The 1,153,433-nt window shown below is 44.2% G+C and overlaps 3 protein-coding genes and 1 long non-coding RNA gene across 11 annotated transcripts; 1 reads left to right on the top strand and 3 right to left on the bottom strand.

The window, feature by feature from the left end:
- Positions 1–127,316: 127,316 nt before the first annotated feature.
- Positions 127,317–334,833, bottom strand: LOC117360429 (fibrous sheath-interacting protein 2-like). The gene is made up of 4 exons (XM_033944142.1): positions 334,483–334,833; positions 284,921–285,046; positions 254,714–254,875; positions 127,317–127,418 (listed from the first exon to the last, which is right to left on the bottom strand). The coding sequence occupies exons 1-4, from the start codon at positions 334,594–334,596 to the stop codon at positions 127,317–127,319; spliced, it is 504 nt and encodes a 167-aa protein (XP_033800033.1). The 5' UTR covers positions 334,597–334,833.
- Positions 334,834–350,214: 15,381 nt separating this feature from the next.
- LOC117360428 (unconventional myosin-X-like) lies at positions 350,215–834,000 on the bottom strand. The gene is made up of 41 exons (XM_033944140.1): positions 833,890–834,000; positions 824,520–824,678; positions 800,373–800,560; positions 787,038–787,172; positions 785,078–785,202; positions 777,781–777,794; positions 776,329–776,413; positions 751,390–751,493; positions 750,152–750,281; positions 744,122–744,240; positions 739,088–739,234; positions 730,919–731,019; positions 729,343–729,409; positions 729,007–729,099; positions 706,987–707,055; positions 704,261–704,343; positions 689,525–689,633; positions 683,719–683,799; positions 680,779–680,903; positions 652,865–652,979; positions 640,325–640,431; positions 633,271–633,552; positions 631,916–631,958; positions 628,035–628,820; positions 622,460–622,580; positions 617,509–617,511; positions 615,296–615,539; positions 609,120–609,215; positions 593,215–593,308; positions 557,956–558,011; positions 549,311–549,453; positions 535,793–535,987; positions 531,701–531,858; positions 510,288–510,411; positions 502,332–502,629; positions 476,461–476,668; positions 453,054–453,190; positions 439,446–439,560; positions 400,259–400,711; positions 364,175–364,366; positions 350,215–350,404 (listed from the first exon to the last, which is right to left on the bottom strand). Exons 1-41 carry the CDS (start codon positions 833,998–834,000, stop codon positions 350,312–350,314), a joined length of 6,108 nt encoding a protein of 2,035 aa, XP_033800031.1. The 3' UTR covers positions 350,215–350,311.
- Positions 834,001–891,747: 57,747 nt separating this feature from the next.
- SLC4A3 (solute carrier family 4 member 3) lies at positions 891,748–1,090,381 on the bottom strand. 8 transcript variants are annotated; one of them, XM_033945913.1, is made up of 20 exons: positions 1,065,472–1,065,714; positions 1,059,389–1,059,587; positions 1,054,591–1,054,730; positions 1,022,807–1,022,987; positions 1,008,135–1,008,270; positions 1,003,002–1,003,161; positions 1,000,106–1,000,202; positions 996,754–996,938; positions 989,663–989,861; positions 982,430–982,660; positions 979,427–979,575; positions 973,841–974,035; positions 960,898–961,104; positions 956,913–957,002; positions 949,077–949,243; positions 933,848–934,101; positions 933,540–933,709; positions 925,618–925,791; positions 922,925–923,033; positions 891,748–892,123 (listed from the first exon to the last, which is right to left on the bottom strand). In XM_033945913.1, exons 2-19 carry the CDS (start codon positions 1,059,549–1,059,551, stop codon positions 922,935–922,937), a joined length of 2,997 nt encoding a protein of 998 aa, XP_033801804.1. In that variant the 5' UTR covers positions 1,059,552–1,059,587; positions 1,065,472–1,065,714; the 3' UTR covers positions 891,748–892,123; positions 922,925–922,934. The 8 variants fall into 8 exon arrangements, with proteins under 8 accessions (XP_033801804.1, XP_033801809.1, XP_033801807.1 ...); XM_033945918.1 differs by lacking the exons at positions 922,925–923,033; positions 1,059,389–1,059,587; positions 1,065,472–1,065,714 and adding exons at positions 1,089,348–1,089,520; positions 1,090,265–1,090,381; XM_033945916.1 differs by lacking the exon at positions 922,925–923,033.
- LOC117361073 lies at positions 1,072,254–1,106,551 on the top strand. Its single transcript, XR_004539589.1, has 3 exons — positions 1,072,254–1,072,398; positions 1,073,728–1,073,864; positions 1,106,202–1,106,551. It is a non-coding gene; the product is annotated as an uncharacterized LOC117361073 (long non-coding RNA).
- Positions 1,106,552–1,153,433: the final 46,882 nt, after the last annotated feature.

The raw sequence follows: 1,153,433 nt of genomic DNA, 5'->3' as shown, positions 1-1,153,433 counted from the left end.
GGCACGCTATCTTCCTCCCCAGGAGTTTGGGCGTCTAAGTATGCCTCTGCAGATGTTATTATGTGTGTCAAATTCTCACTTCCCTGCTTCTTCAGCCACCCCCTCAGATCTTTGGGCATAGATTCCAGAAATTGTTCCCGGACTACCTCCGTGAACATTGCCCTGGGGTCTAACATGTAAGGGTGCAACCATTTCTCTGCCAGCTTGTTAATCCGCTGGAGGAGAGCTTTTGGCCTTTCTTTGTGGTGCATTTGCACAGACCCAAGTGTCTGCCTATAGTACTCCCTCGTGTACCCTAGGTAATCCAAAATATGCATTTTTATAGCAGGGTAATTATTAGCTTGCTCTGCAGGAATGGTCTGAAAAGCTGCTAATGTGTCACCCGCTAAGCATGGCAGTAAGCGTACCGCCCACTGCTCTTGTGGCCACCCGGCTGCAGTAGCAACTCTTTCAAAGGAGTTCAAGAAATCGTCCGGTGCATCTGCTGGGGTAATCTTATTCAAATTCAAAATATTTAAAGAGTTTTGTCCTACCGCCAGCTGAGAAGTCCCTGTTCCCAACACCGGTGTCATACCAGGATTTCTTGCCGGGTTTTGTAATAGCTGAGCCATGACCTTGGTCTGTTCACCCATGGCTATGACCAGTTCATCATGGTGTCTCCGATTGGCATCCTGTCCTGCTCGCCATAGCTCTTGGTTGGCCTCCAGCACTTTGTGAAGATCCTCGCTCTGGCGCTGGCGTTCTCCTGCCAAGACTGCAAGCAGCTGTGGATCCATCATGCAGACCTGTGGACGTAATCAGAAAGACAAAAACCTCCAAGTGTGGTATTTTATGGTTTTCCCCAAATACCAATTACCGCCCTCACCAGTCCCCGCAGCCTAGCGTGCTTACCGAAGTACTGGTGAGTCTGCGCAGATGTGCTCATTAAGGGTGCACGGCCCTCTCTCAACGGTACTGCAATCCCTCTGGTCCCGGTCTCTCCGTCCGTCTGTGGGGTTGGTCTCCTTCCTGAACCGCTCCACTCCGGATCTGCCGCTGTGAAGTCCTCAAGGATTTCCTCCACTGACTTCCACTGGAACCAGATTGTAGTATTCTCCAGGTCCTCAATACAGAGTTCCCATAGAGTGGTCAAATAATTTCTCCAACACACTTTTTGGCTCTCAGTGCTCCTGAAAAGGTTTGCCAAAATCAAATGTCCAAAAAAAAAAAATAATAATCCAGCACTTCTGATACCACTTGTGACACACTTATCCCTTGCTCTAACCAGCAGAGGGATTAGGTGTGTTGAGTTCTGGCCTGTCGGCATGGCCTCCTCAGGTTGGAGGAAGGCTTTTCAGGTTATAACAGACCTAGGCGTCTGCCTAGTCTGCCAGGCCACACTGAAAGTAGCTTGTAAAGAGAAGACCACATAGGTAAGTCTTGTTACAAAAGAATGTTCTTGTACTTTATTGAACCCGGGGGTCTGAATACCATCAGCCACCCGCATGTCATGGCAAAATATAAAACACAAAATAGTCATCAGAATGGCTTGCTACAAATGCCACATACAGTTCAATACCCTGGACTTTTTCTAGTCTAAATACAGTCCTCTTCACCAGGGGTTAAAGTAAATACAAATATCAGGAAAATAAACTTTAAAACTTTGCAAACACCTTGTGAAAACAGACAGAGTAATAGAAACATAGAAACATAGAAAGATGACGGCAGAAAAGGGCCATAGCCCATCAAGTCTGCCCACACTACTGACCCACCCCAATAAGTCTAGATGCTAGTGAATCGTCTTACGTAGGGATTCCACGTACATGTCCCATTTGCTCTTAAAGTCAAGCACGCCTGTGGCCTTGACTACCTGCACCGGAAGCTTATTCCAGTTCCCAAACTTGGCAATGAATTCCTTCAAACGTTTCAGCTTACCTAGCTGAGACACAGATAGGTTTTGCAGAGCAGGCTTCACATCTCGTTACTATCAGCTGGGCTTCCTAGCCCACGGAACACAGCAAGGCATTAGATAAGCTGTGAACTCTACTTAGGTTTTCACAAGGAGCTTTCACACCCACATAGATAAAGTTCCTTGAACAAACAAGGGCAGTCGCACAGTGTAACAGGGAGATTTTCCTGCTCTCCCTCTAATTACTGTCAGCTGGGCTTGGGTTACGGGAGCCAGCACAAGCACAGCCTTGCTTCATTCCCTTTAGCAACTAACCTCCATGTCAGTGGGGAAATAGCCAGCTTCCAGCAGTGGCTCAGAGACATCCATAGCCTCTGCCTGCTCAGCAGCATCTGGGGTTGAGCTGAGGTAGTCCTCGGCCATCTCTATGTCCTCACTGCTGTGGGTTGGAGGAGAGAGACTTCTCCCCTCATCTGCATCCAAGCACTGCTGCTTCTCCTGCCGCTGCCTGAGCTCGTTAGGCCCAGCTCCGTCCTTGCTCTCCCTGCTGAGATCCCATACTCTGTTTTTATGTGGGTTAAAGCCCCACCCCTTTCTCCTAGAAGCAGCTGTGTTAGGCAGGAAATCCCTAGGGAAATAATTCAGGTTTCTCCTAGGCTGGTAATGAGCATACCTTCCAGCACTGGGACTCCACTTCTCAATAAGAGTCCTATCAGGCTTTCTAGAGTACCTGAACTGAAATGGCGCTCTCTGCTGGATATTCCTATGCTCATGCCTCTCCTGCTCTACCTCACTGTCTGAGGGGTAGTCAGCCAAATCCAAACCTTTACTTTTAACCTGGTCAGCCCTTCTGACCAGGGACCGTGTTCTGCTTTTATCCCTTACAGGGACAAAGCTGGCCACAGGTTTGTCACACCATTCACAAGCGAATGATCCGTGCCATCAACAAGTTCCTTTGGAATGGCAAGAAACCTCTGCTGTCTTATACGACCGTAGCATCTGCTAAAGATAAGGGTGGTCTTGGTCTGTTGAATATCCAATTATTATCTTGGGCCTGCCATTTGCGTAACATCAATGAATGGTTTAGTTCGATGTCCCAGTTTTCTTTCACCTCGGCTGAATTACAGTATTCCTCCGGTCGTTCGTGGTCGGCGGTTTGCGGTCACGGTCATTCACGGTACTTTCCAACCGCGAACCGCCGACAAGGAGAGGGCAGCGGGAGAGGCAGGAGAGAGCAGCCGGAGAGCCATGAGTGCAGGAAATCATTCGCGGTACGCTCTGACCGCCACTTCCTGCACTAAGTCGGGCCTTATCCAATCAGGAGCTGCTTTGATACGCAGGTCCTGATTGGATAAGGCCCAATTTAGTGCAGGAAGAGGCAGTTGGAGCATACCACAAGTGATTTCCTGCACTCGCGGCGCTCCAGCTGCTCTCCTGCTGCCCTCTCCCGCTGCCCTCTTCAGGCTCCCCCATGAAAAACCATATTCACGGTTTTTCTAGATTTATGGGGGTTTCTGGAACGGAACCCCTGTGAATATCGGGGGAGTACTGTATATACTTTGTCTCCCTTTCATTTTAGTGCTCTATTGCATGCTCTGTTACATTTTTTCCACACTGAGTGGAATAGCTATCTGGTATACTTACCTGCTCGACAAGTTTGGCGTAGGTTCTGTTCCCTCTTAAAATTGCGAGCTTATGTTTCTCCTTTGTTACCAATCACTGGTAATCCCACCTTTGTTCCCGGTATGATGTCTGCAGCCTTTCGCAGACGGGCTATTAAAGGTCTCATCTATCTCAATCAGGTTTTGCAGGATGATGGCTCTATTAAACCTTATCTGTTTGAAATCTGAGTTTCGGCTGGGGCCCCACAATATTTTTGGTTATTGGCAGTTGTGTCACAAATCAAAGATTTTATCAAGTGATTTGTGATGGTAACTATTTTCATTCATGGAGCAACCCATCTGGTGTGCCCCAAGGTTCTCCGCTATCGCCTACCTTATTCAACATCTACATTTCCCCTTTAGGACATTTATTACAGAATTCAAATGTAAAATTTTATATATATGCAGGTGACATTTCTATTTTAATCCCTCTAAATAATTTTACCACTGAAATTTTAAATCAGATATCTTCTATTATGACTCAGATAGAACAGTGGACAATTAATTTCAAACTGAAACTTAATACGGAAAAGACCAAACTTTTCTTGGCTAGTCCCAACGACAAAAAAACAAACTCATAGCTTCATCTTAATGGTCATGACTACCCGATTATTAAATCTATCAAAATTCTGGAAGTCACACTAGACCGGCATTTAATACTAGCAGAACACCGTGAACTTAGTGGTACAAAAATGCTTTTTACATTGTGGAAATTAAGAACCATAAACAATTTTTTTGATCCTTTATCGGTTCAGACTATTGGTGCAGGCATTAGTTTTATCTAATTTAGACTATTGTAACATCATCTATTTAGGAGCACCCAAAAAAATTCTAAGGAAACTAAGGATAATTCAGAATACACCTGTTCGATTGATTTTTGTTTTAAAAAAAGAACCATATTAGTCAATATTATTGTTTACTTCATTGGGTGGCTTTGGAGGTAAGAGTATTATTCAAATTTTCCTGTATCTGCTTTAAGCTGATATCGGGATTGTCTCCAGCTTACTTTTTTCCTCATTTTGTGTTGCATAGACCATCAAGAGAAACTAGAAACTTCTACTTATTTGCTTATCCAAAAATTAATGGGTGTAGATATAAGACCTTCTTAGATAGGACCCTGGCATTTCAAGCTGGTAGGCAACAATCTTGGTTAGGTAAATGTATTCAACAAGCTATGTTATCCTATTGCAGTTTTCGGAAATTAAGACCACTTTGTTCGATAAGTTTATTAGTTACGGCCTCTTTTACAAAGCCGCACTAGCAGCTTTATTGCGCTAATGGCACCGAAGCCTATAGAGATTTAAAGAGCTTCGGGGCCATTGCCGCACAGCAGCCGCTAGTGCGGCTTTGTAAAAGAGGCAGTTAGTGAGTTTTATTATTGAAATTCTATTTGACAAATATTTGTATTTTTTACTGTATTAGTTTCAAGCTTATTAAAAATTTGATAAAACGCTAATCAAAAATTTCTAAGCGTTTTACAGTAAAAATTGTCCAGCTCTTTTTAGTGTAAATCACCTAGAACTTTTGGTTATGGCGGTATAAAAGAATAAAGTTATTATTATTATTCTCTACCCCAATTCTCTCTTACATCAGAGGTGTTTGAAACTCTGAGAGAAGCCTTATGTTTAGAGGTTCAACAAGCAATTCCGCTGTGCTATCATCACAGATTCCTGTAGGAATCATTGCTGAATTTAATTACATGTGTATCTGTTCTCGGTGGTCTCAGGACCTGGGGGTTGCCTTACTGGGGATGATATTATTAAATATCTCTGGGAAATGTCTGGTCTAAAGTTATCAATTTCCCTTTGGGAAATCAGCTTTAAAATGATTATGTGCCTCCATGTATCTCCTAAGCACGCCCAGCGTATTGGTCTGCGCTCCGATTCCTGTTGCCTGAAGTGTAAGCAGGAGGAGGCCTCATTAGGTTATATGTTTTACTCCTGTAGTCATATACAGATCTTTTGGAGGAGGATTTTGGTGTACATCTCCCTACTTTGGCAAGCCCGCTGTTTCCTGTCACCAAGACTGTTATTTTCAACGTGCCCTGTGGTGGCTCCGGTACTGAGGGGCTTGAGAGGATTTTTGAAACGGGCCTTTCTTTTAAGCAAGAAAGGAATCTTGATGAAGTGGTTGGAGATGGAACCCCCTACCTTGGAACATTGGAGAGCAGCCATGATTCAACTCCTGCAAATGGAGAAACAGATGGTGCACAACATGGACTCTAGGGAGAGTAAAACTTTACAAGCCTCTTGGAAGCCTTTTTAAAACTCTCTATCATGGCTTAAAGTCACCTCTTGAACTTGTAATTTTTTGGTTTATAGTTCCCCAACGGACATTGTGTGTCTTTTCAATTATTGGGGGAAGGGGGAAAATGAAACTTTTTTGTTCTGGTTCTGGTTGGCATGTTGTATCTTTACATTGTTCTGCTTCTGGTACTTTGCCTGTTTTCTTACCTTCAATAAATAAATGTTTAAAAAAATGAAAAAGAAGGAAAAACAATAACAACAAACTACCAGAATGTTTTCTTCCTTTCTTTTAGAAATATTAGTCCTTGAGCCATATATCCAGTGACTTGGACTTTTCTATAGTGCCTATCCCTGTCAGTACTGGTGGACATTGACATCAACATCGAATAGCATCAGTGGCATATCTAGCATCGAGTCTATTTGATCGATGCCATCTTAGCGAATATCGACATCAACTACAAATAACGTCATTGGCATATCTTGCATCTAGACTATTTGATGCATGCCTCTCGTCAACGCCATCGTTCTTTAATGCAGATTGTCATTTCTGAAGCATATTGCTATTGAAGCAACCACACTTCGACACCTGCTGCACCTTCAGTACCAGCTAGTGGCATATGGTACCGGTGCCGCCTCTTGTGACAATTCCAGCACTGCTGCTGGCTTGTCACAGGCTCAAGCCAGGTAAAGTGAGAGCTCAGTAGTTAAAAAAAAGTCTCACTAGGGGATTGGCCCTGGTTCATATATAGGCAAGTCTGCCAACCCGAGTTCAGGCATGTCAGGATCTAGCCACTGGCAACGTAAACCCTTGTACCCTTTTGAAACAGCCTAGAAGCAAACACACAACACCTTCCAGAGTGTTAGGGAAAGCTCAGGCATATTTCCCTCAGAATAAAACTAATAGTAATTTTTGGACTAGCCTGAAGGGGAGCCAGAGAGAGCCTTGGCCCATTCCAGCAGTACCTTTGTGTAGGCGGAGTTTCTCTAGATATAAAAAGGAGCTCCTCACTGAGCAGAGAAGGTGGGGAGGAGCAGGCCAGTCCCTGGAGAGAAGCACACAGGAACCTGAAAACTTGCCTGATGGTGGAGCCCAGCTGAATCTTAATGAGAATTGGGAAATATTTGAGCTGGAGGAGGATATCCACAGGCCAGAACTGGCTGATTAATACTTCAGAAGGTATGGAAATAGCAGAGGAGTTTATCTGAGAATGAGCTTCCAGAGCAAATGGAGATCTTCTAACAATGCTCAGTCTATTCCAGCTGTCTAAAGTGTGCTATGGTAAAAGGACTTACCTGTTTTTCTGTGAAGTTAAACTAGGAAGTGAACTGTGTTATATCAACTATCTATAGGTGCTGGAGGTGAGAGGGTTACTTTTTGAACTTTGTTTTTCCAGCAACCATAGGGCTGTGGTGATAAAGGGAATCAAGAATTGACTTAACTATGCAAGAAGTCTTTTCTTTTTGCTGCAAAAGATTTTTTTTTTGTTTGTTTTGTCTCTCCTTTTTGAGGACTAGAAGGAACAATGAACTAAGCTTATGGGACATCATAAGTGTTGGAATGGGGGTGCCACAGGGGCTGTGGCCTCCCCCCAAATTTGATCCCTGGTGATCCAGGGGAACAGCGGGCAGGAGCGAGCTTTCCATGCTGCTGTCCGCTGCTAACCCAGTCGGTGGCAGGAGGATGGAGCAGGGTGCACTGCAGAGCCTGGGAGGGAGGGGGATGGGTACAGAGTCTGACAGAGGTTAGGAGGGAGGGAAGTAAGGAAGGGGCTGGGGGCTGGTGAAGAGCCTGACAGGAGTTGAGAGGGAAGGTGGCTGCAGAGTCTGAAAGGGGAGGGAAGGAAGGATGGAAGAGGGCTGGGTAAAGAGCCTGGCAGGGGAGGGAGGGAGGACAGAGGGCTGGTGCAGTGCCTGACAATGGAGGGAGGGGGCTGGGTGCAGAGCCTGGCAGGGGGAGGCTGAGTGCAAGGGGTAAAGCATTGGGAAGGCAGGGAGGACAGATGCTCAGGGGATTGGGAAAGACACTTACTGCATGTACTGGGAGAGGGTTGGGAAGAACAAATGTATGGGTTGGGGGAGTTAGGAAAGGAGGAAAAAGAGATGCTGCACAGTTAGAGTAGTGGGAAGGGAGAGAAATAAATGCTGCCAGTGGGAGAGGGAAAAGAAAAGGAGAATTGTTGGACATAGGTGTGTGGCATGAGAGGGAAAGAGAGATGATGTATATGGGGAAAAGAAGAAAGAGGGAGAATTGTTGACCATAACAGTGGTGGAGAGGAAGGAGGGAAAAATGTTATACTGGAAGGGAGGAGAGATGACTCAAAGAAGGGAGAGATGTCAGACCACTGGAATAGGAAGGAGAGAGAGAGAGATGCGAGACTGCAGAATGGAAGGGAAGGAGGGGAAAGAGAGATGCCAGAGCAGAAAGGAGAGGAGAGAGATGTTAGACCTCGGGAAGAGGGAGAGATTCCAGGCCATGGGAGAGGAGAGAGATTCCAGGCTATGGGAAGGAGAGGAGAAAGATACCAGACCATATAAGGGGGTAAGGAGTAAGACAGATGTCTGACCATGGGAGAGGGATGAGATGGTCCATAGGGATGGAGGGGAAGGGGAAACAGAGGGAGGAGATGGTGCATATTGATGGATGCAACAGGGAAGAGATAAGAAGAAATGCTTTTTATGGATAGATGGGAGTAGGGGAGAAGAAAGAGGGAGGAGATGGTACACATGGGTAGATGGGAAGGCATGGAAAAGTAGATTTTGAGAAGAAAGCAGAAAAATGGAAGAAAATTGAATGTTAAAAGTTAATGCTTAAGACGGATGTATGGCAGAAAGTGAAGGAGAAAAAAACAGCAAATGGAAAGGTGGCCCTGGATACACAGTTAAGAGCACAGACAGAAGGATGTGCAGCCAGAGACTGGGAAAGATGGTTTGAAAACCAAAATCGCCAGGCAGTAAAGGTAGGAGAAATGATTTTATTTTCAATTTAGTGATTGAATTGTGTCAGTTATGAGAAATTACATCTGCTGTTTATATTTTGCACTGTTCAGGAAGAAATGCATTTGTTTCTATTTCTCTGGGAGTTGTACTGCATGCAGAGTCTTGCATCTTAGGGTTTTGATTGTATATATTAGTACTTTTAGGGCCTGTTTTACAAGGCCCGCGGCAACAGCCCCGAAGTCCTTTAAATCTCTATGGGCTTTGGGGCCGTTACCGTGTTGCAGCCGCTAGTGCAACTTTGTAAAACAGGCCCTTAGTTTGTGGTACTGTATTTGTAAAGGGGTTACCTGTATTCTGCATGTGTGACCAAGGCCAGGTGTTCTGGTAGGAATGAATGCTAAGAAACATACAGTGTGCTTTGTGTAGTTTAATTTTGTGGTTAACCATTATCTATTGTTAATAAGATTATATTGTGTGTATTTATGAAAAATGAATGGAAAAAATGGTATTACAATTACACTAGTACTATTATGAGGGCGGGGACCAGGGTGGAGCTTGCGGGTCCCCCCCAAACAAAAAAGTGTTCCGCTGCCTATGTGGAACATTACTGTGAACTAATTTTGGATTCTTTGTTTTCTTTATCCATCAGAAGCAACTGCAAACTAGTTTTCTTTATCTGCCTGAGAATTTTGGAAAAAGCCTTGAAACAGCTGTGGCTTTACTCAAGCTAAGACATGGCAACTCTCCTGCTGTGAAAAGCCTGTGGAACCCAGAGTACTGCTGAGGTGTACTGAAAACATTTTGTTTTGTTAAAAAGTTGCATTTATCTGTTGCTTATTGTTGTGCTTTTGTGTTTTGTCTTTTTTGTGCTTTATTTTTCTGGAAAATATTTTGCCTTGTCTTGAAAGACCTAGACCAGGGGTCTGTAACCTTTAAGACATAAAGAGCCACTTGGACCCGTTTTCGAAAAGAAAAAAAAAACTTGGAGCCGCAAAACCATTATAAAACAAATCTAACACTGCATATATTGTTTCTTATCTTAATGCTATATACAGGATCACTAAATTGAAAATAAAATCATTTTTCCTACCTTTGCTATTTGGTGATTTCATGAGTCTCTGGTTGCACTTTCTTCTTCTGACTGTGCATCCAATCTTTCTTCCTTTCTTTCAGCCTCCTGTATGTTTCCTCTCCTCCAGACCTCATTCTCTCCCCCAACTTTTTCTTTCTGTCTCCCTGTTCCCCCTTCTTTCTGTCTCCGTGCCGTCCCCCAAGCCACTCGGTTTGCTGCCACCGCAATCGGGGAACAGCCCCCGCCGTCCCAAGCTTTCCCTGCAGAAGTGTTGCGCTGACCAGCATTCCGCTCCCTGACGTCAATTCTGACGTAGGAGAGGAAGTTCCGGGCCAACAAGGCATTTCTCCTCATTCCATCCAGCCTGAGCCCCATCTCTCCTTGATCCAGCATTTCCCTTCTGTGTCTGTCAGAATTACCATTCCACCTATTTTCCAGCATCACCCTTCTTTGTGTCCATCTCACCTATATCCCTATCTCACCACTTTTTCAGAATCTTCATTTGTCTCTGTCCTTATCTTTACACCATGTTCACCATTTGCCCTTTCAATGTCTTTATCTCCCCCCCCCCCCCCACTTTTTCAGCATTACTTCTATGTCTCTATTTCACCTCCTCTTCATGTCCCCTCTGTATCTCTATCCTTATTCAGTAGGTCCTGCTTACCCTTTCTCTTCTTTGTGTCACTATCTCCATTTTCAGCTTTCCTCCCTTTTCCTTTGTTACTGTACCCGGTAGCCAGAATCTTTCCACCCTCCCTCCACTCCGGCCCAGCCCAGTATGAAATATTTCCTTTTGTTTCCCTCCCCTCTCTCTTTCTCTCTCTCTTCTGCTCCCTCACCCACGAGTCCTGCATCTGGCCCTCTCCCTTCTACCTGCACCTGGCAACACCCCCCTGCTCCGCGGCTCTCTTCAGCAACTCGTCAGCAGCAGTGATCAAGACAAGCTGCCGACATCGAGGCCTTCCCTCTACGATTCCCGCCTTTGTGGAAAAAGGAAGTTGAAACAAGCGGGACTCGCAGAGGGTAGGCCCCGACGTCAGAAGCTTGTGTCGATCGCTGCTGCTGAGTTGCCGAAGAGAGCCGCGGAGCAGGGGATGTGGCCGGAAGCAGGTAGAAGGGAGAGGGAGATAGGAAGGCTGTAGATCTCCGGAGCATGACACCGACCCCGGCCAGGATGATTTCTTTTTCAGGCGTCGCGGCGGGAAATAGCCATGCTGAGCAGTGAGCTCAGCACTACACAGATGAAAGCCTTGCTTGCTGATTGGTCCGGCGGCACTGGTGGGGCGGGGCCGCCGGACCAATCAGCAAGCAAGGCTTTCATCTGTGTAGTGCTGAGCTCACTGCTCAGCATGGCTATTTCCCGCCGCGACGCCGGACTTGTAAGTGCCTGCGTGACACACTACCAGAGCCGCAGCAAAGGTGGAAAAGAGCCGCATGCGGCTCTGGAGCCGCAGGTTGCCGACCCCCGACCTAGACAATAAATCATTATTTTTGCATTCAAGCCATTTTGACTCAAGTTGTGCTCTGTCCTGTGTGCTGGGTGTCATTCTTGTTCAGTGCTGAGGGTTTATTCTGAGCCAAGCTCCCCCTGTAGGGCTATCCCATATTGGAAGCACACCTTGGAAAAGTTTATGCCACCGAGCTGGGTGGACCGCAAATGTTCAGCGGACCCTGGCTAGCGACACTCTTCATACATCGAGACCAGAGTCGTCAGCATTTTCAGCACTGAGTCTCTAGAGACATACCTTTTATGTACCCCATCAGTACTGCTGTACCTATTTCTTTTTTCTTCAAAGGAGATGCATTGAGTTACCTTGACAGCATCATCGGTACCAGTGGATGAACCAATGGTACTGGTGCCTTTTTCCAGGATCAACTGAAGGAGTTTTTCCAAGACGAATGTCGCTTGCATGTGACACCGATGCTAACATCGAATTCCTCGGTATTGGCCCATGCTGAACATAGCATATACAGGCCATAGGTACCAATTCTAGTGTTTTCATTGTAGCATGGATGAACATCGAGATCTCAAGGGAACATCATCTTGTTATGATTCTCCTTCCCCTTGACATTGTCATTACAGTGCTGCACACTGTCCTACTTTGCCTGCTCTTTCCATCTGAAGCTGCCAATGATCAGGCCTAGCTATTACCTGTATAGCAGATCATATGACACAAGTATATCAGGTACTGTAGGCTAAGCCATCTCCTGTCCCCACTGCACCGATGGAATCCGCTATTTACCAAAGGGTACTGGTGCAAATCTTCAAGGAACAACTCAATGAGTTTTTCCAAAGGGAGCTCGGAGACATGTTCAAATTGCACTTAACACTGGTACCCTCAGTACCAGCTCAGCCTAAGCATAGCACTTTCAGGCCGCATGGTACCAATTCCAGATCTATACTGACACACCACTCTACTTCTTATTGGTGCTCTTTCAACAGACATCTTCCCTCTCAATCCTGAAACATCTGAGATACTAGCTATGGCTTCTGACCTGTCTTCAGGCATATTACCGAGTATCCCTCTCCTCCTCCCTTTTTCCTTCAGTATGTCAAGTGCCTCAGGAAAATTCTAGATTGGACAGATACTGAACCCAGAGCATGGATCCTTCATCCCTTCGATTGCGATGAGCTTCCTACAGTACTTCTTCAGTTCTCTGTAAGAATGCCATTTACTATAAGGGGTCCAGGCTCTTTTCAACTATTTTGCAAAACTCTGAAAACATCTCTGTTTGCAAATTATTTTGGAAATCATTCTTATTCAGTTTCCTAGGACTTTTTATTCTGTATAGTCTTTTTCTTCTTATCCCTTTTTTAATGTATTTTTATTCTTAATTACTGTTAACCAAGTTGTCAGCTCTAGCATTGCTAGCAATCAGCATGTTTAGTTGGCATAATTAATGTCTGCAAAGGCCTATGGGAAATTATATCAATCTGACTCTGGGATGTTGATGCAGATAGATCACATACAGTAAGCATCCAGGCAGACTGTTTCAAACAACCCTAATTAAATCAGTGCTTAGAGGACCTGGCAGTAAAAAGGTGCTCTAAGATGTGTTAAGAATGTCTGAAGATATACAATGGATCCAGGTGGTCAGTGAAACTAACTATTGTTTCAAACGGTTTACACATTCTAAACAGAAAGGTACTGGGAGATACAATAGTTTCTATATTTAGAATAAGATTCCAAGCTATAAAAGGCTCCTCTCTACAACACCCCCCTCTCTTGCTCCTCTGGCTCCTTTTGCCCTTCTTCCTCTTGCTCTCTGGAACCTGAAGCTTGGGACATTACCCTCCCCACCCCCCTTTCTCTCTCTCTCTTTCTTTGTGTGTTCTCTCTCATTCACAAGAACACAGAAGCAGTCTCTGTAATTGTAAAACTTATATCTCTCATTAATTTTAATGCTTAATTGTAACTTTTATGAATCTTACTTTTCTGTAAGCCTATCTAATATAATAAAGCCCTAAGTGCGCATGCGCACTCCCACCTGCGTGCTCCCGTTTTCCGTGCGCTGTAGGGCACTGCAGGTAGGAGTACACATGCGCAAGAATCCCCCGAGGCGGATGTCGGCTGCTGTGGCTGTCGGCGGCCGCAGGCCGCAGCAGCAGCTGAAGGCCGTGGCGGCTGTTGGCGGCTGCAGGCCGCGGCGGAAGATGGCTGAAGCCTGGCTGGAGGAGGACGAGGAGGCGCTGCGAGAGCTCTGCAGAGGCAGGAGGTGAAGAGAGAGAGACAGAGACAGATGAATGAGAAGGACAGAGGGGCTACTAGAGGGACCAGGAGAGATGGTAGGGGATAGGGAGAGATAGACTTCAGGGAGTGTGGAGGGGGCAGGAGAGAGAGATGGTCTTGGGGAAGGACAGAGGGGGACAGGAAAGGAAAAGATGGCAAAAGAGGTGAAACAGGGTCAGAGAGAGATGGTATTACCTTGCAATGAACTCAACATTTCATACTTTCATACAGTAGGAAGAAGGAGGTATTAATGTCCCCTGTATAAGACTCTGGTGAGACCTCATCTAATATAATAAAGCCCTAAGCATGCATGCGCACTCCCACCTGCGTGCTCCCGTTTTCTGTGCGCAGTAGGGCACCGCAGGTAGGAGTGCATATGCGCGAGAATCCCCCAAGGCAGATGTCGGCCGCGGCGGCTTGCAGGCCGAGGCGGAAGATGGCTGAAGCCTGGCTGGAGGACGACGAGGAGGAGCTGCGAGAGCTCCGCAGAGGCAGGAGGTGAGGAGAGAGAGACAGAGACAGATGGATGAGAAGGACAGAGGGGCTACTAAGGGGACCAGGAGAGATGGTAGGGGATAGGGAGAGATAGACTTCAGGGAGTGTGGAGGGGACAGGAGAGAGAGATAGTATTGGGGAAGGATAGAGGAGGACAGGAAAGGGAAAGATGGCAAAAGAGGTGAAACAGGGTCAGAGAGAGATGGTAGAGGGTGTGAAAGGGGGAAAGGGAGAGATGGAAATGGTAGGACCACTGCTGTTTTGGGGCATTGAGGGAGGAAAGGTTGGTACCTGACATCTGTGATTATGGTAATTTTGATGTCTTCTCTAGTATATAGAATTACCCCTCCTCCTAACTTGCCCTCCCTGTCTCGACGAAGTAAGTTGTAACCCGGTATAACCATAACTCACACGGGTGGGATATGGTTATACCGGGTTACAACTTACTTCGTCGAGACAGGGAGGGCAAGTTAGGAGGAGGGGTAGCTCTATACACTAGAGAAGACATCAAAACCACCATAATCACAGATGTCAGGTACACCGGGGAATCCCTCTGTGTGAACCTGGCTAGAGGAAATGAAAAATGCCTGTATCTTGGTGTGATATACAGACCTCCAAGACAACAGGCAGACAAGGATATGGAATTAATCGAAGACATTGAAAACATCACTTTGCGTGGGGACACAGTACTGTTAGGGGACTTCAATATGCCCGATGCAGATTGGAACGCATTTTCCACAAAAACCAGCGGCAGCAGAAGGTTGTTAATCTCCATAAAGGGTGCAAGGCTCAAACAATTGGTATTGGAGCCCACTAGGGACCAGGCGATACTAGACCTGGTACTCACCAACGGAGAAAGCGTATCGGTAGTTTTGGTAGGTGATACGCTGGCCTCCAGCGACCATAACATGGTTTGGTTCAACCTTAGGAAAGGTTTCACCAGATCAACTACAACAACAAAGGTCCTTAACTTTTGGGGCACTGACTTCAAACGCATGGGAGATTTTGTCCAGCGGGCGCTGCAAGACCATGCTGAAACCAATAATGTAGAGGATATGTAGTCAAACCTGAAGACTTCCCTACATGAAGTAACAAGTCGCTATATAAAAACAGTAAGCAAACGACGGAGAAATAACAGACCCCAGTGGTTCACTACAGAAATCTCGGACCTTATTAAGAAAAAGAAAAAAGCATTTGTTTCCTACAAATAATCAGAAGAGGAGAGGCAAAAGAAGACTATCTGGCCAAGTCCAAAACTGTCAAAACGGCAGTCAGAGAGGCCAAGCTTCGAACAGAAGAGAATCTAGCAAAGGACATTAAGAAAGGGGATAAATCCTTCTTCAGGTATATCAGTGATAGGAAAAGAAAAACAGATGGTATAGTACGCCTTAGGAAAGCAGACGGAACTTATGCAGAATCAGATTCTGATAAAGCTGAACTACTAAATGAATACTTCTGCTCAGTCTTTACCTGCGAGGCGCTGGGGTCCGGTCCACAGTTGCAAGCAAGGCAAAGCTCAGAAGATCCATTCTGGAATTTCGAGTTTACTCCCAGCAGCGTCTACGGTGAACTATCAAGACTCAAAGTGAACAAAGCCATGGGACCGAACAATCTACACCACAGGGTGCTTAGAGAGCTGTGTGATGTCCTGGCAGAGCCATTATCCGTGCTCTTCAATCTTTCCTTGAGTACGGGAAGAGTCCCCTTGGACTGGAAAACAGCCAATGTAATCCCCCTCCACAAAAAGGGCTGCAGGACAGAGGCTGAGAATTACAGACCGGTGAGTCTCACATCCATAGTGAGTAAACTCATGGAAACACTAATTAAGCATAAATTAGATACGATCCTGGATGAGAAGAAACTACGAGATCCCCGCCAATATGGATTTACCAAGGGCAGGTCCTGCCAATCCAATCTAATTAGTTTCTTTGACTGGATAACAAGGAAACTGGATGAGGGGGAGTCCCTAGACGTCGTGTACTTGGACTTTAGTAAAGATTTTGATAGCGTCCCACACCGCAGGCTATTGAGCAAGATGAAATCAATGGGACTGGAAGAAACATTAACTGCATGGGTCAATGATTGGCTAAAGGGTAGACTTCAGAGAGTGGTGGTGAATGGTGCCCCTTCAAAAACGTCAGAGGTGATCAGTGGAGTGCCGCAGGGCTCGGTCTTGGGCCCGATCCTCTTCAACATATTTGTAGGAGATCTGACTCAGGGCCTTCAGGGTAAAATCACATTATTCGCCGATGACGCCAAACTATGCAACATAGTATGTAAGAGCACTTTGCAAGACAGTATGATGCAGGACCTATTTCTATTAGAACATTGGTCCTCGACTTGGCAGCTAAGCTTCAATGCTAAAAAATGTAAGGTCATGCACCTTGGCAATGGGAATCTGTGCAGAACTTACACATTAAATGGTGAGACCTTAGCTAGGACCAAGGCGGAACGTGATTTGGGGGTGATCATTAGCGAAGATATGAAGACTGCCAATCAAGTGGCCAATCAAGTGGAGAAGGCTTCAAAGGCAAGACAAATGATGGGTTATATCCATAGAAGTTTTATCAGCCGGAAGTCCGAAGTTATAATGCCGTTGTACAGATCCATGGTGAGGCCTCATCTGGAATATTGTGTACAATTCTGGAGGCCACATTACCAAAAAGATGTGCTGAGAGTTGAGTCTGTTCAACGAATGGCCACCAGGATGGTCTCAGGACTCAAAGATCTCCCGTATGAGGAAAGGCTGAGTAAATTGCAGCTATACTCACTCGAGGAACGTAGAAAGAGAGGAGACATGACAGAGACGTTTAAATATATCATGGGCCGTATTGAGGTGGAGGATGATATTTTCTTTCTTAAAGGTCCCTCGGCCACAAGAGGGCATCCGCTGAAAATCAGGGGTGGGAAATTTCATGGCGACACCAGGAAGTTCTTCACCGAAAGGGTAGTTGATCATTGGAACGAACTTCCACTTCAGGTGATTGAGGCCAGCAGCATGCCAGATTTTAAAAGGAAATGGGATACACATGTGGGATCTCTAGGGGGGTAAAATCAAGGGGGGTGGGTCATTAGAGTGGGCAGACTTGATGGGCTATTGCCCTTTTCTGCCGTCATCTTCTATGTTTCTATGACTGCTGCTGCCCTGTCAGGAGGGCCAAAAGGGTACAAAGAAAATGGTGAAAGGTGAGGTGGTGGGACTGGGATCAGTGGGAGGCAGGGTCTGGGCATGATAGAGGTGGGGCATGGGTGGGGTCAGAGTCAGGGTATAGGTGGGGCTATTCTAGCACCCGTTACTGTAACGAATGTAACGGGCTAAAACACTAGTTTCTATAATATATTCTTTATGCAATGACTTCTGGCTGTACTTCTGATTTGATTCTACTCCTGGTGGGTCTTCTGTGAAGGTATTGAACTCGGGACCTGGCATTTGTAAGGGTGCCTCATATAACCCCATCCCACCTAAATGAACTCACAATTCTTCCCACAGATAAAGAATCAACTGCAGCTAACAGAACATGGTCTCAATTCCCCAACATACAATGGTCTGAATTCAATAAACTCTACAAAAAGTACAGCCATGCATCCACTGCCCATCATATCTCCTTACAACCTCCAGCACAAAATTCCGTACTCTACTTCTGCAATGGATACAAACCATGCTCACTGACGGCCTTTTCCTAACTGACCTCAGCGAAATCATCATCATCCCAATCCAAAAAGATCCAAAAGGACCAACAGACCAACCATCCAACTACAGACCCATTGCCTCAATACCTCTATATGTCAAACTGACAGAAGGACTAGTAGCCAAACACCTCAACAACTATCTAGATGACCATAATATACTTCACCCCACGCAATCTGGCTTCAGATCCAACTTCAGCACAGAGACATTACTAGGCTCCCTCATTGACACAGCCAGAACACCTCAGCACAGGAAAAAAAATGCTACTCATACAACTAGACCTTACCGCAGCATTTGGCCTGGTAGACCATAACATCCTACTGCAAATTTTGGATGCAATAGGCATCTCAGATAAAGTATACTCTTAGTTTGAAGGCTTCCTAAAATCCAGCACATACAGAGCAAAATCAGATAAAGAAAAATCTGAACCTTGGTCCAACCCTTGCGGTGTACCACAAGGATCCCCACTATCCCCTACTCTCTTCAACCTATACACTGCATCTCTCGGAACATACCTAGATAATCTAGGCATCACCACCTACAGTTGTGCAGATGACATTACCATTCTCATACCTTTTGATCAACCAAAAACCGCCATGACAAACACACTACACCGAACACTAGCAACAGTAGCAACCTGGATGAGAGATCACAAACTGAAACTCAACACAGACAAAACTAAATTCATCCTCCTCGAAAATGACAAAGTTCCAACCATAACCAATATAGAAATTAACACAATCAACTATCCCATTCAAACTACCATAAAACTACTAGGAATGAGTATAGACCGATGCTGCACCATGCAACCGCAAATAAATAAAACAATACAGAAATCCTTCGCAGTGATGAGAAACTAAAGACAAGTCAGGAAATTCTTTGAAAAAACACAATTCCAGCTTATAGTACAATCCCTAATCCTAAGTCTACTAGATTACTGCAACATCCTCTACCTCCCCTGCCCTGCTACAATGACTAAACAACTGCAAACAATCCAAAATACAGCTCTGAGACTCATCTACTCATTGAGAAAACACGACCATATTACAGAAGCATACATCAACTCACCTTGGCTACCAATCCAAGAAAGAATACTATTTAAATTCTACTGTATGTTATTTAAAGCCTTAAACGGAGACAGCCCAACCTACCTGAACAACCGCCTCATCCAAACCACCTCAATCAGACATAGAAAAACACACACCCCTCGATCAAAGAAGTAAAACGGAAAAAACTATATGATGGCCTCCTGGCCACTCAAGCAGCTAAACTAGATAACCAAATCTCCAATCTACTGATAACGACACCAGACTACAAGATGTTCAGAAAAGAAATAAGAACTACATTCTTCAAAAAATTCCTGAAACAGCTCTAACTTCAAACTTACTGTCCTTCCCCCCTCCCTCTTCCCACCACAGAGAAACTACATAACCTACTCTTTACCTCTCCAGAAAGGACAAATGTTCTTCCATTGTAACCCTCCGTTTTTTAATCTCTTTTGTAATCCACCTTGAACCGCAAGGTAATGGTGGAATAGAAATCTCTAATGTAATGTAATGTAACCTAACATTTTGGGGGGCTGTATTAATCCTTACATTTTGGGGACTTGTGGGAGCTGCATCAATCCTTACATTTTGGGGGCTCGTCTCGGTCCTTCCTGATGATTTCTTTTGGGTAAGTAGAATTCAATTTTTTTCTTGTATGCACTGTGCAATAGGATTATTGGCTGCATAAGACAAGGTGAGAGATGGTATTTTCCACTCAAAAGGCAGTATAGACAGAGTGAGATAGAAATCAAAAGACCTTCTGGAATCCTTAAATTGTTTTAGACTGGATGACACAGTTGTGAAAAGTTCCAGTAATATTTTGGGTTTTATATTTGGTGAGATTTTACTATCAAAAGTCTTTATAGTTTTACCTATGCCAATTTGCATATGATTTGCTATTATATGCTTGCTAGAGTGTGTTGCATGTAAGAATATTTGAGCTGCTCTGAAGAAAAGCATGGCCAAAGTTAAAACAGTCACTCAATTAAGACACGCCACATCTGTACTAATAACTTTTACTTTTTTTCCTTTGTGCTTTTAATTCTATTTCTTGTCAGTCTCTGCCCTGGTGAAAAACCCAGTGCGGACTGGAGCTGGCAGCTGACACCTCTGCTCTTCTAACAAACTTCTTATATTTTTTCCTACTAAACTTCTGCCTGTAAATTTCTGGTAGTAACCAGTGTGGGCATAAGTGTATTATTTATACCGATAACTCTTGCCTGAAGAACAAAAATGAAACCCTAATATGAGGGAGGTAAAAAATCACAAAACAAGAAAAAACCTCCCAAACCCCAAGAATGAAACTGGATAAGGGGGAGAGACAAAGACAAACAAAGGCCTCAACTAGCTTAAACCAAAATTTGTTAGAACGGGAGAGCCCTCAGTCACACAGCCACCTACTAGGAATTCCCAGAGGAAAGGCTGTCACTGGCTTACATCCAGAAGAGTGTTAACTGTGAAACATCCCCGGGCTCTCTCCGTACAGGTGAATAAATAAAGTGCACCCCAAACGTGCAAAGTGTGAAAAAATATAAATGAATCAAAAAAACACACTTTGGTACCTTAGTTTGAATTTGTCTCTATCCCTTATCCAGGGGGCCAAAAGGAAAAACAAGTGTCCAAATCTAACCAAGCCAAACACAATCTAGCTTCTCCGTGTGACAACAGCCAGCAGATGATAACTTTGTCCAACGGGACTCCGTTTCGGGGGTGCACACCCCCTTCCTCAGGAACAACTGGACTGCGCTGAGTCTCTCAATTCCTCCGACACAGCTTGGAAAGCTTGATTCATTTAGATTTTTTCACACTTTGCACGTTTGGGGTGCACTTTATTTATTCACCTGTACGGAGAGAGCCCGGGGATGTTTCACAGTTAACACTCTTCTGGATGTAAGCCAGTGACAGCCTTTCCTCTGGGAATTCCCAGTAGGTGGCTGTGTGACTGAGGGCTCTCCCGTTCTAACAAATTTTGGTTTAAGCTAGTTGAGGCCTTTGTTTGTCTTTGTCTCTCCCCCTTATCCAGTTTCATTCTTGGGGTTTGGGAGGTTTTTTCTTGTTTTTTTTGGTAACTTTTGCCTAACATGCTTTACCTCATTTTTTCTACCTATTACTAAAGTCTCCCTCTTTCATAAGTGGGAGTATTTCAATCGCAAAGGCTACACATAGACAGGGACATGCAGACTGCAGCCTCAAATATGAACCCTTTTGATTTTCAATAACTCACAGATATTATACAGAAATATTTTGACAAAAAGGGAGGTCCTTATGAGGGTAATTTTCCAGAACACACATGGCACAATATTCAGAAACAAATGGTTAATCATTCTCAGAAGTTTAGAAAGAAAACAAATAAACGAAAGTGTCTTTTCATTCAAGGCCTCTGTAGGGAAATTATTAGTATCAGACAAGAAAATACTGACTTGAACACTCAGTGCCATCAACTGTCCAAAGACTTAGATGAGGCACAAATTAATATATCTATGCTAAGAACCCAAATTGTTCAAGCTACAAATTCCTTTTTAGCTGTAAATGAACAATTAGAAGAGGCCAAGGCAGAATTAAAATATTTAAAGTCAAAAGGTGCCTCACAGGGACAGATTAATGCTGCCTTCTCACAGATTCTGCCGTCTACACTAGTGCCACCTTCACCATATAATCCATGTAGTCAGTTTATAGAGAAACAGAACACAGTTTTTGTAGCAGGCCAGCGAAAAGGTAAACTAGCTACAGACATAGAACAGGAGGAAGAACCGATAAATGAAAGTGAGGAAAATTCACTACCAGGCCAGAGCAATACCAATAGTGCCCCTATAAGTAACACAGCACCAGTAACAGTAGTGCTGCAGGGACATATGAAAGAAAGTGACATTGAAAGAATAGTGGAGAAACTGGGCCCTATACCTTTTAACATAAATGAATGGTGCAAATGGGCTACTGACATACTGATTCACTGGGGTCAAGGGAAATACAAAAGGAACAATGCAGCTTTTGATAAGCTTATTCACCTAGCCAAACAAAGGGCGAACAACTGGCTGCGAGGATGGTGCAAGGAGATGAACTTCGGGTTTCTGCATCATGGAGAAGCATTGCAAGGACTACAGGGACACGACGGGCTACACCTAACCAGAAGAGGGAAGAATGTCCTTGGACACCGCCTAGCCCGCCTACTCCACAGGGCTTTAAACTAGGTAAGTCGGGGGAGGGTACAGGCACAAACAACATACCAGGCGAACTAAAATGCCAATACATTTATGAGGCTGAGGAAAGTAGACACCGAAATTCTGGGTCAGGGGTGAGTGCACACACTTTTGAGTCGGGAGTAGGGTCACATCATATTTATGGGTCACATTGTAATTCCGGGTCTAGGGGGAGTACACACTGTAGTTCTGGGTATATGGGGAGTACACATTGTGGTTCTGAGCCTCAGGAAAGCACAAATAACACAAACAATGCTAAAGGTGTTCAAATAGCTCAAACAGGAATATCCCCACTGAGACATAACAAAAATATAACATGGAGGGCTATGTACGTCAACGCACACAGTTTAGGAAACAAGATCCTGGAATTGGAAACAGAAATAAGGAATGCCGACCTGGATGTGGTGGCGATATCCGAAACCTGGCTCACAGACTCCCACGGGTGGGACATGGCCATACCGGGTTACAACTTGCTTCGCCGGGACAGAGAGGGTAGGAAGGGAGGGGGTGTAGCATTATATACTAAAGATGACATTAAGGTCACGAGAATCTCAGATGTCCAGTATACTGGGGAATCCCTTTGGGTTAATTTGGCCAGAGGAAAGGACAAATGCTTGTATCTTGGCGTAATTTACAGACCCCCAAGACAACAGGATGACCTGGATATGGAAATAATCGAAGATATAGAAAATATCACCTTGCGTGGGGACACAGTATTGCTAGGTGACTTCAACATGCCTGATGTGGATTGGGTTACACTTACCTCTGCTTCCGGCAGCAGCAGGAGGCTATTAAACTCTATGAAAGGAGCAAGCCTCAGGCAACTGGTGTTGGAACCGACAAGGGATCAGGCAATACTGGACCTGATACTTACCAATGGAGAAAGTGTCACAGAGGTCTCGGTGGGCGACACATTGGCCTCCAGTGACCACAACATGGTATGGTTCAATATCAGGAAAGGTTTCACTAAATCTACTACACTAACCAAAGTCCTCAAATTCAAGGACACAAATTTCAAAGAAATGGGAGACTTCGTTCACCAGGCGCTACAAAGCCAAGAAGAAACCGATAACGTGGAAGACATGTGGTCGACTTTGAAAGCAACCATACAAGAAGCAACAAACCGCTATGTAAAATCAGTAAGTAAACGGCGAAGGAACAATAAGCCACAGTGGTTTACTGCGGAGATCTCAGACCTGATCAAGGAGAAGAAAAAAGCATTCATCTCTTACAAACAATCAGGGAAGCAGGACTCTAGAGCAGACTACCTGGCCAAATCAAAAGCCGTCAAAACAGCAGTCAGGGAGGCTAAATTCCTCATGGAGGAGTCTCTAGCAAAGAACATCCAGAAGGGAGATAAATCCTTCTTCAGGTATATCAGTGATAGAAGAAAAAACTCAGGCGGGATTGTACGTCTTAGGAAACCAGACGGAGACTATGTGGAAAAGGATTCGGAAAAAGCCCAACTATTAAATGAATACTTCTGCTCAGTCTTCACCCGAGAAGCGCCAGGACTCGGCCCTCAGCTACAGACAAGGGTTGGCTCAGTTGACCCGTTTAGTAACTTTGAGTTTACGCCCAGCAGTGTCTACGGTGAGCTGTCAAAGCTCAAGGTTAACAAAGCAATGGGGCCGGACAACCTGCACCCCAGGGTGCTTAGGGAGCTGAGTGATGTCTTGGCAGAGCCACTGTCCGCGCTCTTCAACCTCTCCCTTAGTACAGGCAGCGTCCCGTTGGACTGGAGGACGGCTAACGTCATTCCACTCCACAAGAAAGGCTCAAAGATGGAGACAGCAAACTACAGACCAGTGAGTCTAACATCGATAGTGAGCAAACTAATGGAAACTCTAATCAAACACCAATTAGATAAGATCCTGGATGAGGAGAATCTACGGGATCCCCGACAACATGGATTTACTAAGGGGAGATCCTGCCAATCCAACCTGATCAGCTTCTTTGACTGGGTAACGGGGAAGCTGGATATTGGGGAGTCCCTGGACATCGTGTACCTGGACTTTAGCAAAGCATTCGATAGCGTACCACACCGCAGGTTACTGAGCAAGATGAGTTCTATAGGATTAGGTAACACATTGACGAAATGGGTTGGGAGCTGGCTTGGAGGTAGGCTCCAAAGGGTGGTGGTGAATGGCACCCCCTCCAAAATGACAGAGGTGATTAGTGGAGTACCACAGGGCTCAGTCTTGGGCCCAATCCTATTCAACATCTTTATAAGAGACTTGGCAGAAGGGCTTCGAGGTAAAATAACATTATTCGCCGATGACGCCAAACTGAGTAATGTAGTGGGCAAATGCACAACAGACGAAGATTCAGTGCCCGACAACATGATGCACGACCTACTCCTACTGGAGCGATGGTCTAGGACATGGCAACTCAACTTCAATGCCAAAAAATGCAGTTATGCACCTGGGCAGCCAGAATCCATGCAAGTCTTATACCCTTAATGGCGAGATCCTAGCAAAAACGGTAGCAGAACGAGACTTGGGGGTAATCGTCAGTGAGGACATGAAGTCTGCCAATCAAGTGGAGCAGGCTTCGTCCAAGGCAAGACAAATCATGGGCTGCATACGAAGGGGTTTCGTCAGTCGTAAGGCGGAAGTCATTATAACATTGTATAGATCCTTGGTGAGGCCCCACCTGGAATACTGTGTGCAATTCTGGAGGCCGCATTATCGCAAGGATGTGCTGAGACTGGAGTCGGTGCAAAGAATGGCCACCCGGATGGTCTCGGGACTCAAGGATCTACCATACGAAAAACGGCTTGACAAATTACAGCTATACTCGCTCGAGGAGCGCAGAGAGAGGGGGGACATGATCGAGACGTTCAAGTATCTTACGGGCCGCATCGAGGCGGAGGAAGATATCTTCTTTTTCAAGGGTCCCACGACAACAAGAGGGCATCCGTTGAAAATCAGGGGCGGGAAACTACGAGGTGACACCAGGAAATTCTTTTTCACTGAAAGAGTGGTTGATCGCTGGAATAGTCTTCCACTACAGGTGATTGAGGCCAGCAGCGTGCCTGATTTTAAGGCCAAATGGGATCGGCACATGGGATCTATTCACAGGGCAAAGGTAGGGGAGGGACATTAAGGTGGGCAGACTAGATGGGCCGTGGGCCCTTATCTGCCGTCTATTTCTATGTTTCTATGTTTCTATGTTAGCCCTGGATCCACATTATTATAAATTTGGATTTCTTGTTCATCCATACCAGATGGGCATCGAACAAGTATTTTGCTGCACCTCCTTACAAGTACTTAGAACTCTTTCACCCCTGCCAAGTGATACACTAGAGCAGTTTGCATATAGGGTGTGGGTAATCAAGGCGGTACTTAACGAACATGAACACTGGCCTACTTCGGCTGATTATGGTCAGAGAGAACATAAAGAATTTTTATTAGAATTATTATCCCCCGAGATTACTAAACACCTTCTGTTATTTTCAGAGGACCCTAAAGCTACCCCTTTTGACACTTTACTGCTCAGGATTGGGTCTGTGTGGAAGACCCATCCAGCTCACATTATTTCAGTATTAGAATCTAGTAAGTGGCGTGCTGAGGGAGCACCCCAATACAAGAAAACACCACACACAGGAAATAGAGGGCATGGCAGAGGTAGTTACAGAAATTCCTCTACTTACATTCCTTTCCATGAACTCAGAGACCAAAAGGAAAGATTAGAAAAAGAGAAAATTAAATGGGAACAGGATAGACATACAATGCAGATAGAATTGGACAGAGTAAAAAGTGATTTAACAGCCAGGAAAAACAGTGTTAGTGCATAGGGATGTCCTGACTCTCTGTGTCCAAATACCAGGGTGACTCAGGCCTTTACAGCCCAGTCTGACTCCTTTCACTTACCTGTGGACTCACTTCTGGAAACGCAGGATAAGGGAAAGAAGTCAGACTCAGAATTCAGCTCGAGGTATGTGGCACCTTTGATATTGAAATAACAAAAGAATATACTTCCAGTGAGTGTGAAAATCCCGATGTGGGGTGTCAGATATGACCAATAAAAGCAAATAGCTTCAACGGTCTGTCAACTCTTCATACATCCCCAATCATTATGACATCGTGATATCTTTATATATTTTTTTAAAAGTTTTTCTTTATGCTTTAAATCTCTTTATGCTTTAAAAAAAATTTTTTTTTACGTTTTTCAGTGCATTTGTCTTAGAAATAAGTTAATTATAAAGAACTTATCTTCGTTCCATTATGGGTAATAGTTGTGATTATCTTATGTTCCAGCGTTCAAGTCAACGCTCCCCACTGCCAATGCGTTTCGCTGATCTTTATCAAGGCTGGGGGCACTAGGGAAACACATAAAAAACAAAATTAGAAAACAGATGAAAATGTAATTCAAGCACTAACTTAAAATGCATAAGCACAAACCTGCATGGTTATGACTTCCTAGTTGTGCTGTCATAACCATGCAGGTTTGTGCTTATGCATTTTAAGTTAGTGCTTGAATTACATTTTCATCTGTTTTCTAATTTTGTTTTTTATGTGTTTCCCTAGTGCCCCCAGCCTTGATAAAGATCAGCGAAACGCGTTGGCAGTGGGGAGCGTTGACTTGAACGCTGGAACATAAGATAATCACAACTATTACCCATAATGGAACGAAGATAAGTTCTTTATAATTAACTTATTTCTAAGACAAATGCACTGAAAAACGTAAAAATTTTTTTTAAAAAAAGCATAAAGAGATTTAAAGCATAAAGAAAAACTTTAAAAAAAATATATAAAGATATCACGATGTCATAACGATTGGGGATGTATGAAGAGTTGACAGACCGTTGAAGCTATTTGCTTTTATTGGTCATATCTGACACCTCACATCGGGATTTTCACACTCACTGGAAGTATATTCTTTTGTTATTTTGAGTTTGGTCTAAATTTAACGTTTGTGAGGATGACCTTTGATATTGGACACTTGCAGCCGCTCCAATGTTAATACTACCATAGAGGGTCAGGATAAATTAACTTTGCTTGATACAGGGGCTAGAATCAATTTTAAAGATAGAGCACCTCCTACTGGAGATCAGAAAAATATGGAAATTTGTGAGATTCAGGGTCTAAATGACACAGCTTCAAAGCAGTGGCGTATCAAGGAGGGGGCGGGGGGCGGTTTGCCCCGGGTGCAGCCTTAGGGGGGTGAACAGCCGGACAGGTCCAGAAAATTCCTGGGCTGCGACGGCACTGAGCGGTATCGGAGTTCCCCTCCCCTCCGCTCCACGACGGCACTCAGCGGCATCAGCGCCACCCCTATCCTGCGACAGCACTCGAGTTCGGGCTTCTTCTCCCAGCATCAGCAGAACTTCAGATCGGCAACAGGTGCTCAGTCAAAAGCTTCCCCTGACTCAGCTTCCTGTTTCCGCCCAGGCAGTTCAGTCAGGGGAAGCTTTTGACTGAGCACCTGTTGCCGATCTGAAGTTCTGCTGATGCCGGGAGGAGGCCGAACTTGAGAGCTGTTGCGGGGCAGGGGGGGCGCCGATGCCACTGAGTGCCGTTGCAGAGGGGGAGCGCCGATGCCGCTCAGTGCCGTCGTAGGGGGGGCCCTGCCAATCTTGTTGCCAAAATTGGAAAGGTGAGGGCGAAAGATGGGCCTGTGGTGGGTGGAGAGATTGAGAGAAGGGGACAGATGATGGAAGTGGGGGAAAGAGAGAGAAGGGGCAGATGATGGAAGTGGGGGGGAAGAGAGAAAAGGGGCAGATGATGGAAGTGTAGAGAAGTGGGAGAGAGAAGAAGGCAGATGATGGAAGTGGGGGAAAGAGAGAGAAGGGGCAGATGATGGAAGTGGAGGGGGAAGAGAGAGAAGGGGCAGATGATGGAAGTGGAGAGAAGGGGGAGAGAGAAGAGGGCAGATGATGAAAATGGGGGGAAGAGAGAAGGGGCAGATGATGGAAGTGGAGAGAAGGGAGAGAGAGAAGAGGGCAGAGGATGGAAGGAGGGGATAAATAAAAGGAGGACACATGATGGGGGAAAAGGATTGAGTTAGGGAAATACTGGAGGGGGTGAGGGAAAGAGGTGGCGAACTGTAGGTAGACAGTAAAAAAGGAAATTGATGAGAGGGTAGTAAGTATGTAATCTCGATGGATGCAGAAAATAAATTGAAAAGGAAAATGAGGGAAGAAAGGGATTGCAGAAGAAAGGTGTGGGAGAGGGAAGGAGAGGAGAGAGATGCCAGACCAATGGGGGTGAAAGGAGAGATGGAAGGGGGAGGCATAGTTTCTGGAAGGGGCATAGAAGGAGAGAAGATACCATATAGGGGTAGAGAGATGGCAGACAGTGGATGGAAGGAAGAGAGTAACAAGAAGATGAGGAAAGCAGAAACCAGAGAAGACAAAGGTAGAACAAAAATTATCTATTTATTTGTTGCTTTAGGAGACATGTGTCACTGTTTCTGTGGTGTTGCATTGTATGCAGAGTCCAGCTTCTTGTTGGTTCAATTTAACCTTTGTCTATGTATTTCTATTTTATCCCCCCTTTTACAAATCTGTGGAGCGTTTTTTAGCGCCAGCCGTGGTGGTAGCAGCTCTAATGCTCAGAATTTTTTTTTAAGTCAAGGTTTTTTTATTGAAAAATTTTTGAGAAAAAGTGTACATACAGAGGGATGAAAAACAAGAGTTATACAAAATATTCAAGGAAGCGCACACATAAACCAACAACAGAACAGTGCAACCTTATCATAAGAAATGATTTAGACAGCATTTGTATAACTCAGAATCATACAACAAGTGGAAATACAATTTGATAGCATCAATCAAATGAAAATGTGGGAAGGAGGAGGAAAAAGCAAAAGATGGAAGGGAGCCAGAAAAATCAAAAAGTAGGAATATGAAGGAATAGTCTTAATAAGTTCCATCTGATATTAAAGCGAGAGAATCTATAGGTGGATTTAGCTAAGTAAGCTTCAGTACGATAGGTAAGACAAACTAAGTTCCACCATTGGGAATGTGAAACCTGAGTAAGGTCTTTCCAAGAACCGAGGAGAATCTTGAGAGCTAGGGAAAGCAAAATGTCCATTAGGTAATCATCGTCCTCGGAAATTGTAGTTTTCAGGGCAGAGGATTTCATCAATAGCATTTGATAAGTGAGAGCTATATTAATGTGGAAAATGGAACAGATGGTGTCCCAAATGTCATTCCAAAAGGAATGTATCGCGGAACAAGAGTAGAGGAGATGTTTCAGAGAACCTTCTGCTTTGTGACAGGTCCAACAGTTCTTGGAATAAGAGGGATTTATATGGTGGGATTTGATAGGAGTCCATTGGGCCCTATGCAAAAGAAAGAACATGCTTTGGAGAAAGGATGCTGATCTGGAGGTGTGAAAGGTAGATCGGAAAACGTGTGACCAGTCGTCCTCAGAGATGGTCATGTCTAGGTCCAGTTCCCAGGATTTTAAAAGGTGGCGGGTCGGATTGGGAGAGTAGGACATGAGAAGTTTATAAAAATGTGAGGAAGTGTGACCGACAGATAGAAACTGGTTGGAGAGAGTAAAAAGTGTTGGTATAGATTTGGAGACAGGGGTGTGGAAACCTGATTTTTTTTAAGGAGGAGCGTAATTGCAACCATTGATAGAATTGTGAATCTGCAAGTGAAAAGGTTGTCATGAGTTCATCAAAAGTAAGCCAAGAGCCATCAGTATGGCAAATGGAGTCTATAGTTCCAAAAAACACTTTCACAAGAAAGATACAAAAGATGTCATATAAAACATAAACAGTACTGCTTTGGTTTAAATGAAGGAAAAGCCTCAGACTGAAGCCCTCCCACCACCACAATGGTGGTCCAAGGTGGTTGGGTGATAACCTCACTGGCAAAAACCCCCCATTGCACTCCCAAAGTGTTAAAACCTTAAGCAGGGCTGTCTGTGCAAGGTGATAGAAGAAAGAAACTTTCAACTTATCTTCTGTTGATCGGTACGCCGACGATGGCCAGTGTTTCACGAGTCTGCTGCCTCAGGGTGTAAAAAAATCCGATCAAACTAGAGCCAGAATAGAAACTTATATCAATAAACTGGACTTGTGCACAACTTCTAAAAAATTTTGAATGAAGCCATTATGACATACCTTTAAACGGGACACCGAACTGCATCTCCTGATCAAAAGATGGCTGCACCATGTCTGTGCTGGGATATATAGCACTCCTGGATGATGACATCAAACCACCTTGGACCACCATTGTGGTGGTGGGAGGGCTTCAGTCTGAGGCTTTTCCTCCATTTTTTGGGATACATCCCATTTAAACCAAAGCAGTACTGTTTATGTTTTATATGACATCTTTTGTATCTTTCTTATGAAAGTGTTTTTTGGAACATTATTGAGTTTTCACATATCCGAGTTTATCTTGCTATATAAATGGAGTCTATAGACCAGATGTGTTTGGCAAACCAGGTGGGCCATGCAATAGGTTTTTTATCTATCAAAAATTGGCTGTTATGCCAGATAGGACAGTAGGCAGATTTGCACCAAGGTATGTCCAGACTTTTGTCAAGGTCTGTGAGAGCTTTATAAATGTTTAGGATGATTGGGTTATAAGGAAAGTGTTTAAGAAGAGTGGAGCCCAAAAGTCTCAGCAGCGGGTAGGGGTGCATAAGCGCTATTTCTAGGGAGAGCCAATTGGGAAGGGTCGGAAACATTTGAGGAAGAAAGCCATAGCGCTCCCTGCCTCAGGATGAAAGCTTTGTGATAGCAGCGGAGGTCAGGAAAGTTGACCCCTCCAGATTGTTTGGGAGCTTTCAATTTTTAGAGGGAGATACGATGTGGTTCGTTATTCCAGAGAAAGCGGAGCATAAGACTTTCCAGTTGTTTATAGAGAGAAAGGGGAAACATAAGGGGGAACATGTTGAAAATATAGGTAATTTTAGATACCACCATCATTTTTAAAGTATTAGGTCTCCCCCACCAAGAAAGGTGTGAGGGGACCAAGAGGCTAGAGCATCTTTAACCTGAGAAAGTAGTTTGGTGGCTATGGCTTGAGAAGATATAGAGAGAGTTTAGATAGAGACCAAGGGGATTTAAGGGTTCAGATGATCACCGTACAGGTCATGGGCCTGATGGGCCGCCGCAGGTGCGGACTGCTGGGCGCGATGGACCTCTGGTCTGACTCAGCAGAGGCAACTTCTTATGTTCTTATGTTCTTAAGAGGATTTGATAGCTTTGTCAAATGGTAGGCCTAGGTATTTTATAGCGGAGGAAACTCAAGTAAAAGGGTATGATGTGTTAGAGAAGGGAATACAGGAGTCATTGAGGGGCATTATTTCAGATTTATCCCAGTTAATTTTATAACCAGACATCGTAGAAAAGAAAGAGATGAGATGGACTAGAAGATTGCGGATCAATTAAATACAAAAGAACATCATCAGCATAAGCCGAGATCTTGAATTCCACGTTGGCGATTGTAATACCTTTAATACTCTGGGATTGTCGGAAGGCTGCAAGAAGAGGTTCAAGAGCAAGGTTGAACAGTAGTGGGGACATAGGACAACCTTGTCTTGTCCCTCGGTATAGTGTAAAGGTGGCTGAGGCATCGTCATTAACTATCAGTTTAGCCATGGGTTTGTGGTATAACAGAGAGATCATATGAATAAACGGTTGAGGGAAGCCAAAATGAGATAATACATAAAAAAGATATTTCCACTCCACTCTGTCAAAGGCCTTCTCTGCATCTAGGGAGACTATTACTGTGGCGTGAGCGTCCGACAGGGCGGAGTTGAGAACATGACATAAGAGTCTTGTATTGTCAGCACCATATCTCCCCTTCATGAAGCCCACTTGGTCTCTGTGTATCAGGTTGGGCATGACTGTTTCCAATCGCAATACCAAGAGTTTAGCAAAAATTTTATAGTCCAAATTCAGAAGGGATATAGGACGATAATTCTTCACCGATTGAGGGTCACAGTTCGGCTTGGGCAGAATGATGATGTTCGCTTCCAGAAAGTGATGTAGACTGCCAGGTGAGTTGATAAGGTGTTGAAAGTAGGTGAGGAGGTGTGGCGTCAAATAAGAGGAGAGTGATTTGTAGAATTCAGAGGTAAGTCCATCAGGACCAGGTGCTTTAGCAGAAGGCATTGAAGAGACAGCTTTGGTGATTTCTTCTGGAGATAGAGGCTGTCTTAGGGATTGCTGTTGAGAAGAGGTGAGGGAAGGCAGATCAAGAGATTGGAGAAATTCCATGATACAGAGTTCAGAAGAAGAAGATTCGGAGGCATACAGATTTTCATAAAAAGTGCGGAAGTCTTCCAATATGTCCTAGTGGCAGTATGAAGTTGACCAGCTGAAGTTTCAATATGAGTGATCCGTTGTTTAGAGCATCTACCTTTAAGATATGTGGCCAAAAGGTGACCAGATTTATTACAGGATACATAATATGTTACAGAACGTCTGAATATTGAGGCAGAAGCGAGAGAGCTGAAGATTTCATTATATTGAAATTTCAGTTGTTGTAACTTCTTATAAGTAGATGAATCAAATCGGTGGTAAAGCTGGGATTCAAAAATGTGGATATCAGCTTCAAGTTGATGTAGAGTTGTTTTCTTTTGTTTGAGGCAAGTAGCTGCGAAGCTGATCAATTTGCCTCGTAACCAAGCCTTGTATGATTCCCAGATGATGGAAAAATCAGAAACAGAGGAGAGGTTATTGAGGAAAAAGACCTGAGATTCAAGCTTGATGTGGGAGATGAAAGAGTCATCTTGTAGAAGGAAATTATTCAACCTCCATTGTCTTGAGTTGGGGAGATTAGACCAGTTCAGAGAGCAAGAAACCACTGCATGATCCGAGATGGTAATGTCATGAATTTTCACAGAGGTGCTGACATTTGACAACATCTTTAGAACCCAGAATGTAGTCAATCCTGGAGAATGAGTGATGAGGATCAGAGTAGAACCTAAAGTCCTTCGAGGTAGACTGTAGTATTCTCCAAATGTCAGACCATCCATAAGTTGTCATCAGGTTGGAGACCGACGAACGGACTCTGAGTTTGGAAGGACGACAGGACGAAGATCTATCAAGGAATGGATCTAAGGGGAAATTAAAATCACCAGCTATGATGGTGTCCGATGACAAGAGGAAGTGCAAATGGTGTAAAAGGATTGGAAGAAGGAGGGGTCATCAGCATTTGGAGCATAGATATTGAGAAGTTTCAGAGGTTTTCCATCGATGGATCCATCAAGGAAGGACCAGCGACCATTAGAATCAAATTTGTGAGAGGAAAGTTGAAAATTGAGGGACTTGCTTAGCAAAGTGATAACACCATTTTTCTTCCCTGCAGCTGGAGCGGCGAAGCAGTGTTGAATCCAGCCTCCAGATAATTTCCGAGATGCTTCCAGACTAAGATGGGATTCTTGAATTAGGCAAATGTCCGCTCCAAGATGCTTGAAATAATGAAGTATTTTTTTTCCTCTTGATGGGGCTAGAAATACCCTTAACATTAAACTAAACTAAACTAAACCTTAAGTTTATATACCGCATCATCTCCATGGATGTTGTGGAGCTCGGCACGGTTTACAAGAACTTAAAATATAGGAAGAGAAGGAAAAAAAGGTTTACATGAACTTATATATAGAAGAGAAGAGTAAGGGGGGATAGAAATACATTTTAGTGAAAAGCCAGGTTTTCAGTTGCTTGCGGAATAATTGGAGGGAGCCCAGGTTCCGCAGCGGGGTAGTAAGATTGTTCCAAAGACCTGTGATTCTGAAGAGAAGGGATTTTCCAAGCTTGCCTATATAGCGAATACCGTGTAAAGAGGGGAAGGATAATTTATACCTTTGGGCAAGTCTGGTAGAGTCAGGACTCGAGGAGTTATATGATAGTGGGATTAAGGGAGGAAGGATGCCGTGAATGATCTTAAAAGCCAGGCAGGAGCATTTGAAATGGATTCTGGAAATCACTGGGAGCCAGTGAAGTTTGGCTAGGAGTGGGGAGACATGGTCAGACTTGCATTTTGCAAATATCAACTTGGTTGCAGTATTTTGGATTAGCTGGAGTCTTTGAAGACTTTTATTGATAGGCTTAAGTAGATGGCATTGCAGTAGTCTAATTTGGAGAGGATAATGGATTGGACAAGAATGGCGAAATGTTGTTGGCGAAAATAGGATCTTACTTTCCTCAGCATGTGCAGGCTGAAAAAGTATGATTTAGCCAAGGAGTTGAGGTGGTCATTGAGGGAGAGAGAAGAATCGATAATGATGCCAAGGACCTTGCTTGAGAACTCAAGCTGCAGTGCAGTGCCTGAGGGTAGTGCGAAGAGGGTGGGCAGGTGTTGTAATTTTGGGCCGAGCCAGAGTAATTTTGTTTTTGATTCATTCAATTTCATCTGTACCGAGAAGGACTAGGAATGGAGTCTCATTATGCAAGCTGTAATGTTCTCGTGGAGGTTGGTGAGGTTCTGGTCTGTCTCAAGGAGGACAAGGATGTCATCAGCGTATGTGTAGATTGTTTCAAGGGGGATAATTGGAGGAGTTTCAGGGAGGACATATAGATGTTAAAGAGAATAGGGGATAGGGGTGATCCCTGAGGGACACCGCAGGATGGTGTCCAAGGAACGGAAATGGTGCCATTTGTGTTGACACTATAGGAGTGAGAGTGTAGGAAGTTTGAGAACCACTTTAGGATGGTGGATTCAATTCCTATCTTGGAAAGTTGATAAAGTAGTATGTCGTGGTGGACAACATCGAAAGCTGCAGAGAGATCGATAGGACAGCAAATTTGTTACGAGAATGTAGTTGTTGCACCTTATAAATTAAGGAAACTAGGAGGGATTCGGTGCTGAAGCTGGGTCTGAAACTATATTGGTAGGGATGGAGGATGAAGAATCTCTCTAGGTAAGAGAGCTGGGTGGCGACTATGGCCTCTAACAGTTTAGTTAGGAGAGGGATATTTGCTCTGGGGCGGTAGTTAGATGGTAAGGAAGGGTCGAGATCGGCTTTTTTCAGAATAGGGGACAAGGCAATGTGTCCCATTTCTGTAGAGAACAGGTCCAATAGTAAAGCAGAATTTATAAGCCTGGTAAGGGAGGAGATGGCCTGCGCGGGAATGTTTTCGTAAAGGTAGGAAGGGAAAGGATCCAGGATGTAATTGCAGGATTTCAGTTTGAGACAGAGTTTAGAGATCTGGGATTCGGATACAAGTTCAAAGGCAGTCCAGGATCTATCAGTAGGGATAGGGTTGGAGTCGTTGGGAAACAATTAAGGTAAACAATATTTATGTTGACCATATGAGAATGAAAAAAGCGTCAGAGATCAACGTGAGGAACTCTGTGGATGCAGATGCAGATAACTGGTCAAGTCCAAGTGTGAAGGTAAAGTGAGGGATATACTCCAGGGCTGAGAGGCAATAAAGAAAAAAGGAGGGTAAACATAAACAGAAAGAACAATGATTCATGCTGAATCTGTACAGGAACAGGAAACAAACGAAGATCCAAAAAAATGAGATCACATGCTGACAAGATGTACTCAGTTAGCTCACTCCCCAGCCCAAGAGAGTGGAAAAGAAACAGAGAAACTGAGCCTCAAAAACAAGCATGATATAGCGGCAGAAACAAGGCAGGTCATATCGCTGGCATTGTCATCCAGAAATTAACAAATTTTGCAGCTCCAGTGGGTCATCAAAATTTTTTGTGATGGATTTTTTGTGATGGGACCGGATGGATAGAAAACCTTTGCGTTTGTGGGCTGATGATTTAGACAGGTCATTACATTACATTACATTACAAGACATCAAAACAATAAATACACTTCCACTTATAGGCATATGATGCTACTCTCCATCCGAAGAAACTTGACTCATCTCATGTAACATCTTTTGTAATCTAGAATATATTGTAATTCTTATTCTCCACCAGTTATAAATTGACTCAGTTGCTATGTAACATCTCCTGTGATATTGAATGTACTGTAATTCTTCACTATTACCTGTAATTAACACTTCTCCTGTAATGTAATTCTACTGGAAATGCCCAGATATCTTCCTTATTGTAATCCGAGGCTATGTTATATCTGCTGCGATGTTGAACGTATTATAACTCTTCACAGTTACTTGTAATCTACTCTTCTCCTGTAATGTAAATCTACTGGAAATGTCCAGATTCATCTTTATTGTAATCCGCCTAGAACCGCAAGGCACAGGCGGAATAGAAATCCCTAATGTAATGTAATGTAATGTAATGTAATTGTAGAAACTAATGCCTGCATGAGTGAGAATACAGGTAAAGAAATAGTTGAGGTGGCTGGTCTTGCATTGGGTACAGGAATTCCAAATGCTTCTAAACCTTTCGTTCATGAGGTTATTCCTGTGCAGTTAGCCACACAGTGTTGCCTGCCAGTGCAGCAGCATAATCGTAGTGTAACTCACTCAGAGGCTGCTGTTGTTTCTGTTTGGGCACAAGATTGTGGGAAAAGGTACACAGAAATTTTGTTAGAGTGTGAAGATCCTCAACCACAAACACAGCACCCAGTACTTCCTCCAGCAACAGAACTGGTACCTAAGATGGAGGAGAGGGGTCTTAGTGGACCTATCTCTTCATCATGTGGCTCTCCAGCTTGGTCAGATGCTAAACCAGAGAGCTCCAGTAGGCTCACTATACACTTTCGGGCCCTAACTAAGATTTCAGTGGCTGCCTCTTACTCTGACATTACTGTGAAATTTAACCCTAAATGTGCATTTTTCTCTGTCCTAGACATGACTAATGATTTTTGGAATTTGCCCCTTGCCTCTGAATGCCAGGACACGACAGTGCAGACAAAAGAAGATACATCTAGCCTGCACCTGACTTCTGCACCGCAGTGCTCACTCCTCCGAGTGCAGTGGGACCCAGGTGGCAGACATGTGGTCCAGGTCGGCCTGAATGGAACATAGACAAAGTTTGCTCTAAGTGACCTTGAGGATGCTGCTAATTTAAAATGTTTTTTCGTTTTTTTAGCAGCAGTTCGGATATATACATAGCCATCCCAGACCAGTTTTGGCACAAAGATTTTTCTAATGTATTCCAATGCATTCTCTTTATCACTGCAGAGATAGAGACGCTCCAAAGAGACATTAGCTTTATGCCTTTTCTGAATATGAGATGGTTATGATATGCATTATTTGGACTACTCATGTGTTCATCTTTGTTTTGGTTTTCTATAACAATGTGTTTATTTGCAGAGTTAAATTCAGCCCTGTACACTTGACAGATGTAAGAATAGCTTCACTTTGTGTTTTATGTTTTGTCTGTTCCATGTGGTCTGTGTTTTGTCTACTTGTTTTAGTTTAGTGGGTACCCCAGGATACATAACATTGGCCATTTCTAGAGCTCTTTTCCCATTTTATTTTTTGAGTCAAGCTCCTGTTTTGGTGATAATCCAATTTATAAATCCAAGGTTTAGTTTAGTTCCATCTGTACTTTCCTTCAGGATGCATTCTTTAAGAACTGGAAGACTCTTCTTTCTCTTACTGTTGCTCCCAGCATGTTTTGTTGTCCTTGACCCTCAATTGAAAGTTTCTTGATTTCCAGCTGTAACATACTGATCTTCCTGAGCTGGATCATTATAACTCCATGATCTCCACTTTGAACCTGGAACTTTTACTCATGGTTCTCCACTGCACATACTCACATTCACAACACCATTGCATACTATTGCGGGACTTCACCAGGGGTGTAGAGCCTGTAAGGTGGGATTCCCCTTTTTTGTGTGTGCACTATAACCATGAAGTAAACAGGACATGTTTTATCTGCTTGGTGTGGAGTCTATTAAGCATGGCACAGCTCATCTGTTACTCTGACCTGTATTGGCATGCCTAACATTTAGGCCTCCTATCTACACTAGCAGGTAAGTATGTGGCAGGGATGTAAGTTATCTGTGTAAGCGGGAAGTCTTCCATGCTCTCTCCCCTTGCATTTATGCACCATATACTGTGGGTTAGATGTGCTCTTACAGACTAGTGCTGGCAATTTACAGACTGCTGGCATCTTCTTGGGTAAGTATAGAATCTGAGTCCCTGATTCTGTATAGGATGCCCGGGAGAGGTGTCCTATACAGAATCGGGCCTACACTAACCCAGATTCTGTAACCAGCGTCCATGTTACAGACGCCGGTTAGAGAATCGGGTTAGAGTAGACGCGGCCGCTACACTTATCGCGGCAAGGATAAGTATAGCGGCCGCCTGTCCAATCGCCGGCAGGAGGGTGCCCAACCCCTCCTACCGGAACATCCCCCCCCAAACTCCCAATCGCCGGCAGGAGGGTGCTGAACCCGTCCTGCCAGAAAGCCGGACCCCCCATGCTAACGACCCCCCCCCCCCCGATGACTCCCCTAACCTCCCCCCACAACTAACCTCTAAATTGTTGGCTGGCTGGATGGGTCTTGCTGCCGTCCAGCCGACAGGCCCGCCTCATCAAATTAAGACGGGCTCGTCCCTTCCTGGCCCATCCCTGCTAAGTCTAAGGCCTGATTGGCCCAGGCTCTAGAAGCCTGGACCAATCAGGCCTTAGGCATAGCGGGTCTGCCCATCCCCACTAATCTTGATTGGACCAGGTGCCTACGAGCCTGGGCCAATCACACCTTAGGGGATGGGCCGGGAAGAGGCGGACCCGTCTCATTTCGATGAGGCGGGCCTGTCAGCTGGACGGCAGCAAGACCCGTCCAGCCGGCCAACAATTTAGAGGTTAGTTGGGGGGGGTTAGTTGGGGGAAAGGTTAGGGGAGTCATCGGGAGGGGGGGGTCGTTAGCATGGGGGGTCCAGAGGGGGTCCGGCTTTCTAGCAGGAGGGGTTGGGCACCCTCCTGCCGGTGATCGGACAGGAGGCCATGGCTGCTATACTTATTGCGGCAGGGAGATCCCTTGTTGCGATAAGTATAGCGGCTGTGTCTATTACAATGTAGGCCAGCATTTTGCTGGCCTACATTTTAAGCGTCTCTTCCTCTACTAGGGAGACGCGTAGGGCCGCCTAGGTTCGCCTAAGGCCATTAGGCAAGCTTAGGTGTCTTGCGGGCCTCCCTAGGCTCCCGGAGGTGCCTTCAATATAGGTGGCCTGCCTGGGGAGCATTTTTTTAAAAAACATGCATCCCGATTGGCTGCTTAGACAGCTGTAGGATGCCTACAGCTGCCTAAAATCAGGACAGCACTTTGCAGAATCAGGGCCTGAGTATCTAAGTAAATAAGTTTCTACCATCCTTGGGGCACCAAAATTGCCCCCATAGTGGCTAGTGCTGTACATCTGAATTCTGGGTCAATTCAGTGTTATTTGTGTATTGGCAATATTCATTGCCACTATCGGATTAGCTTAGGAAAGCCTTTTGCTATCTGGATAATTGCCCATTCTGCCCCCACATTACTGAGGAGATCTGTAGGTGATATTCAGTAGCACCATCTGGACCGTAGCACTAAATACCATGGCACTGTCAATCAGAAAAATGTTGCCGAATACTGGGGCATTAGATTTCAACCAAGAAGCCTCTATAAATAAATAATAAAACTTATTCACTTCCTTATCCTATGCATCTGATGCATTGTCTGTTTCATTTTCACTGTACTCTATTAATGATATTTACTGTAAGCATACTTTTTGATGAATAAAGATGATGAATCCTCAGAATTATGCAGGGATGGCACAAGAACACAGCGTGGGATAGAATCTTCTGATTTTCGTGAAACAACTGATGAAGAATCTTCTTTCTATACAAGGACATCAAGAAGGTCACACATTAAATAAAATCAACTGAGTACAATAACTTTTTAAACATGCATTTCATTTATTGATAATTGTAAATGTGAAACTATTAATGAGCATATCAGGAATTCCCTTTCACAGCCTTTAAGACTTCACACTTCCATAGATAAGTTTAAATCAGATTTTTAAACATTTCTTTTCAAAGATGCATACCATAACTGAAATTCCTTTTTGATTTGTTGGTGGAGCACTGCTAAAATATAGAGTAATCCTGCTGTGTGTTCCCCCTTCCTTTTCTTAAAAAAAAAAATGGTAGTTCACCCTCCTAAGCCTCACTGTCCTGTCATTGTTTTTATTCCCCCTTTCATAACCTCTCCTTTTTCTCTGATGATTTTAGATTGTAAGCCAGCCAACAGGTTCACCCATGATGTGGGATAGTAAGATTTGAACAAACCTGGAATATTAAACTTAAAGAAACACAACAAATAAAGTTCTAGCTCACTATTACATAGTTGCTGGCAGGGATTTAGTAAAATTATGTACCCTTGAATTCACTACAAAGTCACATCCTTTTCCCCTACCCACCATCCACTCTCCTGAACTTCAATCCCGCACCTTCCCTTCATCCTTCACCCAAACAGCTCAGAAAGCTTCTCCTTTCTGCTCCCACCCTATTCACCCTCCATCAACTACTGCTGACTTTTCTTCCTTCTCTGAAATCACAGAGGAAGAAACTGCACAACTTCTGTCCTTCATACTATATGTCCTTCATCCCTCTACTCGACCCCCATCTCACATACTGTTATCCCTCCCTTATGCCATATTCTAAATCTATCTGTTTCCACTGCAACTGTCCCTGCTGCCTTCAAATTTGCGGTGGTTAAGCCGCTTTTCAAAAAAAACATTGCTGGACCCCTCCTGCCCATCCAACTATCGCCCTGTCTCCCTTCTTCCATTCCTATCCAAGATACTAAAGCATGCTATTCTCTGTCACTGCCTGGACATCCTCTCAACTCGACAGATTCTCGATCCTCTACAATCTGTTTTTTGCCCCCAACACTCCACAGACTGCCCTTATTAAGGTCTGCAGTGGCTTGTTCATGGCCAGATCTAAGGGCCTTTACTCTATCCTCATCCTTCTTGACCTGTCTGCTGCCATTGAAACTGTTAATCACAGCTTACTCCTTGATACTGTGACAAACCCAGCACCAGCACTAGTTTTGCCCCTAATAGGATCCGGTGCAGAAGAGCTGACCAGATTGATTCTGGCGGTCAACTTGAGGCTGACCTCCCTTGCCCCTATGATAAGAGCAGTAGTGATCCGGAGCAGAAGCAGGCAGACTGGCAACAGCAGCCTCCAGTCTATAATGTAGCTAGAAAAGCCACAGAGAAACTGGCTGCACCTAGAAAACCCAGGCAGGGAAAGGCTGCCTTAGAACCAAAGCCCATCCCCCTCTACAGGCTGAAGGGGATTGGCTCTGAGCTGTTTAAAAGCAGGCTGAGACAAGGAGGAGGAGGAGGAGGAGGAGGAGCGAGTGACCAGGGTGAGTCACGCCCACAGCCCAAGGCAGGCGAGGAGCCGTGGAGCCAAGCAGCAGAGCAGCCGTGGAGCCAAGCAGCAGAGCCAACAGTTCCAGATTGGCCCATGCAAGAGGTGGAAGAAATCCTCCCCACCTCAAACTTCCAGATTCCGGATTGTGTGGAAAACATGGAGGTACAAGTTGCTGGTTCTATGTTAGAGAGCCAGACAGAATGTATGGACATTGAATGAAGGAAGTGAGTAACTGGGAAACAATTAGTGTTTTGTGGGTTTTTTTTTCTCTTTTTCCTGTGCTTTCCTTCTGTGCAAGACAAGCCTGAAGAATGTGCTATGTGGTTGGGCTTTATGATGATTTTGGTTTAAGGATTATACTTACCTGAATTCTAACTATTGGATTTACTTAAAGCCAAGTTTGAGAACAAGAAACTAAAGGTGGAATATTTAAGTTTATGTTTGAACTTTGGAAATCCGTTCCTTATCTCTCTCAGCTGTTTGTTTTTGCCTTCACAGGTAGCTGAAGAAACGTTGGGCTGTTTGCAAGGCTGTGCTGTAGCTTATTGCCTAAGGAGGTATCCAATATTGTTTATAGCAAGGGTTTGTTCTAAACTTTAGATGACTGCTGAAATCTTCTGTTGCATGCCTCTAACAAATATTGCTGGGAGAAAATTTGAATTGTGTGTGAACACCATTATAAAGCATTTCTGAATCAGAGTACAAGATCTCAGGAAAAACCACCTACATGAGATTGTTGTTTTGGTATATCTTTATTTTTGCAATTGACTTTTTTTTGGAATGAAATGCAAAAGTGACTTTGTTTTATGTTGCATCTCCTCCCATGGCTTTCAGTATCACCTATATGCTGATGACTCCCAGATCTACCTCTCTACACCTGAAATTTCACCTAAAGTCCAAGAAAAAGTTTCTGCTTGTTTGGCTGACACTACCTAGATGTCCTGCTGTCATCTGAAACTAAATATGTCCAAAACTGAGCTGCTTTCCTCCTCCTTTCTCCATCTCAGTAAATAATACTGTAATTGTTCCAGTCACCTCTGCTCGTAATTATGGAGTGGTCTTCGATTCTGACCTCTCATTTTCTATGCACATCCAACAAGCTGCTAAGACCTATCGCATCTCTTCAATATCACCAAAATTCACCCCTTCCACTCTGAGCACACTACTCGGACCCTTGTCCACAATCTCATAAGCTCACGCTTAGATTACTGCAATCTACTTCTAACTGGTATCCCCCAGTTTTGCCTCTCCCCCCCCCCTTCGCCTCTCCCCCTTGTACAAAACTCTGCTGCACGACTCATCTTCTATCAACCTCGCTACGCTGTCACCCCTCTCCTTAAATCACTTCACTGGCTCCCTATCTGCCATTGCATACAGTTCAAGATCTAATTGCTGACCTACATGTGTGTTGATTCTGCTGCCCCTCAATATCTCTCCTTGCTTCTCTCTTCTTATACACCTCCCAGAGAACTCCGTTCCTTAGATAAGCCGCTCTTAGCTTTATCCTTCTCCTCCACTGCTAATTCCAGATTTCATTCCTTTCATCTAGCTGCCTCCTATGCCTGGACTAAATTACCAGAGTTTGTCCATCAAGCCTCTTCCCTTGTTTAAAAGCAGACTGAAAACCCACCTTTTTGATAATAGCCTTCAATCCTTAACCCTACTCCTCTGCCCTCCAACCCAGCCAGCTTATTAACCATTCCCCTTAACTGTATCCATGACATCCTGTTTGTCTTGGCTGCTTAGATTGTAAGCTCTTTCAAGTAGGGACTGTTTTCTGCTTCTTTGTGACTGTGCAGTGCTGCGTAAGTCTGGTAGTGCTATACAAATAATGAATAGGGGAAGCCACTGCTTGCCCTGGATCGGTAACGTGGAATATTGCTACTCTTTGGATTTGGCCAGGTACTAGGGACCTGTATTGGACACCGTGAGAATGGATACTGGGCTTGATGGACCATTGGTCTGACCCAATAAGGCTACTCTTATGTTCTTATGTTGACCATCATCTCCTCATTGAACGGCTCACTGAAATTGGAATCCGAAACATTGCGCTACAATGGTTCACCTCATTCCTGAATAACAGATCCCAAAGTGTTCTGCTCAATGGCATGCTATCAAAACCAAAATCAAACAAATATGGTGTTCCACAGGGAGCTCTGCTATCCCCTCTATTATTCAATCTCTATGTTAGACCTGTCCTAGACATACTTCCTCAAAGAACCCACGCATAAGATACTTAAAGTGAACGTGATCTCATGTTCTTTCCTAGGAAGGAGGAAGGAAGAGTAGGAAAGAATATGAGATCACGTTCACTTTAAAGTATCTTATGTGTGGACTCTCTGAGGAAGCCTGGTCTGGCAAAATGCATCAGAACTTGGAATAGTTGGACACCCCAGATGAGTAACATTATTTTGAATTATTCACAAGATGAAGTATTTGGATTATTTGCAACCATCACAGTGGTCAAAGGCACATTTTCCGGGGTATTACCCTGTTTGTGATCTTTATACCACAATTGGTTCTGAGCACTACTGACAATTGTAAGGTTGTATTATATGTGTTTGTGTGGGTGATTTATAATAATAATAATAATACTTTATATACCGTAGGACCATAAAGTTCTATGTGGTTTACAATAATTAAAAATGCTACAGATTGAATAAAATTTACAAAGCTAAAAGCTCATAACTAAAACCTTAAAGATCAATCGTTGTATAAAATTTTGAAATCAGCTACCTAAGTGCTTCAGGAACAAATATGCTTTTAGGTGTCTCCTAAATTCCTCATAAATATTATTAAACAAAAGCAGTTTTAGGTTCAAACAATTTTTATTGATGCAAACATCAAATACAACATAAGGGCACCCCAAGGTGCATATAATGCATCGAATAAGGGCTTCGAGGTAAAATAACATTAATCGCCGATGACGCCAAACTGAGTAATGTAGTGGGCAAATGCACAACAGACGAAGATTCAGTGCCCGACAACATGATGCACGACCTACTCCTACTGGAGCGATGGTCTAGGACATGGCAACTCAACTTCAATGCCAAAAAATGCAAAGTTATGCACCTGGGCAGCCAGAATCCATGCAAGTCTTATACCCTTAATGGCAAGATCCTAGCAAAAACGGTAGCAGAACGAGACTTGGGGGTAATCGTCAGTGAGGACATGAAGTCTGCCAATCAAGTGGAGCAGGCTTCGTCCAAGGCAAGACAAATCATGGGCTGCATACGAAGGGGTTTCGTCAGTCGTAAGGCGGAAGTCATTATGCCATTGTATAGATCCATGGTGAGGCCCCACCTGGAATACTGTGTGCAATTCTGGAGGCCGCATTATCGCAAGGATGTGCTGAGACTGGAGTCGGTGCAAAGAATGGCCACCCGGATGGTCTCGGGACTCAAGGATCTACCATACGAAAAACGGCTTGACAAATTACAGCTATACTCGCTCGAGGAGCGCAGAGAGAGGGGGGACGTTCAAGTATCTTACGGGCCGCATCGAGGCGGAGGAAGATATCTTCTTTTTCAAGGGTCCCACGACAACAAGAGGGCATCCGTTGAAAATCAGGGGCGGGAAACTACGAGGTGACACCAGGAAATTCTTTTTCACTGAAAGAGTGGTTGATCGCTGGAATAGTCTTCCACTACAGGTGATTGAGGCCAGCAGCGTGCCTGATTTTAAGGCCAAATGGGATCGGCACATGGGATCTATTCACAGGGCAAAGGTAGGGGAGGGACATTAAGGTGGGCAGACTAGATGGGCCGTGGGCCCTTATCTGCCGTCTATTTCTATGTTTCTATGTTTCTATGAATAAATAATGCATCGAATAAAATAAAATAAGCATGTATAAATAAAACGTAACAGCAAACTAACTCAGGCACCCCGGCCCTGGACTTTTATGAATCTAAAGAATGCCATTCAACCCTCCCTCCCCACCAAATCCCAATTATTCTATACATGAAAATATGTTCGTGGTCCCCTTCTTTATCATTCCTAGCATTCTGTTCGCCCTTTTCGCCACTGCCGCACATTACATGGACGGCTTCATCGATTTGTCGATCAGAACTCCCAAGTCCCTTTCCTGTGAGGTCTCTCCAAGTACCACCTCAGACATCCTGTATTCATGCATGAGATTTTTGTTACCGACATGCATCACTTTACACTTATCCACGTTGAACCTCATCTGCCATGTCGATGCCCATTCCTCGAGCCTGATTATGTCATGTTGTAGATCTTCGCAATCCCCCTGCGTCTTCACTACTCTGAATAACTTCGTATTGTCCGCAAATTTAATTACCTCGCTCATCGTACCTATGTCCAGATCGTTTATAAAGATGTTGAAGAGCATGGGTCCAAGCACCGAGCCCTGTGGCACCCAACTGGTGATGCTCTTCCAGACCGAGTATTGTCCATTTATCCCCGCTCTCTGTTTCCTATGCTTCAGCCAGTTTTTAATCCATGTGAGTATTTCACCCTCGATTCCATCGCTCGCAATTTTCCGAAGTGGTCGTTCATGCAGAACCTTGTCGAATGCCTTCTGAAAGTCCAGATATACAATGTCAACCGGGTCGCCCTTGTCTATCTGCCTGTTTACTCCCTCGAAGTGCAAGTTCGTCAAACAAGATCTGCCTTTGCTGAAACCGTGCTGGCTGGTCCTCATCAGGCTATGTCCGTCAAGGTGATCAATAATGCGGTCCTTTATCAGCGCCTCTACCATCTTTCCCGGTACTGAGATCAGACTCACTGGTCTGTAGTTTCCTGGGTCTCCCCTCGAACCTTTTTTGAAGATCGGCGTAACATTCACCACCTTCCAGTCCTCCGGAATCTTTCTTGATTTGATCGACAGGTTGGCTACTAGTTGAAGCAGTTCAGCTATAGTCCTTTTCAGTTCCTTGATGACTTTTGGATGGATGCCATCCGGTCCCAGGGATTTATCGTTCTTAAGCCTATCAATCTGCCTGCATACCTCTTCTAGAGTGCCCATTAACCCTGTCAGTTTCCCGTTTTCACTTCCAGCATATAGCCTGATGGGTTCCGGTATGCTGTGTATATCCTCTTCGGTAAATATAGATGCAAAAAACGTGTTCAGTCTGTCAGCGATTGCTTTGTCCTCCTTTAGCGCTCCCTTTATTCCTTGGTCATCCAACGGTCCCACCGCTTCCTTCGCAGGTCGTTTCCCTTTAATATACCGAAAGAAAGGTCTGAAGTTTTTTGCCTCCTTGGCTATTTTTTCCTAAATACTTTTATCCCCAATTGGGACAATTGCTCTCCTAGTGATAATAATAATAATAATAATTTTATTTCTTATATACCGCTATACCCTAAGTTCGAAGCGGTTTACAGTGAAGTCGTGTCTAGAGAGAGTACAGTGTTAACAGAAGGATACCGGATAATACAAAGTGAGCAGGTACTGGGTGATACAATAAGGTACGAAATATTAACACGATAAACAGTTACAGTATGTTTACAATGAAGTACAGGGTACTGGGGTGTTTACAAAGGGTACAAGATATTAACAAGAGGACAGTTACAGGATGTTTACAGTAAGATACAGGAAAGTACAAGGTGAGTGGGTACTGGGGTGATTACAGTAAGGTTCAAGATATTAACAAGAGTACAGTTACAGGATGTTTACAGCAGGATCAGGACAAATGTTAGGAAGTTTTGTTTCACACAACGAGTTGTGGGCGCTTGGAATGCTCTCCCGGAGGAGGTGGTGGCAGAGGCTACTGTTCTGGGTTTCAAACGCAAGTTGGATGCACACCTTCTTGCAAAACATATTGAGGGATACGGGAAATCCGGGTCTCCAACAAGGAGCACCTAAATGGGCCTCCGCGTGTGCGGATCGCCGGACTAGATGGACCTTGGTCTGTTCCGGTGAAGGCGTTTCTTATGTTCTTATGTTCTTAGATACAGGATGTTATACTAAGTTATAGGAACTCACACGCTCTCTCACGCTGGTGATGGAAGATAAACTTACCAAGATTCAATCTTTTATGGAAGAGATGCATGAAAAATTGGAGTCCCAAACGAATCGGCTACAGCGTGCTGAGGATCGCATTGCTCAGCAGGAGGTCTGCACAGACAGCTTCGAGGAATGACTCCGCACCCTAGAAACATCTAATACCACCCTGAAGGAGCGAGCGGAGGACCTAGAGAATCGCGGTCGCAGGAATAACCTGCGATTTATTGGTATCTCGGCTTCTGTGCGCGACGTGGATCTTCGCGCCCGACTTGAAATGTGGCTGCCTACAGTTTTTGATCTACAGGCCCCTCTGGCACCGCTGCTGATTGAACGAGCGCACCGAGTGGGGATCCGTGGTGTAAACGAGCAGTGCCCGTGCCCTGTCATTGCGCGTTTCCTCAACTTCGCTGCAAAGGAAAAAATCCTGTCCCTATATCGCAAGGGGAAGGAGTTACAATTTGAAGAACATAAAATTCTTATCTTCCAGGATTTCTCCCCGCACGTCTCCTACCAACGGCGTGCAATGGTGCCTTTTTGTAATGAACTTTACAAACGCCAAATCAAGGTTAATCTACTGTATCCAGCTCGGGCACGTATATATCACAATAATAAGGTCACCTTCCTTGACACCCCACAGGCTATGGAGCAATTTATCCAAAAGCTTCCCCCTGTGCTTGACTCTCCTCGAGTGGGTGACTGAGCCTCTCAGATATGCCCTTTTTCTGGTTTCATTGGTTCGTGGCCTGCCTGAATTGGAAGCCTGGGGGAGCTTGCCTCTTTTCTCTCTCTTGGGTTGATTGCCTGTGGATGGGAGTCCTTTTAAGGGGCAGCAGCGCATCTTTTTGCAGAGTCTTACTTCCCTGCTTGAGCTCCCCTGGAACTACCTGATGGGGGTGCTCGCTGCCCTGACTCCCAGATAGATAGCTGCACATTCTGGCTGTCTCCCTAGCGGATGGTTCCATGCTGGGGCCTATGTTTATGTTTCTGTTGTTCCTGCTGTTCAAGACTGTTGACATTAATGATGGAGTTTGCTTTTGCATTTGATATTTGTCTTTATTCTGCACATTTATTTATATGATGATTTGCAATCCTTAAGGTGTTTTCTTATTGTACTTGCTCATATTTACTGGGATTTCTTTCCATTTCTCCCTCTTCTGGATTACATTTTCCTACGATTACCCTCCTTTGCTTTACTGACTTAGGGATGGCCCGGAGCTGCTGTATCTATGCTGTTCTGTTGTCTGGGGTAGACTGTATGGTCTGGGGAGGGAGGGGTGGGTGATTGGTGGGGGGTGGGGTGGGTGGAAGCAGTTTCTGGTATGGGTGTGTGTGTGTGTATGTGTATGCGTGGTTGGCTGGTTAGTGATTTGTCTGGGATTCTAGGGCATGGTGATTTGTCTGGTGTGTGGCTGAGACGGATGTCGCGACGGATGGACAGAACTCTCCATGATATATGGAGGGGGGGGAGGATTTGACTGGGACGATCCCTCTCTCCTCTATGGTTTTTGGTTCATTTCATTGCATTTCTTAACTTTACTTTTCGTAATGGCTAACTTAAATGTTAATTCTTTAAATGTTGATGGTTTTCACTCTCCTGTGAAACGTACCAAGATTTTATCATACCTGAAGAGGGAGCGCTGTGACATAGCTTTTATTCAGGACACCCACCTGTCCGCCACAGAACATCTCAAACTTCGGAGGGATTGGGTGGGACAGGTGGGTTTCTCTGCCTATTCTTCCCGAAAGCGTGGGGTGGCGATCTTGATTCATAAGAACATTCCCTTCTATGTCCATAAGGAAATTAAAGATCCAGAGGGCAGATACCTATTTCTGATTGGAGTACTGTGGGGTTCCCCTCTTGTATTGGGTACGGTCTATGCTCCGAATGTTTACTCACATGATTTTTTTTCCTCCTTGGTGGGGATTTTGGCCGCTTACTCTTCCCACCAGTTGATTATAGGGGGAGATTTCAATGTGGTGGCGGAGCCCCTTTTGGATTGTAAACCGGCTAAAAATGCCCCTCGGGGACATTATAACAAGGGGATACCTTTTCTTCTACAAGAATTGAACTTGTTGGATGCCTGGCGAACCCTGAATCCGCTTGATAGTGACTTTTCCTTCTATTCCCACCCTCATAACGTATACTCTCGCATTGATTACATTCTAATTTCTGATGGCCTATTTTCTAAATTGACCAAAGCAGGTATGGCCGCTCCTTTGGTGTCGGACCATGCGCTCTTGAGCGCCACTCTGCAATTCTCTCCTGCCTCCTCTGGTAGGATTTGGCGGATGTCTCCTCACCTGTATTCGGACCCTTCTTTTCGTGCTTATTTGGGGCAGCGGTGGGATGAGTTCCTTCAGACAAACGATGCGGCGGATGTGAGCCCGGTTACATATTGGGAGGCGGCCAAGGCCATCTTGCGAGGTCACGTACTGGCCTATTCTGCGGCTGCTAAGAAAAAACGGGATGGGGAATTGTTGTCCTTGACAGCTGAGTTACAACGCTTACAACGCTCACACATCTCGAGTCTCACCAGTGCCTTGCGGGATAGGCTTCTGGACGTTAAACATCGGGTTAATGATATTGTCTCAACGGGCCTCTCGAAATATATACTTCTACAAATACAAGTTGCATGCTTGGGGTAACAAAACCGGTCGTTTACTTGCCAATTTGATCCGACCTCCTAGAGCCCGGCATGTCATTACTCATATCAAGGATGGGGCGGGGAGGGTGCATACTCAGCAACAGGCAATTACTAACCAATTTCTTCAATTCTACCAAAGGCTTTACGCCGAACAGCCGCCTGATGACAGAGCGCGAGACGCCTTTTTCTGCAATCTGTCCTTGCCCACGGTCTCTGACCAACAGAAGACGGCGCTTAACCAACCGATTAGTGGGGAAGAGTTGCAATTAGCTATTCGAAAACTCAAGCTGGCCAAGACCCCTGGGCCGGACAGCTTTGGCCCGGAGTTTTATAAGCTCCTGCCCCCACCGACCTTAGGCCCTCTGCAAGCTTATTTTATGGGACTTCGGACGGAAACACCTCCCGGTAACACTCATAACAGCGCTCACATTATTATCTTGCCGAAACCGGGGAGACCCATGGACCAACTGGGTTCATATCGCCCCATCTCACTTCTGAATCAGGATGTTAAAATCCTTGCCGGGATACTAGCGTCACGCCTTAATACGATCCTACCGAACCTGATCCATGAGGATCAGGTGGGCTTTGTTCCAGGGAGGCATGCCTCCATGAATTTACTTAAAGTGCTCACGGTATTGCAGCTTCCTTATCATACCTCCGATAGGGCTTTAATAACCAGCCTTGACGTAGAGAAGGCGTTCGATATGGTTTCCTGGCGACACCTCTTTTGGATCCTTGCCCGCTATGGCATCTCCGGGGACTTTGTCGCCTGGGTGGCAGCGTTATACACTAGCCCTAAATCTCAGCTGTTGATCAATGGGGGGATCTCAGAACCTTTTTTTCTGGGTCGGGGCACACGGCAAGGCTGCCCACTGTTCCCTCTGCTATTCCTTCTTTCTCTTGAACCCCTGGCCATCCGAATCCGTCAGGACCGGGAACTTCAAGGCTTGGGCATCGGGGGACAAGAATTTCGTATTAGTATGTTCGCTGATATGCTGCTTTACGTTCGGCATGCCGATGTCAACCTCCCTCGATTGATGGCTATTATTAATTCGTTCGGACTCTTTACTGGTTTAAAGGTCAATTATGACAAAACTGAAGCCCTACTGCTGCATGATTCCCCGGGTGATCTTTGGTTCGAGAGGTTGGGAGTGGGCATTGCACCTGGGAAATTGAAATATTTAGGGATTTATCTTTACCAAGATCCGAAAAAGCTGTATGAAGCCAATATAACGGCAGCGATTGGTAGGATCCACTCCCTATGTCATAAATGGCAATCCCTTCCCTTATACCTGATGGGCTGGGTGGCCTTGGTGAAGATGGTTCTCTTCCCGAAACTTTTGTACGCGATACAGTCGGTGCCCTTCTGGGTTAGTCGCGGAGACGAATGCCACTATAACTTTATTGTCCGTAAATTTATTTGGTCTGCCAAACAGGCACGAATTGGATTCCTCAAACTGTCTCGAGCTAAGGAGCAGGGGGGGCTTGGACTACCAGACATTCGCCTCTACAATGTCGCATCTCTCTTCCGCTGGATCCATGAACATTTGACATTGCATAGGCGCTACTCTCCTCTGGATCTTCTGGCTACTTGCTGTTCTCCAGTGTCTTTTGTTTCATTCATGCATGGGATTCAGGGTTCGCCAGTCTCTTTGGGGTACCCCTCGTTACATTACCTATATGCCTTTCAGAGAGCTTGGGCGTGGTGGCGGAAACTTCAGCACAAAGTACCTCACCCTTCCCCCTTTCTATCTTTGATTGGCAACCCTAATTTTGCACCTGGTTTTCGGGGTTTGCCCAGTTTGAGGGGTCGTGCTGAGCGTGAGTCTACCATACGCGATCTATTATACTTGGGGGGCGGACGTTTCCCTTCTTTTTCTTTACTTTGTACCCATTGGGGGCTCCCCACCAATCAGTCTTATCTTTATATCCAAATTAAACATTATTATGACTCTCTGACCCATATTTCTCCTACCACTTGGGATTGTGGATCTTTGGATGAAAGGGCTCTCGATGTGCCACCCCACAAGAACAAGATTGCTACCTGGTACGCGGAGGGTAGGGAGGGTCAGCCCATAGTAACGGACTGGACTAGGGACTGACAGTGTCTCTTCATGATATACATGTTTTCTTTCAGAATATATACTTGTTTGTTAAATCTGTCTCTTTACAAGAAACCCAATTTCGCATACAGCACAGAGCATATCTTACCAGATCTAGAGGTTTTCACATGGGGCTGTGGCCTGATAATTTATGTGTTAAATGTCATCTCTCACCAGGCACCTATTTGCACTCCTTCTTTCTCTGCCCGAAGCTTACCTTCTGGGCCCAGGTCCACCGGTGCTTGGAGGGTGTCTTAGGCTGCACCATCCACTGGAATCCACCTGCCTTACTGATGGGCGATGTGCAGGACTTATCTCTACAGAACCTCAATGCGTCCTCCCAGAAATTTGTTCTCCATGCTATCTTGGTGGGGAAAAAGCTCATTTTGCAACACTGGGCTTCCCCGGAGGTACCCTCCTTTTCTGTATGGTCCAGTCGCATGGACACTTTGGCTGCATTTGAGCTGCAAACTTACTCTCAGCGCTCGCAAACTCACTGGAAGGACTATTGTGAACTTTGGGATACCTTTTTGAAGCACTGTTCTACATCTACTTCGTAACTATTGTCTCCCTGGTGTTTCACAGACTTGCCTCCCTACTTGCATCTGCACTTTATTATGGTTTAGCCTTAGCCTTAGCCTTTGACTTTGACACTGCCTTTGTCTTGACAGATGCCTGTGTCTTTTCCCACAATATATATCATCATTGGTGCCGATTTATGAGAGTTCCCTTCTTCAACTTGTCTTAGCCGTCGGGCACAGTGTCCCTAGAAGTCTGATTGTTGACTGAGTATGTTTGGGGAAGGTGTGTAAGGGGGGGGAGTGCAGGTTGTTTAGGTGTGTGCTGTGTGGAAGGTGATGGTATGTATGGGGGTGTGTCTGAGGGTTTTTTTCCTATGCGTCAAGGTTATAGTTTCTCCTATAAAACACTGGGTGTTTGAGATGACAGCGTTCCGGCCACTTATCAAAGTGCTTTCTCTTACATATTTTGCTATTTGTTTGATATTTCTGACACTTATCTATTGCAATTGTTGTTTGCTGTTTATGCTGTTATCTTACTTTACCCAATAAAGATGATTATACAAAAAAAAAAGGATTGGTGCTGGGGCCGATCCTGTTCAATATGTTTGTGAGCAACATTGCCGAAGGGTTAGAAGGAAAGGTTTGCCTTTTTGCAGATGATACCAAGATTTGTAACAGAGTTGATACCAAAGAGGGAGTTGAAAACATGAAAAAGGATCTGCAAAAGTTAGAGAAATGGTCTAATATCTGTCAACTAAAATTCAATACAAAAAAGAAGGGCAGAGTAATGCATTTGGGAATTAGAAATCGGGATAAACCGTATGTGCTGGGAGGTGAGACGCTAATATGCATGGATAGGGAGAGAACCGTGGGGTGATAGTGTCTGAAGATTTAACGGCAAAGTGTGACAAGGCAGTGGCTGTTGCCAGAAGGATGCTAGGCTGTATAGAAAGAGGCGTAGCCAGTTCAAGAAATAAGGTGTTGATACCCCTGTACAGGTCATTGGTGAGACCCCACTTGCAGTATTGTGTTTAGTTTTGGAGACTGTATCTGGCAAAAGACATAAGAAGACTTTAAGCGGTCCAGAGAAAGATGATGAAAATGATAGGAGGTTTGCATCAAAAGATGTATGAGGAGACTGGAAATCCTGAATATGTATACCCTAGAGGAAAGGAGAGATAGGGGAGATCTGATTCAGACGGTCAAATACTTGAAAAAAGGAAAATGGTAAAACCAGTGGGCATAATTTGAGGTTGAGGGGTGGTAGACTTAAGAGTAATGTTAGGAAATTCTTCTTTATGGAGAGGGTGGTTGATGCATGGAATGCGCTCCTGAGGGAGGTGGTGGAGAGAAAAACAGTGACAGAGTTCAAACAAGTGTGGGATGAAGACAGAGGATCCCTAATCAGAAAATAATAGGTATATATTGAAGGAACTAAGGCCAATACTGGACAGACCTGCACAGTCTGTGTCCCTTATATGGTCATTTATTTGAGAATGGGCTGGGGAGAGAGCTTCAATGGCTGGGATGGTTAAGATGGGCTGGAGTGAGCTTTGACGGAGACTCCAGTAGATAGAACCTAAGCACACTACTGGGCAGGGCTCTGGGCTTCTGGCCCAGAAATATCTAAAAAAAAGGACCATTTAAATTAAATGATTAATTTATGGAGCATGTATGGTTGGGCAGACTGGATGGAACATTTACTATGTTACTATGTTATACACAGACGGGTCTTTTTATTAAGCTGTGGTAATAGTTAATATGCACCTAACACAGCTTACGATGGCATACCACTGGAAATACTTACATGTCTTGCGGTAAATGCCAACTTAGCATGCACTCAATATAAAATGTTTCTATATTTTGGAGTGGTCAGTTAGTGTATCCCCATTAGTGAATGCTGATTAGCTTGGGATCAGTGTGTGAACCTCTATCTCCTACAAAATAAAATGGGTGACCTTATATATTCTCATGGTAATTTTGTTAAAATGGCCACATGCTAATGGCAACATTAGAGCATGTAACCACTTGAGACATCTCAAAGCTCATTGTCTCTAAACTTTATGGCCTGGATTCTATAAAAGGTGCTAAAAAACAGCTGCCAATTGCATGTCAATCACTCAATGGTGCTGTTTGCAGAATCATGGCTATGTGAAATGTAGGCGCTGGAAATGTAAGCTAGGGTTTTTAAGGCCTACATTTCCAGCACCTATCTTTCCCAAGAATTGTGCCTATGGAGGCACCTTACAACACCTAATACTACTTCCTGTATTATCCACACCTACAGTGGCATTAGGTATCATAAGGTGCCTCCATAGATGGGATAACAGTGATCTTTCTGGAGGTGCCTCCATTAAAAAAAAAAAAATAATTGTTTTGAATTGGCACAGCCAATTAGTGTGCCGATTAAAACCAATTAAGTTAGGCGGCAGTAGGGCACCCACCCAGGGCCGAATGAAAGGGTAGGCCCAGTAGGCACATACCTAGGGCCCAAAATTGTCATGGGGCCCCAGAGCTGGGATTAGGGGGAAGCAAACAGGGCAGTTGCCCTGGTCCCCACAGATCCAGAGGGCCCCGCGGTCTAAACTTCTCTTTATCTCCCTCGATTCCCCTCACCTTCCCAATCTTCATTAAACAACTACATTTTCCTTTTCAGAGAGGCCCTGACATGGAAACCATTCTCACAAACTGCTGGTGGCTGCCCCGAAGCTCTCCCGCTGCAGCAGTCTGCCCTGTCGGAAACGGGAAGTTGGCGCAGAGGGAAAACTTTGGGGTAGCTGCCGGCAGCTTGTGAGAATTGCTGCCATGTCGGGGCCCCTCTGAAAATGAACATTTTGGCTACCGGGGTGGCGCTGGGGAGAAGCGGTCTGCCCCGGGTGCTCCAAGGCCTGGCATCATAAACTTCTTCAGAAACCAGCAGCATTTGCAATTCGCTGCTATTGCTGGCTTTGGGCCTTTCTCTCTGTCAGGTCCTGCCTACTTCCTGTTTCCACAAAGGGGGTGCCCAGTGTGCTTGTGTGCCTAGGGGCCCTCAAAGAATTAATCCTGCCCTGTACCTACTGCCGCCTAATTTTGGGAGCCATTTTTAGAAATGGACCCTATGTGTCTTCTCATCATCAGTACTTCTTTCTGAAATTATCCATTCATTTAGTTCCTTCTCCAATAGATAGAACTTAGTTTTATCTTATCTTTTAGATTAGATTTAAAGTTGAATCAATTTAGTTGCCCAACCAGCCATATCTAACATGTTTCACAAAATGCTTTATCAAGGATCTTCTCCTTTTCTTGCCACAGATGCCATCAAACCCCAGCTCTCAACCGGGCTGAAGATATTGCTTATAAATTCAGTGGGAGTTGATATGTTTATTGAAAGCTTCTGTACTGCTACTAATGACTGGAGAGTCAATTCAGAGTGGTTTACATAAGCTTCTGTAATAATGTTATAATCCTTGAGCTTCTGTAATGGTGTTACAATACAGTCAGTGTTTCTTGATGGTTTTCCATGCACAAGCTGCTGTTGTTATAATACATTTACATATATTTGACAATATTTACATACTATATATTCACCCTATATATACATGAGTATACTATGTTCACCATATATACATTTACAATTTACATACATCCTGGTAAATCTAGTTTCCTGTACTTTATTTATCATATCCTCATCTTTCTGGGTATATCTACTGTGTTCACCTCATCATGTTCCTAGTGGGGAGCAGCCAGATATTTCCTCTATGATGCTAACCCCCCTGTCTGTTGCATTATTAGTTAAAGTAGTCTATGAAAACGATGGTCTTTATTCCTTTCTTGAACTTTCCAGTGTCCTTTTCCAGTTTCAATTCTTTCGGGGGTTCCACCACTTTGGAGCCATCACTAATGTGTGAATATTATAGTAGTAATAATAATAATAATAATAGTTTATATTTCGTATATCAGTTCTTGGCGGTTTACACAATAAATTACAAAGTATTTAAAATACAGAGCCAGATAACAGTGTCTTATAAAAGGAAATAACACAATTCAATAATAATAATAACTTTATTCTTCTATACCGCCATAATCTTGCGACTTCTAGGCGGTTTACATTGAAGAGAGCTGGACAATCAGCGAGTTACAATATGTAGAATAGTCAGTGAAATTATAGTAAGTAGAAACTTAAAAGAAATGCAGCGAATTACAATGTACAGTTTGTTAAGAATTTCTGAGGGGACATATTATGGAAGAAGCAATGGAATATGTGTTTGGTGTAATTACTGTTTAGGTGATACAGTGGTACCTTGGATTACGAGCATAATCTGTTCCAGGAGCATGCTCGTAATCCAAAATGCTCGTTTATCAAAGCGAGTTTCCTCATAGGAAATAATGGAAACTCGCTTTGATACGTTCCCCCCCACCCCCGATAACCGGCATCACTCCCCCCCGCTCGCAAAGGCCCCCTCACTCCAACCGGCACCCCCCCACCGCGCGAACCGCCCCCCCCAGTACAACTTAAATTTACCCACCTCCCCGTCTAGCACCAGCACGCAGGCACAGCTCGTGTGCATAGAAGATCTTCCGGCTTCGGTTCATAGACAAAGCGCGCCTTTGTCCCGGCGCGCTTTTGACCTGACACCTCCGGCTTCTGCCTGCCTGCCTTGAGCATGCATCTGCGCATGCTCAAGGACTTCTATTCTCCCTATCGCCGAGAATCTCGGCGAGAGGGAGAATTAGAAGTCCTTGAGCATGCGCAGTTGCATGCTCAAGGCAGGCAGGCAGAAGCCGGAGGTGTCAGGTCATAAGCGCGCCGGGACAAAGGCGCGCTTTGTCTATGAACCGAAGCCGGAAGCCGGAAGATTTTCTAGGCACACGAGCTGTGCCTGTGTGCTGGTGCTGGTGCTAGTCGGGGAGGTGGGTAAATTTAAGTTGTACTGGCGGTGGGGGTCGGTTCGCGCAGTGGTGGTGGTGGGTGCCGGTTGGAGCGAGGGGGCCTTTGCGAGCGGGGTGAAGTGATGCCGGTTATCGGGGGGGGGGGTGCTCGCAAATCGAGTCAACACTCGGTTTGCGAGTCAAAAGTTTGCTGAGTGTTTTGCTCGTCTTGCAAAACACTCGCAAACAGGGTTACTCGCAAACCGAGGTTTGACTGTATATCTGTCGAATAAGGCAGTTTTTATGACTTTTCTAAAAGATACTGACAAAGTACCCTAACTTATTCAAACAAAGTATGCACAATACAGATTATTTATACTAAAATAGATAAGCTTCTGAAACCTTATTCCATAAAAATAATAAAAATCTATTTATCAAATTGATATTGATATCTAATCTAATCTAATCCTTAGGTTTGTATACTGCATCTTCTCCATGTTCGTGGAGCTCGGCACGGTTTACAGGAGATGTAATAGGAAGGAACTACAATAAAGGGTTAGAGGTCGAAGAATGAGGAATATTTAGAGGACTAGGGAAGCCAGATATGAAGAGATTTTGAGGACTTGGGATACCAAAGTTGGAGAGAGGCTTACATTTTTGAGAAAAGCCAGGTTTTCAGATGCTTGCGGAAAACTTGGAAAGAGCTCAAGTTCCAAAGAGGGGAGGCAAGGCTATTAAGTATTGTACTGTTTAAATAGATAGGTCTTAAAATCTTTCTGAAATTGCTGATAAGTGAGGGCTGGAGTACTAAGAGCAGTCAAGCATGTATTCATTACTCCTGCTTGAAATGCCAGAGTCCTATCTAAAAATTTCTTAAAATGGCACTTAAGAAAAGCTCTATTGGCCCATAATTTGGGAAATATTAGAACGTGGCCATTTTAAGGCTGCGGCAAAAATGTCCTTCGTGTGTGGAAGAACCCATGCAAGAGCACATGCAAAAGCCACTTTTTGCTGCAGCTTAGCTAAAGGGCCCCAGAGTGATTCCTATCACAGCAGGTATACATTTGTGAGATAAGTTTTGAATAGTCTCTCTGTTATACAATTATAGCACATACTAACAATATTCCAAACCCATAACCAAGTTGCTGCTTATTCTGGGCTCCCCACAACCTAATTTTATAGCTCTAGAGAAGGGACATGTAAAGTGTTTACTTACTTGTGAGATTGCTCTGTCTGGTTCAGGAAGAATTTCTAAAATAAATTTACTGGCGCTTTTCTGGAGAGTCGGAATAGGGCCTCTAGAGGGAACCTTTGACTTGCAGCAAGGACTGCACTTGCATTTGCATTTGCAGCAACCTTTCCACAAATCTTTACTTTTTAGGATCGAGCTTAGTTTCGTTTTTGGTAAGCGATCCCTAAGGTACTGACTTTTCACAAATAAAGAAGTCTCTTCCTTTAAAACGATTTCATCAATCTCATCATCTTCATCACAACGAACTATGTCATGCGCTATTAGTCGAATAATAAGATCCTGAGAGCTCTGTACATCTTTCAGAAGTTCCACTTTGGTAATATCAGGTTTTCCCAGATTCAAAAAGGAGTTTCTACTCATAGGCTGAAAGAAAAATATAATATTATGAAACTGCCTTATTGGAAATGTATAATGTTTTATGTAGCAATACATAGCAAAAGGCCTTAGAAAGGTTGTTGAGAGGGAAAATGAAATATACAGGACAGGAGGTCTCCTAGCAATAGTCCCAGGTTGTTACCAAGACAGGATCAAACTGCCAAATAAGGTGTGTGTGCCTTTATTTTGCAGGTTGACCTTTAGCAGTATACTCCCCCCTCCATATTTGCGGGGGTTAGGTTTACAGCCCCCTTGCGAATAAGAAAAAAATCACAAATAATTTTTAGGGCTGACTCTGAACCGCCTCCACCTCCCACCCACTTCCCGGACATCTCTACACCTTACTTTTTAATCCCGGTGGTCTAGGGATGAAGCAGGGCAGAAGAGATCTTCCTACACTCCTGCCCTGTGCAGAGTCTTGATTAAAAATGGCTGCCGTGAGTTCCCGTTGGAGTGTCACGAGACCACAGGAACTCATGGCAGCCATTTTTGATCACAGCTCTGCATGGGGCAGGATCGTAGGAATTTCGCTCTTGCCCTGCTTCACCACTAGACCACCAGGATTGAAAATCAGGGTGAGGAGAGATCTGGGAGGAGAGACTCACAAATAACCAAAGTAGTGAGTGCCCAACCTGCAAATATGAAGGGGGAATGTAGTAATGAGAGACTATCACTAGAGGGTCAGAGGTGCCATTTTGTACTCAGGTACCGACAGAGCAAGAGAATCCAGAGATTGCTCATATATAATGTTAGGGAGGCAGTTCATTATAGGCTTAGGTGTGTGGGGGAGAATGGATGTGACAGGAGGTCCAGGGAATAGGAGTGTTTTGATTTTGTACTTAAACCTTTGATTTAGACCCAGGTCTAAACTAGGAGCTGGTAATTGTGTCTCAGATACAAAAGTTGATGAGGATATCTTTTCTAACGCATGTGTATATCCATTGTAAAACAGAAGGTACATATCTATTTTTGAGAAATTCTCAAATCACATCCAAGCCACATCCCACTGTATTTTCTTTAAATTGGATTGGATTTATTTTCTTGATATACCGTTTATACCAATGTATTAAGCAGTTTGCAAAGCTTACAAATTTCAAAAATATAATACATCACAATATATCTATAAAGATATCATAGACAAAACTCAAAATCTAAAACAAGAAATTTACAATAAAATTTTAAAAAATTTGATATTACTAAAATAGAACACTTCAGTCATTTCAATGAAAAATTATCAACACAATCTATAATATTGTTGAAATAAATTTACTTCAGTTATTTTCGAATGAAAGATTAGGTTCTTACCTTTGCTAATCTTCTTTCTTGTAAATCCTCACTTTATTCCAGGACTAGTAGGTTATTTCCATCCACCTGCCAGGATCTGTAGAAAGCCTCAAAATGTCAGAGGCTGTTACCCCCTCTCTCTCATACCTCATCACTGAGCATCACTTAAGCAGTTAGTCTTAAAAAGCAGCCAGGAACATCTGTAGAGGATAAAAACAAGAGAGAGAGAGAGAGGCCAATTGCAAATATCCCCTTCTTGGCAAAGTTGACTGAGAAGGTGGTATTTAATCAAGTATCTGAGTTCATAGAAAAAACGAACATTTTACATCCAAACCAAATGGGTTTTAGACAGTATCATTCTACTGAACATTCGTTGATTGGCTTGTCCACTTCCATACTTTACTTTCTAGATCATCATACATCTGTCCTTTTGATCTCCCTTGATCTCTCATCTGCGTTTGATACAATTGACCACAACCTTCTTATAGATAGATTACAGTCGATTGGTATTACAGATCAGGTTCTCCTTTGGTTTAAATCTTATTTCGAAAATCGCACTTCAACTGTGTCTTTCAACAATACAACTTCCGAAAGTTTTTCAGTAACATACGGTATTCCACAGGGGTCCATTCTTTCACCACTTTTGTTTAATATTTTTCTTGCACCGCTTATGACCCTCTGCCAAGCCATTGGCTTTACTGCATTTGCTTACACAGATGACATTTAGCTCTTACATCCACTTGATCCCACTAACCCATCGGAAACAATAGCAATCAATAGGAAACTTGAGGAGATTCACCAGTGGCTCGATGCTAACAGATTAGCCCTTAATGTTAATAAATCAAACGTCATGTTTTTTCCTTGGAAGGACAGTTCCAAATTTTCTTTTCCAATTTCTATTAAGGGTACTACTTTATAATTAATAAGTAATATCAAAATCTTAGGGGTTATCTTTGATGATAAACTAACCTACCATAATCATCAGTAATATTGTTAAATCTACCTTTTACAGACTTCATCAAATCCGTTCAGTTTCTAAATTTCTATGTCCAAAGTCTCTTAACATTCTAATTCATTCCCTGGTTATCTCAAAAATTGATTATTGCAATGTTTTTTACTCAAGGGAATAGCTCAAAATGAAATTAGACATTTACAGATCATTCAAAATGCCTCAATTAAACTTATAATGAAAGCAAGGAAATTTGATCACGTCACTCTTCTTCTTAAGAAAGCGCACTGGCTCCCAGTCTCGCATCGTATACAGTATAAATTAAGTCTGCTTACCTTCAAGTCCCTGTTATATAAAACTTCAGCTTTCATTTACAAATTATTGATTCCTTATGCCCCAACCAGATCATTGAGGTCTATCGATCAACATTTATTAGTTACGCCCTCATTTAAAGTTTTTAATACACTGCAGCATTTTATTTTTTCTGTCACAGCTCCTCAAACATGGAACTCTCTCCCTATTTATCTAAGAGAAGAAAACAACTTAGATAAATTTAAAAGCAAACTAAAAAGCTTTCTTTTTAAAGATGCTTTTGATACTTACGAGTTCCAGTTTATCTCTATAACCTCTTTTAAGGTTATTATTTATTCCCCCCCTATTGTTTTTTTACCATAATTGTCCTCTTGTCTATCAACAATTTTGTAGTTCTTTACCCATTCTTTCCCTTCGTTTTTACTATTTATATTGTTAGTCAATAATTTGTTTAGTGTCTATTTGTTTTTGCTATCCCCTGTATTATTTGTAATTTTAAAGATATGTTCATCGCTTAGAAATTTGAGTAAGCGATTAATCAAATATACAATAAACTTGAATGGGGAACTCCCTGACAAGTAAATCAATTCTGCTCATATAAACAAATGCAACAAGAAGTATAGGCAGGTTCCCAGAATAAAGTGAGGATTTACAAGAAAAATTAGCAAAGTTAAGAACCTAATCTTTCGTTCTTGTACAATCCCACTTTATTCCGGGACCAGTGGGATGTAACAGAGCTGTCCCAATTCAGGGTAGGATCCATGAGCCCGTTGCCAATACAAATGAACCAAAAGGAGCATCCTGCTTGGCCGCCACATTGATCCTGTAAAACTTGGTGAATGTATGCAAGGAGGACCAGATAACAGCCCTACACATCTCGTCCAGAGACACAGCCGATGATTCTGCCCAAGAGGAGCCTGCACCTTGAGAAGAGGTTTCTTTCCAGCCACCACCTAAGCCGGTGCACTCAAACAGGTGGTCAGAGAGGTGAAATTCGTTGGTAACCTCCAGATACCGCAACAAAAGTCTGCGCATGTCCAAGGACCACAACACCCAGTCCTGCTCCCTTGAACCAGACAAAGCAAAAGCAGGAAGTTGGACTTCCTGATTCATATGGAGAGCAGAAACTACTTTCTGAAGAAAAAAAAAGGAACAGTATGACACCTTACCCAAAATGATATCTCCCCCCCAGGGCTTTAGGAGCCTATTGTCCTTTAGAAACAATAAAAAGTGTGGCAGACTAGCTCTATTATTTAAATCATTTTTTAATGTTCAACTACTTGAAAAGGCTAGCAGCCCAGAGTTAGAGTATTTGCTGGCATCTGTTAAGGATGAATTTTCCTCACACCCTTTTGGGCATTCTCCTTTTATATCGACCCCCAACTCCTTGGAATAGATCTTACACTTCTGTTTTGGATATAATTGCCGATGCTTCAATCAAATTTCATAGATTACTAGTATTAGGTGACTTAAATTTGCATCTTGAAGATACTAATAATAGGGATGTCTCTGATTTCATCCTTTTTCTTCAGTCACTGATTTTTTCATCTTTACCCTTATCTCTTCATCTTTATTAATTGACTCTAAAAAAATTCCTATCTGCGACTATAAACGAACAACTTGTCATCTGGAATAACGCTTGCCAGTCTCTTCTAGACCTAATAGCACCATCAACTACTCAAATAATCTCCTCTAAAAAACAAAGAAACCCCTGGTTTAATTCTTCACTTTTATTACTGAAACGCCAACTGCGTTCCACTGAATGCAAATGGCGCAAAAAACCCTCTCAAATCAATCTGGACAATTATAACAAGCAATTTCACCATTATCGTCAATCAATTAATATTGTAAAGAAACAATATTACTCTAAAAAAATTTCTACAACAAAATATTCTTCCACCCTTTTTAAAATCCTTAAACAATTAACGATATTTAAACATAAACCAGCTATTCCTATGGACGATGCCCCCTCATCACAAACCTTGGCTGACTACTTCCAAACTAAACTAAACTAAGCCTTAAGTTTATATACCGCATCATCTCCACGGAAGTGGAGCTCGACACGGTTTACAAAGCTTAAAAATAAGAAGAAGGGTTTACAAAAGCATATAAAAAGAGGGGAAGTAGACAGAAGGAGAGAGAGTTATATGCTAGGGAAAAGCCAGGTTTTCAGTTGTTTTCGGAATAGTTGGAGGGAACCCAGGTTCCGCAGCGGGACAGTGAGATCGTTCCAAAGGCCCGTGATTTTGGAGAGGAGGGATTTTCCCAGTATACCTGCGTGGAGGATGCCGTGTAGAGAGGGGAAGGATAGTTTATGTCTGTGGGCTGATCTAGTGGTGGCAGGCGTCTGGGCGAGGAAGGATAGAGGGATTAGGGGGCGGAAGGATGCCGTGAATGATCTTGAAAGCTAGGCAGGAACATTTCAAATGAATTCTGGAAAGCACTGGGAGCCAGTGAAGACTGGTAAGTAGTGGGGAGACGTGATCAGATTTGCGTTTAGCAAAAATCAGCTTGGCCACAGTATTCTGGATAAGCTGGAGTCTGCGGAGACTTTTTTTAGTTAGGCACAAATAGATGGCATTACAATAATCGAGTTTGGATAGGATGATGGATTGTACAAGGACGGTGAAATGTTTTTGGTGAAAATAGGATCTAACTTTCCTCAGCATGTGGAGGCTGAAGTAACAAGATTTTGCCAAGGAATTCAGGTGATCATTGAGGGAAAGGGAGGAGTCGATGGTGATGCCGAGGACCTTGCTTGAGAACTCAAGGTGTAGAGCAGGGCCTGTGGGTAGAGTGAAGAGGGTGGGCAGGTGTGCTAGTTTTGAGCCGAGCCAGAGTAATTTTGTTTTTGATTCATTTAATTTCATCTGTACAGAGAGGGACCAGGCGTGAAGTCTCGTTATGCAAGAAGTGATGTTCTCTTGGAGGTTTGTAAAGTTTGAATCTGTTTCGAGGAGGATAAGGATATCGTCTGCATATGTGTAGATTGTTTCAAGGGGGGATAGTTTAAGGAGCTTCAGGGAGGTCATATACATGTTGAAGAGAATAGGGGATAGGGGGGAGCCCTGAGGGACGCCACAGGATGGTGTCCATGAAGCGGATTTGGAGCCGTTTGTGTTGACAATATAGGAACGAGCGCGGAGGAAGTTTGAGAACCAGTTTAGAACAGAGGAGTCTATTCCTATCTCTGAAAATTGGTAGATTAGTATGTCATGGTGTACGACGTCAAAAGCCGCGGAGAGATCAAACTGTAGGAGAACAGCAAATTTTTTTTGGGCATGTAGTTGTTGCACCTTTGAGATTAAGGAAACTAGGAGGGACTCGGTGCTGAAATTGGGCCTAAATCCGTATTGGTAATGTAAAGTAAAATCGATAAGATCTTATATCACAAGTAAAATTACCACTTCCTCAGGTCTTGCTAGTTCCGAAGATATTGAATTTCCCACACTAAATGCTACATGCTCCAACCTTTCTCTCCCTTCATTAAAAGATATAGAAAATATTTTACATTCCATCAATACCAAAGGCTCCAATACTGAATCTCTTCCTCCCTTCCTTTATAAACGTTACTTTTCAATCTTGGGACCTTATATTCTCCAAATAATTCATAAAAGCTTTTGTACGACAAGCCTTCCATCAGAATGGAAACATTCAGTTATTTACCCACGGGTTAAAGATACAAAAAACTCTCTTATAGACAGTTCTAATTATCGCCCAATAGCCAATCTTCCGTTTTTAGCTAAATTAACAGAAAAACTCATTTTTCAACAACTATCAGACTTCATCAAAAAAACTCAGGTATTACATCCTAATCAAGTTTGGTTTTCATAAAAACCACTCCACAGAACACTCTCTATTAGGACTCACTACTATTCAATACAACCTTGATCAACACAAGTCAGTACTTCTAATTTCTTTAGATCTTGCGGCTGCTTTCGACACAATTGACCACTCTTTACTACTACAAAGACTCGCTTCTATTGGAATAACAGATCAAGCACTAGAATGGTTTAGATCCTACTTTTCTGACAGATCTTCTACAGTTCACTTTAATAAGACTACTTCAAAATCATATCACACTAACTTCGGTGTTCCACAGGGTTCTATACTATCTCCTTTATTATTTAATATCTACCTGGCCCCCCTCCTGACTCTGTCAATCAATTGGATTTACAGCTTATGCCTATGCTGATGATCTTCAACTTATGCATAATATAGACCCTGCAAATCAAGATGATATTGCCCTTATTAACCAAAAACTTTCTACCATTCATGATTGGCTAAATAATAATATGCTTTCATTAAGCATTTCTAAAACTAATATCATGTTATTTTCATGGAAAGAAGGCTTACATTTAATTGCTCCAATTTCAATTGATAATATTCCACTCAAATCAACTACTATTATTAAAATATTAGGGGTACTAATTGATAATAAACTTACATTTCATCCTCAAATCAGTACTCTAGTTAAAAACTGCTTCTATAAATTAAGGATGATCAGATCAATCCGTCCTCTTCTTGATGCTAAATCACTTACAGTATTAATCCATTCCCTTGTAATATCCAAAATAGATTATTGTAACTCTCTACTTAAAGGTATAAATTTAAAAGAAATAAAACGTTTACAACTAATCCAAAACACCGCTATTAAACTCATATCTGGTTCTAAAAAATATGATCATGTTACTCCACTACTACGAAAAGCTCATTGGTTACCAGTCATACATAGGAAACATATAAAATTGCCCTTTTAACTTTCAAAACAATACAAACACATTCCCCAGCATTCATTGACAGACTTTTAATCCCATATGACCCACCTAGAACCCTTAGATCCACTTCCCAACACACTCTTAGTGTCCCATCCCTAAGGATAATAGGTACTCGTTGTATCACAATCTTCTCAGTAACTGCCCCTATGATTTGGAATTCTCTTCCTATATATATAAGATCCGAACAAAATATACAGAAGTTTAAAAGCAATCTAAAATGTTTTCTTTTTAAAGATGCCTTTAATTGACTATTTGATTTAGTCCAGCAAATTTGTTAACTTTTCCCAACCCTAATGTACTTCCCTTTTATGTATCTTTTCTCGATAAATATTGTAGTTCTCCCCCCCTTCCCTTCTACTGTACCACTGTGGTCTTAATAGTTAAGTAAGAAAAACTGTCTGACTTTTTTGTTTGTCTATAAAAGTTTTTATTATTATTGTACAATGCTTAGTATCCTAGGATAAGCGTTTAATCAAATACATGAATAAACTTGAAACTACCCCAACTCATGAAAAAGGTCATTCACTAGATATTGTTAGCTTTTTCATCATACCACTCAACAGACTTCCATTGATGCTGTTCGCTGGCAGCAAGTCCCTTGGACTGATCATTATCTTGGTGAGTTTTCACTCCCTATTTTTATGTCCCATATTCCGACACAATTTTTGCTGAAAAAAACTGTCACTTTTAAAAAGAAAATTCATTCAGAATCTTTCTGGTCTCAAGTTTTAGTTTCTCTCCCTTGTCCTCCTAGGGAATATCTTAACGATGAGAGTTGGCCCAAGTGGAGATCTTCCACAGAACTTGTTTATCATTCTTTGGTGCCAGTAATTACTAAAACCATTTCTTATGCTCAGAATATACCATGGTTTTTACCTTTTCATAGAGCCCTAAAACAAAATTGTAGGAAGTTAGAAACGAAATGGAAAAATAATCTCATTTAGATATGGACATCGCTGTGAGGAGAAGCCGAGGAGAGTCGGGAGGCGGCTGACCAGCAGCGGGGAGAGTCGGGAGCAGGAGCGGAGAGCGAGGCAGGCAGGAGACAGAGGGGCAGAGGCGAGAGATAGCTCCGCCCACCCCTCCGATGTCAGCAGCACACTGAAGCTGAGCTCCCCCTTAAAAGGGAAGGAGCTAATGGCGAGACGATTGCTGTGAGGAGAAGCCGAGGAGAGTTGGGAGGCAGCTGACCAGCAGCGGGGAGAGTCGGGAGCAGGAGCGGAGAGCGAGAGAAGGAGAGCAGAGAGCGAGGCAGGCAGGAGATAGAGAGGGGGATAGGTGGGAGATAGCTCCGTCCACCTCTCCGATGTCAGCAGCACACCGAAGCCGAGCTCCCCCTTAAAAGGGAAGGAGCCAATGGCGCTCAGCCGTTCGGCGAGCGGCAAAGGCGCTTGCCTTAGCGAGAGCACCTTTCCGAAGGGCCTCAAGGAGGGCCGAGTCACTACACCTAAGGACACCAAAGAAGGGCAGCAAGGTAAGGATACCAACAAATAACACAGCTAAATAACCAAATAAGTACATAAAAGCAAAAACACAGCAGACACAGAGGGCACATACATACATACAAAACAACAGCAGGACACATGCGAACTGTTAACTTAAAGTTAGGAACACCAACACTAACCAACACAGAACACCACAACACTAGACAAACGCGGCACATTAGGATTGTGTCAGCCCTAGCATTGCTAGCAATCAGCAGTTTTGGTTGCCCTAACCAATGTCAGCAAAGGCCTATGGGAAATTATATCAATCTGACTCTGGAATATTGATGCAGAATTCTGTGCTCCTGCACAGAATTCACATACATTAAGCATCCAGTCAGACTGGATTGTTTATCAAAAAGATAGGCTGCTTGAATGGGACAAAGAAGCCAGAGACTAATCCCATCTACCATGCCTGCAAGTATCACACCTTCCTTATCAATTAAATTAACCATTGTTCCAAACAATTTACAAATTATAAACAGAAAGATACTGGGAAATTCAATAGATTCTATATTTAGAATAAGATTCCAAGCTATAAAAGCCCCCTCGCAACATCACCCCCTCTCTTGCTCTATCTCTGGAACCTGATACTGGGAACATCACCCCCCCCCCCTTCTCTCTCTACTTTTCTTTCTACCTCTCTGTCCTCAGTGGACACAGATGGGCTCTGGCCCATGGGACCACATCGATCGTTGCTACCATGGTTCCCAGAACCTAGAGATACTGCCACGATCCTTGCTACCATGGTTCCCAGAACCTAGAGATACTGCCATGCCATCAGGATCGGAGTGGCCAGAAGGTCTCTGATAACCTGTTGTACTTTCTCCTGATGGGACACGGGTAGAAACACTGTGTTCTGACCCTTGTGAAATCAAACTCCCAAGTACTCCAAATCCTGGGTGGGTTCGAGGTGACTCTTCCTGAAATTGATCATCCAGCCAAGACATTACAGTAATTGCACCACCTGCCAGACAGTGAGGGAGCTCTGATCAACCAGTCATCCAGATACGGGTGAACCAGGACACTCAGGGTGCGAAGATGGGCCGCCACCACCACTATCACTGTGGTGAAGGTTTGGGGTACCGTCGCCAATCCAAAGGACAGTGCCACAAACTAGAAATGTTGCCCCAGAACATGGAATCACAGATTTTTCTGATGGTCTGGGAAAATGGGAATGTGGAGATATGCCTCCATCAGATCCAGAGAGGCTAGAAACTCCTCTGGCGCCACCAACGTGATCACTGAGCGCACAGTCTCCATGTGGAATCAAGGAACCTTCAGGGTTCCATTGACCACCTTGAAGTTCAGAATTGGTCTCCAATCGTCAAATCCTTTCTTTGGAGTATATTGCGTATCTCCCAGAGCCTGTCTTACTCTGGAATAGGTTTGATTGCCGCAATATTCAAAAGTCTATGTACTGTGGCCTGCACCCGAACCACGTTCTCAGGGCAGCCCGCAGGGGAATCCAGAAAATAGAGGTCAGAGAGACTCTAATTTGTAGCCATCTTTGAAAACCTCTAGAATCCAGCGGTCAGAGGTGAAGGCCTCCCCTTCAGCCAGAAAGGCCGACAACCACCCCCTGATGTGCAGAGGAGGAGATATCGGCCTGGCATCAGAACTATTTCTTAGCAGAAGCCGCTGGCCGATTTGCTGTGGACTGCTGATGGCAGGGCCCACTGAAGCGTGGTCTGATAGACGAAGAGGACCATTATCTTGTGGAAGGACCCGAGTACGGATAAGAATGAAAATTAGAAGACCCAGAACTCCTAGAAGGGTGGGACTTGTTCCCAGGCAATGCCTTGGGTTTATGATCCTGAACACTGGCCATAAGGTCATCCAGAACCTGGCCAAACAGGAGCTGACTATTAAAGGGCATCTGGCTCAACGTAGCCTTAGAAGATGAATCCCCAGACCATTACTGGATCCAGAGCATTCTGTGAGCCAAAACAGAACAGGTGACAAGCTTGGCGAAAACTTTCAAGATGCCATACAAGGCATCAGCCATGCAATCCACTCCGGCAATGAGAAAATTCAAATCACGAAGCACCACAGTGTCAGGATCATGGCGCAGCTTGGAATGGCATGCCCGAGCCATGAAGAAAGAGGCCGTCGCTGCCCTAACACCATCCGCGGCTGATTCAAACAGATGCTTAAGGATGAAATCCATGCGTTGGTCCTGAACATCCTTCTGGACTACCCTCCCATCGCTGGGGAGAGATGTGCGCTTGGTGACCTGCACCACCCAAAAATCCACCTTCATGGAAACAAAGCGCTTGTTAAATTAATCCTTCATGGGATAAAGTCGCACCATGGCCCAAGCACAGTTCAAATGACCCCCTGGAGTGTCCCAGATATCTTTAAGAATCTGGACGACGTTAGGATGATCAGGAAAAGAGGCAGATTGTGGCCTCTGGTCACTCATGAGGGTACATTCAATAGTGACCGGCTGTTCTGACTGCAGCTTCAATTCCTGCAGAGATTCAGAGATTAAATCCATAAGGTGCATGGGATTAAAGAATCTGCGCACTGTAGTGTGTCCAGATCCTGGAGATTCACTAAATTTACCACATCCATGGCCATCATAGTGCTGCCCTGCGAAAGCAGAGGAATGGAAAGAGTGTCTGGTGCTACTGCAGGCACAGCTGACTCACTCCCAGGTACTCCCGCTGGAAGGCAAGAAGACAGACCCTGGTCCTTTGGAGCACAGGTCCCTATGACTAGCACAGAGGCCAGTGGAAGGGAAACAGGCAGAGACTTTTTAACTAATAAGCCTGACAAAGCATATTCACAAATTCCGTGGAGAAACCATCCTCTGTGGTGGAGGCTGATTTCTGCGTCTCAGATTTTGAATGTTTGGAAGATTTATGAGATTTATCACCAGAGTCGTGCTTGTGTTTCACTGAAACACCACCAGCGTATTCCCCAGGGCCCCCTGATGCCAATTTCACAGGAGTCAGGGCAGAAGGCGCTTGAAGATCCTTCATGGAGGTCAAAGGTACCGCATTTGAGCAAATCTTGCCCCCCCCCCCCACGGGTTGCAGCACACGTGGAACATGGCTGCACATCCGACAGTCATCCACTGCAAATGAGGCATGAATCCATCCCATCCTGCCCTGAGGAGGTCATCTATGTGGTTTTCTTTCAAAAATTAAGCTGACAAGTATGAAAAACAACTTTAAAACCAAATCTGCAAAAAATCCAAGATGGCCACTGAGGGCTTGTTTTGACTAAATAGCCCGGGAAAACCACAGAGAACCCTCAAAAACAGAGATTTTAGGGGTGGGGGGGCATAGAGAATGCAGGGAAAACACTTATAAATCACTTTTTAAAGACCCCCCCCAATAAAATCTCTGATTCAAGCTGTTAGCTTGTTCTCACATAACCATGTGCTGACAGGAGACACTGCAACTTTTACTCACTGTGCAATATGCTTAATGAACGCAGCCCATGTGCCTAAGGTCCTGCCCACAGGAGGGGCCTAAGGCTCCCGGGCCTATTCTGATTGGCCCAGGCGCCTCAGGCCCCACCTGTGGGCGGGGTTTATTCCATCTAGGACAATCCAGCCCCATTCAGGACCCGGCTGGCCTGCCGGACAGGCGGGCTTGGCACCCGTCCGTCTGGCCAATGTTCAGGTACAGGGAAGGGGTGGGAGTGGGGGTGGGGGGGTCATGGAGTCAGCCGGGGGGGTCGCGGGTCAGCTTCCGATGGGGGGTTCTGCGGTGGGCGGTCGATGGGGGGAGGGGGGTTGTGTCGAGCGCAGGAGGGCCTGGGATCCCTCCTGCCCGTATTGTAGTGGGGGGTTGGGTTAGGGGGTCACCGGGGCCAGGGGGGCTTGGGCTCCCTCCTGGCCCAATCCAGTAGGGGGGTCACCGGGGCCAGGAGAGCTTGGGCTCTCTCCTGGCCTGTTAAATCGGAGGGGGGGTGTTGCCGGGGCCAGGAGGGCTTGGGCTCCCTCCTGGCCAGATGAGTCAGGGGGGGGTCACGATCGCCGGGGCAAGAGGGCTTGGGCTCCCTCTTGCCTCGATATCGTCAGGGGTGCCGTGGGGCAAGAGGGCTTGGGCTCCCTCTTGCCCCGATGTTGTCGGGGGGGGGGGGGGGGGGGGGTGTCGCGGTTGGACGGGGCATGAGGGCTTGGGCTCCCTCTTGCACCGATGTTGTCGGAGGGGGGGGTCGCGGTTCGACATGGCAGGAGGGCTTGGGCACCCTCCTGCCTGGATCGTTGTGGGGGGGGGGGTTCTGTAACCGGTGTTTTTGACAGACACCGGTTACAGAATACAACTTTTAGGTGAAGGACTGGCTCCTCCTTCGCTTAAAAGCCCTTCTGTTGGACGTTGGGGCTTAGGCGTTTTTTTGGTTCATTATGGCCAAAAAGTGTAGAAGTCGTGGGAGTGTACTTTTAGACGTAGTGATGATCTGGGTGTTTAGTAGAGGCAGGCTATAATCAAAACAAGGACGTTTGTTTTGGTTATGGACACTTTCCCTGCTTCTGCTTTGAACGTGTAAGGACTTAGGCCAAAAGGGGACTTAGATATTTTTTTTGATTATGCCCCTCTGAATGTTCACGAAATAAAACATAAGCAGAAAAGATAATAATAATTTGTTTTTTTTAATATATACTGCCAAACTATCAGTTCATGGCAGTTTACACAATAATAATTACACTAGACAATTAGAAATACAAATCCATGTAACAATTATTACAAATGTAGAAGCTGATAAAGAAAAGGCCAAATTGCTTAACAAATATTTCAGTTCTGTGTTTACAGCTAAAGTGCCAGAAGCGGGACTGCAGAAGACAAATGTGAATAGGGATTTTCAGAGGGTTGTGTTCGTGAGGAGCTAGCTAAAATAAAGGTAGACAAAGCAATGGGGCTGGATGGTGTACATCTAAGGGTGCTGAAGGAACTTAGGGAAGTTCTGGTAGCTCCACTGACTGACCTTTTTAACGAGTCTCTAGAGTCGGGAGTGGCACCGGAGAACTGGAGAAGGGCGGATGTGGTCCCTTTCCACAAAAGTGGAAGTATAGAAGAAGTAGGGAATTACAGGCCGGTAAGTCTAACTTCTGTGGTAAGCAAATTAATGGAAACAGTTTTAAAACAGAGAATGGTCATGTTTCTGGAATTCTGTGGATTACAGGACCAGAGGTAAACTAAGAAGAAGAGGACTTCCTTATTGTATAATCATCCTACCCAGAATGACATATGGCATAGAGCAAATTGGGTCTAATATGGATATTTCCAAAAGACTTGAAGAATATATAAAAAAGCCTACCATATGCTAGCATAAATATGTTTATCTTCAATGTTAGCTATTCCCATATAAAACAAAATAAGCTACTATGTTTTTCTAAACCATAGATTTACTTGCGGTAATAGACAGGCGTATCATAATAGTGGGTAATCAGATCATAGGACCTCTAATAATTTCCATATTATATTATTTCAGGTCCATATCCTACTCCAAATTTTAATCACCTATGCCTGTCCCATCCTACCTACCTCACCTATTTTGAGTAAAAATCTACAGAATCACATCTGCAAGTGTTTGCTTCATGAGCTGTATCATCAAAATATATAATAATGAAAAAACAAAAGATTAAAAAAAAAAAACACTAATCACAAAAATGTTAAATATAAACCCTCAAATTATATGTGAAGAGGGAAAGCAACACTTATCTCAAATGGTATAACTCATGCACCAGCGCTGGCAGGCAACATGGATTCACTAGAGGTAGGTCTTTGTCAGACAAATCTGATCAATTTCATTGACTGGGTGACCAGAGAATTGGATAGAGGATGTGTGCTAGATGTGGTATATTTAGATTTTAGAAAAGCCTATGACAGTGTTCCACACAGACATCCAATAAATAAACTGAGTGCCCTTGGGATGGGTCCCAAGGTGACGGGCTGGGTCAATAACTGGTTGAGTGGAAAGTGAAGAGGGTAGTGAACAATGGAGATTGCTCTGAGAAAGGGATGTTACCAGTGGTGTGCCTCACGGTTCTGTTCTTGGGATGAAGTTAAGAAGTAATAGGCTCAGGATTAATCAAAGGAAATACTTTTTTAGGGAAAAGGTTGCAGATATATAGAACAGTCTCCCGGAAGAGGTAGTGGAGACAGAGACTGTGTCTGAATTCAAGAAGGCATGTGATAGGCATGTGGGATCTCTCATAGAGAGAAAGAGATAATGGTTATTGCGGATAGGCAGACTAGATGAGCCATTTGGCCTTTATCTGCCATCATGTTTCTATGTTTCTAAGGGCATTATAACATTTTCATCTTTGTTTTCCATTCCTTTCCTGATCATTCCTAACATTCTATTTGCTTTCTTAGCATCTGCCGCCGCACATTGAGCTGAGTGTTTCAATGTATCCTTAACAATGACACCTAGATCCTTTTCCTGGGCAGTGACTTCTAACACAGAACCCAGCATCACATAGCTATAGTTTGGGTTCTTCTTTCCCACATGCATCACTTTGCACTTGCTTACATTAAACGTCATGTGCCATTTTGACGCCTAGTCTTCGAGTCTCACAAGGTCCTATTGCAATTTTTCACATTCTTCTTGTGATTTAACAACTTTGAACAACTTTGTGTCATCAGCACATTTAATTATCTCACTAATTATTCCCATCTCTAGATCACTGATAAATATCCCAGCACAGACCCCTGGGGAAGCCTACTATTTACCCTTTTCCATTGAAAATATTGCCCATTTAAACCTACTCTCTATTAAGTTATCGCAGTGTATCGCAAACTGTGTGCCGTGAAACACTAGTGTGCCTTCTGAGATTTTAAGTGTGCCGTGGCACATGGGGCAGGAAGAGAGGCTTCGGCGCCTGCCAGCTGACTTGCTCCTACTGTCGTGTATGCCGGGACTGACTTTTATGGTCATGTATCTGCCGGAACTCCTGCCTTTCTCATCTTCTCTCCGCACCCCGGACCAGCAGCGGCAGCTCTGTGTGCTTTTAATTTTGCCACACAGCTGCAGCTAGCAGTAGTTTAGCCGCGGTTTCATCAGGCAGCCTTGGAGCCTTTGCTAGGCCGTCCCCCATTGCATCATCAAAGTTGGACGGCCTAGCAAAGGCCCCGAGTCTGCCTGATGAAACCACGGCTAAAATACTGCTAGCATTAGCTGTGTGCCGAAGTTAAAAGCACACAATGAGCTGCCACTAGGCTAGAGAAAGGAGAGGTATTGCTGGACAGGGAAGGGAGAAGGGGTACTGCCGGATGGGGGAGGAGGGAAGGGAGAAGGAATACTGCTGTTTGTCATAGATTGAAGTCTTTCGGCTACTAACTTCCCCTTTTGTTATATGTCATTTAGTCTTTAACCCCAATTCTTGAAAATGTACGATGTTTGATGTTTTATAATTGTACACCGCTCAGAAGTCTGATTGAGTGGTATAAAATTTTTTTAATAAACTTGGGAAACTTGGAAGGGAGAAGGGATACTGCTGGACAGGGGGAAGGTAAAAGGAAAGGAGAAGAGATGCTGCTGGACCTGGCAAAAAGGGAGGGAAAGGAAAGGTGCTATACACTGGAGTGGAGGGTGAGATGGTGCATGGGCAGAGAGCATGTTGAGTTGGGGGGTGGAAAGAAGGGATGCCACTTGAGGGAAGAGGCAAGGACAGAGAGAAAGCATGCAGGAGGCAGAAAGTGTTGGACTTGTGGAGAGGGCGAGATGGATGGGGAGGACAAAAAGGAGGGAAGGAGAAATGTTACACTCTGGGGAAGGGGGAGAGGGCAGAGAGTGAAAAGTTGGACTCAAGGAGGGAGAGAGAGATGTTGGTTGGGGGAGGGAAGGAGGACCAGAGGAGAATCATGCAGGAGAAAGAGAGAAAAAATGTTGGACTGGTGGAAAGGAGAACATAAGAATTGCCGCTGCTGGGTCAGACCAGTGGTCTATCGTGCCTAGCAGTCCGCTCCCACAGCGGCCCTTAGGTCAAAACCAGTGCCCTGGGTCTAGCCTTACCTCCATACGTTCTAGTTCAGCAGCAACTTGTCTAACTTTGTCTTGAATCCCTGGAGGGTGTTTTCCTCTATAACCGCCTTCGGAAGAGCGTTCCAGTTTTCCACCACTCTCTGGGTGAAGAAGAACTTCTTTACGTTTATACGGAATGTATCCCCTTTTAACTTTAGAGAGTGCTCTCTCGTTTTCCCTACCTTGGAGAGGGTGAACAGTCTGTCTTTCTACTAAGTCTATTCCCTTCATTATCTTGAACGTTTCTCTAATCTCTCACTGTACAGCAACTCCTCCAGCCCCTTAACCATTTTAGTAGCTCTTCTCTGGACCCTTTCGAGTAGTACTGTGTCCTTCTTCATGTATGGTGAACAGTGCTGGACGCAGTATTCCAGGTGGGGCGTACCATGGCCCGGTACAGCGGCATGATAACCTTCTCTGACTAGGAGGGGGGCTAGAAAGGAGGAATAATAATAATAATAGTAATGATAACAGTTTATATACCGCAGGACCGTGAAGTTCTATGCGGTTTACAATGATTAAAAGATGGTACAAATTGAGTGAGCTTAGCAGAGTTAAAAGCTAGTGATTAACAGCTCTAGGGATCAGTTATTGTGGAAAAAAAATTGTACAGGTTAGCTGCCTAGATACTTCAGGAACAGATATGTTTTTAGGCTTTTCCTAAATTCACCATAAGTAGTAGGTATAAGCAATTGTTCTAGATCTTTACCCCATATTGCTGCCGGATGTGAGAAAAGGTGTTAATTATGTCTTTTGAGTTTACATCCTCTAACTGGAGGGGAAACAAAGTTCAAATGTGAGCTTCTCTTATGTCTGTTGGCTGAGAAAGAGAAAAGGTCAGTTATATATTTAGGGGCTAGACCGAATAATACCTTAAAGGGAGATGGACTGCAGGTGGAAGAAAGGAGGACGGGAATAGTACCTTAAAGGGAGATGGACTTCAGGGGGCAGAAAGGAGGACGGGAAAGAGAAATGTTACACTGGGAGATAGGAGGAGAGATAACTAAAGGAAGGGAGAGATATCAGACCAGGGAATGGAAGGGAAGGAGGGGAGTCTAGTAGCGCTATAGAAATAATAATAGTAGTAGTAGTAGAGAGAGATGCCAGATTATGGGAAGGAGAGAAGATAGATGCTAGACTGGGAAGGGGGGGGGAAGGAAGGGAGAAATGTCGGACCAATGGGAGGGAAGATGATAGGAAGGGAAGGGAAGGCATGGAAAAGTAGATTCTGAGAAGCAGAAAAATGGAAATATTAAATGTTAAGTTAATGCCAAAGATGGATGCAAGGCAGAAAGGAGGACAGAGAGAAAAACAGTCAATGGATAAGAAGGCCCTGGAAACATAGTTAAAAGCACAGAAAAATAAAGTCACCAGACAACCAAGGTAGGGAAAATGATTTTATTTTCAATATAGTGATTGAAATGTGTCAGTTTTGAAAACTTATATCTGCGGTGTATATTGTGTGTATATGAAAAATTAATGGAAACAACTGTATTACAATTAGTAAAGGGGGTGGGATCTGAAGAAGAGCTTGGGTGGGTCTAGGGTGGAGTTTGGGAGGTCTGTGTTTGGGGGTACTCAGTTGATATTTGTTAGACTTCCCTGCTGGCACAACCTACTGGTATTTAAGGGCCTGTATGGAGGGCCTCTGTGCATGCGTTGATGTCAACGTGATGTCACGCATGCTTGTGATGTCATCATGGCAATGTCTGCGCACTTCTGGGTGCCTCGAGCCCTGGCCACTACCTTTAGTGTGCCCTGGCTTGAGAAAGTTTGAGACAAACTGTGCTATCATCTTATTTCCTACCAAATCCTCCTAAAGTAGAGTTCTAGACAGGTTACAGATATTATTAGTTTTACATAGGACTATTTCTACAAGATATCGACTATCAGGTTGTTGTTTTGGCATTATACTTAGGTTCAGAAATTCAATAGAAAAGCACAACTTTCAAATAGAAGGCAATAACCACACACTGACACCCGCCCCCTGCCCTCTGCTCCAGCACCTATCACATCAGGTAAAAAGACTAATAATTCTGACAAGCTAATTCAAATAGGCAAGTTTTTAGGGCTAAATATTGGGCCCATAGTTTATATTCTGCAAATACATATAAATCATAAACTCTGCCAAACTCCACCCAGGTAACACTCATTTAAAAATATTTATAAGTACGTATAAGATCAGCGGCATAGCGAGGGTAGGAGGCACCCGGAGCGGTGATGCCTCCAGCACACTCCTCTCTGCCCCCCCCCCCGCACCCTCCTCTCCACACTTCCCACTCCTTCCATGCCTCACCACACTTACCCCCCTTTCCTCTCCCGTACCTCTTTAAATCTTCACCAGCGCAAGTAGCATCTCAAGCCTGCTGCTCACGTTGGCATTGGCTTTCCCTATGATATCACTTCCTGGCCCCATGACCCAAAAATTATTTCAGAGGGAGCCAGGCTGGTGCAAGCAGCAGGCTAGAGTAGTTGCATGTGCTAGTGAAGATTTTAAAGAGGTACGGGGGCAGGAAAGGGACGGCACGAGCATGGCTTGGGGAACGGAGGGGTGCCAGTATACCCACCAAGACAGCACCTGGGGCGGTTCGTCCCTTCTCCCCTTACTATGCTACTTTATAGGATTGCTGCTGATCCATGCTTTCATATATATGATATGTACCACAACTCAGTTTTACAAATGGAAAGCCTTTCTGTGATTACAGGGGGTGCTGAAAAGTTCTCATTCCAACCATGAAGAGAATGGGGTGGATACGATTCAATCAATGATCTGAAACAATGCCAAAACATAGAATTTTGTTTCTGCAAATTGGCACTTAACAAAATAAGATAACACTCTTTTTAGCTCCAGTGGCAAAATAACACTCAGAATTTAGGAAGTTGGTTGCTTGGCCTAAGAACTTTTCAGCATCCCCTGGTACCTCCAAAATATCTGTTAATAGCATGGTTTCTGAACCAACTCTACATGCACTTTGATTTGATTCTTTTTCAGTATGTATAATAATAGCTTAACATACATAAAATAACGTAAGCACATACCTCATTTGGCTTTACATCTAATCTTCCCGCTCTGTCTAATGAGCACAGTCTTTCCTTTTTTCTCTCGTGCATTAGGTCAGGAGGAAATGGTGCAGCATCAATAAGTTTAGGTAAAATATTTTTCCCAGATGCAGAAGCTTTCCTTAGATGTACTAAACTCATTCCAGTCTGAACCCAACACTGTTTTTTCAGGTTATCAAGAAGATGAGTTTTAATTGAAACAACTGCTAAATGTTCTGAAATGATAGCTGAATCTATTGTAACTTGTGTTTCTTTGATATGAGGAATTATTTTTACTGACAATTCTGCTTCATGATCTGAAATTTTCTCTATGATTGAATGAACAATATTTTCTGCACCAGTTGTTAAAGGTGATTTTATTGCGCTATCTGAAGTAATGATTTTGCTTACATCCTTTTTATTTTGTAACTCGGTTTCACTAAAAAAAGGCTGAAGCTGATAATTGGAAATTTCTTTCATGACTAAATTGACAATTTGCTCAGAAAACTCTTTGTTTCTGCTTGTTAGGTTCTTAAACACTTCACATGCAGACCCATATTCTTGCAAGGCATTAAGGTAAACTGAGTCAACTACTAAAGTAATAAATTCTTCATCTTCTGGATGTAAAATTCGCTCTTCATTTGCAGCTCTGACAACATTAATTTCACGTCTTGCTAATTCTTTCAATACTGAATTTATTAACTCTGAGGATATGGTATTCAATTCATCATCAAAGGACAATTTTCTAAGTTCTTTGCCTTCAAGATAATTAGAAGATGAAGCCATTTTGTTTAAAAACCTGCTTACAATTTCTTCTACAAATGGTTCATATAACACATTTCTCTTTTTTCTTAATCCAAGATCACAAAGAACCTTTTGAACTATATAATCAGCTTCCAGACTTGAAACTAATGCAGATGATGTCTCTTGGGAAAGCAGTTGCTGAAATTGATAGCGAGACATTTCCCTTATTAGTAAACCAGCTATTGTTTGAGCTGTCTCACTGTTGCTTGATAATTCTTTGTAAATATACAAAGGGGATCCAGTTAACTGCACAACCCTGTTGAAAACAAAGTCAACTACTTTTTCAATATCCTGCCTATCTTTAGGATGCATGCGTCGTGCATAGCTTCTAATATGCATTGCTTGATTTGAAACCTGAATTAGCAAACACCTTAATAACTTTTCTGTTATTTGAAACAACTGAGCTACTAGTGAAGCATTTTCTGTGCTCTGGATTAAATTAGAACAGCTAGACAAAACTTTATATAAAAATTTGGCTATAATTTCTTCTACAATTGAAGAGGACAACTCAACCATGTTAGGTATTTCAACAAGAGGTTGCTTCATCTCCTGAAGAACAGTGTCAACAACACTAATAGCTTTAACACTTGTAGGTGACTGTACTTGATCATCATAGGAGTCTCTCATTACAGGGCTATATAGCTTGCCATTGACACCAATGTCACTTAAGATTCTCTGAACAATATTCTTAGCCTCAAGAGTTGTCGTTGAAGATGATGAAAACTGTTCAGAAGCCTGTCTTTCATCTATTTTTTTTCCTGGGATACCTGTAATTATAGTAGGAAGTTCATACACAGGTGGTTTAAATTGGGCCATTTCTTTAATAAAACATCTAGATATGCTTTCAACCAGAAGCTTGTTGCCATTTGTTTTTTCACCCTGTATTATTTGTTCAGATTCAAACTTTTCAAAAACATTACTACAAACAGAGTCAACTACATCGCAAACATTTCTTTTTGAATGCAGATACTGACTATTTGTTTCATCAAGTGTACACCAAACATCATGATTGAATAGTTCCAACATCACTTCCTGTATAAGTCTAGATGCCAACTTATTTACATCTGAGTCTACTTTTCCATCTTGGTCTTCGGAAACTGTGGCATTGTTGGAAGATGAAGGGAAGAATTTTGATACAAGTCTGGTAGTAACATCTTCTATAACTGTAGAAGCAAATTTTCTAGTATGTTCTAAATAAGATTCACTTTGATTACTTGTCTTTTTTATATCATGTAATACTTTCTGAACAATGTTATCTGCTTCTAAATCTGTGAATGGTTCAGAAGACATGTTCAGAGAAGGAATTAGCTGCAATTGATACTGAGAAATTTCTGTTAATAACAAATCCGTTATTCTTCTAGCAAAAATATTATCATCTCTGGTTATATTTCTATAAACTGCTTCCAGAGAACCATATTCTCTTAAAAAATCACAGTAAACGGAGTCAACAATCTTCTCAACATCTTTGTATTGTGGTACAGGACCATGTGCTTTCTCAACATTTTTTATAACTTTAATTTGAGCTTTTGTAATTTCCATTAACAAAGAATTTACAATCAATTTTATTGCCATCACACAGAGACCATGTTCTAACTTTATCCTGCTCTTGGCTTCAGTATCATCTGAGGAAGAAGAAAAAAATTTGGATAGAAGCCCAGAGATAATATCCTCCAAAAATGTGGAAGGATACACAATTGCAGTTGATGATGATTCTTGTTGCAGATTATAGGGTGAGCTTTGTTCAGACGGAATGCTGATATCAGTAACTTCATCAATAGTATTATCTGCTGATGAGCTACATGATAGAGGTAATGCATCACCAGCTAAATATGGCTGGAGATGTTGATAAATTTCTATGATTATAGAACTTGCTAAATTGTCAAAAATAATTCCACAGCTATTTGCAACACCTTCTTGAATTGCTTGTTGAGACTCGTAGAGTTGCAAAATATTATTGTATATGGATTCAGTCACTTTTTGAACATCTTTTTGTGAATGAACATATTGCTTAACATTTGAATTATTTTTATCCCATATTCCATACTGTGGGATCTTTGTTATTACTTTATGTTTTAGTTTTTGAACTATTTCTTTAAAAGCAGATTCTGATAAACTACTTTGGTGTTCTTTTTCTGTCATTCCAGAGGATGGAGGAAACATTTTAGCTATTAACTTAGTAATTACATCTTCTAGAAATGTAGTAGAGGATAGCAAAGTCGTATATGCTCCTGAACTTCTCCATCGGGTCCCAATTTTGATGATATCTGGTCCAATTTTATCCTTCTTGAAATCAGGTTTTAGAGAACCCTGTTACACAAAATATAAAGAAGAATATATTATTTGTATTTAAATATATTTATTTGCGGTAAGTATCCCTCATTGGCCTATGATATCATCCACACAGTATTTAAGGGTTTACGATAAGTGATTTTCTTAGCCACAGTACTCTAGAAAATTGAAGTAAGCACCAGAGCTGTCCAACGGTCTTACAGTCTGTTCATAATAATTAATAAGGGGCATATTTGTAATAGTTCTAGCAAATTTATGAGTTATATAGCTTCATTGTCCCTTTACAGTGAAGTTAAATATAGCTACCAAGGTGTCCGTTTTTAAAAACCCTTGTTGACCAGCATCAGGATTTCAGTGATGAATAGCCCCCATGAATCTTGATCAGAGCTAAGAAGCTAAATTTACTCATTCTAAAGGTCTTTTTAAAAAAAAAATCTTTATTCATTTTCAAAATTACATTAAGTGTTAAATATTTTCATTCACAGTAACAATAAATACATCACTTATAAACAATCAATTGGTACATTACATAAATTCTTATCCCCTCCCCTTTCCCATCCCTCCCCATCATAAATTCCATTATCATATAATATATGTAATAATAAAATACCTCCCTCCCTACACCATAAACTGATAAATATAAGGGAAACATTCTAAAGGTCTAATTTTCTGAAATAAGTGACCTCTTATAAAACACTGACTGAAAGAAAGTACATGATGGGTTGCACTTTGCCTATAGGTATGTGCAGGGGTGAAGTTTGAGGAAAGCATGGGCAGAGTGTGCAAGTATACATGAATATTGCTAATTTATGCATGCACATGATTAATCTAAGCATGGACATTTACACTTGCTTGATAGCAGATGTAGATGTATATGACTTGTAACGCATAAACTGCAGAATGTCGATATTTCACGTCAAAACCGGATTGAAACAGTCCAATCAGATCACTCTGTTTTCAACCAATGGCATTTGTTTTGAGGAACCAATCACAGCGCAGCATTCATGCGCCTATATGGCAAAGCAAGAAAATCAGTTTTCATAACTATCTGCTACTTCAGTGACAGCATAATCGCAACTTGGGAAAAGTTAGAAATCTTTCAAAAGAAGAACGTGGTTGTACTTAATAAAGAAGGCTATTCAAGCTGGCAAATTACAGCCAAGGTTAAGTGCAATCAAAGTACAGTCATACGCTTGCTCAGTAAGAAAAAAGAGACAGGAAATGTGACCGACAAGGCTCAAAGTGGAAGACCACGCAAATCCACTGTGCGAGAGGACAAGGTTGTTTGCTGGATCTCAGTGGCAGATCGCAAACTCACATCACCAGATTTGTCAGCCAAGTGGCAGGAAATGTGTTCAGTGAACGTATCTGCCTCAACAGTACATCGGCAGTGCCTGGAGTTTGGCCTACATGGCTGTAGAGGAAGAAAGAAGCTGTTGGTAACAGCGATGCAATGAAAGCGATGAGTTGAGTGGGCCAGAAAGTACAGCATGTGGACTCCAGAGGTGTGGGAAAATGTTCTCTTTAGCAATGAGAGTACTTTCTGTGTGTTAGGAGGCCAGTGCAACACATTTGTAAGACAATTTAAGAATGAGGCTTTCAAACCCCAGTGCCTGGACTTCACTGAAAAGCATCTGACAAAAATCATAGTCTGGGGCTATATGTCAGCCAATGGCATTGGATGCTTTCAGGTGATTGATGGCATGATGAACAGTGCCAAGTATCTCTCCACTTTGCAAAACGTAAAGGTTCTGTCTGCAAGGAGTCTCTTCCAGAGTGACTTCCACTTCCAGGATGACATTGCATCCTGTCATCAGGCAAAAATGGTGACAAAGTGGATGACATTGAGCCATATTTAGCGACTGGAATGGCCAGGGCAGTCACCAGATCTCAATCCAATTGAGAATTTGTGGAATAATCTTGCTGTCAAGGTGTTCAGAAAACACCCAAAAATAAAGGTCGAGTTGATTGAAGCATTGATTAATGCTTGGCACCATGTTGTACAGCCAGATGAACTTCGAAAATTGGTTCACTCCATGCCTCAACGCTGCAAGCTTGTTATCAAGAACAAAGGCTGGCCCATACGTTATTAGAATAGCAGAAAACAACCAGCCCTTTTCAGGGCTACTTCCTCTTGAAGGGGGTAACAGGTAAAATACAAATAAACTTAGTACATAATGAAATAGCTAATATAATCCATTTATGAAATATGACATTTTTTGACATTCTGCAGTTTATGCGTTACATAACTTAAATCTGAAGTCCCAAATCAATTTGAAATGTGCAGGGTGATAGAGCATAAAATTCTTACAGCAGTAGGCATCAGAAATATTGCTGTGATCCAGCAAGAAAGGCAGAACAATGTATTACTCGGAGGTGATGCACAACCTTTGCACGCCCTGTAGGTGTGATTTCTACCACTCGTGCTAGTAGGTGTCTACTTGCCCTCTTCAATCACGTGTCATTTAATAAAATTATCCTCCCTCTATCAGACACACAGCAATCTCCTCATTACACTACCTTGGCAGTGCTAATCTACTCGATAGGCCACCCATGACATGCTCTATTTGAGTCCCATTAGCCTAGAAAAAGATTGGCTCTTTCCCTCATCCTCCAGATTAAGATCAGGCCTTCCAGGGTTAGAAGATAGTGGAGACTTCATACTGTCAGGGCATTTTTATTTTTTATTTTTTTTAGTTTCCTAGTTCTCTAGGAAGCCTATTTTAAACAACTGGTGAGCATTCAATTTAGTTGGCTAGATTTTGGCTACCTAAGTTAGTAATATCCAAATTTAGAATCACATTCAACTGTGAAAACATAAAAAAAGAGGACATAGGCCAGTGAGTAAGAGCAAAAAGTAAGAACATACTGACACAAAGGAAAATTCAAACTACTGATAAGCTGAAAAGGATGAATGGATCAATACAGAGCTGGAGATGGTCAGTGTTCATAAACATTGACTGCCACTAGTTAATTTAGACCTAGATAATCAGTGCTGGACCATATCTGGGCACTGCCACACAAACTCTGGGTCAGTGCCAGTACTTGGAAGTTATGTGGATACCTAAATAGCTATTTACACATTCCTGACTGCCTGATTAACTATGCAGGCATCAGCAGTGAATACTGCCAGTGCCCATATAACTCCAGGTCAGATGGAGATATTCAGTGACAATACCTAGTTAAGGGCTGCCAAATATCCTCTCCTGACCTGCTCAGTGCAATTTAATGGGGCAGAAGTTTCTTCTGCTTGTTTAAATCATGTTTAATATAAGCCCCTGAAAAATTTATTTCTGTACATTTTTGATAAAGGTGAATTTTTGTTAGCAGCTTATCCACATAAAGATATACAGTACAGTGTGATATGGAACAGGTCGTAATCCTAGCTAGCCTTGATAGGAAGTACAGTATTACACAAAAGGAAAGAGAATTCCCTGTAGCTGCAAAGGGGAAAACAGCATTTCTTAGAACTATATCACTGGGGAAGAGCCTGACAAACTAATGTTGTAGAGACACAACTGCTCATAATATGTCAGATTTCTTCAAGAGGCTTACCTGTGAGCTGGGAAGAGGAGGAGCAAAAGCAACTTTCTTGGAAAGATATAGGTTATTCTCTAGAACCCCAGGAGAGGGTGTGACCTCCTGCTGCAGAGAAGCCATAGCAGCCATTTTAGCCAGAAGCAGCCCCTGAAAAGATGGAAATACAGATGGGTTTTCCCAGTCCATCAGATTAGGAATCTGATTCAACTAAATTCCTACAGCAAGGTACTTATAAAACTACTGCTACTACTATTAATTATTTTTAGAGTGCTACCAGACGTACACAGCACTGTACAGTCACAAAGAAGACAATCCCTGCTTGAAATAGCTTACAATCTAAACAGACAAGACAGACAAACAGGTTGCCAGGGTGGGGGATACAGCTAGAGGGGATGATTAATCTGCTGGCTAGGGTGGTGAGCCGAGGGGAGTAGGGTTATGGATTGAAGGTTATATCAAAAAGGTGGGTTTTCAGTCTGCTTTTAAACAAGGGAAGGGGCTTGCCAGACAAATTTGGGTAAACAGTGAGACTTTACCACTGGTGGGTAGGACACTGCTTACACTGACTGCAGTAAAGCAGAAAAAAACATATTGAAAAGTCTGTTTATTTCTTTGTGGAATCAGACAGGCTGCATGTGGTACTGAAAACCTGTTCAACTTCTAGAGCCTGACCAAGATGAAGAACCTGCCTTTGGGTGTGTTAGTACATAGTGATCTTAAGGTGGTCAAACAGGTAGAAAAGGTAATGACGAAAGCTAGAAGAATGCTTGGATGATTATAGAGAGGAATGGCCAGTAGAAAAAGCATCCAGGGACAGCAGGCAGCTATTCTCACTAATGGGTGAAGTGATCCAATGGAGCCCCGATGTGGACGCCTCACAAGCAGACTTGCTTGAAGAAACTCAAAGTTTCGAGTCGCCCGCACCGCGCATGCGCGAGTGCCTTCCCGCCCAGCACAGGGCGCATCTCCTCAGTTCAGATAGCTAGCAGAGAAGCCAACCCGGGGAGGAGGGTGGGACGTGAGAATAACTGCCTGCTGTCCCTGGATAACACCTGTTACGGTAAGTAACTGTGCTTTATCCCAGGACAAGCAGGCAGGTATTCTCACTAATGGGTGACCTCCAAGCTAACCAAAGCAGGATGGTGGGAGAGTTGGCAACTTAGGAGAATAAATTTTGCAACACTGTTTGGCCAAACTGTTCATCCCGTCTGGAGAAAGTATCCAGACAATAATGAGAAGTGAAGGTATGAACCGAGGACCAAGTGGCAGCCTTACAAATTTCCTCAATAGGTGTAGATCTGAGGAAAGCCACAGTAGCTGCCACTGCTCTGACCTTATGGGCTGTGACTTTACTAAGAAGAGGAAATCCAGCCTTGTCATAGCAGAATCAGATACAAGCCGCCCTCCAATTGGAGATGGTACGCTTAGAGATAGGACGTCCCAACTTGTTTGGATCAAAGGAGACAAAAAGTTGAGGCGCAGTTCTGTGCGGTTTGGTGCATTCCAAGTAGAATGCCAAAGCACGTTTACAGTCCAGAGTATGAAGAGCTGATTCTCTAGGATGAGAATGAGGCTTTGGAAAAAACACTGGAAGTACAATAGATTGGTTGAGATGAAACTCCGAGACCACTTTAGGAAGGAATTTCGGATGAGTGCAAAGAACCACCTTGTCATGATGGAACACTGTAAAAGGTGGATCCGCAACCAACGCTTGAAGCTCACTGACTCGCCGAGCAGAAGTGAGGCCAATGAGAAATACCACTTTCCAAGTGAGAAACTTCAGATGAGCCTTGTCTATTGGCTCAAATGGAGGTTTCATCAGCTGAGCAAGAACAATATTCAGGTCCCAAACCACCAGAGGTGGTTTGAGAGGAGGATTGACATTGAAAAGTCCTTTCATGAATCTGGAAACCACAGGATGAGCAGAGACAGGTTTCCCTTTAATAGGCTGATGAAAAGCAGCAATTGCACTAAGATGGACTCGGATCGACATAGACTTGAGACCAGACTGTGAAAGGTGCAACAGATAGTCCAAAACAGAAGATAAGGAGGAAAGTTGAGGCTCCTTATGATGAGAAAAACACCAAGTAGAGAATCTAGTCCATTTTTGATGATAGCATTGTCTAGTAGTAAGCTTCCGTGAAGCTTCCAATACATCCCTCACAGATTGAGAAAACTGTAGAGGAGCTATGTTGAGAGGAACCAAGCTGTCAGGTGTAGAGACTGCAGGTTGGGATGAAGCAGAGATCCCTGATGCTGCGTAAGCAGAGAGGGAAAAACTGGTAGAAGGTAGGGCTCCCTGCTGCTGAGTTGAAGTAGAAGGGAGTACCAGGGTTTCTGGGCCACCGAGGAGCAACCAGAATCATAGTGGCGTGGTCGGACTTCAGCTTGACCAGCATCTTTTGAATGAGAGGAAATGGAGGAATCGCATATAGAAAGAGATTTGTCCAGTCCAGAAGAAAAGCATCTGCCTCGAGGCGATGAGGAGTGTAGATCCTGGAGCAGAACAGAGGCAACTTGAAGTTGTGGGGGGCTGCAAAGAGATCTATCTGAGGCGTTCCCCACTGAGAGAAGATGTGATGAAGGGGTGTGGAATGGAGAGTCCATTCGTGAGGCTGCAGAAGACGACTCAAGTTGTCTGCTAAGGCATTGTCCGCCCCTTGAATGTAGACAGCTTTGAGGAGGTGTTGTGGCAAATTGCCCAATCCCAAACTTTCAGAGCTTCCTGGCAGAGGGAGACAGATCCCTTGCCTCCCTGTTTGTTGACATAATACATTGCGACTTGATTGTCAGTGCGAATGAGGACTACACGGTCGTGAAGCAGATGCTGAAAAGCATTGAGAGCATTGAAAATCGCCCTGAGTTCCAGGAGATTGATGTGACACTGACGATCCGTACTGGTCCAATAGCCTTGAGTACGGTGACCATCTAGATGAGCCCCCCAAGCTTAAGTTGAAGAATCGGTCGTGAAAACCTTCTGATGGGGGGGGGCGTGTGAAAAAGTAAGCCTCTGGATAGATTGGAAGAGAGCATCCACCAGCGAAGAGACTGTATCAGAGCAGGAGTGACCTGGATGTGTCGAGTCAGAGGGTCCACTGAGGAATTCTGAGGTGAAGTCTGGCAAAAGGAGTCACGTGTACTGTAGAAGCCATGTGACCCAGAAGAACCATCATGTGTCTCGCCGAGATGGACGGGCGAGAGGAGACTGAATGACAAAAATGAAGAAGAGCTTCCAGATGTTGTTGAGGAAGGAACACTCTGAGTTGGACAGTATCTAGAACAGCTCCGATGAATGGAAGAGTCTGAGAAGGGTGGAGATGGGGAAGTTGATTTCGAATCCCAGACTCTGCAGGAACCAGATAGTCCGCTGGGTCACTAGGACGAATCCTTGAGATGTGGAATTCTTGATGAGCCAGTCGTCCAGGTATGGAAACACCTGCAGACCATGGTTCCTGAGTGCAGCGGCCACCACCACCAGACACTTGGTGAAGGCTCTGAGCGACGAGGCCAGGCCAAAAGGGAGCACTCTGTATTGAAAATGAAGATTTCCCACATGAAATCTGAGGAATGGACGGGAGGCCGGATGGATGGGAATGTGTGTGTAGGCCTCCTTGAGATCCACAGAACATAACCAGTCGTTCTGCTCGAGGAGGAAATACAGGGATGCCAGGTGTGAAACTTTTCTCTGACCAGAAATTTGTGAGCACCCTGAGATCTAAAATAGGACGCAGATCGCCCATCTTCTTTGGAACAAGGAAGTACCGGGAGTAAAAACCCTTGTTCTGTTGAGCCAAAGGAACTGACTCAATAGCTCGGAGCCGAAGCAAAGCTTGAGCTTCCTGAAGAAGAAGGGCAGTCTGGGTCGAGTTGGAAGGATACTCTCTTGGAGGATGTTCCAGAGGAACTTGATGGAACTGAAGAGAGTATCCCTCCATGACGATGGAAAGGACCCAGAGGTCGGTGGTAATAGTCGTCCATCAGTGGTAAAAATGATGGAGACAACCTCCGATAGGGGGAAAAAACGGAAAAAGGCAGAACGACTGAGGTTATGCTTTGGATGAGACAGTCAAAAAGGCTGAGGAGCCTTGGGGACAGTAGGTGTCTGAGGCTTCTGCTGTTTCTGAGGATATTGCCTCTTGACAGGTTGACAGATGGCAGGAGCCTGTTTTGGTGGAAAACGCCACTGGTAAATCAGAGGAGGGCATGAAGGGCGAGGAGCAGCCGGCTTAGGACGAAGAATGGATTGAAAAGACTTCTCATGGTCCGAAAGCTTCTTGGTGGCTGCCTCAATAGACTCGTCAAAGAGGTCTTTGCCAACACAGGGGACATTAACCAGCCGGTCCTGTAGGTTAGGGTCCATGTCGATGGTACGGAGCCAAGCCAGACGCCGCATGGCCACCGAGCAAGCAGTAGCTCGAGCAGACAGCTCAAAAGCATCATAGGAGGACTGAAGAAGCTGCAGCTGAAGTTGAGACATGGATGCAAGAACTTCTTGGTGCTCAAACTGCACACGAGAATCCAAATAAGGCATGAACTTCTGAAGGATGGAGAGGAAAAACTCAAAATAGGTGATGAAATGAAAATTATAATTGAGGACTCTGGAGGTCATCATAGAGTTTTGAAAGATAGAAACATAGAAATTGACGGCAGATAAGGGCCATGGCCCAACTAGTCTGCCCACCCTAATGTCCCTCCCCTACCTTCGCCCTGTGAATAGATGCGACGATCCCATTTGGCTTTAAAATCAGGCACGCTGCTGGCCTCGATCACATGCAGTGGAAGACTATTCCAGCGATCAACCACCCTTTCTTTGAAAAAGAATTTCCTGGTGTCAGCTCGTAGTTTCCCTCCCCTAATTTTCCACGGATGCCCTCTTGTTGTCGTGGGACCCTTGAAAAGGAAGATATCTTCCTCCACCTCTATGCGGCCCATGAGATACTTGAATGTCTCGATCATGTCCCCACTCTCTCTGCGCTCCTCGAGTGAGTATAGCTGCAATTTGTCTAGCCGTTCCTCGTATGGGAGATCCTTGAGTCCCGAGACCATCCGGGTGGCCATTCTCTGAACCGACTCCAGTCTCAGCACATCCTTGCGATAATGCGGCCTCCAGAATTGCACACAGTATTCCAGATGGGGCCTCACCATGGATCTATACAATGGCATAATGACTTCCGCCTTACGGCTGACGAAACCCCTGCGTATGCAACCTATGACTTGTCTTGCTTTGGATGAAGCTTGCTCCACTTGATTGGCAGCCTTCATGTCCTCGCTGACGATCACCCCTAAGTCTCGTTCTGCTACCGTTCTTGTAAGGATCTCGCCATTAAGGGTATAAGTCTTGCATGGATTTTGGCTGCCCAGGTGCATAACTTTGCATTTTTTGGCATTGAAGCTGAGTTGCCAGGACCTAGACCAGCGCTCCAGTAGGAGTAGGTTGTGCATCATGTTGTCGGGCATTGAAACATCATCTATTGTGCATTTGCCCACTACATTACTTAATTTGGCGTCATTGGCGAATAATGTTATTTTACCCCGAAGCCCTTCTGCCAAGTCTCTTATAAAGATGTTGAATAGGATTGGGCCCAAGACCGAGCCCTGTGGCACTCCACTGATCACCTCCATCATTTCAGAGGGTGTGCCATTCATCACCACCCTTTGAAGCCTACCTCCAAGCCAGTTCCCAACCCATTTCGTTAATGTGTCACCTAATCCTATAGAACTCATCTTGCTCAGCAACCTGCGGTGTGGTACGCTATCGAATGCTTTACTAAAGTCCAGGTACACGATGTCCAGGGACTCCCCAATATCTAGCTTCCCCGTCACCCAGTCAAAAAAGCTGATCAGGTTGGATTGGCACGATCTCCCTTTAGTAAATCCATGTTGACGGGGATCCCGTAGATTCTCCTCATCCAGGATCTTATCCAATTGGTGTTTGATTAGAGTTTCCATTAGTTTGCTCACTATCGATGTTAGACTCACTGGTCTGTAGTTTGCTGTCTCCATCTTGGAGCCTTTCTTGTGGAGTGGAATGACGTTAGCCGTCCTCCAGTCCGACAGGACGCTGCCTTTCCTAAGGGAGAGGTTGAAGAGCTTGGACAGTGGCTCCGCCAGGACATCACACAGCTCCCTTAGCACCCTGGGGTGTAGGTTGTCAGGCCCCATTGCCTTGTTAACCTTGAGCCTTGATAGCTCACTGTAGACACTGCTGGGCGTAAACTCGAAGTTACTAAACGGGTCAACTGAGTCAACCCTTGTCTGTAGCTGAGGGCCAAGCCCCGGCGCTTCTCGGGTGAAGACTGAGCTGAAGTATTCATTTAATAGTTGGGCTTTTTCCGAATCCTTTTCCACATAGACTCCGTCTGGTTTCCTAAGACGTATAATCCCGCCTGAGTTTTTACTTCTGTCACTGATATACCTAAAGAAGGATTTGTCTCCCTTCTGGATGTTTTTTGCCAGAGACTCCTCCATGTGGAACTTAGCCTCCATGACTGCCGTTTTGACGGCTTTTGATTTGGTCAAGTAGTCTGCTCTAGAGACCTGTTTCCCCGATTGTTGGTAAGAGATGAATGCTTTTTTCTTCTCCTTGATGCGACGACCAAATCTGTCCATCATCTTGCCCTCCCTGCCCAGAGGAACAGTGGCATAGACCTGAGAAGGGTGAGATCTCTTCAAAGAAGATTCAATCAGAAGGGATTGGTGAGATAATTGAGCAATGTCAACCCCCATGTGATGAATAGTTCTGTATCTGGAATCCAATTTGCCTGGAATCGCCGGAATGGAATAAGGAGTTTCCAGACAGCGGACAAAGGTTTGATCCAAAAGCTTGTGAAGAGGAAACTTGAGGGATTCAGCAGGAGGTTGAGGAGATGCATGGTCTCGAGATATTCCTTGGAAAATTTAGATCCAGTGTCAAGTTGAATATCCAAATCAGCAGACATCTGACATAGGAAAGACGAAAAAGACAGCTGATCTGCTAAAGCCTGGCCTCGAGAGGGACTCGAGGATGTCGAGGCAGCATGCTCCACTGAAAAAGGAGACCTGGATGGAGAAAAAGAACCCACCGGGTCTTCGAGGTCCGGAAGCGGAAGGGTCGAAGCAGATGGTGGGGAATATTGAAGAAAAGGCAGCTTCTGATGAGGCGAGGCATGCCTGGATGAATTCTTCGAAGAATGCCTTGATCGATGATGCGAGCTGTGCCTCGAAGCAGGCCTCGATAACCGAGGTGAGCGGGTCCTCACCGAAGCCCCCAGAGAATGGATAGGGCTGGAAGCTGTGAAACGAAGCAGAGTAGGCTGAGTGGAAGAACCTCGAGGCACTCGCAAAGACTCTGCTCCTTGCATCGAGTGTACAGGTTCCAATGGATGCTTGCCGAGATGCCAGACCAGACACTCGCAGAGACTCTGCTCCCTGTAGAGAGTGTGCGTACGACTGAGGCACAGGAGGCGGCTCGACCTTGCGGGAGACCTCCGCATGCCCAGGCTGGATTTGTGAGAGAAGCTTTGGCCCCATGGTAGTAAAGAGCTGGATGAATTGCTTCTCTAACAAGGTCTGGAACGAAGCCAGCAAGGATGGATCCGCGTCTCCAATGGGACCACCTGCACGGGCTTCGATCTCCCTCGAGGCAGTGTGAGGGTGCTTGGACATAGAAGCCTTGGACACTTTAAGCACCACCGGGGGAATGGGCTGCTGTGCTACCTGACCTGAAGAGACAGAGGAAGGCACCGCAGCAGGCATCGAAGACATAGCCGGTACAAATGAAGCAGGTTTGATGAGGCTTGGAGCAAAAGACGTAGAAGCCTGGGGAGCCTCGGGCGATGTCGAGGACGAAGCACCCTTCGAGGATGAAAGATCCATCGAGGACTCCATGCTGAAAAGCTGCTCCCACAGGATGCAACGATGCTTGAAGGCCCGGGACTTAAGTGTTGAGCAAGGTGGCACGATTTCGGTAGATGTTGAGGCCCGAGACATCGAAGACAGCGTCGATGAGGGTCCGTCAAGGAAATCGCGCGGTGGAACTTGGAACATTTTTAAAAACCAGTTGCAGGCCGGGACATAGGCCGAAAAAGCTCCGCTGCAAGATCGAAACTGCGGGGCTGTGGCCACGTGGCCTGCCGGGTCGAACGGACGGAAGAAATTAAAAAAAACAAACAAACAAGAAAACACGATGAAAATCAGTGATTCTGAGAAAAAGAACCCAAAACCGCGGACTAAAGAAGGCACAAGTGAAAACCACTTCACGCAGAGAGTCGAAGACGGACTTCTCAGCTCCACGGAAAAGTAAGAACTGAGGAGACGCACCCTGTGCTGGGCGGAAGGCACTTCGAGTTTCTTCAAGCAAGTCTGCTTGTGAGGCGTCCGCATCGGGGCTCCGTTGGATCACGTCACCCATTAGTGAGAATACCTGCCTGCTTGTCCTGGGATAATGAGGTAATGATGCCCTTGTATAAGATTCTGGTGAGAGCTATTCTAATCTAATCTAATCAGTAGTCTTATATTCTGCTATTTTTCAATTCAGATTCAGAGCACATATACTTAAAAATTTTTGCACAAAGAGATAAAATAACAAGAATAACATTTATCAAAAAAGTAGGTCTTTAAAACTTTACAACAAATAATATACAAATTCAGGCTTCTTATTAGCTGGAATGCATAAAAGAGATGTTAATTGTTTTGGAGCATTACCATATAAAGCTTTATGTACTAGACATTATACCTTAAACTTAGTCCTATAATCAGAAGCCAGTGCAATTTGAGCAAAAGAGGTGAAACCCTTTCAAATTTTCTAACCGAAAAGATTAGGCTAGCAGCTGTACTTTGAAATAATTGTAATCTAGTAAGAACCTTTTCAGATGCTTCACAGTAAATAGAATTACAGTAGTCCAAATATGGCAATAATATCGATTGACAAACTGGATTGTTACAAGATAGATCTTATAACTCGCAATTGTCAAAGATGGAAAAAGACACTTTTTTAGAGCATTCTCATATGATAATTTAATTCTAAATCAGAATCCAAGATTACACCCAAGATTCTAAATGCATAATCTATTCTCAAAATTTCAGCAGATATCAATTTCCAAGTTTATTGTAAATTTGATAAAACACTTATCAAAATACTAAGAGGGGCATAGTAAAAAAACAAACGTCTAAGTCCCCTTTTGGCCTAAGGCCTTAAACGTTGAAAGTAGAAGCAGGGAAAATGTCCATAATCAAAAAAACGTCCAAAAGGAGGTTTTTTTTTATAATGGCCTGCCTCTACGTTCAGCTGTTTAAACGCCCAGACCACCACTACATCTAAACTTATACCCTATAATCAACCTAAAAAAAGCCTAAGCCCCAAACGTCCAAAACAAATTTTTAGGCGAAGGAGGAGCCAATCCTTTGCCTATAAGCTGGATTCTGTAACCGGTGTCTGTCAAAAACAACAGAATCCACCCCCCATGACATCGGGGCAAGAGGGAGCCCAAGCCCTCTTGCCCCACGGCAGCCCCGAACCCCCAATGAAGATCGGGGCAAGAGGGAGCACAAGCCCTCTTGCCCCACGGCAGCCCTGAACCCCCGATGAAGATCGTGGCAGGAGGAAGCCCAAGCCCTCCTGCCCTGGGCACCCCCGAACTCTCTGACAGGATCAAGGCAGGAGAGAGCCCAAACCCTCCTACCCCGTGATCCCCAACCCCCCTGATTACGATCGGGGCAAGAGGGAGCCCAAGCCCTCCTGCCCCGTGGCCCCCCCCCCCTATTACGATCAGGCCAGGAGGGAGCCCAAGCCCTCCTGGCCTCTCGCCCCCCACCCACTACAAGATCGGGCAGGAGGGCGCCCAACCCCTCCTTCCCAGGCGGACCCCCTACCCCCCACCCCCCACTACAATATGGGCAGGAGGGATCCCAGGCCCTCCTGCCCGCGACACAAACTCCCCCCAACGACCACTCCCCAAACCTCCAATCGGCCCCCCCGCAGACACAACGACCCCACACCCCTTCCCCATACCTCAAAACTTTGGCCTGATAGACGGGCGCCAAACCCGCCCGTCTGGCAGGCCAGCCGGCTCCGGAATGGGGCCGGATTGGCCCAGGCGGCTGAAACCCCACCCACAGTTGGGGCCTGAGGCACCTGGGCCTTAGGCTCCTCCTGTGGGCGGGACCTTAAACACATGGGCCGGCTGGTCTGCCGGACGGGTGGGCTTGGCACCCATCCGTCCAGCCAACGTTTTGAGGTACGAGGAATCGGGGTGTGGGGTCGGCGGGGGAGTGTCTTGGGTCGGCAGGGGGGCTGATCGGGGGTTCGGGGCGGTGGTCGTTGGGGGGGTTGTGTCGAGGGCAGGAGGGCCTGGGATCCCTCCTGCCCGTATTGTAGTGGGGGTTGGGGGTAGGGGGTCCTCCTGGGCAGGAGGGGTTAGGCTCCCTCCTGCCCGATCTTGTAGGGGGTGGGGGGGCGAGAGGCCAGGAGGGCTTGGGCTTCCTCCTGGCCTGATCGTAATCAGGGGGGCCGTGGGGCTCCCACCTGTCCCGATCGTAATCAGGGGGGTTGGGGATTGCGGGGCAGGAGGGCTTGGGCTCCCTCTTGCCCCCAACGTAATCCGGGAGTCGGGGTGCCGCTGAGGCAAGAGGTCTTGGGCTACCTCTTGCCCTGATCGTTGTCGGTGGGGGGGAAGGGTGGATTGCGGCAGGGGAGATGAGCCATCTCTCCTGCCGCGATCATTGCTGTAGGGGGTAGGCAGGTTGCTAGGGCTGCTGAGCTGATTGCAGCAGCCACGATCAGCTCAGCGGCCCCTTTTTTGGCACTTATACCTGTTTTGACTTGGTCTAAGTCAAAAGGTATAAGTGCCGATTAGGCAACCTGTCAAATGTTTTGGTTATACCTGCTGCACGCTTAGGTCTAGGTCGGCCCACCTCCCGCCCTTTCCCCTCCTCTAAAAATGTCTCTTTTCCCTCTGTGCGTTTAGAGGCAGGGGAAAGGCCTAAGCTGGTTTTAGATACGTCTAAAACCAGCTTTGATTATGGGTACTTGGACGATCAGGCTTTTTGATCGTCCAAGTAGCCATTTAGGCCATTTTTTGGACATTTTTTTCTTTTGATTATGAGCCCCTAAGCGTATTACAACAATAAAATAGGGATAAGAACAGAGATAAAAACAGAATTAAAAACAACAATATTAAACAGACGAAATATACTCAGACGAACAAGAAACAAAATAAATGTAATAAGAACAAAAGGATAGGTATGAGAACCACAATAAATACAGAAAAGAAAACATACAGTGGTGCCTCGCATAACGGACGCCTCGCACAGCGAACGCTGCGCACAACGAACTTTATGTCTTGATCCGTACAACGAACTTCGTTTCACACAACGAAGTCGCCCGAGCTGCATCCTTCCGCGCAGGCACTGCGCTTAACTGCCCTCTCTCCGCCTGGCTCCCTCTTGCCCCCCCGACTCCCCGACACGATCGGGGCAAGAGGGAGCTCAAGCCCTCTTGCCCCCCGACTCCCCGACACGATCGGGGCAAAAGGGAGCCCAAGCCCTCTTGCCCCGCCGATTCCCCAACTCCCCGACAATATCGGGTCAGGAGGGAGCCCAAGTCCTCCTGGCCACGGCGACCCCCTAACCCCACCCTGCACTACTTTACGGGCAGGAGGGATCCCAGGCCCTCCTGCCCTCGACGCAAACCCCCCTCCCCCCAACGACCGCCCCCCCCCAAGAACCTCCGACCGCCCTCCCAGCCGACCCGCGACCCCCCTGGCCGACCCCCATGACACCCCCAACCCCCTTCCCCGTACCTTTCTGTAGTTGGCCGGACAGACGGGAGCCAAACCCGCCTGTCCGGCAGGCAGCCATCGACGGAATGAGGCCGGATTGGCCCATCCGTCCCAAAGCTCCGCCTACTGGTGGGGCCTAAGGCGCCTGGGCCAATCAGAATAGGCCCGGGAGCCTTAGGTCCCTCCTGGGGGCGGGGCCTGAGGCACATGGGCCCAACCCGACCATGTGCCTCAGGCCCTGCCCCCAGGAGGGACCTAAGGCTCCCGGGCCTATTCTGATTGGCCCAGGCGCCTTAGGCCCCACCAATAGGCGGAGCTTTGGGACGGATGGGCCAATCCGGCCTCATTCCGTCGATGGCTGCCTGCCGGACAGGCGGGTTTGGCTCCCGTCTGTCCGGCCAACTACAGAAAGGTACGGGGAAGGGGGATGGGGGTGTCGTGGGGGTCGGCCAGGGGGGTCGCGGGTCGGCTGGGAGGGCGGTCGGAGGTTCTTGGGGGGGGCGGTCGTTGGGGGGAGGGGGGTTTGCGTCGAGGGCAGGAGGGCCTGGGATCCCTCCTGCCCGTAATGTAGTGCAGGGTGGGGTTAGGGGGTCGCCGTGGCCAGGAGGACTTGGGCTCCCTCCTGGCCCGATATTGTCGGGGAGTTGGGGAATCGGCGGGGCAAGAGGGCTTGGGCTCCCTTTTGCCCCGATCGTGTCGGGGAGTCGGGGGGGCAAGAGGGCTTGAGCTCCCTCTTGCCCCGATCGTGTCGGGGAGTCGGGGGGCAAGAGGGCTTGAGCTCCCTCTTGCCCCGATCGTGTCGGGGAGTCGGGGGGGGGGGCAAGAGGGCTTGAGCTCCCTCTTGCCCCGATCGTGTCGGGGAGTCGGGGGGGCAAGAGGGCTTGAGCTCCCTCTTGCCCCGATCGTGTCGGGGAGTCGGGGGGCAAGAGGGCTTGAGCTCCCTCTTGCCCCGATCGTGTCGGGGAGTCGGGGGGGGGGGCAAGAGGGCTTGAGCTCCCTCTTGCCCCGATCGTGTCGGGGAGTCGGGGGGGCAAGAGGGCTTGAGCTCCCTCTTGCCCCGATCGTGTCGGGGAGTCGGGGGGCAAGAGGGCTTGAGCTCCCTCTTGCCCCGATCGTGTCGGGGATGCCAGGGACCACACGGAGTCACCCACCGTACCACCCGATTCGGGTAAGCGCAGGTATCGGTGGGTGGCTTATTTGCGGGGGGGTGCCTTATTTTACATTTTTTTCTAAAAAGGGGGGCTGTCTTATTTGATGGCCCTGCCTTATCGGGGAAACACGGTAGAAAAAAAAAAAAAAATGAACAGTTAAGTCCCAGTTTTTTGCCGCTGAGACTCTGCCCTCTCTCACTGTAAAATTAGACTCTACTTAGTCTGTCTTTAAATTTAAAAAATGTGTGTTGTTTTAAAAAACAATTATGTTTTTAGATGTATCTAAATAAAAATAATAACCAAAAATTTATCTTTTTTTATGTCATCTTAGCATATTTTATGCTGCAGAACGAATTATTTTTTTTTACATGTATTCTTATGGGAAAACGCGTTTCACATAACGAACGTTTCACATAACAAACTTGCTCCTGGAACCAATTAAGTTCGTTGTGTGAGGCACCACTGTATATGGGAAAAAACAAAAGGACGAAGGGGTTCAATAAGAAAAAAATAGTAGCATAATTAGCCAATAGCATCAATGAATAAGAAACTTTTTAAAAAGAGGGGCGCTAGTGAGTGCTAGCACGGATGGCAGCTTAGCGGATTAGCTCCGGAGAAACTCTTGTTAGTGCCTCGATTACTTGTCCAAGTTCTTTTGTCTAACTATATTCTCAATATGGCTACATTGAAGCCGGGAAAGCGTAAGAGCGCGGAACCCACTTCCCCGCAAAAGCCTGCCTCTGGAAAGTCGGACGACGAAACGTCAGCCATCTTGGCCAAACTCTATGGCATTCGAGAGCTGCTTATTGAGACCAGACAGGACATCACAGAGATGAAGGTGGATTTAACCAACCTAAAGGGAGAATTCACAAAGGTGCTTACCAGAATAGAAGTCCTTGAGACGAAGTCCGTTGCGACAGACGAATCGCTTAAAATCTTGTGATGTCAGTCAGCGCGTGTGGCTCATCTGGAGCGTGCGTTGGAAGACGCTGATAATAAAGCATGTCGTAATGGATTTCGTATTCTTGGCCTGGCGGAAGGCCGGGAGGCGTGTGACCTTGTGGAATTCCTGGGTGCCTTACTACCGCAGATTCTTAAATTAAATGCTGTGCAAAAGCTAGAATTTGATAGTGCCTATCGGGTGCCCCACCAGCGGCATCAACCATCTAGATATCCACGGCCGATTGTGGTGACCATGCTGCGACACAGCCAGACCATGTTAATCATGCAGCATGCGAAGCTTCATGGTCTGATCGTCTTTGAAGGCACCAAACTACTCTTTGTACCGGACCTGGCAAAGGAGACTGCTAAAAGACGGAAACAATTCCTGGCTTATAGACCTAAGTTAAAAGATATGGGAGCTAAGTTTGGTGTTCTTTTCCCAGCTCGCATGCGGGTCACTTATAAAAATAAAACCACAGATTACATCGATCCCGCTGATTTGGCAGAGTTCATTGAATCTGTGCAACCATCTGCTATTGACAAGACCTGAACTCTGCTGCTATGTCACTTTCCTTGGTGTTGCTAGATGTTTCCCTATGTGGGATCACCTTACCTCTACTTCTCTTCTCGCTGATTTAGCCAAACTCTGTATTGTTTACACCATAGTGATGTTTCCTACTTCTCACTGATTTGTTTTTTTCCGTTGGCAGGTTCGCTGGGCTATCAATGCTACTCACTAATCCCATAGGTTATGTTAGCTTGTTCGCTAACTTGTATAGTTGATACAGTCTGTGCCATGCTTATTATCTTGTACTCACAGGTTTATGCCATAGATGCCTTATTCATCTGTAATCATATCTTTGTTCTTGCTTGTATATCATTCCATATGTCTCTTGAATTATTCCTTGCTTTCATATGTCAGTAACATGCCTTTCTCTCAATGTTAAAGGACTTAACAATCAGGTGAAAAGAACTAAAATACTGAGGTATATTGAAAAATTCACACCAGATATTATATTGCTTCAAGAGACCCACCTCTCTGCAGCAGAGTCTACTAAATTATTGCTGAAGGGGTGCTATCCAGTACTGTACTCTGCTGCAGTACATAAAAAAGGAGGTGTAGCCACTCTTATACGGAGACGTCCGGATTTTGTCATCTCGTCTCATACTGCAGATATTGGTGGCAGGTGGCTGTCAGTCCATATGCAAATTAATAATGCTCCTGTCAGTATTGTTAATGTCTATGCACCTAATGTAGACCACCCCTCATTCTTTGAAGACCTTGCTGATATGCTTATTTCCACCTGTAGTTCTCATTATATTTGGGGGAGTGACTTTAATCTAATATTAAACCTTCTACTTGACAGGAAATCAACTGTACCTTATCGTAAATCTAGGTCATGGTTTAAATTGCAGGAATTACTAGAACAACTGAAACTTGGTGACCCGTGGAGAACCCTGCATCCAAGGGAACTAGATTACACTTTCTTCTCTGCTCCACATAGACTACTCGCATATAGACTACTTCCTAGTTAGCTATAATTTGATGGCTAAAGTTGACTCAGCTACCATTGGGGAGATAGTAGTGTCGGATCACGGTCCAATTTTCTTATACTTCCATGATTTAGGTGCCAGACTCAATAAGAGTGAATGGAGGTTTAATTCTTGTCTACTTTCTGATGAACAATTTGTATCTGACATTCGGCGCAACATCACGGAATTTTTTGAATTGAACAAACCGGAAGTGACAAGCTGGACCACCACCTGGAATTGTTTCAAGGCCTACGTTAGGGGCTTGGTAATCTCCTATGCAGTCGTAAAGAAAAAGAAACTTTCGGAATGTGAAATTTCTATTCAGAAGAAGCTCCTTGATGCTGAAGAACACCACAAATCTCATCTTCATGACCTTATTTATTTGGACTCTCTGCGGAAATTGAGATTTGAATACAATCTCTTACTCAGTTCATCTGCTGCCAAAGAAGTCTTTATGAAGTCAGCACATTATTACGCTAATGTCAACAAATGTGGTCATCAATTGGCAGAATATGTTAAAATAAAAACGGAAAAAAACATGATTCCGGCTATCCAGGATGAAGCTGGTTCCCTTTGGCTAAATAGTGTTGATATTTGTTCACAATTCCATCAATTCTACACCACATTATACTCATCCGATGTTCCGGATACTTCCTTGTTTGACCCCTTCTTGGAAGGCTTGCCCCATGACGTTCTCTTGGATGCGGAAAATGTGACTCTATCAACTCTGTTGGACCGTTCTCACATAACGGAAGTCCTACTCTCCATGGCAAAGAGGAAAGCGCCAGGGCCGGATGGCCTCACAGTTGAATTCTTCCTTGCTTTTCAGGACTTGCTCATCCCTGTACTTCTCCAGCTTTATACTTACCTAATTGACACTGGACGGGTCAAAGGTACGATCACTGAAGCAACAATCATTGTCTTATTGAAACCTGACAAGAATCCTCTTAGTGTCAAAAACTATAGACCTTTATCGTTGATCAACACCGACACAAAAATTTTGGCCATCAGATTACAATCGGTACTTCCTACAGTTATCCACTGAGATCAAAGTGGTTTTATGTGCAGTTGTCTCTCATCTGACAACACTAGACTCTTTGCACATATTATTAATCAAGCTCAACAGTCCGCTACTCCCCTAGTTGTAGTAGCCTTGGATGCTGAGAAAGCTTTTGACCGTATTAAGTGGTCTTTCATTTTTGCTGTGCTGAAATGGTTTGGGTTTAGTGATGCGTTCATTACAATGGTGAAAGTTCTTTATACAAACCCTACCACCACCATATGCATTAATGACTAAGTCTCTAAATCATTTCATCCTACTCGAGGAACCAGGCAGGGGTGCCCTCTATCCCCCTTACTATTCAGTCTTGAGCTTGAAACATTACTCATTGCTATTAGAACTAATTCGACCATCAAAGGATTCTGCAAAGGTGATTTTCAGGCAAAACTATCCGCATATGCAGATGATGTGCTCCTTTATGCTGAACCAGATTCTCTACCGCACATTTTCCTCCTGCTTGACAACTATTCAACTGTATCTGGATATAAGCTCAATCTCTCTAAGACCGAGATCATGCCTCTCAACAACTCTGTGGATATTGAATCTCTCCATGAGCTCAACCTGCAACCGGCATCACAGAAGATGAGATACCTAGGAATCTTCTTCGGTCCAACCTTGGAGGATACGGGCAAGTACAATTCAGAACTGCTACTTCACATTGCTACCACTATGACAGAATGATGGTCCCCGCTTAAATCATCATGGTGGGGTCGGCTAGATACCATCAAGATGATTTTGACGCCTAAATTCAATTACATTCTCTCTATGATTCCTTTCCTCTTGGATGCTAAGGTGTATTCTAAGTTAGAATCGTTATTGGTTAAATTTCTCTGGCAATGGAAACCTCCTCGGATTGCATAAAAAAAATTTAAAGCTGCCAAGGAGCATGTGGTGTTAATTTTCCTAGCTACTATGAATACCATCTGGCCTTTCTGTCACAACAAGGATCGAAATGGTTGCTCGATTCTCGAATTGAGCAACCTCCCTCATGGGAGGTTGCTCAATCTCTCTTGAGTTGGAAATGGTTTCGGCCAATCATTTGAAATTCGTTCCGTTCATGGCATCTCATCACGTTACTGCCAATAATGTCATTTTCTCTTCTACCTGAACAGCGTTACGAGCAGTTGACAATTGTGCTGAGCTGGGCTGGAACTCGTCCTTGCACTCTCCTGTATGGAATAATCCACTCATCAAGATACAGGGTCAATATATAGAGTGGAAATCCTGGACCAAGAAGGGCATTTGGTCTATTGCCCAAGTGATGGAGAACTCTAAACTAATGCCATTTCAATCTCTTGCCTTCCGTTTCCAGTTGCCTGCTACTCAACACTTCCGCTGGCTTCAGCTTTATCACTGTTTAGCGACGTATCTAAAAGTTCATCAGTTGTCTTCGCTGATTCCTTCTATATTGCAGTGGTGTTTGGAATTTAGTGGCAAGAGAAAGGAAACGTCTGCATGGTACCAATTACTTCGTGACAGCAAATTTACTTCTTGCGTAGCCCTTCATGCGATATGGGAGGGTACTGTTAACGTCACATTTACTCCTACCACATGGAAGCTTATTTGGATCTCTGCGAGACGATCCCTCAAATCTTCTGCCATGGCCCAACTGATGTTCTTTCTCCTACACAGGGCTTATTGGACGCCTCACAAGCTGTCTAAAATTGACTACAAACACTCTAATAAATGTTGGTCTTGTGTTCTGGAGGTTGTACATTTGCCTACATGTTTTATCACTGCCCAAACGTGTCAGAGTTTTGGTCCCAAGTGTGGGCGATCACATGTGACATCCTGCCTATAACATCTTCTCACTCCTTTGCTGCGGTGATATTTGGTGCTTTTGCTTTACCTGATATATTGGATAAATACCAATCCAGATTACCGTATTTTCACGCATATAACGCGCGCGTTATACGCGTTTTTACCTACCGCGCATACCCCTCGCGCGTTATATGCGTGAGCGCGGTATACAAAAGTTTTAAAACATAGTTCCCACCCCGCCCGACGCCCGATTCACCCCCCCAGCAGGACCGCTCGCACCCCCACCCCGAACGACCGCCCGCACGCGCTCCCACCCGCACCCGCATCCACGATCGGAGCAAGAGGGAGCCCAAGCCCTCTTGCCCGGCCGACTCCCCGACGTCCGATACATCCCCCCCCCCCCCGGCAGGACCACTCGCACCCCCACCCCGAACGACCGCTCGCACGCGCTCCCACCCGCACCCGCATCCACGATCGGAGCAAGAGGGAGCCCAAGCCCTCTTGCCCGGCCGACTCCCCGACGTCCGATACATCCCCCCCCGGCAGGACCACTCACACCCCCACCCCGAACGACCGCTCGCACGCGCTCCCACCCGCACCCGCATCCACGATCGGAGCAAGAGGGAGCCCAAGCCCTCTTGCTCGGCCGACTCCCCGACGTCCGATACACCCCCCCCCCCGGCAGGACCACTCGCACCCCCACCCCGAACGACCGCCGACTTCCCGACAATATCGGGCCAGAAGGGAGCCCAAACCCTCCTGGCCACGGCGACCCCCTAACCCCACCCCACACTACATTACGGGCAGGAGGGATCCCAGGCCCTCCTGCCCTCGACGCAAACCCCCCTCCCCCCCAACGACCGCCCCCCCCCAAGAACCTCCGACCGCCCCCCAGCCGACCCGCGATCCCCCTGGCGACCCCCACGACCCCCCCACCCCCCTTCCCCGTACCTTTGGTAGTTGGCCGGACAGACGGGAGCCAAACCCGCCTGTCCGGCAGGCAGCCAACGAAGGAATGAGGCCGGATTGGCCCATCCATCCTAAAGCTCCGCCTACTGGTGGGGCCTAAGGCGCGTGGGCCAATCAGAATAGGCCCTGGAGCCTTAGGTCCCACCTGGGGGCGCGGCCTGAGGCACATGGGCCCAACCCGACCATGTGCCTCAGGCTGCGCCCCCAGGTGGGACCTAAGGCTCCAGGGCCTATTCTGATTGGCCCACGCGCCTTAGGCCCCACCAGTAGGCGGAGCTTTAGGATGGATGGGCCAATCCGGCCTCATTCCTTCGTTGGCTGCCTGCCGGACAGGCGGGTTTGGCTCCCGTCTGTCCGGCCAACTACCAAAGGTACGGGGAAGGGGGGTGGGGGGGGTCGTGGGGGTCGCCAGGGGGGTCGCGGGTCGGCTGGGGGAGCGGTCGGAGGTTCTTGGGGGGGGGCGGTCGTTGGGGGGGAGGGGGGTTTGCGTCGAGGGCAGGAGGGCCTGGGATCCCTCCTGCCCGTAATGTAGTGCGGGGTGGGGTTAGGGGGTCGCCGTGGCCAGGAGGGTTTGGGCTCCCTTCTGGCCCAACTACCAAAGGTACGGGGAAGGGGGGTGGGGGGGTCGTGGGGGTCGCCAGGGGGGGTCGCGGGTCGGCTGGGGGGGCGGTCGGAGGTTCTTGGGGGGGGGCAGTCGTTGGGGGGAGGGGGGTTAGCGTCGAGGGCAGGAGGGCCTGGGATCCCTCCTGCCCGTAATGTAGTGCGGGGTGGGGTTAGGGGGTCGCCGTGGCCAGGAGGATTTGGGCTCCCTCCTGGCCCGATATTGTTGGGGAGTCGGCGGTCCTTCGGGGGGAGGGATGTATCGGACGTCGGGGGGGGAGCATCAGGCTTTCAGGATGGGGACAGACCTTCAAGGGGGGACAGTGCACGGAAGTCAGGGGGGGTGAACGGAGAGTCGGAAAGTCAGGGCGGGCGAAAGGAGCGTCGGGCAGCATGCGCGGTATACCCGTGAGCGCGGTATACCAAAGTTTTTGTACATATCATCGTGATTTCTGCGCGCTATACCCGTGTGCGCGTTTTATACGGGTGCGCGTTATTTGCGTGAAAATACGGTACTGTGTAGTCTATTGCAGTTAGCACACAAATCTATCCTGTCTAACTGGAAAGATTTCACATCACTAAGCGCTACCGTTTGGTGGAATATAGTATGTCTCTATATTAAATACGAGAAAGTAGCAGCTGAGAAAACTAATTCATTGTCCACCTTTAACAAAATCTGGGCTCCTATTGTAGACATGTTCTGATTAGTATAAATCCCTAGTGAGAGAGTTGCCTTTTTGTTCTTATGCATTGTATACTTTTGCCTGCCTCTTTTTGAATATTTCCTGTGATAGTGGGTATATCATTCTTGAATCATTGTCACAGTACTGTATCATGGTTTCTTTCTTGTACTATTTTCTTATATATTTTCTGACAAACTTACCAATAAAAATATTGAACTAAAAAAAAAGAAGCTTTTTAAAGCTTCTTTAAATCATTCATACAGATTCTCTCATAATTTCTAAAACCAATAAATTTTGTCTTAGCTGTACTAAATTTTAAAAAGTTATTCCTAGCCCAGTCACTAACTTTCCCTACAACTTGACTGATATATTCAGGAACATTTATAGTGGTTTCCCTAAGTGAACAAAGTAGAAATATATCATCTGCATAAAGATACACTATGTAGCTTAAATTTGAAAAGATTTTTCCTAATTCACTCATATATATGTTAAATAAGGAAGGTAATAAGGATGAACCTTGAGGCATACCACATCTCTAGCTTTTCATATTTCAGATAATTCAGTGCCCCTTACTACTAGATTTGTTCTTCCTTCCAAAAATCCTTTCAACTATTGAAAAATATTACAATAAATCAGTGTTTCTCAACCTTTTCAAGCCAAGTACCCCCTAAATCTAACAAATACCAATCGAGTACCCCCGCCCAAGCTCTGTCCCAGACCCGCCCAAATTATGGCACTGACTTCACTCCATAATAATAGTACTAATTGTAATGCAATTTCTTCCATCCAGTTTTCATATAAACAGTATAATCTTATTAATACATAATGGTAACCATAAAATTATAAAAACACAAAGCACACTGAATGCAGAGAAAATGTTAATTATCATTTATATTCGGGGGGGGGGGGGTTTCAAAGATGTCAAGGCTGATGACTTTAAAATATGCAATGTCACCTCTAACAACTATAGAAAAATAGACAAATATAGTGCAAAATATAGACAGCAGTTATAAATTCTCAAAACTGACACTAAGGGCTCCTTTTACAAAGGTGCACTAGCGTTTTTAGTGCGTGTTATAGCATGTGCTAGCTGAAAAACTACCACCTGCTCAAGAGGAGGCGGTAGCGGCTAGCATGTGCGGCATTTTAGCATGCTATTCCACACGTTAAGGCCCTAATGCACCTTTGTAAAGGGCCCTAATTTGATCACTAAATTGAAAATAATATCATTTTTCCCACCTTTGTTGTCTGGTGATTTCATGAGTCTCTGGTTGCATTTCTTTCTGACTATGCATCCAATATTTCTTTCTTTCTGCCTCCTGCATGCTTCCTCTCCTCCAGACTTCATTCCATTCCCCAACCAACATCTCTCTCTGTCCCTCCATGCATCCAGCTTTTCTTCCTCTTTCATCCCCCCAGATCATTTTTCACCACTGCCCACCAGCCCCATGCTCATTTCTCCTTTTATCACTCTTCTCCAACACTATGCCACATCTCTCCCTCCATCACTATGTCCAACATTCCTCCCCTTTGCATCCTCTTCAATCTATCCTTATGTTCCCTCTCTACCAACATATCCAACATTTCTCCCTATGCATCTCTATCTCACTCCTCTCGCTTTCTCTCAATGCCCAATTTTCTTCTTCCTTTCCCCATGTGCACCATCTCTTTCCCTCTCACTCACACACTCAGGCCCAACAATTGTCCCTTTCTATTCCCTCCCTCCTATGTCCCAAGCTAGTGCCTTCTTCCTCCCTCCCTTATGTCCCATGTCATGCCCATCCCTTCCTTCTGTGTCCCAAATTCATGCCCCCTCCCTCACACTGCCTTCCAGCCTTTGTCCCACCCCTTCCTCCCTCCCCTGAAGCCGACCCACACTGAAGCTTGCCTGTCTTCCCGCTGAAGCCGCCGTCATTGGAATGCCTCCTTGCTGCCGTCGGCATGCCCGCTGCAAAGCCAATCCAGAGCCGACATGCTCCATCCATCCTCTAGTAGAAACTCCGTACCAGGGACTGGCCATAGCCACGTGTAGCGGCCGGTCCACAAGACTTCCCCCCAATGTCAATTCTGATGTCAGATAGAAAGTTCTGGGCCAGCCAATGCTTTGTTTGGTTATTGTTTTAAACATTTTAATTGTTTTTCTTCAAATAAAAGACTCGTTTCCATTAGTTGGTTGTGACATCTCCAGAGCCTCTTCTTGTCTTCTCTGTGCTCTTATGTAACAGTTCTTAACATTTTTCAGTCTTGCAATTCCATTTCCAGCCTTTCTCCTTTCTCTAATTTACATCTCTTTTTACATTTCTTGCCTTTTTTGTCTTCTGTCTGCTTTTGCCAGTTGTATATCTCTTTTTGCTTCTTTCAGTTTTCTCTGGTATTCTTATCTGTTGTCTTCTTCATTCTTTCAAAAGCTTTCAACTCAAAGTCCATAATCATAATCCACTCAAGAGTATGATACAAAATAATGTCCTGTTATAGTCATTAACAAAATAACCTCTTCTTTATAAAGGTGCTTCAGATCAACTTCTCTCATCTGAAACACAAAAGATGTTTTCCTCCATCCAATCCAGCTTTTACCAGAATTACCAAGTTCCTTTGCATTTCTGTTTCATTGTGCACATTAACTAGTGCGTCTGTGTCTCAAAAAGGGTCAGTTCCCCAAGGGACAGCCAAAAATAGAAAAACAGAGAAAGCAGAGAAAAGTAAAGGCAGATAAAAACCATATGGCAGTGGTGTACCTAGCATATGTGACACCCGGGGCCCATCATTTTTGCCCCCATCTTTACGAAAAACATGATTTTTAGTAACAATCCACACGTCACACAAGAGTGTACCTAGGAAAAGGCAGCATCTTACATATTGCAGTGAGCAGTACATCAATATACCCATTGTAAAACTAAGCAAGCCAGACTAGTACAGATCAATCCTACACAGTCAATCCTAACAGAAAACCATGTCTTTTCGAACACAGAACACAGAAAAACACCTTCGCCTAGTATGTAATCACAAACTAAACCCTCCCCCTTTTACAAAACTGTAGTGTAGTTTTTAGCCATGGTGGTAACAGCTCAGATGCCAACACTAAAAGATGCTCTAGAGTTTTGTAAATGGGGAGATAGAATAAAAATACATAGACAAAGGTTAAACTGAAGCACCAAAAGGCTGGACTCTGCATACAATGCAACACCACAGAAACAGCGATGCTCCCCTAAAGCAAAAAATAAATAAATAAATATAATTTTTTTCTACCTTGTCTTCTCTGGTTTCTGCTTTCCTCATCTTCTTGTCACTCTCTTGCTTTCATCCACTGTCTACCCTCTCTCTGCCCCTTCTATATGGCATCTTCTCTCCTTCTGTTCCCCTTCCAGAAACTTTATGCCTCCCCCTTCCATCTCTCCCTTCACCTCCATTGGTCTGGCATCCATCTTCTTCCCTTCTCCAATGGTCTGGCATCTCTCTCCTCCCCTTCCCTCTCCCACATCATGGTCTGGCATTTCACTCTCTCCTCTCCCTTCCCCCCCACTTCCATCAGCATCTGCCCCCTTTCTCTCCCAGCAGCCCAATTCCATGCAGTATCCTTCCCCTTTATGTCTCTTTCCCCTTTCCCTGCAATTCCATCAACATCTGCCTTTTCTCTCCCTCCACGCTTCCATACCATCCTGACCCCCTTTCTCTCCCTTCACTACCCTTCCTTATCACCCTGACCCCCTTTCTCATCCTACACACCCTTCCATACCACCCTGACCCTTTTCTCACCCTCCACATCCTTCCTTACCACCCTGACCCCCTTTCTGTCCCTTCACCACCCTTCCATACCACCCTGACCCCCTTTTTCTCCTTCCACCACCCTGCTATGCTCCTTTCCATCCAAATCAGCAAGGTCCCGCGATGACTACTTCTGCTGCCTGTGCTCTGGAAGAGGTAAGTGACGTCAGAGGGGGGCTGGGCCGGCAGACTCAGGGAGTTGCAGCAAGGTCCCGTGATGACTGCGGCTGCCAGTCCACCCCCCCTCCGACATCACTTACCTCTTCCAGAGCAGAGGCAGCAGTAGTCATCGTGGGACCTTGCTGCACTTCAGTGCGGCTGCTGACTCTGCTCTGAAATATGTACGGCAGCTGCACTAAAGTGCCGTTTTGAGCAGCGTGGGAGCTTCTGGACCCGGCCGGCTGTGCACCCCTTTGAAGCGTGCACCCAGGGCAGACCACCCCTCCCCCCACCCTCCCCCTTGGTATGCCACTGCCATATGGCCCATCTAGTTTGCCTATCCATGCCATCTACTGTCCCTTCCCTCCCTTAGAGATCCAGTCTATGAAGGTAAATCAAAAAGGTAAAGGCAAAATACATTTAACGGCTTTAATAGAAGTAACTGTGAGCAATTCAACATATCACTTTTTCACATAGTCCCCGTGCAAGACAACACATTTGTTTTTTTTTTTTTTTTTTTCTTTATTTATTGGATTATTCATTACAATATCTCTGTAACAAACATACATGAATGAACACAAAAAAAATACAAAATACAAAATGTAAATTCCCAAATGGGAATTAACATAATATAAGAAAACTAATTCAACCGTATCCTAGTCCACATTAAAGCTGATCGCCAGTACAAATAAAACATCAAAGCAAATCTTTCTATCTACTTTCTAGGAACAGGCAAATGGCTATTATATATATTATACATCATCCTCCAAAAGTAAACCAAAATAAGGAATTAAACTTTCAACAAAGGTTTCTCTTTGATAAAATCTTCCACCTGGGCTGGATCAAAAAACACATATTTATCATTTCCATATGATATTAGGCATTTACATGGAAATTTTAAGAAGAAAGTAGCTCCGACTGCCAAAACCTTAGGCTTTAGCTGAAGGAACTGTTTCCTCTTACACTGAGTTTGTCTAGAGACATCTGGAAAAATTATCACCCGTTGACCACAAAACATCTCTTGCTTTTTCAGGAAATATAATTTCAAAATATCTTGTTTCTCAAGTTCTGTCTTGAAGGTCACGAGAAGAGTTTCTCGTTTCTCAATTATGTCTTTAGAAGACTCCAAAAACTGTGATACATTCAAACTCTCTGGTGATACTATTCTATCCATTCCACCTTCCTCTACCTTTTCTTTGGAATCTCTTGAAATGTAATATAAATTATCGACCTCAAAGGTCTCCACTTTGTTATAATGTAATATCTCCCTCAAATACATTTTCAAAAGTTCCATTGCAGAAAGGTAATGTGTGGTAGGAAAATTTAGCAAGCGAAGGTTTTTAACTCTAATAGCATTTTCCATTTTTTCTAACTTAGCATGTAACATCATACTATCCTTTATATTAGAAACAGCACTAGCTTGTAAATTACCTACTGCCTGATCTAACTTTTCAACCTTTACAGCTGTTTCTCCAATTTTATTATTTTGTTCTTTAATTTTCACAGTTACATCAGATGAAAATTGACATAAGTTCAAAACGGTTTTTTGTAGGGATGACTCTATTCTGTTAATACTAAGCCAAACATCATTTAGAGTGATCACTTTATCCCTGGGGAGAGCGTCTGAGCTTTGCCCAGTACTCATCTGCACTGGGGTTAGTTCTTTAGCTTGCCCCAGGGACTGTCCTGAAACCTCCAGACCAGATACTGACAATGATTGAAGGGAAGAAGAAATTATTCCTTCCTTAAAAGGGGAAGGAGATTCTTCTAACCGTAAGGAATATGATGGTTGAGGAGGTGGTGTTGGTTCCCCAGAGGATAAGGAGACAGCTTGAATATTAAAAGTTACCTGTTCCTCAACAGGAGGCAAGATGGGAACCACAAGATGGCGATCCATCGGGCCTGTTGTTGCAGCAGATGGTATTGCCTTAGCTTTCCTCTTACCCATGCTGAAGAGATGGTAGTCCTGCTCCCTGCTCCTCTTAGGCTCCGAAGGTGCTCAAAAGGGGCAAGCCCCTTTAGCCACGCCCCTTCAGCTCGCGACCCGAGGCTCGCGACCGCGGGCCGCGTACCGCGGCTGCTCCGATTTTCAAGGCTCCCCGGAGGACCCTCTCAGCTGGCTGGGTCGGGCTGCTGCGGGACTGCCTGTCCCGATGAAGACAGTGCTAACCAGCACTAACGACAGGCTCCCTCGGCAGCTGCTCCGATTTTTAAGGCTCCCCGGAGGACCCTCTCAGCTGGCTGGGTCGGGCTGCTGCGGGACTGCCTGTCCCGATGAAGACAGTGCTAACCAGCACTAACGACAGGCTCCCTCGGCAGCTGCTCCGATTTTTAAGGCTCCCCGGAGGACCCTCTCAGCTGGCTGGGTCGGGCTGCTGCGGGACTGCCTGTCCCGATGAAGACAGTGCTAACCAGCACTAACGACAACACATTTGTTGTTATTGTTCAACTAGCTTCTGAATTCCTGCAGAGAGGATGTTCAGCTGCTCCCAAAGCCAGGTGAACACCACTTCCTTTACTTCATCATGCTTCGCCTTTTGCTCTCCAGTTTGCGGTGATGCACCCATGTTTCGTCACCGGTAACAATTCTCTCCAGAATACTCAGATCTTCTTCATACCTTCTCAGAAACTGGGTTGCAATCTCCTTATGCTATTGCTTGTGCAGATAAGTAAGCTGTTTGGGAATCCATCGTGCGCAGACTTTCCTGTATCCCATAGCTGACTTTCCAGATCCATAGCTGATATCCAAATCTGCAGCCAATTAAGACAACATTATCTATCAGTCTTCTCTAATCAAAACATCCACCCTGTCAATGTGCTCTTGTGTGCATAATGTTGATGGATGACCAGAACGACCTTTGTTGGTTACACCTGTTCCTCCCTCTTTAAATCTTTTACCCACTCATAAACCTTTTGATGATTCATGGTGCTATGTCCATATTGAGTCAATATCTGATGGTGAATTTCCACAGGTTTCATTCTCTTTGCCCATAGAAAACACACTACTGCGCGTTGTTCTTCGATGGTGCAATCTTTCAATGGAGCATTCATGTTTCTGACCTCATGGCTGCCACATGATTAAAGGCCTAGTGCTGCACTGTGCGTAGATGAACTATCCAATAGGTAATGTACAAGTTCATATGTACTCCAAACAAGTATATCCAAACAGGTAGACAACTTTCTTTCATTTCTCAAAGCCTTAGCCTTCCAAATGCTAAATCCACAAACAACTCATGAAAAAGGCCACCAACTTGATATCGCAGCCTTTATAACACACCAACCATCCCTAACAGAAATCCATTCATCCAACGGAACATGGTCCAGATCCATCTGGTCAGACCACTACACTTACATCTTCAACATCAACTGAACCAAAAACAAAAAAAACATAACAAAACTCAATAAAGTAACATGCACCTCATGCAAATACATCGAACCCTCCAAATTCTGGACTAAAATAGATGAAACAATTCAAGAAAACAACCACGAGGACTTCATCTTACAATGGGAAAGATTATGCATCAACACCCTGGATGAACTAGCCCCATTGCAAACCAAAACCAGAACCAGCAGAAGATCAGATCAATGGTTCGACTCTGAACTGCTACAACTCAAAAGACAATGTAGACTACTAGAAAGAAAATGGAGAAAATCAAACTGGGATCATACAAAATCCGCCTGGAAAAAAAATCAACAAACAATACAAATCACAATTAAAGGACAAGAAAAAAGCACACTACACCAACCTAATAGATACTGAAACCCAAGACACCAAAAAACTGTTCCAAATTCTAAAAAACCTAACTGACACCAAACCTTACCTGACCACTAACAATACCACTCCCCTCAGCCACTCTATTAGCAGAACACTTCAAAAATAAAATTACAAATGCAAGAGCTACCCTCAATGACAGCCCTACCCCTCTTATCGAACTCTCAATTCCTCCCACAGATAGAGAGATTCAACTGCAGCAGACAGAATATGGTCTCAATTCCTCAACATTCAATGGCCCGAATTCAACAAATACTACAAAAAATACAGCCATGCATCCTGTGACCTCAACAACTGTCCACCATATCTCCTAAAAACATCCAGCACAAAATTCCATGCTTCTCTTCTAAAATGGATAAAAATCACGCTCGTAAGCGGCCACTACTTAACTAACCTCAGCGAAATCATCATCACCCCAATCCTCAAAGACCGTAAAGGACCAATAGACCAAACATCCAACTACAGACCATTGCCTCTATTCCACTCTATGTCAAAATAATAGAAGGAATAGTTGCCAAATTCCTCACCAATTACCTAGAAAATCAAAACATACCCCATCCCACGTAATCTGGCTTCAGAACCAACTTTAGCACAGAAACACTACTAGGATCTCTCTTAGACACAGCCAGACAACATCTTAGCACAGGAAAAAAAATGATGCTCATACAACTAGACCTGACCGCTGCATTCCGACCTGGTGGACCATAACATCCTACTATAAATCCTAGATACAATAGGTATCACAGATAAAGTATACTCGTGGTTTGAAGGATTCCTAAAATCAAGAACCTATAGAGTTAAATCAGACAAAGAAAAATCTGAACCTTGGTCAAACCCCTGCGGAGTTCCCCAGGGATCCCCTCTTATCTCCTACACTCTTCAACCTCTATACAGCCTCCCTCAGCTCCCACCTGGACAAACAAGGCATAACCTCATACAGCTATGCAGATGACATCACCATTCTCGTACCCTTCGATCAACCAAAATCCTCCATGACAGATACAATACACCAAACACTAAAATCAGTAGCGACCTGGATGAAAGATCACAAGCTGAAATTGAACCCAGACAAAACTAAATTCATCCTCCTCGAAAGCAACAAAATACCAACCATAACCAACATTCAAATCAATGCAATCAACTACCCCATACAACCCACTCTAAGAGAAACTTAAGATAAGTGCGGAAATTCTTCAAAAAAATCACAATTCCAGCTTATAGTACAGTCCCTAATACTAGGCCTACTAGACTACTGTAATATCCTCTACCTCCCCTGCCCTGCAACAATAACAAAACAACTACAAACAATCCAAAATACAGCACTAAGACTCATCTACTCATTGAAGAAACATGACCACATTATAGAAGCATATCTCAAATCGCACTGGCTTCCAATCCCAGCAAGAATACAATTCAAATTCTACTGTCTACTATTTAAGACTTTATACGGAGACAGTCCAAGCTACCTGAACAACTGCCTCATCCACAACACCTCAACCAGACATAGGAAAACTCACACCCCATTCTCATACACCCCAATTAAGGAAATCAAACGGAAAAAACTATATGATGACCTACTAGCCACTCAAGCAGCCAAACTAGACAACCAAATCGCCAATCTACTGATGGCATCCCTCGACTACAAGATTTTTAGAAAAGAAATAAAGACCATACTTTTCAAGAAAGCCCTGAAAAAAGAAACAACACCGCAAGTTTCAAATACCACCTCTCACTAAAGCCAACTACCCATACCAATAACCTTACTCATTTCTTACTCTCTTTGAAATTGTCCAAAATTCTTTTTTTTTTATTTTGTAAGTTCTTGTTGTAATACTTCCTTGATAATTCTTTTGTAATCCGCCTTGAACTGCAAGGTAATGGCGGAATAGAAATTCCTAATGTAATGTAATATGTTGCATTTCGCCAGCTCTGTTCCAAGTTCCAAGTTTATTAGGTTTTTATATACCGCCTATCAAGATTATCTAAGCGGTTTTACAATCAGGTACTCAAGTATTTTTCCCTACCTGTCCCGGTGGGCTCAAATCTATCTAGCGTACCTGAGGCTATGGAGGACTGAGTGACTTGCCCAGGGTCACAAGGAGCAGCACGGGGTTTGAACCAACAAACTCAGGGTGCCGAGGCTATAGCTTCAACCACTGCACCACACACTCCTCCACACACTGTTCCAGTTATTTCATAATTTAACAATTGCCTTTAATTTTTGATTCACCCTCATACTTATACCAAGCTTTCTTGAATTCAAATACACTTTTCGTGTATTTGAATTCACTTTTCATCTATACTAGAAGACCATACCACACATTCACCATCATTTCTGTGAAAAAGTATTTTCTGAAGTTACTTCTTAGTCTATCCCTTTTCAGCTTTATGAGGCGACAGGCAATGGTTCTGCAGTTTGATATTTTCATTGCGTTTGACGCAGTGGATCATCATTTAATGCTATATAGGTTGAGTGAATTGAGTATTTATTGCAGTGTTTCTCAACCTGCGGTACGGGCACCCCAGGGGGTATGCGGGCTGCCTGTTGGGGGTATGCGGCCTAGCTGCCGCCATGGATGTCACATTTTAATTCACTAGTATATTTTTAACTCACATTTTTACACTAGACATTTTTAACTCAGTTTCAAGGTGCCTACTGGTGCCTATAAATCGGCACCAGAACCACGCTGACGTAGGCGCTTTAGGCCTCCTAATGTCACTATGGGCATAGCTAACACTAGAACTGGTGTTAGGTGGCTTAAAATACCTACATAGATAAACATAGAAACATAGAAACATAGAAAGATGACGGCAGAAAAGGGCTACAGCCCATCAAGTCTGCCCACTCTACTGACCCACCCCATTAAGTCTGAGTGCATATGACTTAGTTCCTTAGCTCGACCTTCGTAGGGATCCCACGTGGATGTCCCATTTATTCTTAAAGTCGAGCACGCTGGTGGCCTTGATCACCTGCACCGGAAGTATGTTCCATTGATCCACCACCCTTTCTGTGAAGAAGTACTTCCTGGTGTCACTACTAAATTTCCCTCCTCTAAGTTTAAGCGGGTGCCCCCTTGTGACCAAGGGTCCCTTGGGAACGAATATGTCGTCTTCCAGCTCTACACGACCTGTGACGTATTTAAATGTCTCAATCATGTCACCCCTTTCCCTGTGTTCCTCTAGAGTATAGAGCTGTAATTTGCCCAGTCTTTCTTCGTATGAGAGACCCTTGAGTCCGGAGACCATTCTAGTGGCCATCCGCTGGACCGACTCGGCTCGAAGCACATCTTTACGGTAATGTGGCCTCCAGAATTGCACACAGTATTCCAGATGAGGTCTCACCATGGCTCTATACAGTGGCATTATGACTTCAGGTTTGCGGCTGACGAAGCTTCTCTTGATACATCCCATCATTTGCTTTGCCTTGGACGAGGCCTTCTCTACTTGTTTGGCAGCTTTCATGTCTGCACTGATGATTACTCCCAAGTCCCGTTCTTCTGAAGTCCTAGCTAGTGCCTCTCCATTCAAGGTGTATGTTCTGCATGGATTTCTGCTGCCGAGATGCATGACCTTACACTTCTTAGCGTTGAATCCCAGCTGCCATGTCGAGGACCAGTTTTCCAGCGTGAGCAGATCCTGCGTCATATTATCCTTGAGATTGCTTTCACTTACTATGTTACACAGTTTGGCGTCGTCGGCGAACAGTGCTACTTTTCCCTGAAGCCCCTGGGTCAAGTCCCTTATGAATATGTTGAAAAGGGATGGTCCCAGTACTGATCCCTGCGGCACTCCGCTAGTCACCTTCGATGTCTCAGAGAGGGTGCCGTTGACCACCACCCTTTGAAGTCTTCCACTCAGCCAATCATTGACCCATGCAGTTAGTTTCTCACCCAACCCCATTGATTTCATGAGTTAAGGCAAAGATAGGTGCTGGAAATATTGGGTGGGAGAACCCTGGCCTACATTTTTGGTGCCTATTTTTCACAGAGGCGCAATTCTTCATAGGGTGCCGTTGTGTGATTGATACAAGATCAGTGGCTGGCTGATCTACTGAAGAGGGCTTTAAACTAGAAGTGATAGGGAAGGGTTATCAAAGCCTCTACATGGATGAGAAAGGGGGACAATGTCTGGAAAGCAGTATATACTAATGTTTGAAGTAGGGGAAACAAAATTCTGGATCTAGAAGCAGTGATGATAAAAGATGAGTTGGATATAGTGGCAATCACAGAGACATGGTTCATGGAGAACCATAACTGGGATGTAGTTATACCAGGCTATAATCTGTTCAGGAAAGACAGGGTAGGAAGAAAAGGAGGGGGGGGGGGAGTAGCATTATATGTTATAGATCATATTAAAGCCACACAATTGCAGGATCTGCAGGGCAAGGAAGAGGTTCTGTGGATCAATTTAGAAAGAGGAAATGCCTAAAGCATGGAAAGAAGCAGTTATTCGACCCATTATTAAGGACCAAAAAATCAGTTCCGAGGAAAAATTTAATTATAGACCAATCGCTAATATCCCCTTTCTGGCAAAATTGACTGAAAAGGTAATATTTAATCAAGTATCTAAGTTCATAGAAAAAACAAACATTTTACATCCAAATCAAACGGGTTTTAGACAGTATCACTCTACGGAGCATTCCTTGATTGGTTTATTCACTTCCATCCTTTACTTTATTGACCATCACACATCCGTTCTTTTGATCTCTCTTGATCTCTCATCTGCGTTTGATACGATTGACCACAACTTTCTCTTAGATAGATTGCAATCTATAGGTATAACAGATCAGGTCCTCCTCTGGTTTCAATCTTATTTTGAAAATCGCACCTCAACTGTATCTTTCAATGATACAAATTCAGAAAGTTTTTCATTAACATATGGTATTATGCAGGGGTCTATTCTTTCACCATTATTGTTTAATATTTTTCTTGCACCACTTATGACCCTTTGCCAAGACATTGGCTTTACCGCATATGCTTATGCAGTTGACATTCAGCTTTTACATCCATTTGATCCCTCCAACCCCTCAGAAACATTAGCAATTAACAGGAAACTAGAGAAGATTCATCAATGGCTTGATTTGAACAGATTAGCCCTCAATATTAATAAATCAAACGTCATGTTTTTCCCTTGGAAAGATAGCTCTAAAATTACCTCTCCAATTTCTATTAAGGGTACTGCTTTACAACTGATAAGTAATATCAAAATTTGGGGGGTTGTTTTTGATGATAAACTAACTTACCATAACCACATTAGTAATATTGTCAAATCTACCTTTTACAGACTGCGTCAAATTCGTTCTCTATCCAAATTTTTATGCCCAAAGTCTCTCAATACTCTAATTCATTCCTTGGTTATCTCAAAAATTGATTACTGCAATACTTTATTCAAGGGAATAGCCCAAAAAGAAATTAGACGCTTGCAGATTGTTCAAAACACCTCAATTAAACTTATAATGAAAGCAAGGAAATTTGATCATGTCACTCCTCTTCTTAAGAAAGCGCACTGGCTTCCAGTTGCACATTGAATTCAATATAAATTAAGTCTGCTCACCTTCAAATCTCTGGTATATAAGACTCCTGCCTTCATTTATAAGTTATTAATTCCTTATACCCCATCCAGATCACTGAAATCTATCAACCAACATTTATTAGTTACACCCTCATTCATAGTTATCAACACACGGCGGCATTTTATTTTTTCTGTTACAGCTCCTCAAACTTGGAACTCCCTTCCTATTTATTTAAGAGAAGAAAATAACAGATAAATTTAAAAGTAAACTTAAGAGCTTTCTTTTTAAAGATGCCTATGATGCTTAGGATTCCGAACCTACTGCTATAAACTCTTACAAGGTTACTATCTTATTCCCCTCCTATTGTTTTCTACCATAATTGTTCCTCTTTCTATCATCAATATTGTATTTCCTTACCCATTCATTCCTTCTGTTTCTTCTGTTATTCTTTATATTGTTAGTTACTAATCTGTTATGTTTGCTTAGTGTCTACTTGTTTTTAATAACCCTAGTGTTTACTTGTTTTTAATAACCCCAGTTTTAATCTGTAATTTGAAAGATTTGTTCATCGCTTAGAAATTTGAGTAAGCGATTAATCAAATACACAATAAACTTGAAACTTGATATATAGGCCTCCTTCACAGACGGAAGAAGTGGAGAGAAATTTAATAGTAGACATTCAAAATATATCTAAAAAAGAGGAAGTTTTACTAATAAATTATTTTAACATGCCAGATGTTGACTGGGGTATATCTATTGCAGGGTCTTCTAGAAGTAGGGAGAATCTGAATTCTCTACAGGAAGAACTGTTCCAGCAATTGGTAATGGAACCCATGCGGGATGGGGTCATACTGGACTTAGTTTTCACAAATGGGGAAAGTGTTTCTAATGTTACAGAGGGTGATCATCTGGCATCCAGTGACCACTGCATGGAACGGTTTAATATTAAGATGGGCATAGAGAGGGCTCATTCAAAAGTAAAGGTTCTAGACTTTAAAAAAACTAACTTTGTTTGGATAGGGGATTACGTCAAGGAATTGTTGTCTGGAAGGAGTAGAAATGCAGTGGGCAAAACTGAAAGGAGTTATTGTAAGGGTGACAAATCTTTTTGTGAGGCAAGTAAGTAAAAGTAAGAGAAAAATAAGGCTGCTTGGGTTCTCAAAAGTAGTAGCTGAGAAGATAAGGAATAAGAGGCTAGCTTTCCTAAACTATAAAAGATTGCAGAAAGAGGAAGACAGGCAAAAATATCTGGAAAAGTTAAGAGAGGCTGGTCAAGGAGCCAGGAAAGCAAAGCTACAAATGGAAAAAAAAAAATAGCTGACAGGGTAAAACAGGGAGACAAAACATTTTTTAGATATATCAGTGATAGGAAGAAGCACAAAAGTGGCATTGTGAGACTCAAAAGTGAAGGAGAAGAATATGTAGAAGCTGATATAGAAAAGGCTGAATTGCTTAACAATTATTTCTATTCTGTGTTCACAGCTGAAGATCCAGTGTTTGGACTGCAGAAGACAAATGCAAATAGGGATGGTGGTGATAGACCCTGATCAATATTCAGAGGGTTGTGTTCGTGAGGAGCTTGCTAAATAAAAGGTAGATAAAGTGATGGGGCTAGATGGTGTATATCTGAGGGTGCTGAAGGAACTTAGGGAAGTTCTGGTGCCTCCACTGACTGACCTTTTCAATGCTTCTCTAGAGTCAGGATTGATACCGGAGGACTTGAGAAGGGCAGATGTGGTCCCTCGACACAAAAGTGGAAGTAAGGAAGAAGTAGGAAATTACAGGCTAGTAAGTCTGTCTTCTGTAGTAAGCAAATTAATGGAAAAGCTTTTAAAACAGAGAACGGTAAAGTTTCTGGAATCTGGTGGTAACATGGATTCACTAGAGGTAAGTCTTGTCATACAAATATGATCAATTTCTTTGACTGTGTGACCAGAGAATTGGATAGAGGGAGTGCGCTAAATGTGGTGTATTTAGATTTTAGCAAAGCCTTTGACAGTATACCACACAGATGACTAATAAATAAACTGAGTGCTCTAGGGATGGGCCCCAAAGTGACAGGCTGGGTCAAGAATTGGTTGAGTGGAAGATGACAGAGGGTAATGGTCAAAGGAGATCGCTCTGAGGAAAAGGATGTTACCAGTGGTGTGCCTTGAGGTTCTTTTCTTAGGTATGTTCTTTTTAACGTTTTATAAGCGATACAATGCTCCCCCGTGAATTTACAGTTGGCGGTTCGTGGTCCCGGTCATTCGTGGTATTTTCTGACCATGAATGACCGGGCAGCTGGAGAGGCAGGAGAGGGCAGCCGGAGAGGCAGGAGAGGGCAGCCGGAGCACCGGCGAGTGAAGGAAATCACTTGCTGTATGCTCCGACCACCTCTTCCTGTACTAAAGTCCTGGCTTACCAATCAGGAGCTGCGTGTCAAAGCCGCTCTTGATTGGTGAGGCCCGATTTTAGTACAGGAAGAGGCGGTTGGAGCATACAGCGAGTGATTTACTTCACTCGCTGGTGCTCTGGCTGCCCTCTCCTGCCTCTCCAGCTGCCCTTTCCTATCTCCCCTGCCTAAAAACTGTATTTGCGGTCTTTCGAAATTCGCAGGGGTTCCTAGAACGGAACCCCATGCGAATTTCAGGGGAGTACTGTATTGCTGAAAGGCGGTCAGGTAAGATTTGCCTCTTTGCGGATGATACCAAAATCTGCAATAGAGCAAACACCCCGGATGGTGTGAATGACATGAAGAAAGACCTAGCAAAGCTTGAAGAATGGTCTGAAATTTGGCAGCTAAAATTTAATGCTAAGAAATACAAGGTCATGCATCTCGGCTGCAAAAACCTGAATGAACGGTACAGTTTAGGGGATGAAGATCTTTTGTGTATGACAGAACAGTGGGACTTAGGTGAGATTGTATGTGATGATCTTAAGGTGGCCAAACAGGTTGAAAAGATGATGGTGAATGCTAGAAGGACGCTAGGGTGCATAGGAAGAGGTATGGCCTGTAGGAAAAGAAGGTATTGATGCCCATATATAAGACTCTGGTGAGACCTCATTAAGGATGGAGTCGGTCCAGAGGAAGGCTACTAAAATAGTACGTGGTTTTCATCATAAGGCGTATAGGAACAAAGATCTCAATATGTATACTTTAGAGGAAAGGCGGGAGAGGGGAGATATGATAGAGATGTTCAAATATCTATGTGATGTAAATGTGCATGACCGGTTCTATTTAACTTATTTATAAATGATCTGGAAATTGGAATTGTCCAGATAACATCATCTTTTGTAATCTGCTTTGAACCGCAAGATAATGGCAGAATAAAAGTCACTAATGTAATGTAAATTGGAATGATGAGTGAGGTGATTAAATTTGAAGATGACACTAAACTGTTCAAAGTTGTTAAAACACATGCAGATTGTGAAAAATTGCAGGCAGACCCTTAGGAAATTGGAAGACTGGGAGTCCAAGTGGCAGATGAAATTTAATGTGGACAACTGTAAAGTGATGCACATTGGGATGAATAACCCAAATCACAGTTACCGGATGCTAGAGCCCACCTTGGGGGTTAGTGCCCAAAAAAAGGATTTGGGTGTCATTGTAGACAATACGATGAAACCTTCTGCCCAATGTGCAGCGGCTGAAAAAGCAAACAGGATGCTAGGGATGGTTAACAAGACTAAGAATGTTATAATGCCAAAATACTCCAGCCTCACCTGGAGTATTGTGTTCAATTCTGGTCTCCTTATCTCAAGAAAGATATAGCGGCCCTAGAAAAAGATTCAAAGAAGAGCACCCAAGATGATAAAGGGGATGGAACTCCTCTCATATGAGGAAAGACTAAAAAGGTTAGGGCTCTTCATCTTAGAAAATAAATGGCTGAGGGGAGATAGGATTAAGTCTACACAATCCTGAGTAGAATAGAATGGGTCAAAAATTACAAGGACTAGGGGACATTCGATGAAGTTACAGGGAAATACGTTTAAAAATAGGAGGAAATATTTTTTTAACTCAGAGAATAGTTAAGCCAGAGGTTGTGGTAAGAGCGGATGGTGTAGCTAGTTTTAAGAAAGGTTTGGACAATTTCCTGGAGTAAAAGTCCATAGTTTTGGCCAGGTACTCGTGACCTGGATTGTCCATCGTGAGAACGGGCTACTGGGCTTGATGGACCGTTGATCTGATCCAGTAAGGTTATTCTTATGTAGAGTCTGGGCAAAGCCAGAAATTATATAAGCACTAGTGACATTCAGTGTCATTGCCTACATGGCTAACCAGATAAGTAAGATCACTTAAATAGCAGTCCTATCTTTGCAGTTAGCTACGTGGGTATGGCACTGAATATCAGTAGTACCTAGATAATTCAGAGTACTTCAGTTGACCTGGATATTCAGTGACAGTGCCTGGCCATGGTCCAGTACTGATAATACTGCACCGATATGTTTCTAAAATGTCAGCCATATACTAGCACTACCAACACACACCATGCACTGAATGTTGCCTTGTTGACCCCATTGACATTTTAGATAAGTGCAAAATGGGTGCTGCTGCCACATGTAGCTAGCATATACAATATCCATTCCTGTATTTAGTTTAGACAAGGTTCTACACTGGAAGATCTTTTTCTAAATACTAGTGCACATTGACATGTCACAACCTAGCTGTCTCTATTCCTATCTATACATATTTTGCCTTAAATGTTATTCTCCTTCATTCTGTTGTATCCACTCTTTCTCATAACCAGTTTTACAAATATAACCTACAGAGAGCAATCCTGTACATGTGCATTCAGACTACTGCACTCACAATTACCATACCATTCAGATACAAGGAAGGGATAAGGTTCTTACCTTGATAATCCTCTTTCTTGAAGAACAGCATATGATTCTTTATGGATGGGTTAAGCGCCCCAATTTGCAAGTAAGTTGCTTGCAGAAGACATCAATTGTTTTCTTTTCGCCACCCCTTCTCTCTCTGGGTCTGCTCCCTCTCCTTAGTCCGTGCCAAAGCAATGGAGAACCCCTAGGAGAGGAAATGCAAACAAGGGGGGAGGCAGCTCAGAGAACTTCCTGATCCAGATAAATTTGATCTGCTCTTCAATAGTAAAGAAGAGTTAATAAACAACTACCCAACAGGGCAACAAATAACAGTGGAGAGAGCAATCTACCTGTGTATAAGAGGCATTAACACTTGTTCAGCTCTTAGCAAAACAAAATGTGCTGATATCGATTTCAAGACTGTACTAAGACTTAGTACTGTTTATCAGCGAGAGCTGGGCAGTAGAAACTTGCAGCCATGTTTCAGTGTGGGGTGCCTGCACTGGGGGTCTCTTCTGTTCTGTTGGTCAGTCAGGTGGGCCTTGTGGGCTCACAGGAAGGTCCTTGATATGAGCGGACTCGTAGGAGGAAACTATTGAAACAGCGACAATAACATTCTTATATGTCAATCAACATCTTAAGTAACACTCTTTTCCTTTCAATTTCATCAGTACGCTTCATGGCTTGGTTCATATAGGAACATTGTTGGTGCTGGTTCAATGGTTTCTTCCTGTGAATTTGTTTGGTTGGAGACTTTCCTGTGGGCCCGTGGGGTTTGTCTGGTTGTCTGGTGGGGTGGATTAGACCCCTGATGCTGGCATTTTGTGCCGAGACATGGCCTGTGTTGGGTCTTCTAGTAGGGTGATTTTGATTGTCCCAATCTTTGGGGCCCTTGGTGCTGTTTTTTGTTCACATGAATTATCCTAACCGCAGATGTCTGGCTTATTCCTGCTTCTCTTGCTATTTGGTGAGTTGTTCGATGTATTTGTACATAGAACGGCAAAAAAAGAAAAGATAAAGAGGATGGAATGACTTCCCTATGAGGAACATAAGAACATAAGCAATGCCTCTGCTGGGTCAGACCTGAGGTCCATTGTGCCCAGCAGTTTGCTCACGCGGCGGCCCAACAGGTCCAGGACATAGAAACATAGAAATAGACGGCAGATAAGGGCCACGGCCCATCTAGTCTGCCCACCCCAATGACCCTCCCCTCTCTGTGAATAGATCCCACGTGTCTATCTCAATTGGCCTTAAAATCAGGCACGCTGATGGCCTCAATAACCTGACGTGGAAGACTACTCCAGTGATCAACCACCCTTTCAGTGAAAAAGAATTTCCTGGTGTCCCCGTGCAGTTTCCCGCCCCTGATTTTCCACGGATGCCCCCTTGTTGCCGCGGGACCCTTGAAAAAGAAGATATCTTCTTCCACCTCGATGCGGCCCATGAGATACTTGAATGTCTCGATCATGTCACCCCTCTCTCTGCGTTCCTCGAGTGAGTACAGCTGGGTTGGCCACTGTTGGAAACAGGATACTAGGCTTGATGGACTGTAATCACCTCTATCATATCCACAGGTTTGAATAGCCTGTGCAGTGTCAGATCCTCTCCCTGTACTAGGGCTACCACCGAACCCTGGTCTCCTGCTCCAAACTGAGACCCTGAATCCTCCAAGGAGGAAGTAAGCTGGGAGAGTTGAATTGTATCCAACCCCATATCGTTCCAGTCCTTTTCTGACTGGACCTCCGGCTCCTGCAGCTTTAAGAGTTGCTGCAGAGCCAGATGTTAGAAGGAAAAACTCCTTTGAGGATGGAGCTGACAATCTTTTGTGCTTCTGGTAAGCTGCATACATCAGTCACAAATTCCTGGCCAAAGACCTGACCTGGAACTTCTAGGGACCTCTGTCACTCTACCACATATCTCCTTTCAGGATCAGGGGCATCTGCACAAAAGTGCTTTGCAGGTGATAAACAGGGATTTATGATCCAGATCTCGAGCTTTCTCTTCCTCCTGACTCGTGGAGTGACCAGAGAGGGCTAAGTCCATGGCTTCCGACCTGCCCTTGCATACCATGCGGCACATTGGACAAAGATGCTACTCAGCCAACCATCCAGTACAAAACTGGCATGATATGGGGTCTAAACCACTTGAGGAGTCCATAATAATTGATTTCCATCAAAACTGAGGCTATTTGAAGCAGAAAGAGGCTTTTAAAATAAAATTGGGAAATCCAAGATGGCCGTCATGGCAATGTTTTAATGTCAAAAAATGGTCCTTGTGAGCAAAACCAAAAGTGAAAAATTAATGAAAATAGGATTTTAGAGGTAGGGGGATCCTTGGTACACCCTCAGAAACCCTTAGTTTTGCTGAATCAGACCCACCTCGATTTTCCCATAGTAATGAGCTGTACTCACAGATCTGCCATATGCTGTGCCTGCATCAGCTTCTCACTGCAGCTGGAAATGGAGAAAGTATTTCTGCCCTCAGACAAGTAAAGGGTGGCTCCATGGCTTGTCTCTTCAGGTCGCCTTTTAATCAGGTTCCAAAAACCTGAAACCTTGACCTCTCACTCTTCAACCCCTTTTGGGAAAGGTGGGGGGAGGGGGGAACTCAGTCAACCTCCGCCAAGCCTCCCGGCCAGTCACAAGGTCAAATCAGCTTGCGCTCAAGTGCCTGACTCCGCAGGGGCAAGCATTGCTTCCAGAGGACTGGTCCCCAATCTCTCAAGTGTTATGCAATGTAGCCCTCCTGGCTACAGACCCTGATGTCTGACCCTTCTCCCAGGCAGAGCTGTCCCAGGACTACTAGGAACCTCTTAGTATAGGAAAGCCTCAATAAAAAAATTGGATTAAGACTCAAAAATAAAAAGTCTAGTGCAGAGCAGATGAAAAGACATCTTCTCAACTCACTTGCAGAGTTAAAACTGAGGAGAGGGGGGCACTGCCCAGCGAGATAAGGGTAGGGGTTAACAGAGGTCTGGATTTCCCTGGACATGTTCTCCTTTTCGAGGACATGTCCGGGAGTCCGGATGGCTTTTCAAAACCCGACACTTTGTCCAAGTTTTGAAAAGCTTCCTCTAAATCGCGTCGGGCAGGAGGAAATCTGCGCATGCGCGGATTTCCTCCTGTCCGACGAGAGCAGGCAGTGGAGGGAGAGGGAGGCTATGGTGGGGCTAAGGCGGGACTGGGGCGTAATGGGGAAGGGATGGGTGCAACTGGGCGGGCCTGGGGGCAGGTCTAGGGGTCCAGATTTTACTATAGTAAAATCTGGCAACCCTAGACAAAGGAGCAGAGAAAAGAAAATGATTGATGTCTTCTGCAAGTAATTTGCAAATTGGAGTGCATAACCCATCTGTAAGGAATTGTTTGCTGTTTGTACAGGAAACATTATTAAAGCCTACAGGAATAAAAACAAAGGGCATGACAAGTCAAAGAGGGCAATGTTTATTTACAAATTAAAATTTTAAAAACCTACTATATTATTAACTTTCTAATCTTCCCAGAAAGAAACTAGGAATCAGGGTGGTGGACTTCGGAAAGCTTGGGTGTAGTCCTCCCTTTGTCTCCAGGAAATCTTCTCATGTTGCTTCCAGACATGGACCATGAGCAAAACTGAATAAAGCAGAAAAAGGAAAAAAAATTAAATAATGCCTCAGGATGCCTGATAACCAACATGTATCTCCAAATCTATTGGGATATATTTTATCTATAGAGGACTCTATAAAAATATTAAGCTATTACTTTGACTCAAAATGTTCATTTGAGCCACTTGTATCATCTATCATTGAAAGATGTTTCAGCTTATGTCATTTATTAGATCAACTGGGCCTTACTGTGACCAGCCATCCCTTCATAAATTGGTTGATGCAAGGGGTGGGCTGGGCCCTCTGGCAATAAGGGCCTTGAGCCCCTAACCACTGATCAAAAGTAATTAAATTAGATGAAAGCTAGGGGACAGTGGTTCTACTGTATTGTTGCAATGGTCAGTCCACCCCTGATTGATGCCCAAGTATTAAGCAGACTTCATTATGTAGATTCTTCATGTAAAGGACTGCCCAGTTATGCCATTATCCATCTACAGACCATTCAAAATACAGCTATCAGAATGATTAAGGGTCATGTAACCCCTTTCTTAAAAGAGGCTTGCTGGTTGCCTTGCTCATAAGCATGAAATATAAAGTCTTGGTTTTGGCTTATAAAGCATTTTACGTAGTATTACCTTATTTGTCCATATTATTAATCCTATATGCCTGATTAGGGCACTTCACTCACAATCTCAGAACCAGTTGGTTAATTCCCCAACCCTAAGATGTCCAGTCTGTCTGTCCAAATTAGATTGTAAGCTCTTCTGAGCAGGAACCATCTATTGAATGTTAAATGTATAGCGCTGGGTATGTCTTTCAGATCTATAGAAATGATAAGTAGCAGAAGTATGGCTTAGGCTAGATTAGATTCAATAAGGGAATTAGTATTCTTGTTTTTTAGCCCCTGCTTTATGGAACTCCTTCCCACATTATCTTAGGACTGAGGTACAATTAGAAAATTTTAAGAAAGGACTTTTTAATCTAGCATTTTCGAGATCATGATTAGGCCCAAGCAGTCCAGGTATGTACTGCGTCCAGCACTGTTTGCCATATATGAAGAAAGACACAGTACTAATCGAAAGGGTCCAGAAAAGAGCGACTAAAATAATTAAGGGGCTGGAGGAGTTGCCATACAGTGAGAGATTAGAGAAACTGGGCCTCTTCTCCCTTGAAAAGAGGAGACTGAGAGGGAACATGATTGAAACATTCAAGATAATGAAGGGAATAGACTTAGTAGATAAAGACAGGTTGTTCACCCTCTCCAAGGTAGAGAGAACGAGAGGGCACTCTCTAAAGTTGAAAGGGGATAGATTCCATACAAACGTAAGGAAGTTCTTCTTCACCCAGAGAGTGGTAGAAAACTGGAACGCTCTTCCAGAGGCTGTTATAGGGGAAAACACCCTCCAGGGATTCAAGACAAAGTTAGACAAGTTCCTGAGGAACCAGAACATACGCAGGTAAGGCTAGTCTCTCAGTTAGGGCACTGGTCTTTGACCTAAGAGCTGCTGCGAGAGCAGACTGCTGGGCACGATAGACCACTAGTCTGATCCAGCAGCAGCAATACTTATGTTCTTATGTATTATAGTTGTTGATTTCTTTTAATGATACTTAGAATTCCTTTTATATATTTGATTTCATGTAGTATATTATAACTATGTATAATATTATATTTATAGCTGGAACACATTCGTAAAATACTTTGATTTGTTTTTTTTTGCTTACAAGGACAGTATAATAAATGCCCTTAAAAAGTAGATACATAAATAAACAACCAAATTAGGAAGCAACAGACACAAAAGCAGAAGAGCCAATACATATGTTTATATTTAGCTACTTATTTGATGCACTGTCTTTCATGATTTAAACAGCAAAGAGGTTTACCATAAAATATACTCACCATTGTCATGGCAAACAAATGAACAAATCATACCACTACCATGACAACAATGTAATACAGCACATAGACAAACAGCTCAATTGGTACAACCTGAGAAGGGGGCTGCTAACCTTCTCATAATCCAAAACATCACCACAGATGTTCACTTCCTCTCGAGTAAACAAGAGAGAGAGAAAAACATACTGCACAGAATAGGTATACAAATCTAAAGACAGATTGCCAGCCTAGCATCAGTGTAGACCTCTTTTATTTATTTAAATAGCTCATTTTTCTACAAAGGAGCAAAGCATTCTCTGTGTCTAGCTAAAAAATCACAGAAGCAGAACACACCGCTGGGAAACTGTGTTTGTGTAACCTTCAGAATTGATAAGACAAATAAAACATAACAATTCAAGTGCAGTACTTAGAAATATTGTCATGAACAGGAAAAAATTAACCCTGGATGTCCAGCAACCATTATAGTGCACTAATCAGTCAGCTGCACCATTCCATACATACAAAAACAAAAAACCTCTTAGTACTAACAATGGTACACGTGAAAAAAAAAACCCAAACTTAATTCACCCTCGTATTTTTTATTTTATTTATTTTCCAGTGCTGCTGAAAATCAGACAAGCACGTAAAACACACGCCACGGCTCATGATTAAAAGTAGTACTAAGTACTATATATATAGTTCCCCTCTTGTAAGAAGGAGAAAAGAAGAGAAAAAAAAGGAGAAACATCTAGGAATGGGGAGGAAAATAAAAATAAAAACCATTCCCCCCCCCAAAAAAGGTCAATGCTACTTCTCTTATTCCCCGGGATACCCCACAAACCAAACAACCAAATACAGAGCCTTAAAGGAGGCAGGGATGAACTGAAATCTGCAAAAAGAAACATCGCAAATCACAAAGCGCTAGGTCATGCCAAGGCTACTTGCCATATGAGTGGAGGGAACACAGAAAGTTACACAGAATAAAAGAGCATAAGAACAGTTCATCTAATTATAAACTTGTTAACCCTTTCAGGACCATAAGGATCGTAGGCCAATTTTTGTGGTTTTGACGACATTTTTATGGTAAAAAGGGCTTGCAGATGCCAAAAAATTGATTTTTTTTTGTGAAATATCATTATTTTTTTTTAAAAAAATCACACTTCTGGCTTATGGACAGTGTGGCAAGTGAATCTTCTCGTCAATCTGGCAACGACGCTAATGAATGAATGTCGGAACCAGTTTGTTTACATAAAGGCAGTATCCTATGGAATCCGTACATATCAAATGTAGAACTGTAGACTATCCCAATCAAAATTTATAGGATTTTAAAGTTATGGGACAAATATGTCCCTTGGTCCTGAAAGGGTTAAGGAGGGAGCAAAGGCTGGAAGTCCTGCTCTGTTACATGACAGCTGGAGGATAACTGCAGGGCTTTGTTGGTCCCGCCCCTTTCAGTGCTGATTGGTCAAGATAGTTGCTGGGGGTGGAAGACTAGTTCAAACGTTCTGTCCTGTAGCACTGAGACAGGGGGAGGGGTTTGGCCTCCTCCTGGCGCCCATTGGTCAGAATATTCCTAGGGCGGAGCGGGGAGAGGAGGAGTTTAACCCTTTCAGGACCATAAGGATCGTAGGCCAATTTTTGTGGTTTTGACGACATTTTTATGGTAAAAAGGGCTTGCAGATGCCAAAAAATTGATTTTTTTTTGTGAAATATCATTATTTTTTTTAAAAAAAATCAAACTTCTGGCTTATGGACAGTGTGGCAAGTGAATCTTCTCATCAATCTGGCAACGACGCTAATGAATGAATGTCGGAACCAGTTTGTTTACATAAAGGCAGTATCCTATGGAATCCGTACATATCAAATTTAGAACTGTAGACTATCCCAATCAAAATTGATAGGATTTTAAAGTTATGGGACAAATATGTCCCTTGGTCCTGAAAGGGTTAAGAGAAGGACATGCAAAATCCTGACACGGGATGAACATTGTTCAGTGTTGTCTAATAGTGCACAGTTTTTCTCTGCTAAACCCAATTTCCCTTTAAACATGTAAAATGAGTACTAAGCACTGATAAATTATGGGATTCTGAATGGAGAGCTGTTCTCTGTCTTTGTCAACATATCCCGCTTGAATGTGAGATTTAATAATAATAACAATAATAATTTTATTTTTATATACCGCCAAAGCCATAGTAGTTTGCGGCGGTTTACAACAAGAAGAGCTGGATAGTCAGCGAAAAAAAAAATAATGTGGGGATATCGAGTACATGTGAAAGAGTACAGGGGAAGGTTTAAGAGTTCTTGGTTACAAATTTACTATGTTTAGGGTTAAGTCACACATTCTTATCTATTCAAATTCCAAAGCAACTCGGTCAGTGAATCTTTCTTGCTACAAGCGTGTTTCCTAGCTTACAGATCAACTTACAGAGATGCAGTTAAGGTAAAATCTGCTATTATCTATTTATCCTTTACTATCTATATATATTTTCATCATTCACTCTGCAAAGGACTAAACTTAATGGGGCTCATAATAAAAAAAAAACAAAAACGTCTAAAAAGTGGCCTAAATGGGTACTTGGACGATCAAAAAGCCTGATCGTCCAAGTATCCATAATTAAAGCTGGTTTTAGATGTATCTAAAACCAGCTTAGGCCTTTCCCCTGCCTCTAAATGCACAGAGAGAAAAGAGGCGTTTTTAGAGGAGAGGAAAGGGCGGGCGGTGGGCCGACCTACACCTAGGCGTACAACACATATAACCAAAGATTTTGACAGGTTGCCTAGTTGGCACTTATATGTTTTGACTTAGACCAAGTCAAAACAGGTATAAGTGCCAAAAAAGGGGCTGCTGAGCTGATAGTGGTCAGTTCAGCGGCCCGGCAACCTACCCACACCCCTACCGCAACCATCACGGCAGGAGATATGCCTCATCTCCCCTACCGCAATGCGATCACCCCTCTACCCGAATTGCCTAAGACAACTGGGCTGATTCCGGTTGGCCCAGGCGCCTCAAGCCCCACCTGTGGGCGGGCTTTGAGCCATCTGGGCTAATCAGGCTCTAAGGCCAGCTATTCCCAAGATGGCTGGCCTGTCGGATGGACGGGCTTGGCACCCGTCCATCCGACCAACAATTTTAAGGTACGGGGAAGAGGGGTGGGGGTGTCGTGGGGGTCGGTGGGGGGGTAGCGGGTCAGCAGGGGGGCCGATCGGGGGTTCGGGGGGCGGTCATGGGGGGGTTGAATCAAGGGCAGGAGGGCCTGGGATACCTCCTGCCCGTATTTTAGTGGGGGTGGGGTGGGGGTTAGAGGGTGTCGCTGGGCCAGGAGGGCTTGGGCTCCCTCCTGGACGGATCGTGTGGGGGGGAGGGGGGTTGGAGATCGCCGGGCCAGGAGGGCTTGGGCTTCCTCCTGGCCCCATTGGACTCGGCGTGGGGGGGGGTTGAGGATCGCGGGGCAAGAGGGCTTGGGCTCCCTCTTGCCCTGATGTCAGTTCGCCAGAGCAGGATGGGTTGGGCTCCCTCTTACACTGATCGTGTCGTGCGGTTTGGGGGTGTCGCGGGGCAGGAGGGCTTGGGCTCCCTCTTGCCCCGATGTCAGCGCGGGGGGGTGGGGGTGCGGTTCACCAGGGCCTGGGCTCCCTCTTGCCCTGATCGTGTTGCGGGGTTCGGGGATGCCGTGGGGCAGGAGGGCTTGGGCTCCCTCCTGCCCGGATCATTGTAGGGGGGGGATTCTGTAACTGGTGTTGTTTTTGACAGACACCGGTTACAAAATCCAGCTTTTAGGCGAAGGACTGGCTCCTCCTTTACCTAAAAGCCTATGTTTTGGACGTTTGGGGCTTAGGCTTTTTTTAGGTTGATTATATGGTGTAAGTTTAGACCATATAATTATATGGTGTAAGTTTAGACCATATAATTATATGGTATAAGTTAGACCATATAATTACACAGTTCAGCTGTGTAAACTCCCAGACCACCACTACAGTGGTCTGGGCATTTACACAGCTGAACGTAGAAGCAGGCCATTATCAAAAAAGCCCTCCTTTTGGAAGTTTTTTTGGATTATGGACATTTTCCCTGCTTCTGTTTTCAACGTTTAAGGCCTTAGGCCAAAAGGGGACTTAGACGTTTTTTAAAAATTAAGCCCCTTAATGTGTCTTTGCCAGAGATTTCGTTCGTATTAGCTCAACTATCGTTGCTCTGCTCAGCTTGCCATTCTGCAGGCAAAAAAAAAAAAAAAGTTCTGACATGTATTATGTTTAAATTATCTAGGAAACCCTTGGATTTGTTAGAGGAATAAATTCAGTCTCTTAACATCTGAGCTAGGAAATGTTTTCTCCTTCCTTCCGTGGCTCCTGTAGAGGAGAATCTGATGAGCTCTCCCCAATCTCTGTTTAAAGCACTGTCTCAAAATCACAAAGAATCTAAGACAACAGTGCTCGGTACTGCGTGGTGTACATTTCGAGCAGAGGAAAAAAAAAGAAGATCACTAAGGAGTAAAAATACTATGATAAGAGAGAAAAAGTACACCTTAAATCGTGGTCAATATCACTATATGAAGGTCATTAAGCATTCACCTAAAATGTACTGTATCCAAAACATAGTCAGGAAAGAGAGAGAGAAAAAAAAGAAAAAAGAATACAGGATCACAGGATCCGCAGAAGGCAGAAGACTGCAGCGTAGAGCTCTAGAAAACAAATAGTCATTAATTGGGGGGGGGGGGGGGAGCAATGGCAATTTCTCAGATCTGTAAAAATAAAGGGTTTATCTTACAACATGCAATAAACTAGAAACTACTCAAAATGAGCTCACATACATACTGGCAGTCAGTGCACATTCTGTCATACACATACCAGGACGTCCCAATTAATCAACATTCACCTCATTTTGTTTTCCCTTTGTGAACATACAAATTAATATCTTCAACTTCCAGTAACCCCTCTGTATTTCCCTGTATTGCCAGAGTCACAGTAAACATGCATCTGCATCTCTTCCCATCTGACCAACCTGAATCATTTCATTTCTCCCTTATAAATACAAACCTATAAAAACCTCCGCATACTCTCTCACTTACCTTTTTGGTTTCTGTACTCCACCATGTAAACTAAACTAAACTAAACCTTAAGTTTATATACCGCATCCTCTCCACGGAAGTGGAGCTTGGCACGGTTTACAAGAACTTAAAATATAAGAAGAGAAAGGAAAAGGTTTACATGAGCTTATATATAGAATGGAAGAGTAAGGGGGAAAATAGAATTACATATTAGAGAAGAGCCAAGTTTTCAGTTGCTAGCGGAATAGTTGGAGAGAGCCCAGGTTCCGCAACAGGATAGTAAGGTCGTTCCAGAGACCTGTGATTTTGAAGAGAAGAGATTTTCCCAGTTTACCTGCATAGAGAATACCGCGTAGAGAGGGGAAGGATAGTTTATATCTTTGGGCGGGTCTGGTAGAGTCAGGACTCGAGGAGTCAAAGGATAGTGGGATTAGGGGAGGAAGGATGCCGTGAATGATCTTAAAAGCCAGGCAGGAGCATTTGAAATGGATTCTGGAAATCACTGGGAGCCAGTGAAGATTGGACAGGAGTGGGAATACATGGTCAGATTTGCGTTTTGCAAAGATCAACCCCGCTCAATTGATGTAAACCACTTGTAACCTTGTTTAACTGATGTGAACCGCCTAGAACTCTTCCGGGTATGGCGGTATACAAAAATAAAGTCATTATTATTATTATTATATTCTGGATAGTTCAAATCCGTCTACTCCTAAAATTATACTCTGAATTTCCCTAATTCACTTGTTGGTATCGGGACATAGCTTGGAAAGGTTTTATTATATGGAGAAATGCTCTCCTTTATGTGGAAGAGAGACTTTGAAAGATAGCTTCGAGAGCATAAATTTTGTGGGTGTTCAGTAGTTTTACTGACACAAAGACCACCCGCAAAAATATGCTTGAACTACAATCCAGTTGGGTTTTCAGGATTTCCCCAATGAATATGCATGAGATCTATTTGCATACAAATAGATCTCATGCATATTCATTGGGGAAATCTTGAAAACCCAACTAGATTGTGGCGCTCGTTGCCCACCCCTGTTCTAGATGCCATCAATTCCAGAGATTTGAGGATATATCTGTTCATAGGTTCAAAATACACTGCTAGGGTGTTGAAAAACTCCCAAATCATAAAGGATGGAAGATAATTGGGGATTCTGGAGGGTCCTCTAGGCAGAGCAGGGTGGGCATGTCCTTCTCCGCTCAAGGCATTACGTGGTCTCTGCTGAAATGGGAACTTTAAAAGAAGTTTCAACATCTATGATTAAGGCAAGACGATCGTTATATCTCTCGCATACGGGCGCCTAACGCTTCCTATCATACTAAGCCGGCGGATATTGCCGATGCGTTTTTCCACCATTTTTCTAACTTCTATGCTTCTCCTGGCCCCTATACTGGTCCCGACATCATCGATTACTTAGAGGATGCTGGTATGCCTAAATTCACTGCCTTGCAGAAGTCAGCTTTAAATCGACCTATTCAGGGCATGGAGATCCTGAAGGCGATTAAAAACTTGCGATCTTGCACGGCTCCAGGCCCTGATGGGTTTACCACTGAGTTCTATAAAATGTTATCTTTACAGGTATGTGAACCTCTTCTGGGCTACTATATGGTGGCATTGGAGAAGGGTTCTTTTCCCATCCATGCCAACCAAGCCACTATCACTCTGATCCCCAAACCGGGTAAATCTAGAGATGAGGTAGAGTCTTATCGTCCCATTTCTCTTATCAATGTGGACTTAAAAATATTAGCCCGTTTGCTGGCCAACCGTCTAACTCCATTGTTACCTACAGTTATTGCTACGGCGCAGGTCGGGTTTGTTCAGGGAAGGCATTCGGTAGTGAATGTTCGGAGGGTATTGTTGGCGGCGTCCAAAGCTCAAGCTACATCTACGTTGGGCATTTTGGCGAGTTTGGATGCCGCCAAAGCGTTTGACCAGGTTAATTGGCATTACCTTTTTCGGGTCCTGGATTATGTGGGGATAGGGGGCTGGTTTTGGTCTTCTTTGCAAGCGTTGTATTGTGCCCCGACCGCTTCCATACTAGTAAATGGCTGCCTCACTCGTCCCTTTTCGGTAGGACGAGGGACGCGTCAGGGCTGCCCATTATCCCCCTTACTTTTTCTCCTCTATTTAGAGCCCTTGCTTCGCACTATTCAACAAGATGATGTATTAGTGGGGTTACCGGAAGGTTCATCTCAACTCCGTGTGTTAGCTTTTGCTGACGATTTGTTGCTTACTTTAGCACAACCTTATAGGTCATTACCGCGTGCGTTAGAGATTTTGGACGAGTTCCATCTTTTTTCTGGCCTCACCCTAAATACTCAAAAATCCCTGGTGCTCCCCCTGCAACTTACCGTCCGAGACTCATGGCCGGGAGTTTTTCCTTTGGTATGGGCCTCCTCTTCTATTCGATATCTCGGTGTCCTGATACCTAGGGATCTGTCCACACTATACACTATCAATATTCTCCCAATGCTGTCGAGGACTGATCAATATTTGAAGGCTTGGCGTCATTATCCATTGACATTGATGGGTAGGATAGCCCTATATAACATGATGATCATTCCTCGATGGCTCTATCTTTTTCAAACGTTGCCTCTTTTTCTTCAGCACGCCCATTTTCGGGCACACCGACGTTCCTTGCTTTTATTTCTATGGGGTGGTAAACGATCCCGCATTTCTTTTCATGCATTATCTCTTCCTCTTACACAGGGAGGCTTAGGGTTATTGCACATTGGTCGCCTTAATGTAGCCTGTCAACTTCGTCATGTGCATGATTGGTTTTGTGAGACTAATTGCTTTTCTGCTACCCAGCCAGAATGTTTAGCTTTTGCTCCATATCATTTTAGCTATCTGATTCATGTACGCTGTCTGCCTCCTAGAGAACTTCACTATGGGGATTTTTTGCTTTTCCCCATTCGAAAAGCATGGAAATATCTTTGTACTCAGTTAGCTCTCAGACCCGATGTGACTCCTTGTCTCCCGATTGTTGGTAATGGGGATTTTCTTCCTGGTATGGGACTGGAGTCACATCCTCGATGGGTTGGAAAGGGTCTTTATTATTTATATCATGTATTACACACTGATGGTTCTATCCGGCCCTTTCAGCAGTTATGTGAATCTTCTGCCTTTGGTGCTGGTGACTGGTTCCCTTACATTCAACTACACCACTATGTCCATTCCCTTCCTGGATCTGCGCTGACTGAGACTGTGCAAGAGCAACTTTCAGAAGCTCTGTGTCTTACTGCACAATTGCCTATCCCCCTAAGATTTTATCATCGTACCCTGCAAGACCTGGCTGGTGAATTGGACTATGCTGCACTAGCTGTTAAATGGACTCAGGACTTACATATTTCTATTTCTGCTGATATGCTAAAGCGGAGTGTTGCCTTGGGACCGAAATACTTGGTATCTGTAGCTGAAAGAGAACGTTACTACAAATTCCTGATCCGGACATATTTTGCTCCAATTAGAGCCTATCATGCTCGTCTTTGCACCACTGATCAATGTCCTAAGTGTGGAACGCCTAGAGCATCTCTGGGTCATATGTTCTGGCTTTGTCCGGGTATACGGGCTTTTTGGACACGTGTATGTCACCACCTTGCATCTTTTTGGAATTGCACTTGGACTCCTACTGACACTTTCCTCTTCACACTGAAGCTGTCCTTGCACCCGGTCCGTCCGGGTATGGCAGCGTTTGCTCGGAAAGCTGTAGTTCTGGGCATCAAGACAATTCTACAATGCTGGTTGTCCTCTAACACTCCGACTGTATCCCATTGGAGGACTCAATTGATTCAGTTGGCAGGATTTGAACGCTTGGCTATCTCTAATATGGACACCAAAGCAGGTTCCTCTTACCTTACCTGCTGGTTGCCATTTTGTTCTACGTTACAACCCGCTGTACGTAGCAGGTTACTTAATTAATTCTTTGAAAGTTAGCTGAGGCATTGACTGTTCCCATGGGTGGGTGGGAGGGGGGTAGGGGGGGTGGGCATGAGAGATGATTGTTCCTGTGCACTGTTTCTAATATGTTTGTTTCCTTGCTGTGTTCAAAAATTAATAAACAGATTTAAACATAAAGATAGTCAAGTTCTTCATAAGAAAATTGAAATATTAGATAAACATAATAGACAATTAAATCTATTCCTGAATTTTCCTAAATCAGTTGGGATCTCTGCGTTAGATGCCTTAAAAAAATATTTAATTGAAGTGTTAAATTTTTCCTCTCAATTCATTCCTCCTGTGAATAAAATATATTACATTCCGTTAAAAAGAGTGGAGATCTCCAAGAAACTAGTGATCAACTTCTCAGGAACTACTCTGCTTGATCACTTCCTCTGGTAGTGCATTCCAAGTGTCCACGACCCTCTGGGTGAAAAAAAACTTCCTTGCATTTGTTTTGAACCTATCTCCCTTCTGAGAAACTGAAGGGAGATAGGTTCAAAACAAATGCAAGGAAGTTTTTTTTCACCCAGAGGGTCGTGGACACTTGGAATGCACTACCAGAGGAAGTGATCAAGCAGAGTACGGTCCAAGGATTCAAACAGGGATTGGACAGATTCCTGACGGATAAAGGGATCGTGGGATACTGAGGGAGGAGCTGGGATGTAACACAAGTATAGAATGTTAACCAGGTAATGAGTATAAACCAACCAGGTCGTGCATGTGCAAGACTGGAGGGCTAGGACTTCGATAGGAAGGCAGGACTTAAACGAGATACCAAGGTGGCAAGGGAGCCCCTTCTAGTGATTCAGACAGGTCGTGACCTGTTTGGGCCGCCGCGGGAGCGGACTGCTGGGCAGGATGGACCTATGGTCTGACCGGCAGAGGCACTGCTTATGTTCTTATGATCTTAATATTATAGCAATTTTGGAATCATTTTTAACTGAGAACTCTGAGAGAACTATGCTTTTGGTTTCATTTGTATTTGAACAGGGTGTAAATTTAATAATGAAATTATATTTCAGAAATGCCCAAGTTCTTTTTTGTGGAAAAGATATGGGTTTACCCAGATGTAATACAACAGACTCAACTTACTTACAGTAGATTTCTTTTGTGATGTCACTCCCGATATCAGCTCAAATATGATCACGTTATGATCACTGTTTCCCAGCAGACCCAACCCATTTAACTCCTATACTATGCCTTGCACTTCACTAAGGACCAAATCTAAACTAGCTCCCCCTCTTGTCGGTTCTGGGACCAGTTGCTCCAAGAAGCAGTCATTTAAGACGTCTAGGAATTTTATCTCCTTAGCACTCCCCAATGTAACATTTAACCAGTCAATGTTAGGATAATTGAAATTACCCGTTATTATACTGTTGGAGAGGCACAGGTCTTGCTGGGGGGGGATTTGTTGGGGGAGGGGGCTATTAATGGGATGCATCTCTAGTCCTAAGAGAAATGTCAGTAGAGAGGCACGGGACTTGTGAGGTGGGGGCAGGGAGGGCAATTTGCATGTTCTTGTAAATGTCATATTGAATATCTCGGTGTAACTTATGTATATTTTCAACCAGAATGGCTCAGGGCTTTTTTGGATTATAAAAGATATCTGCCTGAAATGTTCTATGTAAATTAAATAATGGAGCTCTATTCACGTTAAAGCCTTTACCTTCTAGTTTTCTTCTTTTCTTCTCCCTTTAGAAGTCGCAAGATTGTGGCGGTATAGAAAAATAAAGTTATTATTATTACTTAATTTAGGACTCCCCCCATTCCGTGGAGGTCTAAGGAACAGCTTTAAGAAAATTTCTATTTGTTTTTTTAACATTTGGTTCTGTACTTATATAGCTTGAACAAGTGTATACTTGTGATTTATTTGGAAAATGTAATAAATAAATGTCTGTTATTCATATTTCTGTTATGAAATGTTCCCCTTTTTCTTTTTTTATCCATATTTTCTTTTAAATTTTAGTATTGTAAACAACCTTGGTACACTTTGATAGATGGTATATCAAGTATAGAATAAATACATACAATAAAAAAGTACCTGGGACAGTCAAAGATTAAATGACTTGCCCAGGGTTACAGGGAGTAGCACATGGTTTGAACCCACAACCTCAGAGTGCTGAGGCTATAGCTCTTACCACTATGCCACACTCTCCTCCAATGTACAGTGCTGCATATATCTAGAAATTAGTAGTAGTAGTGATAGTTTTTTGCTTCTAACGATGGCCAAGCCAGATAGCACAGTTACTTACCATAACAGGTGTTATCCAGGGACAGCAGGCAGCTATTCTCACATATGGGTGACATCATCGACGGAGCCCGGATGCGGACGCCTCACAAGCAGACTTGCTTGAAGAAACTCGAAGTTTTGATTCGCCCGCACCACGCATGTGCGAGTGCCTTCCCGCTCAGCGCAGGGCGCGTCTCCTCAGTTCAGATAACTAGCAGAGAAGCCAACTAGGGGAGGTGGGTGGGTTGTGAGAATAGCTGCCTGCTATCCCTGGATAACACCTGTTATGGTAAGTAACTGTGCTTTTTCCCAGGACAAGCAGGCAGATATTCTCACATATGGGTGACCTCCAAGCTAACCAGAATGGGATGGTGGGAGTGTTGACAATTTAGGAGAATAAATTTTGTAATACTGTTTGGCCAAACTGTCCATCCCGTCTGGAGAAAGTATCCAGACAATAGTGAGAAGTGAAGGTATGAATCGAGGACCAAGTAGCAGATCTACAAATTTCCTCAATAGGTATAGATCTGAGGAAAGCTACTGAAGCTACCATAGCTCTGACCTTATGGGCTTTGACTTTACTGTGAAGGGATAATCCAGCCTGGGCATAGCAGAAAGAGATACAAGCCGCCATCAGTTGGAGATGGTACACTTAGAAATAGGATGTCCCAACTTATTTGGATAGAAGGAAACAAAAAGTTGAGGAGCAGTTCTGTGCGGTTTGGTGCATTCCAAGTAGAAGGCCACAGCACGTTTACAGTCCAAAGTATGAAGAGCTGATTCTCCAGGGTGAGAATGAGGCTTTGGAAAAAACACTGGAAGAACAATGGATTGGTTGAGATGAAATTCCGAGACCACTTTAGGAAGGAATTTCGGATGAGTACAAAGAACCACTTTGTCATGATGGAACACCGTGAATGGTGGGTCAGCAACTAAAGTTTGCAGCTCACTGACTCTTTGAGCAGAAGTGAGGGCAATGAGAAACACCACTTTCCAAGTGAGATACTTCAGATGAGCCTTATCAATTGGTTCAAATGGAGGCTTCATTAGTTGAGTAAGGACAACATTGAGGTCCCAAACCACAGGAGGCCGAAAAGCAAGGGACCTGGGGAGAGGAAGAAGCGATATGGATTGCTCTGAAAAGAGAAGATGGAACTTCTATCTACGTGGGTGTAGTCTACAGACCTCCGACTCAATCGCAGCAAATTGATAAGGATCTGATTGTGGATATCTAAAAGTTTGGAAGAAAAGAGGAGGTTCTGCTGTTGGGAGATTTCAACCTGCCAGATGCGGACTGGAATGTTCCGTCTGCGGAATCGGAAAGAAGTAGGGAGATTGTGAATGCCTTTCAAGAGGCTCTGCTCAGACAAATGGTGACGGAACCCACAAGGGAAAAAGCGATATTGGATCTGGTCCTCACAAATGGAGAGAGTATCTCTAATGTTCGAGTGGGGGCTCACCTGGGAAGTAGCGATCATCAAATGGTTTGGTTTGATATAACGGCTAAAGTGGAGAGCGGCCGCACGATACTTAAAGTCCTAGATTTCAAACGTACAGACTTTAATGCAATGGGAAAGTACTGCATGTGGGAATCAGAAACCCGAGGCACAGCTATACGATGGGAGGGATGTTATTGAATGAGAGTACCCAAGAAAGGGACTTGGGGGTAATGGTGGACATGACAATGAAGCCGACGGCACAGTGCGCAGCGGCCGCCAAGAGAGCAAATAAAATGCTGGGGATAATCAAGAAGGGTATTACAACAAGAACGAAAGAAGTTATCCTGCTGCTGTACCGGGCAATGGTGCGTCCGCATCTTGAGTACTGCGTCCAGTATTGGTCACCATACTTTAAGAAGGATATGGTGTTACTCGAGAGAGTTCAGAGGAGAGCGACACGACTGATAAAGGGGATGGAAAGCCTTTCATATGCTGAGAGATTGGAGAAACTGGGTCTCTTTTCCCTGGAGAAGAGAAGACTTAGAGGGGATATGATAGAGACTTACAAGATCATGAAGGGCATAGAGAGAGTAGAGAGGGACAGATTCTTCAAACTTTCAGAACATAAAAAAACAAGAGGGCATTCGGAAAAGTTGAAAGGGGACAGATTCAAAATGAATGCTAGGAAGTTCTTCTTTACCCAACGTGTGGTGGACACCTGGAATGCGCTTCCAGAGGACGTTATAGGGCAGCGAACGGTACTGGGGTTTAAGAAAGGATTGGACAATTTCCTGCTGGAAAAGGGGATAGAGGGGTATAGATAAAAGATTACTGCACAGGTCCTGGACCTGATGGGCCGCCGCGTGAGCGGACTGCTGGGCGCGATGGACCTCAGGTCTGACCCAGCGGAGGCATTTCTTATGTTCTTATGTTCTTATGTTCTTACCTGAAGAAAGAGCTGTTAGGATGGGAGGACATAAGAGAAGTGGAAAGACAGTGGTCTAAGCTGAAAGGAGCGATAAAAATGGCTACGGACCTTTATGTGAAGAAAATCAATAAAAACAAGAGAAAAAGGAAGCCGATATGATTCTCCAACCTAGTGGCTGAGAAAATAAAGGCGAAAGAGTTGGCGTTCATGAAATATAAAAAAAACCCAAGAAGAGGAGAGCAAAAAGGACTACAGGGTGAAACTGAAAGAAGCCAAGAGAGAGAGATAGGTTTGGTGAAGGCACAGGCAGAACAAATGGCTAAAAATGTAAAAAAGGGAGATAAAAATTTTTTCAGATATATTAGTGAAAGGAGGAAGATAAAAAATGGAATTGCTAGGCTAAAAGATGCTGGGAACCAATATGTGGAGAGTGATGAGGAGAAAGCAAATGTGCTAAACAAATACTTCTGTTCGGTGTTCACAGAAGAAAATCCTGGAAAAGGACCGAGATTGTCTGGCAAAGTTACACGAGAAAATGGAGTAGATTCTGCGCCGTTCACGGAGGAGGGTGTTTATGAGCAACTTGAAAAACTGAAGGTGGACAAAGCGATGGGACCAGACGGGATCCATCCCAGGATACTAAGGGAGCTCAGAGAGGTTCTGGCGAGTCCTATTAAAGACTTGTTCAACAAATCTCTGGAGACGGGAGTGATTCCTGGGGATTGGAGGAGAGCAGATATGGTCCCTATTCATAAAAGTGGTCACAGGGATGAAGCAGGAAACTACAGGCTGGTGAGCCCCACTTCAGTTGTTGGCAAAATAATGGAAGTGTTGCTGAAAGAAAAGGTAGTGTACTTCCTTGAATCTAATGGGTTACAGGATCCGAGGCAACATGGCTTTACAAAAGGTAAATCGTGCCAAACGAACCTGATTGAATTTTTTGATTGGGTGACCAGAGAGCTGGATTGAGGACATATGCTAGATGTAATTTACTTGGATTTCAGCAAAGCCTTTGATAAAGTTCCTCATAGGAGGCTGTTGAACAAACTGAAGTTAGGACCCAAAGTGGTGAACTGGGTCAGAAACTGGCTGTCGGACAGACGCCAGAGGGTGATGGTTAACTGAAGTCGCTCGAAGGAAGGAAAGGTGACTAGTGGAGTCCCTCAGGGTTCGGTGCTGGGGCCAATCCTGTTCAATATGTTTGTGAGTGACATTGCTGAAGGGTTAGAAGGAAAAGTGTGCCTTTTTGCAGATGATACCAAGATTTGTAACAGAGTAGACACCGAAGAGGGAGTGGAAAATATGAAAAAAGATCTGCAAAAGTTAGAGGAATGGTCTAATGAAGGGGTGTCCAATGTCGGTCCTCGAGGGCCGCAGTCCAGTCGGATTTTCAGGATTTCCCCAATGAATATACATGAGGTCTATTTGCATGCACTGCTTTCATTGTATGCTAATAGATCTCATGCATATTCATTGGGGAAATCCTGAAAACCCGACTGGATTGTGGCCCTCGAGGACCGACATTGGACACCCCTGGTCTAATGCCTGGCAACTAAAATTCAATGCAAAGAAATGTAGAGTAATGCATTTGGGGATTAATAATAGGAAGGAACCGTATATGCTGGGAGGAGAGAAGCTGATATGCATGGACGGGGAGAGGGACCTTGGGGTTATAGTGTCCGAAGATCTAAAGGCGAAAAAACAGTGTGACAAGGCAGTGGCTGCTGCCAGAAGGATGCTGGGCTGTATAAAGAGAGGCGTAGTCAGTAGAAGGAAGAAGGTATTGATGCCCCTGTATAGATCATTGGTGAGGCCCCACTTGGAGTATTGTGTTCAGTTTTGGAGACCGTATCTGGCGAAAGACGTAAGAAGACTTGAGGCGGTCCAGAGGAGGGCGACGAAAATGATAGGAGGCTTGCGCCAGAAGACGTATGAGGAGAGACTGGAAGCCCTGAATATGTATACCCTAGAGGAAAGGAGAGACAAGGGAGATATGATTCAGACGTTCAAATACTTGAAGGGTATTAACGTAGAACAAAATCTTTTCCAGAGAAAGGAAAATGGTAAAACCAGAGGACATAATTTGAGGTTGAGGGGTGGTAGATTCAGGGGCAATGTTAGGAAATTCTACTTTACGGAGAGGGTGGTGGATGCCTGGAATGCGTTCCCGAGAGAGGTGGTGGAGAGTAAAACTGTGACTGAGTTCAAAGAAGCGTGGGATGAACACAGAAGATTTAGAATCAGAAAATAATATTAAATATTGAACTAGGCCAGTTACTGGGCAGACTTGCAGGTCTGTGTCTGTGTATGGCTGTTTGGTGGAGGATGGGCAGGGGAGGGCTTCAATGGCTGAAAGGGTGTAGATGGGCTGGAGTAAGTCTTAACAGAGATTTCGGCAGTTGGAACCCAAGCACAGTACCGGGTAAAGCTTTGGATTCTTGCCCAGAAATAGCTAAGAAGAAAAAAATTAAAAAAAAAAAAATAAATTAATTAATTGAATCAGGTTGGGCAGACTGGATGGACCATTCGGGTCTTTATCTGCCGTCATCTACTATGTTACTATGTTACTACGAGAGGAGGTTTGATATTGAAGAGTCCTTTCATGAATTTGGAAACCACTGGATGAGCAGAGAGGGATTTCCCTTCAATAGGTTGATGGAAAGCCGCAATTGCACTGAGATGGACTCGGATCGATGTAAACTTGAGGCCAGAATTGGATAAGTGCAAAAGGTAGTCCAAAACAGAAGATAAGGCGGAATACTGAGGCTCCTTATGATGAGAAAAACACCACGTAGAAAAATCTAGTCCACTTTTGGTGATAGCATTGTCTAGTGGTAGGCTTCCTAGAAGCTTCCAAAACATCTGTTACAGATTGAGAAAACTGAAGAGGGGTTATGTTGAAAGGTACCAAGCTGTCAGTAGTAGAGACTGCAGGATGAAGTAGAGATCCCTGACTCTGTGTAAGCAGAGAAGGAAAAACTGGTAGAAGGTATAGCTCCCTGCTGCTGAGTTGAAGCAGAAGGGAGTACCAAGGTTATCTTGGCCACCGAGGAGCAATTAGAATCATGGTGGCATGTCGTTATTCAACTTGACCAGAGTCTTGAGAAATAGAGGGAATGGAGGAAATGCAGAGAGGAAAAGATTCGACCATTCCAGAAGAAAAGCATCTGCCTCCAGGCGATGAGGAGAGTATATCCTGGAGCAAAATTGAGGCAGTTTGTAGTTGTGGGGAGCTGCAAAGAGGTCTGTCTGAGGCGTTCCCCATTGTGAAAAAATTTGATGAAGAGGGGCAGAATGGAGTGTCCATTCGTGAGGCTGCAGGAGACGACTCAAGTTGTCCGCCAAGCAATTCTTTGCCCCTTGAATGTAGACAGCTTTGAGGAAGGTGTTGTGGCGAATTGCCCAGTCCCAAACCTTCAGAGCTTCTTGGCAAAGGGAGGCAGATCCCGTCCCTCCCTGTTTGTTGAAGTAATACATGGCGACTTGGTTGTCCGTCCGGATGAGGGCTACCTGGTCGTGAAGATGTTGAAAAGCATTGAGAGCCTTGAAAATCACTCTGAGTTCCAACAGATTGATGTGACACTGACGATCTGTACTGGTCCAGTGGCCTTGTGTACAGAGACCATCTAGATGAGTGCCCCAAGCGTAGGTCGAAGAGTCTGTCGTGAGGACCTTCTGATGGGGTGGCGTTTGAAAAAGCAAGCCTCTGGAAAGATTGGAAGAGAGCATCCACCAACAGAGAGACTTCTTGAATGGAGTGACTGAAATGTGTCGAGAGGGAGGGTCGCAAACCTGCGTCCATTGAGATGCCAGGGTCCATTGAGGAATTCTGAGGTGAAGTCTGGCAAAAGGAGTTATGTGTACTGTAGAGGCCATGTGACCCAGAAGTACCATCATGTGTCTCGCTGAGATGGAAGAGCGGGAAGACACAGTTTGACTGAGGTGAAAAAGAGCTTCCAGGTGTTGTTGTGGAAGGAATGCTCTGAGTTGGACAGTGTCCAGAACAGCTCCAATGAATTGTAGAGTCTGTGAGGGTTGAAGCTGAGATTTTGGAAAGTTGATTTCGAATCCCAAACTTTGTAGGAACCAGGTAGTCTGTCGGGTTGCTACAATAATCCCTTGAGCTGTGGAATCTTTGATGAGCCAGTCGTCGAGGTAGGGAAACACCTGAAGACCATGATTCCTTAGAGCTGCGTAGGCCTCCTTGAGATCCAGAGAGCATAACCAGTCGTTCTGCTCGAGCAGGGGATAAAGGGATGCCAGGGACAACATTCAAAACTTTTCTTTAACTAGAAATTTGTTGAGAGCCCTGAGATCCAGAATGGGCTGCAGCTCGCCCGTCTTCTTCGGAACAAGGAAGTAACGGGAGTAAAAAGCCCTGCTCTGCTGTTCCAAGGGAACTGGTTCGATGGCATGGAGACGAAGCAGAGCTTGAGCTTCCTGAAGAAGAAGGGCGGTCTGGGATGGATTGGAAGGATACTCTCTTGGAGGAAGCTCTGGTGGAACCTAAGTGAAATGAAGAGAGTATCCTTCCCTGATGATGGTAAGCACCCAGAGGCCGGATGTAAATGACGTCCATTGGTCGTAAAAATGTTGAAGGCGACCTCCTATAGGGGGAAATTGAGACAGAGTCAAAACGGTGGAGGTTATGCTCTGTTGTAAACAGTCAAAAAGGCTGAGAAGCCTTAGGCGCAGCAGAAGGTTGAGGTTTCTGTTGCTTCTGAGGTTGCTGCTTCTTAAGAGGAGGGCTAGTGTAAGGAGCCGGCTTTGGAGCATAACGCCGTTGATAAATAAGAGCAGGGCATGCAGGCTTGGCAGGAGCTGGCTTTGGCTTAGGTCTGACAATTGAAGCAAAAGATTTTTCATGGTCAGACAATTTCTTAGTGGCTGCCTCGATAGATTCGTCAAAGAGGTCATTGCCCTCACAAGGTATATTAGCCAAGTGGTCTTGAAGATTAGGGTCCATGTCAATGGTACGAAGCTAGGCAAGACGACGAATAGCCACAGAGTAAGCAGCTGCTCGGGCAGACAACTCGAAGGCATCATAAGATGACTGGATGAGATGCAAACGGAGTTGAGACAAAGAAGCAATAACTTCTTGAAATTCAAAGTGCATTTGAGTATTCAGATAATTCAAGAACTTTGGTAATAAAGAAATAAGAAATTCAAAATAAGTGATGAATTGAAAATTATAATTGAGGAGTTTAGAGGACATCATAGCAGTTTGATAAATGCGATGTCCGAATTTGTCCATAGTTTTCCCTTCCCTTCCAGGAGGAACGGTGGCATAGACCTTAGAAGGATGGGACCTCTTTAAGGAGGACTCGACAAGGAGGGATTGATGAGATAACTGTGAGTTGTCAAATCTTTATATCTAGAGAAAGATAGAAACATAGAATATGACGGCAGAAAAGGGCCGGCGGCCCAACAAGTCTGCCCAATCAAGATCCCTCCCACCCTCGAGAAACTATCCCCTGTTATACCTCTGTAGCGACCCTATCTGCTTGTCCCATCATCTCTTGAAGTCTAGCGTATTACTGGCCTCGACCACCTGACGTGGAAGACCATTCCATCTATCAATCACCCTCTTGGTAAAGAAGTACTTCCTGGTGTCCCCATGAAATCTTCCTCCCCTAAGTTTCAGCGGATGTCCTCTTGTCACCGTGGGACCGTAAGAGTAAAGATTTCCTCCTCCTCCTCAATGCGGCCCGTTATGTATTTGAAGGTTTCTATCATGTCCCCCCTTTCTCTGCGCTCCTCAAGCGAGTATAAGCGCAGCCTGCTCAGTCGATCTTCATATGGAAGATCTTTGAGTCCTGAGACCAACCTTGTGGCTGTTCTCTGAACCGACTCAATTCTCTTCACATCCTTTTGGTAGTGTGGCCTCCAAAACTGGACACAGTACTCCAGGTGCAGTCTCACCATGGATCTGTATAACGGCATTATAACTTCGGGCTTTCGGCTGATAAAGCTTCTTATGATTCAGCCAAGCATTTGTCTAGCCTTTGCTGAGGCTTTTTCCACCTGATTTGTAGCTTTCATGTCTTCACGGATGATTACTCCCAAGTCCCTTTCTGCTACCGTTCTTGTTAATTTTACTCCATTTAAGGTGTATGTAGTGCAAGGATTCTCACTACCAAGATGCATCACCTTACATTTTTTGGCATTGAAATTTAGTTGCCAAGTACTGGCCCATTGTTCGAGTAAAAGTAGGTCTTGCTCCATAGTGTTTTGCGCGGTTGCACAGTTAGGTTCAGTTGCCCGGCCAACAACTTTACACAGTTTAGCGTCGTCAGCAAATAACGTAATTTTGCCTCAAAGTCCTTGAGTCAGATCACTTACAAAAATGTTAAACAGCATCGGTCCTAAGACCAAGCCCTGCGGCACTCCACTGGTTACTTTTGAGACAGTACCGTTCACCATTACCCTTTGAAGTCTGCCGCTGAGCCAATCTTCTACCCATGCGGTCAGCGTTTATCCTGATCTGCCAATGCTTTGCCTCGAGAAGGACTCGAGGACGTCGAGGCAGCCTGGGTCGAAGATCAAGCTTCGGCAGGGAAAAAGGCATGAAAGGAACCTGGTGACTTGGACGAGGCAATCAAAACCGGGATATCCTCGAGGTCTGGCATCGGAGACCTCGAACGAGGAGTCGGTGGTCTGGTCGAGGTTGAAGTAGATTGAGGCTTAGAGGAAGATGGTCTATCCTGAGAAGAAGAACTATGCCTGGAAGGATGCCTCGATGAAGGCCTCGAACGTCGGTGAGAACTGTGTCTGGAATCATATCTCGAGGATCGAGGAGACTTCGCCTCGGAGACGAGAGCAGCTGATGCCAGCGGATGAATAGGACTAGAGGCTGTAGATCGAAACTCCAGAGGCTTGGTGGAGGAATCTCGATGCACTCTCAAAGACTCTGCTCCTTGTAGAGTGTGAGGATTCCCGTCGAGGCACTCGCAAAGAATCTGCTCCTTGCTTCACGTGCTTGGATGCCAGACCAGACACTCACAGAGACTCTGCTCCCTGCAAAGAGTGTGTAAGTTCAGACTGGGGCAAAGTAAGCAGCTCAACCTCGTGGGAGTCTGCTGAATGCCCAGGCTGGATAAGAGGAAGCAGTTCGGGGTCCCAGTAAGGAACTGAATAAACTGCTTCTCTAACATGGTCTGGAAATAAGCTGGCAAGGATGGATCTGTGTCTGAAACCGGACCACCTGCTTTTGCTGGAGGTTCCTTCGAGGTAGTGTGAGTGTGGAACCGACTGCTGAGCTATCTGACCTGAGGAAACAGGGGAAGATACAGCAGATGATGTCTAAGTAAGAGCCGCTGCAAAAGACGAAGGTCTGATGAGGCTCGAGGTGGAAGCAGGAGGCGCAGGAGGGACCTCGGTAGGAGTTGAGGCCGAGGCCTTCAAAGTCGAGGGATCAGTAGAAGACTCCATCTCGAAGAGCTTGTCCACCAAAATACGACGCTTGAAAGCATGAGGCTGAAGTGTTTGGCAAGGCAGGCCCAACCTAGGATGATGTTTCGGCCCAAGGCACTTGAGGCAGCGTCCGTGAGGGTCCGTAAGAGAGATTGCGCATTGACACTTGCTACACCTCTTGAAGCTCTTGGCAGGCTGGGACATAGAAGGAAAAATAGCCGCCGCAAGATCGAAGCCCTCGGGCTGCGGCCGAGCAGCCTATCTCGAAAAACGGACGGAAGAAGAAAAATTTTTTTTTTTTACCAAAAATATAAGAAAGAAAATAAGAACAGTGATTCGTGAGGAAAAAAGTACAAACCGTGGTTCAGAGAAGGCACAAAGGAACAAAGTTAAACGCAGAGTCAAAGACGGACTTCTCAGCTCCGCGGAAAACTGAGAACTGAGGAGACATGCCCTGCGATGGGTGGGAAGGCACTCGCGCATGCGCGGTGCGGGCGGCTCGAAACTTCGAGTTTCTTCAAGCAAGTCTGCTTGTGAGGCGTCCGCATCCGGGCTCCATCGATGACATCACCCATATGTGAGAATACCTGCCTGCTTGTCCTGGGATAAGACAAGTATCTGGTAAAATCCCCCCAAATAGCATGATTACGTGCTACCTACCTCAAAGGATAAGCAATGCCTTTCTCTGAATATACCTTAATAATAGTTTATGGACTTTACATCCAGGAATTTGTCCAACTATTTTTAAAACCAGTTATGCGATTTGCTTTTACCATATCTTTTGGCAACAAGTGCCAGAGCTTAATTGTTCATTGAGTAGAGAGATCCTGGATTCTCTACAAGGAAAACTGTTCAAGCAGTTGGTAATGGAACCCACGCAGGTTGGGGTCATACTGGAATTAGTATTTACACACTGGGAAAGTGTTTCTGATGTTACAGTGGGTGATCAACTGGCATCCAGTGATCACTGCATGGTACGGTTTAATATTAAGATGGGTATAGTGAGGGCTCATTCAAAAGCAAAGAATCTAGACTTTTAAAAAACTAACTTTGTTCGGATGGGGGTTTACTTCAAAGAATTATTGTCTGGATGGGAATGTCTGGAAGGAGTGGAAATGTGGTGGGCAAAACTGAAAGGAGCAATTGTAAGGGCGACAAACCTTTTTGTGAGGCAATTAAGTAAAAGTAAGCAAAAGTAGTAGCTGAGAAGGTAAGGAATAAGAGGTTAGCTTTCATAAACTACTAAAGATTGCAGAAAGAGGAAGACAGTCAAAAATAACTGGAAAAGTTAATAAGAGAAGCCAGTCGTGTAGTCAGGAAAGCAAAGATGCAAATGGAAGAAAAAAATAGCTGACTCTGTAAAATGGTGAGACAAGACATTTTTTTAGATACTGTATATTAGTGATAGGAAGAAATGCAAAAGTGGCATTATGAGACTCAAAGGTGAAGGGGAGGAATTTGTAAGAGCTGATTAAGAAAAGGCTGAATATTTTAACAAATATTTCTGTTCTGTGTTCATGGCTGAAGCACCTGGAGCGGGGCTGCAGAAGACAAACATGAATAGGGATAGAGGAGTAATAGACCCTGATTGATTTTCAGAGGGTTGTGTTCATGAGGAGCTAGCTAAAATAAAGGTAGACAAAGCGATGGGGGCCAGATGGTGTACATCTGAGGGTGCTGAAGGAACTGAGGAAAGTTCTGGTAGCTCTGCAGACTGACCTTTTCAATGAGTCTCTAGAGTTGGGACTGATACAAGAGGACTGGAGAAGGGTGGATGTGATCCCTCTCCACAAAAGTAGAAATAAAGAAGAAGTAGGGAATTACAGGCCAGTAAGTCTGACTTCTGTAGTAAGCAAATTAATGGAAATGCTTTTAAAACAGAGAATAGTGAAGTTTCTGGAATCCTGTGGATTACAGGACCATAGGCAACATGGAATCACTAGAGGTAGGTCTTGTCAGATAAATCTGATCAATTTCTTTGACTGGGTGACTAGAGAATTGGATAGAGGATGTGCGCTAGATGTGGTGTATTTAGATTTTAGCAAAGCTTTTGACAGTGTTCCACACAGACGTCTAATATATAAACTGAGTGCCCATAGGATGAGTCCCAAAGTGACGGACTGGGTCAGGAATTGGTTGAGTGGAAGGCGAAGGAGGGTAGTGATCAATGGAGATCACTCTGAGGAAAGGGATGTTACCAGTGGTGTGCCTCAAGGTTATGTTCTTGGGCTTATTCTTTTTAACATTTTTATAAAAGATATTGCTGAAGGGTTGTCGGGTAAGATTTGCCTCTTTGTGGATGATACACAAATGATGAGATGGTTTGGATAGGCTGGAGAGAGTTTTGATGGCAACTCAAGTAGCTGGAACCTAAGGACAGTACTGGGCAGAATATTTACAGATATTAATGCTCCAGTACCTTTAAGTGGTTTAACTGAGGAAAATAAGAACATAAGAATTGCCGCTGCTGGATCAGACCAGTGGTCTATCATGCCCAGCAGTCTGCTCACGCAGAGGCTCTTAGGTCAAAGACCAGTGCCTTATTTAAGTCTAGCCTTACTTGCGTATGTTCTGTTCCAGTAGGAACTTATCCAACCTTGTCTTGAATCCCTGAAGGGTGCTTTCCCCTATAACAGCCTCCTGAAGAGCGTTCCAGATTTCTACCACTCTCTGGGTGAAGAAGAACTTCCTTACGTTTGTATGGAATCTTTTTCCTTCTAACTTTAGCGAGTGCCCTCTCATTTTCTTCACCTTGGAGAGGGTGAACAGTCTCTCTTTCTCTACTAAGTCAATTCCCTTCAATATCTTGAATGTTTCGATCCTGTCCCCTCTCAACCTTCTAAACTAAACTAAACTAAACCTTAAGTTTGTATACCGCATCATCTCCACGGAAGTAGAGCTCAACATGGTTTACAGGAATTACTAAAGAAAGGAACTCCAATGGGAAGAAGGAGGGCTTGGTAAAAAGGAAGGAAGGAGGGGGACTAAGTAGAGTGGGGAGGGAGGAAGTGGTTACATTTTAGAGAAAAGCCAAGTTTTCAAATGTTTTTTGAAACGTTGGAGTGAGGGCGAACTTCGAAGAGGGGCAGATAAGCTGTTCCATAGCTCGGTGATCCTGAAGAGGAGGGATGTTCCAAGTCTTCCTGTATGGGAGATGCCCTTCAAAGAGGGGAATGACAGTATGAGTTTTTGAGTGGATCTGGTGGAGTTAGGATTCGGGGAGAGCCAAGATAGAGGAAACAGGAGAGGAAGGATGCCTTGTAGAGACTTGAAAGGGAGAAGAGGCACAGTTTCTCTAGCCTCTTGTTGTATGGCAACTTCTCCAGTCCCTTAACCATTGTTGTCACTCTTCTTAACCATTGTTGTCAGCTTGCATAATGTGACTCCATTCCTGGTCCTTCTCAGTACAGATGAAATTGAATGAATCAAAAACAAAATTACTCTGGCTCGGCCCAAAATTAGAACATCTGCCCACCCTCTTCGCACTACCCTCAGGCGCTGCACTGCAGCTTGAGTTCTCAAGCAAAGTCCTTGGCATCATTATCGATTCTTCTCTCTCCCTCAATGACCACCTCAACTCCTTGGCTAAATCATACTTTTTCAGCCTCCACATGCTGAGGAAAGTAAGATCCTATTTTCGCCAACAACATTTCGCCGTCCTTGTCCAATCCATCATCCTCTCCAAACTAGACTACTGCAATGCCATCTACTTAAGCCTATCAAAAAAAAGTCTTCAAAGACTCCAGCTAATCCAGAAAACTGCAGCCAAGTTGATCTTTGCAAAACGCAAGTCTGACCATGTCTCCCCACTCCTAGCCAAACTTCACTGGCTCCCAGTGATTTCCAGAATCCATTTCAAATGTTCCTGCCTGGCTTTTAAGATCATTCACGGCATCCTTCCTCCCTTAATCCCACTATCTTATAACTCTACCAGACCTGCCCAAAGGTATAAACTATTCTTCCCCTCTCTACACGATATTTGCTATGCAGGCAAACTGGGAAAATCCCTTCTCTTCAGAATCACAGGTCTTTGGAACGACCTTACTACTCCGCTGCAGAACCTGGGCTCCCTCCAATTATTCCGCAAGCAACTGAAAACCTGGCTTTTCTCCATGGAAAAGCGGAGACTTAGAGGAGACATGATAGAAACCTTCAAAATCCTAAAGGGCATAGAGAAGGTAGAAAGGGACAGATTCTTCAGACCACAAGTACAAGGGGTCACTTGGAGAAATTGAGAGGGGACAGGTTTAAAACAAATGCTAAGAAGTTCTTTTTTACCCAGAGGGTGGTTGACACATGGAACGCGCTTCCGGAGGTTGTGATAGGCCAGAGCACATTACAGGGGTTCAAGGAAGGTTTAGATAGGTTCCTAAAGGATAAGGGGATTGAGGGGTACAGATAGAAGTAGAGGTAGGTTATAGAAATGGTCAGGAACCACTTCACAGGTCAAAGACCTGATGGGCCGCCGCGGGAGCGGACCGCTGGGCGCGATGAACCTCTGGTCTGACCCAGTGGAGGCAACTTCTTATGTTCACTAAAATGTAAATCTACCCCCCTTACTCTTCTCTTCTATATATAAGTTCATGTAAACCTTTTTTTTTTCCTTCTCTTCCTATATTTTAAGTTCTTGTAAACCGTGCCGAGCTCCACATGCATGGAGATGATGCGGTATATAAACTTAAGGTTTAGTTTAGTTTAGTTCTATAGACCCTTTCGAGTAGTACTATGTCCTTTTTCATGTAAGGCGACCAGTGTTGGACGCAGTATTCTAGGTGGGGGCATACCATGGCCCGGTATAATGGCATAATAACCTTTTCAAATCTGTTTGTGATCTCCTTCTTAATCATTCTTAGCATTCTGTTTTCCCTTTTCGCCACTGCCGCACATTACGCGGATGGTTTCATTGACTTGTCTACAAGTATTCCCAAGTCTTTATTCTGAGGGCTCTCTCTGAGTATAGCTCCGGGCATCCTGTATTCATGCATATGATTTTTGTTACCGACATGCATCACCTTGCACTTATCCACGTTGAACCTCATTTGCTATTTCATGGCCCATTCTTCGAGCGTATTTATATATCTTTGTAGGTCTTCGCAATCCTTCTGTGTTCTCACTACTCTGAATAACTTTGTATCATACGCAAATTTAATCATCTCACTTGTCGTGCCAATTTCTAGGTCATTTATAAATATGTTGAAGTGCACAGGCCCAAGCACCGAACCCTGCGGCACTCCACTAGTGATGCTTTTCCATTCCGAGTATTGTCCATTCATCCCCACCAACCAGTTTTTAATCCACATGAGTATATAACCCTCGATTCCATGGCTCACAATTTTTCAAAGTAGGCGTTCAAGCAGAACCTTGTCGAATGCCTTCTGAAAATCTAGTTATATGATGTCGACTGGGTCACCCTTGTCTATCTGCCCATTTACTCCTTCGAAGAAATGCAGTAAGTTTGTCAAGTAAGATCTTCCTTTATTGAAGCCGTGCTGGCTGGTCCTCATCAGTTTGTGTCCGTCAAGTGATCGATGATGCAGTCCTTTATCAGTGCCTCTAACATCTTTCTCGGTACTGAAGTCAGACTCGCTGGTCTGTAGTTTCCTGGATCTCCCTTTGAACCTTTCTTGAAGATCGGCATAACATTCGCCACTTTCCAGTCTTCCGGAATCTTTCCTGATTTGATTGACAGATTGGCTATTAGTTGGAGCAGTTCAGCTATAACCCCTTTCAGTTCCTTGATTACCCTCAGGTGGATGCCGTCCAGTCCCGGGGATTTATCGTTTTTAAGCCTATCAATCTGTCTGTATACCTCTTCTAGACTGATAATCGTCCCTGTCAGTTTCCCGTCTTCATTTCCTGTGTATAGCCTCTTGGCTTCCGGTATATTGGATATATCCTCTTTGGTAAATACAAACGCAAAAAATGTGTTCAGTTTGTTGGCGATGGCTCTGTCCTTCTTTAGTACTCCTTTTATTCCCTGGTCATCTAACAGCCCCACTGCTTCCTTCGCGGGTCGTTTCCCCTTAATATATCGAAAGAATGGCTTAAATTTTTTGGCCTCCTGGGCTATTTTTTTCTTCATAGTCTCTTTTGGCCCCTCTTATCACCTTATGGCACTTGCTTTGATGTTGTTTGTACTTTTTCCAGTTCTTGGAAAAATCCTCTGGGGGTACCTCAAGGTTCCCCACTATCACACACCTTATTTAATATTTACATTTCATCTTTAGGACATTTATTACAAAAGTTAAACCTAAAATACTATATATATACAGATGATATCTCTATTTTAATTTCTTTGAAAAGCATAAGCAATGAAATTTTAGAACACATTTCCTATATTATGACTGAAATTGAACAGTGGACAATCAATTTTAAATTGAAATTAAATATAGAAAAGACAAGAGTTTTCTTGGCAAGCCCAAAGGATAAAATTACTAGAACATCATTATACCTAAATGGTCATGATTATCCGATATCTAAAACTATAAAAATATTAGGAGTCACATTAGACACCCATTTGACCATGGTTGAACACACGAACTTAGTGGCAAAAAGTGCTTTTTTGCACTATGGAAATTAAAGACCATTAAAAAATATTTTGACCCTTTATCTTTTAGATTACTGGTTCAGTCATTGGTTTTATCTATATTGGACTACTGTTAACATCATTTACTTGGGTATACCTAAAAAAACTGTGAGGAAATTAAAAATAGTGCAGAATACGGCCGTCTGTTTAATATTTGGATTGAAGAAAAGCGATCATGTTAGTCCCTACTACAGACTGTTGCACTGGTTACCAATGGAGGCACGAATAATGCTCAAGTTCTCTTGTATTTGTTTTAAGTCAGTTTGGGGAATAGCCTCTATCTATCTCTTACCTCATTTCATGCTATACATCCCCACTAGGATAACCAGAAATTGTAATCTTTTTGCCTATCTAAGGATCACTGGTTGTAAATACAGGTCCTTTCTGGATAGAACGTTCATGTTTCAAGCAAGCAAACAGCAGTCTTGATTAGGTAATTACATAAATGGAGCCAGGTTGAATTATGGTGCATTTCGGAAAGAAATTAAGACTGCATTATTTGACAGATTTATCCAGGGCAGGATTAAAGGATAGGCCCAGTAGGCACGTGCCTAGGACCCAAAAATATCAGGGAGGCCCCAGGGCCAGCTTTAGGGGAGGAGCAAACAGGCAGGGGTCCCCAACTACCTGGTGAGGTCAGCTTCCCTCCTTCCTTTCCCTGCGAACTGAGTTCAGGCCATGGGGCTATAACGCTGCGCGTGCCAGCTTCCCTTCTCTGAAACAGGAAGTGATGTCATCCCTGTTTTGGAGGAAAAGGGAAGCCGGTACGCGCGCAGCATTAGAGCCCCGCGGCCTGAGTTCAGTTCACTCCAACACTGGCACCTGGCATGCTCCGGCCCCCAAGCGCGAGACTCTTGGCAGCTGCAGCAGCGTCCCACGCATCTCCCTCATGCGGCCACAGCGGCACATATCCGGAACGTCGAAGGAGCCCTGGTCTGAGCCATCGCCTTTCCTCACCGTGACTGCCCCCGAGGAGCGCGCCGCTAAACATAAATGGGTGAGTGCCGCTCTCCCCACCCCTTTCTCCTCTCCTGCTCGCTTTGCCCCCCAGAGCCAGAGAAGGCTCAAGTTGCTCGCGGACTGCAGGCAGATGCCCAGCGCTGAAAGCCTTGTGCTATATTGCACCAAGGAATGCAATGTGCAGAAAAGGTTCTCCGAGTTTTTCCTGTTGCAAGACTTGTGCTTGGAGAACGTTTGGCCTTGTGTTTCTGTCCAAGATTACCGTTAAAGTGATTCATTGTGTAGTGCAAGGACTATGACAGATTTGGGGAGAGGGAGGGGAGAGAAATGCTGATGTACCCAATTGGGGAGAGAGAGGAAAGGAGGGAGAAGGAAGAGAAATGCCAAGATCATGGAAGGGAGGGGAAGCAAAAGAGATACCAGACCATGGAATGAGAGAGAAGGGAAGGAAGGAGAGAAAATGCCAGCTAATGGATGGGGAAGAAAGAGATAGAAGAGAAAGAAAGGAGATAGATGCCATGGGATTGAGTAGGAAGGCTATGGGGTTGAATAGGAAGGAAAGGAGATGCCAGAGCATAGGGGGAGGGGTGGAGACAAAAAATGAAGAGGGGGTGAAGCTGAAATGAAAGGGGCACAGGACAGACAGTTTATTGAAGGGACATAGAAAGACAGAAGATGCCATATGGAAGAGAGAGGGCGAGAGGGCGAACACTGGAAGGAAAGGGCAGAGAGGGCAGTGGATGGAAGGGGTGATACAGAGGGTGAACAGTAGATCAAACTGTAGGGGAGAGGGGGCAGACACTGAATGGAAGTATGTGAGAGGGGGCAGACATTGAATGGAACGGAGTGAGAGAGGGGAGCAGATACTGGAAGGAAGTGCAGAGGAGAAAGAAAAAAGGATACGTGCTGGATTGGGGGAAGAGGATCAAGTTAGATACTGGAAGGGGTGAGGGAAAGAGGTGGCAAGCTATAGGTAGACACAATGAAAGAGGAAAATCAGCTAAATTCTCTTTTACTAGTCAGTCCTCAGAGGCAGAAAATAAATTGAGAAGGAAGAACAGGAGGAAGGGATTGGAGAGAGAGATGCCAGAGCAGGGGGAAGGGGGAGGAGACAGATACCAGACCTGGGCGGAGGAAAGGAGGAAGAAGACAGATACCAGATCTGAGGGGAGGAAAGAGAGATGCTAAAATCTGCTGGGAGGGAGGGAGAGATGGAAGGGAAGAAGATAGATGCCACACCATGAAGGGGGGGGGGGGGAGGGAGAGATGAAAGGAAAAGCATACAGTTTCTGGAAGAGGCATAAAAAGAGAGCAAATGCCATATGGAAGAGGCAGAGAGAGGGCAGACAGTGGATGGAAAGAAGAGAATGATGAGAAGATGAGGAAAGCAGAAACCAGACAAAGGTAGAATAAAAATTCTGTTTTATTTATTTATTTTTGCTTAAGGATAAAGTGTTATTGTAGCTGTGTTGATAATTGTTTATTAATAGAAAATGGAAATAAGGTGATCCTGTTTATAGGACTAATTTTAACACATTTTTTTTATTAATTCAAAGACCATAACTTCTTTCCTCAGGTCAGGACAGGGATATTGTAAGAGCAGTATAGTTTACTGACCTGAAGAAAGAGGTTTTAACCTATGAAAGCTAATTGAGAAATGTATTAGTCCAATAAAATGACAGGCACTACATTTTTTTCCTTCTATGCCCCTTGCCTCCTACCCAAATGCAAAATATAAATTGGTGGGCTTCCCAAAGCCCTGCCAGCTGAAGTTCTGTTCCTTGAAGGGGGGATTTATTCAGAAGAAAAACTGTACACTGGCACTGGTATGGTAGTCTTTGTTGGTTTGTTGTTTTTTTTTAATTTTTATTTATAGATTTTTGCATTCTTACAATATTTGAATTGTACATATTATATTTAATTAATACATGAAAATTGTGATTACAAATAATTCATCTTATCATATAAAATATAACCCTCCCCTTTTTTCATTTCTTATTTCCAAATATACATTCCCCTCCCCACTCTAATATAACTATTACTAATGTGCTATGAAATCTGATCATTGGAATAGTGAGTCAATGGTTCCCAAATTTTCTTAAAATTATGAATATTTCCCTGTTGTAATGCTATTATTTTTTCCATTTTGTATATATGACAGACTGAATTCCACCAAAATGCATAATTTAATTTGGTATAATCCTTCCAATTTTGAGTTATTTGTTGCATGGCGACCCCTGTCAATATTAATAATAGTTTGTTATTATTTGCTGAAATCGGACTCTGAGTTCTCATTGCTGTACCAAATAATATAGTATCATATGAGAGTCCTACATGATTTTCTAGTAATTCATTAATTTGGGGCCAAATTAATTTCCAAAATGCATTTACACAGGGACAAAAAAAAATTAAGTGGTCTAACGTCCCAACTTCTACTCTTCAATGCCAGCATCTATTAGATCTAGTGCTATCTATCTTTTGTAAGCGCGTAGGGGTCCATAAAACTCTATGTAACAAAAACATCCAAGTTTGACTCATAGATGCTGACTTTGTAGATCTTAATCTCCAGGACCAAAATCGTGGCCATTGAGACGCAGAAATTGTCTGTCCAATTTCAATACTCCAAATATCCCTAAGTCCATTTTTTTTTTAAATTTAAAAATCCATATATCAATTTATACCATTTTGCGGCTTGGTGTCCCAAAAAGTCCGCCTGGAAACAAAGAACCTGTAAACTATATTGGGTATTAAGATCTTTCCATTCAGGGAACCCTGCCTGAATAGCTTGCTTCAATTGCATCCATTTAAAATATTGTGTTTTATTTAATCCAAATTTATGTTGCAATTGTGAAAAACTAAGCATTGATCCTTCTGAAATAACATCATTCAATGTTCGTATACCTGCAACTATCCATTGTTTCCAGACGATCTTAAATCCGCCAATCTTGATTCTGGAGTTTACCCAAATAGATTGATTTAATGATTTAGCAATTGGCTCTGGTGATAGATTACTAATATATCTTAATGTCTTCCAAGTATCCAATAGAATTCTGTTATCTTTATATCGTCTAGGCATTTTTATACTAATTACATGTTCTAAATGTAATGGGAACAGGAGCCGCCATTCTAGATATAGCCAATCCGGTACATTCTCCATGAGATCTGGGAGGATCCAATATATATCCTGTCTTAGAATATAGGCTTGATGGTACCTATAAAAATTTGGAAAATTTACCCCTCCCTCCACAATTGGTCTTTGTAAAGATACTAAAGCAATTCTGGGTCTTTTCCCAAACCAAACAAATTTTGAAAGAACATTGTTTAACTTTTTATAGAATGACCCCTGAAAAAATATTGGTATCATACTCATTTGATAACAAACCACAGGCAATATCATCATTTTAATTGTTTGAACTCTTCCCCACCAAGAAAGATGTAAAGGATTCCATTGCTCACACATTTCTGTTATTTTTTTAATAAAAGTTTTTCATTTTCTTTGACAGTGTCTTCAATTGTATTTTTGATAATAATTCCTAAATATTTTAAACCTTCCTCTTTCCAAATAAATGAATATGAATCAAATAATCCTTTGGTACAATGAACATTAATTGGAAGAATTTCTGATTTACTCCAATTAATTTTATATCCAGAAAATTTTCCAAATTTCTCTAGAAGATTAAGTAAACTTGGAACAGTATTCCCCGGTTCTCTTAAATATAATAATATATCATCTGCATATGCAGAAAGTTTAAATTCCCAGTAAGAGAATGGAATTCCCTTTATCTCCTTAGTTTGATTAATTGCAATTAATAAGGGTTCTAAAACAACATCAAAAAGTAAGGGGGACAAAGGACATCCTTGTCTAACTCCCCTACGCAAGTTAAATCTATCTGATAAATTGTTATTAATATATAATCTTGCACCAGGAGAGCTATACAAAGTCTGAATCATTTTAATAAAACCAGGGCCTATTCTAAACCATTCCAGAGCTTGATACATAAAACTCCATTCCACTCTATCAAATGCTTTTTCTGCATCTAAAGATACCATAAAAGCTGGATCATTTATATTTTTCGCTAAATTTAAAGAGTGAAATGCTAATCTAGTATTATTTGATGAGTGTCTTTTAGCAATAAATTCTGTTTGGTGTACATCAATAATAAAAGGAAGAGCTTTTGCCAATCTTATTGCTAATACTTTAGCAATCAATTTACCATCTACATTTAATAAAGAGATAGGCCTGTAATTTGAAACCAAGGTAGGATCCCTGTTTGGTTTTGGTAAGACAATAATTACCGAATCAGCCATAGTACCTGATATATTCCCATTATTCATTTGGTATTGATATAAATTTAATAAATATGGTAAGATAATATTTTGAAATGATTTATAAAATTCAACAGTATAACCATCACCACCCGGAGCGGATCCAACTCTAAGAGACTTCAATGCTGATTCTATTTCTTTTAAAGATATAGGATCTTCTAAACTTCTTTTTATATGATCCGGAACATTTGGTCCAATAAATGAATTTAAGAAATTTAATCCATCTTGTTCTTTATTTTCATAAGATTCAAAAGAATATAAATCTTTATAAAAATCAAGAAACTGTATTAAAATATCCTTAGTGTTAGTGTGTGTATTGCCTTGTGTATCTTTAATTGCAATAATCTTAGATTTCCTTTTTTTTGCTTTAAGAAAATTTGCTAATAATCTTCCAGCTTTGTTTGAATTACCATAGTACTGAACTTGCTTAAAGAAGATATCTTTCCTCACAAATTGAGAAGAAATCTCATTATATTTCGCTTTTACTTTTAATAAATTTTGTAATGTATTATGTTCCCATTTCTCAATTAATTTATTTTCAAATACTTTAATTTGTTTTTCCAAATCAACATATTGTTTTTTAAGTTGTTTTTTATTAAATGCTGAATATGAAATAATATTTCCTCTCATTGTTACTTTAAAAGCGTCCCACAATATCTCAGCATTTATATTATCCGAATTATTAATTTGAAAAAATTCATTCATCTTTAATTTAAGATCTTCCAGGAAGTTCAAATCCGCAAGTAAAGCATTATCAAATCTCCAAATTGGATTAAAATGTATATCATCATTCTAAACTATATCATCATTCTGAAAGTCAATCCACACACCAGCATGGTCTGAAATTACAATGGGATCAATAACTGCATTCATCACACGCTGCGCTATATTATTAGACACGAATATATAATCAATTCGTGAAAAAGATTTGTGGACCTGAGAACAAAAAGAAAATTCCTGATCATTAAAATGAAGAATACGCCATATATCAACTAAATTACAAAATTGAACCAAATTATCTAAACCTAACGATTTCATAATTCTACTTGGTCTCTTATCCAAAATCGGATCCATTACAGCATTGAAATCCCCTGCTACGACTAAATTAGAAGCAGCCAGTGGTAACAGTAATTGTTGAACTTGTTTGGAAAAACTCCATTTGATTCGAATTAGGAGCATATAAATTGAATAAATCCAGGGTTGTATTTCCCAGAACCATTTTGATATGCACCCATCTTCCTAAAGGATCATAATTTATTAATTTAAAATCAGCATTACACTTCCTATTTATCAGAACAGCCACCCCATCTTTTTCCCCATAGCAGGTGCAAATAAACATTTTATTGTTTGTTTTGAATTTTAAAATAAAAGAAATAAAGTGGAAATAAAGAAGTAAATAAGAAAATGGGTAAATAAATGGGGGTGGGGCAGGGGGCCCAGTGGACTTGTGTGCCTAGGGGTCCTCGACAAATTAATCCTGCCCTGGATTTATCTCCTAACCAGAAATCATTTTAAAATTAATAATGCTATTTGATAATTTTTGAGAAACATGTACTTTTACTATTTATATCTGTAATTCACTGATTGTCCAGTTCTCTTCAGTGTAAACCGCCTAGAAGTTGTAAGATTGTGGCGGTATAGAAAAATAAAGTTATTATTATTTTCCAGTTTTCTTCCATTTTTGTCCTTTTCCATTCCTTAAACGAAATCTTCTTGTCTCTGATCGCTTCCTTCACAGCTAAAGTGAGCCACGCTGGTTCCTTGTTTTTCTTTCTCTTGGAACCCTTGTTAATATATGGTATATATAAATTTTGTGCCTCTGTAACTGTGTCCTTAAAAAGGGACCATGCTTACTCTAGCGTATTTACAGTGCTTATCCTCTTCCTAATCTTCTTCCTCATCATGATTCTCATCCCTTTTCGGAAGTTCAGTGCCGTGGTCATCGTTCTGAATCGATTTTTTTGTTCCTATGTCTAGGTTGAAGTGGATCATGTTGTGATCACTGTTTCCCAGCGTCCCTTCTACTTCTATAACTTGTGCCGGTCCTCATAGTCCATTTAGGATTAAGTCTAGAATTGCATTTCCTCTTGTATTTTCCATGACAAGTTGTTACAGGAAGCAATCGACTACAGCATCCAGGAACTTGGTCTCTCTACTGCAGCTGGAGTTGCCTAGTTTCCAATCTATCCGTGGATAATTGAAGTCGCCCATGATAACTGCGTTGCCTCCCTTGCATTCGTGTTTAATCTCGTTTGTCATTTCTTCATCAGTCTCTTCGGAGATGCCGATCTTCATATTTGCTCGGGCTGCTGCTATTTAATATATTCATAAATGATCTAGAAACAGGGACGAAGTGTGAGATAATAAAATTTGCAGATAACACCAAACTATTTAGTGGAGCTCGCACTAAAGAGGATTGTGAAGAATTGCAAAGGGACTTGAACAAACTAGGGGAATGGGCAATGAGATGGCAGATGAAGTTCAATGTTGAAAAATGTAAAGTATTACATGTGGGAAGCAGAAACCCCAGGTATAACTATATGATGGGAGGGATGTTATTGAATGAGAGTACCCAAGAAAGGGACTTGGGGGTAATGGTGGACATGACAATGAAGCTGACGGCACAGTGCGCAGCGGCCGCTAAGAGAGCGAATAGAATGCTAGGTATAATCAAGAAGGGTATTACAACCAGAACGAAAGAAGTTATCCTGCCGTTGTATCAGGCGATGGTGCGTTCGCATCTGAAGTACTGTGTCCAATATTGGTCGCCGTACCATAAGAAGGATATGGCGTTACTCGAGAGGGTTCAGAGGAGAGCAACACGTCTGCTAAAAGGGATGGAAAACCTTTCATACGCTGAGAGATTGGAGAAACTGGGTCTCTTTTCCCTGGAGAAGAGGAGACTTAGAAGGGATATGATAGAGACTTACAAAGTCATGAAGGGCATAGAGAGTAGAGAGGGACAGATTCTTCAAACTTTCAAAAAATAAAAGAACAAGAGGGCATTCGGAAAAGTTGAAAGGGGACAGATTCAAAACGAATGCTAGGAAGTTCTTCTTTACCCAACGTGTGGTGGACACCTGGAATGCGCTTCCAGAGGACGTAATAGGGTAGAGTACGGTACTGGAGTTTAAGAAAGAATTGGACAATAGAGGGATATAGATAGAGGATTACTGCACAGGTCCTGGACCTGTTGGGCCGCCGTGTGAGCGGACTGCTGGGCACGATGGACCTCAGGTATGACCCAACGGAGGCATTGCTTATGTTCTTATGCTCCATTTGTTCCCGGTATTTTAGCCCATAGAGACTCTACCTTATTGTTCGTTTCCGTTGTGCTCTCTCTGGTAGACTCAATTCTCTCAATACCCTTTGTCCTACTTTATCTCTGTGATATAGCTTGTATCCCGATAGTACAGTGTCCCAGACATTGTCCTTGTTCCACCATGCTTCCATGATGCCGATGATATCTAGGTTATCTTTTTGTGCAATAGCTTCCAATTTCCTTATTTTATTCCGTAGGCGCCTTGCGTTTATGTACATACACTTAAGTTTGCGGCCTGTTACTTTCTTGTACTTTCTTCCTCGTTCTGTCCTCCTCGCTTCTGTCCCTTTTGATCTGTCGGGATTTCTATCTTGCCTAAGATCCGGTGAGTCTTTCCTGCAATCTTCTTGCACTGTGTCCTCTGGTATACCGTTTCCCGACTCTTGGTTGACTATCAGCTTTTCCCTTATTCTTAGTTTTAAAACTTCTCAATTTCTCGTTTGATGTTGCTTGCAAGTAGCCTCGTTCTGTCTCCGTTGAAGTGGAGTCCATCCTTCCTGTATAGCTTGCTCTTCCCCCAGAAAGCCATCCAGTTGCGCATGAAGTGGACTCCTTCTTCCTTACACCAGCGTCTCATCCATGCATTGACTGCTTGCAGTTCCGTCTGCCTCTTCCCGTCGGCCCCAGATACCGGCAAGATCTCCAAGAATGCTACCATCGGCGTTCTGATCTTCAGCTTCCTTCCTAGCATCCGGAACTGGTCTTTCAGTGTTTCCCTGCTGTAGTTCCTGTTGCTCACATCATTTGTCCCAATGTAGATCACCACCGCTGTATCTCCTCCTTCCGCACTGTCGATGATCCTGTCGATGCAGCTCACTGTATCCTCTACCTTGGCCCCTAGTAGGCAGGTTACCAGTTGATCCTGTCTTCCTCCTGCTATGTGGCTGTCGACTTGTCAAATGATTTAAGTTCAAACAATTTTTATTGATGCAAATAATATCAAATCCAATACCCAGGCACCTAGGTGCACAATGCAAACATGTATGCATCTATTAATAATATGTTCCAAATATTCACTTGTACAGAAAGTTGGTTAGTGAAATATTACTTATATCAAAAAAATAAATCACAATAAACTTAAGAAAATTCTTTCAACTATCCAAACTCAAGTCCACAAAACGAGATCCAAGATTACGTAAGCGAGACTAAAGAAAAAAAAAAAAATTATAAAAGTTAAACTTTTACAGACAAAACTGAGATTAAGGAGCTGCTTAAATAAATTATTGAGCTAAAGGTGTTTCCTCTTTATCCAGTCGATGTGAGGCCAGAAAAGCAGTTAACTGGTAAGGTTAAAAAAACCCATATTTGACTGAACAGTAACAAATAATGCACTTGCAAGAATATCTCAAGTAAAAGGTCGCTCCCAAAGAGGTGACTCCAGATTTCAAAAGTAAAAATTCTCTACGACGCTTTTGAGTCTCTCTTGAAAAATCAGGAAACATTTGTACTCTACATCCAAGAAACTCTTTCTGTTTATTTTTGAAGAAAAGTCTCAATAACCATACTTTATCCAATGCAAGAGCTAAAGTCACAACCATTGTAGAAGGTACTGCTATCTCACTATCTGATGTTTCTAAAATTTCTGAAACATTCAATGGTCTTAATTCCGATATATTAGACTGAGGTTGAGTCCCTTCTTTATTTGGTAAATAGTAAACTAAAGTAAATGGTGGTATAGTTTCCTCAGAAACTTGCAAAATTTCTGTCAAATATCTCCTTAACATTTCCCTAGGAGTGACAGTGGTTACTCTAGGAAAATTAATAAGTCTCAAATTATTCCTGGAATTATTTTCGAGTATTTCCACTTTCTTCCTGAGATTAGTATTAACTTTGATTAGGGACTCTTCTACATGTTTGAGTGTTAACAATTCTTGATCATGCTTTTGAATCGTGGTCTTTGAGACAGCCAAATCCGTTGTTAAATTTTTCAGCTCTTTAGTATGTTGAATTAATTTCCCTTCTATATATTGGAAATTGGGACTTATAGTTTGTGTAAAATTTGCTATCAGATCCCATAGAGAATCTAGAGTCACTTGTGCGGGTTTCTCCAAAATAGGAAACCTTTGCTTAGTGTAAAAATGCTCACCGTCCAGGGAAAAAATGCTGTCCTGGCTTAATTCTGACTGGAATCCAACTCCGGCTGCTTGTCCTTCCTCAGTTTCTTCTGCAGTAGCTCCCTGGTCCAGGAGCACTGTTACCACTCTCTCCAGGATGGAATTATCTGCCTCTGGGTGAAGGACCTCCCCCTTCTCCGGGGTTTCCTCTACCCCTGGGGAGCTGGTTAACTGATGACGCGGAGGTGGGGCTCTTATAATAATAATAACTTTATTTTTGTATACCGCAGTACCAGAATAGTTCAGAGCGGTTTACATGACATGAGACTATACATCTACAGCGAAATTTACAAATAAGTCAATCAATCAATATAACTTAGCGAGTCGGGAGCTGGCAAGAAGGAGATAGAGAGGTTATAAACAAGTCAATCGGCGTGATTTAGGAAGTCGGGTGCAGGTAGGTGGGAGGTGCAGGTAGGAGAAGGCAGGTAGGTGGGAGGTGCAGGAAGGTGGGAGGTACAAGGCATAGTTAAAAGTAGAGTTACAAGGAGGGCGGGAGTCAGAGATATTTGTCAAAGAGATAAGTTTTGATTGACTTCCTGTCGGGGCTTAGTGTAGTATCAAGCCCTGGAGAGACAAACCCAGCCTCGCTCTGTCCGGGTGCTCCCAACGGGCTGGCCTCCGACATTGAAGACACTGCTCCCTGCATCCGCCACAAGAGTACATCGATTCTGCCGAGGGAGGGCAAATCCAAGCGCAGCGAGGCGTCAGCTGCGCTCCTGCCCCTTCTCTTCGGCATCGGAGCAAGAAATCGGGCCGGTAAGCCACCAAAGCAGGAAAAAAAAGTAAGATTACTGAAGCGGTCCGGAGCGATGCTCTCAGTTGGTCTGTACAGTAACCATCTTGGATCTTTGTCAGATGATTTAATTTAATTTAATTCTTATATACCGCTAATAATCGTGAGGTTTCTAAGCGGTTTACAAAAATGATGCATTAAAAAGATACAATAAATAAAAATAAATAAGATAAATAAGATGATGGAGTCTTCCCTATCTTTTCTTGTCTCTCTAGCCGCAGGTCCATGTCCTTGGTGTACGTCCATCTCTCTAGCCACAGGTCCGTGTTCTCGGTGCACTTCCATCTTTTCTCCTCCTAGCGTTGGCCTGCACTGGACTCGTCTTCCTGTGGGTTCCCCCCACTGTTTCCAGGTCCTGCTGCTGTGTCATCTAGTCCTTTCCTGTGATTGTCCTCCAGGTGGTCCTCACTCTGTGGATGTATCTTGGCAGTTCCTCTGTTGTTCCACGGCCTCTCTGTATGCCTCCTCGATGAACTTCTCTAACTCCCTGACTTCTTCTTCGATGTTCCTCTCTTCCATGATGTTCTCCGCCTCCCTGACTTCTTCTTCAATGTTCCTCTCTTTCATGAAGTTTCCAGCCTCTCTGATCTCCTCCTCAACTGCTAGAAGTGCTTCTGGTTCTAGTACTCTGCCCTCCAGTAGTTTGACTTGCTTCTTCAGGCCCTCTAGTTCCTCGCATCGAGTGCATACATAAGACTGCCTCCCAGAAGGGAGGTAGTCATACATATTACAAACAGTGAAGAAGACTGGGTAGCTCATCATCCTGCTTCTATTTGCTGCTTCCATTGCTGTCTGCTTGCCGGTCTGTTGTCTGAAGTGCTTCCCCTTGTTTCCCGGGTCTTATGTACTTCTTGTTCTTCCCTATAAGCTTTCTCCCACTGTGTGTAGCGTCCTTGGTGCTGTTACTGTGTAGTCCCTCTCCTAATTATATACCTACTACCCCTGTTCTGTTGTGTATGTCCTCTGCGTCTGCTGTGCTTGTCCTCCGCAACTGCTGTGTTTATTTATTTATTTATTTTTTAACTAAGTTTTAAGTTCAAATAATTTTTATTGATGCAAATAATATCAAATCCAATACCCAGGCACCTAGGTGCACAATGCAAACATGTATGCATTTATTAATAATATGTTCCAAATATTCACTTGTACAGAAAGTTGGTTAATGAAATATTACTTATATCAAAAAAATAAATCACAATAAACTTAAGAAAATTCTTTCAACTATCCAAACTCAAGTCCACAAAACGAGATCCAAGATTATGCAAGCGAGACTAAAGAAAAAAAAAATGATAAAAGTTAAACTTTTACAGACAAAACTGAGATTAAGGAGCTGCTTAAATAAATTATTGAGCTAAAGATGTTTCCTCTTTATCCAGTCGATGTGAGGCCAAAAAAGCAGTTAACTGGTAAGGTTAAAAAAAAAACATATTTGACTGAACGGTAGCAAATAATGCACTTGCAAGGATATCTCAAGTAAAAGGTCGCTCCCAAAGAGGTGACTCCAGATTTCAAAAGTAAAAATTCTCTACGACGCTTTTGAGTCTCTCTTGAAAAATCAGGAAACATTTGTACTCTACATCCAAGAAATTTATCTGCTGCTGTTCGTGTCTGTCCTGTTGCCCTTTGTGGTACTTGCCTGTGTAGGTGTCCTTCACTGGTGTTTCTTCAGTGCAATGACTTGTCCCTAAGGTCCTTTGCAAAGGCGCTCTCACTATGGCGAGCGCCTTTAACATTCGCCTTCGATGAGCACTGTTGGCCCCTCCCCTTTTAAGCGGTAGCTCTGGTGGATGACTGGGATGGGTTGAGCTACCTCTCGCCATTGCCCCTTGCTCTTTCCTACCTTCTGCTCCTTCTTCCCCTCTTCTCTCCTCTCCTGTTTGCCTTCTTTCCTCTCCTTTTGTCTGCTGTCACACCTGGTCACCTGTCACTCCTTTTTTCAGATGTCACACCTGGTCAGCATGCTGATAATACTGTATTGGTACAAAGGTCAGACAAGACCCATAAGCCAGTCACAAAATTTGTTTTTAATGAACTGGGTATCCCTTTTAATCAGTCCATACAAATTTTTGCAAAGACTGCTGATTGACACTTCTTCAATGCATGAGTAAATATGTTCAACTGCCTAGTCAGGATGATTCTGCTGTATTGTATTGTAAGTAGCAATTGTGCTTTCCACACTTGTCTTACATGCGGATGTGGAGACCCGTCCAATTGTGGCAAGGGAGAGTGTGAGGAGGTGGATTCCTATGTTCACTTTCAAAGTGCAGGAATTCAGCAAGCAGGCCTCCAATGTCATAGCAACAGGGAAACTTATCTGTACATTATATAGATTCTCCCACTGCCAAGAGCAGAGTGCTACTTATTGGCTGTTTTGAAAGATTCAGAATTTTGTTTTTCAGTTTGAGAACAGTAAAAAGGGGAGATGGAGAAAACAGTATGGGTTAGAAAGAAGAGGAACAGTTTGGAGTAGGGAGAAGTAACCTGTCTCTTTCTGGTTAACAGTTTTGTGGGAGCTGGTAGAGAATTTCTCTAAGCAGCTTTCTACCTCTATCCATATAGCTCTGGGGATCAGTGTCCCAGAACCCTGAATATACTGGTAAATGGGGAATTTCTATTTATCTTATTCACTCTTCTTTTACATGATAGTGTCTTTTGGCCTGCCTCCTGTGTATGTAACTGGCGTATAACTATTAGGCAGACTGTATGGACCGTTCAGGTCTTTATCTGCCGTCATTTACTATAGTACTAACATAGTAACATAACATAGTAGTTGATGGCAGATAAAGATCCGAATGGTCCATCCAGTCTGTCCAACCTGATTCAATTTAAATTTTTTAAATTTTTTCTTCTTAGCTATTTACTATGTTCTTTACTGTACTTTTACTTAAGAGGAAAAATCATCGTGCATGGAGGTAAGCCTCGAAGACGTACTCAAAAAGATAGATAGGCTAAAAACTGACAAATCTCCTGGCCAAGACGGAATCCACCCAAGAATACTAAAAGAATTTAGAGATGAAATAGCGGAGTTACTGCAGCAGATTTGCAACCTATCCTTGAGAACAGGGGTAATCCCAGAAGACTGGAGGATAGCGAATGTTACATCTATCTTCAAGAAGGGATCCAGAGGCGACCCGGGGAATTATAGACCAGTCAGCTTGACTTTGATTCTGGGGAAGATGGCCGAATCATTGATCAAGGACAGTATCAATGAGCATATAGAGAAAAATAAGCTGATGAGAATAAGCCAGCATGGTTTCTGTACTGGAAGATCTTGCCAAACGAACCTACTGCACTTCTTCGAGGGGATAAGCGAACATTTGGACAAAGGTGACCCCCGTAGACATAGTATATCTGGACTTTCAGAAAGCCTTCGACAAGGTACCTCACGAGCGTCTGCTAAGGAAACTGTGGAACCATGGGGTGGAAGGGGACATACACAGATGGATCAGAAACTGGCTGGCGGACTGGAAACAGAGGGTAGGAGTAAAGGGACACTATTCTGACTGGAAAGGGGCCACGAGTGGAGTCCCACAAGGGTCAGTGCTGGGACCACTGCTATTCAATATATTTATTAATGACTTGGAAACAGGGACAAAGTGCAAAGTTATAAAATTTGCGGATGACACAAAACTCTCCGGCAGGGTTAGATCTGTAGAGGAATGTAAAGAAATTCAAAGGGACCTGAACAAACTGAGTGAGTGGGCAAATAAATGGCAGATGAGCTTCAATGTAGAGAAATGCAAAGTCATGCACATAGGGAAAGGAAACCCGATGTACAACTACACGATGGGGGGGATGATATTGGGGGAAGGCAACCTAGAAAAGGACTTGGGGGGTTTTGGTGGATATAACAATGAAACCGGCGGCACAATGTGCAGGGGCCTCGGAAAAGGTGAACAGAATGTTGGGAATTATCAAAAAAGGTATCACTACCAGAACCAAGGAAGTTATCCTCCCGCTGTATAGGGCGATGGTGCGACCGCATCTGGAGTACTGCGTTCAGTACTGGTCGCCGTACCTTAAGAAGGATATGGCGATACTCGAGAGGGTCCAGAGAAGAGCAACAAAAATGATAAAGGGCATGGAAAACCTTTCATATGCTGAGAGGCTGGAGAAGCTGGGGCTCTTTTCCCTGGAAAAGCGTAGACTTAGAGGAGATATGATAGAAACTTATAAGATCATGAAGGGTATAGAGAAGGTAGAGAGGGACAGATTCTTCAGACTGGCAGGGGCAACAAAAACTAGAGGGCACTCAAAAAAATTGAAGGGAGATAGGTTCAGAACAAATGCTAGGAAGTTCTTCTTCACTCAGAGGGTGGTGGACACCTGGAATGCGCTTCCAGAGGAGGTGGTAGAGCAGAGTACGACTTTGGGTTTCAAAATGGAATTGGACAAGTTCCTGAAGGAAAAGGGGATCGAGGGATACAATTAGAGGGTTACTATACAGTAATAGATCACTTACAGGTCATTGACCTGGGGAGCCGCCGCGTGAGCGGACTGCTGGGCATGATGGACCTATGGTCTGACTCGGCAGAGGCAATGCTTATGTGCTTATTAAAAAATAAATTTATTTTTATTTTTACTTAAGTACTTTAGACAATACTCTCTTAAGCCTTTCCTCTATGAGTCTTTCCATTCCTTTGATTACTTTGGTTGCCCTTCTCTATATCTTCTTTAATTCTGCTATATCTTTTTGAGGTGCAGCAAATAGAATTGCACTTAATACTATTGAGCAATACAGAAGAATTATGAAAATTTCTTTATCCTTTATTTGTGTCATAATTATTCCTAACATGGTTTGCTTTTTTGGCCTCTGCCATACATACATACCTAGATCATTTCTTGGGTGTTGAATCCTAATGTGGAACCTAACATCATGTACTGTAGCTATAATTTGGATTATTCTTCCCAATAGGCATCATTATACAATTACCGATATTAAATTTCATCTGCCATTTGGATTACCAGCCTTCCAGTCTTGTAAGACCATCCTTGATCTGTTAGGAGGAAAGGGAAAGGGGTAGGGGACATAATAGACCATCTTTTTCTGGTTAAAGGATCATGGATTTGACATACTGCCCTTTCTATGGGCTCAATCAAAGTGGCTTACATATTATACGACGGTACTTATTTTTGTCCCTGGGGTAATGGAGGGTTAAGTGACTTGCCCAGAATCAAAATGATCTGTAGTGGGGATTAAACTCAGTTCCCTTGGTTCTCAGGCTACCACATTAACAATTGGGCTACTCCTCTACTCCAGTATGGACATTAATCTCTTTGATCCCTCCTTTCCCCACAACAATCCTCAAACACGGACATTTCTCTTTCCAGATCTTGTCTGATCCCATCTGAGCAGCAGTATTTATTTCATCGGCATTTTCTAGTTCACTGAATTTATGATTGTATGTTTTAATGTATTTACTTGAAGTAATTTTTTTGTGTGTGGGGTCTTTCCTAGTAAATTTTGTAGCTCTTTTCAGAAATTTTTTTTCATATTGTTATCGTAAACCACTTGGATTGCTTTTGTATATTAGCAGTATATCAAGTGAGATAAATTTGTAATCTGTAATCAGTAATAGAAGGACAAATCAGTATGAATGATAGTAAATGGTACAAATCAGTTTATTAAAAATATACACGACATGGTCATTTTTCAGCTAATGCCCACACCAGCACATAAATCTGAAATACAAATACAAAGTACTAAGTCAGACCTTATCAAAACAGGAGCTGCTTTGACACATAGCTCCTGATTGGATAAGGCCCGACTTAGTGCAGGAAGAGGCGGTTGGAGCATACTGCGAGTGATTTCATGCACTCACGGCGCTCCGGCTGCTCTCCTGCTGCCCTCTCCCGCTGCCCTCTTCAATCTCCCCCATGAAAAACCGTATTCGCGTATTTTCAAGATTCACGGGGGTTCTTGGAACGAACTCCCGCGAATATCGGGGGAGTAATATAATATGAAATGAGATCTTAATGCCATAAAATTGCTCAATACTTATCTTATATGGCAACTCAATAGAAAGGGTTTCTTCTTCTTGTGTGGTATGACGACTCTTGCCGTGCCACACAAGAAAACCTTTATGTCCAATTTTAAGTTGACCGGAGAGCGAGCGCACTTCACTCATAATACTAAAAAGTTTATGTGATTTTTTAATGATGGTATATTTGTACAACTTTATGTGATCTTTAGTCCATAAATGACACTATTGATGTAAGTAGGAGTGTCAAGATACAAAATATCTCCCAAGTCTTTTTGAAGATATTAAGGGGCTCATATTCAAAGCATTCTGATACACAAAGTACCATAGTAACTTATGGCATTTTGTACCTAAATGATTGGAAAAGGAACCTAACACATGTGGAAATCAAATGTTGTGGTAAAATCCCAAATATCAAATTATCAGCACAAAATAAATTGAATTAATTTTTGGTCCACTCGTATATACCTAAAGTCATTCTATCAACTTATACATATCTCTTTATAAAAGATTCAGCTATGTTTTCAAATTCTCTCCTAAAATGTTTAAACAAATATTAATGCCTAATTGGCACATAAGATTACATTTCAATCATAAAGTATCTATCTATATGCAAAACTAAAAATCAATCAAATGCCTATATATAGATAGATTTTATCCCATTAACTGCCAACCACTGCCTAAAGTTATATCATAGCTCCAATATAACTTTATTTGTTATTTTGATATGATTGCATTCATAAATTTTTAGATTTTTTAACACAATGATCTGATCTGTTATAACAATCTCTGAAAAGTTTATATAATACACATTCTCAATTATCTCACATACTCTAGAAAACTTTCCTTATTGCATTCAGCATAGTATTTTATTTAGTTATTTATTTTATATCCCATCCTTCCAGAAGAGCTCAGAACAGGCAGATCTTGTTTGACGAACTTGCTGCACTTCTTCGAGGGAGTAAACAGGCAGATAGAAAAGGGCGACCCGGTCGACATTGTATATCTGGATTTTCAGAAGGCGTTCGACAAGGTTCCACATGAACAACTACTTTGGAAAATTGCGTGCCATGGAATTGAGGGTGAAATACTCACGTGGATTAAAAACTGGCTGGAGCATAGGAAACAGAAAGTAGAGGTAAATGGACAATACTCGGACTGGAAGAGCGTCACAAGTGGGGTGCCGCAGGACTTGGTGTTTGGACCCGTGCTCTTTAACATCTTTATAAACGATCTGGACATTGGTACGACGAGTGAGGTGATTAAATTTGAGGACAATTCAAAGTTATTCAGAGTAGTGAAGACACAAGGGGATTGCGAAGATCTACAACATGACATAATCAAGTTAGAGAAATGAACATCAACATGGCAAATGAGGTTAAATGTGGATAAGTGTAAAGTGATGCATGTCGGTAACAAAAATCTTATGCACAAATATAGGATGTCTGGGGCGGTACTTGGAGAGACCTCCCAGGAAAGAGACTTGGGAGTTCTGATTGACAAGTCGATGAAGCCATCCGCGCAATGTACTGCAGCGGCAAAAATGGCGAACAGAATGCTAGGAATGATTAATAATGGAATCATGAACAGATCGGAGAAGGTTATCATGCCGCTGTACCGGGCCATGGTGCGCTCTCACCTGGAGTACTGCGGCCTGCACTGGTCGCCATACATAAAGAAGGACATGATACTACTCGAAAGAGTACAGAGAAGAGCGACTAAAATGGTTAAGGGGCTGGAGGAGTTGCCATACAGTGAGAGATTGGAGAAACTGGGCCTCTCCTCCCTTGAAAAGAGGAAACTGAAAGGGGACATGATCGAAACAGTCACATTACTGAAGGGAATAGACTTAACAGATAAAGACAGATTGTTCTCCCTCTCCAAGGTAGGGAGAACAAGAGGGCACTCTCTAAAGTTGAAAGGGGATAGATTCCGTACAGATGTAAGGAAGTTCTTCTTCACCCATAGAGTGGTAGAAAACTGGAATGCTCTTCCGGAGTCTGTTACATAGTAACATAGTAGATGACGGCAGATAAAGACCCGAATGGTCTATCCAGTCTGCCCAACCTGATTCAATTTAAATTTTTTTATTTTTTCTTCTTAGCTATTTCTGGGCAAGAATCCAAAGCTCTACCCAGTACTGTATTTGGGTTCCTACTGCTGAAATCTCTGTTAAAACCTACTCCAGCCAATCTACACCCTCCCAGCCATTGAAGCCCTCCCCAGCACATCCTCCACCAAATGGCCATATACAGACACAGACCTTGCAAGTCTGCCCAGTACTGGCCTTAGTTCAATAGGTGAACATTTGTGTCTCAATATTTGTGCATTGTGACTGGTCTTGAAAACTTATTATAAAAATGAATATAGCCAACCATGTTGCCTTTATAACAATACAGGCACCTTTTTGGAGTTTTCACATAGGTACACTTTTATAAAACTATCCCAAATACAGTGGGTCCGATAATCAGACCGTGAGAGACAGCCAGTGATCTCCCGTGATCTGTGGTGAACCCAGAAATTCCATGCCAGTGCCACAACTGGCATTGAATCCACAACTGGCATTGAATTTCCAGTTTATTTTTGCCCAATATATAGTAGCTGCCAGCAAAGTCTTAGTGGCTAAAGATAGACCATTTGGCCACTGAAATTACCCGACCATGTGCCTCAGGCCGCGCCCCCAGGTGGGACCTAAGGCTCCAGGGCCTATTCTGATTGGCCCACGCGCCTTAGGCCCCACCAGTAGGCGGAGCTTTGGGACGGATGGGCCAATCCGGCCTCATTCCGTCGTTGACTGCCTGCCGGACAGGCGGGTTTGGCTCCCGTCTGTCCCAACTACACAAAAGTACGGGGAAGGCGGGTGGGGGTGTCGTGGGGGTCGGCCAGGGGGGTCGCGGGTCAGCTGGGGGGGGCGGTCGGAGGTTCTTGGGGGGGGCGGGTGAACGGAGAGTCGGGACAGCGCACGGAGAGTCGGGGAGGGCGAAAGGAGAGTCGGGGTGGCCAGAGGAGAGTCGGGGCGGGCGAAAGGACAGTCGGGCAGCATGCGCAGTATACCCGTGAGCGCGGTATACAAAAGTTTTTGTACATAAAATCGTGGTTTCTGCGCGCTATACCCGTGTGCGCGTTTTACACGGGTGCGCGTTATCTGCGTGAAAATACGGTATGTTCTACGTTAACACCCTTCAAGTATTTGAACGTCTGAATCATATCTCCCCTGTCTCTCCTTTCCTCTAGGGTATACATATTCAGGGCTTCCAGTCTCTCCTCATACGTCTTCTGGCGCAAGCCTCCTATCATTTTCGTCGCCCTTCTCTGGACCGCTTCAAGTATTCTTACGTCCTTCGCCAGATACGGTCTCCAAAACTGAACACAATATTCCATGTGGGGCCTTACCAATGACCTGTACAGGGGCATCAACACCTTCTTCCTTCTACTGGCTACACCTCTCTTTATACAGCCCAGCATCCTTCTGGCAGCAGCCACTGCCTTGTCACACTGTTTTTTCGCCTTTAGATCTTCGGACACTATCACCCCAAGGTCCCTCTTCCTATCCGTGCATATCAGCTTCTCTCCTCCTAGCATATACGGTTCCTTCCGATTAATCCCCAAATGCATTACTCTGCATTTCTTTGCATTGAATTTTAGTTGCCAGGCATTAGACCATTCCTCTAACTTTTGCAGATCCTTTTTCATATTTTCCACTCCCTCTTTGGTGTCTACTCTGTTACAAATCTTGGTATCATCTGCAAAAAGGCACACTTTTCCTTCTAACCCTTCAGCAATGTCACTCAAACATATTGAACAGGATTGGCCCCAGCACCGAACCCTGAGGGACTCCACTACTCACCTTTCCTTCCTCCGAGCGACTTCCATTAATCACCACCCTCTGGCGTCTGTCCAACAGCCAGTTTCTAACCCAGTTCACCACTTTGGGTCCTAACTTCAGCCCTTCAAGTTTGTTCAAGGATCTTGGATGGCGCGGAAACAGAAGAGACAGCAGTGATAATCCACGTGGGAACAAATGATGTCAACAGGAGAAATTACAGCAGGACTACGTTAATTGAACAGTTCAAGATCCTAGGAAGGAAACTGAAGCTGAGGACACAGAAGATAGCATTCTCAGAGATTCTGCCAGTACCGAGGGCAGACGTGAAGAGGCAGACCAAGCTACAAGCAATAAACGCTTGGTTGAGGAGATGGTGCGAAGAAGAAGGATTCCTTTTTGTAAGAAACTGGACAACTTTTTGGGGGAAGAACAAGCTCTTCAGGAGGGATGGACTACACCTGAGCAAGGCAGGAACGAGACTGCTAGCAAACAACGTCAAGAGAGGAATTGAGCAGGCTTTAAACTGAGAAGAAGGGGAAAGCCGATAGTCGACCTGACGTCGAAGGTTCGGACAAGAGTATCCAAAGAAGATACTGAGCGGGAAAAATGCTGGGAACAGGCAAGAGACGAACAACAGAAGCTGTTGACCAACAAAAAGGGCAAACAGATAAAATTAGAGGAACAGGAGAGATCAGGAAATCAGGTTGCAGATGAAAAAGATACACCAAAAAATGAGGAAGAAAGGAACAGAATAGATACACCAAAAAATGAGGAAGAAAGGAACAGAAATGAGGGACTGGCAGCCCAACTAGGGGATGGTAAGAGGAGCAAAACACATGTAAAACCAGCAGAGAAAAGAAAAGACCAGGACTTAAATTGCTTGTACGCTAATGCAAGGAGCCTAAAAACCAAAATGGGAGAATTAGAAGCCATAGCCAAAAAAGAAAACCTAGACATCATTGGAATCACGGAAACATGGTGGAATGAGGATAACCAATGGGACGTAGTGCTGCCAGGGTACAAACTCTATAGAAGAGACAGGACCCACAAGAAGGGTGGAGGAATAGCACTATACATAAAAGACTCCATTCCCTCGTCCGGGGTGGATATAGAACCAAAGGCGGAAGGACTGGAGTCATTATGGGTAAAATTACCAGGAAAAAGTGGCCTTGACATAAGATTGGGTCTATACTATCGTCCACCTGGACAAACGGAAGCAAACGACAAAGATCTGGCAGCAGAATTGAGGCTGGAAGGCAACAACAGGAATGTGACAGTAATGGGAGATTTTAACTACCCCGGAATAAACTGGAATATTGGAAACTCAAACTGTGCGAGGGAAACAGAATTCTTAGAGGCTGTGAGGGACTGCTTTATGGATCAGCTTGTCAAGGAACCAACAAGAGGATATGCCACTCTTGACCTAATCCTCAACGGAATAGGGGGACCTGCAAAAGAAGTGGAAGTAGTAGGACCACTAGGAAACAGCGATCACAACATGATCCAGTACAAATTAGGAGTAAGTACAGCAAAAGGGAAGAGAATCACAGTGACAACGTTCAACTTCAAGAAAGGGAACTATGATGCTATGAGAGCAATGGTAAGAAAAAAACTTAGAAACAGCTCAAGGAAAACAGAAACTGTAGAGCAAGCCTGGTCTCTATTCAAGGGCACAGTGCAAGAAGCACAACATATGTACATCCCCAGATTTAGAAAAGGGTGCAAAAAAAACCGAACAAAAGACCCTGCATGGATAAACAATGAGGTGAAGAAAGCGATAGGAGACAAGAAAAAATCATTCCGGAAATGGGAAAAAGGACCAAACTGGGGAAAACTGGAATAAACACAGGAAACGCCAAAGAGAATGTCATCAAGTGGTTAGGAGAGCGAAAAGAGAATACGAAGAGAGACTGGCCAGGGAGGCAAAAAACTTCAAATCATTCTTCAGATATGTTAAGGGGAAGAAACCGGCGAGGGAGGAAGTAGGACCGTTGGATGATGGAGACAAAAAGGGAGTGATAAAGGAGCAAAAAGAGGTAGCCGACAGGTTAAACAAATTCTTCTCATCAGTCTTCACAAGCGAGGACACATCCAGTGTACCGGAACCTGACGTGATCTTCCATGGTGACCAAGAAGAAAAACTGTCAGCAATAGAGGTGAGCCATGAGGAGGTCCTCCAACAGATAGATAGATTGAAAAGCGACAAATCCCCAGGACCTGACAGAATCCACCCTAGGGTACTAAAAGAATTAAGAAATGAGATAGCGGGAATACTCCAACGAGTTTGCAACCTATCCTTGAAAACTGGAGAGATTCCGGAGGACTGGAAGATAGCAAATGTTACACCTATCTTTAAAAAGGGGTCAAGAGGAGACCCGGGAAACTATAGGCCGGTAAGTTTGACATCGGTTCTGGGCAAGATGGTGGAAGCACTGATAAAGGACAGCATCTGTGAGCACATCGAAAAAAATGGGCTGATGAAAGCGAGCCAACATGGCTTCTGCAAGGGAAGATCGTGCCAAACAAACTTACTGCACTTCTTTGAGGGGGTAAACAGCCAGTTGGACAAAGGGGAACCTGTAGACATCATTTACCTTGACTTTCAAAAGGCCTTTGATAAGGTACCCCATGAGCGGCTACTTAGGAAGCTGTGGAACCACGGGGTGGAAGGGGACGTACACAGATGGATCAAACACTGGTTGGCAGGCAGGAGACAGAGGGTTGGAGTGAAGGGTCACTACTCGGGCTGGAGGAAAGTCACGAGCAGAGTTCCGCAGGGGTCTGTACTTGGACCGCTGCTGTTCAATATATTTATAAATGACCTGGAAACGGGGACGAATTGTGAAGTTATAAAATTTGCGGACGACACTAAACTCTGTAGAAGGGTTAGAACTACGGAAGAGTGTGAGGACCTACAAAGGGACCTAAACAAACTGGAGGAGTGGGCGAATAAATGGCAGATGAAATTCAATGTAGGGAAATGCAAAGTCATGCATATAGGGAGAAAAAACCCAATGTTCAGCTACCAAATGGGGGGATTAGTATTAGAGGAAAGTAACCTTGAAAGAGATTTGGGTGTACTGGTGGATACAACAATGAAGTCAACGGCGCAATGCGCAGCAGCCGCGAAGAAGGCAAACAGAATGTTGGGTATTATTAAAAATGGTATTACAACCAGAACAAAAGAAGTCATCCTGCCGTTGTATCGGGCAATGGTGCGCCCGCACCTGGAGTACTGTGTTCAGTATTGGTCACCGTACCTTAAGAAGGATATGGCAATACTTGAGAGGGTCCAGAGGAGAGCGACACGAATGATTAAGGGCATGGAAAACCTTTCATACACTGAAAGATTGGAGAGGCTGGAGCTCTTCTCCCTGGAAAAGCGGAGACTCAGAGGAGACATGATAGAAACCTACAAGATCATGAAGGGCATAGAGAAAGTAGAGAGAGATAGATTCTTCAAATTTTCAAAACATAAAAGAACAAGAGGGCATTCGGAAAAATTGGAAGGGGATAGATTCAAAACAAATGCTAGGAAGTTTTTCTTTACTCAGTGGGTGGTGGATACCTGGAATGCGCTTCCAGAGGACGTAATAGGGCAGAGTACGGTACTGGGGTTTAAGAAAGGATTGGACAATTTCCTGTTGGAAAAGGGGATAGAGGGATATAGATAGAGGATTACTGCACAGGTCCTGGACCTGTTGGGCCGCCGCGTGAGCGGACTGCTGGGCACGATGGACCTCGGGTCTGACCCGGCAGAGGCATTGCTTATGTTCTTATGTTCAACAGCCTCCTTTGAGGAACTATATCAAAGGCTTTGCTGAAATCTAAGTAAATTACATCTAGCATATGTCCTCGATCCAGCTCTCTGGTCACCCAATCAAAAAATTCAATCAGGTTCATTTGGCACGATTTACCTTTTGTAAAGCCATGTTGCCTCGGATCCTGTAACCCATTAGATTCAAGGAAGTACACTATCCTTTCTTTCAGCAACACTTCCATTATTTTTCCAACAACTGAAGTGAGGCTCACCGGCCTGTAGTTTCCTGCTTCATCGCTGTGACCACTTTTATGAATAGGGACCACATCCGTTCTCTTCCAATCCCCAGGAATCACTCCCGTTTCCAGAGATTTGTTGAACAAGTCTTTAATAGGACTCGCCAGAACCTCTCTTAGCTCCCTTAGTATCCTGGGATGGATCACGTCTGGTCCCATCGCTTTGTCCACCTTCAGTTTTTCCAGTTGCTCATAAACACTCTCCTCTGTGAACGGCACAGAATCTACTCCATTTTCTCGTGTAACTTTGTCAGACAATCTTGGTCCTTCTCCAGGATTTTCTTCTGTGAACACAGAACAGAAGTATTTGTTTAGCACATTTGCTTTTTCCTCATCACTCTCCACATATCAGTTCCCAGCATCTTTTAGTTTAGCAATTCCATTTTTCATCTTCCTCCTTTCACTAATATATCTGAAAAAATTTTTGTCTCCTTTTTTTACATTTTTAGCCATTTGTTCTTCCGCCTGTGCTTTCGCCAGACGTATCCTTCTCTTGGCTTCTTTCAATTTCACCCTGTAGCCCTTTTTGTACTCCTCTTCTTGGGTTTTTTTATATTTCACGAATGCCAACTCTTTCGCCTTTATTTTCTCCACCACTAGTTTGGAAAACTATATCGGCTTCCTTTTACTCTTGTTTTTATTGATTTTCTTCACATAAAGGTCCTTAGCCATTTTTATCGCTCCTTTCAGCTTATACCACTGTCTTTCCACTTCTCTTATGTCCTCCCATCCTAACAGCTCTTTCTTCAGGTACTCTCCCATTGCATTAAAGTCTGTACGTTTGAAATCTAGCAATTTAAGTAACGTGCGGCCACTCTCACTTTAGCATTTATATCAAACCAAACCGTTTGATGATCGCTACTTCCCAGGTGAGCACCCATTCGAACATTAGATACTCTCTCCATTTGTGAGGTCCAGATCCAATATCGCTTTTTCCCTTGTGGGTTCCGTCACCATTTGTCTGAGCAGAGCCTCCTGAAAGGCATCCACAATCTCCCTACTTCTTTCCAATTCCACTAACGGAACATTCCAGTCCGCATCTGGCAGGTTGAAATCTCCCAACAGCAGAAACTCCTCTTTCCTTCCAAACTTTTGGATATCCACAATCAGATCCTTATCAATTTGCTGCGATTGAGTCGGCGGTCTGTAGACTACACCCACGTAGATAAAATTTCCATCTTCTCTTTTCAGAGCGATCCATATCGCTTCTTCCTTTCCCCAGGTCCCTTGCATTTCAGTCGCTTGAATATTGATCTTTACATAGAGAGCTACTCCTCCACCTTTTTGACCATCTCTGTACTTCCTAAAAAGATTATATCCCAGTATGTTTGCATCCCATTCATGGGATTCACTGAACCATGTCTCTGTGATAGTGACAATATCTAGATCTGCCCCTAACATCAGGGCTTGCAGATCATGAACTTTGTTGCTTAGACTGCAAGCATTTGTGGTCATCGCTTTCCAGCTATTTTTCAGCGGTAATCTCCTTTTTCATATGGATTTTTGTTTCGTTTCAACTTTCCGTTGCAATACTAAGAAATGAGTTTCTGATCTTGTTTATGTTGTAATCTTTACTACTATCACATCTTTTCTTTTGCCGGGGGTGGTCTCTATAATTGTCTTTCATACATACACCACCCCCACCTTCTAGTTTAAATGCCTAGAAACATATTGTCTAAATTTCTCTGCAAGGTTTCTTTTTCCTGCTGTAGTAATATGTAGCCCATCAGTGCAATATAGCTTCTTGTCCTTCCATGTATTTCCCAATCCTCCTATGTACCTGAAGCCTTCTTGATGACACCAGGCTTTGAGCCATTTATTAAAGTCCTCTGTGTTTTTCACTCTTTGCTCTCCCTTTCCATATGCAGGCAATATTTCATAAAAAGCTAAAGTCTTTACAAACCCTTACCAAGCTTACAAAAAGCTTTCTGTGCTGCAAGTGTGGAGTTGTTGGCCAGGTCATTTGTTCCCAGATGGATAACAAATCCTTAGTGTCTTCCTTAATTATAGTCAGTATTTGCCTGGAACTCCTGGTAGCTGAGGATCCTGGAAGACATTTCTCTATTTTGGTCTCCTCGCCCTGTGTTCCAAGGTTAATGCCTCTGATGATGGAATCCTCCAACAGTAATAGTTTTCTGTTTTGGGCTTTTTTATTTGTGCTTGTTCTCTTGAGTTACCTTCATTGGTTCCAGTCCCAGCTCCCTTCTGTTTTCTTGAGTATCGCAGTGCACTAGTGGAGCGAAGAAATTCTGTAGAGGTAATATTAGTGAAGGTGGATGTTTCTGTGTTACATGTCGCAGTCTTCCTGAGCCTACTGTGACCCATTTATTCCTGGGCTGTTTTATTCTTTGAGGTAGAGGTGATAAGTTGGTATGATTTTGTGGAGTGATGGAAGCTGCTTTAATTGTATTCAATTCCTGTTTAAGTTTGTAGAGCTCCTCCTTAATACTAGCAAGTTGAAGACAGATGGACCTCCCTTCACTTCAAAATCACTGAGCTCTGGAACAACCTTACCTCCCCTCTTCGGAACTTGAGCTCTCTCCAAGTTTCCGCAAACATCTGAAAACCTGGCTTTTCTCAAAAAATGTAAGTCTCCCTCCAACTTAGGAATCAAGGAAACTCTTATATCTTGGCATCCCAAGTCCTCTAAATTTTCTTCACACTTCTACCTCTAACCCTGTGTTGTAGTTCCTTCCTATTTCTCCTACTGTAAACCGTGTCGAGCTCTACGAACGTGGAGATGATGCGGTATACAAACCTAAGGATTAGATTAGATTAGATTAGATGGTGCAAGCCTTAAGCCTCCAAACAGTGTGTCTTGGAATTAAAGCACCACAGTGATTGCATAGAATAAAGGTCATCTTGATTGGTTGGGAAGTGACTTGATTTGAGTAGTCCTGATTATTTGGGTCTCTATATATGAACAGTGGCTGGGTGGGACTATAAGTCTTACCCTTAGTCCTATGAAGAGGAAGAGGAAGAGGAAATAAGATTTAACAAAGGAAAGAGAAGGGTTTATTTTTATTGTGTTTTTTTTAAAAGTAAGAAAGAGAAATTAAGCAGATATAATGCTGAAAAACAGTGAAAAGAGCAGACTATTAAATGCTGAGTAACTTAGCTTTTAGAAGTTCACAGGGCAGACTATTATAGGGGAAAAGACCCTCCAGGGATTCAAGACAAAGTTGGACAATTCCTGCTAAACTGGAATGTATGCAGGTGAGCCTGGACTCATTTAGAGCACTGGTTTTTGACCTGGGGGCCGCCGCGTGAGCAGATTGTTGGGCACGATTGATCACTGGTCTGACCCAGCAGCGGCAATTCTTATGTTCTTATGTACATAATAGAGCATAATTTTACAAAGTGATGGCACACATAGTATGGTATAAAATGGCATGACAATCATTGACAAAAACGGCAAAATACAGTTAAAGCATGGTAAAATATAATATGACAAACATGGCCTGGCAAGAATAACATGGTGTGCATAGCAAGGACATAAGAATTGCCGCTGCTGGGTCAGACCAGTGGTCCATCATGCCCAGTAGTCCACGCCCTCTGGTCAAAGATCAGTGCCCTGACTGAGACTATCCCTATTAGGGTACGTCCTTGTTCAGCAGGAACTTGTCTAACTTTGTCTTGAATCCCTGGAGGGTGTTTTCTTCTGTGACAGACTCCGGAAGAGCGTTCCAGTTTTCCACTACTCTCTGGTGGAAAACTGGCTAATATAGTATGCAACTCATCTCATACTGTACCTACTCTGATATAAATAAATATATGCAAATCCTTTCTGAATAATCCTTCATTCAGTATACAGTGTGTTCTTATTCATGGCAGTATTCCCAAAACTCTTCACAAACCGCAAATACACAAATAACAAAACAATGCATCTATAGGAAAATAGATGTTAGTTTCCTGCCATACATGTGGTTCCTGAAAAACATAGAAAGTGAATAATGGATCCTATAGGAAAAACAATGTTAGGTTCCAGCCTGGGACAGCACATGGCAAAAACCATATAGAACACTCAGAATGTTGCAAACATATTTTTCACTTGCAGTACTGCTTATAGAAGTAACATTCTTAAAGAAAAATATTGCACAGAATAGTCCTGAAAAATAAGTACTGTACATGAGTCGAGACTGGCAAATTGTCACTGAACATTTTTTTCCAACATTGATGCCCATTCTGCTATTTTTGCAGATGTGAGAGGCATGATTTTTGGAACATTTGACACTTCTTCATCATCACTGTCACTGATGCCTTGTTCATCCAGGTCTTCATCCAGGTTGGGCTCTATGGCACTCTCTTCAAAAATTTCTTCCAACATCTTCATGTGTCATGTCCTCAAAGCCTTCTCTGATGATTTTTTGAGCAAAGCACATGGTGGATTTCATATTTCTATTTGTGTTTTCTGCTACACCTTCAAAGCTCTCAAAGTTTGCTACATAGTCTGGCCAAGCTTTTTAGCAGCAATTATTCCAAGTAGCTTGTGTGATACCCATCCCAGGCTATGCCAACATAGTCTACTACATTGTGTATTGTCACTGTCTTCCAATAATCAAGCATGGCGGTTTCCTTGTTAGCATCTAAAGCTTCACATTAGTGCTGCCCAATTTCCAATTCGAATTGATTTTTAAGAAATCGGCCTGAGATCAAGATGGCAATAGAGTGAGTCGCGTTTTCACTGGCTCCTGCGTGTTACCGGCAATATCTACAATACTCTTCTTAATGAATTTACCTGCTATATTTTATGATGCCGAAGCACAGGGGTAAGCAGAAGAGTGATCTTCCTGCCTCCTGTTCCACTTCATTGACGCAGCAGGCAGCGATAATAGCTTTCACTGTCCCAGTTGGAGTGGGCGTTTCTGCTGATCGAGGTGGGCAGATCCCAGTCTTGTAAGGCGATGTCTCGCTAAGCCCACGTCCTGGGATGATGTCGGGGATGCCTACAGCCTCTCAGGAAGTGCCGGAGTTGCTATCTCCATCGACCCTGCAGGTTTCACCCCTGACCCCAGATGGAAATTATAATTTGCCGACTTCCTTGCAGTTGGCTTCAGCGACTGGAGGACCTGTAATTCGGAGTGTGGAAGGAATTGAGAATCCCACTTTACAATTGGTGGAGCCAACTTCTGTGGTGGAGTCTCCTGTGATTTCTCTCCCTGCTCCCCTGACTAGACCAGCGGTAATAGACATGGAAGCTATCTGGAGCGCTGTGGAAAATTTGCACAAGGTATGCTCTCAGTTTATTTCCTCATTGCAAAATACTAATACTCAATTTAAGAATTTTGAAGAGAAATTTCAACAACAATCCATTTAGAATGGACAAAGTTGAGAAATCTGTGGCAGAATTGAAGACTTCTACTAATGTGCAATTGAAAGACAAAAATTCACTTACTAGAAAAATTGAAAATCTGGAGAATGTGAATATAAATTTAAATTTAAGACTTTTGAATTTTCCTGTCTAGATTTCAGTCTTCTAGGGACTTATTTCAATCATTTCTAAGAAGACTTCAGATTATACAGAACACTGCAGTAAAGATTATATTTAATGCAAAGAAGTTAGATCATGACACCCTCCTCCTTCATAAAGCTCATTGGTTGCCAGTAGAACACAGAATCACTTACAAAATTATTTTACTAATTTTTAAAACTAGACAAAATAGCCAACCCGAATTTATTAATAATAATCTTCTTATCCCCTATAGTCTTTCTAAGACTCTAAGATTGTCTGCCAAAAATCTTCTATCTATCCCGTCTCTGAAGTATATCTACACAACGAGGTCTACCATTTTCTCGGTCAGCGCTCCATCTCTTTGGAATAATATTCTGGCCCATTTACGACCATTTTAAGATGAAGTTAAAAACATTTCTTTTCCTTGACACTTTCGAGACCTAAATGTCCTTTTCAGGGCTACAGAATTTTGTTTTATTTTTTGCCACCTTCCTTTTGTTCTCTTCCCTATATGACTTTCTCTCTAGTTGATCATTGTAGTTTTAGCCCTTTTCCCTTTTGTTTCTGTTTATTTTTGTTTTTAATAACTATTATTGTTTTTAATGATGTGCTGTTTTTAATGATATGCTGTTTCCTTAAATATGTTTTTTTAGTCAATACATGTTTTTATGACATTGTACATCGCTTAGAAGGCTGATTGGGCGGTATATGAAATCTTAAATAAACTTGAAACTTCTGTTCTGAAATACCCAGAAAATAATATACCACTATTACAAAAGTTATATTACTTAAATGCACCTAAAGAGGATAAAGAGAAAATGGATGAATATCCAGAAGAACTTGATCTTACTGGAATGTTAGAGCCATTTCAGGTAGAAAGTATGACTAGAGCCACTTTACTGGTAACTTTTGTCTTTCTTGAAGATAAAGAAGCAATTCTTCGCCTATTCTATAGGACTAATAATGTTGAGTTTCATGGATTCAAAATTTCAATTTTTCCTGATGTACTGAAATGGATACAAGTGAGGCGTAAGAAATTCCTGGCTTATTGTCAGTCAGTCTTAAATTTAGGAGCGACATTTCAGTTATGTTTTTCTTGTAAATGTTGCGTTACACATCAAGCTAATAGATATATTTTTTATAAACCCGATCAGTTACGATTTTTTCTTGAAGGTAAAGCAACTACGAGAACTCCAGAAACTTCTATCACAATTGCTAATCAGGCCATATAATTGAATCCAAATGTGCTCTGTAATTTGATTTAATTTAGAATTTCTTGAATCCAACTTCCCTTGGATGTGACTGATCTCTTTTCTCTAATATGGACTTTACTGATTGTTATTTTGTGTGTTATATTATGTTGATCATTTTCTTTAGTAGATTATTATATTTATTTTCAAGTGATGTATTTTCAACTTGCAAAAAAATATAAATAAAATAAAAAATCGACCTGGCCGATTCGGTGACCGACCCTCCTCCCCGTGCCTTCCTAAAGCAGGAGCGGCAGTGCTGTGTCTTGCTGACCTGCCACTGCCGCTCCTGCTTTAGGGGGTGAGGGTCAGTCATGAAAAGCTGCAAAAATGCTGGTTCTACCTTGTTCCATGTTTTGGCTGCTTTGGCTCTCTTTCCTGCATCCTCCAACTTCCCTCCCCCCGGCCTTCCCACTCTTACTGCAGCCTGCAGAGAAGATCGCCAGTGCTCTATGTGATCCTTGTAGGCTACTATAGACCTCAGAAGCACGCTCCCTCTGATGCGATCTTGCCCCTGACATCAGAGGAGGGGCGGGACCGCATCAGAGGAAACATGCTTCTGAGGACTCTGGCAGCCTACAAGAATCGCGTAGAGCACCGGTGATCCTCTCTGCAGCTGCGGTAAGAGTGGGAGGTCCGGGGGAAGCTGGAGGACTTGCAAAGAAGAGGGTGGGCCAGGCCTATGACGGAGAGGGGCCCTGGTCTAGAAGTGCACGGAGGGAGGGAAGAGGGAAGGGGTACTGCTGGACAGGGGGAGCAGGGAAGGGAAGGGGTACTGCTGAACAGGGGGGAAGTAAAAGGAAAAAAGGTGCTGCTGGACCTGGCAGAAAGGGAGGGAAAGGAAAGGTGCTACACACTGGAGGGGAGGGTGAGATGGGGCATGGGGAGAGAGCATGTTGGGTTGGGGTGGGAAGGAGGGTTGCCACTCAAGGGAACAGGCAAGGACAGAGAGAGAAAGCATGCAGGAACCAGAAAGTATTGGACTCATGGAGAGGGCGAGATGAATGGGAAGCAGAAAGGAGGGAAGGAGAAATGTTACACTGGGGAAGCAGGGAGAGATGCTGGATGAAAGGGTAGTTGAGAAAAGGAGAGATGGTGGATCTGGAGATGGTGGGGTCCATCGCTGCAGCTGTGTGGATGGAGATGAAAAAAGGTAAGATGCCAGACCTTCAGGGGAGGGAAGGGAAATGGAACAGGAGGACAGAGATGGAATATAGATGGTTAGCACCGAAAAAGAAGGAAGGAGACCCTGGCAAGTGAGTTAGCAGAAGACAACCAGAGCCTGGGACCAACAAGATCTGAATAATGACCAGACAAAAAAAGGTAGAAAAATTAATTTTATTTTCTGTTTTGTGATTACAATATGTCAAATTTGAAATGTGTATCCTGCCAGAGCTGGTGTTAGACCGCAAATGTGAGATAGGATTTAACAGAAAAAGGAAAAGTCTTTTTTATTTGCTTATTTTATTTACACCACAGCGCCAGTGTGGGTAGCAGGGCAAAAGGGGTGAAGAGGTTATAAAATAAACCCGCCAGGATGTTTGAAAACAACACCCACTTAGGCAGAAAAATCGAATCGAAAATTAAATTCAATAGGCTGAATCGAATCAAAATTTTTTTTCCTGAATCGGGCAGCACTACTTCACAGGCCTTGCTGTACAGCTCTTGCATATAGTAGCTCTTGCATATAGTAGCTCTTGAAAGCCTTTATTATTCCCTAATCAAGGGGCTGGACAATGGATTTATTTATTTAGATTTCTATCACATCCTCCCGTGAGCTCAGAACGGGTTACAAAAGCACATTCACAGTAGTGTACAATAGACACATTCAGTCAGTTTATATTAGACATTCCTGGCACATTACAGTTATATTAGACATTCATGGTGCAATACATAGGACACAGGCAGACAGAAGACCACCTTGCCTTGACGTATATTGTATTTTTCGTTCTCCAAGATGCACCTGTCCATAAGATGCACCTCCCTGTACAGGAGGAAAAACCAAGGGAAAAAAAATTTCTCCTCTCCAGGGGGGGGTGTCTGGTGCTCTGGTGCTAAACAACCCGAAGCAGCCCACCCACAGACTGAAGTACCCCACCCATAGCCCCTCGCAGCCAAAAGAGCTCGCCTGCAGCCCGAAGCCACCCGCAGCTGAAGGAGGCCGCTCGCAACCAAAGCAGCATGGCCACAGCCGCCCCAGTACCTTTTTTAAAGTTGCAGTAGTCCAGCGCGCTCTCCTGCTGGATGGCTGGCTTTAGTAGCAGAACGGCGCAATGCAGAAACATGACCTTTGTGTTTTCTGCCTGGTCCTGCGCCTCTCAATGATTGGCTGAGGTCAGTTCTCATCTTTTAAAAAAAAGGTACCATGGAGGGGGGGGAAGGAGAAGGTGTATTCGCTCCATAAGATGCACCCACTTTTCCACCCCCTTTTTGGGGGTGGAAAAAGTGCGTCTTATGGTCCGAAAAATACGGTAAGCAGAACAACAAGAAAAGGCAAGGGAGGTGTCTTTTCAACCAATGATAAAAGTCTTTATTAACAATCAATGATAAACACAAAATAAAATACATTAGTTCCAACAAGGATCCCAGTTTTGGCTTATAGAAGATGTCTTCTTTAGGGAACACTTTGTAGAAATGACGCTTGAAATTAAAACCACTTGTGCAGTGAAACCATTTTTACAGCTTGATGAACAGTGTGGTTTCACTGTACAAGTGTTTTTAATTTCAGCACCGTTTCTGCAGTATCCCCTTTCCTGGGGGCCTGGCTCAGCCACAATATACTTTAAAAACAAAATGCAATAATATAAAGAAAAATTAAATTTAATATGATCAACTAAAAACATAAATTTATCAATATAAAATACAAAGTAAAAAAGTGAATAAGATAAAATGTAGTGAACTATAAAACAATACACATTTATGAATAAACTAAAAAGTGGGCAATGGTACTATAAGATAAAATAATAAATAAAAGAATAGAAATTTTTACATAAAAGAATAATATGAAATTTCTGGCTCTAGAACCTGATCTGTCTCCTCTAAATCCAAGGCAACCGAGCAAAGGCAGAAAGTCTCCCACACATAGAGGGACAGAATCTACAGAAGCCAGAGCTGTCTATCCTGAACAGAAGCCAAGATACTTCCCTGCCACTAAAGGAAAAGAAAGTGACTCAAATAACCAGAGAGGGAGCCAGAGAGCACTAAAGCCTGCTCCTTTCCCAGGCAGTTTGGGTGGGGCACATACAAACTTAAAGCTAGCTCAAACACACAAGAGTGCAACAGAACCTGGCTGCATAGAGGAAGCCATGGAGGTTTCTGCACCAGAAATAGAAGTACCTGAGCCAATGGAAGTAAACCTAGCCATGCCTTGCCAGTGACTGTGTGTTTGGTTTTTTTCTTGCTGACAAGAAAGGTCTGCTTAAAGACAGAACTTTGGAAGTGTTTCTTTTTACAAAGTGCAGAAGATGCCCAGTTGTGAGACAGTGCTGAGAAGCCCTCATTTGACCTTAAAACTTTTGGAATTGTTTGTGTCCACGGTTTTCTTTTAGTGCTAGAGCTGCTAGCACAAGCTATATCTTTTTGGGTTTAGAATTGCATTGGGGAATTTGATAAAAATCTGGGTGGGATTCTCATGAGTTACATAGTAACATAGTAGATGACGGCAGATAAAGACCTGAATGATCCATCCAGTTTGTCCAACATTACTCACTCTTTAAATTACTTATTTAATTTAAATTTTCTTCCTTGTGCTTAGGTTCCATCTACTGAAGTCTTCATCAAAGCTCACTCCAGCCCATCTAAACCATCCCAGCCATCTAAGCCCTCCCCAGCCCATCCTCAACTAAATGGCCATATACGGGAATAGACTATGCAAGCCTGCCCAGTACTGGCCTTAATTTTTTTCTGATTCGAGATCGTCTGTGTTTATCCCATGCTTTTTTTTTTTTTTTTTTTAACTCTGTTGCCATTTTCCTCTCCACCCTCTCCATAAAGAAGAATTTCCTTACATTGCTCTTGAATCTACCACCCCTCAACCTCAAATTATGTCCTCTGGTTTTACCATTTTCCTTTCTCTGGAAAAGATTTTGTTCTATGTTAATACCTTTTAGATATTTGAACGTCTGAATCATATCTCCCCTGTTCCTCCTTCCCTCTAGGGTGTAGATATTCAGGGCTTCCAGTCTCTCCTCATACGTCTTTTGGCACATACTTCCTACCATTTTTGTCACCTTCCTCTGGACCGCTTCAAGTCTTCTTGTGTCCTTTGTCAGATACGGTCTCCAAAACCGAACACAATATTCTAAGTGGGGCCTTACCAACAACCTGTACAGGGGCATCAACACCTTCTTTCTTCTACTGGTCATGCCTCTCTTTAAACAGCCCAGCATCCTTCTGGAAACAGCCACAACCTTGTCACACTGTTTCTTCGCCTTTAGATCTTTGGACACTATCACCCCAAGGTCCCTCTCCCCATCGGTGCATATCAGCCTATCAGCTGAGTTGTCTTTGAAAAGCAAAGTTTTGAAAAAGCGAATTCAACAATTCTTCCCCAGTCAGTTCTCTAGAGCTGGAGCCTGCCTGTAACATACAAGGCAGGATTTGTGAACTTGAATGCACTAGAGTTTTGAGTTCTTGCTTGTTTTATTTTGTTATTATAAGAGAGAGAAAGAGAAAAGGCCAGGTTAAGGAAACCAGGACTGAGGCTGTTAAAGCCCAAGTGCCTTGAAAGGGCTTGGCAATTGGCCTGCCCAATTGGAACTGTACAAATACTAGGTGACCAGGATATTATGGTGATATGGAAATATCCTGAGATGCATGGGTTTTGTTTTTCTTACCTGTCAAATGTTTTGTTTGTTGGAAGTTATACTCAATCATGAAGCATGGACCACAAGAGTCTAGGTGGTTGTCTGAATGTTTGTTTTTGTGTTTAAAATAATGGCAGAAGCTATTTTTCCTTTGGAAGAATATTTTTTGTGTGAGTTCCTACCGTGAGTAAGCTTCCTGAATACACTTGAGTACACTCTGGTTTAAGCTGGCCATTCTTTGGGGCTCCCTCCATATCAAAGAGCACACCAGGATTGTCAATGCCACCCGCTAAGGCCTGGCCATGGCCTCGCCTGGTGAGTCACAATAGTTATTTAGACATTAAAAACATCATGACTATACTCATATGTTCAGTAGATAAAATTATCTGTAGTATATGGTCATACAAATTATAATAACTATGCTCATATGATCAATTAATAAAATGTTACATGCATTGAAAGAATAGAGACAACTATTAGGTGTTCCAATAACGGTGCTAAAATCTCTGCAGGTGGCGCAAAACTCTATTTTGCGAGCATTGTTCCAGCTTCAAAGAAATGAACATATATCAGAGTATTATTGTAAGCTGTATTGGTTAAAAATTGAGTTTAGAGTTAAGTAAAAATTATTGCTGTTGGTTTACTTCAAGTGTGCAAGGGTATGCTCCACAATACTTGATGAATTGCATATCATCTTAATCTGGGATGCAAAAGCTTTGTTTGGTAACACAACGGAACTTGGCTATACCTTCTAGAAAGGAGTTAAGTCTACAGACAGTGAGAGAAAAGGTATTTTCATGCAGTGGTCCAGATGAGTGGAGTAAGCTTCCTTCTTTTATTAAGCAGCAAGAAAGTTTGCAGGCTTTCAAGAAATTGTTAAAATGTCATTTGTTCTATTGTATGAAATATACAGTATGACTTCATCAGCTTTGTTATGACTACTACATGTTTGTTCATTGAATTAATTCTTTTGGGATGGCAGGGCAGGGTTGTTTGACAATATTAATGTTGATATGTCAGTCTGATTATGTAATTTGGTGTTAGCATTTTTATCTTTGTAAAATAATTGAAATGTTATTTGTCTATTTATGAATGTGTTGATGTTCTTCACCTTGTATAAGGTGGATTATAAATAAACAAACTGAAACTAACCCGTTAGAACTGAGGAACCAATATGAATTGTCTACAATGGTAAAAAAAAACCTTGGAACATCCAAAGCATTCGTAGATATTGAAAAATTCTATATGTGAAGAAAAAGAAAATATTAAAAACGTTAAAAAACATATGCATATTGAAGTAGGCAGCTGTCCTGGCCTACCTCGGTAATGAGACCTCGAACGCTATATACTGGTTTCAATAAGTATATATTTATTTAGCTAATCAATAACAGCTTACAAGAATAAATCATTTAGCATATAGCGTAACAGAAGGTGATACAGAAGGTGATCTCTAGGCCTAGAGGTCCTCTGATGTCTGTTCTGACCTCTCCCTTCTAAAGGCCTAGTTTTTATACATTTCTTAGTGGCCAACACCACGTTGGTTTACATCACATGATACATCCTTATTGGTTATTTACTTATGCATTACTGCCTAACTACATTCATTTATTGGCTATTCTCATCTACGTCATGTTATATGTCCACTCTGTTTTCCGTAAAACCTACCTTTTCCCCGAAATGCCTGTTTCCCCACCATATTAGTATTTCCGAGCACAAGCCCCCCTCCCAACTTTAAACATCTCCGATACTTTCTATTAGATGATTTTTCTTATGAATTCTTTCTTCTGAGAATTCTGTCTTCTGACCATGGTCTGTTTATCTTTTTATGATATCTGGCTGGGTGGGCCTTGGTGTAAAACCACAGCTAGCCCACAGCCTCAGGACCTGTTGCTTTTTCTCTAGTTTTACTTCTACAGTAGCTAATTGAACTCATAAAACAGCGTATTTCTCCATCTTTGCATGCTCTTCAGTTAATGGTGAAATATCTTTCCATAGTTAATCTACTGTTTCTATCATCTGCAGAGATAGATAAGGTAGATTTCAGTTGCAGGGGGTGAGGGCAGTTTTTCTGTAAAGAGAAAAGTGATCTTTGTCTTTATCCCATCCCCCTTCACCTGGCTAATGTCAGGACTTACCGGGATGTATCCCACTTCACCTGGCTTGCTAATGTCAGGACTTACAGGGACCAGAGCTTCCATGCTTTATCCTCTCTCAATATAACCATCTCAACAAAGTTAACCTGATTTTGTTATAATTTGAAGAGAAAAAAGATCATCAAGTCAAACAAAATTTTTAAATCTTAAATAATAAAATGCTAAGCGCGCATGCGCATTTGCGCCGCGTGTTCCCTGATCCCTTTTCTGTCGGGGTGTGGCGGCATGAGTGCGCATGCGCACTTATTACCTCACAACAGCCTTCCTGCTCTCTATCTAGCGCTACTTTCAAAGGGCCCGGTCACCATGATTGACTCCACAAGCCGGGACTGCAACCAGCCGCCGATCGCCTCCACAGCGCCTCTTTCCCTCCGTCGATGGCGCTGAAGCCCTGGGTCGAGGAGAGCGTCCGATCCTTGCTGCCCATCCTCCCACCATGACACAAACACAAACCTCTGGCCTGCAGCAGCTCCACAGCCGCCGATTGCCTCCACAAGCCCACGAGGGGAGGAGGGAGAGCCCTGGGGCTGTCCCGCTGGCAGCATGGCCCCGATCCCCTTGCGCCTGCTCTCCGCCCCACTGCCGAGCTCTGGAGCAAAGAATCCGCAGTCCGGCCCGGCCCGCTAAGAGGGAGAGCGGCGCTGGCACCGGGGAGGGAGGGATACACACACACATGAGGGCTCTGCCGCCAGCTCAGCTCGGCCGCTCCGTCTCTGCCAGGGCTAACAGTAGCAGCCCCCGAAGCTCCTCACCAGCCTTTCCTGCCCCCTCGAGAAGGGTTAGAGTTAGGGTTAAAGTGAAATTCTGGCCTGGGCAGCTGTAAAAGGCAGACATGTAATGAATCACTCTTACGCTTCATTGGGGATCCAATCTGGGAAGGGAGGAAGAGAATTGGCTTGGGGGTAATAATGATGATGAGGTAAGGAAAGGGGGAGAGGAATAAGATGGAGAAAAAGGAAAAAGCAATGAAGTAGGGGAAAGGAAAGAACAGGATAAAGGGTCAGATAAGGAGAAATGAGGAAGGGATAAGAAATTAGATGGTGAGGCTGAAGGAAAAGGCAGAAATGGAACTAGGAGACAGCAATGGAAAAACTAGAAGGAGGGTGAAAAATTTAATAGGATAGTGGAAGGAAAACGGTCTGGTATGAATATTAAAAGAATGGAGACAGGCAACAGGAAATGCATTTTTAGAAGGAGAAAAGAATGTAATCGCAGAAAGCGTGGGAGGAGAAGAAATAATGGAAACTAAGAGTTGAACCCGGAAACAGAGACAAGAATGAAATAAAAAATAAAAAGATCAATTAAAGGGCTGTTGTTGGATAAGGTGAGCAGTGATGGGGTGGTGGAGGACACAAGGGAGGAAAAAGAAAGAGAGAAAGGGAGGTGGTAGAAAGCCAAGGAAAAAAAAAGAAAGACAGAAATACAGAAAGCGGCTAAGGAGAGAGAAAAAGAAATAAAACCACACACTCACACACATATATTCTAGCACCCGTTAATGTAACGGGCTATAAGACTAGTATATAAATAAATTGCTTTGTCGAATGAAGAACGTGTTGATGTTTTCAATAATAGACCAAATCTCATATTACTGTCATTAAGAAGCCAGAGTAATTCAATATTTAGACAATACTATGGCGATATTACATTGCACATAACAATCACAATGCAAACATATTTATGCCGTTTAACAATCAATAATTTCTCATAACACACATATATAAAAAGCTATGTATATGCATAAATCAAAAAGAATGGTTTAAAACTCACTCTGATTACATAAATATATTACTAGTGAAAAAACGATCTTAGAACAGAGAAATCAAGATGGCGTCGGGAACAGATGCCTGAGAGGAAGGCTCTGTTTGTTTGACTTTGCTGTTGTGTCTAACAGCCTTCCCCATATGCAAATACAGTGGTGCCTCGCCTAACGAACGCCTCGCACAGCGAACGCTGCGCACAACGAACTTCTTGTCTTGATTCGTACAACGGACTTCGTTTCACACAACGAAGTCGCCCGAGCTGCATCCTTCCGCGCAGGCACTGCGCTTAACTGCCCTCTCTCACTTGTTTCCCCCGATTATCCAGCATCTAGCCCTCCCCCCCAAACACTTCCTGTTTCCAGCGAGGCGGCCGCGTCAGAGGGGACGGGGTATCGAAGCGCGAGCGAGCTGCGGAAGTGGTGTTGGTGGTGGACGGCCTCAGGTATGAGTTAGGATGGTGGGGTGGGGAGGGGAGGCCTGAGAGCGAGCATGCGCGCACAGGGAGGAGACGGGGAGAGACGCGCTGGATTGGCAACGGTTGCTCTCTGTCGCCTCCCGGCTCCAGCGGCGTGACAGTTTTAAACAGGCGCGTGGTTCTTTCTAAGCAGAACCACCAGCTTTAACGGCGCTGACTCCCGACTACAGCCTCCAACAGATGACTGCTTCCCATTGCATCCGGCCGCTGGCAGGTCTCGCGCGCAGCAGCCAATGGGTGCCAGCCACGAGTTGGCCAGCACCAGAGGGGGGAATCAGGAGAGACGAGCATCAGAGGGTGGAGGAGAGGCAAGGTAGAAGAAGAAAATCAGAGAGGAGGAGAGAAGCAGAGAGAGAGAGATTGGACAAAGAGGAGGGGATGGTGAAGGAGGAAGAGAACAGAAAAGGAAAGCATAGGAGGAGCATTAGAGAGGGAGAGGAGAAGACAGTTTGCCAGCCTGAGAAACTCCCTAACCCCTTATGCTGCTGCACAGGGAAATGGGGAAAAATGACAGCATATTTTATGCTACAGAACGAATTATTTTTTTTTACATGTATTGTTATGGGAAAACACGTTTCACATAACGAACTTTTCGCATAACAAACTTGCTCCTGGAACCAATTAAGTTCGTTGTGTGAGGCACCACTGTATGGGGAAGAGGAAAGGAGCCCCTTGTTCTAACTCTCCGGCGGTGGTGGCGACCTCACAACTGTTAATTCAGACGACTATTAGGGGAGCCTTTGCCCACTCGGGTGAATCTGCATTACCTATCTCGGGGGAGAACCCAACTCCTTCAGATGAACCTGGCTTCTGATTTGACTGGGTGCCTCTGAGTCCAGAGCAACGGCTGGTCCCATCCCAACCCAGAAGCATGTTGGTGGTAGAAGAGACTGAGGTGTCGTTGTCCAGAGATGAAATGTCGAACCTCAGCAATGGAGGGATCTCTGCACCAACTTCATTAGGAGAAGGAGTGGATGGAGATTTACAACAGTTACACTACACCAGGGCAGAGGTGAGAGGTGCTTCAGGAGCGACTACCATTAAATTTGGGGTGTTGGAAAAACCAGCGAAGATTGATATGGAAGCATTATGGCAAGCCATATCAGTTATGGATTCTAACTTTAAGTTGTCTTTTTCTGCATTAAGCATGGATTATGGGACTATTTTTTCCAAAGTGGAGCAACAGGGTCTGGCACTTACTTAAGTAAATGAAAGTTGGAGAAGAAGAAAAGCTCAGTAAAATGAAAGCGTAGGAGTTTGAATTGGTGAAAGAAAGATTTTCTATGGCAAGAAAGATGGAGAGTTTTGAAAACCAATTAAGGAAAAATAATCTGAGACTTTTTAATTTTCCTAAATGCCCTTTGATTTCACCTATGGAGATGGCAAGGAAATATTTCAGGGAAATATTAGCTATTCCAACAGAAAATTTACCTGCTATTGTAAGAGCAAATTACCTTCAAATAAAGAAACCTGTAGAGGCGTCTACTCCTAATGAGTTCCCTCCCATTCAAGGTCCCCCTTGTTAATCCCCCCCCATGATCCCTTCTCAACCCTTCTCTGTAAGTCACCTAGAGCCTGAATAGGTATGTGCGACACACAAAAGGAAGATTAGATTAGATCCAATGAGACAAAATGATGGATATGAACTTATCAACTTTTCTGGAGAATTCATTGGAGGTTATAACAGATAGGAAAAACCTTGCTGATAACTCATAGAAACATAGATGACGGCAGATAAGGGCCATAGTCCATCAGGTCTGCCCACTCTACTGACCCACCCCCAAGTCTACTATCCTAGGGATCCCACTCCTGGTGATAGGTTCCCTTGACTTAACCCTCTAAGGGATCTTGCTTTGGAAAGTGATAGAGAATATGTACTGAGTCTGTATTTCTGTCATATAAATGATCAGTTTTAGGCTCTAATGTTTGTATATTTCTGGATATGTCTCAGAAATCTCAGAGGCAGAGAAAGGAATTCTTGACATTAAGACCGAGAATCCTTACCCTGGGAAGGATATTTTTCACAGTTTCCAGTAAAATGTTTCATTAAGAACATAAGAATAGCCTTATTGGGTCAGACCAATGGTCCATTAAGCCCAGTAGCCCATCCTCACGGTGGCCAATCCAGGTCACTAGTACATGGCCAAAACCCAAGGAGTAGCAATATTCCATGCTACCGACACATGGCAAGCAGTGGCTTCCCTCGTGTCTTTCTTAATAACAGACTATGGACTTTTCCTCCAGGAACTTGTTCAAACCTTTCTTAAAACCAACTACACTATCCACTCTTACCACATCCTCTGGCAACGCGTTCCAGAGCTTAACTATTCTCCGAGTGAAAAAAAATTTCCTCCATTTGGTTTTAAAAGTATTTCCCTGTAACTTCATCGAGTGTCCCCTAGTCTTTGTGTTCAAATATGTTTTATTGAGCTCAACAAAAACATCAAACAGGAAACAAACCAAGTACAAACAAGCTCAGCATTTTAAATAACAAAACCCATCCCCCACAGATCATGTCCCTCCAATAAACCCCCCCACCCCAGCACAACCCTTCCCAAAATATCTCCCCCCAAGGGTCCTCCTTCCAAATACATCATACCCATTGACAAACAGAAAAGGATCAGGCAAGCCAGGTGCAACAAAATGGGACAGAAGACAAAGATTCAACAGTTCAGCAAGCGGCTTTGAGCCAGCGGAGTCATAGTTGTCCAAAATGGTTCCCAAGTGCGTTGAAAGGTACGGCCTGGGAGAGAAGAAAGGTCCAGCACATCCCTCCTTTCCCACATCAAAAGAGTAATCATCCGACATCGCCAAAGAGAGTAATCTGGAGCAGCAACCTCAAGCCAATGCAGCAAAATACATTTCAGGACCACTAGGACAGTCCATTTAAGGAAAGCAGCAGCCCCCCCGTACACGGGGAAAATAATGAGGAACAGTTCCAAACAATAACAAAGGGGAGCGGCGAATGGTAATGTTCCAAATGCGCTCCACAAAGATAAAAACAGCATTCCAAAAAGCTTGAACATTAGGGCAAGTCAAAAACATGAATCCCAAGCCCGCTTCTGGAGCATGGCATCGCAGACAGGCAGCAGATTCACGAAGGCGGGATAAAAATGCCCTCTTTGGAGAGATATACAAACGGAAAACCAACTTATATAACCCAAAAGGTGGTATATTTTCGAAAGGCAGGCAACCTATGGACAGCCTGCAAAAGCACATCATCCGGCAATTCTACTGCAAGGTCACGAGCCCAAGCATCCCGTAATTTAGAATGGTCAAACAAGGGGGACTTATCCTTCAAATGGCGATAATGGAATTTAAGGAGGACTGGAAGTTGGGAACCAATGGTGAAAGCCATAGACAGCAGCTCGTGGCAAGAGGCTTGCAAAGAACTGGAGGGTAAAGAAGAAATGTAATGGTGAATTTGCATCAAAGCAAAATAATCAGTGGGGGGAAGACCAAACTCCTCTCGCAACTGTGCAAAAGGCTTAATTATGCTATCATCAACCAAATGAAATACATAGTGAATTCCCCTTGTTTCCCACCGAGCAAACCTCAGCCCATCTATCCCAGGTAGGAAGGAGCTATTAAAGCGGATAGGCAGAAAAGGAGTAACAGAAGCAGAAAGAGTATGGTATTTACAGACCCAGCGCCAAACCTTCCGCAAGGGACGGTAGAACATCTTCACAGAGAGAGACTCAGGCACAAGAGAAGGAAAAGAATGAAGATATGCACTAAAGTGAGTAGACCGAAAACAGAAGAGTTCCAAAGAAGTGTTAGTGAACGCTGAAGTACCCCTAAAAAGATCATTAATGTGGCGCATGCCACAACCAACAGTCAAATATCGAAGGTTCAATAAACCCAATCCACCCCTGTTCCACGGATCCCCTAGTCTTTGTAATTTTTGACGGAGTGAAATATCGATCCACTTGTACCCGTTCTACTCCACTCAGGATTCAATCATATCTCCCCTCAGCCATCTCTTTTCCAAGCTGAAGAGCCCTAACCGTTTTAGTCTTTCCTCATACGAGAGGAGTTCCATCCCCTTTACCATCTTGGTTGCTCTTCTTTGAACCTTTTCTAGCGCCAATATATTTTTCTTGAGATAAGGAGACCAGAATTGAATGCAATTCTCCTCAACAATGGATTTCCTGTCCTATTAATTCTCTTTCTTCCACCCTTCTTAAAGTCAATCAAGTTTCAAGTTTATTAGGATTTTATATACCGCCTATCAAGGTTATCTAAGCGGTTTTTACAATCAGGTACTCAAGCATTTTCCCTATCTGTCCTGGTGGGCTCACAATCTATCTAACGTACCTGGGGCTATGGAGGATTAAGTGACTTGCCCAGGGTCACAAGGAGCAGAGTGGGGTTTGAACCCACAACCCCAGGGTGCTGAGGCTGTAGATCCAACCAATTTGTACCTTTGCTTAATCTTTTGTAAACTGCATAGAACTTCATGGTACTGCGGTATATAAGCTGTTATTATTATTATTATTATGAGGTCACACCATGGAGCGATACAGGGGCATTATAACATTTTTAGTCTTGTTAACCACCATTACATATCAGAATTTTTTTTGTGTGGTTTTTCAGCCTAAACAGCTGTTAGAGTTTATAGAATCAACAGGAGTAGTATCTATAACTAATGATGTGTAACTTGTCATAAAACCAGTGGTAGAATATGCAGAATATTGCTGATTATATATATCTACATTGGTTTTAATTTCCTGTTGATTTCTTTCAATATTGTGGACTAAATATTTGAGAAGTTCTTTCTTTCTTTCTACTTGGAATTATGGATCTGATTCAAGTTGTAAGTATTATATAATCAGAAATAAGATATAAATAAAAAAATTTTAAAAACCAATCGATTTTATGCTCTGAGAATCTAACCGTACTAGCTATTATCTTATTGAGACTGTCCACTGAACTGAAAGAATATAAGTACTTGCTAATGTTTTACTGACACTAATGCCGAATCAAAAAAATTAAACCATTAGTGTGAGCAATGAATTGTACTTATTTTAACTTTTCAAATTATATAGTATAATCACTGGGACAAAGATATGTTAATGACAGAGGCAAACGGCACCTTACGAGAGGATGTGGATAAGTCCTTGGCTTTGTAAAGAAAACCATATGCTAAGAAATTGAAAAAACATTATATACTCTACATATTCACCACTGAACTCTACACACTTATGATTTCATTGTTCTAACTTCTTTAACTCATAAAAGAAAAATTATTTTGGTTGTGCTACAAACCACTCGTCAGCAGCTAATGTGGAATCCTTAGTGTTTGAAAACTTTCTTCCCTTGAGATGTTTCTTGAGATTAGGAATGAGGCAGTAGTACAAAGGAGCCACATCAGGTAAGTAGGCCAGTTGCTTCAGAACTTCAAAGTGAAGATTTGCCAATTTCTGCTGCGTAATGGCTGCCTTGTGAAAAACAGCATTGTCTTAAAGAAACAAGATTCCTTTCAAAAGCTTGCCTTGATGATAGGAGACCAGATGCTGCTTCAGTTTGTCAAGAAGTGCAACATAGTACTTTGCCATGATGGTTGCACACTTTTTCAGGTAATTTACAAGCAAAATGCCATCTTTGTCCTAGAAGACAGACACCAACATCTTGCTTGATGACTTCTGTGTATTGAACTTCTTGGGACATGGGGAACCACTGTGTCTCCATTATATGGATTGTTCTTTTGTCCCTGGATTATATATGAAGTCTGACAATTAAGTTTGAAAACTCATCCTAGAAAAAGTACTACATACCTCATTGCTGAATATTGCTATGGTCAACTTTGAAGTACTCCCATTGGGAATCTATGCATTAATACTAGCACCTAGTCCACCCTTCAAAGCAATTTTGGAACTCTTCTTCTGGAATGCCCATCAGAGCTGTCGTCATATTAACCTTGAAGTCCTGAATGCCATCAAAATGTCTTCCTTTCAATATTTCCTTGGGGGCCAGCTCAGTTATTTGTTTTCTGGCTAAAACCTCCCTCACAGACAGTGCCATGTGAGCAAGTGCATATGCTAGAGCCATGAGTTGTTGACAAAAAGTTCAGGTCGTTTTCATCTTTTTCACACAGTCTTTTTAGCACTTCCAAATAATAAACTTGGTTAACTGTTTGTCCAGTTGGTACCTCTGATATCAAAAAAGGCTAGCAACATTGTTTTGACAAATGGAACAAAATACTAAACAGATGTTCCCTAGATTTGATGTTATTAATAATTGAAATGAGTAAGAAAGAATTACAACAAAAGGGTTTATTAGATGAACAAATACAGGGCAAGAGGACATCGTTAGGAACAGAAACTTGTGATCACCGTTTAAAAGAGATACAAGAAATCACAAATAAATATTGTGATACAATTTGAAAACAAAAACAGAAAAAAGCAAGCAGGGATGCTCAAGATTATTCTTCTAACCGGATCTATAGATAGATGTATACAAATGATAACAAAGAGACCAGTCAACTGATACTAGTGCATCCACCTTATCCCGTTTATTGCGCAGTGATGGTTTTGAAGGGGATGTTTTAGATCAAAAGAAGATCAATCAAAACAGAGGAAGGGGAAGAACAAGAGGCAGAGGAAGAGGCAAGGGCCGACGGTCCAACAACAAACAGTGAATGATAAACCTAATGTGGTTAACATCTCCAATAAAAGTGACAATCACTGAAATGGAAGTTTTGTCCAAAGGGTTATTTTTTGTCCCTACAAATCCATTTGATTATTTCCAATTTCAAATTGATCTTGAAAAATTCATACGAAAATTGTCTCTTAAAAATTTTTTTAGTGATAAAGAACCAGAAAAGGACAAGTCAGTTATGAGAAAAAAAATCAACATGGTGTCCTCCAGGACAATTGGATCCCTTGATCTCCACCTTCAAACAACTAATTCTACAAGATGTAGCAAAATATCGATACAGTAAAATTGAAACCTACAATCTTTCTAAGGACGAAATGACAACTGTGTATAATTTACAACAAGATGACTCTGTAGTCATATGTAGAGCTGACAAAGGAGGAGCTACTGTAATCTGGAACAAAATAGATTATATACATAGTAACATAGTAGATGACGGCAGATAAAGACCCGAATGGTCCATCCAATCTGCCCAATCTGATACAATTTAAATTTTTTTAATTTTTTCTTCTTAGCTATTTCTGGGCAAGAATCCAAAGCTCTACCTGTTAACACTGCAATTACAAGATTGTACTACCTATAAGCCTTTGACAATCAATCCCACCTCAAGGTTGAAACAAGAATTTTTACATCTTACACAGAATGGATTTGATGAAGGTATAGTCACCAAATATGAATTTCAATTTTTAAATTGGGATCAAACAATGATCCCTTGGATTTATTTAGTCCCTAAAATACACAAAAGGCTACACAAACCCCCAGGGTGCCCCATTATATCCTCCAATAATTCTAAGCATCTGAAAACTTGGTTATTCTCAAAAATGTAAATCTCTCTACCCCAGGGGTGTCAAAGTCCCTCCTCGAGGGCCGGAATCCAGTCGGGTTTTCTGGATTTCCCCAATGAATATGCATTGAAAGCAGTGCATGCACATAGATCTCATGCAGATTCATTGGGGAAATCCTGAAAACCCGACTGGATTCTGGCCCTCGAGGACCGACTTTGACACCTGTGCTCTACCCTCTTTATAATCATAAGAACATAAGCAATGCCTCTGCTGGGTCAGACGTGAGGTCCATCTTGCCCAGCAGTCCGCTCATGTGGTGGCCCAACAGGTCCAGGACCTGTGCAGCAATCCTCTATCTATATCCCTCTATCCCCTTTTCCAGCAGGAAATTGTCCAATCTTTTCTTAAACCCCAGTACCATACTCTGCCCTATTACGTCCTCTGGAAGCGCATTCCAGATGTCCACCACACATTGGGTAAAGAAAAACTTCCTAGCATTTGTTTTGAATCTGTCCCCTTTCAACTTTTCCGAATGCCCTCTTGTTCTTTTATTTTTTTGAGAATTTGAAGAATCTGTCCCTCTCCACTCTCTCTCTCTATGCCCTTCATGATCTTGTAAGTCTCTATCATATCCCCTCTAAATCTCCTCTTCTCCAGGGAAAAGAGACCCAGCTTCTCCAATCTCTCAGCGTATGACAGGTTTTCCATACCTTTTATTAGACTTGTCGCTCTCCTTTGAACCCTTTTGAGTAACGCCATATCCTTCTTAAGGTACGGTGACCAATATTGGACGCAGTACTTTCTGTAAGTTCTGGCTGAACCACTATCCGTACTCTTCAATCTTTCCATGCGCACGGGAATAGTACCCCTAGACTGGAAAACAGCTAACGTAATTCCACTCCAGAAAAAGGGCTGCAGAACGGAGACAGGAAATTACAGACCGGTGAGTCTTACATCCATAGTGTGCAAACTCATGGAAACACTGATCAAACAGGAACTTGACAAAATTCTAGATGAAGAAAATCTACGTGATCCACATCAACACGGATTCACCAGGGGAAGGTCCTGCCAATCTAATCTGATTGACTTCTTTGATTGGGTGACCAGTCATCTGGATGCCGGTGAGTCCCTTTTGATAGCGTTCCACACCGCAGGCTGTTGAACAAACTAAAATCGATGGGATTAGGGGATACATTCACAACATGGGTAAGGGATTGGCTAGATGGTAGGCTTCAAAGGGTGATGGTAAACGGTACCCCTCCAAAACGTCAGCAGTGATGAGTGGAGTACCTCAGGGCTCCGTCTTAGGGCCGATTCTATTCAATTTATTCATAGGAGATTTGACCCAAGGACTTAGAGGAAAAGTATCACTGTTTGCCGACGATGCCAAATTATGCAACATAGTTGGCAAAAGCAGTGTGCCTGACTTTATGACGCAGGACCTAAGACAGCTTGAACAGTGGTCATCAACTTGGCAGCTGGGCTTCAATGCTAAAAAATGTAAAGTAATGCACCTAGGCAAAAAAAATCCACACAGAACTTACACACTAAATGGTGAAACCTTGTCCAGGACCACGGTGGAACGTGATTTAGGAGTGATCATTAGTGACGATATGAAGGCTGCCAATCAAGTAGAGAAGGCTTCGTCCAAGGCAAGACAAATGATGGGCTGTATCCGTAGGGGTTTTGTCAGCAGAAAACCTGAAGTCATAATGCCGCTGTACAGATCCATGGTGAGACCTCATCTCGAGTATTGTGTTCAATTCTGGAGACCACACTACCGAAAAGATGTGTTGAGAATTGAGTCGGTTCAGCGAATGGCTACCAGGATGGTTTTGGGGCTCAGGGAACTCACGTATGAAGAAAGGTTAAAAAAACTGCGGATGTACTCACTGGAGGAGCGAAGAGAGAGAGGGGACATGATTGAGACCTTTAAGTATATTACTGGGCGTATAGAGGTGAAAGATGATATCTTCAGTCTTATAGGGCCCTCAGTAACCAGAGGTCACTCGCTGAAAATCAGGGGAGGGAAATTTCAGGGTGATGCGAGGAAGTACTTCTTCACTGAAAGGGTGGTAGATCATTGGAACGAGCTGCCTCAGAGGGTGATTGAGGCCAGCAGCGTGTTAGAGTTCAAGAGAAAATGGGATATTCATGTGGGATCTCTAGGAGAGTAAGAATCAGGGAGTGGGTCATTGGTATGGGCAGACTCGATGGGCTATGGCCCTTTTCTGCCGTCAATTTCTATGTTTCTATGTTACTTCAGATGCGGGCGCACTTTTCTTATTTTAAAGTTCCTTTAAACCGTGCCTAGCTCTACTTTTATGGAGAGGATGAGGTATATAAACTTAAGGTTTAGTATAGTATGTGGACTACTATCTAAAACATTTAGTAGAAACAAGTCAATCATACATTAAACATACTAACCATTTTCTATCATAATTACAATCAGTGGATTTGAACAACCGATCTATTATTATGGTTACTCTGGATATAGTATCCCTATATACGTCCCTCCCACAAGAGGCGTGATTGAATATAGCTCAGCAGTTACTGGACACTCGGAGTAGACCACATTAGTGCCCACTGACTTTTTTATGTCTTTATTGAAGATAACTTTGGCAGAAAATTTTTTCACTGATGGAAAACAACTATTTCTGCAGAGAAAAAGGAGTAGCCATGGGGGCTACTTGTGCCCCCTCAATAGCATGTAATTACATGAAAAATTTTGAGGAAGTCTTTTTATATCACAGTGAATGGGACAAGTATATCCTAGGGTGGAAAAGATATATCGATGATGTTTTTATGTTATGGGAAAGAACTAATGATCAATTAGAGCAATTTTTCAGTTGGTTAAACACATGCGATAATAATATTAAATTCACAATGAATTATTCGACAGAAGAAATTAATTTTTGGGATACTTGGATATCAATCCAAGATAATCTTTTACATTCTAGATTATATGTGAAACCAACTGATACTAATGGACTATTACAATATCATAGTTGTCATCCAATGGCTCTAAAAAATAGTTTACCATTAGCCCAATTTTTACGTCATCAGAGAATTTGCTCAGAAGTAAAAGATTTCAAATCCTCCTCATAAAAGCTAGCAAAGGATTTGAGAGTTCGAGGATATCCATCACACATAGTAAGAAAATCATACCAATGAGCTAAGTTCAACCATAGGGAGTGGTTGTTGCAACCCCCTGAATCTGTACAAGAGCAAGAAGATATTCAACAACAAAGATATACCTGTGTCCTTCAATACAATACATCCTCTCAAGAAATTACTGAAATTATAAGAAAACATTGTCAGATTATTCAAAAATCTCCATACTTTCAAGATTCCAAAATTAGAATAGCTTATACAAGAACACGAAATTTGAAGGAAATTTTGGGTATTAAACCAGATGGCAAGAGCCTGCCTGCCACTAGGCCTGCCTGACTGCCACTAGGCCACTAAGCCTGCCTACCCTGTCCCGGCCTGCCCTGTCCCGGCCTAGCACTAGACCACCAGAGGGGGGACAGGGTACAGAGCATGGCAGGGAGGGGGACAGGGTGCAGAGCCTGGCAAAGAGTGTGGGGTTGGGTGCAGAGCCTGGCAGGGAGAATTTGGTTCAGAATGTTTTTTTTTTTCCTATTTTCCTCCTCTAATTCTTGGGTGCGTCTTATGGAGTGAAAAATACCGTATATACATTATACAAAAGAACAGTAGGTTTTGTGTTAGAGAACTCTCTTTTATACTCTTGTTCTGTCAGTCCAAATATTTTTTGGTCATGGAGAATTGGCTGACTTCCATTGTGCACTTTGATGCCTTGTTTCAGGGCAGTATTAGTACACTCATGTTTCATCACCAGTAATAAATGGCTCATAAACATTGTCTTGCCTCTCCAAAAGGACTTGGCAAACTTCGACCCTCCTTTGCTTTTATTCATCGGTGAGCTCCTTCAGGACCATTTTTGCACACACCTTTCTCATGTCAAGATTTTCAGTTACAATTTTCCTGTTTCTCTATCGATTGTTATAATTTTGATGCACAATTTTAATTTTTGCAAAGTTTTTGTCAGTTCTGCTCTTTGCTGGCCGCCCTGACCTCTCTTCATCAGTGATGTTTTCTCTCCCCTCAAAAAAATGTTTCATCCATTTATACACTGCTGTTTTCTTCATAGCATTATCCCAATAAACTTAAACTAACAAGTCCCTGATTTTACTTCCACTCTTGCCAAGTTTAACCAGAAATTTGTTTGTTGCTCTAATTCAAGCTTTAATGGCACATAAAAACATGCCCAATATCAACAACTGGGTGAATAAGTAAACTAAATATTGTTCCAAAGGGATATAACAAGCAAAAACAAAAAGGGAATAATAATAAAGTTATTAGTATCTTTCTAGAGTGGCGCTCAGAATCCAAAAATGGAATTTGAAAGCTCAGCGTGGGGACCTAACCCCTACAGAGACTTTCAGTGAATCTATCATTGCACCGTCTAATTTGAAAGGTAATAAAATAACTTCATGAGGTGGTAAATGATTCTTTAAGAATTCTTCATGAGGTGGTAAAGAATTCTTTAAGAATCATTTACCACCTCATGAAGTTATTTTATTACCTTTCAAATTAGACAGTGCAATGATAGATTCACTGAAAGTCTCTGTAGGGGTTAGGTCCCCACACTGAGCTTTCAAATTCCATTTTTGGATTCTGAGCGCCGCTCTAGAAAGATACTAATAACATAAAAACATGCAACAATAATGAATACCATTCAGCAAGACAACACTGGAAATTGCTATGTTCTGTTTAAAGTTTAAAAGTGAGTGCTTTATTTTTTTCTGCACTGTGAAAGACATGCTGCTGTGCTACAGCCCATGCCACAAGGAGGGGGAGAGGATAAACCTGTGGATAAAGCTGAGCCGGTTGATATAGTGTATCTAGATTTCAGAAAGTTTTTGATAAAGTTCCTCACAAGAAGCTCCTGAGAAAATTAGTGTCATGGCATAGGTGGCAAAGTTCAGTTGTGGATTAGGAATTGGTTATCAGATAGAAAATAGAGGTTAAAATGGTTATTTTTCTCAATGGAGGAGAGTAAACAGTGGAGTGCCACAGGGGTCTATACTAGGACCAGTGCTATTTAACTTATTTATAAATGATCTGGAAATTAGAACGATGAGGGAGGTGATTCAATTTGCAGATGACACTAAACTGTTCAAAGTTGTTAAAACGCATGCAGAATGTGAAAAATTGCAGGCAGACCTTAGGAAATTGGAAGACTGGGCATCCAAATGGCAGATGAAATTTAATGTGGACTATTATAATGCCCCTCTATCGCTCCATGGTGCGACCCCCATCTGGAGTATTGCATTCAATTCTGGTCTCCTTATCTCAAGAAAGATATAGTGGTGCTAGAAAAGGTTCAAAGAACAGCGACCAAGATGATAAAGGGGATGGAACTCCTCTCATGAGGAAAGACTAAAATGGTTAGGGCTCTTCAGCTTGGAAAAGAGATGGCTGAGAGGAGATATGAATGAAGTCTACAAAATCCTGAGTGGAGTAGAACAGGTACAAGTGGATCAATTTTTCACTCCGTCAAAGATTACAAAGACTAGGGGACACTCGATGAAGTTGTGAGGAAATACTTTTAAAATAGGAGGAACTTGTTTTTCAGGGCGGGGATGGGTAGAACCATTGGGTGGGCCTAGGGGTGGGTCTAGGGGGTTCTGGATTTTACCATAGTAACCTGACTTGTTGTTTTGGAGTATAAGATGCTGGACTCCTTTCCAGGAAGGAAGAAGAAAGCCTAGGTGATTAAGCAGTGAAGCGCAGGGAGTGTAGGGAAAGGCTGTTCCTGGACACTGAAAGGAACTGGGCTAATCTTTCCTGTTTTGGTAAGCTGAAGAAAGTTTGTTTTCTTTTTGCCACTGTCTTAAGGATTTAAAAGTGTTTTTGGACTTTAATTCACACTGGTAACCCACTGAAGGTTTGGATGGGGGGGTTTGCACAAGAAATAAAAGGAATTGTTTGAACCTTTGCCTTGGACCATTCTGAAAACTTATTCTGTGTTTCCTGACTGAATTGAACTGGGGAGGTTCATTGGAGAGAATAACCTCATGCCAGTCCAGTGGTTCTGAAGCTTACGTGACTGCTGGCAGCACAATATATATATCTTCATGTTTCATCCATAGTTATGAAACGGTTCAAAAATCCCACTGAAATTGGTCCAAAATGGATTTTGAGGCAACCACTCGATCATGCTTCTAGTCATGAGACATTTGGTAACTCAAGAGTTTTCCCATGTCTAAAATCTAATGAATAATACAGCCTACTCATTCTCGGGATGTCTCCAGAGTCTATTGCTATCTTTTAAACAGATATTCTTCAATCTTTATAAGGGACTTAGCAGAAGGGCTTCGAGGTAAAATAACATTATTCGCCGATGACGCCAAACTAAGTAATGTAGTGGGCAAATGCACAACGGATGAAGATTCAATGCCCGACAACATGATGCACGACCTACTCCTACTGGAGCGCTGGTCTAGGACCTGGCAACTCAACTTCAATGCCAAAAATGCAAAGTTATGCACCTGGGCAGCCAAAATCCATGCAAGTCTTATACCCTTAATGGTGAGATCCTAGCAAAAACGGTAGCAGAATGAGACTTGGGGGTAATCATCAGTGAGGACATGAAGACTGCCAATCAAGTGGAGCAAGCTTCATCCAAGGCAAGACAAATCATGGATTGCATACGAAGGGGTTTCGTCAGCCGTAAGGCGGAAGTCATTATGCCATTGTATAGATCCATGGTGAGGCCCCACCTGGAATACTGTGTGCAATTCTGGAGGCCGCATTATCGCAAGGATGTGCTGAGACTGGAGTCGGTGCAGAGAATGGCCACCCGGATGGTCTCGGGACTCAAGGATCTCCCATACGATGAACGGCTTGACAAATTACAGCTATACTCGCTCGAGGAGCCCAGAGAGAGGGGGGACATGATCGAGACGTTCAAGTATCTTACGGGCTGCATCGAGGCAGAGGAAGATATCTTCTTTTTCAAGGGTCCCACGACAACAAGAGGGCATCCGTGGAAAATCAGGGGCGGGAAACTACGAGGTGACACCAGGAAATTCTTTTTCACTGAAAGGGTGGTTGATCGCTGGAATAGTCTTCCACTGCAGGTGATTGAGGCCAGCAGCGTGCCTGATTTTAAGGCCAAATGGGATCGGCACATGGGATCTATTCACAGGGCAAAGGTAGGGGAGGGACATTAGGGTGGGCAGACTAGATGGGCCGTGGCCCTTATCTGCCGTCTAATTCTATGTTTCTATGTTTCTAATCGTCCAGGATCAAGGAATGAATGGCATCCATGTTTTTTGGAATGATCATATGAGTTGGTCTCCCAGATTGTTCTTCATCTTCCATGCTCCAGTGTCCTGTTCTAAACACAGCAACCCAGTTCTTGATTGTTGCACTTAGCTCCTAATGTAACTGATATATTGTAAACTAGTATTTTAGCCCGTTACATTAACGGGTGCTAGAATATATGTCTGTCTGTCTTTATTTCTGTCTCTCTCTCCCTCCCGCTGTCTTTCTGTCTGTCTCTGTCCCTGGCCCCCTTTGTGTGTCTGTGTTTGTGTGTATCTCCCTGCCCCTGTGTCTTTCTTCTTTTCTTTCTGTCTCCCTTCCTCCTGCTATCTGTTTCTCTGTCTTTCTTTCTATCTATCTGTCTCTCTCCCTGCTTCCTATGCAGCAGCATTTCTCTCCCACCACTTCCCTGTGCAGCAGCCAAAGAAGCATTCCCTCCCCCTCCATTTCCCTTCCCCCACACCACTTCCCTGTGCAGCAGCAGTAGTGTTTCCTCTAACCCCCTTTCCCTTCCCACGGTCTGTCCGGCTCCCTTAGTCCCTTACCGCCCCCCCCTTCCCTTCCCGCGGTCCCGACTACGAACCTGGCGATTGCAGCAGTGTGTGCAGCAGTCTTCACACGCTGCTTCGGGTCCTTCTACTGCCCTGATTTACTCTGGCACGTCCCTGATGACATCATCAGAGACGCGGCAGAGCAAATCAGGGCAGTAGAAGGGCCCGAAGCAACGTGTGAAGACTGCTGCACACGCTGCTGGAATCGCCAGGTTCGTAGTCGGGACCGCGGGAAGGGAAGGGACTGGGGGGAGGGGGCGGCAAAGGACTAAGTGAGCCATCAGACATCGGGAAGGGATGGGAGGGTCAGACTGGCGAAAAAACCTTACCGAATGGGGAGCCGGCAAAGGAGTGTTTTCTGATTTTAAAAGCGATTCCAAGGTTGGCTGCATGGGAGTTTAGGGGCATAGCAACAGGCGTAGGGCTTCGGGTGGGGAAGATCTGGTCTGCTGATGCTGGCCTCCTCTCACTGGGTCCCCGCGCCATCTATGCGTGCCGTGCGTGAGGCCGCTGGTAATGTTGGATGGCTCGGCGTGGGCCCCATGCAGCAGGAGCTGAAAGCGCTGGGGGCTCGTGAGAGGAGCCGCCTCTGCTGGCGGCCAAGGTAGGTTCTGGGAAGAAGGCTGGGGGCTCGCGCATGCGCACTCCTGCGGCCACAGACCTACTGATCATGGAACACGCAGATAGGAGTGCACATGCGCGGCTAGCGTTTTATTATATAGGATTACGTTTGGCTGTATTCACATTTTTGCAGTGAAATCTTCACTGTTTTGCACTATTTTCATTCAGATTTCCAAAAAGAATTAAATAATCAGGCTACAATTATGAAATTTAGGTCAGACACATATGAAACAATAAACTTTGATGTGATGAAAATATTATTAGTCTAAAAGTAGGTGAAATAGGAAAAGCCAAAGACTTATCAACACCCTCATATAAACTAACCAATGTATTGAGGAATAAGCTTTCAAAGATCAGTCTACTTTGTCAGATTCAAGATGCAAGAGAACATAGCAATTCTTTTTAAAGATACATTGTCCAATATAAAAGTACCACCTACAACATGGCTGATGGCCCTATTGACACATATCCAAGAAAACAAGCACAGTAATCATAACTCTGCCCATTCAACCACAAATAAATGATTAATCAGATGGAATCTGAATCACACCAAGGCTGAATCTTGAATACCTAATTTCTTGAGTTTTGGATAAGTACAAGGTGTTTTCAATAATTTACCTACCTGAGTATGAAAGAAAGTAGCATGTGTGTTGAAACAAGTCTGTGCATTCTGCGACATGTCTCAAAGTTACTCATGCACAGCTGCGGCTCAGTGTGAGTCTACCATTCCAAAAGACAGGATGTCGGGAGAGTCCTTGTGTGAATCAAGTAAGAAACTGCTAGATTTGGAACTCCGTTCAGTGATAAAAATTTCTCACAAAAGAAGGGAAAATGTCAAACAAGATCCATGAACACAAGACAGCAGTTTATGGTGAGTGTGCCCTATCATCCTACAAAGTAATCTTTAGGAGCAAGCAGCTTATGTGGGGTAGAGTCCACTGAAGATGACCCTCACACTGGACGGCCTGTGGAAGCAACTTCCACAGAAATATGCAAGAAAGTCGGGGATTTAATTTTGTCACATAGACGAATGAAGGTTTCCCAAATAGCTGAAGAAATGGGCATCTCTGCAGATACAGTTTAGAAAATAATTCATGAAAAGTTGGGCATGTCCAAGATTAGTGCAAGATGGGTTTCAAGAATGCTGACACCATGTCAAAAGGCCAAGAGGCTCCAGTGCTGTCAGGAGAACTTGGATGTTCCGTGAAGACCAAGTGAAATTTTTTCATTGGTTTGGGACTGGAGATGAGACTTGGGTCTATCACAGAGATCCTGAGTCCAAAATGGAGTCAATGCAGTGGAAGCACAAGTTATCTCCCACCCCAAAAAAGTTCAAGACAGAAAAATCTGTAAGTAAAGTCATGGCAACTGTCTTCTGGGTTGATGAAGGTCTTTTGCTTCTGGAGTTCATGTCACACAAGACACCAGGTATAGTTACACCAACATGATTATCGCTTTGTGGGAGTTAATGAAGGAAAAAAGATGAGGAAATAATCACAGGGCTGCCATCCAAGAATGTGAGTTTCAGCAGCTGACCCATCCACCCTACAGTCATGACCTGGCTCCCTCAAATTATTTCCTGTTCTGTGTTTTGAGAAAAATCTCTCTATGGACAGCAGTTTTCAAGTGATGAAGATGTCAAGGAAGCTGTGACACCTTGGTATGAAGGCCAAACAGAAGACAAGTCAATGAAACTGTCTGCGCAATGTGGAGCGGCGGCGAAAAGGGCAAACAGAATGCTAAGAATGATTAAGAAGGAGATCACAAACAGATTGGAGAAGGTTATCATGTCGCTGTACTGGGCCATGGTGCGCCCCCACCTGGAGTACTGCGTCCAACACTGGTCACCGTACATGAAAAAGGACATAGTACTACTTGAAAGGGTCCAGAGAAGAGCGACAAAAATGATTAAGGGACTGGAGGAGTTGCCGTACAGTGATAGGCTAGAGAAACTGGGCCTCTTCTCCCTTGAAAAGAGGAGACAGAGGGGACATGATCAAAATATTCAAGATATTGAAGGGAATTGACTTAGTAGAGAAAGAGATTATTCACCCTCTCCAAGGTGGAGAGAATGAGAGGGCACTCTCTAAAGTTAAAAGGGGATAGATTCCGTACAAATGTAAGGAAGTTCTTCTTCATCCAGAGAGTGGTAGAAATCTGGAACGCTCTTTCAGAGGCTGTTATAGGGGAAAGCACCCTTCAGGGATTCAAGAAAAGGTTAGATAAGTTCCTGCTGGACCAGAACATACGCAGGTAAGGTTAGACTCAAGTAGGGCACTGGTCTTTGACCTAAGGGCTGCTGCGTGAGCGGACTGCTGGGCATGATGGACCACTGGTCTGACCCAGCAGCAGCAAATCTTATGTTCTTATGTAATTCTTTTCAAAGGGGTTAAAGTCATTGCAGAAAAAGTGGATGAAGTATATGGAGCTATTAGGGGATTATACTGAAAAATATAACAAAAATGTTTTGAAAACTCTATTATTTCCTACTGAGGTAGATAAATTATTGAACACTCCTCGTAACTGATGATCAAACAGATCAAATGCAGCAGTCATATTCAATAAATCTACGTGTTTCATTCTATTGTATGGACAGTATTAGTATCATATCTGTTATTTGAATGTTCTAATGCATGAACATAAGAAAAACAGAACATAAGAATAGCCTTACTGGGTCAGGCCAATGGTCCATCTAGCCCATTTTTCTAGACCTGGAATCCAACAGTGGCCAATTCAGGTCACAAGTATGTGGCAGAAATCTAAATAGTAGCAACATTCCAGGGCAAGCAGTGGCTTACCCCAAATCTGTCTCAATAGCAGACTAATAAAGGGCCCTTTTTACAAAGCTGCTGTAGCAATGCTTCTGTGGTAAATGATAATGCTGCCTGATTCAGGAAAAAAAAATTTGATTCGATTCGATTCAGCCTATTGAATCAATTTTTCAATTTGATTCAATTTTCCTGCCCAATTGGGTGTTTTTTTTCAAACATCCTGGTGGGTTTATTTTATAGCCTCTTCATCCTCTTTGCCTTCTCCTAACCACACAGGCGCTGTGGTGTAAACAAAATAAACAAACAAAAAAGACTTTTTCTCTCTCTGTTAAATCCTAGCTCACTTTTGTGGTCTAACACCAGCTCTGGCAGGATACACATTTCAAATCTGGCATATTATAATCACAAAACAGAAAATAAAATTATTTTTTCTACCTTTTGTTGTCTGGTCATTATTCAAATCTTGTTAGACCCCGGCTCTGGTTGTCTTCTGATAACTTGCTTGCCAGGGTCTCCTTCTTTCTTCTTTCTCCGTGCTAACCATCCATCTTCTATCTCTGTCCTCCCCTTCCGTTTCACTTCCCTCTCCCGGAGGTCTGGCATCTTTCCTTTTTATCGTCTCCATCCACAGATCCACTTTTACTCAACTACCCTTTCATCTAGCATCTCTCCCTCCTTCCCCACCCCCCCAGGATCCACCATATCTCCCTTTCTTTTCCCAACTACTCTCCTATCCAGTATCTCTATCCCCTCCTCCACACCATCCCATGTGTCCAACTTCTCTCCCTTTTTCCTCATCAAGAAGAAGAAAAAAAGCATTCATCTCTTACAATCAGGGAAATAAGACTCTAGAGCAGAATTCCTGACCAAGTTAAAAGCCATCAAAACTGCAGTTAGGGAGGCTAAATTCCACATGGAGGAGTTTCTAGCAAAGAACATCCAGAAGGGAGATAAATCATTCTTCAGGTACATCAGTGACAGAAGAAAAAACTCGGGAGGGATAGTACGTCTTAGGAAACCAGACGGAGAATATGTGGAAAAGGACTCAGAAAAGGCACAACTATTAAATGAATATTTCTGCTCAGTCTTCACCCGAGAAGCGCCGGGGCAAGGCCCTCAGCTACAGACAAGGGTTAACTCGGCTGACCCATTTAGTAATTTCAAGTTTACACCCAGCAGTGTCTACGATGAACTGTCAAGGCTCAAGGTTAACAAGGCTATGGGGCCTGACAACCTACACCCCAGGGTGCTCAGGGAGTTGAGTGATGTCTTGGCGGAACCGCGTTCCGCGCTCTTCAACCTCTCCCTTAGTACAGGCAGCGTCCAGTTGGACTGGAGGACGGCTAACGTCATTCCACTTCACAAGAAAGGCTCAAAAATTGAGGCAGCAAACTATAGACCGGTGAGTCTCACATCAATATTGAGCAAACTAATGGAAACCTTAATCAAACACCAATTAGACACAATCCTTGATGAGGAGAACCTACGGGATCCCCGTCAACATGGATTTACTAAGGGGAGATCCTGCCAATCCAACCTGATCAGCTTCTTTGACTGGGTGACGAGGAAGCTAGATGTTGGGGAGTCCCTGGACATCGTATACCTGGACTTTAGCAAAGCATTTGATAGTGTACCACACCGCAGGTTGCTAAGCAAAATGAGTTCTATAGGATTGGGTGAGACATTGACAAAATGGGTTGGGAACTGGCTTGGAGGTAGGCTTCAAAGGGTAATGGTAAACGGCACCCCCTCTGAAATGACGGAGGTGATCAGTGGAGTGCCCCAAGGCTCAGTCTTGGGCCCGATCCTGTTCAATATCTTCATAAGTGACTTGACAGAAGGGCTCCGAGGTAAAATAACATTATTCGCCGATGACGCCAAGCTAAGCAATGTAGTGGGCAAAAGCACAACGGACAAAAACTCAATGCCCGACAACATGATGCACGATCTATTTCTACTGGAGCTCTGGTCTAGGACCTGGCAACTCAGTTTCAATGCCAAAAAATGCAAAGTTATGCACTTGGGTAGCCAAAATCCATGCAGGACTTATACCCTTAATGGTGAGATCCTAACAAGAACGGTAGCAGAGCGAGACTTAGGGGTGATCGTCAGTGAGGACATGAAGGCTGCCAATCAAGTGGAGAAAGCTTCATCCAAGGCAAGACAAATCATGGGTTGCATACGCAGGGGTTTCGTCAGCCGTAAGCCGGAGGTCATTATGCCATTGTATAGATCCATGGTGAGGCCCCACCTGGAATACTGTGTGCAATTCTGGAGGCCGCATTATCGCAAGGATGTGCTGAGGATGGAGTCGGTGCAGAGAATGGCCACCCAGATGGTCTTGGGACTCAAGGATCTCCCGTACGAGGAACGGTTAAGAAAAATTACAGCTATACTCACTCGAGGAGCGCAGAGAGAGGGGAGACATGATCAAGATGTTCAAATATCTCACGGGCTGCGTCGAGACAGAGGAAGATGTCTTCTTTTTCAAGGGTCCCTCGGCAACAAGAGGGCATCCGTGGAAAATCAGAGGCGGGAAACTGCGAGGTGACACCAGGAAGTTCTTTTTTACTGAAAGGGTAGTTGATGGCTGGAATAGTCTTCCACTTCAGGTGATTGAGGCCAGCTGCGTGCCTGATTTTAAGGCCAAATGGGATCGACACGTGGGATCTATTCACAAGGTAAAGGTAGGGGAGGGTCATTAGGGTGGGCAGACTGGATGGGCCGTGGCCCTTATCTGCCGTCTATTTCTATGTTTCTGTTCCTTCCCTCCCTAAATCCCATTGTCCACCATATTTCTACCTCTCTGTTTTTAGACCCATTATTTCTTCGCCCCCAAAGTCCGTCATATGCACGTCTCTTTGAACCCCCTTCCCTCCCTCCCTCCTTGTACTTCTACACCAGGGCCCCCCTCCCCTTAAGGTCTGTCTCCCCCGAAGCCCTGCATCCCACCACTGAATTCTTGCTCCTCCCCCTGAAGGCCTGCACCCCACCTCTGAAGGCCTGCATGTCCCCCCTGAAGGCCTGTACCACCCCCTGAAGGCCTGCACCCCACCCCTGAAGGCCTGCACCACCCTCCCCAAGAAGGCTTGTGTGTTCCCCCTGTCCTCCCGCGCTCCATTTACCTACTAGCAGCAGCCTGCAGAGAAGATTGCTGGGGCTAGTGATTTCTGCAAGCTGCTATAGGTCTTCGGAGCTGTTTCCTCTGCCGCGATCCTGCCTCTGATGTCAGAGGAGGGGTGGGACCGCGGCAGAGGAAACAGCTCCGAAGACCTATAGCAGCTTGCAGAGATCGCTAACCCCAGCAATCTTCTCTGCAGGCTGCTGCTAGTAGGTAAATGGTGCACGGGAGGCCAGAGGAGAAGACGGACACCAGGGGGAGGCCAGAGGGGAAGCCAGACACCAGCGGGAGGCCAGGGGGGAAGCTGGACAACAGCACTTCCCGACTGACCCTTCTCCCTCGCCCTCTAAAGCAGGTATGGCAGCGGCTAGTCAGCAAGAGGCAGCAAGAGGCAGCGCTGCTGCTCCTGCTTTAGGGGGCTAGGGGGGAGGGTCAGTTATCGAATCAGGAGGCTGATTTTTTTTTGTTTTAAATTGGTTCAAATCGATTCACCCGAAGTGAATTGGTGAACCGATTCGAATCGTGAATCGGGCAGAAACTAGTAAATGAACCAGAGTCCATTCAATTTCTATGGGCGTCAGTGCATTTACTGCAGTTGCATAACTACCATGGCTTTGAAAAAGGGGCCCGAAGTGTTTCTTTTATATTGTGCTGACACTGTATCATATCAATGAATGTTCTCCCATGCTGCCTACCTATTATTTGTGCTTGTGCCATAATTCAAACTAATCACACTTTATTGCAATCTAACTTCTCAGTATTAATATACTGTATTTTTCACTCCATAAGACACTTTTTTCCCCCAAAAAAGTGGGTGGAAATAAGGGTGCGTCTTATGGAGCGAATACCACCCCCCCCGGTACCTTTTTTTTAACTCCTGTTGGTCCAGTGCTGTATCGGCAGCAGCTTTCCGTGCTCCTGCCCCTCCCTCGCTGGACGGCTGTCCTCTCTTGCTGCTGCCATTAGTTCTTGCCATACAGGGAGCAGTGCGGGACCAGGCAGGAAGCGAAAAGCTCACGCCTGCCTTGTGCTCCGCTCTGCAGCAAGAGAGGACAGCCGTCCAGCAAGAGAGGGGCAGGAGCGCAAAAAGCTCCTGCCAATACAGCGCTAGACCAATGGGAGTAAAAAAAAAAGGTAGCAGGGGGTGGACTGCCTAACACTAGACCTGCCCTGAACCCTGTCATGGCCTACCACTAGACCACCAGAGGGGAGACAGGGTACAGGGCAGGGCGGTGAGCAGAATTTTTTTTCCTTGGTTTTTCCTTCTCTACAAGGGGGTGCATCTTATGGTCAGGTGTGTCCTATAGAACGAAAAATACGGTATGTAATGTATAATCAAACTAACTAGAATGTACAAATGTTCTTTCCAACAACAGAGCATGCAATATAGCCATTCTAGATATCCGGGATCATCAGATTTCCGACTGAATAGCATAACTCAATCCAACCATAGTCCTCATCGAGCCCGATAATTATATTCTTTTTAGTTCTAACTTAAATTTGCTTATTAATAACGTCCTTGTATTTATATTAACATCATCGAAAACATCCCACTTCCACCAATCACAACTACTAAAATTTTAGGTGTCCTTATAGACAATAAGCTAACTTTTCGACTACAAATTAGTGCATTGGTTAAAAATTGTTTTTATAAATTAAGAATGATTCGATCATTGGCCCCTCTTCTTGACATTAGTTCCCTGAACGTTCTGATCCATGCACTTGTAATATCAAAAATGGACTACTGTAACTCACTATTAAAAGGAATCTATCACAAAGACTTAAAACGCTTGCAGCTTATTCAAAACACGGCCATTAAGATAATCTCGGGCGCAAAGAAATATGATCATGTTACCCCTTTGCTTCAAAATGCCCACTGGTTGCCTGTCCCACACAGGGTAACTTATAAAATCGCCCTTCTGACATTCAAAACTATGCAGACCAATACACCAGCATTCATAGACAGAGTTTTGATTCCATACGACCCTCCGAGAGCTTTAAGATCTATTTCTCAATACAATCTTAACATTCCTTCTTTAAAAATTATTGGCACACGTCGCACCTCCACTTTTTCTGTGACAGCCCCTATGATCTGGAATGCTCTTCCTTTATACCTAAAAATGGAAAAAAACTTAAAAAATTTTAAAAGCAACTTAAAGTGCTTTCTCTTTAAAGATGCTTTTAACTGAACTATTGTATTTTAGAGATTAATCTATACTTGTTCTTTTTTACATTTATTTTCCCAGTCCCTTTTGTGCTTACCTTATATGTTCCTCACATTTTCTACATCAATTGTATTTCCCCCCCCCTTCCCTATTTGTGTCCATGGCCTGTTGGTCCATATTTACCTAGTTTGTATTGTTGTCAGTCTTGCAGTTTTCATAGAAAAGTATGTTTTAATTGTTATATTTTTGTTTAAATGTTATTTTATACCTTGTACAATGCTTTGTAGTATCGAAAAAGCGTTCAATCAAAAAACTGAATAAACAATAAACAATAAACTTACTTATGCAAATCATTTTTCAAGTGTTATACTTCATCTTGAGATTCAACTTAATATGCAGCAACAGCCCATGCTACTCAGTTGGCAATCTGATGATCCCCGATATCTACAACGGCTGTATTGCATACTCTGTTATTAGAAAGAACAGTTATGTGTTCTAGTTAGTTTGATTATACATTATGGGGCTCATAATCGAAAGAGAAAAACGTCCAAAAACTGGCTTAAGTCGGCACTTGGACGAACATTTCTCAAAAACGTCCAAGTGCTGATAATAAAACCGGGTTTTGGACGTATTTCTAAATGACCTAGGCCTTCATAGTGCCACTGAACGACCAAAGCTAAACGGGACGTTTTGGGAGGAGTATCGAGGGCAGGAGTTGGGCGGGACATGGGCTGGCTTAGACTTAGTTATACAGCATGTGTGGATAACAAGTGCAGTGAAGAAGGCGATAAGCGACAAGAAAGCATCGTTCAAAAAATGGAAAAAAGACCAAACAGAGGAGAACCAAAAAGGACACAAAGAACACCAGAAAGAGTGTCACCGAGTGGTTAGAAAAGCAAAAAGAGAATACGAAGAGAGACTGGCAAAGGAAGCAACAAACTTCAAGTCGTTCTTCAGATACGTCAAGGGGAAGCAACCGGCGAGAGAAGAATTGGGACCATTGGACGATGGAGATAGAAAGGGAGTTGTAAAAGAAGAGAAAGAGATAGCTGACAGGTTAAATGAGTTCTTCACGTCAGTCTTCACGATGGAGAATATAACCACCATTCCAGAACCCGAGGAGATCGTAATAGGAGACAAAGACGATAAGCTGGTCGATTTAGAGGTAAGCCAAGAGGATGTACTCAAGCAGATTGACAGACTAAAGAGCGACAAATCGCCGGGTCCGGATGGCATTCACCCAAGGGTACTCAAGGAACTAAAAGACGTAATAGCGGAGCCACTTCGACAGATATGCAACCTATCCTTAAAAACCGGAGAGATCCCGGAGGATTGGAAAATAGCAAATGTCACGCCCATCTTCAAGAAGGGCGCAAGGGGAGACCCGGGAAACTACAGGCCGGTGAGCCTGACCTCAGTCCCGGGAAAGATGATGGAGGCACTGATTAAAGACAGCATCTGTGAACACATCGAAAAAAATGGGCAGCTAAAACCGAGTCAACATGGCTTCTGTAAGGGTAGGTCATGCCTCACAAACTTACTGTACTTCTTTGAGGGAGTGAACAGCCAGGTGGATAAAGGGGAATCTATAGACATCATTTACCTTGACTTCCAAAAAGCCTTCGACAAGGTGCCACACGAGAGACTGCTTAAAAAGATATGGAACCACGGGGTACAAGGGGAGGTCCACCGATGGATCAAAAACTGGCTGGCAAACAGGAAGCAGAGGGTTGGCGTAAAGGGACACTACTCAGACTGGAAAGGGGTCACGAGCGGAGTCCCGCAAGGGTCGGTGCTGGGACCGCTCTTGTTCAATATCTACATAAATGATCTAGAGGCGGGAACTAAGTGTGAAGTCATTAAATTTGCAGATGACACCAAACTATACAGCAGGGCTCAAACCAAGGAAGACTGCGAGGATCTCCAAAAGGATCTAACGCAGCTGGAAAAGTGGGCCGAAAAGTGGCAGATGAGCTTCAACGTGGGGAAATGCAAGGTCATGCACGTGGGGAAAAAGAACCCAATGTTCACATACAAAATGGGGGGAACACCACTAGGGGTTAGTAACCTGGAGAGAGACCTGGGAGTGATGGTAGACGCAACACTGAAGGCATCGGCGCAATGCGCCACAGCCTCTAGGAAAGCAAACAGAATGCTGGGTATCATTAAGAAGGGTATTAAGACCAGGACGAAGGAAGTCATCATGCCGCTGTATCGTGCAATGGTACGGCCGCATCTGGAGTACTGTGTCCAGTACTGGTCGCCGTACCTCAAGAAAGACATGGCGGTACTTGAGGGAGTACAAAGAAGAGCAACCAAACTGATAAAGGGAATGGAAAATCTCCCATATACCGACAGATTGAGACAGTTGGGACTTTTCTCCCTGGAAAAGCGAAGACTTAGAGGAGACATGATAGAAACCTTCAAGATCCTGAAGGGCATAGAAAAAGTAGACAGGGGCAGATTTTTTAAATTAAGGGGCGCCACAAGTACAAGGGGGCACTCGGAGAAACTGAAGGGGGACAGGTTTAGAACAAACGCTAGGAAGTTCTTTTTCACTCAGAGGGTGGTGGATGCATGGAACGCACTTCCAGAGGCTGTTGTAGACAAGAAAACATTAAATGGTTTCAAAGAAGGTTTGGATAGATTCCTAGAAGAAAAAGGGATTGGGGGGTATAGATAGGATAGACCATTGCTCAGGCAATGGGCCTGATGGGCCGCCGCGGGTGCGGACCGCTGAGCAGGATGGACCTATGGTCTGCCTCAGCGGAGGCAACTTCTTATGTTCTTATGTTCTTATGTTCATGTATAACCGAAAGTTTTACAACAGAGCCTAGACGGAACTTGGACGTTGTGACTTAGACCATGTAAAACATGGTCTAAGTCACAAAAACCCACCTAAAGTCACCAGATAAGCACTGAAAACACATAAAACAGACCCCCATACACTACCTCAGTGATAATGACCCCCCACCCCCATAAAAATTTTAATCACAACTTTAATATTCATCCTCCAGACCATCATCACCTGGCCGCCTGGCATAGGAAAGCCTAGTCGTCCAGCACAGAGGCAGCTTAAGTCATTTTGGGGGTGGGTTAGGGACCCATAGAGAGGAGGACCCATGCCCATAAGCCCCTGTAATCACTGTATTGATACTTAAACATGTGCACTCCCCTATACACCCCCAAAACCCTTTTGTACTGGCATATAAGTGGCTCCTGCAGCCATAAGGGCTATTGGGGTGGTAGATAAGTGGGTCTAGGGGATTCTGGAGGTGGTTTGGGTGGGCTCACCATAACCTATAAGGGAGCTGTAGGGAAGAGAAGCCATGGCACCCTTTTTGTGAAGTTCACAGCAGTGCCCTGGAAGGTACCCCACTATTTAGGTGGCATGTCTGGGTGTGCAGTCCATCACTTTGCAGACCCCTCCCACATCCAACAGGGCTTGTTCTAGGCGTTTTGGACTTGGACGGAAAGTTGGATGAAAATGTGGTATAAAGATGGACGATTTAGTGGCTTGGATAATCAGATTAGCAGGACGTATAATTAGACGATTTTCAAAACAAAATAAAAGTTGGACTTATCTTTCGAAAATGTGTCTTAAGCTGTTTTTTACTTTGGATGACTTGCAAGATGGACGTAAACGGACCTAGACGTCCCTTTCGATTATGCCCCTCCACATATATTAATACTGAGAAGTTGGCCTACCTATTATGGCATTATTTGTATTTTGCTAACATTTATTTTTCTGTTATATGATTGTTTTATAGTACGGTTAAAATGTTTTATTTTTTTCTGTATCATGTTATTCCTATCATTAGGATTCAATTTACCTATCTCCAAGTTTACTCCATTGATTGTATTTATGCTTGAATTTGGTCATCTTAGTATTATACTGTTATCAAAAATTTAAGTTTTATGTCAAACTGTAGCTGCTGTACATTGCCTTGGGTGAGTCTTTTCATAAAGGCCCCTAATACATTTCAATTAGAGAATGACACGGTGACAAAATTCATCACCGTTCCCGTCCCCACGGATAACCGCGGGAAACCATCTTCAAGTCATTCTTTAAGGAGAGAGGAAAGAATCAGAATATAATTGGGCACAACCACTGACCCGCAAGCTTTGCTTTGAAGAATGCTGGTGTAGAAGGACCGAGGTTGAAATAGACACTAGAAAATGACATGGGATTATTTCCCGCGGTTATCCACGGGGACGGGAACGGTGATGAATTTTGTCACCGTGTCATTCAATAAACAAAATAAGAACTAGTGAGAATGAAGAACCACAGACTGGAATAGGTCAACAATATAATAAACACTAACTGTTAGTGAGTCATCTGGTAAACCAGAATTTTATCAACTGATCAAAAGCCTTTAAAGAGCTTTTCATAGTGGAGTGCAGTATAAATACTAATGCTGGTGACTGATTTAGGGCCCCTTTTACAAAGCCATGGATAGCAATTCTCCTGTGGCAAATGCACCATAGGAATTGAATGGGCTTTGGTGCATTTGCCACAGGAGAATCACTACCACGGATTTGTAAAAAGGGCCCTTAGATAGGAGCTATTCTGAATATCAGCAATCTTCTTGAAGAAAAAAAAAAACACAGGTCAGTGAAGGCCTCTGAAAAGCAACCTAATGATGAAAGATTATCAAGTAAATTAGTTACCAGATGAAAAAACTGTGTGGGAAAATGTTTAACATTTCTGGAAAAGTTTGGGAAATTATTTTTTGCCTCACTAATGATTATTTTATAGCTAGAATAAACTGCCTTTCTGCTTTCCCCCCTCTCAGCATAGAAGACTGACTTTTAAGGAGGCCTCTATAGATGGGCTTTCTGTGCAGGACTGAGTGAAGCAAGATCATCAATGCAGCCCTCAGAAGCATGTCCCAGACGTCTGCTCGTTTATCGAGAGAAATGTGAAGGTTAATATTAAGAAGGAAGTTTAGTTATTAGCGGGAGGAATGGAAAACAATGAAAAATAATATTCATTCATTTTATTTAGATTTCCTGTTTAGTTTTAAGAACTATGTATAATGTAATACTCACTGGATGGTTCTTCTCTTCATGCAAAAGCTGGTATTATGTGCCCTTATATAAAGGCTTCCATGAGCCATCAGGGCACACTGGCTTTCTTTACTACTGCCAATCAAAAGGCAAGAGGCAGAGTAGGCCAGTTTTAATCTCTGTGATATGGCTGCTTCTAGTCTGGAAGTCAGTTATCTAATATCAAAAAACATGATGACATTTATTAGTAAACTGGATCCAACAAGTCTAAAGCATAGATTCATTCTCACTTTAGCAGCATACCATGGACCCATCAACAATGCATGGACTGTATTCTCTTGTAGAGAAAGAACGAAAACAAAGGTGGAAGGCTGACTCACCTAATTACCCTAGTAAAGAACCTAGAAAAAGCTGAGGAGATGGCCATTGCACATGAGTATGTGATTTGTGCATTTTTGTAGTGCCAGAGCAGCATGTTAACACTATTACTACCTAGACAAAACAGCATCCTGTGCCTTATGGGTTTCTTACACTATCATGTTTGCTCTTGTTATGTTTTCACTATATCTGTTTATTTGTAGTCTGCCAAGAATGGTCTATAAATATCTAAAAAGTGCTCCAGTTGACTTCAGCTGAGAATGAAAAGCTAGCAACCATTAGTTTGTTTCTAAATAGAATGGTTTTTACCATAAATATTGCTAAGTATTCAAATTCTGAGCAATGACAGGAGGAAGCATGAAGAGCATCCAGCCCAAAAGGTACTATACCAACCAATAAATTTAATTGTTTTCTTGTAAAAGGTGCTAGTGTTGCAGATAAATGTACATCTACATTCAAAAAAGAACAAAGAAAAATATATTACCTCTGTTGAATGATTCTGCTGGACGTTGTCGTGCTTAAAATGTGGATATTTTCCCCTTAAGTGCTGTGAAGGATTAGCTTGCATTCTTGCATGTTCTGTGGGAGTAGATGAAGTCTTCCTGTGGCGATTAGCTAATGTAACTGTTAAGAGTCCTGACTCCTTGAGGTCAATATTGCAAGGTTACCAGGTTAATTTCAACCAGATATTTCATGTGGAATAACCATACTATCCAGTTAGTTCATATCCACACCTACCCCCACTTCCAGCACACCTGTCCACTCTCCTAATATTAAATGGATAAATTTTAACTGGACAAATTCTGTTAAAATTGAACTGGTTAGCAGCTCAAGAAAGTTAAAAACAATGATTTATCCAGTTAACTCCCAAAGTTAACCAGATAAATCATACTTAATACCTACCCTTGTAACAGAGAAGAAAAAAGAGCCCGAGAGCTGGTCTCGATGGGTGACTATAATGAGGGGCTGGATGGCCCGGGTTGGTCGCCCTTGGAGAAACAGCTTATAGGTGATGGGAAGGGGTGGGGAGGGGTAGAGAAGCAGGGCATGATGGGAGGAGGTTGAACAATATATGTCTCCGAGGTTCAGGGGTTTCCTGTCCATCGGAGGCAGCTTTCCCTCCCACTCTACCTTTTTTGCACAGGGGGTGCTTGGGGCTGTCGCAGCGGCGGTGATCCCAAGCTACAAGCTTTGGCTCATCAGAAGATGAGCAGTTATGTGGTAGTGTGATTAGCCTCATGAGGGGTGACGTCACAAGTCATGTGACCTGGCATGGAGGTACATGCCTTACTCCCGCAGGCTCATCTGGGGATGAGCCGTTAGGGGGAAATGAGCTCAGGGGAGCTAATAGGCTTTTAGGCACGTGTCATGGAAAAAGGGCATGGAAGTCCATGCCACCCCCTAGACTCTTGCTTTCATGGCAGAGTCAGGTGGAATTTAATTTTGATTTGTCAAATTGCAATGTTTTTGTAGCTCGGGAGGTGACGCAATTGTTAATTGCTTATTTACTTCTTGTCCCAATAAACAAAGCTGTGGCCTGGTTATGACCATCAATAAAGAGTGGTTTATTTATGGTTGCCATTATTGTGGAGGTTATATGGGATCTGATAAACAGCAAAGCGTGGAGATTTGGTGTACAAGAAGGTAAGGGGGTAATGGGTGAGGTGAGGCGACAACTGGGCCATTCCAGATCCATATGTTATAGAAATAGAGTGACACTTGGCTGTTTTTAAGACCACAGGAGTCCATCAGAATGTGCCAATGAGACAAATAGGATTAAGTCTAGACCTATATTTGAAGATCTTTTCAGTATCTGACCAACGAAGTTGACCAGGAGAGTTCCTCAGTTACTGAATGTTTTATCCATTATTTAACCCTTTTGGGCCCATAATATTTCAGTAGAAACAAGGAAGATAGTCTGGAAATGCCAAGGCAACAGAAGATGAGAGAGAACTACAGAAAGTAGAAGTATAAAAACCAAGATGTTATTCTACAAAACTTGTGAGTGTAACAACAGATTGTCTAATGAGCTCATATTTCATCCAAAAATAGGGCAGCATCAGGGGTAAACAATACTATTAAAACAAAATGCTTGTTAAATATCATACATGTCAGCATCATATTAAAAAAGGGAACAAAAAGCAAAATGAAAATGCCTTTAAACCACAAAGGTGTTCAGAACCATTGCATGGTAAGAAAGTGACCAAACCAGGGCAGCAACCCTTGTAAGGACTTTCAAAGAGTCTATCATAGCACCATCTTCAAGCGGAAGAAAGGTATTTAAATTTTGGTGAGTGTGAGTTTAGAAGTGAAGATTCAGGAAGTTGTTGAATTTGATGTTCCATCCAGCATAGGGGTTCTTTGAAGAAGCCTGTCGGCGAAACGCGTTAGAACCCACCTGTACCTGCTGTAGCAAGTTGGCTTCCTAAACTCTCACAGCTAAGTTTTGCCTATTTTGAGGATCATAGTTTTCACTTAAGTATTGGACACTTCAAATGGACATTTAATAGAAAAAAGAAAAATAGTATAAAAAGACACTCACCAAAATTTAAATACCTTTCTACCGCTTGAGGATGGTGCTATGATAGACTCTTTGAAAGTCCTTACAAGGGTTGCTGCCCTGGTTTGGTCACTTTCTTACCATGCAATGGTTCTGAGCACCTTCGTGGTTTAAAGGCATTTTCATTTTGTTTTTTGTTCCCTTTTTTGTTTTTGTTAGTTCATAGTCTTTTGGGAACTTTTTCTGTTTGAATTTCACCCAGTTGTTATATTGAGCATCATATTATAAACATATAGCATTAAAAAAAACAAAACCATATATCTTGCATATTATAACTGTTAACTAAAAATAGCAATCAAAACAACATGCACAAAAGAGTTAGTATAATAAGGAATGAAACACCAAATAAATAATAACACTGTATACCATTTTTTTGTTCCTAGGTAATAAGCATTCTTTCTTAATTGCCTAAGCCACAAAGTATAGAAAATGGCTATCATTCAACTCAAACTTTGCTTTTGTGACCAGGACATCAATATTTTAAAATTTGCCTTTTTTGCACTAATTTTGCCCATAGGCCTTAGTAAAAGGGCCCCTTAGAGTACTTAAAGAACTTTCTAGAACTTTCCATCAGTATTAATAGTACTGTGGTATAACTATAGAGATCTTAAGCCCACCAACTCAGTTCATTTCTAACTGCCTAAGTGGGAACATATCTACATTGTTGTGTAGATGGCATCCAGAGGCTGCAAACATCTGGCAGATGCATTTTGCTATGTATTGTATGTAGCCAATTTATCAAGGCAAAAGGGAAAACGTACTCCAAAGAAGTATTTTCTATGATGTGCAATGTCTGCAAGGCATATTTTGGCATGTCTGTTGGGCATCAAGACAAACCTTAGGCACCTCACTTCACATGTGAGCACTGCCAAAAAACTCTGGAAGGTAAGACAATTTTGTTTCTCGTAACATAACACTATTTTTATTCTGCAAAACCTTCCAGTTCTATGCAGATAACAAAATAGGAAAAACTGCACAAACACGGTAAGCTACAAAATTGTTATCAATATAACAAAACATATCAACCAGCCATCATTACTTCCCCAAGAAATTTTTGAAACAAATACCGTATATACTCAAATATAAACCGGGATTTTTGGGCCAAAAAATAGGAGTCCCAGTTTATATTTGGGCCAGCACCCACCCAATCCCCTCCCAGACTTATTGCAAGCCTCCGCCGAGCCGCCAGGCTCTGCACCCTGTCCCCCCTCCCTGCCTTGTCCATTATACCTCCTCTGCCATTGGAATCCCTGGTGGTCCAGAGGTGTAGCGGGCAGGAGTGAGCTTTCTGCACTCCTGCCTCGCTGCTAACCCAGTCGCTCACTGCCACAAGTTATGGCTTCAGCTGCTGAGTGGTACTGAGCATAAGTGCACTTTGGCACAACCACTGATGCTTGGCGCTGAGCATCTTCCTGAATTGCTCTTGCAAATTCTCGTGAGAATTTACAGGAGCCATTCAGAAATCCACTTAGTTCCATAGAGTATAAAAGCATTTATGAACCACAGCATTCACTAAAAATACCCCCCCAAAGTTTCAACACAGGTTCTATAGTATATACCATATACAGTATAGTATATATCAATATCTGATTGATATTATTTGATGGTATCAAATCTAATGACAAGACAACCGTAATGTCAACTACATAACTGTATAATTTTATGTCCATAGTAAACAACTGTTTCTAAGGAGGATTGATAAATATTAAAGAGCAATGGGGAGAGCGGTGAACCCTGAGGCACACCTCAGGGATTGCTCCAAGAATGAAAGAGAAAACACCACTTGATAGTACCAAGTGGTCTGTTATTGAGAAAGACATGGGGCAAGACACTGCTTGCCCTGGATCAGTAGCATGGAATGTTGCTACTCTTTGGGTATGGGTCAGGTACTAGTGACCTGGATTGGAAACTGTGAGAACGGGCTACTGGGCTTGGTAGACTGTTGATCTGATTCAGTAAGGCTATTCTTATGTTCTTAAGGAAGACCTGGAATGCAAAAAATCTTGAAACATAAAGAAAGCTTGAAACTTGATAAACCATTGATAGACTTGCCAAGACTCCTATAGAATCAACACAGCCAGGCAGTATGTTATGATCTACCAGGTTGAATGCACTACTAAGATCAAATTATAGAAGCAGAACATTCTGACCCTTGCTAAAAAGACCAAATAAGTGATCCAAAGTGAAGCTAAAATGGTCTCAGTACTATACATTGGTCTGAAACTAGATTGTAAAGAATGCAAAAGGTTAAACCAATCTAAATAATCTAACAATTGGATATATACAACAACACCCTCCATCAATTTAATAAAAAATAGTATCGAAACTATGGGCCTGTAATTGGACATCAAATCAATTGGTCTCTTGCAATCATAGGCAGTGGAATGCTTTATTGTTTGGAAGGGCCCAGAAACTCCACCCTAACCCCAGCAGGATCCTGTGGCATGATGACTCCCCCACCTACCTTCCTGGGTCAGTATAATTTTAAATCTTTAGGCAGCCGCTGAGTAGCATCGCAGGCCTTCCCCATAAACCTTCATTCTGCAGCAACTTTGCGTGATGGCTGCCCGTAGATTTAAAATTATAGTGGCCGGGAGAAAGTGGGTGGGGGAGTAGAGCCATAGATGACTCTTCTGATTGCCAATTTTTGGGGAGGTCATGTCTCCTGTGGCCTCCCCATTTTGACATCTATGCTTGAGATCCTTTACAATAGGGTAATAACAATATAGCCATGATCAACAGAGAACCTGATGAAATGTAACATTTCTTGCAACTACGCATTTTCTGCTATAACATTTCTTGGAATGTTTAAATTTTAAAAATTTCAATCTTGCTTGAAAATATATCACATAAAGAAACATAGAAACATGATGGCAGATAAAGGCCAAATGGCCCATCCAGTCTGCCATACACAGTAACCATTATCTCTTCCTCTCTCTAAGACCATGTATCGCAAACTGTGTGCTGCGGCACACTAGTGTGCCTCCTGAGATTTGAAGTGTGCAGTGGCATACAGGACAGGAAGAGAGAAGCCAGCATCAGCTAACTTGGAGCTGCCTGCCTTCTGCTACCAATACGAAAGAAGGAGTATCAGCAGCAGAGGGCAGGAAGTTGCAAGTTAGTTGGTGCCAGCAACTCTCTTCCTGCCCCTGTATGTCGCGACACACTTAAAATTAGAGAAGAGGCAAGCAGAAGTCCCGAATGCTTCTCTTCCCACCTCCGGACCAGCAGTAGCAGCTCAGTGTGATTTTAACTTAGTCATACAGTTGCCGCTAACATTAGTTTAGACTCAGTTTCTTCAGGCAGCCAAGGGGCCTTGGCTAGGCCGGCCCACTTCGATGATGCGAGGCGTGCTAGCCAAGCAAAATCCCCGAGGCTGCCTGATTAAACAGCAGCTAAACTAATCCTAGCGGCAGCTGTGTGACTAAGTTAAAACCACACATTGAGCTGCCAGTAGCCTAGAGAGAGGAGAGGTATGCTGAACATGGGGAGCAGGGAAGGGAGAAGTGGTACTGCTGGATGGGGGGGAGGAAGGGAGTAGGGGTACTGCTGGACAGGGGGAGGAGGGAAGGGGTATTGCTGGATGGGGGGGAGGTAAAAGGAAGGGAGAAGAGGTGCTACTGGACCTGGCAGAAAGGGAGGAAAAGGAAAGGTGCTACACACTGGAGGGGAGGGTGAGATGGTACATGGGGAGAGAGCATGTTGGGTTTGGGGTTGGGAAGGAGGGATGCCACTTGAGGGAAAAGGCAAGGACAGAGAGAGAGCATGCAGGAGGCAGAAAGTGTTGGACTCGTGGAGAGAGTGAGATGGATGGGGAGGACAGAAAGGAAGGAAGGAGAAATGTTACACTCTGGGGATGGGGAGAGGGCAGAGAGTGAAAAGTTGGATTCATGGAGAGAGAGAGAGAGAGAGATGTTGGTTGGGGGGAGGAAAGGAGGACCAGAGGAGAAGCATACAGGAGGAAGAGAGAAAAAAATGTTGGACTCGTGGAAAGGAGGGAGAAATGTTGGCCTGGGAGGGGGGTCAGAAAGGAATAAGGGAGATGGACTGCAGTGGGCAGAAAGGAGGAAGGGAAAGAGAAATGTTACACTGGGGGGGGCGGGGTGTGTGGAGGAGAGATGACTAAAGGAAGGGAGAGATATCAGACCAGAGAATGGAAGGGAAGGAGGGGAGTCCGGTAGCACTATAGAAATAATAATAGTAGTAGTAGTAGAGAGAGATGCCAGATTATAGGAAGGAGAGGAAAGAGATGCCAGACTAGGAAGGGAGGAAACAAAGGAGATAGATGTCAGACCACTGAGAGAGAAGGAAGGAAGGATGCAGGAGATGTGTTTGGTGTCCCATTTAAAGCTTGATCGGATGTGTTACACCCTAAGGCAGCAGATTTGTGAAACGCTGGCCACCATTGGTATACCGATCCAACAGAAGATAAGTTGAAAAGCATTTTCTTCTGTCTTTTAATATCTTCTTCAAATACAGCATAGCACAGCACAGAGCTTTTTTTCATGTAAAGGAGGCTTTTTGCCAATGAGGTGATCGCCTAACCACCTTATGTGGAGGTGGAAGGGCCCTTGTCTGAGGCTTTTTCCTCCATTTATAAATTATCATTAAGCCTGAACTGTGTTATTATTATACCACTTGACATTGTGCATTTTTCTTAGTGAAAATGTTTTCATAGTATTTTTGACTTTTCATAATATCTGAGTCTTTTTTGGCTTAACATGATGTCATACATGTTTGTGATATCATCACGCAACATCAGCGCACGTCTGGGAGTCTCGAGCAGTGGCCACTACCTTTAGTGTGCCCCGGCTTGAGAAAGTTTGAGAGACACTGCTCTAAGAGATCTCAAGTGCCTATTCCAAGCTTTTTTGAATTAAGACACAGTCTCTGTCTCCATCACCTCTTCAGGGAGACTGTAAAAAAGTATTTCCTTAGATTACTCCTGAGCCTATCACCTTATAACTTCATCCTATTCCCTCTCATTCCAGAGCTTAGAAACATAGAAACATGATGGCACAAAAAGGCAAAATGGCAGGAACCATTATCTCTTTATCTCTCTGAGAGATCCCACGTGCCTATTCCAGGCCCTCTTGAATTCAGACACAGTATCTATCTCCACCACCTCTTCCGGGAGACTGTTCCATGCATCTACCACCCTTTCTGTAAAAGAGTATTTCCTTACATTACTCCAGAGCCTATCACCTCTTAACTTCATCCTATGCCCTCTCATTGCAGAGTTTCCTTTCAAATGAAAGAGACTCGACTCATATGCATTTATATTACGTAGGTATTTAAACGTCTCTATCATAGCATAGAACTTTACGGCCATTGCGGTATATAAATTTATTATTATCTCCCCTCTCCCGTCTTTCCTCCAAAGTATACAAATTGAGATATTTAAGTCTGTCTCCATATCATTTATAAAAATGTTAAAAAGAACAGGCCCAAGAACAGAACCTTGAGGCACACTACTGGTAACACCCCTTTCCTCAGAGCGATCTCAATTGATCACTACCCCTGTCGCCTTCCACTCAACCAGTTCTTGACCCAGACCGTCACTTTGGGACCCATCCCGAAGGCAATAAGTTTATTTATTAGACGTCTGTGTGGAACACTGTCAAAGGCTTTGCTAAAATCTAAATATACCACATCCTCTATCCAATTCTCTGGTCACACAGTCAAAAAAATTGATCAGATTTGTCTGACAAGACCTACCTCTAGTGAATCCATGTTGCCTCCGGTCCTGTAATCCACAGGATTCCAGAAACTTCACCATTCTCTGTTTTAAAAGTGTTTCCATTAATTTACTTACCACAGAAGTCAAACTTACTGACTTGTAACTCCTTACTTCTTCCTTACTTTCATTTTTGTGGAGAGGGATCACATCCACCCTTCTCCAGTCCTCTGGTACCACTCCCGACTCTAGAGACACATTGAAAAGGTCAGTCAGCGGAGCCACCAGAACTTCCCTAAGTTCCTTCAGCACCCTCAGATATACACCATCCAGTTCCATCACTTTGCCTACTTTTATTTTAGCTAGCTCCTCATGAACACAACCCTCTGAAAAATTGATCACGGTCTACCACTCCTCCATCCCTATTCATGGTTGTCTTCTGCGCAAATCTCGTACACATTAGTCATAGGTGAAATAAATGTAGTTTTCATTACCACAATTTCATTTTGCTCTTCTACAGGATGGCACAGAGGGGAAAAGAGAGCCATGAAGTTTGCTATCACAAGAATTTGGTGGGAACCTACTGACCACTCAAGCAACTGCTACTTCCGCATGTTGGACCCTTCCAAACATCTAACTGGCAAGCATGATTCTGCAGTCACAAAACTGGACATTCTTTCTACAATCGCCCTGGTACCACATTGCCCTAAGCTCCCTCCCTTACCTACTCCTCCAGAGAGAAAGCAATTGTCTTCAGAAGAAGTAGCAAATAAGATAGTGCGGGAGACATTGTAGATCCAGTTTATAATACCAATGGTGCAACTGAGAGAAACCCATACTATCCAAACCAAAAAGACCTCAATAACTTGATCAGAGATCTTGGTCTCACCAAGCCCAGTGCCAAGCTTTTGACTTCTAGGCTGAAAAGTGGAACTTGTTGGATGAAAGTGTGCAAGTCACATATCAGAGGAAGCATCATCAAGCTTTTTCCACCTTCTTAGAAACATAAAAACATAATGCCGGATAAAGGTTGAAAGGCCTATCCATCCACAGCATTCACTATCTCCTCTTCTCCCTAAGAGATACCTCTACCAGGAGACTATTCCATACATCTACCACCCTTTCTGTAAATAAGTTTTTCCTTAGATTATTCCTGAGCCTATCACTTCTGAATCTCATCCTATGTCTTCTCTTATCAGAGCTTTCTTTCCCTTGAAAAAAGACTCATAGAAACATAGAAGATGACGGCAGAAAAGGGCTACAGCCCATCAAGTCTGCCCACTCTGCTTACCCACCCCCTGTCTATGCCCTAATGACCCAATTTCCTTATCTTGACCCTCGTAGGGATCCCACATGGATATCCCATTTATTCTTAAAGTCTGGCACGCTGTCTGCCTCGATCACCTGCACTGGAAGCTTGTTCCAATGATCAACCACTCTCTCTGTGAAGAAATACTTTCTGGTGTCGCCATGAAATTTTCCGCCCCTGAGTTTGAGCGGGTGCCCTCTTGTGGCCGAGGGTCCCTTGAGAAAGAAAATATCATCTTCCACTTCGACACGTCCCGTGAGGTACTTAAATGTTTCGATCATGTCTCCCCTCTCCCTACGTTCCTCGAGAGTGTAGAGCTGCAATTTGTTCAGTCTCTCTTTGTACGAGAGACCCTTGAGCCCCGAGATCATCCTGGTGGCCGTCCGCTGAACCGATTCAATTCTGCGCACATCTTTACTGTAATGTGGCCTCCAGAATTGCACACAGTACTCCAGATGAGGTCTCACCATGGCCCTGTACAACAGCATTATAACTTCAGGCTTTCGGCTGACAAAACTTCTATTGATACAACCCAATATCTGCCTTGCCTTAGATGAAGCCTTCTCCACTTGATTGGCAGTTTTCATGTCTGCACTGATGATTACTCCTAAATCTCGTTTTGCTGAAGTCCTAGTTAAAGTTTCTCCGTTCATGAAGTACGTCCTGCATGGATTTCCGCTTCCGAGGTGCATGACCTTACATTTCTTAGCATTGAAGCCTAGCTGCCAGGTTGAGGACCAACATTCCAATGTAAGCAGGTCCTGCGCCATATAATTCTGAAAACTGCATTCACTTACTATATTACATAGTTTGGCGTCATTGGCGAATAGTGTTATTTTACCTTGAAGCCCTTGAGTCAGATCCCCTATGAATATGTTGAAAAGGAGTGGACCCAGGACTGAGCCCTGCGGCACTCCACTGGTCACCTCCGATGTTTTAGAGAGGGTATCATTAACCACCACCCTCTGAAGTCTGCCACTCAGCCAATCATTGACCCATGCAGTTAGTGTCTCTCCTAACCCCATCGATTCCATCTTGCTTAGCAGCCTGCGGTGTGGGACACTGTAAAAAGCTTTACTGAAGTCCAGGTACACGACGTCCAAAGACTCTCCCAAGTCCAACTTTCTTGTTACCCAGTCAAAGAAGCTGATGAGATTGGATTGGCAGGACCTACCCTTGGTGAATCCATCCTGACTGGGATCCCGAAGATTCCCTTCATTCAAGATTGTGTCCAATTTTCTTTTAATTAGTGTTTCCATGAGTTTAAACACTATTGATGTGAGACTCACCGGTCTATAATTCGCAGCCTCTGCCCTGCAACCCTTTTTATGCAGAGGAACGACATTAGCTAATTTCCAGTCCAGGGGAACTTTCCCCTTACTTAGGGAGAGATTGAATAGCTCAGCCAACGGTTTCGCCAGGACATCGCTCAATTCTCTGAGCACTCTTGGGTGCAAATTGTCTGGTCCCATGGCTTTGTTCACCTTGAGTCTTGCCAGTTCACTGTAAACTTCACCTGGTGTGAACTCAAAATTCTGAAACGGGTCTTCTGTGCTTTGTGTTGCCTTCAACTGCGGACCGTGTCACGGTGCCTCACAGGTGAAGACTGAGCAGAAGTATTCATTCAGTAGTTCGGCTTTATCGGAATCAGCCCCATTACATTAACGCCACAGAGATATTTAAATGTCTCTATCATATCCCCTCTCTCCCGTCTTTTTTCCAGAGTATTCCAGAGTATACATATTAAGATCTCTAAGTCTGTCCCCATACAATTTATGGCAAAGACCACTAACCAGTTTTGAAGAAACCCTCTGGACCAACTCCATTCTATTTATATATTTTTAATGTGCGGTCTAAAAAATTGTACATTTACACAGTATTCCAGATGGGGCCTCCCCAGAGACTTATACAATGGCATTATCACCTTCCTTTTCCTATTGGTTATTCCTTTCCTTATGCACCCAAGCATCTTCCTGGCTTTGACTGTCACCTTTTCTATCAGTTTTGCCACCCTGAGAACATCATACACAATCACCCCCAAGTCCTGCTCTTCTGTACACAGAAGCACTTTGACTCCTATACTATACTGTTCTCCTGGATTTTTTGCAGTCCAAGTGCATGACCTTGCATTTTTTTAGCATTAAATCTTAATCCTACCTCATGTTATCCATACCCTCCGGAGTGTCTACCCTATTACAGAGCTTGGTATTATCCATAAAAAGACAAACTTTGTCAGACAGTCCTTCTGCAATATCATTCACAAAGATGTTAAAAAGAGTTGGCCCAATGACAGATTCCTGCGGCACTCCACTAATATCCTTTTCTTCCAAGCATACTCCATTTAACACTACCCTTTGTCTCCTTCCACTTAACTAGCTTTTAATCCAGTTTGTCACTTTAGGGCCCATACAGAATGCACTCAGTTTATTTAATAATAATAACTTTATTTTTATATACCACAATACCACAAACAATTCAGAGCGGTTTACAGAGGAAGAGACTGTATACAGACAGCGATATTACAAAAATTTTTCAAAATTACACTAGCATGGTAAGATTAATCAAATTTTTCCTGGAAGTGTTCAAGGCAGAAATGGAGTCAGAGAAATTTATCAAAGAGATAAGTTTTGATTGACTTCCAGATAGTTTGGTAAGAAAGTGAGTTTGAGATAAAGTTAGTTAAACATTTATTCCATTTGCCTGCTTGGAATGATAATGTTCTATTGAGGAATCTCTTGTAGATACAGCCCTTCAGGGATGGAAAAGCGAACAAGTAAGCACTACGTGCACAAGTTGTGCCTGGAAATTTGAAATGATGGATAGATAGATTGGGGATGAACCTGTTATGGTTTTGAAGCAAATGCAAGCAAACCTAAAAATAACCCTTGCTTCCATGGGCAGCCAGTGTAGTTTTTTGTAATATGGGCTTACATGATCCGATTTCTTGAGACCGTAGATGAAACAGATCGCAGCATTCTGAACGATTCTCAGTCGTTTGATGGTTTTCATAAAAGATCCCAAGTATATAATATTGCAATAGTCTAAGATAACTTAACACCAAAGATTGAACAAGCAGTCGAAAAGAGAAGAAATCAAAATAGTGTTTAATGGTACGAAGTTTCCATAAAGTGAAAAACCATAAAGGTTATTACACGTTATGGAAATTGCGTACCATTAGACCATATTTTGAGTTTTCTGCTTTTAAACTTCTGGTTCAATCCTTGTTGCTGCGTCTTTTGGATTATTACAACATTGTTTATCTAACAATCTCCAAGAAAGACATGGCTAGACTTATATTGATTCAGAAAACAGCAGTTAGATTGATCTACGGTCTTAAGAAGTATGATCATGTAACTCAATTTTATTGTGAGTTGCATTGGCTTCCAATGGAGGCTTGTGTCTTGTTTAAGTTGGGTTGGTTTTGCTATAAGGTTATGTATGGTACATGGCTAATAGATTTTCTTTAGCTTCGAACTAATATAGTAGAAGATCTCATGTCCTGTTTGTCTTGATAAATGTTTACTTTTCCACCAGTACTCTAGGATTTCAAACAGCTTCCCACGATAGAAAATTTTGATCGCTATTGCTTGGAGCTTGTTCTTATAAACATTTCAGAACTCAATTGAAAACTTATCTTTTTTCAAAATACTTGGTCAAATAATTTTCCTGCCATCATTAAATTGTCTATTGTTTAGAATCTTTTGTAAACCGCGTAGAACTTATGGTTACGTGGTTAAGAAGCACGATGTTATGTTATCTTCAAAAGTCAAGCTTCGGTCCAAGATGATACCCAGGATTTTGATGGTAGAATTAATTGGGTGGTGTGACCCATTTAATCCCAGAGGTATTTGTGATCTTGTTATTGGGACTTGCCAAAAATAACTTAGTTTTATCCAAATTCAGTTTTAATTTAAATTGCGTGGTCCATTGTTCTTCTGCAAGGAAGATCGTGCCAAACAAACCTACTGCACTTCTTTGAAGGGATAAACATTCAGATGGACATGGGGGAATCCACAGATATCATTTATCTCGACTTCCAAAAGGCCTTTGACAAGGTGCCCCATGAGCTGCTACTTAAGAAGCTGTGGAACCATGGGGTGGGAGGGGATGTACACAGATGGATCAGGCACTGGTTGGCCGGCAGAAAACAAAGGGTTGGAGTGAAGGGCCAATACTCCGACTGGCAGAGGGTCACGAGCGGTGTTCCGCAGGAGTCGGTGCTGGGACCACTGTTGTTCAATATATTTATCGACGACTTGGAAACGGGGACGAAGCGTGAAGTTAAAAAATTTGCTGATGACACCAAACTCTGCAGCAGAGTTAGGAACACAGAAGAGTGCGAAGACCTGCAAAGGGACCTAAGCAAACTGGAAGAGTGGGCAAACAAATGGCAAATGTATGTTCAAATCTGCATTTTTAATGTTTTTATCAGTGTCCCCTGATGAAGGTGTTTCAACCACACCGAAACTTGGATTCTAGTTGGGACTATAACTAGGAATAAAAGCATATTTTAATAAAGTTTTACCCATTGGTTGACCATAAATACAAACTGACGCATAACTTAAAAACAGGATGTAATAGATGAAAACTGTTTTCAGATTTAGAGTCAGCATGTGGCTCTTGTTAAGGCACAAGTGACTAAACTCCAGTAGCAAAATGCTTCTTGACCAGTGTTATGCTTTATACTTCCCCTCTATATGGGCAGCACTACCCACAACCCAGCCAAACACAAAGTACTAAGCAGAGGCAAAATTAATCCCTGTAAATTCTGGTCCTATGTTTCCAACCAGCTGAACCGATCCAAATCCGATAACACAGAACAGCTAAGCAACTGGGACAATGCAATTCTTGAAACACTAGACACTATTGTACCTTTACTCATCCGTTACGTAAGGATCTCCAAACATTCTCATTGGTACAACGACAACCTAAAAGTTGAAAAGTAATCTTGCCATTGTCTGGAAAGGTAGTGACTGAAGACCCATTCCAACAATCACAAACAGGTATGGAACCAGCTATGAAACCCTATAAATACCAAGTAGCTGAAGCCATAAAAAGAAGATTATGTATTTACCCTGGTAAGCTCTTTTCCAGCAGATATGTGAGATATTGTGGACCATAGCTTATTTCCCACTATTTGCATGGGTTGCAGAAGAGAACTATAAGTTCTTCACTCCGCCTCTAGGATACATTACAGGCTATCTTATTTCCTCCCATCAGTCCATACTCAAGCATAGAGAGGCATTACCATCAGTGAAGTAGAGGCACCTGCAGTGACATGCTAAACAAGAGTTCTGTTCAAAACAAATAAACAGCACTATTAACGTGATTCAAAGAAGCTCAGGAATTACTCCCATAACATGGAGAACATATTCACAAAACTCTCCCTAGCCCCTAAGGGCTGACCGGTCTGGTCTCCACAAAACAGATAGGAAAAGAATAGGGAGACAGACATCTGACCTGAACTCTGAAATCTGCAAATAGGCACAGCAAGGACAGGGTGGGTGTCTAGAATGTCTCACCTATCTACTGGAAAAGAGCTTACCAAGATAAGTACATAATCTTTTCCAGTGCTATAAGTGAGACATTCTAGACCATAGGGACGTACAAAAGCAGCAACCCAACTAGTAAGGGTGGGCTTCCTGTGCAAGCCTTCAAGACCGAGAACCCAAAAGCCAAGTTCTGACAGGCAGCACCATCCACTCTGTAGAATTTGGCAAACATGGGAAGAGACAACCATGTAACTGCCCTGCAAAACTCCCCAGGAGGAAAAGATCTAGCTTCAGGCCACAAAGAAGCCACACTCCTGGTAGAATGCGTCCGAACAGAAACAGGGGACTCTTTCCCTTCATGAATGTAGGAGTATGAAATGGCTCTATGGATCCACCTGGAGATCATGGCTGTAGAAAAGGGAACACCACGCTTCAAAAAACGACTCAGCACAAACAGAGGGCCAGAAAGACGAAACTCGTTAGTGCCCTCCAGAGAACGCAGAAGCATCCTGCGCATGCCTAGTTTCCTCATAAGGCAATCCTGATGTTTGGAACTCATCGGCTGAAAAATAGGCAAACACACTTCCTGAATGACAGGAAAAGCTGAAACCACTGTCTGCAAAAAGGAAGGAACTGTCCGTAGAGAAACTCGTATCTCTGAAATGCAGAGAAAGGGATGCTGACAAGACAACGCCCACAGATTGGAAACCCTACGGGCATAAGTGATGGCGATCAGAAAACAGTCATGAAAGCTATGTCCAGGAGAAACACATCCAAAAGAGGCTCAAAAGGAGCTCTGGCAAGGCCTGACAGCACCACGTTAAGGTCCCAGACCATGAACAGATGCTTAACGGGTGGCCGGACTGAAGAGCCCCTTTCAAGAAACAAGCAATAACCGGATGCGCCGTTAACTAAAACCGACTATCCCGAGATGGAAAACAGGATAGACCGATTCTCAGGGCACACAAAGTCACCACCATGAGGACTCTATGCAGACCAGCTCGGAGAAAGGGAAGGATCCGTGACCCTGGAGACAACCAAAGGCCCCCCGGACCCTGGTAACCTCAAAGGAGAAAGGTTTTCCACGTCTTAACGTAGACAGACACCTTGGACAACATCTTAGATTTGAGCAGTGGATCAAACACAAGCTCCGAATAGTCTGTAGGATCTAAGGCCATGTGCTCAAGAGCCAAGCTTGATGAGCAAAGTGACCTGGAACTTCCATGACAACCTGGCCGGAGTGGGAAGGACTGGGCAGATGCTCAGGCATCAACCACGCTGAACCCACAAACACAGAGCCGCACATCAGTCTTTGAGGCCAGTCTGGAGCCTCAAAGGACGTGGCCTGGATGACTCTTAAGCCACCGAAGGACCTTGGCCCGGGCGGAAAGACCTAATGAAGAACATTTGGAGGCCATAGCTGTACTCAAGCCTTGAGCCCCTCGCTTCTGGGCTCAAATCTGAGGCTGAAGAGGGGCCTAAGCCTACTGGGTCTATTCTGGTTGGCCCAGGCGTCTCAGGCCCCGCCTTTTGGTGGGATTTGAGCCGCCTGGGCCAATCAGGCCCTAAGGCCAGCCATTCAACAGATGGTTGGCCTGTCGGAAGGACGGGCTTGGCACCCGTCCGTCCGATCAATAATTTAAACGTAGGGGGGGTTGGTGGGTTGGTGGGGGGGGGTTTCGCATTTTATTGGGGGTGGAGGATAGGGGGTATCACCGGGCCAGGAGGGCTTGGGCTCCCTCCTGGCCCCATTGGAATCTGCGGGGGGTAGGTGATCATCAGGCCAGGAGGGCTTGGGCTCCCTCCTGGCCCCGATCATGTTGGGCGGGTGGGGGGTCGCGGTGCCGCTGGGCCAGGAGGGCTTGGGCTCCATTCTGGCCCCATTGGAATCGACTTGTGGGGGGGGTAAGGGTGCCGCCGGCCAGGAGGGCTTGAGCTCCCTCCTGCCCCGATGTCAACGGGGGGGGGGGGGGGGTCGTGGTTTGCCAGGGCAGGAGGGCTTGGGCTTCCTCCTGCCCGGATCGTTGTGGGGGGAGGGGGGAAATTCTGTAACCGGTGTTGTTTTTGACAGACACCGGTTACAGAATCCAGCTTTTAGGCGAAGGACTGGCTCCTCCTTCACCTAAAAGCTCTTGTTTTGGGCGTTTGGGAGTTAGGCTTTTTTTTAGGTTGATTATATGGTGTTAGTGAACATGTAGTGGTGGTCTGGGCGTTTAAACAACTGAACGTAGAGGCAGGCCATTATTTTAAAAAAAACCTCCTTTTGGACATTTTTTTTTGAAAATGGACATTTTCCCTGATTCTACTTTCAATGTTTAAGGCCTTAGGCCAAAAGGGGACTTAAACGTTTTTTTAAATTATGCCCCTCTATGAGCATTGAGAGCAGCGCAGGGCACTCAGCGCAGCTCTCTGCGCTAAAAAACACTATCACGGTTTAGTTAAAAGGGAGGGGGGTATATTTGTCTATTTTTGTATAGTTGTTACTGAGGTGACACTGCATATTTTAAAGTCATCTGCCTTGAGCTCTTTGAAAAAATCCTGAATAGAAATGATAATTAACATTTTCTTTGTGTTTTTTTAAATTTTATTGTTGGTAGATCATTTTGACTTGGTCATTTTAAAAATAGTTCACAAGCCAAAAAAGTGTGGACACCCCTGCTATAGGTAGTCATAAGCCGAAGGTGCCAACTTGTGGGTTTTAAAAAATGTATTTATTATTTAAGAACTCCGAAATCTGCAAACTCAGCTTCTGTCTCCAAGCCTCAGGCAGGTATACACAGTCCGCTGCCACATCGAACAGCACCCCCCAGAAATCTAGCAACTGTGTGGATAACAGATGGCTTTTGCTGAAGATTAAGTTGATAAACCAGCCCAGGTCCACCAGAACCCAGAATACCCATTCCACCATGGTGCGCCCCGCTTCTAATGAAGGTGCTCTGAGCAACCAGTCATCCATATATAGGTGAACATAAGAATAGCCTTACTGGGTCAGACCAATGATCCATCAAGCCCAATAGCCCGTTCCCATGGTGGCCAAAACCCAAGGTGTAGCAATATTCCATGCTACCAATACAGGGCAAGCAGTGGCTTCCTCCGTGTCTTTATCAATAACAGACTATGAACTTTTCCTCCAGGGACTTGTCCAAACCTTTCTTAAAACCAGCTATGCTATCCTCTCTTACCACATCCTCTGGCAACGCGCTCCAGAGCTTAACTAATCTCTGAGTAAAAAAAAATTTCCTCCAAATGGTTTTAAAAGTATTTCCCTGTAACTTTATCAAATGTCCCCTAGTCTTTGTAATTTTTGATGGAGTGAAAAATCGATTCACTTGTACCCTTTCTACTCCACTCAGGATTTTGTAGACTTCAATCATATCTTCCCTCAGCTGTCTCTTTTCCAAGCTAAAGAGCCCTAACCGTTTTAGTCTTTCCTCATACATGAGGAATTCCATCCCCTTTACCATCTTGGTTGCTCTTCTTTGAACCTTTTCTAGCACCACTATATCTTTCTTGAGATAAGGAGACCAGAATTGAACACAATACTCCAGATGAGGTCGCACCATAGAGCGATTCAGGGGCATTATAACATTCTTAATCTTGTTAACCATCCATTTTTTAAAATCATTCCTAGCATCCTATTAGCTTTTTTGGCCGCCGCTGCACATTGAGCGGAAGATTTCATCGTATTGTCTACGATGACACCCAGATCCTTTTCTTGGGCACTAATCTCCAAGGTGGACCCTAACATCCAGTAACTGTGATTCAGGTTATTCTTCCCAACGTGCATCATTTTGTATTTGTCCACATTAAATTTCATCTGCCATTTGGATGCCTAGTCTTCCAATACAATCCCTTCACTCGTTGTTCCAATTTCCAGATCATTTATAATTAAGTTAAATAGTGCCGGTCCCAGTACAGACCCCTGCGGCACTCCACTGTTTACTCTCCTCCATTGAGAAAAATGACCATTTAATCCTACCCTCTGTTTTTTATCCAATAACCAATTCCTAATCCACAACTGAACTTTGCCACCTATTCCATGACACTTTAATTTTCTCCGAAGCCTCTTGTGAGGAACTTTATCAAAAGTTTTCTGAAAATCTAGATACACTATATCAACCGGTTCACCTTTATCCACATGTTTATTCACATCTTCAAAGAAGTTAAACAAATTTGTGAGGCAAGATCTCCCTTGGCTGAACCCATGCTAACTCTGTCTCATAAAATCATGTTTGTGTATGTGTTCCACAATTTTATTTTTTATAATCGTTTCTACCATTTTGCCCAGGACTGAAGTAAGGCTTACTGGTCTGTAATTTCCCGGATCTCCCCTGGAGCCCTTTTAAAAAATTGGTGTAACATTGGCCACCCTCCAATCTTCAAGTACTACAGACAATTTTAGCGACAGGTTACAGATCACCAACAGCAGGTCAGCAATTTCATTTTTTAGTTCTTTTAATACCCTGGGATGTATACCATCCGGTCCTGGCGATTTATCACTTTTTAACTTGTCGATTTGGCTCAGTACATCTTCCAGATTCACCGTGATTTATTTCAGTTCCTCCGCATCATCACCCTTGAAAACTATTTCTGGTTCAGGTAGATCACTTACATCTTCTTCCGTAAAGACCGAAGCATAGAATTCATTCACTCTTTCCACTATGGCCTTATCCTCCCTGAGCACCCCTTTCGCTCCTTGATCATCCAACGATCCCACAGATTCTCTCACAGGTTTCCTGCTTTTGATGTACCTAAAAAAACTGCTATGAGTTATTGCCTCCATTGAGCCACCCCAACCATCAGCACAGTGGTGAAGGTCCGGGGTGCTGTTGTCAGACCACATGGCAGAGCTGAAAACTGATAATGCTGATCCCACACATGAAACCTAAGAAAGTAGCAGTGAGCTGTAAAAAAATGGGAATCTGTAAATCTGCCTCCGTGAAATCCAAGTACGTCCGAAACTTCCCCAGATCCACTGCTGCAAAGACCGAGTTTACGGTCTCCATTCGGAACCGAGTAAGCTTGAGAGCCACCTGCAGGTATTTTAGATCCAGAAGTGGTCTCCAATCTACTGACGCATTCTTTAGGTTCAAACAATTTTTTATTGATGCAAACAACAGCAAATACAACACCAGGGCACCCCAAGGGTGCACAGTACAAACAATGATGCATCATATACAATAATATAACAAGCATGTACAGAAGATGAGGAACAGTAGCCAAACTTCCTCCCCCCCCCTACCTACTCTACATAGGGCAAGCGAGACCAGTGAGGACAGAAAGGCACTCCGAGGCCCTGGACTCTTTTGAGCACCGAAGATGCCACACCACCTCCCTCCTCCCACCTAACCCCACATATCATATCCTTAACTAAGTACCAAAACCTTTCTGCATTCTTTAATACGATCATCTGCCTGAGCCCAATCATCTGCCTGAGCCCGAAAGGGTCTATCGCTCGAATATCCAGGAAATGCTGAACAGTTGCCTGGACTATGCGCACTGCGCCTGGTCTCCTGGCAGAAGAAGCCAGAAACCAATTTAACAGAGGTTGTGCAAATGCCAGCTTGCAGCCTGACTGAAGAAAATCGAAGACCCACTGGTCTGCCACAATGTGCATCCAGGCTTGCTGATGCTCCAAGATCCGACCCCCCTATCCACAGATGGGTCCTCAACTCCCTGGTGTCATTTTTTTTCTTTCGGGCAGGTCGGGCAGAGGCAGGCTGAGAGTGCCTGTAGTTTGCAAGCTGACCCCTGGAACCCTGAAAGGATCTCTACGACGAGGAAGGAAAATGTGGTCTGTAAGCACAAAATATTCTCCAGGAACCCCCCTTCTGGCAGCACCTTTGGACAATGATCCATCACCTAAGGACATCCAGTCAATTGCCCAACAGCAACTGCCCATGAAAGGCAGCCGGGCTAGAGTTGCCATGGAGGACATAGCAGCCGAACCTAAAACATCCAGCAGGCTGACATAGAATACGCTGACTCTGAAGCCAGCCCTCTCAAAAGGTCATAGAACCATCAGTCATGAAGTCCATCCCAGCCATCAGAAGCTAAGGAGGAGGCTCTACCGCTTCAGTCTCTAGCATACGTAGCAAGCTAGGCAGGCGTGGCACAAAGGACATCGCCGCAGCAGCTTTAACTCCTAAATTAGCAGAGTCAAAAACTGTCACTAGGCAGTGACATGCGTCAGGACACCTGAGAAACAGCTGCTGTCACTCCTGCACCAGACGATACTGGAGGGAGATAGTGCTAGCATTCCGGAAAAGCCCATCTGGATCTGTTTCATAACTATGAGACTGATATCTGGATGCCACGGAAAGGACTCAGACTGCGAGTGCCTGCTGCAAAATCAGGGAGAAGAGGTAACAGAAATACAAGGAGGAGGCTTGGCATCCAAATTCAAGCCCCACAAAGACTGATTAATCAGATCAAGCAGCGCTGCTAAGTTAAACAAGAGTACCACAGTCTGATCAGCACCAGGATCCAGAGCCCCTAAGGGGCAGTGGCGTACCTAGGGTATTTGGCACCTGGGGCCCATAATTTTTTGACACCCCCCCCCATGCAAAAAAATATTTTTTGTAATAACCATGAAACTGAATAAATGGTCATAATAGAAACAGGCAGTGAAAATTTTCTTATATTCCAAACATAACATAACATAAATTATGTCTGAATTGTCATGACATCAGAAGTACATATGGAGTAGTTGCAGGTGATGCTTGGGACAGTTCTGATTGTGTTAGTTCGGTTTTATGTGTTTTTGAATAGAAGGGTTTTTATTTCTTTTTTGAAGGTTTTGTAGTTTGTGGTTGAGGTCAATAGGTTGTAGAGTTGGGGGTCGAGTGTTGCAGCTCGAATGGCTAGGAGGTTGTCGAACTGTTTTTTTCTTTTGGCGTTTTTGGTTGGAGGGTGTGTGAATGGTGCGTGAGTTCTCCTATGTCTGGTTGAGGTAGATTGAATTATTTAGCTGAAGAAATTAGTTACCCCCCCATTCCACACACATTAATTCTCTTCCATTTTTGTTCCCATTATAAAAAACACTGATAAGTTCTCAGAAAAAAAATATATTAAAATAAGAAGTGAAAACAAAGGCCCCTACAGATGAGAACATAACATAAGAATAGCCTAACTGGGTCAGACCAATGGTCCATCATGCCCAGTAACCCATTCTCATGGAAGCCAATCCAGGTCACTACTACCTGGTCTAAACCCGAAGAGTAGCAACATTCCATGCTACCGATCCAGGGCAAGCAGATGTTTCCCCCATGTCTTAATAACAGACTATGGACTTTTCCTCCAGGAATTTGTCCAAACCTTTCTTAAAACCAGCTACGCTATCTGCTTTTACCATAACTTCTGGCCACTTCATTTTTAAGCTGAGATCTTTTCTTCCAAACAGAGACTTTGCTAGATGTCAAATACAGCACAAGCTAACTTCACACGGACTTAGCTGTGTAGGAAATGTGAATCTCCTCATACACCCACCATATAGTGCAAAAATGTGCAAAGGTCTGGTTTTTTCTTTCGATCACTACATAGACTAATGCTACACAAGCAGCGCTGTTACAAACATATTCTGTAGGTCAGTGCTAAGGTTAACAAAGTTTCCTTCCTTGGACCAGGAGATACTGACAAACCACTGGAAGAGATCCCAAAACAACTACCCAGGAACAACACCCAAAGACCCACTCAATGTGTGAACCAGTTGAGTGGAGTGGACTAACTGGGGGGTGGAAATGGGCCCGGAGTTTGCTCAGCAGAATTTCCCAGATCACCTCTTCCTCTCAACACATTGACACGCTGCCACCACCACCACTAGGAACACCTCACCGGGTAGGCCAACAATGTTATAAACTTTATAAAACACATTATTATATTTTCTTATAAAGCACATATTTTAACTGAACTCTCTGACATCCTCAGCCTTGCCATTCACAAAAATAGAAGGAAGAAAAGTTCCCATTTCCTGCTGTCTCATGTCCCCGGCCTATACAATATTTTTCTTCTGCAGAGTGCAGACCCTTCAAAAATCTGACCAAATCCTCATTTCACTTGCATTATAAAGTACTGAGGATGCCATCTCTCCCCAATCCCAGGTCCTAAAGTCTAAGACAGTAGCGCAAACTAGTGCTGCCAGATTCAGGAAAAAAATTTCGATTCGATTCAGCCTATTGAATTGGTTTATCGATTTGATTTTCCTGCCCAATTGGGTGTTTTTTTCAAACATCCTGGTGGGTTTATTTTATAGCTTTTTCACCCCCCTTTGGCTTCTCCTAACCACACTGGCGCTGTGGTGTAAATAAAATAAAGAAACAAAAAGGACTTTTCCTCTCTCTGTTAAATCCTAGCTCACGTTTGCGGTCTAACACCAGCTCTGGCAGGATACACATTTCAAATATGACATATTGTAATCACAAAACAGAAAATAAAATTAGTTTTTCTACCTTTTTGTTGTCTGGTTATTTTTCAGATCTTGTTGGTCCAAGGCTCTGGTTGTCTTCTGATAACTTGCTTGCCAGGGTCTCCTTCTTTCTTCTTTCTCCGTGCTAACCATCCATCTGCCATCTCTGTACTCCCCTTCCGTTTCCCTTCCCTCCCCCGGATGTCTGGCATCTTTCTTTTTTTTTTGTCTCCCTCCACAGATCCACCTTTTCTTAACTACCCTTTCATCCAGCAGCTCTCCCTCCTTCCCCACCACCCCAGGGTCCACCATCTCTCCCTTTCTTTTCCCAACTACCCTCCTAATCAGTATCTCTATCCCCCCCTCCACACCATCCCTTGTGTCCAACTTCTCTCCCTTTCTGTTCCTTCCCTCCCTAAAACCCATGTCCATCACCTCTCTCTCTCTCCTCTATTTACAGACCCATTATTTCTTCCCACCCAAAGTCCGGCATATGCACGTCTCTTTGAACCCCTTCCCCTTCCCTCCATGTACTTCTACACCAGGGACCCCCTCCCCTGAAGGCCGGTCCCCCCCTTAAAGGTCTGCATCCCACCCCTGAAGGCCTGTCCCCCTCTTGAAGGCCTGCCTGCCTGCTCCCCTTGAAGGCCTGCCCCCCCTGAAGGCCTGTCCCCCCCCTTGAAGGCCTGCCTGCCTGCTCCCCTTGAAGGCCTGCCCCCCCTGAAAGCATGTTCCCCCCCCTTGAAGGCCTGCACCCCCCCGAAGGCCTGCACCCCCCGAAGGCCTGTCCCCCCCTTGAAGGCCTGCCTGCCTGTTTCCCTTGAAGGCCTGTCCCCCCCCTTGAAGGCCTGAACCCCCCCCGAAGGCCTGCATCCCACCGAAGGCCTACACCTCCCTCGAAGGCCTGTCCCCCCCTTGAAGGCCTGCCTGCCTGTTCCCCTTGAAGGCTTGCCCCCCCTGAAGGCCTTTCCCCCCCTTGAAAGCCTGCACCCCCCCAAAGGCCTACACCCACCTCAAAGGCCTGCCCCCCCTGAAGGCCTGCCCCCCCTTGAAGGCCTGTCTGCCTGTACCCCTTGAAGCCTGCCCTCCCAAAGGCCTTTCCCCCCGAATGCCTGCACCCCCCAAAGGCCTACACCTCCCTCGAAGGCCTGCCCTCCCGAAGGCCTGCACCCCCCTTGAAGGCCTGCACCCCCCTCGAAGGCCTGTGCCCTCCCTTGAAGGCCTGTGCCCTCCCTTGAAGGCCTGCCCCCCCCGAAGGCCTGCACCCCCCCCGACGGCCTGTTACCCCCCCGAAGGCCTGCCTGTCCCCCTTGAAGGCCTGTCCCCCTGAAGGCCTGTCTCCCCCTCCTCCATAAGGTCTGCCTGCCCGCCCCACCCTGAATGCCTGCTGCCCCCCCCAGTACCTCGAAGGACCACTCGGCCCCACCACCACCACCACAAAGCACTGCTCATTCCCCCGGCCTCCCCGCTTCATTTCTCTGGGGAAATAGCCTAGAGCAAGATCGCGCGATGCCAGCAATCTTTGCTTGCTTCAGCTGTTACCTCCACCGCAGTCCCGCCCCTCCTCTGACATCAAAGGAGGGGCGGGACCGTGGCAGAGGAAACAGCCGAAGCAGGCAAAGATCGCTGGCATCGCGATCTTGCTGCAGGCTGTTTCCAGACGCGACACCCGGCGCAGGGGGGGGGGTATCCGGACCGGACCGGGAGCACCCCTTCAGGGCTTGGCACCCGGGGCGGACCGTCCCCCGCGCCCCCCCCCTTGGTATGCCACTGCTAAGGGGCATTGAAATCTGGATCATCCAATCTAAGCAGCGCAGCCTTGCAACCAAATGCTCCTCGAGGACTGGATTCGCCGCTGGCGCTCCCTGAACTAGCTATGAAGAAGGAACAGACGGAACTGGCGCAGACGTTGAACACCGTGAAGAGGAAATGTCGGGTAGAAACTGTGCAGGGGGGACAGAACAACCAGCAGCCAGATCCTTGGCTGGAAACTCGAAGCACAAAAATCTCATGCACCCTGAGGAGATATCAGGACCCTGGGACATAGAGTCACCCTTAGATGATTGAAACTTGCACATTTAAGGCTGCAGAGAGTCCATCTCGTGGTTGGCTGCACCACTGCAGAATCAAGCCCTGAAATCAAAAACAGCCACCTCAACGGACTAACTGAACATGTAATCACCTGCTTCTGTGAAACAGATGCTGAACCAGTAGTTACCGCCCCCCCCCCCCAACCACACCACGTGGCAAGTGGCACAAAAATGCTCATAAAAATCAGCAAATTTTCTCAAATTTGACATGAATCCAAACTAGGAGACCCTCAGGACCTCATTCCAGCAGTTTTCTTCGCAAAAATCTGAATTTTAAAAGAAACAGGGAGAAGTTAAAAAAAAAAGATCGCGGAAAATCCAAGAGGGCTGCCGGACCCATATTCACGCCAAAAACGTGCTATAAACAGTATTTCCTGAACTTAAAAATTACCAAAATAGGATTTGTCAGGTGAGGGAACACAGTGGATTACTAGAAAACACTCAAAACCCCTTGAAATTAAGTTTTCAAAATCATTGTTGGAGCCTGTCAGTTCCTTTTACTCACAAATGCTGGTCACAGAAACTGCAGCTTCTCTCTAGCCCCGATTAAGAGCCAGAGTGAGAATTTACTTCATCACTGCTGGAAAAGCTGTCCTCAAGCTGATCTTCGGGCTGTCGGTCAGACCCCGCTTTCTGACTATGCCTCCACCCCTGTGGACCACCAACTGCACATGGAGATGGGCGGAGGCGCGAAAACGCAACCTGCACGCTGCGGAACATTGCTGAGCCTTTTAAGCATGCTAAACAGTCTGCGCTCCATCCCCCGCTTAACAGGGAGTGAGATTAGTTCAGGGGACATCCAAGAAAGACTAGCAGATTGGCTGACAGGTACCCCGAAGGGATCAGGGATTGGCCTGTCAGCTACAGACCAAAGTCTGTGAATTCTCAAGCAGGCAGCACTTCAAATGTCTGTACAGCGTGAAAGAACTGCCGATTTAAAAATAATAAATTGCAGAAAGCAGAACACACTGCAACCACATGCAGAAAAGAAAGACTGATGGGAGGAGCTAAGCTAGCCTGTGATGTACCCTAGAGGCGGAGTGAAAAACTTATACTTCTCTTCTGCAACCCATGCGAGTAAAGGGAAATAACCCTATGGTCTAGAATGTCTCACCTATTGCACTGGAAATAGAGTTTACGGGTTAAATTTGCCATAGTTACAGTGCAAGATTTTATCCTAATGTGACACATACTGAGGATCTAGTACCAATATATATTTACATTTCTTTGTAATCTATTGGTATTAGATGAAGAGATATGTTTTTATTGCTTTCCTAAAGTTGAGGAGTCCTTGACCTGTGGGGGCAGTTAATTCCAGTGGCTCGATATGAAGTGGAAGCAGGAATGTCATTTGGCAGTTTGCAATTGAAGGGCACGACCAGGGGGCGTTTTGAGGCGTATTTCATCCTTTGCTTTTGAACACTGTCATGGGGTACAAAATGCGTAATCACTTGGGCCTGTCTTTTTTTAACTAAACCTAAAATGCTATCCATGCACATACCTTTTCTCACGCCTCTTGAACATTTGGCCATACTGAGGCAGAACAGTTTCTAGATAGTGTATCAACATAGATGAGTTTTTTTAAACAGCATAAATTCCTACATTTATCTCTAAAATAAAACTTGAACATGATTTCAACTTACTTTGTTATCTTTTGTGATATAGTCTTCTTTTTTCAATTTTCTCAGCATGTTTTTACGTTTGTGATATGAACTCAGATGTGGACTTTGAAGAGTTTTATATTCTGTTTGTAATAAGCGACAACGAGGGTCATCAAGATTAAACCCACTTGATGGCTGATGAACCTGCAAATAACCCAGAGCAATAAATAAAAAAACAGAAGAAATAGGAACCTGTTAATAATCTGTCATGAAAAAGAGAAATATAAAAAATGATGACAGATAAAGACCATACAGACGAGCTAGTCTGCCCATCCAAACCACCAGAAAAAGGAGACAAAGGAGTAGCCTAAATTTAGTGCAGCAGACTAAGATTTTAGGGAACTGGGTTCAATTCCCAATGCATATTCATGTGACCCTGGGCAAGTCATTAAACCCTCCACTGCTCCAGGTACAAAAAACATAGATTGAAGGCTTATTTCCAAAAAGCTTTTTTTAAAAGATGTAGTACCATTTTTTTGTTGAATAATATGAGCTGTTTATGTATTTGTTATGAATTATATATGTTTTTATGTAACCCGCACAGATTTTGGGATGTGTGGAATATAAATAAATAAATGAAAAATTGTGAGCCTGCTAGGGACAGAGATAGTTCCTGCACATGTGTACAACACTATGTACATCCGGTAGTGCTACAGAAATGATTAGTAGTAGTTGCAGCAATCTACAAAGAATCATTTGCTAAATAAAAAAAGAATCAACAGAACTAGGGGAAACTGAAATGGAGAGCAGTCAAGACAGCAAAATTGCTTTCCCACAGATATCAGGAAAATGCAGACATCAGCCTAAGTGGTCCCCTCGGGTAGCAGCCACATGGACCTCATTAAAGCACCATTATTTGCTTTTAAAATTGCTCTTCTTCAGCATGCACTGTTTGCCTTGAGTCAACAACAGCAGATATTCTGCAGGGTTTCTTCAAAGCTTTGGGAATTATATTTTGCCCATGGCATTCAGTGATTTATAAGTCAAAGCTGCTGACAACTGTGGAATTTACCATATATACTCAGATATAAACTGAGATTTTTTTTGGCCATAAAATGTATCAAATATGAAATTTATTTATTTATTTCGATTTCTATCCCGTCCTCCCAGTAGCTTAGAACAGGTTACAAGCCAACATTCACAATGGAAAACATTTTGGACAGTACAAGACTATACAGCAACTTAAATATATTTTGGACAGTTCAAAGACTATACAGCAACTTAAGTACAGGAGAGTGCAGAAAGGAGGGGGAATATAAGGAGGTCAAGGGGTAGTTTTCAGTTAGAATTTCAGTTGAAGAGGAGGGTCTTTACTGCTTTCCGGAAAGTCATCAGAGAGTTCTGTAGTCTGATTTGGGGGGGTAGTTGGTTCCAGAGATGGGGGATGAAGTGGCTGTAGGAGCGTTTGCGGGTGGTTTCTAACAGGAGAGACCTTCCTGGGGAGATACATAGGCGTTTCTCCGTTTCAGAGTAGAGGAGGCAGGTGGGGGTGTACAGGGTTAGCTTGGATCCTATGTATGCTGGGGGGGGGGGGGGGGTGTAGATTCTTTTATGTGCTATCACCAGGGCCTTAAAAGCACAGCGTTGGTTGATCGGGAGCTAGTGCTCTGCGCGGAGGGCTGGGGAGATAGTCATACTAGTTGAGGTTGTGTAGGAGGCGGATTGCTGCATATTGTACGCGCTGGAGGCGTTTGAGATCTTTTTTGGCCATTCCATTAAATAAGGAGTTACAGTACTCCATCCTGGAGAGAACATAGGCGTAGAGGTGTTGGGCTAGGTCAGATTTGGAGATGTAAGGTTTGATTCTTTTCAGTTGGTGGAGGTAGTAGAAGGAGGTAGAGGCTATTTGAGATATGTGGGTGGACAATTACAGGTGGCCGTCTAATGTTACTCCTAGGCTGTGTACCTGATCTGCTGCTGTTAGTGAGGTGGAGTCCCATGATAGAGTTGGGCGTGTGTATTTGGTACTTTTTTTCCTAATCCATAAGAGTTTGGTTATGGAGGCATTCAGCTGTAGTTTGTTGTTTGACATCCAAGTTTTCATGTCAGAGAGGCAGAGTTGGAGGTTATCAATTTGGGATGATCGAGTGGGAGAAGCAGCTGGATGTCATCAGTGTAAGAGTGAATTCTGATGTTGTACTTTTGGGCTATATCTAGGACAGGTCTGATAGAGAGATTAAAAAGGAGGGGGGGGGATAGAAGGGCGCCTTGGGCAATACCGTATTTGATATGTTTGGGGTCAGATTTGGTCAGCCCTAGTAGGACTGTTTGGGTTCTTTGGTGAAGGAAGGAGGTGAACCATTGGAGGGCTAAGTCCTTGATTCCAAGGTCACAGAGTCTGGATAAGAGGCGGTGATGGTCGACAGTGTCAAAGGCAGCGCTGAGGTCAAGTAGGACCAGTAGGGCATTGGTGCCTTTGTGAGTATTGACCAACTGTCATCTATGATATCCAGGAGTACTGACTCTGTGCTGTAGCCTTTTCGGAAGCCAGATATGCGGGAGACAGAGCCGCTTGTTCTTCTATGAAAGAATGTAAGCAGCGGAGCACTATTCGTTTTAGGAGTCTGAAAACAAATGGGAGATTGGAGACTGGTCGGTAGTTGCCTGGTTCGTTAGGGTCGAGGGTGGGTTTCTTGAGTGTGGGTTTGATAATAGCTGATTTCCAGCTGAGTGGTACTTTCCCCGTGGAGAGGGAAGAGTTAATGATGGAGAGGATAGATTCTGCCATGGTATCTTCTGTGGATAGTAGAAGGCTGGATGGGCAGGGGTTGAGGATGGTGCCGGAGGGCTTGAGTTCTCTCAGGGTTTTGAGAACTTCAGCATAGGTGGCCATGTGAAATTGGGTAGTAGAGAATGGAGTATTGGGGTTAGGTTGGGGGTATGCTGGTGGGGGGTTTGTGCTGGTGATGGTGTCAAGATTATTGCGGATGGTTTGCATCTTGGTCTGGAAGAAATCCGAGACAGCCTCACTATCAAGTTCAGTTGGATTGTTTTGTTTTTTTCCTTGGGCGTTGGTGAAGAGTTGGTTTGTAAGGGCGAACAATTGTTTGGACCTAGCTGGGACTTTGTGTAGGATATGAGAGTAGTAGGCTTTCAGTTTATATTTGGGCCTATTCTCCCTCTCCATGACAGCTGGCATTCCTCCCATTCCTTCTCTTCCTCAAAGTGTCCTGTCCTGGTTGCCTCTGCCCCTAGCCTCCTGAAAGCACTTACCTGTTAAAAAGAGAAAATTTCTGGATTTTCCATCTGAAGGCATTTTCTCCATATGGACTAAATGAAAATGTAGATAAGTGTTTCACATAGTGTATAAACTTACACCTATCTATTTTTGTTAGTTATTTGTGATGGTTATTTTTAACAGTTAATTTTGGCAGTTTTTATTTTGTCCTAGGATTTCATTGCCTTGATTGTTTTGAATGCCTTGGTGTGGATTTTGTTATCTTTCTCATCGAGATTTGTTCTCTTCAGAAAAAATCTGTGTGACATATGTCTTTACGTTTTTTCAGTGCGTTGCTTTGGGCGGGACTCCTGGATGTTTTTGAACTCCCTGGATGCCATTGTGCCTTTGCCTTCAGTCTCAATGTGACTGTGCCGCTGCTAGCAGAGAAGTCTGTTGAATTTTTGCTCCCAGCTCCTTAATCAGAGAATTCACCGTTTCTTCATTTCTCTTTCCTGAAGAAGATATCGAAACGGGGCCTTGTCAAGTGGAGATATGGTGGCAATATGAATTTGAATATACGAAATGGAAAACTCAGCTAAGTGCTCTGATTGATTGACTTTAGTGTCTCTCTTTAGTGTCCAAAATGACAGCCACGGCACTGAACTTCCGAACTGGGAATTACGAAGGGATGAGACTCATGGTAGGGAAGAAGATTTAAGAAGATTAAAAGCACTGTAAGCTTGGTCCCTTTTTAAGGACACAGTCACCGAGGCGCAAAATATATATATACCGCGTATCAACAAGGGATCCAAGAGGAAAAAGAACAAAGAACCGGCGTGGCTCACTGTAGAGGTGAAGGAAGCGATCAGAGACAAGAAAACTTCATTTAAGGTATGGAAAAGGTCAAAAACAGATGAAAACTGGAACAAGCACAAACAACATCAACGCAGGTGCCATAAGGCGGTAAAAGGGGCCAAAAGAGACTACGAGGAAAAAATAGCCAAGGAGACGAAGAACTTCAAGCTGTTCTTTCGATATATTAAGGGGAAACGACCCGCAAAGGAAGTGGTGGGACCTTTGGATGACCATGGAATAAAAGGAACACTAAAGGAGGACAAAGCAATCGCTGACAAACTGAACACATTTTTTGCATCTGTATTTACCGAAGAAGATGTACACAGCATACCGGAACCCATCAGGCTATATGCTGGAAACGAAGACAAAAAGCTGACAGGATTGACGGTCAGTCTAGAGGAGGTATGTAGGCAGATTGATAGGCTTAAGAGCGATAAATCCCCGGGACCAGATGGCATCCATCCGAGGGTCATCAAGGAACTGAAAGGGACCATAGCTGAACTGCTTCAACTAATAGCCAATCTATCGATCAAATCGGGAAAGATTCCGGAAGACAGGAAGGTAGCGAATGTTACACCGATCTTCAAGAAAGGTTCGAGGGGAGATCCGGGGAATTACAGACCGGTGAGTCTGACCTCTGTACCGGGAAAGATGGTAGAGTCACTGATAAAGGACAGCATCATTGATCACCTTGACGGAAACAGGCTGATGAGGACCAGTCAGCATGGTTTTAGCAAAGGCAGATCGTGTTTGACGAACTTGCTGCACTTCTTTGAGGGAGTAAACAGACAGATAGACAAGGGCGATCCAGTCGACATTGTATATCTGGATTTTCAGAAGGCGTTCGACAAGGTTCCGCATGAACGACTACTTCAGAAAATTGCAAGCCATGGAATGGAGGGTGAAATACTCACGTGGATTAAAAACTGGCTGGAGCATAGGAAACAGAGAGTTGGGGTAAATGGACAATAATCGGACTGGAAGAGCGTCACCAGTGGGGTGCCGCAGGGCTCGGTGCTTGGATTCATGCTCTTTAATATCTTTATAAACGATCTGGACATAGGTACGACGAGCGAGGTGATTACATTTGCGGATGATACGAAGTTATTCAGAGTAGTTAAGATGCAGGGGGAATGCGAAGATCTGCAACGTGACATAATCAAGCTCGAGGAATGGGCATCGACATGGCAGATGAGGTTCAACGTGGATAAGTGTAAAGTGATGCATATCGGTAACAAAAATCTCATGCACGAATACAGGATGTCCGGGGCGGTACTTGGAGAGACCTCCCAGGAAAGGGACTTGGGAGTTTTGATCGACAAGTTGATGAAGCCGTCCACACAATGTGCGGCGGCAGCAAAAAGGGCAAACAGAATGCTAGGAATGATAAAGAAGGGGATCACGAACAGATCAGAAAAGGTTATCATGGTACGCCTTCACCTGGAGTACAGCATTGATCGCCGAACCTGAAGAAGGACACGGTACTACTCGAAAGGGTCCAGAGAAGAGCGACTAAGATGGTTAAGGGGCTGGAGGAGCTGCCGTACAGAGAAAGATTAGAGAAACTGGGCCTCTTCTCTCTCGAACAGAGGAGATTGAGAGGGGACATGATCGAAACATTCAAGGTACTGAAGGGTATAGACTTAGTAGATAAGAACAGGTTGTTCTTATCTGAACAAGCGGCAGCTGTAGAAGCAGGAGAGCTGGGCAAGAGTGGGTGAGAGGAAGCAGGAAACAAGAGAGAAAGCAGGGGACGCGAGGAGCGGGTAGCGGCGAGAGTTAGCTCCGCCCACCCGCACCACGTCACCACCGACGTCAGCGCCCGGACTCCCCCCTTAATAGGAAGGGAGCTGCGGGCGAAGAGCACAGCAACCGCGAGTGAGGGAAGCTGAACAAGCGGCAGCTGTAGAAGCAGGAGAGCTGGGCAAGAGCGGGTGAGAGGAAGCAGGAAACAAGAGAGAAAGCAGGGGACGCGAGGAGCGGGTAGCGGCGAGAGTTAGCTCCGCCCACCCGCACCGCGTCACCACCGACGTCAGCGCCCGGACTCCCCCCTTAATAGGAAGGGAGCTGCGGGCGAAGAGCACAGCAACCGCGAGTGAGGGAAGCTGAACAAGCGGCAGCTGTAGAAGCAGGAGAGCTGGGCAAGAGCGGGTGAGAGGAAGCAGGAAACAAGAGAGAAAGCAGGGGACGCGAGGAGCGGGTAGCGGCGAGAGTTAGCTCCGCCCACCCGCACCGCGTCACCACCGATGTCAGCGCCCGGACTCCCCCCTTAATAGGAAGGGAGCCAACGGCGCACAGCCGTTCGGCGCTCGCCTTAGCGAGACCGCCTTTGCGAAGAGCCTTAAGAAGAGCCGGACCACTACACCCAAGAACGCAAAGAGAGACAGCAAGGTAGGGGGTTGCAGACGCACAGGAGGAAAGACACATACAGCAGGAGCACACCAGCACTTTACGAGAGCGATGGAGGACCCAGGATCCAAGAGGTACTTTCCGGTATACTGCAAAGAGTGCAATATGTACGACTACCTTCCCTTGGGAAGGCGGGAGTACATATGCAGTTGGTGTCAGGAACTGGAAAGCCTGAAGATGGAGGTCGGCAGACTGAGGGTCAGGGTCCAGGAACTGGAGGGACTGGAGGGACTCCGCACCACAGAGGAGACGAGCTGGTCAACCAAGGACACAGAAGGAGCAGGCTCCAGTGTGGACCAGGTGAGGGACCTCGAGAGATTCATCGAGGAGGCCTACAGGAAGGTGGAGGAACAGGACCAGCAGCTGCACAGACGGATGTCGGCAGACGAGACCCAGGATCCACAAGGCGACACCGGGGAAGGACCTAGTGGAGGAACCACGCAAGAGGAGGAGACCGCGACTCACCGGGACCCCGAGGAGGAGACCGAGACTCACCGGGACCTTGAGGGAGAGACACCGCACTACACCAAGGACACGGACCTGAGACAGAGGAGGTTGCTGAGGAAAGGGAAGTCTGCTATTGTGGTGGGAGACTCGATCTTGAGAGAGGTAGATAGTCATGTAGCCGGAGGAAGGAAGGACCGGCTAGTGACTTGTCTCCCATGGGCCAAGACACGAGACATCACTGATAGGATCGAGAGGATCCTGGACGGAGCAGAGACAGAGGAGACTGCGGTGATAATCCACGTCGGAACGAATGGTGTGAGCCGGAGGAACTTCAGCGTGGCCACACTGACTGACCAGTTCCGGGTCCTGGGATGAAAGCTGAAGCGGAGTACATGGAGGATAGCATTCTCAGAGATCCTACCTGTACCGAGAGCAGATGCAAAGAGGCAGGCAGACCTCCAGGCTGTGAATGCATGGTTGAGGAGATGGTGCCAGGAGGAGGGCTTCCACTTTGTGAGGAACTGGACGTCCTTCTGGGGAAAGAGCAAGCTCTACCGGCGGGACGGCCTGCACCTGAGCACAGCGGGAACTAGACTACTGGCAGCCAATGTGAGGAAGGAGATCGAGAGGGCTTTAAACTGAGGAGAGGGGGAAAGCCGACAGCTGATCTGGTGTTGACGCTTCGGACAACAGTATCCAGAACAGATGCTGAACGGGCTGACTGCAGGGAGGAAGTAGAGGGACCGGTGGATCTTGTGATCAGACAGCGAGGGAAACATCAGGTAAAGGGAGCTTGCTTGGAGGAGACTAAGGGGCATGGAGACACAGGGGGACTGGGTGGCACGAGGGCGAAAGCTGAAGGAAATATAGAGGTGCCACAAGGCGAGGGGGATTAAACAGATGCTCAAGGGATGATAGCCCAGGAGGGGGCCGGTAGGGCTAAAAAACCCAGAGGAAAAGCGGGGAAGTGGGGTGGCGGGAATGTGGGGAAGCTGAAAGTTACGAGGGTACAGGCTGAGGGCAAAACAGAAGCACAGGGAACGGGAGAACTGCCCGAAACTCAAGGGGAGGCGGCCCAGGTAAATGCAGAGGTGGGGAAAAAATGACGGGACCTGCGGTGCTTATACGCAAATGCAAGAAGCCTCATGGCCAAGATGGGTGAACTAGAAGTCGTGGCCAAGGGGGAGGATCTGGATATAATTGGAATTACAGAAACCTGGTGGACAGAGGAAAATCAATGGGATGTGGCGCTGCCGGGGTACAAGCTCTACAGGAGGGACAGGACCCACAAGAAGGGGGGAGGCATAGCACTATATATAAAGGCCTCTATCTACTCGGTCGGGATGGATAAGGCAACGAAGGCAGAGGGGCTGGAATCGCTATGGGTCAAATTGCCGAGAAACAAGGGTGCAGACATAAAACTGGGGCTGTACTATCGCCCACCTGGTACGCCAGAAGGAGTCGGACACGACTTGGAAGCTGAACTGAGACAGGAATGCAGGACTGGAAGTGTAACAGTGATGGGGGATTTCTACTACCCGGGGATAGACTGGAGTACGGGTCACTCCAACTGCACTAGGGAAACAGGATTTGTAGAGGCTGTGAGGGACTGCTTCATGGAGCAACTAGTCAAGGAACTGACGCGAGGGGGTGCTACTCTTGACCTCATCCTAAACGGATTAGGGGGGCCTGCAAGAGGGGTAGAAGTGGGAGGACCACTAGGCAACAGTGATCACAACGCGATCAGATTCACATTTGAAAGGGGGACACCCATAGCAAGGAGAACTGCAACAACTACGCTCAACTTCAGGAAAGGGAACTATGTTGCTATGAGGGATATGGTGGGGAGGAAGCTCAGAAACATCTTTAGGACGGAGACTGTAGGAAGCGCCTGAACCCTATTCAGGGACACCCTGCAGGAAGCACAAAGAATGTACGTCCCCAGTTTCAGGAAAGGCTGCAAGAACAAGCGGTCAAAGGACCCGGTTTGGATGTCAACTGAAGTAAAGAGGGCAATAAATGACAAAAAAGTATCCTTCCGGAGATGGAAAAAGGACCCAACGGAGGAAAATCACCAGGCGCACAGGAAATGCCAAAAGGAATGCCACCGAGAGGTTAGAAAAGCAAAAGGGGAATACGAAGAGGGGCTGGCCAGGGAGGCGAAAAACTTCAAGGCATTCTTCAGTTACGTAAAGGGGAAGCGACCAGTGAGAGAGGAGGTGGGGCCGTTGGACGATGGGGATAGGAAGGGAGTGATTAAGGAGGATAAAGAGGTAGCTGAGAGGTTGAACACGTTCTTCTCGTCGGTTTTCACAAGCGAAGACACATCTAATATACCGGACTCAGAGGAGCTCATGAGTGGGGAACAGGCCGAAAAATTGTAGCACATAGAGGTAAATAAGGAGGATGTCCTCAAACAGATAGACAGGTTAAAATGCGGCAAATCACCGGGCCCGGATGGGATCCACCCAAGGGTTCTGAAGGAACTAAGACAAGAAATAGCGGTCACAATCCAGCATGTTTGCAACCTATCCTTGAAAACTGGAGAAGTACCAGAGGACTGGAAATTGGTGAATGTCACACCTATCTTCAAGAAGGGATTGAGGGGTGACCCCGGGAACTACAGGCCGGTGAGCCTGACTTCAATTATAGGGAAGATGGTGGAAGCTATGATCAAAGACGGCATTTGTGAGCACATCGAGAGAAATGGCCTACTGAGAACAAGCCAGCACGGATTCTGTAAGGGAAGGTCATGCCTAACGAACCTTCTGTACTTCTTTGAGGGAATAAGCAGTCGGGTGGACAATGGGGAACCCATAGACATCATTTACCTCGATTTTCAAAAGGCTTTCGACAAGGTGCCACATGAAAGGCTGCTTAGGAAGCTGTGGAACCACGGGGTGGGAGGGGATGTGCACAGATGGATCAAGCACTGGTTGTCGGGTAGACTGCAGAGGGTCGGAGTAAAGGGCCAATATTCTGACTGGCGGGGAGTCACGAGCGGTGTGCCACAGGGATCGGTGCTGGGGCCATTACTCTTCAACATATTTATCAATAACCTGGAAAAGGAGGCAAAGTGCGAGGTTATAAAATTTGCAGACGATACCAAACTGTGCGGCAGAGTTAGGTCCAGGGAGGAGTGTGAGGACCTGCAAAGGGACCTGGACAAGCTGGAAGACTGGGCAAACAAATGGCAAATGCGCTTTAACGTGGAAAAATGCAAGGTCATGCATATAGGGAAAAAGAACCCGTTGTTCAACTACACATTGGGGGGGGGCATTGTTGGGAGACAGCAGACTTGAGAGAGACATGGGTGTGCTGGTGGATGCATCACTGAAGCCATCTGCACAGTGCGCAGCAGCCTCGAAAAAAGCCAACAGGATGCTGAGCATCATAAAGAGGGGCATAACAACCAGGACGCGGGAAGTCATCATGCCATTGTATCGAGCGATGGTGCGTCCACATCTGGAATACTGCTTTCAGTATTGGTCGCCGCACCTCAAGAAGGACATAGCGGTACTTGAGAGGGTCCAAAGGAGAGCAACGAAACTGGTAAGAGGGCTGGAACACTGCCCATACGCCGAGAGGTTGGATAGGCTGGGGCTCTTCTCTCTGGAAAAAAGGAGGCTCAGGGGAGATATGATAGAGATCTTCAAGATCATGAGGGGCATAGAGAGGGTGGATAGGGACAGATTCTTCAGACTGAGGGGGACAACAGGTACGAGGGGGCATTCAGAGAAACTGAAGGGAGATAGGTTCAAAACAAATGCGAGGAAGTTTTTCTTCACCCAAAGGGTCGTGGACACTTGGAATGCGCTACCGGAGGAAGTGATCAGGCAGAGTACGGTACAGGGATTCAAACAGGGATTGGACGGATTCCTGAGGGATAAAGGGATCGTGGGATACTGAGAGAGTTGCTGGGATGTAACACAAGTATAGAAAGCTAACCAGGTAATAAGTATAGTAAGCCAACCAGGTCGTGCATGTGCAAGACCGGAGGGTTAGGACTTTGATGGGAAGATAGGACTTCAATGAGAAACCAAGGTGGCAAGGGGGCCCCTTCTGGTGATTCAGACAGGTCGTGACCTGTTTGGGCCGCCGCGGGAGCGGACTGCTGGGCAGGATGGACCTATGGTCTGACCCGGCGGAGGCACTGCTTATGTGCTTATGTTCTTATGTTCACCCTCTCCAAGGTAGGGAGAACAAGAAGGCACTCTCTAAAGTTGAAAGGGGAGAGATTCCGTACAAATGTAAGGAAGTTCTTCTTCACCCAGAGAGTGGTAGAAAGCTGGAACGCCCTTCCAGAGGCTGTTATAGGGGAAAACACCCTCCAAGGATTCAAGACAAAGTTAGACAAGTTTCTGTTGAACAAGAACATGTGCTGGTAGGGCTAGTCTCAGGGTGCTGGTCTTAGACCAGAGGGCCGCCGCGTGAGCGGACTGCTGGGCATGATGGACCACTGGTCTGACTCAGCAGTGGCAATTCTTATGTTCTTATGTTCTATTTATTGAGGATTGGAGATACAATGGTGCTTTGATATGGATTTTGATATGAACTTTTTAACTCTCAATATTGTTGAATTTAACAGTTTTTGAATTTATTCATTCACATATTTATGAATTTGAGAATTGATTGTTTTTACATTGATTTTTGGACATTTTTTGTCACTGAATTGTGTGGAGTTTCCAAACACATCTTTTCCTCTTTCCCACACCGGATGCACGTCTGCACTTTATATTTACTTAATATTTTTGTTTAAATGCTTTTTATAAAAACAAGGGCAATATGATGTACAGGGCAGGGTTTATTTAGACCTTTGGGTTTGGTGCTAATCACCTATGAATACCTGCCCGGGGCTTCTGGTCATTCGTAGGGATAATCGAGCCCGTACTGAAACCCCATTACGTCTTAACCATATTTTGAGTATCAAGCTGCCTAGAAGATATAAGGACAATAGTATCCATCTTTTCACCTGGAATACATTAAAATTTATTAATAATTTAACACCTACTCCAATACAACAATCCACGTGTCAATCTCTATGGTTAAACTCCAAGATACAAATCGGCGAGTCTAAAATCCTCTGGAAACATTGGCTTCAGGCATATGTACTTTGGATGATGTGATCTCTAATGGGAAAATGCTAAATTTATTGTAACTGAAACAAATATTCGGCATATCAAAGTCTCAAGCTTATAAATGGTTGCAGTTGAAACAGGCCATTCAGAAAGGGTTTCCAGATTGGCAAAATTTAAAGAATCAATATAGTTTGCTGGGCCTATGTTTCCAGACAGATTTGCAAGGGCACCAGGCCGCCAAGTGGTACAAATTACTATCTGAATATTTGAATAAAAAACCAAAAACAAGCCTAAAAGACATTTGGAGCATTGAGATAAAGCAGCAGATTTCTGCTACTCAATGGCCACAGATTTGGACTTGGAGGATGTACAGCGTCAGCATCTATGAGACAAATCTGGTTCTTTTTGTTACATAGAATTTTTTGGGCCCCAGTTCGTTTGCAAAAGTTGGATAGTTCAAAGTCTAATAGATGCTGGCACTGTCATCTTGAAGTAGGGACACTGGATCAATTGTTGTTTTATTGTCCTTGATACTCAATTTTTGGAAATCAATATGGGGACAAATTAATATGATACTGGAAACACACACCATTTTAGTAGCCTTCTGGACTGACTCCATCCTTTTTATATCTTTTTGAAGGTGCGGCCTCCAGAATTGTATACAATATTCTAAATGAGGTCTCACCAGAGTCTTATATAGAGGCATCAATACCTTCTTTTTCCTACTGGCCATACCTCTCCCTATGCAACCTAGCATCCTTCTAGCTTTCACTGTCACTTTTTCAACTTGTTTGGCCACCTTAAGATCATCACATACAATCCTCCTTCAAAGTCTCCAAAATAAGCCACAGACTTAAATAAACACAGAACCATGGGATTGACTCCATGTTCTAAAAGCTCAGAGGGATCCGAAGATCCAACACACAGTCTCTGGACCAGGCACACAGAATTAGCAGCTTTGCCAAGCTCTGAAAATAAAGAAGGCCATCCCAACGGGCTAGCCAAGTGTTATGTTACCTGCTTAATCATGGGAGAGAATAAGCTTGGCACTGCCACCTCTTCTGACTGTATCCTGCTTCACATGATGCAAGGATGCTCTTGAGATGGCAAATTTGTGCAATCCTGGTAAGAATTCATATTAGGAGAGCCCAAAGAAAAGCAGGAGAAAAGCAGCTATAGAGAGAAGCAGAGGGAGAGAGAAGCCAAAGGGGGAAAAAAGCAGATAAAAAGAGCAGGCGCAACCACAGCAGGCATCTGCAGCAGACCGGCAAGCAGGCAGCAATGGAAGCAGCAGACGGAAGCAAGATGTTGAGCTACTCAGTTTTCTGCATCATCTGCCATATGTATGACTACCTCCCCTCTGGGAGGCGGTCTTACGTATGCACTCAATGCGGAGAACTGGAGAGCCTGAAGAAACAAGTCAGACTCCTGGAGGGTAGAATACTGGAACTGGAGGCACTTCAAGCAGCGGAGGAGGGAGACAAAGATGCAGAGAACGTCCAGATAGAGGAAGCAGAGAACAAGACAGAGGACACCATCGAGGAAGAAGTCCGAGAGCTGGAGAAGTTCATAGAGGAGGCATACAGGGAGGCCATGGAAAATCACCAGCAACAGTAGAAGAGCCAAAAGACACCTACAGAAAGTGTGGACCACCTGACGGACAACCACCAGGAAGAAATGGGTGACACAGCAGTGAGAACGAAGGACATGGACCTGCGGCAGGAGAGATGGATATACACCAGGGACACGGGCCTGCGGCTGGAGAATCAGGAGAAGATAGAGAAGACAGCAATTGTCGTGGGGGACTCCATCATCAGACAAGTTGACAGCCACATAGCGGGAGGAAGACTTGATCGGCTGGGGACCTGCCTACCGTGAGCCAAGGCAGAAGACATAGTGAGCTGCAATGACAGGATCCTTAACAGTTTGGAAGAAGAAGATACGGTGGTGGTGATCCATGTGGGGATGAACAACGTGAGCAACAGGAACTACAACAGGGAAGTACCGAAGGACCAGTTCCGGATGCTAGGAAGGAAGCTGAAGACCAGAACGCAGAGGATAGCATTCTCGGAGATCCTGCCGGTACCCAGGGCAGATGAGAAGAGGCAGATGGCGCTGCAAGCAGTCAATGCGTGGATGCGGCGCTGGTGTGAGGAAGAAGGATTCCACTTCGTGCGCAACTGGACTACGTTCTGGGGGAAGAGCAAGCTCTACAGGAAGGATGGATTCCACCTCAGCAGAGATGGAACGAGGCTACTTGCAAGCAACATCAAGAGAGAAGTGGACAAGTTTTTAAACTAGGAAGAAGGGGAAAGCCGATAGTCGACCGAGAGAGTCGATGGTTCGGGAACCGGAATACCAGGAGGATACCGTGCAAGAAGATAGAGGGAAAGACTCACCGGATTTCAGGCAAGATAGATCGAAAAGGACACAAGAGGGAAGTAAATGCAAGAAAGGAAAAGGCTGCAAACTCAAATGTATGTACACAAATGCAAGGAGCCTTAGAAATAAGCTGGGTGAATTAGAAGCCATGGCACAAAAAGATAACGTTAACATCATAGGCATCACGGAAACATGGTGGACTGAGGAAACCGTCTGGGACACTGTGCCACCGGGATACTAACTATACTGCAGAGACAGAGTGGCTCAAAAAGGTGGGGGCGTTGCCATATATGTCAAAGAGGAAATTGAATCTACTGGAGAGAACACGCCACAACTGACGGATAAGTTAGAGTTTCTATGGGTCAAAATTCCAGGAACAAATGGCCTGGAAATGAAGATCGGCATCTACTATCGACCCCCAGGGCAGTCCGAAGAAATTGACGGAGAAATTACAGATGAGATTAAATGCAACTGCAAGGGAGGCAACACAGTTATCATGGGTGACTTCAACTATCTGTGAATAGACTGGAATCTAGGCACCTCCGGCTGCATTAGAGAGAGTAAGTTCTTGGATGCTGTAGGCGATTGCTTCCTGGAACAACTTGTCAAGGAAAATACTATAGGAAATGCAATTCTGGACTTAATTCTAAATGGCCTGCGAGGACCGGCACAAGATGTAGAAGTAGAAGGAACGCTGGGAAGCAGCGATCACAATATGATCCGCTTTGATCTGGATGCAGGGGAGAAAAATCGGTCCAAAATGAGAGCCATGGCACTGTACTTCTGAAAAGGGAATTACGAAGGGATGAGACTCATGGTAGGGAAGAAGATTAAGAAGAGGATAAGCACTATAAAAATGGTAGAGCAAGCTTGGTCCCTTTTAAGGACACAGTCACCGAGGCGCAAAATCTATATATACCGCATATCAACAAGGGATCCAAGAGGAAAAAGAACACAGAACCGGCGTGGCTCACTGTAGAGGTGAAGGAAATAATCAGAGACAAGAAAACTTCATTTAAGGAATGGAAAAGGTCAAAAACGGACGAAAACTGGAACAAGCACAAACAACATCAATGCAGGTGCCATAAGGCGGTAAAAGGGGCCAAAAGAGACTACAAGGAAAAAATAGCTAAGGAGGCGAAGAACTTCAAGCCGTTCTTTCGATATATTAAGGGGAAACGACCCACGACGGAAGCGGTGGGACCGTTGGATGACCGTGGAATAAAGGGAGCACTAAAAGAGGACAAAGCAATTGCCGACAAACTGAACACATTTTTTGCATCTGTATTTACTAAACATGTACACAGCATACCGGAACCCATCAGGCTATATGCTGGAAATTAAGACAGAAAGCTGACAGGATTGACAGTCAGTCTAGAGGAGGTGTGTAGGCAGATTGATAGGCTTAAGAGCAATAAATCCCTGGGATTGAATGGCATCCATTCGAGGGTCATCAAGGAAATGAAAGGGACCATAACTGAACTGCTTCAACTAATAGCCAATCTGTCGATCATATCGGAAAAGATTCTGGAAGACTGGAAGGTGGCGAATATTACGCCGATCTTCAAGAAAGGTTCGAGGGGAGATCCGGGAAACTATAGACCTGTGAGTCTGACCTCAGTATCAGGAAAGATGGTAGAGTCACTAATAAAGGACAGCATCATTGATCACCATGACGGACACAGGCTGACAAGGACCAGTTAGCACGGTTACAGCAAAGGCAGATCGTGTTTGACGAACTTGCTGCACTTCTTTGAGGGAGTAAGCAGACAGTTAGACAAGGGCGATCCAGTCAACACTGTATATCTGGATTTCCAGAAGGCGTTCAACAAAGTTCCGCATGAATGACTACTTTGGAAAATTGCGAGCTATGGAATCGAGGGTGAAATACTCACGTGGATTAAAAACTGGCTGGAGCATAGGAAACAGAGAGTTGGGGTAAATGGACAATACTCGGACTGGAAGAGCGTCACCAATGGGATGCCGCAGGGCTTGGTGCTTGGACCCTTGCTCTTTAACATCTTTATAAACAATCTGGACATAAGTACAACGAGTGAGGTGATTAAATTTGTGGACGATACGAAGTTATTCAGAGTAGTGAAGATGCAGGGGGATTACGAAGATCTGCAACGTGACATATTCAGGCTAAAGAATGGGTATCAACATGTCAGATGAGGTTCAACATAGATAACTGTAAAGTGCTGCATGTCGGTAACAAAAATCTCATGCACGAATACAGGATGTTTGGGGAGGGTACTTGGAGAGAACTCCCAGGATAGGGACTTGGGAGTTCTGATCGACAAGTCAGTGAAGCCGTCCATTCAATGTGCGGCGGCAGCAAAAAGGGCAAACAGAATGCTAGGAATGATAAAGAAGGGGATCACGAACAGATCAGAGAAGGTTATCATGCCGCTGTACCGGGCCATGGTGCGCCCTCACCTGGAGTACTGTGTCCAGCACTAGTCGCCGTACATGAAGAAGGACACGGTACTACTCGAAAGGGTCCAGAGAAGATCAATTAAGATAGTTAAGGGGTTGGAGGAGCTGCCGTATAGCGAAAGATTAGAGAAATTGGGCCTCTTCTCCCTCGAACAGAGGAGATTGAGAGGGGACATGATCGAAACATCCAAGGTACTAAAGGGGATAGACTTAGTAGATAAGGACAGGTTGTTCACACTTTCCAAAGTAGGGAGAACAAGAAGGCACTCTCTAAAGTTGAAAGGGGATAGATTCCGTACAAACGTAAGGAAGTTCTTCTTCACCCAGAGAGTGGTAGAAAGCTGGAACGCTCTTCCGGAGGCTGTTATAGGGGAAAACACCCTCCAGGGATTCAAGACAAAGTTAGACAAGTTCCTGCTGAACAAGAACGTGCGCTGTTAGGGCTAGTCTCTGTTAGTGTGCTAGTCTTTGACCATAGGGCTGCCACATGAGCGGACTGCTGGGCATGATGGACCACTGGTCTGACCCAGCAGCGTCAATTCTTTTTTTTTTTTTAACTTTATTTTTATTGAATTTAACATACTTTACAAGTATAACTACTTGATTTAGAAATACAGAATCATGTTCCAAAAGAAAAACATCATTAAACATTGCAGTCTTTAAAATAAATATGTATGAAACTTAATTCTTCCTTAGACCTCAATTAGAAGGAGGAAAAGAAAACAAAGATATTATAGGAGTAATATTACAATGATACAACAAAGAAATAAAAGTAAAGACTTAAACGCTAGAACCCAGCATTTCCTTTAAGCTACATTCCCTCCACTAGATAAACCTTTGAGATCTAAAAAGGAACGTAGATGAACTGGTGTAAAATACACATATTTCAGGCCCTTAAACTTAATGACACATTTGCATGGATAAGCTAGCAAAAAAGTAGCACCTAGCTTCTTTGTCTCTTCTCTCATGCCCAAAAACATTTTCCTTCTTTCCTGGGTTATTCTAGTTACATCATGATATAACCATAAACGTTGACCACAAAAAAGTGATCCAGACTTTTTAAAGAATAACCTCATAACTGCGTTAAGATCTTGTTCAAAGATAAAGTTAACAATTAAAGTTCCTCTTTCTTTAACTTCCATAGATGATTCCTCTAATATTGCCGTGAGATTTTGCAGATCTTTATCAGTAGCCAAATTCTCACCCTTAGGTATATCTAAATTTCTTTTTGAAGTAGGTAAGAAGTACACTTTGTTTAAAGGCGGAATCTGATCTTGCGGATAGTTCAAACATTCTACCAAAAATTTTTAAAAAATCTCAATAGGTGATATTGCCGAAATCCTTGGGCAATTTAGAATTCTCAAGTTCAATCTTCTGTTAAAGTTCTCAATCATTTCTATTTTACGGGCTGTAGAATTTTGTTCTTTAACAATGGTGGTAATTGAGTTTTTCAGTGAAGCTGACTCAATTTGTATTTTATCCATGCATTCTTGCTTAACTTTTAGCAAACTTTCAGAAAAGTTATCCATTTTCTTAACCATTACCTCAACATCTGAGGCAGTCTTCTCCACCTTCACATCCATTCTCTTGATAGCCTCCAAAAGTATTTCCAGTGTCACTGCTGGGGTGCTTGTTGGTGTTCCTTCTCCTTCAGCAGCCCTTCCTCCCAGCGTTCCAGCTAGGGCTGTAGCTCCTCCCATTGCCTGCTCCGGGGTCTCCAACTCCTCTCCCTCGGGGCCAAGCTCGACACTCTGCGCCTCTGCTGGACATGGGGGCGCAGAGAGATGCGGTGGAGACAACGATGTCAACAAGTCCAAAGACCCGAGTGCTCCCTCACTCGGGTCCGACGCGGAACTCTCCCGCCGCGGGGACATCTGGGCGTCGGCTGGGCTCAGCGGCTGCAAAAACCGCTGAATTGACTGCTGGGCTGGAGACGATGTGAGCAGCGGCAAATGACCCGCTCTCACACTCCCCTTCCTCTTTGCATGAGGCATTCCGACAAGTAAGTACAGTATCTGGTTGAAGTATTAATTTGAAGAAAAAACGCTAAGCCTGCCGAGCACAGCTACATAGCGTCCGCCATCTTGTATCCTCCCTTCTCCTAGAACAGCGGATCTTATCGCCATCCGCAGCGTCAATTCTTATGTTCAAAGACTCCATCCCAACAAGTTTTGAGGAAAAAACTGCAGTTTTGGTGAAGCAAGAAGCTTTTGAAAAAAAGATTGCTAAAAATCCAAGATGGCCCATTGCTAAGAAATTTGTGCCCAAATCATGATATTTTTCACATATAACACAAAAGTTCAAAATTGGTGATTTTAGGATTTTTCAGGTGGGGGGACATGCAGAAACCTTCAAAACTTCAAACCTCATCCGATTCTCCTCATAGGCTGTGCTGGGAATGTGCTGCAGCCTGCCTCAGTTCTCTTACAGTAGCTGGAATCAGAGTATCACTGCCTCATGCTGGGAATGCCTCTTCAATGCTAATCTTCGGGCTGCCAGTCAAACCCTATGCATGACTGCACCTACACCCCTGCGGACCAATAGACGTGCTCAGGGACGGGCGGAGGTGAGAAAACGCAGCCAGCACCCTTTGAGACACCGCTGAGTCTTCTAGGTATGCCCTGTCTGCGCTCAGACCTTTGTTTGGCAGAAGGAGAAAGATGGGGACGGCCCCAAGCTCCTGTGAAATAAATGTAGGCTGGCTGACAGGTACCACCAAGGATTGGCCTGTCAGCTACAAACCAAGTCTGTATGATCTCAATGCAGAAAGAGCTGAAGAGTCACTCTGAGCACAAGAAATCCTGAAAAAAGGGATGAAAAACATCAAATAAAATAATAAAATGGAGAGAGCAGAACAAACACATGCGCGCAGAAGGGAAAAACTGTAGGTGGAGCTTGAGAGCACAGTGAATAATAATAATAATAACTTTATTCTTGTATACCGCATTACCATGGAAGTTCTATGCGGTTAACAAATGAAGAGACTGTACATTTACAGCGAAGTTACAATTTCAATAATGTTACATTTACTTTTTAGACGATAAATTTACGGTGAAGTTGTTTTTTTCAGCTAGTAGTTACTTTTGTTGTAAGTTACATACAGCAGTGTTACAAATAGCAGTGTTACATACGGCGGAGAAGGGTCTGGGGGTGAATCGAGGTCAGAGGGGGAGGTAAGGAAGAGGGTGGAAGATCAGAGGAATTTGTCAAAAAGGTAGGAACTTCCATGAATGTTTGATAGGTGGGGAAATTGGAGATGAGAGTGGAGAGGCATTTATTCCATTTGCCCGCTTGGAATGCTAGGGATCGGTCAAGGAATTTTTTTGTACAGGCAGCCCTTCAGGGAGGGAAAAGAGAACAGGTATGTATTTCGAGTACGAGAGGGGCCAGTAATTTCTTTTTTTAAATGAAAAGCTTTTATTGAAATACACTCCAAACAGTACAATTTCACAGGAGACGCAGGAGCAAAGATATATAGAGCAAAATACTTCGCTCCAAAATAACAACAGAAACATGTGCAATTCCCACAGACTAATAAAAGCAATCAAAAATACCCACCAAATCACAGCCCATACCTCCCCACCCACCCCCCTAGGGACATAGCACAATACCTACATCCCTCAATAAGGTTGAGAGACAATCTATTCCAAACAGAAACCAAAACGTGAAAAGGAATATGGTTATGGGATCCCCCCAAGTATCATCCATCCAGTCCTACTCCAAAACAAACCCAAAGCCCCTAACCACCCCTGCCACAAACCCCCACAGAGGCCCGAAAACTGCGCCAAATATGAGCATAGCCATGTAATTTACCATGACGCAAAGCCGTTAAGTGATAAAGGTTCTGCCAATTAAGCAAGCGTTGCTCCACCAGGGCCCACGTGGGAGGGAGCGCCTGATTCCACAGAGAGGCAATGGCCAATCTAGCAGCAGTGAATGCCAACTTACAAAATAAAGAGTCACCCCAAGCCAGATCTAATTGATGCCAAAACAAGGCGTGTCGCCAATCAGCCGGTATCTGGACATCTAAGATCCAGGATACCCGAACAAAAACCTCAGTCCAGAATCCACACACCTGCCCACACTGCCACCACATATGAAAGTAGGTACCCACTTCCCCACAGCCCCTCCAACACAGGTTGCTCGCACCTCCCTGCCAACGAGCCACAACCTGAGGGGTATAGTACCACCGAAAGAGGACCTTGTAACCATTCTCGATCAACAGAGCAGCTATACCTGCCGAGGAGATCTCCGACCATATGGCACCCCAAGTGTCCCAGGAAATAGCCGAACCACAATCATCTTCCCAAGCCCTCATGTAGGGAAGGGGAGCCCCCCGACAATTAAGGCACCTATATATTGCAGAGAGAGCTCCCTTCCGAAGCACTGGACCCAATAGCAGCTCAAAGGGCATCTTACCGCCCCTCAAGTCTCCCAGAAGACCCGAGGCCCTGATATAATGGAGAACCTGCAGGTAGGGGAACAAATCCCTTATCCCAAACCCATACTTGCCCCTGAGTTCCGTAAAGGGTCTAACACCGCCCCGGACCGGGTCCCACAACTGTCCCACACAAACTAAGCCCCGTGACTCCCAGTCTGCAAACACTCCCCCATCCCTTCCCGGTGGGAAGTCAGGGTTATGTCTCAACGGAGTATACCAGGAATGTCGCCTACTCCCCAAGAAACAAGCTCTGGTCTGATTCCATACCCTCAAGGAAGTCACAACTGAAGATACCCCCCCTACCAGTCGCGCCCTACCGGGCACCCACGGCCGATGTAACAAAGGCACCCCATCACTTAAGCTTTGCTCAATTTCCACCCACAGTTTCGGCGTCTGCGTCTGCCATTCTAAAAGGGCACGCAGCTGAGCAGCCTGATAATATTTCATCACATCCGGGACCCCCAACCCCCCATCCCCTCTCCCCATACATAAGACCTTCCTACTCACCCTTGGCCGTCGACCAGCCCAAATAAAATTAAAGATATGCCTTTGAACCCCCTCTAACGTTTTTCTACCCACCCAAAGAGGCAATACCTGGAACAAGAACAACAAACGAGGCAGAATCATCATCTTCACAATGGCCACCCGGCCTAACCAAGAGAAATACAGATCTTTCCAATTAAGCAAATCTTGGCGAATACGACGGAAGAGCGGAGGAAAGTTGAGGTCATATAACTCCACTCCCGGCGGTCCAAAATAAACCCCAAGATATCGCAAAGAACGCTGAACCCACCGAAACGGATACCGATCTCGGAGATATGAAACCCGGTCAGCAGGCAAGTTAATGTTGAGGAGCTCCGATTTACCAACATTGACCCGAAATCCCGACACCTCACCATATATATCCAACTCCCGCAATATAGCCGGCAAGGAAGTTGCAGGGTCTTCCACCGTAAACAAAATATCATCCGCAAACAAAGCCAACTTAAAATCCCCTCCCGGCACCGTGACCCCCTTAATATCCTGATTCATCCGCACTCGCTGCGCCAGGGGTTCCACCGTCAAAGCGAAAAGGATCGGGGAAAGGGGACACCCCTGACGTGTTCCCCTTGCCAAAGAGAAAGTCTCCGAATAACCACCATTCACCTTGATGCAACTCAGAGGTCCACTATATAGGACCCGAATCCAGTCCCGCATTCGTGGACCCAGACCCACAGACTCCAGGACCTGAAATAAAAAAGGCCAAGCTACCCTATCGAACGCCTTCTCAGCATCGATGGACAAAAACACCGTTTCTCTCACCCCTCCCCTGGCCCGGTCATATAAGTTATAGACCCTACGAGTATTATCACCCACTTGTCTGCCCACCACAAAGCCCGACTGATCTGGATGGATCAGCCGAGGGATCCAACTCATCAATCTGTCCGCCAAAATTCGCGTGAAGATCTTAGTATCAACCCCCAACAGGGATATCGGCCTGTAGGAAGCACATTGGAGGGGATCCTTCCCCTCCTTAGCCAGCACTGTCACACCTGCCAAGCGCATGAAGTAGGGGAGGGCACTATTCCCTTGTAGAGAGTTAAGAAAACGCAACAAAGGGGGCAGCAGCAGATCTTGAAAACGTTTGTAGTACCGAACGGTAAAACCGTCCAACCCAGGTGACTTACCAAGCTTCATAGAGCGCAGCGCACTACGAGCCTCAATCAATGTAAGAGGGCGGTCCAACCTCGCCACATCAGCCTGTGCAATCCGGGGCAACTCTGCTGAAGTTAAATAAACGTCCTGGTCCTGTGAGGGCCCAGGAGCTTCCGGGGTATAGAGTTGAGAATAATATTCCACAAAACGTGCACGGATAGCATCCTCAGTCTGTAACACTTCCCCAGAGGCCGCCCGGAGCGAACAGATCTGGTTGCGCGTCTGTCGCACCTTAAGACGATGTGCAACCAGGCGACTAGCTTTATTAGAAAACTCAAAATATCTCTGTTGGAGGAGCTGTAAGTTATGGTGCAATCTGTCCAAGTCCAAAGCCTGGAGATCCCTACGGGCCTGAAACAAGCGCTCCCGCAATTCCACATTCCAAGGGGAACGCTTATGCAAACTCTCCAGCCTACCAATCACATTCAACAGGCCCGCCGCATCCTCCCGCCATTTACGCTGCCGGGCCGACGACAGAGCTACTAACCTGCCCCTAAGGGTAGCCTTTAACCCCTCCCAGACTGCTTCCAACGAAGCTCCACACTCCACATTTACATCTAGATATTCTTGTATCCACCCTTCAATCTGTGTTCCCACCTCTGGGTCATCTAGAAGACTATCATTGAAACGCCAAAATTTCCGTCCCGAGCCTCCACCCACCCGCTGGAATCGCAACCACACCGGGGCATGGTCCGACCAGGTGAGGGACTCAATCCCCGCAAGCTCCACCCTCCGGAGTAGTCCCCGCTCCACAAAAACATAATCAATTCTAGAATATGAGGAATGTATTCCCAAAAAGTAGGTACAGTCCTTAACCGAAGGATGTAGCCACCTCCAGCAGTCCACCACATTCAGATTGGCCAATGCCTCACGCAACAATTTACGATCCCTTCTCCCATAATGATCCGCCCTCCCTGAGTTATCTAAATGAGGGGTCACTATAAGATTGAAATCCCCACCAAAAACCAGGCCCCCCCCCTTAAACTTGAGGATCCGAGGGACCAACTCACGGAAGAAGGTCCCCTGACCCTCATTAGGGGCATAGATATTTACCAGGGAGTACAAGACCCCCTCAATCATAGCCTCCAACATAATGTATCTGCCCTGAGGATCCCTCACCACCCTACGTACCTCACAACGGATCCCCTTACGAATAAGAATTCCCACCCCACCCCTCTTAGAAGTGCCCACCCGGGAAGCCCAAAAGGCCTGCGGGAACCTGTGATCCCCAACCAAGGATTCATGGGACTGCAATAAATGTGTTTCCTGGACAAAGCAAACATCAGCCCTCAAACGGAGCAATTCCCTGTAGAAGGCCCTTTTCTTGTTGGGGGAATTGAGACCCCTAATGTTATAAGAAACCAATTTAAACGCCCCCATATTCCAAATAAAATAATGACAATGCAAACCCAACCCCAACAGATATGTCCCCACTACCCCCCTCTCCCCCCCATCCCTCCCTACCACCCCCCCTCCCCCACAGTGAGAGTCCTCAGAACTCCCACCAACATACAAAGAAGTGAACCATCTCCATGGCCCCTTACACACATCCCCCACTCAAACATCAACTATCAAAAACGGTGTATACAACAATCCCCCACACCCAACCCACCAATCCCCCAAACTCCCATGCTAGAATGCACACTCTCCCCTCCCCCACACTGGAAAACCCCCCATATAACACAAACCCAACACCTTCAACTTCCCCCACCCGCCTCATCCCGAACCAGGTAGGGTATACCCCCTACAAAACACTCTCCCAAGGGGCAAGACTCAACAGTCCATTCCCTCGGGGGGGAGTCCTAAGACCCCCCGCCGAGACATAAAACTGGCAGTAGGAACAGGAAAAGAACAAGTACAGTCAGTCAGCTCTCAGGGGGGAGCACTCGAGGAAGAAGCGGTGGCCCGAGGAGGGGGTCCACCCCCTCGGCCGCCTCTCCCGCTCCGGGATCCATTGTCTACTCGTTGCCAGCGGGAGGAGGCAGGACGCCCACCCTGGCCAGGCACCACACCTCCCGCCGGAACAGCCTCCTCAGGGATCTCAATCCCCGCTTGATGCAACAGCCCACGAGCCTCTCGAACAGTGGAAACTCTGGTGTGGACTCCGTTGATGGTGATAACAACTCCAAAAGGGTAAGTCCAACGATAGCGCAAATTGCTGCGCTGCAAAGCCTTGGTCACCTCTCTGAACGCCCGCCGTTTCTGGAGCGTGCCAGCAGCTAGGTCCTGATAAAACTCCAGCCGGTGACCCTCCCAGGTGACCGTGCCCATCTCCCGGGCTCTGCGAAAGATCCGCTCTTTAAGGACAAAGCTCTGAAGACACAACACTATATCTTTTGGTTGATCCAGTGTCCGGGGGTCCCAGCGCGCGATGAGCCCGCTCCAATCCTGGCTCCAGGGTGTCATCTTGCAGGAGCCACCTGATCAGCTTGATTGTAGTAGCACGAACATCCTTAAACTCAGGCAGGTCTGGTAGGCCCCGCACCCTCAGATTATTAAGCCGGGTGCGGTTCTCCAGGTCCTCGACCTTATCCAGAAGAAGTTGGTAATCCGCAGACACCGTCTCCAGTGATCTCTGCATTCCGGTTACACTGTCCTCACAGCTATCCATGCGCATCTCCACCACTTCGACCCTCGTACCCACCTCCACCAGGTCAGTGCGCAACTCCTGCACCGCCACCGCAGAGATTTCAGATTTTACCTCCGCAATCCATCGCTGCATATCCGCTTTAGTAAGCGGGTCCATCGGTGTACACTCCTGCACCGGGTCCACGACCATGTCAGCCACAGCCGCTAGGGTCCCGCTCAATTTCGCCGCCTCCCTGCTGCACAGCTCAGGGCCCATGCTGCCACGTGCAGCCCGGCTCAGTGCTTGTTCCATCGTGCGCTGGCCGGGTTTGTCGCCGGGCAACTTTTTTCGCGTTGCCATAGTGATCACCGTGGCTTCGCACTCCTCACCAGCCCCCGGGGACGAAAAATTTGCGCCGTTTACACACCGAAATGATAGTTATTTCGCCGGCCCGAACAGAGCTCTCAGTTCAAGCTCCCATCCGTGGCGATGACGTCACTTCCTCCTCGGGGCCAGTAATTTCAAGGTGCTCGGATAGGTAGATAGGTGAAGAGCTTGCTAAGGTTTTGAAGCAGAGGCAAGCAAATTTGAAGGTGATTCTTGCCTCCATCTGCAGCCAGTGGAGTTTGGCTTAATAGGGGCTAACGTGGTCGTATTTTTTGAGGTCGAAGATGAGGCGGACGGCGGCATTTTGTACTATTCTTAGACGTTTGATGATGTTTTTATAGGTTCCTAGGTATATGATATTACAGTAGTCCAGTATGCTTAGGATTAATGATTGGACCAGTAAACGGAAGGAGAGGTGGTCGAGGTGGTGTTTGATGGTGCAGAAGCATTTTTTGACCTGGGCACTGGTGTGGTCTTCTAAGGTTAAGCATCTGTCTAGTGAAATACAGCAGAGGCACAGAGAAAAAAATCCGGAGTGGATTCCTTCTGCAGATGGCACAGGCTATTTGGGACACAACCAACCTGTCTAGAATGGAAGGAAGAACTACTACGGTAACAAAATCTCCAGATCCAACAACCAAAGTAATACTTTGTTTAACATCTGACGTTCCATATCCTCTAAACATGAATCCACCACACTCCCCTCCTCTCCATCTGCCGACGATTTAGCAAAATTATTCAATGAGAAAGTTACTACCTTACAATGCTCGTTCCCACCAGCACCCTCTTACAACTCTCTGGTGTCTACCGACTCCAACTACACTAAACTAAACTAAGCCTTAAGTTTATATACCGCATCATCTCCACGGAAGTGCAGCTCGACACGGTTTACAAAGCTTAAAAAACCCGACTCTAACCGTCGCCAACCATATTCCAGTCGACAGATCCTGGACCGCCTTCGAGCTCATATCCAATTCCCAGGTCACTAAACTCTGCCTCAAGTTGAAATCCTGCAACTGTACCTTGGACCCTTTCCCCTCCTATCTACACGAGAAAATTCCCACAAAAGCCATCTCATCTCTCACCAAACTTATAAATTCTACCCTTTCAGGTCTATTTTCTGCAGAAATGGGACACATTGCCTTATCCCCACTTCTGAAAAAAGTGGATCTAGACCCCTCCACACCAGCCAACTATCGCCCAATAGCAAATATTCCTCTCCTGACCAAGATGCTGGAGTCCATCATATCCACCCAACTCTCATCCTATCTTGAGAGATTCTCCATTCTACTACCCTACCAACACAGCTTCAGACCCAACTTTAGCACCGAATCCCTACTGGCCTCATTAATCTCAAAGGTCCAACAACTTCACTCTTGCAACAAGTTCGCTGTTCTTCTTCAATTCGACCTTTCTGCGGCTTTCGATATTGTCCATCATGATATACTAATTCTCCAACTTTCTGAAATTGGCATAAACTCAACAGTCCTAGATTGGTTCTCAAAATTCTTACGCTCCCGCTCCTATTTCGTTAACATGAATGGCTCCTCATCCCTTCCTTGGAAACCGATTTGTGGAGTTCCCCAGGGTTCACCTCTATCTCTGATTCTTTTCAATGTTTATATGTCTTCCCTGAAACTTCTCCAACTATCCCCCTTGGAAACACTTTACACTTAAGCCGATGACATCCTTGTCCTCCTCGAGACCGACTCTAACCTAACCAATCTCTCTGAGAACATCTCTTCATGTATATCAAACCTCCAATCCTGGGCCCTCACCGTACAAATGAAACTAAATGAGACCAAAACAAAACTACTATGGCTCGGCCCAAAATTAGATCAGCTACCCACCCTCATCCCACTTTCTTCTGGCACCACTTTGCAGCTTGAACACTCAAGCAAAGTTCTGGGCATCATCACTGATTCTACACTGTCCTTTAACAACCACCTTAACTCCCTAGTTTAAAAAAATGCTTTTTCAATCTTCACATGTTAAGGAAAGTGAGATCCTGTTTCCATCAACAACACTTTGCTGTCCTCGTTCAATCCATCATTCTTTCCAGACTGGATTACTGTAACTCCATCTACCTAAGCCTAACAAAGAAAAGCCTTCTTAGACTCCAGCAGATTCAGAACACCGCGGCTAAACTAATCTTTGCAAAAAGCAAATTCGACCAAGTCTCCCCGCTTCTGTCTAAGCTTCACTGGCTCCCAGTAATCCTTAGAGTTCACTACAAATGCGCTTGCCTAACCTTCAAGTCTCTACACAGCATCCTTCCTCCCCTTTTGCCACTATCTTGGAACTCCTTGAATCCCAACACCTCCAGATCTACTCAAAAATTTAAACTATCCTTCCCCTCTTTAAAATGCATATCCCATGCAGGAAAATTAGGGACATCACTCTTCTTCAGGATCACCGAACTCTGGAACAGCTTTACTATCCCGCTTCGGAGTCTGACCTCCCTCCAACTCTTCTGAAAACATTTAAAAACATGGCTTTTCTCTAAAATGTAACGACCTCTCCCTCTTCGATATACTAAGTCTTTCTAAACTTCTCTGTACCAAGTTCTTCTACTTTTCTTTGGAGTTCCTTTCTATATCAATTCCTGTAAACCGTGCCAAGCTCTACTTCTGTGGAGATGATGCAGTATACAAACTTAAGGTTTAGTTTAGTTTAGTCTTACCTATTGCACTGGAAAAATGATTGCTTTCCTTTCTCTCCCCTCCATCATTCATGTTAAGATGTTAATGTGCATATAGGAAGCAGCTTTTTGTGAATCTTCCCAAGCCCTCACCATGTTAGCAGTGGGTCAGGAAGCATACATAACATAAAGCAAACTCTAGACTAGGCACTGCCTATGCACGTCCGCTGGTTCCTACCAGACGGGTTGCTAGAACAAGACAACAGACTTTTCTTTTGAGCAGCTCTATGCCAAGTGTGAATAGGGTATGGGATTGTAGGCTAAGGGACAGGGTGGTTTTAGGCTCCCAACTTGCTGTCAGAACATTTATTTATTTCAGTATACGAGTGACATATCACTTTTCATATACCTTAATATTCAGTCATATATCAAGATTTGATTTTAATATTACTAAACACAGTGAATATAGTATGGTGAGCTGATCATCTCTAAACGTTGTATAATTTATGTCCTAACCACTTACCTGAATTTCTCAATCATATGTGCAATGCATTGCATTATAATCTCTATCATTATGCTTTTATATTATTGACCTTTAATTTTTAATGTTAATATGTTTATATATTATCTTAAATTATTTTTAGAATAATATGTTGGTTTTATATAGCTGTTGTCTAATTTATTCTTAGAATCCTGAAGTAGACCATTGAGGCCGAAACACGTATGTGTTGAGTCTTAATCAATATAATAAAGCACCTCAAGTCACCTAAGCTTTTGTGGTTAGGTCAAAGATTGGACTGTCTTCCTCCTACTGTAGCTCTGGTATCTGGGTCCTCCTTACAAATTGAGTTCTTTGCTAAGATATTGGGAGTCCTTTTTGATTCTTCTCTCTTCTTTAAGGACCAAATACATTCCTTGGTCAAGAAATGTTTCTTTAGTTTGCGAATGCTGAGGAAGGTTAGACATCTTTTTCTATCTTAGTTCAATCAATTATATTATCTCGTCTTGATTACTGTAACGTTATCTACCTCGGCATTACAAAAATTTGTCTGCATAGATTACAATTAATTCAGAATATTGCTGGAAAATGTAAATTTGACCATGTGACCCCTCTGCTTCAGAGTCTTCATTGGCTCCCGGTTTATTTTAGAATTTAATTTAAATGTGCTTGTATTTCTTTTAAAATTCTACATGGTATCTTTAATCCTCTTATTCCTTTATTTTGGAATGTTTACCGATTCTCCTTTGCTAGAGGTATCCAACAATTTAAACTCTCCCTTCCTTCTAAAAAAGGGATTAAAGGAGTCAAGATCTTCAGTCAATCTTTGGTCTTTAAATTCTCCCAACTCTGGAATGATCTCTCCTTTTTTTTTTTAAGGAGTTCCAGTTAGTTTCAATTTTTCCGTAAATCTTTAAAACTACTCTATTTGCCAAACATTTTCAAAATTAATTCTTTTGAAATTTTGCTTATTATCTTCTATTTATCATTTGTAAATCATTCTGTTTATTTAATTGCTGTAAACCGAGTCGAGCCTTCTCAGAATGATGATTTGGTATACAAAGTTAAGCTTTAGTTTAGTTTCTTGCCATACCACCTTTCAATACATCTTCAAAGTGTTTTACAATCTAAAAAAAATGTGCCAGATGCAACCTGTTTCTAACCTGGCAAATCTGTTACATGTTTACCTTTTCACAGAAATCAGTATTGTAAATTAAGATGTCACATCCTGGAAGTGGGGGTAATTTGGTACCAAGAGGCATATCAAGCATCTTCACAGCTGTTGATCCTTTCAGAAGCTGTCTAGAGGAATCCTACAAAACATAAATCAATCATTTCAGAGGCACAACAGACAACCATGCACATTTCCTAACTCAATCATTTTTTTATAAAGAGACTCCATTGATGAGTTTCCTATCCAGATTACATTGTCTGACACATTAATTCCAGTCTCTCGCAAGGTAAAAAAAAAATCTATGGTTTGTATTGTATGTTGAATTATCTTTCAGACCTCAGATACAATCAGAAGTATGGAGTACCTTTTTAAAATTATGACTGCTGAGTAAGTTGTGCCCATTGAGAAGGATTTTCAAAATGTACTAAGCTGTCTGATCTTGAGTGGTCTTACTATTGTAGTCTTGGGTTTATGGGACTGCCAGAATGCATATTCAGACATTACAAGTGGTTCACAATTCTACAATTTGGATGTTGTATGGTCTATCAAACTATGATCATGTGTCACCTTATTTGAAGAAACTTTGTTGGTTGTGGCCTGACATAGACCAGATTAAATTTAGGTTATTGTTATTGGTTCATCAAAGTCTTTATCAGGACTCACTTTACCTTTCAGAGGCAAGGACTCTTAGCTCACAAGATACCTGAATGTTGAAGGAACCTTCATTTAGGAAGACATGACTGGAACAAACAAGAAAGATTTTTTCTACTGTTGGGCCTAAAGAATGGAGTTTTCAAACACATATTGCATTAGTGTCTATAGTTGCAGTTGGATGTAGATCAGTGTTCTTCAACCTTTTGACACCTATGGACCGGCGGAAATAAAATAATTATTTTGTGGGCTGGCGGTTGAAGAACACTGTTCTAAGTCATGGGCCAGATCATAGAAACATAGAAAGATGATGGCAGAAAAGGGCTATAGCCCATCAAGTCTGCCCACTCTACTGACCCACCCCATTAAGTCTGAGTACTAATGACCTAGTTCCTTAACTCGGCCCTCGTAAGGATCCTACTAGGGCATCCCATTTATTCTTAAAGTCAAGCACGCTGGTGGCCTTGATCACCTGCTCTGGAAGCTTGTTCCAGTGATCTACAACCCTTTCTGTGAAGAAATACTTCCTTACGTCACTATCGAATTTCCCTCCTCTGAGTTTGAGCGGATGCTCCCTTGTGACCGAGGGTCCCTTGAGAAAGAAGATGTCTTCTTCCACCTATCTCTGCCCAAGCTCCGCCCCAGACCCCGCCCCCATAATAAAACTAATTGTAATACCATTTTTTCCATTTTTTATATATATACACAAACACAATATAATCTTATTAACAACACATAATGGTTAACCACAAAATTAAACTACACAAAGCACACTGTATGCTTCTCAACATTAATTCCAACCAGAAGACAGATATCTCCTATGCAAATACAGGACCAAAAACTAAAAGTACTAATATATACAAACAAACCCTAAGATTCAAGACTCTGTATGCTGTACAACCCCACAGAAAAAGAAACAAATGCATTTCTTCCTGAACAGTGCAAAATACAGACAGCAGATGAAAATTCTCAAAATTGACACAATTCAATCACTAAATTTAAAACTAAAATCATTCCCACCTTTGTTGCCTCCCTCCCTCCATGCTGTGACTTACCATTTTATGCCGCTCCCGGTGTTAACTTCAGGCCGGCTCCCTCTTCCTCACTGACGCAGTGCAGAAAGACACAGGCAGCGGCTCCTTACGCATCCCCCGCCTCATTCAGAAGCCTTCCCTCTGATGTTGTGAGGTCAGAGAGAAGGTTTCTGGTTCAGGCGCAGGAAGCGCGTAGAAGCGGCTGCCCGCATCTTTGTGCACTGCAGCACTGAGGAAAAGGGAGCCGGCCTGAAGAGAGCGCCACATCGACCACACCACAGACTGGCAGCTGAAGAACACTGTCTCGGGCCTGATGCACGGGCCGGCCCTGTGAACCAGCAGGAAATTTCTGCGGACCACCACCGGTCCACGGATCGGCGATTGAAGAACACTGATGTAGATCACTGAACATTTATGATCCTAGAGGAAGAAATAAGCTTCCCTGATTTGTTAGTCAGTATGGGACTATCTGAATTACAGAATTGGTCTGTGTTTGTATTGTGTTGTGAGGGCTTGCCTTCCCCCCAGGGCAGGTTGGAGGGAAACTTGGCTGACTCATTGAAAGACATTTACCTTCACTGTGGGTGGTAGTCTCTTAACAGTGAAAAACTTACTTCCATGTGCTCTCATTGAAAGACCTGAACCACAACTCTGATAAGTGCTCTTTCGATTTTATTATAATTGTAATCTGTCTGGTTACAGGGTTTTGCTGCCTGATACCTATTCTCTGAATTTTTAATTACTAAGTTAAACTGTGCTGACTCTATAGCTGTATTGTGGTATACTGCTCTGTTTTCAAACCTAGACCTCTTTCTCCCTCAAAAAAATCCAGACAACAATAACAAAAAAAGCTCTCTTCCTTTTTGGCTAAATTTGATACAAAAGGAGATTGCCTTTTAAAACTGACTAGCCTTTCCATACTGAATTGAGGAGTGGCAGGAGGAGGGTGGGATGTGGGCCAACCTAGCCTTAGTCGTCCTGCAGGGATAATTGAAAATTTAACGAGCCTGCCTAGATCAGGGGTGCCCAAAAGGTCAATCGCAATCGACCAGTTGATCGCGAGTCAATCATGGAGCCTGGGCCTTTGCGTTCTCCATGTTCCCTGACGCCACAATAGGCCAGCAGCAACTACAGAAGCGCCGGGCAAGCCAGCCTCTCCCCCCCCCCCTCTCACCCTGACGTCAATTCTGACATTGGAGAGGAAATTCCAAGCCAATCGCTGCCTGGCTGGCTCAGAACTTCCTCTCCGTCAGAATTGATGTCAGGGGGAAGGCTGCTGGTCTGTTGTGGTATTGGGAAACGGAGAACTTTGTGGCAACGGTAGCGGTGGTTTGGGGGCCTGTTCCCAGATGTTGGCGGTGGCCTGTTCCCAGATGTCGGCGGTGGCCTGTTCCCAGATGTCGGCGGTGGCTTGGGGGGGCCTGTTTCCAGATGACAGCCCTGTGGTGGCTTGGGGAGAAAGAAAGGGGAGACAAAAAGACAGGGTGGCAGAACGGGGAGACAGACAGGGAGACAGAAAGACAGGGAGGCAGAACAGGGAGACAGAAAATCAGACAGGGAGATAGACAGAAAGCAAGGGGGGATGGAGACAGAAAGAAAGGGGCGGCATGGAGACAATATAGATAAAATTCAAACCTGGGCAACGAACAACAAGCTGAAACTGAACACCACTAAGACCAAAGCCATTGGTTTCCGCACTGCACAACAGAATGGTATATCTAATCTCACTTCTTTCATGAGGCATCATTCTCATAATGGAAAAATCCACCAAGGTACTAGGCTGCATCTTAGATGACACTCTCACAATGGAACCACAAATATCTAACCTTCGGAAAAAGACCATCAGGGATCTCAAAGTCCCTCCTTGAGGGACTCCAAGGCAATCCAATAGGGTTTTCAGGATTTCCTGCATATTCATTGGGGAAATCCTGAAAACCCGACTGGATTGCGGCCCTCAAGGAGGGACTTTGAGACTCTACAGTATGCATCAACTGCGACTCACAAGATCATACTTCCACCCACACCACTTTGCTCTGATCGTTCAGATGATGGTCCTACCTCAACTGGACTATTGCAATTCCGCCTATCTTGGCATCAATACTATTCTTATCCACAAACTGCAACTCATCCATAACATAGCCGTTAGACTAATCTACAAATTAAAGAAATTTGATTCAATCACAACCTTCACCAGGCAACTACATTAACATATGAACATAAGCATCGCCTCTGCCGAGTCAGACCATAGGTCCATTGTGCCCAGCAGTCCGCACCTGTGGCAGCCCCCCAGGTCCGTGACCTGTAAGTGATCCTTTACTTAAGACATTTTGTCCTTTATAGTACCCCTCTAACTATACCCTTCAATCCCCTTTCCTTCAGGAACTTTTACAACCTCTTTTTGAAGCCTAAAATCGTACTCTGCTCTACCACCTCCTCTGGAAGCGCGTTCCAGATATCCACCACCCTTTGAGTGAAGAAGAACTTCCTAGCATTTGTTCTGAATCTGTCTCCCTTCAATTTTCTTGAGTGCCCTCTCGTTTTTGTTTCCCCCGCCAGTCTAAAGAATCTGTCCCTCTCTACCTTCTCTATACCCTTTATGATCTTATGTTTCTATCATGTCCCCTCTAAGTCTCCGTTTTTCCAGGGAAAAGAGTCCCAGTTTCTCCAGCCTCTCAGCATATGAAAGGTTTTCCATGCCCTTTATCATTTTTGTTGCTTATCTCTGGACCATCTCGAGTGTCGCCATATCGTTCTTAAGGTACGGCGACCAGTATTGAACACAGTATTCCAGATGTGGGCGCACAATCGCCCGATATAGCGGCAGGATAACTTCTTTGATTCTGGTAGTGATTCCTTTTTTGATAATGCCCAACATTCTGTTCGCCATCTTTGAGGTCGCTGCGCATTACACCCCCGGCTTCATTTTTGGTCCAAAGCCCCCAAGTCCCTTTCTAGGTTGCTCTTCCCCAATACCATCCCCCCCATTGTGTAGTTGTACATCGGGTTTCCTTTCCCCATGTTCAAGACTTTACATTTCTCTACATTGAAGCATATTTGCCATTTATTAGCCCATTCGCTCAGTTTGTTCAGGTCCCTTTGTAGTTCTTCACATTCCTCAACAGTTCTAACCCTACTGGAGAACTTTGTGTTGTCCGCAAATTTTATAACTTCGCACTTCGTCCCTACTTCCAGGTAATTAATGAATATATTGAACAGCAGTGGTCCCAGCACTGACCCCTGCGGGACATCGCTCGTGGCTGCTTCCTAGTCAGAGTAGTGTCCCTTTACTCCTACCCTCTGCTTCCTGTCCGCCAGCCAATTACAGATCCATCTGTGCACGTCCCCTTCTACCCCTTGGTTCCACAGTTTCCTCAGCAGGCGTTCATGGGGTACCTTGTCGAAGGCTGTTTGGAAGTCCAGATATATGATGTATATTGGGTCGCTTTTCTCCAATTGTTTGTTTATCCCCTCGAAGTGCAGAAGGTTCATTTGGCAAGATCTTTCTTTACAGAAACCATGTTGGCTGGTTCTCATCAGACTATTTCTTTCTATATGCTCATTGATGCTGTCCTTGATTAATGATTCGACCATCTTCCCTGGAACTGAGGTTAAGCTCACTGGTCTGTAGCTCCCCAGGTCGCCTCTGGATCCTTTTTTGAAGATATGTATAACATTCGCTATCCTCCAGTCTTCCGGGAATAACCCTGTTTTCAAGGATAGGCTTCAAATCTTCTGTAGTATCTACGCTATTTCGTCTCTGAGCTCCTTCAGTATTCTCAGGTGGATTCCATCTGGTCCCAGCGATTTGTCAGTTTAATCTATCTATCTGTTTGAGTACATCTTCGAGGCTCACCTCTATTGATAATAATTTTTCCTCTTGATCCCCCTTGAAGGTTTTTTCCGGTTTCGGCACGTTGGATGTGTCCTCTTTTGTGAAGACTGACGAGAAGATCGTGTTTAATCTGTCTGCCACCTCCTTTTCCTCCTTTACCACTCCTTTCCTGTCTCCCTCATCCAGGGGTCCCACTTCTTCCCTCGCCGGTTGTTTTCCTTTCACATGTCGAAAAAATGGTTTAAAATTCCGTGCCTCCTTGGCAAGTCTCTTCTCATACTTTTTTTCGCTGTTCTGACCACACGGTGACATTCTTTTTGATGTTTCCTGTGCTCTTTCCAGTTTTCCTCGGTTTTATCCTTTTTCCACTTCTTGAATGATTTTTTTCTTGTCTCCTATCACCTTCCTAACTTAATTGGTTATTCATGCCGGGTCTTTTGTTTGATTCTTTTTGCTCCCTTTTCTAAATCTGGGTATGTACAGGTTTTGCGCCTCATTTACCGTGTCCTTGAATATGGTCCAGGCTTGTTCCACCATCTGTGTTTTCCTGGAGCTGTTCTTGAGTTTCCTCTTTACCAATTGTCTCATGGCTTCATAGTTCCCTTTCTTGAAGTTAAACGTTGTTGCAATGGTTCTCTTCCCCTTTGGCATTTCTATTTCCACTTAGAATCGGATCATGCTGTGATGACTTTTCCCTAATGGTCCTACTACTTCCACTTCTTGGGCAGGTCCTTTCAACCCGCTGAAGATTAAATCTAGAATAGCTGTCCCTCTCGTTGGCTCCTTGACAACCTGTTCCAAGAAGCAATCCCGTACAACCTCCAGGAACTCCGTTTCTTTTGAACATTTTGAAGCTCCATTGCGCCAGTCTATCCCGGGATAGTTGAAATCTCCCATAATTATGGTGTTTGCATTTTTACATTCTCGTCTCAATTCGGCCCTCAGTTCTTCATCCATTGCTTCTGTTTGTCCAGGTGGGCGGTAATACAGTCCAATCTTTATCTCAGTTCCCTTTCTTCCTTGTATTTTAACCTATATTGATTCCGGTTGGTCATTTGTCACTCTGCGTCCACTCCGGTCGAGTGAATGGTATCCTTTATATAAAGTGCTACTCCTCCCCCCTTTCTGATGCGTCCTGTCTCTTCGGTAGAGCTTGTACCCTGGCAGTACTATGTCCCATTTGTTTTCTTCATTCCACCACGTTTCCGTGATCGCTATGAAGTCTAGGTTCTCGTCTTTGGCCATGATTCTAGTTCGCCCATTTTGTTCTTCAGGCTTCTTGCGTTAGTGTACATTTAATTTAAGTCTTGATATTTTTGTCTTTTTGTTACCTTCCATTGCGATTTGTTGTTCTTACTGTCCCCTTCCTGTCCTGCAGACTCCTGTGTATTGTTTCTTATGTTATCCCCTTGTGATACGTTCTTATTTTCCTCCTTTTTGTTCATTCCCTTCCTCTTGTTTTTTTTGTCCTCCCCTTGTTGTAGACTCCTCCTAACATCCTCTTGATTCGTCTCTCTGTTGGTATTTTATCACCTGTTTTGTGTCTTTGGTGTCTTCCCTGCACTTTCCCCACCCAGTATCCATTTGGGATATTGTCTTCCGAATCATTGACGCCTGGTCGACTGTCGGCTTTCCCCTACTTCTTAGTTTAAAGCTTGATCTATTCCTCTCCTGACGTTGTTTGCTAGTAGTCTAGTTCCTGCCATGCTCAGGTGTAGTCCATCATCCTGAATAATTTTCAAATTGTCATGTATCCTACACCAGATTCTATACAGAAACTCAGCAGCCCCTCTCATCCAACTATTCTCTACTGTTTGGTCAACATCAAAAAGACTCCTTAACAGAATCCAACTAAATCTGCCATCCACAAAATACCTCCACTACAAGCAAATTTTCCACTCTATGCTAACTTATCTGGGTGTTAAAACCTGGAATGGCCTACCAGAAGCTATCAGGAAAGAGACAAACTACACCACATTCAGAAAAAACTTGAAGACTCGCCTCTTTAACAATTAACTATCTTAGTTTCTGTATAGCACCCACTACTTCTAGGTCCCTCCCCTCTTGCTTCTCCATGCCCCCTTCCCCTACTACTTTCCCCTTCCTCTTTGATTTGTCGCCTTGAGCCTGTATAGGTATTTGCGACTCACAAATGGAAGATTAGACTAGTTTAGACAGAAAGAAAGGGGGGCATGGAGACAGAAAGAAAGACAGCAGAAAGAAAGGGGGGCAGGGAGACAGAAAAAAAGAAAGGGGAGGGGGCAGAGAGAGAGGAAGGAAAAGGGGGAGGGAATGGAGCGTGTCAGGTAGCAGGGAGCAGGCAGGGAGAGAGGAAGAAAAAGTTGGATTCATGGAAGGACATAGATGTTGGTTGGGGAATGGAATGAGGTCTGGAGGAGACGAAGCATACAGGAGGCAGAAAAGAGGGAAGAAATATTGCATGTACAGTCAGAAGAAGAAAGTGCAACCAGAGACTCATGAAATCACCAGACAACAAAGGTAGGAAAAATGATTTTATTTTAAATTTAGTGATCAAAATGTGTCCATTTTGAGAATTTATATCTGCTATCTATATTTTGCACTATGGCCTCCTTTGACTAAATTGCAGTAGCGGATTTTAGCGCAAGAAGCCTATGAGCATCAAGAGCAGCGGAGGGCATTCAGCGCAGCTTCCTGCGCTAAAAACTGCTATCGCGGAACTTCCGGCGGAAGCATGGGGCTGTGAGCAGGACGGGCTCTTGGCTCCGGTGCGCCCGCTGCAGAAACTAACGATAATCGGCACTGATTACCTTGGCTCCTGGTGCCGGCGCGCAGGGGAGCACTGTCGGGCGTCCCTGCAACGATTTTTGCGGCTGTCTTGGGGATGGCCGCTCGTCAAAACAAGACGGACCGCGAGCGCAGGAAGCAGCCTGATAACAAAATGGCGGCGCACGTGGCACCGGCATCGCCCGAAACCCCCAGCTCTCTCTGGGTCGCGGAGGTTACTGCGGAAGTACAGGCAGCATTGGAGGGCACGCTGGGGAACAAGCTGCAGCGTATATTGGACAAGCTTGACACGTTGGATCAGTGTTTCGCCACTCTGACATCGGAGGTTCGGGAGACGCAGCAGCGGGTCAGCTCTACGGAGGATGCGGTGCAGAGGCTCACGCAGGACCAGGCGGGCCACTCTACCTCTCTGGCGGCACTGCGGGCCAAGGTGGAGGACCTTGAGAACCGGTCTCGCCGGAACAACCTGCGGTTTGTGGGCTTGCCTGAGTCTCTGGGGGACTCTGATCTGGGGGACTTTTTGGAGAAGTGGCTGATGGAGTCTTTGGCCCCTCTGCAGCACCTGGGTCCCATCTATATTGAGCGGGCGCACCGCCTGGGGTCCCGGAGAGATGGCGTGGATCGTCCACGGGTGGTTATCTGCCGCCTGCTCAACTATCGCCATAAGATTGCGGTCCTTAGAGCCCTGCGACAGGGGAAGAAGCTGCTCTACAACAATAAACCGGTCCTCTGTTTTCAGGATTACTCAGCGGAGGTCTCTCAGGCTCGGCGCAAGTTTTCTCCCCTCTGTTCCAGTCTTGTCCGGCGCAGTATTCCTTTTTCTCTTCAATATCCAGCACGGCTGTGGGTGATGCACTCCGGCCGGTCGCACCAGTTTGATACTCCGGAAGCAGCTCAGCGGTTTGTGGAGGAAAAGTTTCCTGAGGTGGCGCCGTGATCTTCTGACCATCTTCTTCGGTGGGGTTGGCTGAGCTGGAAGTTGGTGTCTGTGGACCGACTGGTTCCTGTTGCGTGGTCTCCCCTGTGGGTCTTCCCCCCTGGACGATGGGGCTTCTCCTGACTTTACTCCACACTACGAACAGCTCTTCACTTGTGGGGTTCTCTGCATTTTGAGTTTGTTCTGCCTTGCTGTGTCGGAGAAGGGGGAGGTTACTTGTTCTGTATTAATATGAGTGTGTGTGGGTGACGGCTTGGCCCTGGAGTGGGTTGTAGTAGGGTTTGTCTAGGGAGACTGTATCTGAGTGTGTTAGATTGCCTGGGTGGGGGAGTGGGTGGGGGAGTGTCGTGTGGGTGCTGTGTGTTGGGTCTGCTTGTTGGTGTGGGGTTGGAGTGGGTTTCGTTTGCTTGCTGGGTGACTGGGGTGGAGGTAGGGGCCTTTTTCGGTTTGGAGATCTTGGTATCTGGTACAGCTAGCTTTCCTTTCCCGTTAGTTGTTGGTCTTTGACTGCCAGTTTTTGGGGGGGCTGAGGGGGTTTGCGGGAGGCCTGCAGCGGGCGCACCTGCTTTCTGGAAGTGGCACCTCTTGGGGTGCGGTACTTGGGTTGGCAACCGTTGGGGGGCGGGGGAGGGGTGGGGGGAGTTGGGGGGGATAGGGGGAGGAGGTGGGGGAGTTGGGGGGGCATGGGGTCTCCTTTGGTTCAGACAGGTGGGGGGTGGGGGATTTTTTGAGTGTGTGGTTGGAGGAGTGGTGGCTGGGACGCTCCTCTGGCATGTTGCGATGGGATATTCTGTACTTGCTGTTGGCACTTTTTTTAGTCTTCCTTGGAACATAATCTGATTTCTTGGAATGTGGGGGGGATACACTCGCCTATTAAGCGGTATAAAATATTGCAAGCATTGAATCGTAAGAGAACCTCCATTGCTTTTCTGCAGAAGACCCGGTTGTCCTCGGTGGAGCATGCTAAGCTTTGCTCTTGGTGGGTGGGTACGCATTTGGAGGCTCTGGCTCTGGGGGGGAAGGGAGGTGTAGTGATCCTTTTTCGAAAGGGCCTTCCCCTGCAAATACACAAGGTGCTTCGGGATCCTGAAGGTCGGTACCTTCTTGCCTCGGTCTCTCTTAACAATAAACCTTTATTGTTTTGTAATCTTTATGCTCCTAACAATCCTTCTGCCAAATTTTTTCAGAAGTTGCGTAACCTTTTGTTGCAGTTTGGTGATATTCCTTTGATTCTCGGGGGTGACTTCAACGAGGTCCCTGGCTGGATCGTTCTTCTTCAGTGAGATGGGAATCATTACGGGCCTGCACTGGGGCTGGCATGCTGGCTTCCTCTTTGAACTTATTGGATGTTTGGAGGGTTCTTCATCCGGTGGAGTGGGATTATTCACATCTGTCTCGTGCACATGGGATGCTTTCACGCATTGATCTTATTCTCCTTTCCAGGGATCTCCTCCCTATGGTTCGGGAAGCCATCTTGGGACCGATTGAGATTTCGGATCATGCATGGGTGGGCCTGCATTGGCTTTGGGGGTCATCTCGGGGGGGAGGTGTTTCCTGGAGGTTCCCCTGTCATTTATATCGTAATACCCGCTTTCACGACTTTTTGTTGGCTAAATGGAGGGATTTCCAAAGTGCAAATCTGCAGCATCGAGAGGATCCCATCCTCTATTGGGAGGCTGCGAAAGCCGTGTTGCATGGGGAAATCGTGTCATTTGTTGCCTTTGAGGCTAGAGCGCGTCATAGAAAGATTCTGGCCTGGGAGCATAGGGTTCAGATTCTGCGGCGCCGGTTTGCTAGCGCCGCCACATTGGCGCTTAAGATGCAGCTTTTGGAGGTGCAACAGGCCTTGAATGAGCTCCTGCATAGGGGGGCCCAGAGATCTCGGGAACATTATCAATTTCAGCTTTTACGGTTCGCCAATAAGAGTAGCAGGATGTTGGCGCGTTTAGCTCGCTCCTATCGCGGGTCCACGGGGGTCACGGCTTTGCGCGATGCGCAAGGCACGCTTCACCATAAGACTGAGGATATTAGTCGTATTCTGCGGGACTTTTTCGCTGACTTGTATGCTTCGCCTGGCCCGGATGATCTTGCTGGGGAGGTCTATTTGAACAGCTTGGATTTGCCCCATCTCTCTACTGCTGACTCGGCAATGTTGGAGCGCCCTGTGGGGGCGGAGGAAGTGGCGTGGGTGATTCGTGCTAGCCCGTTGGGCAAGGCTCCGGGACCCGATGGCTACCGTGGTGAATTTTATAAGTTGCTGGTAGATGAGGTCGCTCCGTTGTTGTCGGAAATCTTTAATTTGAATGTGGCAAAGTGGTTTTTGCCCCGTTACTTGAATTCAGCTCAGATCATTGTTTTTCCTAAGCCGGGTAGGGACCCCACTCTACCGGACTCCTATAGACCCATTTCCCTGCTGAACTTTGAGACGAAATTGATGGCTAAGGTGTTGGCGAATCGCTTGGCTCGAGTGCTGTCTTCCTTAGTATCGGACCAGCAGGTCGGTTTTGTGCGCGATCGGCCGGTATCTAAGAACCTTCGCCGTATCTTGCTGGCCCTGGAGAAGTCTGGAGTGGATGGTACCCCCGCTTTACTCATGAGTTTTGATGCTGAAAAGGCTTTTGACCGGGTGAGGTGGGGGTTCCTCTTTGCTACGCTGCGGGCCTATGGCTTTGGCCCTTTTTATCTTAACGCCCTTTTAGCACTTTATTGTGATCCTGTGGCGCGGATCTCGGTGAATGGCGGCTTTTCGGAGCCCTTTTCCATCAGTAGGGGGACCCGTCAGGGCTGTCCCCTGTCGCCTTTGCTGTTTGTGCTTTCCTTGGATCCCTTGATCAGGGAGCTGCAATCAAATGTTGACATCAGTGGTCTTCAACTGGGTGCCTCTCACTTTAAGATTGCGGCCTTCGCCGATGATCTTTTGGTCTTTTTGACGGACCCGCAGCATTCTTTATCTACTCTATTGGAGAGTGTTCGGGAATATGGGGATTTTTCAGGGTTCACCTTAAATTTAAGGAAATCGGAGGCGTTGGCCTCTGATGAGGGTCTGCGGCGTTCTTGGAGGGGGGCCTTTCCCTTGCAATGGGCAGATTCTTCCTTTCGCTACTTGGACGTTCAGTTATCCATGGATGTTCGGGAGCTTTACCGGTTGAATGTCGCTCATTTGCTCTCCACTACCGGTTCTGTGTTGGCCGCTTGGCGTAATCTGCCTCTTTCTTTGATGGGGAGGGTGCAACTTTTTCGGATGGTTTTATTCCCTAAGTGGCTTTATGTTTTACAGACTTTACCTTTGTATCTCTTGCGTAAGGATATCCGGGCCCTCTCCTCCTTGTTGTCAAGGTTCTTTTGGGGGGGGTCGGAGACCTAAGTTGCGGTGGCAGTTGCTGGTGGGCTCCTGGGGCCGGGGCGGTTTTGGGGTGCCAGATATTGCTCTTTATAATCAGGCGTGTCTTTTACGCCACGTCCGGGACTGGGTCTTGGGTACTGCCCTTTATACGGATATTTTCCTGGAGCGAGATTATTATTAGCCTTCTCATCTTCTCTCTCTATTGCAGTCTCGGTTGGCGGCTCTGCCAGTTTTCTGTCGCTGTAGTGTTTTGTTGCGCCCCCTTTGGGAAGTGTGGCGACGGGTGCTGCCTTTTTGGCAGCAGGATCCTCATGTTAGTGTGTTACTGCCTCTGACTGGTAATCTTTCTTTTCTCCCACGGCTACTTCCCTCTATCTTCGGGCGCTGGCGGGCTCGAGGGTTTGAGTTTCTTTTTCATATGATGTGGGATGATGGGACGCTCCTCTCTTGCGATGAGTTGTTGCGTTGCGGTTTGCCTTCTTCGGGTCTTCTCTTTGCTCATTGTCAATTGCGGCATTATGTGCAGTCCCTTCCTCAGAGTTCTCTTTCTTTGGATTTTGGGATTAGTTTTCGTGCCTTTTTGGAGGGGGGGGGAGGACCCTGACTCAGGGATCTCGGTCTCCTTATATCATAAACAGCTTGGGGATCTTGGGCCTCTGCGGGACTTTACCTTGGTGTTGCGGGCTTGGCAGAGGGATTTGGGGCGGGAGCTCAGGGTGGTTTTTTTTTGCTTCGGGCTATTCGCCGTATCCCTACTTTGGTACATAGTGCGGAGCTTCGAGAGTGCCACTTCAGGACCTTGTTGAGAGCGTATGCCTCCCAGAGCCGGCCCTACCATATGGGATGTGTCGATACCCAATACTGTCTCACCTGTCATGCGGAGGTGAACTCTTATTTTCATGGTCTTTGGGAATGTGAGAGTATTCAGAGCTTTTGGGGGGCCCTGGCTTCCTTTCTTCAGGGTCTCCTACAGATTTCTGTTCCTGTCTCTGCATATCATATGCTATTCGCTCATTTTTCTTTGTTTTCTGTGTATACCTCTGCGGAGAAACTCTTTTTGAGCAAATGTTATATTTTGGGGAAAAAGTGTATATTGACTTTCTGGTTGGCGGATGTCCCTCCCTCTTTCTGGTATTGGAGGAATAAATTACATGACCTTCTAGGATGGGAGGCCACGCTGGCTTCTTCCTCTCGTCGACGGAGCAGAGACTTTGTTCATATTTGGACTCCCTATATGGACAGTTTGTCTCCCCGGGTTCGTAGTCGTATCTTGAATAGACTGCAGTTGTATTCCTTTCCACCTGTCTGATCTGGAGGGGCGGGGGTTTGGGGGGTTGGGGCGGGGGGTTTGGGGGGGTTGGGGGGTGGAGTTTTGGGAGGGGTCTGCTTTTGGGGGGGATAGGGGGAGTGGGGCGCTTTGTAACCTGAGAGGACATAAGAGCCCAGTCCTCTTGGGGGAGGGGAGCCATGTTTTCTATATTTGCTTTTGCCCGATGTTTGCACTTGTTGTAGTTTGTTACTTAATAAAAAACAGATTTCACCTAAAAAAAACTGCTATCGCGGTTTAGAAAAAAGGGATCATAAGAACATAAGCAATGCCTCCGCTGGGCCAAACCTGAGGTCCATCGTGCCCAGCAGTCAGCTCACGCGGCAGCCCAACAGGTCCAGGACCTGTGCAGTAATCCTCTATCTATATCCTTCTATCCCCTTTTCCAGCAGGAAATTGTCCAATCCAGTACTGTACTCTGCCCTATTACTCCCTCTGGAAGTGCATTCCAGGTGTCCACCACACGTTGGGTAAAGAAGAACTTCTAGCATTCGTTTTGAATCTGTCCCCTTTCAACTTTTTCGAATGCCCTCTTGTTCTTTTATTTTTCGAAAGTTTGAAGAATCTGTCCCTCTCTACTCTCTCTATGCCCTTCATGATCTTGTCTCTATCATATCCCCTCTAAGTCTCCTCTTCTCCAGGGAAAAGAGTCCTAGTTTCTCCAATCTCTCAGCGTTTTCCATACCTTTTATCAGATGTGTCACTCTCTTCGGAACCCTCTCGAGTAACGCCATATCCTTCTTAAGGTACGGCGACCAATATTGGACGCAGTACTCCAGATGCGGACGCACCATCGCCCGATACAACAGCAGGATAACTTCTTTCGTTCTAGTAGTAATACCCTTCTTGATTATACCTAGCATTCTATTCGCTCTCTTAGCGGCCGCTGCGCATTGTGCCATCGGCTTCATTGTCATGTCCACCATTACCCCAAGTTCCTTTCTTGGGTACTCTCATTCAATAACATCCCTCCCATCGTATAGTTGTACCTCGGGTTTCTGCTTCCCACAATAATACTTTACATTTCTGAACACTGAACTTCATGTGCCATCTCGTCGCCCAGTCCCCTAGTTTGTTCAAGTCCCTTTGCAATTCTTTGTAGTCCTCTTTGGTCCAAACTCCACTAAATAGTTTGGTGTCGTCCGCAAATTTTATTATCTCACATTTCGCCCCTGTTATACTGTCCCTGCAGGACAGCACTCATGACTCTCCTCCAGTCCGAGTAGTGGCCCTTTATTTCTACCCTCTGTTTCCTGCCCGCCAACCAGTTTCTGATCCATCTATGTACGTCTCCTTCCACCCCATGATTCTTCAGTTTCTGAAGTAGGCATTCATGGGGTACCTTGTCAAAGGCTTTTTGGAAATCTAGATATATGATGTCTATGGGGTCTCATCTGCCCATCCGTTTGTTGAGTCCTTCGAAGAAGTACAATAAGTTTGTTAGGCACGATCTCCCCTTGCAGAAACCAGGTTGGCTGGTTATCAGAAGTTTGTTTCTTTCAAGATGTTCATCGATGTTTTCTTTTATCAGTGCTTCCGCCATTTTCCCTGGAACAGAGGTCAGACTCACCAGTCTGTAGTTTCCCGGGTCACCTCTTGATCCCTTTTTAAAGATGGGCGTAACATTGGCCATCTTCCAATCCTCTGGGATCACGCCTGTTTTCAGTGATAGATTGTAAATTTGCTGCAGTAGTTCCACTATTTCCTCCTTTAGTTCCTTCAGAACCCTTGGATGGATTCCATCCGGACCCGGGGATTTGTCAGTTTTTAATTTTTATATCTGCCTGCGTATGTCTTCGAGGCTCACTTCCATGGATGTTAATTTTTCTGCTTGATCTCCATTGAAGATTTGCTCAGGTTCCGGTATGTTGGTTGTGTCTTCATTTGTAAATACAGATGAAAAGAACATGTTAAGTCTTTCTGCCACTTCTCTCTCCTCCTTCCCCACTCCCTTCCTGTCTCCGTCGTCCATTGGTCCCACCACCTCCCTAGCTGGCTGCTTCCCTTTAACATATCTAAAGAACGGTTTGAAATTTCGTGCTTCCCTGGCTAGCCTCTCTTCATACTCTCTTTTGGCTTTTCGAAACACATGGTGACATTCTTTTTGATACTTCCTGTGCTCTTTCCAGTTCCCCTCAGTTTTGTCCTTTTTCCATTTCCTGAAAGAATTTTTCTTATTACCTATCGCTTCCTTCACTATATTAGTTATCCACGCCGGGTCTTTTGTTCGACTCTTTTTGCACCCCTTTCTGAATCTGGGGATATACAGGTATTGCGCCTCGCTCACTGTGTCCTTGAAAAAAGGCATGTTCTACCGTTTGCCAGTTTTTGGAAGTGTTCTTAAGTTTCTTCCTTACCATTTCCTTCATTGCTTCATAGTTTCCTTTCCTGAAGTTATAAGTTGTCGCTATAGTTCTTTTTCCTTTCGGTACTCCCACTTCAACCTTGAACTTGATCATATTATGATCGCTGTTTCCTAACGGTCCCAATACTTCCACTTCCTTTGCAGGTCCCCTTAACCCATTTAGGATTAGATCCAGAGTGGCATTTCCTCTCGTTGGTTCTCTAACAAGCTGCTCCATGAAGCAATCTTTTGTAGCCTCTAGGAATTCTGTCTCCCTAACGCATTTTGATCTTCCTAGACTCCAATCTATCCCGGGGTAGTTGAAGTCTCCCATAATAACTGTGTTGCCGCTTTTGCATTCTCGTTTCATCTTGGCTTCCATTTCTTCCTCGATAGCCCTTTCCCTCCTAGTATTTTAACCCATAGCGATTCCAGCTTGTTGGTCGCCTCTGCTGTGTCTATTCTTGTCGATTGTATGCTTTCTTTTATGTATAGTGCAATTCCACCTCCTTTCTGTCCTGACCTTTCCTGGCGATAGAGCTTGTACCACGGCAGTGCAGTATCCCATTTGCTTTCCTCATCCCACCATGTTTCAGAGATTCCAATGATGTCTATGTCCTTTGCATTGGCCATGGCTTCTAATTCCCCCATTTTGTTTCTTAAGCTCCTTGCATTAGTATATATGCAATTTAGATCCTGGTATTTTGTTGTCTTCATTTCCTTTCCCTGTGCTTCGGTCTTTAGTGTCTCCTTATTTGCTACAATCTTTCTAACCTCCTCTTCTGAGTTAGTTGACTCCTGTAATTTGTCTTTTGTTTCTTCCCAGCCTTGCTTCTCCTTAGTATCTTCATGGGATACCTTCTTCCGAATCATCGACGCTTGGTCAACTGTCGGCTTTCCCCTTCCTCTTAGTTTAAAGCCTGTTCTATTCCTATCTTGACGTTGTTTGCTAGAAGTCTAGTTCCCGCCACGCTCAGGTGCAGTCCATCTCTCCTGTAGAGCTTGCTCTTGCCCCAGAACATTGTCCAGTTCCTCACGAAGTGGAATCCTTCTTCCTCACATCATTTCCTCATCCATGCATTTATTGATTGTAGTTCCTCCTGCCTTTTCACATCTGCCCTGGGTACTGGTAGGATCTCTGAGAACGCTATCTTCTGGGTCCTCATCTTCAGCTTCCTTCCCAGAATCTTGAACTGTTCTATCAGTGTGCTTCTTCTGTAGTCTCTCCTGCTGACATCGTTCGTCCCGATGTGGATCATTACTGCGATCTGTTTCGTCTCCGCTCCTTCCAGGATTTTTCGAATTTTGTCCACGATGTCCTTGGTCCTCGCTCCTAGGAGGCAGGACACCAGTCAATCCTTTCTCCCTCCTGCTATGTGGCTGTCCACATGCCTCAGGATCGAATCTCCCACTAGGATTGCTGACTTTCTCTTCTTCAATTTTTGCTTTGGTCTCAGGTCAGTGTCCTCAGTGTGCATCGCTCTTTCTTCTTCTGGGCATCGACTAGCCAATTCCTCCCCCTTGTGTGGTATTCCTCTGTGGGTGTCTTCTTTGAGGTCATCTGCTTCTTGTTCTCTCTTCCCATGTTGGTATAACTTCATCTTCCATCTGAAGTTCATTCTCTTCCACCCTCCTCCTGTATGCTTCCTCAGTGAATTTCTCGAGTTCCCTGACTTCCTCCTCAATGAAGTCTTCAGCTGTCCTGATTGGGTCCTCCGAGGTGTAAAGTCCTTCTAGCTCCTGTATCTTGTCCTCTAGACGCTTGACTTCCTTCTTCAAGCTTTTCAGCTCCTGACACCGACCACTTACATATGAATGTCTCCCCAAGGGGAGGTAGCCATACATATGACAGTCTTTGCAGAACACTGGAAAGCTCATCTTCTGGTTTCCCTCTGCTTCCATTGTTGCTCCTACTTTAAGATAACAGTTAAAATTACATGTTCCTTCTGTGCCTGTTTCCTTCAGCGCCTGATTCCTGCCTTCTACTTGTGTGTGCTGCCTTTGCTCTACCTTACCTTACTTTTGCTTGTGTGTTTGCTCTTTCTGTGCCTTCTTCCTTCAGCGCCTGCTTCTTGCCTTGCTGCCTACTTCTTGTGTGTGCTGCCTTTGCTCTACCTTACCTTACTTTTAGAATGATGGCTAGTCCTCCTCCTCTTCCCCCGCCTCATCATCCTGGAACCCCAGAGGCCTGCCCCCCGATTCATCCATAACTGCTCCGAAAAAGGCCCTTTTCAAATCCCAGTCTTAACCCCCTCCCATAAACCTAACAGGCCTCACCGCAATCACCAGCGCAAACTGAGGAAAATCTCCTTCTCAGCAATAACTGACTCCCCCCACTTCCAAAAGATCCAAGGTTTCTACCTTAATATCAGATCCATTAGGAATAAGTCCCAACTGGTCAAAGACTGGCTCGAGAAGACTAACCCTGACTTCGTCCTTTTAACGGAAACATGGCTGATCTCTGACAACGACATCATTATACGCGAGTGCCTCCCACCCGGATTCAAAATCACTTCTCTACCCAGAAGCCGGGGAAGAGGAGGAGGATTAGCCATCATTCTTAAAGATACTTACAAATCCACCATCATAGCTACGAATTCCTCAGTGAACTTGGAAATCCTCTCCTGCAAACTCGTGTCAGACAAATTAGAAGAGGCCTTAATCATCACGCTATTTTACATTCCTCCCAAGAAATGGCCCACTGCCAAGGACACCCTCTTCGAATTCCTTCGCACTAACTCAACTACTAGCCCCTACAACCTACTGGCTGGAGACCTGAACATCCACCTAGAGCAGGCAGATCAGGCTGACTCCAAAGAATTACTCTCCTTTATCACCTCTCTCGACTTCCTTATGCCTCCCCCTGAAAGAACTCACCAAAAAGGATACCAACTAGATCTAATTACCTTTTCCCCTAAAGCCCAAGCTCTGGCACCAAACCATCTGGACCGACTCCCTATGGTCAGACCACCATCTATGCAATTTCCAATTCAACTGGCAATCCAAACGCTCCCTAACCAAACCCCCGGAGAAAAAAAGGATTAGGAAAATGGTTGCCACCAGAGGCCTGGTAAACCCAACTGAATTCTGGTCACATTATGATATCTCACCAGACTCACACTCCCCCTCTATAGACACCTGGACCAACACAAGCACGCAGATTCTTAACAAGATGGCCCCCATCAAACTAAGAAGAACAAGAAACCAAAACCTAGATGGCCGGTTCGATGCCGAGCTAGGAGCAGTGAAACGAGAACTACTAAAACTGGAAAGACAATGGCTGAAATCTGGCGACAACATAGAAAGAACAAACTGGAGACTAAAACTGAAAGAATACAAAAAGCTCATAACCACAAAACGCACAGACTTCTACGCAAAAAAAATAGACTATCCCAACACCAACACCAAGAACCTATTTAAACTAGTTAACAATCTATATGATATACAGGCCTTTTCACGCCACTCCACAGACTCCCCTCCCTCAGCAGATGCTCTGGCTGATTTCTTTAACAACAAAATCAATGTCTTAAGATCCAACCTACCACCCTCTACATCCAACCATCTGAACTACCCTGTCGCCCAACACACAAACGATCCCAGAGTAGACATGTACTGGAACAACTTCTCAATCCCTACCTGGAATCGCTTCAGTAAACTCTTCTCAAAATACGTCGACTCATACTGCAGACTAGACAGCTACCCACCAAATGTCATGAAAGCCGCCCCAGTCCCCTTCAAAGCCTCGTTATACGATTGGCTCTCCTCCATATTACTGTCGGGTACATTTCCCGAGGAGTTAGGTCACATACTGATCACACCTATTGTAAAAACCCCCAAGGAATCCATCAAGCTGACATCCAACTACAGGCCCATCGCAAACATTCCCCTCTTTGTAAAGCTAATGGAAGGCCTGGTAAACCAGGATTTAGTATTTTATCTGGACAAATTCAACATTCTTCACGACAACCAATCAGGCTTTCGATCAGGGTTCAGCACGGAAACGGTTATTGCCTCACTACTGGACACCCTCCTGAACCTATTCTGCCAAGGCTCCAGTGCACTAATCCTTCAACTAGACTTATGCAGCGCCTTTGACTTAGTCGATCACATCATCCTAATTGACTGCTTGGAGACAATTGGTCTCTCAGGCAAAGTACTAAAATGGTTCCGAGGCTTCTTGACTAAACGAACGTACCGAGTCTATAGCGACAATTCCCAATCCTCCAGCTGGGTTAACCCATGCGGTGTCCCACAGGGTTCCCCTCTATCCCCCACTCTGTTCAACATCTATCTAGCCTCACTGGCAAATCTACTGCAAAAAGCAAAAATCAAATTCTACATCTAGCCGACGATATCATCATACTTCTGCCTCTAACAAGCCTGACCCCTGAGACGAAGACTCATCTAGCACTAACTCTAAAACAAATGGAAACATGGATGACAGAGTTCAAGCTAAAGCTCAATCCTGAAAAAACCAAATTCTTCCTGGCAAGCCCAAATGACAAAATCAAAGATACTACAATAACCCTGAATGGACAGAACTTCCCCATTGTCGATACCATAAAAATCCTAGGAGTGACACTGGACCGCTATCTCACCCTAGATACGCATTTAGAGCTTTTAATCAGAAAGGGCTTCTCGACACTATGGAAACTCAGAACCATCAGAAAATACTTTGACTCAACATCAATCCGCCTACTGGTGCAATCCTCCATCTTAAACCTACTTGACTACTGCAATATCATTTATCTGGGGTCACTCAAGAAAACCGTTCAAAAACTCCGAATCATACAAAACTCAGTGGTGCGACTGATTTTCAGACTAAAGAAATGGGACCACGTAACCCCCTACTACCAAAAACTCCACTGGTTGCCCCTGGAGGCAAGAGTATTGTTCAAATTCGCATGTCTCTGTTTCAAATCCACTCTCAGTTTGGCCCCTCTGTACCTGGTCTCCCACTTCAATCTAGACCAGGCCTACACGCAGAATACGCTGTAATGTGTTGAGAGAGTGGGTCGTAAGCTTGCTGCCACTGAGATGCCAGGGTCCACTGAGGAATTCTGAGGTGAAGTCTGGCAAAAGGAGTCACGTGAACTGTAGAGGCCATGTGACCGAGAAGAACCAACATTTGTCTTGCTGAGATTGACGTGAGGGAAGATATCCGTTGACAAAGGTGAATGAGAGCATCTTGACGTGGTTGAGGCAGGAATGCTCTGAGTTGAACCATGTCCAGCATAGCTCCAATAAACTGTAGAGTTTGGGAAGGACGTAACTGGGACTTTGGAAAATTGATTTTGAACCCCAGACTTTGGAGAAATGCTATAAGAACATAAGAACATAAGAAGTTGCCTCCGCTGAGGCAGACCAGAGGTCCATCTCGCCCAGTGGTCCGCTCCCGCGGCGGCCCATCAGGCCTATTGCCTGAGCAGTAGTCCCTGACTATTTCTATAACCTACCTCTACTCTTACCTATCTGTACCCCTCAATCCCTTTGTCCTCTAGGAACCTATCCAAACCTTCTTTGAAGCCCTGTAACGTGCTCCTGCCTACCACAGCCTCCGGAAGCGCATTCCATGTATCCACCACCCTCTGGGTGAAAAAGAACTCCCTAGCGTTTGTTCTAAACCTGTCCCCTTTCAATTTCTCCGAGTGCCCCCTTGTACTTGTGGTTCCCCATAATTTGAAAAATATGTCCCTGTCTACTTTTTTTATGCCCTTCAGGATCTTGAAGGTTTCTATCATGTCTCCTCTAAGTCTCCGCTTCTCCAGGGAGAACAGCCCCAACTTTTTTAGTCTGTCAGTATATGAGAGATTTTCCATACCCTTTATCAGCTTAGTTGCTCTTCTCTGGACTCCCTCAAGTACTGCCATGTCCTTCTTGAGGTACGGTAACCAGTACTGGACACAGTATTCCAGATGCGGGCGCACCATTGCACGATACAGTGGCAGGATGACTTCCTTCGTCCTGGTCGTGATACCCTTTTTAATGATACCCAACATTTTGTTTGCTTTCCTTGAGGCTGTGGCGCACTGTGCCGACGCCTTCAATGTTGTGTCTACCATCACTCCCAGGTCTCTTTCAAGGTTACTTACCCCTAGCAGTAATCCCCCTATTTTGTAAGTGAACATCGGGTTCTTTTTCCCTACATGCATGAACTTGCATTTCCCTATGTTGAAGCTCATTTGCCACTTTTTGGCACACTCTTCCAGTGTCGTCAGATCCTTTTGGAGATCTTTGCAGTCTGCCGTGGTTTTAACCCTGCTGTATAGTTTGGTGTCATCCGCAAATTTAATGACCTCACATTTTGTTCCCGCCTCCAGGTCGTTAATGAATATATTGAACAGGAGCTATCCCAGCACCGACCCCTGTGGAACTCCCCTCGTGACCCATTGCCAGTCTGAGTAGTGTTCCTTTACTCCAACCCTCTGTTTCCTGTCTGCCAGCCAGTTTTTGATCCATCGGTGGACCTCCCCTTGCACCCCGTGGTTCCATAGCTTCTTAAGCAGTCACCAGCAGTCATCAGCAGTCACCAGCTGACTCCCCCATAAAAGGGGTCGAGCCAACGGCAAGGAGACCAGCTGTTTTCTTCTTCTCTTACTGCATTTAGGAGGTGCTGAGCAGTTTTAGCTGACCCGAAGCACGTGGGGAGAAGGTGAAAGCCAGCGGGGATAGCGAGTAGCTGCAGGGAGAGAGGCAGTCTGAACGCTGAGAGGCACATGGAGAAGCGGAGAGAGAGGCAGACTGTGCGGAGGGGGTCAAAAGTAAGGAGAGGAGAGCGAGTGGAAGCAGCCGAACTGGCAGAGGAGAAAGCAGCAGGACAGGAGCGGACCTAGCAGAGTCGAGGGGAAAGAGGCGAGAGATAGCTCCGCCTACCCCCCCGACGTCACCAGCTGACTCCCCCATAAAAGGGGTCGAGCCAACGGCGCGCGGCGAAGGCGAGCGGCAAAGGCGCTTGCCTTAGTGAGTGCGCCTTTGCGAAGGGCCTCAAGAAGGACCTCAAAGGAAGAACTTTCAACTTTAATCTGTACTTGAGCTTCTACAACTACTAAGTACCAAATTAACTTCAATCTAACTTCCAACTTCCTACCAAATCTTTCCACTCTCTACCAAACCACCAAGCACCTACAACCTTCACACTAAGCAGGCAGACCTCACCAGTCACTTTCCTCAAACCATTTAATCAAGCAGACCTCCCTAGCCCACTTACAACAGACAGTCTTAACAACACACTAAACGGGCAGATCTCAGCAGTCTCTCCATCCTCAAACCACTCAATCAGGCAGACCTCCCTAGCCCACTAAGAAACAGACAGTCTTAACTAACAATCATCTGACTACTGACTATCTCTATCTCTCAAACCTCAACACTAGCTAACCTATAACCTCAACACTATCTAACCTATAACAAAAACTATAACTATAACTATCTAAAAAATAAAAAAGGGGGATTTCATAATAATATACACCTTCTAAAATGGCAGGTAGACCAGAAGTAGCAAGACTTCAATCAAGACAGGCAGTACAGTCACCGAGGGTATCCAGGGGGTGGCTACGGCACATGTGCAGATGGAGGGGAAACTAGGACGGAGTACAGAGGTCTCTGTACAGACCAAGGCCATCCCCTCTAAAATGTCTACAGTCGCTACACAGACGGATGTAATGAATCAGCTAGATGGAAACCTTTTACTGGAGCTGAGGAACCTGAGAGAAGAGGTCCAGCGCTTAAGAAGCATTCGAGATGACGAGACCTTCATCGACGGCGTCATCCAGGAACTGTCCCAGATCACCAAACAGGAACCTAACGTGACCATACCCGCGACACCCAAACAAACTACCAATCCTGATACCTCCAGACCAACCATCGGAATATAGGAGGAGGCTGGGAACGCTGACTCCTGGCAACTGGTAACTTCCTCCACATGAAAACGCAGAAGACCTTCCTCATCTTCTATCTCTTTCTCTCACACACAGGGCTTTTCTACATCGACACCGCAGATCACCTTGAAGAACAGATTCCAACTGCTACAGGACGGACCTGACAACGAGGTACAGAGAGATGATCAACAGGAGATTCCAATTCCAGAGACACCAGGATGACCCACCCCTAAGAAGCGCAGAGTGGTTGTCATTGGAGATTCGCTACTGAGGGGCACCGAGGGATCAATCTGCAGACCAGACTTGCAATCAAGAAAGGTTTGCTGCTTGCCAGGAGCCAGGATCCGGGATGTAACCGCTTGCCTGGATAGACTCATCAAGCCTCAGGACCACTTCCCCATGATCCTCATCTATGTCAGAACAAACGACACCGCCAGGAGCACCCAGGATAGCATACCGGTAGACTTCAGAGCCCTGGGTGAGAAGCTGAGGAGGATGGATGCACAGGTGGTCTTCTCCTCGATCCTCCCTGTAAGGGGCAAGGGCAGAGCCAGGGAGGATCGCATCCAGAGGACTAACGACTGGCTGCGAGATTGGTGCAAGGAGATGAACTTCGGGTTCCTGCAACATGGAGAGACACTACTAGGACTACAGGGACCAGATGGGCTACACCTGACTAGAAGAGGGAAGAACGTCCTTGGACACCGACTGGCCCGCTTACTTCACAAGGCTTTAAACTAGGTATGTTGGGGGAGGGTACAAGCACAAACAACCTATCTGACGAGCTATGGCATCAATACTTTTCTGAGACTGGGGTAAGCAAACACCGCAATTCTGGGTCTGAGACTGGGGCGAGTACACACATTTCTAAGTCTAGGGTAGGTTCACACTGTAATTCTGGGTCTAGGGAGGGTACACACATTGCAAGCTGTACTAAAAGAATTAAATTAGCTCAAGCAGTTATTCCCCCACAGAGTACAAACACTTTCGAACCTAGGGTAGGTACACATTGCAATACTGGGTCTAGGGAAGGTACACAAACTACAAGTAGTACTGAAAAGGTCCACGCAGCTCAAGCAGGAACAGCCCCAGGGAGGCATAGCAAACATACTACATGGAGGGCTATGTACGTCAACGCCCACAGTTTGGGCAACAAGATCCTGGAACTTGAGACTGAAATGAGGAACGCTGACCTGGATGTGGTGGCGATATCTGAGACCTGGCTCACCGACTCCCATGGGTGGGACATGGTCATACCAGGATACAACCTTCTTCGCCAAGACAGGGAGGGCAGAATGGGAGGAGGTGTAGCAATATTAAAGTCACCAGAATCACAGATATCAGGTACACAGGGGAATCCCTTTGGGTAAATTTGGCCAGAGGGAATGACAAATGTCTTTATCTTGGCATAGTATACAGACCCCCAAGGCAACAGGATGACATAGATATGGAATTAATCGGTGACATAGAGAATATCACCTTACATGGGGATACAGTGTTGTTAGGAGACTTCAATATGCTTGATGTGGATTGGAACACACTTTCCTCTGCATCCAGCAGCAGCAGGAGACTATTGAACTCTATGAAGGGAGCTAAACTGAGGCAACTGGTATTGGAGCCAACAAGGGAACAGGCAATACTGGACCTATTGCTTACCAATGGCGAAAGTGTCACTGAGATCTCAGTGGGCGACAAGTTGGCCTCCAGCGACCACAACATGATATGGTTCAAACTCAGGAAGGGTTTCGCTAAAACTAACACATTGACCAGGGTCCTTAGCTTCAAGAACGCCAACTTTGAGGGTATGGGGGATTTCATCCATCAAGCAATACAAAACCGAGCAGGAACAGATAACATAGAGGAACTGTGGTCGACTCTGAAAGCTACCATTCAGGAGGCGACCAATCGCTATATAAAATCAGTGAATAAACGGCGCAGGAACAATAAGCCACAATGGTTCTCGGCGGAGATCTCGGACCTCATACAAGAGAAGAAAAAAGTGTTCATCTCCTACAAACATACAGGATCTCAGGACTCTAGAGAAGTCTATTTGACTAGGGCAAGAGCCGTCAAAACAGCAGTTAGAGAGGCCAAATTCCAAATGGAGGAAACTTTAGCAAAGAACATCAAGAAGGGCGATAAATCCTTCTTCAGGTATATTAGCGACAGAAACCTCAGCACAAGCGGGATAGTAAGCCTTAGGAAACCAGACGGGAACTATGTAGAAGCAGACTCGGAAAAAGCTGAATTGTTAAACGAATACTTCTGTTCGGTCTTCACCCGCGAGGCGCCGGGTTCCGGCCCTCAGCTACAGAAAAAGGTTGGCTCAGTAGACCCGTTTAGTAATTTCAAGTTTACAACAAGCAGTGTCTACTGTGAGCTGCTAAAACTCAAGGTTAACAAAGCAATGGGGCCTGACAACCTACACCCCAGGGTGCTCAGGGAGTTAAGGGACGTCCTGGCGGAACCACTATCCGCGCTCTTCAATCTCTCCCTTAGTACAGGGCTCTGTTTTACTTCTAAGGTTAATTGCATTATCTTTGGGACATTGCTGTGAACAAGGCTGCCCTGTGAACACCTAAAAGCTAAGTTACTCAGCATTTCATATTCTGCTCTTTTCACTGGTTTTCAGCATTATATCTGCTTAATTTCTCTTCTCCTCCCTGTTTCTTTTTTTTTTTATTTTTTTTTATTTATAAATTTTCATTATAACAATCAAGTATAAACTTGTACAGAAAAGCAAAATTGAAGAAGCAAAAAATACAACATAATACAAAACAAGAAATAATTATATCTTAAATCTCACTCAAGTCCTCTATTTAGGATCCAAGATTCAAAATAAACGGAATTTAAGTAATCAATTAAAGAAGAAAAACAGTTATAGTTAATACTGTGCTAACAGTCGTCTATCTTTCTTATCTATCCTAAGCTGGCTCTTTCTCCAATCTTGACAGTGATAGGAATGTTGTCAGTTGAGATGGTTCAAAGAAAACAAATTTATGCAATTTATAATGGACTATACATTTACAAGGATAACGAAGAAAAAAAGTAGCTCCCAGGGCTATTACTGCTGGTCTCATCAGAAGAAATTCTTTTCTCCGCTTCTGTGTGTCTCTGGCCAAATCAGGAAACATTTGAACTTTTAGTCCCAAAAATTCTTTATATTTATTTTTGAAGTATAATTTCAATATCCATATCTTGTCCATTGTAAGAGCTACTGTAAGAAGCAATGTTGCCGGCGTAGCTACTTCCCTATCTGAGGTTTCCAATAAAGCTGTAACATCCAAAGGCTCTTGATTAACTTCTTTAACATCCTTAACAGGAAGGTAGTACACCTGATTTAGAGGTGGTATAGAAGATTCAGAAATTCCCAATATTTCCGTCAGGTAACGAGTAATCATTTCTCTAGGAGTCACTGTTATAATCTTAGGAAAATTAATTAATCTAAGATTATTACTTCTTGTGGAATTTTCAAGTGACTCTAATTTCCTTCTTAAATTGGTGTTATCTTTAATTAAAGCCTCCTGTATAACTTTTTGGGAATTAATATTCTGTTGTTGATTTCCAATCTGTAATTTATTTTCAGTGGTTGTTTTCCGTATTTCCAAGATATCTTTATCATACACTTTAAACCGTTCCTCCACTTGATTTAATTGGGATGCTATAGTTTTAGGAATAGTAACTACCAGGTCCCACAGAGCATCCAATGTAACCTCCTGGGGTTTAGTTATCTGAGGAAATTGAAAATGTAAAGTCTTATGCTCACCCACTGGCAAGTCTTCCAATATCTGTCCTGACTGGGCTGTTCCTTCCCCCGTAGATGTCCTGTCCTCGGGTTCCTTGTTCAGGTTTCCCAGAGAAATCTGGAGAACCGATTCTCTGTCCCCCGGACTGATCTCTACTGCCTCTAGAGTAGGAAACACTCCGATTCCCGGAAGTTCCCCCTCCCTCGGGGAACTAGCCGTTCGTGGATACGGGGGAGGTGCTCGGTTGTCAGGGCTAAAGGTGGTTTCCAGCCCCAAGGAGGACTGCTGCTCGCCGTTCTCCTGCAGCGTCTCCAGCGGGGGTAGCCCTGATCCTGCCGACATTCCCTGCATGCGCCTGATGATTTCATCAATGTTGCCGAACACGGAGGTCTCTGAGCGCCGCGAGGCCCCAGCGGCGCTTTTCCCTCTCCGCTTAGGCATATCGAAGGTAGGAAATCAATATTTATTCGAAAAATCGTATCTAATTGAGAAAACTCTCAGGAGCTGGCGCACAGCGTCCCTATACCGTCGCCATCTTGGATCTCCTCCCTGTTTCTTACTAAAAAAAAATATTAAAAAAACACAAAAAAATAAACCCTTCTCTTTCCTCTGTTAAATTTTATTTCCTCTTTCCCTTTCCCTTCATAGGAATAAGGGTAAGACTTATAGCCCCACCAACCCCAGGGACCACTATTCATATATAGAGACCCATATAATCAGGACTACTCAAATCAAGTCACTTCACAAGCAATCAAGATGACCTTTATTCTATGCAATCACTGTGGTGCTTTAATTCCAAGACATACTATTTGGAGGCTTAAGGCTTGCCCCATCTGTCTTCAACTTGCCAGTATTAAGGAGGAGCTCTGCAAACTTAAACAGGAATTGAATACAATTAAAGCAACTTCCATCACTCCACAAAATCATACCAACTTACCACCTCTACCTCAAAGAATAAAACAGCCCAGGAATAAATGGGTCACAGTAGGCTCAGGAAGACTGCGACATGTAACACAGAAACATCCACCTTCACTAATAGTACCTCTACAGAATTCCTTCGCTCCACTAGTGCACTGCGATACTCAGGAAAACAGAAGGGAGGTGGGACTGGAACCAATGAAGGTAACTCAAGAGAACAAGCGCACCCTAAGTACAAATAAAAAAGCCAAAAACAGAAAACTATTACTGTTGGGGGATTCCATCATCAGAGGCATTAACCTTGGAACACAGGGCGAGCAGACCAAAATAGTGAAATGTCTTCCAGGATCCTCAGCTACCAGGAGTTCCAGGCAAATACTGACTATAATTAAGGAAGAAACTAAGGATTTTAACACTGATGTTGTTATCCATCTGGGAACAAATGACCTGGCCAACAACTCCACACTTGCAGCACAGAAAGCTTTTCGGGAGTTTGGTGAGGGCGTGAAACCTTTTATAAAGACTTTAGCTTTTTCTGAAATACTGCCTGCATATGGAAAGGGAGAGCAAAGAGTGAAAAACACAAAGGACTTTAATAGATGGCTCAGAGCCTGGTGTCATCAAGAAGGCTTCAGGTACATAGGAGGATGGGGAAATACATGGAAGGACAAGAAGCTATATTGCACTGATGGGCTACATATTACTACAGCAGGAAAAAGAAACCTTGCAGAGAAATTTAGACAATATTTTTCTAGGCATTTAAACTAGAAGGTGGGGGTGGTGTATGTACGAAGGACAATTACAGAGAACACCCCCGGCAAAAGAAAAGATGTGATAGTAGTAAAGGCTGCAACATAAGCAATATCAGCAACTCATTTCTTAATATTGCAACGGAAAGTGAAACGACACAAAAATCCATACGAAAAAGGAGATTATCGCTGAAAAATAGCTGGAAAGCGATGACCACAAATGCTCGCAGTCTAAACAACAAAGTTCATGATCTGCAAGCCCTGATATTAGAGGCAGATCTAGATATTGTTGCTATCACAGAGACATGGTTCAGTGAATCACATGGATGGGATGCAAACATACCGGGATATAATCTTTTTAGGAAGGACAGAGATGGTCATAAAGGTGGAGGAGTAGCTTTCTATGTAAAGATCAATATCCATGCGACCGAAATGCAAGGGACCTGGGGAGAGGAAGAAGCGATATGGATTGCTCTGAAAAGAGAAGATGGAACTTCTATCTACGTGGGTGTAGTCTACAGACCTCCGACTCAATCGCAGCAAATTGATAAGGATCTGATTGTGGATATCCAAAAGTTTGGAAGGAAAGAGGAGGTTCTGCTGTTGGGAGATTTCAACCTGCCGGATGCGGACTGGAATGTTCCGTCTGCGGAATCAGAAAGAAGTAGGGAGATTGTGGATGCCTTTCAAGAGGCTCTGCTCAGACAAATGGTGACGGAACTCACAAGGGAAAAAGCGATATTGGATCTGGTCCTCACAAATGGAGAGAGTATCTCTAATGTTCGAGTGGGTGCTCACCTGGGTAGTAGCGATCATCAAACGGTTTGGTTTGATATAACGGCTAAAGTGGAGAGCGACCGCACGATACTTAAAGTCCTAGATTTCAAACGTACGGACTTTAATGCAGTGGGAAAGTACCTGAAGAAAGAGCTATTAGGATGGGAGGACATAAGAGAAGTGGAAAGACAGTGGTCTAAGCTGAAAGGAGCGATAAAAATGGCTACGGACCTTTATGTGAAGAAAATCAATAAAAACAAGAGAAAAAGAAAGCCGATATGGTTCTCCAACCTAGTGGCTGAGAAAATAAAGGCGAAAGAGTTGGCATTCATGAAATATAAAAAACCCCAAGAAGAGGAGAGCAGAAAGGACTACAGGGAGAAACTGAAAGAAGCCAAGAGAGAGATACGTTTGGTGAAGGCACAGGCGGAAGAACAAATGGCTAAAAATGTAAAAAAGGGAGATAAAAATTTTTTCAGATATATTAGTGAAAGGAGGAAGATAAAAAATGGAATTGCTAGGCTAAAAGATGCTGGGAACAAATATGTGGAGAGTGATGAGGAGAAAGCAAATGTGCTAAACAAATACTTCTGTTCTGTGTTCACAGAAGAAAATCCTGGAGAAGGACCGAGATTGTCTGGCAAAGTCAGTGTTCTCCCCAGCGCTTTTCAGCCGGGCGCTCCGCCCAGCAAATTTACATTACCGCCCGGCTGTCATCTGCTGAAATCTGCTGCCATCACTGCTTAACGCGAGCCTGAAGAGCCGCCGAAAGACTCCCGCCGGACTTTAAACAAAACAAAACCCAGCAAGCGACTCGAATCCGGCTTCCCTCCGAAACCGGAAGTTACGTCGGGTGGGGGGTAGGTAAGAGAAGCCGGCACGGACCATTAGAGCCCTGGAGCATGTGGGAGATAGGCAAGCCACGGAGGGAAGCTTACTTGCTCTTGCTTACTTCGGGCCTTTCTCGCTGCTGGGTCCTGCCTACTTTCTGTTTCCGCAAAGGCAGGACCCGGCAACGAGAAAGGCCCGAAGTAAGCAAGAGCAGCAAGTTGTAAGCTTCCCTCTGTTGCTGACGTTTGGGAGATAGGTCAGCGACGAAGGGAAACTTGCAACTTGCCTTTGTCTGTAGCGAATCTGCCGGGTGTGTGAGACGGGGGGGGGGGGGAGTGAATGGGAGGAGAAATGCTGCTGTACCCAATTAGAGGGGGAGGGGGAAGAGAAATGCTGGTGCTTCTGCTGTACCCAGTTGGGGGGGTGGGTTAAGAGAAATGCTGCTACTGTACCCAATAGGGGGAGGGGGAAGAGTCATGCTGCTGCACCCAATTAGGGGGGAGGGTGAAGAGAAATGCTGCTTCTACTGTACCAAATTGGGGGGAGGAAAGAGAAATGCTGATGATATTGCTGTACCCAATGGGGGGAGGGGAAGAGAAATGCTGCTGCACCCAATTGGGGAGAGAGAGGGAAGGAGGGAGAAGGAAGATCAGGAAAAGGAGGAAAGAGATGCAAAGACCATGGGAGGGAGGGAAAGGAGATACCATACCATGGAGTGGAAGAGAGAGATGTCAGGGCATATGGGGGGGGAAGCAGGACCGGATTAAAGGATAGGCCCAGTAGGCACAGGCCTAGGGCCTGAAATGGTCAGGGGGGCCCGCCAGTGCTGTGCTTTAGGGCCTCATCCTTGCTGGATTTGCTGGCAGCAGCAGCAGCCTCATCATCATCCCGGGCGTCCCCCCAAAACCCGATCCGACCCTCCTATCTCTCCCTCCTTCCCTCATCGGTGACGTGCCAGAGGGAATCACGGCAGGAGAAAGCCCTGAAGCAGCCTGTTTAGAGTAGAGCAGGGCTGTTTAGAGTCTCATGATGGTAGGGAGGGGAGAGATAGGAGGGTCGTGGGGGGGGGAGAATAGCAGTTTGCCCCGGGTGCTCGGCCTGGCGTCATGAACTTCTTCGGCTAGCAACAGCATTTACAATTCATTGCTGTTGCCAGCTTCAGGCCTTCTTCTCTGCCGGGTCCTGCCTACTTCTGTTTCTATGAAGGCAGGACCCGACAGAGAAGAAGGCCCGAAGTTGGCAACAGCAGCGAATTGTGAATGCTGCTGCCTGAAGAAGTTCATGACGCCAGGCCTTGGGTGACAGAAGGAGGAAAGGGAGCAGAGGGGGAGAGACTTGCTGCACCCAACTGGAGGGAGAAAGAAGATGAGGGAGGGAATGAAATGAGATGCCAGGGATTGGAGGGAAGGAGGAAAGTATGGCAGACCAAGGGAAAAGGAAGGGGGAAAGGAAGGAGAAGATGTCAGAGCATGGAGGAGGAGGGAGAGATGGAAGAAAAGGAAAGACGTGAGATGCCAGAGAATCAGGGAAGGGAAGATACCAGACTGTGGGGTGTGAATGAAAGAAAGGAGAAGAGAGAGTTGCCAGAGCATAGGGGACGGGGTGTTGAGAGATAGAGAAAAATGGAGAGGTGGCAGAGCTGAAATCAATCATGTACAAAGGAGAAGAGAAGGGGCACAGAATAGACAGTTTATTGAAGGAGCATAAAAAGAGGGAAGATGCCATATGGAACGGGGAGAGGGTGGACAGTGGATGGAAGGGGCTGATGCTGCATGGAAGACAGAGCGTACAGATGCTGGCTAGAAAGAAGAGTGAAGACAAGATGATTAAAGCAGAAATGAAAAAAGGTAGAAAAATTTTTTTTGTTGCTTTACGTAGAATCAATTAGTATTGTATCTATTGATTAAAGTTTATAAATAGGAAATATAAATAAAGCAGGACACCATAACAGCAGGAGTGACCAAATGGTCGAGCGCGATCGACCAGTAGATCGCAAAGGCAATGTGAGTGGATCGCGTTGCCTTGGCAATCTTTTTCTTCCTGCCTCCCTGAGCCAGGCCAGGTGCGTACAAGCGCCGGACTCACAAGACTTCACCTCCGACGTCAATTCTGATGTCAGAGAGGAAGTTCTGGGCCAGCCAATCGCTGCCTGGCTGGCCTGGAACTTCCTCTCCAATTTAAGAATTGACATCAGAGGTGAAGTCTTGTGAGTCCGGCGCTTGTACATTCCTGGTCTGGCTCGTGGAAGCAGGGAAAAATCGGCATTAGGGGGTAGGGAAAGAATCGGGGAAGTGGAGAAATTGGTGCGATAGCTTGGGGGGCAGGGGGAGAGAGAAAGAAAGAGAGACAGAAAGAAAAGGGGAGGGGCAGAAAGAAAAAAATATTGGATTTATAGTCAGAAGAAGGAAGTGCAAACAGAGACTCATGAAATCACCAGACAAAAAGGAAAACTGATTTTATTTTCAGTTTAGTGATCAAAATGTGTCTGTTTTAAGAATTTATATCTGCTGTCTATATTTTGCACTTTGGCCCCCTTTTACTAAACCGTAATAGCGGTTTTTAGCACAGGGAGCCTATGAGCATCGAGAGCAGCGCAGGGCATTCAGTGCATCTCCCTGCTCTAAAAACCAGTATCGCGATTTAGTAAAAAGGGAGGGGGTATATTTGTCTATTTTTGTATAGTTGTTCCTGAGGTGACATTGCATAGAATCGTCTGCCTTGACCTCTTTGAAAACCCGCGGAATATAAATGATAATTAACATTTTCTCTGCGTACAGTGTGCTTTGTGTTTTTTAAAAACTTTTATTGTTGGTAGATCATTTTGACTTGGTCATTTTAAAAGTAGCTCGCAAGCCCAAAAAGTGTGAGCACCCCTGCTGTAGAGCCATTTCATGTTTGACTGGATGAGCTATATTTATCTTTTTTTTTAGTTGTTTAAATTCATGCAGAAATAAATGGCTAGATTGAACCTAATGACTTCATTAATGCCTTTCCCTTTTTTAAACCTCTATACCATTTGAAAGAGGGCAAATACTTCTTAAATTTAGTAAAAATATTCTGGCACAAGTGTCAAACCTTAAAAAATCAAATAGTCTTTTAATGGGTAATCTTAAAAAAGGAAGTCATATTGAGCATTGGAAAATAATAATAATAATTAACTAATAAAAATAGTATACATTTAGGGCTCCTTTTACTAAGTTACGATAGTGGTTTTAGTGTGCGCTTAGCGCGCGGAGGAATTGCCATGTGTGCTAGATGCTAACGCCAACATTGAGTTGGTGCTAGTTTTCCCACGTAGCGCAGGGGTTTGAGCGCGCTAAAAATGCTAGCACACCTTAGTAAAAGAGGGGGGTTAATTTTCCCCACCACCAAATTTCCTCATCCCGCCCCACCCGGCTACTTTTTCATGCCACCCGGCTGGAAAAAATTTCTGGGGAGAACACTGAAAGTTACACGAGAAAATGGAGTAGATTCTGCGCCGTTCACCGAGGAGGGTGTTTATGGGCAACTTGAAAAACTGAAGGTGGACAAAGCGATGGGACCAGACGGGATCCATCCCAGGATACTAAGGGAGCTCAGAGAGGTTCTAGCGAGTCCTATTAAAGACTTGTTCAACAAATCTCTGGAGACCGGAGTGATTCCTGGGGATTGGAGGAGAGCGGATGTGGTCCCTATTCATAAAAGTGGCCACAGGGATGAAGCAGGAAACTACAGGCCGGTGAGCCTCACTTCAGTTGTTGGAAAAATAATGGAAGTGTTGCTGAAAGAAAGGATAGTGTACTTCCTTGAATCTAATGGGTTACAGGATCTGAGGCAACATGGCTTTACAAAAGGTAAATCGTGCCAAACGAACCTGATTTAATTTTTTGATTGGGTGACCAGAGAGCTGGATCGAGGACATATGCTAGATGTAATTTACTTGGATTTCAGCAAAGCCTTTGATACAGTTCCTCATAGGAGGCTGTTGAACAAACTTGAAGGGCTGAAGTTAGGACCCAAAGTGGTGAACTGGGTTAGAAACTGGCTGTCGGACAGACGCCAGAGGGTGGTGATTAATGGAAGTCGCTCGGAGGAAGGAAAGGTGAGTAGTGGAGTCCCTCAGGGTTCGGTGCTGGGGCCAATCCTGTTCAATATGTTTGAGTGACATTGCTGAAGGGTTAGAAGGAAAAGTGTGTCTTTTTGCAGGTGATACCAAGATTTGTAACAGAGTAGACACCAAAGAGGGAGTGGAAAATATGAAAAAGGATCTGCAAAAGTTAGAGGAATGGTCTAATGCCTGGCAACTAAAATTCAATGCAAAGAAATGCAGAGTAATGCATTTGGGGATTAATAATAGGAAGGAACCGTATATGCTGGGAGGAGAGAAGCTGATATGCACGGACGGGGAGAGGGACCTTGGGGTGATAGTGTCCGAAGATCTAAAGGCGAAAAAACAGTGTGACAAGGCAGTGGCTGCTGCCAGAAGGATATATAAAGACTATATATCCTTCTGGGCTGTATAAAGAGAGGCGTAGTCAGTAGAAGGAAGAAGGTGTTGATGCCCCTGAGGCCCCACTTGGAGTACTGTGTTCAGTTTTGGAGACCGTATCTGGTGAAAGACTAAACTAAACTAAACCTTAGGTTTTTATACCGCGCCATCTCCATGGTCGTGGAGCTCGGCACGGTTTACAGGGATTGTAATGAGAAAGGAACTCCAGGGAAAGGGTTAGATGAAGATCGGAGGGAAGAAGAATGTTAGAGAGCTAGAATGTCAGAGAGGAGGTAGAGTTAGATTTTAGAGAAAAGCCAGGTTTTCAGATGTTTGCGGAAGGGTTGGAGATCACTCAGGTTCCGAAGGGGGGAGGTGAGGTTATTCCAGAGCTCGGTGAATCTGAAGAGGAGGGAAGACCCCAGTTTTCCTGGGTGGGAAATGTCTTTTAGTGAGGGGAAGGATAGTTTCGATTTTTGGGTGGGCCTGGTGGTACTGAGATTCGAGGAATTCCAGGAAAGTGGAATTAATGGAGGAAGGATGCCGTGGAGGATCTTGAAAGTTAGGCTGATGCATTTGAAGTGGACTCTGGAAGTTATCGGAAGCCAGTGAAGCTTGGAAAGGAGTGGTGAGACGTGATCAAATTTACTTTTAGCAAAGATAAGCTTGGCCGTGGCATTTTGGATCCGTTGGAGTCTGTGGAGGTTTTTCTTCGTTAGGCATATGAAGATGGAATTGCAATAGTCTAGTCTGGAGAGGATGATGGATTGGACGAGGATGGCGAAATGTTTTTGATGGAAACAGGATCTTACTGACCTCAGCATGTGAAGGCTGAAATAGCATTTTTTTACCAGGGAGTTGAGGTGGTCGTTGAAGGACAGTGTAGAATCAATGATGACGCCCAGGACCTTGCTGGAGAATTCGAGCTGCAGAGAGGAGCCGGAAGACAGAGGGATTGAGGGGGGTAGCTGAGCTAATTTTGGGCCAAGCCAAAGTAGTTTTGTCTTGGATTCATTCAATTTCATTTGGATGGTGTGGGCCCGAGATTGGAGGTTTGAGATACAGGAGGATATGTTCAATGAGAGATCAGTGAGGTTCGAGTCGATCTCGAGAAGGACAAGGATGTCGTTAGCATAGGTGTAAATTGTTTCAAGGGGGGATAGATGGAGGAGTTTTAGGGAGGACATATAAATGTTGAAGAGGATAGGCGATAGAGGTGAATCTTGTGGGACTCCACAGAATGGTGTCCAGGGGGAGGATGAGGTGCCATTCATGTTGACAATGTAGGAACGGGAACGAAGTAATTTTGAGAACCATTCAAGGACAGTGGAGGTGATGCCAATCTCGGAAAGTTGGTAAAGTAGAATGTCGTGATGAACAACGTCGAAAGCGGCAGAGAGGTCAAATTGCAAGAGGACGGCGAACTTGTTGCGGGAGTGAAGTTGTTGGACCTTGGAGATTAGGGAGGTCAGTAGGGATTCGGTGCTGTAATTGGGGCGAAAGCCTTATTGGTAGAGTAAGAGGATGGAGAATTTCTCTAGGTAGGATGAGAGTTGAGTCGATATGATGGACTCAAGCATCTTGGTTAGGAGAGGGATATTTGCTATTGGGCGATAGCTGGATGGAGTGGAAAGGTCGAGGTCAGGTTTTTTCAATAGAGGGGTTAAGGCGATATGGCCCATTTCTGGGGAGAAAAGGCCCGAATGTAGAGCGGAGTTTAGGAGTTTGGTAATGGAAGAGATGGCTTGAGTGGGTATTTCCTCGTAGAGGTAGGAGGGGAAAGGGTCTAAAGAACAATTGCAGGATTTCATTTTGAGACAGAGTTTGAGGATGGTGGAAACGGATACTTGGTCGAAGGTAGCCCAGAGTCTATCGGCTGGGATAGCGCTGGAGGCCGGAAGAGTAGGGTTGGGGTCAGTGAGCACCAGAGAGTTGTAGGAGACTGCAAGTGGGAAGGAGCATCGTAAGGTAGTGACCTTATCATTGAAGAAATTTGCTAGAACATCGGCTGAGGGAGAGGAGGGGAAAGAGGTGGAAGACTTGAGGAAGACGTAGGAAGACTTGAGGCGGTCCAGAGGAGGGCAACGAAAATGATAGCAGGCTTGCGCCAGAAGACGTATGAGGAGAGACTGGAAGCCCTGAATATGTATACCCTAGAGGAAAGGAGAGACAGGGGAGATATGATTCAGACGTTCAAATACTTGAAGGGTATTAACGTAGAACAAAATCTTTTCCAGAGAAAGGAAAATGGTAAAACCAGAGGACATAATTTGAGGTTGAGGGGTGGTAGATTCAGGGGCAATGTTAGGAAATTCTACTTTACGGAGAGGGTAGTGGATGCCTGGAATGCGCTCCCAAGAGAGGAGGTGGAGAGTAAAACTGTGACTGAGTTCAAAGAAGCGTGGGATGAACACAGAAGATTTAAAATCAGAAAATAATATTAAATATTGAACTAGGCCAGTTACTGGGCAGACTTGCACGGTCTGTGTCTGTGTATGGCCGTTTGGTGGAGGATGGGCAGGGGAGGGCTTCAATTGCTGGGAGGGTGTAGATGGGCTGGAGTAAGTCTTAACAGAGATTTTGGCAGTTGGAACCCAAGCACAGTACCGGGTAAAGCTTTGGAGTCTTGCCCAGAAATAGCTAAGAAGAAAAATTTAAAAAAAAAAAAAATTTTTTAATTGAATCAGGTTGGGCAGACTGGATGGACCATTCGGGTCTTTATCTGCCGTCATCTACTATGTTACTATGTAAATAGGGGAGGGTCATTAGGGTGGGCAGACTAGATGGGCCGCGGCCCTTATCTGCCGTCTTTTTCTATGTTTCTACCTTGTCGAAGGCTTTTTGAAAGTCAAGGTAAATGATGTCTAAGGATTCCCCTTTATCCACCTGGCTGTTTACCCCCTCAAAGAAGTACAATAAGTTTGTGAGGCATGACCTACCCTTGCAGAAGCCATGCTGACTCGACTTTAGCTTTCCATTGTTTTCGATGTGTTCACAGATGCTGTCCTTATTCAGCGCTTCCATCATCTTTCCCGGGACCGAGGTCAAGCTCACCGGCCTATAGTTTCCTGGGTCACCCCTTGAACCTTTCTTGAAGATGGGCGTGACATTTGCTATTTTTCAGTCCTCCGGGATCTCTCCAGTTTTTAACTATAGGTTGCATATTTGTCGAAGTGGCTCTGCCATTTCGTTCCTTGGTTCCTTGAGTACCCTTGGGTGAATGCCATCCGGACCTGGCGATTTGTCGCTCTTTAGCCTGTATATCTGCCTGAGGACATTCTCTTGGCTTACCTCTAGTTGGACCAGCTTATCATCCTGATCTCCATTTACGATCTCTTCAGGTTCCGGAATGTTTGTTGTGTCTTCCCTCGTGAAGACTGACGTGAAGAACTCATTTAACTTGTCAGCTATCTCTTTTTCCTCTTTTACCACTCCCTTTCTCTCTCCATCATCCAAGGGTCCCACTTCCTCCCTTGCTGGTTGCTTCCCCTTAACGTACCTGAAGAATGATTTGAAGTTTGTTGCTTCCCCTGCCAGTCTCTCTTCATATTCTCTTTTTGCTTTCCTAACCACTCGGTGACACTCCCTTTGGTGTTCTTTGTGCTCCTTTTGGTTGTCCTTTGTTTGGTCCTTTTTCCATTTTTTGAACGATGCTTTCTTGTCACTTATCGCCTTTTTCACTGCATTTGTTATCCACACTGGATTTTTTTTTCTATTTTTTTTTTGCACCCTTTTCTGAACTTGGGGACGCACAGGTTCTGTGCTTCGTGCACAGTGCCCTTGAGTAGGGTCCAGGCTTTTTCTACGGACTCCATCTTCCTTGTGTTGCCGTTGAGTTTCTTTCCCACCATTTTCCTCATGGCATCATAATTCCCTTTTTTGAAGTTGAGTGCCGTCGTTGTGGTTCTTTTCACCTTTGATAATCCGATTTCTAGCCTGCACTGGATCGTGTTGTGATCGCTGTTTCCTAGTGGGGCTAGTACCGCCACCTCCTTAGCGGGTCCCCCTAGTCCGTTGAGGATTAGGTCAAGACTGGTATCACCTCGTGTTGGTTCCGTGACCAGCTGTTCCATGAAACAGTCCCTCGTGACCTCCAGGAATTTGGTCTCCCTCGTGCAGTTTGAGTGCCCGATATTCCAGTCTATCCCAGGGTAGTTGAAGTCCCCCATCACCACCACACTTCCGCTTTTGCATACCTGCCTCAGTTCAGCCTCCAGGTCCTGGTCGATTTCTTCCGGTTGTCCAGGTGGGCGATAGTACAGACCCAATTTTATGTCTGCTCCAGTTCCTCCCGGTAGCTTAACCCATAGTGATTCCAAGCCATCCACCCTTACTGTTGTTTCCATCCTGGTTGAGGATATGGAGTCTTTTATATATAGCGCTATTCCTCTACCCTTTTTGTGTGTCCTGTCTCTCCTGTAGTTTGTACCCTGGTATGGTCACATCCCATTTATTGTCATCAGTCCACCACGTTTCTGTGACTCCAATTATGTCTAGGTCCTTCTTGCTGGCTATGACTTCCAGCTCTTCCATTTTGGCCCTTAGGCTCCTAGCATTAGTTTATAGGCAATGTAAGTCCCAGTTGTTTGCCCTCTCTGCTGGTTTTCATCGTGGTTTGGCACTCCTGCCGACCCCCTCATGGGTTGCCAGTCCCCGAGCCTCGTCTCGGTCATCCTCCTCCTGCAGTGTATCTGTTTCGTCCTCAGCCTGTTTCCCCATTTTTGGTTGCTCCTCTGGCTCCCGTTGTTCTCTGTTGATCCTGCTTGCTAGTTTCATTTGTGCCCTGGGCCCCTGCATTGCATCCTTAGGTCCTTTTTCCAAAAATTCCCACTCAGTCCCGAGCCCTCTTTTACAATGTCCTTGCTCAGTATCCTTATTTGATACTATTGTCCGATGTGTCGAGGTCAGATCAACTATCGGCTTTCCCCTTCTCCTCAATTTAAAGCCAAGTCAATGATGCTCTGGACGTTGCGTGCCAGCATCCTCATCCCAGCTGTGCTCAGGTGCAGTCCGTCTCTCCTGTAGAGCTTGTTCTTCCCCAAGAAAGTTGTCCAGTTCCGAACAAAGTGGAAACCCTCCTCTTCGCACCATCTCCTCAGCCAACCATTTATTGCTTGTAGTTCGCTCTGCCTCCTTGCGTCCGCTCTCGGTACTGGCAGGATCTCTGAAAAGGCTATTTTCCTTGTCCTCAGTTTCAGTTTCCTCCCCAGGATCCTGAACTGGTCAGTTAGTGTAGTCCTGTTGTAGTTCCTCCTGCTGACGTCGTTGGTTCCAATGTGGATTACTACTGCTGTCTCCTCCGTCTCGGCTCCCTCCAGGATCCTCTCAATTCTGTCGATGACGTCCTTCGTTCTTGCCCCCGGGAGACATGTCACTAGTTGGTCCTCTCTCCCTCCGGCTATGTGACTGTCCACTTCTCTCAGAATTGAGTCTCCCACTACGATAGCAGATCTCCCCTTCCTCAACTGTCTCTCTGGTCTGTGTCAGTGGCGTAGTCCACTAGTCCTTCCTCCGAGCTCTGTTGGGTCTCCACCTCATCTGTCTGTCCAGATCCTCCGCTATAGTCCGTTGGGTCGCTACAATAACCTTCTGCTGAGACAAGGCTTTGATAAGCCAGTTGTCCAAATATGGAAAGACCTGAAGTCCCTGCGTCTGCAGAGCTGCAGCCACAACCACCAGGCATTTTGTGAAATCTCTGGGAAATGATGCAAGTGCGAAAGGAAGGACTCGGTACTGAAGGCGAAAGTTCCCCACCCAAAACCTTAGGAATCTGCGAGAGGCTGGATGAATGGGAATATGAGTGTAAGCTTCTTTGAGATCTAGGGAGCATAACCAATCCCCGTGATCCATCAGGGGATAGAGTGTTGGAAGAGAGAGCATCCGAAACTTTTCTTTGACAAGAAATTTGTTGAGAGCTCTAAGGTCTAGGATGGGTCGCAAATCCCCCATCTTCTTTGGGACTAGAAAATAATGGAAATAAAATCCCGTGTCCCATTGGTTCAAAGGAACTTCCTTGACAGCCCGGAAGTGAAAAAGAGCCTGAGCCTCCTAAAGAAGAAGGGGAAGTTGCAACATGTTGGAAGGACACTCTTTTGGAGGGAGATCTGGTGGAATTTGAAGAAATTGAAGCAAGTAACCCTCCCTGATGATGGTTAGAACCCAGAGGTCTGATGTAATCTGCTCTCACTGTTGGTAAAAATGATGGAGACGACCTCCTATGGGAAGAAGAGAATCTGAAGGATGAAGGTGGACATTATGCTCAGATTTAGAATGTCAAAAAGACTGTGGAGGCTTAGCTGCAGCAGGAGTCCGGGGTTTTTGCTGACGCTGCTGTTGTGGTTGCTTCCTAGGCGGAGGCCTGGAGAAAGTTGGAGTAGATTCTTGTGGATAGCGACGTGGAGGTGGCCTATAAGGCTTGGAAGCTGGAGGTTTAGCCTTAGGTTGAATCAAAGAGGCAAATGATCGCTCATGTTCCGAGAGACGTTTGGTGGCAGCCTCTATGAAGCTCATTACCCTGGCATGGTAAATTGGCTAGACGATCCTGCAAGTTAGGATCCATGTCCACAATTCAAAGCCAAGCAAGACGACGCATTGCCACAGAAAAAGCAGTGACCCGAGATGACATTTCAAAGGCATCATAAGTGGCTTGAAGCATGAAAAGACGTATTTGTGAGAGTCTGCTGAAGTTGTTGAAACGCAGGCAATCGGTGTTTAGCCAAATCTGGGAAGAAGTAGGGTATGGTCTTCATGCAATATTTCAGGTAGGATGTGAACATGAAGTTGTAATTCAAGATCCTACTTGCTATCATGGAATTTTGATACAGACAGTGTCCAATTTTATCCATTGTGCATCCCTCTCTGCCTAGAGGGACTGCGGCATACACCTTGGTGGAATTAGATTTTTTAAGTGATGATTCTACCACCAGGGATTGTTGTGACAACTGTGACTTTTCAAACCCCTTACAAGGAACCGTGCGGTAACGAGATTCCATTTTAGAGGGGATAGCCGGGATTGAATAAGAAGTCTCGAGATTCCTGAGAAAAGTTTGTTTCAAAACAGGATTCATGGGAAGCCTCATGGTGTCCTTTGGTGGATGTGGCAATTCCATCTCAGCCAAATACTCAGGAGTATACTTAGACTCAGATTGCAGATCAACGTGAAGAGCCTTACTCATGTCAAAAATGAATTTTGAGAAAGATGTGGATTTTGAAGCCGAAGAGTCCTCATGAGAAGTGGAGTGAGACCTGGGCGCTGCTGAATAAGAAGGAGAAGCCTCTCTGGAGTATTGAGAAGGGAGGTCGGTATCCAACGTAAGTCACAGAAGAAACTCTGCTATGTGAAATTGGGGGAGTCAGTGAGTGCTTACGTTTGAGAAACCTTGATGGAGAAGCCCCAGGAGTATGATGGATTGAAAGCCTCATAGATGGTCTAAACAGAGGAGTCCTGGACCTGGATGAGCCTCAAACTGGAGGAGTAGGAGGCATTGAATGCTTTGGAATACGAGACCTATGCCTGGGTTTCAAAGGGGTGTCTCAATGGGCCTCAAAGAACGAGGCGCAGGAGACTCTTTACTCTTCTTCGAAGTCAGGTGCCTCAAGGACGAGGAATGCTTCGATTGAGACCTCAATCGAGACTTCTCTGTCACCTCTCTAGCAGGTAGAGTAGCTGGAGACCTGGACCTGAAAGGACGAGGCGAGGAGTCACTGGAGGACAAAGGTCGAGACCAAAGAGGTTTTGTACATTGTGCCTCGACAGGATGTTCAGACTGGCTCGCAGAAAACAGGGTTGAGGCAGGAGCTAGCTTGACCCAAACAGAGGTAAGCTGCATGGTTAATATGGCTTGTAGCATGTCCTCGAAGACAGGTACCGAGACCAATGACTCTGGTCTAGAAGGTGCAGCAGTGTGTTCCATAGAGGGCGACCTTGAAGATGAGTATTCCCTATGTTTGGAGGCACACTTCAGAGGTTTCATAGAGGCTGGCACGACTGCACTCGTTGTCTGGATTGCCTGAGACTCAGCTGGAGGCTTCTTAGGTAGCATACCTACGGAGGAAAGAAGAGACTTGCCTGAGGACGAAACCTTAAGAGGCACAGCAGACGAGGCCCTCGAGGACGAGGGTGACTTGCTTGACGCCGAGGACTTGGACGATGAGGCCCCACGGGGGTTTCTGTAGGAGCCTCCATGAATCCAAAGAGCTGTTGGATTTGGGCATAACGAGCTCTTTTTTGAAGGGTAGCACAGCACAGGCAGGACTCAGGACAATGTTCGGTCCCCAAGCACTTAATGCACCAATGATGGAGGTCAGTAAGAGAAATAGCCCAGTTACATTGGCTACACCTCTTAAACCCGGTAAGAGGCTGGGACATAGACAAAAAGACAACCACAGCCAATCGAGGGCTGGCGGTAGGGCCTGAGCCCAACCGAAAAACCGACCGAAAAAAGAAAAGGTTTTTTTTAAGAAGAAGAGACGTGCGGCACAGCGAATGATAAAAGAAATAAATAAAGTAAAGAAAACCCTTGGTGCGAGAAGGCAAACTCGAAGTTACGGCAGAGCTGAGAAACAGGTGCTTCTTGGATCCACGGAAAACTGAGGTACCTCACAGGAGATGCACAATCTACGTTCGGCGGGAAGGTGCTCGCGCATGCGCAGTACAGCACTTGCGAACTCTTTGAAAGTTCTACAAGCAAGTCTGCTTACGAGGCTGTCGGCTGCGGGGCTCCGTTGATGACGCCACCCCATATGTTGAGAATATGCTGCCTGCGTGTCCTGGGATAACTGCTTTTTTCGGATTCAGCCAAAACCAAACCTCCTACTGATTCTGCCTAACCACTTTCAGCCAAAACTTGTTGCCCGATTTATGCCAAAGCCAAAAACTAAAGTTTGGATGTGTGAATGTGAATTAACAAAATCCACTGGGGATTGTCAGAACTTGCAGATAGCAACCCTCTGCTAAACCCAAAAGACTATTACCCTCCTGTCCCAGGCTGACAACTGAGAGAGCTATTTTAACAAGGATGTCTAATATGTTTAGGTTCCCAAGTCAATGCAGATGTAGTTAAATGTCCTCTGAGATGGAACCTTTGTGAGAACATGTAAAGAAGTTTCAAGTTTATTTAAGTTTTGATATACCACTCATTATAAAACTGAGTGGTGTACACTAAAAAAATGGGGAGAAATTAAATAAAAAAGAGGGATACACACATAATATTGATAATAAGCAAAGGATACGATAGGATAATAAAGAAAATAAAAATCAAGATTGCAAGCTTTTTATGCTTACCCAAACTGTGCACAAATAACAAGAGAAAGTAGCACCAAGATGTTTCTCATTTTGGGTTTAAAGGACGAACATGATACAAATTCTTACTTAAACAGGGTAAAGGAGTCCAGATACTGATACACTGTGGATATTATACCAGTCTGATGTACAATCCAGAATTGCAATCGAGCAATACATTTCTCAAATTATTTTCTAATATATAAACTTCATTTCATCCTATATAATAAAGAGCTAGCCACGCATGCGCACTCTTATTTGCGTGTTCCGTGCCCTGTAGGTCTGTGGCCGCATGAGTGCACATGCGCGACTCGCCAGACTTACTTCCCAGCATCCGCGATTTGTTTTTCTCCGTCCCCTTCAGTCCCTCTAAAGCTTCGGACTACGGACCTCCAAAGCCGCCGCGGCTCCTCTCTCATCTTCCGACGCAAGTGCAGCTCATGAGAGGAGCCGCGGCGGTGATATTTTCGCAGTGCGCATGCGCGCTTGGCTGTGGCCGGTTGACAGAGGCAGCAAACACACGTGACTCCCCCCTTCTGCCCTCACCCACCCACCACCAGAGAAACATCGCTATGGCTGCCTGCATTGGACCACAAAGAGGTCATCGGGAGTGCTGGCGGCGGTCACGTGCACAGAATTGGCGCTCCAGATCTCCATCCAGGAAAAACGACACTACCGGTAGAAGTTTATTTTTAAGATTAAAGGTGCTGCGGCGGCTCCTCTCATGAGCCGCACCGGTGTTGGAGAAGGCTTCCAACGCAGGCAGCGATCCTGAGAGGAGCCGCAGCGGCACCTTTAAACTTAAAAATAAACTTCTACTGGTAGTGCCATTTTTCCTCCTGTGCCCTCTCTTTCACTGAATGAAGCATTGCGGCAACGAACAGTTCTAATGAAGCAGCCAATCAGTGTGTCTAATCTGGAGGAGGGAGATCTCTTTGACCACAGTGATTGTGATGGTAGGCCAGACCGGAAGGGAAGGGGGGGGGTTTGGGGGAAATGCTGCTGCTGCACAGGGACCTGGAGGGGAAGGTAAATACCGCTGTTGCTGATGCTCAGAGAAGTGGACGGGGAGGGAAATACTGCTGCTATTGCTGCACAGGGAAGTGGGGTTAGGGGAGGGAAATGCTGCTGCACAGCAAAATGGAGGGGGAAGGAATGCTGCAGCAGCTGCTGCACAGGGTAAGTGGGGGGAGGGAAATGCTATTGCTGCTGCACAGGGAAGTGGGGTGGAGGAGGGAAATGCTGCTGCACAGGAAAGTGAGTTGGGGGAAATGCTGCTGCACAGGGAAATGGAGGGGGAGGGAATGTTACATAGGGAGCAGGGAGAGAGACAGATAGATGGAAAGAAAGACAGACTGACAGCGGGAGGGAGGGTGACAGAAAGAAAGAAAGCCACAGGGGCAGGAAGAGGGACAGAAAGAGAGAGAGAAAGGGGGCCAGGGAGAGAGAAATACAGCAGGAGGTAGAGAGACAGAAAGAAAGAAAGACATCTATTCTAGCACCCGTTAATGTAACGGGCTTAAAGACTAGTTGTAATATAATTCCCCTACTAACACTATGAGCTGACCAGTACTTGTGCTTGAAAACAATCACCGAAGATTCCTTTCTCATAGAACCTAGCATTCTGAATGCCACAAGTTTGATTAAAACACTGCATCATCATATCTGAGAGAACCTTGAAATTCTTTAGAATCACCCAAATAGTTTCCAAGCCAGAATATATAATATAATTAAAAAAATAAAAGACCAGGAGAGGCCGGGAGCAGGACTTCAGAAGACAAAAACAAATAGGACTGGAGGTGTAGTAGACACTCATCGATTTTCAGGGTTATGTTCATGAGGAGCTAGCTAAACTAAACACAGAAACATAGAAACATGATGGCAGATAAAGGCCAAATGGTCCATCTAATCTACCCATCCGCAGTAATCATTATCTCTTTCTCTCCGAGAAATCCCAGGCCTATCCCAGGCCTTTTTGAATTCAGACACAGTCTTTATCTCTACCACCTCTACTGGGAGATTGTTCCACGTGGGGCCTTTATCTGCCATCATGTTTCTATGTGGTTCTTCTATATTTTTCCCTTGTGATAGGATGTGTCTGTCTCTCCCTCTTTCCATTGGCTTATAGGACAATCTCTTCTATTTTCCCCATTGTGATAGAGGTGGGGTGGTCTCTCCCTCTCTCCTAATGGCTCATAAGGTAGTCTCTTCCTCTTCTGATAGGGGTAGGACTATCTTTGCCAGTCTCGGTTCATAGTCTCCTAATGGTTCATAGACCATTGGCCTGATCCAGTAAGGATATTCTTTGTTCTCTTATTTTTCCCCTTGTAACAGGATGGGATTGTCTCTCCCTCTCTCTCATTAGCTCAAAAGACAGCCACTCTCTCATGATAGGGTGGGTTTTCTCTCCCATTGGCTCATAGTGTAGTCTTCAATTGTAATGTGGTAGAGCTGTCTTTCCCTGTCTCCTAATGACTGATAAACCAGTCACCTTCTCTCATGATGGAGCTGTCTCTCACTGGCTCATAGTGCAGTCTGTTTCATGATGGAGTGGAGCTGTCTCTCCCTGTCTCCTGACTGATAGGTCAATTTTTTTGTGATGGGGGTGGGGCTGATCACAATGGCTGTTAGTATAGTCTCTTTCCATGGCTTATAGTGTAGTCTCTTTCCCTCTAGATGGGAGTGGGGCTGTCTCTCATTGGTTCATAGCATAGTCTCCTTCCCTCGTGATGGGGTGGGGCTGTCTCTCAATGGTTCATAGCATAGTCTCTTTTCCTCGTGATGGAGGTGGGGCTGTCTCTCATTGGTTCATAGTATAGTCTTTTTCCCTCATGATGGGGGTGGGGGCCTCTCATTGGCTCATCGGTCAGTCTCTTTCCCTCGTGATAGGGGTGGGAGTCTTTCAGTGGTTCATAGTGTAGTCTCTTTCCCTCGTGATGGGGTGGGGCTGACTCTCATTAGCTCATAAGTCAGTCTCTTTCCCTCGTGATGGGGTGGGGCTGTCTCTCAATGGTTCATAGTGCAGTCTCTTTCCCTCGTGATAGGGGTGGAACTGTCTCTCATTGGTTCATAGTGTAGTCTTTTTTTCGCTCGTGATGGGGGAGGGGCTGTCTCTCATTGGTTCATAGTGTAGTCTCTTTCCCTCATGATGGTGGTGGGGCTGTCTCTCATTGGTTCATAGTGTAGTCTCTTTCCCTCATGATGGTGGTGGGGCTGTCTCTCATTGGTTCATAGTGTAGTCTCTTTCCCTCATGATGGTGGTGGGGCTGTCTCTCATTGGTTCATAGTGTAGTCTCTTTCCCTCATAATGGGGGTGGGGCTGTCTCTCATTAGCTCATAGGTCAATCTCTTTCCCTCTTAATGGGGTTGGGGCTGTCTCTCATTGGTTCATAGTGTAGTCTCCTTCCCTCCTGATGGGGTGGGGCTGACTCTCATTAGCTCATAGGTCAATCTCTTTCCCTCTTAATGGGGTTGGGGCTGTCTCTCATTGGTTCATAGTGTAGTCTCTTTCCCTCATGATGGTGGTGGGGCTGTCTCTCATTGGTTCATAGTGTAGTCTCTTTCCCTCATGATGGTGGTGGGGCTGTCTCTCATTGGTTCATAGTGTAGTCTCTTTCCCTCATAATGGGGATGGGGCTCTCTCATTAGCTCATAGGTCAATCTCTTTCCCTCTTAATGGGGTTGGGGCTGTCTCTCATTGGTTCATAGTGTAGTCTCCTTCCCTCCTGATGGGGTGGGGCTGACTCTCATTAGCTCATAGGTCAATCTCTTTCCCTCTTAATGGGGTTGGGGCTGTCTCTCATTGGTTCATAGTGTAGTCTCCTTCCCTCCTGATGGGGTGGGGCTGACTCTCATTAGCTCATAGGTCAATCTCTTTCCCTCTTAATGGGGTTGGGGCTGTCTCTCAATGGTTCATAGTGTAGTCTCCTTCCCTCCTGATGGGGTGGGGCTGACTCTCATTAGCTCATAGGTCAATCTCTTTCCCTCTTAATGGGGGTGGGGCTGTCTCTCAATGGTTCATAGTGTAGTCTCTTTCCCTCTTAATGGGGGTGGGGCTGTCTCTCAATGGTTCATAGTGTAGCCTCCTTCCCTCCTGATGGGGTGGGGCTGACTCTCATTAGCTCATAGGTCAATCTCTTTCCTTCTTAATGGGGGTGGGGCTGTCTCTCATTGGTTCATAGTGTAGTCTCCTTCCCTCCTGATGGGGTGGGGCTGACTCTCATTAGCTCATAGGTCAATCTCTTTCCCTCTTAATGGGGTTGGGGCTGTCTCTCAATGGTTCATAGTGTAGTCTCTTTCCCTCTTAATGGGGGTGGGGCTGTCTCTCATTGGTTCATAGTGTAGCCTCCTTCCCTCCTGATGGGGTGGGGCTGACTCTCATTAGCTCATAGGTCAATCTCTTTCCTTCTTAATGGGGGTGGGGCTGTCTCTCATTGGTTCATAGTGTAGTCTCCTTCCCTCCTGATGGGGTGGGGCTGACTCTCATTAGCTCATAGGTCAATCTCTTTCCCTCTTAATGGGGGTGGGGCTGTCTCTCATTGGTTCATAGTGTAGTCTCCTTCCCTCCTGATTGGGGGGGGGGGGGTGGAACTGTCTCTCCCTTTCTCTCATTGGCTCACACATGGGTCAATTTTTTTCCCTCGCTACTGTGTGGAACGCTGTCTCCCTCTCCCCTTCCTCCCCTCCCCGGTCACTCACGGTGGCGGTCCGGGATCGAGCTCCTCCTCCTCCCAGGTTGGCGCTCATGTCTCCGCGCTCGTCTCTTCCGGTCCCGCGCAGGCGGGTTACCGTCACGGTTACGTGTTCGGCCATCTGAGGAGCCGCCGCCGCCGCCACCACCCTGCGGCCTTCGCGCCTCGCGCTGCCTTTATATGGCTGTCGCGCGGTAGCGCATAATCTGTGCTGTGACGTCGTCGCCCGGGCTTGCTCGCGCTTGTCTGCAGTTTCTATTGGTGCTTAAGGCGGTGCTTTGCTCTCGTCCTACTCAGATGCTTAGTCTTTATAGTTGGTCTGTATTCAAACGGGGGGGGATCGGCTTTTTATTTTTGCAACCAGTTCAATTACATTCGGATATTTAATGTAAAAGCATGTTCAATCACCTGTTCTGAATAGCCAGGCTGTTTAAAAAGTTAGCCATATACAAGCAGTCTCCAGGTTAAGAACGAGTTAGGTTTTTAAAGTTGGATTTGTATGTAAACACGGAATAGGTACATTTTCAGATTCTTGCTTCACATCTCTGCTCCCAGCTGACAAAAGTTCCAGTGTTCTCTCTAAGGTACAGCTTGCACAACCACACACTATTCTTAATGTGACCATGTATCATTTCTAAATCTGCTACAGGAGAAGTGTAGGAGTCTATGGCACTGGCAATACTGCTCGGTGAAATCAAATGAAGCGGCAACCGCATTCTTAAGTATGAGTTGTACTTAAGTTGGGTGTCTGTAACTTGGGGACTATCTGTAGTGTATGTTTTGCGAGTCCACTGCTGCCACCAGACTCGTGCATAGCCAACTGTGCTCTGGTCTTTTGCCAACTCCACATGAGTTGACAGGTCAGCCTGGTATTGAGACCAGAAAATATTTTAATACTGAAGAAAGGAATAAACTGATGCAATAATGAGTGTAAGTAGGGTTCATAGGCAACCTAGGTTTCAAGAAAGCTGTTGCATGTGTAGGCTGGTGATCCTGATGACAGACGAGTCAGCAGTAATCGTTTATAATTTATTGAACTTAATATACCGCCTTTGATGCACTGCAAATCAAACATAGAAATATGATGGCAAGGTGGTTCACCATAAAATTAAAATAGAAAAGAACTCCATCAGAAGCAGGAACATAAGAAACATATTCTCAAATGCTTCTATTCCAAATGGATCAGTTAAATGCTTGTTTCAAGTTTATTGTATTTGATATACTGCCTAAGTACCTATTTCTTTTTTGAGATAAGTAGACCAGAATTGAACACATTACTCCAAGTGAGGTCACACCATGGAGTGATATAGAGGCATCATAACATTCTTAGTCCATTCACTAAACCTCCAATCCGTGGGCTAGATTCACTAAGCAAACCGATCGTGTACCAATCAGTTAGCGAGCCCTTAATGACCAGATTTCCCTCCTGCACTATTCACTAACGCCTGTAGCGATCCGATCCCAATTGTCCCATTAATAAAACCCCATGCAAAATAGCCAAGCGATTGATTCGCTAACAATTGCTTGGCTATTTTGAGTCGGGATTTTTACTACTGACAAACCTGACTGCTGCAGACCTGTTGGTAACTGAGTTACCGTTAGGTCCAGTGTTCCCTCTAAGCACATGAGCGATCGCTCACTATTTTCAGTGGCGTCGCTCATACGTTGTCTCCTGTCGCTCACTCGAGGGCGGGCAGAGGTGAGAGGAAGCGGCGGCGGCCTTAGTGTATTTTAAAGTTGAAAGATGCAGCGGCGGCTCCTCAAGATCTCTGACTGCATCGGACTTCCGACGCAGGTAGGGATTTGTGAGAGGAGCCGCAGCCACGTCTTCAGTGGTGTACCAAGGTGGGGGGGGGGGGGGGGGCGGTCCGCCCTGGTTGTGCACACCTCCTAAGGCTGCAGTTGGAGAGAAAGTTTGGGCTAGCCAATCACTTCCTGGCTGGGCAGAACTTCCTCTCCGACGGCAGAATTGACGTCGGGGGAAGCAGAGAGAGCTTGGGGCAGCCGCGGCGGTGGCTTTGGGGCCTGTTTCCCCTGATGGTTGTGGCGGTGGCTTTGGGGCCTGTTTCCCCTGATGGTGGCAGCAGTGGCTTTGTGGAGGGTAGGGAGAAAGAAAGAAAGGGGGCAGGCAGGGAGACAGAAGGGAAACAAAAAAAGAAAGGGGGCATCAAGAGAGAAAAAAGAAAGAAAGGGCAGGGAGAGAGGAAGAAAAAGTTAGGGGAGGGAATGAGGTCTGGAGGAGAGGAAGCATACAGGCTGAAAGAAGAGAAGAAAGATTGGATGCACAGTCAGAAGATGAAAGTGCAACCAGAGACTCATGAAATCACCAGACAAGGTAGGAAAAATAATTTTATTTTAAATTTAGTGATCAAAATGTGTCTGAATTTATATATGCGGTCTATATTTTGCACTATGGCCCCCTTTTACTGAACCGCAATAGTGGTTTTTAGCGCAGGGAGCCTATGAGCGTCGAGAGCAGCGCTAGGCATTTAGCCCAGTTCCCTGCGCTAAAAACTGCTATTGTGGTTTAATAAAAAGGAAGGGGGGTATATTTGTCTATTTTTGTATGGTTGTTACTGAGGTGACAATGCATAGAGTCATCTGCCTTGACCTCTTTGAAAAAAAACCAGAATAGGAATGATAATTAACATTTTCTCAGCATATAGTGTGCTTTGTGTTTTTTAATTTTATTGTTGGTAGATCATTTTGACTTGGTCATTTTAAAGTAGCTCGCAAGCCCAAAAAGTTTGGGCACCCCTGAGCTAGAGCGTTGAAGCTGTGTATTTCTATTTTATCCCCCCTTTTACAAAACTGTGGAGCGTTTTTTAGCGCCAGCCGTGGTGGTAGCAGCGCTGATGCTCAGAATTCTATGAGCGTCAGGGCGTTACCACTGTGGCTAAAATCCACACTACAGTTTTGTAAAAAGGGAGGGGTTAGTTTGTGATGACATATTCCATACTAGGTGAAGGTGTTTTCTGTGTGTTCGAAAGACATGGTTTTCTGTTAGGATTGACGGTGTAGGATTGATCTGTGCTGGTCTGTCTTGTTTAGTTTTACAATGGGTGTATTGATTTACTGCTCACTGCAATATGTAAGATGCTGCCTTTTCCTAGGTACTCATGTGTGATGTGTGGTTTGTTACTAAAAAATCATGTTTTTCTTACAGATGGAGGGTGCCAAAAAATGATGGGCCCCGGGTGTTACATATGCTACGTATGCCACTGTATGTAAAGATACCAGAAAGCTGGCGAAGCAAAAACTTTAAGTAAATTGTTATTCTTCTAAGTTTTGAGTATTTAACCCTCCCACAATCTCACAGGCACTCGTTTCAAGTTTCAAGTTTATTGAGATTTTCATTTAAACGCAATATCAAATATTTTCAATGCGTATAACACAAATAAATTTGGGGAAATAAATAAAACCATTTGAACAATAAACATACAAACATATCCATAGATGATTAAAAATACATAAGGAGTACAAGGATAAACTACATTTGTTTAAAAATGCGTCCTCCGCGCCTGCTCATAAATTTGTGGAGTATGTAACTTGTCGCTCATGCATATTTTTTTTTTTTGCACACATCTCATCAATCCTTAGAGGGAACATTGGTTAGGTCTGCAGACTTTTTGACAGGCCTGTCTATCTTTTTTCATTTTTTTTCCATGGCACACGCAAAATATCTGCCCCATAAAAAAAAAAAGAATAAAAAAAGACAGGCAGGCCTGTCAAAAATATCCCCACACATAAATGTGCCCCCCTGAGCACGGCCACCCCCACCCCCGACTGGCAAGGCCCTCACCCTCCATCCCTCCCTCCCCTCAACCGCCATGGCACGGGCCACCCACCCACCGGCACCAAAAAGTTGGGAGCAGGAGGAGTGCTCAGTCCCTCCTGCTGCCAAGGAGATCCATCAGTTAATCAGCAGTAAAAACAACATAAATTACTATTTGCTATCCCAAAAGTGAAGTGTGCAGATAAAGTGCTCAGTGCTGTGCAGCAGTTAAGTTTCAGCGTGCGCCGCAAAGGAAGTCAAATTAAGTATCAGCTGTGATTGAAGGCAACGTGCCAAAGCAGTCGGAAGTCAGCTGTGAATAGTGAAGTTTCTAGAATCCAGTGGATTACAGGACCTGAAGCAACATGAATTCGAGGGCCGCAATCCAGTCGGGGTTTCAGGATTTCCCTAATGAATATGCATTGAATGCAGTGCATGTAAATAGATCTCATGCATATTCATTGGGGAAATCTTGAAAAACCGACTGGATTGTGGCCCTTGAGGACCGACTTTGACACCCCTGCACTAGAGGCAGGTCTTGTCAGACAAATCTGATCAATTTATTTGACTGGGTGACCAAAGAATTGGATAGAGCGAGTGCACTAGATGTGTATTTAGATTTAAGGAAAACCTTTGACAGTGTTCAATGCAGGTGTCTAATAAATAAACTGCGTCCTCTGGATGGGCACCAAAGTGATGGACTGGGCCAGGAACTGTTTGAATGGAAGGCAACAGAGGGTAGTGGTCAATGGAAATTGCTCTGCTGAAAGGGATGTTACCAGTGGGGTGCCTCAAGGATCAGTTCTTTGGCCTGTTCTTCTTAACATTTTTGCAAGCGATATTGTTGAAGGGCTGTCTGGTAAGATTTTTCTCTGAGGATTATACCAAAATCTTCAATAGAGTAGATAGCCCGATTGGTTTGGATAACATGAGGAAGGACCTAGTGAAGCTTGACGAAAGGTCTGAAATTTGGCAACTAAGATTTAATGTAAGAAATTCAAGGTCGTGCATTTGGGCTGCAAAAACCTTAGAGAGTGATACAGTTTAGGGCAGTCGTCCCCAACCCTGTCCTGGAGGACCACCAGGTCAATCGGGTTTTCAGGCTAGCTCTAATGAATTATGCAAGAAGCAGATTTGCATGCCTGTCACTTCCATTATAGGCAAATCTCTCTCATGCATATTCATTAGGGTTAGCCTGAAAACCCGATTGGACTGGTGGTTCTCCAGGACAGAGTTGGGGACCATTTGTTTAGGGGGTAAAGAACTTATGTGCACGAAAGAGGAATGGGACTTAGGTGTGATAGTATGTGATGATCTTAAGGTGGCCAAACAAGTTGAAAAGGTGATGGTAAAAGATGGAAGGTTGCTTGGGTGCATAGATAGAGGAATGGCTTGTAGAAAAAAAAGGAAGTATTGATTTCCCTGTATAAGACTCTGGTGAGACCTTATTTCGAATATTGTATAAAGTTCTGGAGACTGCACCTTCAAAAAGATATAAACAAGATGGTAACTGTACAGAGGAAGGCTACTAAATTGGTCAGTGGTCTACATCATAAGGCGTACAGGGACATTGGAGAGGGGAGATATGTTAGAGATGTTTAAATACCTACATGGCATAAATAAATACACATGGGGTGAGTCTCCAGTTGAAAGGAAAGTCCAGATTGATAGGCCATGGGATGAAATTGGGAAGTGATATGCTCAGGGGTAATCTAAGGAAATTCCTTTTTACAGAAATAATAATTAGAGCAGTACTCTTTTTAAACTCTGGCGTACTCTGACTAATTCTGACTCAAATTCTGAGCAATCTTTATCTCCTGCGGATGTCTTAGCTTGTTTTTTTTTTCAAGACAAAATTTCTCTCATTAGGCAATCTTTTCCTGCAGGAAATATTGGACATCTCTCCTCTCATTTAAATAATTCTACATTGGAGATACCAGTTGATCGTTCGTTACTAGTGTTCTTTTGAACCAGTTTCTGAAGACTAAGTATCCAAATTATGTGAAAAGTTGAGAAAGTGTAAATGTTCATTGGAACCTTTTCCGTCATATCTTTTTTTCAATATTTATTCTCAGGTCATAACTTGGTTGATCATTTTATTAAACTATTCACTAGAAAATGGATACTTTACGCAATCTATGGGGCAAATAACTCTCCTTCCCCTTCTGAAAAAAATCAGATTTAAACCCTATTATCCCCTCACATTATCGACCAATTGCTAATATACCCTTGTTAACAAAGTTGTTAGAATCAATTGTAGCGGGTCAACTTACTAATAATCTGGAGAAATTTTCATTACTTCAACCTTTTCAATATGGGTTTCGTTCTAATGTTAGTACCGAAACTTTATTGATCTCTCTTCTTTCTAAAATCCAACAATTACGACTTCAAATGTTCAATTTTGCTTCAGTTTGATTTGTCTGCGGCGTTTGATGTAGTACATTATGACATTTTGCTCCAATTACTTTCAGATATTGGTCTTAATCAGGTTGTTCTTGTTTGGTTTTCTAAATTTTTATTGTCCCGATCTTACTCAGTTAATATTGATGGTAATATTTCTAATTCCTGGCAACCTCTTTGCGGAGTTCCCCAGGGCCCTCCACTTTCCCCAATTTTGTTCAGTCCTTATATGACAACTTTGAATATTTATAAGCTGTCAGCGTGGGAAACGCTTTTTACTTATGCAGATGACATTTTTATACTGATTGAGATTGACCCAAATATTACCAATTTAACTTTTAAAATAAATCACTGTATCTCTAAACTTCAAACTTGGGCTATGTCTGTCCAGATGAAGCTAAATGCAGCTAAAACTAAACTTCTGTGGTTAGGCCCAAAATTGGATCATCTTCCTTCCACTGTACTTTTGGATTCTGGAGCCTCCCTACAAATTGAGTTCTCCTCTAAGATTTTGGGAATACTTTTTGATTCTTTTCTTACTTTTAAGAACTGTTAAGAACTATTTTTTTCAGCTTACAAATGTTGAGAAAGGTCAATTCTCTTTTCCATCAACGTCTTTTTTTCTGTTTTGGTCCAATCTATTATATTATCCCGGTTAGATTATTGTAACACCATTTATTTTGGCATCACTAAGAACTGCCTTCAAAGACTACAAGTTGATCTATGGAAAGAGCAAATTTGACCATGTGACTCCTTTGCTTTTCTCTCTCCATTAGCTCCCGGTTTATTTTAGAATTCAGTTTAAGTGTTTATGCATTAAGATTTTAAGTGTTTATGTTTTAAGATTTTACATGGTATCTTTGCTCCTCTTGTTCCTCTGCTATGGAATGTTTATAGATTTTCATATGCGAGAGGCATTCATTGATTTAAACTTTCTCTTCCTTCTAGGAAAGGAATTCAAGGAGTTAAGAATTTTAACAGCTCTCTGACGCTTAAATTTCCCTAACTTTGGAATGAGCTTCCCCTAATTTTGAGGTGTCCCAGTTCCTTCCAACTCTTCCGTAAACTTCTAAAAACTTTTTTATCCCAGGACAAGCAGGCAGCATCCCCGACGCAGACAGCTTTTTCAAGCAAACTTGATTGAAGATTCAAGTTTGCTGTGCTGCACCACGCATGTGTGCCTTCCTGCTCTACTAGAGGGTACATCCCCTCCTCGTGGTCTCCATTTCTTTCGTTTCCGCGGAGCCAAGAAGTCCTCTTTCTTGCCTCTGCCCGAAAGTGCCTTCTAGCGCCGCGGCTTTCTTGTTTTTGTACTCAGAGAGCCGCTGTGTGCGTTGTTCACATTTTTTTCTTTAGTTCTGCGAAGTTCGCGGTTTCTTCTTTTTTGTTTTCCAGCCCGGGGGCTCCCGGGTTGTCGTGGCCTCGTCGGCTGCGGCCTGGTTTTTTTTGGGGTTTTTTTTTCTGTATGTCCCGGCCCTTGTCCGGGTTTAAAAAGTGCACCAGGTGCGATCGACTTCTGTCGCTAACCGATCCGCATCGGTGGTGCATTCTCTTTCTGGGGGCTGATCATCCCACCGAGTCCTGCCCCCGGTGTGCCACGTTCCAGCATCGGGCTCTTTGCCGACAACGGGCCCGCATGGCAGACCTTTTTGCGGTCGACCAACCTTCGGCCCCGGCCTTGACCTCTGCCTCGGGACTCGGCCCCGGAGACCTCGGTGTCATCTAAAGCCTCGGCTCCGGGTAAGTCCCCTCTTCCTCCGACAGGTTCCACACCGGCGAAGAAGCCAGCCTCGGGGACGCCGGCTGGGCATGGTAGGAGTTCCTTGCCTGTTGCCCCGGCGAAGCCCTCCAAGCCTTCGGGGCGTGCCTCCACCGTAAGGGAATACTTTGCATCGAGGTCGCCCTCGGTGGAGTGCACTACGGCCTCGGACATGCCATCAATGCTGTCCGTGCTGGTTTTTTAGGACATGCTCCGGGCGATGATCTCGTCGGAGCTGTCCGCTGCACTGGCCCATCTTCCGGCCCCGACCTCGCATGCGCCGGACCAGCCTGAGCCCCGCATCGAGGCGCCTGGGGGCAAGGTGCGCCGATCCAGGTGCCCCTCGTCTTCCTCGGACTCCTCGCCCTGGGCCTTGAGGCGATCTTCCCCCTCGGGGCTCCGCGGGGCGAAGCGTCGCTTGAGACCCGCTGCGATCTCGGTCCGGAGGGTGGCGAAGCGTGCCCGAGGTTCCCCGCCAAGGCGCGGCTGTTCGCCGACTGCCCGTGCTATGGGACCACTGAGGGTTTCGGAGTTGTCTTTGGATAACCCTCGGCTGTTGCAGACTCCCCCTCGGTCCGGGGCTCTGGGCCGAGGCGCGAGGCTTTCGCCGAGGGAGTCCAGGGGCAGGTCCCTGACCCGGCATCGGTCGGTGCCTCGTATCCCGGGATCATCTCCGCAGGGCTTCTCGAGACGGCATAGGTCCTCGACCCCGGCGCGCTCCTTGAGTGCTTCCTGGGGTTCTGAGCAAGTTGCAGAGAGGGAGCCTCGGTATTCCCGGGAAGCTTCCCCTTCATTTTCTGTGCCAGGGCGGTCCCGTTCGGCGACACCCCCCGAGGCTAGGGGAGCGACTCGCTCGTCCTTCACGAGATTCGTGCAGGACATGAGTCGGGCGCTTAACCTAGATCTCCAGGCGGACTCACGATTTACTAAGGAGTATCTGGAGGAATTAGACATGCCGTCTCCGTTTAGGGGGTTGTTTAGGCTTCCACTGAACCCTGTGCTCCGGCAGGCTTTCATTAGAAACCTGGAAACTCCGTACGCGGTCACTGCGGTGCCCTCGAAGATGGAATCCAAGTACCGTACAGTCCCCTGTCTGGGGTTCGAGCGCGCCCAATTGTCCCATCAGTCGTTACTGGTTGAGTCTTCTCTCAAGAAATCTCACCCGTCCCATGTCTCGGTGGCGGTTCCGCCGGGGCGGGAAGGTAGGACCCTGGACAAATTTGGCTGCAGGCTCTATCAAAATTCCATGATGGCCTCGAGGGTGTTGAACTATTCGTTCACCTTCACTTCCTATCTGAAACATCTGATTAGGTCGTTGTCCTCTTTCCAGGCGGACTTGCCTACCTCCCGCCAGGTGGCGTTTGGCCTGCTCATTGAGGATCTGTCCCAGTTGCGTCTCCACCTGTTCCATGCGGCGTACGACGCTTTCGAGCTCTCGTCCAGGGTCTCCGCTTTTGCGGTGGCCATGTGCCGGCTAGCGTGGTTGCGCCTGGTCGACATGGATCCGAACCTTCAAGATAGGCTGGCCAACCTACCCTGTGTCGGGAACGAGCTCTTTGATGATTCGATTGAGGCTGCTACGAAGCGCCTCTCGGAGCATGAGAGGTTGTATGCTTCTTTGGTCCGGCCAAAGCCGAAGCCATCTGCGTCGAGGCCCTATCGGGCCTCTCCAAGGTGCTATCCCCAGAAGATGTGGGCGGTGGAAGTAGTCCCCCCTTGTCAACAGGGGCGGGGGTTTTACTCCCGTTACTTCTTAGTTCCGAAAAAGACCGTGGACCTGCGTCTGATTCTGGACTTGAGGCGTCTCAACAAATTCCTGGTTCGGGAGAAGTTCCGGATGCTTTCCCTTCTGGTTCTGTATCCCTTACTGGATGAGGGGGATTGGCTCTGCTCCCTCGATCTGAAGGAGGCTTACACACATGTTCTGGTGCATCCTGCCTTTCGCCGGTTTCTGTGCTTTCAGGTGGGAGAGTTGCACCTTCAATATCGGGTCCTCCCATTTGGACTGGCATCGTCCCCTCGAGTCTTCACGAAGTGTCTTGTGGTGGTCGCGGCGGCTCTGCAGTCCCAGGGCCTTCAGGTGTTTCCCTACCTGGACGACTGGTTGATCAAAGCGTCATTGAGGGAGGGGGTTATCTCAGTGACCCGACAGACTATTATATTTCTTCAGGGTCTAGGGTTCGAGGTGAACTTTCCCAAATCTCAGTTGTGCCCCTCTCCATCCCTACAATTCATCGGGGCTGTGCTGGACACGGTTCGCCTGCGTTCGTTTCTTCCTCCTCCTCGGCTGGAGGCGCTCGTCCGTCTGAGCCAGCAAGTTTCTCTGCTGCCTTCGGTCTCGGCGAAGCGCATGTTGATTCTTCTGGGTCATATGGCCTCCACCGTCCATGTCACACCGTTTGCCCGGTTGCACCTACGGATCCCTCAGTGGATGTTGGCCTCTCAGTGGCGTCAGGACCGGGACCTGACCTCCAGGCCCGTTGCAGTGACTCCCTCTTTGAGACGCTCGCTCCGTTGGTGGACCAACTCTTCCAATCTTTCAAGGGGTTTGCTCTTTCTCGCCCCACCACACCACAAGGTCCTCACCACGGACTCTTCGGAGTATGCTTGGGGGGCTCATTTGGACGGGCTCCGCACTCAGGGTCTGTGGTCGGCGGAGGACCGTCGTTCTCACATCAATGTTTTTGAGCTTCGGGCCGTTTATTTGGCCACTGTGGCTTTCCGCCATCTGCTTCAGGATCGGGTGGTTCTGGTTCGCACAGACAATCAGGTGGTGATGTATTATATAAACAAACAGGGTGGCACGGGATCTTGATCCCTGTGCCGGGAGGCTCTTCGTCTGTGGGAGTGGGCAATTTCCCACAATATCTTTCTTCGTGCGGTTTACATTCAGGGGGAGCGGAACTGTCTGGCGGACAGGCTGAGTCGCTTACTACAGCCGCACGAGTGGTCTCTTCATTCTCAGGTCTTGTGCCAGGTGTTCAAGCGGTGGGGGACCCCTCATTTAGATCTGTTTGCTTCCCCCCTCAATCACAAACTGCCTCTCTTCTGTTCTCGGATGTACTCTCCGGATCGCCTCGAGGCAGATGCCTTCCTCCTCACTTGGAAGGGGAAGTTCCTTTACGCGTTTCCGCCTTTTCCTCTGATCTTGCGGATGCTGGTACATCTCAAGTCTACGCATGCCACTCTGATCCTGGTTGCTCCTCGGTGGCCTCGGCAGCCGTGGTTCTCCCTGCTTCTTCAACTCAGAGTCAGGGAGCCTCTACTTCTGCCTGTTTTTCCCTCTCTCTGCTGTCTCAGAGTCGGGGTTCGCTGTTGCATCCCAATCTGCAGTCTCTACATCTGACGGCTTGGTACCTTTCCACCTGACTTCTCTTCAGCTATCTCAGTCGGTCAGGGAGATTTTGGAAGCTTCTCGTAAGGTTTCGACTAGGCTCTGCTATTCTCAGAAGTGGACTAGATTCTCTTCCTGGTGTTCTTCACATCATCTGGAACCTGTGTCGGCCCCTGTGTCCTCGGTTCTGGAGTATTTGCTTCATTTGTCTTGCTCCGGTCTTAAGACAAATTCTATTCGGGTGCATCTTAGCGCGATTGCTGCCTTTCATCAGCAGCTTGATGGCAAGTCACTTTCTATCTATCCTTTGGTTTCTCGTTTCATGAGGGGTCTCTTGAATGTCCATCCTCCTCTCAAGCCTCCCCCGGTGGTTTGGGATCTCAATGTGGTTCTGGCTCAACTTATGAAACCTCCGTTTGAGCCTATGGATAAATCTCATCTCAAGTTCCTCACTTGGAAGGTGATCTTCCTACTTGCGCTCACTTCTGCTCGCAGGATTAGTGAGCTTCAGGCTCTGGTGGCGGATCCGCCTTTTACTGTATTCCATCATGACAAGGTGGTTCTTCGCACTCACCCCAAGTTTTTACCTAAGGTGGTGTCTGATTTCCATCTCAATCAGTCCATTATTCTTCCGGTGTTTTTTCCAAAGCCCCACTCTCATCCTGGCAAAGTGGCGCTTCACACTCTTGACTGTAAGAGGGCGTTGGCTTTTTATCTTCAACGCACTCAGTCTCATCGGAAGGTTCCTCAATTGTTTTTGTCCTTTGATCCTAATCGGTTGGGACGTCCTGTTTCCAAGCGCACCTTGTCCAAATGGTTGGTGGCTTGTATTTCTTTTTGTTACACTCAGGCTGGTCTCGCGCTGCATGGTCGGGTTACGGGGCATAAGGTCCGAGCAATGGCGGCTTCTGTCGCTTTCCTCAGGTCGACGCCTATTGAGGAGATTTGCAAAGCTGCCACTTGGTCTTCGGTTCACACTTTCACCTCACACTACTGTCTGGATGCTTTGTCCAGGAGTGATGGCCGGTTTGGCCAGTCGGTTTTGCGTAATCTGTTTTCTTGAATTGCCAACTTCCCTCCGTCCCTTTTTCAGTTAGCTTGGAGGTCACCCACATGTGAGACAAGCTGCCTGCTTGTCCTGGGATAAAGCACAGTTACTTACCGTAACAGGTGTTATCCAGGGACAGCAGGCAGATATTCTCGCAACCCTCCCACCTCCCTGAGGTTGGCTTCTTAGCTGGTTATATGAACTGGAGACCACGAGAAGGGGATGCGCCCTCTAGTGGAGCAGGAAGGCACGCATGCGTGGTGCAGCACAGCAAAATTGAATCTTCAATCAAGTTTGCTTGAAAAAGCTGTCCGCGTCGGGGTTCCGTAGATGACATCACCCACATGTACAGAATATCTGCCTGCTGTCCCTGGATAACACCTGTTACGGTAAGTAACTATGCTTTATTTGCTAAACATTTTGAAAACTAACTCGTGTATTTCAGTTTACTTTATTTATTTTTTAAATTTATTGTTAACTGCATCGAGCTTCCTTTGGTTGAAGACCTGGTATATAAGTTTAAGTTTTAGTTTAGAAAGGGTGGTAGATGCATGGAATAGTCTGGTGGTGGGGACAAAGACTTGTTTGAATTCAAGAAAATCATGGGATAGGCACATGGGATCTCCTAGAGCAGTGTTTCTCAATATGCGGTACTTGTGCCCTTAAGGGTACGCGGGCCGCTTGTTGGGGGTACGCAGCCTGGCCACCGCAGAGGATATTCCCTGCCCACCTGTCAAAGCCACAACCTGGGATCCCTCCTTGCAGCCCGCCCCACCCATTGAAGCTGAAGTCGCTGCCAGAGATCCCTGTCTGCCCTCCCGCCCATCCATCGAAGCTGATCCCTCCTTGCTTCCCACCCTACCCGCTGCCAGGGTTCGCCAGTCCTCCCTCCCTCCCAAAGCCGACCCACAGGCCTTCCCTCTGATATCAGAGCTGACGTTAGAGGAAAGCTTTTGGGTCATGGGGGGTGGGATTCCAGTTACCTCCTTGCTCATTCTGCCTCTGGTGGCTTGGGGGGACGTGCAGTAGGCAGCAGTTCACATGCTGCACGTAGTGGACCTGGAAACCTCTCCGATGTCGGGGCTGACGTCGGAGGTAAGGCTTGTGGGTCCAGCTACGTGAAGCGTGTAAATCGCTATCTGCTGCGCGTCCCCCGAACAAGCCGCTGAAGGCAGAACGAGCAGTGCAGTTCGAACAATTAAGGACAAAGGGAGAAAGGAATGGAGGGGAAGGATGGAGGAGTACAATTCTTGGACAATGGCTGGAAGGCAGGGAGGGGGAGGTGGCACTAACTCGACACAGAAGGAATTGTGGCATGAACATGGAACACAGAAGGGAGGAAGGGGGCCCTAACTTGGGACAGGAGGGAGGGAATAGAAAGGGCATCAATGTGTGGGTGAGAAGGAAAAGAAGAAAGAGGAAAATTGGGCATAGAGGAGAGTTAGAGATGCATGGGGAGAGAAAGATGAGAGGAGAAATGTTGGATATAGTGGTGGAGAGTAAACAGAGGGACAGATTGAAGGGGATGACCGGGGGAGGAATGTTGGACTTAGTGTTGGAAGATGTGACATGGTGCTGCAGAGGGGTGATAGAAGGAGAAATGGGGCTGGTGGATAGTAGTGAAAAATGTTGCACATGATCCGGGGGATATGAGAGGAAGAAAAGTTGGACTCATTGGAGGGATAGAGAGAGATGGTTGGGAAAGAGAATGAGGTCCGGAGGAGAGGAAACGTGCATGAGGCAAAAAGAATTGGACTCATGGAGAGAGAGAGAGAGAGATGGATGGGGAGGACAGAAAGGAGGGAAGGAGAAATGTCACACTTGGGAAGTGTAAAAAGAGTAAAAAGTTGAACTCATGGAGGGAGGGAGAGAGATATTGGTTGGGGGAGGGAATGAGGACTGGAGGAGAGGAAGCGTGCAGGAGGCAAAGAGAAAGATGTTGGACTGGTGGAAAGAAGGGAGATATGTTAGATGTGGCAGTAGAGAGAATAGGAGAGATGCACCCTGGACCTCTCTTTCCCCACTACCTTTGCAGCAAGAGAGGGAATGAAAGGACAGTGAGAAAGAGAGGGAGACATGTTGCCAATGGGGGTGGAGGAGAGAGGAATAAAAGGGACTCATGAAAGGACAGAGATTTTGGTCTGGGAAAGTGAGTGATGTCCAAAGCATGCAGGAGGCAGAAACAAAAGAAATATTGGATGCACAGTCAGAAGGAAGTACAACCAGAGACTCATGAATCACCAGACAACAAAGGTAGGCAAAATGATTTTATTTTCAATTTTGTGATCAAAATGTGTCAGTTTTGAGAATTTAAATCTGCTGTCTATATTTTGCACTATATTTGTGTGTTTTTCTATAGTTGTTACTGAGGTAACATTGCATATTTTAAAGGCTTCTGCCTTGACCTCTAGGGAAAAAAAAACTGTACTGTACAGACTTGCACGGTCTGTGTCCCATATGTGATGATTTGGTGTAGGATTGGGTTGGGGAGAGCATCAATGGGAATTCTACTAACTTGGAACATGAGGATGTTACTGGCCAGACTTTATGATAGATATCCTGCAAACAGGATGGTTGGATAGGCTGGAGTGAGCTTGGACGGCAACTTCAGCATTTGGAACCAAGGACAATACCAGGTGGACTTTACAGTCTATGACCCAGAAATATCAAAGAAGAGAAGTTAATTTAATCATGTATTTTTAATGGATATAACTAATGGGCAGACTGGATGGACCGTTCAGGTCTTTATCTGCTGTCATTTACTATGTTACTATAAATGATGATTAGCATTTTCTCAATGTACAGTGTGCTTTCTGTTTTGGTTTTTTTTTTTTTTAATTTTGTGGTTACCTTTATGTATTAAGATTATATTATGGGTATATGAAAAATGGATGGAAGAAATTGCATTACAATTAGTACTATTATTATGGGGGTGGAGTCAGGGGCAGAGCTTGGGCGGGGGTACTCGGTTGGTATTCGTTAGGCTTAGGGGGTACTTGGCTTAAAGAAGTTGAGAAATGCTGTCCCAGAGAGAGGAAGAGATAATGGGTTACTGCAGATATGCAGACTGGATGGGACATTTGGATTTTATCTGCCATCATGTTTCTGTGTTTCTATAAAGTTTTTCTAAATATTAGAACTATGAGACAGGGTTTTGTTTGGGCCAATGTAATAATGGTATAGCACTACTTAATGTATATAGATTTAGACAAGTCCTTGCCTGAAAGAGCTTTACTTCTCAGTACCTCAGTTTCTCCTTCTGGTGTAACATCTTTGAATTGTGCCATCTCAAATTTTCAAATGTGAGTGTATCATCCTAATGATTTCCCAGGCATGAAGGTGTGGTTCTTTGGTGTACATTAGTTCATCAGTTTCAGAGAACAAGAGCTCTTGGGAATGAGAATGGGAAGCAGGAACGCTGCAGAGTGTTCTTTTCTAAAGTTTAAGTAGCCGTAAAAGTCTTTGCTGATCTTCAGTGCCATCAAATATGTTCCCACACTGGGCTTTATGAAGAGTCCAATCACCTGGCCCAGCAGGTCACAGATGTCATTCTGCAGTGCTTCTTTACAATCATGCTGATATATGTTTTCATGATATTTGTAATCTCTCCCACCTGAGCACATGAAAAGAAAACAGGAAAATCAGACCTTTTTCTAATATCAGTACTATAGAATTTAGTTACGGTAAATTCTTTATTGAAATGAACCTCTCAAATAAATACCACACCAAGCATCCAACTCCTAAAGTAACATCAACACATTTGTAACCCCCTTTGTTACACGTATGCTGGAAAGGGGTTCACAAAATTAATTTTATTTTGTAAGGACCAGAGCTGGGACCAACTTATCAGCTGGAGTCCCACCTCAAGCAAGCACCAGACAATCCACTCTCTTTGAACAATGCACAGACCACACCAGTAAGTCTAAAACAAAGGCCTACTTGATTTCTTCTTAGTGAAATAAGCAGAAGGTTTTAGATTTGTTAAGAACTGGGTGACATATGGGGGAAGGTGGAGCCTATTCCGCAAAGATGGGCTCCACCAGAACCAGGCTGCTGGCATCAACATTTAAAAAGGAGAGAGAGCAGTTTTTAAACTAGAAATGGGGGGAAGGCTGGCAGTTAAGTTGCTGCTTGATATACTGCCTATAGCATCCTAAGCGGTTTAAATTAAAACATTAAAAATTCTATACAAGGAAGGAAAATACAAACTTTTTTTTTTTAAAAGGATAAAAGGGGAGACTTCACATGAGATGGTAGGAGAACTGTGAGGGCCATATTGCTTCAAAAATAAAGAGTATGGGGAAAGGAAAATACATTAAGCATGAGCTAAACTAAAGACATAATCTTAGGCTATATGGTAAAAGCATCTCTGAAAAGAGAGGGTTTTGGGGAGAAACAAGATGGCGACGAGAGCAGATGCCTGAGAGGGAGGCTCCCTCTCTTGTTCTCGGCCGGCGTTGCTTTTTCTTTTTTGAATTAGCAGTTCTCTTACCTTAGCATGGGTAAGAGAAAAGGAGCCCTTCGCGGCAACCCTCCAGCGGCGGTAGCAGCACCGCGTCTGGTGCAGTCCACAATCGAGGAAGCCTTGGCCCGCTCGGGCGAATCTGCGGTGGCTACTTCAGGGGCGAGCCCAAATTCGTCGGGCGAACTCAGCTGGCAGTTTTGGGCGATGTTAAGCCCGGAACAGAGGCAGCCACCCCCACAACCTGGAAGCAATGCAGTTTCGGGAGTTCCTGAGGCATCAAGACCCGGGAGGAGTCTTTGATCCTCAGTGAAGGAGGGCTGGTAGCTCCAAGTACATCTGGAGCCGAAGAAGAAGCTGTAGCACACCGACAGCTTACCCACACTGCAGGAGAGGAGAGAGGAGCTTCGGGAGGAAGTAAGATCACTTTTGGGGTGTTGGAGAAGCCTAAGGTAATTGATATGGAGGCTTTATGGCAGGCCATTTCAGTTATGGACGCTAACCTCAAAATGTCCTTTTCCACTTTAAATACTGACTATGGGACTATCCATTCTAAAGTGGAGCAACAGGGTTTGGCCCTTAAAAATTTAAGTGAGAAAATAGAAAAACAGGAGTCAAGAATTTGTGAAATGGAAACATTGGACTTGGAATTAGTAAAAGAAAGAACATTTATTGCTAGAAAAATGGAAAGTTTCGAGAACCAATTAAGGAAAAACAACTTGAGATTCCTAAATTTTCCAAAATGTCCCTTAATTTCACCAATGGAGATGGCAAGAAAGTATTTTAAGGAAATTTTGCTTATTCCTGTTGAAAGTTTGCCACCTATTGTTAGAGCTAATTACTTTCAAATTAAGAGACCTGTGGAAGTTTCCACTCCTAATGAGATTCAAGGGACTAACAATGAAAATATGAACTGAAAAGAGAGGGTTTTTAAGCCAGATTTGAATTTAGAGGCATTTAATTCTTGTCTCGGGTGCAATGGAAGACAATTCCAGAGTATGGGGGCAACAACAGAGAAAATTGTCTTTCGGGTTGAATCGTAAAATATCTGTCGACCAGAAGGAATTGATAATAGCTGTTATTGTGCTGACTGTAACAATCCAGGCCATGTATATGGAAACAAGGAATCTATCTTTCAGCTTGTTCTGAGATCGGGGCAGGCAGAGGAGGAGAGGGCTGAGGAGAGAAGCAGAAGGCAGAACAGAGGAGACACGTGGAGGCAGAAGGGAAGGAGCAGGAGAGAGACAGAGGGTGAGGGGCTGAGGCGAGAGTTAGCTCCGCCCACTCCCTGACATCACCGGCAGCAGACCCGGAGCTCCCCCTTAAAAGAGGAGGGGCTAAGGATCGCAGATCAGCTTGCTTTCAGCTTGTTCTGAGATCGGGGCAGGCAGAGGAGGAGAGGGCTGAGGAGAGGAGCAGAAGGCAGAACAGAGGAGACACGTGGAGGCAGAAGGGAAGGAGCAGGAGAGAGACAGAGGGTGAGGGGCTGAGGCGAGAGTTAGCTCCGCCCACTCCCTGACATCACCGGCAGCAGACCCGGAGCTCCCCCTTAAAAGAGGAGGGGCTAAGGATCGCAGATCAGCTTGCTTTCAGCTTGTTCTGAGATCGGGGCAGGCAGAGGAGGAGAGGGCTGAGGAGAGGAGCAGAAGGCAGAACAGAGGAGACACGTGGAGGCAGAAGGGAAGGAGCAGGAGAGAGACAGAGGGTGAGGGGCTGAGGCGAGAGTTAGCTCCGCCCACTCCCTGACATCACCGGCAGCAGACCCGGAGCTCCCCCTTAAAAGGGGAGGGGCTAAGGATCGCAGATCAGCTTGCTTTCAGCTTGTTCTGAGATCGGGGCAGGCAGAGGAGGAGAGGGCTGAGGAGAGGAGCAGAAGGCAGAACAGAGGAGACACGTGGAGGCAGAAGGGAAGGAGCAGGAGAGAGGCAGAGAGTGAGGGGCTGAGGCGAGAGTTAGCTCCGCCTACTCCCTGACATCACCGGCAGCAGACCCGGAGCTCCCCTTTAAAAGGGGAGGAGCCAACGGTGCACAGCCGTTCGGCGCGCGGCAAAGGCGCTCGCCTTAGCGAGAGCGCCTTTGCGAAGGAGCCCAGGCAGCCCAGCAGCAAAAATCTAACTAAGGTACATTTCTTCTCTTCTCACTCTTCTCTCTCTCTACTCTTTCAGCTAGCTGTGCGCCAGGCACCACCCATACGCACCGTGGGACATAGGAACAGGATAGAAGAAATGGAGGCAGTAGGAGCCCAGCAGAGCTACCCAGTATACTGCATCGAATGTCATATGTATGACTACCTCCCCTCTGGGAGGCGGGCGTACATATGCAGTCGATGCCAGGAACTGGATAGCCTGAGGAAGGAGGTCAGGAGACTGCAGGTTCGAGTACAGGAACTGGAGGGACTCTGCACCATAGAGGAGCAGTGCTGGGCAACGGAAGACAACGCCAGAGAGGACCACATCACAGAACAAGTTAGGGAACTCGAGAAGTTCATCGAGGAGGCCTGCAGGATGGTGGAGGCACAGGACCACAAGCACATCAGGAGGGAACTAACAGACGGACGACAAAATGCACCAGACGCCATGGGAGTAGGACCTTGCGGAGAATCTGGACAGGCAGATGAGAAGGAGACCCGACAGAACCCGGAGGAGGGACTAGAGGACTGCACCACCGATACAGACCTGAGACCAGAGAGACAGTTGAGGAAGGGGAGATCTGCTATCGTGGTGGGAGACTCAATCCTGAGAGGAGTGGACAGTCACATAGCTGGAGGGAGAGAGGACCGTCTAGTGACATGTCTCCCGGGGGCAAGAACGAAGGACGTCACCGACAAAATCGAGAGGATCCTGGAAGGGGCCGAGACGGAGGAGACAGCTGTAGTAATCCATGTTGGAACCAACGACGTCAGCAGGAGGGACTACAACAGGACTGCACTAACCGATCAGTTCAGGATCCTGGGGAGGAAACTGAAACTGAGGGCAAGGAAGTTAGCCTTCTCAGAGATCCTGCCAGTACCTAGAGCGGACGCAAGGAGGCAGAGCGAACTACAAGCAATAAACGGTTGGCTCAGGAGATGGTGTGAGGAAGAGGGTTTCCTTTTTGCACAGAACTGGACAACTTTCCTGGGAAAGAATAAGCTCTACAAGAGAGACGGACTGCACCTGAGCACGACTGGGACAAGGATGCTGGCACGCAACGTCCAGAGCGTCATTGATTTGTCTTTAAACTGAGGAAGAGGGGAAAGCCGACAGTTGATCTGACACATCGGACAAAAGTATCAAGTAAGGATACTGAGCAGGGACATTGTAAAAGAGGGCTGGGGACTGAGTGGGAACTTTTGGGAAAAGGACCTAAGGATACAACACAGGGGCCCAGGGCCAAGGACATAGAGCAAGGACATTGTAAAAAAGGAATCGGGACTGAGAGGGAACTTTTGGAAAAAGAACCTAAGGACGCAATGCAGGGGACCCGGGCCAAAGATATTGAGCAAGGACACTGTAAAAGAGGGTTCAGGTCTGAGTGGGAACTTTTTGAAAAAGGACCTAAGGGAGAATTGCAGGGGTCTAGTGCACGAACAAAACTGGCAAGCAGCACTAATAGAGAACAACGGAATCCAGAGAGACAACCAAAAACAGGGGAACAGGCTGAGGACGAAACAGACACACCACAGGAGGAGGATGACCGAGACGAGGCTTGGGGTCTGGCAACTCACGAGGGGGCCAGGAGTGCCAAACCACGAGGAAAAACAGCAAGAAAGGCGAACAAACGGGACTTACTTTGCCTATACACTAATGCTAGGAGCCTAAGGGCTAAAATGGGAGAGCTGGAAATCCTAGCCAACAAAAAGGGCCTAGACATAATTGGAGTCACAGAAACGTGGTGGACTGATGACAATGAATGGGATATGGCTTTACCAGGATTCAAACTCTACAGGAGAGATAGGTCACACAAAAAGGGTGGAGGAATAGCGCTATATATAAAAGATTCCATACCTTCAACCAGGATGGAAACAACAGTAAGGGCAGACGACTTGGAATCACTATGGGTTAAGCTACCAGGAGGAACTGGAGCAGACATAAAATTGGGTCTGTACTATCGCCCACCTGGACAAACGGAAGAAATCGACCAGGATCTGGAGGCTGAACTGAGGCAGGTATGCAAAAGCGGAAGGGTGGTGGTGATGGGGGACTTCAACTACCCGGGAATAAACTGGAATATCGGGCACCCAAACTGCATGAGGGAGACCAAATTCCTGGAGGTCACGAGGGATTGTTTCATGGAACAGCTGGTCACGGAACCAACACGAGGTGATACCACTCTTGACCTAATCCTCAACGGACTAGGGGGACCCGCTAAGGAGGTGGCGGTACTAGCCCCACTAGGAAACAGCGATCACAACACGATCCAGTACAGGCTGGAAATTGGATCATCAAAGGTAAAAAGAACTACAATGACTGCACTTAACTTCAAAAAAGGGAAATATGATGCCATGAGGAAAATGGTGAGAAAGAAACTCAACGACAGCGCAAGGAAGATGGACTCCGTAGAAAATGCCTGGGCCCTACTCAAGGGCACAGTGCACGAAGCACAGAACCTGTGCATCCCCAAGTACAGGAAAGGGTGCAAAAAAAATAGAACAAAAAACCCAGTGTAGATAACAAATGCAGTAAAAAAGGCGATAAGTGACAAGAAAGCATCATTCAAAAAATGGAAAAGGACAAAACAGAGGAGAACCAAAAGGAACACAAAAAACACAAAAAGGATTGTCATCGAGTGGTTAGGAAAGCAAAAAAAGAATATGAAGAGAGACTGGCAGGGGAAGCAACAAACTTCAAATCATTCTTCAGGTTCGTTAAGGGGAAGCAACCAGCAAGGGAGGAAGTGGGACCCTTGGATGATGGGGACAGAAAGGGAGTGGTAAAAGAGGAAAAGGAGATAGCTGACAGGCTAAATAAGTTCTTCACGTCAGTTTTCACAAGGGAGGACACAACCAACATTCCGGAGCCCGAGGAGATCGTAAAAGGAGAGCAGGATGAAAATCTGGTCCAGCTAGAGGTGAGCAAGGTGGATGTCCTCAGGCAGATAGACAGACTAAAGAGCGACAAATCGCCAGGTCCGGATGGCATTCACCCAAGGGTACTCAAGGAATTAAGGAACGAAATAGCTGAGCCACTTCGACAAATATGCAACCTATCCCTAAAAACTGGAGAGATTCCAGAAGACTGGAAAATAGCAAATGTCACGCCCATCTTCAAGAAAGGCTCAAGGGGAGACCCAGGAAACTTCAGGCCGGTGAGCTTGACCTCGGTCCCGGGAAAGATGATGGAAGCACTGATTAAAGACAGCATCTGGGAACACATCGACAACTATGGGCAGCTAAAGTCGAGCCAGCATGGCTTCTGCAAGGGCAGGTCATGCCTCACAAACTTATTATACTTCTTTGAGGGGGTAACCAGCCAGGTGGATAAAGGGGAATCCATAGATATCATTTACCTTGACTTCCAAAAAGCCTTCGACAAGGTGCCACATGAAAGACTACTAAGGAAGCTATGGAACCATGGGGTGCAAGGGGAGGTCCACCGATGGATCAAAAACTGGCTGGCGGACAGAAAACAGAGGGTTGGAGTAAAGGGACATTACTCAGACTGGCAATGGGTCACGAGCGGAGTTCCACAGGGGTCGGTGCTGGGACCGCTCCTATTCAATATATTCATTAACGACCTGGAGGCAGGAACAAAATGTGAGGTTATTAAATTTGCGGATGACACCAAACTATATCGCAAGGTCAATAACATGGAGGACTGCGAAGATCTCCAAAAAGATCTGACAACACTGGAAAAATGGGCCAAAAAGTGGCAAATGAGTCTCAACATAGGGAAATGCAAGGTCATGCATATAGGGAAAAAACCCCCGATGTTCACTTACAAAATGGGGAGATCAGCGCTAGGGGTGAGCGACCTTGAAAGAGACCTGGGAGTGATGGTAGATACAACATTGAAGGCATCGGCGCAGTGTGCCACGGCCTCAAGGAAAGCAAGCAGAATGTTGGGTATCATTAAGAAGGGTATCATGACCAGGACAAAGGAAGTCATCCTGCCACTGTATCGTGCTATGGTGCGCCCACACCTGGAGTACTGTGTTCAGTTCTGGTCGCCGTACCTCAAGAAGGACATGGAGGTACTTGAGAGGGTCCAGAGAAGAGCAACTAAGCTAATAAAGGGCATGGAGGAACTCTCATATACTGACAGACAGAAAAAGCCAGGGCTTTTCTCCCTGGAAAAGCGGAGACTTAGAGGAGACATGATAGAAACCTTCAAGATCATGAAGGGCATAGAAAAAATAGACAGGGACAGATTTTTCAAATTAAGGGGATCAATAAGTACAAGGGGGCACTCAGAGAAATTGAAAGGGGAGAGGTTTAGAACAAACGCCAGGAAGTTCTTTTTCACACAGAGGGTGGTGGATACATGGAACGCGCTACCAGAGGATGTGATAAACAGGAGCACGCTACAGGGGTTCAAAGAAGCTTTGGATAGGTACTTGGAAGACAAAGGGATTGAGGGGTACAGATAAGAGTAGAGGTAGATTATAGGGATGGGATTAGAGGTAAGTTACAAAATTAATCAGTGACCACTGTTCAGGCACTAGGCCTGATGGGCCGCCGTGGGAGCGGACCGCTGAGCAAGATGGACCTCTGGTCTGACTCAGCGGGGGCAACTTCTTATGTTCTTATGTTCTTATCTAAGAAGATTGGAGAGTGGACTGTTAGTACTTTAAAGGTAATGAACAGAATTTTAAATATTATGTGATGAGAGGTAGGCAACCAATGTGCCTTCTGTAGAAGAGGAGTGACCTGATCATATTTTTTAGCTTTGTAAATAATTTTCAGAATTATTTGGAGTCTTCTAGTTTCCTTCTGAGTCACTCCCTGGTGGTGATGAGTCAAAACCGCATAAGACAATAGCACGCGGACAATGTCGGGCAGACAATCACACGCAGGATGTCAGCACACTGGAATGAAACACTATTTTAAAGTGCTCCGAGGGGGGGAATTACAGTAATCAAGCTGTGAAATTACAAGTGAATGTATGAGGATATTAAGTGATTTGGGATCCAAGAGGGTGGAGTGGGACCGAATCACCCTAAGCTTAAAAAAGCATTTTAGAATTACAGCACTGATTTGTTTATGAAAGCAGTTTATCATCTAGAATCACCCCCACGATTCGGGACAAGGTATCTTTAAAAGACAGAGCATCCTGATAGTGAGATTGCAGTACAGGCCGCAGTAGACCAGGTTTCCTTAAATTCAGAGTAGGCTGATTTTAAAGATTGCAAATTATCTATGCCAACTGCTGAGCAAATTGTAAATAGATATGACAAACACTGTTTAAAATGTCTGTGTGCAAATGCCAGAAGCCTAAGAAACAAACTGGGAGAGTTAGAATATATTGCACTAAATGAAAAGATAGATATAAGAACATGAGTTAACACCTCCCAGCAGTATTTGTGTAGTTTTTCAATGACAAGTGGAAGCTCCATCTTCTCCACAGCCAAAATAATTTCGACAAGCTCAATCAAAAGTCAAACAAATGATGATTTTTGCTTATGATCATGAAGGCATCATCATTACAGACAAAGTTAAGAACATAAGCATCGCCTCTGCCGAGTCAGACCACAGGTCCATCGTGTCCAGCAGTCCGCTCCCGCGACGGCCCCCCAGGTCAGTGACCTGCAAATGATCCTGTTTTGAAGACATTTTGACCTGTATAGTACCCCCTCTATCTATATCCCTCAATCCCCTTTTCCTTCAGGAACCTGTCCAACCCCTTCTTGAAACCCGAAATCGTACTCTGCTCCACCACCTCCTCTGGAAGTGCATTCCAGGCATCCACCACCCTCTGAATGAAGAAGAACTTCCTAGCGTTTGTTCTGAATCTGTCTCCCTTCAATTTTCTTGAGTGCCCTCTTGTCCTTGTTTCCCCTGCCAGTCTGAAGAATGTGACCCTCTTTACCCTCTCTATACCTTTTATGATCTTGTAAGTTTCTATAATGTCCCTTCTAAGTCTCGGTTTTCCAGGGAAAAGAGCCCCAGTTTCTCCAGCCTCTCGGCATATGGAAGGTTTTCCATGCCTTTTATCATTTTCGTTGCTCTTCTTTGGACTCTCTCAAGTGTCGCCATATCTTTCTTAAGGTACGGCGACCAGTATTGAACGCAGTATTCCAGATGAGGGCGCACCATCGCCCGATATAACGGCAAGATAACTTTTTTGGTTCTGGTAGTGATTCCTTTTTTGATAATGCCCAGCATTCTGTTCGCCTTCTTTGAGGCCGCTGCGCATTGTGCCCCCGGCTTCATTGTTTGGTCCATCAGAACCCCCAAGTCCTTTTCTAGGTTGCTTTTGCCCAATACCATCCCCCTCATGCTATAGTTGTACATCGGGTTTCCTTTCCCTATGTGCAAGACTTTGCATTTCTCTACATTGAAGCACATTTGCCATTTATTTGCCCATTCACTCAGTTTGTTCAGGTCCCTTTGTAGCTCTTTACATTCCTCAACAGTTCTAACCCAGCTGGAGAGTTTTGTGTTGTCCGCAAATTTTATAACCTCGCACTTCGTCCCTGCTTCTAGGTCATTAATGAATATATTGAACAGCAGTGGTCCTAGCACTGACCCCTGCAGGACACCGCTTGTAACTGCTTCCCATTCCGATTAGTGTCCCTTTACTCCCACCCTCTGCCTCCTGTCCTTCAGCCAATTACAGATCCATCTGTGCACGTCTCCTTCCACTCCGTGGTTCCACAGTTTTCTTAGCAGGCGCTCATGGGGTACCTTGTCGAAGGCTTTTTAGAAGTCCAGATATATGATGTCTATGGGGTCACCATGGTCCAATTGTTTGTTTATCCTCTCGAAGAAGCACAGTAGGTTCGTTTGGCAAGTTCTTCCTTTACAGAAACCATGCTGGCTGGTTCTCATCAGATTATTTCTCTCCACATGCTAATCGATGCTGTCTTTGATTAAAGATTCAGCCATCTTCCCTGGAACTGAGGTTAAGCTCACTGGTCTGTAGTTCCCCGGGTCGCCTCTGGATCCCTTTTTGAAGATAGGTGTAACATTCGCTATCCTCCAGTCCTCCGGGATTACCCCTGTTTTCAAAGATAGGTTGCAGGTCTTTAGTAGTAACTCTGCTATTTCATCTCTGAGCTCCTTCAGTATTCTCGGGTGGATTCCATCCGGTCCCGGTGATTTGTCTGTTTTTAATCTATCTATCTGTTTGAGTACGTCTTCGAGGCTCACCTCTATTGACAATAGTTTTTCCTCTTAGTCCCCCTTGAAGGTTTTTTCTGGATTCGGCATGTTGGATGTGTCCTCTTTCGTGAAGACTGACGAGAAGAACTTGTTTAATCTGTCCGCCACCTCCTTTTCCTCTTTTACCACTCCCTTCCTGTCTCCCTAATCCAGGGGTCCCACTTCCTCCCTCGCTGGTTGTTTTCCCTTCATATATCGAAAAAATGGTTTAAAGTTCCGTGCCTCCTTGGCAAGTCTCTCCTCATACTTTTTTTTCCACTGTTCTCATGCTTGCACACACATGGAAGGACATCCAATTTTGTTACATACAATTTGTTTAAACAATTGACATTGTTAACTGTTTAATCTCGCCCACTATGCTGTACCGCTTAGAAAGCTACTTGTTTAGCATATTTAATGCTGTTCGCTAAATGTGTTTGTACCATCCTTGTTTTGTATTATTATAAAATACTAATAAACAAACCTTGACTAAAAAAAAAAAAATAAACGGCCATGAATATCCAATCGCCAAAACCATAAAAATACTGGGCATCACTCTAGATACTCACTTAACCATGACTGACCATACAAATCTACTAGTGAAGAAATGCTTTTACATGCTGTGGAAGCTAAGGACTATTAAAAAATACTTTGACACAATATCATTCAGATTACTGGCGCAGTCGCTGATCCTATCTACCCTAGATTACTGCAACATCGCCTACCTGGGTATCCCAAAAAAAAAACAGTACAAAAATTAAGATTAGTGCAAAACACTGCAGTTCGCTTGATCTTCGGACTGAGAAAAAAAGACCACATTAGCCCCTATTACAAAAAGTTACACTGGTTACCTGTGGAGGCGCGAATACTGTTCAAATTTGCTTGTATCTGCTTCAAACAAGTCTGGGGCCTAGCACCTTCCTACCTGCAAACACACTTCACTCTACACAACCCCACACGTACAACCAGAAGCAAAAACATCTTTGTATACCCAAAGATCACAGGCTGCAAATACAAATCCTTCCTAGACAGAACCTTCATGTTCCAAGCAAACAGAAAGCAATCCTGGCTGGGAAACCACATAAATAAAGCCAGACAGACCTACAACACATTCCGAAAATCAATTAAAACCGTTCTATTTGGCAAATTCCTTGCTTAATCAGATCACCTCTCTAAGGTATTTTTTTTTCTCCCCCTTATAACCCCATTGTATTATGTAACATCTTTCTTCTCTCATGTAACTTCATTCTTCTTGCATTTTGTAATTCGCTGATTGTCCAGCCTTCTTTCTATGTGAACCGCCTAGAAGTCAGTTTGACTATGGCGGTATAGAAAAATAAAGTTATTATTATTATTTTATTACTAGCTGATGCCCCGGCGTTGCACGGGTATTTAATTATAGCAATAACACTGTAAATGGATTCAAATAAAGATACTTTATAGTGGTGAATGAAATTATTTTTTAACAGCTTTATAAAAAGTACAATATTCAAATTATAATGTGAAATATTTGACAAAACGAATACACTACAACTAACACAAAACTTGATTATAAACAACATTTTTAGTTTCACCTCCAGGAGCAAGAACATATAAATTCTTGGGTGAACCCACCCTTGAGCAAGCAACATAGAGTTGTCCATGGGAAAAACAGGGGGATCTTAAATCCACTCCACAGTATGTAATAGTCTGTCCCTGTGATTTGTTGATTGTGATAGAGAATGCAAGTCTCACTGGAATTTGCAATCTCTTAAACTGAAAAGGAAGATCTGTTGGAATAAGTGGCATCCAAAAGTTTCAGTATTGATTTAAACAACTCAATATGTGGAAACTCAGGTTGAAAAGAAACTCCATGCAGTTTTTTCCCGGTTCAGAATGGAACCTGTGTTCCTAGTTCAGCATATGTGAGTACTCATGTAATGTAATAACATTATGAACTGGGGTGCATGAAGGAAACAGTTACAAACACAGTTAGAACATACAAACTCTATATGTATGGTGTCCGTGGTAGAATAGAAACGATGTCCCTAGTGGTTATAGTGTCATAGAAAGTGTTTTATAGTTGGAATTACTGTGAGAATGGCAGCTTTTTACATCCTTTCCATTGACATGAATGGGTGAAATCTCAGTTTCTGTTTGTAGCTCCGCCCACGTGTGCAGGTGGGCTGCGAGACCCCCAGAACATATCACCCCAGGTAGTGAAGGATCTGCATACCAAGTTTTGTTCAATTCGGTCAAGCCATTTTTGAAGTACTGTGAGAATGGCACCTGTTTACAATTTTACCATTGACATGAATGGGTGAAATCTGATGTTCTGTTTGTAGCTCCGCCCACGTGTGCAGGTGGGCCGCGAGACCCCCAGAACATATCACCCCAGGTAGTGAGGGATCAGCATACCAAGTTTCGTTCAAATCGGTCAAGCCGTTTTTGCGTGATCGCGGCACATACATACATACACACATACATACCTCCGATTTTATATATATATAGATTGTTCTTGCTGCTTTTATGTACTTGTCTGGCTATTTAGCTGTGATATTCACTGGCTTCCTTACCTTGTTGCCCGTTCTTGGTGTCCTTGGGTGTGGTGACTTTGCCCTTCTTGAGGTCCTTCGCAAAGGCACTCTCGCTAAGGCGAGCGCCTTTGCCGCTCGCCTTCGCTGCATGCCGAACGGCCGTGTGCCGTTGGCTTCTCCCCTTTTAAGGGGGAGCTTCGTGTCTGCTTTGGGTGATGTTAGGGGGTGGACGGAGCTACCTCTCGCCGCAGCCCCTCACCCTCTGCCTCCTCTATGCTCCCTTGCGCCTCCTTCGATTGATTTCTCCTCTCTGCCTCCTCTGCCTGACTTCTCCTGCCTGCCCCAAACTCAGGCAAGCTGGATCTTCGGAAGCTGAGCAGCGTTGGCTCCTCCCCTTTTAAGGGGGAGCGTCGGGTCTGCTTCGGGGATGGGCGGAGCTACCTCTCGCCGCCCCTCCGCCTCCTCTCTGTTCCCTTGCGCTTCCTTCGAGTCCAATTCTTTATATGTGAGTTTGCAAACAATTGGACCCCTAAGGAAGGCGTGTTCGCCGAAACAAGGACCGTGTAGGGTCTGATTGGATTTTTACACTGTATTTTTTATCATTGGATTTTTTCATTGAATTTTCATATTTTTATATACTGTCAGTGTATAATAAATTTTCTTCAGAACATCTGTATCCACAGTTTTTTGTTTTCATTGGTGGATTGTTTTCACTGTGGATCATTGGGTCTCCCCATTTTTCTTTGGAGTAAATAAGACACTAAGGGTTCCTTTTACGAAGCCGCGTTAGCGGTTTAATGCACGTAATAGCGCGTGCTAATTTTCTGGCCGTGCTAGCCGCTACCACTTCCTCTTGAGCAGGCGGTAGTTTTTCAGCTAGCGCGCGCTAAAAAGGTGCATATGATAAAGCCACTAACGCGGCTTTGTTAAAGGAGCCCTACATTTTTCTATTTTTCCCCAAGTCTACCTTTTCCCAAGTTTGAATGCAATTCCCTGCAGATAAAAAACAAAGTTTTCTTCTCCTCTGTGGGTCCTCTCTCAGCATCTCTTCAGGATTCAATGCGCTTAACAAGTAATGTACAATCTGACTTTAAGCAAAAATAATCATGTCGATGAGCTGTATACCTGGGATGTCTCAAAGAATATCTCTCTCTCTTCCACTGTGATTTTAAGGATGTTGGGTTGAGAAGCTCCAAAGAAGACTATGTACTCGTATAGGAAGGTTTCCAGGGGTTTGGGGTCACATCGTTTGTATACAGAAACGTTCTGTACGCTGACTCCAAGCCAAAGGTCATTGGGGAATCCACCTTCTTTACACTGTTAAGGAATAAGATATTTGCTTATTACTGAGATTCTGAAAGAGATAAGAACATAAGAATAGCTTTACTGGGTCAGACCAATGGTCCATCAAGTCTAGTAGCCAGTTCTCACGGTGGCCAATCCAGGTCACTAGAACCTGGCCAAAACACAAGGTGCTACCAATACATGTTCTGGAACTGACCGGAACTGATGAAAGACGCTCCCTACTAGCATGAAATTAACCCAAATGGAGCGATTTCTACTGAGTCATGAATATATTAGGGAGCCTCGACCCTGAGGAAAGCGTGTGAAACATGGACATGTTGGTGGAGGCGCTCCCCTTTAAAAATTAAAAAAGCTAAGTAAAAAATACTCTACATTTATAATCTACTAGCTGATGCCCCGGCGTTGCACGGGTATTTAATTATAGCAATAACACTGTAAATGGATTCAAATAAAGATACTTTATAGTGGTGAATGAAATTATTTTTTAACAGCTTTATAAAAAGTACAATATTCAAATTATAATGTGAAATATTTGACAAAACGAATACAATACAACTAACACAAAACTTGATTATAAACAACATTTTTAGTTTCACCTCCAGGAGCAAGAACATATAAATTCTTGGGTGAACCCACCCTTGAGCAAGCAACATAGAGTTGTCCATGGGAAAAACAGGGGGATCTTAAATCCACTCCACAGTATGTAATAGTCTGTCCCTGTGATTTGTTGATTGTGATAGAGAATGCAAGTCTCACTGGAATTTGCAATCTCTTAAACTGAAAAGGAAGATCTGTTGGAATAAGTGGCATCCAAAAGTTTCAGTATTGATTTAAACAACTCAATATGTGGAAACTCAGGTTGAAAAGAAACTCCATGCAGTTTTTTCCCGGTTCAGAATGGAACCTGTGTTCCTAGTTCAGCATATGCGAGTACTCATGTAATGTAATAACATTATGAACTGGGGTGCATGAAGGAAACAGTTACAAACACAGTTAGAACATACAAACTCTATATGTATGGTGTCCGTGGTAGAATAGAAACGATGTCCCTAGTGGTTATAGTATCATAGAAAGTGTTTTATAGTTGGAATTACTGTGAGAATTGCAGCTTTTTACATCCTTTCCATTGACATGAATGGGTGAAATCTCAGTTTCTGTTTGTAGCTCCGCCCACGTGTGCAGGTGGGCCACGAGACCCCCAGAACATATCACCCTAGGTAGTTGGAATTACTGTGAGAATGGCAGCTTTTTACAATTTTACCATTGACATGAATGGGTGAAATCTGATGTTCTGTTAGTAGCTCCGCCCACGTGTGCAGGTGGGCCGCGAGACCCCCAGAACATATCACCCCAGGTAGTGAGGGATCAGCATACCAAGTTTCGTTCTAATCGGTCAAGCCGTTTTTGAATTACTGTGAGAATGGCAGCTTTTTACATTTTTTCCATTGACATGAATGGGTGAAATCTGATGTTCTGTTTGTAGCTCCGCCCACGTGTGCAGGTGGGCCGCGAGACCCCCAGAACATATCACCCCAGGTAGTGAGGGATCTGCATACCAAGTTTCGTTCAAATCGGTCAAGCCGTTTTTGCGTGATCGCGGCACATACATACATACATACACACACACATACATACCTCCGATTTTATATATATATATCTATATAATAAAACCGTAGGCGGCGCATGCGCAGTCTTATCAGCGTGCTTCCATGATCCGTATGTCCGTGGCCGCCAAGACTGCAGCATGCCCCGCGCTTACTACGGCCCCACGCGCAGCTCAGTTCGGCACGGCGGTTTCCCCAGATAGGGGAAGTCGAAAAACTCACTCCCGACGCGCAGCTGAGTTCGGCACGGCGATTTCCCCGGTTTCCCCAGATAGGGGAAGCCGAACTGCTCACTCCCGTCTCAGCGGCCTGCACATCGACGATTCAACCCCCTCCCCCCCCCCCCCCGGGGCTGCCTAAAGAAACAAAGTTTCACGGTGCTTGGCCCGCCAAACAATTCCTGCTGTTGCCGAAATTTGCCCCACCGTTCCTTCCCTTCCTCCATCAGGTCAGTTCAACTCCGCCTATGTTAAAAGGAGCTGCTTTGAAATTGGAGCCCTGCCGCCACCGTAACACGTTCCTCTCTGCCAAGGCAGAGGGGAAAGTGCTACGGCAGTGGCAGGCCTCCGATTTCGATGTGGCTCCTTTTAACATTGGTGGATTCACTGCACCTGATGGAGGGAGGGAAGGAAAGGTGGTTGTGCGGCGCGGGAAGGGGGCGGCAAGGGACTAAGTTGGCCGGTAGTGCTGTTTTTCCATGAAGGAGGAACACGTGAAAAGAAAACAAAATAAAGAAAACGTTGGCCCCCGCCGAAGAAGTGGAATGTGGAGGAGGAGCCGGAGAGCTGTATGTAAGTGTGTGCGCGCGCGTGTGTATAGCCAAGGAGGAAGTGCAGCAGGAGCAAGGAGGTGGGGAGAGTGGATTTCCCCTACTTGGATGTCAGTAAAAGCTTTGGTCCTGTGATCCTCACTCTTTTCCTGGGGCTACTGCTGGACAGAGGGGGAGCAGGACATAAAGGAGAAGGGCTACTGCTGGACAGGGGGAGGAGGGAATGGGAGGGGTGCTGCTGGACAGGGGGAGATAAAAGGAGAAGGGCTACTGCTATATGGGGGGAGCAGGGAAAGGGGGAGAGGTGTTGCTGGACAGGGAGGAGGTAAAAATAAGGGAGAAGGGCTGCTAGCACCCGTTAATGTAACGGGCTAAACAACTAGTATATATATATAAGATAAAAGTGATAAAAAAAAGTATATATATATAAAAGATAAAAAGATACATTTGGATCCTGTGAAGATCGGGTTCAGTGAGCTCTGCTCTTTGAACTAATGGGTAATTTGACCCTCTGAGGATCGGGTATCTAAACTTCTCCTTATGAATTTGGACCCCGACTTGTGGTGTCCCACAAGGCTCACCCCTCTCCCCAATCCTCTTTAACATTTACATGTCCTCCCTGAAACTACTCCAACTATCCCCCCTTTAAACTCTTTACACTTACGCTGATGACATCCTCGTCCTCCTTGAGACCGACTCGAACCTCACTAACCTCTCCACGAACATATCCTCATGCATAAAGAACCTCCAATCCTGGGCATTCACAATGCATATGAAACTAAACGAGTCCAAAACAAAACTCCTTTGGCTCGGCCCAAAATTAGACCATCTACCTTCCTCCATCCCATTGTCCTCCGGCCCCCCATTACAGCTCGAGTTTTCAAGCAAAGTTCTGGGTGTCACCTTAGACTCTTCTCTATCCTTCAACGAACATCTCCAATCCCTGGTGAAGAAATGCTTCTTCAGCCTTCACATGCTAAGTAAAGTCAGACCCTATTTTCACCAAAAACACTTCGCAGTCCTAGTACAATCCATCATCCTCTCTAGATTGGATTATTGCAATTCTATCTACCTCAGCCTAACCAAGAAAAGCCTCCACAGACTTCAGCGGATTCAGAACGCCGCAGCTAAGCTTGTTTTCGCGAAAAGCAAATTTGATCACGTCTCACCACTCCTGTCTAAGCTCCATTGGCTCCCAGTAATCCCCAGGATCCACTTCAAATGTGCATGTCTGGCCTACAAGATCCTACATGGCATCCTTCCTGCCGTTATCCCTCTATCCTGGAACTCCCCAACCCCTACTTCCTCCAGATCCTCCCAAATTTTTAAACTATCCTTCCCTTCCATAAAAGCTATTTCCCATGCAGGCAAACTTGGGTCATCCCTCCCCTTTAGAATCACTGAGATCTGGAATAACCTCACCTCCCCACTCCGAACCTCAAGCTCCCTCCAACTCTTCCGCAAACACCTAAAAACCTGGCTATTCTCAAAACTGTAACACTTCCCCCCTCTTAGGCCTCTCACCTTCCCCCTTTACACCTAACTCTTTAATCTCTCCACTGTAGTTCCTCTCTCATCCTTCTTCCTGTAAACCGTGCCGAGCTCCGCATTCGTGGAGATGGTGCGGTATATAAACCCAAGGTTTAGTTTAGTTTAGTATCATTATTAAACTGGAATTTTCTCTTGACATGATACTATAGATTGATACCAATACAGGGCAAGCAGTAGCTTCCTCCATGTCTTTCTCAATAACATATGGACTTTTCCTCCAGGAACTTGTCCAAACCTTTCTTAAAACCATCTACGCTATCCGCTCTTACCACATCCTCTGGCAACGTGTTCCAGAGCTTAACTATTCTCTGAGTGAAAAAAATTTCCTCCTATTGGTTTAAAAAGTATTTCCCTGTAACTTCATAGAGTGTCCCCTAGTCTTTGTAATTTGTGACGGAGTGAAAAATCGATCCACTTGAACCCGTTCTACTCCACTCAGGATTTTGTAGACTTCAATCATATCTCCCCTCAGGTAAATTTTCATAACACCCACATTTGTAACTGCAACATCTATGGACTCTGCGCCAATTTTCAAAGTGAATCTATGAATATTTTCACTTGAAAAAGACTTAAGACTGGAAAGTGGTGAATATTACGCCGATTGTCAAGAAAGGTTCGAGGGGAGATCTGGGAAACTGCAGACTGGTGAGTCTGACCTCGGTACTGGGAAAGATGGTAGAGGCGCTGATAAAGAACCGCATCATTGATCACCTTGATGGACACAATCAGATGAGGACCAGCCAGCACAGCTTCAGAAAAGGAAGATCTTGCTTGACGAACTTGCACTTCTTCAAGGGATTTAACAGACAGATAGACAAGGGTGACCCGGTTGACATTGTATATCTGGATTTTCAGAAGGTGTTCGACAAGGTTCCGCATGAACGACTACTTTGAAAAATTGCAAGCCATGGAATTGAGGGTGAAATACTCACATGGATTATAAATTGGTTGGCAGATAGGAAACAGAGAGTGGGGGTAAATGGACAATACTCGAGCTGGAAAAGCATCACGAGTGGAGTGCTGCAGGGTTCGGTGCTTGGACCCGTGCTCTTCAACATATTTATAAACGACCTGGAAATTGGTACGACGAGCGAGATGATTAAATATGCAGACGATACAAAGTTATTCAGAGTAGTGAAGACACAGAAGGATTGCAAAGACCTGCAATGTGACATAAACACACTCAAGAAATGGGCCGCAACATGGCAAATGAGGTTTAACATGGATAAGTGTAAGGTGATGCATGTTGGTAATAAAAATCTTATACACAAGTACAGAATCTTATACACAAGTACGGTGCAGTACTCTAAAAGACAGTTCTTCAACCGCCGGTCTGCGGACCGATGGCGGTCCGCAGAAAATTCCTGCCGGTCTGCGCAGGGCCGGCGAAATGGACGCTATTAAATTTCCTGCCCCGGAAATCTTCTGTTCCTCCCAGCCTCGGGCGAACAGGACAGGCTGCCGACGTTGGGCATTCCCTGTGTGTCTCACCTATGCGGAAACAGGAAGTTGAAACAAAATAGGCGGGACTCAGAGAGGGAATGCCCGACGTCGGCAGCCTGTCTTGATCGCTGCCCCTGCCGAGTCACCGAAGAGGGCCTCGGGGAAGGTGCAGGTAGAAGGGAGATGGTCAGCGTGCACTGGGGGGGGGGGTGTCAGCGTGTGGATTGGGGCCATCAGCAGAGTCTGTGCTGAGTCTGCCCACGTGCAGGATGCGGCGGGTAGGGGCCTCCGGCTCATCTTAGGCGGCAGGGCCTGCGGTGCAAAGCTGTTTTTGCCGGCTAGGGGGGGTCGCAAATGTGCAGGCACAGCAGGAGTAAGATCATGGGGAGCCTTCAACAGTGGCTGTCTCCTCTCCTAGCAGCTCTGTACTTACCAGGGCAGTGATTCACTTCGGCAACTTCCCCTTTCCTCAGAGGCGGCAACGGACCCAAGGCTGCCTAAGGAAATCACTGCTGCAGGCAAGTACTGAGAGCTGCTGTTGGAGGCTGGGAAGCTGCTGGATAAAGGAAGAGCTGCTACTGCACCTGGAGAGAGGTAGAAGGAGAGATGCTGCTGAGAGGGGAAGAGGGAAAGGGATGGGAAGAGAGCTACTGTTGGATAGGGGGGAGGAGGGAAGGGAGAAGAAAAAAAGGAAGGAAACAGCTGGCAGGAAGATTAGAAGAGGGAAAGGGGAGAGACAGGAATGAGAAAGTAGAGAAATTGATGCTGGAAAGGGGGTCAGCAGAGAAATGAGAGAGGGATAAAGATGCTAGATCTAGTGTAGAAGAGAGAAAAATGAAGAAAGCAGTGAAGCTGGAATGAATGATGTAAAAAGGAGAGAGGAGGCACAGGCTGGATGGAAAGGGGAGAGGGGCATAGAAAGAAGTCAGATACATATGGAAGGGAAAGAGGCCAGACAGTGGATGGAACGGGCAGACGCTGGAAGGAAAAGAGTGGAAAGAAGATGAAAGCAGAGACCATAAAATGTAGAAAAAAATCATTTCATTTCTATTTTGTCATTACAATATATCAGATTTGAAATATATATCCTGCTAGAGACATAACTGGGGACTGCAAAGCCTAACACTATTCCTAACATGTGTGACTGCAGTATTCTGTTAGCATGATATTTCTGTGTAGCATTCTGTAATTTGGCTTGTTCAGTTTTCTTGATAGTAGAGGGGATATATGTGAAGGGGAGGGGAGACAGGGGTTTTGTTGGTCCTTGCTCTGAAAATTTATATTTATAAAATGACAATTGTACAGAATATTGTTTCTTTTTATACTTTAATAAAATACGTTCAATATAAAATCATAACTGAGGCTTGTGCAGATGGGATCAGATGGTTTGTGGGGACCGAGCTTGCGGAGACGGGGCGGAAATATGTTTTTTTATTTCGGTCTTAGTAGTTTGCCGGTCCACAAAATAATTCTTTTATTTTTGCCGGTCCACGGGTGTAAAAAGGTTGAAGAACACTGCTCTAAGAGACCCCCTCCAGGAAAGAAACTTGGGAGTACATTACATTAGAGATTTCTATTCCCCCATTACCTTGCGGTTCAAGGCGGATTACAAAAGAAATAAAAAACGGAGGGTTACAATGGAAGAACATTTGTCCTTTCTGGAGAGGTAAAGAGTAGGTTATGTAGTTTCTGTGTAGCGGGAAAAGGGAGGGGGGAAGGACGATAAGTTTGAAGTTAGGGCTGTTTCAGGAATTTCTTGAAGAATGTAGTTTTTATTTCTTTTCTGAACGTCTTGTAGTCTCGTGTCGTTATTAGTAGATTGGAGATTTGGTTATCTAGTTTAGCTGCTTGAGTTTTACATCTTTGATCGAGGAGTGTGTGAATGGGTGTGTGTTTTTCTATGTCTGATTGAGGTGGTTTGGATGAGGGGGAGGGGTGGAACACGCTCCCACACCCTGAGTGACTTCTGCACTGCTCCCGCTCTGCCTCTGCTGCTGTTCCCGGTCCAAGTCGGGAGGTGGAGAGTAGAATTTAACAGATTAAGCGAAACCCGACGGTGCAAAGTCGAGGGGGAGGGTTGGAGCATGCTCCCACATCCGCTCTGCCTCTGCTGGTCGACAAGTTGATGAAGCCGTCCGCACAATGTGCAGCGGCGGCGAAAAAGGAAAACAGAATGCTAGGAATGATTAAGAAGGGGATCACAAACAGATTGGAGAAGGTTATCATGCCGCTGTACCGGGCCATGGTACGCCCCTACCTGGAATACTGCATCCAACAGTGATTGCCATATTTGAAGAAGGACACAGTACTACTTGAAAGGTTCCAGAGAAGAGCGACCAAAATGGTTTAGGGGCTGGAGGAGTTGTCGTACAATGAGAGATTAGAGAAACTGGGCCTCTTCTCCCTTGAAAAGAGGAGACTGAGAGGGAACATGATTGAAACATTCAAGATAATGAAGGGAATAGGACTTAGTTGATAAAGACTGGTTGTTCACCCTCTCCAAGGTAGGGAGAACGAGAGGACACACTCTAAAGTTAAAAGAGGATAGATTCCATACAAACGTAAGGAAGTTCTTCTTCATCCAGAGAGTGGTGGAAAACTGGAACGCTCTTCTAGAGGCTGTTATAGAGGAAAACACCCTCCAGGGATTCAAGACAAAGTTGAGACAAGTTCCTGCTAAACCAGAACGTACGCAGGTGAGGCTAGACTCAGGGCACTGGTCTTTGACCTAAGGGCCACCGCAGGAGTGGACTGCTTGGCACGATGGATTAATGATCTGACCTAGCAGCGGCAATTCTTATGTTCTTATGTTCAGACAGTGGCACTTCTTTTCTGCAGATAGCTTTCCCACCAAAACAATGTATAATTTTGAAACCAGAAAAGAATGGACATTGTTGAGATCCTGGCTTTAGCCCAGTTGCGACCAACCTTAGCTCTCACCCAGTTGCATTTTCAGGATTTATAAGAACATAAGAATAAACATATTGGGTCAGACCAATGGCCCATCTAGCCCAACATCCTGTTTCCACATGGTCAATCCAGGTCATAAGTGTCAGCCTAACAATCAGCATTTTCACTTGGCATAACTAATGTCAGCAAAGGCCTATGGTAAATTATATCAATCTGACTCTGGGATGTTGATGCAGATAGATCACATACAGTAAGCATCCAGGCAGACTGTTTCAAATAACCCTAATTCAATCAGTGCTTAGAGGACCTGGCAGTAAAAAAGTGTATAAAGGTGTTAAGAAGATGTGTTAATGTCTGATGCTTAGGATGGACAGCTGAAAATATACAGTGGATCCAGGTGGTCAGTGAAACTAACTATTGTTTCAAACAGTTTACAAATTCTAAACAGAAAAATACTTGGAAATACAATAGTTTCTATATTTAGAATGATTCCAAACTATAAAAAACTCCTCTTGCATTCCCTCCCCCCCCCTTGCTCCTCTGGCTCCTTTTGATCCTCTTGCTCTCTTATCTAATCTAATCTAATCCTTAGGTTTGTATACCGCATCATCTCCACGTTCGTAGAGCTCGATGCAGTTTACAGTAGGAGAAATAGGTAGGAACTACAACAGAGGGTTAGAGGTAGAAGTGTGAAGAAAATTTAGAGGACTTGGGATGCCAAGATATAAGAGTTTCCTTGATTCCTAAGTTGGAGGGAGACTTACATTTTTTGAGAAAAGCCAGGTTTTCAGATGTTTGCGGAAAACTTGGAGAGAGCTTAAGTTCCGAAGAGGGGAGGTAAGGTTGTTCCAGAGCTCAGTGATTTTGAAGTGGAGGGAGGTCCCTAGCTTTCCTGTGTGGGAAATGCCTTTTAGCGAGGGGAAGGATAGTTTTAATTTGTGGGAGGATCTGGTGGTATTAGGGTTTGAGGAATTCCAAGAAAGAGGGATAAAGGGAGGGAGGATACCATATAGGATTTTGAAAGTTAAACAGGTGCATTTATAGTGGACCCTGGCGATTATCGGAAGCCAGTGGAGCTTGGCCAGGAGCGGGGAGACATGGTCAAATTTACTTTTAGCGAAGATAAGCTTGGCCGCGGCATTCTGAATCCGTTGGAGTCTGTGGAGGTTTTTCTTAGTTAGTATTAAGTAGATAGAGTTGCAATAGTCCAATCTGGGGAGGATGATGGATTGGACAAGGAGGGTAAAATGTTTCTGATGGAAGCAGGATCTAACTTTCCTCAGCATGTGAAGGCTGAAAAAGCATTTTTTTTACCAAGGATTGGAGGTGGTCATTGAAGGACAATGTGGAATCAATGATGATGCCCAAGACCTTGCTCGAGAACTTAAGCTGCAGAGAGGAGCTAGAGGGTAGTGTTATGGAGGTGGGTAGATGATCTAGTTTTGGACCGAACCAAAGAAGTCTTGTTTTGGACCCTATCAATTTCATTTGCACAGTGTGAGCCCAGGATTGTAGGTTCATTATACAAGAGGATATGTTATTAGACAGGTCGGTGAGGTTCGAATCGGTCTCGAGGAGGACGAGGATGTCGTCTGCATAAGTGTAAATTGTTTCAAAGGGGGATAGGTGGAGGAGTTTTAGGGAGGACATATAGATGTTGAAAAGGATAGTGGAGAGTCTTGCACAATTCGTTTTCCAGGGGGAGGATGAGGTGCCATTCATGTTAACAATGTAAGAACAAGAGCGGAGGAATTTAGAGAACCAACCTAGGACTGTGGAGTTGATACCTATCTCAGAGAGTTGGTAAACAAGAATATCATGGTGAACAATGTCGAAAGCAGCGGAAAGATCAAATTGTAGGAGGACGGCGAACTTGTTTCGAGAGTGAAGTTGTTGAACCCTTGAAATCAGGGAAGACAGTAGGGATTCGGTGCTGAAGTTAGGACGAAAGCCATATTGATAGGGTAAAAGAATAGAGAATCTCTCTAAGTATGATGAGAGTTGGGAAGAAATGATGGTCTCTAGCATCTTGGTTAGGAGAGGGATATTTGCAATTGGGCGATAGCTGGATGGTATGGAAGGGTCAAGGTCAGATTTTTTCAGTAGTGGGGTCAAGGCGATATGACCCATTTCTGGGGAGAAATGGCCCGACTGAAGGACGGAGTTTATGAGAATGGTGATAGAAGAAATAGCCTGAGCGGGAATGTTCTCGTATAGGTAGGAGGGGAATGGGTCCAAGGAGCAATTACAGGATTTCAGATTGAGGACCAGGGATTCAGATATGCACTCAAAGGTGGTCCAGGATCTGTCAGCTGGGATAGGGTTGGAGACCATTAGGGTGGGAGTGGAATCTGTGGGCACTAGGGAGTTGTAAGAGACTGAAGGAGGGAAAGAGCATCTCAAGGAAGAAACCTTATCGTTGAAGAATTTTGCTAGAACATCGGCTGAGGGAGAGGAGGGGAGCAAGATGGGGTCTCTTTTTGAGGTTAGGGAGCGCCAGATGTTGAATAGAGTACTGCTTTGATTGTTGGACCTGGAGATTTTGTCACCATAGAAGTTCTTTCTTGCTTTTTTTAGTGCTGTATTGTACAGCTTGATATTGACTCTCCAGGACTGTCTGTCTATAGGACATTTTGATTTTTTTATATGTATTAGTTCCTAATTTTGAAAAACTTTTTAGTTTTATGTCTATGTATTTAGAGGCAATAGGATATAGGATTGTTTGTATATGAAATATGATGATTAGATTATTTCTATAAGTTATTACGCGTTTTAGGGTAGTAATATATAATATTTATTGAATTAAAGTATTTTTTGTGTTTATGCTGTAGTGCTCCCTGTTGGAATCCTTGAGATAGCCTGTTTAGGCGAAACGGGTCCCGTCGGGCATACAAAAGTATACAACAATAAAGGATAAGTGAACAATGATTTTCCAGTTGTTGACTGCTTCTATGAATCTTCAATCATATTAAAGAATTCTACATATATAATTTGTGATTTAACCCTATAAATGAGGTGATTCTATCGTGAGGTTTCCCTGCATGCCCTGGTCCCCCCACCTGTAAAATCCTAAAATCGCCGTTTTTAGCATTTTTCTGCGGTTTTTTTTTTTTTTTTTGTAACTCTTTATTTAACCACTGCGTTACAAACACTACAGGTACACCTGTACATCAAAACCATACATTCATGAATACAGTGTATACATTAGATTCCCCATGTCCCATTCCCAACCCACCCCTCCCCTTCCCCCCCCAACCCCCCCCTGACCCTCTCAATTACCCATCTCCCAATATCATCTAGTTCCCCCCCCCCCACATGTAACATCCAAAAGGAAGAAGTAACATAACATAATCCTAATATGCAAGAGATGCAATGGTGGTCCCCCTTCAGGGATGCACCAGCTAAGCATGTAATACAAATTACTCAGAGTTTCCCTCCATCTCTAGGAACCTTCCCCATAGGTCCTCAAACTGTCGCCTTTGGCGGGTAAGTAGAGCCGAAAGCCTAAATTTCTCACAAACCCATCCTAATTTCACTCGCATCATCGCTACTGTAGGTATCGTGGGGCTCTTCCAAAGAGATGCCAGCACAAGTCTAGCAGCTGTAAAAGCCAGTCTAGCCAGCTTGTCCTGCGTAGCCTCCACTGTCCCGGGGAGTACCCCCAGCAAGGCCGTCTCCGCTCCAAATGGTAATTGACATTGCAAGAGGCCCCCCACATAGCGGAACACCTGAGTCCAATAGTCCACAAGACGAGGACACTCCCACCACATATGAAAGAATGTACCCCTCAGGCCACACCCTCTCCAGCACTCCCCTGCACATGAGGTACCCATCTTTGCAAGCACCACAGGAGTAACATACCATCTCACAAGGAGTTTAAGAGCGTTTTCTACCAATTGTGGAGCCACCGCCACATGGTGTATTCTTAATGCTATTTGTTCCCATTCCTCAATCGTATAGGTGTGCCCTAAGTCTACCTCCCACGCCCTCATATATGTGGTCTTCCGATCCGGGTCGGCAAGCAGTAAGCGATATAATTGTGAGATGCAGCCCCGCCGCACTGGGTCCCCCAACATTAACTCAAACCTCGAGCACTTATATGCTGTAGGGTCCCCCGCTTTAATGCGCATAATATAATCCTTCACCTGTAGATAGGGGAATACATCACGCTGCTCCAAATGGAAAGAGGCTTGGACTTCAGGAAATCCACGAATTCGCTCCCCCTCTAACAGTTGGCCAAACCATCTCAGCCCACCTCGTTCCCATCTACAAAAAACTCCACCCTCCCTACCCGGAACAAAATCCTCTGCATACCTAATAGGCAAAAAATGTAGACCCTGCATCCTACCCACCAGTTTTCTACCCGCCCCCTTCCAGACCCGTAGCGTCCATCTTATAAAAGGATTAGCAATAGAAGCAATATCCGTCTCCCTCAAGCCCACCCACGGTAGATAAGACAGAGCCGGTATGCCCCTAGGATCTCCCAAGAGACCCTGTTCCACCCGAACCCACATTTTAGCTGGATCCGCATGCCAATCCACAACCGCCCTAAGCTGCGCCGCCCTGTAGTATAGTTCCAGATTGGGTAACCCCAGTCCTCCCTCCTCCTTAAATTTGAACATGGCATATCTCGCCACCCGAGGACGCCTACCCTTCCATATAAATTGCAGAAGGGACCTATGCCAACGCGTAAAGCAAGCTTTAGGGACCTCAACCGGAAGCACTTGAAAGAGATAAAGAAATCTGGGCAGGACCATCATACGTACCACCTCCATTCTGCCCATCCAGGAAAGGTACAGAGGATCCCATCTATCAAGATCCCTTCGCATTGTCTCTCCCAAAGGGAGATAATTAAGGCGGAACAGGGTATCCCACTCCACCCCAAGCCATATCCCCAGGTATTTAATAGGGCCCGTCACCCAACGGAATGGTACCCCCTTTTGCAGTTCCAGGGCCTCCGCCGCTGGTACCGAAATATTCAAGATCTCCGTCTTAGACAAATTAGCTTTAAAGCCCGAAATCCGCCCATAATCCCGCATCAAATCCCGCAAAGCCAACAGCGACCTCTCCGACCCCTCCACAATGGCCAAGATATCATCCGCAAAAAGGGACAGTTTATGTTCACCCCCCTGCACCTGCACCCCCTTCACAAGCCGAGACAGACGGATGCTTTGAGCCAAAGGCTCAATCACCAAAGCAAACAGCAGGGGAGAGAGCGGGCACCCCTGTCTCGTCCCTCGATGTAGTTCAAAAGGCTTGGAATAGACCCCATTAACTTTGACACAAGCCATCGGGTTATGGTACAGCGTAAGGATCCAAGAAATGAATCGCGACCCAAATCCCATCTGGTGTAGCACCGCCTCCATAAACGTCCAATCCACCCGGTCGAACGCCTTTTCGGCATCCACCGCAACCGCCACCCAAGGGGACCCTGATCTACGGGCCTCCCACACCAAGTTCAACACCCGCCTAATACCATCCGCCGCCTGCTGCCCCCCAATGAACCCCACCTGATCCGGGTGGATCAGGTCCGGCATATGGGTCGCCATCCTATCGGCCAGAATACGGGCCAGGATTTTGGTATCAATTCCCAAGAGAGAGATAGGTCGATAGCTACCACACACAGACAGATCTTTCCCTGGCTTAGGGAGTATCGTAATCCCTGCCAAGCGCATATAGAATGGCAAGCGCTCTCCCTCTTTCAGGGAATTAAATAGTCTAGTCAATAAAGGTGCAACCAAGGGTGAAAGCTTCTTATAAAACAGCCCAGTAAACCCGTCGAGTCCGGGTGACTTACCCGGCTTCAAATGTCTAATAACATGCAACACCTCCTCCACCGTAATATCCCCCTCCAGCCCCAGTGCATCCGAGCTAGATAGGGAAGGCAACCCTAAATCCCTCAAATAGGCTTGGCTCTCCACCTCCGAGCCCTTAAGCTCTGGTGTATAAAGCTCCTGGTAAAATTCCCGAAACCGCCTTTGTATTCCTACCTCGTCCGTAAGTACCGTGCCATCTCGCTCCTTAATAGCCAAAATATTACTCCTAGACTGCTGCAATTTGACCCTATGAGCCAAAAGCTTACTAGCCCGATTTCCCGATTCAAAATATTTAAGCTGCAACTTCTCAAGATTAAACTTAATCACCTCATCTTCCAACTTCCCAAGGGCCATTCGGGTTTCCTGAAGCCGAAGCCTCACCTGCGGTCCTCCCTGTCCCCTCTTATGTTGATCCACCAGAGTGCGGAGCGTCTCCCGGAGCTGCAGTTCCTCCTGCTGCCGGGACTTTTTCTTATAGGCTGCTATAGAGATCAATTCCCCCCTTAACACCCCTTTTAAACTTTCCCAGATCGTCATGGGGGAGAACTGATCCACCTTATTAAACTCTAGGAAGTCATAAATCCCCGTTTCCAGCTTTTGTACTATTTTCGGATCTCCCAGCAGGGCATCGTTCAATCTCCAGTACGTATCTCCCCCCCTAGGTCCTCCCCATTTCAGATCCACCCAGAGCGGGGCATGGTCTGACCATCCAATGGTATCAATCTTGGTATCTATCACTTTACCCCCCCACCCTTTATCCACACATACCATATCAATGCGAGTGTATACCTCATGTACAGGGGAATAGAAAGTGTAGTCCCGACCCATCCAATGTTGAACCCGCCACCCATCCTCCACATTAAGAACTTCCAGAAATCTCTCCAAACATTTTCTATCCTTCTTAAGTCTATCACCCCCCTTACCCGTGGAATCCCAATCTGGATTAAGAACCAAATTAAAATCCCCCCCCACCACCACCGGCCCCACCTTAACCGACAAGATCTTAGACAGGAGGAGGTCGAAAAAGGGACCCTGTTGAGAGTTAGGTGCATATAAATTAACCAACGTTACCCGAGTCCCATCAACAGTACCAGTCCAGATAAGCCACCTCCCTCCTTCATCCCTCCATTCCTTATCTGGGACCACCCGCAACTTGTGGGAGAACAAAATCCCCACCCCCGCCTTTTTCCGCTCCACCCTATTAGAAGCCCAAACCCTCACGGGATACTCCCGAAACTGTACAAGCTTTTCCCCAGCTTTTACAAAATGAGTTTCTTGAACAAAACATATATCAAATCGTAGGCGCTTAACTTCTTTCAACAACAATTGCCGCTTACGTGGCATGTTAAGCCCCTTAACATTCAAACTGCCCAATCTGAGTACATTATCCCCCCCAATCCCCGGCTATAGACATCACTCCCATCACCTCTGCACCTCCCCCCACCCTCTCCCTCCGTAACCTAGTCCCCCCCCCTGTCCCTCCCTCCCTCCTCCCCTCTCCTCCCCATCTCTCCCCACCCCCCTCCCCACCTGACCCACACTCCCATTCTCCCCACTCCCTCCAAGACTTCAAGTGACTTCACCACCCCCCCATGTCACCTTTGTGATACCTCCCGTCCCCACATCCACACCTCATATGCACCATGACCCCCCACCAATCATTCCCCAGACCCTCACCCATACATGCCCAGTCACACTCCCAAAGTCAACACTAGATCAGCATCAAGGTCCAAGACCCAGCAGCGGGTAGTCTCGCCCGCCCGCAGCCAGCCACTCAAGTGTCCGGGGCCGCAGCTGCACTCATCTCGGCTGCCTCTCCGTCCTGTCGAGCGCTCTGCCGTCCTCTCCGTCTCTGGGGCACCGCTTTCCACTGGTACCGCTCCAACTTCTGCGCCGTCACTTTACTTAGAACAGAATCTCCCATTTTCACCAGACCCTCCTTCAGAAGTACCGCCTGCAGCTCCGCCACGGTCGTCACCCGCTTATGCACTCCATTAAAAGTAACCAGTAGACCAAACGGGAACAGCCAGCGATATCTCAAGTTGTTCTGCTTCAACACCTCCAGCAATGGGCGAAACTCCCTCCTCTTCTGCAAAGTGATGCTCGAGAGATCCTGAAATATCTCCACTTTCAAATTCTTCCAATTGATAACGCCCAGGTCTCTAGCCTTCTTCACCAGACGATCCTTATCAGGAAAATGGTGAATGCAAGCAATAATATCTCTCGGGTAATCCCCATTCTTCGGACCCAGGGTTCGGTGCGCCCTGTCCACTCTCAGGCCCCCAGAAGTGTTATCAGGGGCTCCACCATCAGCCAGCAGGAACCGGCTGAGATCTTGCACCACTGCCACAGCGTCCCCATACTCAGCTGTTTCCGGAACTCCCCGGATCCGAACATTGTTCCGTCGGGACCTATTTTCCAGGTCTTCCACCTGGGCACAGCAGTCCAGAAGATCTTTCTGGACTGCCTTCACCTGAGTTGTGAGTCCCTGAACCGACTCTTCTTGCTCTCCCAAGCGCTTTTCAGTGTCCTCCACTCTGCCCAGCAAGTCTGCAAAGTCCTGCCTTATCTCTTTTACAGCCTTTTTTATTTTGCCTTTCACAGCCGCCACCTCCTCTTTAATTTCCGTAGCCCACAGTTTCAGGTCGGCTTTCGTAACTGCCGCCGCCGACCCTGCTCGCCGTAGCCTCGGGGAAGCACCGCGCTCCGATTCTTCTTCCGACGCGCTGTCTCCCGACTCGCGCGCGGACAAGCCCGAGGTCCCGCGCACGTGGCGGAGGCCTCCCTGCTCGCCTCCACGCTCCGACAATCTGCCGGGCTCCACTCGTTTTTTTGAAGGCATCGCTCAAGCGCCCCGAGCTTCCCCCACACTCTTCCGACCTCGGGCACTCTGAATTCGGCGTCCCGCAACGGGAAAGTAATGCGCTCTGGAGGGGAGAGTCAGAGCAAAGTCTCTAACCCTCCATCCTGGATCGTGACGTCACCGGAAGTCCTCTGCGGTTTTTTAATGGCCGTTTTTCTGTCAAAATTGGCACCCGCGGTGGCCATCTTGGATTTTCTTAAAAGTTTTAAAAAGTATATTTTTTGGTCTTGGAAGCTTCGTTTTTGCTCCAAGACGAGCAGATCATAGAAACATAGAAGATGACGGCAGAAAAGGGCCACAGCCCATCAAGTCTGCCCACTTCAACAACCCTACCCCCTTGAATTTACCCCCCTAGAGATCCCACATGTGTATCCCATTTCCTTTTAAAATCCTTCACGCTGCTGGCCTGAATCACCTGAGGTGGAAGTTCATTCCAACGATCGTCCACCCTTTCGGTGAAGAAGAACTTCCTGGTGTCGCCATGAAATTTCCCACCCCTGATTTTCAGCGGATGGCCTCTTGTGGCAGAGGGGCCTTTAAAAAAGAAGATATCATCTTCCACTTCAATACGGCCGGTGATATATTTAAACGTCTCTATCATGTCTCCTCTCTCTCTACGTTCTTCAAGTGAATATAGCTGCAATTTATTCAGTCTTTCTTCATACGGGAGGTCTTTGAGTCCCAAGATCATTTTGGTGGCCATTCTTTGAACTGACTCAACTCTCAGCACATCCTTTTGGTAATGTGGCCTCCAGAATTGTACACAATACTCCAGATGAGGCCTCACCATGGATCTGTACAATGGCATTATAACTTCGGGCTTCCGGCTGATAAAATTTCTTCGGATGCAACCCATCATTTGTCTTGCCTTTGATGAAGCCTTCTCCACTTGATTGGCAGTCTTCATGTCTTCGCTAATGATCACCCCCAAATCACGTTCCGCCTTGGTCCTAACTAAGGTTCACCATTTAGTGTGTAAGTTTTGCATGGATTCCTGCTGCCGAGGTGCATGACCTTACATTTTCTAGCATTGAAGTTTAGCTGCCAAGACGAGGACCAATGTTCCAATAGAAGTAGGTCCTGCGTCATACTGTCTGGTAAAGCACTCCCCTCCTCCTGAGAAGCGCTAATGTCCTTTCATTCCACTGGAGTCGTGATTACTGCATCTGGGGCACCTAAACTGGGCGTGGATGGTGTTTTTGCAGAACGCAAGCGCAATTTCAGGAAAAAGTCTCCTCAGTCTGCTATTCCTGTGAGATTTGAGACGCACAGAGCGGCTCCGGCCGCCGGTGCCTATTTTTCACCAGATTTTGGGGCTCTGAGGTATATGACTGTAAAAAAAAAAATCCAGGAGTAAAAGGGTCTTTGCCTGTTTCTCCCACTCAGACTTCAGTACAACAGTCTGTTCCACTTTTGGATGCCAGCATGACGATTTGTTCCTTTACTGGGGACCAGAAAGAAGGTGGCTCGTCCCCGTCCTTGCTTCTGCTTTGGTGTATGCGCCATTGCTGTCGCCTGTTTCTTCGGCGGAATCAGCAGAGGTGGCTAATTTAGCGGATCTGGGTGTTACCCAGACCAAAGGGTTCCAAGACCTTATGGATCACCAGGCGGAGTGCCAGCTCTTCAAGACTAGCCACCTGTCCATCTTTATTTTTGGGCTACTGTGAACACAGAAACTGGTTTCAGACCATGCAGTTCCGACAGTATGTATAGTTCGGAATTCTATGCCTCTGCTGTCTGCCTCCTTGCTGCACTGCGGTTTTGGCGGAAGTGCTGTTAGAAGTTTGAGAGTCCATGGAGGGTTTCCTTATCCTTGGACTTGGCAAAGTTGTATCCCATGGCATTGGACTTCAACTAGAGACTGGTCCCACTGACGATGGATTCAGCTGTGGCTCAGGTTGCTAAGCGTACCTTTTCCTCAGATGGAGGGATTGTCCTGCAGGATGTTCAGGACTGACAATTGCATTTTGATCTTCAGCATCGTTCTGTTTCCGCTACAGCTGGAGAGTGAGCTGCGGCGGCCACTTCTATGTGGCCTGGGATGTCTGAATTTTTTTGCCCGAAGCACTCTGTAGCATCTTGAACTAAGCTCAGAGCTTCTTCAGGCTCCGCTTGGCGAATGTCTTGGATTCACCAGTGGTTGGGTGCTACTTCAGCTAAAGGCTCAGTGAGCAGGTTCCTTTTACGTGTTCGCTCCTGTTTGGCCAAGGTTTGGATGACCTATGGCCAATGTTCAGGTCTATAGTCTGAGGTACTCCCGGGCTCTAGACCTCGTCTGACCAGGGGTGTGGGACTGCCGGATTTTCGTCCCTGCTTGAGTTCACTGGTCCCCCGGCAGCGGGACAGCGTTTCGGAGCTCCCTCCAGTCCTGGCTTTAGAGGTGCAGCGCGCCCACAGTTTTTCTATTCCCTGCCTTCTGCCCATTCCTAAGGTTGGACCATTGTATAGTGGGGAAGTGGGACCAAGTTCTGTCTTCTGCAGCTGATTCTTTTTCTGTGGGGGGCATTGTGATCTCTTCTAGGTGGGTTGGGGTTCCGGTGAGGGTAGTCCTAGCAGTTGTAATTTTGGTTTTAAAGTATTCAGCTAAAAGGGTGGCTGAGGGGGGAGGGGTGTCGTTATTGGCCAGATAGGGTTTGGTGTCTGTGAGTTCTTTTAGTATTTGGAATAGTTTTTTGTGTCGGGTTTCTTTGCCTATTAGGTTGATGTAGTGCAGTGTGTCTTTCTTTTTACTTTTAGTTTTAGCTTGTATTGTTGATTTAGTTTTCTCCATGCTGTTTTCATTGGTTCTTGGTTATTCTTTCTCCATTTTCTTTCTAGTCGTCTGCATTGTCTTTTGAGTAGGAGTGGTTCGTTATCGAACCATTTGTCTGATTGTCTGCTAATTCTAGTTTTTGTTTGTATTGGGGGTAGCTCGTCTAGGGTAGCTGTGCTTAGCCTGTACCATTGTGAGATGAAGTCCTTGGGGTTGCATTCTTGGATTGTTGCGTCTGTTTTAGTCCAGAATTTGGAGGGGGTCACTGTATTTATGCGAGTTGTAGGTTGATCTTTGGGGTTTTGGTGTGGTTTTGTCTTTGGCCCTGTTGATGTTGAAGGAGTATGTGTAGTGGTCTGACCAGAGAGATCGAGACCACTTTCCATTTGATGTTTGAATCTCTGGCAGTAAGGACTGTTGGTTCATGAAGGCTGCGAAGTCTAGTTGGTGACCTTTCTCATCTGTGGTTTATGGGTCTAAAATCTTGTATGTTAGGGCTTTGAGGAATGACAGTAGGTTTTCTACATGTTTGGAGGATTGGTCTTTGAGATGGAGGTTTAGGTCTCCTAAGATTAGGTTGTAAATTGCCGTTAAGTGAGTTTTGGTATATAAAATCTTCAAATTCAGGTCTTGCTATGTTCCAATTCCCTGGTGTTATGTAGCAAAGCATGCAAGTTATGGATCCATTTTGGTGTGGTGCATGAAAGTTGGCAGGCTAGTAGATCCATGTAAGGGGTGGACGTTTTGTCTAGTATATTCAGGTTTAGGGAGTTTCCGACTAAGATGGCTAGACCTCCTCTTCTTTTTTTTTTTTTTCCCTGCAGACCACTGTTATTTTGTATCCCTTAGGGCAGACTTCCATTATCCTGGGATCTGAGTTTGATGTAAGCCAGGTTTCTGTGAGAAAGAGGCAGTCAAGATTCTTGTTTTCTATCCAGTCTTTTATGTGTCCTGTCTTTGGGCCTAGAGCTCTGATGTTTATGTAGGCACATGTAAGTGTGGTGTATTCCATTTGTGCACTGTTTGTTGTTTTTGGGTAGATGAGTGGTCTTGGGTGAGGGTGTGGTTTGGTCTTAGAGGGGTTTGTTGGTCTTCTTCCCCATGTTGGTGTGATGGTATGGTGTGTATAGGTCTGGCAATTTATGTTTCTGTCCAATGTGATTCTCCTGGCAGGGTGGTGAATTCTGTTAGTACTTGAAATAATTGAAATTGGGGAGATGTTGTTTGCTGCTGCCTTCCAGTTGGTTAGGAGCAGGATGATCAGTAGGATAGTTTGTTTTTGTGGTGTAGATTTCATTGTGAAAGATAGGAGGAAGGAGTTGGTGGGAGTGCGGTTATAGGTGGTCTTTTGGGGTGGAGAGGTTGTTTTTTCTCTTGGACATTGTTGGTGGCAAGTGGTTGGGATTTTTGTGTGATCAGCGCTGTAAGGGCCGTTGGGGGTGGAGCTGGTCTCCCACACACAGCCAACTCCTTCCCTTGCAGCTGCTGCAGTCGGGCTGGGTTGGGGCAGCTCCTGATCCAAGTAGAGCTGCCCTGAAGAGGAGAATCTTTTTTGAAAAAGAAGTGCCGCAAGGGCCGTTGGGGTGGAGCTGGTCTCCCACACCCGACCAACTCCTTCCCTTGTGGCTGCTGCAGTCGGGCTGTATGTGATTGAGTTTGACACCTCTGCCTTAGGGGAACACTTAGGTAGCACTCTATAAAATGTGCATGCAAAATCAATTATCTGACTGGGAGGGAGGCGTGAACTGGGAACTATTTGGGTGTTTGCCAGGTACTGGCCACCATGAGGATGGGATACTGGGTTAGATGGACCATTTGTCTGACCCATTAAAGCTATTCTACATATGGAGTTTAAAATTGTGGCAGCAATTTCATTGAGTAACAAGCTAATAGTTGCTGTTAGCAGCAATTTGGATTGACATGTATGTGTTGCTAAGTGCTATTCTATACCATTTCTATAGCACTACTACACAGATTGAGATGTGACACTGTTTAGCAGGAACAGTGCAGAGCAAATAGGGCATGAGAGACCTTTTCACGGACAGTGTAAAAGTTATTTGTGTCTTATATGCAAACATAATAAAAAAATTCATATAAGGATAATTAAGAAAAGATCAGGAAATTATAGAGAGAGAGGAAAAAGGGAATAATAATATATGATACTAGTGTTTAAGCCCGTTACATTAATGGGTGCTAGAATATATTCTGTGTCTCTCCCTGCCCTTGTCTCTTTCTTCCATTCTTTCTGTCTCCCTCCCGCTGTCTGTCTTTCTTTCTTTCTGTCTCTCTTCCTCCCGCTGTCTGTCTGTCTCTCCCCCTGGCCCCCTTTGTCTGTCTTTCTTTCTGTCTGTCTCTCTCCCTGGCCCCCTTTATCTGTCTCTCTGGCCCCCTGTCTGTCTGTCTTTCTGTCTGTCTTTCATTCTCGTGCGCTGCTTGCCTGTCTTTCTGTCTCTCCATGGCCCCCTTCTGTCTCCCCCCAAAGCAAACCAAGATTGCTCCCTGGTCCCCTTTCCCTCTCCTCCCCCCCCCCCACTTCCCTGTGCAGCAGCATTTCCCTTCCCCACACTTCCTTGTGCAGCAGCAGCATTCCCTCCCCCTCCACTTCACTGTGCAGCAGTATTTCCCTCCCCCTCCATTTCCCTGTGCTGCAGCAGCATCATTTCCCCCACTTCCCTGTGTAGCAGCAGCATTTCCCCCACTTCCCTGTGTAGCAGCAACATTTCACCCCCAGTTCCTTGTGAAGCAGCAGCAACATTTTCCCCCTCTTCCCTGTGCAGCAGCAGCATTTCCCCTTCCCCACTTACCTGTGCAGCAGCAATAGCAGTATTCCCCCCCACTTCCCTGTGCAGCAGCAGCATTCCACCCTACTTCCCTGTGCAGCAGCATCTCCCCCTCTTCCCTGTGCAGCAGCAGAATTTCACCCCCCCTTCCCTGTGCTGCTGCAGCATTTCTCCCCCTTCCCTGTGCAGCAGGGTAGCAGCATTTCTCTGTCATTTCTGGCCGGCTCCCTTGCCGAAGTTATTTTTGAGTTCAAATCCATCGCCGTGGCTCCTCTCATGATCCGCGCCTGCGTCGGAAGCCTTCTTTCTGACGTGACATCAGAGAAGCTTCCGACGCAGGTGCAGCTTGTGAGAGAAGCCGTGGCGGTGGCTTTGAACTCAAAAATAACTTCGGCAAGGGACTGAAGAATAACTTCAGTAAGGGATCCGGCCAGACCGTGGGCCACAGAATAGTACCTGTGGGGCCGCGAGTTTCAGACCGCTGTGTTAGATGGAGTGAGGGCAGGAGGGAGGGAGTCCCTGCCTTCGTGCATCCGTGCTTAAGGTGCCTCCGCATGCACAGTAGAAGGAGCCAGCGTCGCCGAGGGAGGGCAATGGGGAAACCACAGCTGGTTCCTTCTACTGCGCATGTGTGGCACGGAAGCACAGATCACAGACGCAGGGATCATGAAGATCGAAGTACGCATGCGCACTAAGGGTTTTATTATAGCGGATAATTGGGTAATTTGTTGGTTAAGCAAGATCTAGGAAAGATTAAGTGCATAAAATATCTGTAGAGGTAAATATTTAAAAGTATCAGAGTTCTTTCTTTTTTCTTTAGCTTAAAGCAAATTTTAAGTTCCCGTGCTTTATTCTGTACTCTTTGTTTAAACTGGTATACAAAGGGGCCTCTAGACTTCTGAAGATATAGAATTTCACATTCCTGAACAAAGTCAATCTATATCTTAAAATCTTCTATATGTATTTTAGTAATTGAATATGTGAAATATGAATATATGGATGGATGTTTGGGAACCCCAAAGGGAGAATGGAAGATGACCAATAGTACATGTGTGATATTTAACTAAAAACTTATAGATATTTTAAGAGGTTTAAACTTGAATATCCAGATGAGCTGGATTTTCCAGGAATATGGGGTTTGACCTTAGCTGACCTTTAGCTAAGGCCAGGGAGCGTTGCTTTGGAGACTTTCTGTGGAATGTGAAGGGCTTGAATCTTTCAGCCCTAAAAGTTTGAGCATTGCAACTTTCTTTGATTTTAATTTTATATATTATAATGCTGTATTAGATTTTAGGAAGAATGACCTTTGTTATTTTTTTTCACAATAAATAAGCTTATGTAGGATATGAACATTGAATCTTTTTGAACCTGTATCTTTCAGCTGCATGCAAAAAGTCTCTTTAGATTAGATCGTGTTGTTTTAAATATCTTGGATCTCAGGCTACCTACTAATGTAAACACAGCAAACCTGTTGTGTGTGAGGAAGAAACTCAGCTTTTCAGAGAGAAGTATCTTGGTCAGAAAGAGCTCGGTGATTCTTTAAGACTATATAAATTGCCCATAACAAATTTATACTATATCCCACAGAAAAAGAAAAATCCTTCAGACTTGGGTGTAGACCAGTTGGAACAAATAGAGTTTGATCTAACTGGTTTCCTGGAAGACTCACAGGATATAATCCAAACTAGATCTACCCTATTGATAACTTGTGCAAGAGAGATAGATAAGTCTTTAATTATGAAAGCTTATTTTCAGAATAAGCTTCTTATGTTTTGTTGAGATAATGTATTGATCTTTCCAGATATGGCCCAAGCTACACAATTGAGAAGAAAAGCTTTTTTAACTTTGAAATCAAGGGTGCTGGCTTTGGGAGCCACATTTTACTTAAAGTTTCCATGTAAATGCCTAGTAAAATATAAAGAAAGTTAATATGTATACTGGGACTCTATCCAATTGGAACAATTTTTACAACTTCATGAAACTTGTAAGGACGCAATCTGAATTAATAATAATAGTTTGGAGTTTAGATTTGTGATGCACGATAAATATTTGATTTTTGATCATGATTGTTTGAATGTATCGACTAGTTAATATCCTATTATGTGGACTAGTGGAGATAGTGAATAATACTTGAAATGTTTTAATTCTCTGTAACTTTTCCTTTCCTTTTTGTTATCTGTAAAAATGATAATGATGAAAACTTGATAAATAAAAAAAAAAAGAAGGGTACTGATTAAAAGATATATCCTTTCTTTAAGTTTTGCATTTCTTTGGTAAATTAGCAACTTAAGTGGTGCTAAGGAGTTCTTTTAAGAATATATACATTATAATATTATTTTATGTAATCTAAATACTTATTTAGAATGTTTTAGAAATTACTGTAACAGAAATATATATTTAATTGTATGCTTTGTAAGACTTTTTTCTGTTCAGAATCTAAGGAATGTCTTTGTTTAAATAAGACCTTCCTTTTAATATGACATGCTAGCTGAACATTGGAAGACTAGAGTGACATGTCACTGGTCATTTTAATAGTATATAAACAACTACGATACCCTTTTTCAAGTGAAGACCTCCACATCCATGGACAACTTTGTCTCATGTGCAATATATCTCCCCACATAGAGGGTTTTTGGGAATGCATGTAATGCATATAATTAATTGCCATTTTAATTCTAATTTTAACCTCAAGTTTAATTTGATATAAATTGAATAAATATTTTTATGAAAATGCATCACTGTGTGTATTAATTGGCATAAGGTACCCTATATGTTGGGCTGCAGTATGGGAAGCACGCTCAAGATGCAGTGCTGTACACCAAATATGGACGAGACAGTCCCTACTCAACAGAGCTTACAACCTAGTCAAGACAGACAAACTGGACAAAAAGGTGCATCAATGCGCTGTGCTTAGGTGGGGGAATTGCAGAGGCAATAATAAGACTTAAATGTTGGCTTTGAGTCTGGATTTGAATACTGCCAAAGATGGAGATTGACATATTGAGTTTGTTCCAGGTCTACGGTGCAGCAAAGTAGAATGGATGGAATCTGGAGTCATACACTTTTTAGCGCTCAACTGAAAAGGAGATTGGCCATGGGATGGGCGTAGGCAGGATGGAGGCTTTTACAAAAGATGGGCATACTATTATAACTTTTTGGGGGGGCCCTGTGCTTAATTTAGGCAGAGGGTTTAGTTGGGCACAGATCCTGGTATAGAGGGCAACCGAGTTAGAGAACCATTTGAAAAATAGCCCTGCCCAGTTAAATTGCACTGGCCAGCCCCACATTTAATTGGACAAAGCCCCTGAATATCTGTTCTGACTGCCTTGGTACTTGCAGGATTGTGGCGGGGCTATCCAAGTGCAGAATTGGAGTGCAGCTGAGAGTTATTTGGCACCAGAAACTTAGTGTCTGTGCCTGAATAAATGACCAGGCTTGTAGGACTGAATTAAAAGCAGCTCTAGCTGTGGCCAGTTAACCTTGTGTGTACAGCTCCGTATGTCAAAACAGAAAAGGATTAAAGACTCTCTGATAGGCTTGCATTATTTCTTGTATTTGATTGTCCTTGAGGCTGATGTACTGTGTCCCTTCTCCACTCTTTTTTGTGTTTTGCATTGCTATACGTGGGGTTATGTTTTCCTTTTTGTTGTGGAATACATCTCAGAATATCAGCCACACCAGCAAAGAATCAAATAGGGCTTGGCACTGAACATCTAAGTCTGAGTTAGCCAGTGGTAGCAGTTAAATGAATGCTAATCACTGCCAGCTGAATGCTCACCAATACATACACCTACATGTATGACAGAAATGCCTTAAGGAATTATCTTTAAAGGAAATAATTTTCAAAGCCATTTCTGCAAGTAAAACAGTGCATTACTCAGAAATCAGCCTTTATAGAAGCACTCACCATATAAGCAAGTGCTTATGTTTACCTACTGTAGGGACAGCAGATCCAGGGCTCGTCCTCCTCATCATTTCTATAGCACTGCTAGATGTACACAGCACTATACATTAAACAGCTTACAATGCCATTTCCTACAAGGTCTCATATGAGAATCATGCCTTTTTGCACCATCAGACATTGCTGGAAGGCTGGACTACATTTGTTGGGATTCAGGAACTCCTTCAAGTCAGCAGTGTTTATTTTATTTTTATTTATTCAATTTTCTATACCGTTCTCCCAGGGGAGTTCAGAACGGTGTACATATATTCAGGTACTCAAGCAGTTATTCTTTAAGAGTAAGGAGCAACACAGCAAGGTGTTGATGAACAAGATCTGGGAACCTTTATTAAATCCACTAGTTTATTTTATTTATTTTGATTTTTATCCCGTTCTCTCAGAAGCTCAGAATGGGTTATAATTTGACATTCACAATCAATTTAAGAACAGAATAGTCATGACAATTATTAGGTTACATTTAGACAATTACAGAACTATTCAAGAGTCCAGCCTAGTCATAGTAAAGAGAAATTGGAGAGTAAATTGAGGAAGCTGTTCAATTGAGGCCCTGTTGTTGGAAGAGAAAGGTCTTTATTGCTCTACGAAAGGAAATTAGTCTAGTGTGGGTAGCTGGTGTGGGTAGTCTAGTGTGGGTATCTGTGTGGGTAGCTGGTTCCATAGCTGAGGGAGGAAATGGCTGTAGGAGTGTTTATGAGCCATGCTCATCCGGAGAGATCTCCCTGCAGGAATGCTGAGTCTTTGTTTTGCTTTGGAGCGGAGGGGGCGGTTAGGAATGTATGGGTGCAGCTTGGATGCTATGTAGGCAGGGTTTTTTCGGTGGAATCTCTTCTGGGTCATAACCAGGGCTTTGAAGATTCAGCACTTTTTGACTGGTAACCAGTGGGCAGCACTGGAGTAATGGGGTCACTGAAGCTGAGGTTGTATAGGAGCCGAATTGCTGAATTCTGGACTTTTTGAAGGCATTTTAGGCATTTTAGGTGATTCCATTGAATAGGGAGTTGCAGTAGTCTAGCCTAGAGAGTATGTAGTCATAGAGCAGCTGGGCTAAGTCTGTTTCTGGGATGAAGGGTTTGATCCTTCGCAGTTGGCGTAGGTAGCAAAAAGATGTGGAAACTACCTGTGAGACATGGGTGGAGAGGGACAGTATTATTCCGAGACTTCGTATCTGGTCTTTTGCTATTAGGGGTGTGGATTCCCAAGTTAAGGTCTCACGGGTAAAAGTAGTGGTTTTTTTTCCTGATTCAGAGTAGTTCGGTCTTTGAGGCGTTCAACTGGAGTTTATGGGCAGTCATCCAGTTTTTCATGTCAGAGAGCCAGAGTAGGAGGTTAGTGAATTGTGTTTGTTGATTGTCACCTAGTGGGAGCAGTAGTTGAAGGTCATTAGCATAGGAGTGAATCTTAATGTTGTATTTGTGTGTAATGTAAATGACTGGCCTGATATACAGATTAATGGGGGGGGGGGCAGCAGGGCACCTTGGGGCACTCCATATTTAATTGAATTGGGGTTAGATTTGGCTGACCCTAATAGCACTGATTGTGTGCTTTGATCCAGGAAAGAGGCGAACCGCTGCAGGGCTGTATTCTTGATTCCTATATCAGCGAGTCGGTCTAGTGGAAGTTGATGATCAATAGTGTCGAAAGCAGCACTGAGGTCAATCAGGACCAATAAGGCATCATTTCCTTTATCAAGCATCGACCAACTGTCATTAGTGATGTCAAGGAGGACCGATTCTGTACTAAGGCCTGCTCGGAAGCCAGACTGAAGTGGGGATAGGGCTTCTTGGTATTCTATGAAAGGTTTATGAGTCCTCTTGTATTGGACTTATTTGTTTTTAAACCCTTCCTAATGTTTATACCTTTATATCTTACTTTTCTTTAACCATTGTAGTTCTACCATTTTTTTCCACTCGTCTAGTCTAGTAAGTTTTTCCCATTTGTCTAGTATAGTAAGTTATTGTTTTGTTGAGTGTGTTTTTTTGTTAAAGTTATGTTAATTTGTATTGTTTTTGCCCTATTTTAAAATGCTAGCTCCGCCCACCCCCACCGCGTCACAGGTCGCATTGGCCCGGGCTCCCCTTTAAGAGGAAGGGAGCTGGAACAAGAGGCGGCGCTTCTTTTTGCTTTTTTTTTGCTTTTTTAGTTCCCAGGCGGGGAGGCAGAGGAGAGGTGAGCCGGTGACGCAGAAGGGAGGAGGACTAAGCAGGCAGGCAGACCGGGATCGTGGCGAGAGCTAGCTCCGCCCACCCCCACCGCGTCACAGGTCGCATCGGCCCGGGCTCCCCTTTAAGAGGAAGGGAGCCGGGACACGAGGCGAACTGCGGCGGCGCTTCTTTTTGCTTTTTTTTTTTCTTCTTTAGTTCCCAGGCGGGGAGGCAGAGGAGAGGTGAGCCGGTGACGCAGAAGGGAGGAGGACTAAGCAGGCAGGCAGACTGGGGTTGCAGTGAGAGCTAGCTCCGCCCACCCCCACTGCGTCACAGGTCGCATCGGTCCGGGCTCCCCTTTAAGAGGAAGGGAGCCAACGGCGCCCAACCATTCGGCGCGCAGCGAAGGCGAGCAGCAAAGGCGCTCGCCTTAGCGAGAGCGCCTTTGCGAAGGAGCCTTGAGAAGGAGACCAGGCAGCCCAGCAGAAAACCTAATTTTCTAAAAAACCTAACTTTAAAAAAAAAAAAAGTACTTTTCTTCTCTTCTCATTCTTCTCTCTCTCTCTACTCTTTCAGCAGCAAACCTAATTTTCTTAAAAAAACCAAACTTTAAAAAAAAAAAGTACTTTTCTCCTCTTCTCATTCTTCTCTCTCTCTCTACTCTTTCAGCTAGCTGCACGCCAGGAACCACTCTCAACCACTGAGGGACCATAGGAGCAAGGAGAAAGAAATGGAGGCTACAGGAACCCAACGGAGCTACCCAGTATACTGCATTGAATGTCATATGTATGACTACCTCCCCTCCGGGAGGAGGGCATACATATGCAGTCGATGTCAGGAGCTGAATAGCCTGAAGAAGGAGGTCGAGAGACTGCAGGTTCGAGTACAGGAACTGGAGGGACTGTGCACCATAGAGGAACAGTGCTGGGCAACTGAGGACACCGCCAGAGAGGACCACATCACGGAACAAGTTAGAGAGCTCGAGAAATTCATCAAGGAGGCCTGCAGGATGGTGGAGGCACAGGACCACCAGCACATCAGGGGAGAACTACCGGTCGGACGACAAAATCCACCAGACACCATGGGAGTAGGACCTTGCAGAAAATCTGGACAGGCAGATGAGGAGGAGACCCAACAGAACCCAGAGGAAGGACTAGCTGACTACGCCACTGACACAGACCTGAGACCAGAGAGACAGTTGAGGAAGGGGAAATCTGCTATCGCAGTAGGAGACTCAATCCTGAGAGGAGTGGACAGTCACATAGCTGGAGGGAGAGAGGACCGACTAGTGACATGTCTCCCTGGGGCAAGAACGAAGGACATCACTGACAGAATTGAGAGGATCCTGGAAGGGGCCGAGACGGAGGAGACAGCTGTAGTAATCCATGTTGGAACCAACGATGTCAGCAGGAGGGTCTATAACAGGACTGCACTAACTGATCAGTTCAGGATCCTGGGGAGGAAACTGAAACTGAGGGCAAGGAAGATAGCCTTCTCGGAGATCCTGTCAGTACCGAGAGTGGACGCACGGAGGCAGGGCGAACTACAAGCAATAAACGGTTGGCTCAGGAGATGGTGCGAGGAGGAGGGTTTCCTTTTTGTTCGGAACTGGACAACTTTCTTGGGAAAGAATAAGCTCTACAGGAGAGACGGACTGCACCTGAGCACGACTGGGACGAGGATGCTGGCACGCAACGTCCAGAGCGCCATAGACTTGGCTTTAAACTGAGGAAGAGGGGAAAGCCGACAGTCAATCTGACACATTGGACAAAAGTATCAAATAAGGATACTGAACAAGGACATTGTAAAAGAGGGCTCAGGACTGAGTGGGAATTTCTGGAAAAAGGACCTAAGGAAGCATTTCAAGGGCCCAGGGCCAAGGACATTGAGCAAGGACGTTGTAAAAGAGGGCTCGGGACTGAATGGGAATTTTTTGAAAAAGGACCTAAGGAAGCAATACAAAGGCCCAGGGCCAAGAACATTGAGCAAGGATATTGTAAAAAAGGGATTGGGGCTGAGTGGGAATTTTTGGGAAAAGGACCTAAGGACGCAATGCAGATGCCCAGGGCCAAGGACCTTGAACGAGGACACTGTAAAAGAGGACTCAGGACTGAGTGGAAATTTTTTGAAGAAGGACCTAAGGACAAATTGCAGGGGTCTAGGACACAAATAAAACTGGCAAACAGGACTAACAGAGAACAACGGAATCCAGAGGGACAACCAAAAACGAGGAAACGGGCTGAGGACGAAACAGACGCACCACAGGAGGAGGATGACCGAGACGAGGCTTGGGGACTGGCAACTCCCGAGGGGGTCGCCAGGAGCGCCAAACCACGAGGAAAACCAGCAAGAAAGGCGAACAACCGGGACTTACACTGCCTGTACACTAATGCTAGGAGCCTAAGGGCTAAAATGGGAGAGCTGGAAGTATTAGCCAGCACAAAGGGCCTAGACATAATTGGTGTCACAGAAACGTGGTGGACTGATGACAACGAATGGGATGTGGCTTTACCAGGGTTCAAACTCTACAGGAGAGATAGGTCACACAAAAAGGGTGGAGGAATAGCGCTATATATAAAAGATTCCATAGCTTCAACCAGGATGGAAACAACAATAAGGGCGGATGACTTGGAATCACTATGGGTTAAGCTACCAGGAGGAACAGGAGTGGACATAAAATTGGGTCTGTACTATTGCCCACCTGGCCAATCGGAAGAAATTGACCAGGACCTGGAGGCCGAACTGAGACAGTTATGCAAAAGCGGAAGTGTGGTGGTGATGGGGGACTTCAACTACCCGGGAATAAACTGGAATATCGGGCACCCAAACTGCATGAGGGAGACCAAATTCCTGGAGGTCACGAGGGATTGTTTCATGGAACAGCTGGTCACGGAACCAACACGAGGTGATACCACTCTTGACCTAATCCTCAACAGACTAGGGGGACCCGCTAAGGAGGTGGCGGTACTAGCCCCACTAGGAAACAGCGACCACAACACGATCCAGTACAGGCTAGAAATTGGATCATCAAAGATGAAAAGAACCACAACGACAGCACTCAACTTCAAAAAAGGGAATTATGATGCCATGAGGAAAATGGTGGGGAAGAAACTCAACGATACCGCAAGGAAGATGGAGTCCGTAGAAAAAGCCTGGGCCCTACTCAAGGGCACTGTGCACGAAGCACAGAACTTGTGTGTCCCCAAGTTCAGGAAAGGGTGCAAAAAAAAAATAGAACAAAAAACCCAGTGTGGATAACAAATGCAGTGAAAAAGGCGATAAGTGATAAGAAAGCATCATTCAAAAAATGGAAAAAAGACCAGACAGAGGACAACCAAAAGGAGCCTAAAAAACACCAAAAGGAGTGTCACCGAGTGGTTAGGAAAGCAAAAAGAGAATATGAAGAAAGACTGGCAGGGGAAGCAACAAACTTCAAATCATTCTACAGGTACGTCAAGGGGAAGCAACCAGCTAGGGAGGAAGTGGGACCCTTGGATGATGGAGACAGAAAGGGAGTGGTAAAAGAGGAAAAGGAGATAGCGGACAGGTTAAATGAGTTCTTCACGTCGGTTTTCACAAGGGAGGACACAATCAACATTCCGGAACCCGAGGAGATCGTAAAAGGAAATCAGGATGAAAATCTGGTTCAACTAGAGGTGAGCAAGGTGGATATCCTCAGGCAGATAGACAGGCTAAAGAGCGACAAATCGCCAGGTCCGGATGGCATTCACCCAAAGGTACTCAAGGAACTAAGGAACGAAATAGCTGAGCCACTTCGACAGATATGCAACCTATCCTTAAAAACTGGAGAGATTCCGGAGGACTGGAAAATAGCAAATGTCACGCCCATCTTTAAGAAAGGCTCAAGGGGAGACCCAGGAAACTACAGGCCGGTGAGCTTGACCTCGGTCCTGGGAAAGATGATGGAAGCGCTAATTAAGGACAGCATCTGGGAACACATCGAAAACAATGGGCAGCTAAAGTCGAGCCAGCATGGCTTCTGCAAGGGCAGGTCATGCCTCACAAACTTATTATACTTCTTTGAGGGGGTAAACAGCCAGGTGGATAAAGGGGAATCCATAGACATCATTTACCTTGACTTCCAAAAAGCCTTCGACAAGGTACCACACGAAAGACTGCTAAGGAAGCTATGGAACCATGGGGTGCAAGAGGTGGTCCACCGATGGATCAAAAACTGGCTGGCGGACAGGAAACAGAGGGTTGGAGTAAAGGGCCATTACTCAGATTGGAAATGGGTCATGAGCGGAGTTCCGCAGGGGTCAGTGCTGGGACCGCTTCTGTTCAATATATTTATTAACGACCTGGAGGCGGGAACAAAATGTGAGGTTATTAAATTTGCGGATGACACTAAACTATACAGCAGGGTCAAAACCATGGAGGGCTGCGAAGACCTCCAAAATGATCTGACAACGCTGGAAGAGTGGGCCAATAAATGGCAAATGAGCTTCAACATAGGGAAATGCAAGGTCATGCATGTTGGGAAAAAGAACCCGATGTTCACTTACAAGATGGGGGGATCATCGCTAGGGGTGAGCAACCTTGAAAGAGACCTAGGAGTGATGGTAGACATAACATTGAAGGCGTCGGCGCAGTGCGCCACAGCCTCAAGGAAAGCAAACAGAATGTTGGGTATCATTAAGAAAGGTATCACTACCAGGACGAAGGAAGTCATCCTGCCACTGTATCGTGCAGTGGTGCGCCCGCACTTGGAGTACTGTGTCCAGTACTGGTCGCCATACCTCAAAAAGGACATGGCGGTACTTGAGAGAGTCCAGAGAAGAGCAACTAAGCTAATAAAGGGTATGGGGGATCTCTCATATACTGACAGACTGAAAAAGCTGGGGCTTTTCTCGCTGGAAAAGCGACGACTTAGAGGAGACATGATAGAAACCTTCAAGATCATGAAGGGCATAGAAAAAGTGGACAGGGACAGATTTTTCAAACTATGGGGAACCTCAAGTACAAGGGGGCACTCGGTGAAATTGAGAGGGGAAAGGTTTAGAACAAATGCCAGGAAGTTCTTTTTCACCCAGAGGGTGGTGGATACATGGAACGCGCTACCGGAGGATGTGATAAGCAGAAGCACGCTACAGGGCTTCAAAGAAGGTCTGGACAGGTACCTGGAGGACAAAGGGATTGAGGGGTACAGATAAGAGTAGAGGTAAGGTTATAGGGATAGGATTAGAGGTAAATGGTAAAATTAGTCAGAGACCACTTTTCAGGCAGTGGGCCTGATGGGCCATCGCGAGAGCGGACCGCTGGGCGAGATGGACCTCTGGTCTGCCTCAGCGGAGGCAACTTCTTATGTTCTTATGTTCTTAACCACCTTGAAATAAATTGATAAGGTGGTATATCAAATTTTTAATAAACTTGAAACTTGTTGCAGTTGTTAGAGCACTATCTTCTCCAGTAGTTTGGAGATGAAGGGAAGGTTAGAAATGTGTCAGTAGTTACTTGAGTCATTTGGGTAGAGGGAGGGTTTCTTGAGGGTGGGTTTGATGGCCGATTTCTAGTTGAGAAGAATTTTTCCAGTTGACAATGAGGTGTTGATGATAGGTAGGATTGATTCTGAAAAGACATCTTTGATGGACAGGAGAAGACTGGATGGGCATGGGTCAAGGCTGGAATTGGAGAGTCAAAGCTCTTGTAGTGTTTCTAGGATCTCAACATGTGTGACTGGGTATAGTTGGGATAGAGTTCTACAGGGTAGGGTCTTGGACGTGTAAGGGGAACGAGCCTGGGGGGACCATGCAGGGGGCAGAGTCTAGATTGCTTCAGATGTTATCAATTTTTGTTTGGAAGAAATTGGAGAGCGTCTCGCTGTCCAGGTTGGTGGGGGCATTATGATTGCATCCGTGGGCAGCAGTGAAAAGGTGGTTAATTAAGGTGAACAGGTATCTGGACTAGTTAGGGAATTTCTGTAGGAGGTGTGTGTAGTGAGCTTTCTTTGCTTCTAGAATGGCAGCTTTGTAGCTGTTTGATAATTCCCTCCAGTGTGATTTGTACTCCTAAGAACATAAGAAGTTGTCTCCGCTGAGGCAGACCAGAGGTCCATCCTGCCCAGCGGTCTGCTTCCGCGGCGGCCCATCAGGCCCACTGCCTGAACAGTGGTCCCAGACTAATTTTGTAACTGCCTCTAATCCTATCCCTATTTACCTACCTCTACTCCTATCTGTACCCCTCGATCCCTTTGTCCTCCAGGTACCTGTCCAGACCCTCTTTGAAGCCCTGTAGCGTGCTTCTGCTTATCACATCTTCCGGTAGCGCGTTCCATGTATCCACCACCCTCTGGGTGAAAAAGAACTTCCTGGCGTTTGTCCTAAACCTGTCCCCTTTCAATTTCTCCGAGTGCCCCCTTGTACTTGTGGTTCCCCATAATTTGAAAAATCTGTCCCTGTCTACTTTTTCTACTCCCTTCATGATCTTGAAGGTTTCTATCATGTCTCCTCTAAGTCTCCGCTTTTCCAGGGAGAAAAGCCCCAGCTTTTTCAGTCTGTCAGTATATGAGAGGTCCTCCATGCCTCTTTTTGGTGTTTGACCCATTTTCTCTCTACCTGCCTCAGAGCTCTCTTTTGGGATTGAAGGTTGTCATTAAACCAGGGAGCAGGGTTTTTGTTAGTGACTAGGTGTGTTGTTTTAGTCCAGGGGTCTCAAAGCCTTGAGGGCCGCAATCCAGTTGGGTTTTCAGGATTTCCCCAATGAATATGCATGGGATCTATGTGCATATTCATTGGGGAAATCCTGAAAACCCGACTAGATTGCGGCCCTCAAGGAGGGACTTTGAAATCCCTGTTTTAGTCTGTGCCAGATTATCATAGAGAGATTGTATCCCTGTGTGCCAGGTAGAGGCAGCCAGGTCAATGGAGTGGAGATTTTGGTTGCAAGTTTTACTGAGGTCCCGGATTCCGGTGGACGTGGCACAATTAACAGGACCTGACACAGGTGTGTTGTGGCAAAACATTGCGCGCATCAGGAGTCACATGTACAAACTGATGAGAAAAAGTACTACATAAAGCCATGGAATGCAAATATTAATTCTATCAGAACTTCAAACTTGCAAAAGGTTATTAGTCTGCCACCATGGACAACATAAACCAAAACGGAGCTGTGTCGGGTCCTGTTAATTGTGCCACTAACTACTAGATTTAATAAAGGTTCCATATCTTGCTCATCAATTTCTTGCTCTGTTTTTCCCAACGTCATTCTGTGTGAGATTGTTTGATCCTTCTTTGATTGCACCTATTCTTTTATTAAGACCTCTGTTGAGTAAACCAGACAGGAATAATGTCTTACCTGTACATCAAAAAGTGTTGAGCCATAACCTTGCCACTCCTTGACAATAGACATATATTTCACCATGGCATCGTGCTGAGACATTCCCTGTAGTCTACTCCATTTCTCCAAAATGCTGCTCCGAGTAGCTGACAGTTCCTCCTTCAGCCACATTTCTATAATCTGCTCTTCTGCCATCTGCTGTTTCTTCAAAGAACCTGCCTTGAAACCACGTTTTATGGTCCCTTCCAGGAAGCTTGTCCTTCTACTCTCGAAAGCATGACCAGTGCAGGTGTTGCTGCTTTTAGTGGACTGTAGGATTTTGGTCTTAAGCCGATCTACAGGATAGATCATCTCCACGGACCATGTGGCTTTGGAATAGTTTCCATGAACATACTGCAACCTCAGTGCTGCAAGTCGCTGCAGAGTCTCCTCAAGGGCTGGGAAATGACCTCTGATAACACTCTCATGAGTCTGTAAGTAAGAAAGCAAGTTATTCAACCCAGAGTGGAGAAAGTAAATGTATCTAGAGAGATCACCACCATGTGGCTCCACTAGGTGGGTCCATATAAAAAGTTACCGGACTCTGACCTGGTTAAACCCTGTTGAACTGACCATCCATCAGTATTCATTGGCAGTGCTGTTAAATGTTACCTGTGACCATTGTAGCTATTGAACTTGGCCCAGTTACCTGAGAAGGGGAGTGAATATTGACTTTTTTCTTGTCGATCCTCCTCCAAACCCTCCCCATGAGTTTCTTACTCATGAATCCCCATTAAAAGCTTCCCCCTGCCCCCCTCCCACTAGCCTCACCCTTCCCAAAAATTCCTCTACCTCCATTGGCTCTCTGGGCCTGTCTTAATGGTCTTTGGTGGTCTAGTGTAGGAAGGGCAGAAAAAAAATCCCCACTAACTCTTGCCCATGCTGGCTCTGGATTTAAAATGGCTGCTGTGATCTTTAGCAGATATACAGTAGGATATTATATTCATTAAAACTTACAACTGCTTCCCATGATACTATTTCTTCTCATTTATTTTTTAAAAAATTGCTTCTATTTATCCAGGACAAGAAAGGCAGCATATTTTCAGATGAGGTGATGTCATCCACGGAGCCCCAGTAAGGACACTACTTTAAGTTTTTAGAAACTTCTTGATTGCTCGCACTGTGCATACGCGAGTGCCTTCCAGCCTGACGTAGGCTTGCAGTTCCTCAGTTCTTCATTTTCCACGGAGCAAAGTACCTCTTTGACTGAACACTTTCAGTCTGTGACTTTACTGTTTTGCATTTTTTTCTGCTAGTTTTTTCTAGTCTACCTTTTTTCTTTGTATTTATTTCTCTTAAAAAAAAATTGAAGAAAAAAATCCTAAATTTTTTCTTTTCTCATCGCCTTGAGCCTTCAAGGTTTTCCCTTGGACTAAGGGCTCCTTTTACTAAGCTAAGATAGCGTTTTTAGCGTGCGCTGATGATTAGCGCACAGTAACCCCCGCGCTAAGTAGAAAAACTAACACCAGCTCTATCTAGCGCGCGCAGCATTGTATCGCACGATAACTACACGCTAAAACCGCTAGCGCAGCTTAGTAAAAAGAGCCCTAAAATTGAGTTTAATTTCATTGAAGCCATTTTTCCTTCCATGTCAAAACCGTTAATGGGCTTTAAAAAGTGGTGTAGCTGTCAGCAGCCTATTTCTATCACTGGCCCTCATAGTTAGTGTTTAGGTCCTGGGCACCACTTGGAGACTTGCGCCTGGTATTCCACCTTACAGAGGTGCTCATCATCTTCAGCAGGCCATGGATATTGACAAGACCTCACAACCATTGACATTAAAGACTCCTGCATCGACACTGGTATCAGGAGATTTTGCACCATTGGGAAAAACAGCTAGGAAGCCATCCACTTTCCAACCAGCGTCGCAGGTTGCAATAGCACCAAGTCTCTTGATGCAGACCAAATAGTAATGCCAATGTTCACCACTATTGCAGCTTGTCTCTTCTTTGAGGTGTGCATCTTTGTTGAGGTCACCCTCTCCAAGGCAAGTTGCTGCACCGATAAACTGGTGCTTTCATTTAGGGAGAAGCTTGATTGAGTTCTTCCAGAGAGAGCTCAGTGATTATTATTATTATTTTTTTTTTTTCAAACTGCACGGAGCACCAGTGCTGACATCGATTCCCTCAGTACCAGCCCAATTTGAGCATACTGCCATGAGACCCCATAATACCACAGTCAGCTCTCCTTAAGACATCGTTGATCCTCGGCTTGACATTCTACTTCATGACATCTATCATCAAACAAAGGTCTAGTTCTCCATAGGTGCATTGATCCATTGCTTCGAGATATCGGCGTTCCTTTTCTACTCAATGCTCGAGGTCCAGGAAGCATCGATCTTCATTGCATACTTCAAAGCATAAAAGAGCTGTTCACCAATCCTCCTCATCTTCTTCCTCAGATCGGTACTGAAGACATTGTAGTCATCATTCTCCTAGATGCACAGCTTCTCCTAAGCTTCTAATATGACTCTGATTTACATTCTGAGTCATAGAATGACCTCAGTAGTTCTGCAACTGAGGCTTATGACACCCCCTTTAAAACCGTCTCCACAGAAAACTCCTCCAAAAACAAGATCTGCTACAGAAAGACTGTCTTTTACTAAATATATTAGACAGTAAGGCAAAGACTGTCTGGCTGAATACCTGGAAGCTTTGGACTATAATTAGCCTTCCAAAGAGCTCCTCAAATTACCGCTGCATGGTATTCTCAAGGAGACTCTTCTCAAGAATTGGGAAATGCCTTTGACTGTTACAGTAGCTTCAAGAAAACTTGATTCCATTTACAGAATCATTTCTTCTCCGGGGTTTGACAAAACACAGTTTCAGCATCAGTCATTGCTTGTGGAATCAACCTTGAAAAAGTCTTTTGTTTGAAAGTCTATGCCTCAGTGCCACCAGGGCGAGAAGGCTGGACTATGGACAAATTTGGAAGTTGCCTTTACCAAAATTCCATGTTACATAGTAACATAATAACATAATAAATGACGGCAGATAAGGACCAGTCTGCCCAACCTGATTCAATCTAAAAATATATATATATTTTTTATACTTCTTCTTAGCTATTTCTGGGCAAGAATCCAAAGCTCTGCCCAGTACTGTTCTTAGGTTCCAACTACTGAAGTCTCCATCATAGCTCACTCCAGTCCATCTACACCCTCACAGCCATTGAAGCCCTCCCCAGCCCATCCTCCACCAAATGGCCATATACAGACACAGACCATGCAAGTCTGCCCAGTAATGACCTTAGTTCTTCGATATTTACTATTATTTTCTGATTCTAGATCCTCTGTGTTCATCCCACACTTTTTTGAACTCCATCACTGTTTTCATCTCCACCATCTCTCTGGGGAACGCATTCCAGGCATCCACCACCCTTTCCGTAAAGAATAATTTCCTTACATTGCTTTTGAATCTACTACCCCTCAACCTCAAATTATGTCCTCTGGTTTTACCATTTTCCTTTATCTGGAAAATATTTTGTTCTATGTTAATACCTTTCATAATTATATATTTTATTGATTTTAATATTTGACAATTTTCGAATTGCAAATCAAAGAAAAAATACAATGTAAACAGAAACAAAGATAAAATTAACATTAAGAATTTGAGAGAAAAAAATTATTACATAGTATAATTAGTCCGCCAGTAACTAGAAGAGGAGCTGATAATGAGCTGAAATTTTTTACAAATAAGTAAATAAAATAGACAGAAAATAAAGATGCAGTCTGATTGCTCTTGAACTATTCTTTCTGAGCTAAATAAGAACCAGACATACCCATAATTTCTCAAGAATTATTCTTACTGGAAATAAATTTAGATAGCTGCTGTGGATCATAGAAGACATAGCTATCCTCTTTATAAACCATTACACATATACGGGGGAAACATAGAACAAAAGTAGCCCCTAACTGAGTAACCTGTGGTCTCAAAATAAGAAATTGTTTTCGTCTTTTCTGAGTAGAGTGAGACACGTCGGTAAACATTCTGATAGTATTAGTCAGAAATGGAACATCTTTATGTTTAAAAAACAACTTCAACATCCATTCTCTATCAGATCAATAGCAAATTGTACCATCAAAGTAGTGGCAACCTGAACCTCAGTCTCCAACTTCTCAAGGAAATTAGTTAGATCCAAACTATAAGCAGATAAATTCTGCTGGTTTGGATTTTGAGATTTAACTCTTTTTGGCAGGTAATATATCTTCGAAAGAAGTGGCTAAAAAGTTTCTGGCACCTTCAGAATCTCAGTCATATATCTTTTAAACATAACTGAAACAGTTATTGGAAAAACTTTGGGAAAATTAATAACCCGCAAGTTACATCTCCTAATAGAATTTTCCAGCATTTCTTGCTTGAAATGTAAGTTCGCAATATCTTTAACCCAAGTTAAAACTTGCGCTTCCAAAGTTTTCATCCGAATTTCCAAATCTTCAGATTTATTTTCCAAAGTTGTTACCTTATTTTTGAGTTCCAGATTTTCTGAAAATACCTTAGTACAATTAGTAGAAAGTTGTTGTATTTGGTTCCCCAGAGAAGCATTCAAATTAGTAATGGCATTCCAAATGGATTCTAAATTGATTACCTCAGGTCTCTGTAGGGGAAACAACTCTGCTCCAGAAACCCCCGTTACCAACAAGGTACCTGTGCCCACAGCAGTCACGGCGGACACCTCATGGGTGGGCCGAGCTCCCCCCGCCGATCGCTGCATTGACATCTCCTGCAGCTCATCCTGCTTCAGACAAGGGCCGGAACCCCTGCTCTCCACAACCGGCAGGAAGACGTCCCGAGCCAATGGCTCTTCCGCTGGGGCGGGGCAGCGACATGCGCTCATTCGGGGACAGAGTAGCACCCTCAAAGGAAAACTCCAGCGCTTCAACTTGCGCTCGTTCTCCAGCTGAGGAAGTTTGTGGTTGTAGTGTCCTCAAGCCGCGCTCGACGAAGACGTCCATCGGACCAGACTGTTGCTGAGTTTCATCCGGGAACACCCGGAGCTTCAACTTCCTCTTTACCATCGATAAGTAGCAAAAGTTGAAGTCCAATGGGACGGCGTCTCCTCGAGAGCTTCTGACTGCCATCTTAGTCAAGCTCCTCCCCTATTCCTATGTTAATACCTTTCAAGTATGTGAACGTCTGAATCGTATCTTCCCTGTCCCTCCTTTCCTCTGAGGTATACATATCCAGGGCTTTCAGTATCTCTTCATACGTCTTTTGGCGCAAACCTCCTATCATTTTCATCGCCCTCCTCTGGACCACTTCAAGCCTTTTTGTGTCCTTCGCCAGATACGGTCATAAGAACATAAGAACATAAGAAGCGCCATCTCCGGATCAGACCTTCGGTCCATCAAGTCCAGCGATCCGCACACGCGGAGGCCCTGCCAGGTATACACCTGGCTTATTTTATAGCCAACCATATCTTTATATGCCTCTCTCAAGGAGATATGCATCTAGTTTGCTTTTGAAGCCTAGGACTGTCGATTCCGCAATAATCTCCCCTGGGAGAGTATTCCAGATGTCAACCACTCTCTGTGTGAAGCAGAACTTCCTGATATTAGTCCTGAACTTGTCCCCCCTTAGCTTCATTTCATGTCCTCTTGTCCGTGTCAAATTGGACAATGTAAATAATCTCTGCTCTATTTTGTCGATTCCTTTCAGTATTTTGAAGGTCTCGATCATATCCCCACGCAGTCTCCTCTTCTCAAGGGAGAACAATCCCAGTGTTTTAAGTCGATCCTCATATTCCAGTTTCTCCATACCCTTCACCAGTTTAGTCGCTCGTCTCTGGACCCTCTCCAGCAGTTTTATATCCTTTTTTAGGTAGGGAGACCAATGTTGGACGCAGTATTCCAAGTGGGGTCTGACCATTGCCCTATAAAGCGGCATTATAACTTTCTCCGATCTATTCGAGATTCCTTTCTTTATCATGCCCAACATTCTATTTGCCTTCTTTGCCGCTGCCGCGCATTGTGCCGACGGCTTCAGGGTCCTATCTATCAGTACACCCAAATCCCTTTCTTGTTCACTTTTTCCCAGAGTTGCACCTGACATTCTGTACTCGTATTCCTTATTTTTACTGCCTAAATGCATTATCTTGCATTTCTCCACGTTGAACTTCATCTGCCATTTCTCCGCCCATTTTTATAACCGACACAAATCGCTCTGGAGTTCCTCACTGTCCTCCTGCGATCTGATTGCCTGGCAGAGTTTTGTGTCGTCTGCAAACTTGATGATCTCACTGGATGTTCCGTTTTCCAGGTCATTGATATAAATATTAAAAAGGATCGGCCCAAGTACCGAGCCCTGGGGTACACCACTAGTCACTTTCTCCCAGTCGGAGAACTTCCCATTAATGCCCACTCTCTGCTTCCTGTTATCCAGCCATTTGCCTATCCATCTTTGTATATCTCCCTCTATGCCATGGCTTTGTAGTTTCCTGAGAAGTCTTTCGTGTGGAACTTTGTCAAATGCTTTCTGGAAGTCCAAGTATATTATGTCCACCGGCTTTCCACTATCAATTTGCTTGTTCACGGTCTCAAAGAATTGGAGTAAATTCGTCAAACACGATTTCCCTTTCCTGAATCCATGTTGACTGGGTTTCATCAAGTCGTGTGTGTCCAAGTGCTGAACTATGCTATCCTTGATCAGTGATTCAATCATCTTGCCGGGGACAGACGTAAGACTCACAGGTCTGTAGTTGCCCGGTTCTCCTCTCGATCCTTTTTTGAAAATTGGCGTGACGTTCGCTTTCCTCCAGTCGTCTGGTATCTGACCAGTTCTGATTGACAGGTTTGCAAGTTTTTGCAATAACTCTCCGATTTCAACCTTCAATTCCTTCAAGACTCTCGGGTGAATTTCATCCGGTCCAGGGGATTTGTCACTTTTAAGTTTGTCGATCTGGTAGTATATCTGATCTAAGTTCACTTCAACTGTGGTGAGGCTGTCCTCTATTTCTCCTGTAAACAGTTTCTCCGCTTCAGGTATTGTTGAGGTGTCCTCCTTCGTAAAGACGGACGCAAAGAAGGAATTTAGTTTGTCTGCGATTTGTTTATCTTCCTTGATGTACCCTTTTCTTCCCTTGTCGTCCAGGGGTCCCACTGCCTCTTTTGCAGGTTTTTTCCCTTCAACGTATCTAAAGAAGGGCTTGAAGTTTTTGGCCTCCCGGGCTATTTGTTCCTCATAGTCCTGTTTTGCATCCCTCACCGCCTTGTGACATTTCTTGTGACGGTCTCCAAAGCTGAAATAAGAATTGCTGTTGCTGGGTCAGATCAGTGGTTCATCGTGCCCAGCAGTCTGCTGCCGTGCCCTAAGAACAACCCTACCTGTGTACGTTCCGGATCAGCAGGAACTTGTCTACCTTTGTCTTGAATCCCTGGAGGGTATATTCCACTATAACAGCCTCTGGAAGAGCGTTCCAGTAGTCCACCACTCTGGGTGAAGAAGAACTTCCTTACGTTTGTACAAAATCTATCCCCTTTTAAATTTAGAGAGTGCCCTCTCGTTCTCCCTACCTTGGAGAGGATGAGCAACCTGTCTTTATCTACTAAGTCTGTTCCCTTCATTATCTTGAATGTTTCGATCATGTCCCCTCTGTGTCCTCTTTTCAAGGGAAAAGAGGCTCAGTTTCTCTAATCTCTCGCTGTACGGTAACTCCTCCAGCCTCTTAACCATTTTAGGCGCTCTTCTCTGGACCCTTTCGAGTAGTACCAGTGCTGGATGCAGTATTGCAGGTGAGGGTGTATCATGGCCCGGTACAGCGGCATGATAACCTTCTCCAATCTGTTTGTGATCCTTTTCTTAATCATTCTAGCATTCTGATCGCCTTTTTCACTGCTGTCATGCATTGCGCGGACGGCTTCATCGTCTTGTCGACCAGTACTCCCAAGTCTCTTTCCTAGGAGGTCTCTCCAAGTACCGCTCCAGACATCCTGTATTCATAAGAACATAAGAATTGCCACTGCTTGGTCAGACCAGTGGTCCATCGTGCCCAGTAGTCCGCTCATGCGGCAGCTCTCTGGTCAAAGACCAGCACCCTAACTGAGACTAGCCTCATCTGCGTAAATTCCAGTTCAGCAGGAACTTGTCTAACTTTGTCTTGAATCCCTGGAAGGTGTTTTCCCCTATGACAGACTCAGGAAGAGCGTTCCAGTTTTCTACCACTCTCTGGGTAAAGAAGAACTTCTCTATATTCGTACGGAATCTATCCCCTTTCAATTTTAGAGAGTGCCCTCTCATTCGCCCTACCTTGGAGAGGGTAAACAACCTGTCCATATCTACTAAGTCTATTCTCTTCAGTACCTTGAATGTTTCGATAATGTCCCTTCTCAATGTCCTCTGTTCGAGGGAGAAGAGGCCCAGTTTCTCTAATCTTTCGCTGTATGGCAACTCCTCCAGCCCCTTACCATCTTAGTCACTCTTCCCTGGACCCTTTCGAGTAGTACTGTGTCCTTCATGTACGGCGACCAGTGCTGGACGCAGTACTCCAGGTGAGGGTGCACCAAGGCCTGGTACAGCAGCATGATAACCTTCTCCGATCTGTTCGTGATCCCCCTTCTTTATCATTTCTAGCATTCTGTTTGCCCTTTTCACTGCCGCCGCACATTGCGTGGATGGCTTCATCGACTTGTTGATCAGAACTCCCAAGTCTCTTTCCTGGGAGGTCTCTCCAAGTTCCCCCAGGACATCCTCTATTCGTGCATGAGATATTTTTTTTTTTTTTTAATTTATTAATTTTCCATTCTTACAGCAATTAATTCACATATAATATAATTAATTATTACATAACATTTGTAATTACAATCAATACATCATATCATAAATAATAAATCCCTCCCCTTTTTTCAATTCTTATTTCCAAAAATTATACAAATCCCTCCCCAGTCCTATATATCTACTACCAATGTGCTAAGAAATCTGATCAGTAGAATAATTAGTCAATGGTTGCCATATTTTCTTAAAATTATGAAGATTCCCTTGTTGTAACGCTATTACTTTTTCCATTTTGTATATATGACAGACAGAGTTCCACCAGAATGTATAATTTAATTTGGTATAGTCCTTCCAATTTTGAGTTATTTGTTGCATGGCGACTCCTGTCAATATTAATAGCAGCTTATTATTATTTGCTGAGATCGGACTCTGAGTTCTCATTGCAATGCCAAATAGTATGCTGTCATATGAGAGTCCTACATGATTTTCTAATAACTTATTAATTTGGGGCCAAATTAAATTCCAAAAGGCATTTACACAGGGACAGAAAAAAATTAAATGATCTAACGTCCCTACTTCTATTCTACAATGCCAGCATCTATTGGATCTAGTACTATCTATCTTTTGCAGGTGCGTAGGGGTCCATAACACTCTATGTAACAAGAACATCCATGTTTGATTCATAGATGCTGACCTTGTAGACCTTAATCTCCAGGACCAAAATCGTGGCCATTGAGAAGCAGAAATTGTCTGTCCAATCTCAATACTCCAAATATCCCTAAGTCCAGTTTTCTTTTTTTTATTTAAAAATCCATATAACAATTTATACCATTTTGCGGCTTGGTGACCCAAAAAATCCGCCTGGAAACATAAAACCTGCAGACTATATGAGTATTAAGATCTTTCCAATCAGGGAACCCTGCCTGAATGGCCTGCTTCAATTGCATCCATTTAAAATATTGTGTTTTATTTAAACCAAATTTATTTTGCAATTGTGAAAAACTAAGCATTGATCCTTCTGAAATGACATCATTCAATGTCCGTATACCTGCAATTATCCATTGTTTCCAGACGATCTTAAATCCGCCAATCTTGATCCTGGAGTTTACCCAAATAGATTGATTTAGTGATTTAGCTATTGGTTCTGGTGATAGATTACTGATATATCTTAATGTTTTCCAAGTATCTAATAAAATTCTGTTATCTTTGTATCTTCTAGGCATTGTTATACTAATTAAATGTTCTAAATGTAATGGGAACAGGAGCCGCCATTCTAAATATAACCAATCTGGTACATTCTCCATGAGATCTGGGAGGATCCAATACATACCCTGTCTTAGAATATAGGCTTAATGGTACCTATAAAAATTTGGAAAATTTACCCCTCCCTCCACAATTGGTCTTTGTAATGATACTAAAGCAATTCTGGGTCTTTTCCCAAACCTACATGCATCACTTTACACTTATGCATTAGAGAAACTGGGCCTCTTCTCCCTCTAACAGAGAAGATAGAGAAGGGACATGATTGAAACATTCAAGGTACTGAAGAGAATAGACTTAGTAGATAAGGACAGGTTGTTTACCCTCTCATCTGCCATGCTGATGCCCTTTCCTCAAGCCTGATTATGTTGCGTTGCAGATCTTCGCAATCCCCCTGTGTCTTCACTACTCTGAATAACTTCGTATCGTCCACAAATTTAATCACCTCACTCGTCATACCAATGTCCATATCGTTTATAAAGATGTTGAAGAGCACGGGTCTGAGTACCCACCTGTGTTCCCGCTAAGCTGCGCTGGGGTGCGCTGGCGCACAAAATATTACCTCGCAGCGCACAAGTTTCTCGTCACAGCGCACACAGTGTAGAGCACAGTTCTTCAACCGCCGGTCCGCAAACAAAATCTTGCCGGTCCGCGAAGGATTCGGTCCCCGCCGCAACGAAAGGCCGGCGTCAGCTGACTTGCAACTTCCTGTTGCAGTCGCTGTGCCGGGACTCCTGCCTTCGCCGGGACTCCTGCCTTCCACCGCGTTTGCCTCCTGCCTTGTCTCCGCACCTCCAGACCAGCAGCGGCAGCTGTGTATGCTTTTAACTTCGGCACAGAGCTGCCCCTAATCAATAGTTTAACGCGGTTTCATAAGGCAGCCTCGGGGCCTTTGCTAGGCCGGCCCACATCGCATCATCGAAGCGGGCCGGCTATCAAAGGCCCCGAGGCTGCCTCATGAAACCGCACTAAACTATTGATTAGGGGCAGCTCTGTGCCGAAGTTAAAAGCATACAGAGCTGCCGCTGCTGGTCTGAACTCTTGGGCCGCTGAAGGAGGGCAAAAAGCAGCTGTCCTGGAGGTTTCCCTTCCTCTCGCCTTTACAGGTTCCTTTTTGCCACCTTTTTTTTTTTTCCTTCAAACGGCAACGGGCCCCAGCATCGACATCAATCAAGTAAGTTCCACTGTCAATCAAGCGGTTCTGCTCGGCCAAAGCTTCCCCTGTGACATGAGCCACCCTCAGGGGAAAGAAAGTGACCCACAAAGGTGAGGGGAAGGGGGGCAGATGATGGAAGTTGGGGGGGGGAGAGAGAGAGAGAAGGGGCAGATGATGGAATGGAGGAGATGAGAGAGAGAGAGAAGGGGACAGATGATGGAAGTGAGAAGAAGGGAGAGAGAGCAGAAGGCAGATGGATGTCAGTTGAGAAGGGAGAGCAGATGCTGAATGGAAGTGGGGAAAGAACACATACTGGATGGAAGGAGGAGATAAATAAAGGGGGAAGAAAATAGTAAGATAATGGAGGGGTGAGGGAAAGGGGTGACAAGCTGTGTGTAGACACAGTGAAAAGAGGGAAACGGGACTAAATAGTAAGAAAGAATTTAATTTAGATGGAGGCAGAAAATAGAGAAGGAAGACCAGAGAAGAAAAGGGAAGAGAGAGCAGAGAATGATCAGATCTGAGTGGAGGAAATGAGAAGAGAGATATGCTAAAAACCACAGGGGGGAGGGAAGGATAGAGATGCCAGACCATGAGGGGAACAGAAGGAAGATGATGGATGCTAGACCAAATTGGGGGGTGGGGGGGGGCAGGAGGAGAGATGGCAGGGAAAGACAGACAGTGAATGGAAGGGGCAGATGCTGGACTGAAGAGACAGAGAAGGTTATCATGCTGCTGTACCGGGCCATGGTATGCCCTCACCTGGAGTACTGCGTCCAGCACTGGTACTTTAAGAAGGACACGGTACTACTCGAAAGGATCCAGAGAAGAGCAACTAAAATGGTTAAGGGGCTGGAGGAGTTGCCGTACAGCGAAAGATTAGAGAAACTGGGCCTCTTCTCCCTTGAGCAGAGGAGATTGAGAGGGGACATGATAGAAACATTCAAGATACTGAAGGGAATAGACTTAGTAGCTAAGGCAGGGAGAACGAGAGGGCACTCTCTAAAGTTGAAAGGGGATAGATTCCATACAAACGTAAGGAAGTTCTGTGGTAGAAAGCAACATATTTATTTGGCTCATAACTTGCTGGCGCCCGATATTTTTAGCTCACAGTGAAAAAAGTTTGCTCACAACACCCGCCCGCTTAGAGGGAACACTGGTACCCACTCTCTTTCCTATGCTCCAGACAGTTTTTAATCCACATGAGTATTTTACCTTCGATTCCATGGCTTGCAATTTTTCAAAGTAGTCGTTCAATGTGGAACCTTGTTAAACACCTTCTGAAAATCCAGATATACAATGTCGACCGGGTCGCTCTTGTCTATCTGTCTTTTTACTCCCTCAATGAAGTGCAGCAAGTTTGTCAAACATGATCTCTGCCTTTGCTAAAACCGTGCTGACTGGTCCTCGTCAGCCCGTGTCTGTCAAGGTGATCAATTATGCGGTCCTTTATCAGCGACTCTACCATCTTTCCGGGTACCGAGGTCAGACTCACCGGTCTATAGTTTCCCTGATCTCCCCTCGAACCTTTCTTGAAGATCGGTGTAACATTCGACACCTTCCAGTCTTCCAGAATCTTTCCCGATTTGATCGACAGATTGGCTTTTAATTGAAGCAGTTCAGCTATGGTCCTTGATGACCCTTGGATGGATGCCATCTGGTCCTGGGTATTTATCGCTCTTAAGCCTATCGATCTGCCTACACACCTCCTCTAGACTGACCGTCAATCCTGTCAGTTTTCAGTCTTTGTTTCCAGCATATAGCCTGATGGGTTCCGGTATGTAATGTAATTTGTAATGTAATGTAATTTATTTCTTATATACCGCTAAACTCCGTTAGGATTCTAAGCGGTTTACAGAAAAATAGACAATAGGGTGCATTAAAATTATAAGTAAAATAGGTACTTAGAAATTCCCTTACTGTCCCGAAGGCTCACAATCTAACTAAAGTACCTGGAAAAATGACAATTAGTAGAGTAATGAAGAAATAAAATAGAGAATAGATGAGAAAAATAAGAAAATAAACATTCTAATAAGACTACAATGATCTAAAGGACTTTGAAAGGTTGAAAAAAGAGGGGAGATAAGAATAGATGCAGAGGGAGAACCGTTGAAGCAATAGAATTCTGGGGAAATTTAAATGAAATTTGAATGATAAAATAAAACAAAATAAGTGGTAAAACAATAAGTGAGATTAAAAAATATATCATAAACTAAAAAGAATTGAAAATAAAATCAAAACAGTCAAAACTGAAGTCCAGCTTGAACGGGCCCCTGAGCCAACCGTTGGTCCGATAGCCGGACTGAAGCCCTCCTCCGTCGGCTCTCCCCTGCTGGAATGGGGGAGGAGCGAAGACAGTGTCGGGTGCCCCGCTGGAATGGGCCCCCAAGCTGACCGTTGATCCGATGGCCGGACTGCAGCCCTCCTCCGTCGGCTCTCCCCTGCTGGAATGGGGGAGGAGCGAAGACAGTGTCGGGTGCCCCGCTGGAATGGGCCCCCAAGCTGACCGTTGATCCGATGGCCGGACTGCAGCCCTCCTCCGTTGGCTCTCCCCTGCTGGCATGGGGGAGGAGCGAAGACAGTGTCGAGTACCCCGCTGGAACGGGCCCCCGAGCCAACCGTTGGACCGATGGCCGGACTGCTGCCCTCCTCGGTCGGCTCTCCCCTGCTGGAATGGAGGAGGAGCGAAGACAATGTCGGGTGCCCCGCTGGAACGGGCCCCCGAGCCGACCGTTGGTCCAATGGCCGGACTGCAGCCCTCCTCTGTCGGCTCTCCCCTGCTGGAATGGGGGAGGAGCGAAGACGGTGTCGGGTGCCCCGCTGGAACGGGCCCCCGAGCCGACCGTTGGTCCGATGGCCGGACTGCAGCCCTCCTCCGTCGGCTCTCCCCTGCTGGAATGGGGGGGAGCGAAGACAGTGTTGGGTGCCCCGCTGGAACGGGCCCCCGAGCCGACCGTTGGTCCGATGGCCGGACTGCAGCCCTCCTCCGTCGGCTCTCCCCTGCTGGAATGGTGTTAGATGGTGTTACAGGGTTTGGTTTTGGTCTTTTACTTTTCCCATCTGTAGCAAATACAGTATCCAATGTAAGTTGTTTTCTTGAAGCCATCTGAAATCACTTTAGTCAAACTGAAGGGATTAAATAGTTATAAAATCTTTAGTGAGAATGTCCAGGGAGAGGAGCTCTGCACTCAAACTGCCATCCTCCTCGCCTCCAAGTTCTTAAATAAATCTTCGGTAAATACAGATGCATAAAATGTGTTCAGTTTGTCTGTGATTGCTTTGTCCTCCTTTAGCGCTCCCTTTATTCCATGGTCATCCATGCTTCCTTCGCGGGTCGTTTCCCCTTAATATATCGAAAGAACAGCTTGAAGTTCTTTGCCTCCTTGGTCATTTTTTCCTCGTAGTCTCTTTTGGCCCCTTTTACCGCCTTATGGCACCAGCGTTGATGTTGTTTGTGCTTGTTCCAGTTTTCATTCGTTTTTGACCTTTTCTATTCCTTAAATGAAGTTTTCTTGTCTCTGATCTCTTCCTTCACCTCTACAGTGAGCCACGCCGGTTCTTTGTTCTTTTTCCTCTTGGATCCCTTGTTGATATGCGGTATATATAGATTTTGAGCCTTGGTGACTGTGTCCTTAAAAAGGGACCAAGCTTGCTCTAGAGTTTTTACAGTGCTTATCCTCTTCTTAATCTTCTTCCCTACCATGAGTCTCATCCTTTCGTAATTCCTTTTTCGGAAGTTCAGTGCCATGGCTGTCGTTTTGGACTGATGTTTCTCCCCTGCGTCCAGTTCGAAGCGGATCATGTTGTGATTGCTGTTTCTCAGCATCCCTTCTACTTCTACATCTTGTGCCGGTCCTGGCATGCCATTTAGAATTAAGTCCAGAGTTGCATTTCCTCTAGTATTTTCCTTGACAAGTTGTTCCAGGAAGCAATTGCCTACAACATCCAAGAACTTGGTCTCTCTAACGCAGCCGGAGGTGCCTAGGTTCCAGTCTATTCCCGGATAGTTTAAGTCACCCATGATAACTGCGTTGACTCCCTTACAGTTGCGTTTAATCTTGTCCGTCATTTCTCCATCAATTTCTTCAGAATACCCTGAGGGTCGGTAGTAGTTGCCGATCTTCGTTTCCAGGCCATTTGTTCCCAGAATTTTGACCCATAGAGACTCATAACTTATCCATGAGTTGTGGCGTGTCTCTCCAGTAGATTCAATTCCCTCTTTGACATATATGAGAATGCCCCCACCTTTTTGAGCCACTCTGTCTCTGCGGTATAGTTTGTATCCTGGTAGCACAGTGCCCCAGACATTCTCAGTCCACTATTTTTCCGTAATGCCTATGATATTAACATTATCTTTTTGTGCCATAGCTTCTAATTCACCCATCTTATTGCTAAGGCTCCTTGCATTCGTGTACATACACTTGAGTTTGCGGCCTGTTCCTTTCTTGTATTTCCTTCCCTCTTGTGTCCTTTTTGATCTGTCTTGCCTATGATCAGGTGAGTCTTTCCCTCTATCTTCTTGCATGGTATTTTCCGGGTATACCGGTTCCCGAACCATCGACTCTCTCTGTCGGCTTTCCCCTTCTTCCTAGTTTAAAAACTTCTCAACTTCTCTCTTGATGTTGCTTGTAAGTAGCCTCGTTCCATCTCTGCTGAGGTGGAGTCTGTCCTTCCTGTATAGCTTGCTCTTTCCTCAGAATGTCGTCCAATTGCGCACAAAGTGGAATCCTTCTTCCTCACACCAACACCGCATCCACGCTTTGACTGCTTGCAGCTCCATCTGCCTCTTCTTATCAGCCCTGGGTACTGGCAGGATCTCCAAGAATGCTATCCTCTGCGTTCTGGTCTTCAGCTTCCTTCCTAGCATCCGGAACTGGTCCTTCAGTACTTCCCTGTTGTAGTTCCTGTAAAGAACATAAGAGTTGCCTCCGCTGGGTCAGACCAGAGGTCCATCTCGCCCAGCAGTCCGCACCCGCGGCGGCCCATCAGGTCCACAACCTTTTAAATGGTCCCTGCCTTTTCCTATAACCTATCTCTAAATCTATCTGTACCCTCTAATTCTATCTTTACCCCTCAATCCCCTTATCCTTCAGGAATTTATCTAAACCTTCCTTGAACCCCCATAGCGTGCCCTGCCCTATCACAATCTCCGGGAGTGCATTCCATGTGTCCACCACCCTCTGGGTAAAGAAGAACTTCCTAGCATTTGTTCTAAACATTTCTGTCCCCTTTCAATTTCTCTGAGTGCCCCCTTGTACTTGCAGTTCCCCACAGTCTAAAGAATCTGTCCCTGTCTACCTTCTCTATGCCTTTCAGGATTTTGAAGGTTTCTATCATGTCTCCTCTAAGTCTCCGCTTCTCCAGGGAGAAGAGCCCCAGCTTTTCTAACCTGTCAGCATATGAAAGGTTTTCCATACCTTTTATCAATTTAGTTGCCCTTCTCTGGACTCCCTCGAGTATTGCCTTGTCCTTCCTGAGGTACAGTGACCAATACTGGACACAGTACTCCAGATGCGGGCGCACCATTGCCCGATACAGCAGCATGATGACTTCCTTTGTCCTGGTCGTGATACCCTTTTTGATGATACCCAACATTCTGTTTGCTTTCCTGCTGCACATTGTGCCGATGCTTTCATTGTTGTATCCACCAACACACCTAGGTCTCTTTCAAGGGTACTTACCCCTAGCAGTGATCCCCCCATTTTGTAGCTGAACATCGGGTTCTTTTTCCCTACATGCATGACCTTGCATTTCTCTACATTGAAGCTCATTTGCCACTTTTTTGCCCATTCTTCCAGTCTCGCTAGGTCCCTTTGCAGGTCTTCACAGTCTTCCGTGATTCTAACCCTACTGCAGAATTTGGTGTCATCTGCAAATTTAATAACCTCGCATTTCGTCCCTGTCTCTAGGTCGTTTATGAAGATATTGAATAGAAGCGGTCCCAGTACCGACCCCTGCGGAACTTCGCTCATGACCCATCGCCAGTCTGAGTATTGGCCCTTCACTCCAACGCTCTGTTTCCTGCCCTCCAACCAGTGTTTAATCCATCGGTAGACATCCCCTTTCACCCCGTGGTTCCCCAGCTTCTTGAGCAGCCGTTCATGGGGTACCTTGACGAAGGCCTTTTGGAAGTCAAGGTAAATGATGTCAATGGATTCCCTTTTGTCCATCTGGCTGTTTATCCCTACAAAGAAGTGCAGTAAGTTCGTGAGGCACGACCTTCCTTTGCAGAAGCCATGCTGGCTTGCCCTCAGTTGTCCATTGTTTTCTATGTGCTTGCAGATGCTGTCCTTAACCAGTGCTTCCATCATCTTTCCCGGAACCGAGGTCAAGCTCACCGGCCTGTAGTTTCCTGGGTCACCCCTCGATCCCTTCTTGAAGATAGGCGTGACATTTGCTATTTTCTAGTCCTCTGGGATCTTGCCAGTTTTTAAGGATAGGTTATATATTTGCTGGAGTGTTTCCGCTATTTCGGTTCTCAGTTCTTTTAGTACCCTTGGGTGGATTCTGTCCGGGCCTGGTGATTTATCGCTCTTCAATCTATCTATCTGTCGGAGGACATCCTCTTGGCTTACCTCTATTTGATCCAGTTTTTCATCTTGATCCCCACTTATGATCTCCTCAGGCTCCGGAACATTGGATGTGTCCTCGCTCATGAAAACCGACGAGAAGAACTTGTTTAACCTGTCGGCTACCTCTTTTTCCTCCTTTACCACTCCCTTTCTGTCTCCATCATCCAACGGTCCCACTTCCTCCCTTGCCGGTTGCTTCCCTTTTACGTACCTGAAGAATGGTTTGAAGCTTCTTGCTTCCCTTGCCAGCCTCTCTTCATATTCTCTTTTTGCTTCCCTAACCACTCGGTGACATTCCCTTTGGTGTTTTTTGTGTTCCTTCCGGTTGTCTTCAGTCTGGTCCTTCTTCCATTTTCTGAACGATATTTTCTTGTCCCCTATCGCCTTTTCACTGCATCTGTTATCCACATCGGGTTTTTTGCTTGATTCTTTTTGCACCCTTTCCTAAACCTGGGGACGTACAGGTTTTGTGCCTTGTGCACCATGTCCTTGAGTATGGACCAGGCCTTCTCAACGGTCTCCAGCTTCCCTGAGCCACTTCTGAGTTTCTTTCCCACCATTTTCCTCATAGCGTCGCAGTTCCCTTTTCTGAAATTGAGAGCTGTCGTCGTGGTTCTCTTTACCTTTGATGTTCCTACTTCTAATTTGCACTGGATCATGTTGTGATCACTGTTTCCCAGTGGTGCTATTACTACTACCTCCTTTGCAGGTCCCCCTAGTCCGTTGAGGATTAGGTCGAGAGTGGCATGTCCTCGCGTCGGTTCCGTGACCATCTGTTCCATGAAACTGTCCCTCACAGCCTCCAGGAATTTTGTTTCCCTCGCACAGTTGGAGTGTCCAATGCTCCAGTCTATCCCAGGGTAGTTGAAATCCCCCATCACCACCACACTTCTGCTTATGCATTGCTGCCTCAATTCAGCCTCCAGGTCCTGGTCTTCGGCTTCCGGTTGTCCTGGTGGGCGATAGTACAGTCCCAGTTTTATGTCAGCCCCATTTCTTCCTGGTAACTTAACACATAGTGATTCCAAACTGTCCGCCCTTATTGCTGTTTCCATCCTGGTTGAGTGAATGGAGTCCCTTATGTATAGCGCTATTCCTCCACCCTTCTTGTACGTCCTTTCTCTCCTGTAGAGTTTGTACCCTGGTAGGACCACATCCCATTTGTTGTCCTCAGACCACCATGTTTCTGTGACTCCAATTATGTCTAGGTCCTCTTTGTTGGCTATGACTTCTAGCTCTTCCATTTTGGTTCTTAGGCTCCTTGCATTTGTGTATAAGCAATTTAAGTCCCAGTTGTTTGCTTTCCCTGCTGGTTTTTCTCGTGGTTTGGTGTTTCCTCCGACCCCCTTATGGGCTGTCGGATCCTGAGGTTCACTTTGTTCTTCCTCCTTCTGCGGCATGCCGTCACCATCCTCAGCCTGCTTCCCCAATTTCACATGTCCCTCTATCTCACGTTGTTCGTCCCCACATGGATCACCACTGCCGTATCTTCTTCTTCCACACTGTCGATGATCCTGTCGATGGGGCTCACTATGTCTTCTATCCACGTTATTCACGTGAACCTCATGTGTCATGTTGCGGCCCATTTCTCTAACGTGTTTGTCACGTTGCATTTCTTTGCAATCCTGCGTCTTCACTACTCTGAATAACTAGTATCGTCTGCAAATTTAATCACCTCACTCGTCAATTTCCAGATTGTTTATAAATATGTTGAAGACTATGAACCCAAGCACCGAACCCTGTGGCACTCCACTGGTGGTCTCACCAACGACCTGTACAGGGGCATCAACACCTTCATTCTTCTACTGGTTACACCTCTCTTTATACAGCCCAGCATCCTGGCAGCAGCCACCACCTTGTCACACTGTGTTTTTGCCTTTAGATCTTCGGAAACTATCACCCCAAGGTCCCTCTCCCCATCCGTGCATATCAGCCTCTCCCCTCCCAGCATATACATGTCCTGTTATCTTAAGCATCCTTTGGCAAATATATTCCTGCACAACTTTTTCAGGAATTTCACATCTTTTGCACTCTTTCCCATACTAGAAAGAACTTAGCGAGGTCAGCTTATGATGCTTTAGAGTTGTCATCAAGAGCAGTGGTTCCCAACCCTGTCCTGGAGGACCACCAGGCCAATCGGGTTTTCAGGCTAGCCCTAATGAATATGCATGGAGCAGATTTGCATGCCTATCACTTCCATTATATGCAAATCTCTCATGCATATTCATTAGGGCTAGCCTGAAAACCCGATTGGCCTGGTGGTCCTTCAGGACAGGGTTAGGAACCACTGATCAAGAGCATTTGCTGTCTTTTTGGTGAGTCTGTTGAGGTACCCACACAACAGTTGACTCAACAAGGAAAGAACTGGAATTCTTTGGTCAGAACAAAGACTTAACCTACCTCGGCTTCACAGTCATATAAACCTGCCTCCTCATATTGGAGGCAATGTTCTGCTAAACCTTCTGAACATAACATAACACAGAGGATCTAGAATCAGAAAATAATATTAAATATTGAACTAAGGCCAGTACTGGGCAGACTTGCACGGTCTGTGTCTGTGTATGGCCGTTTGGTGGGGGATGGGTTGGGGAGGGCTTCAGTGGCTTGGAGGGTGTAGATGGGCTGGAGTAGGTTTTAACTGAGATTTTGGCAGTTGGAACCCAAGCACAGTACCGGGTAGAGCTTTGGATTCTTGCCCAGAAATAGCTAAGAAAAAAAATTTAAATTGAATCAGGTTGGGCAGACTGGATGGACCATTCGGGTCTTTATCTGCTGTCATCTACTATGTTATGCTATGTTACTATGTTATGTTATAAGAATAACCTTACTGAGTCAGGCCAAAGGTCCATCAAGCCCAATAGCCTTATCCACCTCAGCAGAAGAAGCAAAAGCAACAGTGGCCTCAAAAATCTCAGCCAACAGCTCCTCAAAAACCTACTTAGTCTTTTTGATGTGCTCTTGGAGAGCATAGCTGCTGTCCCTCTCTCCCAGCCTCTTGCTCAGACAATCAGAGGTCAGCTCCAATTATTCCATCAACGTTGGATGCTGATGACAACCAATTTGTGGGCTAAAGTCATTCAAGAGAGTTACTCTCTTTAATTTGTAACTACATCTCCAAATCATCCTCAAAGAGAATCCTCTTTCAATCCTCAGCAGACGTTCCTTCTTCAGGAATGCCGTAGAGATAGTATTCCATCTGAATGCCATAGAGTACTCCATCTGCTCAAAAGAATCAGAGCGTCTACTCGCGGTATTTTTGTATCCTAAAGAAGACGGGAGTACTCCATCCAATTCTAAACCTCAGAGACTTGAACAAATTCTTAGTAAAAGAAAAGTTTTACATGTTGTCCATAAGTGACTCTATATCCCTTCTTAGATCAAAATGATTGGCTATGCTCTCTGGAACTAAAAGAAGCTTATACCCACATACCAATTCATCCTGCCCACAGAAAATTTCTAAGGTTTCAGGTAACCCATCAACACTTTCAGTACAAAGTTCTGCCCTTCGGCTTGGCATCCTCGCCCAGAATATTCACCAAGTGCCTAGTAGTAGTGGCAGCAGCTTTAAAGGATCAAGGACTCCCAAGTTTTTCTTTATCTTGACAATTGGCTCATAAAAGATACTTCTTCTCAAGGGGTGTTCTCCGCAAAACAGTCAACGATTCTGTTTCTTCAGCAGTTGGGATTTGAAGTCAACTTTCCCAAATTGCAACTTCAACCCTCTCAGACTCTTCAATTCATAGGAGCCCTGCTAGATATGATTTAACTCAGGGCATTCTGCCTCAACAAAGACAAGACAATTTGATTCAACTTTGCAATCAAGTTTATCATCTTCTGTCAATTGTGGCCAGACAAATGATGATCATATTAGGTCACATGGCGTTCACAGTTCATGTTACCCCCTTTGCCAGTCTCCATCTCAGGACTTCCACTTCAATGGTCCCTGGCATCTCATTGTCTCCAGCTTACCTTTTTCCTCATTTTGTGTTGCATAGATCATCAAGAGAAACTAGAAACTTCTACTTATTTGCTTATCCAAAAATTAATGGGTGTAGATATAAGACCTTCTTTGATAGGACCCTAGCATTTCAAGCTGGTAGGCAACAATCTTGGTTAGGTAAATGTATTCAGCAAGCTATGTTATCCTATTGCAGTTTTCGGAAATTAATTAAGACCACATTGTTCGATAAGTTTATTACTTAGTGAGTTTTATTATTGAAATTCTATTTTATAAATATTTGTACTTTTTACTGTATTATTTTGTATTTCGCTGATTGTCCAGCTCCCCGGCAAGATGATTGAATCACTGATCAAGGATAGCATAGTTCAGCACTTGGACACACACGACTTGATGAAACCCAGTCAACATGGATTCAGGAAAGGGAAATCGTGTTTGACGAATTTACTCCAATTCTTTGAGACCGTGAACAAGCAAATTGATAGTGGAAAGCCGGTGGACATAATATACTTGGACTTCCAGAAAGCATTTGACAAAGTTCCACACGAAAGACTTCTCAGGAAACTACAAAGCCATGGCATAGAGGGAGATAAACAAAGATGGATAGGCAAATGGCTGGATAACAGGAAGCAGAGAGTGGGCATTAATGGGAAGTTCTCCGACTGGGAGAAAGTGACTAGTGGTGTACCCCAGGGCTCGGTACTTGGGCCGATCCTTTTTAATATTTATATCAATGACCTGGAAAACGGAATATCCAGTGAGATCATCAAGTTTGCAGACGACACAAAACTCTGCCGGGCAATCAGATCGCAGGAGGACAGTGAGGAACTCCAGAGCGATTTGTGTCGGTTATAAAAATGGGCGAAGAAATGGCAGATGAAGTTCAACGTGGAGAAATGCAAGGTAATGCATTTAGGCAGTAAAAATAAGGAATACGAGTACAGAATGTCAGGTGCAACTCTGGGAAAAAGTGAACTAGAAAGGGATCTGGGTGTACTGATAGATAGGACCCTAAAGCCGTCGGCACAATGCGCGGCAGCGGCAAATAAGGCAAATAGAATGTTGGGCATGATAAAGAAAGGAATCTCGAATAGATCGGAGAAAGTTATAATGCCGCTTTATAGGGCAATGGTCAGACCCCACTTGGAATACTGCGTCCAACATTGGTCTCCCTACCTAAAGAAGGATATAAAACTGCTGGAGAGGGTGCAGAGACGAGCAACTAAACTAGTGAAGGGTATGGAGAAACTGGAATATGAGGATCGACTTAAAACACTGGGATTGTTCTCCCTTGAGAAAAGGAGACTGCGTGGGGATATGATCGAGACCTTCAAAATACTGAAAGGAATCGACAAAATAGAGCAGAGAAAATTATTTACATTGTCCAATTTGACACGGACAAGAGGACATGAAATGAAGCTAAGGGGGGACAAGTTCAGGACTAATATCAGGAAGTTCTGCTTCACACAGAGAGTGGTTGACATCTGGAATACTCTCCCAGGGGAGATTATTGCGGAATCGACAGTCCTAGGCTTCAAAAGCAAACTAGATGCATATCTCCTTGAGAGAGGCATATAAAGATATGGTTGGCTATAAAATAATCCAGGTGTATACCTGGCAGGGCCTCCGCGTGTGCGGATCGCCGGACTTGATGGACCGAAGGTCTGATCCGGAGATGGCGCTTCCTATGTTATTATGTTTTAGTGTGAACTGCCTAGAACTTTTGGTTATGGCGTTATAAAAGAAAAAAAGAATAAAGTTATTATTGGTCTCAAACTCTTGACCCACTCTCACAAGAGATTAATCGCATCATCACTTTGTCACTCTGCAGTGGTGGATGAATTCCTCCAATCTTTCCAGAGGACTCTTGTTTCAAATCCCTCCATATAAAAAGGTTCTGATCATAGACTCGTCCAATATGCTAGGGGAGCTCATCTGGAAGGTCTTCACACACAGAGTCACTAGTCCGTCCAAGAGCAGTGCTCTCAAGACTTTCCATCACATATCTAATCAAGTCCTACTAATATGCACAGACAATCAAGTCGCAATGTATTACATCAACAAATAAGGAGGAATTGGTTCTCTTTCTTTATCAAGAGGCCGAGAATATTTGAACTGGGCTATTGCTCACAACATATTCCTCAAAGCGGTTTTTGTCCCAGGAGAGAAGAATACTCTGGCCGACAAACTCAGCAGGTTTCTTCAACCACACGAGTAGTCACTTCAATCCTCAATACTGCATCAAATATTCTCTCTTTGGAGGACTCCTCAGATGGACCTGTTGGTGTCCCCTTTCAATCACAAACTGCCTCAATTCTGCTCCAGACCATAGGCAGTGGAACGCCCCAGACCCCACCCAATCTCTGCCCTGCCCCCATAATAGTACTAATTGTAATACCTTTTTTTTCCCATTCATTTTTCATATACAGGACCACAAACTGAAAGTATTAATATATACAAACAAAACCCTAAGATGCAAGACTCTGCATGCGGTACAACCCCCAGGGAAATAGAAACAAATGCATTTCTTCCTGAACAGTGCAAAATATAGATGGCAAATATAATTTCTCAAAACTGACACAATTCAATCACTAAATTGAAAATAAAATCATTTCCCCTATTTTTGTTTCCTGGTGATTTTGGTTTTCAAACCACCTTTCCCAGTCTCTGGCCGCACGTCCTTCTGTCTATGCTCTTAACTGTGTATCCAGTTATCCATTTGTTATTTTTCTCTCCTTCACTTTCTGCCATACATCCGTCTTTAGCATTAACTTTTTTAACATTCAACTTTCTTCCATTTTTCTGCTTTCTTCTCAAAATCTACTTTTCCATGCCTTCCCTTCCCATCTATCCATGTGTACCATCTCCTTCCTCTTTCTTCTCCCCTACTCCCATCTATCCATAAGAAGCATTTCTTCTTATCTGTTCTCTGTTGCACCCATTGCTGTGCACCATCTCCTCCCTCTGTCTCTCCTTCCCCTACATTCATATGCACCATCTCATCCCTCTCCCACAGTCAGACATCTCTGTCTTCCCCCTTCCCCCCTCATATGGTGTGGCATCGTTCTCCTCTCCTTCCCTTAGCCTGGAATCTCTCTCCTCTCCCATGGTCTGGCATCTCTCTTTCTTTCCTTCCCTCTTCCCGAGGTCTAACCTCTCTCTCTCTCTTCCCATTCCAGTGGTCTGACATCTCTCCCTTCTTTGGGTCATCTTTCCTCCCTCTCAGTGTAACATTTCTCCCTCCCTCCTCTCCACCACTATTATATCCAACAATTCTCCCTCTTTCTTCTTTTCCCCATATACATCATCTCTCTCTCTCATGCCACACACCTATGTCCAACAATTCTCCATTCCTTTTCCCTTCCCCTTCCCCACTGGCAGCATTTATTTATCTCCCTTCCCACTACTCTACCTGTGCAGCATCTCTCTTTTCCTCCTTTCCTAACCCCCCCCAGCTAATGCATTTGTCCTTCCCAACCCTCTCCCAGTACGTGCAGTATCTGTATCCTAACCCCCAATCATCTTTCCTCCCTTCCTTCCCAACTCCTTACCCCCTGCACCTAGCCTCTTCCTGTCAGGCACTGTACACAGCCCCCCTCCCTCCCCTGTTAGGCTGTTCACCCAGCCCCCTTCCTTCCCTCCCTCCCTTGTCAGGCTCTTCACCCAGCCCCCCTCCCTCCCCTGTCAGGCTCTTTACACAGCCCCCTTCCCTCTCAACCCCCCTCTCCTGTCAGGCTCTTCACCTAGCCCCCTTTCCTCCCAAGCCCCTTTCCCTCCCAACTTCCCCTCCCCTGTAAGGCTTTTCACCCAGCCCCCTTCTTTCCCTCCCTCCCCTGTCAGACTCTGCACCCAGCTCCAGTCCCTCCCACCCCCTGTCAGGCTCTTCACCCAACCCCCTTCCTTCCTTCCCCTGTCAGACTCTGCACCCATCCCCCTTCCTTTCTTGCCTCCCTACCATGTCAGACTACACCTAGCTCTCTTCCCTCCCAACCTCTGTAAGGCTCTTCATCCAGCACCCAGCCCCCTTCCTTCCTTGCCTCCCTACCATGTCAGACTGCACCCAGCTCCCTTCCCTCCCAACCCCTTTCAGACTCTGCACCAGCCCCCCCCCTCCCTCCCAGGCATTGCTGTGCACCCTGTCCCATCCTCTTACCTCCTCCTGGTCGGTGGCAGCTGATTTAGAAACATAGAAATAGACGGCAGATAAGGGCCAAGGCCCATCAAGTCTGCCCACTCCAGTGATCCTCACTATCTATCTTTGCGGATAGATCCCACATGTCTATCCCATCTGGCCTTAAAATCCGCCACACTGGTGGCCTCAATAACCCGAAGTGGAAGACTATTCCAGCGATCAACCACCCTTTCAGTGAAGAAGAACTTCCTAGTGTCACTGTGCAGTTTCCCGCCCCTGATTTTCCACGAATGCCCCCTTGTTGCCGCGGGACCCTTGAAGAAGAAGATGTCTTCTTCCACCTTGATGCGGCCCGTGAGATATTTGAATGTCTCGATCATATCTCCCCTCTCTCGACGCTCCTCGAGTGAGTAGAGCTGCAAATTCCCCAACCGCTCCTCGTACGGGAGCTCCCTGAGTCCCGAGACCATCCTGGTGGCCATTCTCTGGACCGACTCCAGTCTCAGCACATCCTTGCGGTAATGCGGCCTCCAGAATTGCACACAGTACTCCAGGTGCGGTCTCACCATGGATCTATATAGTGGCATAATGACTTCAGGTTTACGGCTGATGAAACTCCTGCGAATGCAACCTATGATTTGCCTTGCTTTGGATGAAGCTTGCTCCACTTGGTTTGCCGACTTCATGTCTTCCCTGACAATCACTCCCAAGTCTCTTTCTGCTACAGTTCTTGTCAGGATCTCGCCATTTAGGGTGTAGATCTTGCATGGATTCTGGCTTCCCAGGTGCATGACTTTGCATTTTTTGGCATTGAAACTGAGTTGCCAGGACCTAGACCAGTGCTCCAGCAGAAGTAAGTCATGCACCATATCGTCTGTCCTTGCTTTTTTGTCTGTTGTGCTTTTGCTCACTACATTGCACAGTTTGGCATCATCAGCAAACAATGTTATTTTACCTCGAAGCCCTTCTGTCAGGTCTCTTATATAGATGTTGAACAAGATCGGGCCTAGGACGGAGCCCTGTGGCACTCCACTTATCACCTCCGACATCTCGGAGGGAGTGCCATTCACCATCACCCTCTGAAGCCTACCTCCAAGCCAGTTCCCAACCCATTTTGTTAAAGTGTCGCCCAAACCTAAAGAACTCATCTTGTTCAGCAACCTGCGGTGTGGCACGCTATCAAATGCTTTGCTGAAATCCAGATAGACGATGTCCAGGGACTCACCAACATCCAGCTTCCTCGTCACCCAGTCAAAGGAGCCGATCAGGTTGGATTGGCACGATCTCCCCTTAGTAAATCCATGTTGGCGGGGATCCCGCAGATTCTCCTCGTCCATGATCCTATCCATTTGGTGTTTGATTAGGGTTTCCATTAGTTTGCTCACTATTGAAGTGAGACTCACTGGTCTGTAGTTTGCCATATCCACCCTGGAGCCTTTCTTGTGTAGTGGAATGACGTTAGCCGTCTTCCAGTCCATCGGGACGTTACCTGTACTAAGGGAGAGATTAAAGAGCGCGGATAGTGGTTCCGCCAAGACATCTCCCAACTCCCTGAGTACCCTAGGGTGTAGGTTGTCAGGCCCCATTGCCTTGTTGACCTTGATTTTTGACAGCTCGCAGTAGACGCTGCTGGGTGTAAATTTGAAATTACTAAACGGGTCTACTGATTTAATCCTTGTATGTGGTTGAGGGCCGATTCCCGGCACCTCGCGGGTGAAGACTGAACAGAAGTATTCATTTAACAGTTGGGCCTTTTCCGAGTCCGTCTCCACATGGTCTCCGTCTGGTTTTCTGAGTCGTGCTATCCCACCTGAGTTCTTTTTCCTGTCACTAATATACCTGAAGAAGGATTTATCCCCCTTCTGGATATTCTTTGCTAGAGACTCCTCCATGCGGAATTTGGCCTCTCTAACTGCCGCTTTGACGGCTCTTGATTTGGTCAGATAATCTACTCTGGAGTCCTGTGTCCCTGATTTCTTCTGCCGTTATGTGGCAACCAGCAGGAACGCGCTTTGGTGATGCCTGCTCGGCACTCAGCGGCTTCTTTGACTGTCTCCTGCAAATTCTTGCAATTTTTGCGATTCTTCGCTCATGTCTTCGGCTCATCTTAAATATCTTACTTGGAAAGTGGTATTTCTAATCTCCATCACTTCCGCTCGTCAAGTGAGCTAGCTTCAAGCATTGGTGGCAGACCCAACCTTTACAGTTTTCCACCATGATAAAGTAGTTCTCCTCACCCATCCTAAATTCCTACTGAAAGTAGTCACAGAATTTCATTTGAATCAATCAATTGTGCTTCCAGTGTTCTTTCCCAAGCCTCATTCTCACCCTGGAGAAACAGCTCTTCATACTTTGGACTGCAAACAAGCTTTGGCTTTACGGTGCGCTAAGCCAGTGTTCTTCAACCTTTTTACACCTATGGACCGGCGGAAATAAAATAATTATTTCGTGGACCGGCAAACTAATAAGACTGAAATTTTTAAAAACCCCATTGCCGCCCTGTCCCCGCGAGCTCGGTCCCGTTAACCATCTGATCCCATCCGCACAAACCTCAAATAGTTATGATTTTATATTGAACATATTTTATTAAAGTATAAAAAGAAACAATATTTTGTACAATTGTCATTTTATAAATATAAATAATACAGGACAAGGATCAACAAAACCCCCGTCTCCCCTCCCCTTCACATATATCCCCTCTACTATCAAGAAAACTGAATAAGCCAAATTATTACAGAATGCTACACAAATATCATGCTAACAGAATACCGCAAGTCACACATGGCAGGAATGGTGTAAGGGGGAGTGCAATTAGGGCAACTGTCTCCTGGTCAGAGAGAGCCCTAAGCCAGCTGGAAGCGAAAGACGCACTGCCTGGGCTTTGCACTCCCCAGTTATGTCTAACATCAGCTCTAGCAGGATACATATTTTAAATCTGATATATTCTAATCACAAGATAGAAATAAAATTATTTTTTTCTACCTTTTGTCGTCTCTTGTTTCTGCTTTCATCGTCTTTTCACTCTCTTCCATCCAGCATCTGCCCTCTGTCTCTTCCATCCAGCATCTGCCTCTTCCAACCACTGTCTGCCCTCTACCCCTCCCCCTCCCATATGGTATCTGCGTTCTTTCTATGCCCCTCTCTCCTACACCAGATCTAGCATCTTTGTCCCTCTTTCCTTATTTTTCATCTGACCCCCCTTCCCAGCATCAATCTCTCTCTACTTTGTCATTCCTCTGTCTCTCCCCTTTCCTTCATCTGATCTCTCCATTCCATCCTGACTCCTTCCCCTCCTCTAATCTCCCTGCCAGCTGTTTCCTTCCAATGTTCCTCCTCCCCTGTCCAGCAGAACCTTTTCCTTTTCTTCCTCCCCTTATCAAACAGTAACTCTCTTCCCTTTCCCTTCTCCCCTGTCAGCAGTAGCCCTAAGAACATAAGAAATGCCCTCACTGGATCAGACCGAGGTCCATCTAGTCCGGTGATCCGCACATGCGGCGGCCCATTTAGGTACTCCTTTTTGGAGACCCGGATTTACCGTATCCCTCAATATGATATGCAAGAAGGTGCGCATCCAACTTGCGTTTGAATCCCAGAACAGTAGTCTCCTCCACAACCTCCTCCGGGAGCGCATTCTAAGCACCCACCACACGCTGTGTGAAACAGAATTTCCTGACATTTGTCCTAAACCTGCTGCCACTCAGTTTCAGTCTATGTCCTCTTGTCCTCGTCACATCAGAATATTTCAGTAATGCTTCTTTTTGGTCTATTTTATCAAATCCTTTTAATATTTTAAAAGTCTCTATCAAATCCCCTCTTAGTCTTCTCTTCTCAAGGGTAAACAGCCCCAGCTTCCTGAGTCGATCTTTATAGGTCAAATTTTCCATTCCTTTGATAAGTTTCGTGGCTCGCCTCTGCACTTTTTCCAGCAGAGTTATATCTTTCTTAAGGTATGGAGACCAGTGTTGGACACAGTATTCTAAGTGCGGTCGGACCATTGTTCTATAAAGTGGCATTATTACCTCTTCCGTTCTACTCGTAATCCCCTTCTTAATTATGCCCAACATCCTGTTCGCTGTCTTCGCCGCCGCCGCACATTGTGCTGATGGTTTTAGGGTACTGTCAATCAGTACCCCCAAATCCCTTTCCTGCTCGCTTTTTGCTAACTTCACCCCCAACATCCTGTACTCATGTTCCTTGTTTTTCTTTCCTAGATGCATCACCTTGCATTTGTTTATATTAAAGTTCATCTGCCACTTTATCGCCCACGTTTCCAACTTGTTCAGATCTTTCTGGAGGTCCTCGCAGTCCCTTTGAGAGCCAACTGCCCGACATAGTTTTGTATCATCTGCAAACTTAATTATATTACATGTTGTATCCTCTTCCAGGTCGTTTATAAAAATATTGAACAAGATAGGCCCAAGAACCAAGCCCTGGGGCACGCCGCTAGTCACTTTCTCCCAGTCCGAGAATTTCCCATTTATGCTAACCTGTTGCCTTCTGTTTTCAAGCCATTTGCCGATCCATCTGTGTACTTCTCCTCCAATTCCATGGCTTATTAGTTTCTTCATAAGCCTTGCATGAGGGACTTTGTCAAACGCTTTCTGAAAGTCCAAGTAAATTATATCCACTGGTTCTCCACCATCCATTTGTTTGTTCACTTTTTCAAAGAATTGTAGTAAGTTTGTCAAACATGATTTCCCTTTCCTGAAACCGTGTTGACTATCCCTTATTAGATTGTGGTCTTCCAAGTGTTGTACAATGTTCTCTTTGATTAGTGTTTCAATTATTTTCCCTGGAACCGATGTGAGGCTCACAGGTCGGTAGTTTCCTGGATCCCCTCTTGATCCTTTTTTGAAAATTGGGATGACATTAGCTATCCTCCAGTCTTCTGGTATTTGTCCAGTTCTAATTGACATGTTAGCCACTGTTAGTAATAGATCGCCAATTTCCTCCTTAAGTTCCTTTAATACTCTCGGGTGAATTCCATCCGGTCCAGGGGATTTGTCGCTTTTTAGTTTGTCAATCTGGGAGTAAATCATGTCCAGCGTCACCTTCACTGTTGTTAGGCTTTCTTCTGTAGCCCCGGTGAATATCTTCCCTGTGTCCGGCATTATTGAAGTGTCCTCATTTGTGAAGACTGAGGCAAAGAATGTATTTAACCTGTCGGCAACCTGTTTATCCTCTTTAATTGACCCTTTCTTTCCATGATCGTCGAGAGGTCCTACCGCCTCTCTTGCTGGTTTCTTTCCCTTTATATATCTAAAAAAGGGCTTGTAGTTTTTGTCTTCCTGCGCTATCTTCTCCTCATAGACTTTTTTGGCGTCTCTTACCACTTTATGACACCTTTTTTGGTCAATTTTGTGACAGTTCCAGGCTTCCATCGTTTTTTCTCGTTTCCATTTTTTAAACGAGTTCCTCTTCTCCCTCACTGCGTCTTTTACCTCTTTGGATAACCAAGCTGGTTCACCATTTTTCTTTTTACGCCTTCCTTTGGTTATCCTCGGGATGTGTAGATTCTGTGCTTCTATGATGGTGTTTTTCAGTAGAGACCATGCTTGTTCAACTGTTTGGATGTCTGCTACGCCCTTCTTTAGCCGTTTTCTAACCAAAGTTCTCATGCTGTCATAATTTACTTTTTTGTAGTTGAAGGTCGTGGTTTTAGTCTTGATTGGTTTCTCTTTTCCGATGCCAATGGTAAAATTGATCATATTGTGATCGCTCGTCTCTAGACGAATCTCTTACCATTTGTTCAAGGAAGCAATCACCTAACATTTCAAGGAATTTTAACTCCCTGCCGCAGTCTGACGTTGCCAATTTCCAGTTGATCCCCGGAAAGTTGAAGTCCCCCATGATCGTTGTATTTCCCGATTTACTTCTCTGAGTAATTTCCTCCATCATTTCAATGTCTGTTTCCTCGGTCTGTCTCGGGGGGTCAATAATAAAGACCAATTCGTGTGTCTGCTTCTTTTCGTCCAGGAATCTTTATCCAGAGTGACTCTAGTTTACCATTTACTTCTGTATCTCCTTCACTAACCGACTCTATGTCTTCTTAGACATACAGGGCAATACCCCCCCCTTTTTGCCCAAACCTATCTCTTCTATATAGTCTATATCCTTGCAATGCCGTGTCCCATTCATTCTCTTCATTCCACCATGTTTCTGTTATTCCTATGATATCGAGTTTTTCTCTTCTTGCTAATTCTTCCAGCTCGCCCATTTTGTTTCCCAAGCTTCTGGCATTCGTGTACATACATTTAAAATGCACTAATTTACTGGATTTACAGGCCCTCACATCCTTTTTTGTATCCATTTGATCTTCTTCTTCTGCTCTTGAAATATCTTCCGGTTCTTGCCCTATATCAGTGTGATTGCTTGGAGTTACCTCAACAGGATATCCTGGTGTCCGTGCCATCGACCGGTTGTCGAATGTCGGCTCTCCCCCGAACTTTAGTTTAAAGCCTTCTCAATGGACTTCTTTATATTCTCAGCCCTTCCCCTCCCTTGTCCAGGAGTACCCCTTCTTCCTTTCCTCCTCCCCTTATCCAACAGTAATTCTCATCCCCTTCTCCCCTGTCAGCAGTAGCCCCTTCCCCTCCCTAGTCCAGGAGTACCACTTCTCCCTTACCTCCTTCCCCCTCCAGCAAATGTTTCCTCTATGTAGGCTTGCGGCAGCTCTGTGTGCTTTTAACTTCGGCACACAGCTGCCCCTAAGCAGTATTTTAGCCGCGGTTTCATGAGGCAGCCTCGGGGCCTTTGGTAGGCCGTCCCGTTTCGATGATGCGATGTGGGCCGGCCTACCAAAGGCCCCGAGGCTGCCTCATGAAACCACAGCTAAAATTCCGGTACTGCTTCAGGGAAGCTGTGTGCCGAAGTTAAAAGCACACAGAGCTGCCGCTGCTTGTCTGGGGGTGCGGAGACATACGTGGCAGGAGTCGGTGGTGGAAGGCAGGAGTGCTGGCATAGCGACGGCAACAGGAAGTTGCACGTCAGCTGACGCTGGCACTTTTGCTGCGGCGGAGACCCGGATCCTTTGCGGACCGGCAAGATTTTTTTGTGGACCGGCGGTTGAAGAACTGTGCACTAAGCCACATAGAATATCTGCTCAACTGCTCATCTCCTTTGGCACTAACAGGTTGAGCCAGCCTGTAACCAAGAGAACTATTTCTACATGGTTGGTGGCCTGTATTGCCTTCTATGCTCAGGCTGGGCTACAACTCGGGGGTCATGTAACAGCATATAAGATCCGAGGGAATGCTTCCAGATCAGCCGAAGGAAGCGCATGGAAGCCGCTGCCCACGGCTTTCAGTGAATGCTGCAGGAAGATGGAGGAGGGCGCCGGCAAGACAGAAAACACCACATCACCGAGGCACCTGGCAAGACGGTAAACACCCTCGAGCGTGAGCAGGGCCGCATGCATCTGAAAGAGAGAAGCCCATCCAGTGGTTTCTAGTCCCGAAGGGCGGCGCAGAGTTCATTCATTCTCCCCACCACCTTCCCTCCCTCCCCTCCTTCTGTACAGCTCATAGATTTGAGGGAACTTGAGGGACTAACCCCTCTCTTCTCCAGTTTCATAACGATCCAAGCTCTTCCCCTGTGCTAAAATAATCTTTAAAATCAATGGGCTTAGGAACTGGGAGTTACAGACACCAGCAACAGTAGCCCTTCAGAAGGCAGAGAGGGCTGGGGGCAGCAGTGAAGGAGACAGAATGAAGGGAAAGATAGAGGGGAGCATGAGCCATAAGATGGAAGAATGGAGGGAGTGAGGGATATAATAGAAAGGGAGAATTGGGTGTCTGAGAGAGGGAAAGAGATGGTGCAATTGGGAAGAGAAGGGGGAGAACATACTGGGCCAAGAAAGCCTCCTGGACTTTTTTTTTAAGTACAGAGGGGAAGGGTATTAAAAGAAGTGCTAGATTGGATGTGGGAAGAGAGCTTATAGGGCCAGAAACAGATGACAGAGAGATTGTGGACAGTAGACTGAAGGGAGAAAAGTTGGACCTGGGGTTGTGTGGAGGAAGAGAGAAAGAGATACTTGAAGGGAGAACTGTTGGGAAGAGAAAGGGAGAAATGGTAGACCTGGGGAAGGCAGGCAGGGGGAGAGATGGGATGGGGCAGTTGTAAAGAGAAAGGGAGAGAAGTTGGATTTGGGGATGGAAGGGAGGAAGGGAGAAATGTTAAGCTGTGGATGGAAGGCAGAGAGATGCAGCATCTCTCTTTTTCCCCCCTCCATTTCATTGTTCAGCATCAAGGGGGGGGGAAGAAGAAAAACAGAAAAGAGAGGGAGCAAAATGTTGGACCATGGGGATAGAGGAGCAGAGATGGACCCATAGGAGGGCAGGAGGGAAGAGAGCTGGGATAAGAAGATGCTAGGAGATGGAAAGAAAAGGACAGGGAATTATAGCCTGACCAGAGGAGAGATGGATGGGGATTCTTAAAGTGGTGAGCCAGATGGATGAAGTCAAAAGGGAGATGACAAGATGAGTGACAGAGCAGTGAATACAATGGTAGAAATGTGGTAATGGGGAGTAGACAGCAGGAAATAGGAGGCTGGGAAAGGAGTGAGATGGGAAATGGGAGAGTTATGAACTGAGAGCAGATGGAGAATTAAGAGGTAGCTGAACATTTAAAAAGAAGGGTGAGAAAGAAGGCAAGATTTGAGTGGACAGAGGCAAAAAAGAAAAAGTTAAGAAAGCTGAAAAGGAAAAATCAATACATTGGAGACAGGCATAAGAAGGAAATGGAACGAGAAGAAAAAAAAATGGACAGCAGACACTGAAAGGAGAATTAGTTGAAGACAGACAAAAAGCAGAAAGAGAAGCTGGGACCAAGATGATGGAAAAACAAAACATCCAGACAACAAGGTAGAAAAAAATTGTTTTATTTTGAATTTATTAACTGGAATATGCTAGCTTTGGGATATGTGCATCACAATTATTTTTGTATTCAGTGGCGTAGTCATATACAGCTGATTTGGGGGAGGGACTGGAGCCCATAATTAGTGGATGGGCACCAAAGTTTCTCCCTGCCTGAGTGCTATTTATAAATACTTGAGCTAGTGGGGATTCCCAAGCTCTGCCAACTAGAGACATCTTCCTCCAGTCTTGCAACTCAAAATCTCCAAGCTTTGCAGCCAATGGCAATATCCTCAATCTGCCACTGCTTTCATGCATGCCAAGGGGGAGGGCAGGGAGGAGGGAAGGCAGCAGCTTTGCAATATTGCTGCCAGCTGCAGAAGTTGGAGGGGGAGGAGGTGACTGTCAGTTGGTGAGGCTTGGGGATCCCTACTAGCTACAGCAGGGGAGATATTCATTTTGAGGGAGCCTAAGCTCAAAGTGGGAGGCCCAAAAAAGCCGTAATATTTACCCTGATTAAATGATCCTCCCATGTGCACTGCTGACAGCTGATTCAGCATCCCCGCTCTGATGAGGCTCACATTTGAAGAGGCTCACCGTAGCTGTAATAGAAGTAAATGGGAAAACCAGGAGCACACATCCCTGCTCATCAGAGTGGGGATGCGGAAGCCTATGGCTGCTCCCACTGTCAGCGGTACACATGGAGGATTACTCAGTCAGGGTAAGAATTACTGCTTTTTTGGGTTTCAAGTTTCAAGTTCAAGTTTCAAGTTTATTAGCATTTTATGAATCACCTATCGAAATATCTAGGCGATGTACACTCTAAAAGCCACAGACAGTGGTTTCACATATAATATTGACAGATTAGACATATTACAGACAATTTAAAACAATATAAAAATTTTAAGAAACAGTCACTACAATACATTTAAGGTCAAAGAATAACATGACTAGGCAGGAAAGAAGGGAAAAGTTACATCATTTTTATCTATTGAAATTTACATGAAGGGGAAAACACAATACGGGGAGAGGGGATTTGAAAAGTCCAAAATTTGTAATAAAATGTATAAAAACTATGTGTGTTATATCATGTGTTCAAGTGCATCTTGAAATAAAAATGTTTTTAAAAGTCTTTTAAATGTTTGTAAGTCTTTTTCTTGGTTCTGTGGTTCCTCTCCACAGTGTCCCTTTAATGAAGGTTTATTATTAGATGCGTACATCTTCAATATTAGTGATTGCAAATTTGGGACCTGCTCAAACTTTTTTTTTTTTTTTGCTCATCGGCTAGTGTTAGCGTTTGTGTGGCCCCAAAGGTATACATATTCAGGGCTTCCAGTCTCTCCTCATACGTCTTCTGGCGCAAGCCTCCTATCATTTTTGTCGCACTCCTCTGGACCACTTCAAGCCTTTTTACATTCTTCACCAGATACAGTCTCCAAAACTGAACACAATACTCCAAGTGGGGCCTCACCAATGACCTGTACAGGGGCATCAACTTCTTCTTCCTTCTACTGGCTATGCCTCTCTTTATACAGCCCAGCATCCTTCAGGCAGCAGCCACCGCCTTGTCACACTGTTTTTTCACCTTTAGATCTTTGGACACTATCATCCCAAGGTCCCGCTCCCCGTCCGTGCATATCAGCTTCTCACCTCCCAGCATATACGGTTCCTTCCGATTATTAGTCCCCAAATGCATTACTCTGCATTTCTTTGCATTAAATTTTAGTTACCAGGCATTAGACCATTCCTCTAACTTTTGCAGATCCTTTTTCATATTTTCCACTCTCTCTTCGGTGTCTACTCTGTTACAAATCTTGGTATCATCTGTAAAAAGGCACACTTTTCCTTCTAACCCTTCAGCAATGTTACTCACAAACATATTACATACATAGTAGATGACAGCAGATAAAGACCCAAATGGTCCATCCAGTCTGCCCAACCTGATTCAATTTAAATTTTTTTCTTAGCTTTTTCTGGGCAAGAATCCAAAGCTCTACCCGGTACTGTGCTTGGGTTTCAACTGCCGAAATCTCCGTTAAAACCTACTGCAGCCCATCTACACCCTCCCAGCCACTGAAGCCCTCTCCAGCCCATCCCCCACCAAACGGCCATACACAGACACAGACCGTGCAAGTCTAACCTGTAGTGGCCTTAGTTCAATATTATTTTCTGATTCTAGATCCTCTGTGTTCATCCCACGCTTCTTTGAACTCAGTCACAGTTTTACTCTCCACCACCTCTCTCGGGAGCGCATTCCAGGCATCCACCACCCTCTCCATAAAGTAGAATTTCCTAACATTGTCTTTGAATCTACCACCACTCAACCTCAAATTATGTCCTCTGGTTTTACCATTTTCCTTTCTCTGGAAAAGATTTTGTTCTATGTTAATACTTTTCAAGTATTTGAACGTCTGAATCATATCTCCTTTGTCCCGCCTTTCCTCTAGGGCAGTGGTTCCCAACCCTGTCCTGGAGGACCACCAGGCCAGACAGGTTTTCAGGATAGCCCTAATGAATATGCACGAGAGAGATCTGCATATAATGGAGGTGCCAGGCATGCAAATCTGCCCCATGCATATTCATTAGGGCTATCCTGAAAACCTGACTGGCCTGGTGGTCCTCCAGAACAGGGTTGGGAACCACTGCTCTAGGGTATACATATTCAGGGCTTCCAGTCTCTCCTCATACGTCTTCTGGCGCAAGCCTCCTATCATTTTTGTCGCTCTCCTCTGGACTGCCTCATGTCTTCTTATGTCCTTCGCCAGATACGGTTTCCAAAACTGAACACAATACTCCAAATGGGGCCTCACCAATGACCTGTACAGGGGCATCAACACCTTCTTCCTTCTACTGGCTACGCCTCTCTTTATACAGCCCAGCATCCTTCTGGCACCAGCCACTGCCTTGTCACACTGTTTTTTCGCCTTTAGATCTTCGGACAATATCACCCCGAGGTCCCTCTCCCCGTCCGTGCATATCATCTTCTCACCTCCCAGCATATACGGTTCCTTCCGATTTATTAATCCCCAAATGCATTACTCTGCATTTCTTTGCATTGAATTTTAGTTGCCAGGCATTAGACCATTCCTCTAACTTTTGCAGATCCTTTCTCATATTTTCCACTCCCTCTTCGATGTCTACTCTGTTACAAATCTTGGTATCATCTGCAAAAAGGCATACTTTTCCTTCTAATCCTTCAGCAATGTCACTCAAGCATATTGAACAGGATCGGCCCCAGCATCAAACCCTGAGGGACTCCACTACTCACCTTTCCTTCCTTCGAGCGACTTTCATTAACCACCATCCTCTGGCATCTGTCCAACAGCCAGTTTCTAACCCAGTTCACCACTTTGGGTCCTAACTTCAGCCCTTCAAGTTTGTTCAACAATCTCCTATGAGGAACTGTATCAACGGCTTTGCTGAAATCTAAGTAAATTACATCTAGCATATGTCCTTGATCCAGCTCTCTGGTCACCCAATCAAAAAATTCAATCAGGTTTGTTTGGCATGATTTACCTTTTGTAAAGCCATGTTGCCTCGGATCCTGTAACCCATTAGATTCAAGGAAGTGCACTATCCTTTCTTTCAGCAACACTTCCATTATTTTTCCAACAACTGAAGTGAGGCTTACCGGTCTGTAGTTTCCTGCTTCATCCCTGTGATCACTTATGTGAATAGAGACCACATCCACTCTCCTCTAATCCCCAGGAACCACTCCCTTCTCCAGAGATTTGTTGATATTGAACAGGATTGGCTCCAGTACCGAACCCTGAGGGACTCCACTATTCACCTTTCCTTCCTCCAAGCAACTTCCATTAACCACCACCCACTGGTGTCTGTCCGACAGCCAGTTTCTAACCCAGTTCACCACTTTGGGTCCTAACTTCAGCCCTTCAAGTTTGTTCAAGAGCCTCCTATGAGGAACCGTATCAAATAAGCTAGTTAGCTTTTGTTTTGATTGGCTGAAAACTTATCTTTCTCTCATTTCTACAATATCCACACCCCCTTTTACTTTCTCACCTCATCTCCTCCACATTCCCTCCTTCTACAGAAATATTAGGCCTTTCTCAGTAGGTTCTAAGCATCTGTTTCTTTTGCTGTTAGTAATTCAATTTAAATCTTCCAGACACCATTCACGCACCCCCCTAATCAGAAGCGTCAAATGCAAAAAAATGTACGATGGCCTACTGGCCACGCAGGCAGCGAAACTTGACCACCAACTATCCAATCTACTGATCACGACACCAGACTACAAAACTTTCAGAAAAGAAATAAAATCCCTGCTATTCAAGAAATCCATCAATACAAACTAACACCGCAGGAAGCATTTCAATCCCCCGAAGTAACCCACTCAACTTTGTAACTCTTCTGTAAATGTCTAGATAACCTCTTATGTAATCCGCCTTGAACCGGAAGGTAATGGCGGAATATAAATCACTAATGTAATGTAATGTATCTACCTTTATCTCTCTCAGCATCTCCCTGTGTCCCTGCCATCACAAAGACTACAACATCAGCTAGCAAGGCTTACCTGCTCAAACATGAAAGCAAACTCCAAGCCTTCTTCAGGAACATTCTCAGTGTCCAGATAACAGTAGAGCTTAAAATAGAGCTTCTTCTCATCTTCTTCCTTTTCATTTCTTACTCTGAAAAAAAGTACAGATGAAGAAAACTCAGGAGAAGTGATTGTAAAAGCTTGCTAACAGAACATAGGAACATAATCATTGTCATAATGCATCAGACCAAAGGTTTGATGCATTACATGAAATAAGGACTGAGTGATTGATGCTGACAGGGAAAGAGAATGTCACGGTGACAGAATTTGTCACCGTCCCCGCAGATAACCATGGGAAACCATCCCCATGCTATTCTTTAAGGAGAGAGGGAAGAATGGTCACAACCACTGATCTTTAAGCCTTGCACTGAAAAATGCTGGTGTAGAAGGATTGAGGTTGAGATAGACACTAAAGAATGACACAAGATGGTTTCCCGCGATTATCTGCAGGGATGGTGGTAGGGACAGATTTTGTCACCATGTCAAACTCACCCCAAAATTCTTCTACGCTGCCTCCAGAAATCCCTCCCTCCAATTATGCTCCCAAACTTTCTCCAAAGCAGCACATCTATATGCACTTTTCTTAGCTTGCCCTAGTAATTCAACATAAAAAATCCCTCAACCAAGAATCCAAATCTTTTTTAAAGTGACATTAACTGCTTTAACATCTTCTAGGAATGAGTTCCAGCGCTAAGCTATATTCGAATGAAAAAAATAGTAACATACATAGTCATATAATAGTATACTAGTCTTATAGCCCGTTACATTAACGGGTGCTAGAATATATGTGTGTGTGTGTCTCTATTTCTTTCTCTCTCTCTCTCTCTCTCTCCTTAGCCGCTTTCTTTCTTTCTGTCTTTCTTTTTCCTTGGCTGTCCATCACCACCCCTTGCCTGCTCCCCCTGTCCATTCTCCCTTCCTTTTACCTCCCCTGTGTCCACCACCACCCCTTCACAGCTCTCCTTATGCAGCAGCAGGCCTTCTCCCTTTGTTTTACCTCCCCCCTGTCCAGCAGCACCTTCCTTCTCCCCCTGTCCAACATTAGGCATCCGTTCCTTTTTCTTCACCCCCCCGTCCATCAGCACCTCTTTCCTTCTCACCTTGTCCAGCAGTAGGCGTCCCTTCCTTTTTCTCCCCCCCTCCTCCTTCTTATCCCTATGATACACTTACCTTGCTCTGCCTCTGATCAGAGGCTCCCGACAGCCGCCTAGTTGCACCCATTGGAAAAGTTCCCTCTGCAGCATCCTGCACCCCTCCTGACGCGACTCCCGCTGTCTTTCTTTCTGTCTGTCTCTGTCCCTGGCCCTCTTTGTCTGTTTGTCTTTCTGTACATCTCCCTGCCCCTGTGTCTTTCTTCTTTTCTTTCTGTCTCCCTTCCTCCCTCTGTCTGTCCGAAGCAGCATTCCCTCCCCCTCCATTTCCCTCCCCCTACACCAGTTCCCTGTGCACCTGTCCCTGTGTCTTTCTTCTTTTCTTTCTGTCTCCCTTCCTCCCTCTGTCTGTCCAAAGCAGCATTCCCTCCCCCTCCATTTCCCTCCCCCCACACCAGTTCCCTGTGCACCTTCCCCTGTGTCTTTCTTATTGTAGCGTTTCCTCTACCCCCTTTCCCTTCCCACAGTCGCGACTACAAACGTGGGCCTGAGTCCTTTGCCGCCCCCCCCCCCTTCCCTTCCCTTACCGCGGGCCCGACTGACGATTTAAGCAGCGTGTTCAGCAGTCTTCACACGCTGCTTCAGGTCCTTCTACTGCCCTGATTTACTCTGGCACGTCTGGAGCAAATCAGGGCAGTAGAAGGGCCCGAAGCAGCGTGTGAAGACTGCTGCACACGCTGCTTAAATCGCCAGTCACGCCTGCGGTAAGGGAAGAGGGGGGGCGGCAAATGACTCGGGTCCCGGGCAGCGGAAAGTTGCTGGGCGCCTCGGTGGGGGCGCTGAGTGGCCGCGAACCCTCTCCTCCCAGACCCTCCCCCCCAGAGGAACAGCCGCTGGCTTCGGCGTCTTCTATCCACTGCGGCCAACCCTAGCGGAAACAGGAAGTAGTCAGAGAGGCCGGGCCGCAGTGGACAGAAGACAGCAAAGCCAGCGTTAGCGCAGTGCAGCGCTTTTCTCTTTATTTTTAAAAGCGGGTGAGCCAGCGAGAAGGAGGAGGAGGTGGTGGTTTTGGCAGTGAGTGAGGGCGGGAGGGGTGGGAGTCACCGGCTGTGCTGTGCTTTCCCGATCTGTCCGCCGCATACGCACTCTGGCCACGGACCTACGGATCAGGGATTACAGATCACGCAGGTCTGAGTGAGCATGCGCGGCTAGCTTTTTATTATATAGGATGATGAATTTGCAACCTATTACAAAGTAACATAGTAAATGACAGCAGATAAAGTTACCTGTAGAGATCATCCAGGATGCCCCACAAGATAAGCTCATAAGGTAGGAAGGGATACTATGTATCCACACTTGAACTTGATTTGTCCTTGCCATTTTCAGGGCACAGACAGCGGAAGTCTGCCTAGCACTGACTTTGCTTCTCATTTACTGGTGTTACCATCTATTCACTGCTATGCTTGGATTCCTTTGTGTTTATCTCATTGTGATACAAATGAGAAACGAATGGAATGTGAGGAATATTAATATTGAGTGAGATTGCCTTGAATACGAGCCAGGCTAGGTGTTTCTAACACATACTGATTGGTGATTATCAGTTCAGCATGCAGGTAGCATGCGTTGGATTATCCAATCCACAATGAGGGGATGGGTACTCAGTACAATATAAATAGTGCTTTCCCAGAAAAAAAGGTAGGGACGTTTCCACTGCTGACGAGCTGTGTGATGACATATTGATTAAGCCTCTTGTTCGTGGTCCCCCGACAGAGTGATGATGCAATAACCGGTAATGTATTGATTCAAACTCTGTACTTAATCAATGATTATGGCTAGAAATACTATATTTATGTAATAAAACTTAATTTGTATACTATTTCGAACTCCTGATATTCTTCTCAGTGAGGAAAAGTGACTGAAGGGGTTTTTTTTTTTTTGAAAACCCCTTTTAAATAGTAATACATTAGTTGGCGTAGTCGGCAGGATTTCTCGAAAGGAAACTTGAGCGCTTTTGTGATACAAGAATGTTCAGGAAAAAACTTGAACGCTCTTGTGATACAGGAATGTTCAGGAAAAAAGAGAAATCCTCAAAAGAACCTATAGAGGTGCCCGGCTAGACCGAGGCACCGTATAATTTGATAGCACAAGAACTAGCCACTAATCATGGATTAGCAGAGTCATGGGAAAAGGTTCTGGGAAGGGCAGAACCAATTGATCTTGTACAAGCTTTAGAAAAATGCCCCAATAAATCGGGTGATGTAGTTGCTCTAGCTCGAAGGAGCTGGGTATTAACTTCTGCATACCGTATAGTGCACATGCGGTTGCAAACAGCAGTTCAGGAAAAAATTAAAGCAGAACGGGCGCAGGTGGAAGCAGAGAGGCGTTGTCTTATGCTGGAATGTAGTGGTAAGCTTTTAAGAGATAAGTTAGATCACTATCAAAAGATAGCTGAGGAATCTGCAGTTTATATTGCTGCCACAAAATATAAGAAAAGGCACGGTCGAATAAATAGGATAAAGGTGCAGAAACATATTGCGGCCGCTACAGTAAATTGGGACCCTAGTAAGTGGGACGGGGATGTTTGGGATAGTACTGACTCGGATGATGGATGGGATTGGGACGATTGTCCAGGAGGACCTCGGTGTCCTGATCCAGAAATAGATCCCCCCGTTGGTGTAAGTAACCCATCGGTAAAACCAGTAACTAGACAAAAACATCAGACCACTTATGGACCAGATAGGCAGGATAAAAGAGGGGGGGATGGACAAAGAATCCCGGTACGGAATAGGGATGGTGTGATATTGAATGTGGATGGGACACCCGCAGCGGAGGGGGATCAGGTGATGTATGAGACTGAATTGGTGCCCCATGTGCAAGCAAGAGAAAGTAGAGGATTTCACTCAGGCAGAGGTCGACGATATATTGGGAAGATTTAGGCAAAGAAGTGGGGAAGGAGATATGAAATGGGTGGTACGGTTAATGGATACGGGAGCAACTGGGGTAACTTTGGATAAAGGAGATGTACATAAATTTTACACTGTGACGCGAGACCCTATAGTAACACGGGCGATGCGTACACACTTTGAAGGAAGAAATGGGGAAAATATTACTTTGGCGGGACTCATTATTTATGGGATGAGGGATAAATATCCAACTGAAGGGGATATTCCTGCAAATGATAGACCTTGGTTTGCCTTGAAAGATGGGATTGAAAGGGTGAAAGAGGAAGCAATGCGTAGTTCGCTACACATCTTAGATGTCACAGAGGATCCTTATGTAATCCCTGTAACTGCGGGATTTAGGAATAGGGTATTAAAAAATACGCCCCCAGCATACAAGGCTGTGATGATGACCCTGTTATTATCATTAACTGGGGAGCAGGTCTCTGTCTTATTAGATAGAATGATAGAATTGCAAGATATGGGGGAATGGTCAAAAAATGAAGGAACTAATATGGAAAGAAGAAGAGAAATAAGACCTCCCCCCAGACATCCTCAATTTACGAGTAACAGTCATGAGGGGAGGGTATCGAGGAAGGAAATGTTTCAAGCTTTAATAAAGGCAGGAGTAAACAAGGAAAAAATAGATGGGGCAGATACTGGAGTATTATGGGGACTCTATAAGCAAAAAGTGTTAAACAGGAAGGTGACTAAAGAAATGTCGAAAGAAAAGAAAGAGAAAGGAAAAGGTGAAAGGAAGGAGGTAGAAAAACCAAAACTTCCAGATTGGGAACAGTATAAGGATCTGTACCCCTAGAAGGAATTGGCGGTAGCAATGGCCTCGCAAATTAAGGATTACATGATGGTGACTCCAACAGCCCTCCTCCAGTGACAGAGGATTCAGAATAGGTAGCGAGCCGAACTCCTATGTGGATAAAACCAGATGAACGTCCATATGTTCAATTAGGAATACATTGGAAGGGAGGAAATGTACAACGGGTTCCTGCTCTAATTGATACTGGGGCGGAGGCTACCTTAATATATGGGAATCCACAAAAATTCAAAGGGCCAAAAATAAAAATTTCGGGGTTAGGAGGAAAAGTAACGGAGGGTGTGCAAACTAAAGTGACACTGAAATTGGGAAATTTGCCTCTGCGGAAATGTACGGTCATCATAGTACCCATACCGGAGTACATAATAGGAATGGACATTTTAAAAGGGATGACACTACATTTACCAGAGGGGAAATATGCCTTTGCAGTGAGAAAGTCCTCAATAGAAGCTTGTCCGATATTGGTAGGTAAGGTAAAAATGACCCCAGTACATATACCTCCGGCCACCAAATTAATTGCAATGAAACAATACCGAATCCCGGGAGGGCATAAGGAAATTACAGAAACTATAAGGGAAATGGTGGAGGCAGGGGTGATGGTACCTATCATCACCGCCTGGAATAATCCGGTGTGGCCAGTCAAGAAGAGTGACGGCACATGGAGAATGACCGTGGATTATCGTCAACTAAATAAATTTACCCCGCCACTTACGGCTGCAGTCCCTGATACGATAGGGATTATTGAAAGGATTCAGGGACATAATGGGGAATGGTATGCCGTAATTGATTTAGCCAACGCATTCTTCACTATCCCTATTGAAGAACGTGCCCAATCTCAGTTTGCATTCACATGGCAAGGAAGGCAATTTACTTTTACTAGGCTACCACAGGGATGGTTACATAGTCCTACCATTTGTCATTGAATAGTAGCGGAACATTTAGATGAATTTCAGAAGTTCCCATCTATATAAATTTCTCATTACATCGACGACATATTGATACAGGGAACAACGAAGGAAGAGGTGCAAGGGCAGTTAGATTTATTAATTGACCATATGAAAAAGAAGGGATGGGAAATAAATCCAACAAAAATACAAGGATCGGCAACATCGGTAAAATTTTTAGGAATTCAGTGGAATAGAGGGCATAGGGAAATCACAGAGAAAGCAAAACGAAAAATATTAGATTTTCCTACTCCAAAGAATAAGCAGGAGATGCAATCATACATTGGTTTATTTGGATTTTGGAGACAACATATTCCACATTTGAGTCAACTACTGAGCCCATTATACAAGGTAACTCGTAAAAAAATATGCGTTTATGTGGGGAGAAGAACAGCAGGTTGCTTTTGAAAATGCTAAACAAGCCATACAGACAGCTGTAGATTTGTGGCCCATGAGAGAAGGGGAAGTGGAATTACATGTATCTATTAATCAAATGCATGCTAATTGGTCATTATGGCAAAAACAAAGTGGAAAACGGGTACCATTAGGATTCTGGAACAGGAAATTCCCGGAAGCAGGTGAAAAATATATTCCCTTCGAAAAACAACTTTTAGCATGTTATTGGGCGTTGGCTGAGACCGAACAGATTACATTAGGTCATACAGTACTATTGCGACCACAAATTCCAATTATGCAATGGGTAATGTCTGATCCCAAGACAAATAGAGTAGGACATGCTCAGGAACAAAGTATTATTAAATGGAAATGGTATATTTCCCAAAGAGCTAAAATAGGTGAGCATGGGGTAGCTACTTTGCATGAAAAAATAGCTAATATTCCTAACGGAGAGCTGGAAATCATAAAGCCAGTATATACTCATGAATCCCCAGTGAAATGGGGAGTGGGATTTGATAATCTCACGTCAGAACAACAAAAACATGCTTGGTTCACAGATGGGTCTGCCAAATATGTGGGGGGAGAGCGGAAATGGAAAAGTGTGGCCTATAACCCTAAAACTGATACTACCCTGGTGATGGAGGGAAAAGGAATGAGCAGTCAATACGCTGAATTGATGGCGGTAGTCACTGCTTTAAGGAAAGAAAGAGGAGGGGAATGTCATCTTTTTACTGACTCCTGGTCGGTCGCTAATGGTCTTGCTACATGGTTAATGGGGTGGAAGTCCCATAATTGGCTAATTCATGGTAAGGAACTGTGGGGTAAAGAATTGTGGCAAGACATAGAAGAAATTGTACAGGAGACAACCGTGTCAGTATTTCATGTAGATGCACATATGCCTGTTGATTCAATGGAACGATTGTTTAATTCCCAAGCAGATGCTGCAGCTGCCATTTCTGTAACAACTACTAATGAAATTCCTAAGGTGGAAGAATGGTTGGAAGGTACAGCCATTTGGGCACATCAGAAAAGTGGACATCTTGGAGAAAAAGCTACTTACAGATATACGTGTGCCTTGGAATCCTTGGGATATGGTATGGGGTAAGAGGCGCTGCCCCAGGACAACGTATTACAATTAAAGAAGGGGTCGTTACGTCATGGAGATGGAAGCATTCTTCAATGAATCGGAAGCAAGATAACTTCACTTGCAGTGCTAATTCCAGATGTATCATTGCAAATGTGACAATAAAAGACCATACATGGATTACAGAAATTAAAAGCAATGAACACACTAGACCAATCGCCCAATACGTATTATATGAGGGACTAAACACTACCTTGAATATAACTGCAGAAGTGCTAGTCCTGTGTTGTCAAACAGAAGAATTTATGACATGGAACAGTTCGACCCAGAGGTATTTTGTTACAAACAATTGTACTACATATAATGGAACACAAATGAATATTACTGTAAATAGGTCTTATGTAGTATGTACTAATGCCACGGAAATTTATAATAGATCAATGTGGGTAGAATATGTGGTATTCATAAAAAATGATACGGCAAAGGTAGATCCGGGACAAATAAAGAGATTACCATCCACATGTGAAATGGTAGGTCAACATGCACAAAAATTTAATGTGATGTTTGAAATATCATTTCCTCCCTCTTCTCAGTGTTCATACCGAGGAAGGAGAGCATGGTATGATACGTTAATGGGGGGATATGGTACCATCACAGGTACTTTAAACACATTTGATATTGAAACATTGGCCAATAGATTACATAAGGCGGGAAGTAATATTAATGATGCTTTGACTGTAGCTGCAAAATGGATGCCTACCATATGGCAATCTGTATTATTACAGACAGGGGTCGATAATCAATTACTTAACCTAGCAAATGCCACAGCGGATATTGAATATATAATTGATCAGAAGGTTTCCAACATAATTAATTGGACTTTATGTACGTTACAAACAATGCAGCAACAACAACAAAAAGGAATTTTTCAATCTAAGTTAATGACTGGAAATGAGCAGATATGGAGGACCGTGTTTAATAAAACTATACCAAAAACCTTTTGGATACAATTTCAAGCACCAGAAGTACAATGTAATGATACTCACTGCATAGGAATGTTTAAAATGTATAATGCTACAAAAAATTATTATGTGTAAATATGTAGTGTTACCCCTCATACTAGGGGAACCTCAGAAGCAATTTTTCTGGGCACCTAAATTTAATGGACAAATGATTGATGTGAATAACAAAACTCATGATTTAACATTTTGTGACTCCACTTTGCAAGGGCGAATTTGTAAATTACAATCAATAGTATATGAACCATGTTTACTACAAAATACTGTAAATGTGTGTGAATGGACTATATTACCGATAACTTATCAGTATATGATTGAAATAGCACCACGCGTAATATGTGTGGTGACTAATGAGCCAATAATACCAAAAATGATAGTACCCTTTGTAGGATGCTTACATAATATGTCAACACTTCTTTGGCAGAATCAAACTTATGTTTTAACACCTGATATAGGACTTAGAACAAATCTACTCTGAGAAAACAACTTTTCCGTTCCAAATTGGGATTTGAAGTTGGAAAAGTTAAAAGCAATAATACAAAGGTCCCGTATGATAAATCAGTCCATAAGGAATTTGAACAAAAGTATAATAGAGCACCAGATTAGTACCACCATTGTAGCAGAACAAATTATTAATATTGGATCCACAATTGCGGATGCGACATCGCATCACTGGTGGGATGTCACATTAGAAAGAGGGACACCCATAGTTAGGAGGACCGCAACAACTGCGCTGAACTTCAAGAAAGGGAACTACGTTGCTATGAGGGAAATGGTGGGGAGGAAGCTCAGAAACATCTTTAGGATGGAGACTGTGGGAAGCGCCTGGACCCTATTCAGGGACACCCTGCAGGAAGCACAGAGAATGTACGTCCCCAATTTCAGGAAAGGCTGCAAGAACAAGCGATCAAAGGACCCGGTTTGGATGTCAATAGAAGTAAAGAGGGCGATAAATGACAAAAAAGTATCTTTCCGGAGATGGAAAAAGGACCCAACGGAGGAAAACCACCAGGCGCATAGGAAATGCCAAAAGGAATGCCACCAAGAGGTTAGAAAAGCAAAAGGAAAATACGAAGAGGGGCTGGCCAAGGAGGCGAAAAACTTCAAGGCATTCTTCAGTTACGTTAAGGGGAAGCGACCAGCGAGAGAGGAGGTAGGGCCGTTGGATGATGGGGACAGGAAGGGAGTGATTAAGGAGGATAAAGAGGTAGCTGAGAGGTTGAACACGTTCTTCTCGTCGGTTTTCACGAGCGAAGACAAATCTAATATACCAGACTCAGAGGAGCTCATGAGTGAGGAACAGGCTGAAAAATTAGAGCACATAGAGGTAAGTAGGGAGGATGTCCTCAAACAGATAGACAGGTTAAAATGCGGCAAATCACCGGGCCCGGACGGGATCCATCCAAGGGTTCTGAAGGAACTAAGACAGGAAATAGCGGGCGCAATACAACATGTTTGCAACCTATCCTTGAAAACTGGTGAGGTGCCAGAGGACTGGAAATTGGCAAATGTCACACCCATCTTCAAGAAGGGATCGAGGGGTGACCCCGGGAACTACAGGCCGGTGAGCTTGACTTCAATTATAGGGAAGATGGTGGAAGCTATGATCAAGGACGGCATTTGCGAGCACATCGAGAGAAATGGCCTACTGAGAACAAGCCAGCACGGATTCTGTAAGGGAAGGTCGTGCCTAACGAACCTTCTGTACTTCTTTGAGGGAATAAGCAGTCGGGTGGACAATGGGGAGACCATAGACATCATTTACCTCGACTTTCAAAAGGCTTTCGACAAGGTGCCACATGAAAGGCTACTTAAGAAGCTGTGGAACCACGGGGTGGGAGGGGATGTGCACAGATGGATCAAGCACTGGTTGTCAGAAAGACTGCAGAGGGTTGGAGTAAAGGGTCAATATTCTGACTGGCGGGGAGTCACGAGCGGTGTGCCACAGGGATCGGTGCTGGGGCCCTTACTCTTTAACATATTCATCAATGACCTGGAAAAGGATGCAAAGTGTGAGGTTATAAAATTCGCAGACGATACCAAACTGTGCGGCAGAGTTACGACCAGGGAGGAGTGTGAGGACCTACAAAGGGACCTGGATAAGCTGGAAGACTGGGCAAACAAATGGCAAATGCGCTTCAACGTGGACAAATGCAAGGTCATGCATATAGGGAAAAAGAACCCGTTGTTCAGCTACAAATTAGGGGGGGTATTGTTGGGAGACAGCAGACTCGAGAGAGACTTGGGTGTGCTGGTGGATGCATCACTGAAGCCATCTGCACAGTGCGCAGCAGCCTCGAAAAAAGCCAACAGGATGCTGGGCATCATAAAGAAGGGCATAGCAACCAGAACACGGGAAGTCATCATGCCATTGTATCGAGCGATGGTGCGTCCACATCTGGAATACTGCGTTCAGTATTGGTCGCCGCACCTCAAGAAGGACATGGCGGTACTTGAGAGAGTCCAAAGGAGAGCAACGAAATTGGTAAGAGGGCTGGAACACTGCTCATACGCCGAGAGGCTGGATAGGCTGGGGCTCTTCTCTCTGGAGAAAAGGAGGCTCAGGGGAGATATGATAGAGACCTTCAAGATCATGAGGGGCATAGAGAAGGTGGATAGGGACAGATTCTTCAGACTGAAGGGGACAGCAAATACAAGGGGGCATTCTGAGAAACTGAAGGGAGACAGGTTCAAAACAAATGCAAGGAAGTTTTTTTTCACCCAGAGGGTCGTGGACACTTGGAATGCACTACCGGAGGAAGTGATCAGGCAGAATACGGTACAAGGATTCAAACAGGGATTGGATGGATTCCTGAGGGATAAAGGGATCGTGGGATACTGAGGGAGGAACTGGGTAATAACACAAGTATAGGAAGTAAATCAGGTAATGAGTATAAACTAACCTGGTCGTGCATGTGCAAGACCGGAGGGCTAGGACTTCGATAGGAAGGCAGGACTTAAATGGGAAACCAAGGTGGCAAGGGAGCCCCTTCTGATGATTCAGACAGGTCTTGACCTGTTTTGGGCCGCCGCGGGAGCGGACTGCTGGGCGAGATGGACCTGTGGTCTGACCCGGCGGAGGCACTGCTTATGTTCTTATGTTCTTATGTGTTTCTGGGATATTCACCATCAGCCACTACCACTTTGAATTGGTTAATTCACCCTTTACTTATTCTGACCATAGTAGTGCTTGTTATGCTGTAAACCAACCCGGCCTACGATGGTATCCTATGGCAATATCACTCAATAAGGACCGAATGTGATACAAATGAGAAACGAATGGAATGTGAGGAATATTAATATTGAGTGAGATTGCCTTGAATACGTGGCAGTGGTTACAGGGAAAACACAAGTACTCTGAAAACACATACTGATTGGTGATCACAGAAGCACATCAGCCCAGCATGCACGAGCAGGCTAAGGTGTTTTTAACACATACTGATTGGTAAACATCAGATCATCACGCGTTCAGCATGCATCTGAATATCCAATCCACAAGGAGAGGATGGGTACTCAGCTATCCAATCCACAATGAGGGGATGGGTACTCAGCTCACGAGCCAGGCTAGGTGTTTCTAACACATACTGATTGGTGATTATCAGTTCAGCATGCAGGTAGCATGCGTTGGATTATCCAATCCACAATGAGGGGATGGGTACTCAGTACAATATAAATAGTGCTTTCCCAGAAAAAAAGGTAGGGACGTTTCCACTGCTGACGAGCTGTGTGATGACATATTGATTAAGCCTCTTGTTCGTGGTCCCCCGACAGAGTGATGATGCAATAACCGGTAATGTATTGATTCAAACTCTGTACTTAATCAATGATTATGGCTAGAAATACTATATTTATGTAATAAAACTTAATTTGTATACTATTTCGAACTCCTGATATTCTTCTCAGTGAGGAAAAGTGACTGAAGGGTTTTGTTTTTTATTTTTTTGAAAACCCCTTTTAAATAGTAATACACTCATGTATTTTTTTAATTCCATTACTGTTTTCATCACCACCTCCCATGGGAGGGCATTAGCAAAGCATTCGACAGCGTACCTCACCCCAGGTTGTTGAGCAAGATGAGCTCTGTAGGTTTGGGTGATACATTGACTACATAGGTGGGGGACTGGCTTGGAGGTAGACTTCAGAGGGTGGTGGTGAATGGCACCTCCTCCGAAGCGACGGAGGTAATCAGTGGAGTGCCACAGGGCTCGGTCTTGGGCCCGATTTTATTCAACATCTTCATAAGGGACTTGGCTGAGGGGCTTCAAGGTAAATTAACGTTATTCGCCGATGACACCAAACTATGCAATATAGTAGGCAAGAACACAACAGGGCCTGAGATTAAATCGATGCCCGACAGTATGACGCATGACCTTCTCCTACTGGAGCATTGGTCCAGGACCTGGCAACTAAGTTTCAATGCCAAAAAATGCAAGGTCATGCACCTTGGCAGCAAAAATCCATGCAAGACTTACACTCTTAATGGTGAGATCTAGAGAGAGCTGTAGCGGAACGAGACTTAGGGGTGATCATCAGTGAGGACATGAAGACTGCTAATCAAGTGGAGAAAGCTTCATCTAAGGCCAGACAAATCATAGGTTGCATACGCAGGAGTTTTGTTAGCCGTAAGCCCGAAGTCATAATGCCATTGTATAGGTCCATGGTGAGACCCCATCTGGAATACTGTGTACAATTCTGGAGGCCACATTACCGCAAAGATGTGCTGAGACTTGAGTCGGTCCAGCGAATGGCCACCCGGATGGTCTCAGGACTCGGAGATCTTCCGTATGAGGAACGGCTGAATAAGTTGCAGCTCTACACACTAGAGGAACGCAGGGAGAGGGGAGACATGATCGAGACGTTCAAATACCTCAAGCGCCGTATCGAGGTAGAGGAGGATATATTATTTTTCAAGGAACCCACGACAACACGAGGGCATCCTTGGAAAATCAGGGGAGGGAAATTAGTGACACCAGGAAATACTTCTTCATCAAGAGGGTGGTGAATCGATGGAATGGTCTTCCAATGCAGGTGATTGAGGCCAACAGCATGCCTGATTTTAAGACTAAATGGGATCAACACGTGGGATCTCTTCACAGAGAGTGGTAAGGGAGGGTCATTGGTATGGGCAGACTGGATGGGCCTTGGCCCTTATCTGCCGTCACTTTCTATGTTTCTATGATTCAAAGTGGTGGACATGCAGTTAAAGTACATATTCCCTATTTGGAATCAAAGTTAAATAAATTCAGATCAATGAGTTGACATTCTGATATTACCAGTACCTCTCAAACCTGGCCAGGATGTCTGCAACAATCACTCTGCTCTCGATGGCCTTCTCCGTGTAACTGCTGTGCTCAAAGAGGGCAAACATATTATAACAGTCTTCCATATTAAGTCCAAGGATCAACTTCTCCACTACCTGCATTAACAGAAGGAAAGGTTGAAATAAAACAGTAAGCAAATGAGGAAAGTATGACAGTAGAGAAAGCCCTTCTCGTTTAGTGAATATTACTTTGCTTGATATACCGCTTATAGCATTCAAGGAATAAAGCAGTGTAAATAAATAATTTAAATTGGGGTTTGGGATCCAAAATGGCTGAACACACCTGACACCTGGAAGCTCTCTTGGGTTTTTCTTCTGGTTTCAGTTTTCCTACACGTTTGGGGGAAACTTTTTCTTCTAAATGCCAAATTATATGAGATAGGAGGATCACCGGAGCCTTGTGGTGCCCTGAGCCCGCCGTTTTTGGCTCGCTAGATAACTTTTTGATGAGGTTCCATAACATGACAAATGTCAGAAGGATGCCTGCTGAAGATGCTGGCTCAGAATGGAAGCACGGCGGATCTCCCAGGGTTTGAAAGCACGCTGAGCCCTGAGCTCCCCAGCTGCAGATTACCAGTTCTCCAAAGCATGCCGAGTTTAGTGGTGGCTTCTTTCCCTGAGGCCCTTTTAGTAACATCAGTGGACCTGGATTCTCCTCGAGTTGAGGAATTTTCATCTAAGAAATCTGTTTGTTTGCCAACAACTGAGCAGGAACAGAATTCCAATGGAGGTAATCGGGAGGAGAGACAGTCTGGTGAGCAGTTTACAATTGTACAAATGCAAAATTATTCCTTGATTAACCCCCCTGAAGTTACTCTTGATATCTTATGGGATTAAATGGCTAATTTGTGGAAATTGTGCCCTCAAATTCAGTGACTGGAAGGAAGAATTGAAAACCAAGAAGAAGAATTGAAAGAACTAAAAGTTGAAATTGGATCCTTAAAACCACTGTTGGATAAATATGATAAGGACTTAAGTGAGATATGTCAAACCCAGGATGTTATAATTAAGGATAATGTGAACCTGAGGAGAAAGATAAGAGATATTGCAGAATAACGCTCAAAATAATAATTTACGGTTCCTGAACTTTCCTCATGTGTTTACAATAACGCCAAGGGAGATATTGAAAAGATATTTCCTGGAAGTATTTTCAGTTCCAGAGGAATCAATTCCTCCTTTTTCTCAGGTTTATTATTTACCAATTAAGACCAGCAAATTTCTAATCCAGCAAACTTCTAATCAAAATCAAAATGGAGAACAGTTAGCTATTTCACCTATTTTGGAGACCTCTGATAAAGAGGCAGCTAAATCTTCAACATTAGTGGTTTTGGTGGCACTTTTGCCAGATAAAATGTGGATTTTGAAAATGTTCTTCAAAAACAAACATAAAGAGGTTCTGGGATTTAAGATCCAGATATTCTTAGTTGTTTCACGGGACACTCAAAAGTGAAGGCGTCAGTTTTTGCTTTAGAAACCAGGAATTATAGGGAGGATTTTTTATTTGAGATATCCATGCAAATGAATAGTGATATCAATCTTTGAAATATGTATTTTTTAACCTTCTCGTCTGCTTTTCTATCCATGAAATGCCTTGAGGGAACACGAAGTTTGAGCTCTTAAAGGATTGATAGTCTCTGGAACCAGGTGTCAGATGCTATAATTTCATCTCTATTTTTTCTAGTTAGTCTAGTAGTACCTTTATAGTTTCCGCTTTATGTAATCTTGGATCTATTATTGTGGACTTGAGAGTGAGTAGTCTATAATTTTCTTCATATTTTTGTTTTTCCTGAAATGTATAAGACTGTACCAATCTTTTCTGTACAAGATTTATGCTTGACAATGTAATTGAAACTTGATAAATAAAATTTTTTTAAATCCCAACAATTTAAGGGCTCCTTTTAACACGTGCTAAACCCCTGGACATGCTAGCCGCTACCGCCTCCTCTTGAGCAGGCGGTAGTTTTTCAGGCAGCGCGGGGGTTATGAAAAGTCACACGCATTAAACCCGCTAGCGCGATTTTGTAAAAGGAGCCCTAAATCATGAAAATGAAAGGATGAATGAATTAAAGATTAAAAGGAAAGAATCAGTATACATTACTTCACGTCCATATGTACAAATAAAAACAGAAAGTTTAACCTACTGTTAGACTTCAGCCAAACAATCTGCCAATATGTTTCATGTTTATTAAAATTTGATGCAAACGCTTATAACATAGTTTCAAAGCGAATTACAAATATAAAAAGGGATAACAGGAACATTTTCACACATATGTTAACAAAAATAGATAGACTTACAGACAACAATGGGAGAAGGGGTGGAACTCCAAATTTTTTAGAAAAAGATAACAATGAATGGTTGCATAATAGGGAGAGGCTAAAAGCGGAAGCAAAAATGGTTTAAAAAAGACCTGCAAAAATAAGTTTGGTGAATTTTAATTTTCGAAAGCATCTTTAAAAAGAAACGTTTTCAAAAAGCTTTTAAACTTATCTAGAGCGGATTCTCCTCTAATATAGGCGCAGCTGCTGAAAATATTTCTGCTCGTCTCGTGCCGATAACTTTAAGAGATGGTAGAAACATAGAAAGTGACAGCAGAAAAGGGCCAAGGCCCATCGAGTCTGCCCACTCCATTGACCCACCCCCCTAGTTAATTGTTCTCTGATGACCTTTTCCCTCGAAGAGATCCGACATGAGCATCCCAACTGATCTTAAAAACTGGCACGCTGCTGGCCTCAACCACCTGTACTGGGAGCCTATTCCAGCTGTCCACCACTCTTTCAGTGAAGAAGTACTTCCTGGTGTCACCATGAAACTTCCCGCCCTTTATTTTCAGTGGGTGTCCTCTTGTGGCCGAGGGTCCCCTAAGAAGGAAAACATTATTTTCTACCTTGATGCGACCAGTGACATACTTAAACGTCTCAATCATGTCCCCTCTCTCCCTACGTTCTTTTGTACTGAGAAAAGGTTTTGGTCAGAGGACCGCAGAATTCTGGTTGGGAGTATAAGGGATCTTAAATGAAAGTAATGCTATTTTATAGGTAATACGATGGAGTATTGGCAATCAGTGAGCATTTTTAAAAGAGGTGTTATTTGGTCATACTTTTTTGAATTTGTTATGATTTTTATTGCAGTGTTTTGGATAAGTTGAAGTCTCTTTATTTGTTTTGGGGTGATGACTTTTAGTAGAGAATTACAATAATCAAGTTTCGAAATAACCAGAGAGTGGATAAGTATCTCCCCCCCTCACCAAGCTGCTTGAAAAAAGAGTGAAAAAATGAGCCTTACAATAATGCTTTGAAATGGGGAAAAGATTGTTCTTTTTATATATGGTCAGGGAATGAGTTCCAGAAAGAGGGAGCTATAAAAATAGAAAGCTGTATGTCTATGTAATGCCCCCTTCAAGGCAGCTCTGGGTCTAGGTCCCAACCTGGCTGGTGTCCCCTGATGGCAGTCTCTGTTGGTCCCTCACACTTGGTTAGCACTCGGTGCCTCCACCTGGGGAAAAGAAGCCTCTGTGAACAAGGTTGGCTAATAAGTAAACTGATTTATTTGAACTATGTACATAGGCCACAGTCACAGTATATAGGCTTGGTGGGCCACTGGGGCTTGCATGCAACTGAAAACCTGAAAGCTATACTGTCAGAAGTTTCACTAGCAGGAAGGCCCCCCAAGGCGGATAAGTTTCAGCGGAGATGTCAGACTAACGATGTTCAACCCATCTGGGCAGCAGCAGATGGGCAGTGTTGGAGGTGGAGGATCATGTTTGATGTGACAACAGTGATAACATCGAATTTATACTGTATAGAAGAAAGATCCGGCAATCTACTTCTGTATCCTGCTAAGAAAACTTGATAATGATGATTTGACATATAGAATCGACGTCTAGTCCTGGAAGATGGTCCCCTAGGTTGGAAGGCACTTGTCATGCTACTAGAGAAGAGCTGATCATCACCCAGAGTATGCCTTTTGAAGCTGACAGATCAAAGCCATCAAGATGTCCTGATGCTGATGTTGCTGGACAGAAAAGAGATCAGAAGCTGTAAAGATATTTTCAACATAGGAACATGGAATGTATGAAGCATGAATCAAGGAAAACTGAAATTGCAAAATGATCAAATGGAAAAACCATAATTGATTTCATAGGGATCAGTGAATTCAAATGGACAAGACAGGGCCATTTTCAATCAAACTAGCAATGGATCTGTTACTCTGGTCATGAAATGCACAGGAAAAATGGTATGGCATTCATCCTCAAGAATAAGCTTTCATAGACAGTACTAAAGTACAATGTTGTCAGAGTCATGTCAGTCCTTCTGTAAGGAAAGCCGATTAATGTTACCTTGATCCAAGTATATGCTCCAATGACAGATGCGGAAGATGAGGATGTAGAATTGTTCTATGAACAACTTCAAAATATAATAGATCAAACGTTGAAATAAGATCTACTGATCATTATGAGGGACTTCAATGCAAAAGTAGGAAGTACACCTGAAGATGCAGTGGTTGGATAGTACAGCATAGGAGAAAGAAATGACGTTGGTGATAACAGTACAGTTTTGCAAAACAAACCAATTGTCAGTCGACACCACAAGTGTTGTCAGTACACATGGATCTCTCCAAATGGCATGTATCAAAATCAAATTGACTACACTTGCATAGGACAGAGAGGAAAATCTGCAGTTTTAACTACAAGGACTAAATCAGGAGCTGATTGTTGAAGTGACCATGAGTTTTTGACATGCAAGATCAAGGTAAAGCTTTGCAAGAAGATCATTAGAGACTCCCCAAAATATGACATTGAAAATATTCTTTCAGACTATTGGACAAAACTAGGCAACAGATTTGTCTTTCTTGAAACAGAAGATAGAGATCCCAAAGAGTTATGGAATGACATCAAAACTGTAATTAGTGTTGAAGCTAAAAAAAATATACTTCAAACACTCCAGAAGAGAAAGAGAGCCAAAAAAATCATCTTGGATCTCAGAAGAGACCAGAAAAGCAGAAGAACAAAGAAGACAAGCAAAATTTTCCAGCAATGGAGAAAAAATATTATTAATGAACTGAGTTCAAGTTTCAAGTTTATTTAGATTTGATAAATCGCTTATCTATAATTTACTAAGCGAGTTACAATAAAATATAAAATAGACATACAATTCAACGTACTGCTTAAAATGGGTTAGACGGACAAACATATGGACGAACTTGAATACATAAGGAAAAGAGGGAGAAAGTTACAAAGTTAATGTTTTATAAAAAAGAAAAGAAAGAGCCATGAATGGAAAGAACATGAGGAAGGGTAAAAAAAAAAAATTATTAAAATTTTTTTTTTTTTTTTTAATAAATAGTGTTTCAATGTCAAGTTTAGCAAAACAAAGAATGATATATCAAGGATATTTTTCTGAAAATTGAATCGGAACACAAACAGAAACAGCAGATTAGCGAATCAGGATGTTAAGAGATTGCAGCAGAAATTCCAACATTGATTGGGGATGCTTAAAGATGCCAATGGAATGATATTGAATGATCCAGAAAGCATTAAAAAGAGATGGAAAAAATATATGGAAAATTTTTACAAAAAAGACAATGAGGATAACATTGGGAAAATTGAATGTGAATCTTATGCCGAAGAAGAGCCAGATATTTTAAAAGAAGAAGTCATAGCAGCAATAAAAGCTTAATAAAAAAAACAAGTCATCTGGTATTAACAATATTCCAACTGAATTAATCAAAGGCTCAGAAGGTAATATTATGGCCCTCACTTGACTCTGTCAACAGATTTGGAAGGAAAGCACATTAGATTCATTATGGGTAAAGTTACCAGGAGGAAATGGACCTGACATAAAATTGGGACTGTACTATCGTCCACCTGGACAAACAGAGGCAAAAGACAAAGAGCTGGAAGCAGAACTAAGGCGAGAATGCAAAAACTGAATTGTCACGGTAATGGGGGACTTTAACTACCCCGGGATAGACTGGAGTATTGGAAGCTCAAAGAATGCAAGGGAAATGGAATTCCTAGAGACTGTGCGGGACTGCTTCATGGACCAGCTCATCAAGGAACCAACGAGAGGGAATGCAACTCTCGACCTACTACTCAATGGGCTGGGGGGACCTGCAAAGGAAGTGGAAGTAACAGGACCACTAGGAAACAGTGATCACAACATGATCCAGTACAAACTACAAGTAGGAGCATCAAAAGGGAAGAGAACCACAGTGACAACGCTCAACTTCAAAAAGGGGAACTATGATGCTATGAGAGCAATGATGAGAAGGAAACTCAGGAAAGGCTTGGGAAAAACAAAGACCGTGGAGCAAGCTTGTTCCCTATTCAGGGACATGGTACAGGAAGCACAAACCCTGTACATCCCCAGATTCAGAAAAGGGTGCAAAAAGAATCAAACAAAAGACCCGGTGTGGATAAACAATGCAGTGAAGGATGAGATATGGGGCAAGAAACAATTCCGGAAGTGGAAAAGGGACAAAACCAAGGAAAACTAGAAAGAGTACAGGGAACATCAGAAAGAATGTCACCGAGTGGTCAGGAAAGCAAAAAGAGAATACGTAGAGAGACTGGCCAAAGAAGCAGGAAATTTCAAATCCTTCTTCAGATATATTAAAGGGAAGCAACCGGCGAGGGAGGAAGTGGGACCGTTTGACGATGGAGACATCAAAGGAGCGATAAGGGGGGAAGAGGAGGTGGCTGACAGATTAAACATGTTCTTCTCGCTAGTCTTCACAAGCGAGGACACATCCAATATACCGGAAACCAAAGAATTCTTTAAAGGAGACCCAGAGAAAAAGCTATCGACGTTAGAGGTAAGCCTCCAAGATGTCCTCCAACAGATAGACAGGTTGAAAATCGACAAATCCCCAGGCCCAGACGGGATCCACCCAAGGATACTAAAGGAACTGAAAACCGAAATAGCAGACACACTCCAAAAAGTTTGCAACCTGTCCTTGAAAACAGGGGTGAGCCCGGAGGATTGGAAAATAGCAAATGTCACACCTATCTTCAAAAAGGGCTCAAGAGGTGATCCAGGAAACTACAGACCAGTGAGTTTGACCTCAGTGCTGGGCAAGATGGTAGAAGCACTGATAAAAGACAGTATCTGAGCATATAATGAAAACGAGCCAGCATGGCTTCTGCAAAGGAAGATCATGCCAAATAAACTTACTACACTTCTTTGAAGGAATAAACAGCCCGATGGACAAAGGGGACCCCATAGACATCATATATCTAGACTTTCAAAAAGCCTTTGACAAGGTACCTCATGAGCGGCTACTTAGGAAACTGTGGAACCACAGGGTGGAAGGGGACGTACATAGATGGGTTAAACACTGGTTGGCAGACAGAAAGCAGAGGGTTGCAATGAAGAGCCACTACTCGGGCTGGAAAAGGGTAACAAGTGGTGTCCCACAGGGGTCTGTGCTCGGGCCGCTGCTGTTCAATGTATTTATAAATGACCTGGAAGCGGGGACAAAGTGTGAAGTTATAAAATTTGCAGATGACACTAATAATAATAACTTTAATAATAACTGTATTTTTGTATACCGCAATACCACAAACAGTTCAGAGCGGTTTACAATGTAAGAGAGACTGTACATACACAGCGAAGATACAATGCAAGGGAATGTACTATGCAGTTGAGCGCAGTTTACAATGCAGGGGACTGTACATATTCAGCATGGGTGTTTATACAGCGAAGATACAATGCAGATTTACAATGCAAGAGCCTGTACATTTACAGCGGAGATATTTATACAGTGAAAATACAGTGCGAGCGACTTAAGAACAAGATACGATGCAAATGCGGTTGAAGTGGATTACTATGCAAGGAGAGGTCATAGAGTTTGGTTATTTGGAGGGGAGGGGTTCGAGAAATTTATCAAAGAGGTAAGATTTGAGAGATTTCCTGAAGGAAGAGTACGATGGGGCAGATGAGATGAGGGTGGTCAGGCAATCTGTCCATCTGCCAGCTTGGAATGAGAGAGTTCTATTAAGGAATCTTTTGTAGGTGCATCCCTTTGGGGATGGGTAAGTAAACAGATAGGCATTGCATGTTCGATTGGTGCCTGGGAACACAAGTGGTGATACAGATATATCGGGGATGAGCCAGATAAGGTTTTGAAGCAGAGGCAGGCGAATTTGAAGATGACTCTCGCTTCTATTGGCAACCAGTAAAGTTTTCTGTAGTAAGGGCTGATATGGTCTGACTTTTTAAGGCCATAGATTAGTCGGACAGCGGTGTTTTGAATGAGTCTCAGACGTTTGATGGTTTTCTTGTAGGAGCCCAAATATATGATATTACAATAATCCAGGGTGCTTAGGATTGGGGATTGGACCAGCAGTCTGAAGGAGGGAAAGTCAAAGTAATGTTTGATGGTACGGAGTTTCCAGAGGGTGTAAAAGCATTTTTTGATCTGAGCATTGATGTGGTCTTCGAAGGTCAGGCAGCGGTCTAGGATGACTCCAAGGATTTTGATGGTGGGATTGATAGGGTAAGTTAGACCGTTGAGTTGTAGGATGGTGGTTGTTAATTTGTGGTTGGGACTTGCAAGGAAGAGTTTAGTCTTTTCTGGATTTAGATTTAATTTGAACCGGGTGGTCCAGTGTTCGACCATGGTGAGTACTGAAGAGATGTGCTGTTCTGTTTCTTGTGACAGTGAGGAGATGGGGATGACAATTGTAATGTCATCTGCATAAATGTAGGATTTCAGCTTTCGGGCAGATAACATGTGTCCCAGTGAAGCCATGTAGATATTGAATAGGGAAGGTGATATGGGGGAGCCTTGTGGAACTCCACAGGGGTTGGACCAGGTATTGGAATAGGTTCCCTCATTGTGGACTTGGTAGGTGCGGTTTTTTAGGAAGCCTGTGATCCAAGTTAGTACCTGTCCTGAAATGCCTATGGAATCGAGGCAACTAAGCAGAATGTCATGGTCAAAGGCACTACTGAGATCAAACTGGAGTAGCAGAGCGCTGTTTCCCTGGGAGAATAGTTGGAGGAGGTAGTCGGTTAGTGACGCTAGGACGGTTTCCGTGCTGTAGTTAGTGCGGAATCCAGACTGGGAGTCATGAAGGATGTCGAACTTCGAGGTATGACATGAGGTCCCGGTTGACAAGGCCTTCCATGATTTTGAGGAAGAAGGGAATGTTGGCAATGGGTCTGTAGTTAGTGGCTGTGGAGAGTGGTTCTTTGGGGTTTTTGATAGTTGGAGATATGAGGATGTGGCCAAGCTCCAGCAGGAAGTAACCGGTGGACAGGCAGAGGGTGACCCAGTTGAAGAGCTCCACTTTGAAGGTGGGGGGAGCTATTTTCATGATGGAGGGTGGGCAGTTATCTAGTAGGCAGTTGGATTTGGAATATTTAGAGTATAGCTCGAGAAATAGGTTCCAGTCTGGGTTTTCAAAGCGATTCCAAGTCATGTCGGCAGTTGAACCTTCATTGTTTGGGGTAAGTAGGTTGGTTGGTGGGCTGGTGTTTGTTGTTGTAATAGTAGTTTTTAAGTTATGAATTTTTTTGGCAAAGTAGTTGGCAAGGTTTGTTGGGGAGGGTGGAAGATCTGTGGAGGAGCTTTTATATGAGTTGATGTCAAATAAGGAGTTGACTAGTCTGAATAGTTTATTGCTGTTCAGGGATGGGGGTATTGATTGATTGGGCGTAATATTTGGAGCATTTCTCTTTGATCATTCTTTTGTATTCAATAACTTTTATGCGCCAGGAGTATCTGTCAGTGTCTGTGCCGGATTTGCACCAAATTCTTTCTAATTTGCGCACTTCTCGTTTCAGAGCTAGGAGGTTGGCGTCAAACCAGTTGGCAGATGAGCGGTGTTTTTTCTTGCAGGGTTTCAGTGGAGCAAGGTCGTTTAGAACCTGGATGCTAAAGTTAGTCCAACTTGGGATGAAGTTGGGGTTTGGGTCTGTGATGGGTGTTGGGTTGTAATGGGACCAGAATTCTTCAGGATTTAGTTGACCTCTAGTCCATATTATTTTTTCTTTATGGGTAGTTCTTGGTGGCCTTTGGTTTTGTTTTTTGAGCCAGTATAAGTTAAAGTTGCATCGGAGGTGATCTGATCAAGGGGTGGTCCAGGTTTCGTCTTTAAAGCTTATGCTGGGGGAAGCGGGGGTATTGGGAAGGAATGAGATCAGGTCTAAGTGATGTCCTTTAGTATGTGTTTTGGTTGGGGGTGGTTTAGAGAATCCTAGGGATGTTAGGAAAGAGAAGAGATCAGAAACGTGGGAATTCTCTGCCTGCTCCAGGTGTAGATTTATATTGCCGGCGAGAAGGGTGTGGGTGCCAGCGGTGGAGTTTGCGAGGAGGAATTCGTAAAGATCTTCTTTAGCTTGGTTCCATTTGTTAGGAGGGGAGTAGAATACTGTAATGGTCAGGTTATCTTTACAGTCTGCTTTGGATAGTTTGCAGGAGAGGATTTCCAGGTCATTGGTCATTTTGGAGTCTAGAGTTTGGAATTGGAAGTGGTCTCAGAGGATTATAGCTAGGCTGCCTCCTCTCCTGGTATGTCTTGATAGCGGGATGGTTTTGTAGTTTATAGAAAGTAGATCTCCAATGATGGTGTCTTGATCGGAAATTAGCCACGTTTCGGTTAAAAGAAGTATGTCGAGGTGGGTTTCTTCTAGCCAATCTTTAATCAGTTGGGCTTTGTTTCTAGCCGAGCGAATGTTCAGATAGGCACCAGTGATTGTGTGGTGCTCTGGGGGGGGTTATGGGCTGTGTGATTGGTAGGCTTTTTGGTTTCTTTTGTGTGATGGTCTAGGGAAGTGTCGGGAGGTATTGACCAAGGAGATTGGGAAGGGGCCTTATTCCTTGTAGTCATGGAGGGTACGGGAGGGTAGAAGAGGTTTGCCTGGTTTGGTGATTCTGTTCCAGGTGGGGTAGGTAGGGATGGGTTCGAATGCTAAGGCTCTGGGGATCCATTTCCTTGAGCTAAGAAGATAGAGGAGGAGGAGGGCTAGAAGTTTTCTTGTGAAGTTGGACATGGTGCTCCTTATTGAATTGGTGAGAGAGCGGGGCGTGAGGTGGGAAGGTTTAGGGAGTTGAGGGAGGCTGGTTGAGAGAATTGGGGGAGGATGGGACTGGCTAGGTTAAGGAATAACCAGGAGATAGAAAATCAGGTAAACAGGAGCTAGGATTGACTTGGTAGAGGATAATACTGGCGAATGTTGGGTTGGTCAGATGAGACAGAGTATGTTGTGTCCAGGTTGGCTTTAGCATGCAGTTGGTAAGACATGCAAGAGGATAGAGTCATGCAAATACTTTGCTGTTGAGTCGGTCCGGGTTGCTGGTGGGATATCCTGGTCTAGATTGAAGTAGTTGAAGTTTATTGTTTGCAGGAGTTTGTTACAGAAGTTTGTTGTTTGCAGGAGGTTCTCTCGTTTGCTGGGAAGTCTTGAATGATTGGTTCTGGAAGCTGGATGGGAGGCGATTTTATGCTCCGCTCAGCCGCTTCGCAAAGGCGTGCGCTAAGGCACGCGCCTTTGCCGTGTGCCTTAGCCGGCGCGCCGAACGGCTGCGCGCCGTTGAGTAGCCAAAGTTAAGTTCTCCCGGCAGGGGCTGGGGGGTGGAGCAAGCTCACACGCCTGGCCCAGCAGTAAGAAAGGCATCGGGTGAGGCGGCTGGGGCTGGTACCGAGGCAGGCAGCTGCCGAAGAAAAGTTCTCCAGGCAGGCAGGTAGGCTCAGAACCGCGGGGCAAAGGCAGCAACGGCTGCAAGAGGGCTCCTCCGATGTTGAGCAGCCGAAGTTCTAAACTCTGTAGAAGGGTTAAAACTTTAGGGGAATGTGATGAACTACAAAGAGACCTGACAACATTGCAGGAGTGGGCGAACAAATGGCAGATGAGCTTCAATATAGAGAAATGCAAGGTCATGCATATAGGGAAAAAGAACCCGATGTTCAGCTACAAAATGGAGGGGCTGATACTGGGGGAAAGTAACCTTGAAAAGGACTTGGGAGTGTTTGTGGATACAACCATGGAACCAATGGCGCAATGCACGGCAGCCTCGAAGAAAGCAAATAGAATGTTGGGTATTATCAAGAAGGGTATTGCAACAAAAACGAAGGAAGTCATCCTACCGCTGTATCAGGCGATGGTGCGCCCGCACCTGGAGTACTGTGTCCAATATTGGTCACCATACCTTAAGAAGGATATGGCGATACTTGAGAGGGTCCAGAGGAGAGCGACACGAATGATTAAGGGTATGGAGAACCTTTCATATGCTGAGAGGTTAGAGAGGCTGGGGCTCTTCACCCTGGAGAAGCGGAGACTCAGAGGTGACATGATAGCGACTTAAAAGATTATGAAAGGTATAGAGAGGGTGGAGAGGGACAGGTTCTTCAGCGTACTAGGAACTACAAAAACAAGAGGGCACTCAGAGAAATTGAAAGGGGACAGATTTAGAACCAATGCCAGAAAATTCTTCTTCACTCAGAGGGTGGTGGATACCTAGAATGCGCTCCCGGAAGATGCAATAGGACAGACTACATTAAGGGGTTTTAAAGAGGGACTAGATAAATTCCTGAAAGATAAGGGGATTGAGGGCTACAAATAAAGGAGGACACAGGAGCAAAAAGGGCAAAGATAAGAGGGAAGAAGAGGGTTTTCAGGATATAAGGAAGTAGGAATCCAAGGGTTAGACAAAAGATCACTTACAGGTCATGGACCTGATAGGCCGCCGCGGGAGCGGACCGCTGGGCTCGATGGAACCTTGGTCTGACCCAGCGGAGGCAAATTCTTATGTTCTTAACCAATTGGAGAAGAACACTGTTCACACCTAAACTGAAGAAAGGTGACACCAAGGACTGTAACAACTATAAAACAATTGAATTAATTCCATATGCCAACAAAATATTGCTGAAAATAATACAACAAAGGCTACAATCATACATTGAGAAGAGCGACTAAAATGGTTAAGGGACTGAAGGAATTGCCGTATAGTGAGAGACTGGAGAAATTGGGCCTCTTCTCCTTTGAAAAAAGGAAACTTAGAGGGGACTTGATCGAAATGTTCAAAATACTGAAGGGAATAGACTTAGTAGATAAAGGCAGACTGTTCACCTTCTCCAAGGTAGGGAGAACGAGAGGGCACTCTCTAAAGTTGAAAGGGGTTAGATTCCGTACAAACGTAAGGAAATTCTTCTTCACCCAGAAAGTGGTGGAAAGCAGGAACGCTCTTCCGGAGTCTGTTATAGGGGAAAATACCCTCCAGGGTTTCAAGACAAAGTTGGACAAGTTCCTGCTAAACTGGAACATATACAGGCGAGGCTGGACTCATTTAGAGCACTGTTTTTTGACCTGAGGGCTGCCACATGAGCGGACTGTTGGGCAGAATGGACCACTGGTCTGACCCAGCAGCGGCATTTCTTATGTTCTTATGTAACTACCTGAAGTTCAGACTGGTTTCAGAAAAGGTCAAGGAACAAGAGACATTATTGCCAATGTTAGATGGATATTGGAGAAGAGTAAAGAATATGAAAATCCCCTATACTTTGACTACAGCAAAGCTTTTGACTTTGTGGATCACAATAAACTATGGAGAACTCTAGTACAAATGGAATACCCAAACACAGTTGATAAAGAGCCTCTATGAAAATAAAGACGCTGCAGTGAGAACTAAATATGACAACACTGATTGGTTTCAAGTAAAATGTTGTATAAGTCTCCAAAATATACTGCTACAAATACTTGAAAATACACAAAAAACAAGTAGATGATGTCAATAGGTTCTCATAGCAGGGACCCTGCAGTGCACCAAATACCAAATCACAAATAAATAATAAATATAATGAATTTTAAAGGTGAGCCTTCAGTGTGGGGAGTCAGCGATTTGGAGAAGAATCCCCAGCGCTGAATAGAACTGGAATATAAGAACATAGGAATCGCCGCTGCTGGATCAGACCAGTGGTCCATCATGCCCAGCAATCCGCTCCCGCGGAGACCCTTAGGTCAAAGACCAGTGCCCTAACTGAGTCTAGTCTTACCTGCTTATGTTCTGGTTTAGCAGGAACTTGTCTAACTTTTTCTTGAATCCCTGGAGGGCGTTTTCCCCTATAACAGCCTCCGGAAGAGCGTTCCAGTTTTCTACCACTCTCTGGGTGAAGAAGAACTTCCATATGTTTGTATGTAATCTATCCCCTTTTAACTGTAGAGAGTGCCCTCTCATTCTCCCTACCTTGGAGAGGGTGAACGACCTGTCTTTATCTACTAAGTCTTTTCCCTTCATTATCTTGAACGTTTTGATCTTATCCCTACTCAGTCTCCTCTTTTCAAGGGAGAAGAGGTCCAGTTTCTCTATTCTCTCACTGTACGACAACTCCTCCAGCCCCTTAACCATTTGAGTCACTCTTCTTTGGACTCTTTCGAGTAGTACCGTGTCCTTCTTCAAATACGGCAACCAGAGCTGGATGCAGTATTCCAGTTGGGGGTGTACCATGGTAAGGGATCTTAAATAACTTAACTGCACCTGCACACCATCACGGGGCTTACCAAGTGTGCAAATGAAAAGTGTGAAAAACACAGGCACTGAAATTTATGTAATTGCCTGTGTTTTTCACACTTTTCATTTGCACACAAGGTGGGCCCTGTGATGGTGTACAAGTGCGGTGAGTTTGTTTAAGCCAATGTTACGCTGATTTTTAAAAAGGGCTCCAGGGGAGATCCAAGAAATTACAGACCGGTAAGCCTCACTTCGGTGCCGGGCAAAATGGTAGAAGTTATTATAAAAAATAAAATTGTGGAACACGTAGACAAACATGATTTAATGAGACGGAGTCAGCATGGGTTCAGCCAAGGGAGATCTTACTTCACCAATTTGCTTGACTTCTATGAAGGTGTGAATAAACATGTGGATAAAGGTGAGCCAGTTGATATAAGTGTATCTAGATTATCAGAAGGCTTTTGATAAAGTTCCTCACGAGAGGCTCCTGAGAAAATTAAAGTGTCATGAGATAGGTAACAAAGTTCAGTTGTGGATTAGGAACTGGTTATTGGACAGAAAACAGAGGGTAGGGTGAAATGATCATTTTTCTCAATGGAGGAGAGTAAACAGTGGAGTGCCCTAGGGGTCGGTACTGGGACCGGTGCTATTTAACTTATTTATAAATTAACTGGAAATTGGAATGACAAGTGAAGTGATTAAATTTGCAAATGACACTAAACTGTTCAAAGTTGTTAAAAAACATGCAGATTGAAAAATTGCAGACGGACCTTAGGAAATTGGAAGACTGGGTGTCCAAATGGCAGATGAAATTTAATGTGGACAAATGCAAAGTGATGCACATTGGGAAGAATAATCCTGAATCACAGTTACCGGATGCTTAGGGATTAGTGCCCAAGAAAAGGATCTGGGTGTCATTGTAGACAATACGATGAAATCTTCCGCCCAATGTGTGGCGGCGGCCAAAAAAGCATATAGGATGCTTGGAATTATTAAAAAAGGGATGGTTAACAAGAATAAGAATGTTCTAATGCCCCTGCGTCACTCCATGGTGCGACCTCATCTGGGGTACTGCGTTAAATTCTGATCTCCTTATCTCAAGAAAGATATAGTGGCGCTAGAAAAGGTTCAAAGAAGAGAGACCCAGAGCAGATTAAATGCAACTGCAAGGGAGGCAACACAATTATCATGGGTGACTTCAACTATCCGGGGATAGATTGGAACCTAGGCACCTCCAGCTACACTAGAAAGACCAAGTTCTTGGATGCTGTAAGCAATTGCTTCCTGGAACAACTTGTCAAGGAAAATACAAGAGGAAACTCAATTCTGGACTTAATTCTAAATGGACTGCGAGGACTGGCACAAGATGTAGAAGTAGAAGGGACGCTGGGAAACGGCGATCACAATATGATCCGCTTCAACCTGGAGGCAGGGGCGAAACATCGGTCCAGCACCACGGTCACGGCACTGAACTTCCATAAAGGGAATTACGAAGGGATGAGACGCATGGTGGGGGAAGAAGATTAAGAAGAGGATAAACACTATAAAAACGCTATAGCAAGCTTGGTCCCTTTTTAAGGATACGGTCACCGAGGCACAAAATCTTTATATGCCGCGTATCAACAAGGGATCAAAAAAGAACAAAGAACCGGCGTGGCTCACTGTAGAGGTAAAGGAAGCGATCAGAGAAAAAAAAACTGTTTAAGGAATGGAAAAGGTCAAAAACTGACGAAAACTGGATTAAGCACAAACATCAACACAGGTGCCATAAGGCGGTAAAAGGGGCCAAAAGAGACTACGAGGAAAAAATAGCCAAGGAGGTGTGACAAACCCAAGCCCGTTTCAGGTTTTTCCTATGACAAACTCAAGTCCAGTCCGGGTTTTGCCACAAGGATTAGGAAGAGATACAGTATACCCCATTGTAAAAGGGCTGACCAGGTAGAAGCCTCGTCTGTGGATTTGGCTGACTACTGCTCAAACCTGGAAGTGGAGTCAGATGAGGCAGAGCAGGAAAGGCTTAAACAGAAAAGCTACACACAGGTTAGGCAGGTGCCCAAGTCTGTTAGAGGATTACTTCCTTTCCAGCAGCCTGTCCAGGCAAGGGTTAAGGCTGGAAAGGTTCCTGCACTTAGGCAGATAGAACAAGCCTGTGTTTGGAGTGTCCCTTCCCAGCTTAAAACGGGACAGTTGAGAACTCAGAGGGGAGAAGCAGCCTGGAGGCAAACAGGAGAGATTCATCCACTCTCTCCACACCCCTAAGAGGCTGGAGACTGGCAAATGTTGGACACGGAGGAGCTTGCTGCTGACCCAGGGAGTGAGGAAGGAACCCCAGGGGAACCCATGGAAATCCAGGAGAGTCTGGTAGGACCGGAGGAGGTGCCCATGGACATTGATAAACAGTAAGGGGATGTGTATTGCCTGTGTCTACAGTAGTGAAGCTACCAGTTATACCAGGGATAGTTTGAAGGGGAGTTGTATGCCTCTCCCTTCTGATAATGAACTGTTAGTTGCTGCTTGGAAGCTTTAGTTGCAAAGCTAGCAAACGTTTTGACATTTTGGTTTTTCCTCTCTGCTAGCAGTCAAGCTGAGTAGAGAGGTTCTTCCTCACAGCTGTGCATAATTGATTACTTGAACGGCACAGCAGGGAGCTGTGCTGAGAGCCTGCACGTTCCCAGAGCTGAGTGTACCTTTTGAATTCTGTGCTAAAGAAGAAAATACGTTTTACAGAACTACAGTATGTGATAAGCCACGTTAGGCTGTGAAAACCAAGTGACATGCTGGCCAGGTTTCTTGTTGCACAGTTTTGGTTAAAGTTTGTTTCTGTTCTGAATTTTTCATGCCTGTGAAATGACACAGCTGCTGGAGCTGAAGCAACTCAGTGAAGGTTACTAAATCCAAACTGCCCTGGTGAACAGGACTGTTTATAGATGTGCTAACAAAGTCCAGAGGCAGTGGAACTGTAGGTTAAGGTGGGACACACCCAAAAACCTGGACACTGGATTTCTTTGAAAGTTTTGCTCTGTTTGAACAGCTTGTGGTTTGCCTCATAGTTTTGAGGGCTTGTTTTTGAAATCTGCTGAGCTGAGCATATTTCTTTTGCTCAATGCAACCAGTGAACATAATAAAACCCTTTGTTTGATTACATTCTGCCTTGCATGCCCTTATTAGGCTGTTCATAAGCCAAACGAAGTCCTGAAGGGTCCTTCGGTAGTGAGGGACACGTCGGGCCATAGTCTTGTGTCATGATCCCAGGGATTGCGACGCAGCGCCAGAGCGCGGGTGTGACAGGTGAAAAACTTCAAGCCGTTCTTTCAGTATATTAAAGGAAAACGACCTGCGAAGGAAGCTGTGGGACCGTTGGATGGCCAAGGAATAAAGGGAGCGCTAAAGGAGGACAAAGCAATTGCCAACAGACTGAACACATTTTTTGCGTCTGTATTTACTGAAGAGCATATACACAACATACCGGAATCCATCAGCCTATATGCTGGAAGCGAAAATAGGAAACTGACAGGGTTAATGGTCAGTCTAGAAGAGGTATGCAGGCAGATTGATAGGCTTAAGAGCAATAAATCCCCGGGACCGGATGGTATCCATCTGAGGGTCATCAAGGAACTGAAAGAGACTATAGCTGAACTGCTTCAGCTAATAGCCAATCTGTCGATCAAATTGGGAAAGATTCCAGAGGACTGGAAGGTGGCGAATGTTACGCCGATCTTCAAGAAAGGTTCGAGGGGAGACCCGGGAAACTACAGACCGGTGAGTCTGTCATCAGTACCGGGAAAGATGGTAGAGTCACTGATAAAAGACAGCATCATTGATCACCTTGACGGACACAGGCTGACGAGGACCAGTCAGCACGGTTTTAGCAAAGGCAGATTGTGTTTGACGAACTTGCTGCACTCCTTTGAGGGAGTAAACAGACAGATAGACAAGGGCGATCCAGTCGACATTGTATATCTGGATTTTCAGAAGGCGTTCGACAAGGTTCCACATGAACGACTATTTTGGAAAATTGCAAGCCATGGAATCGAGGGTGAAATACACATAGGAAACAGAGAGTTGGGGTAAATGGACAATACTCGGATTGAAAGAGCGTCACCAGTGGGGTGACGATGGGCTCGGTGCTTTGACCCGTGCTCTTCAACATCTTTATAAACGATCTGGACATAGGTACGATGATCGAGGTGATTAAATTTGCGGACGATATGAAGTTATTCAGAGTAGTGAAGACACAGAAGGATTGCGAAGATCTGCAACGTGACATAATCAGGCTCGAGGAATGGGCATCAACTTGGCAGATGAGGTTCAACGTGGATAAGTGTAAAGTGATGCATGTCGGTAACAAAAATCTCAGGTACGAATACAGGATGTCCAGGGCAGTACTTGGTGAGACCTCCCAGGAAAGAGACTTGGGAGTTCTGATCGATAAGTCGATGAAGCCATCCACACAATGTGCTGTGGCGGCTGCGGTGAAAAGGGCGAACAGAATGCTAGGAATGATAAAGAAGGGGGATCACGAACAGATTGGAAAAGGTTATCATGCTGCTGTACCGGGCCATGGTGCATCCTCACCTGGAGTACTGCATCCAGCACTGGTCACCGTACATGAAGAAGGATACGGTATTACTCGAAAGGGTCCAAAGAAGAGCAACTAAGATGGTTAAGGGGCTGGAGGAGTTGCCGTACAGCGAAATACTAGAGAAACTGGGCCTCTTCTCCCTCAAGCAGAGGAGATTGAGAGGGGACATGATCGAAACATTCAAGGTACTGAAGGGTATAGACTTAGAAGATAAGGACAGGTTGTTCACCCTCTCCAAGGTGGGGAGAACGAGAGGGCACTCTCTAAAGTTGAAAGAGGATGGATTCCGTATGAATGTAAGGAAGTTCTTCGCCCATAGAGTTGTGGAAAACTGGAACGCTCTTCCGGAGTCTGTCATAGGGGAAAACACCCTCCAGGGATTCAAGACAAAGTTAAACAAATTCCTGCTGAACTGGAACGTACGCGGGTAGGGCTGGTCTTTGACCAGAGGGCCGCCTCGTGAGCAGACTGCTGGGCACGATGGACCATTGGTCTGACCCAGCAGCGGCAATTCTTATGTTCTTATGACCAAGATGGTAAAGGAGAGGAAAGGCTAAAAAGTTTAGGGCTCTTCAGCTTGGAAAAGAGATGGCTGAGAGGAGATATGATTGAAGTCTACAAAATCCTGAGTGGAGTAGAATGGGTACAAGTGGATCAATTTTTCACTCCGTCAAAAATTACAAAGTCTAGGGGACACTCGAAGAAGTTATGGGGATATACTTTTTAAATCAATTGGAGAAAATTAGAGAATAGTTAAGCTCTGAAACGCGTTGCCAGAGGATGTGGTGAGAGCGCATAGCGTATCTGGTTTTAAGAAAGGTTTGGAGAAGTTCCTGGAGGAAAAGTCCATATTCTGTTATTGAGAAAGAAGGGGGAAGCCACTGCTTGCCCTGTTTCAGTAGCATGGAATATTGCTGCACCTTAGGTTTTGGCCAGGTACTAGTGACCTGGATTGGCCACCGTGAGAATGGGCTACTGGGCTTGATGGACCATTGGTCTGACCCAGTAAGGCTATTCTTATATTCTTAAGCTCCCTTTCCAGTTCTGTTCAGCGCTTGGGATTCATCTCCATATCGCTAACTCCTCACACTGAGGGCTCACCTTTTAAAATTCATTATATTTATTATTTATTTGTGCAGGGTCCCTGCTATGAGAGCCTATTGACTTCTGCTCATTTTATGTGTCTTTTCAAGTAAAATGTGGCATCAGGCAATATGCATGAGGTCTATTTGCATGCACTGCCTTTATGCATATTCACTGGGGAAAATCCTGGAAACCTTACATGGTTGTAATCCTCCTCGCCTACCTCTGCTCTAAAGAAAAGAAAGCACTTACTAGTGGATATGGATGTGCAAATATGCTTAGGTCTTACTGACTGTAGAAAAGAAACCCGAAGCTATGCTCATAACTTATCCATCTAACTTGTAGAATAATATGAAACCTGCCTTCTGAGTGCATCCACCTGTAAATACATAGTACTAAACTTATACCTTATATGTCTGTCTGTCCAAGATAGATTTTAAGCTCTTCCGAGCTGGGACTATATGTCTTTCAGCGCTATAGAAGTGATAAATAGTAGTATTAGTAGTAGGCAAGGATGCATTTTGTCACCTTACCTAATCAACCTTTACAGAGAAGCCATCTTCAGAAAAGTAAATTTGGAATCAGAGTATTGGTTTCAAAGTTGGTGGCCGAAATATAAACAACCTCTGTTATGTAGATGATATAACGCTCATCACTAGACATGCTGTATTTACTGAGAAGACCATGAACGTGGAAAATTATGAAAATGTTGAGTTTGAAGGTGATTGAAATCCATTAAAATTTATATTTTATCTCCTAGGCTCTTTCATGAAAAAAAAAGAAATAGCTAGAAAAGAAGAAATACTCTACAGAATAGCATTTGGTTGCTCTTCAGTGAAGGTTCTCGACAAAGTGGTAAGGCAAATATTCCAAGGCAAGAAAATAACACTCCAAACAAAGATCAGACTTGTGCATGGATTCATTTTCTCAGTAGTCAACTATGGATGCGAAAGCTGGATACTACAGAAACAAGAAAGAAAGATTGACTCATTTGAGCTTTGATGCTGGAAAAGGATTTTGTGTGTGCTGTGGACTGCCAGAACTACTAACAAATCGCTTCTGGAAGAGATCAAACAAAGCAGCTATGTCACTTGAAGCCCAAATGATAAACTTATGGCTGTATTATTTTGGTCATTCATAACATAAAGATAAATCCTCATTGATAGATATAAAGAGCAAAATATTTTTTTTTATAAGAGATCTCTTAGAATATATCTTCTGGTATATTTCAATATCTCATAGTATTTCACAATCAATCTTCTATATATTCCTGATGTTATTCAATTTCTTTCATTTCTATTTGTATAGTTGTAAGGTAAGACCTCAGTGGCTACATCTGTACAGAACCAAATCTGTTGTCATACAGAGTTTCAACGTAGCTAGCCTCTCATTGGTCTTGCCTTCGCTATTTCTCTTAAATTAAGTATTCTTATATCCTTAAATTCAGTGTATCTTTATATATTAAATTAGTAGTAATAACTTAGTTTTCTTTATCTGGGCTTTTTAACGGGTCTCCGATATGGACCCACGTTTCGCTAAGGCTGTTTCAAGAAGATGCCCCTAAATAAAGAATATATCAAAAGATACATATTTTAAAAGGTAAAGCATTTCACATTATCAGTAATCTAACTGCTTCTTACCAGTATTCAGACCCGCTGTCAGTCTAGAGTTACTTTACAACATGGCGGTGACAATTTTCCAAGAAGATTAAGAACAGAATGCCAAGGAGAAGTATTATGTCTTTAGTTGTGTCTTGAAATTCGCAAATTATTTTTTCTGAATGGAGATAAAGAGGGGGAGAATTTCAGAGAGTGTGAGTCATAACAGAAAATGAAGAATTCCTATGAAAATCGAGGAAGAGTTGGCAGAATGAGGGAACTACTAATAAGTGTTGTTGTGAAGATCGTAAAGTTCATTGTGTCGAGTATGGAACCAGAAAACTATATAGAAAAAAAGGAAGACCACGCGATAGAATCTAATGAGAAAGAATATTATATTGAAAAGGAATGCGATATGACACCGGTGGGATGTGTTCTGATTTTAAAAGTGGTGTGACCAATTCTCTGGTCACCCAGTCAAAGAAATTGATCAGATTTGTCTGACAAGACCTCTAGTGAATCCATATTGCCTCTGGTCCACCAGATTCCAGAAACTTGACCATTCTCCATTTTAAAAGCATTTCCATGAATTTGCTTACTACAGAATGCAGACTTACTGGCCTGCAATTCCCTACTTCTTCCTTACTTCCACTTTTGTGGAGAGGGACCACATTCGCCTTTCTCCAGTCCTCCGGTACCACTCCCAACTCCAGGGAAGCATTGAAAAGGCCATTCAGTGTTTGTAAAGAGCTAGCTAAATTAAAAGTAGAGAAAGTGATAGGGCTGGATTGTGTAATGGTGAGCAAGAAAAAGGAGAAACCCTGGTCAAAGCAAACGTAAAGGGCACAGGCATCCCATAGCACATTAACCTATTGAAAAGGTGGTAAAGATCCTTTTTGTGTCTGAACCTAAATCTTTGGTGAGCTGGAATACCAATCCACTAAATGCTTTTTCACCTATGTAGCTAGAAAATATAGATAAAAATCCGGGACCCCCAAACCACCTTCAGAACTTTTCCTAGCGAGGAGTTTGGCAGCCACCTGAGGTGGATGGTGCCTCCAAATGTAAGAATACACTTTCCTCTGGGCCTGTAATTGATGCGTAGGGATGTTAATCGGCAAAAGTTGAAATAAATATAACTTTTGCAATATCATCATTTTATAGACTGTTATCCTCCCCAGCCACGAGTGATTTAACCCATGCCAGTGGTCCATAGCATAGTTACGTTTAAATAGTGAAGACGAATCCCCTGATAATTTCACTCCAAAGTATTGAATATACTTCAATGCTCAGCTAAAAGGGAGGTCTCGTTTGAGAACTGCTACAATGTCAGTCCAGAGTAATATTAAGCAATTCTGATTTAGAAGCATTTATTTTGAACCCTGAGAGTGCCCAAAGTCCAGCAATTCATGATAAACTAATGGTAATGAAATACCAGAAGCCGATGAATGTGGATTGCTCAAGGTTAGCAAGGAGTCTCAGGCTTAAGCAGCCATACGGCTTAGTGACGTCACTTCCTCAAGAAATTTCCCCAACTTGATAAAATTAGTTTGCCCACAGTCTAGAACCCTGCTCCCAGAATGTCTATAACTTAAGGTGCTCAGTAAATGTTTGATGTAGTCTTTTGGGGACTTGCAATGCTATCTCTTACCTCACCCGCAGTGGTATGGGAGTTCACGCTGATTTTGCAGGACCCTCCTCCATGACAGTACACTTTTGTGGTCATCTCTTGACGAAGGATGATGGCTGAGATCTCGTCCTGCAATGGCACCATCTCTCGTGTTTTTGTATTCTTCAGGGATTCACTGATGAACTGGGCATACCTGTCAAGTTCAGTGCCTGGAAACTGCTCTTTCACCCTGGTATAGAAAACAAGAAATGATACTTGCATGAAGACTGACAATTTGAGGTATTCAAGAAAGTTCTCTATTCTCCTTTCCTGCATTTTCTCCCCTTACACTGTCATGTAGATGAATTCCCTCCCCCCCCCCCCCCCATGGGGGTAGGTTTCTGAAAACTTGAAAAGAAGTGAACAGTAGGTTTAAAACCAGCATTTATCTGACTATGTTGAATCTGAAAAGTGAGAGGTATTTCTGTCTGCCACTTATCTACTGCAGGAGATTTGTATCACATTTATGAAAGTTACCTGGCTGAGCGTGCAGAGGTTTGGTTAACACTCTATCCAAATTATGCACTGAGGGATGAACACTTGGGTGAAATATTATGCATTTTAAGAGATATTATTTCATGAGTGGGAATAAAGCTTATGGGCTCAAATGAATGTGAGGATGTGAATTGAGTAGACCTGAATCAGAATAGGGAAAATAGAAATCCACTCCCCATGAGTTCAAAGGAGGGAGAAAATAGTGAGGCAGCAAGCCCAGAGATAAGAAAATTGATTCTCAAGAGTCCAGAATCTGAGTTTGCACTACATAGAGTTATATCTGTGCATTCTCATTTGGGAGGTAGCTTTCTAGATGGGAAACTCTGTCACTGGCAGACAGAGAACTCCTTTTAGAGCTGGTATGCTGTGTACCAGCAGAGATATACTACTGTCAAAGAAACAGGTTGGCAGCCCTTGGGAGCAGAGAGCTCAGGGTAGAATACCAGCAGCCCTTGGTTGCTGGGCTCAAGGCAAGCGGCCTTTTGAAGCATCTCAGGGCTGAAGAAAAGGACCTGTGGAGGCAGTATGTGTGTTTGAGGGCCAAAAGAGCAAAGGCAGCCCTCTAGAGCACAGTTCTTCAACCGCTGGTCCGCGGACCAGTGTTGATCCGCAAAAAAATCTTGCCGGTTTGCAAAGGATTCGGGACCCCGCCGCAGCAAAAGGAGCCGGCGTCAGCTGACGTGCAACTTGCTGTTGCCATCGCTATGCCAGCACTCCTGCCTTCCACCACCGACTCCTGCCGCGTATGTCTCTGCCCCCCCCTGACAAGCAACGGCAGCTCTGTGTGCTTTTAACTTCGGCACACAGCTGCCCCTAAGCAGTATTTTAGCCGCGGTTTCATGAGGCAGCCTCGGGGCCTTTGGTAGGCCGGCCCAGATCGCATCATCGGGCTAAACTACTGCTTAGGAGCAGCTGTGTGCCGAAGTTAAAAGCACAAAGAGCTGCCCCTAGCCTACATAGAGGAAACATTTGCTGGAGAGGGAAGGAGAGAAGGGAGAAGGGGTACTCCTGGACAAGGGATGGGAAGGGGCTACTGCTGACAGGGGAGAAGGGAAAGGGAAGGGACGAGAGTTACTGTAGGATAGGAGGAGGAGGAAAGGGAGAAGGGGTACTCCTGGACAAGGGAGGGGAAGGGGATACTGCTGACAGGGGAAATAAGGGAAAGGGAAGAGAGTTACTGTTGGATAAGGTGAGGAAGAAAGGGAGAAGGTACTGCTGGACAGGGGAGGAGGAACATTGGAAGGAAACAGCTGGTAGGGAGATTAGAGGAGGGGAAGGAGTCAGGATGGAATGGAGAGATCAGATGAGGGAAAGGGGAGAGACAGGAATGACAAGGTAGGAAGGAGGGTCAGATGAAAAATAAGGAAAGAGGGACAAAGATGCTAGATCTGGTATGGGAGAGAGGGGCATAGAAAGAACGCAGATACCATATGGGAGGGGGAGGGTAGAGGGCAGACTGGATGGAAGAGGCAGATGCTGGATTGAAGAGACAGAGGGCAGACGCTGGATGGAAGAGCGTGAAAAGACGATGAAAGCAGAAACAAGAGATGACAAAAGGTAGAAAAAAATAATTTTATTTCTATCTTGTGATTAGAATATATCAGATTTTAAATATGTATCCTGCTAGAGCTGATGTTAGACATAACTGGGGAGTGCAAAGCCCAGGCAGTGCGTCTTTCGCTTCCAGCTGGCTTAGGGCTCTCTCTGACCAGGAGGCAGTTGCCCTAGTTGCACTCCCCCTAACACCATTCCTGCCATGTGTGACTGCAGTATTCTGTTAGCATGATATTTGTGTAGCATTCTGTAATAATTTGGCTTATTCAGTTTTCTTGATAGTAGAGGGGATATATGTGAAGGGGAGGGGAGACAGGGGTTTTGTTGATCCTTGCCCTGTATTATTTATATTTATAAAATGACAATTGTACAGAATATTGTTTTTTTATACTTTAATAAAATATGTTCAATATAAAATCATAACTATTTGAGGCTTGTGCGGATGGGTTAACGGGACCGAGCTCGCTGGGACAGGGTGGCAATGGAGTTTTTAAAAATTTCAGTCTTATTAGTTTGCCAGTCCACGAAATAATAATTTTATTTCCGCCGGTCCATAGGTGTAAAAAGGTTGAAGATCACTGCTCTAGAGGGCTTTATTCTATGCAATCACTGTGGTGTTTTAATTCCAAGACGCACTATTTGGAGGCATAAGGCTTGCCCCATCTGTCTTCAACTTGCTAGTATTAAGGAGGAGCTCTGCAAACTTAAACAGGAATTGAATACAATTAAAGCAGCTTCCATCACTCCACAAAATCATACCAACTTACCACCTCTACCTCAAAGAATAAAACAGGCCAGGAATAAATGGGTCACAGTAAGCTCAGGAAGACTGCGACATGTAACACAGAAACATCCACCTTCACTAATATTACCTCTACAGAATTCCTTCGCTTCACTAGTGCACTGCGATACTCAAGAAAACAGAATGGAGGTGGGACTGGAACCAATGAAGGTAACTCAAGAGAACAAGCGCACCCTAAGCACAAATTAAAAAAGCCAAAAACAGGAAACTATTACTGTTGGGGGATTCCATCATCAGAGGCATTAACCTTGGAACACAAGGCGAGGAGACCAAATAGTTACTAAGCCCTATTGATGGCTGGTAACTGGGACCCCAGCAGGGAACTACCCCAGAGGCACCTCTTGAAGGAGGAAAAGGCTGCTGAGCTCTTGGTAGGGCCTTGGCCCTCAGAGCTAAGGGATAACCACCATGAAGCTGCCACAGGGGCAAGCCCACCAGCTGGGAAGAACAGCATCCACTTACCCCTAAGAGCTTCCATGGATTGGCTTGAGAACATGGGGACTGAGCAAGGGTGGATTGCAAAGGGAAGGAAGGGATCTAGGTTTACAGCCATACCCACCTAATGACTAAGCTAAGAAGCTTGGAAGGAGCCTACAACTACAGTATTGGCAGTCAAAACTGAAAGGGGCTGAAAGTTTTTGAGACTGGATCTGAATTGAGAGTTAAAGGTTCAAGAAACTAAAGACCAAAGGTTTGAATATCTGAATAGTATATAAAAACTGTTGAATTAACTGTAATAATATTGGTTTAAGTGTGGAAGTATTGGAATTGTGAAAAACTATTCTTGACAATTTATTTAATGATTAAGCCTAAGTACATAGTTCAAATAAATCAGTTTAATTCATTAGCCAACCTTGTTCACAGAAACATTTTTGGATTTTTCCTGGGTATAGAAGAGGCTAAACCCAAATGCTTACATTTCTTTTCTCCAGTTATAGGTACCAAGCGCTAACCAAGTGAGGGACTGATGGAGACCACCTTCGGGGGGGACTCTAGCCAGGTCAGGCCTCAGATCCAGAGCCGCCCTGAAGGAAGTGTTACATAGGGATAATTTTAGAATCCTCCAGCACCAAAGCTCAAATGAGTCAATCAGAGAATGACATGGGGAAAAGATTTGTCCCCATCTCAACCCCGTCCCCATCCCTGTCCTGTCCCCTTGAGCTCAGTTCTCATCCCCGTGATCTCAGTCCCCATCCACACAAGCCTCAAATAGTTATATACTGAACCCAGCTACAATGCTATTTTATACTAAAGAAAAGAAATATAATTTTTTTTCTATCTTTGTTGTCTGGTTTCTGCTTTCCTCATCTTCTAATCATTCTCTTCTTTCTATCCACTGTCTGCCTTCTCTCTGCCTCTTCCTTATGGCATCTGCTCTATTTCTATGCCTCTACCAGAAGTTGGCTGTCTCTCCCTTCCCCCTCCATTTGTCTGGCACCCATCTTCTTCCCTCCACTCCCCCCCTGGTCTGGCTTGTTTGTCTTCTTCCCTTCCATCTCTCACTCCCTCCCCCAGGTGGTTTTTAGCATCTCTCTCCTCCTTTCCTCCCTTTAGATCTGGTATCTGTCTCCTCCCCCTCCCCCTCCCCCAATGCTCTGGTATCTTTCTCTCCTCTCCCTTTCCCTTTTCTGATCTTCTTTCTCAATTTGTTTTCTTTCTCTTGTCTACTTACTTTCCAGTCTTCAATTTCCCTTTCATTGTGTTTACCTACAGCTTGCCATCTCTTTCCCTCATCCCTTCCAGTATCTCACTAAATCTATCCTCTTACCCCAATCCAGCATGTGCTCTTTTTCTTTATCTCCCTGCCATCCAGTATGTGCTTGCTCTCACCTCTCCAGTTCCTTCCAGATTCTGCCCCTCTCTATCCTCTCCACTTTCAACATCTGTTCCCCTCTCTCTCTTCCCTCCCATCCAGCGTCTGCTCCCCTTTCCTCCCCACTTCCTTCTAGTGTATGCTCTCTCTCTCACTTTCAGCGTCTGTTCCCCTCTCTCACTGTCCCTTCCAACCAGCATCTGCTCCCCCTCTCCCTCCACTTCCCTTCAGCACCACTCTCTCTCCCATCCAGTGTCTGTTCCCCTTTCTCTCCTCCCCACTTCCTTCTAACGTCTGTTCCCCTCTCTCACTGTACCCTTCCAACCAGCATCTTCTCCCCCCTCTCCCTCCACTTCCCTTCAGCGCCACTCAACCTTTTCCCTTTATTGGGCCACCTTCTTCCCTTCCCCTCACCTTTGCAGGCGCTCCAGAATTTTTTCTTTCTGGGTGTCCAGACATGCCATGGCAATGTTCTTACAAGTCCCACGCGACTGCCCCAAAGCTTCTCTTCTGATACAAACAGGAAGTACGTCAGGAGATGCTTTGGGGCAGTCGCGCGGGACTTGTGAGAATGTTGCCACATCCGGAAGGTGAGGGGAAGGGAGGTGGCTAGATGAAGGAAAGAGATGCCCGGATAAGGGGGGTTCTGCTGGCAGGAGTGACAGAGTGCACGATCGCGAGGAGGGCAGGTAAGAGAAGCAATGCAGCAGATACTTTACTGCGGGGACAAGGCCATTCACCGTACCCGCAGCGGCCATTTTTTATCTCCCCGTTTCAGCTGGTGACCTGCGGCTAGCTGCAGGTAACAGTCACCGTGTCATTAATCTTCTTTTGTCTTGAAAAGAAATTGTAACTTCTCCCTTTTTTCCTCCCTATTCGTGTATTGTCTTTTTTTTTTTGTCTTTTAATTTATTACTGTATTACTTGATATATTTTAAATTTGTATTGTACATTGCTTAGGAAATTAAATAAGCGATTTATCAAGAATTAATAAAACTTGAAACTTGTCTTATTTATTTATTTTAAAAATTTATATACCGTTTAAACCTAAATGGTTTACATATCGTTACATACATAATTCAGTAAGACAAATAAAAAACAAACATTAACATATAATCATCAGAAAATCACATAAAGTGCCCAACAAAAGAGTAATCCTAGAAAATGCATTCTTTAGTGTCCAGCTTTTGCATCCTTAACTGACCAGTGAGAAAATGAGTGAGTAGGTAAGTCTGATCTTCATTTGGAGTGTTATTTCCTTGGCTTTGAATACTTTGTTGAGAGCCTTCATTGAAGAACAACCAAGTGTATTCTGAGGAATATTTTTTCCCTGCTAGTTGCTTCTTTATTTATGAAAGAGCCCAGGAGTTTGAAATCCTTTACAATTTTTGTTTCTATTGCCTTCAACCTCAAAATCTTCATAAGTTTCCATGTTCACAATCTTCATCTTGTTCATGTTCAGTTCTAATCCCGTGTAATGACTTTTTGCTGCTGGTAATAAGCATTTTATCAACTCAGAGCTCTCGAAAGGTGATGGAGACAGAATAAAACTCCCGCCAATTTGGATAAGTTCAAAGAACACACAACCTTCTACAAATTCAAAATAATCCAAGCATAAATGAAATATTACCCAAAGAAAATTGAATGTGCCAAAAACTCATCAGTTCCATATGCAATATTAAAATCTATAAATCCTCAACTTCAACTATGCAGTATTTCATATTTGGATCTCCCCACAGCCCAGGAACTTGCAGTTTACTTTTCCAAGAAAGTTAACTACATCAGGCAAAACTTGTCCATAATGACGCCACAATTTCTAGACACTGGTTCGTCCGACTCTACGTTCCCTTCTTCTAAATGTGCTAGGTTTAATCTCCCCACTTTAAGGGAGATCAAACGCCACATTCAGAATATTAATACCAAGGGCTCTCAGGGTGAACCAATTCATCTATCCTTAAACGTTTCTTTTCTGTCTTTTGATCTTTCATTCATACTGTGGTAACAGAAAGTCTGCAATAGAGCAGCCTTCTCGTCTCATGGAAAGCATCTAACATCAGACCAATAATCAAAAATCACAAAAACAGTCCACATGACAAATCAAACTACAGACCCATAGACAACATCCCATTTTTGGCAAAATTAACAGAAAAAATTGTTTTCCCCCAAATTTCAGAATTAATTGAAAAGACAAACATTTTACACACTAACCAGACTGGCTTCAGACAACATAATTTGACAGAACACTCATTAATAGGTTTGTCAACAGTCATTCACTACCATCTGGATCATCCTAATTCTGTTCTTTTATATCACTTGATCTTTCGTCAGCATTTGACACTGTAGATCATGATCTTGGACGACTTGAAGCTATCGGGATTACAGATTAAGTCTTGGCCTGGTTTCACTTGTACTTTACCGTCTGTTCTTCTATAGTCTCATCCGATATAATAAAACCCTAGCCGCGCATGCGCACTTACATAGAAACATAGAAATAGATGGCAGATAAGGGCCATGGCCCATCTAGTCTGCCCACCCTAATGACCCTCCCCTACCTTTCTCTGTGAATAGATCTCACGTGTCTATCCCATTTGGCCTTAAAATCAGGCACGCTGCTGGCCTCAATCACCTGTAGTGGAAGACTGTTCCAGCGATCAACCACTCTTTCAGTGAAAAAGAATTTCCTGGTGTCACCTCGTAGTTTCCCGCCCCTGATTTTCCACGGATGCCCTCTTGTTGTCGTGGGACCCTTGAAAAAGAAGATATCTTCCTCCGCCTCGATGCGGCCTGTAAGATACTTGAACGTCTCGATCATGTCTCCCCTCTCTCTGCGCTCCTCGAGCGAGTATAGCTGTAATTTGTCAAGCCGTTCTTCATATGGAAGATCCTTGAGTCCCGAGACCATCCGGGTGGCCATTCTCTGCACCGACTCCAGTCTCAGCACATCCTTGCGATAATGTGGCCTCCAAAATTGCACACAGTATTCCAGGTGGGGCCTCACCATGGATCTATACAATGGCATAATGACTTCCTCCTTACGGCTGACGAAACCCCTTCGTATGCAACCCATTATTTGTCTTGCCTTGGATGAAGCCTGCTCCACTTGATTGGCAGACTTCATGTCCTCACTGACGATCACCCCCAAGTCTCGTTCTGCTACCGTTTTTGCTAGGATCTCGCCATTAAGGGTATAAGACTTGCATGGATTTTGGCTGCCCAGGTGCATAATTTTGCATTTTTTGGCATTGAAGTTGAGTTGCCATGTCCTAGACCAGCGCTCCAGCAGGAGTAGGTCGGGCATCATGTTGTCGGGCATTGAATCTTTGTCTGTTGTGCATTTGCCCACTACATTACTTAGTTTGGCGTCATCGGCGAATAATGTTATTTTACCTCGAAGCCCTTCTGCCAAGTCCCTTATAAAGATGTTGAATAGGATTGGGCCCAAGACTGAGCCCTGTGGCACTCCACTGATCACCTCCGTCATTTCGGAGGGGGTGCCATTCACCACCACCCTTTGAAGCCTACCTCCAAGCCAGTTCCCAACCCATTGCGTCAATGTGTCACCTAATCCTATAGAACTAATCTTGCCCAGCAACCTGCGGTGTGGTACGCTATCGAATGCTTTGCTAAAGTCCAGGTACACGATGTCCAGGGACTCCCCAATATCCAGCTTCTCCGTCACCCAATCAAAGAAGCTGATCAGGTTGGATTGGCATGATCTCCCCTTAGTAAATCCATGTTGTCGGGGATTCCGTAGATTGGTGTTTGATTAGAGTTTCCATTAGTTTGCTCACTATCAATGTTAGACTCACTGGTCTGTAGTTTTCTGTCTCCATCTTTGAGCCTTTCTTGTGGAGTGGAATGACGTTAGCCGTCCTCCAGTCCAACGGGACGCTGCCTGTACTAAGGGAGAGGTTGAAGAGCTTGGACAGTGGCTTCGCCAAGACATCACTCAGTTCCCTAAGCACCCTGGGGTGCAGGTTGTCCGGCCCCATTGCTTTGTTAACCTTGAGCTTTGACAGCTCACTGTAGACACTGCTGGGCGTAAACTCAAAGTTACTAAAAGGGTCAACTGAGCCAACCCTTGTCTGTAGCTGAGGGCCAAGCCCCGGCGCTTCTCGGGTGAAGACTGAGCAGAAGTATTCATTTAATAGTTGGGCTTTTTCCGAATCCTTATCCACATAGTCTCCGTCTGGATTCCTAAGACTTACAATCCCGCCTGAGTTTTTTCTTCTGTCACTGATATACCTGAAGAAGGATTTATCTCCCTTCTGGATGTTCTTTGCCAGAGACTCTTCCATGTGGAATTTAGCCTCTCTGACTGCTGTTTTGACGGCTTTTGATTTGGTCAGGTAGTCTGCTCTAGAGTCCTGCTTCCCTGATTTTTTGTAAGAGATGAATGCTTTTTTCTTCTCCTTGATGAGGTTTGAGATCTCTGCAGTAAACCACTGTGGCTTATTGTTCCTTCGCTGTTTACTTACTGATTTAACATAGCGGTTTGTTGCTTCTTGTATGGTGGCTTTCAAAGTCGACCACATTTCTTCCACATTATCAGTTTCAGCTTGGCTTTGTAGCGCCTGGTGAACGAAGTCTCCCATTTCTTTGAAATTTGTGTCCTTGAATTTGAGGACCTTGGTCAGTGTGGTAGATTTAGTGAAACCTTTCCTGAGATTGAACCATACCATGTTGTGGTCACTGGAGGCCAATGTGTCGCCCACCGAGACCTCTGTGACACTTTCTCCATTGGTAAGTATCAGGTCCAGTATTGCCTGATCCCTTGTTGGTTCCAACACCAGTTGCCTGAGTCTTGCTCCCTTCATAGTGTTTAATAGCCTCCTGCTGCTTCCAGAAGCAGAGGTAAGTGTAACCCAATCCACATCAGGCATGTTGAAGTCACCTAGCAATACTGTGTCCCCACGCAAGGTGATATTTTCTATATCTCCGATTATTTCCATATCCAGGTCATCCTGTTGTCTTGGGGGTCTGTAAATTATGCCAAGATACAAGCATTTGTCTTTCCCTCTGGCCAAATTAACCCAAAGGGATTCCCCAGTGTACTGGACATCTGTGATTCTCGTGACCTTAATGTCATCTTTAGTATATAATGCTACACCTCCTCCCATTCTGCCCTCCCTGTCCCGGCGAAGCAAGTTGTAACCCGGTATGACCATATCCCACCCGTGGGAGTCTGTGAGCCAGGTCTCGGATATCGCCACCACATCCAGGTCGGCATTCCTTATTTCTGTTTCCAATTCCAGGATCTTGTTTCCTAAACTGTGTGCGTTGACGTACATAGCCCTCCATGTTGTATTTCTCTTATGTCTCAATGGGGATATTTCTGCTTGAGCTATTTGAACACCTTTAGCATCTTCTTCCACCTCGATGCGGCCCGTGAGATACTTGAATGTCTCGATCATGTCACCCTCGATCATGTCTGCGTTCCTCGAGTGAGTACAGCTGCAACTTATCCAGCCGTTCCTCGTACGGGAGATCCTTGAGTCCCAAGACCATCCGGGTGGCCATTCTCTGGACCGACTCCAGTCTCAGCACATCCTTTCGGTAATGCGGCCTCCAGAATTGCACATAGTATTCCAGGTGAGGCCTCACCATGGATCTATACAATGGCATAATGACTTCAGGCTTATGGCTGACGAAACTCCTGCGTATGCAACCTTTGATTTGCCTTGCCTTGGATGAAGCTTGCTCCACTTGATTGGCAGTCTTCATGTTCTCACTGACGATCACCCCTAAGTCTCGTTCTGCTTCAGTTCTTGTTAAGATCTCGCCATTAAGGGTATAAGTCTTGCATGGATTTTGGCTGCCCAGGTGCATGACTTTGCATTTTTTGGCATTGAAGCTGAGTTGCCAGAACCTAGACCAGCGCTCCAGTAGGAGTAGGTCGTGCATCATGTTGTCGGACATTGAATTTATGTCTGTTGTGCTTTTGCCCACTACATTGCTTAGTTTGGTGTCATCAGCGAATAATGTTATTTTACCTCGCAGCCCTTCTGCCAAGTCTCTTATAAAGAAGTTGAATAGGATCGGGCCCAGAACCAAGCCCTGCGGCACTCCACTGATTACCTCCGTCATTCATAGGGGGTGCTGTTCACCACTACCCTCTGAAGCCCACCTCCAAGCCAGTTTCCAACCCATTTCGTCAATGTGTCGCCCAATCCTATAGAATTCATCTTGCTCAGCAACCTGCGGTGTGGTACGCTATCGAATGCTTTACTGAAGTCCAGGTATACGATGTCCAGGGACTCCCCAACATCCAGCTTCCTCGTCACCCAGTCAAAGAAGCTGATCAAGTTGGATTGGCAGGATCTCCCCTTAGTAAATCCATGTTGACGGGGATCCCGTAGATTCTCCTTGATCAGGATCGTATCCAATTGGCGTTTGATTAGAGTTTCCATTAGTTTGCACACTATTGATGTGAGACTCACTGGTCTGTAATTTGCTGTCTCCATCTTGGAGCCTTTCTTGTGGAGTGGAATGACGTTAGCTGTCTTCCAGTCCAATGGGACGTTACCCGTACTAAGGGAGAGATTGAAGAGCGCGGATAGCGGTTCCGCCAAGACATCACACAACTTCCTGAGCACCCTGAGGTATAAGTTGTTAGGCCCCATTGCCTTGTTAATCTTAAGCTTTGACAGCTCACAGTAGACACCGCTGGGTGTAAACTCGAAATTACTAAACGGGTCATCTGCGTCAACCCTTGTCTGTAGCTGAGGGCCGAGTCCTGGCGCCTCGCGGGTGAAGACTGAGCAGAAGTATTCATTTAACAGTTGGGCTTTTTCTGAGTCCGCTTCTACATAGTCTCCGTCTGGTTTCCTAAGACGTACTATCCCGCCTGAGTTCTTATTTCTGTCACTGATATACCTGAAGAAGGATTTATCTCCTTTCTGGATGTTCTTCGCTAGAGACTCCTCCATGCGGAATTTGGCCTCCCTAACAGCTGTTTTGACAGCTTTTGACTTGGCCAGATAGACTTCCCTAGAGTCCTGTTTCCCTGATTGTTTGTAAGAGATAGGTTCAAATCAAATGCAAGGAAGTTTTTCTTCACCCAAAGGGTCGTGGACAAATGGAATGCGCTCCCGGAGGAAGTGATCCGGCAGAGTACAGGACAGGGATTCAAACAGGGATTGGACAGATTCCTGAGGGAAAAGGGGATCGTGGGGTACTGAGGGAGGTGCTGGGGTGTTGCATAAGTATAGACAGCTCACCAGGTCGTGCAGGTGCAAGGCCGGAGGGTTAGGACATTGATGGGAAGATAGGACTTCGAAGAGAAACCTAGGGGGCAAGGGGGCCCCTTCTGGTGATTAAGGCAGGTCATGACCTGTTGGGCCGCCGCGGGGGCGGACTGCTGGGTGGGATGGACCTCTGGTCTGACCCGGCAGAGGCACTGCTTATGTTCTTATGAATGCTTTTTTCTTCTCCTTGATGAGGTTCGAAATCTCCGCAGAGAACCACTGTGGCTTATTGTTCCTTCACCGTTTACTTACTGATTTAACATAGCGGTTTGTTGCTTCTTGTATGGTGGCTTTCAAAGTCAACCACATTTCTTCCACACTATCGGTTTCTGCTTGGTTTTGTAGCGCCTGGTGAACAAAGGAACCCATGTCTTGGAAGTTTGTGTCCCTGAATTTGAGGACCTTGGTCAGTGTGGTAGATTTAGTGAAACCTTTCCTGAGATTGAACCATACCATGTTGTGGTCACTGGAGGCCAATGTGTCGCCCACCGAGAACTCTGTGACACTTTCTCCATTGGTAAGTATCAGGTCCAGTATTGCCTGATCCCTTGTTGGTTCCAACACCAGTTGCCTTAATCTTGCTCCCTTCATAGAGTTTAATAGCCTCCTGCTGCTGCTGGAAGCAGAGGCAAGCGTGTCCCAATCCACATCAGGCATGTTGAAGTCACCTAACAATACTGCGTCCCCACGCAAGATGATATTCTCTATATCTCAGATTAATTCCATATCTAGGTCATCCTGTTGTCTTGGGGGTCTTTATATTACGCCAAGATACAGGCATTTGTCCTTCCCTCTGGCCATATTTACCCAAAGGGATTCCCCAGTGTAGTGGACATCTGTGATTCTGGTGACCTTAATGTCATCTTTAGTATATAATGCTACACCTCCTCCCATTTTGCCCTCCCTGTCCCGACGAAGCAAGTTGTAACCCGGTATGACCATGTCCCATCCGTGGGAGTCCGTGAGCAAGGTCTCAGATATCGCCACCACATCCAGATTGGCATTCCTCATTTCTTTTTCTAATTCCAGGATCTTGTTTCCCAGACTGTGGGCGTTTACGTACATAGCCCTCCATGTTGTATGTTTGGACTATGTACGTAAGCGCCCACAGTCTGGGAAACAAGATCCTGGAATTAGAAACAGAAATGAGGAATGCTGACCTGGATGTGGTGGTGATATCTGAGACCTGGCTCACGGACTCCCACGGGTGGGACATGGTCATACTGGGTTACAACTTGCTTCGCCGGGACAGGGAGGGCAAAATGGGAGGAGGTGCTTCCGTGATTTCTGATCTGTGATCAGTAGGTCTGTGGCCAGCAGGAGTGCGGATGCGGCGGCCAGACAAAGCGGAGAAACACAGCAGAGCCGGCGACTCCCCCCTCCCACCCTCACTCACCGCTAAAACCACCACCGCCAAAGCCTCCTTCTTCTGGCTGGCTCACCCGCGTTTAAATTAAGAGAAAAGCACTGCACCGTGCTAACGCTGGCCTCGCCGTCTTCTGTCCATTGTGGACCGCCCTCTCTGACTACTTCCTGTTTCCGCTAGGGTTGGCCACAGTAGATAGAAGACGCCGAAGCCAACGGTAGCGCGGTGCAGCACTTTTCTCTCAATTTAAACGCGGCGGCTGGAAAGGGGGTGGCGGGAAATGCTGCTGCTGCTGCACAGGGATGGCCGGGAAATGCTGCACAGGGATGGCCGGGAAATGCTGCTGCTGCACAGGGAAGGGTGAGAAATGCTGCTGCTGCACAGGGAAGTGTGTGTGTGTGGGGAGAAATGCTGCTTCTGCACAGGAAAGGCAGGGAAATGCTGCTGCTGCACAGGGTACTGTGGGAAGGGGAAATGCTGCTGCTGCACAGGGAAGTGTGGGAGGGAAATGCTGCTGCTGCTGCACAGGGAAGTGGAGGGGATGGAGAGGGAAAGGGGGCCTGGGAGCAATCTTGGTTTGCTTTGGGGGAGGGGAGACAGAAGGGGGCCTTGGAGAGACAGAAAGACAGGCAGCGCATTAGAACGAAAGACAGACACACAGAAAGACAGCAGGCAGGGAGAGAGACAGAAAGAAAGAAAGACAGACAGGGTGCCAGAGAGAGAACCAGAAAGAAATAAGGACAGACAGCGGGAGGGAGAAAGACAGAAAGAAAGGAAGAGAGACAGGGGCAGGGAGGGACACAGAAAGAAAGACAGACAGACATATATTCTAGCACCCGTTAATGTAACGGGCTTAAACAGTAGTGTAACAATACTATCTCAGAAATTTTCACTACCAATGTCGGTATTCCTGAAGGCTCAATTCTTTCACCCTTTTATTCAATATCTTCCTTGCCCCTCTGATGCCCCTCTGCTAGTCTATAGGATTCAGTGCATTTGCCTATACAGATGACATACAACTTCTTCACCCTTTTGGTCCCAATAACCTGGCAGAAATCCTTTCCATCAACGAAAAACTCAGTCAAATTCACCGCTAGCTTAACATAAATAGGTTGGCGCTCAACGTCAATAAGACTAATGTAATGCTTTTTCCTTGGAAAGAAAGAATTAATCTCAATGATCCTATTACATTAGTTGGTACCACACTTCAAACAGTCTCTTCCATCAAGATACTGGGGGTCATTTTTGAACAGAAACTATCTTTTCATGAACACATTAGCAGTTTAGTCAGTATCTAAATGGTTGGAATCCAAATCCCTTAATATATTCACTCGCTGGTCATATCTCGAATTGACTACTGTAATGCTTTGTTCATAGGAATCCCTCTGAAAGAAACCAGATGGTTACAGCTCATTCAAAACTCCTCAATCAAACTTATATGGAAAGCAAAGAAATTCAACCCCGTTACCCCACTTCTCGAGAAGTGTCATTGGCTCCCGGTAGTACACCGAATAACCTATAAGATCTGCCTATTAACTCTTAAATCAGTACTTTATAAAACCCCGGCCTTTATCGAGCGAGTCTTAATACCCTATACTCCCGCCCGATCACTTAGATCAGGGGTGTCCAATGTCGGTCCTCGAGGGCCGCAGTCCAGTCGGGTTTTCTGGATTTCCCCAATGAATATGCATGAGATCTATTTGCATGCACTGCTTTCAATGGATATTCATTGAGGAAATCCAGAAAACCCAACTGGATTGCGGCCCTCGAGGACCGACATTGGACACCCCTGACTTAGATCTAACAACCAACACTTGCTTGTTATCCCTTCTCTGAAATTTATTAATACCCGGAGGCAATAAATTTTCTCTGTCGTTGCTCCGCAGCTGTGGAATTCCCTCTCAATATATATAAGGGAAAAACGTTTTATTGACAGATTTAAAATCTAATTGAAATGCTTTCTTTGTAAAGATGCTTTTAACTGCTAATTTTTAATTTTTTTAATTTTTTTTTTTTTTTTTAGAACTTCACTGCCATTTAAATCTTTGCCAGATTTTTAGTTGTCGTCATTTCCTTCCATATCTTTTTTTTTTTTCCTTTTTCGTTTCCTTTACCGTCACATATTGTATTTCTTACCCCATTTCCCCATCGTTTTGTCTTTGTTAATGTGGCCATCTCCCCGTAACGAGAAATGTATTATGTTTTTTAGACTTGTTCATCGCCTTGTATTAAGATTAAGTGATTCATCAAAATTTTAAGGTAGAACAATTTTTTTTTGATTTTCAAATAAAGCGCAAATTCACACACTGGGCAAAACCCCAAACCAGAGCAAAGTCATACAGCTTAAAGCAATAACCAAGAATAAATTGCATGCAACCCCACCCCACCCTCAACCCCCTTCCAGACCAGGGCGAATCCACTGTGTTAAACAATAGACCAAATAACAGCTATTGATAGGACCACAGCTCCACAAAAAGAGAAAACATAGTGAGGCATTGCATCCGTCAAGCCAGTTGAAAGAGGAAAACCAATAGCTCAAAAACCCTTCGAATTTCCCCCACCCCCAACCCCTATCAAAATAGCTCACAACAGGAAATTCAGAGAACTTCGGACTCTGGCAGTCCTCCGTAGTACTATGCCCGCTGTCCCAAAAGCGGGAAGATGAGCTAACCACACCCCTAATAGAGCAGAAGAAAACAGAAAAAAAAACCTCCAACTCTCGCGCGCCACCGTCAATCCCAGCAACCGCATTCATCAAATTTTAATAAAACTTGAAGAAGACATTCTCTTTTTCCAAATTGGCTTTTCCGTAAAGATTTAACAAGTAAGGTGACAAGATGCATCATTGCCTGATGCCACATTTTATTGGAAACCAATTGGTGTTGCCATATTCAGTTCACACTGCAGCTTCTTGATTTTTGTAGAGGCTCTTTATCAGCTGAGTTATGTGTTTGGATATTCCCATTTGTTCTAGAGTTCTCCATAGTTTATCGTGCTGTAGTCGATGAAGCCAAAGTATAGGAGCTTTTGGTATGCTTTGCTCTTCTCTAATATCCATCTAACATCTGCCAATAATGTTGACATTTTCTGAAACCAGCCTGAATTTCAGGTAGTTCTTGCTCAGTGTATGATTGTAGCCTTCGTTATATTATTTCCAGCAATATTTTGCTGGCATATGGACTTAATGCAATTGTTTTGAAGTTGTTAGTCCTTGGGGTCACCTTTCTTCAGTAAAGGTATGAACAGTGATATTCTCAAATCGGTTGGTCATGTTTTTTCCTTCTAAATCTGTTGATAAAGTTGAGTGGGGGCCATTATAACACCTTCTGAGCCTTGTCTTAATTCACTTGAAAAACCATTAATACCAGGTGACTTGTTTTTTTATAAAACTTTAATTGCTGCTATGACTGCTTCTTTTAAAATATCTGGCTCTTTTTCGGCATCAGTTTCGAGTTCAATTTCCCCAATGTTATCCTCTTTGCCTTTTTTGGTATAAATTTTCCATATATTATTTCCATCTCTTTTTAATGCTTTCTGGATTATTTAATATATCATTCCACTGGTGTCTTTAAGCATCCCCATTTGAGACTGGAATTTCTGCTGCAATCTCTTAATATCCAGTCTGTGGCAGGAGTAAAACAATGGAATCTCCTCCCTGGCATCCTGAGGACCTGTTCGGATCGATTACAGTTTAAGCGAATGTTAAAAACTCAATTGTATGTAGATGCCTTCCTCTGATGCTATATGGAAGGGAGATGTTTAAAGAGGAATCTGAACTATGAATTATGCGTTTCATTAATGATTGATGATGTTTCCTGCTATTTTTAGTGGGTTAAATGTGTGTACTGAAAATATTGTTATATGTTGTCCTCTGAATCATTGTGAATGTTTTATGCTGTAAACCGTTTAGTTATAGGCGGTTAAGAAATTTTAGAAATAAATCAATCTGTTTTTTCTGTTTACATGTTCTGATTCAATTTTCTGACAAATATCCTTGAAATATTGTTCTTTGTCTTGTCAAACTTGACATTGAAACACTCAGTTCATTTATGATACTTTTTCTCTATCACCAGAAAATTTTGCTTGTCGTCTTTGTTCTGCTCCTTTTCTGGTTTCTTCTGAGATCCAAGGCAATTTCTTGGCTCTTTCTCTTCTGGAGTGTTTTTTTTAGCTTCATCACTAATTACGGTTTTGATGTCATTCCATAATTGTTTGGACTCTCTATCTCCTGTATCAAGAAAGGCAAATTTGTTGTCTAGTTTTATCCAGTAGTCTGATGGAATATTTTCAATGTCATATTTTGAGAGGTCCCTTCCTTCGAAGCTTTACCTTGATCTTGCATGTCAAAAGCTTGTGGTCACTTCCACAATCAGCTTCTGGTTTAGTTCTTGCAGTCAAAATTGCAGATTTCCATCTCTGGCCTCTGCAGATATAGTCAATTTGATTTCAGTACATTCCATTTGGAGAGGTCCATGTGTACTGACAATGTTTGTGGTTTTGGAAATGGATATTCTTGATTGACAGTTGGTTCATTTTACAAAACTATATTAAGTTATCACTAATTTCTCCTATGCCATATTTTCCAACCACTGCATCTTCAGGTGTACTTCCTACTTTTGCATTGAAAACTCCCATAATGATCAATAGATCTTGTTTCAGAATTTGAGCTATTACATTTTGAAGTTCGTAGAACAATTCTACATCCTCTTCTTCTGCATCTGTTGCTGGAGCATATATATGGCTCAAGGTGACATGATCGGCTTTCCCTGTGGAGAATTGGCATGTCTCAATGATAACTTTGTACTTTAGTACCGTCTTTCAACGCTTATTGTTGAGGATGATATTTTGCCTAGTTCACAACAGTTGTATGAAATGTAAGGCAGATTGAAAAGCCTCTGAAGACACATTTTGCTGCAAAATAATAAAATTTGCAGACGACACCAAACTATTTAGTGGTGCTCGGACTAAAGAGGACTGCAAAGAATTGCAAAGAGACTTGAACAAACTAGAGGAATGGGCAACGAGATGGCAGATGAAGTTCAACGTAGAGAAATGTAAAGTAATACATTTGGGAAAGAAGAAACCCAAGGTACAGCTATACGATGGGAGGGATGTTATTGAATGAGAGTACCCAAGAAAGGGACTTGGGGGTAATGGTGGGGGTAATGGTGGACGGCATAGTGCGCAGCGGCCGCTAAGAAAGCGAATAGAATGCTAGGTATAATTAAGAAGGGTATTACAACCAGAACGAAAGAAGTTATCCTGCCGTTGTATCGGGCGATGTATCTGGAGTACTGCATACAATATTGGTCGCCGTACCTTAAGAAGGATATGGTGATACTCGAGAGGGTGCAAAGGAGAGCGACACGTCTGATAAAAGGTATGGAAAACCTTTCATACACTGAGAGATTAGAGAAACTCTGGCTCTTTTCCCTGGAAAAGAGGAGACTTAGAGGGGATATGATAGAGACCTACAAGATCATGAAGGGCATAGAGAAAGTGGAGAGGGACAGATTCTTCAAACTTTCGAAAAATACAAGAACGAGAGGGCATTCGGAAAAGTTGAAAGGAGACGGCTTCAAAATAAATGCTAGGAAGTTTTTCTTCACCCAACGTGTGGTGGACACCTGGAATGCGCTTCCAGAGGGCGTGATAGGACAGAGTACGGTATTGGAGTTCAAGAAGGGATTTGTCAAGTTTCTGTTGGAAAAAGGGATAGAGGGTATAGATAGAGGATTACTGAACAGGTCTTGGACCTGTTGGGCCGCCGTGTGAGCGGACTGCTGGGCAAGATGGACCTCAGGTCTGACCCAGCAGAGGCACTTCTTATGTTCTTAAAGGGTCTTAGGGTATAAATGAACATGCCTAAAGTGCCTCAGCCACAAACACAGAAGATAAAGTTAAAGGAATCAATCCAGTAATTGGGTGTTCAGAAAGGCAATAATCATACTAGTATAAATATTGGGCCTTCATGTAAGAAGTTGGCCAGTGATTTGGATATCTATGGGGTATAGAGGCTTTCTTGGCTAGTTGTGTTGCTACAGTATACTGTAGATGATGAATCTCTTATCAAGGATATTATTTTTATTTATGACTCTTCCTTTAGAAGTACTTCTAGGACTTTGAAGAATTTGCAGAAAAAGATTTAATATGGAGAAAATACCCACCCAGGGTGGCTATGCAACCCTTACCAAATGAAAAAGGGGATTCCAAGTTCTGCACTTGCATTTTACTATCAGGCTGCACAGCTGAGGATAACAGTGGGGTGATGGGGGAAAGGAGGGTATAAGAAGTTGGCTAGTCTGCAACAAGAGGACATAATGGGAACTCCCTTCAGGGCTGTCTAGAGCAGGCACCAGTGAAGTGGCAAAATCCTTATATTAGACTTACTCTGTAGGTCTGGGAGACAACAAAGGAGAGAGATATTTGATTTAAGAAATGTTTTCTCCCAGGACAAGGTTATCTGCCCCTGGCCTGAAAAGAGTTTGCAGTGGCTGGGTCAGTTGTTCAAAATAGATGGAGAAAAGAATATGAGAGGCAGATAATATTTACAGTTATATCATTATCTTAAGAACATAAGAATAACCACACTGGCACAGACTTATGATCCATCTAACCCATATCCTGTTTCCAACAGTGGCTAATCCAGGTCAAAAGTTCCTGATGAAACTCAGAGGTGAGAAAATTTATAGGAATTTAGGTAAGAATGGGAATAGGGAGGCATTTTTTGAGTTGTTGGTTGAAGCAAAGAATTCATTTAATCTCTCCGCTATGGCTTTGTCTTCCCTGAGTGCCCTTTTTTACTCCTCGGACATTTAGCGGTTCAACCAATTCTTTGTTTCTGTTGCCACCAATTCCACTAGAAAGTTGTTCCATGTCCACCACCCTTTCTGTAAAAAAGTATTTCCTTAGGATACTCCTGAGCCTCTCATTCTGGAAGAAAAAGGATCACCTCCTGTACATTTCTGCCATCTCTCATATTCCCTCTCTCTAGAGTATAAATATTGAGGTTTATAAGTCTATTGCCATGCACTTTATGACAGACCACTGACCAATTTTGTAGTCACCTTTTGAACCAACTCCATCCTATTTTTGCCTTTTTGAAGATGCAGTCTCCAGAATTGGGACTGCTCTGGTCAGCAGAGTCTGTTCAGATGGCAGGTGCTGTTATCAATATAAGTGCTTTTGAATATTGACCCCAATGTGTTTTGAACACATATATGACCTTAATGAAGAGGAGGATGTGCAACAAGTGAGGGAATGCATGAAACTGATTTGCTTAGGGCCCTACTCAATATATAATATGCTTTTAGAAACAGTACCCATATCCCTAGAAGCTTCCTTCTAAGGATTGTATCAATGTAACCAAGGGTACAAGAAAAATGTTAAATAATGCAGATACCAGTAAAGATCCTTGATGAAATCCAGCTAGCATTGCTTACCCATATATAGTGACATAGTATATGATGGCAGATAAAGACCCAAATGGTCCATCCAGTCTGCCCAACCTGATTCAATTAAAAAATTTGTTGGGGGGGGGGGGGGGGTTCTTCTTCTTAGCTATTTCTGGGCAAGAATCCAAAGCTCTGCCCGGTACTGTTCTTAGGTTCCAACTACTGAAGTCTCTGTCAAAGCTCACTCCAGTCCATCTACACCCTCCCAGCCATTGAAGCCCTCCCCACACTTGAAGCCCTCCCCACACAGCCATTGAAGCCCTCCCCATCCTCCACCAAAGGCCATATACAGACAAAGATTGTGCAAGTCTGCCCAGTACTGGCCTTAGTTCTTCAATATTTACTATTATTTTCTGATTCTAGATCCTCTGTGTTCATCCCACGCTTTTTTGAACTCCTTCACCGTTTTCATCTCCACCACCTCTCTCGGGAGTGCATTCCAGGCATCCATCACCCTCTCCGTAAAGAAGAATGTCCTTACATTGCTCTTGAGTCTACCACTCCTCTACCACCCCCTTATACAAAAAGTGATCTGGCTGCTTCTAAAACAAGTCAGTGAAGGCTAAGATAGAGTCAGAAGACAAGGTGGCCCTGAGGCATCTTTCAAAGATTGGCTATAGCAAAAGGAGGAAGGAGGTCATTCTTAATAGATCACCTAAAATTAGGCATGGGGATGACGCTAAAAGTGTGATCTCTATTGTAGAATACTAGCTTAAGTCTAAAACTCCTTGCCTGCCTTTAGGGTTGAGCATTTATGCCAGCCAAATGGCTAACTGTAGACTGGCACACAGCTTCAAGTATTCTATAAGCTGCATGTGCCTAACTTGTCCACATACCCTTGCTACCAATTATTGGAAGTAATTGGTCATTAATGCCAACCAATAGCTCATTAGCTAATTAAGTTCCATGTGCAACTGTTCTTCTATAACTCATGCATGCAACTTTACACACGAAGTAGTGTGCAAATTTCTAGAATTCGTGGGATAATGTACAATCTAGCATCAGATCTCTGAGAGTCAAGGAGTATCTTGGAGAACTCATATATACAGACCATAATTGTAGAGATGAGCAGTTGGTGTGAGTAGGCAGACCGGATAGGCCTTCTGATTTTTTACTTTTGGTGTTTCTGTGAGAAAACTAAACTAAACTAAGCCTTAGGTTTATATACCGCATCATCTCCACGGAAGTGGAGCTCGACACGGTTTACAAAGCTTAAAAATATAAGAAGAGAGGAGAATGATTTAAAAGAGTGTATGAGTAGAAGGAATATAAACAGGAGAAGAAATGATCTTATTTTAGAAAAATGATTATGTGTTAGAAAAGAGCCAGGTTTTCAATTGTTTGTGGAATAATTGGAGGGAGCTCAGGTTCTGCAGCGGGATAGTGAGATCGTTCCAAAGGCCCGTGATTTTGGAGACGAGGGATTTTCCCAGTTTGCCCGCGTAGAGGATACCGTGCAGAGAGGGGAAGGATAATTTATGTCTGTGGGCGGATCTGGTGGTAGCAGGCCTTGAGGCGTTAAAAGATAGTGAGATTAGGGGCGGAAGGATGCCGTGAATGATCTTGAAAGCCAGACAGGAGCATTTGAAATGAATTCTGGAAAGCACTGGAAGCCAGTGAAGATTGGTAAGTAGTGGGGAGACGTGGTCGAATTTGCGTTTTGCAAAAATCAACTTGGCTGCGGTATTTTGGATAAGCTGGAGTCTGTGGAGACTTTTTTTTGTAAGGCATACATAAATGGCATTACAGTAGTCGAGTTTGGAGAGAATGGTGGATTGTACAAGGATGGCGAAATGTTTTTGGTGAAAGTAGGATCTTACTTTCCTCAGCATGTGGAGGCTGAAAAAGCATGATTTTGCCAAGGAATTGAGGTGATCATTGAGGGAGAGAGAGGAATCGATAATGATGCCGAGGACCTTGCTAGAGAACTCAAGGTGTAGAGCCAAGCCTGTGGGTAGTGTGAAAAGGGTAGGCAGGTATTCTAATTTTGGGCCGAGCCAGAGTAATTTTGTTTTTGATTCATTTAATTTCATCTGTACTGAGAGAGACCATGCGTGAAGTCTCATTATGCATGAAGTAATGTTTTCTTGGAGGTTTGTGAGGTTCTGGTCTGTTTCGAGGAGGATAAAGATATCGTCAGCATATGTGTATATTGTTTCAAGGGGGGATAGTTTGAGGAGCTTCAGGGAGGTCATATACATGTTGAATAGAATAGGGGATAGGGGAGAACCCTGTGGGACACCGCAAGATGGTGTCCACGGAGCGGATCTGGAGCCATTTGTGTTGACAATGTAGGAACGAGAGCGAAGGAAGTTTGAGAACCATTTTAGGACGGAGTCTATTCCTATTTCGGAAAGTTGGTAAATTAGTATGTCATGGTGCATGACGTCGAAAGCCGCGGATAGATCGAATTGTAGAAGAACAGCAAATTTGTTTTGAGAGTGTAGTTGTTGCACCTTTGAAATTAAGGAAACTAGGAGGGACTCGGTGCTGTAGTTGGGTCTGAATCTGTATTGGAAGTGTTGGAGAATGGAGAATCTATCTAGGTAAGAAGAGAGCTGAGTGGCGACTATGGTCTCTAGTAGTTTAGTTAAAAGAGGGATATTTGCTATGGGGCGGTAGTTTGATGGTAAGGAAGGGTCGAGCTTGGCTTTTTTCAGAAGAGGGGATAGGGCAATGTCAACTGTGACACTGAGCTTCCTGGCAGAATCAAAGAAGAATAGAAGTATAAACTCCAGAAAACTGGAGTGGGAGGGGGTGGTGAATGGTGATCTTTGTAGGAAATATTAGGACATTAATGTTATGAATCGCCCCTTATGGCATCATTCAGAAGGAAGGAGCTCGGCATCTTTCCTGCCTCTTAAGAGGGGACTGAATCCACAAAGGTGGTGGCTGGAAGAGGCCTTTGACAGGGGTGTGAGGAGGATGAATTGTGGCTTGGAGGAAATACTTTTTTGTTGGATGGAGCTCTGGCATAGTCAGTAGCATTTTCTGGGTGGGCTACCAGGGTGGAATGGGTGGGCACATGCATGTCCTCACTGCCGTTACTCCCTGGCCCCCTACCAAATAAAAACTGAGTATCTTGGCTGATGGGGATCCCCAAACTCAGCAACTGAAGACATCTGCCAAAGCCCCTTTATAGCTGGTGGCCATGCTCCTAACTGCTAATGCCAGCACCCTATGCATGGGTAAAAACTCAGCTGCATGGAGTACCAGTTTCAGCAGCTGGAAGTATAGTCACTGATTGCCATGGGTTCCAGCAAAAAGGGGCCTGTAAATCCCCACCAGATACACCAATCATGTGTTGGCTGCTGGGTGGGCCTGAGCTGCTTAGGTCCAGCCATAGCTACACCTCTGGGATAGACTTATGGGAGGAGAGATCCTGACTTCAAATCATGGGCTGAAGCTCCTGCCCAGTTAAACTGTCCTGAGTGGGTTGGGAGGGATATTCAGAGGGGGGGCAGACTGCCTTGGGTGCCCTCCTCTCTGCCCACCTACCTCTTCAAAATCTTTGGCAGCAGCGAGCTGCTTCTCCTGGCTGCTGCTTGCACCAGCCTCAGCTCTCCTGATGCAGGACCAGGAAGTGACATCAGAGGGAGACCCGAGGCCGACGTGAGTAGCAGCTAGGAGTGTTGCTCATTGCTGCCAAAGATTTTGAAGAGATATGCAGGGGGCGCACGGTGTGGCAATGCTGGATGCCCCCCCTCCCCCTCCCTCAGTACACCGCTGCTGGGCAGTGCTGTTGAATAGGTGCAGAATCCACCAGTGGTATTCAGTGCCAGCACCCACTTAGTTAATCAGGAAGTTAGGACGGCTTGAAAAGCAGTGTTCTTGCTCTCTGCTTCATTATGTGGGAATCACAATCCTATTAGGCACTCTATAATATCAATCCACTCAAAGATTTCTCAAACTATTGTTTAAATTTATATTATGCTTTATGAAGCAGCTTATGATACTTTTAAATGACACAAGGGGAATCTCAGAATGCCACTTGTCTGCTTCTTGATTCCTGCAGTACAATGTGGCAGCACTCATCACTGGCTCACCCAAATGTGTCCTCTTTTTTATGTTCTTCACACAGTTTCCAATTCTAATTTTTCATACTGTTTCTGTGCTCTTTAATAAATAAATAAATATGTTAATATCTTTAAAGTCATTCCCAGAATCTCAATTCATTGAATTTTATCTCTTCCATATGTTTTCTTAGTCTTTTCATTCATTTCAATAATTTATCATTCTTTCTGATTCATTTTCAAGTAATATACTGAACATTTCTTATCCCCTATTTGGATGACATATTGTAAGCAGCGTGAGAAAGCGAATTAATGAAATGTAGTTGTTAAGGCACTTCCCCTGTCCTGAGGAAGATACGAAACGCGCTGGTGGGGCGTAGTGTAACAGCGACATTGCACTAACAAAGCTAAGTTATCTAGGGGATAAGAAATGTTCAGTATATTACTTGAAAATGAATCAGAAAGAATGATAAATTATTGAAATGAATGAAAACATATGGAAGAGATAAAATTCAATGAATTGAGATTCTGGGAATGACTTTAAAGATATTAACATATTTATTTATTTATTAAAGAGCACAGAAACAGTATGAAAAATTAGAATTGGAAACTGTGTGAAGAACATAAAAAAGAGGACACATTTGGGTGAGCCAGTGATGAGTGCTGCCACATTGTACTGCAGGAATCAAGAAGCAGACAAGTGGCATTCTGAGATTCCCCTTGTGTCATTTAAAAGTATCATAAGCTGCTTCATAAAGCATAATATAAATTTAAACAATCATTATGTGGGAGCCAGCCCTGAATACTATCTGTAACCTCTGGGTCTATGGTAAACCTAGATAGTCAGTGCCGGTCCTTAGACATTGCCTGGCATTAAATATCCTGGTCTAATTTAGCTAGTGACAGTATTTTTAAAAAAATTCATACGGCCACCTGCTCAATTTTGATCTGTGAAAGTTTTTGGTTCCCTGTGAGTGAAAAATGGAGGAAAACTGTAGTAAAACAGAAGGGCTAGGAAAGCACCAAGTACTTCATGGTGTTGACAAGGAGTGTATTAGAGGAAGACGATGCAGGGAGTGCAAGTGAGCCATGCAAGCGTAACCTCTAACCGTTTCAGGTGGAATTTAAGGTAGCGCAAGATCTCTCGGCTGGGGAGGCAGGTACAGCTCATGCAGGAAAGAAGTTTCCAGTAGTGGAGATTTGCAAGACTGTTTGGCTGGGGTACATGGGTGGTTTGTTTGATCAGTTGACAGTATACTTCATCACAGAGGGGTTTCAGGTCATAGAAGCTCTGCAGAACTCTCTGGATAATGGGTTGGGGCTCTTCTTTTGTTTCCATCTCCTGAAGTAAACTGAAGATCTTTGTAGCCTCATCCTGTAGAGTTGTGTATCCCTTCTCTTTTTGTACTAGAATTGAAGAAACAATATATTATTACTTTGGAGTTGCTGAACATGCACCTCGCATTAAATGAAAGAATCGAGGGGGGGGGGTTGTAATATTTAAAAGTCACAACACAGTTAATGATAAATGGGCAATAACGATGTGTGGCTGCAATGTAACAAACAGAAATAAAACCAAAGAAAGGAAAATAAAGTGAAACAACGTCCTATCCCACTGACTACATAGTCTTAGGGATGTGGACGTTATTAAAAACATAAGACCCCTTGCTGGGTTTTCTGTTTTCAGCTAAAATCACGTAACATTGATTTTAAAACTCATAGCATGTGTTTACGTTTGAGTTTCAGTCAGTGGTGCACCTTGTTCTTGTCCAGTAATATACTGTTTGGTCACGTTTTATATGCGTTGGGCTTCCTATTGTACATAGAAATCATGTAATACCAACCTTATATTTTATAATGTCGTGTAGAATTTCAGATGACAGTTCCTGTCCATTAATCTTTAGTTCTGCAATTCACCATCTCTAAATTTATGTTCATTTATTACAATTAGGATTCACTTTGTTACATAAGAACATAAGAATTGCCGCTGCTGGGTCAGACCAGTGGTCCATCTTGTCCAGCAGTCACTCATGGCAGCCCTTAGGTCAAAGACCAGTGCCTTAACTGAGACTAGCCTTACCTGCATACGTTCTGGTTCAGCAGGAACTTGTCTAACTTTGTCTTGAATCACTGGAGGGTGTTTTCCCCTATAACAACCTCCGGAAGAGCGTTCCAGTTTTCTACCACTCTCTGGGTGAAGAACTTCCTTACGTTTGTATGGAATCTATCCCCTTTTAACTTTAGAGAGTGCCCTCTCGTTCTCTCTACCTTGGAACAATTGCTTTACTATGTTTCTCGAGTGTGATCCAACAGGTGGCAGATAAAGTCGCACCTGCATTAGCAGGTATTGTTAATAAATCTTTGCAAGAGGGAGATTTGCCATCTATTTGTAAACAGGTAACAGTTAAGCCATAGTTGAAGAAAGATTTGCTGAATCCTTTGGAACTAACTATAGACCGATTTTTGGTTCTGCCTTTTCTTGGGAAGGTAGTGGAGAAAGTTGTTTTGCATCAGTCTAATATGTGTTTAGAGAAACATCAGTCTGGCTTTCAACAAGTTCATGTAGTTGAAACACTATTGTTCTCTACTGTGTTGTGTTATGTTATGTTAAGTTAATCAGGTCTTCTAGTACACCTTTACCTACTCAGTTCAAAGTTGGATTACATTACAAGAGGTTAGGTCAGTTACCTAGGAAGTTACATTGGACAGATGGACATGGATATTCAATAGGGTTGGTCATAGATGGATGTACTGTGGAGGGGAAAGGATTATAAGCAATGTTTTTGCTTAGTATACTTGGGCATTTGATTACTAGGGAGAGCAGGCTCTGTTCGTCAGTGGTTTGAGTCATGCTGTTTAATATTTATCTGGCCCTGCTGGGGGAGTTACTTGAGTGATTAGAACATAAGAATTGCCACTGCTGGGTCAGACCAGTGGTCCATCATGCCCAGCAGTCCGCTCACGCAGCGGCCCTTGGTCAAAGACCAGCGCCCTAACTGAGACTAGCCCTACTTGCGTACGTTCTGGTTCAGCAGGAACTTGTCTAACTTTGTCTTGAATCCCTGAAGGGTGTTTTCCCCTACGATAGACTCCAGAAGAGTGTTCCAGTTTTCTACCACTCTCTGAGTGAAGAAGAACTTTCTTACATTCGTACGGAATCTATCCCCTTTCAGTTTTAGAGAGTGCCCTCTCGTTCTCCCTACCTTGGTGAATAACCTGTCCTTATCTACTAAATCTATTCCCTTCAATACCTTGAATGTTTCGATCATGTCCCCTCTCAATCTCCTGTTCGAGGGAGAAAAGGCCCAGTTTCTCTAATCTTTCACTATATGGCAACTCCTCCAGTCCTTAACCATCTTAGTACTCCCTTTATTCCCTGGTCATCTAACGGCCCCACCACTTCCCTTGTGAGTCATTTCCCCTTGCATTCAGATACACTTTTCGTCTCTTGCTATGGTCTCTTTCTCCATTTAACACTTCTTTCTTTCTGTCCACCATCCATCTTCCTTCAGTGGCACTATACACCCTCACCAGTATTTCTCCTGTGTCCTTGCTCCTAACATTACACTGTGTTGAGAATCCTCTTCTCTGTATCTATATTTCTGCTCTATCCAGTATCACCCTTCTGTAGCCCACCTTCCCTACATGCCTATCATCATTCTGTGCCCCTAACCCTGCCCCCCACCCCACCTGTCCCGCATTCCTCCCCATGTGCAGTTCCTCCCCAGGAACTCAGCAAATGTCCTTCTCTCTTCTGCTCTCCCTCCATCTACCTGCGAGTCCGGTATCTTTTCCTTCTTCCCCTGCTGGTTCCCCCCCCTATACCCAGTTACAGCATCTCTCCCTCTTCCTCTGCAGGTCCTATATCATTTATTCCCCCCCCCTATTTTTTTCTATATGGCATCTCACTCACTTCCCTCTATCTCCCCTAGTTCAGCATCTCAGATTTACTTCTCTCCCCCTACCCCTCAAGTCCTTTAAACTCACTGGTACAAGCAGCAGCTGCTACTTCAGTACTGAAAACAAGCTGTTTGTGTGTGATCCTGGGGCCTTTCCTCCGCCCGTCTCACCTCCTCTGATTCTACTTCCTATTTCAGATTGGGGAGGGGGTGGGGGAAGCCAATGCCATGTCCGAGTTCCTTTCTGCAGCTGATTGCTTAAAGCTAAACTTCTGATGAGGACCAGCCAGCACGGCTTCAGTAAAGGAAGATCTTGCTTGACGAACTTACTGCACTTCTTCGAGGGAGTAAACAGGCAGATAGACAAGGGTGACCTAGTCCACATTGTATATCTGGACATTCAGAAGGCATTCGACAAGGTCCCGCATGAATGACTGCTTCAAAAAATTGCGAGCCATGAAATCGAGGGTGAAATACTCACATGGATTAAAAACTAGTTGGCGGATAGGAAACGGAGAGTGAGGGTAAATGGACAATACTTGGACTGGAAAAGCGTCACGAGTGGAGTGCCGCAGGGTTCAGAACTTGGACCCATGCTCATCAACATATTTATAAACGACCTGGAAATTGGAACGACGAGCAAGATGATTAAATTTCCAGACAATACGAAGTTATTCAGAGTAGTGAAGACACAGAAGGATTGCGAAGAACTGCAATGTGACATAAACACATTTGAGAAATGGGCTGAGACATGGCAAATGAGGTTTAACGTGGATAAGTGTAAGGTGATGCATGTCGGTAACAAGAATCTTATACATGAATACAGGATGTCCGGTGCAGTACTCAGAGAGACCCCCCAGGAAAGAGACTTGGGAGTACTTACGAATGGGGAAAGCGTCTCAGAGGTCTCGGTGGGAGAAACGCTAGCCACCAGTGTCCATAACAAGGTATGGTTTAACCTTAGGAAAGGCTTTCCTAGATCTCAAACAAGAACAAGGGTACTCAATTTCCGGGGCACTGACTTCGCACACATGGGGGAATTCGTTCATCAGACACTACAGGTTCAAGAAGTAACTGATAATGTGGAAGCTATGTGGTTAACCTTGAAATCGACCCTTCATGAGGCAACTATCCGCTACATTAAATCGGTAAATAAACAACAAAGAAACAAGAGACCCAAATGGTTCACTGATGAGGTCTCGTACCGCGTCAAGGAGAAGAAAAGAGCATTTCTCTTATACAAACGCACCGGGGAGAAGGAAGCAAACATTGAATACAAGACAAAGTCTGCAGCGGTCAAAACAGCAGTCAGGGAGGCCAAACTTCGAATGGAAGAAACTCTAGCGAAGAACATTAAGAAAGGGGACAAATCCTTCTTCAGGTACATTAGTGACAGGAAGAAGAACACAAATGGGATAGTACGCCTTAGAACGCCAGACGGGAATTATGTGGAAACAGATTCCGATAAAGCCAAACTGCTGAATGATTACTTCTGCTCTGTCTTTACCTGCGAGGCACCAGGGCACGGGCCAAGGCTGGAAACAAAGCAAAGCATGGAAGATCCATTTCAGAATTTTGAGTTCACAACTGCTGATGTGTACAGAGAACTGTCAAGACTCAAGGTGAACAAAGCCATGGGACCGGACAATTTGCACCCACGAGTGCTCAGAGAGCTATGCGATGTTCTAGCGAAACCGTTGGCCATGCTCTTCAATCTCTCCCTAAGTACGGGGACAGTCCCCCTGGACTGGAAAACAGCTAACGTCGTTCCTCTGCACAAAAAGGGATGCAGAGCAGAGACTGCGTATTATCAACCAGTGAGTCTCACATCAATAGTGTGTAAACTCATGGAAACTCTACTTAAAGGTAAATTAGACACGATAATGGATGAAGGGAATCTAAGGGATCCCTGTCAACATGGATTCACCAGAGGCAGGTCATGCCAATCCAATCTTATAAGCTTCTTTGATTGGGTGACAGGAAAGCTGGACTCGGGAGAGTCTTTGGACATAGTGTACTTGGATTTCAGCAAAGCGTTTGACAGTGTCCCACACCGTAGACTGTTAAATAAGATGAAATCGATGGGTTTAGCGAGAAGCTAACTGTATGAGTCAGTGATAGGCTGAGTGGAAGACTTCAGAGGGTGGTGGTCAACGGCACCCTCTCTGAGACATCGGTGGTGACTAGCAGAATACCGCAGGGCTCAGTCCTGGGACCATCCCTTTTCAACATATTCATAAGGGACTTGACCCGAGGGCTTTAGGGTAAAGTAACACTGTTCGCCGACGATGCCAAACTGTGTAATATAGTAAGTGAAAGCAATCTCAAGGATAGTATGACGCAGGATCTGATCACGTTGGAAAACTGGTCCTCGACATGGCAGCTGGGCTTCAACGCTAAGAAATGTAAGGTCATGCATCTCGGCTGCGGAAATCCATGCAAAACTTACACCTTAAATGGAGAAACACTAACTAGGACTTCAGAAGAACGGGACTTGGGAGTAATCGTCAGTGCAGACATGAAGGCTGCCAAACAAGTGGAGCAGGCCTCATCCAAGGCAAGGCAAATGTTGGGATGTATCAATAGAGGCTTCATCAGCCGCAAACCTGAAGTCATAATGCCGCTTTACAGAACCATGGTGAGACCTCACCAGGAGTACTGTATGCAATTTTGGAGACCACACTACCAAAAGGATGTGCTTCGAGCTGAATCGGTCCAGCGAATGGCCACTAGAATGGTCTCCGGACTCAGGAGTCTCTCATACGAAGAAAGACTGGGCAAACTACAGCTGTACTCTCTTGAGGAGCGTAGAGAAAGGGGAGACATGATTGAGACATTTAAGTACATCACAGGTCGTGTCGAGGCGAAAAGCGATATATTCTTCCCCAGGGGACCCTCGGTCACAAGGGGGCACCCGTTCAAACTCAGAGGAGGGAAATTTAATGGTGACACCAGGAAGTATTTCTTCACAGAAAGGGTTGTAGATCACTGGAACAAACTTCCGGTGCAGGTGGTCAAGGCCACCAGCGTGCTCGACTTTAAGAATACATGGGACATCCATGTGGGATCCCTACGGGGGTCGAGCTAAGGATCTGGGTCATTAGCACTCAGACTTGATGGGGTGGGTCAGAAGAGTGGGCAGACTTGATGGGCTGTGGCCCTTTTCTGCCGTCATCTTTCTATGTTTCTACTGGTCGACAAGTTGATGAAGCTGTCCGCGCAATGTGTGGCAGCAGCAAAAAGGGCGAACAGAATGCTAGGAATGATCTAGAAGGGGATCACAAACAGATCGGAAAAAGTTATCATGCCGCTGTACCGGGCCATGATACGCCCCCACCTGGAATTCTGCATCCAGCACTGGTCGCTGTACTTAAAGAAGGACATGCTACTACTCGAAAGGATCCAGAGAAGGGCCGCATGTGGCCCCATGAAGTATTTTGTGCAGCCCCTGTCAAGGGCAATGCAGTTTTCCTATGTTAGCCCCGGGTGTTTACCATCTTGCCGGCTCCCTCCTCTGTCTTGCTGCAGCGTTTGCACGTTTATGCGGTCCTAGAAACATTTTTTCCAGCCAATGCGGCCCAGGGAAGCCAAAAGGTTGGACACCCCTGCCGTTCAGCGAGAAATTAGAGAAACTAATCTAATCTAATCTAATCCTTAGGTTTGTATACCGCATCATCTCCACATTCGTAGAGCTCGACGCGGTTTACAGTTGGAGAAATAAGAAGGAAGTACAACAGAGGGTTAGAGGTAGAAGTGTGAAGAAAATTTAGAGGACTTGGGATGCCAAGATATAAGAGTTTCCTTGATTCCTAAGTTGGAGGGAGATTTACATTTTTTGAGAAAAGCCAGGTTTTCAGATGTTTGCGGAAAACTGGGAGAGAGCTCAAGTTCCGAAGAGGGGAGGTAAGGTTGTTCCAGAGCTCAGTGATTTTGAAGTGGAAGGAGGTCCCTAGCTTTCCTGTGTGGGAAATGCCTTTTAGCGAGGGGAAGGATAGTTTTAATTTGTGGGAGGATCTGGTGGTATTAGGATTTGAGGAATTCCAAGAAAGAGGGATAAAGGGAGGGAGGATACCATATAGGATTTTGAAAGTTAAACAGGCGCATTTATAGTGGACCCTGGCGATTATCGGAAGCCAGTGGAGCTTGGCCAGGAGCGGGGAGACATGGTCAAATTTACTTTTAGCGAAGATGAGCTTGGCCGCGGCATTCTGAATCCGTTGGAGTCTGTGGAGGTTTTTCTTAGTTAGGCTTAAATAGATAGAGTTGCAATAGTCCAATCAGGAGAGGATGATGGATTGGACAAGGAGGGTAAAATGTTTTTGATGGAAGCAGGATCTAACTTTCCTCAGCATGTGCCTCTTCTCCCTTCAAAAGAGGAGACTGAGAGGGGACATGATTGAAACGTTCAAGATAATGAAGGGAATAGACTTGGTAGATAAAGACAGGTTGTTCACCCTCTCCAAGGTAGGGAGAACGAGAGGGCACTCTCTAAAGTTAAAAGGGGATAGATTCCGTACAAACGTATGGAAGTTCTTCTTCACCCAGAGAGTGGTGGAAAACTGGAACGCTCTTTCGGAGGCTGAACCAGAAAGTATCCTGGTAAGGCTAGACTCATTCAGGGCACTGGTCTTTGACCTACGGGCCGCTGCGGGAATGGACTGCTGGGCACGATGGACCACTGGTCTGACCCAGCAGCAGCAATTCTTATGTTCTGTGATAACAGCAGCTTTTGTTGTCTCCCTTCCCCCCCCCCCACACACACACATGTTAATACCCTTGCCATGTTTACTATGTTGTGCTGGCCATGCATGCTTTTCTCAGGTTGTCCCTTTTTTAATTAGTTGTATTTTCTGAATTATTTATTTACGGCCCTTACAATCATTTTAAACAGTTTGGAGGGAAAAGCTTTGAGCCCTTAGAACAAATGTTACCTGCTCTAGACATTTCATAGCACATGGACAACATCACCGTTTGCTGCACAAGAAGTTGGAGGAATCAGTCAGAGGTGGAAGCATTCTCCTGCCAGTCCCTGATTAAGTAGTATCTCTCCCCCCCATTTCAATATGGTTGAACTGCTAAAGTAGAGGAGTGTAACCTGTTGGGCACTCGTCTTGGTTTTTGTTATGAAGAAGAAACGGACACAAGGAGGAAAGATAAAGAACTTACAGTCCAAGCAGACATGTCCGTAGGGAAGCGGCAGGAGTGGTGAGTGCAAAGCATGCTGGGAATATCTCAGGATGGGATTCCGTTTATAGGTCTTCTCCACAGCCTCATAATTCATGCAGCTTTCCTGACAAAGGAAGAGAGAAAAGTTCTGAATATGAAAGGAAAATTTATCATACAATAAAGCAATAATTCTTGACAAAGAGCTTATTTATTTATTTTTAAAAAATCTATATTCAAGCCTCCCCCATACCTTTGGAGCTGGTATTTCCAAATCCCTTTTGAAAGCGTATTTTTTCCAACTGGCCTTTTATAGCCCTTTGCCAAAAGCTTTTATCCCGTCAAATAGGGTAAAAAGTTGTGGAAGCTGGCATACACCGTTTAGTCCTGTTGCAGGTAGTCAAATATCTTATATTAGTGCCTATGGGATATCAGACCCCCCCCGCCCCCCCCCCCCCCCCCCCCCCCGAGCACTCTAACTCACTGGGGTTCAATTCCTCATTCTTCCCAGTATCGCACAAACTCATTTATCTCATTTTCTTCTTCTTTCATTCATAATATAAGTGTTTTAATTTAATAACTTAACTTTTCATTTAAATAATTTAGTTTAATAACTTAGCTTTCCAGCCTTCAGTAAATACGTCCCCTTAACCAACGCGTTACACTTTTTCTTTGTCAAGGTTGGGAAAGCTGAAACGTAAAAAAACAAACAAAACATTCTGTTAAATAGCAGAACGTACTATTAAATAACATCTTTACCTCCACCACTTCTGAACTTCAGTGTTCCCTCTAAGCGGGCGGGTGTTGTGAGCAAAATTTTTTCACTGTGAGCTAAAAATATCGGGCGCCAGCAAGTTATGAGCCAAATAAATATGTTGCTTTCTACCACAGAACTTCCTTACGTTTGTATGGAATCTATCCCCTTTCAACTTTAGAGAGTGCCCTCTCGTTCTCCCTGCCTTAGCTACTAAGTCTATTCCCTTCAGTACCTTGAATGTTTCTATCATGTCCCCTCTCAATCTCCTCTGCTCAAGGGAGAAGAGGCCCAGTTTCTCTAATCTTTCGCTGTACGGCAACTCCTCCAGCCCCTTAACCATTTTAGTTGCTCTTCTCTGGATCCTTTCGAGTAGTACCGTGTCCTTCTTAAAGTACCAGTGCTGGACGCAGTACTCCAGGTGAGGGCGTACCATGGCCCGGTACAGCAGCATGATAACCTTCTCTGTCTCTTCAGTCCAGCATCTGCCCCTTCCATTCACTGTCTGTCTTTCCCTGCCATCTCTCCTCCTGCCCCCCCCCACCCCCCAATTTGGTCTAGCATCCATCATCTTCCTTCTGTTCCCCTCATGGTCTGGCATCTCTATCCTTCCCTCCCCCCTGTGGTTTTTAGCATATCTCTCTTCTCATTTCCTCCACTCAGATCTGATCATTCTCTGCTCTCTCTTCCCTTTTCTTCTCTGGTCTTCCTTCTCTATTTTCTGCCTCCATCTAAATTAAATTCTTTCTTACTATTTAGTCCCGTTTCCCTCTTTTCACTGTGTCTACACACAGCTTGTCACCCCTTTCCCTCACCCCTCCATTATCTTACTATTTTCTTCCCCCTTTATTTATCTCCTCCTTCCATCCAGTATGTGTTCTTTCCCCACTTCCATTCAGCATCTGCTCTCCCTTCTCAACTGACATCCATCTGCCTTCTGCTCTCTCTCCCTTCTTCTCACTTCCATCATCTGTCCCCTTCTCTCTCTCTCTCATCTCCTCCATTCCATCATCTGCCCCTTCTCTCTCTCTCTCTCTCCCCCCCCCCAACTTCCATCATCTGCCCCCCTTCCCCTCACCTTTCTTTCCCCTGAGGGTGGCTCATGTCACAGGGGAAGCTTTGGCCGAGCAGAACCGCTTGATTGACAGTGGAACTTACTTGATTGATGTCGATGCTGGGGCCCGTTGCCGTTTGAAGGAAAAAAAAAAAGGTGGCAAAAAGGAACCTGTAAAGGCGAGAGGAAGGGAAACCTCCAGGACAGCTGCTTTTTGCCCTCCTTCAGCGGCCCAAGAGTTCAGACCAGCAGCGGCAGCTCTGTATGCTTTTAACTTCGGCACAGAGCTGCCCCTAATCAATAGTTTAGTGCGGTTTCATGAGGCAGCCTCGGGGCCTTTGATAGCCGGCCCGCTTCGATGATGCGATGTGGGCCGGCCTAGCAAAGGCCCCGAGGCTGCCTTATGAAACCGCGCTAAACTATTGATTAGGGGCAGCTCTGTGCCGAAGTTAAAAGCATACACAGCTGCCGCTGCTGGTCTGGAGGTGCGGAGGCAAGGCAGGAGGCAAACGCGGTGGAAGGCAGGAGTCCCGGCGAAGGCAGGAGTCCCGGCGAAGGCAGGAGTCCCGGCACAGCGACTGCAACAGGAAGTTGCAAGTCAGCTGACGCCGGCCTTTCGTTGCGGCAGGGACCGAATCCTTCGCGGACCGGCAAGATTTTGTTTGCGGACCGGCGGTTGAAAAACTGTGCTCTACACTGTGTGCGCTGTGACGAGAAACTTGTGCGCTGCGAGGTAATATTTTGTGCGCCCGCGCACCCCAGCGCAGCTTAGCGGGAACTTCTTCATGGAGGTAGTTAGGGGGTGGGCAGACTGGATGGGCCGTGGCCCTTTTCTGCCATCATGTTCTATGTTTCTACTTAACTCTTCATCTCATTTACAAGCTGCTGGCTATCTGAAAGATGGCTATGGCGTTCCTGCCCCGAACTGAAATACAAGATCCCTCATGACATCATAACCGGCCTCAACCGGAAGCTAACAAATATAATTATATAAAGTTTTTAAAGTTTTTTTTTTAGTTTTTTTGTTTATCAAAAACATCCCAGAATCGAACTACTGAATAATCGATTCATAAAGAGCTAATGTAAAAATAGGACCTATTAAAGAAAAATTTTAAAAGTCAACCTGGGCTATCCAATCTGACATTTCATTTAAACCCCCCGGAGCCATAGAATTTTAACATGGACATCCATCTCAGTTCTTTCAAATTTAATCTGTGCTCAGTATTTCAGTTCGGGGCAGGAATGCCACAGCCATATTTCAGATAGCCGGCGGCTTGTAAATGAGATGAAGAGTTAAGTAGGTAAGATAACTATTCCCCTGTAAATAGTTCAGAAGTGGTGGAGGTAAAGATGTTATTTAATAGTACGTTCTGCTATTTAACAGAATGTTTTGTTTGTTTTTTTACGTTTCAGCTTTCCCAACCTTGACAAAGAAAAAGCGAAACACGTTGGTTAAGGGAACGTATTTACTGAAGGCTGAAAAGCTAAATTATTAAACTAAATTATTTAAATGAAAAGTTAAGTTATTAAATTAAAATACTTAAATTATTTAAATTATGAATGAAAGAAGAAGAAAATGAGTTGAATAAGTTTGTGCCATACTGGGAGGAATGAGGAATTGAACCCCAGTGAGCTAGCGTGCTCAGGGGGTGGTCTGATATCCCATAGGCACTAATATAAGATATTTGACTACCTGCAACAGGACTGAATGTGAAGACTGTGATAACCTGTCTATAACGTATTTGAAGTAAGAGAAGATACACAGTTTAGCACATTTATGCCTCTTGTATGATGGTGCTTTATCTTGATTGAGTGGTCCCTCCTCTTTCCTATCATTAATGGCATTCCTATCTTGTTATTAGTTTATAAAACAGTCCTGGAGGTAGATTTGGTAGATAGATATCAATCACTAAATTTAGAATGTTTGGCTCTTAAATTAAGTTTCTTACTGTCATTGAACAGTTTGGGATTAGTAGTAATCTACAGACCACCGGGTATATGGAAAAATGTGATGGAAGCGATCTATACCAATGTAGCTCAATGCAGTTGAAATTGGGTTCTATTGTTCTGATGGGTGATTTGAATTTACATATGAAAATTGATTCTAGTAGAGATGTGTTTTGGGGTTTTGTTTTGTTTTTTTAATCATGTTTATTAGGACAGTAGGCAACTGAACAGCAAGTACAACCACAAATGCAAAAACAGTACAATAGAGCAAGCATGAAAACTTACATGACCATGATGTTGCCGTCAACGTAAAAACAAAGAACCCAGATATCAAGGTCGAGAGAGAATCAGCAGACCCAGAAGGAGAGACCTAGAGGGACTCACCGTCCAGCAGCCCCCGTTCAATTTTGATATAGAAACCAATTGGACTCCCCAAACGATTCAGCACAATCATCCAGCCCTCATGCCCGAGAAGCAGAAGGCATGCAGTACAACACTCCATCACGACAGCACACACATGCACACACACCCATGCATTCCACACTCATACGCTCTTTCTATGCGCTCTCTCCGCCGAGGGATCGTATCCTCCTAATAGTTAGGCACAGTCTGATGATAGGTAATACAGCATCTTTAGGTAAAATATCAAAACCAGCGGGGAGGCCATGAAAACTCACCTCAGCTAATAGAGGCAATATGGAAAAGACCCCTCCAGGAGAAGCAACACAGCTTCAACAATAAAGGTATCTTGGGACAGCCAATGTCAATTAAGCAGCAGTGTCCAAAAACTGCTTCCACAGAGTGCAGTAAGATTTCCAGTGTCCAACTCGTATTGTGCAATAGGTGGTGAAGATGCGCTTCTGGTAGTGATGGGGTCACCCTTACAGCCGCTCATCCAAAGCCAGAGGTGAAACATTGTCAAGAAGCGCAGCGGTCCCTGGGAGCCATAGCAGGAAGAGTTTTCAGGAACCCCTCCAGCTCAGCAGGTGTATTGTAGAACGCAGTGGTGTTATTGTAGATCACTCTAGCCCGGGCAGGATACAGGAGAGAAAAGCGAATGTTACGCTTGAACAGTTCATTGCAGTGGGGCGCCATGGCTCTGCACTGGGAAGAGACCTGTGGGGAAAAGTCCTGGAAGAGAAGCACTTTGTGGCCTTCCACTTGCAGATTGAGATCTTTACCCTGACGGTAATGGGCCAATATGCACTCCTTTAATGCATAATTGAGGAATCTGGTGATGACTGGCCTAGGCCGCGGATCCTCATGCCGGGCCCCCAAGCAGTGTGCTCGTTCAATGGAAAAGGGCACCAAAGGATCAGGGAGTGCTATGGCCCTAGGCCAGTGGTTCCCAACCCTGTCCTGGAGGAACACCAGGCCAATTGGGTTTTCAGGCTAGCCCTAATGAATATGCATGAAGCAAATTTGCATGCCTATCACTTCCATCATATGCAAATCTCTCTCATGCATATTCATTAGGGCTAGCCTGAAAACCCGATTGGCCTGGTGTTCCTCCAGGACAGGGTTGGGAATCACTGCCCTAGGCAGCCAGTCCTCCAGCCATTGTCGAAGATCAACATCCCGCTCTGTGGTAGGGATCCCCACAAAACTTCTTAGATCTAAATTAGATTTCTGTATAGATTATAGATTCATCTTTTTTCTTTTCTTTCCTTTCTTTTTTCTCCTTTTTGTGTTACCTAACAAATGTGTTCCCCGCTAAATATTTTCTTTCTCTCTTTAAAGATTGTAGTTCATCCCTTTCACCTTCTGTACCAGTTATGTATTAGAATGGATAGAATTTGATTGTAATTATGTTAGAGTTTTGTTCTACCCCCCCCCCCCCCCCCCCATTTTTAAAATGTTATACGCTTTGAAGCTTTTGATATTGTGTACATAACAAAAGTTTAATAAACTTGAACTTGACTCCAGGGTGCAGAGACGCTCTTCAAAATTAGCCGCAGTGTCCTCTTGCTGAGCTATCCGGTCCTCAGCATGTTGAAGCCGACCAGCCTAGGAGTCCAGGCTCTCCTTGATGCCCTCCATAAAGGTGTGGATGGTGGCCAATTTATCCTCCATAACCAGTGTTAATGACCGGGTGAGTTCCTGGACCGCAGCCGCTTCAAGCATGAATACAGGTGCCTTGTGCGCCTCTGCCATCTTGCCGTCCTGCACCTGCGGTTTGTTCTTCGTGGGTCAGGCTGATTTTGCGGCCATCTAATCACTCCGTGTGGCGTGGAAAACACATAGCAGGCGCAGAAAGGTGAGAGCTACCGCTTCCCCAGAAATTAGCACAACGCCAGTGGGTTTGAGCAGGTTTTAGATGTAAGATATGTCGGTGAGGCCCAGAGCTACTCAGAGGCACATCCGTTCAACATCCCAGCATCACGTGCCCCATTAATGTATAATTTTTTATCAGAAAGTGGTCTGTATGTGGTAAATCAAGGTAGTTCTCATGTAGCAGGTCATATGCTTGATCTAATTAATTCTGCTAAGTTGGGTACTGGACAATTGATAATTGATGGCTGGAAAACTCCAGTACCACGATTGCCGCCTTCTCCGACCTTTATCAGGCCCTTTGAAAGCAGCGCTAGGTGGAGAGCAGGGAGGCTGTTGTGAGGTAATAAGCGCGCATGCGCACTCGTGCCGCCACACCCCGACAGAAAAGGGATCAGGGAACACGCGGCGCAAGTGCGCATGCGCGCTTTGCATTTTATTATTTAAGATATATAGGAGTGGAAAGGAAGAAGTTATTACTCAAAGGCGTCTTTAAAAAGGAAACATTTGAGTCTGCCTTTTAATTTATCTAAGTAGTTTTCGGCCCTCAAGGTATTTGGTAGAGAATTCCAGATTGATGGGGCTGTGACCAAGAAGGAAGTGGTTTAATGAGTGCTGATAATTTTTAAGGAGAGGATGTGAAGGAGATGTTGAGAAGTTGATCTCAAAGCTCTGGGAGGTTCATAGGGGATAAGGATTCTATCAATGAAACATGGGTTTGTTAGATTGTAGGGTTTTGAATGTGAGGATAGCTATTTTGTAGGTTATTCTGTGGGGAATTGGGAGCCAATGGGGTGACATGGTCATATTTCTTGGAATTAGTTATCACTTTTATAGCGGTATTTTGGATTAGTTGAAGGTGTCTGATATTTTTCTGACAAACTTTTATATAATGAATTGCAGTAGTCTATTTTTGAAATGATGAGAGCATGAATAAGAATATTTAAAGATTGTTGGTCCAGAATGGTTGCCAGAGATCTTATCATTCGTAGTTTGTAGAAACAATTTTTAACTACTGCAGAAATTTGTGGGCGATACGTTAATTTGTTATATCAACTGCGGCAAAAGGGCAAGGGTTTCTATTTGAAGTATGAGGTATTTGTCCAATCCCAGACCTCAGAGCACTAAACAAGTACCTGGTGAAGAAGAAGTTTCAGATGCTCTCTCTGGGAACCCTATTACCTCTTTTAGAAAATAATGACTGGCTATGCTTTCTAAATCTCAAAGAAGCATACACACATATTTCTATTCTCCCTGCTCACAGAAAATACCTAAGCTTTCATAGAATACATAGCGTATGATGGCAGAAAAGGGCTGACGGCCCAACAAGTCTGCCCACTCAAAGAACCCTCCCCTAAGCATTTTCCTGGAGTGAACCCACATGTTTATTACATCATCTCTTTAAGTCGAGCATGTTGCTGGCTTCAACTACCTGAAGTGGAAGACCATTTCAACGATCAACCACCCTTTCGGTGAAGAAGTACTTCCTGATGTTGCCATGAAGTTTCCCACCCTTGAGTTTGAGCGGATGCCCTCTTGTTGCCGTGGGACCTGTAAGGAAAAAGATATTTTCCTCCACCTCAGCATGGCCTGTTAGATATTTGAACATCTCTATCATGTCTCACCTCTCTCTGTGTTCCTCGAGAGAATATAACTGCAGCCTGCTTAGACGTTTTTCATATGGGAGATCCTTGAGTCCTGAGACCATCTTAGTGGCCATTCATTGAACCAATTCCATTCTCTTCACATCCCTTTGATAATGTGGCATCCGATACTGAACACAGTACTCCAGATGAGGTCTCACCATGGACCTGTACAATGGCATAACTTCAGGCTTTCGGCTTCAGGCTTTCGGCTTCAGGCTTTCAGCATTTGTCTAGCCTTGGTTGAAGCTTTCTCTACTTGATTGGTAGGCTTCATATCTTCACTAATAATTACACCCAGGTCCCGTTCTGCAACAGTTCTTGTTAAGGTTTCGAAACAAAAAGAAAAAAGGTTCCAACCTAAACTGCAGTAAATAACAACCGAGAGGAAACAAAACAAAACTGCAGATCTGTACAAGACGTAGGCAAAATTTATTGTGACAAAATAATTATATGCAAACATTTTTACCAATCAAGGGACCCGACACGGTCCATGTTTCGGACAAACCTTCGTCAGGGGTCCTATTAGGTACAAATATAATATATTAATACAACACACAGCCATAGATCTAAATGAGAGCAACCACATTATACATCTTTTAATAGAACATGCAACAAATAAGGTACACAGGACTGGAATGCAAACTAAATAAGTCTATGGGAAGCTATCACATAAGTGGGAGAAATATGCAAGGAAAATTTGGACTATGTAACCGGATGAATATACAGTATTAAAGTATACCTAAAGAATAGTATTACTAATAAAAGAACGAGGATATCTGATGTAAGGGAAAAAAAATTAAATGAATAAAAAGCAAAGTCAGAAACAGAGATATTAACTTAAAAGGTGTCACCAGCTTTTTCCGTTACTATTAAACAGATTTACCTTTTAAGTTAATATCTCTGTTTCTGACTTTGCTTTTTATTCATTTAATTTTTTTTCCCTTACATCAGATATCCTCGTTCTTTTATTAGTAATACTATTCTTTAGGTATACTTTAATACTGTATATTCATCCGGTTACATAGTCCAAATTTTCCTTGCATATTTCTCCCACTTATGTGATAGCTTCCCATAGACTTATTTAGTTTGCATTCCAGTCCTGTGTACCTTATTTGTTGCATGTTCTATTAAAAGATGTATAATGTGGTTGCTCTCATTTAGATCTATGGCTGTGTGTTGTATTAATATATTCACTTTTTATCCACTTGTCCGTTTCATAATAAGATTTATAACGTGTCCATTATTTTTATTTTTTTATTTGGATTTATAGTTGTGTGATGTACTAACATATTCATTGACAAGTATTATTCATTTTTAGTCTGATATCTATTTTATTAATTATTACTTATTTGTGTAATAACCTCTGCATATAAGATCTTTTAGAAACGTCATTACTTATTTAAAATATTTTATGGTTCTGTTGTGGTTTTTTACTTTTATTTTATTATTCTTTTATTAACTTTTTTAAATCTTCTGTTTATTGATGTAAGCTATAGATACAATCCTTTTTTAATGTTTATTCATGCTTCATTATTCCATATGAAACAAGTTCTAGGATGTTTTATAATTTATAATATAGGGTTGACGTCTGTACATTACTTTACATCTCTATGACCATATTGCTTTTTTATTCTATAGCTACTACTCTACAATTTTTTGTGACTCTTTTTGTTATTCCCCTTTTTTTTTTTTTTACCATGGTATGTATTTTACTCTTTGTCATTGTTATGGCATTTTCTCACATGTCTTTTCCTTTTTCTATTTTGTCCTTTCCTTAGGGGTCACGTTCTTTATGTGTCTATCTTTGTCCTTATTTCTTTTTTTTACAGTCAGTAATGTATTTATTGAATAATTTATGTTATTTAGTTTATTAAGATCACCTATTCTGTTCTGCATGTAGTTCATTGAAATTGCATGTCATTGCTATCTTACTCTTCGGTTCATTTCATTTTCTTAATACGCACATTTGTTCCTCTGTTGTATCCATCACAAACTTTGATATAGCATTGTTTAAACACCATCTTCTGTTTAAGTGTTTTTATAATTATTATTTTTATCATTTATTTTTGTGTATAATTGTTATTTTAATAATAAATTTTATATTATATTTGTACCTAATAGGACCCCTGACGAAGGTTTGTCCGAAACACGGACCGTGTCGGGTCCCTTGATTGGTAAAAGGGTTTGCATATAATTATTTTGTCACAATAAATTTTGCCTACGTCTTGTACAGATCTGCAGTTTTGTTTTGTTTCCTCTCTCTTGTTAAGGTTTCACCATTCAGGGTGTATGTTTTGCAGGGGTTACCGTTACCAAGGCGCATAACCTTACACTTTTTGGCGTTAAAACTCAGTTGCCAAGTATTTGACCACTTTTCCAGTAAAAGTAGGTCCTGCCTCATAGTGTCGGGCACGGATGCGCTGTCCGCTATGTTGCATAGTTTAGCGTCATCTGGAAATAATGTAATCTTACCTCGAAGTCCATGGGGCAGGTCTCATACAAAGATATTAAATAGTATCGGACCCAAGACCGAGCCCTGCAGCACTCCACTGGTCACTTCTGACGTTTCTGAGGGAGTACCATTCACTACCACTCTCTGAAGTCTACCACTGAGCCAGTCTTTAACCCATGCAGTCAATGTTTCTTCTAGTTCCATTGTATTCATTTTGTTCAATAACCTACAGTGTGGGACACTATCAAAGGCTTTACTGAAGTCTAAATACACTATATCCAGGGACTCTTCCCTATCTAGTTGTTTCATTACCCAGTCAAAGAAGCTTATCAAATTGGATTGACAAGACCTTCCCTTCGTAAATCCATGCTGGTGGGGATCCCTCAGTCTCTCGTCATCCAGAAACATATCTAATCTGTTTTTTTTTTTATCAACGTCTCCATAAGTTTACATACTATTGATGTGAGATGTAATTTTCAGCCTCTGACCTGCATCCCTTTTTGTGGAGCGGAATGACATTAGCGATTTTCCAGTCCAAGGGGACTTTTCCCTTGTTTAGGGACAGATTGAAAAGTACAGCTAATGGCTCTGCCAGGACATCTCTCAATTCCCGAAGTACCCTGGGGTATAAATTATCCGGTCCCATGGCTTTGTTCACTTTTATCCTCGATAGCTCATGATAGATGTTGCTCGTGGTAAATTTAAAGTTCCGGAACGGGTTCTCCGAGCACTCCCTTGTCTGCATCTTCGGTCCAGATCCCGGTGCCTCACAGGTAAAGACCAAGCAGAAGTAGCCATTGAGTAGTTCGGCTTTATCTGAGTCCAAGTCTACATAGTTACTGTCAGGTTTCCTGAGGCGCACAATTCCGTCTGTGTTCTTTTTTCTGTCGCTAACATACCTGAAAAATGATTTATCCCCTTTTTTAACATGCCTAGCTATATTTTCTTCCATCTGGAGTTTGGCTTCCCTGACTGCTGTTTTAGCAGTTCTAGATTTTACCAGATAGGCTTCTTTAGTTTCTGGTTGTTGTGATAGTTTGTAGGATACATATGCTCTTTTCTTCTGCTTTACTAATTCCGAGATCTCTGCAGAGAACCACTGGGGCCTATTATTTCTCCGTCTTTTACTCACGGTTTGTATGTAGAGGTTGGTTGCTTTCCTGAGGTGAAACCACACCATGTTGTGGTCACTGGAGGCTAAAGCATCTCCTACCGAAACTTCTGTGACAGTTTCCATTGGTGAGTAACAGGTCCAGAATCGTCTGATCTCTGGTGGGCTCCAATACCATCTGTTTGAGGAATGCTCCCTGTATGGAGGCTAGTAATCTTCTGCCACTGGTCGTAGCGGTAAGTTTGTTCCAATCCACATCAGGCATATTGAAGTCCCCCAACAGCACAGTGTCTCCACGCAGAGTGATGGTCTCGATGTCTTCGATTAATTCTTTGTCTATGTTGCCTTGTTTGGAGGTCTGTACAAAACTCCAATATACAGGCATTCTAGCATAAAGTGCTCCCATTTGGACTGGCATCAGCATTCAGAGTGTTCACCAAGTGCTTGGTTGTGGTGGCAGCAATACTTCACTCATTCAGTTTATATGTTTTTTTCTTACCTGGATGACTGGTTGATCAGAGCCTCCACACCCCAACAAACTCAGCAGGCTTTGAATGCAACAATTGAACTTCTTGAACTCCTGGGATTTGCAGTCAATTATCCCAAATCCCACTTAAAGCCTACTTAGACTTTGGAATTTATTGGAGCTCTTCTGGACACAAACCAGACATGTTCTTTCCTCCCCCAGCAGATGTACCACACTACTTCAGCTCTGCTAGGAAGTCTCATCTTGTTGCCACCTTGATGGCATGTCACAATTTACAACTTCTAGGTGACATGGCCTCCACTATATGTAGTCCCATTTTCCCGTCTTCACCTTGGGCATCCTTGGTGGATTTTATCCTTCCAGTGGTCTCAAGAAACTGGTCTTCTGACTTGTCAGTAGCACTGTAACTCAAAAATTCACTTCTGTGGAGGATGTCTCCAGCCAATCTCTCCAGAGGTCTCCTGTTTCAAATCCCACCTTATCAAAAGATTCTGACAACAGATGCTTCCATGTTAGGATGGGGAGCTTACTGAGATGGTTCAGCAAAGTCAAATCTTCACATCAATCTTCTGGAGCTACGAGCAATTCGCAATGCCCTATCCATATTCCAGGATCATCTCCTCAGTCAAGTAGTACTGATACATACATACAACCAAGTAGCCATGTACTAAGTGAACAAGCAGAGTGGAATAGGCTCTTGACACCTCTGTCAAAAGGCCATCTAGATCTGGTCCTTGGCCATTGCTCACAACATTTTCCTGAAAGCAGTCTATCTGGTAGGAAAGGAGAATATACTGGCCAACAAATTGAGCAGCATCCTACAACCACATGAGTAGTCACTCAACACCTCCATCTTTAGACAGATACAATCACAAACTCCCTATTTTCTACTCCAGGCTCTATGCTCCCAATCACCTGGAAATAGATGCCTTTCTACTCAACTGGCAAGGCAGATTCCTCTATGCATTTCCTCTGATCATTTAATCAGTATAACACTGCTCAAACTTTGCCAGGAACCAGCCACCATGATACTCATTCCATCTCAGTGGCCAGGCCAACCTTGGTTCCCTCTCCTCCTACAAATGAGCAAACAGGAACCAATCATTCTGCAAATCTTTCCAACACTGCTGACACAGAGCGAGGGCTCTCTACTGTATCCCAATCTACATTCTTTAGCTCTCACAGTGTGGTATCTTTCTCCCAACCAGTAGATAATCTTTCACTGTCTGCACCAGTGTCAGCTATTATTGAAGCCTTCTACATAGCGCTACTACTGCTTCAAGTGGACTCGCTTCTTTTTGTGGTGTAGTGGCAAATCTCTGGATCCAGTGTCTTGAACTCTTCCATTAGTATTGGATTATTTCCTATATACATCTAATTTTGGACTAAAGACTAATTCAGTGAGAGTTCATCTCAGTGCTATAAATGGTTTTCATGTACCACTGGATAACAAGCCCTTAGAAGTAAATCCTCTGATTTCTAAATTCATGAAAGGCCTTTTCAATACCAAGCCACTTCTGAAACCTCCTCCACCGGCTTGGGACCTTAATGTGGTACTTTCAGCACTTATGAAGCTTCCATTTGAACCATTCTCCACTTCATCTCTCAATCACCTCACTTGGAAAGTGGTCTTCCTCATTGCTCTCACATCAGCAAGTCAATGAACTCTAGGTGCTAGTAGCAGATTCATCTTTTGCTACATTTTATCTGGGCAACGTTGTTCTTCAAAGTCATCTGATATTCCTCCCAAAAGTTATTTTAGAGTATCATCTCAGCCAATCCATCAATCTTTGTGTATTTTTTTCCAAAACCACACACTCACCCTGGTGAGGAAGTGCTTCACACACTGGACTGCAAACATGCTTGAGTTTGCCACTTGGATACCTCATGGAACTTCTACTCGGCTATTTCTGTCATTTGACCCATAAAAACATAAGAATTGCCACTGCTGAGTCAGACCAGTGGTCCATCATGCCCATCAGTCCACTCACGCGGCGGCCCTCTGGTCTAAGACCAGCATCCTAACTGAGACTAGCCCTACCAGCGCACGTTCTTGTTCAACAGAAACTTGTCTAACTTTGTCTTGAATCCTTGGAGGGTGTTTTCCCCTATAACAGCCTCTGGAAGGACGTTCCAGCTTTCTACCACTCTCTGGGTGAAGAAGAACTTCCTTACGTTTGTATGAAATCTATCCCCTTTCAACTTTAGAGAGTGCCCTCTTGTTCTCCCTACCTTGGAGAGGGTGAACAACCTGTCCTTATCTACTAAGTCTATCCCCTTCAGTATCTTGAATGTTTCGATCATGTCCCCTCTCAATCTCCTCTGTTCGAGAGAGACGAGGCCCAGTTTTTCTAATCTTTTGCTGTACGGCAGCTCCTCCAGCCCCTTAACCATCTTAGTCACTCTTCTCTGGACCCTTTCGAGTAGTACCGTGTCCTTCTTCAGTTACGGCGACCAGTGCTGGACGCACTACTCCAGGTGAGGGCGTACCATGGCCCGGTACAGCGGCCTGATAACCTTCTCTGATCTGTTCGTGATTCCCTTCTTTATCATTCCTAGCATTCTGTTTGCCCTTTTTGCTGTCGCCGCACATTGTGTGGACGGCTTCATCGACTTGTCGATCAGAACTCCCAAGTCCCTTTCCTGGGAGGTCTCTCCAAGTACCGCCCCGGACATCCTGTATTCGTGCATGAGATTTTTGTTACCGACATGCATCACTTTACACTTATCCACGTTGAACCTCATCTGCCATGTCGATGCCCATTCCTCGAGCTTGATTATGTCACGTTGCAGATCTTTGCAATCCCCCTGCGTCTTTATTACTCTGAATAACTTCGTATTATCCGCAAATTTAATCACCTCGCTCGTCGTACCTATGTCCAGATCATTTATAAAGATGTTAAAGAGCACGGGTCCAAGCTCCGAGCCCTGCAGCACCCCACTGGTGACGCTCTTCCAGTCCGAGTATTGTCCATTTACCCCCAATCTCTGTTTCCTATGCTCCAGCCAGTTTTTAATCCATGTGACTATTTCACCCTCAATTCCATGGCTTGCAATTTTCCGAAGTAGTCGTTCATGCGGAACCTTGTCGAACGCCTTCTGAAAATCCAGATATACAATGTTGACTGGATCGCCCTTGTCTATCTGTCTGTTTATTCCCTCAAAGAAGTGCAGCAAGTTTGTCAAACATGATCTGCCTTTGCTAAAACTGTGCTGACTGGTCCTCATCAGCCCGTTTCCGTCAAGGTGATCAATGATGCTGACCTTTATCAGTGACTCTACCATCTTTCCCGGTACAGAGGTCAGACTCACCGGTCTCTAGTTCCCTGGATCTCCCCTCGAACCTTTCTTGAAGATCGGTATAATATTCGCTACCTTCCAGTCTTCCGGAATCTTTCCCGATTTGATCGACAGATTGGCTATTAGTTGAAGCAGTTCAGCTTCAACTAATAGCTAACCCTAACCCTAACCCTTTCAGTTCCTTGATGACCCTCGGATGGATGCCATCCGATCCCGGGGATTTATCGCTCTTAAGCCTATCAATCTGCTTACATACCTCCTCTAGACTGACCATCAATCCTGTCAGCTTTCCATTTTCATTTCCAGCTGGGAACTCCTGTAACCAAGTAGACTGTATCTCATTCTGTTATGCTCAGTGGCATACCAAGGGGGGAGCGGGGGGGGGGGGGACGGTCTGCCACGGGTGCACGCCCCTAGGGGGTGCACAGCTGGCCTCCCACTGGGGAAAGGCTTCCACTGCTGTCGGAGAGGACGTTCTGGGCCAGCCAATTGCTGCCTGGCTGGCCCGGAATGTCCTCTCCGATGTTAGAATTGACATCGGGTGGTAAGAGTTGGTCGGCCCCGCAGAGAAGAGAAGCAGGGTGAACTCGGAGCCGGCCTGTTCCTGATGGCGGCAGTGGCAGCCTATTCCCCAGTGGCAGTGGCAGCATTTTCCCAATGGCGGTGGCATAGGGGAGGGGAGGGTGACAGGGAGCCAGAAAGAAAGGGGACAGGGTGAAACAAAGAAAAAGAAAAAATGGCGCACGGAGAGAGAGAGAGAGAAAGACAGACATACAGAAAGAAAGGGGGCATAGAGAGAGAAACAAAGAAGGGGGCAGGGTGAAAGAAAGAAAAAGCTGGGGGAGGGAATGAGGTCTGGAGGAGAGGAAGCATACAGGAGGCTGAAAAAAGGGAAGAAATATTGGATGCACAGTCAGAAGAATAAAGTGCAACCAGAGACTGATGAAATTACCAAACAAAGGTAGGAAAAATGATTTTATTTTCAATTTAGTGATCAAAATGTGTCCGTTTTGAGAATTTATATATGCTGTCTATATTTTGCACTATGGCCCCCTTTTATTAAACCGCAATAGCGGTTTTTAGTGCAGGGAGCCTATGAGCATTGAGAGCAGCGTGGGGCATTCAGCGCAGCTCCCTGTGCTAAAATCCGCTATCTCGGTTTAGTAAAAAGGGAGGGGGTATATTTGTCTATTTTTGTATAGTTGTTACTGAGGTGACATTGCATAAAATCATCTGCCTTGACCTCTTTGAAAACCCGCGGAATATTAATGATAATTAACATTTTCTCTGCATACAGTGTGCTTTGTATTTTTAAAATTTTATTGTTGGTAGATCATTTTGACTTGGCCACGAAGGTAAGGGGGAGGGAGGGAGGGGAGCTGCTGAAAGACATCTAGTAATCCTTGCAAGCTTGACTGTGCAGGGAATTATTTTTGTAAAATCATGTTTTGTTATGTGATTGGCATTATTTAGACTTTAATTTCTATGAATGAATAGAATGAAAATGATATAAAAGTACTTGCTTGTTTTTATGTGCGTGCACTGAAGGAAAGTGGAGAGAGAGTGGGCTGAGGACGCTGAAGGGAAATGGGGAAGAGAGATGTCAGCATAGCTATTGCAAGTATTCAGCAGTTTTGGTTGCCATAACCAATGTCAGCAAATGCGATGGGAAATTATATCAATCTGACTCTGGAATGTTGATGCAGAATTCTGTGCTCCTGCACAGAATTCACATACATTAATCATCCAGCCAGACTGGATTGTTTATCAAGAAGATAGGCTGCTTGAATGGGACAAAGAAGCCAGAGACTAATCCCATCTACCATGCCTGCAAGTATCACACCCTCCTTATCAATTAAACTAACCATTGTTTCAAACAGTTTACAAATTCTAAACAGAAAGATACTGGGAAATACAATAATTTCTATATTCAGAATACGATTCCAAGCTATAAAAGCCTCCTCTCTGCAACACACATGGGTCTATCTCTTGAGCTATCTATCTCTCTATCTCTTTCTCTCTCTAGCCGATCTCTGGAACCCGAAACTTAGACCATCACCCCATCCCCCTTTCTCTCTCTGGCTCTCCCTAGAACTTCACGCTTCTCTGTCTCTGCCTCTGAACTCTGTAAACACAACAATTACACTCCAATTTTGCCAAAAATCCTACTATAGCAATAACACAACGAGGCAAACCAAGTCACAGGGTTCATACGGGGGACGCCCAAGGAGTTAAACTTTAAACTATACTCACAACTCACAAACAAACAAAATATGTGATTGTAACAATGTGAAGGGTGCTCTCAGTGTGAACCATCAGCGATAGGAGTCCAGCTCCGGCACTTCACTTCTGGGTCAAGGCGGTAAGCCCCCATCCCCACACCATCATCGAGCACCATAAGTGTGCTGAAATTAAAGCAACCTTTCACCGAATAAATCAATAAACCAGTGAGTAAATCAATATAACAAAAACAATAATACCTGAGCGACTCCCAAATGAACCCTGCCAGCCAGACCCCCCAGAACACACTACAAAACAATCAAAAATCGCCATACAAAAAATAAAAAAGGAAAAATACTTAACTGAAAAACATCACGCGAACTGCCAAATGAAAACCGCGCCAGGAGAAAAGGTTCAACCACGCTGGTTTTGGGGAGGAGCCCTTCTTCAGGAACCTGTCCCCCGACGAAAATGAAAAACGCAGAGGTCGGCTGAAGGGCGGGGTGCCCGGGCGGAGCAACACTCGCACCTAAAACGGATCGAGAGGCGACGTCATGCACAAACCAACCAATCACACAACACACACCAACCAATCACACAGAGGGGCAAGGAAACGCCCACATTAACACGCCTGAAAATCAAGAGGAGGAAGAAAATGAAAAGGAGGAGCCAGGAACCAAAACCCATGCTGGAATCAAGCCATAGCCCAAACTGCAAGAAGCTAACACTAGAACCCAAAACCTGAAACCGGTTAGATAATGGTGTTCCATTCCACATTTTCATTGAGGCCATTAGGATAGACAGATTGTAACTGGAAAATCCAATATTGTTCCCTGAGATTTAAATGAAACTGTCTATTCCCCCTGAAATCCCAGGGAACTTGCTCAAGCACGAACCAAGACAGGTCCGTGAACCGGTGCCCAAGTTCCACACAATGAGGTACAAGAGGAGCAGAATGAATTACAGTACGAATATGACTCCTGTGTTCCTGCAATCTGGTTCTAATCTTTCAGCTAGTCCGCCCCACATAACACAACGCACAAGGGCAGATGACATAAACTACCCATTCAGAATCACAGGAAGTTTGAGATCTGAGTTGGTAAGTACGTTGGGTCCGGGGATGTTGCCAATGAGAGATGGACAGAGATAAGGCACACATGTCACAGTGGCCACACGGTTTGACTGCCCCCAGTGGGCTCCCGACTTCTTGTGGACAATAAGTCCTTGAGATTTTTAGGGCGGGAGAAAGCTATGCAGGGTACCTCCTTGAATACAGGGTGGTGATCCAATATGTGCCAGTGTTTTCTGACAATGTTGGCTATCTGATGGGCTTGGTTAGAGTACGAGATGACACACACTTGCCGATCCATGGGAACCCTGGTAGCGGGAGACCGCAGCAGCTCAGGGTTAGCATAACATGCTCTGCGATAAGCTCTTTTAATAGTCCATTCAGGATAGCCACGAGCCTTGAAACGTTGGAACAACAACTTGGCTTGAGCCTTAAACTCCGCCAAGGAAGAGCAAATGCGGCGAATTCTAAGAAATTGCCCCACAGGCAATGATTGTCGCAACCTGACGGGATGACAGCTGGTGTAATGTAAGTATGAAGTCCGGTCTGTAGGCTTCCGGAAAACCGTGGTAACCAATTGCCCATCAGCTTTGCTGACCATAGTGTCACTGGCCACGTTGACAGTGGCAGTGAATTTCAAATGCCTGTCTAGTGCATTGAGCCAAATCAAGAATTCATCAAACCTGGCTCTGGTGTTGGTCCATATAAGAAAGACATCGTCGATGTAACGAAGCCAGATAGCGATGTGCGACATCCACGAGGATAGATAACAATTTCTCCTCAAAGTTGGTAACATAGAGGTTGGCCACACTGGGGGCCATGGCGGTGCCCATGGCTACCCCGTGTGTTTGGAGATAAAACTCCCCACGCACCTCAAAAAAATTTCGCTGCAGTACCAAGATGGCTAGTTCCATCAAAAAGGGCTTGGTTATATGATGATTGAAAAGACCCACAGATAGATGATGTTCAACGATCTTCAAAGCCTCAGACTGAGGGATGTTTCTGTATAAGGCTTCCAAATCCATCGTTATGAGCAGATCTGACTGTTGTACCTTAATAGGTTCAATTCTGTTAAGAAAGTCAGTAGTGTCCAATATAAAGGACCATGCCTGAGCAACCCTAGGTTTCAAAAAATGGTCATCCATTTTAGATAGGGGCTCCAGAATAGTACCATGGAGCGAAACAATGGGCCTACCTGGGGGATCGTTAAGAGTTTTGTGGATTTTAGGTACAGTGTAAAAGTAAGGGCTACGGCTAGGAGATTGGGATAAATATTTGGCTTCGGATTTAGTAATGATGTTATCCTGCAACGCCCCCTGTACAATAGTGGCTATTTCCATACACAAGGCAGGGGCGGGATCCCCCTCAAGTTTTCTATACCAATCTGTATTGGAAATATGTGCATCCACTTGGGCACTGTATTGGGCCGTAGATTGAACGACCACAGCCCCACCCTTATCGGCGGGTTTGATGTCTAGATCAGGGGCGTTCTTGAGGGCCTCCAGAGCAAGCTGCTGGGCCTTAGTGATATTGACGAATTGATGAGCAGGACGAGCGTTCCGGAGCTGTTCAATATCCCGCAATACCACTCTGATATGAGCATCGATGGGCCCCGGGGGGATCCAATGGGATTTAACCCTAAACAAAGAGTCATCCCGGGACCCCTCTTGAGTAGAGAAAAACAGCTTGATCTGGAGGCCCCTGATAAACCGAGCCACATCCCTATGTGCAGTGAAAAAATCCAGAGCGGTGGTGGGAACAGTTTTTTTCAAATTTACATCTACTGTCTTTATATTTTGCACAGTATTAGAGGACATATATTACTGTTTTTGTAGTGTTGTAGTGTTGCATTGTATGCAGAGTCTGGTTTCTTGCCAGTTCAGTTTAACTTTTGTCTACATTTCTATTTTTAGTTTGTGATTATTCCATATTGGGCGAGGGTGTATCTGTGTGTATGAAAGAGACATGGCTTTCTGATAGCATTGACTGTACAGGATCAATTGACTGTACAGGATCTGGCTTGTTTAGTTTTACAATGTATGTGTTGGTGTTCTAGTTCTCACTGCAGTGTTTAAGATGCTGCCTTTTCGTAGGTACACTCTTGTTGTGCGATATGTGGATTGTTACTAAAAATCATATTTTTCATATAGATGGGGGGGGAGTATCAAAAAATGATGGGCCCCGGGTGTCACATATGCTAGGTACGCCACTGGTTATGCTCGGACTGGTCTGATGTTAGAAGGTTGTGCTATCACACATAAGGTGCGAGCCATGGCAACTTCAGTAGCCCATCTACCCTCCACTCCTATTGAGGACATCTGTAAAGCAACCACATGGTCCTCAGTTCTGTCATTCATGACCCACTAGTGATTGGAAAATCTTACCAGACAGGATAGTCAGTTTAGCCACAAAGTTCTCTAAAGTTTGATCTCTAATTATAAGCCAATTTCCCTCTAACCCTATTTCTTAGCTGGGGAGTCCCTACATGTGAGAATATGCTGCCTTCTTGTCCCCGGATTGTAACAGATATTATCCAGGGACAGAAAGCAAATATTCTCACCTCCTCTTCATGGCTTCTTAGTTTTGTTACTGAACTGATGGTCCTGCGAGCTGGCAGCAGGTGGGAAAACACCCACATATGCACAGTACGGACAGTGTTTTGATTTCTTAAAGTGACAATTCACTTTAGTTGGTCCACGCCTAGTTCCATGGATGACATCACCCACAGGTGAGAATATCTGCCTGCTGTCCCTGGATAACACCTGTTACATGTAAGTAGCTCTGCTTTCCCAAACTGGTTTAGGTTTATTTAGTTTACTAGCTCAAAATGGGTTACATGAATACATCCATATTTATCTTGACAAACATAACAAATTATGTTAATACAATAATACCATCATGGGCATGATGACTTTAAATAGGGTTCACGACCTGGATGGGCACTCCATAAATGTTATTAATCCACACTGCCTGGGGATTGTGTATTTTTTGCAGCCATACAAACTAAGGTAACAGCTGCAGAAATATTGGTGAGTGCTATCCTATAGTAAGAAAGGATACACACTCAGATTCCAAGCAAAGAAGAAACAGAACAATGTAGTTTACCTTGATTTCACGAATAAGTTGTTGTGTGGGTGTTTCTATTGGATTCTTGTTATCAATGACACCTTGAATGGCTGAGGCCCATCTCAGGGCCTCATTCAGAAGTTTGGTGTAGAGTCGATATGAGTGTTTCCTTCCATGCACAATAATGTTCCAATAATCTACAACAAAAAGGAAAACCAATAACTTAACAGGAGGCTTCACTCTGCTTTCTCAGAGAGAAGCCATTCTAAGTCAATATAGATTGTGTTACAATATTTACCAAACACAAAATATTGAAAGGAATCGACAAAATAGAGCAGGGAAAAAAATTATCACCTCTTAATTTCATCCTATGCCCTCTCATTCCCGACTTTTCCGTCATTTGAAAAAAACTCATCTCATATACATTAATGCCATTGAGTCACTAAACTATCTCTATCATATTCCCTAATTCCCACCTTTCTTCCAGAGTATACAGTAGAAATGTATAGAATAGATGCAACCAGGGCCCTCTGGGCATCTACTGTATTTATAGGTGCACAGTCACAGAATTACCTCCCATAGGAGGTATGCGAAGCAACAGGGGGTACCTAAAGAACATGTCAATGTTGTGGGAGAGTGGGATTTGAGAATTGATTAACATAATGACATAAGAAATAAGGGCAAATGAGGATTGAAAAGTCCTATTCAGTCTGACCAGACGGATATAACTGGATCTTGCCTTATTACGGGGATCATGAGGCCAGAAGGCCTTAAGGATCTGGATAGGTACAGAGAAGCAGTCATTTAAACTCTGTATAATAATAAAGCCTTATATAGGGAAATCTACTCCAGAATATGCGATGATGTAAGATGTCCAATGCATTAATTACCTGTTCTGTAAAGAAATATTTCTCTATACTACTCCTTAAATCAAACCCTCTTATCATACAAATTAGTCTATAAGAACTGCCATCTCCGGATCAGACCTTCAGTCCATCAAGTCCTGCAATCCGCACACGCGGAGGCCCGGCCAGGTGTACACCTGGCGTAATTTTTAGTCACCCATATCCCTCTATGCCTCTCGTAAGGAGATGTGCATCTAGTTTGCTTTTAAATCCTAGGACAGTCGATTCTGCAATAATCTCCTCTGGGAGAGCATTCCAGGTGTCAACCACTCTTTGTGTGAAGCAGAACTTCCTGACATTTGTCCTGGACTTGTCCCCCCTTAGCTTCAGTCCATGTCCTCTTGTCCGTGCCACATGATAAATTATTTTTTTCCTGCTCTGTTTTGTCGATTCCTTTCAGTATGTTGAAGGTCTCGATCATATCCCCTCGCAGTCTCCTTTTCTCCAGTTTGTTTTAAATCTAATATTTAGTAGCTTCATCGCATGCCCCCCAGTCCAAGTATTTTTGGAAAGAGTGAACAAGTGATTTACATCTACCCTTTCCACTCCACTCAGTATTTTATAAACCTATCATATCACCCTTGAGCCGTTTTTTTCTCTAAGCTGAAGAGCCCTAGCCACTTTAGCCTTTCCTCATAGGGAAGTCATCCCATCTCTTTTATTATTTTTGTTGCCCTTCTATGTACCTATCTAATTCTGCTATATCTTTTTTGACATATGGCAACCAGAATTGCACATAGTATTCAAGGTGCAGCCGTACCATAGAGCAATACAAGGGCACTATAACATTTTCATCTTTGTTTTCCATTCATTTCCTGATAATTCCTAACATTCTGTTTGCTTTCTTAGCTGCCACACTGCACTCTGAGCTGATGGTCTCAACATATCATTGATGACACCTAGATCCTTTTCCTGGGCAGTGTGACTCCTAACGTTGAACCCTGCATCATATAGTGTGACATGGTAAAACAAGTGCTATAGGAGAAGGTCTTGCTAATAAAACCAGAACACGTTTTGTAAATGAACAACCAACATACTAAAACAATTACAAACAGTCCAAAATACAGCTCTTAGACTGATTTACTCACTGAAAAAATATGACCACATTATCACAGCTTTCTAAGATTCATACTGGCTCCCAGTACAAGCACACATACAATACAGATTCTATTGCACCCTATTCAAAGCTCTAAATGGAAACGGACCAAGCTATCTGAGCAACCGCCTAAACAGGGAAAGCACATCCAGGCCAAGGAGAACTCATGCACACTTTACCCACCCCCCATCAAAGGTATACAAAGCAAAAAAATATACGATGGACTATTAGCTACCAGGGCAGTGAAACTGATGACTATGACGCCCAACTACAAAACATTCATGAAAGAACTTAAAACTTTTCAAGAAATTTGTCAAATGATCTAACTAAACCTGATCGACCCTCCATAGATCCTGACGCATACTACATCTATTAACCATGTATTCTCCCTGGAAATGCCCAGGCCAGCTCTTGTTGTAGACTGCCTAGAACTGAGAGGTATTGGTGGGATAGAAGACACCAATGTAATGTAATACAAAGCCTGCTTACTGTCCTATAAGTATAGGGAACGGTTATATTTTCAACCAACAAAAAGAAGGGGGCTAAGGTTCTAGTTAACATAGTAAATGACAGCAGATAAAGAAGACCTGAACAGTCCATCCAGTCTGCCCAATAGTCACAATTATTATACATTCCTAGTTAAATTATCTTTTCTTTAATATTTCTGGGCAATAGACCATAGAAGTCCACCCGGTACTGTCTTTAGGTTCCCACTGCTGGAGTTGCCTTTGAAGCCCACTCCAGCCTATCCTAACTATCCTGTCACTGGAGCTCCTATCAAAGTTATTTTGGACCAGCAATTCACTATGAAAACTCAGGTAGATGCTGTAGTAAGTCAAAGCCACTTCACCCTATGGAAATTACGAATTATTAGATCTTTGAATTGGCTGCTTTTAGATTATTGGTTCAATCGCTTTTATTAAGTCTCCTTGATTATTGTAATATTATTTATTTGACAATTACTAAGAAAGTTAGCGAGACTTGTATTGATACAGAACACAGCGGTCAGAATGATCTATGGCTTAAAGAAATATGATCACGTTACGTCTTTTTACTGTGAGTTGCACCTGCTGCCTGTGGAGGCTCGTGTGTTGTTTAAGTTGGGCTGCTTCTGTTATAAGGTTTTCTATGCCACAGCCCCTCTATACTTGGTTAATAGATTTTCCTTGGTGTCATACAGCCATAGTAGAAGAACCCAACCTTTGTTTAACTCTCCTTCAATCCAGGGTTGTAAAAGTATAAAATTTCTCAATCATACTTTGGCATCCCAAGCGGCCCTTCATGATAAAGAATTTCGAGCTTTGTTGCTAGCAGCTCACTCTTATAAAGACTTTAGATCACAATTGAAAACCTATTTATTTTCTAAATACCTGATCAACTAACTCTCTTTATTCCATGAATTATGATTTTCTTTAGTAATTTTTTGTCAACCGCCTTGAGCTAATGGTTACGTGGTCAACAAGCACTATACTATGTTATGTCCTCCCCAGCTTATCCTAAACCAAATCACCATGTATGGGACACAGAACGTGCAGAATTGTCCAGTACTGGCCTTAGTTTGTTTTTCACCGTTCATTTTCTAATTAGAGACCCTCTACATTGATATTGCAATTGACAGCCATCTTGATTCCAGCACTCATTAGAGGAATGCCACTTGCGCTGAAATCCACATCTTCCTTTTTGATTGCAACAGCATTTTTCTTCTAAATCTTGATTGTTCACGTTTGCCTATCTGGGAGAGCAGTGCTGCAGTTTTTATGAAGTCTGGACATTTGAGAGTGTGCATGGAGTGATAGGAGGGACCAGACTAGATTCCTAAACTGCAGGAGGTCTGGATACAGTACTCACTTTCTTTCCTGAATCTGACACTCCCTATGTAACTTTTATTCTTAACCACTTTAATATAAAGTTAAAAAATCAGATCAAATCAAAGCTCTAAGTGCAAACAAAACAAAAAAGAATTACTGATGGATTTCTTCCTTTGTTATGCACAAATCTAAGTTCACCTCTGCAGTTCCTTTCATCTGCTTTGTTCATGGAGTGGAATGCAAAAAAATAAAAACAGATTTTACAATTACATTAACCTGCTTAAGTTCTGTTACTTCTTTTCTACTTCTGTTGCTTTATTACCTGTTTCCTTAAACACTTTCTCATCTGGTTGGGACACAGAACAGAGGCTGTTGAAAACGAGCGTGCCCAGTTTGGGCATGGACCACTCTGAAGATTTGTAGTAATCCAGAGCATCGTGGCTCAGAACAAACCAGCGTCTCTTTAGTTTTAAAGAGGTTGCTTTATTAGTACTGTGCACTTCTTTCTGGAGCCATCCTGCAGGAAGAGAACAAGAAGCATATATGATACAGTCAGTAGCTGTTACTGGCACTGATTTTCAACAAAAGGCATCAAACTGAGAAAGCCAGGGCAGAAGTTAACCCCTGGTACTGTGGCACTCTAGGCATAAACAGTCCACAAAGATGTTGTTATACAGGACCCTTGGAGACCACATAGATTGCTGAGGTCATATGTGTGTGTGGGAGGGGTGTGCGGGGGCTATGTGGCCAAGAAGAGACAATAGGCTACAGTGCATCCAGTTTTCTACCTAACCAATATGGCTTCTAGAATCGAGATTAACTAGCCTTATAGGAGGGAACATTCAGCCTGAGGGGCAAACAGTTAGCAAGCCACTTCCAGCTGCAGGCTGAGCTAATAGGATATTCAATGTCAGGTAATGTGCCACTCCCGACACTGGAGCTCGGACTAAAGAAGACTGCGAAGAATTGCAAAGGGACTTGAACAAACTAGGGGAATGGGCAACGAGATGGCAGATGAAGTTCAATGTTGAGAAATGTAAAGTACTACATGTGGGAAGCAGAAACCCGAGGTACAGCTATACGATGGGAGGGATGTTATTGAAGGAGAGTACCCAAGAAAGGGACTTGGGGGTAATGGACATGACAATGAAGCCGATGGCACAGTGTGCAGCGGCTGCTAAGAGAGTGAATAGAATGCTAGGTATAATCAAGAAGGGTATTACAACCAGAATGAAAGAAGTTATTCCGCCATTGTATCGGGCGATGGTGCGTCCGCATCTGGAGTACTGCGTCCAGTATTGGTCGCCGTATCTTAAGAAGGATATGGCGTTACTCGAGAGGGTTCAGAGGAGAGCGACATGTCTGATAAAAGGTATGGAAAACGTTTCATATGCTGAGAGATTGGAGAAACTGGGACTCTTTTCCCTGGAGAAAAGGAGACTTAGAGGGGATATGATAGAGACTTACAAGATCATGAAGGGCATAGAGAGAGTAGAGAGGGACAGATTGTTCAAACTTTCAAAAAATAAGAGAACAAGAGGGCATTCGGAAAAGTTGAAAGGGGACAGATTCATAACGAATGCTAGGAAGTTTTTCTTTACCCAACGTGTGGTGTAGAGAATGACACGGTGGCGGTTTACCCGCGGCCACCGCATTTTAGCCGCGGGTCACCGCCGAAAACGGGGAAGAAAACTAGCAGTCGCTGCGGCGACGGGGACAAGGCCATTCACCGCCCGCGGGGCGGTGAATGGGTCTTGTCCCCGCAGTGAGGCATGAAGGATGGCGCGGTCCCCGCAGCTCACACCCGCCTGCCCAATCGATTCTAGTGTTTAGCCAGCTCTCTCCCTTCTCCTCACCTTAGTTTGTAGATTTTCTTTTTCGGCGACCCGCACGCTATCAGAGAGCCGCTGCTGCTCAGTTTCGATCTTCTGCTCTGACGCAACCGGAAACAGGAAGTTGCAGCAGAGCAGAAGATTGAACACTGAGCAGCCGCGCGTGTGCGGCTCTTTGGGAAAGCGTGCAGGTCGCTGAAAAAGAAAGCCTGCAAATTAAGGTGAGGAGAAGGGAGAGAACTGGCTAAACACTAGGAATGATTGGGCAGGCGGGTGGGGGCTGCGAGGACCGTGCGATCACCCGTGTTCCCGGCTCAGACTGTAAGGAGGGAGTGAAAGGGAAAAGGATTCTGGGCCAAGGTGATGAAAACGGAAAGAAAAACCCACAGCAGGAAAGAAAGGGAAGGACTGGCAGGTGAGCCAGATGCTAGAAGCAGGGGGGGGGGGGGAAGAAAGAGGGAAAAAAGCTAGATGGGGTTGAAAAGAAGAGACACACTGGTATGGAAGAGGAAGATAGGGGAAATCTGGACACAGGAAGGTAACAGAAAGAGGGGAAATTATGTGCATGGGGCATAGGGACAGAGACAAAAAGGGGACATGCCATGGGGATGGTATATGGACACAGGGGGGGGGCAATGGCAGATACATAGGGGAGATATTAGAAAAGTATATAAAATCGTACCCGTTTGAGGCTTTTATGTATGCAGCGGTGACGGGGCGGTGAATGGGGTTGCAGTGGCGGTGACGGGGCGGTGAATGGGGTGGCAGTGGCGGTGACGGGGCGGTGAAGGGAATGACGGTGACGGGGCGGTGCAGAGGATGGTGAGACAGGGACGGGGCGGTGACGGGGACCAATTTTTTCACCGTGTCATTCTCTAGTGTGGTGGACACCTGGAATGCGCTTCCAGAGGGCGTAATAGGGCAGAGTACGGTACTGGGGTTCAAGAAAGGATTGGACAATTTCCTGCTGGAAAAAGGGATAGAGGGGTATAGATTGAAGATTACTGCACAGATCCTGGACCTGTTGGGCCGCCGCGTGAGCGGACTGCTGGGCACGATGGATCTCAGGTCTGACCCAGCGGAGGCATTGTTTATGTTCATATGTTATCTGGGTACATCTGCTGACCTGGAATTTACTGGGCATTGCCTTCTATTCAGAGCTGTGCCCAGTTGACTAACAACTTACAGTCAATGTAGAATGTGATTACTTAGCCAGTTAGTGGACTGAAAATTGCTGCTACCTAGCTAAGTTGCTGCTCTGCCCTAACTCTGTTCCATCCTATCCTAAATCAAGCCAGTTAGTTCATGGCAGCCATTTTTGTAGATGAGACCAGAAGGGCATGAGCGAGAGAGGATTGTATGTGTCCTGAACTCACCACTGGACCACCCCGGGGGAGGGAGGTAATATTGGAAAGGCATTTTGGGGGGTGGGAAGCCAATACCAGGGAAACACTTTGGAGGGTCTGATACTTGGGAGCTGGCAACCGTTTGGGTAGGTGGGTAGGGCAAGGATGTGCTGTGTGGCTGATGGGCAGATGCAGTGAGTCTCTGCATTATCCAACTTTTGGGTTATCTGACAACCTGTTGGTCCCAATTAAGTTAGAGAATAGAGACTATACCTAGATGTCTCACCACTTTCTGAATCTGAAAATGGCCAAAACTGAGCTTCTTATTTTCCCCTAAAGCTGCTTCTCCCCTTCTCTATTTCTGTGGATAACAGTGTCATCCTTAGGGGTATTTTTTAAAGACTAAGGGCTCCTTTTACAAAGGTGCGCAAAGCACATGCTGCAATATCTCACACGCAAAACGCTAATGCCTCTATAGAGCTGGCGTTAGTATTTTTCGTGTAGCATGTGGTTAGTGCTCCTTAGTAAGAGGAGCCCTAAGATGTCCAAAAAATGGCATAAATCTGTACTTGGATATTTTTTCTTGCCAAAATATCCAAATGACGATTTTTTTATTTTTTGCCGACTTTCTGGATGTCTTGCTAGGCCTCTTAGCAACTGTCCATCCAAAATTCGAGGGAGTGTATTAGAAGCATGTTATGGGCGTGCTTAGCTTTTCAACATCTTGTAGTGATAAAATGAACATTTCCCAAGACATCAGGATGGAACTTAGACATCTGGAGCTACATCTGTTTTAAAAGCATCTGCCAAAAAAGTACCCAAATTCAGCAGATGACCACTGGAGGTGTTAATATTAAAATTTTATGTGTATTTTTGGGATAACAGGAGAATCAGTAAGATAGATGTTAATACATATAAAATTGAGAAGACGTTTTTCTCTCTCTCTAAGATGGCTGAAAAGGCCTATGTAGCAAGCCTAATTGTCTTTAAAAATATCAGATTCTCTATTGTGGTTTCAATATTTTTCTAAGTCACATTATTTGAATTGGAACCCCATAGAGTACAAGAAGAACCAGTGTATGTGTTTCTATGGAAGACTGTTATCTGGTTGACATAGAAACATGACAGCAGATAAAGACCAAATGGCCCATCTGGTCTGCCCATCTACAGTAACCATTGTCTCTTGAAGAAAAGATACCTAAAGGTTATGGAGCTCACATTGACCCAGATGAGTTCTGGGAAGCCATGGTGGCCTGTATAAGCTGGAGTAATGAAGTATCTGAAGAAAGGGGGAGGGGGGGTTGGTGGCAGAACTAAACCAGGCCAATGAGAAAGGGCCATGTGTGTGTGTTCTCTACCCACCCCCCTCAATAAGTATGCATCAGCTGTACCCTAGGACACGTGAACAGGAGGATTGGGGACTTTCCATTCAGATCTATTATGTGGTTTAGGGTAAGAGTTGGGGTCAGAGGAGATAGAGAAGGCATCTTCCTTTCCTTTGAAGAGAGTGAGCTGAAGGCCTATTGAAGAGAAAGACACTAGAGTAACACACATATACATATATATATATATATATATATATATTGTAGCCGGCACGCTCCAGGCAGAGGGCCTGGGAATACTGGCCACAATCAAACTCTTGTGAGTTGCTGCATGTCTCACAAGGATAACTTGTTTCCACGTTCAGTAAAAGGGACACCATCCAAACAATAGTTCAATGTTGAATAAAGAATTGTATTTAATTGTTCAAAACCAAAAAAAAACACAATAACTTGCTTGTCAGGATTACAAAAAAACTCTCATACCAGTCAAGCACAAAGTTCAAAACAGTCTCTGGTTGAGAAACCCAAAAAGAGTCCAACTTAAACCAAACTCTCATTTAAATCATAGTCCAGGTGGAGTTCATAACCAAAAGGAAAGGAAAAACTTTTCCACCAAAATCAAAGTTACAAGACAGTATAAAAGTACTGGCTTCTTCAGCACCTCAAGGCTGGAAAGACAGTGTGCTCCGTGTGGTCTTATTTTGCCCGAAATTAGGCCCACTATCCCACCACGTAACACGGGGCTAACCCCACTGTCTTAGCACATCAAGCAGGCTTTATTTCAAAAAGGAAAACACCATTTAGCTTTCAACTAAAACCCTACTATACTGCCATATAGGTGCCACCTGCAGTCATAAGGTGGATATAATAGGTTTTGAAGGGCTCACCATACATTAGAAGGGAGTTATGGTGAGAGGTACTTCTAATTGAAAAATTGGTAAAAGACCCCTTTTGAACCCAGCACAAAATTCTAAAGTTTAAGAACATCAGAATTGCCACTGCTGGGTCAGACCAGTGGTCCATCAGGCCCAGCAGTCCGCTCACTTGTCGGGCCTCTGGTCTAAGAGCAGCGCCATAGCCAAGACTAGCCCTATCAGCGTATGTCCTTGTTCAGCAGGAACTTGTCTAACTTTGTCTTGAATTCCTGGAGGGTGTTTTTCCCTATGACAGACTCCAGAAGATTGTTCCAGTTTTCTACCACTCTCTGGGTGAAGAAGAACTTCCTTACATTTGTAAGAATCTATCCCCTTTCAACTTGGAGTGTCCTCCTTGTGCTGGGTTCAAAAGGGGTCGTTTACCAATTTTTGAATTAGAATCTTCACATTTTTGGTAATTTACATTTTTTGGAGATGTACTTCTGCCACCCTTTATGTTGTTAAAAGTAGCTTTTTTTTTTTTTTTTTTAATAATTTATTTTTTATTATTTATTTTAAAAATTTTTTATACTGTTTTATATCAAAATAGTTTACAAAATGGTTACATACATAAAATGTTAAAACAAATCAGGACAAGTAGAATAATGGACATTGAGCTTTAACATAACGAATAATAAAAGAAGTGACACAAAATTATAGGTGAAATGTTTCTCGGTAGGATTTAGCACCATAGAGCCCTGGATTATTCGTATTAGAATTTAAATAATGTGTTTAGGGCACTATTTGGTGCTGAATCAAATATGAATATTTGGTTAGTTCTATTCGGTATATAAGGTACTTTTGTGCTTTATATTCATGGATTATTATGTCGTAGCAGGCGCTCCCATTTGCTATGTTGGGAGGACCCATGGTGGCCCTTTCAGTTTTTGTGCTAGGAGAAATAATAACACTGAAGATTTCTTTTCTAGCATGCTGGGGACCTGGGAAATGTGGAGGCCGGAGCTGATGGAAGAGCTGTCTTTAGGATGGAAAACAGTCATTTAAAGGTGAATGTAAAATTGTTTTTCATCTCAATCTCATCTCACTTCCTGTTCTCTTTACATCTTTTACCTTTTCATCTTCTTCTCTGATACCTTATTCTATATTTCTAGTACGAAAGACACTTTATTCTTAAACCTTGTGGTAGTCAATCTCTTTTCGTGAGAATTCTTGTAGAGGGCCTCATTAACATTCCTTTGCTCTGCCTCCCATCCCTCTGGTTTGTCCTCCATTTCTTCAGTTGTCGCTCTATAAGTAAGATGGTAAGAGCCTGTCTTTTCTGCTTGTGTTTATTTTTCAGTTAAATTTGTTTTTTGCTTACTGTTTACAAGGCTTTTCAGTGCTGCAGAGGATCTCAATCTTGGGGCATCTCTAGCTGCGGGAGAGCGTAGACTCTAAGGTTGATGGTCTGCTTCCAAGGAGCAGACTGCTTTGCAGTGCACCCACTTGGACAGCCTGCACTAAAAGTTCGGGGGCTCCAGGATCGATCCCTTGGGAGAAAGACTCGCCCTGGTTCATCCGCAGTGGGCTTGAGTGCAGGCTGAGTGGCTCTGAATTATAAGATCCTTGGCTAATTTCTTCGAACCATCCTCCTTAAATATTCTGGTACATAGTAACATAGTAGATGACAGCAGATAAAGACCCGAATGGTCCATCCAGTCTGCCCAACCTGATTCAATTAAAAAGTTTTTATTTTTTTTCTTAGCTAATTCTGGGCAAGAATCCAAAGCTCTACACGGTACTGTGCTTGGGTTTCAACTGCCAAAATCTCCGTTAAAACCTACTCCAGCCCATCTACACCCTCCAAGCCACTGAAGCACTCCCCAGCCCATCCCCCACCAAACGGCCATACAGACACAGACCGTGCAAGTCTGCCCAGTACTGGCCTTAGTTCAATATTATTTTATGATTCTAGATCCTCTGTGTTCATCCCACGCTTCTTTGAACTCGGTCACAGTTTTACTCTCTACCACCTCTCTTGGGAACGCATTCCAGGCATCCACCACCCTCTCCGTAAAGTAGAACTTCCTAACATTGCCTTTGAATCTACCACCCCTCAACCTCAAATTATGTACTCTGGTTTTACCATTTTCCTTTCTCTGGAAAAGATTTTGTTCTACGTTAATACCTTTCAAATATTTGAATGTCCGAATCATATCTCCCCTGTCCCTCCTTTCTTCTAGGGTATACATATTCAGGGCTTCCAGTCTCTCTTCATACGTCTTCTGGCGCAAGCCTCCTATCATTTTCGTCGCCCTCCTCTGGACCACTTCAAGTCTTCTTATGTCCTTCGCCAGATACGGTCTCCAAAACTGAACACAATACTCCAAGTGGGGCCTTACCAATGACCTGTACAGGGGCATCAACACCTTCTTCCTTTTACTGGCTACGCTTCTCTTTATACAGCCCAGCATCCTGGCAGCAGCCACTGCCTTGTCACACTGTTTTTTTGCCTTTAGATCTTCGGACACTATCAACCCAAAGTCCCTCTCCCCGTCCGTGCATATCAGCTTCTCACTTCCCAGCATATACGGTTCCTTCCGATTATTAATCCCCAAATGCATTACTCTGCATTTCTTTGCATTGAATTTTAGTTGCCAGGCATTAGACCATTCCTATAACTTTTGCAGATCCTTTTTCATATTTTTCACTCCCTCTTCGGTGTCTACTTTGTTACAAATCTTGGTATCATCTGCAAAAGAACTTCACGGTATTGCGGTATATAAACTGTTATTATTATTATTAAAAAGGCACACTTTTCCTTTTAACCCTTCAGCAATGTCACTCACAAACATATTGAACAGGATCGGCCCCAGCACCGAACCCTGAGGGACTCCACTACTCACCTTTCCTTCCTCCGAGCGACTTCCATTAACCACCACCCTCTGGCATCTGTCCGACAGCCAGTTTCTAACCCAGTTCACCACTTTGGGTCCTAACTTCTCGAGGCAAGGCACTACCGGATCAGATATCTTTCTCCTCTTTTCTTCGTCAAATGGCTGTTGACTTGGACCTTCAATTGGATGTTGGTTCCAAATACTCTAATGAGTATCTTGAAGTCATGCATCTTCCTCAACCTCCAGCAGAGTCACTTAAGCTTCCTCTTCACAAGCTTTTGTCTCAAACTTTTACCAGATGCCTGGAGATTCCTTATGCAATTCCATCTGTTCCAGGCAAATTAGACTCCAGATATAAAACTCTCCATTGTAAAGGATTTGAGAATTCACAGTTATCTCACCAATCCCTACTTGTGGAGTCTTCCTTGAAAAGATCCCATCCTTCCAAGGTTTATGCTACCGTTCCTCCTGGAAGAGAAGGGAAAACTATGGACAAATTTGGACGTCGCATCTATCAAAATGCCATGATATCCTCTAAAGTCCTCAATTACAATTTCCATTTTGTCACTTATTTTGAGTTCCTCATTGCTCTTTTTTGCCTAAATTTCTTAGTTATTTAGATACTCAAAAGCACTTTGAATTTCAAGAAGTCATTGCTTCTCTATCACAACTCAGATTAGATCTACTTCAGTCTTATGATGTCTTTGAGTTGTCTTCTCGGGCGGCTGCTTGTTCTGTAGCAATGCATCACCTTGCCTGGTTTCGTACCATTGACATGGATCCTAATCTTCAGGACCACTTGGCTAATATTCCTTGTGCAGGCAATGACCTGTTCGATGAATCTATTGAGGCAGCCACCAAGAAATTGTCTGAGCATGAAAAATCCTTTGCTTCTATTGTCAGACCTAAGCCAAAGCCAGCTCCTGCCAAGCCTGTACGCCCTCCTCCTATTTACCAGAGGCGTTTTGCTCCGAGGATGGCTCCTTACACTCGCCCTCCTCCCAAGAAACAGCAGAATCAGAAGCAACAGAAATCTCAACTTTCTGCTGCACCTAAGGCTACGCAGCCTTTTTGACTGTTTAAAACAGAGCATAACCTCCACTGTTCTGTCTCTGAATTGCGGAATCGACCATCCTAGGATTCAAAAGCAAACTAGATGCACATCTCCTTACGAGAGGCATAGAAGGATATGGGTGACTAAAAATTTACGCCAGGTGTACACCTAGAAAGGCCTCCTCGTGTACGGATCACCGGACTTGATGGACCAAAGTCTGATCCAGAGATGGCACTTCTTATGGGAGACAATAACATCCGACCTCTGGGTGCTGTCAATCATCAGGGAAGGATACTCTCTTCATTTCACTCAGGTTCCACCAGAGCTCCCTCCAAAAGAGTATCCTTCCAGTCCATCCCAGACCGCCCTTCTTCTTCAGGAATCTCAAGCTCTGCTTTGTCTCCATGTCATCGAACCAGTTCCTTTGGAATAGCAGAACAGGGGTTTTTACTCCCGTTATTTCCTTGTTCCGAAGAAGACAGGCGATCTGCGACCCATTCTGGATCTCAGGGCTCTCAACAAATTTTTAGTCAGAGAAAAATTTTGCATGTTATCCCTGGCATCCCTTTATCCCCTCCTAGATCAGAACGACTGGTTATGCTCTTTGGATCTCAAGGAGGCTTATACTCATATTCCCATTCACCCGGCCTCCCACCAATATCTCAGATTTCGGGTGGGGAATCTGCATTATAAATACAGAGTGCTGCCCTTTGGCCCAGAGTGTTCACCAAGTGCCTGGTAGTGGTAGCTGCAGCTCTTAGAAACCATGGTCTTCAGGTGTTTCCCTACTTGGACGACTGGCTCATCAAAGATTCAACATCTCAAGGGGTTATTGTAGCGACCCAACCGACTACGTGGTTCCTACAGAGTTTGGGATTTGAAATCAACTTTCCCAAATCCCAACTTCAACCCTCTCAGAATCTACAATTCATCGCAGCTGTCCTGGACACTATTCAACTCAGAGCATTCCTTCCGCAACAACGTCTGGAAGCTCTCCTTCAACTTTGTCAAGCAGTGTCTTCCCACTCTTCAATTTCAACGAGACACATGATGGTACTACTGGGTCACATGGACTCCACAGTACACGTGACTCCTTTTGCCAGACTTCAACTCAGAATTCTGGACCCTGGCATCTTAGTGGATGCAGGTTTGCGACCCACTTTCTCGACACATAACAGTCACTCCTTCATTGAAGCAGTCTCTCCGTTGGTGGATGCTCTCTTCTAATCTCTCCAGAGGCTTGCTTTTTCAAACGCCCCCCTATCAGAAGGTCCTCACAACAGATTCTTCGACCTATGCATGGGGCGCTCATCTTGATGGTCTCCACACACAAGGCCACTGGACCAGTACGGATTGTCAAAGTCACATCAATCTGTTGGAACTAAGAGCAATTTTCAAGGCTCTCAATGCTTTTCAACATCTTCTTCACGTTCTTATTTGGACGGACAACCAAGTCGCCATGTATTATGTCAACAAACAGGGAGGGACGGGATCTTCCTCCCTTTGTCAAGAAGCTAATCTAATCTAAACCTTAGGTTTGTATACCGCATCATCTCTACATTCGTAAAGCTCGACACGGTTAACAAGAGTTAGGGTAGAAAGGAAATCCAGTGGAGGAAAGAGGCAAAATGAAGAGAATGTTTGGGACTGGACAATCCACCATAACACCTTCCTCAAATCTGTCTATATCCAAGGGACGAAAAATTGCTTGGCGGACAACTTGAGTCGTCTTCTGCAACCTCATGAATGGACACTCCATTCCTTGCCTCTTCATCACATTTTTTCACGGTGGGGAATGCCTCAGATAGATCTCTTTGCAGCTCCCAACAACCACAAACTGCCTCAGTTCTGCTCCAGGATATATTCTCCTCATCGCCTCGAGGCAGATGCTTTTCTTCTGGAATGGACGAATATCTTCCTGTATGCATTCCCTCCATTCCCTCTCATTCTCAAGACTCTGGTCAAGTTGAAGAATGATCATGCCACCATGATTCTGATTGCTCCTCGGTGGCCGAGACAACCTTGGTACTCCCTTCTACTTCAACTCAGCAGCAGAGAGCCATACCTTCTACCAGTTTTTCTATCTCTGCTTACACAGAGTCAGGGATCTCTGCTTCATCCCAACCTGCAGTCTCTACACCTAACAGCTTGGTACCTCTCAACATGACTCCTCTTCAGTTTTCTCTACCTGTCAGAGACATTTTAGAGGCTTCTAGAAAGCCTACCACTAGACAATGCTATCATCAAAAATGGACTAGATTTTCTACGTGGTGTTTTTCTCATGATAAGGAGCCTCAACATTCTTCCTTACCTTCTGTTATGAATTACCTTTTGCACTTATCCACTTCTGGTCTCAAATCTACATCGATCCGAGTCCATCTTAGTGCAATTGCGGCTTTCCATCAGCCTATTGAAGGGAAACCCCTCTCTGCTCATCCAGTGGTTTCCAGATTCTTAAAAGGACTTCAATGTCAAACCTCCTCTCAAACTGCCTCCTGTGGTTTGGGACCTCAATGATGTTCTTGCTCAATTGATGAAGCCTCCATTTCAACCAATGTCTACAGCTCATCTGAAGTATCTCACTTGGAAAGTGGTGTTTCTCATTGCCCTCACTTCTGCTCGAAGAGTCAGTGAGCTGCAAGCTTTAGTTGCTGATCCACCTTTCACTGTCTTCCATCATGACAAAGTGGTCCTCCGTACTCATCCTAAATTCCTCCCTAAGGTGGTATCGGAATTTCATCTCAACCAATCCATTACTCTTCCAGTGTTTTTTCCAAAACCTCATTCTCATCCTGGAGAATCAGCTTTTCATACTCTGGACTATAAACATGCTTTGGCCTTTTATTTGGAATGCATCAAACCTCACAGAACTGCTCCTCAACTTTTTGTTTCCTTCGATCCAAACAAGTTGGGACATCCTATCTCTAAGCGTACCATCTCCAACTGGATGGCTGCTTGTATTTCCTTCTGCTATGCTGGATTACAACTACATGATAGAATCACAGCCCATAAAGTCAGAGCAATGGCAGCTTCAGTAGCTTTCCTCAGATCTACACCTATTGAGGAAATTTGCAAGGCTGCCACTTGGTCCTCGGTTCATACTTTCACTTCTCACTATTATCTGGATGTGTTCTCCAGACGGGATGGCCATTTTGGCCAGAGAGTATTACAAAACTTATTCTCTTAAATTGCCAACACTCCCACCATCCCATTCTGGTTAGCTTGGAGGTTACCCATTAGTGAGAATACCTGCCTGCTTGTCCTGGGATAAAGCACAGTTACTTACCGTAACAGGTGTTATCCAGGGACAGCAGGCAGTTATTCTCACGTCCCACCCTCCTCCCCGGATTGGCTTTTCTGCTAGCTATCTGAACTGAGGAGACGCGCCCTGTGCTGGGCGGGAAGGCACTCGCGCATGCGCGGTGCGGGCGACTTGAAACTTTGAGTTTCTTTAAGCAAGTCTGCTTGTGAGGCGTCCGCATCGGGGCTCCGTTGGATCACGTCACAAATTAGTGAGAATAGCTGCCTGCTGTCCCTGGATGCTTTTTCTACTGGCCATTCCTCTCCATAATCATCCAAGCATTCTTCTAGCTTTCGTCATTACCTTTTCTACCTGTATGACCACCTTAAGATCGCTATGTACTAACACACCCAAAGGCAGGTTCTTCATCTTGGTCAGGCTCTAGAAGTTGAACAGGTTTTCAGTACCACATGCAGCCTGTCTGATTCCACAAAGAAATAAACAGACTTTTCAATATGTTTTTTTCTGCTTTACTGCAGTCAGTGTAAGCAGTGTCCTACCCACCAGTGGTAAAGTCTCACTGTTTACCCAAATTTGTCTGGCAAGCCCCTTCCCTTGTTTAAAAGCAGACTGAAAAACCACCTTTTTGATATAACCTTCAATCCATAACCCTACTCCCCTCGGCTCACCACCCTAGCCAGCAGATTAATCATCCCCTCTAGCTGTATCCCCCACCCTGGCAACCTGTTTGTCTGTTTAGATCACAGGTATCAAAGTCGGTCCTCGAGGGCCAGAATCCAGTCGGGTTTTCTGCATGAATCTGCATGAGATCTATTTGCATGCACTGCTTTCAATGCATATTCATTGGGGAAATCCAGAAAACCCGACTGGATTCCGGCCCTCGAGGAGGGACTTTGACACCCCTGGTTTAGATTGTAAGCTATTTCAAGCAGGGACTGTCTTCTTTGTGACTCTGTACAGCGCTGCGTACGTCTGGTAGCGCTCTAAAAATAATTAATAGTAGTAGCAGTAGTTTTATAAGTAACCATGCTTTCTCTACTTTCTTCCTCCTTGATATCCCATTTCTTTTCACCTTACCTGTGCTTAATCTGTTTAGATGCATGAGACAGTTGCACAGTTTGGAGTATTTTTCTTTGATCATATTGGTTATTCGCCCACAAAAGACCCTACATAATATATAAAACTATAAAACAGGTAGGCATAGGATCAGAGTTTGAGTTTGTAGGAATGGAGTGGACATAGGAACAAATTTTGTCCCCATGTCATTCTCTACCTCTGATCAGAAACTCTTGTCCAGGCACTCTGGAATCTCCTTTGGGTCTCTGCAAGAGGCAGATCCAGTGATGCATTTCCTCTGGCGTGTCTGTGTGGCAGTGAATAATGCGGTTTGCTGTGATGATTACAAAAGAGTTTGGTCTGTAAGAAAATTGATAGAAGAAATGATTAAAAACATGCTGTCACCAAAAGTTGAAAATATCAGTATGTGACCATATATAAGTCATATGAACAGCTCTGAGTGCTATAGGAATGCTAAGTCGTAGTATGAGCAAGACCTAGCCGAGACATAATATTTCAACAGCCTAGGCACTTTGTGGGTCATGGGAATCGTGTTGGGGAATTCCCCTTTGAAAAGACGACATCTAAACTAATACAAAACACAGACATAAGTTTTCAAAATGAAATCCTCCCAGCCCTCATTTTGTCCTGAGTTGGATGTCAGTCGTTAATCCTCCACAGATGATATTTTGCTCAAAGCAGGGCAGCAGGGAAAAGCTCTTCCTGGCAGAATGTTCCAACTTAAATGCCTGAGTTTATGGCACAGAGGTTACATGAGGGACTAAGAAGACGACTCATAAGTGAATGTCTTGTGCCTGTTTTAAATTTGCTCTGATCCTCCGGGCAGAAGCCACACTATGTGTGTTCTATTATAAGGGTATTTATAGCAGATAACAGAAAGCTTTTCGGGAGCTTGGTGAGGCGTGAAACCTTTTGTAAACACTTTAGCTTTTTCTGAAATACTGCCTGCATATGGAAAGGGAGAGCAAAGAGTGAAAAACACAGAGGACGTTAATAGATGGCTCAAAGCCTGGTGTCATCAAGAAGGCTTCAGGTTCATAGGAGGATGGGGAAATACATGGAAGGACAAGAAGCTATATTGCACTGATGGGCTACATATTACTACAGCAGGAAAAAGAAACCTTGCAGAGAAATTTAGACAATATTTTTCTAGGCATTTAAACTAGAAGGTGGGGGTGGTGTATGTACGAAGGACAATTATAGAGACCACCCCCGGCAAAAGAAAAGATGTGATAGTAAAGATTGCAACATAAACAATATCAGCAACTCATTTCTTAGCATTGCAACTGAAAGTGAAACAAAACAAAAATCTATACGAAAAAGGAGATTACCGCTGAAAAATAGCTGGAAAGCAATGACCACAAATGCTCACAGTCTAAGCAACAAAGTTCATGATCTGCAAGCCCTGATATTAGAGGCAGATCTAGATATTGTCGCTATCACAGAGACATGATTCAGTGAATCACATGGATGGGATGCAAACATACCGGGATATAATCTTTTTAGGAAGGACAGAGATGGTCAAAAAGGTGGAGGAGTAGCTCTCTATGTAAAGATCAATATTCAAGCGACTGAAATGCAAGGGACCTGGGGAGAGGAAGAAGTGATATGGATCGCTCTGAAAAGAAAAGATGGAAATTTTATCTATGTGAGTGTAGTCTACAGACCTCCGACTCAATCGCAGCAAATTGATAAGGATCTGATTGTGGACATCCAAAAGTTTGGAAGGAAAGAGGAGGTTCTGCTGTTGGGAGATTTCAACCTGCCGGATGCGGACTGGAATGTTCCGTCTGCGGAATCGGAAAAAAGTAGGGAAATTGTAGATGCTTTTCAAGAGGTTCTGCTCAGACAAATGGTGACGGAACCCACAAGGGAAAAAGCGATATTGGATCTGGTCCTCACAAATGAAGAGAGTATCTCTAATGTTTGAGTGGGGGCTCACCTGGGAAGTAGCGATCATCAAATGGTTTGGTTTGATATAACGGCTAAAGTGGAGAGCGACCGCACGATACTTAAAGTCCTAGATTTCAAACGTACGGACTTTAATGCAATGGGAAAGTACCTGAAGAAAGAGCTGTTAGGATGGGAGGACATAAGAGAAGTGGAAAGACAGTGGTCTAAGCTGAAAGGAGCGATAAAAATGGCTACGGACCTTTTTTTTTTTTTTTTAAATTTTATTTATTCATTTTTGAATTCTTACAACAAGTGAATTAAACATATTATAATCAATTGTCATATATCACTTGTATTTACAAACAAATCATCTTGTAATAAAGAATAAAAACCCCCCTTTTTATCAATATTCCTATTTCCATATGATATACATTTCCCATCCCGCCCTCACATATCTACTACCCATGTGCTAAGATATCTGATCATTAGAATAATTAGTCAATGGTTCCCAAATTTTTTTAAAATTATGAAGATTCCCTTGTTGTAATGCTAACACCTTTTCCATCTTATATATATGACAAACTGAATTCCACCAAAATGTATAATTTAATTTAGAATAATCTTTCCAATTTTGAGTAATCTGTTGCATGGCGACCCCTGTTAATATCAACAATAACTTGTTATTGTTTGCAGAAATCGGACTCTGAGTTCTCATTGCTGTACCAAATAATATAGTGTCATATGGACCTTTATGTGAAGAAAATCAATAAAAACAAGAGAAAAAGGAAGCCGATATGATTCTCCAACCTAGTGGCTGAGAAAATAAAGGCGAAAGAATTGGCGGTCATGAAATATAAAAAAACCCAAGAAGAGGAGAGCAGAAAGGACTACAGGGTGAAACAGAAAGAAGCCAAGAGAGAGATACGTTTGGCGAAGGCACAGGCGGAAGAACAAATGGCTAAAAATGTAAAAAAGGGAGATAAAAATTTTTTCAGATATATTAGTGAAAGGAGGAAGATAAAAAATGGAATTGCTAGGCTAAAAGATGCTGGGAACAAATATGTGGAGAGTGATGAGGAGAAAGCAAATGTGCTAAACAAATACTTCTGTTCTGTGTTCACAGAAGAAAATCCTGGAGAAGGACCGAGATTGTCTGGCAAAGTTACACGAGAAAATGGAGTAGATTCTGCGCCGTTGGTTTTGTTTTGAAATTCAGTGTGGCGAACTTATTTTATGCACTCAGCGAAAAGCATAGCCAGAGCACAGCAGTGGGCTTGGGAGCCACTGGCAGAATCCAGGTCACAAACCTTTATTCCTTGTGGCACAGGGCTTCGGGTGGGTCACTCCGGCCTAGCCTAAGCATCCTTGCCACAAAGGTCATCTAAGTTTGATAACGAATACTTTGTTTGCTAGCTTGGATGAAAAATTTGTGATTTGCCTCTTTAAACATCATAATTAATAAAATGTTAACCACAACATTTGAATATTAACGCCAAATTCTTTTGTGGCTCATTTTCAAAGCAGAAAAATAAATCCCAAAAATTTTAGCCAACATTTCCAAACAGAGAATGACACGGAGACAAAATTCATCACCGTTCCCATCCCCGCGGGAAACAATCCCATATCATTATTTAGTATTTCTCAGTCCTTCTACACCAGCATTCTTTGATGCAAGGCTTGAGGGTCAGAGGTTGTGCCCACCATGAGAACGGGCTACTGGGCTTGATGGACCATTGGTCTAACCCAGTAAGTCTATTCCTATGTTCTTATTCATGCTATGATTCTTTCCTCTCTCCTTAAAGAACGACATGGAGATGGTTTCCTACAGGAACAGTGATAAATTTTATCACCATGTCATTTTCTAAAATTCGAAGCTCATGGGCGATTCCTTTCTCCTGCGGTGGGCTATGGGCTCTTTTAAATATTTGGGGGTGTATCGCTCAATCTCTATGTCACAGCTCTATTCGCTTAATGTTTCTAAGCTTTTGGAGAATACCAGGGTTCAGTTTCCGGCCTGGAGTGATCTCCCTTTAACATTGATGGGCCGTATAGCCCTGATTCGCATGGTGATTTTCCCCCGTTGGTTGTATGTGCTGCAAACTTTGCTGCTTCGCCTATTGCGGAAGGATCTTTCCTGTTTGAACCGGTTATTGTCTCGCTTTTGTTGGAAGTCTCGTAAGCCGAAAGTGCGCTTTCATTATTTAGTGGATGCAGGGGGGATTTGGACTTCCTGATTTTGGTCTACTGTATATACTCAAATATAAGTCAATCTAAATATAAGTTGAGACCCCCTTTTTCCCCCAAAAAAGGAGGAAAAATGGTTGACTCGAATATAAGTTGGGTGGCTTAATATTCAAGTGTCCTGCCCTGCACCCTCCCTGCCAAGCTCTGCACCCAGTCCCCTTCCCTCTTCCCCTCTCCTGTCAGGCTCTGCAACCAGCACCCTTCCCTCCATCCCTCCCCTGTCAGACACTGCACCCATCACCCTCCCTGCCAAACTCTGCACCCAGCCCCTTCCCTCCATCCCTCCCGTCAGGCACTGCACCCAGCACCCTTCCTTCTTCCCTCCCCTGTCAGGCTCTGCAACCAGCACCCTTCCTTCCTTCACCTGTCAGGATCTGCACCCAGCACCCTTCCTTCCTTCCCCTGTCAGGCTCTGCATTCTCCCTCCCAGGCTCTGCCTTCTGTCCACCCCCCCCTCCCTGCCCTATCTGCATACCTCTGCTGATCCCTGGTGGAGGTGCAGCGGGCAGGAGCAAGCTTTCTGAACTCATGCCCCGCTGCTAATCAGCTGTGCAGATCCACTTTGTTCATTTCAGCGGCACGAACAGCAGTGCGATTTGGCGCTGCTTTGTGGTTTCCTTACTGGCTACCACAAATTCTCACGAGAATTTGCGGGAGCCAGTAAGGAAGCCGCTCAGTGCCAAGAAGCAGCGCCAAATCGCGCTGCTGCTCATGCTGCTGAGATGAACAAAGTGGATCCGTGCAGCCGGTTAGCAGCGGGGCAGGAGTTCAGAAAGCTTTCTCCTGCCCACTGCACCTCCACCAGAAATCGGCAGAGGTATGCAGATAGAGTAGGGAGGAGGAAGGGGGCAGAGCTTGGCGGCGGCGGCCTTAAAAAATTCTGGGAGGGGGGGCATTGACCCGAATATAAACCGGGACCCCCAATTTTTGGGCCAATTTTTGGGCCCCAAAATCCCGGTTTATATTCGAGTATATACAGTATATAATGAAGCTTGTTTGCTTAGACATCTGAAAGACTGGTTGCAGGGAATGCAACAATATACTCCTTTGGATTTTGAATGAGCTTTTTATGCACCTCATTCTTTATCTAGTCTGTTACACTTGCCTGCTAAGGAACTCCCCGTCCTGTTCCATCCAAGTGTTCTTTTGAAATCTGTGTGCGCTGTGTAGAGGAGTTTGGTCAGTAGATTGGGAAGGGACCCCCAAGTGACAAATCAGTTACTCATCAGTGGGAACTTGGCCTTTCTGCTGGGCCGGGATAGCCCTACTTTTCATAATTGGGAGTCCAAGGATTTACTCTTGTGGAACATTTGTTGACCGAGGAGGGGGAGTCTGAAACCTCTTGCTGCTTTTGGTGATCATTTGAGTAGGTGCTGGGGTGATACTTTCGCCTATTGTCAAGTTAAGCATTATATTCTCTCTCTTCCTCAGGAGCGGATCGCACAGCAGATGGGGGTACGCTTTCGGGGTTTCTTTGATGGGGTGGCACTCTGTTCTACCTCAGCATTATATAGAGCCCTCTCTGAATTTGCATGCCCTAAAGATAACACGCGGATACAGGGGGGCTGGGGTCGGGAACTTCATAAAGATCTTAGCCAGTGGAACATTGTGCATGCCCTGCGGGGGGTCCCTCGATTAATAACTGGAGTGACACTTTGAGAATGCTATGTATTGATCTATAGAGTACAGTTGCATAAAGTGGGGGGCATTGATTCACCCCTCTGTCTTCTGAAATGTGGCCGGCAACCCAATACTTTTGCTCATTCTTTCTAGGACTGTTGGACCATACAAGCTTTTTGGAAATCCATAGTCCATTATTTCCAGGGCTTATTTCGAAGTTCCATTTCGGGTACTGTAGAGCACTTGGTTTTAGATCTTCCTGGGGCTTTCCATGGCCTCCCCAAGGGGGGTCCCTAATGGTGTCATAAGGTATGTCTTCTTGCTCGCAAATGCATTTTGCAATTCTAGATTGTTTCTGAGCCTCCCTCATATTGGACTTAGAGATCTTTGGTACATCATTTGGCTGCCTGGAAAGCCCGAGAGGCAGTTGGTCGCACTCGACGACGGTGCAGTTACCTGCTGATTTGGGGAGCCTATCTGGCTTCCTTATCTCCTAGAGATTGTAGCCTCCTTTTAAATCCTGTTGCCTAGCTTTGCTGGTGTTCTATGTACTCACTCCTGGAGTCAGTCACTGCCTACCCCCCTTTTTTTGGGGGGGATCCTTTCTGCAGTAGCCCATGGGCCACAAGAGTACAGGCCTATGGAATCTGTGAGACCTCTTGGTCGGCTTTTGAAGATTCTCTGGAGGGGGATCGGGAGGATTGCACTGGGAGGATTCTGGTGGATGGGTTGGGGAGTTGGGGGGATGGGTTTTCTATTTGGGCTATTGCTGGAAAACTATTGTTGGATGTTATTTTTCTTGCTCTTGTTGTATTCTTTTGTTATTTGTACTGTTTGCATTCGCAATAAAAAAGATTTGAACATAAAATTCAAAACATTTTTAGATGGTTTTATATGTAGATTGTATGCAGTGCAGCTAAATCACAAGGGGTTTATTGTAGGTGTGTTTTGGGTGGATCAAGAGTGAGCTTATAATTTGGACTTTTTCAGCAATAATTGAACATTGTAGAACATGTCCAGGGCAACACTTGGATAGTTGAGGCTAGACCTGCTTCAGTTACGAATAAGTTCCAGAAAGGTATCCAAACTGAACAGATGACCTCTGGAAGGATGAAAGCATGACCCCCTCCCATCCCCCAAAGATGTGAAAGAAACAGTACATACCAGCCTGTATGGCAAACAGGTTCCTGGAGTAGCCTAGTGGTCAGTAGAGTGGACTATAGAGAAGGGGACACATATCCTACTCTAAACTAGTACATCTCACCATTACCCCCCCCCTCTAAAACCCATCCAAAGCCTACATATAAGTGACACCTGCAGGTATAAGGGCTATTTTTGAAGTGTCCAATTGGGGACAGCAGGTTTTGGATGGGTTTTGGAGGGGGGGTAATGGTGAGATGTATACCTGGGACCTTTTATATGATGTCCACTGCAGTGTCCCCTAGGGTGCTCCAGTGCTCTCTGGGATGTCTGTGTGGCCAGTCTACTGAGAATCCCAATGGCTTGATAGTATGCGTTTTTCCCTTGGACATTTTTCAAAAATTTTCCTAAAAGATAGACACACTGGCCTGCATTTTATAAATGGAACCCTACTAACACATAACTTAATTGCTTTAATTGGTTTTAATCAGCGAGGTAATTGACCACGCCATTAAAAACCAATTAAAAAGTTGTTTAATAAGTAGACACCAGAATTGCATCTAAGCATAGTGCCTAGTGGTGTGGTTAGGGGCAGAGATGACCTTAGGCACCAGCAACGTAGATCTTTAAAACCATGGACTACATTACCAGCTCCTATGACCATTTTTGAAACAAAAAGTTGGACTTTTTCTGGTTTGCAAATGGCCATTTTCTCTACAGGATTTTCCCAAACATCCAACATTGGATTTAGATATCATATTGAAAATACCCCTCCATATTTTATTATTGCATAAATGTTATTATTTGACTGTATAGCAATATATAATTTTGTATTGTAAACCACTTAATTATTTATACATTGAAGTATATTAAGTGAATAAAATGGAATCAATGTTTTTGCTAATGACCTGAAATGAAACATCTTGGTTTATTGTTTTCTTAACTGTGATGATTTTGTAAAGCATGTTGACTCGTTTATGAAAGAAGTGGACTATCAAATCAATAAACAATTATATATTATAATTTGTTTTCAAGAAATGCACTTCCCAACCAAGAAAACGCTAGAAAACAGCAGAAGAAAGTTAGGGAAGAGGACCAAGAACCAGGTGATATTCAGCCCATGGTGAGCAGTGGTTTTAAATCATCACAGTCACAGGCTGAATTAGTGAATGCTGGGCCATTTCCAGGCTCTGGATTGAATATCTGAATATCCTCAGCAGATCTGGAAGTTATGGAGGTTTTGATCAATATTTACTGCCAGCATCGACTTGAGGAAAAATATTTTTTGTGTGGTCCTACCAGCCTTGGTATGTAGACACTGGCAATGAATATCTCAGGAATCTACATGTTTTCAAGTTTATTAAAAAGCTTTTTAAACCGCTTATTCGAATTTCTAAGCGGTGTACAGTGTAAAATTACATGAAGACGTATTTAAAACATAAAAACATATAAGAACAGGGGGAAAACTGAATTAAGACGGTAGAGCAGCAGTCAGGGATATCCAGTGACACTTCTTAGTTAAATGCCGCAAATATCCCTTCGTGACCCACTGATGGAGGTTTAAGCAGGCAGGAACATCTCTTGCTAACTTAAACCCCTCTGAATATCTACACCAGTAGTCTCAAACTCACGGCCAGGGGGCCACATGCGGCCCACCAGGTATTATTTTGAGGCCCTCGGTATGTTTATCATAATCACAAAAGTAAAATAAAACAGTTTCTTGATCAAATGTCTCTAGCTATAAATTACAATATTATTATTAAGACTTAGCCAAAAGGAAAGATTTATAAACTATAAAGAGTTACCTCATGCAAAATTATCATTTCTTAAATAAGACATGAACTATTTTTTTCTGAGGCCCTACAAATCCAAAATGTGGCCCTGCAAAGGGTTTGAGTTTGAGACCACTGATCTACACCAAAAACATCAAAAGTTTGGTTGTACCTGTCAGGACTGTCTGAGGCACAAACAGAATCGACCAGAGCCATGTCCAGAGTTCCCTTATCAGAGGAAGAGAGCAAAGAAAGATTACAATTACAATTTATATATCCCCAGTGACCAATCTGGTTACCATATAAGAACACTAGACATATTTCGAGATCTGTGATTCATCTCTGGTTCTGCCTCCTGCTTTAAACTCTAATTCCAGGGCCTGCTGTCTATTCAGTATATATTTTTTCCTTTCTTATATCCATCTTTAACATTCATCTTTCTTCCATTTTTTCTTTCTCCTCCTCCAATCTATCTAGTTCCTATCTCTTTTCTGCCTCTCCCTTCCACTTATGAGCACATCTCCTCCCTTAACATAAGAACATAAGAACAGCCTTACTGGGTCAGACTAATGGTCCATCAAGCCCAGTAGCCCGTTCTCACGGTGGCCAATCCAGGTCCCTAGTACCTGACCAAAACCCAAGCAGTAGCAATATTCCATGGTACCGATCCAGGGCAAGCATTGGCTCCCCCCATGTCTTCTATACCGCAGTTACCTCTCAGTTCTGTGTGGTTAACAAAGTAAAGAAATTGAACATTCACAGTGAATTACAATCAGTTTGAAAAAATTTAGCAAACAAGCATGTTTTTAACAATTTTCTAAATGCCAGATAGGTGTTGGAACTTAATATATAATTACCAAGATGTTTATCCCATATTCCGGCCTGATAAGATAAAATTCTGCCAAAGAATCTTTTGTAGACACATCTCATAATAGATGGAAAGTCAAATATCCACAAACCCCATATAGGGCATTTTCTATAACAAATTCAAAGTGGTCAAGAAAATAACTATATAAAAGACCATGTAAAGTCTTAAAAAATATACAACCAAACTTAAACAATATTCTCACCTCAATTGGCAGCCAGTGCAATTTTAATTTCCTTTTCCTCCCTTCTTTGGGCACCATCTCCTCCTTCGCTCTCCATGGGCCCCATCTCCTCCCACCTCTCCTCTTTCCCTGCTATCCATAGATACCATTCGGCGCTTGGATCAGCAGCAGGCCAGTTTCGGTGGCTCTGTCCCGCAAAGCCTCCTCTCCACCCCTCCCCCGTTCTACAGGGGAGAGAACCCAAGAGAGAAGCAGCGCATTCGGCGCTTGGATCAGCAGCAGGCCAGTTTCAGTGGCTCTGTCCCGCAGAGCCTCCTCTACACCCCTTACCCATTCTACAGGGGAGGGAACCCAAGAGAGGAGCAGCGCATTCGGCGCCTGGTTCACCGGCGGCCAATTTTGGTGGCCCTTGTACTGCTGGGCTCCTGGCCTCATCTCTGCTGCCCCTACATTCGAGTAGGGGAGAAACAGGGCTATCGCCAAATGGAACCAGCAGCCACATCGGAGGGTCTCAAGAACGCCGCTCCGCCCTTCCCCTCGAGCCAGCAGAGGTAACTTTTTCTTATGTTTAAACTACACTTCTAGCTCCAAAAAAAAAGTTATCCTCCTAATCACTTCTTGAATCCTATAACTTATTAATTGCTGCTGTTTTTCCTAAAACTTGAGAACTGCCGTCACTTCTCTGATAATATGGTAAATGTCTATTGTATCCAAAAGTCTACGCTAATCTGAATTCCAAACCAATAGCCGGATTATTTTCATCCTTTTTAAAAGAACTCCCCATCGGCGTGCAGCCTTTCTGCTGCACTACCACTTCGGCAGCCTTTTCTGCTGCCCAGATCACCTCCTGGCCGTGGGCCCAGCACAGAAAAGGAGAGGAGCGTGGGAGCCCCTTCACCGGCGAGAGTCTTTGGGAGCCTTTTAAAAGAACTCCCCAACAGCGTGCAGCCGTTCGGCGTGCCGACAAAGGCGCACAACTAAGGCGCGTGTGCCTTTGTAAGCACCTTCGTGAAGCGCCGGAACATGAAGCGTCTACAACTTCTGATCCCATGACAGAACAGTCAGACCCTCTAGACGATAAGTAACCTCCTTTGTCAGACTGCTTGTCGTTTCCATTGTACCTCTAGCCATCATCCCCCCTTCGGCTGGACTGTTTCTTGTCATCCCAATCCTATGTTGGTTGGACAGTGTTTTTCTCTCCCCAACCGCAACCTCAGCCTTTCTTCCCATTCCTCCTACAGAAAGATCTGTATCATGGCCTGCCCTAACTCCCAACCGTGCCTACCACTATTCCTACTCTATCTGATCTGGTTCAGAATTTGCCTTATCAACTCACTCACCCCAACCCCTATCCCTGTCCTTAACTCCACATTCCATGCGGTTAAAACTAACACCCCTACAATCTCTCACCGTACATTATAGGATTACTCTGATGCAGGCCCCTTCCCAATACCAGTTCTACCACCACTACGCAGACCGACCAAACCATACATAAAAAAACAACGATCACTAAAAAAACTAACTTACTCACACATTTGTCCAATTGATCCGGCCAACCACCAGTACCTACATGGCTTTTACTTAAATATAAGATCCATGAGGAACAAGTCCTTACTTATTAAGGACTGGCTGAAAGAAACCAGTCCCGACTTCGCTCTATTTACAGAAACATGGCTACTATCCGATAACGATATTATTATCCAAGACTGCCTTCCCCCAGGCTTCAAAATTTTATCGCTAGCTAGGACTTGGGGCAGGGGGGGAGGCCTAGCCATAATTTTTAAAGACAACCTACACTGCTCTATTCTAAACTCAAAATCCACTCCCAACCTAGAAATTCTTTCACTCTCACTATCGTCAAAATCCCTAGCGGCTGCGTTAACAACAACCCTGTTTTATGTTCCACCAAAAAAATGGAACCTTGCCAAGGATGACTTCTCCGAAGTTTTACTAACTAACTATCTAGTCCTTACAACCTACTGTGTGGAGATATCAACATCCACCTGGAAAAAATAGACCAACCCAAAACCACAGAACTCTGGTCACTCATCTCTTCACTAGGGTACCTCAAACCTCCCCCAGTTAAAACCCACCAAAGAGGCCATCAGTTAGATTTAGTTACTTTCTCCTCTAGTGAGCCACTTCACCCCAAAATATTCTGGAAACAAGAACACTGGACTGACTTACTATGGTCGGATCACAGTCTCTGCAATTTTGAACTCGATTGCCAACTAAAAACCACAAGTCCAACAAATAATAACCCAAAAACGAGAAATAAAAAATTCCATACTAGCAGAGGTAAAATAAATCCCGTAGAATTCTGGTCTCACTATGAGATCATATCAGAACAAAACAAACAAACCGATCAATTTATGAACTCTTGGATTAATGATAGCACCAATATCCTAAATAAAATGGCTCCCATTAAAACACGCAGAAAGAGACTTAAAAACCTAGAGGGCTGGTTTGACACAGAACTGCTAATGCTAAAGAGAGACCTAAGAAAATCGGAAAGACTTTGGCTAAAATCAGGATCACAAGAGCACAGAATTGCCTGGAGACAAAAATTAAAAATCTACAAAAATCGGACCAAAGAAAAACGCAAAAACTTCTATGCCCTCAAAATCGGCGACATTTCAACCAACAGTAGCAACCTTTTTAAGCTGGTAAATGATCTATACAATATAGAAACATTTATCAACACACCCGAAGAGCCCACTCTAACTGCAAACAGCATGGCGGATTTCTTCATCTCCAAAATACAAAAACTAAGATCCTCCCTCCCCGACCCAACCAAGCCCCACTGGTGTTACCCCATTCTACTAGACTCAGACGACTCCAGAGCCGACCTATTCTGGAATACATTCTCACCCATAGACTCGCAAACTTTTAGTAAACACTACAATAAGTATGCCAATTCCTACTGCAGACTAGATACCTGTCCCCCTAAGTCATGAAATCAGCCCCAGTCAATTTTAAGGCCAAAATGATGATTTGGATCAACTCTCTACTATCCTCTGGGAAGTTCCCAGTAGAACAAGGGCACATTATGATTACACCAATTAAGAAAAATACTAAAGAGCCATCAACACTGCATCCAACTTCAGACCTATCGCCAATATCCCCCTGACTACCAAAATAGCAGAAGGAATAGTAAACACCAAATTCAACACATACTTAGAAAAACACAATATCTTACATGACAATCAATCCGGTTTCCAGTCAGGTCACAGCACTGAAACAATTTTAGCTTCTCTGCTTGATTACCTTCATCATCTATTCAGCCAAGGCTCAAGCGCTCTAATATTGCAACTCGATCTGAGTAGCGCATTTGACTTGGTTGACCATGCCACTCTACTAGACTGTCTAACATCTATTGGAATCTCAGGTCATGTTCTCAATTGGTTCCACGAATTCTTGACAACAAGAACCTACAAGGTGTTCAAGGACAACACTACCTCTTACAGCTGGGACAACCCTTGTGAGGTCCCACAAGGCTCCCCCTTGTCCCCCACCCTATTTAACATCTACCTTGCCTCCCTAGGAAACCTCCTGCAGAGTTTAAAGCTCAAATTCTTCATCTACGCAGACGACATCACCATAATCATTCCGCTCACTTACCTTACCTCAGAGCTTCTAAACTCACTATCTTTCACCCTAAATCAGATCGAACTTTGGATGACAGCGTTTAGACTAAAGCTAAACCCAGAAAAAACTAAATTCTTCTTAGTAGCCCCAAACGACAAAATCAAGGAAACTGCGCTACATGTCAATGGTCTAGACCAGTGGTTCCCAACCCTGTCCTGGAGGAACACCAGGCCAATTGGGTTTTCAGGCTAGCCCTAATGAATATGCATGAAGCAAATTTGCATGCCTATCACTTCCATCATATGCAAATCTCTCTCATGCATATTCATTAGGGCTAGCCTGAAAACCCGATTGGCCTGGTGTTCCTCCAGGACAGGGTTGGGAATCACTGGTCTAGACTACTGTATTGAGCAATCCTTAAAAATACTAGGAGTCACCTTAGACAAACATCTCACACTGGAGAAACACACTGACCTAGTGTTTAAGAAAAGTATCTCGGTGCTCTGGAAACTCCGCACCATTAAAAAATACTTTGACGACACCTCCTTTCGTCTGCTGGTCCAAGCTTCTATTCTTAGTGTCCTGGACTACTGTAACATCATTTATCTAGGCGCCTTCAAGAAAATCACCAAGAAGCTGAGATTGGTCCAAAATACCGCCATCCGCCTTATCTTTGGCCTGAAGAAATGGGAACACATATCCCCTTTCTACCACAAATTGCACTGGCTGCCATTCGAATCCAGAGTCCTATTTAAGTTCTCTTGCATCTGCTACAAAACCGTATCTGGTATGTCACCAGACTATCTTTACCCCCACTTCAACCTGAACTATAATAATAAGAGCTCCCGCAGAATAACTATTTTCGCTTTTCCCTCACTGAAATCGTGTCATCTTAAAAGATTCCTCGAACGAACCTTCTCTTTTCAAGCGGCCAAACTAAATTCATGGCTCACCCAAATTATACTTGACGCCTCTTCATACCTCCACTTTAGAGAAAAGCTCAAAACTCTACTTTTCAATGGACCAAATCCTTAATGCTCCCCACTTCCGCCTTAACGTTCCCCTTCTCCACATTAGAAAACAGATCAAAATCTCTTCTTTGCAACAGATCAAATCCATAACCTCCCCTCCCCCTCCTCAATGCTTCCTACCTCTTCCTTACTTTTTCCCTACCCTCCCAAGATTTTGCTCCCCCCTCTCATCTAATATGCTTTGTTCCCCCTTCTCATAAATCCAATTGTATTCTCTTACAGTACATACTGTATATGCTCTGTATTAGCCCTTCCCTCACCTAAATTGTCAATGTAAACTAGTTTTGACCTTTCAATTGCCTTGCTATGTTCTTCTTTTCTCAATCGCACTGTATATAATTCATCTATTTCTTGTGACCGTCTAGAACTCCCTGGGTATGGCGGTATACAAAAAAATAAATTATTATTATTATTCCCTTATCTCCCTTCTTCCCTCCTCTCTAGGGGCACCATTTCCTCCCATCTCTCTTCTGTTCTCTTTCTCCTCCTATCTCTGTTCCGTTCCCCTCAATCTATAGGCACCATTTCACTTGCCACACAGAACATCACTTATGCTTTGGTTCAAGTCCTCCCTTCACTCCTCCCCAGCTCTGACATATTTTCCCTCCTACCCCTACTGCTTACTCACCCATGCTCCTGCAGCTTTTTCTCCTGTCACCCCTCTGTTCTTCATCATTTTAATTCCCCCTCCCCCTCATGGCCCCCTGTTCAGGCGGTATCTGTTCAGGCGGTATCACTAAGCTCATACTGTTTGTCTTTCACCAGAGCCCTTCCTCTAGCATCCTGCCCACAGAAAACATGAAGTTTTGTCAGAGGAATCAGGATGCTAGAGAGGAAAGGGTCCAGCGAAAGAGAAGCAGTGTGTGCTTAGCACTACCATTTGAATACGTAAGTTCGGGGGGCCATCAGGGGGAAGGGGAGAACGTGATTAACTCGTTAACCCCGTCTTTTACTAAAGCTGGCAGCATGGGCCAGCACGGTAAATGCTCCAGTACCCATAGGCATTGAAGGGACTTTAGAGCATTTGCTGCGCAACACTTGGCTGTAAAAGGGAGTCTAAATTCTCATAGGACTCCTTTAGATGAGCACAATGGGCAATTGGTATACTTGGTTTGGAATTTCCGTTGTGCAGTAACACTATCTTCAAGCTTCTCTGTGAAGAATCCATGATAATTTTAGTTCATCTGGACAATGCACTTGTGACAAATTGTTGAAGAGCCTGTTGATGTCATGACAAAAGCACAATGAGCCATTTACAGTGAAGAATGTTAAGTTATGATTCCTTTTTCTGTAATGAGTTATATTAGCATCTTTTGCAAGCAAGTGCTTTTGCTTAAGCTTTGAAGCAAGAAGTTCTGCTTTTTCTTTTGAAAGATTTAGATCACGAATAAGATATTTGAACTCAGCTTATGTAAAAGACTCTGGTTCTGAATGTTCATCATTTACATAATCAGGATCAGATAATGGATTATGACCAACTGCTGCACCATAATTTTATACTTAGTTTTTAGCTGAGAATCCACTTGTGTTCACAAGGCAAAAGTAGCAATCTTTAGTATGGTCTTGCAGTTCCCTCCATATCACTGGGATTACAAATGACATCGCTGTCTTTTGTCAATTGAGCCAGTCACGAAGTCCATTGGAACAACTGGTACAGATGATATGTGGAGCCCAAGACTTATCCTGGTCACCCAGTGGACAGCCACAGTACAATTTGTATACCTTCTTCAGATCTACGGTAAATGGGGGACATTGTGCTTTCATCGTGAATGAACCAAAGATGTAATTATATTTGTAAACATATTGTAAATAATAGCAGCAGGGATTCATTCACACCAAAATGACAAAAAAGAACAGTTGACAAAATCATAAAAAAACGGAGAAAAAATAAACCTCAATTGTGGGTTGCCGGGACTACACAAGTGCCCTAAGCCCCCCACATCATCACGGGTTTATAAAAAAACTCCGTACAAATATAAATCACTTTCATACTTCAAAATGTTTTTCAGAAGATAAATATCAAAAGTTTCAGAGTCTTTAGTGATTTAAATGACAACGTCCAAAAATGTCCTATAAACAAGTGATACAGTCCCAAACTCACTATACTATGGCAATCAGCTCAGCTGTAAGCAATTCAAAATGGTAAAGTAGCGTAGCTGTAAAACCCGAGTATCAAAATCTATAGGAGAATCTATCACTCATCTGAAGATGAAATCATTCTTCGTCCCTACTTCAGGGGATCCATATTAAATGGGTTACTTCCACGCTTCTCAGCAACATATCGGAAGGCTGGCTTCTCTCATAATGGACCTAGGACTGCGAGACGCGCCCGACTCGTTCAAAAAGCAGGAAGGAGCCGGGCGTCATGACATCATCACAGAAACGTGATGTGTAATAGGCTAAACATCAGCACATAAAACAGTACACAGAATCAGGTGAATCCGGAAGAAAAATAGACTGCATTCTCACAAAAAAGGTTGCCATTCATACTCAGAGTTTAAACCCTGCGGTTCTATGGTATGTAAACGATTTATCCATTGTTGTTCTTTCTGCCATAACAACTTTCTTATGTCTCCTCGTCTTATAGATGGAATAACTTTTTCAATAACCCAACATTTCAGATTTTTAAATTTATGTTCAAAGTCTAAACAATGAGCTACTATCGGAGCTGTAGCTTTACGTGTGTTCAAGCAGCTTTTATGCTCTGTTAGCCTTATAGTCAGGCTACGTGATGTTTGGCCCACATAAAACAATTCACAGGGGCATTGTATTACATACACTACGTTAGCTGTTTGACAAGTGGAAGTGTGTCTTAAGACATAGTTTTTACCATCATTCGGGTTAATGAAATTAGAGACCATGACCATAACCCTACAATTCGAACAGTGTCCACATGGGCTGTGTCCTAAAATGGGTTCCATTCTATCGACATCAAATTTTTCTTTAGATGTATGTGAATTGTTTTATGTGGGCCAAACATCACGTAGCCTGACTATAAGGCTAACAGAGCATAAAAGCTGCTTGAACACACGTAAAGTTACAGCTCCGATAGTAGCTCATTGTTTAGACTTTGAACATAAATTTAAAAATCTGAAATGTTGGGTTATTGAAAAAGTTATTCCATCTATAAGACGAGGAGACATAAGAAAGTTGTTATGGCAGAAAGAACAACAATGGATAAATCGTTTACATACCATAGAACCGCAGGGTTTAAACTCTGAGTATGAATGGCAACCTTTTTTGTGAGAATGCAGTTTATTTTTCTTCCGGATTCACCTGATTCTGTGTACTGTTTTATGTGCTGATGTTTAGCCTATTACACATCACGTTTCTGTGATGATGTCATGACGCCCGGCTCCTTCCTGCTTTTTGAACGAGTCGGGCGCGTCTCGCAGTCCTAGGTCCATTATGAGAGAAGCCAGCCTTCCGATATGTTGCTGAGAAGCGTGGAAGTAACCCATTTAATATGGATCCCCTGAAGTAGGGACGAAGAATGATTTCATCTTCAGATGAGTGATAGATTCTCCTATAGATTTTGATACTCGGGTTTTACAGCTACGCTACTTTACCATTTTGAATTGCTTACAGCTGAGCTGATTGCCATAGTATAGTGAGTTTGGGACTGTATCACTTGTTTATAGGACATTTTTGGACGTTGTCATTTAAATCACTAAAGACTCTGAAACTTTTGATATTTATCTTCTGAAAAACATTTTGAAGTATGAAAGTGATTTATATTTGTACGGAGTTTTTTTATAAACCCGTGATGATGTGGGGGGCTTAGGGCACTTGTGTAGTCCCGGCAACCCACAATTGAGGTTTATTTTTTCTCCGTTTTTTAATGATTTTGTCAACTGTTCTTTTTTGTCATTTTGGTGTGAATGAATCCCTGCTGCTATTATTTACAATACGTTTACAAATATAATTTTTTCTTTACTGAATACGATTGTACCTCTATTATACTTAGTTGATTGAACCAAAGATGTAACAGAAACTATCTAGATGATTAGTGCAATGTCTTGGCATGATAAAGACGGATATTAATCACAGTCTGTAGCATAAAAAAATTTAAAACAACTATCGTTAACCCTCCTTATACGTTTATCCTATAAATGCATGATAGTAACATAGTAGATGACGGCAGATAAAGACCCGAATGGTCCATCCAGTCTGCCCAACCTGATTCAATTTAAATTTTTTTTTTTTTCTTCTTAGCTATTTCTGGGCGAGAATCCAAAGCTTTACCCGGTACTGTGCTTGGGTTCCAACTGCCAAAATCTCTGTTAAGACTTACTCCAGCCCATCTACACCCTCCCAGCCATTGAAGCCCTCCCCTGCCCATCCTCCTCCAAACGGCCATACATAGACGCAGACCGTACAAGTCTGCCCAGTAACTGGCCTAGTTCAATCTTTAATATTATTTTCTGATTCTAAATCTTCTGTGTTCATCCCACACTTCTTTGAACTCAGTCACAGTTTTACTCTCCACCACCTCTCTCGGGAGCGCATTCCAGGCATCCACCACCCTCTCCGTAAAGTAGAATTTCCTAACATTGCCCCTGAATCTACCACCCCTCAACCTCAAATTATGTCCTCTGGTTTTACCATTTTCCTTTCTCTGGAAAAGATTTTGTTCTACGTTAATACCCTTTAAGTATTTGAACGTCTGAATCATATCTCCCCTGTCTCTCCTTTCCTCTAGGGTATACATATTCAGGGCTTCCAGTCTCTCCTCATACATCTTCTGGTGCAAGCCTCCTATCATTTTCGTCGCCCTCCTCTGGACCGCCTCAAGTCTTCTTATGTCTTTCGCCAGATACGGTCTCCAAAACTGAACACAATACTCCAAGTGGGGCCTCACCAATGACCTGTACAGGGGCATCAACACCTTCTTCCTTCTACTGACTACGCCTCTCTTTATACAGCCCAGAATCCTTCTGGCAGCAGCCACTGCCTTGTCACACTGTTTTTTCGCCTTTAGATCTTCGGACACTATCACCCCAAGGTCCCTCTCCCCGTCCGTGCATATCAGCTTCTCTCCTCCCAGCATATACGGTTCCTTCCTATTATTAATCCCCAAATGCATTACTCTGCATTTCTTTGCATTGAATTTTAGTTGCCAGGCATTAGACCATTCCTCTAACTTTTGCAGATCCTTTTTCATATTTTCCACTCCCTCTTCGGTGTCTACTCTATTACAAATCTTGGTATCATCTGCAAAAAGGCACACTTTTCCTTCTAACCCTTCAGCAATGTTACTTACATACATATTGAACAGGATTGGCCCCAGCACCGAACCCTGAGGGACTCCACTAGTCACCTTTCCTTCCTTCGAGCGACTTCCATTAACCACCACCCTCTGGTGTCTGTCCGACAGCCAGTTTCTGACCCAGTTCACCACTTTGGGTCCTAACTTCAGCCCTTCAAGTTTGTTCAACAGCCTCCTATGAGGAACTGTATCAAAGGCTTTGCTGAAATCCAAGTAAATTACATCTAGCATATGTCCTCAATCCAGCTCTCTGGTCACCCAATCAAAAAAATTCAATCAGGTTCGTTTGGCACGATTTACCTTTTGTAAAGCCATGTTGCCTCGGATCCTGTAACCCATTAGATTCAAGGAAATACACTATCCTTTCTTTCAGCAACACTTCCATTATTTTTCCAACAACTGAAGTGAGGCTCACCGGCCTGTAGTTTCCTGCTTCATCCCTGTGACCACTTTTATGAATAGGGACCACATCCGCTCTCCTCCAATCCCCAGTAATCACTCCCGTCTCCAGAGATTTGTTGAACAAGTCTTTAATAGCACTCGCCAGAACCTCTCTGAGCTCCCTTAGTATCCTGGGATGGATCCCGTCTGGTCCCATCGCTTTGTCCACCTTCAGTTTTTCAAGTTGCTCATAAACACCCTCCTCCGTGAACAGCGCAGAATCTACTCCATTTTCTCGTGTAACTTTGCCAGACAATCTCAGTCCTTCTCCAGGATTTTCTTCTGTGAACACAGAACAGAAGTATTTGTTTAGCACATTTGCTTTCTCCTCATCACTCTCCACATATTTGTTCCCAGCATCTTTTAGCCTAGCAATTCCATTTTTTATCTTCCTCCTTTCACTAATATATCTGAAAAAAATTTTATCTCCCTTTTTTACATTTTTAGCCATTTGTTCTTCCGCCTGTGCCTTCGCCAAACGTATCTCTCTCTTGGCTTCTTTCAGTTTCACCCTGTAGTCCTTTCTGCTCTCCTCTTCTTGGGTTTTTTTATATTTCATGAACGCCAACTCTTTCGCCTTTATTTTCTCAGCCACTAGGTTGGAGAACCATATCGGCTTCCTTTTTCTCTTGTTTTTATTGATTTTCTTCACATAAAGGTCCGTAGCCATTTTTATCGCTCCTTTCAGCTTAGACCACTGTCTTTCCACTTCTCTTATGTCCTCCCATCCTAACAGCTCTTTCTTCAGGTACTTTCCCATTGCATTAAAGTCCGTACGTTTGAAATCTAGGACTTTAAGTATCGTGCGGCCGCTCTCCACTTTAGCCGTTATATCAAACCAAACCGTTTGATGATCGCTACTACCCAGGTGAGCACCCACTCGAACATTAGAGATACTCTCTTCATTTGTGAGGACCAGATCCAATATCGCTTTTTCCCTTGTGGGTTCCATCACCATTTGTCTGAGCAGAGCCTCTTGAAAGGCATCCACAATCTCCCTACTTTTTTCCGATTCCGCAGACGGAACATTCCAGTCCGCATCCGGCAGGTTGAAATCTCCCAACAGCAGAACCTCCTCTTTCCTTCCAAACTTTTGGATATCCACAATCAGATCCTTATCAATTTGCTGCGATTGAGTCGGAGGTCTGTAGACTACACCCACGTAGATAGAAGTTCCATCTTCTCTTTTCAGAGCAATCCATATCGCTTCTTCCTCTCCCCAGGTCCCTTGCATTTCGGTCGCTTGGATATTGATCTTTACATAGAGAGCTACTCCTCCACCTTTATGACCATCTCTGTCCTTCCTAAAAAGATTATATCCCGGTATGTTTGCATCCCATCCATGTGATTCACTGAACCATGTCTCTGTGATAGCAACAATATCTAGATCTGCCTCTAATATCAGGGCTTGCAGATCATGAACTTTGTTGCTTAGACTGCGAGCATTTGTGGTCATCGCTTTCCAGCTATTTTTCAGCGATAATCTCCTTTTTCGTATGGATTTTTGTGTCGTTTCACTTTCCGTTGCAATACTAAGAAATGAGTTGCTGATATTGCAGCCTTTACTACTATCACATCTTTTCTTTTGCCGGGGGTGGTCTCTATAATTGTCCTTCGTACATACACCACCCCCACCTTCTAGTTTAAATGCCTAGAAAAATATTGTCTAAATTTCTCTGCAAGGTTTCTTTTTCCTGCTGTAGTAATATGTAGCCCATCAGTGCAATATAGCTTCTTGTCCTTCCATGTATTTCCCCATCCTCCTATGTATCTGAAGCCTTCTTGATGACACCAGGCTCTGAGCCATCTATTAAAGTCCTCTGTGTTTTTCACTCTTTGCTCTCCTTTTCCATATGCAGGCAGTATTTCAGAAAAAGCTAAAGTCTTTACAAAAGGTTTCACGCCCTCACCAAGCTCCCGAAAAGCTTTCTGTGCTGCAAGTGTGGAGTTGTTGGCCAGGTCATTTGTTCCCAGATGGATAACAACATCAGTGTTAAAATCCTTAGTTTCTTCCTTAATTATAGTCAGTATTTGCCTGGAACTCCTGGTAGCTGAGGATCCTGGAAGACATTTCACTATTTTGGTCTCCTCGCCCTGTGTTCCAAGGTTAATGCCTCTGATGATGGAATCCCCCAACAGTAATAGTTTTCTGTTTTTGGCTTTTTTATTTGTACTTAGGGTGCTCTTGTTCTCTTGAGTTTCCTTCATTGGTTCCAGTCCCACCTCCCTTCTGTTTTCCTGAGTATCGCAGTGCACTAGTGGAGCGAAGGAATTCTGTAGAGGTAATATTAGTGAAGGTGGATGTTTCTGTGTTAAATGTTGCAGTCTTCCTGAGCCTACTGTGACCCATTTATTCCTGGGCTGTTTTATTCTTTGAGGTAGAGGTGGTAAGTTGGTATGATTTTGTGGAGTGATGGAAGCTGCTTTAATTGTATTCAATTCCTGTTTAAGTTTGCAGAGCTCCTCCTTAATACAGGCAAGTTGAAGACAGATGGGGCAAGCCTTAAGCCTCTAAATAGTATGTCTTGGAATTAAAGCACCACAGTGATTGCATAGAATAAAGGTCATCTTGATTGGTTGTGAAGTGACTTGATTTGAGTAGTCCTGATTATATGGGTCTCTATATATGAATAGTGGTCCCTGGGGTTGGTGGGACTATAAGTAAGACTACAAGTAAGGCAGAAATATAGGCTCTATACCACCTAAAACACAGTATTTTAAACAAAAATGCAAGAAGAGGAAATAAGATTTAACAGAGGAAAGAGAAGGATTTGTTTTTTTGTGCTTTTTTATATTTTTTTTTAGTAAGAAACAGGGAGGAGAAGAGAAATTAAGCAGATATAATGCTGAAAACCAGTGAAAAGAGCAGAATATGAAATGCTGAGTAACTTAGCTTTTAGAAGTTCACAGGGCAGCCTTGTTTCAGCAATGTCCCAAAGATAATGCAATTAACCTTAGAAGTAAAACAGAGCCCCTCCCTTCTCCACCTAATCAGACACAATGGCTAAAAACTAGTGAGTCAGAAATATAGGCTCTATACCACCTAAAACACAGTATTTTAAACAAAAATGCAGGTTCTATCAGTGCTACCCTAAAATACAGGATTTTCCCTACTTTAGTCACCCTGAGCCACAGGCACCAGAAATATAGGCTCTATACCACCTAAAACACAGTATTTTAAACAAAAATGCAGGTTCTATCAGTGCTACCCTAAAACACAGGATTTATAACAGGATTTTCCCTACTTTAGTCACCCTGAGCCACAGGCACCAGAAATATAGGCTCTATACCACCTAAAACACTTTTTTTGAACAAAAATGCAGGAAGAGGAAATAAGATTTAACAGAGGAAAGAGAAGGATTTTTGTGCTTTTTTATATTTTTTTTAGTAAGAAACAGGGAGGAGAAGAGAAATTAAGCAGATATAATGCTGAAAACCAGTGAAAAGAGCAGAATATGAAATGCTGAGTAACTTAGCTTTTAGAAGTTCACAGGGCAGCCTTGTTTCAGCAATGTCCCAAAGATAATGCAATTAACCTTAGAAGTAAAACAGAGCCCCTCCCTTCTCCACCTAATCAGACACAATGGCTAAAAACTAGTGAGTCAGAAATATAGGCTCTATACCACCTAAAACACAGTATTTTAAACAAAAATGCAGGTTCTATCAGTGCTACCCTAAAATACAGGATTTTCCCTACTTTAGTCACCCTGAGCCACAGGCACCAGAAATATAGGCTCTATACCACCTAAAACACAGTATTTTAAACAAAAATGCAGGTTCTATCAGTGCTACCCTAAAACACAGGATTTATAACAGGATTTTCCCTACTTTAGTCACCCTGAGCCACAGGCACCAGAAATATAGGCTCTATACCACCTAAAACACTTTTTTTGAACAAAAATGCAGGAAGAGGAAATAAGATTTAACAGAGGAAAGAGAAGGATTTATTTTTTTGTGCTTTTTTATATTTTTTTTAGTAAGAAACAGGGAGGAGAAGAGAAATTAAGCAGATATAATGCTGAAACCAGTGAAAAGAGCAGAATATGAAATGCTGAGTAACTTAGCTTTTAGAAGTTCACAGGGCAGCCTTGTTTCAGCAATGTCCCAAAGATAATGCAATTAACCTTAGAAGTAAAACAGAGCCCCTCCCTTCTCCACCTATTCAGACACAATGGCTAAAAACTAGTGAGTCAGAAATATAGGCTCTATACCACCTAAAACACAGTATTTTAAACAAAAATGCAGGTTCTATCAGTGCTACCCTAAAACACAGGATTTTCCCTACTTTAGTCACCCTGAGCCACAGGCACCAGAAATATAGGCTCTATACCACCTAAAACACAGTATTTTAAACAAAAATGCAGGAAGAGGAAATAAGATTTAACAGAGGAAAGAGAAGGATTTATTTTTTTGTGCTTTTTTATATTTTTTTTTAGTAAGAAACAGGGAGGAGAAGAGAAATTAAGCAGATATAATGCTGAAAACCAGTGAAAAGAGCAGAATATGAAATGCTGAGTAACTTAGCTTTTAGAAGTTCACAGGGCAGCCTTGTTTCAGCAATGTCCCAAAGATAATGCAATTAACCTTAGAAGTAAAACAGAGCCCCTCCCTTCTCCACCTAATCAGACACAATGGCTAAAAACTAGTGAGTCAGAAATATAGGCTCTATACCACCTAAAACACAGTATTTTAAACAAAAATGCAGGTTCTATCAGTGCTACCCTAAAATACAGGATTTTCCCTACTTTAGTCACCCTGAGCCACAGGCACCAGAAATATAGGCTCTATACCACCTAAAACACAGTATTTTAAACAAAAATGCAGGTTCTATCAGTGCTACCCTAAAACACAGGATTTATAACAGGATTTTCCCTACTTTAGTCACCCTGAGCCACAGGCACCAGAAATATAGGCTCTATACCACCTAAAACACTTTTTTTGAACAAAAATGCAGGAAGAGGAAATAAGATTTAACAGAGGAAAGAGAAGGATTTATTTTTTTGTGCTTTTTTATATTTTTTTTAGTAAGAAACAGGGAGGAGAAGAGAAATTAAGCAGATATAATGCTGAAACCAGTGAAAAGAGCAGAATATGAAATGCTGAGTAACTTAGCTTTTAGAAGTTCACAGGGCAGCCTTGTTTCAGCAATGTCCCAAAGATAATGCAATTCACCTTAGAAGTAAAACAGAGCCCCTCCCTTCTCCACCTAATCAGACACAATGGCTAAAAACTAGTGAGTCAGAAATATAGGCTCTATACCACCTAAAACACAGTATTTTAAACAAAAATGCAGGTTCTATCAGTGCTACCCTAAAACACAGGATTTTCCCTACTTTAGTCACCCTGAGCCACAGGCACCAGAAATATAGGCTCTATACCACCTAAAACACAGTATTTTAAACAAAAATGCAGGAAGAGGAAATAAGATTTAACAGAGGAAAGAGAAGGGTTTATTTTTTTGTGCTTTTTTATATTTTTTTTTAGTAAGAAACAGGGAGGAGAAGAGAAATTAAGCAGATATAATGCTGAAAATCAGTGAAAAGAGCAGAATATGAAATGCTGAGTAACTTAGCTTTTAGAAGTTCACAGGGCAGCCTTGTTTCAGCAATGTCCCAAAGATATATCACCCAATTAACATTTATAATTATATATAATGAGCCTCATTACAAAAATGTGACGTGCTAGTGAAAAACTAAACACAGATTTGAAATCAGTATGAAAAATACTACAAAACCCACCCAACTTAACTCTGACGAAAATGATGTGTTGACCTGTGTAATTAGAACTAAAATATCCCTGGAACTGAGCTGATGTTTGGCTTTCTGTGTGCAATACAGAACCTAAAATGCCTCACAAGTTGTACTTTTACTGATGTTCTTTCAGTCAAAATAAATGTTAGAACAGTGGTTCCCAACCCTGTCCTGGAGGAGGACCACCAGGCCAATCGGGTTTTCAGGCTAGCTCTAATGAATATGCATGGAGCAGATTTGCATGCCTATCACTTCCATTATATGCAAATCTCTCTCATGCATATTCATTAGGGCTAGTCTGAAAACCCGAGTGGCCTGGTGGTCCTACAGAACAGGGTTGGGAACCACTGCGTTAGAAATACCCCACTAAAGGCTTAAAAGGAAAAATTAGGTTCTTATCTGCTAATTTTCTTTCTTTTAGACTCTCCAGACCAGTACAGACTTCACTGATGGCTAATAGCTCATCATGACCAGCAGGTGGAGACTGAGACCAAACTTTTGGTTATACTACTTAATAGCTGTCCCTCCCTCTATCTAAAAGTCTGCCGAATAGCCAAGCAGAACTAAGGAAAGCTAAACATAAACAGTAACACTTCAAACAGGAGTAGTAACTAATATACAGGAATGCTGTTGGAAAATGCATAGAACAGGCCCTTGCAGCAAAATATCCCCACAGCTCGCCAACTGAGCCACAGCCGCAGTTCTTTAATCTCTCCGACCCTTGAAAAATTCTAGAACCCCCAGAAAAAGCAAAATCTTCACACGAAAAACCTGCAAGAACAAATGACAACAGACAGGGTGGGGTCCTGTACTGGTCTGGAGAGTCTAAAAGGAAGAAAATTAGCATGTAAGAGTCTAATTTCTCCTTCTTTGTCAACCTCTCCAGACCGGTACAGACTTCACTGATAGGACTTACAAAAGCAGTACCCATTACGGGTGGGACCCCCAAAGGGCCAACACCAGAACCCGCTCACTGAACACCGCATTCTGATGCACCTGAATGTCCACACGGTAATTACTGGATTACTGTAATATAATTTATATGGGCTCCTACAAGAAAACTATCAAACGACTGAGACTTATCCAAAACACCGCGGTCCGCCTAATCTTTGGCCTCAAAAAGTCAGACCATATCACCCCTTACTATAGAAAACTGCATTGGTTGCCAATAGAAGCGAGAGTCATCTTCAAATTCGCCTGCCTCTGCTTCAAAACCTTAACTGGCTTATCCCCGATTTATCTGTCTCACCACTTCGTGTTCCCTGGAACCACTCGCACGCATAATGCCAACCTGTTTACCTACCCTTCCCCAAAGGGATGCACCTACAAAAGATTCCTCAATAGAACTCTCTCATACCAAGCTGGCAGATGGACAAACTGCCTGACCACCCTCATCTCATCTGCCCCATCTTACTCGTCCTTCAGGAAATCTCTCAAATCTTTCCTCTACGACAAATTTCTTGAACCTCCCTCATCACCAAATAATCAAATACTTCCATCCTATAACTGATACTGGTTGTCTTCTTGACATTCACCACCCTGCATTGGTTTTGTACACTGCTTTGTTCTTTATAAGCCTCTTGCACTGCCTCTCCACTATATACATATCTCTGCTGTATATGTACAGTCTCCTGCATGGTAAATCTACACTGTTCTTTGCTGTATAAACACCTTTACTGAATATGTACAGTTCTCATTGTATCTTCGCTGTAAATGTACAGTCTCTTACACTGTAAACCGCTTTGAACTGTTTGTGGTACTGCGGTATATAAAAATAAAGTTATTATTATTATTATTATTAATGGCGAACAAAGGACTGCAGAGAAGACCAAACTGCAGTTTTACAGATATCCACTGGAGGCACAAGAGAAGACTCAGCCCAAGAAGCTGCCTGATCCCGAGTGGGATGAGCCTTGAGAAATTCCAGCACAGACTTCTTCTGAAGAAGATATGCAGAAGCGATAGTCTCCTTAATCCAGTGCACAATAGTAGTCTTGGAAGCGCCATCCCCCTTACGAGGACCTGCTAAGACAGGAATTTCAAAGTCCCTCCTTGAGGGCCGCAATCCAGTCAGGTTTTCAGGATTTCCCCAATGAATATGCATTGAAAGCAGTGCATGCACATAGATCTCATGCATATCCATTGGGGAAATCCTGAAAACCTGACTGGATTGCGGCCCTCAAGGAGGGACTTTGAGACCCCTGCGCTAAGAGGACAATGAGATGATCCGATTTCTGGAACTCCTTGGTCCGCTGAACATAAGAGCAAAAGACCCGACAGACATCCAACTTGCCCCAACTGCTTCTGCTCTGAAGAGCCCTCCTGACTTCCCAACACCGGGAGGACTATGGATTGATTGACATGAAAAGGCGAAACCACCTTTGGCAGAAAAGAAGGGAACAGGCTGCAATACAACACACTTCCTAGAAAACTCCATGAAAGAAAAGATCGCTTTAAGGGTAAGGTCCTTCAAGGAGCAGGAACCTAAGGGCTCAAAAGGAGGGCGCACCAGCACAGACAAGACCAGATTGATATCCCAAGATGGAACCGAAGGCCGCATCAGAGGCCTAAGCAATTTGGCTGCCCTCAAAAAGCGAACCACATCCAGCAGAGAGGTTAAGCGCCGACACTGCAGCAACCTGTGAAAAGCAGACAAGGCCACAAGCTGAAACTGGAGAGAAGAACAGACCAGGCCCCTGTCCAGGCCATGCTGCAAGAACTCCAAGATGTTAGGGAAAGAGGTGCGAAAATGAACCTCTCCATGCACAGCACACCACTCCTCAAAGAGACACCACACAAGCACATAAAAACTAGAAGTGGAAAGTCTCCAGGATCCTAAGAGAGTTGAGATCACTTTAACTGAATAACCCTTATTACCTAGGTGTTCCTGCTCAAGGGCCAAGCCGTAAGACAAAAGGGATCTAGATCAAACATCGGAATGGGACCCAGAGGCAGAAGGTCGGGCGAGAGGGGCAGCAGAAGAGGACCTGCCATGAGATGAACCAGATCCACGTACCATGGGCATCGGGGGCCACTAGGATCATGCAGCTGGGATGACAAGTAAAGTGAAGAAAAACTCTGCCCACCATTGGCCATGGGGGGAACAAATACAGAAGGCCCACAGTCGGCCAAGGCTGCACCATAGCATCCAGCCCCTCGGCCTGAACATTCCTGCGTTTGGCATTGACACTCGTGGCCATCAGGTCCATGACCAGCTGACCCCAAGTCCGCAAAATTAACTCGAAGGTGTGGGACCGAGATACCACTCTCCGGGATCTAGCACATACCAACTGAGGCAGTCCGCCTGGACATTCTCCACTCCTGCTATGTAGGAAGCCGAGATGTCCAGAAGATGAGTCTCTGCCCAAGCCATGAGCAGAGCCACCTCCTGTGCCACCAGATAACTCTTGGTTCCTCCCTGATGATTAACATAGGCCACCGCTGTGGCATTGTGTGAGAGAACCCGAACAGATTTGCCTGTCAACATGGTCTGGAACGCTAGCAATGCCAGCCGGATGGCTCTGGTCAGAACATTGATTGACCAAGATGCCTCCTTCGGAAAGCAATTGCCCTGAGACTGAGACACTGAGCTCCCCAACTGAGGAGACTGGCATCCGTGAGAAGGACTGTCCACTGGGGCAGATTCAGACTCACTCCCTGCACCAGATTGGAAGACTGTAGCCACCAATGGACACTGCTATGAATCAACCCCTGAAGAGGAACGGGAGAGTCCATATTGTGCATCTGCGGCAACCACCACCGAAGCAGAGCATGCTGAAGCGGGCGCATGTGAGCTTGGGCCCACTGAACCATGTTCAGGAAGCCGCCATCGACCCCAGAACCTAGAGAAAACCCTGGGCCTGAGGACATTGGGAAGCCATCAGAAGGTGAATCTGCAACTGCAATTTGACCACACGGGCCTCCGGCAGGAAGACCTTCCCCAATCCAGTGTCAAAAAGAACCCCAAGGTACTCCAGGTGCTGAGACGGAGCCAACCGGCTCTTGGACAGGTTGACAACACATCCCAGTGACTGCAGGAACTCCACAACCCGAGTTGTAACCAGGGCGCTCTCCTGAAATGACTTTGCGCGGATCAACCAGTCCAAATAGGGGTGCATAAGAATGCCCTCCTTGCACGAGGCCGCTGCCACAACCACCATATCTTGGTGAATGTTCGAGGAGCCGTGGCCAGACCAAAGGTCATATGAGAGTAGTGGCAACAGTATCAAACTTCTTTTCAAATTAATTTAATAATGTGTAAGTGAGTGCCCTGGTTCTGCGGGTTTGGCATATTAGGGGTATTATATAATAATAATAACAATTTATATACCGCAGGACCGTGAAGTTCTATGCGATTTACAATGATTAAAGATGTTACAGATTGAGTGAAATAAACAAAGTACAGACTTAGTGATTAACAGTTCTAGAGATCGTTTGTTGAGGACTAAGATTGTATAGGTTGGTTTCCTAAGTATTTCAGGAACAGATATGTTTTTAGGCATTTCCTGAATTCCCTATAAGTAGTAGGCATGAGTAATTGTTCTAGATCTTTACCCCATAGTGCTGCTTGATGTGAGAAAAGATGTTGGTGATGACTTTTAAATTTTCAACTAGAGAATGACACGGGGAGCGATCCCCGCAGCGAACCGCTGCGTGGCTGCGGTTTGGCTGCGGGTTATGGTGACCTCATTAGCCAATCGCCGCAGACGCGGGGACAAATCCTTTCACCGACCGCAAAAACGGTGAATAGATTTGTCCCCGCAGGCCAATGTCCCCCCTTCTAAGAACCGCTATCTACCTGTGTTTCACCGTGTTCGTGACCGGGTGTTAGATGTCTCCGCCATGTTGTCTGTCTCCTCCAACTTTCGATCCAACTCGCACGTTGCCGCGTTTACTCCGCCCCCCAATATACAGCTTCCTCATTTGTCTGAGCAAAGTAGAGGACCAATCGCTACTGCCGCACTTGATATTTAATGGCTTGTAGTGCGGCAGTAGCGATTTTGATTTCGGAGCAGAGGATTTGGATTTCGCTGCTGTTTATTTTATGTATGTATTGTTTCAGCTGACTAACCCTAACGTTTTATCTTCTCATAGTATTCTACTTTCCCATTTGTTACCACTTTACCACTATTTTCGCTCTTATTGTACATATCCTTCTTGCACAGATGTTTATTACATGTTTTGAGTTAAGCTATCCTGTTTTTATACGGCTGGACCACAGCAGGAAAAGAAGAGAACCCCAGGTACCAGTTACAGCTTCCCCGAGGTACTCGCGCTCTCTCTGCAGGAAGAACCTTCTCAGAACACACACGGGGAAACGCAGAAACCACTATGGCGGCCCAAGAGGGACAAACTTCGTTAGGTCCACGCGGGGTGGCCGGAGTATAATTTTGGGTCCAGCCCTCTCTGAGACCCTCTAATCCCCTCCCCCAGTTTTTCTGTCCCTCTTTCTCCTCCCCCCCCCCTTTTCCCAGCAGCTTGAGCACATCTCTCACCCCTGCCCAGGTCTGGTACATTTCCATTTCGTTTCCTCCTCCTTATCCAACACGTCTACATTTTCCTTTCCTTCACCTCACCCAGATAAAGCACATTGCCCTCATCCTCCCCGGTCCAGCACATCTCCATTTCCCTTTGTCTCCCCCTCTTCTCAGTCAAACAAATTATATCTCCATACACCCCCACCCCTAGCAGGTTGAGCACACCTCCTTTTCCCTTCCTCCACCACATCTCCATCTCACCTCCCCCCCAATCCAGCGTCTATCCACCACCGCCTCGTCCTCCAAGCGTGCCCCGATCTCAAGCGGCGGTAGCAATTAAAGCAGAGCGCCTCTGCCTGTCTGATATAGGTGACGGCCAGCCAGGCGCTGGTTGGGTTGGGGGGGTGGGAAAACACACCAGCAGGATCCAGAAGGGGGGGAGAGGAACAATAAAACCCCGGCGTTCTTTCCGGTTATAAGGGTCTGTCGGCAGACAGTATGGCCGTTTAAAAGCAGGATAATTTAACTCAAAACTAGCCAGTTGACATTTGATTTAGGTTGACTAACTCTAGAAAAAAAATTATACTCCGGCCACCCCGCGTGGACCTAACGAAGTTTGTCCCTCTTGGGCCGCCATAGTGGTTTCTGTGTTTCCCCGTGTGTGTTCTGAGAAGGTTCTTTTTTATTTATTTTATTTCCAACCCCTTTTCATGTAGGACTGTGTCGTTTTATGTCTGTGTATTGCTAGCCCAAGGGGTGGTGGAAGATCAGTGATTGAAAAATTTTATGAAAAATAACTATTTTTAAATTTAGTGATCAAAATGTGTCAGTTTTGAGAATTTATATCAGTCTATTTTTCTATAGTTGTTTCTGAGGTGACATTGCATATGAAAACATTATCATTGAAAGAAGTATTGTCATTCTGCATAGGTGAGTATTTATATGTAAGACAATGACTGAAGCTAACTGTTGCAGTTTGTAATTTGTTGCTATTTTTGGTACAGCATTTTTTGTTTATTTGGTCATTTTTTTGTTTTTTTTCTAGACTATCATGGATAAAAGTACAATACAGAATCTCATCGTGACGAATAGCGATCGATTGTCTTTGATGGAGAATAATGGAGCTAGTCCTGTGTGGAAGTTCTTTCTTATCATCAACGTGGATGGTCAATACAGCGGTTTCGCCATGTGCAAAAAGTGCAAGTCAGCTTTGAGGTGGAGGTCACGTGATGGTACCAGTGGCCTGAAATCACACGCAGCAATCTGCAATGGGCAAAAGTATACTGCAGTGAATAAAAGCATCAAGGACTTTTTATACAAAGATAATCCGAAGGAAGACAACAGCAGAAGTACCTTGCCTACAGCAGCGAAAGCAGACGTTACTGATGCAGTTGCTTCGATGTGCGCCATCGACATCAGACCTTTTTCTGTGGTCGAGGGAATAGGATTCGCTCGCCTTGCTGACATGTTGATTTTCATTGGTGCGAAATATGGTAAAGTTTCTTCAGATCAAGTACTCCCATCTGCAAGAACAGTGTCCAGACATATTTCAGCAGTTGCTGAAAAAGAAAAGGCTGCATTGTCTGAGGTCTTGGTTCGGCAAAATAAATTTGCCATTACAACTGATCTGTGGACTGAAGATGGAACTGGTAGGCCATACATTACCGTGACTATACACTATGTAGACGACAATTTTTATCTCCACGGAAGAATTCTTGCAACCAGAACTCTGCCTGACAAGCACACTGCAGCTAACATCCGAACAACTGTGAGGGAAATATTGGAAGAGTTTGGTGCTTATCGTCAGAACAATGTCTATATCACTGACAATGGGGCTAATGTTAAGGCTGCCTTCAAAGATCAACAGTGGCTATCATGTGCAGGCCACAATTTGAATCTTGTGTTGGTTCATGGATTGAAGCACAATGACGACTTAGATTCTCCTATTGCTGATGTAAGTTTGCTGATTAATCTTGCAAAAGACACCGTAGCACATGTCAAGCATTCAAAAATGCATCACAAGCTTGAGACTAGCCTTAAACAGGCTGTTCCAACAAGATGGAATAGCATCTATAAAATGCTGGAATCGGTATCTCTAAACCTAACACATCTTAAAGAACTGGCCAGTGAGTATAGGGATAAAAAACTGCAGAGGCTGCTTTTGGATTTGAATGAAGCACTATTAAATGACACAATCTGTGTCTTGCGAAACTTTAATGAAGCTACATCTATCTTGTCTGCTGATAAAACACCTACCCTCTGCAATGTCCTTCCAACACGTGCTCAGTTGTTCAAACATCTAACTGTTACTGCGACGGATTCATCAATTATTTCTTCCATAAAGAAACATTTTGAACAGTTAATCACCACTTATTTCCCAGTTTATCCATTACACAGCATTGCTTCTCTGTTACACCCATGTCTGAAAAATAATGCAGTTATCTTCACAGAAGATGAAAAAACACAGGCAATCGTATCTTTAAAGAGGTTGTACGAAGAGATTGAAATTGAAGACCCCTCAACTTCAAAACTGGAACAACGTTCAACACTTCCAGAGATCGACACAGTGGATGAACTCCCAGGGCCAGGTCCCTCCAAAAGAAGGAAAATAGATGCAACCGTTGGTTTCCTGAGTGATTTTTTTGAAACGTTATCACCTCGGAAGGCTGCTGTTAATGAGGTGGATAGCTATCTTTGTTCTACTGATTTAGATGCTGATGTTTTAAGATTTTGGAGAAATAAACAGAAATGCTGGCCAAAATTAGCAAAAGTTGCACAAGGGATACTGTGCATTCCAGCTACCAGCACATCTTCAGAGAGGGCATTCTCAATTGCAGGAAGGACTGTGGAAGAAAGGAGAACTAGACTGAATCCAGAGATTGTGGATGATTTGTTGTTCATCCACGGGTTAAAAAATAAGGACAATTAAAAGTACATGTCGTGTTTTGTTTTTGTATAGTTATTAAGTAATATTTAACAAAGTTTTAAAGTTTTACAGTATGTTTCCTTTAAACGTAAATAAAGAAAATTATATAAAATCGTACCCGTTTGAGGCTTTTATGTATGCGACGGTGACGGTGACGGGGCGGTGAATGGGGTTGCAGTGGCGGTGACGGGGTGGTGAATGGGATGGCAGTGGCGGTGACGGGGCGGTGAAGGGAATGGCGGTGACGGGGCGGTGCAGAGGATGGTGAGACGGGGACGGGGCGGTGACGGGGACCAATTTTTTCACCGTGTCATTCTCTATTTTCAACCTCTAACCAGTGGAGAAACAAAGTTTGGGTGTGAGCTTTGCCTATGTCTGTTGGTTGTGAAAGAGAAAAGGTCTGTTATATATTTAGGGGCTAAGCCATAAAGTACCTTGAAGCAAAAACAACCAAACTTGAATTTCACACGTGCCTCCATCGGCAGCCAATGTAGAAGTCGATAGGAAGGTGTTTCGTAATCAAACTTCTTCAGTCCACAAAGTAGTCTAACCGCTGCATTTTGTACCAGTTGCAATTGCCGCATATTCTTCCGGGGGAGTGCCAAGTAGGTGATGTTACAATAATAGAGTTGACTCAGTATAAGGGATTGTACCAGAATTCGAAATGATGAGACATCGAAGTAAGCTCTGATGGACCGAAGCTTCCAGAGGGTGAAAGATTTTTCTAATCAAGGAGTCTACCTGGTCTTTCATGGTCAGGCTCTGGTCCAGTGTTACTCCCAATACCTTCATAGTGGGTTGAATGGGATAACTAAAGTTATTGATGCACATTGATGCTTTAGTGTCAAATGGGTGTGGCGATGCTATGAAAAATTTTGTTTTCTCTGAGTTTAGTTTTAGTCTGAATTCAGTCATCCATTGCTCCATCTGATTTAGTACTTCTGTTGCTTTGGGGGTAACATCTGAGACAGAGTTAGTGAATGGGATAATTATCGTGAAGTCAGTGTAGCTAAATAGTTTTATCCCCAGCTGAGACAATTGTGCACCCAAATGAGGACATGTAAACATTGAAGAGCAAAGGGGATAATGGTGATCCTTGTGGCACGCCAGATGGATTGCTCCATGTGTCAGAGAGATCATGATTAAAACGGACTTGGTATGTGCGTGATATAAGGAAACCTCGAAACCAGTTCAGTACTTCTCCTCTGATTCCAATTGCGTCTAGGCATTGTAACAGTTTTCCATGGTCCACCAAGTCAAAGGCAGAGCTCATGTCAAATTGCATGATTAGGGTGTTGAGGCCCTTACTGAACAAGTAACACAAATTGTCCAGGATAGCCGCAATTACTGTATCAATGCTAAACAGAGGCCTAAAACCAGATTGAGTTTAATGCAGAAGAGAGAATTGGTCAAGATATTCCATTAGTTGGGTGTGTACCAATCCTTCCATGATTTTTACCATAAAAGGAATAGATGCTACTGGTCTATAGTTGGTTATTGATGTTGATGATTCTTTACAATTTTTTGGGATTGGGATTATTATAATATGACCATTATTAGTGAGGAATTTTCCATTGTTTAGGTTATTGGTTAGCTAATTCAATAGAGCTAGTTTAAAGTCTAATGGAGCTGCTTTCATAATTTCTGGGGGACATGAGTCCAGGACATAATATGATTTAGAGCAGGGGTGTCCAACCTTTTGGCTTCTCTGGGCCGCATTGGCCGAAAAAAAATGTTTCTGGGGCCGCGCAAACATGCAAACACTGCAGCAAGACAAGAGGAGGGAGGCAGCAAGACGGTAAACACCCAGGGGCAGCAGAGGAAAACACTGCATTGTCCTCAACCGGGGCTGCACAAAATATTTCATGGGGCCGCATGTGGCCCTCGGGCTGCAGGTTGGACACCCCTGATTTAGAGTATTTGTTATATAATTTGATGTAGTTATTCCATTCTGAATTGTGGAAGGAACTCCAGATCATGTCCACTGGTATTTCATTTCTTTGTATATCAATTGATTGATGTTCATATGCAACAATTGTCGAATAGTTATTTTTTAGGTTTTTGATTTCTGAATCGAAATGTTGTGCTAGATCATTTGCTGAGGGTAGCTTGGTATTATGCATGGGTTGAGTGTAGCGTGTGGTGTCAAATAAATTTGTAACTATGTTGAACAGTTCTTTTGTATTGGCTCCTTTTGAGCTAGTATTAGATGAGTTAATTTTGGATAAGTAAAAAGTTTTACGTTTTTCTTTTATCTGTTGTTTGTAGAGTTTTATGTTGGATCTCCAGTTGTTTTGGTCTGACAGTCCCCTACATAGGCCTTGAATGAAAAATACATTTTTGTTTATTTGTTTTCTTTCTAAACTCCTGAGAATGAGAAACCATTTGTTTCTGAATATCGTGCCATGTGTTTTCTGGAAAATTACCCTCATATAGACCCCCTTTCTTGTCAAAATATTTGTGTACAATATCTGTGAGTTCTTGAAAATCAAAAGGGTTCATATTTGAGGCTGCAGTCTGCCTTGGTACCTGGGCCTTGCTCATCCCTGTCTGTGTGTAGCCTTTGAGATTGAAATGCTCCCACTGATGAAGGAGGGAGACTTTAGTTAATAGATAGAAAAACGAGGTAAAGCGTGTTAGGCAAGAGTCATTGGCATAAATAATACACTTATGCCCACACTTGCCTACACTGGTTACTTCCTGAAATTTACAGGCAGAAGTTAAGCAGGAAAAAATATAAGAAGTTGGTTAGAAGAGGAGAGATGCCAGCTGCCAGTTCCAGTCCATACTGTGCCTTACACCAGGGCAGAGACTGACAAGAAATAGAATTAAAAGCACAAAGGAAAAAAAGTAAAAGTTATTAGTACAGATGTGGCGTGTCTTAATTGAGTGACTGTTTTAACTTTGGACCATGCTTTTCTTCAGAGCAGCTCAAATATTCTTACATGTAACACACTCTAACAAGCCTATAATAGCAAATCATATGCAAATTGGCATAGGTAAAACTATAAAGACTTTTGATAGTAAAATCTCACCAAATATAAAACCCAAAATATTACTGGAACTTTTCACAACTGTGTCATCCAGTCTAAAACAATTTAAGGATTCCAGAAGGTCTTTTGATTTCTATCTCACTCTGTCTATCAATCAAAATACAAAGTCTATTAATAAGTAAAATCTCACCAAGTATAAAACCCCACAATATTATTGGAACTTTTCACCAGTGTGCCATCCAGTCTAAAGTACAATCAATCTAAGGGTTTCCCAAGGTCTTTCGATTTCTATCTCACTCTGTCTATACTGCACAAGGCCTTTTGAGTTGAAAATACCATCTCTCACCTTGTCTTATGCAGCCAATAATCCTATTGCACAGTGCATACAAGAAAAAAATCCTGCCTATTTCATACATGAAAAAAAAATTTGAATTCTACTTACCCAGATGAAATCGTCAGGAAGGACCGAGACGAGCCCCCAAAATGTAAGGATTGTAGTGGCCCCCACAATGTTAGGTTGTAGGGGTTATGTTAGGCGCCCTTACAAAACGCCAGGTCCCGAGTTCAATACCATCACCGAAGATTCACCAGGAAGTAGACTCAAATAAGAAGCACAGCCAGAGGTGATGGCATAAAGAATATATTATAGAAATAGGCTTACAGAAAAGCAATATTTATAAGCATTACAATTAAGCATTACAATTAATGAGAGAGCAAAGCAGTTTCCCTGCCTTACAGAGTCCAGAAGGAAGCGTGAAGTTCCAGGGAGAGGCAGAGAGAGAGCGAAAAGGGGGATGGGGTAATGATCTAAGCTTGGGTTCCCAAGATAGAGAGAAGGGATAGAGAGATAGATAGCTCAAGAGATAGACCCATGTGTGTTGCAGAGAGGAGGCTTTTATAGCTTGGAATCTTATTCTGAATATAGAAACTATTGTATTTCCCAGTATCTTTCTGTTTAGAATTTGTAAACTGTTAGAAACAATGGTTAGTTTAATTGATAAGGAGGGTGTGATACTCCTAGTCAAAAACAACCTCAACATAAAAGTTCTAGACAAATACTCTACTCCCTACTTGGATCTTCTAGCCTGCCAACTATCCGATGATACACACAAAGGCACCATGACCTGCATTCTCTGCTACATAACACCAGGAAAATGGATCGCCTCAAAACATGTACTCGAAGACTTCATCTTCCACAACTCTCTAACGTCAACACATAACCTGCTCTTTGGAGACATAAACCTCCACTTAGAAGACCACACCTCCAAACAAGTTGAAAGTATACTCTCATACCTCAAAGCACTAACCTACCAGATTCTTAACCCCCAACCCACACATGAAAAAGGCCACCAACTAGATATTGCTGCATACATGACCCAACACCTTCATACACCTGAAATCCACATCTCAAACGGGGCCTGGCACCCCTCCCTCTGGTCAGACCACTATAAATACACCTTCAACATCAACTGGGCTCAATGCAATAACAAATATCAACCTCACAAAACCCCCTTCAAAACCCACCACATTCTGGGGCAAAGCAGACCACGCAATTGATTCCATAGACCCCATAGAATTCATATCCCAATGGCGAACCTTAAGTGAAACAATCCTGAATGAGCTAGCACCAGTAAAATCAAAATACAGAATCTGCAGACCGTCTGACAAATGGTTCAATACCGAACTTCTCCAACTCAAAAGGCATTGCAGACAACTGGAAAGAGACTGGAAAAAAAAAGAACCAAGAACACACTAAAATAGCATGGAGAAGCCTAATTAAACAATATAAGATCAAACTCAAGGAAAATCAAAAAGCTTACTACTCCAAACTGGTAGGCATGGAGGCCCTAGACACAAAAAAACTATTCATACTAGTAAAAAAACCTCACTGATACTAAACCTTTCCTAGCCGCACAAGGAAACCACCCTCCAACAGCTACCCAACTTGCAGACCACTTCAAAAACAAGATTACTACGATCAGGACCTCTTTCAACAACACACGCACCCACCTCAACGAGATAATAACAAACCCTACAATAGGAGAAGCCATTGCAGCAGACAGGACCTGGATCGACTTCCCAGTAGTACATTGGTCTGCTATGAACCGACTCTACAGAAAATACAGCCAAGCATCATGCGACCTGAACAACTGTCCCACATATCTGATAACAAATGTCTCCTCCAAATTTAGAGCTAGCCTCATGCAATGGATACAAACCACGCTCACGGAAGGTCAATTCCCACAGGACCTAGGAGAGATCATAATCACCCCAATTGTGAAAGATCATAAAGGCCCAATAGATATCCCCTCCAACTACAGACCCATCGCTTCAATACCAATATATGTTAAACTAATAGAAGGACTAGTTGCACAATACCTCAATAACTACCTGGAAGACCACAACCTACTTCACCCCTCTCAATCAGGGTTCAGAACCAACCATAGCACGAAGACACTACTAGTAACCCTACTAGAAACAGTCCGACAGCACCTTAGCAAAGGCAGAAGGATGCTGATAATTCAACTTGATCTCTCTGCTGCATTTGACCTGATTGATCACTCCATACTACTACAGATACTTGAAGCCATAGGGATCTCAGGCAGGGTATACAATTGGTTCCAAGGATTCCTTAAATCAAGAACATACAGAATAAAGACAAACTATCTTAAATCAGAACCTTGGTTGAACCCCTGTGGAGTTCCACAAGGATCACCACTGTCACCTACGCTCTTCAACCTCTTTATATCCTCCCTTGGGACCACTCTAGATAACCTAAATGTAACATCATTCAGCTATGCAGACGACATCACCATACTCCTCCCCTTCGATTCACCAGATTCCTCTTCAACAGAAAAACTGAAAAAAACACTAGAAGCAGTAGAAAAATGGATGATAGACCACAAATTGAAGCAGAACTCAGACAAAATAAAATTTCTTTTGCTCGAAAAGGCCAAAACCCCATCCATTATAGAATTAGAAATAAATGCCACCAAATACCCAATACAGTCTACTCTTAAACTCCTAGGAGTGATGATAGATAGATGCTGCACAATGCAGGTCCAAATCAACAAGACTACCCAGAAAGCATTTTTAACCATGCGCAATTTACGAAAAATAAGAAAATTCTTCGACAAAGAGCAATAAAGGCTCATAGTCTAATCCCTAGTCCTAGGTCTAGTGGACTATTGCAATATCCTCTATCTACCATGCCCTGCAAACATGATAAAACAATTACAGACTGTACAAAACACAGCTCTCAGATTGATCTACTCGCTAAGTAAATTTGACCACATCACCACTGCCTACCTAGACTCACACTGGTTACCTATACAAGCACAAATTCAATTCAAATTATACTATCTATTATTCAAAGCAATAAATGGCACTGCCCCCACTTCCTAAACAACCGCCTAAATCAGAACCTTACTACTAGACAAAGGAGAACTCAGACCCAATTTACCTATCCCCCATTCAAAGGTACTCAGTGCAAGAAAATGTTTGACAACCTACTAGCAACGCAAGCAGCGAAACTTGACCACTCCATCTCCAACTTGCTGACAACAACGAGTGACTTCAAATCATTTCGAAAAGAAATCAAAACCCTGCTATTCAAAAAATTTTCCAGATATCTTAACTTTTCCCCTTGTCCTTCCCCTCCCTTGTAAATTCCCCCTCAAAGTCTCTTCCTCTATTACAATATTTCTGGTCAAAGTCTCAACCATGTAAACAGCTCCCTAAACTGTAATTCTCCTGGAAATGTCCAGTTATCTTTTTTGTAATCCAAAATCCTAAATTGTACTTTTCCTGGAAATGTCCAGTTAGCTTCTTTTGTAATCCGCCTAGAACTGCAATGTACGGGCGGAATAGAAGTCACTAATGTAATGTTACACAGTTTCGTTTTTACTAATTTTCTAAAACTAAGATAGGATGAGGAGTGCATGACAATGTTACCCAGCAAGTCATTCAGTTTATCCGCCTGGAATCTTTTGTAACTGCAGGCCTTTATTGTTGGGTGAGTAAATATGTTGAATTTACATGTGGGCCTAATAGTGCCTTATTGAAGCAGAGACAAGAAAATTTAAATAAAACTCTAGCCTCGAGGGGCAGCCAGTGAAGTTTTGGTAATAGGGACTTATGTGTTCCCATCTTTTTAAACTGAAAATCAGACGTACTGCCAAATTTTGAATAATTCAGAGTTTTTGAAGGGTTTTCTTGAAAGATCCCAAGTAAATAATGTTGCAATAGTCCAGCATGCTTAGGATAGATGTTTGTACCAGTAGACGGAATGATGCTGCATCAAAGTATTTTTTGATGGTACTTAGCTTCATAATGTTGAGAAGCATTTTCTGGTCAGTAGATCCGTGTGAGCGTCTAAAGTGAGATATCGGTCGAGAGACACTCCCAGAATTTTTATGGAATCGAAAATGGGGAAGTCCTGGCCGTTCAAGGAGATTTTTGAATCTTTGATTTTATCGTTTGGGCTCACCAGAAAAAATTTGGTTTTATCAGAGTTAAGTTTCAGTTTGAATTCTGTCGACCATAATTCGATTTGTTTTAGGACGAATGCCAGGTGATTCTTTGTCTCGGAGGTGAGGTTTGTGAGGGGAAGGACTATGGTGATGTCATCTGCATAGATATAGAATTTGACTTTTAAGCTTTGCAGTAGATTCCCCAGAGGGGCGAGATAGATGTTAAACAGGGTAGGGGATAAAGGGGAGCCCTGCGGAACTCCGCAAGTGTTTGTCCGCAAGTGCCCTCTTGTTCTCCCTACCTTGGAGAAGGTGAACAACCTGTCCTTATCTACTAAGTCTATCCCCTTCAGTACCTTGAATGTTTCGAACTTGTCCCCTCTCAATCTCCTCTGTTCAAGGGAGAAGAGGCCCAGTTTCTCTAATCTTTCACTGTACGGCAGCTCCTCCAATCCCTTAACCATCTTAGTCGCTCTTCTCTGGACCCTTTCGAGTAGTACAGTGTCTTTCTTCATGTACAGCGACCAGTGCTATACGCAGTACTCCAGGTGAGAGTGCAGTGGCCCGGTGCAGTGGCATGATAACCTTCTCCGATCTGTTCGTGATCCCCTTCTTAATCATTCCTTGCATTCTGTTCGCCCTTTTCGCCACCGCCGCACATTGCGCGGACGGTTTCATCAACTTGTTGATCATAACTCCCAAATCCCTTTCCTGGGAGGTCTCTCCAAGTACCACCCTGGACATCCTGTATTTGTGCATGAGATTTTTGTTACTGACATGCATCACTTTACATTTGTCCACGTTGAACCTCATCTGCCATGTCGATGCCCATTCCTCGAGCCTGATTATACCACGTTGTAGATCTTCGCAAACCCCCTGCGTTTTCACTACTCTGAATAACTTCATATCGTCCGCAAATTTTATCACTTCGCTCGTTGTACCTATGTCCAGATCGTTTATAAAGATGTTGAAGAGCACGGGTCCAAGCAACGATCCCTGCGGCACCCCACTGGTGATGCTCTTCCAGTCCGAGTATTGTCTATTTACCCCCACTCTCTGTTTCCTATGTTTCCTTGCAAAGAAATTAAAACTAGAAAAGGACACCAGAAAGGGATAAAGACCATCCTTTCCATAGACTACTTGAACTCATAATGAAACAGACAAGGAGGTAGGAACATTGAGGAAATAGTTGGTTAACTCATACTAGGAACACAGTAGAAGGAATTCAGTAGATATACCCAGAAAGTGTGTATATATATATATATATATATATATATATATATACAGCAAATATAGTATTCTCTAGAGCAGGGATCTCAAAGTCGGGTTTTCAGAATTTCCCCCATGAATATGCATGAGATCTATGTGCATGCACTGCTTTCAATGCATATTCATTGGGGAAATCCTGAAAACTCGACTGGATTGTGGCCCTCAAGGAGGGACTTTGAGATCCCTGCTCTAAAGTATATTAGGGTGAAGATAGTGAGCAAATATTGTATACTCATTTAAAGAGACTAAATATAAATGATACCTAAATGCATCAAACCACCAGTGAATACCATCTGAAGCGGTTTTGAAAACCATCACAGAAACACCCAAACTCTGTAATACCATCACAAAAGCTCATGTAAACCACTCTGGATTGACTCTCCAGTCATTAGTAGCAATATAGAATCTTTATTTAAACAAAAAACCATCATGTGGGTAGGGTCTAGACAGCTGCTAGGCATCCAATAAAATGGAGGCTTACACATGGCTTGGCACCTTTTAAGGCTGGTCAATATGCACTTAGTATGCATCCTTCCACCATGCAATGTCACCTTCCTGATTGATATTTGCTATAGATCTTATACAATGGGGTTACCACATTAAGGTACTGAGCATGGCTTGCATAGAAAAGTATATTCTTTGCCACTTCGAGATACCCAGTAATTCACCAACTCCCAGTTGCTCTGCTATATCTGTATTCCACTATTGCTATTATTATTATTAATTTACCTATTTCCAAGTTCACCTCACTATTCTAATTGGATATTACACTGACATTTGGTTATTTTACTATAGTCATACAAGCCACAACCTCTGTCCACCATCTTGAGTGAACCTCTCATAAGGGTGGTTAAGAAATTTTAATAAATAAAGGAGGCAGGTTATTATTCCCTTCAATTACTGCTCACTTACTCTACTGAGACCACATCCTGTTTATCATATCTGTTTGTAAGATCTGTGGAGCAGGTACTGGCCGGTACTGCACATGGCAGGTACTGTTTTAGAAATAAGTATTAGTCTTAGCAATATTTCTCTCTCTCCGTTTCTTTTCACCCTTTGTCCTAGCCTAACTAATCATACACTCTGTCCCAGGATACTCTGATTCTAGCTCGGGTATAAACCTTCATCTTCACCTAACAGAATGATATCTTTGCTGCATAACTCACCACAGCATTCTTCGGGTTGGCCTGCTCATCTCGCATGTCTTGTAGCTCTTGAGTTGTAGCACTGTGAACACGACTCAGGACATTAAACCAGTCACTGTGGTGCAAGAGAGGGAAGAACATTTTAGAAAAACACTTGAGAAAGACTGGTTTGACTTGAAATCCAGAAAACAACTGATGAGAGTCACAGACCTGAGTAAGATACCAAGTACGACCAAAACCTTTATTCTAAACCTCTCAATTCAGAAACGACAAGTAATTTAAATTCATAAATCCATTATGGTTTTACTTCTAGAGGGCACTAGAACGTGGATAAAAGTAAGAAGTGCCTAGATGACTGCAGGAGGGACAAAAAAGCAAAAAAAAACAAAACAAAATCCAAACTTCAATAAAATTGTTGTAACACAAGGAATAAAGAGGACCCGACACAGTCCGTGTTTTGGCAGTGTGCCTTCCTCAGGACTTTATTGCTATATAGAGGTCAATAAAAACCAAAACAGCAGAGCGCAGTCCTCTTAGATGTTTTCTTCCTTGGGTTACAACATTTGTATTAGTTTTTAAGACACGCTTGTGAGGTTTGTTTGTGTTTTTTATTTTTGTGTCCTTCCTGCAGTCATCAGGGTACTTATTTCTTTTATCCACTTTCTTTGTGGACTTATTTTTGTGGATTTTACCTGCTCCTTTTTTGGCGTCTTTTACCTCTAGAGCAGTGGTCTCAAACCTCAAACCCTTTGCAGGGCCACATTTTGGATTTTTAGGTACTTGGAGGGCCTCAGAAAAAAATAGTTAATGTCTTATTCAAGAAATGACAATTTTGCATGAGGTAAAACTCTTTATAGTTTATGAATCTTTCCTTTTGGCTAAGTCTTAATAATAATATTGTAATTTATAGCTAAAGAGAAATGATCAAGAAACTTTTATTTTATTTTTGTGATTATGATAAAACATACCGAGGGCTTGAAAATAGTACCTGGCGGGCCGCGCGTTTGAGACCACTGCTCAAGAGAGACCATTCTAGCCCTTCGTATACTGCTGTTTACTCAACTGATTACGTATAAACCAAAGGCTGTCTGGGCTCTGCTGCATTGCTGCTGATTGAGCTGATTGGGCTGCTCTAGACCATAAGAACATTAGAAGTTCCTGCTGCTGGGTCAGACCAGTGGTCCATCATGCCCAGCAGTCTGCTCCCGCGGCGGCCACCAAGCCGAAGACCAGTGCCCTGAGACCAGTCCTACGTTCCGGTTCAGCAGGAACTTGACTAACTTTGTCTTGAATCCCTGGAGGGTGTTTTCCCCTATAACAGCCTCCGGAAGAGCGCTTTCCACCACTCTCTGGGTGAAGAAGAACTTCCTTATGTTTGTACGGAATCTGTCCCCTTTTAAGTTTAGAGAGTGCCCTCTCGTTCTCCCTAACTTGGAGAGGGTGAACAACCTGTCTTTATCTACTAAGCCTATTCCCTTCAATATCTTGAATGTTTTTATCATGTCCCCTCTCAGTCTCCTCTTTTCAAGGAAGAAGAGGCCCAGTTTCTCTAATCTCTCACTGTATGGCAACTCCTCCAGCCCCTTTACTATTTTAGTCGCTCTTCTCTGGACCCTTTCGAGCAGTACGTATAGTAGTGCTGGACACACTATTCCAGGTGAGGGCGTACCATGGCCAGGTACAGCGGCAAGATATACAATGTTGACCGGGTCACCCTTGTCTAGCTGCCTGTTTACTCCCTCGAAGAAGTGCCGCCAGTTCATCAAGCAAGATCTTCCTCTGCTGAAACCATGCTATTTGGTCCTCATCAGATCGTGTCCATCAAGGTGCTCAATGATGCGGTCCTTTATCAGCGCCTCTAACTATCTTTCCCGGTACCGAGGTCAGACTCACCGGTTTGTAGTGTCCCAGATCACCCCTCGAACCTTTCTTAAAGATCGGTGTAACATTTGCCACCTTCCAGTCTTTGGAACCCTTCCCAATTTGATCAACAAATTGGCTATCAGTTCAGGTATAGTCACTTTCAGTTCCTTGATTACCCTCGGATGGATGCCATCCGGTCCTGGATATTTATCATTTTTTAACCTATCAATCTGCCAACATACCTCTTCTAGACTTACCATCAATCCTGTCAGTTTCCCATCTTCGTTTTCCACGTATAGCCTGTCGGCTTCCGGTATGTTGCGTATATCCTCTTCAGTAAACACAGACGCAAAAAATGTGTTCAGTTTGTCGGCGATGGCTTTGTCCTCCTTTAGGACTCCCTTCATTCCTCGGTCATCCAATGGCCTAACCGTTTCCTTCGTGGGTCATTTCCCCTTAATATATCAAAAGAACAGCTTGAAGTTTTTCACCTCCTTGGCTATTTTTTCCTCTTAGTCTCTTTTGGCCCCTTTTACCACCTTAAGGCACCTGCTTTGATGTCTGTGCTTTTTCCAGTTATCATCCATTTTTGACCTTTTCCATTCCTTAAACGAAGTCTTCTTGTCTCTGATCGCTTCCTTCACTGCTACAGTGAGCCACACCGGTTCCTTGTTCTTTTTCCTCTTGTATCCCTTGTTGATACGCGGTATATATAGATTTTGCGCCTTGGTGACTGACCTTAAAAAGGGACCATGCTTGCTCTAGCGTCTTTACAGTGCTTATCCTATTCTTGATTTTCTTCCCCACCATGAGTCTCATCCCTTCGTAATTCCCTTTTCAGAAGTTCAGCGCCGTGGCCATCATTCTGGATCGATGTTTCATCCCCGTGTCCAGGTCAAAGCAGATCATATTATGATCAATGGTTCCCAGCATCCCCTCTACTTCTACACCTTGCGCCGGTCCTCGTAGCCCATTTAAAACTAAGTCCAGAATTGCGTTTCCTCTTGTATTTTCCTTGACAAGTTGTTCCAGGAAGCAATCGCCTATAGCATCCAGGAACTTGGTATCCCTACTGCAGCCAGGAGGTGCATAGGTTCCAGTCTATCCCCGGATAATTGAAGTCGCCCATGATAATTGGGATGCCTCCTTTGCAGTTGCGTTTAATCTCATCCGTCATTTCTCCATCAGTTTCTTTGGACTGCTCTGGGGGTCGGTAGTAGATAAGAACATAAGAAGTTGCCTCCACTTGGCCAGACCAGAGGTCCATCTCGCCCAGCGGTCCTCTCCCGCAGTGGCCCATCAGATCCGCGACCTGTGAAGTTTCTGACCACTTCTATAACCTACCTCAAGTTCTATCTGTACCCCTCTATCCCCTTATCCTCCAGGAACCTATCCAAACCTTCCTTGAACCCCTGTACCGAGTTCTGGCCTATCACTTCCTCCGGAAGCGCATTCCATGTGTCCACCACCCTCTGGGTAAAAAAGAACTTCCTAGCATTTGTTCTAAACCTTTCCCCTTTCAATTTCTCTGAGTGACCCCTAGTGCTTGTGGCTCCCCACAGTTTGAAGAATCTGTCCTTATTTACTTTCTCTATGCCCTTTAGGATTTTGAAGGTTTCTATCATGTCCCCTCTAAGTCTCCTCTTCTCCAGGGAGAACAGCCCCAGCATTTTTAACCTGTCAGCGTATGAAAAATTTTCCATACCTCTTATCAGTTTAGTCGCCCTCCTCTGCACTCCCTCGAGTACCGCCATGTCCTTCTTGAGATATGGCGACCAGTATTGAACACAGTACTCCAGGTGCGGGCGCACCATTGCGCGATACAGCGGCATGATGACCTCCTTTGTCCTGGTCGTAATACCTTTTTTGATGATGCCCAGCATTCTGTTTGCTTTCTTTGAGGCTGTCGCACACTGAGCCGATGGTTTCAGTGATGTGTCGACCATCACCCCCAGGTCCCTTTCAAGGCCACTCACCCCTAGCAGTGTTCCCCCCCCCCCCCCCCCACTTTGTAGCCGAACATCGGGTTCTTTTTCCCTACATGCATGACCTTGCATTTCTCTACGTTAAAATTCATTTGCCACTTTTTTGCCCAGTCTTCCAGTCTCGTTAGGTCCCTTTGCAGGTCTTCACAGTCTTCCGTGTTTCTAACCCTGCTGTAGAGTTTGGTGTCATCAGCAAATTTGATAACCTCACATTTTGACCCCCGTCTCCAGATCATTAATAAATATATTGAACATTAGAGGTCCCAGCACCGACCCCTGTGGAACTCCGCTCGTGACCCATTGCCAGTCTGAGTATTGGCCCTTTACTCCAACCCTCTGTTTCCTGCCTGCCAACCAGTGTTTGATCCATCAATAGATATCCCCTTGCACCCCGTGGTTCCATAGCTTTTTAAGTAGCCGCTCATGGGGTACCTTCTCGAAGGCTTTTTGGAAGTCAAGGTAAATAATGTCTATGGATTCCCCCTTATCCATCTGGCTGTTTATTCCCTCAAAGAAGTACAGCAAGTTCCTGAGGCACGACCTTCCCTTGCAGAAGCCATGCTGGCTCGCCTTCAGTTGTCCATTGTTTTCTATGTGTTCGCAGATTGTGTCCTTTACCATTGCTTCCATCATCTTTCCCGGAACCGAGGTCAAGCTCACAGGCCTGTAGTTTCCCGGGTCACCCCTTGATCCATTCTTAAAGATGGGCGTGACATTTGCTATTTTCCAGTCCTCTGGGATCTCCCCAGATTTTAGGGAGAGGTTACGTATTTGGCGAAGTGTCTCTGCTATTTCATTTCTCAGTTCTTTTAGGACCCTTGGGTGGATGCCGTCTGGGCCCGGTGATTTGTCACTCTTCAGTCTGTCTATCTGTCTGAGGACATCCTCTTTGCTTACCTCTAGTTGTACCAGCCTTTCGTCGTGTTCTCCGTTTATAATCACCTCGGGTTCTGGGATATTGGATGTGTCCTCTCTGGTGAAGACTGACGTGAAGAATTTGTTTAACCTGTCAGCTATCTCTTTTTCCTCCTTTATCGCTCCTTTCCTGTCTCCGTCGTCCAGTGGTCCCACTTCCTCTCTGACTGGTTGTTTCCCTTTCACATACCTGAAGAAGGGTTTGAAGTTTCTTGCTTCTCCTGCCAGTTTTTCCTCATATTCACTCTTTGCTTTCCTGACCTCTCGATGGCATTTTTTCTGGTGTCTTTTGTGCTCTTCCTGGTTTTCCTTTGTTGGTTCCTTTTTCCATTTCTTGAAGGATGATTTCTTGTCACTTATCGCCTTTTTAACTTGTTATCCATGCTGGGTTTCTAGTTCGATTTTTTTTGCACCCTTTCCTAAACCTTGGGATGTACAGGTCTTGTGCCTCAAGCACTGTGCCTTTAAGCAGTGTCCAGGCTTCCTTTACGGTCTTCACCTTCCCTGAGCTGTTGCTGAGCTTTTTTCCTACCATTTTCCTCATGTCCTTGTAGTTTCCTTTTCTGAAGTTGAGTGCTGTCGTTGTGGTTCTTTTCACTTTTGATGTTCCCATGTTTAATTTGTACTGGATCATGTTGTGATCGCTGTTCCCTAATGGTTCTAGTACCACCACTTCCTTTGCGGGTCCCTCTAGCCCGTTGAGGATTAGGTCCAGAGTGGCATCCCCTCGCGTTGGTTCCGTGACCAGCTGCTCCATGAAACATTCCCTTATCGACTCTAGGAATTTAGTTTCTCTCGTGCAATTTGAGTGCCCAATGTCCCAGTCTATTCCCGGATAGTTGAAATCCCCCATAACCACCACCCTTCCACTTTTGCACACCTGCCTCAGTTCGGTCTCCAGGTCCAGGTTGTTTGTTTCTGGCTGTCCTGGAGGGCGATAGTACAGTCCTAACTTGATGTCAGCTCCTTCCCCTCCTGTCATGCCGATCTTTGTTTCCGTTCCATTTGTTCCTGGAATTTTGGCCCATAGAGACTCTACCTTATTGTTTGATTTCAGCGTGTTCTCTCCGGTAGATTCAATTCCCTCTTTGACGTATAGGGCAATACCCCCACCTTTTTGACCCACTCTGTCTCTGCTGTATAGCTTGTATCCCAATAGCACAGTATCCCAGACATTTTCCTCGTTCCACCATGTTTCCGTGATGCCGATGATGTCAAGGTTATCTTTTTGTGCCATAGCTTCCAATTTCTCCATCTTATTCCTTAGGCTCCTTGCATTCGTATACATACACTTGAGTTTGTGGCCTGTAACTTTCTTGCTTTTCCTCCCCTCTTGTGTTCCTTTTGATCCGTCAGGATTTCTTCCTTGCCTATGATCCAGTGAGTCTTCCCCGCAATCTTCCTGTGCGGTATCCTCTGGGTATACTGTTTCCCAAACCATCGACTCTTCAAGGTTTCAAGGTTTATTAAATATTTGATGGATCGCTATATCGTTATACAAAGCGATGTACATTAAAATACAATTAGATAAGATAATAAAAACATACAATTCATTAAAGTAATAATAACATACAATAAAAAAACGTTAGATTTTAGACAGGACCAACAACAATTGGGAGGAAAGGGAGGTTAAAGTTACATATCGTAAAAAGAGAAATACATTTAAGGATAGAACATCAAGGAGGTATTAAAATACTTGAAACGAAAAATTAAAAAATTTTTTTAAAAAAAATGGGAGAATTTGTTTTTTATTATTTATGTATTAAAAATTTTTTTAAAAAGATAAGTTTTAAGAGATTTCTTAAAAGAAGGAACATCTTTTTCGTTTTTTATATATTGGGGCAAAGAGTTCCACCATTGGGGGCCGACGACCGAAAACATTTCCAATCTACGGGTGCCTATAATTTTCAAAGATGGAATTACTAATAGGTTTTGGGAAGATGATCTGAGAGAGCGTGCAGAACAATAGGGAATTAGCATCTTAGAAATGCATTGTGGTTCTTTGAAGATCAAGTTTTTATAGATAAGTAGTAAAACTTTAAACTGTATACGTTGGCAAATTGGAAGCCAATGTGCATCTTTAAAGAGAGGAGTGACGTGATCGAATTTCTTGGCATCATAAATTAGTTTTATGGCCGAGTTTTGAACTATTTGCATTTGTCGTTTTTGCTTTTGGGTAACATTGAGCAACAAAGAGTTGCAATAATCCAGTTTTGATATAACCAAAGAATGAATTAAGATATTGCGAGATTTGAGTTCGAGAAATTTAGAAAGAGATCGAATTAAGCGCAATTTGTAGAAGCAGGTTTTAACTAGATTATTAATGTGATCTTTAAATTCCAGACTATCGTCAATTATTACGCCTAATATTTTCGTTTTGGGGACGATTTCAATGGGTTTATTGTTAAGTAGGAAAGAAGAATTTAGTCCTATATCTCTTTTCCAGTTAAAAATCATAGCTTTTGTTTTATTTATATTTAATGATAATTTATTATTGTTAAGCCAATTATGAACTTGTTTGAGTTTTACATTTAAAGATTTGATGTCTTCGTAATTTTCAGGATTAAATGGGTGAATTAACTGTATATCATCTGCGTATGAAAAAGCAGTGAATCCTATAGACTGGCACAGATTCAGTAATGGTGCAAGATAAATATTGAATAACAGGGGAGATAGGATTGAACCTTGAGGGATGCCAAAGGTTGTTGTATATTCTTCTGATTCTTCGTTGTTGAATTTGACATGAGAGGTTCGATTGGTAAGATAAGAAGAAAACCAATTAAGGACTTGATCACGAAAACCTATTGATTCTAATCTCCTGAGAAGTAAATCATGATCTATAGTATCAAATGCTGCAGAAATGTCCAGAGAAAATAAGACTACAGATCTGTGATGATCCAGAAAATAGTGAATGTTATTTATTAAGCCGATAAGGGAATGTTCTGTGTTATGGTGTTTGCGGAAACCTGTCTGATTGGGGTGTAATACATTAGTGGATTCTATGAAATCAGAAATCTGATTGAATATAAATTTTTCTGTCAATTTTGCTAAAAAAGCGATATTAGCGATTGGGCGATAGTTTAATGGATCATTTATACTGATTTTGTGATCTTTAAGTAGAGGAATAATGGTAGCGGTTTTCCAAATCATAGGTACTGTAGCAGATTGTAAGCTTTTTAGAATAATGGAGTGAATGAATGGACCTAAAAGATGAAAAAAAATTTTTAAGTAAAATGGATGTAGAATTTCCGATCCAGAGCTCTTTAAGTTTATTTGTGACATGAGAGATTTAATATCATTAAGTGAAGGGAGTTTGAAATTTGAGCATTTAGCAGAAAAAAGATGATCTTCAGAATGATCTATAGAGTTATTATTGCTTATATTAGAATTAAACGTATTTCGGATGTTGTAAATTTTTTGATTAAAAGCATCTGCTAAACCTTGTGCTTTTAAAAGCGGTGTCTGTTTTGTGGAATGTTTTGTATTTTGGGATGAGATAGATTTTAAAATGTTAAATAGAGCTGAAGAATTTTTAGCTTTATTAATTTTGTCTGTATAAAATTTTTTCTTAGACTGGTTAATTTTGAGTTTGTATATAGCAGCTTGTTCTTTAAAGATTAAAAGATTCTTTTGGGTCTTAGAATGACGCCATTTTCGTTCCAAAGCTCTGAGTTGTTTTTTTATTAGGTGTAATTCTGGTGTAAACCATGGATTAGATAATTTTCGTGCTGAGATCAATTTAGAGATTTTTGGAGCCTTAGTATCAAGAAAAGAGGTAAGGGAAGAATTCCAAAAGGAAAGGTGATCGTCAATTGTGGTTGGCATATCTTCTATGGTTGAGGGATCGAAAAAAGGTGCTATGTCAATATCATCTAACTTAGTGAGATTGCGAAATGAAATTATTTTAGGTTCAGTTTGCTTTTTATGAGATTTTAGAGTTGGAAAAGCTATATTTATAGAAATAAAGTAATGGTCGACTGTCGGCTTTCCCCTTCTTCCTAGTTTAAAAAGTCTCGATTTCTCGCTTGATGTTGCTTGCAAGTAGCCTTGTTCCATCTATACTGAGGTGGAGTCCATCTTTCCTGTATAGCTTGCTCTTCCACCAGAACGTCATCCAGTTGCGCATGAAGTGGAATCCTTCTTCCTTACACCAGCGCTTCATCCACGCGTTGACTGCTTGCAGCTCCATCTGCCTGTTCTCATCGGCCCTGGGTACCAGCAGGATCTCTGAGAACGCTACCTTCGGTGTTCTGGTCTTCAGCTTCCTTCCAAGCATCCGGAACTGGTCCTTCAGTCCTTCCCTGCTGTAGTCCATGTTGCTCACGTTGTTTGTCCCCACATTGATCACCACCACCATATCTTCCTCTTCTATGCTGTCGATGATCCTGTTGATGTGGCTCACTATATCTTCTATCTTGGCTCCCGGTAGGCAGGTCACCAGCTGATCCTGTCTTCCTCCCGCTATATGGCTGTCGACCTGTCTGATGATGGAGTCCCCCACGATGATCGCTGTCCTTTCCATCTTCTCATGTCTCTCGAGGTCCGTGTCCTCGGTGTATGTCCATCTCTCCAGCCATAGGTTAGTGTCTTCCTGTGGGTTCCCCCCACTGTTTCCAGGTCTCACTGCTGTGTCACCGATTTCTTCCTTGTGGTTGTCCTCAAGGTGGTCCTCCTTCACTGTAGATTTATCTTTCCACTGGTGCTGGTGATTCTCCATGGCCTCCCTATACGCCTCCTCGATGAACTTCTCTAACTCGCGGACTTCTTCCTCAATGGTATTCTCTGTCTTGAAGTCTTCTACCTCTCTGTCCTCCTCCTCTACTGCTCGAAGTGCTTCTTGTTCCTGTATTCTGCCTTCCAGGAGTCTAACTTGTTTCTTCAGGCCCTCCAGTTCCCTGCATCGTGCATACATAAGACCGCCTCCCAGAGGGGAGATAGTCGTACATATGGCAAACGGTGCAGAAAACTGGGTAGCTTAACATCCTGCTTCTGTCTGCTGTCTCCATTGCTGTCTGCATGTCGGTCTACTATCTGAAGTGGCTTCTCCCTGTTTCCTTTTGTAGTATCCTTGGTGTTACTGTGGGTCCCTCACCGCTTCCCGGTCTGCTGTCTGAAGTGGCTTCTCCCTGTTCCCTTTTGTAGTGTCCTTGGTGTTACTGTGAGGTCCCTCATCTGATTTGAGACCTGCTATCCTTGCTTGCTTGTTGCTTGTGTGTCCTCTGTGATTGCTCTCTGCTACTACTGTGTTGTAAAGCTACTGCTTGTCTGTCCTGTTGCTCTCATGGTACTTGCCTATGTGGGTGTCCTCTCTTAGCGCTTCTTTGCAGTGATGTATCCCTTCTTAAGGCCTTTAACCCTCGCCTTTGCGCACCAAATGGCTGGGCGCTGTTGGCTCCTCTCCTTTTAAGGAAGAGTTCTGGATTGGTGCTTCACTGATGTCAGAGATGGGCGGAGCTACCTCTCGCTACTGCCCCTCACTCTCTCCTGCCTCCTCTGACTCTTCTCCCCTCTTTTCTCTTGCCTCCCAACTCTCTCCTGCCTCCCCTGCTCTCTGGGCTCAGCGGTTTCAATTGCCATTGGCTCCTCCCCTTTTAAGGAGGAGTTCCGGATCAGTGTTTTGCTTATGTCGGATGGGCGGAGCTACCTCTTGCTGCTGCCCCTCACTCTCTCCTGCCTCCTCCAACTCTTCTCCCCTCTTGTCTAGAGGGACACTTAGCACCATATCGAGGAGAAGCCACTTATCACTTATCAAGCTTCTGTTTGAAATCAAATCTCCCCTGTCAGGAATATTTTAGGAATACTCTGGAAATGTTTTAGAATTCTTTGATGATTAGAACACCCGGTGTAACATGGAAAGGTGGACAGGAATAGTGACGCTTGCATCAGCAGCATCTGGAACCCTGGTGGCTCCTTTGGATAAGCATGTTGTTCAAGAACTCTCAACTAAAATACTTTCTTTAAATGGAAGCATATTGAAGCCTTCTCCTTTCTCAGGGGTTTCTTTAGACCCCGTTTTGAGAACACTTCTTCCTATTCGTGGGAATAATCGTGTTAATCGGTGAACAGGGATAATCCCCTTAGATGGCATGCTTTCCCCTTCTGGATTCATTAATCCCATGGCTCCTCCCATGAACCTTAAGAAATTGTTCTAATTGCAAAGTATCAATGAAAATGTAATCCATACTCTGATAACTTATTAAATATTTACATGGAAATTTTGAAAGCTACAGTCAAGGCTAACACTCTAGACTTTACAGCTAAAAATAAGCCTTTTGCCTTAATTGTGTGGCCATGGCCACATTGGAAATAGCATCACTTTTGCCCCACAAAAAGACATCTTTTTCTTAAAATAAAGCTTCATGATCAAGGATTTGTAACATTCACTAACACATGTTATTAAAAGAGTGGATCTAGTCTTCAAGAATCTTCAAGAAAAGCAATTAAATCGATATCAGGAGAAACCAGTTGATCCACCGCTTGTTCCATAGAAGCCTTTGTCTTAGATGGGAGGTAATAGGTATTTTTGTACAATCCCTCTGGAGGCTGAACTCGTGAGATCTTTCATCCTCTTTAGCTCGGCTGCAGGGCTAATAAAACTTGTTCCTTCCTCTCTAAGCTATCTGTCTGGTAACTTCCTGTCATGCGCAGTTTGTTCCTGCAACCTCGCTGCATGGGTGAAATCAGTTTCTTCTCGTGATTTGTTTTCAATTCCTAGTCTTTATTTGATTTGTTTTGCGGGTTTGCCTAAGTGCTGTGGATCAACTCTGTAGGAGTGATCCTTCGGCGGGAGATCACTGACATTTTAAATTTTGTCTGCTTCTGGAGGGTGCTCTGTAAGCTTAAACTGCAGTAGGCCCTCTGGACAGCCTGCAGATTGGATCGGGTCTCCAGGAGCCATCTTTCCCCTGGTTCCTTCTGCAAAGGGGTAGAGTGCAGCCTGTGAGGTTCTATGGAGGTACGCCGGGATCGGAACTGGACTGCGTGTCTTCCCTAATTTCCCTGAGGGGTCCTGGTGGTTGTGATCTGTGGTGACAGGGAAGGTGAGGTGGTCAGAAGACCTGAAAAAATCCAGTTTAATCACCTCCTGAGGTACTGATCTCCTTGCTTGTACTGTATATTGCAGGCTGCCATAGACTTTCATTGCAGTACATGTCTCTGTGAGTCACAGAATTTGGCAATTTTGGAGGGGTGCTGAAATTGGGGTTTTGGGTGGTTTCCCTGCATGCCCTGGTTCCCCCACCTGTAAAATTGCCATTTTTTGTGGTTCCCTGTGTTTTTCCTGGGCAGTTTTAGGGCAAAATCGGCACCCGCAGCGGCCATCTTGGATTTTCTTTGAGGTTTTCAAAAGCATATTTTTTGGACTTAGAAGCTTCATTTTTGTTCCAAACTTCACAGATGCCACCTCAGGACAGGATGGCATGGATTCATGCTTTAAATGTGGCGGATGGTTGATGGATTCACAACCATGTATCACGTGTGCCGTGGCCCACGAAGGGTGTGAACTATGTGTGGATTCTGCACCATCCTCTTCCGGAGAGGACCTGCTTTCTCCAATTCCACCAGAGATGCGATTCCAGTGTCCGGGACACCAAAATTGGGCAAGGAGGCAGGCTGTGTACCAGGAAGAATGGTCCCTGTCTGGACTAGCATTTGAGGCCATAGTGCGCCACTGGGGTCGTCCCACCTTCGATCTGATGGCGTCTTCAAAGAACAGGAAGGTGGACAGATTCTTCAGCCACTGATGGGAGGTCGGCAGAGAAGGAATCGACACTCTGGTTCATCCTTGGCCCGAAGGGAAACTTCTGTACATCTTTCCCCCATGGCTCATGATGGGGCGCATGCCTCGCCGGGTGTCCTCTCACAGGGGTCCAGCGATCCTTGTGGTTCCGGTCTGGCCCAGAATACCTTGTGAGGTTGAGCTCGGAGAGGGGTCTGCGTCTTCCTTGCCATCGGAGGTTACTCATGCTGCCAGCCTTTGTTCCTTTGGGTTCCTGGGTGGGGCTACCAGCCAGATAGCCTAGAGTGGAGGGAACAGGTTTTATTAGCCCTGCAGCCAAGGCTAAAGAGGATGCAAGGTCTCACGAGTTCAGCCTCCAAAGGATATTTACAAGAAGAAAGATTAGCAGAGGTAAGAAACCTAATCTTTCATTAGAAAAAGACAATGTTGCAGCATTATCTAATCCTAAAACTTCCTTGAGCTATTTCCTCAAAGTTTCAGATGAAAGCAAATAAATCATCGGAAAATTAACAAAACACAGATTTCTAGCTCTAGCTGTGTTTTTCATTATCTCTACCTTTAAATGCAAAATGCATGGGGTAGGCTAGATGCACTTCTCTTTACGAGAAGCTTGGAGCGATATGGGCACCAAAACTATGCCAGGGTACACCTGGCAGGGCCTCCGCGTGTGCAGATCACCGGACTTGATGGACCTAGGGTCTGTTCCGGAGATGGCGCTTCTTATGTTCTTATAGGGGCAGAAACTGCCTGAAAAGAAGAATAGGAGAAAAGGAGAAAATGTTTTTTCACTCAGAGAATAATGAAGCTCTGGAACGAATTGCCAGAGGTTGTGGTAAGAGCAAATAGCCTAGTTGGTTTTAAGAAAGATTTGGAAAATTTTATGGAGGAAAAGTCTATAGTCTGTTATTGAGAGAGACATGGGGGAAGCCTCTGCTTGCCCTGGTTCGGTAGCATGGAATGTTGCTACATCTTGGGTTACAAGCGTGAATACTATTCAAATTCTACTGTCTATTATTCAAAGTAATGAATGACACTGCCCCCACATATTTAAACAATCGCCTACACTGGAACAAAACAACCAAAGGAGAACTCAGACCCCCATTTACCCACCCCACCCCCATTCAAAGGTACACAGCGCAACCTACTAGCAACACAAGCAGCGAAACTTGATCACCCCATCTCCAACATGCTGACAACAACGACCGACCAGATCATTTTGAAAAGAAATCAAAACCCTGTTGTTCAAAAAATTTATCAAGAAATCATAACACATCTCCATGTCTATCCCCACTCTTGTATATTTTCCTTCAAAGTCTCAACCATATAAACAGCACCCTAATTTGTAATTTTCCTGGAAATGTCAAGTTTCAAGTTTATTTAAAATATTTGATATGATCGCAATATCCAAATCCAATGCAATTTACAAAGAATTAAAAAAATAAAAACTCAAACAAACAGGACACTGGAAATAATTATAACATAAAGATGCAGTTGAGGGGGGAGGGGTTAAAAAAAATTGAAGTAAATACAATTCCAAAATAAATGAAAAAGGATGGGTAAAGAGACAAAAGGTTAGGGAGCGTTACCCACTTAATTTCTTCTTTTGTAATCTGCCTAGAACTTCAAGGTACTGGCGGAATAGAAGTCACTAATGTAATGTTTTGGCTAGGTACTAGGGACCTGGATTGGCCACTATGCGAACGAGCTACTGGGCTTGATGGACCATTGGTCTGACTCAGTAAGGCTATTCTTATGTTATGTCTACTGTTGGTATAGATACTCGGTCCATGGCTTTATGTTTCCCTATATTGTAAGTAAATCAGAAAAAAGTACCTTATATAAATGATCTATTCTATAGTACTCTCGTTAGTTTTCTGTCACCTCAAATCTACTTGGATCTTCTAGAGTCTCCCAAGGGGCACAACCTGAAATTCAGATGGGGCCCCACCCAGGAACCCTGACAACCCTTGAACCCAACCTAAGGGAACAAGTATGGAATTCTTAGTGAGTCTGGTCAAATATAGTAATCCAGTTTACCAGTAACTGAAGAGGCAATCTGTGAATCGGACAAAACAGATGGGTGGGAGTTCAGCCTCCAGAGGAGATTTACAAGAAGGAAGATTAGCAGAGGTAAGAAACCTAATTTTTCATTCTTGTATAAACCCTCTGGAGGCTGAATTCGTGGGACATATCAAAGCAGTCACAATTCTCAGGGGGCGGCCCGATGAACTCGCCGCCAAAACAGAAGTGCCAAGGCCGCATCACCCATAGCTGCCACATCAAGCTGGTAAAACCTGGTAAAGGCATGAATCGAAGCCCACATGGCTGCCCTACAAATCTCAGGTGAAACCGCCAGAGACGCCGCAATGGAGGAAGCCAAGCCTCTGGTACACCCCTTTAGCCATGCTCAACAGCCATATGCCGTTTGGTGTAAGCCCTTTGAGGGAGCTGGAAAAGCTTCCAATGATATCAGAGCTGGGCCCAGATCTTGCATGCAAGAACACAGACTCACTCCAGTCCAGGTCTCAATTTTGGCACTCTGTGGATAGCGGCCATAGCTCCTGCCAGCATCAAATGCCCAGGTATGCAGTTTCCCTGCTTTACAATACTTCTAATCTATCTGAGACTGCTCCTAACCCAGTTAGAGAACTGTGTATCAGTAGAAAAGTGCCTTATTTGGCCAAGGTGATGGGATAGAAATATGAATACAAACATCATTGCTTTGTCAGTTGAATTATTGAGGAGATATGGCTGCAAAGTGCTCTTATAGGGAATAGTTCTCAGAACTCATTCTCTGTCTCCATCTGCTGGTTGGAGGACTTAACCCACATATTCTGGACTGGTCTGATCTGATAGACCTAAAGAAAATGAAATTACCAGGTAAGGCAGAATTTATTTTTCATTTTTATTTTATTGACCATATTTCTGAAAAAGGTCTACTGTGCTGTTTTCATGTGACTGACACTGTAACATATTGTTATTACTAAATTTTAATATTCCTATCTGCAAATTTACCTCATTGTTTTAGCTATGTTTTATGTTGACATTTGGTCATATTATTATTGTTATGCTATTCCTACAATATAAGTTGTTTATGTCAAAAGCAATATCTGTTGTATATCACATTGGGTGAATCTCTTCATAAAGATGATTAATACATCCTAATAAGTACATAAATAAATAACTAGATTCAGTAATCTTTAATCACAAGGCACTTGATTCAGGAACCTTATAGAGAGTGTATCAGGATGGAATAATGACATTAGGCTCCCAATGCAGATTTTCAGGGCACGAGAGTGTGGCCTGGGTGGACAGTCATATGGGGACAGCTAAGGACATGGGCGATAATGAAACAGACTAACAAGAGACACAGGGGCACAGCAACACAAGTTAGTTGGTTTTATTCTTATTTCTTCTATTCATACCTAGCATCTTCTGGGGAATCTGCCATGATGTGATAAACTCTGTCCTCGGTCACTATATCCAGAGAATTCTCCTTTTCATGAATATCCAGGATTCCTCTGAAAGTTCCAGAACAGAATGATGAAATGAAGGGAACAAGACTCAGTAGCACAAAACTGGGCATATGCTGTTAGTAAGAAGAACACCAGCAGACAGGAAGGCTGTTGGTTTCCAAATTCAAGCTCAGGACAAGTCACAATCTAGGTACAGTTGGAAGGTTCTTATCCCAATCTAAGTAGGAGAGCAGAGAAGTGGCCTAATGCATAGAGCCACAACCAGGGAAGCCAGGGTCCTCTTTAACTATTTTGATTGCTGTTGCTATTAATTATTTCTATATGCAGTATTGAACAGAGTCACGAAGGAGACAGACCCTGCTTGAAGGATTGATTGGATTATAAACTCTCTCAAGCAGGGACTGTCTCTTACATGTTTCATGTACAGTGCTGTGTACATCTAGAAGTGCTAGAAGTAGTAGTAAAAGTAGTAAATCCCACTGTGGCTTCTTGCCACCTTGGGAAAGTCACTTAACCCTCCATTCCTTTAGGTGCAAATGTAGACTGAATCTCCCAGGGATAGGAAAATACCTGAATGTAATTCATCTTGAAAAAAATGTGAGCTAAATAAGAACAGAAGAACAGTCATACTGGGTCAGATCAATGGTCCATCTAGCCCAGTATCCACAGTGCCAGTCCAGGTCACAAGTACCTGGCAAAAAGTTTCAAGTTTATTATAAAATTTGATTTATCGCTTATTCCAAATTCTAAGCGATGAACAAATCCATAAAATCACAAAATTGGGGGAACAAACATAACTAACAAAAAAAACCTAAATCTTACAAAATATAATAAAGATTAATTTTATTCCCAAATAGTAGCAACATTTCATGTTAATGATCCCAGGGGCCCCAAGTTTCTCTCAATATCACACTATGGACTTTACCTCCAGGAACTTGTTCAAACCTTTCTTAAACCCAGCTATACTAACTACTGTAACCACATCTGAGTTCCAGAGCTTAACTATTTTTTGAGTAAAAAGTATTTCCTTCCATTTGTTTTAAAAGTATTCCCATTGTGTGTCCTTTAGTTTTTGTAGACTTCAATCATATCCCCCCTTAGCTGTCTCTTTTCCAAGCTGAAGAGCCCCAGTCTCGTTAGTTTTTCATCTTATGAGAGAACTCCCATCCTCTTTATCATTTTGGTCACTCTTTAAATATTTTCTAATTCCGCTACATCTTTTTTGAGATATGGAGACTAAAGGTGAGGCATATCATGAAGTGAAACACAGGCATTATAATATTCTGGTATTACTTACTACCCTTTTCCTAATTATTCATAGCATCCTGTTTGCTTTTTTTGCTACACCTTTTTCTTGGGTAACTGACTCCTAAGGTGGACCCTAGCATCTGGTAACTATGATTTGGGTTATTCTTCCCTATGTGCATCACTTTGCATTTGTCCACATTAAATTTCATCTGTCATGTGGACACCCAGTCTTCCAATTTCCTAAAGTCTTCTGCAATTTTTCACAGTCTTCATGTGTTTTGTGTCATTTGCAAATTCAGGAATCCTATATAATAAAACCCTAGAGCGCTCATGCGCTCTTGAAATTTCGTGATCCCTGCCGCCGTGATTTCTGATCCGTGGCAGCCAATCCGGCGGCAGGGAAAATTCTGGCCACTCCCCTCCTCCTGCCTTCACTCACCATGGAAGCCAGGCAAGCTCTCTCCCTGCGTCCCGCCCTAACTCGCCGCTGCCGCCAATGCCACTGCTGATCCTCCTCTAAAGAGCAGCCTGCAATGGTGTCCAGCTTTAGCGAACCTCGCAGGCCGCTCTCCACCCTCGGTAACACGTTCCCTCTGACGCATGGGATCGCGTCAGAGGGAACGTGCTATCGAGTTGGAGAGCGGCCTGCGAGGTTCGCTAAAGCCAGACACCATCGCAGGCTGCTCTTTAGAGGAGGATCAGTCACCACGGGGATCGTGAGAAGAGCCGCCGGAAAAAAACCTCCAGCCGCAGCAGGCCAGCCGGTGGGAAGGGGGAGGGGCCGAACAGAAAAGGGCAGCTCACGGTAAGAGAAGGGAATGGGGGGTGGGGAAAAATGCTGCTACTGCTTCAGCAGGGACCTGGAGGGGAAGGGAAATACCGCTGCTGCTTCTGCAAAGGAAAGTGGTGAGGGGGAGAGAAGGGAATGGGGGGTGGGTGGGGGGAAATGCTGCTACTACTTCACAGGGATCTGGAGGGGAAGGGAAATATCACTGCTGCTTCTGCAAAGGAAAGTAGGGGGGGAAGAAGGGTATGGGGGGTGGGGGAAAATGCTGCTACTACTTCACAGGGACCTGGAGGGGAAGGGAAATACCGCTGCTGCTTCTGCAAAGGAAAGTGGTGAGGGGGAGAGAAGGGAATGGGGGGTGGGTGGGGGGAAATGCTGCTACTACTTCACAGGGATCTGGAGGGGAAGGGAAATATCACTGCTGCTTCTGCAAAGGAAAGTAGGGGGGGAAGAAGGGTATGGGGGGTGGGGGAAAATGCTGCTACTACTTCACAGGGACCTGGAGGGGAAGGAAAATACCGCTGCTGCTTCTGCAAAGGAAAGTGGGGGGGGGGAGAGACAGAAAGAAATACAGATAGACAAAGGGTGCCAGGGAGAGAGAGAGAAAAATAGCAGGAGGGAGAGAGACAGGAAGAAAGAGACAGGAGCAGAGAGAGAGACATAAATAAAGAAAGGCAGACAGGCATATATTCTAGCACCCGTTAATGTAACGGGCTTAAACACTAGTCATATTATAAAGCCATGGTAGTGATTCTCCCATGGCAAATGCACCAAAGCTCATAGGAATGCTTCAGTGCATTTGCCGAGGGGGTCTCACTAAAGCAGCACCTCACTCATCTTTCCAATTTCCAGAGCATTTTTGTAAATATGTTAAATAGCATCAATTCTCATACTGATCCCTGTGCTACTCCACTATTTATCCTCCTCCATTGAGAAAAATGACCATTTAACTCTACCCAATAACCAATTCCTAATACACAACTGAACATTGCTTCCTGTCCTATGACAGTTTAATTTCCTCAGGAACTTTGTCAAAAGCTTTCTGACAAATCTAGATACACTACATCAATCGGCTCTCATGTTTATTCACACCTTCAAAGAAGTCAAGCATCTTGGTGAGACAAGATGTCCCTCGGCTGAACCCATGCTGACTATCCTATTAACCCCCCCCTTTACAAAACCACGATAGCGGTTTTTAGCACAGGCTGGCACGCTGAATGCTCTGTGCTGCTCCCAATGCTGAACTCTTAAGTGTTGGGAACAGCACAGAGCATTCAGTGCTGCACTAAAAACTGCTATCACAGTTTTGTTAATGGGGGGATAAATTATGTTTATCTACAAGTTCCAATAGGATAGAAAACAAACTCATATCGAGTGAATTTTATTACCAGACCTCAAACACCCAAGGCACTGCTTTTTAATTTTTTCGTGCCTTTACTGGGGTGATGTGTTCATCATTAGTCTTGGTAAAGTGATGTGTGCAAATTTATTTCTAGTTTATTTTTAACAAGCTCTATAAAATTGTAAAGTGCTATAGAAGGAAGGCACTTAGCTTTATGTCCGCCTGGTGCTTGTCTTTTTGTTCAGGAACTGGTTCCTTCACCAGAAACTGGTGTATGTATTCAAGGAGGCATAGCCCCTGACGAAACCAAGAGTGAAATGGTTGGGCAGCCATCGGGCATAAAGATAAGTGCCTTTTTTCTATAGCACTTTACAATTTTATAGAGCCTATTAAAAATAAATTTGCACACGTCACTTTACCAAGATCGATGATGAACACATCACCCCAGTAAGGGCACAAAAAAATTAAAAAGCTGTGCCTTGGGTGTTTGAGGTCTGGTAATAGAATTCACTTGATATGAGTTTGTTCTCTATCCTATTTGAGCTAATTTATTGAATATCTCTGAATTTTTTCTTTATTCAGTCTATCTACATGTTCCACAATTTTATTTTATTTTTATAATTGTTTCCATTATTATGCCTGGCACAGAATTCAGACTTACCAGTCTGTAATTTTCCTGATCTCTCCTGGAACCCTTTTTAAAAATCGGCATAATGTTGGCCACCCTCCAATCTTCAGGTACCACAGACAATTTTAGCGACAGGTTACAGATCATTAACAGCAGGTAAGCAATTTCATGTCTGAATTCTTTTAGTACCCTGGGATGTATACCATCTGGTCCAGATGATTTATCACTTTTTAACTTGTCAGTTTGACTTAGTACATCTTCCAGATTCACTGAGATTTCTTTCAGTTCCTCCACATCATCACACTTGAAAACCATGTCTGGTTCAGGTAGATCTCTTACATCTTTTTCCATAAAGACCAAAGCAAAGAATTCATTTAGTCTCTTCGCTATGGGCTTATCCTTCTTGAGCGCCCCTTTGGCTCCTTTATCATCCAACAGTCCCACGGATTCCCTCACAGGTTTTCTGCTTCTGATGTACCTAAAAAAATTGTTGCTCTGAGATTTTGCCTCTTGGGAAAGTTTCTCTTCATATTCTTACTTAGCTTTCTTTATCAGTGATTTGCATCTAACTTGCCGGTGCTTGTGTCTTTTCTTATTTTCTTCATTTGGATCCTTTTCCCATTCTTTAAAGGATGTTTTTCTGGCTCTTAATAACCTCTTTCACTTCACCTTTTAACCTTGCTGGCTCTTGTTTTCTCTTCTTTCCACCTTTGTTAATAAATGGAATACATCTGGTCTGGGCTTAAATGATGGTATTTTAAAATAACATCCACATAGTTTACAGTCCTAACCTTTGCCACTGATCCATCCTAGAAGCACAGACTAGATATATTCCATGTATTAAAAAAGGAGAAAGGAAGATCAAACAGCAGCCAGCATGGTTAACGAATGAGGTGAAGGAAGCTATTAGATCTAAAAGAGAATTCTTCAGAAAGTGGAAGAAGGATCCGAATGAAAATAATTGTAAACAACATAAGGAATGTCAAGTAAAATGCAAAGCGCTAATAAGGAAGGTGAAGAGATGTTGAAAAAAAGACTGTGCTGAAAGCAAAAACACAGTAAAAACATTTTTAGGTATATTAAAAGCAATAAGCTGGGAAGATTGGTTGGACCATTAGACAACCAGAGGATAAAAGGGGCTCTCAGAGAAGACAAGGACATAGCATTGAGATTAAATTAATTATTTGCCTCGATCTTCACTGAGGAAGATATGGGAGAGATACTGGTGCCAGAAATTATATTCAGTTCTGATGAATCAGAGAAACTCATACAAATCTCTGTAACACTGGATGATGTAATGGGTCAATTTAACGAACTGAACAGTAGCAAATCACCTGGACCAGATGGTATACATCCTAGAGTGCTGATAGAATTGAAAAATGAACTTGCAGACTGAAGGGTGGCTAACGTGACACCAGTTTTTAAAAAGGGTTCCAGAGGTGATTTGGGAATTTATAGACTGGTGAGTCTAACATCAGTGCTGGGCAAAATGGTATGACTATTATAAAGAACAAAATGACAGAACATATACGTAAGCATGGATTAATGAAAGAAAGTACAGGCTACGTTGCTCTCACTTTTTGTGTGGTGGTATTGCTTGTTGACACAGAAAAAATAGAGGACACCATCCTGACTGTGTTACTGAGGTTGATGACCCCCAATTTAGGTGTTCTGTTGAAACACTGCCAATGTTGGGTTCCTCATTAAAGTTTGTCTACAAACCCACTCTTTGTTGTTTTGCTTCATTTTCTGTGCCTTGGATTCCCTCTCCTTTGTTGTTTCTGTCTTTAGTCAGTTGTAATCTCAGCTGAAAATTCATCTTGATTTAGGAGCTTAGGAATGCCATTAATTTTCCTAGATCTACAAGAGTCTAGCGCTAAAAATCAGTGCTAAGCTTCTAACTCTGATTTATATGTAGGTCAAAGATTACATTTGGGCCCTGCTATTTTCCATGACACATTTATCCTGAAGAGATATGAAAGCCATTGGCACAGTTCATGCTGCATGAGGAAGTTACAGAGAGAGTGTTGACATGTTCTGAGAAAGATTTTGACTGTTTATTTTTCCTGCCTGGCTACAAAGTCTTCTTACAGGAGTAGAAAGAAAGAAGGATCACTCACTTCACATTCCTTATGTCGATCGTCCCTTTCAACTTCTCCTCACTGTCATTCTCAAAATACATCAACTTCATTTCCCGTAGCACAAACCATCGTCGTTTCCAGTTTCTTCGGGAAAGAGTAGACATACCACCTCCCTTCTTGTTCATCCAACCGGACTTCAGAGCCTCCTGCTTAGTTCGGAACCACATGAAGGTCTCGTTCTTCAGCACACACCAGCACCGTCTCCAGGAGTTCATCAAACCACCTGGGGAATGAATAGAGAAAGGAGAGTGTTATGCTATGAGTTGGAGACATGGAAACGGTGTGAAAGCAGTCATCCTTTCATTATCATTGCTAAGCCAAGTCATGACAGTGCTGTGTCCACCAGCATCTAAAGGAAGTGAACAAAACATCAGGCAGCTATTATGATGTGCAAAATTTTCATGGGGCATATAAACCTGAGCTCTAAAATCATATGACTCATTATCACTGGGGATAATTTCAAATAAGGAATTAAGACTGTCTGAGATAAGTCTAATGGAAGAGTACTTTTCACTGTTTTCCACTTTAAAGTTATTAAGAGTGTAACAGAGAGGTATTTTGTGAGATAATTTCAAATAACGCACACTGGCCACAATGAATGACACACTTGTATGTACACTGCAACAAATTACCAACAGGAACCACTTGTATTCTAAGAAAAGCTGCTAAAGGGAAGCAATTTAGCAAAAAGGCAAGGTTTATCCCCAGATCTAACCATGCTCCCGAAGCGCCTCTGGTCGCACTTTAAGATAGACTACACAAATTTTTAACTAAGCAAAGGATGTTCATTTTAAGACATGCCTACTAGGAGCTTCTCTGACATCACATCCTGTTTCTGCATGGGCAGAGCAGATCAGAAGGAAAGCGTCAGACCAGGCTGTAGCAGCAAATGTGCATGGCAGCCATTGCTGTAGAACAATAAAAGACCATCTTTAAGGTAGACCAGTACAGGTGAGGAGCTTGTGATCTCAAATTGTGGGTGAGGGTAAAGATGCTGGATCATGCCAAGGACAGATATTTTAAAAGAAGAAGACATAGCAGCAATTAAAGCTTTATCAAAAACAAATTATCTAGTGCCAACGGTATCCCAATTGAATTAATCAAAGGCTCGGAAGGTGCTATTATGAACCTCATGTGACTGTGTAAACAGATTTGGAAGGAGAAAACATGGCCAATTGATCGGAGAAGATCACTGTTCATACCTGTGCCAAAGAAAGGTGATGCAAAGGACTATAATAACTATAGAATGATTGCATTAATTCCACACACCAGAAAATATGATTGAAAATAATACTGCAAAGGTTACACTCATACGTTGGTTTCAAAAAAGGCCGAGGAACAACAGACATAATTGCCAATGTTAGATGAATATTGGAGAAGAGCAAAGTACACCAAAAGCCTCTATACTTTTGCTTCATGGACTACATTACAGCAAAGCTTTTGACTGTGTGGATCATGATAAACTATGTGCAAATGGGAATATCTCATTACTCAGCTGATGAAGAGCCTCTATGACAATCAAGAAGCTGCAGTGAGAACAGAATATGTCAACACTGATTGGCTTCCAATAAAACATGGTGTCAGGAAAGGAAGCATCTTGTCACTTTACCTGTTCAACATTTAAGGCAAAGCCATCTTCAGAAAAGCAAATTTGGAAGGAGAGTGTTTGTTTCAAAGTTAGTGGCTGAAATATAAGCAACCTGCAGATGATACAGTGATGTTGCATATGATGATGCAGATGATACAGTGCTCATCACCAGCAGCAAAGAAGACTTGCTGTATCTACTGAGAAAAGTCAAAGCTAAAAGTCATAGCTTGAGATTAGAGCTGAACATAAACAAGTTGAAGATCATGAACATGGAGAGTGGTGAAAATTTTGAACTTGAAGGTGATTGAAAGCCTTTACAATTTCTATTCTATCTCCTGGGCTCTTTTGTAAACAAGCAACTAGCATAGAAGAAATATTCCGCAGAATAGCACTTGGTTGCTCTTCATTGAAGGCTCTCAACAAAGTATTCAAAAGTAAGGAAATAACACTCCAAATGAAAATCAGACTTGTCCACGCTCTCATTTTCTCCGTGGTCAATTGCATATGCAAAAGCTGGACACTACAGAAAGAAGATAGACTCACTTGAGCTTTGGTGTTGGAGAAGGATTTTATGCTAACAAATCGGTTCTAGAAGAGATCAAACCGGCTATGTTACTCAAAGCCCAAATGATGAATTACGACTGCCTTATTTTGGTCATAATGTCAAAAGAGAAAGATCATTGGAGAAGGACATCATGTTTGGGAAGATCGAAGTAACCAGGCAAAGAGGGCGACCTGCAAACAGATGGCTAGACACATTGAAAATAATCATGGGGATAACACTGGATGACCTTACTGGACTAGCACAAAAAAGTTGCTAGGACTCAAGCATGAGTTAATGGCACCTAACTAAGCATATTTCTCCTGTCCCTCCTCTCCTATGGAGTATAAATATACAGGTCTTCCACTATCTTCTCATTACCCAGACAAAGAATTAAATCAGATTTGTTTGGCATGTTTTACCTTTTGGTAAATCTATTAAGAATTGGGAAGGAAGATTCAGATACTCGCAGTAAAAACAAAAAAAAAGATATCTTCCAAGTCTCTTGTGTCCAATAACCCCTTCAATATTTACAAATATTAATCAAATGGACCTCAACTTCCATAAAGGAATCAAGACTCAGGAAGAACACATTTACACTAAAGAGTCTAAACTCTTTTTTATCTTAGGTCCGCTCTGGAAACAGGTTAAAGAGAAAAAACTCCCTACTCTTCATTGAGGGAGACAAAGTCTTTAGCCATAACACCGAGCTAAATAGTTTAATAATGTAATGAAGGAGTACTAAACACAAACATGTGAATAAGGTTACACAAATGTACCTGGGGATAGCAAAAAACCCCAACAACCCTCAAACGGAAATGGAACCAAAAATCTCGCTGTATTTAGCTTTCAAAAGAATAGATGCCAAACCCCCACAGTCTGTCTACCACTGGTCAAGCGATGATTGTAATCCTTCCTGTGGTCAAAGTTGCACATCTTCCAAAATCCAGTTCACCAGGTTACATACAATAATCTCAACAAGAGTTCCTACAGGCCTTTGTTTCGCCAACCTACGTCAGGAGAAAACCTCCTCACACTACATGTGCAAAACCATGTTGCCTTGGATCTTGTAACCTATTGGATTCCAGGAAGTTCATTATCCTTTCCTTCAGCAATGCTTCCATTACTTTTCCAATAACCAAAGTGAGGCTTACTGGCCTGCAGTTTCCTGCTTCTTCTCTGTCACCACTTTTGAGAAGAGGGACCACATCTGCTCTTCTCTAATCCCACTAACTTCTCCTGTCTCCAAGGATTTATTGAACAGATCTTTAAGGGGACTCACCAAAATGCAATATATATCTCACATATATCAAAACATGTATCCTAGATGCTCATAAAGGACTTAAAAACATAGCAAGTGCCACATAAGATACAGTATATGTTTAAAATCAACCATTACTAATCTAATCTAATAAAATGATAGGCCGCGCATGCGCACTAAAAAAACGTGTTCCCTGATCCCGTCGCGGAAACACGACTGCGCATGCGCGCCCATGGCTCTCTGGCGCTTATGCTCAAGCCGCCACCATGGCTCCTCTATCGAACCGCACCAGGATCGAGAGAGGAGCTGCAGCGGCGGCTTTCAACTAAAAAAAAAAAAAGTTACACAGCTGGGGGTAGCCGCGAGGTTGCAGCGGCCTTCCTCACCCCGACTCTCACTGTGCACGGAGCCGCGACGACGGGTTTGAAGAAAAAAAAAAAATAAAGGGAGCCGTTAGCCTTTAAGCAGCTCCCTCTTAATTTAAGGTAAGTCGGCAGCTTTCAATTTAAACACGGGCGGGCGGCCCGCAGACAGAAGGCTGCCGAAGCCGAAACAAAGCTTCCCGGGGGGGAGGACGGCACGGCAAGCGACGAGGAGGAGAAAGTGGGAGCAGGCCGCAGAGGCTGTCGGTGCCTGCAGGCCGCGGCGGCTTTAGGCAGATGTCGGCATGGGAAGAAGTGCTGATGGAGGGGGGCAAAAAAAGGAAGGGAGGTCTACTGCTGGACAGGGGAAGAGGTGCTGATGGAGGGGGGAGCAAAAAAAGGAAGGGAGGTCTGCTGGACAGGGGAAAAAGAAAATAGATACTGCTGGACAGGGGAAGAGGTGCTGATGGACGGGTGGGGGGGGCAAAAAAAAGGAAGGGAGGCCTACTGCTGGACAGGGGAAACAGAAAAGAGGTACTGCTGGACAAGGGAAGAGGTGCTGATGGACCGGGGGGGGGGAAGGGGAAGGAACGGAGGACTAATGCTGGACAGGGGGAGCAGGAAACAGGTACTGCGTGGTGGACAGCAGAGGAAAAAGAAAGACAGAAAGAAAGAAATACAGAAACAGGCTAAGGAGAGAGAGAGAGAGAAAGAAAGAAATACACACACACACATATTCTAGCACCCGTTAATGTAACGGGCTTAAAGACTAGTAATATATAAACTCAAAAAAGTATGAATGCAAAAGCATAAGAAAAGTCCATTATAAATAAACAATGTGATGTAATATATATCACATTGGTCTGGCACCCCCTCCCCCCCCAATTGGTCTGGCACCCATCTTCTTCCCTATGCTCCCCCCACAGTCTGGCATCTCTGTCTTCCCTTCATCGTCTTCTCCCCACTCTCTGTTCCCAATTTCCCTTTAGCGTCTTCTCCCCACTCTGCCTTCCGCATTTCCCTTTAGCTTCTTCTCCCCACTCTCTGTTCCCAATTTCCCTTCAGCATCTTCTCCCCACTCTGCCTTCCGCATTTCCCTTTAGCTTCTTCTCCCCACTCTCTGTTCCCAATTTCCCTTCAGCGTCTTCTCCCCACTCTGCCTTCCGCATTTCCCTTTAGCTTCTTCTCCCCACTCTCAAAAAAGTAAACTCAAAAAAGTATGAATGCAAAACTCAAAAAAGTATGAATGCAAAAGCATAAGAAAAGTCCATTATAAATAAACAATGTGATGTAATATATATCTATACTTATAAGCTAAAGAAACAATGCATAAATAAGCAAACAACAATATCCATAAATAAAGTAAAACAATGCGTACACCAAGTCACTATTAAATTATAAAGACTGAACTAGTAGGGAAGTGTAACAATCATGATCACAATGTTATAAAGCACCTACGATTTCAAAGATATGTGAAACTTAATCAAATCTATTAATAATAATAATAATAACTTTATTTTTCTATACCGCCATAGTCAAATGACTTTTAGGCGGTTCACATTGAAAGAAAGCTGGACAATCAGCGAATTATAGAATGCATGAAGAAAGATGTTACATAATAAATTGGAGTTACATGGGGAAAGAATCCACGAGAGAAGAAAGATTTTACATAATACATTGGGGTTACATAAGAACATAAGCAGTGCCTCCACCGGGTCAGACCATAGGTCCATCCTGCCCGGCAGTCCGCTCCCGCGGCGGCCCAAACAGGTCACGACCTGTCTGAATCACCAGAAAGGGCTCCCTTGCCACCTTGGTTTCTCATTGAAGTCCTATCTTCCCATCGTAGTCCTAACCCTCCGGTCTTGCACATGCACGACCTGTTGGGTTTCTATACTTATTACCTGGTTAGCTTTCTATACCTGTGTTACATCCCAGCACCTCTCTCAGTATCCCACGATCCCTTTATCCCTCAGGAATCCGTCCAATCCCTGTTTGAATCCTAATACATAACATGATCATATTTGAGCTGATACCGGTAGAGATGTTGGAAAAGAAATCTACTGTAAAGCATTTAACTTTCAAAAGTAGTAGCTGAGAAAGTAAAGAATAAGAGGTTAATTTTCAAAAACTGCAAAATTTCATAGAAAGAGGAAGAGAGGCAAAAATATCTGGAAAAGTTAAGAGAGGCTGGTCTTGAAGTCAGGAAAGCAATGATGCAAATGGAAGAAAAATTGGTGACACAGTAAAACGGGGAGACAAGACAGTTTTTAGATATATTACACATATAATATTACACATATTAAAGCTGCTCTTGGAGAGGAAGTGGGGGGAAGTGGTAGGGAAGGAATAAGGATAAAAAAGAACAGCAGTGAAGAAAAAAATGGGGAAAGAAAGGGATGGTAATGGAAAAAGGGAAATATAGGGAGGAGGGGAAAAAACTAGAGGTCATGAATTGTGGTTGCAGGATGAAGACTTAGTAGTAATGTTGGGAAATTCGCACAGAGAAAGTGGTCGATGCCTAGAATTTCCTCCCATAGGAGGTGGTGGAGACAAAAATGGGGACAGAATTCAAAAAGGTGTGAGATGAACACAGATACATTGCAATTAGAGAATGGCTGGTATAAGAAAATCTAAATTTCAGTGACTACATGTGTGTTGATGGTGGCCGGTTGTACAGAACTAAGGCCAGTGCTGGACAAACTCCTAGGGTCTTTCTCCTGTATATGGCACAACATTTTAGAACGGGCTAGAGACGGCTTTAATGGCAACTCCAGTAGTTGGAACGGAAGGACATGCCAAGTGGACTTCTATGGTGTCTGTCCCAGATATGGCAAAAAAGACCAGAATCAAGTATTTTATTCCATATTCATTGTTAATTTAATTTATTTATTTTATTATTTATATACCACTATATCCTAAGTGGTTTACATTCAGGTACTTTATCATATTTCCCTACCTGTCCCAGCGGGCTCAAACTCTATCTAGTGTACCTGGGGCAATGGGGGGATTAAGTGATTTGCCCACGGTCACAAGGAGCAGCAAGGGGTTTGAACCCACAACCTCAGGGTGCTCAGGCTGTAGCTTTAACCCCTGTGCCACACAAATTGATAATGAGTGTGACTGTTTTCGCAAACTGGATGGACTGTTCAGGTCTTTTTCTGCCATGTTCACCTGATTTGATTTTCTTCACTTTCCAGTAAAATGTCCTTTATCTTTCCTGAAAGATGGGCTAATGTAAAGTTTCCTGTATGTTTCTTAGTAATTTCCTATATGATGTTCTTGTTTCTTTATAGTTTGTTGTTGTTAGTAATTTAACTTCCTAATAAAAAAAACAACAACAAAGATTCACCTGCAGGCTGAGATTTATGCTCTCGCTGCAGCTTCTTACCCTTCATGTAAAGATAGCTGTGGAAATAGCGGGGTCCAAAGCTACTAAACAAAGCAGGTCTGTTAGAGGATCCTTCATCCACGTCAATGTCTAGGTCATCCTCTTCATCACTATCAATGAGCTGTACAGAGAAGAAGAAAACCAACATCCAACATTTACCACATCAAATAACAGGCAATATCTTCTCAGTAGGGCTTCACAGCTTTACCTGTATGATCATCACGGAGAGGATTATATAACTACCCTCTGACCCGAAAGACCTCAATGAGGAGAGATCCGAGTTTTCAGCAACTGCAGATCTTGTAGCACATTTCCCTCACGTATACAATACATACCCTCTCCTGGAGGATTTCCAATGAGAGGTGATTCCAGTACAGATTCCTGAGGCACTCCACTATTTACTCTTCTCCATTGAGAAAAATGACCATTTTTCTATCCAATAACTAATTCCTAATCCACAACTAAAGTTTGCCACTTATCCCATTGATTCTTTAATTTTCTCATGATTTTCGGGGAAAGTCTTAATATAAGCCCTACCCCTGAAAATAAGCCCTAGTTGCGGGCAGCAGCACTACCCATTGCCGACCCATCTCTCCCATCCGAACCCTGACCGCGAGACTGAAATACCTGGTAACAAATGGCAGTGTCGGCAACACAGACTGTATCGCAGCCTGCCCTCACACCCAGCCGTTCCGTGCCGCATTGCTGATGACATCATCAATGATGTGGCAGAGGAATGCCAGACGTGAGAAAAGCAGGCCGCGATGCTGCCGCTGCCGTTTGTTTCCAGGTATTTTGGCTCGCGGTCGGGGTTCGGATGGAAGGGAGAGATGAAAGGGTCAGCAGGGGGGATGCACAGCAGCGGCGGGGGAAGGAGGGATAGAAAGATGCTGCACAGGGGAAAGAGAAAGGGAGGGATAGAAGCTTCAAGGGTTCTGCTGCACAAAGCATGGGAGGGAGGGATAGAAGCTGCAAGAGTTCTACACAGGGGGATGGGAGGGATAGAAAGATACTGCATAAGTGGATGGGTGAGAGGGGAGGAAAGATGCATATGTGGGGGAGAGAAAGGAAATAGGAAGAATTGGGGTGGAGGAGAGGAATGGAGATGATCATTGTACATGAAAAAAAAATAAGACAGTGCCTTATTTTCGGGGAAACACGGTAGGAAGCAGAAGAAGCTCACACCAGCTCCCAACTACAGACTGACTGATTCAGAATAGAGTCTACTCCAGCACAGGGCTGCAATGCAGCAGGCAGCTGCCTCATCAAAGGCTCAGGTAAAGTCCTCTAAATTTGAACCAGCTTTTAGTTATGAGGATATTACAATGGAACCAGAAGCTATAAAAGCCACAGATACCTGCAGCATGGAGAGTGTAGAGTGTAAGGGTGGGGTTGACCCAGAATCTCAACTAAAAGCTGCCATACCTGGAACAGAGCTTGCTAATAAAAAGGAACAAGTTTTGATTATTTTCTCTGCTGAAATTGTTAGGACAGATTAAGACCTTCTATTGTTTTTGAATTGTGTTTTTATTATTCTTCTGTTTTGAAACCTGAAAGCAGCCAGTATTTTCACTGGAGATTTCAGAGGGTGGGAAACCTATAGTCCAGGTTCCTAGTTGGGAGGTGAAATCTCAAGCTTGGGGAAGTTTTTCTTTACATGTTTTCCCCCCAAGCACTAGTAATTGGACACTGGCCACAGCATCTGAACTACGAGCCATTTATGTTTTGTTTTGCTTGTTCATGACTTACCTGGTTTTCATATGGGACAACGCCAGAAGCAGCAGAAAGAATGGATGTATTGAACTTTGTATGATATTTTTTCTGTTGATTTTTGCACCATCAATGAACTCTTATGAAACTGTAATAAGTGCTGAACTGTGTAAACCAATGAGGCACATTTTCTTTTTTTTTCTTTTTTCACCTTAAACGCATGTGTGTTTGCTGCTGTTCCTCCACATCACATACTCCATACAAATGTAAGGAAGTTCTTCTTCACCCAGACAGTGGTAGAAAACTGGAACGCTCTTCCAGAGGTTGTTATAGGGGAAAACACCCTCCAGGGATTCAAGACAAAGTTAGACAAGTTCCTGCTGAACCAGAACGTACGCAGGTAGGGCTGGTCTCAGTTAGGGCACTGGTCTTTGGACCACTGGTCTGACCCAGCAGCGGCAATTCTTATGTTTTCCAGTGGTTTAACCTATACACAATTTAGTGGTGGATTTTCAAAAGGGATTATCTCGGTCTTTAGCGAGGTTTCTAGCAGTCTCCAACACTGACATGCAAATAAGCTCTTCAACATTGAAATGAGCCCTCCAATAGATTTTTTTTTTTTTTAAGGCTGAGCCATTTTCAAAAAGCGGTGTCGTCTTTGGGAACAAAAATAAGCAACTGGTCCAGGATTGCCGGTCAGTGTCAGAGACTGCTAGATAGAGAATGACACGGGGAAAAACTTTGTCCCTGTCCCTGCGACCACCGTCACAATCACCGCCGCATCCCTGTCCCCACAACCACTGTCCCCGCCCCATCCCCACAACTACTGTCCCTGCAGCATCCATTCAAGCCTCAGTAATGCAATATTTAGCTTATTCCTTCCTTCCTGCTGAACTAGAGAAAGAGATGTTCAGCTAGCAGGGCTTTATTTATAAATTTTTATCAACATAACTAATATACTACTTTATCCTAAAGCAAAAAGAAAATAAATAGAATTTATTTTTCTACCTTTGTTGTCTGGTTTCTGCTTCCCTCTTCTCATTCAATTCCTTCCAAACACTGTCTGTCTTCTCTCTGCATCTTCTATTTGCTCTGTTACTGTGTCTCTCTCTTCACCCCCCCCCCCCCAATTGGTCTGGCACCCATCTTCTTCCCTATGCTCCCCCCACAGTCTGGCATCTCTGTCTTCCCTTCATCGTCTTCTCCCCACTCTCTGTTCCCAATTTCCCTTCAGCATCTTCTCCCCACTCTGTCTTCTCCATTTCCCTTCAGCGTCTTCTCCCACTGTGATATGATGCAGTGGGAGAGATGCCCATTCTCTTGCTGCATCACAACACCCCTTCCTTGCAGCAGCAGTGGCAGCAGTGAACACCCCTCACCCCAGAACATCAGCAATACCCCCACTGCAACAGAAGAGATGCCCATACTCTCCTGCTACCCTAAAATCCCAGCCGTGACCCTGACCCCACCCTGCAGCAGGGGAGATGCCCACATTCTCCTGCTGCCTTAAACTCCCCTCTGTGACCCACCACGACCCTCCCCCCTCCCCATATAGCAGGAGAGATGCCCCCACACTCCCGCTGCCCTAAAATCCCTGCTGTGACCTGACCCAACCCCCATCCTCCTGCAGCGGGAGAGATGCCCATTCTCCCCCACTGGCAAGTGACCCCCCTCCCCCTTACCTCAAATAGATGACCCGGAGGGATGCTGACTCCCTCCTCCCAGCTGCCTGCATCATCTAAAATAGGCCTTCCTCTCCCCTGTGCATCTTGGGATGCACTGGGGAGGGGCCTGAGGCTCTGAGTGGCCCAAGTTGTTTGAGGCCCCTCCCATGGGAGGGGCTTTATACACCCTGGGCTAATCAGAGTCTCAGGCCCCTCCCCAGATGCACTGGGAAGGAGCCTATGGCTCTGATTGGCCCGGACGCCTAAGGCCCCTCCTATGGGGCATCTGGGCCAATCATAGCCTAAGGCCTCTCCCCGGTGCGTCCCAAGATGCACTGGGGAGGGGAAGGCCCATTTTAGACAACACAGGCAGCTGGGAGGAGGGATTCTGTGTTCCTCTGGGTCATCTATTTGAGGTATGGGGAGGGGGTGGAAAAAGGGGAGGGGGGGTCATTTGCCAGCGGGGGAGAGTGGGCATCTCCCTCTGGAGGGGGTCAGGTCACATTGTGGCGGGGATTTTATAGTAGCGGGAGAGTGTGGGCATCTTTCCTGCTGCAGGGGGTGTCGCGGTTGGGATTTTATGATAGTGGGAGAGTGTGGGCATCTGTCCTGCAGGGGGGTTGGGTTGTTGTTTGATAGAAGGAGATCTTGAACATCTCTCCCGCTGTTGTGTTTGGGTGGGATGGGTTCTTGACATATTTTTTCTGTGCATGTGCCCATTGCTATCACCAGCGAATCTTCACTGCTGTCCGCTGACCTCATTTACATGTGCGATTTTTTTTGAGAATGTCTTGTTTTTTAAGATTCGCTGTCAAAATTGCTGTGTTAGCAGACCATCGCTTTTTAACACGGATTTTTGAGAATCTTGGCCTCAGTAATTTTTGATTTATCAACCTCTGATTTACTCTTTTTTCCATTTACGTTCTAGTCTTCTACAACCTCGCTTGACGTCATGGTGGTAGGAGGAAGGCTTAGGAGCTTTACGCATATGAGTAACTGTTTTAGAGATTAAAGGTACCAAGGAATAAAATGTTTTTTCTGATTCCTCCCTACATATTTTCAATGTATCATCAATATTAATCGTCAGTTGATTAGACTGTAATGGTTCAATAGGCTGATATTCAGGGCTATTTAGCCGACTGGGAAGTGCTCCTGGCTGGCTAAATAGCGCTAAGCTGACTATCCACCGATATTCAGAGTGAGATAGATAGTTGACTATCTCCTGATAAGCCATCTGCAAGCCTGAAGACTATTGAAGTAGGTTACATTCAGGTATGTTCCCAGAGGGCAAAAAATTTTAAAAAAATAATATGCAAAAGGATCCACTGTTTATAGTCCACTGACCTTTGCAGGAAGGTCTATGTGGCATTTTTCTATGAATGCTTCCATACAGACATCCATGTCACTTTTAACCCTCTTCCCCGCTTCATAATTTGAATTTTCCAGTTTGTAAACTGACTGTTTATGCTGCACATCCATTTTAAGTATTTTCCAATTGAAATCAAGACATACATATGATATGGATGACCGTTTGAGATGTTCTGACATGGACGTCCCTATTCTGATGTGGGCATCCTTTTGAAAATGCCCTTCCATCTAACTATATATAATAACCCTCATAGGAAAAGGAGATAGTTTCAAGTTTATTAGGTTTTTTTATATACCGCCTATCAAGGTTGTCTAAGCGGTTTTACAATCAGGTACTCGAGTATTTTTCCCTCTCTGTCCCGGTGGGCTCACAATCTATCTAACATACCTGAGGCTATGGAGGACTGAGTGACTTGCTCAGGGTCACAAGGAGCAGCGCAGGGTTTGAACCCACAACCCCAGGGTGCTGAGGCTTTAGCTCCAACCACTGCGCCACACACTCCAGCACCAGCATATCACAATTTTTTTTTTCTTGGGCATCTGCCAGGTACTTCTAACCTGAACTGGCCACTGTTGGAAACTCGACATTGGGCTAAATGAACCCTTGGTCTGATGCGGTAGGGCAACTCATGCACTCTAATGATTTCCTGTTGCTCAGTTCTGCCTTGAAAACAATTCTCTCTCTACTTTCTTCTGACTCCTATGGTAAATGAGAATTAACCTCCATTTGATTATCTGGTTAACAAAAGTCTTAATGAGAACCATATGTTGATGCAAATCTAGAACATTTTGGCAAAAGATGAACTGATTTTGATTTATACATGAATACTCACCATGTCTTTGCTGTGGTGACTTGTGCCTACAAACGTACATATGGATCTGTCATCAATTTGGTGTCCATCAAAAAGGTTGCCAACATCTCTATAGCTGGCAAGGTTATCCTCAAACTCATCATGATCATAGTCTGATTCTACGTCTGGAGGAAGGCTATATATGGGTTCTTCCACTTCCTCATTAGTACTTAGAGTTCCTGAAACATTATTGTAAAATGTCTCCAACATCATCAACGGGCAGCTACAAACCTGCTCATCAAAAATTCCTTCCTGGTTGGATAGTTTTTCTTTAGACAACTCTGCAGGATGGATCCTTCTGATCCTCGTGTAGGTGTCTGCTTCCGAAGACTTATCACTGATCCTGGTGCTATACTGGTCCAACTCAACACCAAAGTTAGAAGCTTGCAGTCCTTCATCCTTCTGAAATTCTTCATTCATCCCTTCTTTAGCTAGTGGTGCCTGGACATTACAATCTAGGTTTTGTACTTTTTCTCTTGACAGCGAATGTTCTAGGCTCTGACCACATTCATCCAAGTTTCCAAAGTCAAGGAGCTCCAAAAACTCTTGTGCAACCTGGACTGCCTCCTTCTCCAACCTCTGGATCTGCTCTTGATGCTGTTTTAGAATTGCAGTCCTTACAGATTCACAAGTGATGGTTAAGCCATACACCTTTTGCTGTTGATGCAGTTTCTCAATCTCATTTTCCAGTCTCAAGATCTCATCCATCTGTCGCTTCTCCTCTTCCTGGAAGGCATTAGTCAGCTCCTGATTCATTAACTTCTCCTCCTGAAATGAGATTGATATCTAGTAATAGAACTCAGCTATATCATAAAAGAAAGGGGCTTGAAAATACACATTAAGTTAGTGAACTACGAAGGAAAAAAATTAATCGCACCCAAAACCCAAAAACTATTAGTTTATGTTAGAGTGTCTCTCACTGTTGTTATAACTATGAAATAATGACACTATCACACTGCATTATATCATACCTCTTATCTGAGTAACAAAGTACCTCTATACAAGCAGTCAGGGTCTTAAAAACTGCTGATTACTGCTGGCTCAATAACAGGTTCTTAGTTTCAGTCAGAAGTTGAGACTCTCACCAATAGAGTCTCAGGATACATCCCCTTGACCTAGGGGTCACCCGCAGGAGCGGACTGCTGGGCAGGATGGACCACTGGTCTGACCCAGCAGTGGCAATTCTTATGTTCTTATCTCACTCTTGTCCAAAAGGGCTCTTTACCTTTACCCTAAAGATGATGAAAGAAAACATGGATTTCTCTTGATTTCGGTGTGTAAGAGGAAGGGTCAAAGAGGTTAGGGCTCTTCAGCTTGGAAAAGAAGGGCTCTTCAGCTTGGAAAAGAAACAGCTGAGGGAGGATATGATAGAGGTCTACAAAATACTGAGCAGTGAAATGAGTGAACATGAATCGACTGTTTACTCTTTCAAAAAGTACAAAGATTAAGCGACATGCCATGAAGTTACATTGTAATCATTTTAAAACAAATAGAGGAAAATATTTTTTTATTCAATGAATACTTAAGCTCTGGTATGTGTTGCCAAAGGATGTGGTTACAGCGGTTCGCATAGCTGGTTTTAAAAAGGTTTCGACAAGTTCCAAGAAGAAATGTCATAGTCTACTGTTTAGATAGACATGGGGGAAGCCACTGCTTTATCACTGAGATTGGTAACATGGAATGTTGCTACTCTGAGATTACACAGTAACATACTAATGAAGGCAGAAAGAGACATGGTCCATCCAGTCTACTCAACAGGGTGATCAGACCCAAAGAACGCCTCGAAAAACTGGGATTGTTTACCCTCCAGAAGAGAAGGCTGCGAGGGGATATGATAGAGACTTTTAAAATACTAAAAGGTTTCGACAAAATGGAGCAAGAATCTTTGTTATTCACATTGTCAACAGTGACTCGAACAAGAGGTCATGGACTAAAACTTAGGGGAGGCAGACTCAGGACTAATATCCGGAAGTTCTGCTTCACACAGCGAGTGGTGGACGCCTGGAATGCTCTCTCGGAGGAGGTTGTGACAGAGACCACCATTCTGGGATTCAAGGGCAAGTTGGATGCATATCTTCATGCAAATCACATTGAGGGACACGGGTGAACAAGGTGTCCATTAGAGAACACCTAGCTTGGCCTCCGCGTGTGCGGGTCGCCGGACTAGATGGACCTGGGGTCTGATCCGGTGAAGGCATTTCTTGTGTTCTTGTGTCCACCATGCCAACCATATGTGCAGTCAAAAATGATGGAGTCCTGGTTCATACTACATATCCCCAAGTATTGCTGACAGTATTCCTCTTATCAGTCAAGATGTCCTCCCTTCCCCCTGAGACAGCATCCTCATCTCACAGCACATGACAATAAAGTGATCAACAACATAATATAAGATCAACAAGAACATAAGAATAGCCATACCAATGGTCTATCTAGCTCAGTTTCCTGTTTCCACAGTGGCCAATTCAGGTCACAAGTACCTGGCAAAACCCCACATGCTAGCAATATTTCATGCTACCAATCCCAGGACAAGCATTGGCTTCCCCCATGTCTGTCTCAATAGCATAATATGGGCTTTTCCTCCAGGAATTTGTCCAAACCTTTTTTTAACCCATAAATGTTAAACCACTGTTACCATATCCTCTGTCAATGTGTTTCACAGCTTAACTATTCTCTAAATGAAAAAATATTTCCTCTTATTGGTTTTAAAAATGCATTTTTCCCCGTAACTTCATCAAGTGTCTTCTAGTCTTTGTATTTTTTGATGGAGTCAAAAAATCAATCCACTTATACCCATTCTACACCCCTCAGCTGTCTCTTTTCAAAGCTGAAGTGCCCTAACCTCTTTAGTCTTTCCTCATATGAGAGTTGTTCCATCCCCTTTACCATCTTGGTCATTCTTTGAACTTTTTCTAATTCCACTATATCTTTTTTGACAAACAGTGACAAAAATTGAATGCAATACTCAAGGTAATAATTCCTAGCATCTTGTTTGCTTTTTTGGCTGCTGCTGCACATTGGGTGGAAGGTTTCAGCATATTTACAATGATACCTAGATCTTTTTCTTGGGTTCTGACCACTAAGGTGGACCTTAGCATCTGATAATGATGAGTTGGCTTATTCTTTCCAATCTGCATCACTTTGCATTTGCTCACATTAAGTTTCATCTGCCAATTTGGATGCCAGTCTTAATTTCTTAAGGTCTTCTTGCAATTTATCACAGTCCGCATGTGTTTTAACAACTTTGAACAGTTTAATGTCATCTATAAATTTAATCACCTCACTTATTCCAATTTCCAGATCATTTATAAATATGTTAAATAACACTGGCCCCAGTACAGATCCCTGCGGCACTCCACTATTTTCCCTCCCCCACTATGTCCACTTATGTCCTTGAAAAGATGCAGCTTCTAAGACTGGACACAGTACTCACCGATGACTTGTAGAGGGGCTTCAAGATCTCCTTTCTTCGGCTGATTACACCTCTTGCTTTGTAGCCTAGCATTCTTCAAACAGCAACACATGGAATCTTGCTACTCTTTGCGATTCTGCCAGGTACTTGTGACCTGGATTGGCCACTATTGGAAGCAGGATACTGGGCTAGATGGACCATTGGTCTGACCCAGGATGGGAATTCTTATATTCTTAAGTCAAATAGCAGCCCTGATAAATTCCCCATCGTCATAGTCAGACCCTCTCTGTATATGTGAGGAGCTCTTAAATAGTACCTTCCGTGTGCAACATTTTTACACCCATGGACATAATTTCATTCTCCATGTAACTGACTGTACAGCACATGTGTTGTAATGAAAAATGGACAGTCCCTGTAAGAAAATGACAGAGATGGAAGAAAAATGCTTTCTCACCTGATCTTTCAGCAGTCCAGCATCATCCAGTCTCTCTTGCTCTCTGTTAATAAAGAACACACTTAGAAAAGGTTGATGCCTCTCAGACCTGCTTACAAACAACCACAGAGGGCTAGAGCTTACTCAATGCAGACAGCAGAGAGACTGACCCCAGAGAGACATCCACTGCATGTTGGGGCTTTCTGAAAGTAGGCAGTAGAGAGAATGACCCTAAAGGGGGATTCTCCGTGCTGAGGACTCTTAGATGCAGACAGTAGAGGATCTGCCCCTAGAGAGACAATCAATGAGTTGTGTGGCCTCCTGAAGTCTGACAGGTAAGAGACAGTTACTGTCTGCTAGTGCCTCCTAGATACAGAGGGGCCTATACTCAAAGTTATACATTTGACAGCTGGGCTGTGGTTCTTCTGCCAGTACACAGATATTGTCAGACTGAAAATCCCTCAGTTTAGTCCAATATGACCAAAATAGTCAATGGACTAAGGGAAGGTGGAGCAAGAGCAGGCCTTGAAAGTTATATGGATAGGGGAGAGTTTGGCAGAGTGGTTAAAGCTACAGCTTCAACACCCTGAAGTTGTGGGTTCAAACCTATGCTGCTCCTTCTTAATCCCCCCATTGCCCCAGGTACATTAGATAGATTGTGAACCCATTGGGACAGATAGGAAAAATGCTTAAGTACCTGAATAAATTCATGTAAACCATTCTGAGCTCCCTTGGGAGAATGGTATAGAAAATTGAATAAATAAATACATGGATAATCAATGCAATTTATTAGGGTCTGCTGAATATCAGTGACAGTGGTGACTATACAATATTTATGTAAACAATTCATACTGTCACTGCTGCCACTGAATATCAAAGCTCAGAGAGGTAGCCATTGTTTACTGGGATTTCCCAGATCCAGACTACTTTCTGCAATCTGTAACTAATCATTAAAATGAGGATTGAAGAGCAGCTAATGTAGTGCCAGTTATAACCCCCCTTCCCCCGGCCCGGGCAATCCTGCAAAATATACAGCAGTACAAGAGAGAAACTGATCTGCAAGTTGGGGGAGAGAAGCATGGAGGCAACCCAAATACTTGATGTTCAGGTGTCCTGGGTACAGTCAGTAGAGAATTTAATCCCTATGGTGTGGTTAATCTTCCTTTATCTCAAGCAATATGGGGTAGAAGTGAGAGGGATCTTTAGAAGGTGGCATTGCTGACGTGTACAGAATCTCATTTCTTCACAATTTTTTTGGTCATCCATGTATGTATTTATCTTGTGTAATGCTACCTCATATAATGATAACTCAAAGCATTACTTGCTAATTGCACTGAACATCTGAAACAAATTAAGGTTACCTTTCCATCATTTACCTTTCCTGCTCTTCTACCCATTGCCTCCTTTCTTCTTCCACATAATTTCTCTGCAGTTCATTATCTTCCTTTTCTTGGTACATCCTGTGCTCTTCTTTGTCCCTTTGTTTTTGCTTCTCCTGCAGCAACTGCTGGAACAAACATCGAACTTTCCGTCCTCGCCAACATTTCTGGAACACAAGTATTGATTCTTTGAGGTGGATAAACTGATGCCGGTAAAAGTGAGCTCTATAATTCTTCTGAATTGTCACCACGTTCTCCAGCACCTTGCGGTAATTCTTTCTATGATGCAAAAGCAAAAAGAGGAAAATTGCAAAAAGGAAAGATAATAATTCAGTGCATCTAAAGCACATAAGAACATAAGAAGTGCCTTCACCGAATCAGACCTTAGGTCTAAACTAAACTAAACTAAACCTTAAGTTTATATACCGCATCATCTCCACGGAAGTAGAGCTCGGCACGGTTTACAAGAACTTAAAAATGAGAAAGGGTAGGAAAAGGTTTACATAAGTTTATAAATCGAGTGGAAAAGTAAGGGAAAAGAAATTACATGTTAGAGAAGAGCCAGGTTTTTAGTTGCTTGCGGAATAAATGGAGGGAGCTCAGGTTCCGCAGCGGGATAGTAAGATCATTCCAGAGACCTGTGATTTTGAAAAGAAGTGATTTTCCCAGTTTACCTGCGTGGAGAATACCATGTAGCGAGAGGAAGGATAGTTTTAATTTATGGGCGGTCCTGGTGGAGTCAGGGCACGAGGAGTTGAAAGAAAATGGGATTAGGGAAGGAAGGATGCCGTGAATAATCTTAAAAGCCAGGCAAGAGCATTTGAATTGGACTCTGGAAATCACTGGGAGCTAATGAAGATTGGCCAGGAGTGGGGAGACGTGGTCAGATTTACGTTTTGTAAAAATCAGCTTGGCTGCCGTGTTCTGAATAAGCTGGAGTCTTTGGAGGCTTTTTTTTTTTTTTTTTTTTTAGCATAGGTAAATGGCATTACAATAGTCAAGTTTGGAGAGGATGATGGATTGGACAAGGACGGCGAAATATTTTTGGTCGGAAGAAGGGTCTTGCTTTCCTTAGCATGTGGAGGCTGAAAAAGCATGATTTTGTCAAGGAGTTGAGGTGGTCATTGAGAGAGAGAGAGGAATCGTTAATGATGCCAAGGACCTTGCTTGAGAACTCAAGGTGTAAGGCAGTGCCTGAAGGCAGTGCGAAAAGGGTGGGCAGGTGTTCTAACTTTGGGCCGAGCCAGAGTAATTTTGTTTTTGATTCATTTAGTTTCATCTGTACTTAGAGGGACCAGGAGTGGAGTCTCATTATGCAGGATGTTATGTTATCGTGGAGGTTGGTGAGGTTCTGGTCTGTTTCAAGAAGGACAAGGATATTGTCGGCGTATGTGTAGATTGTTTCAAAGGGGGAAAGCAGGAAGAGCTTCAATGAGGACATATAGATATTAAAAAGGATAGGGGAAAGGGGTGATCCCTGAGGGACACCGCAAGAAGGAGACCAAGGAGTGGACATGGTGCCATTAGAGTTGACTGTGTAGGAGCGAGAGCGAAGGAAGTTTGAAAACCAATTAAGAACGGTGGAATCAATTCCTATCTCGGAAAGTTGATAAAGTAGTATGTCGTGGTGGACGACATCAAAAGCGGCAGAGAGGTCGAATTGTAACAGAACAGCGAATTTGTTTCGAGAATGTAGTTGTTGCACCTTTGATATTAGGGAGACAAGGAGGGACTCGGTGCTGAAGCTGGGTCTAAAGCCATGTTGATAGGGGGAGAGAATGGAGAATCTCTCTAGATAAGAAGATAGCTGGGTAGCGACTATGGACTCAAGCAGTTTTGGTTAGGTCCATCTAGTCCGGCGACCCTGTTTTTCCGTATCCCTAATTTTAAATCTAGAAAATGTAATAGAACAAAGTAATGAACTCAAGAGTAACAAATCATCAAGACCACATGGCATCCACCCTAGAGCACTTAAAGAGTTGAAATGGGAAATTGTTAACCTGCTTTGAAGGCATAAATAAACGGAGGACATAATTTAAGGTTGAGGGGTGGTAGATTCAAGGGCAATGTTAGGAAATTCTACTTTACAGAGAAGGTGGTGGATGCCTGGAATGCGCTCCTGAGAGAGGTGGTGGAGAGGAAAACGGTGACAAAGTTCAAAGAAGCATGGGATGAACACAGAGGATCTAGAATCAGAAAATAATAGTAAATATTGAACTAAGGTCAGTACTGGGCAGTTTTCAGCTGGGGAGACAGGAGAGGGCAGCCGGAGAGGCAGGAGAGTGAAGAAAATCACTCGCGGTATGCTCCGACCGCCTCTTCCTGCACTAAAGTCGGACCTCACCAATCAGGAGTTGCGTATCAAAGCAGCTCCTGATTGATGAGGCCCAACTTTAGTACACGAAGAGGAGGTCGGAGCTAGAGAAAGACATGGGGGAAAAATCTGTCTCCATCACTGCTCCATCACCGGACCACCATCCCCTTCACCGCCCCGTTCCTATCCCCACAGCATCCACTCTTCCCTCTCGCCACCTCACCGCCCTTCAGCGGCCCGAGAATCTCCCTCCCTCTCCCTTACCTTCACGGCGTAAAGAAACTTAAGGGAGGGAAGGCGCACAGTCACCGATCGCGCATGCGGCCCCTTCCTTCCCTCCGGCCAAATCTACCTTCCTCCCCCTTACCTTCGCGGTGCTTTAGAAAAGAAACTGATGCTGGAGAAGCCTGCCTGTGCCGCCCTGCAGTCGTGTGTGTGTGTGGTCGGAAGCTTCTCCTCTGACAATTGTCATTTTATAAACACAAATAAAACAGAGCAAGGTTCAACAAAACCCATCTCCCCTCCCTTTCACAAATATCCCTTTCACTATTGTGAAAACTGAACAAACCAAATTACTACAGAATGCTACATAGAAAAATCAAGCTAACAGAATATTTTAGTTGCAACTAGGGCAACTGCTCCCTGGTCAGAGAGAGAGCCCTAAGCCAGCTGAAAGCTAAAGAAGCACAGCTTGGACTTTGCGATCCCCAGTTATGTCTAATACCAGCTCTAGCAGGATACATATTTCAAATTTGAAATATTCTAATCACAAAATATAAAATAAATTAATTTTTTTTCTTTTTGTTGTCTGGTAATTTTATTCTTCAAATTACATTGGTCTAAGGCTTTGATTTTAGGTTCCTTCTGTCTTCATCGTGGCATGGCTGGCTCCTGAAGGTAAAATAGGCGCAAGAGGAGCTGGGGAGAATATGCCGAGTCTGACATGGGTGCAATTTTTTGTAACCACAGGAGTAAGACTTTTCACTGCTCCCACAGGGCGGTAAAAGGTCTTTTTCCCATTCCCGCGGAGCAGTGAAAGGTCTTGTCCCCATTCCTGCGGTAAACCAGTTGCAAATATCTCCATTCCTGCAGATTGAAAATTATTTAAGTAGACATTTTGGCCCTTAGTACGTCTATCTGTTTTGGCCATTCTCAAATATAAAGGCGTCCATATGAAAAACACACAAAAGTCAGCTTTTTGGATGTCCTAGCAGCCAGCATTCTTAGCAAACTGGCCATACAAACATCTGAACAGAGCAGAGGGGAGCTCTAGGAGGTACTGCAGTGAACATCACATTTAAAAGTCCCAGGTACACATCATGATAACCTGCTTATATTGTATGGTGAGCCCTCCAAAACCCACCCAAAACTTACTGTACCCACCTGTACACCACAACAATAGTCCTTTTGCTTGCAGGTGTCTCCTCTCCCATCCCCATCATGTTGTTGATGCTTGATTCTCATTTTTAAAGTTGTTTTTACTTGCACAGAATTCTTATAAACTCATATGTAATTGGTTGCCTCATATCAAGTAAGGGAATTGGTTTGATTTTAAACATAAATTTCATTTTTTCTTCTCATAATGCAGCATCTTGTTCACAATTTGGACCGTGCAGACTACTTTTCGTTTTACTTCTTAACTTACTTTCTTACTCACATAGATATGTGACTCGAGTATGCAAGTATCTTATGCTTGATTATAGTCCTTAATGGCTTGTTTCAATTAAAATTAAATTATACATTTATGTCTCAACAATAGTCATGCTTTTAAGCAAGTTGAACTATTCTAACCTATTTTTACACCTTAATGTGTTTTTTAACCTTTGCTCATTTTAAATCAGATACTTTTTGGATTTGGATTGAATTCACATAGCCAGATCGAGGTTTTAATCATTTTGTATTATTTTTTAAGTTTTATAATAATATAATTCTGGTGTTTAAGTTCACTGCATTTGTTTCATAAAAATAAATTTCGCTTTGCATAATTTTTTCTCCCTTTTATATTATTTCCTTTCATTTATCATCATTATTTTCATTTTTTATTTAATAAAAATTATTTCCAAAGGTTTTATGCTGGTTCTCTGTATCCACATTTGCTTTCTTTGATCTCATAATATAAAGCAGATGTGTTCCATGTCACCAGCTTTTTCCTGCGATTACATATGTTTTACTTATCTTCGATGTTCATTACTCACTTAAAATTCTTTTGTCACTTAGCAATTCTTCTTATCGTCTCTTTGGGATTCAACACATTCCATTTGCACATTGCTCATTCACAGATTCATTATTTCATTCACATTAATTCTACAATTGAATACTCTTTACACTTACACCAATATTCATATCTGTAGGACCCCTGAGGAAGGTGTGTTTGTTGAAACATGGACTGTGTTGGGTTCATCTTACGCATATGTGAATTAATATTGTAACTTTCAATTCACTAAATAAAACACCTGCATCAAGAACATCCTCTCCACAGTTGTTGGTTTTTTTGTTTTTGGTTCTTCCATTCACTGTGGAATTGGTGAATTTTCTTCTTTTGTTGATGCTTGGGAATCATACAGTTTGAAGTTATATGAGTACAAGTTTACTGTTACTAGGGAACAGGACTTGTATTATCAGCAATCATCAGTCTTTGAATAATAATAATAATAACTTTATTCTTTTATACCACCATAACCAAAAGTTCTAGGCCATTTACACCAAAAAGAGCTGGACAATCAGCAAAATACAATAATACAGTAAAAAAAATACAAATATTTGTAAAATAGAATTTCAATAATAAAACTCTCATTAAGTAATAAACTTAGCAAACAAAGTGGTCTTAATTAATTTCCCAAAACAGCAATAGGATAAAATAGCTATTTTCAGAATAAAAAACTGTTAGATTTAGGGGGGGTTTAAGTCTAAGATTCAGGATCTGGCCTTGACTTTACCAGAGACTTTGGTATTGCAGTCTCCCAGAAGAGATGATGGAGACAAGAACAGTGTATGAATTCAAGAAAGCATGGGACAGGCATGTAGGATCTCTTAGGGAGATAAGGAAATAGTGAATGCTGCGAATGGACAGACTGGATGGGCCACTGGATCAACACTGTACTACTGCAACATCGTTTATCTGGGTATCCCAAAGAAAACAGTACGAAAACTAAGACACGGCAGTTCGCTTGATCTATGGATTGAAAAAAAAGTGATCATATTAGCCCCTTTTATAGACTACTACACTGGTTGCCAATGGAGGCGCCAATAATGTTCAAATTTGCCTGTATTTGTTTCAAGCAGGCCTGAGGACTAACGCCTTCCTATTTTCTACCACATTTCGTACTACACAACCCCACACGGTCAACCAGAAACTGCAACACATTTGCCTACCCAAGGATCACCGGCTGTAAATACAAAGTCCTGGCTGGGTAACTACATCAATAGAGCCAAGCTGTCCTACAGCGCGTTTCTGAAAGTAATTAAAACTGTACTGTTTGACCGATTCATCTCCTAATCAGAAGCAACACTAAATTTATTTTTTCCTTCTGTCTATTCCTTGTGTAATATGTTGTACCCTCACCATTTGCTTTCTGTAATTCACTGATTGTCCAGCCCTCTTCGATGTGAACCGCCTAGAAGTCATCTAACTGGCGGTATAGAAGAATAAAGTTATTATTATTATTTATTTGTCATTGAGTTTCTATTTGTCTAAATACTTTTAAAACCAAAAGGAGAAAATATTTTTTTCACTTAGAGAATAGTTAAGGTCTGGAACGCATGGTCAGAGGATATAAAAGACAAGGTAGAAGGGTGTATGGAGAAGCTATGGGGCCGATAGATGAGGTAGGGAAAATGTGTGGGATGGAGTTGGGCTTATTTAAGAAAGTAGAAATGTGTGTGGCAAAACAATGTAGAATCTTAAGGTGATGTGGTTTGGGATGAGGAGAAATTATTCAGATAATGTAGGAATAAGGTAGTAGGTATGGTCTAGGGTGGGGAGAGGTGATATGCTTGAGACACTGAGAAGATAGAATAGCTGCAAAGGTCACTAGGACAATCTGATTACTATTAGAATCAAAACTACAGTAAACAGGGGAAGAAAGGTCCCATGTAACCTTTCAATTAAGCTCTGAAAGAAGAGCACTTTTCTTTGGGGGATAAGAGGAAAATTAACTAGTTTCCATTGTTTTTCCTAGAGTTTTAAACTGGAACTTTCTACCAGAGATAGAAACTTAATTGTCAGAGCCTACAGCATTAACAGGAGTTACTGCTTGCCCTGGAATGGGTACTATGGAATGTTGCTGCTATTTGGGCTTACGCCAGGTACTTGTGACCTGGATTGGCCACTCTTGAAACAGGATACTGGGCTGTCTGACTCAGTACAGCTAGTCTTACGGGCTGTAGAAAACAAACAGTGAAGGAAGACTCTGGTGCTCGATATCTTTTATTAATATATCATGACTCGCACATGACATTGCGTTTTTCGAATACAGGGAGCCATTTGCTACGCTGTATTAAAAAAGTGACATTTGTGTATTTCTTATGAAGACATTAGATATTATATCACTCTACCAATAGACTCCTGAGGCAGGCCTGCTTAGGCCGAAACACGATCGTGTCGAGTCATGATATATTAATAAAAGATTTCGAACACCAGAGTCTTCCTTCGCTGTTTGTTTTCTACTCTTCAAATTTTGGGAAGTAACCATCTCCTGTTTTCTTGTGACTATTCTTACGGGATGTCATATAACTCACCTTGCCATATAACCAAGAACATGAGCTTGAATAATCACAGCTGCTTTCTGGAATTCTGCTGCTCTGGCCTTCTCCAGATTCTTCTCGAGCGCTTCTTTCAGGAAAACCTGGAGATCAAGGGACAAAGACATAAAGTTAGTTTACAGAGGACAGTAGAACTCTACAGCAGCACCTGCCATTGATATAGAGTGGTTAGACATATGCAATGCAGAGGCGTCCATGGAGTGGAGTTCTAAGGTTTACACATATATTTTAAATAGGTGAGCACAGATTCTCCTTATTGGAGGTTTTTTAGACCCCTGTCACCAAAACATCAATGTAAGGCCCTGCTAGCAGGGTTTGTAGAGCATGTAGCAAAGATGGATACTGAAAAGCTTTGCAGGGAGTGAAATGCATTTCAAGAATCTTCAGCAAGGAAAGTACCTTTGGACACTTGGGGACTCGGTTACTAAAGAGTGTTAGATTTAAGTTATCTGGAAAAGAGACAGCTGCAAAGAGATAGAATTGAAATCTACTAAATCCTGAGTGGTTTGAAATGGGTAAAAGTGAATTGATTTTTCACTCTTTCAAAAAGTACAAAGAGTAGGGGATACTCTGTGAAGTTACATGGAAATACCTTTAAGACTCAAAGAATAGTTATCAGAGGATATGATTACTGGTTAGTGTGTCTAGGTTTAAAAAAAGATTGGACAAATTCCTGGAGGAAAAGTCTATCATCTACTATTGAGACAGACATGGAGAAATGTTGCTACTATCTGGGTTTCTGCCAGGTATTGTTTTATAAATTTTTAATATTATAAACCGGTCAGTATACCAAATTATAAATAAACTTGAACTTGAAACTTACTTGTGGCCTGGATCGGCCAATGGCAAGGAAGACCTAATCAGTGGCGTACCTAGGGTATGTGGCACCCGGGGTCCATCATTTTTTGACACCCCCCCCCATGTAAAAAAATATTTTTTGTAATGACCATGAAACGGAATAAATGGTCAGAATAGAAACAGGCAGTGAAAATTTTCTTATATTCCAAACATAACATAACATAAATTATGTCTGAATTGTCATGACATCAGAAGTACATATGGAGTAGTTGCAGGTGATGCTTGGGACAGTTCTGATTGTGTTAGTTCGGTTTTATGTGTTTTTTGAATAGAAGGGTTTTTATTTCTTTTTGATGGTTTTGTAGTCTTTGGTCAAGGTCAATAGGTTGTAGAGTTGGGGGCCGAGTGTTAGGAGGTTGTCGAACATTTTTTTTTCTTTTGACGTTTTTGGTTGGAGGGTGTGTGAATGGTGTGTGAGTTCTCCTATGTCTGTTTGAAGTGGATTGAATTATTTAGCTGAAGAAATTAGTTACCCCCTCATCCCACACACATTAATTCTCTTCCATTTTTGTTCCCATTATAAAAAACACTGATAAGTTCCCAGAAAAAAAATACATTAAAATAAGAAGTGAAAACAAAGGCCCCTACAGATGAGAACATAACATAAGAATAGCCTAACTGGGTCAGACCAATGGTCCATCATGCTCAGTAGCCCATTCTCATGGTAGCCAATCCAGGATACTAATACCTGGTCAAAACCCAAAGAGTAGCAACATTCCATGCTACCGATCCAGGGCAAGCAGACACTTCCCCCATGTCTTAATAACAGATTATGGACTTTTCCTCCAGGAATTTGTCCAAATCTTTCTTAAAACCAGCTACACTATCTGCTTTTACCATAACTTCTGGCCACTTCATTTTTAAGTTTAGATCTTTCCTTTCAAACAGAGACCTTGCTAGATGTCAAATACAGCACAAGGTAACTTCACATGGACTTAGCTGTGCAGGAAATGTGAATCTCCTCATACACCCACCATATAGTGCAAAAATGTGCAAAGGTCTGCTTTTTTCTTTCGATCACTACATAGCCTAATGCCACACAAGCAGCGCTGTTACAAACATATTCTGTAGGTCAATGCTAAGGATAACAAAGTTTCCTTCCTTGGACCAGAAGGAGATACTGATAAACCACTGGAAGAGATCCCAAAACAACACCCAAAGACCCACTCAGTGTGTGAACCAGTTGAGTGGAGTGAACTTACTGGGGGGTGGAAATGGGCCCGGAGTTTGCTCAGCAGAATTTCCCAGACCACCTCTTCCTCTCAACACATTGACACGCTGCCACCACCACCACTAGGAACACCTCACTGGGTAGACCAGCTATGCTATAAACTTTATAAAACACGTTATTATATTTTCTTATAAAGCACATATTTTAACTGAACTCTCTGACATCCTCAGCCTTTCCATTCACAAAAATAGAAGGATGAAAAGTTCCCATTTCCTGCTGTCTCATGTCCCCGGCCTATACAATATTTTTTTTCTGCAGACCCTTCAAAAGTCTGACCAAATCCTCGTTTCACTTGCATTATAAAGTACTGAGGATGCAATCTCTACCCAATCCCAGGTCCTAAAGTCTAAGACAGTAGCGCAAACTAATGCTGCCAGATTCAGGAAAAAAATTTTGATTCGATTCAGCCTATTGAATTGATTTTTCAATTCGATTTTCCTGCCCAGTTGGGTGATTTTTTTCAAAACTCCTGGTGGGTTTTATAGCTTTTTCACGCCCTTTGGCTTCTCCTAACCACACTGGCGCTATGGTGTAAATAAAATAAAGAAACAAAAAGGACTTTTCCTCTCTCTGTTAAATCCTAGCTCAGGATACACATTTCAAATCTGACATATTATAATCACAAAACAGAAAATAAAATTAATTTTTCTACTTTTTGTTGTCTGGTTATATTTCAAATCTTGTTGGCCCAAGGCTCTGGTTTTCTTCTGATAACTTGCTTGCCAGGGTCTCCTTCTTTCTTCTTTCTGCATGCTAACCATCCATCTGCCAACTCTGTCCTTCCTTTCTATTTCCCTTCCCTCCCCAGGAAATCTGGTATCTTTCCTTTTTTTCATCTCCCTCCACAGATCCACCTTTTCTTAACTACCCTTTCATCCGGCATCTCTCCTTCCTTCCCCACCACCCCAGAGTCCACCATCTCTCCCTTTCTTTTCCCAATTACCCTCCTATCCAGTATCTCTATCACTCCTCCACACCATCCCTTGTGTCCAATTTCCCTCCCTTTCTGTTCCTTCCCTCCCTAAATCCCATGGTCCATCATCTCTCTCCCTCTCCTCTATTTTCAGACCCATTATTTCTTCCTTTTCCCCCCAAAGTTTGGCATATGCACGTCTCTTTGAACACCCCCTTCCCTCCGTGTACTTCTAAACCAGGGTCCCCCCCAAAGGCCTGTCCCCCATTAAAGGCCTTCACCCCCCTTGAAGGCCTGTCCCACCCCCTTGTAGGCCTGTCCCCCCCCTTGAAGGCCTGCCTGCCTGTCTCCCCCTTATAGGCCTGTCCACCCTTGTAGGCCTGCCTGCCTGTCCCCCCCTTGAAGGCCTGTCCCCCCCTTGAAGACCTGCACCCCCTTGAAGGTCTGCACCCCCCCGAAGGCCTGCACCCCCCCCCGAAGGCCTGCACCCCCCCAGAAGGCCTGCACCCCCCCTTGAAGGCCTGTTCCACCCCCTTGTAGGCCTGTCCCCCCTTGAAGGCCTGTCCCCCCCCTTGAAGGCCTGTCCCCCCCTTGAAGGCCTGCACCCCCCGAAGTCCTGCACCCTCCCGAAGGCCTGCACCCCCCATGAAGGCCTGCACCCTTCCCCGAAGGCCTGTCCCCCCTTGAAGGCCTGTCCCACCCCCTTGTAGGCCTGTCCCACCCCCTTGTAGACCTGTCCCCCCTTGAAGGCTGCCCGCCCCCCCTTGAAGGCCTGTCCCTCCCCCTTGAAGGTCTGCACCCCACCCTGAAGACCTGTCCCCCCCCTTGAAGGCCTGCCTCCCCCCTTGAAGGCCTGCCTGTCCCCCCCCCCCTTGAAGGCCTGTCGCCCCTTGAAGGCCTGCCTGTCACCCCCCTCCCCCTTGAAAGCCTACCTGCCTGCCCGCCCGCCCCACCTCGAAGGACCGCTCGCCCCCCTGGCCTCCCCGCACCACCTATGAAGCACCTATGCTCCCGGCCTTGCTGTTCAGTCCCCCCCACCACCCCCGAAGGACCGTTCGCCCCACTGACCTTCCTGCACCACCTATGAAGCAGCCGCAGCAGGATCGCGACGCGATCCCTGCGCTGCTTAGGCGCTGCTTCCTGCGCCGTGGTCCCGCCCCTCCTCTGACGTCAGAGGAGGGGCGGGACCACGGCGCAGGAAGCAGCGCCCAAGCAGTTCAGGGATCGCTGACGCTGCGGGCTGCTTCACAGGTGGTGCAGGAAGGTCAGTGGGGCGAGCGGTCCTTCGGGGGTGGGGGGGGGACTGAACGGCAAGGCCAGGAGCACCCCCTCAGGGCTGGCACCCGGGGCGGACCGCCCCTCCCGCCCCCCCCTTGGTACGCCACTGGACCTAATATGGCTGTTCTTATGTTCTTATATCTAGGAGGGTACTTTTTTCTTAATCGGCACTTTAAGCTTCCAAAGAAGAATGGAGCCCTTAAAAGTCGATGAGCTGTGAGTACTAGAATTCTAGAATTAGAGACTGAGATAGCAAACGCTGATCTTGACGTGATAGCGATATCTGAAACCTGGTTCACAGAATCGCATGGGTGGGATATGGTTATACCAGGGTACAACCTACTTCGTTGCGACCGAGTGGGAAAATTGGGGGGAGGAGTAGCACTATACACTAAGGAAAGCATCAAAACCACCAGAATCACAGATGTTAGATACACCGGGGAATCCATCTGGGTGAACCTGGCCAGAGGAAAGGAAAAATGCCTATACCTTGGTGTGATATATAGACCTCCCAGGCAACAGGAGGACAAAGACATAGAATTAATCGAGGACATAGAGAACATCACACTGCGCGGGGACTCAGTAATGCTAGGAGACTTCAACATGCCAGATGCAGATTGGAACACACTCTCCGCGACTACGGGTAGCAGCAAAAGAATATTAAACTCCATAAAGGTAGCAAATCTCAAGCAATTGTATTGGAGCCCACCAGGGACCAGGCATTACTAGACCTAGTTCTCACCAATGGAGATAGCATCACGGAAGTCTCAGTAGGAGACACACTAGCCTCCAGCGACCATAATATGATATGGCTCAACCTCAAGAAAGGTTTTCCTAAGACAAACACAGCAACAAGGGTTCTCAACTTTAGAGGCACAGACTTCAACCGCATGGGAGTTTTTGTCCATCAGGAGCTACATAAACAAGCAAGATCTGACAATGTGGAGGACATGTGGATGTCTCTGAAGTCCATACTACACGAAGCAACAGACCGATACGTAAAAACAGTAAATAAACGCAAGAGAAACAAAAGACCCCAATGGTTCAGTAAAGAAATTTCAGACCTAGTTAAACAGAAAAAGGACGCATTTATCACCTACAAACACTTAGGCAGAGAGAGGGCAAAAGAGGACTATCTAGAGAGATCTAAAGCTGTCAAAACAGCAGTCAGAGAGGCCAAACTCCGAATGGAGGAAGAGCTAGCACGGAAAATTAAGAAAGGGGATAAATCTTTCTTCAGCTATATTAGCGACAGGAAAAGAAATAAAGATGGGATAGTACGCCTGAAGAAATCGGACGGTAACTTTGCGGAATCAGATTCTGAGAAGGCAGAACTACTAAACCAATACTTCTGTTCAGTGTTCACCCGCGAAATGCCGGGAGCTGGTCCACAGCTGCAGAAAGGAGATAATCAGAAAGACCCATTTCAAGATTTCGAATTTACGCCCAGTAGCGTCTACGAAGAAATATCAAGACTCAAAGTAAACAAAGCCATGGGACCGGATAACCTACATCCCAGAATGCTCAGGGAGTTAAGGGACGTCCTGGCTGAACCATTATCTGTTCTTTTCAATCTTTCCCTAAGCACAGGAAGGGTCCCCTTGGACTGGAAAACCGCTAATGTAATCCCACTCCACAAGAAGGGCTGCAGGACAGAGACAGCAAACTACAGACCAGTGAGTCTCACGTCTATAGTCTGTAAACTCATGGAAACACTGATCAAAACAGAATATTGACACAATCCTAGACGAAAAAAAAACTGCGTGATCCACACCAACACGGGTTCACCCAGGGAAGATCCTGCCAAACTAATCTGATTAGCTTTTTTGACTGGGTTACTAGACAACTGGATGCAGGAGAGTCACTGGACGTGGTATACTTGGATTTCAGTAAAGCATTTGATAGCGTCCCTCATCGAAGATTACTGAACAAGCTGAAATCGATAGGATTAGGAGACACTCTAACTACATGGGTTGGGGATTGGCTGAGCGGTAGACTTCAGAAAGTGGTGGTGAACGGTACCCCATCCAAAGCATCAGAAGTGATCAGTGGAGTGCCGCAGGGCTCGGTCCTGGGCCCGATTCTATTCAACTTATTCATAAGAGATATGACGCGGGGACTTAGAGGAAGGGTATCACTGTTCGCCGACGACGCCAAACTTTGCAACATAGTAGGCAGAAGCTTGTTACCTGATGATGATATGACACACGACCTACTGCTTCTGGAACAATGGTCGACTACTTGGCAGCTGGGATTCAATGCTAAAAAATGCAAGATAATGCACCTGGGAAAGAGAAACCCGTGCAGAACTTATGTTCTAAATGGTGAGACCTTGGTTAGGACCACGGCGGAACGCGATCTAGGAGTGATCATTAGTGAGGACATGAAGGTTGCCAATCAAGTGGAGAAGGCTACCTCCAGGGCAAGGCAAATGATGGGATGTATCCGCAGAGGTTTTGTCAGCAGGAGACCTGAAGTTATGATGCCGTTGTACAGAGCCATGGTGAGGCCTCACTTGGAGTACTGTGTCCAGTTTTGGAGACCACATTACCGAAAGGATGTGCTGAGGATCGAGTCGGTGCAGCGAGCGGTAACCAGGATGGTCTTAGGGCTCAGGGATCTCACGTATGAAGAAAGACTAAAGAAATTGCGGCTGTACTCACTTGAGGAAAGAAGAGAACGGGGAGATATGATTGAAACGTATAAGTACATCACGGGACGCATCGAGACAGAAGAGGATATCTTCTGGCTCATGGGACCCTCGACCACCAGAGGGCATCCACTGAAAGTCAGGGGAGGGAAGTTTCATGGAGACTCCAGGAAGTACTTCTTCACCGAAAGAGTGGTGGATCATTGGAACAGACTCCCACTCCAGGTGATAGAGGCTAGCAACGTGACGGAGTTTAAGAGAAAATGGGATACTCATGTGGGATCGTTAAGGGAGTAAACTCAGGGGGGAGGGATACTTGGAATGGGCAGACTTGGTGGGCTATAGCCCTTTTCTGCCGCTTTTTTCTATGTTTCTATGTTTCTACATTTTGGCCATAGACATCACAAGTACTTATGTATCTATCTTGTTTCAAACAGGGGGTCACTATAGGGGCTATTCTTTAAGTGTGTGCCCCAATGCCACACAGGGAGATTCTATTTTATAATGGCATCTGGGCACCCAGATTCTGTTATAGAAGACTAACCTTACATTGGCACACCTTACATTACACGCCCATGTGAATGCTCCCTCACGCATTTACATGCTAAGCCACTTAGACTTACCCAAATTTATGTGCCCCAGTGGTGCAGACTTGCCCTTTCTGTGACCACTCTCTCCAACACTTTGCCCACGATGGGGAGGCTGGAGGTGAAGCAGTAATGCTAGCATGGACTCCTCCTCACCATTCTTCTCCTGCCCTGGATCTCTATCGCTGCCCTTTCTCTTGTACATTCATGCTCCTTAACATAATAACATAGCAAATGACAGCAGATAAAGACCTGAATGGTCCATTCAGTCTGCCCATTAAAAATACATGATTAAATTAACTTGTCTCTTCTTTGATATTTCTGGGTCTAAAGTCCAAGAAAAAGTCTGCTTGTTTGGCTGACTTTGCTGCCTGGATGTCCTGCCATCATCTGAAACTAAATATGTCCAAGACTGAGCTGCTCCTCTTTCTTTCTAAACCCTCTGCTCCTCCTCCTTCTTTCTCCATCTTTGTAAATAATACCGTCATTGTTCCAGTCTCCTCTGCTCGCAACCTTGGAGTGGTCTTCAATTCTGACCTCTCATTTTCTACATATATCTAACAAGCTGCTAAGAAGACCTGTCGCTTCTACAATATCACCAAAATTCACCCTTTCCTCTCTGAGCACACTACCAGGACCCTTGTTCAAGCTCTCGTAACCTCACGCTTAGATTACTGCGATCTACTCTTAACTGGTATCCCTCTGTGTCGCCTCTCCCCCTTGCAATCTGTGTAAAACTTTGCTTCATGACTCATCTTCTACCAACCTTGCTATGCTCATGTCATCCCTCTCCTTAAGTTACTTCACTGGCTCCCTATCTGCCATCGCATATAGTTCAAGATCTTATTGCTGCCTCTCAATATCTTTCCTTGCTTCTCTCTCCTTATACACCTCCCAGAGAACTCCGATCCTCAGATAAGCCGCTCTTAGCTGTAGTGGATGCCTGGAATGCGCTCCCGAGAGAGGTGGTGGAGAGTAAAACTGTGACTGAGTTCAAAGAAGCGTGGGATGAACACAGAAGATTTAGAATCAGAAAATAATATTAAATATTGAACTAGGCCAGTAACTGGGCAGACTTGCACGGTCTGTGTCTGTGTATGGCCGTTTGGTGGAGGATGGGCAGGGGAGGGTGTAGATGGCTGGGAGGGTGTAGATGGGCTGGAGTAAGTCTTAACAGAGATTTCAGCAGTTGGAACCCAAGCACAGTACCGGGTAAAGCTTTGGATTTTTGCCCAGAAATAGCTTAGAAGAAAAAATTAAAAAAAAATAAAATTTAAATTGAATCAGGTTGGGCAGACTGTATGGATCATTCGGGTCTTTATCTGCCGTCATCTACTATGTTACTATGTTACCCTTCTCCTCCACTGCCAATTCCAGACTTCGTTCCTTTCATCTAGCTGCCCCCTATGCCTGGAATAACCCGAGTTTGTCCATCAAGCCCCTTCCCTTGTTTAAAAGCAGACTGAAAACCCACCTTTTGGATATAGCTTTCAATCCTTAACCCTACTCCTCTGCCCTCCAACCCAGCCTGTTCCCCTTATCTGTATCCATGACATCCTGGTTGTCTGTCTTGCCTGTTTAAATTGTAAGGTCTTTTGAGCATGGACTATTTTCTTACTCTTTGTGACTCTGTGCAGCGCTGCGTGCGTCTGGTAGCACTATAGAAATAATTAATAATAGTAGAAGTAGACTGTAAAGTCCACCTGGTATTGTCCTAGGTTCCAAATGCTGAAGTTGCCATCTAAGCTCACTCCAGCCTATCCAACCATCCTGTTTGCAGGATATCTACCATAAAGTCATGTTCCAAGTTAGTGGAGTTCCCATTGATGCCCTCCCCAGCCCAATCCTGTACCAAATCATCGCATATGGGACACAGACCGTGCAAACCTGTCCAGTAACAGTCTTAGCTCTTTAATTTACATTCTCGTACTACTTTTGGTTCAAACCTCTTACTATTTTTGTCGTCTTCCAATGGATCGCTTCAAGTCTTTTAATATCCTTCACGAGAAACGGCCTCCCAAACTGAACCTAATACTCCAAGTGCGGTCTCACCAATGACCTATACAGGGGCATCAACACCTCCATTCTTCTGCTGGTTATTCCTCTTTCTATACAACCTAGCATCCTTCTGACTACAACCACCACTTTATCACACTGTTTAGATGCCTTTAGATCCTCAGACACAATCACCCCAAGGTACCTCTCTTCATCAGTGCTTATCAGCCTATCACTTCCCAGCACATACGGTTCCCTTGGATTTCTATCCCCCAAATGCATCACTCTGCACTTCTTCGCATTGAATTTTAGTTGCCTTATGTTAGACCATTCTTCTAACTTTTTGCAGATACTTTTTCATGTTTTCCACTCCCTCTGGGGTGTCCACTCTGTTACAAATCTTGGTATCATCCACAAAAAGGCTAACCTTACCTTCTAACCCTTCAGCAATGTCGCTCACAAACATATTAAACAGAATCGGTCCCAGCACCGATGCCTGAGGCACTCCACTAGTCACTTTTCCCTCTTCCGAGTGAATTCCATTAACCACCACCCTCTGGCATCTGTCCGTCAACCAGCTTCTAATCTAGTTCACGACTTTGGGCCCTAAGTTCAGCCCATGGTGTTTGTTTAAGAGCCTCCTATGAGGAACCGTGTCACAGGCTTTGCTGAAATCTAAATAAATTATATCTAGTGCATGGCCTTGATCCAATTCTCTGGTCACCCAGTCAAAGAATTCAATCAGATTTGTTTGGCACAATTTACCATTAGATCTTGTAATCAATAAGATTCTAAGAATTTCACTATCCTTTCCTTCAGCAACATTTCCATTATTTTTTCAATAACTGAAGTGAGGCTTACCGGCCTGTACATAAGAATAGCCTTACTGGGTCAGACCAATGGTCCATCAAGCCCAGTAGCCTGCTAGAAAAGGTTCAAAGAAGAGCGACCAAGATGGTAAAGGGGATGAACTCCTCTCGTATGAGGAGAGACTAAAACAGTTAGGGCTCTTCAGCTTGGAAAGAGATGGCTGAGGGGAGATATGATTGAAGTCTACAAAATCCTGAGTGGAGTAGAACGGGTACAAGTGGATCAATTTTTTACTCTGTCAAAAATTACAAAGACTAGGGGACACTCAATGAGGTTACAGTAAAATACTTTTAAAACCAATAGGAGGAATTTTTTTTTCACTCAGAGAATAGTTAAGCTCTAGAACGCGTTGCCAGAGGATGTGGTAAGAGCGGATAGCGTAGCTGGTTTTAAGAAAGGTTTGGACAAGTTCCTGGAGGAAAAGTCCATAGTCTGTTATTGAGAAAAACACGGGAGAAGCCAATGCTTGCCATGTATTGGTAGCATGGAATATTGCAACTCCTTGGGTGTTGGTCAGGTACTAGTGACCTGGATTGGCCACCGTGAGAACGGGCTACTGTGCTTGATGGACTATTGGTCTGACCCAGTAAGGCTATTCTTATGTTCATAATTCCATTTTTTTGTTTTCCTCCTTTCATTAATATACCTGAAAAAATTTTTGTCTCCCTTTCTTATATTTATAGCCATTAGCTCTTCTGCTTGCGCTTTCGTCAGACTTACACACTAAATGGTGAGACCTTGGCTAGGACCACGGCGGAACGTGATTTAGAGGTGATCATTAGTGATGACATGAAGGCTGCCAATCAAGTGGAGAAGGCTTCCTCCAAGGCAAGGCAAATGAGGGGTTGTATCCGTAGGGGTTTTGTCAGCAGGAGACCTGAAGTGATAATGAGATTAAATATTGTGATAATAAGATTAATTGATAATAAGATTAAATATTGAACTAAGGCCAGTACTGGGCAGACTTGCACGGTCTGTGTCTGTATACGGCCGTTTGGTGGAGGATGGGCTGGGGAGGGCTTCAATGGCTGGGAGGGTGTAGATGGGCTGGAGTAAGTCTTAACAGAGATTTCGGCAGTTGGAACCCAAGCACAGTACAGGGTAAAGCTTTGGATTCTTGCCCAGAAATAGCTAAGAAGAAAAAATTAAAAAATTTAAATTGAATCAGGTTGGGCAGACTGAATGGACCATTTGGGTCTTTATCTGCCGTCATCTACTATGTTACTATGTTAATGCCGCTGTACAGATCCATGGTGAGACCTCATTTGGAGTATTGTGTTCAATTCTGAAGACTACACTACCGGATAGATGTGCTGCAAATTGAGTCGGTTCAGCGAATGGCCACCAAGATGGTCTCGGGGCTCAGGGATCTCACGTATGAAGAAAGGCTAAATAAATTGCACCTGTACTCACTTGAAGAACGAAGAGAGAGGGGAGACATGATTGAGACTTTTAAGTATGTTACGGGCCGTATCGAGGTGGAAGATGATATCTTCTGTCCTATAGGACCCTCGACCACCAGAGGGCATCCACTGAAAATCAGGGGAGGGAAGATTCATGGTGATTCCAGGAAGTACTTCTTCACAGAAAGGGTGGTCGATCATTGGAACAGTCTACCTCTGCAGGTGATTGAGGTCAATAGCGTGTCAGATTTTAAGAGAAAATGGGATATTCACGTGGGATCTCTAGGGGAGTAAAGTCAGGGGGGGGGGGTCATTGGAGTGGGCAGACTTGATGGGCTATAGCCCTTTTCTGCCGTCATATTCTATGTTTCTATGTTATCTCTCTCTTGACTTCTTTCAGTTTCATTCGATATTCCTCTCTGTACTCCTTTTCTTGAGTTTTTTTAATATGTCACAAACGCCAATTCTTTTGCCTTTATTTTTTCCGTCACTAGTTTGGAGAACCATATAGTAAGAATATCTGCTATTAATCAAATTTAAATAAAAGAAACACATCAAATTAAGGGACTACTGGATATATGTACCTTCTTTTAGACAAGTCAGATTGGATAGCTACAAAAAAAAAAATGTTTATGCTCCTTTCATTTGTTTGTTTTTTAAGTATGTGAATCGTAAGCCATCCAGAATAGTAGATGGCATGGGATAGAAATTTTTTTAACAAATAAATGAACCTTTGTTTTGCCAAGCTGCCATTCTTGATTGTCACTGTCACAGGAGTGTAGAAGATTTGCACACCAGAATCTCAGATCTTCTGGAGAACTCTGACTTTTCATGACCATCTTGTACCTGTGAAGTAACCAAAGTCAAAATGGTAGAGACATACCAGCCAGAGTGGATGATTTCCAATGACTGCAGACAGGAAGATATGGTACCAGCACATAAAGGCAGTTTGCGTTTCCACAATGATCATAAAATAAGTGAAATGACCATGAAACACACAGCCAGCAAAACATTTATAATTTATTAAGACTTGATATCCCGCCACATCTACAAGGTTATGTACAATAAAATGCTTCCTAAAAGAAAGTTAACTACAGCCTCAGCACCCTGGGGTTGTGGGTTCAAACCCCGCGCTGCTCCTTGTGACTCTGGGCAAGTCACTCAATCCTCCATAGCCCCAGGTATGTTAGATAGATTGTGAGCCCACCGGGACAGAGAGGGAAAATGCTTGAGTACCTGATTGTAAAAACCGCTTAGATAACCTTGATAAGCGGTATATCAAATCCTAATAAACTTGAAACTTGAACTAGAGCACATACATAAAAGAACATAGTGTTTCAGTCAACCACTTCCAGGTGTCCATCTGTGGCAGTGAAGTTTCACTGAAGGACAGTCCTGTGTAACAGGAAATAAAAAAATAAATCTAAAGCACTCAGAGGAGAGAAATGCTGAGGGCTGGGCTATGCCTGGAACTTGAGAGCTTCAAAAAGATAAGACAGAGAATCTGAGGCAGGAAGTTTGGGGGAAGCTGCAGTGAACAGCAGCTGTCTCATTAAAAGCCCCAGGACAATTATTATGAGCTGGAAGAGAGCAGAGGGCTTAAAGCAGCACAAGGAATTGAAGAAGTGGAGGGGCATAATCCAAAAAAATGTTTATGCCCCCTTTTGGCCTAAGGCCTTAAACGTTGAAAGTAGAAGCAGGGAAAATGTCCATTATAAAAAAAAACGTCTAAAAGGAGGATTTTTTAAAATAATGGCCTGCCTCTACATTCAGCTGTTTAAACGCCCACACCACCACTACATCTACACTAACAACATATCATCAACCTAAAAAAAGCCTGTCCCAAATGCCCAACACAAGAGCTTTTAGGTGAAGGAGGGGCCAGTCCTTCACCTAAAAGCTGGATTTTGTAACCGGTGTCTGTCAAAAACAACACCGGTTACAGAATCCACACTCCCACCCGACCACATCGGGCCAGGAGAGAGCCCAAGCCCTCCTGGCCCCATCGATCCGATCGGGCCAGGAGAGAGCCCAAGCCCTCCTGGCCCCGCCAATTCGATCGGGGCAAGAGGGAGCCCAAGGACTCTTGCTCCAGGAGCCGCAACCCTCCCCGATGAAGATTGGGGCAAGAGGGAGCCCAAGCCCTCTTGCTCCGCCAGCCGCGACTTTCCCTGATGAAGATCTGGGCAGGAGGGAGGCCAACCCCTCCTGCCCAGGTGAACCCCCTACCCTCCACCCCCACTAAGATACAGGCAGGAGGGATCCCAGGCCTTCCTACCCTCGATGCACCCCCCTCCCATTATCGCTCCCCAAACCACTGATCGGACCCCCCGCCGACCCCTCGATCCCCCCACCCCCAATCCCCCTCCCAGTACCTGTAAAAAATGTCTGGACGGACGGATCCCAAGCCCGTCCGGCAGGCCAGCCATCCCATGAATGGCTGGCCTTAGGGCCTGATTGGCTCAGGCACCCATGTGCCTAAGGCCCCGCCCACAGAGGGGCCTAAGGCTACTGGGCTGATTCTGGTTGGCCCAGGTGCCTCAGGCCTCACCTGTGGGCGGGATTTGAGGTACCTGGGCCAATCAGGCCCTAAGGCCAGCCATTCGTGAGATGGCTGGCCTGCCGGACAGACAGGCTTGGGACCCATCCGTCCAGACATCTTTTACAGGTACGGGGAGGGGGATTGTGGGGGGGATCTCATGGGTCGGCGGGGGGGGGTGATCGGGAGTTCAAGGGGCTGATCATGGGAGGGGGGTTCGTTGAGGGCAGAAGGGCCTGGGATCCCTCCTGCCTGTATCTTAGTGGGGTTGGGGGGTAGGGGGTTTGCCTGGGCAGGAGGGCTTAGGCTCCCTCTTGCCCAGATCTTCGTCGGGGAGGGTTGCGGCTGGCAGGGCAAGAGGTCTAGGGCTCCCTCTTGCCCCAATTTTTGTCGGGGAGGGTCGCGGTTCGCGGGGCAAGAGGCTTTGAGCTCCCTCTTGCCCCGATCGGATCAGCGGGGCCAGGAGGGCTTGGGCTATCTCCTGCCCGGATCGAGTCGCAGGTGAGGGCTGATCGCTGCAGGAGAGATGGCTCATCTCTCCTGCCACGATGGTGATCGCCCACCCACCTCCGCACCGCGGCACTTCGGGGTGAGGATTGCTGGCAGGATCACCATCGCAGCAGGAGAGATGAGCCATAGTTGCAGTAGGCAGGTTGCTGGGGCCGCTGAGCTGCAGCGATCAGCTCAGCGGGCCCTTTTTCAGCACTTATATCTGTTTTGACTTGGTCTAAATCAAAACGTATAAGTGTCGACTAGACAACCTGCCTAAACTTTTGGTTATACCTGCTGTACGCCTATATCTAGGTTGGCCCACCTCCCGCCCTTTCACCTCCCGCCCTTTCACCTCCTGTAAAAACGCCTCTTTCTGCTCTATGCGTTTAGAGGCAGGGGAAAGGCCTAAGCTGGTTTTAGATACGTTTAAAACCAGCTTTGATTATGGGTACATGGACGATCAGGCTTTTTGATCGTCCAAGTACCCATTTAGGCCACTTTTTAGACTTTTTGGGGGGGTTTTATTATGAGCCCCATAGTGTGTGGATGCTGAGTGAACATTTCTATGTCAGCTCTGGAGTTTATCTCTGTGTGGAAGGAGTGAATATTTTTGAAATAATATTTCCTATAAATGTCTGATTTCTTGAAAAATGCTGCAAATTAAACCAATTTATGGACTGTTCAGCTGAGGTGTGTAAGGAGGATACAGCTGTATCTAATATTTGATGGTTCTCATGATTTATTGAGATTTCTAAATTAAGTTCGGAGTTATATTTCAAAGGAAAATTTATAAGAATTTTTAATGTGTGTTTCAGAATTTAAACTGGATTTTTGTGACTCCTGTTGCTAAAAATAAGTATTAAGTACCGTATATACTCGAATATAAGTCGATCCGAATATGTCAAGCCCCCATTTTTCCCCCCAAAAAGGAGGAAAAATGGTTGACTCGAATATAAGTTGGGGGCTTAATATACAAGTGCCATGCCCTGCCAGGATCTGCACACAGTGTCCGCTCCGTCATACCCTCCTCTGCAAGGTTCTGCACAGCCCCCTACCCTGCACTCAGTCCCATTCCCTACCAGGCTGTGAAAGAGGCCCCCTTCCCTGTCAGGCTCTGAACACTGTCCCACCCTCCTGCCCCCTAAAAAAAGCTAACATCATTGCTGGATCAGACCAGTGTCCATCATGACCAGCAGTCTGCTCACGCGGCGGCCCTCTGGTCAAAGACCAGCACCCTAACCGAGACTAGCCCTAAAAGCGCATGTTCTTGTTCAGCAGGAACTTGTCTAACTTTGTCTTGAATCCCTGGAGATTGTTACCCCCTATAACAGCCTCTGAAAGAGTGTTCCAGCTTTCTACCACTCACTGGGTGAAGAAAAACTTCCTTACGTTTGTACGGAATCTATCCCCTTTCAACTTTAGAGAGTGCCCTCTTGTTCTCCCTACCTTGGAGAGGGTGAACAACCTGTCTTTATCTACTAAGTCTATCCTCTTCAGTACCTTGAATGTTTCGATCACGTCCCCTCTCAATCTCTTCTGTTCGAGGGAGAAGAGGCCCAGTTTCTCTAATCTTTCGCTGTACGGCAGCTCCTCCAACCCCTTAACCATCTTAGTCGCTCTTCTCTGGACCCTTTCAAGTAGTACCATGGAGGGTCTTGTTCAAATCCAGCTCACTAAATATCTTGAGCAACATTCCCTACTGCACGATTCTCAATCAGGTTCCAAAACCTATTTTAGCACTGAGACAGTGTTGGCTGCATTATTAGACCATTTAAATATCCGACTGAGCAGGGGTAACAGTGTGCTGGTGCTTCAATTCGACCTAAGTAATTCCTTTGATTTGGTGGATCATACCAAATTATTGGCTTGTTTGGATGCTTTTGGCCTACAGGGTAATGTTCTTCTGTGGTTTAAAGGGTTTTTGGAATCCAGACAATATCAGGTTAAGTTTAATAATTAGTTTTCCTCTAACTGGAAAAATCCAAGTGATGTACCCCAGGGTTACCCACTTTCACCCACATTTAATGTATTGTATATCTTTCCTCCTTGGGTTACAGTTTGAGTAACCTAGGTATAGAACTGTTCAACTATCTGATGATATCACAATTGTCATATCTTGTGCTACAGTATTATCTCATATCTCTCATAAAATTGAGTATGTTGAAATTGATGAACTCTTGGATGCCGGAATTCAAACTCAAGCTTAACCTGATAAGACAAAGTTTTTTGTTGTATCGCCACATAAGATTATTCACGACCCATCGATTAGTATAAATTCTACCTTGTATATAATTCAACCAACAATTAAAATATTGGGAGTTATTTTGGACCAGCATCTGACTATGATAAAACAAATAGATGCTGTGGTACATAAGGGTTATTACACGCTATGGAAACTACATACCATTAAACCCTTTTTTGATTTTTCTGCTTTTAAACTTCTGGTACAATCTTTATTACTGAGTCTTTTGAATTTTTATAATATTGTATTTTTAACAATCTCCAAGAAAGACATGGTTAAACTCATATTGATTCAGAATACAGCGGTTACAATGATCTATGGTCTTAAAAAATATGATCATGTGACTCCATTCTATTGTGAGTTGCATTGGCTGCCAATGGAGGCTCATGTTTTCTTTAAGTTGGGTTGCTTTTGCTATAACCAATGACCTAGAAATCCTCACCTGCAAAATCTCCAAAACTGACCTCACAGATAACCTCATCGTCACTCTATTCTACATTCCCCCTAATAAATGGAACCTAGCCAAAGAAGACTACTTCGAATTCCTCCTCTCGAATTCGGCAGCCGGCACCCATAACCTCCTAGCGGGAGACATTAACCTGCACCTAGAACAAAAAGAAAACCCCAATGTTGCAGACCTACTCTCCTTCCTCAAATCAATAGGCTTCACCAAGCCCCCTCCTACCATAACACACAACAAAGGACACCAACTCGACATGGTCACCTTCCTTTCTAACTCCCCCACCACTCCCAACATAAACCTCACAAAACAAAATTGGTCAAACACCCCCTGGTCCGACCACCTCCTATGTCATTTTGAACTATCCTGGTTCAAAAAACAACCAGACAGGAAACAAACAAACAAACTAACTAAGGCGACGACCTGGACAAGAGAAAAAATCAACCCAGTAGATTTCTGGTCTCATTACACCCTCTCTCCTGACTCCGACCCCAACCCCAACTTCCACCTTGACTGGAAAAACTTCAGTAACCAAGTCCTCAATACCATCGCCCCCCTAAAACTTCGCAAGAAAACCCACCGGCCCCCAAACAAATGGTTTGATGCGGACCTCTCAGCTTTAAAACGCGAAGTAAGGAAACTAGAAAGAATATGGCGTAAATCAGGGACTGACAATGATAAACTTATCTGGCGACAAAAAGTCAACGAATATAAAAAACTAATTGCCGAAAAACGCAGCAAATACTACTCCCAACTCATCAACACCCCTTCACTAAACAGTAAAGCTCTTTTCAAATTAGTTAACTCCCTTCTAGACACCGAATCATACAAACGAACCAACTCAGAACTCCCGCCCCCCGCCACAATCCTAGCTAACCACTTTGCCAACAAAATTCAAACCTTAAAATTATCCCTTACTACTCCCAACATTGAGACAATATTCGACACCCCAGCAATAGACACCACAAGTTCTAGAGCCGACATGACCTGGAGCTCCTTCGAAAGCCCAGACTGGAGCCTATTTCTCAAACTCTTCTCAAAATACGCCAACTCTAACTGCCTGTTAGACAATTGCCCACCCGCCATCATGAAATCCGCCCCCCCCACAATTCAAAGCCGATCTCTTTGACTGGATCACACTATGCCTGTCCACAGGTCTCTTCCCAACCGAACTTGGACACATCCTCGTATCCCCCCGCCTCAAAAACAACAAAGAACCCATTTCCTCCGCCACCAACTACAGACCCATAGCCAATATACCACTCTTCCAAAAACTCATGGAAGGCCTTATTAACCATGACCTCACGAACTACCTAGAAAAATTCAACATCCTTCACGACTCACAATCCGGCTTCCGCTCAAACCACAGCACAGAAACGGTCATAGCTGCTCTAACCAATTACCTCTTCCACCTATTCTCTTTGGGAAAAAGCGCCCTAATACTCCAATTCGACCTAAGCAGCGCTTTCGATCTGGTCGACCACGATATCATGCTCCGCTGCCTCGACTCCATCGGCATCTCCGGCCATGTACTTGACTGGTTCTCTACCTTTTTAACCAACCGCACCTACCAGGTCCACAGTAACGGAACCTTCTCCCATCAATGGCATAACCCCTGCGGAGTCCCACAAGGCTCCCCATTATCCCCCTCCCTTTTCAACATTTACTTGGCCCCTCTAGCACGGATACTAGCCGACCTTAACCTTAAATCTTTCATATATGCTGATGACATCACCATTATCATTCCCCTAACTACATTCACTCAACAGACGGAACAACTCACCTCCTCTATCCTCACCAAACTAGAACAATGGACCTCACAATTCAAATTGAAATTAAACACAGAAAAAACCAAAATCTTCCTGGCAAGCCCTAACCACAAATTAACCAACACTTCCCTGAAACTGAACGGCCTAGAATACCCCATCAACCCCACCATAAAAATACTAGGAGTCATCCTAGATAGAAACTTGACCTTCGAAGCCCACACCAGTGCCCAGGTCAAAAAATGCTTCAGTTCACTCTGGAAACTTCGCACCATCAAACACTACTTCGACCACCTCTCCTTCCGCTTACTGGTCCAATCACTAATCCTAAGCATATTGGACTACTGCAATATCGTATACCTGGGAGCCTATAAAAACACCATCAAACGTCTCAGAATAGTACAAAATGCTGCTGTCCGCCTCATCTTCAGCCTCAAAAAATATGACCACGTCAGCCCCTACTACACCAAACTCCACTGGCTGCCGGTGGAGGCAAGAATCATCTTTAAATTCGCCTGCCTCTGCTTCAAAACCTTAGCAGGCTCCTCACCAATTTACCTATCTGACTACCTCGAAATTGCAGGCCCCTCTCGCACTCGAAATACCTACCTGTTTTCTTTTCCCTCCCCGAAGGGCTGCCTCTACAAAAAATTCCTCAACCGATCCCTAGCATTCCAAGCGGGCAAATGGAACAAATGCCTCTCCACTCTCATCTCCAATTCCCCCCCCTATCAAACTTTCAGGAAGCTAACCAAAACCTACCTTTTTGACAAATTCCTCTGAATGCTCCGACCCCCTCCCCCCTCCACCTCAGACCTCGACCCTTCCCCAGACCCTTTACTGCCGTAGGCTACACTTCTATTTGTAAACTGCTATATGTAACTCATAGCAATCATAATCACTCCGACTATACTACCCCCGAGTATATTACCTACTTGAAAAAACTAACTTTGTCAATGTACCATCTAAAATGTAAATGTAACGTGATTGTAAAATTGCATTGTCTAAAGTACTAATATAACATTAACTAAACTGTATCTTCGCTGTAATTGTACAGTCTCTTCTTCTGTTAACCGCATAGAACTTCCACGGTAATGCGGTATACAAGAATAAAGTTATTATTATTATTATTATTATTATTATTATGGTACCGTTCCATTTTTTATATGGTTAATAGATTCTCTCTAGCATCATATAAAAATAGTAGAGGGCTGTAAAAGCAAGAGATTTCTGGACCATACTTCAGTGGCGTACCAAGGAGGGGGCGGGGGGGAGGTCCACCCCGGGTGCAGCCTTAGGGGGGGGGGTGCACAGCCGGTCAGGTCCGGAAAATTCAGCGGTGAATGGTCTTGAAATAGCTCCCTTTCTCCTTCCCTGCCCCTTACCTTCATGGCTGCGAGTCTAAATTGCCTTCTTACAGCAGCCAGAGCGTTGAAGCTGCGTGTGGCTGCCGTAAAGGTCATCTCTGACATAACTGGAAGTTGCATCAGAGATGACCTTTACGGCAACCATATGCAACTACTGCTGTAAGAAGGCAGTTTAGACATTGCCAGCCACAGGGCAGGGAGGTTTGTCAGACCGGGCCTGTTGTCGGGGGGGGGGGGGAAAGCGCCACCAAAATAAGGGGCAGGGAGGGAGAAAGGGAGGAAAGGTGGGGTGGAGAGGAAAAGACGCTGAAGGGAAATGGATAAAACACAGGGGGAAAAGGATGCTGAAAGCACATGGGGAAGACAGAGTGGGGAGAAAGATGCTGAAAGGAAATGGGGAAGAGAGAGTGGGGAGAAGATGCTGTAGGGAAATGGGGAAGAGAGAGTGAGGAGAAGATGCTGGCAGGGAAGAAGACAGAGATGCCAGACTATGGGAGGAGCGGAGGGAAGAAGATGGGTGCCAGACCAATTTGGAAGGGGGGAGAAAGGGAGAGGCACAGTAACAGAGCAAATGGAAGATGCAGAGAGAAGAGAGACAGTGGATGGAAGGAATTGAATGAGAAAATGAGGAAAGCAGAAACCAGGCAACAAAGGTAGAAAAAAAAATTATATATATATTTTTTTGCTTCAGGATAAAGTAGTATATTAGTTGTGTTAATAAAAATTTATAAACAAAGCCCTGCCAGCTGAACATCTTTTTCTCCAGTTCAGCAGCCAGAACTTTGATTTATAAGGAAGGAATAAGCTAAATATTGCAGTACTGAGGCTTGTATGGATGCTGCGGGGACGGTGATGGGGCAGTGAAGGGAATGGTGGTGATGGGGCGGTGAAGTGGACGGTGCAGTGATGGGGACAGATTTTATCCCTGTGTCATTCTCTAGTGCTCATGTCAAAAGCTTCCCTCTGACTCAGCTTCCTGTTTCCACTTTTGACTGAGCACCGCATTGCCGATCTGAAGTTCTGTTGATGCCAGGGGTAGAAGGAGGCCCGTTGTCGATCTTAAGTATCATCGCGGGGGGGGGGGGCATTGCCGATCTTGTTGCCAAAATCAGAAAGGTGAGGAAGGGAGAAAGATGGGCTTGTGGTGGATGGAGAGATTGAGAGAAGGGGGCAGATGATGGAAGTGCGGAGAGAGAAGAGGGCAGATGATGGAAGTGGGGGAAAGAAAGAGAAGGGGCAGATGATGGAAGTGGGGGGAAGAGAGAGAAGGGGCAGATGATGGAAGTGGAGAGAAGGGGGAGAGAGAAGATGGCAGATGATGGAAGTGGGGAGAGGGGCGAGCAAATGCTGAATGGAAGTGGAGAAAGAGGACACATACTGGATAGAAGGAGGGATAAAGAAAAAGGACATATGCTGGATAGGGGAAGAAGATAGAGTTAGTTAGATAGTGGAGGGGTGAAGGAAAAGGGTGGCATGCTGTGGGTAGACACAGTGAAAAGAGGGAAACTGAGGACTGCATAGTAAGAAAGAATTTAATTTAGATGGAGGCAGAAAATAAAGAAGGAAGATCAGAGAAGGAAAGGGAAGACAGAGAGGAGAGATGCCAGAGAACGGGGAAGGAGTCAGAAATATCAGATCTGAGCAGAGGAAATGAGAAGAGAGAAATGCTAAAAACCACAGGGGGGGGGAAAGAGAGATGAAAGGAGAAAGATGCCAGACCATAAGAGAACAGAGGGAAGATGATGGATGCCAGACCAAAGGGGGGGGGGGGTCTAGAGGAGAGATGGCAGGGGGAGACAGACAGTTTATGGAAGGGGCAGATAGTGGATGGAACGGGCAGATGCAGGATTGAAGAGACAGGGCAGATGCTGGAAGGAAAAGAGTGAAAGAAGATAAAAGCAGAAACCAGAGACAACAAAAGGTAGAAAAAAATCATTTTATTTCTATTTTGTCATTAGAATATATCAGATTTGATGAAGGAAGTGATGTCATCGCCGCGGATGGGAGCTTGAACTGAGAGCTCCGTTCGGGCCGGCGTTTTAACTATCATATTGGTGTGCAAACGGTGCGATTTTCTTACCCCTGGGTGCTGGTGTGGTGTGTGGGGGGACAGCGGACACCATGGTAACGCGAAAAAAGTTGCCCGGCGAAAAACCAGGCCAGCACACGATGGAGCAAGCGCTGGGCCGGGCTGCACGTGGCAGCGTGGGCCTGGAGACGAGTAGCGGGGAGGCGGCGAAATTGAGCGGAGCCATCGCAGCTGTGGCTGATATGGTCACAGACCCGCTGCCGGAGAGTGTCTCGCTGGAACCGCTCACTAAAGCAGACTTGCAGCGCTGGATTGCAGAGGTGAAATCCGAAATCTCGGCGGTGGCGGTGCAAGTTCGGGAGGCAGTGCAGGAGCTGCGCACTGACCTGGTGGAGGTGGGCACGAGGGTCGAAGTGGTAGAGATGCGTCTAGATAGCTGCGAGGAAAATGTGACTGGAGTGCAGAGATCTCTGGAAACTGCTTCTGCCGACTACCAACTTCTCCTGGACAAGGTCAAGGACCTGGAGAACCGCACCCGGCGTAATAACTTGAGGGTGCGGGGCCTACCAGATCTGCCTGAGTTTAAAGATGTTCGTGCTACTACCATCAAGCTGATCAGGTGGCTGCTCCAGGATGACACACTGGAGCCGGGAATTGAGCGAGTGCATCGAGCTCTGGGACCCCGGACAACAGATCAACCTAAAGATATTGTGCTATGTCTGCAGAACTTTGTCCTTAAAGAGCAGATCTTCCGCAGAGCTCGGGAGTTGGGCACGGTTACTTGGGAAGGTCATCGGTTGGAGTTCTATCAAGACCTGGCTGCGGGCACGCTCCAGAAATGCCGGGCATTCAGAGAAGTGACCAAGGCTTTGCAGCACAGCAATTTGCGCTACCGCTGGACTTACCCTTTTGGGGTAGTTATCACCATCAATGGAGTCCATACCAAAGTTACCACAGTTCGGGAGGCTCGTGGTCTGTTGCAACAAGCGGGTATCGAGATTCCGGAGGGGGCGACCCCTGCAGGGGGTGCGGGACTCAACCGAGCGGGGCATCCCGCACCCTCCCGATGGCAACGCGTGGAGAGTGGATCCAGGAGCGGGAGGAGTGGCCGAGGGGGAGGACCCCATCTCCGAGCTACCGCTTCTTCCTCGAGTGCCCCCCCCCGAGGGCTGATTGACTGTGTTTGTTTTGTTCCAGTTTCTTATGTACTTTTCATGCCTGTGTGGGGGGTTTCTTGACTCCTTCCTTGGGGATGGGTACCTGGGTTTTGAGTGTTGGATGGGAGCTTTGTGGGGGAAGCCCATGAACTGGATTGGGGCTATGGTGGGAAGGGGGACGTTGCAGGGTTGTTCTTGTGAAATGTAGGGGAGCATTGCAGTGTGGGGGGGGTGGGGGAAGGGGGAGTGCGAATTGTGGTGTGGGGGGCATGTGGGGTTGGTGAATTGGTTCATGGGGATTGGTGTGGGTACTGTTCTTGATAGTTGACATTTGGTTGTGGGGTTTGTGTAAGGGGCCATGGGGATGGTTCACTTCCTTGTATGCTGGTGGGAGATCTGAGGACTCTCACTTTGGGGGAGGGGGGTGGGGGGGAGGGATGTGGGGGGGAAGAGAGGGATATGGGGACGAGTATGATGGGGTTGGGTTTGCATTGTCCTTGTTTTATTTGGAATATGGAAGGGTTTAGGTTAGTATCTTATAATATCAGGGGCCTGAATTCCCCTAATAAGCGACGAGCTTTCTTTAGAGAACTGCTGCGCCTGAGGGCTGATGTCTGTTTTGTCCAAGAAACTCATCTGCTTCAGTCTCATGAATCTATGGTTAGGGATCCTAGGTTTCCTCAAGCTTGGTGGGCTTCGCGGGTGGGCACTTCCAAGAGGGGAGGGGTGGGAATTCTTATTCGTAAGGGGATTCGTTGTGAAGTCCATAGGGTGGTGCGGGACCCTCAGGGTAGATATATCATGATGGAGGCCTAGCAATCATAACAAAAAACAATCTCAACATCGACGTACTAACCAAGCACTCCACCCCTTATCTTGATCTGCTAGCCTGCCAAATATCTGACAAATCACTCAATGGAAACCTGAACTGTCTTATTTGCTACATTACACCAGGTAAATGGAACACTTCAAAACAAGAACTTGAAGAATTCATCTTCCAGAACTCACTCTCCTCCACACATAACTTGATCCTCGGAGACTTAAATCTCCACTTAGAAGATCAATCATCCAAACAAACAACAGATATACTCTCATACCTCAACACTTTATCCTATCAAATTCTCAACCCAGAACCCACACACGAAAAAGGTCATCAACTTGATATAGCAGCTTACTCATCTCCAAATCAAAACACACAAAACATCTACATCTCAAACGGGTCCTGGCACCCTACTCTATGGTCAGACCATTTCAAATATTAATTCACCATCAATTGGGCTCAAAACAACAACAAACCCATCCCAAAGAAAACACTCATCAAATTCAGACCGAAAATCGAACCTCACACATTCTGGAACACAGTCGACCCCGAAATCGACCCCAATAACCCCAAAGAATTCATAAACAGCTGGCGGACCCTCAGTGAATCTACACTAAACGAACTTGCTCCAATAAAAAACAAAAACAAAATAGACAGACCATCTAATAAATGGTTCGACGACGAACTTCTACAACTAAAAAGAAAATGCAGACAATTAGAAAGGTCATGGAAAAAACAAAAACACAACCACATCAAAGATGAATGGAAAATCCTAATCAAACAATACAATACCAAACTGAAGGAAAAACGAAAAAACTACTACTCCAAACTCATCAGCACCGAAAAACCAGACACAAGAATACTTTTTGACATCTTAAGAAATCTCACCGATACCAAACCATTTCTCGCCACCCAAGGAAACCAAACTCCCACAGCCACCCAATTAGCGGATCACTTCAAACACAAAATCATCACAACCAGATCCACATTCAACAATTCAAGAATCAACATAGAAGAAATACGAATCAATCCCAAAACAGATGAAGCAATCCCAGCAGACAGGATATGGACAAACTTCCCAAAGATACAATGGTCAGACTTGAACAGGCTTTACAAAAAATACAGCAAATCCTCATGTGACTTGAACAACTGTCCCTCATACTTACTAGCAACAGCTTCCACCAAATTTAAAGCTAGCCTCACACTATGGCTTCAAACAACACTAAGTGAAGGTCATTTCCCACCGGAATTAGGAGAAATCATAATTACACCTATCCTAAAAGATCCCAAAGGTCCTATAGATAATCCTGCAAACTATAGACCAATCGCTTCAATCCCTCTATACATTAAAATAACAGAAGGCCTTGTCGCACAACACCTCTCCAACTACCTTGAAGACCATCACATACTACATCCATCACAATCTGGATTCAGATCCAACCATAGCACAGAAACTCTACTGGTATCACTATTAGACATTGCCCGACAACACCTCAGCAAAGGAAACAAGCTGCTTCTCATTCAACTCAATCTTTCTGCGGCATTCGACCTAGTTGACCATCACACACTACTCCAGATATTAGACGCAATAGGAATCTCAGGTAATGTTCACAAATGGTTCCAAAGCTTCCTCAAAACACGAACATACAAAGTCAAATCAAAAGAGCACATATCCGACCCATGGTCAAACCCATGTGGAGTACCACAAGGATCACCATTATCACCCATATTATTTAACCTCTTCATAGCATCCCTAGGCATAACCCTAGACGCCCTAAACACAGTATCATTCAGCTACGCAGATGATATAACTATCCTCCTCCCCTTTAATATTCAAGACCCCTTATCCACAAACCACCTGAAAATGATAATGGAAACGGTAGAAAAATGGATGTCAAGTCATAAACTAAAACTGAACTCGGAAAAAACTAAATTCCTACTACTGGAAAGGGAAAAAAAACCATCTCTCACAGAACTAGAAGTAAATACAATCAAGTACCCAATGCAAAGCACACTCAAGATCCTGGGAATCCTACTAGACAGAAACTGCACAATGCAGTCTCAAATCCACAAAATCATCCAAAGAGCATTCTTCACAATACGTAACCTAAGAAAAATAAGAAAATTCTTCAACAAAGATCAATACAAGATATTAGTACAATCCCTAGTACTGAGTATTGTAGATTACTGTAACAGCCTATACCTATCATGCCCAAATTACATGATAAAACAATTACAGACAGTTCAGAACACAGCCCTCAGAATCATCTACTCACTAGGCAAATATGACCACATCACCAAAGCATACTTAGACTCACACTGGCTACCAATAAAAGCAAGATCCCAGTTCAAATTCTACTGTCTACTATACAAAGTAATACATGGAACAGCCCCCAGCTACCTAAACAACAGACTACACCGTAACCTCTCACACAGACTAAGGAGAACTCAGAGCCTATTCATTCACCCCCCTCTCAAAGGAACACGACGAAAGAAACTATACGATAGCCTTTTAGCGACACAGGCAGCAAAGATCGATACTACCATCATCAATCTACTGACCAAATCTATAGACATTAAAGTATTCCGAAAAGAAATCAAAACTCATCTCTTCAAAAAACACTTCCCATCATCATAACCTCACAAAAGTATTAGAAAATGCTCTCATGACTACCCAAACACCACTACCAGCAACACCCGAATCCGGACAGTATTATCTCTACTCGTCTAAACAACAGAATCCGGACAATATTATCTCTATTCGTCTAAACAACATATCACTATCTACTATCTACTACCAAGCTATCCTGGAAAAGTCCAGAACAACAATTGTAACTTAACGCATTCTTGATTATATGTACTGCTACTGGAAATGTCCAGTCTTCTAACTTGTAATCCGCTTAGAACCGCAAGGCACAAGCGGAATAGAAATCACTAATGTAATGTAATGTAATGTAATGATTGAGGGGGTCTTGTACTCCCTGGTTAATATATATGCCCCTAACGAGGGCCAGGGGGCCTTCTTTCGTGAGTTGGTGCCTAGGATTCTGCGGTTTAAGGGGGGGGCCCTGGTGTTAGGAGGGGATTTTAACTTTACTGTGACCCCCCATTTGGATAATTCGGGGAGAGCGGATTACTATGGGAGACGGGATCGTAAATTGTTGCGAGAGGCATTGGCCACTCTGAATGTGGTGGATTGTTGGAGGTGGTTACATCCCTCGGTTAGGGACTATACTTATTTTTCGGGACTACATTCCTCCTACTCTAGAATCGATTATGTTTTTGTGGAGCGGGGACTGCTCCGTCGGGTGGAGTCAGCGGGGATTGAGTCCCTTATGTGGTCGGATCATGCCCCGGTCTGGGTGCGGTTACAAGGGGCGGGTGGTGGCTCGGGACAGAAATTCTGGCGTTTTAATGATAGTCTCCTAGACGACCCGGAGGTGGGAGAACAGATTGAGGGGTGGATACAGGATTATTTGGATGTGAATGTGGAGTGTGGAGCTTCGTTGGAAGTGGTTTGGGAGGGGTTAAAGGCTACCCTTAGGGGCAGATTGATTGCCCTGGCCTCGGCCCGGCAGCGTAAGAGACGGGAGGATGCGGCGGCTTTGTTGATTCTGATTGGTCGGTTGGAGATCTTGCATAAGCGTAGCCCTTGGGATGTTGAATTGCGTGGGCGATTGTTTCAAGCACGCCGGGATCTCCAAGCTTTAGATTTAGAGCGACTACACCATAATTTGCAACTTCTTCAACAGAGATACTTTGAGTTTTCTAATAAAGCTAGTCGACTGGTTGCCCATCGTCTGAAAGTGCGGCAGACGCGCAATCAGATTCTCTCGCTTCGGGCGGCCTCAGGTGAGCTGTTGCAGAAAGAGGATGCTATTCGTGCCCACTTTGTGGAGTACTACTTCCATCTATATACTCCGGAAAATCCTGGGCCCTTGCAGGACCTGGATGCTTATCTAACTTCGACGGCGTTGCCCTGGATTGCACATGATGATGTAGTGTGGTTGGACCGCCCTCTCACGCTGATCGAGGCTCATGGAGCATTGCGTTCTATGAAACTTGGTAAGTCGCCTGGGTTGGATGGTTTTACGGTTCGGTACTATAAACGTTTCCAAGATCTTTTGCTGCCTCCTTTATTGCGCTTCCTTAACTCTTTGCAAGAGAATAGTGCTCTTCCCTTCTTCATGCGATTGGTGGGTGTAACGGTGTTGGCCAAGGAGGGGAAGGACCCCCTTCAATGTGCTTCCTATAGACCGATCTCGCTATTGGGGGTTGACACTAAGATTTTCACGTGGATTTTGGCAGACAGAATGATGAGCTGGATTCCCAGGCTGATCCATCCGGATCAGTCGGGCTTTGTAGCGGGACGTCAGGTGGGCGATAATACTCGACGGGTTTATAATCTGTTTGAACGGGACAGGGAGGGTGTGCGGGAAACGGTGTTTCTATCTATTGATGCTGAGAAGGCGTTTGATAGGGTCTCCTGGCCTGTCTTGTTTCGGGTCTTGGAGTCGGTGGGTTTAGGCCCGCGCATGCGGGATTGGATACGGGTCCTTTACACTTGTCCGCTTGGTTGTATTAAGGTGAATGGGGGGTACTCGGAGACTTTTTCTCTAGCATGGGGAACACGTCAGGGGTGTCCTCTTTCCCCGATCCTCTTTGCTTTGTCGGTGGAGCCTCTGGCGCAGAGGGTGCGGATGAATCGGGATATTAAGGGAGTTATGGTGCCGGGAGGGGATTATAAATTGGCTTTGTTTGCGGATGATATTTTGTTCACGGTGGAGGATCCTGAAAGTTCCTTGCCTGCTATATTACGGGAATTGGAGGATTTTGGTAAGGTATCGGGCTTTCGAGTCAATGTTGAAAAATCTGAGCTCCTTAATATTAACCTGCCTGACGACCGAGTGTCTTACCTCCGTGACCGGTTTTCGTTTCGGTGGGTGCAGCACTCACTGCGATACATTGGGGTCCGTTTCGGACCGCCGGAAGTGGATCTCTATGATCTGAATTTTCCTCCGTTCTTTCGCCGCATCCGACAAGACTTGCTTAGTTGGAAAGACCAGTATTTTTCTTGGTTGGGTAGGGTGGCAATTGTGAAGATGATGATTTTACCTCGTCTTTTGTTCCTATTCCAGGTATTGCCGCTCTGGGTGGGCAGGGGAGCGTTGGAGGGGGTCCAAAGGCATATCTTCAATTTTATTTGGGCTGGTTGGAGACCTAAAGTGAGTAGGACGGTCCTATATATGGGGAGGAGTGATGGGGGGTTGGGGGTTCCCAATGTGGTAAAATATTACCAGACGGCCCAGTTGCGCGCCCTTTTAGAGTGGCAGACGCAGACACCGAAGCCGTGGGTGGTGATAGAGCAAAGTTTAAGTGATGGGGTGCCTTTGTTACATCGGCCATGGTTACCTGGCAGGGTGAGGTTGGTGGGTGGCCTGTCCTCGGTTAGAACTTTTTTGAGGATATGGAACCAGATATGGTGGTTTATTGTTGGGTAGGCGCCATTCCTGGTATACCCCGTTGAGACATAATCCAGACTTTCCACCGGGAAGGGGTAGGGGAGTGTTCACTGAGTGGGAATCTAGAGGCTTAGTTTGTGTGGGTCAACTGTGGGATCTGGTCTTGGGCCGTACTAGACCCTTTGCGGAGCTCCGGGGCCAGTTCGACTTTGGGGTCCGGGATCTGTTTCCCTATCTACAAGTTGTTCACTATATCCGGACCTCGGGTCTACTGGGGGATTTGAGGGGTGGCAAGACTCCCTTCGAGCTGTTGCTGGGTCCGGTGTTCCGGAAGGGAGCTCTGTCCGCTGTATATCGGTGCCTTAATTGTCGGGGAGCACAGCATCCCTACATGAGGGCTTGGGCGGGTGATTGGGGCTCTGCTATTTCCTGGGATACTTGGGGTGACATCTGGTCAGAGATTTCCTCAGCGGGTATAGCTGCTTTGTTGATAGAGAATGGATATAAGGTCCTCTTTCGTTGGTACTATACCCTTCAGGTTGTGGCATGCTGGCAGGGGGGTGGGAGTGTTCTTTGCTGGAGGGGCTGTGGGGAGGTGGGTACCTACTTCCATATGTGGTGGCAATGTGGGAGGGTGAGTGGGTTCTGGACTAGGGTTTTCTCTCGAGTGTCCCAGATCCTGGATATCCAGATTCCGGTTGATTGGCATCATGCCTTGTTGTTCTGGCATCAATTAGATCTAGCCTGGGGGGATTCTCTGTTTTGCAAGTTGGCATTCACTGCTGCTAGACTGGCAATAGCCTCCTTGTGGAATCAACCGCACCCTCCCACATAGGACATGGTGGAACAACGCTTGCTTAATTGGCAGCTTCTTTACCATTTAACGGCCCTACGGCATGGCAAACTCCATGGCTATGCTCACATTTGGCGTAGATTTCGGGCTTCTGTGGGGGTTTGTGGCAGGGGTGGAGGGGGGTTCTGAGTTGAGCTTGGGGCTGGACTGGAAAGACTGGTATTAGGGGGACCCTATAATCATCTTTCTCTTCCACTTTTTGCTTACGTTTAAAATCGGATGATTCTCAACCTTTCAGGTGCTGTAGGTATGGTGTTTTGTCCCTGGGGGGAGGGGGAGGGGGGTATTGGCTGCGTTCTGGTGGGTGGTTCTTGTTGTTTTTGTTGGACTGTGGGGATTGCACATGTCTCTGCTCTTGGCTACACTTCGGGCATTTTCTGGAGTGTGGTGTATTGCTTGTTGTTTTCTTGTTGTTGCATCTCCTATGTATATGTAATGTTTGCTGTGTTTATTTTAATAAAAGCTTTTATTTAAAAAAAAAAAAAAGAATATATCAGATTTGAAATATATATCCTGCTAGAGACATAACTGGGGACTGCAAAGCCCAGGCAGTGCTTCTTTAGCTTCCAGCTGGCTTAGGGCTCTCTTGGACCAGGGGGCAGTTGCCCTAGTTGCACTCCCCTAACACTATTCCTGTCATATGTGACTGCAGTATTTTGTTAGCATGATATTTCTGTGTAGCATTCTATAATAATTTGGCTTGTTCAGTTTTCTTGATAGTAGAACATAACATAAGAACATAAGAAGCGCTATCTCCGGATCAGACTCTCGCTCCATCAAGTCTGGCGATCCGCACATGCGGAGGCCGCACCAAGTGTACACCTGGCATAATTTTTAGTCAAAAAACAAACTGCAGGCAACTATGTACGAGATGCAGGCAATGTTCATTATACCAAATATTTCATTTATCAGTTAAAAATACCACCTTATAACAAACCAAAGGACCTGACATGGTCCTTGTTTCGGAAAACACTCCCTCCTTAGAGGTCCATGGTTGCTAAGGTATAAAATAAGCTGCATAAAAGGTATAAAACAACCACCTATCTGTAATCCTTCTTCACTTGGAATGTGTGACACAAAAATAGTCAAATAATAACCTCCACAGGGCTCGGTCCTGGGCCCGATCCTATTCAACATCTTCGTAAGAGACTTGGCTAAGGGGCTTCGAGGCAAAATTACGTTATTCGCCGATGACGCCAAACTATGCAACGTAGTAGGCAAGAGCACAACAGACCAAAGCACAGTGCCTAACAAAAGCTCAATGCCCGACAATATGACGCAAGACCTATTCCTACTGGAGCATTGGTCCAGGACTTGGCAACTAAGTTTCAATGCCAAAAAATGCAAGGTCATGCACCTTGGTGGCAAAAATCCATGCCAGACTTACTCCTTAAATGGAGAGACCCTAGCAAGGACTGTAGCAGAACGTGACTTGGGGGTAATCATTAGTGAAAACATGAAGACTGCCAATCAAGTGGAGAAAGCTTCATCCAAGGCTAGACAAAGGCTAGGTTGTATCCGCAGAAGTTTCGTCAGCCGGAAGCCCAAGGTCATAATGCCGTTGTACAGATCCATGGTGAGACCCCATCTGGAATACTGTGTACAATTCTGGAGGCCACATTACAGCAAAGATGTGTTGAGAGTTGAGTCGGTTCAGCGAATGGCCACCCGGATGGTCTCAGGACTCAAGGATCTCCCGTATGAGGAATGGCTGGATAAGTTGCAGCTATACTCACTCGAGGAACGCAGAGAGAGGGGAGACATGATCGAGACGTTCAAATATGTCACGGGCCGTATCGAAGTGGAAGAAGATATCTTTTTTCTCAGGGGGCCCACGGCAATGAAAGGGCATCCGCTGCAACTCAGGGGTGGGAAATTTCATGGTGACACCAGAAAATATTTCTTCACCGAAAGAGTGATTGATCGCTGGAATGATCTTCCATTGCAAGTAGTTGAGGCCAGCAGTGTGCCAGATTTTAAGAAAAAAATGGGATTGGCACGTGGGATCTCTTCATAGAGGTAGGTAAGGGTGGTTCATTGGTGTGGTCAGACTAGATGGGCCTTGGCCCTTTTCTGCCGTCAGTTTCTATGTTTCCTCTGGAAGAGCATTCCAGGTGTCAACCATTCTCTGCGTGAAGCAGAACTTCCTGATATTTGTCCTGAACCTGTCCCCCCCTTAGCTTCATTCCATGTCCTCTTGTCCGTGTCGAATTGGACAATGTAAATAATTTTTTCTGAAGGGGAGGGGAGGGGAGACAGGGGTTTTGTTGGTCCTTGCTCTGTATATTTATATTTATAAAATGACAATTGTACAGAATATTGTTTCTTTTTATATTTTAATAAAATATGTTCAATATAAAATCATAACTGAGACTTGTACGGATGGGATCAGATGGTTTGCGGGGACTGAGCTTGCGGAGATGGGGGCGGAAATGTGTTTTTTTAATTTCAGTCTTAGTAGTTTGCCTGGTCCACAAAATAATTCTTTTATTTCTGCCGGTCCACGGGTGTAAAAATGTTGAAAAACACTGCTCTAGAGCAGAGTCGGCAGCTGCACTGAGGTGCAGAAAGGTCCCCAGATGACTCATCTGCCGGCTTTGCTCCGGAAGAAGTAAATTATGTCGGAGGGGGTGGACACGGCAGACACAGTCATCGCGGGTCCTTGCCGCAACTCCCTGCGTCTGCCGGGTCAACCCCCCCGACGTAATTTACTTCTTCTGGAGCAAAGCCTGGAGTCATCGCAGGACCTTCCAGCATGTGGCTGCCGACTCTGCTCCAGAGCTAGTACGTTGGAGTGGGGTGGACCGGAAGTCGGCAGCAACAGTCATCGAGAGAAAGGAGCAGGACTGCTGGAATGAAAGAGTGGTGCAGGGAGAGAAAGGGGGCAGGATGGTATGCAAGGGTGGTGCTGATGGAATTGATGTACAGGGAAAGGGGAGAAAGACATAAGAGGGAAGGATACTGGATGGAATTGGATCGGAGAGAAAGAAAGGGGGCAGATGCTGATTGAAGAGGGGTGGATGAAGAGAGAAAGGGCAGACATTGGATGGTAGTGTGGCGGGTAGAGGGGGAGCCTAGTAGGCCATCTTATAGGTTTTTTGGTTTGACATCTCTGATTGAAGGGTGCGTGAATGGTGTGTGGGTTCTCCTATATCTGTTCTTTCATAGATTATGATGAAGATTACTTTTGGACACACACAATGTTAAGGTTGAGCTTTCACATGATTTCCATTCATTCACAAACTTCAGTATTTTTTCCGCTGTATGTATTGACTTCAGCTGGTTATCCCTAGGCTCCTCCTTTTCTTTGACATCATTTTTTAGACCCTCCTCTTTTGTGAGTCACACCAATCCCATTGCTCAACGTGTTCAATCACATTTCCTGTACGGTTTAAATGGGAGAGATCTAAAGCACGCGTTTCTTCTCCCGCTATTGAGGATTTCTTAACCGCACAGAGTTTTGCCAAGAGTTGGTGAGTACTGTACTGCAATTTTATACTTTATCAAGGTTACAATTGTTTTTTTAGCTGCTGATAGAATTGGCATTACATATAGTCTTCTATTGGTATTAGCACAGGTTTTTAGACAAAACTTTAACGGTATTCAATCTCGCTATGGTTTCCTGCTATGCTCCTTGCAGCCTATACGACTCTTCACTTTATTTTATTCAGTTTGTATTTGCAAAAGTTTAGAATCATAATGGTCCCACTTGCAGTTGTTATATCATTGGGATATTTTTTTTTCTGTTCAAAATATTTTTATTGATTTTATAGATATAAAATAAACAGCAAAAGGCTTCCAAGAAAGCCCAACAAGAAAAAAGAAGTGACCGCTCCTTTCAAGTACATCATATCACAATAAGATATTATATCGGTATTAAACATAGAGATATCAAATAATACAGTCTTCTAGCCATAATACATAGCAAGACAGAGAGGTTGGTAGGGCAATGAATTATGTATAGTAAACCATAATGTAGGCGAATATATAAAGCCATAAAGATACAAAAGCTAAGTAAAATCAGGTATTATAAATGTTGAAAGGGTCACGTTGATTCCTTAAAATTCAGCAAATAAGAAACACCAATGAAAAATGCAAATGAGTAAATCAAATAGATGAGTGATGTTATAAAGGTAAAAGGTCTAATAAATACTAGTTCAAAGGTCTTGAGCACAATGATCCACTAGTATCGACCATGTTTTATCATAAGTGGATAGTGATTTAGAGCGTTCTGCCATATGTCGTTCATATTTAGCATGGAGACAGACTGAATTCCACCAATAAGTGAAGCTGAGATTAGAGAAGTCTTTCCAGTTTTTAGAATTAATTGAAGAGCTAGAAATATCAAGAGGGTCAGAAGGCGATCATGATACAAAGATAAAGGTGAGGATAGTGCTGAGGATCCCAGAATTAATACATCTAATGTAAAGGGGTCATTAATAATAAAAATTTTGGTAATCACATTCCAAATAGAGGACCAAAAAATCTGTATATGGGGACAATCGTATATCATATGTTGTAGGGAGCCTTCAGAGGATTTACAGGTCCAACAGGAGCTATCCGAGGACCTCTTAATCTTGGCTGTTTTGGATGGAGTCCAGAAGGCTCGATGATATAGAAAAATCGCAGATTGTCTATGGGAGGCCGAGTGGAGCGATTTAAAAATTCTAATCCACAGTTCCTTCCATATACGATCAGTTAATGGAGATTGTCAGGGAAGCACATTGGGATATTTTTATTAAGAAATGTTATGTTCTCCGTTCTCCTCTTCGGTTTTATTTTTTAACTATGGCTTTGTCAATTATAGTGTTTTGAACCGTTGTTCTTAGCATTATATTTGTCCTTTTAAGTTTTCATATGAGTTTTTGTTTATTGCTATCTATCCTCTGTCCTTATGCCATTACTATTATATTTGAAGTCATATTTATATTTATATTTCATTTTAATAACCAATAGATCAAATTTAGCTTTTAGCCACGTGTTTTTGTGCCAGGACCTTTAGGGTATGTATTTTTTTCCCAAGTATCTATTCACTTATTTATTCTAAACTAAACTAAACTAAACTAAATCTTGGGTTTATATACCGCAACATCTCCACAGGTGGAGCTCGACACGGTTTACATGGTTAGGGAAGGAGCGGAACTCCAATAGATTTATAGAAGAAGGTAAGAAGAGAGGATAGGTGTGATAATACTAGGGAGGGGATGAGGTTACGTTTTGGAGAAGAGCCAGGTCTTCAGAAGCTTACGGAATGGTAGAAGGGGGCTCAAGTTGCGGAGAGGGGGAGGGAAACTATTCCATAGCTGAACGATTCTGAAGTGGAGGGAGGAACCGAGTTTACCAACGAGGGAGATACCTTTTAAGGAGGGGAGGGATAATTTTAGTTTTTGCGTGGATCTAGTGAAGAATGGATTTGAGGAATTCCAGGATAGAGGAATAAGAGGTGGAAGGATGCCGTGGAGGATCTTGAAGGTTAAGCAGGCACATTTAAAGTGGACCCTGGAGATGACAGGAAGCCAGTGGAGCTTGGACAGGAGCGGAGAGACATGGTCAAATTTGCTTTTTGAGAAGATAAGTTTGGCCGCTGTGTTCTGGATTAGTTGGAGTCTGTGGAGGCTTTTCTTTGTTAAGCTAAGGTAAATGGAATTGCAATAATCCAATCTGGAGAGGATGATGGACTGTACGAGCACGGCAAAGTGTTTTTGGTGGAAGCAGGACCTCACTTTCCTCAGCATGTGAAGGCTGTAAAAGCATTTTTTTATCAGGGAATTGAGGTGGTCGTTGAAGGATAGCGAGGAATCTATGGTGATGCCCAGGACTTTGCTAGAGAACTCCAGTTGTAGAGAGGAGCCTGTGGGCAGTGGGATGGAAGTGGGTAGATGATCAAGTTTAGGGCCAAGCCAAAGTAGTTTGGTTTTGGACTCATTCAGTTTCATTTGTACAGCGAGGGCCCAGGATTGAAGGTTGGTTATGCATGAAGAGATGTTTGCTGCGAGATTGGTGAGGTTTGCGTCGATCTCGAGGAGGACCAGGATATCGTCTGCGTAAGTGTAGAGTGTTTCTAGGGGGGAAAGGTGGAGGAGGTTCAGGGAGGACATATAAATGTTGAAGAGGATAGGAGATAGGGGGGAGCCTTGTGGGACTCCACATGTCGGTTTCCATGGGGAGGATGAGGTACCATTCTTGGTAACGTTGTAAGAGCGAGAGCGTAAGAAGTTTGAGAACCAATCGAGTACTGTGGAGCTAATGCCTATCTCGGAGAGTAAGAAGATTAGAATGTCATGATGGACAACGTCGAAGGCTGCAGAGAGGTCGAATTGAAGGAGAACGGCAAATTTTTTGTGAGAATGAAGTTGTTGGATCTTCGAGATTAGGGAAATCAGGAGGGTTTCAGTACTGAAGTTGGGTCTGAAGCCGTATTGGTAGGGTAGGAGGGTAGAGAATCTTTCCAGGTAGGCTGAGAGTTGGGAGGAGACAATGGACTCAAGCAGTTTGGTTAGGAGCGGAATGTTCGCTATAGGGCGGTAATTGGATGGGATGGAGGGATCTAGGTCAGCTTTCTTCAGTAGGGGGGTCAATGCAATGTGTCCCATTTCAGGTGAGAAGAGGCCCGATAATAGGGCAGAATTTATGAGTTTGGTGAGAGATGAGATGGCCTGTGCGGGTATTTTCTCAAATAGATAGGATGGAAATGGGTCCAAGGTTCTCTCTTCTTGCCGTTGGCTTCTCCTAGGTATGTTCTATTTATCATGGCCACTATCATGCATCTCACAAATGAAGGCTGGGGCACCCCTGTTCGCAATATCTTTTCGGTCACCTTTTCACATATGTCTATATTAGGTATTACTAAATAAACCAATTCCCACTTATGTGCAAAAGTGCAGTATACTACCTCTCTAGGTCGACTTATATACAGGATGGAGCCTACGCACAGTTGTATTCACTGACTGGATTTATCGGCGTAGTTGCTCTGCTCCTTGCTCCAATCATCGACCGCACACCTGTATCCCCTTACTTTAGTAAATTATTTCTACTCATTTTATTAAGTAATAAATTTTCTAAAAGTTCTTCAATAGGTTAAATTCACTCTGTTATTTCTTTTCTATAAAAAGCTAAAGCATTTATAATATATTTTCTTTAATCTATAAATCTTTTTTTCTTTTTTTTCTTTTTATTAATTTCCAACTTATCTTCTAGTTTACAGCTATTCGCATTCTTCGGATTTGTCTGCACTATTTCATTTCACTGAAACATTACTGAAAGATTTCTTAGCTTCAGGCAGTACTCATGTGTCAAAAACTGTCATGTCACTAAAACATTACTGAGAGGTTACTTAGTATCAAAAAATGCCAACGTGGCCAGCGTTTGGTGGAGTTTATTTCACATCCACTGCTTCAGGGCCAGTTTGTAGATGTACCAAGCCATTTACTGTTCAGAACTATCAGCAATCTCAGGATATTAGGGCCGTACAGAGAAATGTGTAAGCAGCAGAAGGAGGGAGGTGTTGATGCCCCACGGGGAATATTGTGTTCAGTTTTGGAGACCGTATCTGGCTAAGGATATAAAAAGACTTGAAGCAGTCCAAAGGAAGGTGCCGAAAATGGTATGGGACTTGCACGAAAAGACTTACGAGAAGAGACTAGAAGACCTGAATATGTGTACTCGAGAGGAGAGGAGGGACAGGGGAGATATCCTACAGACGTTGTTTGCAGAGAAGGGAAAAGGGTAAAACTAGAGGGCATAAATTGAGGATACAGGTGGTAGGAGTAATGTTAGGAAAGTCTTTTTCATGGAGAGGGTGGCTGATGCCTGGAATGCCCTCCAGAGAGAGGTGGTGGAGAGGAAAACTGTGATGGACTTCAAAAAAACATGGGATGAACACAAAGGATCTCTAATTAGAATATGAATAATATTTAAATAAAGAAAACTTAAATGATTGTATGTGTGAAATGGTGCTTAGATGGCAAAATGGTAGTTTGGTTTAGGATGGGCTGGAGAGGGCTTTGACAGAAACTCCAGTAATTTGGGAAGTGAAGATAGTGCCAGGCAGACTTCTGTGGTCTATGCCCCACAAATATCCAAGAAAGATAACTTAATCATGAATTAATAATGTGTGTGACTGTTGGACAAACTGAATAGACTGTTCAGGTCTTTATCATGAGGTACCATATGCCTGGAAGAGACTGCCTGAGTCCCTGAATCAAGCTCCATCCCTGGCAGTATTCAAATCCAGACTAAAAGCCTGTCTTATCGTGGCTGCTTTTAAATCCTAACCCCCCCTGACAAACTCCCTAACCCCTTACTTGTCCTGTTTGTCTCTTTGTAAGCTCTGCTGGGTAGGGACTGTCTCTTGAATGTTTTAATGTACAGAAATGATAAGTAATAGTAGTGTTAAGATTACCTAGTCTTGGGCTAGTTTTGGGCCTATAGGTTATAGGGAAGGTAGGTTAAACTTGGGCTTTGTTGCATAGCTGTCCTGACCAGGCCTGAACTATATTTTTTTTTTTTTTAAGAGAATTAAGGTGTATTGAAAAACATTGCAACACGGAGCTGGATTGTTTATTCTAGATGAGATCATGCAACAGAAGAATCGCAGTGGAAGACCAGTTAGGTCATGATGATCTGGGACAATCCTGCACATCCATGAAGGTGGTCAGAAGGTGAGTCTGCGGAGTCTCCCCTTTAATGAGCCTATCAGAGAATGGGTTGTGTATGCTTAAGCTGACCTGGCCTTTGCATCTTAGGACCAGTTCCCATGACTTAATCCTTATTAAGCTGGACCAATCATGAATTGCCAAGCTCCATGCCAGCCTATGACCATTAATGGCTATGGAGACAAATCCTATTTAACAATAGATTTCCTGGACATTAAAAAGAAGGAGAAGGAGACTGTGAGAGAGAACTGGTGGCTTCCAGCCCTGCAGAGGGTCTGGAAAGATGTGCCATGGAGAGGAATGCCTTGCTGGGAAGGGAGGAACGGTATCTCTTCCTGGGCAGAAGTTGCTACAGTGAAATTCAGTTTTTTTAAAAACAAATTCATTCACTAAACAAGGGGTGGGCTAGAATAAATGCATAGTATTGACTGTGTGGAAACATTAAACATAAGATCTTACTGAGACACAGAGATGGCAAGTTCTATATCTATTTCTTTAATCTGACCTTAATTGAGATTGTTGATCTGTGTTACTATTTATTTGAGCCCATTTTAAATCCCCAAGCACCTCTCGCATATACATAAAAAGCATAGCAGATCCCGTTACACTAGTAGTAGTTTATCTGCCATCGTTTACAAAGTAACAATTTATTTTAAAATAATGTTTCTATACCATTTAAGAACTAAACAAACATAATAATTATGACAGTCAATGTAACTACATTTATTTAGTTATCATACAAACCCACTTATATAGAGAGAATTGAACTGAATTCTAGTGTCTCTTTTAAGGTTCTTCACTGACCTGATGAAGAAATCCTGAAATAGTCTCCGTACTGGGAAGCCTGCTCTCCGAATGTTCACAGTCTCCAGTATCCCAGAGTATTTCAGCTGACTTTGAACTATTTCTGGATTAAAAGTGTTTGGTGCCTGTGAGGTGAGAGGTGAAACATAACATGACCCTCCATTTGTATACCACAAACACCTCGTAGTTCTACGCAGGTAACATAAAGAGAGCTGTACATTCACAGAGGATAACAATGGAAACATACATGATATCCACATTATTCCCCCCAAAATTGCTTCTGTCTCAGCCTTACCCCTACCTCTTGACACGCTGCCAACTGTCAGGCTCTTCTGCAATGTTGCTACTCCTGTGTCTCTTCAGACTTCACTTTGCGACTGGGAGTAATCAGAGCTTTGATCCCACTTACGGACTGAGTGAAGTTCCTGCTTGGCACTACATGAAATCTTATGTGTCTGATCAATAGCAAAAGGTTAAGAAAAGGAGTAGAGGGGGGTAAGAACATGACTAGTGCAATCATGAGGGGAGTTAGAGGTGGAGACCCATCAGATGGCAAAGCTGGAGTTGAGGGATGGGTTTAAGGTGTGGTAATGGAAAATATTTAGAAGCAATAAACAGGAATAGAAATAAGCTAAAGATAGAGGAAAGAAGAAGAAATGAGAGGAAATAAGAACAAAACTCAGGGAAGAGAAGAGTGTGAGTAAAGAAGAATGAGAACAGAGGAAAGAGGAAAAAGGTAGGAAAGGGAGAAAGGAGAAAATGAAAACAAAGAGAAACAGAGAAGGTTCCGAAGAAAGGCAAGTCTAGCAGCTGCCTATGTAAAATGTGCCTCTGTATGAGGTGATTTATCTGGCAGGGAGACCACTTGCCCCCATCCATTGCACTGGTGGAATTACTGTAGATTTTCTAGTGGCCTCAATGCAAGGAATACTTGGTTGAGCGGATACAGAAACATCCATAGTTGGTGAGATCTGGATGCTAACTCAGTCCCAGACAAGCCAAGAAAGAGGTTTCCCTGTGGTGTAGCACCTGCTTACAGAGCTGGCCCTAAAAGGCTACATTTTGTTTAGTTTTGATTCATTGATTTTGAACATGGCAGCTCTGAGAACCTGAATGTGCAGCTTCTCTGTTTCTTTACGTTCCTAAATTTCAGACTTATGTTCCTAAATTGGACTCTTTCAAAATGTTTTCAAACTCTTTAAACTCCACTCACTGGGCTACCCCTTATCCACACTGGGCCTGATTCCAGCGGCCAGGCACCATTCAGTGCACTTGTCAATCGACTGCTAGGTGTCATCTATAGATTCAGGCCAATTCAACCTAGGCACTGGTAGGCCTCAACGTTAGGTGCCGGTATTTTGCACTAGAGTTTTCTTGGCCTAATTTACTGGCGTCTGACACAGACGCATACTGACTCCTAAGTCATACCAAGCCTGTTCTCCACCCCTAACCATACCTCCTTGTTGGGTAGGCACCTCGGTTTGGACATCAGCAGGTGCCACATTAATTTCCACGTGGAACTTTAATCGATTGTTTCTAATCAGATTTTAATAGCATTTTCAATTATCACACCATTTAAGCCAGTTAAAATAAATCTAACTTCCTCATGGAAATTGGGTAGGCACCACATACAGAATCAGGACCACAGTGCCTCTGATTATCCCTTCTGACTGCCACGGCACTGGGTGGATAGTGTGTGAGTACTCTGTGGATGAAGCTGGGGAGGAACCTTCAGTTACAGGAGCACTGGTGATAATTGGTCAGATAAATCTGCAAAACACAGTCCTATCTTAGCCTGGTTATCTCTGCAGGCACCAGCAGTGGATATCAGCTGGGACTCACATAACCTCTAGATCCACAGTGCCAGGACCTGGACGTGGCTCCAGCAAGCAGGTTAGAATCAGCCCATAGTGATCAGTGGCTTCAAAACCACAGGCTTAATATTGGGGAGATAACTCTCAAAGTTAGAAGCACAAATCCTGTGATGATCAAACTCCTACATTTAGAAGCATACAAAGTGGGTGGCAACAGGGCAGATTTACAGCAGGGAAAAGAAGTTTGTTTAGCCCTGATTTTCAGCATTAGGCTCATAAACACAGACAAATGAACAGCAGGCCTAAATTTATAAGGAGAACTTTCAGTTCCTAAATTATAATTTTCAGATGACAATGTAGGCTCCCATTTTACTTAAAATACAGCACAAATTTTGGAGGCTAAATTTAGGAATCCAGCTTTATTAGAATATTAGGTCCTAGAAAATGTATTTCTGCACCATTGCATTGCATGCAGAGCCTTGCTTCTTGGGGTTTCCAGTTCAGTTTTGATCTGGACATTTCTCTTTCTAATATGTGGTCAAGTGCTCTGTATTTGGTAAGGCTCTATCCATATTTTGCAAGCATTTAGCTTCTCTCAGTTCAGCTTGTACTCTTTTCCCATCAAAAAGTATATTCTAAGGATTGGTGTACAGTAATATTTCATAGACTTTATGACTGGTTGTAGGGAGCATGGCTAATGTGGGGGTGGTGCTTTGGATGGTCACCCTGCCCCATAAGGGCAGCCCTATATGTGACTGTTAGGTGCCATCAACTCGTGTTCGAGATCTAGTGACTTGATGAACTTCATCAAGTTTTCATGGCAGAATACAAAAGTAGATTGCCGGACCTTTCTTCTGCTCAGTTTAATTCGATGTTGTCATCGTTGTCACATCAAATGATCCTCCACCTCTAACATCCATCTGCTGCTGCCCAGATGGGTGATACATCATTAGTCTAACATCTCCACTGAAACCTGTCCACCTTGGGAGGCCTTATTGGTAGCGATGACATAGCTTCCAACTTCTCAGATGCGCACAAGCCTCAGTGGTACGACAAGCCCATATACCATGACTAATAATACCTTTTTTTCTGGGGAAAAGCCCACCACTCAGAGGCCAAGACTCACCTTCTTCACGTTTGGTTTGATGCAGCGGATAAAAAATGGGTTGGACGTGCTGAGCAAGGTCATTAGAGAATGGAGAGAGTCCTGAAATTGAGAATCCACACTGAGAGACTAGTTCAATAGTCAAAAGCAGGAATGGCTAAGCCTCATAACCAGTGGTTCTAAATAGCAGTTAATTACCTTAACCAGGGACAGCAGACAGATATTCTCACATGTAGGGTGATATCATTCACGGATCCCAGTATGGACAGTGCTAAAAGTGTACTGTCTAGTGCTGCCCAATTCAGGGGAAAAAATTTCAATTCGATTCAGCCTATTGAATCGATTTTTTGATTCAATTTTACTGCTCAAGTGGGTGTTTTTTTTCAAACATCCTGGTGGGTTTATTTTATAGCCTCTTCACCCCTTTTAGAGCCTCTCCATCCCCTTTGCCCTCTCCTACCCACACTGGCACTATGGTGTAAACAAAATAAACAAACAAAAAAGACTTTTCCTCTCTCTGTTAAATCCTAGCTCACGTCAATGTGCGGTGGCGGCGAAAAGGGCGAACAGAATACTGGGAATGATAAAGAAGGGGATCACGAACAGATCGGAGATGGTTATCATGCCGCTGTACTGGGCCATGGTACGCCCTCACCTGGAGTACTGCGTCCAGCCCTGGTAACCATACATGAAGAAGGACTCGAAAGGGTCCAGAGAAATGCAACTAAGATGGTTAAGGGGCTGGAGGAGTTGCCGTATAGTGAAAGATTAGAGAAACTGGGCCTTTTCTCCCTCGAACACAGGAGATTGAGAGGGGACATGATCGAAATATCCAAGGTACTGAAGGGAATAGACTTAGTAGATAAGGACAGGTTGTTCACCCTCTCATGGTAGGGAGAACATAGAAACATAGAAAATGACGGCAGAAAAGGGCCACAGCCCAACAAGTCTGCCAACTCTAATGACCCCCCCCCACACAATTTCTTCCTTGAAGTGATCCCACATGCTTATCCCATTTTTTTCTTAAAATCCAGCATGCTGCTGGCCTCAATTACCTCAGGACACTCTCTAAAATTGAAAGGGGATAGATTCTGTACGAGTGTAAGAGAGTGGTAGAAAACTGGAACGCTCTTCCGGAGTCTGTCATAGGGGAAAACACCCTCCAGGGATTCAAGACAAAGGTAGACAAGTTCCTGCTGAACCGGAATGTACTCAGGTAGGGCTAGTCTCAGTTAGGGCACTGGTCTTTGACCAGAGGGCCGCTGCATGAGCGGACTGCTGGGCAAGATGGACCACTGGTCTGATCCAGCAGCGGCAGTTCTTATGTTCTTATGTAACACCAGCTCTGGCAGGGTACACGTTTCAAATCTGACATATTGTAATCGTAAAACAGAAAATAAAATTATTTTTTCTACCTTTTGTTGTCTGGCCATTCAAATTTTGTTGGTCCCCGGCTCTGGTTGTCTTCTGATAACTTGCTTGTCAGGGTCTCCTTCTTTCTTCTTTCTCTGTGCTAACCATCCATCTTCTATCTCTGTCCTCTCCTTCTGTTTCCCTTCCCTCCCCCGAGGTCTGGCATCTTCCCTTTTTTTATCTCTATCCACCATCCCCAGATCCACCAACTACCCTTTCATCCAGCATCTCTCCCTCCTTCCCCATTGTAACATTTCTCCTTCCCTCCTTTCTGCCTCTCCATCCATCTCGCCCTCTCCATGAGTCCAATACTTTCTGCCTCCTGCACGCTTTCTCTCTCTGTCCTTGCTTCTTCCCTCGAGTGGCAACCCTAGTACTGTCACGTTAAACTTCTTAAGAAGCTTCGAGACTGCCCGCACCACGCATGCATGAGTGCCTTCACGTCAGATATTAGCTCACAGTTCCACAGTTTCATAAACAAGTTAAGAAGCCAATAATGGAAGATGGGAGGGATGTGAAAATATCTGCCTGCTGTCCCCGACAAACACCTATTACGTAAATAACTGTGCTTTATCCTTGGACAAGCAGATAACATATTCTCACATGTGGGACTCCCTAGCTTACTGAAGGGGATAGTGGGAGAGTTGGCCATTAGGAAGAAAATATATTCTGTATAACTGCTTGACTGAAGTGATCTTCTTATGTGGAATAGGATTCTAGACAGTAGTGAAATGTAAATGTGTGAATTGAGGACCAAGTAACTGCTTTGCAAATATCTTCAATGGGAGCTGAATGCAAAAAAGCCACTGATGTTGCCATAGCTCGGACCTTGTGTGCTGTAACACATCCCTTGAGCTGTAGACCAGTCTGAGCATAGCAGAAGGAAATGCAGGCCACTAACCATGTGGAAATACAGTGGTACCTCAGTTTACGAGTGTACTGGTTTGCGAGTGTTTTGCAAGACGAGAAAAACACTCAGCAAACTTTTGTCTCGTAAACCGAGCACTGCCCCGATAAACAAGCACTCAGCAATGGTGGCCCAGGGGTAAGAACTTGCCTGCGGGTGCTGCACAGCAATTCCAAAGTGTTGCCTTCCTTCCTCAGGGTCCCCTTGCGGCTGCCCTCCTGCTTCCGCGATGCCTCTGCCATCCGTCAGCGCTCTCCCGGCTCCCATCTAAACTGGCCATCCTGAATGAGCATGCGCGCGACTTCTCTCTCCTCTCCTAAAGCAGCCGCTCTCCCAACAACACGCTCACCACGTACAAGCACGCAGGACATCCTTGTACGTGGTGAGCGTGTTGTCAGGGGAGCGGCTGCCTTAAGAGAGGAGAGAGAAGTCGCATTAAAGCCTATGGGGAACTTTGCTTTGAAAAACGAGCATTTTGGATTACAAGCATGATCCTGGAACGGATTATGCTCGTAAACCAAGGTACCACTGTAGTTCTCTTGGTGACAGGTAGGCCCAGTGGTGTACCAAGGGGGGCAGGTGTGTGTGTGAAGTCCACCACAGGTGCACGCCCTAAGGGGGTGCACAGCTGGCCCAACAGATCCAGAATCACCCTCCTTTCGACTTCCTCGCTGCCCTATCTCCCGCCGTAGCCTGTAAGCAAATTGAGCCCATGCTCCAAAGCTCTAACACTGTGCTTGCCAGTTTCCTGACCCTTCTCCTCTGAAACCGGAAATTACGTCAGCAGGAGGAGGGAGGAGAAGGGAAGCCAGCATGCCGGAGCATGGGTGAATTCGCTCACAGGCTAAGGCATGAGCTATGGCAGTGAGGGAGTTGAAGGGAGGGACGGAAGCTTACAACTCGCTGCTTCTGCTTGCCTTGGGCCTTCCTTGCTGCCGGATCCTGCCTTCGCAGAAACAGAAAGTAGGTGGAACCCGGCAGCAAGAAAAGCCCAAAGTAAGTAAGCAAGCAGGAACAGTGAGTTGTGAATGCTGCGCTGCTGACGGGTGTGTGAGACAGGGAAGTGGGGGAAGGGGGAAAAGGGAAGAGGAATGCTGCAGTTGCTGCAACCAATTGGGTAGAGAGAGGGAATGAGGGAGAAGGAAGACCAGGGAAGGGAAAGGAGAGTAAAGAGAGATGCCAAGCCCATGGGAAGGAGGGAAAGGAAAGAAGGAAAGGGGATATCAGACCATGGAGGGGGAGGGATAGATGTCAGGGGGAGGGAAGGAGACATGCCAGAAAGGAAGGAAGGAGGGAGGGAGAGAAAGGAAGGAGAGGTGATGCCAGCTAATGGAGGGGGAGATGGAAGGAGAGGAAAGAGATGCTAGGGCATGGGAGAGAGAAGGGAAACTAAGGAGACAAATGCCAGACCAGAGGGAAAGAAAGGAGAGGAGGTGCCAGAGCATGGAGGGAGAGAGATGCCAGGGCATGGGGGAGGGGAGGGAAGGGAAGGAGATAGAGATGCCAGACCATGGGGTGGAGTATTAAGGAAGGAAAGGAGAAGAGAGAGATGCCAGAGCATAGGGGAGGGGGTGGAAACAGAAAAATGGAGAGGAGGTGAAGCTGAAATGATCATGTCCACTCGATGCTCCGGGCCCAGGCACTGAATGCACCAGTTGTGCGAGTCAGTGATGGAGATGGGTCGTTGGGAATGGGTGCAATTTTTAAAACCGGGAGAAGGCCTCGAAATGTGAGGGAAAATCTCAGTGGCTATGTTAAAAAAACTCAGTGGTTGCAGCCGGAGAAATAAACAGTCAGAAAATACCGCGTAAAGAGGGCTTGAAGGCCAGACTTAAGCAAAATAAAGAAAAAGGTTGTTTAAAGAAGAACCGAAGGAAGACTAGTACTACTAATAGAAAAATAAATTAAAAACCGAGCCAAAAGACAAAAAGACATTGGGAAGGCAACACAATTTGGACAGAGTCCTAAGCACAACTTCTTCACTCCGCAGAGAATGAAAAACTGAGGAACTGCGAGCCGTCAGACGGGAAGGCACTCGTGCGTGCACGGTGCAGGCACTCTCAAAGCTTCTTAAGAAGTTTAAAGTGACAGTACACTTATAGCATTGTCTGTACTGGGCTCCATGGATGATGTCACCTTACATGTGTGAATATGCTGCCTGCTTGTTCAAGGATAAAAAAAGAAGTAGGGCACAGGGGGGCAACTGTCACTTTCTCCTCTCTACCCAGAATAGTTCTGAAGCTTCTCCATTTTGGATTCTATATATGATGCCAAAAATTGGGTGCCGGTATTTGGGCACCAATCCAAGATGTTCGCCCAACTAAACTGGCCACTAATTGGCTGTAATTTGGAGTTGGGTGCCCATCTTGTTATATGCTATTGTGTAACAATGTCTGCCCAAATTCCATGGAGCACCACTTGAAAGGGGAGGGGGGGTGTTCATGGGAGGTTCATGCAGTGTTAAAGAGTTCTGGCAAAGTGTGCCCAAATTGGACACCAGGATGTACACCTGGTTTCAGTAGTGTGTTCTGGCGCTGAAATTGGCACTCAAGTCTATCCTATAATGGGCGTCCATTTTTGACTGTTCATTATATTTATTTATTGGAATTTATTAACCACCTTTATTAAGAGATTCATCCATGACGGTGTATTATTGACTTTGAGTGCTGATTTTTTGGGCACCAATTTTTGAGTGTCATTTATTGAATCTTGCAACAGATAGTCAGATCACCCTATGGAAAGCTTTTTCTGTATCAAGTCTGCCTACACTTTCCCATGGCACATTCCACACTATTCACCCCTCTCTGTCTACCATGATTTTGGCCAATATCTTTCTATCTAAATTTAATAACCATATCTGCCTCTAAGACTCTGAAGCTCCCTTATCTTTCCCCAGCTTTGGAGCATACATTTTGGTAGTTTCTAGTTTATTTTTGATTTGGTAAATCGCTTATTTAAATTTACTAAGTGAGATACAACTTTGGTAAAAAATGTAAACATACAGTTAAACATAATATTTACATATTAAAATACCTGCATATTCCCAGATGGGAAACTAACTAAAACTCTGGAACTCATTGCTAGAGGATGTGGTAACTGTGGTTAGTGTATCCGAGTTTAAAACAGGTTTGGACAAATTCCTGGAGAAAAAGTTCATGGTCTGCTATTAAGACAGTAATGGTGGAATCCTGGGATAGGTAGCATGGAATCTTGCTATTCTTTGGGATTCTACCAGATACTTGTGACCTGGATTGACCGATGTTGGAAGCAGGATACTGGACTTCATAGACCATCGGTCTGACTCAGTATGGCTATTATGTTCTCTTTTCCAGACCTGTGCATTATTTTACGTATACAGTATCTCACAAATTTCCTTGTTTGTTTTCTATAAATTTTCAGATTGATGACATGCAAATTTGACCAAGGATTAGCGGGAATAGCTAGATTTAAGGACTATGGGTAACTACTTAGGGCTCAATGGTTCAAACTGCCCACTCACTTCCTTACCCTGAATTGAGAGCTAACAGTAGGGTTCCGTCTCTGAGTTCCCATCTTCATTGTTTCTTCACTCTTCCTACTAGAGACTTTTTCAAAGAGGTCATAGATGAAGTCCAACCTTAAAATATATATATATATAAACAGAATCAGATTTGAAATTTCTGGAGCTTTATCGCCAATCATTGGCATTTCCCAAAGCTTCAGAAACTGGAGCTAGTCATTTATTGCGTGTTTCCATCTTATATTCCATAAGTATCACTGACTAGAGCAGGGGTGGGCAACTCTGGTCCTCAAGGGATGGAATCCAGTCAGGTTTTCAGGATTTCCCCAATGAATATGCATTGAAAGCAGTGCATGCAAATAGATCTCATGCATATTCATTGGGGAAATCCTGAAAACCCAACTGGATTCTGGCCTTCGAGGACTGGAGTTGCCCACCCCTGGACTACAGCATTAAATAACTAAAAAGTAAATAAGATGTAATCGAGAAACTGATAAACTAAAATTTAATAAATTTAACAAATCACCAGGACTGGATGGTATTTAGCCCAGAATTCTGAAAAAATTTAAACATGAGCTTGGTAAACTGTGCTAGAACTATTCCTTAATAAAATTGATATTAAAAAAAAAGAAATTTGCAACTTATAATTTACAAAAAGCTACAATTCCTGAAGAATGGAGGGTAGGTAAAGTAATGCCAGATCTATGAAAATATAAACCCAAATGGTAGAAAGTAATCCCAAAAAACAAACTTACTAACCATTTACATACACCTGGCTTAAAGGGAATAATTCAACATGGGTTCAGCAAAGGCAAGCCTTTTGTTACAAATTTATTAGATTTTTTGAACATACTGTATTCTTAAACATGTAGAGAAAGATTAGCCAGTTGATATTAACCCCTATTTTGCATAGAAGGTTGAGGTCTTTAAGGCTAGGCATCATTTTCAAGGACTTTCACCTACTGGATAGTTTCTATGTGGAAATGCCACATAGACTCTTAAACTCAACCAAGTTTAAGAGTCTATGTGGCATTTAATGATAAAGGGAATGACTCTTATATGGTGAAATCAGTTAGCTTGGTGGGGTTTAAAAAGGCTTGGATCATTTCCTAAAAGAGAAGTCCATATGTCATTATTGAGATAAGTTGGGGAAATCCACTGCTTATTTGTAGACCTCCATGCACCCACCAGAGCTGCTGACCTCCTTACACCTGTAGATTCTGCCGCAGATGCTCAAGGTCCCACCTGATTCAACATACAGCAGATCGGTGGCAGCACGATCCACAAGTGTATGGAGATCAGCAGCTCTGGGGACTACATGGAGGTCAGAAAAAGTGGTATAACATGTCCCATTCCCTTTATCATTAAACTCCACATAGACTCTTAAACTCTTAAACTCAACCAAGACAAAACCAAATTCATCCTCCTAGAAAATGACAAGATCCAAACCACAACCAACCTAGACATAAACGCAACCAAATATCCCATCCAAACCACCATAAAACTACTAGGCATGACCATAGACAGATGCTGCACAATGCAACCGCAAATAAATAAAACAATTCAAAAATCATTCGCAATCATGAGAAACCTGAGACAAGTCCGAAAATTCTTTGAAAGAACACAATTCCAACTTATAGTACAATCCCTAATACTAGGTATATTGGACTACTGTAACATACTCTTCCTTCCATGTCCTGCAACTGCGATAAGACAACTCCAAACAATCCAAAATACAGCTTTGAGACTCATCTACTCATTGAAAAAACATGACCACATCACTGAAGCCTTCATCAACTCACACTGGCTCCCAATCCAAGAAAGAATCCATTTCAAATTCTACTGCATATTATTTAAAACCCTACACGGAGACAGCCCATCATACCTGAACAATCGCCTCATCCAAGCACCCAGTACCAGACACAGAAAAACGCACTCCCCATTCATACCCCCCCCAATCAAAGAAGTAAAAAGAACAAAACTACACGACGGCCTCCTAGCCACTCAAGCCGCAAGACTGGACAACCAGATCTCCAACCTTCTGATGACCACCCCAGACTATAGGACATTCAGAAAAGAAATAAAAACCACACTTTTCAAGAAATTCCTGAAACAGCAATAACAACACGACCTCTAAATGCTCTTAAGATCTACAACTTACCTCTCTAGCTAATCATTGTAATTCTGTCTTTTTTAAATTAACCTTTTGTAATCCGCCTTGAACCGCAAGGTAATGGCGGAATAGAAATCCCTAATGTAATGTAATGTAATGTAATGCCAGTGAATTGCCAATTTCTGCCAGTCCCACATAGAACTGGGGCAACTATCTATTATTTCTTTATTAGGATTCATTGGCCACCTTTTTCAAATTAACCTTTTGTAATCCGCCTTGAACCGCAAGGTAATGGCGGAATAGAAATCCCTAATGTAATGTAATGTAATGTAATGCCAGTGAATTGCCAATTTCTGCCAGTCCCACATAGAACTGGGGCAACTATCTATTATTTCTTTATTAGGATTCATTGGCCACCTTTTTCAAGAAAATCACTCATAACCCAGACATAGGCAAACAGCTACAACTGTAAACGGTTCAAATAACAGTTTATTAATTTTTCTATACTATTCTCCCAGGGAAGCTCAGAATGGTTTACATGAATTTATTCAGGAATGTGAACATTTTTTCCTGTCTGTCCTGGTGACCTTACAATTTTGCCTAATGTACCTGGGGCAATGGGGTCACAAGGAGCAGCATGGGATTTGAACCCACAACCTCAGGGTTCTGAGGCTGTAACTCTAACTAGTGTGCCACATTCTCCCCTTATAATGTAAACACAATCCATGTTAAAACATCTTACATACACTTTGGGGAGCTATAGAGAATTTACAGTTGGTATGTACGGGATTTATTTCTCTTATGGCTAATGTTTCAACCAAAGTTAAACAATTTGAGACAGACATTCAAGACCATATAAAGCAAATTGGGGAAATTCAAAAGTCCACAGTGGAGATAAGAACTGTTATTAAACAACAAGCAATGGACAAAGTTTTCCTCCTTTGGAAGACTGAAAATCTGGAAAATCAAAATAGGAGTTTAAACTTCAGGATACTGAATTTTCCAATGCCTAAATTTAAAGCTCCCAGAGAGATTTCCAAAGATTTTCTCATTTCTACATTAAAAATTCCGGAAGTGAATTTACCACCCCTGCAAAAGATTTATTACCTAAAAAGGACTATAAAATAAATGAATACAACAACAGAACAAGAAGTATCAGCAAATTTGGAGTCATCAGATATTGAATTGTCAGGACGAGCCACATTAATAGTTTCCCTGGTATTTTATCAGGATAAAGATCTGATTTTGAGACTCTATTATAATTTGAAGCAAGTTTCTTATTTGGGAGAAAGAATATATATTTATCCAGATGTCTCTAAATGGACTCAGTCAAGAAGAAAATAATTTCTTACATATCGCGATAAAGTGATTTCTTTGAGTGCTTCTTTTCAGTTAAGATTTCCTTGTAAATGTTTTATATTATACCAAGAAAATAAGAAGATTTTTTATGACCTAGATTAGTTGCGTTTCTTTTTAGAAGGAAAAGGAGTTTCGTTTGCACCCCAGTGATTCTAGTCCGTTGTTAAAGCCGATGTTTTCACTCTAGGTTTTCTTTCCTAGAAGAGTTTCTCTCTTGTTCTTCTCCTCCCTTCTTAATTTGAGGACTATGGATAAGTTGTATCTGTTTCCCGAGACCGGTTTTTGGCCTGGTTCATTTTTATTTTAACCCAATAGGTAATTGGATGTATTACGGTAGCTTCCTTATATTTCCTGTTAAGCACAATTCTGTACTTAAATGAAAATCAAATAAATAATTAAAAAATAAAAATAAAAAATCTTGCATAGCAAAAGGGAGCGCGGAGGTGGAGCATACAGACAGACAAGCCAGAATAACAGGAGTTTATATCGATAAGGTTGACAAACTTGAGAAAATAGAATGGTTGGTGGTCTACATCATAAGGTGAACAGGGATAGACTTAAAGATCTCAATCTTTATACTTTGGAGGAAAGGAGGAAGAGGGGAGATATGATAGAGACATTTAAATACCAGGGAAAACTGCTTGAGTACCTGAATAAATGTGTTCTCCTGGGAGAACGGTATAAAACAGCGGTCTCAAACTTGCGGCCCCCCAGGGACTATTTTGCGGCCGGCACAAGTTTTACGATTATGGAGAGGACAATCACGTACAGACAGCGACTTCTGTAATTGACTTGTGTCTCTCTGGTGTGACGTCTTCCCCAAGGTTTGCCACAGGGAAATTAAGGAAAGTATGTAAACCCCAGTGCAGAAGGGCTGACCAGGTCAGTGCCCAGGACAGTAAATTAGCTGACTACCTGGTGAGTGACAATGAAATGGAAATAGAACAGGAAGGCTTAGACTTACCTGAAGCAGTTCCAGAGCCAGGCAGGAAGAAGCTGCCTTGCTATTGTCCATTGCCTGTAAGGCAGAAAGCTCATAGGCAGTTTCCCCTCAGAGAAACGGCATGGGCTGAGGAAGGAATTCCCTTCCCCCATCCAAAGCCAAGGGGGAGTGGTTCTTCCCCTCAGCTTAAACCCAGGCTTGTTAGAGAGCAGAGGGAGGAAGGAGGAGGAGCAGAACGAGGCTTGGCAGTAGAGCAGAGGCAGGACGGGGCTGAGCAGTTCCTCAGCACTGACTGGGAAATGACTGAGGAACAGGCTGGTAATTTGGCCACCGAATTCCTTTCCCCAGAGCCCATGGTATGGGAAGAAAGTGGGGCTATACAGGAAAGCTGTTCAGAGGAGATGGAGAGCTGAATATCCTGGGAAAGGTCTGTGAACAGAGGTTTTGTCTTGGCTGTATTTCTCTGCTTGCTCTGTGAACTAATGACTGTGGGAGTTACTAGGGAAATAATCCTGTATTGCAATTTTACATGCTGTTTTGCTGGAGTTTAGAAAGGCTACAGTAATCTCCTCTTCAGGTTATGTTCACAGCTGAACCAAAAGCCAGGGTGTAATGATGGCTAGTTTAAAGCCCAGAATTTCCTGACTTCCACACTCCGTGAAAGGGCCCAGCTGTAAAGATAGTGCCTTAGCGACTAACTAATTCAATTAGTCTGCCTGCCTCATGGGGATAAGGAAATTAACCCTCTCAGGGAAAAGCCTGCTCGGGACTAGGGAGGAAAGTCCAGCCCAGCTGGAGAGTGTAAGAGCACTGGAAGACAGCACAGAATATTTCTCAACCCTGAACAAGAATGTCTCTCCTGTAAAGCTACAATGGAGAGTTATTTGTGCTAACTGTTTCACCTCCTAACCTCCTGGAATATTAATGACTGTATGTGGTTTATTAACCCAGTCCAGAGCTGATTACTGGGTGACTACAAGTGAGATGAACTTTTTCTGTTGTTTTTGTATGATGTTCATGCTACCAGGAAAACCTGGAGCGGCACAGTAATTCCACGGCCGGTGGCTGAATAAAAGCTTATGTTTTCACCAAGGCCATTCTGACAAAGTGTGATTTTTCAAAACCCTTGAAGAATAAGCTTAGTTGGGCATTTGCCAGGGACTACCAACTTGAAAGGTGACCCTAATTCTAAAGGGACCACGCCAGTAACAAGCTCAGGGTGTTCGCAGAGAGCGAGGGTGTGACACTGGAAGGAATGTCGGCAAATGGCCTCCTGGTGGTGCTGTGCTTCTCCCAGTCTCAGCCTCCCTCTATCCCCTTTGGCTTGAATCTCTAGTCATCATGAATGTCAGCGAGCAGCCGCCAGGTTGCGCTGTGCATCTTGCAGTCTCAGCCTCCCTCCGCCCCCTCTCAGCCCGGATCTAGAGCTCACTCTGCCCTGCAGCTCACCCGCAAGCATCGGAACCGAACAACGAGGCATCCCAGACTGTGGTGGCGGTTGCAGTGCAGGGCTGTAGGCCTTTGACAAGTATGTGACAAGTATGTGAAAAATATGTTTCTTTGGAAATTGCAATTGTCTATTACACAGAAATTTTTTTTAACCCCCTATGATTTCTCCAGTGGTGTGTTTCTTCACATTGGCCTATGTCAGTGGTCGGCAAACTGCGGCTCATGAGCCGCATGCTGCTCTTTAGCCACTTGTGTGGCTCGCGGCTCGCCTAAAGCAGGGGTCCACAACTTGCTTCCCTTCTCACTGCCCTCCCCCAAGCCACCGCCATTGGGGAACAGGCCACCCTCGGGGAATAGGCTACCACCGCCGCCATTGGGGAATAGGCTAACACCGCCACAATTGGGGAACAGGCCTGCGCCGAGTTCTTAGTTCTCCCTACTTATCTTCCCCAGCGCGGAGCTGACCAATTCTCACCACCCGACGTCAATTCTAACGTTGGAGAGGAAGTTCTGGGCCAGCCAATCGCTGGCAGAATTGACATCAGGTGGTGAGAATTGGTTGGCCCCACACTGGGGAAGATAAGTAGGGAGAGCTAAGAACTCGGCGCCGGCCTGTTCCCCTATGGCAGCAGTGGCAGCTTGTTCCCCAATGGTGGTTGCTTGGGGGAGGACAGGGAGAAATAAATAAAGAAGGGGGGGGACAGGGAGACAGAAAGAAAGAAGGGAGATGGGACACAGACAGAAAGGGGGCATGGAGAGAGAAAGAAAGAAAGGGCATGGAGAAAGAAAAAAAGAAAGAAAGGGGGCACGGAGAGAGAGAAAGACAGACATACAGAAAGAAAGGGGGCATGGAGAGAGAAAGAAAGAAGGGGGCAGGGTGAAAGAAATAAAAAGTTGGGGGAGGGAAGGAGACAGATGCCAGACCAGGGGACAGGAAGGAAGGAGGGAGGGAGAGAAAGGAAGAAAAGAGATGTCAGACCATGGAAATAGGGACGGAAGAAGAGAGAGATAGGAAGGGAAGGTAAGACATGGAAATGTAGATTTTGAAAAGAAAGCAGAAAAACTGAATATTAAGTTAATGCCAAAGATGGATGCAAGTTTGATCCAAACAGACCGGGGATTTTAAATTGCAGTCCACTTGAGTGGGCAATACTTTCAAAATAGAACAAAACACAAAAAAACCTCCTCATCAATACTGGGCAAGTTTCTCAAATAATATCTTTATATAACATTTAAAGGCTTTTAAATATTTAAATGTGCTCATAAGCTCTTCAGCAAGGCGCCACAGCAGCGGTACAATGTCACTGGAAAGGTGCTTGAATTTTAATCATAACACATTGCATGGAGCAAGGATACTTGTTTCTACTGGAGTGGCAAATGTTATGGCTCTACAAAAGTTGTTTAACAGTAGACCATTTATCTGAAAAGGTCAGTTCACGGCTCCATCACAGTCTGTGTTTCGCTACGCTACATCAGGAAGCTGGGAGGATAAGCTTTTTATATTGATTTTATTTGTAGTGTGCAGTGCCTGAGTCCTTTGGTCTACACACTTGATGTCTTTTTTCAATATCAAGTGTGTAGACCAAAGGATCAGGCACTGCACACTGCGGCCCTCCAAGTACCTACAAATCCAAAATGTGGCCCAACAAAGGGTTTGAGTTTGAGACCACTGGTATAGAAAATGGAATAAATAACTAAAATAAATAAATATGTGGCATGAGGCAAATCTCTTTCATTTGAAAGGAAGCTCCAGAATGAGAGGGCAAAGGATGAAGTTAAGAGGTGATAGGCTCAGGAGTAATCTAAGAAAAAACTTTTATACAGAAAGGGTGGTAGATACGTGGAATAGGCTTCCGGTAGAGGTGGTGGGAACAAAGACTGTGTCCGAGTTCAAGAAAGCGTGGGATAGGCATATGGAATCTCTTAGGGAGATGTGGAGATAATGGATGGGAAGTTTGAATAGGCTATTTGGCCTTCATCTGCCTTCATGTTTCTATGTCTGTGTCTTCCTGTAATTCCGGAAACATCACTATACTCTGTTTTGTGACTAGGACATTGATATTTTGAAATTTACCTTTTTTTGCAGAACATTCTTGATTGATTCCAAGTTGAATAAACTTAGGGGCCTTTTAACTAAGATATGGTAGGGTATTGCCACATGAGAAACAGTATCTCAGGCACACCGTAGTTGCCACTGCGGTAAAAAAAGATTTAATGCATGCAAATTCAGGCAGTAAGGCTTGCTGTGGGTGGAGATGGATGGAGGAAGGGGCATGTTTTGGGTATGCAAACCCAAAAAGCACTGGCGCACTGTGGTAAAGGCATGCAGCACTTCTTACTGCCAGATTAGCATAGGAGCCTTTACTGCCTGCAAAATATCAGATGCTTTGTTACCACAGAATGTGTATGTGGAAACCTGCCTCTAAGCAGACACTCCCAGAAGCCACACTTTTTTGACCCATGGTAATTTCTGAATTGCCGTGGGCCACAATCGGCAGTAGGTGCCAGATGCTCTAATTTTGGCCATAGGCATTAGTAAAAGGACCCTTTAAAGAACTTTCTAGATCTTTCCATCAATATAAACAGTACATATAACTATAGAGATCTTAAGCCCACCAGCTCAGATCAGTTCCAACTGCCTAAGTGGTAACATACCTGCATTGTTTTGTAGATGGCATTCAGAGGCTGCAAACATCCAACAGATGCATTTTTCTATGTATGCGGCCAATTTATTAAGACAAGGGGGAAAAGTGCTCCATAGACGCATCTGCTAAGATGTGCAATGCCTAAAAGGCATATTTTGGCATGCCTGTTGGGGAACAAGGCAAACCTTGGGCACCTCACTTCAAATGCGAGTAACATAGAAACATGATGACAGATAAAGGCCAAATGGCCCATCTAGTCTGCTCTTCCGCAGTAACCATTATCTCTTTCTCTCTCCGAGAGATCCCACATGCCTATCCCAGGCCCTTTTTAATTCAGACACAGTCACTGTCTCCACCACCTCCACAATTTTGTTTCTCATTAGGATGGCTGAATTTTCTGCTATACAATTCCTTAGAATGCTTAATTTTTAAGAATAATTAAATTTTAAAATTTTCAATGTTATTTGAAAATATATCATATATGAAATATGTTGTGAGAATCTCATACACATTAGTCATAGGTGAAATAAATTTATTGTTTTCATTACCACAGTTTCATTTTGTTCTACAGCATGGTAGTGAGGAAAAGAGACTTGTGAATAGAGAAGTCTATAGTAAATAGCAGGACCCTCAGATACCTGTTCTGTTAAACCATCAAAGATTTCTTATAACAGCTTACACAGGTGAAAGATATCATTCATTGGGTTCTGCTGTTTTTGTATATAAAGTGCTAATGCTTAGTGCACATAATATAGATAATGTAAAGTGCTCAAGTATAAATATTGGTACAAAAATATAAGACAGCACTTATCATAAAGCGCTTTAAGAAAGTGCTGTCTTATATTTTTGTACCAATATTTATACTTGAGCACTTTACATTATCTATATTATGTGCACTAAGCATTAGCACTTTATATACAAAACTAAACTAAACTAAACTAAATCTTGGGTTTATATACCGCAACATCTCCACAGGTGGAGCTCGACACGGTTTACATGGTTAGGGAAGGAACGGAACTCCAATAGATTTATAGAAGTAGGTAAGAAGAGAGGATAGGTGTGATAATACTAGGGAGGGGATGAGGTTACGTTTTGGAGAAGAGCCAGGTCTTCAGAAGCTTACGGAATGGTAGAAGGGGGCTCAAGTTGCGGAGAGGGGAAGGGAAACTATTCCATAACTGAGCGATTCTGAAGTGGAGGGAGGAACCAAGTTTACCAACGAGGGAGATGCCTTTTAAGGAGGGGAGGGATAATTTTAGTTTTTGCGTGGATCTAGTGAAGAATGGATTTGAGGAAATCCAGGATAGAGGGATAAGAGGTGGAAGGATGCCGTGGAGGATCTTGAAGGTTAAGCAGGCACATTTAAAGTGGACCCTGGAGATGACAGGAAGCCAGTGGAGCTTGGACAGGAGCGGAGAGACATGGTCAAATTTACTTTTTGAGAAGATAAGTTTGGCCGCTGTGTTCTGGATTAGTTGGAGTCTGTGGAGGCTTTTCTTTGTTAAGCTAAGGTAAATGGAATTGCAATAATCCAATCTGGAGAGGATGATGGACTGTACGAGCACGGCAAAGTGTTTTTGGTGGAAGCAGGACCTCACTTTCCTCAGCATGTGAAGGCTGTAAAAGCATTTTTTAATCAGGGAATTGAGGTGGTCGTTGAAGGATAGCGAGGAATCTATGGTGATGCCCAGGACTTTGCTAGAGAACTCCAGTTGTAGAGAGGAGCCTGTGGACAGTGGGATGGAAGTGGGTAGATGATCAAGTTTAGGGCCAAGCCAAAGTAGTTTGGTTTTGGACTCATTCAGTTTCATTTGTACAGCGAGGGCCCAGGATTGAAGGTTGGTTATGCATGAAGAGATGTTTGCTGCGAGATTGGTGAGGTTTGCGTCGGTCTCGAGGAGGACCAGGATATCGTCTGCGTAAGTGTAGAGTGTTTCTAGGGGGGAAAGGTGGAGGAGGTTCAGGGAGGACATATAAATGTTGAAGAGGATAGGAGATAGGGGGGAGCCTTGTGGGACTCCACATGTCGGTTTCCATGGGGAGGATGAGGTACCATTCTTGGTAACGTTGTAAGAGCGAGAGCGTAAGAAGTTTGAGAACCAGTCAAGGACTGTGGAGCTAATGCCTATCTCGGAGAGTAAGAAGATTAGAATGTCATGATGGACAACGTCGAAGGCTGCAGAGAGGTCGAATTGAAGGAGAACGGCAAATTTTTTGTGAGAATGAAGTTGTTGGATCTTCGAGATTAGGGAAATCAGGAGGGTTTCAGTACTGAAGTTGGGTCTGAAGCCGTATTGATAGGGTAGGAGGGTAGAGAATCTTTCCAGGTAGGCTGAGAGTTGGGAGGAGACAATGGACTCAAGCAGAACCCAGTGAATGATATATTTCACCTGTGTAAGCTGTTATAAGAAATCTTTGATGGTTTAACAGCACAGGTGTCTGAGGGTACTGCTATTTACTATAGACTTCTCTATTCACAAGTCTTCTTTTTGTTGACATTTTTGATTAGTAGACTTGTTCACATAGCAAGTACATTGAGCGAGGAAAAGAGAGCCATGAAGCTTGGTATCACAAGAATTTGGTGGGAACCCACTGACCATTCAAGCAACTGATGCTTCTGTATGGTGGACCTTTCCAAACGTCAAACTGGCAAGCTTGCATCTGCAATCACATATCCAGATGTTCCTTTATCGTAATGGCCTGGTGCTGCATTGCCCTGAGCTCCCCATACCCACTCCCCCAGAAAGAAAGTAGCTGTCATCAGAAGAGAGCAGCAGATAAGAGTGAGGGAGACATTGTAGATCCAGTTTATAATATCAGTGGTGAAGCTGATGAGAGAAACCTATACTATCCAAACCAAAAAAGATTTCAATGACTTTGATCAGAGATCTTGGTCTCACCAATGCTGAGCTTTTGACATCTAGGCTCAAGCAGTGGAACTTGTTGGATGAAAGTGTGCAAGTCACAGATCAGAGGAAGCCTCACTGAGCTTTTTCCACCTTCTTCTCCCATCAAGATGGGCTCTGATTCTGCCACAATGTCACTAGTCTGTTTGAGGTAATTGGAATTGCCTGTAACCCAAAAGAGTTGACATCTCATCCAGGAACATCAAAGCTGTGCTGCTCCATAATGGGAACAAATACCCATCTCCACTGGCTCACTCTGTGCACCTCAAAGAGGATTACAACAGCAACAACACCTTACTAGGTGCACTGAAGTATAATGAGTATGGCTGGGAGGTCATCGGAGTCTTCAAAATGGTGGTATTCCTAATGGGTCTCCAAGACAGTTTTACCAAGTTTCCCCGATATCTATGCCTTTGGAATAGCAGGGACACAAAAAGTATACTACCAAAAGCGGGACTGGCCACAAAGGACCAGGTTCTCTTTGGGAACCACTGATAGACCCCTGGAAGGTGCTGATGCCACCATTGCACATCAAATTGGGCCAGCATTTTGGTGAGATTGAGTGTTGGATCTGGGTAGATGCTGTCCTTCTGGTTTGAAAGAGTGCTGGATCCAGCCCTTATGGTGTGAATTAGTGCTGGATCCAGCCTTTCAAATGAAAATGGATGCTGGATCTGGGTGGATTTGGTCCTTTTGATGGGATTTGCTGCCCTCCTGGTGGGAATGAATACAGGATCTAGGTGGATCTAGTTCTTTTGATGGGAATGAGTATTGAATCTAGTTGGATCCAGACCATCTGGTAGGATCAGGTACTGGATCTGGATATTGAGGTGGAAGAAGATATCTTTTTCCTTACAGGACCTACGACGACAAGAGGGCATCCACTAAAAATCAGGGGCGGGAGATTTCATGGTGACACTAGGAAGTACTTCTTCACCAAAAGAGTGGTTGACCGTTGGACTGATCTTCCACTTCAGGTAGTTGATGTCAATAACGTGACTGACTTTAAGAACAAATGGGATCAACATGTGGGTTCACTTCAAAGAGGAACTTAGGGGGGAGGGTTATTGAGTGGGCAGACTTGTTGGGCCGAAGGCTCTTTTCTGCCGTCATATTCTATGTTTCTATGTTTCTAATATAATAATTTGTCAGAGCTCTAGATATGGAGTTGGCAGCCTTCAAGTACCTTCAAGACATCAAAAAGGACCTCCCTGAATTTCTAAACAAACTGTATATTATAATTGCTGCATTTCTAAGATTCTGTATACTGTAATTTCTCTATCTGCATATTGTAAATCGCTGATTGTCCAGCTCTCTTCAGTTGTAAACCGCCTAGAAGTCGCAAGATTATGGCAGTATAGAAGAATAAAGTTATTATTATTATTATTATCTTCCCTTATCTGTCTGACGCAAAGGTCAAAGATGGTTTCTTTGCTGGACCATAGATAAAGAAGATCCTAGAGTACAAGGAATTTCCTAAGAAGCTAACTTAGATGGAGAAAGCAGCTTGGAGCAGGGTTTACCACACCTCTATCACTATTTGCATTTGTCTTCTGTGGTCCTGCTCCCGGTGCTTCAGCTGTGAACACAGAACAGAAATATTTGTTAAGCAATTCAGCCTTATTTTTACTAGCTTCTACATATGTCTCCCCTTCCCCTTTGAGTCTTACAATGCCACTTTTGCACTTCTTCCTATCACTAATATACCTATACATTTTACCATATAAGCTATTTTTTTTCTTCCATTTGTATCTTTGTTTTCCCAACTACTGGACCAGCTTCTCTTAATTTTTCCAGATATTTTAACCTATCCTTTTTTTGTGATATTTTTTAGCTTATGAAAGCTAATCTCTTTTCCTTACCTCTCCTGCTACTACTTTTGAAAACCAAAATGGCCTTCTTTTCCTCTTACCTTTACTTACTTTTCTTACAGAATGGTGTATTGCCCTTACATTAACTCCTTTCAGTTTTGCCTACTGCATTTCTACTCCTTCCAGATGTTTCCATCCAGACAATTCCTTGACGTAATTCCCCATCTGAACAAAGTTAGTTGCTTAAAAGTCTAGAGCCTTTACTTTTAAATGAGCCCTCTCTATACCCATCTTAATATTAAACTGTACCATGCAGTAATCACTGGATACCAGATGATCACCCACTGTACCATACTTTGAAGTCCAGTATGATCCCATCTCGCATGGAACAGTTCTCCTTGTAGAGAATCCAGGATCTCCCTACTTCTAGAAGACCCCAACTTAGCTGATTGGGATTCCCTTGCCACGATCAGCTGATGGCAAGCCCTAGACTATTTAGATTTTTAATTTCTGACAGGGTAGGATAAAAATTGGTAGGAAGATAGGCACCAGAAATGTAGGCCAGAGTTTTCTCGGCCTACATTTCCCACACTTATCTTTGATGTGCATCGCGCTTCCAGAGGCATGATTCCAGTTCCTTTTGTTTAGGTGCCAGTAAGTGCTTTAAATTTAATGTTTATTGTCATTTCAAACGGCATCTTCTAACTAACTTAGTGCTGGTTAGAGAATTTCCTTGTATGTCTAACATTTTCGGCCTTCATTGTTTTGTAGCACAAACATTTTCATGGGGCTTGCTAATTAGCCATACTGGCCTTCATTCATACATTTGGATTTATGTACTATAGTGTTGAAAAAAAATCATTCAAAGTTTTGTAAAGTAAGAATAAATTGAACGTATGCAACAGACAATTACAGCATGTACTGTCTTGGTGTTATTCATATGAGTTTTGGGAGTTCTTGGGAACTAGTCTACCAGGCCTCTGCCTAGCACCCAATCATCATGTGAACCCATGTCCAGAGTAAATTTTAACAGTGATCACCTATTGCCCCTATTTCCAGATCATTTTCAATATGTTAAAAAGCACCAGTCCCAGTACAAATTTCTGGGGCACCCTACTATCAATCTTCCCTCAGTTGAGAAAATTGTTCATTTAATTCTACTCTCTGTTTTCTATGTTTCAGCCAATTCCCAATTCACAACAGAACATTGCCTCCTATTCCATTGCTTTTTAATTTCCTCAGAAGTTTGTCATGAAGAATTCTGTCAAAAGCTTTCTGAAAATCTAGATCCATTACATCAACCAGCTCACCTTCCTTTTTCGGCATGTTTATTAACTCCTTGAAGAAAATGTAACAGATTTCTCTTGGTTGAACCAATGTTTAGTCTGTATTCTGTGTAATGGTTTGTTACTATTTTGTCTGACATTAACCTCATGTTCCTAGATGAAAGGAGGGCGGCACTTCTAAGAGGAAAACATGATGGGGACATGATGGGGGAGGAAGGGAGGCTGCTGGTACCTGCTGTCTTTCAGTATATTCAGTATGTCCTCTCGGAAAGTGTCTCTGTTCTTCCCCAAGAAACCTCTCACATCATATAGGACCTGTAAAGTAGGAAAGGATACTTAGACCAGTGTTGCCAGAGGATGTGGCAACAGCAGTTAACATAGATGGGTTTAAAAAAGGTTTCAACAAGTTCCTAGAGGAAAATTCCATAGTCTGCTATTCAGACAGACATGGCGGAAGCCACTGCTTGCCCTGGGATTGGTACCATGGAATGTTGCTACTATTTGAATTTTTGCCAGGTACTTGTTGGAAATAGGATACTGGGTAGATGGGCCATTGGTCTGAACCAGTATGGCTAAAATGTGGACTTATGCATGAATTCTATAGCAGTAATTATGTTATATGCAATTTTATATCTAGCTGAATCCTCATTAATTTCAGTTCTAGGTGGGTTACAAGCAGCATCTTGCTATATAGAATTCTGTATAGAGTTATACATGCTATAAAGAATTGTATATGAGGTCTGACAACTAAGTTCATTCAGTCATCCTAGAAAAGTGCTCCATACCTTATTGCTGAATGTCACGATGGTCATCTTTGTAGTATTTCCCTTGGGAAGCTATGCCCTGATACCAGCGCCTAGTCCACCCATCAAAACAGTTGAATGTCATCAAAATGTCTTCCTTTCAATATTTCCTTTATCTTTGGCTATAGAAAAAAGTCATTGGGGGCCAGTTCAGGTGAGTAGGGAATGTGTTCCAATACAGTTCTTTGTTTACTGGCTATAAACTCCCTCGCAGACGGTGATTCAAGAGCCATAAGGGACCATTTCTGCTAAGACCTTCCGTTAAGATTTTCCTCTTTCTCTGTTGATATCTGACAATCAAGGCCTGCCACTACAAAAGATTCTTGGACAGAACTCTTGCCTTCCAGGCAGGCAAATCGAACGATTGGCTTAGTAACGTTATCATGCTCTCCAAGTTTGTTCAATCGTTTTATAACCTAAGAATCTATACAGCTCTGCTAATTCAACCAGTAACCTTAAGAACTATTTAGCTTTCCACTTCTTTCATTATGTAAGATTGTATTGATGACTTGATTGTGACCTCTTCGCTGATTGTCCAATGCTTCTTGTTGTAAACTGCCTCGAACTTCCATGGCTTTGGCGGTATATAAGAATAAAATTATTCTTATTTATTTGGTCTGCCGATGCTTTTGATGCACAATTTGACAAATAGTTGCAATGTTTTTCATCAGTTTTGCTTGTTACTGGCCACCCTGACCTCTCTTCATTAGTGATACTTTTTCTCCCCTCATAAAAAGCATTTAATCCATTTATAGATTGCCATTTTTTCTTCATGACTTGGACTAACATGTTCCTGATTTCACTTTCATTCTTGCCAAGTTTAACAAGTAATTTAATGTTCGTTGTTCTAATTCAAGCTCCGACATTCTCACAACGGTACACAAAAACATGCAACAATAATGAACACCACTCAACAAGACATAGCCACACGTTAATACGACACCTGTGAGACACTGATATACCAAGGTTATGAAACCTTACCGAGCTGTTTGTACAGTGCTACCAATTTATGCACACAATGGCAAGTTCATGAACTTAATTGTCAGACCTAGTATGCTACCTAAAGTTATCAAATTATACATACAGTCTGAGGTAATATATTAAAGATAGCAGCTGACCATTAACATTGTTTTTCTTGACTTGTATTATTAGCCTGAGTCTCTTTAGACCCCTGATAGGAATTTCTTAAAAGTCATATTTTCAGATTTTTGCGAAAGTAGATATATTGTGGTAGTGTGAATTTCAATGGGAAATTAGTTCCACATCTTAGCTATTTGGTAGTTGAATGCTTTGCTGTGAGATGTCTTCTGTTTTATATCTTTCAGAGTTGGGAACCATAGGGTCAAGTTGTTAGAGTTACGTTGGTCCGCAGATCTACCTAATAGTTCAGTAAATCTGGGAAAACTATTAGGGGTGTCATCATATAGTGTTTTAAATACTACGCAGCAGAGTTTGAATTCTATTCTGTTTTTTTAGCAGTGGTGTGACATGGTCAAATCTTGATTGATAGTACATGAGTTTTGCTGTAGTGTTTTGTTATCAGTTGCAGTTTTTTCATTAATTTCATGGAGATACCCGAGAGTAGAGCATTGCAGTAGTCTAATAGTGACAATATCCTTGACTGTACTAGTATCCTATAGTGCTGTCGGAATAAGTAGGGTTTTACTCGTCTTAGTTTTTGTAGTGTAAGAAAGGATTTTCAGACTAAGTTGGTAACATGATCTTCAACATTTAACAAGCTATCTAAAGTGACTCCCAGTACTTGAGGTATAGTAGATGGGATCAGATGTGTGTTGCCCAAGCCATAATAGGTCATTTTTTTCAGTATTTAGCTTGAGATGGTATCTCCCCACCCATTCTTGCACTTTAGTTAGCGTTCTGGACAATATTGTAGTCATGGTTATTTTGTTCAAATGTGCAGGGATTAGTAGCAAGATATCAACTGCTAATGAGAAGTGTCAATCCCCTGGTCTGAGGATTATCAAATTCAGTGTGGTCGTGAAGAAGCACATAATTACCCTAATGAATATGTACTTAATACCCAGTCTTTTAGGACCTAATTTAAGTGCCCCTTAGAGAACTACCCCCAGGTCCTTAAGTGATTAGAAGATGAAAGAAGTGAGATAGGAAAGTCATAGCAGCACTTGAAACATACCTCTCCTGCATAATGCTTGATCCCAAATTGGTGAGCAGTTACTCGGGGCTTTATATAATAGTAGTTACCCTAAAATAAAAAAGAAAAGATGATGTTTTAGGTAATTAACATTGCTAGATTCGTTATCTTTAATAAGCAATATATTTTCCTTCTAGTTGTCCCCTGAATTTGGTTCATCCTGAATACTTATAGAGGAAATCTTGTATGAAACCAAACCTTATATCTAACATCGTGACCCACAGGTTTTCACCTGTCCAAGCCTGGGTATGAAGGTCAAAGGACTTTGTTTAATCGTGTAGAGTGGCCGGCCCTCGAGGCTTGCGGTAACCGGCCCACGCTTAAAATATTCTCCCCAGCGTGCTTCCCCAAGAGGGAGGAAGTCCCTGTTGTGAATAAACTTATCCTATGTGCATAAAACAGAATGGCCTCACACAGGTAAGTAATGAAATAAAGAAATCAAATTTATTGTTCATCTGAACAGGTCCAAGCAACAATGCATGAAAAGAAAATGAACTCAAAAGGTCTTGGCCATAATAATGAAAAACCAAAATAATATGGTGATTACCAGCCTGGTCTGGATAACTTTCCCAAAGTTCTTTTATCAATGTCACAGAGTCTCTGGCAGTCCTTGACTCTCAAAAAGTCTTCCTTGTAAATTGACAAACAAGCTATGGTACACTGCAATGTGCAACGCTGCCCTTTCAAAAGCAGTGGCAGAAGGCTGGCGGATTTGCAAAATCGGCTCCTTGTTACCAAGAGCAAAATAACCTGCAAATCTTCCCCTAAGGTGTTGGGCAAATTCTGCCCCAGCTTTCAGGATATTCACACTTTATGAAAGCAATTGCTGAAGTTCTTTCACAGCAGCCATCTTGGCGACAAGAAAAAAAACAACTTCCCATCAAAGCAAACACTTCGCTAGCATACATCCCTTTAGCTAGCATGCTCAAGGAAAATCCTTTTGGCCCCAGCAGAAATGGAAACATTCAAAACTTAACTCAAAAAGCAGTTCAACACTAATTAACATCCATTTCCTCAATCAAGCCCATCTCTGGTAAAGCACTGCAATCCATTGCTTCATATTCTGGGTTTACCAGGGTTGTACCTTCTGGCTCTGTGTCCAGTATTTCAATATCCTTTGGCTCTGGGGAACTTGGAGGCTCCTTCCACCTGAGAGCTTCTCCTGGTCAGCCAGCTCTCCAAATGGTGCAAAGCTGCTGTACCACGCCCAGCCCTCCTCAGGGGCTGAACTTCCTTCAGCTGAGGCTGCCTTCTACCCTGTTTAGCCAGCTTCTTACAAAATGGAGGATTTAAAGGGGCCCTACCAGTTTTCACCAGGCTGTGTTCTAAAGCAGGTCTGAACACAGCCTGTGCTTCCTGGTCCTGTACCTGCCTAACAGAGACAACGTGGTTAGCCCGGACCAGTTTCAGTGGATGTTTTCTCTGGGGTTTAACTGGCACAAGGCCGGCATTGGGCTCGTCTTTTTATTTTGGTCATTCTATGCAGCTTAATAATCTGGTTTGACAGTTGGGCTCAGAGACTGATTGGCTACCGAGACTGCCTGCCCCAAGGGATTATCAATTGGTTGATACACATCATAAGCATTTTTCCATCACAGCTCCCTTTGAGTGGCAAAAACATATAAGTATTGTAAGAACTCAGGTGAATTAATGTACTTTCCAAAAGCAAATAAAGAAACTTATTTCAGAGAGCATTTGGACAATTGCTGTGAGGTGAATTGGAGTGATATAATGATTTGAGGGTTTTTTATTGTTTCTTTAAATTTGAGGGTTTTTTATTGTTTCTTTAAATATTTTATGTTTCTTTGTGGCCCACTGAGACCTCTAGATTATGTGGGATATTAATATTCCAGGCACCCACCAAAAATCTCTGTGAAAAAGTCCTTCCTGATATTACTTCTAAGTCAACCTCCTTGCAACCTCATAGAAACATGGGCCATTTGGCATTTATCTGCCATCATTGTTCTATGTTTCTATCTAGTCTGCCCATCCGCAGTAACCATTATCTCTTTCTCTCTCTGAGAGATCCCATGTGCCTATCCTAAGCCCTTTTGAATTCAGACACAGTCTCTGTATCCACCACCTCTTCTGGGAGACTGTTCTATGCATCTACCACCCTTTCTGTAAAAAATAATTTTCTTAGATTACTCCTGAGCCTATCACCTCTTAACATCATCCTATGCCCTCTCATTGCAGAGCAAGCTATTCAGGAAGGATGGACTCCACCTCGGCGGAGACGGAACAAGGCTACTTGCAAGCAACATCAAGAGAGAAATCGAGAAGTTTTTAAACTAAGAAGAAGGGAAAACACGACAGTCGACCGAGAGTCGATGGTTCAGGAACCGGTATACCCAGAGGATATTATGCAGGAAAATAGCAGGGAAGACTCACTGGATCATAGGCAAGACAGAAATCCTGATGAAATGAAAGGGACACAAGAGGGAAGGAAATACAAGAAAGTGACAGGCCGCAAACTCAAGTGTATGTACATGAACACAAGGAGCCTAAGGAATAAGATGGGTGAATTAGAAGCAATGGTAGAAAAAGATAACCTTGACATCATCGGCATCACAGAAACATGGTGGAATGAGGAAGACATCTGGGACACTGTGTTAATGGGATACAAGCTATACTGCAGAGACAGAGTGGCTCAAAAAGGTAGGGGCATTGCCCTATACGTCAAAGAAGGAATTGAGTCTACCGGAGTGAACACGCCGGAATCAAACAATAAGGTAGAATCTCTATGGGCCAAAATTCCGGGAACAAATGGAATGGAAACGAAGATCAGCATCTACTACTGACCCCCAGGGCAGTCCGAAGAAATTGATGGAGAAATGACAGACAAAATTAAATGCACCTGCAAAGGAAGCAATGCAGTTATCATGGGCGACTTCAATTATCCAGGGATAGACTGGAAACTAGGCATCTCCGGCTGCAGTAGGGAGACCAAGTTCCTGGATGCTATAGGCGATTGCTTCCTGGAACAACTTGTCAAGGAAAATACGAGAGGAAATGCAGTTCTGGACTTAATTCTAAATGGACTATGAGGACCGGCACAAGGTGTAGAAGTAGAGGGGAAGCTGGGAACCAGTGATCATAATATGATCCACTTCGACCTGGACACAGGGATGAAACATCGATCCAGAATGACTTCCACTGTGCTGAACTTCCGAAAAGGGAATTACAAAGGGATGAGACTCATGGTGGGGAAGAAGATCAAGAAGAGGATAAGCACTGTAAAGACACTATAGCAAGCATGGTTCCTTTTTAAGGACACAGTCACCAAGGCGCAAAATTTATATATATCGTGTATCAACAAGGAATCCAAGAGGAAAAAGAACAAGGAACCGGCTCACTGTAGCGGTGAAGGAAGCGATCAGGGACAAGAAGGAATGGAAAAGGTCAAAAATGGCCGAAAACTGGAAAAAGCACAAACAGCATCAAAACAGGTGCCATAAGGCGATAAGAGGGGCCAAAAAAGACTAAGAGGAAAAATAGCCAAAGGGATGAAAACCTTCAAGCCGTTCTTTCGATATATTAAGGGGAAACGACCCACAAAGGAAGCAGTGGGGCTGTTGGATGACCGAGGAATGAAGGGAGTGCTAAAGGAGGACAAAGCCATCACTGACAAACTGAACACATTTTTTGCATCTGTGTTTACCGAAGAGGATATACGCAACATACCGGAAGCGGACAGGCTATACGTGGGAAACGAAGACAGAAAACTGACAGGGTTGACGGTCAATCTAGAAGAGGTATGCCAGCAGATTGATAGGCTTAAAAATGATAAATCCCCAGGACTGGATGGCATCCAGGGATTCCTAGGTAAAAGATCTTACCAAGTATTCAAGGATGACAATTTTTCTTACAGTTGGAATAATATCTGTGGGGTACCACAGGGTTTCCCCCTATCCATGACTCTGTTCAATATCTATCTAATCTCATTGGGAAATTTGCTACAAAGCCTAAAGGTCAATTTTTACATTTACGCAGACGACATCACTGTAGTGATCCCTCTAACCTGTCTGTCGTCAGACTTTATTAATCTCTTAGCTAACATCTTGAATCAAATTGAACTTTGGATGATAGCTTTCAAATTGAAATTAAATAAAAAAAAATCTGAATTCTTTTTGGCAACTCCCAATGAAAAGATAAAAGAAAATTCAATTCATGTGAACGGACAAGAATACAAAATTGAACATACTATAAAAATATTAGGTGTAACTCTCGACAAACATCTAACCCTGGAAAAGCATACAGACCTACTGTTTAATAAATATATATCGGACTTATGGAAGCTTCGCACCATCAAAAAATTCTTTGACAAATCATCTTTTTGTTTATTGGATTACTGTAATATTATATATCTAGGAGCCTACAAAAAAACTCTCAAAAAACTGAAACTAATTCAGAATACTGCGGTTTGTCTTATCTTTGGTTTGAAAAAATGGGAACACATCACTCCTTATTTTCAAAGACTCCACTGGTTGCCTGAGGAGTCTAGAATTCTCTTCAAGTTTGCCTGTTTTAGCTACAAAGCAGTTTTTGGGATGCTACCAGATTACCTTGTTTCTCAGTTTATTATGAATTGTTCCAACAAGAGTACTCGTAGAATAAATCTATTTAATTATCCCTCTCTGAAATCATGTCAATATAAGAAGTTTTTTGACAGAATTTTCATATTCCAGGCAGCTAAACTAAATACATGGCTTGGAAAATCTATACTCGAGGCTACCTCTTATGTTGACTTCAGAAAATCACTGAAGACTCATTTGCTCGACAAGTTTTAAATCTTAAATTATGTCACTATCTTAACGTTTATGAATTCCTATTCTTAATTATGCCACTGTTTTAACTTTATTAGATTTTAACTGATTTATTGATTTTATTGTATTTTAGACTGATTGTTTTATTGTGCATCCTAAACATTGACTGTATGCATTTTTCATGTTGTGAACCGCTTTGAACTTCTGGTATAGCGGTATATAAGAAATAAATTATTATTATTATTATCCATCCGAGGGTAATCAAGGAACTGAAAGGGACTATAGCTGAACTGCTTCAACTGATAGTCAATCTGTCAATCAAATCGGGAAGGGTTCCGGAAGACTGGAAGGTGGCGAATGTTACACCGATCTTCAAGAAAGATTCGAGGGGTGATCTGGGACACTACAGACCGGTGAGTCTGACCTCGGTACCGGAAAAGATGATAGAGGCCCTGATAAAGGACCGCATCATTGAGCACCTTGACGGATATGATCTGATGAGGACCAGCCAGCATGGCTTCAGGAGAGGAAGATCTTGCTTGACGAACTTGCTGCAAGTTTCAAGTTTATTTAAAATTTCTTATACCACCCAATCAGCCTTCTAGGCGGTGTACAAATTTGTAAAAACAGAAAACAAACTTTAACTAAAATACAAGTTTGAGATGACAATACGTCCCCAAACCGTAAACTATAAAAACTATTAAAAACAAAGACAAACAAGAACAAAAGGTAAAAGGCAAGAACTACAATAGGCAAACTAAAAGAGAACAATTAGGGAAAAAACAATAGGGAGGGCTGCTGTTAAACTCAATAGTATTTTCGCTCAATTGCCCTTAAAAGGACAGTTAGGTCTCAAAGGCATCAAGGAAGAGAAATGTCTTTAGCTTCGTCTTAAAGTTATTAAGATTTGATTCTTCATGTAAATAATTTGGAATACTATTCCAAAGAGAGGGAGCAGTGACAGAGAAGATAGTAGACCTCATTATATATATAAACTTCAGGGACGGTATAGAGAAAAGGTTATTAGCTGTTGATCTTAGGGACCAAGAAGGAATATAAGGGGTAAGAAGATTATTTATAAATTCAGGTTGATTGTTTTGTCTAGTCTTAAATGTTAACAGAAGAATTTTGTAAGTGATTCTGTGTTCCAATGGCAACCAGTGAACTTCTTGCAACAAGGGGGTGACATGGTCGGATTTCTTTGCATTGAATATGATTTTTACGGCGGTGTTTTGTATTATCTGAAGTCTTCGTATTTCTTTTTTGGTTATACCTTTATAAAGGGCATTACAAGATCACAAGAGAGTGAATCAAAATGTTCAAAGATGCGGCATTTAATAGTTTCGATTATGATCTGATCATACGGAGCCGATAAAAGCAACATTAGACCACTGTACTTATATGAAGATGATAGTTAAATTTGTTATCAAAAGTTACTCCAAGTAATTTAAGTGAAGGTACGGTTTTAATAGATTGAGATTTGAATGTAAGAGGGGTCCTTCCTTGTTGGGAAAAATCATTACTTTGGATTTTTCATTGTTCAATGATAGCATATGTACGTCCAACCAGGAGTTAATCGTTTCCAATTTTTGGTTTATAAATTTTATTTCTGAAGGATTAATTAGATCTATCAGGTGTATTAATTGGACATCATCTGCATAAGTAAACATTGTAAACCCAATAGATTGCCCTAATGTTAAAAGGGGGGGGGGGGGGGCAGAAAAATATTGAAAAGTAAGGGAGATAAAATAGAACCCTGAGGAATCCCATAATAAGTAGTAAATGAGTCAGACGATGTAGAATTAAACACTACCTTGGAAGAACTATCTGTAAAAAAAGATAAAAACAGGTCCAAGACCTGGTCTTTAATACCAATTTCACTTAGACGAGACAGAAGAAGCTTATGATCAATCGTGTCAAATGCCGATGATAAATCTAAAGAGATAAGTAAGACAGACTGGTGGTGGTTGAGGTGATAGAGAATTTTAGTAGTTAACCCAATAAGTGAAAGTTCTGTGGAATGATGTTGACGGAATCTGGTTTGGTTTGGATGGAGAACTTTTGTTTGCTCTACAAAATCTGAAATTTGGCGGAAAACTATCTTTTCTGTAAGCTTTGCCATGAAAGGAATGTTTGAAATAGGTTGATAATTTGAAACCTCTTGTGAACAAATTGTGTAGTCTTTGATAATGGGATGAATAACTGCTTCTATTCATTCTTTTGGAAGGATACCTGTACTTAATTTCAAGCCCTTCTTTAGATATGTTAAGAGGAAAAACCCCGCAAGGGAGGCGCTGGGACCGCTGGACGACCTGAGAGGAAAAAGGTGACAAACAAATTGCAAACAAACTGAATTCCTTCTTTGCGTCAGTCTTTACAAAGGAAGACACCGCAACAATACCTGACACAGTGAAAGTGTTCAAGGGAGACGTATAGGACAGACTCACCACATTAGAAGTGGACTTGGACCAGATTTACCACCAGATCGACAAACTTAAGAGTGATAAATCTCCTGGACCGGACGGAATTCATCCCGTGGTTCCACAGCTTCTTAAGTAGCCTTTCAGGTGCCACTTGAAAGGCTACTTAAGAAGCTGTGGAACCACGGGGTGGGAGGGGATGTGCACAGATGGATCAAGCACTGGCTGTCGGGTAGACTGCAGAGGGTTGGAGTAAAGGGTCAATATTCTGACTGGCGGGGAGTCACGAGCGGTGTGCCACAGGGATCGGTGCTGGGGCCTTTACTCTTTAACATATTCATCAATGACCTGGAAAAGGAGGCAAAGTGTGAGGTTATAAAATTTGCAGACGATACCAAACTGTGCGGCAGAGTTAGGACCAGGGAGGAGTGTGAGGACCTACAAAGGGACCTGGACAAGCTGGAAGACTGGGCAAACAAATGGCAAATGCGCTTCAACGTGGACAAATGCAAGGTCATGGATATAGGGAAAAAGAACCCGTTGTTCAGCTACAAATTAGGGGGGGTATTGTTGGGAGACAGCAGACTCGAGAGAGACTTGGGTGTGCTGGTGGATGCATCACTGAAGCCATCTGCACAGTGCGCAGCAGCCTCGAAAAAAGCCAACAGGATGCTGGGCATCATAAAGAAGGGCATAGCAACCAGAACACGGGAAGTCATCATGCCATTGTATCGAGCGATGGTGCGTCCACATCTGGAATACTGCGTTCAGTATTGGTCGCCGCACCTCAAGAAGGACATGGCGGTACTTGAGAGAGTCCAAAGGAGAGCAACGAAAATGGTAAGAGGGCTGGAACACTGCTCATACGCCGAGAGGCTGGATAGGCTGGGGCTCTTCTCTCTGGAGAAAAGGAGGCTCAGGGGAGATATGATAGAGACCTTCAAGATCATGAGGGGCATAGAGAGGGTGGATAGGGACAGATTCTTCAGACTGAAGGGGACAGCAAATACGAGGGGGCATTCTGAGAAACTGAAGGGAGACAGGTTCAAAACAAATGCAAGGAAGTTTTTTTTCACCCAAAGGGTCGTGGACACTTGGAATGCGCTACCGGAGGAAGTGATCAGGCAGAGTACGGTCCAAGGATTCAAACAAGGATTGGATGGATTCCTGAGGGATAAAGGGATCGTGGGATACTGAGGGAGGAGCTGGGATGTAACACAAGTATAGGAAGTTAACCAGGTAATGAGTATAAACCAACCTCGTCGTGCATGTGCAAGACCGGAGGGCTAGGACTTCGATAGGAAGGCAGGACTTAAATGAGAAACCAAGGTGGCAAGGGAGCCCCTTCTGATGATTCAGACAAGTCTTGACCTGTTTTTGGGCCACCGCGGGAGCGGACTGCTGGGCAGGATGGACCTGTGGTCTGACCCGGCAGAGGCACTGCTTATGTTCTTATGAGAGTCCTAAAAGAACTAAAATTTGAAATCGGAGAACTATAAGTACAAGGGGGCACTCAGAGAAATTGAAAGGGGAGAGGTTTAGAACAAACGCCAGGAAGTTCTTTTTCACACAGAGGGTGGTGGATACATGGAGCGCGCTACCAGAGGATGTGATAAACAGGAGCACGCTACAGGGGTTCAAAGAAGCTTTGGATAGGTACTTGGAAGACAAAGGGATTGAGGGGTACAGATAAGAGTAGAGGTAGATTATAAGGATGGGATTAGAGGTAAGTTACAAAATGAATCAGGGACCACTATTCAGGCAGTAGGCCTGATGGGCCGCCTCGGGAGCAGACCGCTGAGCAAGATGGACCTCTGGTCTGACTCAGCGGGGGCAACTTCTTATGTTCTTATGTTCTTATTGCAAAAACTTGCCAACCTGTCAATCAAACCAGGATAGATACCGGATGACTGGAAGATAGGCAATGTCACGCCGATATTTAAAAAAGGATCGAGAGGAGTGCCAGGCAACTACAGACCTGTGAGTCTCATGTCTGTCCCTGGAAAGATAGTTGAGGCGCTGATCAAAGATAGCATAGTCCGGCACCTAGACACACACGACCTGATGAGAGCCAGTCAACATGGGTTCAGGAAAGGGAAATCATGTTTGACAAATTGATAGTGGAGAACCAGTGGATATTGTATACTTGGACTTTCAAAAAGCGTTCGACAAAGTTCCACATGTAAGACTTCTCAGGAAACTACAAGGACATGGAATAGAGGGAGATATACTAAGATGGATAGGCAAATGGCTAGAGAACAGAAAACAGAGAGTGGGCATAAATGGGAAGTTCTCAGAATGGGAACAAGTGACTAGCTCGGTACTTGGACCCATCTTATTTAATATTTACATAAATGACCTAGAAGAAGGAACATCCAGTGAAATCATCAAGTTTGCAGACGACACAACGCTATGCTGGGCAATCGGATCACAGAAGGACTGTGAGGAACTCCAGATCATCTTGAATCAATTGGAGAGGTGGGCAGATAAATGGCAGATGAAGTTTAATGTGGAAAAATGCAAAGTGATGCATTTAGGCAGGAAAAATAAAGAACACAAGTATAGCATGTCAGGTGTAACTCTGGGAAAGACCGAACAGGAAAAAGTCCTGGATGTACTGATAGATAGGACCCTGAAGCTGTCGGCGCAATGTGCGGCAGCGAAGAAAGCAAATAGAATGCTAGGCATGATAAAGAAGGGAATTACGAGTAGATCAGAGAAAGTTATAATACCGCTCTACAGAGCCATAGTCAGACCGCACCTGGAATACAGCGTTCAGCATTGGTCTTCATACCTAAAGAAGGATATAAAACTGCTAGAGAGGGTACAGAGACGAGCAATGAAGCTAGTGAAAAAGGTAAGGAGAACCTGGATTATGAGGAACAACTTAGGAGACTAGGGTTGTTCTCCCTTGAGAAGAGGAGACTGCGAGGAGACCTGATCGAGACTTTCAAAATGCTGAAAGGATTCGACAAAATAGAGCAGGGGAAGCAGTTATTTGCAATGTCCGATATGACACGGATAAGAGGACATAAACTGTAGCTATGGGGGGACAGGTCCAGGACGAATATCAGGAAGTTCTGTTTCACGCAGCGAGTGGTGGACACCTGGAATGCTCTCCCAGAGGAAGTAATTGCAGAATCCACCATTCTAGGATTTAAGGGTAAATTAGATGCACATCTCCCTTGAGAAGTATACGGTGATATGGGGACTAAAACTAGACCAGGGTATACCTGGTGGGGCCTCCGCGTGTGCGGATCACTGGACTTGATGGACCAGGGTCTGATCCGGAGATGGCAATTCTTATGTTCTTATGTACAGATCAGATTTACAATATCGGGTCCAAAAAATGAAAAAAAAAACGTTTTAGAAAAATTGGTGGAATGATCTCTGAATTGGAACCCTTTATGTGTAATGTATTTAAAGTTCTCTGTAGTTCTTGAAGAGTGGGTAGGAAAAATTTTGAACATTTAGAGAGGGGGAGGTGTATAGTTTCAGGCTTTTTAACGATGTCCACTGTAAAGGGGAAAGTAGGGTTTAAGCTGGCAATACTTGACTGAGAAATGGAGTCTAATTTTTTGGACTTTCTTAATGAGATAAGAGGCACTTCTTCGAGGGAGTAAATAGATGGATAAACAAGGCTGACCCGGTCGACATTGTATATCTGGATTTTCAGAAGGCTTTTGACAAGGTTCTGTATGAACAACTACTTCAAAAAATTGCCATGGAATCGAGGGTGAAATACTCATATGGATTAAAAATTGGCTGGCAGATAGGAAACAGAGAGTGGGAATAAATGGACAATACATAGAAAAACAGATAAAAAATGTATAAAAGGAATTGCATCACTAATGTTAATTAAAATATTAATTAACAAACAAAATATATTCAATCTTTCTCAGACCACAACTTGGAGGAGGGGAATTCCATAGAGTAGAGAGACTCAGTTTTTCTACGCAAAAAGTTTCTCTCTTTAATCAAGTCATTAGTAACAGCCTGAACGTTTATCATAGTTGTTTTAACTTGTTAAATTTCATTAGAAAATTCTTCTTTAGTATTTTGAAAAGACTTTCCAAGAACATCCACAGTACTTACAAGAGTCGCAATCTCCTGTGAAGACCTGGTCATTGAGGAATTCAGCCTCTCAAGAGCTTCCCAAATACTCTTGAGGGTAATCACCGCCGGTTTTGATGTTAACAAGCCGGTTTCCAAACCGGCTCTCTGTTTTCCCTGGCTTGCTGGATTTATCGCAAGATCAGCCCCCTGATCCGGGGTTCCCCCTGGTTCTTTATCCACACAGGGGCCTCCCAGTAGGACCGCAACCACAGCAGGGAGTGGTGGAGGAACAGTTCCTGGAGCAGAGAGAGAAACCTCCAGCTCTAAGTCTCCAGCCAATCTCTCTGATGAAGACAGTCCAAGCATACCTACAGGCTTTATTGATGGCGGCGGTATAATCCAAAATCAAACTTATTTCGAAAACTTTAACGGAGGCACAAAAACAGTTCTGTTAAAGTTTTTGAAATAAGTTTGGTGCAATAATAGAAGGAGGCATAGCCCCTGATGAAACCAAGTGTGAAACGGTTGGGCAGCCGTCGAGCACAAAAGATAAGTGCTTTCCTTCCTCTAACACCTTATGCACCTAATGCACTTTATATTTATTGAAATTGATATTATACATATTTAAATAAATATTCACAGCACAGGTCACTTTACCAAGACCAATGATGAATTTACCACCCCAGTAAGGGCATGAAAAATCATTCAAGTAGTGCCTTGGGTATTTGAGGTCTGGTAATTCAATACAACTTGATATGAATTTGTTCTCTGGTTCATATTTGAACATCTGCAATGTGACATAAACATGCTCAAGAAATGGATCGTGACATGGCAGATGACGTTCAATGCGGATGTGTAAGGTGATGCATGTCGGTAACAAAAATCTTATACACGAATACAGGATGTCCGGGGCAGTACTTGGAGAGATCCACCAGGAAAGTGACTTGGGAGTACTGGTCGACAAATCGATGAAGCCGTCCGCACATTTTGCAGCGGCGGCAAAAAGGGCGAACAGAATGCTATGAATGATTAAGAAGGGGATCACGAACAGATTGGAGAAGATTATCATGCCACTGTACCGGGCCATGGTATTCCCTCACCTGGAATACTGCGTCCAGCACTGGATGCCGTACATGAAGAAGGACACGGTACTACTCAAAAGGGTCCAGAGAAGAGCGACTAAAATGGTAAAGGGGCTGGAGGAGTTGCCGTACAGTGAGAGATTAGAGAAACTGGGCCTCTTCTTCCTTGAAAAGAAGAGACTGAGAGGGGACATGATTGAAACATTCAAGATACTGAAGGGAATAGACTTAGTAGATAAAGACAGGTTGTTCAACCTCTCCAAGGTAGAGAGAACGAGAGGGCACTCTCTAAAGTTAAAAGGGAATAGATTCCGTACAAATGTAAGGAAGTTCTTCTTCACCCAGAGAGTGGTAGAAAACTGGAACACTCTTCTGGAGACTGTTATAGGGGAAAACACCCTCCAGGGATTCAAGACAAAGTTAGACAAGTTCCTGCTGAACCAGAACGTACGCAGGTAAGGCTAGTCTCAGGGCATAGGTATTTGACCTGGGGGCCACCGCAGGAGCGGACTGCTATGCACGATGGACCACTGGTCTGACCCAGCAGTGGCAAATTCTTAAATGAAAGAGACTCAACTCATGCACATTTACATTACATAGGTATTTAAACATCTGTATCATATCTCCCCTCTCCCGCCTTTCCTCCAAAGTATACAGATTAAGATCTTTAAGTCTATCCCCATATGCCTTATGATGAAGACCACATACCATTATGGTAGCCTTCCTCTGGCCGACTCCATCCTTTCTATATCTTTTTGAAGGTGCAACCTCTAGAATTGTACACAATATTCTAAATGAGGTCTCACCAAAGTCTTATGCAGGGCATCAATACCTCCTTTTTCCTACTGGCCATATCTCTCCCTATGCAACCTATCATCCTTCTAGCTTTTGCCATCACCTTTTCAACCTTTTTGGTACCTTAAGATCATCACATAAAATCACACCCAAGTCCCGCTCTTCTGTTATGCACATAAGTTCTTCACCCCCTAAACTGTACTGTTCCCTCTGGATTTTGCAGCCCAAATGCATGACCTTGCATTTCTTAGCATTAAATTTTAGCTGCCAAATTTTAGACCATTCCTCAAGCTCGCCAGGTCTTTTTTCATGTTATTAACACCATCCGGTGTGTCAAATCTATTGTAATACCCTTTAACTCAGTTCTATCTCAGATCACTACTAAAACTGAAACCATAATGAAACAGATGTCTGTTTGGATACAGCAATTTAAACTTAAACTCAATCTTGACAAAACTAATTTTTTTATGGCGTCTCAGTAAAACTCTTTCTGAATGCTCCATTAGTATAAATTCAACTACATATACAATTCATTCAACGATTAAAATATTAGGAGTTGTTTTAGATCAGCATCTCAGATAGATGCAGTAGTACATCAAAGTTATTTCACCTTATGGAGGTTAAGAACAATTAAATCCTATTTTGAATTTGCTGCTTTTCGACTAATAGTATAATCACTATTACTGAGTCTTCTCGATTACTGCAACATTGTCTATTTGACAATCACTAAGAAAGAATTAGGGAGACTGATACTAATACAGAACAGGCTGATCTACGGCCTAAAGAAATATGACCATGTAACATTCTATTACTGTGAATTCCATTGGCTTCCCATGGAAGCCCAGGTGCTGTTTAAGCTGGGTTGTTTTTGCTATAAAGTACTGTATGGATCAGCTCCTCCTTATTTGGTCAATAGATTATCCTTAGCTTCATATAAACACAACAGAAAAACTCATCCTTTGTTTTATTTTCCTTCTGTCTAATGCTATAGAAGTAAAAAATGTCTTGATCATACACTATCATACCAAGCAGCCTCTCACGACAAAGAATTTCAAGCATTATTGCTCACGGCTTATTCTTATAAACATTTTAGAACAAAGCTGAAGACATCAATTTTCCAAGTTTCTGATTAATTAATTCATTTGTACTATGCTTATAGTTAATAGTCTTTTGTAAACCGCGTTGAACTTGTGGTTACGCGGTTAACAAGCACAATGTAATGTAATGTGTGGGGGAGCAAAAACCAAAAGGAATTGACCCCAAGATATCCACAGAGAAGAAAATCCAGAGAAAACCAAAAGAAATTCTACAGAGTTTCTTTTGGTTTTCTATGTGTGGGGGAGCACCTTCGGTGTGTGCTTGTCTATGAGGAACATGGAGTGGAGATGTTGCTACTGCCATATTCCATAACTGATTTCTTCCTTTGGCTGGAGCTGAGCATGTTCCTGCTGCATCCACTATCTCCTACCCTCCTTAAGAGAACCAACATGCCTGTCCACGCTTTCTTGAATTCAGATACAATCTTTGCCTCTACCACCTCTACTGGGAGAATATTCCACGCATTCCTTTCTGTAAAAAAGTATTTCTAGGATTACGCCTGAGCCTTTCACCTCTTCACCTCATTCTATGCCTTCTCACTCTGGAGTGTTCTTTCAATTGAAAGACATTTGCCTCATGTATTTATTCCACATAGGTATTTTGTGACAGGGTTGAGTTCCTGTCACTGACAAGCGGAGGGAATCTGAGCAACAGCGTAGAAGGAGTGTAACTATATACCATCCTGCAAAGGCTGCTGGAAGCTGTCCACTTACCCTGAATAAACAATGGTGCTGAAAAGGATAGGTCCAGAGCAGAAAGTTGGGAAAATAAAGAAGCTCCTTCAGGAGCCAGATGACCCTCGAAGAGAGGAATGCTGGCCTCTGGCCTAACCCTCAATAAGCCTGTTTAGACCAACCTATTTGTTAGATCTTGGGGGTGTCCAGGAGGGTACCCCAGGATTGTTGACAACTGGCAGAGGACCCAGTGTTGGTGTGAGAGATGAGGGGGAGTGAGTGACAGGAGAGTACTCACAGACAGTAGCTGAGGAGCTGGAAGAAGTCCTCAGGAAGAGCCCTCAGAGACAGACTGGCCAGGAGATTGGAAAAGTCCTTAGGACATGCATCTGGGATAAAACAACTGAGGGACTTGCAGAGTCCTCAGTGCATGCGTCTAGGAAAAGATGCCTAAGTGAATGGAAGGGCCTGGGAGAAGGAGTAGCTTAGGCTTGACGACCAGCAGAGGGACCAGTGAAGTATCAGGACCTGTGAGGACCCAAAAGGCTGGGGAGCACAGGGAATGGTGGTGGCCCCACAAGAAGCAACCAGAAGAGTCAGGATCCAAGGCTGAGGGGGGTCTGACCAGTGACCAAAAGAGGGACTGGAAGCTGCCAGAAGAGCCCAGGGAAGTAGCCTGATAGGCCCGGGTGAGCACTGGCCAAAAGGGCTGGCGAGCAACCAGTGGAGGGACCAGTGGTGACCGGCAGAGAGACTGGTAAAAGAACTGGAAGCTACTAGAAGACCTGGAGGACCAATGAAGGATTGGGAAAGGACCGGAAGACTGGAGTCCAGGGAGGACTTGAAGATGACCAGGAGGAGCCTAGAGGGACTTGGTCATATGTTTTAAGAATGTATGAATGATGTGTTGTTAAGTGTTTGTTGTGTTTTAACAGAACCTAGAGAAGACCAGAAGGATCTAGGGATGGTGTAAGATGGGTGTTGACTGCTCGGCCTGATCACATAATCACACATTTATTTATTTAATCTTTATTTTCATTTTATACTTATGACATAATTATTAGTCAAAACAAAGAAATAATACAATACCAGTTCCAACATTGAAATAACACAATAGTCTATAATAATAATTTACATAAGAGAAGCAAAAAGTCTTCTTTTTCTCATCATAAAGGAAAAATTTAACCCAAAATATATGGTATACTGGATTGTAAAATTAGACCTCAATTAAAGAGGGACATAGCAATGCATTCGCTGAATTTTCTAATCAAACAATACAAGGAAAATAAAAGATAGTCACTTGAGAGGAAACAAGAACCTTATTAAACTGAGCTGGCTTGAAACAGAAATTCTCTCAAGAATACTACATTTGCTCTTTAGCAGAAATAAATTTTATCAACTGCTGAGGTTCAAAGAAAACAAATCTATTCCCTTGATAGGTCATCACACATTTACAGGGGAATCTGAGTACAAACGTCGCACCTAACTGCAGGTCCCATGTTCTCAACATAAGAAACTGTTTTCTTCTCTTTTGGGTCATTCATGACACATCTGGATACATTCTCACTACTTTAGTCATAAATGGTATATTCTTAAACTTAAAAAAACAACTTAAGCATCCATTCTCTGACAGAATCAATAGCAAATAGTACAAGCAGCATGGCAGTTGCCAGTATCTCATTATCAGATCTCAAGGAAATTTGTCAGATCCAAACTATCAGCAGATAAATTCTGCTGGTTTGGTTTCTGAACAGGCGATCTAGTTGGTAAATAGTAAATTTTTGTGAGAGGCAGATAAGAGGTTTCGGGAACTTTCAAAACTTCTTTCAAGTACTTCTTAAATGTATCTTGCACTGGAATAAATGGTAATTTTGGAAAGTTTGTAATCCGAAGGTTATATCTTCTGGTCATGTTTTCCAGCATTTCCACCTTGAAATTAAGGTTTCCATTGTCTCATACCCACACCGAGGTCTGGGACGCCACTGTTTTTATTCTGGTTTCATGTCCATCCACTTTTATTTCCATGCTAGATAGTCTATTTTTCAATTCCAAATTTTCGGATACAACAGTAGTATATCGTGTAGTAAGTTGCTGCATTTGGGTCCCCAAGGAGATTTGTAAACTGGATATTGCTTCCCAAAATGTCTCCATATTGAAAACCTTGGGCCTCTGCATAGGCATCAGTTCAAAACCCAGACCCACCATCACCAAGGTATGTGTCAACCCTGGAGCTTCCGTGGTGACTTAGCTCCAGCCTCCCGCGGCCATCTTCCTTTACATAATCACACATTTAAACATCTCTATTAAATCTCCCCTCTCCCACCTTTCCTCCAAAGTATACATATTAAGATCTTTAAGTCTGTCCCCATACGCCTTATGTTGAAGACCATGGACCATTTTAGTAGCCTTCCTCTGGACTGACTCCATACTTTTTATATCTTTTTGAAGGTGTGGCCTCCAGAATTGTACACAATATTCTAAATGAGGTCTCACCAGAGTCTTATACAGGGGCATCAATACCTCCTTTTCCCTACTGGCCATTCCTCTCCCTATGCACCCTAGCATCCTTTTAGCTTTTGCCATTACTGATGATCTACTTTTGATTTGGCATTCTTGGAAATCACAGATAGACTTTACGCCGATGCAATAATGTCTGATGACAGTGGAGGTTGGATAAAAGATCATAAGAACATAAGAATAGCCTTACTGGTACATCAAGCCAAGTAGCCCGTTCTCACAGTGGCCAATCCAGGTCACTAATACCTGGCTAAAACCAAGGTGTAGCAATATTCCATGCTACCAATACAAGGTAAGCAGTGGCTTCCCCCATGTCTTTTTCAATAACAGACTATGGACTTTTCCTCCAGGAACTTGTCCAAACCTTTCTTAAAACCAGATACGCTATCCGCTCTTACCACATCCTCTAGAAATGCGTTCCAGAGCTTAACTATTCTCTGAGTGAAAAAAAATTCCTCCTATTGGTTTTAAAAGAATTTCCCTGTAACTTCATCGAGTGTCCCTTAGGGCTCCTTTTACAAAGGTGCGTTAGGGCCTTAACGCGCTAAATTGTCGCGTGCACTAGACCTTAACGTCAGCATTGAACTGGCGTTATTCTAGAAGCGTACAGCACAGTAATTTTGTGCATGCGCTAAAAACATTAGCGCACCTTAGTAAAAGGAGCCCTTAGTCCTTGTAATTTTTGACGGAGTGAAAACTCAATCCAACTGTACCCGTTCTACTCCACTCAGGATTTTGTAGACCTCAATCATATCTCCCCTCCACCATCTCTTTTCCAAGCTGAAGAGCCCTAACCATTTTAGTTTTCCTCATACGAAAGGAGTTCCATCCCCTTTACCATCTTGGTCACTCTTCTTTGAACCTTTTCTAGGGCCACTATATCTTTCTTGAGATAAGGATGCCAGAATTGAACCCTATACTCCAAATGAGGTTGCACCATGGAGTGATACAGGGGCATTATGACATTCTTAGCTTTGTTAACCATCCCTTTTTTAATAATTCCCAACATCCTGTTTGCTTTTTTGGCCGCTGCCACACATTGGGCAGATGGTTTCATCATATTGTCTACAATGATACCCAGATCCTTTTCTTGGGCGCTAACCCCCAAGGTGGATCCTAGCATCCGATAACTGTGATTCAGGTTATTCTTCCCAATGTGCATCACTTTGCATTTGTCCACATTAAATTTCATTTGCCACTTGGACGCCCAGTCTTCCAATTTCCTAAGGTCCGCCTGCAATTTTTCACAATCCGCATGCATTTTAACAATATTGAACAGTTTAGTGTCATCTGCAAATTTAATCACCTCACTCATCGTCCCAAGTTAAATTGCACCGGTCCCAGTACAGATCCTTGTGGCACTCCACTGTTTACTCTCCTCCACTGAGAAAAATGACCATTTAACCCTACCCTCTGTTTTCTATCCGATAACCAATTCCTAATCCACAACTGAACTTTGTCACCTATCCCATGACACTTCAATTTTCTCAGGAGCCTCTCATGAGGAACTTTATCAAAAGCTTTCTGAAAATCTAGATACACTATATCAACCGGCTCACCTTCATCCACATATTTATTCACACCTTCAAGTCAAGCAAATTTGTGAGGCGAGATCTCCCTCGGCTGAACCCATGCTGACTCAGCCTCATTAAATCATGTTTGTCTACGTGTTCTGCAATTTTGTTTTTTATAATCATTTCTACCTTTTCGCCCGGTACCAAAGTGAGGCTTACCGATCTGTAATTTCCCTGATCTTCCCTGGAGCCCTTTTTACAAATCGGCATATCATTGGTCACCCTTCAATCTTCAGGTACTACAGACAATTTTAATACCCTGGGATGTATAATATCCGGTCCTGGCAATGTATCACTTTTTAACGCGTCATCACCCTTGAAAACCGTTTCCAGTTCTGGTAGATCTCTTACATCTTCTTCCGTAAAGACCGAAGCAAAGAATTCATTCAGTTTTTCCGCTATGGCCCTATCCTTCCTGAGCGCCCCTTTCACTCCTTGATCATCCAACAGTCCCACAGATTCCCTCACAGGTTTTCTGTTTCTGATGTACCTAAAAAAATTGCTATGAGTTTTTGCCTCTTTTGCAAGTTTCTCTTCATATTTTTTCTTAGCTGTCTTTATCAATGCTTTGCATCTAACTTGCCAGTGCTTGTGTTTCTTCTTATTTTCTTCATTCGGATCCTTCATCCATTCTTTAAAGGATGTTTATTGGCTCTAATAGCTTCTTTCACCTCACCTTTTAATCACGCTGGCTTTCATTTCCTCTTCTTTCCACCTTTGCTCTTACTTGGAATACATCTGGTAGAATACATCTGGTCTGGGCTTCCCATCAAGGAGCTCTGTTCAGTTAAATGGTGATGAATTGACAAGGGAAAAAGCGATACTGGATCTGGTGCTCAGAAATGGGGAAAGTGTTATGTTTAATTTTATTGTTAAGTTTTGATAATTATGTACAGCCTTAAAACCTTGGCATTAGGCAGGATATCAAATTACTCAATCCCATCTAAAAGTCTTATAATATCCCCTCCAGCAGAAACTCAGTTAAATTCAGATGGTTGGTAGGATCATGCCCCAGAATGCTTACAGTCAAGTTAGTACCTGACTCAATGGAGTGTGAAGTGACTTGGTTACCAGGAGCATTGGTTAGAGAAGAACTTGAACCCTGGTTCTCCTGGTTTATAGTAAGATGAACTATGTATGCAGTAGGCACCTGTTCTGTATTTTGTAGAATCTAACAAAACACAAAAGCAAAAGGTTCCACAACCAAAATATCAAATATACAACAAAAGTGGAATGAAAACTGAAATTGAATTTATCATTAGTGGAAGAAGGCAAAACCTCAGACCATATTGCTATGTCTCATGACAGCCAATGGCTGTTTGACAAATACAATGTTGTGGTTTCAATAATTGGTCCACCTCCATTCCTTTAATATGAGTGCAATAATTCATTAACTAGAACAATTAATATATAAAAACATTTTCAATAAATTTTATAATTATGTGATTAATCGAGTTGATATGATTGTCAAAAATTGATAACAGAATTATATAAAATCATGTGATGATTCTGTGCAAAATAGCAATTTTATCATATAAAGCTTATCAATAATTTATAGAAAAACCACTTATCTTAGTGGCCACGATAACTGACTCTGACAAATCCGTTTCGTTAGTACTTTTTCAGAGAATCAGTTGAAAAAGCCATGATGCTGATTAAACCGTAAATATAATAATAATAATAACTTTATTTTTCTATACCGCCATAGTCAGGCGACTTCTAGGCGGTTCACATTGAAAGAAGGCTGGACATTCAGCAAATAACAAAAAGTCTTAATACAATACAATAAGTCTAAATACAATACAATAAGTCTAAATGGAAAACTTACATACTAATTGGAATTCTATGGGTAAAGAATACATGAATACATGAAAGGAGCTTCTTGAGAGAAAGAAAAGGCGTTTACAGAGGGGGAAATCCTAGTGAGGGAGAGGACAGTTTTAGTCAATGAATTTGGCGAATAGGGCGGTTTTAATTGATTTTCGGAATGCACTGTAAGTCAGATTGGGTTCATTTATGTAGTTTTTCAGCCAGACTTGCTGTCTATTCGCTTGGAACTTAAAGGTTCTATCCAGGAATGATTTGTATCTACAGCCTGTGATCTTTGGGTATGCAAAGATGTTTTTGTTTCTGGTTGTTCGTGTGGGGTTGTGTAGGATGAAGTGAGTTTGCAGGTATGAAGGTGCTAGTCCCCAGACTTGTTTGAAACAGGTGCAAGCAAATTTGAATAGTATTTGCGCTTCTATTGGTAGCCAATGCAGTTTTTTATAGTAGGGGCTAATGTGGTCATTTTTTCTTAGTCCAAAGATTAGGCGAACGGTGGTGTTTTGTACTAATCTCAGTTTTTTACTGTTTTTTGTGGGATACCCAGGTAGATGATGTTGCAGTAGTCAAGAATGGATAGGATCAGCGCCTGCACCAGCAACCTGAAGGATTTTGGGTCAAAGTATTTTTTAATGGTCCTTAGTTTCCATAGCGTGAAGAAACATTTTTTCACTAGTGAGTTTGTGTGGTCAGTCATAGTTAGGTGTGATACCGAGTATTTTTATGTTTTTGGATATTGGATATTCATGATTGTTTATTTTTATCGATGTTCTTGTAATTTTGTCATTAGGGCTAGCCAGAAAGGCTTTTGTTTTCTCTGCGTTTAGTTTCAGTTTGAAATTGGTGGTCACTTTCCAAAGAGCGTAAATGGGCTGTGTCAGACCTGAATAATGGCACTCAGTCAATATTCAGCTGGCAGTGGTCAATGGGTTTTTTAAGCACTTATTGTCACTGGCTAAATTAGACCCAGATAAAATAATGATGGAATATGTCTAGACAGAGATGCTGTTTATCCTGACATATGATGGCCACTGGGACTTTTTCAGGTCCAAGACATTCCCCTCCACCCCCCAAGTGCAGCGCTTCCTCCCAGCCCCTCAACCCTGCAGTACAGTGCCCCCTGCCAGACCTCCTCACCAAGTACAGTGTACGTCCTGAAGCCTGAATATTAACTGCTAGCTCTTTGGTTTACTCACAATGTGTTGGTCATGAAGCTTTTCCAAGAGAGTACAGTCTGTGCCTTTTGGGAATCGGCTTTCCTCATTAATCAGTGCCAGCAAACCCAACTTCTGTATCCCAGAGAGAAAAAGGTAAGAGAGAGTAACTGTCCAGAGCATATATTAAATCAAACATAGAAACATGATGGCAGATAAAGGCCAAATGGCCCATTTAGTCTCCCATCTTCAACATCTATTTCCTCCTCTCCCTGAGATCCATGTTGTCGATCATATTTAACATTTCAACACTGAGCATCAGAATTTTCATGCATGATAAATTTCTAACCTCAGATAAGATCAAATGGGAATCAGTACCTTTTCAATGAGATCCAGGCACTCAGCATTATCCTTCCAGTCAATGGCTTCCCAGCTTATTCCCTCCCTGGTAAAAACAAAACAAAACATACAATCCAAGAAGGAATTAGAAAAAGAAACAAATACAAATTCCAGAACCCCTCACGTGAATTATCCCAACCCCATCCCCATATTCACCATCTACCACTTAAAATCCCATTTTTGGTGAAATTAGAGAATGACACGGTGACTGTTATCCGTGGGTAGCTGCGGGTAACTCACTGAAATGGGGAGGGAAAAAACTGATTGCTGTGGGTACGAGGACAAATTTTTTCCCCATGTCATTCTCTAGAAAAAATCATTTCCATTCAGAATCCATCTCTGCAATTTCTAACTCATGTTTATGGGGTCCCACAGGGGCCTGCATTTTCCCCAATATTCTTTAATACAAATTTATGATTTCTTACCAAAATTTTAAGCAAAATGTCATTTATTTTAGGATTATGACAAGCTCTAGTGGCAACAATGATCTTGGTTAACTCTGTGATTCCATGAATTAAATGACTGAGATCATTCAAACATAGAAACATGATGGCAGTTAAAGGCCAAATGACCCATCCAGTCTGCCCAACTGAATGTCCATCACAACATAAGAGAGAGGGTGAAGGGATATGTCTAACACAGCTGAGTCAACTAAATATCCATCACAACATAAGAGTTTCAAGTTTCATTAAAATTTGATGAATTGCTTAATCTTAATACAAAGCGATGAACAAATCTAACAAAATAGTACATCACAATATTCTGGGAGACAATACAAATAACATAGACATATCACGTAGCATGGACAGGACCGAGAGGGAAGTGGGAGTAGAAATACAATTTATGAAAGTAAATAAGATGAGTAAGGGAAAAAACAAAAGGGAGGGTTAAAAAAAAAAATCTGAAGTTGGAATTAAAAAGTATGTGCTAACTATATAGAACTAGCAGTCAAAAAACAGGATGTGCCTAATCCAGCTGAGTCAACTGAATGTCCATCACAATGTAAGGGAGAGAGGGAGGGACAGGAGGCATCTAATCCAGCTGAGTCAACTGAATGCCCAACACAACATAAGGGAGAGAGGGAGGGACAGGAGGCGCCTAATCCAGCTGAGTCAACTGAATGCTCAATACAATGTAAGGGAGAGAGGGAGGGACAGGAGGCATCTAATCCAGCTGAGTCAACTGAATGCCCAACACAACATAAGGGAGAGAGGGAGGGACAGGAGGCGCCTAATCCAGCTGAGTCAACTGAATGCTCAACACAACGTAAGGGAGAGAGGGAGGGACAGGAGGCATCTAATCCAGCTGAGTCAACTGAATGCCCAACACAACATAAGGGAGAGAGGGAGGGACAGGAGGCGCCTAATCCAGCTGAGTCAACTGAATGCTCAACACAACGTAAGGGAGAGAGGGAAGGACAGGAGGTGCCTAATCCAGCTGAGTCAACTAAATGTCCATCACAATGTAAGGGAGAGAGGGAGGGGCTGTGATTACTAGGCATAAATTGATACAAAAAAAATCAGTCATCATGCAGCTGACTCTACTTGTTTCCTACCTGTTGTATTCTAGCTGCTCCAAGGAGAAAATGTGTTTATTGAAGTATTCTTGCAACTTCTCATTTGCATAATTAATATTAAACTGTTCAAAACGATTCACCTAGATGATTGAGAAACATATAAGCATATGAAATGGTAACAGCTCATATCTGCGGTAGTGTACCGTCTTACACAAGAAAAGTAACATCACCAAAGTCCTAGGGGGAAGAAACGTCTATAGAAAACAAATTTCAACAATTCTACTTCCTGATTGATTTCAAGGCCATGTATAGGCAATATCATATCCATACTAAATATCATATCCATACTAAATCCATACTAAATATAATATCAATACCAATATCATATCCATACTAAAAACAGGCAAGTAAACACATTAACAAGAAAACCATCAGCTCTACCCCCTCCCATTTATCTATCTGGTACAACTCTCCCTCTGCCCAAACCTAATCTTCACCAAATGCCTTCCTAAGAGTAAGGATCTTCAAACATCTCAGTACATTCCTTTGATTAAGCCCAGGTGTTTTTAAGGTTTGCCTCGATACATTCCGATCAATAAATGGAGTGCAGCATTTTGCACAAAGAAGGAGCAAACAATAGCAAATCAAGTACCACAAGACAATTTCAGGTGGGTTGTTTTGTAATGAAGATCAAAGTCAAATAGCTAACACTATATAACAAATTTTGATTTATTTTTTGTTCCTGGGTACTACGTGTTCTTTCTTAATTGCCTATACCACAAAAGTATAAAAAATGGCTATCCTTCCTACAAAATTTGCTTTTCTGACCAAAACATTGATATTTTGAAATTTACCTTTTTTGCAGAACATTCCAAATTGATTCTATAGAAACATGATGGCAGATAAAGGCCAAATGGCCCGTCCATTCTTGTCAATCTGCAGCATCCACTATCTTCTCCTCTCCCTAAGAGATCCCACATGACTGTCCCATGCTTTCTTGCATTCAAACACTGTCTGTCTCCACCACATCTACCAGCGAGACTATTCTATGGATCTACCACCCTTTCTGTACAGAAGTACTGTATTTCCTTAGATTACTCCTGAGCCTATCACCTCTTAACTACATCCTATATCTTCTCACTCTGTAGTTTCCTTTCAGTTGAACAAGACTTGCCTTATGTGTATTTATGCCACATAGATATTTAAATGTTTCTATTATATCTCCCCTCTCCAGCCTTTCCTCCAGAGTATACAAGTTTCAAGTTTTATTAAATTTGATAAATCGCTTATTACATACTAAGCGAGTAACAATTAAAAATATATTATATACAACCATAAGAAGAGGGGGAAGAAACCATTAACAGACAATACAGACAAACTGAAGTACATAAGGAAGGAACAAAGGTGGGTAAAAGTTACAAACTGCAGTTTCTCTAGAGAGAAGAAAACGAAAATCTAGTAGGGGAAAAAACGGTAGGATGGGGTTTACAATGAAATATTTTATAATCAAATTAAAGTGATTTAAAAAAAGAATATGTTTTAAATATTAAAAGAAGCTTTAAAAAGGAAAGTTTTTAGGTTGGTTTTAAATAAGTTCAGGTCTTTGACTTCTCTGATATATAAAGGGAGTGTATTCCAGGTAAGAGGGGCCATAACTGAAAATATGTCGTGACGTCTGGTTCCAATGATCTTCAAAGAAGGAACCATGAGCAGCCCTTGTGTTGTGGATCTTAGGGATCGAGTCGAATTATGTGGAATTAAAAATCGGTCTATGAATTGAGGTTCATTGTTGGATAATGTTTTAAATGTTAGAAGTAATATTTTGTAGGTTATTCGTTGGTTAATAGGAAGCCAATGTGAGTCTATTAAAAAAGGTGTTACATGATCGTATTTTTTGCCGTTGTGGATCATTTTAATTGCAGTGTTTTGAATTATTTGCAAACGTTTTTTTTCTTTTTGAGTGATGTTTAACAAGAGTGAATTACAGTAATCTAATTTGGATATGACTAGGGAGTGTATTAAAATATTCAATGATTTCGGTTCTAGGAATTTAGACATAGAGTGGATTAAGCGCAAACGAAAAAAGCAACATTTTACCACATTGCTGATGTGCTCATGATACGAGAATTTGTCATCGATAATGACTCCTAGTAGTTTTAGTGAAGATACTATCTCAATTGGTATATTGTTTATTAGGAAAGGAGCCGATAATTTTAGTCCCTGCTTCATTGGAAAGAATAAGGCCTTAGTTTTGGTGATGTTTAATGCTAGTTTGTTTTATGAGAGCCAATTTTTTATTTTTTCTAGTTTTTGGTTAATTAAGAATATTTCATTAGAATTTTCGGGATTGAATGGGTGGGTCAGCTGGATATCATCAGCGTAAGCGTAAGTAGTGAAACCTATAGATTGACTCAAACTGAGTAGGGGTGAAAGAAAGATATTAAACAGCAACGGAGATAGAATGGAACCCTGGGGAATTCCATAGCTATGTGAGAATGCTTTGGAGCTTTCATTATTAAAGTATACTGTTGAAGATCGGTTGGATAGAAAAGAGGTGAACCACTGTAAAGATGTATCGCAAACGCCTATGTTTTGTAATCTGTTTAAAAGTAGAGAGTGATCAATGGTGTCAAATGCTGCTGAGAGGTCAAGGGAAAAAAGAATAACCGAGTTATGATGGTCTAGATTATAAATGATGTTTGTGGTGAGGCCTATTAATGAGTATTCAGTATTGTGATTTTTCCTAAAACCGGTTTGATTGGGGTGCAATGTGTTTGTAGATTCAACAAAGTCTGACAGCTGGTTAAATACCACCCTTTTGGTGATTTTCGCTAAAAAAGGGATGTTGGCAATAGGACGATAGTTCGCAGAGTCCTCAGAACTAATTTTACGGTCCTTTTTTATGGGAAGAATTACGTCTGATTTCCATGATTTGGGTAGAATCCCGTTAAGAAGACTTTTTTTAATAAATGAAAGTATAAAAGATCCAAAAAAAGAAAAATGTTTTTTTAGAATAACGGGAGGAATAATCTCTGAAGGAGAACTTTTTAAATTTAAATACATATTGAGATCTTTAAGTCTGTTCCCGTACGGCTTATGACATAGACTACTGAGCATTTTAGCAGCCTTCCTCTAGACCTTCCTCTAGACCTCTCAAACTTGTGGCCCATGGGCCGCATGCGGCCCGTCAGGTACTATATTGAGGCCCTTGGTATGTTGCCATTGTTATGGAATGCTGCCTGCCTCACTAATGTAACCTCACGCAAGCACTTTCCTGCGTCTTTACATGATTGTGAGGTGGAGTAGAGAGGACAATCGCTTATAGTTGCAGGAAAGCACTTTCGTGAAGTTACAGCAGTGAGGTGGGCAACGTTCCAGAATGTAAGGTAACCATTGGAGGCAGTGCAGCTTGTGCGTGTGTATGTAATCTCATGAACTCTTGTGAAATTCGGCACCTCTCCTGGCGGTGACTGCTTGATGTAAGATGGCTTGATATAAGATGGCGGTTGTGTCCGGTGCTGGAGGAGGTGAGAGCTGAAGGTGGTTGTGGACGTGACTACCGGACACTTAAGGCACAAGTCGGATATTGATTCTCCCCTCTACAAAAAAGCCTAGAGCACTACACCAAAATCTTGTCTCTTGCAGTTGATACTTTAGATTAGAATCTAAATCACAATTACCCGACCGTCGGCGGCTCGGGGAATCCCTCCGTGGGCGGACGGAGAAGACCGGGCTTCTCCACCGTTCCCTGCCGACTCGCGAGGCACCATTGGCGGGGAGCTCTGGGCGCCTGCAGCCGCTGCCGACGGAGCTCCTCCACCGCACCGGCCTGAACACCGCTTGCACAGGCCGGCCGCGAGTGCCTCGCGTCTGGAGCACAATGAGCACTTTTTCCCTTTAGAAGTGCTCATTGCTTCATACGCGACCTAGCTGTAATAAAGTGCCGGTTAGTTGAAAAAATACAGTAAAATACAGTTTTCTTAAAGGGATACAACCCTCCAGACCAGCACTACCTCAGGATTTTTTTTTTTTTTTTTTTTTTACAGAACAGACTCCACAGGCTCTCTAAGCAATATGCCTTGCTTGATTTAGGGGGCAAGGCTTACTGCTGAGGCTCCTCTAAAAAAATATGGGGAGGTGGAGGAAGTGGGGGGAGGGACCCCGCTCGTGACCCGCCGGGTTTGACACCCCCGAGGTCGGACGAACCCCCAAACAGAGTCCGTCCAAGCTCCGTCCGGCTAAAAACAGGGACAATAAACCCCTAAACAAATTCCAACAGCCCTACCAAGGGAGATGGGTACAGATCACTCAACACCTGCTGGAGACTGAAAGAAGACTGAGGGAAATAGAGAGGAGGGGCTAGGATATACTGTCCCAAAGTTTTGTTTTCAGTCTCCACCTGCTGGTCATGATTAGATATATACCCTAATCGTAAAGTTAACCTCTACTGGTCTGGAGAGTGCTAAAGAATGAGTTTTACCTCATGCAAAGTTGTAATTTCTTTAATAAGACATTAACTATTTTTTCTGCAGCCCTCCAAGTACCTACAAATCCAAAGGGTTTGAGTTTGAGACCGCTGCTCTAGAGAGGTGCATTATCCAGAATTGTACACAATATTCTACCTAAAGTTTCACCAGTCTTATACCTCCTTTTTCCTACTGGCCATACCTCTCCCTATGCACCCTAGCATCCTCCTAGCTTCTGCCTTGCTGCACAGCTAGCAATACCAAAGTCACACTGCACTTGCTGCTGCAATAAAGAAAGATTCGTCATGTGGCAATTCAGGTGGTAAGGCTTACATAAGAATAGCTACTGGGTCCATTCAGGTCACAAGTACACTTCTCCCTCTGTAGTTGCGGTTTCGATTATTCACGGTTTTTAGCTTGCTGGCTCTTCCCCCCAAATTACATCAGGTTGCTTAGAGAAATCGCTGATTCCAAGCATTTACAGAGAAAATTGCCGATTCCCAGCACTTTCTTCACCATGTTTTGCCTCCCACCATGTTATTCGCGGTTCCACCCTATTCACGATGGTTTTTAATAGAAAACAATGAATAGCATATGAAAAAGTTATTTGTGGTTTTTCTGTATTTGCGGTTCTGTTAATCCCCATCACAGCAAATACGGAGGGAGACGTGTAACTGACAAAACCCCAAATATTAGCAACATTCCATACTACCGATCCAGGGCAAGCAGTAGCTTCCCCCAAATCTGTCTCAATAGCAGACTATGGACTTTTCCTCCAGGAAATTGTCCAAACTTTTCTTAAAACTAGCTATGTTAACCACTCTTACCATATTCTCTGGCAATGTGTTCCAGAGCTTTAACTAATCTCTGAGTGAAAAAATACTTCCTCCTAATGGTTTTACTACTGCGACTATTGCTATGTATCATTTCTGTACCACTGCTAGACATAGGCAGCGCTATTTTGAATGAGTTTTTGCACACTAAATAATGGTAGAAGTAAGAAGTGTGAGCATTAAAAAATGAAACAGCGATAATCACGGCTTGTTAAAACCCAGTACATTATTTTAAAAGAGCATTGCGAATGCTAGGTTCTGGCGTGGGTAGTTTTTTTTAAATATTCAATGCCATCTAGAATTAAGAGGAAAGCAACTACGCAGAGTATTTAAATGTAGGTTAAATTTGAGAATTAAGGGTTCTTTTAGATTTAGATATTAAATAAATTAGTTTCATTAAAAGATATAAGAAGGTTTTTAACATGTTAAAATATAAAAATAAAAGAATACTTTTTGTTAAGTGTTTCACATCAAATGTACATAATATAGCCATTTTGCATTTTATAGGCATATAAAATCATCATGAAGGGGTTAATGACAGATACAATCAAAGAAGCACGGCCCCTGAAGAAACTAATCAGTGAAACAGTTGGGTAACCATCAGACTAAAGTGAAGTACTCTTGTTATATACCTCAATATACACAATTGTTGATATGACAGCCTAAAATTATCATTTAATATGCAAAGAAAAAAAGACCGATAATGAATGCACCACCCCAGTAAGGGCACGAAAGAAATTCAAGTAAGGCCCTAGGTCAGGGGTGTCAAAGTCCCTCCTCGAGGGCCGCAATCCAGTCGGGTTTTCAGGATTTCCCTAATGAATATGCATGAGGTCGATTTCCAAAAAGCCTTTGACAAGGTACCCCATGAACGTCTACTTCGGAAACTAAAGAACCATGGGGTGGAAGGAGACATGCACAGAAGGATCAAGAATTGGCTGGCGGGTAGGAGTGAAGGGCCACTACTCGGACTAGAGGAAGGTCACGAGTAGTGTTCCGCAGGGGTCTGTGCTCGGACCGCTGCTATTTAATATATTTATAAATGATCTAGAAACAGGGATGAAGTGCGAAATAATAAAATTCGCAGACGACACCAAATTATTTAGTGGTGCTCGGACTAAAGAGGACTGCAAAGAATTGCAAAGGGATTTGAACAAACAAGAGGAATGGGCAACGAGATGGCAGATGAAGTTCAACGTAGAGAAATGTAAAGTATTACATGTAGGAAGCAGAAACCCAAGGTACAGCTATATGATGGGAGGGATGTTATTGAGAGTACCCAAGAAAGGGACTTGGCGGTAATGGTGGACAAGTCAATGAAGCCGGCGGCACAGTGCGCAGCGGCCACTAAGAAAGCAAATAGAATGCTAGGTATAATCAAGAAGGGTATAACAACCAGAACGAAAGAAGTTATACTGCCATTGTATCGGGCGATGGTGCGTCCGCATCTGGAGTACTGTGTACAATATTGGTCACCGTACCTTAAAAAGGATATGGCGATACTCGAGAGGGTGCAAAGGAGAGCGACACGTCTGATAAAAGGTATGGAAAACCTTTCATACACTGAGAGATTAGAGAAACTTGGGCTCTTTTCCCTGGAAAAGAGGAGACTTAGAGGGGATATGATTGAGACCTACAAGATCATGAAGGGCATAGAGAAAGTGGAGAGGGACAGATTCTTCAAACCTTCGAAAAATACAAGAACGAGAGGGCATTCAGAAAAGTTGAAAGGGGACAGCTTCAAAACAAATGCTAGGAAGTTTTTCTTCACCCAACGTGTGGTGGACACCTGGAAAGCGCTTCCAGAGGGCGTGATAGGACAGAATACGATATTGGGGTTCAAAAAGGGATTGGACAATTTTCTGTTGGAAAAAGGGATAGAGGGGTCTAGATAGATGATAACTGCACAGGTCTTGGACCTTTTGGGCCGCCGCGTGAGCGGACTGCTGGCCGCAGGTCTCACCCAGCGGAGGCACTTCTTATGTTCTTATACAATGAAAGCAGTGCATGCAAATAGATCTCACGCATATTCATTGAGGAAATCCTGAAAACCTGACTGGATTGCGGCCCTCGAGGAGGGACTTTGACACCCCTGCCCTAGGTGTATGAGGTCTTATGAAATCATTGGTTACATTGCATGACTTTGCTCTCTCTATTTGTTTGTTTGTCAGCATACAGACATCCATCGTATGTATTTTCGAATAGGAAATCTTGACATATTTCCCATTGGAAAATACATGAAAGGGGGACGTTCATTTTTGAAACTTATTTATTTAATCAATTTTCTATACCGTTCTTCCAGGGGAGCTCAGAGTGGTTTACATAAATTTATTCGGGTACTCAAGCATTTTTCCCTATCTGTCCTGGCAGGCTCACAATCTATCTAATGTACCTGAGTGAATGGGGAATTAAGAAACTTGCCCAGGGTCACAGGGAGCAACGTGGGTTTGAACCCACAACCTCAGAGTGCTAAGGCTGTAGTTTTAATTTATTTGATTTTATTTCTTCCATTTGTGCATCGCACATACCTATATAAGCTATAGGTGACATTACAGAGGAAGGAGTTAGCAGAGGGTAGGAAGGACAATGGAGGGCAGGAGGAGAGGATACAGATGATTAAGTGTCAAATAATGAGTTTTCAGTTTCTTCCAGAATATGGTGTGGTTAGGTTCCGTCCTGGTCATTCCAAGTTTTTATGCCTAGAAAGGTGAACATAGAGTGGAAAACATGTTTGTATTGCAGGTTTTTTTGTAGAAGGGAGATTTAGAAGTATTCTGTTGAGGATTCTGCACCACACACTAGATGTCATTTCAAAGGTGCCCCTCTACGTCTACTAGAAATGTTTCTGGTGGTCCTACTAGTTAATCACCGACTCTTTAATTGTTCTGTAATCACAGAGAACTCCTTACCTGAAAATTCTCAAAGCCAAAGATGTCCAGGATACCAATGGACTGAAAGTCCTCCTTTCCTCTGATTTTGGCATTGATCTTGTTAATGAGCCAGGAGAAGCATTGGGAGTACAGGGCCATAGCGAGTGAATCCCTGGAGTCTGCTGCCTTAACACAGAGAAAAGAGATGGCCCTAAGTGAGAAACAGAACGTTTAGCTCCCTTTTCATATTACTGAAGACCAAGGTTTATTGGCAGTTCCTTCCTTGTGTATTTCCTACTAAGTGCATTTCATTACTAGTCCTGAGCTGTGGAAGTTTATTTATTTATTGAAAATATTATTAAGCTGGTCTATCCAATAATACTAGGTGGTATACAGAATAGAAAGCAAAAATGTATAAATTTTTAAATGCAACAGTAAAATATGCACAAAACATCCCTCATCCCTTGAAACCCCACCCAATCCTCACATACCAACTTTAAATATATCCACTAACAAACACCTCAAGTCACAAGGTATTCCTGCATTATAGTCCAAAATTGAATGACATAAGTCCTCTTGTTCTTTCTGAAACGTGCCATGTTTTCCATCAGTCCCACATATCGTAGTTTCTGACACAATTTCAAAATTGAAAAAGGGGGGTTCCGATCACCTGCAATAACAGAACATACTGCAAAATATAGCACTATTCTGGTATCCATATCATAATCCTCAGGAATTAAAGTAAGACATGCTGTCAAGGAGATAGAAACCCCCAGCATACAAAGAAGAGCAGACTGTATGGAAGTCCAGAACCACCAAAGCCGAAACAGGAAGTTGTGTCATTGGGGACAATTCACAGCAGTAGTAAACTGATTATTGTCTGAAGAAAATATATCAGTTAATTTGGGCCATATTATTTTGACTTCTCATTTGAAAGGAACTAACTCAGACTCTACCTGTTTTTCAAATGATCATTCCTTTCTTTTAGCAAAGTTAGTTGAGACAGTGACAGGGTTACAGCTGCAAAAATACTCCGTCAACATCAACTTGTTTATTTAAAATTATTTATAACCCACCTATCTACAAATCTAGGCGGGAAACAATAAAACATACAAAATCAGTGACACAAACTCACATTCAATGACAGCAAAATACAAATCATGTAAAAACATAAAACCTACAATGTATATACTGTATACAGACAATCAAGAAATCTTGAAAAAGACATCAAGAAAAAATACCAGCAATAAAATACAGCATTGCTGCCAAAAACACGCTCAAACAAAACTGTTTTTACTCCTTTCTTGAATTGACAAAGCACCGTCAATTGCCGTAGTGACAATAAATTATTCCACAATACCGGGCCCTGAACCGAAAGCATTGATTTATGATTGCTGGTGAGTTTCATAATGGCTAAAGATGTAATTTCTAGTCTCAAACTGTCAGCAGGTAAAGAGGAATGCCATCGAAACAAGAAGCGAACAACAGAAGGACAATTGTTCTGAAGAACTTTAAACAGGTAATGAACCTTAAATTCAACCCGCATCTTGATGGGAAGCCAATATGGTCAAATTTAGAAGCATTCTGTGCCATCTGCAAAGCATGCAAAACATATTTAAGCAAAACCCAAATATATAGAATTACAATAATCAAGCAACGGCGTTATCATTAAAGTAACAACTGTGTGAAAATTATCTTCTGATAAATAATCATGTAATCTTCTCAACAACTGCAATTTGAAAAACACACTGGAGACCACGGTCTTAATGTGGGCCTTAAAAGACAAAGAAGAATCTAGCACAACTCCTAAGTGCTTACATTGATTTTGCAGAGAAATTTCAGAGGGACACGATGCTAGATTCTTTCCACGAACCAACAAAAAGACTTCAGTTTTTACAACATTTTAGTTGTTGATTTAGTGCAATTAGGATTTCGTTCAAATGACAGTACTGAAACAGTTTTGCTAGCTTTGATGAGAAATTTAAGATGTAATCATGATAAAGGAATGCAGACTTTGATTATGTAATTGGATATGTCAACAGCTTTTCATTTTGTTAGGCATGAAGTATTTGTAGGTAGATTAAGTTGCATTTGGTATTATGGGTGAAATCTTGAGATGGTTCATTGGTTTTTTTACAACACAGAGAGGGCCATTTTCGATAGGATGTCTAAGTCCAACTTTGGATGTTCAGGCCGTCAAAAAGTCCAAACATAAGAAGAGCTTTACTGGGTCAGACTAATGGTCCATCAAGCCCAGTAGCCCCGTTATCACGGTGGCCAATCCAGGTCCCTAGTACCTGGCCAAAACCCAAGGAGTAGCAATATTCCATGCTACTGATACAGGGCAAGCAGTGGCTTCCCCCAGACTATAGACTTTTCCTCCAGGAACCTGTCCAAGCTTTTCTTAAAACCAGCTACGCTATCCGCTCTTACCACATCCTCTGGCAACGCGTTCCATAGCTTAACTATTCTCTGAGTAAAAAAAAAATTTCTCCTATTGGTTTTAAAAGTATTTCCCTGTAACTTCATTGAGTGTCCCCCAGGTTCAACCAAACAAATGTCCAAGTTGGAAACATCCAAATGGTCTGCATTTGGACATAGGAGGGGGCCACACAGATGTGCCCATAAAGCAGTGGAGCACCTTAGAGGGCACTGCTGTGAACTTCACATAAAGGGTGTCAGATGATCTCATTTTACTCAGCTGGAAGCAGTGGCGTAGCGAGGGGAGAGAGAGGTGCCTGAGGCAGTGGCGCTCTTTCCCCCGCCCTCGTCTCTGACCCCCCTTCCCTTCTCTCTAGCTATTCAACGTACTCCTGGCCACTCCCTCTGATGCCACTTCCTATGCACGGCACCTGGAAGTGGCATTGGAGGGAGCACATTGAAGCTGTTGCTCGCAGTGGTGAACGAGGTACGAGGGAAGGGGAGCAAGCGAGCAGCGGCGAGAGGAGTGGCAAAAGGCTAGGTGCCGACCTCCACCTTTACTATGCCAATTAGTTACTCTGCTTTTAGACATTCTGTTATTTACTGATGGAATAATTTTTAAAAGTTAACATTTGCCCATTTTCTTTAAGTTTGTCATCTACCTTAGAAATGATAACATTAGATTAGATGGAAAACAATGGAAAGTTTTAAAAGGGGTCGAAACCTACTGAGTACGAGTCCCACGTAGTGTCATAGGACTTGCACACTATAGATGATGAGGAGAACGGAAGACGATGTCCCATGCAATGACGGCAGGTGAACGCTTCCAAAAGCTTCAAGAACATATGCTGTGCAGTGTTCCTGAGCAGCTTCCATTGCGATGGCATCTCCCATCCTCGGAGAAATAAAATTACTCTCCAAAAGCATACTTTTCAAAGCTACAGTATTTCTCTATGGAACTCGATGCTTAAGAAGTTGCCTCCGCTGAGGCAGACCAGAGGTCCATCTCGCCCAGCGGTCCACTCCCGCGGCGGCCCATCAGGCCCATTGCCTGAGCAATGGTCCCAGACTATCCCTATAACCTACCGCTACTCTTATCTGTACCCCTCAATTCCTTTATCCTCTAGGAACCTATCCAAACCTTCTTTGAAGCCTTGTAATGTGTTCCGGCCTATCACAGCCTCCGGAAGCGCGTTCCATGTGTCCACCACCCTCTGGGTGAAAAAGAACTTTCTGGCATTTGTTTTAAACCTGTCTCCTTTTAATTTTTCCGAGTGCCTCCTTGTACTTGTGGTTCCCCATAATCTGAAAAATCTGTCCCTGTCTACTTTTTCTATACCCTTCAGGATCTTGAAGGTTTCTATCATGTCTCCTCTAAGTCTCCGCTTTTCCAGGGAGAACAGCCCCAGCTTTTTCAGTCTGTCAGTATATGAGAGGTTTTCCATACCTCTTATCAGTTTAGTTGCTCTTCTCTGGACTCCCTCAAGTACCGCCATGTCCTTTTTGAGGTACAGCGACCAATACTGGACACAGTACTCCAGATGCGGTCGCACCATTGCACGATACAGTGGCAGGATGACCTCCTTTGTCCTGGTCGTGATACCCTTCTTAATGATACCCAACATTTTGTTTGCTTTTCTTAAGCCTGTGGCGCACTGTGCCGACGCCTTCAAAGACGTGTCCACCATCACTCCCAGGTCTCTTTCAAGGTTACTTACCCCTAGCAGTGATCCTCCCATTTTGTAGCTGAACATCGGGTTCTTTTTCCCTACATGCATGACCTTGCATTTCCCTACGTTAAAGTTCATTTGCCATTTTTTGGCCCATTCTTCTAGCGTCGTTAGGTCCCTTTGCAGATCTTCGCAGTCTTCCATGGTTTCAACCCTGTGGTAGAGTTTGGTGTCATCCGCAAATTTAATAACTTCACAATTTGTTCCCGCCTCCAGGTCATTAATAAATATATTGAACAGGAGTGGTCCCAGCACCGACCCCTGCGGAACTCCGCTCGTGACCCCATGCCAGTCTGAGTAATGGCCCTTCACTCCAACCCTCTGTTTCCTGTCTGCCAGCCAGTTTTTGATCCATCGGTGGACCTCCCCTTGCACAGTGTCTCCACAGCTTTTTAAGCAGTCTTTCGTGCGGTACCTTGTCAAAGGCTTTTTGAAAGTCAAGGTAAATGATGTCAATGGATTCCCCTTTATCCACCTGTCTGTTTACCCCCTCAAAGAAGTACAATAAGTTTGTGCTTCATGCACAAAATAGGCAGTAATCACATTACAGCACTGATAAGGCAAATACACACCTTTCCCTTAACTTAGGAAAGACCCTACTGAAGACTGGGAGGGGATGCCTTTGAATTTATGTGTGTATTTGGAAAATAAATCAACCCAGGATATGTGAGCATGCCAAAGTACAGGTAGAACCATAAGCACATGAGTTCCCTGTTTTGAAAACTCATTGGTGTCTCTGCAAGGAAATGTTTGTGTTTATGAGAGCACTCAGGCATATAATTATTCCAAGGAAAGGGAGACCCTTGAGCAGAGCCAGAAAAGATGGGAGTGGGAGTTAAAATCAACTGGGAGTAGGGTGGTTGAAGGAGACAAGCTCAAGGAAGAGAGAAATAGGAGTAAGGCACACAAAATTCACATTTACCTCTTCTATGGTGAGAGGAGAGCTGATTGCCTCCCCTCGTAAGATCCGAGATCTTTGGGTCAACACCTCGGAGAGCTGCAATGAGTCCAACCCTAGTAGCTTCTCAATGTTACTCAGAACTGGGGGTACAAAGAAAATATTTATATTACTCAGTCCATACTTATAAAGTTAAGAGTACAGAAATGAGTTATTATATTGGATCAGTCCAAAGGTTCATTTAGCCCAGAATCCTGTTCTTTCAGTGGCCAATCAAAAAAGTTACAAGATTTCATACTTAGCCCAGAGATAAGCCATTCTAGAACAGGTATACGTGAATCAATTTTTCACTCCTTCACTCAATGAACTTACAGGGTAAGTAAGATTGGTTGACTTTTTTAAGGTATGATGACCAGAACTGAATACAATAGTCAAGGTTAGGTTGCAACATGGAGTACTGCAGAGACATTCGAATATTCCTGCTAATAAATCCTAGCATTTTATTTTGTTTTTTCGCAGACAGATCTTTTTCCTAGGTGTTGACCCCTAAGGTGGACCTTAGTTATGATTTGCATTATTCTTCCCTATGTGCATCACCGTGCTTTTAGCCATTTGGCTACCCAGTCTTCCAATTTCCTAAGTTCTTGCTGCAATTTTTCACAGTCCGTACATGTTATAACAACTTTAAAGAGTTTTGTTTCGTCTGCAAATTTACCCTCCTCCCCCCCCCTTCTTTTCAAAACTGTGGAAGCAGTTTTTAGTGCAGACCTGTGTGTGTTAGGAGTAGCACAGAGCATTCAGCACACCAGCCGGCACTAAAAAACACTATTGCAGTTTTCTAAAAGGGGGGGGGGGTTATCACTTCACGTCATTCCAATTTCTAGATCATTTATAATAATGTTAAATAGCACTCTACTATTCGTCATCTTCCATCCTTTATGTTCTGTCCAAAAACCAATTTCTAATCCACAAAGAACATTGCCTATTATCATGTGACTCAAATTTCTCATGAGGAACTTTGTTGAAATCTTTCTGAAAATCTAGGTCTACTACATCAACCAGATCACCTTTATTTACATGTTTATTCACACTTTCAAGAAAATGAAGCCAGTTGGTGAGGCAAGACTTCCCTTGGCTGACCCATTAAACTATGTTTGTCTACATGTTCTATAATTTTATTCTTCATAATAGATTTTGAAGTCAGACTTACAGAAACCTCTGGAACCCTTTTAAAAAATCAACATTATATTGGCTACCCTCCAATCTTCAGGTACTATAGATGATTTTAACGACAGGTTATATACATATCACTAAAAGCAGATCAGCAATTTCATGTTTGAGTTCTTTCAGTACCCTGGGATGTATACCATCTAGTCTAGGTGATTTATCATTCTGACTTGTCAATTTAGCTCAGTACGTTTTCCAGGTTCACTGAAATTTGTTTTTAGTACCTTTGTATTGTCACTCTTGAAAACCATTTCTGATTCACGTAGATCTCTTACATCTTCTTTCATAAAGACCAAAATAAAGAATTCATTCAGCCTCTCCACTATGAACTTGTCCTCCTTAGAGCTCCTTTTGCTCCTTGATGTAGCGGACCCACAAATTCCCTCACAGACTTTCTGCTTCTGATGTACCTGTGAATTTGTGTCTGTAATAGTCTCTTTTACCTCATGACAACTGCCTCTAGCCTTTTTGCCACCATTTTAATTCATATCTTACATCTAGTTTAGACTTCCAAGATGACATGCTTCTTTTAACTTTATTTGCCCAAACATTTACCTGATTCTATCACAGTTGCTCTTTTGAAAGTTAAGTGCTGATGCTGCAGATTTCCTAATGTCTTCAGCAATGAAGTTAAAGTCCCGGCACCATGACCTCTTGCACCAAGTCCTGCATTCCACTAAAGGCTGGATCTAAAATACTTCTAGCAGTCATTGGGAGTGTGTGGCACAGGGGTTAGAGTTAGGCTGTGGGTTCAAATCCCTCACTGCTCCTTGTGACCCTAGGCAAGTCACTTAATCCCCTCATTGCCCCAGGTACACTAGATAGGACAGATAGGGAAATATGATAAAGTACCTTAATGTAAAACCACATTTATTTCATTTGGATCTTTACCTTCCCAGCATTTCCTCGCATGACATTTCTCGAGTCAGTATTGGAGTAATTGAAATTGCCTGCCAAATAGTGATATAATCTCGCCAATATGGGGCTCATAATCAAAACAAAAATACTTCCAAAAACCGGCCTAAGTTGGTACTTGGATGACCTAAAAGACAGATCATCCATGTGACGATATTCGAAACAGGTTTTTGGACGTATCCAGAGACTTCTAATTGGCAAACTATTGATTGGATTTGTAGCATTTTTATGGTTTGCAGTCTGTTCGATTATATTTAAAGTGGGAAAGAAGAATAGGGAGAGGTATGGCCAGTGGGAAAAAGGAGGTATTGATGCTCCAGTATAAGACTCTGGTGAGACCTCATTTAGAAGAAGTAAAAAAAAAAAAAACCCAACAAATTTTTAGAATATTGTGTACAATTCTGGAGGCTGCACCTTCAAAAAGATATAAAAAGGATGGAGTCGGTCCAGAGGAAGGCTTCTAAAATGGTGCATGGTCTTCATCATAAGATGTATGGGCACAGGAAAGTTGAGAGAGGGAAGATATCATAGGGACGTGGCATAAATGCTCATTAGTTCTGGAATGAGAAGGCATAGGATGAAGTTAAAAGGTGATAGGCTCAGGTGTAATCTAAGGAAATACTTTTTTACAGAAATGGTGGTAGATGCAGGGAACAGTCTCCTTGAAGAGGTGGTGGAAACAGAGACTGTGTCTGAATTCAAGAGGGCCTGGGATAGGCACGTGGGATCTCTCGGAGAGAGAAAGAGAAAATGGTTACTGCGGATGGGTAAACTGGATGGGCCATTTGGCCTTTATCTGCCATACCTGGTTTGTAACCCATTCTGAGCTCCTTTGGGAGTACGGGCAAAACAAAATTGAATAAATAAAAGAACTAAAAATCATGTCCAGATGATTTGCTACTCGAATTTATCAAAATTGCCCCAATCGTGACTTTGCCTTCTACACCCAGAAATCCAGTGTTGAATATTTGAATATAACTTCAAACATCAACATGGAATTTGAATATTAATCAGAAAAACTTTAGAGGAGGGGGTACAATAAACAAGTGAAAACCACCTATGTTGTTTGCAAGAATATGGATAAATACGTAGTTTACTTCCTTCTATGCTTGTTTTTACATTCTTATTATCAATGAGCATACTATCAGAGTCAGCAAAGTTCAGACAATGCACATTTGCCAGTAGATTTCCAATATAGCAATAATGCCGAGAGAGAAACTCAAGCCATCAAACCTTCCAAGGGGTTTACTGTAAGTAAATCCTAATTAACCCCTACAGCATCACTCTGGCATACTCTTCTCCCCCCGCACCAATACCTGCGGGCTGCCAGAGACATCGAGGCCTTCCCGGGTTGAGAGGAGCATAGGAGCACTACTCCACCCCTCCCCCAAACCAGCAGGGGACTACTCCATTGAAAGCCTCAGCACCATCAGAAAGCCGTTTCTTCTCCCTCCCCCCGCACCGATACCTGCGGGCTGCCGGAAACATCGAGGCCTTCCCAGTTTGAGAGGAGCATGGGAGCACTGCTCTGCCCCTCCCCCGAACCAGCAGGGGACTACTCCATTGAAAGCCTCAGCTCCAATGGCATGCAGCCGTTCAGCGCGTCGATGAAGGCGCGTGCACCTTAGTGCGCGCCTTGGTGAAGCGATTGCAGGGAAGCCAACCGACCTCCACTGACCGCGCAGCCACTCGCTGTGGGTAAACACAGCCCCCTCGAGGAGCTCCATAGGACTCCAACAACCTGCACCGAGCCCACGGCTCAGGTCTCTCAACCCGCCTCTCCTCCTACAGGGCCAGGCACGTGAGCGTTCTTCACCTCCAGAAATGGATGGGAACCTTCTCTTCTACCACAACGCCCAGAGCCGACCACCTGTTTCTGCCCGCCTGCCTGTTTCCATCAACACCCTGGCCACTGGCCAATACCCTGGCTGAATTTTTCAACAGCAAAATCTCCAATCTGAGATCCACCCTATCAGCCGCCTCAAACAATCATCTGAATTACCCTGTCGCCCAGCCCTTTGATGAACCCAGGGCTGATCTATTCTGGAACAAGTTTACCATCTCCACCTGGCAACAATTCTGCAAGTTTTACTCATGATACGCCAATTCCCACTGCAGACTAGATAGTTGCCCGCCAAATGTAATGAAAATTGCCCCGGTCACCTTCAAAGCCAAACTACACACTTGGATCTCCTCCCTTCTACAGTCCGGTACCTTCACGGAGGAACTAGGCCAGATCCTAATCACTCCGATTGTAAAAAACCCCAAAGAATCCATCAGCCTGACATCTAATTACAGAGCCACTGCGAACATTCCCCTCTTTACAAAGTTGATGGAAGGTCTGGTCAACCAATATCTAGTGACCTACCTGGACAAATTCAACATTCTAAACGATAACCAGTCAGGTTTTCATTCCGGTCACAGCATTGAAACTGTTATTGCCTCTCTGCTAGACTCCCTCCATAACCTGTTTAGTCAGGGCACAAGTGCTCTAGTCCTGCAATTCGATCTCAGCAGTGCCTTCGACTTAGTTGATCATGCCATTTTTTTGGACTGTCTGGAGTCAATCGGCCTCTCAGGTAACGTGTTAAAATAGTTTCAGGGTTTTCTAAGTAAACGATCATACCAAGTTTTCAGTGACAATACTCATTCCTTCAGCTGGGCTAACGCATGTGGAGTACCACAGGGCTCCCCCCCGTCCCCCACTCTATTCAACATATACCTGGCCGCTCAAGGTAACCTATTGCAAAGTCTGAAAATCAAATTTTACATCTACGCTAATGACATCACCATAGTTTTCCCCTAACTAACCTAACTCCCGAGACAAAAAATCACCTTGCATCTATCCTAAAGCAAATCGAACTATGGATGACAGACTTCAAATTGAAACTCAATACAGATAAAACCAAATTCTTCCAGGTGAGCCCGAATGACAAAATCAAAGATTCATCAATCTCCTTGAATGGTCAAGTCTTTCCTATCACAAATTCCTTAAAAATTCTAGGAGTGACCCTAGATCGCAACCTTACCTTTGAAGCACACACCGACCTACTGGTCAGGAAAGGCTTCTTATGGAAATTAAGAACCATCCAAAAATACTTTGACGCTACCTCTTTCCGCCTACTGGTGCAATCCTCCATTCTAAGCATACTTACTGTAATATCATCTATTTGGGGGTCTTTCAAAAAAACCATCCAAAGACTCCGAATCATCCAATATTCAGCAATACGGCTGATGTATGGACTAAAAAAATGGGAACACTTAACCCCTTACTACCAAAAACTCTACTGGCTATCCTTGGAAGCAAGAGTACAGTTCAAGTTTTCCTGTCTCTGTTTCAAATCCATCCTTGATTCGGCCCCCTTTACTTCGTTCCCTATTTTATCCTAGACCGCCCTTCCAGTCCCACACGTAAAATCCACCTGTTCAGCCACCCATCTCTAAAGGGTTGCCACTACAAAAGATTCCAGAATAGAACTCTTGCCTTCCAAGCAATATTATCTCACACTCCTCATCCTACCTAAACTTCAGGAAATTATTAAAAACTAACCTATTTAACTGATTTATAGCCTAACTCCCCTATGCCAGTCCCCTTGTTCCCCTATATTATATTGTACCTGCATCCTGTTTCCCTTTAATTGCATCTCCATTCGCTGACTGTACCAATATCCGCTGACTGTCTAGTCCTTCTTATTTTATATTATATGCGCTGATTGTCCAGCCCTCTCAATTGTATCTTCTTTCGCTGATTGTACCAAATTTCGCTGTTTGTCCAGCCTTCTTTATTGTAAACCGCCTTGAACTTCTACAGCTTTGGCGGTATTTAAGAAATAAATTATTATTATTATTATTATACTTCATAGCTGCTTACCGGGATCACACAGTATGAGCTGATCAGCCAGTAGGGGTTACCTGCTTTGGTAGTTATCTGTGCTCCACCCGTTGTCATAAATTCAATGTTCCCCAAATGCAGGGTGCCAGAAAGAAGTTGGAACACATCTTGAATTTCTTCTGGGCTGAAGTCCATCACGTTGAAAGCTCTCTTTTCAAAACATATGAAATCAAATAAGTCAAATGTTTTCACATTGATTATATGACAATGCTTTGATAGCCATCTAAGGTAAAACTGTCTGAACAGGGACAAGAGAAAGGGGCAGTAATCATAAATCTAGAGTAGTGTTCTTCAACCATGTGCTGGTCCACAGGGCCAGCACGTGCATCAGGCCCAAAACAGAGTTCTTCAACCGCCAGTCCACGGTGTGATCGATGCGATGATATCTTCAAGCCAGCTCCCTCTTCCTCACTAATTCAGTGCACAAAGCCACGGGCAGGGGCTCCTACGGGCGTCCTGCGCCTGAACCGGAAGCCTTCTCTTTGACGTTGCAACGTCAGAGGGAAGGCTTCCAGATGAGGCACGGGACGCGCAAGAAGCCAGCCTGAAGATAATATCGGGGGCAGCATAAAATGGTCAGGCAGGAGCAGGCCAGAAGGTAAGGCATAGTATGGAGGGAGGGAGACAACAAAGGTAGGGGGGAATGATTTTATTTTTTAATTTAGTGATTGAATTATGTCAATTTTGAGAATTTACATCTGCTGTCAGTGTGTTTTATATGGTTTAATTTTGTGGTTAACCATTATGTGTTGTTAATAAGATTATATTGTGTATCTGTGAAAAATGAATGGAAAAAATAGTGTTACAATTAGTACTATTATGGGGGAGGGGGTCTGGGGTGGAGATTGGGTAGAGATGGCCGGGGTCTGGCCCACAACTTAGCCCCGTGTTCTTCAACCGCCAGTCCACGAACCGATGCCGGTCCACAGAATAATTCTTTTATTTCTGCCGGTCCATAGGTGTAAAAAGGTTGAAAAACACTGATCTAGAGAACAGGAAAAGTCCACAAAAAGCATACGCTAAGAAAGATACAAGATAACCAGTTTAAATATTGCAGGGACATAAGAAAAAAATAGGGAGAGAGGATGGTATTGGGAGACGACGACTGGGGGAATCAGGAAGGGAAATGGGCTGAGGAAGCAGAAAAGACATGGACTAATGATCCAGGATGAGAGTGGGAAGGGAGAAGAGACAAATACATGCAGATGGGATGCTGAGAATAGATTAGAGGATTAGGAACAAGGGGGACACATTTTACCATGATTCTGTGAAACATATCCGTGTCATTCAATGTCTCATCTTTCACACAGCCAGTCTGGTTGAGGTAGTGGTATGTCTCTGGCTCCGAGATACACAGGGCATCTAGAGGTGAAATCCGAGCAGAAAAAGGAAATAGCTGGGATGTTCTTTATTACAAAGACTGGAAGCTTCATGGTAATGCACTCACTGAAATACTATATGAAAACCCTGACACACCAAATCTTTGGGGAAATGCCTCTGGATCTCCGTCAGCCCCAGGGTCAACACATTTTCAAATCGAAGTGGGAGTCTCTTTCACTTTAACTCTCCCAAATTAAGGGCCCCTTTTATCAAACTGCAGTAGAAGTTTATATCACAAGACAGCGTAGCAAATTCTCCGACATTCATAGAATTCCAATGAGCTTCGGAGCAATTACCTCACCAGCCCACACTAAAACCTCTAGCGCAGCTTAGGAAAAAAAAAAAAAGGGGGGGGGGGGGGGGGGTTGAGATACTGATTAAAATTTGAAACTGGGAAAATTTTTTGATTTCCAAAAGTAAATCCCTACATTTGGGCAAATAAGCTGTTTATCGTGGGGAATGGGATTCTGCCAGGTACTACTGCAAACATGATACTGGGCTTCATGGACTGTTGGGCTGATCCAGAAGGCCATTCTTATGTTCCCTTATTAGCAAAAGAAGTAAAAGTTTTATAACCAGGGAGCAAGGGGTGGCAGGTGCCATCAAAAAGTCTGTCCCACTTTGCAGATCAAACGCAGACTTTTTTCTACTGTCAAGACTACCCCTGTGCTCTTTTCTATATCGGGACACAGAGAGAGCAGATTAATGCTACCGCCCCCACTTGGTTGGCCAGGGTACTGCAGCCTTACTTCATCCTAAATGTAGTTGTCTGTAGCCAAGTTAACTCAAGCTGGCTACGCCTTTCCAGAGTTGGGGTGTGACTAGTAAAATCACTAACCAAATCTTAACTTAGGGGAAATTAGAGAGAATCAGATTTGGATGTTACAGTAAGACAGGAAATAAGACTGTTTAAAAGTGCAAACACTGTGGGCTCCTTTTACTAAGCTGCGATAGCGGTTTTAGCGCGCGCTAGACACTAACGCCAGCATTGAACTGGCTTTAGTTTTTACACTTAGCGCAGGGGGCAGCGCGCGCTAAAAACGCTAGCACACCGTAGTAAAAGGAGTCCTGTATTTATTGCTTTCTGTTTCCAATAAATAGAGTAAAATATTAAAAAGAGTTAAAATCAATAAAAGTTTTAATCGATTTTTAAAATAATTTGTATTTTTTTCTCACTAGCCTAGAACTGGGTCCAGTTGCAGAAATTACTGTCTGCCGATTCTCTAAAGTCACTGTGCCTGGGCCAGGGAATGGGAAGGCCTGCCAGTGGGAGAGAGTGAGCAGATGAGCCCCCCGCCTGCCTAGGGTTAACAGATATCCAGATTTCCCTGGACATGTCCTCTTTTTGAGGACTGTGTCGGAAGTCTGGGCAGATTTTCAATTTAACAACTTCTGTCTGTGGAAACCGGAATTCTAGTAATCCTGTAGCAGCTCAGTCTATACGGAGTCCTCCTCCTCCTCCCCCCCCACACCTATCTGGAGTCCTTTTCCCTCTCCAGTCCCACCCCCCCACACACATACCTATCAGGAGTCCTCCTCCCTCTCTCTCCCCACCCCATGCAGAATCCTTTGCTTTCTCACCCGGTGCTTTTGTAACTCTTTGGCCTTCGTCAGCATCAGTGAACTAAACACGCTACCTTCAACGTCTCAGAAGCTTTCTTTCTGCAGAGAAAAAGCTTCCAGGTCGCCGAAGACAGAGTGCTTAGTTCACTGATACTGATGATGACCAAAGGATTACAGCAACGCTGGGTAAGCAAGCACAGGATCGAGGGGGGGGGGGGGAGAAAGAGCTAGACCATGGGAATGGGGAGGAAAGGGAAGGAAAGGATGCCCTAGATCAGTGTATTTCAACCTTTTTACACCCGTGGACCCACAGAAATAAAAGAATTATTTTGTGGACCGGCAAACTACTAGGACTAAAATTTAAAAACCCCATTTCCGCCCCATTTTCACAAGCCCGGTCTCCGCAAATCATTTGATCCCATCCACACAAGCCTCAGTTATGATTTAATATTGAATGTATTTAATTAAAGTATAAAAAGAAACAATATTCTGTATAATTGTCATTTTATAAATACAAATAATGCAGAGCAAGGATCAACAAAACCCTGTTTCCCCTCCCCTTCACATATATCCCCCTCTACTATAAGAAAACTGAATAAGCCAAATTATTACAGAATGCTACACAGAAATATGTAATGTAATGTAATGTAATTTATTTCTTATATACCGCTAATCCGTTAGGTTCTAAGCGGTTTACAGAAAATATACTTTAGGGTGCATTAAAATTATAAGTAAGATAGGTACTTAGAAATTCCCTTACTGTCCCAAAGGCTCACAATCTAACTAAAGTACCTGGATAATAATAAAGAAGTGAAAAATAGAGATAGAGGAAAAGATAAGAAAATAAACATTCTGACAAGACTACATTGATCTAAAGGACTTTGGAAGGTTGAAGAGAGGAGAGATAAGAATAGATGCAGAAGGGAGGAACCGTTGAACAATAGAATTCTGGGGAAATTTAAATGATAAAAATAAAACAAAACAAGTGGCAAAACAATGAATGAGATTAAAATAATTCATAAATATTATGCTAACAGAATACTGCAGTCACACATGACAGGAATAGTTTTAGGGGAGTGCAACTAGGGCAACTGCCCCCTGGTCAGAGAGCACCCTAAGCCAGCTGGAAGCTAAAGAAGCACTGCCTGGGCTTTGCAGTCCCCAGTTATGTCTAACACCAGCTCTAGCAGGATATATATTTCAAATCTGATATATTCTAATCACAAAATAGAAATAAAATTATTTTTTTCTACCTTTTGTCGTCTCTGGTTTCTGCTTTCGTCTTCTTTTCACTCTTTCTTCCAGCATCTGCCTTCTCTGTCTCTTCAATCAGCATCTGCCCCATCCATCCACTGTCTGTCCTCTCCCCCTTCCATATGGTATCTGTCTTCTTTCTATGCCCCTCTCCCCTTTCCATCCAGCCTGCGCCCCCTCTCTCCTTTTTACATGATTCATTCCAGCTTCACTGCTCTCTTCATTTTTATCTCTCCTACACCAGATCTACCATCGTCCCTCTCTGCTTATTTTTCTGCTGACCCCTTCCCATCATCAATCTCTCTACTTTCTCATGCCCGTCTCTCCCCTTCCCCTCCTCTAATCTCCCTGCCAGCTGTTTCCTTCCTTTTATCCTTCTTCCTTCCCTCCTCCTCCTCATGTCCAGCAGTAACTCTCTTCCCTTTCTCTCCTCCCAATAGTATCTCTCCTTCTCCTTCCCTCCAGGTCCAGTAGCAGCTGTCCCTTTCTTTCCCTTGCCCAGCAGCTTCCCATATTCCTTTCCCACCTCCCCTCCCAGCAATATCTCTCCTTCTCCTTCCCTCCAGGTCCAGTAACAGCTGTCCCTTTTTTTCCCTTGCCCAGCAGCTTCCCAGACTCCTTTCCCTCCTCCCCTCCTAGCAGCATCTCTCCTTCTCCCTCCCTCCAGGTCCAGTAGCAGCTGCCCCTTTTTTTACCATACCCAGCAGATACCCAGCCTCTAACAGTGGCTTTCTCACCTCCCAGCAACTCTCCTTACTTGCCAGCGCAGCGATTCAGGAAGGCAGCCTCGGGTCCTTTGTTGGGTCGCACTGCCTCTGAGAAAAGCAGAAGTTGGCAGCTGCGACTCAGCAAAAGCACCAAGGCTGCCTTCCTGAATCACTGCGCTGATAAGTAAGAAGAGCCGCTGGGAGGAGAGAAAGCATGCTGTCGGAGGCTCCCCATGACTACAGTTCATCGATCTTGCCGGCCGGTCTGCGGACCAGCAGTTGAAGAACAGTGCCCTAGATCTCCAGGGGAAGAAAGGGAAGAGCAGAGATACCAGACCAGACCATGGGAGGAAGGGAAGGGAGAGAGATGTCAGACCAGAGAAAGAAAGGAAGGAGGAGGAAGGTGAAGAAGGAAAAGACAGAAGGATGCTAAAGTGGGGGTGAGGAGAAGAGAAAGGAAGGAGGGAAGAGATATGCCAGACTATGAGATGAAAAGGATAAAGATTCCAGACAATAAGAGGGGGAAAGGGGGAAGACAGATGTCAGACCATAGGAGAGGAAAAAAGAGGGAGGAGATGGTACACAGGGATGTGAGGGGTGGGGAAACTTTCCTTTTTAGAGATGCATTTGCAAGTTAATCTTTTATTTTATTGCTTTACTTATTCTATTTCCCTCATATGTCTTATTACCCTTTTGTATTTTCCTTTAATGTCTCCTCTTTACTTTTCAAATTGTATTTCATCCCTCCTTACCTTGTGTTTAATAATGTTAATTTTTAGCATAATAAGTTTATTTATTAATTGTATGGACTGTTTTGTTACCTAATCTATGTAACTTTTTAAATGTTCACCGCTTAGAAACTTTGTCTAAGGCGGTTAATCAAGCCATCTAATAAACTTGAAACTTGAAAACTTGAAACTTGGGGAAAGAGAAGGGGAGAGCAAGGGAGGAGATGGTGCATAGGGATGGGAGGAACTGGATGGTCCTGGGGCAGAGCAGGGCAGGGCTAAATGTCTTCTTTTTATAAAAAAAGGAAATCTGGTAACCCTACTCCTGCCGGTCTTCTAAAAAAGGCATTGACGGGGACGGGAGTGGCTATGGATTGAAATGTTGTACTCCTTTTGCTTACTTTCATTGAACTTTGCATTCCTGTGTTTTGTTATGTTTGGAAATTTAATAAAATATACCTTGAAAAAAAAAAAAAGGTATGAGGGGGAGTTGGGGAATAAGAGGGGAGACAGCCCACTAGACCACTAGGCTTGTATGGTGGCTGGAGGGGGGAGCTTGCTGCTGGTAGAGTCAGCAGACAAAATCACTGAACACATCACAAAACACTGTGCCTATGCCTGCTGGATTGCTGGGCTTTCATCTCCCCCTGGGTAACCTTCTGGGAAAGGGGGAGCTTGTTCCGAAAGGATGGACTCCACCTTAACCGGGATGGAGCCAGGCTCCTGGCGCTAACGTTTTAAAAGGAGATAGAGCAGCTTTTAAATTGAGATGTGGGGAAAAGGCGACAGTTGCCCAGAAGCGGATGGTTTGGAGGATACTTTTGAAACAGGATATTTAGGGAGTCCTGGTAGAGAGATTCCGATAATGGTGAAAGAAAGCCAGGAGGGTTTAAGAGGAAGGCAGAGTAAAAGACTCAAATTTTCCCTGTCTTCTCAGCAGCCTGTAGTTGCAAGGAAAAAGCACAATTTGAAGAGTCTGTATGCAAATGCTAGAAGCCTAAAAAATAAAATAGAAGAGTTAAGAGTATATAGCACTGAATGATGAGGTAGATATAATAGACATCTTGGAGACCTGGTGGAAGGAGGACAATCAATGGGACACTGTGTTACCTGGGTACAAATTATATCGCAAGGATAGAGTAGATCAAATTGGAGGGGGAGTTTTGCATTATATTTTAAAGAGAGAATTGAATCAAATGAAATAAACATTCTGCATGGCATAGATAGCAGTGTGGAATCCTTATGGATAGAAATTCCATGTGTGAAGGGAAGGAATATAAAGGTAGGGTTATACTACCATCCCCTGGGACAAAATGAGGAGACAGATGAAGAAATGTTTTCTGAGATTAGGAAAGCTGGAGAAATGGGCAACAGTATAATAATGGATTTGTGGTACATGTGTGGAGTTGGAGTGAGTTCTGCACGGAGGGTCCTGACTTGTTGCCTGTGATGCAGTAAGATTTAAACCCCTGACACAAAATGAAACAGAGATTTCCCTGTCGGCTCAACTGGCTGCGGTGTCCGAGTGTATGAGCACTGATTACGGGTGCCTTGAAGAGACCCTGGATTCCATCGGCAACTACGTTTTTTTTGCTTTTTTCTGCTTATGAAGCAATGTTAGTGACTGTTGTACTGCAGTGCAAATTTATCCACATGATCACGTTTTGATTTTTTTCTGGCATGCTGATTTACATGGTGCTTCTCTGAGGGCTGCTACAGTGCCGTTTTTTTCCCACCATTGTTTATATTTCACACGTGTGCAAGCGGTTTACTTGTGTCTGCTTGCTATATAAGAAGTGGAGTTTTTTGCCATATGAAGCTGAACTGAGGCTTTTTTCCCACTTCTTTTTCCATTTGTGAATGAGTGAGTGAAGCGTGTGTATGTGCTGGTGAGGCCTTGCAGTGTCTTTGAGACCCCTGTTTGTTCCATATAGGGTATTGATTGAGTATTTGGTGATTTCAACTACTCCAAAATTGACTGGTTAAATATTACATTGGGGAGTGCTAAGAAGGTAAAATTCCTAGATGTCATAAATGACTTCCTCTTGGAGCAACTGGTCCGGGAACTGACAAGAGGTGGTGCTATTTTAGATTTGGTCCTTAGTAGAATGCAAGACATAGTAGGGGAGTTAACTGTGTTGGGTCCATTTGGAAACAGTGATCATAATGTGATCGAATTTGAGCTGATACCGGGAGTAACGTCACAAAAGAAATCTACTGTAGGGGTGTTAAATTCTCGAAAGGGCGACTATGATAAAATGAGGAAAATGGTTAAAAAGAAGTTAAAAGGATCAGTTGTGAAGGTCAGGAATATAAACCAGGCATGGATGTTATTTAAAAATACTGTCGTAGAAGCCCAGACCATATGTATTCCACATATCAGCAAAGGTGGAAAAAAGAGGAAACGAGAACCGATGTGGTTAAAAGGTGAAGTGAAAGAGGCTATTAGCGCCAAAAAAACATCCTTTAAAGAATGGAAAAAAGATTTGAATGAAGAAAATAAGGAGAAACACAAACATTGGCAAGTTAGATACAATTTTATTGATAAAGACAGCTAAAAAAGAATATGAAGAGAAACTTGCAAAAACTCAGCAATTTTTTTAGGTTTTAAAAAAACCTGTGAGGACTTGTTGCTAAAATCGTCTGTAGTACCTGAAGATTGGAGGGTGGCCAATGTTACGCTGCTTTTGAAAAAGGGCTCCAAGGGAAATCCAGGAAATTACAGACCGGTAAGCCTCACTTTGGTGCCGGGCAAAATGGTAGAAACGATTATAAAAAATAAAATTGTGGAACACGTAGACAAGCATTATTTAATAATAATAATAATTATAATTATTGTTTATATACCGCCAAAGCCAAAGTAGTTCGAGGCAGATAACAATAAAGAAGAGCTGGACTTTCAGCGAAAAAAAACAATGAAGTCTTTGAGTACATGAATATTTGTACAGAGTAAGGTTACATTGTAGGGGCGGGTTTACAATAAGAAGTGGGTCGAGGTGGTTTACAGTAAGAAGGGCTGGTCATACAGCATGGGGTAAGCAGTGAAGACTTTAAGAATCCTTGGTCACAAATCGGTTGAACAGGTTGATTTCAACCGATTTGTGAGACAGAATCAGCATGAGTTCAGCCAAGGGAGATCTTGCCTCAAATTTGCTTGACTTCTTTGAAGGTGTGAATAAACATGTGGATAAAGATGAGCCGGTTGATATAGTGTATCAGATTTTCAGAAAGTTTTTTTTTTCTCTCTCTTTCTGTTTTAAATTCTTTATTCATTTTATAACTTACATCAAGTACTAATCAAGTATTAATTTTTAACATTGTAACATAGATAGTTCACTTGAGATTTTACAATTGATCTTTATCAAATTAAATTTATCCCCCTCCCTTCCTTCATTTTATATTTCATAAAATCATTTTCTTCAATAATAAAAATCCCCCCTCCCCCGCCCTCTTTTTCATTTGTACTAAACAGGGAAGAAAAATGTATACTTATTATCCCAGGACAAGCAGGCAGGTATTCTCACAAGTGGGTAACGTGATCCAACGGAGCCCCCGATGCGGACGTCTCACAAGCAGTCTTGCTTGAAGAAACTCGAAGTTTTGGCACATGCTCGAGTGCTTTCCCGCCCATCTCCTCAGTTCTTACTTTTCCGCAGAGCCGAGAAGTCCATCTTTGATTCTCTGCATGAAGTATTTTCACTTGCGCCTTCTTAAGTCCGCGGTTTTGGGTGATTTTTTTCTCAGAATCGCTGATTTTTATCGTGCTTTCTTGTTTAAAAAAAAATAAAAAATTTCTTCCATCCGTTCGACCGGGCAGGCCATGTGGCCGCAGCCCCGTGGCTTCGATCTTGCATCGGAGCTTTTTCGGCCTATGTCCCGGCCTGCGACCGGTTTTAAAAAGTGTTCCAAGTGCCAGCGCGCGATTTCACTGACGAAGGTCACCCACTTGTGAGAATACCTGCCTGCTTGTCCTGGGATAAAGCACAGTTACTTACCGTAACAGTTGTTATCCAGGGACAGCAGGCAGCTATTCTCACATCCCACCCATCTCCCCTGGGTTGGCTTCTCTGCTAGCTATCTGAACTGAGGAGACGCGCCCTACGCTGGGCAGGAAGGCACTCGCGCATGCGCGGTGCGGGCGACTCAAAACTTTGAGTTTCTTCAAGCAAGACTACTTGTGAGACGTCCGCATCGGGGGCTCCGTTGGATCACGTTACCCACTTGTGAGAATACCTGCCTGCTTGTCCTGGGATAATAAGTATACATTTTTCTTCCCTGTTTAGTACAAATGAAAAAGAGGGCGGGGGAGGGGGGGATTTTTATTATTGAAGAAAATGATTTTATGAAATATAAAATGAAGGAAGGGAGGGGGATAAATTTAATTTGATAAAGATCAATTGTAAAATCTCAAGTGAACTATCTATGTTACAATGTTAAAAATTAATACTTGATTAGTACTTGATGTAAGTTATAAAATTAGAGCTATCTAATTTTTTTAAACGAACAGGGGTCCAGAAGGCTCTATGCAACAAGAAAAACCATGTTTGTCTCATAGATGCGGACATTGTACATATCATCCTCCAAGACCAAATTCGTGGCCAATGAGATGCAGTAATTGGATGCTTAATCTCAATGCTCCAGATGTCTCTAAGACCAGTCCTTGGGTTTTTATTTATTAATTTAGATATTAATTTGTACCACTGTGCAGCCTGGTGTCCCAGGAAGTCCGTCTGAAAGCATAAGAACTCTAAATTATATTGATTATTAAGATTTTTCCATTCAGGGAACCCCACCTGAATGGCCTGCTTCAGTTGCAACCATTTATAACTGTGATTTATCCAGACCAAATTTATGTTGCAACTGTGAAAAATCAAGCAGTTTACCATTTGATATAACATCTTCTAAAATACGTATTCGTGCTATCATCCAATGCTTCCAGACGACCTTAAATCCACCAATTTGGATCTTGGAGTTAAGCCATATAGTTTGATTTGTAGAATTTTGTATTGGAATAGGTGTTAAATTATTAACATATCTTATAGTTTTCCATGTATCTGTTAATATTCTGTTTTCTTTATACAACCTAGGCATTTTGATGCTAAGAACATGATACAGTTGACATGTATTATCTTCTGTGATATGTATTATCTTCTGTGATATGTATTATCTTCTGTGAAATTGAAGTATCATAATCCTTTACTGTTCCTGTAACTTACCCTTATCCTGAAATGTAATTCTACTGGAACTGCCCAGATAATTTCTATATTGTAATCCGCCTAGAACCGCAAGGCACAGGCGGAATAGAAATCCGTAATGTAATGTAATGTAATACAGCCTCAGAGGAAACAGGAGCTGCCATTCCAATCTCAGCCAATCTGGGGGACCCAATATATACCCTGGCGCATGATATAGGACTGATGATACCTATAAAAATTGGGAAAATTTACCCCTCCCTCTGTAATTGGTTTTTGTAGAGATACTAAGGCAACCCTAGCAAGTCTACCCAGCCAAATAAATTTTGTAAGAATATTATTTAATTTTTTATAAAAAGACCCCTGAAAAAAAAACTGGTATCATACCCATTTGGTAACAAACCACAGGAGAAATCATCATTTTTATAGCTTGGACTCTCCCCCACCAGGATAAATGTAAAGGATTCCATTGCTTACATAGTTCTGTAACCTTCTGTAATAAACATTTTTCATTCATTTTTATTGTTTCTTCCAGTGTGTTTTTTATCCATATACCCAAATGTTTTATTCCCTCATCTTTTCAGACAAAGGGAAATGAATTGAATAATCCTTTTGTACAATAGACATTAAGTGGAAGAACTTCAGATTTATTCCAATTTATTTTATAATCTGAAAATTTTCCAAATTTCTCAATCATTTCAAGTAAGCAAGGAATGGTTGTCTGAGGATTTCTCAAATAAAGCAGTATATCATCTGCATAAGCAGAGACCTTGTAATCCCGATCTGAATATGGAATACCCTGTTTCTCTTTCGTTTGCTGAATAGCTAATAACAAGGGTTCTAATACAATATCATAAAGCAAAGGAGATAAGGGACAGCCTTGTCTAACCCCCCTCTTGAGACTAAAACATTCTGAAGAATTATTATTAATATATAATCTGGCAACAGGGGAGCTATACAATGTTTGGATCATTTGTATAAATCCTGATCCAATACCAAACCATTCCATTGTTTGATACATGAAGGTCCATTCCACTCGGTCGAAAGCCTTCTCTGCATCCAAGGATACAGAAAAGGTTGGATCAATAATGGCTTTTGACAAATTTAACATATGCAAAGTCAATCTTGTATTATTAGAAGTATGTCTCTGAGCAACAAACCCTGTCTAATGCATACCAATGATAAAGGGGAGAGCCTTAGCTAAACGTAGAGCCAATGTTTTAGCCAAAAGTTTTCCATCTACATTAATTAAGGAATAGGCCTGTAGTTTGAAACCAAAGTGGGATCTTTATTTGGCTTTGGTAAAACTATAGTAACCGATTCTGCCATAGTACCTTTTATGCAACCATTAGTTAGTTGTAACTGATATAAATTTAATAGATATGGTAACAGGGTAATTTGAAATGATTTATAGAACTCTACTGTAAAACCATCACCACCTGGAGAGGATCCAACTCTAAGGGACCTCAATGTGGTTTGTAATTCTATTAGTGATATTGGCTTTTCTAAGCTTTCTTTTATATGTTCAGGAATTTTTGGTCCCTCAATTAAATTTAAAAATTCTAATCCTTCCTTTTCTTTATCTACATTACATAGATTGTGAGCCCACCGGGACAGAGAGGGAAAATGCTTGAGTACCTGATTGTAAAAACCACTTAGATAACCTTGATAGGCGGTATATAAAATCCTAATAAACTTGAAACTTGAAAACTTGAATAAGGCTCAGAAGAATATAGAGCTTTATAGTATTTTAAAAATTGTTCTAGAATCAAACCAATTTGAGAATAAGTATTCCCTTTTTTCATCTTTCACCATCACTATTTTCATTTTCCGTTTTTTTTGCTTTTAAATAATTTGCCAATAATCTTCCCGCCTTATTTGAATTTCCATAATACATTGCCTGTTGAGAAAATAAGTATTTTCTTATCATTTTAGAAGAAATCTCATTATATTTCCCTTTAGCTTTCAAGACATCCTATAGTATAGCGTGTTCCCATTTATCAATCAATTTTGATTCTAAAATCTTAATGTCTTGTTCCAAGTTAGAAAATTGCTTTTTAATTTGTTTTTTTAATATGTGCCGAAAAGGAAATAATTTGACCTCTTATGGTTGCCTTAAAAGCATCCCAAACAGTTTCTATGGAGATAGCTTCTGTATTATTAATTTGAAAATAATCATTTATTTCTGACTGAATTTTCTCAATAAAATTTGGTTTTGTATGCAATGTATTATTAAATCTCCATATAGGTCTATTATTATCTTGATCACTTATTTTGATTTTAATCCACACCTCTCCATGATCAGATAAAATAATTAGATCTATGAAGGCTTGTGTACTAAGGAATTTGAAACAAATATATAATCTATTCTTGAAAAAGATTTATGAACATGGGAGCAAAAAGAAAATTCCCAATCATTAAAATGAAATATTTGCCATATATCATTTAAGTCACAATTTTGTACTACATTTTCTAATCCCAATGATTTCATAAATCTACTGGGGTTTTATCCATTAAAGGATCTATAACAGCATTGAAATCCCCTGCCACAACTAAATTAGAAGTAGCCAGTGGTATTAACAATTGTTGTAGAGTTTTGAAAAATTCAATTTGATTTGAATTAGGTGCATATACATTGAAAAGCGCCATCGTAGTATTTCCCATTTTCATGTCTACATGTATCCATCTTCCTAAAGGATCGGCATTAATCATTTTGAATAAAGCATTACAATTTTTATTAATTAAAATTGCCACCCCTGCCTTTTTTCCTATAGCTGGGGCAAAAAAACAATGTTTTACCCAATCTCCATCTAATTTTTGAGATTCTAAGGCTGATAGATGAGTCTCTTGAATGTAACATATATCTACATTCTGTTGTTTTAAAATTAAAAGTGTTTTCTTCTTTTTTATTGGATGGTTGAGGCCATTAACATTTAGTGAAAATAACTTAAGCTCCATTAGAAAATTTACTTATTGAACACATGGACCATATCAAATATTTTATCTTATTATAATTTTTCTCTATATAACTCATTTCCCTTAATTTACTTTGAAAAACTTCCCTTATTTTCTTAATTATTATATTTATTTATTCCCAAAATCCCTTCCCTTTTCCCTCCCATAACCCCTCTCTTCCTATTATACAATAACTTGAAGACATAAAATCAGACTGGTCCCTCTGCCCCTCCCCCAAGCATCCTATTTCATTGTTTCATATATTTTATAGAGATTAGAACAAATTATATATTCTTTTAATAGTACAATGAACCAAAATATTATATTTCTATCATATTTCATAAATCTTAACATGAAATGAGTGAATAAATAGATATTACAGTATGATCTTTAAATTAATGTAATTATTTAAAATATATAAGAATTTCTCATGTAATACCCTTTGACCATAATAAATTACTTTTAAGATATCAGAACATCACGTTCTTTCATTCAATCTATTATGTATTTCATAACAATTTATTTTTATCTATCTATCTATCTGAGGAAAACATATATAATAAAGTGTATTATATTGTTCATCCAAAATAATTAATTAAATTATATAAATAAATAAGTTCATTCATTTAGTATATTTTTTCCAGATTTTCAGAAAGCTTTTTCCTAATTTTTCTACCTATCTTGTACCCTCTTCTCAAAACTTTATTATGAAACCAGCTCCTCAATTGTATAATGTAACCAGCTCCTTAATTGTAACTTTTTTCCTGGAAATGTCCAGTTATCTTCTGATGTAATCCGCTTAGAACTGCAAGGTACAGGCGGAAAAGAAGTCATTGATGTAATATAATGTAATGTAATAAAGTTCCTCACGAGAGGCTCCTGAGAAAATTAAAGTGTCGTGGGATAGGAGGCAAAGTTCACTTGTGTATTAGGAATTGGTCATAGCATAGAAAACAGAAGGTAGGGTTAAATGGTCATTTTTCATAATGGAGGAGAGTAAAGAGTGGAGTGCCGCAGGGGTCTGTACTGGGACCGGTGTTATTTAACTTATTTATAAATGATGTGGAAACTGGAATGATGAGTGAGGTGATTAAATTTGCAGATGACACTAAACTGTTCAAAGTTGTTAAAACGCATGTGGATTGTGAAAAATTGCAGGCGAACCTTAGGAAACTGGAAGACTGGGCATCCAAACGGCAGATGAAATTTAATGTGGACAACTGCAAAGTGATGCACATTGGGAAGAATAACCTGAATCACAGTTACTGGATGCTAGGGCCCACCTTGGGGATTAGCGCCCAAGAAAAGGATCTGGGTGTCATCGTAGACAATACAATAAAATCTTCCGCCCAATGTGTGGTGGTGGCCAAAAAAGCAAATAGGATGCTAGAAATTATTTAAAAAAGGGATGGCTAACAAGACAGAATATTATAAAGCCCCTATATCGTTCCATGGTATGATCTCTTCTGAAGTATTGCATTCAACTCTGGTCTCTTTATCTCAAGAAAGATATAGTGGCGCTGGAAAAGGTTCAAAGAAGAGTGACCAAGATGGTAAAGGGGATGGAACTCCTCTTGTATGAGGAAAGACTAAAATGGTTAGGGCTCTTCAGCTTGGAAAAGAGACGACTGAGGGGAGATATGATTGAAGTCTACAAAATCCTGAGTGGAGTAGAACAGGTTCAAGTGGATCGATTTTTCACTCCATCAAAAATTACAAAGACTAGTGGACATGAGAACATAAGAATAGCCTTACTGGGTCAGACCAATGGCCCATCAAGCCCAGTAGCCCATTCTCATGGTGGCCAATCCAGGTTACTAGTTCCTGGCTAAAACCCAAGGTGTAGCAATATTCCATGCTACCAATACAGGGCAAAAAAGTAAAAAAAGGGAGTATTTTGGATAATTTATATGATATTTTAATAACGTTTCCTACACATTAGTGCCTTCACCCAGGGAAATACTTTTAAAACCAATTGGAGGAAATTTTTTTTCACTCAGAGAATAGTTAAGCTGTGGAACGCGTTGCCAGAGGATGAGTTAAAAGCGGATAGTATAGATGGTTTTAAGAAAGGTTTGGACAAGTTTCTGAGGAAAAGTCCATAGTCTGTTATTGAGAAAGACATGGGGGAAGCCACAACTTGCCCTGGATCGGTAGCATGGAATATTGCTACACCTTGGGTTTTGACCAGGTACTAGTGACCTGGATTGGTCACCGTGAGAACGGGCTACTGGGCTTGATGGACCATTGGTCTGACCCAGTAAGGCTATTCTTATGTTCTTATTTGGGCTACCAGCCTATCCTGCTGGTCAATGTAAGCATTTAGGAGTCATTTGCAATTCTAAACGGAGGTTTTCTCACCAAATCTCTTCATTTTTAGAAACAAGTCTTACAACTCTTCATAAAAGAAGATCTCATGTTGTTCCATTCCTCCTCTTTCACATCTCCAGCATCTTTCCTGCTGTCTTTCATCTTATTCACATACTCTCCTTTTCCATTGCTTTTCACCTCTTTCCAGTCCTCCAGACCATTCATATCACACACCAGCTGATCTGTACTCTTTACCTTCCCCCTTCCATTCTCTTCTTTCAGCTCGCTAACACCCCCACTTATTCTCACTGAATAGCCCCTTTATCCCCTGCATGCTGGGTCTTCTCTGCCCCCATTCTAAAGTTCTTATTCTGTCCTCCCCTATCTCTGTATTTTTCTACTCTCCTATCCAATATCTGCTCTCACTTCTAACCCCTCTATCTTGGAGTCTGAGCTCTGCAAAGTCTTTACTCATTCTACGTCCCAGAATAACCATGCTCTCCTAATTGTTAAGTCACATTTTTTTCTCCAATTCCACTCTTAATCCTGGAGCCCATGTTCTTCCCTAGCTCTACCGCCAAGTCTTCAAGCTAACCTAAATGATCAAATTACCAAATTCTTTTCCTACTCTTCTTTGCTGACAATCCTGAGTCCCTGCTCCCTGGAGTTTATTCGCTTTAACCCCCTCCCACCAGTAGCATCTTAAAAAAACCTTGCAGCCTGGCACTTCTGTCCTGGTCGTACTCTCTTATAGTTGATGCAGGTGCTTCTTCCTTCCTGCCTTCTAAGCCCCTTATGGTTGAAATATCAGCGTTTGAGCCATGGGGCTCTCTCTATCGGTACTACTCTAATATATGTGGTTCAAGCCATCCTTAGTTTTAGTATAAACAAAAACTCATACATTGGAACTAATTTATTTATTTAGTTTTATATCCTATCCTTCCAGAAAGCTCAGAATAGGTTACAAGTAAACTAAACTAAACTAAAATTTAGCTTTGTATACCGGGTCTTCAACCAAAGTGGAGCTCGACTTGGTTAACAGAAACTAAAAAAAATACAAAGAAAAAGAAAATAGACAGAAAATATTAGTATGGTTGATTTCCGAAGTGATTAACAAATAAAATAGTTTTTAGTGATTTACGAAAAAGTTGAAAAGGACCAGGACCTCTTAGGATAAGTGGAAGCTTATTCCATAGTTGGGTTAATTTGAAGACCAAGGATTGACTGAAATTCTTGATTCCTTTAATTCCTTTTGCTGAAGGAAGGGAGAGTTTCAATTGTTGGCTGTAGGCATTCCATAATAAAGGGACAAGAGAAATCAAAATACCATATAGAACTTTTAAAGTAATACAAGCACATTTAATGTGAATCCTGAGATGGACCGGAAGCCAATGAAGGTTTAGAAGCAAAGAAGACACATGATTGAATCTACTTTATCCAAAGATTAATATCGCGGCGGTATTTTGAATCAGTTGTAGTCTTTGGAGGCAGGTCTTTGTTATGCCAAGATAAATAGCATTACAATAATCTAACTGGGATAATATGATAGATTGGAACAGGACAGAAAAGTGTTGTTGGTGAAAAAGAGCTCTGACCTTCCTCAACATTCGAAGGCTAAAAAAGCACTTCTTGACAAGAGAATTTATTTGATTCTTAAAAGTAAGAGAGAAGTCTATGAGAATTCCCAATATCTAGGAAGAGAACTCAATCTGCAAGTAAACATACAAAGCATTAAACATACTAGAGGGGATACGGCTACACGCTGGAAAAATAATAGAACTTACTGTATGCTAGAGTAACAATTAATAACTTAAAGCTCTACATTTAACAGAGCCATTAGTACTTGTTTCAACCTTTCCTCTCTCTGTCCTATCATTTAATGAGGTTCCTTTGTTATTTCTATCAATCTACCTGAGGGTATGGGACCAACGATCAGATACCTTCCGTCTTCCATACTCTCAGGATACACTGGCTAAATCACTGTTTTTGTAAGTAACACCCTGTTATAAGGGAGGTTTACAATGGTACCCATGTGTAGGTTTAGGTCATGTAATCATATGATGGTGATATTGATTGTTCTTTAAAAATTAGTGAAGACTACTGCACTAGGGGGACATTTTGCCTCTAACCTTTGGTCGGGCATCCAGTTTCTTTTTACAATTTGTGATTCCATTCAGACAAATACAGTCAAACCTCGGTTTGCGAGTAACCCGGTTTGCGAGTGTTTTGCAAGATGAGCAAAACATTCTCGCAAAACTTGTTTCGCAAACTGAGTGTTGACTCGATTTGCGAGCACCCCCCCGAGAACCGGCATCGCTCCTCCCTGCTCGCAAAGCCCCCCCCTCCACGCGAACCGGCACCCCCCGCCCGAACAACTTGAACTTACCCCCCCCTCTTGTCTGGCACTGGCACGCAGCCCACAGGACGTGCCAATGCCGCTTGAAGATCTTCCTGCCTCTGCCGGGCCTTGAGCATGCATCTGCGCATGCTCAAAGCCTTCTAATTCTCCCTCTTGCTGAGAATCTCGGCTCATCTTAGTCAACTGGCAACTGAATTTAATGATTAAAAAACCTGCAGAAGCTGCTTTTTGATTTCAATGAAACACTTTTAAATGACATCATTTGTGTCTTGTCTGCCATCTGCAATGTCCTTCCATCATGTGCCCAGCTGCTTAAGCATCTTACTGTTACTGAAACAGATTCATCCATTATTGCTGTCATCAAGGAACATTTAATAGACACTTATTTTCCTGTTCATCCACTACACAATCCAATTACCTTCCCAAATGATATAAAAACATAGGCAACTGAATCTTTGTGAAAGTTGTACCAAAACCAGATTGAAATGGAAGGCTCTATTTGTGATTTATAAACAGTTGTACGCGATGAGTGCTGTGAACAAGTCTGCCTTGTGAACTTCTAAAAGCTAAGTTACTCAGCATTTCATATTCTGCTCTTTTCACTGTTTTTCAGCATTATATTTGCTTAATTTCTCTTTTCCTCCTCCCTGTTTCTTATTTAAAAAACAAAAAAAAAACCCACAAAAAATAAACCCTTTTCTTTCCTCTGTTAAATCTTATTTCCTCTTCCTCTTCATAGGAATAAGGGTAAGACTTATATTACCTCTAATTAAATCCTAGTGCCTGTGGCACAGGGTGACTAAAGTAGGGAAAATCCTGTTATAAATCCTGTGTTTTGGGGTAGCCACTGATCTGGTACAGAGCCTGCATTTCTGTTTAATTAGGGTGGTATAGAGCCTGAATTTTTGTTTAAAATCCTGTGTTTTAGGGTGGTATAGAGCCTGTATTTCTGACTTACTAGTTTTCAACCACTGTGTCTGCTGATTAGGTGGAGAAGGGAGGGGCTCTGATTTACTATTAAGGTTAACTGCATTATCTCTGGGACAGTGCTGTGAACAAGTTTGCCTTGTGAACTTCTAAAAGCTAAGTTACTCAGCATTTCATATTCTGCTCTTTTCACTGTTTTTCAGCATTATATCTGTTTAATTTCTCTTCTCCTGCTCCCTGTTTCTTACTTAAAAAAAACAAAAAATAAACCCTTCTCTTTCCTTTGCTAAATCTTATTTCCTCTTCCTCTTCATAGAAATAAAGATAAGACTTATAGTCCCACCCACACCAGGGACTACTGTTCATAGCTAGAGACCCAAATATTCAGGACTACTCAAATCAAGTCATTTCACAACCAATCAAGATGATCTTTATTCTATGCAATCACTGCGGAGCTTTAATTCCAAAACACATTATTTGGAGGCTTAAGGCTTGCCCCATCTTTCTTCAACTTGCTAGTACTAAGGAGGAGCTCTGCAAACTTAAACAGGAATTGAATACAATTAAAGCAGCTTCCATCACTCCACAAAATCATACTAACTTACCACCTCTACCTCAAAGAATAAAACAGCCCAGGAATAAATGGGTCACAGTAGGCTCAGGAAGACTGCGACATGTAACACAGAAACATCCACCTTCACTAATATTACCTCTACAGAATTCCTTCGCTCCACTAGTGCACTGCGATACTCAGGAAAACAGAAGGGAGGTGGGACTTGAATCAATGAAGGAAACTCAAGAGAACAAGAGCACCCTAAATACAAATAAAAAATCCAAAAACAGAAAACTATTACTGTTGGGGGATTCCATCATCAGAGGCATTAACCTTGGAACACAGGGCGAGGAGACCAAAATAGTGAAATGTCTTCCAGGATCCTCAGCTACCAGGAGTTCCAGGCAAATACTGACTATAATTAAGGAAGAAACTAAGGATTTTAACACTGATGTTGTTATCCATTTGGGAACAAATGACCTGGCCAACAACTCCACACTTGCAGCACAGAAAGCTTTTCGGGAGCTTGGTGAGGGCTTGAAACCTTTTGTAAAGACTTTAGCCTTTTCTGAAATACTGCCTGCATATGGAAAGGGAGAGCAAAGAGTGAAAAACACAGAGGACTTTAATAGATGACTCAAAGCCTGGTGTCATCAAGAAGGCTTCAGGTACATAGGAGGATGGGGAAATACATGGAAGGACAAGAAGCTATATTGCACTGATGGGCTACATATTACTACAGCAGGAAAAAGAAACCTTGCAAAGAAATTTAGACAATATGTTTCTAGGCATTTAAACTAGAAGGTGGGGGTGGTGTATGTATGAAGGACAATTATAGGGACCATCCCCGGCAAAAAAAAAGATGTGATAGTAGTAAAGATTGCAACATAAACAATATCAGCAACTCATTTCTTAGCATTGCAACTGAAAGTGAAACAAAACAAAAATCTATACGAAAAAGGAGATTACCGCTGAAAAATAGCTGGAAAGCAATGACCACAAATGCTTGCAGTCTAAGCAACAAAGTTCATGATCTGCAAGCCCTGATATTAGAGGCAGATCTAGATATTGTCGCTATCACAGAGACATGGTTCAGTGAATCACATGGATGGGATGCAAACATACCGGGATATAATCTTTTTAGAAAGGACAGAGATGGTTATAAAGGTGGAGGAGTAGCTCTCTTTGTAAAGATCAATATCCAAGTGACCGAAATGCAAGGGACCTAGAGAGAGGAAGAAGCGATATGGATCGCTCTGAAAAGAGAAGATGGAACTTCTATCTACGTGGGTGTAGTCTACAGACCTCCGACTCAATCGCAGCAAATTGATAAGGATCTGATTGTGGATATCCAAAAATTTGGAAGGAAAGAGGAGGTGCTGCTGTTGGGAGATTTCAACCTGCCGGATGAGGACTGGAATGTTCCGTCTGCGGAATCGGAAAGAAGTAGGGAGATTGTGGATGCCTTCAAGAGGCTCTGCTCAGACAAATAGTGACGGAACCCACGAGGGAAAAAGCAATATTGGATCTGGTCCTCACAAATGGAGAGAGTATCTCTAATGTTTGAGTGGGTACTCATCTGGGAAGTAGCAATCATCAAACGGTTTGGTTTGATATAATGGCTAAAGTGGAGAGCGGCCACACGATACTTAAAGTCCTAGATTTCAAACGTACGGACTTTAATGCAATGGGAAAGTACCTGAAGAAAGAGCTGTTAGGATGGGAGGACATAAGAGAAGTGGAGCGATAAAAATGGCTACGGACCTTTATGTGAAGAAAATAAATAAAAACAAGAGAAAAAGGAAGCCGATATGGTTCTCCAAACTAGTGGCGGAGAAAATAAAGGCGAAAGAGTTGGCGTTTGTGAAATATAAAAAAACCCAAGAAGAAGAGTGCAGAAAGGACTACAGGGTGAAACTGAAAGAAGCCAAGAGAGAGATACGTCTGGTGAAAGCACAGGCGGAAGAACAAATGGCTAAAAATGTAAAAAAGGTAGACAAAATTTTTTTCAGATATATTAGTGAAAGGAGGAAGATGAAAAATGGAATTGCTAAACTAAAAGATGCTGGGAACCGATATGTGGAGAGTGATGAGGAAAAAGCAAATGTGCTAAACAAATACTTCTGTTACATTACATTAGTGACTTCTATTCCGCCTATACCTTGCAGTTCAAGGCGGATTACAAAAGAGCTAACTGGACATTTCCAGTAACGTTACAATTGTTTTTCAGTTACAAAAGAGGTAAGATAGCTGGATAACTTCCAGGAGAACTTGCAAATTGGATAGTAAAATGACTGGACATTTCTAGGTAATATTACAAATAAGTTACAAATAAGATTACATTACATTTTAGGGATCTATATTCTTGGTTGGTATTTTGAGGAGGAAAAGATTACCAGAAGCTTTGGGAGGGGAATTTACCAGGGAGGGTTAAGGTATCTGGATAAATTTTTTGAATAGCAGGGTTTTGATTTCTTTTCAAAATGATTTGAGGTCGCCCGTTGCCGTCAGCAGATTGGAGATGGAGTGGCCAAGTTTTGCTGCTTGCGTCACAAGAAGGTTGTCAACCATCTTCTTGCGCTGGGTGCCTTTGAGCGGAGGGTAGGCAAATGGGGTAAGGGTTCTTCTTTGTCTTGTGGTGAGAATCTGATTTAGGCGGTTGTTTAGGTAGGAGGGGGCAGAGCCATTGAATTCGTGCTTGTATTGGTAGCCAGTGAGAGTCTAGGAAGGCAGTGGTGATATGATCATATTTTCTCAGAGAGTAGATCAGTCTGAGAGCGGTGTTTTGTATAGACTGAAGTTGTTTTAGCATGTTGGCAGGGCAAGGTAGATAGAGGGAATTGCAATAGTCCAGTAGACCTAAGACTAGGGATTGGACAATTAGCCTGAATTGCTCTGGGTCAAAGAATTTTCTTATTTTACGTAGATTTCTCATAATTAAAAAAGCTTTCTGGGTTGTCTTATTGATTTGGGCCTGCATTGTGCAGCACCTGTCTATCGTTACTCCTAGGAGTTTAAGTTCGGGCTGTATTGGGTATTTGGTGTTCTTAATTTCCAGTTCTGTGACGGTGGGGGTTTTGGCCTTTTCGAGCAGAAGGATTTTTGTTTTATCTGAGTTTAGTTTCAGTTTGTGGTCTACCATACATTTTTCCACTGCATCTAGTGTTTTTTCCAGTTTTACTATTGAGGTGAGCTCTAGTGGGTCAAAGGGGAGGAGTATGGTGATATCATCTGCGTAGCTGAAGGATGTAACATTTAAGTTGTCTAAAGTGGTTCCAAGGGAGGAGATAAAGAGGTTGAAGAGCGTAGGTGATAGTGGTGATCCTTGTTGGACCATGGTTCTGATTTGGTATCGTTGGACTTTACTCTGTAGGTTCTTAATTTGAGGAATCCTTGGAACCAATTGTAAACCTTGCCTGAGATCCCAAAGGTGTCAAGTATCTGTAGCAGTATGGAGTGGTCGACCAGATCAAATGCTGCAGAGAGATCAAGTTGGATTATCAGCATCTTTTTGCCTTTGCTGATATGCTGTCGAGCTGTCTAGTAGGGTTACTAGTAGAATCTCTGTGCTGTGGTTGGTTCGAAATCCTGATTGTGAGGGGTGAAGTAGGTTATGGTCTTCCAGATAGTTAGTAAGGAATTGTGCAACTAGACCTTCTATTATTTTAAGGTATATTGGTATTAAAGTGATGGGTCTGTAGTTGGAGGGGTTGTCTATTTGGCCTTTGTGATCTTTCACAATTGGGGTGATTATAATCTCTCCTAGGTCCTGTGGGAATTGTCCTTCCGTTAATGTGGTTTGTATCCATTGCATGAGGCTAGTTCTGAATGTGGTGGAGGCGTTTGACATCAGGTAGGTGGGGCAGTTATTTAGGTCGCATGATGCTTGGCTGTATTTCTTGTAGAGTCGATTCATATCAGATCAGTGTACTACTGGGAAGTTGTTCCAGCTTCTGTCTGCCGCAATGGCTTCTCCTATTGAAGAGTTTGTAGTTATCTCGTTGAGGTGGGTTTGTGTATTGTTGAAGGTAGTTCTGATCTTGGTGATATGGTTTTTGAAGTGGTCTGCAAGTTGGATGGCTGTCGGTGGATGGCTTCCTTGTGTAGCTAGGAAAGGTTTGGTATCGGTGAGGTTCTTTACTAGATTGAATAGCTTTTTTGTGTCTAGAGTTTCTGTGCCTACCATTTTAGAATAGTAGGCTTTCCGTTTTTCCTTGAGTTTGCTCTTGTATTGTTTGATTTGGCTTCTCCATCCTGGAGAAGAACCGAGATTGTCTAGCAAAGTTACACGAGAAAATCGAGTAGATTCTGTGCCGTTCAGGGAGGAGAGTGTTTATGAGCAACTTGAAAAACTGAAGGTGGACAAAGCGATGGGACCAGATGGGATCCATCCCAGGATACTAAGGGAGCTCAGAGAGTTCTGGCGAGTCCTATTAAAGACTTGTTCAATAAATCTCTGGAGATGGGCGTGGTTCCTGAGGATTGGAGGAGAGCGGATGCGGTCCTTATTCAGAAAAGTGGTCACAGGGATGAAGCTGGAAACTAAGGCCGGTGAGCCTCACTTCAGTTGTTGGAAAAATAATGGAAATGTTGCTGAAAGAAAGGATAGTGTACTTCCTTGAATCTAATGGGTTACAGGATCCGACATGGCTTTACATGGCTTTACATGGTAAACATGGCAACATGGCTTTACAAAAGGTAAATCATGCCAAACGAACCTGATTCAATTTTTTGATTGGGTGACCAGAGAGCTGTTGAACAAACTTGAAGGGCTGAAGTTAGGACCCAAAGTGGTGAACTGGGTTAGAAACAGGCTGTCGGACAGACGCCAGAGGGTGATGGTTAATAGAAGTCGCTCGGAGGAAGGAAAGGTGAGTAGTGGAGTCCCTCAGGGTTCGGTGCTGGGTCCAATCCTGTTCAATATGTTTGTGAATGACATTGCTGATGGGTTAGAAGGAAAAGTGTGCCTTTTTGCAGATGATACCAAGATTTGTAACAGAATAGACACCGAAGAGGGTGCAAAAATATGAAAAAAGATCTGCAAAAGTTAGAGGAATGGTCTAATGCCTGGCAATTAAAATTCAATGCTAATAAATGCAGAGTAATGCATTTGGGGATTAATAATCGGAAGGAACCATATATGCTGGGAGGTGAGAAGCTGATATGCATGGATGGGGAGAGGGACCTTGGGGTGATAGTGTCTGAAGATCTAAAGGCGAAAAAACAGTGTGACAAGGCTGTGGCTGCTGCCAGAAGGATGCTGGGCTGTATAAAGAGAGGCGTAGCCAGTAGAAGGAAGAAGGCATTGATGCCCCTGTACAGGTCATTGGTAAGGCCCTACTTGGAGTATTGTGTTCAGTTTTGGAGACCGTATCTGACGAAGGACGTTAGAAGACTTGAAGCGGTCCAGAGGACAGCTTGCGCCAGAAGACGTATGAGGAGAGACTGGAAGACCTGAATATGTATACCCTAGCGGAAAGGAGGGACAGGAGAGATATGATTCAGACGTTCAGATACTTGAAGGGTATTAACGTAGAACAAAATCTTTTCCAGAGAAAGGAAAATGGTAAAACCAGAGGACATAATTTGAGGTTCAGGGGTGGTAGATTCAAGAGCAATGTTAGGAAATTCTACTTTACGGAGAGGGTGATGGATGCCTGGAATGCGCTCCCGAGAGAGGTGATGGAGAGGAAAATGATGACTGAGTTCGAAGAAGCGTGGAATGAACACAGAGGATCTAGAATCAGAAAATAATAGTAAATATTGAACTAAGGCTAGTACTGGGTAGACTTGCACGGTCTGTGTCTGTATATGGCCATTTGGGGGAGAATGGGCTGGAGAGGGCTTCAATGGCTGGGAGGGTATAGATGGGCTGGAATAGGTTTTAACGGAGATTTAAGCAGTTGGAACCCAAGCATAGTACTGGGTAGAGCTTTGGATTCTTGCCCAGAAATAGCTAAGAAGAAAAAAATTTTAATTGAATCAAGTTGGACAGATTGGATGGACCATTTGGGTCTTTATCTGCCGTCATCTACTATGTTATTATCTTGTCCCTTTCTATACTTTAATGAAAAGATTGAAATATAAAATTATAAGTGTTTGAGGCTTGTGTAAATAAGGACAAAGTCTGGGTGGATGGGGACAAACTTTGACCCTGTCCCCTACATTCCTACTTCATATCTCCTCTCCTAGTCTGGCCATGTATCCAGTTTCCTTATCATCCTTTCTTCCCAGGCAATGCAAATGAATGAAAGAAGTCATCTTCTTACCTTTCTCCTCCTTACTGGTGCCCGCAAGCACTGCATAAAAAATGTGGTAATTCCTTTCCCCCGGGTTCTGCCGCACAACTCTGTTCTGCAAAGGTGAACATGAGTGAAGTGAATTCCTGCCTCATATATAATAAAGCAGGTGAAGATTTGCTTCATCACTTCAGTCAGGAAACTCTGAGATAAGACAGTCACTAAACAGATAAAATGGAGAACCTACACACATAGAACTAAATGCCCCACCTTACCCTACCCCACCCCACCCCCGTTTGCCTAAAGCAACCTGAAATTTGAGACACCCCCCTCCCCAATGCACGCTAAAGCCAAACTGACACAGCATGACGCAAATAGGGCGATTCTGTGAACCGCCACGCATGTGCATCAGAGTCACCAGTAAAAACAGCCCTTGCATGGCGCGTTTAGGTGAGCCAAATTAATACCAGAAATTGACCTAAATTTTAACACACCAAAGTGGCTTCACATTAGTAATCTACAGCAGCTTAGCTACACATAGAAATGGCACGAAACACTTCCCATCATGAAACTGAGGTGGAGGTATCAAGTTATGAGCAGTTGATCCCTCCGAATACAGGTAACCTACTCAATGTAACATGCAGAAGCTCCTCCAGTGCAAAAAGCAAGATGCAACCTGAAGCAACCTCTATCACTGAAAGCAAGCTGCATCCAGAGCCCCCTTATCTCACCATCTGATACAAATCAAGAGCTCCCTCACCCCCACCTTATGCAAACCAAGCCACACCCAGAGCCTCCTTTATCCCACCATGTGATGCAAATCAAGCCACACCCAGAAACCCTTTATCTCGCCATCTGATACAAAGCAAGAGCTCCCTCATCCCTACCCAGGGGTCTCAAAGTCCCTCCTTGAGGGCTGCAATCCAGTCGGGTTTTCCCCCAATGAATATGCATGAGATCTATGTGCATGCACTGCTTTCAATGCATATTCATTGGGGAAATCCTGAAAACCCGACTGGATTGCGGCCCTCAAGAAGGGACTTTGAGATCCCTGCCCCTACCTGATGCAGAGCAAGCCACACCCAGAGCCCTCTTATCCCTCCACCTGATGCAAACCAAGTCACATCCAGAGCCCCCTTATTCCCCCATACCCGAAGCAAAGCAAGCCACACCCAAAACCCATCACCCCACTCCCACAGAGCTGGCAATGGTTTGTTTGTGACAAGTTGAGAGATAGCATTTCCAGGTAAAGGTTGGGTTGATATTTGTACTTGTAGCTGGAGGACTTGCAGATGTTGCAGTTTTCCTTGTTGCCCTTCTACTCTTTAGAAGAAAGTGGATCATGTGAGATCTCAAGGAAGTTTATTTTCAGCCCTTCTTGGAGAGAAAGGGGTACCACTCGTTCTTCAATGGATAACTGGAGGTGAAAAGGGGTTTGAGAGGGTAACATGGGATACAACATACCCTCCCAATGTAACTTACCTTTTCAAGTAAATCTGAGAAGAAACCATTAAGGATAAACAAGAAGTGAACAAAGGAACTAATGCTCAATGCTCAGGAGGCAGAACCAGAGAAAAAGGCCCATGACACGAGGGAGGAGTTGAGAGATCTCAGTCCAACTTCCTGCTTTGATTGTACCCACAGAAAGGTGCTATATCAAGTCCATGACCCTTTACTCTTACCTCCCACATGGTGGCGAAGAAAGGGATCTCCTCCCAACGCCTGTTAGGAAGAGAAATGAAGACATCTTGTAATGCCACCACAGCCCTAGCGCCACCTAGTGGCCATGGGGACAGGGCTGCCAAAGCTTATTTTAAGCAATTTCCTTCAGCCAGACCTCACAATCTGTAGTCAACACATGCAGTTGCTAAGACAACTTTATTTAACATGGCTTCACGTGCAAACAAAATTCTTAATCTTCCAAGTCTCCCCTTACAGCTTTGGAGTTTCACTTATTAATCATGAAACCTAAACTTTGCCATTTGCAATCAGTTTTACAGGGTTTCCATTTTCACAGCTCTTTTAACTGATCCAAACCTACTTGGCCTTGTGTAGAATAGAGGCAGGTTTGTGCACTAACAAGGCTCAGTTTAAACACATTTCTAAACACTCTCTATTAAGAGTAATGACATACTACAATGACCTTGAATACCTGAATATGTATATCCTGGAGGAAAGAAGGGATAAAAGAGATATGATACAGACATTTACATTCTTGAATGGTATTAATCTATAAACAAATCTTTTCCAGAGACAGAGAAGCGATAAAACTAGAAGACATACTATGAGGTTGAGGAGTGATAGATTTAGGAGTAACATCAGGAAATACTTTTTCTCGGAGAGGGTGGTGGGTGCCTGGAATGCCCTCCCAGTAGAGGTGGTGGAGCTCAAAACCGCATGGGATAGACACAAAAGATACCTGAATAGATAAGGTATGGTATAAACACAAAACTCAACCACTCAACAACTGTAACTTTGTTTATGATGTGCAGGAGTGATGGTGGGGAAGTAAAGCCAATGCAACTTCTATGGCTTTGACCCATATATGGTAAGACTGAAAGGGATGGGCTTTGACAACAGCTCCAGCAGTAGGGCAGCATAGCTGATGCCAGACAGACTTCTAAAGTCTGTGTCCTGTATGTGGCAGGATGGATCAGGAGCACATTCATATCGTATTAGTACTGGTCTTGCCTAGCTCAGGGGAAGAGGAACTTAGCAAGTAAAATGTAATAATATCTGGATTGTTGGTTTAACATTGCCTTGAAAATGAATGTGACTGTTGGGCAGACTGGATGCACCATTTACTATGTTCTTTCATCCTGCACTTAGGACTCGTAATCAATTAAAACCAATGTTTCCATCTTATAAGTTGTGAAATCTAAGACACTTTTTTTAGGTTATTTTCATAGTGTGCTGCCAAGTTACGGAATTCCTTGCCCATGACTGTGACCTACATATGTTAGGTTTCGTATTCTGTTTTTTTTTAACATATTATACCAAATGATTGTTTATTTTGAATGTAATTGATTAGGCTACGGATACCTTGGTGCTCATCTTGAAAGCACATACAGTAGACTTACAAAGTTCCATAGTAACATATGTGACTCTGAAGATCGAAAATGAGCCTCCATATATCAATGTAACTAATTCTTCACATGCCAGATCCAATGTATCTGGTCTTATCTTCCTGTAATCTGATTTGAATTTGTACAGGAGTTAGAAGAATATAAAAGTAAATGGAAAACCCCCTGTGGATGCGTCAGTACTAGACTCACGTGTTAATGAGAGTAAATTTACACGCTCACGCCGTCATAGATATGTGAGAATGTGTTATTTTTTAAGGAAGGGCAATATATTAAATAAAACTAAACCCTAAAGGGCACATAATAGAAAGAGAAAAATGTCCAAAAACTGGCCTAAGTCGGCACTTGGACGTATTTTGACAATGTTTGTCCAAGTGCCGATAATAAAAACGGGTTTTGGACATATTTCTAAACGACCTAGGCCTTGCCGCTGAACGACCAAAGCTAAATGGGACATTTCAGGAGGAGTGTTGAGGGCGGGAGTTGGGTGGGATGTGGGCCGGCTTAGACTTAGTCGTTCAGCATGTATAACCAAAATTTACAGCCCAGGATCGATAGAACTTGGACATTGTGATTTAGACCATTTAAAACATGGTCTAAGTCACAAAAACCCATCTAAAGTCACCAGATAAGCACTGCAAACACATAATACAGACCCACACACACTACCCCAGTGATCACCGAAACCCCCCCCCCCCCAACTGCATAAAAATCGTAATCACACCTTTAAAATTCAGCCTCCAGACCATCATCACCTGGCAGCCTGGCATAGGAAAACCTAATCGTCCAGCACAGAGGCGGCTTAAGCCATCTTGGGGGTGGGTTAGGGACTCATAGAGAGGAGGACCCATGCCCATAAGAACCTGTAATCACTGCATTGATACTGAAACATGTGCACTCCCCTATACATCCCTAAAACCCTTTACTACTGGCATATATGGCTTCTGCAGCCATAAGGTCTATTGGGTGGTAGATAGGTGGGTCCAGAGGATTTTGGAGGTGGTTTGGGGGGCTCACCATTATGTATAAGGGAGCTATAGTGAGATGAAGACATGGCACCCTTTTGTGAAGTTCACAGCAGTGCCTATAAGGTACCCCACTATTTAGATGCCATGTCTGGGTGTTCAGTCCATCACTTTGCAGACCCCTCCCACGTTCAACAGGGCTTGTTCTAGGTCAGTGGTCTCAAACACGCGGCCCACGATCTGTCCTCTCCACTTCACAAGTTTCCGATTGTGGAGAGGACAATTGTGTACAGCCCGTGACTGCAGTAATTTACTTGCGTCGGAGGGAATGTCGGCAAACGGCCTCGTGGTGGCGCTGTGCTTCTCCCAGTCTCAGCCTCCCTCCACCCGCTTTGGCTTGTGCCTCTAGGCGGCATTAGCGGCTGCCGGGTTGTGCTGTGCATCTCGCAATCTCAGCCTCCCTCCGCCCCCTCTCAGCCCGGATCCGGAGCGCATGGCTTACTCTGCCCTGCAGCACAGCTCACTCTGCCCTGCAGCTCGCCCAAAAGCACTGGAACCAAGCAACGAGGCATCCCAGGCTGTGATGGCGGTTGGTGTGTAGGGCTGTAGGCCTTTGGCAAGTATGTGAAAAATGTGTTTCTGTGGAAATTGCAATTATCTGTCCCACAGAAATTTTTTTTGATCCCCCCTATGATTTCTCCTGTGGTGGTGTTTCTTCACATTGGCCTATGTCAGTGGTCGGCAAACTGCGGCTCTTTAGCCACTTGAGTGCGGCTCGCAGCTCGCCTAAAGCAGGGGTCCCCAACATGCTTCCCTTCTCACTGCCCTCCCCCAAGTCACCGCCATTGGGGAACAGGCCGCCACCATAGCCTGTGAATAGGCTACTACCACCACCATTGGGGAATAGGCTAACATCGCCGCAGTCGGGGAACAGGTTGGCGCTGAGTTCTTAGCTCCCCCTGCTTATCTCGGGCCCGGAACTTCCTCTCCGACGTTAGAATTGACGTTAGAATCGACGTTAGAATCTTCCCCGTGCTGGGGAAGATAAGTAGGGAGAACTAAGAACTCGGCGCCGGCCTGCTCTCTGATGTTGGTGGCTTGGGAGAGGGCAGGGAGAAATAAAGAAAGAAAGGGGGGGGGACAGGGAGACAGAAAGAAATAAGGGAGATGGGACACAGACAAAAAGGGGCATGGAGAGAAAGAAAGAAAGGGCATGGAGAAAGAAAAAAAGAAAGAAAGGGGGCACAGAGGGAGAGAGAAAGACAGACATATAGAAAGAAAGGGGGCATGGAGAGAGAGAGAAAGGAAGAAGGGTCAGGGTGAAAGAAATAAAAAGTTGGGAGAGGGAAGGAGACAGATGCCAGACCAGGGGAAAGGAAGGAAGGAAGGAAGGAGGGAGGGAGAGAAAGGAAAGAAAGAGATGTCAGACCATGGAAATAGGGACGGAAGAAGAGAGAGATAGAAGGGAAGGTAAGACATGGAAACGTAGATTTTGAAAAGAAAGCAGAAAAATTGAATATTAAGTTAATGCCAAAGATGGATGCAATTACATTTCCTTAAGTAATTTCAGGGATATATATTATAAGACACTAAGGTCAGAAAAAGGTTACTATATAAACAAAAGAACTGACCCTTGAAAATAAACTGTCTATAGAGGGTGATCAGAGAACTCTATAAAACGCTCAGAGATATGAAACTCTGAAGGGAAGGCTGAAAAACCTCCCTGTGTGAAGAGTTCACCTTCCAGTCATTGCAATTTCATAAATATTTCTTGATCACGCTCAAAGACTGGGTAATTCAAAGTAAAATTAGAAAGTTTTTCACTAATTCAAAATAAGATGATAAATTTTCTCTTTTTCTTGTGTCAAACATGCAAAAAGTCACTGCATAAGTGGATTGAAAATATATGCACTTAGCTTTTAGAAAAACAGGGTTTGTGGGGTCCCAACGTGGCCCCGTTTCGATCCCTGCCTCAGGAGACCCGACTAGTACATGTTTCAAAAGCAATCCGGGGTACTTGTTCAAAAACGATCCTGGTAAGCTTCGTGACATGCAATCACATCTAAAAGACATAATTCTCCATGTCAGTTTGTGAGTAACAGTCCAATACTCACACTGAAACACTAATCTTAGCCTGGGGAAAGTTATCGCGATAAAATAGTAATGATGTTACATACCGCTGCTGGGTGGTTGAAAAAGTAGCTTCTAAAGGTCTAGTAAATCTTCCAACCGCCAGAAAGAACGCGGTCTGCTATCGCTGTATTTCAAGAAAACAAGGACGTCATGACGATGCCTAAGAGGAGGGGACGGCAGAGGGATATCCCTCTACCTCTGGCCGTGACTTCGACTCCTCGTCAATCTGCGATTACATCATTCGCATTCCCGATGGCGTTGGGCGGATCCTTAGCTGAGCTCCAGGAGCAGCTCAGCTTGGACGGCGATGTGTCGTTGAGCCCTCTGGGACCTGACTTTCCTCCTCCTCCGAGTGGGGCAGCGGATCTTGGCCTTCCTGTGGAGGGATCTCGGCAGCAGCCGACTCAGGAGGGAATGCCGTTGCAGGTTACCCCGGAGAGAAGAACAGAAGGAGGAGGAGTAAAGTATCATTAGGAGCCTCTTTTCAGTTAAGATTTCCTTGTAAATGTTTTGTTGTATTTCAAAACAATAGATATATTTTTTATGATTCACATCAATTACGTTTCTTTTTAGAAGGAAAAGGAGTTTCATTTGCACCATAGTGATTTTCGGTATAACTCAAGTCTATTATTTTAGCCATCGGTTTTCACTTAATTTCCTTTTAATTTGCAATATGTGATCTTTCCTGGAAGAATTTCTTTCTTTGTCTCTGCCCTCCTTTTATTGAGGACTATGTTTAAAAAAAGTATGGGTTTCTTCTTTTTTGTTATATCATACTAGCTGATGCCCCGGCGTTGCATGGGTATTTAATTATAGCAATAACACTGTAAATGAATTTAAATAAAGATACTTTATAGTGGTGAATGAAATAATTTTGTTACAGCTTTATAAAAAGTAAAATATTCAAAGTATAATGTGAAATATTTGACAAAATGAATACAATTCAACTAACACAAAAATTGATTATAAACAACATTTTTAGTTTCACCTCCAGGAGCAAGAACATATACATTCTTGGGTGAACCCACCCTTCCCACGTGTGCAGGTGGGCCGCGAGACCCCCAGAACATATCACCCCAGGTAGTGAGGGATCTGCATACCAAGTTTCGTTCAAATCGGTCCCACAGCTTCTTACATTTTTTCCATTGACTTGAATGGATGAAATCTGATTTTCTGTTTGTAGCTCCGCCCACGTGTGCAGGTGGGCCGCGAGACCCCCAGAACATATCACCCCAGGTAGTGAGGGATCTGCATACCAAGTTTCGTTCAAATCGGTCCCACAGCTTCTTACATTTTTTCCATTGACTTGAATGGGTGAAATCTGATTTTCTGTTTGTAGCTCCGCCCACGTGTGCAGGTGGGCCGCGATACCCCCAGAACATATCACCCCAGGTAGTGAGGGATCTGCATACCAAATTTCGTTCAAATCGGTCCCACAGCTTCTTACATTTTTTCCATTGACTTGAATGGGTGAAATCTGATTTTCTGTTTGTAGCTCCGCCCACGTGTGCAGGTGGGCCGCGATACCCCCAGAACATATCACCCCAGGTAGTGAGGGATCTGCATACCAAATTTCGTTCAAATCGGTCCCACAGCTTCTTACATTTTTTCCATTGACTTGAATGGGTGAAATCTGATTTTCTGTTTGTAGCTCCGCCCACGTGTGCAGGTGGGTCGCGAGACCCCCAGAACATATCACTCCCGGTAGTGAGGGATCTGCATACCAATTTTCGTTCAAATCGGTCCCACAGCGTTTTACATTTTTTCCATTGACATGAATGGGTGAAATCCGATTTTCTGTTTGTAGCTCCGCCCACGTGTGCAGGAGGGCCGCGAGACCCCCAGAACATATCACCCCAGGTAGTGAGGGATCTGTATACCACGTTTCGTTCAAATCGGTCAAGCCGTTTTTGAATTACTGTGAGAATGGCAGCTTTTTACATTTTTTCCATTGACATGAATGGGTGAAATCCGATTATCTGTTTGTAGCTCCGCCCACGTGTGCAGGTGGGCCGCGAGACCCCCAGAACATATCATCCCGGGTAGTGAGGGATCTGCATACCAAGTTTCGTTCAAATCAATCAAGCCGTTTTTGCGTGATCGCGGCACATACATACATACATCCGATTTTATATATATAGATTGACCCAATAGGAAAATGGACTTATTTTTGTATTACCTTTTTGACTTATTTTGTTCATTAATAGAAATATTGGATGTACTAATATCGTAAGTTGCCTGTTAAGCACAATTGTTGTTTATTTAAAAAATTTAAATAAATAAATAATTTTTTTAAAAAAAGAAAATGTGTCCTAGGCTGTTTTTTACTTTGGACGACTTGCGACTTAGATGAAAACGGACTTAGACGTTCCTTTCGATTATGCCCCTCCAGATGTTTTACAGGCAAGGGTTATATTTAATTCCTCCTCTACAGGGGTAGGGCTCTCTTAGACCCATTTCACTACCTGAAGGCAGGGTGTCCCATTTCTCTTTCTAGGTAGAGGTTTGCCTCGATTAGAAATGGTCAACATTCACCCCCTCAGACATTCCCTCTTTCCTCCTTTGCTCATCCTTTCCAGCTTCAGGAGAGAAGGATACAGTGGATAATTCGTCCTCCCTGAATGTGTCCAAGCTGGGAGAAGTGCAGCAGGATAAACTTCCCAAAGCGACTGGAATTATTGTTATAAACTGTCTTGGCATTTCCGAAGGCCTCCAGGATAGGGCTGGAGAAAAACATACAATCATTATGCTACTAAGATTGTGTCCAACAAAGCCAATCTAGACATAGGCAGAATGACAGCAAAGGCACACACACTCAACAGAATGCATGCCTACACAGAAGCACATACAGTAGCGGAGTAAGGGGCAGGGGGTGGACTGTCCCAGGCACCATCTTGGTTGGGTCTCCTCCTCTCCGTAACTCTTCAGCTATTTGCATGCACGAGCAGATCTTCAACCTGCTGCTTGCGCCAGCCTTGACGCTCCCTCTGAAGTCACTTCCTGGTTGCAGGCCAGGAAGTGACATCAGAGGGAGAGTTGAGGTCGGCGTGAGCAGCAGCTTGTGCCAGCAAAGAATTAAAGACTTACGGGGGAAGGGACGGTGTGCACGGCAAGGAAGGCCCTGGAAGCCTCCTACCTTCCCTACACCACTGACCGCATACCTAACATACATGCAGTTACATGCTTAAATGGAACCACACAGCTGATATACAGGCACTGACTCTTCCTAAAGTACAAAGATGCCCTGCCTTGCTTTAGTCTTTTCCATGACCCTACCCTAAGGTAAAGTGCAGGTGTTCAGGATGGGCAGTTTTCAAACAGGTTCTTCCCCTGCAGACAAGACCATTTTCCTTACCCACCTGCATCCTCAGAATAACATAAGGAAAGCAGCAGCTGAGGCAAATGGAGGAGTCTTGAAAAAGCAGCTCAGGAGGTGCAAATCTGTAAAATGCAGGCAGGAAGACTTAAAACAGAAATCCCCGCACTAGCATATTTTGGCTTGTTCTTATCAGTGTCTAGACTCTTTCTCATTCAGGGCTTTCATTCTTGAATAGTGGAAACGTTTCTGGAAACTGACCCATTACAGTACACCAAAAACACACTCTTATTCATTACAGTACACAGAAAACCCACATACATCCATTACAGTGGACCCCAAACCCCCTAAAACCACACACTCATCCACTACAGTTCACCAAACACCCACAAAGTCATTCAGTCCACTAATCTAAAACTGTGCAGGACAGTGCACCCCCAAACCCACACACTTGCACTCACTGCAAGGGCTGGCAAAGGCCCTGGCAGCCTAGGTGTCTGCCTAGAGCGGCAGCAGTGAGGGGCCAGAATGATAAGAGCCTTAACCCTACCACCACTGTCCCCACCCCATGTCCTAATGCACCAGCCCCAAAGCCACAAAAAGATCGATTCCTGCTTAATAACAGGCTTGTGCTTAACTGCTGCCTTATCCAGCCCTCCTCCGAGGCAGATTTCCTTTTGGAGAGATGGAGGATATGGTGGCGATTCAGCACGGGCCTATACTTTTAGGACTCACTTTTTAAATTTGGAGTTGGTGCTGAAGGAGTTAAGACAGATATTGGGGGAGGGGAGGAAGATGCTGGGTATGGAGTGGGAGTAGGGAAGGGAAGAGGGGATGAGAACCTGGCCAATTGGAGTAAGAGTTGCTGGCCACCTGGGGTGGGATATAGATGGAAACGAGAGATGCTGAACTATGTGGAGGGAGAGGGGAGGAGTGTAGGTCCATGAGCCTCCTTAATCAGGAGCACAAGGCTGAAGGTTCATCTAAGGCAATCCCTCCCACAATGCATCCTCAAGTTCACATACAGTACCTATTCCAAAACTATCTTACACAGAACTGCACACCTTTATATCTCATTGCCGCCCAGTTTTTAGGATTTCTCCAGCCTGGATTTTCATACAACCACAAAAAGACAAGACTCCTATGTCCTCAACTTAATAGTTGTAAGAGGAAGTACCAGAGAACATTACTCTTCCATCTCATCCCTATAGTGGGTCACCTTCACCTCTTTCCTCTGGATACCTGCTCTCCATAACAGCATCCTCCACACGGGTGGTCTTCTCCGCTGTGGGAGCTCCACATGAGCTCTGGCCCATGACTGAGAAGAACTTCAAGAGCAATTTGGTGCTTTCTGTTTTACCAGCTCCACTTTCCCCACTGGGAATATAAACACAAGAAGAGAAAGGAGATAAAGAGGCTCGGGAAATGCCATGAATAGTGGTCCAGGAGAACTTAGTTACACAGAAGCAGAAGCATCCCCGTGGAGTGGCAAATGTGATCTTTTAAAAAATAGTTTGCCACCCCAAACAAAGGGCTTTTTTTCTGCTAGTACCTGCCCTGGGGTTTTTCAACTGAAGCCTTTGGGTCAATGGACAGCCCTGCCTGTCAGTTGCATGGAACAATAGAAGCAATGAATTTTGCGGCTCCTCTCTTCACAAGCCTGACTTTCTTGAATAAGATGTGCTGTTGTACAGTGTCTTGCTGTGAACACTTAGAGATTGAGGAGGTCCTGCAGAAACAGGCACTGCTAGTTCTCAGATCCAGTGGGTGGCACTATTCAGGACCGTATGGAAGGGATGCTAGCCCGAAGAAGAAAGGGATGAGGGAGAGGTGAAGGATAGTGGGATTAGGAAAAGGGGAGGAGGAAGACATAGAGCCGAAAATAAGGGAGAAACAAATGGAGGAGAGCAAAAACTGTGGAAAGAAGCAGAAAAAGAAAAGAGAAATGAAGTAGAAGATAAAGGAAGGAGGAGGTGAGCAGTGTGTGAGAGCAGATGAGAGCAAGCTGTAGTATAATTGTGAGAAAGTTAGGGAAGGAAATGCATGTAAGGGGGGAGTTAAAACAGTAAAAAATGAGATCCGATAGAAAAGAAGGGAATAGTAGGGAAAACCATCTAGAAAATTTGACCCAAAAAAAGGCTGCCATCTAGTAGCAAGAGATTAGTCCATGTTTCAACTACCTTATAGAAAAATAACAACACAAAAATCTTTTTATATCATACAGCTTTAAAAGAAGAACATTATATGAGTAGTTCGCCACCTAGATTGTTCTCTAAATGGAGGATACTGAATTAGGTCACTCAGACCTTCAGCTTTGACCATATCACAGTTGAAACAACAAATACTCCAGTTTCTACTTTATACGCATTTTGATAGGGAGCCAATTAACTTAGGAATATAAGAATAGCCTTACTGGGTCAGACCAATGGTCCATCAAGCCCAGTAGCCTGTTCTCACGGTGGCCAATCCAGGTCACTAGTACCTGGCCAAAACTCAAGGAGTAGCAACATTCCAAGCTACCGATCTAGGGCAAGTAGTGGCTTCACCCATGTCTTTACTGCCATATTCTGCAGAAGTTGTAGATTCTTCATCAAATGCATATGTTCTTATGTTCTAAATTATCCACTACAAATCGGACCTCATAAAAATAAAGGCAAATTGCCTTCAGTTGTTTTAACGTAAAGAAGCATTTCTTATTTAATTTGGGCTTCACAAGTTAAGGCATATCAAGTGTAAAACCTAGAACTTTAGAAGCATTAACCAAAGCCAAGGTATCCTTGCTACTCAAAAAAATTGAAGAAAAGGCTGATGGACCGGTAGCCAACAAAGAATCGTAGTCTTAGCTGGATTCAATTTTAACCAATTTGGGTGTGACCACAATTCAATCTTAGTAATACAATTCAGTATCTTTGATTGTAAAAGTGAAAAAAAAAAAATTTGCATAAGATTAAGGACTCCTTTTACTAAGCTGCGTTAGAGCATTAACACCAGGGAACCACAAGTACAAGGGGGCACTCAGAGAAATTGAAAGGGGAAAGGTTTAGAACAAACGCCAGGAAGTTCTTCTTCACTCAGAGGGTGGTGGATACATGGAACGCGCTACCGGAGGATGTGATAAGCAGGAGCACAATACAGGGCTTCAAAGAGGGTCTGGACAGGTACCTGGAAGACAAAGAGATTGAGGGGTACAGATAGAAGTAGAGGTAGATATTAGGGATAGGATTAGAGGCAGTTACAAAATTAGTCAGGGACACTGTTCAGGCAATTAGGCCTGATGGGCCGCCGCGAGAGCTGACCACTGGGCAGGATGGACCTCTGGTCTGCCCCAGCGGAGGCAACTTCTTATGTAACACGCGGAATAGCTCACGCTAGACCTTAACGCCAGCATTGAGCTGGCATTAGTTCTAGCCACGTAGTGCGTGGTGTAGCGCATGGTAATATCCTGCGTGCGCTAAAAATGCTAGCGCACCTTAGTAAAAGGAACCCTAAAAGTATTTCTCCTTATCCAAAACAACAGATTTCAAAGAACACATAAAGATGTTAAATAAAATAGGGGTACGTGGGAGCCCTGAGTACACCACACATGAACATAAGAACATAAGAACATAAGCAGTGCCTCCGCTGGGTCAGACCATAGGTCCATCCTGCCCAGCAGTCCGCTCCCGCGGCGGCCCAAACAGGTCACGACCTGTCTGAATCTCCAGAAGGGGTCCCCTTGCCACCTTGGTTTCTCATTGAAGTCCTAACCCTCCAGTCTTGCACATACACGACCTGGTTGGCTTTCTATACTTATTACCTGGTTAGCTTTCTATACCTGTGATACATCCCAGCACCTCTCTCAGTATCCCACGATCCCTTTATCCCTCAGGAATCCGTCCAATCCCTGTTTGAATCCTTGTACCGTACTCTGCCTGATCACTTCCTCCGGTAGCGCATTCCAAGTGTCCACAACCCTTTGGGTGAAAAAAAACTTCCTTGCATTTGTTTTGAACCTATCTCCCTTCAGTTTCTCCGAATGCCCCCTCGTACCTGTTGTCCCCTTCAGTCTGAAGAATCTGTCCCTATCCACCCTCTCTATGCCCCTCATGATCTTGAAGGTCTCTATCATATCTCCCCTGAGCCTCCTTTTCTCCAGAGAGAAGAGCCCCAGCCTATCCAACCTCTCGGCGTATGGGCAGTGTTCCAGCCCTCTTACCAGTTTGGTTGCTCTCCTTTGGACCCTCTCAAGTACCGCCATGTCCTTCTTGAAGTACGGCGACCAATATTGAACGCAGTATTCCAGACGTGGACGCACCATCGCTCAATACAATGGCATGATGACTTCCCGCGTCCTGGTTGTTATGCCCCTCTTTATAATGCCCAGCATCCTGTTGACTTTTTTTGAGGCTGCTGCGCACTGTGCAGATGGCTTCAGTGATGCATCCACCAGCACACCCAAGTCCCTCTCAAGACCGCTGTCTCCCAACAATGCCCCCCCCCCAATTTGTAGTTGAACAACGGATTCTTTTTCCCTATATGCATGACCTTACATTTTTCCACGTTAAAGCGCATTTGCCATTTGTTTGCCCAGTCTTCCAGCTTGTCCAGGTCCCTTTGCAGGTCCTCACACTCCTCCCTGGACCTAACTCTGCCGCACAGTTTGGTATCGTCTTCAAATTTTATAACCTCGCACTTTGCCTCCTTTTCTAGGTCATTGATGAATATGTTGAAGAGTAACGGCCCCAGCACCGATCCCTGTGGCACACCGCTCGTGACTCCCCGCCAGTCAGAATATTGGCCCTTTACTCCGACCCTCTGCAGTCTACCCGACAACAAGTGCTTGATCCATCTGTGCACATCCCCTCCCACCCCGTGGTTCCACAGCTTCCTAAGCAGCCTTTCATGTGGCACCTTGTCGAAAGCCTTTTGAAAATCGAGGTAAATGATGTCTATGGGTTCACCATTGTCCACCCGACTGCTTATTCCCTCAAAGAAGTACAGAAGGTTCGTTAGGCATGACCTTCCCTTACAGAATCCGTGCTGGCTTGTTCTCAATAGGCCATTTCTCTCGATGTGCTCGCAAATGCCGTCCTTGATCATAGCTTCCACCATTTTCCCTATTATTGAAGTCAGGCTCACCGGCCTGTAGTTCCCGGGGTCACCCCTCGATCCCTTCTTGAAGATGGGTGTGACATTCACCAATTTCCAGTCCTCTGGTACCTCTCCAGTTTTCAATGATAGGTTGCAAACATGTTGGATTGTGCCCGCTATTTCTTGTCTTAGTTCCTTCAGAACCCTTGGGTGGATCCCGTCTGGGACCGGTGATTTGCCGCTTTTAGCCTGTCTATCTGTTTGAGGACATCCTCCTTACTTACCTCTATGTGCTCCAATTTTTCAGCCTGTTCCCCACTCATGATCTCCTCTGAGTCCGGTATATTAGATGTGTCTTCTCTCGTGAAAACTGACGAGAAGAATGTGTTCAACCTCTCAGTTACCTCTTTATCCTCCTTAATCACTCCCTTCCTATCCCCATCGTCCAACGGCCCCACCTCCTCTCTCGCTGGTCGCTTCCCCTTAATGTAACTGAAGAATGCCTTGAAGTTTTTCGCCTCCCTGGCCAGCCCCTCTTCGTATTTCCCTTTTGCTTTTCTAACCTCTCGGTGGCATTCCTTTTGGCATTTCCTGTGCGCCTGGTGATTTTCCTCCGTTGGGTCCTTTTTCCATCTCCGGAAGGATACTTTTTTGTCATTTATTGCCCTCTTTACTTCTGTTGACATCCAAACCGGGTCCTTTGACCGCTTGTTCTTGTAGCCTTTCCTGAAACTGGGGACGTACATTCTTTGTGCTTCCTGTAGGGTGTCCCTGAATAGGGTCCAGGCGCTTCCTACAGTCTCCATCCTAAAGATGTTTCTGAGCTTCCTCCCCACCATTTTCCTCATAGCAACATAGTTCCCTTTACTGAAGTTGAGCGCAGTTGTTGCGGTCCTCCTTACTATGGGTGTCCCCCTTTCTAATGTGAATCTGATCGTGTTGTGGTCACTGTTGCCTAGTGGTCCTCCCACTTCTACCTCTCTTGCAGGTCCCCCTAATCCGTTTAGGATGAGGTCAAGAGTAGCACCCCCTCGCGTCGGTTCCCTGACTAGTTGCTCCATGAAGCAGTCCCTCACAGCTTCTACAAATCCTGTTTCCCTAGTGCAGTTGGAGTGACCCGTACTCCAGTCTATCCCCGGGTAGTTGAAGTCCCCCATCACTGTTACACTTCCAGTCCCGCATTCCTGTCTCAGTTCAGTTTCCAAGTCGTGTCCGACTCCTTCTGGCGTACCAGGTGGGCGATAGTACAGCCCCAGTTTTATGCCTGCACCCTTGTTTCCCGGCAATTTGATCCATAGTGATTCCAGCCCCTCTGCCTTCGTTGCCATATCCATCCCAACCGAGTAGATAGAGTCCTTTATATATATTGCTATGCCTCCCCCCTTTTTGTGGGTCCTGTCCCTCCTGTAGAGCTTGTACCCCGGCAGCGCCACATCCCATTGATTCTCCTCTGTCCACCATGTTTCTGTAATTCCAATTATATCCAGGTCCTCCCCCTTGGCCATGACCTCTAGTTCACCCATCTTGGCCATGAGGCTTCTTGCATTTGCGTATAAGCACCGCAGGTCCCGTCATTTTTCCTCCATCTCCGCATTTACCTGGGCCACCTCCCCTTGAATTTTGGGCAGTTCTCCTGTTTCCTGTGCTTCTGCTTTGCCATCAGCCTTTACCCTCGTAGCTTTCGGCTTCCCCACTTTCCTGCCACCCCACTTCCCCGCTTTTCCTCTGGGTTTTCTAGCCTTACCTGCCCCCTCTTGGGCTATCATCCCTTGAGCCTCATTTTGATCCCCTTCGCCTTGTGGCACCCCTATATTGCCCTCAGCTTTCGCCCTCGTGCCACCCAGTCCCCCTGTGTCTCCATGCCCCTTAGTCTCCTCCCAGCAAGCTCCCTTTACCTGATGTTTCCCTCGCTGTCTGATCATAAGATCCACTTGTCTCTCTGCTTCCTCCTTGCAGTCATCCCGTTCAGCATCTGTTCTGGATACCGTTGTCCGAAGCGTCAACATCAGATCAGCTGTCGGCTTTCCCCCTCTCCTCAGTTTAAAGCCCTCTCGATCTCCTTTCTCACATTGGCTGCCAGTAGTCTAGTTCCCGCTGTGCTCAGGTGCAGGCCGTCCCGCCGGTAGAGTTTACTCTTTCCCCAGAAGGACGTCCAGTTCCTCACAAAGTGGAAGCCCTCCTCCAGGCACCATCTCCTCAACCATGTATTCACAGCCTGGAGGTCTGCTTGTCTCTTTGCATCTGCTCTCGGTACAGGCAGGATCTCTGAGAATGCAATCCTCCGGGTACTCCGCTTCAGCTTTCGTCCCAGGACCCTGAACTGGTCAGTCAGTGTGGCCATGCTGAAGTTCCTCCGGCTCACATCATTCGTTCCGACGTGGATTATCACCGCAGTCTCCTCTGTCTCTGCTCCATCCAGGATCCGCTTGATCCTATCAGTGATGTCTCGTGTCTTGGCCCCTGGGAGACAAGTCACTAGCCGGTCCTCCCTTCCTCCAGCTACGTGACTATCTACCTCTCTCAAGATCGAGTCTCCCACCACAATAGCAGACTTCCCTTTCCTCAGCAACCTTCTCTGTCTCAGGTCCGTGTCCTTGGTGTAGTGCGGCGTCTCTCCCTCGGGGTCCCGGTGAGTCGCGGTCTCCTCCTCTTGCATGGTTCCTCCGCTAGGTCCTTCCCTGGTTTCGCCTTGTGGATCTTGGGTCTCGTCTGCCGACATCCGTCTGTGCAGCTGCTGGTCCTGGTCCTCCACCTTCCTATAGGCCTCATCGATGAATCTCTCGAGGTCCCTCACCTGGTCCACAATGGGGCCTGCTCCGTCTGTGTCCTTGGTTGACCAGCTCGTCTCCTCTGTGGTGCGCAGTCCCTCCAGTCCCTCCAGTTCCTGGACCCTGGCCCTCAAACTGCCGACCTCCATCCTCAGGCTTTCCAGTTCCTGACACCGACTGCATATGTACTCCCGCCTTCCCAAGGGGAGGTAGTCGTACATATTTCACTCTGTGCAGTATACCGGAAAGTACCTCTGGGATCCTGGGTCCTCCATCGCTCTCATGAAGTGCTGGTGTGCTCCTGCTGTGGGTAAGAGAGAGAGAAAAGAGAAAAGAGAAAAAGAGAAAGAGAAAAAGAGAAAAGAAGTGAATTACTTGGCGTTTCTGGCTCCCTCGCAAGGCTCCTTCGCAAAGGCGCTCTCGCTAAGGCAAGTGCCTTTTCCGCTCGCCTTCGCCGCGTGCCGAACGGCTGCGCGCCGTTGGCTCCTCCCCTTTTATGGGGGGAGTTAGTCTGGTGACGTCGGGGGGTAGGCGGAGCTAACTCTCGCCTCTTCCCCTCTCCGTGTACCATCTGCCTCTCTCCCGGTCTGCTCTGCTACTCAGTTCCTCTCTCCGCTTCACTGCCTCCTCCGCTCTGCCTCCACTCTCTCCTCCGCTGCCTGCTCCCTCCTCTCTCGCCCTGCTAGCCCTCCCTCCGGTTCGTTCTCCTCCCTGCACCGGCCTCGCTGTCTCCTCCACTCTGCCCTCTGCTAGCGCTCTCCTCTAGCAGCACGTAGCCACGTGCTCGCCAGGCTCAGCTCGCCCTGCAACTCCTTGGCTGGCCCAGCGCTGTGGATTCCTTCGTTGGCTCCTCCCCTTTTATGGGGGGGAGTTAGTCTGGTGACGTCGGGGGGTAGGCGGAGCTAACTCTCGCCTCTTCCCCTCTCCGTGTACCATCTGCCTCTCTCCTGGTCTGCTCGGCTACTCAGTTCCTCTCTCCGCTTCACTGCCTCCTCCGCTCTGCCTCCACTCTCTCCTCCGCTGCCTGCTCCCTCCTCTCTCGCCCTGCTAGCCCTCTCTCCGGTTCGTTCTCCTCCCTGCACCGGCCTCGCTGTCTCCTCCGCTCTGCCCTCTGCTAGCGCTCTCCTCTAGCCGCACGTAGCCAGCTCGCCCTGCAACTCCTTGGCTGGCCCAGCGCTGTGGATTCCTTCGTTGGCTCCTCCCCTTTTATGTTTGGAGTTAGTCTGGTGACGTCGGGGGTAGGTGGAGCTAACTCTCGCCTCTTCCCCTCTCCTTGTACCGTCTGCCTCTCTCCCGGTCTGCTTCGCTACTCAGTTCCTCTCTCCGCTTCACTGCCTCCTCCGCTCTGCCTACACTCTCTCCTCCGCTGCCTGCTCCCTCCTCTCTCGCCCTGCTAGCCCTCTCTCCGGTTCGTTCTCCTCCCTGCACCGGCCTCACTGTCTCCTCCGCTCTGCCCTCTGCTAGCGCTCTCCTCTAGCCGCACGTAGCCACGTGCTCACCAGGCTCAGCTTCTCTTTTTACAGCATAAGAGTGATTGACCACAAATTTTGTAAACCACCCAAGAACAGTTCCCCCGATATCATATTCACCAAGACTGACCAAAAGATGGTTCTGTGATTGACCATGTCCAAGGCGGCAGATAAGTCAAATTGTAACAGTACTGTTTGATCTTCCTTATTAGTGTAAGCATGGAAAGTAACAGTGTTTGCTTCCAACCTCATGTTGAAATGCTTCTAAGATTCAATATTTTTCAAAGAAATCTGTCAATTGTTTAGCAACCACAGATTCAGCTAATTTGTCAAAAAAAATGGTATAATAGCAATAAGACAATGAGTAGAAGGTTTCAAGGTTTATTAAAATTTTCTTATACTGCTTAATCCAAAATCCAAAGTTCTTCTTTACCCAACGTGTGATGGACACCTGGAATGCGCTTCCAGAGGGTGTGATAGGGCAGAGTACGGTACTGGGGTTCAAGAAAGGATTGGACAATTTCCTGCTGGAAAAGGGGATAGAAGGGTACAGATAGAGGATTACTACACTTCCCCCTCCCCATTCACGGTTTCAGCAATCGCGATATCACATATTCACGATTTTTGGGGGAGGGGGAAAAAAGAAAAAATACCCACAGTTTAGCCTTCCCCCTGGCGTCCCGGCCTTACCTGGAGGTCTAGCGGGCTTTCGGGGCAGGAGCGATCTTCCTACGCTCCTGCCCCGTGCAGATCGCCAATAGGAAATTGCTGTGGGGAGTTCCCGTCGTAGTCTCGAGAGACTATGGGAACTCATGGCAGCTATTTCCTATTGGCGATCTGCACGGGGCAGGAGCGTAGGAAGATTGCTCCTGCTCCGAAAGCCCGTTAGACCACCAGGTAAGGCCGGGATGCCAGGTGGAAGGCAGGAGGGAGGCGGGGGTGGGTCAGAGCCGGACCAGAATATATTTGCGGTATTTCACCATTCGCGGTCCGGCTCTGCCCCTATTCCCCGCGAATACAGAGGGAGAAGGGTATACAGGTCCTGGACCTGATGGGCCGCCGCGTGAGCGGACTGCTGGGCACGATGGACCTTATGTCTGACCCAGCGGAGGCTTATGTTCTTAAGTACAATAAGATAATATAATAAGCATACAATAATACAAAATAAAAGATTAAGAGCAAAATATGTAACATTACTGGGGATTAATTAGTAAAAATTAAAACCACATCGGACGTACAAAATTTGAAAAAAAGATGAAAAAAAGGGAAGAACTATAACACTGGAATTCGCACCACGCTCAGATTGTTCACAATAAATATACCAACTCAGATATAATGGCAAAATATGGGCCGCAGCTTTATTTTCATTAAGAACAAACCTTAATAAAATCAACTTATGAACATTTTCAAAAAACAGTGTAGCTTATTCTCAAAACTCTGGAGCTACTTGGTGTCGAACTAGCTCCTCTTCCAAAATTCTCCCCCATTCCCCAATTCCTTTAGAGCAAGACTTGCGGTGCCGCAGAGTCCAGCCGCCACCCATGGCAGTATCGCACATGAGCAGTTACAAAAATTAGTCATCAAATCTGTTGCATAGCCACACTGATCCAAAATTGTTTCCCCAACATAGCATTTTTTCCGCCAACAAAACTGCGACCAACCCAACCCCACACCCAAAGAAAAAACAAAATCCGCCAAAGAGAGGACCCCAAAAAGAGGGAAGGGAAGAGCGAGACAATTTTCCCCACCAACCCTAACCTTCCCACACTCCCTTCACACCCTTAATGCTCCACTGCCCGCCAAATTCTCTTCACAAAATTCCTCCAATCTCAGAGCCCCTTCCCCAGCCAATCCTCATTCTCCCTCCTACCTATCTCTAAACCTCTTACTTCAACACCCCTCCCCTTACCTAACTTGCCTAACAACCCACTACCATTCTTCTACTTTCCTGCTAATATTAATTAACCCTTTCCCCCCAATCCAATCTTTGCTGGCTCATCCAGTGTTATAAGCCCACAGATTAATCTGCAAGCCACTCAATTTATAAAGGAAAGAACAAATAAAGAAAAAAATAATGGGGAGGAGGGTTAACTGACAGCAAAATTAAAGCATTATCCTTTCCAAATCAGTCAAGAAAACTACAGTGTGTAATATAGAATCCATAAATACAATAACCTAATGAAGAATTGCTAAAGGATGCTGTTTTAATAGAGTGTTTGGCAAGAGATCAATGTGACAGAACGTGAAACTGAAATTAGGCCAGCACCAAAGTCATACCATGCCTATTCTCTGCCCCTAACCACACTCACTTTTCAGATAGGCGTCATTAGGCACCAGTGGGCTTTTACTAGCATAATCGATCACCGTGCCAAGCTTATTTGTCAATTTTGAGTTCCATGTGGTTCATGGAACTCATGAGAATCAGGCCTAAAAGACCTCCTATAACTCCAGGTCTTTCAAAACCTTTCACTAATGGTGCTAAGACTACTGGATAAATTGAAGGCTTTCATTAAGATAAGTTTACATATTTTTGTAATTCTGGAATGTTTTAGTGGACCTGGAATTAAGGAGTAACAAGATTGTGCAAACAACCGCTATCCTTTACTCCATTTTGAAAAAGACCTTAAAAAATCACAAAAAAACCCCAAAACCCAGCCTACTTCATCTTGCAATTAAAAGATATTAAACAAGAGTTACAAGTAAATCTAATATAAATCAAGCCTTTGAGGACTTAAGTTGACCCCAAAGATGCCCATGAAGGGGCACAGTAAGTGGTATGTTAACATGGATGCTGATGATAATTAACAACTGCAATATCTGAGTTTTCAGCATAACTGGAAATTAAGTGGGCACCAGCTGAAATTCCATGATGGGGCCTGCATATCTAACCAGGCAGAGAAAGGACTGCATTTTATTGGCAATGAGTGAATGTCACTGGTGGCCACATAACTTCTTCATCTGCTCTGCACAGAAGCTTCTCCGGCTCAGTTAAACCATGCTGAATATCAATTCCTTAGTTTTTACCAATATTGCAGGTTATTAGCCAGTACCCCAGATCTTTACATTTCACCAATATTTGAAGTCACTGGCCAGTTTCCCAGCTGTTTATTTTCAGAAGGAATTAAGGCCTGGATTCTGTAAACGATGCCTAAATCAGCCGACACCTAGAAAAACGACACTGGCTGCATGTCAATGACATTTAGGCCAAACAGAAAAATCCAATGGGTCTGCAGTAAAAGGTGAACACCAAAAACAAAGAAAGGACTGCAGAATGGAATGTACAAGGTGCAGGAATCTTTATTAAAAGTCTATACAAAATGATAATGTATAAAAATGGCTCTCATATACATGGAGTACGGACTCAACACAGTCCGTGTTTCGGAGAAACACTCCTTCCTCAGAGGTCCTATTGAGGAATAAAGGGGGGGGAAATGTGTGAGATATGGTGGCTAAGGACATGATGCTACCAGTAATAAGTGAGTCATGTGAAGAGTAAAGAATACCCAATGGTAACAGCATGAAATAAATGAGTAAAGAAAATGAACCGTGATCAGCAGCAGAAAAATATATTGTGCCTAGGCGTGTACTTTTTTAAATGTGTTTTTAATCAGTTTTAAGTAGTATGTTCAATTACTGCACCAATTAAAGACAATTAATGCAATCAAGTTAGGCACCAGTAGGCCTGATCTAGGCATCATTTATAGAATTTGGCCCTAAGGGCCTGATTCTCTATAGGATGCCTCCATTTGACTCCGCTAGGGGCCCTAATCAAGGACCCCTAGCGACTCCTGCACATAGCTTTTTATTTAATTGGCTCAATTAGCATGACAATTGATTATGCCAGTTTTCAGCCAATCAGGCGGAACTCTTCAGACACTTAGCAACGCCTCAAGAGAGATGCCCTCCGATGCTTAATACACTTATCTGAGAAGTAGGCATGGTTAGTGGCAACGAATAGGTATGGTGTGGTTGACTTAGGCATTGCTAGGTGCCAGTAAATTAGGCCAAGTCAAACCTACCTCTAGGACGCCTAGTGATGCCTAAGCATGCCTAGGCGTTGCTTGACGGGATTCTATAAAGGAAACCCAGCCCACAATGTTATCTGCAGTGCAGTTAGCGTGTAGTATGGGCGCCAGCCTTTTTCCATGCTATACAGAAAAGGCAATTTGATCACAATACATAGAGAATAGGACGTCCAGAGCTTATACTATAAAGAAAAGAGAAGCCTCCTTCCCTTTAAAGAACAGTGATGGACCTGCTAATATACGAAAACCACAACGAAGGAGACCAGATGGGGCTCAATCCTTTTATTCATAAAACAGACTCGACATTTGCATACTCACTGCCAGCCATTACTTTGCTGTTTTAAAAGGGTTCTTATTGTAATACTTAGACATATGGATTTATACATCTATGGTTTTATCAATTAACACCAAGACTCCTGAGGCAGACCTTTTGAGGCCGAAACACGATCATGTCGAGTCTGTTTTAGTAATAAAAGGATTGAGCACCATCTGGTCTCCTTTATTGTTGTTTTTGTGCCCCTCAAGGCAGTTTCTCCTGTTTATCTTTTTGTATCTGCTTATACCCTCATATGTGTTTCCCTTATAGAATATGTACAGATGGTTTTAGGTGTAGTGAAAGTATCTAAGTGTGGAGCTCCAGCCATCTTCTGCTCAAAGTCTGACTGTGTGCACACCCACAGATTGCAAGTGGAACAGCTATTTACAGAGTAGCACTTGGGCGGGATTTTGGTGTTTGCATGTGTATGTGGAAAGACACATGGTTAGAACATTAAAGGGCCAACCTTACAACAGGCCACACATTGAATTCCTGTATTGGAGATGAATGACGGAGCTTAGTTTGCTCTATCGAAAACTAGCCTGAGTTTTAATGTGCCAGTCATAGAGCTGGTCTAAGTGTGAAGTGCCTCAGCACAGCACATAAGCACCTAATTTATAGTATTCAGTAAGTTGTGCATAAAAGTGGGAGCCCACCTCTTCCCTGCCCATGGGCCCCCCTGTGTATACACCCCTTGCAAACACGCACTGTGTCAGCGTGGCATACTGGCATACACCCTCATTAAGTGTGCTAATCTGTTCAAAGTATGCGCCTGTTGGCGTCTCTGTTATAGAATTTCCCCTTTACTGTCTTGCCACTCTGGGAATGGTTACCATGACCATGTGCTCACCTTTCGGATGCTACTTTTGAAAGGACTCCAGTGTCTCATGCAGGTATTTTACCTAGTGGTGATTACTGAAAGTCCCTACCTGATAAGAATGCTCTGGCGATCCTGATGCTTCCACAGGCAGCAGTAACACTCATTGGCGATGGCAAAAATGTGGGGGGGCAGCTCCCCCAGGTGGTGCACTCTGTATAGTTCCACAGCCTCCAAACTGTAAAGATCTGCAATGGCTTTATACGGATTGATGGACACCAGAATGGAGCCAATGTTTGTCTAAAATAAAAGAGAGAAGCAGAGCTATATTTTACGCTGTCTAAAATGATCGGCTTTTTACAATATAGCATTCATAATCAGAAAAAACAAAAAAATAAACTAGATCTGATAAATTAAGGAATGAATGCCATTAGGTGTCCTGAGGATGCCATCTCTGTGCTGTTGTCATTCACTTATAAAACCAAACAATATTAAGACAAAGCTCATATGCCCTCTTTAGCTTGCCAATTGTTAGGTTGTTAATAATAATAACAACTTTATTCTTCTTTACCACCACAATCGTGCGACTTCTAGGCGGTTCACATCGAAGAGAGCTGGACAATCAGCGAGTTACAATATGCAGATAGTCAGTGAAATTACAATCTATAGTTTGTTTAGAATTTCAGAGGGGACAAATTAGGAAAAAAAGAATTGGAATTAGTGTTTGGAGTAGTTAATGTTTAGGTGATAAATCTGTCTGTTAGGTGCCATTGACTCGTATTCGAGTCCTAGCAACTTAATGAAAATCATCAAGCTTTCGTAGCAGAATATAGTAGATTGCCATCCTGTTTTCTGCACAGTATAAATTCATTGTTGTTGCCATTGTTGCATCAATCACGATCCTCCGCCTCCAACCCTGCCCAGATAGGTGGTACATCGTTACTCTGACATCTCCGTTTAAACCTGTTCGCCTTGGGGGGCCCTGCAATATTGCATAGACATGTGATCCTTATTACCCTCATTGCCTTAATGGAATGAAATATTCCCATGAACTTCCGTGACCGGACTACACCCTAAATGGCCCATCTAGTCTGCCAATCCGCAGTAACCATTATCTCTTCCTCTCTCTAAGACAGTGGTTCCCAACCCTGTCCTGGAGGAACACCAGGCCAATCGGGTTTTCAGGCTAGCCCTAATGAATATGCATGAGAGAGATTTGCATATAATGGAAGTGAGAGACATGCAAATCTGCTCCATGCATATTCATTAGGGCTAGCCTGAAAACCCGATTGGCCTGGTGTTCCTCCAGGACAGGGTTGGGAACCACTGCTCTAAGAGATCCCATGCTTTCTTCAATTCAGACACAGTCTCTGACTCCACTACCACTTCCAGGAGACTGTTCCACACATCTATCACCCTTTCTGTAAAAAAGTATTTCCTTAGATTATTCCTCTTAACTTCATCCTATGCCCTCTCATTCCAGAGCTTTCTTTCAAATGAAATAAATTTAACTCATGCGATTTCCATTGACCACTACCCTCTGTTGCCTTTCACTCAACTAGTTCCTGACCCAGCCTGTCACTTTGGGGCACATCCCGAGGGCACTCAGTTTATTTATTAGATGCCTGTGTAGAACACTAACAAAGGCTTTGCTAAAATCTAAATACACCACATCTAGCGCACTCCTTCTATCCAATTCTCTAGTCACCCAGTCAAAGAAATTGATCAGGTTTGTCTGACAAGAACTACCTCTAGTGAATCCATGTTGCCAACGGATTCCAGAAACTTCACCATTCTCTGTTTTAAAAGCATTTCCATTAATTTGCTTACCACAAAAGTCAGACTTACTGGTTTTTAATTCCCTACTTCTTCCTTACTTCTACTTTTGTGGAGAGGGACCACATGTGCCCTTCTCCAGTCCTCCAGTACCACTCCTGACTCTAGAGAAAATTGAAAAGGTCAGTCAGCGGAGCCACCAGAATTTCTCTAAGTTCCTTCAGCACCCTTGGATGTACACTATCTGGCCCAATCGCTTTGTCTACCTTTATTTTAACTAGCTCCTCACGAACATAACTGTCCATCCCTATTCGCATTTGTCTTCTGCTGTCCCGCTCCCATCACTTCAGCCGTGAACACAGAACATAAATATTTGTTAAGCAATTCGGCCTTTTCTATATCAGCTTCTACATATTTCTCCTCTTCATCTTTGAGTCTCACAATGTCACTTTTGCACTTCTTCCTATCACTGATATATCTAAAAAATGTCTTGTCTCCCCGTTTTACTGTGTCAGCTATTTTTTCATCCATTTGCTTTCCTGACTACTCAACCAGCCTCTTTTAACTTTTACAAATATTTTTGTCTGCCTTCCTCTTTCTGCAATCTTTTGTAGTCTTTTCATCTTACTTATACATACTTTCCTTACAAAATGGTTTCCTGTCCACTTCTTCCAGATGTTCCCATCCAGACAATTCCTTGACGTGATTCCCCATGTGAAAAAAATTAGTTTTTAAAAAGTCTAGAACCTTTGCTTTTGAATGAGTGCTCTCTCTACTGTATACCATGCAGTGATCACTGGATGCCAGATGATCAGAAACACTTTTCCCATTTGTAAGCACCAAATCCAGTATGACCCCGTCTCGCGTGGGTTCTATTACCAACTGCGAAGACCCCGCAATAGGGATACCCCAATCAATATCCGGCATGTTAAAATCACCTATTATTAAAACTTCCCCTTTTTTAATATATTCTGAATGTCTACTGTTAAATCTCTGTCCATTTCTTCCGTCTGTGAAGCAGGGAAATATATCACACCAATGTAAATATATTCACCATTCCCTCTTTCCAAATTGATCCCTGCAATGTGGTGTGACAGGGAAGCTCTTGTCGCTGGCTTAAAACCTGCTTTAAACCCTGCCACTAAAGCAAATGTGCCTATTCCTAAGCCAAGGAAGCTGCCCATTAACTCTGTTCCCAGTGCTAAGACCAGACTGGCAGGGCAGAACAGAGAAGAGATGGCAGAGAAGAATAGAACCCCTGTTTCAAGCCACTATAATCCCTTTTATAAACCATTTGTTAATAATCTGACACAGCAAGGGTTAAGGAAAGGGTGGAGGCAAAATGTGGCTAGAGCACCAGAATAAATTAAAGGCAGCTTAAAACACCCACAAGCAATCAGGAACCTGGAGGAAGGACGTTCCTCACAGAACATGGAGCTGAAGGCCTCTGCTAAGAAACCACCAGTCCCACTCCCATGCTGATAAGACTCTACTTCCTAAGCAGAGATTAATTGGAAGGGAAAAGCTCCATGAGTAGGGCTTACCAAATGCTGTTTCAGAGGATAGCCTCAGAGAGTGAGGGATCTCTTATGGAGGTAGAGGGAGATATTTCTGAGGGGAATGAAATGGACTGCAGCCCAGAAGCCTTAGACTATATGTCTGAATGCAGCATGAGTCAGTAAGGTACTGTGTTGGGGAAGGGAACAATGGTCTAAAGTACTTAAAAGGAACATTTCTGTCCTTATGTGGTACTGTATAAAGAATGAGAGTTTGATGTGTGAATATGAGGATTGCCTAATAGTAGAAATTAATCCAGAATCCCTGTATGCCAGCAAAGCATAATGAGTGGGGGATGGGCTAATGCAACTAGTGTTAGAAGGAGAAATAAAGCCCGGAGTGGATTCAGTGACCTGACATTGCATATCCCTGATAGTGGGACCTTTTGGGAGGGGAATCTTACACCATTACAACAAGGATGGATGGTTCCCAGAAGGGTAGTGGTGGTATTTATAATTCAGGTAGTCAGGTGGGGAGAACTTCCTGAAGAATCAGTGTGCTCAATACAATAATTTGGGCCAAGCCTCAAAAGACGTGGAGCTAAAGCCCAGGGCCGGCTGGTCCCAAGGGGCTCTTGTACATAAGAACTGTGCAAAGCATGGCAGCTGAATTGTGAGACAGAAACCCTGGTTTAAAGGAAAATGTTTTGGGGTTTTTTTTCTTTCCTGATGAAGCAAGGACTTGCTGTAAAAGGAGAACTTTGTTTGTGATAAACCTTTTCCAAGCATCATCAGCCAATGTGGCTGTATCAGAACCAGTGCAAACTGAACTGGATAATAAAACTTAGAACTGGCAATTATTGGTGGAAGGTTTCTTTTCCTTTTCTTTTTCTCTGCTGTTCTTATTCCAGAGTTTCAAGTTTCAAGTTTATTAGGATTTTTATATACCGCCTATCAAGGTTATCTAAGTGGTTTTTACAATCAGGTACTCAAGCATTTTCCTAGAGTGGTCCTCCAAAGAGCGCTAATACTTGCGCCTGGGGCTGGAGCCGGGTTGCCAGCGCTAGGCTTACCCCTGGCCCCGTCACAGTGGGTATACTGCTGGTATATGGCCCTCCTGGATCATGGTCACTCAATACCACAAAACTAAAAGAAATTATCTCAGACCTCACCTGCCAATATACAAGAGTAATTCTCTATGGTGACATAAATATTCCACTAGAGTCCCAAGACAATGCTAGTGTCTCCAATTTCAAAACATTTCTCCTTGATAGTCAACTAGACCAAAAATCATCAGGTTCTGCACACACAAAAAAACACACACCTTTAAATAACATCCAACCCCACCACCCCATCATGAATACAGAATGGACTGCAGTTCCCTAGTCAGATCACTACTTATTGTACATGAAAAGTGCATCTACTAAGGATACCATTAACAAACACTAACAAGAGGCAGCATAAACACAGACCAGTTCTGGAATAAAGCTTTCAAATGATTAAATATGTCTTCAAACGATCCTACTACAATGCTTACTAATTGGAACAATACAATTGAACAAACACTAGACGCAATAGCCCCACTGTGCCACGGCAACACAATAACTACCAATCCCTCGCCTTGGTTTACCAAAAACCTAATAGCTGAAAAACAATCTTTGCCTAGAGGGTTGCAATCAATAAATATAAATTTAATATCGCTGAAGCAAAAAATCTCACAATGCTCATGAAATAGTTTTTTGATATCAATTGGTTTTCTTTTGCTTAATGCGCGCACCATGACTACATCTCCAAAATTAGGTCTATCCGATATTAATTTCAAGCCAAATGCCCAAATACTAGCTGACTTCTTCCTTAAGAACATAAGAAGTTACCTCCACTGGGTCAGTGATGAGAAACAAATCCATCCTGATCAAGGATTGTCTGAATGAAACAAACCCAGACTTTTTTCTACTCACAGAAACCTGGCTATTATCAGACAACGACATCATTATCAAAGACTGTCTTCCCCCAGGCTTCAAGATTCTAACGCTAGCCAGAACCTGGGGAAGGGGAGGAGGATTAGCAATAATCTTCAGAGACCACCTAAATTGCGCTGTTCGTAACTCCGAATCCTCGCCCAACATAGAGATATTATCAATATCGCTCACTTCAAAATCCCTAACAGCCTCTCTAACAACTATTCTGTTTTATGTCCCACCAAAAAAATGAAACCTAGCCAAGGAGGACTTCGTGGAATTTTTAATAACCAACTCATTAGCAAGCCCATACAACTTACTATGTGGAGATATCAACATTCACCTAGAGCAAACAGACCAACCAGAAATATCAGATTTCTGGTTACTTATCTCCCAATTAGGCTACTTCATACCACCCCAACCAAAATCCATCAAAAAGGTCATCAGTTAGACCTGGTAACTTTCTCCTCCAAAGAACCAACCTACTCCAAATTCTACTGGAAAGAAGATAACTGGTCAGACTCCCTATGGTCTGACCATAGACTATGTAACTTCACTATTGACTGCCAGCAAAAAACTAACAAAAACAATAAAACAAGAAATAATAAAACTCACACTTCCAGAGGTAAGATCGACCCGACAGAATTCTGGTCCCACTACGAGAATATTACAAAACAGAACACAGAAACAGATCAATTCATGCCCTCCTGTACTAAAGACAGCACTAACATTCTAAACAAAATTGCCCCCTTAAAAATCCGCAGAATTAGAACCACAAATCTAGAGGGATGGTTTGATTCTGAGCTACTACTGCTAAAGAGGGACCTAAGAAAGTCAGAAAGATTATGGACTAAATCTGGTACTCAGGAACACAGGGTTGTGTGGAGATCAAAAGTAAAAATCTACAAAAACCTCACCAAGGAAAAACGAAAATATTTCTACGCCCAAAAAATAGGAAACTTTACATCTAACAGTAGAAACCTTTTCAATCTGGTCAATGAACTCTACAACCTCAAGACACTCACTGACACCCAGGAGGAACCCACCTTAACAGCCAGCACCCTAGCAGACTTCTTCAATTCCAAGATACAAAAATTAAGATCGTCAATAACTGCCCCTGCCAATCCCCACGGGCACTTTCCAATACTCCATGACACAAACATATCCAACTCTGACCTAGGGTCCAGAACTGACCTAAGTTGGAACCATTTCAGAACCATAGACTGGCAATTGCTGTGAACAAGGCTGCCCTGTGAATTTCTAAAAGCTAAGTTACTCAGCATTTCATATTCTGCTCTTTTCACTGGTTTTCAGCATTATATCTGCTTAATTTCTCTTCTCATCCCTATTTCTTACTAAAAAAAAAAAGCATAAAAAATAAACCCTTCTCTTTCCTCTGTTAAATCTTATTTCCTCTTCCTCTTCATAGGAAAAAGGGTAAGACTTTGTTAACTCTAATTAAATCCTGGTGCCTGTGGGAAAGTAGGGAAAATCCTGTTATAAATCCTGTGTTTTAGGGTAGCACTGATAGAACCTGCATTTTTGATTAAAATACTGTGTTTTAGGTGGTATAGAGCCTATATTTCTGTCTTACTAGTATTCAGCCATTGTTTTCTGCTGATTAGGTGGAGAAGGGAGGGGCTCTGTTTTACTTCTAAGGTTAATTGCATTATCTTTGGGACATTGCTGTGAACAAGGCTGCTCTGTGAACTTCTAAAAGCTAAGTTACTCAGCATTTCATATTCTGCTCTTTTCACTGGTTTTCAGCATTATATCTGCTTAATTTCTCTTCTCATCCCTATTTCTTACTAAAAAAAAAAAAAAAAAGCACAAAAAAAATAAACCCTTCTCTTTCCTCTGTTAAATCTTATTTCCTCTTTCCCTTTCCCTTCATAGGAATAAGGGTAAGACTTATAGTCCCACCAACCCCAGGGACCACTATTCATATATAGAGACCCATATAATCAGGACTACTCAAATCAAGTCACTTCACAACCAATCAAGATGACCTTTATTCTATGCAATCACTGTGGTGCTTTAATTCCAAGACATACTATTTGGAGGCTTAAGGCTTGCCCCATCTGTCTTCAACTTGCCAGTATTAAGGAGGAGCTCTGCAAACTTAAACAGGAATTGAATACAATTAAAGCAGCTTCCATCACTCCACAAAATCATACCAACTTACCACCTCTACCTCAAAGAATAAAACAGCCCAGGAATAAATGGGTCACAGTAGGCTCAGGAAGACTGCGACATGTAACACAGAAACATCCACCTTCACTAATATTACCTCTACAGAATTCCTTCGCTCCACTAGTGCACTGCGAATATCAGTGTTCCCTCTAAGCGGGCGGGTGTTGTGAGCAAACTTTTTTCACTGTGAGCTAAAAATATCGGGCGCCAGCAAGTTATGAGCCAAATAAATATGTTGTCAAAGTTGCTGATACATGAGGACGAGGTATTCAAAGGAATTTTAGGCCTACACGCTAAATTAAATAACGTTAAATAATATTTTTAAGAACACAGAAATTGTAGGGATGAAATGATATCTTAATAAATGTTTTACAACAAATGTAGTTATGTCTGTTACATCCATATGTGTAAACTGTAAATTAAAAACAGTCCAGAAGACAATACGTTTGATGCTTTCAATTTCTAGACCAGTGTTTTTCAACCTTTTTTGGGCAAAGGCACACTTGTTTCATGAAAAAAATCACGAGGCACACCACCATTAGAAAATGTTAAAAAATTTAACTCTCTGCCTATATTGACTATATATAAAGTAATTCTCTTGAATAGGAATCAAATAAACACAAAGAAAGTATTTTATAATTACTTTATTATGAAATAAAAATTATAAAAATTATAAAATACTTTATTCAGTGCGAAACCTGGGCCTGTTTGGCTGAACACAAAGCTGATATTCTGGCTGGAATGGAAGAAAGACACACACGTAGCTCTTCGTCAACAGCTCTCAGTCTCTCTCTGTATTTGGTTTTTATAGCATACAAAAATAGACAAATATACCCTCCATCCTTTTTATTAAACCACAATAGCAGTTTTTAGCGCAGGGAGCTGCGCTGAATGCCCAGCACTGCTCTTGACGCTCATAGGCTCCCTGCGCTAAAAACCACTATTGCGGTTTAGTAAAAGGGGACCATATTGTAAAATATAGACAGCAGATATAAATTCAGAACTGTGCATAGTAAGTGAAGGGAAGTTTTCATCTCTGGGAATTTACCCAGTTAACTATTAAGTTATTTGGGCAAATTCCTTTGAAAACTGTGGTATTACTGCCTCCACTTTGCTAAATTTAAAATAAAATCATTTTTCCTACCTTGTCTGGTGATTTCTGGTTGCACTTTCTTCTTCTGACTGTGCATCCAATCTTTCTTCCCTTCTATCAGCCTGTATGCTTTCTCTCCTCCACACCTCATTCCCTCCCCCAACTTTTTCTTCCTCTCTCCCTGACCTTTCTTTCTTTTTTTCTGTTTCTCTTCTTTCCTTCTGTTTCCCTGCCTGCCCCCTTTCTTTCTTTCTCCCAGCCTCCTGTCCAGCAGTAACTCTCTTCCCTTCCTCCCCTCCCAGCAGCATCTCTCCGTCTCCCTCTCCAGTAGCAGCTGTCCCTTTTTTTCCTGGCCCAGCAGCTTCCCAGATTCCTTTCCCTCCTCCCCTCCCAGAAGCATCTCTCCGTCTCCTTCTCCTTATCCAGTAGCAGCTGTCCCTTTTTTTCCTGGCCCAGCAGCTTCCCAGATTCCTTTCCCTCCTCCCCTCCCAGAAGCATCTCTCCGTTTCCTTCTCCCTCTCCAGTAGCAGCTGTCCCTTTTTTTCCTGGCCCAGCAGCTTCCCAGATTCCTTTCCCTCCTCCCCTCCCAGAAGCATCTCTCCGTCTCCTTCTCCTTATCCAGTAGCAGCTGTCCCTTTTTTTCCTGGCCCAGCAGCTTCCCAGATTCCTTTCCCTCCTCCCCTCCCAGAAGCATCTCTCCGTCTCCTTCTCCCTCTCCAGTAGCAGCTGTCCCTTTTTTTCCTAGCCCAGCAGCTTCCCAGATTCCTTTCCCTCCTCCCCTCCCAGAAGCATCTCTCCTTCTTCTCCTTATCCAGTAGCAGCTGTCCCTTTTTTTCCTTGCCCAGCAGCTTCCCAGATTCCTTTCCCTCCTCCCCTCCCAGAAGCATCTCTCCTTCTTCTCCCTCTCCAGTAGCAGCTGTCCTTTTTTTTCCTGGCCCAGCAGCTTCCCAGATTCCTTTCCCTCCTCCCCTCCCAGATGCATCTCTCCTTCTCCTTCTCCCTCTCCAGTAGCAGCTGTCCCTTTTTTTTCCTGGCCCAGCAGCTTCCCAGATTCCTTTCCCTCCTCCCCTCCCAGAAGCATCTCTCCTTCTCCCTTTCCAGTAGCAGCTGTCCCTTTTTTCCCCTGCCCAGCAGCTTCCCAGACTGATAGTGGTTTTCTCCCCTCCCAGCAGCTCTTCTTACTTCCCAGCGCAGCGATTCACGAAGGCAGCCTCGGGTCCTTTGTTGTGTCGCGCCGCCTCTGAGGAAAGAGGAAGTTGCATCATCAGAGGCAGCCGCGACTCAGCAAAAGCCCCGAGGCTGCCTTCGTGAATCGCTGCGCTGGGAAGTAAAGGAGAGCTGCAGAGAGGGGAGAAAGCCACTGTCGGAGGCTCCCCAAGATCTCTCCGGCCCAGCGCACGCTTCCGATGCTGATCTTGCAGAAGTTCAAATGAGTCAATCTTGCCGGTCCTGCGCTGTGACGAGAAACTTGTGCGCTGCGACCTAATATTTTGTGCGCCAGCGCACGCCAGCGCAGCTTAGCGGGAACACTGACTGCGATACTCAAGAAAACAGAAGGGAGGTGGGACTGGAACCAATGAAGGTAACTCAAGAGAACAAGCGCACCCTAAGTACAAATAAAAAAGCCAAAAACAGAAAACTATTACTGTTGGGGGATTCCATCATCGGAGGCATTAACCTTGGAACACAGGGTGAGGAGACCAAAATAGTGAAATGTCTTCCAGGATCCTCAGCTACCAGGAGTTCCAGGCAAATACTGACTATAATTAAGGAAGAAACTAAGGATTTTAACACTGATGTTGTTATCCATCTGGGAACAAATGACCTGGCCAACAACTCCACACTTGCAGCACAGAAAGCTTTTCGGGAGCTTGGTGAGGGCTTGAAACCTTTTGTAAAGACTTTAGCTTTTTCTGAAATACTGCCTGCATATGGAAAGGGAGAGCAAAGAGTGAAAAACACAGAGGACTTTAATAGATGGCTCAGAGCCTGGTGTCATCAAGAAGGCTTCAGGTACATAGGAGGATGGGGAAATACATGGAAGGACAAGAAGCTATATTGCACTGATGGGCTACATATTACTACAGCAGGAAAAAGAAACCTTGCAAAGAAATTTAGACAATATTTTTCTAGGCATTTAAACTAGAAGGTGGGGGTGGTGTATGTACGAAGGACAATTGTAGAGACCACCCCCGGCAAAAGAAAAGATGTGATAGTAGTAAAGGCTGCAACATAAGCAATATCAGCAACTCATTTCTTAGTATTGCAACGGAAAGTGAAACGACACAAAAATCCATACGAAAAAGGAGATTATTGCTGAAAAATAGCTGGAAAGCGATGACCACAAATGCTCGCAGTCTAAGCAACAAAGTTCATGATCTGCAAGCCCTGATGTTAGAGGCAGATCTAGATATTGTTGCTATCACAGAGACATGGTTCAGTGAATCACATGGATGGGATGCAAACATACCGGGATATAATCTTTTTAGGAAGGACAGAGATGGTCATAAAGGTGGAGGAGTAGCTCTCTATGTAAAGATCAATATCCAAGCGACCGAAATGCAAGGGACCTGGGGAGAGGAAGAAGCGATATGGATTGCTCTGAAAAGAGAAGATGGAACTTCTATCTACGTGGGTGTAATCTATAGACCTCTGACTCAATCACAGCAAATTGATAAGGATCTGATTGTGGATGTCCAAAAGTTTGGAAGGAAAGAGGAGGTTCTGCTGTTGGGAGATTTCAACCTGCCGGATGCGGACTGGAATGTTCCGTCTGCAGAATCGGAAAGAAGTAGGGAGATTGTGGATGCCTTTCAAGAGGCTCTGCTCAGACAAATGGTGACAGAACCCACAAGGGAAAAAGTGATATTGGATCTGGTCCTCACAAATGGAGAGAGTATCTCTAATGTTCGAGTGGGTGCTCACCTGGGTAGTAGCGATCATCAAACGGTTTGGTTTGATATAACGGCTAAAGTGGAGAGCGGCCGCACGATACTTAAAGTCCTAGATTTCAAACGTACGGATTTTAATGCAAAGGGAAAGTACCTGAAGAAAGAGCTGTTAGGATGGGAGGACATAAGAGAAGTGGAAAGACAGTGGTCTAAGCTGAAAGGAGTGATAAAAATGGCTACGGACCTTTATGTGAAGAAAATCAATAAAAACAAGAGAAAAAGGAAGCCGATATGGTTCTCCAACCTAGTGGCTGAAAAAATAAAGGCGAAAGAGTTGGCGTTCATGAAATATAAAAAAAAACCAAGAAGAGGAGAGCAGAAAGGACTACAGGGTGAAACTGAAAGAAGCCAAGAGAGAGATACGTTTGGCGAAGGCACAGGCGGAAGAACAAATGGCTAAAAATGTAAAAAAGGGAGATATAAATTTTTTCAGATATATTAGTGAAAGGAGGAAGATAAAAAATGGAATTGCTAGGCTAAAAGATGCTAGGAACAAATATGTGGAGAGTGATGAGGAGAAAGCAAATGTGCTAAACAAATACTTCTGTTCTGTGTTCACAGAAGAAAATCCTGGAGAAGGACCGAGATTGTCTGGCAAAGTTACATGAGAAAATGGAGTAGATTCTGCGCCATTCACGGAAGAGGGTGTTTATGAGCAACTTGAAAAACTGAAGGTGGACAAAGCGATGGGACCAGACGGGATCCATCCCAGGATACTAAGGGAGCTCAGAGAGGTTCTGGCGAGTCCTATTAAAGACTTGTTCAACAAATCTCTGGAGACGGGAGTGATTCCTGGGGATTGGAGGAGAGCAGATGTGGTCCCTATTCATAAAAGTGGTCACAGGGATGAAGCAGGAAACTACAGGCCGGTGAGCCTCACTTCAGTTATTGGAAAAATAATGGAAGTGTTGCTGAAAGAAAGGATAGTGTACTTCCTTGAATCTAATGGGTTACAGGATCCGAGGCAACATGGCTTTACAAAAGGTAAATTGTACCAAACGAACCTGATTGAATTTTTTGATTGGGTGACCAGAGAGCTGGATCGAGGACATATGCTAGATGTAATTTACTTGGATTTCAGCAAAGCCTTTGATACAGTTCCTCATAGGAGGCTGTTGAACAAACTTGAAGGGCTGAAGTTAGGACCCAAAGTGGTGAACTGGGTCAGAAACTGGCTGTCGGACAGACGCCAGAGGGTGGTGGTTAATGGAAGTCGCTCGAAGGAAGGAAAGGTGACTAGTGGAGTCCCTCAGGGTTCAGTGCTGGGGCCAATCCTGTTCAATATGTATGTGAGTGACATTGCTGAAGGGTTAGAAGGAAAAGTGTGCCTTATTGCAGATGATACCAAGATTTGTAACAGAGTAGACACCGAAGAGGGAGTGGAAAATATGAAAAAGGATCTGCAAAAGTTAGAGGAATGGTCTAATGCCTGGCAACTAAAATTCAATGCAAAGAAATGCAGAGTAATGCATTTGGGGATTAATAATAGGAAGGAACCGTATATGCTGGGAGGAGAGAAGCTGAAATACACGGACGGGGAGAGGGACCTTGGGGTGATAGTGTCCGAAGATCTAAAGGCGAAAAAACAGTGTGACAAGGCAGTGGCTGCTGCCAGAAGGATTCTGGGCTGTATAAAGAGAGGCGTGGTCAGTAGAAGGAAGAAGGTGTTGATGCCCCTGTACAGGTCATTGGTGAGGCCCCACTTGGAGTATTGTGTTCAGTTTTGGAGACCGTATCTGGCGAAAGACATAAGAAGACTTGAGGCGGTCCAGAGGAGGGCGACGAAAATGATAGGAGGCTTGCGCCAGAAGACGTATGAGGAGAGACTGGAAGCCCTGAATATGTATACCCTAGAGGAAAGGAGAGACAGGGGAGATATGATTCAGACGTTCAAATACTTGAAGGGTATTAATGGAGAACAAAATCTTTTCCAGAGAAAGGAAAATGGTAAAACCAGAGGACATAATTTGAGGTTGAGGGGTGGTAGATTCAGGGGCAGTGTTAGGAAATTCTACTTTACGGAGAGGGTAGTGGATGCCTGGAATGCGCTCCCGAGAGAGGTGGTGGAGAGTAAAACTGTGACTGAGTTCAAAGAAGTATGGGATGAACACAGAAGATTTAGAATCAGAAAATAATCTATATATATAAAATCGGAGGTATGTATGTGTGTGTGTGTGTGTATGTGCTGCGATCACGCAAAAACGGCTTGACCAACTTGAACGAAACTTGGTATGCTGATCACTCACTACCTGAGGTGATATGTTCTGGGGGTCTCGCGGCCCACCTGCACACTTGGGCGGAGCTACAAACAGAAAATCAGATTTCACTCATTCATGTCAATGGAAAAAATGTAAAAAGCTGCCATTCTCACAGTAATTCAAAAACGGCTTCACCGATTTGAACAAAACTTGGTATGCAGATCCCTCACTACCTGGGGTGATATGTTCTGGGGGTCTCGCGGCCCTCCTGCACACGTGGGCGGAGCTACAAACAGAAATTCACATTTCACCCAGCATACCAAGTTTTGTTCAAAGCGGGCAATCAGTTTTTGCGTTGGCAGCTTTTTACATTTTTTCCATTGACATGAATGGGTGAAATCTGATTTTCTGTTTGTAGCTCCGCCCACGTGTGCAGGTGGGCCGCTAGACCCCCAGAACATATCACCCCAGGTAGTGAGGGATCAGCATACCAAGTTTCGTTCAAATCGGTCCCACAGCTTTTTACATTTTTCCCATTGACTTGAATGGGTGAAATCTGAAGTTATGTTTGTAGCTCCGCCCACGTGTGCAGTTGGGCCACGAGACCCCCAGAACATATCATCCCGGGTAGTGAGGGATCCGCATACCAAGTTTCGTTCAAATCGGGCAAGCCATTTTTGCGTTGGCAGCTTTTTACATTTTTTCCATTGACATGAATGGGTGAAATCTGATTTTCTGTTTGTAGCTCCGCCCACGTGTGCAGGTGGGCCGCTAGACCCCCAGAACATATCACCCCAGGTAGTGAGGGATCAGCATACCAAGTTTCGTTCAAATCGGTGAAGCCGTTTTTGCGTGATCGCGGCACATACACACACACATACATACATACACACATACATACCTCCGATTTTATATATATAGATTATAATTTGATTGTTGTACTTTTTATAAAGCTGTAAAAAAATACTTTCATTCACCACTATAAAGTATCTTTATTTCAATCCATTTACTGTGTTATTGCTATAATTAAATACCCGTGCAACGCCGGGGCATCAGCTAGTATTAAATATTGAACTAGGCCAGTTACTGGGCAGACTTGTACGGTCTGTGTCTGTGCATGGCCGTTTGGAGGAGGATGGGCAGGGGAGGGCTTCAATGGCTGGGAGGGTGTAGATGGGCTGGAGTAAGTCTTAACAGAGATTTCGGCAGTTGGAACCCAAGCACAGTACCGGGTAAAGCTTTGGATTCTTGCCCAGAAATAGCTAAGAAGAAAAATTTTTAAAAATAAAATAAAATAAAAAATTTAAATTGAATCAGGTTGGGCAGACTGGATGGACCATTCGGGTCTTTATCTGCCGTCATCTACTATGTTACTATGTTACTATGTTACAATCCTTTAACAAACACTACAACAAATATAACAACTCCTACTGCAAACTGGACACCTGCCCCCCAAATGTCATGAAAACTGCCCCAATCCACTTCAAAGCCAACATGTTGACATGGGTCAACGCTTTACTATCCGCAGGAAATTTCCCAGCAGAGCAAGGCCACATCTTGATAACTCCAATTATAAAAAACTCAAAAGAACCTTCCAACATCCCGGCTAATTACAGACCTATCGCCAGCATCCCACTAGACACCAAAATAACAGAAGGGGCAGTAAATATAGAACTCACCACGTATCTGGACAAATTTGACATCTTACACGGCAACACATCTCTAGCCTGTTCAAATCTCTCTGGAGTTCTTCACTCTCCATGTATGACCCAACTGTCCGACATAGTTTAATGTCATCTGCAAACTTGATTATATTACTTGTTTCTTCCTCTTCCAGGTCATTTATGAAGATATTGAATAAGATGGGCCCAAGAACCGAGCCCTGGGGCACACCGCTCGTCACTTTTTCCCAGTCCGAGAACTTCCCATTTATGCTTACCCTCTGCAATCTGTTCTCCAGCCATTTGCCTATCCATTTTAGTATATCCCCTTCTATTCCATGGCTTTGTAGTTTGCTCAGAAGCCTAGCGTGTGGAACCTTGTTGAACGCTTTCTGGAAGTCCAAGTATATTATGTCTACCGGGTCTTCGCTGTCCATATGTTTACTCACCTTCTCAAAAAATTGAAGTAAATTTGTCAAACATGACTTCCCCTTCCTGAAGCCGTGTTGACTGGCTCTCATCAGATCGTGATTCTCCAGGTGTTGCACTATGCTATCCTTGATTAGTGCTTCAACCATCTTCCCAGGGGATGGAACTCCACTCGTATGAGGAAAGATTAAAAAGGTTATGGTGCTTCAGCTTGGAAAAGAGACAGCTGAGGGGAAATATGATTGAAGTCTACAAAATCCTGAGTGGAGTAGAACGGGTACAAGCGGATCGATATTTCACTCTGTCAAAAATTATAAAGAATAATGGCTCCTTTTACAAAGGTGCGCTAGCCTTTTTATTGCGCGCTTAACACTCACTGAAATCCCGCATGCACTAACTGCTACCGCCTCCTTTTAAGCAGGAGGTAATTTTTTGGCTAGCGCGCATTAAACTTGTGCGTGCACTAAAAATGCTAGTGCACCTTAGTAAAAGGAGCCCTCAGGGACTCTCAATGAAATTACAGGGAAATACTTTTAAAACCAGTTGGAGGAAATATTTTTTCACTGAGAATAGCTAAGCTCTGGAACGCATTGTCAGAGGTTATGGTAGGAGTGGATACCATAGCTGATTTTAAGAAAGGTTTGGACAATTTCCTGGATGAAAAGTCCATTGTCTGTTATTGAGAAAGACGAGAGGGTGGTAGATGCCTGGAATGTCCTCCCGAGGGTAGTGGTGGAGAGGAAAATGGTGATGGAATTCCACAAAGTGTGGGATAAACATAAAGGATCTCTAGTTAGAAAACAAAGGATGTAAATTTAAAAACTAAGGGGTTCATAATCAAAAGAGAAAAACGTCCAAAAATGGCCTAAGTCGGCACTTGGACGAATATTATCAAAATACGTCCAAGTGCCAATAATGAAAACGGGTTTTGGATGTATTTCTAAATGACCTAGGCCTTCATAGTGCCTCTGAATGATAAAAGGGGCGTTTCAGGAGGAGTGTCAAGGGCGGGACTTGGGCCAGCTTAGACTTAGTCGTACAGCATGTATAACCGAAAGTTATATAGCCCAGGATCGATGGAACTTGAACATTGTGACAAAGACCATTTAAAACATGGCCTACGTCACAAAAACCCACCTAAAGTCACCAGATAAGCACTGCAAACACATTTCCCGAGGAGTTAGGTCAGACACTAATCACACCAATTGTAAAAAAATCCCAAGGAATCTATCAAATTGACATCGAATTACAGACCCATTGCAAACATTCCCTTTTTTGTAAAGCTGATGGAAGGCTTGGTAAACCAGGATTTAGTATCGTACTTGAACAAATTCAGCATACTTCATGGCAACCAATCAATTTTTCATTCTGAGTTCAGCACAGAAACAGTTATAGCTTCATTGCTGGATTCCCTCCTGAACCTATTCAGCCAAGGTTCTAGTGCACTAAACCTTCAGTTAGACTTGAGTAATGCCTTCGATTTAGTCGATCATGCCATCCTAATTGACTGCTTGGAGATAATTGGACTCACCGGTAATGTATTAAAATGGTTCCAAGGTTTCTTGACTAAACGATCGTACCGAGTCCATAGTGATAATAATCAATCCTTTAGCTGCGTAAACCCATGCGGAGTCCCACAGGGTCCCCCATCCCCCACTTTGTTCAACATTTACCTAGCCTCATTAGCGAATCTACTGCAAAAACTAAAAATCAAATTTTACATCTACGCCGATGACATCACCATAGTCCTTCCCCTAACAAGCCTGACCCCTGAGATGAGGAATCATCTTGCATTAACTTTAAATCAAATTGAATCATGGATGACTGAGTTCAAACTGAAACTCAACTCTGAAAAAACCAAATTCTTCCTGACAAGCCCGAATGACAAAATCAAAGACACTTCAATTTCCCTGAATGGACATAACTTCCCTATAGTTGACACCATAAAAATCCTGGGAGTGACACTGGGCCGTTATCTCACTCTAGATATTCACATATAGCAACTGATCAAAAAAGGCTTCTCAACATTATGGAAGCTAAGAACCATCAGAAAGTTCTTCAACGCAGCATCATTCTGCTTACTGGTGTAATCCTCCATTTTAAGCCTGCTCGACTATTGTAACATCATTTATCTGGGGTCTCTCAAGAAAACCATTCAAAGACTCCGAATCATACAAAATTAAGCAGTGTGACTGATTTTCGGTATAAAAAAATGGGATCACATAACCCCCTATTATCAAAAACTCCATTGGCTGCCTCTAGAAGCAAGAGTACTGTTCAAATTTGCCTGCCTTTGTTTCAAATCCATTTTTGGTTTGGCCCCGCTATACCTGGTCTCCCATTTTAAATTGGACTGTTCCACCAGGCCTACATGCAGAATACATATGTTTAGCCACCCAATAATAAAAACCTGCCGAAACAAAAGATTCCTTGATAGAACTCTTGCTTTCCAAGCAAGTCAACAGAACGGCTGGCTAGGTAACATCATCAAGCACTCCTCATCCTACCCTAACTTCAGAAAACTAGTCAACCTGTTTAACCGATTTGTAACCAAGAACTCTTACCCTGGTATTCTACTTGCATGTCCCCCGGTATTGTACTTACATGCGACTCTTACTCTGTCTCTCTTCCTCCCCACAAATATTCAAGTATTAAAAGACTTCATTGTTATTTTTTTCCCTGACTGTCCAGCTCTTCTTATTGTAAACCTCCTCAAACTACTTTGGCTTTGGCGGTATATAAAAATAAAATTATTATTATTATAATACAGACCCCCACACACTACCCCAGTTATCACCGACCCCCCAATCCCGTAAAAATCGTAATCACACCTTTAAAATTCAGCCTCCAGACTATCACCTGGCAGCCTGGCATAGGAAAGCCTAGTTGTCCAGCACAGAGGTGGCTTAAGCCGTCTTGGGGTGGGTTAGGGACCCATGGAGAGGAGGACCCATGCCCATAAGCCCCTGTAATCACTGCATTGATAATGAAACATATGCACTCCCCTATACACCCCCAAAACCCTTTTGTACTGGCATATAAGTGGCTCCTGCAGCCATAAGGGCTATTGGGGTGGTAGATAAGTGGGTCTAGGGGATTCTGGAGGTGGTTTGAGGGGCTCACCATGACCTATAAGGGAGCTCTAGTGAGGAGAAGAAATGGCACCCTTTTTGTGAAGTTCACAGCAGTGTCTGTAAGGTACCCCACTATTTAGATGCCATGTCTGGGTGTTCAGTCCATCACTTTGCAGACCCCTCCCACATCCAACAGGGCTTGTTCTAGGTGTTTTTGACTTGGACGAAAAGTTGGACAAAAATGTGGTATAAAGATGGACGATTTAGGGCTTGGACGATCAGATTGGCAGGACGTATAGTTAGATGATTTCCGAAACAAAAAAATTTTGGATGTATTTTTCGAAAATGTGTCCTAGGCTGTTTTTTTACTTTGGATGGCTTGTGACTTAGACGAAAATGGGCTTAGATGTTCTTTTCGATTATGCCCCTCCACGGCTGGAACTGGACAGACTGGTACGGTCTGTGTCCCATATGTGGTGATTTGGTGTACAATGGGCTGGGGAGGGCATCAATGGGAACTCCACTAACTTGGAACATGAGGATGTTACTGGCCAGACTTTATGATAGATATCCTGCAAACAGGATGGTTGGATAGGCTGGAGAGAGCTTGGACGGCAACTTCAGCATTTGGAACCAAGGACAATACCAGGTGGACTTTACAGTCTATTTTCCAGAAATATCAATGAATAGACAAGTTAATTTAATCGTTAATTTTTAATGGGTATAACTAATGGGCAGAATGGATGCACCATTCAGGTCTTTATCTGCTGCCATTTACTATGTTACAATGTTACATAGGGAAAGCCCCTGCTTGCCCTGGATCAGTAGCATGGAATATTGTTACTCTTGGGTTTTGGCCTGGTACTAGTGACCTGGATTGGCCACCATGAGAATATAGAAACATAGAAACATAGAAATAGACGGCAGATAAGGGCCCACGGCCCATCTAGTCTGCCCACCTTAATGTCCCTCCCCTACCTTTGCTCTGTGAAGAGATCCCATGTGCCGATCCCATTTGGCCTTAAAATCAGGCACGCTGCTGGCCTCAATCACTTGTAGTGGAAGACTATTCCAGCGATCAACCACTCTTTCAGTGAAAAAGAATTTCCTGGTGTCACCTCGTAGTTTCCCACCCCTGATTTTCAACGGATGCCCTCTTGTTGTCGTGGGACCCTTGAAAAAGAAGATATCTTCCTCCGCCTCGATGCGACCCGTAAGATACTTGAACATCTCGATCATGTCCCCCCTCTCTCTGCTCCTCGAGCGAGTATAGCTGTAATTTGTCAAGCCGTTTTTCGTATGGGCTACTGGGTTTGATGGACCATTGATCTGACCCAGTAAGGCTATTCTTATGTTCTTATGACATCCTCCTACTCATCCCAATCAAACACAACACATATGATGTCTTTCAAAAAATATCTAATGGTATAGACAAAATACATACCTTGGCTACAGTCAATAAACTCAAATTAAACACAACAAAAACCAAAGTCCTATGGTTTCACAACACTTCACAAACAGTCCCTACAACTGTTACACTACCCTCAGGAACCTCTAAATATAGACAAAACCTCTAAGATCTTCTTAGTTTTACTCAACTGTACCCTATCTTATGAACCTAAATTTCCACATGAAACTACTAAGACTAATCAGATTCTTCTTCCATGATCATCACTTTGCCATACTGACACAGATGCTTGTGCTATCCCAACTAGACTACTCTAATGTATTTATACTGGTATTAACTCTACCTTCATGCACAAACTACAACTGAAACAAACTACAGCAGTAAGACTAATATTCAAATTGAAAAAATATGAGTCCTTCTCATCTTACTAGACTGTACTGGCTACCTATTAAACGCTTGCATTACCTTCAAACTATCATATGTAATGTTCCACATCCTTTATGCGAACTCCTTAGAACCACATATAAACCTTTTCATCAACTCCTGGTCAATATCAGCCAGAAAACTTAAAACATTTCAATTGATCCCTCTCCCAAAGGTGTAAAATACAAGCACATATTTAACTCACTACTTACCTATCTTGACACCAAGAACTAGAACAATCTTCCAATAATTATCAAGACAGAACCTAACTACTCCAATTTCAAAAGAAATTGAAGACTTTCCTTTCTGAGAACATATACTCCATCAATACTTAACAAATATGCTCTTCCATGGCAACCTACACAGCATTTCACCCTTCCAGAAACCACAAGAGCTTCCTCCCCAAACTCTGCATAACATAATCACACCAATCAACTTGTATCTAACTCAACTCTATTGTACTTCAAATTGCTGTACTGTATTTCTAATGTTCCCCTCTATTGAATGGTAACTACCTCATAGTATACTGCTTATTTTACATTTCATTGTTATAACTTCTAAACATAATGTAATCTTCTTGATTTGTAAGTCGTCTTGAACCTAAATAGGCATAGAGTGACTCAGAAATTGAAGATTAAATTAGATAATACCATCAGTAACAGGTACTAGAGGAGCAGCTGATGTTCTTCCCTGCTGTATTCAAAAATGCCCCTACGGTCTCCTTTTTTTAATTTTAATTTATTACCCATTTAAGCCTAAACGGTTCACAAAATATATACATAATCATCAAATAAACAATACAACAACAAATAAATTACATTCATCTAAAAGTTCTCCAAAATAAAAAAATAAATCTTTTAGGAAAAAGCCTCTACAAATAAAGTTGTCTTCAACACCTTCTTGAATTTCTGAATATCTGAGAGTACCCTAGGAGGTCTTGTCAGATTATTCCATAAGAGCACTTCAGCCACCGAGATTATTAAGCATACGCTTACCAGCTCTTTGCTGACTAACCATAACATCCCCTCCAACCTTACAGATCTAAGTGGCTGATACACCTTCAGCACCTGAATCAGATACCAAGGGATCTCATGATGAATCACTTTAAAGATCAACAAAAGAACTTGGTAAACAATGCGATATTTTACTGGTAACCAGTGAAGCTGTTTCAACAATGGTGTTGCATGATGAAATTAACCGTGCGGCTGCATTTTGAACAACCTGTAAGGCTTTACATCTTACAGATGTCATCCCTAAATACAGCGCATTACAGTAATCCAATCTCTGAATAACAACTGTTTGAACTATTATGCGGAAATCATAGTTTGATAACATTGTTTTTTGTCTACTAAGCACTCACATCAGGAAGTAAGCAGATCTGATCACAGCCAACACCTGTTCTTTCATACTTACCGTGGAATCTGTACTCAAATTGAGTGCTCCTGGAAATTGGAAAATAATCTGTTTTTCTATTTGGGACCTGGATTGGCCACTGTTGGAAACAGGATACTGGGCTTGATGGACCTGTGGTCTGTCCCAGTATGGCAACTCTTTCTTCCAAAGTATAAATATTCAGATCTTTAAGTCTATCTCTAGATGCTTTATGATAGGTTCAGAATAAGTTAAAATATAAATACATAGACAAAATTTAAATTTAAACCACAAGAAGTTATACTCTGCAGGCAGAGCAACACAAGGGAAATCCAGAAATAGAAACGGCACCCTGCACTATGCAAGACATCAAGAAACAGTGTCAATGTACTGAAATCTGACATTTTCCACTCACTGAATTAAGAATGTAATTTTTTTCTACTTTTGGAAAAAAGAAGCTATCAACCAGCAATCATATTGTTCCGGTCTCCAGTTGCTACTTTCTGTTGTCTTAACTTTCTTTACAAGATCTCCAGTCCACCAGCCACATCTTCTCTCCCTACCTGGATCTGTGATGCTCTAGAAGGTTGGTGGACTGTGGCACCGTGGCAGGGAAAGAAGGGAAAAAGATATCAGGACTGCAAAAGAGTGGAGCACAAGGAAGAGATGGAACAGAGATACTGGACCAAGGGGGAGGAAGGGAGAGAGATACCAGGTCACATCAGATGTGGGAGAAGGACATTTACACAAAGGAAGACTGGGGGGGGGGGAGGAGGGAGGAGGCCTGAGCCAAGATTGTGGAGGTTTGGGTCCCTGAGGCTCCCTGTAGTTATGCCCTGGCTCAGTGTGTAGTGGCAGCTAAGAAAGCAAATAGAATGTTAGGAATTGTTAAGAAAGGAATGAAGGACACAACTGAGAATATTATGAAGCCCTATGAAGTAGCAGCTTCTCTCCCTTTGAGGAAAACGCTTATCTGAGATAGAAGAGATAACAAGAGTTTCGATAGGAAACAACACATTTATAGGGAAATCTTGTTTCATGTTAAGGAACTTTTTCCTCCATAACTATGTCCACTTAGAGATGTCTAGAAAAACTTGAACCTTTGCACCCTATTCTTATGTTTCCTTCATATAAGTGTTCGTATGAAGAAAATCCTAGAAGGTTCTTTTCTATTTCAGTCAGTCCACATCTGGAATAATTTATTTTTACCCATAAAACAGAAATATCTAAAACTTTCTTTGTTTCAAAAGTACTTGGGTTGCATTTGTGGATACCCTATTTACCACCATTATTCCATATATCTGATGTATGATCTTAGGGGGCAATTCATTGAGGGGTATTATAGCTTTAGGGCATGCTAACTGCTAGACGCCCATAGGAATAGAATGGGGCTTTGCACCAATTCCATTAATGCATGTAAAAGCCACATCAACCCTTGATGAATTCCCTCCCCTCCATCCTATTGACTGCATTTTATTGTAAGCTGCTTGGACTTATTTTGGGATAAAGCAGGTTATAAATGCTTCAGATTAGTTTAGATTTGACATTTTCCATTTCATTTTGTGTTCTGGAAATGAAACAGTATATTGAAAATTTCTTTTCTTTTCTTACTAAATTTATGTCTTGAACTTGTAAAAACGATTCCACCTGGGTTTTCTTTCCACATCTTCACTGGTTTCCTTAGTTCAAAGAGGATTGGGTCCTTCGTCCTCTGGTGGCCTATTAGTTGACTGGCACCATGTTGCAACAGAGTGCAAACAGAGCGGAATGATTTCAGAATTGCTCCTGCTCTCTTTGTATGGGAGGAATGGAGGGGGAAAGTTTAAGGCATGGCTGGCATCTTTACATGTATACTATGTTGTGTTCCACCTAGATATAGATGGATTTTAAAATGGTAAATAAAATCTGAGAATAATAAATAAAATACCTGACAACAATATTTTAAATTAACCAAATAGAAAAATGTTTCCTGCAACCCTTTGTTTAATCATTAACCATATAATGTGCAAAACTATTGGGCAGACTGGATGGATTGTTCGGGTCTTTATCTGCTGTCATTATGTTACTGATTCACAAAACTTTTACCTATCTGGTGGACATTAATGGATTTTTATGGGTAAAATATTGTATTTAGCAATGCAACTCAGCACAAACTAACAGAGTTTCACCAACTAAGCTAATTTCAACTTCTGCTACTCCACTCAACACCCCCACAAGGGGAAACATACATAGATCTGGTCCTGGTGATAGCGAAGATACAGATTGAGTAGAATAGCTTCCTGATGAATTTCAGACAACATGGCCATGTCCTCTACTCCCTTCATACTCGCAAAGCTCATCTCATGGACAGTCTCCTGAGACAGGGAGGCCAGCGGATAACAAAATACCTAGAGAAAAAGAAGGTCAAAGGTAGTCTTAAAAGAGTGAAAATAAGTCAATGTCACAATAGTCCACAGAACAATGAGAAACAAGAATCCAGCCGGATACAGAAAAAAGAGAAACCAGAAAAATAGCAGCTCTCTCATTAAGAGCTCCAGGACTATTATTGTGAACTAAAGGAGAGCAGAGAGTTGAAAGCAATACATGGAATTGGTGAGGGAATGGTGTGTCACTGCTCAGTGAAAATTTGGATGTTTGCTTTGGAGTTTGTGTTTGTGTGTAAGGAGTTGATATTTTTGAAATAATATTTCCTGTAAATGTTTGATTTTGTGAGAAATACTGCAAATAAAAATTGCATATGGGCTGTTGAGCTAAAGTATATACTGAGAAGGCTGTACAGCAGGATACAACTGAATTTGTGTGATATGGGTCAAGAACTTATCTGGTACCTGCTGGTTCTCATGATTTATTGAGATTTCTAAACTAAGTTTCGAGTTATATTTGAAAGGAAAATTGATAATAACTTTTAAAGTGTGTTTCAGAATTTAAACTGAATTTTTGTGATTCCTTGTTGCAAAAAAGAAGTATTAAGTATTGGGAAATAGAGAATTTTAGTCCTATCACTGTGTAAGACCACTGATTCAACTCAGATTGCCTAATATGATTGGTGTTTACAGGAAATGTTTTGTATGTAATTTAGTATTCAGCTGTTTTTTTCTGCTAGTGTCTCCCTACAGTCTTTTCTGATTACTAATTTGCTGAAGCATTAACCAGAATACACTATTGTGTGAAATTTGGAGAACCTGAAACTATTTTTTGAAAGCTAAATGTTCTGAGAACTGAAGATCTAAAACTTTAAGAATAGTCTCTTGTCTTGGAATTCTGAGAGGTTATGTGGTGCAGAGCTGTTTCCAGTTAGTATTCCTGATATACTGCAGGTTCTGTAGGACTGTGAGATAATTACTGAGGAGTTTCATTATTTCTGAATCAAAGATACTTGGATATACAGATAAAGCTAAGGTTGCTCAGATATTGTATGAATGTGTATGCTGAATCTCTTTGAGCTGATTTCATATCAGAAACATTTTTGTTTTCATGGAAAGTCAGCATAGGGATTAAAAAAATATCTGTTCTTTTTTAGCCTAAGAAAAACACTGACTTTAGCTTGCATTCATCAAGGTAGGTTAGGGTTTTGCTTCCTTTCATTTGTTTACAGATAGGATAGTAGCAAACATCCAGATCCTCAGAGGAGCTGCTGGTTATAGATAGGTAATTGGACAGCAACTCAGTGGTACCCAATACAAGAAAGTGGTGATACTAGTGAAAACAGGTTTTTTAAATACTTTTTTTTGTATGCCTACTATTTAAAACCATAAACGGAGACAGCCCAGCCTACCTAAACAACCACCTAATCCAAACTACCTCAACCAGACACAGTAGAACGCACAAACCGTTCACTCATCCCCCAATCAGAGACGTCAAATGAAAAAAAACTGTATGACGGCCTTCTAGCCACTCAAGCAGCAAAACTAGACTACCAACTCTCCAATTTACTGATAACGACTACAGACTACAAATCGTTTAGAAAAGAAATAAAAAACATCCTAATCAAGACATCCTTGAAGACAAACTAACACCGCAAGACTAATCCCTTAATCCCAATTCTCTGTAGAAAATCACTCTACTATTCAATTCCTCTGGAAATGGCCAGATAACTTATTTTGTAATCCGCCTTGAAGTGCAAGGTAGTGGCGGAATAGAAATCACTAATGTAATGTAATGCAATGTAATTGAACTGTGGGACTGAGAAACACCCTCTGGTTTTAAAAGAGTCACCCAGTCAAATATTTATCTTTGGCTCTGGATATCCTGGAACAAAGTTGGTATTAAGCTAAAAGGCATGATATGTTTGTTTGAGATTTGAATATTATCATTAACTATAATGGTGTAATCAATGTAAATATGATCACATGTGAATGGTAAATTAGCTTTGCTATTCATTTATATTTTAATTTATTTTACCTTGATTAAACAATATCTGTTAACAACAATTGCTTTCTTGCATCCTCAATTGTTATTGTTTTTAAGTTGCAATAAATAAACACAAATATATAAATGTTTAACCTCTGTGTTGGTGTGAATTGAAGGGGAAACACTGAAACATCTGACCGTGATTATAACATGGAACCATACCTGAATTGTCCTCAGACAGATAGATAGACTGAAGAGCGACAAATCACCGGGCCCGGATGGCATCCACCCAAGGGTACTAAAAGAACTGAGAAACGAAATAGCAGAGACACTTCGCCAAATATGTAACCTCTCCCTAAAAACTGGGGAGATCCCAGAGGACTGGAAAATAGCAAATGTCACGCCCATCTTTAAGAAGGGATCAAGGGGTGACCCTGGAAACTACAGGCCTGTGAGCTTGACTTCGGTTCCGGGAAAGATGATGGAAGCAATGGTAAAGGACACAATCAGCGAACACATAGAAAACAATGGACAACTGAAGGCGAGCCAGCATGGCTTCTGCAAGGGAAGGTCGTGCCTCACGAACTTGCTGTACTTCTTCGAGGGAATAAACAGCCAGATGGATAAGGGGGAATCCATAGACATCATTTACCTTGACTTCCAAAAAGCCTTCGACAAGTTACCTCACGAACGGCTACTAAAAAAGCTGTGGAACCACGGGGTGCAAGGGGATATCTACCGATTGATCAAACACTGGTTGGCAGGCAGGAAACAGAGGGTTGGAGTAAAGGGCCAATACTCAGACTGGCAATGGGTCACGAGCGGAGTTCCACAGGGGTCGGTGCTGGGACCTCTATTGTTCAATATATTTATTGACGATCTGGAGACGGGGACAAAATGTGAGATTATCAAATTTGCTGATGACAACAAACTCTGCAGCAGGGTTAGGAACACGGAAGACTGTGAAAACCTGCAAAGGGACCTAACGAGACTGGAAGACTGGGCAAAAAAGTGGCAAATGAATTTTAACGTAGAGAAATGCAAGGTCATGCATGTAGGGAAAAAGAACCCGATGTTCAGCTACAAAATGGGGGGAACACGGCTAGGGGTGAGTAACCTTGAAAGGGATCTGGGGGTGATGGTCGACACATCACTGAAACCATCGGCGCAGTGTGCGACAGCCTCAAAGAAAGCAAACAGAATGCTGGGCATCATCAAAAAGGGTATCACAACCAGGACGAAGGAAGTCATCATGCCGCTGTATCGCACAATGGTGCGCCCGCACCTGGAGTACTGTGTTCAATACTGGTCGCCGTACCTCAAAGAGGACATGGCGGTACTCGAGGGAGTGCAGAGGAGGGTGACTAAACTGATAAAAGGTATGGAAAATTTCTCATACGCTGACAGGTTAAAAATGCTGGGGCTGTTCTCTCTGGAGAAGAGGAGACTTAGAGGGGACATGATAGAAACCTTCAAAATCTTAAAGGGCATAGAGAAAGTGAATAAGAACAGATTCTTCAAACTGTGGGGAGCCACAAGCACTAGGGGTCACTTGGAGAAATTGAAAGGGGACAGGTTTAGAACAAATGCTAGGAAGTTCTTTTTTACCCAGAGGGTGGTGGACACATGGAACAAGCTTCCGGAGGAGGTGATAAGCCAGAACTCTGTACAGGGGTTCAAGGAAGGTTTGGATAGGTTCCTGGAGGATAAGGGGATAGAGGGGTACAGATAGAACTGGAGGTAGGTTATAGAAGTGGTCAGAAACCACTTCACAGGTCGCGGACCTGATGGGCCGCCGCAGGAGCGGACCGCTGGGCAGGATGGACCTCTGGTCTGACCCAGTGGAGGCAACTTCTTATGTTCAAGAACAACATGTCTAATTATTTACCAAATAGATCATAGAAACATAGAAATAGACGGCAGATAAGGGCCACGGCCCATCCAGTCTACCCACTTCAAAGACCCTCCCCTACCTTTCTTTGTGAATAGATCCCACGTGTCTGTCCCATTTGGCCTTAAAATCAGGCACGCTGCTGGCCTCAATAACCTGAAGTGGAAAACTATTCCAGCGATCAACCACCCTTTCAGTGAAAAAGAATTTCCTGGTGTCCCCATGCAGTTTTCCACCCCTAATTTTCCACGGATGCCCCCTTGTTGCCGCTGGACCCTTGAAGAAGAAGATATCTTCTCCTAACTCGATGCGGCCCGTGAGAATTTAGCTCTACTAAAAACAAATGCTAACCCGAAGCATGTGGAGACTGGTAAAATGACCTTTTGTTGTGCAGGAGTTAAAACAGGGAACTCCCTTGTGGGCCAAATACGAAAATGCTGTGAAAAAAGTAGTTTTAGAAAATGACTTAAGATGCAATTGTTTGTAGACGCTTTTCTCTAACCAATGCTTTTTTAGTGTTGATTGCAGGATCACTCATGACTCTTTGAACACGTCTTTGGAATTATTTTATGGATATGTTTCCTGAGGATTATTTGTTTGTTTGTCTAATTATGTTTTTTACAATTTTATATATGTAAATTATGTAAACTGTTTAGTTTTAACTGGTATAGAAATTTTAAAAATAAAATAAATAAATAAAAATAACATCTCATAATAACGGTCACATAATAATAACCCCAATTCTATAAAATCGCAAAGAACCCTGATCCCTAATAACCAACTACAGACTGGTAGCATCCATTCCATTTATTGTAAAAATCATGGAGGGACTAGTACATACCCAACTGATGGGCTATCTTAATCAGTTCTCTCTTCTACACGAAACCCAATCCGGAGACAGTAATTGCAGCTATTTTAGACAACCTGCGCCTACTGTTTAGCAGGAGCTTCAATGCATTGGTTATGCAATTCGATATGAGTTCAGCCTTTGACCACAGGAAAATGCTACAATGCCTAGACGCCATTGGTATCAAAGACGAGGTGCTGAACTGGTTTCATGGCTTCCTTACAGCACCTATCAGGTACGCTATAATTATGAGCTTTCCGATACCTGGAGCAATCCATCCGGTGTGCCACAAGGGTCACCATTGTCTCCATTGCTATTTAACGTCTACATGTCCTCACTGAGCTTGCAATTAACTCAGCTGGGGATAAAACTATTCAGTTATGCAGATGACTTCACGATTATAATCACATTTGCTGACTCTATCTCGGAAACTATTCCCAAGGCTTCAGAAGCCATAAACATGATGGAGCAATGGATGACAAACTTCAAGCTCAAACTTAATTCAGAAAAAAACAAAATTCTTCATTGCTTCACCACATCCGTTTGACACCAAAACACCTCTATACATCAATGAACTTAATCACCCCATCCAGCCCACCATAAAGTTACTAGGCATAACTCTAGATCAATGCCTAACTATGAAAGACTAGGTGAACTCCTTAATCAGAAAGGGTTTCTTCACTCTCTGGAAACTCAGATCCATTAAAGCTTATTTCGATACGTCGGCATTCAGAACCTGGTCCAATCCCTCATACTAAGTCAACTTGACTATTGTAACATCACCTACTTAGCTATTTCCCAAAAAAAATGCGACGTGTACAACTAATGCAAAATGCAGCGGTCAGATTAATCTTCAGTCTAAAGAAATTCGATCATATATCACCCTACTACCGGCAGTTACATTGGCTACCGATGGAAGCACGCATAAAGTTTAAATTCGCCTGCTTCTGCTTTAAAGCGCTAAACGGACTTGTCCCTAAATACATAATTGAACTTTTCTCCTTCTCTGCCAACAGACACAAGAGAAGCTCTCATTCCTACTTCATTTCCCCCCCAGTTAGAGGTTGCAAACTGAAAAAACACCATGACCACCTTCTTTCACATCCAGCAGCATTGTGGGGTAAAGACCTAGATCAACTGCTTTCGCCCACTACTTATGAGGAATTCAGAAAACGTCTAAAAACTCAACTGTTCCTAAAGTATCTAGACAACTGACCCACTCATCTTCTTTCTCCTCCATAATGATTCCTCTGTCCTATTAATCTCTTTCTCCTCAACAACACATTTCCGGTCCTATTAACTCTCCTCTTCCCCCCTCTTAAATTCAATCAATTTGTACCTCGCTTAATCTATTGTAAACCGCATAGAACTTAACGGTATTGCGGTATATAAACTGTTATTATTATTACTAGTGTTAAAGCTCGTTACATTAACGGGTGCTAGAAAGCAGCCCCCTTTCCCTCTCCCCCTCCAGTTCCTCCCTGACTGTCTCTCTGTGGCCCCCTTCTGTCTCCCCTCCCCCAAGCAAAGCTGTCTGCCTCCCAACACACCCCTCCCCCCCAAAGCAGCCTCCTTTCCCTCTCAGCCTCCAGTTCCTCCCTGACTGTCTCTCCGTGGCCCCCCTTCTGTCTTCTCCCCAAGCAAAGCTGTCTGCCTCCCAGCACACCCTCCCCCAAAGCAGCCCCCTTTGCCTCTCCCCCTCCAGTTCCTCCCTGACTGTCTCTCCGTTTCCCCCCTTCTGTCTTCCCCCACCAAGCAAAGCTGTCTGCCTCCCAGTACACCCCTCCCCCAAAGCAGCCCCCTTTCCCTATCCCCCTCCAGTTCCTCCCTGACTGTGTCTCCGTGGCCCCCCTTCTGTCTTCCCTCCCCCAAGCAAAGATGTCTGTCTCCCAGCACATCCTCTCCCCCAAAGTAGCCCCCTTTCCCTTTCCCCCTCCAGTTCCTCCCTGACTGTCTCTCCGTGGACCCCCTTCTGTCTTCCTACCCCCCCCAAACAAAGCTGTCTGCCTCCCAGCACACCCCTCCCCAAAGCAGTCCCCTTTCCTTCTCCCTCTCCAGTTCGTCCCTGACTGTCTCCGTGGCCCCCTTTCTGTCTTCCCCCCCCAAGCAAATCTGTTTGCCTCGCAGCACACCCCTTCCCCAAAGCAGCCCCCTTTCCCTCCCATCCCGCGGTGTGGCCGGCTCCCTTAGTCCCTTGCCGACCTCTTCCCGCAGTCCCGACAAACATCCTTACTCCAGCAGGGGCCGCAGCACTGTAAACACGCTGCTTCGCGGCCTTCTACTGGCCTGATTTGCTCTGCCTTGTCAGGGCAGTAGCAGGCCACGAAGTAGCGTGTTTACAGTGCTGTGGCCCCTGCTGGAGTAAGGACGTTTGTCAGGACTGCGGGGCGGGAAGAGAAGAGGAGCGGCGGCAAGGGACTAAGGGAGCCAAAGGTAGGGTCGGATGGGAGGCTGAACAGGGGTTCGAGTGTGCCAGGAAGAGGAGCGAAGATGCCGCCGATGACAACTGTTCCGCGATCGGGTCCTGTTTGGTCTGCCACTGGCTGGAGGAGCTGAAGAGCAGGGAGTCCCATGTACAGATTCTCTGCCGGCCAGAGAGAGATTTGCGCGCATGCGCACTCCTACCTGCGGTGCCCTACATCTCACGGAAAACGGACGCACGCAGGTGGGAGTGCGCTTGCGCGGCTTAGGGTTTTATTATATTAGATTATTATTATCTCATACATTTAATTGTAATAATTAAATTGTGATGTAATTACATCGCATCACCACTAGGGGTTTTTACATCAGAACAAGGAGAAAAATTACTTACATTTAAGTTGCTAGTAAAGAAATTGTAGCCTCAACCAGTGTACCTTGGGTTCAGAAAACTGGGGCCCAAATGCACCAAAGCAAGTGATCGTCGCTAAACCTGTTTTAACAGCTTTAGCGATGAATGCATTTGCCAATCTGATGCAGAAAACAGCTCAGCGCATGGTTTTCTAAACGATCCTTCATTCCCCGATCCAACCATGCAAATAAGCTCATTAATATTAAAATGCCATGTAAACTAGTAGAGCAATTGATGTTCTAACATGGCTTCCCGATGCACAAAAAAAGTGATCGCTTTTAGCAATCCAAAAAAGTGACTGGTCAAGACCAGTAGCTTCCCTGTCTAACCTTTTTTTTTAATGGGCACAGATGCTGTGCATGTGTAACATGCACAATATCTGCCCCATTAGAAAGAAAAAAAGCACCCCCCCACCAATGGTGGACCTCCATGACGAAACGGCTCCAGGAACCAACCCCCCCTCACCAGCGAAAACTGCAGGAGGAATGCCCACATCCTCCTGCCATGCCAATCCCCACCTCCCTTGTGTGAGAAAAAGTGGCAGAAGTGATGCCTACTCTCTCCTGCCATGGTGACTCCCCTCCCCCCCTTCAGCAACTAAATGACAGAAGGAATGCCCACAACTTCCTGCCACCGAAAGCCCACTCCTGCTCCAGACACCCTCCCCCCCCAAACATCCCCTACCCTCTCCATTTCCCCCTGAAAAAAAGGCAGGAGGGATGCCCACTCCCTCCTGCCACTGGTGGTCTCTCGAAACCTCCCCCCAACCTCCGAACCCCCCCTCCCATACCTTTTCAGAGAAGTTGGATCAGGAAGGAAGCTTAGTCCGTCCTGCTGATAGGCCCACCAGTTCAAAATGGCAGGCCTTTTCCTCCCTGGTGCATCATGTTTCCCAAGATAAAGAGGGAGGGGCCTAAGGCCCTGATTGGCTCAGTCAAGAAAATGAAGGCCTTAGACATTTCCCTCTTGTATCCTAGGGTATAGAGGGAGGAGCCTAAGACCTTGATTGGCTTTGATGCCTTAGGGAGGGGCCTAAAGCATCTGAGCCACTCGGGGGCTTAGGCCCCTCCTCATGCCTCACTTGATGCACCAGGGAGGGAAAGGTCTGCATTTTGGACTGGCAGGCCTACAAGCGGGGTGGACTGAGCTTCCCTCCTGCTCCAACTTCTTTGAAAAGGTATGGGGGGTTTGGGGACTGGGGTAGGGTTTTGAGGGACTTCTGGTGGCAGGAGGATGTGGGCATCACTCCTGCCTTTTATTCATGGGAAAGGGGGAGGGTAGGGGATATATGGGGGTGCCTGGCGTGAGGGTGGGCCTTTGGTGGCAGGAGGGAGTGAGCATTCCTCCTGCCATTTCACTATCACGAAAAGGTGGGGGGAGAGGCATGGAAGGAGGGAGTGGGCATCCTTCCTACTTTTGTTTGTCTCATGCAGGTGTATGTGTGGGTGTGTGTATGGGGTGAATGGCAGAAGGAAATGGCCATCCCCCCTGCCAATTTTCGCTAGCGCGGAGGGGGGGATTCCCAGTGCCGCGTTCATCGGAGGTCATTGGGAGGGCCATCATCAGTGGGGGGAGGTGCTTTTTTCTTTTATTTTAATGGGGCAGATATTGTGCGTGTGTACTGTTAGATCCACCCCCACCCACCCCCATCCCCAGTGCAAAGATGAAATAGCCACTCACCTTGCCATAGTCTGTGGTGAAGGTCACAGATCCAGCCTCATTTGAGCTGACAGTGCACGGATTCAGCTCTCCTTTCACCTTCAGCCAGACCCGACTGCCCTGGAACCACATCAGAATTTTTATGTTTATCAGAACCAGAACAACCGCCTAAGCTGACATTCAGATGTATAACTGAAATTACTAGATATTGGAGAATCTTATTTAACTGAGGTTTAAGGAAAGACTAAAACGGTTAGGGCTCTTCAGCTTGGAAAAGAGACGATTGAGGGAGGATATGATTGAAGTCTACAAAATCCTGCATGGAGTAGAACGGGTTCAAGTGGATCGATTTTTCACTTCATCAAAAATTACAAAGACTAGGGGACACTTGATGAAGTTACAAGGAAATATTTTAAAACCAATAGTAGGAAATTTTTTTTCACTGAGAATAGTTAAGCTCTGGAACGCAATGCCAGAGGTTGTGGTAAGAGTTTTAAAAAAGGTTTGGACAAGTTCCTGGAGGAAAAGTCCATAGTCTATTATTGAGAAACAAAACAAATTTGAACAAAAACTTGCTCTAGTCTAGATAATGTATACATACTGAGACAAGTGTAGCAAAACCAGATGTACTGATATCACTTGAAACAGGAACCTGTGAATTTCAAACACCCAAACTGGCAGACGCCTTTTGGAGTATGAATATCATTACAAATTAGACTGTAAGCAAAAGCACTTAACCGAACGGGAGCTCAGCCGTTTCACTGTTTCAGCTTGCTCAGGGGTTCACAAACTTTTACAGTCCATATTCAGCATTTCTAACGCCTGTCTGATGACATTTTCCAAGCTTTGGGCTAAAGAGCTGATATGGGTCCTCTGTGAATTTGTGATAATATTCATACCCCAAAAGGCATCTGCCAGTTTGGGTGTTTGAAATTCACAGGTTCCTGTTTTAAGCAATATCAGTACATCTGGTTTGCTACACTTGTCTCAGTACACTATTATTAAGAAAGACATGAGGGAAGCCACTGCTTGCCCTGGATCGGTAGCATAATATTGCTACTGCTTGGGCTTTGGCCAGATACTAGTGACCTGGACTGGCCACCGTGAGAACAGGTTACTGGGCTTGATGGACCATTGGTCTGACCCAGTGAGGCTATTCTTATGCTCTTATTCTACCGGAGTGGGTTTTCAGTTTGATTCACTCTCTCACTAGTTCACTGTTTGTGACTTATTTATTGTTATTAATTCTGCACAGTTGATTTTGCACACTAGGGACGCCCGATGATGGTGTGCAGGCGGGGTGATTCACCTCCGTCTTTGTAAGTGGAAGCGCTGGAGTTTGTTCTCCCGTCGCTAACAACCTCACACTGAGAGCGCCCCTATCCTTCAATTGATATTTGGTACCTGTGTGGTTTGGTTTGTTAGGAGTGATTAGCTGATAGACACACTCATAGAGTCCTTATTGACATTTTTTGCCTCCTTTTTGTATCTTATTCTACTGGAGGCAGTGGTGGTGGTTTGGGGAGGGGGGGGGAGAGGAATGGTCAGCTGTCATTGTGTGACTGACATGGGATCTGCCTCAATACTAGTGTTGCTGGATTTTTCACTGTGGATCATAATATCAAGCTTACAAACATTTGGGCATTTGCTCAGTTTCTTATATAAGAACAAGTTTAAGGTTGACATGGACAGATTTTTCAATTTGAAAGAAACCACAAGAACAAGGGGTCACTCGATGAAATTGAAGGGGGACAGGTTTAGAACAAACGCAAGGAAATTCTTTTTCACACAGAGGGTGGTGGACACATGGAACACCCTTCCGGAGGCCGTGATAGGAAATAGCACAGTACAGGGTTTCAAGGAAGACCTGGATAGGTTCCTGGAGGACAATGGGATTGAGGGGTTCAGATAAGAGCAGTGGAAGGTTTAGAGATAAGTGTAGAGGTAGGTATAAAATTAGTCAGGGACTGCTGCTCAGGCAATATGCCTGATGGGCCGCCGCGTGAGCGGACCGCTGGGCAGGATGGACCGGCGGAGGCGACTACTTATGTACTTATGTTAAGATGTATAAGTGAAGTGTTCTCTGTGGACTTAAATCCCCAGAGGGCTTTGCTTCTCCCAGAGGGCTTTGCTTCTCCCAGAGAGCTTTGCTTCTCCCAGAGGGCTTTGCTTCTCCCAGAGGGCTTAAGCCCACCCTTCTTCAGTCTGAGAGAGAACAGTTGCCATATTTGTAGACCGCATGGCTGTATAAGAACCTGAGTTTAGCATTGTTCTCCCACCAGGTTTTCAATCTAACACAGCTTAGTTTTATATTTAAGACTGGAGAACATGTTATTTTCACAAGGTGTGGAAACACTCCCAGCTCCCTTTTTTAAATAGGTAGAGTAAGAAGATTCTATGACAAAGTTGAATAATAATAATAATAACAGCTTATGTACCACAATACCGTGAAGTTCTATGCGGTTTACAAAGATTAAGCAAAGGTACAAATTGATTGACTAAGAGGGGAGGAAGAAAGAGGGTTAATTTTTGAGGAGAGAGTGATCAATAGAACAAGTTAATCGCTATAGAGGGGAGAGAGGAAGTCATCAATTGTAAATGTTATTCTTTAATTCATGTTATTAAAGAAAGTTGTTCAAGAAATACAGAGTCTGGCTAGTAATACTAAGATTACAGAAGTAAGGGTTAACTGAATAGAAGCTTCATACAATTGTCAATATAACTCAAGAGTGAGTTCAACAGTGTTTGGCCATTCAGAGAAGTCCTGTTTTTCAGTACAAAATCTATTCAGGAAACTGTAAACAGTTCAGCCCAAACAGGCATTTCTGGCACAGTATTTACATTGTTAAAATCCTGAACTGACCTCTATAGTATTAGGAGTAGGCCGGGTCAGCTGTCTCAGCCATTGGAGGTGACTGCCCTTGCAGGTATACCACATAATTTGGTTGGTGTTGCACATCCATTAAACCTACAAATGTGACTCTCTAAACGCTATTTGGGATTCACTTACAGGTGTAAAAGAATGTTTTACTCACAATTCAGAATTCTTTAACTCAGATAACGGCTTTGGAAAATATAAGTTTAATTCTGGGGAAAATTTTGGAAGAAAATACTAAGACATTAAAACTGCTATCAAGGAACGCCGTATTTTACCAAAAAAGATTGAACATTTGGTTAAGCTTCAAAGAAATAAAACATTCCGTTTCATTAACTTTTCTAAACTTCCCTCAATTGCTCCATTAATTCATTTTAAGAGATATCTCTCAGAAACATTAAAGATTCCTGAGCAATCTCCTGCTCCTTTTGTAAAATATACAATATCTACCATGTGTTAGGAAGGCATCTGTGCAGCCTAATGGACTGAGACACCGGGTTCAATTCCCACTGCAGTTTCCTGTGTCTTGAGCAAGTCACTTAACCCGCCAAAACTTAGGTCTCCTTTTCCAAAGCCATGGTAGTGAGGCCCATGCAGCAGTTAGGGAGGCCAAATTCCGCATGGAAGAGTCTCTAACGAAGAACATCAAGAAAGGAGATAAATCCTTCTTCAGGTATGTCAGTGATAGAAATAAGAACTCAGGCAGGATAGTATGTCTTAGGAAACCAGATGGAGACTATGTAGAAGCGAACTTGGAAAAAGCCCAACTGTTAAATGAATACTTCTGCTCAGTCTTCACCCGCGAGGCGCCAGGACTCAGCCCTCAGCTACAGACAAGGGTTGACGCAGATGACCCGTTTAGTAATTTTAAGTTTACACCCAGCGGTGTCTACTGCGAGCTGTCAAAGCTTAAGGTTAACAAGGTAATGGGGCCTGACAACCTACACCCCAGGGTGCTCAGGGAGTTGTGTGATGTCTTGGCGGAACCGCTATCCGCGCTCTTCAATCTCTCCCTTAGTACGGATAACGTCCCGTTGGACTGGAAGATGGCTAACGTCATTCAACTCCACAAGAAAGGCTCCAAGATGGAGACAGCAAACTACAGACCGGTGAGTCTCACATCAATAGTGTGTAAACTAATGGAAACTCTAATCAAACGCCAATTGGATACGATCCTGAACGAGGAGAATCTATGGGATCCCAGTGAACTAAGGGGAGATCCTGCCAATCCAACCTGATCAGCTTCTTTGACTGGGTGACGAGGAAGCTAGATGTTGGGGAGTCCCTGGACATCGTATACCTGGACTTCAGTAAAGCATTCAATAGCGTACCACACCGCAGGTTGCTGAGCAAGATGAGTTCTATAGGATTGGGCGACACATTGACGAAATGGGTTGGGAACTGGCTTGGAGGTAGGCTTCAGAGAGTAGTGGTGAACGGCACCCCCTCTGAAATGATGGAGGTAATCAGTGGAGTGCCGCAGGGCTCGATCCTGGGCCCGATCCTATTCAACATCTTTATAAGAGACTTGGCAGAAGGACTGCGAGGTAAAATAACATTATTCGCCGATGACGCCAAACTAAGCAATGTAGTGGGCAAAAGCACAACAGACATAAATTCAATGTCCGACAACATGATTCACGATCTACTCCTACTGGAGCGCTGGTCTAGGTCCTGGCAACTCAGCTTCAATGCCAAAAAATGCAAAGTCATGCACCTGGGCAGCCAAAATCCATGCAAGACTTACACCCTTAATGGTGAGATCCTAACAAGAACTGAAGCAGAACAAGACTTAGGGGTGATCGTCAGTGAGAACATGAAGACTGCCAATCAAGTGGAGCAAGCTTCATCCAAGGCAAGGCAAATCATAGGTTGCATATGCAGGAGTTTCGTCAGCCGTAAGTCATTATGCCATTGTATAGATCCATGGTGAGGCCCCACCTGGAATACTGTGTGCAATTCTGGAGGCCGCATTACCGTAAGGATGTGCTGAGACTGGAGTCGGTCCAGAGAATGGCCATCCGGATGGTCTCGGGACTCAAGGATCTCCCATACGAGGAACGGCTGGATAAGTTGCAGCTGTACTCACTCGAGGAACGCAGAGAGAGGGGTGACATGATCGAGACATTCAAGTATCTAACGGGCCACATCGAGGTGGAAGAAGATATCTTCTTTTTCAAGGGTCCCGCAGCAACAAGGGGGCATCCGTGGAAAATCAGGGGCGGGAAACTGCACGGGGACACCAGGAAATTCTTTTTCACTGAAAGGGTGGTTGATCGCTGGGATAGTCTTCCACTTCAGGTTATTTAGGCCAGCGGCGTGCCTGATTTTAAGGCCAAATGGGATAGACACGTGGGATCTATTCGCAGAGAAAGGTAGGGGAGGGTTATTGGGGTGGGCAGACAAGATGGGCCGTGGCCCTTATCTGCCATCTGTTTCTAATGTGATGCAGCCCATTCAGTTCCTATGGGTTATCTTGTATTTGAGTTTCTAAAAACTACTTGAACTAAAAAAAAATAAGGGGGATTGAGGCCAGGACAAAATTAAGACAGGTTAGAGACGAGAGGCACAGGGGGAGGAGGGAGGTCTTAATGACATTGTGTATATAAAAATAAAAAGAAGGAGAGAGGATAAAACATCAGGACTTAGTGCCACGGCTAGATTTTGAGCTCAGGAGGGACAGAGAAAAGTACCTATATATGATGTGATGTATCCAGCACTAGCGTATGGCTAGTAGCCCTATAGAAATGATTATGAGTAGCAGAAGGAGCAAATGTTTTGTTTAATAAGTTGGATCTGAATTTAACACAGACGACTGAGGATGACGCTTTGGGACTTAAACCTGCTACATTGATAGTAAAATTTGTATTATAACCAGATAGAGATCAAATAATGTCTTGCAATCCTTTTTTTAACATTCTGATGAGCTATTTTTGAATTGCAAATTAAACCATAGCGTCGTTTGTAGTGCTGGCCGCAGCAGTAACAGCTCCAACGCTCAAAGGAATTCTTTGAGCCAGTGCTAAAAACCGTGCTACGATTTTGGAAAAGGGGGAGTAAAAGTTTATCCTAATGTTTTCAAACTGACCCAAAACAGGTGACTGCAGTTCCTAAACTGCACTTGGAAGCTTTGTTTTGACTGAATTTTCCCTGGAAGTGTGTACTGTAAATGGAATTTTTCTGAATCCTAAACATTTAGAAATATTTTGGGCTAGCAGGATGATTAACAGCTCCGGACACATCTACTCTGTAACTTTCTTTCTTCTTTGATATCCAGGATTAATCCTTGTCTCGTTCATAAATGGGCATATTTTCTCATTTGAATAACGTTTTGGGGTTCCTTATTGGATTACTGTATTCCATGATACTATCTTTTCTGTTACATGAGTAATTCTTGGGATATTATTGTAGACATATAAAAAAAATTTCAGTTTCCATTAGCCATTATAATTCATAGGCTTTTATTGAACAGTACTATGGGGGATCTTGACAATTGGTAGAACGACAATTGGTAGGGAGACAATTCCTAGAATACGACAATTGGTAGGATCTTCTTACCAAATGTCATCCTACCAATTGCCATACCCAATTGTCCTACCGCTACCAATTATTGCAAAACATGGTATCGGAACAGGAGGGGGCCCCTCTCACACACATAGGCCGACCACACCCCTCCTGGCATCGATATATTGATGATATTTTTCTTTTGTGGTCTGGTAGTGTTGAAGAGTTTTTGACTTTTTTTCAATGGTTGAACACATGTAATGATCACATCCAATTCACCTATACTTATTCATATTCTAACATCAATTTTTTAGACGTCAACATCAATCAAGTCAGACAAGGTTTCATCACCAAGGTACATCACAAAACTACTGATTGAAATTCTCTTCTACATTCTACAAGTTGTCATCCATCGGGCTGTATATCCAGTTTACCATATTCACAATTTTTACGATATAAACGCATTTGCAGTACGAATCAGGACTTTGAAATTCAATCAGAATTGTTAAAGGACAAATTCATCAGACGAGGATACAATAATAAAAATTTAAAGTCAGCATATAAGAGGGCTAAATTTAACAACTGTACTTTATTACTTAGTCCCTAATCAAAACATCATGATTCTCAAGATATTTACACTTTTGTCTCTAAATACAATAACGCCAGTCCTAGAATTGCGCGTACCATCAAAAAGCATTGGAATATTATGCAAACATTACATGTATTCAAGAACACTTCTCTCCGCAGTTCATACTCCCGGGGGAAGAATCTTAAAGAGCTGTTGAGCTCGTCAGAATTGAAGACTACCACATCAAAGACATCTATTTTAAAGGGTCATTATAAATGTGGTCATTGCTTAAACTGTGAGATCATGTTGCAATCCGATCATTTTATCAATCCATTTGACAATAAACTTTACACTACACATTTTTTTAGCAATTGTAATAGTACTTATATTGTTTATCTTTTGTTATGTCCCTGCAATAAACTTTATGTTGGGAAGACCATCAGAAGTCTCAAGATCAGATTAACTGATAATCGCTCTAATTTCAAAAGGATAAGAACTGAATCACCCTTGGTCGCCCATTGTTCAGAATTTCACCATAAATTCCATCAGTTCAAATGTTGGGTGATTGATCATATTCCGAAATCTGCAAGGGGAGGAGATCGCAATAAGCAATTATTACGCCGTGAACAACTGTGGATCTCGAGATTACATACATTAGAACCCCAAGGACTCAATAGCCATATTGCATGGCATGCTTTTTTCTGATTTTGTCTTCATATATAACATTAGTCTTCAACCATTTATATATTTTTTATTCCTGTTTTTTGCCCTTACATATAATTTTTTCAGTTTTAATTATGAAAGTTGCAATATGGGTTTTCAGATTTAATTTTTCTTTATTATCATGTTTTCAGTTTTTTTGACTGATTCAAAATATATTTTTTTCTAATCATACACTTTTAAACATATGTACTATCAATTAGATAAGTTAACAATGTCTTAGCGTCTTGTTTGAACACAGACGTAAGTTTACCTTTAAAATTTTCTCAGAGTTAAGTATATACAGCGTCATCATTCTTGACGTCATTCAAGAATTTGATTGGTTAAAAAAATCTCGGCGTCCTGTTTAAATTCGGGCGCCATCTTGTTTTACAATTGTTGCTGGCAATAATTTGCAGCTATACCGTAGGCAAGTTATACATTTTGTTAAATAATATTTGCATTGTATTGTTTGTTTTGATGCTTGCGGTTCTATTTGGTTCATTAACAGAATATTCTAACATGTAGCATCAGCAGTCATAATATCATTACGTTATCAAAATGAATATGTCCTTATTTGTCGTAAAAACATTGATATAATGTTCTTTATTTTTCTCTCTCTTTTTTTAAGAAATTTTGAGCAAAGTGTGTACCGGCACCGTATTTCTTATCGTTACCCCTGAAGAAGCCCGTTGAGCGAAACAGTTGGGCCTCTGTTGGGCTATTAAGATAAGTGCTTGGTCTATTTCACATTATAGAAAGCCTGAAAACAAATCTGCCGGCTTTAACTTGCTCTTTAGCAATTTGAGAGATTTTAAATCACAATATTTAAATATCATTATATATCACATATTGCATTATAAAAACAAGTAAAAAAATATTTTAAATAGTTCACACAGGGGTTTTGGACCGGTGATGAAAACCTAACCCCGTTTGGTTATAACTTTATTGATTATGATCCTGGGGTTTTTTGAGGTCCTTTTTCCTCTGTTTTAATCACATTATATACAATATAAAGTGTTCCACACATATTGTTTGAGTTACTCATTTTTTGGACACTTATAAGAGTTTCCACCTATTTTTCAGTGTACCCCTCTAACATCCCTACACCTTTCACAATGGCGGCCCTTCCCCCTCCCAGTACATCTTGGGATGCACTGGGAAGGGCCTAAGGCCCTGAATGACTTAGACTTCCATCTGATGTCACTGAGAGGAACGGCTAAACCAATCAGGACCTTACGCCCCTACCAGTGCTTCCCAAGATGCACTGGGAGGGGGAAGGGCCACCATTGTGAAGAGGTGGCCCTATCAGTAGGAAGGAGTGGACATCCCTCATGCCAATGTTTCAGCAAAAGATACGGGAGTGTTTGGGCATGTCGTGCCAGGGGGTATGTGAGCTGCCAATGTTTCAGTGAAGGGTACGGGGGGGGGGGGGGGGTGCAGATGTCAGAGGGGTGTTGGAGAATATGTGGGGTGTCGGGAAAAGTACTATAGAGGTGTGGAGTCAGCCTATGTGCTTAAGATGGGTCCCTCTCCTGTTCCAAAGCTGCTTTTTGCAGTAATTGGTAGGAAGATCCTATGAATTGTCTTCCCATCAATTTCATCCTACCAATTGTCGTAGACCTGTACTGTGAAACCCGGTGAGGTTTGAAAATAGTTTCAGTTGTACTGATTTTTTGGTTGTCTATTATTGATTTTAATTTTAATTTATTACTTTTAAACATTATTGGTCTCCAAAAAATAAAAATCATTCTCCATTTCTCTTCCTAGCTCTTTAGGGCAGTGGTTCTTAAACCTGTCCTGGGGGACCCCTAGCTAGTCAGGTTTTCAAGATATCCCTAATGAATATGCATGAGGAAGATTTGCATGCCTGTCACCTCTATATGGGTAGATGATACCTTTGGTACATTCCCTGACTCTTAGCATATTGGGGGGAAGTGCAGCCCCCCACATGCTGTTAGCCAGAGGGAGAAACCAGTCTAGTATGAGGGAGGGATGGCATAAAGAAAAGGGACTCCCTGTAAGGGTGAGAGTGGACTTTGAAATGAACTGTCTTACCTCTTTGAACAACTTGTCCATTTTAAAATCTATTCTGAAAAGAATTTAAGGACTCAACTCCTTGGATTTTTACTTTCTTCTCCAGTGCAAATTATTCCACTCCTAAACAGAAAAGGAAAAAAAATGGGCGAGTGAGAAAAACGGTGTTGTAGTGGACAAGCTTCTGGCCTGGGAGAGGCATAGAGTTCTGGGACATAGATTTAGGTCAATTACAGATAATGGTTACTGTGGATGGGCAGACTGGATGGGCCATTTGGTCTTTATCTGGAAGAAATAAGCAAGAGACAGAAGAAATGGAAAGGAGACCCTGGAAGAGAACTTAGGAGACTGGCCAACCTGACAGAAAATTAAAGTACCCAAATTGTAAATATTTCATCTGCCCTCAGCATGCCGTTGTTGCAGCTTGAATTCAATGGAGCTGGTCCTATGCTGGTTCGGGAGGGGGCAAAGCAGTGCTCCCACACTCCTCTCCGCTAGTGTCTGGACATGAACACAAGGAGCCGAAAGCCAGAACTCTCCCATCCACCACGAAAAGAAACAGGACCCAATTGTTCAACTCTTAACCGCCACCATAGAACCATTCAGGCATCAGGCAACGGCTCCCTCAGCTGCCAGATCGGAGCAACTGTCAAACTGGTGAGCTCAAAAGAAGCAAACACCAACGAGACTGGAAGTCCCAAATGAAAACAGCAGAGACAGAACAAAAAACCAACAAGAAAGAAATTTAAAAGAAAAATCAACAAAGGCAAAATAAAACAAAAATAAAAGCAGGACAAGGGAGACAGCACAGAAGATGACCTAACTGGCCGCCATCTTGTTGGAATATTCATTTCTATCTCTAGCTCTACCTCTGTCTTTCTATTTTTATCTTTACTTTTCATAAATTGTTTCTTCAGGTACTTTAGTTAGATTGTGAGCCTTTGGGACAGTTAGGGAATTTCCAAGTACCTATCTTATTTATTTTTATTTATTGTATCTTTTAATGCATCATTTTTGTAAACCGCTTAGAAACCTCACGGTTATTAGCGGTATATAAGAATTAAATTAAATTAAATGTATCTGCTTTGGGAAATATGCTTTTTCTATTTTCTTTGCTTGCATTTCTGTGTCTCTCCAGCATTGCACTGTTCATAGAATCCATTTATTTTAGGAGATTCCATTTCATGTTTGCCTGATTATTTATTTGTCACATTTAGGGGTCTTTTTATTAAGGCGTGCTAAATACTAACGCATCCATTATAGTCTAAGGACACATTAGCGATTAGCGCGCACTAAAACAGCTAGTGCGCCTTAGTAAAAGGACCACTTAGTTGTGGTTTCTTATTCTGTCTGTCCATGTTCTGCATCTACTAGCATGTAGTGTTTGGGGGGGGGGGAGGGTTCTGAAGCCTTCCCACTTGTTCTTTTTCCCCAGTGGTAGGGAAGCTAATGCTCTGGGGCTCGGTGTACATTTTGCATGGAGTCTTTTTCTAGGCGAGATTGTTGCAGTTGGGGTCCTAGATGTTAGGGCTATTGACCTGTCTGTCTGGCAGTGGAAGGAGAGGTGACATCACAACGCGAATAGACATTTTTAAAGGGAAAAGCCATAGTTCCATTGCTGGGAATGTGAAGTGTGTTACAAACCTGATGGTTGAGGTTTCTATTAAGACTCTATCCAGTCCTGTAGATAATCCAGACTTCACTCCCACATAGAAGAATTTGCTGAATGAGGATATTAATTGTTATTTGTAGAGCACTATAGAAATGATAAGTAGTCGTAGGTTTTACTGGGCAGCTGAAATCCACAGATGGCCCTCAAGACTTTATCTTGTAGTATCTTATGTTCAAATGATTTTTATTATTCCAACAAGAACAAACAAATATAAGTAGCATATGCATCCAGGAAATAACATTGCAAGCACACCCCCTCCCCTCCCTCCCCGCCCCAAGAGTCCAATGCCACAACAAAGACTGAGAGTTAGAGATAATCCTAATGATTCAAGAGTCTACTGCGAGCATACGGTGTGAGGTCCTGCCAGAAGCATTCCCAGATCTGACAGAATTTACGACCCGGTCCACGTTCCAAGTCTCCCACCAGTCTCCGCTCCAGCGTAGCATGAATAATCATCAAAGCTCTCCATTGAGCATAGGAAGGGGGATCTCGGGACAGCCAGTTAGTAAGAATTGCTTTCTTCCCCATCAAAAGCACTCTAGTGACGAAAGCTGACATTCCCTTGGGTTTAGGCGTGGCTATATTATAATATCCAAATAATGCTCTCGGTTGCGGGAGCCAATGCCTCGTAATATAATGTCCTAAATGTCTCCAAAACTGTTGAATTTTGGGGCAAGTCCAAAGCATATGCTCCAATGAAGCGTGAGCTTGACCACATTTCGAGCAAGAGTGAGATGCAGTAATCCCCATCCGGGCTGCACGTTCCGGAGGGATATAAAGTCTCAGAACAATTTTCAACTGCATTTCCCAGTGGGTAATATTAGAAGACACCTTCTGAATATTCTTCAGTACTCGCTGTAACTGTTGGGCCATTAGCGTGCAGTGCAAGTCCTCAGCCCATGCTGTCACTAAAATGTCCAAATTGGTGCCAGAGTGACCGTCCCAGATCCCCACTATGTGAAACCGAAGAGGAATCCTCTGTTGTGCAGAAAGGCTAAAGAGTTCTGAAAGAGCCTCCCTGTTGTCTTCCTCAAGATGATTCGCTGGGAGAGACTGAACGTAATGTCGGATTTGGTAATATGCAAAGAAATCATCTTGTAGCATCTTAAAGCATATTTAAAACTACATGTGTGGTGTAGGAGTTGGGGGCCGTAGATTCTCAATGCAGGGGATGTGGGTTTGATTCCCACTGTGGGTCTTTCTTATGTTCTAAAAAGGTTTGGACAAGTTCCTGGAGGAAAAGTCCATAGTCTGCTATTGAGACAGGTAAAGGGGAAGCCAGTGCTTGCCCTGGGATCAGTAACATGAAATGTTGCTACTATTTGGGTTTCTGCCAGATAAGACTCTCGCATTTCAAGCAGGTAAACAGCAGTCCTGGATGGGTAAATACATTGGTGAAGCTATGTTGTTTTATGGTGCATTTCGGAAAAAAATTAAATCAGCATTGTTTGACAATTCATTTCCTAAATGTGGAGACTATTGTTAGCAAAACTCTATACTGAGTATATTTAAGAAACTTGTTGTATTTTTAACTATTTGTATTTTGCTGATTGTGCAGCCTTCTTCTATGTAAACCGCCTAGAAATTGTTTGGTTACGGCGGTATAGAAGAATAAAGTTATGTTATGTTATGTTATGGATTAGCCATTATGGGAACAGGATACTGGGCTTGATGGACCATTGGTCTAACCCAGAAGGGCTCTTATGTTCTAAAAAGGTTTGGACAAGTTCCTGGAGGAAAAGTCCATAATCTGCTATTGAGATGGGTAAAGGGGAAGCCAGTGCTTGCCCTGGGATCAGTAGCATGGAATGTTGCTACTATTTGGGTTTCTGCCAGGTACTTGTGACCTGGATTAACCACTGCTGGAAACAGGATACTGGGCTTGATGGAGCATTGGTCTAACCCAGGATAGAAACATAGAAGATGACGGCAGAAAAGGGCTACAGCCCATCAAGTCTGCCCACTCTGCTTACCCACCCACTGTCTATGCCCTAATGACCCAATTTCCTTCTTATGTTCTAAAAAGGTTCTGACAAGTTCCTGGAGGAAAAGTCCATAGTCTGCTATTGAGACGGGTAAAGGGGAAGCCAGTGCTTGCCCTGGGATCAGTAGCAAAGAATATTGCTACTGTTTGGGTTTCTGCCAAGTGTTTGTGACCTGGTTTGGCCACTCTGGACTAAGAAACTGGATTAGATGGACATCAATCTGAGCCAGTATATGAGTAGCTGTTCTTCTGTTCTGATAGAAGAAGGAGCGACGGTGTGGTGATGGACACAATGTACAGAAATGTCGCTGTGACTTGCTCCCTATTACCACCCAAAATATTTCTCTAGAGACACTGACAGCCCTCTGGTTTCCTGACCCCAATTTTGACAGATTAATTGGCATCAACAGATCTTTAGCAGAACCAGCGCTGCTGCTCCATGGAACCCCAAGCCCTCTCAAATCTGAAAAATCAGAGGAAAGGGGTTCAAATCTGGATCCCTGCTCTGGGGACAGAAAAAGCTGGGTCTGACAGGGTACCATAGTTTTGTAAGGGTTAAAACCCTCCATATAGATTTTACATAGAGCTGAATACATCTTGTGCAGAATTCAAAACCTGTGCCTAAAGCAGGGAGAACCTTTGGCCTACATCTGCTCCTTAGCAAGCCTTATCTGTGGCTCACTTAACTGATGAAACTTGGACCTGAAATTGCATCATAGTCCTCTTGCCCAGAGCCTGCATTGAGCAGGCAAAATGACCCCAGCCATGGTGGTGCCTGAGCCTCTGTTTGCTTCTAGCGAGGAGCCGAGACTCCTGGAATTCCCCCTGGAATTCTGCTCAGGTCAAGAGGTTGGAACAAGAGGCAGAGAGATAAGCCTGGGATCAGAGGATATAAAGCAGTGGTCTCAAACACGTGGCCCGCCAGGTAGTATTTTGAGGCCCTCGGTATGTTTATTATAATCACAAAGGTTTCTTGATCTCTTTAGCTATAAATGACAACATTATTATTAAGACTTAGCCAAAAGGAAAGATTTATAAACTATAAAGAGTTTTATCTCATGCAAAATTGTCATTTCTTTAATAAAACATTAACTATTTTTTCTGAGGCCCTCCAAGTACCTAAAAACCCAAAATGTGGCCCTGCAAAGGGTTTGAGTTTGAGACCACTGATATAAAGGAAGCATCCCTGGAGAGACTCAAGGTCTGATCCCCATTCTTGGTTCCAGGGCTCTATGACACACATCTGCTCCACGATGACTGGTCCTGAGGCCTGCTGCTCTAGTCTGATCTGATGCCAGAGGCCTGAAGCTTTTAGACAGACTCAGGCTGCAGCCATTTCATTGTCCCTGTCAGAGCTTCTGCTACCCAAGAGCGACCTCTCCTACACAGACTGTGCTGGGCATTGCCTGAGAAACGTCTCCTACACGGACCGTGCGGGGCTCCTACTTGAGTGTGCTGGCACCACTCCAGAAGCCAAGCATTGCCTGCGCTAACAGCTCATATCAGCTCTGGGGTACCTTGGTGTAAAACAGGTCAGGAGGCAGGATTTTACTCCCAAGTGATTTGTGTACTAGTGGGTTGATGTGTATTTTTTACACAACCGAGCTTGTCTAGTACCTAAGTCTCTAATAACTGACCACTGTAGCTGCTACTTGTTGAAGCAATAAAATTTCCTATTTTTTAATACACAGCCTAGATCATTGTTTGTCAGGTATTGTATTGTCCAGGGATCCGAATGTAGATCTGGGGAACGTAATCCAGAGCCTTACCTAATACCATTACAAATCTATTCTGTTCCCCCTGCACTGCTTGTTTTTAGAGTGAGAAGGAAGCAATGTAAGCCCCCTTCCCCCCGAGGCAAGTAATCCACTTACAGTTGGAGCCCACACATATTTGAGAGGGCATCGGATTTAGGTGAAGGGGACAGGCTCAGAGTAATTAAGGTCTGCTTTGTTGCCTTAACAATGAATGTGGCCATATAGGTCTTCATCTGCCGTCATTCACTATGTCACTATTTCTACAGCGGGTAGGTGGAGGATGCAACAGAAGAGTCAAGGGCTGTATCTGAATTCAAGAAAGCATGGAAGAAGCACCAGGATCTCTGAGGGAGAGGAAGGGATAGGAGAGATTAGGAGTCGGTGTGGATGGAAGATTTGATAGGACCTGTGGTCTTTTTCTGTTTCTATGTATAGAGGATCTCTGAGGGAGAGGAAGATATTGGAGCGATTAGTAGTTGGTGTGGATAGGTCAAATGCCGAAAAGATGGAGAGAGGGACACTGAGGTTCTAGCCCCTGAAGCACTCTTGGCATCCAGCAGTACCGGTGCTGATAAAATGATTTAGAGATCGTATCCCAACTATTTTTTTGCAGTTGACAGTTTTCATGACTACTAATAAAATCTATAGGGAAAAAGAACAAGCCTGAAACACTGGATTAAAATACAAGTCATTGCTCATCCCACTGCCCAGATCTTGATTAATGGGGAGCTTACCTCTTCTTTCGTACTAGAGAGAGGGACGCGTCAGGGCTGTCCCCTCTCCCCGATGCTTTTTGTTTTGGCTCTAGAGCCTCTCACAGCTCAGCTTCGTCAGAGCCCCGGTGTGCGTGGCATTCGGTTGGGCTCCCAGGAATTTAAAATTAATTTGTTTGCGGATGATATGCTCATCTTTCTGGGGAATGCCGAAGAGGGGGTTCCTCGCTTAATAGATCTTATACATCGATTTGGAGCTTTTTCTGGGTTGCGAATTAATTTTGATAAGTCGGAGGCTCTGGCGGTCCGCCCCCCGTGTGTTCTGTGGCATGATCCTTCCTTTCCGTTGCAATGGTCTAAGGGTACGCTTAAGGATCTGGGAGTTTATTTGCACGCAGATCCGGGGGTGGTTTATCGGCAGAACATACTTGATAAATTGGATGCAGTCCGAGCCATGTGTAAGAGGTGGATGGAATTTCCCCTCTCATTCATTCGTTGCCCTTCTTAAAATGGTCCTCTTGCCGAAGCTCCTGTATCCACTGCAAATGGTGCCCCTTTGGATCAAACAGAAAGATGTGCAGGCTTATAAGGGGGTTGTTTCGTCTTTTATATGGCGATCCCGCCGGGCGAAAATTGGGTATAATAAATTGATTCGGGGGCGCGAGCAAGGGGGTGTGAATTTGCCCGATTTGCGTCTTTATAATGTCGCCGCTCTGTTGAGATGGGTGCATGAATTATATACGGGTGTTGACAAGTCAGCTCCGGTGTCGGTTTTTAACCTCCTGTGGCATGGGGCAGGACCCTGTCCTTCTATGCTTCGACCCCTGCGTATGTCCTGGTGCTGGTGGCGTTCCTCGTTGGGGGGCGCGGTGGGTCCTTCGCCTTTTACGGAATTTGTGGGCAACCCTAAGTTTCCTGCTGGATCATTGCATGCATTTTTTGCCTCAGTTCGGCAGTCTGGGTGTCGTTTTGTGGGGCAGGTTGCTGACGTGGGGTCGGGAACAGCTCCCTCTTTTCTGGCATGTCGGGACCGCTGGGGTTGGACTGCAGGGTCTATGTTTGCTTATCTGCAGTTGCGTAGTTACTGTTTGGCGCTTCGTTCGCCGGCAGGCAGCTTGCCCACTTTTACTTCTTTGGATCACCAGTTTTTGACCGCCCCCTCTGAATTTAACACGCTTTCGGAGTGGTATAAAGTGGGGAAGGAGCGACGGTCTGGAAAGATTCTCGATGCTATGGCGACAGATTGGACTCTTGCTTTGGGAGAGCAGGTTTCTGCTGCCGAATTGGCTCTGTGTTTTCAGGAATCTGCCTCTGCCTCCCCTAATGTGAGTTTACATGAAGTACATATGCAGATCCTGCACCAATCTTATTTGACCAGATGTAAGGGGCGACAGATGGGGTTATGGCCTGATGACTGTTGCCCCCGCAGTCCGGCTCGTCGGGACACTTTGGTACACCATTTTTTCCCTTGTGGATATTTGTGCTTCGGGAGTTGGAGAAAGTTATAGGGCAATCTATAGACTGGTCTTACAAGACGTTGCTGTTGGGTGTCACGAGTCCCCTGGTGGAGGCGGGCATTGGCGAACCTAGGAGGCGCTTTCTTTTAGTGGCCTTAGGAATCACAAAAAAACTAATTCTTCGCCACTGGATTGGCACCACGCGGCCAACAGTCCAAAAGTGGCGAGCTAATATGTCTCTGATGGCTGGTTGGGAGCGGCAACATCGCTGGGGGGCTGCGAGCTGGAAATCTATAACCTATCTGGATTATTGGAGTTCCTTTTAGTGCTGGTTAGAGATCTGGGGTGCGCAGGGTGGGGGGGGGGGTTTCATTCAAAAATGGATCTGCATGGGAGATGATTAGCTTATTTTTGTTTGTTATTTGCATGAACCCTTGACTTCTGTACTTTCCTATCTATTTCGCATGGCTACATTTTGTATATTCTCGTATGCATTGATCCTTTAATAAAAATATTTAAAAAAAAAATAAAAATACAAGTCATTGCTGAAAATTGGGACTGGGGGTCATAGGTTGAGGCTGCTGTTCCAATCTCCCTTAATACAAGAGAATTTACACCCAAACTGGCCTTTCAATATCTTTTATTTTTTATTCAGGGGAGCTCAGAATGGTTTACATGAATTTATTCAGGTTCTCAAGCATTTTTCCCTACTCCCCCCCTCCCCCCAGACCCTGGAGAGACCTGCTGAGACTAACCGCCCAGTACAGGAGAGACAAGCTGACCCCCCCCCTCCTCCTCCTCACCCCACAGCGTCCTGGAGCATCAACCCAGCCTAGCTGAGACCCCACTGAGACTTACCCCAGTCCTGGAGAAAGTAGCAGCACTGCTTAGACCCCCTTGTCAGATGTTGAGTGCAGTCTTCTGGAAGGAAAAGCAGAATTTCATCTCCCCACACCCTCTGCCTGTGCTCAGGACCACTCTCGCCCAGCGTATCAGACTGACCCCTCCTCCCCATGGAAAAAAAGAGCATCAGCTGAGGCTACTCCCTTCCCTGCTAATAAGCAGACAGTCTCGCTTCATCTAAGCAATCAGCTCCTCAATCGATACCACACTGACAGCACTGTCGAGATTACTCCAGATATAAGCCCCCGACCTCCCAAGAATGAGCCACAGACACACACCGCCCACTGCAAAGAGAGTTCCAGTAATACAGAGCAAAAGTCACACACCCTCAGAGGCAGAGCCCAAAACACACAACCTGTCACCCTAAAAAGAACCCTTCAGAGACAGCCCCTGAGAGAAAGAGCTGCTGTGACCGCAGGACTTCCAGAGAGGGAGACGTCTTTAATGGTAATAATTTGCCTGGAAAAGGCTTTTAAATAGGGAACCCATATACAGATTGTAAACCGCTATGCTATATTTGTTTATATTTAGTACCCCCAAAAAAATTAACCAGCCAGAAACAGTCACTGACCGGTTAATAAATAATAATAATAAATCTTTTTTTTATACTGCAGCACTTCTCAGTTCCATGCGGTTTACAATAAAGAAAAGCTGAACAACACAGTGATAATACATCAATAACAAAGAAATTCATAGAATTGATAAAATGCCAGACAAATTTATCAAAGAGATTTCCTAAAATCTTGATAGGAATAAGAAGCTACAATTAAACCACTTAAAGTGGAATTCCATTGATCTGCTTGGAAAAATAATGTTCTTTGTGTTAAATAGTGTTTCGGCACCTAACCATAAATATTCATCATGAGATAATTAGTTACCTCCACTGAATATTCGCAATCAGCGCTAAAATGTTAACCTGCTATTTGCACAACATTCCTTGCTACTGATCCCAGTAGTTTCCCCCTTGAGAGTCTCAATAGCAGACTATAGACTTTTCCTCCAGGAACTTGTCCAAACCTTTTTTAAACCCAGCTACTCTAACCGCTGTAACCTCCTCCTCTGGCAATGAGTTCCACAGCTTAACTATTCACTAAGTGATAAAATATTTCCAAGTAATTCCAATGAATGCCTCTGTTCAAAGGATTAAAAATGGATTCACTTTCACCTATTCTTTACCACCCAGGATTTAACATAAGAATATAAGAATAGCCTTACTGGGTTAGACCAATGGTCCATCTAGCCCAGTATCCTATCATTTTAGTGTCTCTAATTATTGGCTTTTGACTTTTTTAGTTCTATTCAACTTCTTTTATTGTTTTTTTTAAACTATTGTAAACCACATAGAACTTTTTGGCCTTGCGGTATATAAACTGATTATTATTATTATCTTCATGGAGGCCAATCCAAGTCACAAGAACCTTGCAAAAACCCAAATAGTAGCACCATTCCATGCCACCAATCCAGGACAAGCAATGGCTTCCCCCATGTCTGTCTCAATAGAAACATGACGGCAGATAAACGCCAAATGGCCCATCTAATCTGCCTAGCCACAGTAACCATTATCTCTTTCTGTCTCTGAGAGATCCCAGGCCCTCTTGAATTCAGACATGCACATAAGACACAGAGCCACAATCACAATCCTCCAAGGAATGATCTGTAGCCATAAAAACAAACATCCCTAGAGAGAACATAAGAACATGGCAGAGGCAACGCTTATGTTCTTATGTTATAAGCAGTACCTCTGCTGGGTCAGACCAGAGGTCCATCATGCCCAGCAGTCCGCTTACGCGGTGGCCCATCAGGTCCAGGACCCTTCTATGTCCTTTTCCTTCAGAAAATTGTCTAATCCCTTCTTGAACCCCAATACCGTACTCTGTCCTATCACACCCTCTGGAAGTGCATTCCAGGTGTCCACCACCCTCTGGGTAAAGAACTTCCTAGCATTGGTTCTAAATCTGTCTCCTCTTCCGAATGCCCTCTCATTTTTGTAGTTTTTGAAAATTTGAAGAATCTGTCCCTCTCCACTTTTTCTATGCTCTTCATGATCTTGTAAGTTTCTTTCATGTCCCCTCTAAGTCTCTGCTTTTCTAGGGAAGAGAGCCCCAGTTTCTCTAATCTCTCAGCATATGAAATGTTTTCCATACCCTTTATCAATCGTGTCGCTCTTTTCTGAACCCTCTCGAGTATCGCCATATCCTTCTTAAGGTATGGTGACCAATATTGGACGCAGTATTCCAGATGCAGGCGCACCATCGCCCGATACAACGGCAGGATAACTTCTTTTGTTCTGGTTGTAATACCTTTCTTGATAGTACCCAGCATTCTATTTGCCTTCTTAGAGGCCGCTGCGCACTGTGCCAACGTCTTCATTGTGTTAACCACTATTACCCCAAGTCCTTTTCTTGGGTACATAGAAACATAGAAACATAGAAATATAGAAGATGACGGCAGAAAAGGGCTACAGCCCATCAAGTCTGCCCACTCTGCTTACCCACCCCCTGTCTATGCCCTAATGACCCAATTTCCTTATCTTGACCCTCGTAGGGATCCCACATGGGTATCCCATTTCTTCTTAAAGTCTGCCTCCATCACCTGCACTGGAAGCTTGTTCCAATGATCAACCACTCTCTCTGTGAAGAAATACTTTCTGGTGTCTGCAGCAGCCACTCTCTCCTCCTCTCCCTATTGGCTAAGGCTCTTAACATTTGCATCTCCTCTTCCTATAGGCTAAGGCTCTTTACACCTGCATTGTGATGTCATAGAACTTTCTGATTATAGAAACATAGAAACATGATGGCAGATAAAGGCCAAATGACCCATCATAGAAACATAGAAGATGAGGGCAGAAAAGGGCTACAGCCCATCAAGTCTGCCCACTCTGCTTACCCACCCCCTGTCTATGCCCTAATGACCCTCGTAGGGATCCCACATGGGTATTCCATTTATTCTTAAAGTCTGGCACGCTGTCTGCCTCCATCACCTGCACTGGAAGCTTGTTCCAATGATCAACCACTCTCTCTGTGAAGAAATACTTTCTGGTGTCGCTATGAAATTTTCCGCCCCTGAGTTTGAGCGGGTGCCATCTTGTGGCCGAGAGTCCTTTGAGAAAGAAAATATCATCTTCCACTTCAACACAGTACAGACATTTGCTCTGCACATTTACCAAAGCTAACATATTCCATTTAAAGCATTCAAAATAAAATGCTTTTTTCTACACATTTTATTTTTCATCATGTTGGTTCCAGTTTCTCTTTTCTGCTGTCTCTCTGTCTATTCCCTCACTATACCTGTCTCTAACAAATTGATTCCTGTTCCAAACATATGTATCTTGTTGTAAACATATGTCTCCTGCTGTAAACACTGCACGACCTTCTTTGTAAACCGCTTCGAACTTATGGTATAGCGGTATATAAGAAATAAAATTATTATTATTATTATTATTACTCTTTTTTAGCTCTTTTCTTTTCTTCTTGTTTGTCAACTAAAATTTCACTCTTTCTTAGGGTTACCATATGGCTCCAGAATAAGGAGGATGGATTGAGACATCCAGGTTTTTAAAACTGGAAGTAAAACCCGTATGTCTCAATTCAACCTCCTCTTTCTGGAGCCATATGGTAATCCTTCTCTTCCTTTTAACTCTTGAACTAACTATCAAATTTTCATATTCTCTCACCCAGTAGCTCTCCCATTCCCTTTCACCTTTAATTTACTCCCATTACCACATCTCTACCCTCTGTAATCACTATCCTCCTCTTCATCCTGGCCTCTACCACATAGTTCCACCATTCCCAGGTCTTCCTCCCTCCATCCTTCTAGCTTAGCATCTGCTCCCTCTTTTTCCCTTCCCCATCCTCACAGCCTCTCATTTCCCTGTCTCTTCTCTCTTCCCTCCTGCCTGCTCCCCCATGGTCTAGTATTCTCCCTCTCTTCCCTCACTCCCATTGTTCAGCATCTCTCCATCACTCCCTTCTGCTCCTGGATCCAACAGCTCCCTCGTTCTCCTCTCTCTACTTCCTATGTATCTCTTTTCCCCTCCCCTCTCCATGCAGCATATTTCTCTCTCCAACACCACTATTCTGCATCTCTTTCTTCCTCCCCTCCACCCTTCATTCAGCAATTCTCTCTCTCTCTCTCTCCCCACCCCACTGCAGCATCTCTCCTTCCTTCACTCATCCCACAACTCTTCATCTCTTTAAGGTCCCAGGGAGTGGGGTATCATGACAGCCCCGGCTCCTGCCCTAGAGGTGAACCAACATCGTCCTGCGTCCCTCTTTTCAAGTATGGATCCCTGGCAGTGGTAGTGATCCCCACTGCCTGCCAATGACCCAGAAGTCTCCCCTCTGCCGCAACTTGCCTAGACAGAGAAATAGGAAGTCACGGCAGAGGGGTGGCTTACAAGTCAGGGGCAGGCAGTATGTTGGGGATCTGGATCCCATATAATTTGAAACGAGGGATGCAAGACTGCACCAGTTCACATTCAGCATGGGAGCACACCAGGCCCTCTTGAATTCTTTGGGCTCGAGGCACATGCCTACTTTTCCTATCCATTAATCCAGCCCTCCTCCTTCTACCCCATCCACCTTGCTTCAACCCCTCCCCCATGGCATATACCATTCCAAGCACCTTCCTGTAGCTCTCCATCTTCTTGCTAAGGTGTATGCATGCGCTCCACCTTTTTTCCAGGCTCCCTCTCTGCACATGCACCACTACATCATCACGCGAGGAGCTGCACAGCCGCACATCGGGCTGCTTCCTCCTCGTCCTGCTCTGCCATCCTGGGCTCAAGTATTCCTTTGTACCACATGAGCCTCCATATAATCACACAGCTTAAAGGAACAACTGGGACCAAGGGGGCAGAGAAGGAAGGAAGAAGCAGCCTGATGAGCGGCTTTGCAGGGAGGCAGAGAGAGAAGGAGGGAGGGAGCCAGCTGGCAACACAGCAGGTCTTGGGCCACTCTCCACAATAGCAGATGCACAGAAGTCTGTGCTGGAAGGGCAGAAAACCATGCAATCTGCAGAGGAGGGTAATTACTCCCCTGGGAGTAATTTATACATCCACAGAGACCTCTGCAAGTTGCATACTCGTCCTTGACCCCCCCATGTCAACCCCCCAATTGCATGCACACACAGCAATATAGAAAAGGTGTGTCCCCGCCACTTATATGACTAACTGTGCAATTACCCTTGGCAGCACTGGGTTCTGTACACAAGTGACAGGTCAGCATGTGCCCGATTACTGAACTGCACTTAGAATGTAATATTTTGCAGCACATACACATCTTATTGACTTGACAATTTTGCAAGTGTAATTTCTCTCTCTCACATACACACACACCTTCCGGCAGATCCACAGCTGCAGTCCCAGTTGCAGGCTGGAGATTTGGGGGCACTCCAGGATTTGCACTGACTTCAGTGGCAGGGTCAGGTACTTCATAAGCAGGATTAGCCAAAATGTCTCCAGCCTTGAACCAAGTAAATTGGTAACACACACAGACACACAGTTTCCCTGCCAAAATCCAAATTATTGACCAATAGACTTTCCAGCCTCAATTTCCCATAAAAATCTCCTTTTCCGAAGAAACCCTCCACCTCAAACCCCAACCAATTAGGTTTCAGAACCTGCTATATATAAAGACAAACTGAAGACCCCGCAGCACACATACTCAGACACTCAAGACCCGAATAACTGCAACAACCATAACACCAGCCGCAGAAGCCTAAGGGAAGGCAGACACCAGCTCCAGCCATTCTGACTAAGGCTTCTTGAGCTGATGGTTTCAGGTTCTCTTGGCAGTACAGCAGCTGAGGTCGCACCACAGAGCGATAAAGAAGCATTATAGTATTCATAGTCTTATTTACCATTTATCTTTCACTCGGACCCACCGAGGACAGTTTCAGGCAGTCCTGGATTTCTCTGAATCCTGTCCCGACACCTCAGCACTGATTTTAACAGGCAGAATTAGGAATTGTGAAAATCCCGCTTTGCTTTAGAGATTTAAGTTGAAAACCAAAACTGGCCTAATGTGTCTTCTTGAAGTGGGTGAACTGGCAGCTGTGGGCTGCATTTCCAGACAAAGGAAAGGCTATTAGTGAGACAAAAGCACTTCCCCAGTCTGCACTATTTCATCCTAAAGTGCCCAGCTTCTCTCTGGTGGGACAAAATGAAGTGACAGATGGGGGGGAACAGGTCCTCTGAGATGTCTCTTATTACAACTTCCTTCTAAAAGCACATGACCCTTCCATTTAGAAGGACAGAGCCTCAGGTGCAGGAGACTCTGATGACACAGTACATTCCTCTGGGCTCCCCATGGAAAGGGGGAGAAGGCCAGATCGATATGGATGGAGCTTCCGTCTCCCATCCCACTGCTCCTTCCATTAACAATCATCCTTTCCATCAACCTCTGGCAGAACAGATCTGAAATGCAGGAAGGAGGATTTCAGTATCGGAGAAACAGAAAGGACAGGCCCAAAGTCAGATGAAAGGCATAAAGGCCGCAAACAAGGAGCCCAACATTTCTACCTCCTAACCAGTTGTTCTTGGAACTTGATGGCATCTGGGCCTGAAGTGATTAATTGAAAATGTTCATCAGATTTTCTGGTTACTTCTATGATGGACTCGTTAATGGTGTCTACCATCAACACCATTAAGTCCAATGAACACTTGTTAAGAATGGCTTCTCATTGTTCTAAAAAAAATCTTATTGTCCTTGAAAATACCTGGTTGATTTTTGAATACGCAGGCCTCTAGGTATCATACATTTTTTTATGTATTAAATAAGTGCCATACTACGAATCAGACCTGTGGCTTGTCCCATTCCATTCAGTCCTCAGAAGTAGCTGCTAGTATTAGGTCACACTGGCATGTCTTACAACTGCACCCCATTTTCCATGAAAATCCGTGTATTGCTTTCACTCGAGGTAAAAACCTAGCTGAACATTTGGTTTCTTCTGATTTTCGGGCCAAGGCCCAAGGGATAATGGTCATCATTCCCCTTGTGGCAAATGTTCAGTGTGCGCCATGTCCACCTCTAGCAGCCACTGGATTCATCTCATTACCAAGAAAATTTACCATCTTAGATCCAATATCACTTACGAGTCTAACTATGTTGTATATGTAATTTCTTGTCCCTGTAAATTGATCTATGTAGGATGTACCACCCGCAGCATTAGGATTAGACTTATTGAACATCGGAGCTGCCACAAAACAGGTAAAATCACTGCTCCCATGGTCTCTCATAACATCATTCACCAACATGATATTTCTCAACTCAGATGGTGCATCTTAGAACAAGTTCCCCCGTCCTTCAATGGCGATAAGCACACTCATCTGCTCAAACGAGAAAACTTTTGGATTTTTCAACTCCAATCCTATTCTCCTAAAGGATTAAATAAAAACGTGGACAGATGCTTTACCAATTAGTTTTAGGCACGTTCTGACGTAGCACATTTTTTTACGTCACTCCGGTATTTAGGACGCTGCTTCTGCTGATTCTCCATGGCGTTCTGATACTCCTGAGACGCCATCATTATTTTCCGCGGCGATAGTTTCAAATAATTTCTCCACGCTCCGGAATCTAGAGCCGACAGCAGTAAAGTATCTTCTGTCGGATGCAATCTATACACTATCCGCTCCTGATGAAGAGAACGAAACGGAGCTCTGTCGAGTGGTAGTACTTTCTGCATTGTTCGGACTATCAAGTACCCCTCGAGGACTTCATGGTTTGGTTTCTCAAATAGTGCATTTTGTCTGGCATGCTCTTGAAGTGACTTTATGAACTTATTCAGGATTCTATGAAGTGATTTTATGAACGGTTTATTTGTTAGCAATGCATGTCAGTGTTTTTCAGTTTTTTGTAAACCAGAATCTTTAGATATTTTTCCACATTCACTATTGCACTTTAGACTATAGTATTTATGTAATTTATTTATTTATTCAATGGCACATTACCATCAGCTGAGGGGGCGTGATGCGAATTTACATTGTACACTGCATTTTTTTTAGCATATATATATATTTGTTCAGGTTGTAGCACTTCAAAGTTTATCGTATTTATTTAGCACTAGCACGTTATCTCAGACATAAGTTAGTATCTTGGGAGTTTTTACTAAGCCTTTCTATTTCTTAGAGGGACTGTTGAATGTGATCTTTTAACACTTTCTTTTCAGTGTGATTTACACAATAATGGACCAAATGATGTATGAGGTAGTGCTTATTTAGACTTTGTCTGATGCTGGTCCTCCATAAGTTACTACCTGAGCTCAATACCCCTCGTTTATACCCTAAGAGCTCATACTGAGGCCCTCCAAGTCTAAGATTAAGTTTAGTTATTTATTATACATTTTTTTACATTGGCTTTCACAAGATTAAACAGCCCCTTCAAGAATTTACTTAGGTTAGCCAATCATTGATTTATTTATACTTAGGACTTTTTGGCAACTGTTTAGTCCAGAAGGTTAGTTTTGTAAACTATTTATTGGTCATACTAAACGAAGTATTTCAATCAGGATAGCTGAACATTTAAGCAATATCCGATGTGGCTGCATATCGGCCCATTTGGTCTCTCATTGGATAGACACGGGTCATGTGAGTGAAGATTTACGACATACTGTGCTGATACATTTGCCAACATACAGGGGGGATGTCACTCAGATTTTAATGGAGAAAGAACATCGTTTTATTTATAATTGGCAAACCTTAAACCCTAATGGGCTTTAATGAAATCGATTGGTTTCAGATGTAAGAGTACCGTATCTCCCTAGTATATGGCTGCAAGTACTCTGATTATTAAGGAGTTTGGACATGTGATGCTGGGCTCCCTATTTAAGGTGTGGTAGGAAGTTAGCGTCTTTGGATGTGTCCATTCTTGGAGGCTGATTCTAGGTAGTTTATGGTTGATAATACAAACTGATCAATGTATTGAGGTATTTTATAAGGAGCATTAGTGTTAATGTTATTTTAGTAAGATGCTTATGTTATAATGTTTTCTTGATTTGATTGATAATCCCTTCCTGAGGAAGCACAAGGCGAAACTCGAATAGAAAGGACATGTGTTCTTTGGCTTCCAAAAATTATTTATAGTATGCACGAGCACTTTATAACCCCAAGCTGCCTATCACGTGACCATCGGAGGTGTATCAACCACCATAAAAAGATAAGTTAATCTTATAGAAATCGGATGTTAGATTGATAAATGATGGTACAGACATAAATAGTGCCATGATGGTCTGACGGCAGCCGGTGTTGTATGTTTTTATACTTGAACACTAATAGTTGTGGGTCTGAGCACTATTTAAATAAATTTAATTTATTAATATTGTGATATGAATATAGTTATTTAGTTTATCATCACAATTGGATATTTTATTGATCCCTACATTTATTTATTTATTCTATGTTTCTATAACCATAATAATAATAATAATTTTATTCTTATATACTGCCAAAGCCATAATAGTTCGAGGCGGTTTACAATAAGAAGAGCTGGACAATCAGCGAAAATAGGCACAATGTAAAGTCATCGAATACATGTAAGCAGAGAAAAGGCTTAAGAGTTCTTAGGTTACAAGTCAGTTAGAATATAAAGAGATAGGGCTTAAGAGTTCATAGATTACAAATCGGTTAAACAAGTTTGTTTTTACTAGTTTTCTAAAACTTAGATAGGATGAGGAGTGTGTAATAATGTTACCCAGCCAATCGTTCAGTTGACCTGCTTGGAAAGCGAGTGTTCTGTCCAGGTATCTTTTGTATCGGCAGGCCTTTATTGTTAGATAGACAAACATATGAACTCTGTGTTGTGATATGCAAGGTATGCCTGCTAGGGCTGTTCCTAATAGAAATCCCACTGTTAGAGCAGAGGGTGCTCAAGCTGCTCTATGTAATCCACAAGATATCCTTTTGCCTACTATTACTCCTGTGTCCAGCAGAGGGAGTGCAAGTGCCAGAAGGCAGATTTCCCTTCCCCCAGCTAGGAAGGGAAAGGAAGTCAGGATATCCGGCACACCTGAGCGTTTGGGGCGTGGTCCCCAGCTCCTAAACCTCAGGTCTGCATGGCTGGAGGGGGAGAAGCAAGCAGGCAGCGAAAGCAAGCAGTCGCAAAGCTCAAGGCTGAGAGCTCTTCAAAACTATGCTGTTCCTGAGCAGATGGAGCTGGTAGAGGCTGGGGCAGAGGCACCTGAAAATCCTTGCGAAGAGTTCCAAGATATGGAACTGGATTTTGAACCGGAGCCTTTCACTGAGGTACCTGCCAGCACACAGCCCATGGAAGTCTGCTAGCCAAAGGCAAGTGACTAATACTATAACTATGGATTACAAATGTACCAGTTTTTGTTTTAAGGCCTATTTTTGAGCAAGTCTGCCTGTGTTTGTTTGAAGGTGGTGGGGGTTTTGCCCACGTTAAATGTGGAGGGATAGAGGGCCATATCTTGGCAATATTCCAGCACGTGGAGCACACCACCTTCCCCAGCACTACTGCGGCTGGAAGAATCAGTGTTGTGGCACTGGTTGAAACAGAAGTCTTTTTGGTAAAGACTATGGACTTAGGCTGAGACTATATTTGGAATGTACAGAGAACCTTTCATGTTTGGAAGTCTTGCTACAAAGAAAAAGAATCCTTTTTTGCTGAGATTTAAGGTTTCTAGTTTTGGAGTTTTGAAACCTCTTTTCTTTTTGAGGAATATTACACTGCACTAGAACTGTTAAGTTTATTTAATCCTGATATTCAAGGACTTACCTTTTGGTGGCTATTACCTGACAAGTTTAGTTTCTTTGATTACTTTATGTTGAAGACTGGTGGCAAGTTGATGTGTAAAGCAACCATTTTTGTTTTGGAAATTGCATAATTAAATCCAGCCCAGTTTTTTTTTGGTTTTCTTATTTACCGACTTTGCAATGTGGGTTTTTTCTTTCTGTTTGGCGAATCCCTGACTTATTTATCCCTGTGTTGCTAGCCGCAGTTCACAGGAGCCAAAACTTCTGTGTCCCAGCGGCTCGGGACCCATTGCCCTGACCCCGCTGGTGACATAATGTAGGCATAATAGAACAATCTCAGTTAAAATGAGAAACCAAGTACATAGGGGCTGAACCAAGAATAGATTTGAAAGAAAGACAGGCAAATTTGAACAGAACTCTTGCTTCCAGGGGCAGCCAATGGAGTTTTTGATAACAGGGAGTTATATGTTTCCTTTTTTTAATACCAAAAATCAATCGAACTGACCTCACAATGCAGGTGTAAAGAGCCTTAGCCTATAGGACAGGGGTAGGGAACTCCAGTCCTCGAGAGCCTTATTCCAGTCGGGTTTTCAGGATTTCCCCAATGAATATGCATGAGATCTATATGCATGCACTGCTTTCAATGCATATTCATTGGTGAAATCCTGAAAACCCGACTCTCGAGGACCGGAGTTCCCTACCCCTGCTATAGGAAGAGGAGATGCAAATGTTAAGAGCCTTAGCCAATAGGAAGAGGAGGAGATAGTGGATGCTGGGGATGGGCCATTTGGCCTTTATCTGCCATCATATTTCTATTGCTTTTCACCATATGGTACAGGTACCCCAAGGCATACTGTGGCACCAGGAGTGGCTGAGGGCTCCACCCTGACTGACATGCAAAGAACACATACCCCCCCTCCCCTAAGTACCAGAAACAAAATAACAGCATGGGACCTCTTAGCCTGCGCATATGCCTAGCATCTGCCTGTCTTGTCCACTCTGACATAAGACATTTCATCTGAGGGCACAAGACAGAAAAAGTCAGAGCAAGTGTGAAGCCTCTGAGGCAGTGTGTCATCAGGCCAACTGTGCCATGGGAAAAAGTAGGTAAGGGGAGATGAGGGACAGGGAGATGCTGGAAACAGGTGTAGCATAGGCTCGTATAGAATCACTAGGCAGTCACCTAGTGTTCACTTCAAAGCATGAGAGTGGGCTGGATTTATGATATATGGTTTAATTAGCCTTACCCCTCTCTTGAAAAAAACAGACCTTGACCCACCTGTCACTTCCCACTATAGACCGATTGCAAATATACCTCTTCTAACTAAATTTATGGAATCAATTATTGCTAGCCAACTCTCAAGTTACCTGGAGAAGTTTTCCATCCTTTTACCTTTCCAGCATGGGTTCCGCCCGAATTTCAGCACAGAAACCCTTTTGGTCTCTCTCCTTTCATAGTTAAATTTTGATTAAACGGTTATCCAAAGGTACAAAGCACTGTACATAGTAATTTAAAATAGCTGGGAGACAAACATTTTAAATAATTAGACATACACCAACTAATCAAACATACTTATGGGCAGAGAACATTGGGAAAAAAGGAAAGAAGTACAATTTTTTAGAAAGAATACATAAAAGGAAAATACAATAGGAAAGGGGGAAAAGTTAAGTAGTGTGGAAGTATGGACTTGTGTAAAAAAGTTCTGTTATAGGCGTCTTTAAAGAGAAAGCATTTTAGGCTGCTTTTAAATTTCTGCAAGTTTTGTTCAGATCTAAGGTGTAGAGGAAGAAAGTTCCAAATTAAAGGGGCAGTGACTGAGAAAATGAGAGTATGACGAGTACCGATTATCTTTAATAATAATAACAACTTTAATCTTCTATACCCCCATAATCGTGTGACTTCTAGGTGGTTCACATTGAAGAGAGCTGCACAATCAACGAGTTACAATATGCAGAATCTTAAAATACAGCAAATTACAATGTACAGTTTATTAAAATTACAACCTTATACGCAAGAGTGGACATATTAGAAGTAATAGAATTGGATTTAGTTACTGTTTAGGTGATAAATCTATCAAATAAGGCAGTTTTTATGTCTTTCCTAAAATTGTCGTAGGTCAGTCTAGCTCCATTAATGTAGTTGTCTAGCCAAGCTTGCTGTTTGTTTCTTGGTACATAAAAGTCCTATCCAGAAAGGTTTTGTATTTGGGTATGCAAATAGATTGCAGTTTCTGGTTAGTCTTATAGGGCTGTATAGTACGAAGTGAGGTAGCAGGTAGGTAGGAGCTAGTCCCCAAACCAGCTTGAAACATACGCAAGAGAACTTGAATATTATTCGTGCCTCCACTGGCAGCCAGTGCAGCAGTCTATAGTAGAAGCTAACATGGTCACTTTTTTCAATCCAAATATCAAGTGGACAGCAGTGTTCTGAACAATTCGTAGTTTCCTCACTGTTTTTTTAAGTATACCCATATAAATGATATTGCAGTAGTCCAGTGTAGGGATGGGATGTTAAGGGAATGCTGTAAGGCTGATCTTAAAGTTCTGGGAGAGTCATAAGGGATCAGCAGTATATCTATGAATGCCGGGGTATTAGTTTGCATGGTTTTAAAAGTCAAGAGTGCAATTTTATAGGTAATCCTATGTAAAACAGGCAACCAGTGAGCTTTTTGTAACAGAGGGGTGACGTAATCAAATTTTTTTGAATCCGAAATAATTTTAATAGCAGTATTTTGTATAAGTTGAAGACGTTTTATATCTTTTAGATACAACTCTTTATATAATGAATTACAATAATCAATTTTAGATATTACGAGGGAATGAATTAAAACATTAAGAGATTTTACATCAAGGAGGGGGACCAAAGATCTAATCATCCTAAGTTTGTAGAAACAGTTCTTGACCAGCGCACTGATTTGAGGACGGAATGAAAGTTTATTATCAATAAGAACACCTAATATTTTGGTTGTTGGAGTTGATTTAAGAGGGACATTGTCAAAGGAGACCAGAGCAATTAACTCTAAACCTTCTTTCCATGAAAAAAAAGCATGGAGCTTGTTTTAGAAATGCTTAGAGAAAGCATATTCATATTTAGCCAATCATGAATTTTAGCTAACATGCTCTCTTACTTCAGTTCGATTTATCTGCAGCTTTTGACGTAGTCAGTCATACTATTCTGTATAATATTCTCAGACATGGCCTTGATCAGACTGTCTTGGACTGGTTCGATAAATTTCTATCCTCCCGTTCTTACTCAGTTAATATGGAAGGATCAAATTCAAAATCTTGGAGAGCCCTTTGTGGTGTTCCCCAGGGCTCCCCATTGTCTCCAATCTTATTTAACATCTACATGAGTACTTTGAAATACTATGACTTGAATATTCGGGAAACTCTATTAACGTATGCTGATGACATCTTCATATTACTTGAAGTTGACCCAGATCTTGTTAATCTAACACCCAATATTATCCATTACATTGCTAAGCAATGATGGTCCAGATGAAATTGAATACTGCTAAGACCAAACTCTTACGGATCGGTCCAAAGTTATATTCTCTTTCCTCAGCTGTGACCTTAGACTCGGGAGAATCTCTGAAAATTGAGTTTTCCTCGCTAATATTAGGTATTGTTATTAATTCATCTCATACATTTAAGGATCAGCTAAATTCTCTTGTTAAAAAGTGTTTCTTTAGCCTCCGTATCCTGAGAAGAGTGAAAGCGCTCTTTCATCAGCAACACTTCTCTTTATTGATTCAGTTAATCATCTTATCAAGGTTGGATTATTGCAACTCAATGTACCTGGGTCTCTTACAGGTCAGTCTGCAGAGACTTCAATTGATACAGAGTACCGCTGCCAAGCTCATTTTTGGTAAGAGTAAATTTGATCACGTAACCCCATTGCTCAAGGAATTACATTGGCTTCCAGTGTATCTTAGAATTCAATTTAAGTGTGTTTCTATTGCATTTAAAATTCTCTTTGGCATTTTTATTACTTTGGTTCCTTTAGATTGGAATGAACACAGATCTCATCTCGATAGGAGTTCAAATAAATTAAAACTTACATTTCCTTCCCTTAGGGGTAAAAATAGAACTTTCAAGAGATTCAGCCACTCTTTCATTTTCAAACTAACTGAGCTTTGGAATGAGTTACCGCTTTCACTTAGAAGTCTAGGCCCCTTCGTTTTATTTCGGAAAGCTCTGAAAACTTTATTGTTTACTAAACACTTTGAAAATTAAGCCATTCTATATTACATTCTTCTATATTTATGTACTATACTTACATTATTGTAAACTGAGTCGAGACGCGGTCTATAAAATTAAGTTTTAGTTTAGTTTAGTTTATAATTGTTACCAAGTGGCTTTTCATTGTTCAGTCGTCTCTTTCCCCCCCAACCCTGTTGTTATCTGTTTCTTCTTAAATATTTATGGCAAGGAAAAAGATCCATGTTTCCTTTTTATAGAGTAGCCATGCCTAGCGATATTGGGGCCGGGGGTCTCTTGAATGTAAAGCTCCTTTTAGTGGCTTGTAGTATTAACAACCGGCATACGTAAGGTGACTATATGCCCCATTTTGAATGGGACCGTCCCTTTTTCTGATCCCCTGTCCCCACGGACAGCTTCGGGATGCCAAAATGTCCCATTTTCAACGACGGCATCCCAAAGCTGTGTGTGGGGACAATGGGACAGGCGATCGCAGAAAAATGGGCTCTCTCCCTGCTTACCTGCCCTTGCCGCAACAACAGCTGGAAAGGCATGTCCCTGCGCCAGCCCAGAAGCCTTCTCCCCGACGTCAATTCTGACGTCAGAGAGGAAGTTCCGGGCCAGCCAACTGGGGAGAAGGCTTCTGGGCCGTCGCTGGAACATGCCTTTCCTGCTGTTGCGGAAAGGGCAGGAAGTAGCAGCAGGCGGCAGCGGTGGCGGACCAGAGGGGAGCAGAAGAATCGGGTAGGCTTCGGAGAGAGGGAAGCAGGCAGACAGACAGGCAGTAGTCCTACCTGCAGTTCAGTTTTCTCATATTTGGTGCGGTAGGGAGGGAGGGAGGCTGGCTGGCTTCGGTGGAGGGGGTGGAACAAAGGCTAGAAAGCAGTGAGGGGGAGGCAGGCAGTCAGGCTGGCTTAGGCAAGGGAGGAGCACTAAGGACATGGGAAGGAGGCACTGGGGGCACTAAGGACATAGGAAGGAGGCACCGGGGGCATTAAGGACACAGGAAGGGGTACTAAGGACATAGGAAGGAGCACAGGGGGCACTAAGGACACAGGAAGGGGCACTAAGGACATAGGAAGGAGGCACTGGGGGCACTAAGGACACAGGAAGGGGCACTAAGGACATAGGAAGGAGCACTGGGGGCACTAAGGACAAAGGAAGGAAGGAGGGAGGGAATAGAAAGGGTGTGATAGGACAGAGTACAGTATCGGGGTTCAAGAGGGGATTAGATGATTTCCTGAAGGAAAAGGGGATAGAAGGGTATAGATAGAGGATTACTATACAGGTCCTGGACCTGATGGGCCACCGCATGAGTGGACTGCTGGGCATGATGGACCTCTGGTCTGACCCAGCAGAGGCACTGCTTATGTTCTTATGACAATTGTGGGACCTGAGTGCAGAAAGAAAGAAATGAAAGAAAGGATGCACAGTCAGAAGAAACGCAACCACAGACTCATGAAATCATCAGACAGCAAAGGTAGAAAAAATGATTTTATTTTCAATTTAGTGATCAAAATGTGTCAGTTTTGAGAATTTATATCTGCTGTCTATATTTTACACTATATTTGTCTATTTTTCTATAGTTACTGAGGTGACATTGCATATTTTAAAGCCATCTACCTTGACATCTTTGAACCCCCCCAAATATTACATTACATTACATTACATTACATTAGGGACTTCTATTCCGCCTATACCTTGCAGTTCAAGGCGAATTACAAAAGAGCTAACTGGGCATTTCCAGTGAAGTTACAACAGTATTGGTTGGTTTTGTTTTTTTTTTTGGTTACAAGGGAGGAGAGGTAGCTGGATTAATTTCGGAAGAACTTGCAAATTGGATATTAAATTGACTGTATGTTACTGTGTGATATAACAAATAGATTACAGTTAGAGTACAAATAAGATTACGTTACATTTCAGGGATTTAAATACTTGGTTGGTGTTTTGGGGAGGAAGAGATTATGTAAGTGGAGGTTTTGGGGGAGAATTTATCTAGGAGGAGGGGGAAGGGTTGGGTTAAGATACCTGGATAAATTTTTGAAAAGTAGAGTTTTGATTTCTTTTTGAAAAGTTTTGAAGTCGCCCATTGCCGTCAACAGGTTGGAGATGGAGTGGTTAAGTTTTGCTGCTTGCGTCGCCAGAAGGTTATCAAACATCTTTTTGCGCTGAGTGCCCTTGAGTGGAGGGAAGGCAAAAGGGTTCGGAGTTCTTCTTTGTCTTGAGGTGAGGATCTGGTTTAGGCGGTTGTTTAGATATGGGGGGCGGAGCTGTTTAATGCTTTGAATAATAGACAGTAGAATTTGAATTGAATTCGTGCTTGCATAGGTAGCCAGTGAGAGTCTAGGAAGGCAGTTGTAATATGATCATATTTTCTCAGGGAGTAGATCAGTCTGAGGGCCGTGTTTTGTATAGTCTGAAGTTGTTTTATCATGTTGGCAGGACAAGGTAGATAGAGGGAATTGCAATAGTTCAGTAGACCTAAGACTAGGGATTGGACAATTAGCCTGAATTGTGCTGGGTCGAAGAATTTTCTTATTTTACGTACATTTCTCATAATTAAAAAAGCTTCCTGGGATGTTTTATTGATTTGGGACTGCATTGTGCAGCATCTGTCTATCGTTACTCCTAGGAGTTTGAGTTCGGGCTGTATTGGTTAGTTGGTGTTTTTAATTTTCAGTTCTGTAATGGTGGGAGTTTTGGCCTTTTCGAGCAGAAGGAATTTTGTTTTATCCGAGTTTAGTTTCAGTTTGTGGTCTACCATCCATTTGTCCACTGCATCTAGGGTTATTTCCAGTTTTGCTGTAGTAGTGGGCTTTGATGGGTCGAAGGCGAGGAGTATGGTGATGTCGTCTGCGTAGCTGAAGGATGTACCATTTAAGTTATCTAAAGTGGCTCCAAGGGAGGAAATAAAGAGGTTGAAGAGCGTAGGTGATAGAGGTGATCCTTGTGGAACTCCGCATGGGTTGGACCATGGTTCTGATTTGATATTATTGGACTTTACCCTGTAGGTTCTTGATTTGAGGAATCCTTGGAACCAATTGTAGACCTTGCCTGAGATCCCAATGGCGTCAAGTATCTGTAGCAGTATGGAGTGGTCGACCAGGTCAAATGCTGCGGAGAGGTGAAGTTGGATTAGCATCATCTTTTTACCTTTGCTAATTTGCTGTATAGCTGTGTCTAGTAGTGTTACAAGTAGTGTTTCTGTGCTGTGGTTGGTTCGAAATCCTGATTGTGAGGGGTGAAGTAGGTTATGGTCTTCCAGGTAGTTGGTGAGGTATTGTGCAACTAGACCTTCTATTATTTTAACGTATATTGGTATTGAAGCGATTGGTCTATAGTTGGAGGGGTTATCTATTGGGCCTTTGTGGTCTTTCATGATTGGGGTGATTATGATCTCTCCAAGGTCTTGAGGGAATTGACCTTCTGTTAATGTGGTTTGAATCCATAGCATGAGGTTGGCTCTGAATGTGGTGGAGGAGTTTGATAACAGGTAGGTGGGCAGACTTGATGGGCTGTAGCCCTTTTCTGCCATCATCTTCTATGTTTCTATGTTTCTATGTAGGTGGGGCAGTTATTTAGGTTGCAAGAAGCTTGGCTGTATTTTTTGTAGAGTCGATTCATATCCGACCAATGTAATATGGGAAAGACTGTCCAGCTTCTGTCTGCGGCGATGGCTTCTCCTGTTGAAAGGTTTGTTGTTATCTTGTCAAGGTGGGTGTGAGTATTGTTGAATGCGGTTTTGATCTTGGTGATCTTATTTTTGAAATGGTCTGCTAGTTGGATAGCTGTCAGTGGGTGGTTTCCTTGTGTAGCTAGGTGAGGTTTGGTGTTGGTGAGATTCTTTACCAGATTGAATAGCTTTTTTGTGTCTAGGGTTTCCGTGCCTATCATTTTGGAGTAGTAGGCTTTCCGTTTTTCCTTGAGTTTGTTCTTGTATTGGTTGATTTGAGTTCTCCATGCTGTTTTTGTGTGTTCTAGGCCCTTTTTTTTCCATTCTCTTTCTAGTTGTTTGCAGAGCTTTTTTAGTTGGAGAAGTTCAGTGTTGAACCATTTGTCTGACGGTCTGCAGATTCTGAATTTTGATTTTTCAGGAGCTAGCTCATTCAGGATGGTTTCGCTTACAATATGCCATTGTGATATGAATTCGTTGGGGCTATATTGGTGATTGCGGGGTCTGCTTTGTCCCAGAATTTGGAGGGTTCGAATTTTTGGCATGTTTTGAAGGAGGTTTTGGGAGGGGGGTTGCTTGTTATTGCGTTGAGCCCAATTGATGTTAAAGGTGTATTTGTAGTGGCCTGACCAGAGGGAGGGGTGCCAGGCCCCATATGAGATGTGGATTTCGGGATTGTGAGTGTGTTGGGACATGTATGCAGCGACATCTAGTTGGTGGCCTTTTTCGTGTGTGGGTTGGGGGTTGAGGATCTGGTAGTTCAGTGCTTTGAGGTATGAGAGTATATTTTCTACTTGTTTGGAGGTGTGGTCTTCTAGGTGGAGGTTTATGTCTCCAAGGAGTAGGTTATGAGGTGATGTTAGGGAGTTCTGGTAAATGAATTCTTCGAGAGCTTGTTTGTTAGCTTTCCATTTTCCTGGTGTTGAGTAACAAAGAATGCAGGTTAGAGTTCTATGAGTGTATTGTCGGATAATTGGCAGGCTAGGAGAACTAGATGGGGAGTGTACATGAAAAATGAATGGAATACATTGGGGGCGGGGCAGGACTGACAATTAATAGATGTTCGGTTTTGATGAAAAAAAATAAATGGTCACATTAGGCATACGGGTACTATCCACTTCTCGGTAACTCAACCAGAGCATATTCTGCGCACACCTGCTCAGAATCTGTCTTCTATAATACAATAATACACCAATTTGAGCCCACTATGGCTGGTTTGGAGGTGGGTTTATAAACACCATCACTATTCTGCCTTAGTTGTTCTGTTTTTTTCTGCTTTTACTGCTTCAGGATAATAATGAATTTATCCCAGGCTTTAGTACTGTTATTCAAGTAATGGGCACTTAATGGCATCCTTTATTTATAGCAGGTATTGATTGACTGATGGGAAAAGAACACATTTACAAGAGCTCTGATAGGAGTTTGGCCTTGAGCAGAAGGAAATTTTTCCTATTTGCAGTTTAAGCATTGTGTACAGACACTGAACAAGTCTGCTTTATATGTTGAAATACAAGGGACCCTAACGTCTGCTTTCTGCTTAAATGAACAACTTCTGGTGCCCTTGACTGGTGCTGAATGTAATAGAGGTGGAAATTGGGGAGTCAGATTAAATTAAGATTCTTTGGCACAACTTTGGGGTACTAACTTACACTATGAGGTTCATGGCATAACTTGCCACTAAAAATGCTATCCAAATCTTCACAGGTGAATCTATTAATCAGATAAAGGCCAAATGGCCCATATAGTCTGCCCATCCGCAGTAATCATTATCTCTTTCTCTCTCCGAGAGATCCCACGTGCCTATCCCAGGCCCTCTTGAATTCAGACACAGTGTCTGTCTCCACCCCTCTTCCAGGATACTGTTCCATGCATCTACCACCCATTCTGTAAAAAAAAGTATTTCCTTAGATTACTTCGGAACCTATCACCTCTAAACTTCTCTCTCTCTCTCTCTCTCTATCATCTCTCTCTCTCTCTCTCTCTCTCTCTTTCTCTATCATATCTCTCTCTCTCTCTCTATCATATCTCTCTCTCTCTCTATCATATCTCTCTCTCTCTCTCTCTCTTTCTCTATCATATCTCTCTCTCTCTCTATCATATCTCTCTCTCTCTCTCTCTCTCATCTCTCTCTCTCTCTCTCTCTCTCTCTCTCTCTCTATCATATCTCTCCTCTTCTGCCTTTCCTCCAAAGTATACAGATTGAGATCTTTAAGTCTGTCCCCATACACCTTATGACGAAGACCACACACCATTTTAGTAGCCTTCCTCTGGACCAACTCCATCCTTTTTATATCTTTTTGATGGTGCGACCTCGAGAATTGTACACAATATTCTAAATGAGGTCTCACCAAAGTCTTATACAGGGGCATCAATACCTCCTTTTTCCTACTGTCCATATCTCTCCCTATGCACCCTAGCATCCTTCTAGCTTTCGCCATTACCTTTTCAACCTGTTTGGCCACCTTAAGATCATCACATACAATCACATCCGAGTCCCGCTCTTCTGTCGTGCACATATGTTCTTCACTCCCTAAACTGTACTGTTCCCTCAGGGTTTTGCAGCCCAAATGCATGACCTTGCATTTCTTAGCATTAAATTTTAACTGCTAAATTTCAGACCATTCTTCAAGCTTCACCGGGTTTTTCTCATGTTATTCACACCATCCGGCGTGTCTACTCTATTGAAGATTTTGGTATCATCCGCAAAGAGGCAAGCCTTACCCAACAACCCCTCAACAAAATTGTTTATAAAAATGTTAAAAAGAACAGGCCCAAGAACAGAACCTTGAGGCACACCACTGGTAACATCCCTTTACTCAGAGCAATCTCCATTGATCACTACCCTCTGTCACCTTCCACTCAACCAGTTCTTGACCCAGCCCGTCACTTTGGGACCCATCCCAAGGGCATTCAGATTATTTATTATACGTCTGTATGGAACACTCTCAAAGGCTTTGGTAAAATTTAAATACACCACATCTAGCGCACATCCTCTATCCAATTCTTTGGTCACCCAGTCAAAGAAATTAATCAGATTTGTCTGACAAGACCTACTTCTAGTGAATCCATGTTGTCTCTAATCCAAAGGATTCCAGAAACTTCACTATTCTCTGTTTTTAAAAGCGTTTCCATTAATTTTCTAACCACAGAAAGCAGACTTACTGGCCTGTAATTTCCTATGTCTTCCTTACTTCCACTTTTGTAGAGAGGGACCACATCCGCCCTTCTCCAGTCCTCCGGTACCACTCCCGACTCTAGAGACTCATTGAAAAGGTCAGTCAGCAGAGCTACCAGAACTTCCCTAAGTTCATTCAGCATCCTCGGATGTACACCATCCGGCCCCATCGCTATTGTTAGCATAGCGATTGCTAGCAATCAGCATTTTTAGTTGGCATAACTAATGTCAGCAAAGGCCTATGGGAAATTATATCAATCTGACTCTGAGATGTGGATGCAGATAGACCCTGAGTGCTCATGCACAGAATTCACAGAAAGCATCCAGGCAGATTGTTTCAAACAGCCCTAATTAAATCATGATTAAGATGTGTTAATGTCTGATGCTTAGGATGGACAGCTTAGGATATACAATGGGTCCAGGTGCACAGATAACTAAGGTTAATCAGAAACTATTGTCAGAGGCATACTGGAAATTACATTTGACTTCCGTCTATTCTTTTCCTGTCTAGCACAAGTTTACTGAGGATGGGGATGCTTAACTTCTATTGAAGCTCAATAGATTCTATATTTAGAATAAGTTTCCAAACTATAAAAGCCCCCTCGCAACACCACCCCTCTCATCTTGCTGTTCTTGCTCTCTACCTGAAGCTTGGGACATCACCCTCCCCACCCCCCTTTTCTCTCTCTCTAGTAACATAGTAACATAGTGGACGACGGCAGATAAAGACCCGAATGGTCCATCCAGTCTGCCCAACCTGATTCAATTAAAATTTTTTTTTTTTAAATGTTTTTCTTCTTAGCTATTTCTGGGCGAGAATCCAAAGCTTTACCCGGTACTGTGCTTGGGTTCCAACTGCCGAAATCTCTGTTAAGACTTACTCCAGCCCATCTACACCCTCCCCTGCCCATCCTCCACCAAACGGCCATACACAGACACAGACCATGCAAGTCTAAGGCCCAGTACAGACTCTCTCTCTTTCTTTGTGTGTTCTCTCTCATTCACAAGAACACAGAAGCAATCTCTGTAATTGTAAAACTTATATCTCTCCTTAATTTTAATGTTTAAGTGTAACTTTTATGAATCTTTCTATGATATATTCTTTATGCCATCACCTCTGGCTGTGTTTCTTATTTGATTCTACTCCTGGTGAATCTTCGGTGACAGTATTGAACTCGGGACCTGGCGTTTTGTAAGGGCACCTAACATAACCCTTACAACCTAACATTGTGGGAGCGCGACCATCCTTACAGCTATGTCTACCTTTATTTTAACTAGCTCCTCATGAACACAACCCTTTGAAAATCAATCAGGGTCTATTACTCCTCCATTCCTATTCATGTTTGTCTTCTATGGTTCCACTCCCAGCGCTTCAGCCGTGAACATAGAACAGAAATATTTGTTAAGCAATTTGGCCTTTTTTTTATCAGCTTCTATATATTTCTCCCCTTAACCTTTGAGTCTCACAATGCCACCTTTGCACTTCTTTCTATCACTAATATATCTAAAAAAAGTCTTCTCTTCCTGTTTTACTGTGTCAACTATTTTTTCTTCCATTTGCATCTTTGCTTTCCTGACTACACGACCAGCCTCTCTTAACTTTTACAGATATTTTTGCCTGTCTTCCTCTTTCTGCAATCTTTTGTAGTTTATGAAAGCTAACCTCTTATTCATTACCTTCTCAGCTACTACTTTTGAGAACCAAAGCGGCCTTCTTTTCCTCTTACTTTTACTTACTTGCCTCACAAAATGGTTTGTCGCTCTTACAATTGCTCCTTTCAGTTTTGCCCACTGCATTTCCACTCCTTCTAGACGTTCCCATCCAGACAATAATTCCTTGACATAAACCCCCATCCGAACAGTTATTTTTAAAATCTAGAACCTTTGCTTTTGAATGAGCCCTCTCCAAACCCATATCTTACTATTAAATCGTACCATGATCATCGGATGCCAGATGATCGCCCACTGTAACATCAGAAACACTTTCCCCATTTGTAAGCACTAAGTCCAGTATGACCCCCATCTCGCGTGGGTTCCATTACCATCTGCTGGATCAGTTCTCCATGTAGAGAATCCAGAATCTCCCTACTTATAGAAGACCCCGCAATAGGGATACCCCAATCAATATCCAGCATGTTAAAATCACCTATTAGTAAGACTTCCCTTTTTTAGAGATATTCTGAATGTCTGCTATTAAATCGATCACCTTGACGGACACAAATTGATGAGGACCAGCCAGCATGGCTTCAGCAAAGGAAGATCTTGCTTGACAAATTTACTGCACTTCTTCGAAGGAGTAAATGGCAAATAGACAAGGGTGACCCGATTGACATCGTATATCTAGATTTTTAGGGAAAAAGTTCAGTTTACAGTAAAATGTGGAGGGTTACAACCCCCCAAACCCCCCATAATGCCGGCGCGATGTCTATTAAGTAGACTGGGGGGGTTCCCCAACAAAACCCCCCATCGGAGCCCCTAAAAACTGTAATTTTGTGCGGCACGCACCTCCGCGCTGCGCTCAATTGTCGGCGCGCACTTTTATCTTTCGCGCCGTTGTCTATGAACCCTTCCAGAGACTGTTATAGGGGAAAGCACCCTTCAGGGTCAAGGTTGGATAAGTTCCTACTGGAACAGAACATTAAAAACAGGTATCGCATTACATATAGATTTTTCATCTAGAGTCCTGGGTGTCATCTTGGACTCATCACTTACATTTCATGAACAGATAAGTGTTTTTTTTTAGTCTGCGCATGTTGAGGATGGTCAGAGATCACTATTCCATCAAGAACATTTCTCAGTATTGGTACAATCCACTGTGCTTTCTCAGCTAGATTATTGTAATTCAGTTTACCTGGGCATTAAGCAGAGCAGTCTAAAACGAGTTCAGTTAATACAGAATACTGCAGCGAAGCTCATTTTTGGGAAAAGAAAGTATGATCATGTTTCTCCTTTGTTGATAAAGCTTCACTGGCTCCCAGTTCACTGTAGGATCCAATTTATATGCACATGCATAATCTTCAAGCTTCTCTATGGAATATTTGATCCTTTTGTCCCCTTATGTTGGAATACCCTTGGACTTTGCCATTGGATAAACACACAAACATAAGAACATAAGCAGTGCCTCTGCCGGGTCAGACCACAGGTCCATCCCGCCCAGCAGTCCGCCCCCGCGGCGGCCCAACAGGTCATGACCTGCCTGAATCACCAGAAGGGGCCCCCTTTGCCTCCTAGGTTTGTCATCGAAGTCCTATCTTCCCCTCAAAATCCTAACCCTCCGGCCTTGCACCTGCACGACCTGGTGAGCTGTCTATACTTATGCAACACCCCAGCACCTCCCTCAGTACCCCATGATCCCCTTTTCCCTCAGGAATCCGTCCAATCCCTGTTTGAATCCCTGTACTGTACTCTGCTGGATCACTTCCTCCGGGAGCACGTTCCATGCGTCCACGACCCTTTGGGTGAAGAAAAACTTCCTTGCATTTGATTTGAACCTATCCCCCTTCAGTTTCTCTGAGTGCCCCCTCGTACCTGTCGTCCCTTTTAGTCTGAAGAACCTGTCCCTGTCCACCCTCTCTATGCCCCTAAGTATTTTGAAGGTCTCTATCATATCCACCCTGAGCCTCCTCTTTTCTAGAGAGAAGAGCCCCAGTTTATCCAGCCTCTCGGCATATGGGCAGTTTTCCAGCCCTCTTACCAGTTTCGTTGCCCTCCTTTGGACTCTCTCAAGAATTGCCATGTCCTTCTTGAGGTGCGGCGACCAATATTGAACGCAGTATTCCATTTGTGGGCGCACCATCGCTCGATACAGCGGCATGATGACTTCCTGCGTCCTGGTTGTTATGCCCCTCTTGATGATGCCCAGCATCCTGTTGGCTTTCTTCGAGGCTGCTGCACACTGTGCGGATGGTTTCATGGATGGATCCACTAGCACACCCAAGTCTCTCTCAAGTCCGGTGTCTCCCAGCAATCCCCCCCCCCCCATTTTATACTTGAACAACGGGTTCTTTTTCCCTATGTACATGACCTTGCATTTATCTACGTTAAAGCGCATTTGCCATTTGTTTGCCCAGTCCTCCAGCTTATCGAGGTCCCTTTGCAGTTCCTCACACTCCTCCCTGGTCCTAACTCTGGCGCAGAGTTTGGTATCGTCTGCAAATTTTATAACCTCACACTTTGCCTCCGTTTCCAGGTCATTGATAAATATGTTGAAGAGTAGCGGCCCCAGCACCGATCCCTGCGGCACACCGCTCGTGACTCCCCGCCAGTCAGAATATTGGCCTTTTACTCCGACCCTCTGTAGTCTACCTGATAGCCAGTGCTTGATCCATCTATGTACATCCCCGCCCACCCCGTGGTTCCACAGCTTCCTAAGCAGCCTTTCATGTGGCACCTTGCCAAAGGCCTTTTGAAAATCGAGGTAAATGATGTCTATGGGTTCCCCTTTGTCCACCTGACTGCTTATTCCCTCAAAGAAGTACAGAAGGTTTGTCAGGCACGACCTTCCCTTACAGAATCCGTGCTGGCTTGTCCGCAGTAGGCCATTTTTCTCGATGTGCTCGCAAATGCTGTCCTTTACTGCTTCCACCATCTTCCCTATAACTGAAGTCGGGCTCACCGGCCTGTAGTTCCCGGGGTCACCTCTCGATCCCTTCTTAAAGATAGGTGTGACATTCGCCAGTTTCCAGTCCTCTGGTACCTCTCCAGTTGTCAAGGATAGGTTGCAAACATGCTGGATTGCGCCCGCTATTTCCTGTCTTAGTTCCTTTAGAACCCTTGGGTGGATCCTGTCCGGTCCCGGAGATTTGCCGCTTTTCAACCTGTCAATCTGTTTGAGGACATCCTCCCGAATTACCTCTATATGCCCCAATTTTTCAGCCTGCTCCCCACTCATGAGATCCTCTGAGTCCGGTATATTGGACGTGTCCTCGCTCGTGAAGACCGACGAGAAGAACGTGTTCAACCTCTCAGCTACCTCTTTATCCTCCTTAATCACTCCCTTCCTATCCCCATCGTCCAACAGCCCCACCTCCTCTCTCGCTGGTCGCTTCCCCTTAATGTAACTGAAGAATGCCTTGAAGTTTTTCGCCTCCCTGGCCAGCCCCTGCTCGTATTTCCCTTTTGCTTTTCTAACCTCTCGGTGGCATTCCTTTTGGCATTTCCTGTGCTCTTGGTGATTTTCCTCCGTTGGGTCCCTCTTCCATTTCCGGAAGGACACTTTCTTGTCACTGATTGCCCTCTTTACTTCAGGTGTCATCCAAACCGGGTCCTTTGGCCGCTTGTTCTTGCGGCCTTTCCTGAAACTGGGGATGTACAGTTTTTGCGCTTCCTGCAGTGTGTCCCTGAGAAGGGTCCAGGCGCTCCCTGCAGTCTCCATCTTAATGCCGTTCCTGAGCTTCCTCCCCACCATTTTCCTCATAGCAACATAGTTCCCTTTCCTGAAGTTGAGCGCAGTTGATGCGGTCCTCCCCACTATGGGTGACCCCCTTTCTAATGTGAATCTGATCACGTTGTGATCACTGTTGCCTAGTGTTCCTCCCACTTCTGCCCCTCTTGCAGGCCCCCCTAATCCGTTAAGGATGAGGTCAAGAGTAGCACCCCCTCGTGTCGGTTCCTTGCCTAGTTGCTCCATGAAGCAGTCCCTCACAGCTTCTACGAATCCTGCTTCCTTCGTGGAGTTGGTGTGACCCGTACTCCAGTCTATCCCCGGGTGGTTGAAGTCCCCCATCACTGTTACACTTCCAATCCTGCATTCCTGTCTCAGTTCTGCTTCCAAGTCGTGTCCTATTGTTTCTGACGCACCAGGCAGGCGATAATACAGCCCCAGCTTTATATCTGCATTCTTCTTTCCCGGCAATTTGGCCCATAGCGATTCCAGCTCCTCTGACTTTGTTGCCGTATCGATCCCTATCGAGTAGATATAGTCCTTTATATACAGCGCTATGCCTCCCCCCTTCTTGTGGGTCCTGTCGCTCCTGTAGAGCTTGTACCCTGGCAGCGCTACGTCCCATTGATTTTCCTCTGTCCACCAGGTTTCTGTAATTCCTATTATATCCAGGTCCTCCCCCTTGGCCATGACTTCCAGTTCACCCATCTTAGCCATGAGGCTTCTTGCATTTGCGTATAAGCACTATAGGTCCCGGTGCTTGTCCTCCACCTCTGCCTTTACCTGGGCCGCCTTCCCTTGAGTCTCGGGCCGTTTTCCCGCTCCCGGTGCCACCACCTCTGCCTTTACCTGGGCCGTCTTCCCTTGAGTCTCGGGCCGTTTTCCCGCTCCCGGTGCCTCTGCTGTGCCCTCCGCCTTTACCCTCGCAACTCCCTTCCTCCCCATGTCCCCTCCACCCCACCTCCCCACTTTTCCCCGGGGAGTACCAGCCCCCTCCCATGCTATCATCCCCTGAGCCTTGGTTTGTTCCCCCTTGCCTTGTGGCTCCCCTTTGCCCTGTGGCTCCACCTTATTGCCTTCTGTTTGCACCCTGGTGCCATCTCGCCCCCCTGAATCCCCTGTTTTCCCCTTCCCCTTAGGCTTCTCCCAGCAAGTTGTTACCTGGTGTTTCCCTCGCTGTCTGATCACGAGTTCCATCGGTCCCCCGTCCTCCTCCCTGCAGTCAGCCCGTTCAGCATCTTTTCTGGATACTGCTGTCCGAAGCGTCATCAGGTCAGCTGTCGGCTTTCCCCCTCTCCGTAGTTTAAAGCCCTCTCGATCTCCTTCTTAACGTTGGCTGCTAGTATTCTTGTTCCCGCCGTGCTCAGGTGCAGGCCATCCCGCCTGTAGAGCTTGCTCTTTCCCCAGAAGGACGACCAGTTCCTCACAAAGTGGTAGCCCTCCTCCTTGCACCACCTCCTCAGCCACGCATTCACCTCCTGGAGCTCGGCCTGCCTCCTTGCATCTGCCCTCGGGACCGGCAGGATCTCCGAGAATGCTATCCTCTGTGTGCTCCGTTTCAGCTTCCTTCCCAGGACCCTGAACTGGTCTGTTAGCGCAGGCATGCTGAAGTTCCTCCGGCTTACATCATTTGTTCCGATGTGGACAATTACTGCTGTCTCCTCCGTTTCAGCTCTGTCCAGGATCCTCTCGATTCTGTCGGCAATGTCCTTTGTCCTGGCCCTTGGGAGACATGTCACCAGCCGGTCCTCTCGACCTCTGGCAACGTGACTGTCCACCTCCCTCAGGATCAAGTCTCCCACAACAATTGCAGTCTTTCCCTTCCTCAAGAGCCTCCTCTGCCTCAGGTCCGTGTCCATGGTGAATCTCGGCACTCCTCCCTCGGGGTCCCTGGCCTCCTCTGCCCTCCTGGCCTCTCCACTGGCCTCTCCACTAGGTCCATCCTCCGGTGGGTCCTGGCTCTCGTCTGGTGACACCTGTCTGAGCTGCTGCTGGTTCTGCTCCTCGACCCTCCTGTAGCTCTCCTCGATGAATCTCTCAAGGTCCCTCACCTGATCTTCAATGAAGCTGTTTCTGTCCGGATCCTCAGACGCCTGGCATGGCTCCTCTGAAGCGTGCTGCCCCTCCAGGTCCTGAACCCTGGCCTGCAATCTCGCGACCTCATACTTCAGGCCTTCCAGCTCCTGGCACAGGCCTTCCCGAGGGGAGGTAGTCGTACTTATGGCACCCCATGCAGTATACTGGAAAGCTCTGGTGTATTCCGGCTGCCTCCATTTCTATCTTATCCGCTCCGCTCTCCGGTCTCCCTCAGCTCTCCGCTCCGCTCCTTTGGTCCGTCTATCTGCTCTCCGCTCTCTCGTCTGCCTGCTCTGCTCTCTCCTCTCTGCTCTCTCTTCTGGCTCTCACCACTCTGGTCTCCTCTAATCTGTTGGTGTCCTCACTCCCTTGCTCTCCCTCTGCCTGCTGCTGCTGTGTCCTCTCTCCCACTCTCGCTCTCCGCCTGGTGCTGCTGTGTCCCCTCTCCCACTCTCGCTCTCCGCCTGCTGCTGCTGTGCCCTCTCTCCCTCTGCCTGGTGCTGCTGTGTCCCTTCTCCCACTCTCACTCCCCGCCTGCTGCTGCTGTGTCCTCACTCCCTCTGCCTGCTGCTGCTGTGACCTCTCACCAACTCTCACTCTCCGCCTGCTGCTACTGTGACCTCTCACCCACACTCCCTCTCTGCCTCAGGTTGTGTGCTGACCTTGGTGTAGTGCCCTAGCCCTTCTCAAGGCCCTTCGCAAAGGCGCTCTCGCTAAGGCGAGCGCCTTTGCTGCTCACCTTCCCCGCGCGCCGAATGGCCGTGCGCCGTTGGCTCCCCCCCCTTTTAAGGGGGAGTCCGGGCGCCCAACGCTACTGGTGCGTCACTGGGGGTGGGCGGAGCTTCCTCTCGCCGCCGCCCCTCACCACGTGTCCACCGCTCTCTCCTGTAGCCCCTTACTGGTGCCTGCTGCCTCCCGACTCAGCCCCAAGTAAGTGCCCACTCTGCTAACCTCCTCTGCCGCTTCTCCTGCTCGTGCCCTCTGCCTCCCGACTCGGCCCAATCAAGTGCCTTAGCGCCACGGTTCTCCTCCTTTTAAGGGGGAGTCCGGGCGCCCGACGCTACTGGTGCCTCGCTGGGGGTAGGCGGAGCTTCCTCTCGCCGCCGCCCCTCGCCACGTGTCCACCGCTCTCTCCTGTAGCCCCTTACTGGTGCCTGCTGCCTCCCGACTCGGCCCCAAGTAAGTGCCCGCTCTGCTAACCTCCTCTGCCGCTTCTCCTGCTCGTGCCCTCTGCCTCCCGACTCGGCCCGATCAAGTGCCTTAGCGCCGCGGTTCTCCTCCTTTTAAGGGGGAGTCCGGGCACCCGACGCTACTGGTGCCTCACTGGGGATGGGCGGAGCTTCCTCTCGCCGCCACCCCTCACCACGTGTCCACCGCTCTCTCCTGTAGCCCCTTACTGGTGCCTGCTGCCTCCTGACTCGGCCCCAAGTAAGTGCCCGCTCTGCTAACCTCCTCTGCTGCTTCTCCTGCTCGTGCCCTCTGCCTCCCGACTCAGGAGGGAATTAAATCTGCTGGGAAGCTCAGTCAATCTTTTGTTTTCAAATTTGTAGAGATCTGGAATGAACTTCCCGACTCCATTAGGCTTTTAGGCCACCTGCAATTATTTAGTAAATTCCTGAAAACTTTGTTGTTCTCGCAATTTTTAAAGGGTTTAACTACAGCCTTAACGAAATGATAATATTATAGTTATTTTTCTTATGCTTTTCTTATGTACTTGAGTTTTTACTTAGTACTTCCTTCTCCTATGTTTTCTGCTATTAACTCTAGTCTTAATTATATGTGAACCGAGTCAAGCTCCACTGGGAGATGACCCGGTATATAAACTAAAGATTAGATTAGATTAGAACATATATACGCAAGTAAGGCTAGACTCAAATAGGACACTGGTCTGACTCAGCAGCAGCAATTCTTATATTCTTACATCTTCCGTCTGTGAAGGAGGCCTGTATATCACACCAATGTAAATATATTCACCATTCCCTCTTTCCAAATTGATCCACAGTGCCTCTTCCTTGCCCTGCAGATCCTGCAATTGTGTGGCTTTAATATGATCTTTAACATATAACATTACTCCCCCTCCTTATCTTCCTACCCTGTCTTTCCTGAACAGATTATAGCCCGGTATAACTACATCCCATCATGGTTCTCTGTGAACTATATCTCTGTGATTGCCTCTATATCCAACTCCTCTTCCTCCATCACAGCTTCTAGATCCAGAATCTTGTTTCCCATACTTCAAGCATTAGTATACATACTGCTTTCCAGACATTGCCCCCTTTTCCCATTCTTGTAGAGGTATTCAGTGATTTACTCACCTGGGACCTTTGATCACCCTGCCCTATCACTTTTAGTTCAAAGCCCTCTTCAGTAGATTAGCCAGCCTGCTGGTGAAGACACTTCTTCCCTTCTTTGATAGATGCACACCATCCCTGCTCAGCTGCCCTTATGATGAAGACCACACACCATTTTAGTAGCCTTCCTCTGGACCAAATCCATCCTTTTTATATCTTTTTGAAGGTATGGAGACTTCATTGGATTACCATGAGGATGGGGTGACCCTTAATATGGTTTTATTTGTAGATGGACTGAAAACTGAAAAGCTTTAAACTCAAGGAAGACTACTCTGGATCACCAAGTATAACTAGCTGCTGCTGTTCCTCATCTACATACCATTAGGACTAAGCAACGTGGACTGAGTGCTGTGCTTTTATTTTGACCCTGACTGCATTGAGTGGAGACATTGTTTTAAAGTGTCATTTAGGATGGTAATAAAACTTGTAGAAGCCTATTAAAAAAATAACCACTCTTGAGAGATGCAGTATACATTTGTAACACAGTTATACGAAGGTAAATCAAAAAGTAAAGGCAAAATACATTTAACAGCTTTAATAGAAGTAACTGTGAGCAATTAAACATATCACTTTTCCATGCAGTCCCTATACAAGACGACGCGCTTGTTGTATCATAGAACATAGAAACATAGAAAAATGACGGCAGAAAAGGGCCATAGCCCATCAAGTCTGCCCACTCTATAAACCCTCCCCAAACTGCCCTCCAAGGGTCACCCGTAAGTGGCATCACCTCTATACTACCCCCATAGAGATCCGATGTGAGCATCCCATTTTGTCTTAAAATCATGTATGCTACTGGCCACGATCACATGCTCCGGAAGCTCGTTCTGTGAAGAAGTACTTTCTGGTATCTCCATGAAATTTCCCGCCCCTGATTTTCATCGGATGTCCTCTTGTGGCCGAGGGTCCTTTGAGAAAGAAAATGTTGTCTTCCACCTCTAGGCAACCAGTGATGTACTTAAATGTCTCTATCATGTCTCCCCTCTCCCTACGTTCTTCAAGAGAGTATAGCTGCAATTTGTGCAGCCTGTCCTCATACGACAAATCCTTGAGCCCCAAGATCATCCTGGTGGCCATTCGCTGAACCGACTCAACTCTCAGCACATCTTTACAGTAGTGCAGCCTCCAGAATTGCACACAGTACTCCAGATAAGGTCTCACCATGGTTTTGTACAATGGCATTATGACCTCCGGCTTCCGGCTAACAAAACTTCTGCGGATACAACCCAGCATTTGTCTAGCCTTGGATGAAGCCTTCTCCACTTGAATGGCTGTTTTCATGTCTCCACTAATGATCACCCCTAAATCCTGCTCTCCTGCAGAGAAGAAGTTTTTTGGTTGCTCCCGAAGCCAGGTGAGCACCACTTCCTTTACTTCATCATGCTTTGTCTTTTGCTCTCCGGGTTGCAGTGATGCACCCATGTCTTGTTGCCTGTGACAATTCTCTCTAAAATACTCAGATCTTCATACCGTCTCAGGAACTGGGTCGCAACCTCCACACACTGTTGCTTGTGCAGATTAGTAAGCTGTTTGGGAACCAATTGTGCGAAGACTTTCCTTTATCCCAAGTCATCATGCATTATGGCAAATGCAGATCCATAGCTGATATCCAAATTTGCAGCCAATTGAAACACCATTATCCGTCAGTCTTCTCTAATGAAAGCATCCGCCCTGTCAATGTGCTCTTGTGTGCGTAATGTTGATGGACTACCAGATAACTTTCGTTGGTTACACCTGTTCTTCCTACTTTAAACTTTTTTACCCACTCATAAACTTTTCATTGATTCATGGTGCTATGTCCATACTGAGTCAATATCCGATGGTGAATTTCCACAGGTTTCACTCCCTCTCCCCAAAGAAAGCACACTACTGCACGTTCTTCGATGGTACAATCTTGCGATTGGAGTGTCCATGTCTGCCACACAACTAAAGGCCAAGTGCTGTACATGGAAGAACTATCCAACAGGCAATGTACAAGTACATAAGTTGGGAACAAGCCTAAAGAAGTTTTTAATACCTTTTATAACCTAGATGGTGCTCAGAATCCACGGATGGAATAGAAAAAACTCAAGATGGGGAGCGAACCCCTAAAGAGATTTTTTCATAGAATCTATCATTGCACCAACTAATGTGTTAGAAAGGTGATTAAAAGTGCTTCATGCTGTTTTGTATGTCCATAAAGTGAGTAAATATTCAATAATTCAAAAGAATTTTTCTCAAAAAGTGCAAACAAACTTAACTTGAAAGTCCATACAGCGATGATCCGGCAGAGTTCTGACGCATTTCGCCAGAGTGGCTTCTTCAGAGAACCCGCTGTGCTGTGTACAACTCAAAATTAAATGCTTCTAAACAAACAAAAAGAAGGTGTAACTATGTAAAATTCACAAGGAAAGGAGTATATAAACTTACTCTCGACGCTGTCGGCTGGATACCTCCTCTCTTATTCAACATATTTCTTGCTCCTTTGCTGACTTTATGTCAATCAATTGGTTTCAACACTTTTGCTTACGCTGACGATATACAGCTTCTCCACCCTATTAATCCTGACAACCCTTCTGCCATAGCCCAAATTAACACAAAACTTGAACAAATCCACGACTGGTTAATCAATAATCGTTTAGCTTTGAACATCAACAAATCTAACATACTGCTTTTTCCTTGGAAAGATAACCCTACTCTTATTTCGCCAATCTCTATCAATGGACTCCCTTTACAAGTAGTACAAAAAACCAAAATTCTTGGTGTAATTCTGGACTATAAACTTACTTTTCACGATCACATCAGTAGTATTATCAAATCTTCTTTTTTTAGACTGAGACAAATACGTTCCATTTCCCAGCTATTCAATAATGACTCTTTGAAAATTCTCATCCATTCCCTTGTAATTTCTAAATTAGACTACTGTAACGCTTTATTTAACGGTATATCACAAAAAGAAATCAGACGTCTTCAGATTATTCAGAATACAGCTATCCGACTTATCACAAAAGCTAAAAAATTTGATCACATAACTCCTCTTCTCAAGGAAGCTCACTGGCTTCCAGTAGCTCACAGAATAACTTACAAACTTTGTCTGCTCACATTTAAATCTCTTCTGTTTAAAACTCCGGCCTTCATCCATAGACTATTAATTCCTTATTCTTCCAATAGAACTCTAAGATCAGACCAACAGCATTTATTAACGATTCCATCATTAAAAACAATAAATACTCGCCGTCAGTATATTTTCTCAGTAACGGCTCCCCAAACTTGGAATTCTCTTCCCATCTATTTACGTGAGGAACTTAATTTAGACAAATTTAAAATCAAACTGAAAACTTTTTTATTTAACGACGCATTTGTCATCTGATTTATAGTTCTCTTTTTAACATTATTCAATTTCATTTACTTCCATTTCTCTTGTCTTCATATATTCAACTATTTTTATCCCATCCTTTTCGTGTTTTCCTTAATTGGTTCCCCACCTTGCTTAATTACATTGTAACTTCTTTCCCGTCCTTCCTTTTGTTCCCAGTTCGTACAGTTATTGTCTAGTCTTGTCAGTTTTTAACTATTTTATTGTGTAACTTTATTAATATGTAAATCGCCTTGAATATTGAAAAGGCGATTAAACAAATAAATATTAAACTTGAAACTTGAAACTTGTTCAAAGGAAAAAGTCCTTCATTTCCTGTGACGTCAGTGCTCAGCTGAGCACCCTGTACTTATGAAATACCAAACTGTCCATCACCGGTGAAGAAACGCCCACCATTCAACTTCTCGATTCAGTCCAGTAGGGGTCACTGTGCTCCAATGATATATCCATCTCTGTTCTTGTTTCCACAGCCAGGCTTGAACGTTACCTCCTCTCTTAAGGTGAGCCACTTCCAGGACTGTGAACTGGAGATCATGTAGTTGGTGAGATGTTGAATGCCAATGCTGCACTAGGGGGGCAGCTAAATCGCCCCTCCTGATCTTGCTCAGATGCTCAGTTATGCGTACCTTGATACTACGGATGGTATGACCAATGTATAACATCTTACATGGGCATATAATCATGTATACCACCCCCTGAGTGTCACAATCCGTGTGGTGTTGAAGATTGTGAAATTTGGGTAAAGTGGGGTGGTTAATGCATGTGGTTTCAAGGGCATAGGAGCAGACAGTGCAGTGGCCACATTTGAAATGCCCCTTGAGATGTTCAGGAGTGTAAAAATGTTCACTGACAAATTGGGAGGTGGTGATGTGATCACCACCTCCCAATAAGTTTTTGCCTCGGGAAAACGTAAACAGAGGAGGTTGAGAAAGTTCTGAATGTACCTGTAAGATGTGCCAGTGGGATTTAATAATCTTTTTGATACCGAATGCTTTGTAAGAATACGGAAGAGTACACACCATACGGGGTTCCACGACATTGGAAGATTGTTGTAACAGGTAAGCACGATGGGCGTATAGGGCCCTTTTGTAGGCCTTTTTGATGACACCCCTCGGATACCCTCTGTCAATGAAGCGTTGCCACATGTCCACAGAGCGTGTTTTGTACTCTTCTTTGTTACTGCATAAACGTCTGAGCCTCAGAAACTGGACCATAGGTAAATTATCCCTTAAATGACGTGGATGATAACTGTCATAATGCAGTAAATTATTTCTGTCGGTCTGTTTGCGGTGTATCGTGGTTTCAAAATGCCCCTGGCACAGTGTGATCTGGATGTCAAGAAATGCAATTTGCGTGTGGGACATTGAGGAAGTAAATTGTAAATGTGAGTTACAGGTGTTTAACCACTGCAGAAATTGAAAAAAAGCCTCTGACGTGTTTGTCCACACCAGAAAGATATCATCTATGTAGCGTTTCCAAACATAGATGTCTGAAAAATAGGTAGAAGTGTAAATGTGGGTCTCTTCAAAATCAGTGACGTATAGGCATGCCAACGTAGGGGCCATGGTGGCCCCCATGGCGGTGCCTTGAATCTGCAAAAAATATTGTGTGTCAAACATGAAATAATTTTTTTGCAAAGCTATGCTGGCAATAGCTACCAAAAACTCCACTCTCGGTGCTGGTAAATTAAGAGTATTAAGATGTCTCCTTACAACCTCAATAGCACTTGTCTGGGGTATATTGGTATATAAGGCCGCAATGTCTAAAGTAACTAGAAGAGCCCCCTGAGGAACTGAATGGGACTCTTGTAGCCAGATAAGCATAGAAGTGGTGTCCTTTATGTAAGACCGAGGTGGAAATCCACGAAATCTAACAATGGCTCCAACAGAGAACCTATCCCTGTCGGTCTGTTTGCGATGTATCGTGGTTTCAAAATGCCCCTGGCACAGCGTGATCTGATTTTGAAGAGACCCACATTTACACTTCTACCTATTTTCCAGACATTTATGTTTGGAAACGCTACATAGATGATATCTTTCTGGTGTGGACAAACACGTCAGAGGCATTTTTTCAATTTCTGCAGTGGTTAAACACCTGTAACTCACACAATTTACTTCCTCAATGTCCCACACGCAAATTGCATTTCTTGACATCCAGATCACACTGTGCCAGGGGCATTTTGAAACCACGATACACCGCAAACAGACCGACAGAAATAATTTACTGCATTATGACAGTTATCATCCACGTCATTTAAGGGATAATTTACCTATGGTCCAGTTTCTGAGGCTCAGACGTTTATGCAGTAACAAAGAAGAGTACAAAACACGCTCTGTGGACATGTGGCAACGCTTCATTGACAGAGGGTATCCGAGGGGTGTCATCAAAAAGGCCTACAAAAGGGCCCTATACGCCCATCGTGCTTACCTGTTACAACAATCTTCCAATGTCGCGGAACCCCGTATGGTGTGTACTCTTCCGTATTCTTACAAAGCATTCGGTATCAAAAAGATTATTAAATCCCACTGGCACATCTTACAGGTACATTCAGAACTTTCTCAACCTCCTCTGTTTACGTTTTCCCGAGGCAAAAACTTATTGGGAGGTGGTGATCACATCACCACCTCCCAATTTGTCAGTGAACATTTTTACACTCCTGAACATCTCAAGGGGCATTTCAAATATGGCCACTGCACTGTCTGCTCCTATGCCCTTGAAACCACATGCATTAACCACCCCACTTTACCCAAATTTCACAATCTTCAACACCACACAGATTGTGACACTCAGGGGGTGGTATACATGATTATATGCCCATGTAAGATGTTATACATTGGTCATACCATCCGTAGTATCAAGGTACGCATAACTGAGCATCTGAGCAAGATCAGGAGGGGCGATTTAGCTGCCCCCCTAGTGCAGCATTGGCATTCAACATCTCACCAACTACATGATCTCCAGTTCACAGTCCTGGAAGTGGCTCACCTTAAGAGAGGAGGTAACGTTCAAGCCTGGCTGTGGAAACAAGAACAGAGATGGATATATCATTGGAGCACAGTGACCCCTACTGGACTGAATCGAGAAGTTGAATGGTGGGCGTTTCTTCACCGGTGATGGACAGTTTGGTATTTCATAAGTACAGGGTGCTCAGCTGAGCACTGACATCACAGGAAATGAAGGACTTTTTCCTTTGAACCAGGTATCCAGCCGACAGCGTCGAGAGTAAGTTTATATACTCCTTTCCTTGTGAATTTTACATAGTTACACTTTCTTTTTGTTTGTTTAGAAGCATTTAATTTTGAGTTGTACACAGCACAGCGGGTTCTCTGAAGAAGCCACTCTGGCGAAACGCGTCAGAACCCTGCCGGATCATCGCTGTATGGACTTTCAAGTTAAGTTTGTTTGCACTTTTTGAGAAAAATTCTTTTGAATTATTGAATATTTACTCACTTTATGGACATACAAAACAGCATGAAGCACTTTTAATCACCTTTCTAACACATTAGTTGGTGCAATGATAGATTCTATGAAAAAATCTCTTTAGGGGTTCGCTCCCCATCTTGAGTTTTTTCTATTCCATCCGTGGATTCTGAGCACCATCTAGGTTATAAAAGGTATTAAAAACTTCTTTAGGCTTGTTCCCGTTTGTTTTTTGTGGTTATCAATGCTTGGAACAATCCTTTGTGTATAACTTTTCCCAGTTGTTTGCTTTGGAATTCAAGTACATAAGTTGCCATTTTGCTTATTCTGTTTCAGTTATCATTTAATTTAACAATTGCCTTTAATTTTTGATTCACCCTTGTATGTAGGGCTTATATGGTGATCTTTCAAGCTAGTGATGCCTCTTCAAAATGCAAACAAGATAATGCAACATTAGGTCATATGTTATGGTTATGGCTATACCTTAGTATCTTCTCCATTTTGTGACCATGATCCTCAGATATGGCATTTTAGGTACTGTTTGATCATTTTGATGTGGCCTTCCCATTGCCAAAGGGACTTTGGGCATTCCTGAAGTGTTCTACCTTAATGGCCAGGTTACCTACACTACATACTGGTGAGGCTCCCTCCCTTTTGCAGTTGAAAGACTGGGGATAGAAGGAAGGAAACCCCATCAAATCTAAGAACCCTTCTGTAATTCATTAATTCATGTGGCACTTTCTAGAGTTCTAAATATCTAATATTGAGTTCTCTATCTGGGATTCCATCAGGGAGAACAGACTTTTTATTGGAGTAGGGGAAGGAATAATTTGGGAGTTTGAGAGAGGTGGGATTGAGTTGGGGGTTGATTTAGACTTTCACTTGTAAAGTACAGTATTATCATTGAATGTATGACAAGTTTTCTGTATTGTTAACATAGTCTGAAAGATTAGCCAGATCCAGCAGGGGGGAACGGAGGACGATGCAGGATAGACTTTTGCAGTCTCTGTTCTGCAAATGACAAAAGACAGGTGAAGCTTTGGCAACTACAGTATTGATCAGTGTGAGTGAGGGTACTATGCAGCTGCTGGGGTAGGGGAAGACATCTTGACTGTAAGTTGAATACTGTCAGTAATACTTGGGGATGAAATATGGATATAACCAAGACGCCATCATGTTTAGCTACCTATATAATTGGCAAGCTTTGACAAGCATGGGTGACTGGGGCCCATCAGACCATGCAGAACTTTATCTGCCATCATTTACTGTGTTACCATGACTCTGTGCTCTAAATTTTGTTATGTACTTGCTGTGCTTAATAAACAAATTTCAACAAAAAAAACTGCTCCAAAGTGAAACAATGGGTGGGTATAAATTTATTTTAAGTAATAAATAAATCTATCACTTTTGTTTAAAGTTCTGCGGTCCAGAAGCTGTTTTGTCCTCAAGATTTTTACTGATTTACTGAGTGAGGAAAGATGGAGAATACAGCATGGGGACAAAATCTGTTGATAGTACTCACTTCCCCTTTTGAAGTATAAAACATCTATTAGCATGTCCAAACTTGGGATATTGAGACCATTTCACAGTTCAGTGTCACTTCCTGTAAATTCTGCCACACAGGAAGACCTAAAATCATGGTTCCCTCTGCAATGGTCCAAGCAGACTCACACTGGCATGTGGAGCTCATTATATTCATCCTGGCCATCTTCATCAAAGTTTGGCTCAGCATCATCCGAGTCCAACTAGGTGGAAGGAAAACAATAGTTTATATTGTCCAAAGTAACAGAGCCGTTTACAATCAAAAATCTAAATCTAAATCTTAGATTTATATACCGGATCATCCCTAAAGATATAGGGTTCAACTCAGCTTACAAAGACATGTTGATTTTAAGATAGATCATTAGGAGTTACATTCTAAAAACGATGAAACATGGTAGTTTTTAAAAATACAGTGAAGAAGGAACTACAATTTTAAAAAATAGGATCGATCATAAATATGCATACCAGGCCAACATTCAGAATCAGATGGAAGGATGGTAGACATCTTTTTTTTTTTTTAGTTTAAATTTTTTGTGAACCATAATAACATTCACTTCAATGGCAAGGGTACTTTTAAGTTAAACTGAAATCTGACAATCAAAAGGCCTACGGACCTTTTTAAAATTTGGTAAAATGTGTATTTTAACAGTAGCAATCTCATCATATTTCCTTACCAAACAAACAGCAGTTCACCAGATACCTTCAGACAGAACTGAATTATTTTTCTAGTTTAGAAACATAGAAATAGACGGCAGATAAGGGCCACGGCCCATCCAGTCTGCCCACCCTAATGACCCTCCCCTACCTTTACCCTGTGAATAGATCCCACGTGTCAATCCCATTTGGCCTTAAAATCAGGCACGCTGCTGGCCTCAATCACCTAAAGTGGAAGACCATTCCAGCGATCAACCACCCTTTCAGTAAAAAAAATTTCCTGGTGTCACCTCGCAGTTTCCCGCCCCTGATTTTCCACGGATGCCCTCTTGTTGCCATGGGACCCTTGAAAAAGAAGATATCTTCCTCTGCTTCGATGCGGCCCGTGAGATACTTGAACGTCTCGATCATGTCTCCCCTCTCTCTGCGCTCCTCGAGCGAGTATAGCTTTAATTTATCTAACCGTTCTTCGTACGGTAGATCCTTGAGTCCCGAGACCATCCGGGTGGCCATACTCTGGACCGACTCCAGTCTCAGCACATCTTTGCGATAATGCGGCCTCCAGAATTTCACACAGTATTCCAGGTGGGGCCTCACCATGGATCTATATAATGGCATAATGACCTCTGGCTTACGGCTGACGAAACCCCTGCGTATTGTGGCAAGGCAGGTGCCGGGTTTAGACCTAGGCCCCGTTCACCGCTCAGCCACGACCGATTTATACGTGCCTCCAAAATATGTTGGAGGTCCTGCTGGCTTATATTTAAAAAAAAAGAAACAATTAGTCAGGTTCAATAAAGTTCTTTCAGCAGCTTGTGTCTCACTTTATTGGCTATGAAACACTTTATCAGTAATTAGTCTTTCAACTCCAAAGAAGCATGAACAAAAAAACTTGGGCTTTCAAAGTATAGCCCTCACCTTCTTGGCAGGTACAAACAGGTAAGTGTCCTAAACAATACCCAGTAGCTCAGCTCTAAACTAAACTAACTAAACTAAACCTTAGGTTTGTATACCGCGCCATCTCCGCAAGCGTAGAGCTCGGCACGGTTTACAGAATTAGGATAGAAAGGAACTCCAGAAAAAGAAGGGTAATAGGAAAGGAACTAAGAGAGTAGAGAGGGGTCAAAGTACCAGAGATCGGGAGGTATTAGATTTTTGAAAAGAGCCAAGTTTTCAGGCGTTTGCGGAAGGGTTGGAGGGAGTTTGAATTTCTGAGCGGGGAGGTGAGGTTGTTCCAGAGTTCTGTGATTCTAAAGGTGAGAGATGTTCCTAGTTTTCCTGCGCGGGATATTCCTTTTGTAGAAGGGAATGATAGTTTCAGTTTTGGGGAGGATCTGGAGGAGTTTGGAGTGGAATAACGGGAGGAAGGATGCCGTGTAGGATCTTGAACGCTAAGCAGGCACATTCTGGAATGTACTGGAAGCCAGTGAAGCTTGGACAGAAGTGGTCGAACTTGCCTCTTGCGAAAATTAGTTTCACTGTCTGCGCAAAAAAACCCCCAGTTATAATAATTGTCCAGATTTATCAGTCTTTCCCAAGGTTGCTCTAATGCTTGAGAGCAATGTGACAGAGGCCTGGTTTGTAACCGGCCTGCCCCAACCAGCTAATCACACTGGTGGGGGAAGGGAGTAGCTGAATCCACCTTAAATCAGCTTGCCAAAAATTGGCCCCACAATCCCAACCCGAGGATGGATAGTGGATTCTCCCCGCTACTGTTCCTTCACACAATAAGTCCCAAACACTCTGCAAAAAGGCAGGACAAACAAAATACACCTAGCTTTAAAGTCCAAACACAAAAACAGGCACCCTCGTGGCTGTGAGCTCAGCACAGCTCACTTAGCTTCACTGTGTTGCCTGCAGCAATTCACAGCCAAAAATCACCACAGTTTAAAACACCCAAGGAAAAATCAAGGTGAGGCACTTAACTTTCATCCATTAAGTCGTCCTAACATAGTAACATAGTAGATGACGGCAGATAAAGACCCGAATGGTCCATCCAGTCTGCCCAACCTGATTCAATTTAAATTTTTTTTTTTTTTTTTTTCTTCTTAGCTATTTCTGGGCGAGAATCCAAAGCTTTTCCCGGTACTGTGCTTGGGTTCCAACTGCCAAAATCTCTGTTAAGACTTACTCCAGCCCATCTACACCCTCCCAGCCATTGAAGCCCTCCCCTGCCCATCCTCCTCCTAACGGCCATGCACAGACACAGACCGTACAAGTCTGCCCAGTAACTGGCCTAGTTCAATCTTTAATATTATTTTCTGATTCTAAATCTTCTGTGTTCATCCCACGCTTAACATAAGAACATAAGCAGTGCCTCCGCCGGGTCAGACCACAGGTCCATCCCGCCCAGCAGTCCGCTCCCGCGGCGGCCCAAAACAGGTCAAGACCTGTCTGAATCATCAGAAGGGGCTCCCTTGCCACCTTGGCTTCCCATTTAAGTCCTGCCTTCCTATCGAAGTCCTAGCCCTCCGGTCTTGCACATGCACGACCAGGTTAGTTTATACTCATTACCTGATTTACTTCCTATACTTGTGTTACCTCCCAGCTCCTCCCTCAGTATCCCACGATCCCTTTATCCCTCAGGAATCCATCCAATCCCTGTTTGAATCCTTGTACCGTATTCTGCCTGATCACTTCCTCCGGTAGCGCATTCCAAGTGTCCACGACCCTTTGGGTGAAAAAAAACTTCCTTGCATTTGTTTTGAACCTATCTCCCTTCAGTTTCTCAGAATGTCCCCTCGTATTTGCTGTCCCCTTTAGTCTAAAGAATCTGTCCCTATCCACCTTCTCTATGCCCCTCATGATCTTGAAAGTCTCTATCATGTCTCCCCTGAGCCTCCTTTTCTCCAGAGAGAAGAGCCCCAGCCTATCCAGCCTCTCGGCGTATGAGCAGTGTTCCAGCCCTCTTACCAATTTCGTTGCTCTCCTTTGGACTCTCTCAAGTACCGCCATGTCCCTCTTGAGGTGCGGCGACCAATACTGAACGCAGTACTCCAGATGTGGACGTACCATCGCTCGATACAAAGGCATGATGACTTCCCGTGTTCTGGTTGCTATTCCCTTCTTTATGATGCCCAGCATCCTGTTGGCTTTTTTCGAGGCTGCTGCGCACTGTGCAGATGGCTTCAGTGATGCATCCACCAACACACCCAAGTCTCTCTCTAGTCTGCTGTCTCCCAACAATACCCCCCCTAATTTGTAGCTGAACAACGGGTTCTTTTTCCCTATATGCATGACCTTGCATTTGTCCACGTTGAAGATCATTTGCCATTTGTTTGCCCAGTCTTCCAGCTTGTCCAGGTCCCTTTGCAGGTCCTCACACTCCTCCCTGGTCGTAACTCTGCCGCACAGTTTGGTATCGTCTGCGAATTTTATAACCTCACACTTTGCCTCCTTTTCCAGGTCATTGATGAATATGTTAAAGAGTAAAGGCCCCAGCACCGATCCCTGTGGCACACCGCTCGTGACTCCCCGCCAGTCAGAATATTGACCCTTTACTCCAACCCTCTGCAGTCTTCCCGACAACCAGTGCTTGATCCATCTGTGCACATCCCCTCCCACCCCGTGGTTCCACAGCTTCTTAAGTAGCCTTTCATGTGGCACCTTCTTTGAACTCAGTCACAGTTTTACTCTCCACCACCTCTCTCGGGAGCGCATTCCAGGCATCCACCACCTGTGGCTCTATGGCAGTCTCCAGAAACTCCATGGGTTCCAGGTTGGCTGTTTGGCTGGCCTCAGGGACCGGAGTTGCCTCTGACATCTCAATGTCTTGGATTTGAGCAGCTTCAGAAGTCCGGTCCTGGGATCCTGCTTCCTGGGATGACCTAGTTCTCCTCAGGGCAGCCTCTAAAGCATGCAGCTGACCACGCCCTAGCTTGAAAGGGGGCGGGGCAGCTTGTTCCTTGCAGCTGAGTATTACCTGCCCTAGGAACTTGTTTCCTAGGCTGTTGCTCTCCAGGACACACCTCCTGCCACTCTAGGCTATTCTCCCCTTCTTCCTCCCCTCCCCAGGGCTTAGTGACTTGGTGCTTAAACTGGAACTCTGATCCTAGCTGGGAACTAGGGGTGTGAGCAGGAGGACAAGAGAGAAACTGGATAGAGGGGGGAAATGAGAAAGTCTGAACCCAAAGATGAAGAGAGATTCAGAGAGAGCTGCTAGACTTTGGGAAGGGGGAGCAGGAGAGAGAGGGAGACATGCTGCCCTCTTTCTTCTGCCCAAGGAGAGAGAGGGAGAGAAGGTAGATTCAAGGAAGGACAGGGAGACAGAAGGGTAATGCTGGACACAGGAAGAGGGATAGGGACAAAGAGGGCAGATTCTGAACATAGGAGAGATACAGAGAGTGAATATGAGCTAGGACAAGTAGAGCTGCAGAAGGAATGATAATTGGATATGGAAAGAGAAGAAAAATATTGCCCAAAGATCCTAAAAAGATGGGACTCAGGAGTGGGGAGAACAGAGCAGAGGATGACTGGGATTGCAGGGGGGCTGACTCGGTAATAAGGTCAGGGACTACTTTATCATAGAGAGAGTGGTAGATGCCTGGAATGCACTCCCGAGGAAGGTGGTAGAGATGAAAACAGTAACAGAATTCAAAAGTGCAAAGGATAAACACAAAGGAATCCTATATGGAAAACATGAAACTTAGCAGTGATTAGATGGCAACACCAGTAATGGAGAAGCAAAACCAGTGCTGGGGGGCCGACTTCTACGGTGTTTCATGATCGTGGCTGAACAGATATATGCTTCCTAAAATCCATAAACCTGATAACCCTGGTAGACCAATCATATCTGCTCACTCTTCTTTAAATCTTTTTTCTAGTTCCGCTATATCTTTTTTGAGATAAGGCAACCAGAATTGAACACAATACTCAAGGTAAAGCCACACCATGGAGAGCTACAGAGGTATTATAGGCGGATTGCAAGTTCACAAACATAATGTAAAAAGGCATACTTAAAAAATGTACAAATTCCAACATCTACGGACGAAGATTCAATGCCCGCCAACATGATGCATGACCTGCTCCTACTGGAGCGCTGGTCTAGGAACTGGCAACTCAGCTTCAATGCCAAAAAATGCAAAGTTATGCACCTGGGCAGCCATAATCCATGCAAGACTTATACCCTTAATGGCGAAATCCTAACAAGAACGGTAGCAGAATGAGACTTAGGGGTGATCGTCAGTGAGGAAATGAAGGCTGCCAATCAAGTGGAACAAGCTTCATCCAAGGCAAGACAAATCATAGGTTGCATATGCAGGGGTTTCGTCAGCCGTAAGTCATTATGCCATTGTATAGATCCAAGGTAAGGCCCCACCTGGAATATTGTGTGCAATTTTGGAGGCCGCATTATTGCAAGGATGTTCTGAGACTGGAGTCGGTTCAGAGAATGGCCACCCGGATGGTCTCGGGACTCAAGGATCTCCCGTACAAAGAACGGCTAGACAAATTACAGCTATACTCGCTCGAGGAGCGCAGAGAGGGGGGGACATGATCGAGACGTTCAAGTATCTCACGGGCCGCATCGAGGCGGAGGAAGATATCTTCTTTTTCAAGGGTCCCATGGCAACAAGAGGACATCCGTGGAAAATCAGGGGCGGGAAACTACGAGGTGACACCAGTAAATTATTTTTCACTGAAAGGGTGGTTGATCGCTGGAATAGTCTTCCACTGCAGGTGATTGAGGCCAGCAGCATGCCTGATTTTAAGGCCAAATGGGATCGGCACATGGGATCTATTCACAGGGCAAAGGTAGGGGAGGGACATTAGGGTGGGCAGACTGGATGGGCCGTGGCCCTTATCTGCCGTCTATTTCTATGTTTCTATGTAATTGAAAATCATATAAAACATCAGTGCCTCAGATCAATTTTGAGAGAACTACTAATATCTTCTTACTTGTAAAAAGCTTTCAAGTTTAATAACATTTTGATTATATTGCATTATCACAATTTTTTAAAGGATCTAAATTCAGAACACCTCAATGAACCCTTCATTGCATTCCATAGCCTCGGCCCAGCCACCGAGATTGCTGCTATCCGGGTCTTTTATAGTGCACCATCATGAGTTTGTTCAAGGGACAGTCTCATTGCCATTTGTGAGCGTAGTTCGTGTTTTGGCATATATCTTCTCAGTGCCTCAACCAAATACTTTGGGGCTTCCCCGTAAAGGACATGATGTATTATGGTCAAAAGTTTGTACTCCATGGGCAACCAATGTAATTGCTTCAGCACTGGAGATATAGGATCATAGTGAGATACCCCTATAATCATCCTTGTTGCGGTATTTTGTACAACTTGTAGAGCTTGTATCTTTGATTTTGTTACACCCAAAAATAATGCATTACAGAAATCCAGTTTAGCATTGACAAGACTTTGGATTACTACCTGAAAGTCTAGCATTGATAACATTGGCTTCAGTCTAGAGCAGCGGTCTCAAACACGCGGGCCGCATGCGGCCCCCCCAGGGACTATTTTGCAGCCCACGATCTGTCCTTGCCTAAAGCAGGGGTCCCTAATCTGCTTCCCTTCCCACTGCCCTCTCCCAAGCCACCGCAATCGGGGAACAAGCCAGCGCCCGAGGTCTTAGCTCTCCCTGCATATCTTCCCCAGCTTGGAGCCGACCAATTCTCGCCACCCGACGTTCAATTCTAATGTCGGGGAGGAAGTTCTGGGCCAGCCAATCGCTGCCTGGCTGGCCTGGAAGTTCCTCCCCGACGTTAGAATTGATGTCGGGTGGCGTGAATTGGTTGGCCCCGCGCTGGGAAAATATGCAGGGAGAGTTAAGACCTCCGCACTGGCCTGTTCCCCAATTGTGGTGGCGGCCTGTTACCTGATTGCGGTGGTGGCGGCATGTTCCCCAATGGTGGTGGCTTGGGGGAGGGCAGGGAGAAGTAAAGAAAGAAAGGGGGGGACAGAGAGACAGAAAGAAAGAAGGGAAATGGGACACAGACAGAAAGGGGCATGGAGAGAGAAAGGGCGGGCATGGAGAAAGAAAAAAAGAAAGAAAGGGGGCATGGAGAGAGAGAGAAAGACAGAAACATAGATTTTGAAAAGAAAGCAGAAAAATTGAATATTAAGTTAATGCCAAAGATGGATGCAGTTTTAAAGTAATACGCTGTGGTCTGTGTGTGGTTCTAACAGTTTGTTTGTATTACAGAATCAGTTTCACGGACATCTTAAACAGCATTTCAGTTCTATCTTTTGAGTGAGAAACTTTTCAACTTTACAGCTGGGTCTCCTGAAGCAGATAACGAAACGGGGCCGCGTTGGGACCCTACAGGACTTTTTCCTCATAAGATAATTGAGATTGTAACAATGCTCCAGTGACACATGTTTCAAACAAAGGTGCAAAACAAGAAAAGAAACGTATTTTGAACTTAAAATTTTGAAAAATAGATATAAACCAGAGTTTACCATTTCTCAGAGAGTGATTTATCAAATATGCAATGACTGGATGGTAAACTCTTGTCCCAAGAGGGGGTTGTCTCTCTCTTTAGAGTTTCACTTCTCTGAGCGTACTTCAAAGTATTTTCACTCTCTTGGAATTGGTGTTCATTATAGTCAGTTTGTTTCTATCATAATTAGTTCTATAAAAGCATATTATCCCTGTTTTTTGTTAGACACAAAGATGGATGCAAGGTAGAAAGTGAAGACGGAGAGAAAAACAGTCAAAGGACAAGAAGACCCTGGAAACATAGTTAAATGCACAGAAAAATAAAGTCACCAGACAACAAAGGTAGGGAAAATGATTTTATTTTCAATATAGTGATTGAAATGTGTCAGTTTTGAGAAAGGAAAGATATTAAACTTTAAATGTGGGGGCCGCAGAAAAAATAGTTAATGATAATTTTGCATAAGGTAAAACTCTTTATAGTTTATAAATCTTTCCTTTAACTGTTAAAGGAAACATTTATAAACTATAAAGAGTTTTACCTCATGCAAAGTTGTCATTTCTTTAATAAGACATTAACTATTTTTTCTGTGGCCCTCCAAGTACCGACAGATCCAACATGTGGCCCCACTAAGGGTTTGAATTTGAGACCACTGGTCTAGAGAGTATTTTCATCTGCAGGAACACACTCTAATAACATTCGGAATGTGATTTTCCATTGATAAGTGATTATCTAAGTAAACACCATCCCGCGGCGCCAGGGCACTTGCTTCGGGCCGAGTCGGGGAGGCAGCAGGCACAAGCAGGCACCAGGAGAGAGCGTGGAGGAGGCTTAGGAGAGAGCGAGGAGGACACGAGGGAGGAACAGCAGGCGAAGGCAGGCAGAGTGGGGTAGTGGCGAGAGAAAGCTCCGCCCACCCCCCACGAGTCACCAGTAGCGTCGGAGCGCCCGGACTCCCCCTTAAAAGGAGGAGAACCGCGGCGCCAGGGCACTTGCTTCGGGCCGAGTCGGGGAGGCAGCAGGCACAAGCAGGCACCAGGAGAGAGCGTGGAGGAGGCTTAGGAGAGAGCGAGGAGGACACGAGGGAGGAACAGCAGGCGAAGGCAGGCAGAGTGGGGTAGTGGCGAGAGAAAGCTCCGCCCACCCCCCACGAGTCACCAGTAGCGTCGGAGCGCCCGGACTCCCCCTTAAAAGGAGGAGAACCGCGGTGCCAGGGCACTTGCTTCGGGCCGAGTCGGGGAGGCAGCAGGCACAAGCAGGCACCAGGAGAGAGCGTGGAGGAGGCTTAGGAGAGAGCGAGGAGGACACGAGGGAGGAACAGCAGGCGAAGGCAGGCAGAGTGGGGTAGTGGCGAGAGAAAGCTCCGCCCACCCCCCACGAGTCACCAGTAGCGTCGGAGCGCCCGGACTCCCCCTTAAAAGGAGGAGAACCGCGGTGCCAGGGCACTTGCTTCGGGCCGAGTCGGGGAGGCAGCAGGCACAAGCAGGCACCAGGAGAGAGCATGGAGGAGGCTTAGGAGAGAGCGAGGAGGACACGAGGGAGGAACAGCAGGCGAAGGCAGGCAGAGTGGGGTAGCGGCGAGAGAAAGCTCCGCCCACCCCCCACGAGTCACCAGTAGCATCGGAGCGCCCGGACTCCCCCTTAAAAGGGGGGGAGCCAACGGCGTGCAGCCGTTCGGCGCGCAGCGAAGGCGAGCAGCAAAGGCGCTCGCCTTAGCGAGAGCGCCTTTGCGAAGGAGCCTTGTGAAGGAGCCAGGCGCCCAGCAGCTACATCTAAACCACAAACCGTAGGTATTTTCTTCTCTTACTCATTCTCTTTCTCTTCTTTTTCAGGTAGCTGCACGCCAGGCACCACTTTTACACCTCACATACACTGAGAGACTAAAGAAAGGAGAAGAAGAAATGGAGGCAGCAGGCACCCAGTGGAGCTTCCCAGTCTACTGCACAGAGTGTCATATGTACGACTACCTCCCCTCCGGGAGGCAGGCGTACATATGCAGTCAGTGTCAGGAACTGGAAAGCCTGAAGAATGAGGTCGGGAGACTGCAGGTCAAGGTCCAGGAGCTGGAGGGGTTCCGTGCTTCAGAAGAACCGTGCTGGGCAACTGAGGACCCCACCAGAGACAGCCACATTGAGGAGCAAGTTAGGGAGCTCGAGAAATTCATCGAGGAGGCCTGCAGGATGGTGGGGGTACAGGATCACCAGCAACTGATGAAAGACAGAATCCACCAGATGGAGGACGGAATCCACCAGACACCGGGGGAGTAGGACTTTGTGGAATACCTGAGCAGAGAGAGGAGGCCAAGACCCACCAGAACCCTGAGGGAGAAGTAGAGGACCACACCAAAGATACAGACTTAAGACCAAAAAGGAAACTGAAGAAGGGGAAATCTGCAGTCATAGTGGGAGACTCAATCCTGAGAGAAGTTGACAGTCACATAGCAGGAGGGAGAGAGGACCGGCTAGTGACATGTCTCCCAGGGGCAAGAACGAAGGACATCACCGACAGAATCGAGAGGATCCTGGAAGGAGCGGAGACAGAGGAGACAGCGGTGATAATCCACGTTGGAACAAACGACGTCAGCAGAAGAAATTACAGCAGGACTACACTAACCGAGCAGTTCCAGACCCTGGGAAGGAAGTTGAAGCTGAGGACACGGAAGATAGCTTTCTCAGAGATCCTGCCAGTACCGAGGGCAGATGTAAGGAGGCAGACCGAGCTGCAAGCCATAAACGCATGGCTGAGTAGATGGTGCGAAGAGGAAGGCTTCCACTTTGTAAGGAACTGGTCAACTTTTTGGGGTAAGAACAAGCTCTACAGGAGGGACGGACTGCACCTGAGCACGACAGGAACAAGAATGCTGGCAAATAACGTCAAGAGCACAATAGACAAGGCTTTAAACTGAGGAGAGGGGGAAAGCTGACAGTCGATCTGGTGTCGACGCTTCGGGAAGGAATATCAAAGGAAGATACTGAAAGGGAAAAATGCCTCCAAGGCAAGCGGGAAAATTGCGAAAAAGGACTCAAAGATGAACTACAGGAGTTCAAGGAACAAGTGAAATTAGAGAGCGAAAAGAAGGAAAAACAGCAGGAACTAAAAGGACATGAAGAAATGAGGAAGACAGCTGAGGACAAAGAAAACACATCATGGGAAGGGGAAGAACAAAATGGGACTCGGGGGCTGGCACCCCAAGAAAGGGACGACAAGAGAATCAACCCACAAGGAAGAACAACAGGGAAAGTAAAAAACCAAAACTTAAATTGCTTGTACGCCAATGCAAGGAGTCTACGGACCAAAATGGGAGAGCTGGAAGTCATGGCCAACAAAGAGGACCTAGACATAATTGGAATCACAGAAACATGGTGGTCTGAGGACAACAAATGGGACGTAGTACTACCAGGTTATAAACTCTATAGGAAAGACAGGACATGTAAGAAGGGAGGAGGAATAGCGCTATACATAAAGGACTCCATTCACTCGACCAGGATGGATACGGCAACAAGGGCAGAAGGTTTGGAATCGCTATGGGTTAAGTTACCAGGAAGAAAGGGAGCTGACACAAAATTGGGACTCCAACTGCACTAGGGAGACAGGATTTGTAGAAGCTGTGAAGGACTGCTTCATGGAGCAACTAGTCAAAGAACCGACCCGAGGGGGTACTACTCTTGACCTCATCCTAAACGGATTAGGGGGGCCTGCAAGAGGGGTAGAAGTGGGAGGACCACTAGGCAACAGTGATCACAACACGATCAGATTCACATTAGAAAGAGGGACACCCATAGTTAGGAGGACCGCAACAACTGCGCTGAACTTCAAGAAAGGGAACTACGTTGCTATGAGGGAAATGGTGGGGAGGAAGCTCAGAAACATCTTTAGGATGGAGACTGTGGGAAGCGCCTGGACCCTATTCAGGGACACCCTGCAGGAAGCACAGAGAATGTACGTACCCAATTTCAGGAAAGGCTGCAAGAACAAACGATCAAAGGACCCGGTTTGGATGTCAATAGAAGTAAAGAGGGCGATAAAGGACAAAAAAGTATCTTTCCGGAGATGGAAAAAGGACCCAACAGAGGAAAATCACCAGGAGCACAGGAAATGCCAAAAGGAATGCCACCGGGAGGTTAGAAAAGCAAAAGGAAAATACGAAGAGGGGCTGGCCAAGGAGTCGAAAGACTTCAAGGCATTCTTCAGTTACATTAAGGGGAAGCGACCAGCGAGAGAGGAGGTGGGGCCGTTGGACGATGGGGATAGGAAGGGAGTGATTAAGGAGGATAAAGAGGTAGCTGAGAGGTTGAACACGTTCTTCTCGTCGGTTTTCACGAGCGAAGACACATCTAATATACCAGACTCAGAGGAGCTCATGAGTGGGGAACAGGCTGAAAAATTAGAGCACATAGAGGTAAGTAGGGAGGATGTCCTCCAACAGATAGACAGGTTAAAATGCGGCAAATCACCGGGCCCGGACGGGATCCACCCAAGGGTTCTGAAGGAACTAAGACAGGAAATAGCGGACACAATCCAACATGTTTGCAACCTATCCTTGAAAACTGGTGAGGTGCCAGAGGACTGGAAATTGGCAAATGTCACACCCATCTTCAAGAAGGGATCGAGGGGTGACCCCGGGAACTACAGGCCGGTGAGCCTGACTTCAATTATAGGGAAGATGGTGGAAGCTATGATCAAGGACGGCATTTGCGAGCACATCGAGAGGAATGGCCTACTAAGAACAAGCCAGCACGGATTCTGTAAGGGAAGGTCGTGCCTAACGAACCTTCTGTACTTCTTTGAGGGGATAAGCAGTCGGGTGGACAATGGGGAGCCCATAGACATCATTTACCTCGACTTTCAAAAGGCTTTTGACAAGGTGCCACATAAAAGGCTACTTAAGAAGCTGTGGAACCACGGGGTGGGAGGGGATGTGCACAGATGGATCAAGCACTGGCTGTCGGGCAGACAGCAGAGGGTTGGAGTAAAGGGTCAGTATTCTGACTGGCGGGGAGTCACGAGCGGTGTGCCACAGGGATCGGTGCTGGGGCCTTTACTCTTCAACATATTCATCAATGACCTGGAAAAGGAGGCAAAGTGTGAGGTTATAAAATTCGCAGATGATACCAAACTGTGCGGCAGAGTTAGGACCAGGGAGGAGTGTGAGGACCTACAAAGGGACCTAGACAAGCTGGAAGACTGGGCAAACAAATGGCAAATGCGCTTCAACGTGGACAAATGCAAGGTCATGCATATAGGGAAAAAGAACCCGTTGTTCAGTTACAAATTAGGGGGGGTATTGTTGGGAGACAGCAGACTCGAGAGAGACTTGGGTGTGATGGTGGATGCATCACTGAAGCCATCTGCACAGTGCGCAGCAGCCTCGAAAAAAGCCAACAGGATGCTGGGCATCATAAAGAAGGGCATAACAACCAGAACACGGGAAGTCATCATGCCATTGTATCGAGCGATGGTGCGTCCACATCTGGAATACTGCGTTCAGTATTGGTCGCCGCACCTCAAGAAGGACATGGCGGTACTTGAGAGAGTCCAAAGGAGAGCAACGAAAATGGTAAGAGGGCTGGAACACTGCTCATACGCTGAGAGGCTGGATAGGCTGGGGCTCTTCTCTCTGGAGAAGAGGAGGCTCAGGGGAGATATGATAGAGACATTCAAGATCATGAAGGGCATAGAGAGGGTGGATAGGGACAGATTCTTCAGACTAAAGGGGACAGCAAATACGAGGGGGCATTCCGAGAAACTGAAGGGAGACAGGTTCAAAACAAATGCAAGGAAGTTTTTTTTCACCCAAAGGGTCGTGGACACTTGGAATGCGCTACCGGAGGAAGTGATCAGGCAGAGTACGGTACAAGGATTCAAACAGGGATTGGATGGATTCCTGAGGGATAAAGGGATCGTGGGATACTGAGGGAAAAGGAGATAGAGGGGTATAGATAGAGGATTACTGCGCAGGTCCTGGACCTGTTGGGCCGCCGCGTGAGCGGACTGCTGGGCACGATGGACCTCAGGTCTGACCCAGTGGAGGCATTGCTTATGTTCTTATGTTCTTATTATTGCCTACCTGGACAGCCAGAAACAAGTGACAATGACCTAGAAGCAGAATTGAGGCAGGAATGCAAAAGCGGAAGGGTGATGGTTATGGGAGACTTCAACCACCCTGGGATAGACTGGAGCATTGGACACTCCAGCAGCGCGAGGGAAACAAAGTTCCTGGAGGCTGTGAGGGATTGCTTCTTGGAGCAGCTGGTCCAGGAACCGACACGAGGAGATACCACTCTTGACCTAATCCTCAACGGTCTAGGGGGACCCGCAAAGGAGGTGGTAGTAGGGCCACTAGGAAACAGTGATCACAACATGATCCAGTACAAACTAGAAATGGGAACATCAAAAGTGAAGAGAACCACAGCGACGGCACTCAACTTCAGAAAAGGGAACTACGAAGCTATGAGGAAAATGGTGAGACATAAACTCAGAAACAGCTCACGGAAGATGGAGACCGTAGAGAAAGCCTGGTCCCTACTCAAGAACACGGTGCAAAAAGCACAAAACATGTACATCCCCAGGTTTAGGAAAGGGCGCAAACAGAATCAAACAAAAAACAAGGTGTGGATAACAAAGGAAGTGAAGAAGGCGATAAGCGACAAGAAATCATCATTCAGAAAATGGAAAAAGGACCAAACTGAGGAAAACCGGAAGGAACACAAAAAACACCAGAAAGAATGCCACCGAGTGGTTAGGGAAGCAAAAAGAGAATACGAAGAGAAGCTGGCTGGGGAGGCGAGAAACTTCAAACCGTTCTTTAGGTACGTGAAGGGGAGGCAACCGGCAAGGGAGGAAGTGGGACCGTTGGATGATGTAAACAGAAAGGGAGTGGTAAGAGAGGAAAAAGAGGTAGCAGACAGGTTAAACAAGTTTTTCTCGTCGGTCTTCACGAGCGAGGACACATCCAATGTACCAGAACCTGAGGAGATTATAAGTGGGGATCTAGATGAAAAGCTGGAGCGAATAGAAGTAAGCCATGAGGACGTCCTACGACAGATAGATAGATTAAAAAGCGACAAATCACCGGGCCCGGATGGAATCCACCCAAGGGTACTAAAAGAACTGAGAAAGGAAATAGCGGAAACACTCCTGCAAATATGTAATCTATCATTGAAAACTGGGGAGATCCCGGAGGACTGGAAAATAGCAAATGTCACGCCTATCTTTAAGAAAGGATCAAGAGGAGACCCGGGAAACTACAGGCCGGTGAGCTTGACTTCGGTTCCGGGTAAGATGATGGAAGCACTGATTAAGGACAGCATCTGCGAGCACATGGAAAAAAATGGGCAGCTGAGGGAGAGCCAACATGGCTTCTGCAAGGGAAGACTCACAAACTTAGTACATTTCTTTGAGGGAATAAACAGCCAGATAGACAAAGGGGAACCCGTAGACATAATTTACCTCGACTTCCAAAAAGCTTTCGACAAGGTACCCCACGAACGGCTGCTTAAGAAGCTGTGGAACCACGGAGTGGAGGGGGATGTATACCGATGGATTAAACACTGGTTGGCGGGCAGAAAACAGAGGTTTGGAGTGAAGGGCAAATACTCAGACTGGCAACGGGTCACGAGCGGAGTTCCGCAGGGGTCGGTGTTGGGACCGCTCCTGTTCAATATATTTATAAACGATCTGGAGACAGGGACGAAATGTGAGGTTATCAAATTTGCAGATGACACCATACTCTGCAGCAGGGTTAGAACCACGGAAGACTGTGAAAACCTGCAAAGGGACCTAACGAAGCTGGAAGAGTGGGCCAAAAAGTGGCAGATGCGTTTTAATATAGAGAAATGCAAGGTCATGCATGTTGGGAAAAATAACCCGATGTTCAGCTATACAATGGGGGGAACATTGCTAGATTTAAGTACCCTTGAAAGAGACCTGGGTGTGCTGGTGGATACAACAATGAAAGCATCAGCACAATGCGCGACAGCCTCAAAGAAAGCAAACAGAATGCTGGGTATCATCAAGAAGGGTATCATGACCAGGACAAAGGAAGTCATCATGCCACTGTACCGTGCAATGGTGCGCCCGCATCTGAAGTACTGTGTCCAGTATTGGTCGCCGTACCTCAAGAAGGACATAGCATTGCTTGAGGGGGTCCAGAGAAGAGCGACGAAAATGGTAAGAGGTATGGAACACCTTTCGTATGCCAACAGGCTAGAACAGCTGGGGCTGTTCTCCCTGGAAAAGAGGAGACTTAGAGGAGACATAATACAAACTTTCAAGATCCTGAAAGGTAGACAGGGACAGATTCTTCAGACTGTGGGGAACAACAAGTACAAGGGGGCACTCGGAGAAACTGAAAGGGGATAGGTTTAGAACCAATGCCAGGAAGTTCTTCTTCACCCAGAGAGTGGTGGACACATGGAACGTACTCCCGGAGGTTGTGGTGGGGCAGAAGACACTACAGGGATTCAAAGAAGGTTTGGATAAATTCCTGAAGGAAACAGCAGGCAAGGGACACAAGCACACACAAGGGAAGTAAGAAATGGAAGCCCAAAGAAGTCAGAAGGTGAGCTTTCCGGTCTTCTGTATCGGCTGCAATATGTATGACTACCTCCCTTCGGGGATCCAGGCATACATTTGCAATCGATGCATGGAGATGGATAGCTTGAAATGTCAGGAGAAATAGAAGACAGCCTCACCACAGTTGAAGTGGACTTAGCCCAGATATACTATCAGATCGACAAACTTAAAAGTGACAAATCACCTGGACCGGATGAAATTCACCCGAGAGTCTTGAAGGAATTGAAGATTGAAATTGGAGAGTTATTGCAAAAACTTGCAAACCTGTCAATCAGAACTGGTCAGATACCAGACGACTGGAGGAAAGCGAACGTCACGCCAATTTTCAAAAAAGGATCGAGAGGAGAACCGGGCAACTATAGACCTGTGAGTCTTACGTCTGTCCCCGGCAAGATGATTGAATCACTGATCAAGGATAGCATAGTTCAGCACTTGGACACACACGACTTGATGAAACCCAGTCAACATGGATTCAGGAAAGGGAAATCGTGTCTGACGAATTTACTCCAATTCTTTGAGACCGTGAACGAGCAAATTGATAGTGGAAAGCCGGTGGACATAATATACTTGGACTTCCAGAAAGCATTTGACAAAGTTCCACACGAAAGACTTCTCAGGAAGCTACAAAGCCATGGCATAGAGGGAGATATACAAAGATGGATAGGCAAATGGCTGGAAAACCGAAAGCAGAGAGTGGGCATAAATGGGAAGTTCTCCGACTGGGAGAGAGTGACTAGTGGTGTGCCCCAGGGCTCGGTACTTGGGCCGATCCTTTTTAATATTTATATCAATGACCTGGAAAACGGAACATCCAGTGAGATCATCAAGTTTGCAGACGACACAAAACTCTGCCGGGCAATCAGATCGCAGGAGGACAGTGAGGAACTCCAGAGCGATTTGTGTCGGTTAGAAAAATGGGCGGAGAAATGGCAGATGAAGTTCAACGTGGAGAAATGCAAGGTAATGCATTTAGGCAGTAAAAATAAGGAATACGAGTACAGAATGTCAGGTGCAACTCTGGGGAAAAGTGAACAAGAAAGAGATCTGGGTGTACTGATAGATAGGACCCTGAAGCCGTCGGCACAATGCGTGGCAGCGGCAAATAAGGCAAATAGAATGTTGGGCATGATAAAGAAAGGAATCTCGAGTAGATCGGAGAAAGTTATAATGCCGCTTTATAGGGCAATGGTCAGACCCCACTTGGAATACTGCGTCCAACATTGGTCTCCCTACCTAAAGAAGGATATAAAACTGCTGGAGAGGGTGCAGAGACGAGCAACTAAACTAGTGAAGGGTATGGAGAAACTGGAATATGAGGATCGACTTAAAACACTGGGATTGTTCTCCCTTGAGAAAAGGAGACTGCGTGGGGATATGATCGAGACCTTCAAAATACTGAAAGGAATTGACAAAATAGAGCAGAGAAGATTATTTACAATGTCCAATTTGACACGGACAAGAGGACATGAAATGAAGCTAAGGGGGGGCAAGTTCAGGACTAATGTCAGGAAGTTCTGCTTCACACAGAGAGTGGTTGACATCTGGAATACTCTCCCAGGGGAGATTATTGCGGAATCGACAGTCCTAGGTTTCAAAAGCAAACTAGATGCATATCTCCTTGAGATAGGCATATAAAGATATGGTTGGCTATAAAATAAGCCAGGTGAATACCTAGCAGGGCCTCCGCGTGTGCGGATCGCCGGACTTGATGGACCGAAGGTCTGATCCGGAGATGGCGCTTCTTATGTTCTTATGTTCTTATGTTCTTATTGGAAGGAACAGTGATGGAACTCGAAGACAGAATCCGAGCACAGGAGAAGATTCTAGTGGAGTACAGCCCAAACGACGAGGTCAAGAAACTAGAAATGTTCATAGAGGAAGCTCATCAGCACCACGTAGAGATCCCAGGGCTGGAAAACTGTACTCAGGAAACCCATGTGAGGAGAGAAGACACCCATGCAAACCCAGAAGAAACCGAAGACGAGGTAGGAGACAACCGCACACCAGGAGGAATAGTGAGAGCACAGGAAGACATCGCCCCACCCAAAGAACAGGAAACAATTTCAAGAGTATCATTGGAGGAAGAAGACTGGCCCTACTCCAAGGACGTGGACCTACGCCCCCCAAGGAACTCCCGAATAAAGAAGATGGGGATCATCGTAGGCGACTCCATTATACGACATGTGGACAGCCACACCGCAGGAGGAAGAGTCGTCACCTGTCTGCCTGGAGCAAGAGTGAAGGATGTGACCAACAGGATCTCCAGGATCATAGATGGCGCAGGGAGAGAGGACACCGCTGTGCTTATCCACGTGGGAACAAATGATGTGAGCGGGCGGAAGTATGACAGGGAAGAGCTGAAGGGCCAGCTCCGCTCACTCGGAAGACAACTGAAGATCAGGGAGGTGAAGGTGGCCTTCTCTGAGATCCTCCCAGTACCAAGAGCGGATGGAAAGAGACAAGGGGAATTGCAAGTAATCAACGCCTGGATGAGACGATGGTGCGAAGAAGAAGGCTTCGACTTCGTGCGCAACTGGACGGCGTTCTGGGGAAAAAGCAAGTACTACAGAAGGGATGGACTACACCTCATCAAGGAAGGAGCACGAGTTTTGGCAGGCAACATGAAGAAGGCAATCGAGAAGGCTTTAAACTGAAAGATAGGGGAAAGCCGACAGTCGACCACCGGTCGATGGCACGGATAGCAGGATGCCCTGGCGAAGAAGCCAAGGACTACTACTCCTACACAAGAGAAGACGACCTCACAGCCAATAAGGGAGAAAAAGCAGGAATGGACAACTCAGACACAGGAGAGGACGAACACACAGCAAACAAGGGTGATAACACAGGAGCAGTAAAGGATACCGTAATTGAAACTATAGGGACGGCCAAGAGTAGAAGGTCCAAAAAGGTAACACGAAGGGAACTTAGATGTATGTATACGAATGCTAGAAGCCTAGGTAACAAAATGGGGGAACTAGAGACAATAGCGAGACATGACATATTGGATATCATTTGCATAACAGAAACATGGTGGAATGAAGAAAACAAATGGGACACAGTACTTCAGGGATACAAACTGTATAGAAGAGATCGAGTAGGGCAGAAAGGTGGAGGTATTGCTCTATATGTTAAGGAGGGAATAGATTCTGTTGAAATGGTTACAACAGAAATGAAAGAGAAGCTTGAGTCACTCTGGATCAAAATTCCTGGTCAATATGGCGCAGATACGAAAATTGGCCTTTACTATCGTCCTCCAGGACAGGCGGAGGAAACTGACTCAGAAATGATGGAGGAAATCAAACAAGAATGCAAGACGGGCAATGTAATTATATTGGGAGACTTCAATTTCCCAGGGATAGACTGGAAACTAGCAACCTCCAACTGCGGCAAGGAGGCCAAGTTCCTGGAGGTGCTAGGGGATTGCTTCCTGGAACAAATGGTAAAAGAGCCGACAAGAGGCAACGCCACCTTGGACTTGGTCCTTAATGGCCTCACGGGACCGATAACAGAAGTGGAAGTCGTGGTTCCACTGGGAACGAGTGATCACAATGTAATCAACTTTAAACTTGACATCGGGAAAGGGAAACATGCCAAAACCTTAACCACTACCTTAAACTTTAAAAAGGGTAAATACGATCGCATGAGGGCCATGGTAGAAAAACGACTAGAGAAGATGGTGGACAAACTTGAAACGGTAGATCAGGCATGGTCCCTACTGAAAAATACTATCACAGAAGCACAAGATCTCTACATTCCGAGGATTTCCAAAGATCAGAGAACAAAGAGCAAAAGAGAACCGGCATGGCTTACCATACAGGTGAAGGAAGCCATAAAAGAAAAGAAGGACTCTTTCAAAAAATGGAAATGCATAAAGACAACCGAAGCCTGGAACAAACATAAAGATGATCAGAAGAAATGTCACAAGGCGGTGAGGGATGCCAAACAGGATTATGAGGAAAAAATAGCCCAGGAGGCCAAAAACTTCAAGCCCTTCTTTAGATACGTGAAAGGGAAAAAACCTGCAAAAGAGGCAGTGGGACCCCTGGACGACCAGGGAAGAAAAGGGTACATCAAGGAAGATAAACAAATCGCAGACAAACTAAATTCCTTCTTTGCGTCTGTCTTTACGAAGGAAGACACCTCAACAATACCTGAAGCAGAGAAAGTGTTTCCAGGAGAAATAGAAGACAGCCTCACCACAGTTGAAGTGGACTTAGACCAGATATACTATCAGATCGACAAACTTAAAAGTGACAAATCCCCTGGACCGGATGGAATTCACCCGAGAGTCTTAAAGGAATTGAAGGTTGAAATCGGAGAGTTATTGCAAAAACTTGCAAACCTGACAATCAGAACTGGACAGATACCGGACGACTGGAGGATAGCGAACGTCACGCCAATTTTCAAAAAAGGATCGAGAGGAGAACCGGGCAACTATAGGCCTGTGAGTCTTACGTCGGTCCCCGGCAAGATGGTTGAAGCACTGATCAAGGATAGCATAGTCCGGCACTTGGACGCACACGACTTGATGAAACCCAGTCAACATGGATTCAGGAAAGGGAAATCGTGTTTGACGAATTTACTCCAATTTTTTGAGACCGTGAACGAGCAAATTGATAGTGGGAAGCCTGTGGACATAATATACTTGGACTTCCAGAAAGCGTTCGACAAAGTTCCACACGAAAGACTTCTCAGGAAACTACAAAGCCATGGCATAGAGGGAGATATACAAAGATGGATAGGCAAATGGCTGGAAAACCGAAAGCAGAGAGTGGGCATAAATGGGAAGTTCTCCGACTGGGAGAAAGTGACTAGTGGAGTACCCCAGGGCTCGGTACTTGGGCCGATCCTTTTTAATATTTATATCAATGACCTGGAGGAAGGAACATCCAGTGAGATCATCAAGTTTGCAGACGATACAAAACTATGCCGGGCGATCAGATCGCAGGAGGATAGAGAGAAACTCCAGAGCGACTTGTGTCGGTTAGAAACATGGGCGGAGAAATGGCAGATGAAGTTCAATGTGGAGAAATGCAAGGTAATGCATTTAGGAAATAAGAATAAGGAATACGAGTATACAATGTCAGGTGCAACTCTGGGGAAGAGTGAACAAGAAAAGGACCTGGGTGTACTGATAGATAGGACCCTGAAGCCGTCGGCACAATGCGCGGCAGCGGCAAAGAAGGCAAATAGAATGTTGGGCATGATAAAGAAAGGAATCTCGAGTAGATCGGAGAAAGTTATAATGCCGCTTTATAGGGCAATGGTCAGACCACACTTGGAATACTGCATCCAACATTGGTCTCCCTACCTAAAGAAGGATATAAAACTGCTGGAGAGGGTGCAGAGACGAGCGACAAAACTGGTGAAGGGTATGGAGAGACTGGAATATGAGGATAGACTTATAACACTAGGATTGTTCTCCCTTGAGAAAAGGAGACTGCGTGGGGATATGATCGAGACCTTCAAAATACTGAAAGGAATCGACAAAATAGAGCAGAGAAGATTATTTACACTGTCCAATTTGACACGGACTAGAGGACATGTAATGAAGCTAAGGGGGGGCAAGTTCAGGACTAATATCAGGAAGTTCTGCTTCACTCAGAGGGTGGTTGACGCCTGGAATGCCCTCCCAGAGGAGATTATTGAGGAATCGACCGTCCTAGGCTTCAAGAGCAAACTAGATGCATATCTCCTTAAGAGAGGCATATAAAGATATGGTGGACTATAAATTACGCCAGGTGTACACCTGGCAGGGCCTCCGCGTGTGCGGATCGCCGGACTTGATGGACCGAAGGTCTGATCCGGAGATGGCAGTTCTTATGTTCTTATGTTCTTATGTTCTTGATTGAGGGATACAGATAGAAGTAAGGATAAGTTTTTTAGGGCAGGGAACACTTGACAGGTCATGGACCTGATGGGCCGCCGCGGGTGCGGACCGCTGGGCGCGATGGACCTCTGGTCTGATCCCGGTGGAGGCAACTTTTTATGTTCTTATGTTTTCTAATCTTAGCAACTTATTTGCTTTTTTGGCTGCTGCTGCACATGGGCAGAAAGTTTCAGTTTATTGTCTATAATGACACTCAGATCTTTTGCTTGAGTGTTGACCCCCAAGGTAGACCCTAGCATCTCGTAACTATGATTTGGATTATTCTTCCCAATGTGCATCATTTTGCATTTGTCCACATTAATTTTCATCTGCCATTTGAATGCCCAGTCTTCCAATTTCCTAAGGTCTTCCTGCAGTTTTTCACAGTCCACATGCGTTTTAACAATTTTCAACATTTTAGTATTGTCTGCAAATTTAATCACCTCACTTGTAGTTCCAATTTCCAGATCATTTATAAATAAGTTAAATAGTACTGGTCCAAGTACAGATCCTTGTGGCACTCCACTAGTTACCCTCCTCCAATGAGAAAAATGGCCATTTAACCCTATACTCTGTTTTCTATCCAATAACTAATTCCTAATCCACAAACTTACATTGCTTCCTATCCTAGGAAGATAGCGAACATCACGCCAATTTTCAAAAAAGGATCAAGAGGAGAACCGGGCAACTACAGACCTGTGAGTCTTACGTTTGTCCCTGGAAAGATGGTTGAAGCACTGATTAAAGATAGCATAGTCCGGCACTTGGATACACACGACCTGATGAGAGCCAGTCAACATGGCTTCAGGAAAGGGAAATCATGTTTGACGAATATACTTCAATTTTTTGAGACCGTGAACAAACAAATTGATAGTGGAGAACCAGTGGACATAATATACTTGGACTTCCAGAAAGCGTTCGACAAGGTTCCACATGAAAGATTTCTCAGGAAACTACAAAGCCATGGAATAGAGGGAGATATACTAAGATGGATAGGCAAATGGCCGGAGAACAAAAAGCAGAGAGTGGGCATAAATGGGAAGTTCTCAGACTGGGAGAAAGTGACTAGTGCTGTGCCCCGTACTTGGGCCCATCTTATTTAATATTTTCATCAATGAAGGAACATCCAGTGAGATCATCAAGTTTGCAGATGACATAAAGCTATGCCGGGCAATCAGATCGCTGAAGGATAGTGAGGAACTCCAGAGTGACTTGTTTCAGTTAGAGAAATGGGCGGAGAAATGGCAGATGAAGTTTAATGTGGAAAAGTACAAAGTAAGGCATTTAGGCAGAAAGAACAAGGAACATGAGTATAGAATGTCAGGTGCAACTCTGGGTAAGAGCGAACAAGAAAAGGACCTGGGTGTACTGATAGATAGGACCCTGAAACTGTCGGCACAATGTGCGGCGGTGGCAAAGAAAGCAAACAGAATGTTAGGCATGATAAAGAAAGGAATCACGAGTAGATCGGAGAAAGTCATAATGCCGCTTTATAGAGCAATGGTCAGACCGCACTTGGAATACTGTGTCCAACATTGGTCTCCCAACCTAAAGAAGGATATAAAACTGCTGGAGAGGGTGCAGAGACGAGCAATGAAGCTAATAAAAGGTATGGAGAACTTGGAATACGAGGAACGACTTAGGAGACTGGGACTGTTCTCCCTTGGGAAAAGGAGACTGCGAGGGGATATGATCGAGTCCTTCAAAATACTGAAAGGAATCAACAAAATAGAGCAGAAAAAACTATTTACATTGTCCAATTTGACATGGACAAGAGGACACGGAATGAAGCTAAGGGGGGACAAGTTCAGGACAAACATCAGGAAGTTCTGCTTCACGCAGAGAGTGGTTGACACCTGGAATGCTCTCCCAGAGGAGGTTATTGCGGAATCGACCGTCCTAGGATTTAAAAGCAAACTAGATGCACATCTCCTTACGAGAGGCATAGAGGGATATGGGTGAATAAAATTACGCCAGGGGCCTCTCATGAGGAACTTTGTTAAAAGCTTTCTGAAAATCTAGACACACTGGCCCTGATTCTCTAAAAGTGCGTCCCGATTTTAGGCAGCTGTAGGCGTCCTACAGCTGTCTAATCAGCCAATCGGAATGCACGTTTTTAAAAAAAAAATGCTCCCCAGGCAGGCCGCCTATATTGAAGGCGAGGCCTGCAAGACACCAAGGCCCTGATTCTGTATAGGACGCCCGGGAGAGGCGTCCTATTCCGAATCGGCCTAAACTAAACCCCGATTCTGTAACCAGCGTCCATGTTACAGACGCGGGTTAGAGAATCGGGTTAGATTAGACACGGCCCGCTATACTTATCGCGGCAAGGGATCTCTCTGCCGCTATAAGTATAGCGGGCCGTGGCCCCCTGACCGATCACTGGCAGGAGGGTGCCCAAACCCTCCTGCCCGAAGACGCACCCCCCTCCCCGACACTACCGACCGCCCCCCCCGACACTACCGATCGCCCCCCCCCGACAATATCGGTCGCTGGCAGGAGGGTGCCCAATCCCTCCTGCCCGAAGACGCACCCCCCCGGCGCTAACAACCGCCACTCCACCAAACCTGTTCTTACAGATGGGTCTTGCACGTCGAGCAAGCAAGCACGCCTCGTCGAAATGAGGCGGGCCCGCCCCTTCCCGGCCCATCCCGCCGAAGCCTAAGGCCTGATTGGCCCAGGCTCTAGAAGCCTGGACCAATCAGGCCTTAGGAATAGCAGGTCCGCCCATCCCTACTAAGTCTAAGGTCTGATTGGCCAATCAGGCCTTAGATTAAGAAGTCAAGCCATTCCAGATCTTGGGGCCTTGGTAAGCAAAAGAACGCTCAATTAAGTGCAAACATTTATATGTAAAACAGAGGAAAAAATATAACTTATAACGTGTACTTCTAGCAGATATAAAAGAATTAGAAATGTTAAATGCGAAAACTAAGCTAGAGAAATTGAGACAAAATATAGCTTTATAAATCATACACACTATCTTGAATTGTATCTGTTTTTTAACTGGTAGCTAGTGAAGATCAGATAACAAGGTACTAACTCTCTCCAATGTATTAGTCCAAAGAATCAGCTTAGTGGCTGTATTCTGCAGTAACTGAAGTGTCTTATTCATCTTATCAGATAAGGGAATTCAGTAGTCTAGACAGGAGAGCAATATAGCCTGGCAACACTCCTACAACTACAAATGATTGTATCCTTCTTAACTGCCTCAACAAGGCTGCTCAACAGTAAGATTAAAGTTTATTATGAAACCAAGGATCTTGACAAAATTATGTATTTTAAGTGATTCACCTGAAATAAGCATTGTTTGTTTTACCAAAAGTTGGCTATAATCCCTAAACCACACTACCAAAACCCTTTCACCTCTCGCCTAGACTACTGCAACTTGCTTTTTACAGGTGTTCCACGTAACCATCTCTCTCCCCTTTAATCATTCACAATTACGCTGTATGACTTATATTTCATCAGAGTCGCTATGCTCACATTACTCGTCTCCTCAAGTCACTTCATTGGTTCCCTATCCATTCAAACTCATCTTATTGACTTACAAGTGCCTTCACTCCTCAGCTTTGCAATATCTCTCCTCTCTTATCACTCTCTATACTTCTCCTCAGAAACTGATCATTGGGTAAGTCTCTCCTATCTGTACCCTTCTCTTTTTCTGCCAACTCCAGACTACATTCTTTCTCTCTTGCTGTACCATATGCCTGGAACAGACTGCCTGAGTCAGTACATCAAGCACAGTCCCTGGCAGTATTCAAATCTGGGCTAAAAGCCCACTTTTTCAAGGTTGCTTTTAACTCCTAATCCTCACTCGCTTGATTAGTACCCATACCTGAGAAACTCCCTATTTGTCCTGTTGTAAACTCTATTGAGCAGGGACTGTGTCTTGAATGTTAACATAAGAACATAAGAATAGCTTTACTGGGTCAGACCAATGGTCTATCAAGCCCAGTAGCCCTTTCTCATGATGGCCAATCCAAGTCACTAGTACCTGGCCAAAACCCAAGATCCAGGGCAAACAGTGGCTTCCCCCATAACAAATTATGGACTTTTCCTCCAGGAACTTGTCCAAATCTTTCTTCAAACCAGTTACGCTATCTGTTCTTACCACAACCTCTGGCAATGTATTGAAGAGTTTAACTATTCTATGAGTGAAAAAAATTTCCTCCTATTGGTTTTAAAAATATTTCCCTGTAATTTCAAGTGTTCCTTAGACTTTGTAATTTTTGACAGAGTGAAAAATCAATCCACTTGTACCCATTCTATTCCACTCAGGATTCTGTAGACTTCAATCATATCTCCCCTCAGCCGTCTCTTTTCCAAGCTGAAGAGCCCTAACCATTTTAGTCTTTCACTTTGCATTTGTCCACATTAAATTTCATCTGCCATTTGGACACCCAGTCTTCCAATTTCCTAACATCTGCCTGCAATTTTTCACAATCCGCAGGTGTTTTAACAACTTTGAACAGTTTGGCGTCATCTGCAAATTTAATCACTTCACTCGTTGTTCCAATTTCCAGATCATTTATAAATAAGTTAAAAAGCACCAGTCCCAGTACAGACCCCTGTGGCACTCCACTGTTTACTATCCTCCATTGAGAAAGATGACCATCTAAACCAGGGGTGCCCAATACATCGATCGCGATCAACCGGTAGTTCAGGAAGGCAACGTGAGTCGATTGTGGAGCCCATCCCGGGCTTCGTGATAGACTCGTGTTGCCATCCTGATCTACCGGGCCGATCAGCCTTTCTCTTTGTTCTCCCTAGGGCCTTTTAGCTGGGCGGTCCGCCCAGCTGTCATCTGCTGCTGCCGCCGCTGCTGAACATAAAAAAAAACCCAGCTTGGAGATTTCAGCCCATAGCGAACTTATTCTCCGGGCTCTAACGTGTACGTGCCAGCTTCTCTTCTCTTCCCTCCGAAACCGGAAGTTAAGTCCGGGGGGGGGGGGGGAGAAGGGAAGCCGGCACGCACATGTTGAGAGTCCTGAAGCAAACGTTCGCTACGGGCTAAGGTGGGAGACAGGTCAGTGAAGCATTTGCTCTTCTTGCTGCCGGGTCCTGCCTACTTTCTGTTTCTGCGAAGGCAGGACCCGGCAGCATTTCCCCCAATAGGTCAATTGCGATGCTGGTCAGCCGAAGCAGAGAGAACTTGGGGCAGTGCCGGCTTTCGGGCCTGTTATTGGTGGCGGTTTGGGTCCTGGTTCCCGATGGCAGTTTGGATCCTGGTCCCCAATGGCAGTGGCAGTGGCTTGGGGGAGGGCAGGGAGAAAGAAAGAAAAAGGGCAGGCAGGGAGACAGAAGGAAAGAAGAGAAACAGAAAAAAAAGAAAGGGAGGCAGAGAGAAAGAAAGGGCAGTGAGAGAGGAAGGAAAAGTTGGGGGAGGTTAATGAGGTCTGGAGGAGAGGAAGCATACAGGCTAAAAGAAGGGAAGAAAGATTGGATGCACAGACAGAAGAAGAAAGTGCAACCAGAGACTCATGAAATCACCAGACAAGGTAGGAAAAATGATTTTATTTTAAATTTAGTGATCAAAATGTGTCTGAATTTATATCTGCTGTCTATATTTTACATTAAGGTCCCCTTTTACTAAACCGCAATAGAGGTTTTTAGCGCAGGGAGCCTATGAGCGTCGAGAGCAGCACTGGGCATTCAGCGCAGCTCCCTGCGCTAAAAACTGCTATCGTGGTTTAGTAAAAAGGGAGGGGGTATTTGTCTATTTTTGTATGGTTGTTACTGAGGTGATAGTGCATAGAGTCATCTGCTTTGACCTCTTTGAAAAACCCTGGAATAGGAATGATAATTAACATTTTCTATGCGTACAGTGTGCTTTGTGTTTTTTAAAAATTTTATTGTTGGTAGATCATTTTGACTTGGTCATTTTAAAAGTAGCTCGCAAGCCCAAAAAGTGTGGGCACCCCTGATCTAAACCTATCCTCTGTTTTCTATCCGATAACCAATTCCTAATGCACAACTGAACTTTGCCACCTATCCCATGACTCTAATTTTCTCAGGAGCCTCTCGTGAGGAACTTTATCAAAAGCTGTCTGAAAATCTAGATACACTACATCAACCAGCTCACCTTTATCCACATGTTTATTCACACCTTCAAAGATGTCAAGCAAATTGGTGAGGCAAGATCTCCCTCGGCTGAACCCATGCTGACTCCGTCTCATTAAATCATGTTTGTCTACGTGTTCCACAATTTTATTTTTTTATAATTCTTTCTACCATTTTGTCTGGCACTGAAGTCAGGCTTACCGGTCTGTAATTTCCTGGAACCCTTTTTAAAAACCAGTGTTATTGGTCACCCTCCAATCTTCAGGTACTACAGACGATTTTAGCGACAGGTTACAGATCACTAACAGCAGGTCAGCAATTTCATGTTTGTGTTATTTTAGTACCCTGGGATGTATACCATCAGGTCCAGTTGATTTATTACTTTTTAATTTGTCAGTTTGGCTTAGTACATCTTCCAGATTCACCAAGATTTCTTTCAGTTCCTTTGCATCATCACCCTTGAAAAACATTTCCGGTTCAGGTAGATATCTTATATCTTATTCCGTAAAGACTGAAGCAAAGAATTCATTCAGTCTCTCCGCTATGGCCTTATCCTCCCTGAGTGCCCCTTTTGCTCCTTGATCATCCAACAGTCCCACGGATTCCCTCACAAGTTTTCTGCTTCTGATGTACCTATAAAAATGTTTTAATATACAGCGTTGTTTATGTATAGCAGTGCTATAGAAATTATAAGTAGTATTAGTGTTTTACTTTTCAACTTCAAAAAATTCTTTTAGGCACAATTACTTAATTTTTCATCTATTTCTTCCAAATTGTCCAAGGTATCATGAAAGATATTCCTCTCAGAGCATAATAAAAAGATATCGCCCACATAAAAATACAGTGAGATATCTAGATATTTAAATTTATCACCCAAAGCCCTCAAATACCCAATACATAATGATGAGGACAGCAGTAAACCCTACAAAATGATATCCAGGATCACTATTAGCACCCTTGAACATGTTGAGTCATATGAAGATGGAGGGCATAGGGAGACGTTAAATATGGACAAAAAAAAAACAACAACCAGGCACATAGGGATGGAGGGGAGGAGTTGGACACTGGGGAGGATCTGAAGGCAAGGGATATAGAGTAGAAGAGAGATGCTGTACATGAAAGGAAACACAGAAATGGAGGGGAAATGGACACAGAGATGGATAGGAGATGCTGGACAATGGCAGGGATAAGAAATGGTTTGCACAGTGGATTGAGAATCAGGGAAACTGAGGGGAAGATTCTCAAACCTCGCCAGTAAAATACAGCAAGTCGATGTAGTGGCAGTAGTGGGGGTGATTTTTATTTTTATGGGTGATTCTCAGCATAAGAGCATGCAAATTATATGCACACCATCTGTGCGTAGAATCGCCAGTAAAGAGCAGGAGGAACTGTGCCTAGTGATTGCTCAGAACAGCAATTGCTAAACACAGCTTCTCCCTCCTGTTAAAGCTGCTCTCCCTGCCCCAGTCAACTAAACTGCAGGTCTCCCCGAGACTTGCCTCAGCAGATTACCGGTAACTGTCAGGGAGAACAGCAGAAAGAAAAGTTCCCCCTTTTCCACAGCTGCCCGGACCCCCCAAGACAGGAGAGATGCCCATCTCCCACCATCAGCCACCCCATGAAAAACTGCAGACACCCATGGCAGGAGGGATGCCCACTACCTCTCGCAGTTGGCCACCCCCGACAACTGCAGACACCAGCAGCAGGAGGGATGCCCACTCCCTCCCGCCGCCAGGTTCCTTGCCCCTGATAACTCCCCCCCATACCCCTGAAAACCCCCCTGACAACCTCCCCATACCCCCAACACCCCCACCCCCATACCTTTAGGATGAAGGCTAGACAGAGGGATGCCTACTTCCTCTGGCTGGTAGGCCCACCTCTTCAACATGGTGGGCCTTCCCCTTTCCAGTATATCCTGGAATGTGCCGGGAAGGGGCCTAATGCTCTAATTGGCTCAGGCACTTAAGGTCCCTCCTATAGGCATCTGGGCCAATCAGGGACTTAGGCCCCTTCCCGGTGCCCGCTAACATAGGACAACGAGGTTAGAGAATCACCCAGCGATGATAGAAAAATCACTCGGAGTGTTTGTTTAAATATTAATGACCTTGTTGTAATATATTTGCATAGCAGAGTCAGAATCTTCCAGAAAGTTCAGAAAAGACCATGGTAAGCCATTTTGATAACTAGCTGATAAAATACTTCGACACTAAACTAGCTGGAACCGGTGTAGCGACCAATGTGAAAGGCACAATAGGTTTTGAGAATCTTCCTCTGGGTTTGATTCCTGCTCAGGTCTTTGTGACTTGGCAAATCAGTTAATTGTCCATTTCCCCAAGTACAAAAAGCTTAGATTTAAGCCCACTAAGGCATATTATAATATGCCTGTATATAATATGTAAACTGCTATGGTGGTACCACATAACGGCAGTATACCAAATGCATTACCATTATCCTTACCTTGCTCTGCTTATAAGCAAGTCAAGCACCAAAAGAAATACTTCACAAATGGTACCATCTGAGCTACAGGATTTTGGATCATCGGTGAAGACCTGGCACCATCTGGAAACTTTAACATTAAAGACAATTAGACCTAACAGTTAGGCAGTGGTCCCCATACCTCAGGAAGACGCAAAAACTGTATGGACTCATATCTATTCCAGAAGACTAAAGAGTGAAATATATTTTTCTCTTTGTATTTTCCCAAGTTGCATGTTTTTTTATTTATTTGAAGTGCTGTGAAATACAGAAATGGTACAGTTTAGGGGGTGCATGAAAGAGGAGTGGGACTTGGGCATGATTGTATGTGATGTTCTTAAGGTGGCCAAACAGTTTGAAAAGGTGACAGTGAAAGCTAAAAGGATGCTAGGGAGAGGTATGGCCAGTAGGAAAAGGAGGTATTGATGCCCTTTTATAAGACTCTGGTGAGACCTCATTTAGAATTTTGTGTACAATTCTGGAGGCCACACCTTCAAAAAGATATAAAAAGGATGGAGTTGGTCCAGAGGAAGGCTACTAAAATGGTTGGTGGTCTTCGTCATAAGGCTTATGGAGACAGACTTAAAGATCTCAATATGTATATTTTGGAGGAAAGGTGGGAGAGGGGCGATATGATAGAGATCTTTCAATACCCACATGGCATAAATGTGTCTGATGCAAGTCTCTTTCAGTTGAAAAGAAGCTCTGTAAGAGAGGGCATAGGATGAAGGTGAAAGAGAATAGACTAAGAAGTAATCTCAAAAAATACTTTTTCTTAGAAAGGATGATGAATGCTTGGAACAGCTTCCCCGGTGGAGGTGGTGCAGACAAAACATGTATCTGAATTCAAGAAAGCTTGGGAGAAGTACTTTGGATCTCTAAGGGAGAGGAAGAGATAGTAGATGGCATGGCTAGGCAAACTTGATTGGCCATATTTATCTTTCTTCATTTTTCTATGTTTCTATTTGATTCTTTCTATAAGCAATAAAAGTGGTATCTTCAGATACCAGGTTGGGAGTGTTTTCCTCACAGTTGTGTGTCTATGATCAGTTTTGTTTTGTATTTTTTTGTTGTAGCATGTAAAAAAAAACCAAACACCAAGTAGTAAACCTCTTGCCAGAGCTTGTACTTTCTGTTCTCTTAGTCAAAATGATGCTTGTGACCTATTTTCTTCAGGCACTGTGAAACCTGCCAGGTTCAGGCAAAATATAAACTCTGACCAAACAACCCTCCAGTGTTCTATATCTTTTCAACCATTCATGTAGGGTAGAATTCCTTATCTTGGGCTTAGGAGCGAACAGTCCACAGTCTCTCTTTCTCCACCCTGGAAGATGCATCCTTTTATCTCCAAATTCTAATCTAATCTAATCTGGAATTTCTGAGTCGCCCTAAATCCAAAACGAATTCAAGGTAACTTACATTTGAAAATTATTCAGCATCCATAATAAAAAAGACATTCAACAAGCATCTCTACCTGAAGTTCAACATCCATTACGAAATTTAACATCCTTCTCTTCAATCTGACAGTCAGTTAGCTCAGCATCCTCCAGATATAAAGGCATTCTGCTTAGGCAGAACTCTTGTTTCAGTTGCTGCAGTAAGTTATTTGTTATAAACTGTTGGAAATCAAGAATAGCAAGTCTTCCTTTTCGGTGCTGGGCTGGTTTAGCTAACTATTTAGTACGTAATGTATAGAAAGCACATTATTAGAACAGCATACTGCTTTTGTACCAAAGGCAATGACTGCTGTAACCACCAAAGCATGGATGTGCCCAGTCCCTGCTGGAATTAGGTCCATGGTTTTCCATGTGGTGCTTCTGGAGAACTGAAGGGTGGCCACCTGGATGGCGTGGAAATAATAACAATAATAACTTTATTCTTTTATACCGCCATAACCAAAAGTTCTAGGCGATTTACACTAAAAAGAGCTGGACAATCAGTGAAATACAATAATACAGTAAAAAATACAAATATTTGTAAAATAGAATTTCAATAATAAAACTCACTAAGTAATAAACCTTATCGAACAAAGTGGTCTTAATTAATTTCCAAAAACAGCAATAGGATAACATAGCTTGCTGAATACATTTACCTAACTAAGATTGTTGCCTACCAGCTTGAAATGCTAGGGTCTTATCTAAGACCATTAATTTTTGGATAAGCAAATAAGTAGAAGTTTCTAGTTTCTCTTGATGGTCTATGCAACACAAAATGAGGAAAAAGGTAAGCTGGAGACAATCCCGATATCAGTTTAAAGCAGACACAGGAAAATTTGAATAATACTCTTCCCTCCAAAGGCAGCCAATGAAGTAAACGATAATATGGACTAATATGGTCGTTCTTTTTTAAACCAAAAATCAATCGAACAGCTATATTCTGAAGGGAGGGGAGAAAGGGCAGGAAAGAGCATATGTGACTATGGGGTTGAAAAAAGAAATAAATTGGGGTCTTTGGTAGGGGCCGATATAGTATTAATCCAATCCTGCTAGAATTGCATATTTTGTGCGTCCTTAGAGTTAGTACATAGAGCCTTAAAGAACTCAGTTCTTAACCCCCAGCTTCAAACGTTTTGAAAAAGCAAATGGTTGCTTCCTTTTCAGCATTGATCACCATATACTTATAGCTCTGCTTCTCTATGTATGAACAACTTTCTTTGTCTGGAAGACTTGACTTACTGCTTTCAGTTCTCTCTCCTGGAATAAGCGTGGCAGTAGAAATCGCCTTAGGGGGACAGTCAGAATCAGAAGAAAAGGAAAAGCCAGCGATGCCACTGTGGACTTCACTACCCAGAGGATCATGATACAGGCCAACTGGATACAGGTGAACAGGTTCATTCTCCATGTCTTCACCTAAAGAAAAAAAAAAAACTTTTTTAATGTTTCTTTCCGTGATATTGTGGAAATACTAGAATAACAAAATGTCGCAGTTTGCAATAGAGCAGAGATTTGGGATTTAGTTCACACTATCTTCAGTAGTACCTCAATAAGAGTTACTTTCAGGTACTATCCAACTGCACTCCCAAGACTCTTGCCTGCATATCAAAATGATAACTTCTGTTTTCTAAACTTGATAGCAGATTATTTCTAACATTCTCTTGTGGGCCCAACCAAATAAATTTGGTCTCATCTGTATTGATCTTTAATTTATGTGCAGCTACTCAAGCTTCCACACGATCAAGAAATAACTTTAAGATACTTAAATCTTTGAAATCATCATTCACCAAGGGCACAAGTAAACTGATGTCATCCAACACTTATACTAATGATTGCATCATTGCATTAAATAACAGAGGTGATATAGGGCAGTGGTTCCCAACCCTGTCCTGGAGGACCACTAGGCCAGTCGGGTTTTCAGGGTAGCCCTAATGAATATGCATTGAGCAGATTTGCATGCCTGGCACCTTCATTATATGTTGATCTCTCTCATGCATATTCATTAGGGCTATCCTGAAAACCCGACTGGCCTGGTGGTCCTCCAAGACAGGGTTGGGAACCACTGACATAGGGGACTCCTGAGGGATGCCACAGTCCAAATTTCAATTTTCTGAAAACAAACCTTTCATTTTGACTTTGTAGGAACAGTGTGACAAAAAAGCACTAATCCAATTCAGGACTTGCAATTCCCCATTCTACTGATGGTCAATAAGGTCAAAAGGGCTTGACAAGTCAAAGTGAATTAAAACAGTACTCTGACCTTGACTAAGTATGGACTTTGCTCTAGCTACAAGAGAACAAAGTAGAGTTTCTGTGCTAAAACCAGACTGAATGCTAGATTGAGTCAGGTGAAACAAATCAAACTGTTCAATAAAATCAGTCATTTTAGTCGTAACCCATTCTTCCGCTATTTTTGTCATTAATGGGATAGATGTTACTGATCTATAATTCGCAAAGGTGTAAGTATAATACTTCTTCTGGAAGCATCAAATTTTCCCAATTGGAGCTCCTCAATTAAACCAGTCAGTTATCATATCCACAAAAAATGTAGGACAGTTGCGAATTAAATAACCAGGGTAAACTGGAACGCTCTTCTGGAGTCTGTCATAGGGGAGAACACCCTCCAGGGATTCAATACAAAATCAGACAAATTCCTGCTGAACCAGAACATACGCAGGTAGGGCTAGTCTCAGTTAGGGTGCTGGTCTTTGACCAAAGGGCTGCTGCGGGAGCAGACTGCTGGGCACGATGGACAATTCTTATGTTTTTGTTATCTAATGTACAAGATGACTTTGCAAATTCTAAAAATAATTCTCTGAGCTCCTGTTGAGTAGCTAGCTGAAACTTATCCCAAATCCTACACACTGGAATCATGTTGTCCAATAAATTAGTAAAAAAAGGTATTACTATGGAACAAGGTAATGATACTGTTCTCAATTTTCTTACCTTATCCTAAAGCTAATTCTTCAACCGAGGGAATAACTATTTCAGAATCCATAAGAATGTCATCAACCTTAGTAAGATGGTTAAATAACTTCTCATCTTATTATCTATATGGCCTGAACCCATGAGTGCTCTCCATTGCAATCTAATATCCGCATTTTTTATTTTTAACCACTCTCTCTCTCTCATTTTCTTAACTCCCATTTAAGTCATAACAGCTCTTCTGATTACCAATGATCAGCTTTTCTGCTGATTCTAGTTTTCTTCTTTATAGGGGCAATATCATCCAAGATAGAACCACTACAGTGATTCCAATTTCTAATAAACTCTGCATTAGTAACCTCATTATCTAAGCAGTCGGCTACTTTTTTTTTCCAAAACAGCAATTGATCAATTTTCCCCTAGACCACCTAGCTAATTTTTGTACTGATTTAATAATAAAGCCTTGTTCTTTCCAATTTATAATAAACTTCAATAAGTAGTGATTAGACCATAATACTCTCTCCCAGCTCTCAGATGATAAAGGGACATTGCCCGACATATGATTCGTATAGGAAATTAAATCAACTAGTGACCTCTACAATGTGTTCTAACACTACAGGGTGAGAAAGGCCAAATGAATTAAAAAAAACCAAAACAAAAATCTTCAGATTTTGAATCAGTATTGAAATTGAATGAGTCCAAAACAAGACTTCTTTGGCTCGGTCCAAAACTAGATCACCTACCCACCTCCATCCTACTACCCTCTGGCTCCTCTCTGCAGCTTGAGTTCTCGAGCAATGTCTTGGGCATCATCGTTGATTCCACATTGTCCTTCAATGACCACCTCCAATCCTTGGTAAAAAAATGCTTTTTCAGCCTTCACATGCTGAGGAAAGTTAGATCATGCTTCCATCAAAAACATTTTACCCTCCTTGTCCAATCCATCATCCTCTCCAGATTGGACTATTGCAACTCTATCTACTTAAGCCTAACTAAGAAAAACCTCCACAGACTCCAACGGATTCAGAATGCCGCGGCCAAGCTTATCTTCGCTAAAAGTAAATTTGACCATATCTCCCCGCTCCTGGTCAAGCTCCACTGGCTTCTGATAATCGCCAGGGTCCACTATAAATGCACCTGTTTAACTTTCAAAATCCTATATGGTATCCTCCCTCCCTTTATCCCTCTTTCTTGGAATTCCTCAAACCCTAATACCACCAGATCCTCCCACAAATTAAAACTATCCTTCCCCTCGCTAAAAGGCATTTCCCACACAGGAAAGCTAGGGACCTCCTTCCACTTCAAAATCACTGAGCTCTGGAACAACCTTACTTCCCCTCTTCGGAACTTGAGCTCTCTCCAAGTTTTCTGCAAACATCTGAAAACCTGGCTTTTCTCAAAAAATGTAAGTCTCCCTCCAACTTAGGAATCAAGGAAACTCTTATATCTTGGCATCCCAAGTCCTCTAAATTTTCTTCACACTTCTACCTCTAACCCTGTGTTGAAGTTCCTTCCTATTTCTCCTCCTATTTCGGAGGTGCCTGTCCTCTTCTTCAGCCCCCTGCATCGAGAGAGGAGCGTGGGAGCCCTGCTCCGCCCCCCTCCCGACACAGGAAAGCAGACCTTTTAAAAAGAAAACTCCATCGGAGGTGCCTGTCCTCTTTTTCAGCCCCCTGCATCGAGAGAGGAGCGTGGGAGCCTTGCTCCGCCCCCCTCCCGACACAGGAAAGCAGACCTTTATTGTTTGTTTAAAGACCACTTGTTATCCCTCACACAAGCTACATGCTCTCTAACTAACATAACAGCATACACAACCTACACAACTTCTATAACTAGCAACAGTAATTTACTCAATCCTCTTTAACTTAACTGGTTGCTCTCTGGCTCCTTCCTTTTCTGTCTCCTAGCTTTCTCTTTCTCTACTTGCGCCTCCAGCTGCCCCAATAATAACACTTCAGCTCCAAGCTCCTGATCTAATTTTATAAAAATTGACCCCCACCAAACTTTAACTCAATAATAGGACCAACCGAGTTTCCCCTGATAGTGAGTTTCCCCTGAATCCCTCCGACCTAACGCCCCAAACCCCCTTCTTGCCATGCCTCCAACTATCCAAGCCACCACCCTCCCCGCCCCTCCTCCCACCACTTTACAAACCACCCTCCCGCCCATTCCCACTCCCACCACTCCCACTACACTCCTTACAACACTATACTTCACCATCCCCATTATTACAGGCCAAGGCAGATACGGTTATATCTCCCCCCAACCTAAAAAAAGCCGTTCCAGAAACCCTGCCAACCTCATCCCCATTCTTCCCTCTCCACAAACCCCCTCTCACAACACACTCAAATTGGCACTCATCAATGCAAGATCAGTCAACAATAAATCCTTCCTCCTACATGACCTCATCTGCGACAAGACTTGGGACGCCCTCATGATCACCGAAACCTGGCTCCAAGACAACGAGGGGATAACGCTAGGCGAACTATGTCCTCCAGGCTACCAGGCTCTAACCTGCTCACGTACCTCTGGAAAAGGAGGTGGAGTGACTTCCATTATCAAAACCTCCGCCACACCAAAACTAATAAACTCCATCAATATTCCCTCCCTAGAAGCTATTGCGTTCACCTTAGGCCACAAACAAAAAACTGCCCTCATACTCCTCTACAGAACCCCCAACTCCCCAGCAGATACCCTAGAAACCCTCCTCGAATTCATCACTGAACTAACCATCTCACACAAACACATGACAATCCTAGGAGATTTCAATTTCCCAGACTACCCCAACACCTCAGGACAAATTGACAACTTCCTCTCCTCCCTCTCCGACCTACGATTCCACCAAACTATAACCACCCCCACGCACTCAGCAGGCAACATCTTAGACTTGCTTTTCACCCTCAAAGACCCAACGACAGAGCCCCAGCAAACTTACACTTCCACACCTGTCCCATGGTCAGACCACCACCTCATTGAATTCGAACTCCCACTCGATACTGCCCTAACCCCATGTAAAGATCCCACCCCCCCACCCTACGTCAACTCCCTAATTCGGTCAACCCTCAAGATATGGCCGCAGGTATTCGCACCCTAAACGAATCTTGTACCCAACATCCCCTATCAATTGACCTGGCAGCCGCCACATGGCACTCTAACATCCAATCCCTCTATAATAACCTGGTCCAGACAAAAACAACCCAAATAATCACCAACAAAGCACCTGCTCCATGGTACACTAATGACCTCCGATCCATAAAACGATCCCTGAGAAAAGCAGAAAGGATCTGGGCCAAACATCCGGACAATGAAACCAAAGCCCACTGGAAAAGCATATCCACCACATACAAAGCTGCCATTCTAGAAGCAAAAAAGACCTACTACTCTCGTCTCCTACAACAAGCCCCTTCTAGATCTAAACAACTGTTCACCCTCACCAACCATCTCTTCACCAACGCCCAAAGGAATAATCAAATCAACCAAACAGAACTCGATAGCGAAACTCTCTCGGACTTCTTCCAGTCCAAAGTACAAAACATCCGAGCTAACCTCGACCTCAACACCAAACCCACTCCTACTCAGCTCCAACCAATTCCATATACCCCCCCTTCCGCCACTCTCTCCCAATTTCATTTAGCTACTCATGCGGAGGTCCTCGAAACCCTGAGAGAACTCAAACCCTCCAACACCATCCTCGACCCCTGCCCGTCCAGCCTCCTGCTGTCTGCCGGAGACGCCATGGCAGAATCCATCCTCCCCATCATTAACACCTCTCTAACTACTGGAACTGTCCCCCTCAGCTGGAAATCAGCTATTATCAAGCCCACTCTCAAAAAACCCTCCCCTGATCCTAATGAACCTGGCAACTATCGCCCAGTCTCCAACCTCCCAATTGTCTCCAAACTCCTTGAACGAATTGTGCTCCACCGCCTACACCCTTTCATTAAAGAACAAGCTGCCCTATCCCCAGCCCAATCCGTAAAGGCCACAGCACAGAATCAGTACTCCTTGATATCATCGACGACAGCTGGTCAATACTCGACAAAGGCAATGACGCCCTACTAGTCCTACTTGACCTTAGCGCTGCCTTCGACACAGTTGATACCACCTACTCATATCTAGACTCCACGACCTCGGAATCAAAGACACAGCCCTCCAATGGATCACCTCCTTCCTTCACCAAAGGACCCAAACTGTCCTACTAGGGACACATAAATCTAACCCTAAGCCTATCAAATATGGTGTTCCTCAAGGCGCCCTTCTATCCCCCCTCCTATTCAACCTCTACATCAAACCCGTCATCGATATAGCGCAAAAATATAAAATCAAAATCCACTCTTATGCAGATGACATCCAGCTGCTCCTCCCCTTAGGCGAAAACCGGCCATCCCAAATTGCTAACCTCGAACTCTGCCTCACTGACATGAAAACTTGGATGTCAAACAACAAGCTTCAACTTAACGCCTCCAAAACCGAACTCCTATGGATCAGAAACAAAAACACCAAATACCTACGACCTACACTAACATGGGATTCCACTCTACTAACGGCAGCAGATCAAGTTCGCAGCCTGGGAGTAACCCTAGATGGACACCTATCCCTATCTAACCACATATCCCAAGTAGTCTCCACCTCCTTCTACTACCTTCGCCAACTGAAAAGGATCAAACCCTACATCTCCACACCAGACCTCGCCCAACTCCTATACGCATATGTCCTCTCCAGAATGGATTATATTGTAACTCCCTATTTAATGGACTAACCAAAAATAATATCAAACGCCTCCAACGGGTCCAAAATGCAGCCATCCGCCTCCTACACAACCTCAACTACCACGATTCCATCTCCCCGGCACTCCATGCTGAACACTGGCTCCCAATTAGCCAACGCTGTACTTTCAAAGCCCTGGCAATTGCCCACAAGAGAATCTATTCCACCACCCCCTCCTACATAAAATCCAAGCTTCCCATCTACAACCCCACTCGTACCCTCCGCTCTAAGTCAGAGATGCGCCTATGCACCCCCCCCCCCGGAAGATCCCTGCTCACAGAAACTGCCCACAAACGATCCTACAGCCACTTCATTCCACACCTCTGGAACCAACTCCCCCCCAACTTAGACAACAGAACTCATTATTAACATTCCGTAAATCGGTAAAGACCCTCCTCTTCAACTAAAGATCTCCTCTGTCTTCTCCCCCCCTTATGCCCCACCCCTCCACTCTCCTATCACCTTCCCGAACTCCAGTATAACCCTCTCTTACTCTCTCCACTAACAAATTGTACCTAAACGCATATAACTTTCCTTAAACTAAACTACTGTATTTCCCCCTTCTCTCTTTCTGCTATACTCTCCCTGTATTTAATTCTCTCCAAAATCTATAAATCCAATCACTAAACCTGTTGTACCACTTATATGTCTAGTTACTCCCCACTGTGTATGTTCATTTGTAGACCGTTCTGAGCTACTGGGAGGACGGGATAAAAATCCAAATAAATAAATACTGTAAACCGCGTCGAGCTCTACGAACGTGGAGATGATGCGGTATACAAACCTAAGGATTAAATTAGATTAGATTAGATTAGTATGATCATCTAAATGCAAATTCAAATCACCTAATAATAAAACATGGTTGGACCTAAGGGAATTATAAGCAATAGAATTGTTTACAATGGTCTTAATTTCATTCCACTTTCATGGAGGACAATATATCAACCTATTTTAATAAAGTATCCAAATGAGAATCATTGCGAATTTCAAATGCCAGCATTTCAGTATTAAAATAGTTTTAGGATCACTTAATACCAATTTTTAAAAAATACTTCTATAACATACTGCTACCCCTCCTCCTTAAAACCATTTGGGCCAAGCTCCCTAATTCTAGGGTCAGAGGGGAGCCCAACCAGGTCTCTCTAAAAAATCATGAAATCTGACTGTTGCTCCTCCAGAAGCTCCCTGATGATGTCAACTTTATTATTAAGGGATCTGCAATTAATATAAAAAAGCATGGAATTGGGGTAAAAGTACAAGTTCACGCTCATTAGGTGAAGGGGCTGGGGTGCCCTAGTTTATACTCATTTCAGGGATGGCTCTTGTTAGAAGTCCTTTCGGATACAGTTCTCACCCAGTGCAGGCTTCCATAAGATATTAACTAGGTAATAGCTCAACATATCAGCCTTCAATAACTTATCGTATGTGGCTTCTCAGATTTCCGCAGCTGCTGCTCATTCTGCTTCACTTACTTTCAGCACGTAGATATGGTCCGGATGGTGTTTGGAAGGCATGAAGATCAAAAGCATCCTTTCACAGATCTGGATTCCACTGAGTGATGTTATGCCCATGTACAGGAAAATGCCAAAGAGGACAGCGAGAGGAATCCGACGCAGCACACTCCCCATCACGATTGACAACCCTATCAATAAATACAATACACTAAAGGAATTAGTCATGTGATATAAGGAATAGTGCAGGAAAATAGGGTTCACATTCACCACTTCTGAAAACACAAGCCAAAGAGTTTTGCATCAAAAGCCCAGGAGCAAGGTCTTACCTACAAGAACGGAAGTGAAAACTCCAGTGAGTCTTTGTTCTTTCACTTCCTCAATCTTTGGCTTCTCTCCTGGGGCAATGGCCTTGTTCATGACGGTCAAAGCATTCACATGTGTGACCGAACGGACAGTGGTGGCTGTTAACCAAGGCAGCCCAAAGAGAGAACAGATTCCACCCAGAGCGCCGATCAGAAGAAGATCCAGATGAAAGCCAGAGCCTTTAACCAGCTTCCTCTCTTTCTTACTTACAATCAGCCTAAGCAGAGAGGAGACAAACACTCAAGATCAAAAGTATAGAGTGTGGAGAAACAAATTTTGCTTTCACATTTCTCTATGCTGAGAACTTTCCTGCCATGTGGCAGGGCCAAGTATGTTGTGGAAGCTTCTCCAAATGATTCAAATGTACCCAGAAAATAGTTTCCACAAATAAATATTTTAAATACATAATTTAATAGAGAGAATTAAAGATGGCATTTTTGATTAAACTTTTTAAAAACATATCAGCTTCAGTTCTATGAATGTTCCTTTAGAACAGAGGTGTCAAACTCAATCACATAAGGAACCGAAATCTAAAACATAGGCTAAGTTGTGAGCCAAATTTTTAATTAAGATACTTAGGGGTCCTTTTATTAAGGTATGCTAACTGAGCACCTTAATAAGAGGACCCCTTAGTCTTAGTAGAAGTCTAGGGTTACAACCTCTCCAACCCCATGCCGGCTCTGTGATGTAAACAAAATAACTAAAAAAGACTTTTCCTCTCTCTTTTAGGTCCTAGTTCACGCCTGCTGTCTAACACCAGCTCTGGCAGGATACACATTTCAAATCTGACATATTGTAATCACAAAACAGAAAATAAAATTATTTTTTCTACGTTTTGTTGTCTGGTCATTATTCAAATCATGATGTGGTCCCAGGCTCTGGTTTTCTTCTGATAACTCGCTTTGTTGGCTAATACATTAAAACCAATCTCAGACGGGAGCAAATACTGGCATTTAGAAAAGAAACACCAGAGAACAGAAAGAAAAATAATTTATGCTGTATCTGAACCCTACTGTCAGTGCTCAGGCAGAGTTCTATCTCTGTAAGATGAATCACTTATTCCCTAAAAATAACCTTCACCTTACCAGCCTTTAGGATTGCCACTTTCCCCTTCCTGCTTAAATTTTCTTACCATTACTATAAGCATAGGGAGACTCTGATGCATCGTCCTGAAGGATCTCCAGGATCTCTCCTTTCCCAACATCATTGTCTCCAACTAGCAAGAGCTTGAGCAGATAATCCTTTGCTCTTGACTGGGCTTCCCTGGGTGCTCATTCACCCTCTCATTAGCGAAGGGATGTAATCCACATACTAGACACAAAGCCAGACCAGAACCTTGACCCAAATCCCGGCTTCCAAAGATGCACACCATCTAAAGAGTTTAAGTTTATCATTAGCATCGGGTTGAACCACACAGGCCCCAGCCCGAACAAGTTTTCTGTCGCTTTCTGTTGTGTTGTCCTGAACAGCATAAAGCAAAGACCCATGGCACGCGGATACCTGCACTGACACTTTTTCCGCGAGACTACGACTGCGAGATCAACCCCAGAATACAAAGCGTTGTTACATTGTGCTCTTTTTCTAAATTATATGAGCAAGATGTTGGGGGGGGGGGGGGTCACCAAACTGCGGCGCTTGCACCTATCTGCAGGCCAGCTTAAGTGAAAATTTGGAATTGTTTGGCGGGCCAGATTTTATTACACCATGGGCCAGAATTTGACATGTCTGCTTTAGAAGGTGTAATGTAAATTTATTAAAAATGTACATTTAACACTATTAAAACCATCTAGATGTTCAAAATTTCAGACCAATATGGTTTCTTTTCTTATAACTCACCCTGCCAATGTTACTGCTATTTCTCAAGGTAATATCAGACAAATAAGACATTTTTCCAACTTAGATGCTGCACTTAAAGTTTTAAAAGGCTGGTTGAATTTTACTTTCTAGAGCAAAAAGTACTTTGGATTATTCAGGTTATTTGATTGTTAACTCATGTGATTTTTTTTAAGTGTCTTTATTCAGTTTTAAATGTATAGCCTCAATGGCCCAAGTGTAGTGAAAATCCACCAGTAGTAACAAATAACTCTTTCACATAACAGTACCAGATACTAAACAAACACTTTGCACCCACAGAGGCTCAGACAAAAACTATGAGGAGGGAAAAGCCTCAGAACCCAACCCAGACCACTCCACAGATGTTCAGGATAATAACCTCATTGGCGTAAAAAAAAAGCTCTTTGCGGTGTAATATTAATAAATGATAACGTTGAGACAGAAAACCCAACTTCTCTCTCCAAAGATTGTTTCACAATTCTGCTGCTGCCGATCGATCCTAAGACAAAACATTAATTTAAACTCCATGTAAACCTAATGTTTCATCCACATAATAATTCTGCCAGCTGACAGAAGACGCTTGTTGCAACTGGAGCAATTTTGAATACATGCTTTGAACAGTGAAGAGCCAGAGGTTGGAACAGAGTCCATTTTTAGAATTCAAACACAATAAATTCCTCCAGATTTTTCATGAATATCAGGATAAAAGTTTCGCGTTGTTGTCTTAGTGCTATGAGACTGCTAAATCCAAGCTGACCCTGTGATCAGCCATCTGTTTCAGCACTTAAAAGGTACGTTTCTCTTGTTTTCAATTGAAACATTAGGTTTACATGGAGTTTTGGTATTGAGCTAAGAGATGGTTGGTTTTGTTATGCTCAGCACAATATCTGCAGTTATGTACATTCATGAGGTGTAAGGTGTCTTTTGTCATGATTGAATTGTAATTATACTTCAAGGACTGAAGCTTATAGGTTTGTATATCATAATCCAATAGGCACTGAGAATCCAAAGATTTGATTTCTTGTTCCATCTTGTAAATAGTCTTCTTGCGATCCTTATGTTTGCTTATAGAGTATGTTATGATGTGTCTTCTAATGATGGCCTTAAAGGCACCCAACCAGATGTTAACATTATAATCTTCATAATTATTTAGAGTAAAATAGTCAATGATTTTTTTCTCCAATATATTTAATAAAGTTCTCATCCTGCAGAAGGAGGGAGTTAAATCTCCAAGATGGTTTCTGAGTTTTTGGTAGTATATTGTCAAATTTAATAGAAATGGTGGGGAGCGATCCAAGATGGCGACGGAGTAAGTCGCGACGGCGAGAGGCTCCTGCATATTTGGCAAAATATCTATTTGCTTGTCTTTTTCCTACCTTCGCTATGCCTAAGCGCAGGGGAAGACAGAGGGGCGTTCTTCCAGCTTCCTCTGCCTCTTCGCCGTCGCGGCAGATGGCAATTACTTCCTTTGCCTTCCCAGTTGGATTGGGGGTATCCGTAGACCGAGGGGGGCAGACCTCGGTCTTGGAGGGCGAGACGTCGCTCAGCCCGATGGGACCTGGAGTTCCTCCTCGCCCTGGGATGAAGTCGGGGACGCCGCTAGCAGCGCAGGAAGCTCCGGAACTGATGTCTCCGGCGGCACTGCAGATTTCCCCTCTGACCCCGGATGAGGTATACAACTTGCCAACTTACTTACAGCCGACAATAGAGAATGGAGGAACGGAAACCTGTAATGAAACAGGGAAGGAGAAGGAGAAGGTAGAACCCAGTGGAGTGATTCCTGGTACAACTGTGCTTCCTCCTTTGATAAATCCAGAAGTTATAGACATGGAGGCTATTTGGAGTGGCTTGGAATCATTGTATAAGGCAGTGTTTTTCAACCTTTTTTGGGCAAAGGCACACTTGTTTCATGAAAAAAATCACGAGGCACACCACCATTAGAAAATGTTAAAAAATTTAACTCTGTGCCTATATTGACTATATATAAAGTAATTCTCTTGAATAGGAATCAAATAAACACAAAGAAAGTATTTTATAATGCTGCCACCGCCAACATCACCGTTGGCGGCGGTGGCACTCAAGTGGCTAAAGAGCCGCAGTTTGCCGGCCTAGGGACAACACTGGAGGGTGGCCAGCTGTGCACCCCCTTGGGACGTAAACCCGGGGTGGGGCAGACCGCCCCCCCCCACCCTGGTATGCCACTATCTGTACCTCACTCCCTCCCTATGACCAAAAATTCTCCTTTCTTCTATTCCCCGTGTACACAACCATCTCTTTCCCTCCCTTCCTCTCTCCAAAGTCCATGCTTTCTGTGTCCAAACACTCATTCCCTCCCCCACCTCAGCATCTCTTTCCCTCCCTTCCTCTCTCCCAAGTCCATTTCTTCTGTGTCCAAAAACGCATTCCCTCCCCCACCTCAGCATCTCTTTCCCTCCCCCACCTCAGCATCTCTTTCCCTCCCTTCCTCTCTCCCAAGTCCATTTCTTCTGTGTCCAAAAACGCATTCCCTCCCCCACCTCAGCATCTCTTTCCCTCCCTTCCAAGTCCATTTCTTCTGTGTCCAAAAACGCATTCCCTCCCCCACCTCAGCATCTCTTTCCCTCCCTTCCTCTCTCCCAAGTCCATGCCTTCTGTGTCCAAAAACCCATTCCCTCCCCCACCTCAGCATCTCTTTCCCTCCCTTCCTCTCTCCCAAGTTCATGCCTTGTGTCCAAAACGCACTCCCTCCCCCCTTTTGTGTTCCGTGTTTGCCTCCCAGCCCATCTTTGCAACTTTCTCAGCAAAACGAAGCTCAAGCCGCGAGGCTTGTCTTCTGCTTCCTGTCTGCCCTGCCGCACACAAATAGCCGAACGGAAGTATTCTCCGACGTCAGCGCTGACGTCGGAGGGCAGGCTTTGCTTAAGCCCTCCCTCCGACGTCAGCGCTGACATCGGGGAACGCTTGCGATCGGCTATATGTTAGCTGCAGGGCAGGCAGGAACAGAAGACGAGCCTCGCGGCTTGAGATGTATTGAACTCTGCGGGTCCCCCGTCCAGCTCTCTCCTGTCCACGTGGGGCGGACCGCCCCTCTCCCTAGACTGGTGGTACTGCCCTGATGGCGGCCCTAACCGTACGGCACACCAGGCAACATCTCGCGGCACACTAGTGTGCCGCGGAACAGCGGTTGAAAAACACTGGTATAAGGTATGCTCTCAATTCGTCACTTCAGTCCAGAGCACTAATATTCAGTTTAAGACTTTTGAAGAGAAACTTCTAAAACAATCCGATAGAATAGACAGTTTGGAAAAATCCATGATAGAAGCAAAGGCTTCAATCAATTTACAACTGAAGGATAAAAATTTACTTGTTAGAAAATTGGAAAATTTGGAAAATGCTAATAGGAGTCTGAACCTCAGACTTTTAAATTTTCCCATTTCCAAATTCCAAACGGCAAGAGATCTATTTCATTCCTTCTTGAGATTAGTACTTAAATTTCCTGAAAATAATTTTCCACCGTTACATAAATTATACTATGTAAATATTCCTAAAGAGGATAAAGGTAAAGGAATTGTAGCAGGAGACTTAGATCTCACTGCTTTTCTGGAAACATCTCAACAAGAAGAAATTATGGAAAGAGCAACCTTATTGGTAACTTTCGTTTTTCTTCAGGATAAGGAAGCAGTTCTTCGTCTATTCTATAAGACTGATAATTCAGAATTTCATGGTTCAAAAGTCTTAATTTATCCTAATGTATTCAAATGGACTCAAGTTAGACGAAATAAATTTCTGACTTATCGCCAGTGAATTTTGAGTATGGGAGCAACTTTTCAGTTACGTTTCCCCTGTAAATGCTGCATTACCCATCAGAACACTAGATATATATTTTATGACCCTGATCAGTTGAACTTTTTTCTTGAGGGCAAAGCAGCTGGTAAAGCTCCAAATTCCCCCATGGAACTTCTTAACCAACCAAGATGAAAATTTAATTTAATCCAACTCTATGATCTCCTAATGTGAATGAACATTTCTTGAAAACCAACTTCCCTTGGAGGTGAAGAATTTTCTCTCCTCAGGCTGTGGACTGTGAGCTTAGTTAATTTTGTTGAATTGATAATTCATATGTTTTATTTCCTTTTTAATTGTTTATTACCAATACATTGTTGTTTAACAAATTGTAAAACCTATAAATAAATTTAAAAAAAAATGGTGGAGTGATCAGAGATAGTTCTGCTGAGAATATCAGTTGTAATGATAAATGGTATTAAGGAGGATGATATTAGAAAGTAATTGATTCTAGAGAAGTTTTTATGAGGGGGAGAAAAAATGTGTAATCATGCTCTTTAGGGTGAGTTAGTCCAGGGGTCAACCAAACCAAAATTGTTTTGTTTGGGATTTAGAGTTATATGGGCTGTTAGATTGTCTAGCAAGAATTTCATCTTGAATTTGGCTGAAGTCCCCTCCTACAATAATATTATGGTGGTCAGATTTAGCTAATTCAGATTCAATGTCATGAAAAAAGGCTATGTACTTTTAAATTTATATGCCCTTAATGTAGTCAGTATTGTGAGTGTTTATTTTTACCATGACCCATCTGCCATGGGAGTCGTTAGATTGTCTTTATTGTGGTATATTTTAATGATTTATGGATATGAATAGAGACACCATTATGTTTATTGGTGGCTCGAGAAAAACCGGCAATAGAGTTTTATTATTTAATCTACGATTATCATTATGGTTTAAGTGGGTTTCCTGAAGGAATACAATATCCGCATAGAGATTTCTTAAATAGCAGGTGTAGTTTAGACCTTTTGAGAGGGTGCTTTAAGCCCCTTTATATTAAGGGAAGCCAGTGACGTACCAAGGGGGGGCGGGGAGGGGGGGAGGTCAGCCCTGGATGCACGGCCCAAGGGGGTGCACAGTTGGCCACTCATCATGGAAAGGCTGCAATTGCCGTCATCAGAAACAAGCCAGCGCCGAGTTCTCCCTCCCAGCTTCTCTTCCCTGCGAGCTGACCAACTCTAGCCGTCCGAAGTCAATTCTGACATCGGAGAGGACATTCTGGGCCATCCAATCGCTGTCTGGCTGGCCTGGAACGTCCTCCGACGTTAGAATTGACGTCGGGCAGAGAGTTGGTCGGCCCGCGGGGAAGAGAAGCAGGGTGAACTCGGTGCTGGCCTGTTTCTGATGGCCAGTGGCAGCCTTTCCCCGGCGGCGGTGGCAGCATGTTTCCAAATGGCGGTGGAATGGGAGAGGGCAGGAAGAAAGAAAGAAAAGGGGGGGGAGACAAGGAGCCAGAAAGAAAGAAAAGAGGGGGGTGACAAGGAGCCAGAAAGAAAGAAAGGGGGCAGGGTGAAAGAAAAAAATGGGGCATGGGGAGAAAGAGAGCAAGACATACATAGAGAAAGAAAGGGGGCATGGAGAGAGAAAGAAAGAAGGGGACAGGGTGAAAGAAAGAAAGAAATGGGGCACGGAGCGAGAGAGAGAAAGATAGACATACAGAAAGAAAGGGGGTATGGAGAGAGAAAGAAAGAAGGGGCAGGATGAAACAAAGAAAAAGTTGGAGGAGGGAATGAGGTCTGGAGGAGAGGAAGCATACAGGAAGCTGAAAGAAGGGAAGAAATATTGGATGCACAGTCAGAAGAATAAAGTGCAACCAGAGGCTGATGAAATTACCAAACAAAGGTAGGAAAAATGATTTTATTTTCAATTTAGTGATCAAAATGTGTCCGTTTTGAGAATTTATATATGCTGTCTATATTTTGCACTATGGCCCCCTTTTACTAAACCGAAATAGCAGTTTTTAGCGCAGGAAGCCTATGAGCATCGAGAGCAGTGTGGGGCATTCAGCGCAGCTCCCTGTGCTAAAAAACGCTATCGCAGTTTAGTAAAAAGGGAGGGGGTATATTTGTCTATTTTTGTATAGTTGTTACTGAGATGACATTGCATAAAGTCATCTGCCTTGACCTCTTTGAAAATCCACGGAATATAAATGATAATTAACATTTTCTCTGTTTACAGTGCGCTTTGTGGTTTTAAACTTTTATTGTTGGTAGATCATTTTGACTTGGCCATGAAGGTAAGGGGGAGGGGGGGGAGCTGCTGAAAGACATCTAGTAATCCTTGCAGGCTTGATTGTGCAGGGAATTATTTAGACTTTAATTTCTATGAATGAATAGAATGAAAATGATATAAAATTACTTGCTTATTTTTATGTGTGTGCGCTGAAGGAAAGTGGAGAGAGAGTGGGTTGAGGACACTGAAGGGAAATGGGGAAGAGAGAGTGGGGAGAAGACGCTGATTTATAAATTGACAATTGTACAGAATATTGTTTCTTTTTATACTTTAATATAATAAGTTCAATATAAAACAATTCGAGACTTGTGTGGATGGAATCAGGTGGTTTGCGGGGATGGGGACCAAGCTTAAGGGGATTAGTCCAATAAAATGGTATTTTCTTATTTCTCATTATTTGTTTTATTTTTATTTGTTAATTTGTAAAGTGGTGATTGTTATGTATCAGTTTTTTCAAATTTACATCTACTGTCTTTATATTTTGCACAGTATTAGAGGACATGTACAGTGTTACCTTGGTTTAAGAGCATAGTTCGTTCCAGAAGCATGCTCTTAAACCAAAACACTTGTATATCAAAGCAACTTTCCCCATAGAAGATAATGGAAACTTGAACAATTCGTTCCACGTTCCACCAACCCCCCCCTCCCTCCCGAGGCTACTAGCGCTGCTCCATCACCCCCTCCCCCGGCTCTAACCGGCATCGCATCCCCTCGAACCGGCATCGCAACCCCCCACGCGAGAACCGCAAAGCACCCCCGTGCTGAAAGCGGCATCTGCTCGCCCTTCCTCTCAAGCATGGTCCTTACCCCTTCTGCTCGTTGTAAGGGTGAATGCGAACTCCCGCCTCTTGCCTGGGCTGGGCCTTGAGCATCTGCGCATGCTCAAGGCCTTCTGGCTCTCGTTCTCTTGGAGATCTCGTTCTCTCCAAGAGTACGAGAACCAGAAGGCCTTGAGCATGCGCAGATGCTCAATGCCCAGCCCAGGCAAGAGGCGGGAGCTCGCATTCACCCTTACAACGAGCAGAAGGGGTAAGGACCGTGCTTGGGAGGAAGGGCGGGCGGATGCCGCTTTCAGCATGGGGGTGCTTTGCGGTTCTCGTGGGGGGGCGTTCGCGGGGGGCTGGTGGTTGTGATGCCGGTTCGGGGGGGTGCGATGCCGGTTAGAGCTGGGGGGAGGTTCTCGTACACCAGAACATGCTCGGTTTGCGAGGCAAAAGTTTGCTGAATGTTTTGCTCGTCTTGCAAAACACTCACAAACCAGGTTACTCGCAAACCGAGGTTCCACTGTATTACTGTTTTTGTAGTGTTGTAGTGTTCCATTGTATGCAGAGTCTGGTTTCTTGGCAGTTCAGTTTAACTTTTGTCTACATATTTCTATTTTTAGTTTGTGATTATTCCATATTGGGCGAGAGTGTATCTGTCTGTGTGTATGAAAGGGACATGGCTTTCTGATAGCATCGACTGTACAGGATCAATTGACTGTGCAGGATCTGGTTTGTTTAGTTTTACAATGTATGTGTTGGTGTTCTAGTGCTCACTGTAGTGTTTAAGATGCTGCCTTTTCCTAGGTACACTCTTGTTGTGCGATATGTAGATTGTTACAAAAAATCATATTTTTCATATAGATGGGGGGGGGGTCAAAAAATGATGGGCCCCGGGTGTCACATATGCTAGGTACACCACTGAGGGAAGCTATACGAATGTGCAAATATAGTTAAAGATATGAGGGCTCAGATAATGGAACTTATAAGTTTAACTTGCGGATCCAAGATGGCCGCAGTGCAGATGCTCTGAGAGCGACGCTTCTGGCCGCTCCATTCCTTTTTCCCCTTTTCTTGGGAATTGGCTTGCTTTCTTACCTAGGATGCCGAAGAGAAGGGGCAGGAATGCTGCTGGCGCCTCGCGGCGCTCCGAGGTGCCCTCCTTCGGCAGGATTGAAGAGATGTTGCGGTGGTTGCAGGAGGCAGCCCTGCCTGAGTCGGAAGCAAGCTCGTTGACATCACCGGATGGGGGCGAGACCGGCGATATGTCTCCAGGGCTCGAGACCACCTTATGCCCCGACCCGAGAGCTCCACCTCCGTGTCCCCGGTTGGCCAATTCCCCAGGGGTGGAGGAAACCCCGGAGATGGGGGAAGTACTCCCCCATAAGGCAGCAGGAGAGACTGAGGCAGTACTCTCTGTTCAGGGAGTAGCTGCAGAAGAAGCTGGGGGAAGTCATGCAACTGGAGGTGAAAGATTCCAGCCAGGACCTAACCAGGGGAACTTTTCTTCTTTTGACGGTGAGCACTTTAGCATTCAGCAAAGTTTTCCTACTATTGAAAAACCAGCACAAGTGACTTTAGATTCACTGTGGGATTTGATTGTAAATTTCACCAAGACTATTAGTCCCAATTTCCAACATGTTGAAAGGAAATTAATTCAACATTCTAGAGAGCTTAAAGATTTGTCAACGGAAGTGACTATTTCAAAGACCACTACTCAAAAGCTTGATCAAGAAATATCTATGATTAAACAAGTTCAGCAGTCCCTAATTAAAGACAACATCAATTTACGGAAGAAAATTGAGACACTTGAAAATAATTCTAGGAATAATAATTTAAGATTAATTAATTTCCCTAGATTGACTTCAGTTACTCCTAGGGAAATGCTTAGGAGATATCTGATAGAAATTTTGCAAGTTTCAGAAGAAACTTTACCACCATTTGTTCAAGTATAGTACTTGCCAAATAAAGAAGGGGCTCAAACACAAGTTAATGTATTGAATCAAGCACCATTGAATGATACTGAATTGTTAGAAACTTCAGAAATAGAAACAGTAGTACTCTCAACAATGATCTTGACCGTAGCTCTCACTTTGGATAAAACATGGTTGTTGAGACTTTTCTTTAAAAACAGACAGAAAGAGTTTCTCGGTTGCAAAATACAAATGTTTCCTGACCTTTCCAGAGAAACTCAAAGACGACGAAGAGAATTTTTATTGTTGAAACCTGGAGTCACTTCACTGGTAGCAACGTTTTACTTGCGACATCCTTGCAAGTGTATAATCTGCTACCGTTCATTCAAATATGTTTTCTTTGAACCACAACAGCTAACAGCTTTTCTGGCTATGTCCAGACTGGATAAAGAGAAACCATCAGCTCCATAATTAATATATCTGCCCTATCTCAGTTTGTCTGTAATTTATCTTCTAATAATATTTCTTTAGCTCGCTTTAAGAAATCTTGGATCCACATTTTGAGGACTTGAGTTAAGTTGGTTGGAAGACTTTTCCTGTTTTAATTTTATTTGGATAGTTTATGATTTATATTGTTATAGGTCATATCTCTACTAACTTACTTTCTGTACAAATGATTACTTGTTATGTCATTTGAAAATTAATAAATAATTATAAATAATAAGTTTAACTAGCCTCTACTTGTTGATATCTATGTTCACCTCTTTTGACATAACATTTCTCTCTTTATGATGTTACTCTTAATGTTACCTTTGCTTCGTTATGTCTTCATTGATAATCTGCCGCTAGCACGCTTTACTTTTGTACCTGGATATGAGCTCACACCGTGTGTTTGTACCTCCAGTACCCGCTATTCAGAGTTACATGATAATCCAGCCTTATCCCTGGATGTAAAATATTGTAGTTCTATCCTCTCTCCTTCTGATTCTGTATGTCTGTCCTCAAAATATGTCCTTGTACGTATAATTGAGTTTCTGTTACCTCTGATTTTAATATATGTAATTTGCTTTAAAATAATATTATAAGCGTTTGCATCAAATTTTAATAAACTTGAAAGTTGATCTCTACGATGTCTTCTCATATGCTCTTTTATACCTTATGTGGTTCCTCTCATAGGTTGCATTTTATCTCCCCAAAGGCAATGCTTTATACTCTATCACAAAATACATTAAATCAGTTGTAAATGCTCCCTAAATGTGTAGAGTTTAAAGGCTGAAAAAACAGAAGTAATTCCAAACATGAAACCACCCTGCAAACCCCGGAACAGAGCAATCGCTGCCGCCCCCCCTCCCCCTCTTCTGGCATTACCTCTCCAGAACAGATCAGTGAAAATAGTAAAAATTGAATAAGATCAACAGTTCAGTGGTAGAAGGGAAGTACTGTGAGTTCAATTATATAAGATCGATAGCTGATACAGGAAGGGAAGGTCACACAGGTCCTGCTAAGTCCAGAGTAGGGAGACACCGTGCTTCTATGCATCGCTTGTTCAGCTATCCTTGCAATAAATGGTGCAGGGAAAATTGAGTGCTAATAGCAGTCAGCAAAGGAGAAAAAAAGCAAATGGTGATCTCCACGGAAAGCACCACATACCATCCCAACCTTCAGCGAGTAATAAAAGGAGCAGTTCAGTTAAAAGGCACACAAATATAACAAGTACTGGGAAAACCAGATAAAAAGAAGAAAAAAAAAATTGTTCTTCAAAGAGTCAGTATTTCGGAGGGGTGACGGCACTCCAGATACGAGTTCAGAAGGGAGAGATGAGTTTGGAGCTGCTCCAGGGTGAGTATGCAGAAGTCGCAGGATCGTACAAGACGTTTGCTTGGAAATAGTTATTATGATGAACATAAGGAGAAGGAATCCAGGTAGAGTTGTAGGGCTGTGGGATCATCGAAGTTGCAGGTGGTGTTATGAAGAGTGACCCGCATACGATCTGGATATAGAAGACCATACTGTGCTCCAAGTTATTTCGGACAATCTCTGAAGGATAGGAAAGCCTTGTGATTTTGTTTAAGTCGGGGGAAAACATTTGGTTTTTCTCTTCATACATAATTGGTGATTTAAGCTTTGCCTTTTGAAGAATTTGCAGAGTGTGTGGATATCGGAGGACCTTTAAAACAAAAGGTCTAGGATATTTTTGTTGAACAGTCTTTGCAGAAGGAGTGCAATGTGCTTGTTCAATTTCTAGAGGTTTATCCAGATGCAGATCTTAGGAAGCAGGTTTTCTAAGAAGGATACAGGATCAGAACCTTCTGCAGCTTCCATTATCCCCCAAATCTTTATGTTATTTCTCCAACATTCAAATCAGCTATTATTTATTAAGAACATAAGAACATAAGAAATGCCTCCGCTGGGTCAGACCTGAGGTCCATCATGCCCAGCAGTCCACTCACACGGCAGCCCAACAGGTCCAGGACCTGTGCAGTAATCCTCTATCTATACCCCTCTATCCCCTTTTCCAGCAGGAAATTGTCCAATCCTTTCTTAAACCCCAGTACCGTATTCTGCCCTATAACGTCCTCTGGAAGCGCATTCCAGGTGTCCACCACATGCTGGGTAAAGAAGAACTTCCTAGCATTCGTTTTGAATCTGTCCCCTTTCAACTTTTCCGAATGCCCTCTTGTTTTTTTATTTTCTGAAAGTTTGAAGAATCTGTCCCTCTCTACTCTATCTATGCCCTTCATGATCTTGTAAGTCTCTATCATATCCCCTCTAAGTCTCCTCTTCTCCAGGGAAAAGAGACCCAGTTTCTCCAATCTCTTAGCGTATGAAAGGTTTTCCATCCCGTTAATCAGACGTGTCGCTCTCCTCTGAACTCTCTCGAGTAACGCCATATCCTTCTTAAGGTACGGTGACCAATATTGGACGCAGTACTCTAGATGCGGACGCACCATTGCCCGGTACAGCGGCAGGATAACTTCTTTCGTTCTGGTTGTGATACCCTTCTTGATTATACCTAGCATTCTATTCGCTCTCTTAGCGGCCGCTGCGCACTGTGCTGTCGGCTTCAATGTCATGTCCACCATTACCCCCAAGTCCCTTTCCTGGGTACTCTCATTCAATAACATCCTTTTTTCTTTTAATTAATTTAATAGCATAAACACCATAAACCACCCTATATCTCAAATCAATTATAAATAGTACATAATTTTTCACAGGTTATAAATATTTTTATATATAGGTATTGCACAATTGGTGAACCTTTCTCCCATCAACCAACTCATACACACACATACATACTGATAACAGCATACTAAGTACTTATAAAGATGGCTGCACTCAATGTTATCGCAATTAGCCCATGAATATGGAGAGACACAAAAATCACTCGCAGCTCACCATCTCCTCTCATTGGGAATGGCAAAGGAAGCAGGGCAGAAGGGTGCCAGTGGGTGAGTCATACAAAGTGCAACTTGTAGGAATCTTGAGAGAGCTCTGTTTTCATCCTCCACCACATACTGTGAACTACGGCCTCCCTGCTGCTCAGCTCTTTAGGATCTTCCTTCAACCTCCAGTTGTTTTCCATGTTCTGGCCACAGATTGCTCTTACATCACATTTTACTCCTGACACAACTGTACACTGCCGCAGGACCTAGACTTCCAATACAGCTTCAGCACTACCAGCCTCACCTAGGCTTCAACACCATGGCTGAGCTAACTCTCATTCCATCTCCTGCATATTCCCCCACTGCTGTGGAACTCTCCCAGTAACTCTTTTTCTGCTTATTTACCTTGCTTTCAGTTTACTTCTGCTGCCCCAGAAAGAAGTGCAAATGTTGCATGTGGTCATGGAGAGATTACATTATATTATATTAGAGATTTCTATTCCGCCATTACCTTGCGGTTCAAGGCAGATTACAAAAGAGATAATGGCTGTATAGACAATCCTTGAATCCTTAAGCAGTAGGAAAGCGAGAGGCTGAATTTTAATTAAGTATGGGAGCATAAGAATCACAAAAGACAATGAAAATACTGGAAGCCAACATGGGAAGGCCAACACTTGTAGCTGAAACTGGGCCGTGCTTGGGTTAGATATGAAACGCAGTGGTAGGGACAGTAATCAAGGTATCTTTGAAGGAAATATAAGAAAGAAAAGCCCCCTTACGACATTAACAATAAAAAAAAATAAAAAAAAATGGGGAGACCCTGATTTTGCTTCACAGAGCAGTGGTTGAGCCCACAAATTAATCTGCCCTTTTTCATTGCTGTACATTTTCTAATTGAGATATAGCCCTGCTCAGAGAAGAAAACCTAAACTGTCCTGTACTAAAGAGGTGATCTCATGGCTTCCTTAAAGGGCCCTATGTTAAAAGTCATAAATTTGCAAGATATGTGAATGGCAAGCTATTTTCATAGTCTTTTGCCCAGGCAGTATGAAAACTGCTCTCCTGAAATGTGAACTCAAAGCACGTGTATCTGATCACATGCTAAAGTCATAGGGGAAAAGTTCTTGTGTTATTTTGTCCCCACTCAGCATCCACATACTGTAAATATCAAGAGAACTGGTATAATATCCTCAAGCTAAAATAGCTCCAATTCAGATGAATTAAAAATGCCCCTAGAATACATTCACTTACGTGGTGATCTGTGTCTCCATGAAGATCAGAATGCAGACCAGAAGGGCTGGGATAGCGGAAGCAAACATCATCCATATAGGGAAAGTCTTCCTGGTGCCCAGAGGATGGATAAACCAGCCACGCTTCTGTGGGGCAGTGACAGAGAGTCCCGATGGCACATTCAATTTCTGTACACAAGAAACAGTAGGTTAAGAGATGCACCGTATTCATCTATATCCAGCAAAAAGAAGCCAGGGTTCAAATCCCACTTCAGCTCTTTGTGAGCTTGGGCAAGTCTTGTAACCCAAATTTAGATTGCGAGCCCTCCAAGGACAGGAAATAGCTACTATACCTGAATGTAACTCACCCTGAGCTACTGTTGAAAAAGCAAGAGGTACATCCAAAATGGGATCCTTCCCATTAGAAGTGTGTAATTTAATCAGTCCTGAGAAAGAACATAGACTGGTTGGTGAATAGTGGATTGCTATTCAGTATAAAGAAAACTATTTGCCTCTGATTTGGGAAGCTGAAGAAAGAGGAGTTGACAGTTAGGGCGAACAGAATGCTAGGAATGATTAAGAAGGCGATCACAAACAGGTCGGAGAAGGTTATCATGCCGCTGTACTAGGCCATGATATGCCCCCACCTGGAATACTGCGTCCAGCACTGGTTGCCGTACATGAAGAAGGACATAGTACTACTCGAAAGGGTCCAGAAAAGAGCAACTAAGATGGTTAAGGAGTTGGAGGAGCTGCCGTACAGTGACAGATTAGAGAAACTGGGCCTCTTCTTCCTCGAACAGAGGAGATTGAGAGGGGACATGATCAAAACATTCAAAATACTGAAGGGGATAGACTTAGTAGATAAGGACAGGTTGTTCACCCTCTCCAAGGTAGGGAGAACGAGAGGGCACTCTCTAAAGTTGAAAGGGGATAGATTCTGCACGAATGTAAGGAAGTTCTTCTTCACCCAGAGAGTGGTGGAAAATTGGAACACTCTCCCAGAGGCTATCATAGGGGAAAACACCCTCCAGGGATTCAAGACAAAGTTAGACAAGTTCCTACTGGACAAGGACGTACACTGGTAAGGCTAGTCTCAGTTAGGGCACTGGTCTTTGACCAAAAGGGCTGCCGCGTGAGCGGACTGCTGGGTGCAATGGACCACTGGTCTGACCCAGCAGCGGCATCTCTTATCTTATGTTCTTAACCTATACTCAATGGAGTGGACAATCTCTGGGAGCAGACAATAAATGAGGAAGGGAATATGTGAAGCTTCATCTGATTTGAGGACTCCAGCCCTACCTGTGAGAGAGCTCTGAGGGTCCTACTTTGGTCATAGAGCACAGTAAATGCATTACATGTGGGGCTCGTTGTTGGTTTGTTAGAAAGAGGCGAGTGGTTCATGATACAGCAGCTAGGCCACTGATAGCTTTTTGTTGTGTTGCCACATAAGATTATTCACGAGCCATTGATTAGTATAAATTCTACTTTGTATACAATTCAACCAACAATTAAAATATTGGGAGTTATTTTGGACCAGCATCTGACTATGAAAAAACAAATAGATGCCATGGTACGTAAGGGTTATTACATGCTATGGAAACTGCGTACCATTAAACCTTTTTTTTAGGTTTCTGCTTTTACACTTCTGGTACAATCTTTATTATTGAGTCTTTTGGATTATTGTAATATTGTGCATTTAACAATTCCCAAGAAAGGCATGGTTCGACTCATACTGATTCAGAATACAGCAATTAGAATGATCTACGGTCTTAAAAAATATGATCATGTGACTCCATTCTATTGTGGCTGCCAATGGAGGCTCGTGTTTTCTTTAAGTTGGGTTGCTTTTGCTATAAGGTCATGTATGGTACCGCTCCGTTTTATATGGTTAATAGATTCTCTCTAGCATTGTATAAAAATAGTAGAAAGTCTCATACCCTATTCACCTTTCTGTCAGTAAAGGGCTATAAAAGTAAGAAATTTCTGGACCATACTTTAGTATTCCAATCAGCCTCACAGGACAGAGAATTTCAATTGTTATTGCTTGGAGCCTGTTCTTATAAACATTTCAGAACTCAACTGAAAACTTATCTCTTTTCAAAATCCTTGGTCAAATAATTTCTTTCTGTCATTCTTAAATTGTTTTTAGTTTATAATCTTTTGTAAACTGCGTAGAACTCATGGTTATGCGATTAAGAAGTATGATGCTATGTTATGTTATGTAAGCCTTCACTTAAAAATTGCACCAGCTCCCAGTGATGTTTATTTATCATTTGAAAGTCTTTAGACTCAAAACGTAGTTCTTTGAGAGGATGGTTATGATATATACTAGGAAGAAATGTATGCTTCTCACGAGACAATTTATTCATTTGTTTATCTGTCAGGGTTGTCAAATAAAGTGACAGCATTCACAAAATACAATGCAATTCCTTCTTTAAGTATAGATGGGAACCAATGACCTCAAACCAGATAATTTCCTTATATATGGAATTCAATAGATAAAGAGGTGCAATGGACATTTGCGTGTTTCTAAAGGGACTGAAGACTTATTTGTTTAGGCTGGCATTGAGATGTCATGTACAACTTGCCTTATATATGGGGTTTGCCTACTGACGCAAGACCTGCTATTATTGGAACATTGGTCCTCGACCTGGCAGCTTAGCTTCAACGCTAACAAATGCAAGGTCATGCACCTTGGCAACAATAATCCATGCAGAACGTACACATTGAATGGTGAAACCTTAGCAAGGACTGCAGCAGAACGGGATTTGGGGGTGATCATCAGTGAAGACATGAAAATGGCCAATCAAGTGGAGAAGGCTTCATCCAGGGCTAGGCAAATGCTGGGTTGTATCCGGAGAAGCTTTGTTAGTCGGAAGCCCGACGTCCTAATGCCTTTGTACAGAACCATGGTGAGGCCTCATCTGGAGTACTGCGTACAATTCTGGAGGCCACATTACCGTAAGGATGTGCTGAGAGTCGAGTCAGTACAGCGAATGGCCACCAGGATGGTCTCGGGGCTCAAAGATCTATCATACGAAGAAAGGCTGAACGAATTGCGGCTTTACTCTCTCGAAGAACGTAGGGAGAGAAGAGACATGATTGAGACGTTTAAGTATGTCACTGGTCGTATTGAGGTAGAAGATGATATTTTCCTTCTTAGAGGACCCTCGGCCACAAGAGGACATCCGCTGAAAATAAAGGGTGGGAAGTTTCATGGCGACACCAGGAAATACTTCTTCACCGAAAGAGTGGTTGACAGCTGGAATAAGCTCCCAGTACAGGTGATTGAGCCAGCAGTGTGCCAGATTTTAAGAACAGATGGGATGCTCATGTTGGATCTCTACGAGGGAAAAGGTCAACAGAGAGCGATTAACTAGGGGGGTGGGTCAATGGAGTGGGCAGACTCGATGGGCCTCGGCCCTTTTCTGCCGTCACTTTCTATGTTTCTATGTTTTTCTGTGTCCTGATATTACAGATGTGACTTTGATTAAATCTTTTGTCACAAACAATGCTTCTGAATGTTCTTTAACAAATAGCAATATAGGAGATAACAGCAGATAAAGACCCATCCAGTGGGATCTCTTCGAGAGAGAGAGGAAGAGAGAATGGTTACTGTGGATGGGCAGACTGGCCTTTATCTGCCATCATGTTTCTATGTTTCTAAGGTAACTTCATAAAGTTGGTTGTGATACTACATAAGCATACTTCTTTGTCCATGCTATTTTTGGGGCCCCACTGCTGGAGTTGCTGTCAAAGCTAACTCCAGTCCATCCTGATCTATTTTGCCATATATGGGTCACAGACCATAGAAGTCTGCCCAGCACTGGATTTGCTTTTCAACTATCAGTGTTCCCGTCTAATCACCACTAAGTTTGTTTGCTTCCAGGCCTTCCATATAGGATCTCTTCATGTTTATCTCACACATTTTTGAATTCAGTTATCATTTCATCACCACCACCTCCCATGGGAAGGCATCTGTGGAAAAGTACTTCCTCACATTATTTCTGGGTCAACCCCTCTACAATTTAAAATCATGCAATCTAGTTCTATCACCTTCTCTCCTCTGGAAAAGATTTGTATAGTAATACCTCTTAAGTATTTGAATGTCTCTCACATCAAGCAGCATTATGGGGTAAAGATCTAGAACAATTGCTTTCGCCCGCTACTTATGAGGAATTCAGGAAACGTCTAAAAACATACCTGTTCCTAAAGTATCTAGACAACTGACCAATTCATCTCTTTCTCCTCAATTATGGTTTTCTTGTCCTATTAATCACTCTCTTCCACCTCTCTTATGTTCAATCAATTTGCTCCTTCGTTTAATCTTTTGTAAACCGCATAGAACGTCACGGTATTGCGGTATATAAACTGTTATTATTTATTTATTTATTATTTATATCACCCTCATATATCTTGTGGCACAAACCCAATACCATTTTTGTTGCCCTTCTCTGAACTGCCTCGAGTCTTTTTACATTCTTAGCAAGATATGGCCTCCAAAACTGAACACAATACTCCAAGTAGGGCCTCAATATGACATGATCAGGGGCATCAACCCCTCCTTTCTTTTGCAGCTCAGCATTCTTCTTGCCGCAGCCACCTCCATGTCGCATTATTTCATTACCTTGAGATCCTGAGACACCCATCAACCCACAGTCCTTCTCCTGAGCAGTGCTTATTAATCTCTCACCTCCTATCTTGTATTTTTCCTTTAGATTTTTGCATAACTGCACTTCTTTGTATTACATTTTAACTGCCAGATCTTTGACCGCTCTTCTAATTATTGGAGATCTCTTCTCATGTTTTCTACTCCCTCCAAGAAATCTACTCTATTGGGTACCTTTGATCATTGGCAAAAGGGCAAACTTTTCTTTCTAATCCTTCAGCAATGTCTCTCATAATTATATTAAATGGAATCAGCCCTAGTGCCGACCCCTGAGACACTGTACCTTGAGCTCTGGGTGACTATGCAACTCATAAATCTTTCAAATATATAATTACAGTAATCTAGGCAAGGTTGTATTAGGATCTGACCCACAATATGGAGCTCTTCGGACAACGTACCACCCTCATCTTATGAAAGGCTATTATCATCACTCTTGTAAGGTGTGAGTGCAGTGAAAGTAATGAGCATCTAGGGGCCTGAAAACATGATCAAAGACACAAAAGGGTGCATCTTCTTGTTGAGGTTTTGGAAAATATTCAAAGCATTTTTGTTCCCATGGTGACTGGATGGGAGAATGAGAAAGGATGAAAACTATTATCTGTTCTTGTTTGATATATATATATATACTAGTCTTTAAGCCCGTTACATTAACGGGTGCTAGAATAGATGTGTCTTTCTCTCTCTCTCTCTCTCTCCTTGGCTGCTTTCTGTCTGTCTTTCTTTCTTTCTGTCTCTTTTTCCTCCGCTGTCCACCACCACCCCTTGCCAGCTCCCCCTGTCCAGCAGTAGCCCTTCTCCCTTCCTTTTATGTCCCCCGTGTCCAGCAGCACCTCTTCTGTGCTTCCCTTGTCTCTCTTCCCTGCTCCCCAGTCCATCAGCACCTCTTCCGTGCTCCCCCTGTCCCTCTTCCCTTCCCCCCGGTCCATCAGCACCTCTTCCGTGCTCCCCCCTGTCCCTCTTCCCTGCTCCCCGGTCCATCAGCGCCCCTTACCTGCTCCCCCTGTCCAGCATGTTCATTTGCAGCCTCTTTCCTGTTCTCCCGTCCATCAGCACCTCTTCCGTGCTCCCCCTGTCCCTCTTCCCTGCTCTACGGCCCATCATGTTTGTTTGCAGCCTGGTGAGGATAGCGGCCAGCTGTAGCGAACCTCGCAGGCCACTATGCACCTCAGTAGCAAGTTCCTTCTGACGCGATCGCGTACGTCAGAGGAAACATGCTACTGAGGTGCTGAGCGGCCTGCAAAGTTTGTTACAGGCGGCCGCTATTCTCACCAGGCTCCTTTGAAGAGCGGCGTCGGCAGCGGTACTGGGCGGCGATGATGCGGCTCTGGCGCCGCTGGCAGAGAGCTTGCCTGCAGCTTCCTCCAGCAGCAGCGGTTGGTGAGTGAGGGCGGGAGGAGGGGAGTGGCCAGAGTGTTCCCTGCCGCCGGGTTCTAAAATGGAACACGGCCACGGATCACACACCAAGGCGGCAGGGAACACGAAACCCATAGGGTTTTATTATATAGGATATATATATATATATATATATTCCATATTGGGTGTCATTTTTCATTCTCTTTTGAGATATGAATTTGTTTGGAACTTACTGAATACTGGAATGTCATTAGATAAGGCTATTCCAGTCTTTCTGGTGCAACTAGATTTCTCATCGGACTATGACTTCTTATTGCAGAAATTAGATCAGATTGGAATATAAGGACGTATATGGCTTTGGTTTTCAGGTCTGACTTTTCCAAAGCAATGGTGGTATGTCAAGATTTTAATTGAAAAATAATGTACGAGTTCAAAAGTTTTATTGGTATTTAGAACAAATCAAAACAGTACAAAGAGCATAGAAAACATACAATAGTATAGTGTCTAAATCATGGCCCCATTCTGCATAATGACTTGGACCCATTATCTGTGATACTGTAGCCAGGAACCTGCATCGTTTTAGGCAGCAGAACTACGCATTTATTAGACCAGGTGCTCTTTGTACCAAATGCAGCCTTTTAAAATTGAGGCCAATGCTAGCAAATAGCTGGCAGAGCCTTCTGTAAATTACAGGGGGATTTGAGCACATCCTAACATCCCCCCGATATTCAGACCATGGGAGATTGCCTGCAATCTCCAGCAGTTTGCAACAAACCCAGAAATTTGATGCTGCCGCTATATCTGTTGACTGGCATTGAATTTCCAGTCTATTTTTGCCTGGCTGAGACATAGCAGGCTAAGGCAATATTTGTCGCCTAGCTGGCTAAGTCCCAGCTACAGCCTCAGTACCCTGAGGTTGTGGGTTCAAACCCATGCTGCTCCTTGTGACCCTGGCAAGTCACTTAATCCCCCCAATGACCCAGGTATATTAGATAGATTGTGAACCCGCATGGACAGACAAGGAGAAATGCTTGAGTACCTGAATACATTCATATAAACTATTCTCAGCTCCCCTGGGAGAATGGAATAGAAAATGGAATACATAAATAAATAAGATAGACCACCCTGAATGGCCGGTGAACCACTAAAGATTGGCGGTAACAGATAGCTGTCTATTTCCTAATATCGGTGCTATTTAGCCAGCCAAGAGCCGTTGCAGATAAGCTGAATATCAGCCTCATAGAAACATGATGGCAGATAAAGGCCAAATGGCCCATCCAGTCTGCCCATCTGCAGTAACCATTATCTCTTCCTCTCGCTAAGAGATCACAAGTGCCTGTCCCAGGCTTTCTTGACTCTTCATTGGCTGATATAAAGTTAGATTGTTAGCCCTCTAGGGACAGAAAATTACCCATTGTATCTGAATGTAATTCATCTTGAATTAATAGAGAAAGAGGTGTGAACTAAATCCCACTTTCTTCCTACATGGAGCAGAAGAGTCTAGGTTTGGCTGCCTTACACATATGAGATTTCTGTATGGAAGGTGCACAGGTGTTTGTATTACTGAATAGACAGTCACGCACTATGAGACAAAGAGCCTGGGATTTACCTGGGAGCAGGAATGTGTGTGCAGATTACAATGGATTTCTCATGTTTTCCAAAGCCAAGTTCAAGCTGAGTTACGCATTCAGGCACATAAGTTACCACTCTGCTTAAACTGAGTCAATGGAGGGTGAATTGACTTGGTCCAGGTCACTGAGATCACCAGTGAGAGAAGAAAGATTTGAACCCTGGCTTCCCAGATTCAAACCTTGTGTGCAAGTGTGTGTGTACCTGTGTATAAGTGTCTTTGATTACATAGTCAAGAAGGACCATTACAAGGGTTGAGATTGGAATTCCGAAATCACCGATTATGCGTCTGGCCTGCAAAAGAAACAGAAATTAAGAAGGTTTAGCGATCAAGAGTCGATCTAAGTTTGTTTTCAGTATCATCTGCCCTGAAACAGTAGATCTCGAGGACCGGACTTGGGCAGCCCTGGTCTAGAAGAAACAAAATGTTGGAATTACCAAACACTGATCAAACACTGACCAAACACTAATTTCCTAACCCCACTCTTCTCCCCTCTCTCCCCCTCTTAGGATCCTCCCTTCAAAATGTGATTTAGACCTAACGCCTTTAACTGTATTCCTCTTCCTGAAAACGTCCAGCTATCGTCTTGATATATTAGGCCCAACGTCTTTAACTGTATTCCTCTTCCTGAAAACGTCCAGCTATCGTCTTGATGTATTAGGCCCAACGTCTTTAACTGTATTCCTCTTCCTGGAAATGTCCAGTTATCTTTTTGTTGTAATCCGCTTAGAACTGCAAGGTACAGGCGGAATAGAAGTCATTAATGTAATGTAATGTAAGAAAGTCACTTAATACCAATTTAAGGTTCAGAAGCAGGACAAGAAAGAAATGGACAATGTGCAAGTTCAAAAGGCAGCAGGATGGGATTAAATTCATTTAGAGCAGGGTTGTGAAACTCAATCACATAAGGGGCCTAAATCTGAAAAAAAGGCTAAGTCGTGGGCCAAATTTTTTATTAAGATACTTAGGGGTCCTTTTATTAAATGCTAAATGCGCACCTTAATAAAAGGACCCCTAAGTGACTAAGGCTTAGTCTTAGTAGAAGTATAGGGTTACAACGTCTCCAACCCCATGCTGTCCCTACTTTTTTTTTTTTTTTTTTTTTTTGGAATCCCAAATCTTTATTTCTACAAAACATAAATGCACAGTGGCCAACAAGTATTTTTAAAAAGAATTAACATGCTTCAAATAAGGTCAATTCTAATATACAGGTGCCTGCATTTTGGATTTCTGAAAGCTTAAACTATAGGAGACTAATCATAGTAGATAGAGGGGAGACATGATAGAGACGTTCAAATATCTTACAGGCCGTGCTGAGGTGGAAGAAGATATCTTTTTCCTTACAGGTCCCATGGCAACAAGAGGGCATCCACTCAAACTCAAGGGTGGGAGACTTCATGGCGACATCAGGAAGTACTTCTTCACCAAAAGGGTGGTTGATCGTTGGAATGGTCTTCCACGTCAGGTAGTCGAAGCCAGCAACGTGCTCGACTTCAAGAGACGATGGGATAAACATGTGGGTTCACTCCGGGGAAATGCTTAGGGGAGGGTTCTTTGAGTGGGCAGACTTGTTGGGCCATCGGCCCTTTTCTGCCATCATACTCTATGTGTATGTCTATGTCTAAAGATAAACGTGCTGAGTGGAGAGGACTTACAAAGAGGTTTTAAGGGTAGAAAGGTCAAATTTGTAGACTAACAATACTGCAAGCAAGACTTCTCAATGTATATAGAACTGAAAGTATAAATATATATATAAATTGCATCTATACAATCTTCACATACACTCAGAAAATGTGTGATCCGACCAAGAGCCTAGACTCCTATAGCCGAACACACTGTCCCATCACAGTGTATGACTTTAGTGTAAAAATGCTGGCTAAGGCAACATGCTCTTTGTGTACTAATAATAAAGATTTTCAGTGGCAAGGAAAATGAATTTACTTAACTTAAAAAGTTGTTGCAGGTCCCGACATGGACCATGTTTCGAGGGTCTTTTTCAAGGAACCCAAGAAAAGAATGGTTTTAGACTTCAATTGCCAAGGAAAATTTCTTTCGTCTGAATCACACGTTTTTCCTTGGCCATTCACTGAATCAACTCCATTCTCTTTGCATCCTTTTGATAATGTGGCCTCCAAAACTGAACACAGTATTCCAGGTGAGGTCTCACCATGGATCTGTACAACGACAGTATAACTTCAGGTTTTCGGCTAATAAAACTCCTTCTGATGCAACCCAGCATTTGTCTAGCCTTTGCTGAAGCTTTCTCCACCTGATTGGCAGCTTTCATGTCTTCCCGGATGATTACTCCTAAGTCCAGTTCCGCTACAGTTCTTGTTAGGTTTTCACCATTCAGGGTGTATGCTCTGCATGGATTTCCGCTACCAAGGTGCATCACCTTACATTTTTTGGCATTAAAATTCAGTTGCCAAGTACTGGACCATTGTTCCAGTAAAAGCAGGTCCTGCGTCATAGTGTCGGGCATGGTTGCGCTGCCTGGTTCTGCTGTATTGCCCACAATATTACATAGTTTAGCGTCATCAGCAAATAATGTAATTTTGCCACAAGTCCCTGAGGCAGATCCCTTATAAAGATATTAAATAGTATCGGACCCAAGACCGAGCCCTGTGGTACTCCACTGGTCACTTCTGATGTTTTTGAGGGAATACCGTTTACCACTACCCTTTGAAGTCTGCCGCTAAGTCAATCTTCTACCCATGTAGTCAATGCTACTCCTAGGCCCAATGCATTCATCTTGTTCAATAACCTTTGGTATGGGACACTATCAAAGGCCTTACTGAAGTCCAAATACATGATGTCCAGGGACTCTCCCCCATCCAGTTTCTTTGTTACCCAGTCAAAGAAGCTTATCAGATTGGATTGACAAGATCTTCGCTTCGTAAAGCCTCTTCACCTGAAACCCTGCCCTTGACTGATGGATTACAAAGAAAGATATATTGGTACTAGATCCCGGTATATGTCAAGTAAGGAAAACTTGCATTGAAAAATCTTGCACTTTAACTATGGCAAATCCAACCTGTAAACTGTGTGTCACATTAGGAAAAAGTCACATTGTAAAGATAACTATGATAAATTGTAACCGGTAAACTGTATATTATGTATATTAGTATTAGACCCCTAATATTAGTATTAGGATAAAAACTTGACTAAATACCGTATTTCCCCGCATATAGGCCGCCCCGGTGTATATGCCGCAAAAAATGCCTAAACATGCTTTAAAACTCTTAGATAAGCCACCCCATGTTACAAGCCACAGCTTATCTAAGAGTTTTAAAACCACAAGGGGCGGCCTATACATCCCTCCCACCCGCCCGGTAAATATCATACCTCCACCGGCTATCTCCTGCCATATCGCGGTGCAGAGCAGGAGTGATCTTTTCAGCGTCCAGCCAGCCCTGCTCTGCACCGCAGCCGTGACATTGCAGGAGGCAGGAGGCCAGCGAGGGAGCTACATTATTTTAAAAGGTATGGGGGGGGGGATTTACTAATGGGGCGGCTTATCTACAATGTCATTAGATAGGCCGCCCCATATAAGGAAGCCGCACCTACTGTTTGAATTGCAAAACCCTTATATAGGCTGTGGCCTATATATGGGGAAATACGATATTAGACCCCCTAGTATGTGTCGTAAACCTGTAAGCCGTTTCTAAGCTCTTTGGGGACAATGAGATAGAGAAGAAATTAAATAAAGAAATAAAAGAAATATTTGAAGATGATATCAACATTTTAGGAATTCCACTATCTGAATCTCTAATGCTGGAATCTTTTTTATTGCTAAGGAAGTTGAAAAGAATATTACTACTGTCCATGCTAAACGACTAACTATATTCTTGTAGGTTGTTGGAAACCCAGCTTGATTAGTATTTTATGGTTGAGAGTCCCATAAAGCTACATTGGCTAACTGTACAGTAGAGACTAGCCTTCCGTTTCAGATTTCCACCTTAGTATTTAAATTTCTCCCTGAGTTTGCACCCTGCTACTGTGTATGTGCAATCTGACACAATTACCTAGTTTACGAGACACTTTCCAGTGACATTTTCCTTCACCTGAGGGCATAAAACAATCTCAGGGCTTTTTCCCAGTCAACACCTGTACAAACTGCAGAAAATATTTATGTAGAGAGATATGGATCCTGACTCTGCCCCTCCCCCTAGCCCCATTGGCTCTTACCTTTCCACCTAGGAATCGGCTATTACGGAACCTGCGCAAAAAGAACGCAATGAAAAAGGTTCCTAGCATCAGGATGAGTGAGAGCAGAGCTGTGTTGGGTTGCATCTTCATTCCTGTACTATTTTCTTCAGCAGCCGTGGAGCTGCTGTTACCTTCAGATAGCAGGTCGAGAGGGTATGATTTCCTAAGAGGGTGCTCCTGAAATACCTGGACAGACAGAGAAGCAGAGTTTATAAGACACCGCAAACCCACTTAAAGCAGCACAGTAGCCTACAGAACTGGGACCAAAATTAACGTGACCATTTATTTTTTTCATCAAAAGGGGACATCTATTAATTGTCAGTCCCGCCCCCCAATCCCACCCAAGCCCCGCCCCAATCACACCCTAGCCCCACCCCAACCCCACCCTAGCCCCCAATTTCTTCCATTCATTTTTCATGTACACATATCTTATTAATTCATAATGGTAACCATAAAATTAAAAAAAACTACAAGCACACTATACGCAGAGAAAATGTTAATTATCATTTATATTTGGGGGGGTTTTCAAAGATGTCAAGGCAAATGACTTTCAAATATGCAATGTCACCTCAGTAACTAAAGAAAAATAGACAAATATAGTGCAAAATATAGACAGCAGATCTAAGTTCTCAAAACTGACGCGTTTTGATCACTAAATTAAAAATAAAATCAGGGGGGTCACGTGATGACGTTGAGCTGAGCGGCGGCTCCCTGCTCGTGCTCCGACCCTCTCACGCTTCATTTTTCGCTTTCTTTAGCCATCCTGCGGTGCCCTCACTTTTTCTTTGTCGACTAGTGGAGCGGAGTGCTTCACGGTGCTAGTGACCGCTTCGGCGGTTCTCTGCAGCGGATCCTACGCACGGTATGCCCATCAAGACCCCGCGGCCGACTCGGGCTCAGCGTGTGCACGGGGCACTCAAAATGGCATCCGGCTCTGTCACCCCGCCGAGGGTACTGCTGCAAGACGACGCAGTTAAAGAACTGACCCGGATAATTTCAGCAGCGATCGACGAACGGCTGTAAGGGATTGCCTGGAGCGACATGGTCAGCGTCTCCAGACTGCGGAGTCCCACATAACTGCCCAGGAGGATCGTGCTGGGGTGCTGGAGACGCAGATCCAGGGCCTGCAGGCTCAGTGCGTGACCCTCCACGAGCGGCTTGAAGACCAGGAGAACCGCGGCCACTGAAATAACATCCGACTGGTGGGCCTGGCGGAGTCTCTTCGCGACGCTGAGCTGCGAGAGCTGGTGGAGCAGTGGCTTCCTGGAGCGGTGGGCTTTACCCCGGAAGGGTCGCGCACCGTGGTGGAGAGGGTGCATCGCCTGGGTCCACGTCGGGAGGGCGCGGGCCGGCCCCGACCTGTTATTGCCAGGTACCTTAACTTTGCTGATAAGGCCCAGGTCATGGCCCTGTATAGAAAAAAGGGCGCGCTGGAGCATGCGGGCACAAAGATCCTGCTCTTCAATGATTACTCCGTCGAAGTGGCTGCTCGCCGGCGCGCCCTGGCACCTTACTGCACCGAGCTCCGCAACAGATGCATCCGATTCATGGTCCAATATCCTGCCCGGGCCGGGTCTTTGAGGCCGGGGGACCGAAGACCTGCAAGGACGTTGAGGCGTTGCAGGCCTATATAAGATCTCTGGCGCCTGTGCCTCCAGTGCCCTAAGATGATCAGCTTCGATCTCAATGCGACTCTCTTCTGATGTTGACCTCCCTGGAGACTTTACACCTGGACCGGGGGTTGGATGGTCTAGAGCCTTTGCCCTCTGAATCGGTGTGGCGGGGGCTTTAGGGCTCTAGGGCCAGCCTTGACTTTTTGCTACTTTGCTGGCTACCCTGTCTGCTGGTGCTGGGGTCGCCTGTGCTTCCATCTGGGGTCTGGACTGCCTCTCTGTCTTCCGGGTTGGTGTTCCTGGCCCTCCTTGGGGGGAGTTTAAGGGTGATCTACACTGTTCTGCCTGATGCCCTTTTCGTTTTGACCCCTGCTCAGGACCTTTCTACCCGGGTCCCTGGACCACGATGCTGTTCCCTTTTTGACTACAGGGATCCTGAATATGGGGGTCTGGTATCTCGGCCTGTGCCCCTTGTTTGTTTTTCTTCTCTCTTTGGACAATTTTTGTTCATGCGGCCCCTGGGCCTGTTTGTCGTGGGGGGTCAGATGTTGGGGGTGGGGTCTTTGCGTGGGAGGGTTGGGGGGGCTTTCAGTACTATGTTTTTACTGTGGGGGGGAGGGGATGGAGGGATTGTTGGTTGGGGCTGGGAGGGAGGAGAGGGGGACGTATGCATGGGGTATTGCTTGTCTGTTGGGTTGTGGATTGTGTGGGGTGTGTCTGGGTGTGATCTGGGATGGGGAGGGGGGGCTTGGCTGCGGGGGGGGGGAGGTTCTCTGGTTCAGTGGAGGGTTGGGAGCTATACTGCTTGTTCTTGGGGGTCCGGCTGGGAGACTCTCAGGGACTGTACACTACTTCATTGGGATTGGACATTGGTGCTGGGTGCCTCCCATGGCTATGGCTGATTTGGTGTGTCTTACGTTGAACGTGGCAGGCATCAACTCTCCTGTGAAGCGCACCAAGGTCCTGTTGTTCTTGAAGAAGGAAAAAGTCTCGGTGGCTTTTTTACAGGAGACTCATCTCACGGCCTGTGAACACCAAAAGCTGCAGCGTGACTGGGTGGGGGAAGTGGTTGCGTCCTCTTTTTCTACTAGGCAGAGGGGGGTGGCTATTCTCATCCACAAGGCGGTTATAGCAGTCACCCACAGGGTTATCCGGGATCCTCAGGGCCGTTTTGTTATCTGGGCGGGGACTTTGTATGACAGACCCGTGGTGCTTTGCAATGTATACGCTCCAAATGTTTACACTCCCTCTTTCTTCTCTACTCTCTTGGCCCACTTGATAGCGTTACCGAATTATGAGCTCTTGGTGGGTGGGGATTTCAACCTCACTAGCAATCCTTCTATTGATTGTAAACCCCCGAGACCAGTGGCGGCGGACAATGAGAGTAGGGGAGTGAATTTCCTGATGAGGGAATTGGACCTCCAGGATGGAGGGTTTACCATCCTGGGGAGGTGGATTTTACTTTTTTTTCAGGGGTTCATCACTGTCACTCCCGTCTGGACTATTTTTTAATCCCCTCTCGGTCAATTGGCCGGACGGTGCGTGCCCACATATTGGATGTTCCTTTCAGTGATCATGCTGCTGTAACATTGTCTCTCAAGTGGGGGAGTGGATCCACTGGGGATCGCATTTGGCGTTTCAACCCCTCCCTGTATCTAGACGCGGAATTTCACACCTACCTTATAGAGGAATGGTCTAAGTATAAGCAGACGAATGAGGGGACTGATGTCTCGGATACCGTGTTTTGGGAAGCGGCGAAGGCCTATCTGCGTGGTTGCATTATAGCCTACTCTATTCGCAAGCGAAAGTTGCGGGATGCTGAACTAACCTCGCTGGCAAAACAAATGAGGGAATGCAGGCTTTATCATCTGCGGCATAGCTCTGAGGAAGCTCGACAGTCGTATCTTCGTTTGCGTAAACAGATTGATGCCATTCTCTCTGCGCGGGCATTAACCCATATTGATGTGTACAAGTTTCAACTTTACAGATGGGGTAATCGGGCGGGGAAGCTTTTGGCCAACCTGGTTCGGCCATTTCGCCGTGCGGTGCGCGTCTCTCATATTCGGGACTCCTCTAATGTGTCGCACCAAACAGAGGCGGCTATCCAGTCCCAATTTGTGCGTTTTTATAGTGACCTGTATAGCGTGGGTGCGTACGATACTGAGGCTCGTGATCTTTTCTTTCGGGACTTGACTCTTCCGCACGTTTCTGAGGCGCAAAGCGAATTACTCAACGCCCCTATCACTTGTCAGGAGATTTCTATGGCGATAGGCCGTTTGAAACTCGCTAAGGCTGCGGGACCGGATGGCATGGGACCCGAGTTCTATAAGATCTTACAACATCATGTGGGCCCTGCTTTATGCGCTATGTTTGGTGATATGCAGACTTCGGATAGAATTCTCCCGGAGCAGAATCATGCTCACGTCGTGATGCTTCCTAAACCGGGCAAGGATCCCACCCTGGTAGGCTCTTATAGACCCATATCCTTGCTTAACCAAGACATGAAACTTCTTACGGCTATTCTGGCTAAGCGACTGGCACAGGTTGTCCCTTTGCTGGTACATCCTAACCAGGTGGGCTTTGTGCCTGGACGTTTTTCTTCGGCCAACATTCTCAAGGCGCTGGTGGCTCTGAGGGAGGGCAGGGGCCGCCCTGGGGACGATTTGCTGGCTAGTTTGGACGCTGAAAAGGCCTTTGATAAGGTTGTCTGGCCTTACCTTTTCTGGGTCTTGCGGCGCTTTGGTATCACCGGCCCGTTTCATGATTGGGTGGTCCGTTTATATATGGTTCCTACCGCTCAGCTGCTTATTAATCGTCAGCGCACGACTTCCTTTCCTTTGCGGAGAGGGACCCGGCAGGGATGTCCCTTGTCGCCGCTGTTATTTATACTTTCGCTTGAACCGCTGGCAGCTAAGATCCGAGACGCCCCGGGGGTGGAGGGTATCCGGGTGGGTGCAGAGCTCTGTAAAATCACCATGTTTGCGGACGATATGCTGCTTTTCGTTGGCAATGCCCGGGTTTCCATTCCTTGTATAACTTCCTTTATTGACTCCTTTGGGTCCTTCTCAGGACTGTGTATTAATTTCAGTAAGTCTGAGGCGCTCCCTGTCACTTTGCCTTGTGCATCCCGTGCCTTGCCTAATTTCCCTTTTCGATGGGCTGTGGGGGAGCTTAAATACCTTGGGATTTTCCTCAGCGCTGACTGGGCCATGGTTTATCGGAGCAACATTGTGAATCGCCTTGCTCGGCTTCGGGATACTTGTCATCGATGGGGGGACCTCCCTCTGTCGCTCTTCGGTCGCATCGCCCTTGTTAAAATGGTTCTGTTGCCCAAGATTCTTTATCCGTTGCAGATGATACCTTTATGGCTGCGGGAGGCTGAGGTGAGGGCCTATAGGTCCTTTATTGGTTCTTTTATCTGGCGGAACCGGAGGGCCCGCATAGGGTTCTGGAGACTCACGCAGAGTAGGGAGAGGGGCGGCTTAGCGTTTCCGGATCTCCGGTTATATAATGTGGCGGCTCTGATGCGCTGGGTGCATGAACTTCACACGCTCGGTTGTCGATTTGCTCCCCCAGGCATGTTTGATTCTTGGGTGGCCCCGCACAGTGCGCTGGCCTGTCTTGATGTGCCTGGGTGGCGGCGCCCCCGGGTGGGCTGTAATTCTCTTTGGCTGGATCCGCTGCGGCGCACGCTGCTCTGGTCGGATAGGAGGGGGTACGCGACGTCGGATAGGAGGGGGTATGCGAGACCACTGGGCCTTTCAATTTGTTCGGGGCAACCCCGCGTTCCCGCCGGGGGTTGGTGGAGCGCGTGGCTTGGAGGCCAGCTTTGGCACTTGTTTCTGTTTGGGGCACGTTTGCCTACCGGCATCTGCGGATGGGACTTCCCCCCCCCTTCCTGACCTCCGCCGTCACTGGTCTCTCCCTGATATGCCTTTCTTTGCTTATTTCTATCGCTCCTCCTAAACTTACTTGCTCCACTTCATCACTGACGCTGAAACCGTGGATTGAAGACAAAGTTTTATTTTATTTTTCTTTCCAGCTTATGATTTATCTTTAATCTTATCTATTGTTTTGCCTTTTGTCTTTGTTTTGTTCTATTTCTATCATTTAAATTTCTCCAGAATTCTACTGTTCAATGGCTCCCCCTTCTGCTTCTATTCCTTTCTCTCCTCTCTTCTACCTTCCAAAGTATTTAGATCAATGCTGTCTTGTTAAAATGTTTATTTTATTTTTATTTTTCCTCTAACTCTACTTTTCACTTCTCTATTACCCTCCAGATACTTTAGTTAGATTGTGAGCCTTCGGGACAGTAAGGGAATTTTTCAAGTACCTTTCTTATTTCTAATCTTAATGTATATTTTCTGTAAACCGCTTAGAACCTAACGGATGTAGCGGTATATAAGAAATAAATTACATTACATTACATTTGCAGCTGCGTCACTTTTATGAGGCGTCTCGGAGGAGTGCCCCAGCTGGATATCGTTTCCTGAAGGTTGACCACATCTTTCTTTCTCTCCCTGCCTCTTCGAATTCTCTCTCTACTTGGTATAGGATGGCCCGGGCAGAATGACCGGACCCTCGACTCCTTGGCTTAGCTACTCAATGGACTGAAGAGTTGGGGGAGCCGGTCAGGGTTGAGCTGTTGGTGGCCTGTTTCTCTAGCATCCCCAGAGGATCCCGGAATGTCTCGCTACAGGAAATACAATTTAAAATACTACACCGCACTTATTTCACCAGGGTGCGGGGCAGGAGGGCGGGCCTCTGGGAATCCGATATCTGTGTTAAATGTCAGCGTATGCGTGGTACCCTTGTGCATATGCTACTGGAATGCCCGCAGCTGGGGACTTACTGGAATGGGGTGTTGGATTTTTTGGCTCGGGTTGTGCAACTGCCTTTCCAATGGTCCTATTTACTTCTTTTGCTGGGGTGCGAGGGAGAGGTGCTAGATCAGGGCCTGAGTTTGGAACACTGGCGCTTTTTGTATACTGCACTGCTGGTGGCCAAGCGCGGTGTGCTCCATCTTTGGATGGATGCCAGTGCGCCTGAGGTGATAGGATGGAAGCGCTCCTTGCTTGAAGTGGCCCGCTGGGAGCTTCGCACTTGCTCGGAACCGATGTCGGCGTCTCGGCGCCTGTATCGATCTCTTTGGGATGCTGCCATCTTGGAGGTTGGCTCTCTGTGACTGTGTGTGCCCTGCCCCTAATTACTTCCACTGGACTGGGGGGAAGGGGGGGGCTTGGATGGATGCTGGTGAGTATGTGTGTGGGTTGGCATGAATGGGGTATGGATGCTGAGATGGGTGAGTTGGCTGGATGTTGGGGGCTTCACTCTTTTTTTTTTTTGTTCTTTGTTGCATTTGTTTATTGCAAAATGTTGAATTGTACTGTACTGCCCAGCTGGATTGCATTCTGTGTTTCCCTCTTCTGCAGACTGTGGGGTTTGTCTCTCCTTCCTTCGGGGGGGAGCTCCCCTGACTGATATGCTAGTTCGCTATTTCTTTGCCATGTCTGTATTGTACTGTTTTCTTTGGCTGTTCAGTGCTTTTCTGTTTAATAAAAATTATTTAAAAAAAAAAAAAATCAAAATCATTTTTCCTACCTTTGTTGTCTTGTGATTTCATGAGTCTCTGGTTGCGTTTCCTTCTGTCTGTGTATCCTTTCTTTTGTTTCTTTCTTTCTGCACTCAGGCCCAACAATTGTCCCTTTCTATTCCCTCCCTCCTTCCTTCCCATGTCCTTAGTGCCCCCAGTGCCTCCTTCTCATGTCTTTAGTGCCCCAGTGCCTCCTTCCTATGTCCCTCTCACTGCCTTCCACACTTTGTCCCACCCCCACCCCCCAAGTCAGCCTGGCTGCCTGTCTACCTCTCTCCCTCCCTGGCCATAGCCAGGCTGCCTGCCTGTCTACCTCTCTCCCTCCTTCCCTGGCCAAAGCCAGCCTGCTTGCCTGCCTACCTATCTCCTTCCCTCCCTGCCGCAAAAAATAAAAAGAAGCCTCCCCATCTTTCCCCCTGTCTGCTGCTCTTACTGCCCTGCCCTGCTAAACCTGACAGGAAGTCTTTCCGAAGTCAATTCTGACATCGGAGAGGACGTTCTGGGCCAGCCTGGCAGTGATTGGCTGGCCCAGAACGTCCTCTCCGATGTCAGAATTGATGTCGGAAAGAAGACTTCCTGTCGGGTTTAGCAGCTGTAGCGGCAGGGCAGTAAGAGCAGCAGACAGGGGGAAAGATGGGGAGGCTTTTTTTTTTTTTGCGGCATGGAGGGACAGGAAGTGATCACCTGTCCCGTTGTCCCCAAGCACAGCTTCGGGACGCTGTCCCTGAAAACGGGACATTTCGGCATCCCGAAGCTGTCTGTGGGGACAACGGGACAGGAGGTCTGAAAACGGGACCGTCCTGTTCAAAACAGGACGTATGGTCACCTTAACCAAAATGGTCTTGACATGGCCAGTGTTTCGGCTAACTTCCTGCATCAAGGGTCATAGATACAGCCAGATTATGAAAAGGTAAGAACCACCTTTCAAATTCACGTTACAACATTCAATCAATGTGTGCTATGGAGAGCCCCCAGGCCATGCTTCACAAGACAGAGAAGCCTAAATCATTCCTGGAGGGAGTTTTAGAACAAGCTTTGGTCCTAGTAGGTGTGAGTTCAATATGGCATCAGGTTGGACGCTTATTTTGTGGCTTTCCTTTGGCATTCTTGAGGCCACTCTTCTCTGCACCTTTTATCCCTAATCTCTTCCCCTCAGAGGCATCTGAAGGGACAGCGGGCAGAGGCCGAGATAAGGTGGAACCAGTCAGAAGTACCCAGAAAACTTCCAGCAGCTGCTTCTTACTTGTTCAGTGCCGGCATCCAGAGTCACAGGGAAAAGGTTTAAAGCCAGAAGTGCCAAATACTGGCTGTGTTAAACCTGTTGCCAAGCCTAGGCACTTGATAGGAATTTTCCCTCTCTGGTTTATTTCCTATTTATCTTTTTCCAAGAAGGCACCAGAGATGGTGACTTCAAAACAGCCAGATTTAAGCAACCAGGAAAGAGTAAAACAGGGAATCCCTGATTTAAAATACTACTACTACTATTAATTATTTCTATAGCGCTACCAGACGCACACAGCGCAGTACAGTCACAAAGGAGACAGTCCCTGCTCCAAAGAGCTTACAATCTAAACAGGCAAAACAGACGAACAGGATGTCATGGATACAGTTAAGGGGAACGGTTAATCAGCTGATTGGGTTGGAGGGCAGAGGAGTAGGGTTAAGGATTGGAAGCTATATCTAAAAGGTGGGTTTTCAGCAGTGCATGCCAAAGAAAGAGGAGCAACTTCAAGTCAAGCCACGCTGGACTTATGCCAAAGATAAAGTCGAAAGGATTCAGCAGTCCAGGTACTTCTCTGAACCAGAAGTTATTTTCTCTGATTTAAAATCCAAGAGTTACAAGGTTTGAAACGGACAGAATGAAAACTGAGTGTGAAGCTATGGAGTTTATTCTGAGCACATTCCCTTGGAGATTTGAGTGCACTGAGAAAGGCAATGGTGTAACTAAGGTTCTGTTGAAAACTCTGAAACCCAGTAGCCAAGCTTCATTATGGCACACTGAAGAAGAGTGTAAGAGGCTGTTTTGGCCTCTGTGATTCTGAGGGAACTTTGAAAGTAAAAGCCCTGATATAGGGCTGGAAGTTCTTGATGAAAATAAGACATTTTTCTTTTTGAAACCAGCTAATTGGAACCTTGTTGAAAAGACAGAGTGTACTGAAGAAGATATTTCTCTGTTGAAATCTGATATAGTGAGATATAAATGTTGGGGTCTTGAACAATTCTGGGAGGTTGAACAGTGTGCCAAAGGGCTCAAAGGCGGCATTTCAGGGCTTTAATTGACTGTTGGCAATGAAGGAGTGGTGATGGATCTTGCAGAAGTAGTGCTAACCACTCATAAAAGATATAGAAGCTTTTTGCAAACTGTTGCAGCTATGCCGCAGCCTAGATAAAAGCTTGAAGAAGAATAGCATGACAGACTGTATAATTCCTGTTCCTTGCTAGAACCTAGGAACTGGACATTATTGCTTTAAAGTTTTTGGACAATTTGAAAGTGTTTTTGTTTTCTTTTTTTGAATGGTAATAACCAGAAGTACAGTGCTGTTAAAAGAAGAAACAGACGCTAAAGGCCTGTGGAAAATAGGAGTGAGAACCGTTTGAAATATAGTTTTGTTTTTTTCTACAATTAATTATGCCTATTAAAAGAATGAACATAAGAAGTGCCTCTGCTGGGTCAGACCAGAGGTCCATCATGCCCAGCAGTTCGCTCACGCGGGGGCCCACCAGGTCATGGACCTGTATAGTAACCCTCTATCTATCCTCTTTTCCTTCAGAAAATTGTCCAAACTCTTCTTGAACTCCAGTACCGTACCTTGTCCTATCACGCCCTCTGGAAGTACATTCCAGGTGTCCACCACCCGTTGGGTGAAGAAGAACTTCCTAGCATTGGTTCTGAATCTGTCCCCTCTTAATTTTTCCGAATGGCCTTGTTCTTGTAGTTTTCAAAAGTTTGAAGAATTTGTCCCTCTCCACTTCCTCTATGCCCTTCAAGATCTTGTAAGTCTCTATCATGTCCCCTCTAAGTCTCCTCTTCTCCAGTGAAAAGAGCCCCAATCTCCAATCTTTTGGCGTATGAAAGGTTTTCCATACCTTTTATCACATGTGTTGCTCTCTTCTGAACCCTCTCGAGTATCGCCATATCCTTCTTTAGGTATGGCGACCAATATTGGATGCAGTATTCCAGATGTGGGCGCACCTTCGCCCGATACAACGGCAGGATAACTTCTTTCATTCTGGTTGTAATACCCTTCTTGATTATACCTAGCATTCTATTTGCTTTCTTAGTGGCCGGTGTGCACTGTGCCGACGGCTTCATTGTCTTGTCGACTATTACCCCCAAGTCCCTTTCTTGGGTACTCTCACTCAATAACAGCCCTCCCATCGTGTAGCTATATCTCGGGTTTCTGTTTCCTATGTGCAAGACTTTACATTTCTCTACATTGAACTTCATCTGCCATCTCATCACCCACTCCCCTAGTTTGTTCAAGTCCCTATAGTCCTCTATAGTCATAGCCCCACTAAATAGTTTGGTGTCGTCTGCAAATTTTTTTACTTCGCACTTCGTCCCTGTTTCTAGATCATTTATGAATACATTGAATAGCAGCTGTCCAAACACCGACCCCTGCGAAACACCACTCGTGACCCTCATCCAGTCCAAGTAGTGGCCCTTCACTCCTACCCTCTGTTTCCTACCTGCCAACCAATTCCTGATCCATCTGTGTATGACTCTTTTTTTATCTGGGCATTACCAAAGACTCCACTAGCCTCAAATTCATCTGCTCGGTCTATTTACCTGTATCCTGACCCTAGGCTTGCCATCCGCCCTGCCTACTCCCGGCCACACCAGGTACAGCCCAGCACTGAATACCTCATTCCCAATTGTCAGGAAAAGAATAAGAGATACAATTGTCACGTTGGCTATTACTCAGAGGAAGTCCACTTGAGTTTTATCTCAATTCTTTTCCTTACAGTTGGGAATGAGGTATTTGGTGCTGGGCTATACCTGGATGCTGGCACTGAACAAGATATCTCTTTAGCAATATCTCTAAGCACACATTGATTGAATGTTGTGAGTGAATTTGAAAGGTGCTATTTTACAAGGGACATTGTTACCATTTCATAATATGGCTCTATCTATGAGATATAAAATTTTACAGACCCCTAATGCAGGCTGTTAGCTGAAACACTGGCTGTGTCAGGTCATTATGAATAAAGAACATTTTACTCCCAGTTCTTCAGGCTACTGTACTGCTTTTTGTGCACTTGTCGATAACCCTTTCCCTGTGGTGTCTAGCATACTAAAGATGACATTTAATGTGAGCAAGTTCAAAGAGATGCATGTGGGAAAGAGGAACCCCGACGATAGCTATGGATGCTGGGTTCTGTGTTAGGAAAAGGATCTAGGTGTCATTGTTGAGGATACGTTGAAACAGCTCAATGTGCAGCGGCTGATAAGAAAGCAAATAGAATGTTAGGAATTATCAGGAAAAGAATGGGAAACATAGATGAAAATGTTAAAATGCCCTTCTATCGCTCTATAAACACTTGTCACCTGATAGTATAACTTTCTATCAGCTTTGTTGCATCCCTTAGTCTGTTGATATTATATGGGATCCTCAGCGCCACCACTCAGAGCTCAAATGGATTTCATAGCTCTAAGCTTTATGTGCCAGCTCCTCATTGGTTCCCTTTATTTAATATCAATCTCATACGATTATATATTTGCTTTTGTAATATTTTGTTTTTATATATATATGGACACATTTTGATCACTAAATTGAAAATAAAATCATTTTTCCTACCTTTGTTTGGTAATTTCATCAGTCTCTGGTTGCACTTTATTCTTCTGACTGTGCATCCAATATTTATTCCCTTCTTTCAGCCTCCGGTATGCTTCCTCTCCTCCAGACCTCATTCCCTCCCCAAACTTTTTCTTTATTTCACCCTGCCCCTTCTTTCTTTCTCTCTCCATGCCCCCTTTCTTTCTGTCTGTCTGTCTTTCTCTCTCTCTCTCTTCGTGCCCCATTTCTTTCTTTGTTTCACCCTGCCCCCTTCTTTCTTTCTCTCTCCATGTCCCCTTTCTTTCTCTATGTCTGTCTTTCTCTCTCTCTCCATGCCCCCTTTCTTTCTGTATGTCTGTTTTTCTCTCTCTCTCTCCGTGCCCCATTTCTTTCTTTCACCCTGCCCCCTTCTTTCTTTCTCTCTCCATGCCCCCATTCTTTCTCTATGTCTGTCTGTCTGTCTCTCTCTCTCTTTTCTTCCCCACAGGGCCGACCAACTCTCGCTACCCGACGTCAATTCTAACGTCGGAGAGGACGTTCCGGGCCAGCCAGGCAGTGATTGCCTGGCCCAGAACGTCCTCTCCGTCAGAATTGACGTCGGGTGGCGAGAGTTTGTCGGCCCCGCGGAGAAGAAAAGCAGGGAGGGAGAACTCGGTGCCAGCTTGTTCCCGATGGTGGCAGTAGTAGCCTTTCCCCAGCGGCTGCCTATTCCCCAGTGGGTGGCCAGCTGTGCACCCCCTTGGGGCACCCAGGACGGACCGCCCCCCCCCCCCCTTGGTACGCCACTGCAGAACTCTATGTCTGATCTCTGAACTCCTTTGTCTTGACACTGCAGTGGGTAGAGTGCCAGGCTCAATGAACATTTCTTCTGACCTAGCTTAGTAACACCACATTCAACATTTTTACAGCACGCCTGAAATTCTGGCTGTTTTCCACACCTTGTAGAGTTTGTAGAAGGTTTCATAGATGAAGATGAGGGAGATGAGGAAGGCAAAGATCTCCTGTGTAAATGGTGAGATGTAACGCACTAGAAAGCTGCCCTCAGCTGCCACCATGATAAAGATAAAGATGAAAAGCCAGAGTCCGATCCACACCCGACCAGTCAGATATTCCATGCCTTGGCTTTGGCAGAACTGCAGGAAGAAAAGAAGGCAGCACACATCAGCGGCCTGTGTCTTTCATCCTTCATTCTATGCATGTTTACAAGTATGTTCCAGCTAAACTCATGACTTTTGACTGAAGTAAGTACTAAAGCTGTGATGATCCTCTGACTGAGGTGAAATAAAGAATATGATCGAAGATAAATAACCTAAATCAAATCTAACATGGCCAATTTCCTTTCCAGTTACAATACCATAGACACTACTTGATTCCAAGCTCCATCAATTCTCCCTTCTAATAAAGATCAAATCCTCTGCCCTCCTCACCCCTTATCTCTTTACCTTGAACTATAATTAGCTATAAATAGAAAACTGAGGAGACTGAATTGGACTAGACTTTGTCCCTTGTGTTCAGTTAGAATACCTTGTAATAGAAAGAGGGACTAAGGGCCGGATTCTTAAAACTTACTATGCCTTTAACGATGGCCACTAAACCAGTTCCAGCCAGTTTACCATCCGATTATCAGAATGGCTCACCATGGTCTTTTCCGAACTTCCTGGCAGCCTCCAACTTTGCCATGCAAATGTAGTACAATGAGGTCATTACTATTAAAATGGTTGTAAAATGGCTCATTAATATAAACAAGCACTCAGGGCAATTCTCCATCATCAGTGGGTGATTCTCCAAATAAAGCGACGGCTTTTAGCGGCCAAAAATTAACAGCTGCTCTAAGGGTGCCAGTACGGTGAAAAGTGTGTCTCAGGCGCTCATTTCTAGCTGTGGTTCATGCTAAAAATTATAAACACACTCTTCACTTAAATTATAGTAATATAGTCATGGGAAAAAAATCTCAAAAGCACGTGTCTCGAGCACATCTCAAGTGTGTGTATTAATGGCATGTATTAAAGGCGTGTCTTATATGCGCTTGTTGAACGCTGACGATTGCACCTCCACTTAATTCCCCTGGTACACCTATGACTGACACAATGACATAGCATTTTCTGACTGGTGTGCCCCTCCTATCCACCCAGGCCTCATTTGTGGACTATTCTGCACATGTGTTGATCATTATAACCAGCAACTGATCTCATATAAATTTGGTGACCCTCCTTGAACCTCATTTGCATGTGCGGTTCTTTGAGAATGGCTTGCCTTTCTTGAATCGTTAGATTTATGGCCACTACAGCAGCCCGTCGGATTTTACCGGTGATATTACAGAATCCGGCTCTAAGTAATTTTGCTCCGCTGACCTCTTCAAATCTAAAAGAGAAGATAGGGCTGTTTGTGTAAAGCATGATTAGCTGGAATTTCTTATTCTTGGAGATATGCATTTATTCTAAAACTAATGGTAAATGTCCATCAAGTCCGGCGATCCGCACACGCGGAGCCCTGCCAGGTGTACACCTGGCGTAATTTTTAGTCACCCATCTCCTTCTATGCCTCTCGTAAGGAGATGTGCATCTAGTTTGCTTTTGAATCCTAGGACGGTCGATTCCGCAATAACCTCCTCTGGGAGAGCATTCCAGGTGTCAACCACTCTCTGCGTGAAGCAGAACTTCCTGATGTTTGGCCTGAACTTGTCCCCCCTTAGCTTCATTCCGTGTCCTCTTGTCCATGTCAAATTGGACAATGTAAATAGTTTTTTCTGCTCTATTTTGTTGATTCCTTTCAGTATTTTGAAGGACTCGATCATATCCCCTTGCAGTCTCCTTTTCTCAAGGGAGAACAATCCCAGTCTCTTAAGTCGATCCTCGTATTCCAGTTTCTCCATACCTTTTACTAGTTTCGTTGCTTATCTCTGCACCCTCTCCACCAGTTTTATATCCTTCTTTAGGTTGGGAGACAAATGTTGGACGCAATATTCTAAGTGGGGTCTGACCATTGCCCTATAAAGCGGCATTATGACCCTCTCCGATCTACTCGTAATTCACTTCTTTATCATGCCCAACATTCTATTTGCTTTCTTTGCCACCGCCACACATTGTGCTGACGGTTTTAGGGTCCTATCTATCAGTACACCCAGGTCTTTTTCTTGTTCGCTCTTACCCAGAGTTGCACCTGACATTCTATACTCGTGTTCCTTATTCTTACTACCTAAATGCATTACTTTGCATTTCTCCACATTAAACTTCATCTGCCATTTCTCCGCCCATTTCTCTAACTGACACAAACCACTCTGGAGTTCCTCGCTATCCTTCTGCAATCTGATTGCCCGGCATAGCTTTGTATCATCTGCAAACTTGATGATCTCACTGGATATTCCTTCTTCTAGGTCATTGATATAGATATTAAATAAGATGGGCCCAAGTACCGCGCCCTGGGGCTCACCACTAGTCACTTTCTCCCAGTCTGAGAACTTCCCATTTATGCCCACTCTCTGCTTTCTGTTCTCCAGACATTTGTCTATCCATCTTAGTATATCTCCCTCTATTCCATGGCTTTGTAGTTTCCTGAGAAGTCTTTCATGTGGAACCTTGTCGAACGCTTTCTGGAAGTCTAAGTATATTATGTCCACCGGTTCTCCACTATCAATTTGTTTGTTCACGGTCTCAAAAAATTGAAGTAAATTCGTTAAACATGATTTCCCTTTCCTGAAGCCATGTTGACTGGCTTTCATCAGGTCGTGTGTATCCAAGTGCCGGACTATGCTATCTTTAATCAGTGCTTCAACCATCTTTCCAGGGACAGACGTAAGGCTCACAGGTCTGTAGTTGCCCGGTTCTTCTCTCGATCCTTTTTTGAAAATTGGCGTGACATTTGCTATCTTCCAGTCGTCCGGTATCTGTCCAATTCTAATTGTCAGGTTGGCAAGTTTTTGCAATAACTCTCTGATTTCAACCTTCAATTCTTTTAAGACTCTCGGGTGAATTCCATCCAGTCCAGGGGATTTGTCACTTTTAAGTTTGTCGATCTGGTAGTATATCTGGTCCAAGCCCACTTCTACTGTGGTGAGGCTGTCTTCTATTACTCCTTTAAACACTTCTACTGCATCTGGTATTGCTGCGGTGTCCTCCTTTGTAAAGACGGACGCAAAGAAGGAATTTAGTCTGTCTATAATTTGTTGTCTTCCTTGATGTACCCTTTTCTTTCCCCAGTCGTCCAGCAGTCCCACCGCCTTTTTTGCGGGGTTTTTCCCTTTTACTTATCTACAGAAGGGTTTGAAGTTTTTGGCCTCTTGCGCTATTTTCTCCTCATAGTCCTTTTTGGCATCCCTCACCGCCTTGTGACATTTCTTCTGATTATCTTTATGTTTGTTCCAAGCTTCGGTTTAAGGTTTAAGGCTTTGGTTCCATTAAGCTAACCAAATGGCCCCATAACCTAAAACTCATTGATTTTCATTTGATTTTGTATCTGTTATACAGCAGTATACAAGGCCAAATAAATACCTTCTCTCTCTCTGCTTTACCAGACACAGTGGAGCGACCTTGGGGAGGGATAACAAAGAAGCAGAAGTCTCTTCAATCAGACTGAAACTTTTAACAAATAGCCAAACAAGTCTATCCCAGCCTCACTTCTTCCAAACCTCATGGCTGATGATACCAGCAGAAAACTGAAAATGAAAATTAACACCATTTTTGGTTCAGTTTTTCTAGGAATCAATGAGAACTGGGACAGCGAGAACTTGGACAGCCATTCACAGAGTGGCGTGGGACAAGGCAGGAAGTAAAAAACTTGCATCTGCCTGCTTGCCGCTCTGCCGTTTCCGGTGCCACTCAGGGGGGGGGGGGGGGAAGAAAGCAGGAGAGAAGGGCAGGAGGCTGAAAGCTCCTTCCCTACAGTGCTAGACCACCATTCATGGAGCGGCAAGGCAGGAAGCAAAAAACTTGCGCCTGCCTTCATGCTGCTCCGACTCTGTTGCTCCCACTGGGGAGAAAGCCGGAGGGAAGTGCAGGAGGATGAAAGCTCCTGCCCTACAGTGCTGGACCGCCGGAGGAGTTAAGGTAAGGGGAGCCCTGCCTGCCTGCTTGCCTAGGGTTAGGGGTCCTGTGAAGGTGGGGGTTAGAGCCCTGCCTGCCTGCCTGCCCTGCCACTAGGCCTGCCTGCCTGCCTGTCTATCACTAGGCCTGCCTGTCTGCCTGTCACTAGGCTGCTAGGCCTGCCTGCCCTGTCCCGGCCTGCCCTTTCCCCTGTCCCGGCCTACCACTAGACCACCAGAGGGGAGCAGGGCACAGAGCCTAGCAGGGAGGGGGACAGGGTGCAGAGCCTGGCAAGGAATGTGGGGTTGGGTGCAGAGCCTGGCAAAGAGAATTTGGTTCAGAATGGGTTTTTTCTTGTTTTCCTCCTCTAAATCTTGGGTGCGTCTTATGGTCAGGTGTGTTTTATGGAGCGAAAAATACTGTATACTCCATAGTGCGAGGACTTGCATGCAAACACACTTTCTTTACAGGTGTGAAAGTCCCTTTGCTAGGAGCGTCTGGTCTGCTCTATAAGTGCAGAGAAGCGACAGTAGCAGTGGCCTCATCAGGCCATGAAGAGGGGAATTCTGTAACCTAGACACTCACATTTATGTCTGCATCATACATGGAAATGTCTAGAGCAGTGGTTCCCAACCCTGTCCTGGAGCACCACCAGGCCAATCGGGTTTTAGGGATAGCCCTAATCAATATGCATGGGGCAGATTCGCATGCTTATCACCTCCGTTATATGCAAATCTCTCTCATGCATATTCATTAGGGCTATCCCAAAAACCTGACTGGCCTGGTGGTCCTCCAGGACAGGGTTGCGAACCACTGGTCTAGAGTAGAGAGTTGCACGGGGACAGAAATCCCACCCATCCCCGCCAGGATCCTCTCTGTCCCCACCCGTCCCCATCAGGATCCTCTCCGTCCCCACCCATCCCCGCAAGGAATTACCTCCATCCCCGCCCGTCCCCATAAAAAGCAGCAATTACTTCTGACAGGATCATCAATTCCAGGTTCTTTTGTGTTTGCGCTACTGTTTTCCTTGTGGAATCTCTTTGGTGGAACCCTTTTTTTGTTTTCTGTTCAGGTAATTAACTTATAAACCCCCTCTTTTACCAAGACTGATGTGTCCATTATATTATATGGATGAACCCTGCTTCCAAAGCCTTCCATCCCCGTGGGAGTCCCGTGGGCCAGAGGGGGGTCCCCGTGGGAGTTCCGTGGGTTAGGGGGGATTCCTGTGGGACCCCTGCAGGACCCGCGTGATTACCACGATCTCCGTTCCCATGCAGACCTCTAGTCTAGAGTACTTGCAGATATACCCTGAATATGTTTAGCTTTATATCAACAGCATATTCATATAGTTGCTGACTGGCTAGATATTAAGCACTGGATAGAGATGTGAGAAAGACATAGTCTAAGGGGAACAGTGGAAATTAAGAGGCAAGACTTTATTCCCTTCAATTCAGTGGGGTGGGGCTAAGTAAACAATGAGGGCTTGACTCACAGATGTCCACACACCTTGTAGAAAGCTTCTTCAAACACCATCAGAGGCCCTGAGAAGCCTATGATTAGAAGTGGCTGAGCTGCAAGCAGGGAGAAGATGATTCCAAGCACCGAGGTGGAAACGAGGAGCTCCGACACCCCCATTAGTCCATCAGTCTTCTCTCCTAGGATGTGAAAACATTACTAACCATGTTTGTAGATGGTTCAGGATGCAGCTGAATTTGTCCCCCCTCCCTAGACCCACCATACTTAGAAAAGCAAAAGATGCAGTTTATCTAAGATTATCGCAGATGCAGCATAGCTCACCTTCCCAGGAAAAATAGACAAGGAAATACAAAAGCAGCACTCCCCCAGTACAAATGAATGGCCTACAAGGGTGGGGCACAGGGTAGATGAATGCCTCAGAAAGTCTGGGGAAAGAGAAAGTGATTTTACAAAGGAGAGGCTAGAAGAAAAGAAAATCATGACAAAAAATGGCAGAGAGGAGGAGGAATGCTACTGGAAGGAGGCTGGCAGGGATGCTAAGTCTCGTTCAGTAGGAGTCCGTCACACTCCTTTGAAGACTGTCATTTTCACCCTCCCTATGCTCCTTCTCTCACTCACAAGGAGTGTGTCGCACTCATTTGAAGACTCTTTCCATCTCACACTCTCTGGGCCCCTTCTCTCACTCATTAGGAGTGTGTCGCACTCAGTTGAAGACTCTTTCCATCTCATACTCTCTGGGCCCCTTCTCTCACTCACGAGGAGTGTGTCGCACTCAGTTGAAGGCTCTTTCCATCTCACACTCTCTGGGCCACTTCACTCACTCACGAAGAGTATGTCGCACTCAGTTGAAGGCTCTTTCCATCTCACACACTCTGGGTTCCTTCTCTCATTCACGAAGAGTGTGTCACACTCAGTTGAAGGCTCTTTCCATCTCACACTCTCTGGGCCCCTTCTCTCACTCACGAGGAGTGTGTCGTACTCAGTTGAAGGCTCTTTCCATCTCACACTCTCTGGGCCACTTCTCTCACTCACGAGGAGTGTGTCACACTCAATTGAAGGCTCTTTCCATCTCACACTCTCTGGGCCCCTTCTCTCACTCACGAGGAGTGTGTCACACTCAATTGAAGGCTCTTTCCATCTCACACTCTCTGGGCCCCTTCTCTCACTCAAGAGGAGTCTGTCGCACTCAGTTGAAGGCTCTTTCCATCTCACACTCTCTGGGCTCCCTCTCTCACTCAAGAGGAGTGTGTCACACTCAGTTGAAGGCTCTTTCCATCTCACACTCTCTGGGTTCCTTCTCTCACTCAAGAGGAGTGTGTCGCACTCAGTTGAAGGCTCTTTCCATCTCACACTCTCTGGGCCACTTCACTCACTCACGAAGAGTATGTCGCACTCAGTTGAAGGCTCTTTCCATCTCACACACTCTGGGTTCCTTCTCTCATTCACGAAGAGTGTGTCACACTCAGTTGAAGGCTCTTTCCATCTCACACACTCTGGGTTCCTTCTCTCATTCACGAAGAGTGTGTCACACTCAGTTGAAGGCTCTTTCCATCTCACACTCTCTGGGCCCCTTCTCTCACTCACGAGGAGTGTGTCGTACTCAGTTGAAGGCTCTTTCCATCTCACACTCTCTGGGCCACTTCTCTCACTCACGAGGAGTGTGTCACACTCAATTGAAGGCTCTTTCCATCTCACACTCTCTGGGCCCCTTCTCTCACTCAAGAGGAGTCTGTCGCACTCAGTTGAAGGCTCTTTCCATCTCACACTCTCTGGGCTCCCTCTCTCACTCAAGAGGAGTGTGTCACACTCAGTTGAAGGCTCTTTCCATCTCACACTCTCTGGGTTCCTTCTCTCACTCAAGAGGAGTGTGTCGCACTCAGTTGAAGGCTCTTTCCATCTCACACTCTCTGGGCCCCTTCTCTCACTCAAGTGGAGTGTGTCACACTCAGTTGAAGGTTCTTTCCATCTCACACTCTCTGGGTTCCTTCTCTCACTCAAGAGGAGTGTGTCACACTCAGTTGAAGGCTCTTTCCATCTCATAATCTCTGGACCTCTTCTCTCACTCAAGAGGAGTGTGTCACACTCAGTTGAAGGCTCTTCCCATCTCATGCTCTCTGTGTTCCTTCTCTCACTCAAGAGGAGTGTCTCCCTCTCACACTCTTTGAGCTCCAGAGGACACCCTTCTGTGAGCTGTCTTCTCTACTCCAACCCCTTTCCCTGGACGTACATGTGTTATGAAGGCTGTGCACATACATTTAGCCACTGGGTTGGTATTATTTTATATAAAACCACTAAAGCAGTGAATGTTCTGTGTACAAAAACGTGGAACACACTATTATAGCACCAGGTTTGCAAACAAATCGGGACCAAGAACATACACCTAAATTTTTGGGAGAAAGATCTCAGTAGTAGCCCCTGGCAAGATCTTTTTTAGGCTTTTCTCACTCAATTCCTTTTTCTTTCCTTATTTTTTATGTGTTGCTGAGCAAACAATGATATCCTTAAATGGCGAATTGTCCTCTCCCAGGTTTATACAATCTTTACCACATCTTAACAATCTTTGCCAAGCGCCTTCACAAAACAAAAAGAGCACTTATCTAGTATAGCCCTCAGGGCCACTTTTTCACTCAACATCACTGGTTCTTTAGGGGTTTTAATATTTCCTCCCTGCTCAATCTCAGTCATTCACGTGTCTTTACATATTTTCACTCCCCATTCTGGATTTACCCTCTTAAAGACTGGAATTCAAAACTCCGCTTGATCTTCTCTTTGGTTTTCAGTTTGCTGCTTTAACCATTCTTTCTAGATGTATACCTCACTCTTCGGCTTTAGATATCAGTCTTTAAGAGGGTAAATCTCATTCTCTGAAGTGGGAGTATTCAATCACTGCTTCCTTCTTTTCCCCTCAATATTCGGTCACCACCTCCTTCACCACAGTGAGCAGGCCCAACTTCCTCCCAAACACTGGGGTGAAGAACGGAGCCTGAGAAGAAAGTGATCAGCTCTGGGGAACAGAAGCACTTGGAATGTTACCGAGAAGTCCTCCAAAGGTGATAGCTGGAGAGAGAGCGGCAAAATAAATGAAGAGAACAGCTGCCAAACACTGACTGTTCAGACCGTCTGTGACATCACTGAGATATTTGGGATAACGTCGTTTAATGTCCTGCAGAAGACCACCAAAGAGAAGACCTGTGCGCTTCAAAGGGTCACCTTCCTCCTCCTCTTCCTCCTCCTCCTCATCTTTAACTTGAAAATCACAAAGCTCTGAGGGAGAATGGACACAAACAGTTAGAATAAATGCTCAGCTTCTACTTTCCCTATCCCAATGGCCCCAACACATGCTCCCCCTCCCCCAATATTTAGCCCACGATAATACTGGAAATTCAATGCAGCCCAGCCGAGACATAGACGTCTATGCCAGTATTCAGTGTCTAGCTGGCTAAGTCTCAACAGCCAGAGATAGACTACCCTTTCAGGCAGTTGTCTTTAGCTGTCGAACTTGGCTAGCGAACCACGGAATATTGGTAGTGGCCGGCTTTGTTGCGCGACATAGCCAGTCACCAGCCAATCCAGAGCTGACTATCCCCCACTGAATATAACAGGGAGCTGACCATCTAAATAGCATGAAATATCAGGCCCCTTGCCCCTTACTCATGAATACCATGAGCACTGCTCATACGTCACTGGATATTACCCCATTCATACAAGGGCAGCTCACCATTCACTGGACACTATACCCCATTCCCATAACTATTCTCTGGATGCTACACCGATCTCCCTTTCCACAGGCAGGGTTTACTATTCACTGGATACTACAATATATCCCATTCCTATAAGTGTTGGTTCAGTGAAATTAATACTACCCTCCATTTCCAGAAAGGGTCCTGAAATTCACAGCCCCTCCCCCATCCACACAGGATGTTTTTTAGGAGAGGTATTTTCCCCTACAGATCTTCTAGGGCTTTGCCGTTCAATGAGAAGCAAAAACAAATGAGTCAATATTCAGTTATCAGTAAACATTTTGCTCATCGCTGACAGCATTATTCCCTGATATTCAAAACCAGGACCTGGGAGGGCTTCAGTTTTGAATATCCAGTTAATTTTAAGCCGGCTAAATGAATATTCATCACTTATGACATCATCAGAGACGTGGCAGAGCAAATCAGGGCAGTAGAAGGCCCCGAAGCAGCGTGTGTAGAGTGCTGCACACGCTGTTGGAATCGGCAGGGAAGGGGGGGCAGTAAGGGAGCCATGTCTCTGTCTCGCAGTGGGTTTGCCGGCTCCGGCCAGCCAAAGTTCATTTTTTAGTTCAAAGCTAACGCTCTCTCGATCCCCACCAGAGTCGGAAGTCTTCTCCGACTCTGGTGAGGTTCGATAGAGGAGCTGCGGCGGAGGCTTTGAATAAAAAAATGAACTTTGTCTGGCCGGAGCCGGCAAGCCCACTGCGAGACAGAGAGATGCATGGTAAGCGTGCATGCGCACTCTGCCGGCCATGGAACTACAGATCAGGCAACACGGCGTTAAGAGTGCGCATGCCAAATTTGCCCAAAAAGACATCACCCTAGAGCAGAGCCAGAACATATGGCTGAAAGTGATATTGATCATTAGCTCTTACAGCCTTATGTGGAGAAATATATAAACGTAAGACAAACTTATAATGAGTCTCCCATAGGGTAATATTCTCAGAAATCCTCTTTATCCTTTACATACTGAATGTGACTACTATTTGGGTTTTTGCCAGGTACTAGTGACCTGGATTGGCTACTGGGCTAGATGGACCACTGGGACTATAAGGGTGATTCCTGCTTTACCTGTTAGAAACTTAGGCCAAGAACCATCTTTGCTGCCCTGAAGCATTCTGGATGTGTACATAGCCAAGGACATCTACCATCTCTTCGAGAGACTGAATGGGCCATCATGTTTCTATCACTGGAACTCCGTTGCCATGTAAGCGTGGAGGAGAGGCAGCTTCCCATCTTTGGCTGTGCCTTGTGCTGTGCCTTGTGCTGTTATCATTTTGGCTCTTTCACAAGAACACTATTCATTATTCTTCTGTGTGACCAAAAAGCCCTGCTGGACTGCTTCTGATGGGTCCACCATGGGCCACCTGTGCATGCCCTATGAATCTAATGCTATCCTGAGTCAGGCAGTTTTGGGTTTGGGGGAGCTCAGATCTATAGTTGTGTGGCTCCTTTGCACAATAAGAACTGATAAGAAAGAATTTCCCTTGTGTGTGTCTGCTCTCGGCTGTTCATTTTTGGGACTGGCAGTCATTTCCTTGTGCTGACTGAATGAGGATTCTCCATCTGCTGAACGCTTGTAGGCTAAAGAAGATAAATCCATCACCAGGGGAGCTGATGTCTGCTGGACTCAAGGGGAAGGCAGGAATTTAGCTCTTAGTTTTGGGGAAATTTCAGGCAGCCTTATGGACTAGGGATTTAACTCATAGATTCCTATTTCCAAATTCATATCAACAATTTCAACATGCCTTAAAAATGTGTCTTTTTAGGGAATCTTTTGGAAGTTAGATATTGGATTTTATTCATTTATATTACTAGTCTTTGGGCTCCTTTTACTAAGGTGCGCTTCTGTTTTTAGCGCATGCAGGATATTACCGCACGCTACACGGCTAGAACTAATGCTGGTGTTAGCGTCTAGCGCACGGGGCAATGTAGCGTGTGCTATTCTGCGCGTTAATGCCCTAACGCCCTTTGTGAACCGCATAGAACTTAATGGTATTTGCAGTATAGAAGTGAGTTTTGTGTTATGTTATGTTCAGTGGAGACTCTGGCGATTGAGCCAAGCTAATCATATCAGGAAACATAGATTGTGTGATAATTCGTCATATTTTCTAATTACTTAGGGCTCCTTTACAAAGGCGTGCTAGCCGCTACCACCTCCTTATAAGCAGGCGGTAATTTTTCGGCTAGTGCGCGCTAATCTTGTGCATGCGCTAAAAACGCTAGTGCACGTTAGTAAAAGGATTATACCTATGCACTAGTTGTGTGCCGACATATCTCCATCATGATTAGTTTGTTATTATTTACAGCTTGCTCTATATATTATTCTCTTTTCATAATCGGTGGGTGTGCTGAGCCCTCCACACGTTTATTACACCCTAATTAGTGCTACAGGCTATTCTTATGCTCTTATCCCATTTATAATCAACATGCATAAAAATCATCACAATATCAAACAAACACATAAATCATAAGACTGTCAGACCATGATTTCAAAAGCCAGCTTTTTCAGATAAGATGGTCCATCAAGCCCAGTAGCCCGTTTTCACGGTGGCCAAACTGTGCTGCATAAGGAAGAGTTTGCCATCCTATATATGCAGCTGTTTGGTATTTTCAGATCTGTAAATTTGAAAAGAAAACATGTGGAGGGGCATTTTTGAAAAACACATCTAAGTCCAACTTGGACAATTCCAGCTGAACGTCCAAAGTTGAGGTATAAAAATGGCCATTTTCGAATGGCAAACTGCTAAACATCCAAATATAATTTCTTTTTTGTAAAAAATAATCTACTTAGACAACTTGGACACCGCCAGAATGTCTAACTTTATACCCCATTTTCGATTAGAAAAACATCCTAATCCTGACTATTTAGAAGTGGGTGGGGCTAGCATAATAATGGACTGGCCACATAGACAACACAACAGAGCAATGGGAGACCTTAGAGGGCACTGCTGTGAACTTCACATAAAGGGTGCCAGCTGTATATCTCACCATAACCCCCTTATAATTTACGGTGAGCCCCCCAACCCTCTTATAATTTAAGGTAAGCCCCCCCAACCCCCCAAAAACCTGCTATACCCTCCTATGTACCACCTTAGGAGAATCCAGGTAAGATCTGCATGAAAATGTAGGCAGAGAGACCCCTGAGATCTGGGGGAGAATCCAGACTAAAACCTGCATATATTGTAGACAGAAGATACCCCCATGAGACCCCAAAAAGTTATACTTCTTAGAGAGACATTGTACTTATGAATTCATGCTTTTGGACATTCATATTTCTGCTTGTCAGCAAGAGACAGTCCCAGGTCTGCTGACTGTGACATCACTGATTGTCTCAAGCACTAGTACATGACAGAATGTACTAACAAAGAACAAAGGAGGGGCGTTCTGCTCTCAGAAATGATTGCCTTAGTATTAGGAATGCAGTGTCAAGGAATTATAAAAGGTCAGTTTTGGCACCAGGTGACATCGTGTTTCAGTATGATTCCATGATAAAGTGTATAGACCAGGGGTGTCCAACCTTTTGGCTTCCCTGGGCCGCATTGGCCGAAAAAAATGTTTCTGGGGCCGCGCAAACGCTGCAGCAAGACAGAAGAGGGAGCCGGCAAGATGGTAAACACCCAGGGGCAGCAGAGGAAAACACTGCATCGCCCTTGACCAGGGCCGCACAAAATACTTCACTGGGCCACAGGTTGGACATCCCTGGTAAAGACCATTCAGCCAATAAAAATGACATATGTGACAAGCCAATGAGAAGTGAGTAACTAGGCTACTGAAATAATTTATATAAGTGACATGCTGGATGGCAAAAGAAAAGGAGGAGGAGAGAAGAGAGAGGAGTCAGACCCAAAAGAACATCAGCTTGCTATTTCGTATATATGCTGTACTTTTATGTGAGCTGCCTTTTGCTTATTGCCAATAAACCTATCTTATAACAGCTATTTGGTTTATTGCGAGAATTTATCTGTTTATGGTAAGATTTTGCAGCATCTTATCACACCCCAATAGCACTTATGGCTACAGGTGGCTCACACGTTCTACCATAAATGTAATGGTTAGAGTGACTCATGGGCCTGGGTCCTCCTCTCTATGGTTCAATAGCTACTTAAAACACCTGTGTGCAGCTCTACTAGGCTTCCCCATACCAGATTCTGCTGTTTTAGAGACATGCATGTATCTTTTTGTTCTCATTTTTGTGTGGTGGAAGGAGGTCAGTGAGCTAGTGGCATACCAAGGTGGGGGCAGGGGGTGGTCCACCCCAGGTGCAGCCTTAGGGGGGGTGCACAGCCGGACAGGTCCGTAAAATTCCTGGGCTGCGACGGCACTCAGCGGCATCGGCGCCCCCCCTGCCCCGCGACAGCCCTCAAGTTCGGCCTCCTTTTCCCGGCATCAGCAGAACTTCAGATCGGCAACAGGTGCTCAGTCAAAAGCTTCCCCTGACTCAGCTTCCTGTTTCCGCCCAGGCAGTTCAGTCAGGGGAAGCTTTTGACTGAGCACCTGTTGCCGATCTGAAGTTCTGCTGATGCCCGGAGAAGGAGGCCGAACTTGAGTGCTGTCGTGGGGCAGGGAGGGCGCCGATGCCGCTGAGTGTCGTCGCGGGGGGAGGGGGCCTTGCTGATCTTGTTGCCAAATTCGGAAAGGTGAAGGAGAAAGATGGGCCTGTGGTGGATGGAAGTGGAGAGAAGGGGGAGAGAGAAGAGGGCAGATGATGGAAGTGAGGGGAAAGAGAGAGAAGGGGCAGATGATGGAAGTGGGGAGAAGGGGGAGAGAGAAGAGGGTAGATGATGGAAGTGGGGGGGGAAAAAGAGAAGGGGCAGATGATGGAAGTGGGGAGTAGGGGGAGAGAGAAGAGGGTAGATGATGGAAGTGGGGGGGGAAAAGAGAAGGGGCAGATGATGGAAGTGGGGAGACAGAAGAGGGCAGATGATGGAAGTGGGGGAAAGAGAGAAGGGGCAGATAATGGAAGTGGAGAGAAGGGAGAGAGAGAAGAGGGCAGAGGATGGAAGGAGGGGATAAATAAAAGGAGGGCACATGATGGGGGAAAGGATTGAGTTAGGGAAATACTGGAGGGGGTGAGGGAAAGAGGTGGCGAGCTGTAGGTAGATAGTACAAAAGGAAATTGATGAGAGGGTAGTATGAACGTAATCTAGATGGATGCAGAAAATAAATTGAAAAGGAAAATGAGGGAAGAAAGGGATTGCAGAAGAGAGGTGTGAGAGAGGGAAGGAGAAGAGAGAGATGCCAGACCAATGGGGGTGAAAGGAGAGATGGAAGGGGAAGGCATATAGTTTCTGGAAGGAGCATAGAAGGAGAGAAGATGCCATATAGGGGCAGAGAGATGGCAGACAGTGGATGGAAGGAAGAGAGTAACAAGAAGATGAGGAAAGCAGAAACCAGAGAAAACAAAGGTAGAACAAAAATTTTCTATTTATTTGTTGCTTTAGGAGACTTTTGTTGCTTTTGTTTCTGTGGTGTTGCATTATATGCAGAGTCCAGCTTCTTGCTGATTCAATTTAACCTTTGTCTATGTATTTCTATTTTATCCCCCCTTTTACAAAACTGTGGAGCGTTTTTTAGCGCCAGCCATGATGGTAGCAGCTCTGATGCTCAGAATTCTATGAGCATCAGAGCTGTTACCAATGTGGCTAAAATCCACACTACAGTTTTGTAAAAGAGGGAGGGGTTAGTTTGTGTTGACATATTCCATACTAGGCGAAGGTATTTTCTGTGTTCTATGTGTTCGAAAGACATGGTTTTTTGTTAGGATTGACGGTGTAGGATTGATCTGTACTAGTCTGGCTTGTTTAGTTTTACAATGGGTGTATTGATGTCCTGCTCACTGCATATGTAAGATGCTGCCTTTTCCTAGGTACTCATGTGTGACGTGTGGCTTGTTACTAAAAATCATGTTTTTCATACAGATGGGAGGGGTGCCAAAAAATGATGGGCCCCGGGTGTCACATATGCTAGTAAGCACTGGGGGAGTGGGGGAGTGTCTTACCTTGATGCATGCAATGGTCATCTGGTCAGTTGGGGCACCTTTGTGGCACTTAGACCTTTCTAAAACAGGTCTAGGTCCAAACATATATGTTCCGTCCAGGATGTTTTGCAAAATGTTTGTTTATTGCTGCAAGATGTCCACGTCTAACCCGCCCTTGAGACCACCCATAATATGCTTCCACCACACCCATCTCTGAACATACAGAGGCTGGAACACCTCAATAGACTTACAGAAAGATGGTTTCGATTATCAGCACTTGGATGTCCTGGCAATTAGGATGCCCAAGTGCCAATTTAGGACGTCTGTTTTTTATTATGAGCCTGATAGTAACATAGTAAATGATGGCAGACACATTCATTCTCAAGGCAACAATAGTTAACCAATAATCCAGTGGTATTATTCTGTTTTACTTCCTAAGTTCCACTCTAAGATATTTTTCCCTCCCCCACTTGTCTGGGTCTTCATCTGCTACCTGGCATATTAAGACAGCGATATAACATGGTTATACATATGAAACGCACACACCATTTGTCTTCTGAAGTGACTTCTGCTCCCTTGCCTTCCTCTTTCTCAGTAGTTCCTTTTGGAAGGATGTTACAGACTTCAGAAGGTCCTTCCCTTCCAGCTCCAATGGAGGGATCACAATGCTGCAGTCCAAGAACTCATTAATGGCATTAAGAAGGTCCTGGCGATCATCAGCCATATAAGCAGCTTCATGAAAATGCTGTGGGTGACAAATAAAATGTCAGTGAGACTACCAAAACACCCAGGAGACTTCAGCCAAAACTGAAATTGCTCATGAAGACATCAGAGAGAGAAGGCCAGGAACGGAATATATCACAAGTGACTGCCAAGATTGAGGTCTTACTAAATACCCGCTGAGGGCTCAGTGTCCTGGGGTCAAGGTTGGATTACTGCTAACCACATGAATGATCTTCAGTATTAGGCTCCTAAGTGTTAGCATCCATAGGTGGTTGTGGCTCAGCAGTTTGGGAAGGGGCCAGGGCCAGGATCTGCGTCCAGAATTGCCTTCAAATACACAGTGGCCAACCCAGGTCCCAAGTAGTAAAACAGATAAGCAGTGGATTTTCCCAAGCATCTTTCTCCTCTCCTTCCTACAGCCTGGCATCTCTTGCATTTCTCCCTGCTTCACCAAATATAGATCACAAATTAACATTAGAAATATGAATAGCAAAACTGAACTGGAAACATTAAAATGTTAAACTCAGTAGGTATTTCATTTTGTACTGAACACAATTAATGGCATATCCATGAGAGGTGGTTGGGCCTCCCACTTTGAGCTTAGGCCTCCTCATCTCCCTTGCTATAGCTGGTGGGGATCTCCAAGCATCACCAGCTGATGACTACCTCCTCCTCCTCAGGTTTAGCAACCAGAACTTTCCAAGTTCTGCAGCTCATAGCTGTATTTCAGAGCTGCTGCATGCCTAAAAGCAGTGGCAGCTTGAGGATATGGCCATTAGCTACAAAGCTTGGAGATTTCTGGTTGACAGACTGGAGGAAAAGGTCTTTAGTTGGCAGGGCTTGGGGATCCCCACCATCTCAAGTATTTATATTTTGCATTCAGGTGAGGAGAAAACTTGGTGCCCATCCACTCATTTTGGGCTCCAGCTGCTCCCAAATAAGCTGTTTGGCTATGCCACTGAATACAATACAAATATATTTGTGATGCACATATCCCAAAGCCAACATATTCCAGTTAATAAATTCTAACTAAAACACTTTTTTCTACCTTGTCTGGACATTTAGGCCCTGATTCTCTAAAAGTGCATCCCAATTTTAGGCAGCTGTAGGCGTCCTACAGCTGTATAATCAGCCAATCGGGATGCACGTTTAAAAAAAAAAAAATGCTCCCCAGGCAGGCCGCCTATATTGAAGGCGAGGCCCGCAAGACACCTAGGCCCTGATTCTGTATAGGACGCCCGGGAGAGGCGTCCTATTCAGAATCGGCCTAAACTAAACCCCGATTCTGTAACCGGCGTCCATGTTACAGACGCGGGTTAGAGAATCGGGTTAGATTAGACACGGCCCGCTACACTTATCGCGGCAAGGGATCTCTCTGCCGCTATAAGTATAGCGGGCCGTGGCCCCCTGACCGATCACTGGCAGGAGGGTGCCCAAACCCTCCTGCCCGAAGACGCACCCCCCTCCCCCGACACTACCGACCGCCCCCCCCCCCCCCCGACACTACCGATCGCCCCCCCCCGACAATATCGGTCGCTGGCAGGAGGGTGCCCAATCCCTCCTGCCCGAAGACACACCCCCCCGGTGCTAACAACCCCCACTCCACCAAACCTGTTCTTACAGATGGGTCTTGCACGTCGAGCAAGCAGGCATGCCTCGTCGAAATGAGGCGGGCCCGCCCCTTCCCGGCCCATCCCGCCGAAGCCTAAGGCCTGATTGGCCCAGGCTCTAGAAGCCTGGACCAATCAGGCCTTAGGAACAGCGGGTCCGCCCATCCCTACTAAGTCTAAGGTCTGATTGGCAAATCAGGCCTTAGATTAAGTGGGGATGGGCGGACCCGCTATGCCTAAGGCCTGATTGGTCCAGGCTTCTAGAGCCTGGGCCAATCAGGCCTTAGGCTTCGGCGGGATGGGCCGGGAAGGGGCGGGCCTGCCTCATTTCGACGAGGCGTGCCTGCTTGCTCAACGTGCAAGACCCATCTGTAAGAACAGGTTTGGTGGAGTGGGGGTTGTTAGCGCCGGGGGGGGTGCGTCTTCGGGCAGGAGGGTTTGGGCACCCTCCTGCCAGTGATCGGTCAGGGGCCACGGCCCGCTATATTTATAGCGGCAGAGAGATCCCTTGCCGCGATAAGTATAGCGGCCGTGTCTACTTACAATGTAGACTAGCATTTTGCTGGCCTACATTTTTAAGCTTCTCATCTACTAGGGAGACGCGCAGGGCCGCCTAGGTTCAGCCTAAGGCCCTTAGACGAGCTTAGGCATCTTGCGGGTCTCCCTAGGCTCCCGGAGGCGCCTTCAGGCCTGCCTGGGGAGCATTTTTTTTTTTTTAAAACGTGCATCCCGATTGGCTGATTAGACAGCTATAGGACGTCTACAGCTGCCTAAAATCGGGACGCACTTTTAGAGAATCAGGGCCTTAGTTTTTCCATCATCTTGTTTCCAGTTTCTCTTTCTGCTTTTTGTCTATCTTCTCTTTCCAGTGTTTGCTGTCTATTTTTTTTTCTCCTCTTCTCTCTTGTTCCATTCCCTCATTTTGCCTGTCTCCCTATCAGCTTTCCTCCCTTTTTCTGCCTCTGTCTACTCAAATCTTTTCCATCTTGTTAAATTTACAGCTCTCAATTTTCCATCGCCTTTCAGGCCCTAGCTCTCCCATTTCTCATCTCACTCCTTTCCTTCTACTGACTCCCCATTACTATATTTCTACCATTGTACTCACTATTCTCTTACTCATCTTCTTGTCATCCCTATTTCGACCTCTTCCATATGGCTCACCACTTCCCGAATTCCCTTCCCTCTCTCCACTCTTGTCAAGCTATATCTCTGACCCTTTCTCTCCATCCCCTTGCATGTTATTCCACTTCTCTTCCCTCCTGCCCTCCCATGGGTCCATCTCCTCTCCTTTCTCCCTTCTCCCTATGGTCCCAACATTTTACCCTCTCTTTTCTGTCATCGTTCTTCCCTCCATCCTGATGCTTAACAATGGGATAGAGGGAAAAGAGACACTGCATCTCTGTCTCCCTTCCACCCCCAGATCTAACATTTCTCCCTCTCTACCTTCCTTCCATCCCCAGGTCCTTCCCTCTTTCCTTCCCCCCAGGTCTACCATCTCTCCCTTTCTCTGCACCACCCCCATCCCTCATCAAAACGGGACATCTATTAATAGACTTCCACTTCAGGTGATCGAGGCAAGCAGCGTGCTTGATTTTAAGAAGAAATGGGATCGTCACGTGGGATCCCTGCACAGAACTAAATAGGGGAGGGTCATTAGGGTGGGCAGACTAGATGGGCCGCGGCCCTTATCTGCCGTCTTTTTCTATGTTTCTATAATATTCAGTCCCGCCCCCAATCCTGCCCTAGCCCCACCCCAATCCTGCCCTAGCCCCATCCCCAATTCCACTCTAGCCCCGCCCCCAATTTCTTCCATTCATTTTTCATGTACACACAATATCTTATTATTTCATAATGGTAACCATAAAATTTTTTAAAACTACAAAGCACACTATACGCAGAGAAAATGTTAATTATCATTTATATTTGGGGAGGTTTCAAAGATGTCAAGGCAGATGACTTTAAAATATGCAATGTCTCCTCAGTAACTTTAAAAAATAGACAAATATAGTGCAAAATATAGACAGCAGATATAAATTCTCAAAACTGACACATTTTGATCACTAAATAGAAAATAAAATAATTTTTCCTACCTACTCTTCAATCTCTCCTTCAGCACAGGAAGAGTCACGCTAGACTGGAAAATGGCTAATGTCATTCCACTCCACAAAAAAGGATGCAGGACGGAAGCTGCGAACTACAGACCAGTGAATCTCACATCAATAGTGAGCAAACTAATGGAAACTCTAATCAAACGCCAATTGGATACGATCCTGAACGAGGGGAATCTACGAGATCCCCGTCAACATGGGTTTACAAAGGGAGGTCCTGTCAATCCAACCTGATCAGCTTCTTTGACTGGGTGACGGGGAAGCTGGATATTGGGGAGTCCCTAGACGTCGTGTACTTGGATTTCAGCAAAGCATTCGAAAGCGTACCTCACCGCAGGTTGTTGAACAAGATGAACTCTATAGGTTTGGGTGATACATTGACTACATGGGTGGGGGACTGGCTTGGAGGTAGACTTCAGAGGGTGGTGGTGAATAGCATCCCCTCCGAAACGACAGAGGTGATCAGTGGAGTACCGCAGGGCAAAGTCTTGGGCCCGATCTTATTCAACATCTTCATAAGGGACTTGGCTGAGGGGCTTCAAGGTAAATTAACATTATTCGCCGATAACGCCAAACTATGCAATATAGTAGGCAAGAGCACAACAGGGCCTGACATTAAATCAATGACCGACAGTATGACGCACGACCTTCTCCTACTGAAGCATTGGTCCAGGACCTGGCAACTAAGTTTCAATGCCAAAAAATGCAAGGTCATGCACCTTGGCAACAAAAATCCATGCAATGCAATCCATGCAATGCAATCTTTTAATGGTGAGATCCTAGAGAGAACTGTAGCGGAACGGGACTTAGGGGTGATCATCAGTGAGGACATGAAGACTGCTAATCAAGTGGAGAAAGCTTCATCTAAGGCCAGACAAATCATAGGTTGCATACGCAGGAGTTTTGTTAGCCGTAAGCCCGAAGTCATAATGCCATTATATAGGTCCATGGTGAGACCCCATCTGGAATACTGTGTACAATTCTGGAGGCCACATTACCGCAAAGATGTGCTGAGACTTGAGTTGGTCCAGCGAATGGCCACCCGGATGGTCTCAGGACTCAGGGATCTCCCATATGAGGAACGGCTGAATAAATTGCAGCTCTACACACTAGAGGAATGCAGGGAGACGGGAGACATGATCGAGACGTTCAAATACCTCACTGGGGGAGGTGGGGGAGGATATCTTCTTTTCAAGGAACCCACGACAACACAAGGGCATCCGTGGAAAATCAGGGGAGGGAAATTGCATAGCGACACCAGGAAATACTTCTTCACCGAGAGGGTGGTGGATCGATGGAACGGTCTTCCGATACAGGCAATTGAGGCCAGCAGCGTGCCTGATTTTATGACTAAATGGGATCAATACGTGGGATCTCTTCACAGAGAGAGGTAGGGGAGGGTCATCGGTTTGGGCAGATGGATGGGCCTTGGCCCTTATCTGCCGTCACTTTCTATGTTTCTATGTTTGCTGTCTGGTGATTTCATGAGTCTCTGGTTGTGTTTCCTTCTCACTGTGTATCCTTTCTTTCATTTCTTTCTGCACTCAGGCCCAACAATTGTCCCTTTCTATTCCCTCCCTCCTTCCTTCCCATGTCCTTAGGGCCCTCAGTGCCTCCTTCCCATGTCTTTAGTGCCCCCAGTGCCTCCTTCCCATATCCTTAGTGCCCCCAGTGCCTCATTCCCACGTCCTTAGGGCTCTCAGTGCCTCCTTCCTATGTCCTTAGTGCCCTCAGTGCCTCCTTCCCATGTCCTTAGGGCCCCCAGTGCCTCATTCCTTAGTGCCCCCAGTATCTCCTTCCCATGTCCCCCAAACTGCCTTCCAGACTTTGTCCCACCCCACCCCCAAAGCCAGCCTGCCTGCCTGCCTACCTCCCTCCCAACCTGCTGCAAAAAAAAAAGGCCTCCCTCCAGCGCCCCCCCCCCCCCCGCTACTCTCCTTCTTACCTCCCTGCTGCTGCTGGCAATCGCTGCCCAGAAGCCTTCTTCATGGACTTTCTGGGCCAGCCAATCGTTGCCTGGCTGGCCCAGAACGTCCTCTCCGACGTCAGAATTGACGTCGGGAAGAAGGCTTCTGGGCGGTGATTACCAGCAGCAGTAGGGAGATAAGAAGGAGAACAGTGGCAGTGGCGGCGGCGACAGACGGGGGGGGGGGGGGGTAAATCGTACACCCATCTTCCCAGCTGCATGTGGCTCCTCCTCCCGCCGTAGCTATGTGTAGCAGAAGAAGCTGAGAGTAACTTCTTTTCTCTTCTCCCCCAATCAGAGCTAGAGGGCGGACCTTTCTATGATTCTACCCGCCCCAGGAACCGTTCTGACCAATCAGCACTGAAAGGGATGGAAGACCGTGGTTACTCAGCCCTCGTCTCTGCCCTTCTCGCCCTCCCTCCAGCGCTGCAAGAGTCCAGTAAAAGAGGCTTTTTTTTTTGAGAGAGAGAGTCAGGAAGCGATCGCCTATCCCGTTGTCCCCGCGCACAGCTTTGGGACGCTGTCCCTGAAAACGGGACATTTCAGCGCTCCAAAGCTGTGTGTGGGGACAACGGGACAGGGGATCCAAAAACGGGACGGTCCCGTTCAAAACAGGACGTATGGTCACCTTACCCATCCCATATCTCTCCCTCCCTCTGCACCACCTTCAGGTCCACTATCTTTCCTTTTCTCCCCCCAACAGCCATCCCTTCAAGAATCTCCCCCTTCCTCCTCACCACCCCACATCCAACTTTTCATCCCTTCTCTTCTCTCCCTCCAGACCAGTGCCCACCATCTATCTCTCTCTCCCCCTCTCCTGTTTCCGTACCCATAAGTTCTTCCCCTTCCCTTTCCCCCACCCCCAATCTGGCACTTCTCTGAAACACATCCCCTTTATACTTAATCCCCCTCCCCAGCAGATCCAGAGGGCTTCTTTGGCTCAGTAGGTCTTCTCCCTTCTATCAGCCCTGTTCCGACATTGCCCTCACCTTCAGTCTTCTTGCTAGCAAAAACACTGCCAGCCGTGGCAGCGATTCTGAAGCATTGCCTGTGGCCTCCCTCTGATCTTGCCATCAGTCGCGATCCACCCAGGTGAAAAAAGGCCCTAGTCGGGGCACTCACAGAGCTCTTTCTGCATGAACAAATCTGGTTACCCTATCCCTGATTTCCCTGGGGTATCAGTCTAACAGTGTGCCATGCTCTTGCAGAAAAAGTAAAAGTCTTCCTTACTTTGTCAGACATGAGTGTGGAGATGGAGCGTCCAATTTCATGGTAATCCATATTGCACTGAATTGGACCCAGTAAGACAAAGATGAACCTGACTGGAATTGGGATCTCTAAGACAGATTCCAGGAGTACTGCTTCATTCAGCCGAACAAAGGCCATGGTTGGCTGCTCCAGGAATGGCACACAACCTGCCAGAAGGAAAGAGGAAGAAAACCCTGTAACGCCACAAACAGATCCAATTCACACGTCTCTTTATCCTTATTACAAGTTAGTTTTCAAGGTAAGAACATAAGAATTGCCGCTTTTGAGTCAGACCACTGGTCCATCGTGCCCAGCAGTCCGCTCACATGTTAGACCAGGGAGGACACAGCACCCGTCAGCCATCTAAGGGCATCATGCATGGAATTAAACAGGGTGTTTGCAAGCACGGTGAGCATCGCCCTCTCAACGGATGTGATTCCTCTAGCACAGGGGTGTCCAATGTCGGTCCTCGAGGGCCGCAGTCCAGTCGGATTTTCAGGATTTCCCCAATGAATATACATGAGGTCTATTTGCATGCACTGCTTTCATTGTATGCTAATAGATCTCATGCATATTCATTGGGGAAATCCTGAAAACCCAACTGGACTGCGGCCCTCGAGGACCGACATTGGACACCCCTGCTCTAGCATAAGGTCCACATATGCTCCCAACTCACAGACAGAGCTAATCGGATAGCAGTTGCACCTTGGGGATGTTTCTGTATAAGTCACCTAAAATTAGGCACTGAGACAATAGGCATTTCATGTTGAAAAATCCTGGATGCATGGCTCCACCCCATTCAACCCCCAAGCCCCGCCTTGTTCTGTCCCAGTCCCACCCTGCTGCCAGCCACGCCCCATTCCACATCTAGACCTGCCCCCTTCTGCCCCCAGCTCCACCCCCAGAAAGTTTCATCTTTTCATTCCTGACCTCTGGGCCGCATCCGAGGGCCTCCGAACATGCATGGACGTGTGTGACATCATCCACACATGCTTAGAGGCCTCCAGACATGGCCAGAACTTTCCAAAAGCCGGACAAACTGCTGAACTTTGGAAAGAGGACATGTCCGAGTTTTCCTGGATGTCTGGTAACCCTAATTACGCCCAAATTCTCTACTGGCAGTTACAGGTATACTGCCCATTAGAGCGTAGCAGCTAAGTCCATAGTTATGTGCCTATCGTAAACTGTGCGCCTCCTGAGATTTCAGATGTGTTGCAAGGAGGAGAGTCGTCCACGCTGGCTGACTGCTTACAGGACGTGCCTCTTGCCGCGAGAGGCACGTCCTGTAGGAAGTCAGCTGGCGCAGATAACTCTCCTCCTGGCTGACGTCTCTCGTCCTCTCGCTGCACCTTCTGCATCCCTCTGCTGAAGCGGGTCGCGGCCAGATTGGCCTCCGCGCACTTCCGGGTGCCCTCTGGCCAGGGCGCTGGATTTAGTGTGCCTTCGACCGGAAAGTTTGCCAGACACTGCATTAGCTGAATAGCAGGTTACAATGGCACCACCTACCCGCTGGCACTGACAGCATTCTTTAACCTGCGTACAAAAGTGCTAGACACACACCTCTCTCGGTGCCACTGTCTGCTGTGGATTTTGCACACTCAATTACTAGAATACCGACTAAGGGCAGTTAGGCCTGTAACTGCAAATTAGTGACAAACCCCGATTCTAGCCAATTATTGGTTCTTAACTCCAAAATTACACATATAACTGATAGTATGCTATAACTTGCATGTGCAACTTTGCGGTCTGAGCAAAAAGATTGTACATACGATTCTTGCAGGTTCAGAAAAAGGCTATTTCAGAAACCCAAGTTCAACAATATTACTTTGAAAAATGTGCCAGGAACACAAAGCTCATGCCACTGGCGCAAGAGCTCCTTGATAAAGTGACGGCACATTGCTGAGTCCCTTTGTGCGTGCACTATAATTCCATAGCCTCCCTTAGTCTCTGTGTGTACACTCTCCTTGCATTGCTATGGCCTCTCCGTCCTTGTGTGTGCAGTCTCCCTACACTGCCATAGCCTTCCTGCATCCCTGTTAGAGAATAATACAGGGACAAATTTTCCCTGTCCCCTTGGGAACTCATTTTCCCGTCTCAGAGAGTTCTTTTCCTGTCCCTGCCCCATCCCTGCAAGCTCCGTCCTCATCTGCACGAGCCTCAGATCCTTTAAAATCATAAGTAGCAACATTCTAGAGCTCAGACTGTGATGTCATAATGCCTCATTCCACCAATGCCTAAGCTCCGTCCTCATCTGCACGAGCCTCAGATCCTTTAAAATCATAAGTAGCAACATTCTAGAGCTCAGACTGTGATGTCATAATGCCTCATTCCACCAATGCCTAAGCTCCGTCCTCATCTGCACAAGCCTCAAACGCTTTAAAATCATAAGTAGCAACATTCTAGAGCTCAGACTGTGATGTCATAATGCCTCATTCCACCAATGCCTAAGCTCCGTTCTCATCTCCACAAACCTCGAACGCTTTAAAATCCTAAGTAGCAACATTCTAGAGCTCAGACTGTGATGTCATAATGCCTCATTCCACCAATGCCTAAGCTCCGTCCTCATCTGCACAAACCTCGAACGCTTTAAAATCATAAGTAGCAACATTCTAGAGCTCAGACTGTGATGTCATAATGCCTCATTCCACCAATGCCTAAGCTCCGTCCTCATCTGCACAAGCCTCAAACGCTTTAAAATCATAAGTAGCAGCATTCTAGAGCTCAGACTGTGATGTCATAATGCCTCATTCCACCAATGCCTAAGCTCCGTCCTCATCTGCACAAACCTCGAACGCTTTAAAATCATAAGTAGCAACATTCTAGAGCTCAGACTGTGATGTCATAATGCCTCATTCTACCAATGCCTAAGCTCCGTCCTCATCTGCACAAACCTCGAACGCTTTAAAATCATAAGTAGCAACATTCTAGAGCTCAGACTGTGATGTCATAATGCCTCATTCCACCAATGCCTAAGCTCCGTCCTCATCTGCACAAACCTCGAACGCTTTAAAATCATAAGTAGCAACATTCTAGAGCTCAGACTGTGATGTCATAATGCCTCATTCCACCAATGCCTAAGCTCCGTCCTCATCTGCACAAGCCTCAAACCCTTTAAAATCCTAAGTAGCAACATTCTAGAGCTCAGACTGTGATGTCATAATGCCTCATTCCACCAATGCCTAAGCTCCGTCCTCATCTGCGCAAGCCTCAAACGCTTTAAAATCCTAAATGTTCAAGGCTTGTGCGGTTAAGGCAGAGCTTGCAAGAATGGGGCAGGGACGAGATGGGGAAATTGAGTCCCTATGTGTACACTCTCCCCACTCCCTTCACCTACCTACGAGAACTACGGTGGCCTCTGCATCTTCTGGGATCTTCTCCATCAACTTGACATATTTGCTACGTTGCCCCTCTGCACCATGGAGTAGCAGCTTCTGCACAAACCAGAAACACCACAATTACAACGCCAGTGTTTCTCTCTTCACTTTCATTTATGCAGATGAGATAAGAAACTACAGATGGCTTTGTTTTATCAAAGAATAAATGACATTTCAGGGCTATGGGATGTTTTACCGTCTAATATCAGATTACAAATTAAAGACAATTCTGTTTATAAATGAAATTTTTGTCTCTTGTTAACTCTGATTCAAATACGTTGGATCCCTAAGAGCGAGGGATAGTAGATGGCGTGGTTAGGCAGGCTAGAGGGGCTCATCTGGTCTTTATTTGCTTTCATTTGGGGAGAGTGTGATGCAGTGGTAAAGCTCCAGCCTCAGCACCCTGAGGTTGTGGGTTCAAACCCTGGGCAAGTCACTTAATCCCCCCACTGCCCCAGGCACATTAGATAGATTGTGACAGGGAAAATGCTCGAGTACCTGAATATATAGAAATACTAAAAAAATGGTTTCAAGTAGTAAAGGAAAGGATTAGAACTTGGAGAATGCCTTTTTTACTTTTACAACTATACTCAAAGCGCTTTACATACAGGCACTTCAAGCATTTTCCCTATCTGGCCCAATGGCTCACAATCTATCTAATGTACCTGGGGCAGTGGAGGATTAATTAAATTAATCTGCACCAGTTTGAAGTCATCTGCTAGGCTCTGGCCAAGGCAGGATGCGGTGCATGCCCGGCCCTTATTCTGAAGTTACGGATCTGACTTGCCGACTTCCCTTATCTACATTGTTCTAACATGCCAGAGGCTGTTCACCTTGGAGACCTGCTGCGGATATGGGTACGGCCTGGCGCGAGATTTATACCCTCTCTCCCGGATTTTTCAGGGGCTGGTGAGAGCTTACCAGACACTGCCAGAACTGCCACGCTTTCCAAGGCTCGGGTCCCTCTCTCGGGGAGAAACTCATTCCAGGGCGCCCTGCCCTTCACAAAGAAAAGAGAACTCTCCCCGGGGCTCCCGCCGGCTTCTCTGGGATCGGTTGCATGACTTGCCCTGGATCATAGGGAGCAGCATGAGGTTTGAACCCAAAACCTGAGGGTGCTGAGGCTGTAGCTCTAAGCACTATGCCACACTCTTCTCTTTTTTTCCTTTGCGTTGGTAGTGATTTATACTCTAGGATTTTCTGACACCATTTCTTCTTGTTTTCTTGGGAGGGAGGTTTATGCCAGTAGTACTCATCTTATAGGCAAGCTCTTGAACTGTGGTACATCAAAAAAAATAACACTTGGAAACTTGGAGAGGGCATAGGATGAAGTTCAGAGGCGATAGGCTCAGGAGTAATCTAAGGAAATACTTTTTTACAGAAAGGGTGGTAGATGTGTGGAAGAGTCTCTCAGTAGAGGTGGTGGAGACAGAGAAGGAAAAAAAAACATCCTTCACAGAACTGGAATTAAACACAATCAAGTACCCAATTCAAAGCACACTTAAGATTCTGGGAATACAACTAGACAGAAACTGCACAATGCAGACCCAAATCCACAAAATCATCCAAAAAGCATTCTTCACAATGCGTAACCTAAGAAAAATAAGAAAATTCTTCAACAAAGATCAATACAAGATATTAGTACAATCCCTTATACTAAGTATTGTAGACTACTGCAACAGCCTCTACCTATCATGCCCAAACTACATGATAAAACAACTACAGACCGTTCAGAACACGGCCCTCAGACTCATCTACTCCCTCGGCAAATATGACCACATCACCAATGCATACCTAGACTCACACTGGCTACCAATAAAAGCAAGATCCCAGTTCAAATTCTACTGTCTACTATATAAAGTAACACATGGAACAGCACCCAGCTACCTAAACAACCGACTACACCGTAACCTCTCACACAGAATAAGGAGAACTCAGAGCCTATTCATTTACCCCCCTCTCAACGGTACACGACGCAAGAAACTATACGACAGCCTTTTGGCGACACAGGCAGCGAAGATTGACACTACCATCTCCAATCTACTGATCAAATCAACAGACATTAAAGTATTCCGAAAAGAAATCAAAACTCATTCATCTCTTCAAAAAACACTTCCCATCATCTTAACCTCACTATAGCACTAGAAAATACTCTCATGAACACCACCACCACCACCACAGCAACACCTCAACATTGTACAACTCACTACTGTATCCCGATTGTATTATTTTTATTCATCACAGTAACCTATTATATACCTACTCTTTGCTTTGTAATTTTCCTGGAAATGACCAGACTAACAATTGTAACATGATACATCCTTGATTCTATGTACTGTAACGCTACTGGAAATGTTCAGTCTTCTAACTTGTAATCCGCTTAGAACCGCAAGGCACAAGCGGAATAGAAATCACTAATGTAATGTAAGACTGTGTCTGAATTGAAGAAAGCCTGGGAGATAGAAAAAGATAATGGTTATTGTGGATGGGCAGGCTAGATGGGCCATTTGACCTTTGTCTTCCATTATGTTTCTATGTTTCTATCTATAGGGCCTGTGACCATGCGCGGATGACATCACACAAATCCGCTCATGCTCCAGGCCCATCAGATGCGGCCAGATCTGGTTGAAGAAGAAAGGAGGCTTGCTGGGGTGGGGCTGGGGGTGGAACGGGGCAGGACTAGGCAGAATGGGGCAGGGTTGGAGGCAGGGTTATGTGTCACGGGTTTTCTTTTTCAAAATATGGTAACTCTAGGTGGGAGGGGCTTGTGAAAACGACTCCATTTATCTTCCATTCGAGTACAAATGGCCAAGGGTAATGGTCATTGTCCATCCCTCTTTTCCAGTGCTCACTCACCTCTTTAGTTGCAGTATCATTCAGCTCAAGGTGCACTTCTTTCACGAGTGGCGCGCAGGTGTCGACTGCACGGTTCACAAGCTGCTCTCCCAGTACTGAGCTCACAGTAGAGCTGGAATGGTTCCGGGGAAAGAAGTTGTCTCTCTCATCACTGGGGTGGCTAAAAACAACACCAACAGAGGTAAAAGCTTAAACATAAGAACATAAGCAGTGCCTCTGCTGGGTCAGACCAGAGGTCCATTGTGCCCAGCGGTCTGCTCACGCGGCGGCACATAGTTCAGGACCTGTATAGTAATCCTCTATCTATACCCTTCTATCCCCTTTTTCTTCTGGAAATCGTCTAATCCCTTCTTGAACCCCAATACCGTACTCTGTCCTATCACACCCTCTGGAAGCGCATTCCAGGCATCCACCACCCTTTGGGTGAAGAACAACTTCCTAGCATTGGTTCTGAATCTGTCCCCTCTTAATTTTTCTGAATGCCCTCTCGTTCTTGTAGTTTTCAAACGTTTGAAGAATCTGTCCCTCTCCACTTTCTCCATGTTTGTCGTAAATGGTTTGCAGAGCTCCTTTCGGAGTTCCAGCTTTGCTGTCTTCTAGTCAGATTGTCCTTTTTGTAAATTACTGGCTTGTCTGGATCTCCTGTTTATAATTTATGCTGAAAATTTTCAGCTGGAAGATAGATAAATCAGTTACAGATGTAATTGAGTTCATAAAACTATGCCTGTGATCTATTCATTTTTGGATAAGAGGAAATCATTTGTGTCTAATATGGCTAAAAGTCAAATTTTGATATTCTCTGATTAGCCTTCGCTGGATCTACCTCTGCAGTTCTCTATTAATGGAATAGATATTTTGCTTGTAGATGAAATCAGGTATCTGGAAATACTGCTGAATTCATTGTCGTCTATGAAATATTTGAGAGATATTAATATATCGGTGGATGAACTAGAATTTAGATTACAGGGGAGCTGACTCAGGAAGTACTTTTTCTGGAGACTGTGGTAGATGCCTAGAAGGTCCTCCCACAGGAGCGAGTGGAGATGAAAACAGTATTTTGTAGTTTAGTGGTAATTAAATGGTCTATGCCCCAATTGTGCCGGAACAGATAGGCCAGTGCTGGCAAGACTTCTGTGGTCTATGCCCTGAAAACGGCAAGGACAAATCAAGTTTGCATCTGAGCTTATCTTGTTGGGTAGACTGGATAGACCGTACAAGTCTTTATCTGCCGTCATCTACTATGAGACTATGCAAAATGATGCAGATGATTTTTTTTTTTTTTTAATTTATTATTTATTAGTTTTATACCTTTACAAGAAAATACATCTTGCTTAGGAAAATACAGCAGGAATAATTGTTCAAATGTTCAAAATCACATTTTACAATAATAAAAGAAAAGGAAATACGGGTATGCTTTCTTAGACCTCAAAAAGCTATTGAGGGGGAGTTAAACAAATAGTTGAGAAGCTAATCAATCATATTACAAAGAATCAAAAGTACCATGAAAGGCCATAACATAACACTCTGCATTCTAAATACTATTAATCACCTATACACCAGCAGCCATTTTCTTCAGTTCCAAAAAAGATCTTAACTGCTCTGGTTGAAAGAAGACATACTTAACTTGAGCATATTTCACAATGCATTTGCAGGGATATGCGAGCAAAAAGGACGCACCCAAAGCCCTGGTATCCTGTCGCATTGCTAAGAAAAGTTTCTGCTTTTCCTGGGTAACCTTTGTTACATCCAGGAACACCCATATCTTTTTACCGTAGAACAATTCTCTAGAGACACGAAAGTAAAGTTTCATAAAAGAGTCAATGTCCTGTTGGAAAATAAATGAAGCTAGAAGTGTCATTCTCTGAGTTATATCTGTAATAGATTCCTCTAATATGGCTGAAATATTATTTAAGTCCAATTGTGGAGTCTGTTCTCCAACCCCCATTACTTCTCTGTTTTTTGGTGAAGAAGGCAAATAATAAACTTTATTCAAAGGAGGACCCTGCCAAGAACAAAATTTGACTCGATTCAGATGGCTGTTGAGAAGACACTTGCTTATCCAGGATAGATGAAAAGATGGACCTCGGGACTTTGCTTTCTCTATTCTTGGACTGTGTTCGTTTTTTATTATTACGTATGTACTGATGTCCACTGCTTTTGAATAAAGAGGGTTACAAATTTAACGGTTGTCCGTCAGTTCTAAGGTTGATTCTATGGAAGGAAGGTTTGAAGAATTACATCAGATGACATAAGCTCTACTGAAAGATAATCTCTTTATACAAGGGTAGTTTGAAAAGTTTTACTAATTTTCCCCGATTGATGATATGTAAAGTTCTAATGTTTTAACCCTGATTGCTGAATGTTGTATAAATGTTATCATTATTATACACCGCTTAGAAATGTGATTAAGCAGTATAAAAATTTTTTAAAATAAACTTGGAAACTTGGATAAAACTTGTCAATGAGTATTTTTCCGACGGGATGAAAAAACTGGAAACTCACTGGAGACTACATTGTTTAAATTTTCTTTTTACCAAACTTTTCAAGCCACCCTCATTGAATATATGGAGAACATGGTTAGACTCAGTAATTTGTACCTTTGGTAGCATCTATAGACATGGTATGGAGATGATTAAAACCCTACCACCTATAGTGCAAGCTTATTCTTTCATGTTAAGGGAAATGGAGGTTGCAGTATATTATCCACAATTAGGTCAGCCTGGCTTACTGGAATTTTCATTAAAATAGTGACACAAAGAACAACATTGACTAACACATTTGCATTAGAGACTGCAGAAGAATATCACATCTTTACTTCAAACAGATTAATGATCTGTTCTTTGGATCAAAAGTGTGGATTTTCCTAATTTGCACAGAAAAGAAATCAAAATCTTTTGGCTCTAGGAGCAAGTTTTATTTCGAAATGTCCTTGTTTGTGTGTACTTTAATTTGAAAGGGGATAGATTCCATACGAACGTAGGAAGTTCTTCTTCACCCAGAGAGTGGTGGAAAACTGGAACACTCTTCTGGAGTCTGTCATAGGGGAAACACCCTCCAGGGATTCAAGACAAAGTTAGACAAGTTCCTGCTGAACAAGGACGTACGCTGGTAGGGCTAGTCTTTGACCAAAGGGCCGCTGCGTGAGCGGACTGCTGGGCATGATGGACCATTGGTCTGACCCAGCAGCAGAATTTCTTATGTTCTTATGTATATGTTTTTTGATCCAAAGCAGTTAAATTCCTTTTTAGAAGCAAGGAAGCAGAATCAAGCACAAGTTACATCACTTCTCTGCCCTGTCCTTTATCCTCAACAGGGAAGATGGATGAGAATACCACCTGCGCACCTGACTGCTTCACTTTCTCTCCCAGTGCCACAAAGTCACTTTTGATACATTTGCAGGGGTACCTGGCAGTACGTGGATGAGCAGCATTAGATAATAGCCATCTTTCTATAACATCTTGGATTTTGGCACCAGGCAGACAGCATACCTCCCGGGACATCATGTCTGGTCTGTAGATGGATGCCTCTGAACCGCTCAGAAGGGAATTGCAAACCACCATTATCTTATGCCTCCTAATGGTCATGGATCCAGCAATTTTGAGGATTTCAAGCTTTGGTCCTTCCTCTCCCTGGAATGCTCTCATGTCCTCCACTTCCAGGACAGCATACTGGTTTTTCAGTTCAGTCCCAATCTTGCTCGGTTCCATAATCTGAGTCCAGCTGTCTTCCCTCAGCCCAGCCTCTTCTTCCCCACTGCTGGAAATCTTTGACACTTCATGAACCATTTCATCGATGTACCTCTCATTTTCATGGATGCTTCTCAGTCTTGCCACCTCCTCTCTCAGTTCCATTACTTCCTTCATGAGATATTCAAGCTGAAGGCAGCTTACACATGGAACCGTTCCCTCTGCCTGGGTAACATTTTCTGTTTGCCCAGAGACAGAAGCTGTAACCTGAGCAGCAGCTTTGGTGACACGATGTTTCCCAGTCATACTTTGGTTGCATACCTGGAAGTATGAAGAAGAGCAGAAAATCCTACCAAAACAATGGAGCCAAAAAAGCTCCTCCTTGGGGTGGGTGGGAGGGAGTTAACACCAAACAGAGACTTTCCTCAACAGCTATTTGTGCCCTGATCTGATCTTATGCCCTGAAATGCAACCTAAAATACTAATCTAGAGTAAAACACTTTTTTGTAGAAAACTCTAACAAAGATTCTAAAGGCTACACTATTGCCTAACTGATTTTGTTAAGTTAAAAAAAGAGAACTACAATGAAATAACCTAATGAAACCCAAGTTTACCTTTCTCAGGCAGGATATTCCAATGGATATTTCTTTTCATTAGCAGAGCAGATCCTCACTCAGAGGCACCAATCTGTGAATTACTCTCTTTAATGCTGAGCCTCTACAAACTCTCTCTTAGAACCAGGCTTGCTGCACTCTTCTTGTTATCGCCTATCTCCTCCTCTTTGAGTTTAATCTTTGCATATATATCCTTTCCTGCTCCTTCCAAATTTCATAACCTTCCTTCCACCCCCTAGCAATCCCTTTCTTCCAGGTACTTTGGTCCTACCATTCTCCTCCTGCCTACTGGTATATCAATGTTAAGGGTTCTCCTAGCTCTTCAGGGCCCACTTAATAGCTCAGCTCACAGAGTACCCTCTCCATTCTCACACACCCTAGACTGATATCTGGCATCTGCTTCATGTTCCTTAGAATTCCATCCTTAGAATTATATTTGATGGCATATATGCAAGGTACCGAAAGGGGCCAGGTTACTTGAGCCCTGGACTAGGATAGATGCTGCAATGACCAAGTGAGTAGACTTAGGAGGGATTTAAAATAAGGGAAAATGTCCTCAGGCTCATAGTGCCACATCGTAACCAAGCTCTGACTTTTCTTCATACATTGTTGACTTCCTATGATTCATGGTATGCTTCTGATATTCTCCTTCAGGTCTACCCTAGATTGGGTTACACCAATTTCTGCTCTTCCATCCCTTGTCTCTTTTTTCCATCTTCAAAAGATTTTTGTCCTATCAACACAAAACTTTAGCTTATGAACCGATTATTGTACTCTCTTCTCTGACTTTGACCCTATCTCTCTTTCTGGTCCTCTTTCTCATCAGCACCCACCTGTGCTTAAGTAAGAGGGCCCGCAAAACATTGGCTCTGTCCTCAGCTTTAATCTGGTCAGAGATAATCATGGTTTCTACCACTAAGTGAGCAATTCCTGGAAGTGTGGTCTGCTCCAGGTCTAGAAGGACAGCCCCTGAGAGGAAGAACAGAAAGAACAGAACCAAGTTATAATCCACTCCCTTTTTGTATATTGTACAGTCAAACTATTTCTTACCTACATTTATCAAATTCTGCTCCATTCAGCTCATAGCAATTTACAATTTCACATATTATAAAGACCTTTATATATTGTTGCTTTTGTCTGGGTCTTGTTGTGTCTAAGTGAAACCAACGTTTCAGCCATCTGCACAATGGCTGAAATGCCAGTTCCACTTATTCAGAATTGACAAGACCCAGACAACTGCAACAGCCATGACACCAACCACAGAAGCCTAAGAACACCTTCATACAATTTATACAGTAACAGCATAAGACTTTAATGTAAACATTTTCCCATTAGAGCCAAAGTACCTCAGACTGCCTTGAAATCAAAGGTGTTTGGTTCATTCTGATGATTTATGCGCTGGAAAATATCCAGGCAGCAGACAGCCTGATGCATGCCCCCATCCATAAGGGTCCAGATTGACCCTAAGAGGCATAAGGTAATGGTGGTTGGTGATTCCCTTCTGAGGGTTACAAAGGCGTCCATATGCAGACCAGACATGATATCCTGGGAGGTATGCTGTCTACATGGTATCAAAATCCAAGATATCAGGGAGAGCTTGCCAAGACTCATTAAGCTAATGACTATTATCTGATGCTGCTCATTCATGTTGGCACTAATGATATTACTAGGTATCCTCCGAACATATCAAAAGTGACTTTGTGGCATTGGGAGAGAAGGTGAAGCAGTCAGGTGCGCAGGTGGTATTTTCGTCGATCCTCCCTGTGGAGGGAAAAGGCCAGGGCAGAGAAGCTTGAATCCTGGAGATGAATGTGTGGTTGTGTGGATGGAGTCGTCAAGAGTGTTCCGCTTCCTGGACCATGGGATGATTTTCCAAGGGCTGCTGAGCAGGGATGGTGTGTATCTATCAAAGAAGAGGAGATGTGTCTTCAGCCACAGAATGGCTAACCTACTGAAGACAGCTTTAAACTAGAATTATTAGGGCAGGGTGATTAAAGCCCCCAGGTGAGAATAAGCCCCAGGTAAGTGAATCACTAACTACCTCTGCACAAAAGGGAAAAGGGGAAAATGTCTGGAAAGCAGTATATACTAATGCTTGAAGTATGAGAAACAAGGTTCTGGATCTAGAGACTGTGATGGAAGAGGCTGAGCTATTGTTAACTAAGTCGAGCCTTGTTTTTCAGGGATGACTCGGTATATAAATCCAACATTTAGATTGGATTAGATATAGTGGCAATCACAGAGATGTGGTTCATGAAGAACCATGACTGGGCTATAATTATACTAGGCTATAATCTGTTCGGGAAAGACAGGGTAGGAGGAAAAGGAGGAGGAGTAGCCTTTGACAAGGTGCCCCATGAACGCCTACTTTGGAAACTGAAGAACCATGGGGTGGAAGGAGACATACACAGATGGATCAGAAACTGGTTGGCGGGTAGGAAATAGAGGGTAGGAGTGAAGGGCCACTACTCGGACTGGAGGAGGGTCACTAGTGGGGTCCTGTAGGGCTTGGTGCTTGGGCCGCTGCTATTTAATATATTCATAAATTATCTAAAACAGGGACGAAGTGTGAGATAATAAAATTTGCGGATGACACCAAACTATTTAGTGGAGCTCGGACTAAAGAGGACTGTGAGGAACTGCAAAGGGACTTGAACAAACTAGGGGAATGGGCGATGAGATGGCAGATGAAGATCAACGTTGAGTAATGTGAAGTATTACATGTGGGAAACAGAAACCCGAAGTACAACTATACGATGGGAGGGATGTTATTGAATGAGAGTACCCATGAAAGGGACTTGGGGGTAATGATGGCACAGTGTGCAACGGCCGCTAAGAAGGCAAATAGAATGCTAGGCATAATCAAGAAGGGTATTACAACCAGAACGAAAGAAGTTATCCTGCTGTTGTATCGGGCGATGGTGCGTCCCCATCTGGAGTACTGCGTCCAATATTGGTTGCTGTACCTTAAGAAGGATACGGCGATACTCAAGAGAGTTCAGAGGAGAGCGGCACGTCTGATAAAAGGTATGGAAAACCTTTCATATGCTGAGAGATTGGAAAAACTGGGACTCTTCCCTGGAGAAGAGGAGACTTAGAGGGGATATGATAGAGACTTACAAGATCATGAAGGGCATAGAGAGAGTAGAGAGGGACAGATTCTTCAAACTTTCGAAAAATAAAAAAACAAGAGGGTATTCGGAAAAGTTGAAAGGAGACAGATTCAAAACGAATGCTAGGAAGTTCTTCTTTACCCAACGTGTGGTGGACACCTGGAATGCGCTTCCAGAGGGCGTAATAGGGCAGAGTACAGTACTGGGGTTCAAGAAAGGATTGGACAATTTCCTGCTGGAAAAGGGAATAGAGGGGTATAGATAGAGGATTACTGCACTTGGATCTGTTGGGCCACCGTGTGAGCGGACTGCTGGGCACGATGGACCTCAGGTCTGACACAGCTGAGGAATTGCTTATGTTCTTATATGTTAAAGATCATATTAAAGCCACACAATTGCAGGATCTGCAGAACAAAGGAAGAGGCACTGTGGATCAATTTGGAAAGAGGGGAATGGTGAATATATTTACATTGGTATGATATACAGGCCTCCTTAACAGATGGAAGAAGTAGACAGAGATTTAATAGTAGACATTCAGAATGTTGATTGGGGTATCCCTACTGCAAAGTCTTCTAGAAGTAGGGAGATCCTGGATTCTTTACAAGGAGAACTGTTCCAGCAGTTGGTAATGGAGACCACATGGGATGGGGGTTATACTGGATTTAGTGCTTACAAACAGGGAAAGTGTTTCTGATGTTACAGTGGGTGATCATCTGGCATCCAGTGATCACTGCATGGTACACGGTAGAGAAAGGGCTCATTCAAAAGCAAAGGTTCTAGACTTTTAAAAAAAACAACTTTGTTCATATGAGGGATCACGTCAAGGAATTGTCTGGATGGGAACATCTAGAAGAAGTGGACAAAACTGAAAGGAGCAATTTAAGGGCAGCAAACCATTTTGTAAGGAAAGTATGTAAAAGCAAGATGAAAAGAAGGACAATTTGGCTCTCGTAGTAGCTGAGAAGGTAATGAATAAGAGGTTAGCTTTCATAAATTACAGAAGATCGCAGAAAGAGGAAGACAGGAAAAATATTTGGAAAAGTTAAGAGATGTTGATCAAGTAGTCAGGAAAGCAAAGATGCAAATGGAAGAAAAAATAGCTGACAGTAAAACAGAGTGGCAAGACATTTTTTAGATATATCAGTGACAGGAAGACGTGCAAAAGTGGCATTGTGAGACTCAAAGTTGAAGGAGAAAAATATGTAGAAGCTGATAAAGAAAAGGCTGAATTGGTTAACAATTCTGTGTTCTGTTCTGTGTTCACGACTGAAGCACTGGGACTGCAGAAGACAAACGTGAATAGGGATGGAGGAGTGGTAGACCCTGTTCGATTTTCAGAGGGTTTTCTTCATGAGGAGCTAGCTAAATTAGATAAAGATAGACAAAGCGATGGGGCCGGATAGTGTACATCCAAGGGTGCTGAAGGAACTTAGGGAAGTTATGGTGGCTCCACTGACTGACCTTTTCAATGCTTCTCTAAAGTCATGAGTGTTACCAGAGGACTGGAGACAGGCAGATGTGGTCCCTCTATACAAAGGTGGAAGTAAGGAAGAAGTAGGGAATTACAGGTCAGTATCTCTGGCTTTTGTGGTAAGCAAATTAATGGAAACGTTTTTAAAACAGAGAATGGTGAATTTTCTGGAATCCTGTGGATTACAGGACCGAAGGCAACATGAATTCACTAGAGGTAAGTCTTGTCAGACAAATCTGATCAATTTCTTTGACTGGGTGACTAGAGAATTGGGTAGAGGGAATGCGCTAGATGTGGTGTATTTAGATTTTAGTAAAGCCTTTGACAGTGTTCCACACAGACGTCTGATAAATAAACTCAGTGCCCTTGGGATAAGCCCCAAAGTGATAGTGTGAGATAATAAAATTTGCGGATGACACCAAACTATTTAGTGGAGCTCGGACTAAAGAGGACTGTGAGGAACTGCAAAGGGACTTGAACAAACTAGGGGAATGGGCGATGAGATGGCAGATGAAGATCAACGTTGAGTAATGTGAAGTATTACATGTGGGAAACAGAAACCCGAAGTACAACTATACGATGGGAGGGATGTTATTGAATGAGAGTACCCATGAAAGGGACTTGGGGGTAATGATGGCACAGTGTGCAACGGCCGCTAAGAAGGCAAATAGAATGCTAGGCATAATCAAGAAGGGTATTACAACCAGAACGAAAGAAGTTATCCTGCTGTTGTATCGGGCGATGGTGCGTCCCCATCTGGAGTACTGCGTCCAATATTGGTTGCTGTACCTTAAGAAGGATACGGCGATACTCAAGAGAGTTCAGAGGAGAGCGGCACGTCTGATAAAAGGTATGGAAAACCTTTCATATGCTGAGAGATTGGAAAAACTGGGACTCTTCCCTGGAGAAGAGGAGACTTAGAGGGGATATGATAGAGACTTACAAGATCATGAAGGGCATAGAGAGAGTAGAGAGGGACAGATTCTTCAAACTTTCGAAAAATAAAAAAACAAGAGGGTATTCGGAAAAGTTGAAAGGAGACAGATTCAAAACGAATGCTAGGAAGTTCTTCTTTACCCAACGTGTGGTGGACACCTGGAATGCGCTTCCAGAGGGCGTAATAGGGCAGAGTACAGTACTGGGGTTCAAGAAAGGATTGGACAATTTCCTGCTGGAAAAGGGAATAGAGGGGTATAGATAGAGGATTACTGCACTTGGATCTGTTGGGCCACCGTGTGAGCGGACTGCTGGGCACGATGGACCTCAGGTCTGACACAGCTGAGGAATTGCTTATGTTCTTATATGTTAAAGATCATATTAAAGCCACACAATTGCAGGATCTGCAGAACAAAGGAAGAGGCACTGTGGATCAATTTGGAAAGAGGGGAATGGTGAATATATTTACATTGGTATGATATACAGGCCTCCTTAACAGATGGAAGAAGTAGACAGAGATTTAATAGTAGACATTCAGAATGTTGATTGGGGTATCCCTACTGCAAAGTCTTCTAGAAGTAGGGAGATCCTGGATTCTTTACAAGGAGAACTGTTCCAGCAGTTGGTAATGGAGACCACATGGGATGGGGGTTATACTGGATTTAGTGCTTACAAACAGGGAAAGTGTTTCTGATGTTACAGTGGGTGATCATCTGGCATCCAGTGATCACTGCATGGTACACGGTAGAGAAAGGGCTCATTCAAAAGCAAAGGTTCTAGACTTTTAAAAAAAACAACTTTGTTCATATGAGGGATCACGTCAAGGAATTGTCTGGATGGGAACATCTAGAAGAAGTGGACAAAACTGAAAGGAGCAATTTAAGGGCAGCAAACCATTTTGTAAGGAAAGTATGTAAAAGCAAGATGAAAAGAAGGACAATTTGGCTCTCGTAGTAGCTGAGAAGGTAATGAATAAGAGGTTAGCTTTCATAAATTACAGAAGATCGCAGAAAGAGGAAGACAGGAAAAATATTTGGAAAAGTTAAGAGATGTTGATCAAGTAGTCAGGAAAGCAAAGATGCAAATGGAAGAAAAAATAGCTGACAGTAAAACAGAGTGGCAAGACATTTTTTAGATATATCAGTGACAGGAAGACGTGCAAAAGTGGCATTGTGAGACTCAAAGTTGAAGGAGAAAAATATGTAGAAGCTGATAAAGAAAAGGCTGAATTGGTTAACAATTCTGTGTTCTGTTCTGTGTTCACGACTGAAGCACTGGGACTGCAGAAGACAAACGTGAATAGGGATGGAGGAGTGGTAGACCCTGTTCGATTTTCAGAGGGTTTTCTTCATGAGGAGCTAGCTAAATTAGATAAAGATAGACAAAGCGATGGGGCCGGATAGTGTACATCCAAGGGTGCTGAAGGAACTTAGGGAAGTTATGGTGGCTCCACTGACTGACCTTTTCAATGCTTCTCTAAAGTCATGAGTGTTACCAGAGGACTGGAGACAGGCAGATGTGGTCCCTCTATACAAAGGTGGAAGTAAGGAAGAAGTAGGGAATTACAGGTCAGTATCTCTGGCTTTTGTGGTAAGCAAATTAATGGAAACGTTTTTAAAACAGAGAATGGTGAATTTTCTGGAATCCTGTGGATTACAGGACCGAAGGCAACATGAATTCACTAGAGGTAAGTCTTGTCAGACAAATCTGATCAATTTCTTTGACTGGGTGACTAGAGAATTGGGTAGAGGGAATGCGCTAGATGTGGTGTATTTAGATTTTAGTAAAGCCTTTGACAGTGTTCCACACAGACGTCTGATAAATAAACTCAGTGCCCTTGGGATAAGCCCCAAAGTGATAGAGTGGGTCAGGAACTGGTTGAGTGGCAGCAACAGATGTCAGTGGAAATCACTCTAAGGGAAGTTAACAGTGGTGTGCCTCAAAATTTGGTTGCTGGGCCTGTTCTTTCTAACATTTTGGTAAGTGATGTTGCTGAAGGGCTTTCAGGTAAGATTTGCCTCTTTGTGACTGATACCAAATTCTGGAATAGCATAGATACCCCTGATGGGGGCTTCAAGGTAAGATGACGTTATTCGCTGACGACGCCAAACTATGCAATATAGTGAGAGACGGCAATTCACCCGATAGTATGACACAGGACCTACATTTGTTGGAGCTTTGGTCCTCAACCTGGCAGCTGGGCTTCAAGCTAAGAAATGCAAGACCTCAGCAGCAGAAATACGTGCAGAACTTACACCTTGAATGGTGAGACCTTAGCTAGAACTTCAACAGAACGAGACTTGGGAGTGATCATAGAAACATAGAACATAGAAATAGACGGTCCTCGTACAATCCATTATCCTCTCCAGATTGGATTATTGCAATTCCATTTACCTAAGCTTAACAAAGAAAAGCCTCCACAGACTCCAACTAATCCAGAACACTGCGGCCAAACTTATCTTCTCAAAAAGTAAATTTGACCATGTCACACCGCTCCTATCCAAACTCCACTGGCTTCCCGTTATTTCCAGGGTCTACTTTAAATGTGCCTGCCTAACCTTCAAGATCCTCCACGGTATCCTTCCTCCTTTTATCCCTCTATCCTGGAATTCCTCAAATCCAACCTCCACTAGATCCACTCAAAAATTAAAACTATCCTACCCCTCCTTAAAAGGCATCTCCCTTGTTGGTAAACTTGGCTCTTCCCTCCCTTTCAGAATCACTCAGCTCTGGAACAGTCTCCCTTCCCCTCTCCGCAATTTGAGCCCCCTTCTACCATTCCGTAAGCATCTGAAGACCTGGCTCTTCTCCAGAACGTAACCCCGTCCCGCTCCTGGCACTCTCACACCAACCTCTCTTCTCTCATACTTATATAATTCCACTGGAGTTCCGTTCCTTCCCTAACCATGTAAACCGTGTCGAGCTCCATCTGCGGAGATGATGCGGTATATAAACCCAAGATTTAGATTAGATTAGATTAGATTAGATGGCAGATAAGGGCCACGGCCCATCAAGTCTGCCCACTCCAATGACCCTCCCTATCTATCATTGCGGATAGATCCCACATGTTTGTCCCATTTGGCCTTAAAATCTGGCACGCTTCTGGCCTCAATAACCTGAAGTGGAAGACTATTCCAGCGATCAACCACCCTTTCGGTGAAGAAGAACTTCCTAGTGTCACCGTGCAGTTTCCCGCCCCTGATTTTCCACTGATGCCCCCTTGTTGCCGCGGGACCCTTGAAAAAGAAGATATCCTCTTCCACCTCGATGCGACCTGTGAGGTACTTGAATGTCTCGATCATATCTCCCCTCTCTCTACGTTCCTCGAGTGAGTAGAGCTGCAACTTCCCTAACCGCTCCTCGTATGGGAGCTCCTTGAGTCCCGAGACCATCCTGGTGGCCATTCTCTGGACCGATTCCAGTCTCAGCACATCCTTGCGGTAATGTGGCTTCCAAAATTGCACACAGTACTCCAGGTGCGGTCTCACCATGGATCTATACAGTGGCATAATGACTTCAGGTTTACGGCTGATGAAACTCCTGCGTATGCAACCTATGATTTGCCTTGCTTTGGATGAAGCTTGCTCAACTTGATTTGCAGACTTCATGTCTTCCCTGACAATCACCCCTAAGTCTCTTTCTGCTTCAGTTTTTGTCAAGATCTCGCCATTTAGGGTGTAAATCTTGCATGGATTTCGGTTTCCCAGGTGCATGACTTTGCATTTTTTGGCATTGAAACTGAGTTACCAGGACCTAGACCAGTGCTCCAATAGAAGTAGGTCATGCATCATATCATCTGCCATTGAATTATTGTCTGTTGTGCTCTTGTTCACTACATTGCTTAGCTTGGCATCATCGGCGAATAACGTTATTCTTCCTCGGAGCCCTTCTGTCAAGTCTCTTATGTAGATGTTGAACAAGATCGGGTCCAGGACGGAGCCCTGTGGCACTCCACTTATCACCTCTGACATTTCAGAGGGGGTGCCATTCACCACTACCCTCTGAAGCCTACCTCCAAGCCAGTTCCCAACCCAATTTGTCAATGTGTCGCCTAAACCTAAAGAACTCATCTTGCTTGGCAACCTGCGGTGTGGTACGCTATCAAATGCTTTGCTGAAATCCAGGTAGACGATGTCCAGGGACTCACCAGCATCCAGCTTCCTCGTCACCCAGTCAAAGAAGCTGATCAGGTTGGATTGGCAGGATCTCCCCTTAGTAAATCCATGTTGGCGGGGATCCTGTAGTTTCTCCTCGTCCATGATTCTATCCAATTGGTGTTTGATTAGGGTTTCCATTAGTTTGCTCACTATCGATGTGAGACTCACTGGTCTGTAATTTGCCATCTCCATCTTGGAGCCTTTCTTGTGGAGTGGGATGACGTTAGCTGTCTTCCAGTCCATCGGGACGTTACCTGTACTAAGGGAGAGATTGAAGAGCGCGGATAGCGGTTCCGCTAGGACATCACCCAACTCCCTGAGCACCCTAGGGTGTAGGTTGTCAGGCCCCATTGCCTTGTTGACCTTGATTTTTGACAGCTCGCAATAGACGCTGCTGGGTGTAAACTTGAAATTACTAAACGGGTCAACTGATTTAACCCTTGTCTGTGGCTGAGGGCCGATTTCCGGCGCCTCGCGGGTGAAGACTGAGCAGAAGTATTTATTTAACAGTTGGGCTTTTTCCGAGTCCGTTTCTACATAGTCTCCTTCTGGTTTTCTGAGACGTACTATCCCGCCCGAGTTCTTATTTCTATCACTGATATACCTGAAGAAAGATTTATCTCCTTTCTGGATGTTCTTTGCTAGAGACTCCTCCATGCGGAATTTGGCCTCTCTAACTGCTGCTTTGACGGCCCTTGACTTGGCCAGATATTTTACTCTAGAGTCCTGTGTCCCTGATTGTTTGTAAGAGATGAATGCTTTTTTCTTCTCTTTGATGATGTCCGAGATCTCCGTAGAGAACCACTGTGGCTTCCGTTTGCTTACTGATTTAACATAGCGGTTTGTTGTTTCCTGTATGGTGGCTTTCAGAGTTGACCACATTTCTTCCACGCTGTCGGTGTCTGCTTGGCTTTGTAGCGCCTGGTGAACGAAGTCTCTCATGTCTTGGAAGTTTGTGTCTTTGAATTTGAGAACCTTGGTCATTGTGGTAGATTTCGTGAAACCTTTCCTGAGATTGAACCATATCATATTGTGGTCACTGGAGGCCAAGGTTTCACCCACCGAGACCTCTGTGATACTTTCCCCATTGGTAAGTACTAGGTCCAGTATTGCCTGATCCCTTGTTGGTTCAGATACCAGTTGCCTGAGTCTTGCTCCATTCAAAGAGTTTAATAGCTTCCTGCTGTTGCCGGAAGCAGAGGAAAGTGTGACCCAATCCACATCAAGCATGTTGAAGTCACCTACCAATACTGTGTCACCCCGCAAGGTGATATTCTCTATATCTCCGATTAATTCCTTATCTAGGTCATCTTGATATCTTGGGGGTCTGGATACTACACCAAGATACAGGCATTTGTCCTTCCCTCTGGCCAAATTTACCCAAAGGGATTCCCCAGTGTACTGTACATCCGTGATTCTGGTGACCTTAATGTCATCTTTAGTATATAATGCTACACCACCTCCTATTTTACCCTCCCTGTCCCGGCGAAGCAAGTTGTAACCTGGTATGTAACCTTGGCAGTCTGTGAGCCAGGTCTCAGATATCACCACTACATCCAGGTCGGCATTCCTCATTTCTGTTTCCAAGTCTAGGATCTTATTTCCCAGACTGTGGGCGTTGACGTACATAGCCCTCCACGTTGTGTGTTTGTTGTATCTCAGTGGGGACGATCCCTCTTTATCAACTAGGACCCCATTAGCATTATTCGCATGTCTCTTACACTCCCTAACATTATTCGCCTGTCTCTTACACTCCAAAGACCCAGAGCTAAAGCTTGAACCTGTCTCGGACTCCCCATGACTATAGTGTGCTCCTATCTCAGACTCGGTAATGTGTGTACCCTGTGGGGGTATTCCCGTTTGGGCTACTCGAGCTCCTTTAGTGCAATTTGCAACGTGTGCACTCTCTCTGGTCCCAGAATTATAATGTGTACTCCCTCTAGACCCAGAATTGCTATGTATCCTCCCCCTAAACCCAAAATTGTAATGTGTCCCAGAAATATAGTATTTACTTAGCTCAGTCTCAAAAGAGTATTGGTAGCTTAGCTCATCAGGTGGGTTGTTTGTGCCCGTACCCTCCCCCAACTTACCTAGTTTAAAGCCCTGTGTAGTAGGCGGGCTAGACGGTGTCCAAGGAAGTTCTTCCCCCTCCTGGTCAGGTGTAACCCGTCTGGTCCCAGCGCAGACATGAAAACTGCTGATCATGTGGAGAAGGCTTCATCTAAGGCAAGACAGTTGTTAGGTTGCATCCGCAGGAGTTTCGTCAGCCGGAAGCCTGAAGTCATAATGCCATTATACAGAACCATGGTGAGACCTCATTTGGAATACTGTGTGCAATTCTGGAGGCCACACTACCGAAAAGATGTGCTGAGAGTAGAGTCGGTGCAACGGATGGCCACCAGGATGGTCTCAGGGCTCAAGGATCTATCGTACGAGGAAAGGCTGAAAAATATGCGGCTGTACTCACTCGAGGAATGTAGGGAGAGAGGAGACATGATTGAGATGTTTAAGTATATTACCGGCCGTATCGAAATGGAAGAAGAGATTCTCTTTCTCAAAGGACCCTCAGCCACAAGAGGGCATCCGCTCAAACTCAGGAGCGGGAAATTTCATGGCGACACCAGGAAATATTTCTTCACCGAGATAGTGGTTAATCCTTGGAACGAGCTCCCGGTGCAGGTGATTGAGGCAAACAGCGTGCAAGAATTTAAGAGCAAATGGGATGCCCATGTGGGATCCCTTAGAGGGTTAAGCCAAGGGAACCTGTCACCAGGAGTGGGATCCCTAGGATAGTAGACTTGGGGCTGGGTCAGTAGAGTGGGCAGACCTGATGGGCTATGGCCCTTATCTGCCGTCATCTTCTATGTTTCTAACATGAGAAAGGACCTATCGAAACTTGAAGAATGGTCTGAAATATGGCAGCTAAGATTTATGATAAGCAATGCAAGGTCATGCATTTGGGCTGCAAAAATCCAAGGGAACGGTACAGTTTAGGGGTGAAGAACTTTTGTGCACAAAAGAGGAGCAGGACTTGGCTGTGAAAGTCTGTGGTGATCTAAAGATGGCCAAACAGATTGAAAAGGCAACGGCAAAAGCTTGATGGATGCTAGGATGCATAGGCAGAGGAATGGGCAGTAGATGCCGCCTTAAAACTCTTTGGCACCCACTAAAAGGTGGATAGGGTTGCCAGATTTTATGCTAGTAAAATCCAGACTCATGGCCCCTCCCCCGGCCCCACCCATCTCAAGTGCTCAGAGCCACGTTGGGAGTCGCATATATGCGCACATGCATGTGACATCACCGCTTTGCATCCATTCATGTGCAGATACCCTCCCGACATCATCCTTAGCAGGAAGCTTTTCAAAACCTGGACAAAGTGCTGGCTTTTGAAAAGCTGTCTGGACGCCCACATATATCCTCTAAAAAGAGGACATGTCTGGGTAAATCTGGAAGTCTGGTAATCGTAAGGGTGGAGTGGAAGGGAATCTTATCTCACGAAAGCCAGTCAATATCTTAGATTCCTCGTAAATCCTACATTTCCCCACCAGGGGGAGAGAGAGAGGGAGGAAGCCCAATTTCCCTGGTTAAAAAAATCGATACATAATGGCCTGCAGGCTGGGAAGGGGATGAGGAATCAGGAAGGGAATCACATGATTGCCTCATTAGGGGAAGTGACTCTCAAGGCAGGGGGAGAGTAGATGGCAGCTCTGGAGGGAATGGACTGGATAGAAGCAGAGGTTATCCTGAAGCAATGGACTGTAATGTAAGTCAGAGGGAATGAGAAGATTGGGTGGACACGGTTGCAGAAGAGGGTGGTGAGCTGCCCCAATGCCTCCTATAATACCGGGAGGGAAGGCTTTAGTGATTAAAGAAATGCATTCAGGAATCAACTGAGAAGATGCAAATGTTTCGCGAGTTTATTAACCGAGTTCAGAAGTTAAAGAAGTGTAAACAGAACTACAAACTTGCTTAGCCTGCTTTATCCCTGGACTGATGGGATAAAAGCAGAAAACCAGGACCGGAATAAACTAACTCCTCTTGTTTTGTGTGTTAGATTTTTTTCTGGAGGTTACAAGTTGATTTCCTCCACCCCTTTTTGTTGTTGTTCACCATGTAGATTACAAAGAGTTGCAGTGAACTCCCCACTTTGTGGATTACAATATTGCTTCATTGTCATTTGTTTTGTAAAATGACAAACTTTTCACTTCTTGCCCGGAGTCTTTGGGACTCCCTACACTCTAGGCCAGGGGTAGGGAACTCCGGTCCTCGAGAGCTGTATTCCAGTCGGGTTTTCAGGATTTCCCCAATGAATATGCATGAGATCTATTTGCATGCACTGCTTTCAATGCATATTCATTGGGGAAATCCTGAAAACCCGACTGGAGTTCCCTACCCCTGCTCTAGGCTGAATGTAAGCAGCACCTGAAGTGAAGGCCCACTATGGAGTGACTGCGTTCACGCCTAACCCCATGGACCTCTGTACACATGCAGACTGTGAAAAATGGCATGAAGACCTCAGGAAATTGGAAGACTGACCATCCCAATGGCAGATGAAATTTAAAGTGGACAATTGGGAAGAAAAATCGGAACCATTGTTACTTGACCAAGGTCCACCTTAGGAGTCAGCAATCAGAAAAACAATCTAGGTATCACAGCAGACATCCCTGAAATTTTCTGCCCAGTGTATGGTGGTGGTCAAAAAAACAAGCAAAATGCTAGGAGTTATTACAAAAGGGATGAAAAATAAAACAAAGCCTCTGTATCGCTCCTTGGTGCAACTTCACCTTGGGTATTACGTTCAATTTTGGTCATCTTATCTCAAAAAAGTTAGAGCAGAATTAGAAAAGGTTCAAAGAAGAGCGACCAAGATAATAAAGGGGATGAAGTAAGAGTAAAGAAGTTAGGGCTCTTCAGTTTGGAGAAGAGATTGTGGGGGGAGGAGGAGGGGGGATACCTAAGCGGTGTAGAAAGAGTAAAAGTCAATAGATTGTTTTCTCTTTCTAAATTACAACGTCTAGGGCACACTCAATAAATCTGCATGGGAATACTTTTAAAAATGAATAGAAGGCAATATTTGTTTACAGCTTGTTCAGTTAAGCTCTGGAACTCATTGCTGGAGGTTAGTGTACCTGGGTTTAAAAAGAGTTTGGACAAGTCCCTGGAGAAAAGTATACAATCAGCTATTGAGAGAGGTGTGGGGAAAGCCACTGGCTGTTCCTGGGGTCAATAGTATGGAATCTGGCTTCTCTGAGCTTCTGCCAGGTACTGGATTGGCCACTGTTGGAAGTAGAGTACTGGGCTGGATGGACCATTGGTTTGACTCAGTAAGGCTATGCTTATGTTCTTGGCATCTCTGAACTCCTCAACACGCAGCTCTGTTGAATGAGACTGAAGCGGTCCCACGAGTACCATGTGAGGAACTTTCACAGCTTGGTTTAAATGTTTATGTGCTGGTGGCAGGAAGCCAGAACTTATGGTATCCAGGACATTTTGTGTTTTAAACCCATCTAAACCAAGATAGTGAGAGACCTCGGATCACTCCTGAATCCTGACAAGGAGGCCTCACCCAGAAACACCTCTGACAAAAGGATCAGTCAGCGTGCCAAAGCCTTTTCCTACATCGTGCATCCAGAAAATTGTGCTCAGGCTTTATAGTCACTTCATTCTTCTCTCTATGTTAACTTTCCGCATCAGCCCCAGAATGATAGAGCAACGTAAGCCTGCAAAGGAAGAAGCAAAGGCCTCTCAAAAGAAAGACATGAAGGCCGTTTCTCTTCCCTTGTATTTATACACAAGACAAAGCTGCTAACGGTGCAATGAGAACTCACCATGCGTAATGGTTTTTCTTAGTTCCAGGAGACTACGGAAGGACAGTGAAGCCACGTGAGGTTTCCCCCAGCGAGACGTGTCCTCTTCCACATCTTCCTCAAATTTAATCCACCGGGCTGTCTCTTGCCACTGCAGTTCCTGGTTCTTATTATGGATGAGCTCATTCAACTCCACAAACACCTACAAATAGTCCATCAAGCATCAGGAGATTCATCACATTTAATGTTCCCTTATTCCCAGCATTTTGAAGAAGGGGCTGCCCAGTTACCTCTCACACCACAACATGTCACTGGTACTCTCTAATTTTTTGTTATTGTTGGAAATTGTTTATTGGTTGTCAAAATTACAACCATTAAAAAAAGTAGAATATCTGAAGGGTACAAATGTAACACTTTCAAATAACAGGATGCATAAGATGAGATCCTCACCTCAGAACATAATATGAATTGTGACCCCTCCCCCCAAATATTCTGCTTTACAATAAAAGGCATGTACTCATCTTGTATCATGTAATGGAGAGCCTGGAATGTGCTGTCATGCTGAAAATTGCTAATAAAATAAGCCAGATCTGAGGAGTTAGCTGTGACCTTTTGCATCTGTATGATAGCCAAAGCCACTTTGGTACTAATAATCCTAACCTCTGTTTGTGTGTTCATTTCCTCAGACACACCTTGGGCTCTGAAATCTGAGAGCCAAGCTAAGGGCAAGGAGTCCCCCAGGTTTTCCCAGTCATCAACACTTTCCCAACTGCAAAACGGTGAGAGATGCTACAGCATGGATTTAGCTTGTGACCTCCATCTTGGATCTTGGCAACTTCTAATATTCTTTCACTAACACCATGAACTTACATCAAATGCTTTCCCAGATTTTGAATATTCAATTCAAAAATTCAACATAAGTATCAGTTATTTTGGTGACATGTGTAATATATTTATTAAGTACAGTATAGTGATTTTCTCTTTAGAAATAAATACTCCTCTGGATATGGAGAGATGACCTTGAACTCGCATGGCCCATCGATCTCCTGGAGATCCACCACCCCGATGGCCAAGGACAAAGGAAGCATCCTAGGGGTTGATACTTGATGATGACCTTTTGTGCTCCGACCATATCTCCCAAGTAGAATCCGCCTTATTCTACTACCTCCGGCAGCTAAGGAAAATCAGATGATACCTCTTGGAGCTGTAATTCACTCAACTACTATATGCCTTTGTCCTCTCCCATATAGACTATTGCACCATGCTTCTAAATGGGCTCACTATAAAAAAATACCCATCGACTACAATGAGTACAAAATGCCACCATCTGACTCCTGAAGAATCTTCACATATGAGACCCAATCACAACAGGACTGCATGCTGCCCATCGATAAGCGATGTATATTCAAAGGCCTAGTAATGGTCTACAAACTCTTCCATGACATGGTACCAGCCTATATGCCCACCAAACTTCTACTCTATGCTCTGAATCGACTGCTTCGCTCGCAAGGTGAAAACCATTTACGTGTGCCCTCAGGACACGCCCCCTGCCTTGAGACCGCTCAAAAAAGATTTTGCTCACACTACCTGCATGTCTCTGGAACAAACTATCTACCCACATAAGATCGTTAGAAGATCTACTAAACTTCAGGAAGGCAATAAAAACCTACCTCTTCACTTGACTGTCTAGGAGAGTGCACCTACCCAAATTTCCTGAACCTTACGAAAAAGGACACCGACCCTCCGCATTTCAAACACTGAGGTGCTTCACCCACCATACCACGCACTGTCACACTTTATATTGCCCATCTTATAATGCTCCATCCTATCAAGTCACCTCCGGTGGTATAATGTATAGCCTCCACTGTGCATACTAAGTCAGTCAGTCACATTGGTAATACTACGCTTTCGATGCTATACCCATCACACTATGTCTCACCACACCATGTTTTGTCATATTATGTTTACCATGCTTTCTTAACTAAGCTTTGCCATCTTTGTCAGAAAGTGTCTTCCATGTCATGTTTATCATCACTTTGTATAAATACACTTTAATATTTATGTAAACTTGTAACCCAGTTTGAGCTCTCCTGGGCGGACGGGATAGACAACCAAATCAATAAAAATGTTTTTATATATACTCAGTTAACATAAGAACATAAGCAATGCCTCTGCTGGGTCAGACCTGAGTTCCATCGTGCCCAGCAGTCCGCTCACGCGGTGGCCCAACAGGTCCAGGACCTGTGTAGTAATCCTCTATCTATACCCCTCTATCCCCTTTTCCAGCAGGAAATTGTCCAATCCTTTCTTGAACCCCAGTACCGTACTCTGCCCTATTACGTCCTCTGGAAGCGCATTCCAGGTGTCCACCACATGCTGGGTAAAGAAGAACTTCCTAGCATTCGTTTTGAATCTGTCTCCTTTCAACTTTTCCGAATGCCCTCTTGTTCTTTTATTTTTCGAACGTTTGAAGAATCTGTCCCTCTCTACTCTCTCTATGCCCTTCATGATCTTGTAAGTCTCTATCATATCCCCTCTAAGTCTCCTCTTCTCCAGGGAAAAGAGACCCAGTTTCTCCAATCTCTCAGCGTATGAAAGGTTTTCCATCCCCTTTATCATACGCGTCGCTCTCCTCTGAATCCTCTCGAGTAACGCCATGTCCTTCTTAAGGTACGGCGACCAATATTGGACGCAGTACTCCAGATGCAGACGCACCATCGCCCGATACAATGGCAGGATAACTTCTATCGTTCTGGTTTTAATACCCTTCTTGATTATGCCTAGCATTCTGTTTGCCTTCTTAGCAGCCGCTGCGCACTGTGCCGTCGGCTTCATTGTCATGTCCACCAATACCCCCAATTCCCTTTCTTGGGTACTCTCATTTAATAACATCCCTCCCATCGTATAGTTGTACCTCGGGTTTCTGTTTCCCACATGTAATACTTTACATTACTCAACGTTGAACTTCATCTGCCACCTCGTCGCCCATTCCCCTAGTTTGTTCAAGTCCCTTTGCAATTCTTCGCAGTCCTCTTTAGTCCGAGCTCCACTAAATAGTTTGGTGTCGTCCGCAATTTTATTATCTCACACTTTGTCCCTGTTTCTAGATCATTTATGAATATATTAAATAGCAGAGGCCCGAGCACCGATCCCTGTGGGACCCCATTCGTGACCCTCCTCCAGTCCGAGTAGTGGCCCTTCACTCCTATCCTAGATATATGATGTCTATGGGGTCTCCTTTGTCCATCCGTTTGTTAATTCCTTCGAAGAAGTGCAATAAATTCATTAGGCACGATCTCCCCTTGCAGAAACCATGTTGGCTGGTTATCAGACGTTCGTTTTTTTCAAAATGTTCATCAATGTTTTCTTTTATCAGTGCTTCCACCATTTTCCCCGGAACCGAGGTCAGACTCACCGGTCTGTAGTTTCCCGGGTCACCTCTTGATCCCTTTTTAAAGATGGGCGTAATGTTGGCTATCTTCCAGTCCTCCGGGATCATGGCTGTTTTCAGGGATAGATTGCAAATATGCTGCAGTAGTTCCGCTATCTCCTCCTTTAATTCCTTCAGAACCCTTGGATGGATTCCGTCTGGATCCGGGGATTTGTCAGTTTTTAGTTTTTCTATCTGCCTGTGTACATCTTCAAGGCTCACTTCCATGGATGTTAATTTATCTGCTTGATTTCCATGGAAGAATTGCTCAGGTTCCGGTATGTTGGATGTGTCTTCGTTTGTAAATACAGATGAAATCATCCAATCCCTTCTTGAACCCCAATACCGTACTCTGTCCTATCACACCCTCTGGAAGTGCGTTCCAGATGTCCACCACCCTTTAGGTGAAGAAGAACTTCCTAGCATTGGTTCTGAATCTGTCCCCTCTTAATTTTTCCGAATGCCCTCTCGTTCTTTTAGTTTTTGGAAGTTTGAAGAATCTGTCCCGCTCCACTTTCTTTATGCCCTTCATGATCTTGTAAGTCTCTTTCATGTCCCTTCTAAGCCTCCGCTTTTCCAGGGAAAAGAGCCCCAGTTTCTCTAATCTTTCAGCATATGAAAGGTTTTCCATACCTTTTATCAATCTCATTGCTCTTTTCTGAACCCTCTCGAGTAACGCTATATACTTCTTAAGGTACGGCGATCAATATTGGATGCAGTACTCCAGATGCGGGCACACCATTGCCCGATACAACGGCAGGATAACTTCTTTCGTTCTGGTTGTAATACCTTTCTTGATAATACCTAGCATTCTATTCGCCTTCTTAGAGGCCGCTGCGCACTGGGCCGACGTCTTCATTGTCTTGTCAACTATTACCCCCCAAGTCCTTTTCTAGGGTACTTTCACCCATTACCAGCCCTCCCATCATATAGCTGTACTTCGGGTTCCTGTTTCCTACATGCAAGACTTTACATTTCTCTACATTAAACTTCATCTGCCATCTCGTCGCCCACTCTTCTACTTAGTTCAGGTCCCTTTGTAAGTCTTCACAATCCTCTCTTGTCCCAACTCCACTAAATAGTTTGGTGTCATCTGCGAATTTTATTACTTCGCACTTCGTCCCTGTTTCTAGATCGTTTATAAATACATTGAACAGCAGTGGTCCGAGTACCGACCCCTGTGAAACACCACTCGTGATCCTCCTCCAGTCCGAGTAGTGGCCCTTCACTTCTACCCTTTGCTTTCTACCCGCCAGCCAATTTTTGATCCATCTATGTACGTCTCCTTCCACTCCATGGCTGTTCAGTTTCCGTAGTAGGCGTTCATGGGGTACCTTGTCAAAGGCTTTTTGGAAATCTAAGTATACAATGTCTATGGGGTCCCCTTTGTCCATCCGTTTGTTAATTCCATCGAAGAAGTGCAATAAGTTTGTTAGGCACGATCTTCCCTTGCAGAAGCCATGTTGGCTTGTTTTCATCAGTTTATTTCTTTCTAGATGCTCATTAATGCTTTCTTTTATCAGCGCTTCCGCCATCTTCCCCGGAACCGAGGTCAGACTTACCGGTCTGTAGTTCCCCGGGTCACCTCTCGATCCTTTTTTATAGATGGGCGTAACATTAGCTATCTTCCAATCCTCCGGGATCACGCCTGTTTTCAGGGATAGATTACAAACCTGCTGTAGTAGTTCTGCTATTTCCTCCTTTAGTTCTTTCAATACCCTAAGGTGGATTCCGTCCGGGTCCGGAGATTTGTCAATTTTTAATCTATCTATCTGCTTGTGTACGTCTTCAAGGCTTACCTCCATGGATGTTAATTTATCTGCTTGATCTCCTTTGAAGAATTTTTCATGTTCCGGCATGTTGGATTTGTCCTCTTTTGTAAATACTGACGAAAAGAACATGTTTAGTCTATCCGCCACTTCTTTTTCCTCCTTCAACACTCCTTTCCTATCTCCGTCGTCCAGCGGACCCACCTCCTCCCTTGCCGGCTGCTTCCCTTTAACATATCTGAAGAACGGTTTGCAATTTAGTGCTTCCCTGGCTAGTCTTCCTTCATATTCTCTTTTTGCTATTCTAACCACGCGGTGACATTCTTTTTGATGCTTCTTGTGCTCTTACCGGTTCTTCCCGGTTTTGTCCTTTTTCCATTTCCGGAATGAATGTTTCTTATCTCCTATCGCTTTCTTCACTTCTTTAGTTATCCACACCGGCTCTTTTTGCATCCTTTTCTAAATCTGGGGATATACAGATTTTGCGCCTCGCTCACCATGTCCTTGAATAAAGACCAGGCTTGCTCTACAGTCTGCAATTTCTTTGAGCTGTTCCTAAGTTTCTTCCTTACCATTACTCTCATCGCTTTGTAGCTTCCTTTCTTGAAGTTAAAAGTTGTCGTTGTGGTTCTCTTTCCCTTCGATATTCCTACTTCAACTTTGAACTTGATCATATTGTGATCGCTGTTTCCCAACGGTTCCACTACTTCCACTTCCTTTGCAGGTCTTCTTAGCCCATTAAGGATTAGATCCAGAGTGGCGTTCCCTCTCGTCGGTTTTCTGATAATCTGCTCCATGAAGCTGTCCTGTTCTGTTACTTATCTTTTCTTCTGTTCTTCTTTCTTGATTAAAGTTATCGTCTTCTGTCTTTTGGCGAGGCCCAATAGAAATGTTCCAGAACAGGGTATTATTCTTTTTTTTTTTTAAAGTTCTTTATTCATTTTAAATTTCTTACATCAAGTGATAAATATATAATACATATAATTTTCAATATACACTTGAATATCCAACAATATATATTTTAATACAAACATATATAAAGACCCCTTTTGCAATAAATTATAAATCATCTGTTCTTATAATATTGTACCCACCCTAACCCCTATTATATGTTCTATCCTTGTGCTATGATATCTGATCTTTAGAAAAAAGAGCCAATGGTCCCCAGATTTTATTAAATTTTTTAATATAACCATGTTGTAACGCTATTGCTTTTTCCATCTTATATATATGGCAAATAGAATTCCACCAAAAAGTGAAATTTAATTTTGTATGATCTTTCCAGTTTTGAGTAATTTGTTGTATGGCGTCTCAATACTCCAAATGTCCCTAAGTCCTGTTCTTTTTTTTTTATTTAAAAATCCATATAATAATTTATACCATTTTGCGGCTTGGTGTCCCAAAAAATCTGCCTGAAAGCAAAGGATTTGCAAACTATATTGAGTATTAAGATTCTTCCATTCAGGGAACCCTTCCTGGATGGCCTGCTTCAATTGCATCCATTTAAAATATTGTGTTATGTTCAATCCAAATTTCTGTTGCAATTGTGAAAAACTAAGCATGGATCCATTTACTATAACATCATTTAAAGACCGTATACCTGCAATTATCCATTGCTTCCATATTATTTTGAATCCACCAATTTTGATCCTGGAGTTTACCCAAATGGATTGATTTAACGATTTAGTTATTGGATCTGTTGTAATATTACTAATAAATCTTAATGTTTTCCATGTATCTAATAAAATTCTGTGATCTTTATATCTCTTGGGCATTGTTATACTTATAAGATGTTCCGGATATAATGGAAACAGGAGTCGCCATTCTAAATATAACCAGTCTGGTACATTCTCCATGAGGTCTGGGAGGATCCAATACATACCCTGTCTTAAAATATAGGCTTGATGATACCTATAAAAATTTGGAAAATTTACCCCTCCCTCTCTAATCGTTTTTTGTAATGTTGCTAAAGCGATTCTTGGCCTTTTCCCAAACCAAACAAATTTTGTAAGTATTCTATTTAATTTTTTATAAAATGACCCCTGAAAAAATATCGGAATCATACTCATTTGATAACAAACCACAGGTAAGATCATCATTTTTATTGTTTGAACTCTTCCCCACCATGAAAGATGTAAAGGATTCCATTGCTCGCACATTTCTGTTATTTTTTTTAATAAAATTTTTTCATTTTCTGTTACTGTATCATCAATTGTATTTTTAATAACAATTCCTAAATATTTTATTCCTTCCTCTTTCCATTGGAATGAATATGAATCAAATAATCCTTTGGTACAATGGACATTAATTGGAAGAACTTCAGATTTTTCCCAATTTATTTTGTATCCAGAAAATTTACCAAATTTATTTAATAAATTTAATAAACATGGAATGGTATCTTCCGGTTTCCTCAAATATAAAAGAATATCATCTGCATATGCAGATAATTTATATTCCCAATTTGAAAATGTGATCCCCTTTATTCCCTTAGTTTGATTTATTGCAATTAATAAGGGTTCAAGTACAATATCAAAAAGTAAGGGAGATAAAGGACAACCTTGTCTAACCCCCCGTAACAAGTTAAATCTTTCTGAAATGTTATTATTTATATTTAATCTTGCTCCAGGAGAGCTATACAATGTTTGAATCATTTTAATAAAAAAGGGACCTATTCCAAACCATTTTAAAGCTTGATACATAAATTTCCACTCCACTCTATCAAATGCTTTCTCTGCATCTAACGATATTAAGAAAGCTGGTTCATTCATAGTTTTCGCTAAGTTTAAAGAATGAAGTGCTAGTCTGGTATTATGTGAGGAATGTCTTTTAGCAACGAATCCTGTTTGGTGTACATCTATAATAAAAGGAAGAGCTTTTGCCAATCTTAATGCTAATACTTTAGCAAGCAATTTTTCATCTACATTCAACAATGATATGGGCCTGTAGTTTGAAACCAATGTAGGATCCCTGTTTGGTTTTGGTAAGACAATAATTACAGAATCTGCCATAGTACCTGATATATTTTCATTGTGTATCTGATATTGATATAAATTTAATAAATAAGGCAATATAATATTTTGAAATGTTTTATAAAATTCAACAGTATATCCATCTCCACCTGGAGCGGATCCAACTCTAAGAGCTTTCAATGCTAGTTCTATTTCTTTTAATGATATATGTTCTTCTAAACTTCCTTTTATATGTTCTGGAATATTTGGTCCAATAAATGAATTTAAAAACTCTAAGCCATCTTGTTCTTTATTTTCATAAGAATCTGAAGTATATAGACTCCTATAAAAATCAAGAAATTGTTTTACAATATCTTTAGTGCTGGTGTGTGTATTGCCTTTTGTATCTTTTATTGCAATAATTTTAGTTTTTCTTTTTTTTGCTTTAAGAAAATTTGCTAGCATTTTTCCAGCTTTATTTGAGTTTCCATAATATCTAAATTGCTGACAGAACATTTCTTTTCTAACAAATTGTGAAGAGAGTTCATTATATTTAGTTTTTACTTTTAATAGTTTTTGTAATACTACATTTTCCCATTTAATAATTAATTTTTTTTCTAATGATTTAATTTCTTCCTCTAATTCCATAAATTGTTTTTTAAGCTGTTTTTTCATAAAAGCCGAATATGATATAATGTTACCTCTCATTGTCGCTTTACAAGCATCCCATATAATTTCAATATTCATATTGTCTGTGCTATTAATTTGAAAAAACTCTTTCATCTTTACTTTTAGGTCTGTTACAAAATTTTCATCAGCAAGTAAGGCATTATCAAATTTCCAAATTGATGTAAAATTTGTTTTTATATCATTTTTTAGATCAATCCACACACCAGCATGATCAGAAATTATAATAGGATCAATAACTGCTTTCATAACTTTTTGTGCTAAATTACTAGAAACAAATATATAATCAATTCTTGAAAATGATTTATGGACCTGAGAACAAAAAGAATATTCCTGATCATTAAAATGAAGAATACGCCATATATCTACCAAATCACAAGATTGTATCAAATTTTCTAGCCCTAATGATTTTATAATTTTACTAGGTTTCTTATCCAAAATAGGATCCATAACAGCATTGAAATCTCCAGCTACTATCAAATTTGAAGTAGCCAATGGTAGTAATATCTGTTGAATTTTTTTAAAAAACTCCATTTGATTTGAATTAGGAGCATATAAATTAAATAAGTCCAGGGTTGTATTTCCCATTATCATTTTGATATGTACCCATCTTCCTAATGGATCAATTTTTATAAGTTTAAAATCAGCAGTACATTTCTTATTAATAAGTATGGCTACTCCTGCCTTTTTCCCTAAGGCAGGAGCAAAAAAACATTTAGATACCCATCCCCCAATTAGTTTATTAGATTCATTCCCTGTAAGATGTGTCTCTTGCATGAAATAAATATCCGCATTTTGCTTGTGAAGGAAACCTAACATTTTTTTTCTTTTTACTGGGTGATTCAGACCATTGACGTTAATGGAAAAAATTTTAATTGTCATTTAGTAATTTGAGTAAAATTAAATATCTTCTTAATAATAAAATTTTGATCAGATATCTGCACTTTTCTCTAAATATTCTAGATTTAATTATCAATTTTCCCCTCTCCCTATTCCCATCCCCCACCCCACCCTCCCTTTTAATTAAAAATTGTGTATACTTGGTAGCACGCATCTTAAGTCGATAATAAAGCACTCCATAAGACCTGTTCTTATTGTATTCTATAAATTAAGACATTTGTTATTTAAATGAAATATAATATAATTTAGCCATGTTACACATATATATATATATATATATAATACTCAAAGCATATTATATTGTTAAGTTATCTAAATTGTTATTTTTGTAATAAATATATATCAATAAATAATCCTTTATTTGTTTTATTTTAAATAATATGGGAATTCAATGATATATAATTAAGTATTTTATGATCAAAGAATCCCCCTCCTATGGAGGAACCCACCGTAAAAGCACATTCCGATTTCACATATATATTTCTTTTACTTTTATGTTAGTTGAATCCAGAAGAGAGAATAATTTCAATATAAACTCATTTCCTTCAAGTATATCTCAGTCCACCTTTATTCTTGATTGTAGTTTTCTATTCCGTTTTGAATTTTCATTTCCTCTTCTTTTCTTCTTTTCCCAATGTATGTAGTTCTTCTCTATATATGATCAATACGATGCAACAACAAGATCTGTCCATAAGTTCAACGGTTATACAAAAGTCTTTCTTTATAGTTCCGGTGTCTGCCCTGTCCATCACATGCAGTTCCCTCGCTTTGACATCTGGGAATCTGAGTCTTTATTCTCTCCTCTGTATCTAGTATTATATATGTTCGAGATGCACCCCCACTGCGGATCCCCCCATGGAGGAAGATTTTTACTTTATATTGTATTAAATTAATTAAAATTATAAAGTAATCTTTCAAATATTTTCTATTTTTCTAAAAGTGAAAATCATTTATCTGAAATTTATTAATTAATATTGAATGTTCCCAAACATCTTTCCTTATAAATTCATTCTTTAATATTATATTATATTTTCCCTTAATACATTCATATCTTCCTTTAATAAACTTGGTTCATGTTTAAAACATTCACTTATTCCCTTAATAAAAGTTTATTTTTTTTTTGGAATTTTGATTTCATTTGAATTCCATTTTTGAATATCGTTAGTGTAGAATATTTGAATTGAATATATTACATTCTATATCGTTTTTCCAAATCAATTTATAATACCTTTTATCAAATTAGTTATTTAATTATATTCATTTATCTATATATAGGAACTAAAATATAATAAACAATTTAAGAAGACATTGGTACTTCCTGGTTTTGAATAAATTTTTCTAATTTCTCTGGATCATTGAAAGATAAAGTTTTGTTTCCAATAGTCACTTTCATAGTAGCAGGGTATACCAATCCAAACTTCGCTCCTAATTCTCTCAGCTTTGGTCTTAAATCCAATAACTTCTTTCTTTTAACAGCTGTATTTTTTGCAAAATCCGGCACTAGATGTATAAAAGCAGCCTGATACTTCAAACCTTTATTTTTCTTGGCCAGTTGTAATATTTCTATGGCCTGCTGGTGTCGCAATAGTTTAAAAATAAAAGGTCTTGGTCCTTGCTGGTTTACTGCTCTTTTTAATGGCACTCTATGTGCTCTTTCTATTTCTATGGGAAATTTCGTTTGCAACGGAAGTAGCTTGGGAAGTAATTTTTCAATGAAGGTGACAGGATTTCCTATTTCTGCTCCTTCCGGCAAGCCAATCAGACGGATGTTACTTCTTCGTTCACGATTCGAAAAATCTTCCAGGTCTTTAATGAGTACAGTGGTGCCTCGCTTAACGGACGCCTCGCACAGCGAACGCTGCGCACAACGAACTTTATGTCTTGATCCGTACAACGAACTTCGTTTCACACAACGAAGTCGCCCGAGCTGCATCCTTCCGCGCAGGCACTGCGCTTAACTGCCCTCTCTCCGCCTGGTTCCCTCTTGCCCCCCCGACTCCCCGACACGATCGGGGCAAGAGGGAGCTCAAGCCCTCTTGCCCCCCCCCCGACTCCCCGACACGATCGGGGCAAGAGGGAGCTCAAGCCCTCTTGCCCCCCCGACTCCCCGACACGATCGGGGCAAGAGGGAGCTCAAGCCCTCTTGCCCCCCCGACTCCCCGACACGATCGGGGCAAAAGGGAGCTCAAGCCCTCTTGCCCCCCCGACTCCCCGACACGATCGGGGCAAAAGGGAGCCCAAGCCCTCTTGCCCCGCCGATTCCCCAACTCCCCGTCAATATCGGGCCAGGAGGGAGCCCAAGTCCTCCTGGCCACGGCGACCCCCTAACCCCACCCTGCACTACATTACGGGCAGGAGGGATCCCAGGCCCTCCTGCCCTCGACGCAAACCCCCCCTCCCCCCAACGACCGCCCCCCCCCAAGAACCTCCGACCGTCCCCCCCAGCCGACCCGCGACCCCCCTGGCCGACCCCCACGACACCCCCAACCCCCTTCCCCGTACCTTTCTGTAGTTGGCCGGACAGACGGGAGCCAAACCCGCCTGTCCGGCAGGCAGCCATCGACGGAATGAGGCCGGATTGGCCCATCCGTCCCAAAGCTCCGCCTACTGGTGGGGCCTAAGGCGCCTGGGCCAATCAGAATAGGCCCGGGAGCCTTAGGTCCCTCCTGGGGGCAGGGCCTGAGGCACATGGTCGGGTTGGGCCCATGTGCCTCAGGCCCCGCCCCCAGGAGGGACCTAAGGCTCCCGGGCCTATTCTGATTGGCCCAGGCGCCTTAGGCCCCACCAGTAGGCGGAGCTTTGGGACGGATGGGCCAATCCGGCCTCATTCCGTCGATGGCTGCCTGCCGGACAGGCGGGTTTGGCTCCCGTCTGTCCGGCCAACTACAGAAAGGTACGGGGAAGGGGGTTGGGGGTGTCGTGGGGGTCGGCCAGGGGGGTCGCGGGTCGGCTGGGGGGGACGGTCGGAGGTTCTTGGGGGGGGGCGGTCGTTGGGGGGAGGGGGGGTTTGCGTCGAGGGCAGGAGGGCCTGGGATCCCTCCTGCCCGTAATGTAGTGCAGGGTGGGGTTAGGGGGTCGCCGTGGCCAGGAGGACTTGGGCTCCCTCCTGGCCCGATATTGTCGGGGAGTTGGGGAATCGGCGGGGCAAGAGGGCTTGGGCTCCCTTTTGCCCCGATCGTGTCGGGGAGTCGGGGGGGCAAGAGGGCTTGAGCTCCCTTTTGCCCCGATCGTGTCGGGGAGTCGGGGGGGCAAGAGGGCTTGAGCTCCCTCTTGCCCCGATCGTGTCGGGGAGTCGGGGGGGCAAGAGGGCTTGAGCTCCCTCTTGCCCCGATCGTGTCGGGGAGTCGGGGGGGGGCAAGAGGGCTTGAGCTCCCTCTTGCCCCGATCGTGTCGGGGAGTCGGGGGGGGCAAGAGGGCTTGAGCTCCCTCTTGCCCCGATCGTGTCGGGGGTGCCAGGGACCACACGGAGTCACCCACCGTACCACCCGATTCGGGTAAGCGCAGGTATCGGTGGGTGGCTTATTTGCGGGGGGGTGCCTTATTTTACATTTTTTTCTAAAAAGGGGGGGCTGTCTTATTTGATGGCCCTGCCTTATCATCGGGGAAACACGGTAGAAAAAAAAAAAATGAACAGTTAAGTCCCAGTTTTTGCCGCTGAGACTCTGCCCTCTCACTGTAAAATTAGACTCTACTTAGTCTGTCTTTAAATTTAAAAAATGTGTGTTGTTTTAAAAAACAATTATGTTTTTAGATGTATCTAAATAAAAATAATAACCAAAAATTTATCTTTTTTTATGTCATCTTAGCATATTTTATGCTACAGAACGAATTATTTTTTTTAACATGTATTGTTATGGGAAAACGCGTTTCACACAACGAACGTTTCACATAACAAACTTGCTCCTGGAACGGATTAAGTTCGTTGTGTGAGGCACCACTGTATTTCAATTTTTTTCCTGTCTGCTTGGCTATAACAGATTTCCTCTTCAACTGTCAGCATTCTTTCTTCTAAGTTGTTAGATTTCAATTCAAGCACATCCATCTTCTTATTTATATTTGAAACCTCTTCTGTTAAATCGGTAACTTTTTTAGTAATAATAGAAAGCATTTCTTTAATTTCTTTTAACTCTTTCATAACTTCTGTGTCTGTCAGTTTTAAAACCGCTCTCCTGCTCCGGTTTTGCCCTTTTGCTACTTCCTGATATAGCGAAGTCATTTTTATTCTGTTTACCAGTTGCCATCCTTTTTTCTTCTTTATTATTCATAGGACCAGTGAAATTTTAAAATATCTTCCGTTTTCATACAATTTATTTAATCTTTCAAGGTCTTTTTAACGGAGCTCTCCAATTACACGACTTTCTTCATGCGTGTCCAAGCCACGCCCCAACAGGGTATTATTCTGTATCTTCTTATTTTCACCTTCTATCGAGGGGCCGCTGAAAAAGTTCTCAGCTCAATCAACAAAGTTGGGGCAGTCTCCATTGAGGGCTAAACACTTAGTCTAGCGATTTTCCCCTTTTTTTTGTTCTGCATTTTTCCAACAGAATGAATAAAAGTGGAAAATCACTGGACAAAGGCCTGTATTTTCAGAAAGCTTTTGATAAAGTTCCTCACTAGAGGCTATGAGAAAATTAAAGTCATGGGATAGGTGGCAAAGTTCAGTTGTGGATTAGAAATTGGTTACCGGATAGAAAACAGAGGGTAGGGTTAAATGGTCATTTTTCTCAATGGAGGAGAGTAAACAATGGAGTGCTGCAAGGGATCTGTACTGGGACAGGTGCTATTTTAACTTATTTATAGATGATCTGGAAATTGGAACGACGAATGAGGTGATTAAATTTGCAGATGACACTAAACTGTTCAAAGTTGTTAAAACGCATGCGGATTGTGAAAAATTGCAGGCAGACCTTAGGAAATTGGAAGAATGGGCATTCAAGTGGCAGATGAAATTTAATGTGGAAAAAAGAGCTCTGATCATTTTAATTTTATCATTATAAAAACTCTGCAAGTTCATTTGCATTAGGTGCCCTATTCTCATGACTATCAATCATGAATACACATTTCCAGTACCACAAACGTTGCCAGCACACATGGACCTCTCCAAATGGCATGTATTGAAATCAAATTGACTACATTTGCATAGAACAGAGATGGAAATCTGCAGTTTTGACTGCAAGACCTAATCCAGGAGTTGATGGTGGAAGTGACCATGAGCTTTTGACAAGCAAAATCAAAGTAAAACTTCACAAGATCATTAGAGACCTCCCAAAATTCAGCACTGAAAATATTCCATCAGACTACTGGATAATACTAAGCAACAGATTTGCCTGTCTTGATGCCCGAAGAGTTATGGAATGACATCAAAACCATAATTAGTGATGAACACCAGAGCCCAGTGAGCAGGGCAAGCAGAAGCAAGTCGGGAGACAGGCGAAGAAGAGCTGAGAGAGGAGAAAAGGAGGAAGAAGGAAGGAATTGAAGAAGCAGGGCAGGCGAGAGTGAGGGGCAGAGGCGAGAGCTAGCTCCGCCCACCCCTCTGACGTCAGCCAGGCACCGATCCGAAGCTCCCCCTTAAAAGGGGAGGAGCCAACGGCGCGATAACACCAGAGCCCAGTGAGCAGGGCAAGCAGAAGCAAGTCGGGAGACAGGCGAAGAAGAGCTGAGAGAGGAGAAAAGGAGGAAGAAGGAAGGAATTGAAGAAGCAGGGCAGGCGAGAGTGAGGGGCAGAGGCGAGAGCTAGCTCCGCCCACCCCTCTGACGTCAGCCAGGCACCGATCCGAAGCTCCCCCTTAAAAGGGGAGGAGCCAACGGCGCGATAACACCAGAGCCCAGTGAGCAGGGCAAGCAGAAGCAAGTCGGGAGACAGGCGAAGAAGAGCTGAGAGAGGAGAAAAGGAGGAAGAAGGAAGGAATTGAAGAAGCAGGGCAGGCGAGAGTGAGGGGCAGAGGCGAGAGCTAGCTCCGCCCACCCCTCTGACGTCAGCCAGGCACCGATCCGAAGCTCCCCCTTAAAAGGGGAGGAGCCAACGGCGCGATAACACCAGAGCCCAGTGAGCAGGGCAAGCAGAAGCAAGTCGGGAGACAGGCGAAGAAGAGCTGAGAGAGGAGAAAAGGAGGAAGAAGGAAGGAATTGAAGAAGCAGGGCAGGCGAGAGTGAGGGGCAGAGGCGAGAGCTAGCTCCGCCCACCCCTCTGACGTCAGCCAGGCACCGATCCGAAGCTCCCCCTTAAAAGGGGAGGAGCCAACGGCGCGATAACACCAGAGCCCAGTGAGCAGGGCAAGCAGAAGCAAGTCGGGAGACAGGCGAAGAAGAGCTGAGAGAGGAGAAAAGGAGGAAGAAGGAAGGAATTGAAGAAGCAGGGCAGGCGAGAGTGAGGGGCAGAGGCGAGAGCTAGCTCCGCCCACCCCTCTGACGTCAGCCAGGCACCGATCCGAAGCTCCCCCTTAAAAGGGGAGGAGCCAACGGCGCGATAACACCAGAGCCCAGTGAGCAGGGCAAGCAGAAGCAAGTCGGGAGACAGGCGAAGAAGAGCTGAGAGAGGAGAAAAGGAGGAAGAAGGAAGGAATTGAAGAAGCAGGGCAGGCGAGAGTGAGGGGCAGAGGCGAGAGCTAGCTCCGCCCACCCCTCTGACGTCAGCCAGGCACCGATCCGAAGCTCCCCCTTAAAAGGGGAGGAGCCAACGGCGCGATAACACCAGAGCCCAGTGAGCAGGGCAAGCAGAAGCAAGTCGGGAGACAGGCGAAGAAGAGCTGAGAGAGGAGAAAAGGAGGAAGAAGGAAGGAATTGAAGAAGCAGGGCAGGCGAGAGTGAGGGGCAGAGGCGAGAGCTAGCTCCGCCCACCCCTCTGACGTCAGCCAGGCACCGATCCGAAGCTCCCCCTTAAAAGGGAAGGAGCCAACGGCGCGATAACACCAGAGCCCAGTGAGCAGGGCAAGCAGAAGCAAGTCGGGAGACAGGCGAAGAAGAGCTGAGAGAGGAGAAAAGGAGGAAGAAGGAAGGAATTGAAGAAGCAGGGCAGGCGAGAGTGAGGGGCAGAGGCGAGAGCTAGCTCCGCCCACCCCTCTGACGTCAGCCAGGCACCGATCCGAAGCTCCCCCTTAAAAGGGGAGGAGCCAACGGCGCGATAACACCAGAGCCCAGTGAGCAGGGCAAGCAGAAGCAAGTCGGGAGACAGGCGAAGAAGAGCTGAGAGAGGAGAAAAGGAGGAAGAAGGAAGGAATTGAAGAAGCAGGGCAGGCGAGAGTGAGGGGCAGAGGCGAGAGCTAGCTCCGCCCACCCCTCTGACGTCAGCCAGGCACCGATCCGAAGCTCCCCCTTAAAAGGGGAGGAGCCAACGGCGCGATAACACCAGAGCCCAGTGAGCAGGGCAAGCAGAAGCAAGTCGGGAGACAGGCGAAGAAGAGCTGAGAGAGGAGAAAAGGAGGAAGAAGGAAGGAATTGAAGAAGCAGGGCAGGCGAGAGTGAGGGGCAGAGGCGAGAGCTAGCTCCGCCCACCCCTCTGACGTCAGCCAGGCACCGATCCGAAGCTCCCCCTTAAAAGGGGAGGAGCCAACGGCGCGATAACACCAGAGCCCAGTGAGCAGGGCAAGCAGAAGCAAGTCGGGAGACAGGCGAAGAAGAGCTGAGAGAGGAGAAAAGGAGGAAGAAGGAAGGAATTGAAGAAGCAGGGCAGGCGAGAGTGAGGGGCAGAGGCGAGAGCTAGCTCCGCCCACCCCTCTGACGTCAGCCAGGCACCGATCCGAAGCTCCCCCTTAAAAGGGGAGGAGCCAACGGCGCGATAACACCAGAGCCCAGTGAGCAGGGCAAGCAGAAGCAAGTCGGGAGACAGGCGAAGAAGAGCTGAGAGAGGAGAAAAGGAGGAAGAAGGAAGGAATTGAAGAAGCAGGGCAGGCGAGAGTGAGGGGCAGAGGCGAGAGCTAGCTCCGCCCACCCCTCTGACGTCAGCCAGGCACCGATCCGAAGCTCCCCCTTAAAAGGGGAGGAGCCAACGGCGCGATAACACCAGAGCCCAGTGAGCAGGGCAAGCAGAAGCAAGTCGGGAGACAGGCGAAGAAGAGCTGAGAGAGGAGAAAAGGAGGAAGAAGGAAGGAATTGAAGAAGCAGGGCAGGCGAGAGTGAGGGGCAGAGGCGAGAGCTAGCTCCGCCCACCCCTCTGACGTCAGCCAGGCACCGATCCGAAGCTCCCCCTTAAAAGGGGAGGAGCCAACGGCGCGATAACACCAGAGCCCAGTGAGCAGGGCAAGCAGAAGCAAGTCGGGAGACAGGCGAAGAAGAGCTGAGAGAGGAGAAAAGGAGGAAGAAGGAAGGAATTGAAGAAGCAGGGCAGGCGAGAGTGAGGGGCAGAGGCGAGAGCTAGCTCCGCCCACCCCTCTGACGTCAGCCAGGCACCGATCCGAAGCTCCCCCTTAAAAGGGGAGGAGCCAACGGCGCCCAGCCGTTCGGCGCGCGGCGAAGGCGAGCGGTAAAGGCGCTCGCCTTAGCGAGAGCGCCTTTGCGAAGGGCCTTGCAAGGGACAAGTATCTACTATCAAGAACACCGAGGAGGACTGAACGGTAAGGAAGCGATAAACACAGAAGGTAAGGAAGAGACAGACGCCAAGGGAACAAACCCACACATACAATCAAGGTGAGGTAGAGCGGAGACAGCACACACAAAAGACACAGCAAGGCAAGCAACATAAGGAAGCAGCAGGCAAGGGACACAAGCACACACAAGGGAAGCAAGAAATGGAAGCCCAAGGAAGTCAGAAGGTGAGCTTTCCGGTCTTCTGTATCGGCTGCAATATGTATGACTACCTCCCTTCGGGGATCCAGGCATACATTTGCAATCAATGCATGGAGATGGATAGCTTGAAATGTCAGGTAAGACTATTGGAAGGAACAGTGATGGAACTCGAAGACAGAATCCGAGCACAGGAGAAGATTCTAGTGGAGTACAGCCCAAACGACGAGGTCAAGGAACTAGAAATGTTCATAGAGGAAGCTCATCAGCACCACGTAGAGACCCCAGGGCTGGAAAACTGTACTCAGGAAACCCATGTGAGGAGAGAAGACACCCATGCAAACACAGAAGAAACCGAAGACGAGGTAGGAGACAACCGCACACCAGGAGGAATAGTGAGAGCACAGGAAGACATCGCCCCACCCAAAGAACAGGAAACAATTTCAAGAGTATCATTGGAGGAAGAAGACTGGCCCTACTCCAAGGACGTGGACCTACGCCCCCCAAGGAACTCCCGAATAAAGAAGATGGGGATCATCGTAGGCGACTCCATTATACGACATGTGGACAGCCACACCGCAGGAGGAAGAGAGGACAGAGTCGTCACCTGTCTGCCTGGAGCAAGAGTGAAGGATGTGACCAACAGGATCTCCAGGATCATAGATGGCGCAGGGGGAGAGGACACCGCTGTGCTTATCCACGTGGGAACAAATGATGTGAGCGGGCGGAAGTATGACAGGGAAGAGCTGAAGGGCCAGCTCCGCTCACTCGGAAGACAACTGAAGATCAGGGAGGTGAAGGTGGCCTTCTCTGAGATCCTCCCAGTACCAAGAGCGGATGGAAAGAGACAAGGGGAATTGCAAGTAATCAACGCCTGGATGAGACGATGGTGCGAAGAAGAAGGCTTTGACTTCGTGCGCAACTGGACGGCGTTCTGGGGAAAAAGCAAGTACTACAGAAGGGACGGACTACACCTCAACAAGGAAGGAGCAAGAGTTTTGGCAGGCAACATGAAGAAGGCAATCGAGAAGGCTTTAAACTGAAAGATAGGGGAAAGCCGACAGTCGACCACCGGTCGATGGTACGGATTGCAGGATGCCCCGACGAAGAAGCCAAGGACTACTACTCCTACACAAGAGAAGACGACCTCACAGCCAATAAGGGAGAAAAAGCAGGAAGGGACAACTCAGACACAGGAGGGGACGACCACACAGCAAACAATGGTGATAACACAGGAGCAGTAAAGGATACCGTAATTGAAACTATAGGGACGGCCAAGAGTAGAAGGTCCAAAAAGGTAACACGAAGGGAACTTAGATGTATGTATACGAATGCTAGAAGTCTAGGTAACAAAATGGGGGAACTAGAGACAATAGCAAGACAAGACATATTGGATATCATTGGCATAACAGAAACATGGTGGAATGAAGAAAACAAATGGGACACAGTACTACAGGGATACAAACTGTATAGAAGAGATCGAGTAGGACAGAAAGGTGGAGGTATTGCTCTATATGTTAAGGAGGGAATAGATTCTGTTGAATTGGTTACAACAGAAATGAAAGAGAAGCTTGAGTCACTCTGGATCAAAATTCCTGGTCAATATGGCGCAGATACGAAAATTGGCCTTTACTATCGTCCCCCAGGACAGGCGGAGGAAACTGACTCAGAAATGATGGAGGAAATCAAACAAGAATGCAAGACAGGCAATGTAATTATATTGGGAGACTTCAATTTCCCAGGGATAGACTGGAAACTAGCAACCTCCAACTGCGGCAAGGAGGCCAAGTTCCTGGAGGTGCTAGGGGATTGCTTCCTGGAACAAATGGTAAAAGAGCCGACAAGAGGCGACGCCACCTTGGACTTGGTCCTAAATGGCCTCACGGGACCGATAACAGAAGTGGAAGTCATGGTTCCACTGGGAACGAGTGATCACAATGTAATCAACTTTAAACTTGACATCGGGAAAGGGAAACATGCCAAAACCTTAACCACCACCTTAAACTTTAAAAAGGGTAAATACGATCGCATGAGAGCCATGGTAGAAAAACGACTCGAGAAGATGATGGACAAACTTGAAACGGTAGATCAGGCATGGTCCCTACTGAAAAATACTATCACAGAAGCACAAGATCTCTACATTCCGAGGATTTCCAAAGATCGGAGAACAAAGAGCAAAAGAGAACCGGCATGGCTTACCATACAGGTGAAGGAAGCCATAAAAGAAAAGAAGGACTCTTTCAAAAAATGGAAATGCATAAAGACAACCGAAGCCTGGAACAAACATAAAGATGATCAGAAGAAATGTCACAAGGCGGTGAGGGATGCCAAACAGGAATATGAGGAAAAAATAGCCCAGGAGGCCAAAAATTTCAAGCCCTTCTTTAGATACGTGAAAGGGAAAAAACCTGCAAAAGAGGCAGTGGGACCCCTGGACGACGAGGGACGAAAAGGGTACATCAAGGAAGATAAACAAATCGCAGACAAACTAAATTCCTTCTTTGCGTCCGTCTTTACGAAGGAGGACACCTCAACAATACCTGAAGCGGAGAAAGTGTTTGCAGGAGAAATAGAAGACAGCCTCACCACAGTTGAAGTGGACTTAGACCAGATATACTATCAGATCGACAAACTTAAAAGTGACAAATCCCCTGGACCGGATGGAATTCACCCGAGAGTCTTAAAGGAATTGAAGGTTGAAATCGGAGAGTTATTGCAAAAACTTGCAAACCTGACAATCAGAACTGGACAGATACCGGACGACTGGAGGATAGCAAACGTCACGCCAATTTTCAAAAAAGGATCGAGAGGGGAACCGGGCAACTATAGGCCTGTGAGTCTTACGTCTGTCCCCGGCAAGATGGTTGAAGCACTGATCAAGGATAGCATAGTCCGGCACTTGGACGCACACGACTTGATGAAACCCAGTCAACATGGCTTCAGGAAAGAGAAATCATGTTTGACGAATTTACTCCAATTTTTTGAGACCGTGAACGAGCAAATTGATAGTGGGAAGCCGGTGGACATAATATACTTGGACTTCCAGAAAGCGTTCGACAAAGTTCCACACGAAAGACTTCTCAGGAAACTACATAGAGGGAGATATACAAAGATGGATAGGCAAATGGCTGGAAAACCGAAAGCAGAGAGTGGGCATAAATGGGAAGTTCTCCGACTGGGAGAAAGTGACTAGTGGTGTACCCCAGGGCTCGGTACTTGGGCCGATCCTTTTTAATATTTATATCAATGACCTGGAGGAAGGAACATCCAGTGAGATCATCAAGTTTGCAGACGATACAAAACTATGCCGGGCAATCAGAACGCAGGAGGATAGAGAGGAACTCCAGAGCGACTTGTGTAGGTTAGAAACATGGGCGGAGAAATGGCAGATGAAGTTCAATGTGGAAAAATGCAAGGTTATGCATTTAGGCAATAAGAATAAGGAATACGAGTATACAATGTCAGGTGCAACTCTGGGGAAGAGTGAACAAGAAAAGGACCTGGGTGTACTGATAGATAGGACCCTGAAGCCGTCGGCACAATGTGCGGCAGCGGCAAAGAAGGCAAATAGAATGTTGGGCATGATAAAGAAAGGAATCTCGAGTAGATCGGAGAAAGTTATAATGCCGCTTTATAGGGCAATGGTCAGACCACACTTGGAATACTGCGTCCAACATTGGTCTCCCTACCTAAAGAAGGATATAAAACTGCTGGAGAGGGTGCAGAGACGAGCAACAAAACTGGTGAAGGGTATGGAGAAACTGGAATACGAGGATAGACTTATAACATTAGGATTGTTCTCCCTTGAGAAAAGGAGACTGCGTGGGGATATGATCGAGACCTTCAAAATACTGAAAGGAATCGACAAAATAGAGCAGAGAAGATTATTTACATTGTCCAATTTGACACGGACTAGAGGACATGTAATGAAGCTAAGGGGGGACAGGTTCAGGACTAATGTCAGGAAGTTCTGCTTCACTCAGAGAGTGGTTGACACCTGGAATGCCCTCCCAGGGGAGATTATTGCGGAATCTACCGTCCTAGGCTTCAAGAGCAAACTAGATGCATATCTCCTTAAGAGAGGCATATAAAGATATGGTGGACTATAAATTATGCCAGGTGTACACCTGGCAGTGCCTCCGCGTGTGCGGATCGCCGGACTTGATGGACCAAAGGTCTGATCCGGAGATGGCAGTTCTTATGTTCTTATGTTCAAACAAATGAACTGAGTGTTTCAACGTCAAGTTCAGCAAGACAAAGAACGATACCTAAAGGATATTTGTCAGAAAATCAAATTGGAACCTGTAAACAGGAAAACCAGATTAGCAAATCAGGAGGTTAAGAGATTGCAGCAAAAATTCCAGCCTCAATTGGGGATGCTTAAAGATGTCAATGGAATGATATTGAATGATCCAGAAAGCATTAACAAGGGATTATTCCGCAAACAACTGAAAACTTGGCTTTTCACCAAATTGTAATTCTATCCTCCCCCCCTTTTTTCCTCCCTTCTACATATAAGTTCATATAAACCTTCTCCTTCTCTACCTATTATTTAAGTTCTTGTAAACCGTGTCGAGCTTCATATTTGTGGAGATAATACGATATATAAACTTAAGGTTTAGATAAGATTAGATTGAAAGAATATACAGAAAATCTATACAAAAAAAGGCAATGAGGATAACATTGGGGAAATTGAACAGGAAACTGATGCCGAAGAAGAACTAGATATTTTAAAAGAAGAAATCATAGCAGCAATTAGTGGTAGTTGGCGATTCCCTTCTGAAGGGTACAGAAGCATCCATCTGAAGACCAGACATGATATCACAAGAGGTATGCTGTCTGCCTGGTGCCAAAATCCAAGATGTTATGGAGAGCTTGCAAAGACTACTACTACTACTATGCGCAGATGACTACTATCCGATGCTGGTCATCCACATTGGTACTAACGATACTGTCAGGTACCCCTGCAAATGATTCAAAAGTGACTTTGTGGCTCTGGGAGAGAAGGTGAAGCAGTCAGGTGCACAGGTGATATTCTCGTCCATCCTCCCTGTGGAGGGTAAAGGCCAGGGCAGAGAAGCTCGCATCCTGGAGATGAATGCATGGCTACATGGATGGTGTCGTCGAGAGTGTTTTGGCTTCCTGAACCATGGGATGATCTTCTAAGGGCTGTTGAGCAGGGATGGTATGCATCTTTCAAAGAAGGGAAGAAGTGTCTTTGCCAGCAGGCTGCCTAATCTACTAAAGAGGGCTTTAAACTAGAAGTGATGAGGCAGGGTGATCAAAGCTCCCGGGTGAGTATAAGCCCTCAGATAAGTAAATCACTTAATACCTCTACACAGATGGGAAAAGGGGCCATGTCTGGAAAGTAGTATATACTAATGCTCAAAGTATCTGGATCTAGAAGCTGTGATGGAAGAAGAGGAGTTGGATATAATGGTGATCATCGAGACATGATTCACAGAGAACCATGACTAGGATGTATCAGATATTGGGTTGTATCAATAGAAGTTTCGTCAGCCAAAAGTCTGAAGTCATAATGCCGTTGTACAGGGCCATGGTGAGACCTCATCTGGAGTACTGTGTGCAAAACTGGAGGCCACATTACAGTAAAGATGTGCGCAGAATTGAATCGGTTCAGCGGACAGCCACCAGGATGATCTCGAGGCTCAAGGGTCTCTCGTACGAAGAGAGACTGAACAAATTGCAGCTTTACACTCTCGAGGAACGTAGGGAGGGGGGAGACATGATCGAAACATTTAAGTACCTCACGGGACGTGTCGAAGTGGAAGATGATATTTTCTTTCTCAAGGGACCCTCAGCCACAAGAGGGCACCCACTCAAACTCAGGGGCGGAAAATTTCATGGCGACACCAGAAAGTATTTCTTCACAGAGAGAGTAGTTGATCATTGGAACAAGCTTCCAGTGCAGGTGATCGAGGCAGACAGCGTGCCAGACTTTAAGAATAAATGGGATACCCATATGGGATCCCTACAAGGGTCAAGATAAGGAAATTGGGTCATTAGGGCATAGACAGGGGGTGGGTAAGCAGAGTGGGCAGACTTGATGGGCTGTAGCCCTTTTCTGCCATCATCTTCTATGTTTCTATGTTTCTATACTGGGCTATAATCTGTTCAGGAAAGACAGGGTAGGAAGAAAAGAAGGAAGAGTAGCATTATATGTTAAAGAACATATTAAAGCCACACAATTGCAGGATCTGCAGGGCAAGGAAAAGGCACTGTGGATCAATTTGGAAAGAGAGAATGGTGAACATATTTACATTGGTGTGATATACAGGCCTCCTTCACAGATGGAAGAAGTAGATAGAGATTTACTAGTAGACATTCAGAATAAATCTAAAAAAGGGGAAGTCTTGCTAATAGGTGATTTTAACATGCCGGATGTTGATTGGGGTATCCTAGAAGTAGAGAGATCATGGATTCTCTACATGGAGAACTGTTCCAACAATTGACACGAGATGGGGTCATACTGGACTTAGTGCTTAGAAAAGCTGTACCAGAGTGAACAGAGATCGATTTTCTTTTTGGATACCATTTGGCCTAAGGGCCTTAATCACTTAATCAGAAAATAGAATGGTGTGCGTTTTTCTGATTTTGGTTTTTGTTTTGCATGGTTTCCTGTGGAAGTGACGTCATGGAATACGGAGTCTTTAATCCAGGAGCCATTTTGATACCAATTGTGGACGGAGCTGGAAAGAACGAGAGCTTGTCGTGGAATTTTCCATGATGCAGCCACTGGTTGGCAAAACAAGAGCCTTGTTGGAAATACAGTTACTTATCTTCACCTCACTGCTGTGGAACATCATGATATTGGACGCAGTTAATTGTCATCAGTGAAGATAAGTACATTTTTTGGTCTCTTGTTCTGTTCTCATCACTTCATAGTTTCCTTTCTTGAAGTTAAAAGTTATCGCTGTGGTTCTCTTCCCCTTCGATATTCCTACTTCAACTTTGAACTTGATCATATTGTGATTGCTGTTTCCCAATGGTCCCACTACTTCCACTTCCTTTGCAGGTCCTCTTAACCCATTGAGGATTAGGTCCAGGGTGGCATTTCCTCTCGTTGGTTCTCTGACAAGCTGCTCCATGAAGCAGTCCTGTATAGCCTTCAGGGATCCGGTCTCCCTAGCGCATTTTGAGTTTCAAAGACTCCAGTCTATCCCGGGATAGTTGAAGTCTCCCATAACAATCGTGTTACTGTTTTTGCATTCTCGCCTCATCTAGGCTTTCATTTCTTCATCGTTTGCTTCGGTTTGCCCAGGTGGATGATAGTACAGGCCCATTTTTATCTCGGGCCCATTCCTTCCCGGTATTTTAACCCATAGTGATTCCAATTTGTTGGTCGTCGCCGCTGTGTCCACTCCTTCCCCTACTCCTCTTCCCTTCCTTTTTGATCTGTCGCCTTGAGCCTGTATAGGTATGTGTGACTCACAAATAGAAGATTAGATTAGATAAGTCATTGGTTTTAACTTTCTAATTTTTCTTCAATTTCTTTTGTATTTTAAATGATGTAAACTGCACAGAACTTCACGGCTTTGTGGTATATAAATAAATTATATTATTATGTTTCTTTTCCCTGTGCACAGTGGTGAGATGTTTCCCTGTCATTCTGAGTCAGCTACATGCAGCGTGAAAGAGCCACCGACGTGTTCTTCCAACAAGTGCCAATGAAGGCAGGAAGGAGGTAACTGGGATCCCCTGCTGCCCCGAAGGATTTCCTCCCATAGCTCCAACATCGGAGGGAAGTCTTCTGGGTCAACTTCGGTGGAGGGGGGCAGGTAGGAAGGGGGATCCCTGGCTTCGGCAGAGGGGGGCGAGCGGACAGGCAATATCCTTGGTGGTGGCGGCCAGTGTTCGCATACCTCTAAGGTTACATGTATCGCATGTTGAGAAGCACTGCCCTAGCCAAAGCATATTTTCAGTACATGGGACTTGACAGATGTCAATTGTGTAAAGATGTGTACAGTACTCAAGTGTCCAAATAAGTATGCTCCATTAGTTGCTGTTGTCTGGCTGGCCCGGAACTTCCTCTCCAATGTCAGAATTGGCATCGGGGAGCGGAATGCTGGTCAGTGCGACACTTCTGCAGGGAGAGCTTGGGGCAACGGTGGCTTTGGGGCCTGTTCCCCGATGGCGGTGGCAAACCTAGTGGCTTGGGGAATGACATTTTGTGAATAGTGGAGTTTTTTGCCCATAATACAGAATAAGAACGGCTTAAAAACTCATTGGGTTGCTGTCTGCATATTATTGATGGTTGAGGCCTTTTCTCCACTTTTGAGTAAATGGTTTTCAATGGGTACTTCCACCACTTGGCAAATAACATTTTTTCTTAGAATTTTGAATTATTTGTTATTACTGTTTTTGTTCTTGAGACGTTTAAATACCTACGTAATGTAAATGCGCATGAGTGGAGTCTCTTTCATTTGAAAGGAAACTCTGCAACGAGAGGGCATAGGATGAAATTAAGAGGTGATAGGCTCCAGAATGATCTAAGGAAATACTTTTTTACAGAAAGGGTGGTAGATGCATGGAACAGTCTCCCAGAAGAGGAGGGTGGAGACAGAGACTGTGTCTGAATTCAAAAGGGCCTGGGATAGGCACGTGGGATCTCTGAGAGAGAAAGAGATAATGGTTACTGCGGATGGGCAGACTAGATGGGCCATTTGGCCTTTATCTGCCATCATGTTTCAATGAAAAACAAGTCATCTGGTATTGATGGTATTACAATTAAATTAATCAAAGACTAAAAATGTACCTGTTTAACAAATTCCTTTCAGTTCAGCGACTCTGCCCTCTCTCCATGTCAATGTAACCATCATCCACAACATGATGTAACTCCTTCCCGTCTTTCAACAATGTAATCTTCCTCTATAATGTGATGCTACATGGACCTCTTATCTTGTAAATCACCTTGAATATGTACTGGATAAGTGTGATTAAGAAATCCTGATTAGATTAGAAGGTGCTATCATGGCCCTAACTCGACTGTCAACAAATTTGGAAGGAAAAAACATGGCCAACCGACTGGAGAAGGTCACTGAAGAAAGGTAATGCCAAGGACAATTGCATTAATTTCACACGCAAGCCAAATACTGCTGAAAATAATACAACGAAGGCTTCAAACATACATTGAGCAAGAACAACCTGAAGTTCAGGCTAGTTTCAGAAAAGATGGAGGAAGGAGTGGCCTAGTGGTTTAAGCTACAGCCTCCGCACCCTGGGGTTGTGAGTTCAAATCCTGCGCTTAATCCTCCATTGCCCCAGGTACCTTAGATAGATTGTGAGCCCACTGGGACAGATGGAGAGCTTGCAAAGACTACTACTACTACTATGCGCAGATGACTACTATCCGATGCTGGTCATCCACATTGGTACTAACGATACTGTCAGGTACCCCTGCAAATGATTCAAAAGTGACTTTGTGGCTCTGGGAGAGAAGGTGAAGCAGTCAGGTGCACAGATGATATTCTCGTCCATCCTCGCTGTGGAGGGTAAAGGCCAGGGCAGAGAAGCTCGCATCCTGGAGATGAATGCATGGCTACATGGATGGTGTCGTCGAGAGTGTTTTGGCTTCCTGGACCATGGGATGATCTTCTAAGGGCTGAGTACCTGATTTTAAATCACTTAGATATCCTTGATAGGCAGTATATAAATAACCTTAAATAAATAAACAAACATTATTGCCAATGTTAGATGTATACTGTAGAAGAGTAAAGAATACCAAAAGCCCCTATACTTTCATTGACTACAGCAAAGCTTTTGACTATGTAGAAATCATGATACACTATGGAGAACTCTAGCACAAATGGGAATATCCAAACACATATCTCAGCTGATAAAGAGCCTCTACGAAAATCAAGATGCTGCAGTGAGAACAGAATATGGCAACACTGACTGGTTTCCAATAAAATGTGGCATCAGGCAAGGATGCATCTGTTCAACCTTTACCGTGAAGCCATCTTCAGAAAAGCAAATTTGGAAGAAGAGAACATTGGTTTCAAAGTTGGTGGCCGAAATATAAACAACCTGCGCTATGCAGATGATACAATGCTCATCACCAGCAGCAAAGAAGACATGTATCTACTGAGAAAAGTCAAAGCCGAAAGTCATAATATGGAATTAGAACTGAACATAAACAAGACGAAGATCACGAACAAGGAAAATGATGACGATTATGAGCTTGAAGGTGACAGAATAGAAGTTGTAAAGGATTTCAATCCCCGGGCAAAGAAACAACTAGCAGGGAAGAAATACTTTGCAGAATAGCACTGTGTCGCTCTTCAATGAAGGCTCTTGACAAAGTATTCAAAGGAAGGAAATAGTACTCCAACAAGATCAGACTTGTCTACGTACTCATTTTCTCAGTGGTCAATTACAGATGCAAAAGCTGGACACTACAGAAACAAGATTGACTCTTTTGAGCTTTAGTGCTGGAGAAGGATTTTGTGTGCCGTGGACCACCAAAAGAATTAACAAATTGACTCTGGAAGAGATCAATCTTAAGAAAATTAAAGAAAACCCCCAATAGCTGGTAGATTAAACTGCAGGAAGAGCTATTGGACCAATCATCACTCCCCCACCCCTTCTTTGGCCAATATAAATTCCAACAATTGTTTTGGTTCAAAAAAATAGAAAATTGTTCCCCTGTAGTTAAACACAGCATTTCACAACAAATTTCAAAATAAAGGATGCACCCAGCGCCAAAACCCTGGATTTATAAAGCAGGAAATATTTTCTCCTCTTCTGTGTCACTTGAGATATATCTGGAAATATTTGAATTGTCGAACCAAAAAAATATATCATTCATATGTCTAAAGTAAGTTTGAAAAATTAAATCTCTGTCAAACTCCAGGGCAAATGTCACTAACAGTAGATCTTTCCGTTATTACTTCTAGAGAGTTCTCCAAAACGTTTGTTACATTCATTCCACCTTTTTCCGCTGCTACTACTTCAATAGGAGTAGAACTATCATGTTTGTTCCCGAAAGATATGTACTGAGCCCCGGTAATGGGTAGTAGGTTTTCCTGTGGAATCATCAAAATTTCCTTCAGGTATTTCTGAACCATTTCGACTGTAGATATTGGAGATTTAGGAAAATTTAGCAACCTTACGTTATTTCTTCTCTGCTTATTTTCCATATATTCCAATTTATTTTGAATAAAAGATCTTTCTTTGACAATCTCTGTTTCTACAGTTTTTATTTGATTAATCTGTTCTTCATGTCTCTTTATATCCTCTCCTTGTTCTTTTAACATTTTCTCATGGACGATGGCTCTAAGGGGGCGGTCCAAGATGGCGGCGTAACTAGCATGTTGCTGGCGAGTCTCTGACCTTTTTTCCTCAACAAAATGCCGCATACCAAAAGGAAGGGCTTAGTTTGGTCTGTTCCCTCACTGGCCGGAACTTCTACACCCCTGCGACAGACCCTGCTGGATTTTACCGCTAGAACTCCTCTCCAGCAATTAGAAAATTATAACAGACGATTGAACTTGAGACTGTTAAATTTCCCAAGGATGGTAGAAATTTCTTCTGTTGAATTGTTCAAGAACTATTTGGTTCAAATTCCTCCTTTGAATAAGATTTATTATTTACCTGGTCCTATTAAGAAATTAGGGAGTAAAACACCAGCAGTAAATCAAGGACCTTTACCTCAAACCTCAGAAATCCTGGAAACATCCACTACAAAGATTGAGGAAAGAGCTACCTTGCTCATTTCATCTTAATGCTGTATTGAAGCTTTATTTTCGTAAAGCTCAAGCTTCTTTTATGGGACAGCGTATTTGGATTTATCCTGACGTTAATAAAGAGACACAAGAAAGGAGAAAATTGAGGCAAGAAGTGAAAGATCTTGGAGCCACTTTCCAATTGGTTTACCCTTGTAAATGCCTCATTAAATACTTGGGGACAAAATATACTTTTTTTGTTCCAGAACATCTTAGGAGCTTTCTAGACATGAAAAGCCTTTTTTTGGTTATTGTTTCTTGTTGTTTTAATTTAAAGTCCCTTTAGGTGGACTTTCCCCCACGGTCTTATTTGGGGTCTAAGAAGAAGTTCTATTGTTACTCTCTTGTCATTATTTCTTTTTGTTAAAAAAATCTTTTCTTCGTATTTCCTTAACAAGTGTAATGCTTGATATTATTTTCAAATGAATAAACAAATAAATATAAACATTTTCTCATGGACAGCTACCTGAGAGCTGACAGAGGCATAATCAGCCCTTCCCATAGTCATTGCCTTTTTGAGGTTGGAGTCTATGACTACAATAGCCCTCCACAGTTCCTCTAAATTTACTACTGCAGACTTAATCAACTCTCCAAAAGCCTCTGGTTTGAATGCCGATGTCTGGGCTCCAGCAGGGAATTCTCCCTCCTCTACTTCTCCTCCAGGGCTCAACAGTAAATCTTCCTCTTGGGTAAACTGATTTGCCACTTTCTCTTCAGGGCTTCTTCTTCCGGGTTGGAGAGGAATTCGCCCCTGGATCGGGCTAAGGGAAACCTGATCATCACTGAGGTTTGCCACAAAATTCAGCATTCCTTCCAAAGTTGAGGGAGTCTCCCTCACTTGGCTGGCAATTCTTCTATCCAGCATCATCTGTATCAAGTTCTTGGAGGTCCTGGTCACTGGAGGTTCTTTTCCTCTTCCCTATATACTTGGGTGCCGGTCTCATGCCTGGTCCAGCAGTGCGGCACAGCACCCGAAGAATAAAAAAAAAGGCCAGTAACAAACCCCCGCGTCAAGCAGTTCACAACCAGCACACAATCGGGTAGCGCACAGCCGCGAAGGTAAAGGAGAAGAGGGTTACAAGAATGGCGCTAGTGGAGAGCTCCGCGCCTAGCGTCTGTCCTCGACGCCATCTTGGATCCAGCCAGTGTGCAAGATTTTACACCCAGGATGTAGAATTCTGGCACTTGCAAGGATAACTTATTTGTGCAAATAGGTGTTTAACAACTAATGATTGGAGTTAATTGGCGCTATCTAACACTAGTGTGTCTCTGAAGGGCATGAGCGGGCCAGGGGCATAGCCAGCACTTTCACACTGAGTAGTTACAAGAGCCTTCGGCATGGTCCAGTAAAGTCTCACAGACCATACTCTGGCATTCTACAGCTGCAATTACACGTGCATGCCAACAGAGAGTTCACGCTTATGGCCCAGCATTTTAACACTTAATCTTAGGCCACCTTTGGAAAATCACCCCCAGGATTACATTACATTACATTAGTGACTTTTATTCCGCCATTTTACTCCTACAAATAGCTCTTGACGTGACTCTCTGTCACCAATTGTTCTATAAAACCTAACGGAGGCTGATGGAGGCCTTTCTGCTTTACCTCATGAGGCCTTCTGTCGGCTTTCTTTTTCTTCATGGATGAGGGAACCACCATCTTTTGGCTGCTTCTAGTGATCCGATTTCGGGATGCTTTCTTCACAAGGTGTCTCCTGAGCCCAGGGTTATTTTCAAAGCGGTGACCTGTGAGTAAAACACATTAACCCTTTAGAGGAGTTGGGTAACGAGACCTCATCTCACAGGCTGACAGTCACAGGCTACCTCACAATTTTAGGGTAAAGTTTTGTGAAGTTCACACTCAACTCCCTGTTACTTGAGAGGGAGAGGGGCTGGTGGATACAGGAAAGTAATAGTCAGGCACAAATATACTATAACACAAATTCTATAAATGACATCCTGATTTTAGGCAGCGGTAGGCATTCTACTGCTGTTTAACCAGCCAATCGGGATGCATGTTTTCTAAAAAAACAAACAAACCCCGAGGCAGACCACTTACACTTAGGGCGATGCATCAGGACACTTAAGCTCGCCCAAGGCTGGATGCGTAGGCATGGTTTCACTCAGAAGTGCCCTTGAGCAAGCTTAACCAGCCCTAGGCATCTCCCTAGAGCCACGATAGATGCATGAACATTTCAGATGCGGTCGCCAAACTGATCATGGCAAGAAAATTTCTCTGCTGCGATCAGCTAAGCAGCTGTAGCAGGAAATTGCCCCTCACCTACCATGAAGTCAGCCAGCAGGATGGATGCCCTCTCCATCCCGCAGGAACCCACGAACCCCCCCACGAAGTCAGCCGGCAGGAGGGATGCCCACTCCCTCCCCCCGGACCCCCAAACCCCCACCTGCAAGTAAGCCAGGCAAGAAGGATGCTCACTCCCTCCTGCCCTGGAACTCTCCCTCCAAAGTAAGCCAGGCAGGAGGGATGCCCATTACTTCCTGCACTACCCATTGAATCCCCCTGAACCCCAACTTACGCCTGACACCCTCCCCCAAGGCTTAGGCCCCCCCACCCTGCCTTTCAGGGCACTCCCGGTACCTTTCAGTTGAATGTCTGGCTGGAGGTATGCTCACACCTCCGGCCGGCCCGCCACTCCAAAATGGTGGGCTTTCCCCTTCTTGGTGCATTCTAGGATGCATCAGGGAGAGGCCTAAGGCTCCGATTGGCTCAGATGTCTAAGAGCCCTCCCAAAGGAGGGACCTTAGGCACCTGGGCCTATCGGAGTCCTAGGCCTCCTTCCCAGTGCATTCTGGGATGCAGTGGGAGTGGTCCAGAATCCACTCATCCATCTCACCCCACCTACAGCTGGACAGACTCCATCTCCAATCAGTCTGCATCCCCTCCAGGCAAAATTTTCTTTTTTCCTTCCCTCCAAAAGCTGAACCCCAGCACTCACTACTAATTCTTTGTGAAAACTATCTTGGAAGTTGTCTTGAGCTTTATTTGGAAAGAAACACTAAAATATCCAAGTGGTACTATGCTTTAAAATTATCAGTTTGTTTTACTGAATTTTAATGTGATGCTTGGGGTTTTGCCAGGTGCTAATGACCTGGATTAGCCACTGTGAGGATGAGCTACTGGGCTTGATGAACCATTCATCTCTGACCCAGTAAGGCTATTCTTATGTTCTTATGCACCTGCTTGTCTGAATGAAAGGAGGAAATATGCTCCCATACCAAAGGGAAGACCGCTCCTGCTCCAGTTCACCGCTGGACCACCAGGTATTTTAAAGGTATCCCGAGAAAGCAGGAAGGAGGTAAATGTTTTAACAGTCAGCTGGGACAGGAGGTGGATTGGGTCCCTCCTGTCCCGGCCCAGCGCTGGACTACCAAGTCTTACAGCAGGCCTGGTGGAGGCCTGCAAGGCATCAGGAAGGAAGGAGGATGAGAGGACAGGGTACACAGCCTGGCAGGACAGGGAGGGAGGGGGACAGGGTATAGAGCTTGGCAGAGCAGGGAAGGAAGGGGGGACAGGGTGCAGAGCCTGGGAGGGAGGGAGGGAGGGGGGGGCTGAGTGCAGAACCTGGCAGGGCAGGGCACTTGAATATTAACCACTGTGACAAATCTAGCTCTCCTGCTAGCTTTGTCTCAGGTTTAACTAGAAAGAGCAGTCAACCCCTATGCAGGAGAGCTGACCAGGTTGGCTCTGCCGATTATGAAAGCGCTGACTTCCCTTGTACTGACATTGATGAGCCAGACAGGGACTGCCAGAGAGAGTCCAAGACAATTGCAGGTTATTCTAGCAAGCCTGCTATTAGCTCACAAAAGAACTCAGGAGCCAGGAAACTACAGCTCCAAGAAAGCCAGAGTAATAGCAGGAAGCTGTCACATAAGCAGACACAGCTGCAGAGGGAGCTTTCTCCCTTCCCCCCTCTTCAGAGCAGGGAGGGGCGAATTGGAGCCTGCTAAAACAAGGCAGCTGAGACCTGGAGAAGGGGAGGAGCAGAGATGCTGGGAACATGTTCCTGAAAGGCAGCATGATTTCTCTCCCAGGCTGAATGCTGAGGAGCTGGGAGAAGAGTGGGAGATGGTGGATCTTTCAGAAGAGTCTGAACCCACCATTAAGAACCAGTTGGAAGGTTGTGAACTGATGGATATTGGTTTGGCCAGGGAACCTAGTGAGAGGTTAGAAGTTATGGACACAAGCCGAGAGGTGGGAAGGATTTTTGTTATTTTTTTCTTTCCTGTTTGTTTTGCTTGATGAAATCCTGAGACTAAGCTTATTTTGTGTACAGCAGAATTTTCTGTCTTTGAAAGCTAACCTCTGAAGCATTTTTGGTTATAGTGTTGTTGCTGTAAACTGCTAGAACATTTAATTAGGGAGCCCTGTTCCTTACGCTCCTCTCCACACAGCTGGAGACTAATTAACCACTGATAAGGTACTGCAGGGAACGTTAGACACTGAGGAGCTCCGTTTGTATAAGTTCCTCGACTGCAGTCAGCCAGTGTCAGAGTCCTCCAGCTTTAACAGTTTACTTTTGGCTTATGAAAAGTTTATTGCCATACAACCAGAACTATGTGTATGTTTCCTTACTGCTCTTGCCCAGGACAGAGAGCATGGCTGAACTTATCTTGACCCATTAAGGCTGGTGAAGAGGACTGAGCTGTAGAAACTGAAGTCCAGCCATAGTTTTGGTTCTTTTTTGTGCTTCTTTGTTTTGTCTTTTGATGTTGGAAATAAGGGTCATTCTGACTGTGATGAACCCAGTGTGGCCAGGTTGGCCCAGCATTGTATGTTTACTTTTTGCACCAATGTATTGGAAAATATTACAGCCTACTAAGAACCTCAGAGCAACCTGACTCAGGGTCAGGAATAAAAGTCTAACTTTATTGTTGAACCTTTTAGAGTGTGTGTGGTTTCCTTGCCTGCTTTCACTGTGGACCTTTTACCTATTGGTTTTCACCCTAGGCTGATGCCTAGGCACCTGAAGGATTCCCTAGTTGGAGGGAATGCGCTAGGAATAGTAATCGGTCGCTATGACCCAGGCTCGCTGCGCGTTTCAGGAGCCCGTGGGTTGCGACACCACCCAGTTTATATTCAAGTCAACCTTTTTTCCTCCTTTTTTTGGGGGAAAAGATCACCTCGGTTTATGTTTGGGTCGGCTTATATTCAAGTATATACAGTACTTTTTTTATAGAAAGAGTGGTTGATGTATGGAATAGTCTTCCAGTAGAGGTGGTGGAGACAGACTGTGCCTGAACTCAAAGCATGAGAAAGGCACATGAGATCTCTTAGGGAGAGGAGGAGATAGTGGATGCTACGAATGGGCAGAATTTGGCCTTTAACTGCCATCATATTTCTAATCTGTTTCTATGACTCAGCTTGAGAAACTGGACAGAGTCAGGCAGCAGTGAATTCTAACAGCAGATTCATCCATATAATTTCAACTGACTACGGTCAATGCAACCACCAAATGCAGAGGAGAATTTTCTGAGATGCAGCTAAAAGTAGCTGAGGGGTGGGAGGTCCGATGGATACGGCAGGGTTTGAGGGAGGGGATTCAGAAAATAACACATGTATTGACGTTTCAAATCTCTGACTACTTTGCATCAGTGGCAATTTTCAAAGCAAAGCTACTGTGGACTTTGCACTTTGATGAACACAGAAAAATCAAATGGCTTTTAACAGCATTGAACAAGCATGTGCGAATGGCAGCTTGAAATGGATGTACCTTTGTCTTTAACACAGGTGCAAAGTTTCCAGAGTTTTGTGCAAATGTCTAATCTAATCTAATCTTCCATTTGTGTATCGCTCATACCTATTCAGGCTCTAGGCGACTTACAGAGAGCAGGGCAGGGGGGAGCTTGTGCGAGGAGAAAGAAAAAAAGGAAGGGGTCGGGACAGGCTCTGTCGACAGGTAGGAGAGTCTGATGCATCTAGAATAAGATGAGGATAGGTTCACGGAGAGGCATGTGGACTCTGCGGTTGAATAGGAGGGTTTTCAGACGTGTGATTAGTCTGTTTTCTGATCATATAGCCAAGCCCAGCAGTCCACGGGCATTTGCCATCTAATCTTTCCATCTAAATTAGTGAAAACTGCCCCCAGATCCTGTTTAGTGTCTAATCTAAACAAGGTAGGTCATTCTGGCAAATCCCACAGCCTTCAGGACCCAGGACAAAGTTGTTGCCCTCTTCCAGGTCTGGACGAGTTTACAAGTCTCATTGGTCATGACGGGTCTCTTGCTTTATTCAAAAGAACTTTGTCCCAGGCTATGCTTTAAATGTTGCTGAATACAACAGAAACTGGAAAAACACTCCCCCAAAACTTGGTATTACACCCCTTAACTGAAAAGCTCCTCTGGAGCCTAGACTGTAGCTCACTGATACAGGAGACTGTACTTACAGGACGGGTCCCCTTCATGGCCCAGATGGCTCTTAATGACTTCCCAAAGATCGTAATCTTCGAAATCCAGAGCAAACTCTTCAAAGTCTTCATAGGCCAGAGTGTCCATAGTGCAGCAAATGTGAGATGTGCTTTCATCTCCTTCTTCTGGAATAATCCACATCACACCCTAGGCATCAATGTCTCAAAGGCAGAAGAACTGACAAGTTGTAAAAAGGTGAAGAAAGAAATCTTGAAAGTATGCAGGCATTAGTCAGGGCCTGTCAGCACTCTTGTTCAAATACTCACATCTCAATGCACGTACAAGGAGTGCCAGTCACAGCTACCCAGAAAGCAGCATTCGTCAATGCTGTATAAAACTCAGTCAGTGCTGTGCATCTCTCACTCCTACTTAAAGAGCAGCATTCATCAGTGCTTTCAAACACTCACGCCTACTTGAAGAGCAGCATTCGTCAGTGCTGTGCAACACTCACGCCTACTTGAAGAGCAGCATTCGTTGGTGCTGTGTAACTCTCATTTCTACCTAGAGAGCAGCATTCATCAGTGCTGTGCAATACTCACGCCTACCTACAGAGCAGCATTTGTCTGTGCTGTGCAACACTCACGCCTACCTACAGAGCAGCATTCGTCTGTGCTGTGCAATACTCACGCCTACCTACAGAGCAGCATTCGTCAGTGCTGTGCAACACTCACGCCTACCTACAGAGCAGTATTCGTCAGTGCTGTGCAACACTCAAGCCTAGACTACAGAGCAGCATTCGTCTGTGCTGTGCAACTCTCCCTTCTACCTGAAGGGCAGCATTCGTCAGTGCTATGTAACACTCACTCCTACCTGAAGGGCAGCATTCATCAGTGCTGTGTAACTCTCATTTCTACCTAGAGGGCAGCATTCGTCAGTTCTGTGTGACACACACACAGCCAGTGCTATGTATCACTCACTCCTACCTGAAGGGCAGCATTCATCAGTGCTGGGTAACTCTCATTTCTACCTAGAGGGCAGCATTCGTCAGTTCTGTGTGACACACACACAGCCAGTGCTATGTATCACTCACTCCTACCTGAAGGGCAGCATTCATCAGTGCTGGGTAACTCTCATTTCTACCTAGAGGGCAGCATTCGTCAGTTCTGTGTGACACACACACAGCCAGTGCTATGTAACACTCACTCTTACCTGAAGGGCAGCATTCGTCAGTGCTGTGTAACTCTCATTTCTACCTAGAGGGCAGCATTCGTCAGTTCTGTGTGACACACACACAGCCAGTGCTATGTAACACTCACTCTTACCTGAAGGGCAGCATTCGTCAGTGCTGTGTAACTCTCATTTCTACCTAGAGGGCAGCATTCATCAGTTCTGTGTGACACACACACAGCCAGTGCTATGTAACACTCACTCCTACCTAAAGAACAGCATTCATCAGTGCTGTGCAACACTCACGCCTTTCTACAAAGCAGCATTCGTCAGTGCTGTGTAACTCTCACGCCTACCTACAGAGCAGCATTCGTCTGTGCTGTGCAACACTCACGCCTACCTACAGAGCAGCATTCGTCTGTGCTGTGCAACACTCACGCCTACCTACAGAGCAGCATTCGTCTGTGCTGTGCAACACTGACGCCTACCTGCAGAGCAGCATTCATCTGTGCTGTGCAACTCTCCCTTCTACCTGAAGGGCAGCATTCGTCAGTACTGTGTAACACTCACTCCTACCTGAAGGGCAGCATTCGTCAGTGCTGTGTAACACTCACTCCTACCTGAAAGGCAGCATTCGTCAGTGCTGTGTAACTCTCATTTTTACCTAGAGGGCAGCATTCATCAGTTCTGTGTGACACACACACAGCCAGTGCTATGTAACACTCACTCCTACCTAAAGGACAGCATTCACTAGTGCTGTGCAACACTCACGCCTACCTACAGAGTAGCATTCGTCAGTGCTGTGTACCTCACTCCTACTTAAAGAGCAGCATTCATCAGTGCTGTGCAACACTCACGCCTACCTACAGAGCAGCATTCATCAGTGCTGTGCAACACTCACGCCTACCTACAGAGCAGCATTCGTCTGTGCTGTGCAGCTCTCCCTTCTACCTGAAGGGCAGCATTCGTCAGTGCTATGTAACAGTCACTCCAACCTGAAGGGCAGCATTCGTCAGTGCTGTGTAACTCTCATTCTATCTAGAGGGCAGCATTCGTCACTTCTGTGTGACACACACGCAGCCAGTGCTGTGTAACACTCACTCTTACCTAAAGAGCAGCATTCATCAGTGCTGTGCAACTCTTCCTTCTACCTGAAAGGCAGCATTCATCAGTGTTGTATAACTCTCATTTCTACCTAGAGGGCAGCATTCGCCAGTTCTGTGTGACACACATGCAGCCAGTGCTGTGTAACACTCACTCTTACCTAAAGAGCAACATTCATCAGTGCTGTGCAACTCTTCCTTCTACCTGAAAGGCAGCATTCATCAGTGCTGTATAACTCTCATTTCTACCTAGAGGGCAGCATTCGCCAGTTCTGTGTGACACACATGCAGCCAGTGCTGTGTAACACTCACTCTTACCTAAAGAGCAACATTCATCAGTGCTGTGCAACTCTTCCTTCTACCTGAAAGGCAGCATTCATCAGTGCTGTATAACTCTCATTTCTACCTAGAGTTTCAAGTTTATCAAGTTTATTAACAAAATTTGATTAATCGCCTATTATAATCACTAAGCGATGTACATAACAAAAATAAAGTAAAAAGGGATTAGCAATTTAACAATAAAAACATTTAACTTGAACAAACATAGTTGGGAAGGAAAAGATAAAAGTTACAATTTTTGTTTGGGGTAGAATGAAGGAAATGACAATAGGTAAAGGGGAGTAATAACCTCAGCATTTATAAATATACTATGCTTTAAACATTAAAAGCATCTCTAAATAAATAAGATTTTAAAAGTTTTTTAAATATTAAAATATCTTTTTCATTACGAATATATTGGGGAAGGGCATTCCACCATAGGGGGCCTGTCACGGAAAAAATATCGGCCCTTCTTGTACCAATGATTTTCAGGGAAGGAACTGAGAGAAGATTCTGGTTGGAGGAACGAAGTGAGCGTTGTGTATTATAAGGTATCAAGAGTCTAGATATGAATTGGGGTTCGCCGCATGCTAAAGTTTTAAAGATAAGTAGGATTATTTTAAATGTGATTCTATGACTAATAAGTAGCCAATGAGAATCTATCAACAGCGGAGAAACATGATCATATTTCTTTGCATTGTATATTAACTTTATTGCAGTATTTTGAATCAATTGTAATCTCCTTTTTTCTTTCAATGATATGTTAAGAAAGAGAGAATTGCAGTAATCGAGTTTCGATATTACTAATGAATGAATTAGTATTGTGATTGATTTAGGAGTCAGAAATTTGGATATTGATCTAATACGGCGTAATTTAAAAAAACAGTTTTTAACAGTAAGAGAAATATGATCATGATAAGTGAATTTTTCATCAATTAGAGGGCAGCATTCGTCAGTTCTGTGTGACACACATGCAGCCAGTGCTGTGTAACACTCACTCTTACCTAAAGAGCAGCATTCATCAGTGCTGTGCAACTCTTCCTTCTACCTGAAAGGCAGCATTCATCAGTGCTGTATAACTCTCATTTCTACCTAGAGGGCAGCATTCGCCAGTTCTGTGTGACACACACACAGCCAGTGTTATGTAACACTCACTCTTACCTGAAGGGCAGCATTCGTCAGTGCTGTGTAACTCTCATTTCTACCTAGAGGGCAGCATTTGCCAGTTCTGTGTGACACACATGCAGCCAGTGCTGTGTAACACTCACTCTTACCTAAAGAGCAGCATTCATCAGTGCTGTGCAATTCTTCCTTCTACCTGAAAGGCAGCATTCATCAGTGCTGTATAACTCTCATTTCTACCTAGAGGGCAGCATTCGCCAGTTCTGTGTGACACACATGCAGCCAGTGTTGTGTAACACTCACTCTTACCTAAAGAGCAGCATTCATCAGTGCTGTGCAATTCTTCCTTCTACCTGAAAGGCAGCATTCATCAGTGCTGTATAACTCTCATTTCTACCTAGAGGGCAGCATTCGCCAGTTCTGTGTGACACACATGCAGCCAGTGCTGTGTAACTCTCATTCCTACCTGAAGAGCAGCATTCGTCAGTGCTGTGTAACTCTCGTTTCTATCTAGAGAGCAGCATTCGTCAGATCTGTGTGACACACACGCAGCCAGTGCTGGGTAACACTTACTCCTACCTAACTCATTTCTACCTAGAGAGCAGCATTCATCAGAGCTATGTAACACTCACTCCTGCCTAAAGGGCAGCATTCATTAGTACTGTATAACTCTTCCTTCTACCTGAAAGGCAGCATTCATCAGTGCTGTATAACTCTCATTTCTACCTAGAGGGTAGCATTCGTCAGTTCTGTGTGACACACACGCAGCCAGTGCTGTGTAACACTCACTCTTACCTAAAGAGCAGCATTCATCAGTGCTGTGCAATTCTTCCTTCTACCTGAAAGGCAGCATTCATCAGTGCTGTATAACTCTCATTTCTACCTAGAGGGCAGCATTCGCCAGTTCTGTGTGACACACATGCAGCCAGTGTTGTGTAACACTCACTCTTACCTAAAGAGCAGCATTCATCAGTGCTGTGCAATTCTTCCTTCTACCTGAAAGGCAGCATTCATCAGTGCTGTATAACTCTCATTTCTACCTAGAGGGCAGCATTCGCCAGTTCTGTGTGACACACATGCAGCCAGTGCTGTGTAACTCTCATTCCTACCTGAAGAGCAGCATTCGTCAGTGCTGTGTAACTCTCGTTTCTATCTAGAGAGCAGCATTCGTCAGATCTGTGTGACACACACGCAGCCAGTGCTGGGTAACACTCACTCCTACCTAACTCATTTCTACCTAGAGAGCAGCATTCATCAGAGCTATGTAACACTCACTCCTGCCTAAAGGGCAGCATTCATCAGTACTGTATAACTCTTCCTTCTACCTGAAAGGCAGCATTCATCAGTGCTGTGCAACTCTTCCTTCTACCTGAAAGGCTGCATTCATCAGTGCTGTATAACTCTCATTTCTACCTAGAGGGCAGCATTCGCCAGTTCTGTGTGACACACATGCAGCCAGTGCTGTGTAACACTCACTCTTACCTAAAGAGCAGCATTCATTAGTGCTGTGCAACTCTTCCTTCTACCTGAAAGGCTGCATTCATCAGTGCTGTATAACTCTCATTTCTACCTAGAGGGCAGCATTCGCCAGTTCTGTGTGACACACATGCAGCCAGTGCTGTGTAACACTCACTCTTACCTAAAGAGCAGCATTCATCAGTGCTGTGCAACTCTTCCTTCTACCTGAAAGGCTGCATTCATCAGTGCTGTATAACTCTCATTTCTACCTAGAGGGCAGCATTCGCCAGTTCTGTGTGACACACATGCAGCCAGTGCTGTGTAACACTCACTCTTACCTAAAGAGCAGCATTCATCAGTTCTGTGTGACACACACGCAGCCAGTGCTGGGTAACACTCACTCCTATCTAAAGAGCAGCACTCATCAATGCTGTGTAACTCATTTCTACCTAGAAAGCAGCATTCATCAGAGCTATGTAACACTCACTCCTGCCTAAAGGGCAGCATTCATCAGTACTGTATAACTCTTACACAGCACTGATGAATGCTGCTCTTCAGGAAGGTGTAACACTCACCTCAACTTAAAAAGTGGTGTCAGTCAATATTAAAGAGCAGTGTGTCGTCAGTGCCATGTAACATTCACAACTCCATGTTGTATATCAATGATACCCATTCCATAGAGCAATACTCATCAGTGCTGTGTGATGCATCCCGTTAGCGTTGTATAATGCATCAGCTTCAAAGGGCAGAATCTGTCAGTACCATTTTAACATTCATACTCCCTCCAAAGAGCAGCATTTACAAGTACGGTGCAACACTCACACCCACTCCATAGAGAAGCAGTCATTTGCACCAAGTCACACTCAGAGTAACTTCAATGAGCAGCAGCCATCAATGCCATGTAACTAAGACCCTTTCCAAAGACCACTGTTTGTCCATTCTGCTTCACATACCCTCCGCAGAAATGTTCGGCTTTTCGGACCCAGAAGAGCTGTTTAGTTTTCAGGATGCAAGCTTTCCCCAAAAAGATTCCTATAGAGAGAAGTAACAGGATTTGTGCAGGGCACAGGCTGCCTGTGTTGTGGTCAAAAGCTGTTCTCTTCAGTGCCCTAAGTGTCTCCTTCTGCAGCAAGTGAAAACATCAATGCTGGATGGTCCACTCCACGTCCTGGGGGTGCAGGTCTGTCTTTCCATGACGTTTGGCTCGATCTGATATCATTAGAGGCACAGCAGCAGCAGCAAGCCAGATTTCTATTTATAGAACAGCCGAACCTTCTCTTGGCCCTAACACAAAGGCTTTAAAATAAGAACACAAGTGAAAGGTCAGAGCCAGCCAGACAAAAGCTGGGGTTCTCTCCCAATTCAACTTCCTTCAGCTGCTCACTCTTTGCATGAGTTCCTTCCGCAACAGCAAAGTAAAATAGCAGAAAGTGGACACGGTTCAGGGGCTGCACTGAACTCTGCTCTCTGAGAAATGAAACATACAGCCACTGAAAAAGTGTGGGACAGCAGAGGGCGCTGAGGAGCAGGAGCAGTTGTCCTCGATCTCTCAGCATGGGACAGCAGAGGGCGCTGAGGAGCAGGAGCAGGAGCAGTTGTCCTCGATCTCTCAGCATGGGACAGCAGAGGGCGCTGAGGAGCAGGAGAAGTTTTCCCCCCCCCCCCCCTCTCATATGAAACAGCAGAGAACATTGCAGAATGGGAGCAGAATTTCTTCCCTTGCCCCCTCCCCCCTGTTGAGAACATTGAGACACAGTAAGGGGGGGGGGGGGAGAAAGAACTGTCTATTTCCATCTGTCTAAGACAGAGAGGAGCCATTTCTGTATCTACATTAAGATGACACCTGCAGTCATCATCAGGGCTATTGTTGTGGTGTACAGGTGGGTTTAGTAAATGCTGAGTGGGTTTTGGAGGGCTCACCATACAATATTTGCAGGTTATGATGAGATGTGTACCTGGGACTTTTTAATGCGACATTCATAAGAACATGCCGCCGTTGGGTCAGACCAGTGGTCCATCGTGCCCAGCAGTCCGCTCACGTGGCGGCCCTTGGTCAAACACCAGTGCCCTAACTGGGACTAGCCTTACCTGCGTATGTTCTGGTTCAGCAGGAACTTGTCTAACTTTGTCTTGAATCCCTGAAGGGTGTTTTCCCCTATGACAGACTCCGGAAAAGCCTTCCAGTTTTCTACCACTCTCTGGGTGAAGAAGAACTTCCTTACGTTCGTACGGAATCTATCCCCTTTCAATTTTAGAGAGTGTCCTCTCGTTCTCCCTACCTTGGAGAGGGTGAACAACCTGTCCTTATCTACTAAGTCTATTCCCTTCAGTTCTTTGAATTTTTCGATCATGTCCCCTCTCAATCTCCTCTGTTCAAGGGAGAAAAGGCCCAGTTTCTCTAATCTTTCACTATACGGCAACTCCTCCAGCCCCTTAACCATCTTAGTCGCCCTTCTCTGGACCCTTTCAAGTAGCATCATGTCCTTCTTCATGTACGGTGACCAATGCTGGACGCAGTACTCCAGGTGAGGGTGCACCAGGGCCCGGTACAGCGGCATGATAACCTCCGATCTGTTTAGAAACATAGAAAAAAGCAGCAGAAAAGGGCTATAGCCCACCAAGTCTGCCCATTTCAAGTATCCCCTCCCCTGAATTTACTCCCTTAAAATTCCACATGCGTATCCCATTTTCTCTTAAAATCCGTCACGCTGCTGGCCTTTATCACCTGGAGTGGGAGTCTGTTCCAATGATCCACTACTCTTTCGGTGAAGAAGTACTTCCTGGAGTCGCCATGAAACTTCCCTCCCCTGATTTTCAGCGGATGCGCTCTGGTGGTCGAGAGTCCCATGAGCCAGAAGATATCATCTTCTGACTCGACGTGTCCCGTGATGTACTTATATGTTTCAATCATATCTCCCCGTTCTCTTCTTTCCTCAAGTGAGTACAGCCGCAATTTTTTAAATCTTTCTTCATACGTGAGATCCTTGAGCCCCAAGACCATCCTGGTGGCCGTTCGCTGAACCGACTCGATCCTCAGCACGTCCTTTCGGTAGTGTGGTCTCCAAAACTGAACACAGTACTCCAAGTGAGGCCTCACCATGGCTCTGTACAACGGCACCATAACTTCAGGTCTCCTGCTGACGAAACCTCTGCAGATACACCCCATCATTTGTCTTGCCCTGGAGGAAGCCTTCTCCACTTGATTGGCAACCTTCATGTCCTCACTAATGATCACCCCTAGGTCGCATTCCGCCGTGGTCCTAACCAAGGTCTCACCATTTAGTACATAAGTTCTACGTGGGTTTCTCTTGCCCAAGTGCATTATCTTGCATTTTTTAGCATTGAAGCCTAGCTGCCAAGTTTTTGACCATTGTTCCAGCAGCAGTAGGTCGTGTGTCATATTATCAGGTGATAAGCTGTTGCAAAGTTTGGCGTCGTCAGCGAACAGTGATACCCTTCCTCTAAGTCCTTGTGTCATATCTCTTATGAATAAGTTAAATAGAATCGGGCCCAGGACCGAGCCCTGCGGCACTCCACTGATCACGTCCGATGCTTCGGATGGGGTACCGTTCACCACCACCTTCTGAAGTCTACCGCTCAGCCAATCCCCAACCCATGTAGTTAGAGTGTCTCCTAATCCTATCGATTTCAGCTTGTTCAGTTTGTGATCCCCTTCTTTATCATTCCTAGCATTCTGTTCGCTCTTTTTGCCGCCGCCGCACATTACAAGGACGGCTTCATCGACTTGTCGATCAAAACTCCCAAGTCTCTTTCCTGGGAGGTCTCTCCAAGTACCGCCCCGGACATCCTGTATTTGTGCATAAGATTTTTGTTACCTACATGCATCACTTTACATTTATTCACGTTAAACCTCATCTGCCATGTTGATGCCCATTCCTCAAGCCTGATTATGTCACGTTGCAGATCTTTGCAATTCTCCTGTGTCTTCACTACTCTGAAAAACTTTGTATCGTCCGCAAATTTAATCACCTCACTCGTCATACCAATGTCTAGATCATTTATAAAGATTGAGCATGAAAAAGCAAGTAGATGCTGTGGTGCAAAAGGGTTATTATACATTGTGGAAGCTGCATACCATAAAATCATATTTTGAGTTTCCGGCCTTTAAACTTTTAGTTCAGTCGTTACTTCTAAGTCTCTTTGACTATTGTAACATTGCCTATTTGACATGTACCAAGAAAGAGATTGCTAGGCTTAGACTGAGTCAAAATACAGGGGGGGGGGGTCAAATTAATTTATGGTCTAAAGAAATATGATCACGTGACTCCTTTCTACCATGAGTGGCATTGGCTTCCAGTGGAGGCGCGTGTTTGGTTTAAGCTGGGTTGTCTTGGTTACAAATGGTATTGCTCCAAACTATATGACCAATAGATTTCTCACAGCATTCCATAAACATAGGAGAGAATCACATACATTGTTTAATTTTCCATCTGCTCAAGGGTGTAAGAGCAAGAAATCCTTGAAACATACACTAGCATTTCAGGCTGCTTTCTATGACAGGGAATTTAGGCCACTGTTGCGTAGTGCTTGCTCCTACAAGCACTTTAGAATTCAATTGAAAACTCATCTTTTTTCAAAATATTTACAGAACTAAATTAAATCATCCTTAGGTTATGTTATTTTTAATCTTTTGTTCACCGCATTGAACTTATGATTATGCAGTTTATAAGTACTACAAAACCTTCAGAACTACAAAACTACAAAAACACCGACTACAAAACCTTCAAGAAAGATACTAAAACCCTACTTTTCAAAAAAATACATAAAACCTATATAATACGACCAGTTCCTACCTAAACCCCACCTACCCACTCTACACCCTTAAAAAATAAAAAGGTCATCAACTTGATATAGCAGCTTACTCACCTCCAAACCAAAACACACAAAAAATTCACATCTCAAACGGGTCCTGGCAACCCACCCTCTGGTCAGACCATTACAAATATTCATTCACTATCAATTGGGCTCAAAATAACAGCAAACCCATCCCAAAAAAATCGCACATCAAGATCAGACCGAAAATCGAACATACCACATTCTGGAACACAGTTGACCCCGAAATAGACCCCAATAACCCCAAAGACTTCATAAACAGTTGGCGGACCCTCAGTGAAACCACACTAAACGAACTAGCTCCAATAAAAAACAAATACAAAATAGACAGACCATCCAATAAATGGTTCGACGACGAACTCTTACAATTAAAAAGGAAATGCAGACAACTAGAAAGGTCATGGAAAAAACAGAAACAAAATCTTACCAAAGATGAATGGAAAATCCAACTCAAACTATACAATACCAAACTGAAGGAAAAACGAAAAAACTTCTACTCTAAACTCATTGGCACAGAAAAACCAGACACTAAAAAACTTTTTGACATTGTAAGAAACCTCACCGACACCAAACCATTTCTCGCCACCCAAGGAAACCAAACTCCCACAGCCACCCAATTAGCGGACTATTTCAAAAACAAAATCATCACAACCAGATCCACATTCAACAATTCACGAACCAACTTAGAAGAAATACAAATCAATCCCACAGTAGATGAAGCAATACCAGCAGACAGGATCTGGAATACCTTCCCAAAGATACAATGGTCAGATGTGGACAAGCTCTACAAAAAATACAGCAAATCATCATGTGACCTGAACAACTGTCCCCCATACTTACTAACTACAGCCTCCACCAAATTTAAAGCCACCCTCACACTATGGCTTCAAACTACACTAAGGGAAGGTCACTTCCCACCAGAACTAGGAGAAATCATAATTACTCCTATCCTAAAAGATCCCAAAGGTCCTATAGACAATCCTACAAACTACAGACCAATCGCCTCAATCCCACTATACATCAAACTAACAGAAGGCCTAGTCGCACAATATCTCTCCAACTTCCTTGAAGACCATCACATACTGCATCCATCCCAATCTGGATTCAGATCTAACCATAGCACAGAAACTCTACTGATATCACTATTAGACACAGCCCGACAACACCTTAGCAAAGGAAACAAACTACTTCTCATTCAACTCGATCTCTCTGCCGCATTTGACCTAGTTGACCACCCCACACTACTCCAGACATTAGACGCAATAGGAATCTCTGGTAATGTTCACAACTGGTTCCAAGGCTTCCTTAAAACTCGAACATACAGAGTCAAGTCAAAAGAGCATCTATCCGACCCATGGTCAAACCCATGTGGAGTACCACAAGGATCGCCACTATCTCCTATATTATTCAACCTCTTCATAGCATCCCTCGGCATTACCCTAGACGCCCTAAACACAATATCATTCAGCTATGCGGATGATATAACAATTCTCATCCCCTTCAACATACAAGACCCCTTATCAACAAACCACCTGAAAATAATAATGGAAACGATAGAAAAATGGATGTCAAGTCATAAACTGAAACTGAACTCGGAAAAAACTAAATTCCTACTATTAGAGAAGGAAAAAAAACCATCATGCACAGAACTGGAATTAAACACAATCAAGTACCCAATGCAAAGCACACTCAAGATCCTAGGAATTCAACTAGACAGAAATTGCACAATGCAGACCCAAATCCACAAAATCATCCAAAGAGCATTCTTCACAATGCGTAATCTACGAAAAATAAGAAAATTCTTCATCAAGGATCAATACAAGATAGTAGTTCAATCCCTAGTACTAAGCATAGTAGATTACTGCAACAGCCTTTACCTATCATGCCCAAACTACATGATAAAACAATTACAGACAGTTCAGAACACAGCCCTCAGACTCATCTACTCCCTCAGCAAATTTGACCACATCACAAATGCTTACCTTGACTCACACTGGCTACCAATAAAAGCAAGATCCCAGTTCAAATTCTACTGTCTACTATACAAAGTAACACACGGAACGGCACCCAGCTACCTAAACAAAAGACTACACCGTAATCGCTCACACAGACTAAGGAGAACTCAAAACCTATTCACTTACCCTCCTCTCAAAGGTACACGACGTAAGAAACTATACGACAGCCTTTTAGCCACTCAGGCAGCAAGAATTGACACTACCATTTCCAATCTACTGATCAAATCAATAGACATAAAAGAATTCCGAAAAGAAATCAAAACTCATCTCTTCAAAAAACACTTTCCTTCATCTTAACCTCAACATAGCACTAGAAATTACACACACGAACACCCCTCCATAAATATACCTAAACATTGTACAACTCACTTCATCAACCTACGATTTATCTACTACGTGCTCCAAATTTCTCCTGGAAACTTCCAGACTAACAATTGTAACTTGATACATTCCTGATTCTATGTACTGTAATATTCCTGAATTTGTCCAGTCTCTTAAATTGTAATCCGCTTAGAACCGCAAGGCACAAGCGGAATAGAAATCTGTAATGTAATGTAATGTAATGTAATATTGTGACAGGGAAGCTCCTGTCACAGTGAAAACTACTGCTAAAACTCCCCAACATGCAGCACAGGGTCCTGTAAAACCCGGCATGGAGCCAGGACAGCTGGTTCAGCCAAAAGAATGCAAGAAAAGGCAGGTCCCAGCACAGCTCAAAAGCCAGATGGGGAGGGCTCTGAAAACCACTAATTTCCCCTATCACTCCTTTCCCCAAGTCAGAGAGAAACCTGACACCAATTTGCAAAGGAGTGGAGTCAGACCCCGAGTTTGCAAGTACAGAAACCTCAAAGGCAAAGTCAGTTAGAGTGGAAAGGGGAGGACACAGCTGGCTCTGATTACGGAAGCAAAAACCACTCACAGAGATTCCAGCTTTCACACCTTGCCTAAGCCCCAGCAGGGATGTTTTGCAGGAAGCCAGTCCCCAAGGAAAGGCAGTACAACACCCGGGAGGTACAGTGACCTGCAGATTAAACCCCAGAGGGAAGGGCTGGAAGTTTACCTCTTGGAAATGCTGCAGGAGATCTGGCAGATATGCAGGGAGGGGGATGGGATGTAAAACGGGGAATGGATATAGAAATGGAAAGCCAGGGTTCCCAAGAGGGTGAATGGGAAATGTATAGTGACCCTGGGGAGAGCATGTGTGAGGAGGACATGGACCTGGGAGGGTACATTATGTGAGAGTCCCAGTTGGTTTCATAAAGAAAGTTTTCTGTTTCCCTTTTGAACTTAAGCCAGTGCATGACTGCAGGCAGGGCTGAGGCAGCCCTGCTTAATTAAGGGAGAAAGCTTGTGTGAATAAACCCCTATTCAGACTCCCTAGGAGCCGGAGATAACCAAGATAAGGGTCACTTCGGGTGGGCCTGGAGACCTCAAACTAAATGGGAGGCGTGGCCCGCACAGCCTGACAGGCAAGGCTGTGAAGGTTCCTTGGGGAGCAGGGTGGGTTAGAACAAGAAACCAAGTTCACCTTGTTTGAATGTGGGACTATGAAAAAAGCTGATATGTGAAAATGCTGGCATGAGCCGTGCTCAGCTATAAAACAATAAGTTGCTATAGTCTTGAGACTGATAAATCCCAGAGGGGATACGAGGCCGTGAGGGCACTGGACTAATGCAAAGTTTTGAATTTGAATTATATTCCTTTTGATTAAGATGGGCTATCCCGTTCTTCAGTTAAAGCCCATATGACTCACCTGGACTGAGCTATAACAGAGTCTAAGAAACCCATGGTGAATATTTTTCTTCCTATTTTTATTTGGGACACTAATAAACTTAATACTGTTTTCTAAGAAATCCGGTATCCAGGTTTTCCTTCCTACAACCATATAAAAGGCATTTCAAAATTCTTGCTTGTGGTCCGAGCCAGGTTTTCCCACCTACTCGGGAACGGGCCCGTCCACAATATATTCGAATATGCTTCTAACTACCCAACTAATGCTAAAATGCCTCTATTTACCCATCACTTACCACCTTAAGATCTCGACAACTCTCTGGCAATTCTTATGTAACTCTTATGAAATCTCTTATGCTATTCCTGTAAACTTTTATGTAATCCGCCTTGAACCGCAAGGTATTGGTGGAATAGAAATCACTAATGTAATGTAATGTAAGTACAATGTTATGTTATGTTACTTCAGCTATCTTAATGTTTTTTCCTTCTCCATCTCATCTTTATTTTAAGCAATGTTACCCCACCCAGTTACCTTTCATATCATGTCCACTCCATTAAGATTTTTTTTTTAACTTCTATGTCTTTACACCATTTTTTTTTTCTTTTTAGATTTTGTATATTGTAAACCGCTTTGGATAAGAAAGCAGTAAATCAAGCTGTAATAAAGTTGAAACTTGAAAACTATTCCACTGACACAGGCACAATTGCATTCCACATCAGTATAACTTATTGTTTCACACTTGCAGGTAAGTATATATGTCCATCAGTGTGTCAAGCTTCACCATAAATCTGTCGTCTTTCTCCTCCACAGAAACTTCTCTGGCCTGTTCCAACCTTGCTTTAATCCTAACATGGCCGTTTATAACAGGAGGCCTGGGTTTGTTGAACCTTCATTTTTTGACCGTCAGTTGTGGCATGCGCCATATCTCTTTCGGGGTACTTCTACTTTTACTAACACCTCCTTAGAACTTTCCTGTTTCCACACTATTCATTTTAGTGCATATCTCCAATCTGTTCCTTCCCCTCAACCTGGGCTCCTTCCCCACGGGGGGTCTGGCACTGGGTCTGTAAATTTCATTCTGTTAGTCCTACTGTTTCTCCTTTCTTGCCTTTACATTTTAATGGTAATTTTCTTCCCGGGGTGGATGGGGCCAGTTTTGCTAGATGGGAAGCAAGGTTGATTCATTATTTGTTTCAATTGGTGGAGGACGATGGGAGGATCAAATCTTTTGACCAGCTGCGAGCAGATTTTGATCTCCCTCGCACTGATAGATTTGCTTATATGCAGATTCATCACTATATTACTTCCCTACAATCCTGCCATTTAACAGCTTCTTGTCAAGAGTTGTTGTCTACGGCATTTACCATTTGATCGCAACTCCCTGTTCCTCTTAAGTTTCACCATAGACATTTGAAAGATGAGTCCATCCTGTTTGACCATGCTAGATTGCGAGATGCTTGGGCTCATGATCTCAATATTGAATTGCCTAATGATATGATTTTACATGCTGTTAAAATATTACCTGCCTTACGCAAATATACCACTTTTTGGGAACAACATTATAAACTGGTCTTAAGATTGTACATTTCTCCCAAGAGGGCTTATCTCTCTGGGTTCCGAGCATCAGCTGAATGTCTTCACTGCCATGCACCTGAAACTGGTTTGGGACATATGTTTTGCAATTGTCGTACTATTCAATCATTTTGGGACACCATATTTCTTTTTGTGGAGCGCATCTGGAATATTACTATACAACGTTCTCCTATTTGGTGCCTCTTTACATTATTATCCTCGAAGACAGGGAGCTGCTACTTTTCTCAGGTGGACAGTCGGTCGTTCTGAAATGCATTCTGCTCAAATGGTTGAATATCGATGCTTCTGATTATTCTCTATGGCGTTGTTGCCTGATTATGCTCCTGATGTGGGAAAGAAGGGATGTGCAGGACTTATCATCGTTATTGGGGAGCTCTTTTCAGTGCACTTGAGAACCATTCTGTACTACTACAACTCCCTTGGCTCATAGTCGCCTATTGAACTGTTGATTTGTTGTTCTTTGAATTTTTCTGAGTTCTTTACTTACATTTGAGTATCTATGCATACTTTTCTTTCATTTTGGTTTGTAGCTTGGAGGAGGACTGTGGGTTGGGGGGTAGGGGGGTTGGGGTGGTGGAGTTGTATTGTGTTTCTTGACATAGTGATCTTGTTTTCAGTATTCTGCTATGATTTTTGTTTCTCTTTATTGTTGAGCTCAATAAAATACATTTGACAATAACAGGACCACTGAATTTCAGTCGTTAAGTCATTGACCAGTTCATTAGTGCTGTAATTTTATCTGTCTTGATCACTGATATCTCTCAAACACAGCCCGTATCTAATGAGATCCCTGACCGTTGCGAGCTCAGCCTTATTGTTAGGTGCCGTCGACTCGTGTTCGAGTCTTAGCGACTTGATGAATTACAGATCTAAGAAGAAATTGGTTGGGTAATGGTGTAGAGAGGGTGAGCGGCACCCTCATAAGAACATAAGAATTGCCGCTGCTGGGTCAGACCAGTGGTCCATTGTGCCCAGCAGTCTGCTCCTGCGGTGGCCCTTAGGTCAAAGACCAGTGCCCTGAGTCTAGCCTTATCTGCGTATGTCCTCCCCCCCTCCCCACTGCCACACTTGCACCTTCCCCATACCTTTTTGACTTTGGTGTGAGCTTCGGCGCTCTCTGATGTCACTACCTACGCGCAGGTCCCAGAAGTGACGCCAGAGCGAGCACCAAAGCCGATGTGGGCAGCACGTTGGTGGCTGCTCATGCCGAAATTAAAAAGTACAGAGGAAGGGGAGGAGTGGAGAGGAGGAGGGCTGCTGGTGCCCGAGCAAGATGGCACCTGGGGTAGACTGCCCCCAACTTTCAAGTTTTATTAAAATTTGTTATACTGCCTAATTTGACTTCAAGGCGGTTTACAAAGGTAAAATACATACATAAAATACACAGTCAAATGAACATGGGACAATGTCATAATAAAAATACAAAAAAATACAAAAATACACAGAGGCAACAGAAACAATAGGCTAACGGGAAGAACTACAATGTTTATAGAAAAAGGAGGGAGAAAGAAGGAACATAAGGTGGGGAGAAGAAGAGAGAACCTCAAGAAGTCATTGTTTATTGAGTTTTTTGATTAAACGCTTTTTCGATTCTACAAAGCGTTGTACAAGGTATGAAATAACATTTATACAAAAATATAACAATTAAAACATACTTTCCTATAAAAACTGCAAGACTAACAACAATACAAACTAGATAAAATATTGACCAACGGGCCATGGACACAAATGGGAAGGGGGGAGAAGTACAATTGAAGTAGAAAATGTGAGGAACATATAAGGAAAACACAAAAGGGACCGGGGAACAATGTAAAAAAGAACACGTAAAAATTGATCATTAAAATAACATAGTTCAGTTAAAAGCATCTTTAAAAAGAAAGCACTTTAAGTTGCTTTTAAAATTTTTTAAGTTTTTTTCCATTTTTGGTATAAAGGAAGAGCATTCCAGATCGTAGGGGCTGTTACAGAAAAAGTAGAGGTGCGACGTGTGCCAATAATTTTTAAAGAAGGAATGTTAAGGTTGTATTGAGAGATAGATCTTAAAGATCTTGGAGGGTCGTATGGGATCAAAACTCAAATTAAAATGCATCCAAGGTACATCTAAGACGTCCTTAAAAGGATGATTATAGACCAAAGGCATCATTGAACAAGAAGATTTTTAAGCTCATCTGAAAAGGTATTTAAAGAAGTCTCTCTTAGGTGGATAGGAGCTGAATTCCAAAATGTTGGGGCTGCTACAGAAAAAAATATTAGATCGCATTGTATTGATATGTTTTAGTGAGGGAATTGAAAGTGAAGGGCTCGATGAGGAGAATAAGGAATCAAGAGCCTGTTAATGAAATCTGGCTGGCCACTGGTTCTGCTTTTGAAGATCAATAACATTATCTTATATGCAATTCGATGTTCTACTAGTAACCAGTACTATACCCCCACCCCCACCCATTACTATTCCACTGGTTTTGTGCTAGTCTGATAAGGCCATCAACAAAACAAACTGTAGACGAAACACAATGTTCTTGACCTTCCTTTATTTCTTCAATCAATTATAAAAAAATATCCACTTCAAACGTATTAAAAACTAATGGACCCAGAATACGGTTGATGTGGATATTTTTAAAAAATTGATTGACATTGTGTTTCGTCCACAATTTGTTTTGTTGTTGGATTGCTCCTTTTCCTACTTTTGGTTTTTCTAATCTGATAAGGTCCTCCAGTGTCATCCCCATGATTGTTTTCAATGTGTCTAGCCACCCGATTGCAGATAGCCCCCTTCTCCTGGTTCCGTTGATCTTCCCCACATGATGTCCTTTTGCAATGGTCTTTCTCTTCTGACAGCATGACCAAAATAAGAGTTGTAACTTCATCATTTGGGCTTCGAGTGACATAGCCAGTTTGATCTCTTCCATAATTGATTTGTTATTTCTTCTGGTGGGAGCATAGCACATATAAAATCCTTCTCCAACACCAAAGCTCAAATGAGTCGATCTTCTTTCTGTAGTGTCCAGTTTTCACATCTGTAATTGACAACTGAGAAAATGAGGAATAGGCAATAGTCTGTTATTGAGAAAGACATGGGGGAAGCCACTGTTTGCCCTGAATCAGTAGCATGGAATGTTGCTACTCCTTCGGTTTTGGCCAGGTACTAGGGACTTGGATTGGCCACCGTGTGAATGAGCTACTGGTTTAATGGACCATTGGTCTGACCCAGTAAGGCTATTCTTATGTCTTATGAGTGCTTCGACAAGTCTGATCTTCGTTTGGAGTGTTATCTCCTTGTCTTTGAATACTTTGTCAAAAGCCTTCATTGAAGAGTGACCAGGTGCGGAAGGGGTAGGTACGGCGATGGTGATCCACGTTGGGACAAATGACCTGAGCAACAGGAACTACAGCAGGGAAGCACTGAAAGGCCAGTTCCGGATACTAGGAAGGAAGCTGAAGATCAGAACGCCAAGGGTAGCGTTCTCTGAGATCTTGCCGGTACCCAGGGCCGACGGGAAGAGGCAGATGGAACTGCAAGCAGTCAATACATGGATGAGACGCTGGTGTGAGGAAGGAGGATTCCACTTTGTGCGCAACTGGATGGCGTTCTGAGGGAACATAAGAACATAAGAAACGCCCTCATCGGATCAGACCGAGGTCCATCCTGTCCGGTGATCCGCACACGCGGTGGCCCATTTAGGTACTCCTTTTTGGAGACCCGGATTTACCGTATCCCTCAATATGATATGCAAGAAGGTGTGTATCCAACTTTCTCTTGAATCCCAGTACAGTAGTCTCCTCCACAACCTCCTCTGGGAGCGCATTCCAAGCACCCACCACACGCTGTGTGAAACAGAATTTCCTGACGTTTGTCCTAAACCTGCTGCCACTCAGTTTCAGGCTATGACCTCTTGTCCGTGTCACCTCTGAATATTTCAGCAATGGTGCCTCCTGGTCTATTTTATCAAATCCTTTTAATATTTTAAAGGTCTCTATCAAATCCCCTCTCAGTCTTCTCTTCTCAAGGGTAAACAGTCCCAGCCTCATGAGTCGATCTTTGTAGGTCAAATGTTCCATTCCTTTGATAAGTTTCGTGGCTCGCCTCTGCACTCTCTTCAGCAGAGTTATATCCTTTTTAAGGTATGGAGACCAGTATTGGACACAGTACTCCAAGTGCGGTCTGACCATTGTTCTATAAAGTGGCATTATGACATTTTCCGATCTATTCGTAATCCCCTTTTTAATTATGCCCAACATCCTGCAAGCTATACAGGAAAGATGGACTCCACTTCAGCGGAGATGGAACAAGGTTACTTGCAAGCAACATCAAGCGAGAAATTGAAAGTTTTTAAACTAAAAAGGAGAAAGCCGACAGTTGACCAAGAGTTGATGGTTCGGGAAATGGTATACCCAGAGGATACCATGCAAGAAGATTGCAGGGAAGACTCACTGTATCATAGGCAAGATAGAAATCCCAACAGATCGAAAGGGACGGAAGTGAGGGAGACTGAAGGGGGAAGGAAATGCAAGAAAGTAACAGGCCGCAAACCTAAGTGTATGTACACAAACGCAAGGAGCCTAAGGAATAAAATGAGGGAATTGGAATCTGAGGCACAAAAAGATAACCTAGACATCATTGGCATCACGGAAACATGGTGGAACAAGGACGTCTGGAATACTGTGCTACCGGGATACAAGCTATACTGCAGAGAGAGTAGGACAAAAAGGTGGGGGTATTGCCCTATACATAAAAGAGGGAATTGAGTCTACCAGAGAGAACACGCCAGAAACGAACAATAAGGTAGAGTCTCTATGGGCCAAAATACTGGGAACAAACGGAACAGATACGAAGATCGGCATCTACTACCGACCTCCAGGGCAGTCCAAAGAGACTGATGGAGAAATGACGGATGAGATTAAACACAAATGCAAGGGAGGTAACACGGTTATCATGGGCAACTTCAATTATCCGTGGATAGATTGGAACCTAGGCAACTCCAGCTGCAGTAGGGAGACTCAAGTTCCTGGAATGCTGTAGGCGATTGCTTCCTGGAACAACTTGCCAAGGAAAATACGAGAGGAAATGCAATTCTGGATTTAATTCTAAATGGACTACAAGGACCGGCACAAGGTATAGAAGTTGAAGGGATGCTGGGAAACAGTGATTACAATATGATCCACTTCAACCTGGACACAGGAACAAAAAATCAATCCAGAATGACTGCCACGGCACTGAACTTCCGAAAAGGGAACTATGAAGGGATGAGAGCCATAGTGAGGAAGAAGATTAGGAAGAGGATAAGCATTGTAAATACACTAGAGCAAACATGGTCCCTTTTTAAGGACACAGTCACCGAGGCGCAAAATCTATATATACCGTGTATCAACAAGGGTTTCAAAAGGAAAAAAAACAAGGAACCAGCGTGGCTCACTGTAGCAGTGAAGGAAGCGATCAGAGACAAGACTTCGTTTAAGGAATGGAAAAGACAAAAATGGACAAAAACTAGAAAAAGCACAAACAACATCAAAGCAAGTGCCATAAGGTGGTAAGAGGGGCCGAAAGAGACTATGAGGAAAAAATAGCCAAGGAGGCAAATAATTCTAAGCCATTCTTTCGATTTATTAAGGGGAAATGACCCGCGAAGGAAGCAGTGGGGCCGTTAGATGACCATGGAATAAAGGGAGGAATAAAGGAGGACAAAGCCATCGCCGACAAACTGAACACATTTTTTGCAACTGTATTTACCGAAGAGGGTATATCCAATATACCAGAAGCCAACAGGCTATACACAGGAAATGAAGACAAGAAACTGATAGGATCAACGGTCAGTCTAGAAGAGGTATGCAGATAGATATATAGGTTTAAAAACAATAAATCCTTGAGACCGGATGGCATCCACCCGAGGGTAATCAAGGAATTGAAAGGGGTTATAGTTGATCAAATCAGGAAAGATTCCGGAAGACTGGAAAGTGGCGAATGTTACACCGATCTTCAAGAAAGGTTCGAGGTGAGATCAGGAAAACTACAGACCAGTGAGCCTGACTTCGGTACCAGGAAAGATGGTAGAGGCGCTGATAAAGGATCGCATCATTGATCACCTTGATGGACACAATCTGATGAGGACCAGCCATCATGGCTTCAGCAAAGGAAGATCTTGCTTGACAAACTTACTGCACTTCTTCCAGGGAGTAAACAGACAGATAGGCAAGGGTGACCCGGTCGACATCGTATATCTAGATTTTCAGAAGGTGTTCGACAAGATACCGCATGAACGTCTACTTCAAAAAATTGCGAGCCATGGAATTGAGGGTGATATACTCAAGTGGATTAAAAATTGGCTGGCGGATAGGAAACAGAGAGTGTGGGTAAATGGGCAATACTCAGACTGGAAAAGTGTCACAAGTGGAGTGCCGCAGGGTTCGGTGCTTGGGCCTGTGCTCTTCAACATATCTATAAACAACCTGAAAATTGGCATGATGAGTGAGGTGATTTATATTTGCGGATGATACAAAGTTATTCAGAGAGTGAAGACACAGGGGGATTGCAAAGATCTGCAACGTGACATAATCAGACTCGAGAAATGGGCATCGATAGGGCAGATGAGGTTCAATGTGGATAAGTGTAAAGTGATGCATGTCGGTAACAAAAATCTCTTGCACAATGTCCTGGGCGGTACTTGGAGAGACCTCCCAGGAAAGAGACTTGGGAGTTCTGATTGACAAGTCGATGAAGTCGTCCACGCAATGTGCGGCGGCGGCGAAAAGGGCAAACAGAATGATAAAGAAGGGGATCATGAACAGATCGGCCATGATGCGCCCTCACCTGGATTACTGCGTCCAGCACTGGTCGTCATACATGAAGAAGGACATGGTACTACTCGAAAAGGTCTAGAGAAGAGCGACTAAAATGGTTAAGGGGCTGGAGGAGTTGCCATACAGCGAGAGATTAGAGAAACTGGGCCTCTTCTCCCTTGAAAAGAGGAGACTGAGAGGGAACATGATCGAAACATTCAAGATATTGGTGGGAATTCTCTTAGTAGAGAAAGAGTGATTGTTCATTCTCTACAAAGTAGACAGAATGAGAGGGCACTCTCTAAAGTTAAAAGGGGATAGATTCTGTACAAACGTAAGGAAGTTCTTCTTCACCCAGAGAGTGGTAGAAATCTGGAACGCTCTTCCAGAGGCTGTTATAGGGGGAAACACCCTCCAGGGATTCAAGACAAAGTTAGACAAGTTCCTGCTGAACCAGAACGTACGCAGGTAAGGTTAGACTCAATTAGGGCACTAGTCTTTGACCTAAGGGCCGCGGCGGGAGCAGACTGCTGGGCATGATGGACCACTGGTCTTACCCAGCAGCGGCAATTCTTATGTTCTTCTCTGCTAGTTGCTTCTTTGTTTACAAAAGAGCCCAGAAATTGAAATCCTATACAACTTCTATTCTATTGCCTTCAAGCTCAAAATTTTCAGCATTTTCCGTGTATATGATCTTCATCTTGTTTATGTTCAGTTCTAATCCCACCACCACCCACCATCGGACACTGTTTTGAGAATCAGACCCTTAGTTTTTAAGTAAAAATCTTTTTATATAAACTTCCTTCACTTTTACTTAAGTATTAAAGCATTCATCAAGTGGAACCAGTGCAGAGTGCCAGACTCAATTCTGGACTGTCAACATTTACTAGGTTACTGTGTTAAGTACTCTGACCTACAATTTCCTCATACATCTTAGTGATTTTGTGAACAGATCTTTTTCAGTATGTGGTATAGAAATGTTTAATAAAGATAAAAGAAAGGAACAACAGCTTATGCTTTCCCCTCACACATAGTCAGAAGGACAGGCTGCCTTTGCTCAGGGCTATTGGTTTTATCTGCCTCTATATAGAATGACAGTGTCTTAATTCAGAACACTGCGGTCAGGCTCATCTTTGGTTTAAAAAATGGGAACATATCACCCCATACTTCCAGATACTCCACTGGTTGCCGGTGGAATCCAGAATACTCTTCAAGTTTGCCTGCATCAGCTACAAAGCTATCTTTGGAATGCTACCAACTTACCTCGCCTCTCAATTCATCCTCAACAGCTCTAATAAGAGCTCTCGCAGAATAAATCTCTTTAATTACCCATCCCTGAAATCATGTCTTTACAAGAAGTTCCTAGACGGAATGTTATCATTCCAGGCAGCCAAACTGAACACATGGCTCGTAAAACCCATTCTCGAGGCCACTTCTTACGCCGACTTCAGAAAATCACTGGAGACCCGCCTCTAACAAATTCTAATTCCCAATTCTTGCCCAATCCCCCTCAGCTATCCTCATCCCTATCCCCAATTCTCTTGATTTTAGATTAACTCATCCTTCTTCCCATTTGCAAAGGTATTCCACCCAAATTGTTTTCCCTTGCACCCCAATCTCTGACTAGATACTTCCTTTTGATTCAGACCATCTTGGTTCTCTTCCATTTGCAATTTGTATCCCAGAAAGTACTTTTCTGTTCCCCTTGCATCACATACACTCATTGTATGTATCTTGTTGTAAACATCTCTTACTTCTTGTTGTAAACATCTCTTACTCTCATTGTATGTAAAGCAATGTTACTTACCGTAACAGTTGTTATCCAGGGACAGCAGGCAGCTATTCTCACTAGTGGGTAACGTCATCCAACGGAGCCCCGATGCGGACATCTCACAAGCATACTTGCTTGTAGAAACTTTTAGAAGTTTCGAGTTGCCCACACCGCGCATGCGCGAGTGCCTTCCCGCCCGATGCACCGGGCATGTCTCCTCAGTTCAGATAGCTAGCAGAGAAGCCAACCCAGGGGAGGTGGGTGGGACGTGAGAATAACTGCCTGCTGTACCTGGATAACAACTGTTACGGTAAGTAACATTGCTTTATCCCAGGACAAGCAGGCAGGTATTCTCACTAGTGGGTGACCTCCACGCTAACCACAATGGGATGGTGGGAGAGTTGGCAACTTAGGAGAATAAATTTTGTAACACTGTTTGGCCAAACTGTCCATCCCATCTGGAGAAGGTATCCAGACAATAGTGTGAGGTGAAGGTATGAACCGAGGACCAAGTGGCAGCTTTACAAATCTCCTCAATCGGTGTCGATCTGAGGAAAGCTACAGAGGCTGCCATTGCTCTGACCTTATGAGCTGTGACTTTACTGTGAAGGGGTAATCCAGCCTGGGCATAGCAGAAAGAGATACAAGCCGCCATCCAGTTGGAGATGATGCGCTTAGAGATAGGGCGTCCCAACTTGTTCGGGTCATAGGAGATAAAAAGTTGAGGAGCAGTTCTGTGAGACTTGGTGCGTTCCAGGTAGAAAGCCAAAGCACGCTTACAGTCCAAAGTGTGAAGAGCTGATTCTCCAGGATGAGAATACGGCTTCGGAAAAAACACAGGAAGAACAATGGATTGATTCAGATGAAATTCCGAGACCACCTTGGGGAGGAATTTAGGATGAGTGCGAAGGACCACCTTGTCATGATGAAACACTGTAAAGGGCGGATCCACAACCAAGGCTTGAAGTTCACTCACTTGACGGGCAAAAGTGAGGCCAATGAGAAGCACCACTTTCCAAGTGAGAAATTTCAAAGGAGCCTTGTTAAGAGGTTCAAATGGAGGCTTCATAAGTTGAGAAAGAATAACATTGAGGTCCCAAACCACTGGAGCCGGTTTGAGGGGACGATTGACATGGAAAAGTCCTTTCATGAATCTGGAAACCACAGGATGTGCAGAAAGAGGTTTCCCCTGAAGAGGCTGGTGGAAAGCAGCAATGGCACTAAGATGGACTCTGATCGATGTAGACTTGAGACCAGAATGAGACAGGTGCAAAAGGTAGTCCAAAACAGAGGACATGGAGGCATGTTGAGGTTCCTTGTGATGAGAAAAACACCAAGTAGAGAATCTAGTCCATTTCTGGGAATAGCATTGTCTAGTAGCAGGCTTCCTTGAAGTTTCCAAAACATCCCGCACAGCTGGTGAAAACTGAAGGGAAGTTACGCTGAGAGGAACCAAGCTGTCAGGTGTAGTGACTGCAGGTTGGGATGAATCAGAGATCCCTGATGCTGCGTAAGCAGAGATGGAAACACTGGCAGAAGGAAGGGCTCCCTGCAGCTGAGTTGCAGAAGGAGGGAGTACCAAGGTTGTCTGGGCAATCAGAATCATGGTGGCCCGGTCGGACTTGAGCTTGACCAGAGTCTTTTGAATGAGAGGAAAAGGAGGAAACGCATACAGAAAGAGATTCCCCCAGTCCAGAAGAAAAGCATCTGCCTCGAGACGATGAGGACTGTAGATCCTGGAGCAGAACTGAGGCAGTTTGAAGTTGTGGGGAGCTGCAAAGAGGTCTATCTAAGGCGTTCCCCACAGGGAGAAGATTTGATGAAGGGGCGTGGAATGGAGTGTCCGTGAGGCTGGAGAAAACAACTCAAGTTGTCCACCAAGGCATTGTCCGCTCCCTGAATGTAGACAGCTTTCAGGAAGGCATTGTGGCGAATCGCCCAATCCCAAACTTTCAAAGCTTCCTGACAGAGTGAGGCCAATCCCGTGCCTCCCTGCTTTTTGACATAATACATGGCGACCTGATTGTCCGAACGAATGAGGACTACCATGTCGTGAAGCAGATGCTGAAAAGCAGTGAGAGCATTGAAAATCGCCCTGAGTTCCAGGAGATTGATATGGCACAGATGATCCGCACTCGTCCAATAGCCCTGGGTGCGGAGACCGTCCAGATGAGCCCCCCAAGCATAGTTTGAGGAGTCGGTTGTGAGGACCTTCTGATGGGTAGGCATGCGAAACAGCAAACCTCTGGAAAGATTGGAAGAGAGCATCCACCAGCGAAGCGACTGCAGCAGAGCAGGAGTGACCTGAATGTGACGAGACAGAGGGTCGGAGATCTGGAACCATTGAGAAGCCAGGGTCCACTGAGGAATCTGCATGTGAAGTCTGGCAAAAGGAGTCACGTAAACCGTAGAGGCCATGTGGCCCAGGAGCACCATCATGTGTCTCGCCGAGATGGACGGGCGAGAAGAGACCGAGTGACAAAGATGAAGAAGAGCCGCCAGGCGCTGAGGAGGAAGGAACACTCTGAGTTGAATAGTATCCAGAACAGCTCCGATGAAGGGAAGAGTCTGTGAAGGTTGAAGATGGGATTTGGGAAAGTTGATCTCGAATCCCAGACTCTGCAGAAACCAGATTGAGTGGCCCGGACGGCCCCCTGAGACTTGGAATCCTTGATGAGCCAGTCGCCGAGGTAGGGAAAAACCTGTAGACCATGGTTCCTGAGTGCTGCGGCCACCACAACCAGGCACTTGATGAAGACTCTGGGAGACGAAGCTAGGCCGAAAGGAAGCACTCTGTACTGAAGATGAAGGTGTCCCATCCGAAATCTGAGGTATTGACGGGAGGCCGGATGGACTGGAATATGAGTGTAGGCCTCCTTGAGATCCAGGGAGCATAACCAGTCATTCTGCTCGAGGAGGGGATAGAGAGAAGCCAAGGTCAACATGCGAAGCTTTTCCCTGAACTGGAACTTGTTGAGCATCCTGAGGTCCAAAACAGGACGCAGGTCGCCCATCTTCTTCAGAACAAGGAAGTACCGGGAGTAAAAACCCTTGTTCTGTTGGTCCACAGGGACCGGCTCGATGGCCCGAAGCCAGAGCAAAGCCTGAGCTTCCCGAAGAAGAAGGGCGGTCTGGATATCTCTAGGGGGGTAAATTCAAGGGGGTAGGGTTGTTAGAGTGGGCAGACTTGATGGGCTATGGCCCTTTTCTGCCGTCATCTTCTATGTTTCTATGTTTCTATGGATACTCTCTTGGAGGATGTTTCGGAGGAACATGATGGAACTGAAGAGAGTATCCCTCTCTTACGATGGAAAGGACCCAGAGGTCGGAGGTAATAGTCGTCCATTGATGGTAAAAATGATGGAGACGACCTCCGATGGGAAAAAGCGGGGAGGGCAGAACGATGGAAGTTATGCTCCCTACGAGACAGTCAAAAAGGCTGGGGAGCCTTAGGGACAGTAGAAGGCTGAGGTTTTTGCTGGGGCTTCTGCTGATGCTGCCTCTTTACTGGCGGCCGAATGGCGGGGGAGGACGAGACGGACGAGAGATAGCAGGCTTGGGCTTCTGGTGGAGAATAGACTGAAAAGACTATGTTTTCATGTTTGGACAGCTTCTCTGTCACCGCCTCGATGGACTCGTCGAAAAGGTCCGCTCCCGCACAGGGAACGTTCGCCAGCCTGTCCTGGAGATTCGGGTCCATATCAATGGTGCGAAGCCACGCCAAGCGTCTCATGGCCACCGAACAAGCAGCCGCTCTGGCCGAGAGCTCAAAAGCGTCGTAAGACGATTGCATCATCTGCAGGCAGAGTTGGGACAATGACGCCAGTACCTCTGAGTACTCGAAGCGAGCCTGAGAGTCCAGATAGGGCAAAAACTTTTGAAGAATGGTTAGAAAAAACTCAAAGTAGGTTGCAAAATGAAAGCTGTAATTCAGGACTTGAAGCCATCATCGAGTTCTGGTAGATGCGCCTGCCAAATCTGTCCATGGTGTTTCCTTCCCGGCCAGGAGGAGTGGAAGCATAGACCTTGGAGGGATGAGACCGCTTCAGAGAGGATTCAACCAAGAGGGACTGGTGCGAGAGCTGTGCCCCGTCGAAGCCCTTATGGTGCACTGTGCGGTATGGAGCATCCAACTTCCCCGGGACCGCCGGGATGGAGTATGGGGTCTCGAAGCATCTCATGAAAGTCTGGTCCAGAAGCTTATGTAGAGGCAGGCAGAGAGACTTGGCAGGAGGTTGAGGAAGATGCATCGTCTCCAGATACTCCTTTGAGAACTTGGAACCCGAATCCATCTAGATCCACCGCCATCTGCCTCAGGAAGGACGAGAATGACAACTGGTCCGCCAGGGCCGGGCCTCGAGGCGGGCTCGAGGAAGATGAGGTGGCCTGGTCCGCTGATGCCGAGGACCGGCATGGAGAGAACGAACCCCCGCAGTCCTCGAGTTCCGGCATAGGAGGAGGGGGCGAGTATTCTGGGGAAAACTCCCAGAAAGGTTGCTTCCGACAAGGCGAGGCGTGTCTCGATGAATGCCTCGATGAGTGCCTCAATGAGTGCCTCGATCGATGACCGAAGCTGTGTCGAGAAGCAGGCCTGGAGCGACGAGGCGAGCGACACCCAGACGAGGCAGCCACCGAGTAGATGGGACTGGAGGCTGTGGATCGAAGCAGCAAAGGCTGAGACGAGGCCCCCCCCAAGGTTCGAGGTCCGGCATCGCGGAGGAAGGTTCCGGGCCAGGCAAGCCATGCATCGAGGGTATCGGTTCCAAAGGTGGCATGGGCAAAGACTCTGCTCCTTGCGAGACATGCCCCGAAGCCAGACCAGATATTCGCCGAGACTCTGCTCCCAGAGTGTGCGCCGAGGAGGCACCGGAGGCGGCTCGATCTCGCGGGAGGCTTCCGCATGCCCAGGCTGGATCTGGGAGAGAAGCGTCAGCCCAATTTTAGTAAAGAACTCGACAAATCGCTTCTCCATCGAGGCGTGGAACGATGCCGGCAAAGAGGGATCCACATCAGCAATGGGACCTCCCGCACGGACATCGGTCACTCGGCTGCCAGGGGGCTTGGATTTAGAGGCCTTGGGAACCTTAAGCACCACTGGAGGGATGGGAGGCTGCACTACCTGACCTAAGGAGACATCGGAAGTCACCGCAGCATGCGTCGGAGTCGAAGCCGGCACGAACGAGGCAGGCTTGCGCAGACTCGAGGCCGAAGATGTAGAATCGGAAGTCGAAGGCGTGGCGCTCTGTGAAGAGGGCAACACCGGGGACGCCTCCATGCTAAACAGCGACTCCCACAAAATACAGCGACACTTAAAAGCACGTGCTGTAAGTGTGGAGCAAGGCCGGCACGATTTTGGAAGGTGTTGAGGCCCGAGACACTGAAGACAGCATCGATGAGGGTCCGTCAACGAAATCACACGCTGGCACTTGACACACTTTTTAAAACCGGTAACAGGCCGGGACATAGGTCGAAAAAGCTCCGCCGCAATGTCGAAGCCGCAGGGCCACGGCCACGCGATCTGCCCAGTCGAACGATCGAAAGAAATTTTCTTTTTTTTTAAAAACAAGAAAACGCAACATGAGCCAACGATAATGAGCTCAAAAAACTCAAAACCGCGGGCACAGAAGGCACAATAAAGGAACTTCGTGCAGAGAGTTTCGAAGGCAAACTTCTCAGCTCCGCGGAAGAGAAAGAACTGAGGAGACACGCCCGGTGCATCGTGCGGGAAGGCACTCGCGCATGCGCGGTGTGGGCAACTCGAAACTTCTAAAAGTTTCTACAAGCAAGTATGTTTGTGAGATGTCCGCATCGGGGCTCCGTTGGATGACGTCACCCACTAGTGAGAATACCTGCCTGCTTGTCCTGAGATAACTTGTTGTAAACCGCTTTGAACTTATGGTATAGCGGTATATAAGAAATAAAATTATTTTTATTATTATTATCTAATACAAAGCATCTATGGTATATACTGCAAATAAATTGCTCATAATTATCTTGCAATAAACAACTGAAATTCAGAAGCCAGTGTCGTCCAGCTGCTGGTTAAACTGTCTAGATAAGTAAGGCATGTGCTACAGTTATCTATTCTCTTACTTCTCATGTCATCCAGGTCTGCACTGACCAGCATCTGAGCCTCAGCCTCATCCGTTGGCACTCTTTGGTAGCTTGTGGGCTCCAGGGTGGTCTTGCTGCCAATGCAAATGTTCTCCTTCTGACCACTCGCTCCCTGGCTCCAGGGCATCTGAGTGTTCCAGTCTCCTTCCTGACTACGAAAGCAAGCAGATCCTACAATGAATCCTAGAAGGCACACTGGATGACAGCCTTGCATGCATGCAACAAATTTAGAAGCTACAAGTACATGGAAGCACCATGTATTCGTAATACACGTACGAGCACAAAGAACACGCAGAACTACTTTTCCCTCAAGTCCCCAAGTCCTGCTTTTAGATTTCTAAAAAGTGGGCACTTGTAAAATAAAAATTCCTTCTCTATGGAGCAAGGAAATTAACTGTAAATGGGCTGTGCAAAAATCATGTGTTAATGTAAGAGAGCCCATCGAATCCATGCACACAGGGTCTGTGCTAGCGGCGGCTATATTTCAGTGCCAAAGAAAACTAGAGTTGTATGCGCGTGAATCCATGCAGACACTGCAATGGTGCTAAGGGCACAGAACCTTGCAGTACCATCATTTATGAGCATGCGCAGGAGTGTGCATGCAGACACTGCAATGGTGCTCCGGCACAGAACCTTGCAATACCATCATTTATGAGCATGCGCAGGAGTGTGCATACAGACACTGCAATGGTGCTCCGGCACAGAACCTTGCAATACCATCATTTATGAGCATGCACAAGAAACCAAACCTGGTATCTCCCAAAGAAGCATTATTTATTTTATTATTTACATTTTCTATATACCACTTTTATTCAAAGTGATTTACATTCAAGTCCTCCAAGTATTCTGGATACTAGATTCTGGCTTAGGGTCACCAGGCTCAACCAATAACTTACCTTTCTGCAAGGATTCGGGGCTCATACTCCGTTAGTTTGACTTGTTCACACTGTGGTTTCAAAGCACTTTCTGTTTCTACCTGAAGACTATCAGAAGAAAAACCCGTGTATGTTTCCTCATCACTCCTCAAGGAAAACTGCAAAAACACAACGATATGCAAAACTCTTAGATCTGCCTTCAATGTTCAGACCAAGGAGCGAGCGTCTGCTGTATCACAGGAGCTGGCCTGGGTCCTAAATACTCAGCAAAACCTTTCCTGGGTGAACATGACAATCTATCATGTTTTACATAAATGTTACAAGCGTTCCATGTTGTCCAGAGATAAGCAGTGGTTTTCTCAAGCTTAGAGGGCCAATAATGGATTTATGAACTTTTTTTTAGGAAGTTGTCTAAACTCTTTTGAAACCCACCTATGTTAATGGCAGTGATCATAGCCTCTAGCAACCAAATTCCACAGCATGAACCTAGTATCTGAAATAATAATAATAACAACTTAATTCTTCTATACCTCCATAGTCAGATGACTTCTAGGCGGTTCACATTGAAGAAGGCTAAATATCCATTCCACTCATATTTCCCCTCAGCCCTGGGCTCTTTAGCCTTTTCTCCTATAGAAATTGTTCCATCCTCAATGAGGAAAAGCTAACATGGCTACAGTTCTTCAGCCTGGAGAAGAGATGTGATAGATGTAACCCCCTTTCTTACCTAGCAAGGAGCAAACAAAGTTCATTTATTTCTTAGGACCAGATCTGCAACTCTCTCTCTCCTGGAGTATTGCGTTCAATTCTGGTCTCCTTATCTCAAGAAAGATATAGCAGCACTTGAAAAGGTTCAAAGAAGAGCGACCAAGATGGTAAAGAGGATGGAACTCCTCTCGTATGAGGCAAGACTAAAATGGTTAGGGCTCTTCAGCTTGGAAAAGAGACAGCTCAGGGGAGATATGATTGAAGTCTACAAAATCCTGAGTGGAGTAGAACGGGTACAAGTGGATCGATTTTTCACTCCGTCAAAAATTACAAAGACTAGGGGACACTCAATGGAGTTACAGGGAAATACTTTTAAAACCAATAGGAGGAGATGTTTTTTTCACTGAGAGAATAGTTAAGCTCTGGAATGTATTGCCAGAGGATGTGGTAAGATCAGATAGTGTAGCTGGTTGTAAGAAAGGTTTGGACAAGTTCCTGGAGGAACAGTCCATAGTCTGTTATTGAGAAAGACATGGGGGAAGCTACTGCTTGCCCTGTATTGGTAGCATGGAATATTGCTACACCTTGGGTTTTAGCCAGGTACTAGTGACCTGGATTGGCCATCGTGAGAACGGGCTACTGGGTTTGGTGGACCATTGGTCTGACCCAGTAAAGCTATTCTTATGTTCTTATGATGAAGTTACTCAGTGGTACTACTACTATTTATTATTTCTATAGCGATACCAGTCGTACACAGCGCTGTATATTAAACACACAAGAAACAGTCCCTGTTCAAATAACAGACAGGACAATGGTGTAGTAAGGGGGGGGGGTCCACCCCAGGCACCGGCTCCCGTCCTCCTCTCTGCCCCACTACCACAAGCACGTGCCCCTTCCCTTCCCCGTATCTCTTTAAAGTTCCCAGTGTGAGCTGCAACCCCAACCTACTGCTTGTGCCAGTGTTGGCTCTTTCTCTGACATCACTTCCTGGACCCGCGCCTAGGAAGTGATGTCAGAGGAAGAGCCGATGTTGGTGCGAACAGCAGGTTGGAGTTGCTGCTCATGCCAGGAATATTAAAGAGGTATGGGGGAAGGGACAGGGGGCGGGGAAGAGGACAGGGGAGGGGCACCGCCACCCCAGGTACGCAGAGTAGGGAACTATAGAGGCAATGACAAATGGATATTGACAGCGGTCTCCTGCAGGGCCCCGGAATGTTCTCCTCTCAGATCCACACAATGCTAGCCCTCCAGATCAAAACACCAACTTTTCAAGGTTCTAAGCTCAATTTGGCCTACCTGAACAAGGTGGTCAAAGTTTCTCAGCTTCCAGGTGGCAGCTCCCTTAACCTAGCGGTGGCCTGGCCTTTTATACTTCCTGGGTCATGCCCTCCCATGCCACTTCCCCCTGGTGAGACTAGGTGGCCCTAACACTGTGAAGGAGTGTTCTTAAGGGGAAGTGGTAGTGTCCTACAGACTCCTTCACATACCTTCCTCTTCAGCTAAACCAAACCTGCTCGAGCTCCTGCCACTAACCTCCAGGGTAGCCTTAGGACCTGTTTGCCAGGTGTCCAGCTCTGCTATTTCTCTGAAATTCTTGACCTGGATTGGCTACTGTGGAAACAGTATAGTGGGCTAGATGAACCATTGGTCTGACCCAGTTGGACTATTCTTGTTCTTTTAAAAGTATTTCCATGTAATGTCATTGAGTGTCCCCCCCCCCTTTGTGAAAGAGTGACAAAAAATTGAATCACTTTTACCTGTCCAACACTACTCAGGATTTTGTAGACCTCAATCATATCCCCCCTCAGCCATCTCTTTTCCAAGCTAAACAACCCCATTCTCTTTAGTCTTTCCTTTTGCGAGAAGAGATCCATTGCCTTTATCATCCTGCTTGGTTTTCTATGAGTTTTATCTTGTTGGGCAGATTGGATGGAATATATCTCCATTGCCACAACCATTATAACCATCACATCAATGATGTGCCCATCCTTAGTTCACCCAGAAGACAATCTCCTTACTATTATCAGTCCATGTGCAAATTCTCTCTTTCAGGTAACAACAGGGATCATACTTGCCCTCTGTGATGACCCTTTCTGCAGGCTTAGGGTCTCAGATGCTCCTTCCTCCTCATCTTTTTCCTGGATTGTAGGGGTGACTGCAGAAGGAGGCATGGAGGTTCTCTCTTTTTTACTTTTGCTATAAGGTGCTTTCGACCTGACCTTTGAAGCTGCAGGCAGGTGGGAAGAGAGGGGGTGATGGATGTGACGGCTGGTGTAACGGTGAACTGAGTGGAGAAGAAGCAAGAGACATTCAGCTTCAGTGCCACTAATATATTCAATTAAACAAACAAGAGACATTTGACATCAGCAGTCTTAATATAATCAATTGTAAGTGTTGGTTCTAAGTAAGATATCCTGTGGAGTATAAGAATTAAAAAAAATAGAAAACCAGACAGGATACCAAGGGCAATGAACATAATTTTTATTCTAGTGCAATAGGCCCATCATTCCTGAACACTTGGGTTGTCAATCCCTGGTCATGAGATCCTGTGTACAGAGCCTTAGTTACATTTTTTCTGCTCTGCCTCCCTTCTCTAACCCACAAGTTGAAAGGAACTTGTTTATTTTTCTTTTAATTACAGCTTTTGCTATCCGGTCTTGAGGCTCCTGGGTTCGGGACATCTCATACAAACTCCAACGGTTGAAGGTTGCAGCCAAAGGGAAGGGCACCTGCTTGGCAAGCCTGCATTAACAGTGAGGAGCTTGGGGACCATTTCTGTAAGAGCAAGGCTCAATTATAGAGACCACCCCCGGCAAAAGAAAAGATTACAACATAAACAATATCAGCAACTCATTTCTTAGCATGGCAACGGAAAGTGAAACAAAACAAAAATCTATACGAAAAAGGAGATTACCACTGAAAAATAGCTGGAAAGCGATGACCACAAATGCTCGCAGTCTAAGCAACAAAGTTCATGATCTGCAAGCCCTGATGTTAGAGGCAGATCTAGATATTGTCGCTATCAGTGAATCACATGGATAGGATGCAAACATACCGGGATATAATCTTTTTAGGAAGGACAGAGATGGTCATAAAGGTGGAGGAGTAGCTCTCTATGTAAAAATCAATATCCAAGCGACTAAAATGCAAGGAACCTGGGGAGAGGAAGAAGCGATATGGATCGCTCTGAAAAGAAAAGATGGAACTTCTATCTATGTGAGTGTAGTCTACAGACCTCCGACTCAATCGCAGCAAATTGATAAGGATCTGATTGTGGATATCCAAAAGTTTGGCAGGAAAGAGGAGGTGCTGCTGTTGGGAGATTTCAACCTGCCGGATGCGGACTAGAATGTTCCGTCTGCGGAATCGGAAAGAAGTAGGGAGATTGTGGATGCCTTCAAGAGGCTCTGCTCAGACAAATAGTGACGGAACCCACGAGGGAAAAAGCAATATTGGATCTGGTCCTCACAAATGGAAAGAGTATCTCTAATGTTCGAGTGGGTGCTCACCTGGGAAGTAGCAATCATCAAACGGTTTGGTTTGATATAACGGCTAAAGTGGAGAGCGGCCGCACGATACTTAAAGTCCTAAATTTCAAACGTACGGACTTTAATGCAATGGGAGAGTACCTGAAGAAAGAGCTGTTAGGATGGGAGGACATAGAGAAGTGAAAAGACAGTGGTCTAAGCTGAAAGGAGCGATAAAGAAATCCGACGTCTTCAATTGATTCAAAATACAGCAATAAAACTCATTTATAAATTAGGAAAATATGATCACGTTACCCCAATTCTAAAAGATGCCCACTGGCTTCCTGTGGCCCATCGAATTACTTACAAAATTATTCTCCTGACCTTCAAAATAAAATCCTCCCATCTGCCTTCATTTCTACACAAACTTCTCATCCCTCAATGTTCATCTCGTACCTTAAGATCCACAAATCAAAACCTTCTTCTGATCCCTTCCATCAAAAGTTTTTATTACACACGGAAAATAAATTTCTCTGTTACTGCCCCAATGCTCTGGAATTCTTTACCACAACTTCTTCGTGATGAACAACAATTAGATAAATTTAAAACAGGCTTAAAGACTTTCCTATTCCGTGATGCTTTTATTTCTGTTTAGTAGCTAACTCTCAGTCATCTTCACTCATTTAACATCACAAATTTTATTCTAATGACTTTTCCCTTCCCAAATGTTGTTTTCCCATCCCCTCTTTCTCCCTTTTCTCTCCACATTGTAACTTTACCCTTCCATAACCCTCTTCCCTCACCATCAAGTTTGTCTAGTCTATGTCTTAATATACACTATTTGTACCCCTAAATGTAGAATATTTTAACTCCCCTTCCCTATTTAATTTATATTTTTATTGTAATGTACACCGGCCAGATATTTATTTGATGGTCGGTATAGTAAAACCAAATAAACTTGAAACTTGAAACTTGATAAAAATGGCTACGAACCTTTATGTGAAGAAAATAAATAAAAACAAGAGAAAAAGGAAGCCGATATGGTTCGCCAAACTAGTGGCGCAGAAAATAAAGGCGAAAGAGTTGGCGTTCGTGAAATATTAAAAAAAACCCAAGAAGAGGAGTGCAGAAAGGACTACAGGGTAAAACTGAAAGAAGCCAAGAGAGAGATACGTCTGGTGAAAGCACAGGCGGAAGAACAAATGGCTAAAAATGTAAAAAAGGGAGACAAAAATTTTGTCAGATATATTAGTGAAAGGAGGAAGATGAAAAATGGAATTTCTAAACTAAAAAATGCTGGGAACCGATATTAGGAGAAAAAAGCAAATGTGCTAAACAAATACTTCTGTTCTGTGTTCACAGAAGAAAATCCTGGAGAAGGACCGAGATTGTCTGGCAAAGTTACTTGAAAAAATGGAGTAGATTCTGCGCCGTTCATGGAGGAGGGTGTTTATGAGCAACTTGAAAAACTGAAGGTGGTCAAAGCGATGAGACCAGACGGGATCCATCCCAGGATACTAAGGGAGTTCAGAGAGGTTCTGGAGGGTCCTATTAAAGACTTGTACAACAAATCTCTGGAGACAGGAGTGATTCCTGGGGATTGGAGGAGAGCGGATGTGGTCCCTATTCATAAAAGTGGTCACAGGGATGAAACAGGAAACTACAGGCCGGTGAGCCTCAATTCGGTTGTTAGAAAAATAATGGAAGTGTTGTTGAAAGAAAGGATAGTGTACTTCCTTGAATCTAATGGGTTACAGGATCCGAGGCAACATGGCTTTACAAAAGGTAAATCGTGCCAAACGAAACTGATTGAATTTTTTGATTGTGTGACAAGAGAGCTGGATCGAGGACATATGCTAGATGTAATTTACTTAGATTTCAGCAAAGCCTTTGACATGGTTCCTCATAGAAGGCTGTTGAACAAACTTGAAGGGCTGAAGTTAGGACCCAAAGTGGTGAATTAGGTTAGAAACTGGCTGTCGGACAGATGCCAGTGGGTGGTGGTTAATGGAAGTTGCTTGGAGGAAGGAAAGGTGAGTAGTAGAATCCCTCAGGGTTCGGTGCTGGGGCCAATCCTGTTCAATATGTTTGAGTGACATTGCTGAAGGGTTAGAAGGAAAAGTGTGCCTTTTTGCAGATGATACCAAGATTTGTAACAGAGTAGACACCGAAGAGGGAGTGGAAAATATGAAAAAGGATCTGCAAAAGTTAGAGGAACGGTCTAATGCCTGGCAACTAAAATTCAATGCAAAGAAATGCAGAGTAATGTATTTGGGGATTAATAATCAGAAGGAACTGTATATGCTGGGAGGAGAGAAGCTGATATGCACGGACGGGGAGAGGGACCTTGGGGTGATAGTGTCCGAAGATCTAAAGGCGAAAAAACAGTGTGACAAGGCAGTGGCTGTTGCCAGAAGGATGCTGGGCTGTATAAAGAGAGGCATAGCCAGTAGAAGGAAGAAGGAGTTGATGCCCCTGTACAGGTCATTGGTTAGGCCCTACTTGGAGTATTGTGTTCAGTTTTGGAGACCGTATCTGGCGAAGGACGTAAGAAGACTTGAAGAGGTCCAGAGGAGGGCGACGAAAATGATAGGAGGCTTGCACCAGAAGATGTATGAGGAGAGACTGGAAGCCCTGAATATGTATACCCTAGAGGAAAGGAGAGACAGGGGAGATATGATTCAGACGTTCAAATACTTAAAGGGTATTAACGTAGAACAAAATCTTTTCCAGAGAAAGGAAAATGGTAAAACCAGAGGACATAATTTGAGGTTGAGGGGTGGTAGATTCAGGGGCAATGTTAGGAAATTCTACTTTACGGAGAGGGTGGTGGATGCCTGGAATGTGCTCCCGAGAGAGGCGGTGGAGAGGAAAACGGCAACTGAGTTCAAAGAAGCATGGGATGAACACAGAGGATCTAGGAATCAGAAAATAATATTAAATATTGAACTAAGGCCAGTACTGGGCAGACTTGCACGGTCTGTGTCTGTATATGGCCGTTTGGGGAAGGATGGGCTGGAGAGGGCTTCAATGGCTGGGAGGGTTTAGATGGGCTGGAGTAGGTTTTAACGGATATTTCGGCAGTTGGAACCCAAGCACTGTACCGGGTAGAGCTTTGGATTCTTGCCCAGAAATAGCTAAGAAAAAAAAAATTTAAAAAAATTTAAATTGAATCAGGTTTGGCAGACTGGATGAACCATTCAGGTCTTTATCTGCCATCATCTACTATGTTACTATGCTTGCTCCAGGTTTGTCCACAGAAATCTTTAGCACAGGCAGAGGTTTTTCATTAGGATCAGGGTCTTCCCCTGTTTGCAGTAGGGGTTGAGGGTTGAGTCTGGTTGGTGGGACTGAATGGACAGTCCGAAAAAGCAGAAGTCCTTTGTTGTCTCCTAAAGTGATTTGCAGAGGTTTCTGTGGCTAGTGTCAGGGTCCCCCACTCCTAAAATCCTAATTTCAGAATTTTTTGGGTCCCCATTAAGCACGGACTACATTTAATGTCAAAATCTCTGCCATGATGGCCATCTCAGATTTCCCAATTTTGAAATAAGACTGCCTCAAAACACCTTAATTTGGCACAAACTTATATCAAATGGACTCCTCAGGATTCATGCTAGATTTGTGCTTGATGGCTAGCCGAGGACCATTTAGTCTCGCATGCCACACAGCATGTGTGTGTGTGGGGGGGGGGGAGGGGGAAGCCATCAGCTTAGTCTCCCCTAGTCCCTTTGCACGTATTGGGTCCCAGATGACTCAAGTGCCAGGAGTAACATCCCAGTTGGAGCTGGGAAATGGGAAAAGTGCATTCCCGGTGAAGTACAGCCATACATCAGCCATAAACCCTAGAAAGGACCACAGGAGCGCCTGCAGGGGCCCTGTGGAAATTCTGGACAGGGTTTTGCTCCAGAATTCATCAGTATGATGTACAAAGCGAACTTGAATTACTGTAGCTTCAGTGACTCCTTGGGTGTAGTAGAGAGGAAAACGGTGATGGAATTCAAAAAAGCGTAGGATAAACATAGAGGATTTCTAATTGGAAAACAAAGGATATATATTAAAGAGCTAAGGCCGGTACTGAACAGACTTGCATGGTCTGTGTCCCATATGTGATGATTTGGTGTAGGATTGGGCTGGGGAGGACATCAATGGGAACTCCACTAACTTGGAACATGAGGATGTTACTGGCCAAAGTTAATGGTAGATATCCTGCAAACAGGATGGTTAGATAGGCTGGAGTGAGCTTGGATGGCAACTTCAGCATTTGGAACTTAGGACAATACCAGGTGGACTTTACAGTCTATGACCCAGAAATATCAAAGAAGTGACAAGTTAATTTAATCATGTATTTTTAATGGGTATAACCAATGGGCAGATTGGATGGACTGTTCAGGTCTTTATCTGCCGTCATTTACTATGTTACTATGGTGCTGGTTGTACCAGGGGTTTCCCCCACTAAGGGCACATTTCTCCCTCAGCAGAGCCATGCACAACCAACACCACCTCCTCAACCATTATATTCTTCACGGTTAGAAGAATCTCCTTCCTCTTTTAAGGAAGGAATAATTTCTTCTTCCTCTCAATTATCCTTATTATCTGGACTGGAGGTTTCAGGACAATCCTTGGACCAAGCTAAAGAACTAACCCCAGTACAGATGATTACTGAGCAAGGCTCGGACGCTCTCCCCAGGGATAAAGTGATCACTCTAAATGATGTTTGGCTTAGCATTAACAGAATAGAGTCATCATTATAAAAAACCGTTTTGAACTTATGTCAATTTTCATCTGATGTAACTTAAAATTAAAGAGCAAGATATTAAAATTGGAGAAACAGCTGTGAAGGTTGAAAAGTAGGTATTTTACAAGCTAGTGCTGTTTCTAATATAAAGGATAGTATGATGATACATGCTAAATTAGAAAAAATGGAAAATTCTATCAGAGTTAAAAATCTTCGCTTGTTAAATTTTCCAATCACACATTACCTGTCCCCGATGGAACTCTTGAGAATGTATTTGAGGGAGATATTATATTATGCTAAAGTGGAGACCTTTGAGGTTGATAACCTATATTACATCTCAAGAGACTCCAAGGAAAAGGCAGATGAAGGTGGAATGGATAGAATAGTGTCACCTGATAGTTTGAATGTATCACAGTTTTTGGAGTCATCTAAAGACATAATTGATAAACGAGCAACTCTTCTCGTGACCTTTAAGACAGAGCTTGAAAAACAAGATATTTTAAAATTATATTTCCTGAAAAAACAAGAGATGTTTTGTGGTCAACGGGTGACAATTTTTCCAGATGTCTCTAGACAAACTCAGTTCAAAAGGAAACAGTTCCTTCAGCTAAAGCCTAAGGTTTTGGCAGTTGGAGCCACTTTCTTTTTGAAATTTCCATGCAAATGCCTGATTTCGTATGGAAGTGATAAATATGTATTTTTTGACCCAGTCCAGTTGGAAGATTTTATTAAAGAGAAACCTTTGCTGAAAGTTTAATTTCTAATATTGACTTTACTTTTGGAGGATGATGTATAATATATATAAAAGCCATTTGCCTGTTCCTAGATAGTAGACAGATAGATTTGATTTGATGTTTTACTTTAAAATACTGGCGATCAGCGATAGGACTAGGACATGGTTGATTAGTTTCCTTATATATTTTGTTGTTCCTTATATGGAATTTACATTTGCATTTTTTGTGCTCATTCATGAATGTTTGTTACTAAGGTATTGTAATGAATAATCAAATAAATAAAGAATTAAAAAAAAAAAAAAGCAAAGGGGAGGACCTGGATGTAATTGGAATTACGGAAACTTGGTGGACAGAAGACAATCAATGGGATGTGGCGCTGCCAGGGTACAAGCTCTACAGGAGGGACAGGACCCACAAGAAGGGGGGAGGCATAGCACTATACATAAAGGACTCTATCTACTCGGTCAGGATGGATACGGCGACAAAGGCAGAGGGGCTGGAATCACTATGGGTCAAATTGCCAGGATCCAAAGGTGCAGACATAAAACTGGGGCTGTATTATCGTCCACCTGGTACGCCAGATGCAGTTGGACAAGACTTAGAAGCGGAACTGAAGCAGGAATGCAGTACTGGAAATGTAACAGTGATGGGGGACTTCAACTACCCGGGGATAGACTGGAGTACGGGTCACTCCAACTGCGCCAGGGAAACGGAATTCGTAGAAGCTGTGAGGGACTGCTTCATGGAGCAACTAGTCAAGGAACCGACGCGAGGGGGAACTACTCTTGACCTCATCCTTAACGGATTAAGGGGGCCTGCAAGAGGGGTAGAAGTGGGAGGACCATTAGGCAACAGTGATCACAACGCAATCAGATTCTAATTAGAAAGAGGGACACCCATAGTGAGGAGGACCGCATCGACTGCGCTCAACTTCAGGAAAGGGAACTATGTTGCCATGAGGGAAATGGTGGGGAGGAAGCTCAAGAACAGCTTTAGGATGGAGACTGTAGGAAGCGCTTGGACCCTATTCAGGGACACCCTGCAGGAAGCACAAAACCTGTACATCCCCAGTTTCAGGAAAGGCTGTAAGAACAAGCGGTCAAAAAGCCCGGTTTGGATGACAACTGAAGTAAAGAGGGCAATAAGTGACAAGAAAGTGTCCTTCCGGAGATGGAAAAAGGACCCAATGGAGGAAAATCACCAGAAGCACAGGAATTGCCAAAAGGAATGTCACCGAGAGGTTAGAAAAGCAAAAAGGGAATACGAGGAGGGGCTGGCCAGGGAGGCGAAAAACTTCAAGGCATTCTTCAGTTACGTAAAAGGGAAGCAACCAGCGAGAGAGGAGGTGGGGCCGTTGGATGATGGGGATAGGAAAGGAGTGATTAAGGAGGACAAAGAGGTAGCTGAGAGGTTGAACACGTTCTTCTCGTCGGTCTTCACGTGCGAAGACACATCCAATATACCGGACTCAGAGGAGCTCATGAGGGGGGAACAAGCCGAAAAATTGGAGCATATAGAGGTAAGTCAGGAGGAGGTCCTCAAACAGATAGACAGGCTAAAAAGTGGCAAATCACCGGGACCGGACGGGATCCACCCAAGGGTTCTAAAGGAACTAAGACAGGAAATAGCGGGCACAATCCAGCATGTTTGTAACCTATCCCTGAGAACAAGAGAGGTGCCAGAGGACTGGAAACTGGTGAATGTCACACCTATCTTTAAGAAGGGATCGAGGGGTGACCCCGGGAACTACAGGCTGGTGAGCCTGACTTCAGTTATAGGGAAGATGGTGGAAGCGATGATCAAGGACAACATTTGCGAACACATCGAGAAAAATGACTTACTGCGAACAAGCCAGCACGGATTCTGTAAGGGAAGGTCATGCCTTACGAACCTACTGTACTTCTTTGAGGGAATAAGCAGTCAGGTGGACAAAGGGGAACCCATGGACATCATTTACCTCGATTTTCAAAAGGCTTTTGACAAGGTGCCACATGAAAGGCTGCTTAAGAAGCTGTGGAACCACGGGGTGGGCGGGGATGTACACAGATGGATCAAGCACTGGCTGTCAGGTAGACTGCAGAGGGTCGGAGTGAAGGGCCAATTTTCTGACTGGCGGGGAGTCACGAGCGGTGTGCCGCAGGGATCGGTGCTGGGGCCGCTACTCTTCAACATATTTATCAATGAAACGGAGGCAAAATGCGAGGTTATAAAATTTGCGGACGATACCAAACTCTGCGGCAGAGTTAGGACCAGGGAGGAGTGTGAGAACCTGCAAAGGGACCTGGACAAGCTGGAAGACTGGGCAAACAAATGGCAAATGCGCTTTAACGTTGAGAAATGCAAGGTCATGCATATAGGAATAAGAACCCGTTGTTCAACTACAAAATGGGGGGGGGGGGCACTGCTGGGAGACAGCGGACTTGAGAGAGACTTGGGTGTGCTAGTGGATGCATCAATGAAGCCATCCGCACAGTGTGCAGCAGCGGTGAAAAAAGCCAACAGGATGCTGGGCATCATAAAGAAGGGTATCACAACCAGGACGTGGGAAGTCATCATGCCACTATATCGGGCGATGGTGCGCCCGCATCTGGAATACTGCGTTCAGTATTGGTCGCCGCACCACAAGAAGGACATGGCGGTACTTGAGAGAGTCCAAAGGAGAGCAACGAAGCTGGTAAGAGGGCTGGAAAACTGCCCATACGCTGAGAGGCTGGATAAGCTGGGTCTCTTCTCTCTGGAAAAGAGGAGGCTCAGGGGAGATATGATAAAGACCTTCAAAATCCTGAGAGGCATAGAGAGGGTGGACAGGGACAGGTTCTTCAGACTGAGAGGGACAACGGGTACGAGGGGGCACTCGGAGAAACTGAAGGGGGATAGGTTCAAGACAAATGCAAGGAAGTTTTTCTTCACCCAAAGGGTCGTGGACACATGGAATGCGCTCCCGGAGGAAGTGATCAGGCAGAATACAGTACAGGGATTCAAACAGGGATTGGACGGATTCCTGAGGGACAAAGGGATCGTAGGGTACTGAAAGGGGTGCGGGGACAAAGGGTCAAGAATTGGATGGGAAGATAGGACTTCAATGAGAAACCAAGGGGTGATTCAGACAGGTCATGACCTGTTGGGCCGCCGCGGGAGCGGACTGCTGGGCGTGATGGACCTGTGGTCTGACCCAGCAGAGGCACTACTTATGTTCTTATGTTCTTATGAGCCATGCACAAGAGATGGGGGTCTAGTCAGAACAACATAGAATAGCCTTACTGGGTCAGACCAATGGTCCATCAAGCCCAATAGCCCGTTCTCATGGTATGAACTAGATTCTGTCTCTATGCCTTTACTTTCCCAGTCCTGCTCCTCAGTAGTTGGGGAATCCATTTCACGCCTGAAAGGCTCAGATCCCAATCAGGTGGCAGCCCTGGACCTCGGTGGACTATATGCAGGCTATTTAAGCCTATAGTGCTGCTAGAGTTAATTAGAGTCTCTTCATGAATTAAAAATAAAGTCTCCTCAGATCTCTAGTGCTTGGTGCTCACTTATAAGCAGCACTACATCTCAGATCACACGCTTTTCCCCTCATCCAGACATTACTAAGGTGTTAAGAGACCATTGGGAGGTCCTAAAGAGGCCCATGCGTTTGGCTAAGGCCATGATGAAACTTTATCTGATGGACACTGATTTTCTGCAGCTATTCCTGCCACTGAAGGTGGATTCCCTGGTGGTACAGGTCACCAATCGTATCTCCCTCCCCAGTAAAGGGGGAGCAGTATTGAAAGAGTAGGTCTATGTATATTGTTTGTTTCCATTTTATTATGGTTGGATATGCCGGCTACAAATATTTTAAATAAATAAATACCCAGGACTGCAGGCTGAATTTCTTCCTTAAGAGGCAATTTGAAGCCGTAGCATTGGGGTTGGACCTCTCCGTGAAATGTGCGGCGGTGGCAAAAAGGTCAAACAGAATGCTAGGAATGATTAAGAAGGGGATCACGAACAGATCGGAGAAGGTTATGATGCCGCTGTACCGGGCCATGGTATGCCCCCACCTGGAATACTGCGTCCAGCACTGGTTGCCGTACTTAAAGAAGGACATGGTACTACTCGAAAGGGTCCAGAGAAGAACGACTAAAATGGTTAAGGGGCTAGAGGAGTTGCCGTACAGTGAGAAATTAGAGAAACTGGGCCTCTTCTCCCTTGAAAAGAGGAGACTGAGACAAAGAAGAACCCCAAATCCTTTTGCCTTCCCTCCACTCAAAGGCACACAACGCAAGAAAATGTTTGACAACCTTCTGGCAACACAAGCAGCAAAACTCAACCATTCCATCTCCAACCTGCTGACAACATCGGACGACTTCAAAACATTCCGTAAAGAAATCAAAACCCTGCTTTTTAAAAAATTCATCCAAAAACCTTAAACCACTTCACCTACCCCAGCTAAGTTCACCTACCTCCAGATAATTCACCTACCTCGACAGAACTCATCTACCATCAGACATTCCTCCCCCAAGTATCACACCTAATCACCCTTCAAGTAAACAGACCATAAAAAGATTGTAATCTTGCCTACTCTAACTGTGTTCCATTTGCTAATATCACACTGCTAGGCACTGTTAGTTCTCTATCCAACCCATAAGTTCCCCAAGAAAAAAAAAAAAAAAAAATTTGTATCCTCACTGGAAAATGTCCAGTAAAATCCTCTGTAATGTGATCATCACTGGAAATGTCCAGTCAAATCTTTTGTAATCCGCCTTGAACTGCAAGGTATAGGCGGAATAGAAATCCGTAATGTAATGTAATGTAATGTAACATGATTGAAACATTCAAGATAATGAAGGGAATAGACTTAAGACAGGTTGTTCACCCTCTCCAAGGTAGAGAGAACAAGAGAGCACTCTCTAAAGTTGAAAGGGTATAGATTCCGTACAAAAGTAAGGAAGTTCTTCTTCACCCAGAGAGTGGTGGAAAACTGGAATGCTCTTCCGGAGGCTGTTATAGGGGAAAACACCCTCCAGGGATTCAAGACAAAGTTAGACAAGTTCCTGCTGAACCGGAAAGTACGCAGGTAAGGCTAGACTCAGTCAGGGCACTGGTCTTTGACCTATGGACCACCGTGGGAGCGGACTGCTGGGCATGATGGACCACTGGTCTGACCCAGCAGCGGCAATTCTTATGTTCTTATAAGGCTGTAACAGCAGCATCATACATCGCATGTGCTTGCCACTCAAAGTTACACCATAGTCCAGGAGTGGATACCGACGTGGATCACCAGTTTCTGTACGATCTAATCAGAGTGCTGAGCAAGGTCTCCGCCTATGCTGTTTCCACCCACAGAATGCTGTGGATCAGACAGTGGACAGGGGATTCTTCCTCTAAGGCTACTCTGAGCAAATTGCCTTTCAACTGCTCTCTGGTAAGGGTCTGAATGATCTTATGGCCAGGGTGCATGATTGTAAGCCAAAGTCTTTGCCAGACAGCAAGCAAAGACCCCCCCAGAGGGGAGGTATTGCTGAGAGGTCATATCAAGGCTTAAGACAAAGACTTAGAGGAACCAAGTGTTCCCACAACGGCCTCCAAGAAGCACTTATAATGCCAAAACAGGAATCACACCTCCAAGGATAGACGGGAGGTTGATGGCTTAATGGAAGGCATGGGCGGAGATCACCTCAGACCGCTGAATACTGGACATCATATGGGAGGGGTACAAGATTGAGTTCTTTCGTCCACTTCCAGACCTATTTCTGAATTCTCCAGCAGGAAGACCAGAGAAAGAGGTAAGAGTGACCATTTTAAATGGAATCATATGGCTATTTCTTCAACCTCTATCCTGGCTCTGGAAGGGTGCATTCTACTAGGTGAGTAGCATCGTCCTGGGCAGAGGAAATTTGCAGAGCAGCCACATGGCCCACCCTCCATTCTTTCACAAAGTTTTATAGGGTAGATGTAGCAGCTCAATTTGAACACCACATTTGGGTCTTCAGTACTTTACACAGGCTTAGCCAATTCAAAAAACTTCTAAAAAGTTACTTCTTTAAAGACGCGTTCAATCTTTAACTTTCTTTCTTCTAGATGAAGACATTACAGTTCAGTTTTATTTACCCATCCCATTGTTTTTTCCTTGTTTTTTGTCTATTTTCTTAAGCTATGAAGATGTAACTTTATCCCTCTATGTCGTGTATGTCTTAAAACTGCTAGTTTTAAGTTATTTTGCTTACTTATATAAACTTGTTTTATGAAGTTGTAAATCGCTTAGTAACTTGAATAAGCGATTCATCAAATACAAATAAAAACTTGAAACTTGCTTATCTGTCCCATCCTAGATTCTGGGAACTGTTTTGATATGTCCCAAATGTTGAAGAATGATGTTCCTATTGCACTAGAAGGGAAGATTAAATACTTATCTTGATGATCGACACATCATTCCTGAAGCCCACCCTGTCAGATGTTCATTAGTCTACTTCCTGTCTCAAATATGTCTGATTGCAAGATATCAAGTTTCAATCCAACAAGGTCAAGGATGGAAGAGACTACTGCTATCGTGAAAGAATCAAGGATTATCATCCAGAGCTCCAAGACTGTTAGTGGAGGTTGCACTCAGGCAGGTGGCTTGTTTGTTCCACCTTGTTATATATTTTAAATGACTCACGATTGTTTTGTATTAAAGGTTTTGATACGAGCAGAACAGCGTGTTTCTTGGGGAGATTCCCCATACCCCTCCTTGTTACATTTCTTCTCTAGGGCTGACCATCTGCTTTGATACGAAGTAAGGATTTGTAGAACAGCACAGAGTGAAGGGAGGCACAGCGGAAAAACTGCAAATAAGGCTCTTTATACCGGATCTCTTGACCAGGGATTGACAACTCAAGTGCTCAAGAATGATGGGCCTATTTACTACTACTGATGACTGGTCATAAACAGCATCAAACCTAGGCCCCCCTTTTATGAAATCACGTTAGGGTATTTCATCGCAGATGGCATCAGAACTTTTACTGCAGCAGCCGGCGATAAAAACCCCTAACATGGCTTGATAAAAGGGAGCCTTAATTTGTCAAAGTTGAATTTCTGAAGAATGCACATTGGCTTCCTGTTTCATATAGGATTACGTTCAAGATAGCTTTACTAACCTTCAAAACACTATTCTCCAAAGTACCTATATTTTTAGATAGACTACTCATACCCTATGCCCCTTCAAGAACACTAAGCTCAAATGAGCAACACCTATTGTCCGTCCCTTTGTTGAGAGTTATTAACATGTGGCGCTCTAATACCTTCTCCGTCACAGCCCTGCAACGCTGGAACTCCCTACCAGCTTACCTGCAAGAGGAAACATTCTTAGATAGATTTAAAGGAAGCCTAAAAAGTTTTTATTTAAAGATGCTTTCGAAGTATAAGGGCCCCCTTATAGGATCTCTTTGCATTTTATCTTTTCCCAATCTCTAGACCAGGGGTGTCAAACTCAGGCCTGCGGACCAAATTTGGCCAGCTGGGTAATTAGATTTGGCCTGCGAGTAAATGCCCTCTGTTCCTTCCCTCTCTCCATCCCATTGTCAACCATCTCTCTCTCGGCTTCCTGGTCTCACCTTCAAAGCAGCCTGCAGAGGATTGCCGGTCGGCTGTAGTGAACCTAGCAGACTGCCATCGACCTCCGCAGCACATTCCCTCTGCTTCAGTCCTGTACATCATAGTAGGGGTGGGACCTTGGCAGAGGGAACATGCTGTGGAGGCCGATGGCAGCTTGCTAGGTTTGCTACAATCGACCGACGATCCTCTGCAAGCTGCTTTGAAGGCGAGACTGGGAAGCCGGAGGATGCTAAAAAAAAAGGGGAAACATGTAGGCTTTGGGGGGAGGCCTTGGGGGAGGGGGGCTGCGGCAGTGGTGGGCCCTGGTGTTGAAGTACACAGTGGAACGGACGGAGGAGTCCAAAGAGACGTGCATATGCTGGACTGAGGGTGGGGGGAAGGGAAGAAATAATGAGTCTAAAAACAGAGAAGAGGGAGAGAGATGGTGGGTTGGAGGGAGGGAAGGAACAGAAAAGGAGAGAAGTTGGACACAAGGGATGGTGTAGAGGGGAGATAGAGATACTGGATAGGAGGGTAGTTGGGAAGAGAAAGGGAGAAATGGTGGACCCTGGGGTGGTGAAGGAGGGATAGATGCTGGATGAAAGGGTAGTTGAGAAAATGAGAAATGGTGGATCTGGGGATTGTGGGGTTCATTGCTGCAGCTGCGGGGATGGAGACGAAAAAAAGGAAAGATGCCAGACCTCCGGGGGAGGGAAGGGAAGGAAAAAGGAAGGGGAGGACAGAGATGGGAGATGGGTGGTTAGCACGGAGAAAGAAGAAAACGACAAATGGGCAGGAGACCCTGGCAAGTGAGTTATCAGAAGATAACCAGAGCCTGGGATCAACATGATTTGAATAATGACCAGATAACAAAAGGTAGAAAAAATATTTATTTTCTGTTTTGTGATTACAATATGTCAGATTTGAAATGTGTATCCTGCCAGAGCTGGTGTTAGACAGCAGGCGTGAACTAGGACCTAAAAGAGAGAGGAAAAGTCTTTTTTAGTTATTTTGTTTACATCACAGAGCTGGCGTGGGGTTGGAGAGGTTGTAACCCTAGACTTCTACTAAGACTAAAGGGTCCTTTTCTTAAGGTGCGCATTTAGTGTACCTTAATAAAAGGACCCCTAAGTATCTTAATAAAAAATTTGGCCTGTGACTTAGTCTATGTTTTAGATTTCAGCCCCTTATGTGATAGAGTTTGACACCCCCGCTCTAGATCATTCTAAATTAATATTCAGCTCTTGCCCCCTATATGGACATCCCCCCCCCCAGTGTTTTCACCTTCCATGTTCTTCTGTCCTGTAGTTCTTACCCCTCTTTACCATGCTCTGTGTTCAAATATGTCCATTGCTTAGAAATCTGATAAGCAATCAAATCAAATTTTTATTAAACTTGGAAATTGAATCAACATTTTAGATCATTGGCTAGAGTCCCATTAATATGGCGCTTAGGATATGTGTTTTTCATGTTTTGCCTTTATTGTTATCAGAAGAGCTACTACAGTTCTCATTTCTAGTTTAATCCACAGGGCGCTCTTTGTACAGAGCTGTGGCTTAAGGATCCTTTCATATTTGCTGTCTTAAATGTTACTAATTTAGCTATTCATGTTTTGTAATCAAAGGTTAAGGAACTTAAATTTTAAAAAGCAGGAAAACAAAGTGGATTGTAATCTAACATGAAGGGAGCAGAACCTAACCTGTGCCTTTGTCTTGGCAGTGCTATTTATTTTTCAATACTGTCTGGGACTCCACCAGCAACAGCAGACTTCACAATGAAGAGATTCCACTTGAGGAACTGGAATTCAGACACAAAAAAAGCTGCAATATTCAAAAAGACTCAGATGAAATTTAATGTGGACAAATGCAAAATGATGCACATTGGGAAGAATAACCCAACTGGCAGTTACCGGATACTAGGATCCATCTTGGGGGGTCAGCACTCAAGAAAAAAATCTGGATGTCATCATGACAATACACTGAAACCTTCCACCCAATGTGTGATGGCGGCCAAAAAACCAAACAAGATGTTAGGAATTATTAGAAAAGGGATGGTTAACAAGACTAAGAATGTTATAATGTCCCTGTATCGCTCCATGGTGTGACCTCACCTTGAGTATTACATTCAATTCTGGCTGCCTTCTCTCATAAAAGATATAGCGGCACTAGAAAAAGTTCAAAGAAGAGCAACCAAGATGCTAAAGGGTATTGAACTCCCCTCATATGAGGAAAGACTAAAGAGGTTAGGGCTCTTCAGCTTGGAAAAGAGGAGATAAGATTGAAGTCTACAAAATCCTGAGTGGAGTAGAACGGGTACAAATGAATCAATTTTTTACTCCCTCAAAAATTACAAAGACTAGGGGACACTTGATGAAGTTACAGGGAAATACTTTTAAAACCAATAGGAGGAAATATTTTTTTTCCTCAGAGAATAGTTAAGCTCTGGAATGGATTGCCAGAGGATATGGGAAGAATGTTTAACAGCTGGTTTAAAAAATAAAAAAGGTTGGACAAGTTCCTGGAGGAAAAGTTCATAGTCTGCTATTGAGACAGACATTGGAAAAACCATTGCTCACCCTGGATCAGTGGCAAGGAATGTTGGCAGGTACTAGTAAATCTAGATTTTCAGAAAGCTTTTGACAAAGTTCCTCATGAGAGACTCCAGAGAAAGTTAAAGTCATGAAATAGGAGGCAATGTTCAGTTGTGGATCAGGAATTGGTTATTGGACAGAAAACAGAGGGTAGGGTTAAATGGCCATTTTTATCAGTTGAGGAGGGAAATAGTGGAGCGTCACAGGATTCTGTACTGGGACCAGGGCTATTTAACATATTTATAAATGATCTGGTAACTGGAACAACGAGTGATGTGATTAAATTTGCAGATGACATGAAACTACTAAAGCACATGCAGACTGAAAAATTGCAGGAAGACCATAGGAAATTGGAGGCAGATGAAATTTAATGTGGACAAATGCAAAGTGATGCACATTGGGGAGAATAATCTATATCACAATTATTAGATTCTAGAGTCCACCCTAAGGATCAGCACTCAAGAAAAAGATCGGCCTACAAAGTAGGGTTACCAGATTTTCCAAATGGAAAATCCCGACCCCTATAGCCGCCCCCAGGCCTGCCCAGTTCCATCCATCCCCACCCTGTTACGCCCCGGTCCTCCCCCAATCCTGTTCTAGTCCCACCCTAGCCCCCTCCCCCCCCCCTTTGCCTGCGCTCATTGGGCAGGAGGGGATCCGCGCATCCACAGATGCCTTCCTGCCTGACAGCGATTTGTTGGAAGCTTTTTAAAACCCTGACAAAGTGCCGGGGTTTGAAAAGCCATCCGGGGAAATTCGGATGTCTGGTAACCCTACTAAAAAGCAAACAGGATGTTAGAAAATTATTAGGAAAGGGATGGTAAATAAAAATTATTATACAGATGTTTTGTAACCTAAGACAATGGTCCCCAACCCTGTTCTGGAGGACCACCAGCCAGCTGGGTTTTCGGGATAGCCTTAATGAATATGTATGGGGCAGATCTGCCCACCTATCATCTTCATTACATGCAAATCTCTTTCATGAATATTAGGGCTATCCTGAAATCTGACTGGCTGGTGGTCCTCCAGGACAGGGTTGGGAACCATTGACCTAAGAGACCATCCACTACTGAGGGGGATGCCAGGCACCTCCTCCCCAGATGCCAACTTCCCAACAGCCTTACTAGTTGTCAAAGCTGTTGAGATTACACATCTTTGTGGTTAGACATGGAGATTAAAGGCCTGGGTGCTGGATTGCATGTAGAACATTGTATGCACAACTAACCAAGATGATAGAGAACCAAGAATAAAGAGGAGAGAATCAGACTTGGATGAGGAGTAATATCCTATCTGCAGTGAAGCTTCTATAGCAAGAGTGAGATCAAACACTGGATTAACTGGTCTGTATCTACTGCCATCTACTCAGGTATACCAGTTATTTCAAGTACAAATATGAACTAAAGTTGAACATTCACATGGAATAGCCACTATCCCCAGGGATTCAAATTTTACATCTACCCAGTCTCCATAAATCCTAAGGAGTTCTGGGAATTGGGCCCCACACAGCAGGATATCAACTCAGAAAATGCAGCTCATGTCCACAGAATTAGAAGCTGAAATCTAGGACTGCCATCTGCTGGTCATTCTGGGACCATCTCCTCTTCTCATGAGCAATATTGCACATAAAGTTTTAACCATTCACCTTGTATAAGGACATCCTACTATATTATACTCCTAAATACAGTGGTACGAGTGCACCGGTTTGCGAGTATTTTGCAAGACGAGGAAAACACTCAGTAAACTTTTGTCTCGTAAACCGAGCACTGCCCCGATAAACTAGCACTCAGCAATGGTGGCCCAGGGGTGAGTACCTGCCTGCGGGTGCTGCAGCAATTCCAAATTGCTTCCCTCAGAGTCCCTGTGTGGCTGCTCTCCCACTTCAGTCGATGCCTCTGCCGTCGGTCAGCACCTCCCGGCTCCCATCTAAGCCTGCCGCCATCCTGAATGAGCATGCGCGCAGCTTCACCTCTCCTCTCTTAAGTCAGCCACTGCCCCGACAACACACTCACCACATATAAGCACATATAAGGACGTCCTGCATGCTTATATGTGGTGAGTGTGTTGTCAGGGCAGCGGCTGACTTAGAAGAAGAGAGGTGAAGCTGCGTGCATGCTCATTCAGGATGGCGGTAGGCTTAGATGAGAGCCAGGAGGCGCTGACCGACGGCAGAGGCATCGGCCGAAGCGGGAGGGCAGCCGCACGGGGACCCCGAGGGAAGGAAGACACCACTTTGGAATCGCTGCAGCACCCGCAGGCAGGTATTCACCCCTGGGCCACCATTGCAAACTTTGGTTGTGGAACAAATCTTCTGAGTTTGCATTAAGGCCTATGGGGAACTTTGCTTTGATAAATGAGCGTTTTGGATTACGAGCATGATCCTGGAACGGATTATGCTCGTAAATCAAGGTACCACTGTATATTATATTAATATTATATTATATGTATATTATATTAGGATATCTGTTGCTACTATTTGGGTTTTTGCCAGGTACTTGTGAGCTGGATTGGCCACTGTTAGAAACAGGATACTGGGCTAGATGGACCATTGGTCTGACTCAGGATTCCTATTCGTATGCTAGATATGAGGGAAGCCTTCTTACCCTAGGATTGCTAGCATGGAATCTTGCTACTCTGAAGATTCTGCATGGAATTTTGGTACTATTTGGGGTTCCGGAATCTTGCTACTATTTTGGATCCCAGAATCCGGGTTCCTAGCACACAGGATGCTAGGAATTATTACAAAAGGGATGGTTAACAAGACTAAGAATGTCCTAATGCCCCTGTATCTTTCCATGGTGCGACCTCATCTGGAGTATTGCATTCATTTCTGGTCTCCTTATCTCAAGAAAGATATAGTGGCCCTAGAAAAGGTTCAAAGAAGAGCGACCAAGATGGTAAAGGGGATGGAACTCCTCTCGTATGAGGAAAGACTAAAAAGGTTAGGGCTCTTCAGCTTAGAAAAGAGACGGCTGAGGGGAGATAGGATTGAAGTCTACAAAATAAGAACATAAGAATAGCATTACTGGGTCAGACCAATGATCCATCAAGCCCAGTAGCCCATTCTCATGGTGGCCAATCCAGGTCACTAGTACCTGGCTAAAACCCAAGGTGTAGCAATATTCCATGCTACCAATACAGGGCAAGCAGTGGCTTCCCCCTTGTCTTTCTCAATAACAGACTGTGAACTTTTCCTCCAGGAACTTGTCCAAACCTTTTTTAAAACCAGCTACACTATCCGCTCTTACCACATCCTCTGGCAACACGTTCCAGAGCTCAACTATTCTCCGAGTGAAAAAAAAAAATTCCTCCTAATGGTTTTAAAAGTATTTCCATGAGGAGTTCCATCCCCTTTACCATCTTGGTCGCTCTTCTTTGAACCTTTTCTAGGGCCACTATATCTTTCTTGAGATAAGGAGACCAGAATTGAATGCAATACTCCAAATGAGGTTGCACCATGGAGCGATACAGGGGCATTAGGACATTCTTAGTCTTGTTAACCATTCCTTTTTAAATAATTCCCAGTATCCTGTTTGCTTTTTTGGCCGCACATTGAGCGGAAGGTTTCATCGTATTGTCTACAATGATACCCAGATCCTTTTCTTGGCGCTAACCCCCAAGGTGGACCCTAGCATACAGTAACTGTGATTCAGGTTATTCTTCCCTGAGAGGAGTAGAATGGATACAAGTAGATCGATTTTTCACTCCCTAAAAAATTACAAAGATTAGGGGACACTTGATGAAGTTATAACATAAGAACATAAGCAGTGCCTCTGCTGGGTCAGACCAGGGGTCCATCATGCCCAGCAGTCCGCTCACGCGGCGGCCCATCAGGTCCAGGACCTGTTAGTAACCCACTATCTATACCCTTCTATCCCCTTTTTCTTCAGGAAATTGTCCAATCCCTTCTTGAACTCCAATACCGTACCCTGTCCTTTCACGCCATCTGGAAGCGCATTCCAGGTGTCCACCACCCGTTGAGTGAAGAACTTCCTAGCATTGGTTCTGAATCTGTCCCCTTTTTATTTTTCCGAACGCCCTCTCATTCTTGTAGTTTTTGAAAGCTTGAAGAATCTTTCCCTCTCCACTTTCTCTATGCTCTTCATGATTTTGTAAGTCTATCATATTCCCTCTAAGTCTCTGCTTCTCCAGGGAAAAGAGCCCCAGTTTCTCCAATCTTCCAGCGTATGAAAGGTTTTCCATATCTTTTATCAAACGTATCACTCTTCTGAACCCTCTCGAGTATCGCCATATCCTTTTTTAGGTACGGCAACCAATATTGGACGCAGTACTCCAGATGCTGGCGCACCATTGCCCGATACAATGGGAGGATAACTTCTTTCGTTCTGGTTGTAATACCCTTCTTGATTATACCTAGCATTCTATTTGCTTTCTTAGCGGCCGCTGCGCACTGTGCCGACGGCTTCATGGTCTTGTCCACTATTACTCCCAAGTCCCTTTCTTGGGTACTCTCACTCAGTAACAGCCCTCCCATCGTGTAACTGTTCCTCGGGTTTCTGTTCCCTACGTGCAAGACTTTACATTTCTCTACATTAAACTTCATCTGCCATCTCTTTGCCCACTCCCCTAGCTTGTTTAGGTCCCTTTGTAAGTCTTTGCAGTCCTGTTTAGTCCTAGCCCCATTAAATAGTTTGGTGCGAATTTTATTACTTTGCACTTCATCCCTGTTTCCAGATCATTTATAAATACATTGAACAGCAGCGGTCCAAGCACCGACCCCTGCGGAACACCACTCGTAACCCTCCTCCAGTCCGAGTAGTTGCCCTTCACTCCTACCCTCTGCTTCCTACCCGCCAACCAATTTCTGATCCATCTGTGTACGTCTCCTTCCACCCCATGGTACTTCAGTTTCCGAAGTAGGCGTTCATGGGGTACCTTGTCAAAGGCTTTTTGGAAGTCTAAATATACGATGTCTATGGGGTCCCCTTTGTCCATCCGTTTGTTAATTTCTTCGAAGAAGTGCAATAAGTTTGTCAGGCACGATCTTCCCTTGCAGAAGCCATGTTGGCTTGTTATCATAAGTTTATTCCTTTCTAGATGCTCCTTGATGCTTTCTTTTATCAGCGCTTCCGCCATTTTCCCTGGAACCGAGGTCAGACTTACCGGTCTGTAGTTCTCTTGATCCCTTTTTAAAGATGGGCGTAACATTGGCTATCTTCCAATCCTCCGGGATCACGCCTGTTTTTAGGGATAGATTACAGACTTGCTGTAGTAGTGCCGCTATCTCCTCCTTCAGTTCTTTCAGTACCTCACGGTGGATTCCGTCCGGGCCCGGTGATTTGTCAGGTTTTAGTTTTTCTATCTGCCTGTGAACCTCTTTGAGGCTTACTTCCATGGATGTTAATTTTCCTGCTTGGTCTCCTTTGAAGATTTGTTCAGGTTCCGGTACGTTGGATGTGACCACTTCTTTCTCCTCCTTCACCACTCCCTTCCTATCTCCATCATCCAGCGGTCCCACCTCCTCCCTAGCCGGCTGCTTCCCTTTAACATATCTGAAGAACGGTTTGAAATTTTGTGCTTCCCTGGCTAACCTCTCTTCATATTCTCTTTTTGCTTTTCTAACCACGAGGTGACATTCTTTTTTATACTTCCTGTGTTCTTTCCAGTTCTCCTCATTTTTGCCCTTTTTCCATTTCTTGAAAGAATTCTTCTTATCACCTATCGCTTTCTTCACTTCTTTAGTTATCCACGCCGGGTCCTTTGTTCTGTTCTTTTTGCACCCTTTTCTAAATCTGGGGATATACAGATTTTGTGCCTCGCTCACCATGTCCTTGAATAAAGACCAGGCTTGCTCTACAGTCTGCCATTTCTTTGAGCTGCTCCTAAGTTTCTTCTTTATAATTACCCTCATCGCTTCGTAGTTTCCTTTCTTGAAGTTATAGGGACATACTTTTAAAACCAATAGGAGGAAATATTTTTTCACTCAGAGAATAGTTAAGTTCTGGAACGCATTACTAGATGTTATGGTAAGAGCGGTTAACATAGCTGGTTTTAAGAAAGGTTTGGACAATTTCGTGGAGGAAAAGTCCATAGTCTGTCATTAAGAAAGACATGGAGGGAGCCACTGCCTGACCTGATCAGTAGCATGGAATGTTGCTACTTTTGGGATTTTTGCAAGGTACTATTGACCTGGATTGGCCACCCTGAAGTCGGGCTAATGAACTAGATGGGCCATTGGTCTAATCCAGTAAGGCTTTTCTTAATGTCTTACTAATGGCAGGCTTCATAGCACCTAAGATTGTGTCTGAGTTATAGACACTTACGTTCAATATCCCTCCAACTGTAAGGACAAAGCTGCTTTTGCTCATCTCTTGCAGACAACGTATTAATGAGATCCCCAAATTTTCTGATGGAAAGTGTTTTATTCCAATCCTCTTCTTCTTCCTCAGATGAGCAGTGATACTCTGTAGCCTTCATCTACAGAAAAAAAACACACCCCACCAAGGATCAAGTCTCATGTTCTTCTGCCATTAATCAAAAAAGTGATTTTTTAAAAAAATCTAGATTTAATTAAAAACACTCTGGCTGCAAAGCCTAAAGTGAGTTACAAAATCTAAAATGCACAAATATAGTCAAAACATCACATGACACAATAAAACATAGGTCATACCCACTCCCAACCACCACCATCATCGCACTCAGCCCAATACTCACTGTCCACTGAATATTGTAACCAGATCACTTTCAACTGCAGCTCAAGCAAGATAGAAGTCCACAGGAGTGGAGCAAAGTATCTAAATGACTGTAGTAAAGGTGAAATGATCTAGTACCAGGTAAGCTCTTTAAGTACTGAGGCGTGAACTGTCATCTTTACATTAATAACTGCCAGCATTTTCTGTTGGCCTAACCAATGTCAGCAAAGGCCTATGGGGGATTATATAAAACAGATCTGATCTTGGGGATGTCAATGTAGACAGGCCCTAGAATGCCCTACATTATTTCTAATTTATCAGTTCTTAAGAGTAACATAAGACCTTAGCACAGCCCTGAGGTTCAACAGATGTGCTAAGGTCCAGTGCTTAAGGAAGAGAATAGCCCCAGCTGCATGTTCTAAGATGGTCAATCAGAAGCCATTGTCACAGAGAGATACTGGAAAATAGCAGAAACTCTAATCTATGAAGGACAGTTTCTCTTTCTTTTCTCTTCTAGTCTCACACCCCACACACCTTCCTTACCATTGTTTCAAAAAGTTTACAGAAAGATATGGGTACTTAACTTCAATAGATTCTATTTTTTAGAATAAGATTCCAACCAATAAAAGCCTCCTTTCTTCACCTCCCTCGCTCACTCTCTCTCTTTCTCTGAACCCTCTGGCTTCCTCCTCCCTTGCTGAATTCTCTCTGCCTATTCATACCTATACACCCACCTAAGACGGACACACATGTAAGTAAACTGTCCTTTCTCTCTCATTTACACACACAGATGCAGCCTCTGAATCTAACTGTATACTCTGTATTTGTAAAGCCTATTTATATCTCTATATTAGAATATTTTCTGTACTTTAGTACCAAGCATATATATGATACCTCTGTAATATTAAGCCTATTTCTGCACAATATATTCATTATGCAACCACTCTTGACCATCATTGTCATTAATTTCACTTCCTGCTGAACCTCTCTGAGGGCACTGAACCCAAGATCTCTGGTGGATTGTAGGGCCCAACCTTACATTTTTGGGGCTTGCCTACTGTACCCCCTTGCAAAACCTTACATGAACACTTTAAATTGCAAAGTCAGAATGTATCCTAATACAATGGAATTAGAAAAGATTCAAAGAAGAGAGACCAAAATAAGGAGAATAAAACTTTTCTCATACAAGTATGAGGAAAAGTTAAAGAGGTTGGAGCTCTTCAGCTTGGAAAAGACAGCTAAGATGGGGGAAGGATATGATTGAGGTCTATAAACCACAAAGACGTCATCCTAAGAGATCTTGCAGACAATAATTCTGACATTCTCCTAGGGGAGAGTGTGGCGCAGTTGTTAAAGCTACAGCTTCAGCATCCTGAGGTGATGGGTTCAAACCCCCGCTGCTCCTTGTGACCCTGGCAAGTCACTTAATCCCCCCATTGCCCCAGGTACATTAGATAGACTGTGAGCCTGCCGGGACAGAGAGGTAAAACTGCTTGAGTACCCGAATAAATGCATGTAAACCGTTCTAAGCTCCCCTGGGAGAACGGTATAGAAAATTGAATAAATAAAAAATAAAAAAAATAATCGCTAATACTTGGATCAAAGACAATGACAGAACCACCCTGGGTTTGCTCTGCCCCCTGGTTATCAGGCTCTAGCTTGCTCACACTGACATCAGAGGAGAAGAGCTGCCACTATTGTTAAATCTGACCTCAATCTGAGACTGATAGACACATCACATTTAATGCACTGAAATGTCTCATCTTCTTAATGGATCACAATAGAGATCTCACCTTTGCGCTGATTTACAGAGCCCCCCCCCCCAATGAACACCCTAGATGATACACTATCCATTCTTGTAAAAGTGGTAATCACTTCCAACCAGATTGTTATCCTAGGAGACTTCAACTTTACAGACTACCCGAACACGATTGGAACACCAGCAGATTTCATCCTATCACTAACAGACCTGGGCTTCCACCAAATAGTCCCCTCACCAACTCATTCAGCAGGCCACATCCTAGACCCAATCTTCACTCAAAAAGATGCATCTACTGACACACTTACTACAAGTTATTCCATCAAACCAGTACCCTCACCATCTGATCACTTTTAACCACATCTACACAGCAAAATGGTCATCACCCATGAAACAACTCCAACCTACAAAAATCTTCAATAACAGCTCAGATGACATAAGAGACCTCTCCTCAGGTCTTTCCAACCTAACCAAATTACTAAAACCCAATTCCAAATCTATTGACGAGGCTGCCATGACCTGGCACAACAAAATTAAAACTCTTTATCAAGATTTAGCCTCAGTCAGAGAAGTCAAACGCTATCCTCATAAACACTCTTCTCCCTATGCGAGCCTATGCATTGTGTCTCGATCCCATAAATGCCAACTTATAGCTTTCCGGTAAAGGTTTTCCTTCATCATAGTGATGAAAATTGACCAGTTGAAGAACATTCAGTCCACATGGCAGTCTAGCAGTTGACAGCTGACAGCCTGACTTCCTAAGGAGCCAGTTTTCGGGAGCAGATAGCAAAGTAGACAATGCCATACAAACTAATTATGTGCAATCACCTACATCACACAAGGATGGTGCATGCTGGGATGACCTCTAAATAGTGTCTAATCAAACTGAAATTTGACACGAGTAACACATACCAAGTGGACAAAAATAAGCCCTATGGAGACAAGATCTGAGTAAGAGTGGTGTCAAAATCAATGAATAAAGGTGCAAAGCAACAGTTCTATGTAGCCACCTGGGTATAGTGTAACATCTATTAATTGTTCCCTCTCTCAAAAACATTAACACACGGCGGCAAATCATCTTTTCTGTCACAGCCCCCCAAACATGGATTTCCCTCCCTATTTATTTAAGGGAAATATGCAATCTAGACAGATTCAAGAGCAAGTTAAAAAGCTTTCTTTTTAAAGATGCATTTGACAGCTAGAAAGCTAGATTAGAAGCCTCAATTGAATCCTATTTCCTGACTTATTTGAAGCCCACTGCTCTCACCCCCTATTGTTTTTTCCCCTTGTCTTATCTACTATCAACAACTTGTATTTCTTTCCCCATTTTTTCCTTTTGTTTAATATGTTTTATCAGGTTAGTCGTATTCATTTGTTTTGTTTCCCCCAGAAATTTGTAATTTTATTGTTTTGTACATCGCTTAGTATTTGGAATACGCGATTAATCAAATCTATAATAAACTTAAGAATAGCCATCTCTGGATCAGACCTTCGGTCCATCAAGTCCGGCGATCTGCACACATGGAGGCCCATAACCCGAGGTACAACTATACAATGCGAGGGATGTTATTAAATGAGAGTACCCAAGAAAGGGACTTGGGGATAATGGTGGTCGTGACAATGAAGCCGATGGCACAGTGCGCAGCGGCCGCTAAGAGAGCGAATAGAATGCTAGGTATAATCAAGAAGGGTATTAGAACCAGAACGAAAGAAGTTATCCTGCTACTGTATCGGGCGATGGTGTGTCCGCATCTGGAATACTGCGTCCAATATTGGTCGCCGTACCTTAAGAAGGATATGGCAATACTCGAGAGGGTTCAGAGGAGAGCGACATGTCTGATAAAAGTGATGGAAAACCTTTCATAAGCTGAGAGATTGGAGAAACTGGGTCTCTTTTCCGTGGAGAAGAGGAGACTTAGAGGGGATATGATAGAGACTTTTAAGATCATGAAGGGTATAGAGAGAGTAGAGAGGGAAAGATTCTTCAAACTTTCAAAGAATAAAAGAACAAGAGGGCATTCGGAAAAGTTGAAAGGGGACAGATTCAAAATGAATGCTAGAAAGTTCTTCTTTACCCAACGTGTGGTGGACACCTTGAATGCGCTTCCAGAGGGCGTAATAGGGCAGAGTACGGTACTGGGGTTCAAGAAAGGATTGGGCAATTTCCTGCTGGAAAAGGGGATAGAGGGGTAGAGATAGAGGATTACTGCACAGGTCCTGGACCTGTTGGGCTGCCGCGTGAGCGGACTGCTGGGCACGATGGACCTCAGGTCTGACCCAGCGGAGGCATTGCTTATGTTCTTATGTTCTTTATGCCTCTCGGAAGGAGATGTGCATCTAGTTTGCTTTTAAATCCTAGAACGGTGGATTCCGCCATAACCTCCTCTGGGAGAGCATTCCAGGTGTCCACCACTGTAGTAGATGACCTGTACAGTTAGAGGCAAGGGAAGAGCCAGAGATGAATGCATCCGGAGAACGAACGAATGGCTACGAGGATGGTGTCGAGATATGAACTTCGGATTCCTGGATCATAGAGAGGCACTGCAGGGACTACAGGGACCAGACGGACTTCATTTGACCAGCAGAGGTAAGAACATCTTCGGACACCGACTAGCCCGCCTGCTTCACAGGGCTTTAAACTAGGTAAGTTGGGGGAGGGGACCTACTCATATACTGGTGTGGAAAGGAACTATTCTGATGGGACGAATCAACACTCTATTTCCGAGGTAAGGACCCAATTTGCAAACAATTCTCTAGGAGCCACACAGACTCAGTCAGGAATAGCCTTACAGGGACTCAACAAACGCAAAGTGTGGAGGGCTATGTATGTTAATGCACATAGTTTAGGCAATAAAATTCTAGAACTGGAAACTGAAATTAGGGATGCCAACCTGGACATGGTGGCAATATCCGAGACTTGGTTCACGGACGCACATGGGTGGGATATGGCTATACCGGGGTACAATCTACTTCGTCAGGACAGGAAGGGCAGGTTAGGTGGAGGGGTAGCACTATACATTAAAGAGGGCATCAAAACCACCAGGATCACTGATGTCAAGTATACCGGGGAGTCCCTCTGGATAAACCTGGCAAGAGGTGGCAAAAAATGCCTGTATCTTGGTGTCGTATACAGACCTCCAAGACAACCGGAAGACATGGACGCAGAATTAATTGAAGACATAGAGAATATAACTCTACGGGGCGACACTGTACTGCTAGGAGACTTCAACATGCCGGATGCAGACTGGAACACATTTTCAGCAACAACCAGCAGCAGCAGGAGGCTTTTGACCTCCATAAAAGGAGTACATCTCAGACAAATGGTAACGGAGCCCACTAGGGCCCAGGAGATCCTAGACCTGGTACTCACCAACGGGGAAAGCGTCTCAGAGGTCGCGGTAGGAGATTCGCTAGCCTCCAGCGACCATAACATGGTATGGTTCAACCTTGGGAAAGGATCCCCTAAATCAATTATAAAAACAAAGGTGCTCAAATTCCGGGACACCGACTTCGCACGCATGGGAGATTTCGTTCATCAGACGCTGCAGGACCAAGCAGAGACCGGCAATGTGGAAACTATGTGGTCGTACCTGAAATCATCTATACACGAAGCAACTAATCGCTACATAAAATCAGTAGATAAAAGACAAAGAAACAACAAACCCCAATGGTTCACTGAAGAGATCTCGCACCTCATTAAGGAGAAGAAAAAAGCATTTCTTTCCTACAAACGTACGCAGAGAAAAGAAACTAAAGTAGAATATAAGATCAGATCTGCAGCGGTCAAAAGAGCAGTTAGGGAGGCCAAACTTCGAGTGGAAGAAACTCTGGCAAAAAACATTAAAAAAGGGGACAAATCCTTCTTTAGGTATATCAGTGACAGGAAAAGGAACACAGACGGTATAGTACGCCTTAGACAATCGGACGGAAACTACGCGATGGCAGATTCAGAAAAAGCAGAACTACTAAATGAATATTTCTGCTCAGTCTTCACCCACGAAGCACCGGGACATGGACCACAGTTGATGATAAAACAAGACATGGATGACCCGTTTCAGAATTTTGAATTCACACCTGGGGACGTCTACAACGAACTGGCAAAGCTAAAGGTAAACAAGGCCATGGGTCCGGACAATTTACACCCAAGAGTGCTCAGAGAATTGAGAGATGTTCTGGCGGAACCGTTGACAATGCTATTCAATCTCTCACTAAGTACGGGGATAGTTCCGTTGGACTGGAAAACAGCCAATGTCGTTCCTCTACATAAAAAGGGTTGCAAGGCTGAGGCTGCGAACTATAGACCGGTAAGCCTCACCTCAATAGTGTGTAAACTCATGGAAACACTAGTTAAATATAAATTAGATACGATCCTGAACGAGGGAAATCTCCGGGATCCCAGCCAACATGGATTCACCAAGGGTAGGTCATGCCAGTCCAATCTAATCAGCTTCTTTGACTGGGTAACAAGAAGACTGGACTCAGGAGAGTCCTTGGACGTCGTGTACCTGGACTTCAGCAAAGCGTTTGACAGCGTCCCACACCGCAGGCTGCTGAACAAGATGAAATCGATGGGATTAGGAGAGACTCTAACTGCATGGGTTAAAAATTGGCTTAGTGGCAGACTTCAGAGGGTGGTGGTTAACGGTACCTTCTCTAAAATGTCAGAGGTGACTAGCGGAGTGCCACAGGGTTCAGTCCTGGGCCCACTCCTCTTCAACATATTCATTGGGGATCTAACTCAAGGGCTTCAAGGCAAGGTAATCTTATTCGCTGATGACGCCAAACTATGCAATATAGTAAACGGCTATAATCTACAGGATGCTATGGAGCAAGACCTGCGTACTTTAGAAAAATGGTCCTTGATCTGGCAGCTGGGCTTCAACGCCAAGAAATGTAAGGTCATGCATCTCGGTAACGGAAATCCTTGCAGAACCTACACCCTGAATGGAGAAACTTTAACAAGGACTACGGAAGAACGAGACTTGGGAGTAATCATCAGTGCTGACATGAAAGCAGCCACTCAAGTGGAGAAGGCTTCATCTAAAGCACGGCAGATGATAGGTTGTATCAAGAGAAGCTTCGTCAACAGGAAACCTGAAGTCATGATGCCTTTGTACAGAGCCATGGTGAGACCTCATCTGGAATACTGTGTGCAATTCTGGAGGCCACATTACCGTAAGGATGTGCTCAGAATTGAATCGGTTCAGCGGATGGCCACCAGGTTGGTCTCGGGGCTAAAGGGTCTCCCGTACGAAGAAAGATTGAGCAAATTGCAGCTCTACACTCTCGAAGAGCGTAGGGAGAGGGGAGACATGATTGAGACTTTTAAGTACATCACGGGACGGGTCGAGGTGGAAGAGGATATCTTTCTTCTAAAGGGACCCTCGACCACAAGAGGACATCCGCTCAAACTCAAGGGAGGGAAGTTTCGTGGAGACGCCAGGAAGTACTTCTTCACGGAGAGAGTGATTGAGCATTGGAACAAGCTTCCAGTACAGGTGGTCGAGGCACGCAGAATCCCAGACTTCAAGAACAAATGGGATACCTATGTGGGATCCCTACGAGGTCATGCCAAGGGATAGGGTCACTAGGACTTGAATTGACGGGTCAGTAGAATGACAGTATAATTATTGTACTTTAGGGGTCAGTAGACTTAAGAGGGTGGGTAAATGGTGTGGGCAGACTTGATGGGCTATGGCCCTTATCTGCCGTCATCTTTCTATGTTTCTATGTTTCTACAGTTCATCCAATCTGTTCAACAAGATGGACTCATTGCATAAAGTATGATGTGATACTGATCTGCCATTGCCATTCTTAGGGAAGACCAAAGAAGTCTGCATTTAGTGCTGACTAAGTGCCAGTTAAAATGAGCAGAAAGCCACACACTGGCTTTCTGCCCAGTTAAGTCACTTTGAATACTGACCTCATGGTCTCGTTCCGCAACTACTGACCTAATGCTGCTTGGTAATGAAGTTTATAAAAAGAACTCCTTGGAATCATTCCAGAAATATTTTTCTGCAGGAAGGAACTTTTATATAATTATACAACCACATATGCACAGGAGGGGCATTTGCTTTTAGCCGATCCGTGCATAGGTGTTTGCAGGGGCAAAGTCAGCGCTCAGCAGAGACAGGGTATGGTTGCACTCTGCCTTTGATCCACAGATGCAAATCTGTGTCTTGTTGTCAGCACTGCTTTTACATTACATCAGTGGCGTACCTAGGGTATGTGGCACCCGGGGCCCATCATTTTTTGACACCCCCTCCATGTAAAAAAATATTTTTTGTAATAACCATGAAAAATAAATGGTCATAATAGAAACAGGCACTGAAAATTTTCTTTTATTGAACCTCATATATGTAACCATTAATCCAAACATAACATAAATTATGTCTGAATTGTCATGACATCAGAAGTACATATGGAGTAGTTGGGTCAGTTCGGATTGTGTTAGTTCGGTTTTATGTGTTTTTTGAATAGAAGGGTTTTTATTTCCTTTTTGAAGGTTTTGTAGTTTGTGGTCGAGGTCAATAGGTTGTAGAGTTGGGGGTCGAGTATTAGGAGGTTGACAAACAGTTTTTTTTCTTTTGACGTTTTTGGTTGGAGGGTGTGTGAATGGTGCGTGAGTTCTCCTATGTCTGGTTGAAGTGGATTTAATTATTTAGCTGAAGAAATTAGTAAACCCCCCCCATTCCACACACATTAATTCTCTTCCATTTTTGTTCCCATTCTAAAAAACACTGATAAGTTCCCAGAAAAAAAATACATTAAAATAAGAAGTGAAAACAAAGGCCCCTACAGATGAGGACATAACATAAGAATAGCCTAACTGAGTCAGACCAATGGTCCATCATGCCCAGTAGCCCATTCTCATGGTAACCAATTCAGGTCACTTGTACCTGGTCAAAACCCAAAGAGTAGCAACATTCCATGCCACCGATCCATAAGAACATAAGAACATAAGCAATGCCTCCGCTGGGTCAGACCTGAGGTCCATCATGCCCAGCAGTCCGCTCACGCGGCAGCCCAACAGGTCCAGGACCTGTGCAGTAATCCTCTGATGCTGATGTCAGAGGAGGGGCGGGACCGCGGCGCAGGAAGCAGCACCGAAGCAGCTCAGGGATCGCTGACATCGCGATCCCGCTGCGGGCTGCTTCATAGGTGGTGCAGGGAGGCCAGGGGGGCGAGCGGTCCTTCGGGGGTGGGGGGGACTGAACGGCAAGGCCGGGAGCACCCCCTCAGGGCTTGCACCCGGGGCAGACTGCCCCCCCCCCTTAGTACGCTACTGCATTACATTACACTACATTACTGATTTTTATTCCACCATTACCTTGCGGTTCAAGGAAGATTACAGAAGAGGATTTTTGGACATGTCCAGAGGTAGAGCGGGTTGCTTCAGAGGATTGAAATGTTTCATACAGTGTTAGTTAGTCTTCATGGATTTCTTGAATAGCAGGGTTTTTATTTATTTTCTGAAAGTTTTGTAGTCTGGGGTCGCGATTAGTAGATTGGAGAGTTGGTGGTATAGTTTTGCTGCCTGTGAGGCTAGAAGGCCATCGTACGTTTTTTTCCGTTTGATGTCTCTGATTGGAGGGTATGTGAATGGTGTCTGGGTTCTCCTTTGTCTGGCTGTGGTAGTTTGGATTAGGCGGTTGTTCAAGTAGGCTGGAATGTCATCATTTATGGATTTAAATAATAGACAGTAGAATTTAAATAGTATTCATGCTTGAATCGGGAGCCAGTGTGAGTTGAGGTATGCCTTGGTGATGTGGATGTGTATTCTTAGTGAAAAGATTATTCTCAGGGCTGTATTTTGTACTGTTTGTAGTTGTTGTATCATTGTTGCGGGGCAGGGGAGATAGAAGATGTTGCAGTATTCAAGGAGACCTAGGACTAGGGACTGGACCATCAGCTAGAATTGTTTTCTGTCGAAGAATTTTCTTTTTTTTTTAAAATACAAGCTTTTTATTTATTCATTGTAGATGAAACAGAAAACAACATCAGATGGAAACATGACTGGTTAAAATTACATAAGAGTACAGCACATGAAAAACATGACAACCAGTAAGAAAAAAATACAGCCAAAGCACTCTCAATAAAACAAGCCAATACAAACAAAACCCCACAATCGCTATTCCACAACAACACCCCCCTCCCCCAGGACAGATCCCAGAGCCTATACCACAGATGAATAAATAGTCTCTGCCGACAAAAAATAAAATCTAAAACAGCAGAAGAGTGTCTCTTCTCTATTTCCTCAACCAAGTAGGCATACACACTCCACCTCTCCCCCACACCACTACAGAACCCTACACCGAGCTCTTCCAAAAGTTTCGTCAAATATATGCATGCCCATGCTGTTTGCCATGCCGCAGAGCCGTAAGATGATACATAAGCTTCGAGTGCTGCAGACGCTGATCCACCAACTACCTAGTGAGGGGCGCCGACCGGTTCTAGGCAGAAGCCAGAACCAACTGAGCGGCAGTGATAGCCAACTTGCAAAACAGTGATTCTCCCCAGTCAAGATCTAGCTGATGCCAAAACAGTAGCGCATGACGCCAGTCGACCGGGACCGGTTTACGTATAATCGTGGATATGTGGACAAAAACCCCAGTCCAAAAACACTGCACCCTTCCACAAGACCACCACATATGGAGATAGGTATCCACCTCCCCACAGCCTCTCCCCGCCCCCTCGCCACTTGGCTAAGGCTTGAGGGGTATAATACCACTGTATAAGGACCTTATAGCCATTTTCAACCAGCAAGGCCGCTATACTCGCAGAAGACACCTCCTTCCAAATAACCTCCCAAGTTTCCTAAAGAATAGCAGTTTCCCAATCCCCTTCCCAGGCTTTCACATAAGGCAACAAAGTAGCTCCCTGAACATTAAGGCATCTATATAGGGCCGACAAGGTACCCTTCCGGAGCACCGGACCGAGCAACAACTCAAAAGATGTCTTTCCCCCAGTCAGCTCCCCCCAAATCCCCGAAGTCTGTATATAATGAAGAACTTGCAAATAGGGGAATAAATCTCGAGAAGAAAGCCATAGCGAGTTTGAAGTTCCCCAAAGGACCGTGCAAGGCATGAAACCAGATCACACAGTTGTCCCATGCACACCAACCCCTGAGCCTCCCAGCGCGCAAACACCCCATCTCCCCTACCAGGCACAAAGTCCGGATTATGACGCAAAACCTGCTTACTAACCCATACCGGAAGCACTTGGAACAAAAACAAAAGACTAGGAAGTACCATCATTTTCACTATCTCCACCCTACCCAACCAAGAAAAGTATTGTCCCCCCCCCCCCCAACTATCTAAATCCAATTGAATGCGGTGAAACAATGAGGGGTAATTAAGATTGTAAACACTGATATCTGGGGGGCCAAAACAAACCCCTAGGAATCTCAAAGAATGCATGACCCACCAAAATGAAAAGCGCCTCCGAAAATACTCCACCCGATCGTTGGACAGATTCACATTAAGTAGCTCAGATTTTCCCACATTAACCCAAAACCCCGAGACAACCCCGAATGCCTCCAACTCCCACAAAATAGCTGGCAATTAAGCCTCCGGGTCCTCCACCATGAAGAGGAGGTCATCAGCAAAGAGGGTCAACCGATATTCCCCTCCCCAGGTGTAGAGATACCCCTAATGCAGGGGTGTCCAATGTCGGTCCTCAAGGGCCGCAATCCAGTCGGGTTTTCAGGATTTCCCCAATGAATATGCATGAGATCTATTAGCATACAATGAAAGCAGTGCATGCAAATAGACCTCATGTATATTCATTGGGGAAATCCTGAAAATCCGACTAGACTGCGGCCCTCGAGGACCGACATTGGACACCCCTGCCCTAATGTCTCTATGCCCCTGCACCCGCTGCGCCAAAGGCTCCACTGTCAACACAAATAGAAGGGGAGAGAGAGAGCACCCCTGACGCATACCCCATGCCAAGGCGAAAGTGTCAGAATAGCCCCCATTCAACTTAATGCAGCCCATAGGACGAGTATAGAGGATACGGATCCACTCCCGCATGCGTGGACCAAGGCCAATGGATTCCAAAATCTGAAAAAAGAAAGGGCCAAGAAACCCTATTAAAGGCCTTCTCAGCATCAATGGATAAGAAAATCGCCTCCTGGACCTGGCCCCAGGCCCTCTCTAACAAGTTATAAAGCCGCCAAACATTATCCCCCACCTGCCTCCCAACCACAAACCCCAACTGATCTGAGTGAATCAGCCGTGGGATCCAATTCATCAAACGGTCTGCCAGATTATGCGTAAAGATCTTAGTATCCACCCCCAATAAGGAAATCGGACAATAAGAGGCACACTGCATAGGATCCTTACCCTCCTTCGCTAAGACGGTAACCCCAGCCAACTGCATGAAGAAGGGAAGCACACTATCCCCTTCCAGAGAATTAAAGTAATGCAAGAGGGGCGGTAACAAAAAATCCTGAAAACGCTTATAATATCGGACAGTGAAACCTCTGGCTCCAGGCCTGAACCCTCCAGGACTTCTACCCCTCCCTTTGCAGCAAAGTACAGGACTCATGAACAGAGGTGACCTTTGTGTGCACACCATTGATAGTAATAACCACCCCAAAGGGATAAGTCCAGCAATATCTCAGATTGCTTCGTTGCAGAGCCTTGTCCATGTAATGACCTCCCAGGTCACCACACCCATCTCCAGGGCTTGCCACAGTACTTGCTCCTTTAATACAAAGCTCTGGAGACACAGCACTATGTCCTTGGGCTGATCATTAACTCGGGGATCCAGTGCCCTGTGTGCTCGTTCAATCCCCGGCTCCAGTGTCTCATTCTGAAACAGCCAACGGAGCAATTTAAGAACAGTGGCCCATACATCCTTATACTCCAGCCCATCAGGTAGGCCCAGCACCTGCAAGTTGTTACGCCGGATGCGGTTCTCCAAATCCTCCATCTTATCCAGCAAAAGTTGATATTCAGCCAACACGTCTTCCAGCTTCCGTTGCACCCTGGTCACACTCTCTTCACACGAATCCAAGCGGGTCTCCACCACTTCCACCCGTGTGCCCACTTCCACCAAATCAGACCGAAGCTCCTGCACCGCCTCCTGTACGTGAACCGCCACCTCAGTAATCTCCGATTTAACCTCTTGAATCCATTTCTGCATATCAGTTTTGGTCAGCGGGTCAGGGGGCGGGTGCTCCAGAGCCGGCTCAGAGAACATATCGGCAACCGCCTCGATGGCTCTCCCCAAACTTGCAGCGCCGCTCCCGCTCGACTCCATAACATCCCCGCCATGTGCACATTTACTCAGTGCCTGTTCCATCATGCGCTGCCCCAGTTTGTCACAGGGAAGCTTTCTGCAGGTCGCCATTCCCTACACACACGATAACTGCACCAGCCACAAGCAGGTAGAGCGGTCACCAACACAATTACTCAACTACAGACAGGGCTTTGCTCAGGGCTCGAACAGAGCTCCTAGTTCAAGCTGCTATTCGTAACAGTGACGTCACTTCCTCTCTGTCAAAGAATTTTCAAACTTTCCTTAGGTTTCTCATGACTGCAAATGATTTCTGTATTGTTTTGTTGATTTGTGGTTGCATGGTGCAGCATCTGTCTGTTGTCATTCCCAGAAGTTTTAAAGTGGGTTGAATGGGGTATGTGATTGAGTTTATTACTAGGTTTGTTATGGTTGGGGTTTTATTTTTTTTCGAGAAGTATGAATTTTGTTTTGTCTGGGTTCAGTTTTAGTTTGTGGTCTTTCATCCATATTGCCAATGTTGCTAGAATTCTGTGTAGTATGTCTGTCATGGTAGGCATTGGCTGATCAAAAGGAAGGAGAATGGTGATGTCGTCTGCATAGCTATAGGAGGTTAAGCCTATTTTGTCTAGGCAGGTGCCGAGGGATGCAATGTAGATATTGAAGAGTTAGTTATTTGGCATTTAGCTCATACCTTTCCATTCCTACTTCAAGACAAGTATTTCCTTGTGTCTAAAATGGCAGCTTAAATGACTTAACAAGGCAAGCACTGAGTACACCTTTCAGCGCTATAGAAATGATAAACAGTAGCAGTCGCTTGAAGACTGGGCTCTCTGAGTCGCAGTCGTCTCTCTCTTCACTAGGCTACTCCACTCTACAAGTCTTGTTTATGAAGGCTCAGAGCTAGGTTGCCTTTGTAAAACAGGCTTTAAGATGGCATCTTTTTGGACTTTCGCATACACTCAGTTTCTTTGGGGGGGGGGGAGGGTTGTTTGTTTGTTTATTTCTCACCTGCACTTATCCAGGGCGAGTTACATGTTAACATACAATACTTGAGTTGGAAACTTTAGCTTTTTCTGGGAAAATCATAATATGCGTATTCCAACTTTGCCTATAGGGCCAATGGTTTCACATTAGGCATTTGCATTCAGCTTGTTAACATGCCTTACATAATGTAATCTATACTAAATTGATTTAGGGCCCCTACTACAAAGCTGCTGTAACGATACTGCGGTAAACACACCGAAGCCCCTTCAATTCCTATGGACTTTGGTACATTTACAGTACAGCTGCAGCTTTGTAAAAGGGGCCCCTAAAGAGAACTAACTTATGAATTAATTCACGTCATATTGATTAGTAGGGCATTGCAATACTGTAGCACATATAAATACTAAAAATAAATTAAACTTTCTATTCAAACAAATATGTGAAATGAACCAAAGAAAGCAGCCAAAAACATTAGGAGCATTTTGAAAGAAAACCCAAAATTGTTTTCCTTCATGCATCGCTATTTCATCCTATTTCCAAATGTGTCTTACATTACAATGCTAAACCCCAAAGTATCCATACAAGTGAAAATAAATACCATTTCATTTAGCAAACAACTAGGACTTTTCACAATGGTCACATTTCAATTTTCTATACCTGCTGCAGTCCCAGAAAGACATCCGTCTGTGATGAAGCGTTTTCCTCTGCTGCCATATTGAATTTCTGCCTCAGGGCTGATAAAAAAATGTGGAAGGCATTCAGCCTTTCTCTTTTACTGTTGAGGATTCCTGAAAAATGATGAGAACCATTGCCTGAAAGAGAGAGAGCATGAAAAACAAGATTATCTATGAGACAAGAAAGAATGATGGAGAAAAGGTCTGACATTGGAAGCAGAAAGCCCTTGAGGGAATCTGTGGGACCATTAGGAGCAAAGGAGTACTGATGGGGGACAAAGCCATAGCAAGAGACTGAAGGAATTCTCTGCTTCACTCTTAATGGAAAATGTAAAAAATGTACCTGAACCAAAAATGGTTTTCAAGGGTGATGACATGGAGGAAATGAAAGAAATCTTGGTGAACTTGGAAGACATATTAAGCCAAATAGACAAGAGTGATAAATCACCTGAACCAGATGGTATGCACCCCTTGTTGCCGATACTGTTTAATATTTATATGATGTCATTGAAAAACGTTTGTCTCACACCTGTAGAGACTACATTTACCTAAGCAGATGATATCTTCATTTTACTGGAAATTTATCCCAATCTTAACAACTTAGTCTCAAGTATAGACTGTTGTATTTCTAAACTTCAAATGTAGGCACTTTCCATTCAAATGAAAATGAACACTGCCAAAACTAAGTTACTTTGGGAGGGGCCAAAATTGGTATTTTGTTAGATAGAATTTTCTTCCAGAGTGTTGGGTGATTGTCTTAGACTCATCACTCACATTTCATGAACAGATAAACTCTTTGGTAAAAAAGTGTTTTTTTTAGTTTACGTATGTTAAGAAAAGTTAGATCGTTATTTCATCAAGATAATTTTTCAGTGCTGGTACAGTCTATTGTACTTGCCCAGTTGGATTATTGTAATTCTGTATATTTAGGTATCAAACAGGCTAGTTTGAGAAGACTTCAGTTAATACAGAATACGGCAGCTAAACTCATCTTTGGGAAGAGAAAGTATGATCATGTCTCCCCTCTGTTGAGAAAGCTTCATTGGCTCCCATTCCGTTTTAGGATCCAGTTTAAATGCGCCTCTCTATGTAATATTTGGTCCTTTGGTCCCTTTATACTGGAATACCCTTAGATCTTGCCATTCCAGGAATAAATTACTGTTCCCTTCCTTCAGAGGAATTAAATCGGCTGGAAAACTCAGTCAATCTTTCGCTTATAAATTGGTAGAAATATGGGATGGGTTTCCTGATTCTGTCAGATTGATAGGTCAGTTATAACATAAAAACTCACTTGTATACCACAGATACCATTAAAGTTCTATGCGGTTCACAAAGACCAGTAATACAAATGAATAAACATCCAATCTAATTTCCGAAAGATTCCCTAAAAAGATGTCTAAGGCATGTCGAAATTGTTGATATGAATTTGAGAATATGAATATGTGAGTTAGATCCCTTGTCCATAAAGCTGCCTGAAAAGACAGCAATCGCTCCTGAAATTTCTTATATTTATATCCCTTTACAGATGGAAATGAAAATAATGAATGAGATTTTCTACAATGTTTAGAATTTGTAATAATGAAAGATTCCATAAGATACTCTGGAATTAAACTTGTTAATGCCGAACTTAAATTTAACCTGTGCTTCAACTGGAAGCCAGTGCAGTCGGCGATAGAAATCAGTAATATGGTCATACTTCTTTAAATTAAAAATCAATCCGACTGCTGCATTCTGAATTATGCGCAGTCTTTGAAGTTTTTTTGAGTACCAGCCAGATGAACAATGTTACAATAGTCTAACTGACTAAGGACCAATGATTGAACTAACAATTGAAAGGAGTTAATATCAAAATATGCTCTAATAGTTCTTAGTTTCCATAATGTATAGAAACCCTTTCGAACCAACGAGTCAACCTGATTTTTAATAGAAAGGGTACGATCTAGAATTACACCAAGTATCTTTATGGTTGGCTGGATGCTATAGACCAGTGGTCTCAAACTCGCGGCCCGGGGGCCACATGTAGCCTGCCAGGTACTATTTGAGGCCTCACTGCTGTAACCTCATGCAAGCACTTTCCTGCGTCTGTACGCGATTGTGAGGTGGAGTGGAGAGGACAATCGCGTACAGACGCAGGAAAGCACTTACGGGAGCTTTACAGCAGTGAGGCGGGCAACGTTCCGGAACGTAAGGCAACCATTGGAGGCAGTGCAGCTTGTGCGTGTGTACATAATCTCGTGAACTCATGAAATTCGGTACCTCTCCTGGCAGTGACTGCTTGATGTAAGATGGCGGTTGTGCCCGGTGCTGGAGGAAGTGAGAACTGAAGGCGGTTGCAGACGTGACCACCGGACACTTAAGGCACAAGTTTTCCAGGCACAAGTCTGATATTGATTCTCCCCTCTATAAAAAAGCCTAGAGGACTACACCAAAATCTTGTCTCTTACTGTTCATACTTTAGATTAGAATTTAAATCACAATTTTGCACGAGGTAAAACTATAGTTTTTAAATCTTTCCTTAATTGCTTCTGATAATTTCAGCTATACTGTACACAGCTGAAAGCAGTGCAACATGCAGAAAGTGAAAAACTATCCAAACTTCACTTTCTGCATGTTGCACTGCTTTCGGCTGTGCATAGCTGAAATTATCAGAAGCAATTAAGGAAAGATTTATAAACTACAACGAGTTTTACCTCATGCAAAGTTGTCATTTCTTTAATAAGAAATTAACTATTTTTTCTGCGGCCCTACACGTACCCAGTGGCGTACCTAGGGTATGTGGCACCCGGGGCCCATCATTTTTTGACACCCCCCCATGTAAAAAAATATTTTTTGTAATGACTATGAAATGGAATAAATGGTCAGAATAGAAACAGGGAGTAAAAATATTCTTTTATTGAATCTCATATATGTAACCATTATTCCAAACATAACATAGCATAAATTATGTCTGAATTGTCATGACATCAGAAGTACGTATGGAGTAGTTGCAGGTGATGCTTGGGACAGTTCTGATTATGTTAGTTCGGTTTTATGTGTTTTTGAATAGAAGGGTTTTTATTTCTTTTTTGAAGGTTTTGTAGTTTGTAGTTGAGGTCAATAGGTTGTAGAGTTGGGGGTCGAGTGTTGCAGCTCGAATGGCTAGGAGGTTGTCGAACAGTTTTTTTCTTTTGACGTTTTTGGTTGGAGGGTGTGTGAATGGTGCGTGAGTTCTCCTATGTCTGTTTGAAGTGGATTGAATTATTTAGCTGAAGAAATTAGTTACCCCCTCATCCCACACACATTAATTCTCTTCCATTTTTGTTCCCATTATAAAAAACACTGATAAGTTCTCAGAAAAAAAATATATTAAAATAAGAAGTGAAAACAAAGGCCCCTACAGATGAGAACATAACATAAGAATAGCCTAACTGGGTCAGACCAATGGTCCATCATGCCCAGTAGCCCATTCTCATGGTAGCCAATCCAGGATACTAATACCTGGTCAAAACCCAAAGAGTAGCAACATTCCATGCTACCGATCCAGGGCAAGCAGACACTTCCCCCATGTCTTAATAACAGATTATGGACTTTTCCTCCAGGAATTTGTCCAAATCTTTCTTAAAACCAGCTACACTATCTGCTTTTACCATAACTTCTGGCCACTTCATTTTTAAGTTTAGATCTTTCCTTTCAAACAGAGACCTTGCTAGATGTCAAATACAGCACAAGGTAACTTCACATGGACTTAGCTGTGCAAGAAATGTGAATCTCCTCATACACCCACCATATAGTACAAAAATGTGCAAAGGTCTGTTTTTTTCTTTCGATCACTACATAGCCTAATGCCACACAAGCAGCGCATGTAGGTCAATGCTAAGGATAACAAAGTTTCCTTCCTTGGACCAGAAGGAGATACTGATAAACCACTGGAAGAGATCCCAACACAACACCCAAAGACCCACTCAGTGTGTGAACCAATTGAGTGGAGTGGACTAACTGGGGGGTGGAAATGGGCCCGGAGTTTGCTCAGCAGAATTTCCCAGACCACCTCTTCCTCTCAACACATTGACACGCTGCTGCCACCACCACCACTAGAAACACCTCACTGGGTAGGCCAGCTATGCTATAAACTTTATAAAACACATTATTATATTTTCTTATAAAGCACATATTTTAACTGAACTCTCTGACATCCTCAGCCTTTCCATTCACAAAAATAGAAGGAAGAAAAATTCCCATTTCCTGCTGTTTCATGTCCCCGGCCTAAACAATATTTTTTTTCTGCAGACCCTTCAAAAGTCTGACCAAATCCTCGTTTCACTTGCATTATAAAGTACTGAGGATGCCATCTCTCCCCAATCCCAGGTCCTAAAGTCTAAGACAGTAGCGCAAACTAATGCTGCCAGATTCAGGAAAAAAAATTTTGATTCGATTCAGCCTATTGAATTGGTTTTTCAATTCGATTTTCCTGCCCAGTTGGGTGATTTTTTTCAAAACTCCTGGTGGGTTTTATAGCTTTTTCACCCCCTTTGGCTTCTCCTAACCACACTGGCGCTGTGGTGTAAATAAAATAAAGAAACAAAAAGGACTTTTCCTCTCTCTGTTAAATCCTAGCTCACGTTTGCAGTCCAACACCAGCTCTGTCAGGATACACATTTCAAATCTGACATATTATAATCACAAAACAGAAAATAAAATTAATTTTTCTACCTTTTGTTGTCTGGTTATATTTCAAATCTTGTTGGTCCAAGGCTCTGGTTTTCTTCTGATAACTTGCTTGCCAGGGTCTCCATCTTTCTTCTTTCTGCGTGCTAACCATCCATCTGCCAACTCTGTCCTCCCTTTCCATTTCCCTTCCCTCCCCAGGAAGTCTGGTATCTTTCCTTTTTTTCATCTCCCTCCACAGATCCACCTTTTCTTAACTACCCTTTCATCCGGCATCTCTCCCTCCTTCCCCACCACCCCAGAGTCCACCATCTCTTCCTTTCTTTTCCCAATTACCCTCCTATCCAGTATCTCTATCCCTCCTCCACACCATCCCTGGTGTCCAATTTCTCTCCCTTTCAGTTCCTTCCCTCCCTAAATCTCATGGTCCATCATTTCTCTACCTCTCCTCTATTTTCAGACCCATTATTTCTTCATCCCCCCCCCCAAAGTTTGGCATATGCACGTCACTTTGAACACCCCCTTCCCTCCGTGTACTTCTAAACCAGGGTCCCCCCCAAAGGCCTGTCCCCCCTTAAAGGTCTGCTTGTTCCCCCTTGAAGGCCTGTCCCACCCCCTTGTAGGCCTGTCCCCCCCTTGAAGGCCTGTCTCTCCCCCTTGTAGGCCTGTCCCCCCACCTTGAAGACCTGCCTGCCTGTCCCCCCCTTGAAGGCCTGTCTCCACCCTTGAAGGTCTGCACCCCCCCCAAAGGCCTGCACCCCACTGAAGGCCTGTCCCCCCCTTGAAGGCCTATCCCACCCCCTTGTAAGCCTGTCCCCCCCCCCTTGTAGGCCTGCCTGCCTGTCCCCCCCTTGAAGGCCTGTCCCCCCCTTGAAGGCCTGCACCCCCCCTGAAGTCCTGCACCCCCCCTGAAGGCCTGCACCCCCCCTGAAGGCCTGTCCCACCCCCTTGTAGGCCTGCCCACCCCCTTGTAGACCTGTCCCCCCTTGTAGACCTGTCCCCCCTTGAAGGCCTGCCTGCCCCTCCCTTGAAGGCCTGTCCCTTCCCCTTGAAGGTCTGCACACCCCCCCGAAGGCCTGTCCCCCCCCTTGAAGGCCTGCCTGCCTGTCACCCCCCTCCCCCTTGAATGCCTGCTTGCCCACCCGCCCCACCCTGAAGGACCGCTCGCCCCCCTGGCCTCCCCGCACCACCTATGAAGCAGCACTACCTATGCTCCCGGCCTTGCCGTTCAGTCCCCACCACCCCCGAAGGACCGCTCGCCCCACTGACCTTCCTGTACCACCTGTGAAGCAGCAAGCAGCAGGATCGCGAGGTCAGCTATCCCTGAGCTGCTTGGGCGCTGCTTCCTGCGCCGCGGTCCCGCCCCTCCTCTGACGTCAGAGGAGGGGCATGAACGCGGCGCAGGAAGCAGTGCCTAAGCAGCGCAGGCATAGCTGACGTCGCGATCCTGCTGCGGCTGCCTCATAGGTGGTGCAGGAAGGTCAGTGGGGCGAGCGGTCCTTCGGGGGTGGTGGGGACTGAACGGCAAGGTCGGGAGCATAGGTAGTGCTGCTTCATAGGTGGTGCGGGGAGGCCAGGGGGGCGAGCGGTCCTTCAGGGTGGGGCGGGCGGGCAGGCAGGCATTCAAGGGGGAGGGGGGTGACAGGCAGGCAGGCCTTCAAGGGGGGGGACAGGCCTTCGGGGGGGTGTGCAGACCTTCAAGGGGAAGGGACAGGCCTTCAAGGGGGGGCAGGCAGGCCTTCAAGGGGGGACAGGTCTACAAGGGGGGACAGGTCTACAAGGGGTGGGCAGGCCTACAAGGCGGTGGGACAGGCCTTCAGGGGGGGTGCAGGCCTTCAGGGGGGGTGCAGGACTTCAGGGAGGGTGCAGGCCTTCAAGGGGGGGACAGGCCTTCAAGGGGGGGACAGGCAGGCAGGCCTACAAGGGGGGGGACAGGCCTACAAGGGGGTGGGACAGGCCTTCAAGGGGGGGACAGGCCTTCAGTGGGGTGCAGGCCTTTGGGGGGGGTGCAGACCTTCAAGGGGGGGGACAGGCCTTCAAGGGGGGGACAGGCAGGCAGGTCTTCAAGGTGGGGGGACAGGCCTACAAGGGGGAGGGACAGGCCTTCAAGGGGGGGGACAGGCCTACAAGGGGGTGGGACAGGCCTTCAAGGGGGGTGCAGGCCTTCAAGGGGGGACAGACAGACCTTTAAGGTGGGACAGGCCTTTGGGGTGGACCCTGGTTTAGAAGTACACGGAGGGAAGGGGGTGTTCAAAGAGACGTGCATATGCCAAACTTTGGGGGGGGGGGGATGAAGAAATAATGGGTCTGAAAATAGAGGAGAGGGAGAGAAATGATGGACCATGAGATTTAGGGAGGGAAGGAACTGAAAGGGAGAGAAATTGAACACAAGGGATGGTGTGGAGGAGGGATAGAGATACTGGATAGGAGGGTAATTGGGAAAAGAAAGGAAGAGATGGTGGACTCTGGGGTGGTGGGGAAGGAGGGAGAGATGCCGGATGAAAAGGTAGTTAAGAAAAGGTGGATCTGTGGAGGGAGATGAAAAAAAGGAAAGATACCAGACTTCCTGGGGAGGGAAGGGAAATGGAAAGGGAGGACAGAGTTGGAAGATGGATGGTTAGCACGCAGAAAGAAGAAAGATGGAGACCCTGGCAAGCAAGTTATCAGAAGAAAACCAGAGCCTTGGACCAACAAGATTTGAAATATAACCAGACAACAAAAGGTAGAAAAATTAATTTTATTTTCTGTTTTGTGATTATAATATGTCAGATTTGAAATGTGTATCCTGACAGAGCTGGTGTTGGACTGCAAACGTGAGCTAGGATTTAACAGAGAGAGGAAAAGTCCTTTTTGTTTCTTTATTTTATTTACACCACAGCGCCAGTGTGGTTAGGAGAAGCCAAAGGGGGTGAAAAAGCTATAAAACCCACCAGGAGTTTTGAAAAAAATCACCCAACTGGGCAGGAAAATCGAATTGAAAAACCAATTCAATAGGCTGAATCGAATCAAAATTTTTTTTCCTGAATCTGGCAGCATTAGTTTGCGCTACTGTCTTAGACTTTAGGACCTGGGATTGGGGAGAGATGGCATCCTCAGTACTTTATAATGCAAGTGAAACGAGGATTTGGTCAGACTTTTGAAGGGTCTGCAGAAAAAAAATATTGTATAGGCCGGGGACATGAAACAGCAGGAAATGGGAAGTTTTCTTCCTTCTATTTTTGTGAATGGAAAGGCTGAGGATGTCAGAGAGTTCAGTTAAAATATGTGCTTTATAAGAAAATATAATAATGTGTTTTATAAAGTTTATAGCATAGCTGGCCTACCCAGTGAGGTGTTTCTAGTGGTGGTGGTGGCAGCAGCGTGTCAATGTGTTGAGAGGAAGAGGTGGTCTGGGAAATTCTGCTGAGCAAACTCCGGGCCCATTTCCACCCCCCAGTTAGTCCAATCCACTCAACTGGTTCACACAATGAGTGGGTCTTTGGGTGTTGTTTTGGGATCTCTTCCAGTGGTTTATCTCCTTCTGGTCCAAGGAAGGAAACTTTGTTATCCTTAGCATTGACCTACAGAATATGTTTGTAACAGCGCTGCTTGTGTGGCATTAGGCTATGTAGTGATCGAAAGAAAAAAACAGACCTTTGCACATTTTTGCACTATATGGTGGGTGTATGAGGAGATTCACATTTCCTGCACAGCTAAGTCCATGTGAAGTTACCTTGTGCTGTATTTGACATCTAGCAAGGTCTCTGTTTGAAAGGAAAGATCTAAACTTAAAAATGAAGTGGCCAGAAGTTATGGTAAAAGCAGATAGTGTAGCTGGTTTTAAGAAAGATTTGGACAAATTCCTGGAGGAAAAGTCCATAATCTGTTATTAAGACATGGGGGAAGTGTCTGCTTGCCCTGGATCGGTAGCATGGAATGTTGCTACTCTTTGGGTTTTGACCAGGTATTAGTGTCCTGGATTGGCTACCATGAGAATGGGCTACTGGGCATGATGGACCATTGGTCTGACCCAGTTAGGCTATTCTTATGTTATGTTCTCATCTGTAGGGGCCTTTGTTTTCACTTCTTATTTTAATATATTTTTTTTCTGAGAACTTATCAGTGTTTTTTATAATGGGAACAAAAATGGAAGAGAATTAATGTGTGTGGGATGAGGGGGTAACTAATTTCTTCAGCTAAATAATTCAATCCACTTCAAACAGACATAGGAGAACTCACGCACCATTCACACACCCTCCAACCAAAAACGTCAAAAGAAAAAAACTGTTCGACAACCTCCTAGCCATTCGAGCTGCAACACTCGACCCCCAACCCTACAACCAATTGACATCGACCACAGACTACAAAACCATCAAAAAAGAAATAAAAACCCTTCTATTCAAAAAACACATAAAACCGAACTAACACAATCAGAACTGACCCAACTACTCCATATGTACTTCTGATGTCATGACAATTCAGACATAATTTATGCTATGTTATGTTTGGAATAATGGTTACATATATGAGATTCAATAAAAGAATATTTTCACTCCCTGTTTCTATTCTGACCATTTATTCCATTTCATAGTCATTACAAAAAATATTTTTTTACATGGGGGGTGTCAAAAAATGATGGGCCCCGGGTGCCACATACCCTAGGTACGCCACTGCATTCCAGGTGTCCACAACACACTGAGTAAAGAAGAACTTCCTAGCATTTGTTTTGAATTTGTCCCCTTTCAACTTTTCCGAATGCCCTCTTGTTTTTTTATTTTCTGAAAGTTTGAAGAATCTGTCCCTCTCTACTCTCTCTATGCCCTTCATGATCTTGTAAGTCTCTATCATATCCCCTCTTAATCTTCTCTTTTCCAGGGAAAAGAGTCCCAGTTTTTCCAATCTCTCAGCGTATGAAAGGTTTTCCATCCCGTTAATCAGACGTGTCGCTCTCCTCTGAACTCTCTCGAGTAACGCCATATCCTTCTTAAGGTACGGTGACCAATACTGGACGCAGTACTCAAGATGTGGACGCACCATTGCCCGATACAGCGGCAGGATAACTTCTTTCGTTCTGGTTGTAATACCCTTCTTGATTATACCTAGCATTCTATTTGCTCTCTTAGCAGCAGCTGCGCACTGTGCCGTCAGCTTCATTGTCATGTCCACCATCACCCCCAAGTCCCTTTCTTGGGTACTCTCAGTCAATAACATCCCTCCCATCGTATAATTATACCTCGGGTTTTTGCTTCCCACATGCAATACTTTACACTTCTCAACATTGAATTTCATCTGCCATCTCTCTGCTCATTCCCCTAGTTTGTCCAAGTCTCTTTGCAATTCTTCGCAGTCCTCCTTTGTCCGAGCTCCACTAAATAGTTTGGTGTTGTCTGCAAATTTTATTATCTCACACTTCGTCCCTGTTTCTAGATCATTAATGAATATGTTAAAGAGCAGCGGCCCGAGCACCGAGCCCTGCGGAACACCACTCGTGACCCTTCTCCAGTCTGATTAGTGGTCCTTCACCCCTACCCTCTGTTTCCTACCTTCTAACCAGTTTCCGATCCATCTATGCACGTCTCCGTCCACCGCATGGTTCCTCAGTTTCTGGAGTAGACGTTCATGAGGCACCTTGTCAAAGGCTTTCTGGAAATCTAGGTATATGATGGCTATGGGGTCTCCTCTGTCCATCTGTTTGTTAATTCCTTTGAAGAAGTGCAATAAGTTAGTCAGGCACAATCTCCCCCTGCAGAAACCATGTTGGCTGGTTATCAGAAGTTCATTTTTTTCAAAATGTTCATCGATGTTTTCTTTTATCAGTGCTTCCGCCATTTTCCCCGGAACCGAGGTCAGACTCACTGATCTGTAGTTTCCCGGGTCACCTCTTGATCCCTTTTTAAAGATGGGCGTAACGTTGGCTATCTTCCAGTCCTCCGGGATCACACCTGTTTTCAGAGATAGGTTGCAAATTTGCTGCATTAGTTCCACTATTTCCTCCTTTAGTTCCTTCAGAACCCTTGGATGGATTCCATCCGGACCAGGGGATTTGTCAGTTTTTAGTTTTTCTATCTGCCTGCGCACATCATCAAGGCTCACTTCCATGGATGTTAACTTTTGTGCTTGATTTCCATTGAAGATTTGTTCAGGTTCCGGTATGTTGGTTGTGTCTTCGCTTGTAAATACAGACGAAAAGAACATGTTAAGTCTTTCTGCGTCCTCTTTTTCTTCCTTCACCGCTCCCTTCTGGTCTCCGTCGTCCAGCGGTCCCACCTCCTCCCTAGCCGGCTGTTTCCCTTTAATATATCTAAAGAACGGCTTGAAATTTCGTGCTTCCCTGGCTAGCCTCTCTTCATACTCTTTTTTGGCTTTTCGAACCACACGGTGACATTCTTATATTCTTTTTATTTATTAACTTATATAGTAGAGTAATATAATAACAATAGTACACCACAGAAGTCACACTTACCCACCAGTAGCTCCCAATCTCTTCCTTATTTCCACTTTTTTAGAGAGGAACCACATCAGCCCTTCTTCAGTCTGCTGGGACCACTTCCGACTCTAGGGAAACATTGAAAAGGTCAGACAACAGAGCCACCAGAACTTCCCTAGTTCCTTCAGTACCCTTAAATAGATCCCATCCAGGCACATCACCTTGTCTACTTTTAATTTAATTAACCCCTCTTGGACATGGGGTCATAAATGGTTTTGCATCAGTTTCTAGACCCATAAAATGTTATAACTGGGCAACATTTGGGGAAGGGAAGGTGATAGCCTGGCCAGACTGAACTAGTATGCTATGATGAGTACCTCCCTACAGACATCTCAGACCAATGAAAATAACTTATTGAGTACAACCTGTAGAGGGACTCACTTGTCCAGTCCAACATATCTAAATAGAGTCAGATCCTGGGAGAAAATAGACTAAACATAGTTTGAAGCTTAGAAGGTCCCTCTTATTGTCCCTTTACACTCAAGATGCAGGCAAAAGAAAACTACATTAGTCCACAAGAATACTCTACAATATATTTATTAAACTATTCAGCAATCCTCCTTCACATCAGAGTTTCTCTTCTTATGTGTACAGCAGCATACCATCGCCTGACGATACACTCATTTTCCAGCATCCTCTCAAGTATGCAAATTAGCTCATCAGTGACTGAAACATAGAAACTGCTAATACTAACTGTCTTCCTTGGGAAGGACACAAACTTCAATCACATTTATCATAATTCCTCAGGCTTCGGTTTCAAACATTTCTCATTTCTTCTTCATTATTCAGGCAAATGCCTTTACTTCAGCTGCTTTACTTTCCCACAGCCATTCTAAACACCATGGCATGCAGCCCACTTGGCTTCAGTTTCATATGTGCCAAGGCCAAGCCCTTTCCTTCTGGATTCCCGCTATACCCCTTTTGATACCTTTACTGCTCAGGGTGGAAGCAAGTAAAAGGGGATGGACCCACTCCCCTGGCTTTCTTCTTGCCAAAAACCTCCCTATGGTTATTCCCAAAGAAAAAATGCAGCCAAATTACCAGAGCATGTGCTCTCAAAGCAAAATTACATACAGTTCATTCCGACTGTCTTCCTCTCCAGTCCAGCTTTTTTAGGAAGTCAACAGGAACTGGCACCAGCATTCTCAGGGCTTCTGGCTCAGGCTACTCTTCCCTATTCTCTCACTCCTCCTCCTTCTTCCTTTCTCTCAGCCCAGGGAAGTTTCTATGTTCTATGGGAGACCAACTTTTCTCATCTCTCTCCTCTGTGATTGGGGCATCAAACCTCCTGGGTGGAACTGGGAAGACCAGCCTGCTGGAATATTTACCAACTGTCTACCCCGAGCTCCTCACACTCACACTCTTCTACCCTCATTGGGTCTAATGGGCTACTATAATTCCCTTCCAATAAGGAGGTGCCATCCCAGGTTTTCCAGAGCCCCTCTGTTTCCTTAGCTGATATTGCAAAGCCTTCTGGAACCTGTAGTTTTTGAGTTTCCTTGCAACAGTGACAAACAATAGCTGCTTGCTTGGTACTATCAGATCCGTCATATGAATAAGAGAAGCATATAAAGTTATACTGTATCCAGTATCAGTAACCCCCCCACCCGGCCACCCAACCGTGTAAAAGCTGCTTCTCAAGATTCCTGCCTTTGAACACATGTACAGTATATCTTATCTAAATTAAGTTATAAAATTCACCTCGATGGCTGTGTCCACTCTTCACAGTCCCACTCCAGGCCCTTCTTTAGTAAATAATGAACAGCAATATCTAATAAGCAATTCCACCCTTTCTTCATGAGCTTTAAAGAACATAGTTTGTGCTTGTGACAGAAAATAGAAATGCACATCCTGATCTCAAGCCACATTGCTAAACACATCAGCCCAGTTGCACACAGCTGAACATGCAGAGATATCGACACAGAAAGACACAAGCATCCCAGACATATACACGGGCAGGAGAGATTTGTGTTTCGGGTGTATTTCATGATTTTCAAAAGCAGCACACATTCTTATGAAATAGCACACAATAAAATGCATCAAAGACAAGACAATAGAAAATAAAAAATACTACTTCTATTTGCAAACCCCCCACTAGCCTAAGAAAAGCACTGCATAGATTCAGTTACACAGACACCCACCCACAGAAACACATCAAGTCTCCAAGAGATAATACACCCAAATTCTAAAGATATTTAGAGATTGGGCTCTATATTTTCACAGACAGATGTGCAGTAGAGCATCTGTCTGCCTCCTCTGCTCAGCAATGGTGCTCACTCATCTCTGCAGTGTCTAGGAGTCCCTCTTACCTGAAGCTGCCTTCCAGCAGACAGAGAGACAAATGACACACACCTAGCAAGATGGTATAGATAGGTACCGAGAAAGGAGAGGGTAAAGGACTGAGGACACAGCGGTGCTAAGCTGAGCTGAAGTCCCAGTCACGTGAGCAGCCCCCGCCCACTCCCCCCTTCCAGCCTTTCTCCACTAGTCACCCCAGAAAAGCACAAAGCCATTGAGAAAGAGTGAAAAAGAGACACCCTGCACCAGTGTTAAAATGCTGACAAACAGACAGGGAAAACAAAGCAAAGAGAAGAAAGCATGAGAGAGAGAGACAGATGAAGAACTCAAAAGCTCCAAAGAACCTGAGAGAAGCAGTGTGAAAATGGAAAGATAACAGAGAGCACTAAAGACAAAGAGACAACCAAACCCGTTGGTGACGACCTCAATTCCTGCCTAGTCTAGCTGCTCACACAGGATTGCAGGGGTTTTTTTTCTTTTTCATTCACCGCCTAATTAAGCTGTGGAATCTGTGGTCAAGGCAGCTGACAAAGTGGGGTTCAAAAGAGATTTAGAAAACTCCTTTAAAAAAGGATCAGCCTGATAGAATTGATAGCACTTTGCTTATCCCTGGAAATGAGTTCTGAGAAATGGAATCTACATTTTGGCCATGCCAGGAACTGTGAATTGAACTGGCCTCTGCTGGAAAACAGGAGACTGAACTTGATATAGTATGGCTTACTTATTGTCATAATGTATATTGAGGATCATTTTCAAAACCATTTATATGTGTGGTTAGCACAAACTGGACATCTGAAAATGTCACTCAAAGTTGATAGAAAGATGAATTTCAGGCGTGTCCATGTAGAAATGAGGGTATCCAGGGTGTTCACAATTCCCTGTGTATTTTATAAAAAGCTTCACCTGATAAGGTCCTGGCAAGCTCAACAGGATCAGGTCCATCTAGCCCAGGATCCTGTTTCCAACAGTGGCCAACCCAGGTCCCAAGTAATAAAACAGATTTTATACTGCCTATCCTAGGAATAAGCAGTGGATTTCCCCAAGCCATCTCAATAATGGCCTATAGACTTCTCTTTTAGCACATTATCCAAACCTTTTGTTAAACCCCACTAAGCTAACTGATTTCACCACATTCTCTGGCAACGAATTCCAGAATTTAATTACATCTGTGTGAAGAAATATTTTCTCTGGTTTGTTTAAAATCTACTACTTAGTTGCTTCATTGCTTGTCCCCTAGTCCTAGTATTTTTGGAAAGAGTCAACAATCGATTCACGTCTACCCTTTCTACTCCATTCATTATTTTGTAGGCGACTATCATATCACCTCTGAGTCGTCTCTTCTCCAAGCTGAAGAGCCCTAGCTGTTTTAGCCTTTCCTCATAAGAAACTCATCCCATCTCTTTATCATGTTTGTCTGTCCAAGGGTAATCAAGGAACTGAAAGGGGTTATAGCTGAACTACTTCAACTACGGTAATAGCCAATCTGTCGATCAAATCGGGCAGGATTCTGGAAGACTGGAAAGTGACGAATGTTACTCCGATCTTCAAGAAAGGTTCGAGGGGAGATCTGGGAAACTACAGGCCGGTGAGTCTGACCTTGGTACTGGGAAAGATGGTAGAGGCGCGGATAAAGAATCACATCGTTGACCACCTTGACGGACACAATCTGATGAGAACCTGCCAGCACGGCTTCAGCAAAGGAAGATCTTGCTTGTCAAACTTGCTACACTTTTAACAGGCAGATAGACAAAGGTGCCTCGGTCGACATTGTATATCTGGATTTTCAAAAGGCGTTTGACAAGGTCCTGCATGAACGACTACTTAAAAAAAATTGCGAGCCATGGGATTGAGGGTGAAATACACACGTGGATCAAAAACTGATTGGCAGATAAAAACCAAAGAGTGGGGGTAAATAGACAATACTCGGACTGGAAAAGCGTCACCAGTGGAGTGCCACAGGGTTCGATGCTTGGGCCTGTGCTCTTCAACATATTTATAAATGACCTGGAAAGTGGAATGACAAGCGAGGTGATTAAATTTGCAGATGATACGAAGTTATTCAGAGTAGTAAAGAGGCAGGAAGATTGCGAAGACCTGCAACAGGACATAAACACGCTCGAGAAATGGGCTGCGACATGGCAAATGAAGTTTAACGTGGACAAGGGTAAAGTGATGCATATTGGTAACAAAAATTTTGTACACAAATACAGGATGTCTAGTGCAGTACTCGGAGAGACACCCCAGGAAAGAGACTTGGGAGTACTGGTCGACAAGTCGATGAAGCCATCCGCGCAATGCGCGGCAGTGGCGAAAAAGGCAAACAGAATTCTTGGAATGATTAAGAAGGGGATCATGAACAGATCGGAGAAGATTATCATGCCACTATACCGGGCCATGGTACGCCCTCACCTGGAATACTGCGTCCAGCACTGGTCGCCGTACTTGAAGAAGGACACAGTACTACTTGAAAGGGTCCAGATAAGAGCAACTAAAATGGTTAAGGGGGCCGGAGGAGTTGTCATACAGTGAGAGATTAGAGAAACTGGGCCTCTTCTCACTTGAAAAGAGGAGACTGAGAGGGGACATAATTGAAACCTTCAAGATAATGAAGGGAATAGACTTAGTAGATAAAGACAGGTTGTTCACCCTCTCCAAGGTAGGGAGAATGAGAGGGGATAGATTTGAAAGGGGATAGAGTTGATAGGGGATAGATTCCGTACAAATGTAAAGAAGTTCTTCTTCACCCAAAGTGGTGGAAAACTGGAACACTCTTCCGGAGGCTGTTATAGGGGAAAACACCCTCCAGGGATTCAAGACAAAGTTAGACAGGTTCCTGCGGAGCTAGAATGTACACAGGTAGGGCTGGTTTTCGGTTAGTGCGCTGGTCTTTGACCTGGGGGTCACCGCGGGAGCGGACTGCTGGGCACGATGGGCCACTGGTCTGACCCAGCAGTGGCAATTCTTGTTCTTATGTTTTCTAATTCTGCTATATCTTTTTCGAGATACAGCAACCAGAACGGCAGACGGTATTCAAGGTGTGGCTGTACCTTAGAGTGATAGAAGGGCATTCTAACATTTTCATCTTTGTTTTCCATTCCCTTCCTGATCATTCCTAACATTCTCTTTGCTTTCTTAGCAGCCACCACACATTGAGCTGAGGGTTTCAATGTATCCTCAACAATGACCCCTAACATAGAACCCAGCGTTACGTAGCTATAGTTCGGTTCCTCTTTCCTACATGCATCACTTTAAACGTCATCTGCCATTTTGACGCAGTCTTCCAGTCTCACAAGGCCCTCTTGCAATTTTTCACAATCCTCTTGCGATTTAACAACTTTAAACAACTTTGTGCCATCTGCAAATTTAATTATCTTACTAGTTATTCCCATCTCTAGATCATTAATAAATATGTTAAAAATCAGCGGTCCAAGCACAGATCTCTGGGGAACCCCACTATTTACCCTTCTCCATTGAGAATATTGACCATTAATTATACTCTGTTTTCTCTTTAACCAGTTCTTAATCCAGCAATGTTCCAACTCATGTGTATTTGCTGCCATGCACACGTGTGTATAAAAGCACATGCTGAGCCAAGCACTTCAGCAAAAGTAGCTCCACGCTGATGCCACTTGCTTCTCTGTGATTGTGCTTTGATAGAAGTGTTTTTTGCTATTTCTATCTGTATCTTGATTTAATTAATTGCTTATTTTGCTAGTTGAAAATAACCTGATTTATCAAAATAAAAATAAGCAGAAACCTGCCTTGCTAGCCGTCTCTGCTGCATTGTCTGGGCAAACTACTACCAGTCTGTGGCTCTTAGTTATAAAAGAGGTTTGGGAGTTCAGTCTGTATGCCTTGAACACTTTAATCCCCCTTCCTAAGGCAGTATTTACTTATGCAGATCGAGGGGCATAATCAAAAGATTCAGACGTATGACACTAGACGCCCAAAGTCGGCAGTGGAAAAATGTCCATTCTCGATAAATACATCTAAGTTTTTGTGTTTGTTTTTTTTTAAGACTCATCTATCTGGACATCCAGGTTAATGTTCATCCAGACTGCCAGGTCATCTATTTTTATACCACATTCTCAACCAAAATTTTGTCCAAGTCTCAAACACTCCCAGAGTGGTGAAAAACTGGAATGCTCTTCCGGAGTCTATCATAGGGGAAAACACCCTCCAGGGATTCAAGACAAAGTTAGACAAGTTCCTGCTGAACCGGAACATATGCAGGTAGGGCTAGTCTCAGGGCGCTGGTCTTTGACCAGAGGGCCGCCATGTGAGCGGACTGCTGGGCACGATGGACCACTGGTCTGACCCAGCAGTGGCAATTCTTATGTTCTTATGTTTATCAAGTTTCAAGTTGATCAAAAAATTTATTATACCGCCTAATCAGGCTTCTAGGCAGTGTACGTTAATCAATAAAAAAAGATCAAGTTAACAAACGTATTTGGGGGAATTACCAGACTACAATCCCAATAGCCCGTATGACACTAGGTGGCACCTATATAATAATAATAATAATAATAATTTTATTCTTATATACTGCCAAAGCCATGGTAGTTCGAGGCGGTTAACAACAAAGAAGAGCTGGACAATCAGTGAATATAGGTATAATGTAAGATCATCAAAATACAGGAGAGCATGATACATAGGTGAGGCATGAGAGACCTTGGGAACAATTTGGTTGGAGATGGAGAGGTAGGGCTTAAGAGGACTTGGTTGAACAAGTTTGTTTTTACAAGTTTTCTGAAACTTAGGTAGGAAGAGGAGTGCGTGATAATGTTACCCAACCAATCGTTCAATTGACCTGCTTGGAAGGCAAGTGTTCTGTTCAGGTATCTTTTGTAACGGCAGGCCTTTAGTGCTGGGTGGTTGAATAGATGGACTCTGCATGTGGGTCTATATGGCAGTACAGTAGTGGTTGCAAACCACCCTCAGGGAAGGTCAGTTCCCTCCGGAACTTGGCGAAATCATAATCACCCCCATACTAAAAGACCCCAAAGGCCCAATAAACAACCCAACAAATTATAGACCAATCGCTTCTATCCCACTATACATCAAACTCATTGAGGGTCTAGTAGCACAATATCTATCCAACTACCTAGAAGACCACCACATTCTGCATCCAACTCAATCTGGTTTCAGAGCTAATCACAGCACAGAAACATTACTGGTATCCTTACTAGATATAGCCCGACAGCACCTCAGCAAAGGAAACAAGTTACTACCGTATTTTCGCGGATATAACGCGCACCATTGTAAAACGCGCACAGGGGTATAGCGCGCAGAAATCACGATGATATGTACAAAAACTTTTCTATACCGCGCTCAGGCATATAACGCGCATGCTGCCCGACTCTCCTCTGGCCACCCTGACTCTCCTTTCGCCCTCCCCGACTCTCATCTGGTTGCCCCGACTCACCCTGACTTTCGGTGCACTGCCCCGACTCTCCTCTGGTTGCCCCGACTCACCGTTCACCCGCCCTGACTTTCGGTGCACTGCCCCGCCTCTCCGTGCCTGTCCCCCTTGAAGTCCTGTCCCCCCTTGAAGGTCTGCCTGTCCCCCCTTGAAGGTCTGCCTGTCCCCCCTTGAAGTCCTGTCCCCATCCTGAAAGCCTGATGCCCCCCCTCGACGTCCGATTCTTCTCCCCCCTCGGCAGGACCACTCGCACCCCCACCCCGAAGGACCGCCGACTCCCCGACTATATTGGGCCAGGAGGGAGCCCAAATCCTCCTGGCCACGGCGACCCCCTAACCCCACCCCGCACTACATTACGGGCAGGAGGGATCCCAGGCCCTCCTGCCCTCGACGCAAACCCCCTCCCCCCAACGACCGCCCCCCCCCAAGAACCTCCGCCCGTCCCCCAGCCGACCCGCGACCCCCCTGGCCGACCCCCACGACACCCCCACCCGCCTTCCCCGTACTTTGTGTAGTTGGGCCAGAAGGGAGCCCAAACCCTCCTGGCCACGGCGACCCCCTAACCCCACCCCGCACTACATTACGGGCAGGAGGGATCCCAGGCCCTCCTGCCCTCGACGCAAACCCCCCCCTCCAACGACCGCCCCCCCCAAGAACCTCCGACTGACCCGCGACCCCCCTGGCCGACCCCCCCACCCCCCTTCCCCGTACCTTTGGAAGTTGGCCGGACAGACGGGAGCCAAACCCGCCTGTCCGGCAGGCAGCCAACGAAGGAATGAGGCCGGATTGGCCCATCCGTCCTAAAGCTCCGCCTACTGGTGGGGCCTAAGGCGCGTGGGCCAATCAGAATAGGCCCTGGAGCCTTAGGTCCCACCTGGGGGCGCGGCCTGAGACACATGGGCCAAACCCGACCATGTGTCTCAGGCCGCGCCCCCAGGTGGGACCTAAGGCTCCAGGGCCTATTCTGATTGGCCCACGCGCCTTAGGCCCCACCAGTAGGCGGAGCTTTAGGACGGATGGGCCAATCCGGCCTCATTCCTTCGTTGGCTGCCTGCCGGACAGGCGGGTTTGGCTCCCGTCTGTCCGGCCAACTTCCAAAGGTACGGGGAAGGGGGGTGGGGGGGTCGGCCAGGGGGGTCGCGGGTCGGTCGGAGGTTCTTGGGGGGGGACGGTCGTTGGAGGGAGGGGGGTTTGCGTCGAGGGCAGGAGGGCCTGGGATCCCTCCTGCCCGTAATGTAGTGCGGGGTGGGGTTAGGGGGTCGCCGTGGCCAGGAGGGTTTGGGCTCCCTTCTGGCCCAACTACACAAAGTACGGGGAAGGCGGGTGGGGGTGTCGTGGGGGTCGGCCAGGGGGGTCGCGGGTCGGCTGAGGGACGGGCGGAGGTTCTTGGGGGGGGCGGTCGTTGGGGGGAGGGGGTTTGCGTCGAGGGCAGGAGGGCCTGGGATCCCTCCTGCCCGTAATGTAGTGCGGGGTGGGGTTAGGGGGTCGCCGTGGCCAGGAGGGTTTGGGCTCCCTCCTGGCCCGATATTGTTGGGGAGTCGGCGGTCCTTCGGGGTGAGGGTGCGAGTGGTCCTGCCGGGGGGGGGATGTATCGGACGTCGGGGAGTCGGCCGGGCAAGAGGGCTTGGGCTCCCTCTTGCTCCGATCGTGGATGCGGGTGCGGGTGGGAGCGCGTGCGAGCGGTCGTTCGGGGTGGGGGTGCGAGCGGTCCTGCTGGGGGGGTGAATCGGGCGGGGTGGGAACTATGTTTAAAAACTTTTGTATACCGCGCTCAGGCATATAACGCGCGAGGGGTATGCGCGGTACGTAAAATCACGTATAACGCGCGCGTTATATCCGCGAAAATACGGTAATCATCCAACTCGATCTTTCAGCAGCATTTGACTTAGTAGACCACCCAATACTTCTCCAGATACTAGATGCCATAGGAATAACTGGTAAAGTTCACAACTGGTTCCAAGGATTCCTTTGAACAAGATCATATAGAGTTAAGTCAAAAGATCTTTTATCCGACCCCTGGACAAACCCCTGCGGAGTACCACAAGGATCCCCACTATCGCCCATACTATTCAACCTCTTCATAGCTTCCTTAGGCACTGCCCTAGACGCCCTAAATATAACTTCTTTCAGCTACGCAGATGACATAACAATCATTCTCCCATTTGACATACAAGACCCCATCTCCAATGGACGCCTGAAAACAACACTGGAAACTGTAGAAAAATGGATGATGAACCATAAGCTGAAACTGAATGCGGAGAAAACCAAATTCCTACTACTAGAGAAGGAACAAAAGCCATCACTAACAGAACTGGAAGTAAACGCAATCAAATATCCTATACAGAGCACTCTCAAAATTCTAGGAATACAATTAGACAGACGCTGCACTATGCAGACACAGCTACACAAAGTCATACAGAAGGCATTCTTCACCATGCGAAACCTAAGAAAAATAAGAAAGTTCTTTACCAAAGAACACTACAAGATCATTGTACAATCCCTCACACTCAGTACCTTGGATTACTGCAACAGCCTCTACCTACCATGCCCAAACAACATGATAAAACAACTACAGACCGTTCAGAACACAGCCATAAGACTCATCTACTGTCTCAGCAAATTTGACCACATCACCCCCGCCTATGTAGACTCTCACTGGCTTCCGATAAAAGCAAGAACTCAATTCAAGTTCTATTGTCTACTATTTAAAGTAACCCTTGGAACTGCCCCCTGTTACCTAAACAACCGCCTATACCGCTACCACTCATCCAGATCAAGGAGAACTCAAAACCTATTCACCTTCCCCCCTCATAATGGTACCCGACGTAACAAACTATACGACAGCCTTCTAGCGACACAGGCAGCGAAAATTGACCCCACCATCACCAAACTAATGATCAACACATCAGACATCAAAGTGTTTCGAAAAGAAATCAAAACATTTCTATTCAAAAACACGTCCCTACTAACTAATCAAGCTCTCCCTCTCTTGAATAACACATTAGTCAACTCTAGAACCTTTCCTTCCAAAAATATTCTTATTCCTAAATAAGCATCTACCTCACTATCCAACAAACTTCTTACGTCATTGTTAGGTAACCTCTCGTCTGTAACCAGTATATACTGATATTCTCCACTGTACCCTGTTATCACTTGATTCTCTGCTATGTAATTCTAATAATTGAATCCTCTACCACACCATGTAAAGTACATGAATCACTGTTATGTAATTCTCTAGATAATCTTTGTTACGCAATT

This window comes from Geotrypetes seraphini, chromosome 5, assembly GCF_902459505.1.
Source record: "Geotrypetes seraphini chromosome 5, aGeoSer1.1, whole genome shotgun sequence".
In the NCBI taxonomy this organism is placed as follows: Eukaryota; Metazoa; Chordata; class Amphibia; order Gymnophiona; family Dermophiidae; genus Geotrypetes; species Geotrypetes seraphini.
Note: the sequence above shows the minus strand (reverse complement) of the source record. Positions and strands in the feature narration are given on the sequence as shown.

Coding starts and splice junctions, on each gene's coding strand:
- LOC117360429 (XM_033944142.1), bottom strand. CDS start 334,596: ATGGCCGAACACGTAACCGTGACGGTAACCCGCCTGCGCGGGACCGGA. Junction 285,047..334,482: donor CTCGATCCCGGACCGCCACC/GTGAGTGACCGG, acceptor TATGTTTTGTAG/GATTCCTCTAGACAGCTTCT. Junction 254,876..284,920: donor ATACTGATTTCTGTGAAAAG/GTAAACATGTAA, acceptor GGTTATTTGCAG/GTTCATCAGCCATCAAGTGG.
- LOC117360428 (XM_033944140.1), bottom strand. CDS start 834,000: ATGTGGTTCCAGGGCAGTCGGGTCTGGCTGAAGGTGAAAGGAGAGCTG. Junction 785,203..787,037: donor GATGCTGTTATGGAGAGCAG/GTATCCAGAGGA, acceptor GTTTTTCTCCAG/CCCTATCCTGGAGGCCTTCG. Junction 729,410..730,918: donor GAGCAGCTAGAATACAACAG/GTAGGAAACAAG, acceptor TGTTTTTACCAG/GGAGGGAATAAGCTGGGAAG.
- SLC4A3 (XM_033945912.1), bottom strand. CDS start 1,059,551: ATGTGGATTATTCCAGAAGAAGGAGATGAAAGCACATCTCACATTTGC. Junction 1,054,731..1,059,388: donor CCATGAAGGGGACCCGTCCT/GTAAGTACAGTC, acceptor TTTTACTCACAG/GTCACCGCTTTGAAAATAAC. Junction 1,003,162..1,008,134: donor GCCCTCTTACTTAAGCACAG/GTGGGTGCTGAT, acceptor TGTTGTTTTTAG/CCACCCCAGTGATGAGAGAG.